The 1,153,433-nt window shown below is 38.9% G+C and overlaps 17 protein-coding genes and 2 long non-coding RNA genes across 77 annotated transcripts; 11 read left to right on the top strand and 8 right to left on the bottom strand.

Moving 5' to 3' along the window:
- Positions 1-264: 264 nt before the first annotated feature.
- On the top strand, positions 265-27,204 carry PCOLCE2 (procollagen C-endopeptidase enhancer 2). Its single transcript, XM_087739783.1, has 9 exons — positions 265-526; positions 1,502-1,610; positions 8,856-9,111; positions 10,652-10,776; positions 13,907-14,043; positions 18,852-19,006; positions 22,713-22,796; positions 24,801-24,968; positions 26,637-27,204. The coding sequence occupies exons 1-9, from the start codon at positions 417-419 to the stop codon at positions 26,765-26,767; spliced, it is 1,275 nt and encodes a 424-aa protein (XP_087595909.1). The 5' UTR covers positions 265-416; the 3' UTR covers positions 26,768-27,204.
- A 2,781-nt stretch (positions 27,205-29,985) lies between these two features.
- Positions 29,986-54,247, bottom strand: TRPC1 (transient receptor potential cation channel subfamily C member 1). Of its 2 annotated transcripts, none has more exons than XM_087740288.1 (13): positions 53,933-54,245; positions 51,940-52,094; positions 50,582-50,683; positions 49,524-49,726; positions 47,986-48,117; positions 46,540-46,735; positions 44,562-44,898; positions 40,580-40,719; positions 38,329-38,472; positions 34,063-34,238; positions 33,703-33,904; positions 32,953-33,147; positions 29,986-32,108 (listed from the first exon to the last, which is right to left on the bottom strand). In XM_087740288.1, the coding sequence occupies exons 1-13, from the start codon at positions 54,066-54,068 to the stop codon at positions 31,881-31,883; spliced, it is 2,346 nt and encodes a 781-aa protein (XP_087596414.1). In that variant the 5' UTR covers positions 54,069-54,245; the 3' UTR covers positions 29,986-31,880. The 2 variants fall into 2 exon arrangements, 1 of the variants encoding a protein (XP_087596414.1); XR_015700658.1 differs by having other exon boundaries at positions 32,069-32,108; positions 32,953-33,016; positions 53,933-54,247.
- A 1,194-nt stretch (positions 54,248-55,441) lies between these two features.
- On the bottom strand, positions 55,442-103,727 carry PLS1 (plastin 1). Of its 4 annotated transcripts, none has more exons than XM_087739316.1 (16): positions 103,633-103,727; positions 82,632-82,740; positions 79,034-79,197; positions 77,632-77,761; positions 75,834-75,966; positions 73,841-73,922; positions 72,335-72,500; positions 72,097-72,239; positions 70,485-70,580; positions 68,721-68,916; positions 63,577-63,655; positions 62,261-62,375; positions 61,381-61,514; positions 60,316-60,439; positions 57,474-57,598; positions 55,442-56,960 (listed from the first exon to the last, which is right to left on the bottom strand). In XM_087739316.1, exons 2-16 carry the CDS (start codon positions 82,699-82,701, stop codon positions 56,825-56,827), a joined length of 1,893 nt encoding a protein of 630 aa, XP_087595442.1. In that variant the 5' UTR covers positions 82,702-82,740; positions 103,633-103,727; the 3' UTR covers positions 55,442-56,824. The 4 variants fall into 4 exon arrangements, with proteins under 4 accessions (XP_087595442.1, XP_087595440.1, XP_087595443.1 ...); XM_087739314.1 differs by lacking the exon at positions 103,633-103,727 and adding an exon at positions 103,041-103,106; XM_087739317.1 differs by lacking the exon at positions 103,633-103,727 and adding an exon at positions 94,458-94,477.
- Positions 103,728-103,741: 14 nt separating this feature from the next.
- Positions 103,742-145,845, top strand: ATR (ATR checkpoint kinase). 4 transcript variants are annotated; one of them, XM_087739311.1, is made up of 47 exons: positions 103,742-103,946; positions 104,823-104,914; positions 106,245-106,388; positions 106,984-107,873; positions 108,869-109,056; positions 110,328-110,522; positions 110,743-110,969; positions 111,796-111,948; positions 112,094-112,292; positions 112,900-113,159; positions 113,541-113,731; positions 113,840-113,940; positions 114,261-114,432; positions 115,115-115,282; positions 116,156-116,350; positions 116,711-116,896; positions 117,363-117,455; positions 118,924-119,054; positions 119,249-119,392; positions 120,620-120,713; positions 121,485-121,610; positions 123,125-123,331; positions 123,534-123,647; positions 124,537-124,652; positions 125,184-125,304; positions 126,232-126,369; positions 127,450-127,645; positions 128,094-128,272; positions 129,183-129,347; positions 130,566-130,657; positions 131,252-131,343; positions 131,712-131,889; positions 133,174-133,350; positions 133,739-133,898; positions 134,447-134,626; positions 136,158-136,300; positions 136,703-136,800; positions 137,882-138,114; positions 138,866-139,000; positions 139,563-139,763; positions 140,080-140,223; positions 140,977-141,127; positions 141,997-142,153; positions 142,285-142,438; positions 143,368-143,519; positions 143,771-143,876; positions 145,255-145,845. In XM_087739311.1, exons 1-47 carry the CDS (start codon positions 103,888-103,890, stop codon positions 145,426-145,428), a joined length of 7,971 nt encoding a protein of 2,656 aa, XP_087595437.1. In that variant the 5' UTR covers positions 103,742-103,887; the 3' UTR covers positions 145,429-145,845. The 4 variants fall into 4 exon arrangements, with proteins under 4 accessions (XP_087595437.1, XP_087595436.1, XP_087595439.1 ...); XM_087739310.1 differs by having other exon boundaries at positions 103,743-103,946; positions 127,450-127,657; XM_087739312.1 differs by lacking the exon at positions 103,742-103,946 and adding an exon at positions 104,342-104,451 and having other exon boundaries at positions 127,450-127,657.
- A 1,215-nt stretch (positions 145,846-147,060) lies between these two features.
- On the top strand, positions 147,061-188,030 carry XRN1 (5'-3' exoribonuclease 1). 8 transcript variants are annotated; one of them, XR_015700646.1, is made up of 44 exons: positions 147,061-147,268; positions 150,267-150,499; positions 151,793-151,890; positions 152,248-152,357; positions 152,448-152,558; positions 152,796-152,878; positions 155,138-155,225; positions 155,340-155,508; positions 155,724-155,791; positions 156,805-156,939; positions 158,334-158,400; positions 159,113-159,218; positions 159,585-159,674; positions 159,830-159,986; positions 160,335-160,454; positions 161,483-161,652; positions 162,505-162,625; positions 162,723-162,821; positions 164,604-164,707; positions 165,218-165,349; positions 166,061-166,223; positions 166,684-166,797; positions 167,281-167,379; positions 167,543-167,658; positions 168,267-168,413; positions 168,785-168,874; positions 169,809-169,944; positions 170,680-170,736; positions 171,426-171,558; positions 172,691-172,760; positions 173,898-174,123; positions 174,794-174,895; positions 175,606-175,701; positions 175,936-176,050; positions 176,560-176,624; positions 177,019-177,129; positions 177,510-177,635; positions 177,956-178,112; positions 178,374-178,552; positions 178,768-178,881; positions 178,961-179,084; positions 180,136-180,287; positions 185,074-185,209; positions 187,883-188,030. XR_015700646.1 is itself a non-coding variant. In XM_087740216.1 (44 exons), exons 1-43 carry the CDS (start codon positions 147,194-147,196, stop codon positions 180,776-180,778), a joined length of 5,319 nt encoding a protein of 1,772 aa, XP_087596342.1. In that variant the 5' UTR covers positions 147,062-147,193; the 3' UTR covers positions 180,779-180,783; positions 185,074-185,202. The 8 variants fall into 8 exon arrangements, 7 of the variants coding, with proteins under 7 accessions (XP_087596347.1, XP_087596342.1, XP_087596344.1 ...); XM_087740216.1 differs by lacking the exon at positions 187,883-188,030 and adding an exon at positions 180,488-180,783 and having other exon boundaries at positions 147,062-147,268; positions 185,074-185,202; XM_087740218.1 differs by lacking the exon at positions 187,883-188,030 and adding an exon at positions 180,488-180,783 and having other exon boundaries at positions 147,062-147,268; positions 185,044-185,137.
- Positions 188,031-190,386: 2,356 nt separating this feature from the next.
- GK5 (glycerol kinase 5) lies at positions 190,387-221,520 on the top strand. 6 transcript variants are annotated; one of them, XM_087740224.1, is made up of 18 exons: positions 190,387-190,566; positions 191,769-191,862; positions 194,966-195,041; positions 195,478-195,571; positions 196,539-196,670; positions 198,239-198,314; positions 198,978-199,039; positions 199,128-199,201; positions 199,537-199,597; positions 200,757-200,883; positions 204,202-204,306; positions 206,964-207,049; positions 211,088-211,191; positions 212,554-212,613; positions 215,477-215,610; positions 216,949-217,081; positions 218,433-218,496; positions 218,598-221,520. In XM_087740224.1, the coding sequence occupies exons 1-17, from the start codon at positions 190,426-190,428 to the stop codon at positions 218,464-218,466; spliced, it is 1,593 nt and encodes a 530-aa protein (XP_087596350.1). In that variant the 5' UTR covers positions 190,387-190,425; the 3' UTR covers positions 218,467-218,496; positions 218,598-221,520. The 6 variants fall into 6 exon arrangements, with proteins under 6 accessions (XP_087596350.1, XP_087596349.1, XP_087596351.1 ...); XM_087740223.1 differs by having other exon boundaries at positions 218,433-221,520; XM_087740225.1 differs by lacking the exons at positions 218,433-218,496; positions 218,598-221,520 and having other exon boundaries at positions 216,949-218,414.
- Positions 221,521-222,662: 1,142 nt separating this feature from the next.
- Positions 222,663-284,445, top strand: TFDP2 (transcription factor Dp-2). 10 transcript variants are annotated; one of them, XM_087740231.1, is made up of 14 exons: positions 223,440-223,728; positions 234,860-234,949; positions 235,871-235,964; positions 242,508-242,574; positions 255,626-255,729; positions 258,946-259,067; positions 261,576-261,623; positions 262,985-263,147; positions 263,673-263,819; positions 266,197-266,265; positions 267,908-268,059; positions 272,502-272,668; positions 279,741-279,846; positions 280,764-284,445. In XM_087740231.1, the coding sequence occupies exons 3-14, from the start codon at positions 235,950-235,952 to the stop codon at positions 280,945-280,947; spliced, it is 1,344 nt and encodes a 447-aa protein (XP_087596357.1). In that variant the 5' UTR covers positions 223,440-223,728; positions 234,860-234,949; positions 235,871-235,949; the 3' UTR covers positions 280,948-284,445. The 10 variants fall into 10 exon arrangements, with proteins under 10 accessions (XP_087596358.1, XP_087596359.1, XP_087596357.1 ...); XM_087740232.1 differs by lacking the exons at positions 223,440-223,728; positions 234,860-234,949 and adding an exon at positions 222,663-222,919; XM_087740233.1 differs by lacking the exon at positions 234,860-234,949 and having other exon boundaries at positions 223,439-223,728; positions 263,676-263,819.
- A 17,592-nt stretch (positions 284,446-302,037) lies between these two features.
- Positions 302,038-329,545, bottom strand: ATP1B3 (ATPase Na+/K+ transporting subunit beta 3). The gene is made up of 7 exons (XM_087740123.1): positions 329,260-329,545; positions 319,919-320,047; positions 314,741-314,848; positions 312,980-313,167; positions 312,547-312,597; positions 307,729-307,815; positions 302,038-304,373 (listed from the first exon to the last, which is right to left on the bottom strand). The coding sequence occupies exons 1-7, from the start codon at positions 329,366-329,368 to the stop codon at positions 304,203-304,205; spliced, it is 843 nt and encodes a 280-aa protein (XP_087596249.1). The 5' UTR covers positions 329,369-329,545; the 3' UTR covers positions 302,038-304,202.
- A 21,116-nt stretch (positions 329,546-350,661) lies between these two features.
- GRK7 (G protein-coupled receptor kinase 7) lies at positions 350,662-373,985 on the bottom strand. 4 transcript variants are annotated; one of them, XR_015700600.1, is made up of 6 exons: positions 370,500-373,985; positions 369,295-369,732; positions 355,972-356,243; positions 354,748-354,841; positions 353,589-353,681; positions 351,654-351,694 (listed from the first exon to the last, which is right to left on the bottom strand). XR_015700600.1 is itself a non-coding variant. In XM_009469255.2 (4 exons), the coding sequence occupies exons 1-4, from the start codon at positions 371,247-371,249 to the stop codon at positions 351,352-351,354; spliced, it is 1,803 nt and encodes a 600-aa protein (XP_009467530.1). In that variant the 5' UTR covers positions 371,250-373,985; the 3' UTR covers positions 350,662-351,351. The 4 variants fall into 4 exon arrangements, 1 of the variants encoding a protein (XP_009467530.1); XR_015700599.1 differs by lacking the exon at positions 353,589-353,681 and having other exon boundaries at positions 351,560-351,694; XR_015700601.1 differs by lacking the exons at positions 351,654-351,694; positions 353,589-353,681 and adding an exon at positions 352,523-352,539.
- Positions 373,986-374,315: 330 nt separating this feature from the next.
- On the bottom strand, positions 374,316-381,506 carry RNF7 (ring finger protein 7). 2 transcript variants are annotated; one of them, XM_087740102.1, is made up of 3 exons: positions 381,191-381,506; positions 377,847-377,894; positions 374,316-375,740 (listed from the first exon to the last, which is right to left on the bottom strand). In XM_087740102.1, the coding sequence occupies exons 1-3, from the start codon at positions 381,359-381,361 to the stop codon at positions 375,684-375,686; spliced, it is 276 nt and encodes a 91-aa protein (XP_087596228.1). In that variant the 5' UTR covers positions 381,362-381,506; the 3' UTR covers positions 374,316-375,683. The 2 variants fall into 2 exon arrangements, with proteins under 2 accessions (XP_087596228.1, XP_087596227.1); XM_087740101.1 differs by having other exon boundaries at positions 381,184-381,487.
- On the top strand, positions 378,696-385,321 carry LOC148050846 (uncharacterized). Its single transcript, XR_015700602.1, has 2 exons — positions 378,696-380,426; positions 384,125-385,321. It is a non-coding gene; the product is annotated as an uncharacterized LOC148050846 (long non-coding RNA).
- Positions 385,322-392,478: 7,157 nt separating this feature from the next.
- On the bottom strand, positions 392,479-447,186 carry RASA2 (RAS p21 protein activator 2). 3 transcript variants are annotated; one of them, XM_087740098.1, is made up of 24 exons: positions 446,939-447,186; positions 440,081-440,186; positions 434,512-434,615; positions 433,356-433,450; positions 424,783-424,859; positions 415,644-415,727; positions 413,695-413,767; positions 412,312-412,388; positions 410,830-410,928; positions 408,529-408,685; positions 407,194-407,342; positions 405,735-405,849; positions 405,205-405,279; positions 404,344-404,467; positions 402,849-402,955; positions 401,450-401,536; positions 401,291-401,368; positions 400,725-400,798; positions 399,375-399,481; positions 399,012-399,094; positions 397,889-398,121; positions 396,543-396,646; positions 395,820-396,009; positions 392,479-394,945 (listed from the first exon to the last, which is right to left on the bottom strand). In XM_087740098.1, exons 1-24 carry the CDS (start codon positions 447,171-447,173, stop codon positions 394,915-394,917), a joined length of 2,664 nt encoding a protein of 887 aa, XP_087596224.1. In that variant the 5' UTR covers positions 447,174-447,186; the 3' UTR covers positions 392,479-394,914. The 3 variants fall into 3 exon arrangements, with proteins under 3 accessions (XP_087596224.1, XP_087596225.1, XP_087596226.1); XM_087740099.1 differs by having other exon boundaries at positions 397,889-398,097; positions 446,939-447,183; XM_087740100.1 differs by lacking the exon at positions 446,939-447,186 and having other exon boundaries at positions 434,512-434,628; positions 440,081-440,181.
- A 3,928-nt stretch (positions 447,187-451,114) lies between these two features.
- ZBTB38 (zinc finger and BTB domain containing 38) lies at positions 451,115-500,333 on the bottom strand. 8 transcript variants are annotated; one of them, XM_087740090.1, is made up of 5 exons: positions 475,306-475,364; positions 474,491-474,556; positions 473,592-473,728; positions 468,967-469,080; positions 451,115-456,144 (listed from the first exon to the last, which is right to left on the bottom strand). In XM_087740090.1, the coding sequence occupies exon 5, from the start codon at positions 456,142-456,144 to the stop codon at positions 452,569-452,571; it is 3,576 nt and encodes a 1,191-aa protein (XP_087596216.1). In that variant the 5' UTR covers positions 468,967-469,080; positions 473,592-473,728; positions 474,491-474,556; positions 475,306-475,364; the 3' UTR covers positions 451,115-452,568. The 8 variants fall into 8 exon arrangements, with proteins under 8 accessions (XP_087596216.1, XP_087596220.1, XP_087596218.1 ...); XM_087740094.1 differs by lacking the exons at positions 473,592-473,728; positions 474,491-474,556; positions 475,306-475,364 and adding an exon at positions 500,051-500,333; XM_087740092.1 differs by lacking the exons at positions 473,592-473,728; positions 475,306-475,364 and having other exon boundaries at positions 474,491-474,946.
- On the top strand, positions 461,332-475,458 carry LOC148050847 (uncharacterized). 2 transcript variants are annotated; one of them, XR_015700604.1, is made up of 4 exons: positions 461,343-461,462; positions 462,285-462,352; positions 473,861-474,036; positions 474,973-475,322. It is a non-coding gene; the product is annotated as an uncharacterized LOC148050847 (long non-coding RNA). The 2 variants fall into 2 exon arrangements; XR_015700603.1 differs by lacking the exon at positions 462,285-462,352 and having other exon boundaries at positions 461,332-461,462; positions 474,973-475,458.
- Positions 500,334-501,085: 752 nt separating the features above from the next.
- On the top strand, positions 501,086-526,994 carry SLC16A14 (solute carrier family 16 member 14). Of its 5 annotated transcripts, XM_087740450.1 has the most exons (11): positions 501,086-501,208; positions 503,723-503,830; positions 504,434-504,652; positions 505,403-505,501; positions 511,359-511,762; positions 513,442-513,546; positions 515,939-516,081; positions 516,358-516,634; positions 517,497-517,640; positions 521,872-522,867; positions 524,570-526,994. In XM_087740450.1, exons 8-11 carry the CDS (start codon positions 516,373-516,375, stop codon positions 524,716-524,718), a joined length of 1,551 nt encoding a protein of 516 aa, XP_087596576.1. In that variant the 5' UTR covers positions 501,086-501,208; positions 503,723-503,830; positions 504,434-504,652; positions 505,403-505,501; positions 511,359-511,762; positions 513,442-513,546; positions 515,939-516,081; positions 516,358-516,372; the 3' UTR covers positions 524,719-526,994. The 5 variants fall into 5 exon arrangements, with proteins under 5 accessions (XP_087596576.1, XP_087596577.1, XP_087596579.1 ...); XM_087740451.1 differs by lacking the exons at positions 501,086-501,208; positions 503,723-503,830; positions 504,434-504,652; positions 505,403-505,501 and having other exon boundaries at positions 510,461-511,762; XM_087740453.1 differs by lacking the exons at positions 501,086-501,208; positions 503,723-503,830; positions 504,434-504,652; ... (2 more) ...; positions 513,442-513,546; positions 515,939-516,081 and adding an exon at positions 516,734-517,057 and having other exon boundaries at positions 516,518-516,634.
- Positions 526,995-527,133: 139 nt separating this feature from the next.
- Positions 527,134-558,018, bottom strand: FBXO36 (F-box protein 36). The gene is made up of 4 exons (XM_009469382.2): positions 557,902-558,018; positions 538,020-538,128; positions 532,724-532,896; positions 527,134-528,618 (listed from the first exon to the last, which is right to left on the bottom strand). Exons 1-4 carry the CDS (start codon positions 557,995-557,997, stop codon positions 528,427-528,429), a joined length of 570 nt encoding a protein of 189 aa, XP_009467657.1. The 5' UTR covers positions 557,998-558,018; the 3' UTR covers positions 527,134-528,426.
- A 103-nt stretch (positions 558,019-558,121) lies between these two features.
- On the top strand, positions 558,122-640,800 carry TRIP12 (thyroid hormone receptor interactor 12). 10 transcript variants are annotated; one of them, XM_087740440.1, is made up of 43 exons: positions 558,122-558,577; positions 559,187-559,316; positions 585,712-585,858; positions 594,758-594,883; positions 595,879-596,678; positions 604,511-604,616; positions 605,890-606,026; positions 607,020-607,103; positions 608,433-608,528; positions 609,524-609,672; positions 610,000-610,035; positions 610,126-610,221; positions 610,638-610,730; positions 610,862-611,023; positions 612,693-612,761; positions 612,883-613,048; positions 613,792-613,909; positions 614,051-614,207; positions 614,534-614,687; positions 615,227-615,455; positions 616,225-616,343; positions 617,032-617,239; positions 618,385-618,485; positions 618,611-618,785; positions 619,181-619,322; positions 620,356-620,547; positions 621,271-621,422; positions 623,218-623,390; positions 623,846-623,919; positions 624,026-624,225; positions 625,011-625,138; positions 625,456-625,607; positions 626,071-626,213; positions 627,506-627,662; positions 628,839-628,937; positions 629,473-629,587; positions 629,893-630,047; positions 630,546-630,710; positions 631,944-632,108; positions 635,733-635,846; positions 637,666-637,760; positions 637,967-638,070; positions 639,421-640,800. In XM_087740440.1, exons 3-43 carry the CDS (start codon positions 585,761-585,763, stop codon positions 639,615-639,617), a joined length of 6,201 nt encoding a protein of 2,066 aa, XP_087596566.1. In that variant the 5' UTR covers positions 558,122-558,577; positions 559,187-559,316; positions 585,712-585,760; the 3' UTR covers positions 639,618-640,800. The 10 variants fall into 10 exon arrangements, with proteins under 10 accessions (XP_087596566.1, XP_087596565.1, XP_087596570.1 ...); XM_087740439.1 differs by lacking the exon at positions 559,187-559,316; XM_087740444.1 differs by lacking the exon at positions 559,187-559,316 and having other exon boundaries at positions 623,233-623,390.
- A 16,834-nt stretch (positions 640,801-657,634) lies between these two features.
- Positions 657,635-792,504, top strand: DNER (delta/notch like EGF repeat containing). The gene is made up of 13 exons (XM_087739533.1): positions 657,635-657,989; positions 713,290-713,586; positions 726,281-726,375; positions 728,819-728,985; positions 739,785-739,930; positions 746,852-747,005; positions 752,369-752,482; positions 762,470-762,694; positions 773,697-773,819; positions 777,007-777,120; positions 778,262-778,393; positions 784,219-784,465; positions 791,423-792,504. The coding sequence occupies exons 1-13, from the start codon at positions 657,729-657,731 to the stop codon at positions 791,532-791,534; spliced, it is 2,187 nt and encodes a 728-aa protein (XP_087595659.1). The 5' UTR covers positions 657,635-657,728; the 3' UTR covers positions 791,535-792,504.
- An 18,804-nt stretch (positions 792,505-811,308) lies between these two features.
- On the top strand, positions 811,309-903,353 carry PID1 (phosphotyrosine interaction domain containing 1). 4 transcript variants are annotated; one of them, XM_087739580.1, is made up of 4 exons: positions 811,309-811,431; positions 846,504-846,650; positions 900,507-900,716; positions 900,813-903,353. In XM_087739580.1, exons 1-4 carry the CDS (start codon positions 811,402-811,404, stop codon positions 900,981-900,983), a joined length of 558 nt encoding a protein of 185 aa, XP_087595706.1. In that variant the 5' UTR covers positions 811,309-811,401; the 3' UTR covers positions 900,984-903,353. The 4 variants fall into 4 exon arrangements, with proteins under 4 accessions (XP_087595706.1, XP_087595703.1, XP_087595704.1 ...); XM_087739577.1 differs by having other exon boundaries at positions 900,507-903,347; XM_087739578.1 differs by having other exon boundaries at positions 811,383-811,514; positions 900,507-903,350.
- Positions 903,354-1,153,433: the final 250,080 nt, after the last annotated feature.

Consider the following 1,153,433-nt stretch of genomic DNA (forward strand, 5'->3'; position numbering starts at 1 on the left):
GAGGCTACGGGGCGTGGGGCGATCCCGCTGACGGGGGCCGCTGCGCGCTCCTTCAGCCCCTGCGTGCGCAAAGTACGCGGTGCCGGGGGCGCCCCCGGGGCCGAGGCCGCAGCACCGCCGCCCACCTCTCCCGGGAGATGCCGGGGCGGGGCTGGGCACACCGGCGGCAGGGCCCCCGGGGAAAGGGGAAGCCGGCAGCGCCCGCGGCTCCGCGGCCGCGCAGCGCCGCGCCCCACGGAGGGAGGGCGGGCGGCGGGCCTTGCCCGGCACTGCCCTGCCCTGCCCCGGGGGCGGAGGGCCGCGGAAGCCTTTGCCTCCTCCCCCGGCCCCGGCGCACACGGGAGGAGCAGGCGGCAGCCGGAGGAGCGGCTCCACGGCCCCAGCGCTGCCCCAGCCGCCGCCGCCGCCGCCCGGAGATGCCGCCCGCCGCCCCGCGGCCGCCGCTGCCGCTACCGCTACCGCTGCCACTGCTGATGCTGCCGCTACTGCTGCTGGCGGCGGCGCGCCCCGCGGCCCCGCCGCACAGGTACCGCGCCTCCCTCCGCGCCCGCGCAGCGCTGCGCCGCCCGCGCACGGCTGCGCACCCCCCACCCCACCCGTGCCCACCGCGCGTCCGTGGGGTGCGCCGACACCCCGGCTGCCCCCGGGCAGCACCCGCGGGTGTTTTATTGCCCGTTACTGCATCACGGGAGGGCACGGACAGGGGCTCTTTCCAGGGAAACGGGCCACCGCGAGAGCAGCCCCGTGTGACATAACGTAAACGTAAGAGCACGCTGTGATACAAGAGGATATCCCAGTCCCTAAAGCTGAGCGGGGCGTTCGCTCACCCTGGCCGCGGCTCTGCAGGGGTTTTCCAGGGCTCCCGGCGCGTCCCGGCGGGGCGGCCGGAGCGGGGGCTGGCGCCGGACCCGTGCGGCCCTCGGCCCCCTCACGCCGGCAGAGCCGGGGTTCATCGCCGGGCCGGAGCAGCAGGGCTGCGCGCACGGTGGATTGTCTTCCTGGGGTACAGAAAACGTCCAGAGCCGCTTACTTGATTAAAATATCTAAATTCAAAGCATTTCAGGGTGGAATAGAAAGGAATTAAAAGTTATTTTTATTACTGTGCTGTTTTAACTACTATTATATGTACTATAAAAATCATTACTAACGGCTTTTTAATAATTATTTTTTCACGATAACAGCAATTTGCAATGATGTATCACACCACCACACCTTCCATCTTACGAATTAAAAAAGGAGGGAAGGATAACAGTCTGTGTAAACCTAGAAATAAGGTCCAAATAGTTAATTTTCTCTACACCTGAGTTTGCGTGTTAAATTGCACATTCTATGTCAATAGTGAAATTATGGAAGTAATGAAACATATGTTTAAAGTTAGCAATGTTTTTAAGTATTTAAGCTGTGTTTTTAAGTGTAAGACAGTCCGTGCCTCTTTACTATTACGCAAAGAATAAATGAAATATATTTAAAAATTAAGCACTATTTTTCCTATTATTCTCAGGCCTACATTTACATGTGGAGGAGTTGTATCTGGAGAGTCAGGGTTTATTGGGAGTGAAGGATTTCCTGGAGTCTACCCTCCAAACAGCAAATGTACTTGGAAAATCACAGTAAGAATTTTTAATATCACAAAATCAGTGCTGAAGACAATGAAGAGCTATTTGTTGTTAATGCCAGTGTTTTATATGGGATAACATATGCGCAATAATAAACTCAGTAACTCAGAGCAGCTCAACTATCTGGAGCTTTTTAGGGTTGCTGTAATATGATAATAGTGGCTGAAATAGAACTGACCTTGCCTAATATCAGAAGCAAATTTTCACTGACTTCCGTAGATACACCTCTAATTCTTTTAAATTAACCCACTTGAAAGCAAACATCTACCCTTCCAGTCACTGCAGAAAGCAATAGTTAGTTAAATCAAATGGATTAAAGTAAAGCTTTGAGGTGTAGATAATGAAAAGCAAAATTCATTGGCAAGAAGACATAGAAAAAGTTTCAAAGAAGAACAAAAAATTCAGGCAGGTTTGCTTGTAATGTGCTAATAACAGTGTTCTGCCAGCCAGGACATCAGGAGTGTGTCATACAGCACGATGACAAAGCAATAGAAAAGCATTGTTACGTTTATAAATGACCATGCGAAAGCACGTGGTACAATTGATGTTTTGATGCTGAAATGAGACCGTAAGGCAGAGACATCGTATTCATGGACAGCAAATGCCATTAAAACAACTAGGACTGAACACTCCAGTGCTGGACGTGTCCTTATCCACAGACTCGGAGAAAGGAATTTGAATGAATGATTTCTTTTCCTCACACCTGCACAAGTTAAGCCCTCCAAAATGGTCCACCAAATCTCGTCTCCATTTTTTAGGCACAGTTCACTGAGAACTCCTGTGACACTCAGGCCTAGAATATGGGCATTATAGAAAAAACAAGTATAACAAAGCATAAAAAAATAAATTTGTGTGTTGATGGGATCACTAAAGACAACTTCAGTTCAAAGACTGCATTACAGGCTAGGTGTTGGCAGTAGAATAGGGCGTCATGGGATAATTGTCTTCTGCTACTATAGAGACGCTGACGCAAAGCAGGAGACATTGATCTGTTTACAGTGTTCGGTTAAAACGACTCTTGTACCAAATGGGTGATGTAATTTTAATCATTTTATCTGAAGGATACCAGTGAAGCTGCAACAGTTGGTTTCTGCACCTTTATGTTGCTTTATTATTAGGGCCAAGTTAGAGGTTACCTTTAATCTGTGACTGAGTTTATCCAGGAGAGTATGATGTGAAATACAGTGTATGCTCATAAATAAACTTGCTTCCTGCTGTTGAGGGGCTGAGATTACAGCAATTAGCGTGGCCCACCTTACAATCTGAACAGCAGATGCAAATTGCATTTGGAATCATACCCACATGCCTTAAATGAAAGGCAAAAAAACCCCCAAAGTTAGTTTACCAATATAACTCAGTATTAGATCTTCAAAAGTTCAAAACTGAATCTGGAGGGAAATAATAATTTTGATTATAACAGCATAAAGTTTTTACCATTTAAAAATTTGGATTACAAATGGAGGCAGCACTGAAGAAGCATTTAGTGAAGCATCCCATGGATCAGCCCTTCATTGTATATTGGGGGTAGAGGGAGAAGAGAACAACTGATTATTTTTAAGAAGTCCATACAGAGTGGTTTCAATGCAGACTTAATGTGGCTGTTGCCAACACGGTGCGAGCATCCAGGCTAGCCTGGACATTGTGAGAAGCGTTACCACAACGCTGTAGCAGAGCTGTGTCTGCACTCGGGCTTTATTGACCATGGGAGGAACTCGATGGCTTTTGGCATTTCATGACCACCCTGACTCCCACTTTTCTGCTGTGCTGCCATTTACTCCTGCTCTTCAGCTGCTGCATACCATATTTTCTGTAGCTTGCCCAAAGCCGGAGAAGAGCTGCACAACTCTAGTAGCCCAGGCTTTCTTGTGCCCCCACCTCATTTAACCCCTATTAGACAATATTGTTCACTAAGCCAAGCTGATTTTTTCCTCCATCAACTGTGTAGAACACCCTGTCTTTTGGATCTGCAGGAAGGATGTGGGGAAGGCAAGGACTACAAAACCTGCAAGGCTAAGCCTGCACCCTCTTTAAAAAGAGGATGATTTACCAAACTGAGGGAAAGTGGTACACTCAAGGGTCTGGTTAGCCTGAATTTAAGCAGCAAAATCCTTTCACCAGATACTGCTGAGGCTCAGAATAGCTTGCAATATCACCCAAGTAAGAAAGCCAGTTACACCGTCATGAAGAAATATGCTGTAGTTACTGTTAGGCTTCCTCATTTAGCATCTGATCTTAGAAGGTGACTAAGACTTTTTGCCTGTCCATTTTAGCCAAGGGCTGTGAACGCCTTCCTGAAAACATTTTGCCTAATGCAGGATCTGACAAGTCTGCAAGACTGGAAGAAACATTGATTCACTTTGCATCTGGGTCACAAGAAGCATGAAGCTGTTGTTTTCTCAACTACAGGATCTCATCATCTATAGGAGAAATACACAGAGCGGCAGAGTGACAGCTAATTCATTCTTTAGAAGAAAATAGGTTTAGAAAACATTATGGGTAATACAGATAAAGCAATGTAGCATTCAAGTATCAGCTGAAATCTTTCCAACTGGTTTGCTAAAGCTAGAAGAGTCTCTCTAACTCAATTATGGTTCTGTTATTTCAAGAGACTGGGACTTTTTCAGCTGGCTAAAGAAAACAGCTTCTCTATTCTAAGAGCTCTAAGAAGTGTTCAGCACATGCTTGTGGTTATATTACAACCTTGGCAGACTACCCAGCAGCTTTTAGCTGTCTTTGCTAAGAAGTCATTTGTACAGCTATTTCCTTTCCTATAGTAATGTATATAGCTTTATCTAAAATGTCATATACATTTACTTTTAATACTCTGTAATCCTTCTTGGCCATCACCTCACATAAATGTGTCACATAGTCCAAGAATCTGGACTGCTGTCCTATGCTTTTCTGGCAGACTGCGTAGTTCCCATAAAACTCTAACAACTTTATGTGCAACAGTAATACTGATGACTGTCAGAGTTATGTAAGGTTATATTATTGTAGGTTCAGGAGCTGTGTTCCAGCAGGTTTGCTGACAATAAGCAAGATTTGAAAAATTTACTTATCAGGGGAGTTGGGAATCTACCCTGGAGGAGTGAAATACTGTAAATCACTTTCTCTCTGTTTTAAGCATTCATTTCCCCATATCATTATGAAACTGCCCTTCCAGTAGAGAACAGATCTTTACGCATGGCTGTATTGCCAGAAAAGAAATAGCTGAACAGAATCTAGTGCCTTTGTCAGGGAGAGCAAGCTAATATGAATTTTCTAAAAAAATTGTTCCTTTGTGGCTGGAGAGGATAGAGCTAGGGAACAAGTGACTAGGCAGGAACTGTGGTTATTCCCAGGATGTAACTCCAAATAAATTTCACATTCATTCTCAGTAAAGAGAAATAATATGTTTGGCTTGCAGGTAGCTGATGTATTTTTCAAGTCTACCTAGGACTTCTATGGCAAAACATACAATCAGCATTTTGGGATTTAACATACACCAAAACATATTAAGTGCATATACAATATAGGTTTAAAAATAAGGCAAACTATTTTCTCAGAAAATTGGCATTTAAGGGGTTTTCCCCACCAACAGATTATTTTTTAAGCAAATAATCTAAACCAAGTAATTTTGAAAAGTATGACAGTTTGGGAATCCTCTCTGGAAACTGAGAGGCACAATGATGAAGAGTGCTTTGTGTTCAGTCAGAACAACAACAGAAAAACAGCTTGACTACTTTAAATGCGTGAACCTTGATTAACATTATATGAAATACCTGCAATGAATTATTAAAAAAAAATAAAATCTAGGGACCTTATTTTGTGGTGGGTTGTATATATAAAATAATCATGCCCTTTTGAAGAGGTTAATAATCTACATGGATGATTTTAGGGAATTATGCTCTAGAAAAACTCCCCCTAAAAATTAAGGGAGTGCTATTTTCCTTTAGCCTTCAATAGGAGTAAGGTATCCTCCACATGAGTTTAGCATCATAATTTCTGATCCTAAGGATGTTCATAGAGTTAAGATAAGAAGGGAAGCAGAGGGCATGTATGGGTCAGTCACCCTCAGTGTGACAAGGAGAGCAGAAGCTAAAGTGCCGCTGTCCTTGGAAGATACCAGCTGGCTGGATAAAACAGACAAATAAGGCACACCCTGCAGGGAAGCATCACATTCTTCCTTTGACTCCTCCCTCCTTTTTTTTTTTTTTCTTTCTTAAGAGCTGAAATTCCTTCCAATTCTTCCTCTGAGGTATCCCATCATCGTACTGCATCAGGCTCGGACGTGGCTCAAAGTAAACAATACTGAGTCATGCTGGCCTTTGCTTTCTCCCCTGTGTTTCTCATGGAGCAATATTTTAAATGTCCTAGGATAAACATTGGCAGATTTTAGCACATTAGTTTTCAACATTTAAAAAAGGGAAATGATAGAAATGAAAGAGAAGTATTGTTTTGCAAAGATGCCTGTATTTAGGGTGGGATTCCTTGGGAGTAGCTGCAAACTGGAGCAGCTGCTGCCAGAATGTGGAACCACCATCCTCTGCACTCTTGAATGTCATCTGGTCAGACCACAAACTTTTAATTGATTTAACATGCTGGAACAAATTCGTTATTTTTGTGAATAATGACAAATATTATTTTAATAAGCAATGACATTATTTTATAAAGTAATGGCTAAATCTGAATGCATTTCTACAAGGACAGCAAAAAGACCTTTTCTTATCCCAGAACAAGCCACCTCTCACATTTCAACTTCCTTCTTCAAACTCTGGGAGGGAGTAAGTGTCTTCAAAGCAGCAATTCAAGCTGAGAAAGTAGGGAAAAATCTCATAAGCACTGGCAAAACTATTTCATCTAATATGATAGAGCAACTTCTGCTCAACTTTCAGAAACAGTGGAAGGAAAAGGGGAAACTTTGTGAAGATGGGTAGGTTGTAGCAAAGCTGCAAGACACTGTAGCAGAAAATGTTGGACAATTTTAACTGTAGGCATAACAGCTCAGTCTGTTTTAAAACATGCTAACCTTTAAAGGTCACCTCATTTGGATCCTGTTGTACCAGTTGTACAAACTTAGGAATAATGAGTGTTCCACACCAAAAGAGCGTATGTTATTTTACACACATACTTCTGGAACAAAGGCTGCTTTAGTTTAACTGCCTAAATCTGACTTTATCTGACTAACTTTACAGCCAGCATTTTTGAACTGAATTGTCCAGTCACATAGAGTTTGTAGTATTACCATAAATAACATTCAGGTCTTCTGACAGGAATACCAAATTCCTTTTAGCTCTTTTTCTGTTAAAATGACCATGTCTTAATGCTTCTTAGTGATTCAGACCAGAAGACAAGTGAATGCAATAATAAGAGATTTAGTTATGAGAGCAGTGATTCAAGGAGTCATATTGCTTTCACAGAATATCTTACAATGTGACCATGTGTCTGGATTGGCCTTATGCTGACTGTATATACGTGGATTATTTTCTGATACCAGCTATAGGGCTTGCTCACTTCAGCAGTGTGAGTATTAAACCTAACATCTGGCTTTAAAGTTTTCTAAAACATAGTCATTGTGCTTCGGAATTTCTGGGTAAGATTAGATGAGTTTTGTGGTTTTGATGTAGTAGTAGTAGTAGTGATGTACGTCAGCACAGGGAAACCAAATGCATTTTTGAGATAACTTTGAACTTAAAGGAAAATACTCTGAAGCCAGCAACAGGAACTGCAGTGGGGCTGGTCAGCCAGTGTGTACGTGGGCCCCGAGCAGTTGAAAACAGCTCATGCAAAAGTCTGTCCTGCTGCAGGATCCATATCAGCATTGGACATAAAAGCAGCCGCGTGAATGAGTAACCTTAACATATCTACAGCACATTTTTCACTACATCTAGAGCTGCTGCCTGTATTAGTATCTTCTGTGGGTTAAGTGGTCACTTCCATCTACAGCGCTTCCATCTATACCTGACAAGGCATTTTTAACTGTTGAAATTCACAACATTAAAACACTGTTTGACAATTTCATATAGGAACAGTTTAGTTGTAGTTTATCTCAAACTGGTGTTTTAAAATGCGTCACTGTTAAGGAAGGAAAAAATTCATGAACTCTTAAATAAAGTAGCTTAAATATGGACTTACTGCAGATATATTAAGTGTGTGTTATATATTTAAAGCAGAAAATAATAGCAGTGTCTCAGTAAAAGAGAACAGCTGCAATTATTTTAATAGGTAGCCACTCTACCGGGCTATGAATTGAATGCAGATAATTACACTCTGCCTGCCTAGGGTCCCTCTATACTTTAAAACACTGTTTCTCTTCTTCCTGTCCTGTTACATAGCGTTGAGTGCTTTGTTAGAATAGTTTTCACTTCTCGGTATGCTGCTTATTCTCTCAAAAGCTTGCAATTCTATCCCAGGAAATGTTCTCCTCCTTGTAAATTCTTACACTCTCTTAATTTACATCCTTCTCGGTACTCTTGCCTCTTTCGCAATGTCCACAGATGCAGACATGTAAGAAGATTTACCCTGACTTATGTTTCCTCAGATGTTTCAGAAAACAAAACTTTTCTGTATTGAGGACACCCACCCACTAGTGGTTCTTTTGAACTCTCTGTTTATAGTTTTATATATTCTTTCCACATACAATTCTTTCACTGCAGCCTTCAAGCTAAATGTACCCACTCCAATAACTAAATATTAGCGTTGTACAGCATTAGCCATAAAGTTTCCAATTTTATTTATAAATGTAAGTAAGTCATGTGTCAGTAAATAAAAAAATCCTTCAAACTGTGAAACTTTATGGCACAAATCAGCAAGATCAGAGAGGCCATTTCATTTGCTCAAAATTGTAAATTGCTTGTTCTATTTTTTTTTTTTTCAAACCATATTAATCTCATCCTCCTCACCTTACTTGGTGACAGGGAGCTGCATGGCTCATTGCATACTTTCAGCAAAAAACAAGAGAAACATGCCAAGCTGAAGTGGGCAGTGATGGTCTATAACCAATGATATGAGCCTTGCTAGACAATACTGTGGATCAGGAAGAAGATAATGGCAACAGAGATGGCCAGAGCTTTGTTTTTATGATTGGTCCAATTTGATTTTGAAAACCACTCTGCCTGGAGCATAGTTGGCAAAAAGACCTTACCTGACAAAAAGTGAAGGATATGAAAATACTCGTGCAAATAGTGGGATCAGATAGAAATGTGGTGTCAGTCACACTTCAAGATGTATCTCTCCCTCCCTCTCCCTCTCTCTCTGCAGGTCCCAGAAGGAAAAGTGGTTGTTCTTTCTTTTAGATATTTAGACCTGGAAAGTGACAACTTGTGCCGGTATGATTTTGTGGATATATACAACGGCCATGCCAATGGACAACGCATCGGCAGGTTCTGTGGTACCGTGAAACCAGGTGCCCTTGTATCCAACAGCAATAAAATGTTGGTGCAGATGACTTCAGATGCTAACACTGCTGGAAGCGGATTCATTGCAAAGTTTTCTGCCGCAGAACCACATGAAAGAGGTAATTAACAATTATGTATGTGTGGAAGACAAATATAACTGTACAACTCTATGGAGAGCCACATTAATGCTTAAAAAGATGTAATGCCAGAGATATTAGGGACTGTACTGTTCAACATATTCATTAATTATCTTGCTTAGCAAATAGCGAAGTATAACTGTTTAGCCATCGTAGTTAATCAAAGTAGTAAAGAGGAGCACTAACTATTGTAAGAGTTGCAGAAGAACTGCACCTAGTAGCAATATGGTAATGGCTAGGCAATAAAATGGCAGATGAAATTCAATATAGATAAATGTTGCAAATAAGGGGAAAATACCCTAACTTTATGTACAGTACAATGGGCTCTGAATTGATTATTACCGCTTAGGAATGAGATCTGAGGTTTAAAATAGGTAATTTATGAAAACAATAGTTGAACATCAATCCAGTGCTTAATAAGTATCAAAAAAGAAACAGAAACTTAACAATTTTTTGAAAAGGGAATAAAGACCAAACAACAACAACAAAAAATTATGCCAATATAAATCCGTAATGCATCTACATCTGAATACTGCGTGCCATTCTGATGTTCCCATCTCAGAATGGGATATAATAAAACTATCAGAAGCCATCAGAGACAAGTATGATAGAGTTAAGGAACATCATCTACACAAAGACCAGTTGCACAGCAGACCAAAGCAGAGGGTGATTTTTCTCAGAGAGCTGTTAAGGGGTGGAGTGCTGTGCTGGGGGACACTGGATTTTCCATTTCTACACTGCTTTAAAAACAATTAGAAAAACATATGAAAGAAAAATTTGTTAGGTATTATTAAGCATAAAGGCATTGCCTTGTGCTTGGGAAGGCCATGAACTGTGAGAGGCCGGGATGTTACAGGGAGGTGGTATCGCTCTGCTGAGTGACTCTTTTTCAAGGCTTTTGCTGTTAGCGTGATACCAGACTGGACAGGTTGTTGGGCAGACACGGTGCAGGTGATGAGTACTTTATTAGTCCTTCCAGTTGTATCCCTGTATTGATAACTTCTTGAAAGATATATTAAATGACTGTGACATGATAGAGTTAATTTAATAAAGAAGGTTCATAATCAAGGATTACATACCTGATGTAGCTTTGTAATTTGGGACTGGGAGGAGGAGATATGGAGGAAAAAAAGCCCTCTCTGTCGTAGGCTCTCCACAGGCTGCAGTTCCTTTGGGAATGACAGCTCCCGCCCAGGCCGTGGGGATGGCTGCTCCAGCACCTGCAGCTCCTCCTCCTCCCACCCTGGTGTTCGCAGGAATATTTCTCACTCTTTTTTTTACCCCCCTCTTCGTCTACATCTGGCATTTTCTGCCCTTTATTAAGTATGTTTTCCCAGAGGTGCCACCAGCTGAGCTGCAGGGCTCAGCCACGGCCTGTGGTGGGGCGGTGGCAGAGGCGGCCGGAACCGGCTGGGACCGGCCCTGTCCCCCTCACAGAGGCCCCTGCAGTAAAACAAGTGCATTACACGGGTTACCCGCACCCCTGTTGCGCTCTGGTCAGCATGGTGCGCTCTGCTTGCAGGGGATCAGTACTGCGGGGGACGACTGGAGAAGCCATCGGGGTCCTTCCAAACGCCCAACTGGCCGGAGCGAGACTACCCGGCGGGAGTCACCTGCTCCTGGCACATCATCGCCCCAAAGAACCAGGTAAGCTGCTGCCATCGCCCGGCCCGCGTGGCCCAGCTTCCATTGCCTGCAAGGACTAACACCTCGTCAACGGCCTGCATGCACAACACGCTGCCTGTGTTGTACTGAAACAATAAAAATGCTATCTGGCTGACATGTAAAGTTGGGTATGTGCAAGGAGTGCAGGCACACCTACGCTCCGGCGATACCCACCTTCCTCTCGTGCATTACCTGGCTCACTCCAGTAACTCCTATGCTTTCTCAACATTGTATGTCCTCTTCTGTGCATTGATAGGTTCCCCTAAATTAAACTTTTTAAAACCATCTGTGACTGATGAGGCTTTTAATGCAGAGTTGGGGTTTTTTTTAAGATGATTTTGTTAATTAACAAAACATCATGCAAATTAAGTTAGGACAGGTGATCATCTCAGGACCAAACATGATGATGACCAATGCTAGGTTTAAGTCTAACAACAGTTTTAGCATTTTCAGTGTTGCTGCAGTTTGTTATTGAGGTACCCAGGACAAGCTGATTGAATTTATTGAAATCAGAAATTATTTTATTCTGTTTACAGTAGAGGGAATATAATTGGATGTGTCCTGCACAGGGATTTTCAATGTACATTTCATAAAGTTTGTTTTATTTCATATTTTGAAGGCTCCATCTCATAACATACTTGCTTAATTAGCCAGATGCCTTCAGAGCATATGTTACCACTTCATTAAGACCTGAAGAGATGTGACAGCAGACCAAGAGGGCTCGTTTGCCACTGTTTGCCACACATGGCAAACACAAGTGTGTTCCCTATGCTGTAGGGCTAATCTTAATCCTAGCTTCACGTTTTCTGGATGTTGCCAAGCCACCTGCTCTGTACCTTGGCAGGAATTCTACAATGATTGAATGTTTTGGTTGTCCAACCATGTTTGGTAGGTTGCTTTTCTTATCCATGTCCAGCTTTTTAAATTCCTCTACATGTAAAGACAACTTTCCTCTTAATCTTCTGCTCATGACTGTAATCCTCCAAATAAAAAAAGCTGCCTCAGATAAATATATTCTTCAGATCTTTCATACTTTTCCATTTCCCAAGATATTTTCTCCCTTGAACTGAAGCAGTATGTCAGCTTAGCCTTTCCTGTACTCCTCTCTAATCCACATTCCTTGCTTGCTAGATACAGGTCATTTAACAATTCTATAGATAGGCAGTGATTTTTAAAACCTTATCTGTAAACTGCAGATTACTTTAGTTCTTTCCGAATATCTCTAGATAAGCCTAAAATTTTTTCCTAAGCTTGTAGAGAAGATTTAAGAAAGGCTATATAAGCATAAAAATAAGGGCATTATATCCTGTGCCTTTTGAAGATCCTGTTCCATAAATCTACACGTTTCCAAATATATACTTTTCATGCAGTGCAATACTGGTTATTTGCAAGCAAATGAGGTAGAATTTTGAGAGTGACAAAAGCCATTTTTGAAGAAGTAGTGAATAAGCATCTCTCTTCAAGTGCACATGAAAAGCTGTTCACTCTTCGATTTGCCAAAGTTTAGGTGCCGTTGTCTCTACTTCCCTTTTACAAGCACGTGAGCAATAAAACAAGGCACTCTTTTGCTTCTAATACAAACCAATAATTACTTCATTTATTACAGAAGATGGAGGAGCTTCTCATGACAGTGAAGAGCTTCTATTCTATCATGAAATACTTCTTTATTAGTGCAAAGTGCACTTATGAACAATAGTAAAGTAGATATTATGGCCTGCGGTTTTGCCTGCTATGGAAAAATTTAGCATTTCTCCTCCCAGTTGCATTACTTCTTTCTATACCATCTTTTTTGATCACAAGCATATTATTCAGATGGGCACTTCCATTTAAAGTGCATTTTTTCATCATGACGACAAGGCTTTTGAAACAAGCCTGTTATTCATCTTTGAAACCAAGTCCCCCTAGGTTACTCATACGTTATGGGAAACAAAATGATGCCCGACACGTCTGAATAGTGCAAAAGCCTATCCAGGCAAAACTAAGACATCAGGTGATACCAGGCTATCATTACTATGAATGTAGAACAAGATCATTTTTACTATGTCAGTAAATCAAATAAAGTGTATGCAATGTACAAATGACTCCTTTTTCGTTGTACAGTCTTAAAAGATTTAATATAATCTTTGTCTGAGACAGACCTTTAACGAGAAATCCTGCATATCTACGATCAGCACAATTCAGTGTTGTCATCCAAGTCTCATTTGTGCTATTTATGGGAAGGTGATTTAAATAGTGTTGTCCTTCATATAAATGCATTTAAGTTGCTTCTTTGTTATCTCTGTTTCAATCGTGCAGTTGTGTTGTGTTTTCCTTCCTTGCTACACACAACTCACAGAATCATACTGCAGGACTTCATTTCAGAGTAGTAAATTCCATTTCTGTTCTCTTGTCCATCGTTTTTCTTTCTTAAGTAGAAAAGTCCATAAATACAAGTCATACTGGAGATAACAGCATCAGTACTGGAAATATCAGAGTTATACTAGTTCTCACTTATGACTTGTAAAGCCCCAACATTTATGGAAATCGTGTATGGAAACACAATTCCTTTAACTACTTACTTTCTCTTGGTTTTAGTCTTACTATTTACTAATTTTCTTTGAATCAATATTTTTGTTTCTGACCTTTTTATTTCTGCATCAAGTAAACACAGCATTGGCAACCACAGTGACTCAAACCCTGCTCTTAATGAAGTTAGTGAAATGGTTCTTACCAACTTTGCCCTTGCTTTTTCTTTAGCATATCTTGAATGATACAATGACACTAAAAGCCCCTTTTCTGTGGTTTAGATTTGTTACCATTATTTTAAAAGTAACACTTAACACCTACTATCCTGTTTTCATTCACTCATAAAAATAACTTTATCAGAAGTTACTTGCATATATTTGAGAACAAAATGACTCTAATATTCTATAGAACATATGTTGAACTATTTGTTGGACAGAAATCACATGGATTAAAATACTTTTCTGCACAATTAAGTGGATTAAGGACTTCTCCTTTATGGAAAGAAAATATCAATTAGTACTTCAGATGAAGAGGTCACTTACTATAAGAAGCACTAATAAATTCTGCATATCAAAACCTTAATGAGTTATTTACACTTTCCCTGCAGCTAATAGAGTTAAAGTTCGAGAAGTTTGATGTGGAGAGAGACAATTACTGCAGATATGACTACGTCGCAGTGTTTAATGGTGGGGAGATCAATGATGCTAAAAGAATTGGGAAGTACTGCGGAGACAGTCCACCAGCGTAAGTAACTTTCTTGAATTATGAACTTCACTACCACTCTGTGTCATTTTGCTAACAGTTCTGTACTAGGCTTCTGAAAGATTTCTATTCTTTTTAAAATTAAATATGACATTTTCTACCTCCAATTGGACTTCTAGGAGTTGCTTGGTATCTTCTCTCTCCCTCCATGACTAGCCCTGGCTCCAACGCATGTTCTGTCCTGTCCCTCAAGCCTCATTAGAGCACTGTCTAACACCACCAATAGTAATGCTAATGCTATTGATATTGGTATAATACTATAATAATATAATATTAACGGTAGTTGAACACTAACATCACTTAATATGTATGTTTTGATTATAGATACTGAAGGACAAGGATCCAACTGAACTCTGTAGCCCCTTGGCTCGTTACTGACTTTATCTGACTCATTTCCCCCTCAGCCACTTCCCTTCTCCCGGTTCCCTGGCTGCTCCTTGCATCACTGCTCACCATTTCTTCCATCTGTGCCAAGGCATGTTCTCTCATAGCACAGACTGCTTTCCTCAGCATGCTAGGTAGTGCAGAAGGCTTTCACCAGCTCTGCTATCAGATTGCTGCTCCCAAACCACCTCAACACCCCCCCAACTCACCTATCCCCCCCAAAAAAACCCATACCCCCAAGCCTCCCACCCCCAACCCAGCCAATGGCACTGTAACTATATAATCAGGTCTAGCAATAGTGGATCATAATTATTCCCCAAAAAAGTGTAAAGTTTTTTGGGTGAGGCTAGTAATTTTTAGCTCTCCTTTCCCATTTTTCCTCTTCCATCAAGCTTCTTAAAGCTGAGTAGGTTTAGAAGATGAAGAGGATGCATTTTGTTTCAAGAAATACAAGCTACTAAAAAAAGTAAAGATATGGAGGTGTGTGACTAGGTTTACATCTCAGAAGTGGCATCTAGTTTGATTCCCAAGAGCAACTAATTGGTACAGGGGGAGGAGGTGCATGCCTCAGTCTTTATAAGCATAGCTTGCTAGACTGAGATTTACTGTGAGGTTTTTTTGTGTTTTTTGTTTGGTTGGGTTTTTTAAGGTTATGTAGTATACCCTCAGGAGACAAGAGGGGAGGCAGACATTCTGTAGGACTCTTTTCAAAGAGTCTTTTTAAAGATTTTTCTTCTCCATGCAGCAGCTATGCAGTAGCATCACAGTGCTAGAAATAGAGTAAACTTAGGCCTACAGAAATTTATTAGAAATTCAGCAAGAATTTAGTTCAGGGTAGGGCTGCACCTGAAATATATTAACTTCAGTTTCCCTCAGCCACGTTAGGCTTTTGGTCTTGAGTTACTCTTTTCTTTTTTCTTTCTTCTTTTCTTTTTTTTCAATTTGAAACTTTGTACATAAAGATACTTCTTTCCAGGCTTACATTCATTTCTTTTCAGGCCCCCTTCTTGTAAAGTTAAAAAAGCTGCTCTATAAAAAGATACTGATAACAGGGAGTCTTATGGGTAAGATTGTTCTTTAAGTGCTAGGTAATTCAGGCCACTAAAATGATGCAAGAGGCTAAATTCCATCTGTAGTTACATACATAATCACTTCCTTGTTTTCAGGAAAAACTTCACTAGCAAAAGTAAACTTTCCATATTGCCTCCAACCCAAAGGCCATGAGATGGAGGGAGGTTCTGCAAGGCAGAGTTAGTACTGAGTCTTCAAGGCAAGGAGCTGGGTTAGAAGTCTTGGACATTCACTTCCACCTCTTTGCCAAATGACATTCATAATTTTGCCATCGTCGCCTCACGTATGTATTCATAGCAAAGTGACTTCATAGTTTATAGCTTAGAGCTTTACCCGGAAACTAAGATGAATTGTTGCCTTGCAGTGCTGTGGCACTTGGAGTGACTGCAGATGGACTGCATGGGTCTCCAAATGGGTGATATGTTTCTTTGACCTGAATGTTGTAAGCATCTGTATGTATTAGATAACAAATCAGCATCATCTGAAGTAAAATCAGCCTCCCAAAAGGAATTCTATTGCAAACACTCGTCTTTCTTTAGACAGAATAAAAAAAGCAACCAGCAGATGACAGATGTGAGTTACGTTACTTAATACTTTATGACCAGATAGACAGGTATTCCATTGATGAGCATAGCATGAGAACCTCCTTGTGACTTTGCAGATCCATCCCTTACAACTCAACTGTTACTGCAGAACAGTAAGGTATTTACCTTCAAGCTACCGTAAAAAAACCCCAAACCTAACAGAATCTCATATTAGAAACACTTAACCAATGGTATCCCCTACAAATACCTTCAGTTCCTGCTGCGGGTGTTCTATTGTGCGCAAGTCGGATCCAAAGCGCTGGAGCAAATGGACTTGCTTCCTAGTTGAACAGAGTTTAAGCCAGAAGCATGATTAGAGTCTAGTTTGACTCACTCTGTATGTAAGCTCTGACATTTTAGACCTTTTCCAACTGAGGTAAGAACTGAACTCCACAAGATCTTGTCCTTCCCTTGGTTCTCAGAAGGCAGCAGTGAACAACACCCCTTACAGATGAGGCTGGTGGCCTCCAGTTCCTGGGACTTAACTGCCTCTTTCCAGCTGAAGCCTAGCCCAGCTGTGCAAGTATGTTTTGCACTGTCAGGATCTGGTCTTGGCTGACAGGGCAGCGCAAATGGAAGAAGTGCCAGGTAGCCTCTGAGAGGCTACTTAAACCACCTCTCAACTGTGGCTCAGCATCTATCCCCACAGCATGTCAAAGCTGTAAATCGGTCTGCCAAACCCTAGTGGGCTTCAAAATACAGACATTTTACCATGGACTTTGTGCAACAGGCAAATAAGGGCAGAATACTGGGCTTGGACCCAGGCCACATAGCTTAGAGATGAGATTTCCTGTTACAGAATATTAGAAGTGTCCTGAAAGCCAATTTTAGGATAGCATTGCTTCCTAACCAGAGATCCAATATAGAGCTTGAATGCAGTCACTTTCCCTTGCAGAATTGTGTATAGGCAGCTTCTATATCCAGTGAAAGGGGGAAAGTATGGCTCTTGGGGATTTTCCACTAGCTCTGCAGAATTCTCATCATAATTTGTCAGCTGGGTTCAGAAAAACAGTAAGGACAAGACCAGTGTCATAAAAGAACCAGAAATCATGGTGTGTGAACTGAATTGTGAAGCAATCCTTCTATAGAAAGTGTTAGTTGTGTGTCTGACACAGTAATTATGCAAGGTGGAACTCATTAATCAGCAGATACAGATAATGTAACATGGTATTCTGTAACAGAAACAGTATACATCAGAAGTATGAGTAAAGTGGATACCTTGAATTCATTTGGTAGTTGCAGAGATGATTAATTCAGATCCAGCTGCAGACCAGCAAGCATACAGTGTAACTACATACCTGATTCCTAAATAAAATTACTATGATACATAAATGAATAGTATACATAATAATCACAATTTGTTAGGAGAATTAATTACTCCCCCCCCCCCCTTCCCCCCCCCCCCCCCCCCCCCCCCGCTTCTCAGACAAAAAGCCTTTTTAAAAAAGACAGGATACACAGACTAGGTCAGATTTTTCAGATTTGGTGTTGTAGTCCTGGTGTTCAGGAAGCAGAACAAAGCTCTCAGGCAGCTGATACAGTGCCCTCCTATGTCCACAGCCTGTGTCAATACTGCAGCAAGAAAAGCATAATCTGTGCAACTACCGTGGCATCTGTAAATCTATAGAATTCCAGATAACCAGGCACTTACTTTTGGTTATGTCAGACTCAGCCATCAGAGTAAACTGATTTCTGAAACACCTGCCAAAAAACTGGGAGATGATCACAAGTTTTTATTTCAAAGGCCTGATTAAGTGTTTTGAAGAACGCCTGCTGACGAACACTGTCAGACTTGCTGGGAAGAAACAACACAATCATTTTAGTAAAACTACGTCTTAAAAACCACTTTCTATTTTCCTCTCTCCTCACCAAGATTCTTTTGCTCCTATATTTATTTTTCTTCCTCTGTGTTTTTGCTTGAAAAATGTGGGTTACTAATTATTAATGAATATTGAGATAAGCTCTGTGGAAAGCTCAAAAGAATGAGAGAAGTGCTGCTTTGGCTAGACTTGCATTCCATACGATTTTCTCTAACAGTAGTCCTGAATGAAGTCTTATCGCACTCCATCCACATCCAGAGGCAGTTAGTGTCACAGAAGGTACTACGCAGTTTATAAACTGAAAACTAATGCACTGAACAGTGCTTGTTCATGACATTTCAAATCCTAAGGAAATAACTCCATTAGCTCTTCAAGGCCTTGGTAATGAATACCCAATCACTGATGAAAACTGAGCCTGCAGAAATAATAAGCCAAAACATTTTATTTTTAGTGTTTTTGTCAAAGAATTACAGAATGCAACACTGAATTAATTTTCTTAAGGCCTTTCAAATGCATAATATGTTTTTCTTTAAACAAAACCAACCAAATGAATAAAAAATTTACTTACCTCCACTACATAGTGAGGATTTCTTCAATATAGTTTCCCACTGTGTTAATCTAGTCCCTTCCATTCCACAGAAGTGAGGTCTACAATGAAGTCACACAGAAGAATGTGAAGATACTCATATTGACATAACCTTCAGGAATCAGAGGTTTAGATGATTCATCAGAATGAGTTTCACTCTCATAACACTAGTGTCTGACATGCCAGCAAAGAAACATGTATTTCGGTATTAGTCTGGGGGCAGAGACGGCATTCAGACCAATAACGAAAGTGAAGCACTCTCTCTTTTTTTGTAAGAAGAATGCTATTAATGCTCTTTGTCGTTGACATTCAAGACAATGCAAATATTTTGTTTTTCTATTTCAGGCCAATTCTGTCTGAGAGAAATGAGTTGCTCATTCAGTTTTTGTCTGATTTAAGCTTAACAGCTGATGGTTTTATTGGCCATTATAAATTTAGACCAAAAAAGTTACCCACAACTACAGTTCCGCCTTCTACCACAACAGTCCCTGCTACCTCAAGTAAGTTTTACTGGCTTTATTTTATTTCTTAGTAAAATAAATTATTCCAGGACAAGGAGAGGGTTATGGAAAATTGTCATAGAAAGTATATTAAAAATTACAGTTTTATGGTTGTTAGTATTTCAAATGTTGAGAGAATGAATCAAAATTAATATACTCAAGGGAGTATCTTAATATACTCAAGGGAGAATCTACTTAACATTATTAAAAGGAAATCTATCCAGGCAAGAGTTCAGTGTAACAGTAACTTTCTCTCAGCTGAGAGAATTTTCCTTTCGCTTCTCAATTTTTGACAGTTAACTAGCAAATTTCGTAGTAGAATGGATGAACAAAATTCTTTTGTATAAGAAGTTCTAAATATTTTAGGAAATAGTTTTATTTGAAGGAACTCTCTCTTCTATACAAGTTAATACGTAAAAATCTGACCATATTATTCCTCATATAGTTATGAAGATCAAGCAAAACTGGCATGAAAGCCACCTGAGCCCTCTGTAGATTCTGTCGACATCCTGTCAACATGACACTCTCCTAGAATTATTTTTATTAAAAAAAAATAAAAAATCAGGGATCGGAACTTATAAAGAAATATGTCACACTAAAAATAAGTTTCCTTTTATATTTAAGATTAGACAGCATATATGAAAGATCAGAGGAGGATTTCTCTGAAGTTATTGCCAAAACTACCTCATTACTGAGATATTGAAGGGATAAATTCTTACAATTTCTGTAACCTGAATGTGAGAGATTAAAGATATAGTTATAGCAGAAAACCAAATTATTTATGATGTTTTTGCAACACATAACCTGATTTGTACTTAAAACGCATCAAAAGTCAGGACAGCAATGGCCTGTCAGCAGGAAACCAAGAAGCTGTGGTGCTTAAATACTGATAATGAAAGGTATTTAAAATAGATGAAAATAAACATTATAAAAATGAGATCATAATGATCTGTAAATGATTCTGATGTGACTGCTACTCTAATAATAAATAACTCAGCTCTTCTTCACTATAAACCACTTCTTAATGAAGTCGTTAGTTGAAGCACTTGGTCTCAACTAATCCAGGCTGTCAGATATCTCACACTGCATTTGTGTTCAGGGGTTTGCCATTGAGTTTTGCTCTGTGAATTGTTTGTGTGTGCACATGCAAAAGAGGTGTACTTTGCTAATTAATTCCCAGTCAATTTTTATGACAACATCAGTGTTAGAAAATAAAAAAACAATGCAAAGTCATCTGAGAGAGGACAACAGAGGGAAGGTGTTCAAAAGGACGTGTTAGGCAGACAGAAATAAGAAGCCCTTTTAATGTCTGATCAATTATGCATGGTGTAGGCATTTCTGATCTTAAAAACAAACCAAAGCACACCAAACCTCTACAGTTTAGTTAAATTTCTGATCAATCATTTGCATTCGGAAGTGTCCAGTTCAAATAGACTTAGCTTATTATCTTGCAAATCAGACCTGTTCAAGCTTGCACAGAACTCCAGGCATTAATAAAATATTTAACTTTAGTAGGCACTTTCAGAATTACCTCGGTCTCTATCTTACATAAAAGTATTTGTACTTGAAGAAATAAATAAATGCTATACAATACATTAATAAAAGTAATGAAGATTAATCCAATACATATGGTTAAGTAATTGATTTTATTTCATTGTATCAAGTCATGCATTTGCCTGTCAATATGGCTACATGTAAAATGGTAGGCAACTAAACTTTTAATTCATTTCTTCTCCAGTTTTTTGCTAAAATACCTTACTTGTCTGTACAAACAATAGGCAGCCTCTACTGACAAATCATAGCAAAGTTAGTCACCAAGCAAAATTTACTAAACTCAAAAGCAAAACTTGAAGTGTTAGCACAAAAAAAACCCCAAACCCTGAGAGCACCAAACAAGAATAGTTTGTAATGCATAATCCCAGTTTTAAATTTAGAAAAATCAGAGCACCTCAATAAATTTTTGGCAACTACCATACTGGCATGCACCTGTGACTTATCTACCTGCTACATTTCTTATCTTCCTGCTATGGACACTGAATTGAAAGACTCAAGGAACATTAAATTCTTAGTTTTTGTTGTGCCGCATGTAGCATTGAGATAGGAGGTACTTGCCTGACCTAGCAACTGACACTGTGAGACAGAAAAACTAATTAAATGGCATGGCACCTTGCCAAGCGCTAACTGTAATGTGAAATAATAATTTGAAAAATTATCATTTAGTTTGAAGTTCTAGGAGCTGAATATAGTGTATTATTTCTACATTGTATTCTGCACAGAAGTCACTTTATAAAAAGCAACTCAGCATATAATTAAACATAGAAATACACACCAGTATGAAAGAACTCTGCAGACACATCAAGGCAGCAGAAGTGATGACAGTGTAGATCTGACTGTAGGACTGGGGCTGCTTCATGTAGAATATGACTAGATATGCCTCCATAGACATAGTAACTTGCTCTTCGGAACACTTTTCCTTGTGGGAGGCATTTAACTTTCTAAAGAGTCTCACTGAATAGCAAACATATGAACACTGAAAAAAAAAAAAAAAAAGAACCACCATCCCCAAATCAGTGAAAAATATGGGGTCCAATTTTTAAACTTTGGATTTCAAAGGCAAAACAGTGAGTATGCAGATCTAACAGTGATGGGCATAACACTGAAGACAAAGTAATTTTAATGCCATTCAGCTGAATCTCAGAAACTCAGGAAATTATAAAAAGAACCAATTCATTCAATTAAAAGTACAAGTATAAGTTACCAATTGGAAAATTACTCAGAAGTTCTTTTTTAGAAAGTATAGGCTGAATAAAACTTCTGCAAAATGCTCCATTCTAAAGAAAGTAAAAAAATGCAAAGATATTCTTCATAACTAATTTAGGGTTTTTTTGAAATTAGGGTTATGTAGGGGGCTGGGTTTTTTTAATCTGTCTGTCTCAGCTCCATGTTTCCAATAATTATCATGTCATTGACCAAGTCTAAACAAATTTGAAAAGGACATAAAAAGCCTTAAAAATACTCTATCCGGACACGTTACGTAGAAAGAGTTAGCTCAGTAAAGTACAGAGACTACTAACATCCACCCAAGGAGGAAAAAAATACAAAGTGCATTCAGTTGTTTATAAACAAAGCATTCTGTTTCAGAAAGGAAATGTCAATCCCTAATATTAAATAGCTACTTCAAACGTTATGTTATGTTTCAAAATGTCATCAATAAAAATTATACAGTACTACATGTCATGAAGCTATGTGAAAAATTTAGAAGAGTCAGGAATTTGAACTCTAATCTCTTCCATCACAGTACAGTAATTCTAGATAAAAGGCCACCCCATCACTCTGAAGTGTTACTGTAGTATAATGTTATTATACTTTAAGTGTATTACTAGGGCTGCATGTCAACAGGCAACAACACTAAATAAGTTACATATTTAAGATCACACTGCAATCAAATGTAAATTTTCTGTAACATCCCATTCTATAAGGTCATTGGAACAGATATGCAGCTGAGACACACGTGAAAAGATGATGATTGGAGATGATGGCAGAGAAAAGGAATATTGTTATTGTGATGTTCATCCCTTGCAGTACCAGATCTGGCTAATGTATACATCAGGATTATTCATCTTTCTTCCTTTTTTTAAACATACTGCTTTGCATTTGTATCAAATACCTCATTTCAATTTCAATTTACTTTTTGCTCTTCAAAAAGTTGTGAAACCTACAGTTGCCCTGTGCCAGCAAAAGTGTAAGAGGAGCGGGACTCTCGAAAGCAATTATTGTTCAAGCAACTTCGGTAAGGAAGCAAAGTTTGTTTCTTTTTAATTATTCACTTGGCACCGTGTTTTTAGACTCATAGGAATTTTACCAGATGTAGTTCGGAGTTGTCATTAATATGTAGGCTATATCTTTCACCATCTTGTGTGTGTATCTGACATTAGTAGCTGTGTTTCGCTCAATACGTTCTTGGAGATATTCCGAAATAGGCACTGCACATATGTCTCAAACAAACATACTTTCTCAATCTGAAAAGCAAATGACAATGTAAGACAACCTCCTACAGGAAAGTGTTGATTCAATTACTGTATTGTCATCTCATTTGTCTGTAACCAGCCAACACACATTTTATGCTGTACCTGCTGACTATTCCACAATTCAGTTTATAGACTTCCAAAATATTTTTAAAAGTTGTTCGGAGGCATGGAAGCTTACAAGCACTGCTTTCCATACAGAGACACAATTCACTCAGGAAAAATGATGTCTGCTGTATATTTGGATGGCTTTGTCACTGCTGATTTATTCAGTTACGTCTCAGAGTATTTTCCCATATTAATACTGGAAGCTTTTTTTAATCCCCTATAACAGACCTAAAAATTTGATGGGACAACTCCCTCCCCCCCACCACCACTTTTTGTTTGTTTGTTTTAATCTAACTTTCTCTAACTTTATAGCTAATCCCATGAGATTTGAGGAAATCTGCTGTTTCAGGAAAGTGGGAGCAGCTTTGTGTCATTTTGCTACAAAAACAGTTGAGGGCTGTGGCTGTACCCTAAAGCAGAACGGAGTCACTGCAGCATGACCCTTTACCACTCTTGACCACCAGTCTGTTTTAATTTGCAAACAGTACAGGCTGGCCCAAAACCAAAAGAAGGAAGGGAGGGCAAGAAAAAAAAGTTTCCTCTTACTGACCATACCTCAAGCTCTTGTGGTTGATGTTAAATGGCGCTACATAAAACTTCCTCTAGCATCAGGGTAATAAGTCACATTCTCTCTCACCTTTTGTCAAATACTTGAAATTTTTCAGTCGTTTCCATAGCATGAGTAAGAGTAAAAATATTTTATATGCACTGTGAATGTAAGTGTATCCTCAGGTAAGAATAGAAACTGTGCTTTTTGTAGAATATGATTTATTCCAAGTTTATTTGCTGAATTTATGAATTTAGAAAATAAGAGCTATTTCTCTTTCATCATGCATTTCATTTTTATTGTTTCTAGAAATATAACTGCAGTACCCAGCATTTTAACATCCACAGTTCTCTCTTGATTGAACATTCCCATTTAATTAAAACCTCTGGATTAAAGGAAGATAATGCACAAATTTACAAACGCCTAACCCAACATGTGGATTATGCAGATTTGCAAAATAAATCTGGCTGCACATACTTGATAACTGAAGATCTAATTGATCCTAGGATAGAATAGCTTATTTACAGAAGGTGATCTGAGAAAAAAATATTGCTAATACCATTTACCATTCCCTTGTGACAAATAAAGATGGCCTACAAACTAATCTAGTGATCCTAGGAAAAAAAATGGTATCTTTATTTTCATACTGAGAGGTCTTTGGGAGATACGATGGTCTAATCTGTAGTCTAAATTTAGGTGAAATGGGCAAATTTGTATCAGTATCAGGCCTCGGACAGAACAAAATCGAGCTCCTAGGGCATTAACTATTCCCTGCTACTCATTTGAGACTGTCAGAGAGCTGAGAATTCAGTTCAACTTCTCCACTGTTTTCAAATTAGTAATTAAAAGTAGTATCAAATTGTACTGTTCAATTGAAATTATCAAAGCTTAGAACTGGGCTTGTAACAGGCTGATACATTCCAAGAAGAGTTTTATATTTGGTGCCACCAAAATTTGTCAGTATGACTTATCTATTACAGGTGATACCCACATTTTCAGTAACTGCTTCCAGTATTGTTTGTTTCCTTATTATGGACTAATATTCACTTTTTATGATGCCTCAAAATTTAAGTCTTAAAAATAATAAAAATGTATCAAATGTCTTTTCTTCTAGTAATAACTGGAACTGTAATCACAGCAATAACGAGGGCTGGCAGTCTGCATGCAACAATATCAATCATTAATGTATATAAGGAGGGAAATTTAGCAATTCAACAAGCTGGCAAGAGTATGAGTGCCAAGATTATTGTTGTGTGTAAGCAATGTCCTCTCATCAGAAGAGGTAAGTACACAAAAATAACTCCTCTGTGTGTTTATAAGAGACAACAGTTTTGAAAACTATTATTTGAAATATGACCACAAAAAATCAGTAAAATTACAGTAATTGTTTCTATAATCAGCAACTAATATTATAACCAATTTAAGGTAAAAATAACTAATTATCCAGGCTTATATTGTATTTTTAAGTTTTACTTACAAAGGATTAGACTCACTTAGATGAAAGGAGTTTGAAAAAAAACTGTTTTTTTCAAACCCACGTGATATAAAGAAAAATCTGATTTGGTTCTCTCAAATAAAGCTCAGTTAGATTTTGTTTTTACATGTATGTATTTTGGAGCTAGTTTTCATACACAGTTACTTAGAAGGAAAAAACAACAGTATGCTAAACCTAGAAGAGGTTGTCTGCCTTCAGAGAGCAGTATGTCACAGCAAATGACAAAAACCAACATGTTTCCCTGTTGCTTCTCTCCTGTATATATTCATATCTTTACTGTAGAAATACTAGTCGTATTAAGCCCACTCTATATCTGCAAACAGCCAGTATTACTATAGCTATCTTAAACAGTATTATACAGAGTATATCAACGAAAATCATTTCCAGTTAAATGTAACAAGGGGTACCTATATGGTGTTATAAGAAATACTGAGACTATGTTTCATTGAAGTAACTAAGTAAAATGTAAAACAGCTTTCAGCTCTGCCTCCTGAGTAAACAGGTAGAACAGGAGAACATAAACGGAACCATAGCAGGAAACAGTCAAAATAATTTAGTAAGCATCAACCCTGCTAACATTCAGGATACTACTGATATTTAAGCATGTTAATTCAAAGTGGGCAGTACCAAAGTGAAAAGCCCTTGTCAGAAATTAGCTTTTGCTTTTACCTTTAGTTCTCTGGAAACTAGACACCTGTCTGGGAGACAGAATAATATCCTTGCTGGAACGAATTGTCTCCTTTTAGGCAGACCACTGGCTCCAAACCACATTCTTCTGTTTCTCTTCCTAAATCTCCCTGAATTATTTAATAGCCATTACTTAATATCTAAAGTTTTCTGCTTATACCCCTATAACACCACTCCTTCCAGCCTAAGGCCTTGCAACCCCCTAACCCTTCTAAGCCATAAAAATACGAAAATCCATCCAATTTCTCCAAAGCCAGGGCTTATCACACATTAAGCCCACCTTGCTTGCCTGACTGCCTCTCTGTATATCTAGAAAATGTTTATGTCTTTGGGGGAGGAAAAGGGAATGAAAAGACTTAAGTGCATTATCCCTTAAGTGCCTTGTCCTACAAGCTGAGCAAATGAGAAAATATCCAAAATGAATGAGAAGCATTACATTTTAGGTGTTAGTAGCTAAGTCACCCAGTGTTTATACTGCATTTTTAATGTCTTTCGGATCATTTGACAGTCTACATTTAATGAATATCTCCTATATATTTTATTATGTGGTAGTAGATGCTTATCTACCTGATTTTTACGTAACTGTACTTTGTTGCATAACAAGCATGGCAAAGATGGGTAAGGAAGTATATGCTTTAGGTAAGAAGGAAAAAATGTTAGAAGGCATTGGTAACAGAGGGCAAATTAATAGAGAGCACAGATAAAGAACTATACTTACCAAATCACGTCCTGGATTTCTGTCTTGTAATATCGTGCTCTCCTTTGTAGGTTTAAACTACATCATCATGGGCCAGGTAGAAGAAGACGGTAGAGGCAAAGTCTTTCCCAACAGCTTTGTCATGAGTTTTAAGACTAAGAACTCAAAGATCCTAAATGCCTTGAAAAACAAAACATGTTAAAACTAAACTCTGCAGCTGCATTCTATCATCTTTCTTGAAAAATACCTTTCACTTACTGTAAGTAATGAAAATACAACTGACTGTCAACACTAAGACCATGCTCAACCTTTCTTCCTCCCATCCACCTAAGCACACCCTGGCACAAAGTGGTATCCATTCCATGTACCTAACAAGATGAGAACAGATCCTCCTAAGTCTTAAAGCTGAAGATTTGCAGCACAGCTATCTGACGTCAAACATACCAAATTCCAATTACTTGGAAGCTGTTAATTTATAATTGTCCAATTTTTTAAGGAGTTGTGTATGTAAAATAAGAATTCTAAGTGCAATATTTATAGTAACTCATTTTAACTTAGCTTTTTCTCTAAAGTTGTTTTATTACATGGATTTCTGCATTATGATCTGTGCTTAATAAAAAATTTTAAGATTAAATCATACACCAACTAGTTATTCATTATGTATAAAGTGGGACAGGCTAAACATAGAAACTCTTTTTTGCTCATTTACATGCTTTTGATGCTTTGGGTCTTGCATAGCATGACTGATACTACACTTCCTTGCTGACTAAGGGCCTGATTTTTTTTCCATTGAAGTCAGTGAATCATTGATTTCAACAGGAACTGGATTTACTCTTCAAAGAATTAGACAACTGTAGAACAGCACCATGCTTTTCTCTGCTGATGACTATAATCTATTTAGTAAATGCCACTATTAAGTTCCCTAAGGTAATTAGGGAGGAGGTAGGAAGGAATTAATTTAATGGCAGTAAAGTACACATGCAAATAGTGTTAAATTTTTGTCTCTACTGCAAATGGATGGACGATATGCTCAGTCTGGCACCAGTAGTGTAAACAATAGCATATCTGTCTCATTTATTTAATTCCTATATGCAAAACATTGAACAAGTAGCTATTTTGAGAATAAGGGATGGAACAGACTGGAAGCAGTTAGACAATGTTATAATGTTAAGAGATCTTTGTCAGATCTGTCTGTTGTATAGAGTTATTTGTTACTCTGAAACTGAAAGGTTATAACCGAAGATTGAGGAATAGAAACAGATTATAGGTAAAGATTGATACTGAGAAGCTGGAGAACATTTTGGTCAAAAGCAGGTATGAAATGCATGCTTCTCAAACCGGGTAAAACTTGAACACTAATAAAAATGACATGGATGGAACAAAATCTAAGATCCCTTCAAGTACTTGTTTTCCTCATATATAAATACCATAGCGGTGTTCTTCTGACAATCTGTAACCACAGGCAGGAAACTGTAATGAAAGGCACAGTCCTTATTCACAGCACTCATTGCTTATTTCAGCAATGGAACGTGGATGGCCATTCTCCTTCAGTTATTGATTCTCATACCTAATGCCAAGAGGTACTGCCACAGCGCAACTCGGCAGCACAGCAGCGTCTGTTCCGAAGACGTCATGGGTGGCTAGGCAGGAGACAAAAGAATCAGAGGGAGGCACAAAGGTACAAAAAGGCTGTGCTGGCAGCTCACATCAAACAGCTCGGCGCTGTAACCACACAGTACAGATTGCTAGGCCTTTGCCTTACTGACTAAGCCAAACAGCATTTCTCTATGGAAATGACAGCAACATTTGTTTGCAAAGCAGACGTAATTTTGTAATTTAAAAAATTTTAAATTGTAATTTTAATTTTCCAGTATTGATTCCTATGCAGATTAAGGGGTTTTATGCACAGCGCTCTCTGCATTTCTCAGCGGCAGCCTGGGGAGAAGCAATGTGGAAATCATGCTCAGAACTGTCTTGAACTACAATAATCTATTTTTATTTATGATGACATGACCATCTGTCACGCAACTTTTTTCAGTGAAGCAAGGAAAGCCTGGCAGCCTGCTCCTCCTCTCCCAAATGGCAGGTAGGGAAAGCTCCTGCCTCTCTTCTCAACACTCCCTTTAGACCAGTTTCTTTCCGAAATCGAAGCACTGACAGCAGTAGCCCTGCAACAGGGAACAGGAGCCAGGACTTAAAGAAACACAGAGCAGTGCCAGTTTTCTCAAGTAAGAATCGGTTACAAATCATAGGTAACAACTATTACAAGTTTTTAAAAGCAGATGTAGTGACTGTAAACTTCAGACATTTAAAACCCAACCTGCAACCAAACAGAATGAAAATTATCGAACCGAAATACAATTTCTGAAATAATTTCAACAGAAATAATAACCAAAACCATCGTTTAGCAAGAGCATAAAGTAAGCTGACTTTCAGTAATGAATGGTTTTGACCTTTCTGCTGCAAATGGAGGTAGCATGAAAATTTCCATCTCTGTTTTTCATTCATCAAGGCAAAGTTAGCTCTCAGACAAAACAGACGTAAACACGAAAGGAAAGAAAAACCAACGTTTTTCAGTAGTCTCAGAAAACCCACTTAGTCCTTTCATGACTTGCACTAAAATTTGTACAAAGAAATTCTGAATCCTATAGCTGAGTAAACTCCAGCTTCCCCAAACTCTTCTTTTTTTTTTTTTTGACATCCCAGTTTAAAAGAAGCATCACAGACACCTAAAATTTTGTCTCTGTTCACATCCATAACCATTCTGTGAGTGTGCATGAAGGAGATCTCGGAGCCCCAACATCTGCAGACTACTTTTGGAACAGCCACTATTAAATTGCCAAATGAGAAAGCAATAGCGTATTTAATACACGTGAACTAGGAAAATCTAAATGGTAAAACAAGACTGACTAACTAGTAAAAGCAGTCTGTATTGATTAGTAGCCAAGTAGACAGGAAGACTGCAACAGCTTTCAAACAAGGCAGAGATGCAAAGTGTCATACAACTAAGGTACTACGGAGAACAAACTTCTCTCTCTCTGGTATTTATCACTTTACAGGTATGTATTCCAGGGACAAATAAAAATTCTGCAACCCCCAGATCCAATCCAACCCCCCCAAAAGTGCCTTGAAATAAGACAGTTCTTCCCAAGGACACCTCTACACTGTAGTAGAACACAGTGCCACGTGACAACGACCGAGCTAGCTCTGAGTGACTCTGCTTAACATATCGAAAGCAATTCCAAATAGCGACATTAGCATGCTGCTTCATACAGATAAACATACCCAGCTTCCCAGAAGCACTGAACAGCGTGAGCCGAGTGCCCAGCAGCTAATACTGCATCCTGAATCCAACCTAGCTTGTTTGGAATTAGCTCAGGTATCACGTCATGACGCTGCATGAAGCCATTTAAACGAACTTAAAGTTAACAGGATGGTTCCACAAGAAAGAAAAAAAAAAGGTAATAACACATTAATACCAGCTACCTTCCTTAAACTTATTATCGTAACATGACAAAGAAATTACTTCCAATATGGTACCTGATATAATGTGTTTCAAATATAACTAATATTAATACAACCATTTTTTTCAAAGAGCTTTTATTTGTCTGCTTCCTTTCTTGGATATACATAACATACACAGCACATAGTTTTTATGTTGGTGTATTATTCAAACACGAGATCTGAGTCCAAATATAAAATTCAGTGATCCTCTTTGCTTTGAACACAAGAGGTTAGCTTCTTATTCACATGAAAAGCCAACAAACTTATCAGAATACCTCTATACTATAAGACTTCTGGAAGCAGAGTATTAAACCCTAGTTCAGATATACATAATTTCATAGTACAGAAAATATATTACCTTTACAAGAAAGAGTTTTATAAGAATTCCTTCCAAAAAGTAAACATTCATGTAAGCCTCCACTCTATCAACCTCCCAAAATCAACTGTAGTCAAAGACCACTATGGCTACCTGCGCCTTCTGGACATAAGACCATTTTAGAAGAGCACCATCATCAACAGTAAAATTGTCAATCAATCCTTTAGCTGTCATAAATATACTTATTTCATAATTAAAAATACAGGAACCTCACACTTCTCAATTACAATTTGTCAACTTGAATTATGTATAAGCATATAAAGCCATATAGGACCCTCTAGCACAGAAAATCCACAAAGCCCTTACTGTCCATTGTGAGCAAAGTCAAATCAATGTTTTCACAAAACATAGTATTCCTGACACAAAAAAAATGTTTAGCTTGGCAACAACTGTGGTAAAAAAAAAAGGAAAAAAGAAAGACAAGTTTAAAAGTAGGATATATAAAACCTGTCTAAAGCAGGCCCTTCCAAACGACATCTGTCCAATGACCAGATTCAATGTATGTTCTCACAGAAAGAAGTGTACAGTGTTCCACAGGAATTGTTCAGCATTGCAAACAGCAGCACTCACGTGCTCCACCTCATTTTTGTTAAATCACAGGTTTTAATAACTCAAATAATTTATCATCCAGATTTAAAAAACCCAAGATATTAAACATTAAAAGTTTACAGGTTAGTTTTAAAATTCTGTGCCCAATCTTAACATGTATAGTAAAATGTACTTTTGAGGCACCACTGAAAAATTCCAGCAGGAATTGATTGTCTTACATATAACCATAAACATTCAAGAAATGGTTGGTCTGTTTTGAGTTCAAAATTTCTATGTTCCCAGGAAAGGGAAGAGACTTGATGATTTGCTTTTCTGTATTCTACAAATGTTAGCATACAGTCAATGGTAACATACAAAACTTGGCACTAGAACTGCCTCTTTCAGAGCCATACAGTCTTTGCATGCACTGTAACCTACAGTCAAACATAATTTCCAACTGTGCTGGAAATTTTCTATTATTCTATATCTGACTTTTCTATTAAAAATAAACATAGGCTGGACTTTTGTCTTAAAAAGCCTATCTTCTCCCACAACTTGAAAAAACAAGTATCAAAAAGGAACAAACAGCAAAAATAGAAGAAATAAACACATTGTGCTAGTTCTGAAGCTCTTGACACCTGACAGCCACAGTCTGAGGAACATTAAAAAAACTCCTATATACAAATTTTATATACACACTAAGATTAAGAGCTTAAGAAAATTACTGTATCTGTTTTTGCATTTATTTCCACCACTTCTGCATCTAGCTGCAACTCATGCAAACACATTTTCAAATCGTATTGTTGTGCAATAATCTCCTTTTCTATTTGGTCTGGCAACAGAATTAGGTCAACACTTTCACCTATAGGTATCTAAAAGTACACACTTCTTGTTTAAAAGTTAGGCCTTAGTTTCTTGGATAAAACATAGCATATTTAGAAGTTCGAAAGCCAAGCAGGTCTCTCATTTCATTTCGGAATTTTGACAAGTCTTGCCGCAGTTCATTTAGGTTTTCCACAGTTGCCTGATCCGTGCTTTGCATCTTCTGTCTCATGGAAGTCAAGTAACGGTGGACTAAGCAACACATCACCTTTTGATAATTCTCATCTCTCTTTTGCTTCAGATTTCTCCATTCCTTTAAACAAACATTACACATTTACTACGGAAAAGTGATTTTTGAGCCCTAAAGCCTGTATACAATTATAGAGAGAATAAATATGAACAAAATAACAAAGCTATTTTATAGATACATCTCAATGCACACAAATGTACAATGCATGGAAATTGCCAGCAAAATTTAATTTAAATTATAATCTGCTGTACCAGCAAAATTGAAAATTTTTAATCTATCTGGCTTGGTAATCGTCCTATGAGCAGTTAAGAGTTCCATAATCCTGAATGTTTCTCAGTGCACGTTCCATAAAGTCTTTGAATTTAGTTTATTTAATGCTATTTTTATCAGCAAGAAGATGCAAAATTAGTATGCAACATTACAGGGTACAAAAAAAATTGTTTATTTAACAAAAAAAAAAATCCCTCCCCTCAACAATGACAGGCTTCAGTGATCCTTTTTGGTTATTTATTTTGACACTTCTGTAACATGTTTAAAACCAATTATCTTCCCCAAAGAATACTCTACTCTCACCATTTTTGAGATTAGCACATACTTCTCCTTGAGGTTTCTATGAGTTTTCAATCAATCAAGGCATTTTTTCCAGACTATTTCTGGAGGAACTAGGGTTGGAGGGAAGGGGGTTGAAATTCCCAAAACTAAAAGTTAATAGAATCTTCCTTAAGTAGAAATAGGTAACACTTATTCATTTATATTTTGGATGCCACACACATTATTCTATAGTTCCTATTTATCTTAGTAGCACTCACCATGTGACACGCAGCTTCACGCAGCAATTTGCTGATTCATTTTAGCAAGCAGCACCTTTCCAGCTTCAGAGCCTACAGCTTTCCCAATCATTTCTTACCTTTAGGCTGTTCTGACGTTTCACTTTGCCACTTGATGTATGAGAGCAGATCCATTTACTGAGACTGTTGAAAAGATAACAGATAGTCTTGGGAGAGGGAATAACATTGAAAGGTGGAGGTAGCGTGCATTTGTCATCAAAGTAGCTAAGCCAAAGCTTGGCACGAGCAAACTTCCATTCCTTATCTTCATGATTCTAAAGCATCAGAAACATTAACAGAGATCAGAAGCAAAAATATTAACAGGCTATTTCATAAGTGTTATTTTCCCATACTTTAAAAACTGACCATTATTTCACTTTGATTATACAGTATTTTAATGTATAGATCATACAGTATTTTAATAAATTTGTTACTAATATTAAATAATTCAAATACAAAACAAATCAATTCACTATATACTCTAGTGTAAATTCAAAATTCAGCTACGAAGGTATAAACCCCCTATCAAATGCCCAAGCACCACACCTTATCAAGAATAGCATCTTGACTTGAACAGCTATTGTTATCGAGAAATTCTTCAATCCCCAGAGGGCCAAAGCCTTGCACATGTTCAACATGAAAAGTATCCATTTTATTTGGATCAAAGCAAACAAAATGTTCATATTTGAAGGAAAGATGCCCCTTGTGAGCTCAGAGACAGAGCTCATCCATGGAGGTCTGTAGATTAGTCTACACATCATAGGAAGAAATTCATATAAAATCCAAAGATACAGCTAGCAGTTATTGGTAATTAATCAGAAACGACTTACTGCTATCAGCTGAAAACTTTTATGAAGCATTGCCACAAGGAGTTTAGTTAATACTATCACAACCACCACATTGTAGGTGCCAACAATAACAGCACCCACAAAAGACTGTAATTCTTCACCATAGCTAAAACGTGTGACAAAGATTGCTACATGTGCCAGGGAGAATATATACCAGAACAGAGCAAAACATGTGCCAATAAACCTACAAAAACAAGAAAAAAAAAATCTGGTTAGGTAAAGCAAACATCAAAAGTGAGTCTACTTAATGTAAATTCAAATTCAGTAAATATTCCAGTTTTGTTTAATTACCAGGAATTAAGGGCTAGAACAATACAGCTATTGCACAGATATCAAACTCACGAATGGAATGTGTCATTGCTCTGCTGTTCACAGAAAATCCCCGCACAGTCCTTTTCTTCATTTACAGTAAATCCTTTATCATAAAGTTGCGTCAATCCAATTGTGAACGAGAACAAGACAAGAAGAAACATGCCCAGAAATTTTCCAAAATCTTGTAGCATCTGCCCCATTGAAATCTGTGAAATAGATTTATTTCCAATTTTAGTAAAACATGTAGTTATTTTTGTTTGTATTCTCCCCTTCAGCCTCTAATCAAGAAAAAAATAGCTATTTACATTTTAAATGTTTAACTTAAAATTTAAGATGCTAAACAGACCCAAAATCAGGAGATACCCTTATACCATTTTTCAGTGAAAAATTCTAGATGTTAAAAGAAAATTTAAGTAGTTTTAACATCACCTGATAAGTTCATATCTTTCAATTAACTATAAGCAATAGTATGTATACCTTATTCTTTACTTGTAGTACCAATGGCAGTAAGGAATTCACAAGTCAATAGATAAAAGCAGTAAACGAAATGCCTTTTAACATAAATACCATCATAGATGAGGACACTGAATTATGATTCCAAATGTTTTGATTAATTAATCACTAATCGAAAAATAGTACAGCAAAGCCCATCTGCAGAACACAGAATTAATTCACTGTATGTTTTATGTAAGATTTTAAATATACACAATGCGTAGGTGTGTAAGCACATAAAAATTGAAGGGTGTAAAGTATAGAAGGTAAGACACTGAATTCAGATCGTTAGTTTCCATTTCAAAATATCCCATACAGAAGCTTGCAACACTACAAACACAATATCTTAAAGAAAAAAAATTATGCTTGTGTATTTTTCCAGTGCAGAGAAGACCTTGACTTACTTTTGTCATAACCACAAATTTTTACACAGACACAGCATAAACACATTTTTAAATTTAAATTACTCTTCCTAGAAACTTCTTCAGAGAACAATATACCATTATAAAGAATGCAAATATATAAAATGGGGTTGGGTAAATCTAATCTTCTATATAAATCAGCGTGTGGAAAGCCTAATCCTATATGAATCACAATCTGTACCAAATCATAGTCCAGAATTGTATCACTGGTCAAGTTTTGCAAGTACAAGTTTACTGGGAGATGAAGTGCCAACTCCTGCTCCCTCCCATGCTGCTGGAAACTCACTGAGTACCCCTGTTGAGCAGCAGATTCTCTCTGATTCTTTGCAGTTTACGGACATGAAGAATCTGCAACTGTAGGCAGAGCTATGCAGTAATTATTTCATTTGGTCAGAGGATGAACATAATCCCCATCATACTGCTTTATCACATCTACCCTTTTAAAGGAAAAAAAAACAGCAAAACCAACAAAACACTAACTGACACATGGCTGCAAGCAAGAGAGAGACAAAGTAGACAAACAGGAATGCAGAAAAAGTACGAACCACCCAAAACTCTTTGGTTTGGAATAGAGTGTAACAACACAGCCCAAATACCAGTTGCTTTCTTCATATAGTCATGCTCTTCCTTTCTAAGTATTTAGAATTTCTAAGCATTTGAAATCTAAAGGAACTAATCTACGGGAATATTATTCTATCTTCTGTTAATAATAAAACACCACCACACACAGCCGACTTACAAATCTGTATTAAAATTTGTTTTATTAATCAATAAGTAAAGTAGCTGAATGCTTAAAAATAACTCTAATAGCCAAGAGAACACAGTAGCTGCCTTTCCCTCACACACACTGTTGGGTTTCCATGCCGTATTTGATTACCACCATTTGAACTTTGTGACCTACTTTCAGAAAATACTGTAAGAGTTGTTGCACAAGCTGTACTGGCCAACAGTAATAACATAAGCTTCAGTGTGCCACTGAATGGGGTGACTGTTGACTGTTTTTATTTACTTGGAAAATTTCATAACATAGCCTCCTAATAAAAAACTTGTGAAAGATCTAGTACATAAATAAATATGCACATTAAACATTGAATCTCTTTAAAATGTGGAGAGACTTCAGTGTTCAGTCAATTTGTATAACAAGCCTAATGCTTACTGCAACATCAAGACTTCAGTATTTTTTTCAAAGTATGCAAGTACATTTCCATTTAAAAATGTACAAAAGAGAAAATATAAGAATAATTAACAGCAACATAGTCACAGCTAGAGAGAAAAGGGCACGAAGTAAAACAAACAAACAAAACCCTGAGAGGAGAAACAGGCATCTTCTAATAATATTAAACTGGTTACAAGAACTATGAACATTCTTTTTAAAGCGCTTTTTACGATGATTTTAAAAAGACCAATTTAACAAGCCATTATTTTTCTTTTCAGAGAAGGACTATTCTGTATGAAACAAAAATATTCTAGAAGATAACTATTTGTGCAGCAAGATAAAGTACTCTAACTCATTAAAATGAGCTAAACCTTCAAGCTGGAGGTTTTCAGCTACATCCTAAAGCCTTGATACAAGACCTAGTGATCCGAGCCAAAATTATTTACTTCAGAACCTCCTTTGATATAGCTCTAGTTGCAGAGCAAGAGTTAAAAAATGCTGCTCCCAAATATTTCTGCCTTTATGCTTAATAGGGATAATGTTCTTTGCAGAATCCTTTCAGATCATCCTCTTGCCACAAAGCTCTTAAAACTAGTCCTGTTCACTAGAAGAGAGGACGAAGCATCGATATGACCTATGAGGACAAATTCCATCAGTATAATCACTGGATAACCACCCTATTTATTCCAAGCGTCTTTTCATTCAACAGACACTTGCAAAGCCGGTGATGATGTTGACAACCAGCTATATTAACTAAATTGTATCACTATCAAGAGGAAAATAAATAAACAAATAAATTAAAAAAAAAAAAAAAATCATTGGTTCAAGGAAGCAGTGACTTGTCTGATCTGATTTGTTGTCATAAATCTCCCAGGAAGCGAGGCCAGAGAAGCTGGAAGTATACCTACGCAAAGCTTTTTTCAGTAAGCTATGCTTTTAATAACAGGTGCTTTAGTTTGTAAGGGCTTTTCACTGGCAAAGTAACAAAATCAGTCAGTGCTGAGGACTCAAGCTGAACAGAAAAACCACAGAAGGGAAAAAAATGTTGCTAGTGGAATAAGAGGCAACTTCTGCTCACAATATTTTTAGAGGGAAGCTTTCTTCCTCCTTTTAGTCTAAAAAGGATTGAGGGAGGTAATTGCATCCTAAATGTGATGTCTTAATAATAGTCCAGGTTCCCTCCACTACTCCCAAAGGTACTAGACCTTCTGCATTGTGTCATATTGCACCCTCGGGTCCAACCAGTTTATCTGAAGTTTATCACGATGAATAGCACCAAGACTAAGATGAGAGGGTCTGTGCTTAAAAAAAGAAACCAACTAACAAAAAAACACCACATGGCATAAACTCAGTAGAAAACTCCATGTCTGCTCTCAAATCAGGAAAATAAAATTAAATTCTTTGCACAAAACCAGATTAAATTCCAACTTTAAGTGAAAAAATTGAATTCAGCTTAGAAATTGTTGTGGTCTCTACTGTTCCAGCATCGCAACACAAGACTGTTACTGCTTCCCCCCCCACCTCTGGATGACTGAATTAAATGTATTACATAATTAAAGTGTGGGGGGTTTTACTGTCAATATTACTCACTGGAAGGCTCCAGCAAATTCCAAGTAAGAAGAAACCTGTTCTCCCTTCTTATAACTGGCTCTAAATAGATGACTGTTTCAATAGTCTTGAGAGATTTGTATTTTTGAAACCAGAGCAATTTGCACCATTCAACTCAACACGAAACTTCAGTGAGATCACACAACATAAACAGAAAGGCTTTTGATTACTCTTCCCTTGCTACACATCTCATTCATTAGAGATGATGAGATAACTCGTCTTATATCATTAGAGATAAGAAGTTAGGACCATAATTTGCATAGAACTTTACAGGAAGAACCTGATCCTTACAGTTTTCAAACTGCAGACGCTTATGCAGTATGTTAAGCTAACAACACATGAAAACAAAAACACAGTACAGGTACAGTTACCATGGAAAAATATTATAAGAAAGTGAACTACACTAGGTCTTCCATTCTTTTTCTTACCTTTTTCCATCTAAATCAGTATGTTTTACATGAGAGAGTAAAAAACCAAACTTCAATGCAATATCACTTCTTTCTACTTCTTTCTTTCTGACTTTCTTACTTTAATTTCTTGTTTTTCTCTTTTCAGTAAGACTCTTTATAGCAAATTAAGATCAAGTTTAATATTTTCTCAAGCAGTAATGATATTCACCTGGAGTGGTCCCAGAATAGAGCTGGTTGTGTACATGAAGAAGAGACGCAGATAACTAAGAACATTAGCAAAAGCAAAAAGACCTTCTGCCACTAGGGTAGGATGGAATGCATCCCAGTCCTTCCTTTCAGCATAATCATGAAACTGCAATATAAAAAGGACAAGCTGACATCACTGACATTATAAATACATAAATGCACCCATGCACCGCTCCCTACTTCTGCCTCCAAAACAGGCAATAGCATAACAGAAATTAACACATACCATTCATAAATGGCTTATCTCTTTCAGATATCTCACTTTTTTTAGACAAAGGCATTTTAAAAGCCATTCCAGAGGGAGCCAGAAATCAGATGATTTAAATTCAACACCTAACCCTGCCACTCCCTTGCTCAGCAAACCATTTATTCCTCTGTTCCAATTTCCCTTCTACTCTTTTGCACGCTTTGTTGAAACAGGGACTCGTGTACTTTATGAACATGTGCATTGTCTAGTGTAATAGGCCTCAGTCAAAAACAACATTAAAATGCTGCAAAGAAAACTCATGTAGACATGCAACTGCAATGTGATGACACCTGGTCTTAACCAGTTTTAGAAAGATTTAGAAAGACTTAGGACCTGGGGTTCCTTCAATGGATTTTATGAATGACTACAGAGAATGGAAATCAGAAGTAAACGGTTGGTGTAAACACACCCTTAAAGTATATCCACTAGGTACTATTCAACTGTTCACGGAATATCCACAGATCCCTAACTTTCGGCTTGGCTGAAAACATTCAGCATTTGTATTACCAGCTTCTGCTGTCTCAAAATAGACTTTCAAAAACTAAGGAACTCGAAGCTGCTTTAAAATAACTTGCCCAAAAGTGTGCTGCACAAGGATGGCAAGAAACAGGGATAAACATGGTTTTATACATTGCAACTGCATGGGTATGAATCCTGCTACAGAAACTCTTCCTTTATTTCTTACATCTTCAGTGCCTATAATATGGACCTAAGACGTAAAACAAGCATTTCTATTTGGTTTTCTAAATAATTTATAAACTATATGGCAAAATTTATTTTTATAAAAGTGGCCAAAAAAGCCATCACGTGCCTGTTACATAGGACAGGAATCCTGCATTTTCAGAAAGGTTACAACTTAAATTAGCAGCAAAGGGCTCTTATCTCAGCAAAGGAACTACTACTACAGACATGTGCTGGTTGCAAAGCAAATGGTTGGGAAGGCAGCCCAACATGGCATTCTCTCTGTGTTTTTTTTCCCAAGAAATGAAGCTTTCCTTTCCAAATGATTACCAGCCTCTGAATCAAGGCAAGGATAGGTAAATGAGCCAAACACCAAGTTGGGAAGAACTGAACCAGTTTATTTCCCTCCCAACTGCCAGACAGCTGCCAACTCACAGTCTGCAATACAAAATAATGGTGCTACTGCACTGGCTTGAATTTTGCTAAAATATTCATATTCAATGGGTCTGGCAGCTTGCCATGTGCTGTGCAGCTAACAACACATGCAACAGAATGGGAATGATCATTTTCAAAACCTGTATCTTCAATCAAATCCAGATGGTTTTTCACAGAGAAAAGACAAGGCTCCTCTACGGTCTCAGGGCTTTTTTCCTTACTACCAAAAAAAAAACCAAACCCGCAAACAAAAAAAAACCCACCAAACCAAAAACAATTTAAAAAACCCCCACAACCACTTATGACATTTCAACATATGTAATCAAAAGCTAAATAAAACTTTCTGTAACGAAAAAGTGTTAGGCAATCTAAACACAGAGATTACTATTAGCTTTCTGCATAGCACTGATCTATGGAATCAGGCGAGCTCAAATGCCCATGAGATGAGTGGTATGAGGAGATTTCCCCAAAGCAGAATCAAGCCATGTGGAAGACCAGCCAGTTCTTGCAATGAAGACAGTAACCCTGTTTAGGGTCCCCAAGTACTTGGACATGTCTTGATGTGTTCTCTAACTCCCATTTGCCTCAACAACTTCTCTTTCAAGCCCAAGACACAACAAGACCAGAGATCTTGACAACTACACAGCATATACCATGTAGAACATTTAACTCGGAAGCCTAAACTGTATCCATATAGTAGGCTATTACTAATGTAGTACCCTTAACTACAACATACTACTACTAACATACCACACATAACATATCTTCACGTATTTTGCAGCAATGTACTAAAATTATATTTGCTCAGTCAGTCCCAAGAAGCTTTAAATCTATGAAGATGGGTGCTCACCTTGTTATGGGCAACGACTTTGAGGGCAAAAGTTGCCAAATACAGGGAATTCATGACAAAACTGAGCTGATTACGGGATTCTTCTAAAAAGTCTTCTAAACCATCATACCAGAGTCTTTTAACATCTGACCACACCATTCCTGCAGGAAAAAAAAAAAAGCAAGCCAGGGAAGTCAAGCACTGTATCGCACTGAGTAGATATTCTTTTACAACTAAAGCACTTTTGATTGGCTTTTGTAAATGATATGCCAGCAAAGAGAAAGAAGTGGAGTAATCTAGTAAATGTACTAAAAGCATTGCATTGCATTACAAGCACTAATCATAAGACAAGGAGGTGTTTAACCTTTTCAAGCCTACTTTCCAACTATGAAACACACCCTCCAATAAAAAAGGGCATGAGAGGAAATGAATAGGAGAAAAATTGGGCAGGAAAAGGTCAACTTTAAACAAAGGTAGAGGGCTAGAATACAAATGCTTTTTCGGAATGAAAAGTACTCACCTTTTTCCAAAAGCACTATAGAAAGCACTACATTGCTATATAAAGTAACAAGTATTTTTTGGAAGTGTGTAGGTATTATAAAATGTTTTTTAAGAATAATCAGCTCAGTAACTGTTACTGAGAAGATCCAAAATGTAGAAACTTTTCCTACCTTAACTGGTATTAAACAACATTAGCAGAGAAAAGAGACCATGACTTAAGATTGCAAAAATCAGTTTAACTTAAAGCAACATACATTTAAATATTCAGTATCTTTATAGCAAACTGAATTTTACCATTGTTAACCATATCTGGCTGTACGGAAAAATACAGTTGCTAAGAATTTTACTACCTGAATGTCTGTTACAGACTTGACATTTTTATAAAACTTGAAAGGACCGTTAGATGAAATATAATAGCACCTTTGATTTCTATGAATAATCAGTTATTTAATGGGGTTTTTTGAGTACTTCAGATGTATGCTACTATATTTAGGACGAGAAGAAAAGCAGCATGTGTGTAAATGGTAGTTAAAAACTGTTAGACTAGGTTCAGCTTTTAGGACTTTGCAACTTCTCTAAAACTTTGGCCCAGTGAGTGGGGGGAAAAAAAAAAATCAGATACTTCTGCATGACTTTATTTGTTCAGTCAGCTTTACTGCAACGTTGGAAGGCATAACAAAAAAAAGAAAAAGTGTCCTGTGCACAGTTCATTAAAAGACTTGTATAAATCTCTCTTCTTCCTGGTTATAAAGAAAATAATTCTAAACCAGAAACTCTGTGCCCCTCCATATGATCACCATGTATTTTACACTAAATTTGTTACAAAATCAGTAAAAGGAACTGGGGAAGTAGAAGATACTATAATTGATGCTATTTACACACACAAGAATTTGAGTTCTCTTGCTTTATTTTGCTAGGGAAAACACTTGCAACATTTAGGCTCAGTAACTTAGAGAAGAGAATAACTGTATTCATGATTTTGAAAGTTAATCTAGCAGAACAAAAAACTTGCTGCTAAGTAAGTGTTAGAAATTCTGCTGTGGCCATTTTGTCATTGATTTTTAGAAAGCATTTTAATTGGACTATGGAAGACAATAATATAGGTAAATCCTTGTTACTCGGTTCTTTTTATTCCAGTTGATTTTGTCACACATTTTCTAAATACATTCTTTTTCAACTTACTGACTGTTTGTAAGGAAACAGTCCAATATGTGATTACAAAACATGCATTTAAGCTATAAATGCAATTACAATTTAAAAAAATCTCAGGATTCAATAATGTGAGAAATAACCTGCTTTTAATGATTTATGTTACTTATAGGTCATTTCTCAATCCTATCTAAAATCCACATGTTAAAATACTACATGAATAAAATAAAAAGTTTCTATAGCCTTTCATTAACATTTCCACGACCACCTAATGATACACTTCCTGCCTACACTGGATGTGATGGAACAAAAGAATTTCTAAAATCAGATATTTAATCTCAAAACAAAGGAAAAGTCTGTAACACTGATTTGTACTCTACATTTGAAGTTTTCAAGTTTCTTTTAAGACCTGCATGCATTTGTGTGGGGTACCAGGTATTTCCAAAATCTGCATGAACTACTCAACACTTTTAATATAGCTCAACAATGAAAGGAATCACCATTACAAAAAAACCCATCCTAAAATAGCAAATAAACCATGCACAACTACTTAGAAACTGTGGTGTTTTCAACTATATCATTGCTTTTTACAAGTCCAGTCAACCAAATGATACATATCTAATTATCTTACATTAAGGTATAAGTTTCCATGAATTTATCTACCAAATTTTAATGTAAAAACAAACACACACCAACCAACCAAAAACAGGTTAAAAGGTTTTATGAATTTCCAACCAAAACAAAAGTTCATGAGTACTCAGCAAAAATTATACCTGTGCTCCCTCTACTGCATGAACCAGAATTAACATGCAACCTTTCAGGTACCGTTATGATAATTGCTGACAATGACATACAGAAATGGAAAATTATAATATGGGAAAAATAATACTTGTTTCTGTGTTTTAAAACAAGGATGAGGTAAATGCACACCTTCAATTTATTAGTCTAAGATGGAGTATGCATGCATACGTATGCATACATAAACATAGACAATATATACTTTTTTCTTTAAACAATATGCCAACTCTGCAACAAGTCCAAATCGTATCATTAATTACTTTTCAAATCAAGCATTACAGAATTTGTCATGAAAGACTGAGTTGTTACTTATTGTTGATGTACCGCTAAACTGGCAATTTTGTATATATATATTCAAATTCCTCTCCCGGAGCTAAGTAGAATGCTATAAAAATTTCATGTTTACAACTACAAAAGAGATTTTGTAGAACCCTAAATTTTGGCAATTGTTTAAAGCTGGATTAGTCCAACAAAAATGTACAGAATCCTCCTGTTGTATCTAGTTAGAGCATATTAAAATAGAAATAAAAATAGTGCAGGAATTGATTTTATGATCGTCATTGCATGCTTACTCCAACTATTTACAAACCAGAAAAAATATAATTAACTTGCATACAATGCACAAATACTTCTAATCTACTTCACGATTACATAAAGATCTTAGCTAGATTTTCAAAGAAACAATGATTTTATTAGTAATATTCAGATTCTAGCATAATTCCATACACAGACACAGAAGTAATTAAGAAGCTCAGATCATTCCTACTACTTTTAAATAGAATTCATAGAATCACAGAATATCTTGAATTGGAAGGGACCCACACAGATCATCAAGTCCAACTACTGACTCCACACATGGCAACCTAAAAGTTAAACCATGTATCTAAGAGCGTTGTTTTACTTCTTGTAAAAGACAGCTGGAAGAAATTAAAAGTTTCATGGATTGTTGGCTGATGAAAAAACAAACCAAGCTTGACTCACAGTGATTATATCACCTACATACTAAATAATACTACCTATTCATGAAAAGTTATTGGAAAAAATCTAAAGCGATACCTTAATTTTATTCCTCAACTTAGCACCAAGGAAAATTAGTTGATAACAGGCTCTTATCTGTTACAAAACTATTAATCCAAGGAACACACACTTGCTTTGCCTTCATGGTATTTTTCTTTCTTTTTTTTTTTTTTTTTAAAGAGCAGAATTTAAAAGTGTCTAGGAAGATGCACAGCTTTTACATTAACTTATTATTGCACAACTGAACCTCACTTGCATCATTCTGAATGTTATCAGTCCTTCTGAAGAAAAATTCACATTCCTCCACTGTTAGATCCAACAACATTCTGTTTCTGATACTTCACTTTCTGTGATAACTCGAGGTTGTTGTAACACTTCGCATCCCTTCCTCAAAATGTGTGTGTGTGCGTGTTTTTTTTGTAACACTATCCTCCAAAGAGCAAACTTCAGTCAAGCAATGAGTTCATAAGGTAGTACAAATCATTATTGTTCAATCAACATCAGCAATTGTCATCCAGTCTACTCAAGTCATACTTACCAATTAGCCATATTATCAGAAGATAGTCTATCCTCTCAAGGGCTGGTCCCATTGTATTCTTCTTATTCTCATTGTAGACAAGGGAGTACAAATTAAGTAATAACAGAAATGTGAAGTATGAAGCTCCATGAATAATAAACTTCATAAAAGGAGTGTGAATTATTCGACCTACTCGAGATTTAGGGGCTAACAAGTAACACAGGGACAGAACTGGCCAGAAAATGCCAACCATCAAAACAGTCAAAATTTTCTTGCATGTGTGCTTGCGCCGATAGCCTGCCATCTGTCCAAACCATACAGTGTTTAGAAACTGCTGGCAGTTAGACTGAGCAACAAACTGGAGGGGGGAAAAGAAATAAACAAAAAAAATCAGTCTCAGGTTTCTTAATACACATTACTAATTTACATTATTAAAACTAATTTTCAAACTATGTATAGTTAGCAATGAACAGGAAAAGGCAAGAATATTAAGTTGAAATAATTATCTCATAAGAGAACAAAAGTGCTATGGACTATGATTACAAACATCCAGTATTTTAATTTCCTTCTAAAGCCAGCAACTAAACATGAATTATACATACTAGACTTTTAATGGTTTTCAGGTTAAGAATTAGTTTTGATTTCTAATTATTTAGAAATCTAGCATATAAATAACATCATACTTCAGACAGCTCCATTGTCTGTTATTATAAAATACACCGACCTCATCCGAAGAATAAGATACTGTTATTGTAAAATACTATCCACATTGTAAAACACAACACCTTGTAAGATGAGGACTAAAGTGGCCAAGCAGTTTTATACATATCAGTTCTTAAAATCATTATGGCTCTATTCAGCAGCATTAATTTTCAATTGGAGTAAGCTATGTTGTATCAATTCCTCAAAAGAAGATCATTTTGGCCTGAAAGTTATATAGGTTATGCAAATGTAGTTTCAAATTTCAGGTGGCATGGAGTTACAAAAGAATGTATTTCACTAGAGGATGGTTTGTCATTTAATTTAAAAAATATCAACAAAACGAACCTTGATATTGTCATCATGTTTTAGAAAGCATCACAAAAAACTGTCTCTATAGTAAACTTGCCAGGAATAAAACACATTCTGCAAAAATACTTCCCTCATACCACATAAAAAAATGTTGTTCTCCAGCCACTGTGGTAAAAACAAGTTATGCTCAAAACCAGAAGAAGATCTGAAATATTTCAGTATGCTTGTTTAATGCATACCAGAAATGTCCATAACTACGGCTGATGACTTTTAAACACTATGTATTTTAACAGTTTCACAAACAGTTTAAGCCTAGGTATGTAGAACAGACAGAATTATAAAGCCTTCTACAAATGCTAACTGAAAATGGATTTTGCATGGAAAGGAAACTTTCTGTCTTCGGTCCTTGTACTAGAATCTCACAAATACCCATTTGCCTTCTGGTACAGCAAAACTAGAGTTATAATTTGTCAAGGGATAAAGACAACAATGACCAACTGCATAAAATAAGTTCCATACTGATGGCATAAAAAGGCACTACTATTCTGGAACAGAGGCGCTATTCAGTTATATCAGCATAGATCTAACATAATTACTGAACAGCACAGACGAGGCCTAAGCCAAAGCTAATGACAAGCAAGAAGATGATAAATCATGTACGGCACCTAAGGATCCATACTTCCCTACACAAGGATTTAATGAGGATCTGAACAAAGAATTACCACTACCAGAGCTGTTCATAAAAGAGCAGTAGTCTATACTCCAATACAGAAAATACTACATTCTTCTCCACAGTAAATACTGAAGAAACACTCAGTATCTCGCATCATTTCCCTGTTTCACATGCAGATGTTCCGTGTATTACCATCTCTTCTATAACTCTCGCAAATTTATTTCCACTTCTATGTCTAGAGGCAGAACAACAAATTAAATTAATTACTAGCAAAATATGATATGGAAAGCCTATCAAATTACTGCAAAGACAAACCTCTTTTTGATTATACTTGATTGCAAGTTTTAAGCGGCTTAAGTTCATCCTCTCTTCCAACAATCCTCGCTTGTCTACATGTTCATCACTAGATGTGTGATTCAGAATAACTTCCAGCTCCCGTGAATTCCGTGCTTGTGCAAGCAAATCTTTAGCAAAGGTTTTGCACTGTTGAGCTAGCTCCTCATAATCATTTCTGAAAGACACAGAAACAGTATGTAGTATTACAGTGCTTACATATTTTCCATTAAACCATTAACTATCCATTTGTGGTTGGGGTTGTATGTTATGCTAAGACAAATTAAAAAACCACAAAATCCCAACAGTCATATGTCAAAGTCCAAACATTTCAAAGACAACTCTGAGTAGGTTTCACCATTTAACATGACAATTATGCTTCAGTTTAGTTTGCAACTCCACTAGACAGAGAAAAATTGAGAAACAGACTTACAGTATACTAATTCTTACTTATGAGTTCCATATAAAGAGTTAAAGCTTAGAATTATTCCAGGATATGAGAAAGTGTAGTAGTCACAAAATATGGCACTGGTAAGTCATCACTTGGACTTTCCACTTGGAAGGGAAGTTGTTTTGGGTTTTGCTTTATTCCTGTCACCTGAAAAAGTCTATTCACTGAATACTATTTATTAATATAATAAACACAAGAAAAGAAACAACATGATTTGCTGGTCTCACCTGGCACACAATTTTTTAGTGCCAAGTTGTATCACAAAAATGCAACAGGTGAACTCTTATTAGACAGACAATCAGCTATAAAAACAGAAAATGCATATGTTGTTTAGGAAAGTAGAATTTTACCCCATACAAACATTTGCTTTCATGTCCTCAGAAAGCTTTTGTGCTGGTAACTTTCAAGACAGTATAAACCACTACAGTTTAAACATAACATTATATTGAGCATTTGTTCATTAAATAGACAAGGCATTTTCAGCACAAAATCTTCTACATACATATGCATATTATATACACACACACACACTGTTCAGAGTCTTATAATACAAGGAGCAAAATTAAGAAACAATACCCGAAACAACTCCCAACATGAGTCAGGTCAGTATAAACAAGGTATTGCATACTTCTACCCTGATGCAGGGGAAAAAAAGTGCAGAGTACTAATGAGATATTTATAAGATTAATAGGTGTGTGATCTTAAAGTCAGCATTTAGCATCGTTTCTACTTGTTTTTCGAGAGTAGAGCTGAAATTTGAACTGTTGGTGCAACTATACATATTGAACTGTCTACACCTAAAAGAATTAAATGACTGCTAATGAGGCATAAATTATATATCTTTTTATTATATCTAACTATCAGTTTAAACACTCCAGTTACAAAAAATTAAGAATAAGCCTTTTCTGATGCATACACATTTCTATACATGTAACCTCATAAAAGTATTAAAGTTGGCTTGTGTTTTCAATTCCTACCTGAATTCAACCTCAACAAGGCTCAATTCTTTCAAGTCTGCACTAAGTTCAAAAGCTCGCAGGATTGGATCCTCCTCTGTCAACATTATTAAAGCAGGACTGGCCAAACACCGATAGATATCAAGACGAAACCTGTGATAAAAGAATAGCAAGCAAAATGAAGATGTTTCATTTGATTAGCAGTTTCAGATCAGAACCTATTCCAAAAGTTTGCATAAAACAGTCGGCTGAAAGAGAAAACAATTGCGTTTCTTAAAATCAGACAATACAAGCATTAAATGTGATATGTCATGGAAGATACTGGCCTTCACATATTTCGAATCCCTATTCTAAGTACCAAAAATTGGCCAAACTGGTTCCCTCTTCCTCACTACTTCAACTGTTATCAGTGCATCAGCAGAAGGCCATCAGTTAAGGTAATAGTATTGGAAAAAATTTGATATTTTAAGTGTTATACAGTAGCTTTTATGGTTCTTCAAGTGGAAATAAGAGAGGGAAGTAAAGCATTTAAGGCGATCTTCTATTTTAACAAACTAAATTAAAAACAGTCGGGAACTTTAATGTGCAATACAAAAAAAAATAAACTCAGGGAAAGCATCTGAAGGAATGTTTTCCTCTTGCAAAACCAGCAACTCATGAACACTGAAACAAAGTCTGTTATCTGTTCTAGTTCAAACTAAGAGCTGTCATCTCAAACATTTCTATTGTTGTCTTGGGATACCCTGACACCTTTTCTCATACTGAAGTTAATGACATGGGGTATTCAGATGTATACCTGAACGTGGCCTGTAGTAGCTGAATACCAGTAACAATTACCCTTTCACTTCCCTTATTTTTCAGTAATTCGGACACATACTGGAGTAATTACGTAATAATTAATTGTATATTGTAATTGCGATCCACTTACGATCTTTGAGCTCTGTGATTTTTCACCCCCACTCTCACATATTAAATTGTATTCAACCCTCAAATATGTTGTCAAGTTAACCAGACAAAATACTGTTAAGATTGGTAAATCCTTCTCCTCATTTGAACCTTTATTAAAAAGCTTTCTACTTTCAAAAATACCGAAGAAAAAAAAAACAAAAAAAACTTGTCTTTAGCTTGCATTCATCAATCCACGCTACATAAACACTTTTAGAAACAGTATACAGAATTATCCACCTCCTTATTCTGGCTCAAGAAAACCCAAGTATTAACTAACTTAAGAAAAATTTATTTGCATAGTTCCTATGCTCCCAAGCCAAAGATAGCTGGAATGTTTGTGACACAACTGATAGAAAGGAAAGGCACTTAGCTTAATATGCACAGTGACTAAGTATAAAACCACAATGAAAAAAAAGCCACTGCCTCCCACCAGCCTTTTCAAGCACAACCCATCCCCAAGAACTACCATCTCTCACAATAAAGGCTACAATATATTAAAGGAATCCACTCACAAACCTCACCCTAAAGAGAAAAAGGAATCTGACCCAAGCAATACCAGAGAATTAAGACAATAATTTTTTTCATTATTGTCTATAACTAGTAAGTCTTACCTGGAGTGTCGTAGACTATCTTTTTTGTTCTTTGCAGTACACAGTGTGCATTCGCAGCCTACAGCATGAGGTTTGGGTAATGATATATCTTGCTTTAACAGCATGGTAAGAATTTCATAGTTGTTACGATGAGCAGCTAAAATGACAGGTGCCACATCCATTGTTGTCGAGTACTCTGGGTTCTGAATGCGTTCCATCAGTTTCTGGAATAAAATGTAGGAAGTATCTAAATTTATTACATACAGTTCTACTACAGTGTTTGCACGTAAGGGGTTTTTTGACTGTACAACAATGAATCTCCCCTTCAAAATATCTTCCTGTGTTTCATAACATGAAAATAAGGAAAAATTTGTAACAACATTCAAACACCTCCCAGATAAATACTGGAAAAATAAAAATGGACACAGAAATTTTTCTGGTTTATTTACATAGAAAACCTGACATTCAGTGCCTACCTTCTCCAATATACATGCATGATATCAAAAAGTGTCGTTTGAGAAAAAATTATTGTATTTACTACCTAAGCGCAGAAAAAATATCCCAACTGTACCATACTCTGTTACAAAATGCCTTATTCCTTCCCTCCCTCCACCTCTATTTGTGAACTTTTAGAAGTTCTTTGATACTTAAGCATTGCCAAGATAAGCTTCACCTGATTAATTTCAAGGTGAAGATTTGCTGTTTATAGATTTACTCAAAAAATCTATGAAGCTTCAATACATGAATATACCCGTTACAGGCCAAGGCTGCTAATTACCTTGCAAACAGTCTACAAGAAAAGATTTATAACCACTCTATATTTTTTCTCTTCTGGACTAATGAGGCATCTGTTAGCATTTGGCACGTATAAAGCCACTGGATTCCTTAGGCAGTAAAGAAAAATAACATATTCTATCCTTTAAGACAAAAGAGGTTATAAAAATAATCCCTAATGTGCAGATTCTATCACCTCAGACATGTAGAACTTCATTTAAGAATGTTGTTTTAAATACTACGGTTACCCAAAATGCAATAGCCCCCACTCCCCAGCCAAAAATCAAGGAGTAACAACACTCAACTACAATGGTTGGCCTGGAGGATCTTTTTGGTCGGTGATTAAGTAGAATGTCAACAGCTCCCACCACTTCCGAGTCAATAGCCACCAAAAGTGCATCCGATGACTAAGGAAAGAAAACAAGTCATATGTGAAAACAGCAGTAACTTAAACAACATAAAGAGTCAATCTGAAGCCAGACTGCATTTTTACTTTTTCATATTTTATTTTTTAATTTTTTTTTTAAAGTACTAAAACAATGTTCTGTATTATCACCACGCATATGATCAGGATACAAATTCAGGTTGTCATTCCAGGAGTTAGCATAGCATTACTGACAATTTGTTTCATTGCACGAACAGCAGAACCAATTGCAGAAATTAATTTCCAGCAAAGATGATGCAGGATACTTGCAAAAATCGAGTTCTAAGGGACAGTTCACCAGGTTATTAAAAATGTTAAAAGCAAGTATCTGTCTAACACAACTCAGGCATATGGGATACTTCATTCTGTGGTAAAGCTAGGAACACAAGCTTTTTTTTCTGGGCTGGCAACTACTTCTGAAACTTCTCTTAAGTTGAGCTAAGCAGCTTTTCTTTTTCCCTACAGTTGATATTATTCTTTTTAATTCATTTTAGAAAATTCAAATTTTTACTTTAAAAATAAAAGAAAAAGACATAGCTTTTATTATCGCCACTAAAAAGGAGATCCAGGGAAAGGAAAGCTTGCTGCTTTTTTCCCCGTCCAATATTAAACAACCTAACAAAAGACACTACTTTTCCCTGTCTTACATACTTAAGCCATCATAGCTACTACTCTCCCAGCAGCAGCAGAGATGTTGCATATAGTTAAGGAAGTATTGTTGGTATGAAACTGCCTCTGCCATCAAGCACAAATCAAGTTTAACAAGAAAGCAATGCAGAAATGCATGCCTGCCTTAACTTGAAATCATCTAATATAATGTGCATTTTTCTAACTATGCTACCATTTGAAAAGTTATTATACTCCACAGCCAAAGAGATCTCTGCATTCTACACTTTCCAACATGATGTACTCTGACTATGTACTGTTTATTTTGCTTTAAGATAATGTATACATTCTCTTTGCAACAGGAATAACATTTAAAATAAAATTCAGACTTGTTAACATCACTGAAAATGTTACTTACACATTTGCCATACCAATAAAATCTCACTAGAAAAGTAAATTAGTGACAAGAAAACACTTTCACAATTACTAAATGGAAAAAGAACTGAACTGCCTATAAAGACAGATTCTATTTCCTTCCAAATTCTGACGGATTAACAGAGAAGACATATAAAGAATAGAATACACAGATCAAGGACTACACTGAAAATTTTCAATAACTTATGTGTTGTGTACCTGGCAGCCATAATCCAAAAGAAGCTGTAGTATGTCCAAGTTTTCATTTTCAATGGTTATGGTAACAGCATTTCGTCCAAGCACATCCACACAATTTATGTTCATTTCGCCCGAGCTATTTTCCTCTAAGAGTTTCTTAACCATGTAATAGTCACCTGCACAAGTAACGCATGAATGTCATTTAGTATTATTATAAAGCAATAAAAGCACGTGAGCATTGTAAGTACCAGTTACCATCAAACAAGACAACATTCCATAGCTGACAACAGATGCTGAATGTGTCAGACAATTAAGAAGTCAAGGTAGATAAGCATTCTCTCATCAGGGAGGAAACTAAAGCTATTTCAGGAGGTCTCTTTCAGGAAAGCACTAATGCATTTATTTTAATCCACCTTTTTAGTTCCAGTCCTAAAAACAAACACACACAAAAGCATGGGTACTTTTCAAAACTGGGGCAATAGCTCATCCATACCCTGTGAGACACAGGAAACATCAAGTTCAACTACATCAGAGAAGGCTTCTCCATTCAAAAGAGCCAGAGGCTCAGAGAAGCCCTGTCTACAATGCTACACACAGGTTTGCGCCTCCCTTGAGCAGAAGCCGCAATAGTCTTCCCTGTATCACTCCAGTTCTAGCGTATATATCATGAAAGCAGGTATGCTACGACGCTGCAATGTTATAAAATTCAAGCTAGCAAGTTTGATGAGCAAGTAAAGCTAACTGCAGTAAGATGTACATAGGCTGCACTTCCCTATTTGACTGAAGTATAGACACACCAGGCTGCCCTGTTTAGTGTTATTCTGTTTGATTCTTCTCGCCAAAGATAAAAGCTTTGAATGATTTTCGTCTCTAGGGTAACAAGTTATTTTGCAACATAGAAGACCGTGACAAAGACAGACCTTACTGTAGAATACCTACAGAAGCATACGTAGAATACTTCTACGTGCAGTAGAATAGGCACAGAGTCTGCAGGAGTACTAAACCAGCTGTTTTATAGACAATTACTTTTTTTTTACATTTTTCATTGTGCATCCTGTTAGCTCCCTGAGCCTCTGTTCACACTTAGAGGGAAAGCTACGGCTCGGCCTGATCTTCAGGACAGGCTACACCCGCCGCACAGCTGCGGGCAGTCCAGCCGTCTGACAGCAAGGCACCCCGCCACAGAGAGCACCAGAACAAACCTCCTAAGGCCGCTGGCTAACGTCACCGCAGAAATACTCCTAGGTTGTGAACTAACCTAAACACACGGCCAGCAGACAGCTCTGCGTATAAACACGCCGGCTTCTACAACCATGCTTAGGTCCTGAAGTACAGATAACCATTCAGCACATGATTAACAGCCCATCTGAGAGTCCAACATTTTGGACATGTTAGGATCAGTTTGATTTAAGACTGTTTTTCTACTTAAGGGTAACTAAATATATTCTTAAAGTAGCATATTTTAGAAAGGAAAATCTCTTCCCATCCGCCACCATGGGTGCAAATCAGAGGAAACTCGTCTCGCTCATTCTGGGGATGTCTAGATAAGCCCCCAATTTTACGACAACTGTATTCTCACAGACACTTTATTAACAGCGAACACCGCAAATACCTTACGAACTCCTCTGACACAAAGCGAACTCCCTCGCAAACAGAGAGCTGTCCCAACGCCTCCCTGCCCCGGGCTCCCGCAGGTACCGGGGGCAGCGGGAGGCGGCGGGGCCGGAGGAGGGCGGCCTCGATGCGGGGCGCCTCCCGAGCCGGGCGCTGAGGCGAGGCCAGGCGCCGCGGCGCCCCACAGCAGCAGCCGCGCAGCGGGGCACGGCGAGCACCCGCCGCCCCCGCGCTGCGAGCGCGGGCGCCCGCAGGATTCACCCCCAGCCGCCGCCCAAGCCGCCGGGCCCGGGCGCTGCCGCCGGGCGGAGGCGGGCTCGGGCCCTCGGAGCGAGCGGCCGAGGCCTCCGCTCCCTGAGGGCGCGGCAGGCGGGGCCGGGCCGGGCGGCGGGGCCCGTACCTTTGTCGCAGGCCAGCAGGAAGAGCTTCTCGTCCAGGGTGGTCTCCTCCTTCACCTGCCGCACGTCCTTCAGCGCCAGCAGCTTGTTCGGCGAGGCCGAGGCGGACGGGTCCGCGCTCTGGTACAAGGCGGCCATGGCGCCGGCTCCGCCAGGCCCATCAGAGCGCGGGCGGGGCGGCGGCGCGGCGCAGCGCGACCCCCGGTGCCCGCTGCCAGCCCGGAGGGAGCGGGGCAGCAGTCCCCGGCGCTCTCAGCCCCGCGGCCGGGCGGGGCAGGGCGGAGGGCGACCGCTCCCCGTCGCACTGCGCAGGCTCCGATGGCGGCGTCCCCCCTGCGAGGGGCCGCGGGAGGAGCGCGGCTGGGGGCCGGGGCGGCCGAGCGTCCGGCGGGGCACCCCGGGCCCGGCTGCCGCCCCCTTCTCTTCCCCTCCCGCGGCTCCGCCGTTCCCCTTCCCTCCCGACAGCGTTTAGGGGGCCGGGGCCCGCGCCCCTCAGGAGCTCAGGGGAGCTCCTCGTCTCCCCCCAGGGTGAGGCGCCGAGGACAGACGCCCCAGCACGTCCCCAGCACCTAACCGCTGCCGGTCCCCATGCCGGCGGTTTCCCTTCCAGCTGTTTTTCTGCCAGCTGCTGCAGTAACTGCGGCCCTGCTCACCCCAGCACCAGGCTGTACAGCTTCAACTGCTTAGGGCACGAGTTGTTAAACTGTCTTTCATTAACTTTTCTTAACTTCTAGAAGCATATCTATTTGTTTTCCCTTTTCAGATTAAAATTGTGTGCCATACCTTCAAAAAGACATTTATGTGTTACATGAGCTACCAGACGCAAACTGTTTTTTTGTGCATTACTCTAGTACAAGATAGAAGAACTTACCAAAAGCTTCCTTAGTGTACGTTAGCAGCCTGCAGAGGCACAGAAGCAGAGTTCATAGCTTTACCAACTTCAGAGGAACTATAGTGAATAGTGTAAGCTGAAAGTCTGACTCACTGTTCTTTGAACTTCCTTTCGAAAAATCTTGTTTGGTTAACATCTTGCACTATTTAAAACTAACATTATTCTGAGAAGACAATTCTTTCCAGATGATGTGAGCTGTCATTTATCCTTCAACATGTAGCTCTTCGTTAGCTTGTATGTCAAACTTTTATGCTGACAAGCATGAGATGGTTGCCCTTGAAAACCCATTTCAATTTAATCAAAGTTTAAAGTAATTCTGGATGTATAATAATGAGCCACATAATTGTAGCAGACTTTTTCCTAAAGAGAACAAAACACTACAGCAATAGTTTACACAATAGTAAATACTGACCCTTACAGAGTAAGTTGCTGAGCGCCTGGGCAGGTAAATACAGTACTTTAGAACTGCCCATCTCAAGAAGAGATAATTTATTCTTATGGTAGAGAAATTAAGTAAGCCTCAATTTAGCCTATCTTTAATAAGGACTTAGACTGATTCGTCTCCAGAATCAGGGCAAACCACTCAAATTCTGTGCAACACTCAGTCATCACTGGGAACTGGGAATAGAAACCAAGTAAATTTTAATAATTTATTCTTGTCCAGACAATACAAACGAGTAAACAGAGACAAATGGGTCTAAATGCAAGCACTTAATTCTCTCAACTCCCAGTATTGCCTTATATAATAGAAACTAAATGGGTGCATCTTCTTTCTGTTAATATGTTGTGCAAGATACTGAAGATATAAAGCTTAGTCCAACTGTTCACTCATCATGATTCTTGTGTTCTGCCACACTGAGGACTGTTTTCAGGAGCTGAGAAAGTAGCAGCTTAATACTGTAAATAAAAATGAAAGATTTTTTTTTTTTTTTAGTTTTCTTTCTTTCTTACTGTTTGGCTTCCGGTAACAACTTTATTAAATGTCCAGCTCCAGAATGTTTGGTGAAAATTTACAGCTGCAGACAAAGGAGTACAAATACTTACTTTAAAATTAATAAGAAAATAATTATGGATTTCATATCATCCAGACAATGCACTGGTCTTTCTAGACAAAACCTCTACACACAATATACACTTTCGGAAAAAATCAAAGGAGCAATCTGTAAGGAAATGCAATACATTAATGTGAAACCCCAAACTGGACTAGCCAGCTCTTTATTGTTTTCTTACACAATATTTTATGAAAAATTAAAAAAAAAAAAATCAGATGTTTAGTCCAACTGCAAAAGCTAATGCATCTGTAGACCTAATAATGACATGATTACATTTCTGCTTACTATTTGCTCTTTTTTCTTAAGACACAGACTGTAAAAGCTCCTGCTTAGTAACAAAACAAAACAACTACATGTATTTAAAGGTTATTCCCACAAAAAAAAGTTTCATCAGCTTTATCAATACTCATTAGTTTCCAGACATTATCATAGGCCTTCACTTGCTCTCATTGAAGTCAATGGCAAGACTCTCATTGGCTTCAACAGGAGTTAAGCTCTCCAAGAATAAGGCAAAGATGATAACTTTTGTGCAGTTAGGAGTAATACAGTCAGACTGGAATGCACCTGTAAGTGATACCCACAAAAATCAAACAATGTTTCACAATAGGTCCCGAAATAACATATGTAAAATGATACAGATTCTTACAATGCTATGGAAACTAATATGAATGAAGCTTGATTGATATGGTGTGGGTTTTTTTTTTAAAGCAATACAAATCTGTGATGTTAATTTGGTAATGAAGATGTTCTGAAAACAACATTGCCCATACATAATCAATGTGTTATGAAATTGAATAAAATTTTAACTAATATAAACATTATTAAAACATAATTAATGAGTATATTTGTGCATACAAATTTTCTCGTTTTATAATAAGCTTCAGAACTCTGTAAACTGCGAGGCATTCACCGTGCTTAATGTGGCAGAAAAGTTATATTACATCTCTTCATTATTTTACTTTGTTCAGTCCTCTTCCCATCAAACATGCAAACACTGTCATCACCATTTTTGGCTTCACTTCAACCAGATCATCTGGGAGAGCATATATACGAGCACCGATTTTTCGGGCAACTGAAATGGCATACCTTGGAAAACAAGAGCAAATAAATATTGTTATTTTCCTTGCATCTACTAGTGTGCCAGGATTCACAAGAACAACAACAGACTAATAGCAGGATAAGCCTGTTCAGTCAGTATTTATGCTCTATGAGAAAGTGGACATTATTGTGAAGAAAGCATGTATTAGCAATTGTACTGGCAGATGTTTTGCTACTGGTTATCAAAGCATTTATTTTTGTCAAAAAGCCACTATGGATTATGGCAGGCTATTAATAAACTAATTGCAGTGGAGTGCCGGTAGGTCGTATCAGCCCAAATCAGCCCATATCAGCTCAAATCATGAATTTGAGTTCATATTTTAAATATGCTAGAAAAATAGCTCTAGAATATTAGAATTTATAATATATTCTATTTGAAACAAATCAACTAATATTCATGTAATCTCTCTCTGTTACCAAATCAGTAAATCATTAATTACACCATGAATTCATGCATTTCCTGCACTTTAGGAAAATACAAAGCATTCGTTTAAAACTTACTTAGCATTATTCAATTTGTCTTGGTAAGAAAGATCTTCTCTCTTGACCATTTCTGGACGAACTGCTTTTGGTGCAATGGCATCTATTAAATCTAGGACAGGTAAACTACTGCTAATTGATTTGTCCTAAAAGAAAACAATCAGAGGATTAGTATAAGGGATTTTCTTTGATTATTCTGTCTTCACAATGCAAAAAAACCCTACAGCACATCTTACATACCTATTGAAAGACAGCAGCATGTTTTGTTACTTTATTGCAGGAAGGTTTTTTCCTCCCTTTTATGAGGTCTAATGTACTTTTCCACAATCAAAAATGATAAGGTTCACACTCAGTGTTGATATTATTATTACTATTACACAAATGGTTTAAACTTATTTAATGAAAGAAACTCCCCTCCTTCCCTAAGGAAGGAAGGGAACTTTAAAACAAGTCCAAGGACCAGACTTTCAAGACAATGAAAAGGTATTTACGTCCCCCAACTACTTTTATTTTCTCCTTTTCTTGTAATGGAATTATTTTCTGCAGTGGTTTGTGGCTCACTCTTTTTATAATTTTTCAACTCAGATGGTATTCTGAGCTAGTACAAGCAGTCTGTATTTTGTATTTAATATACAGACGTGTTTTCTATTCTTAAAACAGCAAGTGCTATTGCTGCAATTATTTCTTCCCAACTGTTAAGGCAGATAAGCAGCTGATGATGTCAAACCAACAGTCAGCAGGCAGCGCCAGCGAGGCTGGCTCTGTTCCTGCAGGGGCTCGGCAGGTAAGCCAGGTGACATGGCTGCCTTCACCACCAGGTCAGAATTATGATTTCAAATGCAGTAAAGTCCCATAGAGCCACCACATTAATTATACATTTAAAAATAGTAATATAAATCTGCTTGAAGACACTGAAAGCATGCAGTATCTCCCCAAGACCATAAGCCAAAAAACACACCTTTGTCATTTTTATTGTTTGAACTAATAGCAATTCAACAGAACTTTGCTTTCATAGTCCACAGTAAATATCAGGGATTTCTGCTTTCTCTGCTACACAATTTGCTTGCTGCAGTAACCCCAAAATACAGACAAAAATTCAAATTGTGAAAGACAATATATATGTGAATGTTGTTAAGAATCAGTAGTACAAAAGGTATACCGAATAATGTCACTTTACATCAGTAGTTCCTTATCTTTATTGGTCTACCATCAGATGAATTACCTTAAAAACACAACCAACACCTCCCAAAAACCACAGGGATACTGAAAGCAAGATGTTGTGACAGATTCTCTTCATACTTTCAACTTATACCACCATTATTACAATTTACGTAGAAACAAGAAAAGCAGCAATCCCTTTTAAGAAGAGGAAGGCCTAAGTTACCTTCTAGAGTAAAAATTAAATATTTTGTTCTATAAAATTATTTGATATTACCTTTTGCCTAATGCTTACCTAATTCAATTTCATAACACAGTGAGGTCTCAAATATTTAACTTGCTAGGTTCTTACATTCCTGGTGTGAACCACAGACATAACTGTTTCAGAGTATACAGTGAACCTCTATAAGAATGTTACATTTGCATGCAAGTGCAATTATTAATCTACCATTTCTAAAGAATGAGATTCAGCATGACACACCTGGCATACTCTGCTGGTTTTGGCTGGGGTAGACTTCATTTTCTTCATCATAGCTAGTATGGGGCTATGTTTTGGATTTGTGCTGAAAACAGGGTTGATAACACAGGGATGTTTTCACTATTGCTGAGCAGTGCTTACACAGAGTCAAGGCCTTTCCTGCCTCCCACCCCACCCCACCAGTGAGGAGGCTGAGGGTGCACAAGAAGCTGGGAGGGGACACAGCTGGGACAGCTGACCCCAACTGACCAAAGGGCTGTTCCGTACCATATAATGTCATGCTCAGCATATAAAGCTGAGGGAAGAAGAAGGAAGGGGGGGGACATTTGGAGTGACGGCGTTTGTCTTCCCAAGGAATCGTTACACATGATGGAGTCCTGCTTTCCTGAAGATGGCTGAACACCTGCCTGCCGATGGCAAGTAGTGAATGAAGCCCTTGTTTTGCTTTGCTTGCGCGAACAGATTCCGCTTTACCCATTAAACTGTCTTTATCTCAACCCATGAGTTTTCTCCCTTTTACTTTTCCGATTCTCTCCCCTTTTCAATGCGGGGGGGAGTGAGTGAGTGGCTGTGTGGGGCTTAGTTGCCGGCTGGGGTTAAACCACACCACATACATATGACTTATTTTGTGTCTAACACTTTAAAAATGTGAAAGGAAAGCTTCCTTTATCAATTTGCTCATATTTGCTGAATGGGAAAAGTTCCTGTTTCATTCAGGCCTGCTGCACATCAGCAGGGCCAATGATGACAAAAGACGTCGTTGGTTAACTAGGGCTCCGTCTCCTGGCTCTGCCACGCATGAGTACATGTTTTTGACCAGCTGTTACTAAACATGGTGATTTCCCACCCCCGGCCCCAGTATTTCCAAAATTGTTTTTCATGTTTGTAAAAGCATGAGAGTACCTATATCCAAAATTTTGGCAGAAACATTACATGCCATGCCTGAACTTCAGACAGAAGCCCCTTTGAAAGTTTAGCCTTTTTTTGTTGTTGTTTTTTTTTTGTTTTGTTTTGGATCTTACAGCAGCAATTATAATTTCTTTTTGTTTCTTATTAATAGACTTGTAAAATACTTTTGGAGATTCACAGACTGCCAGAAATATTTCCTTATACAATTATGCTAGCTGATGGGAGAGTCACTGTTAAAGCCAAATTGTTAACAGATCAGGTTAAAAATCCCATATCTGACTTTATGTGGAAAGAAGAAAAGTAAATTAATTTTATTACCTTGAAACTTGTAATTGAAGTTTTCTTATTTGCTTTTGCAAGTGTCTGATTCACCCACTTAATAATAATTTCATCATTTACTTTTTCTCCCTCTCCAAGGTCTGATAGTACGTTCAAAGTATACCTTTAATAAAGAAGATAAGAGTCTGAGTTAAAGTAAGTGGTAGAACTTGGCTTTGCTAACAGTATCAAGCTACAAGCAAAAGTAAAATATTACTTAAGTACTTGACGTTGTTACTGTGCTGATCTTCATAAGGTACCCTTACCTTATAAACTATTTGGTACTTTAAATCACTTTTTCAGTTGTTGCAAGAATCCCAAACCTCATAATATTCACTGTTACATCATCTTCATGTATTTGTTTTACTCAGCACATCATAACTAATTTTACGTTATAAGCTTAAATGGCTCCCTACCATCCAAGTCACCTTGAAAACTGAATCATAACAGCATGAGAAAAAAATCATTACGCAGTAGGTGTAAGAAAATTAACTTGTGGAAAATATTTGCAATAAAATACTCTTTATTGAAATCAATTTATAATTTTTTTTCCTGCTCGGTGCACTAGCAAGATTTTGATTTTATAAGTTACATTACTATAGCTGTGATGGCCTAAAAATTTCTTCCTATTTTAACTTCTATAGCATACATCACCTCTTCCTATTTATCTTTCTTTTTTGATTTTACAAATATTTAAATTACTCTCTACTTACAGAAAGATACATGGAATCAACACGAAATAAGTTGTGCCCTTTTTATTTGCTACAGGATTTATAATTTTAATCACAGTTTTTAGTCTAAGATTTTAATTGTCTCTATAAAATAATGGGTACACATACACTATTATGGTTTCAATCACTAAACAGTATGTAAAACTACAAAAAAAAAAAAATGTATAAGAGTTTATCTTGGAGAAGAGGGATATTTAGAGATGGCTCTATAAAATACCCGTTGGGTGAACTGAACGCTAGCTTTAATTTGCCTTGATATACAGACACACACACATATACACACATGCACAGACACATATATGTACGCATCTATCATATAATGTGCCTAACTTACCTCCTCATCAGCTGCCATACCAAAGCCAAAGTCAGAGTTGGATTACCCTCATTTAGATCGTGTCCAGCAATACCAACCAGTGAGAATTTGGCTTTTGTCTTCCCGAGTTCTACTGCATAATTGCAATTCTCAATCTAAAAATAAATGTTGTGTGCAAATAATGAAAACACCTTAATATTTCTATAATATAGACCTATAATCTATGTGTATTTTGAATTACTTTGGCTTACTGTTACCTATGTTGAGATCTGGCGCTAGAGAAAGACTTCTAGCCTTTCTACACTGTGATTAAAATGACACAGTTTTTACTATAAATGCAAGTATGCAAGACTCCAATGATAATCTTTTTTCACACTTGAGAAAACCAACTTCACTTTCTCTAAAGTCAATGAATTAACATATACTTACATCAAAACTGAATTTGGAAAAATATTGAAATGGCTTGTTCTTAAGAAGACAGTAATTTTTTTTTCCCCTCTACATTTCTGGCTTCATAATGATCACAAAACTAACTGAAAGCTTGGATTCTGCAAGTCTTGCACAAATTCTCCTGGCAGCATATAAAACTGCTCTGTGAGGACACACATCACAATGAAGAGCATCAGGCAACGATAGCTGTGTCAGACCTGAAACTTTTACTTATATACCCTAATTAGACACTAAATTAAATATTGCCAAAAGGTGTCTACATTTAGAAACTGAAGTGATATATGCTATAAGTGCTATTTATTCCTTGGGATAGTATCTGGAAGATTTTTTTTTCCCCGCTTTTTTTTTTCCCTTTGCCAGGACTGTCTCAGTAGCACGCAAACATAGACAACCCAGATTACTACGAACAGCACAATGGGAGACAGGACTGTGTTACAGAGTATCTACCCACCTTCTTCATATTACCACCAAGTAATGGATACGGAGGTTTGTTGACGTGGTTCCAGTCAACCGGCACACGAGTCATATCATACAATTGGAAGATTATTAAAGCATCAGAGAGGTCACTAAACCAGAATAAAGCAATGTTTTTAAGTACAAAAGCTCATATTCACAATGAAAATGTTAAGTTATTACACTTTGAGAAGTCTCGAGTAAGTTGCTGAAAAATTCCAGTCACATAAATAAAAATTTGTGTCATTCTGTGGAGAAACTGGCCTATATCCTATTGCTTGATTTCTGCAGTTATTTACATTAAATTGTATATTTAATTTCATTATTTTCACAAGTCTCAGTGAAGTAAGCACAGCCACTGGTTTTACCAACTTTAGTTAAACAATTGCTTTCATAGAGTAGGAATAGATAAAACATCTAGCTAAAGATTTTTCATTTATTGATATAGTTTTAGTTTCCTCAGAATTTTCCAAAATGTTAAATACTTACGCTTTATCTGCACCTATTTTTACTAAAGAATAATCAAAGCCAATATTTTTCTAAAGAATAATCAAAACCAATATACTTATCTCGTGAAAAAAGAATATTAGAAAAAGTATTATTTTCCCATTATAAACTGCATTCCTGATAATCCCTCCAGCTACTTGCTAAATGAAATTCTCTCTCCACATTAAGCTACCTACAGAAAGTTTCACTTCACAGAGGTCAGAAAACAGAAACAATGAAACCTAACAGCAAGTATACATGCAAGCAGATGTTCCCAGTTGCTCCCTATATCCCATCTTTTATTTATAGGATTTGAATCAACTGCTGGCACAATTTGGAAATGATCAGAAGCATCTAAAAAGCATGCTAACAAGCCCTTTGTTTTGAGGGAATACCACACTGCATAGATTCTTACAGTCTACTCAGCAGACATCTACCCTTTCTTATAGTTTAGAATTGCATTACTGTTTTAATAGGTTTGCAGTCATTTCATCAGTCATGAGAGAAAATAAAAACCATGCATTATAAAACATAATTACTTCAACTTTTTAAAAAAAAAAATTCAAAGTACGAGTGAGGGGAGCACATAAAAACTTTGTAGATTTTCTAGTATTTCTAGATCATGAGTGGAGTATTTGAGTCAGATACTGCTTAATGCAGTTCTACAGACCAGTTTTGAAGTTCCTATCACCCTGTGTGGAAACCTGGAAATCACTGTTCTAGTAGAAATACAAGTTACCTTTCTTCTTCCCTTCTTCTTTCTTCCCCTGTCATCCAAGAGAAATTCAATTATTGTTTAAAAAAAAAAAAAAAAAAAAAAAGCCTTACCTGTATAAATGATTAACATATGGGCTTACACCCAGTGAATTCATCCAGTTTCTGAAAGTCCTTTCTTCGTTACTTTCTCCTATGGTGACAAATATAATTCTATATAAATTACTGGAGAAAACACTTTAATAAGCCCTGTTTAAATGACTCTCACACCCCTCTGCCCCCCCGCCCAAAGGAGTTGATCCTTTCCCTAACAGTAGTCCCTGCTGGCCAACAAGTCAAGGCAATTCTATCAAATTCAGAGTCCCTCAGTTCTGGGCACAAGGCCAGAGGCACTACAGGGAGTACTATTAGACTACATTTTTCTGTGTAAATACAATTTGATAACATACAGAAATAGACAGTTTGTTTGGTTATATTTCAGATAATTAATATATCATGGAGAAAATAGTGATGATTAATAATAATTTCCTAAACCCAAAATCAGTGGAAATTGCATTCAATGGTATCTTTAAATCTGTTTGAAACAGCATATTTTTATTAAAAGTTAGCACTAACATGCTTATTGCAATTGCACCAAACTGCAGAAACTACAGCTCCACTTCCCTCCACACAGACATTCCCAGTATTAATTTGTGAATTCAGTTAAATTTTTGAAGCTATTTATACTGCCAAAGGGGCTAGTTATTCTTGCAGTTTTAACTAGCAAGCCTGCTTATGAGAAATGCAGAAAATTCAGTAGGAAAAAAAAAAAATAAAAAAAGACCTTCACTTTCCTGACTTAGATTGTTTTTATCTATTGTAATCGTGAGTTCCTAAAACTAACACTCTTTCTCTATAAAGTTACAGTTTGCAGTAATACATTACTTTTCTATATACAACATTACATAAATTTTAACAATGTATCTGTCGCCAATTGCATGTGAATCAGTGTTGCATAAGCTGTTTCCTCTTACATCAAAGAACAGCATTTAAGAAAATATTTAGCCTGAATATGTGAACTTGGAATAACCTCATTGCTTTGCTCCCCGGGGGCTGATAATCCACAGTTAAGAAAACAGAAAGGACATTGAGGAGGGACAAAACCTCCCCAAACAATGAAAGAACAGATTTCTCAGGACTGAAACATGCAAAAACCTGAGTAAGATTTTTCTTTGCTTTTTTCATTTGTTCCTTAGAGGATAATGGTACTGAGTTTGTCTAATGAGGTTTACGTAGCATGAAAACTGTCTCATTTAGTATTGCAGTTCTATGTTGACTACAGAACAATGAATGTTTTGCAAAATGAAGCTACTGTATAAACATGTATTTATCATTAGAATAGAAAGAAAACCTCTTTAATATTATTTTTCCATCAAATAGACCTATGTCATAACATTGATTTTTAGATCGAGGTTACAATTTTAATTTAGGTCTCTTCCCCTTTTATACAAAGAGCTCTGAACTTCAAAATATATTTATAAAAATTTAAATTCAGAAATTTCATCTGTAATAGACATTTTCTAACAGAATAAATTTTATTTAAAAAGCTTCAGCCAGCTTACCAGTTACTTTCCAGTTATTATGAAATAGATAATATTCATCCTACTGCTATATTTTCTTTCTAAATTATGAGGTCTTTCATATGCAATTCAAACTAGTATTTGTTTCGAAGATTTACTTGTAAAAATTACCAAAGAGTCACTGATGAATACATGCTGAAACAAAGAAAAATACTATTCTGCAAGGTCTTCAGGTAGTCAGCTTTGTTTCACGTATTTCTTCCCACAACAAAATTTAAAAGACAACGAAGAATCACATTTTATGACAAAGTTAGCAAAAATATAAGCATTTTTCCATAAGAAGATACATTCAAAATACAAGCATGAGATATAACTTAAGTTTATAAAGAGTAACTTAAGAGGTTATAGTATTTTGAAGCAAGTCCCTTTTGCTTTTTTTTCTTTTTTTGAAGTTTTTAGGCTTACTGAGCTTTGAGAGTTGGTTTGCAATACCCAAAATACTGAATGCAAAGTGCTTTTAGAAACACTTGTCCGTTGCAAAGATTATTTAATGAACTCTTACTAAACCAAGCGTAGCTACAAAACCAGATACTCAGCAACTGCACTCAGACTGAGAATTTTAAAATGCATGCTTAACACTGTCAAAAGAATCCAAAGTAGCCAAGCAGGAGCAGGAGCATGCAAGTTGGGCAGCACCCTTTTGCAATAGTGGGAATACAGGAACTAAACCCAGCACACTATATTTAATATGCCACTCTAAACAAATCCCTTCATCATGCAACACATAAGCATTCATAAGTTTTCCAGATGGATGGGAATTGACCAATTTTTTCTCTCTATTCTTTTATTCAAAATATACCTTGTGATCCTACCAGGAGCATATCTTCTGCTGAGTGGTGCAGCAGATAGCCAAAATCATTGGAAAACTGCAGAAAGGGGGCAGAGCTACACAAAAGAGAGAGGAGCAAATTTGGTAGTATCCTTTATATTTATTGCCATCTCTTTCTTTGAGATCATTATACTATCGAACTGAGTGGGGAGTAGCCTTAGGGATGGGATCAAGAATCTAAAGGGCTCCAAATACCTACAGTTCTCTCTGAAAATCAACAGAGCTCAAGATGCAATTTGCACCCTAGGTTCAGCTGGCCTGAGTGGGAGTAGTTAACCCTCTTGTCATAACAGCCTTGAAGGCTGCCAGTGGACTAAGCAATAGCAGCAGAGGACATCTACACTGGAGGGAATGCGGGTGGACAGAAGTCCCTCCTCTTCCTCCCCCCAAGGACTCAGCTTTCTATGGGACTTAGACTCCAAACTCTACTGCCTTCCCCACAAATGAGAGGTTCCTCAGAGCAACAGCAACACCCAGTGAAAGGTCATGCATTGACTGAGGTCAGGACTCCCCCCTCCATCCCCACATAGTATCAAATGTTGATTTTGCTATGTCAGTATACCTGAGGAATATTCTCTCTGTATATAAGTGCACATCACCAGACTTGTTAAGCATTATCAGAGCAGATGTCAATTTGTGCACAGTGTTCGTTGTCTTAAACCAAAGAGAACAGCCATTTGTAATTTTTGGGTGGAACAGTCACTGAAAAGATGGAATTTAATGTAGGAAAATCAAGACTTTCGGAAAGCTCTACTCACCCACACATGCCTAGACCTTTACATCTTGGTTCATGGAAGGCCCCTACTGGTTAAACCCACAGGAAGAACTATATGGCATTTGACTTACTGCAAGTCCTACCCCCATTTTATATGCATCATGTTAGACCTGCGGGGTTTTGTTGTTTTTTTTTTTTTTTTTTTCTTCCTTCTCTTTTACTTATGACGGCATATTAAAGCAATAGAAAAATACAAGAACAATGCAAAAATCAACCAATCATCCAGAAAAGGACAGAGATGATTAAAACACTGGGGGTGGGGGGGAGAAGAATTGCAGAATAAACACTTTGATGGAGTACAGAAAAGTACTAAATACAGTACCTACATTAGGAGGGGTCAAATCTGCATTTCATGAAGCAAAATAGGAAAGCGTTATAAATTATGAGTCAGATTTCAACAGACAATCTATGACGAAACTATAAAGAACTGAATGTCTTATATTTTATGTAACACTACCTTGAGAAAACATCAGTAAAACCACAGGATTTTATGGAAAAAATAAAACAAATTAACAGAAAAACACATTAACAACATCGTCTTTTGGTTGAAATAACTATTTTGATGATTTAGATCTACATGACACCACAGGAATTAGTATTTTGGGGCAAAGGACAGTTGTCTACTTGCCTTTGAACAGATAACATTGGCATGATTATCCATATCTAAAATATATACTATAAACAGTAGAGTTAAATTGGTCCAATATTTATCATTACAAAATCATAATCTAGCATTCAGGCGATTGTAACTTTTTACAAACTGTTTTAGCTGAGACTTTGATCTCCTCAAAATATTTTAGGAAAGTTCAGAAAGTATTTCAGCTGTTTTTTGCCAGGCCAATGAAAACTCTTCTAAATTTGACCACGTTTTCAGGATTTCAAATCACACCTGCAACTTTATATTCAGAACAGAGAAGCTCAACAGAACATATTCCACCTCCACGCAGCTCCTGTATACATTTCCAAGAGCATATATTTCTAACAAAATTGCAGCAGAGGAAGAATAGGCCTTTCCTTCAATCATTTGTCCTGGGTAGCAGGGACTGCAGTGACTAGGGATATCAGAGCTGAAAGACTACCTCCTGTGTTCTGATACCTCTACCACAGGTGGCACCCAGCTGATACTAGAAGAGCAGGAAGCCTGAAACGGGAGTGGTCTGAGGGATACAAGACTTGTGAAACAGGGATGCAGCAGAGCAGACAAATTATGAAAAAAAGAGGAGCAAAGGAAGATGGACTCACCTAGATGGAAAGGAAACCTGATAGGAACAGTAAGAGGAAGGCAGGAGTAGGCAGTGCAGAGGAATATGTGAACATTGCTGATGATTCTCCCGAGTGCGGCACCCCTGATTCTCACCATTCCTTTGAGATCAGTGAACAACTGTGAAATACACTGGCAGGAGCCATTTCATTATCCTAAATTAGCTGGTCCACAGAAAGGGTAACAGCCAAAGATTGCTACCAATTATCCCTTTCTCTCTAGCATTAGGGATCTGAACTGTACAGTTAAAGTCCAAACTTGCTGATATGCTAGGATCTATATAAGTTGCTGATACAGAAGCCTTTTTTTTTAATGCTTCCTGTTTTAAAAGGCAAACAAACTAGTAAACATATGCACATATATATATATATATATAAACACAATACATGAAAAGTACTTTAAAAGACTATTGTAGTTGCATATTATAGCACTGCAAATTAGGGAAGGCTAGAATTTGTGCATCAGCTAAAATATAAAAGGTATGGAAAGAAGCACAGGAAACCGGAAGGGGAGTAAGAGGACAGTTTTTGCTCCTGCAAACAAATGACAGAAGGTTATTCAGGAATAGCCTTTGGTTGGACTAACACAAGTGAACAATATTCACAGCAACGGGGACTTCTACTAAGGCTTATATCAAGAGCTAGTGAGAAAGCTCTACATGCTGCTGTTAATACAGGCACCATCACACAGGGATCCTATATTACAACCTAGAAGGAATACTTAAATAGAAATCACTAATATTCTTATCCTCTGTATGCTTAGTAAGTTGAGTACCTTCTAATAAATTGAGATCGTAAGATGAATTGTCAGGCTTGTGTAGGGCTGGATATGTGTTAAAGAGATTTGCAACAAAAGCCAAATTGAGTTTAGGGTTGCCTGCAACCACATCAGCTGGAGTTACAAACTGTCTGCAGCCCAATTTATCTGCCTGTTGGAGCATGTATTCAGCCCTCCTCAAGTCATTTTTATCCTAAAAGAAAAAAAAAAAAACCAACACAATTAATTTATAATGAATACTAGCATGTTTCCATTCTTTACTGAATCTTCAGTTCAGCAAATCTTTAAGTGACCCGTGTCAGTTCTTCCCTCATTCTCCCAATGCCTGAGCTAGCTCTTACAGCCCATAATAATTCCCTTCTTCCCATCTTCCTTCCACTTTCTTTCTGTCCTTTGCTTCTGTGGCTGCCTGCACAGCATTCCTCATGAACCACAGCAACAGCAGTAGCAGCCAGAGGTGTAGTAGTTATATTTCCGTTTCCAGGCTGTTGATTCCTGCACTGCGTATTCTGCTACATGTGCCATAGGTTCACCCTCACTGCTTTAAACTGATATTCTGAAGCACAGTAATTACAGATGACGCCCAAATAAGACACCCTCAATAAGAATTTTAATGCTTCAGAATGTGATAATCCACTACCTTGCTTTCCTTTTAATATTTTTGCCTCTGAATTGTCTTAAGTCAATAACCTATGTGTTATTTTGTTTATTTGTCCTTATTATTAATCTACATAGAATAAATCAGTCTTCAAAACCATGTAGCATATACTTTTTGCCTCTGATCTTCACAACACTAAGAGTTACTATTCATAGGGAAATGAGTCAGTAATTGAATTACTGTCACAATTGAATAACAGTCAGTAATTCAGCATTGGTATACTCAACCAGAAACTTGCTCTAGAACAAGTTGTTACATGTTATTGATACTGGTTTATAACCCATTACAGAACATGATCATATGAACTGTAAGAAATTACAGGGAAAAATGAACTACTATGCTTTCTCACTCCCAAAAAAATGCCAAAACAAAAGCAAACAAATAAAACAGAGCTCTCCTCATGAAGGAGTTTGAGAAGACTAAAGCTTGTATGCAAATAAAACTTTGCATGTGGGTTTTCATTATTATAATGAATAACGAGATTCTAGTTAAGATTCTGATTGATATATAGATATCTATATCTTAGGCATGCAGTTCAATTTTTGTCAAATGCAGAATAATCCTTCCAACGAGCATTATGTAGCAGCTTAGTGAAAAGTGTTTTCAGATCTACCTAGGCTGGTTTTAGACCCTCTATCCCTTTACAACTTAAAGCCTGATGGTTGCCCCACTTTCCTGGTGGTTATTGGAACAGCTCACGTGTTATTTCTGAATGCTATATGGTTTGAGGAAGGATCACAAGGTTTGTGAAATCTACTCTTTCTCCTTGTCTGAATTCCAGAAGAGCAGAACTGAAGCAGGATGTTGTAATATTCACGTTGGAGGACCCAACTGAAAATAAAAAATGGTTAGACACTACTCCAAGTAAAACATAGCTCCAAATTTTAGACTGCAGGATGCATTATCCTGTTTCAGCAGCACCCTGGAACTTTACTCAAGTTTTCACCCATTTAAGCTTTTGTGACATTGAGGAATCTGACTGAGCTTTTGTATGTGTCACAAAACAAAAGAGGATTCTAGGACAGCCTTGTAACCAGGATGTTGGATGCATACATAGAGGTCTCAGATAATTCCAGTCTATTCTTATGTTTCTGGATACTTACATGAAATCCTGAAAAGTCAATTTTAATGGGCAGTTCATCAAGATCATCTCCTTTGGGTGCAATCTGATTTAACAGATGGTAGTATGCTCTTGAATCCTAAAACAAGCAGTGTAATATTTTAAAAAGTATGAGCAAGTATGTAGCCTTTCTTAGCCATTTACTGCTTTTATAGTTCAATTCAAAAGCCACAGAAGTAAAAAAATATAGCATCCTAATTTCAGTGAACATGGATGAGGTCATACAGCCATTTTACTACATTTTTTCTCATAGAACTTATTTAGCCAGATGACAGAGAAAAGGAAATGTCTGCTAATTATTCTGGACAACGTTAGTTAAATTTTTTTCTGCTGGATGTGAACTAGACAGCTGTAATTCAGGTATTTAAGGCAAATTTATATAGGTTACCCACAAAAAAAAATCTCATTATGGATCTTATTTTCAGTATTGGTATTTTATTCCTTCACTATCCTTTTCAAATAGACAGTTTTATAAAAATTTTGGTCTTCCTTAATCAACAAGGTAATTGGAATTAAAAATGGAGAGCAAAGTGGCTCTTTCAGGATGAATCTATGGTGACAAAAGAAATTACATTTATTTGATGCAGTTTTCAGTACCCTTCTGTTTTTTTTCCCCACTAAGAAACTAGGAAAATAAAACAAAAACCTGCTAGTTTTAGAAGTATTCAATACTTCTCCTAAATAGCATGTAATATTTTTACCATAGTAGCAGTTCTCATATAAAACCCTAGTTGCAGGTTTGCTTTAATAATAGCCGCCTTGGTGGCATTTGAAGAGATATAACTAGCAATTAATGGCATGGCTTTCTTCAGTGAAAAGAGGTCTTATCACCTTAGGGAATCTTCCTCCTTTGCTTTTAGCTTTAAAAAGTTGGGTTTTTCTCTCTTCAACTGGACTTACTACAGTGCTCTGCATACCTTATACAGAATGACTGAAGAAGAGAAAAGAATTATGCAGATCTGCCATCTGCCCCAAGGCACCAACATGCCTTTCAGTCCCCTTGTGTCAGTAAACTGGCACACCAGCAAAGCACAGTGATTGAGGGGGGCTGCTCTCTCCTTGGATCAAGAATCAGTAGCTACTTCAGACAGCCCTCTGAATAACTGTTCTTTCCTCAAGAGGTTTCCTACTCTTCTGTAGAATGCTAGGTACGAAGGCCAATCACCATTAGCAAATATGCACCGGGAGGAGATTTAAAACCATACGCTTCTTCCATAAAACAAAAGGAAGAAAAGATGGGTTTCCACAGACCCAGGAGCAGGGAAGGATGGACAAGAAAAAGGTAACTAATAAGGTAGCGCGAATTGTCCTAAGTAACTCTAATAAAAACCTTAGAACATTAGAACTTCCCTGAATATGAGCTTGTTGGAAATGTTCATTTTACACTGTGATGTGATAGTACATGGTATAAGCAACTGAATAGGATATGAGAGATCAAAATAATGCTCTTTCAGTGTTGAAAAATGCAGGATGAACCTATAGCTATAAAAAGCAGATGAGTACAATTCTAAACACTTCTGATCTGACTCATTTGTTTCTATGCATATTGTGTTTAAATACCATTATGTTCAATTATCAGAGCGATAACTACATACCTTAATGTCTTGGCTGAAGTTATTGATTTTCTGCCACCCTGCATTGGCCAGATGGTAGTTCACCCAGCGTAGCAAGAGCTCTTCTGGGGAAAGCTTCATTAACTGATCTAGTTCTTCCCCTTCATTTAGCAAGGTGATAAGAGCTAAAAGCAAGTTTGAAAGAAAGCTGAAATCATTGCTATTGTGATCTCAGTTAATTCCAAATTGCAGACATTGCTATACCTGGCATTTCCCTTACCTTCATTTCTGGAGATCTCAATATCAGCAAAAAGACCAACTTTAATGATCTGCCACAAGAGTCCTAACACCAAGTGTGGTTTTCCTTCTTGCAAATCTTGTGATCCAATATTGACAACTGTACATCCAATAGCAGATGCTGAGTTCAGAGCCAGGTTTAGGTTTTCCTATTTGGAATATCATTGTTTAACAAATTTATGAGGTTGTAATTCTTAGCAAATTTGTTCATGTTAAAGTTTGCAAGTTTTGGAAGTTATAAGAAATAATGCATTAGTTCAATGGTTCCCAGTGGAAAATGGCACTCTGGAGATTTTTCTGTGAACCACCACGTATCTTATCAAAATTTAACAGAAAACATTATTGACAGTGTTTAACATGGACCCACCAAAAAATCATGGACCACCTTCTGCAGCTTGGATTGCTGAGGAATACGCTAATCAGAATATTTTTGTAACTCCGAAGTATCACATACACAAATTAAACAATACTGGTCAAAATATCAGGGGCTTGATCCTGTGGAAAGACATGCTCATGTGGAATTCTGCCCTGTGCAGGAGGCTACTGACATCACTGTCATCCCACCTTGGATCTTATACAGCTTAAGAGCGGCTTGGATAAATGGGTCAGCCGGTAATTGAACAGACAGCATAGGAAAATCACGGCAATTCAACATCCTGACACTGAAAGTAAAGCTAATGATTGTCACAGATGAAACATTCCAAGAAAAAATACCTGGCAGCTCTTTAAGTATTACTCTCTATTTCCTTGTGTCATGTTTTAACTATCTATGGAGACGACAAGCACATGCAGTATCATCTTTGCTGACACATCTTTAACTAAGCAGAGATTACAAAACCCACTTGGAGGATTTAGAACATGGTATGTTTTCACTTTTCATATTTTAATGTCACAGCCTGAAATGAAAAGGCTGCCAATTAACTGAGGATTTTAATCAGGTTTGTTTTTTTTTTTTTTTTCTCCTCATTAGGCTGGTGACGTATGGATCTACTTCCCTCTTCCAGACCTGTTTTCTTATACCCAAACTGAGGTCTTAAAAACTGTTTCTCTCAAATATATTCATGACTTCATACACATTTAAAAATAGAGCTTCTCATCTTCTGTCCAAGCCACTCTCCACTACTGAAAATGCATCATTGTACTACACAGTACACAGCCATGCAGATACTTTCTGCATTGCTAAAATACAACCTGACCATCCACTCAGAAGTCTAAAGTTATTTTCTTCAGATACTTAGTAAAGCAAAATGAAAATAGCGCATAGGGAAAGAACTAAGGAAAGCATGAAAAATACCAGTTTTCCTGTACATCATCTAAGAAACAGGAGAATTCAGCAGAGTTTATTAGAAAAATACAATTTCATGCATTGACATTTTTTAATACATAGGACTTTTTTTTTCTCCATCAGAAGAACTGTCATTAAAACAAAGCTATAGAAAAATATTTTACTTTTTCATTTGTGGCAAGTTCCTATCTGTGCAGTACTTACAGAAACAGTGAAAGGAGTGAGTTTCTTCTTATTAATAGCCCTTTCATCAATTGTATCTGGTTGTGAAAAGTTGATCATTTTGCTAAGGAAAATAAGTCAGAGATTATCAAAACTTTCACTTCTCAGAAAATATATATTATTTGATTATGAACTCCTAAACACTTTAAACTAGCTGTAAATATTTTAACAAGATAAAAAATGACCACCTCATCCTCTAAATCTCCTCTCCCTGTTAAATAATTGCACATTCATTCAGAAACCTCCAGATAACACGTAATTATAAGAAACTTGAGCAGCTGGGTTTTATACTTAAGTAGCAGAGCATGTCTGTGCTGTCAAAAAAAAGTTATTGAGAAAATTAAAACTGTAAAGACAGTTAAATAGTTGCTAGTAAAAATCTTTGTAATATAACCCAATATACTTCTGCACTGCATTTCTATAGTGTCTTGCATCTACAGGGATCTCAAAGACTAATTCACATCAATACTAATAAACTAATCCCTTGTGTGATGGATGCACTTAACCCCTTGACCAGACTGGCCGTGGTTTGGTGCAGGCTCTGAAAGAGATAAAGGCCTGAGCTGTAGATGGGCCATGAATTCCTCTAGTTTCAATCTGTTCTCTGAAAACCCACAAAGGAACAGCGCAACTCCTTTACCAAGGAACAGAGAAAGCTGTGGGTAACAAGGAGACTCCTGCATACCTTTTCTATCGCATGTAATTTGACTACAAGCCAACCACTTTACACTATAAATATGACAGCCTAAGTGAGCCTTTTTAGAGCTCTCCCTGCTAGGCAGTGTGGCTGCATGGCGGTGATCTCCCCTCCCTGGGACACCTCTCAAGGTTGCTCCTCGCGGCAGAGAGACCTTTTACCAACAACAGATCTTTGTTAAGCGACTGATATCGCACGTATGGTAACTTTGATTTTGTCTTGGTAACTTCGATTGCATGCTGAATTAATGCTAATGAAACATTATAATCCTTTTGACATAAACTGTTGTCCAAGACAGAGACTAGGATTGGATCTCAGATCCAGCCGCACCTGGACTCCTCTCTGAGGAAGGAGTTTAGAAAGCAAGGGGGTCCTTTCTGAACCTCATGACTCAACGGGAGGGTCCTCCTTACTCTTTGTATTTCTTCTCTTAGACATAAACTGTTGTCCAAGTCTGAGACTAGGATGGGACCTAGCCGCACCTAAGCTCCATTCGGAGTTTAGAAAGTAAGGGGGTCTACTCTGAACCTCATGACTCAACAGGAGGGTCTTCCTTACTCTCTGCATCTTTGATCTCTCTGTGAATCATTCTAACTCGAATGTAACTCAATTTTCCTTTGTATGATTCTTCCATGCAGTAATTAATAGGTGAACCTTGCCATGGAACTCTGTTAAGTCGCACTTCTACAGTGTCACATTAAAACCACTTTTGGTAATACCTCTGTCAGTGATTCCTTAAGCATTGTAAATCACCCCTTTCATGACACCTTGTTACCATGGTGCATGAATAAGTACTATTACTCTACTTTAACTAATTAGAAAGTTACAGCAGACTAAAGTTGAGGGACCTACTATATGCTCTCTGTCTTACCATAGATTTAATTCAGATTCGTGTTCCTCCCATCCTATGATTTAATAACTATACTTAGTAACTTTTAAGAATATTTGAAATAGCAAAGATTTCTAATTATTTCAGCTAATGAATATATGAACTGTGTAATTATCTCCTTTGCAAACAGCTTGCACATATCTGATGTGTATAATTACGGATCTGAAGTGGGAACCCACTTCTGTAATATGTGCACAGAGTCACATAAAAAAATCTGCTAAAAATAACATTTCTACGGGCAAACAGATTTTCCCCATCCTACACATTGGTTGAAAAATTTAAGAGTAGAGTCCTGACATTAAAGCCTATCAGAAGTTTCCCAATTCATGTCACTGTGATCAGCATTTAACCTTTGAGATTAATTTCTTTTCTCACAGCCCTGGACTCACCAAAGAAGGATGCCATCTGCAAGGGATTTAAAAAGACTGGCATCTGATGGGTTCATAGGTAGGAGGTGCTTACAGTCCGGGTCATCTTGTAGAGCTTTATTTATCCAATTAACAAAAGCAACTTTTTCTTCCTCTGAAAAGAAAAACAGCATTAAAATAATCTATCATCATTTCCATGAACATATACTACTAAACATCAGACTTGGGTCAAAGAGGTTCATCTGCAACAAAATCCCTTAATTTCACAGGGGTCAGTTATGGAAAGAATCAGACCAGTGGGAAAGCACACAAAAAAGGGCAAGTACACATTGATCTTTCCCCTACTGCACTCTCTGAACATCTGGTGATTTTCTGAAGGACAACATAAAAATCATAGCAACGTAATGGGTCATCACGGCTGACTTTGAATTCAGTTTCTCAGCAATTACAATGAAAAGAGGGAAATTTGTGATCTGAAATATGCAACATCTCAATCTGTACACCGTTGTTTTAAAATGCAGCATTTCATTCTGCCTTCTACTAGGACTTCAGAAACTGGCAGTATTTTTGAGACCATCATCTGAATTACTGTGCCGTATTTAGCTTTAGAGAAACTTAAAAAAGTTTAGTACCTCATTTTTAAATTCTTTTTCATATTTAGTGCAGAATTTATAACTGTGTGTTTAAGAATGCTTATTGGGACAACAATCAATCAAGTATCAGTATCCAAATTACCAGACAGTACAGGTAGTATTCACCTCACTTACCTCGAGAAGCATACAAGACAGGTACCTACACCTGACTCACTACACTTCTTTCATTGTCAGTAGGAAGAAACAGGAAATTCTAGTGCACACTTCATCTGATCATAAACTAGACAGCTGATGAGGCCAGGTCAGATGAATTGCAGTCTAGTGGAGTCTGTTTCTCTCTACCAAAAATGAAAGGGAGTCTAAACAATTAGCTCTGATGGTGTCCCCCCTACAGCCATCCTCTGAGATGGAATATATCCCCTACTTTGGAGATATACCAAGTGCAGCTGGTGCTATAAGGATAATACCTAGAGAGAGAATATCACCGCCTTTAGCTAATTGAAGTGAATCTTCCTCATATATCGAATCTTAACACACATCTGGAACCACAGCAAATCCCAGATTTGAGTCAATCAAAACAGTTGCAATATTGTTTATTGCAATATGATCCTGGAATGTAGTTAACATTCTGACCAGGAGCTGCAATGCAATTAGGCACAATTACCAACTTAAATGACATGCAGCAGGGGGAAGTAGAAAGAAATAGAGATCAAATATTAAAAGCAAGTTCTCAAGTATAAGACAGGCTATGCAAAAATCATATGGGAGTGAACAGTTCTGTAATGGCACAGAGACAGCTGAGGAGGCCCTTCCGTCCAGAAGCGATATGTGGGGTTTTTTTTCATTTTAGTTAACACCGTGGAAATGAAAACGGGGATTCATTTTTATGTGAATACAGGAATAAGAATAGACTAGCATGTGGTGAAGCCAAAAAACTTGACTAGCATTACTAGAAGTATGCCAAAGGGGCCATTTTTTTTTCCCCCACATGCTTTCATTTTTTGCTCTGGCAAAGATGCCTCTGAGTGCAGCATGAAACTAACAACTGAACAGCCCACATTTTAATAAACTACCACCCACACTTAGGTTGTCCATCCCCACATGCTTTCTCTGTGTTAATTTGCTTTCAACAGCAACTTTCTCCAGTTGTTTTTTTCTTCATCTGTAGTGCAAATTTAAAGAGTCTTCCTCCATGCAAAATTTGCTTGTGTTTAATTATTTCTTACCTGAATAAGAGTGCTGTGTCCCCTCAGTAGATATTGCTGATGTTCCTCCAATTGCTGTAATACCTTGCTTTTTGTTTATTGATTTTCGGAAAGATTTGCTAACATCTTTACTTTTCAACTCCTGAATTATCTGGAATAACAGAGAGCATTTTGTGATTGAGCATACCTTCAAATAACTAAGTGTTAACTCATGTAAGTACTCTAGAGTCAGTAATTAACCTGAATGCCTTTCTTTGGTATTTACATTAACTTTTGTTCAAGAAAAAAAAAAAAATTACTGTATGGGTAAAACTAGTTTAAATCTCCTCATGAAGCTCGCATACTGGATATCTAATATATTATTTCTCAGTGAGTACCTCAAGTGCTACCTTTATTAAGCCATGATATCTAAAAAAGTAGATATGCACCAATCTACACAGTTTTTTCCACAGATATTTTGGTAAACTGAAGAAAACACTAAAGAAAACACCAAAAAAATACACATTTTCAATGACTATAGCCTATTTCTTCCATTTAATTCATCATATGCTTTACAGTAAAAGGTTACTACATGACAGTTACACATGCCCTTAAGCAAGCTGATGCCATTTTCTACCTGCCTGCAACGTGAACCACATTGGATATACTGATATGTCCTAAATTTGTCCAAATACTGTAGAGGTCTCAAAACTGACAATGAAGTATAAGTAACAGATACAGTTCAATAACCGAATGCAAATATTTGCATGTCACCTATGAACCATTGCAAATTAGAATCTTGGAAAGAAAGATCAATAACTAGTTCAACAAGCAACCTGCTGCAATTAGCAGCAGTATTCTAAATTCAAAGAAAAAAACCTAATCATCCCCAAACACACACACAAACCAACAGCCTGAAAAGTTTTTGCTTCTCTTAAATAAAGCACACTAGCCAGTGATCAACATTAAAAAGAGTCTAGACCTTTCAAATTTGTTCACTAAAGGTGAACCTCACTCCCAGTAAAAAATAGCCTTTAGTATAGAGATGATGCATAGTAGCACAAGCATTAGTTTATCACTAAAAGAATTCAGAGGCTGGTATCTAATTATCTACTCTTTTGTCAGGGAAGGGCTGACCCAGCAGTTCCTGAAACATGTAGTCCATCCCCTCATGTTTGAGGAAATAGAAAGTAGGACTTACTGAAACTACTGTGCTCTCACATGCTGCCCAAATGAGATCTACTAAATTAAACGGGAGAGCGAAATATAAAGACTGGAAAATAATTACATAGGATATTGTAAATTGTCACAGAAAACTTTCCCAATCTCAAAATATTAGTTATTTGTATCAAAATAGTACTTAGTTGTACCACTTAATTCAGTTTTCTATCCTAGTTCTCAACAGATATCAGACAGTATAGAAACATCTAAAGGGATGTCTTACAGAGACAAATTCTTCAAAGTTGATTCTTCCATCCTTGTTGCTATCTGTCACTGCAATGATTTTTTCTGCAATCTCCCGGACTTTGTATCCAGGCAAGGGCAGACTTGCTTCTTTAAACAGATCTTGAAGCTCATAATCACTGACATACCCACTGTTGTCAATATCTGTAAAATGAAAGCACAAGTTGGTTTTATATTTATGTAAAGAACCATTTATAGTAACTGTTGAGAATAAATAAAGTGTGAGAAATGCAGTTCTAGGAGACGAGTATTTCTTCTGACATAGATAAGGAAGCATGAAGGAATACTCGTGGATTAGAGGCACAACTGGCTCAGAGTTGTGCCATCTCGTTATGTATTTTCTCAGGAACTATCTTATAAAGCCCAAAGCACAGCTATAACAAGACGGCACATTTGTAAATAGCAAAGTTTAAGCTTTTTTTTAAGACTCTCAACAAAATTCTCTATAAACCTTCAAGTGAAAGGGAGATCAATTATTATATTCCTACTGTTCATATTATACCATTTGCAATCGGTAAGCTCAAATCTGATGCAAGTTGTTACTAGAAGAGCACACTTAAACAAGAAAAACTACTTACACAAGAACTCTACCTGACTCTGCATTTTGTTTCTTATCCTAGTATCTGATAGACATTTTCTGTTCTTCAAAACTTTTGGTGTGGTTAGGCTTACCTGTGAAGAATAAATCTGGGATGATCTGTATCTGTTTATTAAAGGTGACCTTCCTTAATCTATTAACTAGCTCTGTTGGGAGCAATTTGTACTGCCACCTTCACTTACACTTGGCTCCCAAGACCACATGTCAGGAATGTCCATGCACAGCAAAGCATCAGAATGCTTTGTTCAACAAGAGGTATGGTATAGCTCCACAATTGTGGAAAGAAATGAATGGCTGTATCACATAAAAATAAATTAAGAAAAAATGGGTATAATTTGTGTTACTCATGATGCATAATGCAGCAGCACAGAAGAAATCATAAAAATCCCCTTTGTACTTCCACCTTAGGCAAATCTGTGTGCAGAAAGCTGCCTTGAATTTTTCTCTTAGTATAATAAAGCACCATTTTACAAACCTATAATGTTTTTATCCAATGTAATGCATAAATGAATCAAACATTAACTGTTCCTGTTTTTTTTTATATCTATGTGTATTTCCATATATATGTACACAGATATCTATGCAAACAGAATTTGATAATGCCCACTAAAATAGCGTTACCTGTACCTGTAGTGCAATGCCTATGCAATGGAGGGAAGTACTTTTAAAAGCAGGAAAGCTATAGTCCATACACAGTATAGATGAAGCTCAATCAAATACAAGAAATCATATCCAGCATAACTAGTGCTGGACATAATGCCTATCATTTTATATATTTAATGCTAATATTTTCCATGTTTGACAACAATTTTCAGTCTCTTTCACAATCATATTAAAGCTCTCAAAAAATATAAATTAAGAGTATTTTCCCAGTTCTGCAAATGATGCATCTAAGACAAGTAATTTAAGAGAATGCCACAAGCAACACGAGTCAGAAACAGAAGCAAAATGATGTGGCCACTTTTCTGACTTGTCAAGGTGCTCCCGTTTTTGTTTTTTTCGTTTACTAGTTAAAAAAACCTCTCTTCATATTGTCTCTAGTATCAGAACTCAGCCAACAATACCAGAGTGGATGAATATGCATCACATTACAGAAGGGCAAGCAGAGAAACATGCTTTCATCTCTAGCCATAACTGATTGCTATACAGTAATTTCCCTGTAATCCATACTACACTATGTAGCTTCTGTACAGCTTCATAAGAAGGCCACATCACTGCTGACGAAAAGCTAAAAACATCTGTTAAAAAATATCTTTTTGTGTTTTTGATACTACCAACAATTCACAAATCACTACACAGGCAAACTTGATGTATGCATATGTATTAATCCATCCACTGTCTGGCTTGCAGACAGGTAACAACACACGTAATAACAGGGATGGTCTAAAAAGCAGAGGACATGCTCACGAGCTCACTCAGATTACCAGCTATTTTATTTCTCTAGGTTCATCTTTCACTGAGGGTAAGTTTCCATGATGACAAGCAGGGAGTTAAATACACACCTTTTCTCTCAGTTTACCAATATAGCTGCAAGCATTTTATCCATAAAGACATTAGAAACATAAAAATGAAAAAAGAAAAGAGCTAAATGATGCTACATTTTTATATTTCAGAAAGCATAATACAGTAAGGAAGAAAATGCTTTTCAGTGAGTAGGAGCAGTACAGACAATTCTTAGAGCAGAAACATGAAAACATGCAGGAAGGGAAGTGAGAAAAAGAAGGAATGTAGATGGTGAAAACCAAACAAATAGAAAAGCTGTCAGACAACACCAGGGAGTATCTACCTACCCTAACACCTCCCAGTAGATTGATACATGTATACAGTGTTCTTTTCTTTGGTCTGTCTTTCCAGCTCCTGGAGGCTATAGACTTTTTGAGCTACAGACTATGTCAAGATGATTGTTTAATAGCAACTCATGAATTACTTTCCATGGATGTATCTTATTCCTTTAGCATTTCTACTCTTTTTTGGTCTCAACAACATCCCGAGTCAATGGGTTCATGGTTTTATCATTTGTCATGAAGAAAAGTTACTTATTTTTATTTTTAGCTTTCTGACTCTCTACTGGGCATCACGTGATACCAGTATTGACAGAAACTGAATAATTCCCTCTTCGCCTTTTCCATACTACTCATGGTCTTACACATCTCTAACATGCAGCTTCCCAATAATCTGTTTACCAAGCTGGAGACTCCTAATATTTAAGACTTCTTGCCTAAAGCGACCCTGGTCCCCCATTATGAATGATTACAAATATGTTTGTTTGATTTGCTGAGCTTCACAGTTACACATCACTCCCACAGAACTGCAGCAAACAAGAAATAAAGCAGATGTGAACTTCAACATTCACAACAGTTTTGCAATCTGGAAATAAGGGTTACTTGATATACAGTTTCTCACTCTTTCTATTTACGCTCTGATTAATCTGCAAACGTCCTGTCAAGCATACAAAATTGTGCAGTTATTTATTAACATCCGCTAGCTACAAAAGCACGATCAAAAAACCTCCAAGTTTAGCTTACTCAAAATGTAAAATCTGATCCAATAAACGAAAAGAGAAATTACTAGTTCACCAAAGCATGCAAGTAAAGCAAAACCAAAGTGTCAGTAATCTAACATGAAAATATATTTAACAATTGAACTTTAATTATTTTTTTCCAGATTTAAGGAGTTCAAAAAAACTGAACTTTGAGACCTATTGTGCTGCATATAAAATGGCACAAATAATGCAACTGCCCAGCAAGAAAATGTATCTGTTTTCATTGCTGAAGTTGAAAGAAATGAATAAACACACATAGTTTCAGTAAAAGTAAGGGGTTTTATGTAAACGTTCTTATTTTCTTAGATGTTACCGGTAACATAGAAGGGAAACACGGCCCTGTCAAAACAAAGTGACCCATAAAGATTTCTTCCACAAATCCTACACAGCTCTGCAATGTTAATGGCATCCTTACTATTTTCTTATTTAAAAACATACCTATTTTACTGAATGCTTCTCTTAGTTCTTCAAGCTCTTCACGAGAGATAGTAGTTATGTTGTTTTCCATCTTTGAACAGCAAGAAGTGTTGTCCTCAATTGCTTATACCTAGTAATAAACAGGAAATACATAAGGCTTTAATTCCAAGTGTGTTCCGATACAAGTTACTGACCTTTTCGATACAAGGTACCGGACCTGAATGACATTTCCAAGCCTGGCACACTTAAAACATCACAAACAACACTTTAAAGTACATCAAACACCTAGCAATTCTTTTCACTGTAATAGTGACTGAGAATTCACAATAGGAGCACCTGTTTTCATACACTGGATGTTTTCATTTGCATAGAATAAGCACTGACCAACAATCTACCTCCATTGCTTGAGTGGTTTTCCAACATTAAAATCACGACCTTACATTTCAACAAACAATTTTTATAAAAACTAATTTCTAAGTGCAATGCAGTATCGTTGCCAATCAGCGTTTAGTGCTAGGATCTAGTCCTGCCAAGCACTGAGTGCTCCAACATTGGAACAGTCATAAACCTCAGTGGGACACTTTCAGGTACCTGTTTACCATCCGTGGGTGAACACTGATGAGCCTTTCCACAGCTGCTGCAGAAGTCACCACCTCCTGACGCTTAGTCCACCCTTCTGACAAGCCTGGTGTCTCACAGCATTGTCAGAGCCAAATAAAGGCTTTTACTGAGCGCAAAGATCAGAGTCTCAATGTGAATCTACTTTCTCTACCCAACTCCATAAAAAAGCCAAAACAGAAGCCACCTTCGCAAGGGCTGATAAACCCCCATGACAGATCCTCACCCGTTTCCTCTTATTGAAGCTTTACTACAACAGAATGATTCAGACCTTTGTTAGTAAGTGCAAGTTTGTAAAGAAGTCACACACACTTGTCTCAATACGCGTGCTTCTATTTGCATTTGCCATTTTCCACCGTGCGCATGCCATTGGCGCACACGAGGTAAGCCTACGCAGCACCCATCTGTGTGTGCGAAGCTCTGAGCAGCACTTGGCTGGAGGGAGCGCAATGTGCTACAGGTGGTGCTGTGCCTACCATAAAGTAGAAGTTTTGTCTTTGCTTCTACTTTATAAGCCAAAAGTGACAAAAATCTGCCTTACATTAGTATTTTCATCAAAGTTGTCCTATACTTGTGTACGTTTTCCCTTCTGGTTTTGTTGCTTCTGGTTCAGTGCTTTTGCTTGAGAGCAAGAAAAATACTCCTGTAATGGCCAGGTTATTATTTGCTCGTAATAATTATATTCAGATCTGCTATACTCAGCTGCTTCTCCCCCTAAAATCATGCATATCAACAGAACTGTACTATTCCCCACTGGATGAGACACTGGAAGGGGAAATGGGAAGACCTGAATTCAACACTTGGTTTTCCCAGGGACCTTCTGGATGCCCTTGGGCAAGGCTGTACCTTTCTTTCCCACCTTTGTATGTCCTGGCTAAGTAGGTGACAAACTTTCCCAGTGCAGGGACTGCCCCATAACTAGATGGTCACACAATGCCTGAGACAACAGGATCTCTTCTAAGGACTGCTGTAAGACTGTAATAATGGAATCAGAATTTGGTTCAGAATAAAGGAGGTTAAACATTATCAATCTGAATTTCTGTTAGAAAATAATTTCTTCCCTATTCCAGCTGTGTCAGTTTTCTTTCAATCCTTCACAATCTGACAATGAGAAAAAATAGAAATGAAGCAATCGCACGGGTCACCCGCACACGAGAGAAGAGGCCGCAGGGCACCACATCAGCCGTGGTTCCTGGGGGATCGTGCCAAGAAGTCAGACATTTCCTGGAGGTTTACTAAGGAGCGCATACAATACCGCTGATGTGAGTTATATATACCTACTCTACTGTGAAAAGAATTTTAATACAAAATAAATTAGCTGTGGTCAGCCACAAACAGGTGTAACATTGCCTCTCTGCATTAACCACTGAAGTGTCTGTCTCCCGATTGCAGCATTGTAAGCAGTGACGTCACTACTGGAGATTATTTCACTGAGAAAGATATCACACTGCTGTATTAGCGATGTCAAAGCCTGACATATTCTACAACTGGGCGGAATGTTTGTTTATGACAAATTGGCTCTCCCTGCCTACCTGTGAAATGAGACCAAACGAGAAGTACAGCACAACCTGTTTGTTTGCATGGCGTTCACAGGTTGCCCACCTTTGCTTGGAGAGCAAAAAGCAAAGGGTCAGCCTTTCTTTCCTCTGTAGCTACCTCCAGTTACACAGAAAGTGGAGATTCCCACTGTATGCAATGCCTAAGGCTGTCAATATTCTAATATACTCATATTTACACAGTATCTTTCAGGAAAAAAAGGAGACAACTTGACAAAAAATCCCACCCAAAACAAAGAAAAACCCCATCTGGATTAAAAATTTACTTGCAAATATTAAATTATTAAGAAACATAGTTATTCAATATATTTGGATACTATGTTGGAAAGCATGTCACTGGATAGAGATTCAGGTAGCTAGAAATCAGAACTTGACCAGGATATTGGGATTGACAATTTTACTCAAGCCTACCAATCCAAAGCTATGTATTATGGCATTCCTCCTCACATTATTTTTGCCTTTTGTTGAAGCCGGAATGATAAACTTTTCATCATTTATATTGATATTTTATTTATATAAGAGTTATTAAATGAAAAACTCGGCTTTTTAGAGATCTTTCTCAACTGTAACTATGCACACGTTTAGATTGCTGGGCAGTTTTCAACAGGATGGTTTTGATTCCCTCAACAGCATTTTCATAAATGCAAAGTAAGTTTTTACCTTTGATTTTCTAATACAATAGGCAATGGGACAATCTTTTTGCTACTGTTTTTGCTGCTGGTAAGAGAACTCTGTATGGGAGAGAATAAACTATACTATACTATGAAGTACTTACTAAGAATTCTTGATCTGTTTGTAATGAAAAAAATGCAGGAAATGCTGGAAAGGTCTTTAGAGCTAAAAAAGAAATGCTGAACGAGGTATCCTACATGTAGTTAAAGCTGTATGCATATTGACACCAGCAACTCATGAGCTAGCAATAAGTAGCCGCCAACTTTTTTCAAAATACTATTTTTAAATAAACAAAGCAACTATTTGTTCAAAATACTATAAAATACCATGACTTAGTTTTAAAGAACACTTTTTACACTTTTTATTTTTCTCGTTTGTTTGTTGCTTTTTTTTTTTTTTTTAATCTTTGGGGTTTATGTTTTGAAATTTGTGCTTATCTGAAACCATCAGAGTTAGACATTTCCTTCAAAAAGAAAATTACTTGGAAGTTAAGATGCTCATGTAACAAACTTCAACTGGGGGTCAGGGTTTGAAGGAAAACAAATAACATGAGATGTGGTGAAACCTTCTAAGACAGCAACTGTATTGCCGGACCATTCAAGAAAATCGAAGAAAGTTTGTGTCACAACAGTATGTGACTACTGTCTCAAAATACAAAAGTAAAAATATTTATTTGGATCCTATCTGCAGCATAAGCATTTATTTACCTACACTTACACTGCTGTGCAAGATAGAGAAAAAACAAGTTATGTGCACTATGCAACTGATTCTCAGCTCAGCAAATGTTTCTGGTTCTTTTAAGGTAGTAGTTTACTTTTCTTCCATGATGCTATTTAAAGTTTCCATAGTAATTTAGTTTTCTTCCATGATGCTATATAAAAAGAGTTCTTAAACAACAGTGGGTTATTTTAATGAGATCCTGTCTACTTTACTCGGGTTAAAACTTTCCTGTCTTCACTGGGACTGCTTCTGTGGGTCACACAGGATATGGCCTTAAGGGTGGGTGGTGAGTTAAGTCTTTTTCCTTCATGTCACTCGATCTTATTTAAGTACTAAAATCCTACTCATCCACTTTGCTAAGCTTACTAGCAGCATGTATCAGTCTTCATACTCAAAAGAAAAAAAACCCTAAAATATATATTCAGAAAAAATGACCTTACACACAGATGTTTCTGGAAGTGCAAGTACCTTGATTGGAAACCTGATGTGGCAATTAAAAATAAAGAAATAATGAACTGTGGAAAAATTGGGGAAAAAAATGAAACATTTAAATCCAAATTACTAAGGAAATTTAAAGAACTCTGAAGCTGCAAAAAGACAAAAGACAGTCCTCTGAAACACAGAAACAGCATGTCAGATAAGTGAAATATTTAGCCACACAGGTGCAAGAGACAACACCACTTCCGTCATACTGTTAATGTTTTTAACTATTTACCATTACCATGAGTCAGATTTTATCAAAAACAATTTCTGCAAAGTTGCAATGCAATTACTTTCACTCCTCCCCTTTTATGATTTATAATTTAGATTTTCCATCATATTCTATTTCAGAAAATAGCAATCTGATTTCCAAAGACATTGATTACTTCAGTAACGCAGTAGAAACATCTGTTCTTGAATGAAGCAGATAAATAAAGCTAATACCTCTGCTCTAAAGAGACAGTCTTAAATACCCTATTATATAATTACAGGGTAAATTAGCTGGTCAATTAAATGGCAGAAGTGCTGCAATCATGGTTCTGGCATTCAGGAGAGATCTAGTTTGAGCAAGCAGAGGCAACACCTAAACTAGTCAGACATTTCAGACAATTTCAATATAGAAACAGATACCTTCTATCTCAACTAATAAATACCTTGCACACACAGATTTATCACCACCCAAGACAGTCCACAGGCAATTCTGACAAGATTTAATATTAAACCTCCAAAGGTACATGCCTACTGGAACTAGGACTACCTGCTGAAAGATATATTCGATTACAGAGAACACATTTCTCTGTATTCTGGTAGTGTTCATGCCACAGATTTTTCTGTAGTCTCTGCTCACATTAAACCATCTCCTGCTGCCCCAGGACAGGGTAGGTACAAACACTGTTTTTATGCTGAGAAACTGCCTTTGACCCTCTTTTAAGTCCTCGCCAATATGCTTAACCTGAACTGACAATATTCATCTACCCCTAGCCTGCCTTCTACACCTGGAAGGCTTTTTGTATCTAAAGACAATTCACTGGAGTCTCCTGGAAACATTCCACATCCAACATTAATACAGATGCAAACTACTGTTGATGCTATCGTGGTATTTCTTTGTGTGCAGAGGAGTATCTGTGGCTGAGCAACCATGAAGGATAAAGCAAGCAGGCCTAACAACCATTCCTGCCACTTTTTTGACCCGTTATCAAAGCTGTCAGAAAAAACAGAGCAGTTAATTGGCAATCAGGCCCAACAGTTTTCTCCACCCCTGCAGGCAATTGGCAATTTCTTTACCAGCTCTTCATTTCAAATTCTATTTGCCTTGTTTCCACAGGCAGCTGTTTCCGCAATGACAACGGACATTACAAATGCTGACTCAAGAGCTTATTTTCTTTTGTTGCTGTTCTTTTTGTCTGGCATTAGAGAAAGAAGTCTTGATTGCAGAATACAGTCCTCTAAACATAGAAAGAAAGAATCTAATATACCTGTAGAATGATGAGCACTGGGTCTTATAAAGACAGAAGATACAAAAATAGATCCACTCCTAATGCAGCAAAGAGGATGCTTGTAAACCTTTAAAACAGGAGAGCACCGAGAGGTCAAAGTAATTAGCTATATAAATACATATACCTGCATATATAAAAGAATAAAAAAGATACTGCAACTGCTGAAGCACATTGCTAATTTTTGAAAGAAGAGGCAGAGTATAATTATGGTATCAGGTACAGTTATCAACAGAGTAGTATGAAGTGGAAAGTTCTTAGAATATCATACACTCAGTCTGAAGCTTCACTACCTGAAAGAGTCAGAGGGGTATGTTTCTCAGCCTGGGCTCATAAACATGACTGGATACATTTATGACTATCAAAAGTATATAATTACTAGAAGTTAGAGGATAACAATGAAGAAATGTTATGCTTCAAACATATAAACTGATAATCCATGGAATTTTCCTCAGTCTATGTACAGTGTTACACAGTGAACAAGGTAGAATTTAAGAGGGAAAAATAGGTATTTTTTTAACTTCTTCCAAAACTGTATGCACTGATCTTTGCTAGAGGAAGACTATCAAACCAGAATGATAAATTTTGTGCCCATGAAATATGTATCTTATGTAAGGAACACTAGAAGATTTACACTGAAGTTAATTATTCACTCCACAGGATTTATTCAACATAGTACAGTAACTCTGGTGAATAATAAAATCAACATTTTCCACTATGCCTTTAAGATAAACATGGGTGACTCAAGAATAAGCAGTAAAACAATAAGCTGAGATACCTAACTGTTATGGTCATGGGCCTGTTCTGACTTCACTTATCATGGTACAAGTACAGAATAATTTCATGAGGCTTAAGTCAAGATGAAGAGCAATTCTATTATAAAGCAGATACATGTTTACTTCAGAAAGATACCTTTTCATCCAAACAAAATGCCTCCAGCTTCCTTTGGCTGCTGAGTATACAGAATAGCCATGCAAATTCATCAACAGTATCAGTTTCATGTAGTTTCCTTCACATGCATCATTCAAGAGGATCTCCGACTGCCCGTGCTTTGCATTGTTGCATTCAGCACTCCTAATAAAAACATCAATGGAAACCTTACCTATGCCAGAAGGACCACTTCTAGGAAAGCAATTTTGAAAAAATGCTAGTGCATGCAGAGTTCATAGAAGTACCTCTCCTAACTAAAACATTCTGCAAACCTAACCTGTTTACAGTTTAGCTACACCAACACTTTGGGCTAAATTTGCCCAAAGTGATTATCTCAGACCATGTGTGACCTGTTCTGGTTTGGTTAATTAGTTATTTTCCCAAGAGTACTACAAGTTTCACCTGCCCGTGCCCTGCACAGGGCTGGGAATGTTTTATCCCCTTTGTTCTGGAACAGGGACATGAAATCTGTCTACCTCATATCCACCAGAAAAGCGATGCCTGCTCATCCAACATTAACCGAGATGTTGCCCAGTTTCTAAAACTCATAAAATTCCTGCTTAAATCTGTTGTGTCGAAGATTCTTTGAGGCTGTACTCTTCCATTTTATTTGCACTAAGCATGCTGTAGTCTAGAATAGCAGGTGGTATGCAAGAATTTGCCTCTGCCATTGCTCCTTGCAGCTGCCAAGAGAAGGCACAGCACCTTGCCCTCCAGTTCCAAGGGCCAAGGGAAAAGGAGGGAAGCGAACTCTAGTCTTCCAGGTCCCACAACAGATCACAGGCCACTGCTCCACTTCTCCTCATCTCATTTGCTTTAATACGACAAGCTGTGGTATTAACAAGCGTGTCATCAAGAGCAAATCGGAAATAGTGACATTCTCTGTGAAACCAGGATGTGGACGTGATACAAGTCAATACCACTAGCCCTGCAGAGCTGTGTGCACGAGTTACTGCCTTCAAGCTGTGTTTTCTTATGTTTATAAATACAGTCATTCATAACACACTAGTTGTGGTTAGATCACTTCTGCAAGTAACACAGAACAGCAAGGAAGTTAAATTTGTGTATTTCTGCAATACAGTGCATCCTGGGCTCCCTACCTGTTAGCAAACCATTTGCAGATGGAAAAAAAATATATGCACAAAGCTGCTTCCATGCAACAAGTAGCTTATCCTTAGGACTTGAGAATACCAGGCAAATCAGTATTGGAAATATAGAAACAAGATTTTTCTCATAGATCTCTTGATAAAAGACAACACTTCTGTTTTTCAGAATACAAAATCAGACTGTCTGCAAAAACAATATGCCCCTTAATCTGAAGCAAAATCATCGCAGTTTTGAAATGAGCTTTACGTTTTACTTGATGAAAACTTCAAGATTAAGTATTCTGAACTATCTTCTTATTTTATGTAATTTAAATATAACATATTAGCTTTCCAATAAATTAGGGAGTACATAATCAAAGTATACAATATAAAATACTAAACAGTGGTGCCATAATAAGCAAAAAATTAAGGGACACAAAAATAAAGCTCCCCTACAGAATCTCTAACATGGTTAAATTCAAAGAACTCTGATGCAAAGTAAAGGTTGGAGACAGTGCATCTGCTAGAGTGGCACTTGTTCTCAGTTTTATTATGCACAACCTTTGCCCTGATGAAAGTTCAATAACAGCACACACATGGTATCCAAGCTCTGTCAAGAGAAGTGCAGACACATAATGAAAATGAAAGCACAGTAGGAATTTGAATACACTCAAACCATAAATCTTAATTACGTTTTATGCTATCTCAACATCTTTCATGACCAATTTCAAGTGTTTTAAATATTTGTTTAATTCCTCAACAACATAAATATTTAATCAGGAAAAAGAACACAAAAGGCATAAGGACTTAATGTTTAACATAAACATACCAACCATCCAGTAAGAGACTGTGTCCACTAAAAAGTGCTTTCAGAACTCCTTGCAAATAAAAGCAGCTTATGTTCTCATGGAAATGAAATAGAATAAACAAGAATAGAGTTGCTATAATCTACAGTAGAAAATGATGGTCCTATTATGCCCTTTAAAGACATTTGAGCCTACTACTTGCAGGCAAACAGCTTGGAGACAGAGCTGAAGGTACACAAGTTTAAATGCCTGTGTGACTTCAGCAGCTAGGAAGATGTGCCACCAACCTATAGCAATTCAGCTCTAAAACACCCTAATCAAACCTTATGGTTGGTCTAAAGAAGATTAGTTACTTTTGCATTCAGGTACAGAACATCTTCCAGAGGCTCACAATGCACCTTATCAGATATTACCACAGCAGAGGTACTAGAGTTATTAAGGACAAGTTTTTCAGTTGTGTTCCAGCAATTTCAACTGGAGTCAGCTGAATTTGTGGATTTTCAGCATCTCTAATAATCATGCCCTAAATAAATTAGTGAAAAACTTTAGAAACAGATAACTCAAGTACAATGCAGCTGCAATGATACTCCTTCCAAGAGAGAGAGAAGCAGCTCTTGTTTACTGCTGCTATAGAAATGCAAGTGTTAGTGTAAACAGAAAGGTTCCTCAAGGTCTCAGTTCCATAGTTCATTACACACCCGGAAATTAATAGACACGCTCGCTAACATTTTAATTTTACAATAAGAAACTCTTGCAGCCACTAATAAAACCTACACGTCAGTAATGGCACACAAGGACAGGAAAGAAGAGGCAAAAACAGTGGTAGGAGAAGTGGGACTAGGGAATTCCCTTGGGAGACATGAGATCATGCAGAAGACCTTCCCTTTGTTGAGCAAACCCTAGAACAAGTGCCTCCTCTAGCCTATTAGAAAATGTACATTTGTAGAAACCACTAGGATTGTAATAGATGTGATCTTTGTGGGTGTGGTATTAACCTTCCCAGTGCAAATCATTTTAGTATTGCTTTAGCTTCCACCATACTGTCCAGAGTCTAGAATAATTTTTACCTTTTACTGATACAGTTAAAACTAGTGCTCACAAAGGAAACTCACAAGTCCTGGTATAAAACTCATGAAACTTGCAGCCCATTTCTGAGAGCTGTGGCTTACACCTGAGACACTCATTTTTACCTCCGTGCTTCAGATACATAACATAATTACAATCAGGTCTGCTTCTATTCAAAATTAAAGTCACATGTATTTGAAGTGAAAAAATTTATTCACATTAAGCATGAATATGTTCTCCTTAGACAGCTCAAGAACGCTATCAAGCCTGTCCACTGTAACTCAAAATAATAATGGTAACAGAAGTGAAGCAACCCCATCATCTCATCTTTTTATCCAAGAAGCGAAAGTTGAGTTTTTGAATATAAATTAAACGTTTAAAGGCACTGTCCTGAAAGCAAAAAATCTTGCTTTTCCATTTTACACATGGCAATGTCTGTACTCAAGTAATCCATGATTGCAGAGCTACATTAAAATTAATTAGCAAGGTACTAACAGTTAGAGTGGAGCTCAGGACAGATTAAGCTGACTTGGTGGAAGAAACTTCTTTACAAGTGTAAAAACCATAATGTTCACACTGGTCCAGGAAGCATTTGACTGAGCCTTGAACAGAAACCAGATTTGTCTTTCTTTCAACAAGCTTAATCAACTTAATATAGTTTCATTTTATATGACCTTTTCTTATCTCCTCTCACCAGCAATATCATTTGCCCTCCGGATGGATCATCTGATACTCTCCAAAAATCAGTTTATTATACTGAAACCTATGTCCCATGCCAACTAGTCATTTGACTTCCCTGTACACAAATGTGCTAGACCCTCCTTCCTGAAGAACTTCTGCAAGTCCCCATCAAGCACCTCTTCTGCTCTTCCTATTCTACAAGGCTACCCTCGCCTCACTGACCTCGTGCCCATATCTGCCATCTTTACCCATATGAAAGTCTTTGCTCACGTATCATTTCTGAATGCATCCACCCAGTGATCAGGCAAATGCAGTCTCTGGAAGGCCAGAGTTGGCAAGGATCATGCTTTCCAATTAGCACTGGAAGCCGGTGCCTTGGATGCTGCCACCAAAGGCAACGAAAAAATACAGGCTGAACTAACACTACAGCACAGGGTGCCAAACCCAGAAATTGTAGCACGATGAATGCTTACTAAGGTCAAAGCACCATAGCAGTTTTACCATGCAAATGCATGTTAGATGGAAAGAGCCTATCATTAACATATAGAAAATTTGGTGAGAAACTAGGAAACAGTTTGTGATAAAACCCATTTGATTACCAGTCACTGTTCTGAAGAACAGAATTATTTTTTAACTCCAAACTTGGTTTCTCTGTGACATTTCATTAAAGCAAGCCACACTAAAATATAAATGGAAAGGCTATACTCATAAAAGCAAGTTCATTCAGGCACTCCATCCTCAAGTCATTCTTTTGTGCCTAGGCTGACATTACATATCAAGTTTACAACAGCAAAAGGGATTGAGTTAAAAGACACACCAGCAAAATGATACTTAATCTCTTTCTTTCTCTGTCTAGGTTTATGCACATCCAGCTTTGGTTAGCATGCAACTACAATGACAAATAAAAATTGCATTACTTTTACAGTAAATTCTCATATAAATATTCTCTGATATATATCTTAATTAGGAAACAAATACTGAAATTCTTATTGAAACATTTGCAGCAATAAGAATTCTGTCTGCGTGCACAGCAAAATTCATGCTTAGCGCTCATGATGTGTTGACAGGACCCTCATTTAACAGAGGGGCTTTCTGGGTATTGATAGAACCCAAACTTCTCAAAAACAATCGTAAGTCAGACCCTAACCAACTGAAAAAAACATGAAATGTCAAACAGTTTTAAAATTACTCATATGGAATGACATCTGCCTTCTGTTTTCAGATACTTCACATTATTGTCAGATTATTTTTTCAAGTTTTTCTCTGTAAATGGAAGGATTAGAAATTTGTTTTAAAATTAAACAGATCCTCACAATTTCTCAACTCCACAAACTGACTTTTGAGAGCATCTTCAATTCTTACGGAAAGGTCACTCAAATTATGAGAACTGACAATATTGTGGAAATCACTGACTCACCATCTTCTGGTCTGTCTCTAAAGTACAATTTAAATAGTATGTCTCTAAAAGTGACAGTGCTGTTAAAGTCAAGTAGTTGAAATGTTATCTCCACCTCAGTATTTATAGTAAGGAAACAAAAGTAATCAGAAACATTAAAATACAACAAATAGCACAGCTGTTCACTACCTACCAGCTTCTAACACAGCAATTATTATTACCAATTTCACAGTCAAAATTCTGCTGCTGCTATTAGCAAATTACAATTTCACATTACGTGCTTCACAGTTTTTCCAGAGTTTGCTGGATTTTGCATTCCATCTACTACAATCAAAATCTACTCACCTTCAGCTGTTTAATCTGTTACAATATCACTGATATTTTTACAATATCTTTTGCAAGGCTATCAGTTTTTGTCCCAAGACTCTATTTCTTCCCAATTCGGTGCTGCTTGAGAGGTAGGACATACTGTACTTGGTGTTCTTTGCTAAGGAATTTATCCCTCTATGTCACTCATAACATCAGAAAAATATCTTTTTCTTAAGCCAACTAGAACATTATGAACCATTTTTCTCTTCTCCAAGCGTGAAAATAACATTTACTTAGCACATAATTTAAAAAGCAAAACAATGAACAAAGCTATCAGTGAACAAATAGACTAAGAAGCAAAAGGGGAGGGAGATCTTAAAACAGTGCAACTGCAACACTCCAGAAAACTACTGCCTTTATCTTTCTATGTGCCCGCTCACTGGTAGTCTGAAGTAGGAAACCTGCGGTTGCTACAAATACTAGAACTCCAGCAGAGCACCACAGGCTAGCTCTTAGTAATGAACTTTGTTTTAAGGTCACCCCAGAAGTTAATCATGTGAAGATCATTAAGAGTAACAACAGAAATGCACATTCATTCTCCTGCTCTCAGCAATTCAATTTACATACACATATTCTTCATATTCTAGCTAATTGCAATTACTAAATAGTACCAAATAGATGTGTGTTACCATAGTATTTTTCAGTTTTCATTAATTATCAGATGGCAGTATGGCCTTCTGTCACCTGCTAATTCCTCATTCAACTCTACATGGTTCAAAAGATTATTAGAAGATTAGACTGATCAGCTACTATACCACAAGCAAGCCAGGATTTTCTGTCATGGAAAATTCATAGGTTATTTTTGTTTTTCTTTTTTCATTGGTCAAGCTAGAGGAAAAAGGAGGGTCTTCTACAATACACAGCAAAAGCAACTGGCAGCATTTCAAAACCATCCAGTGTCTGCAGAGTCCACAGATGCATAAATGCTACCCATTTGCCAGTTCATAGCCTTAAGGAGCTATGTTTGCTACAGTGTTGAGGATAAAAGGAGCACATTAGTAAATCTGAATAACTAAAACTAAATAGAGTATTGTTTGTAGCTTCTAAACCAGACGACAATCTGGGGCACACATGAAGTTCATTTGCTGGTAGTTCTTAATAATTAGGCCAGAAGAAAACAGCTACAGTTGTTCTTGACAACTGTCATTTTTAACCATATTTTGAAGAGGAAAAAGAAAGAAATTTCTGAGCAAATTTTTTGTAACTAAATTATTGAAAACCTCAGCCTTAGGATTCATGTGATTAGGAGAGAGTTTTCATTTAAGAATATGAAGTTGTTTCTGATGCTTAGGTGAAAACTTACCATCTTTCTTACAAACATCAGAAATCAAGATTAAAAAAACTTCATAAAGATCTTGGGTTTAGGCAAATTCTTTGATTTTTTTTTTTTTTTAAAATAGTTTGAGCTGGCAACATGAGCAGACATCCCTAAGCATTTAAATCATACATTGCAACTATGCAAAACAATGCATAAGAATGTGCATGATTTTATTAACTAGAAATTTTGTTTCCTTTTTTCAAGTATCATAAAACCATTCATCTGACAAAATAGTGCTAGGCTAAAAGTGATTGCTCTGGCATGACAAATAACTAGTTTCATGCTGCTATCAAGCCTCTCTTGGAAGCAGCTTTAGTAGGAAGTGATCAAACCACCTTGCACATGCTGAAGCAGCCAACTGGGAGGTTTGAGTTTCAGGCAGAATGGATAGTCTCAAAGATTTTGGAGGGAGTATACACATTCATTTTAATTTTCTTTTGTTTAAATCTCTATTAAAAAAGAAGATTGCATTCCCTTTTAATACCGTCTTTATGCAAAAGCTCGATCAGCCTGACAAATATAGCATTACCAAACTACAAGAGGCAACTGAAATTTTGCCAGGCTTAATTCTATTAGAATGACTGAAAAAAAAAAAAGTTGGAGTAATTCCCATGTACAGTATGGAAACTTCCACTTTGCAATGGCGTACTCATGTGTACATTTTAGTTAATGCTGATCAAGTTATATTTTACTTTATTCAAAACATTACAGAGTTCCCAACACTGTAGCTACACAGAATATATATTTTCCATATATGTTTAGCAATATGTATCTGGAGACGTGTAGTAATAGCAGAACAATGAAATCCCTTTGGAAAGATCAAAGATATATAAATATCAATGATTAAGATGAACAAGATACCAGTTTTTAGAAGGACTGAACTAGTGAAGTAGTTATCTGTGGATACAACTCTAAGCACATGATAACTCTCTTTTAAATCAATGGAATTATTGGTAAGATTTAAATTTACTTATGTGCTATAACATTTTGCTGATTTGGGATGTGAAAAAAAATTCTGCCCCATACAATTAAATTGCTCATACAGGTGATGACAAGTAAAGCAAAATATATCTTTATATTCAGCTATGAATTGTTTTGTCACTAAATACATCATGTTGCCTAAGGGGAAAAAAACCAGATTTAGAATCAGAGTCAAGTCCTGACGCCAACTATATCACTGGCAAAATCCACGCTAGTTTCAACTAAATATATCTTGATTCTATAAATCAAGTTTGGAAGCACTAGACACATTGCAGAAGTAAAACGGCTCAATGGAAAAGGAGAATTTCATACTACTTGCTATCAGCCTACCTTTAGGATATGAAAGAACAGAATCTAGTTTCCCTTTCTCATAAGGGGATAAAGCAGTGCAAAGAGAAATGGTAGGACATGTGGAAACAAAATGGAAGAAAGGGAGACATGGAGCTAGAAGAGGAGCTTGATAAATCAGCAAGACGAAAACATTCCAAACTATACAAATTTTGGAAAACAAAAACCTGTAAGGGAACATCCGGTTTGAAAAGAAACAGCTAGCTCCTGGAGCTCACACAGAGACAAATCCTTTAAATTAGCATTCAAGTAAATATAATCTTCCTGATAACATATCGCCTAATATTTCAGCTTTACTACACGTCAATGTTTTTAATCAGTCCATTCTACCAATGATTATTAACAAGATGAAAGGATGAATACACTAAGTGAATTAAACTGGGTAATACTGGATCCAGCATTAATTTTTTTTGCTAGTGCCTATTATTATTAAGGAAACATCTGCAAGAGAGCCCTGAAAGTGGGTTGATAATCCTTTTCCCACCAAAAGCACGCATGTAGAAGCACGCAATCTGCTTTATGCATAATTTATTTCTGAGGCTTAGGAATACCAGTCTCACTGATGAGCTATTGTGATGTACTGCCTTCATTCTCTTTGGACACCTGTATGTAATAGCAGTAACTAAGCACACAACCCCACATAAAAATCTAGAAAATCATCAAGTAATTTGCATTTAGAAGTACCAAAACAAATAATAAGTTATTTAATAAGGTCATGACTGACATTTAGTATTCCCTGCATGTGACCAGCTGAATCAAAGCTGAAATAATGTAATTAGTAATTTTATCACAAACATAATACACTGGAGAATAGAGCAGTCACCCTTACTGTTTCATTTTGCAGCCCTTTTTTAAAGGTGTAGCAACAGTGATGCTTAAAAATCCCTTAATAAAGTGGCAGTACATGACTGTAATGCAGAACTAGTTCTATCAGTAACCTGGAACTCCTGATCCATATTGAACTTGATCTGACTAATGCCAGTTGTTGTTTTCACTGTTAATATCCCTTTGCATATCACAATATGACCACTGGTTAACAGTTTTCTCAGTGAATGTCAAGGCTGAAATGAGCTAGTGAGACAATATCTTACACAGAAGATCTTAAAACCTGGGTTTTAGATTCAAAAGCATTTGCAGTTGCTTAGCTAGCTATCTTTTCCCAGTACTACATTTACAATTTATTGTTTCCTTATTGTCTGGCACAGTACAGTGAAGCCTTCTCTAGTAATAAACTTGCTTGCTAGGATCAGATTCTTTTACTCCCTGGTACTCCTGTTCTACATTTATTTAGTCCCTTTATGTAGACCTAGTGATTTTTGGAGTTTTTATGGCAACAGTTATCATAGATGGGAAGCATTTCACACATGGTGAACGCTATGAAAATATTTAATTACCGCAATAAGAAGGGTTGCAACTAAACGTTACACGCAGACTTCACGTGAAGTGTTAAATGCAAGGGTACGGGTACAATCTTTTTAGTTTAGGTATTCCCATATTATATGCTGTTGAGGTCATGTCCACTCCACTGACAATCCTCACAGAGTAGTAAAAGCTCCAAGTACTGGGAAAATACTTAATCTGGTCAAGGGGTTGAGCACACCCGTCACACCAAGGAACATACGCTCCTCCAAAAGATAATGAATATTGTTCCAACATATATAGGTCTAATTTATTTGACTTCTAAAAAAAAAAAAAAAAAAAAAAGAGGGTAAAAGGACAAAAACCACGAATCCCCTTTCTCCCTCCTCCATTGCGTTGGTTTCTAAAGTATGCCATGGAATGAGGAAAACTGACATTTAGGAGAACTTCTATTAATATTCCCATGCATAAACTCTATTCTAGTCTTAATCAGTATAGAACACAGAACCAGATGGAAATTATTTCTTCTCACATTAAATCTCTCTCAGAAAACAACAATTTTCCACTATGAAAATTGTAGCTAGTATAGTTATTCAGATTTTCACTGAAGAAATATTTTAATAAAAGAACCTATGTAATTACAACAGCCAGAACTTTCAAAGGGCATTTTAAATTAAAACACTGCACAGTTTTCTCCTAGCATGACTAGTACAGAGTTTTGCACTTTATTAAAGGATTTTTAAGCATCACTGTTGCTACAAGTTTAAAAAAAAAAATTCCAGAGCCAATTAAACCATGGAAAAGTTTCTCCCAAGAAATCATTATGACAGCTACATTCTTTAGTTCTGGATTTTTTTTATTTTCAAAATCAGCATTTAAGATTCTGAAAATTTTGCCTTAGGGAACTAGATTCCAGGCATATTAATCTCATTCAAAAATTAGCAACTCAAAAAGTCTTGATGTTGTACCACTGATCCTGGTAGTAAATACATTTCTGTGAGTTTCTTCCACAGCTACTAGCCTCAAGAATAATCTTTTCTAGAAATACTACAAAGCAAGAAACAAGTAACAAAAAGGTATATACAGGCAACTATTTTTAATAGTAGTAGTTGTAGATAAGCAAAACATAGTCATTGCTACCATATAAATAATAATGCCAGGTTCCAAAAGAATGTATAATCTAACACGCTATCTCTCCAAACTACTCAAATGTTTAACTTTACATCATCAATAATCTTAAGTATGTAAGCAGGTTTATTCATATAAAAAAAACGTGGAAAAATGCTTGCAGGACTAGGACCTGTCTAGATTACACATAGAAATAAAAGACATGAGAAAAGCAGATTTTAATGTTTTATATTTTCTTTCCTCAGCTTTTTCCTCTTTTGCCTGTTAGTTTTTGCTTAGTAGTTGAATGTACATATTCTGCTTTTAGGTTGCTGGCTTGCCTGTGGTTCTTACCACCATTTGCCACCCGCTTCAAATTTTTTTTCTTTTTTTTTTTTTTAAATCATCAAATCAATATTCTAGACAAAATAGAATTTTAATCTGTGCCCCTTCACTCCAGCCAAGCTGACTAAGCAACATAGGCATAGATAAAAACAGAGCATGCTGGAATACATGGGTTTTTTATGGTGTACAGGAACAATGCAATGCATTCAAAGGTCAGATAACTACTCTGACAACCACTTTCATGACTATATATGGAAATTAGTCCTCAAGTAATCATACAGACTATCAGGTGTTATTATGGCAACCATGCAAATGATGAGCCATAAGCACACCTTGATATTACATGAAACTACTTAGTACAGTTCAGATGATCTCCATGCACTATCTTGGCTGAATGTCCTCTGACCACCTCATCAGCCTATAACGTTCATATTTCACAGTTCACGAAGGCATCGAGGAATACAGACATGCATTTACATGTCTTAGTATAATCACTTGTGTCTACCTGCAAGAGACAGCTGAGATTTAACTGCAGTCATGCTAACCACATGGGGGAACATCTCGCATACATCCACAGAGTGGATGAGCCCCAAGAAGAACAGTAATTCTGCCCCAGAATTAAACAACAGAGGGAATATAAGCACAATTAACATGCTCTTGTGCTCTGGGACCTGCTGGTCCCTGGCAAAGTCACTTGGTCTCTTAAAATAAGTACATTGACCTACAGAGGAGTGTGGTAAAGCAGAGCAGCAACCAATGCCAAAGAAGATAGAGGCCTGGGTGTGGAAGAATCATGCAACTATAAAGTGAGAGGACTACCCAAGGTGTAATGTAATGAGTAATGTCACCTTTGGCAGAAATCTTGGTACTGCCACATACATCAGATTTGATACTTAGCTCTACCTATCTGCATGAATTTCTCCCCGAGTTCTGCCTGCGAGCTCTGCACACCTAAGACTCATTTCACCAATATGAATTTTGCATTGGAAGAGAAAATACAAAATGATCTCAAGGCACACTATTTTCATTAGTAGTGAGTCACTCTCTCCAGCTGGATGATAACACACCTGCTCCTCCTCCTGATGCTCAAGAGACATAAAAGTATAAAATAACAGGATAAGGAAGAAACAAGGAGATGAATTAAGACTTTACTGAGCTGCTTATTGTGTGTTCAAGAAAAGCAAGGAACAAAGTCAGGTGTTTCAGTTGGTGTTTCTCCGGAGGGTTTGGGGAGTGCTAGGTTTTGTGAGTGCCCATAAAAATGTTTTTATAGGGAGCATCTAGAAGACTTCTTACATCCTCACAGCACAATGAAGTTGTTATTATGGCAGTCATATGTAGAGTCTTCTAAGACCATGGTAGCAGGAGGAACTCGATGATGTGGTCAGAAGGCAGTAGATGGGGCTTTGCAACTGGGAAGGAAAAAAAGTCTCCTAACTTCACTCCCAGTGAAGGATGGGGAGCAGGAGATCTCTCTTCAGTAAATTGCTACAAGTACGTATTACAAAATAGAAAAAAGCCTGAATTACATGCTTGTTAAATGCTTAAAGAAACTGCACCACAAATTTATATAGCATTCCACCTATGACAAATGGAAGCACTTCTACAATACCTATACTAATATGATCTCACTGTTGACTCAGGAGACTTCCAGGCGAAAGCACTTTTCTTTAAGCACTTTGTGTGCCCCACTTACACTTTAGCACAACCACCAACAAAATCACCCTATGATTCAATAAATTTATCATATTTCTTAGGATAAGAGGAAGATAATATAGCCTGCTCAAACTCTCCTAAGATCCCAACAGATATCTTGCTATCTTTCCTAAGTTTATCAGGGATGACACGGGAATTTTAACTCCTTGTCAAATTAGCAAGTAGTACAATTTACACCTTTCTTAGTGTGACTGTTGTCTCACACTTGGTAGTTTACACTCAGAATGTTGTTTTCACAATAAATAGATCTTTTAAATTGAAATTGTGCAGAAAATTTTGTGTTCAAAATAACACTGATAACAAAGTCCAGACATACTTGGTCTTCCTAGACCATTAAAGCTCTACTTAACAAAACATGTAAAGCTACATGATTTCTGCTTTCTCTCTAGGAACAACTCTTGAAAGACTAGTATTTTATAAAGTCAGCTGGTAGAAAACATTGCAATATGTGTTGAAAAACAAACTAAGATAAAAAAGTTATGTTTTGTAAAGTTTCTTGAACTATTCCAGGTCTTTCCCATATTAGCAACCTTTGAAAGGTCAGCAGAATTTTTAATGAAATAGCATACGTATGTTTTGCAGGACAAAAATAACTGTCTATGAATGAAAAATTAGTAATAGGCACCCTGAAAGCATCCATCTGAAAGGAATCAGTAATTGAAATACACACATGCACTCACTTCATGGACTGTTTTGCATGCAAGAGACACAGCCCTAGCACAGTGGAAACAGACAACAGAATTAAAAGCCTCCGAGAGGATTTTATTTCAGCCCAGAAACAACACTAAGACCAAGTTCATAAACAAACACAGAAAGAGCTATACGTCCCAATTAGAAAAGCAAAGCTGAGACTTCAATTTCCCCTCACATACTCCCCCTGCTACTCCTATCTATACATAAACCCCCTTATTTGATCCTTTCATGCTCTGAATTCTTGCAGACTCGCTACATAGGTAGGGCCCACACGCGCGGGCCATAAGCTCGCATTCACCGCTGCTGGAACACACCGTCCTCCCGTGGGAGGCAGCGCGAAACGCTCCGCACGCTGTGTGACGGTTCAGGAGCCCCTTGGGTTTGCTCTGAAAACCCTTCGTACTTTACGCATTTAGACGTGCTCGCTCCCTCAAAGGAACGTAAACAGAAAGCAACATAAGCTAAAAGCAAAACAAAAAAAAAAAAAAAATTGAAATATTGTTTAAGTACGCTCCTCACCGCTACCCACAGGTAGGAGCGCCGAGCCGGTGGGCGCCCACCCCCCACCTGCCAGGATGCGCCCTCCCGCCATAAGCGCGCCGGCCTCGCCCCTTCCACCCCGCTCCCCCCGGGTGCGGCGAAGGGGTGACACTGAGGACTGGCCGCCGGCGCCCCCGTCGGCCGCTCCCTACCTGCCCGGCCGCCGCCTCCCGCAGTGCCGCGGCGCCCGCCGGGGCCCGCCGCCACCTGCTGCCTGCAGGGCGGGGCGGGCGAGCGGACAGCGCCGGTGGCCAATGGCCGGGCGGCCGGCAGCAGGGCCGGGCCGGCCCGAGGCGGGGCGGGGCGGGGCCCGTGTCTGCGGCCCGAGGGACTCGCCTCGCAGCTGACAGAGTCAGAAGCCACCCAGCCCGAGGCTGCGCCTTGCCTGCGGGGCGGCGGGACGCCGGGGCAGCCTGAGGAGAGCGTCGCCACGGCCGGCCCGGCCCGGGGGGCAGTGAGCTGCAGGGAGCGCCCTAGCGGGGGTTTCTCCGCCGGCATCGAAGTTTCCTCCCCGCCGCCCCTCAGACCGGGGCCGCTCCCCCCCTTCACTTCAAGCCACCCTCAAAACAGCGGCGGTTCCCTCCCCCGCCGTGCGCCGCGAGTCCCCTGGAGCCGCAGTCCGCGCTCCGCCGAGACGCCCCACGTGCCCGGGCTCCGGCTGGCGCTCCCGGCAGCCCCTCAGTGCCGGTGCCGGGAAACGGCGGCGGCTCGGCGGGGTGCGCTCGGCCCCTGCTCGGTTATTACCTGTCTGTGCACTGCACCGCGGAGGAGAGCCCCGCTGGGGCAGCCGGGTCCCCGTGGGAGGCCATTAGAAAGCGGGCACCGAGCGCCGTGGCCGCGCTCTCCTCTGGTGACGAAGCGGTTAAACTCGAGCAGCGCCGCGGGGGGGCGCGGGGGAGCGCAGCCGCCCGCCCGACGACGGAGGAGGTTTGGGTCCTGCCGGACGCCGTCAGGCAGTTCCCGCCCTGGCGGCGCGCGGCCTGTTTCAAAGCGGGAGCCATGGCCGAGCAGGGCCTGGAGATGGCCTCCATGATCCCGGCGCTAAGGGAGCTGGCCAGGTAGGACGGATCCGGCCCCCGCCTTGTGGGGGGTGCGTGGGGGGTGGGGTGGGGGGGGAAGCGCGGCCGGCCGGCCTCGGCATCAGTGTGTGGCGTGGGGAGGTGGAAAAGTCCGTTCCTTCCCTACCGCTGTGTGAGGTCTCCTGAGGCTGGGCCTGCCCCTTCTCCTCATCCTGGTCGCCTTCTTCTCCCGCCACCTGCCTGGGTTGCTGCCTCCCTCACGGGTGGTGCTGGTAAAACCTGATGAGAGAGGCGTGTTGGCCTGGATAGCACCCTGTGTCCTGGGGGCTTCCGTGGTGTTTGTAGTGTGGTTTCACTGGGAATTAAAAGACCTTGAAAATGTTTGGCTCTAAAGTTTTAATGGCAGCATCAAGACTGTAGCTTTGTTTTGTGGTAGGCAGCTAGTTGACATGGAGGTGCAATTGTATGTTGAAGATTTGGCCTGACAAGAGCTAGCTGCCATCTTGGTTACCTGAGCAGTTGCTATTGACACCTCTTACCCAAGGTATTGGTGGCTAATCAGTTGAATAATTTTGGTTAATTCTAAAAGTGAAAGGAGTTCTTTTTTTTTTTTTTTTCCTGCACCAAAGCTGGTTTGTTGCTTGGTGGTAATGTGGATAAATCTCTTAATCTGTCAGATGTGGATTTAAGATATATCACACATAAGTGCATAACAAAATTAAATGATCTTCAGCACTTCATAAAACATTGTACTTCTGAAGAATAAGGAGAAAGAGGAACAGGCAATATGCTGGTCACTAAAACAAGAAATCAGTTTGTATTTCTTTTTGAAGACTTCTATAGGAAAAAAAAAATGAGTGTTTAACCTTGTGTTCTATAATGGATAATGTCAAAATAACGTACTTTTAATTTTAGTGCTGGTCCAGAAGAATACAATACAGTTGTGCAGAAACCAAGGCAAATACTCTGCCAGTTCATTGACAGAATTCTTACAGATGTAGATGTTGGTAAGTGTTACATCCCTATCTTTTAAAATTATTATCTGCTTTATGTTTTACGTAATTCCTGCAAAAAAAAAAAGTTACATCTCTCATTTCAACAGAGATTTAGTAGTTGAATGCAATACCATTTATGACTTATTTTTTAATAACTTCCATGATAAAGTATTTGCCATTATTATGTGAAGTAACTTAAAAAAAAAAAAAGGAGGGGGGGAAATGCAGTGTGGGGTTGTATGAATATAAATGCTTGCAACATTGAAAATCAGGAGTATCATGTAATGTGATTGTTCATTGAGTAGTATAGCTTGCAAGTCTCTATACTCACAGGGTCTTTCAGAATTTAAATACTTTGATATAAACAGCTTTATTTTTAATTTTAGAATTCTAACAAAGCCTTATTTTAGTACTCCTTCAATCATGTTAAGGTTCTAATTATTACAGTACTTTAACAATGTTTTGGTAATTATGAATCTGCACATTTGCATCAAGGAGAATCACAGTAAGGGTAACTTACTGTTTCTAAGGTGTAATTTCGTGTAGCTGTCTCAGTGAGAGTGATATTTTGTCTGGATGAAGTTAAGTATCATACCCATGTTACTCTTCAGATGATGTTTGTTAATTCTCTTATAGTCCTGAAAGGGAAGGCTGTAAAAATAAAAAACAAAAAGCCAATCTGTTTTAGGTACTGCTTTTGAATACATAAATATTGTATTTTATCATTACCATGTAACTTCTCTGGTTAATTGCTATCTGAATCTCGGATAGTTTCCTTCTTAACTAACCATGTGGAATCTGGGTAAACCTGATGTGATTCGGATACCTGTTTCAATGGAGCCGTACAGCAGCATTAGATGTTTAGTATTTTGCTAAACTTTCTGATTCAGTAAGCTGAACTTAACATTTAAAAACTTCTATTTCTTGGTGATTTAGAACAATTCTTAAAAGTTTTTTTTCTATCAAGATCATAAACCTAGGGAAAATTGTGTGATTAAAAATTAAAATGTTAACTATTGGCTATTCTTCACTCATCAAACAGTTGGGTATAATACTAACTGAATATTTATGCATGTAGTGTTAATGAATAATATTTAAGCTGAGTAACATATTTTTCTTCATACAGTTTGGTGTCACAAAGCGGATTTACAATATGCACAAAATCACTATCATGGATTAATAAAGCATACTCCCAATTGATCATTATACAGGTTTAATACTGTATCGTAGTATTTTATGTAATAAATTTCTTCTTTCTCTTTAGATCTGAACAAAATTTGTGAAATTGATTTATTGCAATGCTAATTCAGAAATGTGTCTCCTTTTTTTTTTTTTTTTGAAGTTGCTTTGGAACTGATTAAGAAATCGGATTCACAGCCAAGTTCTGTAATGTTGCTTGATTTTATTCAACATATCATGAAATCTTCCCCGCTTATGTTTGTAAATGTGGATGGAAATCAGGAGGAAACCGAATGCAGTTGCATTGGTGAGTTTGTTGAAAATGTGTCTGTTGAAGCTTGATATTGTCAGGATTTAAATTTTCTGGCAATGGGATCATACAAAAGAACAAAAATGGCAAAAAGGCAGACTCGTAAGTTCAGCATTACGCATTTATAAGTAAGTGAATATTATAATAAACTTTTAATATTGTGGATCGATTTGCACTTGTGATAATGGAAATTTATCAGGACAGAGTTTGACCTTATTCATTACCATTGCTTAGTGATATTACCCCGTTCGTGCTGATGACAGATCCTGTACACATATTCATTGGCTGAGGGTTTTTTTGACACAGTAAACTGTCTGGAACTACCCAGTGTAAAATGTCTGTGGTGTTTTGTTTTGTTTTTTTTCCCCTGCATGCACCTCCCAGCTCCCCTTTTCCTCTTTTTCAATAAGATCTGCTGAAGAAATGTCCCAGCGAAGGCTCTCTGTTTACTAAACCTGCATACATTTATCTCAAGGAGTTTTCTTTTGTTTTACTGATGAGCATCCTGTTCTCAAGGAGACGCTCATAATAGGAGGGTTTGGTTTTTATCTTAATAATTTTCTGTTTGCTATTTCTTTTTTTATTTTCCTAGAATTTAGTAACTGGATCATAACAAGGCTTCTCCGAATTGCTGCAACTCCAAACTGCAACACATTGCACAAGAACATCTGTGATGTCATTTGCTCTTTACTTTTTCTGTTTAAAATGAAGAGTTGCTCCATTTTTGAAGTACTAACAAAAGACTTGCTACAGCTTTTCCAAGACTTAATCTTCCTGCATGAAAGAGATGCACAAAAGCATTGCTGGGGAGATGTAGTGGTCTGGCCGGTGACTGTAAAGAGATTTTCAAGCAATACAAGTGACAATGTGGGATATTTAAGATCGGCACCATTACAGCTGATGGGTATGCCCAACGTAGAATGTTTGGAAGTTATACTAATGTCTATTCTGACAGATATTGTTGCAGATGTGTTTTTTGTAAGACAAGATATTATTCTCTGGGGGATAGGCTGCTCCCTGTTGGAGTATGGCAGTCCAAAAGTTCAAGCTTTGGCAGTGAAGTTTTTAGTAAAATTAATTCGTTTAGGAGGACCTCCAGAACAGCTGGCCAGTGTTTTCTTCACGGTCTTTTTTGGAATTCTACAGTCAGCACTTGAAATGGATACTGAAGAATCAGAACTCTTTGGAGAACCCCTTTTACTGTTGGTGAGGACGTTGTTGCCTTTTGAAGCAGATTCTTACAAAAATATTGAACCTGTCTACTTGAATATGCTACTAGAGAAGCTCTGTGCATTGTTTGAAGGTGATGTGTTTAGGTGTCTTCAGTCTGAAAAGGTGAAAGCTGCTTTTTGCCATATACTGCAATATTTTCTGGAATTTGTTCCAACTGGCTATGAATCTGCCTTACAAGTAAGAAAAGTCCATATCAGTACCATATGTGGAATTTTTGTGAACGTGCTTGGAACTCAGGAAGAACAAGAGGTAGGTTAATTTTAAAAACTGTATTTATCATGTGAATAGATAACTACATCTGTGCAAAGAAGAAAATCTAGGAAATACTATTTTTAGTTGCATAATTAGATTGATACTCCTTGTTTCTCAGTTTTTTTTACATATTTGTACAGGTCAGAGTTCTTTAATTAGTTGGATGTAGCTGGACCCTCTGTTTTTCAGATGTATTAAACTACTGAGAAGCTATGCAGGCACAAGGGTCTGTCTGTAATCATAGTATAAAATGGGGGTAAGGCACAGTGTACGCTCATATAAGGGCAGCTTTACAAGTAATTTCCCTTCATCTGAGCTGCTCTTTCTAACCATATGCTTTTAGACATATTTGTTGGGGACAGGCAGACAGAAAAGTTTGAATTAAAAAAGAATAGTTTGGGTTGGAAGGAACCTTTAAAGGTCATCTAGTCCAACCCCCCTGCAATGAGCAGGGACATCTTCAACTAGATCAGGTTGCTTGGAGCCCTGTCCAGCCTGACCTTGAATATTTTCAGGGATGGGGCATCTACCACCTCTCTGGGCAACCCGTTCCAGTGTGTCACCACCCTCATCATAAAAAATTTCTTCCTTATGTCCAATCTAAATGTACTCTTTTTTTTAGTTTAAAACCATAATGAGATGTTAATAATGAAGTGTTGATATGCTGAGTGTTCCCTCTACCCCATACACCCATATGTGTGTCATATCTATTGTCTCTTAAACTTTGTCTGTCTTGATGGCTTTGGTAGTAAGGTATTATGGCAAGAACTGGAGAACAGCTGTACAAGCTGCATTCTCTCTGGTAGGAACACAGAAAACTTCATTGCTTATGAGAGTTTTCATCTTGTAATTAAGATTTTTGAACAGAAAGGTTTTAAAGAACTTTGTTACCATAATATTTTGAAGTTTTATATTTTAAGTCAGAAACAATAAAATGTCTTTGAGAAGTAAGGCACAGCATGCGTCATGGTACCTCTGTTTGTCCATCCCAGTATCTGGTGAGTCCACTGTATACAGCATTAAAAACACAAACGGAAGAAATATTTCAGGAGCTTCATCAGAACCAGCTAGATACTTCTGATACTGATGGGTGGAGCAGCAGCAGCGATGAAGTTCCAGAGAAAAGACGACGACTAAGCCTACCAACAAAGCATCCAAAGAAATCGCCTACACCAGTAATGTATGACACTTATTCAATAACTACTTTTATAGTAATTTGGCTAGTGAATAATAACAAATGACAATTTTTTGGAGGCAGTTTCTTCATAACAGCCACATTGAAAGATCTTCTGGGAAAATATCTAAATGATATTCTGAAGGATCAGAATCCACAGATGATTTTTAAGCCAAATTTTAGTTAAAGAGACTATATTTTTAGTATGTTCAATGCAAATTATTTTCATTTTTACGCACTGAAAACAGAAAAGCTGAGAGAATACATAGAGAATGGCAGAATTGTGTGTGGATATGCTGTTGCACTGGGTGTGTTTAAAGCAGGTCTAGTTAAGTCGGGTTGTTCTCAGATGAACAAAGCCAATTCTCTCAGCCCCTGTTTGTACTGTGCTTCAGCTCCCTGATTATCTTGGACTTATTCCAGCATGTTGATCTTTCTTGTATTTGGGCACTCAAAACTGGCTCCAGCATGCTGTACTCCAGGTGTGGGCTCATGATCAGCCTTCACTGTTGATAATACAGCCCAGTATGTAGTTGACCTTCTTTGCAACAAGGTCACACTGCTCTTACATTCAGCTTTTCCACAAGTTCATTGGGTCATTTTCTCCACAGCTGCTTGCTAGCCAGTCAGCCCTCAGCCAGTTCTGCTGCACGGTTTTTTTTTGTGCCAGTTGCAGGACTTTTCATATGTCTCTCTTGAGCTTCACGAGGTTCTTGTCAGCCTAGTTTTCCAGCCAGTTGAGGTCCTTCGAATAAGCAGCTCTTCCTTTATCCACAGAGCTGCCTATAATCACTGTAGAAAGGAATCAAGTTAGTCTGGCATGATTTGGCCTTGGTAAATATGTGCTGGCTGTTCCCAGTCAGCTTCTTGTCCCTTATGTGGCTAGAAATGAGTTTAAGGAAGACTTTTTCCATAACCTTCCCAGGGACTGAGGTTAGGGTGGCAGGCCTATAGTTCCTTGAATCCTCTTTTTTGCCTTTCTTCACAATGGGTGTAACGTTTGCCTTTTTACAGTCATCGGGAACCATCCTGGTCACCATGACCTTCCAAGGATTGTAGTTATACCTTTATAGCCTTTCAGATAAGTTTGATTTGCATCATACTTAACTTCAGGGTTAGTATCTAGTTCTCGCAAAGAGCACATTTAAGCTAAAGCTTCATTTGGTATTTTCCTAATCCTGTATCCAACATGGATTAGCTCTGGTTTTGCTATGATGATTTATCTTTTCTGAAAAAAAAGTATGTGTTGGAAAACAATTAATATGGTCAAATTACAGACTTAGTCCTGTAAACATGAAATTGAAGAGCACTCTATGGAATGCCATCGCAAAGAAAGCTGCATCCTTAATACTTATCCTTGAGAAAGAAACTCTGACAGCGGATATTCTCCAGACTGTAGAAGGGATTGCTGTAGTTCTGCGACTAGCTGCTTTGTGCATTGTTCATTGTTCTCCCCCGACCAATTCTACCAGGTAAAGGTACCAAGGTGAAACCGTGAGACCAATAGTTTCTTGTAACTGTTATTATGATTTGTGTGGATTACTTTAATGCTTGTCCATGTATCAGGACAAGCGTTGGATAAGTCTTGTATGTTTTGAAGAAGCGCATTTTCATAGTAACTTTGCTTACAAGCAATACAATATTAAATGTTTATAGTCTGTTGCATTGATCATATGATTTCTATTTTAACAGTATAGATCATAAAGTAACTCATCCGTGTAACTCTGACACATGTAAGAATACTCCGAGCTCCTCAGATTCAGTGGTGAATATACAGTTCACATGGATTTCCTCTGATTTTATCACAAGAGTAGTGAAAGTCTGCAGAAACCTGTTAGAGGCTGCTACGCAGATTGTTAACCTAGAACAGGTGATTGACAGACTAGTGAAAATCTTTGATGCTTTGCTCTATGCCCAAGGTGAGAAATCCTTTAAACTAGCATGTCTTTTATTGCATTTGTAAATTAGGAATGCATCTGACTAAATTGGTCTATTGTGGTAGAGGTACTGAAATTATAGATCTTGTGTTGGAACTCCAATTCCTGTACAAAAAAGGTTAAGTAAAAAAAAAGAGCATTCTTCTCTGTTTAGAGAGCTTCCTTTGCATTCCTTTTTGAACATGATTTACTAGTCTTTGTCTGTACTTCTATTGATTTTTATCTGAACAAGAGACTACATGGGGATAGTGAATATGCATAAGAAAGAAAAGAACTTTTAGCAGTTTTCTTTTTAAAATACACAGAGGTGGCATGCCTTACTATCTGTTTCATTCAAAGACTTTAAAGCTTCTGACCAGCTTCAGCAAATGTGGCATGCAGGAAGTGTACCAAAAATATTAAGTACTTGCATGCTTTTTTAAAAGTAGCTAGTAGGATGGAGGACAGGCTCTACTAAGACTAAAGCGTTATTATGAGTTCAGCTTACTAGCCATCCCAAAGTCCACCTGAGTGTCTACGTACAAATCCAGAGATACCGAAGTTGTATTCATTCTGCTGCTCATGTATTGCATGCTGTTAACTGTTTAATAAAATTTTTAGATTATTTTGATGTAGCACTACTTTGTTTGTTATTATATGTCTAAAATGTAGGATATCAACATGTAGGAATAGTGATACTAATCTTTGTTGATAGAAAAAAATAGCCTTTTGTAGCAAATTAAGAACTTAAAATGTGCATCTGTTTTATAAGCTATACAGAGCTGTGAAAGTATCAGATTTTTTGTTGTTTTGTTTTTTTTCCCTCTAGTGAAAATTCCACTGAGTGATCAGATTCTTGATAACTTATGTGGATTGCTCTCTCTGCCCTGGATTTACAGCCACCCTGATGATTCTTCTTTTAAGCCATCTGCTTTTGGGTTTGATCCTCTAGTTTTGAGTCAAAAAACTGCACAGAGTTTCTGTAAGTATGTTAAAGTATATAAAGCCTAATATCTCTCTGGAATGATTGTTCTAACATAAAATTATTTTCTTTGCCCTCTTATGATAATGGATGATATTCAAAGTTTAAATCAAGTAATTATCTCCTTTATTTTTTTTCTCTTTAGCACCCCAAACTCAGTCACACTGTGTGTTTCTTCTGTCTCTCTTCCCAAGAACTATTCGTCTGGATTGGAGAAAATCCATTTATCACTGGGCACTACAAAGTCCCCATGAAGTAATTCGGGCTACTTGTGTTAAAGGATTTTCTCTCCTGCTTCATCCATCAAGTGTGCAGTCCTGCAGTACGATTCCCAAAGCTCTTTTGTATGTATTAATGCTGCTTTTCTGTCTTAATGCTAGAAGAAAAATGGACAAATAAAAAATGTAGTATAAGCACCAAAATAAATATTTATTTCTATTTCATCCAGAATTTGCTAGATCTCAATTTCCAAAATCATAAGGTATCAACAGGATAGGTGTAAGGGATGATGTCTCTTGACAGAATAGTGTTTGCTTACCGTGTGAGTATACAAGTTACTTTGCTAGTTGAAGACTCCATTTCTAATTAATAAATTTAAACTAAGGAGGGGAAAAGAGATATCTTTGTCAGTTAAATATATGTGATATTTGTCCATATGTCTCTTAAAATCTTTCCAATTTCTCTGCCTTTTGTATATATGTCTTGTTATCTTCTGTCCTATTGTGTCTAGTCTTCAGTTTCTTTAAAACATGCAAGGCTCGCCATGCCCAGTGCTACTTCAGACATGTAATAGAACTTGAAGGTAATCTGAAAAGGAAAAACATAATTTAGCAAGACAGATCCTTAAATTGTCCTAATAATACCTTCAGTAAGAGAATTCAGACAATGTAGAAATACAAATTTCTAGGTAAATGATCTATTAAAATGGCTTCATTTTTGTTTCCGTTTCAGAAATCAAATCAAAGATGAATCTGAACTAGTCAAGGAGGCTTGTGCTGCTATAGTTGGGAAATTATCTTGCTGTCTGTCTGGTACATTCAGTGTACGACCCTCCTTAGCAGACTCTGCTATTAAGCATGTTACTTACGATATTTTATGTAGCAGCCTTACTGTGACTTCTGCTCATGAAAAAACTTGTTCTGTGCAAGCCTGCGTTTTCAAGCCATTTCTTATTCTCCTCGAGAACAAGGTATCCAGTTCAGTAAAGCTAGGTATGTGACTACCTTTATTAACATTTTGCACTTCTGTATGAGGTACTAAGTCACTACTTCTGTACCTTTCTCCATTCCTTTTTTTCCTCTGTTTCTTTTTTTTATAGCTCGAAATGTTGTATTTCAGTTGATGTCACTGCTAGAGTTTGTTGTCATTGATATTCTTTTTAAACTACCTTGGCTTAATTTTGGTCTATGGCTATATCTAGAAATGTAATGCTTCATAAAATCTGAATTTTAAATAGCTTGTCTGGTTTGACAATATTTATTCTTTTGATAAAAAAATATAGTGTGCTTTATGGCTTATTTGCATCACTATTTCGTGCACTAAAAGCATTAAAAATATTTTTTTCCTTTCCTTCTCCAACCCATACCACCCAGCATTTATAGAAAATATACCTCATCTTTGCAAACATCTGGATTTTAACACTGATGAGTCCAGTGTGAAGATTCTTGTTGGGTCTTTATTAAATCTAATGGAAGATCCAGACAAAGATGTAAGAGTGGCTTTCAGTGACTGCATAAAGAACATACTAGAATCCTTAGACTCTGAAGAAGGATTCATAAAAGAGGTGAATTCATATTTATTTTTCGTTTTTTTTCCTAACTTCTTATGGTTTTTGTTTCACTAATGTCAAACACTCTAAAATTATTTTTTGTTTTGTTTTCATGTGTTCTAGCTGTTTGTTTCAAGAATGAAAGAAGCCTACACAAATGCTAAAATATCAAGAAATAATGAGCTTAAAGATACCTTGATTCTCACAACAGGAGATATTGGAAGGTATTTTTGATAATATCTTGAAAATTGCAAAGTACTATCAGTTTGTAATGCAAAATAACTTTTTGTTCAAGTGTAAATGTAAGATTTAAATTACTTATCTCAAGGTCAGCCTTTGTCCAGAGTCCTTTGCAACTGTACTAAGCTGTTGATTCATATGGAGTATTCCTCATTTTCTTCTGCCCTGTCATAGGAAGTACAGATAAGCTACGCAAATACAATGATGAGTCATTTTGCATTATAATTGTATATTCTTAAGTCATTTTATTAATGCAATCATTCTTTTTTCCTTTTTAATTCTTTTTTCTGCTTTACTTTGTAAGGGCATCAAAAGGAGATTTGGTACCATTTGCCCTCTTGCATTTGTTACACTGTTTGTTGTCCAAGTCAGCTTCTGTGGCTGGAGCAGCTTACACAGAAATTCGATCCCTGGCAGCAGCAAAGTCCATAAAACTGCAAGCATTTTTCAGTCAGTACAAGAAGCCTATCTGTCAGGTAAAAAGAAAAGAAATGGTGGTTTAGAAAGGCATATGTTTAGGGGTTTTTTATGTATTTTGAAAACTATATTACAGGTAAAAATTACAGTATTTTTACAGGGTGAAATCTCATAGGACAAGAAAGAGATGATTTAAAAAACAAAACAAAACAAAAACCCACAAACATTCAGGAAGGAATGGGAAATCTTTGACTTTGTCATGGTCTTCTCCCCTCAACAGTATTGCTTTGCTTTTCTGTTCCCAAGATGCTGTCATTCTGAAACAGAGGAACTATATGGTTTCTTGCATCATGTGGTACCATTGCCACAGAGGCTATGATTTAAAATTGGAATTGAAGTCAACGTTTTACAGGCATAATACTAACATGATTGATTTGTTCTTTTGTTATACCCATTACCTAAAGACAGAAGTTCTGTTTAAAAGAAAATTATCAAAAGCAGACTTTTCTAATTTTGAATATTTTTTTAACAATGCAATGTCTGAATTCAGGGTTGCAAAATTAAATGCGGTTATTAAGTAGATGATAATCCAGTTCTGTCGCAAAGTAATAATCATAGATCTATGTGCAGTAAATGAGAAAGAAAAACAGATACATAGAAAGAGGAGCGAAACTCTTGTGTTTGTTTTTAGGGAGTGAAAAAAGGGAAAATAATACTAAATATGTATTTCCTCATGCTTAGTTTCTAGTGGAATCCCTGCACTCCAGCCAGATGGCAGTATTGAGTGCTCCATGCCAGGGTAATGAGCTGCAGAAACAAACAGCTGCTCACCAGAGAGAAATGGCTCTGGACATGTTATCCGAGATCGCCAATGTGTTTGATTTTCCAGATCTAAATCGCTTTCTCTCAGTAAGTTGGTCAGTCCTTTTTACTTTTGGTTTTGTGTGTGTGTGTGTGCTTGTGGATTTCTATTTTAGTCCACAATTTTCTGTGAATGTCAAAAATCTGAATTTTTTTTCTCTAGTTGCTGTTGTTTGTTATAATATAGAATACTTTCAGATTTCTGCAACTGGGAGCTTAAATACAGAGCAACAGTTTTATCAAGGAGTTACAGTGATGGCTACAGTGCTAATTCAAGCATGACAGATGATGAACTAACTAGGGTCTAGAGTACTCATTGAGTATATCTGTATTAATGATGTAGTGCATTTGGAGGGATTCTTTGTAAGGCGTGATTTTTGCATGGTGTCTGCTTTCTTGTTTCAGAAGAAGAAAGCTATTGTTCTGTGGATAGATCTCTTCTTGATCTGGTTAGATATCTGTTTTACTTGAAGCCTAAGTAGCTTCATACTCATATTTTGCTTGTTGGTAGATGGGAAATGCACAACTGTTAAGTAAGCAGTGGTTTAGTTGACTGCTAGGTTGGGGGAGTGGTGTTGTGTGGGTGTGTGGGGTTTTTGTTGTGTTTTTTTTCTTTTAAGATTTCGTTTTGTTGAATATCTGGATGGACACAGAAAATGCTAGCTCACTTTTTGTCTGCCTGTTTCTCAGTATTAATTAGATGAAGCACCTTCTTAAGTAATTATTTTTATTTTATCTGCATTTTTACTAGGTATGTCCATCTCATTAAAGTTCTTCTTTATTCATACCTATGGTCATATGTATGACCAGAGATGTGTGGTGTTGTACTGACACAAATGGAACAAAGCTGAACCGTGGGTTTTTGGAGGGTTTTTTTTGTTTGTTTGTTTTTTCCATTAAGTGTTGTTCTTAATTTACCAGCGGACCCTACAAGTTTTGCTTCCTGACCTTGCAGCCAAGGCTAGTCCTGCAGCCTCTGCACTTATTCGAACCATAGCAAAACAGTTGAATGTAAACCGAAGAGAGATTTTAATCAATAACTTCAAATACATCTTCTCTCATTTGGTCTGTTCCTGCTCTAAGGATGAGCTTGAGCGGGCGCTTCATTACCTCAAGGTAAATTGGCATTTGCTCTATTATATACGCAGATTAGGAGCTAGAATTGATGAATAGTGAGCTTTCTGCTTTATTTAAATTAAGGTCATGCAAAACATAGGTGGGGAAATCGTATATGCAGAAGCTTTGTTCTTGTTGTTATTCATAATCTGTTCCGTTGGCTCTGAGGAACTGTTTTATAAGATATTTTGCGAACTTAGAAACTCTAAAAACTTGGTTTATCTAACATTGAGCTGATTGGAAGCTTTTTCTTTAATTTCTATGGTAAATCAAGCAGAGTCCAATGCTTCCTGTCTCTCAGTGTGTTAGTTTTGTTGTGATGAAATACAGACTTGGTTTCTGTTTGCTGTTTGATGATAGAATGAGACTGAGATAGAACTGGGCAGCTTGCTGAGACAGGACTACCAGGGACTGCATAATGAATTATTGCTGCGTATAGGAGAACACTATCAACAAGTCTTCAATGGTTTGTCAATATTGGCTTCATTTGCATCTCATGATGATCCCTATCAGGGACCTAGAGAAATAACATCACCTGAACAAATGGTAAGGTTGTCAAAATATTCATGTTCCATTTTGTTCAATAATTTTTTTTCTCCAGTCTGAGAGTGAAGACAATTTGATGTTCTCTGAACATCACTTATTTGAGGCAAAAAGTGGAGGAAAGTCTGGCATTTCATATTAAGTGTTCCTGTAATAGGGAGATACATACCAAGTATGCATAAAAAGCAAAACAAAAAAACCCCAAACAAACCAACCAACACTCCGCCCCCCTCCAAACACACAAATCCTAAAATCCTATCAAAACAAAAAATCCTACGGCCTAATAGGGATATCTTTTATTAACACTAATATTTCTTATGGAGCAGTGTATGTATTTGGGGTTCTTCTTATTTGTCTTTCAGAATTAGCACTTCATACTTGCTTTTTTTAATTTCTTAAGTTTAGGAATGTGTTAATAGTAAGATTACTTGCTTTTTACTTTTTTTTTCTCTCCCCCCCTGCTCCCCAGGCTGATTATCTGCAACCTAAATTGCTTGGCATCTTGGCTTTTTTTAACATGCAGTTACTGAGTTCCAGTGTTGGCATTGAGGATAAAAAAATGGTGCGTAAATTTAATTTTGAATATTAAAACAAAGATAAGCAAGGGCTATTTTAATATTCCAGACTTACTTATGTGATTGTGCAACTATCATTGAAGTCTCAAAGATGCTAAGGTTCCCACATGATTCTTGAAAACTGATGGTCTCACTCTGGGTAGGACTTCTGTGTAAGCTCAGAAGCTTGGGTTTTTTTGTTTCTTTAATGGTCAGCTAATATACATGTTTCAGTCAGACATGGTATATGTAACAAGTTGCTCAACCAATAATTATAGAGGAGGAATCCAAGTGTATGTTTCATATGTGTGAAAGAAATAAAGTGGAGGATGAAGGACTATGGGAGAAAACTAGAGTTACTGCAGGGAACAGGGTTATAAGGGCACCAAAGGGCAAAGCTAAAGAAAATAAGATGCAAATCCAAGACATTATTGGTTTTGCTTCTCACAGAACAGCTCCTTTCAGCTTTACAGTAGAGAGCATTTAGAGAGATTAGAGCTCACACCTTGAGACAAAGTCTGAAAATTCTGCTCTGCTGAGGCAGTGCTTCTAACCACAAGACAGGGCTTTTAGCCACCTCACAGAGGTAGTGCAGATGATTTCTGTAGAGAATTTTTCTGTGCTAGAATGTATATAACCTTTACATTGACAGACTGCATTTTGTCTGGTGTTCTTTCAAGCTTTTTGCTTCTCAGATATTCACATTGAGATGCTCTCATTTTCATAGCCCCATGTCTTCATGCTTTCTGAATTTCTTCATTTGTATAGCATTTCTTCTGCTGTACCTGCTGTTGTTTCTATCTTTTCTTGTTCTGTTTTTTGTTCTTGGTGAGTTTCCCTTTCCATGACCTTTTCTCAGGCTCAGGTTTCTTCCTGTGCTACTGATCTGTCATGGTGGACATTTTACTACCTTGTTTGGTACAGTATTACTGACTGAAATATCTCCTGCTTTTTCTGCATCTCAGTATTTCTCTTCTGTCTTACATCAATCCCATTGACAACTGAGCTATTGCCTGTTCCCTGAAGCTTACCAGTCGCTTCTGGCAGAAGTTGCACGTGAATTCTGTTGGTGGTGGTTTCTTTTTTTGTTTTTGTTTTTTTAAATGCAAGTTTGTTTGTTTTCTCTATATTTTCAAAACCTGCTCTTTTCAGCTTCAAAAACTTTGGACGTGTAGTCAATCATGTCTTATAACAGACTTCTATAACCATTAACTCCTTTGATGTCCACAGTTCTTCCCTCATCAGTCTATCAACAGCCTAAATAATGACTGTTTTCTTACAATCCTGTCATTACAGATACCCTTTCGTTCTCTTGTCCTCTAAGCCCCAAATTCTTTATTGAAACATCAAACTGAATTCGATGTCTTATAGGGTACGATTTCTTAAGCCAGGGTAGCCTGGTTTTATTATAAAATATGGCTTCTATATGTTTTGCTGAGTATCTAATACACTAAAATGGCTATTCTCTATGTCTAGGCTTTAAACAGTCTTATGTCTTTAATGAAGCTCATGGGTCCCAAGCACATCAGTTCAGTAAGAGTGAAGATGATGACTACACTGAGAACAGCTCTAAGATATAAGGATGACTTTCCAGAACTGTGTTGCAGGTGAACTGTAGTGTACCCAAACAGTGGCATATCTGCCATTTCTGTCCTTGAATACACTGTTTTGTTTTGTTCTAGACAATAATCTAAACCACAGAGCTGAAATAATTTAAAATGCTTCTTATGACTCACCTAAAATGTCTTTATGCAGAGAAGAATCATTGATTACTATTGTTTTGTTGTCTTTTCTTGTTTAGAGCCTGGGATTGCTTTGTTCGAAGTCTGGACCATTCATACCTTGGCTCCTTGCTTAGTCATGTGATAGTAGCGTTATTGCCCCTTATACATATCCAACCAAAGGAAACTACGGCAGTATTTTACTTTCTCATAGTTGAGAACAGGTACCGTACAAAATATTTTAAGCTATATGGATTAAATCCTGTAATAGGAATGGGGATAACCCTAAATTAAAGTTGTCCAGCACCGAGATGAGAGAACTTGTTTTTCTGCAAGTATAGCAAAATAGTACGTTTTTCTATAAAAGTCCCACTTCTCTGAATTGCAGTGAGATTTTGAAATTTGACAAGTGATAGCCTCATCTGAAAAGGTGTTTTTATATTGTTCTTATAAAAATATATGATGCTATGGCCAAGTTACAACCCCTTCAGACACTTTCCCTGGCCAGGTTTTCAGATTTCTGCATTTCTTCTGCTGGTACGAAAAATAACTTCCCTCTACAGGGCACACAAATAGAATAATAATGATTGCTAACATTTGCTCTAAGCTAGAGAGAAGTGTACAGAGTTGGAAATAGGGAGGAAATGTGTTCTTTGTTTCTTTCAATAATTAGAGTTATAATTATGAAGCGCACAGAACTTAGTGTTGAGTAAGATTTCACACATCCTCTTCACAAGTGGTCACGGCTTAGACTTAGATTTTCTTGACTTGAGCTTTTTGAAGACAATGTTGACTCTTCATTTTTTTTTTATCTTATGTTTTGTAGCTTAAAATTATGTGGGGGTTTTTGTTTGGTTTTTTTTTTTTTTTTAGGAATGGTGATAGTTTATATCTTGATTACTTTTGTTGGGTTTTCATTTTTCTTGTACTGTACCATACCAACAGTATCAAAATAAAAGGTAACAATAGGAATGATAAGGCTCTTGTAGGAGCCCATAGTAGCAAAATTGAAAGAGATTCCTTCATGTTGGCAACACAGAATTCTTTTTTTGGTTGTGTGTTTCCTTTTCTTATGAGGAAAATGAACTGTATTCACATCAAATGGGATTATTCTCACCCTTTGGCCAGTGTCCAAAATAAGGAGAGCCAAACCTGGTAGAGGTAAATAGCAACTTTGAAAGCTTTGGAAAGAACTGTCTTTAAAAGAGAAAGTAATTTGAAGTGTAGAGGAGAAATACCTGTGGTTTAGTTGAGTAATAAGAGAAACAAATTGTTTAACACATATACTTAATTAGATGAAAAAATCAGGGAATTTATGTTTTCCTGCTTTTCAAGCCTTTGTTCTTCTAGTCATTACATTTCACTGCTTTCTTTTGATGGGTTTTTAAGATTTTTCTGATCCAACTAATGCTTGCTATGTTCTTTGCAATATTTTTTTTTGTAACTATTAGGGATGCAGTACGAGACTTTTTACATGAAATATATTTTCTGCCTGACCTTCCAGAACTAAAAGAAATTCAAGTCGTCCTTCAGGAATACAGAAAGGTACAGCTTCTTTTATTTATTTGTTTACTTTTAATGCATGAAATGAATTAATGACAAGTGAGGAAAAAATATAAAGTTTATTGCTAAGCGGAAATAGTATTTAACTGCCTCCATAACAAAACAGAATTTGTGTATAGCAGGAACACTTCGAAGCAGATCTTGAGTTTTCTGTAGGAGTGAAATAAATGCTCATGTTTAACATGCTGGTTTCTGTAGCATCTTCTGAACACTGACATTTTATCTTTTTGAGGCTGAAGAGATTGTAAGAGTAACAGTCAACAGTATTATCTATAGCAATGAATGTGTTACAAGAGAAACTACTTTTAATTTGATCCCTCTTCTGTATTCTCTTTAAAGGTAACAAAGTTTGCCTATTTTTAGGAGTACTCTGTGGTCTGTTTCTTTTGCTTGCCATCATAATGGTTAGGTAATAGATGAGAAGTAGCAATTATTTAGTGGGAATGAGGTAACAAAAGTAAAAATTAATTTGATTTTAGATAATGAGGTGCTCAAAGCAAAGCATTTTCTTCTGATTTAATCATTTTTATTTACACCATCATTATATTTACACTTTTATATTTACACTTTTAGCACCTTTTTGAGTAAAACCTTTTAAAAAAATAGAAGGAAGATGGTGGTATATGGATACAGGTGAGAATGTAGGCAGAAAGGTAGTTATTTGTACATGTTCTCACTTGTGTTCTTTGAGATGCTGCTTAACTGTGTTCCTGTTATATTTAACTTGAACTTCTTATGTCACGTCTTGTTCAGGAATCCTCCAAAAGCACTGACTTGCAGACAGCACTGCAGCTGTCTATGAGAGCTATTCAGCATGAGAATGTGGATGTTCGTATTCACGCACTTACCAGCCTGAAAGAAACATTATATAGAAATCAGGTATAGAAAGCCTCCTTTGGTAGAATTAAAAATAAATCAAAGTAGTATCTGGACCAGCAATCTAAAACTCCTTGCTGTTACTGGGTGTTCACATGAACTGTGTTATTCTCCTCAATTTATTAAGTTAGCCAATTCTTAATATAATGGGGAGAAGGGATTCTTTTTCATCATGTCTCTTTGTAAGAGGACTTTCAAATCCTCCTAATCTGTGTGATGCTGATTCAACAAGGCTAGTGCTATATTTCTTATCTTTTTCAACTCTGACAGAAGATTTATCTAAGAAATCCATTTCAGCAATCTATTGTGTGTCCTTGTTCTCTGTTAGAACGTGTATGGCTTTTGCACCAGGAGACTAATACATTGAAGCCAGCATTTTCTCATGTGTAAGTGTAATATCTGAAAGAGAATTAAGATGTATGTGACCACATCACAACTTTGATTTTTCTTTTCCTTCTTTGTCTTCCACCCTCAAAAATTTGAATCCGTTGATCATACTAAAATAAATTTTATAGCCATGTACAAGTTGCAAAGAAACTGCTTTACAAATCTGTGTGATTATTAGGCCAGAGGGGTGTATGTGACCTATTTAAAAAAAAAAAATAATCTGTCTGCGTAGTAGCTATAAGATTGTGGGACACTCTTCAGTCAGAAATTTAAAAAAATCCTAGCTAAAAGAACAAACAATCATTGTGTATATTCCTGGCCAATCAGTAATTCTTGCAGCTCAGGTCAGCAAAATCTCGCCATGTCTTGCTTAGTTAGAAGTCTAGCAAAATAATTGAGGCAAATCAAACTTAATTAGTTTCACAACTTGTGGAACTATTTGCTCCGTTATGTTGGCTGTGGTTTTTGTTTTCATTGAACTTAACAATGGCAAACATCTTCACATCATTAAGAGAAATTTTTTTTCTATATTTGGATTAAGTGTGGAACTGGGGAATAAAAGCTGGGCCAAAATGAAAAAGAAAGGAAATCCAATTAAAACGATGGGCATTGATTAAAGGACTTGAAACCCTGGGCTTTGTAGGGACTGAGAGTGAAGAAATGACCAACAAATGGGAAATAATAAGGATACAAACGGCAGTGAAACCACAAGGTATGACAACAGTTGCGTGGAAGAAATTGAGAGAAAGTATCAGAACACATGAAGAAAACGGACAGATAAGTGAAAAAGATTAATGTAGAAGAGAAGAGAGGTTCTTGGTGAAGGCCAGGAAGGAAAATGAAATTAGTAGAGAGGTGTATGATAATGAAATAAAAAATTGGCCCATGACAGTGTTATTAATTCAGGTCCGAATTCCTCGTTCTTATTCATTTGTTTAGTCCTTCCTAGGGTAACAAGCAATTTAGGGCAATTGGGCTACAGTTACAAAATGACAGCATTTGAATCACTAACGTAAAGTCATGGGTAAATGAAATATGAAGTAAGAGTGGGTTACAGATGAAAAATTTCTGAGAATATTTACCATAAACATGGTTGTAGAATAACTCATCTTTATTTTCCAACTTCCTAGGAAAAATTGATAAAGTATGTAACAGACAGTGAAACTGTGGAGCCAGTCATCTCCCAGTTGGTAACTGTACTTCTAATCGGCTGCCAGGATGCAAATTCTCAAGCCCGACTACTTTGTGGAGAATGTTTAGGTGAACTGGGAGCCATAGATCCTGGCAGGCTGGATTTTTCATCAAGTGAAACTCAAGGAAAACATTTTACATTTGTGGTAAGAAGTGTTGCTGCAGTGGTTTGTTTAGCATTAAGGCTTTTTAAAAAGTGCTTGAGAGTAGGGAACTTGTTTAGACCCTTTGAAAATCTATACTTGCTTCCTCATCCAGAACAGTTCAGAGTCAGGCTTCAAAGTGATCATTTGGAGATTAAAAATACAGCTCTGTTTTAATAAAACTGGTGTTGTGTTTGTGATTGAGGCTGGTGTGGAGGATCCAAATTTTGCCTATGGGTTATTAATGGAACTGACCAGAGCATTCCTTGCTTATGCTGATAATGTTCGTGCTCAGGATTCTGCAGCATATGCAATTCAGGTAAGATACATGGTTAGATCCTATTTTTTCTTTATGAATTATTTCCTGTCACACTGAACATAGAATTATGCAATATAAACATGCATTTTGAAGCACATGTTTAAGTATTTGAAACTTCATCCTATACAGCTTTAAATTACAAGGTAAAAGGTTATTCAGGATACCGATTTTTTTTCTTTTTTAAACGCCTCAGTGCTCACTTAGAATTCTGGGGAGTTGTCAAATAAATGAAGATGTGTTTGATTTTGTGTCATGATATTGTAGGCAAGATCTGATGTTTCAGAGGTAACTAACAGTCCATACATAGTGATTCAAGGATTAATCCTGAGACTGACTTAGAAATGGTGCAAGTTCCATAGGCAGAAATGAAAAGCAGTAAGTATTCCTAAGAGGGTTTCTGCCTACACTTTTAAGAAGGAACTGAAAGTGAGCCTACCCTTATTTTCAGACTCTAGTCTTTTGTGCTGTTTTGCCAGCTTTGTTTTTTGTTGTTGTTGTTTAATATCTTTGTGAAAACTTCAGGACAATTCTTCGCCCCCGGAGAAAATAAGCGGCCCCATGTAGTCAGTGAAATAAGCGAATTTCATTAGCTTATGCACAAGGAGGAGTCAGACTAACTTCTAGTCCTGATTTACTGGCAGATGTGAAGAATATGGGATAATGTGGTCCGAACACCAACTGGAGAATCTGGGGAATCAATAGTTGAAATCAACACTGCCTAGTAATAGGGGATTAACAACGTTGGATGAAAGTTTTGCAGTTATAGTTTCTGAATTAAAATTCTGTAACTTCTATCTCATTACTTCTGTATACACACTGTTTTTTATTACTGCTGTGGTTATGAAATATTTTCAGTGTTAACTTAGTCATGTAAACCATGCCTTTTCAGGAGTTATTGTCTATCTATGACTGTAGAGAGACAAACACCGACTGCCCAGGCTCCAGGCTCTGGAGGAGGTTTCCTGAGCACGTGCAGGAGATCTTGGAACCTCACTTAAATACACGGTATATGACAACTTAAGCAATTTGTTTTCGTAACAGCTTTAAAAACTTTTTTTTTTTTCCTTCCAAGCTAAGAATAACTTCATTTGGTTTTGTGATTGTTACTCATCTCTGAAGAGTTATACGTGTATATACAAAATTCAAATAAGGTCATTCTACATAAAGCTGAATTAGCACTTCTTTGAATGTAATTCTCTGTAAATCAAAAGAGCAAAATTCTGAGCTCATACTTTGCCCAGGTCTGCCTGTTTGTCCCTAGAGCATTGTCTTTCTTATATGATGTTTTGAAGCTTTTATTTCTGTTTTCTTTCCTCTGTACAAATTCTCACTAGCGTTTGAGTTTGTACTCAAATCCATTAATATGCCTTTACTGCTACCCTTTATAGAAGTAGGAAGAGCGCATTGGGTTTTAATTTGACTTTTTATTTTGTTGAATTAATGACAAAAACAATGTGAAGAAAACTTCAAATTATGTATTTTTATGTATTATATTAAATAAAAAACTTTTATTGAATGGATATTTTAAAATTACAGGTACAAGAGTTATCAAAAGGCTGTAAATTGGTCTAAGATGAGGAAGCCAATTTACTTAAGCAAATTAGGTGATAATTTTGCGGAATGGTCAGCAACTTGGGCAGGTTATCTTATAACAAAGGTAAGAGAATAAATCTGCTTTCTATATTGGTATATACAACACAGTTCTTGAAATACATTTTGGTTTTTGAAAGTCAGGGATGGATGGGTGAATATGCCTATTCTCTATAGGCCTGTTAAAGCACATACCTAAAGACTTCTTGCATCGTCAAGGTAATCATGCACCTTCCCTTCCCCAGCATTGTTGCTTCTTGGCTAGGCTTCACAGGTAGTGTCAAAGCCAAAAGTCTAGGAAGTTTGCCCGTGCCCAGAGACTCTTGTATAACTGAAGGCACTGACAAATCCTTCTGAAAAGCATCTGAAATGCTTCTGGAAAACCTCAAATTCACCTTCTCAGTTTCTGAAGGATTTCTTTCATTTCCCCATAGCTCCACAGTCCGAGCACATAAAAAGCATTCGTTTCTTTCTTCCTTTCCTTTCCACTTTCCAACATGTAAGTGACCCACTGAAAACTTCACTTCTAAATCAGCCACTTCAAGAAGTGAATTTAAACACAATAGCTCAGTAGCTACACTGTCCTCTTTCTATTTCAGACAGAGAAGAATTGAATGTCGTCATAATTTCCTACTTTTTCCAGGCTTTTAAGGGCAGAAGAGAGGCTGAGTGCAGTAGTAGACTCTTGGCCTTAAGGTTTTTCCTATGGCCAGTGCAAGTTCACAATGGTGTAGAAAACCTGGAAAAGTGGAACATGTAAGCAATGCTTGCCTGTCTTTTTGTGGTATCAGCAACTGATACATGTAATAGCAGCTGCCATCTGGCATCCCTGTTGCAGGTTTAAGTCTGTTGAACCTTCTGTAGGAGACAAGTATCTTAAAATAATATGATGGAATAGAATTTGTATTTGTCAACAAAAAGAAACCTATTAATTTTTCAGGCATTTGCATTTTTGTGTAATGATGCTTTTCCTGGAAATAATATTTTTCTATAGGTACGACATGATCTTGCCAGAAAAGTTTTTGATTGCTGCAGTATTATGATGAAGAATGACTATAAAGTGACAATTTATCTGCTTCCCCACATCCTTGTCTATGTTTTGTTGGGATGCAGTCAAGAGGATCAACAAGAGGTGAGATGTATAAGAAGGTAGTGTTCTTCATAGGAATGTTCAGGAGCTGTTCTTCCCAAGAGCTGTTCAGCTCTGCAGAATTACTGTAGACCTACATGAACAAACTGTATAGCTGGGTTTTGAATATACTCATACAAGTTTGTGTTGAACTGCTTTTTTGTGAATTTCCATCCATTTCTTCAGTAGGGCCTAGGACGAGATATTATGCAGTTAATTATGACTGCAGTAACATCAAGAGCTGGAGAGGTACGAAGAGGAAGAAAGTGTGACACAAACAAGGAATAAATTGAACTTGTATACTTCCAAGAATTCAGACCCATAATTTTTTTCTCTCGCTTGCATACACTTGGAATTTAAGTGGAAAAACTATTTAGCTACCAGATTCATGCAGAGCAGGATCCATAGATGTCTTGTAGTAAAGCAGGGATAGGAGAGAAAAGAATCATCCAGTCTGCTTTCCTTCAGTTTGCTTTAGCAGAAGTTGAAGAGACTGAGAAATACAACTTACATTCTATTAATTTGAAATTTCACAGCTAAGTTATCTGTGTTTAAACATTGTGGGTGTGTAGAGGTGTGTGGTGATTTTTTTCTGTGTGAACAAGTACATCCACAGTAAGCATCTGTTACATACGTTAACTCATATTCTGTTGACTAAAACAAAGAGGAAGCAGGTCTTTCAGCATGGTATTTACTTAAATATAAGCAAAAAGTAGATCTGTGGTCTAGTAGCCAGTAGATAACTTGGCTCTTATCAAACCTTGAAGTATTGTATTTGCAGCAGAAGTGCAGTAGCATTCATTGTGTTTTGAAACCTAAAATTCCAGTAATCGTGATGGTTATTCCGAATCCAAAGGTTTGCTTTTCAAAGGCTTTCTCTCTGTATGGAATCTCCTGGCAACAACTGCTACTTGGTTTGCCATTTCTTCCTCTTAAGACTGTGGGACAAACAGAGCTTGCAAATAAGCCCAAAATAATTAAAATATCTAGTATTTTAGTTTGATTTTTGCATTAATTGCTATTTCCTACTATTTTGATGCCTTTTGATGCCTTCTGTCTTTTATCATGTTAATGTTTGTGTAGGTTTATGTGGAGATTATGGCTGTTCTGAAACACGATGACCAGTCTACTAGGAGACTTGAAGACAGTGCATCAGATCTAAGTCAGCTGAGCACACAGACGGTGTTCTCCATGCTTGATCATCTAACTCAGTGGGCTAGACATAAGTTTCAAATGATAATTGCTGAGAAAAACACTAGCAAGTCTAGCAAAGACAAAGGTGATCTAAAGAGTGAGTGATCCTTAGTATTTAAATTTGCCGCTTCACATTATGACCATTTAAGAATGCAATATTACTATAATATGTTAGTCTGCTTTATGATTTCTTACTATTGCATTGTGATTTCCACACCCCCACCCCAAATCCATTGTTTTGAATGCCTATTGTAAGAAATGCAGATTCAAAATTAAAAAATGAAATGTATATTTCTTGGTAGTTTTCTAAAGGTTCAGTTTAACATATTCTATGCTGTCGTGCAGTATGTAGAAAGTTCACCAGGATTGTTTGAAATAAATTATCGTTGAGAGAAGAGAAAAACAAGTTTTTAAATTAATCAGATTATCTCACTAAATTGTGAAATGAATTAACTGAATTTTGATGCATAAGGTAATTCTTATAAATGAAACCTCAATGGACAGACTTTTTAAAATGTGGTTTTTTTCTATAGCATCAAGTGAGGACTATGGAGAATATCAAAATGTGACACGTTTTCTAGACCTCATACCTCAGGATACACTAGCTGTGGCTTCCTTTCGCTCTAAGGCTTACACAAGGGCTGTGATGCACTTTGAATCATTCATCACAGAGAAGAAACAAAATATTCAGGAGCATCTTGGATTTCTTCAGGTTCTGAAGTTCTTTTTGTTTTCATTTGGTTTATTTTAAAATTAAAATAGACGCAGATGAATAAAACTTTGTCAAATTCTTCTTTTTGATGGGAGGAAGAAAAGATGTAGTCAAGCTCTTGTGGTTGGATACAAGTGTTCAGTCATCTGTCTTTCAGCAATATTTAGTACTTCCCCTTGCTTGGCATGCCTCTCATATGAAAAGGAAGGAGTAGCTTTCTAGTGTATAATGAAAGATTGTAAAATCCTGAAAATAGTTAAATGTGGGTTTGTTGAAATTATAGCATTTATTGCTTTTAATTTTCTCTGACAAAAGGCAGAGTTAACACAGCCAACTATAATAACAACAACAACAACAAAAAGCCAGAACACATTTGAAGGAAAGCTAAGTGGCTTATTCTAAAGTAAAGAAAGACCTAATGCTAAGGGTGCTGAAAACAATTTAGATTATTTTCAAGAAGGATTTTAACCTATGGGATGAGCCTGTTCGTGGTTCATTATGGTTTATATTCTTCAGTGACATTTCAAATTTGAAAAACTTAGTATGTTGCTTTTCTACCTTAAGTAATCTGCAGCTTCGTATTATACAACTTTATCATGTAATAATAGGATATTTATTTTGCCCTTTATACAGATTGTTTCAGGAAATTTGATGTGTTATTCTTTTTTATTCTTTCTATAGTATGAGATCATGAGTATTGCAGTATGCTAAGCAAAAGTAGGGCTCAGCTTTGGAAGTAGCCCAGCAAAACTGATATTTTCCATGGAAGCTTAATGCCAAGAAATCCTACAGAGTAGTTTGTTCTCCATTTTCAAGAAGATGCACGATTCTGAGCACATTGTATATAAAATATCTTCTTCTTGTCTTAGAGTTGTTTTTAACGTCCGTTTCCAATTCTGTTTGAATAAAGAAATTGTATGCTGCTATGCATGAGCCAGATGGAGTAGCTGGGGTGAGTGCAATTCGGAAAGCAGAACCATCTCTCAAAGAACAAATCCTTGAACATGAAAGTATTGGCTTGTTAAGAGATGCAACAGCCTGTTATGATAGGGCTATCCAACTGGAACCTGATCAGGTAAATACAAGACAAATACCTTTTTTTTTTAAAATATATCTAATTATTATTTTGTTAATCTTCTTAAATATCATAAGACTAAGCAAAAATACCTGTTGAGAGTATTTAAGTAAAATGGGAACATAAGAGTTTACTGTGGCAGTTGCTGAATAATTATTGCTATTGGAAGTGTCTTATGAACTGCAACAAATCTCTTATTGGGTTTATACTGTAATTTGCAGGCTTGGGTTAATAGTTGGATGCTTATGCCCAGGTTTTTGCTAGGACAGCTTACTAATTGAAGTTCAGCCTTTGCTTGGGAAGGCCTGGAATTGATTGTTTAAATATCAGTCAGTACTGGTACATGCCAAGAGAACCATTAAAGCAAGTTACCACAGGTTTTATCTGAAGTAATTCTGACTTACTATTTTTGATTATTGACTTCCAGAGAAAATGTTGACAATGTAAGAGCAATTGGAAAATGAGTAAAGAAAACTTATAATTATTTGTCTTCCATTCCTGTTGCCCTTCCTTTATTTGGAACATATAAGTATAAGGTACTGTGAAGCTGAGCAGTACTGGAAAATCGTCATGCTTTTCACATGCCAGAGTGAATATCCAGAGATGTGATGATAAATGCAAAAAGAAAGTTGAAGACATGTATTACCCTTTCTATAGTTGAAATACTTTTCTGATGGAAATTGGTAAAAAGTTTCCCAGGCTAGGATATCCCTATGGTTTCTTGCACTTCCCTGTGAGGCAGAGGTTATCTAGCACAGCTGATAACAGGTATAGTAAATAGAGTGTTTTGATGGCCCTACTTCATTCCTAGAGTAAGGAAAACATTTTTATTAAAAGTGAAATTGCTTTGGGTTTGGGGGTTATTTCTTTCCTGTGACTTCTTCCTTTTTGTTGTTCATTTCTTTAAATTAAATTTTTATTCACAGCTCTGATATGGGTATCAATAAATTAACATCAAACTATATTTGTGGTGAGGCGCATTTCAAAAATTGCCTATGGTGATTTAAGTTCTTTGGTAATCATAGACTTTTACTTTATTTTTTTAAATTTTGAACGTTCATTTAGCTTATGATGCAATTGGTTATGCCTTTTCATGTTATAAAAAGCATCCAAATGGACATATTTCCTCCTTCAGACTGCCATGAATTTAATGAATGTATGTGTGTGGGGTTTTTTTCATTCGTGGGTTTGTTTGTTTTTTTTTTTCCCTTATTTTAGATCATTCATTATCATGGTGTAGTGAAGTCCATGTTAGGCCTTGGTCAGTTATCTACTGTAATTACTCAGGTCAATGGAGTGCTTGCGAACAGGTACTGTAAGCATGTAATACAATGTGTATTTCAGTAATATGAAGCTCTTGTATTACCCCTATGCCTTGTAGCCATTTTTGCACATTATCAAGCATTTGAGGCTTATCAAGCATATCCAATTAGCAATGTGAAGCTAGAAAACTTTAAGTGCTTTGTCTATAAATTTATTTCAAGACTTCCCAAAATGTTAGTACTTTTTGTCTGCACTGTGTATAGTGTTGATATGTGCTTTAATTTGTTAAATAGAATCTTTCATTCATTGGCTTGCATGTTACTTGTTCCATAGCTATTCTGTAGCCTAACAGGATAAATGGATTGGAAGATGGTAATTTTTAAAATGTGCCATAGAAGTTAAATACAGTACTTAGAAATTGAATTTGTGGGATTGTGTCGTACAGCTATTATTTTTTGTCAATGCATATCCTTTGGTCTTACTGAATTTTATTAGAAGCAAGCTTACCTTGCTTCTTTTCAAGTGAGAGAAGTTTTACATAAAGAATATTTGCTAATATAATGTAGAGCTAACATACTGAGGGGGAAAGGAAAAAATTGAGTTCAGCGCAAGCTTTTATTGCCTTAATTTTCTTTTAATAGGTCTGAGTGGATTTCTGAATTGAACACTTACAGAGTGGAAGCAGCCTGGAAACTGTCACGATGGGATTTACTGGAAAATTATTTGGCTTCAGGTAAGCTATCATGATATCAAAATCTGAATTCTTCCTTGCATTTCTGAACAAGTCTATGTTTTAGTCTAATCATCTTGAATCAAGGGGCAGCTATTAGCTGTTAGCTATTTTTTAGTCTTGTAAATATATTTGATTGTAAACTGTATAGTCTTTGAGTAGAAATTTCAGGCAAGTGTAAGGCCAAATTTCTTCTGGGTTTGTTTGGGGGGATGGATTGTGGGGTGGAATTATACAATATTTCTAAAATTTTATTAATTATTTCTGAGAAAAACTTATTTTTCCAGTAGTATGTTAAGACAATTTAGCATGTTCAGATTAAGCAGCTTAAAGAAACAGAGTTTGAGAGGCTTTTGTTTTCCTCCTCAAAGATGTGAAGTCCACTACTTGGAGTGTCAGACTAGGACATTTATTATTGTCAGCCAAGAAGAAAAATGAAGCAGCTTTTTATGAAACACTGAAGGTTGTTCGAGCAGAACAGATTGTACCCCTTTCAGCAGCAAGCTTTGAAAGAGGATCCTATCAGCGAGGATACGAACACATTATCAGGTTTCTGATTTTCATGTCACTATTTTCAAATCCAGAAATCACATAATCAAGTATGCAGTAGCAAGAATTTTCCATTTCCACAATAAATGGTACTGATGTGCATTTTCTGTCACATCTTTTTTTTTTTCTTTTTTTTTTTTTTTTTTTAAATACTCACCCAACTGGATACCTTTGATTAATTGGGAATTTATATTTATCCCCCATGAAAAATATTCACGATAAAACTGTTGCGTATAGTCTTTCAAAATCAGCAAGCAAGTTTATGTAAACATCAGGTAATAAAAATCAACAATTTAATTCCATGCTTAAAGTAGTACATATAGGCCAGTAACTCCATTAACTTAACTCCCTTAAGTTAAGAGCATTGCTTTTAATCTGTATGGTGGCCTAAAAGCACTCCCTTCTTTTATCAACAAAAACCAGTAAAAATTGAAACCCCATCCCTTTAAGTAGTTTTACTTTTTCTTTTTTAATAAATTTTGAAGTTGGCTTTAGGAGGCTAACAAGTGAGTAGCCTTTCTTTTAATGAAAAAGGCTTAATACTTCCTCTGCACTGTAAATGCATCCTTATGGCAAGATATTGCATGAACCTAGCCAGTTGAAGTATATATTTCTTAATTACTTCTTAATTCTATTTTGTGTTGGTAATTTTTTCAGTGTTATTTTATTTAGAAAATGGAGTTTGAGTATTGAGAAAGAAGTGTTTCAAAATAGTTCGATTTAGCCATTGATCTGGGCTACTCGGAAGCCTTCAAACAGTCACTGTTTCTCTGTCAGATATACCCACTACACTTAAGCTCTGCCAATGAGAACTTAGGTGTTTACAAGTTCTCAGCTTTGCAGCTTTACAGTGACAGCTAATAATAATAATGGTATTTTTAAATAAATGGACTAACTTTATTGTAAAGAGGGTGTTTAAGTAACAGATAGTATATTGCCTCTAAAATGGCATTTGTTGAAAATACCAGACTTTTTGAAGAATTATTGCTAAAGGTAATGGATAGAAATACTCTTTCTAAAGATTGACTTCCTCTCCAAGTGATCTTCATTGTCTCTCTTCAGCAGCTTGGCAAAGGAATAGTGAGAAAATAACTAATCGGTTTGTAACTCCTCGATTCACGTGTTTGGTTTTGCTGCATTTTTGCTTTTAAAAGAAGTCCTACTATTTGAAATTACTTACATGGCCAGCTTTTAGAAAGAAAATGGCAAAAGCTGTGTAAGACTTGCATATATCTCAAACAGCAACCAATTTTCAACAATTTTTTGCCTTTCTTTTGCTAACAGGTTGCACATGCTGTGTGAGTTGGAACATAGTATTGGACCAATGTTTCAGCAACCAGATAGTGACCATGGTAGAGATTCCCTGAATTGGTGTGCTCGTATTGAAATGACCCAAAACTCTTACAGAGCAAAAGAACCCATTTTAGCACTAAGAAGGGCTTTGCTGAGTCTCAGTAAAAGGTGAGAACATGACTGGTTTTTGTCTATGTTGTGTTCTCAGTAATATTCTGTTTTTTCATACGCGTGTTAGAAGAGAGAAGATAAAACTCTGTGGAAATATATATTGTAGACAAAAGCAGTCTTCTCCAATATTACGTACTTTCAAAACAGAAGGGAAAAGTGGTGTCTATAGGAGAGATAAGGGAGAAACGGGGGAAAGAGTATTTGTTTGTAGGCCTAAATGGAAAAAAGGTGAAAGAGATGTATTATAAATAATTTTAAGTGATCACTATGTAGTATATAGCTTATTGAAAAATTTTGTGTTTCAACACGTTGTGATATTTGCTTCAAATTGTAAAGTAGCGTTCATGACTGAAATTTTTCATTTTCTTCAAAAATATCTCTGCAGCCAGGATTACAGTGAGCTTGTTGGTCAGTGTTGGCTCCAGAGTGCTAGAGTTGCAAGAAAAGCTGGTCATCACCAGACTGCATATAACGCTCTTCTGAATGCTGGAGAATCTATGCTCTCAGAACTTTATATAGAAAGAGCAAAGTGGCTCTGGTCCAAGGTAAAGAAAATAAAAATGGAACTTCATTTCTTACACGCAAGTAAATCATCTTTATTTTTCTCCAAGAAAAAAAGGCACACAATCAGTATACGTAAAACAAAATATGTCAACTGGGACTGTCAGCACATTCTGATTGCAGTTGAGCCACGGGAAGTTTTTACCTCCAACTGCTAGTCAGTCCTTTTCTGTATCCATTGACTTTTCTGGCAGCTATGTATAAAAACAGTGGATTACCTGCCTCTTGTCAAAGCAGCCCAGGTGAATTTAAATTACCTTAATAGTAGGCCTGTCCTTAATTTGTATCCATTTAACTAACAGAGGTAGGCAGCAAACATGGGAGCAATTACTGTGGTAAACCTAGAGGGACAACAACGCTGAGATAACAAGGGAGTATAAGAAGCATATAAAGTCAGTAATATTCAGTCACTATAGCCAGAATAGTCTAGGACACACTCAGGGACATAGCTTTGCTTTAATAACAACTGTGATATGGAAGTTTTACATCTCTCTTATTTAAAGGATATAAAATGTTTTCCTCTTTCCCTTAGGGTGAAGTTCATCAAGCACTCATTGTTCTCCAGAAGGGGGTTGAGTTATGTTTCCCTGAAAATAAAGCACCGTGCAGTACCAAAAATCAGCTCATCCATGGTCGGGCAATGCTGCTAGTGGGCAGATTTATGGAAGAAACTGCTAACTTTGAAAGCAATGCAGTTATGAAAAAGTATAAGGTAATTTGATATACTAGTGTTAACAAGACAGTAGTTCTGAATAATAATAATATAGCCCTTAAGTAAGCTATCGTTATGTTCCTGACGATGCCAACCAAGGATAACATCAATGGGATGAAATGGTATATCAATGTGTAGGAGGGAAGTAGTTCTTGTAACGATTTAACTATCTGAATTAGCTTTAATATAACATGTCAATACAGGGAAGTCTACAGTTCCCGACAGTGGGAGCTAAGAATACCTAATATAACTCTTTTAAAGTAAAAAACAAATTACAGGAGTATGGCTTTTTTCTTAGAATCATAGAATTGTTAAGGTTGGAAAAGACCTTTAAGATCAAGTCCAACCGTTTACCTAGCACTGCCAAGTCCACCACTAAACCATGTCCCTGAGCACCACATCTACCCGTCTTTTAAATACCTCCAGGGATGGGGACTCAACCACTTCCCTGGGCAGCCTGGTCCCGTGCCTGAAATATTCTTCTTGTGCATGTTCTTATGCATGCACAAATTAGAATTCCTCACTAAAATGTGGGCTACTCTTAAATAGACAGTGAGATAACTTGATAACACATTGCGCTACTCTTCAGTGTTAACCTCTCTCTCTGGTAGTGACTTATAACCGTGCTTTAAGTATGCTTCCAGTCTCTGAAGAACTAGGGAAAGAGGCAACTGGTATGTTTTTCTTTAACAACACAGCACTACACTGCTTCATCTTGCTATGCCAGTGAAATACTGTTTCGGCATTAATATTGCCTTCCAAACAAGTAGTAGGTGCAGATCTTTATGCTTCCTTAAAAGTAGTATGTCTCCTATCCAAGTTTTGGCATTTGATACTGTTAATACTTACTGCTGTCTTCCTAATTAAAATACTTCTGTAACAGTCATTTAGAGAAAAATCTAATGGATGTATCAAATCAAATGAAGGTTGAAATAATGGAAACTAAAGAAATTTCAATGGATTATATTAAAATACTAATGTTTAGAATTCTGTACTGTCTAAATATTGGCACTGGAAACAAGCCAGTGTTGTTAGAGAATGGATGTGCCACTTGCTAAGTTATTTCTTTTCTAATATATGTCACACAATTTTTTCTTTTTCTTTTAAACATCATGCTTTTAGAAGGAAAACAGAAATGTGAAAAACATCCTGCTGTTTCACTTTTCAAAAAAATAAAGACGCACAGTATTAGGTTTATCAGGATCAGGAACTTGATTATATTAGTTTTACTGAAACTATTATCTTTCCTAGTTGAGGAATCCTGTATCATCCTGTCTTAAATTAACTTGCTGTCTCAAAATCCAAAACTTATTTTAAGAACAGACTTCTAGTTTGTACAGGCATTTTATCTTGGGGCAAAATTTTGGAGCTACAAATTTACAATGAATACTTCTTTGCATGTACTTTGCACAAAGGTGACTAATACAAGATTTTTGTTTCTTGAGAATCTTTTTTTTAATTATTGTTTTATTTTTTATTTTAAATTTAGCATCCTCACAAAAGTAATTATCTCTTTTTGATTTTGTTGCAGGATGTTACAATTTGCTTGCCAGAATGGGAAGATGGACATTTTTATCTTGCTAAATATTATGATAAATTAATGCCAATGGTAACTGACAACAAGATGGAAAAACAAGGAGATCTGATTAGATACATAGTTCATCATTTTGGGAGGTTAGTTTCTGTAGGAGGATGACTATTATACTGAAAAAACATTTTATAGGAATATGTTGTCTTTCAACAATTCAGACTGTCTCAAATTTTTATTCAGCATTGTAAAACAAAATACCGCATGCTTCCTTTTGTTTTCATACCTAATTAGTTCTACTTCTGCCTTCTGACTAAGCAATTGTTGTCTGTCTTGTGTAAGACAGTTAATTATTTCATCTGCAGTTTTGATTAATAAAAACAAAACTTTTGTATATTAGTAAGCTTGTAGTTGTTGCAGATCCATTAAAATGCTGACTACAAATTTCTAAAGTCCAGAATGGAATGTGAAACAATTAAGGATGTGAAGTTTTGTAATGCTTCTAATATATATCATTAACATGCTGTCATTTAAACATGTAATCACAGGTCTCTACAGTATGGAAACCAATTCATCTATCAGTCAATGCCAAGAATGCTATCTTTATGGCTGGACTTTGGAGCAAAAGCCTATGAATGTGATAAAGGTAGAACATTTTTTCCCAGTACATTCTTCCTGTGTCATACTTGAAAGAGCAGTGAAGTATATTTACAGTTCTTTGTTTAGCCTTACTGCCCGAGATTACATGGAAACAAGAAAGTACTATTATTCTTAAATTACAGGATGTTAATATGCAGGAGAGTATTAATTACTTTAATTAAACCCTCCAGAATTTTTTAAAATATGAGATAGCATTGTTCCTCAGGTAATTTAAGTCGATAAACAGATTTAGGGAAAATCCTTGCATGTCACCTGTCACCTCTGCTAAGTTGCTTCATAAGTAATGAGTAGTGATTTTATATACACTTGCTACAGTAAAGTGTTAGGCTTTGGGGCTTTTTTCCAATTTGTCTTGGTTCCAGTTGTTGAAGGAATTGGGGTGGGGCGAGCCACGGGAATCCTGTGGGCAGCATCGAGGCATGTGAAATTACTACCATAGATACGTTTTGGGTGGGAGATTTTTGTACAAATGAAAATTGCAAAGATTGCCTGCAGGTCTGGAGTGAAGCAGACAGTTGTGACTCCTTGATCTTGAGCTGGTTCTATATGCTTAGGTTAGCTGAATTTGGCTGCAGGCACATCAGATGCTGCTTTCTCTGTTGTTGATGCGCTACTTATGCTGGGTCCTCAGGTGCAGCGGTGGAGATAGGAGCAGATGTGCTAATTTTAAAGACTTTCTTCATTTCCTCTCCACTAAAGAACATTAAAATCCTTTGACCAGGGAAATACATGAAGTGGTTTTGTTTTTGTTCTATGCCATTGCATCATTTTAGAGGAGTAATAGATGTTTTATTTTAAGAGTGTATGGAAAGCTTTTCTGATATTGTCTGTTCCATGTTCCTGTTGTCTGCGCTTGTTTATTTCCTGTTATTCTCGTTGGTTAAATAGCGTATATATTAAGTTATTGTCTGTTATGTTAAAAGAACTTTACAGGAGGAGCTTTTCCTTGAGTTTTTTTGGCTTATGTAAATTACCAACAAAATGTGTTTCTGTAGGCTTGATTTTAATGACTTTACATTTCTGATGGAAAAAAAAGGAGCATAATCTTGTCCTCTTGTGTTTTTCAGCTAGTCGTTCAGAACGTGTTCAAATGAAAAATGATTTAGCTAAAATAAATAAGGTGATTACAGAGCACACGAATCACCTGGCACCTTACCAGTTTCTGACAGCTTTTTCTCAGTTAATCTCCCGAATCTGCCATTCTCATGATGAAGTTTTCGCAGTTCTGATGGTGATTGTTGCTAAAGTGTTTTTAGCTTATCCACAGCAAGCAATGTGGATGATGACTGCTGTGTCCAAGGTACCTTGATACGTATAGCTACACCTTTATTAAGTTTGTAAAACTGTTTTCATCAGAGAGAAATGTGAATATATTCACGCTTTACTATTTTACTATTAAGAATATAAGAAGGAATTGAGAGAGTCAGTTGCTGTGATACAGTGTTGCAGTCTAAAGTTCAGATATTACAGTTTAAATGTTCCAAATTAGAATACTAACAGGCATCCTGACTTGTGTGATGTATTAGGAAAGGAAATTTGAATAACAAATAGCTGATGAATTGGGTAGTTATGGACAACAGTTTTTGTTGGTTTTCGTAATTGTAATAGTACTTCCAATTTTATAATCCAATAACCAACTCTGTGCCTTGATTAAAATGAGATAGATATACCACTTAGTCCTAATACTTACCTGGTAGTAACGTCATTCCAAAGCAAATTGGAAGGCATGGTGCATATTATTTCTTTAAGGCTGGTGAAATAGCATTCAAGATACACTGGCGTATTCTTGAATATTGGCCTTTGTGTTGCGTGGCTCCCAAGAACGGTTTCGGAAAGTAATAACCCACACACACCCTCCCACCAACCGTACCACTTTACTACTTGTACAGGTACTAAATTTCAGCTGGAGAACATCCTTCTCCATATATTAAATGTGACAAGCAATAAGTAGAGAAAAGAATATATTAATTATTGGGGGAGGGGGCGCGGGTTAGGATTCTTTAATTGATTTGACTGTTGTTTAATAAATTTTACCTTTCCTCTTTTTTCAGTCCTCTTACCCTACGCGTGTCAATAGATGTAAGGAAATTCTAAACAAAGCTATTCACATGAAGGAATCTTTAGGAAAATTTATTGGAGATGCAACACGCCTTACAGATAAGCTATTAGAACTATGCAACAAACCGGTACTTCCAAAAATAAACAAATTAATGCATGTAATAGGATTACTCAAAAATGTTATACAAAAGCTTCTTCTGATAGCTTTCATTAGCCAATTCATTACATAACTGCAATTTAACAGAAACTATGCTAACTTGTAAAAGTTTTTTTGTGTTTTTTTGGTTTTTTTTCTTAATAGAAAATAGCTCTAAATTGAGCACATTGCATAATATTTCAGCACATAATGGTACATTTCAGAGTGCACGGACTACATTGTTTTATGCTTTCATGTATGATTCTTGCCCACTAACTTTCAGAGTTTTACTATAAAAATAGGCTGATTGCATTTTCATGAACAAATGAACTTGATAATGAAGGTAAAACTAAATAAATTCTTTGATTATTAAATTCTTCCATAAAGGCCAGATACATTTACTTTTGATCACTCCCATTTAATTTGAAATGTAATTTGCCATTTTTCTTATTACCATAAGCATTCATTATTCTATTCTATTCATCAGTTAATGTGAAATAGCAGTAATATTTTAAGTGTTTATTGTTAACTTTTGAACAACTTTTTTTTTCAAGGTTGATGGAAACAGCTCAACATTAAGCATGAATATTCATTTCAGAACACTTAAGAGATTAGTAGAAGAGCACACATTTAGTGAAATTCTCATTCCCTTACAATCTGTAATGATACCAACTCTTCCTTCAATTCCTGGTACACATGCTAACCATGACCCTTTTCCTGGATGCTGGGCCTACATTGCAGGCTTTGATGATACGGTAAGCCTCTAGCTGGCACCTCATTTTAAACTTCATGTTAAACAAATGTAGCTGCAAATGTATCTTAGCTCCCTAGACTTGGAGGAGTAAGTAGGATACTTCATAATTACTTCCGTGGAAACTGAGTGACTTCTGTTAAAACAACCTGAGACAGATATGGCCTCTTGGTACTCAGATGAAGTTTTGACCTGAGGTTAATATGCTGTAGCACCATGGAAGTGCTAACGTGATTGGTTGCAGTAGTTTATTACCTTTACGCACTTTATTTTGTATGGTCTGCCACAGGTGTTAATAAAGAATTTAATTTTTTGCTTAGGTGGAAATTCTTGCCTCACTTCAAAAGCCAAAAAAGATCACCTTAAAAGGTTCAGATGGGAAATCTTACATTATGATGTGTAAGCCAAAAGACGATCTAAGAAAAGACTGTCGGCTCATGGAATTCAACTCCCTTATTAATAAGGTTTGATAAGCTAGACAATCAATCAGATGCATTATACTTATTGACCAGAACAAACTGCTGAACTATGTAACAAAAAAAACAACTTAGCATGATATAAAGCTTACTGGAAGAAAAGTAACCTGTTGCGAAATATCTTATTTCAGCAGAAATCAATAGCAATTGATAATGTATAACTTCTTATGGACTTGTGAAAACAATAACAAAATACAACATTTTGCCAAAACAATTTTTTATTCCAGCAAAAATATACAGGAAAGGTTATTTGCAGTAAATAAATAACTGCAAACTTTCTGCTGTCATGTTTCATATTTCTTATTTAGTATTTTCAAATATTTTTAATGAGAAATAGCTAAATTCATCTTTTCACATTAAAAGCGTTGCCATACTTCTTGTTATAGTTATATTTCGCTTCTCGGTGCTATGCTTAAGGTTACGGTACCACGTTTTCCATGAGGTTAAAGCAAATGATAGCATCTCTGAAACACTAAAACATTTCTTTCAAATACTGCTTTTAAGGGATTTAATCCATGTACGAATTATGCAGTTTGGCTATTTTATTGCAAAATTCTCTTTTTTTATTTACTGTGGAGAACAGATGAGCTTGCATTTGACCTACTGCAGATGATGAAGTTTAGAATTTTAAATTCTAGATCATGTGATTGGAGAATAGATATAGATAGAATGGTTAATGTTATTGATACATTTTAATCCTGTCTATGTTACCTGTTAATCTCATTTTTCTTTTGTGAATAGTGCTTAAGAAAAGATGCGGAGTCACGTAGGCGAGAACTCCATATTCGAACCTACGCAGTTATTCCATTAAATGATGAATGTGGCATAATTGAATGGGTGAACAACACTGCTGGTTTAAGAAATATCCTGATAAAACTTTATAAGGAGAAAGGTAAAGAAATATATTAGACTATAGTGATATTTGGTGTTTTATTTTTTTAAAGGGCTTGTTTCTTTATTAGTAAATGAGACAAAAGCGCAAGGATCAGACTAAATTCTAGGAAGATGCAGTCACGTGTATTTTTAACTATCTGCAAGATATTATTATTCATATGTGTGGTAGACTTCCTCTTAAATGGAAGAGAATTGGTGCTTGCAATAAACAAGTTCCTTATGAGAACTGATAACACAATCATCTTAATACTTTCTTTTTATACAATGATGTAAATCATTTCAGCAGCATGGGAATGTATGTGCAGCACTGAATAACAGAAAAGACTGGGGACTTTTTCTTTAGGTTTGATCTGCTGTTTTTCATTTCTGTTACATTTGTGTGAGATAATTAAGATAATTTATAATTGAATCAAGGTTGAGGGTACAGCAGCTTTCCAGGGCAAAGATCAGATTTCTTTTGAATTTTTTGTTACCAAAGCAATAAAATTTTGGGGGAAAACTTCATACGTTATCTGGATGTATGCAAACATTGGGGAGTGTGGAACTCCAGACATCTCAGCTGAATATAATGAATGGCTTTGTGAGGGTGGGGGTTTTTTGTGTATGCGTGTTGCCCCCGCTCCACCCCATGGCGATTGGTAAAACTGGTGGCTTGTTTGCCAGGTCTTCTCTTTCAGTTAACACTATGATTTTTCATTTACTTTCTAGTACCCCACCACCAACATGTTCTATGGGTTGTTTTCTATTTCTTCATTTATTTCAACTTTATGGAGATGTTTATCTTCTCTAAAATACCATATTGTAATAGTACGTGTAAGGCTTTATATTTGGGGACTTCTTTTGCCTGATTGAGGAGGTCTGTTACAGGTATCTATATGACCGGAAAAGAATTGCGTCAGCATATGCTTCCAAAGTCAGCACCTTTGTCTGAAAAGCTGAAGATGTTCAAAGAAGTCCTTCTGCCTCGTCATCCTCCTCTCTTTCATGAATGGTTTCTTAGAACATTCCCTGATCCTACTTCATGGTGAGTGGCTGGGATTGGGCTAGCTCAAGAATACCTACTTTGTGTATTTCACTAAACATTAATGATACTACTGAATAAAGACAAATAACCCAAGGCAGTGACTTAGACATATCTGATTCTTATTTCTGCAGGTACAATAGCAGGTCAGCCTATTGTCGCTCTGTTGCAGTTATGTCAATGGTAGGTTACATACTTGGTCTAGGAGACCGTCATGGTGAAAACATCCTGTTTGATTCTTTGACTGGTGAATGTGTGCATGTGGATTTCAACTGCCTTTTCAATAAGGTGAGAAATGCCACTTGCTGAACTTGCTCTTTGTTTTATGTGCATGTAAGTTACAAATTTCTACTGTCTTGGGTTTTTTCCACTGTTTTGACGTTAACATATCTGTTGTGTTATCTCTCTCACTTTGTTTCTTATTTATACCAAACAGTCTGGGATATGTAAAGAGTATGTGATTGTTCTGTATACTGCATTAATGAAAGCCAGCTTTTTGATTTAGCCAATATCAGATGAGCTGATGTGGATACACTGAAACAGCTCAAATCTTAGAGGGTTTGTATTTTGTGACTCTCCTCTCTCCACCACCACCCTCCAAACAAAGCTGTAAATACTACATTCAGAATCTTGCTGCTGTGAAGAGTTTCTTTTGTTTTTTCTCACACAAATTCAGCACAAAAATTCCAATGGTTCTCTAAAAATAATCAGCAGAAATTGTGGCCAGAGTGGGATTTGGAGTTTTGGTGTTTCTGTTGAAGGGATGCTTTTGGTGTGGAATATGTGCCCTTTTTAATTCAGATAAGTGAGGTAGAGGTATTGTTAGTTTATTTCTCCTGCTTTCTTTTTGGTAAGCCTAAATTGTCCTACATAACCCTTAATTAAAAAAAAGAACTGTTTTTAAGCTAACTTGCATGTTATAAAAGAAAGGCTAGCATTTTGCATGAGACTACAGAGCAGCAATATATACTTAGAACAAAATTTTATACACTGTATTAGTGTATTAAAACAGGGAAAAAGAGGTTATTTGGACATTGGTATCCTTTATTCACTGTAATTTCCCTTTAACAGCTGAGAAGGACTGTGATCTGAGCAAACATCAGCTAGGAAACTGCCACTGACAAAGATGGGGGAAAAAAATTAAAAACGATGCAAATGTTACCCTTTAATAATGCTTAAAACGCTTAGGGCATACTCTTTTTTTAATCAATGTAAAGGGAGAAACTTTTGAAGTTCCGGAAATTGTTCCTTTTCGTCTCACTCACAACATGGTTAATGGAATGGGTCCAATGGGAACAGAAGGTCTCTTCCGAAGAGCTTGTGAAGTCACAATGAGGCTTATGCGTGATCAAAGGGAGCCTTTAATGAGGTACAGCAACTGGTTTTGCTACAAACTCTGAAAAAGCTGTCTGCAGTCTAAACATCCGAAACAGTAACTGCTGGTGAATATGCCAGTTCCAGCATATGCCTATCATGCAGCTCAGTCTTACTATAACATGCAGTTAAATATAAAACAGTATAAATATTCAGCACTAAATTTAGACTCCTGTCAGTGTTCTTGTTTTGAAAATTAAATGTGTTATATGTATCTTATCCTTTTTTTATTTTTAATGTATTTAGTGTCTTAAAGACTTTTCTCCATGATCCTCTTGTGGAATGGAGTAAACCTGTTAAAGGGAATACAAAAGCACCGGTGAACGAAACTGGAGAGGTGGTCAACGAAAAGGTTAGTTGAAAACAAGCATAGCATAACCTTCAAATGTCAAATGTCCATTGTGGTTGCAAGTTATATATTTTCTAATTGAAACCTTAATATTCTTGGGTTTATTTTCATTTAAAAATTCCTCTTGTTGTTTCTTCTATATTATCTTTGTGTTCCTAATTTTTATCCATAAAGAGACTATTTTTATTGATAGAAAATGTAATTTATCTACTCAAGAACCAAACAAAATAGAGCCTATGATTCTCTCATCAGCGTTACTAAATCAAGGACAACATCAACAGAAGCAATAGGATAGGCGAGGCTCCCGCTTCCCCCTTGCTCTGACTGTTGCACAGTCCTCTAGATTTACAGTGACGGTAACATCTGGAGTCCTTTCCATGCGTATTTTTGTGCTTTTCATGAGTGGATGTTTATTATTGAATAAATACGTGCCTTGTTACATGTCAAGGAATACTTGGTTAAAATTAGAATTTCATATGTACTGTTTCTTTTGTAGCGGCTGATAAATACAATATTGTTCATCCAAAATATAGCTTGCACAACCTGTAATATTTATTCTCTTTCCCCTTTGCAAAAATTCTGATTTGTTTCCTTTTTCCTTTAAAAGGAATATTTAGTGAAAATAGATATGTGTAATATCAGATAAAACTTCAGAAGCACTGATAAACATGGCAACTAAGATAAGGACAAACTACAGTACGGAGCTATTTGAGCACAGACAATATCCTGGTCTTCAAATAGTTACTAACCAGGCTGTGTCTACATAACCTCTCTTTTAGTTACAGGGCCACCCACATAGTTGTATGTGGTTAACTGTTTTTTCTGGATAGGTGCCAATGTTATACTTGAGCTTTAAAAGAAAATATGTGAGTATAATTAGTATGAACGGGCTACTCTAGTGGGCCTCAGAAGAGCTCATTTTGAGTTGCTCATCGCACCCTGTTATTAGACTTCTTCATTTCAGTTTCTCATAATTTTGGCCTAAATTTTCCAGACTAGTTATCTTTAATTTTATCCAGAATTCCAAGAAAAAGGCTGGGAAAATTTTGCATTTATTTGAAAGCAATTGCATGAAATAAAGCATTCTAACATTTTCAAATACATTTGCACAGCTTTTTCAGTCTTCTCTGGTAAATTTTATCTGTAAAAATGTCAGGCAAAAGTTATAACTTGACCAATAATCTATCCATTTTAAAGAATGATTTTTAGAAGTGCGTATCCTTTATTTTCAGAGTTACTGGTGTAGACAGCTGGGATTTGTATTAAATTAGCATACAGATTTCAAACACATCCTAATAAATACTTTTTTATTTTAAGAAGTGGAAGTTCATGGATAGTAGCAATATTCATTTTTTTTTTTTGCCTTTTTCTTTGTTTCCAGGCCAAAACCCATGTCCTTGATATAGAACAACGGCTGCAAGGTGTCATTAAGACTAGAAATAGAATAAAAGGATTACCCTTATCTATTGAAGGGCATGTTCATTACCTTATTCAAGAAGCAAGTGATGACAACCTGCTCTGCCAGATGTATATGGGCTGGGCTCCATATATGTGAAATTTGTTCACTTTGGAACGATACTGTTCACAAGTGATGTAGCTATAATATTCTTGAGAAGCTATTAATCAGTGATAACTGGTTACTTCTGTTGATTTCTGATTGTAAGCAGCAGAACAATCTGAAATCTGTGTAAAATATATGATACACTTGCAAGTATGTTGTGAATATACTTGCAGGTGTGTAAGGTGTTATGGCTTATGTTTTGTATACATATAGAAGGCAGTATATAGGAACTGCTTAAAAATTAGAGTGCAAGTCTCTGCAAGTTTCTTATGTACATACCTACTCTGATCATATGAAAAATTTTTGCAGTGTTGAAAGAATGCACTATAAAGTACTGTATATTTTCGTAAAGATTTTTCTCATTCAGCTTACTTGTAGGTTAGTAAATCTGACATTAAAGTTTTACACTTATATGATGTAAAGTGGTTCTTTCCCCTTTTTCTATTCCTAGTTCAGAAGGGCTTTCTAAAAATAATGAGTGTTTCTTTCCAGCAGTAGACCTTGAATTTTGGTTTCCTTTGACTTTCTTCCATATGGCCTGGCTACGTCTAGAAAAACATTTGGGATCTTAAACCTTACCATGAAGAAACTGGTAAAGCATTACAATGTTCTGAAACTTTCCTTTTGCCCTTGCCTGCTGTGCTAAGAAACCCTCCTGAAGGGAATGACCCAAAGCTGCGAGTTAAAGGACGCTGGCAGTACAGCTGTAACACCAGCGCAGCAGGCAGGGTGTAGTATCTGTGACTTTAACATACACTCAGGCTCCTGAGAGTTCTCCACAGGCCCTCTTTTCCCTCCCTTGTATGAAGTGTGGCTGTAGTAAGTGTTTTTCAGACTCCATTTCAGAAAAAGTATTTGGAGATGGACAAGAGTAGTGTAACTATGTTTAAAAGGCATATACTAACTTACAGTAATGCTTGCTTCTCTAGGCCTCCAAATTGTAGGGAAATGAGGGGGGAAATAGGGAAAAATTACACTCTTTTACCCTACAATAGGATATAATTAGAATTTTTTACAGTATTTTGTTTCTGCTGTTCTGAGAGACAAATAATGCCGCTAGTTTTTGATCACGGTGTTGCTGTGTCACAAGACGCAAGCTTTGGTTCAGCTGAAATCCAGACAGCTTGGAGAGTAAATTTAAATAATGGGTTTACAACTGGTTATAGTGGTTCTGTTTCTCTGAGGATCTTCCAAAAGTGTTGTCCCTGTCCCGTAAACCTGAAGCTTTTTCCAAGTAAGATCTTCGGAACCTACTCTGACCTTCCCTGTTGTGGTGTGTGAGAGTGCTGGGGTTACGTTACCCGTCATGGGCTTTGTCGTTACAGCACAGAGTGAAGAGCACCTTACAGTGACCTGTTGCACCAGCTACCTCTGGGGGAGTTACCCATTGCCATCACCCCCGCAGCAGGCCGGCACTGAGGCGCGCCGTGGCAGCTCACGTGCGTGCTGGTAGGGGCAGAGGCGAGCGGCGGTGCCCGCCATTCCTGACAGGAACGGCGGCCGAAGCCCTCCCGACCCCTCGACGAGGCAGGCAGCGGGCGGGGTGACGGGTACGGGAGGCAGTCGGAGCCCCGCCCCGTGCCAGCAGCGCCGCTCTGTCCGCCGCTCTCTATGGTCGGCGCGGGGCGCTCTGCGCGGCGCTCGATGGCGCGGGCGGCCCGGCTGTCAGTACGGCGCGCCGGAAGGAGGGCGGAGCGCGGAGCGGGGCCCGGGGTTGTTTGGGTCCCGGGGGCTGTGAGGGCGGCGGGGAGCGGTGGCCATGGGGGTCCCCAAGTTCTACCGGTGGATCTCGGAGCGGTACCCCTGCCTCAGCCAGGTGCTGAAGGAGCATCAGGTGAGCCGGGAGCGGAGCGCCGCTGCCTGCCACGGGCCCCTCTCCGCTCCGCGCCGGGGCGGAGGAGGGGGGTCCTGACTGGCCCCTCGGCGGGGCGAGGGAGCGGGCCTGGTTCCCGGCCGGGCTTGCCTGGGCCGGGCTGGCGGGGCTGAGCCGGAGCCGAGGCCGGGTCGGTGGAGGGCGGGCGGCTGCGCCTACGGCCGCGCCTCGGCGGGACCGGCAGCTCCAAGCGGCCGAAAGTCGCGGGATGGCGGCGTGCGGCGGCTGGGAAGCGGGCGAGGCGTTCGGAGCCCCCCGGACGCCTGAACGTCCCACCCGAGGCCGCCGTTAGCGTACAGCGGTGCCGGGAGCCTGCCGCCGCAGGTCCGCGGCGCGGGTATTCGCGCTCCCCGTTCCGTGCGAGGGATGTTTTCGGAGGCCGCCGGACCGAAACCGGGCTGTTCCCCCAGGGGCGCCCACCCCCCGCGTTTCCCCGCGGCCGGGCTCGCTCCTTTCGCTTTTGTTTCCGCGGCGGCCGCGCTCCGCCCCGGCCCGTCTGAAACCCCGCCGCGCTGCTGGGCGGCCCGGCCCCGCGCCCCCTCGGCTGGCGGAAGGTCGGGGGTTCCTCGTTACCGGGCTGAGAAGAGTCACGGGCGCTGACGGCGAATGGCACAGCAATGACGAGGGACAGGTTTGACAGCTCTGCCGCGTCTCCTTGTCGCATGCGTCGGGCAGTTTGTGTTAGTAGCAAAAACAAGAAGTACGTTAAAGCCTGAAAAAGGAAAGCCGCAAATAATGCTTCTAACAGTCAGGCAAAAAAGTCGTGTTTTCAGAGAAGTCACGTTTGGTACTTGTTAGATACAAGCTCTTAACTTTTCATTGTCATTTTCAACTGGGGTTATGGACGTGGTTTTACAGTCTGAACGAGGATGTCCCGAGATGAGTTGGGTGATGATTGAAGGCGTGTTTAAGATTTTTCCCTAAACAGACAGCATTTTAAAAGATTAAATAGCTGTTGTATCAACATATCTAAGATGCCCTGCTCAAGCGATTCCAGAGCTGGATGTTTGACCCTTCCTTCTAGTTCCAAAGCAGTTTTCAAAGCTTAGGTCTTTGCTTACGATTTGTTGGGTTTCACTGAAGTGTCTCGTATTGTTCATGTAGCAAGGCAGCAGCCGTGTGTGCTGCCTTTTCAGCTGTTTTGTTAAAAGCTTGGGCTGCTCACTGAAATTGGTGGCAGCTTCAAACTTCTGCTGAAGAACTGTGAAGTGTGGCAGCTGAGGGAGTCGGCATGTGTCTGCTCTAACCAGGGAAGAGCAGCAGGGGGTAGTACCCATGGTGCTTTCTGTAAGAGGCTGTTACGAGCTCCTAAGGTATACAGAAAGCACCACTCAGCTTTGTATACCAGAGCTAATGTCATTCTCTAGTTAGTCTTTCTGAGACTAGGTGATGTTGTTAGCTTAGGTGGAATACTTACTCTGTATAAAAGAGAAAAGAAAATGTCTAGATTGTTATCTGTGATATCAAGCTTCAACAGTAGCATGTATCCCCATTTTTCCTTTTCTCAGCCAGACCACTTGAATATACAGACTGACACATACTAGCATCTAGATTAGGATTTCTGTTTGCTACTACAGAAAAAACTACCAGAATAAAAGGCAATTCCTATGTAAAACATCATTATTTTTAAATCATACTATAGCCGTGCTTCTCAAAAGGTCATCTGTTTTCCATATATGTGTTGCTTTCATATAAAAGCTTTAGTTTTCATCTCTTTAGAATGCTGCCTGTGCAATTCCTTGCTCTCTTCTTATCTGAAAATGGTGCCTGTGTGGATGTTGTGGTGTTTGAGCACGTTGAGAGCAGTTTGGTTATTGAATTTAACTGTACTGAAGATCATTATGCACAACAGAAGACTAATTATTGCAGGTGACTGGAGATCCGTTCTAATCCTGCCTCGTTTCTTCTCTGCATCATTCCTCTTTTTGAAACAATGTTATGTTTCTCTTATGTCTGGATGATAACTACAAGTCCAACAACATGCCTTTCAAAATTATGTAAAGATATCTCAGCAGCAACACTACAGAAAATCACAAAAAGTTATCAGTGCCTTTTTCCAGTTGCAATGACAGGAGGTTTTTTATGAACAGTCATATGGGTGGATTACAGAATAGATTTGTTTATTGCAAGTTGCTTTTGTGCCTGTTTGGTAGTTTTTGGCAACAAAAAGATAGCTAACAGCCCCTTTGCTTCATACATTTAACAGTATTTGTGCTCTGTATGTTGCTTGTGTGCATTGAGGGGAGGGTTTGTTCCTTTAAAAGAAAGTTGGACTGCTACAGATAAAGCTGTTAGAACAGGACTAGACAGAAAAAAAACATGTTTGGAAAGTGTGGGAAATAAATTGATGTTATCATTGATAACTGTACTGCTTTTGGTGGTAATTGCCACTCTCTAGACTCACAGGTGGCTCAGCATAGCTAAAGAGGCAGCGTGCAGTGGTCGTGGTAGGAACTGGTTAACAGGGGGAGAGCCCTCAAGCTTCTTAAGCTGGCTTTGCTTTTGAAGTACTGCTGGAAACTGCATACTCAGTTTTGTAGTTTTTATTGTTGACAGTGCAGCTATGCAAGATTGAATCAATGAAATGTGTGGGGTTATATATAAAAAAAAAAAATTATCTCTTCCTGAAAAGTGTGATTTTTATTTGCTTTTCCCTTATACAATGTAGAAGATTGGCCGAGCACAGGGGACTGAAGTCCTGAGGCACCAGAAACAATCAGGATAGGATAGGAATCTGTTCAGCTGACTTTCTTCACTGGGAAAATCATGGTAAAGGATTACAAGTGCAGACAAACCCATAACCAGTCAATATATTCTTAGCCCATTGGCATGCAGTAGGTTCCAGGGAGGTCTTCCCACCTCAGCTCGTTTCCAGAGTTCATTAGTCTCAGCCATGCCGTGAGCAGTGATTGCATTGCTTCAGCTGTCACCAAATGGGTACTAACTGTGGCTTTTGTAGATTCCAGAATTTGACAACTTATACCTGGACATGAATGGCATTATACATCAGTGTTCACATCCAAATGATGATGATGTTCACTTCAGAATCTCGGAAGATAAGATTTTTGCTGATATTTTTCACTATTTGGAAGTACTATTTCGCATTATTAAACCAAGGAAGGTTTTCTTCATGGCAGTTGATGGAGTAGCTCCAAGAGCAAAAATGAATCAGCAGCGTGGGAGACGTTTTAGGTGAGAATATTTCTTCTTGCTCTGTCTTTAAGATAGTAAACACTTAAAAAAATTACTTAAATGTATGCCATGAAAAGCAAAATATATTATGAGTGGTTGTGCCTTTGTCAGTAGCTTTGATTTTTAGTTAAATGAGGGTAACTACCTGTAAAATGTTAATACTTAAAATCAGGATTCCAAAAAGGAAAGCTTGCTTGTTACTTCAATTTTTCTCTGTGTATGCAGGACTTGGGGGCGGGGGGAGCTTTTTTCTTATGAAGTTTTCTGTGAAATAAATCTGCAGTGGAGCTCTTACAGATGTCTCCAACGGCTTCATAACCTGTGAGAGTCTTTGGTATTTGTGAACACTAATTCTAGATACGCCTTTTTGGTAACTACAATGGAATATTCTTTGATAGTTGTAGAAGAAATGAAGTTTCTAATGAAACTCTGGTTTTCTATCGATACCAGTTAGCAAGCTAGCTCAAAAACAGAGCTGCAAGTAGATTTCGCAGTGTTAAGAATTACATTAATGTTTCGGGAGATGTGGAAGCTTTTTTGAAGACTGCTGTAAGGAAAGCAAGCCAGTGGCCAGATAATACAGGGATGGTGAGTGAGATGCAACAGAAACAAACTGGGGAAAAGGGACAAGAGAAAATATTTTCAAGCTACTGGGTTTTTTTGTGGGTTTGTTTTTTGTCTTTTTTGCAATTAAGAAAGAGTTCTAAATAGAAAATTGGAGCAGAATTGAGAGAAGGACGAAAATTTAAGATATTGGTGGTTTCTCTTTTTCTGGTTCAAAAATGTTTATGAAATCCTTGGCCAAGAAAGGCTAGGATGGCATTTGTTTGTTTGTTTTTCCATTACTAGTGATGATAAATTTTTAGTTCACTACTCCTACCTCTGTGGTATTCCAAACTTACTGCTTTGTTTAACTATATTATCATTATTGTTCTGGGATAGCATTTTCAGATGTTTAGATCTTGAGTATTCCTACTGTTCCAACACTAATTTGCTTTCATTGTGGTCAGCCATTGGATGATCATCTTGGTGATCTAAATATTCGCTATATCTGAGCAATGACAGATTATCATCATTACTAGGGGAAAAAAAGCTATTTTAAAGCCTTCCAGGTGTATCAGAAACAAGTTCAAGCTATTCAGGTGTTAAATTTCTCTCCCTTTTTTTTTTTTTAAGCATTTTTTTAAAAAATCAACTATATGTATTTTATCAGTAAAGCTGTACTTAGGATATTAACATTTGAAGAGGTTGATTCTTTCTCTATTCCCTCTCTCCAACCCTGTGTTGTTTTAGATCAGCAAAAGAGGCAGAGGACAAAATAAAAAAGGCATTAGAAAAGGGAGAAATTCTCCCTACAGAAGCCAGATTTGACTCCAACTGTATTACACCAGGTAAGATAATTTGTTAATGATTCAAGTGTTTAGATTTATGTTTTTGCATCTATATTTTGGCACTGTTTTCCCATCCTAAGGCTTTTATTTTTTTTTTTAATTGGAGGACAGAATCAATAAAGGCTCAAGTAAGTTGGGAACACAAGTTTTAGTAGGGTTGGAATACTGTCTCATTCTAAAAATTTTTTAGATTGCTATGGAAAAAATGAAACATCTTGGGGAAAAAAAACCAGCTGTTCCCTTCATCTCTTGCAGAATTTTTATTTGTTTGTTTTTTCATTAATACTTTTGATATGTAAACGCAGTTTTGAATGACTGGTAAAAAGCTTTGTGTTTAACTTAGATTTCTGTTTTCAGGAACTGAATTCATGGCCAGATTGCATGAGCATCTTAAATATTTTGTAAATATGAAGATTTCCACAGACAAATCCTGGCAAGGAGTAACAGTCTACTTATCAGGCCATGAGGTCATTGTATTTTGTTAACATTTTATTTTAAATAAATTTTTATTTTATAGAAAAATGCTTACTGATGAATTTTGGGGGTTTTTTGTGCAGACTCCAGGGGAAGGTGAGCATAAAATTATGGAGTTCATCAGATCAGAAAAAGCAAAGCCCCATCATGATCCAAACACAAGACACTGTCTCTATGGCTTAGACGCTGACTTGGTATGTGCAATTAAAATAATACAAAAAATGGACATTTATAAAGTGTATATGTCTTTGTCTTCCTAAGCGCATAGGGTTCTAAAATGTTATTAAACAAGCATGTCATTTTGTATTCCTGCAAACTTTTGAATTTGTAATGAAACCGAACAGCAAAATTTCTTTATAGTGCTCGAATCTTAAAATAACAGTTTAAAAAAAACAATGAAGTAAGACCTTTCTAATATCTCTTTATAATAGATTATGCTGGGATTAACAAGTCATGAGGCACACTTTGCGCTCTTAAGAGAAGAAGTCAGATTTGGTGGTAAAAAACCTCAAAGGTGAACTCATTTAACTTTACTCTTATTTTATATATGATTAAATTAAATCCAAAAGATACTGGGTCACTAAAACATTTTTTTTTTTTTATTGATTGCATACTAAATTTATAAAGTCTTAGTTTATTTTTGTGTTAGAAAATACACGAAATTAGAGAGATCAACTTGGTAAATTGTGCATTTGAATCCGCTTACATGAGAAAATGTATGCTGTCAGGACACCTGATTAAAAAAAAAAATCCTTAGAGCTTTGGTGTGTTGTGCTTCTTTCTTCATAATTTGAACGGGGCAGCCCAGGATGTACTGACATTGTTTCCATAATTGTCTTATGCAGATCTTGACTTTCTAAAATGTATTTATATCTCTGAGGTTTTGTGCATGTAAGTAAATTACTAGAATAATTACTAAAATAAACTCTCTTAGAAAGGGGCTGACTGGATGCTGTTATTCTGCATTTGCCCATTTGAGCTAACTTGTGGGCTATAATCAGTCAGAACAAGGTGATTTGTTCCAGAACTATGCATGTACATGGAGCTATTCTGAAGTAATAGAAAAACTAATTTTACAACTGTTACTGTGACTAGGTTCCTTCTTTGAAGGACCTTAAGCATATATTTGGTGGATAAAGGGAGAAGGTGGGAGAGACAGAGAAATACACTTTTTTTGATACAAAAAGGATTTTGGATAATACAGTGCTAAGTCATATAAATGTTTGGATAAATGCATCATTTTTGCTAATAAACAAATGTTTTTATTGCCAAGGACAATATGATAAGCATCAGAAACAAGTATTCTTTTCATAGTCTTCCACAGTCAACTTTTCATTAATACTCACTCTGTTGATAGTGTTGGCATGTAATATTGTAATGTTTTTAAAAGACCTTAAGTCTTTTAAATCTAATTTAAAATTTCTAATCAAAGAAAAATGTCGGTTTTCCTTTTTTAAAAAAAAATATAAAAGTGTGATGACCTTTTGAGGGATTAATTAAATAAAGTATGAAATCAAAAGGCAAGGTGTCTTTTTTTTTTTTTTTTTTTTTCCCCTTCACTATTGTTTCATATTTGGCTCCTGTTGTAATTTCTTGATAATATTGCTCATTACAGGCATTTACTTCTGGAAGGTATGGGAATTGTCTTTTGTCAATATTGTCACTTTTATGAGTGCTTACAATTGGAAATTTGAAAATACTAAAAATACATACAAATTAATATCTGTTAGCAGTTTCTTGATTGAGAGAAATTATTTGTTTTATCAGGATTTTCAAGTCCAGTGCAATGAAGAATAAGGGGCAAAATGTCTCTAGAGTCTTAGAGCATCAACCTGGATTTGCCAACATGAAAATTACATTTAAAAAGTGACAGAATTGGGTCTGAAGTTCTGTGCAGCCACATGTAGCTCGGAGTTCGTCTTAGTAGTCTTCATTTAAGCTTGTGTATCACATGCACCTTCCTCAGAGGATTTTGGCCAAAATCTACTATGCATGTGTATGTGTGGATACACAGGTGTTTATCCTCGTTTGTCATTGGAGGTTGTCCCAGCTAGTTACGGTATCTACAAGGTGAAATGGTCCTTTACAAATTTAAAATACATCAGTCTTTAGCTCATTAATCTTTTGGCATAGATATTAACTGATTTTGGCCTAACATTGGCTTAGGTATTAAATAATTTTAGTGAAGAGAGGAAAGGGAGGCAGAATACCCGTTGACTAATTTATGCCATAAACAGTAGGTTTGTCATTTTTTTGGTGCTGTGTTGAAGACACTAGGTAATACACATGGAGCATATTTTCAAGTTGAGCATATTCTTTTCTTACAAGAAGCATTTCAAATGACTGCAAATGTAACCCAGCCAGTTTAGACATGAATCTGTGTACTCTGTATGTACTCAGACTAGTTCTAAAAGACTTTAAAACGTATTGGGTTTGGTGCAAAGTTATGTTAGGTTGTCCCTTTTTTGGACAATGAGATAATTACTTAGGAAATAGTTAATGCAGCATGGAACTCCACAAAGCTGCCCTGCTTTCTCTAAGCTAGTTTTTCATCCAGTGCAGTCATATCTGCTGTTTAGAAGATTCTCCTGCAAAATTTTATAGACTCAAACCAGATGAATCCTAAAATAGATTCAAAGAAATGTTTATATGTTACTTCTTCTGCAGGGATATAATCCTAGTAAGAGTACTTGGTTTTAGGTAACCTTGAATTTATTAAATATTCATGTTGAAATTGTGTTTATAAATAATTAATGTTTTGAATAATTTACAGAGCATGTGCACCAGAGGAAACCACGTTTCATTTACTGCACTTATCACTGATGAGAGAATATATTGATTATGAATTTTCACCAGTAAAAGTAAGTTCTAACGGAGCTGTGATTGAAGACGTGTGAAGTCTTTTTATGCAAACATGATAATAAAAATTATGCTCCTGTGCTTTTTTTCTTTTTTTTCTTTTTTTTTTTCCCCAGGACAAGATTTCCTTTGAATATGATATCGAAAGGATAATAGATGATTGGATCTTAATGGGTTTCCTTGTAGGAAATGATTTTATTCCTCATCTACCTCATTTACACATTAATCATGATGCACTGCCGCTACTTTATAGAACATATATGGCTATCTTGCCAGAACTGGGAGGTAAGAATACTCAGTTTAGTTGTGGAAAGTAGCAGCATTAATGTTCCTGTGTTAATATTTATTGACCTTTTTAGCCATGTTAGAATGTTTAGCATTTATTACACTTTCTTTAGACAGCCAGCAAGATTGCATTCTATTATCTATGGGGCATTTAAATTGAAATTTTAAAACTGTTAAATTGTTAATTTAAAAAACATACTTTATTTTCCCTATAGGTTACATAAATGAAAACGGGCATCTGAATTTAAAACGTTTTGAGAAATATCTCACAAGATTGTCAGATGTAAGTAACTTCGAAATTATGTCTGTTGAATATAACCTCAATATAGTGCCCTAAAATACACCATGCTGTAGTTTTAATGAACTGTTAAATGACTGTGTTTTACAAGTGATTTAATGAGCTGTTTTATCGTTTAAGTGATGGGATACAATCAGTTATTGTCTGATATTATCATAACATAAGAGGAAAAAGATTGAATCATTCGATCTATGCTTTAGCCAGCATCTTTTAGTACTGCAAGTCAAATGAGGATTCACCACTAGAATCGTGGTCCTCAGTTCTCATTGAGTAATGAGCGGCGGTACTGGGCAAAGCATGCTGCAGGCAGCAATATTCTTTGCTTCCCCTGCTGGTCAGTTTTTTGTGGGGTAAGCTGTGTCTGAAGATCTTGGAGAGCAATATTTTTTGCAAGTTTTTTATGAAGATCACTAGTAAAGAGCAATGAAGCATTAGTATCTCTCAGAGGCAGACATCAAGCATTCTTCATGAACTAACTAGAGTACAGGAGGCAATCCTGTTAAATGCCACTGTAGTAATTCATCCTAGAGATGAGAAAAGGTATAGGCCATATAGAAATGGAAAGGTCTCAGCCTTCTGCTGAACTTGGAAGGAGGAAGTTCATCTGCTGTCCCTGCTTCAGCCCTGTCTACTGATTCTTCAGTAGAACTATGAAAGTGTTGGGTGTGTGGCACAAGACTGTATTACCCAGACTCTAGAAGCTTCTACTGCTTCTAGAGTTGATAGTGAAGTGTGGAAGTTACCTAATTCTTTTTGTTACCCATTGCTGCCTTACTGAAAGAAAACAAAATACGGCTTGGATGTATGTTATACATTGCTAAGAAAAAAGTTTTTTAATATTAGTCTATTAGTTTAGTTGTAGCTCTAGGGCAAAACATTTATGTATGAATGATTCTAGATGTAATCTAATGCACCTACTAAAAAGACGTTGTTAATTTAGCACTCTAAATTTGACGTCCCTCAAATATTTCTAAACTTACTTTAATCTTTCTGCACAGTTTGATCGTGAACACTTCAGTGAAGTCTTTGTAGACCTAAAATGGTTTGAAAGTAAAGTAGGCAATAAATACCTCAACGAGGCAGCTGGTATTGCAGCAGAGGAAGCCAGAAAAAATAAACAAAAGAAACAAAAGGTTAGTGTTTTACATGCACAGTTCTGGAAATAAGAATGTTACTTTTTGCAGGTCAATAATTTGATCTTAGACAAATTAAATGGCATAAAACTCTGTTTTGAGATTTTTTTGAGATCGGAAAAGGTAGTAAAAATGTAACATTTGAGGAACTACCTGTATGCGTTGCTGGTTGTGAGTGAGGAAATGGTTAAGTCAAGGTTAAGTTCTCATGTTTTTGAAATCTTGTAAACCTGTAACTTAATGCCAATTTAATGTCAATTTATCTGTTCCTCAACAGCAGCAAAACTTACTTCTGGGTGAATTATGGTCAAACTTGCTCTGCTTCATAATTTTACTTTTCAATGCATAGCCTGCTGGAAGTTTTATATATTTCAGATACACTGATAGGTCATTCGTGCGTGTCTAGTTCATTGGCCGACTATTTGACAATGAATAGATAAATAGCCATTTCATTGGTGTGAGCTATCTCAGATTGGTTATTAAACTTGCAATTCTAGATATAACTAATTAATAAGGAACAGCACCTTTCTCTGTATCTTGACTCTGCCCCACTGTCATGTTCACCACCACCACCTCCATCGGCTATCCTTCAATATATGCCTTCAGCACAGTGTAGAGTAGCAGCAGGAAATTCCTTCAAGTTCAATCCACCACTGTATGTCGTTACCCTGTTCTTTAGTGCAGTTTGTGGTTTGTAAGAGCAAGATGTTAGCTCTTCCTTTAATAAGGTATGCTTTATTTGTGGTTGTTTTTTTATTTGCCACAGAAGTTTGGAGCAGCTGTATAGTATTAGCTAGCCATCTTGACTGATCCTTTGAATGGCAGTGACAGTCAGGAGCTTGCATATCTCAGGTACAGGGGAAGAGGGCCAACTTAATGGTTCTGCTTATTGAAAGCTACTCAGTGCTGTACACAAAAGACAGTGTGTAGTGTGAGAATGAAGTGAATGTTTGGCTTGTTTGACTCTTTAAAACATAATTTCTTGTATCCTTACTTCCCACAAAAGTAATTTGAACTCTTAAAAATTTACTGATTGCATAGTGGTGCTGTAGCACAATGCATGATGGAGGTAAAAATGCTTAAATGTGTACTGCACAGTTTTGGAAATAGTTGTATTTTGGAAAAAAATATTCAGATATTTCTTTAAAGATAGTTGAGATTTTATTTAAGACTGCTCCTTTTCCTGATCTATATGGACGAAGTCATTTTCCATAGGTAATTAGAAGAGAAGGAGATGTAGTCGGTTTGATAATATTATAATAATAATTAATAATAATGTAATAATATTTATACATGTTAATTATAGCATTTTGAGTTGCAGATTTTATGATTGTGAATGAGGTACGTGCATATTTTCCTGTATTTTTACTTTATCTCAAATATTCATTTAATAGGCTCAGGAAAATTCTATATGTTTGGCTGCTTTAGAAAAAAACGAAGATGAAGTTGTGACCCCTAAAAGTAGGTGCAAATAGTTTTTCCATGTATATACCTGTAACAAAAAACGTGCTAATTTGTGTATAGATTTAGAATATTTGTAGGAATTTCATGTCAAAGATAACCTTAATCTAACTGAAAGAGTTATGTAGTCAGCTATTGGGGAAATGGAACTGCATATCACTGGCTTACGGTAAGAGGGAGTGGGGCTAAAGCTTTTGAAGTGCTTCTTACCTGACCAGTATTTCCCTGATGAATTAAAGGAATGAATGAGCAAATCTTCATTATGTTTTTAAACTCATTCCACTTGTAGGAAATGTCTTTTGCTCATGTTTTGAAATTTAATGTCAAAAATGTATGAATATTACTCCATGATATAAGATGATGAAAAAAGATTAAATTTTAAAATTTATTTTAACATTTTCTTAAATTATTTTCTGATGGCTTATATTCTCTTCTCTGTTCTTGCAATTGGGCTACAAAATGGGTTGCCTGTCTTCCAAGGGAAAAAAAAAAAAAGTTCCAGTCTTTCTCTGGGTAAAGATTTTGTTTGATTTGCTTCATGTTACTTTCAGTGCAAGGAAGGTATAAGCACCTACCTATAACTGTGACTTGAGGAATAAATTTAAGGCATTAAGTCAAAACTGAATGTCTTCAAACCTTACTGTAGTAGAGAAGAGAATGTTAATCCTTTTTTTTTTTTTTTTTTTTTTTTCCTTCATGACTGCTTTCTCAGCTGTGTTGGAAGATGAACCAGAAGATGATGATCTGTTTGAAACTGAGTTTAGGCAATACAAAAGAACTTACTACATGACTAAAATGGGTGTAGAAGTAGTTTCTGAGTAAGTGTGTGCTTTTTGTTTCTTTTTCTTTTTTTTTTTTTTCTAAACACCAAAGACAAGTCTTTGCATATGTCTTATACAAGACAGAATATTCATTCATGTTGAAAGCAGAGAACACATGGCAGTGTACTGCAGTGGTGATGCTTTTGGCTAATGCAAGAAGAGCTGCAACTCAAGTTTTCTGTACTAAGTATTTGAGGACCAGAGAGAAAAAATCCATGAGTATTAAAGGAATCTAGAAAACGATGGTCTTATTAGGTTCTCAAAATGCTCTGTCTTCATACTTATGTACCAAGGTGCTAAGTAATTTTTATATACCAGTGAAAATGAGAAAAACTAATAAGTATCTTTCCTTTTTCTTTTAAGTGACTTCTTAGCTGATCAAGCTGAGTGTTATGTCCAGGCAATACAATGGATTTTGCATTATTATTACCATGGAGTTCAGTCATGGAGCTGGTAAGAGAAATTGTCAAATGAGAAATTGCATAAGATTGAGCAATATTTCACCTTGTATGCTGGGAACATTTAATGTAGTTCTGTTTGTTTCTGATCTGTGAACGCTGCTGTGCTATAATTAAGTCAAGTAACTTAAGAGGTTTTTTCCCCTGCAGGTATTATCCTTATCATTATGCACCTTATCTGTCAGATATTCGCAACATCAGCGAACTCAAAATAAAATTTGAACTAGGAAAACCTTTCATGCCATTTGAACAGCTTCTTGCTGTACTTCCAGCAGCTAGCAAAGATCTGCTACCTAAATGCTACCAGGTAGGATTTAGAATTAAATTGCATTTATCTATTGCTTACTGGTTGTCTGCTTTATTTTGAAGTAACTCTTTTCTTGATATTTTTGCGTATCCTCTTAGTTATATTCTATCTCTAATTTTTAGGTGTATGGTTAAATACTTCTATTTCTTACTATTATTAGTACATTGTGAAGTTAGTTACAAAACTTTGCACTTGCTAATCAATTTCAGACTGGGACAGTTAAATGATAAATGTTGAATTCGTGTTCAGCCCTGAATTGGTTTTAATACCAGCCTTCCTCTATCTCTTCCTAGAATTAGTGCTGAATTGTCTCTGATATTGTTTAATTCCTCTATTGTGTTTTCGTAGCATTTGATGATCAGTCAAGACTCTCCTATTATAGAATATTATCCACCGGATTTTAAAACTGACCTAAATGGAAAACAGCAAGAATGGGAAGCTGTAGTATTAATCCCGTTTATTGATGAGGTGAGTTCTTTCAACATCTGCTGTCTCCAAAAGCTTCATAACAAATCTGCTAAACTTCTTAATTAATCAATAGTTAGACATGCAATTAAATGGAAGTTAAAATTAACACTTGATAAGACCACAGAAAAATATAAATGTTTGCAGCCTGGAGAGGAAGGCTAGATTAAGTTACCATAAGCAAAGTTAGCTTCAAGTGGCAGAAGTCTTAAGTAAGGGATGTGGATTTCTTGTTTGTTCATGTTTTTAATCAGCTATTCAAATATTTAATTTCAGTTTTTTTAGAAAAAAATTCTATTCCTATGTACATATAAAAATACAGAATGTCTGTAGCTAAAATAAAAGAAACCCTTGAAAACAAAAAAACAGTCTTTTTACAGAAAATCTCTTCACATGAACACAAGTAATGGGTAGAAGACTTTAAGTACAAATCAAACACTAAAACATTAACAGAGAGGAATAAAATAGTAACATTTTCCTTTTGCATATAGGATAACAGTATTATATACGTTGTTGTAATATCTTTTATCAGATATAATTTGAGCATATCAAAGAATGGATGAAAATAAAAGTGCAGATTAGATGTTAAGATACATACAGGTGGTGGCATATGCCTATCAGTTGTTTCCATAGTTCACAGTGAAAGGTACAGGACTCAGTCTTCTCACAAAAGACAACCGTTGCTACTTGAATCAGCCATAAGGTTTTGAAGCTTTTTCAATAGCTATTTTTGCAGAATTTTATGATAACATCTAAAATCTTTTTAATATTTCTTTGTATGTTAAATGTAAAAGGCAAAATATGGCTAGCCTTTGGAAACATTTGCAAAAAGGTGATCTTTATTCTCCAAAGCCATTCCATTGTAATTGTCCTATTTTTATCAGAGAGCTGGGACATGAGGAAGGGTGAGGCTGCAATTAGAAAAATAACACATTAACCAGAAAAGTGAAGGTATCCACTTTCCCAGTGTAGACGTTTCCGTGCTAGTTTTTGTTGCCAGTTTCACATACGCTAATTTCTCTAAAATTTAGAAACGACTGCTGCAGGCCATGGAATCCTGTAATAAGTGCCTAAAAGAAGAGGAGAAACGAAGAAATACTCACAGTGCTTGCTTAATGTACTGGTATGACAAAGATGCAGAGTTCCAGTACACGTCGCCATGGCCAGAGAAATTCCCTGCAATAGAAAGATGTCATACAAGGTAACAGTGGCATAACATATTTTAGAGTAGACTAAATGTAGTTGGAATACTTCTATTAGCGTTTTAACTAAAGCTTGTATATGCCACTATATACACTGAAAAATGTAAAATGTTGAATTAGATGTTACTTGTGGATGGCACAGTAAAAGTATTTGTCCCTTTTCTTTAAACATTACTTCGCAAAACAGATGAACCAATGCTAAGTTGGCAAGAACACTCTAGAGAATTACTAAACTTTGTATGACACAGAGGATGAAAGACTGGTACAAATATCTGATAATAGTGATGATTTATCAGCACACTAATTCCAGACCATTTGTGAAAAAATGTAAGCAATTGGATCCAGTTCAGAGAGTTGAACACAAGTGTGTTGCTCACTTTCCTCTCACTGAAAGTAGCCAGCTTTGTTTAACACAGGCTGAGGTTTCAAGATTAAATGGAAACATAACCTTAATAGTAATCAAACTTAAATCAAAATAGGGGAGGAATGCCTGTTGCAGGATTACACTCAGTGAAGAATGAATAGTTGTGAAGATGAATGATACCGTCTGGAACCATTGCTAGTTTAGAATTTGACAATAACAATGAATTAAAATAGCGAGATTGAGACATACCATGGCTTGAAGTTTTGTCTTTTTCTTAATGAGTAGTCTCTTTGCAGCAATAGCATGGGTATAGGTTGTATAGGTTCCAAGTGGCTTAAATTAATTGCCACCTTACAGGAAAAGGGTTTGTCAGTTAATGAATGTTTGAATGAAAAGGGTTTGTTAATGAATGTTTGAATGAGGAATGAGAGTTTCTAGAGCCAGATGTCAATCTGTGTGAGCAAGTGTTGTGCAACTTGTTTTTTAGGTATAAAACGATACCTTTGGATGCTTGGCATGTAGAAATAACCCACAATAAGATAACTAAAATCAACAAGAGTGCATTGTATTTTTGTGGATTTCCTACTTTAAAGCACATTAAACATAAGGTAAAAGATTTTTCTCTTCTGACATTTTCAATTGCATTTAATAGATAACTACGTAAGAGTTGAAGTAAGTTTTATGTGCTGTTTTGTTTTTACCCAGTTCTATCTTAGAAAAAGTGGCGTACAGGTGTTTCAGCAAAGCAGCCATGGAGAGAACATGATGTTAGAAATCATAGCTGCTGAGAACTCAAAAGAACAGGTAAGCATTCAGCTCCTAACAAAAAAAAAAAACCAAAAACAAAAAAAACCAAAAAACCCCAACCAAACCCAAAAACCAAGCAACCAAAAAAAAAACCCAGACAAAATACCTTGTCATGAAGAGAGTCAATTTGTTAAATAGTCAGATTTGAAATGTTGGTTATTTATATCTTCTCAATAGTGTATTATAGGAGAAAAACATTTAGAGTAGTACTGAAAAAGTTTTTTAAAAAATTTAAAACACATTTCTTAAGAAAGAATAGTTAAATATATTGAATAGTTAATTTAAAAGAATATCTTTAGATTTTTTTAAAACTTTATCTAACTAGTAATGCTTTGATTTCAAAACAAGCTTTATGTATAAATTGTTAAAATTTGATTAATAGAAAGGAAGGTGAAATACAGCTTTATGTTCCAGGCCATAGAACTAATTGCTGGAGTAAGAACTAATTGCTGGAGTAAGAACTCTGAAGTTCTTAGCTCCCAGCCCAAAATTGAGACCATTAAGTGGTAGTATTCTTAGTATATATTTTGAAAACATCAGCTGAATCGGTTCGCTGAAAACATTAACAGTATTCATTCACACTGAAAGCTTTTGTTGACTATTGGAGACAATAGTAAAAAATAAAGTTCATTAGGATTAAAACACTAAATTTGTGCAGGGAACAGTCTAGAATTTTGGGAATCTGCTGAAAGATTTAAATTTGTCCTGACTTCAGAATATTAAGTGTCAGTCTCCTTAGTAGAGTTTCTGGCATTTCTCTGTGGTGGCTATCAGATGTTCTCAGGTAAGGGGTTGGTGAGACTCACTCCTGACTAATTAATAGTTGGAAATTATATAAATTCACGGAAGCAGAGTCTCCAGACCAGTGCCTCTTGTCTTTTGTGTAGCTGAATATATAGATGCTTTTTATTTTTTAATCAGTCCCTTTTCATCAACAAAGCAGACTTACACCTTTCACTTAAATGAGACTGATAGAGGAATTAGAGGAAAGAATTGATGCAGAGACATTAAGAAGCAAAGTATTTTTCTAAATCTTTTAAAAGCCAGCTCTATTTCATAATCAGAAATATCAGGTAGCAAAAGACAAATCCAGGAAAAGAAAAAAAATTTCAGAGATAAATAAATAAAACCCAGAAAGGAGACAGGAAGAAAACAACAAGATAGGATTTTACAGTAGAAAGATAGGGAGAGTGCATTTTCAAGATACATGGCAAAGAGAATTTAATAAGCCACATTAGTAGATTAAAAGATAGCAGAAACTCATTGGAAAAATAGAACGTAATGTGAGACTAAAATTACAGATGCTAGCAAAATCCTGGACATAAGTGCCATTTTTTTATTTCAGTGAGATAAAAAAGTAAAATCTATGGTACAAAATATTTCATGAATCTCAAATCGTCAGTTTGATTATTGTGTCCCACAGACACAAATAGTTCTAAATGATTTAACAAAAAAGTGCATAGTAAGCCTATACCTGAAATGTAAATCAACCCAGGTCTTACAACTAACATATGCTATATGTAAAGAGCCACGCTTGGAATACAATACTTTGTGCTAAAAAATGAAATATGATTCTCCATTCCTAATCAGAGATTATGTAATATGTATCAAAATATAATTTAATGAGATAAAATGAGCTTTTTATTCTGCAAGAAAACCTGTTTTTTAACTAGAGTAGTTTTTATTGTAAAAACAGTTTGAAAATATTTTTTTTTAAATCTTTTAATATGTTAAACAATTAGTAATAGTAACTTCTGGGTGGTTGTTTTTTTTTTTCAGATGGTGGAAAATGTTGCCAGTTTGGTACTTGGAAAGCGTGTTTTTGTTAATTGGCCACATCTTGAAGAAGCCAGAGTTGTTGCTGTGTCAGATGGAGAAACTAAGTAAGAGACATTTCATGGATAGTTGTTTGTTGTCTTTATTGTTTTATTTAAAATAAGTTCTTGGGCTGTACAAAAGTTTTGGTTTTATTGTAACACTTGCTAACAGCCAATTAGTCCAAACGTATCCAAGGTGGCTTGGTGGAAGAACCTTTGTTTACGATTGTTCTGAGGTTTGGTCTCCGTAGAATTCTAGTCCTTCAGTATTTTGCTATAGATGTAGAAGTTTGGGAGAGCTCATTCTTAACTTTGAGGGAAAAATGCATGCACAGAAATCCACACAGAATAATGTAAAAAAAGAACATTTCTATACAATCTTCCTTTCAGAACACATACTGGTATTTTTTATAAAAATATGCTGTGTGACCTGTTGTGGAAGGGGTAGAGAAATGATGCTGCAAGTTTTCCATGTCTTTAACAAGTAATTTCTAACTATTTTAGTTATGCTCACAATTGGTTATATCTAGATTAATCTTCTTTGGTTAAATTCATACCTGTCATAATATTCTCAAGGTTTTATTTAGAAGAACCACATGGCACACAGAAGCTTTACATGGGAAATGCAGTGCCCCCAACTAAAGTGGCCTATGTTGGAGATAAGGAACAAAGCATGTGGTTAAAGGAAGTTCAAGGCATTTCAGAGCAGTAAGTAACTTTGAAAATTAAAGTGTGACTTGGCATTTTATAGCTTAGCTATGTTTTGTTGCTGTATTACAGACCTAAGTAGTAGAGAAGAGCTGAGGTTAATGAGTCTGCTGGAATTTAAAAAAAACAACATAAAAGAGCTTATGTTGAAATTTCAGAATATATGGAGTTAGTCACTAGTTATTTAAAGTTAGGTGCTGTTACAAAAGATTTCTCAAATGAATGAGTTTCAATATTTACTCTCCCACTCAATTTTCTGTTCTGGTCTTAGTAATCTTCAGCTGCAGGAAGTATATAGAATGGAGTCATACAGTATCAAGTTACAACTTCAGTAGCTTAGCGTTGTTAAATTTGAATACAGCTCTTGCTCTTCTAGGGTGTGGGTGCCCAGTGGAACACAACTGAGTTACAGTAGCTTGCCATTTTATTATCTGTCATTTGAGTTAACTGCCTTAATTATGCCTAACCCTTCCCACTGTAAAGGTAAAATGTGTTTAAATTAACACACCTAGCTATGTAGTGATGACTGTGTAACAATGGATATGCAATTGGTTAAGCCATTTATCCTGACTATTTTTTATAAAACAGGAAGCAAACTATTAGAATCCTTTTAAGAGTAATTTTTTTTTAATTATTTCAAGAAATTAATTCCACCCTCTTGGTTCAGTTCTGTTTATTGTAATCAATCTAGATGTTCTGTTTTGTATTCAGCTACCAGAGAAGAAAAGGAATAATTATTCATGAAACATCAATAGTTGTATATGCTCAGTTACTCACTGGTAATAGATATCAACTAAACCAAAATGGAGAAGTTTATTTGGAGAAGCAGTGGTCAAAACAAGTTCTTCCTTTTGTTTACCAAACTGTTGTCAAGGTAAATATACAAGTTCAGTGCCTTCTTGCACATAGCTCCTCACTCTACTGCGGCCAGCGGGGGAGGGGAAAAGAGTCTATGCTCCTTTAAAACAAAAGAATGAATAAAAATAAGCATCTTAAATTAATATAATTTATTGTATAAAAAAATGTAACGTGCTTAGGCAAGTATTTTGTCACAAAGTTTGGGACCTTATTGCACAATTTAGAGATCTTACTGAAAAAATGGCTTTTGTCATCTTTTTGCTGATGATATTTTGAATGCAGTAGTGGTGCTCTACGACGTAGCATAGTTGCTTGTGTAACAGCATTTGTAATATAGCATTAACTTCTTTGCCCTCAATGAATTATTCCAGACTCAGATGATGTTTTAGAATACGCATCTATTTATATGAACTTTTTTATTATTCTACTGGAACTGAATGATATCCAACATTATCAATTTTGTCTTTTACATGTAGGATATCAAAGCCTTTGACTCTCGTTTTTCAAATATCAAAACTTTGGATGACTTGTTTCCTCCTGGAAGTACAGCCTTTATGCTGGGATCTCCTTACTACGGCTGCATGGGAGAAGTTAGTTCCAATAGTTTGTTTTGTTTTTTTTTTCCCCCCTAGATTTCTTTACTTGCAAGCCTAAAATAATCTAAGATGTTGTGTGGCCATAGTGTTCATTTGCTAGCTAAAATTTTAAATCAAAGATTCCCTGATGATTTAATCAGAGGAGAGGGTTCTTCTGCTTTCCCTATCACTGTTGCTGGCATAACAGGAAAAAGGTAGCATAGCTTGAATGCAGGATTATTTTTATTAATTATTTGGAATAATTTGCAATACATAGAGTTCCCATTTTGGACTATTTTCAGTCACGAATTCCTTTGATTTAGTGCTGTTTGATTGCCTCTATGAGGAAGCAGCGTACAGGTCATGGCAAGATGATGAATCTCAAAGCATCTCTGTGCCTACTGCAGCAAAATTGTTGATAAAGTAGACTACGAGGTCTAATATCCAAAGACTGCTGTTTTTAAATAACATTTTTTATGTGTTGTGTTTCTCTCCAAGGTTCAAGATTCACGTGATGTGATCACAGAAGGTAGAATTCGTGTAGTTTTCAATATTCCATGTGAACCGCAGCTTGATCCTTTAATACAGAACCAGCATGTAAGTGCTTCTGGTTTTCTACTAAAAGCTTAAACAATGTGTCAAATATATTTTGTAATGGTAAATATCTTTAAAGGATGCTTCCATATTATTCATTTGCCTTTTGCATAGAAATCCCTATCCTTCGGGAATTGCCAATATTTTTTGTTTGTTTGTTTTAAAGAAATATTCTGTGAAATACAATCCTGCATATATTTTGGCCAGCCGTCTTGGAGTAAGTGGATATCTTGTCTCCAGATTTACAGGGAGCATCTTTATTGGAAGAGGATCAAAGAAAAAGTAAGTTCTCTGTCAATGTTGACTGTAGAGAAGCTTCTAAATTCTAATACAACTCTACAGAATTTCTGCTGTGTTTAAGTGCTGTTTTTATCAGGTGTGTAACTGTTTTGTGATGTGAAGCTTTCTTTAAAGTATATTTACTGTAAACTAAATTCATATGCAGTATTTTTCTCTGCTATCATAAACTTCTTTTTAATTTTTGTTTACTGGAGAGTTGTTCTGTTGGCTTTAGTATTGTAGAAAGACATAAATTGGCTTTCCTTCTTGTGATGTGTACATTTGTTCCCCACTGATTGTTCAGGGACATCCTTCTACATCTTGGTAAATGCCAGGTAGATTGTGGTTGATTAGATCTCAATTAAGGAAGCAGGGTAAAATATTCCCTACCCTCCTTTGCAATAAGGTATGGGCATGTATGTGGACAGGTACCGTAGCACAGCTTATGTCCTGTAACATTTACAGCTGTCACGATGCTAACAAGTAAACAATACAATGAATTTGATTTTTCTGTGGTTTAAGGCTGAGGATGTATGTTTATGTGTTTTTTAACGTAGGTACATGCACACATATATATTATTGCAAGTTAGTAAACTTTTTCTTATTTCCAGTCCTCATGGAGATCACAAAGCAAATGTGGGGCTAAACCTGAAGTTCAATAAGAAAAATGAGGAAGTTCCTGGCTATACTAAGAAAGTTGGAAATGAATGGATGTATTCTTCTGCAGTAGAACAACTACTTGCTGAGTATTTAGAAAGGTAAATGTTGGATATGAACTTCATCCAAATTATCCACCTTTATATCAGTCTTTGGATTTTGTCCTTCAGACACAGATCTTCTAAGAACTGATGAGTTTGCTTTTGGAGATTGCTTGATGGAATTTCTTTTATTCCAGTATTCTCCAACAGTCTCTCCTTCCAAGGAGAAGCATGTTTTGGGACAGAGTAATTTTGCCAGCAACTTACCCTTGACAAATGAACAGTATGACACTAAATTAAGTAAAAAAAAAAAAAAAAAAAAATCCATCTGAGCTCCAGAAATTTTGAAGCCCATCAGAGTTTGTTTTGATGAGGCTTTTTTGTGGTCTATGCTGATGTGAAACTAAATTTGTCTCCCATTTATTTTTTAGGGTCCCTGAACTATTTAATTATATAGCCAAGAATAGCCAGGAAGATATCTTCTATGAAGATGACATTTGGCCCGGAGAGGATGAGAATGGGTAAGCCATCTATCTCTTTTTTCTCCCCCCCCCCTAGAATAAGTAGAATAAAGGCTGACAACAGTGTGAAATTGGTGGTGATCATATAGTGGCTGCTATGTAACTGAAACCTTGCTGTTCCTTAAGCATCATGATTGTTCAGTGATGACTGAAAAAATTATCAGAATGTTGTACATTCCAGTTCTGGAGTCCAAGTCTCTGTCCAAGTCCAATAATTGAGAAATCTAATTTTCGATGGTTACTTCATATTCTTGCTTTTAAACTAACCTTCAGTAAGCATAGTTATGAATAGTCACAAAGTCACCAAAAGATAATTTTTGGAAAATAAGCAATAATTATTTTAATTGTTTAAGATAATTTTGAATTTGAAAAATAACCTACAGAATTTAAAGTACTTTGCACATTTTTAGTATACATTCAGTCAGTTTCATGGGAGACAAGGAGCAGCCTTGGTTCCAGATACACTATAGTAACATTAAAAAAACTTTTATTATTAGGTAGTAAGCCCTAGGTAGTTCATGGGCTTGAGTTGGTAAGTCTGCGTGATGCTGCACTCCGCAGGATTCTTACCAGGCAGATATACCGTTGTGGGACTTTTCTATTATAAGAATCTCAGGTTTGTGCTCCATTTTACCAGAGAGGCATGCCCTGAAGTTGTTTCTTACTGTGTTGTGAGAAACAGCTGGTCACAGAACCTTTACTCACAGCTGGACATGGTTAGTTGGTTGGATGCAAATGTAATTTACTGAATACTTTTAAATAATTTTTTTTTTTTTTGCTGTAAACTCATGCAGAACTCTTAAATACTGTTACTTTATGAATGTATACAAGCATTGCGGCTATGTCTTAATACTTGACTGATTAAATCACGGAACATGGTAAAATGCTTAGTTGATGCAGTTAAAAGTTTTAATTCATGTTCTTTTTTATTTAGAGCTGAGAAAGTTCAAGAAATTGTTGCCTGGTTAAAGGCACATCCTGTGTCTGCTTTGTCTCGCTCATCTTGTGACTTGCAAATTTTGGATGCAGCCATTGTTGAGAAAATTGAAGAAGAAATAGAGAAATGCAAGGTATGCAGCTTGATATCATTGTGAGCAGGGGTGAACCAAAAAGCAGCTGCTCATTATTTTCTAAGTTCTTGAATTAGAATAAGACGATTGACGATTACTTGTCATTCCAAAGAAAAAGAATACAGAATGTAATGTAAGATCTGAATTTGTAGTGTGAATTGTCCCAGTAATTCAGAAGAGCTCATTATTAATCTTTTTAATTGACTCTTTTTGAGGCGATTCAGCAGCATTAGGCCATACTCTGAACTCTGCCTTTTGGTGATTTCAGAAAGGAACAGGTGTCAGTATATATTCTGAACTACTGAAGTGCTGTTTCTAAGTGCAATCCCAGCTGTTCTTCCCTTGCAGTTTCTCTTTTTGATCTGAGGAAAATTGGAAAGTTGTTTCCTGAAGGCCATAGATCAAGAAAGGGGCCAAGGAAATTACTAAAGCAAAACCTAAAGGCAAAGCCACATGAAATAATGGGCTGATTTCCTTGAAATTACTTGCAAGGACATGATAATAAAATTGGTGTGAATTCTGGAATTAGCCAAACAATGCAAGAGCTTTGGTAAGAAATCAGTCGTGTTTTTAAAAACTGGACTTAGTCATCCTAAAGACTTCGTGAAAGCTGTATACCTTTATCTAAAAGAAACAAAAGAATTCTACATTATCTTTTCAGGTGTTTTGTTGTACCTGAAATCCAGTGTTGGTTCCTACACTAGTTTGTAATGACTTTCTGTTCCTTTCCTTTAGCAGAGAAAGAGCAACAAGAAGGTGCGAGTAACTGTGAAACCCCATTTGCTGTACAGAGTAAGTGGTGTGAAAATGTTTTTTTTAGAAGTTACGTTGTCCAGATCATATTTATTTTACCTAAGCCTACCAACTTTCATAGAGTAGAATTTTAGGATGGTATTGATGGAAGAAAAAGTTTTATGATGCCTTCTGGAAAATCAATTTGAGAATGGTAGTCTGTCTCTAAACGGAGAAAATTTCTACTAACTACAAACTCTGTCATGTATTTTACTGACTTTCAGTTCTTTTCTGCCTTCTGTCCTTTATGATTCTGCCATTCTTATTGGCTGTATAATGAAGGCAAAATAAAATGTACTTTCCTTTTGTCTTTTCTTCCCTGTTTTGCTTTTTGTTCAGTTCTTGACGTATGACCAACTGCTCATCTTGCCTGGTATTTCACAGATACCTGTGTTACTGATGCAGGCAGGTTACACATGATGGTTTTATTTTGTCTAAATTGATCCCTTTGATCTGTCTTGGGTCATGTACAGCACTGCCGTTTCTTGGGAAGAAGCAGAGAGTGAGAGTTGCAAGAAAAAAAAATACAGCTTTGTGTCTGGGGAGGGAAGATTCTATGTCCTTAAACAATTCTTTTTTTTCCGAAAGTTTTTGTTTTCTAGAGTGTTTCAGATATTGTTATAAATGCATTTTGATTGTAATCCCTGTTTTTTTTGCAAACATTAACACAGTCTTTTGGTTATTGTCAGCCATTAGAACAACAGAATGGGGTTGTTCCAGATCGAGATGCAGAGTATAGACTGTTTGACCGTGTTGTCAATGTGAGAGAGAACTTTTCCGTTCCAGTTGGTCTTCGAGGTACCATTATAGGAATTAAAGGAGGTAATATTTCCTTCATAATTGTATCATTATAGTTATATAACAGCTCAGCTAGTGATGTGAAAGCAGGCTTCAGAAGAGTGTTTTGTGTAATGGTTGTGAATGCACATAAATTTCTCACCTATGAAGCATATGCAACTTGGACCTGCCAGTGACATATTTACTGTTTTGAATTAAACCTACAGGTATTCTATTTTAATTTCATGTGTTACACCGCTGTACGTTGAATAAGAGATTACTTACCCTTTGTTCCTTCTTAATATGAAGAAGGCAGAGAGATCATTGAGAGAGAACACAGGCTGCAAAAAAGGAACAAAATGAAGTTATGGGAAGATATGGGCAAAGTTAGGAGAAGTAGAGATAAAAATGGAAGCATTAGCCTTAATACCTACATTGAATATAAAATTTTATCAAATATGATTTGTCTCAAATTGTTTTATTTGGAATTTGGTTTTTACTCTGTGATACTCCATTTCTGTTAAATGGCATGGATTTATACCTTCTTTGACAAGAAGATTATCCATAAATCTATTTCAGGTAAAGAAAAGGATTTACCAGATCACATTGGGTGTAGCAGTTTGAGATCTAGTAATAGAAATTGTTTTGTTACCAGGCATTTAAGTAGTTTCTTTCTCATTCGGTTTGCATCCAGCAGAATCTTGAATAGACTAGACTTGAGTGCAGCTTTTTTAAAGGGTATTCTTTTCTCCATAATTATATACTAGTATAATTTTAAAGGAGTATTAGTCTATGATTATGCAAGAAGGTCATGTTACAGCTGTCGGTTTCCGACTGCCTAAATGTAAAGATGGTTTGCATCTCCTCTGGCAGTTTCTGACAACTGTGACATACTGCTATAAATTGCAGTTCTATTGATGCAGGTGGATAAGTTGTTATGCATGGTACATTTCTGTAAAAGTACATCTAAAAGGGCAGCCATATATGACTTTGAGAAGAATTTCTGAATTGCTGTTAATGAAACTACTCATTTAAGGCATAAGGAATTTTCGTTGCTAAATAGTTAGTTTTTGGTCTTTTCGTTATTTATTGCATAACTAATATAGATATTTACATAATTTAGAATAAAACAGCTACTGTTACATATATAGGATGACATTTACTTCATTTTCTATAGCCAGCAGAGAAACAGATGTGCTCTTTGAAGTTTTGTTTGATGAAGAATTCCTTGGAGGCCTAACTATAAGGTTTGTGCAGGGGGTTTCATAGTCATTTCATGCTATTGGTATTGATGATATGAAATTGTTGTCTTTGGTTTGGTTGAGTATTTTTAATGCCTCTTTTTAAAAGTTTGTTTCTCAACAGTGTTGGTCAATTTTTTGAGTAGGGATAATTTTTATGAAGCATATTATATTTTGGAAATGCTCTTTAGGCTTTTTTTGCGTATTTAGACACTGCTGATTTGTAGAAAGCAAATATGAACCAGCAGAATAAAGCACTAGATCCAAATGTCTTTCTAAGACAAATATGGAGAAAACAGGTTATTATCAGTATGTCTTTAACATATAGATTAAAAATAGTCAGTAATCCTCTGTTCCTCTGAAGGAGCAACTCTGAACTATCAGTAATTGATACTTAGGCACTAAATTCTAACCACCATTAAAAACCTAAACTGTTCTTCAGGAGGTGGAGGCATGGTTAATGCTTTTGTTTTAAAAAGTGTGGTAACTTCTCTGTATTTAAGTAAGCAGGTAGACTTCTGAGTGCACTAATTTACCCAGCAGGCTTCATTTTACTATTGTTCTTAGATAAATTAAGTTTTTTATGATGGAAATTAGAGGAGAATCTTACCTATTCCCTGCGCTCAGCAAGCATAACACAATCCTATCCCTTGCAAGAGCATGTCCTGTAACACAGGTAATCTTCAGAATCATAAAGGAAGATATAAAAGTGACTAAATGCTGCTTAACTTCAATTAATAATTCTGCTACTGGCTTCAGTTTTCATCTCAGAAAAAGAAAAGAATATTGTTTCCTGGTTCATAATTTTTTACAGAAATGTTTACTACAGAGCTGTGCTATAACAATTCACTCATCTTTAAGATTTCTTTGAGCTCAGCACTGAAAGGTACCATATAAACTCAGAGTAGTAGTAATTACTGTTGTTTTCTGGTTTTGACAGCCAGAGGCCAAAGGCGAGCACAATGGGATTAACATTGTGTGTAACGGTACTAGATTTCAATATTGGATACATTTTTCAGCCTCTGCTGTTCAAACTTGAATCATCATCTTTTGGCATAGAGGCAACGGTGTTGTTAAATCAGATATATTGAAATGTCAACAATTAAACTACATGAAACAACTATGTAATTTGCTTTTCTTAAGGTGCTCACCTGCCAGAGGTTATCGTCTGCCATCCAGTGCCTTAATTAACCTGTCTCATGGCAGTCGGTCAGAAATGGGAAATCAAAAACTGACGGCCATAGTTAAACCTCAACCAGCTGTGAATAACTACAATTCATATGCATCTGATCTGTCATCTGTATGCTCGCAAAAAGTGCATCTGGGAGGCCTCAACCATTCTCCTCGCTCTCTTTTTGTTCCTACTCAAGTAAGACTTTTCTTTCATTTGTACACAGATGTTTTTCCATAGAAGATGAATTATGACCATGGTTGTTATCTTCATTGGTAAAAACAAAATTTAATTTTTATGTCAGTATATTAGAAGTACGATAATCCTTATCTTGGAGAAATGAGTTAATCCAATAATGAAAGGGACCAAAAGTTCCTTATTGACAGTTGTTTTGCTTTGAGTAGCTCCAGTTGCATTTCCAAGAGACAAATATTTCGTTTGGAGCAGTGACACTGCATTTGGTGTCAACAAATAGTTTGTATGGACAGAGATGCAATTATTTCCTTAAAGCTCTGTTCTAAGTAATGCTTTCTGTAGGCCAAGCTTGTCCATGCTCAGAAAGAGAAAACGTAATTTCCTTGTCAGTTTTGCTTCTTGGTTATTATTTACTTTGTTTGAAAATACAGTAAAGGAGGAAAATTTACAGCTGAATTGGGGTTCTCATTGGTTTAATTAAACTTCATTTTTTAATAAGTGACTTCTTTAAAGAAAATTAGCTTAATGGGTAATTTCATGTTGCTTGTAGGTATGTTTGAGAAGACTTGTCTCATGTTTTCTAAGTCTATACGTGTAAAACTACTTTCCAAAAGAAAATTTAAGGCAGTGAAACACTTCTGATTTTTTTTTTTTTTTTCTCTTAATGATTTAGCAACTGAATGGAAGACAGCATTATAATCTCAGGGCTGAAAATCAGGGCAACTCTAACTCACCCCAGAAAGGATCATTTCTGAGCGGCAATCAGAAAAATAAAGTGAGTGTGCTGATTCATGTAGTATTGGACCCAAATGTCTCAATATTTATTTTGGCCTCCTATTTAGAGTAGGTGACCTTTTCTCATGATTAACAGATAGCTTTGTTTTAGTACATCAGATGTTTTACTCCAGATACAGACTGGAGCAGAACTTGTCCCAGTTCTTGAGTGAATATCCTGTGTTATCCTTGTTTAGATTTTAGATTTTCAAATGTATTGTTTTTTACGTAGCTGGGCTTCGGTTCTGTGGTACCATACCTGTAATGTTATGAAGCAATTGAGCCTGATTGATAAGGCCTTACAAAATAAGGCATTAATAATAAAATTTAAGAATACTACCAGTATGAGAGCATGCTTCTGAAACCATTTTGAATTATCATCTGAGTTTTACTATACTCAGTGAGCTTTCCTATGTTAATAACTTCTGTTAATAACAAAACAAAAATAATCTCAAAACAAACTAAACTCATTTCAGTTTAATAGTGATTCTTAGGAAAAGTTGTTGCATAAATACAACCCACCACAGTAGCCTATTTCATAAATTAAATACCTGCAAGTTCTACTTGTGACAGTATGAAAATTTCTGTCATCTGAGCACTGTTAAACTTGGACCGTAGGATTTTCAGAATGTCTTTGTATATGATTAGCTGTTCAAAAGTTGAGTTTATAGTTGCTGAGTTTGTTGGGGGTGCTGTTTCTTATTTTGTCAGGCACAGAGTAAGCAAGATGATGAATTCTGCAGCATATGGCAATCATTGCAGAGTTCTGGGAAGTCTCACCAGATTCAGCAAACCATGCATGAGAAGGTTAGTATATGAACTTTAAACAGATCCCTGGGTTCAAAATATGAAGGTGCTAAATTTTATACATCAATTTATTACATCAGAAAACTTTCTAGTTAACGTTACAAATAAATCCTTTGGGTGAAAGTACTGTTACACAGGGTATGCATAGCTCTGGAAAGAGGTAATCATTCGGGACTACTATGTAAATGATAGATACATAGTTTTCTGTTTAAAGTTTGATGCTTGAAATCCTAGGGTGCAGTTCTACCTCAGGAAATCAAGCTGGGAACCGGCAATCAGTTCTATAAGCCAGGATTCAATGACAGCAGCTTTAAAGGTCAGCAAAGAAAACAGGAGCCATACAAAAAATGTAAGTACTATAATTAGAAACTTTGTTCAGAACTACTTGCTTTATCTGATCTTCATTGAAATGCCTATTGAGTTTTTTGTAGTTATCAACAGAAAATAGTTTATTATAGTTATTTAAACACTACATTGCACTTTAATGTCCATGGTGTGCATATTAGGTTATTCCACACTTAATCCTGAACCTTTTAATTAAGCTGTTCTGCATTATGTTGACTTTCCACCCAACTGATATAAAACCAAAACAAAACCAACCCACAACCTGGCTTTGAAAATTCGCTTGTGATCATATTTGTAGAATATAAAATTAGATGTATTATTGCATATACTTCATTTTATTTTATCCTACAAGAAAAGTATACACCAAATGACCTATAAAATATGAATTAAACATTTGATGCAACCATTCAAATTAATGCAACTCTGTGTACTTGTATGGATTTATATTTTTTTTTAGTCTTGATTATTATTATGGTTTTTAAGAGCATTTCAAAAGAATGCATTCTTTTGTAGTTAAAGAAGATTCCAAAGTTACAAGAGGTGAAAGTCAACCACATAATAAAATATCAAACAAACAGGTAATTTCTTGTACTGAATAAATATATTCTTTTCATTTTACTCTGATCTGATCCATCATTTTACAGATTTCTCTTTAACTGGCATCTTAGTTGATTCTTTTACTAGGTAGATTTTATTTTGGAGGTTTTTTTTTTCTCTAGAGATTTTATAGACAGAACATGAGAGAAAGTGCGTAAGATGTATAGTGATGATACCAAATGATTTTCCTGTACCCCTCAGACTCTAAAAGCTAGGCTGTAATGGGAAAACACAAATGCTAGGTTTTCAGTAAGCTGAAATCCTCTACGAATATTAGCTTGTGAAAGCTATTTGCAGATGCATTTCTAATATGATTGTGTTATAATGAGTAATGCAGTATTAGTATTCAATAATAAATGCTGCAGTTTATTTCAGAATTTTGCAGGTGTGAATAAGTACAATGTCAAACTTCTGAAGAGGAATGAAAGTCCCAACATGCCTGTAATTCAGAAGGCTGCAGTTGATGGTCCCTGCACAGGTGGAAAGGTAGGATCTAGATAGTTGATCTTCTTGTGCTCTTTGCATTACTTCAGTTTCCGGTCAATTTTGTTCCAATTATTCCCGGTCACTTGTGTGCACATTCATGTTTATAACAGATACAAGACAAACCTGTTTATACAGGTTGATCATTCTTTAAATCAATTCTCTATTGGTCAATACTTGCATCTTTTTAGTATGCAAAACTTGATTTAGTCTCTGGATATCTGTTCGCACTCTGAGCAGACATGACTGTGATCTGCCCAAGCTAAGAGAAAAAAAAATCCTGAATGCGCATAAAATTAATCTCAAACTAATATACCCTTCCTCTTGCATCTGCTTGTAATATACTAAGTTGATATACCTTATTTTTTTCAATTTGTTTTAAGAAGGACAATGAACTTGAAAGCCTTCTAGCTTCTTTGAAAATTTCCAAAGAAAATGAAGTGCAGACTTATTCCAAGGAAGCAAGAGCTACAAATGAAGAACATCTGTCACCACAATCATTTGCTATGGTCTGTATAGTGCAGGAATCATTACATTGCAATTTAGCATCTGCTATCTTAGCATCAATGCTTCTATTTAAAGAAACTCCATGAAACCTCATACTGCCTTTTTAAACATATTGATGAGCTTTTAATTAGCTATTCTCAAAGAAAAGTAACAAACACATTTGTTCATGCTAAGATGCTGTTATCTGTGCTTTGATAAAATGTAACTGATAGGAAAAAAAAAATTCAGATTTTGTTACCAATTATGATATAAAGAGTTAAGTAAGAAGGTAGTGTTATCTGAATGCCATCATGTCTCTGAATGGTTTATTTTATTTTTAAAGAAAGGAACACAGATGCTCAAAGAGATTTTGAAGATAGATGGCTCTGACCTGGAAACAAGGAATGAAGTGAAATCCCAAGTTAATGATGTTCCTGCTCCTCCTAGTAGACAGGATTGCCATGGAGCTGCCTTGCAGTATAGGCAAACAAAAAAAATGGGTATGTTTAGACATCAGCTCATAGTTCAGAGCTTCACCTTGTAGTGGCATTTTAGAACATAGCTAACAGTATAGTACTGATTTTCAAAATATAGTAATAAAATGTGCATCCAGTCTCCTGGGTTTTGTTAATCAGATATGAAAATACTAGAAAAAAATCAAATATGCTTCCCCCCCCCCCCCCCGCTAAAAACAAAGTTGCTATCCTTTCAGTGCAGGCAATGTTCGTGATACGGCTTTTTTTTTTTTTTTTCTTTGTCAGCTGCTTATATGAACAAGCCTCATAGCACTGGAGGCCCTCAGAACACACCAGCACTGGAAACTGGAGGTCACCCTTTTGCTTGTCCACAGCCTGCACTGTCTACTGTTTCTGAACTTTCTCATATTTGTTCTCTACTTGGAATGTCGCAACCAGATTTCTCTTTCCTAAAAACACCACAGGTAAAAAACTTCTTCTGCAAAAGTTAAAGTTCTCAACTTTGTTTCAACTGTCCTATACTAAACGTTTGGACTGAGCACTGAAATCCATCTAAAAAAAACCTTTAGCTTCTTTTGTTGCCTTTTTTCAAAACAAACAAACAAATCCTCTGTTTCTGTCTCAGGGTTTGTTTGTCAGCCGTACAAATTCCCTCAAAAATCTTATCTCATTTTTCTAGACCATGACAGTTTGTCACATAAAATTATCAAATGGTTTGTTGGTTCATGGACCGCAGTGTCATTCTGAAGCTGAAGCAAAGGAGAAAGCTGCGCTTTTCGCTTTACAGCGTTTGGTGAGGATGCAAAGAATCTTTTAAAATCTTTGTCTCCATTGCATTGCATCTGTTTGTAATCCTCAGTTTCCTTCTTCAGAGTTCTATAGGAGTAAACTTCCCTTTGCCTCCACCTCCGCCTCCACCAGTGTTTCCAAATTATCAACCACTGGGAGTTCCTGTACCACCTGGATCTATTCCTCCAGTATTTGCACAACCCCCTGGTAAGTATTTGACTAGTACACATTTCAAATATTGTCATGATATCCTGTAATTGTAATAGTTCTTTATATGAAAATGAATGCCTTCCAGAAAGCCCCATTTTTGGTCTCCGTGTATGTAGTTGTATGTCTGAACTGCTTTGAAAACAGTTCATGAACCTCTTCTCATCAATATGCAAATTAATTCAATACAAAGAATCACAATCTCAGAATCACAATCTCAGAATCACAATGTCCCAATTATTTCTTTTCCTCAAGAATGTATTTGTCCATTCAGTCTTAATTGTTTTGGAGGTTTTTTTTTTTCCTTCAAAACAACAGTAATCAGTTCAAAGCTGATAGTCCCAGTCCAGAATTGGTAAGAAATCTCTTCCATGATTTTCTACATGGATTTCCCTCCCTTCCCCACCCCACCCCCCATATAGTTAATGGTTATCCATGCATTAGTGTTTTTATTTGTTTATAACCAACTTTCACTGAAGCGCTGCATCGCAGTCCTGTTGTACGCTGCCAAACATTAGCGTGGTAAGTAACGCCCCCAAAAAATGCTAAAAATCCTGGTGTTGTTTCTGGTTCCTGTCTATTTTGTATTCTACTAAAGCTCATGTTCACAGGTAATTATTAATGAGTCAGCACCATTAGAGCATCCTAGTAACCCATACAGCAGCTGCTACAGCTGTTTTCCCCAGGGTTTCTGTATTGTTGACTCATTTCAAAAGGATGGCCTAAACTTGCAACCTTCTACTAATACAGTTCACTTAGCTAAGGGAGCGAAGATCCTAAGTTATACGCACTCTGAAATGCAGATGCTGTGACTTAGTGCTCTTAACTGTGCTGTCATCTAGGTACAGTTCTGTTAAGCAGAATGGTTTGTTTGGGATTTTTTTAATAATAAATAAAGAATTATCTATTTTCAAGTAAATATGAAGAATATGAGGCTTTACTGGAAAGAGAAACAACATGCAGACAAATGTAGTTGGCGTAGTTTTGGGGTCTTGGGGAGTTGGTGTCCTCTTTTTGAGGAAAGAGAGCTAAAAGTTACTTATTTTCACAGCTAATATAATGCCTCCATCATCTCACATGTTTGGTCCAGTGTCCTGGGGAACTCCAGTGCCTAAACATTATTATCCTGGCTCCTACCCAGGAAATGTGTCTCTTGCAGGAACTATACCAGTTGGTTCTCACAACCAGTTTATACCTCTGCAGGTAAGATTGGCAGGTTTGTCTTAATATTCTATTTTTGTAAAAAATGTGTCTACATGATGAATGCAACAACACCCCCACTGTGAAGCACTATTTAATATTAGAAAATTATTGTAAAAAATTGTATGCATGTTTTCTAAAAGTGGAATATTTGCAGTTTTTTGAGAATGCATTCTGTTAAATAATATTTATTTAATTTAAAGGTAACTAAAAAAAGGGCTGCTAGCAAGAAAAACTTTGAGTTCAAGGAGTTTCAGAGTTCCCCTCAAGCTGCACCACTAAAGAATGAACAGCCAGTGTCTTCTGACCACATTCAGCAAGATAGTTCTTCAACTCCTTTAAAATCTCCTCAAGCTGCTCAATCCACTGTTTCATTTCAAGACAATGTGGCTACTCCAAGCGTTCCTCATAACAAATCAACACCAAACACTTCCAGCAAGCGAAAGCCAAGAAAGCTGGCTGTCAATTTTGGCGCACCAAAATCTTCAGAATAAATATGGTAGCTAGGTGTATTTTATCTTTAACTCTTCCCCCACTGTTATGTTCTATCATTTAAAAAAATCAGAAAGCTCTATTAAAAAGACCAGCCACTTTAAGTATAATATAGAATGAAATACATTTTATTTGCTATGATTTTCAGGTTGTTATGAAAACCATAAAAATTATGTTAAAACTTAATTATTTTGACTTAAATTAGCAAAAGCCAGGAAATGCTGAGTTAAGGTTACCATGCTATCCTTTGTGCCTAGGTTTCTAAACAGTGGCTTACAGACTATACCGGGTAAGCAGCAATAACAGTGGCAACCTTAATTCAGAATTGCCGTGCTTTTTGGGAGGCATATGGAGCAGTAATAAGTTGGGCATCAAACAGTGCTTAGTATGACATTTTGTATTCTAGCTTATTTTTAAATAGTGTAATAAGACAGAAAGGAAAAATTATTTAAATGCAGCTTTTATATCAGCTCCCCAGGTCCCTCTGAGTTGAATCAGTGTCACTAAAACCTAACTACAGTGGAACTGCCAAATTCGCTTTGACTATGAACTGCTAGGTTTTATACCAGAGGACAACAACTTTACAACTTTCAGAATGTAGGTATTATTGTATCTCTAGTATTAGAGTGGCAAAAAGTGGTTGCTGATTCAGAATCTGTTCCAGGAGATTAATTTATAGGATGTATTGAATAAAAAAATAAAAATTGTCAAGTAGAGACCTCTTTGGTAAAGTACATTTAATTTTTTTAATCTAGCAGCATTACCAATTTCGTTGTTTTCTGATGATAGAATAACGTAGATATCTACTACAGATCTGCATAGCCTTCTAAAATGCTAGTGATATCCTGATTTTTTTCTAAATTATAAAAATGGCCAGAGTTTAAAGATGTCCATTTGTGCAGTATGGCTGTCAAAGTTATGTTTACTTAGAGTCCCTTTCTCCCTCTAATAGTCTGTGCCCTGAAACCTTCTCTGTGGTAGGTTATTTTCTGTTGCTAGTGACTTTTAATATTTATTTTTTAGTTTTATGATAGAAGTTCTGTGTAGCAAAATTAAATTATCAGAAACTGTTACTATTGGTTCCATAAGAATATTCAGACAGAAAGCTGACTTGTATTTTTGGAGGGAGCTATGTTGTAAAAGAAGTAACTCCATCATTCTTAGTTCATATAGGGAAAAAAAGAAGGCTCAAAGGTCCCTGTACTATTTTTAACCCACATGTACCGTTCTTATTGACATTAATAAGAAATCTTCAGTCTAAGAGAAAATTTGAAGCCTCAGTTGGTGCTGTTTACTGACATTGATTGAATTTCATTTTTCTTCTTTATTCTAATCTGTTCCAGAAAAAGTATTTTTCCTCTAAGGCCCAGGAAGCTTAGAAATAAAGCATACTTTAGTGATTCATTTTGTTGCCTCCAAACAGGTTTCGTGTTGGATCCGCAAGTCTGTAGACTTTCTTTCAGTTCACCCACCTTGTTCTTTGCCTCTGTTTCTTGGTGTAGTACCAAGTTTCACATTGTCACCATGTTATAGGATTTTTTATATTGATTTCTCCGAAACAGTTGTTGCCTCAGCAGTATTTGTAGAATAGCAGCAACCCGTATAAAAAGGATCACAGAGGTAAAAACAAGGTTCAGAAATTTTATTTCATTTTACTTAGTATCACAAACTTTGTAGAATAGTCTATATACAGTCTTAAAATACATTGATTTTGTTGTGCTCTTTATAGCCATCTAGTCTCAAGAGGGTTTGAAGCCATATTCCGTGAAGGGAAAGTTGTACATTTTGGTGATTTATTGTCATGAGCAACACGAGACTGACACGATGCCGACATGCCAGCATTTTAGAAGTGTTTACGTGAAATTCAGTTAGGAGGCACAGATGTTAGCCCCCCCATATCCTATATGAATTATCTGATCATCAGAGAAAAGATCTGTTTAGAAATTCCTGTGATGGAGATGAGACTGTGTTAGAGTCTTGCATCACAGAATTTTGACATATCTGGATAGCCAATTTATGTAGATTTTTTAGAAGCAAAGTTATGAAGGACACTATACTCTTAACACTGGTAAACACAGCAGGTTTTATTATTAATTACTTACTTCAGACTAAGACTTCCTCTCCCTCTTCAAGTAGAATTGCTATATTTAGTATATATAGCTGGTTAAACACCTGATCCTGTAGCTGCTGCATATTGTATTAGTCCCTGGGTTTTAGTTTATATATTCTATGATACTGACTGCCTGGTGCCCAGTTAATTACAGTTTTACATGTCCTAGTAGATGTAACATCTGCATTGACCTATGCCATGTCCCCTATAATTTCAGTTTTATATTTTAACAAGGTGATTATGTTTAATTCATACAGATATAAATTTAAGCATTTGTTTTTCTCATAGATATAAAGTATTTTGTAAGCACTGGAGTTTTTCATTAGATCTTATACAGAGCAGTATTTTACTAAAAATTCAAAAGGGAAGACTTTTATGTGCGCATTTTTGTAGTTTCTGATTTTTTTAAAATAACTTTTCATTGTTTATCTGCCAAGTGAAATGTTTTAAATTTGCATATGAATGGATACAGAATGTATTTTTTGTGCTGTTTAGTGTTAAGTGTGCATTTGCAGATTTTTAGCATGTAGTTGCACAAAGGACTGTGCAAAGATATTTTAAAATATGAATATATGATACACTGAAGGAAAAACATTCATAAAAGTTAAATGCTATATAAAACTTTAATGCAATAGAATAATTTTATAAATTGTGTCTGTGTCTGCTTGGATTAAATATTGAAACAAGAAACATTACTTACTTTCACTGTTTTATTTCCAAATACTACATGGGAACTTCCAAACCAGAATTTTAAGATATAAATTAAATCTCATGAAGCCCAATTTCTGTGATTCTCAGAAGCAGCAACTGCCCACCTCTGAGGTGTTTCTTGGTGGCTTTCAACTACTACTCAGTTAAAGATATGAAGTTTGTTAAAAAGGCTGTTGGTCACTTTGCAATTAAAAGCATTTAACTAGATACTGATCTTCCAAAATTTCTTTGGCCTCTGTCACCCATTAGATTAAAAAAAAAAGGCTTTAGAAAAGGCAGTAAGGTTACTTTCTGGCAAGTTCAGCCCTAGTGGTTCTTAACAAGGTGCAAAAGCAGCTGATGGCTGAAAAGCAGGAGAAGCCATGGGTACCTGGAAGTGTTTGACACCCTCATGTGAAGCCTTTTTCTGCACCTGGAGCAAAACATTGTGCTGAGATTTTTGCTAGAGTAAGAACAGTCACCTCATTTGTAACAAGGCTTCTGAATGAAACATAATGGCAAACTGCACTAAAACCAGTGTCATGTGTTTGAATGTCTCCAAGAGACAAATGGCAAGTTACGTTTCATAATGAGATTTCCTCATCCCCAATAGCGGCAGGTTTTTTAAACGCAAAATTGCCAAATTAACGTTACTAGATTTTACCATTATTTTAGAGAGGGTGTATTGTGTATGTATACCATCTGCTGAGTTTTGTTCTCTTTGACCAGTTATCTCCAAGATTATGTTCAAACTCTACTTGTTGTTCCCTTTTAAAGCATAATGAACACTGTAGTTGTGCCAGGTAATTCTTAGTATCTTTGGTGGTGAGTTATGAACTTTGTTAGGATCTGTCTTTTGCCGGCTGCAGCACCAGCTTTTCATGTAGAGAGATGTTATTTTCCTTCTTGTAGATTATTGTGTGAATTAGCTTGTTTAAAACAACTAGCATAAAGAATGGAGTACGCTCTTAACATGACCAGCTGCTGCAACTTGGTGTAACAATATTCTGTACAGAACAGTCTGGTTGGTATATACATTCAAGTCATATTACTCAACATGAAGATACCACGATATAGCCTTGTATTTCTGAAGCTGTCTTCAAATTATTAGTCAATGGACCTTTAAGTACTGCAGTTATGCTGCATGGCAAGTTCTGCCTCGTTACTTTTCCCATCTCAATATATAGCACTAAAGAAAATTAAAGCAAATTAAGTAAGCGGATAACTTTAAAATATATCAGTTTGTGTGTAATAAATCTAATGGACACTCCCATTCAAAAATTAAGTAACTTTTGTTCAGTTTAATTTAGTTCATCTGAACTACTATATAGATGACCCCTGAAAGTGAGGAATCTCAAAGAAGGAATGGTTACTTACAGTAAGGGATTTTTTTATTCTTTTTTTTTTTTTTGAGATGTGATCTCCATATGTATTCCATGATCAGCCTTCTTTACTACTGAGGGACAGTTATGTTCTTCTCTTTCTGTCTCTGGAAAGGGGACACAGTGACACCAAGGGCATAAGGGCAGTCTGAATACACACTCTTGGCCAAAAGAATCCAAATTCAGGTGCATGAGGACCCATGAATATTGAGACTGTAACATACATATTTCGAAGAATTGGATATCATGAGGTAAGTAGCTGTTGTTTATTAACAAAAGAATCCGTGGTTCCAACAACAGTTCCTTATTACTGCCAATTTTTTATAGGGCGTTTACTCTTACTTTTCTGTAATTTACAAATTTCCTGTTTCATTTCTGCTTTGAAAGATAATATAAATCAAAAAGAACAGAAGGAGTTGCAGTGCCATCAAGTGCAAACAGTAAACCTGATTCCTGTTATTTGAAAGGCCAGAGAAAGCATTTTTCATTAAAACTTACTATTTTTTCTGGTAAAACTTAGTCAGTAACTGTTACTGCATCAGCATTGCCTTATGAAAGTTGATAATCACCCTTAGTCCTGTATTTTGTGTAATGGCAAGAAAGACAACGGCTGGCAATCAAGAGCCAAAATGTAATTTCTGTGCCAGAAACAATAGCAATGAAATTCAAAGTTGGCAACTTCTGGCATGTTGAGGGTACGGGGTAAAGCAAGAAGTGTGATTCCAGTTCAAGTAAGTGATGTATTTCAGTGTAACCTATGCATGTTTTAGATTTAGCACTAATTTGGGATAGAACATGACATTTACTATTAGCTCCTGATGTTTCTTCCCATACATATTTATTTGAAACAGCTGAAATGCTTTGTCAGTCCTTGAAACTTAACTCCGCAGGGTAAATGGAGAGCAGTGTAGGCTGCTGGAACCTCTGAGTTTACTGAGGCTATATTGAGATGGTTCGTTCTAGATTTTTATGTGTTTACATTTTTTCCTTTTCCTTCCCCTTGCTTTCTTCTTTAATTCCTTTTTATTTTTTTTTCAAGTGGTTAGGTCTTATTGAAACAATAATTCTTAAGTGCTTTCTCACCCCTTTAGCCTCTATATCCATTCTCTTGTTCTTAAACTTCATTGATGGCTATTTTCCTCTCTTTGTTTTTAGATTTTTTTCCTGTGAATTTCCAGACTTTGAAATTAATGTTCTTTTAAAGAGCTGTTCAGCCCTGGATTTTCTAGGTACAAATGACAATTCCTCACATGTATACACGCACACATACACACACACACACACATATATATACACACGGATACGGGACTCAATCTGTTGTTCTCTCAAAGCAATTAATAGTTCTGTCATTTTCAGTCCGCATCATAATTCCTTAAGAGACATCCAGAGGATGACGGACACTATCTCGTATATACACATTACATATCTCCAAATGTAGATATTACTTAGGATGGGTTAAAAGCATGGGCAAATAATGAAACATTAACAGAGTAAGTACACCAGTTTTCACTTGGCTTGCTTTGGTAAATAAATTCTTGGCTTAAAACTTGATTATCCTAAAGTCCACCTCATTCTCTGGCAAAGCTTACTTCTGTCACAGAGCTGGCAGAAAGGAAGGACTGCTTGTGCCTCAGGCACAATGCAAAACCTCATGTATGTGGGCACAGTTTTGAAGTGCAACTCTCTAGTCAAAATGCTGGCTTAACCAGTCTCTCATTACTTGTTCCCACTGGATCATGCCAAACTTCGTGTCAGCACATTATGAACCATATCAAGGAATTAATATGATTGAAACTCTTTCCCCCATGTTATTTTTCAGCCTGATAGTTTGCCATGGAGCCACAAGAACAGCTCTCTTGGTACAACAGTTCACAGTGTGAGGGTGGGATGATTTAACAAGAGTGGAACTGCTTAAGAAACATTCCATTGCTGCCTAAAACTCAAATCACCCACGAAGCTAAAATGTTAGACTAACTGATGTAATTGTATGTGGTTCTGTCTGTTGGCTTCAAGGAGAGCGGTAAATTCTGGCAGGAGTACAGGAGGAGCTGCTGAGAATGGTCGTATGGTAAATTATTGCAGCAAGATTTGCCACACAGTCATCACTTTCATTTTGGGCTGCCTGTTAAGTTTCCAGACAAAGCTTAATGAATGATGCATGTGGGCTGCACCAACTGATGGAGCAATAGAAATTAGTGGGCTCTTTCTTATTTAAATGCAAACTGACTAAGAACCCTGAAGTCAATGCTTTCACAATGTTAAAAGTTGTTAAAATGGTAGACCTAAGGAAGTGGGTAAAATGTTAAATGGTTTGATGAGGCAGTAGAAGGGTAGGTGCATCTTGACAAAATACAGCTCAGGAAGGGAAGTTAAAGAAAAAAATGTGCATTACAAGTTCTGGGTCTTGCTCTCCTCGATTCCAGTAGCTGAAATCCTGTTAGCACTGCCAGCAGCAAGTTTGATTCATGCTAGAAGCCTGGGGTGAGTAAAGAGGCTCCTATGTATCAGTCACACAACAGAAAAGCACCTGAGAATACCTTTATTTAAAAGAAAAAAAAAGTTACCTATTCCAAATACAGTTTAATTAATCATTTGAAAATCTTAATTAATAATCTGGTCCTAGAAAATGTCAAGATCATGTTTTCTTTCTAGCAATTAGGTCTGCTGGACCTGTAGCACTCCCATCTCTCAAGGCCTGTTTTATCTTCGATAATGGGCAAACCCCTCTTGCTTGGCATCCTCTAAAGTGTACTTGTTGCTGACTTGAACATGCTGAGCATGATGACATTGCTTATAAATATTCAATATAAATTACTCATGGTGTGGGTTTTGCCATCGCTGCCAGCAATGGATGATCTTCTTGTCCCTGATGTTCTGCTGTTTGGTTGGTTTTACTTCATAATAACTCCTTTCCTTTGCTACAGCATTGGATGGGTCCCTGGAGGGCCTCCACTCCTTCATTTGGTTTGATATTCCAGTAAAAGATAAGACCAGTCACGCTTTCCAGAGACCGAAGAAACTGAGGATTTCAGCACAGGAGATGCAGAAGTACAGGACGTAGCTGCTGCGGTAATTGGTATGTGCCCCCTGGTGTGTGAATTCTCTGCCTTCTGAACAGTGGAAGTGGCACCTGCATGCTCTCACTCCCACAGGAAGACTGGGGTGGTAGCACAGGTTACGCAGGCTTGTTAGCAGCACTGCAAGGCAATACCAGAGAGGTTTGGAGGGTGTCAGTACATCTTCACTTTAAATTGAATGTTTCTGGTCTGTGCTAAGATGAACTTGGGGCCTTTACTCATGTTGGCGATAAGGTTTTTCTGTGACGGTGACAGAGGTTTTGGGTAGACAAAGCGTCCCTGTGTGGGAGTATTATTTATCACAAAATAACAAGCTAATGGTGGATAAGTCATGTATGGACATGCTATGCATGTCTGAAAACCTGCTTCCTCCTTTATTGCATTGTTTTTATCAGATTGCAAACAGAACAATAATATAAAATTTGTATTTCATAAGCCTTTCATAAATTGAGCAATTCTGGTACATGCTATATATCTGAGATTACGTATGGACTGCAACTATGCAAGTTGGTTCACATTATCTTTTTCCAATGTATATATGGTATTCCTTTTCAAGATGCATCTAAGTTCTTATTAACCAGGGTTTAAAACTTTGCGGCAAGATATCGGTTTCTGGTCACTTCCATGCAATACAGTGAATCAGAGGGGTATGTATTTGTTACATCAAGAGCTTGTAAAAGAAAAAAGTAACCTGCACTTCCATTTTCTTTTTGAAGTTTTGCCTCATCTTGCAGTGAGATGGGCCCCACTTGTACTGATACTGTAAAAACATGAAGGATGTCTAGATGCATTTTCCCAATTTTACTTAAGGCTTCTTAGTTTTTCAAAGTTTGGAGAGGTCTTAGCCTTTTATACCAGTTACACTTGTTGAATCTTATTTAGGGAGCTTTTTTCAGGAGTTCTAAATAATTATTATTTACCGAAACTAACAGAATAATTACACTAGCTTGAAGAAAAATAGGCTTGATCAGATATGAAGTACTTGATACCTTTCTCTGACGTACATCTATTAGCTGTATGTCAAGAGATTATAACCTGTCAAGTTATAGTCAAAGAGAATATAAAAGTCCAAGAGGTGATGACTTTTCAATGAGTCGTTCCTTAGGGAGGAGAGGTGAAGCAGCCGTCCCTTGGCGCTCTCAGTTTCACGTGCCTTCAGTTCCCCGTGATCCCAGCCTTTGTGCCAGTGACCTCTGTGGCGGCCGGGCTGGGGTGGGGAGCCTCTCCTTATGTGGCTTCCACTGTCGTTAGCGCTCCTGGTTTAAAGATCCGATAACATCAGCCCGTTATCCCACATGATATCCTTCTGTTGTTCAGAGGGCAACTTTTTGTAGGAGGGGCCAAACAGAAGTGTAAGAGGAAAATATTTTCTGTGTACCTTTTGCTTTTGCTTTTCCTGCTCTAATTAAATGAGGAGTTAAAACTAATTGACTAATTCTTCTACTTAAATTGGGGTTAAAACTCAATTCTACTGATACTATTTTGGGGTTGAGCATCCTGAATTTTATTGCTTAACTGATTGGTCCTGTTGAAAAGCCACTAACCCATCTAAGGGCAATAGGGGAACATTTCTGTCACTAACTCTGCTCCAAGCGCAAGAGCATTGCTGCAGATGAAGACTCGGGATAATTACATTTGATTTGTTCACTGATGCTCGCTACCTGCAGTGACAAATCCCAGGAGCGACCACACCTGGTTGTGTACTAAGCACCCGCTCTCCCAGCGGACGTTTTTCCATGTGGCAGGGCTGTAAGGCGGGGTGGGGTTGAGGCAGCACGTTCGCTTGGGTCAGTGTTAGCGCCGTGAGGAAATACGCCAGTGGCGCTGGCTGAATTCCGGTTTTTAGAAACCCTTTAACGTTTGGTGTTTAATTAGAAGCCTTTTACGTGCACTTGGTAAATTTATATCGAAACCGCACAGACGAAACACGGGGTTTTGTTTCGGTGCGTTTGCTCTGTAGGTGGGATCCCGCTGCCGAGGGCCTGGCCGGCCTGAGGAGGCGCCGTCACTGCCGGGAAACCCGCCCACCTCATGAGGGAGCGGGGGCGCAGGTGCCGCCGGACGCGGCGGCAGGGAGCTGGGCCACCCGCCCTCCCTCCCCGCCTCCCCGCGGCGGCCCAGCGCCGGCCTCTGCCGCAGGGGCAGGCCCGGGCCACCGGGGGCCATGGCTCCCGAGCCGCCGCCAGGCCGCGGCCTGCGGAGGCCGCCCCCAGACCCGCCCCCGCCGGCGGCGGGCGCCACCTGCCAGCCCGGCGGCACCGCGACCCGCCTCCCGCCGCCGCGCTGCCCGCGCCCATAGGCCGGCCGGGCGCCCGCCCCGCGGCGGGGCGGTGGTTTTCTGGCGGGCGGCGGCCGCCCGGCCGCACTCCGCGATCCCTGCGCGGCGGGCGATGCCCTGCGGGCAGCAGGAGAGCGGCGCCGCCGCCGCCCCCCCCGCGCGGTACGTGGTGGGGGTGGACGTGGGCAGCACGGTGGTGAAGTGCCACGTCTATGACCGGGCGGCCGCGGTCAGAGGCTCCAGCTGCAGGAAGGTGAATCCGCGGCGGGGGGGCAGCGGCGGGCGCGCTGCGGGGCGGCGCCCTCGCCTCGCCGCCGGGCCGAGCGGCGGCACTCGGCGGGCGAGGGCAGCCTGAGGCGGCCTTTGCCTCGGGAGCCGTCGCCGGGGGCGGCCGCCTGCGGGCGGGGCCGAGCGTGCCCGCTCTCCCCCGAGTGCCGGGCGGTTCTGACCTGCGGGTCTCCGGGTCCCTCACCCCTGCGGGGTCCCGGGAGGCGGCGGCTTGGCCCGGGGTTGCCCGGGCGGGGCTCGGCGTGGGCAGGGTTGGCAGGCGCTCACCCGGCGTGGCTCTTCCCAGTGCGCGGCATCCCCTGAGCCGGGTGGGACGGGGACGGCTTCCCGGCGGCCCTCCGACCGGCCTGGCTGAAACAAAACCCCCGACCCGCTTGGGAGCCCCGCGGGGACCGGCGGTGCACTCGCCCCGGTACCTCCTGGCGTTTGCTCCTGCCCACCTTCCCCTGTTCGCTTCGCTTTAGTCGCTTATCAACTAATCCCTCTTAAAACAAAACACCTTTTGTTAGTGGGGCATAGCGGAGGCTTGTGGAGGTCTTGCGTGTACACACGTCCCGTTATGTAACAGCGCTGTGTTAAAAAGCGTTAACTTTGGAACACGAATTTCAGGCTGCTTTTGGTTTGTACGGCTCGTGATTTGGGGTCAAGGCAATCTCCAGAATTAATTTTTTTATTGTTAGCTCTTGCAACGAAAAGATTGCAGCGAGGGGAAGCGTGGGAAATGTGATGGGTTTTCAGAGGTGGGAGGGGATGGTCTCAGTGGAGCTGGCCCTCCCTCACTGGAAGCCCATCTCTGGCCCGCTGTGCCGTGCTGCTGGCGAGCTGCTCAGAGGGATCGACGTCCAAGTTCAGCAGCGGAGCCAAAAGGCTTTCTGAGAAACCTGGTTTACAGTTTGGAGCCCTGAAAAGGGTTTACAGGCTCCCCAGTTCTGCGGATTTGGGCTGCTTTATCCTCTCTGAACGGAGGAGGTCTTCTAGAGATCACACACCCACGTTCAACTGTGTTTTAAAAGTGACAAAATGCTGTGTTGTTTCTCCTCTTGCGGTAGATTCAGAAAATTAAGAACAAAAAAAAGCAAAATCAAATGTGTTTGCACCAGCTTTCACAAGAATGCTGGTTTCTGTGAGCTAGGGATCGTAACAATGGTGTGTGTCTTTTGTGAACAGGTGGAATCCCTTTATCCTCATCCTGGCTGGGTTGAATTAGATCCTGAAGTGCTGTGGAGTCAGTTTGTTGGTGTAATAAAAGAGGCTGTACAAGGTAACGGCTTATGAAGTTTGAGAAGTTAATGAATTATTCATCAAAATTAGTAAAGTTAGTTAATTGGATAAGATTATTTATTTTTTAAAAGTACTGAAAATTCATCACTGAGCACAGGTCTACAACATGCTTTAGGGCTTATTCAATCATTATGTGAAACAGGTCACTTCAATTGCTTTTTTTCTTTCAGTGGGGCCAGATTAGGATTGAAGTAGAACCAGAAGCAGTGCGCGTACACGATTTGCACGTCAGTGATAGTGCCTTGTTGCTCCAGCTTTTTGTATATTTATTCTCCCCCAGTGTCTGTCTGCCTTCCTCCGGATGCCTCTGTGTAGAAACAGAGAGTAGGCTTGTTTTCCCCTTCCAATTCCCCATTATTCTACTGCCGCTTTGTGCATGCAGTTTTGAGCCTATGAGAATGAAAGCAGGATGCTGCATAGTTGTGCTTGCTCGGTTACAACCCGATATTCACACTTTCCCCATTCAAACTACAAACAGTTCTTACCATCCAATTTCTGTATTATTGTTCCTTTCTATTTGTACTTTAGCATAAAATTTCCTATTACTCCACGCACTAAACCACACACAACTCCCTTTTCTGCCAAACTTCTGAAGTGGGGTTTTCCCCCCCCCCCCCCTTTTCTGGATTTTGCTCTAACCGTGCACTTGCTCTCTACAACTCCCACAGCTTTCCCATTATACTAGCTCCAGCAGTCTGCAGTCCAGCATGAATCACCTTCTGTGCCACGCTGATGCTGTGGACCTGTCAGCTGCACCCAAGCTTGCTTTCTCACAGTGCCCCAGCCTCCTTGTCATGTGTGTGTGCATGGTACTCTTCCTTACAGTGCCTAAAGTTCCTCTTGTTCAGTCACTCTTGCAGTTTGGTCTCCAAGCATTGCTCTGCCTCCAATCCTGGCTCAAGGCAGGACTGCCCAAAACTTCCTTTGGAAGGCAGCCTAGGGGACAGGGAAAGTAACTGTTACCAGGTGTAAGCTGCAGCTGATTATTTTGGGCTCTTGTTCTGTTTTCTCAGCAGCCACAACTGTTCTGTCACAAGAATAGCAATGTCACCTCAACCCCTAAAGACCTTACTAGCTTCCTTCACTCCCATTCTGTGGGGAAAATCAGGAAGCAAGATTTTTTGGCTAGTTTTAAAAGGGGAAGCTTTTCTTGCGGCCACGCTGTGCACACTGTCGGCAAGTCATTTTTCAGTGGTTGTGTAATGTAAGTGAGCATAATCCCACGCTGCTGTCAAAAGAAGCAGTCCGTCCCTCCTTTTTACATGGTTGTTTCAAGTCCAGAGCAGTTTCCTGAGTCAAATGACTGTGCGGTTGTTTATGCCAGCAGAGCTTCACGAATGTTTGTGCCAGTGCAAGAGAGGGTGTGGTACCAGGGGCAGGAATGGTTGTCTGGAAGCAGAAAGAAGGCATAGGAGCACTTTAGTTTACATGGCTTGTGGAGCTAAAGCATGTGATTCGATGTGCTGGATGAGCTGATGCAGTTCAGTACTATCTAAAGGTGGAAACTGCTTCTGGCTGCATGGTCCCACCCCTATCTCACACTCTGGTACACGTTCGACCATTCCAGGAGACAGCTTAGCTCACCAGCTTAGCTGAAAAGTACCTGTGCTTTGTCTTCTGTTTTGTTTTTCTCTTTAATGGAAGTTAGCTCTGTTCTCTTTGGGGTCTAGAGAGCATGATAGTTGTCACAGGAAAAGTGGTGGGAGCGTGCAGCCTGTGGAGATGGGGAGGAGTAAGACATGCCACTCCGATCCGCAGTGAGCTGCGGAAGTACTGGTATGGCTTTGCCTTCAGTTTAGACCCAGCTGCTACTGAAAAAGAAATACTGCCATTCTCAAGCAACCCCCTCCCAGGTCCTCCTCCTGTACGCTCCGACTACCAGCAGCACTTGTGCAGGCAGTTGGAGCCTTGTGAAAGCACTGATTTAATTTCCAGCTGATAGAGGGCCTTGATGCTGCTGCCAGCGTGAATGCAAGGACGAGCACAAGGGAAGGTGCAGAACCATATGTAGAGGTTGGCAGAGCAAGACGTGCCCTTTCTCTATGAAACCCCTTCTATAATTGTCGCTCAGAGGCTGTCGGTTGTAGAGTCTGCAGTGTATGCTTATGCAAATGAGTGACTTTGCATGTGAAAGTTAACCTAAGAACGTGTATGAGCAGGACCTACTTAACCTATGATTTGTTCAAGTAGCGGGATTGAGAGCCCTTCAGAGTAACAGTGCTTTGGACAAAATAGGTAGTCGGTTGTTTAAGTGGAATTTCTTAATGTGTATTTTTTCACATAATTTTGCTTCTGGAAGCATGCATGGAGGTACTTGGGAAGCTGACCAGAGCTGATTTGAAAATAGCTGTGGACATATTTAATTATTTACAGTTATATATATTAGAAAAAAATGTTCTGTAACAGTTATTTGAAGGTAAGGTTTAACAGCAAAATTGGGGTATACCCAAATTTACATTTTTATACTTCTGAATTTGAAGTATACTTTGTTGCATTCAGTGATAGGTGGTTTAAGCAAATTTGTTCTTAGGAATTTTGAAAGACTGCTTAAGGAATATAAATATTTAAGGTGAGACATGTCGCTATTAAAGTGATGTAAAAAAATCACAGTGTATTGACATTAATCTCTTTACTGCCTACAGAATCAATCTAGTTTTGTTCCTTTATGGAATTTCTTTCCATAAGTTTGTAAAGGTACTTACTCCTTCTGTTTGTGCTTCTGTTCACATGCATCCATGCACATTTTAATTGTTTATATAGGCATACGTAACCTGCCTGCCTGTCTCTGGGATTGTTCAAGTGAAGTATCAACAGGCCTTTCAGAAGGTGGAAGGGGTCAGTGTGCCACAACTGCTTTTGTAAAATACATAGGCTTATTCACCTGGTTTGGAATCAGTTGGTCTGACTCAGAGTTCACTGATATTTCACTGCTCTAGTCACTTAGTTGGCCGGTCTGTAGAGATTTATATTCTCTTAAATTCTTAATTTCCTAAGTATTCCATAGGTTTTATAGTTATATTGGAAAAGTTGTATTTTTGTTTGTTTCTTCAAATAAATGCTTTTTTTGTGTGGCTTTTTTTTAGCTGCAGGACTTCACATGAGGCAAATTGCTGGTCTTGGCATCTCAACGCAGAGAGGAACTTTCATTACATGGAACAAGTATGTATGTTGCGTGTTGTTTAAAATTAATTTGTATTCATTTGTATTCATAGAATCAGACTGTAGAAATGTTGAACGCAGTCAAGTCACAACCTGAAAGCAACAAATGTCAGTCAGTCATGTTCTTTTGTGTTTGCACAGCCACACCTTAACAGCAGTTCAGAACAGTTTGTAAGTGTATGTCCTTTTTGTTTTGTTCTTAGTACTTTGGAAGAGATGAATACATACGTATTTTTTAATTCTGCTGAGAAGCCTCACACTCAAAATGTCCATGTGCCTATTCCTAATTCCTCAAATCCACCAGGAGGATATGTGCTTATCTTAGGAACTGACCTAGTGTTAAGTGTCCTGACTGGAAATGGTGAATGATGTTGAATTTTTTGGGCAGTGTATGTTCTGTAGTTTTAAATGGGAATGTTTAAATACTGTTTTTCAGGAGGACAGGGAAACCTTTTCATAATTTCATAAGTTGGCGAGACTTAAGAAGTGCTGAACTTGTGAATTCGTGGAATAAGTCCCTTCTGCTGAAGGTAAAACTGTGCTGAGCTAGATTCTGCTCGGACATACCAGAACTGTTTCATTTTTATAAGGAGTAAGGGCAATATGTGAAATACTGCAAGTGTCCTGTTAACATGTTAATATGACATGCTATTGCCTAAAAACATTTAACTGAGCACAATTAGCATGGATGATAGTACCAAGAAAAAAATGCAGTACCGATAGCCTGAAGGTAATTGATTATAGGAAAAGATATCTGTAGGTCTAGCCCACGTTTTGTTACTTTTTAGTCTCTCTGTTGTATCAAAATGTTGCACAATAGCACTGCTACAGCATAATTTTTGGATGTAGGCAGTTCTCGGTTGGCAATGTTTTGAGTTTTCTGTTTGTGGATTTTTTTTTTAATGTACTCTTTGCTCAGATTATCTATAAAGGGTACGTTTTATGCTGCTTATGGCTTGTGCTTCATACCTTTAGAAGAAAAAGATTTGCTCTAAGTGGAAAAACTGAAGTTACTTTTCCTGTAAGTGGAAACTAACTAGCACACTCAAAATAAGAAGCTGAATTCTTGGTTTTGCCACTGATTTTTTTTGTGGATGAAAACTTGATTAAATTTTGGTTAATTTAGTAAAACATGATTGAGCCTGTCTACTGTAGGAGAACTTTCACTGGAATAGCAGCATGGAGCGCTATCAACCACACCATGCATTGTGCTCATATAGCTGACCTGTGTTCGTAATGCAGAGCAGTCTCTATCAGTGTGCCAGCAGAAGTCAGTAAAACAGAGTTGCTCAGTGCGGCTGCTCTTTCCTATGGTATTTGTTGTGGGAAGCCTATCTGTTGAAATCCTATGTAGGGATTGTCTAACAGAATTTTAGCATTCTGAATCTAATCTCGTGTTAGCAGCTTTCATCTGTGTTGTTATCCTTTAAAGATAATTGATCAGAAACCTTTAAAGGGAGTGATTAAAAATTAAGGAACTGTTTTCTTTTAAAACAGGTAGTCCATGTTATTTTTACAGTGCTTCATTTCTTGACTGGGAATGATCGATATTTGGCGCCAAGTTTTCTTACTTTCTCAACACAACAAACTTCTATGAAGTTGTCATGGGTTTTTAAAAACATACATGAGGTAAGCTGGAAAGGGAAAAATAATAGCTTTCTTAAGTCATAATAATGGCTAGTGGCTTAGGTTGGTTGTAACCTCTTCAGTTTTGTCTTGCTTCTTCTTTTCCTCAAAAGAAGCAGAATGAAAGACACTTATCTGCGTTAATGTTCAAAGCTTGTCTGCCTAAATATCTACTCATGTTTGTACAACTTTTTCCTCTGATTATGTAAATATGTAGTAGTAAAAAGTTTTCTTCATGCATAAGAAACATAATCAAGTCACCTTATTTCACTTCATATAATTATACAATTAGTAATTGTACTTTTTTTTTAAAGTTGTTTGCACTCTAGTTTTGCATGACAGTTGTATTTATTTTCAACTGGCACTCTTATCTTTCCACTCTGCATTATTCCAGTGTTTACGGTTTCACAAATAATATCACATTGAGTAATCAAATACTGCAATTTATTTTGCATTTTGTTGTAGTCTAAATTGGAAACTACAAGTAAAATAAGTTGTGCTGGAATAATCTAATGGACTAATGAGCACTGAGCTATTCGTTGCTATATTCTTTGCTCTAATCCTTAACGTTTTCCTTGTTTCTTCCTATTGTATTTACAACTTCAGTCATCTTATTTTCTATGTTAATTTTCAAGTTATTTTTGAAGAAAATGGTTATCATCAATTTTCTACCTTGTGTAAAGAAACGCTGAAATCCTTTTGAGTTTTGTCTGGTATTTTCTGTCACAAAACTAACTATTGAGAGGGTCAAGTATAGTTTTTTACTGGCGTGTTTTGGCTGGACCCGTTGAAAATGAAGTGTGAATTTGGAGGATTATAGAATTGAAGGTTATGTAGCTGCTTAGTTTTCAGTGCGAGATGAACGTTATCCCACATTTTCTTAGGCACTGATACTTAAAATATGTGACTTTCAAACCAAGAAGCTCAAAAATTCAAGGCTCCTAATTACAGAGATTAATGTATTTAGTCGTGTTTTGAGTGAACTAGTTTGTGTGTTCTTTTTCTGAATTCTGTTCAGAAATCAATTAGTAGAAGTTAGATGAAACCTGAATTTCCCATTTTAAAGGAGAAAAGAATCCTGAGGAAAATAACATTTTGAACTCTTTACAGACATCATAAACCAGAAAATGATGGCTCTGTATTTATTGTTCTCAAGCACATATTTTAAAATGCACTTATTTCTTTGATTTCTGCTAGTTTTTTATTTAAGTGCAGTATGCAGGACCTTGTTTTCTTTATTTGCCACTCCTTCACCACTGTTACAATTGTGACTACAAAGTTTCCTTTCTTAAGGCTCTGATGCCACTGCAGTAGAAGATTAATTGCTTTTCTTCCCTTAGCAGCAAATGTAAGAAACTGTGTTTATTGTCTTTTAGGAGCATGAACTGTAGGATAACGTGACTTATATAGCCGACTCGCCATTTTTTAGAAGAAATATTGGCAATCAGAGACTTATTTTCTGGGGACATTATCGTTAACCATGAAGAAAATGAGAAAAGGAATCGGGAAATATGTTCCTCTTTATTGTACCCTGTTGTAAATACTTTTTTTGTATGTATATTTCTTCCTAGGCTGAAGAAGCTGCCAAAAAAAATAACTGCTGCTTTGGAACAGTTGACACGTGGTTACTGTATAGATTGACTAAAGGTGAATGTTACAGTTCCTCTTAAATATTAATAAAACATACTGGAATCAATAAGTAATGATGTCCATGACTGTCATTGATATTTCCTAGAATTCAAATACTTTTTTGCCAATTTGTGCTTTTTTTATAATTGATGAATACTGTAATGTATTTACTGTTTAAAAAAAAATTTCTGAATTAATTATTCTTTGGGCCTGCCTGGAGGGGTAGTCAGAAAGGGAAATAATTATTCAGTATAATCAACCTTTTAAGCATTTAAGATTTAAAGAGGACTACCAGAACTAATTGGCCTCGATTGAAGAAAAGTACCTGTGAAAGAAAAAGAACAAAGAACTGTTACAAATGTGGAAGAATTACAAGTTTCTGTGCTCAGGGCTAATGCCCGAGCAATTGGATAGATTATGACAGACAGCGATGTTGTCAAAATTACTGACTCTCTTCTAGCCAGTTTCATGAGGGTAAAATAAGGTAATTAATATGTACACGGTATAGTGAGCAGCAGGTAAAGTTTGTGTGCTCATTGTATTGTTATAATTTTGCCTATAGACACTCAGTTTATATTTCATGGGAGCCACTGAGATGTTTAAAGAAACAGTATGCTGAAAATGTCTCTTAAATATTTGGATATCTAAAATCTTACTTTGTTCTTTTTTTTTTTATGGTAGGTTCTGTGTATGCTACAGATTACTCAAATGCCAGTGCTACAGGCATTTTTGAACCCTTTATGGTATGTGCTGTTCTGAAAAAATGTTGTTGCTATTTATTGTGCTTCCGAGATAGCTGCTGACGTTTTTACCTTTTCCATATTATTTCAGAAATGTTGGAACACCACTTTGTGTAATTTACTTTCCATTCCAATGTCTATTTATCCTTCAGTGAAAGACACAAGGTAACTATGAAGGCATATTTAAAAGAATATGATACCTGTTAAATTAATTGCCTTTAGAAAAATACTGTATAACATGCACAGGCGAAGTAATATATAGATACACAGCAAAAAAAATTATTTTTATATGCAGATGTACTTTTTTAACACTACATGCAAAGCTTTATTTTTACTATCAGTATTTCTTAAAGTGATAGTTTTAATGCTTTCTTTAAAATAAATTGGTAGCATTACCTTTCATATGTGATGCAGACCCAGGCCTTATATATATCTAGATTTCATTTTTTAAAAAAGGACAATTTGGTGTTGTGATATTTCTCCGTAACATTTGTTTTAAGCTTCAACTTTGGATCAGCTGACTCTGAAATATTTGGGGTACCTATTCCAATAATGGCACTGGTGAGTGAAAATGTTTTCTTACTTAAATCTGTGTATTTGTACCTGTATTCTTTTTACCTAGCTTTAATTTAATACTTGCTTGTTTAGTAAGTGTTCTTTCTTCCTTCTCTATGACTTGACTAAAGTAGAATTGGTTGTTGAATTTTTCTCCAAAAAACTCAGTCTACAACCTTAGGGGGAAAAGAGGAGAGAAGAGGGGGAAGGGATTTCTAGAGGTTGAGGTCCATTAAGGTTAGATGACCAAATGATTAAGTACTGAATGAAGGACTTAACAGAGCTGGGTTTTGCTCTAAGCTTTTGTAACATCTGTCTCTCAGGCTTAAAATTAGTTGTTCTATATAAAGTTGTGCAATGGGGTCCATCCTGGCTTGACTTCAGTAAGACTCTACGCAAATGTAAGAGTATGTATGTGGTACCTTTTATTTCCTTTTTTTCCACTAAAAATAAATGCAGAATAACATGTTCTTGCCTCAGTAGTTAGGATTTGGATAAGAAAAACACATTATTTTTGTAAAGTGATGACTTGTAGGAAAATCTGCTTGAATCAAGCTAAATCTGCTTGAATTGAGCATCTATCTAACATGAATTTCTTTTGCTATTTTTAAAGAATTGTAGACTCAATTTATCTGTAAATGTACTGTTTCACCAAGGCACAAACATAAGTAAATACATTTAATAACCATCATCATTGTTGAAAAATTGAGCATGGAATAATTTGCTACAGGAGGGGTAGCAGGGAAAAAGGGAGGCGAGACCTCAAAACTTCAACTTTCTATTTGGGGGAAGAGGAATTCAAGCCAGCTACTCTGTTCTGCTCCCTGGCATTGCAAATGCCCCGTTTGTCCTTGTCAAATACTAAAACATAAAATATTTCTTTTGTTTCCATAACATATTTTTCAGTGTTGCAAGCAATACTATAGATGTTCATGTTGTGTCCAAACCTGGTGTAATTTGATTCTAGTGATAAATCTGACTGCAGGAATGGCCTGGAAATACTTAAGAAATTGTATATGAATCCTCTCTTTATGCTCAGTTCTTTTCTGAATGGTTATTTGTATTCAGAACTCTGAAGTGTTTGCATTGATATTTTAAAATCCAGCAGCATTGTAGGCTGGTAGTTGGTAGCTAACTTGTCATATTGTTTTTGTTGGTATGGCAGGTAGCTGACCAGCAGTCAGCCATGTTTGGAGAATGCTGCTTTCACCCAGGAGATGTTAAATTGACGATGGGAACAGGTTGTTTTTGGAATGTGAATACTGGAGAGCATCTCTTTGCATCACGGAGAGGTAAACTAGTGAAATTTTAGTTTTGGAGTACTTCATGTTACTTGGCAGCTGTTAATGATGAGGGTACAGAAAAGGATAAAACAGGGCTATGCTTTTTGTTCTGTCTTTAGCTGTAGAAAAACAGCTTGTAAGTGTGTTCAGAACAGAAGACTATGGAAATTTTTAATTAGAAATTTAGATCTTGGTTGTCCTGAAATATGCTTCTCAAGAAGAGAATTTAAGTAACACCACTAATAATTATGTCTGCTACCTGCGTCCCTCCTTTTTTTTTTTTTTTTTTTTTTTTTTCCCTTCACCTGTTCTTCTTGATAGCAGTATTATACAGTACAGGAATGGAGAAAAAGGGGATTGGTCCTCTGGCTTCTCACATCAAAATGTTCCAGTGGATTGCTGTAAGTTCTTCCTCTTGAGACCTTATGCTTTGAAGTACCTGGAGTGAGATAATGCAGGATTAGGAATTACTAGTTTTCTTTTAAAATACTAGAAATGGGCTCCCTAATGTGTTTCTAGTGTTTAAAACTTTGTTGTTCTGAACATTTGTGGTCTGTCAAGCTTGTTAATTTGTCATAGATGGCTATTCGTCAAGAGCGCAGCAGATGATACTGAAGTAAACTTGCCTGCACAGTCTCTCTGTGTTTGTCATATTTGTAAACAGTTACTAATTTCAGGAAGCCTACAATTTAAAATGGGAGGGGTGGGGCTGGGGAGGAGGAGAGCAGTGTGCTGAGGAGACTTACCAGCTGAAGTCTGGAAGGACTTTGGCAAATACAGGAGATGTGTCAGAATGGAATAGCATGGACATTGAATTCCCTATGAATGCAAATGCTTTTTAAGCTAATTAATCATGTCATTACAATGATACTATTACTTAGGAAATCAGATGTATGTAGTCTGTGGAAATGTAATAGCAAAAACATGCTGTAGGGTTTTTCTCTTTTGTTTTCTTTTAAGAAAATGTATGGCTATTGTGATCTGATAGGAGTTGAAATCTTTAAGGCAGTTCTGTGAAACTTTTACTGCTTTAAGCTGTTATTTATGTAAAAATTATTTTCTCTATGTTCTTTGGCTGCCGTGTGGTATGGTTAGTAGGACAAGTTAGGTACCTAGCTTTCTCAGTGCCCTGGGCATGAAATGTGATGTGTTCAATCTTTAAAGTTGACGTATGTATTTAAGACTGCAAGATGAATCCCTACAGCATCCTTGTGCAAGCTGTTCATTAGCTGCTGTTCTAGTTTCTGATCTACGTTTAGTTGCTGTATATGACAGTTTAAAAAAAATAGTTCCTTCGAGAACAGCACTTCTCACAATTCAATCATGGAAGCATGTTGTATAGATTTTAAATCTACCCTTCTGGCAGTCTGATAGTTCTTAGTAACTGTGGTCATGCCAAGTGTCATGTTGATCTGTTCCCTAGAGGTAGATTATGTTATATTACTAGAGATTCTGGTGTGAGCATCTTTAGGAAGGCCACCTGATGGACTTCTCTGTCCCTAATTAGCTGTCCTTCTCTAGGACTTTTGACTCAGTGAATTGTTTGATCTTGCTGCTTTGCAGCTTCACCTTTGGTAGAAAATTAAAGACTGTAAGGGAGGCCCGCACCAAGAATCTGAAGATATGTGTATCACATTTTCCTTTCAAGAGACAAATACAAATTTTAATCTAAATAGATACTGCTAGTTGTTTTGCCTTGTAAGCACCAGAGTGCCTCCAGCACTAACCAAGTTTCTGCAATTGCACTAGTACTACCATGCCACTCTTTTGGACACAGGCAAGCAAACTGGAGATGATTGTGTAAGAGACACTTGTATATCAGCAAAGTCACCATGAAAAAGTAGAGAGAATCCCTAGATCCTTCTGATGCTTTTCTGGTCCTATAGGTATTGGGATTAATTTACCTTTGTTGCATTACCCGTGATCTCTGAGTCCTGAGCAGGGTCCCATAAGGTCTGTGTGGTTTCTTCACTCCAACAGTTACGGTACTGGGGTTGGATGAAGTTTTTATTGCAGTGGCCACTGAATGCTTAGGTTCTTACCAAGTGACCTGAAAAACCATTTGTCCAGCTGCAGTGCTGGAGAACGTCTACTGTTCAGCTAGATAACAAAGTCGTCTTGCTTTAGCATTAAAAGCAGTACTCTGCAGGACTTTTGTGCTATGTCCTCACTAATACAGATATCAAACAAGGTCTTTGTGTTCACGCTGACAGTTGTAAGCAGTATGTCTCTCTTTTCTTTGTTAAAGTTTCAACATATCTGTGAGGGGGCAAAGGGGAGAACAAATTGTCAGGTTTATCCTCATTATTGACTGTTTATTTCTAATGTAATAGTTTATTCAAAAACACAGTACAGCACATTTCAAAGAGCTATCTGCTTGAAGATACTAAGTGTGTTGCCCTATGTATTTCTGCCTTTCTTCTGAGCGATAAGGAAAAAAAATTAGAAGTAATTGAAATTTTTTTTTTTGAGTCACTGCAAAGCCAAAACTATTTGGTGGAAGTCATAACTTCCTGAAAATCCCATCATGTAAACCTTAAAAGTGCTAATCTTTTGTAGTTATACACAAAAGATGTCACCAAATATTTTTAAAGAGTTTGGATGTTTCTTTTGTCGTTTATGTTAGGCAAACATACAGGTAAAATGCTACAGTTAACTGGCAGTAGCCTTTGTTGGGGACAAGGATGGGCAAATCATGAAACTTGTTTTCTTTTTTTGCTTTCTATGTGAGGAAGCATTGCATATTGAAAAAGGAATAAAAAAAAAATATTACTTTCATCCTCTTCTATGAATAAAATCTATGCTCTAAGTTTGTGTTGCCTTTTTTTTTTTTTTTCATGTAGATGTCTGTTTCAGTATTTGTGCTTCCAATCTGAAAGGCCATCCTTCATGTTTTATGTTTTGGGAAGTAAATTCTGACTTCTTAGAAACCATTGGGGAAAATTAGATAGGCTGAAAACAAATAAGAAAACATTGATAAATGTTTAAGTATATACAATCTCTTATCATTTAAAAAAAAAAGTAAGTGCAGATAGCTCTTTAGGTTAAAGGGGGGGGTTGTAATTTGATAGTGAATTTTTTTTAGGTTAACTTTGGTTTAACAAACTGTTGTTTGAGTCGCTTGTAATTCCATCACTAAATTTTTAAACAATACATTTAACCTCCATCAGTGACATTTTTTTTTTAATCTTGAATTCTGCAAAGGACTTGAATAAAAACTACTTTTTTTTTTTAGTTGGGTTTATTGTGGGGGGTGCTTGTGTATGTTTTTCTGGAAACATTTAATTTAACTAGGTGTTTTGTTTTGTTTCATGGAAAATAATGAAGGTCTGTATCCACTGATTGGTTGGAAGATTGGGGAAGAAGTTGTTTACTTAACTGAAGGCTGTATGTCAGACATTGGCACTTCTATAAAATGGGCTCAGGATATAAGTAAGTAGTTCTTTAATTTTATAGAGGATAAAATATATTACTACTTAAGAAACTGTTTTATGGGGTTTTAGTTATGTTATTGGACTTGGTTTTTATTATCCGTAATTGAAGAAACTAGCCGATGTGTTTTGGAGAGCAGAAAATGCACTGTCTTATTAGTAGGTTCTCTGCTGAGTGTGTTTACTGCAGGAAGTTTGGTTGGCACAATCATCTTCTCATCAGATTGCTTCTCAGACCCTCCTACCTACGTAGGCTTTTTTCCTGAAACATTTTACTCCTCGCTTGCTTTCTCTTGAACGTGACAAACTTCCTGATGCCTTCTTTTGTTTTTTTTTTTTTAACCTGGCATCCAGACTTGAATAGAAATGGTGTGACAGAGACCTGTCTAAAGTTAGATGTGTGCTGGTTTAGGGTATTTGGGCTTGAATTTTCAGTTGAGGAGAAACACAGAAATTGACTATCGATTAAGTCTAGGTAACATGACTGTAAATGCAATATTCCACAAACAGTTGCTGTAATGCTTTTGAGACATCTCTAGCTGTACATCTCAGAATTAATAACAGGTTTGAGTTATATGAAAATAACATGAAGAACTTTATTTTTCAAAGTAATGGTGTTGTATATGTTGCTTCACATAGAAGTAATGTGCCTTTTGGCTTTGACTATTATGTAATGAAAAGATTTGCATTCCAGATGAATAAAAGACTAAGAAAAATACTAGCTCTATAGTAGTTGACGTTCAAAACCACTGACTGTTTATATGACAACTTTTCTGAGTGTTCTAATAAACTATTTACTTGGTTTACTTAGACATTTAATATACCTTTACTAGGGTGCAAAAAAGGAATTAGTGTCTCAAATACTGGGTTATCTGGGAAAGGTTTTCCTGAAGTGTAGCTCACCACAAAATTCCACAATACTTGAAGCTGTCAACTTCTGGTGCGTATGTGCATATGCATGCTCATGTATGTGCCCTTAAGGATTAAGTATGACTCAGATTGGTCCTCAGGTCTTCATCGTTCAACATTTCACTGAACCTAGGGAATAACAGCCGCTAGTCTTTTGAGGAAATTACTCAATTCAATACACAGTTCAGTGCTGCAGATGCAAGTATCAGTGGTACATATATAAGCTTGTTACTTCAAATTCCATACTGAAAATGGACACTTATCAATATAGAACTCATCCATACTTAAAATGGATATTACTCGTATATGCAGAACAATAGTATAAAGGATTTTTAGCTAGCCAGTAGTGAAATGGACATGACCTACAGTTGTTATCACAGGCAAAAATTGGGGAAGTTTTAGAGAGAGATGCAAAAATAAGCATGCTGCTATAAAAACTCTCTAATAAGTAAGACCTTTATTTTTTGGAAATGTGATTGCAGAGAAGCAGAATTCAGAAACTTTTATCAGCTTTACGAATAAAGAGAAGGGTAAAACTTTTGCTCTACAGAAAGAATTGGGCCAAAACACAAGGTAAGCTAATGGCCTCAGTAAGGATGGTGAGGCTCAACATGGATGAAGATGAGACATATAATAGTGGTAAAGGTTTGGAAATAGGAATTTCTGCAGCAAGACAAACTTAGTTTAATGGGCTTCCTTTAGTGGGATCAGATCACTTCTAAGAATTTTTGAAAAAGTAGTATGTGGAATTTCAACGTGAAGTCAATCTTACGTAATTTTTTCTTTTTCCATCCTGACATAGAGGTACTATATATAGTTCAGTAATAGCAAATACAACAAGAAGGAAAAGATGTGATTTAGGCTTATTAGTCTGGGCACAGTAGAATCCAAAGCTTTCAAACAAATTTATGACGGTTACAAAGGTAAATTGAAACTCCTTGTAAGTTACCAAGATGGGTTTTTCAAAGATAAATTGAGCTAGATTAACCTAATTTATCTTTGATAGGAAAATTTACTTTTTAGACAAGAAAAAGCAATAGCTGTCATTTACAGGAGACTTCGAGTCTTCTGTAAAAACATGTTATGTGGCCACATAAGGACATTATTAGTTAAAACTACAGAAGATGGGTGTTAGTACAAGAACTGCATGTGGGTAAAGAACAAGCTTAAGAGGGATGTCTATAGACTTGTGAAAAGAGACATCCAGCTAGACAAGGAATAACAGTAGTGTCTATCAAAGAGGTGATATTAGGACCTACCTTGTTTATATTTATGTGTCAGCCACTTGTAAAAAAATTAAGGTTGCTGATAAAATATGGTGAGTATTAAGGACTGTGTAGTCGTTTGGTGCTTGGGCTGACAATAACATCTTTTTTGGGGAAAAAAAAATTTATGTTTTGCAGATCTAGGGTTTTAGCATACTTAGGGTGCCATTGTTAGCATTCTCAATTCCCATTTATGTCTATTTGGAAAGCTGATGACTTCTTACAGGATGTGAAGATTATTAGAAGGCTATAACATAACAGATATGAGAGGATCCATCCTTTTGAATTTTGTCTTCATCTGAATAGGATTTTTTTTAACGTGAGTGATGGACGTGAAATACAGGCGAAGTGATCATTTCCCTTGAAACATATAGTTTGAGAATATTACAAAAGGAAATAGTCTAACTCTAGATTTTTGTCTCTTAGTAATATATGAAGAAATTGAAGTAAATAATAAAAGCATGTGACTTATGCATCTTTACAGATCTTTTCACCAGTCTAGATGAAACAGAAAAAATGGCACGGAGTGTTGTTGATTCTCAAGGCGTTTGTTTTGTTCCAGGTTTTCAGGTAAAATTATTAATATAATTGAGACTATATTTTTAATAACCCAGTTAAAATCTTATCTTTTACATGTTTAAATATAGAAATTTTCATCTTATCACAGTATTTATTCTGTACTACTCAGGTTCTTATTCTCTATCCCTTACCACAATGTATAAAGATCATTGTCATATGAGAATGCTTAAACACCATCTCCCCATGAAAAAAACCCTCCAAAAAGGAAAATTACTTCAATTTTGCAGATGGAGACCTGGGGGATAGATAAACTGAATGACTTGCCCATAGTAACTCAGGCAGTGCTTGCAGAGACAGAAACCAGTCCCATAGCTTTTCTGCCTCATGCAAAGCCTTCATTGAGACAATACTTCTAAGCACTGTTCCAAAATAATTCGTTTTATTCTGCCCCTTTTCAAGATCTAGGTTGCAATTCATCAGAATACCTAAATATACTTAAATATAAACAAGATGGCAAGTCCTGGTGTTACAAAAAGCCAAGATAGTAATATTTAAACACTTCTTTGATATGCAGATTTTAATCTGAATTAGATTTTTCCCTTTAAAATAGGGTTTGTGCTTTGTTGCTGAGCACAGTGTGTATAGTAAGGAGTTCCTGGCATTTGTTCTCCACTTCAGTCCCCTCCATTTCCCAGTAGCTTGTTTTTACCTTGCTCTCTATTCGAGGAACTGCCTGCAATTGCTTGATCCCCTCTGGGTCACAAGCTCTGGGTTCTTTCTACTTGCTTTCCTTTTATTCTAAAGACCTATGTATCCTCATGTCTGTCCTTTCCACCTCTGATTCATGATCCCTCTCTTTACAGATGTGAGTTACTGTCCCTGTGCAGAGGCAGCAACGAGGGTGATACTGATGCTGCAGTTCATTCTAGCGTATTAGTCTAGATTGGAATTGATGGGAAATCCCCTTAATACATTACATTAAATGACAAATTGTGATAGCTGGGGAGCTGACATACTGCCTATTCAGCTACACAGCAGTTGCTTCCAGTATGGGTTTGACAGTTGGTAATAATAGTTTGTAATTTGTCACCACAAAATATGACAGAGCTGCAAGTCAGAGCTCTTAGACAAACTTTCAGACAGAATGAAAATAAACAGGTTTTGTGAATGTAGCTGTTGCTAGCTTAGGGACTCTTCAGAGCCCCGCAACTTTTTCATCTAGTTATGCCACTTTCCTAAGCAATGTGAGATAACCTGACTAAAAGCACGCTTTCAGCAGCATAGCTGTTTCTACATGGTGGGTTTGTCAACATGAAAATATCTGTGTCTCCACAAAAGTTTGTTTTTCTAATCAGTGTTGCTCTCCAGAAGAAACTTGGTGGTGTAGCCCAGGTCTCCAAGTTGTCATTTGGAATATTAGCGTTATAAACTGTATTGGACAGATGGACCAGGCAAGATGAAGGGAAAGCTGTTGCTGTGCTGTGAGGGTTGAGTAATGTCTGCCATCAGCTGCTTCTTTGATGTACAGACAACTGATGTTTGAACCTGTCAGATGTTGAAAAGTTACTGTGTTACTCAAAGAAAAGCCATTAAGATGAAAACAGTATTTTTTTTTTCTCAAAAATCACCACCTTCTCTTTTCTCTTAGAAGTCTTAGATAGTAATTTGTTAGTTTGAATACATACATTTTAGAGCTACATGGAATATTTTTGACAGCTCATCTCTGTGTGGGTCCAAGAGGTTTTTTCTGGTGTGTTTTGTTTGGGGTTTGTTTGTTTGTTTGTTTTATCTTCATTGGTCTACCATACTCAGTTTGATCATCACTAGGACTAAGTTCTTTTTCTAAAGAAACTTAACATCTTTAACTTTACCTTTGTGTAAGTCCTGTATGTTAATGGAACAAGGCAATGAAAAATTTCATTTCTTCTGCAGGTAGCCCAGCTACCTTGTCTCAAACAGCCAACCTAATAATTATATTTATTTTTAGGGGTATAAAGCTTGATTATGCTGAGATGCTTCCATTTAGCATTTACTGTGAGTAATTGTGCTGTGAATAAGCAAATGTTGAGCCATGCCAAATTTCAATATTTGCAGACAGGAATCCTGAGGTAGACAAATGTTAGCCTGAATCTTTTTTGAACCTTCAATTCTATTAATATTCAAGTTCTAGAGATGTTGGTAAAACCTCTTTTTTTGTTTGGTTGATTTTTGTTTTGCTTTCTGGGTTTGTCTTCCCCTTGCTTTCTGGACACTGTCTCCAGAAGGAACCCCAGCTAGCTTCTTGGTAAACATTGATTCAGTCTCTTTTTTTTCCCCTAATTCTAATATTCCCAGTCCAAATTTAGAAGCTGTACTTAGAAAACTGAATGGATTTCTCTTTAACTGTGACATCCAGTTACCATGAATAGTATCCACCAATGTGCATTTCTTTGCCTTTGAAAAGCCGTGCTTATTTCAGTGGAACATGCTTAGCTAGTAGACTCACCGTAACAGAATCTATCAATTTAGAAACTGAGTGGATTAAATGGTATGAAAGGGGACACGAATAGAGTTGAATAATTCTGGGACTGTAATGTCTCCTTAGCTTCACTGGCTAGATGCTAACACAAATTGATTGTACGGTAATGTTTCTTAGACCTCAAAATGATAGTGGCTGGGGAGGGCTCTTAGGAAGCCCATATGTTCATTTCCTACACAGAGTAAAATGTTTCTCTACTTGTCCATATTAAGGCAATAAGAACCAAGTTTGTTTCTTACTGGATTCTACTGCTGTGATGCAGCACACTGAGAGGAGCATCATTGTGAACGTGTATTTGAAATTGAGTGAATATGTGCATTAGTCATTTTTCCTCTTACTCATGCAGCTAGAAACAGGGATTTCCAGGGTTAATTTGCTGTGGTTAGTAGTAACAGCAAAAACTTAGGACTCTTCATTGGGGTGTATGCATATATATGCACTGCTACTTTTTTTTTAATGATTGATTCTTTCAAGATACTCGTCCTTGTGTAGAATATGAGTCTATGCTGCTTAGTTTATTATCTTGTATGAAAATCTGTAAACTTGGAAGCCATGGATCTTTATTATGCTACTGGGCTGGACAAGGGGTTCCATTCTTAGAATGGGAAGGGTACTTGTATATGAAAAAAAAAAAAAGAATGTTTTCTTGTACTGTAATGCAGAAGTTTCTTCTATTTAAGAACTTTTGCAAAATGCCCGTTTTCCTTTTGGCTGCATGTACCTATCCGTACTTTTTTTTTTTTTAACATGTGTTAGCATTTTCTTAATTTACTTTAGAAATATCTGTGTATATATTTTATAAGCATGAAATTCAAACTTCTGATAAGTGTTGTCATAATTGATATTTAGCACAATACAACTGGAAAGGATTGTTTCAATTTAAAAATTACTGTCTACAGTGAAAATAAGATTTAACACTGTCACAAACCAGGTATGAACCAGCAAACTAATATTTTTCATGAAGTTCATCAGAGGAGTGGAGGGGTGGAGAAGAGATGCATCAATCGATCTTCCAGTTCTCCTGCAAAAAAAAAAAAAAAAAAAAAAAGACAACTTAGTGTGACCATTAGAATTTTAGTTGGACTCTGTTTATCAGTGTCACTGAAAACAGGCTGTACTATAAACTAATAAAAAGTATTACCATCCTTTTCAATGTTACTTTTAAAAGTCAGTTCATTTTTCTTTCAGCAGTTCAGGAGTGTTTAAAAAAAAAAAAAAGCGTGTGCGTGAAATCTTGCTAGAGAACAGCAATATCAGTGTGCCCTGTCCTAGACACTTAAAGTGTATGCTATATGTATTTTAAAGAGAAGTCATACAGATCAGTGTTATTTAGTATGTCAGACTTGGAAGAAGTCACTTCAACCGTTTTTCTGTTGAAAGAAGCTATTTAAACTGTTCACTGAATGAGCTAAAATAATACTATATACCTCTTACATATTGTTTTCAATTTTCTCCTTTCACTATGCTGCCTGTAATTGTCGTAAGTTATTTTTTTTTCTTACTCTTCGACTCCGTTCTTAAAAGCCTACAAATACAATTCACTGAACTCATGGTGAAATTTTTTTCTGCAGGTTTCTGTGAATGACCCGTATTTATGTGCCTCTTTCATGGGGCTAAAACCTTCCACTACGAGAAACCATCTTGTACGAGCTATATTGGAATCTGTAGCTTTCAGGTACTGAATACTTACTTATCTTGCTTATATTTTCTTACGTTTGCTTTTATTTTGATCAGCAGTGTTAAATCCATACATGGACTTCTGCAGTTTGTGAAATGTAAATATTAGTATTTCAGTACTGTTACATTAAAAAGGAGTTTTAGCCACTTTCCTTTTTTTTTCTTTACAAATTAATTCGTGTATATTAGTTCAGAGTTTTTGTTATCAAGAAACCATATAGGGATTCTTAAATTATATTGTTTTCTGCATGTCCTAAAAATGTTTTCTGCTTCAAGCTTGCCCCTTACTCTCCTGACAGTGTTCTGTCAGAAGCTGTAGCCCATTCCAGCTGTGTTTAAAGTATCCCTAAAGCTGGAAGTTTTCTATCAGCTCTTTGACTAAAGTTTGAATTTTTGGTGTTTTACAAGACACAGTAACAGGCATCTTAAACATATTTAAAAATGTGAATGGACGACAACTTCCAGATCTAACTGCCAAGGTTAAAGATATTACTGCTAGTCACATCATGATGATATCACATCAGTAGCACGCTGTGAAACGGATCAGTTCTGCCTTGCAAACCCACCCAGCATGCCTTGAACTGAAGTTGAATACAGTTTGAGCCTGGCTCACGCTGCACTGTGGCCAATTAGGGAACATTCATGATTCCTTCCATCTAGTCACCAGCTCTGCTTTGGGCATAATAACCCCCTGCAAAGAGGCAAAAAGGATGACTGGAGGAAAGTAACATTCTGAATTACTGCAACTGTTTCCAATGCTTTTTTTTCTGCACTCTACGAGGAACGTGAGATGCAGTAATTCCTTAACTGAAGCGTGGGTCTCTTGAAAACAGGGATGTTGAGAATCTCATCTCATTCAAATATCTAACTAGAAAAGGGTAGAGATCCTTTGTGTTTAGATTTTCTCCCATTAATTGAAATGGTTTCAGAACAAGTCAAACATACAGCCTTCAGATGTTCCCTTTAAAGAACAGCTGGATGAACTCCGATTAACACTCTGTCAGCATACTTTCCTCACTGTAAACCACTTGTTACATCAACAATTGTATCTTGTCTGTAGAAACCTATCAGCAATTTCAGGTGGGAAAAACGTACCTTCTACAGTGACTTGCTATAACATGGGCTGTGATTTAGCCATACTTGTGCCTTCGTAATGATGTATAACTAAAACCAGTCTTTTTTTAATTATTATTTTATTATTTTTTTTTAATTTATGCATTCTGGAAACTTGTTAGCTATTGCAGCAGTTCTGACACAACTGAGGCATTTTTTGCCTTGTATTTTATTTTCTGACTATGTAGATACTGGAAACACTTTATGGAATATATAATGCTTAATTCAACTAAATATTTTTTTAAAGAAACAAACTGCTTTATGATATCATTGTGAAGAAGGTGCGCATTCCTCTTCAAACTATTCGGTAAGTTCCATGTAATTTTAAAATTTGATATATGGGAGTTTGATTTTAAATAGGTGTGAACTTTATTATGCATTTTATCTTACTGTAAAAATTCTGCTGCTGAGAAATAGGTGATTACCAAGTCAAATGTTAATGTAACTTAAGTGGCAGTAGAGCCTACCCACAGAAGGTTTGGTTCTTAATTAAACTATTGGCATTGGTGATTGTCAGTAGGTAAGTAATGAATTGCTCTATTTAAAAAAAAAAAAGGGAAAATTCATGTTTTCAGGTAGCACTAGAGTGCATATAGCAGTGCCTGCCACAAAAGTAATTCTACGCTTTATTATTCTTTCATACTGAAATTTTTTGTGCTGGGTCTGTCACAGACTGAATATTTTTTGAAGATGTCAGTTAAAACTGGATCTATTTTGAGGGAAAGAGGAAGAATACTTTTACAATTCAATTGTTAAGACATTGGTTTTGCTTCAGTGTTTGAAGCAGCAAATCAAATTCAGTGAGGTAACCATGATCCCTAGAATATGCTTTTCACAATGTCTTGGAAAAATTTAGCTGAATTAAGCGTTGCTGGAAAACTACGTTGCACATTTGGGTAGGTACTTGGTTTGGGCATACCTGTTGTCTTAAAGCCTCAAGCCCTCTCACGCTGAGAAAGCTCTCCAGAATTTCTCCTTCTGGCAGCCAGGGGTCATCATGATACCACCGTCAAGAACAGAGAGGAGAGTGTTCCTGTCCCTCTTGTGGCTTTCTTCCTGATACCCATGCAAAGGAAGAAGTGGTCTGGCAGGCATATAGACAAGTTGAGAAATCAGAATTTTGAATAGTGGAAGAAAAGTGAAAGTGCAAGGTGGGGGGAGGTAGAAGCTTCTGTCTTCCATCATGTACCGGGACAGAGCAGGCAAAGATGAAGGAACAGCCGGGCTTGGGGTTTTAACAGAGGAAAATGTCAAAAGTATTGGAATTTTTGATTCCTTAGAAAGCTTTTTTACATAGGAAATTGCATCCAAAATTTGAGAAGTCATATTAAGACGGCAAACTGAAAAATGGGAAGTGTTGAAGTACTGTCTAGGGAACATTAGAATTCCGAGCCTGTTTATGTTGTAATGCAAACTTTAAATGGTATGATCATGTTCTGTTTTATTCGCAAATATAAAAATGCTGTTTCATATAGTGACTATAATAGTTAACTACTATCAGTAGCAATTCAGCTTGTGGATTAAGCATTAGAAGATAATGAGATACACTTAATGGCTTTTTCAGTAGGGTTGTAAACTGCTCTCGTATCCTTTTGTCCACACATCTTTAGTATCTATCCATTACCTTTGATTTTTTTTTTGTTGTCATTGTTGTTTTTATCCCATAAATGCATTCATTCCCTTTTTAGCTATTGTCCTGTATCCCTCCTTTCGTCCTGCTCTCTGGCTCCTACAAGCTCCTACAAAGTCATCATTTTCATTAGTCCTCTACATTCCTATTACTTCTCTTTGCTTGTCTCAGCACCATCAAGGAAAGCACAGAGAAGGAACCCTTGGTTTTAGTCGTCATGTCCAGTGTTGCAGCAGTCTGCGGCAGCCTTTACAAGGATGATCCTGGTGGTCCTTGGAGTCCTAGAATGTCACCTATTTACTTGTTTTGTGAAATAGTGCATCCCCAGTCAAATGGCATGTAGGAACTTTGAGCTAGAAGATGAACGTACTGTACAGATTGAATCTTCAAAGTATCTAGCAGCAAAATTTAGCTAAATGTAAAACTGAATATTTGGAAATTTTCTTTCTTTTTTCCCCTTGTAACGACTCAAATGGATGCCTTATTTTTACAGAAGAAGGAAAATACATGTCACTAGCATTAAGAAACTGACTTTGCCAGTTAAAGGCTTTTTTGCCATAGTGTAGAGGTGGTAACCCTGCTTAACTGTATGTACGAACAAGCAAAATGCTGTAATATCACCAATCAGGCAGTGTCTCCTGATTTTACTTTCAGAAACAGCCAAAACATTTATGCAAAAGTTTTCTAAGGTATCATGTAGTATAGAAGACTTCAGGTGGCATATTTGAATTGAAGATTTCTAAGCAACTGTTAAGTTGTATTACCCAACGCTTTCTGTAGTAATAAACTGTAGTTGTCTTTACTGCACCACATTTGATAGAACAACAGCTCCATACCTGGCTGGTACTGGAGTCCAACAGCATAATGAACCCATCTACGACAATTCAAAGATTGCTTTTTGTTATAGTTATTTTTGTTTGCAAGAGTGATTACTTTGCACCACTAGTAATCACTCTCAGATGATTAAAGATCAGCATTGATTAAGTTCTAGTTTTCTCCATTAAAAGGGTCTCCAACGTGATGCAATTAGGAAAATAGATAGATGGAAGCCTCATTCTCACTTTCCTCATAGAAAGAAGCAACTGCGATGGCATTTTATCTAACTAGTACAAAGATTTGGTAGTAATGAAAAAAGTACTTTTCCAGATCTGAGAACGCTTGAAAGGGTTTGTTTAATGTAATGGTTTTGACTATTGTCATGTTGTGGTGATAACTATGTAAAGGTTCTGTTACAAAACCTAACATTTAAACCAGGATGATGTATAGTTTTAGAAGACATAGCTTTCAAAGCTTTTGATAATGCGTCTGTCCTGTGTCCCTGTCTGTCTACCATTCGTTCCCCAGTTTATAGGTATTCTTTTTTTTTCCTAGGCAACTTATGCTGGCCTCTAAATTTGCCCATAAAATGGGCATTTGTGCATGAGTGACAGGAAGATTTATGCATAGGTGTGAAACCCCAGAAGTTGTTTTCTGAAATGTTGGCAATAAGCATTTGAACTAAATGTATTTTTTTTAACTACTTCTTCCCCTTTCCCTGTAGAGCTGATGGAGGTGTCAGTAATAACAGTTTTGTCATGCAGATGACTTCAGATTTAATTAATAAGAAAATAGAAAAACCTGCAAATGCAGACATGTCTAGTCTTGGTGCAGCTTTTCTAGCAGGCCTTGCTTCAGGTATGTATACATTTAAAGGGGGTTTGTTTTTCCCTTCATAATGCATGTTTGTAAACACGGAAGGGAATAAAAATCAGAAAAAAACAGGCGATAACTTCAAATAATAGTAAAAACTCCCCAAAGGATTACTTTAGCCATTTTTGTGGGAATGCAAGGTAAGTAGTGTTCATGTTTCTTTGTATAGTGCTTTGTACCCATGTGCTTGTATTTGATGGACCAAAGAAACAGATTGATAACATCATACATAAACCAAGCCAAGGACCTTATTTGTATTTCTAATGCAATGTCCCAATTTGCTGAGCGGTTGTATGCTTGTTTAGTTTTACATAAATGAATAGTGACAATGAGTTTAATGTAAAAAGTATCTGTATATGTGTTTGTAAGGTTCATTTACATTTAGGATATAGTACTGGAGAAGAAAGAGGTGAACCTTATCTTGCTGCTTCCCTCTTTCTTGACCTGGACACTGGGCATCCCTTCCCATATTCACACTGCCTGGAGTGGTGCTCGGTGGGGATGGATCTCGTGACAAGGAAGCTGCTGTGCTTACGTGCAGCTGTGTCATTACTACTTAAGCTGTGTCCTGTCATCTGTGAACCGAGTCTTTATTCTTTAAGGTTTTCACAGAAATAAACACAATGGAAGGACAAAATAAATTATTAACAGGGGAAAAAAAATCTAGCTCTACTCACACAGAATTGTTGTATGTAACTAACCAGACTTAAAACTACAAACTGTCCATGGTTTTGTTTAATGGAAGTGTATTTTGTAGGTGGATATTAACTTCATTCAATTGCTTTGATATGTAAATAACACAACTGTAAGATAAAAACTATGTGCTCAGGTAAGACTTATTCAGCAATTAAAACTGTAAGAAAGCTGCAGCCCTTGACAGACAAGAATGATTCAATAGCATAAATTAATCTGAATATATAACACCAGCTGTTTTCTGCAATTTATGCAATTTTTAAGACAGTAGGAAAGCAACGTGTGCTAAGTCTTGGTTTCTGTGGCCCTTATTTGTTGAGAGGGACCTGCAGCTGAAAGCACTGTGTGGATGAAACCTAAGGGAACTACAATGTACCAGAGCTGTTCCTTGGAAACCATCCCAGTTAAGCAGATGTGCTGTTGTCAGGATTCCAAACAAGTGGATGCTATTGGAAAGGAGTTTCACAATGTTAAAAATATGCTTCCCTCTGAGAAAGTTGTTGGTTGAGTAAAGAAAAGCTGTCATGATTTCTTACTGTGTTTCTGCTTTGGATCTCTTGGAAATAAATTAAAACAACTCAAAAATAACATACTTGCAGTTGAGCTTGAGAATGAACTTTCTGTTTATAGGATTTTGGACTGACAAAGAACAACTGAAGAAGCTAAGGCGAATAGAAGCAGTTTTTGAGCCCCAGAAGGACTCGGAGGAATACAGACCTGCTATGGATACCTGGCTACAAGCAATGAAACGCTCCCAGCACTGGTAGAAATTGGCATTTTAATTATAAAAGAATTAAAATGTTTTAACTCGTATTTATAAAATCTTGACATGAACAGGGCAGTAAAAAACATAACTGAAATTGGTGTTGGTATATATATAAAGTTACATGGTACTTCAGTTACACCCCTGCTGCTAGATTACTTGCCACACCATAATGAACCTTCATATCATCTCTGTGACAGCTGTAGTCCAGCTGCAGCATTTGTGTCCCTTCAGTGACCTCCTTTGGGTGGCCCAGCTGCTTGAATCCTACCATCTACTACAGATGGGGAGTTTTTTCCGATGATGGGGTTTCTACTGAGGAAATCACCTCCCTTCTGATCTTTAAAATCTGTGGTATGTTAATCATCAAGGAAGGCTAAAAGGCACGTATACTTCCCTAGGCATTTCGAAGAAATGTAAAATGATTCTTGGAGGGTGGGTTGTCATGAACTTGATTGTGTACAATGATAGTTTCTTATTAGTAGCCTGTTACCACCTTTTAGTTGACTTTCTAAGGAAGCATGTGACCCAGGTCTGTGATGACATTTTTGTGCACTAAATTAAGATAAAATACAAAAGCAAATAGGCTTTTAGTGCTCCGTTAAAAAAAATAGAAATCCAGGATTTTTGTAGCTGATGGTTCCTATCTAGCTTATAGCTCAATTTTTTTAAATTTTATAAAGACCAAAAGCTACGTTATCTGGCATGGCTAATACAAATACATTAGAAGTAGTTACAGGTATGCTGTCTAACTTGTAAAAATCTGTAACATTAGTACTTTCAAGCCCATTGTTAAATTGTATTATTATTAGCTAAAAGGGGGTCAAAAGTCTATTTTTGAAGCTATGAATTACTTCTATATTTTTTAAATAAATTATAATTAAAGAAATGTGTAGTTAATTATTCTTATGTATTTGTTTATCACTAATCTTACATTATTGTAATTTTCTCAGGAGTATGTGTAAATCTGTTTCAAAAATGTAAAATTATCAAACATTTTCACTTCAGAATAATATCAAATTCAAGCTGTGAGTGATTTGTGTTCCACAGACACTAGAGACAAGAAGTATTTATAGATTTAACGTTATTGAAGAGGGCCAAAGAACTGTCATTCACTTTTTCTCATGTTGATATGTGGAAGGTCAAATCATACACCATTCCCTCAGTTTCTTTCATAGTCATCTGCCGTGAGCTGGAGCATCTACTCTAGCCATGGTGTTCTTCAAAAAACAGATCCGATTTGCCTGTCACCCTTAGCTTAATGTACCATTTTTCTTCTGTTACTTTCTGTCCTTCAACCTGTGCTACATCTTGGCACATTTTTTTTTTTTTCCTCTGGGTATCCTTCAAGTTGCAGAGACCATTGTGTCCTGAACCTACTTTAATGGGAATCCTGAACTGAAGTCCAGAAACAGGTCTGTTTGCTGATTTCTAGTAATATGGCAGACTATACAATCTATATGATAGGTCTATAGATACTTCATTTTATTTTTTCTTTTTGGACCATAAATTACAGTTGTCCAGATGCCAAGACTCTAATATTAAAGTCCATTGATGAGGTTCCCTCCACTCCTCCTCCTGCTGTAAGGTAAGAACCTGTAGTTACAGGATATGTGGAACACTTGGCTTTGCTTCAGCATCCGTGTTCAGCTTGTGATTTTCTCCGTCGTCTCAACCTCACTGCTAAAGAAAATGCTCATTGGCAAGAAGGTTCTACTGGGCCAAACAGAAAGGCTTTCAGTCTGGCATTTTGAGCACAAGTTTGTGCCCTCAGTTGCTGGTATTCTACACTTTGTTCTCACTGAAGGAGTTTAGTTTCATCGAAGTCTGCCTAGGGATAATGTCCACCTTCTACCCTCTTGATGAAGACTCCTTGACTTAAGTTCACTGAATAATTTTGTGGTTTTGCTGGGCTTGATTAAGGTTCCCACAGTGTTCCCAGATGGAGCTCTAATGGGAGCTGAGTCTGATTCTGTTCAAATCACTTCGCCTTATACTGCCAAATCACATGTGCCTCCTACTGCACCTTTACACAATGGTGGTTTTCATCCTGGCCATAGCACAGCTAGAAAGATTGAAGATAACCAAGACATTATGTAGTCCTCTTGCTCTAGATAGTGTCCTAGAGGACCTATTCTGGATAACTATTTACCACTGTCACTGTTTAATTTGTAGGAGGAAATTTAACCTATTCTCCTTTCACTAGCCTCAAACCTACAGGAGAAAAACTTTGATGCGAAAAGGCCTTACTATATTCACCACTCAAGCCTTTCAAATGATCTGCACAGTTGTGTGTTGTGGAGAGGTTCAAAGCAGTGAGTAAGTCTGAAACAAACGGGGTGTCTTTAGGTCTACCAAGATGGAGCAGCCTTTGGAGGTTAGAGCATCTGTCACAGCTTGTGACGCATAGTTGCCCAAAGACTGAACAGACTAATAGACATCTTGAAGAAATCTGTTTACTGTTCACTAAGCCTCTTTTGCTTATCTGTTATAAGAAAAAATTATTTTCTCTTCCCAAGAAATCGTTAATGTGCTGATATCTTGGAGTGGTACCTGTTAATCGATAATGAATTTGAAATGAGCTTTAAGCAATTAGATATACTTTTACAGGGGCTTTGCTCTCTCAACTTTTGCTACACAGAAGGGCATTAAGACCATTGTAGAACCTCACTCATACTAACTTTTATTTAAAATATGACAGCTTTTACTGCTGCCCTTTTTACGTATATTTAGGGTTTTGCCTAGGGGGTGGTTTTCATCAGTTTGAAAAGTCTATGCGATTTTACATTTGCTGTCAGCTGAGTTTGATAGTAAAGGTAAAAATACAAAAAATATAAATATTAACTAGTTTGTAGTTTTATAATTTTAAGAGATACAGCATGTTGAGACTGCGAATGTTTTACTCAGGATTGGGTAGTAATGCACCTCATCAGGCATGTGAAGATTGGAAATGCAGTTGAGAGATGTGTTAATGATCTCTGGGCATCCTGCCTTCACAGATACACATGGTGCTGATGCTAGATAATTTCATCCCAGTTTGGCAGTTTTATAATTCATAACGACATATAGTCCTATTATATACGTGGGGACTACATGCCATGAAAAATCTCTCTGATGTTGGACGGATCTCACTACTGTTGGATTAATTATTGCATGTCAAGAGAAAGGGCAGATAAAATGGTCTTCAGATAGTTGAAAATACTGAGCAGACGTATGAGTTTTCTTACATAACTAAGAAAAGAATCAAGTCAGCTATGTTTAAAATCTCACTGTAATGAACTTTGCCAAGATTTTTGAGTACCGTTTTCTTTTAAGCGGTGTTTTCTTCTCTCCTATAGCAGCTAATTTTATGTAAAATTAATTCAGTCGCTCTCATCTGGTTTTGACAAGAGCATTTATACTTGCTTTCCTGTCAGAAGAAAGTAAAAAAAGGAAAATACTGAGTTGCTGTTTCAGCCTGCTAGCTTCTTTCTGGTATCATTTCTGTAGCAAGATCCTTCAACTAGTCCCACTGTTTCCAGGATCAGGGCACAGCACAGAGGCTCACCAGTTGAACAGCAGCCTTGTGGAATAAGGTCAGAACCATTTCTTGCCAGTCGGTGGGCCACGGAATAGAGGGGGTTTTGTGCTTTTACTGGTCCAAGCCAAAAAGTACAGACAAAGTCGGGATCCCTTCTTCAAACAAACAGGTCTGTCAGTACTGCAGGTTGAGTCAGGGAATATGGTGCTGCTCTGACCCAGGAGCAGCATTTTAGTTTAAGGTTTTATAGGGAGCGGGGGCAAGTTCAGCAGGAGAAAAGAGGTGGGGGGCTGTTTTGGGTTAGTGTCAGGTTATCGCAGCAAGGGTAGCGGGCTGGCAAGAAAGCAATGAAACTAGCAAACGTTGAAAAGTAATGTGTTGTGAAAGGGGAAGGTGGGGGATCTGAAAGGGATCTGACCAGCCAGAGGAAGCACGATGTTGTTTAAGGCTGAGAGACCACTGACCGTTTTGTGGAGGGAGACATGAGAAGTCCCTGCAGTGCAGATTTTACTGTAAGTAGCCGTTAAACCCATGCCTTAGCATGTCTAAAAAAACAATTCCAAGATGTTTTTCAGTGCAGCCCTCATCTGGGATAAAGTTAGGGGCTTGTGTAAGTTCTGAAAGACTATGTATTGGTTTAGAATGTTACAGCAGTAGCCTACTTACCCTCGTGCAAACTGATTGTTGTCACAGCAGCTTCAGACTCAATAGTGTGTGTGTGTGTGTATGTATATATATATATATATATATATAGTGTTATCTCATTCTGCAGTTTGCTGTTGAAAGCAAATGCAAACTACAGCAGTGACCTTTCTTCTGTTTCTCTCCTTTCCTTAATGGTTAAAATGCCTGTTTTTCATGTTCATAATCAGTTATAGTATCTGACTTCAGTTCAACGGTGTTTCTTGCAGAAAAGTAAATAAACCAACGCACTAAAAAGTGATATTTGAAGCATAAGAGTCTTTATTGCGGCTGGGTTTGAGTTCAAGTATTTGTTTAGCTCAGGTAACTTACTGAATAGTGCAATAGACCAGCCAACCTGGTTTTCTTCCTTTTCTAAGGCAGTGCATGCCTTCTGCGCTTCTGTCAGGGCATGCTTCAGTTGCCTTTACGTTAGCTGTTGTGATTGTACCAGTTAGAGGAGTCTCCAAGAGAATACACAATCGTTTGCTTTTTTTTCTTCTAATGCTTTCATGAAGGTATCTTGCATAACACTGCAAATATTGATAAAGGTCTTGTTACATGTGATGAAAGTATTTTATAGAGGATGAAAAGAAACTGAAACCACAAAGTCAGCAAATTCCTGGGCACATGCTAGATTTTCAGTTGTGAACTCTCCCACTGAAGTAAACATACAGTTTTTGTTAATGCTTTCCTTAGTCCTTCCTTTAAGAACTCTGTTTTACAGGCTGAACACCTGTTTTTTGATGTTTCTTCCCTTTTTAGTAAAGGGGATAGGATCAAATATGTCTGTCTAGAGCATTTAATGTCGGCTGTAAAGCAAGAAAAACAAGCTTAACATGTTTGGTTTACTCTGTGTATAGTCTAGAGGTTTCTAAAACGTAAATAGTGTTTCTGCATCCACATAAACCTTGTTTTGCTCAATGGCATTAAGGTGAATTTGTGTTACAGAAATTTGAAAAACGGGTTACTGCCTGCTTTGGAGGAGCTGTACAGGAGAAAGACTTTTAACAAATGTTGCATCGTTGCTTTGAATGAGCCGGTTTTGGTTTTTACACTCCCAGGAGTGTTTTCTATTCATATTCTCTCCAGAAGAATACTTAACCCTGCTTTGTTGAAATCAGTTTTTAAAAAAGATACGGAGATGCTGAAAGCAAACACTTCTTACAGCTTTGCTAGCGGGCCCTGCAACCCCAGCTCGGACGCGGTTTCTCGGGGCTGCCGCCGGTACCAGCCGCTCCCCCGCGGCGGGCGGAGGTGCGGGGAGGCTGGGGGGAAGCGTGCGGGGCGCGGTAGCCGCTCGCCAGCGGCATCGCCGCTTTGTCTGCGGAGGGGTCCTTTGTTCCGCAGGAAGGAAGTTACGGAGCTGGTGCGGGGCACGTTAAAAAGGGAAGCAAGGGCCGAGGTTTGCCCGGCGCCGTCCCGGCCGGCGCTGCCCCTCCGCTGCCTGCTCCAGCCGCGTTCCCGCGCCAGGGGAGGGACGTTCCTTCACCTGAGGCGGCCGAGCCCGCAGCGGGGCTGAACTTTGCATCCCCAGCACACAACCGCGCCAGCTGCTCTCAGATAAGCGGAACGGAGCGCGGCGAGGCCTGCGTCTGCAGACAGTGCGGCGCCGTTCGATGTATACGAACACAAACGTACGTACTTTATACCGGCCGGCAGCGCCCCGCCTCGGGAGGGCAGCGCCCGCACCTGGGCGCCGGTAAGGGCGGGTACGGCCGGCTGGAGCTGTTAGCGAGCGGCAGCCCGCGCCCAGCGGCCGGCCCCTGCGCCCAGCCCGCACCGGGCGGCCGCCGCGGCCCCTCGCCCCCGCCGCCCGCCCGGCTGACGGCAGCCGGATGGGGCCGCCCGGGGGCCGTGAGGGGAGGCGGCGGCGGCAGCCCCGGGTCTCGGGCGGCCACGCCCTTCCGCCCCGCCCCCCTCGCCGTCGCCCCGCGGATTGGCGGGTGGCGTGTGTACACACACGGGATCGAGCCAATAGCGCGGGGAGGGCGCCTGACCTCACGCGGTGCGGCGGCCAATGGGCGCGCCCGGTGGCCAGACGCCGCCAAGCTTGTGCGGGGGAGAAGGACCGGGGCCGAGCGCGGCGCGGCGGCGGAGCGAGGCGGCGAGTGGGGCCGGGCGCGGGGGGGGGGGGGAGCGGCGGGGGCCGAGCTGGAGGCGCTGCGAGCGCTCGCGCCGCCACGCGCCGGGGCTCGCGGACTGGCCCTGGTGGGCTCCCGTCTCCGGGGCCTCCTCGCGCGCGGCGGGTGCGCGGCGCCGGCCCGGCCGAGAGGCGTCGTCGGCGCGCGGGGCCGGGCGGAGCGGAGCGGAGCGGCTGGCTGCCTGCCTGCCGCGGCGGCTGGCGGGGACCGCCGCCGCCTCGTCGCCTCAGCGCCGCTGCCTAGGCCCAGCCCGCGCTACCGCCTTCTCTCCCCCTCGTCCCTCGCCGCTGCCGGGCCTGCGGGTGAGTGGGGAGCGGGGGCGGGGGGGAGGGGGGGCCGCGGGGCCGTGAGGGAGGGGCCGCGCGTTTGTTCCGGGCGGGCCGGGGCGCCGCTCCCCCCGCCCCGCGGCGTTTAACGGCCGCCCCCCCCCCCCCCTCCCGCGCCCGCTGGCGGGTCGGTCCCGTCGCCGCCCCCCGCCCTCGCCGTGCCGTACGCGGGGCGGGCGGAGGGGGGAGGCGGCGGGCGGGCGCCTCCCGCGCCCCGGGAGGGAGGGGAGCCGGTGCCTGACACCTGCGGGCGGCCGCGGGGCGGCGGCGTGCCCGGCTGGCGGGTGACAGGCGCCCTGCGCGCCGCCGGGTCACCCTCTCCTCCATTGTGGGGAGCGCGCTGGCAGCGGCGGGCCTGGGCCGGCGGCGCGGCGTGTGTGCGCGGCCGCGGGGCGAGCGGGGCGGCCCCGGCCGGCTGCCGCCGGGGGGCCGGGGGGCGGCCGGTCCCCGCCCTGAGGAGTTACAGCTCAGAGAGGGACCGGGGACGCTGGTGGCCCTGCAAAGTATAGCTTGAACCTCATAGCGTGGTTGTTTTGACTCACGGGTTTTGTCGGGGGAGGGTTAGCCCGGCAGCAACAACAACAAAACTTAATTGAATGCCTCTTCCTGCGCCCTTTGAGTTGCAGGCCTTCCCGGACTTTCAGCCGTAAAGGCTCACGGCAGAGGTGCATCCAAATATAAATGCCATCTTTCGGAATTGAGAATGCAAACAGTAGGAGGAAAATACAGAATAAGCAAACTTCCTTGAAATGTGGGAGAAAACCGCATCTAAGAGCGTGCTCCCTCATCGAGTAAAGGGATGATGCTGAGCTATGTATCAGAGCTTGTGCTGTTTTCCTCTATAGAAGGGTCTTCCTCTATAGAAGGACAATTTCTGAATTGATAGAGAAAGGGGAATAGTTTAAATGAATATAATTTAACATACTGTGTAAAAACTTTTAAAAATTACTGCTCGGTCGGTTTTCATAATTTGGAAATCAGTTATTTTCATGACTCTTGATTAATACATTTAAGAGCTGATAGATTTTTTTTTTTTTCCCCCAACTACTATCACTGATGTAGCTTAATTATGCTGACAGAAAATAGAGCAAAACATTGGAGGCTGTGTGATGTTGTAACTAATTGCACCTTGATATAATCTTTGATAAAAAAATATTTTTATGCTAGTATAAATTGATGCTATTAAAGGAGAAAGGAATAAATTTTTCTCCATTTCTTTATCCTTCCCAAATTAACTTTAGTTTATTTGATTATATTATATCCTGTCTTACACAAAAATGTATGATTTGTATACCTGGGGCAAAGACTCATGACAGATGACCAGTGTTACAGAACAAACGCAGAACTGTATTTCACAGCCCATATTTGTGCCAATGCTATGTGTACTCAGAGATGTTTTGTACATAATGAAGTACTGAATTTCAGGAACTTCTGTTCAAAATAGCATACAGGGTGCTAACTACAGCACTTGAAAGAAACATGGAAGAGTAAGGAGAAGTTTGCATTATGGAAAAGAAGACTGGACAGGAGAGGTGGTCGTCAGAGGAAAAAAAGGAGAAATTCTCCTCTGAAAACTTTCTTGTTGTGAAGTGAGTCTAGTGCCTCTAGAAGAGGAGAGAGTAATAGGTCAAATGATTTAGGTCTATACTAAGGAAAAAACTGAAAATTATTAAATATTAGCAAGATTGTCTTATGGGTGAATTTAAGAGTGATCTTGTTTCACTGTCAAATTGTTAAGCTTTCTTTTAGCCACTTCCTGTTTGTACAGAAATTGCTGTTGTAACGCAACAAAAAGAAACCATTTGACTTGTACTCTACTGATGTAATTAACATTACAGAAAGCATACACTACTGATAGGAATACATTTTATTGCTGTAGAGGGTTCTGACTGGCAACCTCACTTTACAAAGTGATAAGGTGCAGTTTTCAATACAGCATCTTGACAGCAGCTATCCAATGTAAGGGGGATAGGCCAAACAATTCAGTGGGGCAAAAGGCACAGTGCTGTTTTGCAAGGGACGTCAATAGTACAGGAGAATTCTTTATCTTTGTTTGCTCTTGTATATGTTGACACTACTGTAGGAGCCTCTTGTGCATCTGGACATACTTCCCGGACAGTTGTGAGCACCCTCACAGTGAAGATCTTTCAGTGGGTTTGGCTAAAAGTGTTGTTACAGGTTTAGTGAAAAAATACGAACCAAAATTCCAACTTCCCATCCCCTTCAAGAATTTGTAACGTTATTCAGTTTAAGTGTGCAGACCTTCACTGTACCTACAGGAAAGTTGAGTGCAAATCTCTAAAATCAATAGAAGAATAGCAACCTGATATGGTTAGGGGAGGGAAGCTGTAGCCTATACTGCATAGGTAGTGATATTTAAACTTCTGTGTCCTAATGTGGAGCAGAATGAGTTCTTTAGTTATAGCTAGTCTAATTCAGTTCTTAGAATTGCATTTCTTCTCATGTGGTGCCTTAAAATAGTATTCTTAAGGTTGTCATTTAATGAGTGACAATTTCTTAAATTGTTTTCTTTTTCTACATACTTTTTGGTGTAATGATTAAGAATTTCTCCTCTGCCTTTCTGATGACATTCACAGGACACAACTACTAATGAATCAACAGTGAATCTTAAAATAGGGAAAATAAACTGTCTTGTCCGGTGCAAGGAAATACACTTGTGGAGTTCTTGTGTGCAAAGCCAAGAAGCCACTGGAATCAGACAGGTTTATCATAGAATTTTAGGTAGTCAGTGGAAAACAACCCAAATGTCTTGGTGTGGTAATAGTACACGTACTACGTCAAAGCTGATAGTATAAATGCCTGTTGCGGCATCTGAAAAGCTAGGCATATGCTAGGAAATATTGTAAAAAGGTGCAGGTGTGGTGGGGAGCGACAGATTTATAACAACTTCCTGGTTTGATTCTTCATGTGTTTTTTGTAACATCCAGTATTAGAATGAAATTAATTCTTTTTTCCCCCTGTTATTTGATCTGTAGACTACAGCTCTTCTGCAAGAAGGTGAGGCGGTAGTAAGTGATCTTACTCTTACAGTTTCATTAAAGGAGCTTTTTTGCTACTTTGATTTCCTGTGTGCAGTGATAGTTTCCAATAAAGGTCTTTACAGGCTGATCAAGTTTACTTTTATACTTTCCAATATTAATAGCATAAAAATCAGTCTAAGCAAATCAAACTGCAAGCCTCTGATAGTTCAGGTTGCAAAACTACTATATATTACATGCTAATAGAATATACGCTAATAACGTGTATATTAATATATCCTAATATATGCATTAGTAGAATCTGTAACAAAAGCATAGCTTTCTAGAATATTGTATTTCTAGTGAAGTACAGAATAGTACTTAAATGAAAAGGGATGATATTTGGAAATAACTTCTAGATCTAGCTATTAACTTAGCACTGTTGAAGAAACTCTTCGCTTTTCAGTACACAGTTTGCAAAATCCGCAGTCTACTGAAGCCACTTTTGAGAATATTTGTCTTTACTGAAACCTGTAGAAATTTTTATATTTTTGCAGCAGTAACTTGGTGATAAAATAATGCTTTAGCCAGCTCACATTTAGTATTGGTTGTCATGATAGAGACTGAAACTAAGCTGGAAAAAGATTAGCGTTTGGTTTTGTTAGTACGCTTAGTTGTGAACTGCAGCAGTTCAGGTGTTGGCACAATTTCATTCTTTCTGACTTGGTGATAACGTTTAAAAGAGAGGTAGAAGACAACTTGATATTGTCAACTTCCCAAATCACTTAAGCATGAATTGCAGAGGGGGCTGCTTTAGAGGCACTATCCGGAATCGTCATGGCACTGTGATCTTCCCGGTTTACAGTCCTTAGGATATTTTGTATACATGAACAGCCAGGTTTTTCACAAAACTTCTAAACATGCTGTTGGTTAACATAGTTTCCAGAAGTAATCCATTTTATAAAGGTGATGTTCCTTTTCTTTTGTCTGGTTTTACGTTATTTCAATCAGTGAGACATGCCCTGACCATCAGGTTTTACACAAACAGCGGTAAGAGGAAGCAGTGTTGGTAGATGAGATTATGCTTTTCCTATTCCTAGACAGCTGATTCTTTCCTAACATTGAATGGAGTGCCTGTGTCCCAAACGTGAAATTTTTGTTAACTTCTATAGACCAAAGTCCATTTGTGAATGTAATTCTGGTCTTGCAGCTTAATTTATTTCTTTCCTGTGGAAATTAGGGCATGATCCTCTGTTTGGCAAGTCAGGTTTCTCCTGTTTCATCAGGTTCCTGTTGCTGCCAGGTTTGTTGTGGTTTGGGTCAGAATAGCAAATGATTCAGTTCTGTCTTGCCACCTCTGTAGTTCTTTTGTTCAGCAGAGTCCCTTACTACCCTCTGTCGGGTGACTGTATCATCTGGCAGGGTGCATGAAAAGGTTGCTTTGATAGGAACTCATAATCCATTTCCCCATGGTGGATGTTAGCAGATGTGTTCTGCGTGAATAAGTGACCATTTTCATTCACTGTTTTGTTATTGGGAATTTCGGCCCAAGGTGTAAGTGGAAAAAAATAAGAAAAATAAGGTCGTATGTTCAGAATTAAATTGGCAGGTTGCTACAGGTAAATGCTGTCTTTAAGGCTATGAACTTTTAGTGAAGTTGTATAGACAAATTTTTCAACTTGGTAGCAGCTATTATAATGGTATTTGTGGGAATTATGTCTTAAAGCAAATGTATCAGTATTTGCTCATTAAGGCTTGTGAATGCCAATGTATTAACATATTAAAAGTCGCTTGTGAACCATAACGGTCACCCAAGTATTAAACCTTTCTCATATAAGCAATAGTTGTAATTGCCAGAATAACTGTAATTGATCTGTAATAGAAATTATGGTGGTAACATGACCAATAATTATGAGTGAGATTAGGAACTGCAAGTGAAAGTGAGTTTATGTCCCCAGAGTGAAATCAAAAACCTTGCATGGGCTCTCCATTTATTGTAAGGAAGGGGTTAGGTGGCTTTTCCCTTCGTTACAAACTTGACCTTGAGACTTGAGAAACTTGAGAAATATCTTTCTGTTCTCTTAAATGTGCAATCCAATTGTAAGCTTCAGTTTATTTAAAATTCAGCTTACAGTTGCAAATACATTTAAACAATTTTTTTAAATCAATAACTTCGTACATACAACTGATAAAATTTCAGGCTGTGTATTGATTCTGTATAACAGCAGGCTTCTGCTGTCTGTCAAAAGCAAATTATTCATCCTGCTTCTTGCTGTATAAGAAATTGGGAAAGCTATGATCTGAAGACGAAGCATCACGCTTCTTCCTAACGGATTTTTGAAGCATGCACGCACTCCAGTGAACTCTTCAAAAGCATGGAGTAGGCTTCATGCATGCAAACCATATCCAACCTTTTGTCACATTTCAACCCATAAGTAAATTTTCAGGAGATCATAAATGCTTTTTTTCAGAAACGGAGTCATGATGTGGTTCTGCAAACCAGACTGAACTGATCAAACAGCTTGCTAAATCTGAAGGGTTAGTTCAGTCCTGTGCACAGGCCTAGATGGTCATCTGAGCTGTCAGTGGGTTGCAGCATATGGAAAACTTTCTTCTTCCCCCTGTCAGCCCCATTGTTGCTGTTCTGACAGTATTAGAACTAAATTGGCTCACTGAGGGGGTCGGGTAGAAATGGGAGTTGTTGAGAGCATGTAGCATGGGGAAGGAATGGAAAGGGGAAGAAGGAGGAAAAAGTGGAAGATCCTTTTTAGCCATGATAGCAGGGGTAGGATCTTACATCAGTTCAACTTGTTTCATGGACTTGTACTCCTTGGGTAATTTTGTGTGCTGTAATCAGTATTTGAGAGTTTGTGCATCACCAGAAAAATCCCTTCTTGCCTTTGTACTGAATTACAGCTAAAGAAGTATGAAATTTTTTGTAACCTTTACCCTTCAGTGAATGCTGTCATAATCTTCAATCCATTCAAGAGTAGAGTTAATAATGGCTTTAAACTAGAACAAAGCTTCTAGCAAATTATAAGGAAAATGTAGGAAATAGTTGCTAAGTCTCTCTCCATCAAGTTCTTTATCCCTATATAACTTGGTGATCTTTAATTAAATGCAAATGTAAAATTATCTTCAGTTCATTGGATGTTAAGATCCTTCCAGCTGCAGAGTGTAGACAAAAGTGTCTTTCAACAGGAGGGTTAAACTGTTCTGTGTATTTGTCAATGTACTGTAACTCTGGAAATTTTAAAGTCTCAAAATTAAAACTCATTACAAGACCAGATTAATATCTAGAGCATTCTCTGATGTATCATACAGCATATGAGCTGGTGGTAGCAAGAAGCTTGTTTGAAATCTCAGTAGTCAAAAAGATGCTCTTTTCAGCTGAGCTTAATTGAAAGAGGGCTAACGTACTACTGGCAATGCACACAGACTGTCTTACCAAGATATTTTACAGTCATTCATACAGATCCCTGATTTTTTTTTCAAATGCCAATCCGTTGCTAAAATGAAATTTCTTAAGGCAAAAATATGTTTGTGAAAATACAGTGTGCTCTTTACTCTGAAAGGAAGTTGTACCTGCCTCTTTCCACCGAAGCAGTAGACTCCCAAATGTTGTGCCCTGTGTAGTAGTCAGCTATGGAAAAAACCCTAGGCTAGAAACCTAGTTAGAGAACAAAAGATGAGCTTATAGAATTGATAGTCTCCCTAAAAGAACTGCAGCTAAAGTTCTGTTAATTCCAAATGTATCTGTGCATATCTGTGCTGATAAAAGTAAGTTGTCTATAAAACTCAAAAAGAAATTTTAGATCATCTTACTTTTTTAAGTGTTGCATGAATGTTATCCACTGTTCTGATGTCAAGCCCTACGTACTTTATCTTGAATGACAGTAAGCTGGTTTGGGGAATTAAAAGATCCTTCAAAGGTTCAAGTACTTGGGAATTATTCCACATGCTTAATGTAATGTCCTCCTTATTTGAGCAATAAGGGACATGCTTCCCCTCATTGATTTTGAAATAAGCCATGAGTGCTGCTCCTATTTTTAGACATATATTTTACTGCTAGTACTTGCATGACATTGGGCATGTCTAAGAGCACGCCTAAGAAACTGAGTCCCGTGAGAGAAGGAATATCTAGTTCCAGGGTGATGGGATTTGGGTCTCAGCACTGCCAGGACTGGACAAGCAGCAGAACTTGAGGCTCAGCAGTGCAGTTAGGCACATGGAGACTTTGGGCACTTTCATCTAGGGGAGAGTTTGATTACAGCTTTGGATTTTATTCATGTGTTGTATGTTCTTGTTACTTGTACATCCACTCAGACCTGTTTTCATCCCTGGGATTCAAGATATTCAGTAGCCTCCATCAACAGTGCTTTTGCTAATCATGTTATAATATGTACAACAGTGAGAGTAAATATAGCGAGTAGTGGGAGTAATGGGGCTGTAGCATTTGGGATCAAGTCTGAAAGTATTGAAAGGGATCTGATTCATTTGTTGCCTCAGTGTATGCTGCATGAGGTTCTTAAAGGGATATTTCCCCTGACATGCTTTTAGTAAAGCACACTAAATGTTACTTGTTACTTATATAGCTTAAGTGCTACAGTTGGTACTAGTTGAACTTGCATGTAGGCCTTGTCTGTTTTTCCAGGTTCTTTGTACTGTGTAAACTTGAGCCATAATTGCTGCTGTTGTCAGGAGGTGTCAGTTAACTTGTTCTGATGATACACTGGCATTTTGCTCAATCACAGCAACTTAGGAGAACCTGATGAATTGTAGGTACTTACTTGGTTTTGTTCCTTCTGATTTCTTGTGTGTCAGCTCGTTCCTCCGAACTACAAGATGAGATCTTCACTTTCAAATTAGGTTCATGTAGTCATGTCTTCCATTTGCATCTTGGTTTAAAGCAGTCATGCTCATTTCGTTTTTGTGTCATGTAGCAGTGAAAACGTCTGTACTTCGGACTCATAGGTTGCAGTCTTTCATGTCACATAAAAAACAATTAAACGATGAAGCTTTTAAGCTCAGTACTCTTCTCAAGTTATTTTATTTTGTTAAAAACTCCTAATACCATTTAGCAGTCAAGTCACTTAGATTTCCTTTGTTCAGTTTCTCTAATTGCCTTTTCTGTTATCTACTAGGGCTTTTTTGAAGGCATACAGTTGCTCACAGTAAAAACTGGAAAAATAACTTGTAGTACCTGCAAGACCTTCATCATTCACATCACGGTGGGAATTCCTTTCAAATGTTTCCTAAGAGCTACTTTCTAATATTATTTTCAAAATAAAAATTACTGTGTGACAACTGAAGATGGTGACTTATTTCCCACTCTGTGTGTGTGACTTGTTGAATACACCCCTTGGTTGGCTTTTTGAAGTTCTTCATTAAGTGACAAGCTGGATGTTATATGGACATGGGTATTCCTGTCTTTTGCAGTATTTGTAGGCCAAGTTTATTTCTTATATACATAGCTAAAGGATAAAACTGAGACTTAAGTCATCTGAAGAGGACTCGGGGAAAAACGTTGACAAATCAATGAAATCTTCTTACAGAGGTGCAAAATCTGTAATTTAAATTTCAGAAATTTGATAACAAAGTTGTATTTCTTTTTCTTGGGGTACCAAGAAATTAATCTGACTAGTACATACAGATAATTTCACTAAAATTAGTTCTCTTTTATCTCAATTGCTGCAAAAAGGAGTTGGATGTTGAAATATTTTTTAGGAACAAGATGGGGAAACACTTCCTGGGAGCAGGTGGATTTCTGATAAGTACTTCATAATTTTGAAATTTTACTGGTCTGAAAACTGAGACACAATGAAGCAACATATGTGTAACAGGTGGTCTAATCCATGTAGATGCTGTGCATAAATTAGTGGTTTAAAACTGAGCTTGTACTGATTAATAAGGAATCTTTTTCTTATTGCTGTCTTCTGAAATCAGCCTTGCAGTAGCATGGCTTGAAAGTTAGTACTATGGAGAGGGGTGTGAAGAATCTAAACTAATTTCTAGTGGAAAGGCTGGTGTTATACATGTTCCTTTTTCTTGAAACTGAAGACACTTTCTTTCCTCTAGCTGACCCAGTTACTTGGAATAATTTTCACTTTGCAACGCTCTTGATCAAGTAAATGTAAAAAACACTTTGGTGATGATAAAAATCAATTCTAATATACTAAAATATCTCTACAATTTTTTCTGTGTTCCATGAAGACTATGATAATGTCCATCATAACAATTTAGGTAGCTGTCCAATAGTTGCCTTAATTTGTAGATGTTTAATACTGATGTAATGCTTACATAGATGAGACTTTCTGTTGTGAAATGGAAGCAGCCTCTGGGACTGGGGAGAATCTTTGTGTGGTGCAGGTCTATATGAAGGTGTGATAGGTGAAGTACTGATAAGAATTTGAGAAAGCTAAAGAAAACCAGGAGAAGTTTGGTAAAGCTTAATTTTCAGGGGCAGAAAATAGACTGTTATGGTATGGGGCTTTAGTCTTTTCTACTATTAGGTTTTAGTCTGTATGTATATCTCAAAAGGTTAATTTAAAAATAAGACTTTGGACCATAGAAAATAAACCTATGAAGGAATATAATATTTTTCTGCAGATAACTGTTTTCTGTTTTGCATTGTTTCTTGTACTGGGATTCAGCTTCAGTATCACTGAAACTTCAGAGTAGATCTGGCTTTTAACTTGTAATGAGAATAGGTACAGATAAACACTCTTGTACTGTTTTGTTGTAACTAGAGCTTGATTATCTGGGCTTTTGTAAATTTAGTGCCTAAACTGGCTTTTTAACGTCATTGGCATAAGTGATTAGGCAACATATGTTCTCGAAACTACAACTCAAAGTTTACAAAGTTGGACGGTTCAGTTGGCTCACTGTACTGTATGATATTTGACCAAAAGGCAAAATTATGGGAGTGTTTTATAAACCAAGGCTTAGATTATGAAGGGACAACCTTAGTTCAGATAAAGCAATCTTTGTGTCTCATGTGCTTTGGGCTCTAAACCTGTCTTTATGCAGCTTCATTTCAGTAGAAACCAGCTAAAGAACAAAAAGGTTGAATTTTATGTTTCTCTGTCTGTGTGGTGCAAGCTGTCAAACAGCAATGGGGAATGAAGAGAATCTCCATTTTGAGGCCATCTGTGTAGGTTCTTTTGTCTGAACCTGACAAGAGGTCATGGCAGATGGTGGGGTCACAAAGTCTGGCTTCTCGAGCTTGACAAAATGTGTTCATAAAGCTGGAAGAATACCAACTGTTCATACTGGCTGAAGAGCATTGTGGCAAAGGACTGTAATAGTTTATGGACAATAAACTGGATCACTAAGCTTGACAGCAAATAACTTGTCAAAGATTAAACTAATTTGTTTATCTGTAAACAGGTTAAAACTTATTACCAAATGTGTTCTTAACTATGTTTTATTTGAGTAAATGACTTGTAAAGCCTCTCAAAGCAAGAGAGGGAGGTCAAACTGCATCATGAATTTTGGCCAGAACTCCAGATGATGTATTTGACCAGTTTGTGTGGAAGGAGGAGGAAGGTAGAAAAAGAAAAGGCACAGAGATCATAATTTTCAGACGCAAGGATTCAGGATTTGCTCTTTGCCATGACCACTGTAGCTTTATGGCTTTTCTGTGGCTCTTTTTCAGGTTTCAGGATTGCTACACAGATTCAGTAGCCCCTTTCCCCAGGGTGTGAGTAGATGTCTCTCAGTAGTGTCCTCTCTGAAGGCAGAGAAGAATGCTGCTTATTTTCTTGGATGTTTTGTTGTGAAACTAAAACTTACAGGTTTTCATGGGAGAATGTCTTAGTAGACAGCATTGTGTGGTGTTCACATACTCGAGTAACTGCTTAATTATGGCTGCAATAAATTGAGGCACTGAGGAAGATAAATACAACTCATTCAACAGGAAATGGAGAACACCTCTAAGTTGAATAAAATGTTTTTCCACTAACTCTAATAACAGTTTAACTGATACAACATCTGAATAAACCAAGAAATCTATAGAAATATCCTAGAATTTAAAATTCTTCTGGATTGTCCAGAACCACTAATGCGGTGATGGTAGAGTTCCCCATTAGGTACGCACACTACTGAAACAATTTTTGGTACTTTCCTAGAAGGGAGGTGAAGACACTGGCCGTTCTCAAACTTTGCGCAGATTAAAATACAGAGGAAACAGCATAAATTGCACCCTGCTTTTGTAGCTGGTGAGTTCTGCTGTAAATGGTCGTGACTCATATTTGGTAATTAGTTTAGGCATCTTCCAAGATTTTGCTGAATTGATTCCACACTTGAAAGTGTGAACAGTTCTCCCTCTCTTATACATCCAAGTGCAATTCAGATGTCTTTTGTAGTCCATTTTTTAATAGCAAGTAGTACTTATAAAGTATTTTCAAAGTATTTAAACGCTTTGTCAGGTTAATTCTATCTTTAAAATGGTTTGTGCTGCCAGCATTGATTTGTAACTTGTTTTCTTCTGTTTTCTGTAAGACTTCTGGAAGCTTTGATTTAAAAAAGAAGTCACTTTAAGCATTTCTCAGTATACCAAAATGTTTGTCTTTTCCTGGAATTCTAATATTCTAATTACATAGGGTTAATAAAAAAGCCTGAAAATATTAAAAAAGATGAGTTTGAACTGGAAGGTTTTTTCTTGGATATTTCCTAAAAATACTTAATGTTTGCTGTGTATATACATTTGATAGTATTTCCTACTTTTTATCAAGATCTTTGGATGTCTGTAGTGATGGAATTAGAAGCTTTCTCTGTTGTTGGAGGCTAAAGACACAATGGAGGGAATTAATTCACTTCCAGTTTAATTTAGAGTCAGTCTGCATTAGATGCAAATGATTGCATGGTTTTAATTACAAGACTTCAAAAATGGTATGACATGCTGCTAGCGCATTAATATAGTTAGGCCTCTATGTAAGTTGGGCCTTATATATGATTACATCTCTGCCTATTCCAAGCAATGTACATTTCTAGTATCCATGCAGAACCTGACTATTGTGGTGATTGATTTTATCAAAAAGTGGTGTGTGGGGGAAGTATCCTCTGGAGATGCAGGGTTTCAGCTAGAGAGGTAACTGAAAATATATTTTAACTAAGATATTTTATTATCTTTCTTACAGGATGTTCATTTTAAAGATTCTGTGAAGATGAAAAGGAATATCTTATGGTTTTACGGAGTATAAAGCAATATTGTCTGACATGACGGCAAAAAATGTAAGTATAATTCTACAACATGTATTACTTTTTACATTGTCATGCTACCAGTCACTTCTGGCTTTCAGAAGTTGAAAGTCTTTGTGTTTGATTTCTTGTATTTGTCCATACAAGAAATCAAACACAAAGACATTCAAAAATCTTGTCCAATTTTTGTATACCACAAGTGCGTACCCCATCATCTTCTGCAGTATTTTCATACATTTAAACTGGTTAGAAGCTCTTTAAGGATGTGCGGTTTACTCAGCTATAGGTCAGGTTGATAACCGGGGCAATGCTTTATGCTGTTTCCTTATTGATCCTTATGGGTCCCTTCCGACTTGAGATATTCTGTGATTCCTCTAACATTGCTCCAGAGTTATCAGAGAGCTTCTCATTTTGTTGAAGCATCTCACCTTTGCACCACGATAACATCCTTCTACTGAGTCCAAGTCTCGAAACTCAAGAAAGACTGCATATTTTTTCACTAATGTCGGTACACTCTTGGTTTCTAGAAGACTGAGGGCTTTCTTGTTTCTTCATCTGCTGCATTAACAAGCCTGTAGTCTGGTGTCTAGAGGCTCTATATTTGACTCCCCTATCCTGGGTTCTGACGAAGCTTATGAAATGTCTAACATCCTGACCTTAATTTTCTGCCTAATTAGCTGTGCTTCCTGAGGTACACAGTTTGTATTCTGATTAAGCTTGGTGGTCAGTGAGTTGAGTATGACTTTGGGCCCCGGGCAATTTACCTGTTGACTGCCTATGATAGGGCATCCTACAGTCTAATGAAATCTGAACAGGTTTAGGAATCAACATGACTGAAGCAGTACCCCACAATAAAAGTGCAGGTAACCCTAGGATGGCTCCCTGTTCAGTAACTGCAAAAGCTTTTGTGCGTATTTGGTTAGATTGATGCCAAGGGCATAGTTTGGTTAAATTAATTCTCAAGTCTTGGAAACTTCTTTTCTATTGGCTTTATTAATAGCTTCATTTGGTGTGTAGTTCCAGGTGTGGCTTTCAGATGTCTTATGTCTGACTGACTGATTCAAGCTGACCAATCCAGAAAATAAATTGATGTGTATATGCAAAGCCCTTTGACTTACTTATTTCATAGGCCATATTCAACTGTAGTATAAATAGGTAATTCTACTGATGTATGTGGAACAGCTGCACAAATCCAGATCATTTGTGGTTTTGACCTTTTGTTCAATGCAGTCAAAGGATAAATACCAATGCCAATAAAATCCATGGAGAGTTGTGTGATAGAGTTAGAGAGTGACATAGGTTGGAAAGGATCTCAGGAGGCCATCTACTCTGGTGCTTTGCATAAAACTCTTTGACACTTGAATTCAGAACCCAGTTGCTTGGTGCTTTGTTCCGGGCCGCTCAGGGCTTTGGGTTTTGAAAACCTCTAAGGACGGACATGACATTCAGTCTGGGCAACCTACGCTTGTGCTGAATATAGAAATATGGGGTTTTTGTTGTTTACTTTAACGCAAGGCTATAGTTATTTCTAGAATAAATATTTTATTGGTATGTATGCTTTGAAATTTTGCATATTAAACTATGCAAACCTAGTTATTTAGCTAATGTTTATGGGTTTATTTAAAAAAATCAGTTACTGTGGTGCAGATGAAAGTAGAACTCAGTTTTCATGTTTTTTAAGTATACCTGTTCAAAGGATTTGCAAAATAAATAACAGTGTAAAAACAAGGGTGGTCATATGCTTTCTGTCCTTATTTGTAGCACTTCTTCAGGATTTCCCAACCTTAGTTACTCAGAACTGCACACTCAGGCCAATAGTGTCAGCCTCTGTTTTCTATTGCTGTTAAAGGCCCAAGAATGCTTCTGAGTTTGCAGAGTGCCAGGGTTTAGCATACATCTATGGGTTTCTGCAGCCTGAAACTTGTTTCAAATGTAAGGTTAGTGTTTGTCTGTTACACTGTCTGAAATATTTTAATGATCTGCAGAGTGAGTTGAGGAAGAGAGCTTCTCTGCAGAAGTATTTCCATCTTTTTTTTTTTTTTTTTCTCCTGTTGAAACATCAAGGAAAGAGAACTTTAAAGTACCGGAATTTGGACATCTTCTGGGAAACTCTTAAAGGGCGCATATCTTTCATCAAACATGTACACATCAGGAAGCTGTCACCTCTATGTTCAGAAATCACTACCCCTCAACTGGGCCACAGTAGTCTAGGGATGTTTGTGCTCCTAATGCATCACAAGAACAAAGCGCAGCGAGCTTAGGCTAAAATGTCTTTGCATGTCACATGCATAAGCTGTGTTGAGCTGCCTTGTCTCCAAGGAAGCTTGCGCTTCAAGCACGTGGCAGAATGTTTCCATAGGTTGAATGTGTATGTAAGATGAATAATGTTCCCTATAACTGTTTTTCCTTGCTAACTTTTCGGGTATGCAATGGGAGAATTATGAAGACTGGGCTCACTGCTCACTTTCTCTGAATGCAGGACACTTTCTAGTATCTGCTTGTGGAACATAGTTTATGGGTAATTTGACTTTCCTTAGAGAACAAATCCAACCAAACCAGCTATGAATAATAAAATGTTGAATAAAAGTTATTGGTTCTCTTAGAGATGAGATGTTTACATGCTTACCATACACATTTTCCCAGATGTAGTTTAAATTGCCATGTCATAATGGGTTATTTCATTCTTTGCTTATATCATAAAATCCATTTTTCTTCCCTGTTTTGTACTTCCATTCCCATCTGTCCTTCAGGTAAGAAAGCACCAAAACGGTACTGAGAAATGGGGAAAAATGAGTGAATACTTGTGGTAAACTTATTTTTAGGACAAAATAAATAATAGGACTCAAGCAGATTATTTGAATAAGACTGTTAGTTTTGATGGTCTGATCTGAATTTATATACGTATGCTTGTGAAGTTATTTGTCACTGCTTCTCAGAGGGTGGTTGTCTTTTCATAGATGAGGTCAGATAAATGGCTATAATAGTTCTCCTTTCACATGTCAATATGGAAGAAAACGAGTTAGTTTAACTGCTGAAGTTGTTCAAGAGGGCCTTAAACAAGCCTGAACACTTGTCTTACACAGGAAACTCTTCAAAAACAATGTAAAGGGCACTAGCTGTTCTGTACTGATAGTCCATGCGGGTTTTTTAGTTTATGATGAGAGAGCCCTTTTTAGGTCCTACCTGAGTTGTTTCTGTAAGTGATACTACTACAGTATGTCTACAGATGAGTCTGTTAGGGCTTACAGGTATAAGAAAACAGCCAGTTAATGGATTCCCTACCCATTTACAACTTCTATGTGCTATAATCTGAATTAATTCTAGGGCAGAGAGAACAAAAACTTTTCAGGTTAATGGGAAAGTTAATTTCTGTAAGGAAAGGGAAGGATTGCAGGCAGAGACTTGCTACCTGAACAATATGTCAAGCAGGGGAGAAGGCTGATAAGCTACAAGAGCAGCTCGTGACAGTTTGCCCCATCCAAGACTCTGGTTGTGATTCTTTTTTTCTTTCTCTCACCCCATTTGGAAACTTCTTAGTCACCTACTAGGAAAGGGGAAAAAAACTTGATGAAAATATTTAATAGGATGCAAAGGCCTGCCAAGTGCTTGCTTCATCTTCCTTCATGGCTGGATTCATCTTGCTGCAGATGGACAGAAGCAGGAGTCCAGCCTTACCCAGTAATCCAGGCACTCTGGGGCAGTGTTATAAAGCAGAAATATCACACAAGCCATACAAAAAGTAATAAATACCTAAGTAAGGGTTGGATTTTTTGCTGGTTTCAGCTTAGGAGTGTCATTTAAAATGACAAGTTTCCCAAAAGCAGTAGGTGGTACAGTCTCCAGATAGCAACATGGCCTGGGACCTCTCTGACATTGAAACGGAATACTATGAGGTTCTCGTTCTGCTGCGGTACTGTGATATTGCATCACACTTTGCTGCTTCTGAGGGCTTAGTTACGATAATTCTTCTGTAAGAGAAACAAATTCCTTTAGATCTGGCATATTTCTCATTTAAGTTCTCGTTAAATTCAAGTTTGTTTTCAAGCTCTTCTAAACTTAGATACAAAGATTATAAAATTGAGAGAAGTGCTCCTGTTCATTGGATGCTCTTTATAAACGTGTTACTAGGACCATCATCATGAAAATACATATTTCTATGCAAACTAAAATTCTGCTGTAATTTTGTATCATTTGGATCACTGAAGTACAAGACAAAAAAAAAGAACTCAAGTACTTTGTCACATTTCCTTAAATATTGAGTCAATTATATAATCTAAATCTTTCAGAGAATTAAATGTAAGTGTTTGAATTTTCATAACAGCTGGAGAGTCATCTTGGGCTGACAGTGCATATATTTATCATCCTCAGTGTCTAATTGAAGCACCAGTATGAATCAATAGGGAAGTGTACAGTTGTAAATCTAGAGGTGAAGGTTCAATCATGAACAAATTGCAGTGCTGTCTCTGAAGATGTTCGTGGGAATCGTAACTCTTATCCTTTCTCTTGGAACGAGTTAAGGGCCATATAGCTAACACTTGATATTTGTCCCTGTGGCTCCCCTGTTCCTTCTCTGAATTAATCAAATTTTCTCATGTTTGTGTTCTTCTATTTCTGGCAGAGGCAGGGGTCCTAGGGAGAAGCTGATACTGTTATTTATTGTGCAAAGGCAGCAGTAGTATGATCCAAGAGTGCTGGCTCTTCATCTTGGCTTTGCAGTCATAATGCCCTTTCAATGCTATATGCTATGCAGTTTACTAACCTTTCCAACCTCTATTTTAAAGATCTCCTCAAGAATACATTTTCAGTGTAAGGAATCACAGTGACCTCTTACCACATGAGCTTTCCTTGCTGCCCAAGCACCCAGGGGGAAGAATACTAGAATGCTGCTGTTTTCCGTATGGACCTGCTACCAAAACGTGACAGGAGACGTTTTGCATTTGTTTTCATGTCTTCCTCCTCTTTTCCCCTGCTCAAATCCAGGCGCTCGTGTTCACGTCCTCCCCAGCCCTGCTGCATTGCCTCTGCACCGCTGCCACCTGGTGGGAGACAAAAGGGAAAACGGAGAGGAAAAAATGAGACAGACTTGCTCTGTTTCAAAAGCAACTTCTGGTGATACCATAGTCTGCAACAACCAAAGCACTTGGTTGCCCGTTGGAAATAGTATATGACCGTCTAGTTGGGTGTGACAGGAACGAGCAAGTCTGATACAGACAATGTTTGAGATAAATTGATGAACTATATTGAGCACCTCTAAGAGCTTGTTTACAAAAGCACGTAACGTAGCTCATTTAGGCAGTATTTTACTATCAGGATAGTGCAGCAACAGATAATGTTCGTATGTTGCTCCTGATGGTGAAAAAATCTTAATAGAAGTAGTTTCAAAAGAGTCTGTCACCATGTTGTGTGCTGATTTTCCCCTTCAAAAATTACTTGCCGAATACAAGTTCTCTAGTGGAACTGAGCAATGGAACGCTTGTAGTAGGTATTTTTTGTTCTTGTGTAGTTGATTTCAGTGTCATGTTACTACTGTTTAATTTGCCTGCAATTAAATGATTCTCTAATTTGATATGATTACAATTCTACGAGCGGCCCTAGCATATGTTCCATTATTACTACATACGCCTGTAAAATAAAGCAAATATTTGATCCTTGATTGTATGATTGTTTTTTCTTAACTTGGAGACTTGAACCCTTTGTCCCAACTATTTACAGAAGTACTCAAAATTTATATTATTTTAAAAAGAGATTTTGTAGTATTTATTTTAATTGCCTACTGCTCCAACGGAGCTCAATCCCTCAGTGCTTATCACAGCTTCCATCTTGGAAGCAAAACAAAATGCTTTGTTGAACAGAGGTTACTAAGGTGGTGCAAGCATAATGCTCTGAAACTGCAGAATGCCTTACCATTACTTGCTGTTGCTGGGCCCATGCCTTGTTAGCTGGGATCTGAGGGACTTTCCATCTCTTCCCTCCCTCATCCAGGAACAATGATCTTGCATTTTTCTATACAAACTCCACTTTTCTATGCTTTGTGTACATGCCAAAAGCTGAGATGCACCGTTCTGTATATGATTTAAGTAAGTTCTCCATGTCTCCAATAACTTACCCTTAGGGTAAATCGGTTTATCTCTGAAGACTAGGGAATGTGTTTAAAATGCATCAATAGTCACATCTCAGACCTGTAGACCATGCAGCTTAGTACTGAGAATACTGGACATCAGGCAGATTTCTGCTGTGTTATTGGTGGCAGCTGCTCTGTTTGACTTGAAGGGGACAGTGACTTACGCCATAATAGCCAGAATGTGCTGCTTGGGTCATGTATAGTACAGTATCAGAATATTTAGGGGTTTTTTTTAGGCAAGAACTTAGTTAAAATTAGAGTTTTTCTTCATATATACACAGTAAATGTCTTGGATCCTTTGCTTTGAATCTCATGCTCTTGTTAGACTCTACTATCCATAGGATTATGATGTTTCAGAAATGCAGAACAGATTACTTTCATAATACTGTTAGTCGCATACTAGAAAACGTAGAAAGGTTTATCGTATTTTAAGACTTCAAAAATGTTTTGTTCAGGTTGGTGTGACTTCCACAAATGGAGACTTGAAAGGATTTATAGATCAGAACCAGAGTCCAACAAAAGGTAAGAGAATTCTATTTGTATACATAGAAAAGAAGCACATATTAAGACTTACTTTTCTCTTAAGTTTGCTAAATTAGTATTATTGCTGATTTCACTGCATATGGTTGGTTCAGTTTTGGGAGACTCAGAATTTGAATGTTCAAAATGTATTTCATACATCCACACTGGTAGATGTTTCATTACTGACATGCAAGTGTCGGTAACAAAGACTGGAAGATCTTCAGGTTTTCAGAGGAGGAAAATGTGTAGTAAAAATAATTAGAGGATAAAATAAGCCTTTTTTTTCTTTCCTTGATGGTGAATAATGTGATGAATTTCTTGATTTCCACCCCACCCTTAAAGTTCCCAGACACTCTTGTAGTCCAAATGGGAGAGAAGGTTAAGCATGACTTCATGGTCAGTGTTATCTTGTGGTACTTCTGTAAGTGTTCTGGACAATTTACAGTAATAATTATATTTTGTCCTATTCTGTTTCAGCTTAGCATTTATAGATTAATCACTTTTGACTCTAAAACAATGTGTTGGCAGTCAGAACAGCTATAGGATTCCAGTAAAATAAAACTGCAACCCCTTATCAATATTAGAAAACGTGAGGATTTACAAGTCAGGAAACGCTTCGATCAACCTTTTCTAAGTAAATACTGGTTTGCTGTTATCCACTACAATAAACAAATGCATGTACTAGCTGGAAGAAGGATTTTTGACTCATCACAACAGTTTAGGTGGATCAGACTTTAGACTGAAAAAAATGAGAGAGTCTAAACAGAAAGTGGCTAGAGCTGCAGTATCTTCCTCGTTTTCTAAACTACGCAGAACATTACAGACTGGTTTTAGGCCTTTGAGAATTAATTTATTGTGCACCAGTGAGATAATTGCCCTTTGTGTTCCATTATTTTGTGATTATTGTGTCATGATACTAGGGAAAAAGACTAAAATAAGTGCAACATTTTCAAATAATTTCTGTGAGACAAGCAATTGATTTGTTCAGAGAATAACTGAATTTAATAACTTTATAATAGGACATTACTGTTAGTAGTAATATCTCAGTCATCCTTATCCCAGTCCTTACTAGATTTTGCTTCTGGGATGATGGATGTATTATTTACCTCCATTCTTCTATATTTTCTAAAATGTTATGCTCTAATGATTTGGGTTTTTTTTTAACCTTGAGGTATAATTAAAAATCAGTGACACCTCTGTTGAGATATAACATCTTGTTCACGCTGGCTTATTCTTCTGGGAGAATCAAATATTCCGTAAAAGCTGGAAAAACTTGCATGCCAGTATCTAAGCTGTCTCTTACTTTCAATCTGAAGTATCTTTTACTTACTTCTTCTGGCATGTCCACTGTTGAACTCTGGATATTAAGGATGGGGGAAGAAACTCCAAACAGGCATTCAGATCCACTATCTCTCAACAGGGCTTTGTGAACTTCCTAATGAATACAGTTTTTATTGTTTTACCCATTGTTTAACTTGTTTGCTGTAGTAAAAATAAAGGCAATTTATTGCTACATATCCGGGCCTGTTCATAATGTGGCTTCACAGTGTTCTTAGGCTGAAGCATGATGGATTTATGATATGTTCAAAAGAGAGAGGCCATTTGCTCAAATAAGGGTCTTCGTGAAAGCATCAGATTTCACGTGCTAGAAATTTTTGTTTAGAAAAGTTGCATTTAATTTTTTGCTTTCTGAAAAGATAATTATTTGTGGTGTGTGTTTATTTGTTATTTGCCTGTAGCACAAACATACTAATTTAGTACCAATATTGCATTAAAGGAATACTTCCAGATTCCAGTGCTGAGCCATGAGCACATAGAAAATTCCTTGCAAATTTTGTCTTCCTCGTTTTCTAATGAACTCTGATCTTTTATTATACTATGAAATCTATTGTGTAATCCTGGTTTTACTGGATTTAATTTTGAAAAATGCTGGACTGTTCAAGGTAAGCCCGCTGCTCTGCTACTTTGCCTAATAACAGTAGCCGGTAGCCTGGATCTTTGAGGATGCTGTTTCAAACTGCAGGAGAATGTCTTGAAACACTGACCAAATCAGCTGTTGCTCTTTCTGTAGTCATATCACTGCAGTATCATTCTGTAGCATTAGCGCCGCTAGATATAGTTATCTAGGGGAAATTTTCTGGCTTTTTCACAATAAAAATGCATAATCAAAATAGCTAATCACTTGACCCTTGCACTCTAAAATTACTTTCCCTGCTTTTTTTCCATTCACAGGCTTAACTTTCAAAATCTCTTTTCTCCCCGCGTTTTTCCCCTGAACCATCTGAAGCAGTTACTCTGTTGCTGCTGTTCCAGTGTGTGTTTGATCAGGCTTTATTTATCTTTCCCACCATGACCTGTAGTGTCCATGCACAACCTCTGGATGTCTTCCAGGTTTATTTTCCTACAGGAGAAGTTAATGCTCACGGACTGCTTAGGTATTGCAATCTAATCTGTAAGTCTTAAAGTACTGCTGTGTTACTTCTGCTGATTTTTAAATCTGAATTACTGTTCCTAAATAGGTTGACAGGTTGTTTGGGAGTTCAGTTTTCTTACTACTTGCTTGTTTCCTGTGCTTGTTGGTGAATACTGTGGTCTTCTTGCTGTAGCTTTTTTTGATTCAGGCTTTTCAGAATACTTCCAGTATTTTTTTATTCCTTGTATATATGATGTCTGGGAAAAAAGAAGCATTTCTAGTACCTGGTGTATCTAAATGCATTACAGATTTACTAAGGAATTTGATGTTTTAAATGTGATGATTGCAGAATCAAAGCACATACATCCAAATTTGTAATCCTCATAAAAAGACTTACTGCCTAATTCTGAAGGGAACTAGATTTTTCTTTCTAGGCGTGCCTAGAAGAAATATCACAGTGCTCAGCAGCGCATTAACTCAGAATGTTATTCACTTTGTTTAGTGAACAATTCCCATTCAACAGACAATTTTCTTTCCTGCATTTGTTGCCTTTAACTCATAGGCAGCAGGCTCCAAAGGATCTCCGTTTGGAGCTTGTTTCCTCTGTTTGAAATGAATACTGATTGGATCTAAGAGGGAATGCCACATGCCGATGGCTCTTGACTAATGGCCAAGGTACTTGCCTAATGCCAGGGACCGCTTGTTGCAAGGACGGTCATTGGGTAAAATATTTTAAGTAGTTCACACAGCACAGTCTAGATATCTCCTTCCTGAAGTTCGTTTTCACTCATGTTTTCACTCAGTCTCTGACGTAGTAGATTCTTACTGTTACAGTCAAAATTGTTCAGCTATGGCAAGCTGGGCTGACTGTGCTTCGTTTCCTTATCTGAAAGTACCTGGCAGACAAGTGATTAAAATTATTGCTGTAGGAGACCTGCATTTTAATTCTCCCAGACAGAAAAAGTTGGCCCTGGTTCTCATTCTTTAGTGAATGAATACTCTTGGGTTACTGAATGCAAAAGGGATGCTTCCTCTCATGTTTGGGAGAACAGAGGTGATTGTTGCTGTTCTTAGCCTTGGGGATAGGTCTGCACATGTGTGTTAGGTGTTCTTCTAGTGTTTTATCATGGATTGTGCCCGTTGGGAGAAACTCCTGGTATGCTCCATGCTAACAAGCCTGACACACTCCTGGATGTAGGCAGAACTCTGGTGCCTAATAAAGTTAATTGACAACAACTAAGGTACTCCATTATTGAGGCAAAATCCTGGTTTAAGTGGCAAGCTGTCTTTGTGGAGTTGTCACATTCTGTTAAAATTATTAAGTATAATAGTTCAAGTGAGTTCTTAAACAGGTATAATTAGGTTTGTGAATGAGTTGGATAGTGACAGTTCGGTTGTGGTTTTGGGGTGATTGTTTCAAGCTGTGAATGAATTAAATCAGACATACTCTAGAGTTCATGTTGAAAAGTTGCATGTGTAACCAGGAGAATTTAAAATTTAATTGACTGGGAATGTCTCCCAAACAGATAACTTAAACACTTCCAGTTTTGTAATCCTGTTTGTATATATTATAAAAATGGAAAGTCAAATCTTTTCCTGCTGATTCCAAGCAGAGGGCATGTCTGTATTAGCACTTGGTTGCTTGTCTCATAAAGCCACCTCACCTGCCCTCTGTGCATCCACATGGACGTCTGTGGCTTTGAGGGCTCCATTCTAGTTCAAGGAGTAGTCCCAAGGCTACCTGATCTGCTGAGCGTTGGAGTTGCCTAGGTATGAAGCCCTGTAATAAAATCAAGGTTTGCAATCTTATAATAACAAAATATTATGTGCAAAATCATTTTAGTAGTCAAAGAAGCTGCTGCTTTTGAGCTGTGTATTCAATGAGATGTGGTGCCATCAGGTGAGCACTCTAATTCAACACACCTGAAGTGAGTCAATTTGCTACCTTCTGCAGTGACAGGTAAAGGGACAGCGTGTCCTGAAGATTCCTTTGAAGGAAACAAGATATGCAGAGAACTCCAAATTTGAAAGCAACTGCAGATTTAAAAGATTTCTGCTCGATCTGTGCAGTTCCGGCAGCAGAACGGGGCCCGCCGGTTGCTACAGCTCCTGCTCCAGCAGAGCGCCCTGTCCTTAACACAGACCGGTGCTGACTGCCGCGGCGTTCTGGCTTTGCTTTGCGCCCACGGGATGCTGAGGTTTCTTGCCTTCAGACTCTGTAGCCTGAGCAGAATCTTTTTGAACTCCTTCCGCTTCCAGCCGCCGCCGCCGTTCTGCGGCGCGGGACGGGCTGAATTGAATCGGTCCGTTGGCACGCAGGAGCATCGGCCTGGGTGACAGCGTTTACCGCCGCACGCGCGGGGAGGGGGCGGCTTTGCTCAGGCCGGTCCCGGACGGCGCGCGCGTCCTGCTGACGCGGCTCCGCACGCGCTCCCCGGCGCTGCCCCGGCCCTGCCGCCCCCGCGGGGCCCGCCGCGTGCTGCGCGTGGGCTTGCTCGGCGCGCGATTGCTCCCGCCTGGCCCGGCCGCACGATGCCCCCGGGTAACAAAGGCGCGCGGGGCGGGCGGGGGCCGCCGTCGCCTGCGGCCCGGCGGAGCGGGCCCGGCCGGGCCCCCCGCGGCGCCGGGGCCCCCGCTCGCTGGCCTGCCTCGTCCGGACTTACCACGGTGGCACTTCGCGGGGGGGGGGGGCGGCGGTTGTGCTTTGAAGGGGCCGGGCGGGGGACCGCCCGGCGCCGCCGCCTGAGGCGGGGAGGGAAGCGCAGCAGACGAACTCCTGACTGGACCCGGGCCGCGGGAGCAGAGTGGTTACCGCGTCCTAGGAAACGCGCGCTTGAAATGGCCCGGCTGCGCCTGGCGGGGCAGAGGGGTGCGCGGCCGTCCGGGGGGCCTCGGCTGCCTGGAGAAATTCCCGGCGGGGGGGGGGGGGGGCGGGGCGGCGGCCCCTGCAGCGGGGCAGGCTGGGGCCGGACGGGGGCTCTGCAGAACGGGACCTGGGGGTGCTGGCGGGGAGCAAGCTGGCCGTGAGCCAGCCGCCCGCCCTTGCCGCGGGAAGGGTAGCGGCCTCCTGGGCTGCATGGGGAGGAGTGCTGACAGGGGGTCGAGGGAGGCGACCCTTCCCCGCCACTCGGCCCTGGTGAGGCCACTCCTGGAGTGCTGAGTCCAGGGATGGGGCTCCCCAGGGCAAGAGACACACAGACGTAGTGGAGAGTCCAGCCACGGGCCGTTAAGATCATGAAGGGACTGGAACATCTCTCTTATGAGGAAAGGCTGAGAGAGCTGGGACTGTAGTCTGGAGAAGAGAAGGCTCAGAGGGGGAACTTACCGATGTATACAAATACCTGAAGAGAGGGTGCATGGAGGATGGAGCCAGGGTCTTTTCAGTGGAGCCCAGAGACAGGACCAGAGGCGTGGTCGCAGACTGAAACACGGGAGGTTCCCTCTGAACACCAGGAAACACTTTTTTTGCTGTGAGGGTGACCGAGCACTGGCACAGATTGCCCACAGAGGCTGTGTAGTCTCCATCCTTGGAGATACTCAGCGGCTGTGTGGACGTGGTCCTGGGCAGCCTGCTCTGGCTGACCCTGCTTGAGCAGGGGCTTGGACAAGATGACCTCCAGAGGTCCCTCCCAACCATTCTGTGATTCTGTTTGCAGATTCTCGTAACTGTGCTTGTTAAGTACATATTTGACCAAGAATAGTTAAAGTTGGGGTGGGGGGGTTAATTATACTGTTTCCAAGGTCTTGTTTTGGCATTCTTTTACCTTATTTTAAAAGTACTTGACCTGCAAGTAAGGGATATTCCCAAAAGTAAATCAGATCAATTAAATACACAGAGAAGTCACCTGGAGCACAAGCTTAATTTCTAATAGATAATGACCTGAAAATTTAAAGAACTCTAAATTTGTAAGTGCCTGTACAAAATTATAAAAGTTACTGAAACCATATTTTGTTATTTTTCATGGGGAATACTCTTGCACGTAAAAAATGAGTTTATTTCACAGGTTAACTGTTCTGTTTGCCTTCTAAACAAAATCTTTTGGCTGACCCAGTGTGTCTGTATCCGAGTGAAGACGCTGGGTACTGATCCACTTTTGTCTATGAACAGTGAGTTGACAGTTATGAGTTAATAGGGTATGGAAGAAAGAAGCAACAGTTTTCAACGGGTTGACTATGAGTGACATGTTTGATTCTCATCTTAAAATGCATAATGTAGATCGTACTGTCCTTATTTAATACTTTTTTGTTACTATATTCTTAAATTCTATCAATTTATATGGTGTTCTCTGTTTATTGCTGTGGAGGGAAAAGGGAGTCCGGCTCTAGACCACCAGTCTTGCAACAGGCTCCAGGAGGGAGGGTCCTTTAATCGGGTCAAATTGCAATCCAGATTGCTTTGGGTGGGAAGCTTAACTTTTAATACAGCTTCACAATGAACTTTGTTTCAATACATCTTTTTTTATGCAGTACCTAATTTTTACTAAGTCCTGATAGGGCTGGCATTTTAGAAACTTCTCGATGCACAGGACTGCCACATGCCTGCACTACTGTAATGGAAGCAGTAAGGCAGGAGTCTCTCTTTCTCTTTCTTTTTTTAAATTAACATATTTACCATTTTCTGCCTTTCTTTGTGATGTAATCTTTTGCTTGCTTTGATAGACATCTTCTCTGGCAACAGCGCCAGTTAAGTTGGCTCTGGTCACCTCACAGCTTCTTGTAAACATTTTCCTTTGCTTAGTTCCAGCGTAGCTGTGTAGGTGGCTGAGCACTTCACTGGACCCGGGAACAGATTCAGCCGAAAAATACCCATTGTTTCCCCTTGCCAAAGGAAAAGAAGGCAAGTTCACTGCATAGCCGTAGCTGTGGCTGTGCTGGCTTGCGGGCAGGAATGAGCATTGGTGATGAGGTCTGCATAAACGAATTTTAGTGGCAGTGTGCTGAATATCTGACCAGAGCCTTAGGGGGTTCTAGCTCAAGGCCTGAAGAGTACTGGGAGTTCATTGTGTGCTTGAAGAGATCTGCTGAAACGACCAAGACAACAGAATCAGTTATCAATAGGCGTACAGTTGCTATCGAAGTACCTCAATTGGTATTTTGAGGTTCATACACCTGTTAACTCCTATAAATTTGTCTCAAATTGAACAGTAAAAGACTGAAAATGTACTGGTCGGTGTGAGCCTGAAGTAGACTGAAATGTCTTCTGCCCCATTTTGTTTTTTCTTTTCTATAATTCTCTTTGATTTCATATATTTCTAGGTATGTATGTACTACAGACTATGGAACTTTTAAATTTAGGTTTATAGCCTAGTAAGTTTGTGCAATAAACAAATGAAGAAATGTACCAAGAAAATATATGCATACTAATATCATGTTAATAATTCAGTTTTTCTGTATGCTTTTATAATACTGTATCCTGATCTTGGAGATCAATTTATGTTTTAGTGTGATAGAGAAACATGATGACACATCACATCTGTTATTGCAAAATATCCTAATGGACTTCCAGTATTCCACAACTCTGAACTGTTTTTATTTTTTGCCATTACCGTCAAGCCATTGGCTCTATTATTTAAAATGGCTGTTCACTGATAGACTTTAAAAAATGTGGACGTTTGTTTCAGAGCTCTGAATATGAAATCTAAATTACCAACATTTCCCTGGTGTTTTGTCTAAAAATTCAAAGACTTTTTTTGTTGATGCGCGCATTGTGTGTGACCCCAGCTGGCTGGTCTGTGCTTCCCATCAGCTATGGTTTCCTTCAAACTGACTGTGACAGATTCTGTAGGTTCTCTGGTTGACATTGTTTCTGATTATCTTTGCAACTAAGCTGCAGACCTAACAGATTTAGTTATACAGGAAAAAATGACTAAAACCTCTTTAGCTTCACATTTGTATAGGAGTCCATGTTCTTTGTGTGAAGTTAAGCTATTTAGGATGCCACGTAATGATTTAAAGTTAGTCTTGTGGGATGGTTAGTTAATGGGTGCATGTAAGCATATATGTATATAAACGTGAATAACTTTGTTCTGTGACTGCTTGAAGCTGAAGATCATTTCAATGGGGTTTTTCTTTGTGTGTTCAAGTAAAAATATTTCGCAAATGCCAGGAAGAATAATAGTTACATAGTGAACGTGTTTTTCTAAATATGAAAGAATAGCAATGCTGGGTTTTCTCCATGAGAAACAACAATAGTGGTGACTGAGGGATGGAAGAATAATTTATGTAGAAGCAAAGTGCTTGTGTTCTAAGAGAAACATACGTATGTCCAATGACAGATTTTTATTTTGAATTTGCGTCAGTGACGAGCATGCTCAATTTGTGGTGGCTTTATATATACTGCAGTTAAAGCCTCTCTGTGAGAGTTCTAAGTGGGTTTCTTTCCCATGTGCTCAGTTTTTCATAGGTAAAATGGGAATAATGACACTGACCTCCTTTGTGCTTTGAAAGTACTGCCGAGAAACATTATATAAGAATTGAGTATTATTATACAAATCATTCGAGTTTGATCCATCTCTGCTGACCTTTTTCATCCATGCAGTAAGATTACCGTGACTAGGAGGCTGATGGCTCTCATTGTGTTCAGCTTATCACTGTACGCACTGCTGTTTTTCAGTGGAACATAAATCAGTGTAATCTTTTTTGTCCCCAAATGATGGGCATTATTAAGACTTGGCATTTATTTGGAATTTGATCGTGTTTAAAGCCTTTACAACTGCTATATGATAAAGTATATATAACTAGTTTGGTGATATTTCTGGTTTAAGTCGAATACAGAAATCTGTTGAGTATTTTTTAGAAGTCTGTTGAATATTTTTTAGATGATCTACAAACAGTGTGACATCTGCTTCCTCCTTCTATTTTTTCTATGCTGTTTTATAAATAAGACTTGAAGAGATTGTTCCTGTTGATGCTTGCTGTTTTGTAATGCTACCTTGCCTTCAAAACTTTAGAAATTACCAGCTCTTCAGCAAACAGAGGTGCACTAACCTCAAAAATCTGGTGTAAAATACAGCTAGCCATCTTAGCAAGGAAGTGCCTGCTCTCAGAGCTGGTTGTGCTTGTGTTGGCCGTTTCCAGTTTGTGGTGATGTTTTTATTGTGCTGGGACCGGTCCTGGCCAGCTCCAGGTCTTTCAGTGGTAGTGGTGTCCCACGGACCTGGGCTGCCACCGCGCAAGGCCCGTGGGCAGGACGGGATGCTCTGGGAAGCTGTATTTCTCTTTGTTTAGAGAAGAGTAGTGACGCTGGCAATACTGACTGCAAAATCTGTCTGTTCAGGTTGGGGTGCTGATGTGATCTATTTGGAAATGCATTAACTTTTTGCACCAACTAACTGAACCAACTACCATGTTTGCTGTGAAGAGAGATGGGAAGGTGGTGTTTCCACCATTAAATATTTGGAAGAGTTGAGGTCACATGAGTATCCGGACTATGACACTGTTTTTGAAAAAAAAAAAACAGGAGGGAGGGAATATTTTATTCATAAGTGATAAAACTTTACCATTTTTCCAACTGCTGACAAACACAGAGTGACCACGTCTTGTGAAAAATTTGGTTGCTCTTTCCTTCTGTCCATGGTGGATGAGAGAGACCTCACTCATAAAAAGAAACTGGTCCCTTTCCCTCCTATCTGTGTTTTAAAAGTCTACATGTTCACATATTTATATTTACGCATAAAGAAATTTAAAAGGAGGGACAAGGGCAGGGAAACATTTCTCTGAAAACTCGATCAACTCTTTAAGATCATTTTGACACTGCTGCTGCCAAATGGGGGATTTGTGCAGGGATTGGAAGATGGAAGATCTTTCCTACTGACAGTAACTCTAGCCAAAAAGACTTTATACGTATATTATACGTAAGCAACTGTCTCTTTAAAATCAAGATCAAGTAATTTAAATGACCCTTGTATTTACTAAAGTTGTCCTAATGGTGATCATATGCATTTATCTAGGTAGCCTTGTAAATGAAGGCACGGTGCAGCAGTAGCTCTTAATTAATGTTTTTTCCAGGGCTGCTACAGTCAATCTGGCAGTTGTGTGTGGCTTTGGCCACGGGTGTTGTATTTTTACAGTACAGTTTTCAGAGAGTCTGCATGTGTGTGCAAGGGGAGGTACCTACATATGTTAAAAACTACTGCCAGTACAAATAGGTTACAGTCTACATGCTGAGGAAGAAACAAACTGTGTGCACAGCGATTGATGCGGGACAGTGGGTAGATGTGTACATTTAACTGTACGCCAGCAGTGCTAATTGTACGGTACAGTAACTCTGACGCGTCCCAACCTTACGTTGTGAAACGTGACGTTACGGAGCCTCTTGCAGGCCAGGAAGCGTCGCTGGAGACGACGCTGTGGTGCAGCCCTATGGTAAGAGAACTGTAAGCCAAATGCTGACATTTCAGAATTTTACTGCACTTTGCCATGTCACCTTATGTTGTCAGCACCGGAGAAAGTAGATTATGTATTTTTCCTGGTAAGAAAAGGGACAAGGAGAAATAGCATGAGAGCTGATCTTGGAGAAAAAGGGGTCAAAGGTTTCAGCTGCAGCTGAGGAAAATTTCTACAGCAGTTCTGGGAAGTGACAGGCACGTCACCGATGACAACAGCCTGCAATGAGAGGGGAGACTAGGTTTTGATGAGAATACGCTAGCACAGCTTAGCAAATCCTGGGCAAAATCCTGTAGCAAAAGTAAAATTGACAAGTAACTGGCCAGTTTAGAGAACTGGTTTGAGCTCAAAATGAGAACACGGTGTATGCAAATCATGAATTACTGTTGTCTTGTGCACTCTGCCGCTACCTCACAAAAGGTGTTTCATAATACAGCAAGGATTTACTGCGGGGGTGGGTTTGTGGGTGTGGGCGTTTTATAAGTTGGTTTTTTTTTTTTTCTAGGTGAGTTAGGTGACTAAATAAATTATTCCATTTATTGAATAGAGAAGAAGCAAGCTGCTGCTTCTGATGCTCTCAGACACAGATCTGCCTTTCAGAAAATCAATATTAAGTAATAGCGTTACTCCAGATGCCAAAGGAATTTACACAGAACATTAGAACATCCTTGTCTCAAATTGTAAATATTTCTCATATCCATTTTTTCTGAAAGGGAGACTTTGTGTATGTCTACATCTTTTCTACTTCCGTGCTGTAGCTACAGAAGATCCTTTTTTAAGTATTCTTTTTCTCTCAGTTGCGTTGCTTCTGCTTCATATTACAGAGAAGTTACACTGTTGAATTTGTGATTTTCCAGTAACCTTATGGCAGAACATAGGTGTACTAAAAAAAAAAAAAAAGACCACCATGGTTCAGGACCAAGTGAGAAGAGAAAAGCAGGGAGTGGAGAACAGGTTATGTGTGAAAAGACCAGGGGACAGAGCTGTCAAACAAACACCACTGAGTCAGCTTGGGACCGTCCGGGCTAAGCTGAATGTTGGCCAGCTCCTGTGGAAGGAGGAGGGCAGGGCAGGGCAGCGGTGAGGGCTGGTGTCTGCGCTGGTCTGAAGGAACCTGTCGCCTCGGATGCCTTCAGTTTCTGTCTGCTAGTGCCAGAGAGCCTAAGCAGCTCTTCAGGAGCCAATCCTTGTCCTTAGGGCTCATGACCCCAGCCAGACCCAAGCTGACTCTGTGGATTACGAGGCAGTGGCAGCTCTTCCTTGTATTTAATTCTGCCTCCAGACCCACCACTGTAATTCTCCATTTTGAATAAGGCTGTGCATAAGAATGGGGAGAGGTATTTGATGGATCGATTCCCAGCTCTCTTGGTTTGAAACTGTCAGAGACAGGAGCTGCTGCTGCCTCAACGTCCATAGATAAATAAATGTTCAGTGCTTTGAGTGGCTTGTTTACGACAGTTTGAACACTCATGGGCTAATGGTAGTGCTGCATGACAGTTTTGATTAAGACATTAAGTGTGAATTAATCAAGATTACAAGATACAATTTGGAACAGAGGAGGAGCAGCAGCATTTGTGGGGCTCTCAGCATAGAGCTGTGCTTCTCTGAGCGAAGGCAGGATGAGTTAGATCCATAAGCAGCCTGGGATCACAAAGATGGTAAACATCTTGGGATGAGAACACGCTGGGTTAGAGGTGGCGTGCTTGGCTTTGTCTTGACATCCAGCTGCCTGCTCTGTTACTTCAGGTAAGTTGCGAAGGTGTCACGTACTCCATTTGTACAGTGATAGGCTGCGATAGGCTTACTTCACTGATGGTTGTAGAACACTTCAGTACAGTCAGATGAGGAATGGTTAAGGCTATGAAGATATATGGATACATATTTTGTACATGTGCTTATGATTATGAATAGGATTTGTATGCTGACTTCTTTCTAGAAGTATTGATTTTAACCTTTAATGCTGAGGTATGGCAGGCTGTGTGCTCTTTGTCTTAGGCAAGAAGAAATTGTTTCTGGAGATAAAATACTAACACATAACTTTAAAGGTAAAACAGTGAAAGTGTAGTTTTGTGAGGTGTCCTTGTGACATCTGCTAAAAGATCTGGAGGCTGTTATATGAGGGTGTGTCTGCAGTGTACAAGACAAAAAAGCTAACCTGGTTCTAAAACTTTAAAATGATGTGAGAATTTGCCAAAGTGTTATTCATAGGTTACAGGAAGTAATTTAAAACTCTCTTTTTACTGCTCTTTTTAGGTAATATTTCAATAATCACATTACCAGTTTCCAGCACCAACTCCCCAACTAAGATTTTGCCAAAAACCTTAGGACCAATCAATGTGAATGTTGGACCCCAAATGGTAAGTTTTGCAACTCCAGTAATGCTAACTTGTGTAACCAGCTGCGTGACTTCCTGGTGATGTAATATGGAAACGTGAAGAACAAAGATGTGAGCAGTGCTAGGAACTTGCCGCTTCCTGCCTCGGCTGCGCAGGCTGCCGAAGGGCCCCACCTGGGTAGAAAGGTGATGACACGTGGGTACAGCAATCTCGGCACGCCGGAATTGCCAGTCCCAGCAACGATCTTGTGTGACCTTAGGGGATGCCTGTCTTCCTGGCTTTGAATGGAAATTGAAACAAATTTACCAGTTGACATTTTAACTATTACTCAAAAGTGTATTAAGAAAAAAAAATAATCTCATTAAGAATGGTATTGATACTCTTTGAATATTTTGTGTCATGTTCTCATGAGTAAATCTCCAGCATGGCCAAAGACTAAATGTCTCTCAGATGTGTCGCTAGATATTTAACTCGTTGAAACTACTCTTCCTAAAACTGTCTTTTCCTGTCCATGATAACTGTATATGAGAGTATATTGCTGTTTCAGGGATTTTGGATCTGGTGTTGATAAAATTTGGGGTTTTCTGGTGGCCAGAGAACTAAATAGGCAACACAGTGAACTGTTTCTAGTAACCTGATGCCTACTTGCCAAGCACGTAGCCTGAGTACAAGAACCATTTAATGTGTTTTAAAAATGAGTGTGGTGGGTCTTGTTCTCATCAGAAGTTATTCCTGTTCTTCGAGGGCTTTTGTCCCAGTTGGGCAGGTGGGCACAAGCATTACAGCCAGCCCCCTCTGAGCTGCCGCCCCCACTGTGTAAGAGCTCTCCATCTGAAGTGCTAGCCACGGGCTGTCTACCAGAGAACAGCGTTCCTCAGCGCATCGGCACCGATGCAAGTATTGCTAGAGCATGTGCCCTGTAGCATCTCACTGGAATAGTTCTGCGACAAAAGATTTTGTGAGTGCAATCAATAATAGCCAAGAACAGGGGCAAATAGTCAGTTAATGCAGTTCCTACTCTTACGAGTGACTTCTCAAGGCCGCACTTGTGGTTGAAATGAACCCTAGTTAATGGTTTAGGTTCTATAGCAGGTAGAAGTTACAAAAGCTACTGCGTGGTGTGAGACACACATTTTGGTTTATTTCTTTTTATTATTTATTCTTATTTTTAAATTTTTCAATTATTTTATTTTATTCTGCTGCTTTGCAAGGATAGATCTATATTCAGCAAACATTTTCTTATTAAATAGCCATTAGCACAGGTCTCCTAAGACATCCAGCGTATGGCAGGGTTGTGTCCCAGAGCATTTAAAAGAGAACGTTCACAAGTTGTTAATAATGGGAATGTTAACGCTCCTTTGGCCTCTCACCTGTGTTAGCAACGTCCTGCTGCCGCGAGGGGGTTTTGGCTTTATGTCACCACTGCAGGTTACAGCCCTCACGGCTGCTGCAGGTCCTTCACACCAGCACGCGGCCCCCAGGATCAGTGGAGTGGGCAGCTGGCTGAACAGGGACTCTCGGTATGAATCCCTTGGGGTGCGGCTGGGCAAATGGTGAAATCAGCACAGGTTGCGGGCTGGATTCTTGTGTACGGGTGTTTGTTACAGTTTCTTCAGATTTCAGTCTGTAGGTTTAAATTTAACAGCATAAGTATTATTGATAAAATGTTAGTGCTTAATTACAGAGATGTAACACATCCTACAGATGCTCTATTCGCTAAATTAGAGTGGGGTTTTCTTTTTTATGCTATGCAGTGAATTTATGCAATTACTTCAGGCACACTGGAAAAAATGTTTGCTGGTAAGAGAAGACGGAATTAGTCCCCTGAAAATACTTGGTGTAGCATTTTTTGTGCAAGCAAACATTCAGTGCTAAATTTAAAAGCGACAGTGAAATAACACTGATCTGTATACCCGTGACATCTGTGTCCCTGCATCCAGGAACCCGTAGCTGGAACAACGAGCGGTAGCGGGGTGGATTTTTGTGCTTGTGCATCTATCGCCTGCCAGTGCCCACCGAGCAGGGCGCTGCCCCAGCGGCGCGGGGCCAGGGCTCCCGTGGGAGCGTGCCGCGGGTGTCCGTGTCCGTCCCCGTCCCCGCTAGGTGGCACCAGGGGATGGAGGGACGCGGGACGCCCCCGCGGGATTCTGCCGCCTCACTTTATTGTAGCGGTTGTCAGGAAAAAATGATGAGGAGATTGGACATAAAATGCTCTTCTGTGACACGTTTGATCTGCGATGTACAAGACATCAGTAGAGCAGTGTGAAACCTCAGAGAGGGTGGAATGTGGTGAAATGCATTTCAGTGTCCTAAATGTTTAAAATCGTTTCTCCCTGGCCTGTGTCTGCCATATGCTGGCAGAACCATATGCTTACTGCAAATAAATGTTATTTATAGTGTTGCAAGAAATTGATATAAAACGTTACTGGACTGGACTGATGTTTAATTGAAATATTGCATTACTGATTCTCACTTACATACTGGTGTTACACCAGTGCTGAACTTAAAAGCAAGCTTTTAAAAATTAATTATTCTATCACTTAATGTTTCTGACTTCAAGCCAATGTAGCGATAAAAGTTGATACCTTTCCTGTCCCTGCATGCAGTGTGTAAAGCAGCCAGCCAGGGATCTTTTGTTCTCCAGTATCAATCAGTAAATATCTAACCTGTACCTCTGTTTTGTTTTTCCTAAATTTCTGTTTTCACTTGCTTCTGTCAAGCTATCCACTTGCAAAAATAAGTAAGATAAATTTATGTCTTTAAGATAAAAAAAAAATACATACATGTAATCACAGTGTGGCGTCAGGAGGGATGTGAAGTAATGCTCAGTGAGCTAAGGAAATGGGAAATTCTTTAGATAGCATTTTTTCTACTTGTTTAAACAATATTGATGGATACCAGACAAAGTAGCTGCCATATACTTACATGGGTGTTGGGTAAGTTAAGTAGTAAAGGAAACTACAAAATTTAATACAGTAGGTACTCAAAAATGTCACTAACAAATGGAATAAAGTAAAATAAAGTTTAAAAAGCAAAATAAGATATATGAGTAAAAAGCAATTACTTTTATACATGAAGATCTTCTGATGACATCTCTTCTGTATATTTTGACTGTAGCTTGCATCTGGTACAGAATTATTGTTTTTTTCTTAGTACCATGCTTAGTATGAATTTTGGGCTGTGGTGACCTCTGTTTTCTTAAAAGAGCCGTGTTTTTTTTATTTCTAAATTTCATAGATCATAAGCACATCGCAAAGACTGACCAATTCAGGGAGTGTTCTGATTGGGAGTCCGTATAACCCAGCTCCAACAATGGTCACACAGACACACATAACGGAAGCTTCTGGCTGGGTCCCAGGGTAAGATTTTTGGTTTATTTAAAGATGTTTGAGCATCCGTTCTGATTTTTTCCTTTATACTGTTGTATCCATATGTGGGCTTATGGCTTCTAGTTCTTGCACAACTAAAAGCAGCATGCTCTTTAGCCTGTTATGCACTTTTGAGGTCTGGAGCATGTGAACACAGAAGTACAAGCACCAGTCGCTTCACTGTCTGTTTTAATTTTGGTTTATGCAGTATCTGTTTCTTTTTGAAAATGGAGAGTCACAAATTCATGAGTCTTGTTAAAAGAAGGCTTTATTTTTTTCATAAGTTCATGGTATATCCAACTGGGTTTGCTGTTGAGTGTGTCAGCGGGTGCCAACAGGGGGAGAGACTGTCAAAAACACTTCAAGAGGCATTTCAGAGTAAAGCTCTAATGGAAAATTGTGAATGTAATCTATGTTGTATTTTTATTACTATTTTACAGTAGCAACAGGTTTTCATGGGGTTCTGAGGTACTCCAGAGTAACCTGGCTATCTTTATCTCTTCTAAGGAAATCTGAGCTTTACAGTATTTTATGATTTATTTTTTTTAATACCAGTACTGCTGAGCTTATCTGTCTCAAGACAAATGTAGTGCTTTGCCTCTGAAAATTAAAAAGTAATTTATTTCCATATCTGGGTTAATTTTTCTAAACAGGTGATGAATGTCAGTAGTACCGTTACAGCTTTAGAGGGGGGAAAGTGGAGCACCTAGGACATGGCAGAAATGAGAGTGTAATGTTTGTACCTTGACATTCTTCATTCTATGCTGTAAGCAAGGACTGTCCTAGGCTTGTACCTCTCAGTTGCCATATTCCCCCCATAGAGTCAATAAACTGCATGCCCGCCTGAGCAGTTTTTAACCTTGGGTTTTGTGCTGAGTATGTGTTTATCTCCTCAAATACCTTTTGAATCCACTTTGTTCTGATTCTGTTTGAAAAAGGAGTTGTCAAAGATTACTTTGTTTCTGCAAGTGTTGTGAAATGTGGAGGACAGGCAGAAGTTTTTTCTGTATCCAGAGGAGGGAAAAGCTACAGTGTCTGTTTACAGCTTGCTAAACCAGAGGATCAATGCCCATTAGGTGCCTTAAGCATCATCCAAAACCAGGTGATGGAAATTCCCAGAGAGAGGCCTGGCTGCAGTGCATCGACCCCCACCACCAAGGAGAAGCACCATCCTTCTGTTGGTATACTGTCAAAATCTAGACACAGTATTTCCAGTGAGCCTAACTGTTGTTTCGCCAATAAAAAGGAGCAAGATGTTCTCCAGACTGCCCGATCAATACTGATCCCTGCGGAAGTCCATACAATACATCGTATTTTCTTCTGAAGAACAGAGGTGAGGAAGGGTCTGTGGCATCGCCGAACCTAAGCGGTGAGCGCTTGCTGAAGACAGTTCCAGAGGATTCCAAGTCCAACTCCTTGCTTTACCCATTGTTTACTCCTCTTCACAGATTCCAAATTGCTTCCAAAATCAAATGAGACAAGAGCACATTCCTTCTCAGGGCCTGGCTCTCCACTCACTGCCATTCCCGCCCCCGCCCCAGCTCTGCTGCGGTCGGGCCCCCCGCGCGCAGCGTGGGCGGTTAAGCACCATGGACAGGGAACACCAAAGACAAAAACCCCGCCGTTGCTGCCGAGGAAGGCATCTGCTGATGGGCTCTGGATCGCACGACCAAATACATGCAGGCTTTCGTGGCACAGATCTTCACATCCATCATTTTTGTTCAGCTCCCTTCATAACATTGTCAGGTTTTTAGCTGCGGAAGCATCTGCTGCGAGCCCTGGTTTTGAAACTGCAGGGTAACAACGTGAAGTAATTTACCGATAGTTCTCAAGCAACGTGCATTGTATCAGCTGCGAGAATAAAAGACAAGTTTGGAATACAACTTCTGAAGTCTGCTTGCTGTAGCTAATAAACAGAAGGAAAAGGAAACCGGCAACGACTGGCGACTGCTACTCCTATGCAAAGTTCATGTCAGCTACTTCTTCAGAGTATTTCTTTTCAGCTCTGTATGCATCAGCTCTGATATGAATGTGTTTAGTGTTTTACCTTGGCTTTTGTTTAAAGATACCAAAACATTCAATGTCCTGAAAATACAGGCTATATCTATCTTATGCGCTGTTTGAAGGCATTTTTCTTCCACATGGAGGAATTTTAAATAGGCATTTTCAAAGGAGCCCAGCTTCTCCTTTTTGATGGGATCTGGTTATCTAGCTCCCATCACCACTTCCTATAGTTCCAGATGAAGTGACTTCCCTAAAATCATATGGGCTAAGCATGGTAAATCTGGGCATAGAACTTGTCTGGCAGTGAGCTCAGCCAGCCTCCAAAGTCCTAACCACCTTCTCTCAAATTTTGTCAAGCTGCGTATGTGCTGTTTTCCCCTTTCAGTAAACATGTAACAGCAAACGTTAGTACCCAGCTAGGCCCCAAATACATTGATTTTCTTGGTCTAAATATATAATGTTATTTTCATCTAAGTTTGAATTGTCTGTTCTTAGGGACAGAAAGAGGACTCGAGAATTTATAGAATCAGATTTTTCAGAAAGGTGAGTATTATTGAACGTGTATATATATATATATATATTTTATGTATACAGTCATACCTGTTTTACTTCTTCAGATCTGCACTTCAGAGATGGGTGTCCAGTTCCCACTTTCAGCAGTTTTCACTCCTCCACATAACAGCTATGTTGTATGTTATTCCTTGAAGTTATAATTCATTACTCTTTGCTTTATCACTTCCTGATAAATACATTTGCTGTTACAGATGATACTGGGAGTTGTGAAAAACGAACAAAACACATGTTCAGAAACAGGATTATTCTAGTTTTCAACGTGACAAATAACTCGTAAACACATGATCTTTTCCTTTGCTTCCAAAACTTCTTTGAATGCATTCAAGGTGGTTCTGTTTGTTTACCTATCAGGGGTTACTCAAATTGAATAACTGCAGAGGGATCAAGAGTGTTGTTTTCTTTAAAATCTTCTGATGTTCGTTTCCACTCTTCCTTTTCTTCTGTCCTTCTTTCCAGTGTTCTGTTTTCTTAAATACATTTAAAATTTTGAAAAGCATTCTTGTATTTTAATGTTTTCCTCAGCTTGTGCTGTTGACAGAACTAGGCCTTTTTCTGTACAATAATAGATGTCCCTGAAACATAATATCAAACCAACTTGTAAAACTGTAATTAAAAAACACCAACACAGCTGAGCTTTTTAAAGGCTTCTGTTGAAATACACACCCAAATCTAGCTCGTGTGATAAATCCAACTGCTCCTGTTTTTTCCATTACCATTATCTAAGCACTTGCTTTTCTGGAGGAAGAAAGTTAATGGAAAATAACCCTGACAGTTGCCAGTTATTAATTTGGCACCATAAAAAACCATTGAATATGTACTTACTCTCCACAAAAGAGATTCTTGTATCTCAGTCTCAACTATGATGGCACAGATATAAAACTTGGTCGGTAGGAGAACTGAGGTATCCTCTGCTGTATTGTAAATAGGGGTGTCTGAGCCTTTCTATTTTAAGCACAAACATGAGAGTCGCCTGTAAATCTGGCTTCCAGGCACACAAACACCCTGTGAGGTTTCTCCCCTTTTTTGGTTGCTCTTTTGTGAAACTACCTGAATTACAAATCCGTCTTTTTAAGCATCTGCCCAGTAGCATGTGTTCAAATACTGTCAATGTAGAAATCGCCGAGAAGGGGGAAAGGACTCTAGTATACTTTTTTGCCAACTTTTAAGAAAGAAGAAACTGATTCAAAAAAGCAGAACAGTTTTATTCTTCATTTAGGTCCTACATAATGTCACGAGTCCTGATGCCTGTTGCAAAAGGTAGACCTTTTGCTGTGTAACAATGTAGCTTATTAATATTCAATGTATTAAAATAATTACTTTTCTCCTTCCAGTAAGAGAAGTAAAAAAGGAGATAAAAATGGGAAGGGTCTGAGGCATTTTTCAATGAAAGTATGTGAAAAAGTTCAACGTAAAGGAACAACTTCTTACAATGAAGTCGCCGATGAGCTGGTATCAGAATTCACAAATTCAAACAGCCACCTAGCTACAGATTCGGTAAGCAAATATGTGTTGAAATCTGTTATACCATTACAAAATCGTCTGGTTTATCATGGAATTCTGCCCCTTCTGTTCTGCCACACTCCATCCTTTCCTTCACTTACTTAACTACTTCCCAAACATAAAGAGTTACCCTCTGAAATTTAAAAATATAGAATTAAAATGAAGAATTGAACTCCCTCGAAATTAGAAACAAAATAGTCTGCCAAAAGAATTATCTTTAAAAAAAGGCTACTCTTGTACCATATGTGATCTTGTCAGGCTTTTCAACTGTAACAGACTTGCCACGATGGGAATTTGCTGCACAGAGGCTTCAAGCGGGTCTGAAGCTTCCATTTGCAACCAAACACGCTCATGTGGTAGCCAGGCAGTCGCACAGATGAAAGCATCGTGCTTTGATACCACTCTGACTTGAACTGCCATTTTGGCTTTTTACCTTCTACCTCTCTATGAAGGATGTGTTCTCTCTTTTTTTCCTTTTTGAATTCTTCCGTTGTAATTAATGCTGCCTTGTCTTCTTAGCAGGCTTATGATCAGAAAAATATTAGACGGAGAGTTTACGATGCCCTTAATGTCCTGATGGCAATGAACATAATTTCAAAGGAGAAGAAGGAAATCAGATGGATTGGCCTTCCCACAAACTCAGCTCAGGAATGTCAGAATCTGGAGGTAAAGGGAGGTAGATGGGAAATTCTGTATAGTTCACAGGTTGTGATAACGGAGCTGCTCTACTTTAGAAGAGGGTTTTTTTCTCAATTTGAACCCGATTGGTTTTGATTCTTGCGCACTATGAAAATACAACTTCTGATATTTGAATAAACTGGAAGGATATGTTTATGTATGCTTAGTTCAGTTTTATTTAGTATACGTTACGCGAAGTTTAAAAAAACCCCGTTTACCTTACAAAAATGGACATTGATTAAATCAGGGATTACTTTTAAGATTAAAGTCTGTAGTAGCCTGAATTAACCAAAAGGAAGTCAGAAGAATTTATGGTGCAGTTATGCTTATACAATGGTCTATATCTGAAAGGAGACCAGTTCTCTATTAATGTCTGTACTTGGAAATGCCATTCAAAGGAAACTAAATTGAACAGTGATTCCTGCTAGGATGTCAAATACTAGTTATGAACTGTCAGGGGGAAAAAAAGAAGTTTTATTTATTAGTTATTTCCATTATTTTTCCAGCAGGCTAAGAGTTACCGTGTTTTTGCACGGATGCCAGAATTTATATGCACAAATGTTGCTTGTCCTTCAGGCCAAATGCTCTATAAATAAAAAGCACAAGTTGCTCTATTTACTGCAGAGTGCTGTAAGGACTGTCTGTAAATATGTCTTAATATGCATTATATTTGTGATACTTGTGGCATTAAATATCATAAAAGCTGGGTGGGGTGCCTCTCCAGCTCAGATCAGGGGGTTTTGTGCAGGTTTATTTACATGAATTGTCTTTCTAGATGTGGCAAGAAAAAAGCTTTTACTGTCCTTGTCCATTACAGCAGCTTGGAAAATACATCCGCCCAAGGAGTATGCATATGCTTAATCATTACACTCCAGGATTCTTTTTAAAAAAAATTATGGATAAATCTACATTTTACATGCATTCACATGAATGCGTTATCTTCAGTATAGGTTATTGTTACAAACATGGAACTTGAATTTCATTGTCATCTGCAATGATCATATGCTATTCACTGTTTCAGGCTCTAATTACATATGCACAAGATGGAAGCCAGGCATATTTTCTTAAAATGTTGCTTCCTATGGCATAATAGAAAAGAATAGAAGATAAAGCTGCGTTTTCATGGTGTGAAAATCAGAATTCATTTTGCTTTTAAAGCTGTATAAAGTGCCAACTCTTCTTACAGTGTAATTCCATAATAAGATTACCAGTACGAAAATGAGAAATCAGTACAAAAAAACTTGTTATACAGAAACCATGTCTAAATTATATCTGTATTGTTTATTGGTTTTAAGAGTTATGTATTTGTCCCAGAAAAAAAAAGTCATCTACTGTGCTCTGAAGGAAGCATTTTAAATATTGAAGTGTGTGGTGGGGGAACCACCACAAAGCAACATTGTAAATAAAATAGGAGGGTTTAGGCCAGCTAAGTTTTAAAAGACTTCATCACTTAGTTTCAGTGGTTGAATGAAAAGGTAATTTGAGAATTTAATATTTTGGGAGAAGGATGAGGAAAAATACCCTTTAAACACAGTGACTACTGTCCAGTGCTGTTGTGGTGCCCCAGAACACGATTTAAAGTACTGCTGGTTGTACCCGCAGCGTCAGTAGGCACCCAGTGCTACTGCTGTGCCAAACACTGCACGCTTAGGTTGAAGATGGCTTTGCTCCATAAACTGGCATTAACAAAACTGCTGCAAGAAACGGATTCTGTGCTCATGTAGAAAATGGTACCTCTACCCCCGTTTTGTTGCTGAAACCTTGTTAGTTTAATCAAGTCTCAAATGAGTAGTCCAAACACCAAGTGGAGGTCACTGGAAAGATGCAGGTGACGATCCTCAGCCCAGTCTCCACACGTTTATGTGTAGTAGCTTGTGGCTAGGAGAATGGTGGAAGGGACGTGCACAATTCCAAAAGAGTGGAGGGCAGGAGGAAAAAAAAAAAAACCTCAACCCAAAGCACCCCCTCAAGCAAGTGTTTAATTTGGTGCTAATCGGCACTCCAAAAGAGGAGGAACGGGTGAGGAAATAATACTGTCTCTTGTAGTAACGATTCTTTATTTAAGTTTAAATTGTTGACAAAGAATTTACAGTTTGTCAGACCTGTTTTATGGAGAAACTCTTGTGACGGTGCGATTAGTCTGTTTGAAAAAGAAGAAAATATATATGGCAAGTGGGTAGGGCCAAAAAGACTTGTGCAATTTACTTACCGTGCCATGGAATTCACCACCATTTACAAAGAAAGTATAGATTTTCGTAATGGCGCTAGCACGCTGATGTAGCTCTAAAGCCTGTTCGGTCTGGCACAATGGAACAGACGAGGTAACTGAGTAATTCTCTTGGTGCGTTTACATTTCTATTTTAAGATAGAAAAACAGAAGCGGATTGAAAGGATAAAACAGAAGCGAGCCCAACTACAAGAACTGCTGCTGCAGGTATATTTAACTTTACTTATTTTTTTCTATAAGTGAAATTATCAACTGTAAATCCGACATGTTAGAACTTCTGAAGTTCTTCCTAGATTTATTTAGCAGCTATGATATACTAGGGAGAAAAGTTTCACACTTGTGGCCTTTCTGGATTCAAGTAGGGGACCTCTTACCCTCACTTTCTGGTCCGTGTTTACCTATTGTAAAACAGCCTGCCACAAGCTTCTGTAAATGTTCTGCTGAAGCTTTGTCACCATCAGTGGGAATGGGAACAACTCATGAGTCCCCTTTGTCGACTCAAAGTCCCCCCAGAGTTACTTTCTCCGAGTAGCTCTTACTGGAAAATTTCTCTTTGGTTCTAAGCTATAAAATTTACAATTTATTTGTGTAAATATGTACAGAGTTGTTTTGGGGGAGACAGACGTTTCTGGATCCTAAGAATGGAAGGCTGGCAGATCCAGCTCTTTTACATTCTGACACGCACCTTTGAGATAACTTGAGTTTTGGCTTTGATTGCAGAAATATTTCAAATGCATCTTTGCTTACAAAGTAACATTTTATAAATACAGTTATGAGCATTCTTAAGTGTTTTGGTCTGTGCAGACTTTAAGTAATTTAAATGCAATCAAACTTTTTAATGAGGTTACAGGCAATAAGACTGTATTTTTTTTTCCTGGTGTAACTACCTTGATATAATTTTTATGTAATTAGATATGCACTGAAACTTTTAAATATCTGATGCTTCTCCTTTTTTCAGCACCAAAAACCGTTTCTCTACTTAGGGCACAATCCTGATTCTGTCTGTCTGACCTAGTAAATTAGCAGCTTCTCTAAGAGTAACATGAAATTATCCTGGTGAATATAAGGCAACTCAGGCCCTCTTAACTGTTAGTCTGAAAATGACAAGAGTTGCACTCCCTTACTATCTACAACTGTCATTATTGCCTTGATTATGTTCACTGTCCAATGGTTTACCAGTCCTTTGGGATTCTGTCTATCCATCTTCCCCTTAAGTGGAATAAGTAGTGCTTCAGAGTGCCTCCCTCAAATAACGTATCTCCTAAGAACACACGTTTTCATACACATGCCGTCAAATACAAGAATTTAGTAGAGCGCAAGTGGTGTCACGGATGGCACCTGTTTTTCTTTCAGAGGAGAATTTCAGAACTCACTCTTTTGAGAGAGAAAAGAGGGCGACGGATGAGAAGGGGAAGAGAATACAGATCATGGCCGGTGGGGGAGTGCTGTAATGTCTGTTAACTTCTGTTTCAGCGTAACTAACTAGCTCCTAGTCTGAGGTAATTACAGGTATAAAATAACAGCGGAGACCTCTGACTCCAGTGCCCTTTCAGAAGGAATGGGGAGCCATTCTCCACCGAGCTTTATTGCTCCTTTCTTGTTTTTTCTCCAGGGATTGTGAGGGGAACATAGCCATTAGGATATGTGTGAAAAATTTGTATTTAACTTCTGTTCCTGGTGAGCTTCACTAGTGCAAAGAGGAAGTCAGGCCACAGCTTACTTTTTGACAGAAAATTATTGGAGGTATTGAGAGCTGGTAAAGAAGAGCTGTGAAGTTCCACTTCCTGGAAACACTGGTGTCTTCTCTTTTTATTGTCGGTGATCTTTTTTTCTTTCTTTCTTTCTACAGCAAATAGCATTCAAAAACTTGGTACAAAGAAATCAGCAAAATGAACAACAGAATCAAGGCCCTCCAGCTTTGAACTCAACAATACAGCTGCCTTTCTTAATAGTCAACACTAGCAAAAGAACAGTCATAGACTGCAGCATATCAAGCGATAAGTGAGTGTTTATGGAATCGGGTTTTAGAATTTTATTTTCTTTGTAGACTGGAGTTCTTCTTTGAAGAAATGAGAGAAATTTTTCTAATTTACTAAATGTAATTATGTATTTAAATTTGCTACTGTCACTTCTCAGGGGGTGGTTTGTTTTTCATTTTTTAAAATATTTAATGCAACCACAGTAGTAATAGGAATAAGTTTATCAGCACTGCTTTACAACCACTAGTTAAAACAGGCTGACTTTCACTGTTGTAAAAGGCCCTTCAGACCGACATTCCAAAGAGCATTCACTGCCCAGGAGAAATAACGGAATGAAATTATATACTAGGACAGCGCTAGCTGTTAATGAAGCCATGCGGTTGTGCTTCTCAACTCCTCTTCCTAATATGCCATAAATATATTTAGTCAGAAACACAAGGTGATCTATGTAACACAAAAGTAACTTCCTAGAGGTGATAAAAACAACTTTGAAAGTGTCTTTTAATAGCAAAAAGGTTGCACGTAGCTCTTTGAAGGAAAAAAGGAAGGAAATTATATAGAAATTTGAAATATTGTCTTTGTAAGCAAACTGCTATAGTTGCACTCTTATATTAATCTGAAAATCTTCCACTTACGTACTTCTGGGTGCTTGTGCTCTTCATGCTGTGAAAATACGGCTGAAAGTTGGGGTACTGTTATGTTAACTGTTAATGGGATCACAACTAGCTTATTAGCTGAAAACAGCTGGCTGGCTTTGCTTGAAAACTGTAGATTACAGATTTCACTCTGTGGTACACAAATCCCGTACTGAACTTCAAGTCAATTACCATACGGCAAAAATAGACAGTCTCTAGTAACCTAAGCACCAACATGCAAAAAAGCAATACTATGAGAAGTTGAATTTTTGTAGAAAATTGGACTGAAGTCCAATACGTTCTGTGACAAAACTTTTGGAATACTCCCGTCAGCACTGCAGTTCAGCAAGTTGGGAATTTTAGGATCAATATTGATTTAGCTTAGCTAGACCCCTATTTTATAGGCACACTAGACAGTTCTTACTGTACTTTTGAACAGCGCTCTATATTTAGTTTTGAAGTCATTAAAAGTTGAACGATTTCATACTGAAACTTCAGAACTACTGCTTTGAAGTTGTCAGAGATTAAACTGGCATTTGGGATCTAGAGAAGGGTAACATGCTTCTACAATCTCAAACTGTAAGAAAACACTACTACTAAAAAATAAGCACACCAAAATTATTTAAGTTGTTGATATTTCAGTTTATATAACCCAGCTTCAATGTTACTGTCATCTGGAGATCATTAAGTGTACAACCCAAATTAAACAAGCTTTTCCACTGTGGTTATTATTTGTGCAACTGATTAGTGGCAGCAGCAGTACATAGACAAACAGTGCCAGAAACTGCGAGTGTTTAAACCCCTGGTACACTGATCTGCTAAATAAGACAGCTGGCAGAAATGGTCAGTCACTTTGGAGAACTCGGATTCTGTAGTTCATCAGAGAGTGTTTGCACTGCGTAACCCCGTTACTGGTCAGCTTGAGTGCTTGCCCTTCACTTGGTTTCAACCTCAGTTAATAACCCACTGCTGTAATGGCCTTCCATTTTCCTTTCTTCTCCCAAATAACATTTATATAAAGCACTGGTTGGTCGGTATTTATGATGCAACAGCAGGTGATGTTAGAAGGTCCCATGAACAGATAGCTCACAGCATTAGCTACTCAAAATTGTATTTACAGAGGATCTTCCAGCATAAAATAATTGCTTGGAGAAATGGCACGTATAAGGGGGATTCACCATCATGAGGAACACAGGTTTGTGTCTTCTAAGTTTTTTCCTATGCAAGAACAGGCTTTATCAAGCCGAAACAGAATGAAATTTCTCACATGTAGAACAAAGAGGTTATTGGACAAGTTTTGTTTAGAGTTTGAGAAGGCAGATGGGTGCCACGCAGCAGACTGGGAATGACATTTCTGAAGTGGAGTAAAGAAAAGCAGTCTTCAGGTAAAAAGGAGGAAGTTAAAAATTATGTTGAAAAGATGAGGCACCTGAACAGGAAAAATGTATTTAGTATATTTAGGTGCTTCTATGTAAATGCTGTAGGTCTTAGGAAAAAAGAAAAAAAACCGGGACCCAGAATACCTAGTTTTAAACAAGCATTTAGAAACAATAGATGTATCAGAAACTTGGAAAATTAGAACATCTCTTTCTCATAGGAAATGCAGATGATTTTGCCACTGGAGATACAATGCTATACATCAGTGAAAATGTGTATTAAGTAGGCTCTTGTACCCTTAGAGAAAGGATTGCCTGCAAGAGCAGAAAATCCAGATTAGATGTATTGTTGATCAAATTTGCACTCACCATGGGAAAGGGACAGGAACCGTACCAAACTTTGCATACACAGTATTGGCCTCTGGACCTAGCTTTTAGCACTGAATAATAAGGTGGCAGCCCCGTAGATCATTCTGTGAGAACAGAAGTTGATTTCTCAATAACGGCCAAAATAATGCTGGGAATTATAAGGAAAACCAGTAAGAAATACAATGCAAAATTAGGTGTGTATAGTACTTTTATCTCTGGAATACTATATGCTGTCTTGTTCTTGGAAAGAGCATAGCATAACCAGGAGGGCATCAAAAACGCCTGAAGCTATGAGAAGCCTTTCACAACAGAAGGGACAGATGGACTCTCTGGCCTAGGAGAGAGAAGGCAGTGGATTCACAAGTGTCTATAAAATCATGGCTGACTTGGGGAATGTGCATAGGGAACAGCTGTACACAGGTGCTTATTAAAGTTAAAATTAAGAGCATTAAGAGAAGATACCAGATGACAGGTTTTAGACAAAAAGAATATAAGTGGGTTTGTTAACAGTTAGTCTGTGCAAGTCATAGCATTTGATGTTCTTCATGCCAAAAGTTTCCATCAGTTAAAAAAGGGGTCATGTCAAGTCCCTGAAAGAAAACCCTCAAGTAGCTATTAACGGCAAAGGTAGAAGTGTAGGGACTTCCTATGTCACAGGCTGCAGGTTGCTAGAAACTATACTGTAGAAATGTTCCTGTGAGTTTGTTTGTTTGGAAACTTGCGGGGGGGGGCAAAGGAGTTACGTTCCTGTCTAGCATACGGTATTTGACCACAACACATGGGAGGAGAAATGCGTAGCTATCAATAAATACAGCCTTTAATCCTGTACCGTAAAATTCACTGAATTCACTTATTACTTAGTTCACTACACAGCTTGCTGGTAGTAGCTTGGTATGACACTGGTCTCCTGTCCCCTGTTTGTGTAAACATAGTTACCTGACTTCGGCTGCACCAGTCTAGGTAGCAGGAATGTAACTGTATCAGTGAAAGGTATAGTGACACCTCTCATTTGCCCTTTTGGTGTGGTTACACTTAGATAAATATAGCTGCATAAACAATAGGTTTTACAAGTAATACGGTATGAGTCACAAAAGAAATGATGCCTGTAACTGAAATTACACCTAGGACAAAGCATGTAGATTTCTAGATGAAAATTGTGTGTGTAGGCACAAAAGATGTAACTTTCCCAAACTTATTGGATCAGGTATAAGAAAATGAGTATTAAAAAAACGTTATCAAGAAAATCCACATCACACGAGCTTGGAGACCTAATGGAAGACCCACCAGTGAGTTATCTTTTAAAGATCGTATCTCACGGATGGGTTCCTTTTCCAGGGATAAAGGTTTTGTCAGCAGAAAATGAGGTACGGGGAACTAGCCTTATATTGCAATCCCTGCACCAGCTGTCCAGGCTTTTAATAGTCTGTGATCATAGCATAAGGCCAGTCTAGATGCCCCTGCTTTTCTTAAAGCTATATTAAGTTTCTATCACTATTTCTACTTCTATATGCAATGAAAAACGTTTTGAGAGTCCTGCAGCAGAAATGGTAGGTTGTGAACATACAGGACTCTGAACAGACTGCTTTGCTAGCTGCATCAAAACGCATCCAAAAAAGCAAAGTTATACCAATGTAAATAGGTCAGTTCACAGGAGGAGTGTTGCACATTAGAACAGAAAGTGAAATGTAAAAGAAGCAAAAACAAATAGTTATTTTGGTGACAGGGCTGCAGGTGACCTTCAAAAGTACTGGATTTGGTACAAGTGAAGGTTCATGTTTAGTAGGGCCTCCCTCTTCCCCTTTGAGTCTGTTTAATGAGGTAGAAAATTTTAGACTTTCTTCCTGCAGTGGTGAAGTTACTTTAATTGAGAAAGTGCCATTTGAAAACCTGTGGGCATGCCAGTCACAGAAGCAGAAGAGAAAAAGCATTTGCTGCACTTTTTTTTTTCCTTAAAGACTCTTTACAGATAATGAAGAATCTAGACACTTACCTCAGTGCATACCAAAAAAAGGAAAAATAGGCAAAAAAAAACCCCGTAGCTGTGCTCTTTTCCAACCCATCTCGCTTTGACTTTTTACATGCAGATTTGAATACCTCTTTAATTTCGATAACACTTTTGAGATTCATGATGACAATGAAGTGCTGAAGAGAATGGGAATGTCCTTCGGGCTTGAGGCAGGCAAATGCTCAGCTGAGGACCTAAGAACTGCAAAATCACTGGTGCCAAAAGCTTTAGAAAGCTACATCACAGGTAAGTTAGATGAGATTTTTAAATGTTGTTCCTGATCAAATTCATAATCCTAGTTAACTGAAGCAAATTTAATGAGATTAGTCTACACAGATATGTAACATTTGAAGTTATATGGGAGCTAGTAGGGTTGGTACATAAACAAGTTGGTTTAGAGTTAATTTTGGAAGGTTTATCGTAGTTGTCCTGTAAAGTTAATTCACACATTTATAACAACAAACTTCTGAGTGAGCTGCGTTATGAAGAAATTATTTCTTAAATAACTAAATTGACAGCAAGAACAGATTTTCATGGGTTAGTATTAGTTTTGAGCAACTGTGGATGTCTGGAGGAGCAAACTGGAAGAAGGCAGCTCTTCCCAAGTTGAGGAAGAAAAGGAAATAAAAAAGAGCATCGTGAACTGGTTGAGCGTAATGCATACGTGACCCAGATGCATTCACATTTTACTTGGCCTGAGGTCGGTGAGCTCTGCTAAGAATGCTCTGTATCTCTGTCTGTGTAGACATGCTCAGTGTACTCTCAGTACATGGGTGGTAGGCTCTCCTGTGTCCAGTCATTCCCACAATTACTTACCGTGTAAAACGGTGATACGTAGATAAACACACAGCCAGCAGGTGCCATCTGAGAACCGAGCTGCTCCAAATAAAGCAAGAGGCTCCAAAGAGTACCAGGACAGGTGTCCCATGCAGAGGCTTCTACTTCCCCTGGTCATCTGTTCGAACAGGTCACACCTAGATAGACTCAAACCTAGATCTCCTTCAGTGTTGCATCATCGGACTAGAGCTGGTACAATTTGTAATCACTTCCTTCAGTTACTGTCAGACTGAATTCTTGCTCTACCCAAAATTTAAACTGAGCCCAGGATTTTCTCAAGTTCCTGGAGGGACTTCATCTGTAAGGGAAGTGTTACCCAGTGAATTACTGTATACAGACCTTCCTTTTTGAGGAAAGGAGGAACAAAGCTATTGCCCTGACTTCTCTACTAACTAGGCTTTGGTCTTGTTCAAATTACAGTAGTATAAAACTCTGCCTTTCACACAGGGAGGCTGGAAACTTTAAACATTTGACTTCATTTTTTAAAAACTTTCCTAAAGTTGATTCCCTTCTGTTGGCAGCATATAATCTTCATGTCAGGATCTTTTAAATGCAGGCTTGATATTAAAAATGCTATTTTGTTTTGCTAAGAAAAATATAGTTAAGTAGTCAGGAGGCTGAACAGGTGTTCCTGTATTCTTGATTTTACTATGTGACAGAATTAAGAATTAAACAGTTTCTTAAAATTTGTGATGTCAAAACACTGCTGGATATAAATTAGAATTCAGTTACATTCACTAAAATTAGTACATTTTAAATGGCTTAACATTTCAAACTACATCAAATGTGCTTACGTTTACCAACACTTGTCTGTGTTTTCCTGGTCCCCTTGTCCTGTGGATTTAAGTGTCTTGGTTTAACCCCAGCTGGCAACGAAGTGCCAGGCAGCCGCTCGCTCACTCCCCACTGGTGCGATGGGGGAGAGAATCGGAAGGGCAAAACTCGTGGGTTGAGATAAGAACAGTTTAATAACGAAAGTAAAATAAAAATAGAACAGTAGTAATAGTAATAATAACAACAATAATAAAAACAAGTAATAATAGTACAATAGTAATGCAAAGCAAGCGATAACTGTGCAATTGCTCACCACCCGCCGACTCATGCCCAGCACATCCCCCAAGCAGCGATCGTTGCCCCTCCTCCGGCGAACTCCCCCAACTCATGTACTGAGCATGACGTCACGTGGTATGGCACAGCCCCTTGCCCAGCTTCTTGTGGACCGGGCAGAGCATGGGAAGCTGAAAAGTCCTTGACTGGTGTGAGCGCCACTTAGCAACTACTTAGCAAGAACCACAACATCAGTGTATCATCGACATTGTTCTCATCCTAAACCCAGAACACAGCCCCATACCGGCTACCAAGAAGAAAATTAACTCTATCCCAGCTGAAACCAGGACACTAAGATTTCATATTTTAATTTTGGTCAATTTTCAAATTACACACCAAGTCTTTACAAGGCTGCACTTATGCCAAAAAAGAGAAGTTCAAAGACATCTTGACTTGTTCCTTGCAGGTCCATTCAACTAAAAATTATTCACCGCATGATTTACCACCAATGTAAAAAAGGGGAAAGGAGCAGAACCCACATCTTCTAATAGTGTTGCAGTCTTCAAGTTACTTAAATGCTCCCATGTATTGAGGAGCAAACCAAAACTTCTATTTCATTTTAAACCTGCATTAATTTATCTTCCAATAATAGGGTTTCTTTATATTTGCAAAAAACCCTGTGTCATTAAACTATTTACTGAGTAAAACCAGCTTTTAAAGATTAAGCAATAAAACTACATGTCTCAACTAGTGATTAGTAGTTCATTTTAGTTTCTTTTGAAAAAAATTCAGCCACACCAATATACTGCTGGTGGGGTTTTTTATTGAAAGCATTAAAGGCAAAACAACCGTGATATTCCTGTGCAAGTGAGAAACAAGTAGTACTCTGTTTCAGGGAAACTAAACAGAAAAAAACATACTGCATATTCTTAATGAATGTTGTGACTAGGGTTATTTCCCTAGTAGCAGACCAGCTGCCAGAAACCTATCTAGAATTTTAATCATAAGAAATGTATTGATTTTCTTTTTTACTCAAAATGCATTGAGGCAAGCAATGTACTCTTCAGACATGGGTTACATTCAGCTGTTTCAGCCTCTGAAAAAATTAGTCCAGAAGCGTTGTTACTAGAGTATGTACATTTATTTTAAAGGTTTCTTGTATCTGTTGCTTGCTACTTCATGACACCGCACAAATCTACAGTATGAATTGCATAGTAGAGGTTTCTAATGGCAGGAACTGACAAATAAGGTACACAGATTTAAATGTTTTGCACAACACTTGAAAAGCCAGCATTTGCCTGATAACGTATTTTCGGTGAAGCGTAACTTCCCATTTTAACCTTGGCAGTCTTCAGACATTGTTTCTTACGCTGCAAGAGAAGTGAAATGGAAGGCTCATCGCTGGTTTCTAGAATTCATGGTTACTTCTATAGCTCTCATGATGGCACTTTTAAGTACATTGGCTTCAATTACTACAGTACAAGAAAAGCAAATCAAGGTCTCTTATTTATTCACTGAGTAAATTTATTGCAATCAAGATTAAAGTTCTCCCACACTAGCTGACCCCGTGAACTCAACCGCTGTAGAAACCAGTCCTGTTCTAGTACGTCTGAGTAGGGTAGTCATTTCCCGTACAATGTCAGTTTGACCTTAGCCTGGTCATCTTTTTTCCAGATAATTACTGACTTCCAAACACTAACAATAGTTTGTATTGTAATGCTTGCTGATAGGACTGGCGACACAGTTGGAAGAATCCAAGTCTAAACCAGTTCAGTGAAAGAAATTTAAAATTGACAAAGAAAACTTGGACCATCTCAGCTTTAAAAAAAAAAAAGTAACTTCTATAGTTGAATTAAACATGCCAAATAATTGGCTTGGAACTGCTGAACTGTTGTGTGCATCAAAACCTTATTAGTGTACTTTATTTGCAGGAGGATCATGTGTTTTAGCCATTCCTCAAGTGCCCTAATTTGATAAAAGTAGTGTCTTCTAGGTTTTCTATAGATGTCATGATGTTTTAGCAAAAAAGGGTTGGGTTTTTTTGATTTGTATTTTAAGTACTACATTGGTATGATCCTCAGCTGTCTGACTGCCATGGAAATCAGCAGAAGCTAAGGCATATTAACACCATAAAGAAAAATACTATGTATATCTTAAATGATGTTCGTAACACATTTTTCTGTTGCTCGATTGTCATAATTGATGTGGAGTTCTAAAACTGACGTGATTTGACCTTATTTTTTCTTGTTTCCCAGAAGGGAACAAGAGTAGAGGATACAGCAGCTTAACCATAACTTACAGTAAAAGTTAACATCGAAGTGTTGCTTTAGCTAAGTCGGTAATCCAGAAAAAGTGATGGACATACAACAGACTGCACTACAACCACGCTACTTGCCAGCTTCTCACTATGGAAGGAGCAATGTTATTTCTAACAGGACGCTTGCACCAGCTTAAGATGGCATCCCAGGGTCACCATCCTAATTACATGTTGCTGCCCATTTCTTCATTTTGACACAGTTACTTTCGTCTGCCCTCTTCATGAGCTGGTTCAGGGTAGTAAACCGCAGGCTTTCTATCTGGCAGAGGAGTTTCTGACAATTTAGCATGTAGAACTATCTAGCTAAGGGCTCAAACCAGAACAGTTCAGGTGTAGAGGAGCGAGTGAGATTGCTGGGTGAACAGAAATATGCCACTGATTGAGACAAGCATAAACTCTTGTAGAACCATATCCAAAGTAGCATCCTGTGCCTTTTAAGCCATGCATATACTACAGGCAGTTAATGCAAAACCAAGTCCTGCCTTTGTCAGTGGAGTCCTCACTCCTAGAAAGCAGACTACAGAAAAAAAAGGCAGGAAATAAAAATTCTGAGGCACTAATAGTTGTGGTAACACCATCCCACTTGTGTCTATCCCACTAAGGCAGTGGGCAGAGAAAGTGGTGCAGTTTAGGACCTCTAGATTACAACACTCTCTTATTCTTCCCGGCATGAAGTGCTCTGCGATCTACCTGCATAATAACAAGCCTTGACTGGAAAATGGGCTGGAGTGGGAACTGAAGAGATGAGAGTACCCACTGAACGAATGAACTTGTTCAGATACCGACAATAAACCTATGCAGCGCTTTTACTTTTGCATTAACTGCTAAAGGCTGTTGAGGACATTCCTTTAGAGCCTTCTCATGTAAAGTACAAATTTCTGCCAAGTATATCTCCTGAAAGATATGCCTAGCTCGTAATAAGGATGCCACTCTTAGATTGGACTGTACCACCCTAGGAAGCTGCTTTCCCTGGTTCATAAGTGTGGCTATTAGTAATTTATCTACTCTGCTAGAAGTGGTAAGTCTTCTCATTGTAGGCAGACTTCTATTTTGTCAGTCCTTTCCATATAGGAAATGGCTTCTTAAACTCCCCGTCTTTCACAAACTTCCCTGGCTCCTCAGAGCCCACTGGAAAACAAAATTTAGAAATATAAGGCAATGAAAGTACAAGGCAGGAATAAGCATCTATGAAGCTTCTTTCTGCCTTATGTGTAAAATCCATACTTTACTTCACCTTGCTCTTTAAAAGAAAAGCTAACTAGCTATTATCCCAAAATGTTAATAAAACGCAGCATTACTAGCAGTGACTTGTTATTCTTCTGGAACATTAAGCGTGTACACACAGGTACACCCCTTCAAAAGACCAGGAAACAACACTGTGATACATCTCTAATCTAAATACAATGCAGTCATTCCAAGTGGTTCAGCCTCCTCCTGCAAAGACAGGAGGAGACTGTCAGAACACGTTCTCTGTAAAAACAAACCTGCATTTAGGGCAATTGTAATGAAAGCCATCCAGCTATGTCCGTTCAGCTACTCTCACCTATGCCGTCCTCATAGATCACCCTAAAGCTGACACTTATTAATGTTTGCTGTCATATTCCAAAGACTCTGCTGGCAGGAACGTCAACCCTGCTAGCCTTGCTTTGTAGCGTCATTTAAATACCTGGCTGCTAACATGACTCCACAGCACAAAACAAGGTAGCCTGTGAATCCCAACGGATGGCGAGCCCGTATACATGGCTGTGCCAACCTGCTTAAAACAGTCCCTGTGCTCGGCAGTACACTGTCACATCTCAAGGAGCAAAAGCTTAACACGAACACAGAAAGACGAATGAGAAAGCATATGTAACAAACATTTAGTTATTCCTCTTATCTGCTATTATAGAACAATTCTATATAAAATATGAAAGGACAATCTCATTTTACTGCCATCACGCTATACAGAGCGGAGGTTTGGTTAGGCATAGAAAATAATAGTAAGGACTGTAGCTCCTCGTTTAATGCATCCAGCTGGAACCACATGCAAGCACCAAGAAAAAGAAGTAGGCAGTCCTGATGGATAACTTTATTTTGATTTTAACTTTGTGTTGAGATGGAATTTAGGTAGGTCAATAGAAACACCTTATCTAAGAAACAAATTAAAAACACCAACCCACCCCCCCCAAAAAAAAACCCTGTAAGTGTACTTCAGTCAGCGGTCTTGTTTTACTGCTTCTCTTGGCAGAACTGTGCGTCACTGGAAACAACTGACAGGCATTACTTCTTCGAGAATTTGAAAACAAGTACTATGAGGGTTGTAAGTAACCCAGTCACGTCCCTCAGAGGGCTTTTAACAAATTATCTCAAGGAATTCAGCATTATTGCAAGACCATTTTAATCCTAAAATTTCCTGTCCCTAGGGAGGAGACTTACACATCACACACGCAGTGTACAACAGGCTCTCTCTTTCATACTCTTGGCACAAGACCTCCGACATGGTCTGCTCATGTCCACAGCTAATTGCTGTCTCTGTTCAGTGTCAGAATGGATTAGGAGGCTGCGTTACAGCCAGCTATGAGACCACCAAGATGAAACTGCCTTTGGCCATCAGAACACACACGACTGAAACGCGTACTGCCTTGGTGGCTTCTCGGCAGTATCTCCAATCCTGACAAGTACGGTTCCATTTGTACCTTCACCAAGCGCAACAGCAACGGCACTCAGAGCTGTTGGGGCATTTGATAGGATCACTCTGTAGCAGTAAGTTTCCATGAAGGACTCCCAAACTCTATTTCAGGTACCTGTGATTGCATACAGCTACTAGCCGGGGTCATCTGCAGTGTGAATTCTCTTCAGACAGAGGGAAAAGCTTCACAGAAATAACCACAGTTCTGAGTGTGACGGAGTGCAAGGCTTGAGTGCAGCCACAAACGCTGGGGGGGTGGGGGGGTGTATATATATATAATTTCATCTTGATTAAACAGGACACGTCTACAGTATAAAATTAACTCGCGCTACTGGTACCTTCTCTTCTAAACTAAGGAATCCTAACTGCAAAGAGAATGCAAAGTTTAAGATTGTAAAAGGAATAAAAATTTGAGTAACTATCATAAATACAATTATGCTTTCTTGTAGATATGTCTGCAGGATTTTCATGGATAAACCAAGGATTACTTTCAAGTTCAGCACAAGCAGTTTCCCATTTAGAGGCAGCAGGAGGCACTTCTGATGCTAAATCAAGGTAAAGAAAGCCATTTTTTTATTCAAGGACAGCGATACATGCTTGTGCTACTTCCAGTAACCTCGCTATTTCATACCATTTACATGCAGGAGATGAGATGGTTTTTATTCTGGTTGATTTTTGATTGTGAAAAAGTCTCTTATTCTGTCTTCCTTGATAATTACATTTGAAAGGTCAAATCAGCATGCTTTGAATTCTGAACATACTAGCTATTTTGGATCTATGTTTCAAAAGAACAGAATCACTTCCAAGCCCTTGTTATAAGGATAGAGTTTTCCTGATTAACCTTACATTCCTGTCTGGGCATGGACTACACATAGGTAATTACACATAGAAAAAAGCCTGATAATACTTCTGAAGAATACAAAGGAAGGTGTGGTGGCTAAATGCACTACTGCTTAAGCTCTCATGAAAGAAGTTTAGTCCACACAGTCTAATCATAATTTTAAATTAAAAACCAACCAACTAAACAAAAAAGAACCACCAACAACAAAAACCCAATCCAAAAAAACACCTCAACAACCATACTTTGCTTGGAGGTTACCTGTACCTTAAAAAATGGAAGGGGGGATTATTCTGGAACAGGTTCTTCCTCATGGCATTTAATAGCTTAATTTCATATCACGTTTCTGTGTATTGACAAAACTGTGATGGATTTATTCTTCTTTAAGCTTTCTTTGGCTTGAGCAATTCTACTAGTTGGTTATGGAAAAAAAAAAGCCACCCAATCATCTTTTTTATGCCACTTTACAATATTTTAGCAGTTTTCATAACTATTAGCTGTGTTAAGTGTAAAGCGTTTGGATTTTTCCTTGTTAGTAGCATTTCTTTATCTAAAGGAAAAGCTGAGGCCAAAAAGAAAGCTTAAAACTTCATGAGAAATCCTCTAAACTTTGACATTTCTGTTGTTTTGATAGTGAGAATCCAGGGTTGTGTTTGGATGCTGAAGTGGCCTTAGCAACTGGGCAGTTTCTTGCCCCTAGCAGTCAACAGTCCAGCAGCGCAACATCCCGCTACTCTGAATCACGGGGAGAAACTCCATGCTCATTCAATGATGAAGATGAAGAGGATGAAGATGAGGATTCTTCCTCCCCAGAATAAGGACAGTAGAAAATGGAATATACAAAATGCTGCTCATAAATATTCTTAATGGGAGCTCCTGTTCGGATTTTACTTAGGTTTTTTGCCTTGGTTTGCACTGTGTTCAGTGAAGCAAAATGGAAGTTTCCAAACAAATTCATCCACAGCTGAAATGGAAGGCTTTTTGTAACTGAACACAGAGTGACACACAGACGCAGAGCAAAGTGGGTTTTATCTACTATAACCAAGGAAAAGAACAAAGTCCCTGGAGATTTGGCAAAGTAAACATCAAGTTCGCATTTTCCATCTTGGGACATTCTGTCTCAAGGCTCTGTCTTCCCCTTACCTTTACCAGATGGAGAAGAAAACAGAGTCAGTCGACAAATGCCAGTTCTTGCATTGTCTTTTGGCTGTGCTACCTTTAGAAAAGGGGGGAGAGAGAGAGCACGCGCAAATGCGCTAAAAAAGCTATTTAAAACTATCTTATATGAAAATTGTTCTAGGGGAAAGGGGCTGTTAGAATGTTTGCTTTTTTCTGTTCAACTTGCTGTATAGAAGATTTTTAAAGTAATATAAATTGCAAGTGATTAAATGAATCTTGAAATAGTTTAAATCCATTTTAGATACTCTAAAAGTAACAATAGTATGTCTCTTTTGAAAGGTTCATATGTTCATTTATACTGCAGACCTAATTTATTATAAATAAGTGATTATTCTTAGCCATTATTAAACAGTCAGGATAAAAACAGCAGTATTTTCTGCACCAGCTTTTTTCAAGGAAAAAAAGTTTAAAAATTGTATTTCTAGATAATAGTGTATCCAGTATAGCTTCTCCTTTACTGTTCTAACTTTATAATACCTTTGATTTTATAGCATGTGTTGTTGTTTTGTTTTTTTTTTTAAATGGCCTCTCTGTTAAGGATCTCAGGCAGCATGCTTTCAAGGCAGTATTTTCAAATTCAGAGGGGGCAGGTCACATAACTTCTAAAGTCATAGGTTAAGTTCTTAAGAAAAAAATTAAATTTCAACAATACATCATTTCATGTTTTGCGTTCTAGTCAGCTTGGATTATGACAGACTAGCTTCCTTAAAATGAACTTCTGTTGCACTCACCTTGATGCGCCTTTGAAAAATAGTAGTATCGAACCACTTCTTAAAATAATTTGTGGCGAAAATTACACAACGTGAATCCCATTTGAACTGCTAAATTAGACTTGCAACAGGAGGCTCTGTGTTCTATAGTTAACATCACATCCAGTCATAAAGACCTTTTTAAAATAAAAACGGGAATAACAGCAAAATACACTGTAGATGTACTCCTCCCATGGTGTTCTAACATCCAGTATTTTAACTAGTCTTGAAGTTACTATTTTTAATTAGGTAAATCCAGTTTAAAATAGTGTTACTTCTTTTTAGTTTTTATACTGTATAGTTACCTGTTTCTAAGTACCAGTGTATTAGCTGTCAGAGCCCAACAAGGTTGGCTCTGTTATTTAGTTAGGAGATTAGGCAGCTTGTAATACTGTTACTTGCTTGAGCAGCGACAGCAAACCGTACCCCTTGACTGCTGCCAGCATTGCTCTAGCACAGCGCGGGCTGCGTCCACACGATCTTTTACAGACAAACCTGCGCTCAAGCCAAGGAGATCCAAAAGCACCGAGCCCGAGCTAGTGAGATAAACTGAGGCTCCAGCTAAAAAGCTGCCTGGCTGTTGTACGGGAGTTAGCACGCGACTAGCTACAAACAGGACAGGCAGAACTGCCAGGAGTATACAAGCACACCTGCATGCTTGCATTAAAAATTTAGAAACTTGTCACAGATAGTTGGAACTCCTGCACTGGAGGTATAGTTAGGGCAGCACCATTGTTTAAGTATAGCTCTTAACTGAGCAAGTAGATCTATCTAGCTTACACAAATGAGTTGCAAATGCACAAATTAAAAGAATTCTTACATGCCTACCATGTTATTCACCCTCTGGGCAAGACTGTTAAGACTGTCCTGTGCTCATGGCGCACAGGCAGCAACGGACTGAGGGACTGACACCACCTCACTTCAACCAAATCTGTAACGCTACCTCTACATGAAGAAAAGCTTTACAAATACAAAATAATATTCTTGCTGAGAGAGTCAGTGCACTTGACTGAAGTGGCTCACTTTTGAAATAAGAGGAGGAGAAGGTAACAGACACTCCAGGCATATTACTGTGGAATTGTCAGCTTCATGAATGACATTTCATTTAATCAGATAATTGCTTTTGTTCTTAAAAACCCATTGTTTTTTCAAAAACTGTCCTGTCAGTCAGCTTTCATTGGAGAGGGGAACAGTTTCTAAAGTTATTACTTCCCCCTCCCCAGTGCATTAGGGGCAGATTTAACTTTACACTTTCTTCACATTTCCCACTCAAGATCTGTGTAAAAAGAAAAACCAGCAAAACACTGAACAATTACTAAAGAGGAGCACTTTGAACTCTAAGAACCTGGCAAAAAAAAGGCTTCCTGCCCAGAAATGGAATGTATTTTATTAGCCGTCAGTGTGCTTTCTGCTTTACAGAAGGAAGATCTTCAGTGATATCTTCCTTCCATTGATGTCCACATCCTTCAAAGCAGCAGACTGCACAACTACTTGCTTTCTGGCAAACTTCAAGCTATCAACTTTTTTTTTTTTTTTTTTTTTTAAATCTAGGAGCACATAACATTTATTTAGACAGTTGAACCAAGATGTTCAAATTTTTCCTGAACTAGTTGAACACAAAGGACACAACAAGTTAGAACATTTAGAAGAGACTTCAAAAGGAAATTATTTCCTTGGGATTCTTTGTGCCAAGTTCCAGTTGAGGATGAAGTTCAACTAAAGCACTGCGGTCTTGTGGTTACACTAAAGTCTGGGAACTAGGAGAATTTTGGCCCTTACCCAGCCATAGTCACTTATGTATGACCTCGGGCAAGCCTTTCAATCATTCCTGTTGATCTTAGCCAACATTTTTGTAAAAAAAAAAAAAAAAAAACAAACCCCACACCAAAAAAGCCCCAAACAAAACAGGTAAATGCGCGACCTCACAAAATGCAGCTGTGGCATGTGAATTGAACTCTGAGCAATTACGAGTAATGAGGGGATTGAGAATATTGAGCAACCACGCAGCTCCCACTAAGCTAGTGGCAGCAGTTGTGCTCAGCTGCTTCAACATGCAGGCCTTCCCTCCCTCTGAAAGCCAGCGGCAGATACTTGCCTAATAAACTGGTTATTAGCAAGACTGGTTTGCCCATTTTCTACTGCTACCGTCATCCTCTCCTGTCTCGTGCAATACCCTTGACACTCAACAATATGAAACAAGTAGCGACTGGTACTAGATGGTATCTCTTATAAGACCAAGTTAACATTTAAATTTTCATGCATGACATGTTTCTGTGTCTTGGAACGCTATTTCTTGGTTATACATTCAGAAGACACTTGGCTGCAAGCAATATAATGCTGTGTGTAAATGCTTTTATATATATTGCAGTAAACAGATTTATTTCTGGATTTACTTTTTGGTGCTTGAAAAATCTAAATTTGACTTAGAAAAACTTGTCAGCACCACAAACTAGATGAAAAAATATGAGTGGGAGACAGCATTTTTGTCTTATGTGGAAATCTGACATAATGTTCGTGGATTTTGGTTTTTTTAAAATGTATTAACATGTGCCAGTCTTCTCATTTCAACACTGGAATTAATGGCAACAATCCACCTAATCTAAGAAAGTGTGTATATTTAAGTAAAGACTAAAGCAAATGATACCAGTTTAACCGAAGGTATGATTTTAACTAACTTCATTAAACCTAGTACAAGCCACACTGTAGATATGTCCATTTTGGTTAAGGGCTTTGTTTAGTTTTTTAAACTATAGCTTGCAAATATACCTAATCCTTTTGAGCTGCTGGAAATTGCTGAGTACACAGAACACCCGCAGAAGGACTGGTGCTGATCAACTAAGTCAGCCTGAAGTAACATGTAAAAAGGCCTAATAACCAAATTTTAATCCCCACCCCCCTTTTTTTTTAAGAAAAATAAAACCCTCAAGTTTATACATAAAATTATGCTTGAATTTAGAATTCCACGAGTAAGGTTTTAAATGTCAAGTGCTCTTTCTTCTGACCATGTTCACCATTTTATTTCAAGAGCATGGCTGAAACTTAATCACATTTGAACACTGGGCAATACTAATTTTTATAATTAACTGGCTCTTTTCAGCTGAAAGTAGTCCAGGCAGTTTATCAAGACAACTTTCCTTTTAGTGAGTTAAAGATGTTGTTTCGGTTTTGGATTCATGTAAAAACAAAGCCAGTAACCACAGGGCATAGTATATAGTAAACCAAAACAAGTTATCTTCTGACTGACCTACCTAATGTATATCTTTTCATTACAAGAGCCTCTCAGAAACATAAGTATTTTAAATAACCAGATATAGTGAAGCTGGGAAAAGACTATATGAGCTTTTTGAATGTTTGATTTAAAAAATTCTAGTAATAGTCATACTTTGAGGTGACATCCTTCTGCTTACTATAAGCTTAGTTAATTTTAAAGAAAGAAATGCTGCAGCTGAGTTACTCCAAGGCCTGGAGTACATCTCAACCTGAAGGCATCTCAACCTCCAGCACTGGGAAATGGTGCAGCATTACTGATGAACATGGAAGAGGGCAAGGACCCTTGGTCTGTTTATTGAGTTTTTGTTTTTTAAAATATGCCACTTCTTGAATTCTGACCTATGTCTAGAAGCAATATGCCAAAAAATCATTCATAATTTCTGATTATCACACACCTACCCTTGCAAGCATGTTAACAGTTCTAAATACTTAATCTTCTGCTGGCAGGTGTTCACATAACCAAATCCTGATACCATGAAACTTCCCGAAACTCATTCCTTTGACTTAACCAAGTTGCCAAATCAGATTATCTCTAGCTGTTAGAATTCAGTCTGGTGAGTGTTTTTAAGAGGCTGTGAGCAACTGTTCTCCCCTGGACCCAGGTATAGTGCCAAAAAAACCCCCCACAACCAGCATTACTCCCAGTTGTTCGTTCCCTCTGCTAAGCATTACCATCCTTTCAAGTCACTGTAGAGCTGCTCATACGAGTACTTCCTAGCTCGTTCAATCTGGTTGCCTGAGCTGGCATCCATGGATACCCAGCGCAGCTGGTACTGACAGTTAGGGGAGGGAACGCTCATAAAAGCAGTCCAGCAGTAACAACTGAAGGGGCTGTTTATGGCAGCTGTTTAGAGAGTGCATATTCGTTCTACATCTTTAATACTCCTACCTTGTCTGGCCTACCCCAAAGATCAGCAGCCAAAACCAAAATGTTTGCTTTCTTTCTGCTTACATCTTTTTCACAGTACCCAAGAATCTAACATTTAAGATATCCACCTAAGACACCAAAAATCCTTGCTCAGAATTGGGCAGAAGAAACATCTGAAATCTAACCATCCAAATCCCAGGAGAATGCCTCACGCTTAGGAACAATACGGAGCAAATTAATAACTTAATTTTTCCTTTCTCCAATAAGAAAAGCAGGCTGACCTGGATCAGATCAGTATCTGTAGAAGGGCCATGATAATTCCAAGCAGATACAGGAACCTCCCAGTAGCCCAGACTTGCATCTCTTCTTAGTATTCTGTACTGGCGAGAATAAGCGGCAACCACTGAAATCCTCCGACTTCTCTAAATGCTGTTCTTAAATACTTAACTTGCCAGGCATAGGCGCTTTAGATATATGAACACCATGGGATAGCAGGAAATGGCTATGTAAAATTTAAATCCAGTTGTAGACGTAAATCACACTCATCTATGCAGTATCTAGGAAACTTTCTCCAAGACAAAATGAGTCTTTAGTAGTGACTTGTTTTTAGCCTATTCTCATTATGCAGGCTGAGTGAAACAGAGAAATTGGCCCCTAGCACTGTCTGGTTCTTGTGCCTTCCATGAAGCAGCAATGGCACACCCGTAAGACCAAAGCAGTCAAAGAAAAAAAAAAAATACCGCATATCCATAGCCCTTCCCACCAACGTTCTTAGGCCAGATACAATTATTCTGAACAGCCACAAAAGTTAAAACATTGATCAGAAAAGGTTAAGTCCACAAAATCAGTCTCCTGGGTTTTTTTGTGAGTTTGTTGAATCTCTAATGTAACTTCAACAATTAGTAGATTTGGTTGCGCTAGCGCAGGGATTAAGTGCATCTCCCAGAATTTCCCTAGGAAAGCACCAGCTGAATCGCAACCCATCACACAAGTTTCTGGCACGTTCCCTTGTCTCTAAAGCCAGGCTGTATATATGAAAAATGCTTCAGAGAAGTATATGCAAAGGTTATGACACTGCACCTCTGTGACACGTATCTGGTGTATGACACAAGCACCTACTGTGAAAAATTAATCCCACTTTGAACAAACCAGTAAGAACTAGGATAGGAGTTCATCCTCATCGCTTAGGTCCTGACTGCAGCTGGGACCAAGGCACCAACCTTTGTATTTGCATACCCTACACGGCGTCAGGAGTAACTAGCCAGCAAGTACAGGCACAGTTTTTACAACAGTACCTGTCTGTTGGCGCTTCTTAGATGATCTGGCAATAGATCAATCCCTTGGCAGTGAGTTAATGCTGACGTACACATCAACCAATGTTACGGGGCCGCCGCAACATGCAGTATGTGATTAAAAAAAGGCAGGTCCATCTGTCCCCCCATGACAGTAGCACTTTTTAATATCTGCTATATTCTACATGGAAGTGAGCTGTAGAGACGCTTCCTTTTTATGTTTAAAATGCAGAAACCACTTGAAAGTCCATTAACTTTTAAATGAAATAAGACTATTTTTTTTCTTTCTTTTTTTTTTTTAAGAATGAGGCCAGTCATGGACAAAGCTATTTTATGACCTCAAAGGTGGGTTTGTAAACACGGTGGGTGGGAAGAAAAGAGGCACTGACAAATCCAATTTACGAGGATGCTAACCATACGGGATTTGAAGTTTTAACTAATTTTTTAATCCACTCGTCCTACTCTCCCCCTCCCCCAACCGATGAATTGGCATAAAGTGTCACACACACACTTTGGCAGAAATTTTTCTCCCTTTTCTTGTGCTGAACTCCCGTGTTTTCAGGAAAGTCCAAGTTGCCCATTCATCTTTTAAAGAATCTGCTGCACATTTTTGAATTCTCCATAGATTTCTTTCTTTCCAAATACCTTTAAATTATAAACTAAAGTTTTATTTTTGCAGAAAGACTGCTATTAAGCTATGCTGATTTTTTTGTCCTGATCAAATAGTGTTAATTTCTACTACCACATTGTACGTGGCTAGGAGTAGTGTAAAAAAGAATGTGGTAGTATTATACGTGCTTTAAACACTGACAAAGATATAAAGAAAAATGCATATACAAAGTTTTACTTTCCTAATAGGAACACTGGCATTAGCAAATAGTATATTTGAACCAATAGGAAATATTACTTTGTAGTAGCAAACACTTTGTAAATAAAAACTTGTTATTTTTTTAATGGAAATTTTATAGAAGAAGCTATTTCTGTATACTCAATTGATCCCATGTTTACTGAAAATGCTGCAAGTGGGAATTGTACATTGCAAAATGGGGGTGTGGAGCAGACAAGTCTGACTGAAGTGAAAACTATGTGTGCTTTGAAGAGAAACATCCAGTTGTCTGTGAACAGGAACATAAAGCTTAACTGTAGAAGAACTGAATAAAAGAATTTCAAGGCAATGGGATTGGGCTTGTGTTTGAGAAGAACATTGTGGAAAGAAGTTGCTCAAGGTTAATGTTGACAGTATGTGTACCTCATTTAAGAAAAAAAAAAAAAAAAAAGGAAACCTCCTACTTTACGACTTAATGTCCAGGAAATACTGCATCCTTTCGTGTTTTGAAAATAAATGTAAAAATCTAGCAATTGTGGCCTCGTTGCTTAGTTTCCCATTCAGAGAAACTTAATATGGCATTACCCAGGGAAAGATGCCAGACTTCTGAAATTGTTACCTTTTGACGAAGTACCTCACAAAATGTTTAGGAATATCATTGTCCCTATCTCATCAAGGCATGCACCCAATCTCTACCTAAGAGGCGGCCTCAGAAACAGCTAATCAATTTCCACGTCAAATTGAATGCACATTTCACAGAGGCTTTTTCATTCTGTTTTCTTAAAAGCGTTAGGTCTTAAATAGTCTATTTAACATTCAAGTCTGCTAGAAAGGAGTTCAGACTGTTCTCCTCAGCACGCTGTATTCCAGTACTCTGTGTGCTACCCTTGTGTCTCACGCTAAATCCGCTGTCCTGTGGACACCCTTCAAACATCTATAGGCTCCGAACATATATCCTTCCACCCCCCTTCCCCATATTTTGTTAGCAAGAACCCAAATGATAAGAATTTAGGGAGCATTAAATACAGTCCCTCTTCATCATCTGTATTGGTTTTCCAACTTCACCAAACACAAAAATGCCAAGAAATTTCACAGGGCTTGTTTTTCCCCATTTGCACAGAAGACCCATGACTCCTCAAACCAGCTGAAAGTAAAGGTTAAAAGACAATAAGAAAAGACTTGCAAAACTGTAAATTCATTCTTGTCTAATAAATAGAAACTAGCACAGATCCCTTTCATTTAAAATGCGTTGGCACACTTGGGAAGGCATTTTCATGAATAGATTTGGCAGACTGCGGTTAGCCCCAAATAACTAGCTAAAAACTCTTGTGGTTTTTATGGGCAAGAAATGCAACTGAAGAAATTAAAGGGTAGAGTCTTTATCTCAGTAATAAAGATTTTGCTTATTAAAAAAAAAAGAGTCTAAAAGTCTGTACCTCCTTTTGTGTCAGTGCTACCAGGATTCTGGAACATTAAACTAATGGTGAAGCTGGTTGAAATAAATACTCTCCTCTAAAGAATCTAAAAGGACAGGGGTTTGTTGTAAGCTACTTTATTTCTTCGTGCCACGTTTTCACCTGGGCATCTGCTCCCCCAAGAACCCAACATAAAGACTGAGAAAATGTTAAAGCATAAAAGCCCTCCTATTCTTCTAAGAAAGAAGTACTCGGCATGGTTCTCTAAGAATGGAGAAGTCTGCAAATAGCTCCCTCTGAAATTACAAATGCTTTTGGTTAGAATTTCTTTGACTGTCCAATAAGCATCATACAAACTGTTTTATATTTTTCTTCACATAAATCTGTACGTTTTCTAAAAAAGGGAATCAAGCAAGGGTAACTGCTGCAGCATTAAGACGCTCTGTGCTAACAATAACAACAGAAACATTAAGACAACAACAAATCTTTTCCTTGGTTAAAGAAGAGTCTCTAAAACTGTATTTTGCTGAATTACACATATTCTGTTAGAAAGCAAAAAGATCTCAAAACATTCAGGGAAACCAGAAAAAGAAAACCACCAAATTTGTGTAGGTTTATTATTCATTAAACTTTGTTTCAACCCCAAGTGTAGGATAGCAGATAAATTTGAACAATACTTCATTGTCGAAGCCCACTGTCACGAGTAATGTCCCTGACTGCGTGTGATTCGTGTAGGTTGCTCCTGAACACGGTTCAGCTTTACTGCCCCGCGCCTGTCCTTCGTCTGCCTGAAGAACGGCATGTCTCTGCTCCTGGCGTCCTGCTTAATATCAAATTCCTATTCCATTGCTCCTACTGTCGATCATTTAAAAGGCGCAAAAATCTAACATCACTGGGATTGTCTCCTTGCTGAAACCACTGTTCGAGGGGAACAAAACACAAGAAACTGTTGCTATGTATTTCACGGGATAAACAGCACTTCTCATCCGTCACAATGGTTAAAACAAGTCTGTCATACTGCAAAAACACAAGTTGTTAAAGGATTTGCATTCCTGCCTATTGGTTCTTACAGCTGCCACCTAGACAACTGATTGCAGGCTTGATTTTGTTACATTTCGAGAATCCCTCATTCAGAGAACTCACAGATTCACAAACCATAACCGAAAACCATCATCCCAGACACAGCTGAGCAGGAAGTGACATAAAGGCCTGCAACAAGGAGATGACATCAAAAGAAAGAAGTACTGGCAGACAGAAAGGTTTGTGTTCTTCCAGCATAAGGCCGCAAAACAGTTACAAAATGGCAAAGTTATCTAAGCACCATTGTTTTAGAATACATGAAACCATGAAACCAGTACTCCTTCGGTTCAAATGATCTGTGCTAACCCAAGTTTTCATCATCTTGACATTAAAGTCCAGGTTATGCTACAACGACAATACACAAATATTACATTAATCTATCTCCATTAATCGAACATGATTTTTCAAATATTAAATAACAAAAGTCCTGTTTAAGACCGTATTATGTAAAAAGCAGCAGACTACATTTTTACAGCAGCTGCTGGCATAAACGAGATAGTTATTTTTAATAAATAAGCACCACAAAGACACAAATCTCTTGGCACATTTAGGAGTTAAAAAACATCTCAAATGAGTAAACCCCATGGATGATGGGAAAATGTCCTAGCATTTACCTCTGTACAATTTCAGCCTCCGGCTTTCCAGAAAAAAATTAAACAGCATTCAGAGCTCTCCGTAACAGGACTAGGTTGCGGGCATGGACAGAACAAGTTACTGCAAGGTAAGGAAGGGTGTGAATTCACCACAAACAGCTCACGCACTGTAATTGCCCATGTTGCACCCCACAGAAAGCTTCTCTGTGGTAAAGGTAGGGGTTTTTTTTGGGGGGGGAGGGGGAGGAAGAGTGGAGCTTCCACAGTTGCCAGCATGTTTTAAGGCCACACCTTAGTTAAGCACCAGAAAAAGGGGTGTTTGCACGTTCACGTATTTCGTTAAGAGACAGTTCTTGTGCTTTAAATCTACTGCCATGGAATGGCAAGTTACGACCAGAACAGCCATATTATTCTCCTTTCCAAAAAACTACATCCTTCTCTTCAGGATATATCCTTTATTTACCAAGTTCCCATATTCGCTTCTGTCTGTTCTGTTCCTGTTTCAGTGACACGGGAATACAAGCTCACCAGCTCAGCCTGCCCTTAAACAGGCAGCGGATGACCCGGCCCTTGCGCACCTCAGCCGGGCAGGCAGCCCTGCCCTCTGCTCGGGGCGAGGTCCAGCACAGCCCGCCAGCCCAGAGCTCTGGGCGGACTTACTACGGCAATAAAGAAACACAAAGGTGTAACAGGCTGCTGACCTAAGGCAGGCGGGACATCCACATCGTACTCCGAACGCACAGTGCAATGTAACGCCACCTGCCACTGTCTTAACGCTTCCAGAGTTGGTTTTGCACTCATTTCCCAGAAAGCAAAGTCACGCGTTGAGTTTTCACACCTGCGGTATCACCAAGCTATCCTTATTTTGCACATCTTCCCGACACCTGCAGAGAAGGTGGTCGAACGGCAGCGCCTGGAACCACCGACAGGCCACCTCCTCCTCTTCGCAGCTCCACCAGACACACACAGGCCTTCCCCTGCTCAGCCCCTCCACCTGCCTGAGGTCGCTCGCTCTGCGAGCCCAGGCGGGCCCACCGGGGCGGCGGCCGCCTCCGCCACCGCCAGGCACTCCGCGCCGACCGCGGCGGGGGCAGCCCGGCGGCCGCTGCCCTCCCACCCGTTCTGAGGCGCCGGCCCGGCGAGGGCAGCCGTCCCTCTCCGCCTCCCGCCGCCCCCGTTACCTGCGCTCCGTCCGGCGGGGCGGCGGCGGGCCGCTCTGGAGAGCCCCTCGCCCCTCCCCGGGGGTAACGGCCGCTGCGCGCGCCGGCCCGGCGGCGCGGGGGTTTCTCTCTCGCCCGGTTCAGACCGAGCCGGCGGGGGCGCACCGGCGCTGCCCCCGCCGTGCGCAGTACGGAGTCTTCCAGTAAAAGAAAAAAACCGAAGTCTTACTTGCATAGAACCGTCCCTACGTAGGACTTAAATAGACTCGGAACCAGAAGGCAAACAAAAGCTAAATCAGCCTTCTTACAGGCATTCTTGATTTTTTGAAGAGTTTGGAATTAGCAAAGCTTGACCGGAAACACCTCTTCCCCTCACGGAGCCTCTTACAACCGGCCGTTCCCGGCAGCCGGCGGTAACCGCCTGCAGGTGCCGGGCGAGGCGCCTCGGGCTGCCCGGGAGCAGGCGGGGGAGCCCCGTCCCCAGCCCGGCTGCCGGGATCCCCGCTCAAAACGAGCCCCATCACAAGCCTCCCTTAGAATTATTTTGGGACTTTTATAAGGAATCCCAGAGTTTGAAGCATGCTGTAGGTCAGCAGTGTTCAGCTGCTAGAACTGGACAGTGTTTTTATTAAAAAATAATTCAGAAAAAGTGGCCAAACCCCAGCAGTTTCTGATAGACGCTTTAACCTATTCTTCTAAAGCCTTCCACAGCAGTGCCTGGGACTTCTCCAACGTTAGTCCCTGTACAGGCTCCCTGACTGGATTTCCGAAATTCAGGGAGCCTCGCCCATAGAGCGGCCCCTCGCCATGGGGAAGAAAGATTGTTCCTTCAGAGCGGCAGGTGCACTCGGGTAATACACAATAATCATGGCAGGGAGGATACGTGACGTGTGTGAAGTCTATACGGTATTAATTGGGGAAAAAATAAGTGATTCAACTGAACACTTAGATCTAATGGGTGGCAAACCTCTGAAGGTGAAAAACCTTAACAGTTTTAAATACACTGGAGAGTTAAAAAATACAAACAGCTCTGGAGAATCTGCAGACAAAAACTTCAAGATGGAAAAAGATCCAGTGCTTACAAAACACCCTGTGAGGGAGACCTCTTTTTTGTTTTTAATTCTCATCCTCTTAACACTAAGGTAACATTTTCACATTACCATAACAAAGTCATTAAGTATTATTCATAGTCAATTAACCAAATCGTAGAAGCAGCTGCTATACCTATTGCTAGTAAGACAACTTTGTATGAGATGTAAATGAATACGGCTGTTGGCTGTTTGCAGTCAGGCTGGCCATCCTGATGTAAGCCCAGGGAAAGCCCAAGATTTTTATCGTCGTTGTTATTACTTTTGAACCTTGCCACCTTTGATATTTTCTCATCTTATTAGCATGACTAAAGCCAAGCTGGAAACATTCTGGGCTTACAAACTTTATTTGTGTTCTGCCAAGCTCTGACCTACAGTTTTCCGACATCAGGCAATATATTAAGACTATTAAATTAAGATTGACTGATAGGCTTATTCTGTCTAGGGTTCATCACCAAATGACAGTCAACTATATCAGAGCATTTATCAGATCGGTATTTGTTGGCCCTTGAGCAGCAAATGAGGGGCAGAAGCTTTTGCACTAGCAGAGACCTGATCAGGTTTGTACATTAACTGAGGACCCTTCCAGCCCGTGTAGCCGTACGATTGTCTGTGTTCCTGAGATGACTGGTATTGAGCCATCTATATATCTATTTAAATACAGGCAACGTGTGACTGGCATGATAACAAATGGGTATATCACCAGACACGCAACAATCCCGGGAAATAAAGCAGTACTGGTTGCCGAAGATTTTTCATAAATAACTGCAGAGTCCAAAGAATTCTTGCCCGACTCGGACATAGGTCTCATTAATTCATTTCATAGAGGAGTACCCCTATTTCAAACCTTTGGAAAAATGCATTCATCAAGTGGTATATTTTATACCAATAAAGCATTCAGTTAAAACAAATATACTGCACTGAAAGATAATTGCAGACAAATATACCCTGCTCTGATTGCTAATGGATATAATCCCTCAAACTGGGAAGTGTTTTCTTGTTATTCAACTGTTTAAACTTGCATTAGAAAAAGATGATATGAAAATACCAGTAGCAAGAAGGAAAAAAAAAAAAATACAGAAGACTGCCCTTACCAGTGGTCAGACTCCTAAAAGATACAAAACCTGAAGGTTTAAGTGGCCCATGCGCTGTTCTCGATGCTGCCCAATGTAGCGAGGAGGTACAAGGGCACGGAAACAGTGCGGGCCACCAGACATTGCTAACCAAGTGAGACTGGTTTCATGGGTACAGGACACACACCAGAAAAAGAACACACACCGATGAGCTTTGGAAGGTGATACTACGTATTTCCAGAATTATTTTTTTCCTTCTCCATTTACATAGTTTTGTAACTCTGTAAAGAAGGTAAAATACTACGTAACTTGGATACCTAGGCATGTATTCCCCCTTTGTGCTGAAGCTACGAAACAGTGCTTCAGAAGAGGGAAAACACAAGCACTGTACACGGCTCAGTGCTCCACAGGGCACACACCAGTGTTACACTGAACAGCAGTGGCTGCTCCTGCCTGCAGAAGCTGCAAAGACTTTTGCACTTACCTCCACGAACTGCCGTTGGTCATTACTAATCACCAGCAACTGTTCAGTCAGTGGAAGAGCTATTATAGATTCTTCACTTTACATGATTTTCACTGTGCTACGTATGTTTATTCTTAAGAGGAGCTTGGTAACCAGAATACATCTTTTGCGATCCAGAACGAGTGAAGGAGCCTTGTGCTTGAGCTCTCTGCGGACAAGAACAACGTGAAACCTCTGACAAGCCAGGCAGGCGACTCTGGCTCAGCAGATAGCAGGAACATGAACTCAAGGGGCAAAGACATCTCACGATTCCAACAGCCATTTATGTCCTAGGGAGATTTCAGAGAGCTCTCTTGTCATGTTTTAAGTCATGCCTGCATTTCTGTTTGTCAGAGTGCATTTGCTAGTTGCACTGCTGAGTTTTTCTATGCAAGTCAGCCTACAGCAGTTTCCCGTAATGGCATCTTATGCAATTTTTGACCTACTTTAACGCATTGGGGCACTTGGAAACACAAGATCCGCTGCAGCAGCTTTCTGCTTGACTGTGTTACACTGCAGCAGGAAGCAAGTCTTCAGACAAATACATCGATCCACTCAAATACAGGTGACAAAGAAAAACAGATTTTAATTTTCAAGGTATTTGTCAAACCATTAGGAGCATGCACATCAATCATCATACCTATTATTTTCAGCTAGAGACTGTACACATTATTTCCAAAAGATCAAATGGTCAAAAATCAGTAAGCTGTTACATATACACTGACCTGTGTGCCCTTTCTCAGCCTTTCTAGGCTGCAGTTTCCTGAAGAACACCTCAAGTCAGGGCTTCTGTGTGTTATGATAAAACACTACAGGGTTAGCGATACACAGATCTTTTCCTTTGCCCCACCAGACAGCTATATTGGAGAAGAAAGCTGTCTTCTTCCAGACACCCTCCCACACTACAGCAATAAACGAAAGGTCTTTGAGGAACTAAAGGTCTTATCGAAGGGGATCTTCGATACTCTTCTATTATCTATTCCACTACCAAATGTGAACAGCTGGGGAGCTGAACAAAACTACTAAAGGAAAGATAGCAAATAGAAGTATTCCCACTATTAACCAGAACTAATCTTTGAACAGGAGGGGAAGTAGCAAGAAAAAATTGGGGTGACTATCCCTTCATCTTCCTTCTGCCACATGAGAAACAGGACTCTGATACAGTGATTTTAAAAGTTACAAGAGACATTCCACAGCACGTACATTTCAAATTTGTAATCCGATTAAGGTGTCTGACCACAGTTATTTGAGTGGGCCTGCAGACACTCATTACTGCAAACTATGCTTTTAAGGAAGAAATTTTTTTACCATGAGGGTAGTGAAACACTGGAGCGGGTTGCCCAGAGAGGTGGTAGATGCCCCATCCTTGGAAACATTCAAGGCCAGGCTGGATGGGGCTCTGAGCAACCTGATCTGGTTGTAGATGTCCCTGCCAATTGGAGGGGGGATGGACCAGATGGCCTTTAAAGGTCCCTTCCATCCCAAAGCATTCTGTGATTCTATGTTAAAGTTCAAGATGTACAGAGCACTACTTTTTCAGAACAATCCTGGAAAGGTAGTTGTTTTTTTTGTCCTCCCCTGGTTCTGTTATTAAGACATCACAAAAGTTTTAAGCATGGCTGAAGCAAACACAATACACACCATCATCTGACTTGAATACCAGTACGTGTGTATTCTGTGTCAGTGGTCAGAACAACTCCCTATTCTGACCTACTGGTTTTATCACCTCCTGTATCTTCTTTGGTCATTCTATATCCTGCATTAACGGAGTAACGCTCTCTCACCTTAAAACTCTATAGAGACTTAGATATGATTTTGACATTAAAATCTCATGTACTTGATACCATACAATCTTGATAACTGATTACTTATTTAACTCTATAGCACTTTTCCCATGCAAAGTAATTAAGTCCAAACGACATCCAGTATTATTCACCGACAGCTATTTTACCTTGTTTCTTTAACACATAGTTATCCCTCTTGCCCTGCCATTCCAGTATAATTTGTATCTTACTACTACAGTGCCCCTAATGATCTTTCTTTTACTGTTTTTCTGAAACACCTCAGCTTGAAGTGAGGCTATTACTACTACAGCTAAACCCTTAAAACTACAAGCATTTCGGTATACTCTTGATTTGGGGTCAATTACTTCTCTGTCACATTAAAGTGGTTTTATGTAATGAAGGTTGTTCTGCACTGTGTTCTGGCTCTGTATCCATCAAGATAACTAATAAAATTAAGAGGTGTTTCAGACTTCACCTGTAGGTTAATGCATCACCTTGAACCTCAGTGCAGACCTTTCTACGCCTATCAGCTTCACTCTCACCTTTCCTTTGAAAACTAAGTGATAGAAGTCTAGATCTGGTCTGTTCTAGCTGGAATTTACACTGGGAAAATATATTCCTTTTGTCCTGTAAGTTGTCCCCAGTTTTCCTAAATTTAATCTCTTTTTTTCTATATCATTTTCTAAACTATGTGGGGTACATTACACTAAAAAGCTACTAAAGGAGCAAATATTTGATCATATAGCTCTCTAAAAAACCCAGAAACCAACAGATTATATTTTACGTCTTTAACTTTTCTCCTATCTGTAATGCTGTCAGTTTGCATGTAATTCACTTCAGACCTTCCTGACAATCTCTGAACAGCTTCAAGAAGCTTCCTTATACCCCACACGGAAGCCACTATACAATCCACAGAAGCATTACAAACCTTCCCTGTCCCGACACCCCCCAGTTCCCAACCAGTCCACATTACATCCTCCTTTTCTTAACATCTATTGTGCTACCTTTGGGAAAAGTTTCCTCAATCCACATGCATACAGAGCTATCCATCTAGACTGAGGGAACTACCGATAGGAACATTTCCCCTCTTTCAAAATTTACATCCTCTTGCCACACAACTTCCTTTCTCTTCCAGAGCACAAGGGCTGTAAGCCTGAAGATGAGACTGCACTACAATGAACCTGCAAGCCTTGTCAACATGAGTGCAAATTCCTCCAGTTCAGGCTGTATAGCTGGCCTCAGGAGATAGTACTTGCTCTTGGCATGCAATGTGTATCCATGCACCATCCACTGAAAAGACATACATATAAAACATCAAGTGAAGTAACAAAGATGCTCCCAGCCACCTGGAGAGATTTAGCTGAACTCAGCTTTACTTTCTCAGAGGTGGATTTATTTTCTCCTCTTTTTTCACAAAGTCAAGAATCAGATTCAGATCAAGAATCCCATTTCACTTCCTTTAGCAGCTAAACTTCTCTGTACTTGAGTGGCTCACTATGCTGGGTTTTACTCACTTGGAATGCCGAGGATGGGGGACCAGGGGAAAAGTTTCAGAAAGCTCCTAACTTTACACCTATGGCTATAATTGGCCTTAAGCGAATAGCTCAATGAATTATTGAGCAGTGTGCTTAGGGATTTAGTAGGAGAACAAGAGGACAAAGTAATGAGCTGCTACTATACCTGCCACCTCAAAAGAAGACAGAGCCACTCGTGCAACTTTCCTTAAGAGCAGATGAAGATTTGTAATCTTATCTGTGGATTTGTTTTAAACTAACATTTAAACCACTCGGGCTGAAATTTACTAGCACTTGTAAGTACTGTTTAAATTAAGCAATTTCTAAACCCAAACAAATTTAGAGAGCAATTTACAGAATTACAGATGCTGTGCTAATTCTATGCTAACCTCTCCCTAAACTTAAAAGGCAAAAGAAGCAAAAAGAAGTCAGGAGTTAACCAAAAACCATTCCTTACACTAAAACTCACCCAAGCTCTGATGCATTATGGTTTTTCTCATTCACAAGAACACTTAAAATGTTCAGACAATTTGGTACTAAGTAATAGCCATTAAAATATTTAAAGTGTTAAGTAAGCGCATCTGTCCCATTTGTAATTAGGAGTGAAGTGGCAGCTTATGAAGTTAGAAACTACAGCCACAGAAGGTTTAAGAGAGCTTGTTAGGGACAATAAACCCTGGAGGAGTTATCACTGTAGGGGCTCTCTTGTGTCAGAAAAATAGAAATAGCATTAATATGCTCACAAGTCACATAATATTTGAGTATCGGGAAGACACATTTTTATTCCATGCAACTGTAAAGCAAATTCAAAAGATTATAATCCTCTCTAACACATAATATACAGAGCTAAGTATATTTTCATAAAATAAAATATGGGATTACATTTTTTGTTTCAAATACACTGGTACCTATCAGCCCTTTTAAGGAATTGTTGCCAAATCCAGATTAAACCCTTAGCAATTCCCTCCAGGTAATGCAAAATCAAAATGAAGCACTGCTTCCACAGCTACATGCAATACTCACTGTTCAGAGCTGCATCACAAAAAAAGATTTAAGTACATGCTAGTGAACATAACTTTGAAATTTCCTTTACTGGCTTCGTTAGGTGCTTGCCTAAGATTTAAAGAGACAAAAAAGTCTTACTTTTAGTCATGAATTATTAGAGCTATTTGATCCAAACAAACTACACAGTGACATGCAAGCTTCTGATAACCCTCATCTTGCACTCATTTTTATGTTAAGAACCACAGTCACCAAATTAACAGACTTCAAAATGCAATAACCTGAATTTTCAGCTTAGCTTTTCTGATTTTCTTCCCTCCCGTTTAGACAGGAAGAAAAACTGTGGAAAGTATCCTATAGAGGAACTCACTCTCATCTTTTGTATTAAAATTCTTCTAACAAGATAATGACAGTTACTCTATGTATTTTGACTGAAGGGCAACTAAGACTACTGTAAAAATCAAGTTACTTCAACTATTCTTCCCCCCAGCACAGCTAATACAAGTAAAGCTTCCAATACAGAAGGGATATTCTTCAAAAGTAATCTGGAAGGAAACCCCACATGTATTCTTTATTCGTACCTAAAAGAAAAAAATAAATACTATACCAGAAAACCAACTCAGTATTGATGTAGAGAGTGTGCTGAACTAAATTAAATAATTATATTCCCCCAGCGTACAGCATGGGTAGAAAGCACAACAGCCTCAGACCGTTTCCAAGTTTGCAACAGCTTGTAGCAACGGGAGACCAGAGTCCTGCCTGTTGCAGGTGAAGTTTCTTCTACTCTCAACAGGTACAGAGCTAGATCTGACCTACGGGCAAAACTGAACAGTTGCTTCTGAACACATTTATGCCTTGAACATTCTATTAATATAATGCCAAAAAAACAATGTCTAAATTGAAGATTTTTCACGGTAGATGGTATTTACAGGATGGTTTCTTCTATAGAAGTACTATTTTTCAGGTATACTGACTACAAACATATTAACATACAGATAAATTCATTAAAAGGCTTCAGTAATTTGACAGTAGATTTAGCATGAATGCTGACATGTTTTAACAAAGTGCCTAACTAACAAGAAGATGAATGTTTCACTAGCAGGGAAGTCAAAGCTCTGAATAATTGCAAAAAAATAAACTTAAGATTGAAGCTTCAAGCATTCTGAGGTTTGGAAATCCATACTCAGAGCTGCCCATATACTCTTAGTATCTAAATCTAGTATTTTTCAGTTAAGCCTTAACTTATACTATTAAGACATTTTTCCTCCATCACAGGAGACCCATCTCATTTTGTAACATAACCAAAGTGTACTCTCTGAATGTTTAAGTACGCAAAACTTCATCTTCAGCTTCAAGCTCTATTTGACTCATATCATCCAAAAGTTATGATGAATAAGTTTCACAGAGAGGTAGAAAAAAATCCCGAAACAGGGAAAATCCAGGTTCAGTGCCAGGTTCCCAAAAACACTGCATTTAAAACGTTGTAGGAAATCAGTCAGCAGGGCTTGGTGCAAAGAAATGTATTTTTCCTTTCCCAGTCTCCTACTGAGAGAGAGGCAGGGTGCAGGGGATCAAAAAAACAAAAACCAACACCCTCCCAACTCGCCTTTGTCGCTATACTGATTGACAACTCCTTTAGTCTACAACTCTTCCTTCTACTCTTCATTTGCATCCAGATTTTTCTCTCTAGTGCTTGGGAACTACTACAGACACATTTCAGTACAAAAGGAAAAGGTGTCATTGTTTTCATTCCTAGCGTCCTAGAAGTGGCATCATCCCCAGCAGGAAGGAATTGCAGGCCAGTGCTAAATGTCATCTGTCCTCAAGGAATCATCTTATCTACTGCATCATCAATGCAAATAAAACCTTCAGCTAATTTTGTCTCTTAACAATCTTCTCTTCAGCTTCCCCTTTAACCCTGCCTGCGCCTGTTCATGTGTGGGGTGGCAGGGGGAGCGGCGTGGGGCATGGTAAGGAGAAGAAGATAGATACCTCGACTGAATTGGACATAAGTAGGTTTTCATGCTGGTATCAAACAGCACCTGCAACAACTGGTGATTTCATAATGTTTAAAAGTCCTTGGTCCAGACTCAAAGGCACCAAAAGTTACCCAATAAGACAAATAAGTATTTACCAGTATAAAATTTAAACAGTTCAGATTTCTGGTAACAAGGTAGTAAATTTAAATCCTTAATCATAATTTAAGTCCAAGGAACATTTACTGTAAATTTCACATGAAGAAAATTAGTAATTTTATCATGTCCTAATAGTCTATACACCTGTGTATAAATAACTGCTAGATCTTTTACTTACTCAAATTCTTAAGACACAGAAATAAAAATGAGGAAATAGTTCAGTTTAATTAAATAGTTTAAGACTAGACCCATTACCTACATGCATTTTACATGCTAATTTTGATAGTTGAACCCTTTCAAAAGTTTTTTCTTTCTCCCCCGCCCCCCAACTGCTAATCCTTATGTGATTAAATTAAAAAAAAACACTTCTACAACATCTAGGGAGAACAGGAGTTTATTGAGTTCTACCTGTCTGAAAAGTGCTGGTGAAGAGTTGTCATTTCATGCTTTGTCTATATAGATAAGTTGAAAGAGAAATTGTTGCAAAACTCAGCTCAGCTGAAAACTGAGTGTTTCTCCAGAACTTCTTACCATTCCTAAGTGAACACAAATGTGAAATTTTTTTTACATGAAGCTAGTCCTTTTCATTTTCAGATGCGACATCTACACTTTAAGTCCCCTCACAACTGTTAAAATACTTCCAGGCAGTATTAACATACAGAGAAGCAATTAGTCATATCTTCAAGAACCCAGGTATCCCAGCTCTAAAAGTGCATAATTTAAAACATTAGTAATGGAATATTTTGAAAGAACATTCTTATTAAGTATTAATGCATGCTATTATTACAAAAGTACCCATTGCATATTGTAGGAACAACAATTTTTCTTTTGTAGACAACAAAAAAGCATGCTGAATGGTATCAGATCAGTATAAATCTATTTTTAATGAGGTTCAAGACACTGTTCAAGTCCCATTAAAAGCAGCTTCCTCCAACTGTGCACCAATCTAAGCTTGCACAGGTGTTAAAGTTTTGCACTAATGTGGCTTAGCCTGGCCTCAAACATTTTCAAAGCAGGGCATTAAGACTGGATCTTGAATTTTAGTAATCATTCATTTAATTTGTTTAAATAAAATATTAAAAACCACTATAAGAATTAGGCATAAAAGCATGTTAAGTAACAAATTTAGGCCTAACTAGCAGAACATACAGGTATTTACACAAATGCTGATTTCCTGTGGTCTTTAATATTGAGAAGACATCAGAATGTGGACCATGTGCTCAAAAACACGAAGACTGAAACAAACAAAAACCCAGGGGAAGAGTAATATAAATCCCATGTCGGCACAACTGCAGAAGTTATAACCCAATATAATGGGTCAGCTCGGTTTAATGTGAGGAGCAGTCACGAATAAACCAGTCTATTTGTAGTCATTTTAGCAACTGGCTTAATGAAAACATTTAAGTTAAACTGCAAGTAACCCACTCCAAGTCAATAGGATATTTCTATAAAGTAGTTGATGACACCAATTTTCTAAATGGATAATGAGGAAATACACAGAAAATCCAAGATGAAAGAGCAGACGAAGACGTGAAGCATGTTAAAATGATGCAACGGAACAGGGCATAGAAATTAAACAGGAATGTTTAATCAAGACAATCCTTTTTTCTTTTTTTTTTTTTTTTTTTTTAAACAGAGGTTCTTCAGGAGATTTTTTACTTGGAAAATGAAAGCCTATTCCCACAATAGTGAGGCCATTTCTTTCAAGCAGCTCTGTTGTACAACTGTTACCAGGACCCTAAACAATTTAAATTGTTGTATATTGATATTTCTGAACTAAAGAGTTTTAAAATATTGTATAGATTTTATTTGTGCTCCACATATCGCAAGCAATTAACAACACGAAGAAAGATTCAATTCCTCAGCTAGAATACCAAACTCTATACCAAGTATTACATGTACACGATACTTGCACAGTGACAAGCACAACAAAGCACTAGTTGAGCACTTACTTTCAGAAATCCATACCAACTCTTGAAATCCATTTCAATTCTCCCACGCCACCCAGTCGACAATTTAAGGCATCTCCACACAGCCATCCATCCACCCACCCACTCCCATACACACAATTTACATTGGAGGTGTTTACTCTTACAAAAAAATCACTATGTCAATCAGGTACCATTTATTATTTATCCCTATAACTGTGTCAGCATTGAGATATGACAGTTAAACCAGTGTTAAATCAATACAATATTTACATAGCACAGCACATTAAGCTTGAGACACTCACTTGGGGGATAAAACCACATTTTAGAACAGGACAAAGGTCACCATTATTATGGGTTTGAAAACAGCTATTTACAGGTCCCTATGACATAACTATAGTCTGTACACTGTTCCAATGGGGCAGGCAGAAGCAGGATAGGCATTTATTTTGAGGGATTTTAAACATACAATTTGGAAGCATATTATTATGCTACCCTGAACGCCATAAACCACCCTAACATTCTCCAAGGTGGTCTCAAATCCTAGAATGGCATGTCCAGCTGATACAAAACAGACAACACAATGTTTACTTTGTGGAGAGTTTTTTACTCCTGCTATTCAGTCATCTGAACTTTGAAGGCAATTCGTCCCAGAAACTTGTCACGGTCATCTTCATTTTTTAAATTAGGTGAGCCCAGGATCTTACACTCAATTGCTATTTCTTCTTTGGTACTGTTGGAGTTAATTGCTAGTTGAACAGCCACTAGAGGCTGTAAATAGTGAGCCTAGTAAACAGAAAGATGGGGAAAATATTTGAGATACCAAAGTAAGTTAGCATTTAAATTAACATTTAATCCATCAGAACAGTTAAGAAAAAAGCTAATTAAGAACCCAACTTTTCAAAGCCCAATCTGACTCAGGTAAGACTTTTTTTTTCCAAGTCAGGTCTACATTCTTCATCCTGTTTCTTAACTAATACATTCAACATAATTTGTCACAGGCAGTATCTTCAAGAGGCATATGACTTTACTGCTTTCTATTATATTGGGTCCAATTTTTCTAGAAACTTCTACTTGAAACAGCCTCTGAAATGATAGTGTTCCTTCCTATCCATTCCATTGTCTCTTCTGTTTGTTTTGGTTTGTTGTTTTGGGTTTTGTTTTTGGTTTTTTTGTTGTTTGTTTTTTTTTTTTAAATCTGCTATAGAACATAACTTTTCTAGCATGGTTCTGAGTGTTTTTTGCCAAAAGCATGATTCAACAAATACTAGTAAACTAGCTTCCTTTCCACCCTATCCCATTTACTTGTTCAGCAACAATCCATTTTAAAATGTGTTATCTGTTTGATAGCTTTACACAGAAACCTTTCCTTGAACATTCTGACAGTACCCTGGGTCAATCATATTTGGTGGACAATTACAATTCTTGACTCCATTTCCTATAATAAAAACTAAAATTTAAGAATGAATGCAGAATTAGGTGGGTTTTTTTTGTCAACCCACTGTTATTTCTCAAGTCCAATTCAGTTAGGACAACTTGAATTCTCTTGTAAAGTGCCTATGAATTAAATAAGAGCTTGCTTATTATACACTGTTAAAGCAGCACTTCATCCAATATTCATAAAGTATCTCCATAATTTATTTATATTTTTAGGTCAACACTGCTGATTAAGCAAAATTATTTATTTTCTTGGTAAAAATTCATATGAGCCAGTGGACTAAATATGACACTACAGTATTATACAAGTATAAGCCTTAAATTTTAAGTGAACAAAATTTTGTGTTAGATTTTTTTATTTCCTTATTAACTTAAGGGACCTCTTAATACATTTCTGTTATTTTTAGGCTATCTTCTCTACCAAAGAAAGCACTACAGAATACTCAAAGTCTCTTTTACAAAGAATGATGGCATGGAACCCGATGTGCTAAAAATCTTTAATTGAAACAGATTGAAATAACTGCTTTCCTTGGATAGTGATTTTACTAGATGAGAAATGTTCCTGTGCTGCTATAAACTTCAAACTGAGAAGGGGACATGCAGCTAGGCAAGGCACCCTCAAAATTCTCCTGTTGCAAGGGTAATACCACACTTGAGGTACTAACTGGGTTTTCTAAAAATCAGAAATAAAATTCCTTTGTTTCCTCAGAGAAGTCTTCTCATCACCAAACTTTTTCAAATAGGTACACAAATTTCTACAATGTTTTGAAGACAGATGATATCAGAATGGACTTTTACTCAACATAAAATTTGGGGGGAGGAGGGAAGAGAATCAGCATCCTCATTAAGCACTACAGATCATCTAAAAAAGATAACATTCTCTAAGGTTAGGGAGTTGGGCTCATTGTGCTGAGCAGCAAGAGGCAAATAACCATTCTGGACCACAAAACTGTAGCTATTAGTACTTTTATGGCTCCTGCCTTAGCACAAGAGCAGCAAGATTAGTTGAATCCTCTTAACTTCTTTACAGAATAAAGTAATTCAACAATTCCACACTGATATAATATAAAAACTCTGTTGTATAGCCAAGAAATCAATCCAGTCCCTTGAGACCTAGTGAAACACCTCAACCTCTCACAACTCTTCTTACTGCCTCTTCTTTTTCACAATATACTATGAGAATTGAGCCTCACATAAGCAAGAATCCCTCACACCATAGCCCCTATCCCACATGCCGAAGTGAACATTAAAGGACATTAAACGAAAAAAAAAAAAATTAAAAGTAAAGCTTTTTCTTAATCACCTAAGTCAAGCAAGGAATAACATTGACTTTTGCCTGACTTCATTACTCTCCTTTCATAATCTTTCCTTTTCCATTAGGTTAGCAGCGAGACAGGAATTTTGTTAGGAAAGTTCTTCATCCCGCCTTTGGTACTACCTCCTGTGATCTCAAGGTCTACTGATGCTGTATTTTGCGTTTCTTAGGGAAGCAGTACTCTCTTTCCCTATTGTTTCATTCCAAGAAGGGGACAGAGTACGTACTGACTGCCTGTTGGAAGCACAGGTTGACAGTCTTTGTCTAATCTTGTACGTTTAAGAAAATGGATGGTTTACCAATTCAAAAAGTCTGGCAACAAAATGGAAAACACAGAACTACCCATAAGTAACATGAAAGCAAATGTTGAAGAAAAACAAACTCCTTCCTCATTAGTAAAAGCCATGTGAGGATAAAAAAGGTTATGTGAACTGCTGCAAGTAAGTATAGAGTACACTGAAAAAATAACTGATAAAGGAATAATTCAGTACAAAAATCACTTTGGGGAAATTACAAACAACCACTATAGATCTAACAGATTTATGTTTAAAAAATACTTTTATCTTCAGTGGTGAACAGTGAAGATGTTTATTAGACTAACTTGGTCAATAAGAGGCAATATAATTTTATATTTGATAGAAGGTATGGATTTTCTGTATGTAGTTATCACAAGTTGATGCAAGAAAAGAAAAAAATAACTAAATTCAAGTTTGAAAAGAAATTGGGAGTTTTAACTCTACATGTTCTGTGTCCATAAAGTAGTGAGGTTTAGGGTTTTTTAAAACATACGTGTTCTTCAATTAGATAAATAAAATTTATGTCAGAATAGGAGGATAGATGGAACAAGCAAAGAAAAACAAAGATATGAAAATTTTAAAAAGTTTTAAAAAAAAAATAATAATTTAAAAAAAAAATCTGCTACCTTGAAGTGCTTCTTCATAAAACAGAGCAAATAGAAAACACGATCGCAGCACCACAAAGCAATACAATCAACAATACCATAATGAATTATAAACTTAATATTCTATACATAATCCCCAAGATTATTAGAAACTGTACTGTAATCCGAAGAACCAGTTTACTTTTCCTGCCTTTCCCTGCATTCAAAAAGATTCCAAAAGATATCAGTGACCAAAAAGCAGCAGATGCCCTTAATACTGCTAGTATACAGCCGCTTCTTCACTAGGACAATGCCTGGTTTATTTCCTTATGTCTGCTAAAGCATATCTCTAATCTCATCAAGCACTGTGAAATTTCTGCTATGTAATATTCCTTATGAATACCTCATTACAAAGTTCAGACTTCAGAATCAATCTGATATTAGTAATTGTAACTGTAAACAGAAACAAAACATTTACAAAATTAAGACCATCATTAAGGCATACTTACATGCAAGCTTTTCCCATAGTATGGAAAGTACATTAAGTCAATCAAGCCTTCAGGAGGAAAATAATTTATCTCAACCATGCCTTCCTCCTGTGATTGGAGATAGTAACAAAATTAAAAGTTAACATCTGCTTGCATAAAAATGAATACAAAATTAGAGTTATAACCCAATGTTAAAGTGCAAGATCCCTAAAAAGAAGGCAACTGAGCTACAAACTCTTAGAATAACTTCCAAAATAGATTTATTTTTGGCAAACAGTTACATGCTGCACACATCTGCTACAGTAAGGATTATTAACAGTAGTATTTAAATTAGTAATCAAGTCAAGACAGCTTGCCTTCATGTTTTCCTTATGAGTCAAAGAAAAGAGGAGAAGGGAAGAGGATATCCATTGCAATGAATAATGTAACAACCACCAAAAAACCCCCATACATAAGCTAAAATCCCAAGCAAGCCTGTATATTTTGGTGAAGCAAGAGCACATCCATATTTACATTAAAAGATGAATTTCTGTTTAAAGCCAGGTTATTAAGCCTCTCAAATTTGGAAGAATACAACCCCTCACAAAGAACTATAGCCCCCTCCCTGCAATGGTGTACTATTCCTAATGTTTGTTCAGCTAGCCTGGGAATACAGGCTACCTAAAAGGAAACCCAAGTTTAAAATGGTGATATTACTAGAGTTTCTGTGTGTATCATCACCACGTTAGAAGAACAATATGCATGCCTTATTGCTCGACTTTCCCCTATAATCCCAAATCTTGTAATAAGAAGCAGCTACCTACAAAGTTGCTGCCTAATTTCTGACTAAGGAGTCACCCACTCTGTAAGATGTACAAAATATGTATATATGATTGAGCTGTCCCAGACACAGGCTACCAGTACAGTGATACCCAGACATGTCTCCCTGTATACAATATTCCTCAGGATTGTGTACCCTGGCAGGATGTCAAACTACCGCAAGTTCAAACCAGTAGGAAACGCCCATATCCAATGTGACTTTGTGTAATAAGGTAGACATATTACCATGATAAAGGGAAATGCCACTAAGCCCCCCAAAATGCTAAATGTATCTTCAAAACATCACTGCTTGTTCAGTGTAATTCACAACTTCAAAGTGCATTAGTAACTTGCATTGTTTTTTCTATACTACCATACACAACAGCTGCAATTTTAAAAAGATACACTACAAAGTTCAGAAGACAACTGCAGTAATAGAACTAAGCAAAAGAGGAACACAAAGATCAAAAAAATAGTAAAGAATAAACCACAGCTCAAGAATACCTTCCCCTCGCCTCCTCAAAAGAACACAAAATATGTTGTTTAGGATATGGCCACATTCTTGTTCCTTTGCAGTCTAAGTTATTGCAATTCTTCAAGATATGTTCATTAAGTATTTAATTAAGCTACCAAATTTAATTACTAAGTAGAAATGCGCTGCTTTTCACCATTATTCTTTATTTTATTTAAAGGTCATGCAGCTGAAAATACTCATTTTTTCAAATATATTTCCAAAATGCTGGTTAAGAAAAAACAGGATACAGAATAGCATAAGAAAGATAAATAGGATTAGCGCTTTCTGGAGCAGCTAAACACAAGGCATGCATGCAGTCATAAATATATACCCATTAGGCTACCAATGCAATAGCAGAGAGGTTCTGGGACATGCAACTGCCTGTCTCATGCAACTACTGTTGGGTTTGGGGTTTTCTTTAATAATTAATTAATCCTAATTAATATCCCTACACAATTATAAAGAAAACAACACCTAAATAAGCTGCATTTGCTGAAGGGATTCAAGAATCTGTCCATTAGTGAGTGTCACTTTTTCTGCTTACCATTTGCAATTTCCACAAAGCCTTGCAGACAGTCAGCAAATCTAAAAATCAGGCCACTTAGCTGGACAGACAGACTTCCACCTCACTTACTGGGTCTTTATTAAGACTGTGTCTTAGAAAGAATAATTTTGCAGATGTTTAAATAATGTACAAAGACCCAAGGACTGGTCTACAATCATTTGAGAAGAAGAAACGGTATCATTGCACAAGATAAAATTTACTGTGCTCTGCTCAATTAAATCACCTTTTAAGCAAAATCCACCTTCATCACTCAGATATTAAAGATTTCTGATGTAAAATGTAAAATTACTAGTAAGTTGCATTTGTGCTATGAACTGCACAAATATGCTCATATATTCTACGAAGCTAATATCCAGTGTGGGGTTTATTTTCAGAAATGCGTGTCACCTGGATTAAACTTTGCAGTACACCCTGAATTCTTTTAATCCACATTTACTGACAGCAACACAGAAGGAAAATTAAAAACCAAACCAAACCACCGCAACAGAACAAACCAGTTACTTAAAGACTAGGTGCATAAGAGAAGCAATAAAGAAGTACAAATGACCACTACACTTCAACTTCTGTTATGAGCCAGTATTTAGAGAACATTAAAATACAGTGGCAGATGCAATGCGATTATAAATTCCTCTGCAAAATGCACAAAAGCCTATTGGCTATCCTTCTCCACCCTTCTAGTGTGCACACAAGAGGGTCACAATTCACATCCTTGCATCAACAAGATCCAGAAGAGCCACAAGATATTATTTCTAGGTAAGCATTCACCTTACCCACTACAGAAGAGGAAGAGACCATTACATGGCACTCATATCCTAAAGAGTCAAAGAAATAAAAATGGAATTGGAAACAAGGCCTCATAAGCTCATGTGAAGGACAGCGTAATCGTTTAAGTAAGAGTTTCAATACACAAGGGGCATAACAGAAAGAAGTTGTTCTGTAAAAATGAAGCATAGACAAAAGGAGAAAATGAAAGTTGTTGATGCTGCTTCTTTGTTGATTACAGAGAAGGATGAATTGTAACCATTACTTAAACTTTCCTAAGCAGGTAAATCATGACGAGCTAGGGCAAGAATAGGCTAATTAAAATAGATGCATTCAAAGTGGCAAAGCCTGACAAATATTTTCCCTGGAAGTCGCTAAAGAACTAGTAAGATTATTAATCTTAAAATTTAAAAACACCACACTTGTGTAGATCAGAGAAATTCTAACTGGATATGGTAAAAAGCAGTACTTCGTACTTAAAGAAAGAGGATGCAAGAAAATACATACCATAACATACAATACAATTTATTTGTAAGTATCTCAAAGGGTAAAAAAATAGAGAAAAAACCCACCATGATCAACCAAGTTGTTATCAAACTTATTCTTTTGCTAGTGAAATCAGCTAAGAGGATAAGAAAAAGCATCGTCTGTGATTTGCTTAGTATATCTTTTACCACTGTCTCATAGAGCATCCATATAAGAAAGCTGAAGAAATACAATCATCGTAAAATAGGATTACCATCAGTATTTTATAAATCACTTGAATTAGTTCTCAACACATCACAAGGCATTTCAGGTGGAAAGGAAGATGACTGTCCTGGACCCTACTGGTGTTTTCAATAAAGACTTGCGACATGTAAAAGAAAATTCATTCATTGATGGCACCAAGCCACAAGTAGTTCACTTCAGAGAACTCGATCCCATTAAAATGATCATGAAATATTACAGAGGTGGGGCCAAAAATAGCAACATGAAATTCAAAGCTCTGAACCTCAAGAAATCACATACAAATACAGACTGGGAAATAACCAAAACAAAGATCTAAGTAGTAAAATGATTAAAATAAAGACTCAATGTATTACAAATGGCAAATTCACCTCAAGAGACATTATTACTTCCAATGTGATGACAGAGGGAAAAATTCTGTCATTAACAATACCTCAGCTAGAGGCGAACTTCTGTCCAGTTTGGGATACCACATTATGAAAAATGATAAACTAGAGAAGTCAAAGAAGAAAAGATTACTAGTAAAAGTAGAAGGAACTTAATTGCTTTTTCTAAAGAAACAAATAATTCCTCCAACAGAACAACATTTTTTAAGAATGGACACAAAGAAATCAGTCTCAAATAAGAGAAGGAATCACCTTTATCCGCAACACTGTCATGGGGAGATCAAAACTTTCAAAGACTCCACAAAAACCAAGTATTAAAATTTATGCCTACCACAGGTACCTAGGATGAAGGCAGGAACACTTACAGTATTTCTCTCATTAATTGCTGGAATTTCCCAGCCTACATTTTTATCAGTCACCTCAGGCTAAAAGCCATGACTCCATCCCCTGCTCAAGCTACTAACTTACCAAGGCTTTCACTGCTCCCAAAGCAGTCCAGGAAAAATATGCGGAAGTCAAAGTAATTATTATAGTTGCCATAAAAAATTCTGTGTAAATCCATTGGTACACAACAAATATGCATAGATTAGATGTTATTGTAAGTAGTTTGTACTTAATTTGAAGGCAACTTTTACTGGAACAGTAACATTAGTTTCCACACAGTGTCTTACCCATCATTTATAAAATTGTGTAAGGTGCACTTGCAGCATGGAGAAAAAATAAAAATATAGGTTATGAAATGGGAAAACAAAACACAACTCACAATAAATAAATTAATAAATAAATAAGACCACAAATAACATGTATGCATTTTCCTCGACTCTAAAGCAAGTCAGGTAGCTCAAATACATCTAACGATGAAAGAACAACAACAAAACCAAAGTATTTTAATAAGTACACTGAAGAAATTAAAGACACTAAAACTAAATTAGACATGAAGTAAGATGACAACAAGAAAAAATAAGTACAAAGACTAACAGGAAAGGAGGAGAGTGAAATAAATGTTCTGACACAGTATATTACTTCACTTTTCATCCTAATCACAAGGAAAATTAACTACACACTTATTTCTTACATTCAGAACTGACCTTAGACATACAGTGTATACGTGGCTCTCCTTCAGGCTTTAATCCAATTATCTAAAGGAGAGAAAGTTAAAATATTTATAGACTTTCTTCCCCTTTCCAGTTTTACAGACTGAATTTGAACTTTTCCCCCACTTAATAAGACAGAGTTCATACAGGGAGCAAATCTATATAGTGTCATTTTTATACGAAGCACAATTTTAGACTAGGACTAAGATTTAAAGCATTGTTAAGTTAAAGCTTAAAATGCTCACTTCATTTTACTCTCTGAAACACATGAATTGCTAGACATTTCCGTAAATTACACTATTCCAGAAATGCAAATATCTTGAAAGGCAAACTGAACGTGTATTTCAGTCCTTTTCTACAATCATTTTTCATACAGTGGTAGTTAGCAGCACTTATACTAAGAATTAAAAAATAAGTAGGCACTTACTCTGTTCACTTTCACAAGCACGCAGGGAGTTCCTTTAGAATAGCCAAAGGTCTTATCCTCCTTTCCAGAGCATTGTCCAAGATCAGAGAGGTTAAATCGACATGCCTTTTTAACAGCAACATCATTCTGGTCAAAAATCCTTCCTGGTGTACAGTTTATGTTTTGGGATTGCTTTAAATCATCATAGGCTATGAAACACAAATAGCTTGTAAATCGATGGTATAAAGCATACAAGTAGCCAAAAACCACAGAAGCCTATATAACATCTAATTTATAGTTGTTACTTGTCTAGGAGTTTTCTCAAAGGACTATTTTCAGAGCACTGTGTCTCTTATATCCATCTTAACAAACACTCACTTTTTCAAAGCCTATCAAGAACTGTCACTGTACTTGAATGAAAGAGCAAAAAGAGTATTACAAAAGAAATAATGCTGTCCTGTTTTTCGAATCGTATCAATAATCACAACTTCATTAATTTCTGTACATAAACGAATCCTGAGCTAATTATGTATTCTAAGCTAATAACGTATTATAATATAAACAATTTTTTACCTGGAAACTAAACCAGTTTTCCCTTTGCACATGTTTCTTTTATAAACACACAGGAAAACTTCAAGTATTTCAATGACTAATATTAAATTGCCTCTACATTTATATCAGGTAGTATAACTGATGTTGTACTAATATCTCAAATTGTTTCTCACTTTCTTGTGTTTCACAAGTACACAGATCACATTGTCACTAACACTTGCCTATTCACATTTTGTTGCCCTCCCTTACACCCCACCCCCAGCTAAGCATAAACAAAGTAAAATGGAAAAAGGGTAAGTTCATCCTCAATGCAAGAGTCCAAAATCCACTGAACTGCAGGAGAGGCAAGTAATCATGCAATGTAGCGTTCCTCCCAGGAACCCCTGGCAGAACTCTGAAAGAAAAGCCTACTCATAGAAGCTTTTAGCAGGCACCAAAACTATGAATCCAGACAGATTCAGGTATAGCTTGTGTAGCTAACAAAGCGACTCATGCACACAGGTGAGGTTTTACAGCACCTCCTCAATTCTGACTTACAACTTTTGAGGGGTTAAACTTACTGATATTTTAAATTGATTTCTGTATTTCTAGATTAAGCTTACATACAGGCACATATATAAAATAATGTATGGCTTAAACTAGCGATTTTGCCATCCTTCAGTCTTGTCCTGTGTTACCTTTCTCTCCATGTTCTAAACCCAATGTTTTAATATTTCTGCCTGTAAATACTGTGTATCAGGGCAAAAATGAATGAATTGCAATCAATTTAATCTTTGTGTGCCCTCATTTTTTAAACAGGCAAACACTCAAGTTCTTAAGACTAAAGGATTCTCACTCAGTTACCAAGCCATTTAGATGAAGACTGATCAGTTAAGTCTTGATAAACTTTGCCTCCAAATACACGACCTATGTAAGTTTACATTGAATTCTTCTGGCATATGTAATTTCTACATCTTGTAGTATTTAAACAACCATGTCACCAAAACACTGGGCGAGGACCCCAAACCCCATTATGTACTCCACTATTCCTCACGCTCAGACTCCCTGTCCAATATAGCTATTGATACTTACCTTTCTCTGTTAAGTATATACTTTAATAACATGCATGTCTAGAGTAAGCCTGAACTTGCATCAGTTTTCATTAGCAATTGGTAACTACAAGCAAAAAACAAAACTAATGTGCTCAACATTAAGACTCCTGAATTACCTGGACAGCTTTAAGTAACTTACATTCAAGAAATTTTCTAAGCGTAGAAACGTATTCTGCGTATGACTGGGCATCACTCTTGTTAAAGTAAAATTCCAATGCATTGTCTGGCTTTGGTGAAATCATAAGTCCTTAAAAAGAAAAAGTGCAAGTAAAGAACTAAACAACTTATCTTCCCTATACCACTCTAACCTACTCAAAAATCATATCCATAAATTGGAAAATATCTATCTGTAAAGAAACATCAATGTTACCCCTATATTCCACAGTACTGCAAAGTAGTTTGTGTTTGAAGTCAGTTATCAAAATCAACATTACATGAATCAATACTTAAATTCAATCCAATGTATAACTGCAATTGACAAACCAAACCCAAGTGATTAGGAATAGCAAAATCAGCAACTTAATCACTTTCAATCAAAGAATTTTACTGATTCACTTCCCACTTTCCATATTCAGCAAATTAAACTTAAAAAATAATTGAAAAAATACCCAAAACCAAAACCAGAAAGCCTCCAGTTAAAGCTATGCTTCAAAGCTTTAGGCAATGTAGACTGAAGCTATGATTGTATTAATCTCATAGAAACCCAAAGGGAACAAAGTATTTTTAAAAACTTTGTAATGCATGAAGATGGCTTGAAAGATTTCCCAATCAAAACAGACAAGCCAAGTTAATTGTTAGTCCTTTCCTTCTCCTCAAACAGAAAGTTTAGATGTCATCTGTTTCATGGAGAATAGAAGAAACTATCAAACCACTGCACACGTGTCACTTGAAGGGGTACACCTTAGTCAGGCTGCGGTAACTACGAATGCTCTTGAGCTGCCTCCCAGGCTGCCAGCACCGGACGCTGCAGCAGGCGGGAACCCTGACTGTTGCAGCGGGGGCCCATGGCTGGCTTCATTCAGCTGCTGGCTGAGGGTGCTGGAACAGGAGCGAGCTACAGCCAGGGAGCCAGGACCAGCAGCAGAAACAAGAACACAGAGTACCGAATGCTGAGGTCCAGCTTTGCTTTGAAGGATGAAAAAGGCAGACGCTGACATGGAGTTTGGGCCCTTGATAGAGCTGAACTGTCCTTCTTCCCAGGATATGGGTAAAGAAAGGCACAGAGTTAAATCTTAGGGATTTTTTTGTAGCAGGTGAAAGCAAAAGGCACAGTCTGCTAATACATACAGCCCTGTACCATCAGGACTTATCACTAACATGGATACCCAATGCTACTATCATTCATCACAGCTTCAGTAGCAGATGGAATAGCACTGCACCACCAGATATTGCAGAAGAGATTAAATCTGTTCAAAAAAGGGTGTATGATTGATTGCTTTATTCACACTACCTTAAGGTAACTCTTAGTTAATATAAATAATTAGAACACATAAAAATGCTGCAGTTGTGATTAACAGATGAGTGTCCATGCATCTGTCTCTTCAAGTACAGCTGAGAACTGACATTGCAGTTCCACAAAAGAAAAAAAAAAAAGAACAAAACCCCAACCTAATTTTTTATCTGGTTAGTTTTCTTCTAAGTTAGAATTTTAAAATGGTTTGATCAAAGCAAAATTTGGCATAAGGGAAGAAGTTACAATTAGTTGCTGCTGTAATTGGATCAGCTTGGGATGCCATGTAGTTTCCTATCCTCTGGCAAAACCAATTAAAACTGGATTTCCAAATGAATAAAATTTAAGGCAGAAAACAAAATCATCTCCCAAAATTAAAAAATAAAATAAAAATAACAATATACAAAACAAACATTTAAGAAGTGTCCTGACTTCAGCTGGGATAGAGTTAATTTTCTTCCTAGTAGCTGGTATAGCGCTGTGTTTTGGATTTAGGATGAGAATAATGTTGATAACACACTGATGTTCTAGTTGTTGCTGAGTGGTGTTTATACTAGTCGAGGACTTTTCAGCTGCCCATGCTCTGCCCGGTGCACAAGAAGCTGGGAGGGGGCAGAGCCAGGACAGCTGACCCAGGCTGCCCGAAGGGCTGTTCCACACCATATGACGTCATGCTCAGCATATAAAACTGGGGGGAGTTGGCCAGAAGAAGTCTGGGCGTCGGTCGATGGGTGGTGAGCAATTGCATCACTTGTTTTTCCTGGGTTTTGCTTCTCTCTCTCTCTCTTTTCATTACTATTTTTTTTTAAAAATTTTATCTCAATTATTAAATTGTTCTCATCTCAACCCACAAGTTTTCTTACTTTTGCTCTTCAGATTCTCTCCCCCATCCCACGGGGGCAGGGGGATGGTGTGTGAGAGAGTGACTGTGTGGTGCTTGGTTGCCAACTGGGGCTAAACCACAACAGAAGATAAGACTACAGTGGGAAGATAAAGTTGGGTAAGTTGTCTTAATGTGGGATTGTTAATACTTTACTGTAGCCAATCAATCAGGGTGAGCTTTTGGAAAGCATATAGAAAGTGCAATTAAGCAGCCCAGGTCTAGTAAGAATTCACCTATAGAAATGACCAACCTTCTCATCCGAAGGCAGAAATTATTACAAATATGTTAAATTGGTAAATAATAAAGGTATATACTAGAAATTTATCATAGACAAACATCTTTTAGATTATAAAAAAAACCAGATATAATTCAATGCTGTTTTACTCTACCTTTTTTGTATGATTTCCAATAAATCATAAATTCTCCTTTCTGCCTTAGCAGCAGTTAAATTATTTCCAGGCAAGCCACAACTAAATGCCTTAATGACTGCCAGTCCACATAAAACTACAAATACCATTTTTGACTGCAAATTACTTTGCACCATTACAGTCATCTTCTGGCCTCCACACTGAACTGGGATTCAACAAAATATAAGCTAATTAGTAACAGGGCTGAAAAATTGCTGAAGGGGTTTTTACACACTAAGGGGTTTGGGGGGAGAAGAGATTGTTATTATCTATAGCATTATACTGTAAATGAAGGACTTAAATGCTGTTTTTCAAAGTGAGTATGACACAGTAACTAAGCTAGTCATCAATGAATGAAACAATAATTTGAAGAGATTTATTGCTTCAGGGGAACTTCAAAAACATCCCAAGAGGAAGGAACTGCTCTAATTCCAGTGGATCACAGTCTGCCTAGAGACTATGGTGTAGGTTCTACAGAAAAAGCTATTTGAAGGACTGATGCATAGACTGTGAGAGATGCAGGATTTGGGCTCTTGTAAAGGAACAGAATTAGCAGTCTCAATACAGGATCACATCTAGGATTGTAAAAGAGATTAAATTATCCTACAATTCCAAGAGGGATTTAAAAAAAAAGGTTTTAAAATCATCTGGATTTGATTGATACTATATCCCAGTGCACAATGCAAGTCAAATATCAATTATAAAATAAATCAACTGTGAGATTTCCAAGTATGTTTAACACAAGAGTAAAACCTTTGACCTACACCATCCAGGTTTTGTGTGTAGAATTTTTTTTATAATTTAAAGTTTACAGCCAGGAACATGACATGTTTCACTGCAAGTGAAAAATGACAGAGTTAAAGAGCAACATTAAAACAGAAATAAACAATTTTATTAACTTTTATGTATGAGTAATTAAAGACATTGTTTATAAAAAGAATTAATTCAGAAATGTTATAGGAATTTTTAAATTAATAGCTGATTGTTGAAAACATACTTTTCAAACAAACATCCGTTATGACTTATTTAGAAACAAAGGAAAATTAACACCCTGAACTGCAAGAGGCACGAGAGAAAAAATGCCACTCAAGTCCAGTATTAAGTCACAGCTACCCACAGCTCCATCCACTACAACGTTCTGACTACCACAAAGGAAATGGGGAGAAATGGTCAACTAAGCCACCTTCTTTTTTTTCTTTCCCTTTTTTTCCCTTTTTCTTTTTTTTTTTTTTTTAAACTAAGCAGGTCTTTTTATTATTATTATTCTTTCCAGCATTTAGCCCATTCTTCGCTTGAAAAAAAAGCACAAATTCTCAAGAATCCCTTATAAGAAGAGGACACTTGTTAGAGAAGGCCTGAACACTACATCAAAACAAATTCTGTTCAGAATCCAGAGACATTTATCATGTTGGCCCAATTGCAACTTGCTCACACAGAAACTACTGTTTCATCTTAAGGGTTGATGCAGCTGCAAGATGCTGGTTAATTTTAAGAGGCCGGACTTCAAAAAAAGGAAAAAGTATTTTAAAAAATAATGTCATCTAACTTCCCAAAATATTAATATTGCATAGCCATTTAGTTTTGTTGTGTCTTAAACATAAATTTGGTCCCTAAGCCAAGTTGTTATAAAATTGGAGATATCTTATAAAATTTTCAGGTGGCCCAATCATTTAAGTTACCTATACAAATCAAATACTTACACATTCTCCAGAAACAGTAACTAGAAAACACTAATCTCTTTGGTGTAGTTAAAGTATGCAGAAGCATCTTTTAAATCTTTCAGAGTGAAAATCCTTTTTTTTTTTCAATATGGAGATACACCAAAATAGAGCCTATAATGACAGATTTTTGTGATTATTTAAACCAATCTTTAAGAAAAAAAAAAATTTAAAAGTAAAAAAAGAAGGAAAAAAAAGAAAAAAAAAAGAAAAAAGACAAGCACCTTAATAATTTCTTCTTTGTGCAGGGTTTTTTTTCTGTCACATATAGCTCTTTGAACCAGCCAACAGTGGCACTGGATGGGCATGTACACAAAGGAAGCAGTAGTTGCAGGAAGCAAGACACCGCTTTTAGTGGCAGCTACATGTTATGTGGACTTAGCTTCATCATAAAACAGGACCCTCTCTCTTCAGTGGATCCCTATATAATATGTCAACAACCCCTGGAATCCACAGACATTCCACGTCGGTTGAAAGCTATCTAATACTATAAGGAAAACTCTGGAAATGCCTTCATATCATAGTCCTTACACACTCTCGAGCGGATCAGCCCCATAGTACAGCCTTCCTGTACTTTCTTCAAAGTGTCAAGTCCCTGTGATCAATATGTTCAAATTCAACTGAAAAGAACTTAGAGAAAAAACAGCTAATGTTAGCACATACACACAAAAAGTTCTGACTGAATTTATGCTACAAACATATATAACTTGCCTCACACTGAGTTTCACCTTTGAAACCTGTAAGTAACTGAATAATAATCACAGTTTCCCATAGACAGTTCATACTTCAAACAAACTTTCAAATGAAACTTAGCTGTTAAACCAGACAGAGGTTTATGAAAAAATAAATACACTGTTACCTGGACTAGAAATCCGGTCACGATATTTTGGTATATCACTGCTCAGTGTCTGAAGCATAACCCACATTGTGAATGTGAAGAGCGCTGCTAGGAAGCCATAAAATACCAGATAGAATAGTAAGATCAAACCTGTAAAGAAAAAGCTAAAATTACTATTTTCGTTTCAGCTAATTCCATTACCTATTTTGAAAATCAAAATGGGAAATAAGCAATACAATGTTTGGTTTTGGTCCCTGTCCTCAATCTCTTGCCACTCCTAATTATAGCTATAAATCAATATGCCTCTAGCATACATATGTATTGCACAGTGCAGAATAATGGGTGCAAAAACGTTTTCTTCATACTTTCTGGCTCTTAAAATTTACAGGACATTTTGGTATCTCTATTTTTAAGAGAGAAGCATTAAAAAACGCTCTTTGGGCTACACAGAAAAGCTGGCAAAGATTACTAAGCAGTCCATTAGGAAAAAAATAGTTTTGCTTGTTTAATTATAGTTTTGTATCTGGAAAGGAAGGGGTTGCAGGGAAGACAAAAGAACGGAGTGAAAAGATAAAATTATTACACTGGATCCAGAAGAGGTAGGAAGCGATTGGTGCTTTAATAACATAGTTGATATTTGAGAGAACTCCACACAGAGCATTCATTCACACATACGTCCTGTTACACGAGACTTCTCAAGGTGAAAATGCTTTCTGCTGCATGTTTTTGAGAACGAACCAAGCCTTCTATTCAGCCTAATCAAAAGTCTTTGCCTCATACATCCACCTGCTTTACCACTCTACCTCGGGGACAGGGCAACGTTCCTGGAATTCACCAGCTACACAGATGTTACTAGCTTCGATTTGACAGTTGCTTAAGGAAGAGCTCCTCAAAACCTGAGGAAACAGCCTCAAGGAAACAGCCTATTACGACGCTGTACCTCTTCATCACTTAGCTGCAACAAGTCGCTAAGTGAGAACATTACTTAGGAAAACAGCTTGAAAACTTACTATGATGAAGTGTTTTTATTTTTTTCCTTGTCGTCCCGCCCCCCCCATTTTTCATTATAAGTGCACAGACACACACTCTGGATACACAGATCAGTTGTTTACTGACAAGACAAGGTAACAGACTTACTTTAGAGATGACAGGGACTCAGATCAGCTGCAGAGATTGTCAAAGAACTTTCTGGCCGTTTTCTCAGAGGTATGATGCATAACCCTCATTTAAAAGCCTTTTAAAATTTAGGACAGCTCAATTATTTTAGTAACTAAGTTTTCAAATAAGGATTTGTATTCTTGCATTATTTGGTTTTTGACCCGGATGGATTCATGTTAGTGTATCTCATTAAAGCAAAAAAATAATAGCATACTTTTTGCTACATTTCCTTGGTTTTGTTTTCAGAAGTTCTGAGAATATGTATTGATGATTACTATTAGCTTACCTTTTAAAATTTACATTTACCTGGAGATAGTTCCCAACTAAAGATGAAGCATACATACTATACGGATGAAAGACTTACTAAAAGACATTTAAGATTCAACAGAAATTATTTTATTAATCGAGTATACAATACTAACCTAAAAAAAGAGCATTTTAAGACTGAACACTTAAGGACACATGCACAGACATTGTCAAAAAGAATGAGAGCTATACAAGTATTGAGGATTTCAGATGCTTACAAAGAGAGCCATCTTCAAAACCTTTCTAATTCAAAAACATAACAATGATGCAAATTCAATTTTTATAAAATATTCTAGCTATAAGGCTGCTACCAGGAAGCCAAAGAGATAACACTCAGGTCAAGAAAAGCACATCAAAACTATTACGTAACATTCTCCACTGACAGTTGATTATATGAGAGAATCTACTGCAGTATTTTTCACCCTTCCATAGAAAAGGAAAAATCAAAACCAAAAATGACCGTACCCCAGTGATGTGTACTGTCCATCAGAAGATGACAGAAGGAAGCCAAACCCCTGGCTCCTATCCCAGAAACTACGCTTGTATTTTATACTGCAATATTTTCTAGTGTACTACAGCCCCCCGTAATCCATGACTGCTAAACACGCAAGTACCTGTATTACTTCTCCTGAAAGAATTCATAAAATAATGAGGTGGTTCCCAAATTATCTGTACCATAACATAAATTCTCTGCAGCAACCAGCTCAATGTTACTGGATTTTGGTTTGGTTTTAGTCTTCACTTTCACATATTGAGAAAGTTACTCACCAATCTGCAATATCTGAAAGTGATCAGTTATTTAAGATACTTTTAGGAACCACTGAGAGGTAAGATACAATGCAGTGATTAGAAGTTAAGTAGCCAAGTATGTGAACACAAGAACAAGCTTACTCTATAATGAACAAGACAGCCAGACATCTATTATAAACTATTTCTAAGGCTATTTAGAAGCTGAAAAGAGCATATAAAAACAAATAGTAGAAATCCTAATCAACAAATGCCATTACGGAAGTTGCATCTGTATTTGGCACACCAGCAATTTGCTTTACCTGTAAGCTTACAATTGCTTTAACTGAATCCAAAACACAACAATGATCTTCTGATTAATACCCAATGTATTTTCAGTATCACAAAAACAAACAAACCAACTCCCTTACAAAACCTTTGGTCAGCTCTCATTTTGATCCCTACAAGTTAATCAATTATTGAACACACTTTCATCAAGTTGTCTAAAAAGTACGCTTTCCATCAGGTGGCCAAGACATTCATCAATCGGTTCCAATGGAACAGAAAAAAAGTTTGACATTTAAGACAAGACAAGCACCTTCTGTGGCAATTAGCATAAAAGCAAGAAAGTCAGGGAAATCTTTTTCATTGAGCTATTTCAGAATACATCTGTATTTTAATTTCCAAAGGATGATGCCTAACTTCATCAGGTAAAAAACAAATTAAAAAAAATCCCTGCCCACTTGTTTATTACTGATGCGCATAACAGCACTAGGGTGGTGCATTTCTAAGCAGACACAGCCCTAAGTATAGCACTGCTTTGGGCCAATACTACCATAACATCTGCAATACTGGCCTTGGACTTCATTTTGAAGCACCTTGAAGAGCGGATCTAAGCCTGCTGCAGCTCTCTTCCTTTGCTCCCTCTGTCGAGGCAACAGTGCCTACCCACCTACACAGCCTCTCTGCTCCCACGGGGAAGGGGTCTGCTGGGGTCCTCCTCCTGCCAAGAGCTGCAGCAGGGCAGAACTGCTATGTGTAGGCAATCCCTGGGAGCCCTCATACCCACAGAGGGAGCGCCAATACTGGGGAAAACAAGAGGGACCCCAATGTCTAAAACACAGTGATCGACTCCATGGTGGAGACTGCAGCGTGAGCAGTCCCTTACGGAGTCCTCGTCCCTCCCAGCAACAGCATATCCACCGGGGGCTGCAGCAGTAACAGGGCTAGAAAGGCTGTTTCTATTCACGGCCCTGAAACTCCACTAACCTCCCCCAGTCCAGCAAAGCGCGCATGCGCGCGCACGCACACAGATTATTTTTAATCTTTATTTTAACATAGCTTGTAAATGCACTGCAAAACACTGACCACTAGACTAAACTGCCCCGTTTATGCTACTTTGCCACATTAAAAAGAAGGAAAAAAACAAACAACAAAAAACCCCTCTGCAATTTCCAACCACCCCAAACTGAGTAAGCTGCTCTTTGTGAGACTATTAGTATTAATTAACCTAAGCTAATCACAGTGAACAAGCCATAACCTGTCAAGAAGCTCTGCCAAAATAACTTCACGTAACACTGGATTTCTTGTCAGGAAACAAGACGTACCCAAGTAACAGTGGAAAGCTATCCTCCACATTTACTCCAAGGAAAGTACAGCTACCACATCTAACACGCAACTCAATTCAGCTGTTGCAGAACATTTTGCTACACCAAACCCTTCGAGTCTCTCTCAGTCTTTGACACTCGAACTGTCACACAAGGAAAACTGTCAAAACCAAAATTCTGCATTAAAATTTACCTAGTTGGGTTGTGGGTTTTTTTGTTTGTTTGTTTGTTTGTTTTTCTTTTTGCAGGGCATCACAGTACCAAAAACCCTTCATATCCTAATCACATGGATAAGCAACAGTCAAATCTGGAAAACTGCTATTTCTGAACCAACATGTTGGTGCCGTCATTACCTGGAGTTCATTTGCAAGGATCAAAACACTTCTCCACTATGAAAATTAGAATTTCTGACTCTGATGAATGCAAGATATCAGATACGTGGCCACCATTTCCATGATAAATACAAGCTTTCCAAACTTTACATGGGAAAAGTGATAAAAAGCATGTCAATCTGGCATAAACCAGATTGGCAGATCTACCCGTATGTAATACATAGGTAGATATATACAGGTATCAATATAAACACTCTCACAAAAGACATGGAAGCAACTATTCAACATTACCTGCAATAACGAAAATGAAATGCTGTCTTTATGGTTTGCTGGATTCCATGCTGCACTGATCTTATCACCTGCATGATCACTCTTCAGGATCTTTAACTAGTGGGATTTAAATACCTACGTAATGTTACTAGTGACTACCACCAATGCCAGCAACATCAAGAAGGACTTTTGGTCCACCTGCAGATGGATTTCTTTCCCTTAAACTAACATAACTATACATATTAGATAAGCACTAATCATATTTCAATTTTATTACCTAGACACTTGAGAATTACTGTTTTCCCAATTTTGGGGATGGTAGGGGGAGGGAGAGGAAGAAAGCGGTAAGGAAGACTTCAGGAAGAAATAAAACCTCGGTCCTGTGTTACAGTTTATTTCACAATAAGCCAGGGCTCCACATGTAACATGGCTAAACACTTCAGGAGACAATAAAAATTGTCAAGTGCAACACTTGCAAAGAATCACAAAAGCCAGTGCTTAATGTCATAATTAAGCATTTACAAGATTTAAAAAAAAAAAAAAACCCTCACTGTACCACCAGAGCTTGCTGATACCTACAACAAGAGAAGGCAAGCCTTCTTTTTTCAGAGCAATCTGTGTCATGGAAAATAAAATACTCTACTGATTTCTCAAATATTAATTTCTTATGATAGGCGATATCATGGAAAAGTTTAGTAAGATTTCGACTGCAGTCGTATTCCTGGCTGTGCAGGAATTTTTATGTGAACTGTCCATCTGCCACAATACAAAAAAAGAGCACCGTCTCTCTCCAGTTCACAACTTGTATGTGCAAGTGCTTCTACTGCAACGGCAGAGTTGTGCCAAAATGTTTAATATTACGCTACCTGTGAAGAAAGCTAAATCACAACAAAATCCTGCTCAAAACACTAATAAAAAACACAGAAGAATCAAGTCAGAAAAGCAGTTAAAACTTTGAACAGCACGGTATGTCCCAGCAATAACTCGGTGAAGACTAAACAGAAGTAAAACTGGATCTTTCGTTACGATGACTGACAGGACTGTACATCCATTGACATGGTGGAAAGCTTTCCTAAAAATAAGGTGTTGGGCTTTGTTTGTTTGTTTGTTTTAATTTTAAGCACATATTTGTGCACTGAAGGATACAGCTAAGCATTCAAAAGAATATTCAGTAGGTCTGCATTTCTGTGTACTTCAAGACAATGCCACCTCTACCTTGAACACCTTGACACAACTAGCTTTAGAGAAAGGCTTAAATAGGTTTGACGTGACGTCTAGTGTGACCATAAATGAAGTACTGCTATACTCTATATTGCCAATTTTTTTTTTGGCACAAATTATTTTTCTGTAACCTTGTGTAAAGAATTTACTGTCTATACTGTAAGATTATGAACACATTTGAGTGTGTAGTGAGCATCCCATTACAATACTTTCATGATGATCTCACTCTGTTCTTGCTATAATTCTAGGCAGGCACAGCGCCTTGCCATTACAGGCAGAGCCAGATGGTAATCTTCCTTTTACTTACAGGAAGGCCCCACATGGCAGTCTTCCAAGTTCTCCTTTCTTTGCCCTACCTGATTACACCCTGTGTGGAACCCCAGGACCAACTCTCCTTCCCATCACCTCTGCGAGAACTATTAGCACCCCTGATGCCTTGTTGCTGAGAATACCACCAACTCATCAACAGTTTTTTCCAGTATTTTGTGTCTCTTTAATATAACAAATGATTATGCCAGATAATTAAAAATGAAAGGGGTTTGGTGAGGGTTTTTTGTTAGATTTGGATACCGATTTGTGAAAGATTCAAATTGAATTATCCCTCAAGTCTGCAAAAAGTAAAGTACAAATCTCTCATTTTTTACAGCAAGAGGAGACTTAGTACAGGTTTTTTACCAAACTGTAAAAGGCAACATACCTCTGTTACATGACAAATGAGTATAAGAGCTGCCTGTGTTTGATCTTTTTACAAATCCTGGTGTAGAAATGCCAGATAAAGATGAGTACTCCAATGCCACAGCACTCAGATTCAAAGAATCACTGCCTTGCAGTTACAATGTACATAAGCCCCCAGGACTGCCTCAGACTAGGGCAAAACGTGCACATACTGTGAATAATTATTTAACGGTTTCTCTACTGCTTCTGTCTTGTTTCTGTGAGGAAGCTGTCTTGAGACAAGAGAAATATGCATGGAAGAATCAGAGCCAACTGAATTCTTATCATGCTGCCCCTGGAGACACCACAGCTGAGCAGACTGGCAACCAGAGCTCTCTTCTCCTACCTCCCCGCCTTCCAGAGGGGATACAGGCAACAGAAAAAGAACAATAGTCAGTGAGACCGCTCTAAGCTCACATCAGTACAGCAAGGGCAGAAGTAACACCAAATCCTGCATATTCTTCTGTGCCAACAGAGCCACTCAGTTGGCACTGGTGCGGCTGCACCTCGAGTGCTGTGTTCAGTTTTGGGCCCCTCACTACAAGGACATCGAGGTGCTGGAGCGTGTCCAGAGAAGGGCAGCGAAGCTGGTGAAGGGTCTAGAGCACAAGTCTTAGGAGGAGCAGCTGAGGGAGCTGGGGTTGTTTAGTCTGGAGAAGAGGAGGCTGAGGGGAGACCTTATTGCTCTCTACAGCTACCTGAAAGGAGGTTGTAGGGAGGTGGGGGTCAGTCTCTTCTCCCAAGTAACAAGTGATAGGGCGAGAGGAAATGGCCTCAAGCTGCGCCAGGGGAAGTTTAGGTTGGATATTAGGAAAAACTTCTTCACCAAAAGGGTAGTCAGGCATTGGACCAGGCTGCCCAGGGAAGTGGGCATCCCTGGAGGTGTTTAAAGGATGGGTAGACGTGGTGCTCGAGGACATGGTTTAGTGGTGGACTTGGCAGTGCTAGGTTAACGGTTGGACTCGATGATCTTAAGGGTCTTTTGCAACCTTAATGATTCTATGATTCTAATTGGTGTTCTGCGATTAAAAAATAAAAACCAAACAGAAAGCCACACACCACCCCCCAAACAGTCAAAGACTATAATTTACTTAAAATATATAATTAAGTTAAATAAGCACAATATGTTAATCACAAAATGCCAGGACAAGTAAATATTGATGAAAAAAAATACACTGACAATTTATAGCACTGCTGAACGGTCACCTCTTAGTGTCCAGGCTAAGGAAAAGGTATATAGCACTAACCACATACCAATCACCTAAACCACTTGAGAAAACTTCTTAATTAAGTAAAATTATTCAAACTGCTATCTAAGCCTATACATACTTTCTCAATAAGGAAAAACATGTTTTATCAAGGGAGCTGGCCATAGAAACTCAATTACCAGCTAAGTAGTATCAATTTCAAGTGTTATCTATTGGCCTTGGACTAGAAACATTTTAAGTGACTTATCCTACTAGATAGGTTTAAACAGAGAAGGTTGTTTCAACTTCTTTTTTTTTTTTTTTTTGAAAAAGTTACAAGCTATTTCTAATGTGCCCGCAGTATTTGTGCCTGTCAGATTCACGACACAGACTTCTGCAATCCATACACCCATTCACCCAGCCCACACACATCAGGAAACCTGCCTGTACAGAAAGATCACTAGACAGCAGGATAGTGGAAATTTCCTCTCCTTTGCTATTCAACTGGCAGAGTAGCTCGCAAGCTCTTATTTCCATCTGAATGGAGGAGAACTCGTGTCAGAGCTAGGGCCCTCTCTTGATAGACAGGAGACATTGGCACTGCAAAGAAAGCACACCCCGTGCACAGTCTGCTTAAGGCTCCTCCTCACTATTTCAACATTAGTATTCATTGAGATTGTGTCAAGGCCAAGGATGTATTGGCCTGTTCCTTTATGCCACGCTGAGATTCTTGTTGGTTTTGTAAGCACAACTATTAAGTATCCCAACTACATCCAAGTTTTGGGAGGAGACGCAGCATTTTCTGAAGTCAGTAAATATGTCCCACGAGGACTGAAGAAACATCCTAATATTAAGCATTTATACAACTGTTTAATATGAGAAAACACACTCAGAAAATCCAAATATTTTTATTGGAAGCGACAAGATTATGATAACATGCTTTCCAGCTCAGAGGAAAGCAATGGGAAGACTACCTGAAAGTAGGAAAACAAACACTGCCTTCACAAGCTTTACTGGACAATCTTCATTTAAAAGCTTCATTTAAGAAAAATAGAAGGCCCAGAAGCCCTACGTTGGAACAAATTTAGCACAGTGACGCGCAGTAACACACAGCGATCATTCTTTCGTGGACTGTCTGGAATTGGGGCTCATAAACTTTTTGGGTTTTGGGGTGTTTTTTCCCTCTCTGATCCGTCGCTAACGCCTGGAAGTACGAAGGCGATCGGCGCTCATTCATTCTCGGTCTCCTGCGACGCAGGGGAGCGGGGCGGGGGTCGGTAAGGAACGGACGGAGCGGAGCGGCTGCGCCCATACGCACGCAGGCTGCCATCAACCGGGAGAGAGAAGCGCGGGCGGGAGCCGGCCCCGCACCTCCGCGGCGGAAGCCCGTCAACAGCCGCACCGCGGCGGCCCCCGGAGGCCCCCCGCTCCCTCCCCGGCGGAGGAGGAGCCTGCCGGCCCAATTTGCTGCATTTGCGTACTGAGGCAGGAGGGTGCGTCAGCTCGGGACGCGCTCCCAGAAACTCCTCTTCCTCCCCCGACCCCCACCTGCTCCGGGAGGCGCCGCCGCCGCCCCCCGCTACCCCCCCCCCCCCCGCTGTCACGGCCGGAGCTATTTTTAGACCGGCGGCGGTTGTAACGGTTACCGGGGCGCGTGCGCCGCGGCCTCGCGGGCCGCCTCACCTGGCCGCCGCATCCCGCTCCGCGCCCCCGCATCACCGCGGGGGCCCTCCCGCTGCCGCCCGCCCTGCGCCCGGCCTCGTCCCCCGCCGCCCCTCGCCCTCTCCGGGGGCCCGGGGCGGCTCACCGCCTCCCCCCCGCCAGCCCGCGGCAGCCCTTACCCCAGCTCTTCGCCGTGCGCCCCAGGAACTCGCCGCTGTTAGGGTTGTAGACGAACTGCCGCCACTCGGCCATGCTCTGGCGGAAGGGCTTCTTCGCTTCCTTGGACATGGCGAGGCGAGAAGCGGCTGCGTCGCGCACCCCGGCGACAGAGCCTCCCAGGCAGAGAAAGCCGCAGCGAGCGCCCGCTCCCAACCGCTAAGTAACTGCTGCCGCCGCGGCGCCCGGCGGGAGAGCGGGCCGTCACGCAGGGACCGTCCCTCCGCAGCGCACCGTTCCGCCCGCTAGAGCCAATCCCCGCCCGCCGCGCGCCTGCCCCCTGGCGGCCCGGGGCCCCGCGTGCGCGCCGGCACGCGATCCTGCCTCGCGCCCGCTGTGGCGCCTCGGCGGCGGCGGCGGGCGGCTGCGGGCCGGCGGCGGGCGGCGAGGCGCCGCCGTCTCTGGGGGGAGCGGGGCCCTGAGTGGCACCTGCGGGCCCCGGGCAGCGGACAGCTCCGCCCCGGGGTCTCGTCTCAGGCGCCTGGCGGCCACGCGTGGGGGGAGCCCCGTGCGGCGGAGCTGCCCGCCGACCCCCGTGCTTCCTCTGGGCAACCTTGAAATGCTGACGCGGCCCCGCGTTTTCCCCTCCCAGCCCTGTACTCAATTGGTGACACTGCTGTCTTGTTACAGCGTTGAACGGATACCGGCCGTACGGGACCCATACCTATGCCTGCGTAGGGTGAGGGATGCTGCTCTGCCCTGCAGGAGCTGTTGCTGAAGCACAACGATGTTAGAAAAAAATCAGAAGACAGAAAGGATAACAAGTGCAATTCCTATCTCAGAACCTCCTCTAATTGTGCCACCATCCTGAAACACTTGGTAAAAGAACACGTACAAAAATGCTATAGAAGGGGTATTGATAATGTGACTTCTTTGAGCATAACACCTCAAAAACTCATTTGCTATCACACTCCTAAGGGTCAAAGATGGCATAAAAAAATGATTCTCCCTCTCTTGGCTGACAGCGGAGGAACAGACTCCATTTACTCTCTGGCGTGGATCAAGAGCTTACCCCAGTAAATTCCCTCTTTCCCCATTACTAAACGGAGCAGTGCTGGCCACTGCGCACCGCCAGCCCCATCACTCGTGTGGGTCGGCTCTAACGTATTCTCCCTCGCGTATTGCTCAGCCAAGTAAATAATGGACCGTTAATTAGGGACTTTGCAAAACTCAAGTGTAACAGGAGAGCTACTACATCAAAGCAGTTCTTAAAATACTCAGTCGATAAGCCAGCGATCAAACCTGAGTGAAAAAGCTAAGACAGACTACATCTTAAAAATATAAGAGCAACAATGTAAGAGATGTCTTAAACAAGAGGAATAAAGTATTTATCAGCGTGCTTAGTTTAAATCTTTATGATGGTTGCAGTATTATTCATGCCAGAAAGCAGTAAATGTGAAGCATAAAATAGAATAAACCTATTTGCCTCCTGAATGTCTGAGTCCAATAGTCTCTTTTCTTCTGTTACAGTACATCACCTAAATCATTCTATTTGCTCTAAAGCAACAGCAGAAAATAATATATCACTCACTAACTCTGTGTCACACTGATCAGCTAATATATTCCATTTCAGGCCAAAAATAAGCCATCTCCATTTTTCTTTTTTCTTCTACATGTCACCAAGCAAAAGACCGAATGTCACTCCATTCTAACAAGTGCTTTGCTGAATTATTTTTCCCAGTTTATTCAAATAGGTATCCTGCAGTCTTCAGGAATAATATGTCAGCAAGATGTGCCTATAGCCACCTTTTTGGATGGGGCACCACATTGATTCAATAACATTAAAGTTTACTAGATACCAAAAATGGGGGAGTTAATACAGATAAAAAAATCAGCTTGCCTCTAAGGAATGACCATGCCCTACATTACGCAATGAAATTTCAACATTTAAATATATTAATATTTTAAAAACATTAAAGAAAATGTAAACCACAGTATTAGAGGAACTAGTATTATCCAGCAACCACTGAAACTCTTCAGTCTGCTCACCATAAAGCATGGCAATCTTTTTGTGCTCTGCTCCAGTGAGTTCAGAGGCTCAGTTTGACTCTACTACTATATTCGTTTTCAAAATCAGCAGTCTCACGCGGCCCAGCCTGACTTGGATGGGGGGTTGGATCCTCATCCCCACTGAAATCAGACTGTTTCCGAGATGGAAAAGGGTAAATGTTTTGACTCATGGACATACAAACCCATTAGCTAGACACTGATCCCAGGTAAAATAATGGAAAGGTCCACCCATATTCCAGTCCTTGTTAATAAAAAGTAATGAATGGCAACAGCATGATCTGCTGTACAATAGCTGCAATCACAGTGCAGTGTTTGACAGCCTACATCCCTGCCCGACCTACATTATCTTTTATGCAAGACAGTGCCCGGGCGCGGTGCAGGCCGGCGGCTGCCTGGGGGCCAGGAGCCGCAGGGGACCCCACGGGGTGGCTGCAGCAGGACATGGCCTGGCAGCCAGGGCCCGTCCCACCGCCCCCAGCCAGGGAAGGGGGCAGGCCTGGGGGCAGCGGAGGGGCAGACAAGGGCCCAGGCCTGGACATCACCCCCGGCGTCGGGGTGCGGGTGGGCAGGGCCCATGGCCAGGCCTAGGCACAGCTGGGGCTGGAGACCAGCACACCTCTGGCGGTGCTGGGTTGAGTGAAGCGGAGCCCCGGGGCCATGGGGGGCGAGGGTCAGGTCAGACTGGTCGGGGCAATTAAGGCCTGTTAGTGCACTCGGGGCCCTGATGAGTAGGAACAAACATCTTCATTTTTTTAAATAATTAAATGTTCAGCTGATAAAACAAATTGCAATTCCATTTTAAACCTGGATTTCTCCAAGCTATTGATTTAGTGCCACAAGACATTTTGATTCAAAACACCTAATTTACATAGAAATAACTGGACTAAAAACTGGCTCACTGACATTTCAAAATGTAATTGTCGGTGGCAAGATACTAATGAGTTGATGCATTGCTAGCGGCATCCTTCAGGGTGCTGATTCCTAAGCTGAAGGCATTTTGTGTTAGCAGTCTAGGCAGCTGTATAAAGTCTTTGGTGATAATGTTTAGAGAGGATAGAAAGATCGGTGTGTTCATTTGTTCAGCAAAGCACAGGCAGTGCTGTGGCAAAAAGAACTAATGCAATCTAGCGTGCACAAAAACTTGTCTTCTGGAAAGCAGATCTCTGTGAGCACATTGGTGAAGAAACGCTACAAAAAAACCCCTGCATCCACTTCCAATATTTACACTAGCAGGAAAATGGAAATATTAGTGATAGTTCAAAGAGTACTGAAAAATGACCCAAGGAGCAGAAAACAAGCCAATTTACAATATGAAGCTTCCAACATTTCAGCTTATTCGGCTTCTGAAAGAAAAAACCTGACAAGAGACTGGATTACTTTGAATAGGAACTTAAATATAGAAAAGAGATCTTGATTGTATGACCTTTTCAAGCTTGCTGACAAAGGCAATGGTACCCATTTGCTGGAAACTCTGGCTAGGCAAACCTAATGTTGACATTTCCTGACTGTGAGGGCAATTAAATATTTAAAGAGTTTATATCAGGAGAGATAGCGGGTACACCTTTGTTTGGGTTTTAAACATGAGATTAGATATACTTTTTAAAGACAGGTTTTAATTCAGCTTTGGAAAAAATCCAGTTGTGTGTGGATAGGCAGCAAGACTTTGCTTACTGTCAAAAAGCATTGCAATGTGACGTTCTAGGTCAGAAGCAGTATTCTCTACTTGCAGACCCCATCCAGAAGGCAAGACCAATTGTCTCTGCTGTCCACAGGGATTTTGCCCATGTTTGGTCAGATGGTTACTGAAATACTTGAGTTGGTTCCACGGAGAGAAATGAATAAGTGACACCGGTGGTTCTGAATATGGATGTCTGACGATTGTCAGGTTTGGGCTCATCGCCTCATAGACCATTCAGCACTAGGTATGGTCCTCAGTTTACAATTTCTTATTTCTCTGGAAAGGCAGTTTTATCTGCATGGCTGATCTTTGTAATGGTGTAATTGGTAATATGTGTTTTCCAAAGCACAACAGGAAGAAAACCACCTCGACTCACTATCAAGAAAATAATGTATGATGATGGTAAAAGTGTAAACCATACAACACAAAAAATAACAAACTTTTAAAATATTAATTGTATAAAGATACCTGCTAAGTTCTTTTTAAAAATTGTCACACAGAACTCTGGGGGGAAAAAAAGTAAAATATGATAGGAAGGAAGATTTCTGTAGTTTACAGTACAGAGCCTCTACAGAGGGCAGTTCTTTAGCACAAGCTAAATTTCTTTTGTGTTGCTAAAGGGAATTTCACTTTGGCCCATTGGAGGATTCCTGAAGACTGGAAAGCCACCCCCTTCTTTTCTAGTTTGAGTCTAGGGTGGACCACAGCGAGACACAATTTTGGCACCGCTTGCATAGCTCCCTGGGGCTGCTATAACTTCCACAGGGGTCTGCCCAGTCTAGTTTCAAAGCAGCTTTAGAATTGCAAGAGATGTATGCATAAGTTAGACCCCAATCTGCTTCTTTATCCTCAGCTAAGTTTTAAACTGGAATTAGAAGATACATGATAAACTCAGGAAGGACCAGCTTCAAAAATATTATGACTGAGAAATACTTTCTACTTCGTTGTACAAAATACCAAGAAACATAAGACACACATTTTCATGAGAAAAAAAAAATACAAAGGACTTCCCACTAAAAATGAAAAAGAAAATGTCTGTCATTGTGAGAGTAGAAAGACTATAGAAACAGTTCTTGTGTTTGGTAGTTTGCCAATGAATCAGAAAGGGCTGGTAAAAATGCATTCATTGTGCAGAGCCCCCTCACTCCTGAAAAAACTCCTTTATTCACAGAGACAAGATTCTGCTCTCATATATAGCACGACAACTCCTGTTAAGTCAATGGGAGTGGACTTGCATTACGCAGAGGAGAGTTTTGCCCGGATACTCAGCATTTGTTTACAGTAGGAAAAAGAGCCTCTAACTATTGTTGAAAGCTATAGTTTTCATAAGTGAACTGCTTATTTTTAATACAAAGAGAGGAAAGCTTAATTTGTACGAATTTTACTTTGTAACTATTAGGAGGTTTATGAAGTCAGAGTTAAGTTTCAGAATTTTTTCATGGACAAGTAAAAGACTTGGTTTGAGAAGAGTTTATAAAAACAAGGTCTTTGTCTTAATTGCTGAAGCATTTTTCTCCCATTTTGAGGTAACACTTTATAAACAGCAATTGAGTGAGGGACCACAAGCACTGTTACTGACAAGGTCTGTCTACGAGAGACCGGTGAATTACAAGGACTGAGGCAGCAAAAGCAGCTGGGCAAGACATCTGGCATTAGCTGATGGGTAACTCTGGGATGGGAGCAGAAAGGGCAGGGGCAAATGGGAAGCCATTAGGGAGAGGGGTTAAAGAGGGAAGATGAAGAGGAGTTTGGGGCTGAAAATGAAGTTTAATGACGAAACTCACATTAATTGTGAAGTGCTGCTGAAAGAGATGGTCCCTCCTCTCCCTATTCCACTGTCCCTTCCAACCCTGGTTGTGATTTTTAGCATTGGTGTTCATTTTACCCCATGATGACCTGATTCAGAGAGCTGAACTGAAAGAAAACGAATCATACAAGTTTAGTTCCCTGACTCGGCTCACAAGGGAGACCAGGGCAGACAGTAGGAGGAATGGGATTACCCCTTTCAGTAGCAGCCCACAATTAGATAGGCAGAACCACATCCTGAGTTCAGCAGGGGACTCAGGCAGCAAGCCAAGGAGAAAGCCAGCACTGGCTAAGCCAGGAGACTGAGGCTGAAATGAAGAGTCTGTGAAGAAAGAAAATGGTTGAAAAATTGATGTTGGAGGGAATAAAAGGCCTGGAGAAGTGAGGTAGGGTTTGGAAGGAAGGAGAGGGTAGAAAGTAATTGCAGGAGTCTGTCCTTGCTGGAGCACCATGTCCTGCCCCTGAAACTACATTAGAAAATGCTGAATTTCTCTATTCCTTTACCACCAAATTTTGTGGCGCCAATTATGAGCCAATGTGCATATGTCATTGCCTTCTGTTATCATAGAAAACAACAACTTATTACTCTTATCAGTAATCAATGCATGCAACAGGCAAAAGTCTTTAGCAGTAATCTAATCTTATTGATAAAAGCAGTGGTATCATACCAAGATGATGACCTCATGATAGTACTGATATGTCTCTAGGTTGCTAAAACAATGGAAAAAGGAAAATATAATTAAGCAAAGAAAAAAAAACAAACTACAAAGGAACTTTGAACACCTGTAAATTAGAAAAATCCTAGAATTACAGTTCATATAGGTTGGTTAATAAATGACTAAAGACGAGCAAGAAAGACTCATTATACAGCCAAACTTTTCCCCTAAGTGTGATACCTACAAAACCAAAAAGCTTTGGAAGACAATTTTTCACTTAAATTTTCCTGTTCTTTATCTGGTATGCCTGTTTAGATATCTATCACATGAAAGTGTTAATGTTTTTTTCATTCAGTTTTCATTCTGCATCTACATTTCCCTACTGATGTAAATTTAGTCTATACAGTGCTGGTAGTTTGTGCAGATGACTGTGAAATACAATAGGGTGCCCCTCTAATTTACTTAAATGCTACCGAGAAATTGTTCTGAGATGGGAACTAGTATTTTCAGGTTTCCCAGTCCAACTTTCTTCTCCCAGTCAAGTCACTAATTCCCTTAGTGATCTTGAACAAATCATTTGATTTAATTGTACCCCTATCAAGCCAGCTGGATAACTAAAGTAAAAAGCGGCTCTTCACTGAAAACCAAATGCTATGCCTAAACTGTGCCTTCTTGAGTAAACAAACACGGGTGAGACTAACACATTTTCCCTTGGGACCATCGTGAGGGAGTCAAGCATTCCAAATGCATTTCAAAACCTAGAGGATGGGTTCAACTTTGGTCTTGGAAGACATCCTTGCTAATCCAGTAATTAACATGCTGGTTTTGCATAGAATAAGGGATCTTAAATATTTAGAAGCGTATTATCATAGTGTTTTTAAAAGAATCACTATTTTTTAAAACATTAATTTACTTATTCACTTCAAACAGACTAGATCTCAACTGTTACGTTTTTAAAACTCTGGTGGCTTACTTAATGAATGCTTGTGACTCATAAGGCCTATTATTAGTCCTTCTGAGCATACATTAGCTAAAAAAAATTACAGCAAGCTAGCTTTTATGTACTGTTTAGCAGAAAGTTCACTGTATTATATAAACCATGGCCATGTAGTTCTCCTTTAACTGTTAAAAAAATATATTGCAACCTACTTGTTTTGGGTATGTTTCATTTTACTTCCTAATCCAAATAGTGTGTGTTACATACATACACCTTAGTGATGGTGGCATCAAAGTGAAGTTATAAAAATATTTAACCAGCTGGTATACAGGAACAGCTCTTGACTAATATATTAATCTGAGGGATATTTACTAACTCTTTGTGAATATTTCTGCCACTCCACAAGAGCTAGATTTGTTAAAAGGCTAACCACCTTCCTCTCTCATTAACCGCAAATGGTATTGAAGATGCTCAGCATTTTTTCAGTGAAGTCCAACATCCATCTGTTCTTGATAGATTCATTCGTAGGGATATCGCTATAGTAAGTACCACTGTGGGATGCCCATACAAAGTCACAAGGCTTACAAATGGAGATAATGTGAACTTTTTATGTTACGCAGTCAATCTGTTTATTTAAATGATTTTGAAAAAGGAAGCTAGAAAAAAAGAGAACTTTTGAAAATGGAAAATGACAGTCAGCATTCTTTTGCTAGTCTGAATGTGTGGGAATTCCACCATTACTCTATTTTTAGTCTGACTTTTTTTACAGCATTTTTTGTAAGATCATACTACCCTTATGGGAAATTATTAAATCATTTTAAGCAAAATTACAACCTCTTTGCAACTGATTTTTGTTGGTTTTTAACTACCTGTGGTTTTGAAAGAGCAGTAGATACACTTGGTAGTCTGTAATATAGTTTTATAACAAATTCTATAGGAATAATATAAAAGAGGATCAGAGCTACATAGGATCCATATGCCCATTTCTTTTGATTCTGCAGGCTCCTGCAGGTTTCATTCCCGGTAAACGCTACTGGATTTTCCCAAAAGTGCCACCAATAAAGCTTTTAAATTATTTTTTAATTCTATTTTCCAATTTCTCTCACATTTGAACAAGCACATACAACAGGCCTCCCTTCCCATTGCTCCCTAATCATAATACAATCTAAAAATGTTCATTCTACCTCCTACTGCCAGATGCAATCCTTTGAAAAAAAACTATACTTAAACGAGTACATTTAACTGATGCCTATATACGCTAAGGGCAACAGTGGTTACTACCAGATGATGGTAAAATACAAATTTTTAAATACATAATGGCTCATGGAAAGTATTTTTCAGATTCATACTTCAGATAAAAACAACAAAATCCACACTCAAGCACTCACATAAGAAGTAAAACTGCTGTGTCTTCTCTCCATGCTGTTCCCCTGTGCAGGGGGAGATACTACCCCTACAGGAGTGGGACACTTCCCATCCAAGAATGGAAGTATTTGTGTAGGAGGAGCAGGATTTAGTCCACTGAAAAACTGAAAGAAAACCCTGTCAAAATGTGGTCTGTTATAATCACAGAGTCCATGAGAAAACAAAATCTTAAACTACAAAAAACTCCTGAATATTAAAAAATAGACTGAAATGTTCTACATCCTTTTTATTGCAGTTCTCTGCTGCTGTAATTGTAATGGGCACTTTGTTGTTATAATACCATCAATCTTCATTTTTTATTTATTTGCTAAATTGTTTGCTAACAGAAGAAAGAGAAGATCATTTATAATAAAAGCCCATCCGCGTAGATTTGTGCAAACATAATTGCACATTCTGACACTCAGTCTGAAGACATATTGATTATATCTAAGAGATCTATTTGTTAACAAATTTGGGGGCCCAGAAATGGATTTTTTTTAATAATTCCATAACACAAATAAAACAAAGTACTTACAGGCATCCTAAGGAGCAAATCTGGTTGTGATTTCTGGCAGAAATCACAGTGCAGTTTCCCTGTGTGGAAGATGATTTACGAAGCTGATGAAGGAACTGTACTTCATATGTGCTATGAAGACCATACTTTGCTCTTAGCATTTAAACACATACTAAGCATAGTTGGTCACTGCACTGAACACACCTATACCATTAAGGCTGCTGTAAAGCTATCCTTGCACTTCATGTCAATTCAGACTACTGAAATTTGGCACATAGAAAAAGGTTATTAACAAGGTTATTAACCAACACTGGAGAGGAATGACTGCCATTGCCCTGTGTAACTAGCAGAAAAATACAGTTAATCACATTTAAAACACTGAAGTCGCTGAAGAGGAAATGCTTATTTGCACAGATTGTTCTGGAGGACAGCGGGCAATGAATTCATGTTCTTAACACAATGTATGCTATACAGCAGATTTCTCAAATCCATTATATATTGGTCAAAACTGTTCAGATAAATACTACACCAGGAAACACTAAGCATCTGCCTTAAGTTTGACCATGAAATACAATTATATCTGTTCCCTCCCCTTTGGCAATTGTCAAGTGGTTGAGATGATCTCAATGACAGCAGATTTTTTGTTAGTATCGCAAGTCATTACGTTGATATCCACAGTGAAGTCTAGGTAGGGCAGCTATAATATATGTCTTGTAAATATGCATTCTGTATTTTAAAACATTCTTAGAAGGAGGCTTAATTTCAAATTTTTGTATTAAATTAGGCCTCTTCACTTAATCATTAAGAATTCAAATTACTAAGATACAAACCAAGTTCATCTTATCTACATATGCTGATGTACATATACATACCCTTAAGTAAACTGGGAGACAAATAAGCCACAAATTGGAAATGCTGTATTTAGATGGGAGGAGTAATTGTTTATGCAGCATAAGGAACTGTCAGTAATTATTGTTAAACAGTGTTCTTGAACACAGACCTAAGAAATTCTGGGTTTAGGTGCGGATTCAGGTTTTGCCATTAGTGCCATTTCTATAGTGGAAAGACACAAAACCTCATTTGCAATCCTCAGCTGTTAACTTTGAAAAAGTTTGTGCAAAAATCATCACTTAATTTGAATTTCCTGCATTGCCTTTATTTACAAAGCTGTGAGTATTCTATTTTTATCACCCTTGTCTTTCCATTTTAATTACATTTGGGGCAGATTTCTTATCCTGTCATTAACATGCAGGTGGAAAAATAACACTGAAGAGTTAATGATGGGACAAAGATTGTATTTCTGTTAGTAATTTGCTTCTGGCTTATGCACAGATTCTACGTGAATATATTATCTAAATGGTACAGAGAGCAGAGTGGTAGACTACCTTTTCCCTTTATTCTGGTTGCAGCCTTCTGAGGAGAGGGGAGCTGCCTGGAGAAGCAGTGCCCTTTCTGGAGAAGCAGCTCTGGAGCAGAGGGTGGGGAGGGCAGGCAGAGGCACGGCAAGCAGGGAACAGCAGGCAGGAACGCTGAAACGAACAAAAGGGTTTGCTTGCAGCAGGGAAAAGGCTCAGAACCAGACCTAGAAATAAGGGTGTTTCTGTAGGAACCTAATGGGGAGCTGAGAAAATTACATTCAGATTAGGATGCTGCTGAAAGTTGCCCAAATGGAAGGCAAAATTGAGTAGAGGGATTCATCCTGTAAGGCATGAAAAGGGCAGGAGGTTATTTCCAAACTTTTAAATCAGACTCCATTGCTAAGCTTCAAGCTTCCTCTATAAAGAACTCTCCTGCTCTCGTTTGCTGTTTTGTGTGCTAATACCATCTCACTTCAGTGACAGGAAGCTTTTGGTTTCTTTCAGCATGTTCACTTTAAAAAAGGACTGAGTAGGTCTGCTTTAAAGCCTTTGATGACTCAGGGTTCTGTCAGCTAAAAGTGAGATATATATATATATATGATACATTATATGAAAATTATATATAAGACTATGTAAATATAACAATCAGCTAAAAATGATACGTGAGATGTATTATGATATATATTCCTGATGAGTAAATTTAATTCCTGAAATTCTTCAGCTGCAGCTTTTTCTTTTCTATTTTAGTACATCCTCTGTTATTTGAGTTGTTCTTCAACAGCAGTTTAGTAGCAGGAAAAATGCACCAAGGGTCATTTAAAAATCTAAACCCAGGAGATAAATTCCCAACAACAGATGTCTTCAATAGTCAAATATGATCTCCATTGTTAATCATACAGAAACTTTCCCTGGTTTTAATGCTAGAATTGTAAACTCTGAAAACAATTAGAATATCTTATTTTCTAACTTGGTTTCCGTAATACCAACAAAGATAAAATCCCATTGTGACATACATAGCCTGCTGTTTCCTAGACATACGATTCCCACTTCTTTTGAGTCAAATCATACATAATAAATCAGTTTCTAGAGACAATTAGCTGATTAAGATTCCTATTAATTAAAAAAATTCCTTCTTTCGTATTACTCCTCTAAGTTTGTGTGCAGTTTGAGTCAAGTAGTGCTGGGTTCAGTACACTTCTTGGTTTGTTTTTAAACAACTTCAGAATAAATCCTTTTGGCATCTGGAAATATGAAGTATTCCTTCACTAGAGCTCATGGCTGTTGCTCAAATAAGAAAAGAGGGACTGTGTTTTTTCATAAGGGTACGTGCAATCCTAAAGACATTTCCTACTGTACAGTTTAAAATATTTTTTTCTAACTTTCTCTTTCATAAGAATTTTTTCCTGCTTTAAAAAGGGTTGACATTAAGCACAAAGTAAATAAAAACACTGCTGTCTGAAGTTGAAGCAGTAGAGTAGCCTTAAAAAAAAATCCTCAGGGTATCACTTAGAATTAGACAGATAAGCATCTGTGACCACAGAGACTCTTGTAATAAAAAGATTTTTAATTGAGTTCTACTGAGCACATATACTGTGCTCTCAAGCTGTTCAAGTGTCTCCTTCTGTGTCTCCCTCCCATTGCTTTGCTTCTTTAATGAAATAAAATCCCCTTAAGTTGACAAAAACATTTGTGTTTTCACTAGAAACAGAAAACTATACAAAGGGCTATGCAATAATCTTTAAATTGTACATTGAGCAACTGAGAAATCGGTAGGTAAACATCCCTCTAGAGATGAATACACAAAACTTCACTGCAGCTAGTTTAGTATACACGGTCCAGTTAGATGGTGTAGTTCTAGCTTTATGGTTGTAGGCTACGTAAGTGTTTTTCACTTATTGTTGGAAAAGAAAGTAATTTCTTCTAAACAGTCCAAATATTTTCATATCATCTAGGTGACCCAAAGATACATGTCAAAGTCTGAAACATTGTTTCTTCATTCTCTTATTCATCAGTTCTGCTGGTAGAAGCATTAATTGCAGTCTGCTAGCTATATAAAGGAAAAAACAAATTAATAGAGGATTGTTCACTTGGTTTACTATAAATTGGAATGTATTTACAAGGAAAAAAAAGATTCAAACAACATTTCCTCTCTTGCTATTGTAAAAAAAAAAAAATCATTGTTCATTTAAAATAATAGCTTTTACAGAATGAGTCTATTTTTTTCCTTACCGGAAGATTGCAGGAACAAAACACAATTAATGCATTTGCTGCCATTCCTGATTAAAATGAAGATTTAAAGCCCTGTATATCCTGTCTTAAACTGATTTTTAAAAGTTTATTTTTCAGATAACGTCAAGATCATGGTAATTTCAGAACAACAGTTTATAGTCTGGAGCAGTCGCTGTTCCATGGATCTCAGAATAACGAATTACCCCTGTGTCCATCCAGAAAAAAACTGGAAGATGTTGGCTAATACAGCTCACTAATTACAACTTCCTCCCCTCAAAAGTAATGATTTCCATTATTGTTTTAATTTATAATTTTCAAATTAAAAACTTCCCCTCTATTTTAGTTCTAAACTAAGGACCAAACAGATACCTGTAGCTGATTAATCCCTCAGTTAATTAGCCTTGCATAAATAGAATTGGAACAAAAGCCTGAAGGGGAGTGTAGGATTTATGCTCTATTGCTACACAGAAGATAATTTCATCACACATGTCTGCTCTTGGGTTTATTAGCATAATAAAACTAAAAACCTTGTCATATGGTATCCATGGCCAGCCTTTGACTTCAGACTTTACCAAACATCATCTCCTTTTCACTGAAAAAAGACATGCCAAGAATCTAAGAATTTCTGCTCCACATCTGCTTAGAGACTGCTCTGAAATCACTAGTATAAATACTAAGGATATGGTGTAAACTGCATCATAACTAACGCACCAGTTTCGAGGGATGCCAAGTTTCAGAACTGACACATTCAGTTCACTTCAAAGTAGTTCAGTTGCTTAAATTCGGTAAATTCCAATATTTTATAAAAAACAAAACAAAACAAACCCAAAACCAAACCAGAATATATGGAATCTTGAAAAATCAGGGTCATACTTTATTCAATAGCAAAAGGCAGTTAAATAATTTTTGTGCCGTAGGAGATCAACATTAGCAAAGACAGCAACTTTGATGTACTTAGAGAAGTAAAATGTGGTTAGGAACCATCTGAGGACACCCCACACCAGGAACTGTGTGTGTTCTCTTGTCCATATTTAAATTTGAGCGTGAATCAGTCCCTATGTTAGCTAGAGCAGATTCTTACAGCGTTGCCATTCTGCAGAGCCTGTTTCCCTCACTGCTCTTAGTTTAGCAGATGAAAAGGAGCTGTTTAAGGTAAGGAAACTGTTTGTTGGCAGCAAAATAAACTAGCTTGGTAAGAGACCAGGAGGTTTCAATCTCTTGGCAAGAAATCAAAGTTTCCTTCCTTCCTTTGTTTAAAACGCTTGATCCACTATTCTCTGTACAAGGCATACGGAAAATTCTGAAGAGATTATCCATTTCTTTATTCCTTTCCCTGCCTGGAACTGGTGTAACGTAAGAGTCTTTAGAAGGGCCGAATATAAGAGTACATATTCGGTTTTAGTTCTCATGGGTAGTAGATCCTGGATTAGAATTATGAATTCATGAATTACAGGACTTTTCATCCAGCATCTGTCACCACATTTTCAGTCACATCAAAAGCAATATAACATTTTGATATCGTATTGACATAGAAAGATGGGGATAGAAGCAAAAATGTGTTCACTGCAGAACTGCAGAACTAAGAAAAATCACCTTTGGGGGGAATTCAGGAAACCCAGTATTTGAAGATTTATCCATTGCTTGATTTAACAGAGAAGAATTCTCATTATGGGGTGTCTTATACTAAGATGGAAGCATGAGAAACTACTGATTCTTAGGTTGTATCAGACAACGTATCATTATCAGATTATTTTAAGCAGCATACAAAGTACCCTTACCATTTAGTACAGAGCATATTTTCTAATTTCTTCCTCTGTATAGGATGAAAAGATGCAGCTGTGCAATACAGCTATAGAAAATAGATGCCCACATTTCTTAAAAAAGTGCTGAGAATACTGCTGTTTTTACTATTCATTAAATAAAACCAGATCTGAGTATCGATAGATGCATAAATATCTAATCATTACAAACCTTTTCACAGCCTCTCAGAGTGTTCATCCTTTTTAATGCAATACCTTAAACTTTCATTTTTTTATGCATGTGTGCTCTGACAGCTCATCAGTTTGATGCTAGGTTCCCGATTCCAGCACTATCATTTGTCACTTGCAGTATGTTAGGGTGGGAAACCAGAAGTTTACATACTTGTACACAGTGTTGGCAGGATAGCTAAGCTATGTCTTAATCAAACATCCAGAATTAAGTCTTTGCCTTCACTCTGGGCAGCAAGATATTTAAATTGGTCTCCTCAAACCTTACTTAATATTAGGATGAATATTTATTTCTACGTGGATGCTGATTAAGATAGACTGCACCAGTGATACAGTTTATTTACAGACATATACAGTAATTGTACTAAGGAACTGGTGTGAGTTAAAATCAGCCCCTCTTTGCTTAAGAAAATATTCATTAAACTATAGCTTAATTTTCAATATATGTTGATTCCATATTTTTCATCTTTTTGGACACCAGTCCTACCGGTTAATTGCTGATCTCTCATTAAATTTTCAAGGTAGCTCTGTTTTTACCAACTCCATCATGGTTTTGTGGTCAAAACTAGTCTCTTATCTGTGCTGAAATGCATTCATATATCAAGTCCTAGCAGGGGATAGCGTAGAAGTCAGTCTGGAGGAAGGGAGGAAACAGATACCTTGAAAAGAACAAAAAGAAAAATTTCCTGTAGTCATCAGAATAAACTTCTTCACCTAATGACTGTTTTCAAAACAGCTTCATAGTTCTTGCCTAATTAGGATAGAATAATACAGATTTACAAGCCAGATACTATATTTGAGATGACTATTCTGTCAACTGTCCTTCTGTACGAGCTCAACAGAGAGTTTCCTTCTGTTGTTCACGATATCCTGTTGGTATTACGGTTTGGGAATAGAAGCAAAATTCTTTTTGGCTTGTTTGTAAATCAGGCACCTCTCTCCAGTTTATTACAGAGGAACAGGCTAAATTGGTAATTGGTACTAGGGGTTCTTCTTTATGATCATGATGTTATTATTGCTGATAATGAAAAAATTATCCATACTTCTCACTATGAATTTAATTCCTTCATACAAGGAAGTGCACAAACAGGAATGCTTTAGGGGCCTCCCTGTCTGGTGTTGCTGCAGACATTATCTTACCAGTTCCACTCTGATCATCCCTTTCTATCAAGAAATAGCTCTACTGTCATTTGGTCTAGAGAAGCAGTTCCTAACAATGTGACTGAACTGACTCAATGCATCATGCAACATGACGTCTTTTTCTCTGCTTTCATATTACTAAAGCCACTTCTGACTTACATGCTGGTGATGTCAGAAGCAAGCTCAAGCCCTCAGAAGCAACCACTACGGTGATATGCTCTGCTCTACGTCCTCCTGAGAAGTCCAGAATATCGGAACAATTTATCTCTTTGTAGTTCCATCAATGTATTTCCATAGACTGACATGTAACTAAGCACTGCAGGCTAGCAACATAGTTAAAAGCAAGCTTTCACCGCTGTTCAAAAGGTGTTCAGTCAGAAGAGTATATATTACTGTAGGAATGCTTGCAGACAGGATTGTTTAACAACACATCTGCTCTTCCTTGCAGTAGACCTTTTACCCCAGCGATTCAAAAGTCACGAGACATGTCTAGCAGATCCCATGGCATGCTTGCATGAAGTCTTGCAAAGCAAACATAACTGAACATTCCTGTACAATAGCTGTTTTTTTAAACAGTTACTCCACGATTGTTAACTGAACTACAAGTTATGACAACTGATATATCCATAGTCATCCCTTTGGCATTCTTTATAAAAACATGAATCTCAGAAACATTCATCATGAGGAACTCCCATCACAAGGACGTGTATACAGCGTGTCATTCAGCCTTGCTCTATCTTTCCACTCTGTAAAATATAACTGTCAGAACAACTTCAATGAATCATATAGGCCAACATGTAGGTTTAGTAAAGAAGAACTCTGAGAAAACACATGTCAAAATTAATTAGTTATGTTTAGCTTCAAGTAATGCTTGTGTGCAGAAGAAAAATGAAAATTTTCTTTCTTCATAAGTCATCCTACCAGACATTGTAATAGCACCATGTTGGTGTACATTAATCAGAAAACAAAACACTTGGAAGAAATTGGCCTACTAGCAAAGCTCAGACATTGTAAAGCATGGATAAAGAGCACAAACAGGATAAAATAACTACTAAAACAGATTGTGCTTGCACTTGGTCAACAGAAAAGGGAGAAATTAACCACTGCAGCTGCCCCACAGTGGTCAGAGGAAAAGGAATAGAACTAACATACCCAGAAGCCCTTTCAAAAGAGACTCATGTTTTTTTCCCCATGTTTCCTTCCCCCAAAGCCTTTCACCACTTGGAGTAACGCTTGACTGAAATGGTGGTGACAGCTATTCTTTATGGCACCTTTTGTCTGTCCAAGCTACAGAATTAACATTAAGTTTCCCCGAAAGTTAAAGTGGCTTCATTCAGAATTGTGCCAGCCTTCTAGAGGTGACAGAGGAGGGTACAGATGTGGGATAAATGTAAGAACAATATACCACATCATATAAAGGAAACAAACTCAAGAGGATGGTGTGAATGGTGCTACCTACAGATGTCACCAGCTGTACCTTCCCATGGATGTAGGCACTTGCATTGTAAGAGACACAGTGACACCCCCTGTGCTCTTTCTCCTCCTCTTTTCCAGGCAAGAGGTGCCTAAAAGATTTCCACTCCCATATGAACACTAAGTTTTTATTCACACTTCTGCAAATGCAGAGGGCTAACTGGTAAGAATTTTATACTAGCTCTGCTCAGGTTCAGACAGTTATATAAATGCAAGTCAGAGAAATACCAAACAATGATTTCCTAAGAAACATTAATCTTTTGGTCTCTTTTATAAATGAAATGCTAGATTTAGAGTTACTTGCTGTAATAATGCAATGCCTAATTATAAAAAGTCATATGCTTAACTGAATGTGTTTTCGGTTTCTGTCCGTGCATTCCTCAATGTGTCTATGAAGCTCCCTAAGGCTATCATAATGCAATGTTTCAAATGTACTCCCTAAGCCAAAATTATCATGGGTGACCTTTACCAATAACATTACGAGTGATAGGTCTTATACTATAAAAAACCAGTAATTTCTGCTATCCATAGATTTCAAAATTGATGTGTTTGTCACTTGGGAAAAATGTATGCTTTGCTTTTAGCAGAAGTCCAAGAACTGGTATGATTTTCAGTGCTTCTGTGGTGCTATAAGCCATAGCTGCCAAGATCTTAATTTTTAATTTAAATTCTATTATAGAGAAAAAACACTGCACATAATTAAAATAATTTTTTTCAATTCATTACTGCATAAATAAAGGAATTTAAAACTTTTGGTATTAAAAATCTAATGATAAAAAGATACAAATTATTATCATAGCGTAAAAGAAGCAATTTATACTTTCTAAGGTAAACGACATGAGCATAGTCACTTATCTTAATCATAGATGTGGATATTCACATCAGAAAAATGCTACATATATATCATTAAAAGCTGTAAAAGAAAAAATACTTTAAATACAGTATTATGAGCATTTTATTTCCAAAAACCAATGCTGATATTAAAAGTATATAAAACCATGTATCACTTTATAGCTACACTGCACAATCTGCTCTAACTAGAGATCTCAACTCCATTTTGCTTTCTGTATTGACATTTGTTTATGGTTGAAGAAATAACGATCTCAAGTATTATGTTTGCTAAGAGGCTCTTAACTTCATGTAAAGTTGCCTTCCCTAACACGGATGCTACTCGATAGCCTGGAAATTGCATGCAGGTTCCAACTACTAAATCTATTTCATACTGGAATAGAAAAGTGAACTACTTGCTGCAAGACAAGGTGTTTATTGACTAAAGGAGCCTTTGCCATGACACAACTGAAGGTACACAGCTAGAGCTTTATTGCCACTGATCAATAATCTCTGTGAACAACGATTTTACTACGTTAATACTAAACCTCCTTTTGTTTCTTTGTGCTCAGGGAAATTGATGGGGTAATGGTAAGGGTAACAGGGATGGTATCAAAGAAAATTTGGACTTGAGATAGAATGGAAAGCTTTTCCTTTTATAACCTCTCAGTGCCAGCAGCCTGCCTTCAGTGTTGCCCAGGGTACTTTAAGTGATGTTCTTATAAGAACAGATTTCAAGCCATTACGAATCTCACATTTCAGTCTTCTTCACTTAAAATTATCAAGTAGTTCTAATAGCAGTACTAAGTAAAACAGGACAGGAAAGACAGCACTGTTAGTACAATCACTGCAGAGTGGCCAGGGCACTCGGTAACCTTTCACAGATGGCATTTAATGCAATAGAGTTCACAATTTAGTTTTTTAGATTAGATTAACACTTGAATGCATCTTATCTGCCTGAAAAAAAGGCAGGCAAGTGAGACGCCACAAAGCTGGCAAAGGAGGAGAGAGACAGCTAGCAGAAAAAAACAGCAGTTTCAAATTACATCATTTTCTTTTGCCACAAGAACTTAAGTATCCCACAACCACAAGGTTATTTTCTTCCCACAACTTCACCCCTCATTTTCTATCATAAACATCCAATGACTTGGTCAATACTTTTGACTTGGGCCCTGATCTTGCACACTTGCATATACATTTAAGTTTACTCACATGAATAGCATCATTGGCTGCAATAAGACAATTCATCAAATGCGTAAATCTTTTAGGATCGCTGGCTTTGTTTTGTTAAGGTGATGCAGGATGTTAAAATAACTTTGTTCCTAAAAGTTTAACAAGGAACTTTACAGTGGCAGGAAGAAGAAAAGAACCAAGCAACTCACAGGTTCCTTACAAGAAGTTGAAATTAATTTTTAAAAGACGCACTGCAAATGCTAACAGAAATAATCTTTGCTCTGCTCTGTCTCTTCATAGTGCAAACACAAGTTGTCCACATTCTGAAATAGAGAATTTTAAAAAAAATAAAATGAATAGTTTCAAACTAACGCATTTTTCTCTGTCATACGCTGTGCCAAATTGTGCATTATCGGACTACTGATGTGCTTCTTTGAATGATTCATGGAACACTTAAAGTTACAATGGCTCACTGATACACATCCTGCTGAGATTTATTAACACTATAACATTTCTAAAACTAAGTAACCTAATGTTATGCGCATATGATGTCCTGAATTCACAGATCTCAGTATTGCAATACGTTTTGAAAAACCCAGACTTGCAACACCTGGTATTATAGGGGATGTATGATTCTAACATAACATTAAATTCTGGTTCTGTCTATACATAACCTCTTTCCATATGGGAACCTGTATATACCAAAAAATTAGTAACGCACTAGAAAACCTACAGCCATTTCAGAGTACTGCTTTATGGCTCTGGAGGATTTGTGAAATGGTATTTCGATGGACTCAATGTGTACCAATTCAGGACAAAAGTTTGATGCCACTAGCACTAATAGGTCTCTCCTAGCAGTAATAAACTGGTGTGGGGGGTGTGTGGTTTTTTGTGTGGTTTCTTTAAATGTATGTATAATAAAGGTGTTTGTCTGGGTTTCTTAAATATATTAGCCTAATATCACTCTGCGAGAGTTTTTCTACAGATGGGAGGAATGAGAAATAAAATCACTGGATGTCAGCAGCAGAAGCACTCTCCCAAATCTGTGACAGAACCACATTACTCTCTTTCCTCTTGACCTCTTCTGCTTTTCACAATCTTTCAGGATCATTCTTCTCAATTAAAAGCCCAAGTCAGAATTCAGCTTATATTGTTTTAAACTATTTGACAGAAAGTCTCCCCTCAAAAGGCAGACACTTATATGCTCATAATTCATGAACACAATTATCCACTAATCCTAAGTAACGCTGTTCTTCACGATTTTCACTTGAAAATTAAGTATATAAAGCACTGGAAAAGCAAATTTAAAAGGAAAAAAAGGAACAATTCTTTTTCTACTTAGAACAACACAATGTACCGCCAATGTATTACGTAGCTGTGACTAAAGCACTTAAAGTATTTAAAACTAAAGAGTTTTTGATTACTGCGATGTTTGAGATAAGCTATTAGATTACAAATAAACACTGAAGCTATGTGTTGCACACGACAGACCTGGCTATAGAAGACATCATATCTATTGGTTTTCCTCTTTTAAAACAGATGTGCGAGTTCAGTCCCAGTGTCTATATAAAAGGTTTGCTCTATGAAAAATAGGAAACGCAGTATTAGCAGCCTCCAGGACTCCAAGGAATGGAGCAGTTTCAACTTCCACTTCAGTCAATGGAAATTGTGGCTAGATAGATGACAGTAAACAGCATGCAGAATCAGTTTTAAAAGTTGTTGCAAACAACTGCCACCTATTTTCTTACCAGAGAAAACCAGTAGGATGCATCTCACGAGTAAGGCACTTCAGCAGTAGCAAGCATTCGCAGAAATGTTTCCAATTAATTCAGTTTAGGTTGTCATAAAATTGAAAGATAAAACACATCAAAATTTGCATGAGAATCAATGAACATTTGAAGATGGTGTCAACTTGTACCCATAATCTTTCCAGCATCACAGTACTTAATAGTATGATGTATTTTGCAACTACTGAATTAAAATGTATATTGCACTGAAATACGTCTTGTAAAAAGCCAGTTACAAATTGCTTTGGTCTATTTGTAGCTTAATTTATCACCAAAATAGAGAAAAATGATCAGGAAACCTGATAAAAGTTTAAAACTGATTGTCAAAACCAACTTATAAGTTTTCTTTGTATATGGTATTATCACTTAAAAGAATACGCTTAATAACAATAATAAATAAATGCTTTATTCAATTAATTTGGTCCAATCTTGTCTTCACTCTGTTAAAATCAACTTTGAAAAGAGTTTGATCCTGTTGGTCCTATTTCCTAGTGATATGTAGAGCCTTCTTTTACATTTTATGACAATTTGAACATATTACAATCAAACCATTCAAAAACTAACAGAAATTAAGAAAACAACAGACTGCCTAACCAATAAGATTCTAAGTTTGATGTGGTATATGAGCTCCATTGTCTAACTGAGAATATTACTTGAAAATTAAAAAATCTTTCCTGAAAACTGTAGAACAAAGAGGAAATGTTAGTAGAAATAACAAGAAAGTAGAAAGAAAACCAACAAATCATGGCATTCAAAATGATAGTCAGTCATTTTCAAAAGGTGTTGCCTCTTCACTCTATTATTGCTTTTTGTATTTCAGAATTTCTATCATTTTAAGCTTCTTAGCGAAATACGGTTCTTCATCTTGATAAGTCTCCAATAAAACAAAAATATTATCTCCTTTGCTGAAGCAAAGGAAAATAACATTGTCTACACAGCTGGTGGTCCTACATAGCCTGTCAATGTCATATTACACTGATCGGTTCTTCTTAAACAGATGCACTGAATTTCTGAGACAGTGTCAGAATATGGAAAGTTCTGAGGTGGTTTCTACTCTTGTTACTGATGTGATATTTACAATAACAAACAAACTCCTGACTTAGCTTCACCTCCATTTGCGTATCCCCCAGAATCTGCTCTGTTAGGATCATTCAGTTCTTCAAACAGTCCCGTTTCAATAATTTCTTCCTGCCAGGCTATAGGGACAGCACCTGTTGCAAACTTTTTGAAGAACTTCTTATCTTTGTCATCAAACTCAATTCCTCGTATTTCAGAGAAGTCAGCAATGTCTGCAACATCTTTGGCATAGACAACTGATGGATCTGGCACAAATGGAGGGTCAATAAGGTTTGCCTCTAGCCTGTGGAAATTTATTGTTTTGAAGAAACTATGTTTTCTTGGGTCATCATCTTGATTTCTGCAATAAAGCAAAAGTTCGTTAATCAGTACGATGTTTTGCTCTCAGGTGTGTCTTTGTGTTGTACACATGAGAATATTTTAAAGTAAGGGGGTGGGGGGGAGAGAGAGAGAGAGAGAGATACACATGCACAATGCAATGCAATTCCTTTTTTCATAACCAAAGAACGCTGCATTGCACAATATAAGCAAAGCTGAGAAGCAGAAAACATCCTGATCCCATTATTCATTACTCTACCTCTCAGGGTAAATTAGTCTGGGCAAGGCGCCATGCAAGAGTTGCAGAGCTGCTCCTGGCAGTGCACTGAGATACCCATATCCAAAGACACACTTTAACCAGAACTGAAGATAGAGCAGGATGGGGCGGGGGAGTATTGGATTTACTGTCCAACAATGGCGGTCCAATGGTTGGCTCTAGATTACCTAGGATAAGAATACCTATTCAACTCTAGACTGGGGTACATTGGATTAATGCATCTAGGGAGTGACTCTGAGGAACAACAGTCTGAATAGGCAACTGGTGACAAATGACATTTCTGGTTTTATCTTAATTCAAAGCAGCTATGCATTTACGCGATAAAACTCAGTTATGTTGCTCTAATACACACCCAGTTTTAGTGAGTCTGTTCATTCAAGTGAACTACTCTTATAAATGAACAAAGGTTTAAAGCAAGAGATTCAAATTATGACATTAGCAAAAGTATGTGTGCCACTGTCACAAACACAATCTTTATTAACGTTGTTAAAACCCAAAAATAAAAATCCAGAAATGACTAAAATCATTGTAAATACATATTTTAAACACATCTTAAGAAAAAAAACTGCAGACCTCAGGGAGAACTTTTGCTGTAAAAGAAAGAGTGAATTGTTTCATTGTAGACCCACAGAGAGACTTGTAGGATATTCTGATGATAAGAATAACGAGCCTCAAATGTGTGCTCGTTAAAGCATGACCAAGGACCACAGCTTTTGAACTGCACCTCTAGTGTCAAGTCATGCAAAGTTTGAGTTTTGAATTCTAGTGAAAGGAGGAGCAGGGAGGACCACTGTATTTTTTACACCCATGCCTTCTTTTTTTTTTATGTATTTATGGGTGCACCGGTCTTGAAAATGGTAACCTAAGAAAAACAACTTTGTCTGGTTTTTGGCCTCAGAAAATGGTAGTTGCTAACATGTTGCTATTTTCTTTTCCCACTTCCTTACAAAATCATTACTTAGCAAAGTGTAAGCACTCATGTATTTCGAGACAACGTTCTATGAACAAAATGTAATGTAAAACTTTGGCAAGTCTTGTTATCTTTGCAAATGTGTAGAAGCACCATATAGAAGTAGTAGATTTATGTGACTATACAAAATCTTCTTTTTTTTTTTTTTTTTTTTTTTAAAAGACCTTATACCATGTATACAGAACAGCTCCTCCAGCTTGCCACTACCACCAGTTCCTCATATGCTGTCCTCGCATGCTTCTAGCCTGCCTTCGTGCTATCCAGGCACAGCTGAGCTCAAACTACCAGCTGCCCTTTTCAGCTCCCTTGTTAGAAAGTCGTCATTTTGTGCCTCTACTCCAAGCAGGTCACCACCAGCCACTAACCACTGTACAGCACCACGACCAGGATGCTAAATCACAGCCTGAAGAACGACAGATGCTGCCATCTGGGCACTCTGGGCAATGAAAAAATGACGTTGTCAACCCAAAAGAGCCATATAAACACAATTATAAATGTATAGATTAAGCCAACAGGGATTATGACCTCTGCATATACATAGTCTTGCAAAATCATCTCCTAACTTAACTAGCTAGTGATAACCAAGTACTTGAGCAGCCCTTGAGCCTGACGTGATTTATTTACATTCACTGTTAGCTTGAAGTGCATTAGAGTTGCTGTTCAAATTACCTGGTGTGCTGGGACACCAGTGGGCTAGTAGTGCTGACAATCCTACTGGGCAGATGCACTCACAAAAATTTCACTTTATTTTGCTTTTTCTTTCTGTAACATAAACCAAAAAGCACTAGAAGCTGGTGAAGGCTTCAGAATGGATTGGTACAGTGTTTCTCCTCCAGATGTGTTTTCTGACACCACCAAAACCATACAAAGTTTAAAAACATAAAGCTACAGGAACGCCATCTACTGGAACCAACTGAGGCATCTTCCAACTAGCTGGAGATGAACTTGAGCTCTTCCTGTGTGAATTGCACATTTACATAACTTAAATAGAAAGAGCAAATGAACTCATGAAACTCTATCAATTTTGTATTCCTCCATTTAAAAAAACAAAAAAAAGTCACTTTACAGATTTGGGATTTGAGATGTCAATCCCAAAAAGCTTGAGTGGAGAAAAAGGGTTACATCCTTCCTGAGTTAGCCAGTGTATTCAGTCTTCAATAAAAGAGTGAAGTATTTTAAAAGGTCAGGTGTACAAAGTAAAGCTGTCCTTGAGCAGCTTTGACTTATGCAACAGGCACTTATGTAGATAACCCAAGGTCTTGCTGTCCTTAGTAGAATTACAGTGCTAATCTTTACATAAGGATGAGCTGTCCTGAATAGTATTGCCCTGTTTAAGACGTACATGCAGGCTTTTATTCTGTATCATGCCCAGGCATGGTATACATCCTGTCATTTTCCTTCTCTAAATATGGCACATAAGAGTAAGAATATCTTAAACAGTAGAAAATTTAAAAAAAAAAAAAAATCTGTGCAATTACCTTTCTGTGTACATTTCTCCCATTGCTGAGAAATAATGTAACAGTAAGCAGACAGAATGATTGTAAATGATTCCCTTGGCAAAGGGAATGTGATTACAGTAAGTGAATAGTCTATTGCTGGTTTTGCTTCAGACTTGCTGAATGAACTTGACCAAATCACTCAGAACCTCTAAATTTCATTTTCCCCTACTCTGAAATTTGTTTACTTCACAAAATGCTGTAAGACGAAATGTCTACAAAGCATGCTGACTTGTAAGGTAGAATGCTCTAAATGTTTTTATATTAAATTTATTTTTAAAATAAGCTTTTTAAACATATTAAAAATAATACAGATTTTGTATCAAACATACTCTATGTGTTGTTGATAATAATTTTTTTTCTGCAGCCGTGCAGAATTGTTGGGAAAACTCATCAGGCACAAAGAGTAGTTGTCTTCATTTAGCACTGGAATAATAAGAATATGTATATTAATATTACCTTTCATTAAAGTTAATTCTTTCAGGCAAATGTGTGACTAACATTTCGCAGAATTGTTCCACGTTGTTATGAAATATAAATTTAGAAGACTATCTGTGCATTTTCATTAAGTCCCTGTGTCTATTCCACCTTTAGATTGGAAAAGCACTTGATACATATATTTGTATTCATAGGTGATTCAAATCATGGTGTATTCTAAAGACAGGTGCTATCAGTTTCCTATGTTTTTTACATTTTTTTTATGTTTCTTTTATTTTGTCTAGATTGCAAATGTAGATCTCCAACCTGTCTCATTAGAAATGCACTAAATGATTTTTTTTTATATAGATATATGTACACACACACATCAGAGGATATTACAAGTTAAATATTACAATACTTAGCTTTCCAATTTTCTTCTTATTGAGCAGTTACTTGAAATTGCTAAGTCCATCAGTCTTCATCAACCCAAAGCCACCTCTGAAGTCCCCAAAAATGTTTTGTTTTATAAGAATTTGTGCCCAATATTCTTTTCCTCCCTTTTCTCCCTGTGTGGAGTCAGGAAGACCAGAACATCTACAAGATTTTTTTTTTTAAAGCATTTGAGTAAAGCAGAGGGGTTAAGGTCTCTTCAGTAAGAAGCCAATGATGCAGCCTTGCAAGTTAGATATCTGCAGGGAGAAGAATCCACATTGCAGATTTGGATTTTTGCCCACATCATTCCAGTAAGTGATACAGCCTAAGATTCTGCATTCAGTCTGCATTAGCATAGATGCAGGTACCTACTTGAATATCCTTTACTTTTAGGAAAGAAAACACAAGAGAAATAGGCTGCTCCCTTCTCCCAAAACTATATAGAGACTAACCCCACAAAATACAAGGAAGGGAACTCCTATGAGTAATCTGGGGTGAGGATGGACAATCACACTATTGCAACAAAATTCCTTATTTCCATATTGTCTTCAAAACTTCCCACCTCTCTCTTCCTAAAAGTGAAAGGGAAAATTCAGTATTCTGTAGAAAGTCAAGATCTAACCCCGTTTTGTGTAATATGTAAAATAATAATATTGTTTGCAGCTTTAATCTGGCTTTTACCAAGTTTGAGAAGTAAGGCATACCTGCTTCCTAAACGATTCTCTGTTTTCTTAGCCAAAAACAGTCGGCAAATATCTTTCACTTCCTCTGTAAAGTTGGCATGTTCAAATTTCACCTCATCTTCCAGAGTTCTTCTTTTAACCTCATCCTTACCAACCTTTTCTTTGAAATCCTTGAATGGTGTTCGCCCAGCAACCATCTCATAAATACTACACCCCATAGCAAACCAGTCCACAGGATAGCTGTAATCTTCTTCCTTCAGGATTTCCGGAGCCATATAGCCATTTGTCCCAGCCTATTGCAAACATACAGACAGATTTACTATACAATATCAGTAATGAAATGCATACAATTAAACAGATTAGTCTATAATTCTTTCAAAATATTAGTAATACAATTGATATATTTTGTACCTAGAAACTCTAGGTTTACCTAGAGTTAGTACCTAGAAACTCTAGAAACTCAATCTGTATAATTGATATATTTTTTTAATCTAGAAACTCTGAGGTATAACTGTTCTAGCACATGAACTATTTCAGTCTTTAGACATCTTAGCATAGGGGAAAACTGTCTTAAATATGCTCTTCAAAGGTGAAATGTCTGTACAATTTCTACCTAAAAGCCGTTTCTTTTTAAATTAATGTTTAGCTTGCTTTCATATTAATTTTTTTCCTGTTGAAGATAGTGTTGTTAGCTTTGTCCTATAAACACAACTAGCGATCAGTTTGAAAAGATTAAAAAAAGACAAAAATCAGACAAACAATCACCAATTCCCTCCCCGTTCAGTGGTTATAACTGGTCCAATACAGGGGTCTGCTGCCAGTGAGAACATTCTCATCAAGCCGGTAGCTGAGCTGCATGAGGAAGCTCTCACCCACGCTCCCTGTTGGTTTCTGGAAGGAAGTACTACCACCAAGGGCCAAGAAAAACTCTTAAAACCATTCTAAGAAAGTAAACCTATGCAAATTACAATGAGTAAATTACATGCATTCAGGTGAAAGAACGAGTTCATATTTCCTAACTGAAAAAAGCTCTCTGAATAAAGACAACTACTATATACAGCACTAACGGACCCTTCTCCAAGAGAAGTGACTGCTCTTTGGAGGGGAATCTGCCTGCTTCCTTCCCAGAGCAGGCCTGGCAGGTTCCCCCCGGGGGAACAGACTGCACGGTGTTCAAAATAGCTCCTGCTGCCTCTCTCTCTCGGGAGCTGATTCACCTGGGAGGGAAGAGAGGAGGTCAGCCTCTCTATATGCTTTCTGCTGCACTGTTACACGACGGAGGATGGGAGATTTCAACTGAAACAGCATTCCCTCAGCTGACCCAACATTTCCTGCTGCATCCGATGCTATATCTTTTTTTATATATTTACCAGGTTCAGCTAACAGTGGTAACTACGTCAGAAGTTGCTTGAACCTCCTTTTATATCTTTCTGAAATACTAGGACTGATGAATTAGTAGTATTACCATTTAAAATGAAAAATTATGTTTGTGTAAAATCCCACTAAAGGTTATTCAAGATGGTTATCATTACTGCTACCAGAACACAAGTAGCGACAGAGATTCAGTCCAAAGCAAAACAGTTAGAAAAAGGTCACTAAAACTAGAGCTCATATGGACAAATTATATCTGCAAAAAGCACAGCTCAATAATTGAATTCTATTTTATGGGGTCTGGGTAACTCCTCTAATTTTTGCAACTTTAGGCACAATATTTCTGAGTCAGGTCTCCCTATAAGCTTCAGCTCATGCCACTACGTATTATGGCATATAGTCTATTGTAAATAATGTGTGCAAGAGGGGACATCTTGGCATCAATTACAACATAAGCCTAATGGACAGAAAATTAAATCCACTTTGTTTTCCCTCTTTGTATTTTTTTTTTACTTTTAGCAATACAGAGCAAAATCCTCCATTTGGTTGAAAAACAGAAATGAGATGAGAAGAACAAAAATATCAGCCTGGTTGAAAGCAAAAAAAAAAGGTTAAAAGCGAACTGTTGCCTCCCTCACTAAAACCACAAAAGTACAGAGGAGCCGTCTGGGCACTGCACAGCTGACATCACTCCACAGGTAATTTGTACTGTTTGTATTGAATTTCTCTAAGTAAAAGTTAATATTGAGAGATACCCTGACAATATTACATTTTTATGTATGATTACTGCTCCATTCAGAAAGGGGGATAAGTGCTCAAATACAGACCATGGAACCCAGATCCATCTCGCCTCAGAAGATCATGAAACCTGGAAGGGAGATGAGGGGTTGAAAGCAGTAGAGAAAGTTTGGTACAAAATGATGCACACAAAGCTTACTGCAGATCAGTGAACACAGACATTAAATAGGCTTCTGAAATATTTTTTGTCTTTTTTTTTTTTTTTTTTTCCTTCTGGGAAGTAAAAAACATCCTTATTTTTACGGAGATGAAGCTGAGATACTAATGCCTTGAAGAACTGATGAGTCATATAATCATCAAAACGTACCCTGACAGCACAGTATGGTCCTTCTGATAAGAAACTTAGCATCATCATATGGGAACCAGATAAATCTGACATGGCAAAGTCAGAATTCTGCCATCCTGAACGTGCCTCAATGCAGCTCCTTTCAGACTGCCCCTCTTTCCTTCCACTTGTATTCTTTCTTCCACAGTTGTTTTTTCAAAAGAAATAGTTGCCAAGTAACTTCAGTCTCTTCCATGTGCATTTTCCACATAACCTTCAGTAAGTCACACTATACAGAAGAACACCGTGCTTTGACATGGTACGCATGTTTCTCGAGAAGAGAGGAAGCAAGACCATAACACTGCAGACCAAAAAAGACTGCATGACTACAATTTAATAGAAAATCGAGATGGACCAACTTCAGACTGAAGCGAAAGACTGTGGATGGGGTTACTGTGAACAAGAATTAAATGTCAAAATTCTAAATTAGTAGCACTGAAATCTTTTGAGCTGTTATTGAGCTGATCCAGCTCAATCTGAGAGAAGTCTAGAAAAATATATTTTCTCTAACATGTCAAACCATTCCAATTCAGAATTTTATGAGAGCTGTTTTTCTCGTGAAATTTAATTAAAACTTGAACCTAATCTTAAAACAAATCTCTCCCAATCCTGAAGCCTTCCTATGATTCATAATGAAGGAACAGGCTGAGAAGCAGGAACCTAAACCTGACCTCATAATCCCTGAGACTCAAAACCCACTTAAACATTACCATTTTATAGCAGAAACAAACACAATTCACAAGTAGTCAGCGGTGATGTTAATGGGGAAAGAAACACATAAACAAGCAGGGGGAAGAAATACATAAATCTCTGCAATCTTTACCAAAACAGGAATTTGAAGAAAGGAAGAAAAAAAGCTTAAATTTTAGTCTTTTCCACCTATTTCTACACATGTGGAGCTTTGGCAAAATCATTTGGGAAGAAAGATGATAAAGCCATAAGCATTTGCTCTATTAGGGAACACAAAAAAAGCAATTATTCAACCCCCAGAACTGGAAGAACATGCATCTTTTGAATGAAGATTTAATTCTATCTTTGGGGTGTAGATAGCATTAGAGGGAAGCTAAAACCTAACATCCCTGCACTAATCGTTACGGAGAACAAGATGTCAAAAATCAGATTATCTTTCAAGGAAAAGAGATCCTGTGGCAACATGAAAGGCAGCCTCAATGACTCAGGAGAGGTTTATTTAAGCAGGTAAAACAGAAGCTTAGTGAAAGGAGTTTTTAAACTGTACAACTCTCACTAGCAGTAGTGGGATTTGAGCAGCAAAAAAATAGTGTATTAGGTGGAAAATGTACCCACTGATTCCCAAAGCAAAAGTAAATCAGAGTAATGAGTTAAGTTACTCTCAACAGGCCAAAGAGTAAATAAATATGTAAATTGTACTCAAATGTAAAAAGGAAAAAAAAAAAAAAGGACAGAAAGCAAAGGAATTAAAAGATACCACAAAAAAGATAAATTCATTATTTTTGAGAAGGGGTCTATTTTCCATGGGCTGGTATTGAACATTTAATTCAGTTAGAATTATCTGACCGTGCCTCAGAATGGATACCTCTAAGTATGGATTACTGGTATGTCTATCACACAGAAGATCATTACGTTTGTATGATTCCGTAGTTGTTTTCACTCAATACAATTTATAAGTAAATTCAGTGGTTGTGTATTAACTGAAAAACACATTTTCTTACTAGATCTTATTTTACACAGATAAATTTCACTCTTTTATTGGAAACAGGGAAAATAAAAAACCACACTCAGAAAGTTGAAGTCGTTTGTTGTCAACTCTACACTACTAGGACGTGCATTGGGTTTTGACTGAGACTAAGACCAAGCACATTATTTTCTTCTTTCCTGTAGGATTCCTGGTAAGACCAGAAACCATTTGAACATATCTGTTGGCTGCTCAAGTGATCTTACAGAGACACATAAACATATGGAATTACCCCTTCACTGACCTGGAAGCATCTAACAGGACACAATAAAAAAAAAAAGTCACAAAGGAGCCAAAGAATGCTATATTATCCCAACTTTTTTAGAGACAGCAGAAATCACATGCCATTGCAGAGGCACACAACATTTTGAAGTGTAGTCAGTGCAACACTAGCTGGTTTTTGCTTGTTCTCCATCTAATACTGTCTTTTGTGATGATTTATTTATTTGCATATGCTGTTTGAAATATAAAAATAGTCATTAAATTTCAGTCAATTAAATTTTAATTGCCTTGCTTTTGAAAAGGGTTAATAGATCTACTTCTCCCTTTATTTCTCTATCTTGAGAACAACCCAAAATATAATTTTTCAATAATCTTCTAAAATGTAATGACCAAATGTTGCCCTTGGATACATTAGTGAAGAAGTTCTGTGAAGCGGAGTTGTTGCTCTGAGTGTGGTTTGACAGGGCATAGTAGAAATGACTCATCTGAAAGTATACAAATGTTTCTTTTGTGAAATGTGATCCTGCATAAATTTTTCAAAGGTCACATAATTATAATCTTTTAATAATACAAGATGCGATCCCGAGAAGCCCTAAGTGCACTCAGTTCCCAGTACAGTCAATGAGTACTTGGCACACCACAACTCTGAGCAGAATGAGGCCCACAGTGTAAGTACGCTCATACATCTGATTCAGATTGCTGTCCCGAGAAGGGAAAGTCCCTTGAACACCACCATTATCCCAGCTTCTAGCAGATGCAGGGGAGAATGAAACAGAACTCTCTGGAGCTTTCATCAGCACAGAAACAGGCAATGAGGAGAAATGGGATTTAGATCCCTCTACCTTTTCCCACAGATCTCTGCAAAACAAACTCAATTGATATAACAAACCAAACAGTGAAGCAAATCAGAATGTCTATCTTTTGTTTGCCATGGCACAAGAACTGTTGAACAGAGGAGAAAAAACAAGCTGAGTTTAGCTCTATCAGCTGTTTCCTGGGGCGCGGTCCTTCCTTCCTCCAAGGGGTGCCACTGCCTGCTTTGTTCTCTCGTCCAGCTGTTCATCCACTCCTTCAGCAATGGCCTTAGCAGACCCTGCAGGAATGCAGGAACAGACCATAGAAAACACTTCTCTGCACATGAGCTAATAGGCCCTAGATGTAGAGAAGAACTGATCTGCCTCTGTCACTCACTCTACAATCTTCATTTTTCTCCCAAGAGCCACTGTGAGGAGGAATGGAGCATAATTTAAATGAGTCACAGAATTGCAGTTCCTCCACACTTTCTCAACACATGTTCATACAGTAACAAGAAGCCAGTTGATCAAACGAATAGGCAACTATCTTTCAAAAGAAGATAAAATCAAATCTAATTAGGACAAAAGGCACCCTCGAAAAGTCTCACAGAACAAGGATTTTGGCATATTGTTCATGCTTCGCAAAAGGAAGGACCTTATGATGGGATGGCCCATCACAAATTGATGGGATACTGAGTCAGAAGAAGGCAGGGGAACTGTTCAGAGTACCAGGAAAAGATAATGAGAAAGACTGCATAGGAGCTACTGAAACCCACGTGCTTACATAAAATTCAAGACCAAAGGGTTTTTTCATTTTCACATAAGGACGCAATTTTAACAGGGAAAGCTGTCTGCCTTAAAAAAAACCCCACAGAGATAAAGGCACAAAAGGGACAAAACACATTTCTGCTGTATTAGAAAAAAAGGAAACAAAATTGCCTCTGGGTTCAGAGTCACTAACTGGAATAGAAAAAAATCCACCATCGGTTTTTACTCTTTTAAGCTTGGACATCAGTAGTCATTGAAATCGAAGAAGGTGCACAAATGAAAGAGAAAGCCACTTCTGTGACAGTAAGGGCAGGCTGCCTCTCTGCTCACACTCGGGAAGAGAAATAGACACAGTCACAGCATGTTTTTCAGTGTAGATTCACGCTATATGAAAATCAAAGGGATAAACAGCTTGAGGAAGGACGGTCCAGTATCTGGGCACCGATTTTAACGTTGGACTCTAGAGCACTTCCCTGCTTTCTTCCTGTGCAATAACGCATAAATCACTGTCTTTGCCTCAGACCCCTATTGGAGATAGAATCTGCTAACATCCCCACCTTGGTGAAGGGTCATCAGAAGAAATATGCATTCATAGACAGTGAAGCAGACATTATAGGGATGGACCATATAGGACAAACAGAACACTTGGTACAGACTCATAACCACGCAATTAGAATTCAAGAATTATCAGGGTTCTCTAGTCTTCCTGTAGCATGTTTTTCCCTTTAATTTCCCTTTAAATTTCTCCTCCTGACCATTTCCCATCTATAATGTGGGAATAATAATACTTTACTTCAGAGGTGTTTATAGTTTTATTATTTAATGAGCATGGAATATTCCATAAACAATATTAATAAGGGAGAAAATTCTCCATCTACTTAGCTCTGTATATATTTCATGAAGCTCTTCATAATGAATGCAGATACAGTATCATAGCACGACGTGTAGCTGGCTTTCTCAAAAAGGGGACATCAAAGAGAAATTCTGTGTTCAGTGCCAGCGTGACTAAGGGAACAGGACTGCAAGGTGCCCTGAGAAGGGTACTGGCCCTCTGATGTAGGTACAGCCCCTGTAGGTTAAGCAGTGCGAAGGACAATGAGGCCTGGATGGTTACTGTCTGTCACTGAAATACATGGCATTTCATCCACCTTATCTCTCAGGATTACGACTAATGTTAGAGGTACAATTCTTTTACATGTAAATCCAGGAAGATGGGTACTGGCTGCATCAGACCACAGGCCCACACGGCCAGTTTACTGTCTGTGCATCCATTTTTTGGCCAATTCATCAGGAAGACTATAAGAACCTGGTGTGTACATTGATACTTCTCTAGAACTTTCCTAGACTCCAACTGTTTGCAGTTCAAGGGCTTCCAGAGACAGAAATGGTTTCTCTCAACAAAGTTGTCTTCCATCAAGTGTCCACTCTCCCCCTGAACCTAGATAAATTCTTAGACCCTGCAAGATCTTTTGCGAAAGAGTCCTGCAGCTTAACTACACATTGTGTTAAGAACCACCTCCACGTATTTTGAACCTGCTACCTTTCACTAGAGGACTGTCAACTTGAACAATGAGCAAAACCAAGCCCACGTTTTTCACTTGCTTATGTCTGCAATTTCAGGATTTTATTCTGTCTTCATAAAAAAGTCATTTGACGTTTGTTAACTGAAACTACTCATCACAGTAAGTGGAATGTTACATGTGGTCCAGTAAGAACAGAAGTACTACATTCCTCACCATCCCGTAGCTTACAGTTCCTACAATACTGCTTCTGGTCAAAGCTGTCAAATCAACAGTTCAAAGAATTATGTTGTCAGCCAAATGTTGCATTTCTTACCCAATAAAATAAACACATCTTTTACAATGCTGAACCAACAAGTGGCCCACTAGATAATTTACCAAAGAGATCATTCTAGAATATATATTATTTTTTATAATAAATAATAAGCCTCACTTACATAGCGTTTTTCATGTTCAAAGAGCTTAATTAAGCTTTCTACCAGCTCTAGGAACTTGATAAGGAATCTTATCTCTTTCTTTTTTATAGAACATGCGATAGCATTTATTAACTGTCAGATTAAACTGAATGAAGAACAAGGTTAAAAGTCATGCAAAGAGACCTGATGCTATGGCTTAAAGGGCTCCAATGTCTTTTCCCAGACAGAAGAATGTGTCTCATGGGTGGCACACCCTGTGTAGGAAAAGCATTCCATGGGACACATTGCATTCTCAAAATTTTAGATGACTACAGTATGCTTTCTGCCATCTCCAAAACTGTGGGAGGCAGAATGATCCCACAAAATCATTTTTGCTCCCTTCACTCTCATGATCATGGCATTCGTAGCAGATAAGGTTGTGTTCTGTAAAGTATATGTTTCAGAGATTAAAAAAATCTGAAATATCTGTTATGATGATGCACTTTGTAACAACTGTGATGATCAAAACTTTTAAGAACAAAGTTCTGCTAGTAAAACATAATAAATTTTATATGTCTTTCTTAAAAATGCATAAGCAGAATGGTGGTTTTGAAACTGTAAAATAGCAGCAAGTCACTCTAATTCTGAGCAAATGAATGGCTGTTATTTTTCAAAGTGCAAAGGAAGAATAAATTTTTACAGAATCTTATCCAATAAGAATGCCATGTCATAATGACCAAAGGCCAACTGTAGAATAGCTGAGTTATTTTTTATTTCACAAGTCTAAACCCTCCTCCTGCTTCTCAACTGCCTTGAAATTAAACTGCGAGTTTCAGGAACATCTAAATAGATTTCCTTCTGTTTTCCTAAGAAATAGAATCTTATAATAAACAAACATACAGGAGGGCAAAGGGACATTTTGAGTAAGATTTTAACCAAAACATGTTTTTCCTATAAAAATATTATGATGTCCTTCAAATATATAAAACATAGCACAGGAAAACTGCGAAGAAGCCTGAAACCTCTGAAGATACGAATGCACTTTTATAAATACTACAAAAATGTTTGTCTTATTTTTCATAGTTATTATGTCAATATTTAAGCTCACTGGCTCACATGTATCTGCACAAAAGTACTTCATAATTTACATGCAACAGTTGCTCTGCACAAAAACCATACCCAGTAAGGGCAGAAAGTTCTTCCCGAAATAAACAGCAAATACGCACTGACTTCTGGAAAAACAGAATTAAATCCTCTGTATTTCGATATGCACAAGTTATGAGGGTACTAGACAGAAGAACATGCTCACATTTCTCACAATCGTTCTCAGGAAATTAAGTGGTATTACTCTTTTGGATAAGGGCAGGAGCATTTGACTCGCATACAATAAGTGAATTTTGACTTGTATGAGAAAAAGTTGCAGAGACTTCAAGAAAAAGGATGCCAGGTCAAACTGTTCAAGTGGAGAAACTTGGGACGGAGGCTCCTCATTTCTGTCATATGCAAAAAGAACTAGTTCCAGAATCAATCAAGTGAGTATATTGCCTATGCAAAAGCCATCTTTGCAGGCTCTCAGTTTCTCCTTGTTGCCTGTTTCAATTATATAAGACAAAGAATCTCCTAACAAGATTTACAAAAGGGATTTATGAATCCTCCAGCTGATGTATGGGTGATGGGCATTTATTCATACATGAGAGGCTAGGAATTTTTTTGATGTTTTGAAAGCGGAACAAATTTATCTTTAATGGCTTGTACACTCATGAGAGGTGTACAAAACTTTCAGAATGCATCGAAATACTGTATTTTTTGCAATCTCTAATGAAATAAATACACAGATAAATCCATATATTATATACTATTCAACCCTGTATAAGGAACGATGAAGGTCATCAAATGATGTTTCTACTTCATAATATATAGCAAAAAAAGAGACAGAAAAAAAAGGTGGAAAACTGCTGCTTTGTTTCAATGTCTATGATGTATTAAGAGACATTTTCATACCAGCATAGCTACAGTCAAACACATGGAGACAAACGTTTATTTTTTAAGCAGGTGCCTAAGATGAGATGTCTACTCCACATTTGTTTACTTGGCAAGTTTTCTATTTTACTTTGCTTATTCACAAGGAAGTTCCACTTAACACCTGAAGAACTAGAGAGATCATGAGAAGATTAGCACTCAGGAAGAAAAACCTAAATCGCTGAGAGAGATTTTTAGACAGTTGTTGAAAAATCTTTAATTATTTTACTTTATCTTTAGCATCTATTTAGTTCACACCTGCAGAAAACAATTTGGAGGAAAGCGCTCTATTTTAAAAAAGGCACCATTCTGCTTCTTCATTTAAGAGTACGAGACTAAACCAGGATCTCCATACTCAGAATGAATATGATCTCATAATAAACGTAGCTTTACTGAATACAAGGGTAGCTTGCATTGTAGATATCTGTTCAGTGTGAGTAAACTGTGAAAATACAACCCAGAAAAGCATATTACTTTTTTTTTCCTCTGAAACGGTACTTCAGCAAAACAAGGAATTCAACAGTTGCTGCTACTGATATTTCTAAGATGAAAAACAAGAAATAAAATGAAATATCAAACAACTCAAGCTCACAAGCTTTCATTAGACAGCAGAAAAAAAAAGAAAAAATCCAACTTTTTATTTTAATGTATCACCTTGCAGAAAGACCACGATAGATGCAATTTAAAAAATTATTTGTACCTTACATTTAACAAATAAACTATCTTAATTCTTCGTAATAGGTGTAGACTGGCTAAGTAAAATGTATCTTAACAGATGACCATTAACTGTACGAGACAGCTAAACTATGTTTTCATTTGGTACTAGGCATATTAGTTAATTACCTTCAGGCAGCAGAATGACTTATGAATATGATTAAAGCAAAGTTAGGCATTATTCTCATAGTGCAATAGAACAGTATTTTAAACATGATATTGAAGAACCAGGTCATAAAAGAGAGTTACAAGGCTTTGCAGTCAGAACTGCTGGAGAGATGAATGAAGTTCAATGTATTACAACATCCATCAAAACAGAAGGCTTCTTTGCAAATGGATAAATAAATTGAAATGAAAAGGTTTTATTTTATAGATCAGTAGTATTGTCCTTATAATTAGTGACTGAAAATTGTAAGCCTTAAATTGTCAGTTCAGATTATCATTCAAAATCTAGAAACAGATTTATGATACTAGGCACTTCACTCAGATATACAGTACAATACAGATTTGGCCTGGAGGAATATATTTTCTGCTTTAGCTTATAAAATTGCCCTTATAAAACGATGTTCACAAAATGGTGCAACTGATTAAATTTAATTTAATAATTCTGTCTTGAAGCCATATATCTTTTGGGGTAAAAAAACCCCAAACCTATACAAATATCTTTTCTCAAGATTTTTTTTAAAGTGATAACAATTTGGTAGTCATACTCAAAAAGCACGCTATGACATTAATTTTCTGCCAATTTTAAGTCACAATGTAAGCGTGATTAGTAAACAAAAATTAATTTAACAGCACCATTTTTATTTTATTACAGGGGTACATGGTGAAGCTTAATGCAACAAATTTTGTAAAGGTGTTTTTAGGTCTTCCTGTGTATGACATTACTATAAATAACAGTAATACCTAGCTCTTATATAATGTTTTTTAGTAGTGGCTTTCAAATGACTCAAATAGGGTTAGTTTATAGAAATGCAAAATAATACTGGGAATTATTATTCATTTAACTCCCTCATAGCTATGATACAGAAAATAATTTTAAAAAAAATCTTTTTCTTTCTTCTCTTATTTCAATTTCCTGTATGAATAAAACTGCTTTTAACAGAAATTCCTTATAACACACTACAATCATGTAGTATATTATTCATTGCCGGTTTTGCTCTAATAAAAGCACCCATATAACAGTGGATAGTACTTCGAAAAACAGTGAACAACAACAGAAGAAAAATCATTATAACCTGATGACTGTCATAGAAAGTGAGGAGGAACAACCGCCTTGTCCACTACTGCTTTGAGATTCTACCCTAATACCAACAGAAGTGGTTAGACATTTCTAAATGCACTCTTTCATTTTGTCTTTTTTTTCTTCTGCCAAACCCCACGTACTTACAAGCAGGAAAAAACTGCCCTTGGACAAAATGATCTTTTCTGATCATAATAACTGCATGCATCTATAACTTGCAAAGCACAGTAACGTTTATAGCTTTGGGTTCACTGATCAAAATGCCATCTTCACAAACAAAACAACATTCCCACTTCACATAAGTTCTATTTAAAAACCTGCCTTAGCTTTCACAGAAACTGTATTTTCATATCTAAAACACAATGCAGTCTCATTTTAAAATTATTTCCTATCTAAAAATATATCAGTTTCCATATTTTCTTTCACTGAGAACTAAAAACACTCATAATACAAACTTTTTAAATTGCCAGGAAAAAAATATATCCTTCAAACTACAAATTACTGTATTAAGTAACAACGTCAAAAGACGTGTGTACTTCAAGCATGATGCAAAAGGTTACTAGCAGGTCCTCTGTCTTCTACTGAATTTCTACAGAGTAACTTGAAAGACTTGGGGAGTCTAACATAAGGCAGTTAGACCAGTTTATAATGTTACTGCCATTTCTTCATATCCTTAGCTTATTTCAGACACATTCACTCATTAGATACATCTTTAAGCTCCAGAGACCTTGGGAGAAATGTGCTTTTTTCATAGTAACGAACACATCTTTCTTGTATAAACCTCATGACATTACCACAAACCTGGGTTAGTTTGGGATGACCATAGGCACAGCTGAAGTGCTGCACAGTCTAATTCACACAGCAAAACCCAGTTGATCATCCATCTCTTCCTACACATGCACACAGGCATGCACATTTGCAAACTGTCATCAAGTCTGCTAACTTTTTCAGGAATTAATTTGTGGAGGGAGGAAGATTAGCAATGGTTTATTGTGCAGCACCATGAACACCTGCAATACAATCAGTAGCATCACTTCAGAGTAATCTGAAAGAAATTGTATTCTTCTAGGAGCAAAAACTGAAAACAGAAGGAGTCATATCTTTGACTGTTGCTCATTAAACAGACAATTGGTTACATCCCTGACTATGCACTACTGTTCAAGGCACAAGGCATCTGTCTTGGCCTCTCTAAAATGACTGGTTCAAGAGTTTATCTTAAGAGAAACAACAGGTCGAGTTGATTCTACTGTTTTTGTGTAAGAGAAATTATTTTACTACATATAGCGTCTAAGAGAGTTAATTAACCAAATCTTCTTACCACCTGTCTCTTAGAATGAAATGACCACGTAAGGTCTTTAGCAAAGAACAAATCTCCTGCGGAATTAAGTCTCGGACTCATAATGCATTAGAAATAGAACAGCTTCCCTTCCCACTGCCCATGTTCAATGAATTTGTACTCACCCTCTGAGTGATGCTTTTTCCCTCTTTGACTTGCACTGCCAATCCAAGATCAGACAGTCTGCAATTACCATTATCATCCAGGAGGACATTTTCTGGTTTCATGTCCCTGTACACAATCTTGATAGAATGGAGGTGCAGAATCCCACAGGTGATCTGAGCTGAGTAATAGATGACCCTGTTCATTTCCAAACCCCTTTGTCCCACATTGTAGATGTGATACTTCAGATCCCCTCCATTCATGAGGCTCATGACAAGACACAGATGGCTTTTGCTCTCATAGGCATAAGCTAGTGTGACTATGAAAGGGCTGTTGACCTTCTCCAGGATCTCTTTCTCCAGTAGTGCCATCTTCTCTCCACCTTTCTTTTTCAACCTTTTCTTATCCAGTTTCTTGCAGGCATACATCTTGCCAGTATTTTTCACCTGGATGGCACAAACCTAGAGAAGCAAGATGCACAAGGAAAAGTAATGAAGGAACTTTACACATACAGACTGGAATATCAAGGGCAGTAATAGGCAGGAACCGGGGAATCACACATGCCTATTAGTAGCTGCTGATGCTAACTTCCCGTGGCAGAGTATATTAGCAGAGAAAATAAGGAAAAAATAAGCATACAATCTGTTCTGCTCCACACCAGTATATGGTGGACCTTATACAAAGTTCTTGAGGACACCATTAGTAGACATGTATTAGCAAATAAAATGAACAAGGACCCATTCTCTGACCATAAGAATAAGTGGCATATACAGCTTGCATCTGTATAGCTAAACTCTCTTCCATCTCAAAAACAGGTAGCCTTATTCATACTGTGTTTTGGGAACAGATCCTGATCTGTGCTATTCCCTGAACCACACTTAGGAATTATCTGGGAGTGTGTGAGCTAGCACAGGCTAAAATGGTGCCAAGGAGCAGACTATTAACTATATGGACAGTCATGCAAGCTTTCATAAAGAAGCCTGCTTTTTTACTAGCATAGATACAGAATATAAAAATTTTAGAGTACCTCTTCACTAACAGGCATCTGGAGCCTGTATCACAGTATAGATAAAAAACACAGCCTAATTTCTGGGAAATGCACAATCTGAAGGAGCAAGTTTTGTAAAACCTTAGACAATTTCTTAATCCGTTGCCAAGTTCCTCGCTGCAAACCCACCTGCTGGTTTTGAAAGGGGATGACCCACATCCTTAAAAGTACAGCTCTTACCTCTCCGAAGCCACCTTTGCCCAGCACTCGGAACTCATAGAAGTATTTCTCAGTCACCGGCTGCTTCTCAAAAACTTTCCATTGGAGGAATTTGTCATAGAAGGGGCTGGTCTGGAAGTCCTGGAAGGGCTTGCCTTTAAGGAAGAGTTTGGTTTCCTCCTTGGCCAGCTGCACAACATTCTCATAGTCTTTCGCAGTAGCTGCCTGGCATTTGCTGGCCAAGTCAGAGCTCATGAAAGCCAGATAGTTTTTGGAGCCTGCCTTAAGAAAATTGGTGATCATATTCTCCATGGTGCTGCTCTTGACATTGTCTTCTGCCAGCTCCCAGCTTGACACCTCATCCAGGAAGTCCCTAGTTACCAAATATTCTGGCACTGTCTCTAAGAAGTCTCTGAAGAATTTCTTGCCAATGGGCTGCTGCTCACAGATGCTGTCATAATCAGCAGCAACAGACTGTCTAACCTCTGCGCATTGATCAATCCTGGGCAGTGAGAGGCTCTTACGCCTCTTTTGCATCTCCTTGGTGTCTCCATCTCCACTCTTCCTTGCTTGCAGATAGGCTGTGTTGGCAATCAGGTTGTCAAGCCCCCCCATGTCACACATCTTGGCAAGCTCTTGGGGTGGCAGAGCCCGGTTGAGACAAAATGAGTAACTGGCCCAAGTGCTGTGCTGTAGCTGCCCTGCACTTCTCCCTGCTAGCAGTGTATGGGGGCTTCTGAAAAACACCAGAGAGACTAACTGCTTTTGCATTAAATACCTCTCAAGGATTTTCACTAAGTACCTTTAGGTATATGCACCATTTGTGGAAAGTGACTGGTAAGAGGTTTCTCTGTAAGGAGCTTTGAGTTTGCTATGTATAGCTGAGGGATGACATCCTAGGCAAACCTCACTGGCAGCACCAAACGCACGCAGTTCAGCTGGTGTTTTTCAGAATGGGCCTTGATAACCTTTAAACGGACCAAGATTCCCTCTGTGGGCACTGTCCCTGGCTGCTGAGAACATGCACACTCCAAACTCAGTGGCACTCTGGCCACAGTTAGTAGGACAGCCTCGTATCTCCCTTGCTCGACACAGAGAACACTGATGTACTAAGAATTACATAAGTTGGGAACTGGTTTTATAAAAAGCTTTTATCACAAATCTGCCATACCTGAAACAGAAGCTGACATAGCCAAACATGAGTCATTGATCTTTAAATTATCACACAATTCAGTGCTTTGAGCATCCACACTTCCAAAACTCAAGTTACACTCAACATCAATGACTGAGCTCCACAGTTTATGCAAACCTTGATGCCTCATGTGGCTCTGCCTGAGCGGATTACATGCAGAGGCTAAGACCTGCTGCTGGTCTAAAAATAATGATCCCTATATATGAAACAATAAATAGTTCTGACTTCATCTCCTACCCACAGAAAAAGGAAGAACACTTCAAATGACCAGCCAAATCTTGCCAAGACGCTTCCATATGTTGTTGTGGACTCAGTTTATTTTCCCTGCTGAGCTTTATGACAGTACGTGGCAGGATGAGAAGGTGGCAACAGTGTATGGCTGAGGTGGCATCAACAAAGGGACAAAGCTGATTATAATCAAGTGAAGGCAAATTCCACCTGAGTTCACTCACTGGCTGCCTTCCAGGAAGCATGTGCCCCGTTTTTGTCCCCAAAGAATAAAAATCATGTGTGGCACTTACTAGGCTAAGCCCCCTTCTGCTGTGGGGTCATGTGATTGGGCTGCTAAAACTTTCTTTAAATATAAGTATTATGGGAAGAGGAAAAGCAGTTCCACGATTCTTCCAGTAGCAATAGGGTCAAGCTGCACTCTTGAGGTCAAGGTCAAGTTTCCTTTTCTCTTTTTTCACTCTTAGAGGAAGCTGAAGAGCTGAATCACAAACGCTAAACATTAGGAGTAATAACAGGCACCTCTCAGACCCCCTACAGTAAGTGCTAAGCCCTTCTTGGCTGCTTTTTGTTACTCTACTATTATGCAGTATTTTGTTTTTACATGCTTAATCCTGTCTGCATTGAATCCATTTGACCTATAACTCATGCTTATACTCTACAAAATGACATTAGAGGCATGAATGTTTTTCTAGCTGGGACCGAGAGGGCCATCCATCGCAAACTGCTATGTGCGCATGAGAACGCACTGTACTCTAAAGCAGAGTATTTGAAAGTCTTGCTTGTACAGCAATCGCTAATTCTGCCAGGTGACTGCGAGCATGGGACAGGAAAAGGTTACATAAAGGGCTAAATAACGCAGCCAGCAGAGTAAGCAAAATGAAAAAAGTCAAAAGAAGAAATGTGGAATTCTGCTGGTGGCTTTCCTGAAAACGGTGGCCACAGCAACATACTCCTGTAATATCCTGGGTGCAGAAAGGCAAGAAAGAAGGTAATAAAAGCTTTAATTTCAGGTCCTAAAATTCAGCAGGGTCTTTTTTACATTTAGCAAGAATGCCACCACAGCTCAAACAGTAGCAGTACAAATGGCTGGTAGCTGAGGACCTAAGGGTGAACTCAAACTTACACCAGCTATTGATATGGTCATGTCTAAGCAAATCAAGAAAATACCTAATGTTTACGGTATCTTCATAAGAAAGACTCATTCACAGTTCCAAAAATCATTCTGATCTGTTAATTAGAATCTTTCCCGATTTCTATGGAACATAAAATTTCTCTAAAAGAACATAACTTCATAAAAAGCGAAGTGAAACAATATGTATCGGACACACATTCATTATTCCAGTCACTTTTGAGGGAAGACTCTAGCTAGATGTGCTGAATTATCCATATCTGCCCAGCATTTATTGAACAGTGGAGGAAAGTAGTTCAGCATTAATCTATTAGTCGAAAATGGCTATTTAAGCTGGTGTTACCTACTCATAAAACAATATGTTTGGGTGAGAAGCAAAACTCATTTATTTTGCATATACAAGAGGTGAACAAATTCAGGACTAATAATGGGTACTTATTAAGAACTATGCTAGTGGAATATCAGAGTGTGATTGGAGCAGAAGAAAATTTCTCTGGTGCAAAGCTCATAGAAAGACTGGGACTTAAACTAATCTTCTCTAAATCACAGAGAAAACTTGCAGGACTTAAAATTCATTACCCTATATTCTAGGTGAACCTCTAATTAGTGATCAACAAGATGGTTATAATACACAAATAGATATACACAAATATCAGCTGCTTTGATTTCAACATTAACTTTCCTAATACCTCATTTATGCTAATACCTGTTTGAGCCAACACTTTGGAAAACTTTTTTACAATTATAATTCTCAGCTACTCTTGTCATGCACTTGACGTGAACTGAAAGCAGGATGAAAATTACTTTGGTACTTTCCATATTCACCTATAAACCAAAGCAAAATGAAGAAAGAAGTCCTCTGATGGGACTAGATGGAATTAATAGAGGTTAGAGCATGGAGCCTGGGACCAAATTCTGGCAGAGAAAATTGGTGCTAGATAAGATAATAGTTTAACTTTGACAGCTAAAAATTGTTTCCACATCCAACCAGATTTTCTTTTGCAATTATTTTAGGAAGAATCCTTTTATACAAACAGAAATACTTCACAACAACGTAAATGCTATACGCACTTCATTACTACTATTCACCTATTCTATATTTCTTTTTAATTTTAAGACAGACTAAATCTGGGATAATAACAACCGATGTGATACACCGTAAGAGCGACACAAAGGATTTTTTTGATTTCAATGTGTAATGAGACAAAAGCTATATTTAAAAAATTCAACACATTTTAAAAACAAGATTACAAGTATTAAACAAAACCACAATAAACTCTGCATGTGTGCTTGATGACACGAAGATTGCCATCGGAACTACTTTATACAGTGAAGATAAACCTCTTTAAATATACTTAAAATAAACAGAACTAGATACAAATACATCAGCTGAGAAATGCATTAATCTTAAACATTTAAGATTATAATTTTGAAATAAACAATGATATGCATATAATATTGGTTCAATTTCGCCCCAGTTTATTAACCATTCTATTAAGCCTGAATTTGTTACAGACTTAAAGCAGTAATTCAACCTCTCTATTACATATATTAAAAAAACCCCCACAGCACAAGTTCAGATTAATAGTAATTACTTTGGATATTTAGGGAAAAGTCGGAGGCAAGCACTTCAATATTTGTAAGAAAAAAAATCACGATTTGTATAAAAAACATGATATACTGAGGATTTCCACAACAATGAAACAATGCTTTCCCCTACTTCCAAAGCATTGTAACCAATAAAACGATAATAAAGAAATTCCTATTAACTGAATTTTCATGGAATCAAAATTTTAACATTTTCCCCTAGATTTAATTAGTACCTGCTTTCCTTGGGATATTTAAATGATCAGTTTTGTTTGCTTTCTATGTTAGTCAGCTAACCAGCGAGATTGTTTATGCCCCTTGTTAATTGACATCAAATACGTGTCTTTGTACCAATAGTTTCTGGATTAAAAATACATGTTGCCATGATCTTTAACAGAAATATAAATTAAAAAAAATTATTAATGTGGTTAAATTTTAATACTCTGATTGTAGAAATCATGTATAGAATATAATACAGCAACAGACTTAGAGATACAACAAAACAAAATTTTCTAAAGTCATAAAGAAAACCTAAATTAGAAATGTTTAGTACAGTGTGACAGAAAAAGCACATAGCAAATGCTTTACACACTATTCATTTTAGATTAAAAAACAGAATATTTTCTACGAAACTCACCAACTGTGTTTTTGTATACCATATTCCTTACCAAACAACTTCTTTATCCTGACAGTAAACTATGCAGCATATCAGACTTACAAGGAGGGTGGCCCTTTCAAATTAATTCATTTATCTATGCAAAAACATTAAATAAACAGTATTTAGGGTATAATCTGCACCACCACGTTTCTACGCTCTGATACAGTTAACACTCAAATTGTAACAGATACATTTGTTAATGTAGTGTCTCTCTTTTTTCAATTGTGGAAGTATCTGCAGCAAGACTGACCATTGCCTCCTCGTTCTTTTGTATGAGCATATGGCATAAGACATACACTATTTCAACAAGTTTAACAGAAAAAAAAAAAAACCCCTTCCAGTGTTTTTATTTGCCTATTCTCTGGACTACCCAGTCCTGCTGGCAGAGGGGACAGCGATTATTCTGTTTCACCCACAAGGACATGCAGCAATTGTGGAAGGAATGGTTGCATTCTCCCCAAACCACTGAAAGAGAAGAAAGAACATGTTCCAGTCACACTCAGCTGTCCAGTCAACACCTATAGCAAGGTCCAAACTATCATTCTCAGATATTTATAACCACTGCAAGCTTTAGAGACAAAATGGGTCATCACCGATTTATCCCCTGCAATTGGATTATTATGGTCGTTCTGATGATAGTCAGTTCTCTGTCATCCATCCTTTTACTTATTTCCAATTATGAAAAAGAAATGCATATATTCTCACCTTCTTGTATAAAGTGACAGTTTTGTGAATGTATAAACACATTTATCAGTTCTGTCCAGGAAATAAGTGCAACTATGTAAGTTCTTCACTTTATCTTCCCCAGTACCAAAATATAGAATCGTTTAGGTTGGAAAAGACCTTCAAGATCATCAAATCCAACCGTTAACCTAGTGCTGCCAAGTCCACCACTAAACCATGTCCTTGAGCACCACGTCTACCCATCCTTTAAACACCTCCAGGGATGGGGACTCAACCACTTCCCTGGGCAGCCTGGTCCAGTGCCTGACTGCCCTTTTGGTGAAGAAGTTTTTCCTAATATCCAACTTAAACTTCCCGTGGCACAGCTTGAGGCCATTTCCTCTCGTCCTATCACTTGTTACTTGGGAGAAGAGACCAACCCCCACCTCGCTACAACCTCCTTTCAGGTAGTTGTAGGGAGCAATAAGGTCTCCCCTCAGCCTCCTCTTCTCCAGACTAAACAACCCCAGCTCCCTCAGCTGCTCCTCCTAAGACTTGTGCTCTAGACCCTTCACCAGCTTCGCTGCCCTTCTTTGGACACGCTCCAGCACCTCGATGTCCTTCTTGTAGTGAGGGGCCCAAAACTAAACACAGTATTTGAGGTGCAGCCTCACCAGTGCCGAGTACAGGGGCACTATCACCTCCCTGGTCCTGCTGGCCACACTATTCCTGATACAAGCCAGGATGCCATTGGCCCTCTTGGCCACCTGAGCACAAAATAACCAGTGCACTACTGACTGACTATCATGCAAGAGCGTATCACCAAATTCTCATCTGAAATGCAATGTTTAAACTTAAATGTATCATATCAAGGAGGCACATTTAACACAGTATATAGCCTCAAAATGGGATCTTAGGCCAGAATTTATTCAGAGGTTACAAAGTGTTTCAACACAACAAAAAGGTTATCTACTCCTGAATAACGTTAGTTACTTTGCTTTCTTCCCTTGTGAGTTCATATTTTCCTTATTGGAATACAAGGGTACCAATCAAAGGAGTGTTGTAAATTATTTTTTTCCTTCTCTGACTATCTTAAATAGGACACTTAGCAAGCCAATTAAGATATCTGGAACAGAAAATTCCTGTTCTCATTAAAACAATCATCAAAAACAACAGTGGATTAAGTTTGAGACAATATACTTCAAAACAGAAAGAACAAGGGCATGGAAAGGTTTACCACTGGTTTAAAAGTTGACTTAAAGGTTTACAGCAAACTCTTTGAGACAATTTTCACTATTTCTGATTTAAATACATCAGAATTAATATTTGCTTTTGCATACATTGGTATGCAATTGAAAGTATGTTTATGTTTAAACAGCATTATAAAAAACTCAAGTGATTCCACTTTTTCAAATGAAAAGTGAACGAACAAACAAGCAATTGCCTCTACTATGTCTGAATTAAGACTAGGAAAAATACCGCTTTCTAACCCAGACACACATTTATTTCAGAAGAGAGGATTTTTGTTGGTATTACCATTGTGTCTTCTGGCATGTATCTCAGAAGAAAAAAAAAAAAGTAGCCTTTTCCTACCCACTACAAAAGTGTACATTGTCATCTCCTCAATTACGCTCAGGGTGAGAGAAACTTAAACCTCTCAGTTGCGTATGTGTTGACTGCAAATTTGAAGCTATTTTGTTCTACAGCATGTCTGAAGTGAAAACTAATTTTATTGGTGCTCAAAAATAAAGCATAAAGTATTACTAATGTAAAAAGATGACACAGTGTAGAACGCAACACCGGTTTACTTTTGAGCATTAATAAAATCAGTATTCCCTTCAAACTTTAAAATGCACCCTACTGAGACAAGCTTCAATTGAAAAACAAGCGAATGAAATCACTACATACCAACACAATCTTCTTGTTTGTTTTCAGCTTGACATCTAAGACAGGCATCTAAAAGTAAACAAGAACAAGACTCAATTTGATTCTCAGGATTCCATCTTAAGAATAGGTTTGTCAGAGGAAAATATAAACTCTAAAACGAATTTACAAAGGTAAAAATCCCAAGTTTTGATGTCTCGTTCAGGCCTTTAACATTAAATAACCCCCCCTAAATTTTAAAACAGTGCACATGACAATGAAATACATATCTGAAAGAGATCAGAAGGACTATAAACTGTCCCAACAAGTTTTGTTTATTTTCCATTGCTTTGGTATTTTCATAACTTCTGCTGAAAAAAAGCCTTCTCCATTTTGTAGATATAACAACCAGCAGATCTGTGCCAAGGCACTCAGGCATATTAAGACCACAGCGAGCACAAAGCCAAACGTTAATTACAGGACTTTGTTTTTCAGATGTCAGCATCTCCTTTTAAGGAAATCATTCACAATTTTCATTTTTTTTAGGCTGTACATCTCTCACCACAACCCCCACCTCCTACTACTTTTTATATAGTAGTTTTCCATAATAAGTACCTGCATGTAGTTTTCACAAGAGTCAAATGTGCAAATATATTGGTCAATTTGATAATATGAATTAACAGATAAACACAGAACAATATCCAATTAAAAATATTTATCATCTTTATGCACTCCAGTTTGTGGCTACAGGACTGGATGGCAGGTTCAGGACTCAATAAGATACAGAAGCGACAACTTCCAGGCTTAGGACTGTGCAACACACATACAGTGGAAAAACACCTTTGTTTCTCCTTCGCCCTGACATGGGCTGCCATAGACATAGGTGCACATACCACACGCAATAGAAAGCGTTCAACTATTACGGGAGCAAACACATCTTCATCTCTTCCAAAGAAAAGGTAAGAGTTTAAACAAAAGCATCCCACAGGTTGGACCTGGCCTACACGTCACTAGTTGGACCATATTTTCCTAGAAGACAGAAACATAATGTGCTACAGGAATTTAGATTTGAGTATTTTTGCTTTCTCTGCCACATACAGCGAGTACTTCTATTTTAGATTCATCTGCCCAGACATTCCTCATTTTCTCAGGTAATAAAGAACAAAGAGAAGAAAAACTCTGAAACAGTTACCCTTCCCTCACTGAGATGAAAGTAAAGCAGTAAATAAAGCTTCCTGTTGTCTCTTCCTATAATTTATATTTCCACAGCATTTAAGGGCCAAGCTGCAGGGAAGATTCAGCCAAACCGCTTCAACTTGTATCATGGTACGTCGAAGCAAACTGATCTGGGGTCACCTCAATACGCAGGGCAGTAAGCTGTGGCAGACTAGCAGTCACTATAAAAAGCAGTTTTCCTATCCTAGCCCTAGATTTGCAATTTCGGACAGAGCAGCAGCACAGAGAGCTAAGGACAGAAATCACTGCAACCATACCAAGGTAAGCTGTCCCCACTCCCCCATCATAACCCTCAGGGTGTCAGTCTGAAACGTTAAGCAAATCTAAGTCAGTACTGCTGCAATCCTGCCCTTCTCAGCTCACACCTGCATTTTTGCTTCTTTCCCTTGTGCTTCTGCGATCCTTGAAGACCACGTTGCTTCAAGGAGTTAAACCAGTGGAAAATTAAGCCAGCTAACATTTCCCTCCCTTGCAAAAAGTCAAACAAACTTTCAACAAGTGCCAGCTTAAGTCTGGCACTGCCTCCAACCTAAGGTTACTGCAGATGCAGTGGCTCTACAGGAGCCAGACCGGGTCTGGCAGGGTCAACATGAAATTGCTAAACTGAAGTCAGTAATGATCAAGTTTCATGTTCTAACAACGTGGCTTGTTCTCAAAAATGGTTACCAGATTTTTATGGTAGTTTCAGATTAAAAGTACTTCCTTGGTCTAGTTATGCAAAATTATAAATGAACTTTTTTTTTTAAAAAAAAAAACTTTTATAAAAGCTCCAGGCAAGATTTTGTTAATTTAAGACTTTTTTATAGTGCCCTGTAACAGGCTAGCTAGAACAGGGAAATAAATTCTTAAAACTATGGCTTGCATAGCAGATGAAACCAATTTCGTATTTCCGGGGTGGTCTCTGTTCACCATATAAAAGCAATCTCCAAAATATGCTTATGCAAAACGTGAATCTCCCACCACTTCAGTCTGGGCTGCATCTTTTTTCTTTGAGTACACCTTTTTGCCTTTTCTGTTCCACAGAACGTTCTCAGTAAAAGCACGTATGCGAAATGACAGCATTGCATACTTTGTCTCATTTCTGTTAAGCCAAAACCTGACGGGATTTGCAGTGTCATGGTTCCGGGACCTATAAAAGCAAGGCACTCTGGAGGGAATCTTGGGTCATCTGCCCTGCCAGACTGTACCAAGCCCAACTGAGAGGGCAGTTATGCCTAGGATGACTCAGCACAATATTAAAAATTGGATGTAGATATATAGGAGAGAAAGAATTTAAAGAATTTTCAAAGATCCAGGATAAATATCATATTTGTAAAAGATGTCAGAAAACAGCAATGCCAGTCAACGATGAGGCTGCTTTCAAAGAGATTCTCCAGATTTCAAAACCAGGTAAGCTAACGCCTTACTTTTCAACACAGTTTTCGGTATGTTCACGTGTTACCGCACTAGTAATTAGGAGGCTTGGGTAGAAGTGTTAGAGACTCTGGATTAACAGATTTAGAAAATGAATTTATATCCACATCCACAACTGCTTCTTCAAAAAAACCCAAACGACCCACGAACAGCGGCACCACACATCTAGCACTTTGGTCAGCTCGGCTGTCACCCGGCGCTCCCGGCGTCTGCCAACAGACAAGAAGCAGGCTCCACGAAGCAGGCGCCGTCGCAACGGCCGGGCCCGGCAGAGCTGAGCCCGCTCCCCGCGCCGAGCGGCTCGGGCAGCCGGCCCAGCAGGCGCCCCGGCCTCCCCGGCAGGCGGGCGGCGCGGGGGGGGCTGCCCAAGGCCGGCCAGGGGAGCGGGGCCCGGCGGGCGCGGGCAGCCTGAGGCGGCCGCACGGGCCTGCGCTGGTCTGTGGCAGCCTCGGGCGCTCTAGCCCAGCCCCTCGGGGCGGCCGGCCCAGGGACGCCGAGGGCCGCAGGGCCCTCCTTCAGGAGAGCGCCGAGGAGGAAGAGGAGGCGCGGCGGGGGCAGCCCCCCCTTCTGCCGGAAACCGCGTCTCTCTCCTGCGCCCGCCGTGCGCGGGGAGGAGGGCACGGCGGCAGGGCGCCCTCCGGCCCGCGGGCTGGGCGCCGCTGAGCGCCGGCGCCCCCTGCCCCGCAGCGGGGGCGGCGGCCATGGCGGCCGGGGCCTGGCGGCCGGCGCTTACCCATGACCTGCACCCGGCAAATGGCGCAGGTGTCGCACTCCACATCCCAGCTCCACATGGCCACCGCGTTCCACTTCTTCAGCGAGAACATCTTGTCGGGGGCGCCCGCCTTGGAGCCCGCAGAGCCCGGGTGCGAGTGGGGGGCGCCCGGCTCGTCCCCGTCCTCCACATCGGCCATGGCGGAGGGGCGGGGACGCGACGCCGCCGGCGGCGCCTGGCGGGCGGCAGCGCCACCCCGCGGCGGCAGCAGGCGCGGCCCCCTCGCCCGGCCCGGCGCGGCCTTCCCGCCGCACGGTTTCGTGGCCCTGAGCGTTTCGGCAAAGCGACGCCATTGCAATGGGGTAAGCGGACGCGTGCCCGCCAGCGCGGGGCGGAGAGCAGGGAGCCCAGCTGGGGAGGCAGCCCTGCTCCTCGCCGTGGCCTCGGGAGCAGTGGTCCCGTTTCCATGAGGCGCAGCTGCAGTTTGACAGCCGCGGGACGCTCCCGCCGCGGGGGTCCGACTGGGGCAGGAGCCCGCAGCACCAGCCTGAACGGTTCCCAAACCTGCGAACACTCTCCCAGCCCCACCAGCCCCCAGCGTTATTTACCGACACGAAATTGCAACGTTCCTCAACATTCAACTTCTGTATTGTTTCTACTTTTCATTGTTCCTATATTTCATTATACACACACTATGAAAATTCCTCTTGTGAAAATACCACAAATATCTTACGTTCACAGTTATCAAAGTCTACGGTCTCTAGTAACTGAAAGCTAGGTCTTGTTTGACAGCAGTAATCATGGAAATGGTCAGTTAAATATAGCTACTTTGTAATGTCGGAGTAGGGTAGGCTGAATTTACTTGCTAATTTAGCAGCTTGGATTTGTGAGAGGACAAAAAAAAAATCAGCAGAACATAGGTAAGAGTTTTGAAGCACTAGGGAACTTAAAAACTAAAAGGGAATTTTAAAGTGGCTGATTACATTCAAAAATAAAATATTTACATATACAACTACATACATCTTAAAAAGTGGAGCTCCAAAGTGTGGATAAGAACAAAGCTAAACAATATACATCATTAATTTGAAAGATAATAGAAAGTTGGACTTTTTTTCTAATCTTTACCCAAATAAAAGTATTGGAAAAGTCAATTTTGCATCTAGTGCCCTGTCTCTTTAAGCCTACTTTAAGATAAGTTTCTTAAATAATGTTGATATTCAGGTACAACTTAAACTTTAAAAGATACAATGTTCTAGTTAAAGTTAGGACAAACAAATTAATGGAAGTTCTAAGAGCTGAAGTTAGAAACAGTCCACCTTTCTTTTCCTATTCTCAAGACTTACCAGTATTTCATCTGCACAAAAGTTCTCCTATCACATTGCCAAATAGATCAACTACATTCAGAGAACCTGACTGTGCCCAACACAAATCATTTTCTTGGCAGCTTTAGGTACATACACAGCACTTATTTTTGTATGTAGTCTAGGACATTCCTATGGAGGTATACCCTAAAAGAGTAACATACCCCATCGTACACCTTGACCAGGAAGGATCAGCAAGACATTACAGATGTGCATGGACCACACTGGTTCACCGTAGCTTATCCACAAAGTGAAAAACTAAAAGGCAAAAGTCTTCTCTAGGCCTGATCTGGCCCTTGCGTGTGCCTGCCCACACGCGCACCCCTCTCCCCTCCTTTAATTTCTGATCAGCTCATTGCAATTTATCAAGTCTCTGACCACACTGCAGAAATCTCACTATGTCCATGTTGGTTTTGGTGGTTGGGCTGAACTTTAAAGCATCAGTTTGCAGAGCCAAATGACTCCAGACAGTCACGCTTATATTACCCGGTTGAGGCAAGATCTTAAATGTGAGTCAGTTCCCACTTGTACTTTAGAAAAATCAGTTGATTCTCTATTCACTAACACACTATTAGAAAAGTCACACCAACCAGCATACTTATCTTCACTGTTCTGTACTAGTACTGGTCCAGTTCTGTATCTACATCAGATTGTGGTGCTAAACTTTAAAAACTAGGCTGGATTACTGCTTACTAACTTGAGAAATTGTTTCTCTTCTCTACCATTTTTAAAAAAATACTATCTGTGCTCAACAGAAATGCTACTGAGTTGGGGTTTCAAAATACTAACTTTTTGTTTTTGCCAACTTTCCTTCAATAACAATTGCTGCTGATTGTCACAGCTGGATTACATATGATTATAAAGGCACAGGAATAATGATGTGTAAGAATATGGTATAAATAAGAGTACAGAGTCAAAAATGTGATATTTTAAAAGGAAGGGAAGGGCAGAGACAGAAATTTAATTTCTTAATCCCCTTTTACCATTCAAAATATCATTCAATCCAGAAATGTAGTTTTCCTTGTAACAGAAATAACTATCATTTATCTCCGTGTAATTCAGCTCTTGGTAACAACAATAAAGTAATATGTATGAAGTTAATGTGAATTTTAAAATTCATTTGAGAAAAAGGAATTTTGGATAACTTGAATGTCGTGATCCCTAATCAAGCCCAGATTTTCTTTACGTTGAGGAACCAGAGAATCTTTATTTGTAGAACTTTGAATACCTTAAATTGGGACCATTCCTACCTTCAGTTATGTTGAATATAATACATGTTACAATTCACACTGGTTTGATGCTCTAAACAAACTTTTCTGCTTGCCTGGTATAGCAGACAACAACCGAGTTCAAGTTGCTGAGAAGGAAAGCAGCTACAGCTCATTCTGTGGACCACGTATCAACCTCAGAACATTGCTAGCGTAGAAAAGGAGTACATGGTGCACGCATCCAGCTTTGCAAGTGCTGTAGAGTAATACAAAGTGTGAATAGAAATAAAAACTTTTCCTATGTAATCACACATTTTTAAAGCCAAGGAAGACTTTATGCAAGATTTTTGAGTGCATTTATGTATCTTTAAAACACTTTTTATGTTTAAACAGGACACCTAGCAGGTGCCAAACTGACCTTCCTCATGAAGCATATTCTCTACACACACAGAGTATTACGAGCAGTTGTAGTGCAAGTTTCTCCAGTTGTGAATCACAGCTTCACCTAAATGGACTGGACTGCCTTCACTAAGGGGAGAGGATGACCAAATCCTCCTGGAATTCCAACTCTCGACGTGTCTCCTAAAACTGCTAATGGAGTATGCCATACACTTCGGCAGTGGCTTGCATGTTGTGCACCTTGGCCAGAGAAATCTGGCCTTTGGTAATAAAGTAAAAAATAAAATAGTTCCATCACTTCAATTATATTGATCTTAAAGATCTTCTGTTTCTACATTAATCAACTATCAGTTCAGAAGGACCTAAAATTTCCTTGAAAACACTATTAAACAACATGTAAGATCTTTTGCTCTTACCTCGGCTGATTCACACTTCTCTCAATCCACACTGTCCAATTCCCAAACTCGCAGAAGTCAGCCATAGAAGGAACAACTGCTATCTTGATGTCACCGAGTCTCTGGTTTGGCCAGAGTTGAGAGATCTATAAACTCGGAGGGCCCACCATATGTAGCCGGTGTGACGCTCAAGCTACTCCTATCATGCTAATAATACAGCAATGTCTGATGATAACATGGACTACAGCATATATACTAAAAAAAACCCCTCCTTACTCTATTTCCCAATCAGAAAGAAATATTAAACTACAATGAAAATACTTAGATGCAAAATTGCATCTGTTTTTCCTCACTGTGGATATATCTTACCAATAGGCCTCTCTCAATAGGTTCTCAACAGCTATCGCAGAAATTTTGAAAAGATCAATGATACAAAGTTGAAGTAACTTCCTAGTCATAAGCTTGTCATTAACTTTGATAATTCAGTTCTCTGTAACTCATCATAGTCTTTTTTCTCCTTTTTTTTTAAGCCATCATGGCACTTCTGAATCTGAATTACTGGGACTAGGCGTAATCCAGAGAAGTTTAAAATTAAAACTGCTTTGTGGAAAACTTGAAAAGAAAATTCATACATAGTTTTCCTTTGATATAACATTGTATTTTTACACCTTTTGCATGGATGTTTAAGTTTTGAATATACCTGTTCCTAAAGCAAAAAAAATCTGAAATTTAAGCACATGTAATATCTGCTATGTAAAACGTCAACTGCCTCGAAATAGATTAAAAAAAAAAAGCCTGTTGTAGTCATACTTCTTTTTTTGAACTTAGAAAATTTGCCTTGTCATCTCTAATTTTTCTTAGCAGGGATTAGATGGAAAATGGATGCAATTCTCCTCTTCAGGACCAAGAGCTCATAAGAGCAAGCTATGACACAGATTATGTTTGGGTGCTGTCAAAATGTCACACATTTGCTGTACACTTTGCAAATGCAAATATAAAACACAGTGATTTCAATGATTTGGCAATGCTAGTTTTAACCTGTAACCACTCCCTGAACTTAATCGCTTCATGATGCTATAAAGCAGTTTTTCCTGCACAACTGGGAGGGGGGCAGCAAAACAAGTGGCTCAAGTATATAGGAACTGCTCTGGATGCCTATGGGTAGAAAAAGGTCAGTAATATATCGAATGTGGTCATTAAAACAATTACGATCCCTTCCTTTAGTCTCTCCTCCTCATGTAAGAAGCCATCAGGCATAACCAGCTTCTTTGCTGAGCATGTCAGTTCAAACGAGATGCAGCTCTGAATTTATTCCAAAAGACTGGGATATCCTTTGATAGAAGAGAGATTGCCAACATGAAACACCGTTTTCAGTATTAGGATGGAAGATGTTTTGAAAACTAATTTTTTCAAAACAGAAAGGAGATAACTTTTGATTTGATATACTCTTGCTTGCTTTGTCTTGTCTGCTCTTAAAATCATGCATTTTTACTGTGCAGTGCCAGAACTTACATTAACAGTGAAAGTTGTAGAGCAAATATGATACAGGTACCTTTAACTCCATCCATACTGCTTTATAGAAATAAAATAACAGTTTCCCAACTAGTAACTATTTTCTTGGCTATTTTATCACCTAAAGAGCTGTATAAAAATTTTCAAGCCGTTTTGGAGAAATACTGTCCTTGGCACTCTAGAATGCATCTGTTCCCTACAGACACACATGACATTAAGGAGGTCGCACGTGGGAGAATGGCACAAAAAATGAGAGCTTTTTCAGTGAGTTTTCCGTCTGTACTATGTCACTGTTTTTAACTGTAAATAAAAACTCATTATTTCAGATTGGGCAGGGAAAGACTGCATTGGCTTCTCTCATTCAGACTTTACTGAAAATGTTCCAAATTTAGTATCTAAATATAGGAACTTGAACTAAGTTCCTTTAAGCCCACCAAGTGATTGTTCAGCTAGAATTATAGCTGCTCAGCCAATTGTGTGCTATAGAATGGGAAAACACAACTTGTTTGGCAACTGAATGGGGACGTACATAATAGTAGGTATCCAAATTTCAAATATTGTTTTATATTATACAATTTATAATCCATTAAATTTCTGCAATAATTTCACAGTAAGGATGCAGTGTAAGTCATCAAGGATTGATTCTGGATTCTGATTGTCTCCATGTCAAATAATACTCATTCAAAGCCCCAAGCGGTTGACACCCAACTTACATAATTGCCACAGTAGTTTTCTTTTCATACTCCTAATCCCATTTCAAATGAATATACAGATGCATCTTCACCTTGCAAGAACATTTTCATTCTCTATATACCTTTTTAAACTCTGAATATTGCACAGACAGTAGTTTGGAAGCATGTACAATGCCTTTCATAGATTTTCATTAATCTTTTGAGAATGGAGATGTCTGGAAATGACCTGTCTTGTTTTTTTTTTTTTTTCTTTCTTCTTTCCTCTTACAACTTTTTGAGATTTCTGTTGTTTTTTCCACAGCTTGCTTACTCTGAAACATAGAATCAAAGATTATTTTTACTAATAACAAAACTGTTATGGAAATGTCAGTTTTATGATAATGCAAAGAACAGTTATGTAAGTATGTGTGTATCTTGGCCAACTAATGCACGTGCTGGATGGTATTATTACACTTACTGTTTGTTCTGTCAATAGACTAACATATATCAGAGCACTTAAGTACTGAGTCAATTTATCTGCCAAAGAAAAGAATTTAAGCATAGCTCTGTGCCAAAATTATTTCTTAAACTCTAGATCATGTATGCCTCTCTACAGTACCAACAGGAATATGCTAAACAGGGCTATTAATGGCCAGTGCTAATAATACTGCTGTGGTTATAACTGAGACCTCGGTAAGGGCAGACAGTGGGGCTGCAACAGAAGACGACGGCAAGAAAATGGTACTGTATCAGCACACCAGCTATCACCTGTGACAAAACCACTTGTAGTGGTTCTTAAGGTTTTACTGAAGCTGCCTGATGCAATTGCCAAAATGGAAAATAGACTTCAGTGTTAATATGCACAGTTCCTGTGAAAAACCAGCATGAAGCGGGCATCCAGGAATAAAAAAGAAACCAAAACAGGAGTTAGGGAAACATACTGCATTTGTGGAATAAATTGCATATCACTTTTACACTGGGAGGATCTCACTGGAAGGGAGACTGGAGTGAAGAAATCATAGAAATGTATTGCTACCCAGAATAGCAAATGGAGTTAAAGAAAGTACATCCCCACCATTTTCCCTATATTGCCGCACACGTATGTGATTTGGCATGAACTTTATAGAAGTCCAGGAATGAGTTCAAAGACAGAGAAGTACCAGTAATGCAGATTCTTAAATGCATTGTGCATTACTCAGTAAGTGAAACAAATAGATGTCGTGACAGCTAATACATAGAAGGGAAATCCTTAAAGAAGTTTTACAAAAAAAGTTAATGACTTCTGCATGGGAACCTTTCTGCTTTAATGGGAAAACCCTGTCTACAAGAGACTAAATAGCTCCAGACTTTGCTGAGCTGCTTTAATTAAGTCTAAACCCTTGAAACTTCTCCATACTTCACACAACACCCAGGGTCATCCACCTCCCCTTCTGAAGCAAAGATTTAAAGCCAATGACACAAAGACCCCAGATTATTTTATCAAATTCTACACTAGGTTCTTGTTTGCTAATTGTTTTACTCTCTATAGTAAAACTCAGCTATTACTATTCCCCCTGGACAGTGTGGATTTTTAAGTTAGAAGCTTATCTCATATTCCATTTATTAATTAAAAAAAAAATTAACTGTGAAGACAAAATTATGCACATTTAAACTGAGGTTAGCTGTTTGAAAATGGAACTACATTCTGAATTGAAAACTGAAACCCAAGTTATGTTATTTTGCTGTTATGAGGGGGCACACCCCCCACCTATTTTGAAATATCGACACTTCCTATAAATTCGTGAGGTAGTGCAGTTTGTCTTAATATTTTTAACATCCCACCAATATTTGGAACCTGCCCAGTATCAGGATAGACCCCATAAGCCACTGTTAGCAAATCTTACCCTCCAATCCAAACCTCTCTTCTCCCCCCCCACCCCAAAAAAACCCCAAACTAAAATACTAGCAAGGGAAGCCACAAAGCAACTTGCCTTATAGAAACTCCCTGTACTCACATGTTTAAATTACTGGAAGGTATTGCATAAACTCGCAGACATTATGTCCTGTGTACCATGTCACTCACATTTTTTGACTTTGACCCAACTTTCTACTTTTAGATTTTGGCCAAGGTAGTGCCAGAATATACGCATATACAATTCAAGTATATATATATATATATATATAAAATAAATTAAAACAAACAAACAAAAAAACCCCAACAAAACCACCAAAAAACCAAAACCTTGTAAGTGTCACACCATGACAGAATGGTGTGACAGGGAAGACTCGACAGGCATTTGAATCAACTACTCAGGAGGAAGCTAGGTGAATTATTTTGGTTGTTACAGAAATCATTCTATGTTTTGTGTTTAAAAAAGTTAGCTCTTCTACGGAGTTTTTCAGCAGTACTGGAACTTGTCCTTGTATTTTTCCATTTGTACAGCTTGATGCTTTATTTAAGATCTCACATCTAGGACGAGGATTATTTCTGTTTCAATTTTAAGATACTTGTAAAAATCAATCAGGTAATCTGTAACATGTTTGGTCTAATTTAGACTAGAGTAAATTAGCAAGATTAGGAGAAAAAGTGAGAGAGGGAAAAGTACAGGACTAAATACAACTTGCAAGATAAATGATGAGCCACATTGCATCATTATCATAGGGAGCAAATGCTTGTACAAACCTCTCAGCTTACACTGTCACCCTCTGGGGTGTCAGTTCATGACTCAAGATGATTAAAATGACCAAATATTTGACAAAGCATTTTGCCGGCATCTGGCACCATTTAAATACTTTTTAGTTACAGAAAATACAGGGAAGTACTCCTTCCTCTTGGATTTTTAAAATTTGCATTGCTATACAACACATAGCACCTTGCTATCCCCCAGTGTGGAAAGAGGAGACTGAATTGTATATACTTACCCTCCTTTCATTAAGTACTTCAAAGGTCTATGGATGAAAGATGCAACATAAACATCAGGTCTGAGTGTTACTGTAGATCACTTGATTTTTATAGGGGAGTTTCCCTCTAATTTTATTTCTGTTGCCTGCTTTTTGCCATCTGATGAAGGCTTGTTTCTGTATCACCTAGCAACAATGTCATGGTGTCCAGGAAAAGCGAAGGCTGAGCAGGCAGTGTTAAACCCTGCGGAGCTCCCACCCCCAAGCTTCTTAGCCGGCTACCGAAGTAACCCTTCAGGAGTACAGTGTCTGCAGGCTGATCTAGGAGGAAAACACTGCGTGAACATGAGTCTGACTGGCTTTGAAGCCTTCTGTTGTTGTACACACACACACACGTCCCTCAAAATACCATCATCTCTCTCTGCTCCCTAACAGAGTGGAGTTTGTCACTGAAACACCAACCTGGAGTAAAGCAGGAAATATCTTGCATTTTTTGAGAAACCAGAGCCAAAATCTTCTGCACTACTATTTCAGAGGGACCAGGTAAGCGATTTTTACCTTTAAGTCTTGAATTCAAGTCACACAGTAGATTTACTTTGGCTGTTCTATGATTCTCTCAGCTTTTTTCCCTGTGTAGGAAGAATGACCAAAAATAGAGGATGAAAGTGGGGAACAAACCCACAAACCCTTAAAGCAAACTAAATCGTCTGACTGGATTTAAAGAACCCATATAATTCATGTTTCTAAAACGAGAATAAAGATTTATATACTCTTTTTGGTGAAACTGTTAACTAGACTTTATACAAAACTGCCACAGCATTTGCAATAGTAATTATGCTAAAATACTTATGACCTAAAACAGTTAAAAAGCTTGGTCATACAATTTTATGGAACATCGTATTAAGTAAGACATATATGGATGAATTGTTATTTTCCATAAACATTTATTAATGTAAAGAATAGTTTAAAAGCAATTCAGCAAGGTTGTCTAATAATTTTGTTTTGTTTTGTTTTAAATTCTCACAAAGCATATGCATTTCCTGAACACTGCAGCTACTGGATCTTTTCAAACCTTATTCTGATTGTACAGCAACTGATTATCAAATTTCTGCCCCGATTTAGGTACATAAAGTGACTTTTTAAACTTCTATTTTTAAACTAAGTAATTTAGCTAAATCACAGTCTATATTCCCAGTTCTTATAGCTCTACTCTCAAACTCTGAATTAATTTTTTTTTTTTAAGCAGCTGCCTATATTGCTTAGTCTCAGGAACAGACAAAGTATTTCAGCAGTAGTCTCATCACAGCTGAACACAGTAACACTGATATAGTCTCCTTATTGCTATTAAAGGATTTCTGGCTTATTTAATCTGCGTAAGTCATATAAAACTTAGTTAAATATGTTTCTGTAACTGTTTGTGAGAACCTTAAGTAAATTGTATGCATTTGTCCATTCTACTGGAAGTTGCTCTTATTTGTCACTGGGAGCTGTTGCTTATTGGCCTGCTTTTTATTCCATATGCATGCTCTTTTAAAAACAATACTGAATCAGTCCTTATCACGTGTGAGTAAATGTTGCAAACTTTGTCCTTTAAAATACATATAAATGAGCAGAAATTAAAGATAACGTCTCCTAAACACTTATTTTTTCATATATTATTGATTCTGTTTATTACATATATCATCTATAGGTAGACTATATGAAGATAAATATATAGGCTATAAGCATGCATTTTCTCACTATAGTCATCTGCATGTATGATGGGGGACAAAGATGTCTAGAACTGTGCGAGAAACTAGCACAGATTTTCAAGGAATCCAGACTCCTAGGAAGAACTTTCTAGCTACGGAGGCCTTAGGCTTCTACAATTGCTAGCCTAGCCCAGATCATGAAAGTATGATCAGCGCAGAAGCTACAGATCTTAAATGAAAAGGGCATTCCCATGTATGTCATGGTTTAGAGAAAACTCAGCTTAATGGAATGGTTGGAGAAGGTAGCATATTAGCAGCGAAAAGAATAGATCACTCTGCTATAATCATCACAGAATCCTTACAAAAATTTTTTTGATGTCCACAGAAAAAAAACACCTCTCCTTGTACTTCCAATTTAATCTTTAACTTCCTCTGCCTTCTGATCTCTGAAATGAATGTAGTGACCACTCAGACTGGGTCTTAATACAGCTTACCTCAGAAGTAATCAAAATTAATTCCAAAATGGCTGGAAGGTTTGCACTGTAACTCCTAATAAGAGCTTCCACACCAGAAATAAAAGACAACAGGTCAGCTCTCTGTACAAGGAAACAAGGTATCTCAAGACATTAAAACACGCTTGTACAAAATCTTCTAAAAAATGCCCATAAGCATACGAGGGGAGAGCAGGTGGCAAAAAAAGTGCCCAGATTACATAAAGAAAGAAGATTGAGAAAAAGAAAGACTATTTTTTCCATATGCAATATATTTAAAATAGGTCTGACAAATTATACAGCTGGTACTGGTACACAGGACAGGTAATGAAAGACAAATCAGTAAGCAAGAAAAAAAAAATTAGTCATATAACGCTAATAACATACTACTAGATATCCTCCAATACATCAGACCAGTCATTGTAAAGAGTTTAAAAACTGTCAAATTACTAAGGCTTCTATGTACACAGTTATGCTAAACGACTAATTTTAATCACCTCTCTCTCCAACCATCAATCTTAATCAGAATGTAACAACACTGTAGATGAACATGCAAGATCCCTCAACTTAACTTTGGGGTTTTTCTTCCTGTCAACTAGATTTATCTCTTTATACCCAACTCCTGTATGTAAACCCCTATTAATTCAGTCTTCAGATAAATGCTAACATTTTAAAAAGCCAGGCCTCACAATAAACACACAGCGTATCTCAAGTCTGTTGTAATTTATTTGTGAGTTATTCTCAGGTAAAGTTACAAAACATTTTAATGTCTTGATAAGAAAATAAAATTTAAATAAAAATACATTCAACAATACATCATTATAATACAAATTAAATCTAATGATAATTTACAATCCTAACAGAACTAATTACTGAATAACATCATCTTTCTAGACTAATCAAAATGAAGGCAACTTTTATTATTAATAATCCTACTTGTACCTAATTAAATTCTAGAACATCTACTGCATTTTAAAACATTATAAAATGAGAAATCAAATCTTAATGGTCACAAATATTCAATGGCCTTTGTTTTTTTTCCTAGATATTCCAGTAACAAAGCAAAAAAGTGCATATTTAAAAAAAATGTTGCAAGAGTATACAATTTTTCATAAATTTGACTTTGAAAACAACAGAAAATGGCTCCAAGGAACAGACAATTTGCCACAGGGTTAATCCATATACAGCAAAACCTAACTTTGACACTCAACCACATTCAACTTTGTTTAATGGCAGCTTTTTATTAATGGCAATTTATCAGACCCACTTTACCTTGGCAAAACACATTTCTTGGCATTGCTATATTCCCCCCCTACCCCCCCAATTTCAACTGCTGGCAAAGAAAAGTCCCTTAGAATACATCAAATGTGTGAAAAAGGAAAAGGCAAAAACAGCTGATTTGATTAAATGATTGTGACATTGCAGACACTAGTATTGAATCCCGGATATTCTAAAATAGTTTGTCTGGTATTAAACCAAATAGTTGTTCTAACAAGTTACATTCATTCCAAAAGAGATTTCAATCCTGTCTTGCCAACTTGCTTCTATTACAGAAAGCCTCCCTACAGCAGTATAATAAATGTATAGTAATTTAAACATATTACAGTTTCAAGCATTGTGGATTTCTATTCTATTTGTAAGTTACATTCCTAATTAATTTGGCCAAATCATGATTGTAAAAAAAACCAAACAAAAACAAAAAAAAACCCCAAAATCCCCAAAAAACTCAGACCCAAAAAACTCTCGGCAAAACAACAACAAAAGACCCCACAGCAAATGCTCCAAAAATAAAAGTACCACGTATTTATTATTAAAAATAATATTCCAAGGAGTACCATTGTATTTAATACTGATGAAGCAAAGTTGCCACAGTAATACCTTTGCTTCTTCCTGGTTATGTACATGTATGTTCTTTCAACATAAACTTAACTTCTCAGATGCACGTAACTGCTCAGATGAAGTAAGCAAAAATTAATCTTGCTAAAGTCAAGGACGCCAGTTTAAAATTGTGTTCAGTGGCAATATGAATCCATATAACTAAAGATACAAAAATATTCACTGAAGCATTGCTTAAAGACAACAGAATGTTGATCATTCAACTGATCATAACAAGCAGATACTACAAAGTATCTAAAAATAATCTGGGATAGTCCAGATATCTAAAGTGCTTTGAGTGATTATAGTAGAGATTATTTATTAGATTTGTAGTCAAAAGGTGAGCTGGACCTAGTTATTACCTTTTATAAAAAAAAAAAAAATCATACACGGGATGATGTAAATTCATCAGTACTTAACCACAACCTGTTCACATTTAAATTTTCCTATCTGTAGGCAAACTTATTTAAAAAGAATGTTGCTACCCTGCATTTCTTTTTAGATTAAGAAAAAATATGTACCTTAAAAAATCCTAAAGAAAATAGATAGTGGTCTAATGTCACTCCATATATTACTCACCCCAAATGTAAACAAGAGGTACAACATAAGTTCCCTGATTTCTTCTTCTTTAGTACTTAAAAACATAACTAACACTGGTATCTGCTGTCCAGATTATTTGCAGCATACTGCATGATTTTGTAGACTTCAGCTGTAGATAAATCAAGTCCTGACAACACCTAATACAAGGAAAAAAGTAAAATGAATTGTGGGTGAAGCTTCAGATCTTTTCCATGTCATTCATCTTGGGATTTCTATTTCAAGATCCATATCAGCAGGGCAGGCACTCATGGTGAACTCATGCAAGTTTGCAGTGTATATATTGAGAGATGTAATCCAACCCACAAATGCCGTGTGGATTTTCTTCCATTAAACAGCTTATTTGTTTAGAAAGTTCTTTCCAATAAGACAACAATGGCAAAATAACATTTAGATTTATTCACACCTGTTACTTCAAGAACCTGGAACTTCAAGTTCTTCAGCAAAATGAGAATAAACCTTAAGACCAGATTTCCAAGTAGATATTTTTCCATTAAATATTAAATAGATTGTCAACACAACTAGCATTTACGTTCATTCTTAAATACTTCGTAAAAATGCATATAACGAATTTAAAAAAAAAAACAAAACCAAAAACAAAACAAGACCCCAAAACACTCAAGAACATTTCCAGTTTCTTTTCTCATCCAAGTGTGCCACAGTTTGTTTTGGTTAGGAAACTTTTCCAACAATTGGATTTTCTCTGGAAAAAAAAAATATTGTATGTAAATATTTTTAAGGTTAACATTTGCTTTCTAGTTCTCATCATACAATTTTAATTTATTAAGCAAACATATATATTTTGCATAATTTCTACCACTACCTGTGAAATTTCATGACTTGTGGAAAGCCTCACATACTTTCAAGTGAGACCTCTAAATCAAAGTCAATTTTTCTACACAACTTGGGTCAAATACTAAACTAGGCAAACCAAATTGGGGTTTGAGCACTCCTTTTTTTCTGGTGAAACAAGCCTTATTGATGCAAACAAGAAATCAGAAAACTTGCTAGTGGTGTTCCATAGATATCAGCTGGGATTGAAGAGAATTGAAAGAATCTGCTCTGGAAAAACAATGATGTATCCAAAGAACAATTTTTTTTTTTTAACTTCACCCAAAATAGTATTTATCATTGAGTGTGGTGAGCGAATTAGAAACAGTAAATACACTGCATGAAAGATATGTTTCTGTAGTTTAATTTTTACAGTTTTATATAACTTGATATTTTAATTATTTCTTAACTGAAAAAAAAATTATAAGGCAGGCAGACAGTTAGGGATAAATTTTGTGTGCACTACAGAGGTTAAGTTGTAAGGAAACGACAGAGTCATTGCACCCGCTTATGGGAATCTCAACAGGAACACAGATGAATCCCACGCCAGAGGAACTTCTTGTATCTTCTAATAACCAGTAAAAAGCTGCATACTACAAATGATGCACCTTATTTTCTCCACATTTCTGTTGTCTAAATCTATCTTTAGCTTAATTATCTCTACATGAACAAGCCTGGCCTTGTTCTGTGATTTATTTTTTCAAAAATACACATTTATATATGTCAAAATGACATAAGATACTTACTCACTACCGTATTTAGCACTAGATGATCTCTTCTTTCGGTATTTTTCATGCGATTCATTCAGCTTTTCTACTGTATCTATTATCTGTTTAAGTGTATGAAAAGTCGCTACAGAGTCTTCAATTGTGAAGTTAGAGTAATCATCTGGTTCTTTCCGTGGACCTTGATAGACTGCTATACTTCCGCAAGCCTCTACAAAAATCACCACAATTATCCCAATTAGAATTTCGATAATTAACAGACTCTTACATAAATAGTGATTCCGAAATTCGAAATGTAAAGTTACTCTAGCTTGTACATAAAATGGGTTAAGACAAAACCAGGAGACAGTATCAACTAGATGTATTTACAGTTCTGTGGCTTGTTCTCTGCTGGTTGTATTCAGCACCTTGAGCATCCAGCTCTCTCCTGTGCACATAAACAGAAGACCAATGCTTTCTTGCAACTCAACCATGTTCAACAGAGTTCATAATCAGGAAAAGGAGAGCAAAGACACATTTTATATATGCAAATTCAATTAGAACAATGTGCATGTCTGATGTCTACTGTAAAGAAATGATTGAAGAATGTCAGATGCATAGCACTACGAAGACAAAAATATAATCTATGTCTCTACTCTCTATTATTTTCAGGTAAGTTGTTAAGACATCAAACTGGCGTTATGGGCCTAAAGAATTAGAGCTGAATAACACCAGTCTAATTCTTGTGAATTATTATTTGAGTACCTTCCAACTTCTGTACTCTAGACATGTTGATAGTGAAAAGTGAGTAAATTCTTTCTGTCTCTCTGTCTCCATCAATCTCAATCTGAGTATCAGCAGGAACATCTCTAAGAGGTGAAAGAAGAGACAGGTAGTCAATATAAATCATTCTTGAAAGGTTTGAAAGCACATAAAAAAACTGATTCTGTTTCAATATACTTAGCCTTTTAATATGTCAACCACTCACAGACAGCTTCACAATTGCTATACAAAACTTAGTATTCGTTGGAAGTGTTCTATAGAAACAGGCATATGCAGTTTTGAGGGCAATGAATACAGCAATACTAAAAATCGCTTTTCCCAATAGAATTTATGATTCAGTATATCAGGAGAAAAATATTTCAGCAATATCAAAGTAAGGTTAATTGTTACTAAATGACAATTAAACATTTCTTTTAAAATCTACTATACTTGAAAGGTAACCAGAACAGAAGCACAAGATACATTCCTAAACCACAACAGTTAAAAAAACAGAAAGACAAAACTAACCAAAAGTTATTTAGCAACAGGAATCTTTTGAACTGTTGACAAACCTAATGTAGGAATGAACTGAATTACATGGAAAAAGTATTATATATATTTTCAGAAAGTTATCTTGTAGGACTTAGTATATACTGAGTTTTAGAAGACTGACTGAGATCTTTAGTCTGTAATTTATACAGCCTATCCAGTTAAGGATAAATTTATTTCTAAAAAACATCAGAGCATTTGTTTGTTTTCAGAAATCCACAGCTTAAAGAAAGGCATTAATGCATTATAAAGACGTTATTAATTTTCCTGGGATACCTACAAAAACCAAATGATTTGTCAGAATCTACATCCAAGATTATTTATCTTATTTTCTTAGTACACCGTGTTTTAAAATATGTGAGGTTCAAATAAATAAGTGACTGTATAAAACAAGAAAATGTCATTAGAGAAAGAGACAGACCTCCAGGCTGAGCCTTCTGCAGCAAGATATTTAAATTATTTCATACAGATGATCTAAGCATGGCATATTTCTGCATTCAGCATGGCATCTCACTAAACCTGAGCTATTAAATCTGTTATTCTGCATGGAAAGAAATCAGCCAATCCATATTTCTGATTTACATGCTGAATTGGTTACCTGCACTTCATATAGTGGATTTTACCAAGTCTATTATTTTGTCAGCCAGTACTTTGGGCCTTATTAGTAAGGCATGTTTTTAGTAGCGTAACTTGCTAAAGTAGACAGGGAAAGCCTTGCCTTCAGATTTTCAAGTTGTATAGTGAATCATACATTATTTCTCCTACAAAACGTATGTATTTTCATTTGAGAAGCAACTTACGCAGTGCAACGAGCACAGCCCACTGTGTTCTCTAACGTAGCCTTGCAGCAAAGCCAGTTCCCATTCAGAAAAGCAGAAGGATGGTAAAAACTAAGCCTCTTCTGGTTGCATCTTGTTACCCGGCAAAGAGCTTCTATCCACTCGCTAGCTTCTACACAGTTATTTGCTTGGATATAGAGCGGCTTTTCTCCATGTAGTACTTGAAACATCTGTAGAAGGAATGCAACATTATTCTGCTCAATAAAAAAAAAAAAAAATCCAGTTGTTGAGCAACTTTGAATATGTCAAAATAGATTTCAAAGCTCAGGCAATTCAACAAAGCCAAATTAAGACAGAAGGTGAGATAAGGGAGAAAAGACAACTTTTCACCTCTTTGATTTTACTACGCAGCCCTATTTAGAGGAAAAAACCAAAACAAAACACAAACAGCTGCCTGTGTTCTGCCTACACTATTTTCTCATGCAAAAAAGAATCCTTAAAGAATTAGAACATGATGCATTTTCTGTCCTCTTCTTTCACGTATCTCTAAATGTGACCTCAGACTTCAGATCCTGAGAGTAACAAGAGATTCCCAGAAGTCTCTCCTTTACCCATCCTCAGCCTAAGTAACAGCTGTACTTTTATAACTGCCTCAGAATTTCTGATTGAAATAACAATAGAAATACTGATGTGTTACAGGTCCAGAATGAGGCTGTAAGCACAGAGAACTGTCTCAGCTAATGAAGGTATTGTAGGAAGTTCTCATCAAAAGGAATAAATGTAAGTTTGGTAACATCACATTTCTAGTAGAACGTAATATAATACGTACTACTAATACCTTACATAAAAGTGCTTTGTAATAAGGTCACAGTAGTTTTAACCTTTATTCCAGAAATGGCGGGGGAGGAGAACACAAAAGTCATAAAATAAGTCAGAAAAAAGTTGGTGCAGAGATCCAAATCTCCAGGTTCAGTTCCATGTTCAGAGTACTTGGAAATACTGCGTACAGCTTTTTATTCCTGATCCAAAAAAGACTTTTTGCTGAAGTGTTTAGTAATAGTGTTTTAGTAACTCTATAAGCTAATTATAATCTTTTATTTAAAGAACACAACAAGAATTACATATAAACTATCTTTTGACTCACATTTTTCTTGTTGAAGGAGTTCTCATCAAGTTTCTCCACTGCAAGAATGTTTTTGATTGGAATAGTGAAAATTGGTTCTTTATCTGTAAAAAATTGTAAACAGATGAGTGAAGCGATTATTAAAAAACTGTTTTATAGCCTCAGTGCACTGATACTGTAGGTCAAGTTCTCAAAAAGTACATTATTATTGAGAAAATGTACACGAATCAGACAGAAGCATGTGGTAATCAGGGCAAAGGTAACTAGAACATATCGTGTACTTTAGGAAAAGAAAAAATTTATGCACTTTAAAAAGCACAAATCAGATGCAAACACTTAGAAAATATTGAGAAAATAAAAATAATTGTAAAATAAACAATTTACCTTGCTGTTTGTGGTAGGTGAACTCTCTACTTGTTAGACAGAACCACCGCTTCTTGAAATTCTTTTTACCAATCCGAGTCCTTCCCTGAGCTCTTTTGTACATTTCTCTGTAAAGACAGCATCAAATGAAATGCAACCATTAGTCTTCTGAAGAGCTTTCAAAACCATTTATTGAGATAACACACTATTGTTCATCATGCAGCAACATAAAAATCTACTTCATTGTAGATTTAAAAAAAAAAAAAATCTACTAGTTGTTCAAAACAGATCCTCAAGATTATCTACCAATATGGTGATCGTGTACAGGGTTCCACAAACAGGAAAACAGTTTGAAAAATATGGAATCCAGACTCTTGTTTGTAGAGATAAATTTGGAGCAGGTACTTACTTATTCAGATCCAGAACTCCAAATTTTCCCAAAATGGAGTAAGGTGGATCCAACCACAAGACTTCCTCTTTCCTGCCACTTTCTACATGTGAATATACTTGCCCTTATCTGGATCAGAAACTAAATATAAATGAAATGATGCTGAACACGACTCAGTAGCAAGGGTAGACACTTTAAGTGTACTCACTGGCAACTATTTTTTTTGAGCAACAGCCATCCATTTATAATACAGATTAGCTTCCAAATTGCTATAACTAAGTGTTGATCCACTACAATCGGCTCCGTCATTTCTATTTACTATTTTAATAAGAGCTACATTTCTTCCTTGTTTGAAATTTGGATGCTCGTTTCACAGAAGAATCTTTACTTGCTATGAATCTGCTTCTCAGGTAAATACAAGTATTTTTCCCCACAAATTTTGTCTGAATTACTTCATCAGCTATTCTTGATCAACATTAAAAAAGAGACAGTTCATTTCTTAGAAAGAGTGATTTTCACCTCAATTTTTATAAAAGCATTCTATCATTTACTGTTAAGTATTCCAATTACAGGGTAATTTTTTCCCCCTACTTTAAAGGCAGAACATTTAGCTGGCCGGGCTTAAGCAGCACTCAAAGTAATTTTAAATTAAATTAATATGTTCTTTTAAAATACAGTTTCACAATCCTGAATAAACCATCACAGAACGCACACTGAATTGTAACAGAAATGCAGACAGGCTTTAATAGGTTTGGAAAAAATAATTAAAAGCATCTCAAAAGTACTTAAAGGATGAGTTATGAAAGTGTACAGCTGCTGGTTTAAACTAATTCTGTAAACTAACAGAATTATCACAAATTACAAATATCATAATTCATACAGTATATCAAACATTTTAATAAGCATTAATCTGATATTGGCATTAATGAAAAAACAGTGGCGTCCATTCTGTTTTGCATGATATAGATTCAAGATGTATTTACCCTTCTTTTAGATGTACTGGCTCACTCAGACCACTGGGCTCTTTACTTTCAGTAGAGGAAACATCATCTAGGAACTTAAGGAAAAATACAAAGGGAATATATACTATTCAGCAACACAGAACAACCAAAGGCTATTTTGAAAATATACATGCACAGTTTCTCCCGGAACAGAACAATTACTTTATGCAACAGATGAAATGAAAATATATTGCAGAGACTTGGAACAATGTAACAAGGGATACCCATAAGCCGCACAAGATTTCTTTAATCAGTTCCTAAACAGCAGATCTAATAAAGTCTGTTTAAAAAAATTTATATTACTTTTTTTTTTTATTTTTTAACTAAATCAGCTCAGTCCACTATGTATAACTCTTGTGTATTCGATTGTGTGGATGTTTGGGCTTTGTTTTTGTTTTTTTTTGTTTGTTTTGTTTTTTTAAACATCTGAAATGGACCACAATTTTTCTTTCTCTTTAGTAGAAAACTGAACAATAACATAACCTTCTAATAATTAAAGACTGATCAGATACATCAACCATAAAAGAAAAAATCTAGTTGAAAGGTACCTTTTTAACAGATTCAGTAAATTTTTCTTCTTGAAATGCTTTGAAGAACTCACACATAAATGTCTCCTTGAAACTTGACTGAAAGAAAAAGTATATTGACATAAACAAACTTTCAAAGAATGTTGTCTATGAAATGAGAAAGAATTTTAGTAGCCTTACAAGTTTGCTTTTGGTCAAACTTCCCCAACTCCCCAAAGTCTGGATGGCTTTTGATATAAGAGTTAATGTTCTAGAAGTCTGTGCATCCTAAAATAAAGAAACAAAATTCAGAAGTCACATTTTTTCACAATTCCAGGTAAAACTTTGATTTAAAAATGAAAATGTCACAAAAATTATTATATTACACAATGTAGTAAATCTGACACATCTTCATTCCTTTTCTTCTTCTCCCAAAGAGAAGAAATGCGTATGCAGTATTGTCCTCTACTAGCACTTGTGCTTATATGCAAATTTTATAAGCCACTGCACAGTGTTTAATATTTTACTCACTACTGCTAGAATTTAGTATTAGTACTTGGAAAAATATTTTTACCTATAAAACATCTCAAACCCCTCAAATCCTGTAATTGTTACTACACATCTAATGCTTCTGAACTATTCAAAACTTAACACTAAACATAAGGATCTATCGCTGGACAAATGGTAGAAATTTTCATAATACAAAGTGAACTTAAAACTTTGTCTTTAAGGCTTTTGCCTAATTTCTTTGCTACCTCAATGCTTGCATTTTAGTACAGGATTATAAACATAGCCACAGAAAGGGGCCTTGCTGTTCCCTTTAAAATGTTTAACCCTCAAGTGATAAAATCCTGTAATCTTTTTACTCAATGAACTGGATAATATAAAAGGAACGAATTTGAGTGAGATTTTTTTTCCTTTTGAAAGCACAACAGCCTTAAGTAGATAAAATAAGCCAATAAAGATAACCTCTGGAGCAGAAGATTTCATACATATTCCGTATTTTATGTGAAAATAATACAGTATTTTTTTCTTATTTCCATATTCCTGTCTTTGAAGATTATTTTTTTTTTATGCATATCTACTTGACAATCTGAAAATTGAAAATGGAAGATTTGGCAACCCACTGCAACTAGTGGAGTCCAGAATAAATACACAGACCAACTATTGGATAACTCTATAACCTCTGTTTAAGACACAAACGGAAATATTTTTTTAAAAGTAAAAGCAACATCTGGATATTTAACTTCCATGGTGGAAGGAACCAATGCAGTTTAGGCATATGCCTTAAAGAGCCCTCAGTCATGTTGCTGTTCTAACAACGCAGCACATTCCCAAAAAAGGTACAGTGTCTTTATTATCAAATCAATAGCTCTTCTACATCATTTGAGAACACCTCATAAAGACTAAGAACTCTGATGCTTAAAGAACTGTGAATGTCTTAGTTCCTCTGGTGAGGTATAAAATTGAAAACTCAACCTAGAGACATTTAGTAATCTTATTTCCCAGTTACGGACCCACTGAAAGTAACTTAACACCTTCCCAGATAAACAGATCTGACGGTTATGAATAAAACAGAACAAAGCTTCACGAAACTTACTGGATGGTGAGGTCGTAAATGAAAAGTATGAGGTGAGACTACGGCTACAGCAAAGAAACGAAGAAACACAAAGCTGCTCACTGCAGAATACTGTACATGAGGGTCATCTGCAGAGAAAAACCATGAAATGTAACATGCACTAAACTTAATAGGAAATAATGAAGACCGTCAAATAAAAATCCTTAAGAAGATAACATCAGAAGAGACATTTATATTTTAAAACAGAATAGAAAAATCAATGAAGTACATGAAATGAGAAAGGTGATCATGGTAAGAAATGTTCTGCTTATAACAGAGGGTTTATTTCTCTGAAGTTCTGTTCTCATAAAACTAGCTCATCAGCTCCACTACTAGGAATGATGAAATTATTGCAAGCATTTACATACACAGTGTTGATTAGGTACAGCTGTACGCATGTTGAACCAAAAGAGAAAATACTGTAGCAGTTGCCTTTAAACACTAGGGCTATCGGGTTTATTCACCCATAAAGCTAATCACTGATCAACTCAAATACACCAATGCTGCACAACAAACGCAGTCAACACATATGAGCAACTTCAACTCCAATTCTGAGCTGCAACATAAAACCATGGTGTTATATAATTTTGATGCTGTAAATGAGGATTTTCTCATTTAATATTTTGGGCATATGTACACCTTTATACTGGGAAATATCGGGGGATGACATCCTTACTCTAATGATCGCTTCAATCTGATCTGTTTGGGAAGTTAGCTATTCTGAAAGCCCTTAACTAGAGGAATTTATGGCATCAGTTCCAGTGAAAAACATGAATCAGAGAAAGGCTCCAGATTATAACAAGTATATTCTTCCTTTGTAGCTTATTATATGACATTTCAGATTTTAACTGACTGAAGTATAAGAGTATTTCAGACCCACTACATTATTCCTATATTAAAATCATTCTGAACGAATAAAACTGTTCTAATACTGGTCACATTACAAACGCATTAAATATTTTATATTATCCACCCTCCCCAAAACCACCCATAAATAGTAAAGCTGGACACTTAAGTTATGAATGTGCTAGTCATAGTTAACATAGTTGCAGTTCATGTAGTTAAGATGTAAACACCAAATTTATTTTCAAGTTTACATCTTGCTTCTTTAGAAGCAATAAACAGACCAGCTCTTCCAAGTTTCACGTATCTTTCAACTAAATCACTTCCTGTATTACTTGTGCTTTTGTTCTAGTATCTCATATTTTTGTTGGTGACTTCTTATTTGCTGCTGTCTTGCAGTGTTTCTGACCTGTTATATTTTTGTATCAGAAAACACAAAATTCTCGCTGACTGATCACAAGGCTTTACTATAACTTACAGATTGACAGAAAAACAAATGCCTGATTGTCAATGTAAGAGGTTCAGGGCACAGCTTTGGACAAGGCAAGAATTTTAACAATCCCCATACGGTAACTGCAGAAGTTAAGTATTTCACTTGGAACACCATTTTCCAAAGTTTTTAGAGAACACTTACTTGGAAATCTTTTGGCAGCCAGATGCCTCAAAGAATAAAAAACATCACACATTAGGGTAGGACAACTTATACTTGACCGCACAATTTCACTGAATACTTTGTCTACATAATAGCGTAGATTTTCCTGCAATTATGAAAAAAGGTATTTTTTCAGACCATTAACATTTGCATTTCTATGTTTTTTTCCTGAACACAAACAACACTACAATTCACATTTTCAAAACACTGCCTGACTATTCAATTATGTATTTTAGTACACTGCATATTTTAAAAGCCACATAATATTTATATAGGATTACTAGTGTTAAAAGATAGTTTAATGATATTCACTTACATTAAAGTACATAAGCAGTGTCTGGCAATATACAACTATCTATCAAAACCCGGTTTTGTAATTTGACAACAGCACATTACAAGAAAGGAGCACTTCCCATGCATACCTAGTGAATGTTAATTTAGTTTGTTGCAGCTACTATTGCCTTAAATGTCATTCTCTGGTAACAGGCAAGCAGCAAGCAAAACTTCAATGAAAAGTGTTAAAGCAGTCCTAATTAGCTACTTCATCATCTAGATGCCAAGTACAGAACATCAGGAATCACAACACTCAATAAATCGGTAAGGAGGGCTGTAATACTCTGTTTAGTTTCTCCTCCCCATCCCATTTTCTGTTGGACTATTCCTTTGCTGTTTTCATAAACAGGGATGTGAAAATACCGCTTTTCCTTTGCTTAGTCTGCAATTAGAGAATTACACTGCTACCATAAGCTACTCATTTTCCATTACACAGAGCTGCTTTTTAAAATGCTTTTCTATCAGATTTTGATAAAGTTTAAATTAGGAAAAACAGATTAGGAAACTCACCATATTATTTTCTCCATTTTCCCCTTCTTTTAATCTGATGGGATCTATTTCACAGGGTTTAGGAGACTCACATATCTGAAAAAAACAAACAAAACTATAGGAGTTCGATTTTTCAGACAGGAAGCATGAAAATGCACCTATTTAAAATCAGATTCTGTCCTAGATTCAGGGGTAAAACTCTAAATAGGTTCTAATGAGCCATAACAGCATGCAATAATCATCCTCACTTTTGTGTGTGCCTTTTTACATGGATCAATTACATGAAGCATCGTGTGGGTAAATTCTGCAATATGTTAGAGGCTAGAGCAACTGCCATTGACTGCTTACTTTTAAGTATCTGCAACATAAATAACAAAAAGTAGCTCCTCCCACTGAACTTAACCAATTATTGCTCAATTTAACTTTCCTCTAGAATTACCCCAAGTGAGTGAGTACTACCACACAGGGAGCTGTAACATGAATGCCAATCAAAGAGACAGGATACGCAGGGGGCTAAGTGTCCTAAAAACAGTTTCAGTAGGATAACCTACCTCATCAATAACAGGTTTCAAAGTAACCTTTAGGTAGTGCTTCCCCACTATTTTCATCATTTCATCTACACACCGAGTTGCTAACGAGTTGCCTCTGAAGACTGTGTTTGCTTCTCTGTAAGAAAAGAATAGGTTTTATTTGAACAGGAAAAAATAAGAAGCTTTGTTACAAAATCTGATAAAGTATTAATCTTGCTATTAAATAATTAATATTTTGAAAACATTTTTTCATATATTTCAGTCAGGAATTCCAGAACCTAGATACTCAGCTTGCAATGGCACTCAGGAGCAGAAAAAAAAAAATAAACAAGAATATTATTACAGCTATTGCCAAAACCAAGAACATAACTAAAACCATAAGGAAAAGCCTAAGAAATTGTAGACAAAGGTTATAATCCAGTGCTGAATGTGAGAAAGAACAATTGGAGAAAAGTTCCAAAATAATGAAGGCTTGTACCTCATCAATATACAGTTCTTCCTCCAGTAGTCCTGCTGAAAAAAACCTTAGAGCTACAATAAATAGCATACTGCTACACTAAACTGATAAACTCAGACACTTTAACCAAAACATATTTAATCTAGGGTTATACTTTTTATTCATTACAGCTGTTGAAGAAAACTGAAAGCCAGCTATGCAAAGCAAATCTTTCTAATCTGAGAGATTTAGTTTAATCTTTCTTTGTTGCAATTCAATTGTAACAGAAAGGAACGCATGTACTAAAATGCAGTTTAGAAAATTATTTTCCATGAATCACCTCTTTCTACACAGTTAAACTGTCCACCTTACTTTAATCTGGAATCAGTCAGCTTTGCAATGAACCATCCTGTGGTGACAAAATCCCTTCCACATCTCCACAGGACATGACTCGGCACCTCAGTGGCCACTACTCAGGTCTAATTTCTCTCCTAACCACAGAGCTGCAAATTCACAGGCCATACACTGCTACTTGGAAAAACTCCTTTGCTTGCTACTTTCAAGGCATGCAGGACACGTACTTACTTACAAGGCATCTCTGCAGAAAGAGTACCCCTCACTTAAGTCACATACTAAAGGAAATGAGATAAGATTCTCAGTAATTTTAAAAATGTTAAGTACCAATCTAATGACCAATAAAATTTGAAGACTGGGCAAATTATGACATTTTCAAATACAATCTATGCGCTTTTAGACACAACCCTAGACTGCTAGCTTGCTACGTTTAGCTGTATACTAGCTCTGAGAAAATTTTACAAAATTTTACCAAATAGCACATAATCATTAACTCTGACTCCCAGCTTTAATGTGATTTTAATGAATGCTTTTATAAACTAGCATTAAAAGATGAATGCATTTAATCAGTTCTACAAAATGAGAGAAAGAAATTCGACATGCTTACTTATCAATGTTGTATCATGAAGCCCTTGGAAACTCAAAGAATAATTTAAAAAGGCATGACATCACTAAACATGAAATACATACTGTGTGTCCTTCAGATCTAGTTCTGCCACTGCAGCAACAAACGGAACTAGCTTATGGTGGTGTAGCAACAATCGTACAAGAGGCAGAACAGCATCATACTTGTCTCGACAAACTTCACTCAGTATGTAGGCAGCAGATGCAGAAATCGGCTGTGAGAAAGCAGAATATTGAATCAAGAGTGAAGTAGTTAAAATGTTCTTCATGTATTTGGCAAAGTACATATCAAATCTAACAAGACTACTTCTTCTTAAAAGAAAGTTTCGACATTTGCTGTATAACATGGCAATTAAAAAGTTTCCATTCTACAGAAATACGTAATTGAAAATTGGTATTATCAATGCTATACTTGACATTTAAGAATGAAATTCAGCATCACTCACCCTTCGCACTTTCCCTAAAGGGTTAGAACATGGCTTTGTCACAAATCCAAGTAAAACGCAGTATGCAATTGCTTTATAATAATGTCATATATCTTTATAGGACTTTTAAAACTATAATCAGAGCACATTAAAATACAGTTCTCACGCTTCCAAAGTGTCTCTCACCATTCTACAGTTGGGAATTTCACTACAAAAACTGATCAAGTTATTTCACTTAAGTAAAAAAACAGCTGCTGACTGCTGCTAGCTACATACTCAGCTCTTCTTGAATTCCAGTGAAGTAGTATTTGAGTATGGGCTAGCAAACGTTTTAGTCACAGTCTGCTTCCTCTTTACCTTTCTTCTCCTCTGCCAGTACTTCACACTGAAGTGAAGAAAGGCTATAAAAGACCTAGGCATATAAAGCCTGGTTACTATAATTTGATTCCTGTCTCAATGCTATGCTAACCATCTACCACACTTCCCTCTTCGTCACCATGTCCACATCAGAAATCCAGTCATGCTGATTAACATACTGGGGAAGACAGAAGCAATTCAGAAGAAGTGGAATTAGAAATCAATTCTGAAGCAGACCATTTTTGGTAAAAGGTGATTATCTGCCCCTTCAGTGTCAATAATGCCCTGGAAAACCACTAAATCCAGGGGGCCAATAGCAGCCAGTGGAAGAAGACAATGTTGAAAAGAGCAACCAAGGAGAAGAAAGTATTTTATCTCTTCCAGTCACACAGCGCAGGTTATTTCACCGTCTCTGCTAATTCTTCTAAAATAAGAAGAAAATCTTTGTAGTTTGGAGCAGAAGTAAGTGCTCTACAAGAGGCTCATCTGATTGTGACACAAGTAATTTATGCAAAGGAACAAAAAAATTCTCTAGATATGCATAATTCACATTGTCTTATCCAGGACTGCATAATTCACTTTAAGTTTTCATTTTAAAAGAAATTTTCAACAAAAGTACCTGAACATCTGATGACTTTAGCAGCAAGTTTCTTAGAGAAGCATAGTATTCAGATGGAAGCACACAATCTTCAGTATAACAAATATTTAATCTAAGCGATCCCAAATCATCAGTTTTAGAAGACTTGTTTCCATTTTCTCTTGGCTGAAGTAAGTACCTGAAAGCAACAGGGCAATTCTAAAATATTAGATTCACATTTCATTAATTTGACTAATTCTACAATAAAGCAAAGTATCACATTTAATTATTTCAGTATACATAAACCGAGTCTGAAAACTGGCAATAAAATTCACATAAAAAAACTTGAGACACAAAAGAAAAAAGAGGAGCAGCATTTGATGCACCTTTAGCACATAATGAAACATTTATTTTCTCATCTCATCCTGAACAGTGAAATAGGGTACTTTTCTTACAGCTTAACTGGGATAGCAGGAATAGTTAGAAATTATGTTGGACCTTCTCATTTCACATCTAGGTTATATTTAGGGTGTTGGACATTGCAGATGGAACAGCTAGTGTCAAGAATTTAAATGGTCTAGTCTGAAACCAGTAAAAATACATAATATTAAGAGGCTGCATTCCTGATAAACAAGTAAGATTACAGGAAAAAAAATTATGCCTTTTTCCTATTCTCAATACAAAATGTATTACGCAATTCTTCATTGGCTTTTGCTGTAGTTCAACTGTATTCCAACAGGAGGTGCAGCTCTACAAAAATTTTAACAGCTTTTAAGTAGTGTCACAGTATAGTTTCAACATTCAGCCCGATAAACTGAAATCATATCTTCAAATATTCTTTTACGATCATTTTTATTTGTACTTCTACAATCAGAAGATCAGACTTTTTTTTTTTTTAATAATCAGATGCATTGCCCATGAAGGCATGCCAATATAAAGTAAAACCGATTTACAAGGAGAACCTCTACTTGACAGCATGACCCTTAGGCTTATTTTCCCAATATTTAGTACTAGTGATACTGGTTTATCTACTGTACTTCAGCTGTATTCAAAAACATTTAATATAAATTAATAATACTATAAAAAAATCAGTTATTTTTAATCATGGAAGTGTTTTGATGAGCAGATCACAATTGGATGTGAGGATGTTCAATACAAGGTATGCCTACAAAGTATCTTTGACACAAACCTCTCTATCAATGCTTCAAGTGAACTAGACATGAGTCGGGTCAATTCAAAAAGCTATACGACCACAATACACTGGTAATGAGTCCATGCTCATAGAACCTTTCTCTTAGCAGGTTGCTAACGGAGGCATGTCATTATGTTAATATGTTCATACAGCTTTTGATCAGTTCAGAAAACTGGCAGAACAAGCCTGTGTCTGCAATACACCATGTAAAAAACTGAAAATACTGACACAAACATTTATTATGTTTTGGATCACATTCAAACACTAAGAATCAGAGTTCAACTTTGACATGTCCAAGACACTTGGAGCCTGAGGTGGGTATGTGGAGCAGAGCCATAACGGTTCCTCGCCAAGACCTGTGTTCCATTTAGTTCCTATTTACCCACTTCCTTCATATGTGTTTTCTACATGGATATGCTAGGGCTTCCTCCACTCTTTTCTCTGTACTGAAAGGTTCACTAAAAGCAGAATATGCTACACACTTTGAGGCATTCGAATCCGTTGTACTCATTGCTTCCTGCCGCTAAGCAGTTGAGACAGTAAAGGGGCTAGAGATTGGCTCCTGCTTACAAGAACTTCAGAAGGGAGGTTGTTGGTATTTTATAAGCAGGTGTCTGTCTTTCCTGAATTCCCTTCATACCTTACGCTTCCAGCTTTTAAACTTCTGTGCCTGCTCCCCTGAAATTACATTGGATTAGTTCCAGAAGATACTTTCTGAACCTCCCCAAGGGAAAAAAAAAAAATAAAAAATCAGTCATTCTGGAAGTCTGAGTTAGGAATTTAATTACAAGTGATGCAATTCTGAGAAGTTCCACGTTTGCTGGTTAGGCTGAAAAGCATACACAGATCACTAAAATACAGCAAGCTGACCGAAAGATAGCTACGCTCAGTCTTCCCTTTCTTCGCGCTCTGCACTTTCCCTTCAAATGCATGAACTATTCTGTGGGAGTAGGCAGACGGGGGGAAGAGAAGAGCTGAATGTACCCTCTGGCTAGGTTAATTTATTGAGCAAGGAAACTCTCTAGAAAGACACTTTACCTAGATTAGAACAGGAAGACATATTTTAATGGATAGTTAGAATAAAACATATCCTTTGCAAGGGAAGATCTGCAAGATAGAAGCAAATTCATTTCTAAGCCACCATGTCTTACCATGCTTGAAAGGAATCATTTCTTAACACCTTCACAGGAACTTTAATTTCTCCTAGAAAGACGTCTTGTACCAAATTGCCATTATTCCATAGGTCAACCCTGAAAATAAGAACATGGCTTAATTTTTTTTTCTCCCAGAGAGAAATAAAAATCTTCAAGTTAACAGTAACTGCCTTACAGCAATAATCCACATGCATGCAGGCAGGAAATGTTAGAAATCTCACTCCATTCTAATTAAATCAAGAAGAATCAAATGAGTGGCTTATTAACCCACAAAGAACAGATAAAGAAACAAACAGTGAGAGTTAGACTCGCAAACCTTGCATCAGTAAATAAAAGTGATACTGGCAACATATGGATTCTGAGCAGTCTCCACCCCCAAAACTGTGCACATTTCTTCTCAGGTAATTCAAGTGAACTTTTTAACCAATGTATTTACATATCCCTATCTAATCGCTAAAATTTGGCACACTGCAATGCCACGCCAACACATGCGCTTGTTTTCCAAACAGCAGCTCATATGCTTACAACCTCAAAAGGAATCACAGACTCCAGACATGCACCTTGGGTTTTTTCTATTACTTCTTACCTCTCTGACATTTCTGACAGACAGCAGTTGTTAAGGAGAACAAACAAAATTAATACTAGATTTGTTGGGGCATCACTATTTTTCTAAATATATTTGCATCTATAATGAAATATACAATTCTAATTAAGATATTCATGAATCTAATAGTTAAAAATGCACATACCTAGTTAGTTCTACAATGGCTATTAAAACTAACTACTAAATTCTTCTGATGTCTGTTAGGAAACATATGCTAGCCTTGACTTTTTGTCATTCAGCAGATTTGGTGCATATTATGTACATGAGCACAATAAAGAAAAGAAACTGAGTACAGGGGCTCTCAACTGTTCTAACTACATAGCACAAATACTGACAGACCTGCTCTAAGGGTAAAGGAGCAGAAAAGGGGAATATACTTTGAAGTATTCTTTGCATTTGCAACAAAAAGATGCAACACAAATGTCCCTCTAAGAAGCAATGCAAAACAGTAAGAATCTCATAGAAGAGGCTTTTCCCTCTGTTTTTATTAAAACAGCCAACTATATTTGAAACCATAGAATAGCATCAGGTATGCTGTTATCCTTCAGTACAAGTTCTATTATCAATATTCTGCCCAGACTAATATATATTGATAGGACATCCTCACACCTCTTTACTCACAGGCATGGGAAACAAGTTTAGGCTGCTAGATACACTCTACCACTGTTCAGTTAAAAACAAAACCCCCCATCTTCAGTATGAAACACGCTAAAAAATTTGAGTAATTTTATATGTTAGAAGGATCTTTTCTACAAGTCTGATCAGTAATTCTCTGGAGTTACACTAAAATAAAACCTTTCTTTATTGTCTTGGTGATAAAAATGTTATGATTTATTAATGATGAAATAAATCACTTTCTAGTCTACATAACTTACCTGACTTCTAGTTTCTCAATATCTTCTTCTTCCACCTGAAACTGGGACTTTTTGGTGTAACTGCTGGACCTAGTTACCTGCAAGTAAATTCCTCCTATTAACACACTTTTAACTGTTGTATTATGGATGTCAAAAAACAAAGAAATCCCTGCCTCTTTAACATTGGTAAATAGTTACTGTTCCTTTTAAAAAGGAAGAAGTTCCATTCACCAAACAAACTGCCTTTTGACAGAAAGCAGGTGAAAAATGGGTCTAGAAGGGTTCATGGTGGAGCCTGAAGAGGGCTAGCCGATATCTAAGGGAATTATAGGATAGCTCTATCAGGAAAAACAAGAAGGAAGTATGACATGGAACTGGCAAGAATTTATTTGGTTTCAGCATGAGCCCCAAGAAATCATTAAAGTTAGTTCTGAGATGTTTAAGGAAACAACAAATAAGAAGTCCACTCTTCTTGCCCTAGTTATACCACAATTTTAACTTCTTATTTTAATTTTCCTTGTTTCTTGCCTGATTACATTCTCAGTTTAACTCCAATAAATCGTAAGTCATAAAGTTAACAGAGTGGTTTGGATCACGTTTTTATCCCAATATCTTACTTCCTAAGAAATTACACTCAGCATCTTGAGCAGGTCAACTGATACACATGTCATATGTTGATACTCTATACATAAGTATGGAACAATTTCTCACTCAAGTCCCACAGCAGGACCAGGATCTATATAAACACAGTAAATTATCATACATTTGAAGCACATATATAGTTGTACCACTTCCAACTCTCAACTAAACAGTATAGTATGCTTACATGCAAATGTAGTTTTTATTACAGAGACAAATCAGATCAAAATTCAAACTCGTAATTTGGTTATTATACGGTAATTCATGTAGAATTGAAATCAAATCCTGAATAACAAAAGAGTTAACATTTTTTAAATAAAATAATGAAATTAGACTTTATTGGGTATAAGTGCTACATTGTTTTATTAAAGAAATAAGTTGGGTGTTTTGTTTTTTGGGTTTGTTTTTTTTTTTTAGCTTAATGTCTTAAATATTTAAATCGAATTCCATAGGATAGGTTAAACTTCTCTTAGAATTCCTGATGGCAACAGATGCTATACAAAGTGATTCAAGGTAAAAAATTACCTTCACATATGTGCCTGTGAGGAAGTAATTTTTCACATAGCAATTGAAGGGGAATGCTATTGTCTGGTAGTCACCAGAAATGTAAGTTTGTCATTCACTTACATTTGAGAGGCTAGTAAAAGCTCTTCAATATGCTTGAAGAGAGCTTTCTGCATTAGGTACTGCTATGCAGCTTGCTTAAAAATATTTGAAGGGTTGCATAAAATAGATAAACAGGCAGAATACCACACAAAAAGTTACCTCAAAATAAAATGTTTCGTTAAACTGCGGATTGCTTGTTTTCTTCTTTACTTTGGTCTTCTTTTGGTCATTCCTGTTCCAATGTGGTAAAATTTTTACCATAGACAACTTAAACACACAATTTTAAAGACATTCTATTGTCAAGAAGGACCCATGCATTTAAGTTAAAACATATTTTGTCATTTTAGAGATCACTTTGATCAGTGAAGAAAATGTTAAAATAAAATGAGTTCATCTTCACAATATAGTTTGGAAAGTTAAAATTTCCAGTGCTGTATCTAGTTAATCGTGCATCTGTCCAGCCTAAAGTTTCTATTTCATTTCACAAATGAATATGACTTACACATATCAGGTAAAACAAATCAACAACTTCTAAAGCGTTTCAAACTTAAGTCTGCAGACAATTTCTTTACCTCTGCTCGCAGGTTACAAGCACAGTTTTTATTGTCTTGTTCAGCTGCCAATTTCTGCTTTTCCCACCCTTTTTTGTTGGGGAAATACCCACTACTTCTTTACAGACAGAGGCTTACACCAAGCCACTGAATGTTTCCTTTGGAAGGAACTACTGCTAATGCTAGATGCTAAACAGCATAGGGTCAAACAAAACAATTGCTCCCCACTCCCTTGTGTTTTATATGATTTCTTTTTTTAATTTCACATGTTTTATAAAAGAATACAGTCTTTCTTAGTTAGCAAAGGGCTATGATAGTATAAAAATGCCTTCTAAAAGAAACAAACATAAAATGTGGGGGAAAAACAGATGAGGGAGAAGAAAAATTGTCCTAGGCATCAACTAACTGTTTTCAGGCGCTGGCCATATAAATATTCCCACCATGGTACATGAGTCACACATGCATGAGATTGGAAAATCTTAACTAGGAACTTCTGTCAGATTTGCACATATATTCCTATACCAACAGGGTAAATATATTGTGGGGGACCAACATTCACCCAGTTCCATCTGTATCACAGGACTCAAACAGGAAATATGTGTCAATTTACCTTCTTTGGCAATTAAGACCACGCTTCCTAGGTATAATGGTCAAATCTCCCCAGCCCTCTTAAAAAAAACCCCAACCAACCAAAACAAAACAAAAAACCCCACCCACCAAAAAATGCCAACCCAAACCTAAAAAAATATGATCATGTATTACCAAGGAGGAAAAAATGCCCCATTCACTCAGAGCTTATTTGGGGACAATCCTTCCAAAGTCTTTAAAACACGCAAGTTTGCTAGAAGACGTTCTGGTACTATGCTCATAGTGGCAATTCTTCAGTACCAGAGAAAGTAGATGGACTTAGGTTTGGTGTTGCAAAAAGGAAACAACTGAAACCTAGCTTACTTTAGATGTTATTGGGCAGGGACTTACAGATAGTGAATGTGTGGGATACGGGATTTTTCTTAAATGAAAAACCCCAACCGTTGTTCAGGATTACTGATAAAAAAAAAAGAAGGCATGTAAACTGTGGGAACTTTTAGTAGCATCCTGAAGGTGCTGGCATTAGAAAGGTCCTACTAGAACCCCTACCCTCTTGCTTCCTCCCAGTTGCTAAACATTTGCTGCAAAGAAACTCACGCATTAAGAAAAATAGGGAACAGAGGAAAGCAGGTGAGCAACTGACTATCTCATCCCTTACAGGAATTTGACAAAAATTAACAGGAAGTACAGTGCAGATATCAAGAGTCCAGTACAAAACTTGAGAAGAAAGAACAAACTGAGCGACAAGTGGTTCTTGATTAGTCCAGGCCATTCAGACAGACCAAACACCTTCACAATCTGAGAGTATGGTAGGGAAGAGTACAGTAACAATGGAAGATGTGATATATGCAGAAAGCATTTTAAGATTTTTTTTCTAGATTTTAAAGACTTTGCTTAAAACCTATGACTTTCTTTCCTAGTTTAAGATCACAGCATTTTAGATTCATTAATTTTATACTAAAATGTTACCTGGAAGGCCCCACAAGAGAGACTGTGGCGTAAGGGTCACAATTCTGTCCATTTATAAGAGGCAACCCATGGCACTCCTTTATGCTACAAGGAAAAGGCAATCAATAGATCAGTGAAGCAATGTCTTCGGCTTAAAAAACAAACAAAACAAACAAAACAAACAAAACAAACAAAACAAACAAAACAAACAAAACAAACAAAACAAACAAAACAAACAAAACAAACAAAGCAAACAAAACAAACAAAACAAACCAAACAAACAAAACAAACAAAACAAACTAAACAAACAAAACAAACAAAACAAACAAAACAAACAAAACAAACAAAACAAACAAAACAAACAAAACAAACAAAACAAACAAAACAAACAAAACAAACAAAACAAACAAAACAAACAAAACCCACCCTTTATTTTTAAAAGATTTAAGTCCTGCTGTATTACACACTGATATATACGTTGATCCAACGTAATGTACATACATGAAGTAGATCATAATTACAGATCTCTAGATGGTAATACAAGGTAATATTCAAGTGTATAGTCAGGCTTAGGGGGGGCTCTGTGAGAACAAAATTCTTGGAATTGCTTCAATAACAGACATTCCAGTATCACACATGCATGGCAAAACCCTAAGTAAAATGTTAGGGGAAACTGCAGACTTCATTAACTTTTAAATTTGATTTCTCAAGGCCCACAAAAAGCTATTTGGCCTCATCCACATGGCAGCAACTACATTTGGAAGGCATTAAAATGGGTTTAAATATTTTGTTTTGGCTAAACTACATTCTGAGTTGAGTAAGCTGAGAAATGCAAAGTCATATCCTGAAATGTTATTTAAAATTAAGCATCCAAAACTATCAGTATATAGTCCTAGCACGTCTAGATTCCATCCATACTATTCAGCCACAAAGAGAAAATCGGTTTACCTTTGAAATAGTATTTAAAGTTTATTTTCAAACTGTTTTCACAACAGTGCATGATCAGTGTTAAATGGCCCTTTAAAAAATACGGTTTTCTTCCATAATTCATACAGTAAGTTGTAAGCTGGTGTTTAACAGGTACATATACACACTGTTCACCATTCTTGATGCAAAAGGGACGGAATGGTTAGAAAGTAATGCTCATGGGGACAGATATACATTTTCTGGACCTTTTCTGAAGGCTTGCAATCTTTCTGAGTCACCACAGCAGCAGCACTACTAGAAAAAGAGCTGGGTCAGCAAGCTGGCTAACCTTCAGATGCTGCCCACATACGAGTATTAACTAAAAACAGCTGGAACAACAAAAATAGAGCAAAACAGTTTGTAAATTTACAGCAGAAACCAGACTTTCTAGCAAAATGATGCTCTAATGTAGCCATGCACACTGTAGTATTTATTAAGTCCAGATATATTCAGCTGATTACAAAATTTCATAAACAAGACACAAATGAGATCTGAATGTTATATTCCTGCTCTCTCTTTTTAAAATAATCTATTTTTAAGTAATGTATTGCAGGAATTTAACTAAATTAATGCAAGTAAGTTTTGGTCGCCATAATTAGCCAGTTTGAATAAAAGCCAAACCCCATGTAACTTAAGGAGAAAACAGACTTTTCTACTCTAAGTTCATATAAACAATCAAGTGTCCTAATACTACTATAACGTGGAATAAATAGTTGTGCAGATCAAGTTAAAGTTACATAGCAGCAACAGCAGCTACACACTGTTGTTAAGTAAAAGCCTTCTGTACTGTAGAAAAGCTAGTGTTAAAACAATAACAAGAGTTGCAAACTCAAACACTCACAAGCGAGGAAACAACAGACACTAACACTCCTGTGCTGCCTCCAAACTCCACCCTCTTTGGAGTATGCACGATTATAAACCAGATGGTATTTCCCCCCCAAAAGTCCCTTTGTCTTAGCCAGTTCAGGGAACATTTAGTGCTGAACCACTGCACAATCATTTGTTATTTTTCTTCCAGTTTTCAAGCACATGGCCTTCAGCATTTCAATAATTTTTGAATCACAATGAACCCTACAGTGATTTCAAACCCACCATTTAAATGGGTTCTTGAAACATCCAGTTGTTTCATAAGCATTAATTGATTCCTCCCCCAACACATACGTGACATAGAAGAGTGGCGACAAAATTGAACTGTCTAGACTTTTCAGTCATTTGGGGTATCTGATTTGAGGCAGCTAGGGCTTGATTCTTTCAGACTATCAGGCATTTTGTAGCACTAAACATACTGTCTCTGCAGCTCTCAGATTTTTGGTTTCAGGTGTGAGTGCTGAGTGTACCTCTAAGCCTCAACTTGAATCTCATAGGAAATTCATAGATGATGGATCAAGTCAAACTTATCTGGATAGAATTAAACTATTTTAACAAGAACAACACAATTTCTCTTCCTACAGCCTGTGTCATATTCAGCAAGCTCCTGGATTTCTCTAGCAAACAGATATAAGTCTTACAGAAAGCAGTTTCTTTCCCTATGTATGAAGTTTCTTACTCCTTCCCTGATCACTGTATGAATGACCTGCATACTTGACATAATGATCCTGTGGGAAAACATCTATTATCATATGAATAAAAATTGATCACAATGCCCTACTTTTGCTTACAGAAACAGCTTGTTTCAGCCTCCCCTGTCTTTTTACAGCTTGACCACAACACACACAAAATAAGAAAGGCTTGTCTGTGATTTCTTGCAAGTTGAAAAACATTTTACTGACAACTACGCAGCCTTGCAGCAGAACTAGAATCTCCGGATTCATCATATAGATCTGTCACTTCAAGCTGATTTCATGCTCCAGTCAGTCTCCCTGTGTAGGCAGCTCTACCATTTCCTTTTCATCTCCTGCCCCAGTCGCAGTTCTGTTGCCAGCAAGTAAGGTCTACCGAGCTTAGACAGCCTACCCTGTTCCAACATCTCAAGAAACAAACAGTATCCCACCAGTCCCCCTGACCATCAACTCCGAACATTCCCAAATCTTTCCTCTTCAGACCCATGAGGCTCAAGAATTTCTTCCAAATTTATCTCACCTCCTCCCCTTCCATCTCCAACTCTAAGGCTAGCCAGCCATAACCATCCCTTACCTCTCCAGTTACTGCCTGGAGTCTGCTTTACACACATTATTGACAGCACAGCTAAGTCAACTGAACCACACCAAAATGGGGGATCCTCCTCTTTCTCTCACACTCCTGCCTTGCATCTAACACCTATGGTGGTTCTGTTTACTAACCTTACAGAAAGCTATTTAGGTTTCAAGCCGATTTTCAGTCAGTTTGGCAACCTGAATTAACCCAGTCATGCAGAAGATCTCACAAGCTCCAAAGGCAGTGCCAGGCAAGTAGCCATTAAGGGTAGGAAGCCATTAAATCAACTCAGCACTATCAAACCAGATTGTTACTCCCTGGGGACTGAATACACAAGGCTGAATTATTGCAGATAGTTTTAAGCCACTAAACAAACAGCCTGCAGTAAATATGTTTTAAAATTTTTGAAGATGTTTTAAGTGGCTCAATTAAAGTAGACTTAACAGAAATGCAAAAATGCATCCTCAACAGTTTACCAGCTAGCAAAGCTCACGGGAATACTGCCCTTCCCCAAAGAATCAGGCAAAGTGCTAGAACTGCAATCTTCTACAACAGGGAAAAACAAACAAACAAACAAACACCCCACCAAAACCAACAAAAACCCGCCAAACACTTTCACCAATCAAAAAATAAAATAACACTAAATATACATTCCTATTCTGACAACCATAATAAATATATTTCCACCATATGGTAAACATTTCAGCTTTGACAAATTGTTTCATCTATTTAGGCTGGCACAAGCAATTATCACTCAGAAAGCATAAATGCATAGAGTTTGAAGAAGTAGACAGGAACTTAAAAGCCTTTTATTTTATATTTTAAACTAGTACATCTTTATGTAAAGCCTAAGCCATAACTAACAGAAGGACTTTTGTTCTTTTCTCGAACTATGGATCAGTTACGGCACAGTGTAAGAGATCTTTCAGTTTACATTAATTCTTGCTTCACATCTCAGTAGTTTGTTCTGCAAGAGGAGTTTCATACAGGAAATACGAACCTTTCAGATACAACTGGCATATATTCAGCTCATAAGATGGAAATAAGTCCTTAAAAAGACACAGCCCGCAATGAAGCCCCTCAATGACTGAGGGGCTCTACCTCCACCATTCAAATCAACTGAAGTCCTCCAAGTGCAGAAACTAAATAACTGCAGCCATTAGGATTTGTACACTTCATAAAAATGGTTACATTCCCTAGAACGACTTCAGGGGAGCAGATAAACAGGACAGTAACAAACTGACAGGTCAATTTAAGATAGTATAGCCTATAATTTACTTAGAAAAGTAAGTGCAAAAAGAGACAAAATCTAGCTGTAACAAGCCATTTCTGGGCTTTCAAGTATTCGCATTGTAAATACATAAACCTGTTTCTTTCAGAGCTGCAGTCATGTCAAACACAGAGAAGGCAAGTACTACCATCCAATAGCCTAATTTGGCAAGAAACCGTTCAAGTATCATCTGTTTCAGCAGCAGCAAATATGCAAACAATGGTCACGCAAACTTGTTTTTACAGACTCCCAAAAAGGAGAGCTGCAAGCATATATTTTTGAAATGTGCTACTATACATGCCATTGTGGTTTTGAAAAAAGAGCCCACACTGAGTCAGCAGTTAATCTACTGCATTATCTTTTTCCCCTCCTCATTCACACATTAGAAAAGGAAACAACTAGAATCGGAGGCAAAACAAAATTTTAATTCAGAAATGGTCTGTGGCTGTATCTGCATGCAATTTAACAGCAAGTTTCCAAGTAATACGAAAATTATGTGTAAAATCAGGGCTTAGCCCTCTGTACTTGGTCTCTAAGATAGCCCTTCACCAAAGGAAGATTAACTTTGTACTTGTATTTCAAAAAAAGTGTAAGGGCTTCATTGATATAAGATAAGCAATTGCAAGTCTTCATTTGACTTTCTCCAGGGGAAAAAAAAAACCAAACGTATTTCAATATCACATTATTAGAATGCTTATACAACCTGAAAGCCCTAACTGACTTCAGAAAGTCACACCTTAAGAAAATTGGCCGCCATTTTTTCCTCTCCCCTGCCCCGTCATCAAGTAAGACCAGATCAGTCAGTCGTGGCATATCTTGTACGTGACCACTTTTTGTCAACTTGAGCAAAAGAAGGAAACTTCCAGTTTTTAAGAAGTGAGGGGTTTTTTTGACTGTTATCCACAGCTTTGCTGACAGAAACATAGTTTGAGATGTATTAATACTTATCCTTCCCCAAGCTTACTTCCCTTACATAAAGTTGGGGAATAGAGCCCTAATAAGGATCTAAATTAAAAATAAAAACAGAAGGGGGTGGGTGGAGGGATAGAGGACAAAAAGAAACGTGAGGAATCGCATTCCTGGTTTCATTATAGGACAACTGACCATCCCTTCATCATATGCAGCAACACTTATCTTTCTACAATCACATGTTCTTTTCCCAACAACTTCTTGTTTGGAAAAGATGGTTTTACTATACATACTAGCATGAGAAATTAAGCCTTCCTCCCTCCCACATTAGCTGTAAGAGGCTACCATCAGCAGCAGCTCTCTTGTCCAAATCCTTAACTTTCCAAAACTGCTTCCTACTGGAATCACCTTCAGGTTTTAAATCAATTCTTATCATAAAACCCATCTAGAAGACCAGCAAAAAAAGCTTCTACAACCATGTCTACAAAACCAAAATAATATGGATCCATCTCCTAGTCACGTCCAATCCTATTGCTTTCATTCATCCACAAACAAAAAGGTGAGAGGGGACTCCAGATAACGTTCAGAACCACAGCCCTTGAATTTCTTGCTATTGTCTGTGCGCTTAACATGATCTTCAATCTTGTGTTGTGAAAGTTATAGCTACTATTTTTCATCTTTGTAGAACTTCCGGACTCCCAGGGAATACATTGTGGAAATCCATTAGAAACTTACCTACGCACAGAAGCCAGCACAAGTATCTAGAATTCTCTTATCCTACAAAAAAATGTAACTGGTGAAGGTTTAAAAGCTTCCCTGCCTCATTACATTGAGAGACCATTAATTTGGACATGAAGTAAAACATGGCTCTGAAAGGCAAGTATTACAGCCCATATTTTAAGAATTATTTTTTCCATGATATTTTTTTCTTTGGCCAATACTTTTTCAGTTTTGGACAGATTGAGAAGAAGCCAGGACAGAAACACACATACATGCCCACCTTTGCCTTTTTTTACTCAATCACAGCTCTGCTACTTCCTATTTCAGCTTTTTTAAAGGAGTTACTAATACAATGACTTCTCGGGGCCTGGTGACTAACAAAACATAGCAATAAGTGCATCACTGACTAATTACCCTCAGAAATTTACAAAATAAGCAGACTGCTAAAGAGTTCACATTTTCTGTTAAAGAATCTCACGTGTATTTTCTGTAAGGTCCTCATGCTTTAAGATCAAAAAGGTCTCAAAAATGCCCTCACATCCATTTCTATAACACTATATCCAGGGAGAGACTTCTTATTTCTCATATTCTCACATGTACATCCAAAAATATATTTACGTACAATGTATTACTTATGCAGCCAATTTTTTCAAGGCTATCAGCTTGTGTGATAAAATACTACTGAACATTTTTAGTTTAAGGAACTCCAGTGCATTTCATAATCTCAGATGAAGACAAAAGTACTGATGTAATACTGCAGTGTTTAACGCACGGTCCTCTCCCACGTGTCAGTGAGTGGGCGAGTACAGCAACCACGAGAGAACCCTGGCTTCCTTTTGATCATTTATCTCAGTCATAAAGAGATCCTAAGAGAGGGCACAGTGAGTAACCCACTTCCTACTCAAAACTGCAATCTGCAACAGTAACTTTCTAAAGCAACTTTTCTTCATCATATTAAAAATCCAAACATGTTTTAAAAATAAAATAAAATAATTTAACTTAGACTAAAGTGCACAGATATATAAAAAAAAAAATTAAAAAAATATTCTATCAGAAAGTTAAGTTGGGAATAAAACACAAAGTCATCAAGCTCCAGCCAGCTTTTGGTGGTGAATAGTCCATGGGGGAAAAGCTGTTCTAATTCTGCCTTGTGCTGCAGGTGGGATACAAAAACAAGAGCAGCAGGACTCCCAGTGAGGCAAGCTGCCACCCACTATACAAGTAGAAACACATTCAGAATTATCTTTAAGTTACAAATATACATTGATGTACAGCAAGTTTCCATATCTTACCTGAATTATCAGCCTACAATATCCATTAAAGCACTACCAGTTTCACTGGCTTAGTTCTACCAAAGAACTAGCTTCCGTTTTCATACCAAGTAACGGAAAAGCAAAGAGATTATTTTGCTAGGTCTGGCTCCAACTAAACTACTCATCTTTGTTTAGATAGTTGACTAAGACAGAAAGAATGTAATTTAAACCTCATAATGAAAATTACATTAGCAAAATTGACAGTGTAAGTGTCTCTCCCTGCTCCCTGGAGCTGATCTGAACATGAAGTCACTGAGACAAACAGAAGACCACACACCATTTCCTCCCCTCACAGTTTCACAATACAACCCATTCTTTCATACTAAATTCTCAGAGAGGATTTAAAAAAAAACAAACCCCAAAAAAAACCCCAAAAACCCACGACAACCCTTACTCTCTGAATAAATATATAAGTTAATGAACCATGTTTGAAAGCAAAATTAAGAATCTTACTACATTTTGAGTTTTTAATCTTAATTTTCACTTAGTCTTTATAACCCCTGTGTCTTTACCCTTTTCTTCACATGGCCTATCCCACAACCTGTTAGGAGACAAGTGCAGAAAAGCTTTTATTTCTTTCTGAAGCACTAAAAATAAAAAAACTGCAGTAAGACTGGCTTGTTCTCCTGAACCTAACTCATGCTGAGAACGTAGAGTCACAAGAGAACACTGTCAATCTCACTGAGTCTCTGCAAGTCATTGGTTTCCACTGGTCTTTTCAATGAAAGCAGTCTCTCAGAGGCAAGTAACATAGAAGGCTGTCAGACTTCTTCCAAAGTAAAGGATAGGATTAGTTTCTAGAGAGACCAGTATCTTCTAGTATGCCCTTATCAGACAAACTTTTTATGACAGTGTCGAAACATTTTTGTATAGCTGTATTTGCATTAGCTTCTTATCAATTTCTGGCCCTAAGTGTATTGCTTAATAATGAATAAAAAGAAACTGAGTGACCAGTACATGTGGAATTTTGGTCTTCTGTGACTAACATCTGTAACCTGTATATTCAGACTCCCAAAGCCATCACATAGGATCATTATCAAACACAGCTCTAACAGTAACAATACAAGAGTACAGACTGGTTAGTATCTTCCAGTATGTCTCATTCTGTGCTTTTTCTTTAATATTGGTGAAATTTGTCTTTTCTGAAATAACATATACCAAAAATGTACTGTTTCCATGAGGCTCTTTGACATGCTGTAATGTCTTTACACTTTGGAGTCAAAATTAAATTTGGTAATGAAAACTCCTTCAGCTGTTGCTAAGAAATTTTACTGAAACGTGGCAACATTATGCTGCTGCAGAACGGCAACTCCTGTACTTTGTTCCTCTATAAACATCCCTTATCATGGTTAACCATGAGAAAGTAATTCTGAAGCAAAACTAAACGTGGATTTTCACATACCAAACCAAAATCTTACTACTGAAAATGTTTCACACTGTTCCCACCACCACCACTAGCAGCTCAATTCTCTCAGGAAGAGCAGTACTGCAAGTTCTGGCTGTCAGCTGCAGTGGGCATTCCTAGCTTTCTCACCAGACCCAATTCAACTGGAATTACAAGACTCTGAACTACCGATACCAGATAGCCATGCTGAGTCCTAATAAAAGCAAGTGCTTTGGGCGCAGCAGAGATGAGCAGTTGTGAAAAACTTCTGCAGGAGTTCCCTAAGCACATACCCATTCCCTCAGCATATACCCATTCCGGCAGCAAGGTAGGCTCCAAGGAAAGTCATATAAAAAGAAAAATGTTATTGGTACCAGGATGTGCAGATATTCAGTATTAAGAGAGACAAATCACATAACGTTCTAACAAACAACTAAATAGTCAAGGATTAATGGATTTTCTTACTGTACTACTAGTTGCTGGCACACAGATCCATTATCTGTTATCAGTTCATTCAGTTTTAATTCAAGGTGAACTTTTCCCTGAAAAAACAAGAGAGAAAAACAAATAGTTTTAAAAGCCTTTATTTTAAAAGTAGTAATTAGAACAATAACATAGTTTACAGTTAGAAGCTATTTAAGGTAATTCCAATATATCCACTTCAAGCAAGTATCTATTCTAAAGCACATATCCTGCAAGTAGGGTACGATGAATGCATTTGAACTTCGAGAGACAATGATAAAGAGAAGCATTATCCTCAACCGCAGCCAGCACATGAATTGGTCAAGCCTCCACAGATTTAACACACACACTAAAAAATATCTCTTCCAGCATGAGGAAGTACCAATAGCAAAAGTGCCTCTCAGCTCTCTTGTCCTAAGCACAGGATGAATCCTTGAGCAAACAGACAGTGAATTTATAAGCATTTCAGCAGAAAGTTCTAAAATGACCTTGGACTCTGAAGGCAGTTAGGTATATTTAGAAAAGTAGAATAGTATGCAGTAGCCATAAACAGCAACATTTAATATCCAGCTGTGAGATCCTGTCCATCCCACCAGACTGAAGATCATTTAGAAATTTATTATGCATCCCAGTGCAGCTTTCACCTATCTCATGAAGTCTGCTGATATACTCATGGAACAGTAAACACAACAAAGGACAGGAAATGGTGGCAATAATTGCTAAACCTGGCTTCGTTCTTTCCTTTTTCTGATACGGTAGGATGTATTAAGAAAAAGAATCCACAAATGATGGCACAGCATGGACTAACTTCAGAACTCAGCAAGGGCCAGCCTACTCTGCCTTCTCAATAAAAGCCTCCAAAAACTCCAAACCATGATATGCAACTTTCTTGGGATGACCAAAATTGGGTACCATAACCTTGCTCCAAACATCTACTGCCTGAACAATACTGCTGCTCCTTTCAGTGCCTGGCTATTTGTGCTGGGTTTCACGTCTAAGATAACCAGACACTGACACAATCCTTCCTCTAAACCATCTTCTCTTTAGTATTCTTGGAATTTGTCTATTTGCTAAATGGAACATCAGATGACACTAGTCTGTCCATGATTATGATTCTTAGGGAAGGGACCTGGAAGGTAATTTTAAAGTGTGGCAAAGGAAGCAAGCTATAATTTTAACTACAGTTTTGCTGTAAACGCTAAAATGGAAGTAAAACCCTTAGCTGACCTTGCACACATTTCTATAGCACTCATGTTTTGACATAGAACTGAAATGTTTTTATTGTAAATCCCCTGGGGCAAGGGCTGTGTTTCTCTCTCTGTACGTCACATGGGAGGAGAAGTGAAGTTTCTTATATAAGGAAGTTTTAAACGTAACTATTTTGGGATGCCTGCCAAGTGTTTTGCAAACTGTTACTACATGGATTGGAACACAGGTACATTAAGAAAATATTTGTCAAGCAGAGAAACTCAGTTACAAAAATAGATTTACAGGATAAAAACAGGATACTGAGAAGCATGCCAACAGCCTTACAAGGCAAAGTTTTTGAATGACAAATGAAAAGACAACATTAGTAGTATTTATTGTAATAGCTGACTTAACTAGTTTTAGTAGGCAGACCTTGTGAATGGCCTAAACATCTTCCTTTTGCTTTAAAAAAAAAAAAAAACAACCTACCACCAATCGTGTTCTACACCGATGAGTAGGACTAAAATAGAAAGTTTACTGCTCCTGAGAACTATCTGTAGAAGTAGTTTGTTCAAAACTCAGCACCATGATGGCTACAGTAACATGACTCTAAGTAAATATTTCCCTGACATGTATGGAGAGTTTTGCGTACATTTGTTTTGTTTGTTGAGAGCAGCGTGATGGTTTCCTAAAGTGGCTGATCTGCAGATTTATATCAGAACTTTTGACATGATATGCAACCGAGTTTTAAACGTGGTTGTACAGATGGGTTTTAGTTCAAAACAAAGAGAAATCAGCCATTCTTACACAATAAATAAGCAGCGCACTTTATGTGAATGTACTTTTCAAATCTGTAGATCTCGGGGCTGTTCAAAAGCAGGTAGGTACCATTTTAACTTTACAAATGGATTAACAATCAATTTTAGATACTGACTAGAGGAAGATGGAACTGTTGATTACGTGGCCAAGATTCACATAGTAACAAAGAAGCCAAAACCAGAGTGTCCAAATCACCATCCTAAACTTCAGAGCTACAAAAACAATTCAGTTACACAATTTTGTTTTTAGCATTGCTACTGCATTTTAATACTGTATTTTAAGAGGTTTTTTTCTCCCCACAGTTTCGATATTTTGGTCATTTCCACATCATGAAATATTACAAGTATCTGTAATAAATGCAAGTTTTCTAGTTTTCTAAAACTCTTAGGTCGAAACTGGGCTAGCAACTGTATTTTAAATATTTACGCCAATAGGTGCTCATATATTATGCCCACATTCCATATACAGAATCACACTACTGTTCCAAGTGTACCACAAAGTAACTTTTGACAGTGTTAGTTTCCTTCATAAAACCTTCTCTCCTTTAAATTCAAGAGGAGGAGATGCATACTCTTTCATCTGAAGGATGTCTATGCTTGCTTGGGAAAGTTATTGAGGGGGGTGGTGGGGTTTAAACAGAGTTAGAAATGCTAACAGTTATTTTCCAGTTCCTCCCTCAATGTCAGAAACTCTAGGTTACAGTATTTCTCTTGAACTCTGTCCTCTTCCTTCCACTTCGCCCAACTCAATGGAACAAATATCACAACTGAACTATTGAATTTGTAAGAATAAGAAAGGTCATCTTTATGCCATACACACTATGTCAACATCTAAGTAGAAGAAAAAAATTCTAAGCCAAAAGTTAGAGAACTTTAATTAAAAAAAAGAATCTAAAATAACCCAAGTTGTCCACTCAGAAGCACCTTCAGTAAACTAAAGTCCTTGTGGCACATGGAAAGTAAAACTGGGGCTCTAGAATACTCCACAAATTACATAATATTCCCACATTTAGTATCGCCCAAATTGTTAATTCTGTGTGCTTACTGCAAAACTGTCTCTACATAGCAGATACAGGTTCTATTTCCTGGAACTCAGGAAAAAAAGGACAGCTTACCACCTTTGGAAGAAGGGGCAGGTGACTCAGGAGGACTACAAAGATGTTATAAGGTGATGCAGGGAGAAGGTTAGAAAGGAGAAGGCCCAGCTAGAACTTAAACTGGTCACCGCCGTTAAAGATAACAAAAAATGTTTTTACAAATATATCAACAACAAAAGGAGGGCCAGGGAGAATCTCCCTCCTTTGTTGGATGTGGAGGGAAACATTGCCACGAGGATGAGAAGGCTGAGGTACTTAATGCCTTCCTTGCCTCAGTCTTTCATAGTCAGACTGGTCATCCTTGGGGTTTTCAGGCCCCTGAACTGGGAGATGGAGATAGGATGCAGAATTAAGCCCCAGTTGTTGAAGAGGTGGCAGTCACCAACCCGCTCCTCCACCTGGATGTTCACAAGTTCATGGGGCCAGACGGGATCCACCCGAGGATACTGAGGGAGCTGGCAGAAGAGCTTGGCAAGCCACTCTCCATCATTTACCAGCAGTCCTGGTCAACCGGGGAGGTCCCAGACGACTGGAAATTAGCAAATGTGACGCCCCTCTACAAGAAAGGTCGGAAGGAGGATCCAGGGAACTACAGGCCTGTCAGCCTGACCTCAGTGCCGGGAAAGGTCATGGAGCAGATCATCTTGAGTGCCATTACGCGGCACGTGTGGGACAACCGGGGGATCAGGCTCAGCCAGCAGGGGTTTATGAAACAGAGGTCCTGCTTCACTAACCTGATCTCCTTCTATGACAAGGCGACCTGCTTAGTGGATGAGGGAAAGGCTGTGGATGTCGTCTACTTGGACTTTAGTAAGGCCTTTGACACTGTCTCCCACAGCATTCTCCTGGAGAAACTGGCTGCTCATGGCTTGGACGGGCGTACTCTTCGCTAGGTAAAAAAACGGCTGGATGGCTGGGCCCAAAGAGTTGTGGTGAATGGAGTTAAATCCAGCTGGTGGCTGGTCACAAGTGGTGTTCCCCGGGAGTATTGGGGCCAGTCCAGTTTAATATCTTTATCAATGATCTGGATGAGGGGATCGAGTGCACCCTCAGTAAGTTTGCAGACGACACCAAGTTGGGCAGGAGTGTTGATCTGCTGGAGGGTAGGAAGGCCCTGCAGAGGGATCTGGACAGGCTGGATCTATGGGCCAGGGCCAACTGCATGAGGTTCAACAAGGCTCAGTGCCGGGTCCTGCACTTGGGTCACAACAACGCCATGCAACGCTACAGGCTTGGGGAAGAGTGGCTGAAGAGCTGCCTGGCTGAAAAGGACCTGGGGGTGTTGGTTGACAGCCGCCTGAACGTGAGCCAGCAGTGTGCTCAGGTGGCCAAGAGGGCCAATGGCATCCTGGCTTGTATCAGGAATAGCAGGACCAGCAGGACCAGGGAAGTGATAGTGCCCCTGTACTCGGCACTGGTGAGGCCATGCCTCAAATACTGTGTACAGTTTTGGGCCCCTCACTACAAGAAGGACATCGAGGTGCTGGAGCGTGTCCAGAGGAGGGCAACAAAGCTGGTGAAAGGTCTAGAGCACAAGTCTTAGGAGGAGCGGCTGAGGGAGCTGGGGTTGTTTAGTCTGGAGAAGAGGAGGTTGAGGGGAGACCTTATTGCTCTCTACAGCTACCTGAAAGGAGGTTACAGCGAGGTGGGGGTTGGTCTCTTCTCCCAAGTAACAAGTGATAGGATGAGAGGAAATGGCCTCAAGCTGCGCCAGGGGAAGTTTAGGTTGGATATTAGGAAAAACTTCTTCACCGAAAGGGTAGTCAGGCACTGGACCAGGCTGCCCAGGGAAGTGGTTGAGTCCCCATCCCTGGAGGTATTTAAAAGACGGGCAGACGTGGTGCTCGGGGACATGGTTTAGTGGTGGACTTGGCAGTGCTAGGTTAATGGTTGGACTCGATGATCTTAAGGGTCTTTTCCAACCTTAATGATTCTATGATTCTATCAGCTTCCATCAGCTTTTTTCCAGCTTTTCCATTCTAAATTAGAGCAAACATATGTAGTACATTTCAGCAACGTGGTATCTTACTGTCTACCACACTGAGCTCCTAGCACTATGTGATGGACGACAGTTCCATTGTACTAGGAATATCCGTTCAGCTCGGATAACCCCTCAAGGTTTACCTTACCCAGACCTTTCTTCTTTCCTAGGGTTACAGATCTGAGCCACTAGGAATCTATAAGCTGGCTTCAGGCTCCATCTCCATTTTTTCCAAGTTTACACATTCTACATGAACACCAGGAGAATCTATACATATCTACAATACTTCAACAATTATAAATCATGTCAATTCTAAAAAAGAGAACAATGAATGTTAAAGTTACCTTCAAAAACCCTAGAAGTACAGGAAAGATTTTGACCTTATCAATGTATTTCACAAGTATAAATCAAAACCCTACAAAATGTTTCTTGCTATGAATAACGAAGATGAAGGGCAGGTTTAGCAATATAACCTCATTTCAAATCAGCAAAATGAAGATTTAAGAAAAAAAAAGAAAGGGGTGGCAAGCAATCCTAAGAATTGAATTTTATTAGTGTGCTGAGGCTACCTGCATTTTAGAAAACGCGAAGATTTATATGTGTGTCTGTGTATATATATATATATATAAAAAAACAAGTTTGCACTAGCTGCAGTTAAATATGGTCTGTTCCAGTCAACTTTTTGAAGGCTACTTTATTTGCTTAGTGTTCCCACATTGGTGTATACTTTTCAAGAACTACTGGACAAAGGAAAAAGTTTTAAGAAAACAAGATGAATATCCATTCATAATATTGTAACCAGCAGCAAAACAAAAAAACAGCTAAGATCAAAACACAGAGCAGATGCTTTCTAAAAATCAAAGTAATTTTTACACACTTTCAATGGCTGGGGAGAGGCCACTCTCCTCCCACACACACTTGAAAGGAAATACCCATCACCCTTCTTCCACCAGAAACTTATATTAACTCAAGCACATAGTGCTTTTACTCTGCTGAACTTTTAATCACCTCCACTTCAGGTTACCTGTGTGTACAGAGTTGTGGAACCAGAAGATAAAATGACTGGTTTACAACTTCTGCATTAGGAGTGGATCGTGACCCTAGAGAAGTCCTAAATTTATTACAAGTATGGTGGTTTTAGAAAATGACTGCTCTGTTTATCCCGCCCCCCCCACCCCATTTTATTTTCCAGGAATTGGCAAGTTTAATTCCACAAAAGACAAAATGTTACATTTAATATACTTGTAAGCCCTTCTAGAAACTGTCGAAGTTATTAACGAACTCAAATGTCTTCCAGTGAAACTTTCATTTGTCCTACCAAGGTAGAGCTGACAATTTTGCATACAGACTATAAGAATTGATGAAATGTAAAGAAAACAAAAAACCCAAGATATGCTTATTAGTAAAGAAGACAACAGCCACTGCCAAAGTACTTACTACTTGGTATGGATTTTGTACATCTACAAGCTGTAGACCACAATATTCAGTATGTACCTCCACTACCAATGTACCTGGCTGCTCATTATACCAAAGTTAGGCTGCATGAAAAATAGATCACTGGCACACAGAAAGTGCAGTTTTCTTGAAACAAACAAAGATTTAAGGAAAAAAAACAAAACAAAACCCCAACCAGGCAAACTGCAATGTGTCCCACATATAGCCAAGGAACACAAAATACTTCTAAGCCATCCTATTGCCTTGCACCCATCAAATTCTGGAAAATATTCACATGGAAGGAACTAGAGGAAAAAATGTCAACTACATGTATGGTGCCATAAGGGGAAGAGCATATCTGAAAATAATTTTTTTCCCCCAACTGTTATCTAGCTTTATAAACATTCATGCACTTTTTCTGCCCACACACTATGTGAAAGCCTGCTGTTTTCAGCCATGTCCCACCACTAATCTTGGGAATCTCCAAGGAATACATTTCAGTACAGTATAGCACATCCAAACCAATGGGATTTCAGCCAAGTCTGGCAGATGGGAAGCGGTCTCAGCTCTGCTCTTACACATTTCATGGAAAACGGAAGCAGGACTGAGAAGAAACCTACCCAAATGCCCTACCTCAAGGAAAGATTAACACGAGGAGCACACCTTTGCAGAAAAGGTCATCCTTTAATGGAAGTGTCATGCAAGAGAGTGCTTTACACATGCCCCAGTCACAGAAAAGTATCAATAAGAGCTTACATTCCACTGTGAGCTACAAAGCCATGGAAAATTAAAAACTTTTAACGTCCAGTATGTGAGAAATTGCTAAATTCTATTAATGGAATATAATAATTGAATTTTCACACTTATGTAGTATTATGACAAAAAGTAATCTTTCATTCAATACATTTTTATGACTGAGAAAAAACATAGCAAGCATGACAATATTTAAGTCAAAGCAGAAATTGCATTTCAGTTTATATCTGGAAAGGACTTTCTAGAATATTCAGAGTGATTAGATGGAAGAATTGGGAGAAGAATGAGACAACTTGCAGTTGGACTAGATGATCTGTAGGTCCCTTCCAACTGAACTATTCTATTATATTCTATCCTAACTGAAAGAGAACTGATTTTCAACAGATATGAGAAAGTGGTATTCAGATGTTTTGAAAATCTGTCTTCATGTAAAGCAATCACCTGCCCTCCTATAGACCCAACAGCTGCATGCTAAACTTATGGCTCTTAGATGATTAATCCTGGAAAATAATGTGTCTTTTTTATTTTTTTTTGAGAATTCTGTGCACATTCACCTCTTTGTAAAAGTAGACAGGATTCTCCCTACCCAGAGGGACTTCCAAGTTACTAGAAAAATAGAAACACTGCCAAGTCCAAGACTTTTGCCCTCAGGCAAATCTGAAAAAACTATTAAAATCTAATAAATTGTTTATCACAGCAACAAGGCTAAAAGATTCTCAAGAACACTGTTCTGTTTTCTTCCTCAAACCAAAAAGAGAATTGCTATAACTTCTAGAGCCATCTCATTTTTACATATTACTAGAACAATGCTGTCAGAAGAACTTGAACCACAGACCAAAACACGACTGAAGTCCAAGTTATTTGATACTGAATGCAAAAAGTATTTCAAAATAAGATAAAGGAACACAGCACAAGTACCTCCAGCTTTAACCATTTCATGTCACATAATCAGTCAGATAACACCAAAACTGACTAAAAAAAAAGATTCAGTAGTTTCCTAAACAATTCACCTGTCTCAAGTACATAGCTCCTCTCGCAAAGATTTTAGACATCAAAATACTGTTAAGACATTTCCAAAACAGTTGCTTCAAGTCTTCTGTCAGTTTTAAGTATCATGAGGAACAATACAGCCAGTTTAGAAGCGTAGAATATGCATTATTCTCTAGTCAAGCTGAAAGACACAACTGTCTCACAAGAATTAAGACAGATGCTAACCTCTACCTGCTACAGCTCAATATAAACTTCTACCATTACATGCACTTATCTATATTTAATTTTAAAAATGCAAATGTGCATACTAGTTACCTGAACCTCTGAATTAGAATCAACAGGTTGAAGCATAAACCAGTTCTCTTTTCCTGTATAGTTGCATAAATCTTCTTTTTTGATTGACACTTTTCCTGGGGGAGGAGGGCAGGGAGAGATAAGCATAAACATCACTTTCATCTGAACAGGACAAATATTTAAACAGATTTGAAGTTTGATTTCTGTTTAAATTATCTTTTAGGGTTTTTTGTTTGGTTGCTTGGTTTTGGTTTTGTTTTTTGTTTTTTTTTAAGCTTATGATGCTACATGTAAAGCTTATGGAAACAAGGAACATGAAGCATAAGTAAAGCAGAAAAATAGTTTATATAAAGCCAAATTAACTTAATTACAATGTGTTATCTTAGATATCACTATTAACAAGATTAGGTAAAATAAAGAACACACTTGTGGCTGGAAATAACATAATAAAGATTTGAGAGAACAGTAACAGTGTTGAAGAATGTTTAAATAGGAAACTGAAGGTAGATGCCTTTTACTCTTCTGATTGCTATTTGGAAAGCTGTTATTATACCAAATTATCTGGCATTCTGGTGCAAATTATTTCCTTCCTCAATTCAAGTAATGTGAAGGCTTCTTCCACAGCAGACTGTCAGAGCTTTACAGCAACTATATCCAAATAGCAGCTGCAATAGAGCCATTATGCGGGGGTGGGGGAGCGGAATCCACTTCCTCTAATTTTTCACCTAAGCTGCATAAATTGCTGCAAAACGCTTTAAGTCACCAAGTTACAGGTTGCACTGACAGAGAAAAAAAATTTAAGAAATATTTCACAATTGCAATTTCTGTGGAATTATTCTACAATTCATTCTTCAAAGACCTACAGGTAGTGGCAATTATTCAAATATGAATAATTGAAACAGAAATGGAGAAAAAACAAATAGAATTTAAAAAAAAATGTATTGAGACTGTAATTGTAAGACTATAAAATGTCCTATTACATATTTTAGTATAATAGAATAAAGCAATGAAACAAAATCCTGCTTTTCAAACTTTAAAGGAACATTTAGTTCAAGTGCACTATACACTGTGTTTTGAAAAATGCATCACTTTAGTAATTCTATCCTTAATACCACAGATAATGATACTGAAAATAACCAAACATTATGCAAGATGTAGACTGTATCCCAGAACTTACCTATACGCAGGTCTTTTTGTAAAACACTTTTATCATAAATGTAGAAGGACAACCACTGGAATGTTCTTGGAATCTCAAAGTAAAACTCTTCCCCAAAATAAGGGCTGAAAAGAAAGACTGAAAGTTAAAACAGAAAAACACTTTATGTAATTTATACTGAAGACAAACATTAAAATGCTACATTTTTACTGCAGTCCCAGACCTTGGCCTTTAGCGTTATACTTCGCTATCACCAAAGCCATCCACAACTATTTCATTACAAGAACATACAATAACACTGCAAGTTAAAACTTCATGAGAATGCCTTACATATGATCAAAAAAAGAAAAAATCAGAGCACACACACAAAAAGTGCTGTCTCCTCTGCAATTTCCACTCTATTTTTCTGTCTTGAAATCATTCTAGTTGGTTTTATGTTTCTTTTTTCATTCACTACACGATTAAATTACATTAAAACACAATTTATGAATTACTTCACTAACTAACATTTGTTTAGCTCTAACTTCTATGGCAAATTTGATGCTCAAAGATTCAGATCTGTAAAAAGAAGGCATAAGCATTAGCAACTATAAAACACAACGGTGAAAAAGAGAAATGTTAATCTCAAATACACATGTTCTCCGGCATGCTGAAATGGTCACCACATTTCTCCATCTAATGAAGTCCAATATGATGTTTACAGCTCGCCCTACTTAACTGCCATTTGCACAGCCCTCTACATAAAAAGACTCTGGGTTCCTCTATGTTCGACTTATTTCACACAATGTGTTGATATCTTCTCTCAAGGAATTTATACTTCCATTAAACTTAATGAGTACTTATTGATGCAAACATAGCTAGTAGTCAGAATATTGTGTTTCAAAAGACTGAACAAAACCACAATGCTATTTGCGTCACTGCAAGTTGTGAATTCTGAAAATCAAATGCATTCAGGAAAAAAAACTGCTATTTTGGAACTACTGGATTCTTAAAGACTTAAAATACTTTCAGTTACAATGTATTAACATCACCAGGGAAAGGCGTTCAGCTTCATGAAACGAATTTTAGCCTCTGCTTGCTTTCTACAGAAAAGTACTGTGATGACAGTTATACCAAACCCAGAAACAAGTTGTTTTGGGTTTGTGGTTTTTTTTTTTAATTTGTTTTTCAGTAAAGTACCTTTCTGACACTGTATTGTTACAACACTTTATTCAACTAATACAAATATGCTTATGCTTGGAACAATCAGCTCATGAGTACCCAAAAGGATACCAGGAAGAATAGGATATCATCCCTACTCTCTTCCCTCCAAAATAATTACAGAAAAAACACCAAATGCTTAAGGACCAATGGTTCATTGAATAACTTAAAAATAAGAGAAGAGCTGATAACTAACTTAAGAAGTGGGAAAGAACACAGGTAAAAAAATCTAGTATTCCAAATTTCTAGAATTGATTTTTAGAAACAAGACTTTTACCTGCAGGAATTCATTATGAGGAATTCCACAAGTGAAAAATGTTCCTTTCGTTCAAACATAGACCATTTACCATAGGCTTCAAAGCAGACAAATCAGTGTTAGCCTTTGCACTACACTGAGAAATAATTTAAGAATTCTCAGGTGAAAAATTTGCTTGTGGTTTTTCAGCTCCCCACTTTTTTATTTCAAAGGCAACAAGTTCAGCTTTGATTTCAAGGGCTGGGTTCTTCTTGTCAGCACCACCCCTAAACATATAAATTCATGAGCATTACCTTTAGCAGCAGTTCAGCCCTAAGCAGGCTCCATTTCCTTATTACCTTTGCTGCTCATTTTAATTGTATTGACACAGTAACTCAGACCAAAAAAGATGAAACAAAGGCTTATTTTAAACTTAGGTCAATTCCGTGATATGGCTCCCCTCATAGCTACACAAATAATAGTTGCACCAGTACACGCAAAGAGATATTACAGCAGAAACAGTAAACAGTGGGTGAACTAGCTGGCACACGTATCAAGGGAAGCTCTGCTACTAACTCAACTTCAGTCAGACATCCTAAGAGGAACACTAGACTACAGTGTACATCAACAACTGCGTATCGCTAAGTGTTCTTGCTGGATCTATGTAACTCTATGCATCCAATTATAGTCAGATAATTAGTCTGGGATGGAGACTATTAGCAGAGACTTCCAAAAGCCTATTTAGCAGCCATATCCTATGGCTAAAGACAGCAAACTTCACAACTATATCCCCACCACCCCCCCAAAGAATGATCAGCCACTAATAATCATTATTTTTACCTCAACATTACATGAAGGCTCAGATTTGGCAAGAAAGAGCAGATCCATAGTATGAGCATAAATAGAAGGTAACACATTGTTTTATTCATGTTGATATGTTTTTCCCTACCTAGATTAACACCACTGCCTTACGAATCACTTGTTGATTACTCTTTAGCAAAGTACGAGGCACAGAGAGAAAATTTAAGGTAGAGAAATCAAAGGATTAGCAAAGAAATTCTTATGTGGATACAGAACTGGCTGAAGGGGTACAATAGGTTATACCAATGAGAAATAATTAAAATGGAGAACTTACTCAACCTGTTCTTCAGGGATTCAGTCAGTTTAGTACTTTCATTTGTGACTTTGATGCAAGAACTTTAAAGACTGTGATGGATACAAAATTAGAAGATAGTGCTAATTCAAAGGAAGACCAGACTGTCATACAGGAAGAACTGGATTACAGTAACACAGACGATTAAATTTAAATGTGTGACATACTCCTTTGCTCTTCCCTTCCTTGTTACACTAAACTAGCAGTTCTATGACGGAAACAGACCCTAGATCTGTCATGTGATAAAAGCAACAGTTATATCAACAAGAGAATGAATTTTTCCTATAACGTTGCATTCACACAACGGTCAGTTTGGAAAAAAGAAACTGAATTTAGTTTAAATAAAAAAAAAATGCAACACACACATACCATAACCCCTCCCCTCCCCAGTTCCTCATATTTGACCATAGATATTTGAGGAGGTGCACGGATGTTCTTTAAACCTTCCGAGGGAAAAAAAAATTCTTTCTTCAGAACCCACAGAAATCCCACACTGTATCAGGAAATATTTCTTGAGTCACTAGTCAAAATATCCTTCTTTCACTTTAGTATTAATTCATGTTTTTCTAACTTTGAATAATCATTTGCTTCACATCCACACTACAACAACAGTCCCAGTGCTGGTGGAAGCCCAAACCTATTTGCACATTTAAAAAATACATTTCTTCATTAGTTTCAATCCCTGTAGTTAAAGATAATTTTAATTCTAGTGACAATTACTTCCACAGACATTTAACTAGCGGATATTTGTAGAATACAATTTAGATTACAGCTGGTATAAATTTGCAACCCAGAATACAGTGACAAAAAACAGCCTGTGAATTACATGTGTAAGAAAAAGCAAATAATATAAAACAAAACAATTAAATTCAAAGTTCTATTTATGACTAAAATTATACTGTACTATACCTTACTGAAAAGCAATTTATAAAGTTTTCAGACTAATAAGAGATCAGAGCTTTCATCTTCCCTTCCAGTACCTCTAGGTTAGTACAGTATTCTAGTTTAACACAGTAATAAGCAACAAGATGGTATAATTAAGTTTCTGGAACAAGTGTCAGCCTTCATAACTGCATACACACCAGTAATCAAGTGTAAGCATCCAACTCTGGTTGCTGCTAGTAGAGGATGACTTATTTCATTACATTTCATCAGTTTGTATGAAACCCTACTCATGCTGTGAATCTAACTTAATGCGGTCACAATTCAGAGGATGAAGGAGTTCCCTCTGTAGTCAGTGGAGACAGAAAGGCAGCTATGGGCAAAGAGTGATTCAGAACACTGACTCCTAATAAAGTGTTCTCAACTTACAAATATTAATTTCATATCACATGAAAAATTCTCAATGACGGGGAGGAGGGGTGTGTGTGTGTCACTTGTGACCCCGCCTCCCCCAAACTGTCATTTTGTTATAGTGAGATTTTTCTTCCTTTCCTCTGTCAAGTACTAATGGCATTGTTTTCATTTAATCAAGTTCCAGTTAAAACTTCAGTACTACATGAAAAAAATTTTGATGGATCTAAGGCAATTTATTTTATCAAATGTTTTACTATGCAATTGATACTTCTTTTACTATCAGGTGCTTAAAGTATATAAATTTAATAATTCTTAAACGGAACGTAATAAAAATGTCTGCATAAACATAATGGGTCTGCATAAACGTAACGGGTTCTGTTTCTAAGCATAGTAGTAACTTTTAGGGTTTCAATTATTAACATGTCAAAAATCGGACAGCAAAGTATTTCTTTTTAAAAGATATGTTAGGTTCCCTTTTACGCATTAAACTACTGTCTATTTGAAGGAGAAAGCTTAAGTTTCTGCTTTAACAATACAGTCTCTTTAACATTCTTCTCTGAAGGATTACTCAGTTGAGTGATTACTCTGTTGAATTTGTTTGGTAATCATCTCAATTGCAGCCAGTTAAATTCTGAAAATTTTCTGGATCTGACTACAGCAGTTACAGATCAGGAGTATGAGCAAAATATCTGTTCCTGATTGCATGTATGTGCTATTTGCTTTTCATGCAGAAGTATAAGGAGGCTTTAAAACAACATTTTGAAAAAATAAAATTCCCTATTTACATTTGCCATATAAGCAGTATGCTATTCCTCACCTGGAAACATCTAGAGAGAGAACTCAAAGAACAAACACTAACAATAAAACCACTGGAAACAACAAGAATTAGGAAAACTTTCAAGAGTTTGAACAGACTTTCTGGGTTTTAAGAGGAAGGCTAAATGTCTCCTCCAGATAACTGAAACTGTCACTCAGATATTCTGAACAATGCAGCTGCAAGGATGCCTCAGTATGGGTCATCAGTGAGCTTGAGTTTTGCAACACAAAAGCACCTATGCTACTGCAGCTATATTATCATGACTATTTTGTTTGATTGTTTTTAAGGCTCTAAGACAGTAGCAGAACCTAAAGCTAAGCACCGCTCAGGGAGGCAAAGCAAGCCATTCTGTGTGAGTACTGGTTATAGTTCCCAAAACCAGAATTTCATGAGAGAACAAGGCCTATTCAGGGGGACATCCCACAGCACACAAAACTCTTACACATGGAAAAGTTCCGCTTCCTTCATTCAAGAAATAGGGTTTACAAGACAGACACTAAAACCAGAATTCCACCAATACAGACCAGCTGCATGTCAGAAGTAGGAAATGACAGGGAAAGCAAGTATCAAGCCGATTTCTTTCCCCTGAAAACAACCTGGCAAGAAAAACAATGTTATACTGCCCAATGGAACAGAATAAAGTAACAGTGAAATATGTTTTAGCATGCTTCATTTTAAAAGCATTGTACTACTTACAAGCCTCAATTTTGTCTTCTTTCAAGTACTCTCACAATTTATACATGGCTGTAACATTTCTGAGTAATTGCCACAAGTCAGCTCTCATTTTAAAGAGATACAAGCAAAAGCACATGCACGTTGATACATATCTTGTTTTTATTCTGAACTGAGGCGGTCTGGCTTATCATCTCCATTTAAAAATTAAGCTTACCTTAAAGATTTTTCAACTACCTGTGTACGAAAAACTTCTTCTTGGTCCAAGTTTATGGTACAGAAAAAGTCTCTCATTTTGTTGGGTACTAAGTGTTTGGCATCATCTGTAAATAAAAAAAAATGACTGTAAATATTGAGGGGGAAAACCCCACAAAATACTAGGCACAAGAATTTTACAGTTTTAATGTGTGTCCAAAATTTACTTTTCCATTCAGTTAGCATGCATTTCCATATGCATTTCCAATTCATAAGATCCAACAGCCTACAGAAATTGCTACATCCAGCTTCACGCGGAATGGGAGCCGACAGGAAGAGGACAGCCCACTGACTCATACCACCACTTCCCGCAGCACCTGCACTTTCCCTTGAGAGGTCTCATCTCGGGCTTGACCTTGCGTAGCTTGCTAAATCTGAGAGCCTTGCAGCCTGAGGTGATGTGGCATTAGGTCATAAGAACAAGACATGATCTGGCTGAGCTATTGTTCACTTCGTATTTTCTCCGCAAATATTTTGGCTAAAGGAAGCTGATTAATCAAGAACTTGCCCATCAAAACTTTATTTCATTTTCCACAACGAACAGCTGATTTTAAGTTGACTGATATATCTTCAAGGGTTCAGTTATGAATACTGTTTATTCTTTCCTAACTGTCTGGTCTAGTAGAAGGGGGAAAAATCACCTACTGACTAAATGCAACATGGATAAGAACAAGTCCTTTTTGCAAATGGTTACTTCTAAGTAGTTACAGCTAAAACCAGTTCCCAATGCTCAAATTGGAAAGCTCTTCCAAAATCTGAATGCTGCAGACATCTACATTTATTTACAGCAACACTGTCCCTTACCTTAAACAGTTATTCCCCCCCCCCCCCCATGTTTCCTTCCCCTCTGAACATCTTTGAAGACAGCAAACAGACCCTTTTCACCTTTTAGTCTGCTGAAAGAAACAAGACAAGCTTTTCCGGTACTCTCTCATATGAGAGGCTCCTAATCAGGCAGCAGCCACTCTCTGTCCCAGTTCCACTTTAACTGTTATCTTAAACACAGGCAACCAGAATTGTATTCTGCAGTGGGTCTTAACCAGGACCCTTTACAGTAGCGTTCATCCTTACCGCTACTGGAAACACCTCTCCCAATGAAATGTGGAATCAACATTATCTAAACTTTATATAAGGTGTTAAAAAGTAATGAAAACTACATCAAAGTATGGAGTTTCAATTACTTATCATGTCTGAATAACATATCACCTCTACTTTCAAAGACTACAGCTTGAAACTAGATTTGAAGTGTCATACATATGTTTGTTTCTTTTTAAAAAACTGCAGATATGAAGCACAGTGGAGTAAGCTTTATTGTCTATGCTGTTAACATATAAAATCAGAATTTTGTTTTCTCTCTCTCCCCCCCCCCCCCGGCTTTTTTTTTGTTAAATAGATTATTACAGTCTTGAAAGTTAAGTAAGTAATGCCTGGCATTGGAAAGGCTACCACAACTGTATCTGAGCACAGAACGTGACAGCTTAACAGCAACAGAGACTGAACTTCATGCATGATCTTTTCCAAGTCAGGGATATGTACACTGATGGAAAGCATGAACAGACACTTAAGTAACTTCCACAGTTAAAACTTGTGCTCTCAGAAGCATCAATGAGCTGTTCATCAACTTGGGCGTGGGAGAGGAGGAAGTATACATATTATTTTTAAACACCACATTTAATGTTGACAGATTGAGAGACATGAACAGAACTGGTTTTTAATGCCATTAGACTCCAAAAAGCAGCTAAACTCAAAATTACCCTTAAGTGAGATACTGCAGAAGAACCGAGAAAAGTATCAATGACTGAACATTGCCTTTTAAAAAAAAAAAAAAATCTATTTTAATAAAACATATGAAAGAAAATACAAAAATAAATTCATGAAAGGCCAGTAATCCCCAGAGAGCTTCCGATACTGTAGTTTGTAATTAATATGCATTAACTGTATGACAGTTGTTCCTGATAAGAATCTTTATTTTTTTAGTTAATACTCTGTAACTTCACCATCCTATTTTTACACAAAATATTTAAGATATAATATTACTTAATCGGCATTGTAAAGGCACTGTACAGTGGACTTTGAAAGGAAATCACAATTATTATAGTTTCATGTTTTCTTAAGAGTAAAAGTTAAATATTTCTACTAATTCACAATTTTTATGTCTACTATACTGCAGCCCTTCAGTATTAAAAGAAACTTTCTACCCAAGAAGTCTGGATTTTCTAATGAGATTAAAAGTTTTATTTTGTAGCCCAAGTGTTTAGCTTTAAGGCACGGACAAATTTACTGAGGTTTTTGGGAGGCAGGGGGGATGATTCTCAGTTCCGAGTTAAAAATAACCTCAGAGCACTTGTCAGGTGAAGTACAGAGCATGAGATTTCACATCTCTCTGAACACCTCTTAATATCTGTGATTGTTGGGAGATCTTTCAGCCATGCAGTGGTCCAACTCTACAAGAAGCTTATTTTCTAAAAAAAAAAAAAAAGGCAGCACAAGCCTTTGATTGATTACACTAAATCTTACTTTTTCCTCAAAAACCAAAGGCTATAATGGTTGCATAAAAATCAAGTATGAACACCAGACATCTGCTTGTATGTTTAGATTTTCAGTGCATTCATCAAGTATGCAATTCTGAATTCTGAAGACATGTTTCACTGCTCAAAGTATGCAAAGGAAAAAAGGTAAGAAGTGAGAGAAGTATATTGAGGAAATGTACACCAGTGTTTTCCAAGGATTTGTTTAGAAAGTGTAGGTAGTACGAATAGTTAGTCAGAAACACCAAATAAAGTTGTTTTGGGGAGAAGAGAAAAATTAAACCAATTTAAGATCTAACTGTGGAACTATATTTCAAGCCTCTTCACAGAGGCTGTCATTTAAAACTATATAATGTGATACTTAAACTTGCAGTTCAAATGGTGAAATGTGCAAGTGATGAAACAGCATCAATAACAGACTTATTTATTTTGTATTGACTGTATCAATTCACCAGTTTCAGTCACTGGACTAACTTAAACCAGAAATTATTTTCACACGACACATTTAGTATCCTAATTCAATAGGGAAACCATGAAACACAGCACTAAAATAATAAACATCAATCTTTTTATTTTGAAAAGATAGAAGTTCACAATTGCTATTAGTTACCTGACTTTTAAACTAACTTTCTTTATTGTCACTCAGCTACGCTGGGAAAACAGCAAAGAATAATAATAGTAATTTAAAACAAAACAAAACCCCACACTTTAGCCAATTATGCATATTGGTTTGGATATTAAAATATTTAGAAAATATTGTTCAGGTTCTCTATATAAATACCTAGTAAAATCTCACTTCAAAATAAGATTAGATCAAACCTAAACAAAAGGGAAAAGCTGCAATGCTAATAAAAACTCAAGTGTTAGAGCAATAGGAATTCAGGTGTACAACATTTAATAAACTCAAACTCTCCATATTAATGTTATGAGTTAGTAATAACAGCAATGGAGCAACCTACCAAATTCAACAGTTCTGTCAAACTCCCTTCCCTGTACCTCATTTGTCAAATGTAGACACTACATGAAAACGTCAAGTTAAAGCTTGTTCAGTGTTAACAGTGCATCAGAAACTAAGCAAAAGCAGGAGGTGGGATAGATAAATGCTATTCACAATATCCTCTGTCAAGTGAAAGTGTGCAATTAGCGTACATCCTCTGACAGGGACCCAGAACAAAGAAATTTAGAAGACGTTTATGCACACAAACACCAAAGTATTCACTTCACAGGACTAAACATATTATATAGCAACAATTAAATCCACTCCAAGAGTGCAGCATAACCCCAGATAACCACGCAGTGTTAACGACTCAGTGCAAGAAGTTTAAAAAAGAATGCGTCCTGAATTTTGTCAAATGACCTCTGGGAGACGACAGAGACATCTTCCAAGTGCTCCACTAAGGCATGTTTCAGTAAACACACCAAAAATCAAAGCAACTAAAACAATTTACCACTAAAAATGTACTACTGTATGTCATAAAATGAAAACAGAAGCTAGTTATAAAGCTTCTGTTATACAGAATATATATATATGTTATACAGAATATATATATTCTGTGTTCTGTATACACCACACAATGAGATACGCCTAAAATTACATGATATCCACATACATTTGTGAAGTGCTTTTGCCATTACTATGACATAAAATAGAGCCAACAATACAAAAGAGTCATCACAAAGAAAAGACAGATCATTAGTGGATTTCTGGTGGAAATCTGCTAAAGTGTAATACCACATTTTAAAAAGAATATTATGGGGTCTTAAACTGGTAACACCAGTTCATCTTGCCTCTTACTTGAAAGCCGGAGACTGGCTGCAAACACTGGTATCCCCAAAACAGAGAGAGCACCAGGGACTGCAAATGTGTTCCCACTCTGTTTTTTCACTGCTAGGTATGTAACAGCTACTTAAGCCACCTTTAAGTATATGACTCAATTCTAAATCTGTTGTGATGATTTGTATAAAATCACTAACGTTAGATTTTACCATCTATTTGTGTATTGCAAAACAAGAGCGTAAATAAGAACTTACTGCAGATGGTGTTTTCTGTACATGCAGAATTACATAGAACTGATGTTACCTCATTAAAACTATCACGTTCTCTCATGCAACACATATAAAATGAGTCAGTGTCAAGTCTTGTAGTAGTTTAAATGCCAACAAAGCTGAGGCACCGAAATGTATTCCACTTCTAAGAAACATGTTGCAAGGAATTCTTACAGACTATGAACATCAAATTTCCAAAGTGATGTCTGCTACTGCTTACCCCTCCAGATCAAGGGGGATTACATTATTACATTTGTTTATTACTGTTCATTAGGAGGGTTTTCCCCTAAAAACACATTAGTAAAATACTAGCAAGAAGTGACAATAAAACAGTACTTGCTGTGCAAAGAAGCTAAAAGAGCATCTAGGGATTCGAGGGCTCGCAAACTTCCACAGCATATTTAACTCACACCTTTTTTTTAAACAGTGTTTTTGTTTTGTTAGAGGAAACAAGTAGGTTTACAAAGTGATTTTCACACTGTTTCAAGACAGGTCTTTTATTGCAGCTATTACTTCCACTCATTTTCCAAATGGGCTCCTACAGTTCTTACAGGTCCATCTTTGGCAACCAACTTTTTATGTATTCCCTAGGAAGCAGGTCCTCAGTTTACCATTACTTTTGCCGAGTAACCAAACATTCCAAGTTACGATACAACTGCAGGCTCACTCCAGAACACATAAACGGGACAATAAAACTAGTTTCAACATAAGTCTCGAGACATTTTGGGGTTTGTCTTTTAATGCTAAATGGAAAACTTTTATCAGGTTGAAGTATCACAAAATGTAAAACTCCTTGAACGGTGCGTTGCCCAGTGTTGACAAAAACCTTATGATAAAAGTTAGGAAGCAGAATGGTGTCAATAAATAAGTCAGCTTCAGTAATTAGTGCCTTAGTGCCTGAGCCCCAAAAATAACTATTCTTTTTTAAAGGCAAGCTGACATGTATTATTTCTGTGATAATTGCTAACAACATAAGATCTTACTAAGCTTGTGCTCAGCCTTGCCTGCTTAACAGGCAATCGCTCTCTGTCACTAACACTGGAGGGAGAGTACCTCCAGCTATACTTCATGCAGCCTCCTATTCTCATGACCTAGTCTTCTATTTACTGAAGACATATTCAGGTCTATACTGCATGACGATATTTAAGTAAACACGACTCCATTCCTCCACCAAACCCAATCCTTCCAAAGATCTGCACAAGCGGCTCTCAGTCCCAGCGCCATGCCCAATTCAACTTGCTTCTCTTCATTCTCAAAAAAGTCGATCGACTGTGTGAGAAAGGAAGTAAACGGGTTGCATCTGAATTGTATGAATGTATTTTGATACCCCTTCAGGAAGCCGCTGCACATCCTGTTTCTCCTCCTTGCTTTGAAGTCCTCCAGAGCCGCACCACGCTATCTGCTCTCCTCCCCGGCTCATCCTTTGGTTTCCCACGTTACTGAATGTACAGGTATTTTTAGTCAGCACTTCCTAACCACCAAAATAAAGTCACCAGCCTCTCTCTCTGCCTCCCTCTCACTCGCACACACGCTACACAAAGAAACAGAAGCATTAATGACCGTTTCCAGAAGGGCCCTCTACCACCAACTTCCTGCACATCAATAATTTCGCAATTTCTGCTTGACAAACAGACGCCGATGCCCGAGGTCTGGACGGGAGGGGGCATTTCTGCTCGCCCGCTGACTCAAGGAAACTCTCGGAGTAACGGATGCTTCCCGGCCCCGCCGGGGCTCCAACGGCCCCGCCGCATCCCGCCCTCCCTCCCACCCGGTCCCGGGGCCGCGCAGACCCCGGCCCGGCCCGGCCCGCCCCCGCCAGCACGTGCCGGCCGCGCCCGCCACAAAGCCCCCTCCCGGCGCCGCCGCGGCGCGGCCCGGGCCCCCGCGGGGCTCCCCTCACCGCACTGAGGGGCCGCTGCCCCCGCGGGACTCCCCTTACGGCTCCCCTCACCGCCCTGAGGGGCCGCTGCCCCCGCGGGACTCCCCTCACCGCCCTGAGGGGCCGCTGCCCCCGTGGGGCTCCCCTCACGGCTCCCCTCACCGCCCTGAGGGGCCGCTGCCCCCGCCGCGCCGCCCCCGCCCCCCGCGGCCTCAACGGCCACCGCGCGAGCGCCCGCCCGCCCCTCCGCCCGTGCCGCGGAGCCAAGGCTGTAGCGGGCACCTGAGCGCGGCGGCCCCGGGCGCTCGCCCGCCCCGGCCCGGCCCGGCCCCACCGCAGCCCGCCCCGGCCGCAGCGCCGCACTTACAGATCTTCCCCCGCAGGTTCTGCAGCACCCGCACCTCGTCGCCGCCGTCCCCGGCCGCCATCGCCGCCGCCTGCGCAGTGCAGTGCACCGCGGGGGGAAGGGAGCGGCCCGGCCCGGCCCGGCCCCGCCGCACGCCCGCGAGCCGCCCCGCGCCGCCGCTGCCGCTCCGCCCCCGCCGGCCGCCGCCCTCGGGGGGCACCAGAGACCCAAGCGGGCGGGGGGCGGCGGGGCGCATGCGCGCTGGCGCCCGCCTCCCAGCAGGCCCTTGCGCGGTGGCTCCGCCCCTGCGGCGGCTACCGGCGCCCCGCGTCCCGGCCCGCCCCGGGCAGCGCCCGGCCCGCGGGGGGCTCGGCCCGTCCGCCCGCGGGTCTCGGCCGCTTCCGCGGCCTGCCCGGACTGCCCCGTCCCTCTGCGTGCCTCGCACGGCGGCAGAGGGGCTCTGGCTGCCGGGCGCGTTGGACGCCCGCATTCACCAGGTTAACATCCATTGCGTTCAACGGCTGGAAGGAGGGACGGAGCCGGTTGCTTTGATTTCTGGCGTGCTGAGTGCCCGTCCCCGTGAAGAGCACGGGACGGCTTCTGTTGAATCTCCTCTGCTGTCACTTGTTTACGTGGCCCGTTCGGCCACGTAAGAAGTGCCATAGAAGAAGTAGGAAACGGTTCGGCTTCCAGTGCCGCCTGCGAAGGCAGGCGCCGCGCAGAGCGGCCGCGGGCGCGCTGGCACCGGCAGCGCTTGGCTCGCTGGGGCCCTAAGGCCCCCGGCGGTGCTCGCGGACTGCGGACACAGCGCAGCAGCAGCTCACCGTCATCAAGCGTTAAAGGGCTTTCGCATCACGTTTTATACCCGCGTTTCTGGAGGCTACGGATCCTCATGTGAAACTCTCTGGGGTCTTGCTGACGCCTGGAGGTTGCCCCAGCCCCACGCTGGTGGTGGGCGTCTGTCTCGGGCCTGCGGGATGCAGGCAGCCGCCCGCTGCCGGCCGTGCCCGGCTGGGTGGGGTGCGTGCTGGGGGTGCATCAGCCTCCAGGCCCTGTAGGCACAGAGTCTGGTGAAAGCCTTTAGTGACTGACGTATCCCAAAACAGAGGTAGTTCAGTGGGCTAAAGCTGTTTTAGAAAGCAGGAGAGGACTAGGATTCCTCACTTTATGCCTAGAAAGCCCTCTTCAGTCTGTCCTGTTAAAGCAAAGGGAAGTTTGGAAAGTTTCAGGCTAGCATCTGTCATTTGTCTCTACCTGAAGTCCTCTGCCATGGTGCTCTGACCATTTTTTATTTCTCCTGCACAAATCTTGCCGTTATTATTATGATACGGCATTGAGCCATGTAATCTGACAGCCAGGCAGTGCTGTGCTTCATTCCTTGGTGGCTTTTCCTGCATCCAGCTTCTCCCCTGCTGCTCCTTTGGCAGCGGTGAGGCTCCTTCCTCGTCCCCAGGCTCCACGTCCTGGGTGGTGGTCGGGGGAGGACAGGTACGTGCCCAAGGTGGCGGGCAGGGGCTTGGTGGGGAATAAGCTGCTTCATCCCACCAGTAACGGGTGTATTTGTATGCATGCAAAACCCAAATCTGCACAAAGACACGAGTTTGCATAAGCTGAATTTTAACCTGTTAGAAATTAGAAGTTCCTCTACAGTACAAATTGAGGATTTGATTATCTACAGTTGGCTATCTAGGTTGGCTGCCCTGTCTGACCGGTGGCTGGTGAACTGCAGCTAACCCGGGCAGAGTCAGAGCTTTGATCTGAGAAACGTAGCAGGGTAGCACTCTGAGAATGAAGATGCATGCTTAAACCGTGGTTTGCAACATTTTAAAAGTTAGATTGTGCGACTCTAGTTCTTCAATGCTTTCTCAAAAGTTATGATTACAGTTGGAGTCCACTGTTTAACTTAGCATCAGCTCCCTTCGAAGCACAGACCTCCTATTGACATTATCAATGCAACTTTCATTTTGCCATTGCCTAATTCCTGTCACTCCGTTTTTTAAAAAAGTGCCTTGTTTTAATATAACATACTATATTCAGAATATTGTTTCAACTGCGCAATGTTTATTTTCGGCCTCTCTATAAGTTACATTTTAGGAACATCTCTACAACAGGTAGGTCTGTTCCGCTAAGGACGTAGTTAAGACAAACACTACTGTGCTAAACTGCAAACTTAGGGGAAAGACCCCTTCATTTAAAAATGAGAATGTAAGCAGGGGGATCTTTGCTCTTGTGAGGTAACTTCTTATGTCAGCCAAGGTGTTGAATTGTCACTGATAACTGCTATACTAAGGAAGCTTAGAACAAATAAAAGTGATGATGGCGCTTACTGGCTTACTTCATATGCTTCTGCCTGTAGTTTAGCTGTGTCACGTTATCTCATGTCACAGAAGACAGCAATAGCATTCAGTATATTTGTTCTAATTTTGGGTATATCATAAATGAGGATTGACCAACAGTTAGTTTAGATGCACAGACTTCGGGATGATCCACTTGTCTTTTTAATTAGCATTTAAAATAGAGAAAAACATATATATGTAGCAAACTTCTGAATTTTTTTTAGTTATACATCTCTCCTGAGGACCATCCCAAAATGACCTCCATAATTTAGCTTAAATTTAATTTTTAATGCAAGTTACAGACTAGTGACACCTAGCTGAAGGGGGAAGTACTTTGAATATGCGTAATCTTCTATGTTGTATGTATCTTCATATTTCCTTATGCAATTAGACATTTGCATTCTGGACTATGTTTCTTGACAGGAGTCCCAAAAGATTTGAAGTACAGTGTGTAAAATACACATTCTATACTGCAAGGTTACTATCAGAATTGAAAAGAAAAGACTTCTTAAAGCTTCGGGTCCTCATGAAAACATGTTTAAGATGTTGCAAAGTATTAAACACAGCTGTCCAAGTCCTTTAAGATACTGAGCAGGCAGATTCTGTTCACCTCAGCATTGCGTTCACCCTTAATGGTACGATGCCAGGAGATACCATCACTTCCCTTGAGCTCTGGCGTGTTCTCGATTCACTGTTCTGACCTTAACGAAGGGAATGTTTGGTAACCGTGTTGCTTAATCTTTTAACAGAATAACTATTAGAAGATACATATCTCTGGATCTTCTAGATCTTGTAAGTATTAACGTAACTTAAAAAATTGAGAGACTTACAGAAAAATAGGAAGATGTTATTTTAATTAAGCAAAAACAGAGTTATAATCACTCTTTCTAAAAATAAAATTAGACTCTTTATCAATCCTTAACATCTGCATTTAATATTTTCTTCTAAACAAAAATACAGATGCGATTATGTAGCAAATTACAGTCTTTGACAACGTATAATATTTACCTTCTCTTACACTTACTTTAATTCTAATTTGGTCATTAATACTTGACTCATTACTGCAACGTGTTACTTGTTGTAAAAGTGCCACAATTGAACTATAAACATGACATTGCCATCTTAAAACTGCTTTGCTATAAACTGTAGAGAATATACAGAGTTACAAAGTCATTGTGTTTTTATCAAAATATACAAACCCCCCCAAACCTAACACAAGCTATCAATATTTTTCTTATGAACTATACAGTTATATAAAATATTTGTAAAATTATCTTTATATTTATAAATATTCTACCTTATTTGCTTTGGTCTATAATTATCATCATACAAGTCCACTTAGAAGTTATCTTTGTGTACTTTCTTTGAAACATCATCGTACTTTCCTGTGTTTATTCTTCTATTATCCTTATTTAAATGGAACCAAAGCTGCCATGAAACCAAAATTTCTCAAAGGGTTCACAGCATTCACCAATGATAGAATAAATAAGTGGACTATATTATTACTTCAATCAATACTGTATAATCATTTCAACTGTAGTTTTATTGTACCCAAGGGGTTCATAGCATTCACCAATGATAGAATAAATAAGTGGACTATAGTATTACTTCAATCAATACTGTATTATCATTTCAATTGCAGTTTTATTGTACCCAAGCTATAGTTTCTTTTAAAATATTCAAGACGACGAAGTAAGTAAACAAACTGTGTACCATATTTGCACGTAGAATGAAGTTGAGGTTCACTAACCTTTGTCCTGACTCAATTTTTTAACACTTCAGAGAGATGAACGTACGTGACTAATTGGAAATGCAGATACAGTACAACTGAGCCCTATCATATAAACTGCAACTTGTACACATACACCCTCTTTGACTTTTTTTAAATCTCTTAGTTAAAATTAATCACATTTTCACAAAATAATATTAATTGTAATATTTTGGTGGTGTCTTTCAGAAGCCTATTCTCCCAGTTCTGAGCAAACTGTGAAGCCGTAAGGCTCCCCATAACCCTCCGGTGTGGCAGGATGAGGGAGGCAGAAAGGCCAACGCTCCTTCCTCCTGCAACCCATCCCAGGCACCTCTCTGCTATGGGCCCGCTGTGCTGGGCCAAAGGCCACTGCGACGAAGCATGCCTGGGGCGAGCCACTGGCATAGTCAGGGGGATCACTGAGAAGGGACAAACAAAGGTTAGGTGTTGTATTTAAAGCATGGGGACGACAGGGAACCCCACAAACTGGCCCTATCCCTGTTTATACATAGGGACCGTCTCAGGGATATATATAGAAGCAAGAATCTACGTATTTACCTCCTCCTCCCAAAATCAAAGTATTTATGGGGATTTGCTCTGCCTTTTGTTGTCCAGGCATTATTCCAGGACAAGGAGGAAGACTGTGTCTAAATCTCCTCTTCTTCTGCTGAGAAGAATGGTGTTTCTAAAAGACAGGAGTTGCAGACACACCAGGAGGTGGACACTCACATACAGGATTTCTCTAAGCTAGGCAGTTTCATGAGAACAATTTTCTTTAGACAAATGCACCTGAATAGCTCTACCAGGCCATTGACATTGGGATTTATGCAGTTTGGAAGACTGGCTATTGTGAGTTCCACTGAATCTTTATTAAATGTCTCAGAGATATCATAAATCTGGAATACTTTCCACACAAGCACTCAGACTTAACGGTTATTATGGTAACTACAAAACTGAATATGGAAAGGAAAAGAGGTTTTAACACCTGAATATGTTTTGTAAATGTTGAGTTACAGAAAAGCACGCCAGAACTCAACTGTACTTCAGCATACCCAAGTTCATGAAACATTTCCCACCTTCACTTTAGAATACACTAAATCACAATTATTTTGTTTATAAACACATTTTTTTGTTAAAAAATGCAATATATATGGTTTCTGCAGCAAAAATTCCTTCTACAGAGTACACTGTGAACCTACGTATTTATTTTGCCTAGAATGATTCTCACTCAAAAACAGCACTGTAAAATAGTTCAGTGACTAGTTTCCTGTAATGCTAAGTAGAAGGGTTTTGGTTGGTCATATTTTTTTCTTTTTTCTTTCTCTCTCTATATAGTTGGAAGTCTATTGTGGCAAAAGTATTTTGGGTCTTTCACATTAAGTTTGTATTATTGCAAATACTAGTTTTTCTTTTCTGTGTTATTTTTCCTTCTTTTGCATATATTGACACATTTAGATGAAGAAATTTGATCTTAGTACATGATACTAATTTGAGCTGAGATGTTTCCCCGTTCAACGCATCAATATATAGTTTTGGATTTTTCTTCTCTTTTGCACAACTGTCACTCAGAGTATAACTTCTGGAGTTACATTTTGTATGTTTTTTACTTCACTTCCTTCTGAGCCAAGGAAACGTGGATTTTCCAAGAGTTTAGTACTTTCACTGCAAAACTGTTCTTTTCTATCTTGTGGACCTGGACTTTTGAATAGATGTTTCTTCTGGTGCATTCCCAGAGCAGCTGCTGTCTTGCAAATTTTGGGGCACTGAAAGCAAGCGTATCCTTTTCCATTATGCTCACGTACATGTCTTTGCTCATGGTTCCTTTTGGTAGAAAGATACAAGAAGCTCTGAAAGCAGAACTGACAGTGGTAGCGTTTTTCTCCAGTATGAATTCTTTCATGTATTTTGAGTGTTTCATTTAAAGTAAACGCCTTATTACAGTATTGGCAGACAAAGTCTTTGACACCCAGGTGAATACGTTCGTGTTTCTGTAGATTTCCAGGAATTGAGAAACATTTGCCACAGGTTTTGCAAGTGTAGGGCTTTTCCCCAGTGTGACACCTCATATGCATTTTTAAAGTGGATGGACTTTGAAATTGTTTTTGGCATAATTCACAAATGTAAGGCTTTGAAGTAGCTACATGCCAGTGTACGTGTTCTTGAATTTCGGCAGTGGAAGACTGATCTCTTTCACAGAGCTCGCAATGCAGATTAGGCATTTCTGCGTTCTCTTCTTGACTGATCGCCTTTTCCTCAGGAGCATTCCTGAGCGCATACTCTCGACTGCACGTGTTGTGGCTTTCCATAATGGTGTTCTTGCTTCCGTGCTTTTTCCTCCATTTGGTCTTTTTCATTTTTCTCAGCTGTTTGGATTTCTTTTTTGGTTTGTAATTGTAATAGGGTCTCCAGGGTTTATCACTGGAGTCCTGGTCACTTACGTCATCACACATTTCTGTCAGCTCCAGGCATTCTGAGCTATAAAGCCTAGACGGGCTTCTTTCTTTTATCTCCATTTCCGACTCCTCAATTAGATTGTCCTGTTTGGACTCATGTTTAGATTTTCGTCCCCTTTTACAAAACAGCTTAGATCCTAATATATGTCTTTTTACAATAGCCTCGTTACCAATTTTTACTGTTATTTGACAAAGAGGCGCAACATTGCTGTCAGTAGATGTCCCAGGTAAGGCAGGCTTTGCAATGTACGTTTCAGTTTTACTTGATTCTTGGACAGTATTTGTTGTTTTGCTAGATGAACCTCCAGATCCTGTGACGTGCTGCGTATCCTCAGTTGCTTCTGCTCTGTTGTACAGCGGTGTTTTCTTTTTCTCCTTAATAGTTTTTGATTTTGTAACGCACTTCCCATAATTATCTGACCCATATTTACAATCATCACTCACAGACTGACTAGGTAGATTATTTGAAGATTCTGTCTTATTGTTTTCTACAGAAGTGACTGTTTTACTGTGCATTATTACTGATGAAACTCTGCTACTGTGCATTATAACAGAGGGTGCAGAACTGCTGTAACTGATGACAGATGTTGAATTTTCATTCATATTAGTTAAAGACACAACCGAGGAATCGCATTCCTGAGAACCAGAGTCATTTGCAGCAGTGGAAACCCTTTTTTCGGCTGTGAAAAAGTCCCTTTGAAGGTCAGAATTTAAGATACCTGCTCCCCAAGAGGAAGAATTCTGAGTATTTGTGGAAGATGCTGTATCATTACATGAAGATGTATCCAAGGCAAGAGTTCTGTTGTTTGCTATTACATTACTTTGAAAATTCAGCGGTGGTAGCTCAGAGCCAAGAGAACTCGGAATGAAACAGTTAGTAGAAGCAGTTTCGTTAACCTGGCTACTCGTTTGAACATTTTCATATGAAGCATTCCGGTAGGACTTATAAGGTAGTCGCCTGCATTTCATAGGTAAAAGTCGATAAAGTTTGTATGGGTACATACTTGGTTTTAAGCCTCCGTTGGCTGTCTTTTTATTTACTGAGAGACGATGGTCAATTGCATGGAAAGACTTCTGATGATTTTTTAGTATATAGTAAGTCATAAAAGTCTCCAGGCAGAAAATGCACTGATACCGTCTTTCTCCAGTGTGCCAGATCTCATGTCTGGTGCGATACTCGGCTAACGCGAATACTTTATTGCAGTAGTGACAAGGATATGTTCTTCTCCATGAATGCACATTTGCATGTCTTCGAAGGCTAGACAATGTTACATAACTACGCTTGCAAACGATGCACGTATATAATATCTGCCCATCAACGACTTTAACCAAATGATCTGTTTCTGGTAAAGTGCAGTTTGCGTTAGAATAATCAGTGATGCTGTTTTCAGACAATAGAGGCTCTGCATTTGCATATGAACTTCCATTCCTTCCGTCCGTAGCAGTATAGTTATCTGCAAAATTTTGTTCGTTTCCATTGTGAACCGATAAGCTACTTGATCTCATGCAGACTTGTTCATGACTTTCCAGTATATTTAGATTTGCAAATTGTTTGCTGCAGTATTTGCATATGACAGTTTCCTGATGCTCTGAATGGAGCTGAAGATGAGTACTGAGTAACACCCTGTCATTGAAGGATTTTGCACAACAGTTACAGTTGTAAACAGGTGGAACAACAGTTGCCACGGATCCAGAGACATTAGCAGAATTGTTTTCCTCTTCTCTTGATAAATGGAAATCTCCTGCTTTATTTTGAGGTTTTGGAAAGGAAATAATTGTCTGATCAGTAACTGCTTCATGTTGGGCTTCTGTAGTGGTTACTGTAGAGGCCGGTACTTTTGCTATAGCCAAACCAGTACCCTGGGGCTTAAAGGCTGTTTTAGGAGTACTACATGCTTGTTTTCCCGGCTGAATGAGTGGCGTGGCTTGGAGATTTTCATAGTGGTCTTCACCCATCTTGTACGAAGGGCTGCTGTCCTGTTCAAGAAAAGGAGTTCCTTGAAAAGTATCTCCCCCAGAAGAAACTGCATAGGAATGTTCGGCCAGCGTACTGGCTGGCTCAGCATCTTTGCACACGTCGCTTCTGTCGAGGCTGATGGGTGCTTGTATTGTCTCAGATACCTTTTTAAAGCTTGCCCTCAGATCAAGTGGAGAAAACAAAGTGTTTTCAGTTTCAAAAATTGAGAATGCATTTGTAATTCGTGGTCCATTTGTCACAGCGGAGTCTTCATGTCTCTTTTCATGTTTTTCCTCTTTGACAGTCCCTTTTTCATTAATGCAGTATGCGTAGGGGCAGGGGGAACTTGAAAAATTAACATCTGTAAGATCTTCGAGAAATGATATCCCCAGTTTTTTCCCTGCAGCTGCAAGGTCCGTTACAGTCTCCTGCCTCTTAACAACTACTGTGGAACTGTAGATGTAATTCAGTATTTCCGTAAACACTTCAGCTTTGAGATCATCTAACTCCAGTACATGACCTGAAATACAGATAGTACGACTCCAAAAAATGTTTTTAAAGTAAAGGCTTGAAGCTGCCAGCACATTACTATGGGCTTTAAATTTAGTATCTTCCACAATTATGGTGACATCACATAAAATACCCCGAATGCGCTGTTCATTTAAAATAGAAAGTACAGTGTCACTGTGGAAGTCGTCCTTGAAATCCTTTGAATGGGACATGACTGTCATCTACAAGAAAAAAAAAGAATGTAAATATATTTAGAAGGCATTTTTCATCCATTTCAGTTACAGATCAAGTTTATAGTTATATATTTATTTTATATATTTTTTTAATTTATTAACTTTTAAATTTTAAGAATGAGTAAAATTTTTTCATAGCATTTCAGGTTGAAGTCATCTTAGGTTCACTCGTGCCAACAATCCTGAAGGCAATCCACATACAGACCAAGGATGCAGGACCCCCAGCAGCTCCTCAGCAGGAGCCAGAGGACCTTCTCTGTGCCCGCATGGGTCTGTTGCCCAGCCCGTGCCTTTCACTGGGGACGGCAGCCGCCAGCTTTCTGTTATGCCAGCGGGTGCATCTGCTCAGGTTCACGCTGAATGACTCACTGAACCCTTGAGGTAATTCCCCCAGCACGTGGGTGAGGTATTTGGTAGATGTTATGGAGAAGGCTGAACTGCTGTGGTTCTGAGGATACTGAGGACTGTGTTTTCTGGGGCTGTTTGTCAGACAATGACTTCACAACACAGCTGCATTTGATGGCCTTATTAAACTGATATTTAAAGCAGGGATCAGAGATCCCATGCAATGAAGTTTCAGTTGCAGGATAAGGCTTTATAAAGAAATGAATGCACAAGCAACACAATTCTGTAAACTATAGCAGAGCAGGTATAACACTATTTACATAAACAGAATATTATTTTTTAAATAGTGATTAAATTGTATTAGATAAATAGTTTACACTTACTTTAAAATGACTGAAAATTTAAAAGTAACTGAATTTATAAATTCATTGATTAAAACAAGTAGAGAGTAATAGAATGTTTTTTCTTCAGTTATAGTTTAGATCTATAGTGTTCACACTTTATAATTTGATAGTGTGTTCTTAATTTCTACCAAATAATAAGATTTAATCACAATAGTAAATACCGTTCAATAACTGACAATTTATAATGAGGTTTAATGATGACAAAAAAATATTTAGATTAGCCAGGCTGCTACTGTATGAATATACTGGTTTACTTAATTGAGATAAAAGATGCAAAATATGAATGAAAAATAGACTGAAAAAATGGATGAATTTGACAGTATGTATCTGGAGAAAATCTCTGACTTAATCAGATGCATTGTTTTGTGCCTTTAAATCTTAAAATCATAGTTTATCATGTGTTTGTTTATTACACTTATTTGGCTTAAAATAAGAGATATTTATTCATTTGGAATGATAACCTGAAATTCACAGTGGTTAGGTATAGTTATCTGCTTTGGTTTGGGATCTGAAAACCCATATATAATTGTAGATAGTTTCTAGCTTACCAAGTCTTCTACAGAAAGAATACTGACAAGAACAGCTTTCTTCAAGCAAGCAGCCACTATCCCATAATTGATTCTTTTTTCTCATTGACAACGTCTGAGATTACATCTGACTTGCTCATGTGATGTGGTATAAGAAACCAACTGTCAGACATCAAAAACATTTCACAACAGGAGCTATTGACAGAGTTATTTCCTGAGTATAGGAAACAAATGATGTCAACTTTACCTCCCAGTGAACTGCCCCATAGGAACTTGCCTGTGTTTTTTCTGTTTCTTTATTAGAGACAGCTGGTTTTAGTTCAAAGACACATCATCTGACATACTGTTGGCTAAATATATCAGACTGCTACTTCTATACTAAGAGGCATTTATAAGCAAGGCCTACAAACCCAAGTCTTTTTAGTAGAAGTCTTATTGTTCAACTAGTTGTTTCAAAATTTATCCTCCTAAGAAGAAAAGTGAATATTTTCAATTTCTACTTGCACGTACATAGATTGCCAGTTTTGTAGTCCTGGATATTTTGGTATGCTCGGTAAACCACCCAACTAGATTCCTTGTGTAAAGATAGTAGAAACTATCATTTGCTATTTGGACATTTAATTTTTTTGCTGTGTGCTAAACCATCTGCTATATATATCTCATTGGAAAGTTATACAGAAAAATTCCGGAGCAAATTGATTTTCAGAGCCAACACTTATTCCTTCTCTGTCTCACTCTATGCATTCCCCAAATAGTCCATTTATTCATGTGTGTAATGATTCTCTACTGCCTTTTATTTTACCTGTCTTGCTTCTCGCATTTGTGAAAAACGCGTGCGAAATGCTATAAAAGCAGAATGCTCTACCTAGCACACACATAAATGGAATATTTCAGGAATATTTTACATTCCGTTTGCAGTTCATACTGCAAAAGGAAAACCTGCTCTTCAGTTTCCAAGGGTGCTCTAAGATACACAGAGATTGAACTTTTCAGATGTATTATTATTATTACGTATTTTTTTAGTAAAACACTGGAAAGTCCATTTGGAATGTTACTATTCTTCTGTATCATTTTTATTATAGAATTATGGAAGAAATTATAGTATTATTTATAAATGTTGCCCCAAACATATGTAAATACCATTTGACCTATTAAAGGTCAACAAAAGCCTTCAGCCTACTAAGCCATCCTTTTTTGACACAAATATGTGTGTTATTTTGATACTTTTTACTCTCAATCCAGACACGAATAATTTCTTAGCAATCTGAACAATACCTTTGTAGTATAACTTAATAGTCTTTGGTGTACCTACAGATAACATTAGCTTCTGAACAGAATTTTTGATTGGGAGTTGCCTTAGTATTTACATATTTTCTGTGAAAACAATAACAGACTTAACCTGTCATTACAAGTTGTTGAATCACTTTGAGAAATACGATTTAAATATTCATCTGAAACTTAAGTGTAATGATCAGTAGGTTGATTAAACTATAATGTTACCTTTTCTGACATCAACAGAATACCACTCCAAGTCAATAGTCATAAGTGAAAATAAGTAATATTAATAGTTGATGGAAAAATCAGAGATTGATGCATCCAAACTCAAATTAGACTACTTATGCCTTACAGACGACACTGCTAATTATAAATACTAGAGCAGCCAGCTCTTCATGGACACTGCAGAGGGAAGAAGCTACTGTGATTTTTTATATTAATATTACTTGGAAGTAAACAAAGAGATCACAAGAAGTTTTACTGGCCAATGAATACCAAATATAACAAACAAATTTTTTTACTACCGAAGAACTGTTGCAATCTAGGAATATTGTTTTTAACTTTTGCTAAACTTTTGTAATCCGTTGCCAGGCAAGTGTACCCCATTACATACAAGAAGAGATTCTTTTATTCCACTTCAGTCGCTTAAGTTTGAAAGACAAGCTAGTGGCATCAACAAAAAAAACCCCATTAGGGCCAGTTGCCAGTACACAGGCAGAATAAAAAAACCAGCAAGATACTTGATAAACTATAATAACAGTTCTCTCCCTGTTTTCTTGTTCCACGCATTTCTACTGGGATTTTAAAAATGGTTTAAAAATTATTTTAAAAATTTTTAAAACTTTTTAAATTTTAAAAATTTTTAAAAATTAAAATTTAAAAATTTTTAAAAATTAAAATTTAAAAATTTTAAAAATTTTTATTTTCCTGGTACTTACCAACATGACACTAGGCAAACACGTTCACTCCATAATTTTCTTATGTTCAGTTTCATTCCACTCTATTAACATACTTCAAAGGCTATCTCTGTTTTGTTTCCGGCCTGTGTCCCGAACTGAGAAGGAACATTCATCTGTACCTAACTCTCCTAAAGGGCACTATTTTGTTCGAGAGCAGCAACGGGGCCAGGCATCACAAACAAACAAAGCAAAAAACCAAAGAAAAACAAGTACACACACCCCACATCCCCGCCAGCTCTTATCCTGATCCTTGCCTACCTGGAAACCTACTGCCCAACCATCACTTTTTTGATGGTCGCTCAGTTTTTTTACGGAACCACTTCACCAGTCCCATCTGGGCAGCATGGCTACGCAGGGCTGCCTCGACCAGGGTCCCTTCAGCCTCCTTACAACCTCAGGCACGCAGGGAAGTTTTAATGACGTCTAATTATGTTCAGTAGCTTGCAGCGGCATGTAGCTTAGTGCTCCAGTCTACGCAGGTACGCGTTATTTCTACAAGTACATTTCTATGTTTTCTCTTTTAGACTCTCGCTGCTTGCATCCTTCCCCATTAACACAGAATACTTGCCTTTTCTATTTGTTATAGCCTCATAAGCATTATAGACTTTAAATCATTTTTTCAGCCTCGCACTGTTTCCTCTAACTTTTAATTCAGACAGCTGGAGGGGGGGTAGAATTTAGCATAAGAATATTATGATAGAATTAGCAAATCTCTGAAGCCACCAGATGAGCCATTCCTTCAGAGTTGTAATTGTTTCCTATTATTAGCATCCCTAACTCATTCTCTCACTTCCGACTTTAGGCTTTTCACGATCATTCCTCATCACATGGAAAACAGCCTTTAAAACCTTATCAGTGCTCAGAGCAGGCTTACGCTCTTTATTAAGTGATGTTTCTCACTTTGAAAAGCAAAACGAGTTCTGTCTCCGTAACAGGACACTCGGTAACTGATCTGGCTCTAAAAATAATTAAAAAAACAAAACAAAACAAAACAAAACAACAAAAAACCACACATCTCCCGCTGCATGCCCGGTTCTTTCTGATATCAAAAGGTTTCACCCTTTTGTCCGTGTCCTTGCCGAAACTTTTAATGAGCCGAGCCGAGGCCCCCCCCAGAGGAGCAGGCGGCTCCCTCGCTCCGTTCGCCCACACGGTGGAGCTGGACGCGCACGGTAGAAGCCCCGTCCCCTTTTCTTGCTAAAGCAAGACACGAAATAAAGGCTTTTACAACTACATTAAATGTGGGCTGCTACGGCAGAGTTCAAATGCGATTGTCTCGTAATCCTGCACGAATTACATAAAATACAAGCTCCTGGTGCAGCACGTTAACGTCAGTACATTCGTCTGGCTTAAAACGGAGCCTCTTGAGACATCAAACGTTTGGCAACCCGTCAGCTGCAGACAGCTTGAAGACACTTCCTGTTTATGGGCAACAACTGCACTCCGGACTTAATTAAATCTCTAGCCGAGGAAGCAACGCATATTAACCTGCAATATGATTTTTCCCAGCCGTAACAGAAACGCTGACGCAATTTTACGCTCGAATGTAGAACGACTCACTGTTTTTGAGCTACCTGGCGATTAAAACCATGCCTTGGGGGTGTTCTCTAGCAGGGAGGAAGACGAAGGCAGCAGCTCAGCGGGACGGCGCGCTGGGTGCCCGGCCGCGGGGTGACGTGACAGGTGCCATCTTCCCGGCGGCGCGCGGCCCCTGCGGCCCGCCACCCGCGCCGCGGCGCGCGGCCCGCTGACGGCGGCAGGACGGCGCAGCAGCCATTTTGCTCTGATAATCCCCGGTAATCAGATTTGCCTGTGGCTTGTGAAACACGGGCTGGTTCCAGCGCCCCGGCTCCCCTTCTTCGTTTACTAACCGCTACGTTGTTTCTCACGTGTCTGTTTTACAGCGAATGCTTTGTGCTTAATTAACGCAGCCAGCTGGGATATTTAGCCTATCGGCCAAGTTGTTTATATGCGACGACTGTAAATTTAGAAAGACGAGGAAATGCGGTGTTGCCCATATCCAGCCCCTTGCTCCACGGTCATCAGTGCAGTTTTGTCCACGTCATTTAGAATTCCTCCTCAACCTAACAAAGGATTTTGATTGCCTTCCTCTCCTTCAAAGCCTTTCTCATATGAAGAAAGAGGAAGAATTTATGGAGCGACGTAGCTCCGTGCATAACTTCTGCAACTTCCCACTAAAAAGGAGAGATTAAATACTTCCTTGAAAAAAAAAAATCTGAAATAAATTACACTTGGTTACTGAAGTATAGTTACATTTAACATATTTTCCTTATTTGATTATATTAATTGTCTTTTTTCCTAAGCGTACATAGAAACTCATGCAGTATCATCAGGATGTTTATTTTAAGCAGTAGTTTTATTCTCTGATTTTGGTTTCTTCAGATTATTCACTGCCTCAGGAAACAAGTGCAACAATACTACTAGCACTTCAGAAGCACTAACAAATGCTTACCTAGATAAAGAAGGAAGTAGCTTGATTTCATCTAGCCAGATGCTCCAATAGATTTGGCACAGTCTTCCTATATATTCTCTCTCTCTCTCTCTCTCTCTCTCTCTTCTCTCTCTCTCTCTCTCTCTCTGCCTCTCACTTTAAATAGTCAGCAAAACCTGTTTTCCCAGGTACTTGGAATCATGAAGCTAAGAGGAAAACTGGTCTTGGAGACAGGTAGAAAACATTGTTAGAAAAATGGACAATTTGCTTTTGTCTTAAAGCTTGCTTCAAAATACTAATTTTGCCCAAGGCTAATCTGGGTTAATTTTTACAAGCTATTGTGTGTGAGCTTTTACTGAACATTTACTTTGTTTTCAAATCTTAAGCCTATGCATTAGAAGCACTGAATAGTAGGAACTGATTTATTTTAGACAAAGAAAAAAAAAAAATCCAGAAGCACAAACTATTTCACCATTGTCACCCTTGATGGGCCTGGAAGTTAGAACTCTGCTAGAGCCCCTTCATGATACATGCTGCTTAGCATCTGAGGAAACTATTTAATGTCAACATAAGATATAAAATGTACTGTAAGGAGGGAAGGTCTTTTTTCCAGCATTCTGTCTTGGAACTATCATATGCTTTCCTGGTTGTTTTAAAAGATATGGAAAGAAATTTTGTCTTCTCAGGAAATTGTCGTAATTCCAGTGGCTGATCTATACATCCCTCTTCTTTCACTATTTTACACAATCCACATTAAAAGATCATCTTAGCAATACTGAATATCTCTGTGGGGAGCTTAATTACTGCTTCTGGATCACTGGAATTCTTATAAATAAGTTCACCTATTGAAGCAATGAGTATCTTTTTAGCTTAAGACTCTCTGCTACCAAAAAATAACCACCTTTCGTCTCATGACAAACTGAGCTGTTCCTATCAGTAGCTGTTCACCAACAGCTATGGGAAATGGAACAAATAGTTGAAGAACACAGCAGCATTGACTGCAAAAGCAAAGTGCATCCCAAAGTTTTCACAACCTTCTTTTTTATGCCAACCTACTTAACTGAGAAGCAAAGTTTTATACTCACATGTAGGCTACTTTTAATCTTGGACTTTTGTCTATTGCTTATTTACTATTGCTTCTTTATTATTGTTTTAGAGGCGTGTATATATATTAATATGTATTAATGAAGATTTCTGACACAAGTGCCGTAAGAAGTATTTGTTCACAAAGGTGTTTTGTGAACAATACAATAATATGGATTAAACCTGTTGTAATCCTTTAAAAGAAAGAAATGCATTACTGAACAACATTAGATACAAGCATCTTTTTAGATTACATGAAACAAATTTAAGGAAGATTAGATTATTAATTCCCCCTAAATCTTAATTAAAATTTATTATTTTTAAGTTGTTTTGAAAATCAGATCCGTAACCATCATTTGTATAGCAGATACCCTCGACTTAGAGACATTAATTTATTTGTACTTGACCATTTGATGCTCTGGCAGTCTTAATGTCTGTAGACACTATAACAGATTTGGAGAAAACCAACTCGTTTTTTCTTTCTTTCTCTTTTTTTTTTTTTTTTTAAATCGATAGGATGTTTTCTTAAGGCAACTTCAGCTCATCCACTAAAAAACAATCACCTTTTTTGTGACTAGTACTGTAATTGAGGGTACTACTTTCCATACATATATTTAATTTGAGCTATTTGGCATTCACAGTCCCATCAGCTCCTTGTCTATTCAAAATATTCTTTAGAGTAAGAAATTCTTTATAAGGCCATCTTGGCTGCACCCAAGATTTTACATTCTCATTATAATATTTCATGTAAAACCAATTGCATGCAAAGAAAATGGAGGAACTGGTACTGCAGTCAGACCTATGTGAATGGACTACATCGATATCTGTGAGAAGTTGGACAAGATTTATCTGCGTCTGCAGTCTTGATTTCAGGGTGTAAGCCACAATACAAATTATATACTTTAAAAATAGCAATCTTACTAGTGTATGTGTACCAATTCCCCTTAAACATATAAATGATTGCACATAACATCACAGAACTATTATGTACTTTTCAAATAGAAGTCTCAGTAGTTTAGCAGTGGATTACTTCTTCTATGGTAAAATTGCAAGGAATAGAGAAAATTGTCAGCGGACTTCTACTTCTTTAAAATATATAAAACAGTTCCAAGGTTACTGAAGTGGTGGTGTTTGGATGCTTTGCTGAAGTCTGATAATCTCACTTCTGCAACTCATGGCACGTGGTATTCTTTCCTTAAGAGTATTTCAGACTGCCTAGGGAAAAAATGTTCCAATGTGCCTCTCTAGTCAAGCAGTTTCAGTTCTTAAACAACAGCAGGAAACAACATATATAGCCTTACCAACTCTTGCAAATTCCTCATGAGTGACAGGATTTTGGTCAGGGCTTGACTGGTTTCCTTCTTAGTGCCTAGACCAGGCTGGCCTATCCATGAGAAAAATCCTTGGATGGACTGTCTTCTTAATTGCTCTCACTGCTGAGGTCAAAGCAGGCAGTGATGCTGCTGAGGAGGAGAACACAGTTCCTCTTCACCCCTCAGGCAGACCAACACTCCACTCAGAAGTGGGGTGCAAGAAGGAGACAGCAGCCCAAAGTGGCTTCACTCCTCTTTCTGTTACATGAGCAAGGGAAAGAGTTCCTTTGTGTAACCCTTCTCCTCGAGCATCAAGTGGAGGGAGAGGAAGGGAGAAGGAGCACAATTATGGAGACCTGCAGCAGCTGCCTGCTCCTCCAAGTCTGGTTGAGAGGAGAGGAGAGGAGCCTGGCAGAACTCATTTGGCTCTCGAACTGCGTGAGCTGTGCATCTGCACCAAAGAAAGTCTTTCTCCAAGGTACATTGCCTTCTTACAATTTAGGCACGGCCTAATCTGAGTCCCGTTAACACTAAACAGAATGCACACAAGCAGTTTTTAAATGTATGACTATACCTTTGTCTCTCCACCAGTCTAAAAAAGAAAATGAAGCAACAGCAATAACTGACATAAATCCAAATTCTTCTTTTGCACAAAATAGAAAAGCTTATGTTGTACTGCTACTAAGAATCAGCTGACTTTACATCTTGCTATCTCTGAACAATCTCAGTATTATTTTCCATTTAAGTCTTTCATTTTTTATGTGCTGCTGACAAGCCACTTTCTAGCCTCCTACACTTCTGGGACATATCATAGTCCTTAGCTAGCATAGATCAATTGCAATCATGAAGCTATGTTTACAGACAGAGTGACAACAGCAGACATTTTTCTGTTGTTGACTGTTGTCAAATGTAGTAATTTATATATTTGAATAGCTTTAAAGAAAAGTAGCAAATTAAACATTTAATTTTTGTTCATTTTGGACAATTACTGTGTGGTATTCTGTTGCCCATTCAGTTATCAGAAAGACAATATAAAAGTAGTCGAACCCCACCTCTCATTTTCCAACTTTGAGAGGAAACATCCTTTAAATATCCGAACCAGCATCTGCAAGAGCAGCAGCCAAGCTGCATGCTCAGGGGCCACGGTTATTCTCAGCCAGGTGTGCTGGCGGCCAGGCCAATGCAGCCATTCTTGCCCTTTACTACAGCTGAGGTAGCAAATCACACTAGACTGAAAATAGAGCTAAATCCCTTCCCCTGGAAACACCTGAGTTAGTTGGTCTGCTAGATGGCTGGACACAGCCATTTTCAAAACTTCAGCTGGTCTTCAAGCTGTTAACTGGCCACCACTGATCTCCAATGTTCCTTAAAATGTTGCAAAATATTTTTGTTATATTGGTAAACTTCAGTTTGCCAAAACCAACACACAAGTGATAGCTATTACTCTGAATCATCACTTAACTGTGGCCATTTATTATGACAACTTATTTGACACACAATAGCTTTGGCTGTACGCTCTTAAATATTCTTATGCTCCATTTTGTGCTGACCTAAGGGGCCCAGCCCAAGCCCTACTCCTCCTCTTCCATCCTGCTGCACATTTCCAGCCTAAAAGCTATAGCAGGGCCTCTGCTCATGCAATGCAGGAGGACTGTAGCAAAAGCAGGCAGCAGCTGGCAGCAAGAAGAAAATCTTCGTGGCTCCAGCTCTGGTTTGTGTTGCATGCTCTGCCAGCAACGTGAACTGCCCCAGGCACAAATCCTGGCCTGACAGTGAGCTCAGCTCAGATGGGCAGCAACAAATAATAAAAAGAAAAAACAGCTGACTTGCATCTCCCTAGTAATTTCCCAAACTCTTATTCCCTCAAAAGCCTTACTAGTAGCGTAGCATGTGATGGTATATAACAACATTGTTTATGGTTCAGGATCGTGAAAAGATTCATGTGATAGTGTTCAAACGATCTGGAATTAATACTAGATTCTGGTACACTTGATTGTTGAGAGTTACGGAAATGCTTAACATTGTCAGGATAATCTTTATTTGCTACATCTCCTTGTTATGTATGAAGCCTTCTCTCTTATTGCACACTCCAAAAAAGTCAATGGGAACCTTTTCATTGATTTCAAGGGAGGTTTAATTAGGCTACTGGTCACATAAACAACTTCTCAGATTACACCAACTGAATTCAAGCTCAGGATTTGCAGATTCTCATTCTTCCTGTCTTTTCAATGATTAGCATTTTCAACTTACTTCTTAAAGTTGTATCATCTTGGGATGCCATAGTAATCCCTGAAGGGTTGTATACGCTTTTCATTTTATATACAAATGAATGAACTTTAAGAAGAAAGGCCAAAAATAACCCGTACATAAACTTGCTGAAGTCAGGTTACAAATTTGTCAAAACTGATCTTATATATCTGAGCTTCTTTTAAAGCCAGAAATATAAAACAAAATAGTACTATACAAACACTTGCATAGAAAGCGTGAGTACTGCCTAAAAGCCACATCCAAATCTTATTCTGAAAGTCCATGAACAACTGCCATTTTGACTTGTACAGCTTTTTCTCCCCACCTCACCCCGCTGCCTTTTTCTGGTGTTGACTGTTAGCAGGCAGCACTCGGTCATATCTCTGCCTGGATACGCTGGATAGAACCGAGAGTGCTATGAGCAACAGCAGTTTCATTTTTATTTAGTGGCTTTAGTTTGTCACCGTGTAAAACAGTATAATCATACTTGCTTCTGAATGCTGGTGCAAGATTCAAATTTAGAATGCCTGAGCATTTCTGAAAGACACTGTAAGCCTTCATTTCCATCCATATTTTGTTGCCTTAAAGCAGTGCTGTAAGTTTTCAGAATCTTGGAGAAAGGTTTCAATTTGCAGACTAAGCCTACCATGCCAATTTTGTCCAGTTATTGCAAGTCCAATTTAAAGTGCAATGAAAAAAATCACAAGAGATATTTCCATTGAAAACATGAGGTTTTTAGGTTAAAACCTTTGAGTATTAAGAATCCACACTGGGCCATGCCCAGAAATCTTTTTATATGGTGATTTTCAAGATGCATGCATTATTGTGAGCACATGGTATGTAAATGCATTGGGCTGCTTAATAAGCATTCACTGACACACATCTGCAGCTTTGCTAATGTACCTTTTATTCGTATGTGGTTGCCAAGGAAACAGGTTATGGCCCAGTATTCTACTGCAAATATACTGAGCAAGTGTTCTATGATAATATACTTAAAATAGGTACAACTTAGATTTTGTAGCCCATTGCTTCTGTAAATCTAGGTAACCTGAATTTATCTAATTTTAATGTTTCGCTGATTAGTTTAAACCATCAACACCATCTTATTGTCTCTGAAAATTCATTACCATTTTCTGCGTCTTACAACATTCTGTATTAAAAGTAAACTTAACTACAGAAAGCATTTTGAGATATTCTAGGAATTGAAGAGGTTTTTGTTTTGTTTTTTTTTAAATTTGGTTGCTTATCTTACATTTTGCCTGGTAGCCTTAATTACTTATTTCTACTTACGAGATATCACCGCATTGACTATGACGCAACAAACCGTTTCCTACAGAAATTTGTGCAAATAGTGCCACTGAGATCAATGAAACTAATCCCTTCCTATAACACAAATTATGATACAAAGAAACAGGTTGAAAATTAATGAATTCATCAGGATTTCACTGATTCTTTCATTCAATACATACATATCTCAAATCTAAAGCACAGATACCAGACATTTATTTTAACCAAGATGATTATTGCACATTCACAGTAAGAAGGAAACTGCTAATATTTGAAAAAGCCATACAAAATGTGAAACTCTTGTTTTGAAATATCCTGATTATTTATTACAATACTGTACTTGAATTTACAAAGTGCTCTTTGCAGCTCATGATTCAAAAGGCTTTTTACTACCCCTGATTCCAGTCATGTATGAAGGTAGAGATTTGCCCGTTTTAGATGAACTATATACAGCTTAACCGAAACAACAATATTAGAAATGGGCATTGGCACTAAGAGAGTTCCTCTACCTTTATTCTATGGCACGGGTTCGTAATGAACACTGGTGACTGGGATCCAGAGTTAACATTCTGCCAAGCTCAGGAGGTTTGCTCGCCTGCCAATATGTTTGGTTTGTACAGATCACTGGAGGCTGTAACAACCTGTTTCAAAGATCTGTTCTGCCTGGTTTTGTTTGTCCAACCTCTATGGCAATAAAAATCCAGCAGGAGCTGGAAAATTCCAACAATATTGACATGAGAATAGAGCAATGCAGTACCATAGCAAGAACAACTCTTAAATGATATTAAAAGAGGTAAAACTTTAACTGAGAGAAAAAAAAAAATAATGCTGTGGTTTTAAAGTGTTAAATATTTTAGCACTATTTCTACACGAGTTTTAAAGAGATTTCAGCTTGCTATAACCACCCCATAAACTTACCCGCCTAAAATCAGGTTGTTCTTCGGTTAGAGTCTTTTAAAAGTGGTATCGACAGGTATTTTCAGCAAAACCATCTCAGTAATTTTGTGAGCTCTGTGGCTGCTGTGTATCAGCCTGCAAAGGGGAAAATCCAAATTTAATGACTAAATTATTAAGACAAGTACTAATTTCCAGATACATTGTGTGACTCATCTAGATTTTCCCTGGAATGCTGTAGGATTCCAAATCTACATCTGGGAGGCTTACAACATACCAGCGATAGAACAGTACCGTTAACCAAACTACTGTGAATACTGCTTCTGCCTGCATTGTTTTATTATGGTTTAACCGGTGTAGTGCAAACTGGACGTAATGGTTCATAATATGTTCTAGACAGAAATGTAAGGACGTTTTCAAGTTTAAAATAAATCATTGGGATCACTGGAAAAATTAGAGTAAAACCAATCCTTGGTTCTACTTCCTTTCCCCCATCTCAACTATGTCCAAATTATTCTTCACATATTTACCTAATAAGACATCAAATAACGGAGGCTTCACAGCTTCCTCAATTAGTCTGGTCCTGAGTTTCACAAGGTAAAGTCAGTGGAAAACAAGTGTATTTTAAGATTAGCTTCACAGTTTGTCAGTTTAGTAAACAAATCATGGTACAAGGAGAAACAATCATCATTACTAGTCAACTCCCTTGACTCCACATAAACTGCTGAAACCAATTACAAGTCATCCTTTATCTTAAAAGCCTCCAGGTTTTTCTGCAGTCTTTCAGAAGGCCTTTTCTTTCTCCTCTTTCCATTCTGTCACTTTTCTTTTGGTCTCTCTTGTCACAGATATCATCACAGTATCTGTGATAATGACATTTCTAGGCAACTCTTGTTCTCTGGAATACACTCCTGTATTTCTCTGCTTAAATGATTACTCATCGTTGTCAAACATCCTAATTTTATGTTATTATGTATCAAACATCCTAATAAGGTTATCATGTAATAGTGTGAAAATTATTCAGAACAGGGCTTTGTTTCAAAGATACTAAACAAAATTAAATTGTTCCATAGAGCAACTGCAAAATCTTACACATAAGGCCTTATGACTCAGCTAACAGGCATTTATATAGCAGCAATTAAGAATACATAGATCCATCTTCCATTTGCAAATATACCACATACTTTTATAAATAACATTATACAGGAACTACAGGATCCGTTACTTTGGCTTTAAAAGGTAAGAAGGTGAGCTAATTTTTTTTGTTGGTTTAGCTGGGTACATTTTTAGTCTATCTTGATTTGAATAAGTATTCTATAGCTCACATCTGCCCGTAACAAAGGCCAGAATGCAAGAAAATTGCATTAAGCCATTATTATTATGTCAAATACCAATAAAGTCATATTCACAAATGACTGTGAAATATTATGGTGAATGGGAAGCTTAAATATCACATTTGGAGGAATCCAGCAGTAAAAGATCGTATCAAAGCTAAAGAATTCTCAAGTTTGATAATACTAGAAGTCAAATGTAATACTATACATAATAAAGCCCTTTTAGAACATAATAAAGCAATTCACATGATAAAGTACAACAGACACTAGATGCCTCAAAAGGGTTAATTGGTACCTGCTCATTACTACCAGAGTCTGTCTAACAGTCTGACAAATATTATCTGAACACAGACAGTTTCACACTGAGAGATCTGCAGTTTCAAATCAAAATGAAGTTTAGAGGCAGAAGTAACCTTAAGCAGAAAAGTCATGGAAAAGCAAGCAGGATAGTGTCTGAGTGAATGATTTTTAGTTTGATTTCGTTTTTACTCATGCTTTGTATAGATTTTCTGTTACGCAGAAATGGAATTCGCATGGATAAAGGAACACATTTCAATTATAAAAGGGAGGACTGAGTACCAACAATTAGACTTCTATGATAAAACTGAAAAACCTCCAAGCCCCCGCCCCCCCCCCAACAATAACATTTGCAGGCTGTGCTGGAGGTGTGAAACACTGCACCTGCTCCTCCGTGCCCCGGTGAGCCCCCTTAGCCAAAGAGAATAAAATGGATGAAGTTTACACAAGATTTCTTGTGGCACCTCTGGCTATAACATTCTGACACTCTGCATTAGCTAGATGCAACTACCATTAAAATACATACAGCAACCCACGTATAATAGTCAAACTGGAAACAGCTTGCTAATTACTAGACGACTCCTTAATAAATAAATCAGTTTCTTTAGCTAGAAGAAGTTACCGTTCACAGGCTGCCAATGAGTTTTTTCCAGACTCATGAAAGCACTTGAGTTCAGTCATATTAATTACAAGAGGACTTGCACCCCCTAACAAAAGAGCAAATTTGCAAATGGATTTAAAACAACCATAGCGAAGCATGGTCATGTAACGGAGCTACACTTTTTTTAAATGCCTTGAGTGGGTATGTTTGAACACAAAGATGTAATAAAAACAGTTTATCACTAAGTGCCTCATCTTTTCTAAAGATAAATATCAGCGGCAATAAATAGATTGCTTCTACATAGCATTTGCTCAGCAACTTCCTTTAAAAATAACCACACAAGAAATAAACAAAGAAATGCAATTTTGATAACTACATGTAATGGCGCACTCCATATTAACATTTCAGACAGGAAAATAATCAGCAGAAGCAAGCTACTGGAGATAAATCAAATTACAAAAAAAATGCAAACTTTAATATGGCACTTGAGAGATGCTGTTTATTACATTTTCAGTTCTGCTTCTTTAGGTGGAACAGGGGAATATTGCACTGCGTCAAACTAATCTCGTAATTATGAATCAAATGGGTTTATTACCATTATTAAGCACTGGCCTATCAAGACAGATGACAAGTCATAATCCTGAACAGTTATACTCTGTTTATTTGGAATGCACTGAACTGATATATTTAGAAAGAAATGAAAATTAGTTTGATATTACTGACACTGTCAAGGCTATTATTGATAATTGGCTGTGCTTCCAAATACCTCCTCTGCATTAATTTTCAGTGCTGCGTCCTCATCCACACAAAATATACTTAGTCATTTTAAAGTCAAGGACATGAAAGGAAAATGGCTACCCTGCTGCAAAAGTCTCATTGCAGTAGTGAGAATTTCTCAAGCCACGTACAAAGAAGATTCACAAGGAGATACACTAGGTTATAAGCTCAGTGGAGACATTTAGTAACGTCTGATTCTGTATAAGCAGTTACCTGTGGTACACATAAGATTTAACTTTACTGATACTGTTAAAAATATTAGCTAAAAATAGAAATAAGGAATTATAATACTTAAATTTTGCAAAATCTGTAAGGTCTGCAAATTACCGCAGACCACAAGTGAGCTTATTCTATAAAGGCTTGTTTAAGATCCGAGAGAAGTTCTTTTCCAGTATGCTTAAACACAGTTCTTTACCTGAACTTCAGAACGGGGCCACTATTTAAGGAAAGGTTTATTAGCATTACTGTGGCTGAATTCAGCAAAGGTGAAAGAAGGTTTAAACATACTTCTGATTCTCTGCACTTCTCAGCTGCTAAGTATTTCAGTGGTACTTTTATACTTGTGATAATGAAACTATCACTTTATAGACACACAGTACAAACCTTGACCTACATGCAAGACTAGGCTAAATTAAAAAAAGAACCTGGGGTATGTTTCTGGAAACAACCAATGCAAAACAGGAATAAAACAGTTTTTTGTTGTGTACAGCTTTATAAACATGGCATCGTTTAAGAAATCATAGCCGCATGGAAACATAAAATGAGATCAGATTCTCGTTTAGAACTGAAAGGAAGCAACTGCAAAATTTCCATTTGCATTGTGATATTGCTATTAAAGAGAATAACATCTTTCTACATCTCTACTATTGCACCTTTTAAAAGGATTTGGTTGCCAAGGAAACTGGTTCTGGCCCAGTATTACTCTGAAACAAATATATTACGAAAGTTGGTGTAAGTAATACAATACTCATAATTCCTTTTATTCTTAATGCTCAAATTCAGGTTTCTGTACCTAAGGCTGTTAAGTTTTTAATTTCATAACCTTTTTTGTGTGAAGTAAAACACACTTCAGTGAACTGATACTCAGTTTATGCTGACAGGGCCACTTATATCAATCTCTCTCTTTAAAGTCCTTCTACCTTAAAATACAAAGAAATACTGCAGGTTTATGTTTGTAGCTAATACTGAAAATATAAGCATTAAAGCATATTAATATTTATTTAAGATTTCGCACAAAACACAAAACCGCTTATGACAGAATTTAAATATTTTTCATTTTTCTTATCTACCTCAATTTTTATTTCTGCATTTTAACTGCAAGCTTAGTAATGCTTATAGTCAGCTTTAAAATGTAATTGAATCAATAGGGTTTTCAAAAATTCTTTTGTTGCATAAGCGTTGCCACGCCCTTAGTACATATGATTATTTTAACAGACATGATTGCTCTACTTTCACAATAGATTTTTTAAAAACAGATAAGAACAATTGTCATGCCAATATGTGAAGCCAACAATTTAATATTAGGTTGTTTTCATTAACAGTTTAATACATTTTTTAACTGAAAGCTACATTCCAAAGCCCATTTCATGTTCTTGCAACACTGACCAAGAAATCAGTAAAACATGCAAATCTCAACCTACCTGCGTGTACCACTTAGTGCAGTGTTAGCATGGCAATGCACCCAGCCATTTTTATGTAAAGCGATGGAGATAAGTTCTATTCTTGGTCTTCTTGATAATTTTTTAGAAGCAGTTGTCAAAAATCAGATGGGAAGCAGCTTGAATAGACCGTGATCAGGAGAACCGAGTTTATCAATAGGGAAAGCAGGAGTGGGGAAAAAAAAACGTCCTCATTCAAGGTTTTCCGAAACTGCAACACAAGGTTGTTTTTTTTTTTTTCTCCTCCTCAGAGGGTTCAAAGCTTGAAGCTGACCACTGCAAAGGCCACTTGTCACATTTACTGAAAATCAGCCTATTGATATCACAGCTGAAAATATAAACTCGACAACCAAAGCCCATTGCACAACGTGGACTGCGTAAGAGTTAAAAATAGATTTGACGTGCCTCCTACCTGCATAATAAATATGTAAGTTTCAAGTGCTTTAATTCGATATTCACATTAATTAACAATACAATATACATTATTTAAACTACAGTAAACGCAAGAAGAAAAAGGGTGACACCATCTGGAAGCACAGTTTGCTTTTTTTTTTTTTTCCTTTCCAAGGGCTAATAATGTAGTTTAAATGTGATGACAAGCTAACAGCTCACCACATTACAAATGAAAAAAGAATTCTTAAGGTGATGCTCAAATATCTAAGCCTGTAATGAAGCACAAACCAGTCTTCACTACTGCATGACATGGCACACAGACCATTTACATACTCACATTTGAGATACTAGGCACAGTATAATGAATTCAATACACAGCATGCACACAGCACAAGCAACGTTAATCCTGCCTGCCATTTTAGGCTTGCAGGAGTAAGATACATACTGCAGCACAGCTCTGGTAAGGGAGGAGGCAAGGGACAGCTCACCTTAAATGCAGTATCTGATTAATGTTGTAAGTGACATTGCGTATCAGCTACAGAGTCTTGGTTCAACTGGGTGGGAGGGAACAAAGAAAATTGTCATCAACTGGTGATGCAAGATGAGCTCCAGTCACTAACACTGTTAGCAAACTCCAAATTCTACAATGATACAGTAGTAGGCATTTCAAACTCTTATCAAAATCTGCCTGTGCAATGGCTGAGTCCGCCTGCCGAGGAAAACAAAACAATCTTCTTGCTTATTGGAGAAACGCTGGATTGACTACAGTAACATCCTCTCGATGCAGAAAGATTTCACGTCGCACATATTAAATCCTTGACGCATTTGCTGTGCTTTCCTAATTTTTAAGTCTCAGTATTAAAAAATAAAATAAAAAGACAATGACAGCAAAATAGCATAACTAAAGGTCTAATGTTCATACAAATAAAACATTTCTTTTTCTTTCCTTTCTGTTTTCTCTCTTTTGCAGTCCATCAAAATCCTGAGCAGTATTGACAAACCACACGAGCACAGGGTCTGACTGCATGATCAGCTGTCTGTGTCTACGCTACACCCTGTTAACCACAAGCACTGTTAGAGCTAAATATATCTGCAATGCAGAAACGGTAGGTGCTATGTGGTTATACAATTCTGAGTAATTATAAAATATTTTTCTATCCTCAGATATAATAAATAAAAGAAAATTTGGTGCTGATCTCTGTCAGGCACGGTATCTGTCAGACTTACAGAACATAAAAGCTATCCTAAGTATACTGACCTAGATAGCACTAAGAAGACTTAAGCAGCGTACAAGCATACTCACTGTCAAAGCAAGGAAAATGAAACAATGATTGTCTAATCAAACTGAAAGCAACAACTCACTACCACAGTATGAATTCCAAAATGCTACGTACTGTATATGCACATCTCATGTTATTGGAAGATGCAAAGCTCCTTTGTTTTTTTTTTTTTTTTCCTCGGAGGCTTTTCTTAGCTACGGTTGCACAATGACATTCTGACATCATGGAGGTCAATGCAGATACTAAAGTGCTGTTGTCTTTAAGAAAAAAATAATTTTGAAATATTAAACCACAGCTGCAGAAATAATAATAATAATTACATATTTCACATCGTCTACTTAACATCTTTCTGTTGCCTTCTGAGATTAATAGCATGCACATTGTTCAGCTGCGTACGTTAAATTGGTATCACCCTCTGCACAGACTGCAAGAGTAATCGTGGGAATTAGATTTTTATAAAATAAGTGTTAAAAAAGGCTTATTTTCTGGAAAACTTCACAATACAATAAAATATTTTGAATATATAGTGAAAAATATACTGAGAAAAAAGCATTAAAAACTGCTAATCTGATTTTTTTTTTAAATGCCTAATAAGCAAAACTGTTTTATTTTCATTGTCACTGTGTCTCCAATGGGAGAATGAGAGAACCATGCCGCAGTTTACTATAACCTGAATTACCTTTCCAGAAGGCTAAACCATCAGGCGAGGTAAAACAAGCTGTAAGCTCTACCTGGTTAGAGAGCAGAATCCCACACACACTATTTCAGTGACTTCTCACAGCTTCCTATCTCTCTACCCGCAAATACCGCAAGCTGATACCCAACACACGAACAGAATTGTGAAGATGAACGTGTTAGCTCTGAAAATATTTCACTGAAAGATTTCTTTAGGTAAATATTGTTTACCATATGTATAAGTGAATATAAATTATTTCTGGCCAACTGCTGAAATAAATAGATCCTTGTGAGGACAGATTTGTGCAGAGAAGCGCTATCTTTCATTCGACCTGCCAATACAGCTGAGAAAGAAAGCAGCCAAATTTTCAGCCACATATTCTTTCTCTAGGAACCTGTGTACCCTATGATTTTTTTTCTTTTCTAAAAGAGCACCTGTTTTTAAAAGTGAAAACTAATACCAAGTTAAATTAGAAAATGTTGCACAGCAACAACTAGACTGCTCTATGTACGTATTCACTTCTTGTAAAAAAACAGGCAATCTGATTTTGCCTTTTGTCCTCTTCTTTCCTTTTTAATGATTAAATAGGTATCTATTTAATTTGGAGGTTTTTCCTTGGGAAGTTATTTGGCATTTTGTTCTCTTTCATTTTAAAGGCTGGGAATGAGATGATCCTAACAGTCAGTGCTTTAAAATATTCAGAATCCCCTTCCATAAATAGCACATCTGTCACACAGAAAGGGAACCCAGCCAGCAGAAAGGCAGACCAGCAAAAACAACTGCTATTCCAATACATGATTACAAAATAAGTTAGGATTTTAGCAACCCTTTATTTGGATTTTTTTGTTTGTTTTGAGCTTTTTAAACTAAGAGCTGTCTGGTTATATACATGCCACCATATATCAACTTTAAATTAAGAACGTTAAATATGGATTAATTTTGAGATTTCTTTTTAAAATGTTCATCTCAGTCAAATGTATGCTATCAAGCTAGTCATGCCCTCTTTAAAACCATGGCAAAGCTCCTGTAGATTTCAAGAAGAGAAGATTAGGGCCTTATATAACAGTCTGTTAGGTTTATGAGAAAGTATGATATTACGATTTCGGAAGCAAGTGATAGGTTTGTTTAAAGACAATGATTTTCAGCAAAAGATTTCAGTGGAGTCTCACAACAAATATATCTGTTCCTGCATTCTTGAGGTTAGCATTCTCATCCTCCCAGAGAAGTACTGTTCTGGGAGAGACACAGCAAGGTGTTTTGGGTTGTGTGATTTAGGTAATACTAAAAGCCTGCTGGCAGTGAACGCAGCAGAGGAATAAACATCTCGCAGTGAACAGGGGAGTGAGCTTGTCCAAATCTTTATGCATACCTCTTGCTTTAATAGGCCATTTTGAGTGCTTAGTAATAATTTTCCAGGCTTACGTTTGCAATGATTTTGCTTCAGACTCAACATAATTTCAGTTCAGAAATCAGATTCTAGACCCTTCTACAGCTGCATGATACATGGCATAGTAAATAAATACATTTTAAAAATTGCACTGGTAGATTGCACCAAGTAGGCCTAAATTTTCAAGGTAGAGATATATTCGCCCTGGTGAATATGGTATTTCTCAGTCAGAAACTTGGATTTAAGCTCTAACCTGATTTGTGTTAAAACTGTTACAGTCCCAAGGCACTGGCTCTCCTGACTCTTGACTACAAAATTCCCTGCCTCTGCTGGGTCACGACTATCTCAGCCCATGCTATGAGCTTGTGTTAGTTCTTTATTCAATCAGCTTAAAGTGAGGCTATTTCAAGTATCCTTGCTGGATCTCACAGACCGTTTGTGCTGTAACCTTCCCCACTTTCAAGCTTCCTACTTGTAAACATGCTTCCTCTTCCTCTATCACCACTCGAGGGCAACAACATCTAATCTCTCCTCACATACTATAGCTTATCAAAATTGGTGAGGAATGAGAAGTCCCAGTGTCACTTTGTATTGCAGCCTCCACCTTGCGGTATATGGTTTCTTAGAAGAAAAGTCGCAGTCCTCCAGACTGATCATTTGGAGAGCGGAAGCAAAAGGAGATAGGGTGTGTAAAGAAAGGCTCCCATAAAGTCCCTAAAAATGTACTGATTTTTGTCTGAAAGTATTGCCACACTTTGTCATCCTAAGAAGGAAATACATGAGGGCAACCTGGTACACTGGGAACTCTGCCAAGGACCAACCTTGTAGCAGTAAATATCTGGAAGACTAGCAGACTTTGAGAAAAAAGTGACAAACGCTTTCAGTTTTATATGGATCAGCTCACTCCTGTCTTTATTCGACACGGGCCCAAGCTGGACCAAGAGAGTAAATTGTCCCTCTAGCTAGAGAGGACACCCTGGATGTAGGAGTTATGCTTAATAATATATAAATGAATGAGCAGACCTACGTGCGCTTGGGTTCATTCCCACCTGAGTACTTACTTTTTTTTTTTTTAAACTGTTTGTCAAGTAAACAAGCAACATACAGAAAACAAAGGATAGAATCAATCCCAGCCCTCAAGAAATTGTAGTCAACTGTTCTGAGATACCCTCCCTGCAAAGCAATGACAAGAGGACATGAAGCACAGCTGGGAATCCAGGGTGGGTGTTTCCAAAAGTGCATACCAGAAACAGCTACAGCCTTTCAACAAACCTGCTCTTGGAATGACTGTTTCAGCCTCTGAATTTAGCTGCATCAATTATATTTGTCTTTTTAGTCCGCTAGTTCCATTGCAAAACACACCTTGTTCATGAATACTCACTTTGAAATTAGAGTTATTCTGGAAAAGAAAAAACACACCCTTGATCATGAACTAAACAACTGGGGAAGGTCATGGAGCAGATCATCTTGAGTGCCATTACGCGGCACGTGTGGGACAACCGGGGGATCAGGTTCAGCCAGCAGGGGTTTATGAAACAGAGGTCCTGCTTCACTAACCTGATCTCCTTCTATGACAAGGCGACCTGCTTAGTGGATGAGGGGCAGGCTGTGGATGTTGTCTACTTGGACTTTAGTAAGGCCTTTGACACTGTCTCCCACAGCATTCTCCTGGAGAAATTGGCTGCTCATGGCTTGGACGGGCGTACTCTTCGCTAGGTAAAAAAAACGGCTGGATGGCTGGGCCCAAAGAGTTGTGGTGAATGGAGTTAAATCCAGCTGGTGGCTGGTCACCAGTGGTGTTCCCCGGGGGTATTGGGGCCAGTCCAGTTTAATATCTTTATCAATGATCTGGATGAGGGGATCGAGTGCACCCTCAGTAAGTTTGCAGACGACACCAAGTTGGGCAGGAGTGTTGATCTGCTGGAGGGTAGGAAGGCCCTGCAGAGGGATCTGGACAGGCAGGATCTATGGGCCAGGGCCAATTGCATGAGGTTCAGCAAGGCTCAGTGCTGGGTCCTGCACTTGGGTCACAACAACACCATGCAACACTACAGGCTTGAGGAGGAGTGGCTGGAGAGCTGCCTGGTGGAAAAGGACCTGGGGGTGTTGGTCGACAGCCGACTGAATATGAGCCAGCAGTGTGCCCAGGTGGCCAAAAAGACCAATATCATCATGGCTCGTATCAGAAATAGTGTGGCCAGCAGGCGTAGGGAAGTGATCGTCCCCTTGTACTCGGCACTGGTGAGGCTGCACCTCAAATACTGTGGTCAGTTTTGGAACCCTCACTACAAGAAGGACATCGAGGTGCTGGAGCATGTCCAAAGAAGGGCAACAAAGCTGGTGAAGGGTCTAGAGCACAAGTCTTATGAGGAGTGGCTGAGGGAGCTGGGATTGTTTAGTCTGGAGAAGAGGAGGCTGAGGGGAGACCTTATCGCTCCCTACAACTACCTGAAAGGAGGTTATAGCGAGGTGCGGGTTGGTCTCTTCTGCCAAGTAACAAGTGATAGGATGAGAGGAAATGGCCTCAAGCTGCGCCAGGGGAAGTTTAGGTTGGATATTAGGAAAAACTTCTTCACCGAAAGGGCAGTCAGGCACTGGACCAGGCTGCCCAGGGAAGTGGTTGAGTCCCCATCCCTAGAGGTATTTAAAAGACGTGTAGACGTGGTGCTTGAGGACATGGTTTAGTGGTGCACTTGGCAGTGCTAGGTTAACGGTTGGACTTGATGACCTTAAAGGTCTTTTCCAACCTTAAGGATTCTATGATTCTGTAAATTCTCTGACCTAACACTCACATTCAGGAAAGCATCCATATACCCAGACATTCAGGCTAGCAATGAACTCGCTGGCCAAATGCCTTCCATCCAAAATCCTACTGCTTACTACATGACTTAGAAGCTACCTTCTTCAGTACTGAAACCTCAACTAGTTGTTGTTGGGCTGTAGAAAACAAGTGGGGGAAGGAAAAAAAGAACTGATGATAGAACCTCAACAGTTTGCCTCTCTAGAGCCAAAGTAAAGCACTTTTATACCTGATCCAGCTAACATGCCCTGGACTTCCATTTGTGTACGCATCTAGCTCAAGTTGCCCCAAGGATACAAACTAAGTCAGGTGAGTGCTGACAGTTTTCCCAGGCTTTCCCACAATTCCTTCTTTGTCTCTGTATGGCTAAACAAATCCTTCCACTATTTGCTCAGACAGGAAACAGTGGTTCTTAGTTATTCCTATACATGATTCACAGACCTTCATTCTTAATTGCCACACTTACATAAACAGGCCATCAAAAATAATATCTAAGTGGTCTAAGATGCAAGTTCAAACTCCTGCTATTCCTGTTAGATGGGCATGTTTTTCAGCACTACTGAATTAAAAGCAGAGCAGCATTTAAAGGCAATTCCTATTATAAAAGGCAAATACTGAGATTTTACAAAAATAGCAAATATCTGAATATTATGAAATATATTCTGCATTGTATAATGCAGATTCATAACACATGGATGAAAAAGCATGGGCTTGCCTAAACCGAAGAATCACAGACAAGTCATGTATTAAGATATATTGAGGTTCTGTATATGCTTTTTTGTGAAACACTTCTAACAGCCACTTACAGTCTAGTACTCTATAAACTACACAGTTGTTAAGGATTAGAACACCTGGGATTCACTGTAAACAAATGGCAAAGAGCATTTCTTTAAAAACTGTAAATCCATCCACAGAATCTGAAGAAAGTGATGCCTTTACAGACATTTGTGCTCACCTTTACAGGTTGTATTTCTGTATTTTCTGTGTAACATGACACTCAAGATAGTTAGCAATAACGAGTGGCTTCATCTTGCTTTTTCTCTGAATAGTGCTTTAATTACTGATGAGCATGGTCTCTCCCTCTAATTACACCTCCTAAGGCCCTATCTGCTTTCTAAACTGCTGCCAGACACTATGCCAAAGGTTTCAAATTTCTGTCTGCTATCACTCCTGGCTAATTTACCTGATTAGTGCATTTAGGTATTGTATTTTTACTCTGTTCTTATCAATTTTATTTTTCTCTGTACTAAATGGCACAACTTGCTTGATGCCCATACCTACACTTTTCCTGTGCTTCCCTTGTGTTGATCAGCACTTCCATGTTCACATGACCTATTTCTTCTCCTCCAGTTTTAAGGGGCAGACTTTTCATTTAGAGAGTAACAGCCTCAAAGATTTGATATGGAAAGAGGCTTCACTTAGTCACATAAAATACTGGAGAGAGAGACAGACATTTTAGCCAAATCATTCTTATTAATACTAGACAGTAGACAAGAAGGGCAATAAGAATTAGGGTGAAAAAAAAGCAGTTTCTCAGAGCAGTCAACATAAAATCTATTCTTTGCAAAAGAAAGTTCAGCCATTTTACATCTTCTTAGAATTAAATCAGCAGAAAATTTCCTTTTATAAACTCCTGATTAAAGTTACTTCTGAAACATGACTTTAAGCAGGGTAAGTTTTCTGGACACAGTCTCTCTCGATTATTGATTTTTTTTTTCCCATAAAGTTTGAGTAGGGACTATTCAGCTATTTTGAAGAACAGACAGGATGAGAATAACACACATTTCTCATTATTAAAAATATTAAGAAATCAATTTTGAATAATACAAGTACCAGAACAAGCAGGAGTAGGAAGCTGAAGTATGTCAGCAGAAGAGAAAATGTTTTGGAAGCTCCAAGAAAACTGTTTAACATTTGATAAAATCAAATGTCTCCTAATAGGACACAGAAATCTCACTTCTTAAAACCCATGTGTATAGATGACTGTCCCACAGCTCCAAACAGTCTAACAAATGTAGAACCAAAGCAACGAAGAATCCATTTCAAGCTTACTTGCTCAAGCTCAGCTATCCATTATGCTGTTAAGTGTGGGCTGCTCTTTGAGGCCAGTAGATCTGCTCAAACCATTTCTCCCAACCAGCCCACTTGTGAAGTTTGTTCCTTCATTTTTCATCTGCTCCTGACAAATGGGAGGGGAGTTCTAAGCCTTTGTCTTCCAACTTTTAACCTGGTATATGGAACCAAAACCCAAGAGCATTAACAATGAACCCCAGACTACTGATCTTTACCTCCATAGGTATAGATTTGAGATTTGCCTACTACCACTCTCTTACACTGCTGTCATTTCCACAGTTAAGGACTATTTATATTCCCAACTAGACAGGTACCTCATTTTAAGAAAACTGTTCTAAAAATCGCATCTCTCTGAAGTCTGAACTAGTACAGTCGGAACTGAGGTCAGTGTAAATGAGGCCCTGTTTAAAAAGCTTTCAGTCCTAGATCACTTATGAAATGACATCATTTCTCTTCGCACAAACTCTGCAGCTCTTCCATTTTTCAGAACTGAAACTGTTCTTCTGATGGTATGAATGAGTCAGGAGGAGAAAGGGACACACTGGCAGAAAGTTGTATCCCATTAAGTCCTTAGGAATTTCAATGAAATTTTAGGACTAAAGCTAGTGAGCAACAGTAGCGCTCTGTTAGAATGCAGTTGTACAAAAGGCTATTAACAATAATGATACACTTTTACAGCATGTTTTATCAAACAATCTCAGAGATCATTGCAAACATTCATCGAGCCTAACTATAGCCTGTAATAAATTAGCCTTATTATGCTAATTTTATGGATGGAAAGAGAAAAAGACAGAGAGGTTAAGTGATTCACTCAGGAACAGAACCCAGAACCATAGGCACAAATGGGTTATCCCAACCAAGAAGAATTGTTGTCAGACAAATGGAAGTGGGATGTCAGACACAAACATCATAAAAGGCTTCTAAAACCATGATATAATTACTCTGAGGAAGTGCTCACCAGACAAGGAAATACTGTTGCTCTGGACTAACAGCAGGTAAGTTTCTTTCATTTGTTCTTTTATTTTGTAATTCTCACTGGACCTTTGCAGGATCGTTCACAGGCACCAAGAATTTCTTACTAGTTATGTTGGTTTACTCAGCTGCAAATCTAAAAGTGGAGGATATTTTAAGTAATGGCCATTAGGCCTGAAGCAATCATCTGTGTTATTCACGTTATTTATGACTTCAAAGAAGAGGACAGCATGACTGTATCTGGGCAGCAGTGTGGGGAGGCCCCAGGTGAGGCCAATAAAGGTTTATTAGTGCCTTCAGGGCCCTGACAGTCCTACTCTTTCCCCTTTCCTATGTCCTGTTCCTCGCACCCTCCTTATGCTAGCCTTAGTGCTGTGAGACTGCATGTTCAATCAGACCAGTTCAACCAAAAACTAACCGTCTTCTGGTAAGGTTATTTCTGGTTATATTAGTAAGCTCATCCATCTCACTGCACTGCTGTATGAACACTAGAACCAGGGCTATGGAGGCAGCTGGAGCATGTGGCTCGGGGTTGAGAATCAATGGATGGTGGCAGCGTGGCCTAAGTGGGGTCTATGCCACTTCTGAAACTACACCCAGAGTTTTCTGGAATAGCTTGGATATGGATTTTTCTACTGCAATTACCTCCTAATTTCAGAGCAGGTATATTGCAAGTGTCACTGCTAACAGATATCATTCTAGAATTGATTCTGTAAGTTAAGTTCATTTTTAAATTCATATAGCTCTGCTAGATGATCTACAGGCAGATGGACTAGATGATTGTTGTAGGTCCATTCCAACTGAAATATTCCATTCTACTCTATTCTACAGACACAGCTGTGGATGTACTTACATTTGCCTAAAAGTGCTAGAGGACACTCACTGTCTTAAAGAGCATAGTCTGGAGAAGAAACATTAAAATAAAGGAGAACCAGGCACCAGGAAGAAGAAAGGGAAAAGGAAACAATGCATTTTTTTTTTTAAAGCAGAGCTTGCTTTTTCTTTCCACACCCTGTGTAATAACCCAGCAATGGAATGCACATTAACATTCATGGTTTTTTAAACAATAGCCTTTGTGTTCCAAGCCACACTGACAAAGCAGAACAACCCAAGCAAAACATGCTCACAAAATCTTTTGCCAGCAATGTGCTAACCAGCTTTGTTGGAAACATCTAATGCTGCGAGCGAATCTGTTTTGGAAAGCAATCATGTAAGTTCAACTTCTCTTTATTCAGCTGAGAATCTCTTTCCTTCTTCCTCAAGCTGAATTTCAATCTGTTACATCACTGCAAATTCAGTGAAGTCAATATGGTCCTACTATAAGTGCTACTGAAGCTCTAGGCCTAGGAAGCCAGGCTGAACATATACCAGTAAGGGCATAACTCGATTTCCAGGATCTCTGTTATCAATGAAAAAGGCACTGAAAAGCACACGGCTTCACTGTCAGAGACAACACTACTCACTGTGCTTGCGAATACAGAAAACAAGACCTATCACCAAAACCTATCACCTTTTGATTTGAAGACACTGAGAGAGAATACTCATGATACACGATGCCAGCTTTACTTCAGAGTAGAAACACTAAAAGGTAACAGTATATATAAAAGCATGCTTTCTCCTGAAATACCTAAAACTTGGAAAAATAATACCATGATTGTAGTTACTGCCAGCAGATGTCAACTCCTGTGGATAAGAACATATTTGCTGGTCTATTAAACTGCTGTCTAGCCTCCACCCTATTTAGACCCAAGGACTGTTTTCAATTAGCACGTGTAAAATCTCCCAGCCCATCTTTACATGTGGGCAAAACCACATTGCTTGAGAGAGCTTCCTGGAACCAGTGTTGAAAAGCTTTGCAGGACAGTAGAACATCTGTAGTGCAGGCAAGCTCCAAGATACACTCCAAGGTGTTTCTATCTACATTCTCTGAAATGATAACCCATCTTCATCACTCTGAAATCCTCTGTATAAATCATCAGAAACATCCTCTCCATTAACAATGGAGAATATATGAATAGATCATAACCAGCATAACAATCATAATTCACTGAAGGGAAAAGGATCAGAACAAGGACAATCGGTCTCTATGTCCCTTTTTTCTACGTGGCATACAGTTTTCAGCCATTTCAAGCCTGTGGTTACTCACTGTGGGAAAGCAGGTTGGCTGCTTCTGCTGTTTGAGCTTCTCTGCTGCTATAAAATGGACCAATGTCTGGACAAATGCAGAGGAAGAGCAGGGACAAAATAGCTAAAGCATAAAAACATAACAAAGCAGAAGCAGCAATTTTAGAACTCTCATATAGGATAAGGGGATAAAGTCAGAAATGAGTTACATCCCTCATTAGCTTTTGCCTACTTGACAAAAATTCCACTGGCATTTCCATTTATTTTCATTAGGAGGAGCTCTATTGGAAAAAAGGATTTGATGCTTCTGGAATGTTTAGCATCTTGTTAAATATAACTTGCTGAGCATACTTGTTTGAAAAGGTCTGTGGTTGCCTTAGCTTGTGGTCTATAATCACCTTACTAATAATTAAACTATGCCAAAATCTGGTATTACCTAAAAGTTTATCAACTGGAATTTAATTTAACTGTAAACTCTGCCTTTAGAAGATACTGAAATTACTATGGTAACTAACAGCCACCATAAATCTGCACTAGTGACTGAACTTAGGACCATCTGCTCCTAGGGCTATAATCCCAAAAAAGCCATAGAAAGGGAAAACTAAGAACAGCTTCCTGGTATCTTGGGCGTAAAAGACTCTTTGCCAGGGCAACAAATGCTTGTGAACAAGACACTCAGAAGAGAGACCCCCTCGAGCACTCTGCTCGTGTTACCAAAATTCTGTAGAGATGAGAGTTTCCACCACTATTCAGGTTTCAATTTGCAGTTATTCTAAATCTGGTAATGTATTTGCAATGCAGTTAAGTGATACTCAGAATAGACCGCTTCATACTGTGTTACTCCCATCTTCAAACAGACAGCACTTTTTTCCATCTATCAGCTTGGACTTTCCCCACCTCCCTATAGCAGGACTCTTCTTATCTTCTCTCTCCTCGCCTGTTTCAACACTGTGCATAACAAGATGAAATAAGAAAAGCAGCAGGATTTCAATTTATTTATGGTGAAAAAAAGTATTAATAATTAAAAAACACATCTTTGTTGCTTTATTTTCTAGTATTTGTCTGGCATAATTTTTAACTTCCATTGCTAATATGGACATACGGTATCATATAGTTTGTTTTCATATTTTTACATAGCATTTCAGTGATGCTGAAATGTGTATATCTCTGGAAGACATGCATAGTAGATGTGAACGTACACTTCAGAGTTCCTGTGTTGTTTCTGACATCCTGTGATGTTTTCTTCACTGAACTCTAGGTTCAAACGAGCGCTCGGGAAACCGCAGTCCCACAGTAGTCTGAAAGGCTGCCCCGAGCAGCCCAGCCCGCAGCCCTCCGTGCTGGCTGTACAAGGGCGCGAGTGAGTGGCACTGCGCTGGCAGCCCCAGGCAGGTGCCTGCCAGGCACCAGGCAGCACTACCCTCCAAGCAGGGCTCAGCTTACACACACACCTCAGGCCATTTTTCTCCAAGTCATTACTTGGATACCATTCTCTCTGTTTATGCTATACCGTGAGGCAGGAAACCTTTTTTCCCCCATCATACGTAAAATTCAAGGCTCATTCCAACTGGCAAAGTGGAGCTCATTATCAGCTGGCTTTAGTTTTCAGTTCCTGTGCAAATCATGCTGTACTTATGATATTAAGCTAGAATAAATGCCAAGCTGAAAACAACTTATCTGCTGCCTGATCACGGAAGAAATTGGCAAGTGGTTGGGCTCATACTTCCTCATTTTTTTTGTACTTTAGGTTTCAGTGGAGGATCTCATTGGTTCATCTAAACTCACTGCTAAATAAGCAGTTCTCTTCTCTTTTTCATCTGCTTGTTAGATCTGCAAGTAAGATCACATACACAAGGCCACTGCTTTCAAATTTAAATGTCACAAGTTGAGCATATAGATATGTAGTGAATCATACAGTAATGAAGCAGTTACTGAAATTTTATCCTGAAGTACAGTGTAACTTTTTTCCCTCATCACAGCATCATGGGATAGGATTCTGGGATCCTATTATTAGGAAGAATATTAGCTTTTATTTTAAAATTTATTTGTTTATTTTAAAATAATTTAGTTTCACGGATGTATATCAAAGCTAAAAGCATGAATACCCTAAAAGGTTAAACGTTAAAAGGCAAGTGAACACCAGACTCACTTTCCTTTAGTTTTATAATAATTTAAAAGCTGACAATTTGTTTTCTGGTGTACGTACTCATGAATGGCTCTCTTAGGGCTGACAATGCTGGAAAAAATTGCAACAAAAATTACTCTAGTTTTTCAGATTTCTATGTCTAGGTAGCATCTCTAAAAATAAAAACTCAAAGATTTTATTAGCTTTACCTTACTCCAAAAGACAACCTCTAGACTTTTCAGGGGATACAGTGAATGTGGGGAAGCAAGAGGTAAAAAATATGTATGTCCTTCTCTCAAGTACAGCCACTTTTAGAGGTCCTACAAGAACAATATATCAGCCTTGTTAGATGAAGAACTCATTGCTTCAAATAAATAAATAATTAAAAAGGATTCATATTCCTAACTTTGATGTATTTCAGAATTCAACAGTAAAAGGAACAAATTCATAAAAAAAAATCTTAATAAACCCTCATTGTTCTAAATGTAATGAGTAAAGACAAAATACATCTTTTCAAATATTAAAAACAATTCAGATACTTGATTCTGCAATTTGATTTTGCATTTGGAAAGGCTGAGTTTCCCAACTTACTTTACTGCTTTTATTTTCCTATCTAACAATAGTTACCTGCAGCTGGATTCCACTGTATTCTCTATAGTCATCACTTTTACTACAGCCCAGTGGAAGCAGGCTTCCATTTCTTTTAAAATAAATCATTTTAGATCTCCTTTGGCAAACCTGTAGCATTTTCACATGCCAATTCTTACTCAGTCTTCTGCTTGATCTTGTTTCATAGTAAGCTTCATAGTTGTATGGCCATAATAACAAGGATCTGAAAATTGTTAAAGTCAAACAGTTCAACTTCCTTTAAGTTCCAGCCAGTGCCATAAAAACACTTTGTGCACGAGTATCCGAGGCCACGGTCTTTATTTTACAGTGCCGATGACCATACTTTCTTAGAAGGTGAAAGAGCTAGAGTTTTACATTTACGATCAGTCACCTAACTCAGAAAACTAAATAGCTGCTATGTCATTACTGTTTGCCATGTGGTGAGTAAGTGCACCAAATCTTTGCCTGTTGAATAGCTTGGTTTGCAGCTCTTTGTTTCCCTGACCGTAAACCACAGGGTTAAAGCATAGTGCAAACAACAAAACAAGAAAGGCTGATAAATGTAAAATAGTGTTATCAGGGTGTCTTCCAAAAGCTGTTACCAGCAGTAGCAGAAGATGCAAACTCATTTGCAGTCCATGAATAATGACAGTTTTTCTGGCCTTTTTATTTGAGCTATGTAAATGGCCAGCATGTTCTCCTTCTCTGCAGAAGAGGCAGTAGCTAATTACAATGATAATTATAAGAACTACAATTAAAACAATTGCAGCTGTTCTGGCAAAAGTAGCTCCAACCACAGTTGACCAAGGAGGTTCTGTTTTTAATATATCTTCCGGTCTTTCTTTTATGCCTTCGATTAGTAATAGGCAAATACCTTTAAGCTTTGTTATAATCCAAGCACAAATGATGACTTGGTGTTTAACTGAGTGCACCAGTGGTAAATATTGCAAAGGCCAGCATACGCAGCAAGACACTGCTTAAACGCCATCCAAGTAAAAGTTCTTCTCCCACTTACTACTTGTGCTCCAAAGATTATTCAGATTACAAATTGTGGAGTTCTCACATCAAGTACTGGTACCGTCTAACAGACGGCACCAAGGTCACAGAAGAGGGAACAACAGAGGAGGTGACGGCACAGGAGAAAATATTGAACTTCTTTCTTCATTTGAAAGCATTTTCAAAACATCTTTCATATTAGCAACCTAACTGAAGTAATAAAAATAAAATCAACTGTATCAAGGGATGTTTTTTACTACATTTTCTATATGCACTGATACTGAGTGTTTTTCTTCGGATTAATTACTGAACATGTTCGTGATCTTTAAAGCCAGCTCCCAGGTTCTGTAACAAAACAAAACAAAAAAAACCCAAAGATATCATAATTTGTACAGTGAGCTTGACGCTATTTTTCCCCACAACCACAAGCACAGTTAGCAGCTATTCACAATAAAAGCTTTGTCTGCCTACATTTGTTAGCAGATTTTACTGTAACATTTACATGTGATATATTGGTTTTCATAGTTGAAAGAATATCATACCAGAACCCATAAAGCGCATCCTTAACTGTCTCCTTTTGATGGCCATTTAGCAGCAAGATGAATATGGAGAGTATGGAAATGAGAAGTATCCTCATCATAAAAAGCACCATTTTTGATAGCTAGATTGATTCATTTGATGCTATGTCATACGGCAAAGCAAGGAACAAACAAATAAAGAAAATAAGCTGCTCGCTGAGCCTTCTTGGTGGTCCCTCAATTGGCAGATGGGTAGTGTAGGGAAATAAACTTGCAATACAATAGCCCTAATGGCTAAAATATTTCAACCTCCAAAACCATGACTCTAGAATCTTTCACAAGTACTAAATTTGCTAGAAAAATAAGGTACATTCATGATAGTATCTGTCTGGCACTTAGTATGACATAGTCTGCTCTGAATGTTTGCTTTCAAATATCCAAATAGATTACAGTTCTGAGCAGTTCTGAGATAAAATTTTTGTCAGCAGGATGTGATTTTTCATTTAAAGACAAATTGACTTTGTCAATTGTCACTAGCAATTTGCTTTACTTACCAACTTAAAAAGCCCCCACATATAAAAAAACCCAAATATATGAATGTTATGTGCACAAGGTCTTTGAAACTATTCTGTTGTAAGCACCAGTCCTCCACTGAAGTCTACCTGTCTCAGGGTCTTGTATTTCTGATACTTCAATGCCTCCCCAACCTCTAGTATTTTCTTAATCTTATTTAAATGTAGAATCTTTTAAATGCAGTCTTAAATGCTGGGTTTCCTAGAGATAACTTGCAATTTATTTTGTGTTTGATTTTCAGACACCTTTAATAGATGCTCCCTGCATTTAACCAAAGTACACATTACTGAGAAGTCTGAATTTAATACTTGAGAACAGACAAGCACTGAAAAAAAGGTATTTCAGAGGCAACAAGGATACTGTAAATGATCTGAGGAGTCTCAGCTTCTTCTGTGTGACCATCAGTTAAGAAAGTACGTATGTACACAAATACTACAGTTTAAGCATTTCCAAAGCAGTTAGGTGATTTCAGAGCACAAGTCTTGTTTTCAAAAGTCATATAATGACTTTGATGCAAGCTTTCATTTTGCTCATGGCTAGTTGTCGCTCAGCTGTTAGCCATAGGCTTACCACAAACAAGCAGGTTTCCAGGCTAATATAGCTGCTTCTAGAACACAGTGGCCTAATTTTTATTACATCTATGACCAGCCTGTGGTTGGTTGTCAGATAACAGTAAGCCATAAACACAGGTACTATATATACTTTCTGACTTGACAAAACTGCATAGCTACATTTTACATAATTCACCTATTGTTATCTTCCGCAAAAATATTTCCGAATACTGACAGTATATGGATGGGGCACTGTCAGCACCTCCTTACTGAGTCTGCATGGTTCAAGAAAGTGACATACAGTCTCCATAGATACACGTGGCCTTTGAGCATGTGGGGAAGAGATAAGCATGCTTTAAAATGATCTACACATGCTGCAAAAAGCTTTGGGAAAAACACAGAGTATAGGAAGTTTATTTTGATGAATATATCGGGGCAGACGTTGTATGTGTACTTGCTTTTAACAAAAAGAGAAACATTAACATTTTTTCTTTTATTTAAGCAAAAGGAAAAGCAGTGGCCAGTGACTACAGCTTCCCTCACAGGAGGCAGAGTCACCTCTTCCTGTCATCCTGTTAACACTAATGCATCACTTCAGAGTTATGGCTCCAAAGCTTCAAACTACTCCAGAGGCCAGCTTCTGTTTTTACCGGGGCTCTGTACAGTCATACAGCTTCAGTTCAACAGTGTCAATACTAGCGTCTGGAGCTATTTTTAAAATGCACTGCATTGTCACAAATTGGCCTTCTGGTCTCCTAGTATAATCTGTTTAGCAAGTGGAGCAGTTAGCTACTTCAGCCATATACATATACACAGACACGCAAACAGAGTAGGCACTCTGTCTTCCATTTATTGTGTAGAAGAATGCGTTCATTGAAAGTATGCACTAAATAAGCAGAAAACTGCTATTGTTTTTGCTAGAATATGCAGAATAGACATAGTAAAATTAAACCGCTGTCTCCTGTGGCTGTCAGGAGTCCTAGAAAGTCAACTTTATATGTGCATAAATAACTAATGCTTTGCTTAGTCATTTGTCTATCAGTTGGTCATTTCCTATGTATGGGCAAAAGGAAACAGTAGCTTAAGGGTCTTACCTGCAGTTTAGATCTGTATGCTGATTTAGATCAGTATGCAGGCATATTGTAAAATTTCAATTTATGAATTTTCACAGCTCTTGTAACGGAGTCATGGGGCCTGTTCACAAAGTCTTTACCCACAACACATTCAAGCACGGCTTCACACCCAGTGTGGGCAGCAGCTCCACGCTGTCTGCAGGGTTCCTAGTTGGCATTTAACAGGAACCTCAGTTCTGTGCTTAGATGTAAGATGGCTATTAGGAGGTAGTCTGCAAAATCAGAAGGATCGTTAACAGGAATGATCAATATCAACATGTCTCACTGCAGTGAATCTTTTGTGAACGCTACAAACTGATTCAATATAGACACTCAGCATTACCATATTACAGCAAAACTTTTACACGCTACATATCCTTATACTACCTGTGTGGTTAGAAATTCACAGAGTTTTTCACCTATCGTTTATATGTCACTATTTGCAAAAGTGAATATTTTTTTTTTGTTTAAAAAATGCAAGACTTAATGCCTGGTCTGGGATGGCAGAGCCTCCTCTGACATAGCATATCAGAGCTTCCCTGGGATTTTCACTGGAAATTTGAGAGTTGAGGCACTGGGATGGAAACAAGATTTTGTTTTCATCTGCCACAAAGGAAATCACTGTCTATTGCTCTTATTTAGATTGGACTGGCTTTACCCTAGTGTGACTACATTAGCTTAATAGTAATTATGTGTGGGTAAGAAATACTGAAACAAAGCCCCACAGGTTTTACTTGTCTGGCTGAAGAAACAGGATTTCTGAGATGCCAAAGTTTTAAGCCACCTTTGAGCTGTCCTCATTCGGTAGACTATTCAGCTACCAAAATAACCAAGAGCAGTGTTGGGATCATCCTGGCAGACACCGAGAGACAGATTACCCTAATTTAGCAGTTTCTCTAACATTTCATGAGCTTCACCACAATTCCATGACATCTTGTAAGGCCTAGATTGCATATCACTCAATGCCACACTGATACCTTTCTAGGACATTCTAGGAATTTTTTTTCTAGGAATATTTCTGTTCTTCTAGGAAATTTTCGACAGCCCTCTGCCATAGTTGAAGGAGTTTCCTGGTATAGAACAGTAATCTTCATCTTGCAGATCTTCCAATATTACAAAAGCTTAAAAAATGTTAACACTGAATTTAATAGGAAATGAAACCTGTTTGTGCATCACCAACGTTTATACATGAAGCTTCATTTTAAAAGCATCACAGATTTTGTTTGGAGTTTTGAATTAGACTATCTATAGAAGTAAAGTTCTTCCACTTTGGGACTTACGCAAAATAATAACCGCATGATATGTTAGTTGTATTATTTCAGGCACTACTAATGGGCATTACACTGATATTACACTGATAAATGGATTAGGAAAGATTTAAAGGAAATTAAAATCAGATTTCCACTCTAACCTGTCTTATACTATCTTTTATAATTGCCACGTCTATTGACTTTCAAAACTCCATAGTAATTTTGACTAAACCTGTTTGCAAATTTTTCATAATCTGAATAACTGAAAATGTGAAAGCAATGTTTGGTCACTGTGGAAATAAAAAGATTTATTTATAACACATATATTTAGCTGCTGAAGTGGTCTGGTAATGCAAAGCAAAAAGAACACTCTTCAGCAGAAGGAAACTCCACCCTCTCAAGAGGGGCAGGCCAGTCTGACTTTCAGGACCTAGTATTCACTAACTGCTTCACCAGTATCATGGTGAAGTGTCCCTGTCTAAGGAGACTATGTGGTTCCTCCTGCAGTCAGTGATGCTGCTATGGGACGTGAGAAGGAGCTCCCCTTTCAACTGTGGTGGTAGCTGTGACAGTACTGACTCCACACTGTCTGCTTGCTGACAGTATGGAGGGGATTTCACCTGCCTAAAAACAGGCACCTAGACAGTGTCCCACATTCAACCACTTTGTGCTCCAGAAGAAGAAGGGTCTCCTTATTCTGACAGCCCCGTATGGATATCTTAAGCAAGGTGTTTTAGAAGGCCCTGGAAGCCTCTATTTAGGAAACTGAATTTCATCCCAAATAGCACCGTATGAACAGCTCTGATTCTGGTCTAATTCTAACTGTAATCCTAATATGGGAGAGATTTCAAACAAGAAAAAATGTGAATTGCTATGTGAGATGCTAGGAAGGTATTTCTAAACTTTTCGTAATGTCATAAGGCTGACCCAATCTAATTCTATTCTGAAGAACTATCCACATTTGCAATATGTCTGTAGGCTTCTCTGCCACCTACATGATAGGTGGCAACACACACACTAGCAAGAACAATGTCTCGTTGCAATACAAGACTAATACAACCACCATGTTATTTAAAGACAAACATCTCTCTACAGTGCAGAAGTTCCTTATTTACTTATATCCTGATGACATCTTTCATCTCAGAACTATTATATATGTACCCAGAATGTTCTATTATTTACAATCTGAACTCCTGATCTCTGATTTTTCATTTCCTCTTGCCTAGGACCACAATGATCCTCATCATAACTAAGAACAAAGGAAACCTAGATGCCTGGAAGGAGACTTTCTGATTTCTTTACTGTCCTTAGATGTAATAACTACCAGAGACCAAAATACATGATGCCAGAAAATTATGTATAATTCCTGCTAAAATAATGGGCTCTCTTCCACTGAAGCAAAAGGGTACTGCTGCTTTCAATGGGACAGGACTGGAATGAGATGGAAGCGTGCGAATTGATATTGAACGCTTTCTAGTTTGTGTCCCAGTTTTATTCAGATTCATGAGAAAGAATGTTGTTAACTATAGGTAAAAAGTTAAGAAGATGGAAGACATTCAAAGGTATTTTGGTTTCCTACCAATAATCTATTCTGAAGTTTAGGAATGTCATTTGGAGAAGTTTCACAATACAAAAAGGGCATAGGAACACAGTGAACTTAAAATTATGAGAATGATGAATTAAAAATAATTCAGCAGTAGGAAAGTTTGATAAGTTTGAACCTACTAAAGCAATATTTAAAGACATATATGTCATCAAATCGTAGGGAGCAGACTCACTGAAGAATATAAAGAGTAATTTTCAAATATATCCTGCAGAGTTTAAATATAAAAGTACATTTTCCAGAAATAGTTTTTCTTACTGCTGAGAAGAATAGAATCATAAAATCATAGAATCGTTAAGGTTGGAAAAGACCCTTAAGATCATCGAGTCCAACCGTTAACCTAGCACTGCCAAGTCCACCACTATCCACCACTAAACCATGGCCTCGAGCACCACGTCTACCCATCCTTTAAACACCTCCAGGGATGGGAACTCAACCACTTCCCTGGGCAGCCCGTTCCAATGCCTGACTGCCCTTTTGGTGAAGAAGTTTTTCCTAATATCCAACCTAAACTTCCCCTGGCGCAGCTTGAGGCCATTTCCTCTCGTCCTATCACTTGTTACTTGGGAGAAGAGACCAACCCCCACCTCGCTATAACCTCCTTTCAGGTAGTTGTAGGGAGCAATAAGGTCTCCCCTCAGCCTCCTCTTCTCCAGACTAAACAACCCCAGCTCCATCAGCCGCTCCTCCCAAGACTTGTGCTCTAGACCCTTCACCAGCTTCGTTGCCCTTCTTTGGACACGCTCCAGCACCTCGATGTCCTTCTTGTAGTGAGGGTTCCAAAACTGACCACAGTATTTGAGGTGCAGCCTCACCAGTGCTGAGTACGGGCACTATCACCTCCCTGGTCCTGCTGGCCACACTATTCCTGATACAAGCCAGGATGCCATTGGCCTTCTTGGCCACCTGGGCACACTGCTGGCAATAATCTGGTGTATTCCCACCCTTCTGAAGTTTAGGCTGCTGGCTATAGTTTTACTCTTTCAGTGCCACACAAACTGTAGTCTTAAATTCACCTCTACTGTTAAGAGTTTCATGTAGAGAACATCCAGGCTTTTACCTGAAAAACGTGAATTTAAACAAAGAAATAATATCCATTTCACAGTACACTCATGCCTATCAACACGTGATAATTAAAGGAATATGATGTAATTTTACTGCACATTTGAAAAAGTTAACCTACCTTGTATTTTGTCTCTGTTGAAACTGGAGTAATTCATGCTTCTGTTTCCTTCTCTGTGTTGTTAAAATACTGCTCATTGTAAAAGCAGAAGCAGAAGAAATTAATGAGAAGCTAAAATAGTTACTTTAAAAACCCAAATGTCTAGGATGTCTTTACGTATTTAGAATGTGAGTCTTTCTCTAGGCATTTACAATGTTTTTATGCCACCACAGACTCAACCAAAACAGTTATAGCAAGAGATACAAATATTGTAATAAATACAATAACCTCACAGCTATCATAGATTTACCGTGGTTGTCTGAAATTTTATAGAAACAGGAAAAGTAACAAAATTCAGATGCTCTTATATAGAATTTAATTCTCCTAATTAATTATTTGTGTTAAGGAGAATACCTGTTAATAGCCTATGACATATTATACACAATTGAGCTGCTCTGATTCTCTTTCACAGAAAAGGGAACATATATACTCATCCTTTTTTTTTTTTTTAATTTGAGGAGGACATTCTATCACTCTGTCAATATTCTTTGGGTTCACAATATGTTTTCTAGGATTCCTCTCTGAAAATGTTATGAAAATCCTTCTTCCACCCAGGTAGAATAGAAAAAAAAAAAAAGAGCTTTTGTTTTTTTCTTATGGCATGAATATATAAACTATTTAATTGCATATAGTTCACCTCACCTGTCCCTTCAGCCAGCTTAAACAGCTCAAAGACAAGCCTTCAAAGCTGTTTCAGAATTTTCTAAGAAATGCATAAAAATATTTTAGAAATAAATCCTCTTAAATAATGGAATATTAAAAGTAATATGAGAAGGAATAGGGAAAAGAATTGCCCATGAGAAATAGGTTGAGTGATTCTTACAAGGTCATGGCACTCAGTAAGGTAAGTATAGATGAGCAAGATGAAAGGTGTGACTGAGCAAGCATACCTCCTTCTACATCAGCAGTACCCATTCTCACTGCTTATTACTCAATTCTGCATCTGAGATTGGATCATTGCTGTTTTTATGGAGTACTAGGACCTTCATTTGTCCAGGTAGGTTTAAGAGAGCATCTTCTAAGTGCCGTAGAAATAAATACATATAAATAACAATATCACTGAAAAATTAACTCACCTTTAAGGAAAATTCCTTCCCAGGACTCTCTTCATCACTGTTGAAAATCTCAAATATACACAGTGAATTTTAACTGTGGATGAAAAACACAAGTGGCCTGGAAAATGGGCGTGAAACAACCACAAGACCTCCACATTTTTGATCCAAATTTTGCTTCCAAGCCTGAGAATGACAACAGCCTTTCCCCCAAAGCAGACGTCTATGAAAGTCCTGAAAAGTTAGCCGGCGCACACCTTGCTTTATTCATGTCCACTACCAGCTGCAAACTGGTATCCTGTGTAGAAAACAGCATTCAGCAAGCAGGGGTATCTGCACCAGAATATTTTGTGCAATGACAAGGGCATTGGGTAAAACATGTCTACCATCTTCTCTGACTTGCCCTCGAAAGCTCCTCCTTTGCTCTAGCCACCACAGATTTGCAGACAGAGTTTCCTTTTGCTGGTTCCTCATGCCGAGTGTACCTTGTGGCTATCTCCATGCACAGTATATGCTGAATCTGACTTACATTACTACAACGCACTACATTTTGTTGATATTTCTCAGCCAGAACTTGTGACCTGAAAGGGGCTGCAAAATGCTTTCAGCAAGACACCAGTGCACTTGCCAGCTTTGGGCTTTTTTGGATATAATTATATGGAATTGGGGTCATAAAATTATTCTGGTTGATGGAACAGATGGAACACATCTGAGAAGCAGGTTTGTTGCTATTTCTGAGAAAAAAACCACTAGGCAATATGCTGCTTATTACCACCATGAGTGGTAGTGCAGTTACTAGTATTCCACCTAGCAATATCAAAAGGTAAGGGCAGAGAGGATGGGAGCCCTATGTCTGTCAAGTTATTGTCCAACTGAAGATTATCAGGGTACTGTTAGTACAAGCTGTCCTCACTGGGTGGCAGTGAGCAAAAACTGCAAAACCGGTAAGGAAAATTGCAACAACACAAAGCCTTCATTCAGCTAACATCCTACAAGAAGCTGCTACCAACATTAAATTAGCATGAGAAGCAACAACATGCAAGTTAGAGGGATATGCGCTGAGGCAGTGAGCAGGCCTTTTCATAGCATAGCGCATTCGGGGTATGCTGTAATTGAGGTTTGCTAAGTGTGCTGCAAACTCAGGAAGTGCAATTTGCACCTCCTTGTGCCAGAAACTGAATGAGTCAGATCCTTAAAGCCTCCATTTTAGCTTTGCTTCTGCCTCCTCATTGTTCTGACTAATACGATGTTATCATAGCCAGCTAAGGTACGGTAAAAACCAGCTGCGTAGCCTCTAGGTTAGAGCACAGCCAAGGCTCACGCTGGTGTCGAAGCTAAAAAGCACCCACAGATTTCAGCTGCAGGCCGCTCCAGCTAACTGTAAGGAAAGAAGTTACTAACTGCACTAAGAAACACAGAAATCAAGATACATTTAACAATACAACACACTGTACTGCTATTAAAGCATCAGAAGTCATTAGCATCTCAGTTTTTAGGCGTCAAATTTGAAACGTCTTAAAGAAGCCAGAAGTTCAGAAGGAACTAAGTGATAGACATGACTTCTAAAATATTAAAAAACTAATAAGCCCCCAAAGCAAGAGAATTAAAATAGGCAGCAACTTGAAATGAGAATCTAGCTCTCTAAACATAAGGAAAAAAAATCTAGAAAAATGTTCTGTGTCATTTAGGCCCCAGATGTACACATTGCAGGATTAGTGTCATACGTGTTAACTTGTTACGGACTTGGTCCTGTCTAACAGGCAATAATGAAACCCCTGTCTTTCATGAGACTCCGTATATAAAGACTTGCTGGCAATTTTCATAGTCGGTGTACACATTTACAGAATCCAGGCGTCTTTCCAATTTATTCCATTATTTACTATAAATAAAGTATTTCATAAAACATTTTTTATCAGTGGGTAGGACTTTTTTTTCTTCTGTTTATAAATGAACTTTAGTAGTGGTGAATGAAACTGAGGGTGAAATTAGTTAAAATAATTTAACGTTTGAAAGATTTAGTAGCAGTTTTCTTTCCCTGTGCTCTCCCACTGAAACCATGACTTGGCAATTGGGTGATGACTGTTCCCCTTTCTGATCTTGTGTAAGTTAAAACCGTGGTCTGACAAATGATACTGTGAGAACAGTTATCTAAAACTGCCTGGATCTCTCTGGCAGAATCAGGCCAAGGGACTTGATGCTAACTCTACAAAAGGTAATGAAGGTTTGCAGTTGGCTACTGACACAGTAAGATTAGATTTGGTTCTGTAAAGCTGCTGTAACTACTGAAAATGAAGACCTCGCCATTTAGTAGTGTTACTAGTTAGTCCACATTGTTTCTCAAAAAGCGAGGATGAGGTCAATGGTGAGACCCAGAAGCTTCCCCACCTCCCCTGGAGAACTGCAGGGACAAAGACCAGGATAATTTAACTTTGACACAAAGGTCAGGCATATACTTTCTGTACTATATTCTATACTCTCAGAATACTGCAGCTGACAGCAAGAAACCCTCCTTTCTAACAGATGTCAGGTGTATTTCAATAAATACTGAAACCATGGATAGTTTTCTGAGCCTGATGTGAACACCAGAGATTCTAAGGTTTACTGCACACCATTTGTAACTTCCTTAGAGGCCCAGGATTATCAGCCTTACCCGCCTATCAAGCACTACCCCCTTTTTGGGTCAAAGAGTCATCAAAGTGGGGTCAGAGGACGAGCTCATTATTTCCAGTCTTCTCAGCAGTCTGCTCTGAGAGCGTCTCTTGGCTTCTCCCTGATGTAAACGGCATTGTTTGTGAAACAATACAATGTTTATAACGATTTGCAAAGCACTATGAATTGTGCATACTAAAGATACTCAACAAGCATTAACAGCTGTTACTTAGTGCAACAAACTTTTATAAAATTCCAAGGATGTTGACCAATTATTTGTTGAACAATAAAGCCACTTTTTCTATAATGGCCTTACTTAAATCACCTACCAAAACTTCAATAAATTGGCAATAGCTGTAAGATAAATTCATATAGGAATTAAAGTATCTTTTTAATCTAATTTGGTACATCTGAAGTAGCAACATTTTCAGAGGGATTTTGGTTAAAAGAAATATTAAAAAATAGTGTATCCTTACCAAATAATTCAACACCATTTTCAGAAACCGTAACGTGCCTGATTCCAGCGTGACCTGCTGTCACTCCACTGGTATTACTCCCGGCTCACACCTGACCGAAGAGTCTGGTATGTCACATCTGCATGTGACGTACCTTCCTGAGCCGCTGTTTCTACTCGTGACAAAATAAGGTTAAAGATGTGCCAAATTCTCGTTTCTACAAAACAAAGCAGGCGCCAAGGTAAAAATCCTCTCACTACGAGGCTCCGCAGCGGCAGCCCCCCCGCCCAGGCCTTGCGCGGGCGGCCGCCGGCGGGGCGGGCCGGGCCGGGGCGGGCTGGCTGCGCCAACAGCCCCCCCTGGCGTGGCGGGCGGGCGGCCGCTCTCCAAGCCTCCGCGCCTCCTCCGCCGTGAGGCGCCCGCCTTTGGAGGGGCCGGCGGCGGCCCGGAGCAGCAGGGACAGCGACAACGGGGGGCCAGCGCTGCCTCCAGCGGGCAGCCCTTCGGGGGAGCAGTGTCTCCGCAGGGCACCGGGGGGAAAGGAGCAAGCGGGGGCGTAGAAACCTTGCTGGTTTTAGGGACGGTAAAATGTTGTGGTGGCCGTTCATTCCAGGAAGCCTCGTTAATACTAATTACAGCTTCTCATTACAGTCTCATTACATTGCTGTTAAGAAATAAATTAAAAAATACAAACTCAGGGAACTGTCAGGTCAGTAATGAAATGGGTAAAGTACGTGCCTTTTTAAAGAAAATCTTGAGAAGTGGACCTGCAATATTTAATCTTGAAAATGATGACAGTACACCTGAAAATACTAAGAGGCCGAAATAATCATCATCTCAAAGTTAGGAACACATTAACTGGGTGAAAAAACATTTCAGAACATGAACATGAAGTGCTTCCAAAATGATGCTTGTAATGGTTAACAATATTTTCTTAACACATAAAAAAGTTGTATTAAAATCATATTTGCAGTCCCTATTAATGCAACGCCACAGATGATCAACTGATGTAAATTAGAGAACATTTAATAATTTTTGTTCTTTTTCGCTTTGTGTGTTTGGTGCCACTTCAGCTGTAGCCGCCGCAGCAGCAGAAGGGGCGTCTCCAGACATCTGCCAGGTGCTTTGGAAACTACCGACCACTAGTGCTCCGGACTCCATTTTGAAACCACGGAAAAGGTAACAACTAACTGAATGCCCCAGGAGCTGACGTGCTCTCTCTCACAACAAATAATCTTTATTACATTCTTATTACACTAAAGGGAAAGGAATACAGCATTTGGGAAAACATAACCAACAAATACAGGCTGGTGTGTGTGGTGACGTTACTGCGTTATCCTGGCCAGCAATCTGTTACTTCTCTCTCCCCACTTGATAATATGAACAGTCAGCGGACAAATGCCCCTTTCACACTCTGCTCCTCTGCTTTTTGTTCTCTGTCACCCTCCCTAAAACACCGCACAAACTAACCAGGCCCTAAATAGTTTGGCAAATTCCAGAGCCAGGGACGCGTTTACACCAGCCTGTCTCTGCGGGGATGGAAGCGCAGAGCTGCTGCTGCAGCCACAAAAGCACTGTCTCTTACATCCCTCTGTCCCGCCGTTACTTCTCTTCTCCCTGCTGGAGGAGATTTTCAAGTACAGATAGAGTCAGGAGGCCACACTGGCATTTCTGAAGAGCATTCCACCATCTCTTCTGTATCATTTCTTAGTGCACTGTTTCACCCCACTCTTTAAGTTTCTGTGCTACTTATAGCAATTACAACTCGAGTGACTCATGGCACTGCAGTCTCTGGAGTCACTCCCCCATACAAGAAAATAAAAGCTTTTTCTCCTTGCTAAGTACTTGAGTGAGACAGTGGCAACCCAGAACTGTCACCCAACATTGCTTGTTAGGTAGCGTTGTTACCCTTCAGTGACTTGGTAAGAACAACAAATACACAAACTCAAATTAATTTGAAATAAAATGCTCACAGTGACACACTTGGTGCAAGGCAGTGACTTGCAGGTGGAGAAAGCCCCTCTCCCTAAAAGCTGAAGACTGTGAAGTTACCTACAAGTGCATCGTCTTTTAGATTCCCTTGGACTGGCAGCTTCTCCACCTACCTGTGTGAAGTTTTGCATGGCAACAAGGAGGGGAAAGAAAAATAGTAAAAGAGAAAGTGAGATAATAAAACCACAAAGTATAAAAATATGCTAAAAAGCAGCTCAGCAGCAGAATAAGAAAACAAACTTTCCACTGAAAACAGTAACAGGAATCTAGCCAAGAAACAATGGTCTTGTTATATTTTGGAAATTAGAAGTGGAGTAATTATAGGCACATCTTGTTTAATCAGTAATACATAAGAAGTATTTTCTACTACCCTAATTATGGACTTAGTCCTGTAAATCATTACTTACATAAGCAGTTTGCACTTACAACGAATACTGAGTGCTTGAGAGATGTTTATGCTGTTCTTTAAAAATCTGTTTATTAGGAGACTGAAACAAAACAGTAGATTGCAACATCTAATTTTGAAAAAGAGATGGATACACATTGCATCCAAGTATTGTGGCAGCCTCCTTCTTCTCTTAAGGTGAACACCACAAATGCTTGAAACATTTGGATTAAAATAAAAATTTTATCATTTAGGCAAATACTTTTTAAACTGAGGATCAATCTGGCAAAAAAACAACATGCAAGCTGCTCCCATGTTCAACATTAAGCACACTGTATTTTACTTTTGAGATTAGGGTTCATTTTTAATCTTAACTGCTGGACCTTTATTGTTATTTTAAAATGTGTCTAGATATCTGTAAATATTTACACAAATATTTTACAATTCATATCATTAAGGATCAGTGCACTTGCAGAAAAAATATTAACATGAAAAGATCTCTTATTAAACTACTAGTCATATAACATTTATGTTGTACAGTAAACACAAATTATGATATATTCTTCTTCAGAAAAGCTTTCAACCTCTTATAGTATTATTTAATGGTTTACACGTGCAACAACGGAAAGAAAACTATTTTCTTATCCTCCACTAGAGGGAGAGAGAGCATCTTTTGTTGCTAGGCAGATTCTGAAAGCAATTTAATTCTACATCATTTAAAGCAATAATGTCAAATCTGGAAAAAAAACCCCAATGTAGTCCATTATATTACCAAATACGAAGTAATATCTAAAATATTAAAGCAAAAGTAACAGAAATGGTAACATTGAAAAACAGTTACTAATTTGACAATGAAACAAAATGACCTATATTACATTTTCTGTTCTGTACTGGATGGGAACCGTTCTTACAGCTACTGCATGGTCTTCACTGCTTGCTTAGAAATCAGAGCGTGAATGCAGGCTTTCCACCCAACTGGTCACCCTCTATCTCAGAAGATCAGAGAAGTCTTGCCTCCCCAAAGACAATTTGAGAGTAACTGCTCAGAATTTGTGGATGTCTCCTTTTCGTATAAAACCCCTTATGATCCAGACCATGACATCCACTCAAATGATCTATCACTTTTAGTCCTATGAACTCTTGATCATGTTGGCTTGCAGTTTGTCGTATGGTAAGAAAACAAGCGATAGTGACCTGTGTGCCCCATGCAGCACGTGGGAACTGCTCCAGCTCACAAAAGTATGAGACACTCAGTCTAGCTTTAGAGACTACGGAACAAGACCAAGTTTCTGATGCATGTAATGTCTTTTGGAAAGTAGGTGCAGGACGCCCAATACCTGTGGGACTACCACGGATGGCATATAATCAAAGGCTGAAATGCTGACTTCACTTAGAGCCCACTGGAGAAATGTACTGCAGAAAGGGTAAGAAGAAATGTTCTGGGAGGGGTTCATATGTGGACTGGCATAGCGATAATGTAGCACTGAAAGTTTAATTGACTTTGAAAAGTTGCAAATATTTCTTTATATACTGAGATATGGACAAATTAAGCACAAGGCAACAATTGTTTAGTTTGCGCTCATATCGGTTTCAAAGGAAGTCCTCTGTTTACTGCTCAAGAATGAAAACTTAACAAGGAAACATAACCTAGGCCTTACTATAAATGTTTGAATTTCATTTTGAATTTTACAAAATGCTAACAAATAAAAGAAGCATAAAATATATTTCTATTCTGCACTCCTGTTTGTATTTATTTAAATTTTCTAAAGATCTTCAGGCAGTTTAATAAAGATTGAAAAATGATGGTCCAAGGATTATGTTCCTTTTCCCTATCTCTGTTTAGGGAAAACTGTGGCTGTTGAAAATATGAGTGCTACACAGACAAAGATTTAAAAAAACCCAACAAAACAAGCAAGTGACATCAGAACAGTTACTGAGAAGGAAGGAAGGACTCTTATCTTGGACACGTAATGTCAGCTTTTGTACAAATACTTCTGGCTGAACCCTCACAGCAACCTCTGTTACAGGATCTCTGGGTTTTCTCGGCCTAATGCAGATCAGTCACACTCCGGCCCTCCAAAACGGCCCGTGCAGCTTTGGAGAGCAAAACAGCAGCAAAGTCCCGGAACAGTGAGAACACCCTGGCAGCTTCCCAGAACCGGAGAATATCTGGTTCAAGTACTGATGCAGACAACCTTATGAGATTTGACCCACTAATCGCACAATGCAATTGGGCTGTGAACTCAGTAAGTTACCTACTGTAACTTGTCTAAAATATTTACAGCTGTTGTTGCAGTGGAAGACAGTGGATGTCTCTCCTCTTGTCTCTAATCATTGTTTACTTGCTCTGTTCTCATGAATCATAATATTATTGCAGTTCTTGTGTTTAAAAAATACCTTTTCTGAAAAGATACTGCTTTGGGATTTTATACACATCAAGTTATTAAAATTCTGATGTTAGTATTTCATAAAAGCTACAATATTTAATGAAGTGTTTATAGAAAAAATGCAATACTTTGGCAGTGGTGCTACAGAGAATAAAAAGAGAAACAGAAAAGAAAATCACACAGTTCAAATCCATCTCAGAAGAACTCAAAGTTTACAAGCACAAATACTGTTTTATATAATATTTTCAAAATGTTTACAGATCAGGAGATTCTTTTGACCCAAGAGTCTGTCAAGATAAGCATAAAGCAAATTACAGAACAAAGCTAGCAATATATTTTAAAAGCTATGCTTAGTCTGCAGTAAAATCAAATTTATTGGTTTAGACAAGACATATGCAAAACATTTACTTCATAGCCACTGGAGTAAAATATATCAAGAGTAAAAATTTACGAAGCTACCGCACACAGATTAGTACTGTAATTTGAATGCCACAGACTGAAGGACTAAACCCTGGTACCACTGAAATCAATACTTTAATTTGTATTAACTAGTTGAGTGCTAATTTGACCTTACTGGAATTTGCAGTTAATTTGGTATATTTGCAACAGGTGCAACCCATGACCAAGTCACACAGTTCTCACTGAATTCTCTCGGATTTCTTACATGCTCAGGTTTAACCCAGAGGAGGAAGTGGCTGCAGCACAACTGTGAGTCATATTGGAGGGCCCCTGGGTTCTTTCTCCTATGGTACTTCTGATGTTTAACCAACTGCAACCACGCCCTTATGCTCACACGTTTTAAACCAGAAAAGCAAGATAGCAGCATGTGTTAGTGTTACAATAACATGACTAATAGGATTTTTTGATAAGATAGTTTATTTTACCTTCTCAATATGCAACTTGGATTGCTAATGTACAAGACTGAAATTAAGTAATGCTGCAAAAAAGCACTGTTTTATCACATCTTCCTTTGTTTTGTGAGCAAGTGCCATTTCTTGTGTGCTGTGAGTTTCTCAAGCAGGGAAATAATTATAAGGAGTCACAGAACATCCATTTTCCCATTGGCTTCTTCATCTACGACCTGGAAACCCAGGTTTGCTGCTGCTGCTGCCCTTGAAGGACTTAGAAGTATGTGGGTGGCAGCAGTTCAGTTCAGAAGCAGAAGCCACTATACATACTCCTACCCATCCAATGTCTCCTGCCAGCTCTCTAGGCTTTTTCTCTAGCTCAGTGTCCTTTTCCCACTCACTTTCCCTCTTTATTCTTGCTGCACTCTCCTTTCCTGTGGCAGGAAGAACCTGGCCCCAACTCCTCACGTGTGGAATAGAAATATTCAGTTTTGCTGGGGGAACCTCTAATGAGAATCTTGAGAAGGCACTGATGAAATAGCCATACCATTCTGAGGCAGGATTGTTAACCTCTTCAGCATCCCCATCTGCTGAGGACTGTCCTTTTATTAATATACTCCAGGAAACTTTCACATCTCTCACAGGATACACATACACATATACACATATACATACACAGTTTTTTGGACATGATGTCTCTGAAGGATCTAGGAAAACTGGACAGGACCTGCTGTTTAATATCTTCATCAATGACACAGACAGCGGGATTGGGTGCACCCTCAGCAAGTTTGCAGATGACACCAAGCTGAGCAGTGCAGCTGACACACCTGAGGGACAGGATGCTATCCAGAGGGATCTGGACAAGCTTGAGAAGTGGGCCTGCATGAACCTCATGAGGTTCAACAAGGCCAAGTGCAAGGTCCTGCACCTGGGTCGGGACAGTCCCCGGTATCAGTACAGGCTGGGGGATAAAGGGATTGAGAGCAGTCCTGCGGAGAAGGACTTGGGGGTACTGGTGGATGAAAAGCTGGACATGAGCCAGCAATGTGCTCTCGCAGCCCAGAAGGCCAACCGTATCCTGGGCTGCATCAAAAGAAGTGTGGCCAGCAGGTCGAGGGAGGTGATTCGGCCCCTCCACTCTGCTCTGGTGAGACCCCACCTGGAGTACTGTGTCCAGCTCTGGGGTCCTCAGCACAGGAAGGACATGGACCTGTTGGAGCGGGTCCAGAGGAGGGCCACAAAAATGATCAGAGGGATGGAACACCTCTGCTATGAGCAAAGGCTGAGAGAGTTGGGGTTGTTCAGCCTGGAGAAGAGAAGGCTCCAGAGAGACCTGATTGCAGCCTTTCAATACTTAAAGGAGGCCTACAAGAAAGATGGGGATAGTCTTTTTAGCAAGGCCTGCTGCGACAGGACAAGGGGTAATGGTTTTAAACTAAAAGAGGGTAGATTTAGACTAAACACAAGGAAAAAATTTTTCACGATGAGGGTAGTGAAACACTGGAGCGGGTTGCCCAGAGAGGTGGTAGGTGCCCCATCCTTGGAAACATGCAAGGACAGGCTGGATGGGGCTCTGAGCAACCTGATCTAGTTGTAGATTTCCCTGCCAATTGCAGGGGGGATGGACTAGATGGCCTTTAAACGTCCCTTCCATCTCAAAGCATTCTGTGATTTCTGATCCCTCCCATATCTGTAGCTGCTATAACGCATCAGCTCTTGGAGAGGGAAGAAAGAGAAAAGACAAGTAGTTATTGTCCGAATCGAAATCTCCATGCCAGCAATGATAAAAATGTTGCTTTTTCTTCCACTTTTGAATTCCATTCCCATGGTCTATCCTCAGTCTTGGGTGAACTTGAAGATAGTAAGTTAGTTCATTCTTTCCCGTTTGGGTAAGACTCTGCAGCTATCATGGGAGGAGGCGGGGGAGTTGCTGAAAATGTTCATACTTGCTCAGGGTATTCTTTGAGGATGTTGTTTTGTGGTAAATCCACCAAAGATACCAAGGATTCTCTTTCAGAAAAGCAGTGGGGAAAAAAAGAAAATATGCATTATTTCTGTTTGGCAGTCTGGAGCTGCCAAAATGAAGAGGAACCACAAACTTTTAGGGTGTCATAAGAAAGCTGTACTACTGTGCAATCTCTATGCCAAATTAAGATATTAAGGTGGTTTGGTTTTTTTCCTTTTTAACCCAGGACCAATGTAACATGCCCTTCCAAATATACAGAATTCCTCAGTAACCCAAAGACGTTACTGAAAGAAAGAGGAGGCAAAATATTTAAATACCATAAATTATCTTTCTTTTTAACAGTAACTGTGCAGCAAGAATTGACCATTTGTATGAGTATTTGGTGATACTTTGCACCGGTTAAAAGTTCAGGGATCAAACAAAACTGGGAGCAAGATGTTTTTTCTGTTCCGCATCTTGATGCTGCAGCAACCAAGCTGTTTTCAAGTCTTTATTTCCTTATCAATCACTGCAGTACTACCATTTCATGGGAAGTAGGGTGACGACTTAATGAGAACTTTAGCAAAGAGAGTAATCAGCACTGCAGCAATAGAGGAAAAGTGCTGGGAAGCTAAATCAGTACTTTATGTTTTCATCAATACACATTTTCAGAGGGCTGAACAGTCTGTAAGCTCTCCAGCACAGCTGCCCTTTTGAGCAATGGGGATTAAGCAAGTGGTTAAAAACCAAGGTGAGGAAAAAGCTGAGGAGTATGGTCTGGATGAATGAACTGCTAGATGGGTTGAAACTGGATGGATTGCTGGGCCTGAAGGGTAGTAATCAATGGGTTGATGTTTACTTGGTGGCCAGTGCAAGCAGAACACTCTGGGGTCCATACTGGGGCTAGTATTGTTCATTACCTTCATTGTAACTTGGATGATGACACAGGATTCACCCGCAGCAGATTTTCAGACAATACTAACTTAAAAGGGGTGGTTCTCAAACCAAACAGTGGAGCTTCAGTTGACAGGACTTTGAGAACCTTAAAAATTGGGTCAACAGCAACCTCATGAAGTTTAACAAGGAGCGCAAAGTTGCGCACATGGAGCTGAATAGTGCCAGGCACCAGCGCAGGCTGCCTGAGCAGTAGCCCAGCTGAAAAGCATGTGGCTATCACAGTGGACACGAAGTTGAATATGAGCCAACAGGGCATTTTCATTGTGAATAAGGCGAACCATAGACTGAGCTACATTAGGAAGGGAGCATGTACAGCAGATGAATAGAAATTATTATCCCTCCTTATTCAGTGCTAGTGAGTCCATGCCTGGGATAGGATGTCCTGTTTGGGGTTCCCCAGTTCACAAAGGATGTCGAGAAACAGGAGAGGGGCATGCCAGAGGGCTGATGAGATGGTAAGTGGCCTACAGCATATGACTTGTGAAAACATGTTGAAGAAGTTGGGCTTGGTTAGCCTGGCAAAGAAGAAAATAGGGGGAGATCTACAAGTACCTGAAAGGGAGTGGCAAAGATCATTGAGCAGAACCCTTCTCAGTAGTAGCGAGTGGAAAAACAAGGAGCAAAAGCCACAAATTGAGTCACTGGAGTTGTGACTGGATGCATGTGATTGTGCATGGGTGGTGCTGCACAAGAACATACTGCCGAGAAAGGCTGTCGAGTTGAGTCTCTATCTTTCAAGGCTTTCAAGAGCAGGTTAGGCAAAGCCACGGCTGACCTGAAATACCACAGGTCACAATCCTGCTTCCAGTGGAAGGCTGCACTGGGTGGACCCCAGAGATCCCTTCCACCCACCACTTCTATGACTGTAAAAGTCTAAGCCACCATAGTGGCCCCCAGACAGTAAACAAAATTGAGTTACCAATTCCTCCTACTCCTGCCTTCTTCCCTCTCTCCTTCCCTCTGTTTCTCTCTCCCTCTAAGTTACATTATGACATATAATTACCATCATGTTTAAGGGACTAGTAAAAAGTCGTTCCTTTTTCATAGGAGTTACTCTGCTTGCCATCCAACCATTTTATGCAGTTACCATTTCTAAGGCACCAGGGTCTGTCAGACTTCGCTTACATCTTATTTTACTGGATCAGGCACCTTCTGCATCTTTGCCAAAAACTGCAAACTTTTTCTGATACCATAGCATTATCCTTCCCATTCTTACAAAATGGACTTTTTTCCTTACTGAACATCATTGTACACCTCACCCCTACCCAGGCTAGACCTGCACAATTTAATGACTAAAATTCAAATAGATCCATACATACTGATCTTCCCAAGAGACAACATAAATCCAAGATTTTAGCCCAGAACCACAATGACATATGAACCAGAACCGCTGAAGCAGTATAACACAGCTAAGTGAATCTCCATCAGATCAAACTGTAAAAACAGCATCTCTGTTAGCACAAGGATTTAAGCATGCAGATGGCGTCTCGAGTACTAGAGGGAACATGGGTTAACAGCCAGTCAAACAAATATATTTTTAATATTTTGTGACTAGTCATCCCACAATCCCAGTAAATCTGTTTCTGTGGTAGGTTTAATAAAGTATGTTGGCATGTTAGATGATTCACAAATCAAAATGTATGTGTCTCAAACTTGGGCAATAACAGTAGCCAATAAGCAGCAAATTTCAAGCGTTAAGTCCACAGCATTAAACCTTTCAAGAAACCAGACTCTAGCCAAAAAGCTAATGCCAAATTTAAAATCTGGGATACAAATGCCCATACACTGTTGGGCAAGGTATTGCAAAACACAAAGTACGCGGGAAAATGTATACTTCAGAATGACGCACATTTGCAATGCAATACCACAATCTTTTAAAATGGGAAATCTAGTTTTGTTCATGAAGGAGAAGTAAATGAACCCAATCACAAGTCTCTGACACTAATCTAGTTGTTTACACTAATCTAGTTGTTTATTCTGGAAAAGGATTATCTTTTTAAGACTACAATGCAAAGTTGTATAAGATTTATGTAAAGACTGAAGCCATGGCAATAGCCCATAGTCTGCCACACACTTGAACAAAAACCAGATAGAAGTGTTTTGTATCGCTATATTTGATGGACTAGATATATAATGGAACAGAACATTAAACTTTTATGAAAAAATAGATGAGATTTGCATGTGTGAACGGCACATAGGCCAAAGAGTATGGTCAAAAATGTAGGAAAAAATATATAAAAAGTCCCAAACATGTATTTTTAAAACCACCCAAACCAATTTTCTTTTAACAGAGTCTGAACCACCATGTTATGCACATAGACAGCATGCACGCCACCATTAAAACATTCCTGTTGGTCTCTCCTATTTCCTCTTCTTACATCTTCGTGAAAAGCCGTTATTTATGCTACTCAGTGCACTGCTGTAGGACACCAAGATTCTCTGATGATGAAGGTTCTGTACACTGGCATGTAATCACTTTAGCCTGGGTAAATTCACTGCAAATAGTCAAAGCAATGTATTGCAGAATGTATACCTTATTAATGTCAGATTATTCAGAAACATACAACTGAGGTCCGGATACTGCTTTGAAAAAGTAGGAGTGTATTTCTGCAACTCTTTTCTTCTCCTGAGGAATATTTTTGAAGCTTAGTTATTGCACAAAAAAGGTACTATACATTGAAGCTTTCAAGCTTCATTCTTAGGGTGGTTTGGCTACATAAATTCAGCCAGCCTCTCTGACGTAAACATAACCCAACGGCCATGAAAATCTTGATACTGGCTGCTTTCATTGGATTATATCCTCTAACTCTCTCAGATGTAAATTTCCGGCGATAACCTGTGCAGCAATAAACTTCATTCAGCCGCAAGAGTGTGCATGTGAGAGGATTGCAAATCTCCTCCGCGAAACCAGAATTAGCCGGTATCGCAGGAATGAAAGCGCGTGGAGATTTGAAATTGCAGGGAATGGAGACAAGGCGGTGCAGAAGACGAGCTGCCTGGGGGGCGAGAGGCCCACGACCGGTGCCAGACTTCTACAGAAAATAAGCCCCGGGGCGGCGAGCAGGGGCGAAGCTGAGCTGGCGCGGCCGGCTGAGCGGAGCCGGGCGCAGGTGGACACCGGAGCCTGCAGCAGCTCTCGGGCCGCGGAGCAGCGCCGCGGCTCTGGCTGACAGCGGGGGCTCGGCGCCGTGGCGGGCCAGGGCGGCGGGGCCCGGCGCGGTGAGTACCTCGGGGGGAGCCGGGAGCCGCCGCATGGCACCGGCGCGGGCGCGGGCAGGGGAAGGCGCAGCAGCCGCGCCGCCTGCAGCAGAGGGGGGGCGGGCCGGCCCGGCGCGGTGCAGCGCGGCCGCGGGGCCGGGGCTGCCTGGGGGCTGCGGCGGCGGCTCCGGCTCCTCCGTGCCGCGGCGGGCTGGGAGCGCCGCCGCAGCGGGGTAACTAGCGGTCATCCTTTGTGCTCCGGCGGGCGGGCGGCGCCTGCAGCCGCCCCGTCCTCCCAAACGCCGCCCCGCCGCCCGGCCCCGCCGCAGCCCCCGCGGGCAGGGAGGCGGCTGCGCCCCAGCCCGGCCCCCGCCCCTGCGCCGCGGGCTCCGGGACAAGCGCTGGCCCGGGGGTAGCCCGCGGCTCGGGGGTGGCAGCCCGGGGCTCGGGGGTGGCAGCCCTCCCCGCCTGAGCCGTGCTCTGCGCAGATGAGCGTAGCTTCAACGCTGGGGAGGGCGTAACGTGTAAAGCTCCCAAATTTATTCTCTTCCCTGCTTTCGGGCTGCTCCAGCAGCGGCCTGCAACCGTTTACAAAACAGACCTACAGCGGCCGATGCAAGCGGCCCATTCCCTTGGCACCAAGGGGAGAAAAATGTTCATTATCTGAGCCTGCTCCCGCTGTCCCCGGGGACGTGGGTCCACTCGTGGGTTGCGCTGAGGCAGGGCAGCACCGAGGGGTCTGCCCGAGAGGTCTGCTGAGCGGGGCCTGGGAAACAGCTCAGGGGCAGAAGGGCAGCAGCCCCAGTCTGGAAAGTGAACTGCCGCCGACTTCATGCAAGCTTGTGACCCTGGCAATTAGCTTAGCGTTTTAAGCATTTAATTTCCCTGATTTTCTCTTCCTTGCTTCCATGCACAGTGACGCACTGTGGCTCTGATCTGCAGAAGTGGCTATTATCCCCATCTCCCAGGAAGTCGTTGACAACTGAAGTGCTCGACGTATTAGCAAGTTGGACTGCCAAAACTTATGGCACCCGAAATAAACTATGTTTTTAACAATGTTTTTTCTGTATGTCTTCAAAAGACAAATAATTATGTGTGGCCCGTCTACTGGGAATACTGTGAAGCAAAACTCATTACTATGCATTTATGAGTTATCCATTGGAAGTGCCTTTAAAGTATGATTTTCTATACTTTTTAACACTGAGGCAACCAGGTACTGGAAGAAGTTACCAAAGTATACATGAATTATTCATAATATGGACTTTTTATATCAAGACCAGATGTCTTTCGATGATCCAGTTCAACTACAAGCTAGAGAGCCATAGCTCCAGTGATGGTACAGGGAACTTTGGTGTTTTGCTGCTAACTTTGGTCTTACTACAGCACCTGCATTTGTCCCTAAAATAGCTCATGGGTCAGATTTCCAAAAAGCTCAGCATCTTTGTGGGCACTAACATTTGGGCCAGTTTTCTAAGAGCTCTGCATGCTGTGTGTGCATACAATATAGAAAGCTTTTCTGAAAAAAAAAATCTAGTTCTTCTCCAGCTGACCAAACAAGAATCCAGATTCTCCTGCCTTTAAATGTAATCCCTTGTGAGGGGCTGTATTCAAACACTGTTGCTGTGAGTGGGTCTTTGCTGCCTTGCTCATTGGGAAATGGGGCTGGCTTCACAAATCAGCTGCTGTCATTTTCGTTGCAGTTTCTCTAGGATTTCACAATTGCAAAGAGCCCCTTAGGCTTCTCTGCCTTCCGTGATAACTGTGTTGTTGGCAGTGCTGTGGTGCGGGAAGAAGGCGGGGGGCAGGTAAGTGCATTTCTCCTGGGTGCGACGGGCCGCGGGCGATGAGCCAGTAGTGGGGAGAGGATCCAGACATCCAGTCCTTGCTTTATCCAGAGCCTGAGAGTTTGTGCAATTGTTGGAAATTACCTTCCCTGCTTTTGAGTGTATTCACTCTGAACTTGTGACGCTAGTGGAAAGTTAAGAGTATAAAAGTAATAACAAGCAAGTATCCAGGTCAGAGGGAAAATATATGCATTTTCTGAAGATTTGTGGGAGTTGATGTAAGCATGACATTAACTTGCATCCGATCAATCTAAGCCCATTCTGTCAGTAAGATTGCAGAGATGAGTGTCATATTTTTTTTCATCTCAATGTCAATTATTTTTGCTTTAAATAATTTAAAATATATAAAAGATGTATGTATCTATTTCCTGTCCGAAGAAGAAAGTTTTTGTATCCAGTATTCAGGTGCACACAAAACCAGTCAAAACCATGAAGAAAGGTGAGGCTCCACATTTACTCCTGACTCTGAATCTTTAGTTACGTAATTTTGTATTCCATTATCTAAGATGTATTGTAATATCCATCATACATTTTCACTAATCTTATCCAGAGTATGTTCAACAGCTTGCAATTTTCCTTCATTCTGCTACTTCTCATTATTTCCCATTAGCATGATTATTCACTATCTTTATTACCTTTATGCAGTTAGTCTCTTGTGAGTGGGCTGAATCCTCCATAAGTAGTCATATAAACTACATCAATGGGGGATCTGGCTCCTGGTACATTAATAGGAAAGAGTTGAGATGTCATCTTTAAGACCTACCCTCTGTAGGGGAAGGATGAAGTATAATTTTAACTAAGGCCATGCCAGGCTGTCTTCCTGTGTTCAAAAAGAAGTCTGCACCACTGCATGGCTCTGACTGCTACCCTTCCCCTCACCTTGTATACAGTCCTGTATCAAACACCCTGCAGGTACTCTAGAAAGACCTCTAAGCATAATCCCCCTTCCCTCTGCCTCTTGATTTGGAAAGAAAAAGCCAGTAAGTCATTTCAGTGTGTGTTTCCACTGGCACTCGGGTGTGGACTGATGTAGTCCCAGCTTCTCTGCTGATGTGGCAATTGTTAAATGTCCACAGTTCTTGTTCTTCCTCACTGTGTCGCCAATACCTTCCATGGCCAAGTTAGGGCTAGTGATAACTCAGACCATAAGGAGTATCTATCTGTGAAGAATTTGATACCAGGAGTACAACATATTTCAGCTCCCATTCACTATGAGGCAAGTCAGTGTGCTCTTGGAGCAACTAGGTGTTCCAGCTGCCCTTAGCTACACATAGTTTAAGGGATATGTGGCATTTAACTATGAAGGTAACTTACCCAGCAGCCAGTCTGGAGAGGTTACATATATCGGCAGGTTTTCACTGTTGTCTGTGACAGAAATGGTAGCTTTGACCGATCAGCTCTGACTCCACCTGCGTATTAGCATGAAGTACTCGAAGGCCTTCTATGTATGTTTATCTAGCGATAAGAAAAAAGTAAAATAGTTTGGAAAGGTAGTAACTTGAGAAGCAAAATATACTCATGTATTTAAAGACAACAGCCCAAATTTTCAGTTAGTACAGAATCTCAGTTACTCCATTCACTGCCAGTTTTCAGTAGTGAGGAGCTAGCCCTGAGGCACACCTTCTGAGGGCTCACAGAATACGTAAGAAGCTTTTTTAAACAATTTTTGATAACTTTCTTCTCTCTTTTGACTGTTGTGAAGCTGATGGCTTTTTTTATTTCTCCAGAGAAGAAAAGAAGACAAAAAATTACCATCTCTGGTAATTTGTATCATTACATTTCTAGTCTCCATGGTAACCTATGTGGTGCTCTACAGTGGGCTAACATTTCAATACGTTGCAGCAGAAATCAGATGGAGGGAAGACTGGGTTCTGCACCTTGCCTGTTAAGCAATTAAAAATTGTTTTGAAATTATTTTCCCATTGTGTTGCAGTCTTCACTTAGAGTAACAATGGAAGAAATCAAAGTAATCAAATTAATCTATTATGGCCTGATCCTGCATACACCTATGCACATAACTCTGCCACTTAGTTTGATTCTGATAGGCATTGACATTAATTTAGAAGAATTCTTTGGTTTTAGTAGGATTATATGGATTAATACTATGGAAACTGAAAGCGTAAAACTGCTTGTCAGGTTGACTCTAATAAAAGTTTAAAGCTTGCCAGAGAGGTAGTAACAATCGCCTTGCTGTAATTTATGTGAGCAAAGCATTTTGAAAATCAGGAACTTTAAATTTTCATCTTTCTCGGTCCTCACTCTTGTTCTTCCACTACTCAAAACTGGTTTCCTCTGAAAAGATATGGTAACTTCATCTGTCTGCCTCTTCAGGATTTGCTTTTTTTATTCCAAGCTTTATCAACTTGAACACAAAGGCACATAATCTTACTGGGACGGCAGAAGGTGATACGGAGAAGGAATATACAGAGAGACACCAGTCTTTTTTTCGTGACCGCAGTCAACCCATGAAGAGCGAGTGCTTTCAGCCACCTACAAGTAAGTAAAGTATATAGTAATGGAAATAATGCAGCCTACTGTCAACCCATAAATGCTCCTGCATAGACAGCCATGATAATAAGGTACAAAAAGAAATACATTAATTAGATAACTTTCTAAGCATTTTATGTTTGAACAATGAAAACCCAGTATTTGCTTTACAACTGCACACACAATGGTGAAATGTGGTTGTGATTTATGCCATTCATTGTAACCAAACTACAAAATCTGATAATTTTGTATGTATTTTGAAGGTATTTACTGCATTTGTTTCAGAATACCGTGGAGAAAATGTATGCTAGTCGAGAGGATATTGGGTATGATTTTGGAGATGACTCAAAAGTTGGAAGTAAGCCAGTTAAGCCTAATCCAAACATCGATGGAGGATGGGCTTGGATGATTGTACTTTCCTCTTTCCTTGTGCACATACTTATCATGGGGTCCCAAATGGCCCTTGGAATACTCAACATGGAATGGCTTGAAGAGTTTAATCAAAGTCGTGGCTTAACAGCGTGGGTTAGCTCCCTCAGCATGGGCATTACACTTATTGTAGGTATGTTCCAGCATAATTTATTTCAAAACTACAAAGATTTTTAGAATATGTTTGCCACTCATCCCTCAAGTATTTTCTCACAGTTTTCCATTTTATTAGCAGACCTGCCCAAGTTCTCCTGAGTTGCCTTTTTAAAGTCCCCAGGACAAATTTTACAAGTTAGAGGGAGAAAGGGAACAACAGGGAAGATGATAAAGAAGACAATTACTCCAGGAGACAGCATGAGCAGGAAAGGATGCCTGTGACTTCAAGGTCTCACTAGAATTGAGAAAACAGACCATCTGTGAAGCTTGTGGCCCTCCCCGTACTCTGTCTGGGAGGAGAAAATGTTGAATTTGGACAGTTCATGTTTCAGTTTGACAGCTGAACTAAAATTTATTTTTTAAGTTGTGGTTGGATCAATCCAAAATAATATCTAGAGGGGTATGTTTATGTATATATGTGTATACACACCTCTGTCTCCGTAAATTAAGATTGAAAAAGTTGTGTTTAGGTCTGCCTAAAATATTCCACCAAAACCAAAATAAAATGTTTGCTTTCTAGTTACTTGTGAAAAAGGCCTGCACTCACACAGGATTAGTATTGGGAGCAACAGTTTCAGTTTCTTCCTCTAGTTAAACTGTCTCTTCTTCATGGGGCAACTTTGATTTTAGGTCGTGCAGGTATTTACTAAGTATTTGGTTGGTTGGTTGAATTTTTCTTCTCATGATTTTAAACAGTAATAGGGAAAATAAACTGAATTGCATGAGTAGCCTGATGTTTAACATTTTGTTTAAAACATTAAGAATCTTCATGTGAAAAATTATTAAAGGGTGTAGAGAATTAAATAAAGAAATTGATGTTTTTTCATGTTTTTTAACAGGTCCTTTCATTGGTTTATTCATCAGCATGTGTGGGTGCCGCAAGACAGCTATAATTGGAGGGATATTGAATGCCCTAGGTTGGATACTGAGTGCCTATGCCTCAAATGTGCACTACCTCTTCCTTACATTTGGAGTGACAGCTGGTAAGCTGTACTAACATTTGAAAGTTCTTTCAATTATTTTTGATTCTTTTGAAGGTTATCTGGGTGAGTAAAGAGGGAAGTTGGATTGTAAAGTTATCCCAGCTTTTCTTTCACACTCTTTACAGCCTGTTACCTTCCCAGAAAACTTACTTATTTACTCAGTCAGTTGGACCCAGTGACTTCTGTTGTCATTTAAATCTGCCACGTGAAGACGGTATTTTTATCAGTTTCTCCCAATTGAATGTATTAGAGGACATTTTTTATTAGAAGAATTAATGCAGCCCAGACTCTAACAAGTGGAATTTAAAAATGTTAAAACACTGTTGAATTATATATCTAGCTAGCTAACTCCTCTCTTTGTCACAGGAAGAAACAGCAAATGTTTTCTACAGGAGCTGCTCCTCATTAGTAAAATACCAGATTATGATAACTATGTCCCGCTTCAAAACCCATTTTAAAGGGTGTTGTGGGTTACCAGGCTGCCGGTAGGCAGCTAAGCTTCACACAGCTGCTCGCTCACTCTCTCGCAGTGGGATGGGGGAGAGAATCAGAAGGGTAAAAGTGAGATAAGGACAGTTTAAAAAGCAAAAGCTGCATGCACAAGCAAAGCAAAATAAGGAATGAATTCGCTACTTCCCATTGGCAGGCAGATGTTTAGCCATTTCCAATGAAGCAGGGCTTTATCACACATTAACCGTTACTTGGGAAGACAAACGCCACAACTCCGAATGTCCCCCCTTCCTCCTTCTTTCCCCCAGTTTTAATGCTGAGCATGACATCACATGGTGTGGAATATCCCTTTGGTCAGTTGGGGCCAGCTGTCCCATCTGTGTCCCCTCCCAACTTCTTGTGCACCCCCAGACCACTCACTGGCCGGGCCGCGTGAGAAATAGAAAAGGCCTTGATGCTGTGTAAGTACTGATCAGCAACAGCTAAAACATCCCTGTGGTATCAACAGTGTTTGGGACACAAATCCAAAACATAGCACCATATGAGCTACTATGAGGAAAATTAACTCTATCCCAGCCTGAATTAGGACAGTGCATGTGGCCGTATTTCATACGTAGTTTCTCATAAAGGATATTCAGATTACATCAACAACCACTAACAAATAGCAATTAATTTTGCTACATTTTTTTACAATCAAAATCATGGAAAGAAGTAATATTTTGTCATTTTTATTGGAGTTAGGTCTCTAGAAAACCTTCTGACATGTGTAAGAGCCTGATCAAAATATGAAAAGGCATGTGTGTTTAGGCATCTTTCTTGAAAACCAATAGATCCTTAGTGCCTGAATGCCAAGTTTCTAGCAAAATGTGGCTTCTTGAGAAAAAAATCAGTTACTTTAAGAAAATTATGTAGAAGAACCCAGTATTATCTACTTAAAGCACTCTCCATTTTATTCACTGTTCATTTCTGGAAAGAGAAACTGTTAATAGATATGAAATAAAAATGTTGAAGTAATCCAAGTGAGAAATACAAAATTTGGCCTTTAATTATTGTCTGAGCAACACTGAGCAATTCAAGGGGCTTTGAAATATTACTCACTCCATGGATAACATGGCCAGTTATGTTTGCAGATGAAGCATGGTATCAATGTTACACGTGACAGACAGAAGCGTTATGAAAACAATTGTTTGCAATACTAATAATAGCTTCAGTACCCTCCATTCCCTCAAACTACCCTTTCACAGAATTTCACAGAAATCTGCAGAATTTCTGTACATAATTTTTTATCTAGCTCTCTGGTGGAAAAAAAATTGAAACCAGCAAGGAAGACTGTGATGACTCTTTGTACCACCATACCATAGATTTCAGTAATGTTGTAAATTCCTGAACAAAGAACAATAATTACAGGCAGGGTTCTGCCCTTTTTGGAATTTCTGTTTCCATATATATTGAATATAATCAAGCAGACAGGAATCTATACGCTCTTTCTCTCAGCCCTTGCTCCTTTTGAGAAAGAGCCTAACAAAAATACCAGACAAAAAGGCAAAAATTATACAGAGAATTTAAAGAGGGGTGAAAACCATATTTTCAGAAGAAAACTGAGGCAAATTTTTACATGAGGTAGAGAAGGGAGATGCTGTTGCAGGAGTAGCTGCCAGCTACTGGCCAGAAAACCAGTGTAGATATGTCTGTTTCCTTCAGCTCCATGAGACCTCCATTCACCATCCCCTCACTCACCGTCCCCTCACTCACCGTCCCCTCGCTCAATGATCTCCTCACTCACCCATCACCTCAGTCCCCGTCCCCTCACTCCCATCCCCTTGCTCACAGTCACCTCACTCACCGCCACCTCAGGGAAGTTTCTTTCATGTTCTCATGGCCACTAGATGTAAGACTGCCGTTCACTTAAGGTGGCTGCCTCCTGCTGTGGTCACTTTTGGGCCTCCATGCAGTGCTTGTGGGCTTACTCATGGCTCGTCTTCTCCTGTTAGTGACTCACTGTGCCAGATGCCCTCATGCAGTGCGTCCCCACGATCCCAGTCTTGTCCCCTGGCTGCAGCCACCCTGCCGCCTCAGCTCCCATTCCCAAAGCGCCCCTCACCTCCGTGCGGTTCCCCTCCCCCAGCTCCTCATAGTGTTCCCCCCTCACCTCATGGCTGCCAGCTTCCTCCCAGCTCCACGGGCTCTCCTCCTGCAGCAGCAGTTGGGGGGGGGGGCAGAGGAGCCTTCTTCCCCCTCACCCATCCCGGGGAGCCCTGGGGTGGGCGCCTGGAGCCGTTGGTGCTGGGGAGCCCCTGCGGGCTGAGGGGCAAAATGTCCCCTGGGGCCCCGTGGAGAGGGAGAGCAGAGCCGGCCCTGCCGCTGCTGTCGGTACCGGGTGACAAGTCTGTGAGGAAGAGGAGTGGAGAGGCTTGTGGCCCTGCATTTACCTGTGAAGGTGGCATGTCTTTGCATGTGATTAGACTACATTTTGCTATGTAGCCCACAGAATGAAAAGATAAGATAAAACAGTTTTAAAAATGTCTTATGTCTCGGGATGCACAAGGAAGCATAGTAAACACTAACACAAGTATGAGCCTGGGCTGGTTTTTCACAGCAGTCGACAGCAGTCCGGTCTGCTGAGGCAGGGAGTCTTCTGGGGGGCAGAGGGATTTCCTTAGAGTTCGTGGCTGGGTTTGGGGAGGGAGACCTTGTGCAAAATAAAAACCTGATCATGTATTTGCATAGCAAAGAAATAAACACTTCTAACAGGCAAAACAAGTCAGCTCTGACCACGGTACACTGCCGTGATATTGAGGTGTTTTTTCAGGCTTTGCTGGAATAACAGCTCTATCTCCAATCTGCCTGTAGCTAGATCATGCTGTAGCTGCATGCAGCTACATTATGAGCTATTTAGGAAAAATTTTAAGCCCAAAATACTCTTCTAAATGACAATCATAGTGAATTTGGAAGCATCTTCTGCATACACCTCTTCCAGTCCAAATCCCCTCTGTCAGGAATTTGCTGTGAGAAAAACTGGGCAACTGTTACCTTTAATGATGTGTTTGCACAACTCTCAACACTTTCTGCTGGAAATAGGTACCATTAATACCCTGGTTTTTAACTACGAGTGACGGAATTTCTACAGAATTAGAGATCTGCCTTTTAAGAACATGCCTGTGCAGCTACTGTGTGGCCCTCCCCGGACTTCCCTGGCATGCCCAAGGAGAAACCTGGAAGCCACCCAAGGTCCTACCACTGGGCTAACCCCCCGTGCCGACTCCTGAAATGTACCTCATGGTCACCGTGGCTCCACAGTTACAAAGCAAGGACAAAAACTCAGTCTGGATCTTCATTGCTGGTGAACTTAGGCAAAAGCAACAAGATGTGCCCACTAAGCGATTTCTGGTCACTGATGCAGTCAGATGCAAGTATAGCAAATGCAGATATTTCAAAATAGGATTTGTTTATGTTTGTCCCTGTATTAACTGTCACTGATTTATTGTGGGATGGTTGGGGCTTTCCAGTGGTGTCATGCTGAACTGATGTAAAGGTTTTATCTTCCATGTGTTTCAGTTTTTCCAGCAGCTAAATACCAGTATTGTATTCTCACTGGAACGAGTATTGCAAATTTTGGAAAATACTACAAGACAGAAATGAAAGTTAACATGAGAATTGAATATTTATTCTCAGTTGTACTACTATGCTTGTGCAAAAGTTAGGAATAAAACTGATTCATTTTTCACTGCTTTTTATCTTGTTGGCAAAAAGTTCAAACTGACTTTGGTTTTTATTTTCATAGGCGTTGGAAGTGGCATGGTTTATCTGCCTGCGGTGGTCATGGTGGGGCAGTATTTCCAGAAGAGAAGGGCGCTTGCACAAGGACTCAGTACCACGGGAACAGGGTTTGGAGCTTTCCTAATGACTGCCTTACTGAAGTACCTCTGCACTGAATTTGGGTGGAGGAACGCCATGTTCATCCAGGGCGCCGTCTCCCTGAACCTTTGTGTCTGCGGGGCGCTTATGAGACCACTCTTTCCCAAAGACGTTGTTAGTGAAAAATATGTTGTGAGAAGTAATAGTGAAGATAATCAGGCAAAAGCTCTGTCCCATTCTGCAGAGACTGTAAAATCTAACGGAGTCCTCAGTGAAGAACCGGAAAAAAAAGAAGAGGCAACAAATGAAGAAGTGCTTGACAGTGTTCAGCACGTAGAAATTGGAAGTAAATCTAGAAGCGAAAGGAGTATGTACGGACTGCGCATTCTTAAGACAGTGAGCCAGCTGACGGTTACAGTCAGGAAGGGCTTTGCAATATGGTACTCCAGCTACTTTGGAGCTGCGTCACTGTTTACCAATAGAGTATTTGTGGCCTTTATAATTTGGGCTTTGTTTGCCTATAGCAGCTTTGTCATTCCCTTTATTCATCTTCCAGAAATAGTCAAGCAGTACGACTTATCCAGTCAGAACAATATATTCCCTTTGACATCCATTATAGCTATTGTTCATATTTTTGGTAAAGTGATCCTTGGAATCATCTCTGATCTCCCGTGCATCAGCACGTGGAACGTCTTCCTCATGGCTAACTTTACCCTGGTCACCTGCATTCTTACTTTGCCACTAATGCAAACATACATTACCCTGGCTGTGGTTTGTGCTCTAATAGGATTTTCTAGCGGCTATTTTTCTCTAATGCCTGTTGTGACTGAAGATTTAGTTGGAACTAAACACCTTGCAAATGCCTATGGCATCATCATTTGTGCCAATGGAATATCTGCATTGCTTGGACCACCCTTTGCAGGTAGAGAAGTTAAAATCTGTAACCAACAGATGTTTGTATAATAACCGCGTGACTTGTTATATTATTAAGATTTCTTATGTTCTGAGCACGTGTCGTTAACAAAATTACAGCTGCTCTAGAACAGACTGTAACATCCAGCTTTACATTGTACAAATTTACCAATCACGTCTGCTGGGTACCAGCTCACTATTCACACACTACAAATTACCATGCTTGCAAATAACCCCAAATCTATTGCAAGCTATCCTTTCAATGGTATGTTTCCCTAAGATCTTATCATACACTTTTTTAAAATTGAAAGGTTTACGCTATTTTTATGTGTTTTGTGTAGTATATGCACTATACGTACTCATGCCTCTAGATGAAAAAATGATGAATATTTGTCAGGGTAGGCAGCTGTTTGTACGATAGTATTGCACCCAAGAACTATGAAGTGTGTTTGGGTGTCACCACTCTAAGCTGCCAATGGATGCGTTGATTTAACTAACTTAGCTTTGCCTTCCTTCAGCCAGAAGTATCTACTTTGGGGACTGCACTGCTCATAGTCTTTTTACTGCCATCCACAGCAGAAGGTAGACATGTATGTATGTTATCCCTAAAGTTACTTCGGTTTAAACAAACTTTCATTATAAATTTTCTCATAGAAAGAGGCAGGGAAGTACAGGAGAGAGATAGGTACTGATCGTCAATACTATAGCCAGACCGCGGGTATCTTTTACAGGTACGCAAATCAGAAGAAAGCAGTAAGAAACCTTGCGAGTAATGGCTGTGGTCAGCCAGGGATGGCACTAGGCTGAACTGAAGCTATTAGCAGCACAACCAACTCAGAAAAGCGAGAATGCTGTCACCTTCTCTCCCCACCATTGAGTGAGCCAACACGATTTGGGAGAAGGCTCATCTAGTGCCCTTTGACAAGCAGCAGTGTTTTACACTACCGTATATTCTTCCAGCACCTCTCAGTCTGTGCTGAACGTGTCTTTGTATTTGGTCATTAGTAACGAAGCAAGTGGGATGCACTTAGTTGATGTAAAAAAAGCTTCTGATCTTGAGGTTACATCGCAATGCAGCCAGCATGACATGAGGGAATCTTGGTATTTTGGGTTCTCGAACCTCTCTGAAGTAACTTTAATGTATTTTTGCAAAGGAATTAAGGTTGGAACTAGAGTCATTGCAGTACTGAGATTGTATCTCTTGACAAGTCTTTTATCGGTATGTGAGTCTCTGAGAAAGCTATTGGGAATGTGTTTGCTTGCACAAGGCACAGCATTTGAACTAGCCTGCATTTCAGGCATTTTACAAAGAAAATAGTAGGGTGGAAGAACTAATTGGTTGGGGATTCCAAAATGTCTGTTTTAAAGTCAGACCTGTGATAACTTATTTGGAAAATGTGGAGTTTTAGAGAGAAAGTTGCTTGGCTTCTTAGGATGGCACATAGCTAGAGTCTCAGACTTCCATGATACTTAAATGAGGGGATAGGTTTTGCACTAGTTTTGGGGTTTGGTGAATGAACAAGAAATTTTGTTAATACATTTCCATTTGTAGCATCTAGAGGAGGAGACAATCACCACCTCTTTTTTTCCACAAAACATCTATGGATTTGACTGAAATGTCCTAAGAGATTTGCAGTATTTTTCATATTTTCCCTTGGAATGTATCTTGTTGTCAAGCTTTGTAACAACTGTGTTTTGTCCTTATTTTGCAGGTTGGATCTATGACATCACACAGAAATACGATTTTTCTTTTTACATATCTGGCTTGCTGTACATGGTGGGAATAATATTTTTACTTATACAACCTTGTATTCAAAAGAAACAACCAGGAGAAAAATCTACAGAAGAGGCACAAGTATAGAACAAATTCCAGAAGTTTTTTTACAGAAATTTTTTGCTTTCATGTTTCTATTGTATGACAGTATGAAACTGGTTTTCTTATGGAACCAACCACATTCAGCTGTACTTAAGTGAAAAGCAAATGTGCTCCAAAATGCTAATAAATTATTAGAAATATGCTTTTAAAATGAGTTAAGATCTTTTGCTTTAGAACTAACAAATACACTGATTAAAAGCACCCTGCCAGTCTTTTAAAGTTGGAACAATGCTAGGAGCCTTTACCCTTGCTTCTCTTTTAACTTTTCACCACTAACCGTTGGTGAAACTCCATTGACTGCAGTGCAGTTACTCCTGATTTACACTAGTACTACAAGAGAATTTGGTCAGGATATGAATGATTCATAAAAGTCCTTCCTACTGTGTATTCTGTCTGATAAAAGATTAGTTACTGAGGATGAGAAAATGATTGTATTTCTTACCTGGCTAGTCAGGTAGTGTTGAAATGCTAGCACAATAATTCAGTTAATTCAGTGTATTAAAATTACCATTTCTGTGATGCAGAACTGAAGAAAAGTTCTTACATTTTTCTGAAACGACTCTCTACTTCAAGGATTTTTTATTTTTTTAAAGTATCAACTGTATAATAAAGTAGCCATCCTCAATACATAGGCTGCATTATAAATGCTGTGACATTTAATGCACCTGAAGTAAAACAAACATAAAAGCAAAAACAGGCAACATATGGAAAACATTATTGTTACTGACAAACTGGAAAATGTTTCCAGAAACAGCGTGAAGTTTCTGGCTGCTTTACCTAATTAGAGGTATTGTAGAACTTTGTAACCTTGCCACTGACTCCTCCCATGGGACTTGTTTGTCAGGTAAACAGTACTAAAGAAACAGACTTGGGCAAAATTGGCCAAATATAGTTTTAGAAAGAAGGGGACTACAGCACACTAAATTTTGTTACAATTAATTTAATAACAAAACCTGTTACATTATGATCAGCCATGCTGCTGCTCATAGTGTACACCATGAACTAAGACCAGTCACGTTTGAGATGTTTATTCACTAGAAAATTAGATAATGCAAAGCATGAAAGAGCTAAAGACCATTTAAAATATTCAAATACATTTTCTTAAACAACATTAAGCGCCTGGTAATCAATGCAGAATGTCCTGTATGGTGGTACAAGACATAATTTTTTCAGCTTTGAGAGGTGAGTCTGATGTTAATTTTCCTATATCAAATAAAAGTCACTGTATGTTTTTTCCCTGCTAGCTTTATGAAAGTTTTTCATAACAAATCAGGTTCTTTAATGCTGATACATGCTGCTGGCATTCTTTAAAAACAATTGATACTATTCAATTATATTGAACAAATATTGGGAAACAGTTCAGTATGCAACAACATCATTATATAGATCCTTTTTATAGCTGCAAGGTTGGTTAAGAAAAACCAGCTTGTATTGTTCTATATTGCAATTCATCAACTTCTTAGTTTCACGCTTCTACAACTGTTGGCAGGGACATACTTTAAAATAGATCACTGAAATGAGTCAAGTTAAAAAAGAAAACCTGAAGAAAACCTCAAACTACTTCAAGATTTAGATCATTCATATAGGGTAGTTATGTATGGCCTTTAAAATTCATATTAAAACAACTGAGGTGGCAGTGAACTGCAACACATGGTGTGAACACGCAGTCAGTAATTTTTTAAAATCAGCTTTTTTGTTGGAGAAAATGTTCACGTAAACTACACTTTCACATCAGTTCTTTTGTTACAGGTTTAATGTCTTCTTGTTGTGAATGCTGCTGCTAGCTTATTTTAACTGAACTATCTTTCATTGGTGAAATATGTATATATTGAAGTGTTGATTTCCCTCGGTTGCCTTTTTTTTCATTTTGAAAGATATGTACCCTTTATACTTAGATCTTCACTTCATCTTTTGTCAAATTCAACTTTATTTGTGTATTACTGTAATGAATAATATGCTCACTTATGATATCTGCAGTATATCTTTCTATAGAAGTCCTTACTGGGCCATGTGATGGGAATAAACTTACATTACCCAAAATTTCACTTTCTGTTCATTTACTAAGTTCATTTTTTTAAGCTTAAAAATGAAGATTCTCCTGCAAAATGACTGTTCTTATTTCTCGTAACGAAGGGACAGGTACATGGTTGATGAAGGAGAAGGGAAGGTGGGCTGACAAAATCGAGTTAAATTAGGATTTTAAATTAATATTCACGTAGTCCGTATTGGCTAGCATAGGTTCTGGTTCCCGAACCTGAAACTGCCTAAATCTGTTACGAGAGCACAAGCTAAGGAAAAAATTCATTGTGGTAAATTGACAGAAAGTGAGAAAAGAGGGTCTGTTGTTTAGTAGCCCTGCTCACATACTGTAGTTCTTAAAATCATCTCTCTAAAGCAAAATTACATGTTATAGGTTTTTATTACACAGGACAGAAGTTTTATGAATACAGTATTTTATGCATATTGTGAATTTTTTGTCATTGTCCTAAAAGGAAATAGTCACAAAGAGGAAAGAATATACTTAAGTGTTTCTTCATCTAAAGATCCACAATCACCAAATGCTTCAAGACTACTGGTATATAGTTGTAGTCTTAATCTAAATTAGCAAATATCTTTTAAGAATTAAAATACTGCTTTATAAAGAAATAGCATGATATAAGAACCTTGTATTCATAGTTTTTAATCCATTTATAAAGTTCAAGTTTAATAGTCGACATGTTAAAAAATGGTAAACCTAATACACTCTTCAAATATTACACTATTATACCCAAGTACTGCAATCACTGGTTTTAATACTCGGGTCTTAAGTGTAGTCAATGGCAAATGATATATTAATCAACTGGTACTTTCAGAGTAATAATATTTGGCCTCTTAATTACTGAAGCTGATTGTTGGAGTAAGTAATGTTAGTAAGAACTGCCTTCATTTTGCAACACTCTTAGGTAACCATTGTTACAGTCTTTCAAGACAGCAAATGTCTCTTATCAAATATGCAACTCGAGCAATGGAAGTCAATTCCTTTCAGAAGTTCCTGCATCAGCAACGCGAAGGAAAAATTTTGCCCGTATACCATTCTGGCAGAGTGCCTCAAGCATGGTTTTGATGGAGTGTGCAAGAGGAGGACGATCATTTGATCCACACCCTCAGTCACCGAAGAAGTTTCTTCTTGATGACAAAATTATTATGTGCTTGAAGTTTAGATGATTAATTTAAAAACATTTTAACACACATCAAACTCTGGAACCAGCTACATGTGACTTGCCTATAAACATTGCAGATTTACCATGGTGGACAGTAAAAGCCTCAGCATTCATCAGCAATTTTTGTAGTAAGAAATGTGAGATGGTTTTCTATAAAGAAACGATGACACTGCCATAGCATCTGATATAAGACATGGGGCATGTATAGCATATATACAAAACAGAGAAGTCAGAACAAAGAAGTACAAAGAAGCCACAACCTCTTTCATTGCTAGTGACTGTTACAATGCTGACTGTAATACAGTTTCAGCACGCCCAACATTTTAAACTTTGCATTATTTACATGTTGCTCTGAGTAAGACATATTTTGTTTTTCCTCTTTCAGTCCTTAAAGTAATCTCCTTTCCCTAGTAAAGCAGAAAAGTCAGGGTGCCTGACCTGATAAACAGCGCATCCACGCCTTTTAACATTTGCTCCAATGAAAAACGCGTCTTTATTCAGTTAGTTTTTTGTTCCGAGCATCTCGTTTCTGCCGCCTCCTTCGGAGCTGCAGCTGTAGCTGAATCCTGTTCGTGAAGAAGAATTGTTTCCAGCCCATTTCCTGCGCGAGTTCCTTCATTTCAGGTGTAATTGTGTCACACAAGTTCTCCACAATATTCTCCCATAGCGCATTACTGTTGCATATCTAGTTGTGAGAGAAAGCAGAGGCTTAAAATCGTAATTTGGCTTATTCATTGCTGGTTATTTTACTACACAAAATGTGTTTAGACAACACAGATGCCTTGTATGAAGGTCACTTGCAGCGCAAGCTGCCCACCTATCTTGAAAGACGCAGTATTAGTTAAAACACACAATACATCAGTGGAAGTTTTGCCCAGTGTCGCCAACGCAAGATACTGCGTGTTCTTCTGTGAAAAATTTGAGGAGTTTCATTTGGTATGATACCAGAGGCCTTCCTGCCACACTCGTAGCAGCTGTCACGCCACATACTTTCCCGGTATGTAATTCATACAGCTGCACTGAAATCAATGAAGCTGTGTAAGATTCTGCCAAAGAACTTGTCAGGATGTAGAAATCACGTCACAAATACTAATCTGTTTTCAAGGTAAGTAAAAGAAGCAAATTGCCTTTGGCCTTACAACAGAAATACAATTTTGGGAAGCTTTCAGAAGCACTGCAGGGATTAAGCCTGTTTCTCAGGAGATGCTTCCCTCTTTCAGAATGACTCCATAAACAGAATTGGGTGGAAATATTATATTATAAACAGGAAAAAAAAATGTGTAATTTGTTAGATGACAGAATCACCACAAAAAAGAATTAGGAAGATAGTCGGTGTCAGTGTCTATTATCTGCCCACTGGAAGTTATACCGGAGCACAGTAACATTGATTCTTCTTCCAAACGCTCCGCTTTTCTAAACGTGTCATTGCAGGGACCGAAGTGGAGCTGTACTAGATCGCTCCAATCCAAGTGGCTGGTGCGTCTGTCACAAGTAGCAACAGAAATAGAAAAGCAAAAGTCCTGGAATAACGTCTGTTACAAACTGCTGATGTAGCTGGATACCTTACAGTATTTAATTCACTGACTACAGCCCAGCTGTGTCAGAGTATGTGTGGTCCTGTTTCTGTTCTTGAATTGTGAGAGCGGTCATACTGCAGGCACACGCATGCTCGCATATTTTAGCAAAGGAAAAGCAGGGATTATTGGGCAAAAATTGCTGCAGAAGTTCTGAAATGAAAATATATGCATTTTTAAGGTTTTCTTTAGATTTCTGCTTGCTCTCTGTCTCTAACCATTCTGCTGTTCCTATGAAAAATGGACACCGTTAAGTTAAAAATAGCGGAGACTGGTTTGTAGTATCATATATTTGTATTTCCAAATACAGTGTTCTATTAAAAAAAAATACAGAAAGAAAAAAGATAACCGCTGTCATTATCGTGGCTTGCTTTCCGTGCCAGTGGCTTCCCAACGGCGTAACAACATCCAGACCTTCCCTCCCGTCCCCGAGGATGCAGCGCCTGCTGCCCCCGCCCCGGGACCGGACTCCCTGCGCCCCGGGACCGGGCTGCCCCCGCCCCGGGACCGGGCTGCCTCCGCCCCGGGACCGGGCTCCCTCTGCCCCGGGACCGGGCTGCCCCCGCCCCGGGACCGGGCTCCCTCTGCCCCGGGACCGGGCTGCCTCCGCCCCGGGGACCGGGCTGCCTCCGCCCCGGGACCGGGCTCCCTCTGGCGGGAGCAGCTCCTCCAGCTCCCAGGCAGCGCTATTTTGCTCTCTGCAGTTTAATTTTGCCTGTTTTTTTGGCTATCGAAAGACCTTGTACAAAACAAACGAATCCCATCCTGAGCTTGTGCTGGGAGGCAGCACAGTATCGAAGTCTGCTGAAAGAGTATTTGGGAAACTCCCACAGCGCTCCAAGGGTGGCGGCCACAGTAGGACTTCTGTACATTGTTTCTTTTGAGATGGAGCTTCTTTTACAATACTTAAAAATAGTCCCTAGCGAAAATCTAAAATACTTTGAAACGCATACTGAAAGCACCTGAATACTCTGGAGAGCAGGATTTACGCTCAGAACGACAGAGTCAGAGAAATGCCATGCTTTGGGTAACAAATAAAGGTACCTGTTTAGTTCAGCCTACGAGGATGCATTGCACGGGATGGACATACGGAGCATTTCACATGCCGCTTTTCACTCCTGAGTGCAGAGACTGTTCTATTTTTCCCTATTTGAAAATCTGAATATGCTATTTTATAATTCCACAGAGAGCAGCATTCCAGCCTACACGTAAATTAGTCTGGAAATGAAAACTCATAGTATTGGGGCAAATTTTTAATTCCTTAAAAGTACTGCTGAAATGAGAGAAAGAGAGCATGGCATCACTAGTTATAATAGGTTATCTCATTGTGCCAAAATCTTATCTTTATTGTTATGCAACTTAATACCTTCTAGGATTTTCTTAAATTCCAGAATATCCAATGCTTTGTGTTGAGCTAATGAAAAGTTTACTGCCCTCCATAGTACCTCATCCTACTCCACTCACACTCTGCAAATGACAGATGGATTCCAAATATACTAATAAATAATTTCCTGACCTCCCTTCTATCCATTCTCTTCCTCTCCTGTAGTTGTTTTTATTCGCTCATCCTCTAGCAATTGTTTCCCAGTCACAACATCAACTGCTTTATCTTCAAACTGAAACAAAGCCCAGAACTCAGCAAGCTTATCTGCTTCCATTTGCCCTTCATCTCTAAATTCATGACATGCTCTATTTTGCTACCTTGCCATTTTCTCCTGTGCTTTCTTTGTACCATCTCCTATTTCTTGTGCTCACTTGAACTCACTCTCGCTAAAGCGTCTGTAATGTCTTTGTAGCCACACCACAGGGACAGCAGTACAGCCATGTCCTCTTGAACTGTCAGCAGTCTTCCACAGAACTTTTCTGGAAATCTTGGGCCACATAGCCTCAAAATAGTACAAATCCTGTGAGCAATCTCATCCTGATACAATTTGGAGATGTACTCTGTACCAGAGACGCGTCCTGTTCTCCAAACTAAAAGGTTAATCTGTCTCTCTCAAGTCTTTCAGAGAGTACCTAGCTGTCACATCAGACTCAAGATGACTAAACCTGTTTTTATCTTCTTCCTAAGGTCTCACCATTACTTTCCTGTAAAACCCATAACTTGACAGCCTTCATTCTAGGCTCCTACGGCACCCCTGGGGATAAGAATCAAGTTATTTTTCTCTATAATATGCTCCTCTTCCTATTTTTCATAAGCTAAAACCCTTTTCTCACCCTACCTGAGTTACTGCAGCAGCCTTTTCTCAGGCTCTGACTGGGATAGAAAATGCAATTTTGAGGTATTCAGACCCACAAAAATAAGCTTCCTAGATCACAGCTCTGAACATAACCGTTCTGTCCCTCCAGTAACCTGCCCCTGCGCAGAGCGGGAAGCTGGAATAGATGACCTCTCAAGAGCCTTTCCAACACAGCCTCAGGTATCCTATGACTTTTCTCTTTTTGCACCAACAGATTTGCCCTTATTCTCCTCGGACTTCCAGGCTATCCTTCCCTATTTGTTACCCCTCATTCATCGCTGAGAGGCTACCCTTAGCTCATATAATGCCAATAGTGGCAGCTTCTGTTATTCACTCTTTAAAGTTTCAATTCAACATGTTCATACTATTTCCCATACTTCCCTGATAGTTGGAAAGAGCTTCCTAGCAAGCAAGCACAATGTCATCTCCTTCTCCTCCTCCATTTCTTACAGTTCCTTGCTCCAAGGTCTACAAAAATATTGAAAAAAACCCTCTCTCCTTGTGCTCCTGTCTTTTGTCAAAGACTTAAAATGTAAGCTCTCTAGGAATGGCAATGATTTTTTGTTTGTTAATGAGTCTAGCATAAGGGGATCCTGGTCCGTGGCTGAAGTTTCTAGACATTACAATAATACAAGTCATAATACGAAGCATAGGTTTTACCTTTCAAATACTTAGTCCTGGAAGTAGTGCATAACACCCAACCATGGGTTACAATGGAATTATCTGGATCATTGTGTTTATTATATGCAACAACAGTTTGCAGGATAAGCACAGTCTCTCTAACAGCCTTTCTAAGATCTCATTTTTATTGCACCCATTCAGTTGACTGAATACAGACGATTAATTTATTGTCTCAGACTTGAAGTAAAGCAGACAGACTGATGTTTACATTAAATGTGAGATGAATCAAAACCAACATGCTGCACAGCAAAGCTAACAATTTTAAAATAATTCTTTTTTTTTTTTTTTTTTTTACCATTTCAAATCTGCGTGAAACTTGAGAAAGCCTGGCAATATCTTCAAGCTCCAGAAAGGAAATGATGTACAGGAGCAATGGGACGGGAAGCCGTTCCAGGAAGTCGTAGTTACCTCGGCACAGGCTGAGGACATGTTCCAGAACTTTGGCACCAAACACTATAGCAATCTGAACTGTGATAAAAAAAACCAAAAAAACAAAAGAAACCCAAGAGACAACAGATTTGTAAAAGCCTGAAATTTCTTCCCAAATAATCCCGCATTATTCACATACATCTGAAAAAAAAATATATCAGAAAAGTCAGCTCAATTTTTTTGGATGTTTTCTAGAGAAAACAACATATTATATCTTACATTGAAAATTAGTAATTTATACTATTTCAGTTCATCTTAAGAGTTGCTAGTGACACCCAGGGAGCCTGAGCAGTAAAACAAGGCTTTAGTTAAAAAACTGTACATTGTCTAGTATACAGCAAACTCGTGTCTCAGCTGAGGAACATTAAAACAGCAGCAAAGCTGAACTGAAACTTATCCAGATCCATTTTATCCACTTTTCCACATACATATATATTTATTTACATAAAGACTGTGCTATTTACTCAGGAGAGGGTTAGTGGAACAACTGAAAAAAGTACTTCAGTTGTACACTTTGGGGAAAATAATGATGCTCTAATATTAAGAGTTCCTGTAGTTCTGCTTCTTATCTTATGTAGGTATAGTTAAACCACTAAAATGAAATTGAAGACAGTTACTTCTACAGTGACATGACATTTTTTGACTCATTCACTTTGTGATCCAGTCCAATGACAAATTATTTTTCTATAGATCTACTACTTGGTGAGGTGCTTCCCATCCTGCATTCATGCAGTCAATTATTCCTGCTTCAGTGTCCAACTTGGAACTTGGCCTTTTGAATTTAACACTTTCTTCAGATCATTTACTATTTTATCAAATGACTTTAATAAAAATACTAGTTCATTATAAAACAGGATCCTGAATTCAATTTGCTACACTTCTGATGAACGATCAGTGGTAAATTTTGGAGCTGCATGTTCTTTCCTAAGATCTGACGACATCAATGCAGTCATCCAGATGTACAGGATGTAAAAGATGTAAAAGGTTTTTTTTTCCCCCCCCCTCTCCTTTTTGTACAGTGACACAGGGATCAAAATTTAAATTTAAAGCAGAATTACTATTTTTTGTATTATGAAATTATTCTAAGGCATCCAAAGTGGGTTTTGTTGTTGTTGTTTGGGGATTTTTTTTTTTTTAAGCAACTCGAGTCTATCTTCTCATGTATGTTAAAGTCATAAAAAGAGATAGAACCAGAATCATGGAAGTTGAAACTATACTGACTATAGGCAGTAAGTGCATCCAATTTTGAAGCAGCAGTTTTCCTTCTAAAATACTTCGAAAGATTAGTTACAAAACTCAAGCTTATGATGTGAATACATTTGAAAGAGTTTCCCAAATGACAAGATTTCGCTGTTAAGATATTAAGACTTCTTTCTTCTCTTTTGTTCCAAATATCCTAAGGTAACTATGTAGCAGGAAGCTATCACCATATGTTCCTTCATGTCTTTGGGTAGATGGCCCAATACTGTTCAAGCCTTCTTTTCTATTGCTATATCATCCTGCAAGCACAAACAGTTTGCTGTTGGTTCTCATTTGCTTTTTTGCTTTCCAAGCATTTCAGTTCTATATAGTTGGTAATTTTCCTCAAATTCCTTATGCAAGTTCAAAAATGATCTACACAGTCAACTAAAAATTGTCTGGCTGATCTAATTCAAGCTGATATGTAAGAATGATCCAAATCTTCGCATACTAGGAAAGACGATGATAATGTTTGTAGTGTGCATCTACTTCAGGCTGAATGATTAAGCAGGCTACCACATGAATATTTGCTTGGGTTTTTTTTTTTTAATTATTTATTTCTAGAAATAATAATGTGATCTGGTTTGGCTATTTTAAAATATGTTTCGCTCTATTTATCTTGCTTTATAAATGCATCTGCAGCTAATGATGAACTAACTGTGAAAGTATATTGAATGTCAGGTTTTCTGCGAGATTTTCATCCTATGAGTCCTGGATACTACTTGATGACTTGTACTATTTGTTCACTCATCCAAAAATGTAAACAGACCTCTCTTCTCTTGTCCTACACTCTCATCAATTAATTTTCCATCTTTGCAGAACCATAATGAAAATCTAGCCATATACAAAATCTTGCTTTTCCCTCTTGGCTCTATCGAGATTATGAAAAGAAACTAAGGATACTTTACTTCACTGTCCAAAAAGAAAAGAAAACATTTCAAAACAAACATGGATGTTTACAGCTGTATGGTAGTTAATATAAATTTACTAAAATGTTAATGTTTATTAGAAAATGTTTACCTCTTCAGTTTTCTATTGGATGCTTCAAATGCCTGTATGGGATATTGATAAAATGTTTCATTTGCAGGGGGACAGCGGGACTATTCTTCCTATACCCATTAGAAATAATTTAAGCACCTTTATCTTTTTTTTTTTTAAAAAAAAAAACCAACCCAAATTTTCTCTAAAAATCTCCAACCATGTGAGAACAGATAAAATCTTGGGAATGAGAACTAGGAGATAACAACAGGAAACACTAATACTTAACAACAGATAAACATTTTGCTGGTAGGGGTGTACCAAATATTTAGCAGCAACCCACGGGTCTGGTGAGGAGTCTTTTATTTGAACCCTCATTTGGCAAAAAAAATCAATAACGATAACTAGAATATTATTCCAGTATATATATTTGTGGAGAATTATGGAAAAAAAAAAGAATACTTAGGAGAACAGCAGCAAAGCTCCTCTTAACAGAAGGTGAGAAGGAGGTGTAAAAACATCTGATTGTGTGGAACAGCAAAAGCCATGGACAGAAATAGTATCAATAGAACAATACAACTTCTCACAAACATAGTAATTCATATTTGTAATACTTCTATTTATATTAGCATTTTTCTGAAAACAAAACACTTTTATATTAAAATTTTACTAAAAACCAGAGGGAAAACCCCATGTATGATTTTAAAGATAATTTTAGAAGGAGGAAGAAATGACTAAATGTTAGGAAAGAATGGCGACTGTGGCTTTCAATACTTCCTATGGGATAGGAAAGCTCTGAACCACCAATAACACTTTTCAAGAAAAAGCAGGCAGACCTTATTTGTAACCTACTGAAAACACACAGGATAACAGTAGAAAACTGCACATTAACAATAATTTAACTACGTGAATCATCGTACCCAGGTAATGTAAAACAGATGTTTTATTGTGACATTATATTAATATCAAATGCCACAGGAAAATCTTACAGTATAAGCAATGATGGCAAAACTAAGCTAAAATCCTCAGCAATATGTATTCAGATATAAAATCTACTTTTATGAGGTAAATAAAAAAATAAATTAAAATACAATTTTGAAAATAAAACCACTAAAACCCATTGCTAAAAATTCAGCTCTAAATTCTATGTAATTCTTGGCAAAAAAAGTTTAGACGACTACTTCTTTGAAAGCTCAAGTTTATAAAAACTGATGATCAATTTTGTAAAATTAAAATGTGGTGCAACTCTTTGCCTCAACTAATGGAGCGATTGTAAACACCTACTGCAAAAAAGCATAGTATATTTAAAGACGCCCTGACCAGTAGCCAAATTCAACAGGCAGTCCATTTTCTATTGGTTCCTGATACATTCATTCCCCTTCTAGTCAAAACAAGTAGTAATAACTGGAATTAAAGATCTGTTTTGTTACAGACTGTGAGTGCTGATTGAAACTTTTTCCATGGTTTGTACATATATCCAGTCACTTGAGCTCAGCATGTGCAGTCCTTCCACCAATGGAGCACTAACAGCAGTCACCTGCAGTCTCCCTACCCAGCTGCCTAAGGAAGTGTTATTATTTCAGTCAAATTCACTTGAAATTGGTCAGTTGCGAAAGTTATAATGGGGATCAGAAACACAAACCTAAACACAGAAATGCAGGCCATGTGAACTCACCAGGGCTAAAACTCTCTTGATTGTGCTGTAGGAAGTGTTAGATTTTAATAAGCAAAGAATAGGAAACATGTGTTGATCTTATTTCAGACCCTAAATGAAGATACACTCAAGTTTACTCTTGAAAACAGGTATATTCTCTTGAGGAAAGTTTTGCCCTCTCCCCTGTCACCTGAGGTTCACATACTTCTTTGGAAAGCAGACCTCCTCTGCCTAGGTGTAAATAAGATGATGTCTACTAAAGCTGTTGATGAGGAAAACAGGACTTCCTTTGGAAATGACATCTTTTGAGTTCATCATAAAAATAGGATAAATATGAAGTCACATCTGTAACTAAATTTTTTTATGTCTGTACATAATCTGAATACAAGAGCAGCTTATTTAAAAAAAAAAATCTCACTAATGCAAGGTGTTTGAGTGCTACCTAGTGTCTGGGGCTACGAAAGGCCCAGATCTCAATCCAGTCTCAGCAGGTGCAGTTATGAAGTTCTCCATTTTCAGACCAGCTCATAGCTCAGACCTCAGCTATTTGCTGCAGTTACTGAATTAATGTGTCTTTGGCTTAATATTTCCAGGAGACTGTTTCCTCTGTGAGCCATGACCAACCATATCTTGTGACATGACATCTCTTAAATCTAATCCATTACTGAGAACCAAGATTATAAAAAGATGCAGAGCAATAACTACTTGGCACACATAGTGCCACAGAAGTTTGCAAAAAAGCGTAATTATTTCAGATGTCCTCAGTCTATCAGGAACAGGCTGGAAAACAACTCTATAAATCTACATTTTGAGGCTTATTTAGTGGTGTCCCCACTGCCTTTCTTTTTCTGGCTGTATGCTCCTAAAGTCATGTTGCACTTGCATAATCCCAAGTACATGTTGCTCTTGGTGTTACTTATGTTAAATCAGATTGGGAATCCAGGTGGCTCACGACATGGCCATAAAAACAAATGTGCTGGCACAGAGCATTATAAGGACTGAGTCATTAGCAATAAAAATATTGCTTTCTGGCCTATTTTTGTTGTTAATACCTCTGTCATTGTCTTATAATGAAACTATCAACGTTCCTGAGATTTATCCTATATTAACATTTACTGTCATGCCTTTTTGTTTTTCCAGTATTCATACATTAATTTATATTAATAAATTAATACAAAAAAGCCTGTTAGCCAAAGCAATCACATCTTTCATGAAAGTTACTGCAGATCAATATTGCTAGATTATTCCATTACATGCCACAGAAAATTTGTAATTATTATTGTCATCTTACTATGAAGAGATGAATCATCCAAAAAATCCTCCTGGGATTCTTTAATTTCTCCAGGTCTTGATTCACGAAGTTCATTCCTAAGTGAGATTTTCCACCACCTGAAAATTACCTACAATTGTGGAAGAAGAAAAAGCAAAATAAAAAAGGAAGATAACATTAATATCAAGTACCAAGAGATAAATACATTGCTAAGATTCAGGACTCCTGTTATGTAAATATTACTGCATTCCCAAAACAAAGTTATCATAAGAGATCAGACCACGGTTACATTACCAGCAGCCCTACAACATGCTTCAAAGGACAGTAAACATCCCATAATGCACCTAGACAAGTGTGAAATGTTTTTACATACAAAGAAAATGTTCCCAACCCCTGCATGCAAATTGTTCATAGAAATTAAAACACGTTTAATGAAATCTCAACTTGCAAAACTATAAACGTTCTCTTTTTTTTTTTCATTTAGTCGCAGAAGCACAATTCATCAGGCATTACATTATGTGGTTAAGTAGAAATAGCCATTCAACTGCTCAGGCATTCGAAAGTGGCAGTATTAGAAGTTAAACTGTCATTTTAACTTCTTGTTAAAATTGAAACTAATAGGACAGTTCAAAGCTCAGCACTTAGACTGTCTGAAAACTCTGGAAAAAGCTCTTCAGAAGTACACATTCAGCTCACATATTCAGAGTCAGGACAAGAAAAGAAAGCCTGCGTTACAAAGCATGCAACTGAGACAAAAGATTAATTTGAATAGTGAATTATGTAGCTATGGAATGATGAAGTACAAGTAGCCCTGGCTATCAGTAATCTTCCCAGAGTTCTCTTAAAACATTACATATGTGCTTGAACAGCGTGTCAGCTTTTAATATTGACTTTTGTTTTGCTGCTGTCACAGCTGGGTCTACAGGAGAAGAAAGTCATAATCATGTCTCTTCCTTCACACGAGTTGTTAGCAAAGATCACACTCCAAGCCAAAGCAGGATTCAGTTGCTGTTGTAGGCAAGGTTAAAAAAAAAAAAAATCTTATAATTTTACTAATATTAATGTTTTATTTCCTTCCATTTCATTGAGAAAATTGAGGATTTTACATTATTATATGTACAGGTGGATTCCTGGCACACTGAGTGATAAAATTGACAAATGAGAATATTAGTGGGATATAAATTTATAAACACACACACACATGTATCTAAAAAATACACTCCATAGAGTCTTGTCTTTTCACTGGCATATAGAAAAGGAAAATTAAAAGCAAGCCTTGCATTAACTGTCAATAAGCCACAGAAGACTACTCACCTATACTGACTGAACAACACAGAGTTAAATTTCCTATTAAAAATCTTAGATCTGACAACAGTGGTTTACATCTCTCAACATGAAATTTAACTTTAGATCTCTCTGGTATTTCAGTGTCAAAATGTAGATTTTAAAGTTGAGAAGGACGAAGTATTTGTAACTCCCAATGAGTTGCATTCACTTCCATCATTAATTTTCAAATTAAAGCTCAGACTGCAGCCAATCTGCCACGGCAGGCCCACACCAATCACTTCTATATTTTTCAAGTCTTGTTTGTATCCTGTTGATATCTTATATACAATAATAGTAAATAAGTTTGAGTAAAGACTTAACATCTACATTTGAATGTCAAATATAGCCAGCTAAAATTTATCATTTTGATATTTATTGTGGCCAATATATCATTACAGGGGTAATTGGAATTACTAAACCATATTTCTGATAGCATACATACAAAATAGCTTTGATTAACTCTCAGCCATTTCTGCAACACTCTAAAATAATCCTTATTATGTGAATAAAAGAAAAAACATCCTACTCAGTTGCTTAAGTTCATCCTATTTTACAACGACACAATCTTTATTCCTTTGCAGTGAAACAGTTGCCTCTTCGAAGGGAAAAAACCCAATTCATCCAATCTGCGTTCTAGAATTTAATATATGAAAAATAAATTACACCACTGAAACATTTTATAAGAGCAGAGTTAACATTTCTCTAATGTACATGCACAGTACAGACCACCACATTGCTAAAATAACACCACTTGATATACTAGTGGTAATATCAGGATTCAATGCAAAGGAGATTATAAACCACTTGTCGTTCTGTTTCAGTGATGATCTTACTACCTGGGAAGGCTTTAGAGCTAGTCCGTTTGTAGCCCACCGTGGGGATAATAGGACAGTGAATGCTGTACTGTACTGTACTGTACTTCCAAAAGCTCTTTTTATGTCTAGCAACGTAGGGAGAATCAGCATGTAAGGCTACTTCCATTCTTATTTGTGGAAAACATGAGGTGAGAATAAGGTCAGAACAAAACTGATATGCAAATGAAGAAAAGACATCTTTCTACATGTTCCTCAGCTTGCATATCCTTCAAAATGGCATGCAAGAATACAGTATACTATAGGGGGAAAAAAATTTGTTGTTAAAGGAGAAAAGAATCCTGGTTAATATGCTTTCTCTCGGCCTTTTCATGTTACTGTTGGAAGTGACGTTTCTTGAGAAAAAACAAGAACAACAACAAAAATTTCTCAGCACGGAAATGCCAAGTGTAACTGAAAAAGAAAATAGCCACCTGCCCCCAAAACCACTTACCAAAAATTATTAACGATGACTGTTGCTTTTCAACTTTTGAACTTTAATACTTAACAACATTCTTCAGATTAATTTTCTGTATAGCCTTATAGATTTAACTATACACAAATTTAGAAGTCTAATTCTTAAAAAAGCAGAACTATGTTGCACAACAGATTACAATGTGTTGGGATCTGTTATAACATAAATTAATAAATACTTTTCAGTCTGGGATATACAATACAATAAAATTAAGCGTATACAGATAGCAGATGCTCACCCAAATTCTGCACTGGTATAAGCAAGATGAACTACTCACAGTAAGTATTCTATATATTTTTTGTTTACTCTTTTGTGGGTATGAGTGTATTTATCTATAATGTAAGTTTATGTATTCACAGGTGTACAAGAACATATTTAATCCAAACACTAGAGTGTGCATATGTGTGTATATAGACTCTTGAGCAAGATTTTATCTTTATACAATCCAACCAACCCTAAAATGGAACACTAAGTCAATACTCTACAAATGAAATACCTCTGTCCTATTTTTAAAGCAATTACAGCAGATGTTTTAACATGGTTATAAAAATTTACTTTTTGTAGTATTGTTGTACAATTATAAATTCCAAATTTTAATAACTGAAACATGCCAAAACTTTAAAAAAAATTACAGAAATACATATTTCAATAATCTTTCCTCTTCTTAATTGTTGTACTAGGAAGCACACTGCAACAGAACTACATGCCAGAATGGGAAGATCAGGCCAACACGCAGAGGCACAGGAAAAGTAAAATATTCAAGTAATTACATTAAACACCACTGTGTATTTTCTAAACATTATTCTTTGATTTACAGTGAAACAAACTGTCAATAGCACTATTCCAATTAAAAACTTCCTTATGTACAAATACCCAGGACAAACTACAGTTACCTTGGTAATTTGTTAGCCCATGGTTATTTCAAAGAAAAATATTGCACAGATTTTGTAATACCTATACTTTTTGCATAGATTAAAAAGATGAAGAATGGAAAGTATTATAAGTGCATCCTGGTTATCATGGACACATTTCATTCTCGATGTTATTTAGAGGTGCAAGTGTTAAAGCAATTCACTACCACATTGCTTACTCCATTGGCATTTCTTCAGGAAAAGAGAGAGAAGAGGAAAAGATGAGCAGAACCAAATCTAAAGAGCAGCAACCAGACAAGGCTTTGGATAAAAAGTCATAGCAGTTTTTTAAACAAATAAAAAACCTAAAATATTTAAGTGAAAATTAGCAAAAAATAAATTATTTAGGAAGTATCTATTGTCAAAATTAATCTGGACTGTAGATCACCAGAAGCATAGTACTATTTACATTGTATGAAGAAAATATTTGAAGTTTGTCATATGGTGAGCCATCTTTTAAGGATGCTGGGCTCAAGCTTCCCTTCATTTAATCTATTTCGGAAATTATAGAACTAGAGACAAGTCTGACATGACAGACTCGTACTGTATAATGAGAAACCTCTGGGGGAAGCTGAAGAAAGACGGTGTGAATTGTGAAGCCCTGTTATAAAGGCACATATGAGAAACTGTTTCCTTCTCCAATATGCATTTTTAGCATTTCAAACTTCTCCAGACTCAGCTTTCTGCTTTGCTTAAAACTAGTAACTCAAAATATAATTTCTCAGATGACAGGTTATTTGGAGATTAATTTTCCCTATTTTTCTCTTAAGTTGTTCTACTTTAAATACTTAAACATTCATTGGAGGAGGAAAGTGACTTCAGAATCTACAAAATAGTACTTGCTGAGATTTAGGAGATCTAGATTCAAATATTTTCATCTGTCCCAGGTGAATGGCCTAAATCCCCAGTCTTTCTTTTTGGCCTTGGATTTGTCACTGCAGTCCAAGCTCTCATTTTCCTGTGCAGTGAAGGAGCTGTTGTGTCTTCTACTGAAAAAAGCAGTCACATTTTCAGTTAGTCTTAGTGACTTTACCTCTGCTAAATCCCTTCTCCCAGGCTGTTTTATCCATATTTTATTACTTTTCCAGATTTAAAAAAATAAATCTCTGCTTTTGGCTGGGTTTTGTGGACTGAAAGAGACTATAAAAATTTATGTTGCCTTACTATTTGATTTCAAAATTAGAGTATTCAAATGCTTCTGTCCCTCCTTTTATCTCATTTTCTCTTGCAGAATATTGTTGCATTTTTGCTACAATTTCAAATAAATCTATTTTTTAAAGCATTTCATTTTCACGCACCTCAGTATAGAAATCACCCATTTCACCCTCACATAAATCTTTACAAAATAAAAGTGGAATAAATATCAGCATTACTGAAACATCTTCAAGGAGGTAACTATAAGATAGATGTTTCTAAAGCTATGATCTGATACCTAAGTATCTTTCAGTTAATTGATTGCTTGAAGCCAGTATCACCTAATCTATTGCCTAAGAGTCTGTAAACCTAAGCTCAATTTCCAAGCCATGAAGAAGTCAAACGCCTTCACTAGATACATAATTTTTTTTAAAATTCTGAAATTAATTAGCACAGAGAAAACTACCAGCTTACCTCCTTCCTTCATCTTTCTAGTCCCTGTTAGTGTAGATGCAATTTTACCTATGAAAAAGCATTCCTCCTGTCATAGTTTTTTTCTACTCTTATTCTAACATAGCTGCATCTAATTGGGAAGCTGATACTACAGTACTGTAAAGTTTTTCACACAGTTGCAGCTACATCCACACTCCAGCTTTGACTGCATACGTAATAAAGGAAAATTTGAATAGGACAACAGAAACCTTTAGGCTCAGACAGAGCTATGCTCATTTTGCATGTGAATGAAGCTTAGGCTTCTAGGTCACTTTAAAAAATACAAAATAGGTACCTTAAAATTTTACTCATTTTTCACCAAGAAGAGGCAACTATGTATTATACCTAAACTACGGGACCAAGTAGCACCAAGAATGCACAGGTATTTGCAAAAGAACTAAAATAAAATGTTAAATAACTTTATAAAGAGCTAGAGCGAGGCTATCCTTATGCATTGACATCGATGCAGCTAAAGCAAATGCTATAACTGTTGAAGAACGGTAACACACATGGGCAATTGTTTCATGTAAGTTTACTAACAGCATATTGTGATTACCTTCAAAGCAAGAATGCAGATCTCATGGAACTGAAGATCTGTTAAGTCTCCTTTTTTCTCCTGCCTCCAAAACCAGTTAGATTCTTGGCAATGAAAAGATATCCTTTCTTTAAATAAATATTCCCACTGTACCTTCATACAGCATAACAAGCAACATACAGGTATCTCACAAGATGTTGTGAAACAGTTGAAGAAAGTGACGGTTACAGAGATGACATTTAACAAATATTACCAAATATTCATACCATGATCTTGGCACAGTTACATAGCAACTTTTTTCCTAGTAATTTCCTCACTATCTCTATACAAACGAAAATGGCAGTCACTCTCACGTTAGTTAGTGATGGCTACACAAAAATCTTGCAAAAATTAAGAAGCTCTTTCATATCCATTGCTTGCAGTAAGTTTTTTTTTGTAGCAGGCCCTAAGCCCTGCAATCAGAGAGGCATCTTCTGCTACTTTTATGAAATTCCATCAGCATCTCAATCTGCGAACATTGAGGTTTCTCTTTTGCGGCCTACTACTTGATTTTTTCAGAGCCTTGCTATCATGTTGTATGGAGCTTTTTGGCAGATTGCTTGAGGACAGTTACCCGAAAATCCAAACTTTTGCCTAACCCTGTTTCTATAATATGTATGAATATAAGGTTAAATGCTCAGCTGGCTATTTCAGTCCTTTGTAAATATACGAATATAGAGAAGAGCCAGCAGAGGATGAGGATGGATGGCCTACAATACACTGTCATTACCTCACGATATTTAGCTTGACCTAGAGTGTAAAAAGCAGAATTCACAAGGAATTCACCGTCCATCAAGAAAACCAGTTATTTCCAGCTTCCGTATTCCATGTAAGAGTGAGATTTGAAAAGCAAAAACCAAACAAAAGTCTTAATATATGTTTTTAAGTCTGCCTTATTTTGGAGATTTTGGGCTGCTGTAATAAACATCAGAATTGAAAAGCAGTCGTAATCACTCATTGCTATTGAAATGGATATTTTCCATCTTTACCTTCCAAGCAACAACAGAAAAACAGCTTAATTTTATAATTGGGCTTTAAGATCATAAACATGAATAGCTTAATAGAAGACAAAATGCTCCAAAACTACTGCTGAAATATTTATCTAAACACTTTAGATAAAGCAAAAAATACTGTTTGCACTAAACTATTAGCTCGACATCATACAACTTCACCAGTGCTATCCTGAAAGTGATGAATGCTCATATCTGATTAAATAGTTTGTTCGTTTACCAATTAAAAACAGAATAATAGAAGACTCCTTGTAACACATTGTGGCTTTAGATCAATCTCCTTAACCTGATCATTCTGCTATTACAGAGTTTAAAAAATGAATTATGTTTTAATGGACATACTGGTGAGTCTTGTAAGATGTTCAGAGAAAAAAAACAATACCGTATGAGACAGGTAGAAGGACATTATTAAGAAGGGTAAATCAATACAGTAATATTTAACTCTGCTTTTCCCAATGGATATTGCTGTGAAAATAGTTGTAACTGAAGGGAATAAAATGCAGTGAGTTAAACAACCTAACCAGCAAGACCACTCTCCCTCCTAATTACACTACATCAATAGAAAGACTTAATACGTTCACCAGTTAAAGCAAGTCTCCAGCTGCGCTAGGCTACTGACCAGGTGAGCTTTTATTGCTGCTATACAGTCACTTCTTAAATATTCTTTTACTTCCTGACTGGCTACTCAGGGACAATGTCCCACCTGTCCTCTGACTAATGAAGTAGTATCAGTACTGTTAATTGTATATATTTGTGCCTCCTGCCATTTATATCAGGTTTCTATTAAAAAAAAAAAAAATCAGCACTCTCCAGTTTTAGATAGTAACCAATAAACACAAGTGTACATAAATATAGATGTTAATATTTGCATAAGAAAAGTAATTCTTGTAAGTTAGCAGCAATTTAAAGAGAAGACCGGCTTATCTGGATTAAATTAGCATCTTCACAGTTCACCATTATTTCTTCTTCCTGATATACTGAAATTCAAATGTAATAAAACTCTTCAGTTTATTGAAGTATATAGAATACATTTGAGTTAAAATTAGAACATTTATAATGCGCTTCAAACTTAAGACCTACTTAAATTACTTTTAGAGTAAATCTCAAACAGCGAGGAATAGTCACATAATGCTGTTAAGGTACAACACATGTACAAACTGCAGACCTGCATGTTTCTTTGGAAAGATCTAGAAAGTAATAATGCCTCTCTAGCTTTTATAGCTTGCAGAACATAACAAACCAACTGTGCTACTTCCATTGCAACTGTTTTCTTTAACAAACATCTAGTGGTCTTAATTACAAACTTCACAAACTATTTCATAGCTATTACAATTAATAGAACATTTCCTACCGTCTTGGAGAAAGATGGATTCAGGAACGGTTGTGTGATTTGAAGTTTTTAATTATATAGAGAGGTGGAAGTACAGCAGAAAACAGAGTTGATTGTTATGACTGCTTTGTCCTTTTTTTTTTTCCTTTCTTTTCCACCAAACTGAAATTAAACTAAAAACTCATTCACTGATGCCATTCCACATTTTAGGCATGCACAATACGAAATCAAATAGGTACTAGTTGCTGCCTGTTATGTCTGTGAAATTGGATGCTTTTCGCTGTTCTTCTGGCAAATTATTACTTTTTTTTCAAATTTAAAGTCGGGCTTACAACACCCGTGCTTCACTTGACAATTGCTACAAAATTCTATGTTTGCATTTGCTATAGTACAGGAAGTTATACAAATTACTATTTTGTCTACACTGATAGGATCACATCTGTACAGGATAGTAGTTTCCTTCTCATGTGCACTCATGAGGAAAACAAAACAACCCAACAGGTCTCTCTGGCATTTATTAGGCATAGTCTATTTTTCAATCTTTCCACGGGATGTCCAGTTCAGAAATACCAAAGAGTCTGAAGTGCAAAACTTAATATGCTCTGCTAAAGAAACTGTTCTACAAGAAAAAAAAAAGTTCTCTCAGACCATCAGGTTGAAATTTTGGACAATAGTGTGTACTTGAGAGTTTGTACAGATTCTTCTCAGGATCATGATAGTCATCATGCAAGCCCACACACTTCCCTCCTCTATGCCTGCTTTGGTTTTGGAGAAAAAAATTACTATTAATAGCAAGAAAAGATACAACAATTTAGTTAGCAAACAGAAATAAAACAGTGACTGCAGTAGACTACAATGGTAAAGACAACGGCATATGGAAAGATAGATGACTTCCTGGTGTCAACGCAAACTGTTTCGTGAGTTACAAATATTTTGAGTGCATGGAGAAGAAAAGAAATGTCACAATTCCAAAATTTCATATGTAACAACTACGAACCTGTTCCTTTTTCCGCCATTTCACTCATACTCAGAAACATCAACCCACTTCAGCTAAGGGATTAGCTCTGCGTGCGTGTGTGTGTGTGTGTGACTACCAAAGGCTTCCACTTAAAGTATCTGAAAAACATTTTAGTAAAATACAGGAGGAAGATGGAATAAAAAGCTTGGAAAAAATAATTGTCTTTTCCTTTGGGGAATGCAGTAGTTATGTTTGAGCAAGAAATCTGCTTCCTTGACATGGTCTCTTCCCTTCCTCTCACATACATATCTGGTTTATTCCTATATTAGTATCTTTCCTCATTGGTTTTCCCAGAGCTTGCAGGGGAAAAAAACCCAAACAAATAACAAGGCAAGAAAATAAGAAAAAAAAAAGCTAAAGATCTTTATCACAGATGCTTACAGCACAGGTGCTTTGGAGGCTAAGTTCTACCTTTATACAGACTTGTGCACACAGATCAGAGGAAACAATGCAAGAGCAAAAGAGTGAGAGACAATGCAGAAAGGAGGGGGGATATGTGCTGAGGGGAAAGCAATGCTATCAGAGGGAATAAAAAACTACTCTTGAGGATCAGAGTCTTCAATTATGAGCATGATACTTGCCATTTATTAACGTGATTAAACAGGCAGACCTAGATAAGACCGCCACAAAGAGATTATTCCACTATTTAACAGAACAAAGGATGCTAGCTAAGTGCAAGACATAACATTCCTTTCTAGATGGGTAAGACATTGACAGGTTTCATTTGAAACCATTTCTTTTAGTCTCATCCTCCTTACTTCAGTTTCAAGGTCTCCTTGTTACAATTTCAGGTCTATACTATGCTTTAAATTTCTTCCTTTTTTTTTTTTTTCTTTCTTTTTTTTTTCTTCATTAGAGTGAAAAAACCAAACAACAGAACAGTCAGACCCCCTGCTATGTGTATAAAAGTCCTAAAGTACAGCACTGTTACAATGGAAAGCCCTTTTCTAGGGAACCTGCATCTCCTTTAGCAAGGTATGTGCATATATCTGGCAATCCTTTTTATTACAGATGAAGTCTTAGTTCAATCGTACAACTTCTCCCTTCTTGGATACTTCTTATCATCCTGATTTGTATATATCTGCAACCAGTCTAATCTAATATCTGCTGAAAATTGTTTTCTTATATTTTTATGTGGTCACCTCACTTTCAGCACTGACATCTCTAAATTTTGAGAAACATCTATTGCGCTGGCTCCTAAAAATCTCATCACACTTTTTAAGAACAGACTAACACTCTCAATGTGCTTTTCAAAGTTCCCTTACTGTCTATTTACAGCTTTAATTCTACTTGATCAAATGGCAGGAACACTAAAGAATCCAGCACACTGTGCAGGCATTCTGATATACTTGATTCCTACCTGTGTCTCCAGTTTTCAGAAAAACCTGTGGTGAAAAGTATGCCCTTTTTCTCTATCAATGATCAACTCAGTACTACAGGTAGCATGCTTTCTGAGAAGTTTTTTTCTCTTTCTGTTTCTTCAAACACTAGTTTTGTCCAGGCCAATTGTAACTACATGACATTAAACTTAGCACTTGTTACCTGTAGGTTTCAGTCTCATTGTAAACTGCAGAGGAAGGAACAACTGTAGAAATCAGCTGTAGCACCAACTTAGTGAATGCTGAAATCTATCCTTTCATTATCAGATGTCATGATAATTTGATGTGCCTGTATATTAAAAAATTACACTGCATTTTTTTGTCACAAGTATCTGTTTGCTCTTTTGATGCTTTCCAGCTACACAGGTTCTCTTGCCTGCAATCCCCCTCTGCTGTCAATCCTTTCACTCTGTTGTTCACTATCATCTTGTTATGTTATTTAGAACTCTAGCTTCACTCTCCTAGGCTGCTGCTTCTATAATATCATTTTGCCCTTTTCGGCAAGTGATTTTGATCATTTTACTGTGCACTAGCATTCTTTCTTCTAGTTACTACACTTCTCCAGATAATTTGTCTAATTCAGGTTTCATCCAACAAATGACATTTACACTGGTTGCATCCAGTCCACAATTTTAATCTAATTTAGTGAAGTCCATCCAAAAGCTGCAGACACTTTTGCTTTGGTTTAATTTAGGCTTATTTCAGTTTAACACAAATTGATTTAGTTTATACCCATCAAAATCAAGTAAATCTTTACAATAAGCATCCATAGAGCAGTTTAGACCAGCTTTATCAAGTTTGTTTAAAAACAAATTTTAAATTATACTGGTGCATCTTTAGATAAGACCTTCCATATCCTAGCACACCTTGAGATAAAAATCCTGATCCTTTTCTAGCTTTGCCTTCTACTGTTCTTTCCTTCTTCCCTCCCTTGACGACGTTACTGAGTGCATTTAATTGATTTTTGATAAATGAACAAAGTATAAATATATGGTACACCTAGTCAAGTAAATATATCTGATGGTTCTTCATGATGAATGCTGCTGTGTATGTGGAAAACAAAATAAGGAAAATTGCTCTTGGTTAATAAAGGCAACAGAAAAGAAGAAATAATTATTTTCCTAACTTGAAGCAGGAAGAAGGGAAACAAGACAATAGATAGGAACACAAACTTACCTTTGGTAACACAAAAGTAGAATTACTCCTGAGGTTTCGCACGACAGAGAGCAACAGGGATAAGGGCTGTACTACCTGAAGTAAGGCAAGTGAAGAATATAACTAAATCTTTCTCTGGAAGAACAAGCACTGACAATGATGAACATGTAAACAACAGACACTCAGGTACAGTGGGAAACATTTACTTAATTAAGCAGAAGAGAGTGGTGATTGCTTACCTTGAGAAACTATTACACCTTGATGACCTGAAAATCATTCTTGGCAGGTAGAACTAGATCGAACATGATACCTTTGAAGAAAGCCACAAATATTAAAGCCATGCATAAAACTTAAAATAAAATGGGAGCTTAAACATTGCAATTCAGTGTGACACTGCTGTCTGCATAATAAAGGCTAGTTACAAGTGGACAAAAACCAGCCTAGACAAAAGAAAAAATTCATCTCTAGGCTACCAGAGATACAGAAAACCAGATTAATAGCAAATAATAGTAACAGAGAATTAACTAAAATTACTTTATCTTTAACATGCCTTAATTGAAATTGATATGACCATATTCCAATTCATCTTCAAATAACAGCTCAACCACTGTTGAAAAAGGAATTTTGTAAGCCCACATGACAATACTGAATTATTGTAGGCTCACAAAGAACTGAACTTCACAAGTAATAACCACTTAAGGACTCAATATCAATTATATCTCTAATGTCAAATTCACAAATGAATGTTTCACAGGGTTAAGCATTTAGTAATGTTCTTGAAGGGAAAAAAACGCAACAAAACAACAACCCAAAAACTGAGAGAATTTAGTCTTTTGGGAAGCAAAAAACTACCATTTCTATTGCTGTATGCCTTCTGCAGAGAAACCTTGATCCACCAATAAGGAAAGCCATGAAATACCAAGATTGCTACTGCAACACATCACAAATTGCATTTCAGTTGTTAAAAGTCCAAATTTTCCTATGTCAGTTGGGTTCTTGTGCTGGATTACATCTTCAATATCGCAGCATGACTAAAGAATTCCCAAATCTTCCCCAAAACCTTATGGGTAAGATCTAGCAACTGCATACATGCAGAAGTGGTGCATTATGGAAGAAGTGAGAGATACTATCAGCCATCCAAACTATAATACAACATCACAACATTGCTAAAGCAATATATTTTAGCTTTGGACAGAAACAGCCGACAACAATATTCATGTTTCTCCAGTACAGGATTATTTCCCCAGAGAAACTGTTTCCATTTTCCAAGCAGCTCTACTGTTTACTTAGATATCTGAATTAGAGACAACAAAAAAGCAAAGGACATTTCCCTGGTATTTTAGGCTTAACAAACATTCTCCTGATAATAATTGCTTAATACTGTGTGATACCATTACCACGGAAGCTTCAATTATTTTGGAAATACACTTTTTCAGCATAACAGAGCATTTTCTGAGCTGGAACAAAATGGCTTCCTTCTCCCGAAGTCACCAAACTATGCTTGAAACTATTCTAGTTTAAGACAACAACAAAAAGTTGCTCGTTTTATGCAATTAAAGTCCTCTATGCAAATAACTCATAACAAAACAATTGTTTTTTAAACCCCCTTTAGAGAAATTTGTGTGCTTTTTTTGTTTGTTAAGAACTCAAATTCTCTGTTTGAAATGTCAAAGAAGAGACTTGAACAAAATTGGTCCAGCTAGGCAATAACTGGTATGTCATCCTTCAGGTTTCAAATGCAAATAAAATAGTATAACTTTGAAATAGGTTCATCTGCCACAGATCTTTACTTAAAATCAGACTTATCTTGGAAAAAAATTGTTTCGTATGACATGAAATTAATTTCAGCTTAATTACTATAATAACATCTGTTATTTTTTTTTCCCCAATCCATCTGGCTTAAGCACTTCAAATGGCATCTTCTGTCAATCAAATAGGTTGATACATCAAGTGTCATCATTAAGACTTAAAAACAAGCCCAAGATACAAAGACAACACTTAGTTAAGTTTATAGTACCATTTTTCAAAATGAAGGAACTATCCTTGCAGGTTTCAGTAGAAGGTACTCACAACTGAAAAGCAACCAGCCCACAACTAGTAAAATAATCACTTATTAGTGTCTCCTAAAATTGAAATTTTATTGACAACGCAAGATTTAAGTGCTGTAGGTTCAGAGTTTTTACTTACAACCAAAAAAGCCACAAAACAACTTTATTTTTGAAATTAAAAAAATTAATTACAGGATCTTTTAAGAAAATATTGTAGTTCTCAGTATCCAAAATAATATGCTGTGCTCAGAATACATTGATTTAATCAGAAACTAATTGAAGATGTAGAAGTGAACACTAAATAGGAGCAATGATGGATAAAGAACAAGAACAGTCATCAGAACTGTTTGCCTAGTTACTTACGCTATTTGCTCATCAAAATGTCCTGTATATATTTGTTAGAGAACCTAGTTGCTGATCTCTGACCAAACATACAATTCTACAGTTACATATTTGATAAAATTCAATTATCCTGACTGTTATATGAGCAGATCATATATGGAATACAGCACAGAACATATATGGAATACAGCACAGAACAACGCTAGTTTTGTATACATATGATGCCTGCCTTTTACGGGTAAGTAGCTAAACGTTTTACTAACATGACAAAATCCTCTGATTAGTGCAGCATTCATTAAATGGTGACAGATGCTAGTATTAATTACATATTGAGTGGATCATTTTCCCATTATGTTTCTTTTGTTACCAGCCTTATCTTTCTAGTTATCAGCCTGTCCTATAAGCAGATTAAGCACCAGACTTTTTTTCGGGGGGGGGGGGGGGGGGGCCGGGAAAGGTGGTCTATATTCCTTGTTTGACCAAAGTGAGTGACGAACCTTTTCTACACTACCCCACCATATGGATTCCTCTCATGCACTTTTCAAAACCTGTACTTATCATCTGTTAGACAATTAATAAGAGATTTTATTTTGAACTGTTATTTGTGTGGCTATCCAAGTCATCTTATGTTTAATGTTGGAAGCCATATGATTTATTGCTTCCTTTGTACAAACAGATAATGTCTATTGTTGTTTGTGATGAACCTGGCAAAATTATAACTGGCTTATCAAATATTAATTTGGCATTTCAAGAGTGATTAAAAAACACGTACAGTGAAAGGTAGATGGAAAGGCACATGTTAAACAAGTTGCCATCCTTGATGTCAGTCTTGAGACCAAAAAAAAAAAAAAAAGATTCCCATTCTATTTAATGTTACATGCACTCGCACAAAACAAAAACTATCCACTGTTCCCATGAATTCCAGCAGGATTGCTAGTCCACACTTTATGGCCAAGCATGTTTTTCTATTTAGTATGTTTATCCTGATGTGTACAACAACTTCGCCTCCATAACAACTCAAAGCATTCCTGGAGGGGGGGGATAAAAAAAAAAAAAAGAAATTGAAAAGTACAAATGGCAAAGTCATTCATTTAGAAATAATTTCTGCCATAAACCAAAAGGTTATAAATTGAAAGTTGACAGAGGAGGAGAAAGACATTGGAATAATAACGTTCAAAGGATGCTCAAGAGTCACTAATGTGATTTTGGTAGAGAAAGTTAAATACAATCCTAAAATTTAAATCACATAGAATTTTCCAGAAGACACAGGGAAGTAGCAATGCCTTTGCACATGGCAGTTGTAAGACTTATTGTTATTAAGAACAAAAGCTCCAATGGGAAGAAACGCAGCGAAAAGATACTAAAGTGACCAGGAAGTAGAGTCTGTTTCACAAGTGGAGACTGAAAAAACAAAACAAACCCTATCAAGAGAGCATATTTATTAAATATACATAACATTTTTTATACACACGCACACATATACACACATATATAACATTGATAGCTACACCCAAGGGCAGTATTCAAGCTAAAAGACATCCACACACAAAATAAGCTGTAAATTAGTCTGTATAACTGCATTTCTAACCATCAGAGAAGTGATGATCTGGAGCAGTTGTTCTGTGTGAAGTAGCAAGGCAAAAAAAGCCTCACTACCTTTGAAACACATCAAGTCCCATTTATGCTATGAAGATCTATTATGTGGCTGGATCAAACAGCAGGGACTAGGACTTAATGACCTGAAGAAGTCTCTTTCAGTCTTATATTTCTGCAACGGGACTGGTAGATGCCCACACAGGGGAAATATGTGGGATAGTTCCCCTGCATTTGTGAAGTTATGATTGCAGCCTTAAAATAGCTACTTGAGAAAAAATTCACTGATGGTTCAAAAGATCTCTCCTTCTATGCAATCCAACTGGTTGAACTGTATTCCATGAATACTCACTTATGCATCTGTACCTCTATAGAGTCTACTTTTAGAAGAGTTATTTGCAATGAGTTACAAGGCTTCCCCCTTCTCCTTATGCTTTCTGCATAAGCTACTTCAAGGAGGAACTGGTTGCTAATCTTCCTTTCCTAACTTCTCAATGGAAGGGCATACTTGCCACTGAGTAGTCAATACCTTTGTTTATAAAGTCCTGATTAATGGCTCTAATTTTGAAATGTAATTGAAATTGAATTTGTATCTGGGATGGAAGCTGTCTCTTGCTGCAAAACAAAAAGTTACCATCAGGGTCTCCTTGTCACATTTTGGACACAAATACATCCACACAGACAAGTGGGTGTATTTCTAGCTATTTTTTTTTTCAACTACTGCTGCCTTTGATTGGTTAGAAGAGTTCAAAGTAGCCTCTGCTTTTGTCTGCTTCCAGTATCTTGTTTGCCCACAGCAGGCCTTGATTTCCTTTTTCCAGGTGTCCTAGTTTCTCTAGATTTGGGTACAACACAAACAAGCATGCTGAAGTACACCTTGCTATTATTACAACTGACAATATTGAAAGTAATAAATAAATGGTTTCCAATTTATTTTTGCAGTAATAAAATTATTCATATGCTTAAAGCTGGGGATGTGTGCCCCTGTGGTATCACACCGTAGGTACTCTCTTTGTCAGTCTTGTCCTCTTTATTTGACTATTGTGCTATACTTAGCTTCAGCAAACTTCTTAATGTATGCTTAACTGCTCTCAGAGACTTTTTTTTTTTTTTAATTTACAGCAATTCCAGTTCATTTATTTTTAGTTATACAATATACAATAGTTTGGGCCTCCTGTACTTATCTTGAGGCAGTAGCAGACTTCAAAAATGACTTCTGGAGAACATCCCCTAACATATCAGGCTGCATGACAGAAGAGAGACGTCAGTTCCCTAGAATGAGGGAAAAAGCTAAACAAAAGCCACAGACATTTCACATGGCTTGTTTGAACACAAAGCCTGCTGCCATGGACTTGCTTTTCTCCGCAGATATGGCCTCCTTGTCCAGCTAAATTTTTTGCCCTAACACATTCTTAAGACCTTCTGTATTTGTACAGGATTTCTGGTTCTATGACAGTTTGACTTGATAGTCAGCCGATACCTGGAAATCCTGGTCATGACCAGAGGTACATGCACTCTGGAGCTGTATAAGACATGCTCAGTAAATCAATAATTTCATCCTGAAGGAGTTGAATTTAGTTCTCGTGTAAAGCCCAAGTAGACCATTCAAAGTAGGGCAACACTCACAGAAATATGGGAGCCTTCATACAAATCCACCATGCAGCCACAAACTCCCTTTTTGTTTTTAAAGAAAAACAATGGACTGTTTTGAAACCATTGACATCGAAGAATGGGACTATTCAAAGTAGCAAATTTCAGCATTCATGTAACTATGCGCAAGGTTGGAGGCTTAGACTGTAAGGTCTTTCAGGCAATGACTATTATTTATTAGGAGACTGCCCAATAGCATTCTGGGAATGTGAACCAACAACTAGGCCTCCCAGATGCCAACACAGTATGGCTAAATACATTTTACATGATACGTAACTTGGCACATCGGTGATGCGTATACCAACAATTACTATTTTTGACACAAATCTCTTCTCAGGAGACTCTGTAGCCTCCAGAAAGGCTAACTAGCATCCAGAAGTTTTACGTGTACAGCAGTTAAAACTGCAGAGATTACTTATGTGAAGTTAGTTGTTTTCAACAATAGCGAATTCAAATGTGATTGAATTGGGAAGTTTTGCTGGAATCAGATACATCAGCTGCAGAGGATACAGTGACGTATTCAAATACATATGTTCACTGCATCATACTCAAATGATCTTACCATCATAAAATCAAAAAGAAGTTTTTCAAATAATCCAAACCAGTTCTTTTTCACTGACACTAACTTCCTGGTAATGCTTTTGTATAATAAACATTTACAGAATAATTTTAACTTACTTCCACTGACAGTTACAAAGCTTTTTGCACAGTTTATGTTAACTGACTTTGGTTTGTTTTTAGGATATATTTGAGCAGCTGAAAACCAAACCACAATAGGTATCTGAAGTGTTTGACAGGAAACCGATATGAAAACCAAAAAAACTGAAGACAATAATAGAACTAAGGAACATCTTATTTTTATTATCGGAGTGCAAAAATGAATGGTAAAAAACCCATAACAGTCAATTACATATTCCATGAACAAGCGCGGCACTGATATGATTCCCATGAGGTCAATGGGACAGGCCCATTACACGACAGAAAAGCACGTATTTCCCAGCTATTGTGGAGCACCATAATTACTCTCAATTTTGGTGGAACTCAAAGCTCCCTAAGGTTGCCTTGTCAGTTCTACCTTAAACATTTTTTTTTGAGGAGAACAAAACCAGAACCCCTTCCGAAACTGCTAAAGACACTGGTGATTTAAAAGGAAAATCTTGGCACCAGAGAGACTGAAAGAATGAGCATATAATATACAGACGACAGATCATTTGGAATTTCAGCTGAACTTCAGACTGTCACCTCCCTCTCCCTCTAATTTCTCAATTACAAACCTGACAATTCCCTTATCCCTAGAAGAAAACATGTTCACTATTATGGTTTACTTCGGGAACACAAAACAAAAACTTCCTCCTAGTTTCAAAATATGTTGGGTTTTTTCCAGTGAGACATTTTAAAAATGTTCTCTGAAAAATTTTTGAAACTTCGCAACTTATAAATCAGTATGTCCAGCCTGAGACAAGCATCTATGTTCATCTCTTGTACATACAAAGTCAACCTAGTCAAAAATAGGTCAAAATGAAAGAAAAATTATAGAAGATTTGCATTTTTATTTCATAACCTTACAAACTCATAATCAGATTTGTTAAATCTCATTCGTTTACTGTCAAATATTCCTCATTGATGAGTACTATTAGATTATTCTGAAAAACGTTCATATAGCAGATTTTGCAGCATATTTCAAAAAAAGTTCAAAAAAATCTCTTCCAGGTCGTTTAGCATTGCTTATTTCCCTGATCAGAAAACCAGTTATGTACACAGCCATAAGGCAGGACACCTAAACATCTGCAGGTACCATATGGAAAATATACACAGTCTTCCCATTCCCAGATGGGCAGTTTAATTTTATTTTCCTGGAATGAGATGTTAGATTATTGTTTCCCCCCACTTTAAGTCTAGTTACTCTGCAGTTTAGCACAGCTAAACTTGTCTTTCCTTAAGACAAATACTGTGACGTTACTTAAGGATTTGTTATTTGTTTACTTCAAATCTTAGTATCTCATTTATTTGTGAGGCATTTCTGGGAGTAAACTTAAGTTTGTTTTAAGGTTACAAAATCAGAGATGCGTATATATTTTTTCCCCACGGCTACTAAATTTTGAAGGATCATTTTTCCCCTTCCCCTCCTCTGGTCCTCACCCAGAGCCCCTTCCTACAGGCTTGGGATACTCTGGGTAGAATGAATCTCCCACACACAGAGGCTCCTCGTCCAGACACACTTTCATCTGTGCTGGGAAATAACCCTTTTTGGTGGCAAACCCTTACCTGCTCCCCAGCTACTTACCGACACCACATCCCAAGGCTGCAGCAAGGCGCGCCCAGCCCTCAGGAGGCCAAGCCAGCAGCACTTACCGGTGGCGCCCCCCGGGTCGCTGCCTGGCGGCGCTAACAGGCGACCCCCGCCCTCCCCCGGCACGGCGCTGCCAGCCCCTCTGTTCTTCACCAGCCCGTCCCCAAGGACGGGCCCTCGCTAAAGCCGCTGCTGCCTCAGGTGCGGGGGGCAGGCCCCGGCCGCCTTCCTTCCCGGGCGGAGGCAGAAGCGGCGACCATGAGGCGAGGGGAAGAGAACTGGGGGGCGGACGCCGCTCCCCGCCCGCGGGCAGCCCGGCACCCACCTCCCGCCGGGTGACGAGCAGCTGGCAGAAGTCCTTGCTGGGGGCCGGGGCCTGCCCGCGCCTCTCGAACACCTCCTCCCGCAGCAGGGACGCCATTTTGGGACGCTGGAAGGCGGTGTCTATGGCAACCAGGAAGAGGCGGACATCACGCGGGGTCACCGGGAGCCCAGCCCCCTCTTAAAGGCGCAGGGCCGGTAGTAACGCGGCGGCCGGGCAGGGTCTTCGCCCCCGCCGCCGGCTCAGCCCCGCTCCCCCGCTGGCGCCACCCCCTCCCGCGCCCCCCGCCCGCACCCGAGGGGAGACACTCGCGCGGACCCAGGGGTGACGACCCCGGCGGAGGGATACTGCCCGCCGAACGCCGACCCCGCCGAGCGCAGGGAGCGGGGCGCGCACAGGGCCGCGGCGGGGGCTGCGCGGGGGGCGGCAGCCGGGGCAGGGGCCGCGGCCGCCCGTCGGGCCAGGGGGCGCGCAGGCCCCGCCGGGGCCCCGGCGCCGGGAGAAAGTAGTCCCCCAGCCTCCCCCTCGCGCCGCTGGAAGGGGTTCGGCGGCGGAGGCGGCGGACGAGGCGCTGCTCTGTGCTGCGGCTTCAGCTGATAATTGAAGGGAAGAGAGGCGGCTGCTGCCGGGAGGAGGGGAGGCACGGAGCGTCTGCGGAGGCCGCATCGGGACAAACTAGGTACCCGGGGCCCCTCCGCTCTTTCAGGGGGCGCCGGGGAGGCGGGCGCGGCGCGGGGCGGCGTGGCGCTGGGCCCCTCGGCCGCCTCCGGGCCGGGCGGCCGGGCCTGTTGTGTCATCCCCGGCATTAGCCGAGCTGCCCTTCCCGGCGGCTCGGGGCAGGGGGAGGGGAGCAGCGCCATCCCGGAGCATTGTTGCGGATGGGGGGGGCGGGGGACGACCCGACGCCGCGCTGGTGAGTGTGTGTGTGGGGGGGGGCCCGGAGGTATCTGATGGGGCGAGGGGAGGGGGCCCTCGCTGAGGAGGGAAGGGGTGGAAATGGAGCTGACAAAATGGCCAGGCAGTCACCGGAGCCCGCTCTGGGGACATCCCCTCTCCCCCAGGCGCCTCGCCTCGCCCGGGCCGCCCGGCGTGTGGGGGGAGCGCGGCCTCCCCTCTCCGGGCCCTGTGTAGCTGCCGATACAAAAGGGCAGTGTCAGTGTTGACACTGCCGTACCGATTTGTATGCCCTTCCCTGTCGTCTCCCTCCCCCACTCTGCTTGGCCCCCTTTTCCCTCATGGCTCGCTCTTTCTTCTTTAATTTTTTTTTTATTTTTTTTTTTCCCTGAAGGAGCTATCGAATATCTCGAAGGAAAAAATAGCAACTCCTCTTTCCTTCCCCCCTGCCCGGCTCGATAAAAATGCTAAATAATCGGCCGACGTCCATATTTCACAAGCTTTTGGAGGGGGAGAGGAAGAAGGTGGGAAGAGAATGGAGGCGCCTGTCGGGTCGGAGTTACAGGGCTGGCTACCCGCAGGAGGGGTTATTTTCGCAGTTAATGTTTTCGAGCCGATGTTTTTGTTGCTTTCCGTCAAGAAGCAAGTTGCCTGGTCCTCGCGCTTGCTTGCTTGCATAATGCGTCGTACTTGGAGGCTGATCAAACGCTGGGTTCTGCCTTTCCTGCCCGGCTCTTCCTCCTTCCCTGCCCCGGCGGCTGCGGGGGCTGGGGGCGGGAGGACTTCGGCGGGGCTGGGGGCACTGACCCCGCCGCCTCCCCGTTACTGCTCTGCGGAGCCGGGGCTGGGAAACAAACCGATACCGGGGCTTTCGCCAGACCTGTAGGCCCGTCTTCCTGCTGTTCAACTTTTTTATTGTTCCCCCTTCCCCCCCCCCTTCCTAGTGCACTGGCTTTCTCGACAGCCAGGGGTTTTCACAGAACGGGAGTCCGAAAGTCTAGACTGTGAACCGGAAAATAATAGGGGAAAGAATGGAAAGTTATGTCAAGGGCTTTGGGGGAAAAACATCGACGTATCGAACAAAGGTCCTGCCTGTATTGGAGAGAGAGGCCTGCATGTGAGGCCTGATTGTGTCGCATTTACACACGGGGAAGAAATGAGTGCTTGGTACTGGCCTAAATTTATTCTGTGAGTCTGGCATGCAACTTGGGAACGTTTTTACAGTGTGTGCAGTTTGTTTTGAGGGTGGTTTTATTATGTGTAGCAATCCAATAATAATTTTATTTTGAAAAAATTTTTTTTTCCAAAAGACTGTTAGTTTTTTTTTTTCTTTCTGCCTTGTTCAGCAGAAATAATATTGATCCAGAGGTTCTAACACCATAACACAAAACTTTACTCAAACAGGATAACTTCCACAGTTTATGTATTGTGTATCTTGTGAATATTGAGCTTCCTGGTGCTTTAAAGGCTGTCAGAAAGAGGAGTTAAGTAGTTACCACCTGACAAATATGAAGTACATCCTTCATAATGAGAAAGAAGAGGAATTTTAATGACTTAAATTAATTTTTCAAGCTTTTCTTAGGGGTACTGTCACTGTGGATATACTTCCTTTATAAGACTTTAAAAGCTAGCAAACATTGCTATGATTACTTCTGTTTATCTCTGGTATGTTCTCTTCTCTCCAGTTCTGTCTGTCTCTCTGCCCTCCTACCCCCAAGACTAGACTTCTAATTGTACAGGGGTGGTTTTTTGGTATTTAATTTCTGCTCAAACAGATTTGTGAGGTCTTTAAGTTTTTCATTATGCTAAAAGTTTTAAAATATATTTTATATAAAATATATATATATAAAATATGCATAATGAACATGAAAGCAGTACTTGAAAAACAACTCTATAATTTTCTATTGTTTGGTAGCCTAAGTAATAAATATTGATAGGAATGAAATGTATTTATGAAAACATTAGTATTTTGGTTTTTGCAGCTAATATTTTAACAATTAATGTTATGTTTGAACTAAAGTTTTAAAAGCAGTGTTCTGGTGAGTAAATACTGTAATTAGTACTTATAGTTTTCAGGAACTTACATGTTTTTAACTTGTAATAGTTTCTATATTTGTAAAATGTAGCTGATTGTGAATGGCTTGGTTCTGTATATACACAGGTTTTGATCTTAAAATTGATGGGTATTTTTAGTTTTTATTGTTTGGTGTATCCTGTTGTGGTAGAAATATAGGTAATCTGATTCCCCCCCCCCCCCCCCCCCCCCCGGTCTCTGAAAAAAATGGGGAGTAGTAAGCTTGAATTGACAACTTCAAGTCTGAATGTTCTTCAGTGTCCATATGTAGGAACCTAAACAGGTCTTAGCTGTTAGTAGAAAAATTGTAGGTCATCCACAGTGTGGCATTACTACTTATTAATATAGCAGATCTACTTCAGTAGGAGTGCCGACCTGTTGAGTAAGAGGCTTATGAAAATGGAGTCTTTTGATGTCTTGCAAAAGTTCTTCAGGCCAAAGTGACCATTAGGGAAACAGTAAATGAATAATCGGAACTGTCATTCTCAATCAGGAGTCATGCACAAGTTCGTTTTTTATTTTCCTTTTTATATTGCACTTTGTTTGTCTTCAAACACAGAATGCAAATATTATAGAAAAAAATGTAATGAAAACGTGTTCTTATAAAATCGTTGCTAAATTTGAGGTCCCAAGCTATAGGCAACAAAGACACTGTAGACCTTCTGTAGCAGTTCAGCAAAAACGTAGTACAGTTGACTTTAATGTTGTGAATGAAGCCATGACGAATTTTTGTGTGGGTCCTTACATCACAGATAAGTACAGTTATTTACTTTGAGGCAATCCAGGAAGGTAACCTGACTAAATTCCTTTTGTTTCTATGCAATGAACCTGAAGCATGAGTAGGGAAGTTACTGTTTTGACTAACCTACATGTTTGTACTTAATTTGCAGTGTAAGTGAATCTCGGAACTACCTGTGTTAATCTTATAGGCCATGCTATATTTTCTAACACGCTAATTAGTAAGCAGCATGTAGAGCACTTCTGATCATGGGTCTGTCTTCCATCACACTGAGACTAAATTATTGTGAGAAAATATAATCAAATCCCAAAGTTGTGCAACATGTTGTACTATCACATTGTCAAAAACTTAACCTGGAATGTTTCTGGGATCTCCTGTTGGCCTGTTCGATGGTCTGTGTCCTGTTCATCACCTGTTAAATAAATTAGTAATGCTCCCTATAAAACACTTCGTGGACTCTGACATTCTTAATAGTGGAAACTTTTCATCAAACTGTCACTGCCCCATTCAGTACTGACTCTGAAGGTAGTAGTACATTTGAATTTCTTGGTAGGGTAACAGATTACCTTTGAGTCAGTGGGTTTATTTTTCTGAAGAAGTAATTCTTACTTTGAAACTTGCTCTTGATATTTTAATCTATATATAGTATCATAGCAGATTTATGGCAATATATGAATCAACTTCTTGCTGAGCATTTTCATAGCTTAAGTTTTAATTTGGGACGTAAGGTTGGTAACTGCAAAACAAAGTGACATTAACTCTTTCTTACCTCCTGATTTTTTTTTCAATTCACATGAAATAATGTGTTTCTCGAGGAGCAAAACTGTTTTCAGACTTCTCACTGGTGATCAAGTATGACAAAATGCTTGTACGTAGCTGCTTGTTTCAGCATGTCTTTTTTTTAACAAAATGATTAACTTTAAAACATGAATGCAGCAATCTTCTGTAAACAGAAAATTTCTAGCTACACATGATATCAAGTGTGAAAGACAGCATTAAGTCAACCAGCTTCTCCATTGCATGCTTTCAGATACCAGTGATGGTTACTTTGGTGTGAAGGTTAGTTTTGAAGAGCAATTGTTCTCCTAATCCTGCCATGTGATAAAATTTTTCTCATCAAGTCGGTAGAATCTAACTGTGTAAATATGCAGTCATATTCTCCTTTAATTCTGTCTGGCAGCCAGGGTTTGAGCACACATAACCAATCTGTTTACTCTCACTGTCTATAATAAGGCTTGTCTTGCAATGTACTGACTCTTGCCAGTCTTACTTGACTCATGAACATACTCAGTACAAATATGGCAGAAAACTGCCATGTATGAGAGCAATAGATAGTCAGCTTCTGAAGTGAAGACTTTTATGTAGGAAGAACTGGAAAAGTTAGGTGTATATCAACAAAGTTAATCACAGTGATCTAATACTGGACTTCAATAGTAAAGATGCCTGAAAAGTACTAGCAATGGTGTTCAAGCCATAGTTGCCTTCAGTTGTTACAGAAAAGCCTCTCTTGTCATGATTCAGAGTAAGCCAGTTTGGAAAGGACCTCTGGAGGCCACTTGGCCCCGCTCACCACTTGACTTTATCTACTCTTGAAGAAATAGTTTTTCACTGATCACTGTACTGATAAAATAGCTCCATCTTCTTCAGTGATAAGAAAGGAAAGAAACTAACAAACCTCCAAAGGTATGTGTGGAGAGCAAACTGGAAGGATTCTATAATGTGTAGCAATACAATGCTGTCTCATGGAGCAGGGGGAAATCACGGTTTCTCAGTGTTTTATGAATGGATTGGTTTGCTTTGTGATGGTGTCCACAATAGAGTGCACATGCTGAATTGCAAAGATTTGACCTTCTTAAAAGGTATGAAGGGGTCCGAGTCATCTCCTGGAATGTGAACCTTGAGTTGTAGGGAGCAGTTTGGTATTTCAAAATGGACGCTGAGGTCCCTGGTACTTCTTGAACAAGAAGGCTTTTTTAAGATCTGAAAGGCAAGGTATATTTCATGTTTATTCTGCTTTCAGGGTAACTTGTTACTGACAACCCTTGTTTTATTGCATAACATCCAAATAAGTCAACTTAGCATAAAGAGGGGCAACTATTTGCTAGACTTCTGTAAAGGTGGAAATGAAAGAATACAAACATGTTCTTTATTTTCTGATGTACATGTGTTACTTGGGGACAAAGGTATTAAGCTTCCAGAAGGCTGCCTAGTCATGGGACAGGCATTAGACTCAACACCAGCAATGTGCATCTCCTTCAGATTTGTGGCTGACTACTGTTGTGTCTTTAAAGCATGGTTAATATCAATTGTTATTAATGCAGAGCAGTAACTGTAATGAAGAATTTTTACTTTGATTTTTAGGGATGGTTCCGAAAGGTAAAACCATTAGAAAAAATAAGCTTGGGACAAACCTTCATAGGTCATCTAGTACATACATACGCTCCACGGTAACTAGGTCTAGTCTTATGCTATCTTTGCTTTTAGAAAGCATGCATGCTGTTTTGTTCTCCCTCATCTTTCTCTGTGTCTAACTTCTGTCTATTTGCCTTGCTATGAGTTTGTTATGGTTTGTCTTACCCACTCTGCGTAGGAGAAATGATCTTCTCTGCACTGTGGGCTTTTATGTGCTTTAAGCTTCTTCTGTACCTCCTTTCTTAGTCCAAGACTGCTTAGATGTAAATGTAGAAGTACAGGTAAATAAAGGTGGAAATCAAAAATACACTTTAGTGCAGTATCTTCCAAGTTGAAAACATGAATTTTTTAGGAGCAATATGAATTAGTTGAGGCACCAAAAAAGCGAAGATGTAAACAATGCATAGTAACACTAGTGATGGTGGGACTTTAACGCCCCCCCATGCCTGCCTCCCCTGTCCCCCACCCCAAAGAAAAGGAAAAACACACACACACACATATGCACACACACTCCCAAGCACCCAAGGGACTTGCGTTAAATGTCCTTGATGCTGGTATAATGATGAGATGCTTGCTTTAACTCCTAGAGTTAGTAAGGAGAAGTTGCCTTTACATCCTATACCTTTGTGGAATATGAATCTGTGGTAGTTGTCTATTTTTGGACGAGATAATACTGTAAGATGTGGTTAACATCAGGGCTAGAAGACGGCATCTTCTCCATGTTAATAATGTTCTGTGCCTTCTAATGTCAAACCCCTTATGTAATTAGCTTATTCAGTATTGAGAGTGTCCCTTCCTGGAAGGTGTGTGCAATGTAACTGAACCTTCTGATTACAGGTGAGATATGGCTATGCATTTAAAGAGAACTAATGAAGAAAGCAACTGAAGGTGCATATTAATAGGCTGTATGCTTAATACAAACTTGGATCTCTTCCTTCCTTAGAGAGTTAATGTTCTCTTCCTCTTTATTTTGAGGATATACTCTATTATAATCAAGTTACTGACTGGGAACAGTAATTTCTCTTTAAAGCTTCAGTTGTTTTGACTTTTGCAGTTGTTTCAGGTATAATAGCTTGATAGCTCACCCATCGTAAATGGGTGAGAGGAAGGTGGGAAATTGCTAACCTGGACAAGAGCACGCAGACAGTCATAGTCTATGTGACTAAGCCTGAGTGAATAGCACCTGAGAAGAAGCTGCATAGCTAGGTAGCTACGTTTCAGATCTTTAAGTAACACCAGTAATCAAAATTAATGGATTCAAGTAATGGAAGGGGCAGGAATATACCACTGGTGTACATAAAAATGCAACTTGATTTGAAGTTAATTAGAAAATGTCTGGAGAAAACACAATTTCAACTGTATCTCACGTAAAGAAAGTGATGGAAGCTGCATAACTTTGGCAAACTTTAAGCCAGGATTCCAAGTGTTAAAAGTTGTACTTTAAAGATCTGCTACAGTCTATTCTACAATATTTTTTCATGTTTATATAATGACAATGCATGCTGCCATATATTACTCTTATTTAGCAGATAGCTTTCTACAACAAAACGCTGGTAATAAAAATGAAGACCTGCATTATACCATAAGATTATGGATTAAAGGAGTTAGTTTCATTCCCTTACTCAGTTACAAAAAGCTTGGCAGAAGAACAAATATATTTCTTTGCCAAAAATAAGATAGGAAATATGCTTTCTTCACATTTCTTGTATGACAACTTTTAAGTTGTTATAGTTCTGCTGCATACTCCTTATTTCTCATTTACTTCAGGTATTTGTAGCCTTGCAACTGAATGTAGCCATGTTTTGTACTAGGCTCTTGACAACAGGACTCCAGCTCAAAACTTTCATCAGTGCTCTGTAACTAGAATTGGAAGAAGCATTGCTAAGAGAAATGCTGTTGCACACCTCAATCTGCAAACTTAAACACTCCACGGAGAGAGTGGAAACTGAGCTCTCTGCAGGTTAACTGTGAAGAGGAAAGATAAATTTTGTGGTATTTATGTGAAGGAACGGTACATCTTAAATGCCTTTCGTTAATGTTCAAATACTCGAGTATTATGGTCACAGTAGTAAGGATGGGAATTTATTTTTTTTTAATAGCTTAGGGGTTCTTGACATACTGCTGAAAGCAAACTGGAGTTGGACCAGAATGGGCACTCGAGATTCTGATTTCACTGTGCTGTATGCAGATGAACTCAAGTAAGCTAGAACCTGAGAACTGTATGTTTGGAAACTTGAGGTAAATACAAATGTAGTAATGAGGTAATTTTTGAGAACACGCTTAAAATAAGTGTAAAGTTGCCTGTGAGACTTCACTGAAGTGACAAGCAAAGTAATCTCAATCTGTCACTTTCAAAATGCAATGCAATGAACACACTTGTTGCTATACTTTATTGCTTCCAGAGGTTGTATGGAGTAAAGTATATTCCCTGGGTGCATCAGGCTTTTTCCTCTGTCACAGACTTAGCCAAAAGCTGTTAAAACTATTCTTGTAGTTTTAAATAAAGTAGATTCCTATTAGGTAACATAAATCAGTGGATAAACTTAATGTAGTTGTATCATCTATTTTTCCAGACTCTTTACTTCATGTATTTTGTTCAGATGAAGTATGAGTTTCTATCAGATTGAGATCTTACACTTAAATTCTAACTATGCTTACTGCTGGCAACACCTGTAGTGTCACCAGAACCGCTTTGTCAACTCCCTCAACCTGTTCTTAGCAGTCTGACTGTTCTAAACTAGCGTTGCTTCTGTTTGTGGTATCTGTTTCTTTGTTGCAGTTTCACAGCCACTTGAAATTACTGGAAACCCTATTAGATCTCACCTGTACTATTAATACAATTAATTTTAATCTTGTAGTGGTGCTGGAGCATTTTAAAAACTTAATCAGAAGTATGCCAAATAGATTGCTGTGCATTGCAAAATTGCTTGATGTGTTTTCATCTAAAAGCTGTTCCCCTTCAACTAAGAAATGGTTTCTTCCTTACAGTTTTTTAAATTTGCAATATTGTTTTCCTTCAACAAGTTTATGTCAGGCTATTTGGAAAGTCAGGTCAGTAAGACAGCAAATCACAACTAGAAAGCGGGTGATATTGTTAATTGATCTAACAGAGTTAAATTAGTATTTTGATTTTCTCTGTTCTGTAACCCATTCTGAAATATCAATTGTCTTCAGTGTTGTTAATAACTCAGTTACAAAATCTCTGTTACACTTCCATAGTGTTCCTGTGTTTTTGCTAATTCTACATGAAGCTCTTACCAAAAAAATCAAGTAGCTGGTTTGGTTTTCTGAATGTATCAACTCTGGCATATCTCCCTGCCCCCCCGCACACACACATTTGGGGGATATCAAATGTGAACATATGGGCACAGAGTGACACAGCAATAGAAGGATCAAGCTGGATAAACAACCTCTGCATAGAATAACCCTATCCAAAAGTGTGGTGTATGGTTTGTGGTTTTTTATTTTTAAATCCTAGAACTTGCTGCTTACTGCAATAACTTGCTTTGTGGAGAGCTTTCTTCTGCCTCTCCCCTTCCGTCCCAGCAGAAGGTGTGGGGACAAGTTTTCTTTCCTTAGTTACAACAGAGTTTCAGTGGTGGGTACCATGGGACAGGACAAGAAAAGCTTCACAAACTGCAGATAATGCAGGTTTGCTTCCTTGCAGTGTCTTCCCTGACTTCTTTTACCTTCTGAGAAAGAATGGGTGTTATGGTAACAAGAATGGTGTTCCAGTTTCTTCCTCAGCAAAAAGATTGAAGTGGGAGTACTAGCCTTTTCTAGAAACCGAGCCTTTAAAGTACTTTTTGTACCTGAGCGTCTCAGTCCTGAGCAACATGAGCATCTCATCTCTGTTGGTTGGCCTAATAAAACAACAGAACTCGGTATTTTGTCAGTTATCTGTAAGGACAGTGAAGTACTACTATCTAGGAATAAGCTTAGTGAGAGACGTCATAATGTCAAAAGTGTAATCTGCTAATATTGTTAGTATATCACTTAAATCTCTAACTTGCAACCATCTAAAAAGCAGCTAAGTGCATGTGTTGGTTTTGTTTTCATACTTGTTTTTTTAATTCTTCAGTCCTCCTGGGAGATCCTTTTAGCATGTTGTTTCTTAAAATTTAAGATCATTTAATTTCCAGCCTGAAAGTTTCTCCTAACTATTTTGCCTGCTAACTGTATCAATGCTATCCTCTCATTTTAAGTAATTTTCTTCTTTTGGTATTTTACCCTTGGCACTTATAGAAAACGCTTATAACCTTTTTGTTGCCAGACCAAATAATACAGGCTTTATTATTCACCTCCTGTAAGAGCACTTTTCTGTTCTTTCAACTGGAATTCATCTCTCTTGACCAAGGCCAGGTGTGACGGGATCGAGTATTCCAGATAACACTTTTTTGTACAAAAGCACTGGAGAACTCTCAGTTACTCTAATGTTATATATAGACCTAAGCATTGGTTCCTCCTCCACGCCTGCCCTGCCCCCGCCCCATTCCCTTCCAGTATCACTCTGTGAGTAACTGGAACATGGAGTCACTAATGCTTGTGTCAACTGACAAGGGCTTGGCTTATAGCAAAACTTCTTGTTTTTAGTACTGAGGCATAGGATCTCTGTGCTGCTTGGTATTATTGTACTTCATAGTATTCCAAGTGTCTCATTAGTATAATTTACTGTTCCATATTTTTGACACATACTTACTGTTTTGGGGAAGGGAAACCCTCTCTTTTCCCTTTCCTCTCCTCTCTTTTGAGGAGAGGAAAGGGAACTTTTAAGTTTTGATAGTTTTGGGAAAAATGGGAGTTTTGAGGGAACAGCTCTGGCTTGATAACCGTATCACCTGGGTAGTTATGTTGAAATACACAAGGCTGTAACAATAATAAAGCTTTCACCTTATTTCATAGTTTCCTTCTATGGTTAATAGTCTGTTCATCACTACAAATATTTTTCTGCTAAACTCATATGGTGATGTGTTCTGTTTGGATGGTACTTAGCAGCAATTGGTTGTTTAAATAGTCTTGGATTTAGCAAAACAGAAATTAGATAATGAGTGACCTCTCTTCTATAAGCCTGAAAATAGTAGCAAGCATCCCGAGTTCTGTCGTCAAAAAAATCTTTCACTTCTGGAATCTATTGATGTCCTGTCATTACTGAATTAGGGTTTCAAGATACAATTTCATCACAAGTTTAAGATTATTGCCTGCCTTCAAGTGTTACAGATGTGTAAGCACCCATAGCTTACACAAACTGTCATTTCCAATTGTTTTTCTCAATGTTGGGCCTCTGACTGCACATTCACGTAGCTGTGAATATTTTAAGTCCAGCTACATCTAAAAGATGGAAGTACTTTAGACAAAAATACTTTTCCTGTAGTGTTTGCTGTAACACAGCTTTGAAACTGACAGGGGTCGAAAGCTGCAGTTTACTAGTCCTCATCAAGGGTACTTGTAATCTTTTGTGAAACTCTGGTTCAGTGAGAATGTCTGTCTGTATATGTTCATAGAGTAAACAAACAGAATTTCATGGCACTACTGACATAGTGAAGGAAGGTAGGCTGTCCTGTGAAAAGTATTTGAAAGAACCAGTCTTATATCTTAGTTTCTCAGGAAAGGAGAGGGCCTATTACTGGAAATACTGTCAACTCTAATGGGATATCTTTTTAAATAGTAGTTTGGTTTTTATTTGTTTGGTTTTTTTAAAGCAAAGGGACAATTCTTCCTTACTGTGTTTTTGGATCACTTTTCATTGGAGTACTTTAAATGCCTGACTTTTAGCCTGAAGTATCTAGTTGCCAGCTAAAGGCTAACAGGAGGAGAGAAAACAAAGTGCAAAAGTAAGTGTAAGTGTTCAGTTTTTATACCACTGACTCTAGCTGCATTGTCATAAATGTTATAGCTATACCATGAAAGGTAGTTGCTGCCATGGGGATCTCTGTTTAGTTCCCTTAAGGGAAGGTGTTCTAAAGATGTTAACCTGGCATGCTTAATCTTTGAACAGCTGAGGCAAGGAATTCAAGGACCCAGAGTTTTGTGCCCATTGACTCATGAATGCTGCTCTGAGATCACTGTGTGACAATAGAGAAGTTGCAAACTACTGTAATTCCTCGGATTCTCAGATAGCTTGTGAGAGATATGATTTGGGGCTTGTAAGCCCCTATTTTTGCTTTATGTGTATTATCTAATTTGTTAAAAAAGCCTACTTCAGAAGCGTTTGGTTTTTCTGTTGACAATATCAATAGCAGGAAGTGACTAGTGCAAGTCCAGAGCTGTGGCAGCTAGAAGCAGAAGCTCAGCCTATAGTAGAATACAGTGATTTAAATGTCTAAGTTTAGTTAAGTCAGGGTGCATCCAAAATCAAGGTAGTTTGTTACTACTTAATAGTATTCCAGGTTATGGCAACAAACTAGAGTTGCACCTGTTCTTGGTGTGTATTTGCTGAGTCGCTAGGGAGGTTGGGAAGGTTGGTGGCCCAGCTTTGAGGTGGGGAGAATTTTAAAATGCACATTTGTGACTGTCATCTAATCTGCTTTGTTCTTTATGCTTGCATAGACTGGAGTAGCATTTGTGGTAGGAGAACGGGGGAGAGGCTGATCTAATTTCAGGTTGCTTCGGAATTTGAAAGCTTATACTGGTGACAATTGGTGATAGTTCAAAGTGTCAGGTTTTAAATTGTCTATATAAACTTGTATGAATGCAATTGTCTATATTTTTGACCATCTCCTGAAGTTTAATGTGCTGAATTCTAACATGAAAATGGCCTCCACAGGCATTAGAGTGAAACTAATGATTGTACTCTATCCCTGTACCTTCTGAGGTATTTGTGTAAGAGAAGGGGGTTGAAATAACGACATACTAAAAGGTAGGAACTTCGGATAAATATATGTAGCAGTTGGAAACTGCCTTCTTCCAAGTACGCAAGACTTTCACTTAGTTTTTGGATTAGAGGAACTAACTTTCCTTTCTAATTTATTTGGATGACCACACTTACTAGGATGTCTCCCAAGATGCATAGTTGGGTTTTTAACTTCCATCAGTACTGTGGTACTCTTTGGAAGATATAGTGGAGTTCAGCTGAAGAACTGCATAGTGCAGACTGATAGCTCTAATGCCCTAAACACTGGCTTGTTTAGGTTTTCTCTCCTTAGTCTGTACCATAACTTTAGTAGTAAGTTAAATCTTACGTGAAGAGTATAAGGAAGTGTAATCACTTAAGCTTAGAGTTAACGGAGTTGTAAAATAGGTGTGTTTGGCTCAGAATGTCTGTCACACTTGAACATGTACAGAATGTTTATGCTGTCATTTTACTTAGAAAAGTATGTTATAAAACACACACTGCTATACCACATCTGAAATGTTTTTCTTGCAAATAAAAAAAGAATGCTTGAAACTTTTGTACTTCTATCATGCATCTGTTTAATGTAATAAATATTGTCATATTAGTATATGCTAATATGGCATATGCTGTCCTTGATATTTGAAACTACACCACCAGACTGCTGATTTGAAAATTCAGTTTTAGAAGCTTTATACCCTCCACTTTCTAATCAGTCAAAATAGACATCGAATAGAATATAGTTGAAGCTATTTCTTAATAGATACTGCAAGTTAGTGAGCAGTGTTTTCAAACTATTTAACTTCTAGTTCTGTGGCAGAAGTTCATGCTGGACAGATCAGGCTGTTTTCAAATCGCAGTACACAGTATCTATGTCCCAAAACTGTTCTGCCAGGGGAGCCTTTTAATACAAAGAAAACATACAAATAAAGTTTGAAAAGCATAGAAGAAAGACCCAAAGTTAGTACAATTAATTTGACATCTTTGGTACCTGATGGGGACTGGAGGTGCTAGGAAATAATTGATGGGAGAAAAGATTTATTTCAAAGGCTTGAAGTAGAGAAGTAGATGTACTAAAGATACTGTGATTACTAGAACACTTCATTGCTCACTAATTGTATGTGGGATGGGAAGGTGTGTGCTCCTAGGTGAGTATCTTTAATTAGCAAAACACGTGTAGGACTAAGAGAGGCTGCAGCCTTTATGAAATACCTAAATTTTGCATTTGATATAAGATACTATGCAGAGGGGAGGGAAGGAAGAAACTGTGCTCACTTCTGGGCCTACAGGTATTTTCCTTCTTCCTTCACAAGCTGGTCTAATTCATATACTTTCTTTAATCTTTCCCTGAAGCCACTCCATTCCCTGTGTGTTTTTTACTCAAGTGTTGTAAAGACAGTTGTTCTGTCTTGCATCGTGATGAAGCTGCCCGCTCTATTTAAATATCCTTTTGTTTGTCTTGTCTCCCTTACCGGTGCATTTTATTGAATGACTTAAATAGTAAAGAGGATAACATGCAGAATAGTTCCGAAGCTATATGAGTGTCTTGTGCATATTTTTTTTAAAGAAAAGCAAAACAAAAAGACAAGACATCTTGCATAGGAGTTAAGTGAAGTTTGCTTCCAATTCAGCGTCATGTATTTCAGGCGCGTAGCAAGATGGATGTGTAGCTTTGCTCCGAAGTATTCTATCTTTGGTGTACACACAAAGTACTTAAAACAGTCTTCCTTTCCTCTCTTCCTTACCATATTCTCTTCCAGTCCTAGACAAGACCAGAATCAATATCTGTTGTTTGGGGGTGATGGGTGTAGGTTTGCTCATAAGGCATAGTTAAGCATTAGTGTAGGGTAAAAGGTCAGCTGTATAGGGGACAACTCCCGAGCATTCTGATTGGGTCACAGAGCAAATTGCAAGAGCAAAGGCTTATCAAATCAACTACTGTAATATCTAGTTTTTAAATAATAATTTTGGTCCTAAGATCAAACTATAGAAAGCCTACAGCTCTGCTTTATTCCTTTGTAAGTATATTGGAACTGTGGAAAAACTTCTGATGTGTTCTGTATTCCTGGTAGTCTGTGAATCCTTTCAGTACATCAGAGAGCAGTAGTTTAGCTGGGAGGTAGCAAAAAGCATTGAACAGATTTAGACAGCATGTATTGGAACATCTCCTTGCCAGGATGTAAGTAGCCTTTCTTCCAACTCTGAAGTGACTGACTATCAGCAAGGAATTCAGGCTTTGGCAAACCTGGCCATGCTATGACCCTGAGGAAAAATACCTTATTAGTGTCAACTTGTAAATATAATGAACTATAAAGTATGGGCATAGGTACAGTTGTTGCTTGTGCAAGGAAAGTGTGTGGATAGCCTGGGAGAGAGGAGGTAAGAGTCATTGGCAAGGTAAAGCAGAAAAAAAGGGCTAGTGATACTTGCATATATGGGAAGGAAGAGAGGAATTTGTGGTAGACTTTTTTTGTCTGTATTCAAGTTTGTGATGATGAGTTCTTGTCTAGCTTAAAATTAAGACTAAATTTGGCATCGTGCTAAAAAGCATTTGAAAGAGCTTTAATATTTAGATTTGCTCAAGTTCAGCATCTTAACTCTCTCTATTCAGGTTCTTGGGACACTCATTTGCCATTCCCATACTCTCTGATCCCCATGTACAATGCCTCGTTCCCACAAACTCGTTTTATTTGTCGTGTGCTGAAAAGGTGTGTATGTGCGGAGTGGACAGTCTCATCAATGAAGTGTGCCATAAAGTTGTTTAATTCTTTCATAAATCTTGGTACTCTGGCTTTTGACAACTTTTTCCATGACTGTAAAGGTTGGAACCTTCCTGAAATGCAGGTGTGGAAGCTAATATTGTATGTTCCTCTGTGTAGTTACCATGAAAGAATAGCTCTGAGCACTGTAAAGTCCTGATCCTATCAATGATAGGATCAGCTTAAGGACAGCTTAATCCCTAGTGTTTAACAGGTGTTTCTTTGGGTGTGACTTCCTTTTGTTCAGCTTTACACAGAACTTCTCTTTTGTTTCTCTATACAGATATTTGGTACGTAGTTTTGTTCATGATTTCATACAAGCTAAATGTCTTTAATTGTGCTTATGTCAGTAATTTGGTATGTGTATTGGAGTTTGCTCTTAATTACATCATGGCAAGGTAAAATGTCAATGTATAAATTATTTTTCTTTGGTCGAGAAGATGCATCTGTGGCACATAATTCCAAGATGCCATTGGTTTGAGCACTACCCAGTTTAGAAACCTTAAAATGTGTTTTAGTCCCTTTGTTGTTGTGGTATCCTTGTGATAGCCAAAGATCCGTATGCAGATCCAGAGCTGAGGAAGCCGGAAACTTAACCTGTTCTAATTAATTGGATTTCTTCTTCAACAACTACAATTAAACTATTTCCCAGATTGTATCATGTGGAGTAGGAACCTTCCTATGCATTAGGCCTATGACCTTTCTTGTGTAGCATTTGGGTAGAAGTCTTTGTTCAGGAGGACAGCATAACCTGCTCGAGACAGTCTAGGAAAGGAAGCCTCAACAGACATCAGCTTGAGTCAGTGCTAAAGATCGGTGATAAGAAAAACAAAAGGAAAACTCCTGAGATCCTCTTGATCTGTCCAAAACTTTTCTGCATGATATTTTGAAGATGCAAAAACTTGAGAGCCATTCTAGTTAAGTAGAAGACAGGCGAATACTCCCCCTTCCCCTGGATTTTTTTTTTTTTCTTTAAAGTGTTTCTGTTTCAGACATGCTAGCATGAGTGAACAGGCTTCTCAACTTTTGGCACTTCTGATGTGAGCTTGTTTCAAGCTGAAGCTGAATATTATCAAAATGAAGACCCAGTTTCCTCCCTGTTTACCTTGTTTTCAAGGTAGATCTACATAATGCCCTTAGACCTGTAATCTTGGGTTTATCTGTGGCACTTGTCTAATCTGCTTCTACATGTCAACTGTTCTTTGTTTCTTCTTCCAGCAGTAACTTCTGTTAAGATCTAGTCTCTGAATGTCTTCATTCTAGTGGCTAATAGAAGTTTGGGTTTTTTTGGTTTTTTGTTTTTTTTTTTTATTTCCACCTCCCCCCCGAGTTGTGTAGAAGACTGCAGAGATCATCTTATGTTAATTTAGACTTTGGGTGGTCAAACCATGTTTTGCTAGCCACTGAGCTCACTAGGTCTCTCTGTAACTTAAGGCAGCTTGGCAAAAGTTGATTAGGAACTTGGCAGGGCTCAGGCAACCTGCTGTGCTGCAACTTGGGGCATGTATTGTCTAACAGGCTCTGCAGGTAGGACACGAGTATGTACCATATCAGTATTTGTCTTGTAGTGCTGTTGCACTTGATTTTACTTAAGGGCTGTGTGTTCCAGATGCAGGTAAATGGCAAACTGCAGATAAGGCACCATCTGGTCTATGGGGTTAGAATAGGGAAGAGGCTCGGTGTTGTAGCAGTAGGTTCTGCATTCAAACTAATAATTTCAAAGTAAATGGAGCTATGCAGCTCAAAGGCAGCTGAGCATGAAGCGTTGGGCAGGGCAGTCTTGGAGTAGGTGATGAGCTTTGGTACTTTTTGGTTCACTTGCATGACAATACTGAAATCAAGCTTCTAAATTGAAATTTGCACTAATTGCTCAACTGACTTTTTTCTTCACTGGTAATAAATGCCCCCTGCCCCAACTTTTCCACACCTGTTTACTTGGTCTTAACTTGACCACCTACCTACTAGCTTGTCTTCATTTCTGACAGTGTCACTGATCTGTACTTCATGAAGGATTCTGTGCTTTCGTTCATGTTGTCTCACAGAAGGTAAAAGCTCCTCATTCAAATTCATTCCTCTCTTCTGAAGAGAACGTTCTCCTTCAAGCTTGCCAGGCGGCATGTTTTTTTTATAATGTTAGTGGCAGCTTAAGCCACCACACAGTGAATTTTGGCTCCTACTAAACAAGGATTTCTAGAGAAGCTGGAAAAGAAGGACAGGTGAGATTTTACTTCTATTGCTTGTGATGGTTTTTTCCATTGTTGCTAACAAGTTGGAACCACGCATGTATTAGCACCAGGTAGCAGAATTGCGTAGTGAGACTCTTATTCATAGTGTAAACTTCTCTGTCTAGCAGCTTGTCAGTAAGTTTAAGGTTCCTGTAGATGTGAAGTCAAGCTCTTGCTATAGGATCTGATTTGGCAGAGAAGTTTTGCTCTGTGACACAAGCGTACAGAAGAAAAAACTTTGAATGCACCCATTCCTCGCTGCTTCCCTTCTCTTTCCCATTGCTGTGCTAAAAGGGAAAAAGACCTGTCAACAGAGAGGCAAAAGTTGGTTCAGTATTCTGCAGCTAATGTTTGCTATGTTTATATGTGCCTGTTCTCCATGTGGTGTAACAAATCTTTCATGTTACTGATATGGCTTAAATATCTCTGGGCTTCTTCTGAAGCTGAGCTATTGCTGGCTGACTTGTGGCTATCCAGATCAGACTATTCTTTTACTGAATATAGGTTGATTCAGAAGTTTCTGGCTGCTTATGCATTTGATTTGTGAGCAGAAAAAAAATTAACTGCTGCAGAATTGACTGAATTACGCAACAGAACTTAATGTTTAGCTAGTTAAAAAAACAAAACAAAACAGCACTGAAGACCGAGAAACTACAGGTTTTGTAAACATGAAAATATTTTCTTGAAGTGTTGAGTCCTGGCATTCTGCCACTGAGAGAGCATTCCCTTCCTTCATTAATGAATTAAGTCAAACCATACACTGATAGAAAACTTATATTGAACTAGTTTGGACATGTTACAAATGGTGACATGGAAAGGTAACAAACTTGGTTTATTTGGAGAACAACAACTTAATTCTTTGACTTTTTTTACAAGGGCAGATTCTTTGAATTAAGTTGTGATCCACCCTTGAAAAAGAAATGTTCTAAGAGATTGTTTTTATAAAATAAACTCCATTGCTGATGCTTTCAAAAACAAGAGGAATAGTTGCTGTTGGCAACACCTAATTTCCAAAGATACAGAATGCTAAACTACAGAGAAACAAGAGAATAAAATGAAATGCTTTCTATTTTTCTTAACTTCTTTTTTGGATGAAGATCTAAGATGTGAATGACGCTTGTGTACTTTTGTGAACCCAAATACAGTCCAAAGAAGAGTGACACAACTTGTCTAGCAAATTTCTGTCCTTGATGAACACAAGAGAAACAAAGCAGTGAGGTGGCAGAACTGAAGAGAGATGCCCTCAGAGCAGCATTATATTTGTTCCATGCAACTCCTTTACTTTTCCTCCTCAGGCTGCAGCTTCTGGCCTTCCAGAGGAAAGGCGTATAGGAGATAATGGCTTTTACAGTCTTAACATTAGCGAGGCCCCTTAACCATCTCACAAGAATGTAGTTAAGCTTTAGTCCTGGTTTAATTTGTCAGTGCGCTAAAATGGTGATTCTTTCTTCAGTAATGAAATGAAGCTATGGATTCCTGCGTACCATGAGCTGGGGACGCTAGTTGTACAGAGAGACCTGAGACACCTGAGCTCACCTTTGTATCCTGTATAACCATATACAGAATAGAACATGAGCAGATTTTTTTTTTTTGTTCCTTTAAGCTGTCCAGATGAACAGGAATGTTCTGCTGTCTAACTTCTGCGGGTGCTTTTTTTATTTTTAGGTAATTTGTGGCCCTCCCCTCCATCCATAGGTTTCTCTTGGTTCTTGAGCTCTTTAAATTCTTGAACAGTCAGTTGTGCTGTTGGCTGGTTATAAAGCCATCTGCCAGTGGTACCTGTGCTTCTCTCTAGTTTTGCATAGTGCCCTGTTTGCTATTTCAGTTTGACTTTCCACAGCCCAAAAGGACTCGCTAAGGTTCTAGCTGTAAACCAGTGATGGATGCTAGGTCTCAGTAGTCTTTATGGAACAAGGTTTTAAGCTTCTTTCAGGTCACTGAAGACATGTTAAGTTTGCTTTTATGTACCAGGCCCAGCAAAAGGTCTCTGCAGTCTCAGACTTCAAATTCAACTGACCTGCTTGAAGCAGGGGAGGCTGTTCAGCTTCTGCAACTCAGAATGTCTTCCTACCATCACAAAACTGTTCTTATTAACACTGGAGCATGTGATAGCATGTATTTAGATTTTGTCTTAAACAATACTTGACCTCTGACTTCCCCAGACTACATGTTTTCAAGCTATGGTATCTTTTGCACAGATATCTTCCAGTCCTTTCAGCAAACAGAAGTCAGTAGGTAAAGGTGCTACTTTGCTGGCTTGGAGTCCTGGCATGTATAACCTGTTGGATCACACAGTCCTAACAACCTGGCATTCCTCTAGTGAGCATTGTGTATCTTTTCAGAGGCATTTTCAGTGTTCTTATCTCCTGTGGGAACTTGTAAATCTTCCGTTTGAGGCAATGAATATTCTAACTGCCAATTAGCAGTATAGTTCCCCCTAATTCTGAACCATAAGACCACAAATGAAGATACTTTTAGCTCTTCTCCCTTCCTCTTCCATGCCAAGACTTTCTCTTCCCAATCTTTGTCTATAGGTCATTATAGATATATATGCATAGATGCAGTCTAGAGAATCTTAACCTGGTGGCTACATCCTTTCAAGTTCCTAGCCACTCGTTTTGCTGATTCTGTGAAGGTAGCCTTCTGCATTGCTGCTGTCTCAGCTAGAAGGCTAGGCAAGGTCTAAGCTCTTGAAAGACTATGTAAGGGAAAGCTGACATCTTCCGAATGCGGCAAGGCCCGAAGGTTGCCATAATCTTCTGATGGCTGTCTGTTGTAAAGTCAGTGGAACGGGGATAACTCCGGCTCCTTTACTGATTTCCACCACCACTCCCCCCCGCCCCCCTGCCTTCTCCTGTGGAGTCTGTAGCTTGAATGTATTTATCGTCTACTGGTATTTAGGAAGTTTTCTGCAGTATCTATACCTCTTAATATATGGGATATTTTTGAAATGGTTAAGAAATACTTCCACTCTAATGATTACAGAGTAGCTGAATTAAAAAGAACTCTTCAGTTGTAAATGAATCTAAGAATATTGTGCTGAAGCTTTTTTTTTATGTCAGCAATTTGGAAAAAATCTGTCTCTAGCTAACAGTTTGTATTGTCTAAAGTTACCCAGTGTAAAAATAGACATGTGAGCTAGTCCGAAGTCTGTAATGCCTTCAGTGACTGGACTCCTTTGATATTTGTAGCTTACATGCCCATTTTGCTTACTTCCTCGTCTTAGTCTGGGTTACTGGATTGTGTTTTTGAGGAACTGAAGGGGAGGGAATGCTTTCTGAGCTATATGTGATTGCAGGGAGGCACAGGGCCAGAGTTGTTTATCTTCTCAGAGAGGTTGTCCTTGGGAGGGATGGGGAGTGTGTCCTTGCACACCTGTACATCTACACAGATCTGAGATCTCAGGTTGCTTGAACTGACATCTATTGCATGACTTTTTATCAAATTCTTCTGCTGAAAATACTGTTTTCTGATAGTTTGTTAGTGTCTTCTCTGCATGCCTTTATATCTGGCATGATGTTATGGTATCTTATTTAATTTGGGATTTTTTTTTCCTTTTCCCTTTCTTCAGGATATCTCTCATGATTCACCTTTTGCTTTTCTGCTCTTGCTCAGAACTCAGAATATATTTTGTCATCATGGTTGCAAATTGTCACTTCTCAGCAGAATGAGAGAGCTCTAACATAATCTAAGGTCTTACTTTCAACAGGAGGTTGCACCAGATGATCTCGAGAGGTCCTTTTCAGCCAAGGCTTTTTTAATGATTCTAACTTAACTCTTGTACTCCAGTACTGTACTGTGCATCAAAAAGGCATCAGGTCTGAAGAGGAGCTTGCCTCTGTATGCTGTTAAACTCTGCTTGTCTTCCCATCAATATCTTATTAATGTTTTCCAAGAGAACTGACAAAAGTGATGCAACTGTTTAAGTTTGTAGAAATTCTGTGCTGGAAGAGGTGTAGAAATCTGTTTCCTTACCACCCAATGTGCTTGTTCTAAGAAGAAACTTCCTTGATGCCTACTTGTCTGTCTTCCCAGCAGGGAGGTAATGTTACAGTACTAGGAGGCTGTAGAATCTTGCTTGTCCTGAAGACTTTTCTTTATGTACTGAATTTGGTCTAGTTAGTGTGTCTGTGCATGCATTTCAGTGTGTGTAGTTCGTGTGGTTTTTTTTTTTTTTTTCTTTAGCATTGGAGGGGAGAATACAGAAAAATACAGTCCAGGTTAATATATGATTCAGTACAATTTTTGTGTGGTTTCTGTATCAAAAGATGTTAATCTGACAAAAGTCACCATTTGAATTTTACATCATTAGATGCAGTGCAGCAGGTAAGCCTTAGTGTACTCTAGCATCCTTAAATCATGTAGACAGCTTATGGCTATTAATAGGGAGAAGGTAGAAATGGAAGTAGATAAGAAAATAAGTGGTAACTTGCTTCTCCCGTTGTTGGAAGAAGAGAAGATTCTCATTCCTTAAGGCTCAATGCTTTCATGCAGCTGAATAACCCAGGATTTGCATGAATGCAGCTGAAATCCGTCCACCTTACTGTACCTTACAGCACCTTGCAGCTGATGGGACAATATCTTTTTCCCTTGTTCGTCCATAGAAATTTGCTGTCAGGAAGAAGGGAGGGATGATGAGAATTTGGGATATGTCACAGAAATTTTTTTCTAGGAAATCTTCAGTATGTTGTTATACCCACTCACTAAATTATTCCATGAACTATTTTTACAAGCAGAAGGGACAAGAGGCTGCTAAACTGAAAATACAAGCTTCTGCCTGCATGGAGCTTTGACATGAAATTTATGTTTGGAGGTGAGGACTGCAGTGGAAAAAGAACTGGGCGGAGTGGATAACTATTGAATTTAGAGAGTATAGTAAGGAAGAGTATTGTGTCAAAATTGGCTGCACAAGACTCAGTTTAAAGCAACTAACTGGACTAAAAAGTCGTCTTAATAATGAATTTCTGAGTGAGCTGGTGAAGTGGCAGAAGTAATTGAATGAGTGCTTGCAAGTGCTTGCTTGCAAGGCAAGAAAATAGGTGTGTATGTTTGTAGGTAAATGAGAACCTTGTGAGCAGTGAGCAAAAATGAGGTGCAGCTATGAGATCAGTTTAAAATGAAGTAATATAGGTGCAAAACAATTCAGCAGTTACTGAACCACATGCAGTAAGTTCTTCAGTTGAGTTGCAGTTAAAGTCTCAACTCTTAAATGTTGTACGCTTGTATATTTAGAATGTTGTTTCTACCTTCACTGGCTAGATTTGTCACAGATACAGCTGATCAAGTAAATTAATGTTACAGCTGATGAAGTAAACTTCATTGAAGTGCAGGAATACAAATCAGAAGTCTTAGACTTCACATTTTCTGATAAGTACACTGAACTCTGAGTTCTGGCTGGCAAGATGTGCAACTTACTGGAAGAAAATGTTCTGAACTTACAAGGCATATAAACATCCTCCTGTCTTTTCCTTCTTCCCCCTCTTTTACCTAATACTGACTTCAGGGGAGTAAGTCTTTGCAATTTTGAGAAGCTGGCTTGCTGCAGAAGCATTAAGTAAGGCACTGTTTTTTGGGCCAAGGTACAAAAGTGAAAGTATGCTGACCAGTGTGCTTGACTCCAAGCAGATAACAGGCATTATAATGGAGTATTCTAGGCAGAGGTGCTAGGCATATCCTTAAATATTCAGGAAATTGGAGTGCAAGAGCCTGAGTAATTCTTGTACTACCAAGACTCTTGCAAAGAACTTTAAAAGCCCAAGAAACAAACCACCAAAAAAACCCTCAAACAAACAAGTTCTACAGCTCATCCAAGTAGATTAAGGAAGCCCTTTTCTTGTGAAAGCATTCAATTCCTTTTTTACAGGGGCTGTTACCGCTTTGCCTTTTTGAGCTATTAGTGGCCCTAGAGCTGTTGGAGTGCTTCAGTTTACTCATTCTCTTTCCCTCTCTGTAGCCTACATCAGTTCACAGTATCCTTCAGGGAGTGCTTTTGGGTGTTAAGTAAAAGCTGATACAGGCTTGCTCTGTAGTTGTCTGTTTCCTCTGCTTCAAAGATATGGAAGAGTGTCAGTCACTTCCTGTTGGCTCTTCCATGAGAAGAAAGGTAAAGGCTTCACTGCAAGTTAGCAGGTGGTTTTTGCATCTTGTGTTCTTGCAGAACCTCTCCAAGTAATATGTTGGCTATACATTAGCTATAATGTTTGTAACAGGTGTGTTAGGTCTACAGAAATTAATTCTAGTTGCTTTCCTTTGTGCAGTGACAAAGATGCCTGTTAATGGTAATCAGTGTTTACTAAAACTCGAGAATACTTGCAAGATAATAACAATTAGATGCCAGTGCTGTTAGATGTCTTCAGAAGATATGTTGTGGCTTTATTTGAAATGCTGCTTTTTAGTATTCATTCTCAGTCTAAAGAGGCTGCTTATGAGAAGAGCACCTGTGGGCCAGTGCTTTGGCATCATTACAGCTAGGAATATGGAGTTGTGAAATATTAACTAAAATGACTTTTTTTTTTACAGAAAACTTTATGCTAGAAGAGGACCTGAACTTAAGATTCTCAAATCGCAAAGCTTGTTAACTGAAGCACGGAGGTCTGATGTGCAGTTGTAGCTTTTTCTTATTGTGGGTGTGGGGAGAATGCTCAATGTAGTTGAGGAAACTGTCTTAAAATGTGACAGGACTGCACTGGTGCATTCAGCTGATCTACTGAGTTGCCCATCTCCTTTGAATTCAGGTATCTAAAGAGGGGGAAGAATAAGCTAAGTGCTGGAAGTGAGACTTACAGATGGGGTGGTAAGTCTGAATGAGAACAGTTCAGTTTTAGGAACCTCAGGGCTGTTGTCATTCTAGCATGTGAAAGACACAGTTGTGACCCTCTAAAATAATCTCTTCCCTACTAGACTAACTGGGCACATGGTACTCTGTGGCTTCAGATACTTGCAGTGAGACTTAAGTTCATGTTTTGATGTTAAAGGTCATAGCTGAATCGTGAAGCAGCATTGTATTTAAAGGGAAACTGGGAGTCATATGGTAACACACTACACAATAAGAAACGCAGTTAAGTTGAGAGGTTTCAATATAGAAGGTAACTCTGGGCATCATGTTGACTTGACAGATGCCTTACAGGATAAAACAGCTGCCGTTTCATTCTTCTACACAGCTGAAAATGCCATGTGTATGACAACACACTGTGCTGCATAGCTTCTAAGCACAGATGACTTAAAGTGGCTGGCTGACCCAGGCAAATCAACATTAAACTAAAGTTTCCCTAGACAGCACCAGGATTGCCTGTGTGATGTTTTCTTCAGCTAACTCTTCTGGTGTTTTTTTTGAGGAGCCCGTGTACTGGCCCTAGGTGGGAAAGCCTGGAGCTGACCTAGCAGAGCTCTAGAATGAGCAGAACGAAACCTGCTGGAATGCATGTTCTTTATAGTCAGTATGAGGTGATAGAATAGATCTATGGCAACCATTTCATAGTATGACTGATAGTTTGACATTAGTACCCAATTTCAATGTCTGTTGACCTTTGTACAGGAGGGGACACTACTCCCTCCTTTCACAAAATGCACAAAATATACTTTCTTGCTGATACTTAGGAAGAGATGTTTTTTCATTTGGTGTTTGAATACAAAGAAATAGAGAGATGCACAACAGCATCTGACAATGCCTGTGATTGACTTCAGCTAGACCCCCCCTAGGTAGTGCTGGAACCTTGGTCAGCTTTCAGCCTGGTTAATGTTAGGCTTGTCATCTTGCATCTGTGGTGTACTCTGCAGAGAATGGTACCACTCTATGCTCTTCTCAACCTGACTAACCTGGCTGCACTAGCAAGCTGGCATAATTTCTAGCTATAGCAGGCTTTTTCTGTTCCATTGTAAATCTTTGTGCTCTATAGGAAGTTGTAGACTGAATGTGTTATGTATTACTTAAAAGCTTTAAACCTTTCTGTTAGTGGGAATGTTTGCTATGATTAAGGAGTTAGGATAAGAGAAATAATCATGAAGAAGGAAAGCTCAGCTTCTGAGGAGTAGGGTTTACAGCTTTCTCAACTTCCCAGTCATCAAGACTTCTAGCTATGAGGTTCATTGAACAACTAAATTTTATGGGATAGTGTATTTTGTGCTCTACTTTGATTCTTTGGAGTTCCTAAGCATTAGGTAAAAAAATAAGGTAAAGACAATGGTTTGCTAATTAATCCTACTTTCTGCTTTTGCTGTCTGCTGCTGTGTTGGACCTCTTAGTAGAAAGCACATGAAGACTTTCAAAAGATGCTTTTGACTCCTGTGATGTGGGGATTAGGATGGGGAGCAATTCTTCTGCCTAACTTGTACTCTTATTTGATTCCTGGAGCTTATTTAAAATATTTCTGGCATGCTAACCAGGAGCATTTAGTACTATGTTGTATCATGACAGTGTAACAAGACTGAATCTGAGCTAGCAGAATCCTGATCACTAATTTCTTGTGCTGTGCAGGTGTCTTGACATCATATACATGTTCCTTTTGGCATTGTACTAGCTGTGTGAGGTAATGGTTTGCATTATACCAGTTTATGTGCCTGGTTTCTTATGGCCTACAGTAAGCTGGAATAATTTAGGATTTTTTTTTTTTCCTTCTACTCACTTTTTTCACTTCTATAGGCTCTTTCAGAGGAATAGACAATTATAGTCAAGTATTGTCTGGCTTTACTGACAATGCCAGATCTTGAGAGTTATTTTATTGGAGGTATTCGAATTTGAACTGAGCCTTAGTTAGCTGCAGTTGAAATGTTATAAAGTTTTTCCTGGCAGACTTCTTGCTTACTGTGCTATAAATATAATAGATAGTGAATCAGCATATAGACTATTGTGTTCTTAAACTTTGGTTATTTTCCTTCTTGTGGCTTTTTTCACCTACAAATACCTTTTGTACCAGATTCCACACAATTAGAAACAGTGAAACTGTATTTGCTGCTTGTGGTCCTGTTGCTATGCTCTCTGTATAGAAATACCAATTTAGCGCAGGATACAAAAGTTACCTCTCTTCACTGAGGAGCTAAGTGAGGCTTGATCTTGAAATACCTCTGTTTCTGGCGAGTGCAGCTGGCTGTTATGGTAGTCTTCCATAAATAACTACGAAAATAATATCTGTAGACCTCTAGCAGTCACAAAGCAATCCCAAAAGTAGTAATACAAAGCCATCATATTGCCTTTTTTAAAATAATTGTGTGCACTCATTAATTCTTCTAACCTCAAATACCTTTTCCCACTAATTAAGCTCTCATGAGCAAGAACTTCTTGCTTATATAGCTAGATCTTTTTCCTGAATTACTATGTATCTTTCTTTATGCAGATGGAAGTTGCATAAATCTGAGTAGAGAAAGAAGCTGTTTTAAAAGCACAGTAGTTGACTGACTTCCATAATCTTGTGGATACTGCTGCTGCTTATTCCTGAAACTGGCATTGTCATCTCCCACAATGAGAGTTAAAATACTTAAATACTATTGCTCTCTATCAAGCATTGAGTTTTACTAGTTAGTGTGTTTTTCCCTAACGTTGAGAAATACAGGTTCTCTTAAATCGCATTTGTCTTATCTCCTTAAAATAATTACAGAAGCCTGTCATCGTAGAATCATAGAATAGTTCGGGTTGGAAGGGACCTTCAAAGGTCATCTAGTCTAATAGGTCATCTGTATACTATATGTACTGAAAACTGGTTGTTCTGTATTGAGGATTACATGCTCTTGAGAAGAATCTTGGTCTGTGTGCCTTTTAACTAAAAATTGTTTAAAGGTTTTTGTCTTAAGCTTTTGCTTAAACAATAGCATTTTACATTTGCCTCTTGAGGCATGGCTGTAAGTCTTCATGCCACATATCTTATGACTATCTCTCTCTTGTCTTTCAGTGAATGATAGTGTCTAGAAAGGGTATGTCCCTTCAGGAGAGAGGTGCCAATGTCCAACCGGCCTAATAACAATCCAGGGGGGTCACTGCGACGTTCACAGAGGAACACTGCTGGGGCCCAGCCACAAGACGACGCAGTAGGAGGAAGGTATGACTGTTATCTATGAGTGTGTTTTAATGTATAGAAGCAAAATTGATGTGATTTATTTAGAGAATGAAGTTTTCCACCCTGCAATCCAAGCACTAAAACCTGTGTAAAATCTTTTTGCCTCTGAAATGGTGTCTATACTGTTATTGCATGAGATGAAAATGTGGATAACTCACTATCATGCATGTTCAACTAGAATAGCAGTAGTAGATCTATGGGGAAAAAGTGTAACTGAGCTATACTCCACAAATCACAGGTAGTAACCAATTCCTTCTCCCTCTTCCTTCCCTGATAACCAAAATGGCAGGGGGACAGGGCACAGGGAGAATCTGGTGTGTGAAATGTGGGAAAATCTGTGTCCCTGTTAGAGAAGACTGAATAACTGGCACCTTTCTGTTCCCTTGCACTGCATGTTAATCCTGTGCAGCTTCTGAATAATTCAAGAATAAAAGGTTTGCCATCCTTAATATACTTGTACTAGTGAGCAAGTGGACCACCAGGTTGTATTTGTTCTGCAAGTGGTTGCCTCTACAATGCAGAACAAAGAATATCCTTGAAACTTTTCTGTGGATGCTGACTGTATAATTATTGCCATGTCCTTTAAGGAATTAAGAGTCTTCATCTGAATGAGTGAAGCCTGTATGGATAAGTCTTCCTTTAATTTTGTTAAAATGTTAGTCTAATGAAGAAAGATTATCGTATCATGGTAGGCAGCATCTGTCTTGATTCTGCTTCCCCAGAGGTGTTACTGATGCAGTTGTTTGGATATGTATGTCTTTGGCTTGGGTTTTTGGTGTAAAAGTATTGAAATATTGCAGGTCAGTAGCACAAAATTGAAAGTTTTTTACTGTGAAGGAATCGGGCTATAACATATAATGAAGATGAGGTGCATTTCTTACCTAGTATAAAGTCTTAACTGAGAACAAGGCTGCTGTGGAATGGATGAAGGAGACTGTCTGTTCTTTTAAGGAACCTTGAGGGGAGTAATTTAAACTGCAAAATGCAGCTTCACTTTTTCTAAAATAGTCTGTAATGTACAAATGGAAAAGCAGATGATAAACACAAGGCTTCTGTCCTGGGCTTCTGTAGCATGGGGGGGGGTGGCGGCGGGGGGGGGGTAAGTTGTTGCCTTATGTAGCTGATTATTTTGCAAGCTAGAATTGCTTTTGGAGAATACTCCCTTTTTAACTGAGGCATGGTGAACCCTTCATTCCATTCTGTCTTATCTCTACATCTAAATGGATGTTTAAGTTAGATATTGCCCTACCAACTCTTTCCTTTTACAGTGAACTGGACCTGGTGTGAATAACCCTCCCCCTAGAATAAAGAGCTAGAGGCGAGTTATTTGGGCATGGGGTGGGGGATTCTTCTTTAGGTATCTCCTGTTTATTCAGATTTTGTAGCAGAATGCCAGGGAGAAGCTCTACAGTGAGTCAGACAAATTGAAGAATTTGAGAGGTAGCACTATTTTCTTATAAGTTACTCATCCAGTGTTTTGGTGCATTGTGATCTGTTACTTATGCTATCACACAATGATTCAAGATGCAACTTGTCTTAAATGACTGGACCCCTCACCAAATCTGTGTCAGTCAGACTTCCATGAGCAAGAGTGTATTGCGCTTCTGAGCTATGTTAGACCTTTATTGGAACCAAAGCTCTTTGCTGAAGTAAAGAGGATGGAAGCTTACAATCCTCTGAAAATGTAGGCTCTTTAGAACAGGACCTCCCCTGCCTTTCCATCTCTGAACAAGCATTTTTGGCTGGCAAAGCGTATAAAAAGGCCTGGATAAAGCATACTGATTAATATAAACTTTATAATGAATTCAGTTTCTCTTACTGTCTTCTGTATCTTTAATAAGCTGCTGGGCAGAAATGGCTGTTGTACAAGGAACAATGTAAGACAGATCTGTCATGTCCTTGACAAATTCGTAGATGAAATGGAAAGAGACAGGCTCTCAGATAACAGTCACTTTTTCTCTGGTTGCCTGTCTTCAGACGCAAACCTCAGGGCTCATCCTTCCATGCATCTAGGACGCAGTGGAATAGTATGTTCTAGTTCTGCTGCTGAACAGTACATAGGAGTGTCTAGAGTTCAGCTTGATGTACCTTCTTCATTATGCTTTGGTGTACTCCGGTGATACACACTGCTTTGGCTGCTATATTTAAAAAAAAAAACAAAAACAAAACAAACCCCCAAAAAACCAACAACAAAAAAAACCCCCAAAACCACCAACAAAAAAAACCCAAACAACAACACCCCCCTCCCACCCCCCCCGTACCTTTTCTTACATTAATTTTTTTGGGACACTTAAGACACCAGCTTATTTCCAGTGTCTTTCTTGTATTTGTCATCTGTAAAGTGAAACTCTTCAATTTCAGCTGCAAAATAATTTAAATGGAATGAACAAACTGTGGAAACACCAGTTTCAATAATATGCTCATATTGTGCAAATAACTGAACTTAGGATGCATCTATGTTAGTATTTTAGTTGGAGTTGGGAATGTTCTTTTGAAGCAAATCTGTCATCCTCACCTGTTGTGCTTTGGCTAACATCATGGAATGGTCTTGGAGCACTTGAAGTTGAATCTTTTTGAATGAAAATAAACTGGAAGCTGTGCTCTAAGAGAGCAGTTCACACTTCCTGGTCACTTGTGGTTGTAATCTGGTCTGCTTTGAAGTAGAAATCGTTGAAATGCATAGATGGTGGATGTTGGTCCTTAATGGCAAGTATCTTGCTTTACAAATTTTCTTTTGTTGATTTGTACGACTTGTTGATGTAGTTGTACAGATCCTATGAGATTTTATTCAGCCACTTTTAGATCCATGTTTCTTAAAAACCAAAACCAATACAACACCCCCACCCAAACACACCCCTAAAACAAAAAAACCTGGTATTGTAGAGGGAATTAAGCAGTAATGTGAGTCTGTAGGGTCTGTTGTTGCTTCAAGCCTAAAATTAGCCACAAAGTTTATAAGCAAACTGAAGGGCCACACCTTCTAAAGTGTTGGAGAAGGTTACTTCACTTTGGTCATAGATATGCAATCATAACCCTTCGAGCAAGGACAAGTTTTGATGCTGTCTGAACTTGTGTACTTGATTACATTTCTGCTTTGTATAAATAGCTCTCTAAATGCTGGAAATGCAACAGCTTTTTCTTAAAGCTTTCTTGTGGCTAAGGTGCACACATTTTCGAAATACAAATTAAGTGACAAAAACTTGGAGAGTTTCTGCAGCTTGTCACTCTTCCTGTAATTTCAGACTTTGTGAAGTCCACTAATCTAATGTAAGCGAGTGGTTGTATAGCCATTGGTAGTATAGCCAAATGGCTTTGTAATAGCCTTAACTTTCCTCTGTCTCTTGTGCTCTGACTGGAGTGATGATGTTAAAAGGAAGGTGTTAAAAAGGAGAGAGGCTGATGATATCACTTCCAAGCTGAAATGTTAACGCATGTCTTTCTATAGTCTTTGACCCTTTTGCAGCTTAAAGGTCTTTTGCTAAAACTTTATCAATTTAACTTGCTGAGCAGCTGCTGTTCACTTGCATGAAGACTCTGGAAATTCCAAACTCCTCTCGGGTCTAGTAGGTAAAACATAAATGCAGAGTCTTCCTCCTGTGACATCTAATACTGGCAGATTTGGCTTAACCTGGAAGCAACAATGCAAACCTGTTTTCCTCTAGACTGGGTTTATTTGATGTCACACTAATAACATCAATACTTGCAGTCAAAATGAGCGGGGAAGCCTGTGTTTTCTGCTGGAGTTTTACTAGCAATTTCACACTTAACACAGTAACTCAATATGAGCTTTGTGTGTTTGATTTTTACAGTTGCATTTGTTTAAAAAAACAAACAGTGGTGCTAGGCTCACAGGCTGTGTAGAAAGATAGTTGCAGCACAAATTGGAAGTAAACTTAGCATCTGTGATGTATGCTTTTCTCTAAAAGAAGCAAGGGATGTGTGTTTGAAAACAGATGTATGAACTGATGAACTGTTGTTTTTTTTCTTCCCCCCACCCCGTGTATGCACATAACCAAACTGGCCTTGTTGAAGTTGGACTAATGTGATTCTTCACTTCGTTGTCAGTAGTGATGTTGAAATAACTTTGTGCTTTGGATGACTTTCTGCTCCTGTGGATATTATAGTTCTTACTGGCTTTACTACCAGATTGAAAAGTGTTCAGTGTTATCCTCCTAATTTAAAATTACTGTTAAAATGGCACCTTCCTAATTGTAAGCATGAGCCCTTGTCTGAACTATCTCTTCCAGCACTTTCCATTGAAGGATGACTCTTTGCAGGTTTGTAAGGAAGCAATAATGATACTAAAGCTTCCCTTTGCAGCAGTAAACCAAAGAGGAGTGGGGAAGCAGATGCATTAATGAAAGCACTCTTTTCATGGCGGCAGGGGGAGGGGGTGGAAGGTATTTACTGTCACTTTCTTAACTCTCTTAAATCTACATTGTCACCATGTGTTGAAGAATTGTGCCCTTGTTGCTGAAGTTCCCAGTGATGCCATGGTATTTACTTTGAATGGGAGCAATTTGGAAGTGATATTGAGAGGCACACAAAAAGATCTTTTCTGAAAGTGGTGCAGTTGACTGTTCCTTTCAGTTGTGAGCAATGTTTCAGTATATTGGTATGGAGTAATGGAAGTGGTCCTGTGTACTAGAACTATTTAGTAGTGCTGGAATTTTTTTTTTTTTTGTGTGTGGCATGAAATGACAGTGGTGTTTATCTTTTAATCTGCATATTGTCACTCTTCTGAAATCTTTAGGAATAGCAGTATGTAAGTAGGATATCAATTTGACATAAATCACTGCTATGCTGTTACAGTTGTGGATGAAAGTATGATACTTTGACAAATTTTAAGTTTTCAGAATATCATACACACATGTTCTGCATTTGGGATTGAAGGCTAAATGGGAAATAAGAGATCCTTGTTAGCTGCATAGAGGATGTTGATATAACCAGAATCTAGAAAACAGTTTGGACTGACCTTTTTCAAATACTAAAGCAAGAAGAATGCTTTTGTTAGTTATACGGCTTTTGTTCTGAACAGGATTTGGTTTTGGACCAGTCTTGGTAATATGTTAACTGTTAACATCTTACCTGAGACTTGTGTAAAAACTAGACTTAATGTTTGAATTGGTGGGGAAGACAGGTGGAGTATTTCTGAGGAGAGAAAGTAGGGGGTTTTTTACACAGCTTATTTCATCTGTGCTATTGCTTTTTTTTTTTTTTTTTAATCTCACCTTTGACAGAAGTAAAAGGGTGTTTAGTTTTGTAGACTTCATATTTGGAAGCATTTAATACCTCACTCTCAGCTGCTGAGCAACATGACTTAGATGAAACACTTTGTTTATTAACTAACTTCAAAAGGTACGTGTTGTTTTGGTTGGTGTGTGGTTGTTTTTTTTTGTTTTTTTTTTTTTTAATATGCATGGAGTAACTCTTTGAGGACAGGTTCTAGTTGGTTCTTTATTATGGTTTTGCTAAGGAAGGCTAAGGGCTGGCAATTTCCATGAGATTGTTTATATAAACACTGCAAACTAAATGGTTGGTCACTCGTCAACTTCTGTATGTGTGTTACTCTAAACTGAGTGTCTGCCTGTGAATTAAAAATGTGTATCAGCAGACAGCTTTGCCCAGATGAGTGAAGCCTTGGAGTGGGTTATGAAACTGTCTTGGGGGGGGGGGGGCAACAAAAACACCAAAACAAAAACCCCAGAACAACACTTGAAGGTGCAGGAAGTGCTCAGTGTTTCTGGACCTGCCCCTGCTAATGGAAATGGACAAATACAAGCTCGTAAATACTTAGCTTACCATTTTTTATCATGAATGAGGAACTTAGCCTCTCAGAATACTTGTTGCTAGAATATATGTTTAAATGAAGCTTCTGAATGAATGATGCATCAATGGAAAAGAATAAAGAGCTTGTAACTGGGTAAGTTATGAGTTAAGAGCCTTGATTTATGGGCAAAAGTACAGGTAGCTTACAACCTTTAACAAGAATCAATCTTCCAGCTGCCCACCTACCTTTCATAACACTTAGTTCTCCATGTGTTACTCTCTTTTTCTAGCTTATCTGACTATTCTAATTACCTTTGTATGTAAGTTAAAAGTTAATTAGACCTTAAGCAAGCTGTCACAACCTGTCACAACCTTAATATAAATTGAGACAATGATACTTGTTAGTTGGTGTATGGTTAAAGTTCTCTTAACTTAATCTGGCAGTTGTTCCAAATTGTCAGTCTGCTTGCCATTGCATAAATGTTAGAGAAGGGGAGTTAATGTCAGGCTCCTTTCAACTGACGTGTTACAGCTGTACAGCTACTGCATGTACAGTTCCTATTGTCTTGTGTACCTTCTCTTCGCAACACATGCAAGGTGAATGATTAAACTCAAAGAATGAGAAGTGAGAGCACAGTAGGTCTTTAAAAACAAAATAAAAAAAAAATCCTCACCAGTTCTGACTCTCCATTTGTTATGTTTCTAGTGTAACCATTCTGCTCTGGCTATGAATGTTATTACTACTGATAGTTTGATGGATAAAGAAAATAAAGCAAATGCAAATAGTCTGCATGATAGAGTATTCACAATTCCCAGGATATGGTTGTGGCTTTATTGGTCCACATAAATTGGACATTGGTATGAAGTTATGTTTGTAAAACTTGTGAGAAACTGAAGGGTTTAAAGGTGGAAGGGGGGAAGCCTGGAACAAGTGGAAACTCTTCAGTGCACGATTTAAGTACTTGATATTTTGATGTATTGCTTTAGCCATATTTTAGTTGAAAAGATCTTCAGTTATTTGTGTTCTGTGAATACTTAAAGCATTAAGTTGAATCCAGTTCTAATTAAAGCAAAACAAAAATCTTTAAGGGAAAATAACCTTTTAAAATATACTTCAGAATAAATGAACCCTGATCAGTTAGCTTACATAAAAAAAAATGAGATTTCTGCCAAGTGTAAATTATGTAATAACTTCTGTTACTCCCATAATAAAAACATTTCAAGGGGAAAATTAAATTTCACGCCTTAATCTTTTGTTGGGAAAAGGAAAATCCAAATACTCAGGATTAGATGAAACATTCCCAAGTTTACCTTGATGGAGTTTGCTATTGTGAGCTAAAGATGTAACTGTTTTGTTTTGCTTGCTTTTGATAGCAAAAATTATTTCTTCTAGTATGAGAAATACAAACGAATTGCTAGAGTATGGAGAAGATGCTGTTAATTTAATCTTTTCAGACTGTTATGCTCTTAGAAAGATGAGCCACAGAAAATGTTTTGAGTATGTGCTGTCTAGGTGCATTCATCAGTTTGAGTAACTGACTAAATGAGAATACTTCGGAAGAAAACAGAGGAAGGCACGTTATTAAGAAAAACAGTCATATTACTGAAGTTTTACCATTTCAACTCTAAGCAAATTATCATGTGGTTATCACTTAAGTGATTAGACTTGGTACTTTTTTCCTACTAAGGTTTATGTTTGTGTTGAAATCCTTAAAAGGATGGTGAAACTTTCTGGTTAATAGTAGGCTTAGCTCTGACTTTGCTACTGGATTTCTGGCATTTGGTTGGAAGAAGCTATTTGAAAGCTTGTGGAACTCTTCTGCTCTTCCAGTTATTCTTTTGGCCTAAACTTTTTGATGTTTGGGGTCATGGGTTGGAGCAGGACACTTAAATTTGAAATACCATTTCTCCCCTTGCCCCATGTGATTCAAAGATCCTTGCATGGCTCAACTCAAAGGACTAGATAGCCTAGGTTAATAGCATATAAGCATATCATCAGCAGTTCTTTAATTTTGAAACATTGCTTCTTCCAGCATTAATACTAGGTTAGTTTGAGGTTTCGTAAAGGTTAGTGGTGCTTGGGGTTTCCGTATAGGTAGGATATGAGCAGTAGAGTTTTCCTGGTGACAGCAGAGTCAAAAGTGTGTTTTATCCAGGGAAGTACAAGTGAGATGTTTCTTGCCCTAGCAATTATTTACACTATGCTGTTTTAAATACTGATGAGCTGTCTTTTCTGAGTCTTGCAGATTATAATTCTCATTGGTTTTGAATGTAGATGTGGAATATGTGAAGATGTAACTTAATTCTTAAATTTTATCTATGGTATAGCATAACCTTTGTACTCCAGTCAGAGCTCATACAATAAACAGTTTTCTGCATGCAGCTGAAAGGTGCTTGGAAGACCTCTTGTAGCTTATCTATGTGAAACTCATTCCTTTCTCTAACATCACAGGTTTCCTGTCTCATCTGACTGCCTGCATCGGTAGCATACATTTCTTCATTCCTCTTACTTCACCTCTTACCAGACAGCTCTCAAGCCTTTGAACTGGTGGATCTGCAGCCAGAAAATAACTGGCAGGGTTGAGTTTTCCTACTGAGTGGAACTGATTGCATTCCCATTCTGAGTATTTGATTTTTTTAAACTGAAGAGCAAAGAGACAAACTTGTAAACACTTGTAACTGGATAAAGTCTTAATGCATGGAATCTTGAGGTTGATGAGTATGTATCTATTTCTGAGAAGAGGTCTTTGACAGGTGCTCTAGTCTTGTGCCTTACTGTGCTAGGTTAATGCTTAAGTGAATAATGCAGTAATCTTGCACGCTAGAAAAATTTGAATTTAACTGCACAGCTCAAGTGTGAGAAGAAGTTTTATTTGTTTAAAATGACTAAATAATTGTGTGCTTTACAACACAGTTACACTGGTAGTGATTTGTAACTGCACCAGGTGATTCTTTTGAAATACTGCTTTAATGTTAGGGGTTGATATGGAAAGGTTTGAAGCTGTAAACTAACATTTGAAAATGGTCCAAAAATAAATAATAATTCCACCTACAGGTTTGTATCTGTATCTTGGAATCCTGATAGCTTTCTGTTTTGACTTTCTGCTGACAGGTCACATTTAGGGCAGGCAAAACATAAGGCACATAGCCCTCCTGAGAGTAGAAAATCTATTTCAAAGACACCCAAAGTGCAGTCTAATACTACTTCTGAGCAGTCCAAGGGACACTTTTCTAAAAGGTAACTGTGCTTCATATTCATATGTTAACCAGTGTTAATCTGCGCTTCACAACTGTGTATAATATATCTAGTTATACAGAGTTCTTATAAAACGTATGACTAATAGATTTCAACTAATCTAGGTACTGCATTCAGTGGATATATTTGTGTTTCACATTCTGTTTGTGTTTTGTTTTTTTTAATTCACCAACTAAGAGCATTCCATCAGTGATGGGGAGGAAATGATTTCTGCATAACTAGTCCTGGAATACTTGCAAAATCTTTCTCCCTTTTTCCTGCTTCAGGTTGGGGGAAGATTGCCCAAGGAGTTCTGAGCAATGTCCAGTATTAATTGAAACATGTAACAGTCTAAAGTATGCCTGTGTTCAGGGTAATCATCTTGGTCATGCTTTGTCTGCTCTTCATATACTTCTGCTATATACACACTGGAATAGTTTTCTATCACGTAGAAGAGAATTTTGCCATTTTTCTGTGTGATTCGTTACCTCAGTTTCAAGATTGATGAGAAGCTATCCTTCCATTAAGAGCCTTCCTTGAACTAGAATCCAGTTATGACTAGTTATGCATTACTGAACACTCCTTACTCTCTTGTGGAACTTATATTCTCAAACATTCAGATAATAGCTTCATGGCTTGAATTTTTTTTTTTTTTTCATTTTAATCAGTTTGATATATCTATTAAAAAAAAAAATCACATGGTAAAATCTATCCAAGTCGCCTCATATCTCCTCTTTAAAAAAAGCAGTGTATTGTGCTTTTGTTTAGCAATTTATTATACTTTTCATGCTAGCAAAGATTTGCAATATGACTGTTCTCATACAAGCATGTGTTTGGTTTTTTTTTTTTCTTGTTTCAATGTAAACTTAATAATCAACAGTGTTTCTTACCTGCGGTTTCCTTATTATTAGAGAATGCTGACATTTGTCTTGCAAAACTGTTGCAACTGAGCGGTTTCTTGAGTTCAACACTAATGCTGTTCCTGCTTACTTCTACAGAGGCTGTAGTTCATCTGCTGTTTTAATACCACAACAAGAAGATCCAGAGAGAGTCAATACTTCAGAAAAGCAAAAAACGGGGCAAGTGCCTAAGAAAGACAATTCTCGAGGAGTTAAACGCAGTGCTAGTCCAGATTACAGGAGGACCAATTCTCCTAGCTCTGCTAAAAAACCCAAAGCACTTCAACACACTGAAACTTCCTTGGAAACTAACAAGCCACATACTAAATCTAAGAGAAGATACTTAGACCAAGAACAGCCGAAGTCTACACAATTGCCATCAACAAGCAAGGCTCACACCAGAAAGGGTGGAGCTGCTGGTAGCTCCCGAAGTCAGAAACGGAAAAGGACAGAGAATCTGTCTTGTATAAAGAGTGGTTCAGCAGTTGAATCAACTGGCGCTGAAGAGAAGTCAGCAAAACTCTCCAAGCTGGCTTCAAAATCGGTGACCTCAGCCAAAGCTGGGTGTAGCACCATCACTGATTCTTCTTCTTCAGCTTCCACATCCTCCTCCTCTTCTGCTGTTGCCTCTGCTTCTTCTAGTGTTCCTCAGGGTGCCAGAGTGAAACAGGGAAAGGACCAGAATAAAGCTAGACGTTCCCGTTCTGCATCCAGCCCCAGTCCAAGAAGGAGTAGCAGGGACAAAGAACCGAGTAAAACAGGTGGCTCTTCAAAGTTTGACTGGGCTGCTCGATTCAGCCCCAAAGTCAGTCTCCCTAAAACAAAACTGTCTCTACCAGGCTCTTCCAAGTCTGAGTCATCAAAACCTGGACCTTCAGGACTACAGGCTAAGCTAGCAAGTAAGTTGTTCTTTTGTGGAAGAATAAGCATGTATGTCTTAAAATCAAGTCTCCTAAACAAATGCTTCTATTGTTTTCAGGCTTCTTGGGATCTTTTTAGAGAAATTAACTTTTAGTGTGTTCTGCTGAGCTTTAAGTAAAGCTGTGACTGAAGCTATTTACAGCTAAAGCAAATTATTTAAGTACAGTCAGTGTTCTATAAGTTGGTTCTCTGTCTTGCAAGTCAATTTTAAAAATAAAATACATGCAGACTAGTTGGATGTTGTGATGGGGACATACACGTTATAAAACTCGCTTGATTATATACCTCCTGCGAGATTTTTTTTTTCTCATTTTCTTAAGCTTTGTCTCCCAAAGTGGGCATGATAAATGCTGGAAAACAAGTAGATAATATGTGGTTTCTTGTTTCAAGCCTGCTTTCCTAGTTTTTCCTTACTGTGAGAATCTCTGATGTTACTTTAAAAAGAGCAGTCTTTTAAACCTAGTGTACCTAGTGCCTGGGATGTTAGTTGCTTTATCTTTTAAATTGTTCCTACAAAATATGTCCTCTCTTTGGCGCTGAATTTGAATAGCAGGTACTGTTCTTGGACATTGTAAGTAAGAGATACAGGCTGTCTCCAAGCAGAGCACCTGCTTGCTAGTGTGCAGATATGCTTGCAGCTCTGTTGCTTTGAACAAATTTTTTTTGAAATGCATTATGCTGCCTTTGTGTGCTGTATGATTTACTTCTAGCATGTATTCTCTAAAACTTGATTTTAAGAAGTTGGATTCCTAAGCTTGCTCACTGTTGTTCCTTTCCCTAAACATGATCACAAGTAACCTGTCCCAACTAGGGCATGTCTATAGGTAATGCTAATGCAGGAAGTATGTGAAATAAACAAGAGCAACTGGATGTCTTCCTGTATAATCAAAATAGATTTAATTGACCTAACAGGCTTGTTTTGGATAACTTGCATGACTGGAGTATTGATTCTGGAATGACCTAACCTAATTGAGGAAGAATGGCATTGGGGAAGGGGAGAGGAGTTACTTTCTTTACAGCAAGGTTTTATCTACCTGGTCCATGGTTCAAGACTTACTGGGTGATGAATTCTAGAGTAAAAACTCTGAATTTGCACAGGCTGGAGTGAGGGGGGAGTGGGTAGGAACTGGGCAAGAATGGGACTGACCCACAAGTTCTTAGCTAAGTCTGTCCGTGTTACAGGCAACTTTTTAGCAATGAAGAAAAGCAACAGTAAGGAGAAAGAATTCACCTCCAGCAAGTGAACAATGAGAAGGTGAAGGCAGAGAGTAATTTATGTGACAAGTTACAAAACTTCAGCAAGGAGTGAGAAGGGGAAGGGTGGGATAGCACAATGTAAGGGGGGGAGGGGTGTTGAGTGGCTTGAAAAACAGCATTGAGAATGAGCCTAAACTGTCTCCACAAAGAATGTACTGAGAAAGCCAGCCTGACTAGCTTTAGCTCTTCCCTGACCTGGAAGTTATCTTTTGCAAAAAGATAAACTTAAGTTGAACAAAGACATTCACGTATGTGTCACAAAACCAAGTTGGCATGGACTGTAGGTATGTATGTGTGTGTATCAAAAGTCACTGGTAAGGGGCGCAAAGCGTGGTGAGAGACATTTCTAGACTCGATAGAGGTTAAAGTTACTTTCTCTAGATGGCATCCCAGTTTGGGGGGGGGGGAAGTACTAACAGGTGATATTAGGAAGTCTAAAATGTCTAATGCCTCTTTATTTTACTGTAGATTACAGCAAAACTTATTCCAAAAGTTATTATATTGACTGTCATTGATCAGGATAAGTGATTATACTGAATATCACGAAGAGTAAGAAATCAACCTAGAACAGAAGAAAAGTGGTAAACTTTATGGTATTTTCAGATAGCCTCAGCCTTTCAAATAGTGCAGTAGAGCTCTTTGACAACAGATTGAAGTGATCTTGGAATCAATAGTAACTATTATTAGCTCAGCCCTTTTTTTAAAAAGAGAAAATAACTTAGGTCTGTCATACAGCTTCACTAACTTGAAAATATTGGGACAAATTTGAAATATTTTAACAAAATACGCATTTGGATAATGCTGAGAAGTGTCAAGAAAATATTAAGAAAATAAACGTCCAGGGTAGGTTTTTAAGGAAGAATGGGTAAGTTCAAATTTATTTTCTGTAGCAAGCTAGTAGAGGATAAGGGAACAGAAATAGGTGATGTTTTACACAAACATTAACACCCCTAAAGCTTTCTAAAGCAGTAAGGCAAACAGTGATCTAGATTAAATTGTTGAGGTGTATACCCCTCTGCCTAGAAACATGTCCTTAGAAGTCATAGTAGTCCTGTGTAGAAAGTGAAAGCTCAGTAGGCTTGTATTATAGGGGTATAATATGAAACAGATGTTTGAAGAAGTTTGAAATAGGGCTTATGGAATTAGTGGGAGATAAACAGAAAACAAACATGCAGACATAACTCTGAGGAGCTGCAAAAACTTCAGGAAAAATGATGGCGGGGGAGTGGTTCTAGGAGGAAAAGTGGGAGGAGAGGGGAAGTTATTCTGGCTAACCTGTGGTCAGTCATGTCTGTATAAATGCAATGCTGTTCACTTCTGGGTATTGCAGTTCAGGAGGTACAAGAAGAATTATTAGTAGTTGTGATCTTTGAAGGAAAAACTGGAAGAGCTGAGCTGACTTACTCTACTGAAAAGAAGAATGAGGAGACACATGGTTGCCATCTTTGCAGAAGCTTTTCATATATTAGAGGGGAATACCCTGAGGTTTCTTGTCCAGTCCTCACTGGATAATTAATAAGTGTTAAATGCAGCCAAGGTGACTTTCAGACTCTTCAGCTACACAGCAGTCTGAGTAACTAAGCAGTGACATCACTGAGTAACAGCTATAGAATTAGCTGGAAGAATAAAACCAGGCTAGAATAAAGTTTTTCACCTCGGTTTTTGTAGCTACAGATTTCTTGACATGGGGGAAGAAAAAAGGCAAGTTTCTTGCTTTGCTCTCTTTATTTGTCTCTTTTCACATCCTTTTCAAGCCCTACGTTTTGTAGGGGCTTTTTAAATGTTGCGAATTGAGTCATCTCACTGATTATGTAACAATATAAAAACAAGCTTAATTATGTCTCCATTATTAGGGAAATCTCTACTGCCCTTTGTGTAGTGTCTTGTGGCCCTTAAGTAGAAAGAAGCTGGCAATGATGGCTGGGACAGTGCTGAGAGCAGGGTAACTTAGGGTGGCTGTTGCTGACTGAGAAGCCTCTACCTAATAATTTAAGATTTGGGGGCTGGAGAGGTTATCAGGATAACAAAAAGCCACATGAAGGGGAGCATGGAGCTTGAATGCTCTATAACTCCTGACTTCAAGAGATTTGGCAGAGGTGAGGGAGAAAAGAAACTGAAAATAGCTCTGAATTAGTTTATTTGGGATTGTGGGTGACAGTGCTGTCTGCGTGATGGTCGTTCAAGCCTTACAGTTGCGGACTTGGGATTGAGGAGATGACTAGCTTGGAGACGCTTGGTTTAATAGCAGTGATGGGCTGTGTGGGGCTATAATCAAGAGTTGGGGATGTCTGGGTTGGTACTGAGGGAGGGGAATGGAGGAGTATTAGAATGACGGAGGTCGTCTTGCCTTCCCCTGCCACAGCTATTTTCACCCTGTCTTTATTGTGTGAGGAGGAGAGCAGCCCAACACAGGAGCCAATGTGAAGTCTAAACTTCCAGTCCTAACAAGTAAATCTCTACTGATTATCTTTCTACTGCAAATAAAGGGCTTTCCAGGTTATGGACTGTGAAAGTTTGACTAACTTTGTTTTGGCTTGGGTAATACACTCAGAGTCAAAATAAATGAATGCAGTTACAGCTGCATTCAGAACTTGTTTCTTTCATGCAACAAAAAAAGCCTTTAAAAAAAAATGCTGACCAGTAAACACACTTAAATGTGAAGATGTTCTCAAGATTTTTTTCGTTTGACTTCTGTTAGGCTGTGCTGTTTCAGGTTTAGCCTGTTTGAGTCTATTTTCCTTCAGAGTCGTTAACAAGAGTATTTGGCATGCAAATAGGATGATGTCAGAGCATAAGCAATATATCTGTTTGCCATAAGGAAACCTATGCCTCTGCTTTCAGATGTAAACTTCAGAATTAAGTTTTTGCAGTTGCTGAATATGACCTGCTTAAACCTAATTTTCTTTTGGTTTATTGGAAGTCCATCTCTGTTCATAACTTTTACTAGCTCTTTGAAACGGATCTCTTGATGATAGCTCTGTATATTACAGAAATAGTGCTGAATAAACAACTTCTGGAGATGAATATGAAACTAATTCCTCTGAAAGCCCTTGCTGTCTGTCTATGGCAGTATGACTGGTGCTTTCCTTCATCAGGCAGTCACAGGGCATCTCTAATCCCATCTCTCTAAATGCTGGTGGTGCCCCGTGTACCAGTGAAGGCTTGGGGCTGTTAACCTGTTGCAACTCCTATAGGTACAGGACTAACTCTCAGTCCAGAGGCTGAGCTGGCAGTGTGAGCTGGCAGTCCAGACTTCACAGCTGGGGAGATAAAATTTTGACGACAATGCGAGTGAAAGCAAGAAGGTTCAGTTCTGTGCTGAAGAAATTAGCAGCCCTGAGCTTATGATATTGGGAAGACTCAAAGGATTTGCAAAAGATCCAGGTAGTAAGATTGACTTAAGAAGCCTTCTTGAACAACAAACTTTAAGGGCAGAGAGTGGCATTAAACAGCAGGAAGGGAACAAGTCGCTGCCTTTTTAGCCTTTGAAATTAATAGAGGGAGGTGGAAGCTCATACGTGCCCTGGTAAATACATCAGAGGTAGAGAAATAAAGACTTGGGAAAAGAGAAGCATGCAAAAAGATCTGACAAGTATAACATTCTTCCTGAGCGGCAGGAGAAAATGAGCTCAACTCTTCCGGGTGCTCAGGCTGTGATACATTCTGCAGCTCATCCACCAAGTGGTAACTAGGTAACTCTACATTCTCTAAAACCCTTTTACTGAGGTAATTCAGTTTAAAGAGATGGCTCAGCTAATTTAATGCCTCTTGCAGAAAAGGACAACCCATTTGACAGCTTCATTGCCCTACCGCTTCATGGTGTCTGTGCTCATCTGACCTGTGTTAAGCAAGCTTAACTCACCAAACTGGCAGAATACTAATGGAACAAGAGAATGTATCAGGTGTGCGCTTTGTGCATCTTGGGATTGGTTTGGGGACAATAAGACGTGAGTGAGCGTACCATACTGTTAAACAACAGTAAACTGTTAAGCTGGCTCTGCTGTTTTGTGAAACCTTTGCCCTTAGCAGAAATCCCACTTTGATACAATTTAAGTCAATCTTACTTCACTTACAGTGGGTGTGTGGTGTCTCATTGATAGCCTATTACTAAGCTGATACGAAGTTACTTAATATTTAGGTCTGACTACTTGAAAATTAGTACCCACAGATTTGAAGTAGTAAGTGGTGTGCTGACATAAAGAATTAAAATGTATTTGTATGTTTTTCCAGTGAACTATACTGTAACAGAGTGAATACTTAATTCTTCTAAATGTAAAGCAAAAGTACATCTCACTTAGAATTTCACCATGTTGTTATAGGTACCAAGTAGCCTGCCTTTCCATATATGTAATATGAACTCAGAGTGGTAAACACATTTTATCTGTGGAGTAATACAGTGCTATACCTAGTGCCAGTTAAAGCGTGCATTTAGAAAATGCATGCATTTACAATAGAATTGTAAAATATAACCAGCTATGAGGGGAGTTTTCACAGAATCATAGAATGGTTTGAGTTGGAAGGGACCTTAAAGGTCATCTGGTTCCAACCCCCCTGCCACAGGCAGGGACACCTTCCACTAGGCCAGGTTGCAAAAAGCCCCATCCAGCCTGGCCTTGAACGCTTCCAGGGATGAGGCATCCACAATGTCTCTGGGCAACCTGTTCCAGTGCCTCACCACCCTCATAGTGAAGAAGTTCTGCTGTATCTGTGCCCTTCTAGTACCTGAGAAGCTTAGATAGCTGTGGCATGGGATCCTGCTGCAACTGTTTCAAACTGTTTTTGTCTTGTGTCTCTACTTTATAACACACTCTTCCTCCCCCCTCCCCTTCCCCTGTGAGTGTCTTACTGTATGTAAATAGGAGTCATCGTGTATTTCTGTTGTAGCAACTTCAACTTAAATTTTTGCTTTGAAAGCATATGTAGTAAACAGGCCATGGCTTTTTTGAATATTTGAAAAAGTTACATATTTTGTTCTATATGTACAGACCATCTGAAAATTCAGGTGGCTGGCCTGCTTCAATTCAGTTCAGTGCTTGGTGGCTGTTAAATACAAAACCTTGTTGTTTTCTTAAGGTTGCCACATTTCTTGAGTCAGTAAGCCAGGTGTGTGGTAAATAAACGAATATCAGGTTAACCTTCATCTGCATTGAACTTAACTGCACACAGCATTGTGTTCCTGGGTCAAATACAGTGTTTGAAAGGACAGACTATTGACCAGGTCAATAATAGCTTTTCAGATCACTTCCCTTTTTCTGTTATCTAGTCAGAAGCTGCATAGTTATCCTTTCATCCCTCACTACCACAACTCAGCATTCCTGGAATGTTTTAGGATTAAGGAAATAGACAGGAGTCGGTTTGATAGGTACTATGCTCAAAAACATTGCACATCTAAATATGTTTTATTTCTGCTTTTTTGCCAGAGGAGGGAGCAGTGATCTAACTTTCTCATCTTTTCAAAACTACATGTGTTCTAGTATTAGTATGTCTGAATTGAATGTTATGGGGTTCTCTTTTATTTATTGTAGATGCGGGGGGGGGGGGGGGCTGAAATATAAAGCTGGCCTGATAAGGTTTTTTAATGTGTGACACTTTAATTATCAACCTTCTAGTTTGGAAGCTGTTATGGGATATTTCAGCCTGATAGTAAGCTTGCTCATCATCTGAGAATGTGGTATTGCATGGGTTTTTTGTCTTTAAGATTTACCTGGTTGTGCAGTGGCATGTGTCATCAGAACAATGGCTTCATAACCTAGAGCAAATTAATATCACTTGGGTCAGTCTTCAACAGTGCAAGTACTTCTAAATTAAAAACTTGAAAACTCCTTTTCCGCAGCTGTGGAGATATGCTTGGTTATTTGCCTCAAGGAAGACCTTATGACAGTGGTAGGGGTTGAAGGGATGTAGTTGAAATAGGAACACAAATAATACTTATGACAGATCTCAACGCTGGCAGTGCTTGACTTCTGGAGGGGAGCATGGTTTTGATTTAAGGCAGTTATTCTTAAGCCATACTAATGTGAATAAAACTGACTAAAAATTAGGATTCAGCTAGTGAAGATGATTAAGTTTATGCTGCACAGATTACTCAGAGGTGGGGGAAAACAGATGCAACCACCACTGACCTCCCCTGCCATGTAACTTTCTTTTCTCTATTTATCTAAAGCCAAAGCATCTTTTTTTTTTTAAGTGTTTTGAACATCAACATGTGGAAGTAATAAACGTGTATCCCATTATGTGATATCTGCTTAGCATGAGAAAGACTTACAAGCTCTTCTATAACTGTAGTGTGTAGGTTAGGAAAAGGTATCTAGGTAACAACTGGGAGTTTAGTATTACTTAACTCTAATGAGTAAAAGTAAATATCTGAACCTTTCTTTTACTCGTATAGCAGTCTAGTCTGAGGTAACTAAAGACTGCTGTGGGCTTATTGTGGTTCTTATGTAGAAGCTGTTCTTCTACATAGAAATTTCCTGTACACAGAAGTTTCATTTCTTTGTAGAACTGCTGTGTATTTAAAGACTGATTTACTCTCAATTCTTTACGTATTACATAGGTCTAAGAAAATCTACAAAGAAGCGCAGTGAATCACCACCTGCTGAGCTCCCCAGTTTGCGGCGGAGCACACGGCAAAAGACCACGGGCTCCTGTGCTAGCACCAGGTAAAACTTAAGATAATGAAACATGATTACTGCAGTGGGTTGATGTTAATGTCACTTTCATGCATGAAAACTGGCCTTGTCTATCTTTCACTTTGCTATTGTAGAAGTAGCTGTAGCTTTTCAGGCCTGCTGGGTTGCTCTGTACACCAGTGTCATGGATAGCGCATAGAATTTGTCACCGTCAGACCTTCAATAAGTCCCTCAGCTGTAGAGGCAGAGGAAAAGAAATATCAAAAGCCAGTATTACAAATTTGAGTAATCCTTTCCTTAGGGAGGTGTTGTTTAAGAAGATACTAAACACTGAGAGAGAATGCTAAACTACTGTCTATCATGAATGATAGAATAATTACTATTTTGAAAAATAAAGGACTTCATGGTACCACACACAAGTCTGTTTTAATAGTGTACATTGTTGAGCTGACTCAGCTTGTCAGCAGCTGCATCTGAACAATACTACAGATATCGAAGTACTTAATACACCTTCTGATGCAGGGGAAAATTAGTCCTGAAATAATAATTTTAAACAGCTGGTACATTAAATGGGAGGGGAGAGTAAATGTCCTGTGATGCAAACAATTTTTGTAGTTGCATATATTCTGAAGCTCGACTTATGAAGCCTTAACAAGCTTTATTTTTTTTTTCTTGCATCTAAACTACACTTAGTAGTTCCAGCACCACTTCTTTTCCCTCTTCCATGCCATTAAAAAAAAAGCTTCTGACGTCTGATTCTGTTGTTAAGTGTGCATTTGAATTTGACTGTTTAGTTTGTAGGCATATATAGTTGTAGTGACGATGACAGCAGTGTTTAAAAAAGCAAATTTAAAAAGGCTCGTGCCCTCAAACTTGTTCTGGCACTGAAAACCAAGTTGAAAAATCAGAGTTCTCTTTGTGCTTTCAGTAGTTCAGGACTTCCTTTAAAGATAGTTACTCTGTCATCGAACTTCTCAAATGTGTATGTGATTTGTAACTAACAGTCACTTTAATCTTGCTCATTTTGATAATTACATTTTAGTAAACTGTCTTGTCTTGAAGGGTAATGTAAGGACCTAGCTGTAATGCATTAGTATAAAAAAACCACCACAGTGGTGCGGGGCAAGGAGGGTAAAGAAGAGTTGGATAATTTTGTGAAGACTGATTCTTATGCAAATCTGTTAGTTTGTGCAACTTTGTGGTAGTGATCTACGTAAATGTTATGTGGTTTTGAGTGGTCTCACATTAATACATCTCTTGTCTTAGTTCGTAAGGTCTGAAACTTTGTTTTTTGAATCTTTAGTCGGCGAGGCTCTGGCCTGGGCAAAAGAGGAGCAGCTGAAGCTCGCCGACAGGAGAAGATGGCTGATCCTGACAACAACCAGGATGGAGTTAACTCTTCAGCTGCACGTACAGATGAGGCTCCCCAGGGAGCTGCAGGTCAGAAGAAATTCCAACTGCAACACTTTTAGTATAGTTGCTGATATAAACTTCTTTGCATTTAGAAGTAATAAAATGGGTTAAGTTCTGGGGAGAAATTTTATTATTTAAGCCGGTACAGCTGGTAAATAATTCTGGAAGGTTTTTGAGTGAGAGGGACCCTTATTTTTGAATCTGATCTCTTGGATATCTGGTACATGTTTCCATTATGCTTTTTTTTGTAGTCTCCAAACTATGTCCCATAAAGTAGACTTTAGTTTTCAGGCATCTACTTTTTTTTTAAAATGTAACTTCAGCTGATGGTACATAAATTACTGTACTGCCAACCGAAGAGACACCAAACTGTTCAGAATACAGAAGGCATGCATTACCTGTAAAAGCTCTTTTGTAACTACTCATAAATATTCTACAAGTCTTCTGTTGAAATGGCAAGCGTGCCTGTACTGGAGAAATTTGTAACCAAATTAAATATTCTTACTTGCACAGTCCTATTAAGTAGTACTTAATTTTATCATTTTATCATATGGTCCTAATCAGTAGTGAGTTCAAAGGAGCTTTCCAGCAATTATGCTGGATTGTAGAAAACTTCAAATGTTCTCTGCTTAAAGCTAGCTACATCAGTACAAAAAGTCAAAATTAACGGAAACTAAGTGCAGCATAACACTCAATTAAGAAAAGCATAAATTTTCTAAGGATACAGGTAAATCTGTCTGAAAGGTAATTTGCTGATGAGCTGTTTTTTTCTTTTTTCTTTTTTCTTTTTTTTTTTCCCATTATCTTATGTTGATACAGCCTCTCTCTTCAGCTTTTGGAAAGTATTAGACTGTAGACTGGTCTATTTAAAATGACAATTGTACAGAAGTATAATGGTGGCAATGTTAAATGCAGAGCACTCTTCTGATGGTGGACGCTTTTCCTGATGGTGGAACTGATGCGAATTTTGTAGCTTTAAAGGCACTTTAACTTGCATTAATCATTATTTTATTTCTTTAGCTTCTAGTTCTGTTGCTGGGGCTGTAGGTATGACAACCTCTGGAGAAAGTGAGTCAGATGATTCTGAGATGGGAAGACTACAAGGTATAAAAGTTGTTATTAATCTACCATTTATTTTTTTGTTTGCAGCCTATAAATAGCCATACCTACCCAAATTCTGTATTATATGTAGTGGGAAGGCTGTATTTTGTTTGTCTGTGAATGTGTTGCTTTGCTTACTGTAATTCTGAAGTATGGATTTACAAACTTTAGTTCACTAAAGATGGAAAAATTTGGAAGTAATGTCTGGAGGGGGTGGCGTAGTGTCCTTACTCATTTACATGGTATATAATACGCTACTATTGATGATTTTTCAAGAGAAAGTAGGGGGAGAAAATTGACAACTCAGTCCTCTTAAATGTGTAAGCTCAAATATGAAAATAAGTCTTTGCAAGAATGTTTTCAGTTGACAGGCCAGGTTAGGCCTGCTGTTACTCTGCTTACTTCTGGATAACTTTTTTTTTTTGTGCTTGTCATTGATACCCATGTTGCTGTAAGCTTTGACCAAACAAAATCTAAATGTTCTTAAAATGCTTGCTTTTCTGCTTGTGCTAAAGACAGGTAGAAATTCAGTTTGCATGTTCTGCAACTGTTTTAATGATTCTGCCACTACATTGCAAGGAGTTCTGAGACCATGATCTCCCTTGCAAATGACAGGTTTTGGTTAATCTGCATATTTAATGTAGAAATGAGTGCTGTGTCCCTACCAGTTCACTTGCTTATAGTCCTCAGTAAGCATAGGTGTGCATTAGGAATATTGAGCTGAATTGGTTTTTACTATTAATCATTATTGTATTGATCAGCAGTAGTCATGCTTGCTACAATAAAAATCAGAATCACCCACGTAACCTAGCTTAAGTAAGGCTACTGAAAAGTGTTCAAAAACAAAACCAAAAAACCCCTAGTATCTAGTAGAGTTCTTCCCTCTCCTGCTCATCAACAAATAAAGCTGTGAACCATTTTTTTCAGATTATTAATGCTGCTCAGTTCCTGAAAATGTGAAGATAAGCTTAACCTATTTTATGTAGTTTGAGTTCAGATTTGAAATTAGTCTGGTATATCTGCTATTCTAGATCTAGACTTAAAACAATTTAGTAGATTTCTTCTGTGAAATATATAACTCTGGAAACTCAGTGGGTGACTTTTTAAAGGGCCTCAATGCTCTGATGCATACGAAAATGAGTTATTTGTTCCCTAAAGGTTATCTTTTTGGTGTTTTTGGAAATTGAAGTAGCTGCAGTCATCTAATCCTAGCTCTTCTTTCTTAAAGTATCAAAATTCTAGTAGTCTTAAATTATAGCATCGTTGGAATTTAAGCTTTTAAAAATATGTAGAAGCTTTTGACAATGGCTGTTATCCTCTGTTTGCTTTTAGCTCTATTAGAGGCTAGGGGTCTTCCTCCTCACCTGTTTGGCCCTCTTGGTCCTCGGATGTCGCAGCTCTTCCACAGGACAATTGGAAGTGGAGCTAGTAAGCAAAGTTTGTCTAATTTGACTTAATTCTTTCCACTTCCAGACTAGTAGAATTCAGCCACTAGTAAATTCTAATATTTGTATTGGTTTCATAGTTTAATATAATATTTTACATGTTGGAGATTTGTATGTCATGATAGTGCTAGACCACTGGTCAACAATATTAATTTGCTTGCCTTCCTATAAGGAAGAGAAATTTGCTTTAGCCATTTTTCTTTTCTTTTCTTTTTTGGGGCATTTTAATGTTCCCTTCTAGGTGGGGAAGGGAGGGTTCTTGCCTTTTCACCCCTTCCTTATCTTTTTCTTTTGCATGATGGGCTGCTTAACAAAAGACCTCTCCAACCCGCTTGGGTTTTTTGCTAGCTTTAAACAAGTGCTTAAGCTAGCTTTAGAACTATTGGTAGATGTCAGTTCTAAGGTATGCTGTTTATAGTTTCAAAAGTGTCTTAGGTTTCAGACAGAAATAATTTCCTTCAGGCAGTGTGTCAGTGAGAACATGGGTCCTTAGTCTTATTCCACCATGTCTGCATTATGGAGCTGGTTAAGATATGTGCCTTCCAGTCCAAGACTGTTCGGCTTCCCAGGAGAGCCAAAGGCAGCCTGTTACACTGCCTGCCAAGAAGAGGATGGGGTCTCATGGATACTCCATGTGCTGTATTATCTAGGGGGTGTGTTGAAAAGTCCTTTGCTTTAAAAAGGTGGAGTGGTGTGGGTTCTGGCACCTGCTGTAGGTTGGCAAGATGGCTATGGTGAGCAGTGTGGTGAACTCCCTGTGCTGACCAGCTTGCACTGTAAAGACAGCCAAGAGTGAGATTTTACCTCCCTTTCCTATTCCCCCCTTTTTATGACAGGGAAAGGAAATGAAACTACAAATACAGAGGAAAACAAACTATCTCTGGTCTTCCACTTTGGCAGAAGTATAGCATAACAGTTCCCTTGAGCACTTATGTCTTCTCATATCTTCTTTCCTAATCTTTTTTCCTGGATATCTAGGTTCTAAAGCCCAACAGCTTTTACAAGGTCTCCAAGCCACTGATGAAAGTCAGCAACTACAGGCAGTGATTGAGATGTGCCAGCTGTTGGTCATGGGAAATGAAGAAACATTAGGAGGATTTCCAGTCAAGAGTGTTGTACCAGCTTTGGTAAAGATTAAATCTCATATTGCTATTGGAGGATATAATATTTCACTTAATATCTTGCTTAAATAAAATATTCTTAATTTATATTATATATTCTTAATTATATATGTATGTGTATCTGTCTGTAATTATTTAGTTTTGAGGGCATGTTTTGCTAAATTTTGATAGTCCTATTAATACTTCAATAGCTTTAATAGGTAGTGGCTCTTTTGAAGCTTTTACCAGAATTCAAAGTCCTGAGTCAAAAGCTACGATAGTGACTTGTGCCCTTTATTTATGTTGATATCTATATACTTTTTACTAAACTAACAATACTTTTTTGAAAAACAGATAACACTGCTGCAGATGGAGCACAACTTTGACATTGTAAGTGACTTGTAATGTTCACGAAATTTTTTTTTAAATAGAAAAATGTATCATCTGAACTTAAAACCAAGTATCTAATGTATTTAATAGATGAACCATGCGTGCCGGGCCTTAACATATATGATGGAAGCACTTCCCAGGTCATCTGCTGTAGTGGTAGATGCAATTCCTGTCTTCTTGGAAAAGGTAAAATGAAATCAAAATCTGAGGGGATTTTATCTTTTGTTTTAACTTTAGGATATACCATTAAGACAATGGCTGCTTTTTGTAGCTTACAAGATAATACATAATGCATGAGAAGCTTTTTTTTAAACAGGTTTACTCTTTGTTCACACCCTTACTGAAAAGCACTGTCTGATTCACTGAGAACTTTTTGTCTGATTGGTGTTGCAAAGGTACTGCGTAATTACACAAACTGGTAACTCTTGGAGTAGCTATATACCTGATCTAGCGTTAAATTTGCTAGCTTGATTACAGCTAGCAGTGCAGCTGCATTAGTATATGTGTCTTAGTACAGGTTAACTGTCCAAGTGTTAATGAAGATGATTATTTTTACAAACTGGTTTAGAAATTAATCTACAAGCTTTCTTGTTTTCTTGTAGCTGCAAGTTATTCAGTGCATTGATGTGGCAGAGCAGGCGCTTACAGCCCTGGAGATGTTATCACGCAGGCACAGTAAAGCTATTCTGCAGGCAGTAAGTAAAAAAGAAAGTACTTTTACCTCTACCAGTTCTACATCTTGGTGATCTTCTGTGAAGATGAAATAAGAAAACAAGTTTTTGTGACTTTAGCAGTACTGAGAGTGAAAATGTTTGTTTTATTATAGGGTGGGTTGGCGGACTGTTTGCTGTATCTGGAATTCTTCAGTATAAATGCACAGAGGAATGCACTAGCTATTGCTGCCAACTGCTGCCAGAGTATAACGCCTGATGAGTTTCACTTTGTGGCAGACTCTTTGCCACTGCTTACACAAAGGTTAACCCATCAGGTAAGAAGCTATTATGAAATGGAAAATTTTGACTTTGACCTGAAAGGAGTATCAAGTTGCCTCCAGATATCAACTTCTTTACTGTATATTATTTGGCCTTTGCAATGTGATAATTGCCTTAAAGTTCCTATACTGTCAAGTTGTGATACTCTTAACACCCATATGGACCTTCTGTTTTTTGTAAACATGCTGTAAGGATTCATGACACCCCTGTTAATTTTGTAAAATCAGATAAATAAGGTACTTTAACTTAGAGCATGAATAATAGTGGGTGTGTAGTCCTTACTTCTTACCCATCAGTAAGAGCAAATCCAGTACCATTACTGTTCTTTTTTCTTAACAAATGAGTTGCAAGGTTCCTTCCCACTTCAAACTTAGAAAAGCTTCAGTTTCAATTTTGTGGGTTTTTTCTGATTTGACGTTTTGGGAGGGCTTACAGCTTTTTAAAAGGAAAGTTCCTACTCTTGCACAATAGTTTGAAGTGATGAATCCTAAATCATGGGGCTCCTAAGATCTGCCTGTCCTGCCACACTGCTGTGCTCATAAGTGAGCACTCACAATGACTGTTGCACCAAAAGAGATTTGGACATACTGCTTGGTTGGCAGATCCCTGTTAAAAAGGTGAAAAAAGAGACATTATTTTGTTCCTTAACAAATGCAACTAAATGGAAGCTTCCAGGTAATGTTTTTGTATATTCTTGTGCTATTCTTAATTTTGCCAACATGTTCTTGCTGAGAGACTACTTGAATCTTTGAGGCAGCTTCACAGAAGTCAAATGTCAGCTTTAGATGGTGCTTGGCAAACAGGAAGCACCATTCTCAGCAGTAGTAGGGACAAGTACTGACTCCTGCTCTCTGAAGAGAAGCTACAGCCCACAAAAGTAAGATTTCAAGAAATTAAGTGGAATTTTTCTGGCAAAAAAAAAAAATAAAAATCTTGAGTTAGCTCTTAACAGAATAGTTGAGGTTGGAAGGGACCTCTCAGTTATCTAGTCCTAACCCCCTGCTTAAGCAAAGTCAACTAGAGCAGATTGCCTGGGACCATGTCTAGGTTTGTTTGCGCTTTTTTGTTTGTTTTTTTTTAAATCCAAGTATGGAGACTTAGCCTCTCTGGGCAACCTATTCCAGTGTTCAACCACGCTTACAGTGAAAGTGTTTTATTATGTTCAGATGAACTTTTTTGAGTGTTTCAATGAACTTTTAACTAGAGCTATTTTTAGAATAATCTTTGCTCTATTGATGTCTTTGGAGTTGCTGTCCTGGCTGCACTGCCTGATATAAAAATCAGGCTTTATGTAGTTTGTAGAACAATAGCCTTCACTCCTGCTTATTGGCTATATCTCCTGTTGCTTTGGCTTTGTAGCTCTCTTCCCTTTTGTCTCCTCCTTGTAGAATCCAAAAAGGATATTAGAGACCCATTTATTCATCTCTAAAGGTCCCTAAAGGTATTTATGTTGCAAGTGTGAGGTGTTTCCCAGGGAATATGGCATATCAGGAGGTCAGTTTAGATTGTATCAATGAATTTAAAATTCAGCGCTGTAATATTCTGTAAAATGTGATTTGACTGGCCTTTTTGGAGAAATTTTATGAATGCCTCAAAATGGCAGGATAATCTATTGCAGGTTAAAATATTTTAATTGAAACAAATGCTTAACTTTTTTAATAATAGGACAAAAAGTCTGTTGAAAGCACTTGTCTCTGTTTTGCACGGCTAGTGGACAACTTCCAGCATGAGGAGGTAAGGATATAGTTTTTTTGGGCCTGGATTTTTATTTGTGTCTTCCCTCCCTCAGCTTCTCCTAAGGGCTTACCTTTCAAAGTCAGACTAACGTTTTTAATTTTGCTGTTCCCTCCTGAAGAACTTGCTCCAGCAGGTTGCTTCCAAGGACTTGTTAACAAATATCCAGCAACTCCTGGTAGTGACACCTCCTATCCTGAGCTCAGGAATGTTCATCATGGTGGTGCGCATGTTTTCCTTAATGTGCTCCAATTGTCCTACACTTGCAGTCCAACTTATGAAGCAAAGTGAGTTCTTGCTCTTTCATATTCTGGGGGACCTATTTAAGTTAATGCCTACAGTCAATATGGAACTCTGTGCACTTGATTATACAAATATTGTGTTCTCTTGTTTTTCTCTCTTTTGCTCTGATTCCTGTGGGATACAAAGTTTAGTTAATCTTGTTGAAAGCTTTTTGTTTTTTTGTTTTCCCTGAAGGTTTTTTCTTCCCTTTCCTGTCTCTAGCTGTTGTCACTGGAGTGCTTGTCTAGTTTTGAGTCTGTATTAGCTGCACAAGTTACTCTTGTTTCAACACAAGTTGAATAATTATTTTTGTAGTCTTTACCAGGTGGGAGCAATATGTGATTTAAGGGATTTTTCTAAGGGGAAACACTAAGAAAAGTAACCGCTGTGTAGCTGTCGTAGTTCTCACTTGTTTTCTTTTCTTCTCGTAAATTTTGACTTGCCACTTCAACTGCCCTATACGTTCCCCTGTTTTCTTCTGTGCCCTGTATATTGAGTGATATTTCCCCCCTAGATGTCACTTAAAACAAACAAACAAACAAACAAATTCAACAAAACAACAACAAAAAAAACCCCCAAACCCCAGACCTGAGAACAAACACACTTACAACGTTTGAAGAGATGGCTTTTGTCTTACTGTCTACTGTCTGTTTGCTTAGGTCAGTGACTATCTCTTCTGCGTAGTGTCTAACACAAAATGGAGTCCATATTCTGATATAGGCAATCTCATAAATAATAATTTTTATAGATATTGCAGAAACGCTTCACTTCCTTCTTTGTGGAGCCTCAAATGGGAGTTGTCAAGAACAAATTGACCTTGTTCCGCGAAGTCCTCAAGAACTTTATGAGCTTACTTCTCTTATCTGGTAAGTTATGCAGCCCTAGGTTTTGAGTCTGGTTGGTATGTTAAAATCCGTAACTTCTCTAAAATGAAGGCAAGCAGTTTTCAGCTTAGATGGACTTTATTGTATACTTCTAGTAAAATACTGTTTTAATCTTCTTTACAGTGAACTGATGCCTTGCCTGCCAAAAGAGGGAATCTTTGCTGTTGATACTATGCTAAAGAAAGGAAATGCGCAAAATACAGATGGTGCAATATGGCAGTGGCGAGATGACAGGGGTCTCTGGCATCCCTATAACAGGATTGATAGTCGAATAATAGAGGTAGCAATTCCACGCCTTTGTGTGGTGATGTTTTTGTTTTTGTTTTTTTTTAATACGTGTGCGGTTGTATAGGGCGTGCTTTCTTTATGGTTTTAAAAATATCAGCCTTGTTCTTTCTGAGTAAGAAACACATGAGTTTCCTCAAACCTCCTGCTGTAATATTGCACTATTTTGGTATTCAGTAATGGGTGGACTGCTTAATCACTGTTCTTATTGCATTTCTGTCAGTCACTGTTTTTCCTACTGTGTTGCCCCTCTCATCACCTTTCCATATAGCTTCCCATTTGTTAGGGATTTCTTAACTTGAAACTCTTCCTTGTTTTTAGGCAGCTCATCAGGTTGGTGAGGATGAGATAAGCCTGTCTACACTTGGGCGTGTCTATACTATTGATTTTAACTCTATGCAGCAAATAAATGAGGATACTGGAACAGCGCGTGCCATTCAGCGAAAACCAAACCCTTTAGCCAATACAAACACTAGTAAGTACAGCTTAGTGGACACCTGGTATCTCTAGCTATGACTAACTTGTGCTAGGTTATACAGCGGTCTACTACTTAGCTAATATATTTCTTGTGGTTTCTGTGGAACATTAAACTATTCTGATTTAGATGAATGAAGACAGCTTTACAACAAAACTCAAATTGTTGAAATATATTCTTTTTAACATGTAAGCTCTCTTCCTGGGACCTGAAAATGCATTAAATTGGGGGTAGCTGGGGGTGTTCCTGGCTTGGGATTTTCTGAAACAGTTTTGTTCATACAGCTCTTCTACTTAACGAAGACTGTGTGAGGACTTCTTACTATTGTACAGAAATATATAAGAAAACTGAAGAAAAAAGATTTGACTCCTTGAAAGAGAGGAGGATTTGTACCTATATTCTTGCCATCAGTTTGAGTTCTGGTTCTTAAATTATATCTTTTCAATTCAAGAGCTAGACTAATTCAGCTTTGAAAAAAATAATCATCAGAGCAGAGATGCAAAGAACTATGCAGTGATTTGTTGTACAATTTTTCACAGGTGGACATTCAGAATTGAAGAAGGATGATGCTCGAGCACAACTAATGAAAGAGGACCCAGAACTGGCAAAATCCTTTATCAAAACATTGTTTGGTGTTCTTTATGAAGTATATAGTTCTTCAGCTGGACCTGCTGTTAGACACAAGTGCCTTAGAGCAATTCTTAGGATAATTTATTTTGCTGATGCTGAACTTCTGAAGGATGTGCTGAAAAACCATGCTGTTTCAAGGTGGGTTCATTAACCGTTGTGAATGAAACTAATTTTGAGCTCACAAATGAAACTTGTGATTACTTTTTTTGAATTGTCTTTTCCAGGGGAAAATGGTACTTTTAAATTCTTATGTATTTGTTTTCCAAAAGTTGAGGCTGGCAGCTCTTCAGGAATTTTTTGCGTCTTAGATTTTGCAGTAGGTGCCAACGCTAGGCGTTCTTATTAGACTTAGACGTTACTAGTACGCACAGCTATATAGGTAATCTAATATTACCACTTACTGTTTTCCTGATTTCTAAAACTTGCCTATAAACTCTTCTGAGGGCAAGATGACTTTTGAGGTAATACAATGTGAACAGTAACGGACTCACATAGCATTCAGCTGATAAGTTCTATTCATGAAACCTCTCCTACATGGATATAGCTTAAAGTTAGGGATCTATGTAAAAGGATGCAATTAGAAAATAAACTGACTAGTGTTTTTCAAAGGCAGTACAAAGTTCCACAACACCATGTTCTTTAAAGGAAGAAAACTCCCTCTTTTCCTTTATGCCACATGTTAAAATTTGGTAAAAGTGATTTAGGCGGGAAGAGGACTTTTTCAGTCCTTTTATTTATGTGTTTTACAAAAGCACAATGAAATTTGTTTGCTTTCAGTCTCCAGTACTATGTATGCAAGATGAACTAGCTTGATTTTACTTTTAAAAAAAAAAAACCACACCAAAAAACCAAAACAACAACATAAAATGAAAAAACAAACCTAATTCTAATAAATTATCTGTTTTAGTCATATTGCCTCCATGCTGTCAAGTCAAGACCTTAAGATAGTAGTTGGAGCTCTACAGATGGCAGAGATTTTAATGCAAAAGTTACCTGACATTTTTAGTGTTTACTTCAGAAGAGAAGGTAAATCTTGCTTGCTTTTTTTTCCTCTTAGCCTCCTTATTTAGTATTTTAAAAGCATGTGTGTGTGAAGAATTCGTATCCTTTACCCCACATTCCACTCCCCCTCCCAAGCTGTAGAAAGTTAATACTGTTCCTGAATAAAATACTGTTCCTGAATAAGAAAGGCAAATCCATGCAAGCTATCGTCATATGACTGGGGAGGAGCTGACCAAGACTCTGGGAGACAACTTGTGTTTTCTGAATCTGAAACAAGTTTGTACAGGCTTACTAGACACTAGTGAACTTATATTTAGGCTGAAGATGGCTTGCTGAAATTATGTGGGTAGTCTTATTGGACAAAACTGGTGAATCTTTGGCAGGAACTCTTTGTTATAATCTACTGGGGATTTTTGGATTTCTTCAGCTACTGTTTGTGCTGCTGTTATATGTTGTGGGGAGGTTGTGTGTTGGTTTTTTTTGGGTTTTTTTTTTGTTTTTTTTAAACTACATAGGTTAACTTTTTCAAGAAAGGGTTGAACTGCTTTTAAAACTTAGCATTGATGGGTGTGGGAGCCAATGCTGCCATGGTCAAAACAGGTTCTAATAACAGACTTCTACCTTTTCAAACACCTTTGTCCCCACTACTCCTCCCAAAAAACAGTCCACAACCAAACCAACCCACCAAATAAAGATTTATTCTTTTGCAAAGGGGTGATGCACCAAGTGAAAAACTTAGCAGAGTCTGAGGCTTTGCTAACAAGCCCACCGAAAGTATGCACTAATGGATCAGGAACGCTGGGTACCACTACAACAATAAGTACTGGAACAGCCACTGCTGCCAGTAATGCAGCTGCTGATTTGGGCTCTCCCAGCTTACAACACAGCCGGGAGGATTCTTTGGATCTGAGCCCACAGGGGTAAGTGCACTACTTGTTGTGAACAATCCGTGGGTTTTTTGTTGTGGTTTGTTGTGTTGTGTGGTGGTTTGGTTGGGGGTTTTGGGTTGGGTTTGGTTTTTTTTGTTTTTATTTTTTTTAAAGTCTTGACTGACATGGGCCTGCTACAGTATCATCTGCATTTAGCTGTGATATTTTCCTCTAAAGAACTAAAATGGAGTAATGTTGAAGCTATCAATGGGTAGTATTGATTGATTTTATATGAAATGTTAAATAAACAAACAAAAAAACCCCCTCCAACCTTAGTGACCTGATAGTTACAATGTAATGATAAGAAACAATCCATGCTGTTTGAGGAGAGGCTGGAGAATGCCAAGAGCAACAGCTGTAGTCTCATGTAACTCTTGAGGACAGATTCTTTCAGAGAAATTATAGCTATGGTGCATGGTTCCTTTCTGCTGGAGACTGGAGGAAAAAAGTCATCCTTAAGTTATTTTGTTGGAATGCAACCATTTTGAACACTTGTAGAATTAGTATCTCTTCTAGGAATAAATTATTTTAGTGTTACACAGTTTGCCTTTATTTTAAAGGTGAAATGTTTGTCTTAATGTATTGGCATGATAAGGAAACTCACCTTACACCAGAATTGAAATATGTGAACTTGGGAAGTGTAGGGCTTGGTGAGTAGAAACTCCATAAATTGTTGAAAAAGTGCTTTCTGGGCTTTAATAGGGGAGGCAGGTCAAATACCCAGTGTCTTTTGGTATTTATTCAGTAGAGATTTGTGGATTTTTTTTTTTCTTTTTAAGTGTATTCAAATAAATTAATGAACCAGATACTAATGAACACAAATAAAAACATGAAAATTATGAGAAACCTTTATTCAGTGGCACTTCTGGCTGTATTTGGCTGCCCATAGTAGAAAGGTGACAGCAAGCAAAACACCTTCTTTCTGGATGGAGTAGTCACTTTGTCCTTCCAATTAAAATAGAACTGAGGCCCCTTCTCCCAGAGCTCATTCTTCCCTTGTGCCCTCCTTGTTATGGGATGGAACCTTTTGTTAATTCTTGAGGAAATAGCTGGCAGATGCATCTTAAACTGAAGGATGGGTATGTGTATGAATATGGTGGATGGAAGCATGTTACTTTATTTTTAAATTTGGACAGACGACTGAGTGATGTTCTAAAGAGAAAAAGACTGCCAAAACGAGGGCCAAGGAGACCAAAATACTCTCCTCCAAGAGATGATGACAAAGTAGACAATCAAGGTAAATAATTCTTAAAATGTGATACTCTGCTTTTAAATTTAAAAGGAGATAAACTTATAGGCTGTCAAAAGTGTTAGCTGTAGTAAACCTGTTTATTCTCTTAATTTTGTCTTTGCTTCCTCCAGCTAAAAGCCCTACAACTACTCAATCTCCTAAATCTTCCTTCTTGGCAAGTTTAAATCCTAAAACATGGGGAAGATTAAGCACACAGTCCAACAGTAATAATATTGAACCAGCACGAACAGCAGGAGTAAGTGGTCTTGCAAGGGCTGCTTCCAAGGATACCATTTCCAATAACAGGTACACACAAAAAATATCAAAATACTTCTAATATGGTGTTGACTTTGAGGTGCAGCTGTTTTCTTATGATAAGCCATCAGGTGATTAAGTAGCGCCTATCAAAGAAGGTTGAGCTTAACTACTGTTAAAATACCTCTGGAAGAAGAATCAAGAAATTAAGGTAGAGAAAATAACCTCTTAATAGTTTAAAGTAGCATGCTGGGGAAAAAACGGAGAATTGGGAAGAATGGTGCAAGAAGTAATCTGTAGAGAATAGACCTTTACTGTGTTGGAGTAAGAGAAGGGTTTTTGTCTGTGGCTGCTGTTAAACATGGGGGAAAATGATACTCTGGCTGTGTTTGTGGAGTATGCGAATGCTAATTGTGGCCAAATGCCTTTTGTGTGCTTTTTTACAGAGAAAAAATTAAGGGCTGGATTAAGGAGCAAGCCCATAAATTTGTAGAACGTTATTTTAGTTCTGAAAACATGGATGGAAGCAATCCTGCACTAAACGTATTACAGAGACTTTGCACTGCAACTGAACAACTCAACCTCCAGGTTAGAAATGGCAAACTTGCCTGGAGTTGGGGTGAGATTGGAAGCAGTAGAAGTATTTAAGAGGAAGATTATGTATGGCCAATATTTTAAGCATAGGTGGTGTTATCTTGAATGATGATACAGTGTTTCTTAACTTGCAATGCTTTGCTTGGGAGTTTGTTGGGTTGTGGTTTTTTTTTGTTAGGTTTTTTTTGGTTTGGGTTTTTTTGTTGTGGGTTTTTTTTTTTTAAGAGTTAGTGTATAAGTTCTGACATGTATAATTTATAATAAATGACTAGTATTAACAAGGACATTCTTGATTCCTAGCAATGTGTCACTTACATAGCATTTTATTTCAAACTTAAAAATTCTACAGTTAAGTGTTAGGGATAGACCTTATACCTAAAGAAGAACACAGTTTGTAATGTGAACTTTGGGGGTGGGGGAAGGACAAGAGGGAAGTAGCATTTTGTTGAAAGGATAGAAGAAATACAGATGGGGCCGAATCTACTAGCATCTCAAGAACTTGAGCCTTGTTTCTCAGACAGTTGTGATCCTTGATAGATGGTCTAAACCTGTAACTTCTAAAGTAGCTACGCAGCTGAGTTATGTTCTGTGCTTTGATCTAAGCAATCGTTAAAATATGAAAATTTCCCTCCTCTTCTCTCCCACACAGATGTCCTGTAAAATACATACTAATCTGAGTTGTGTGGTGTGGTTTGGGTTTTTTTGTGTTTTTTGTTTTGTTTTTGTTTTTAAAAAAAACCCTTCTGTTTGGAGCTCATCTTTACGTTGCATGAGACAGAAATGGGACCTCACATTTCTCTTAAAACAGGGAAAATGTGGATGTTGCCTGTAATGACTTCTCTTGAATGGTGAAACTGCTTATCCTCAGATTATTTGCCCTGTCATTGCTTGTATTGAGTTACTATATGCTCCAGACTTGCCCTTTTTTTCCCCTTCCTTTAGAGCCGTTTCATGCAGTAGGAGGAAAAATAGTATTTCATAAGCCCTTAATACCTGGGTAGTAAAATACTACCTTCATATTTTTCAGGTGGATGGTGGAACAGAGTGCCTTGTAGAAATCCGTAGCATTGTCTCGGAGTCTGACGTCTCCTCCTTTGAAATCCAGCATAGTGGGTTTGTTAAACAACTGCTGCTTTATTTGACATCTAAAAGTGAGAAAGATGCTGTAAGCAGGGATATCAGATTGAAAAGATTTCTTCATGTATTTTTTTCTTCTCCAGTAAGTTTTCTTGTTTATTGTTTTGTCATTCTTAATTGTCTTTCTCTCAAATTGTGCTTATCTGACCATCTGAGAGGTTCAGCAATGACCTTGACTTAAAGATGGAGTACAGAAGAAATGTTTTGTTTATGTCTAAGCTGTATAATACTACAACTTTCACGTGGTTCAATGTCTTTACAGGCTGTAAACTTTTTAGAATACCCTGTAATTACAGAAAATTCCACACAACAGTGGAAAAATTCCAAAATGACCAATTGTCTGAGTCTTGAACAACTTAAAAGTTGTTCCTGACTTTTAAGAAGTTGATGCGGAAAGAGTTTGGATAGTAATCTTATCACTTGCTCTCTTTAGTCCTAAATACTGCAAGAAACTAGATTGTCCTGTTTTTAAAGGAAGAAATTTGACGTGGAAGAGAGGAAAGTAGATAACTACAGCTTATAGCTTACTGCTCATGGTTAAGGGTGAATGCTTAAAATCTGTAGGGCTATTCCATTGAAACCAGGAGGGAAAAGTGTGTTCTTTGAAACAGGTCTTTCATAAACTTGTTATGTGTCATCTAGTCATCCTGATGCTGCTGCTTTAAGTGAGAGCAGTGATTCTTAATTTCTGTGGTGTGGGCGGTGGTGGGTTTTTGTTTGTTTGTATTTTTTAATGACTTGTGGTATAAATTGTTCAAGGTGGATTAATTCAAGTACATAACTAAAAGACTGGAATATATTTCAGCTTCCTGGAGAAGAACCCCTCGGAAGATTAGAGCCATTAGAAAATGCACCTTTGCTGGCATTAGTCCATAAAATGAACAATTGCCTCAGTCAGATGGAACAGTTTCCTGTCAAAGTGCATGACTTCCCTAGTGGAAATGGAACAGGGAGCAGGTAAGGATTAATGCTCAGGTAACAGTTTTGTTGGAAGCTTTTATTTTCCGAAACTTGTTTCAATGTTAGAAGTTCCAAGAGGTAATGGAAACTTCTGACCTAGTAAGGACAAAGCAATTACACAGTTGGCCTTTTTTTTAATTTGGTGGAAGATGGAATATTTAACCAAATGTTTGCTTACCATCTTGAAACTTTCTCACTTAGATTGGGGGTGGATGTGTAACTTAGATGCAATCTCTAAAGTTAAGCTTTAAAAATTCAAATGTTTTCCTTGCCCCGTGTAAAAAACATTGGAATGCTGGTATTTTTTAGTGAAGTAATTAAACTGCTGAGAGTTTGTATTACAGTGCTAAACTTTGTTATTCAGATAGGTTCTGTTCTCTGGGATGATAATGGATTGAGTGAAAACTGTTGGCTGTCAACATAGTTTAAAATAGCTGTAGACCTGCCCTGTGTCTTAAGATAGATTAAATTTGGAATCCAACTTGTTATTTGCATTTTAAGTAACAAATTTGACTGACTGAAGACCCAATTCTACAATTTCTTTTCTGTGCCTTTCTTTAATAAATCAACACTATTTTTCATTCAGTGTATAGCAGTTAGTCTATGTCAGTATAAGTTGCACGTAAGTTTGGAAAGTATTTTGTCATGCTGGCTAAAAGCGCAGACGTACTCCTGTGACTATTTAGAAATTAGGAGGGGAGGAGCATTGAAAATGAATTTTTGAAAACTATTCTTTAAAGTGAGAAATGCCAAAATCTTCTGTCTTTCAGGTAGTAAGATAGTGTGGATTTTTTTGTCACTAATTGTGACACAACATCCATTATATTAGATGTGTTAGAGCCTCACACTAGCATTAATCTAACTTACATTAAAATTCAGTACTTGTTTTTTGTGGAACTGTTAAAATCCATGATGATGAATACAATTCACAGATTTCTAATACTTGAAGGAATTAATTGTCTTGATACTGGCTTTTGCAAATAGTACGTGCTCTGTAATCTTACAACGCTTCCTAGTGTGCACTATTTCTGTAAAAAGTGGGATAACTACAAAAGTTACAAAGCTGCTAATCATAGAAGCAATATTCTGCTATTCTTTTTGATAGAAAATTAAACATGGGAAGTCAGACTACTGCAGCATTGTTTGACTGCTAGTCTTACTGTGGATTATGTCAATGAGGATTTTGAGGCATTAAGATTTGGTAGTCTTTCACTAGCACCTGGAAATAGAAGCAGCCCAAGATAAGAGGTTTGCGTATAAAAACGGCTAGCTTGAGTATTGATAGTTTGGCGAGATGGAACATGTATATAAACTATGCTTGGCAGGGAAACACAGAGGAGCTTTCAGGTTATCTCTTTAGGTCCTTATTAAAAAAACATATGAATGGGTACTTGCATTTTCCACGCCCAATTCTGATCCTTGTTGCACTGCAGGTAAACACAGCTCTAAATCTCACAGCTCTAAATCACACTGAACAACTTCAGGTCTTAGAGATGGTCAGTATAGGCCATATTGTAATCAGACCTCAGACTGGACTTTCTCTTAATCCATGTAGCTTCTATTGGAAATTGGATTTTGTCCAACTTGGATTCTAGTCTTCTTGTAGAGTAAAAATTTTAATCTATTTATTCAAATCTTAATAGCTTATTTTTAGAGAAATAGGCTGAGAAATAATACTCTGAAGAAATGAATCCATAAATGCATGTATAAGCCTATTTTAATGTATTTTTTTAAATGCAATTATGGTTATTAGATTCTTTGTGTAGCAACTTTTTTCACAAATTATTTTGAGTTTTTCTCTTAACAGAGGATCCCAAGCTTTAAAATTCTTCAATACACATCAGTTAAAATGTCAACTGCAAAGACATCCAGACTGTGCTAATGTGAAACAGTGGAAAGGTGGACCTGTGAAGATTGATCCTCTGGCTTTGGTACAAGCCATTGAAAGATACCTTGTAGTTAGAGGTACATATTTATATATATATATATTATACAGTCGCATGTTTTTTGCTTCTTGCGTAGTCACCACTGTCAGTAGTGTAGAGTCTGTAAAAACCTGCGAGGATTGTACTGAAGGCAAGTGGGAGGTACCTATAAATGTATCTTGCTCACAGGGGAGGAGAGTAAGGCTACAGAGAATCTTCTCTTTTCTGGGGCAAACTTTTTCCTGTTGTAAATAGTTCAGTCTAAATACTAACAGAAGTATAATCTAGTTGACTGTCAGATTGGCTGTAACTTGGCACTTTTGATGCCAGATGTTTATATTGAAATTCGTTATAACACGTCTGAACCTTACTTTTTTTAACTGATGTATTTTGGAACTGTTTTAGAAAGTAGAGTTTATAAAAGTCAGAGTACAAAAACATGGCTACATTTCGTATAAAAACAAATGAGGATGTCTTCTTCCTCTCTTGCCTCAGGCTATGGAAGAGTTAGAGAAGATGATGAGGATAGTGATGATGATGGGTCAGATGAAGAAATAGACGAATCTTTGGTAAGCTTTTGCTCTGGGGGTAAAGAGAGGGAACAGTGTGGGGAGAGGCTTAAAGAAAAGCTAGCAACGAGTTTCCTAACTTGTGTGGCTCTTTTGTTTTGTTCAGGCTGCTCAATTCTTAAATTCAGGGAATGTGAGACATAGACTGCAATTTTACATTGGAGATCACTTGCTGCCATACAATATGACTGTGTATCAAGCAGTTAGGCAGTACAGTTTGCAAGCTGAGGAGGAGAGGGAGTCTACAGATGATGAAAGCAACCCATTAGGAAGAGCTGGGATTTGGACAAAAACACATACCATTTGGTAAGTTGGCTAGAGAAATCAGGGGACAGCTTCTCCAGTTTCCTAGATGTATACAAGTAAAGAAAATTGGAACATAGCTGTCTTCTCCTCCCCCTCTGCCCTCCCACCTGAACCTGAAGCTTTGAATTTCCTGAAGTGCTTGAGATACTTAAATCTTGGTAAGAATTCATTGTTGGCTGCTGATGTTCTTTTTAGCTCATGAGCAAAGCTGATGAACAAGAAACGGGGAATCTTAAATGATACCTGCTAGATGGAGGGAAATCATTCTTAGTGTTAGGTAACTAACCAGCTAACCAAAACCAATAGAGAATGTGTCTGCAGTCTAAAAATAATGGTCAGCTTCATACTGGTTTTCATAGTGGATTGCTATGCAGGTATATGTATCCTCTGTTCATAATTTGCAAGGAGCAGTATTGACCTATGACTGTGTCAAACATTTTAACGTTCAGCAGTGTCTTTTTCTTTCTAATATTTAAATGTGTTATGCAAAAGCAAAAAACCCAACCAAAACCACTTTCTTTTTTTGTCTATACTTTCTGCTTCTCTTCTTACAGTTCATGGAGCTGGAGGGTCCTCATGTTTTCTCCCCCATAACATACTTTGCTTCTGAGGGCCTAGCTTCAAAGGCTGGATCATATCCAAATGCATTGGTTTTGTCCTTCTGCTTTTAACTGTCATTCAAGTAAAATTCTGATAATCAAAGAACTAACACTTTTATAACTGCTTTCGTTTTAGTGTAAGTTAGTATTTCACAAACATGTTTTTAACTTTTAATTGCTTTTTAGGTACAAACCTGTGCGAGAGGATGAAGATGGTAATAAGGACTGTGTTGGTGGTAAAAGAGGAAGAGCACAAACGGCTCCCACGAAAACCTCCCCTAGAAATTCTAAAAAGCATGATGAATTGTGGCATGGTGAGTGTGTTGCCTTGCTAATATGTTAGATTTGTGAAATTTCTGAAAGGATGGGGAGGAAGAGTATTTAGAGACACCATAGTATTTCTTCTAAAGCAAGCATAGTGTAAGAAAAGTAAGCATATATTAATGTGTGTATTAAAACTAAAATTAAGATGCTTAGTGAATTGTCTAACTAAACTCCTGTAGTTAAGTGAATGCCATGACTAATACTACCTAGACTCCTAATAATGAACTCTTGGAAAGACTTCTGATTGATTTGTTTTGATAACATACTCTTCTTTTTTTCTTTTTTTTTTTTTTTCTTCTCCTGCTAGACGGTGTATGCCCTTCGGTATTAAATCCTCTAGAAGTTTACCTCATATCTACTCCACCTGAAAACATAACGTTTGAAGATCCCTCATTAGATGTTATTCTTCTTTTGAGAGTTTTACATGCTATCAGTCGATACTGGTATTACTTGTATGATGTGAGTAGAGCACTTAAATCACTTTCTTACTTGATACAGACAACTCTGTCCTGAAACACCTTAAAATAGCCTTCTTCCCCTCTCCGCTGTGCCCCACCAAGACAGAATAATGCAAATAATATCATCTTCCCCTACCTATTTCTCTAACTTCCGGTAAGATAAGGGCTATAAATTCTTAAACTCAATCATATTTCCTCTATAGTGTGTTAAACACATTTTCCATGCTTTTTTCCATCCTTAAATTCAAGGAGCAACATTATTCCTGAAAAGCAAATTAATAGTAAAAACTTAGTCTTTCTTTCATGGCTTAGACTCTGTATGACCAACGTGACAATGAAAGGCTTTGTTTTGCTTTTCTTGTGATGATAAGCAAATTAGAAGCATAAAAAAACCTCTTAACAAAGGCTTGGTATTTCTTCCAGCATTTCTTTAACTAGAAGTACATTGTTTTTATTTAATGCAGAATGCAATCTGCAAGGAGATAATTCCAACCTCAGAGTTTATCAACAGTAAACTGACAGCGAAAGCAAACAGGCAGCTTCAGGATCCCTTGGTAATTATGACAGGAAACATACCAACTTGGCTGACAGAACTTGGAAAAACATGGTATGAATGACTTACTCTATAGTATTCCTAATTTGAATTCAGTAGGCCTCTTGGCTGGGCACCCAAGGTGCATCATATGTTACAAGGCTTCTGAAAGTGCTGGGGGAGAGTAAAATGTAGTCACAGAAGTCTTGCTACGTTACATAGTGACCTTGGATGAATGTTTACACATATATTGCATAGTTTAAACCAAATCTGGAGGGATAGACTAGCTGCAAAGTTTGGGCCACTTCTTACAGGAGTTTCTGAGCAATTTGAAGTTTCCTCATTGAAATAATAGTACTTGATTATTCATGTCATTTTTTTTCTCCTGTTAAACTGCGTAGTGACATTTTTCTCGTACCAGTACATTTATCTTGGCATGTTCAGTATGGTACAAAGGAAAGCATTTTTATAATCACTGATAAAATATTATAAATAACTTTATAAAGCTATAGTCATAGTACTTTGTAGTATCTTGATACAGAGTACAAGCTGTAAAACTCTTGCGCTTGAAAGAATAAGAAATCAGAGTTGACATTCCTGGATTTTTCAAGCATGTTAATTGAAGCAACATCGGTGACGATTGACTGGAAACACTTACTCTAGAGAAACTATTTGGTTTTTCATTTTTAAAATAAGCTCTCTAAATTTCTTCATAAACATTCCAGATGACAAATGATGAGTATGAATGTATATTCTTATACGAACATCTGTAGCAGTATTTGTTCTGTAAAACTGCGTTTTCACTTAAATGTCAGTGGAGGACTGCACTGTTAATGTACACATGCCTTCGAGAATAGTAGAACTGATAAAATAAAAGTTTCTCTGGTAGATTATTTGAAGTGTTGTTTCAAAATGGTGGAAGGTAGAATGCTGGTACTGCTGTAGGCAGGGTTTCATATTCCTCCCAGTACAGGAGCTTGAGCCATCTTCTTAAAGTCTTTGATCTAAATTAGGTTTACTAATTGTAAAACAGGTGTGAACAAGTAAAAGAATATTCATTTTCTGATATGAACTTAGCATAGCCAAGGCATTCAAGTATTTTGAGTTATTTTTCTGGAAGAGTTAGAAGTTTCTGGAATTTCCTGTGGTTCCTTCTTGTATTAAATTCCATCTCTAGACTCTGGCTCTTTAAGTGTTGTAACTAAAACTAAAGTGTGTTCTGGAAGGCTTCCTTTGGAGGCTGCTTTCACCACAGTGTTTAATAAAGCACTAATTTCAGGCATACTGCATTTCTATTGTGTTTTAAACTAAACTATAGTTGCAGATGCTAGTTGGAACCCAGCTAACTAATCCAATGCTCTTTACAGCCCATTTTTCTTTCCATTTGATACCCGCCAAATGCTGTTTTATGTAACTGCTTTTGATCGTGATCGAGCCATGCAAAGACTACTGGATACTAATCCAGAAATCAATCAATCAGATTCTCAGGATAGCAGAGTGGCACCACGACTGGACAGGAAAAAAGTAGGTATATCTTGTTTAAAAATGGAATGAATGATATGTTTATTTTTATATTGTCTTTAAAAATATCACTGTGAGCACGATTTATTTGTAAAACTTCATGTGTTCGTAGTATAGCGATGAAGGGGAGGTTTGTTTTTATTCATTTAAGAGCCCCTGGGTAGAAAGCACAATGTCTTCTAGGTGTCTGCCACTAGGTGGCAGAAGGGGCTAGAGTATGCTACACTGCTTTCTCACATCCTGCTTAACTTTGGAGTCTTTGCATAATTTCTGAAACTATACTCCAAGAATGAGCTCTAAGTTTTAGGTTACATTAGTGATATTTCCATATATTAGCTTGTAAACATCTGTTTTGATTTATGTAGAATTTCAGAATAATTAAAGCAATAGGATTTAGACCTGTCAGTGTTACCTGAATAAACAAAAGCATTGTCCTTGTATTCTGGGAGAGTATTAAACTTCCTGTCACAACATAATAAAATTAATCTGTGACTGGTTTAAATTGAGGGAGTCTTGGGTGTCTGCCTTGAATCTGGAGAGATTTTATCTTAAACTAAGATCTGCTGTGTAGTATAGATCTGCTATATGATCTTGAATACCTCTGGGGTAAAAAGGCAAGAGACATGAGAATCTAGTTCAACTAGAATATAGCTTCCAACATGTAGGAATCCCAGTACTGTTGTGGGTGTGGGTAGGTTGTTTGTTTTTTTTTCTGGGTGGGTGTTTTGTTTTTTTGAAACCTGCCACTTTCCCTACTAGAAAATCCGCAAGGGCAGGGGATAAGATTGTTCCTTTAGGTTGCTGGACTTTGGCGTCTTTATTCTGTGTTTTATTCTCCATATATTAGTTCAAAGGTATGTAACATCACATGGCAAAACTTCTCTGCTATGTTATAGTCCTACTGCCAGATTCTTGGCAAGAGTAGTACCTATTAATTATACTGATACAAATATAAGGCATTGGTTTTTCATTTTATATCAGACACTTTAATTCTAGTCAGTTTTCATACAGAAGCAAGAATTATTTTATCAAAGTATAAGCTTACAAATTGTTGAACTGTGGAACTATTAGCATGGGGTGGAAAAACTTGCATAACTGATTTTTTTTCCTGTTGTAACTGCCTTGGGAGCTGGGACTTACAGACATAATTTCACTACTTAAAACTTCTCTAATGTGTAGCGCACTGTGAACAGAGATGAGCTGTTGAAACAGGCAGAATCTGTGATGCAGGATCTAGGCAGTTCAAGAGCCATGTTGGAAATCCAGTATGAGAATGAAGTAAGTAATATCAATGCAGTCTAATTTAACTCCTTTTTACTGAAGATTAATACAAAAAAGCTACAACTTCCATAGAATGACTTGGTCAGACTCTTGGTCCTTCCCAGTGCTGGTGCTGCAAAATTTTATCTATTAATTATCCCTAATCCACTTGGTGATGATTTTTAGTTGCTAGGAGAAACTCTTTTTGATCTACTAAATTTCATAATCTGTCTTATTCTGCAAAGCACTTTTTTCTAACTCTAAGCAAACAGCTGTGTGCGTTTTTCCTGTAATATGATTATTAGGTGGTTAATACTTTTAGTCCACTATTATTCCCTCTGATATGTAGTCTTTCTAAGCTGTCTTAGTCATATTGTAAATGTTGGTGTAGTTAGGTTCTCTAGATGCTTTTTGCAATGCGGTCATCTTTGTAGCCAATAACGTACTATATTTCTCAGACTAAGTAAAGATTTTGATATTCAAACTGACCTAATGGACTCATTTATTTATCTCATTTCCCCCTCCTATCCCTGCACCCTCCCTCCCCCTGAAGGTTGGCACAGGCCTAGGCCCCACGCTAGAGTTCTATGCACTTGTATCTCAGGAACTACAGAGAGCAGACTTAGGCCTTTGGAGGGGAGAAGAAGTGACTTTAGCCAATCCAAAAGGTAAATGTTTTACTACCTAAACTCTCAATATTGATCTAATATTGAATTGATTCTAAGTTGACTTTAATTATGTGAATGGCTTTGATTGAAAGAGCACCTTAGTTTGTGGTCAGATAATATGCTTCGTGATAGTGTGTGATTATCTTTGTGTGGGGCTTTTTTTTGGTTTTGTGCGTGTTGGCTTTTTTTTTTTTAATTTTATAAGAAGCTTTAGATTATGGTTATCTGATAGCTGCTTTCAAACTTGTGTCTGGAATGAAGCTAGCAGTGTATGTATTGAACTCTTTTTCTTTCTTCCTCAACAGGAAGCCAGGAAGGTACCAAGTACATCCATAACCTTCAAGGCCTTTTTGCACTTCCTTTTGGTAGAACAGCCAAGCCAGCTCACATTGCAAAAGTTAAAATGAAGTTTCGCTTTCTGGGAAAACTAATGGCCAAGGCAATCATGGATTTTAGACTGGTGAGAATAAAATGGAAAATGTGATTCTGAAGGTTAAATGAAAATTCTAGTTCTGACTTGGGGAAAAAATAGCATTAAGAGTTGCATGGAATTATTTTCAGCTCTAGCAGTTTGGGTGGGGTGGGGGGAAATGCAGCTGAGCTTTTGAAGCGGAAAGGGTAGTGTAGGTTGAAGATCTTTACAGTGGCTTTTGAGACTATAGTGAAAAAAGGAAAAGCCATTGCCTGCCATGTATTGCAGTCTCTCTCCCATCTTCTTTCAGGATCATTTTGGGCTTATTCCAGCTGCTAGCTTGCTGATTGCTCTAATGTATATGCACTAGGCAGTCAGTTTTTCTTGACTGTAAATTTCTCGGGTAAAAGCACTCAGACATGGTGTTTTGGTGTGTGCCAGAACTATAAACTAGTAAACAGTATTCTAGATCTAGTCAAGAGATAAAATAGCAAAAAATATAGTTTTGGAAGACACTTCAATACTAAACAAAGTTTCAATTTCCAGGTGGACCTTCCTCTTGGACTTCCTTTTTATAAATGGATGTTACGACAGGAAACTTCCTTGACATCGCATGACTTGTTCAGTATTGATCCAGTAGTAGCCAAATCAATATATCACCTTGAAGATATTGTAAGACAAAAGAAAAGACTTGAACAGGACAAAACACAGGTGGGAAAGTAACCCTAAGAATGAAAGAGTGTACCTTCACACATGCTTGGATTTTATGAAGTAGCCATAATTGAGAGTGTATGGTAGTGCTTAATACTGATGGTAATAGTGATAATCACTTCATTCAAATAAAAGGAGTAGTTTTAATGTTATTAAATCATTGGCTAGTAATTATAACACAGTCTTTTTGTAATGTAGACTCTAACATTAGAAATTTTTTATTATGAGATTCTTCTGTGTGATCAAACACAGGCTAGAAATGGCTAAAAATGCCAGTTGTTTGCCTAAGGTAATTTCTTTTTGGTTCACTTCGAAAAGACCGACCACCTTTATCAGAGGGGGAAAAAAAAAATCTATCCTTGATTTTTGAACATTCAAAAGGCTTAGCTTTTTTTATTAGTTGGTTTAGTAAAATTTTCAGGTTTTCTTAGGAGCGTCTTTTTGTGGGTTTTTTTCCTCCCCCACTGAAAGCTGTATGCAGAACTAGTGTAAACTGGCTTCATATGTGAGCATACAGGTTCTTTTATAGATAGAGAAGAGTCTCTTAATTTTTCAAGGTTATCCACTCCTAGCTAAAAATAATACCATTCAGTGTTGCAGAATAGCGATAAAAGGTCTTTGGCATGCATGCTCTTTCTAGCATCCAATGTTAATAAATGGTAGGTGGTAATAACCTAATTTATACTCCTAATACATCTGCTTTGTTACTAGTGAAGTTATTGCAAGCTTGTGGGCCTTTTGTTCCTCTTCACCTCACTGTCTCTCTCTCCTTGATCACCGCTTTTAATTTCCCAACAAGAGTTTGAAAAACCTGAAACCTGGTGGATGAAAGCTGAAAAATGTCAGTATGCATGCCAAATATGAATGCCATTAACTATTCTAAGGATAAAACATAGCCTAAGAACTTTAGCGTATTACATATCTCCTTCTCTTGCAATACTATTTTTCTAAATAAATAATATGCAAGAAGTTAAAAGTAATTCCAAAATTGCTAGAAAAAAGTGTACTGCTATGGTCTTTCAAGTTTATCCATTAAGATAGTTTATTTGGTTTGTCTTGGTTTACTGTTATGTATGAAAAAATATAGAAGGAAAGCAAGGACTACTGTAACAGTATTAATAGTAATATTCCTATAGAGAAGTTTACTTAGTCAAAACTGCTTTAGAAGTCATAACTTTTGGATAAGTTAATGTGAATGAATTGTTCTCACTGGTTTTCACTTCAATTTTTTAGACCAAAGAAAGTCTACAGTATGCATTGGAGGCTCTGACTATGAATGGCTGCTCAGTGGAAGATCTAGGGCTGGACTTCACACTCCCTGGGTTTCCTAATATAGAACTGAAAAAAGGGGGAAAAGATACACCAGTCACCATCCACAATTTAGAGGAGTATCTCAGAGTACGTAAAAGCAAACCTAGAACTAAAACTTTCTTCATTCTTCCTCACCTTGCTCCCAAGTAGTTTTGTTTCCATATATATATTTCAGTTCATTCTTGTGAACTAGGCAGAGCAATAATTTTCCTACTTCCTGCTTCTGTTCTGTACTAGTTTATTACTACAGAAAAACTGTTTAAATCCTAGTCAGCACACCTGACTTGAAAATTTTATAGTACAAAAAAGTCTGGTTTATACATAATGAAGTTTCCAGAAGTATGGGGTTTTTTTGATAAAAAGTATTGTTGTAAGTGGAGCAATTTGAGCTGTGGACTTTCAGAATCTTTTAACACATTCCCACATTTGCATATGGTAATGAATCTGTTTGCAATAGTGAGTTAGCATCCACACTTCAGTGGGCTTTGAACTGCCATAGTAATAGTGAAATGTTTTGGAGTTAGACTTAAGAAAACATCAGCTTAGTTGCAAGTCAAACCCCCCCAAAAAACACAAAAACAAAGAAACCCCCAAACCATAAAACAAAACGGGTAAGGAACAGCAAACAAAATAGTGCCATAATAAGTTGACGGTACACCTGCATATTGACTTATTCCTATGTCAGAAGGGACATAAAACCTAGAAAAACAAAAGGGTGATACTGCTGAACAAAGGTAGAAAACCATTTATGCATAAGAAAAAGCGTTAAAGAGAATAGGTTAAAAACAACCTGGAAAAGAGATGAGGAAAGGAAGGAAGAATGCAATATTATCACATGAAGTCATGAGTGGGATGGAGGCAAGAATGATTGATTGCATCATGAAAAAGCCATTATTCCTATTCCTAAATAATACATTTTCTGACAGGTTAGTCTGCTTCCAGTTTCAGTCTGAGAACTGTTAAGATTTTCAAGAACTGATAAGAAACATATCTGATGTTGTGGTAGAAATGATTCAGTAAGGGGCATATAAGCTCCTGGATATCAACTGAGAACTTTGCAAAGTTATCCCGTAATCCTTACAACTGAATATTGAGCAGTTGCTGTTCATCTTCCAGATTCAAGCTGTTATGCGCATATCCACTTCTCATATCTTTATTTGTTGAAAGTAAATTCTGCTAGTCAAGAATCACTTGTGTAATTAAACATATTTGGATATAAAGCTGTTTGCAGATTTACAGATGGGCAATGCCAACAATTGTAGTTTGTTAGAAACAGCACTTGCAGTCTCTATTTACTGAGGAAAGCTGAGAAAGGTTGCTTTCAAGTCTGATTTTCTTAGAGTGTGCAGTCAGTTTTTTTTTTTTCTTCTCGGTAACACATATCGGGTATCTGATATGCTGAGAAAGGCTTGCAGACATCTCGGATGACCTGTAGTTGTCCTATTGTAGGCCTCTGGCATTGTAAAGGAAAACCAGATTATTACAGAGAGGTTGCTTTCTGCTTCTTTCTAAACAACTTTTGGGACTATTTTCTTTAAAGGACACCTGTGCACTTTTTCTGTCCTTGCTTTATATTCCTGCCTTATAGAGGATACTTTAAGCTAGATCCCAGTGATTAGCATTACAGTCTTGATGTTAAGGAAATGGAAATTATTTCAGAGAGAAAATTAGTGTCCTCTGTATCACAAGTATGATGAATTGCATTTTAGAAACAGTATATCTAAATTACCAGCTAGCCTGTACAGCTCCCTGTGGGTCAGCTGCCCTGCTCTTGAAAATGTCATTTTCATTAAAATCTTGTGTGTGGATTACCATTAGAAGTAGTTTATAAAGCTAGAACATCCTACTGTTACTCTTCATGCCTCTTCTGCAGTCATGTCATTCCACCCTCCGCCTCCCTTTTTTTCATCCAAGGACGGTTCCCACAGGAGCTACCTTTATCTGAAAGTAGAACTATTTCAGCTACCAGTATAGTGAAAGACTTTATTCTCTGTGCCCCCCCGCCCTGCTTCTCCTCTGTACTATAAAGAAAGAGGCCAACTTGTTTGTTCTAAATTTGTGGACAAAAAGTTTCTGGAGTGCAGTTTTTTTTGCCTAACAATTTGATCTCCTCTTTGAATCCACAAGAATACAGTGCAGCTTAATTTTGGTCAGCAACTCTGCTGCTAGAATAGCCATAGAATATTCTATGTTATAGAACACAATAGAACAGCCTTCCGTGCTGCTGGTGCTTACCAGCTTGCTCTTCAGTATTACAACCTAATGCATGGAAGTAGGGGTATGTGTCTTACCTGAAATTCAATGCTTGACTCTGTAGGAAAGCTTATCAACAGATCCTAATAGGCTTTCATATCTGAGGCTTTCTGGAACAAGTAACTTCAATTATTGGGACAGGGTTAAATACTTGCTTTAGGAGTCCAGCAGTACCAATGAGGTTTTTTTATCATATTCAGATGCATCCTTAGATGTCTTTCAAAGCTTTTCTCAGCATTCTGGGTCAGAGCTTTTAACACATTTAAAAACTAGTAGCTGTGTGGTGACAACACATCTTTTACAACCAGCCTTCATTTCCTGCTGGAGTTGAGGGTAGCCAAGGCAAGTGTAATAATCAGTAGCACTAACTGACAAAAGAATCCGAACTTGGCATGCAATCTGCCATGTATAATATATTTTTTTTTTTTAATTTGGTGGAGAAATACTGGCTGCAGGAGACTTAAAAGAAACTTGGTCTTGTTTGTGTCATGCCTGCCCCCCCCCCCCCCCCCGTGATTATTGTTTCAGTATGTGCTGTCCACTTTGGATGGTGAATTTAATCCCGAGATGCTAACTGCAGATACAAAAACAAAGCAAAAAAACCAAAAACAAACAAACAAACCAAAAAAAACCCAAACAAACAAAAAACCAAAAACCAAACCAAAACACAAAAACATTAGACTACTGTCTTACTGTCTTTTGCCTTCTGATTCTTACCAAATCCCAGTAACATGATATGAAGTTATCTCTTCCCCCCCCCCCCGGGATTCTTATAATACTAAGCTATTGAATATAACAAAAAAACTAAAGTTACTTTTTGTAACTATATATTAGAAAAGGGACCCATATGTTTCCATGGGGGAAACTAATATCATACTACCAATGATGCCCTAAGGATTTCTCTTTCAGTTGCTGAATTTTAAATGGATATTAGTGTACAGAGAGAACATCTAGGTTAGGCTTCTAAAAATATCTAATAAATGTTTAGATTTGTTTTAAAATATTTTGTTAAATAGGATCAGTTTAACCAGCTATTCTGAATTCCATGTATTAACCTTGTTATATCAAAAATAAAGGCAAATAAGTTGTTTAAACTCTGTGATTTGCATGCTTAGGGTATTCTAAATATGGCGGTGTTTGAACTCCAGATGACTTTTGATAATTTGCAATGACAGACCACATGAGAAAGTTGTAAAGAAAAAACCCAACAAATTATTTGTCTGTTGCATTGCAGCAGCACTGCACTTGCACACAGGCAGCAGTATGAGCTTATGAATTAAGGCAGAATGAGGCAATGCTGTAGAGCAGCTCCATAAATCAAAGTTGAAACTCTGTCACAACTACAGTGAGCATATGGCTGGGCTTCTGTAGAGTTTTTTCTGCAGCTGTAGTCTTTTGTAAAGTAGCGATCATTCCATGCTTCCTTTGTTCAAATGACTTTTTTCCCTTTTTCTGCAGTTGGTTATATTCTGGGCACTAAATGAAGGTGTTGCCAGACAGTTTGACTCATTCAGAGATGGATTTGAATCGGTCTTCCCCCTCAGTCATCTTCAGTACTTCTATCCTGAGGAGGTTGGTAAACCTGTTTTTACTGATGCTTTTATAACCTTATATCTATACGTATGGACAGTCTGAACCTAGGTATGCACTGGATGCAGTGTAGTTGTCACAGAGTCTGATTACTTTACATTTCTGATGCATATTAATAAAACTTGGTGTCCTTTAAATTGCATACTTAAATGTTATTGATTTCTGTATTTGGTGGTCATTTATTTGATACTTTTAGTATGAACGGCTCCATTTTCTTTAAAATTGACTGTATCCAGCTTTTCTGAGAAATGTGCTTAAATTTATATATGCAGGCTCTATATTGGTATGGATACTTTAATTAATTCCTTGTATTGCAGTACCTCTTAATAGCTATAGATGTGGATGCTACCTGGATGTTTTCTATAAAAAAAAAAAAAGTGGTTAGCTCTTTAACAAAGCTTTAGACAGTAGAAGGAGATTCAGATGAAGGGGTAAAGAATAAGGATAGTTGGTCTTGCCTTGTTCTCACCACCCACCATATCAATTTCCTAGTAAAATTCTTGCACTCTTGAGTGGACTGAATTGAGACACAGTTATGGCTGTCTGGACTAGAAGAGAGAATGTTTTATTACTCAGCCTTTAGGGAGTTTATTTGAAGACTGTAGTTCAAAGGGTTTGTTTACCTTCATAAACTACACCTTTGACTTCATGAAGAAATATTGAGCATGCTCTGAAGCAGTGTGTCAGCCAAGCCTTTGTGTTACTCTTTTGTTCTTGGTGCTTTGCGATGTAAGAGTCTCTTAAAGCTGAGATCTGTAACTGCTCATAGTGATTCTTCTTCATGCCTCTCTGTTGGTACTACTTTCAAAGAGCACCACCACCTTGTTTTCTGCAACAAATTTAAGGCTAGTTAAAAATAGCAGATTTTTCTAGTTTCTCCAGTGTTTTACCCAAACTTCCCCGTTTTGTAGTATATGTGATGCTGTTCTTCTGTCTTGCCGTTGTGTGGCATGGTTTGATGCTTGCTTCTGCTTGGAAATTTTAAAATACGGACACTGGTCTGTTGCTAATCTACTAATACAGTTGCTCAAAATTAAGCCGTAAAGAGTAGTGTGAGATGTAAGATATCCTTTCCTTAATAGGATATACATGTGTGATCTTGTGTTCTGTTGCTGATAGCTATCCAGCCATTTGAATCTTTTTACAAACCATTCCTAAACGATTATAAAGAACTTGTAAAATTCTTTTGTTCATGAATGGAACAGCTAGGTGTGTCAAACCTCTGGTTTTATTGAGACCAGGGCTTTACAACTCCTCATGTATCCTAGAAGGATGTATGTAGATGTTTTTAATGTTTTCACTGTAGCCTGTCATCTCTGCTTGCCCAAGTGCATAGAAAGAATAGGCAAAATAATTTAAGTACAAAACGGCTGACAGATCCATTTCTGTCTAATGATTGATATTTTCTTCTGTGTTTTTTTTTTTTTCTTTCAAAGAAGACCTCGAGAGTTCTAAAAAGCAAGTGTGAACACTCTATTCTTCCCATTCCCCTAGATTGCTTTAACAGTTAAGGCATTTTTGGTTCTCCAGTGTAAATTGCTTATGAGGACTCTGTTCTAAGAGATACATTCAGCATGTCATGTAGTAGTGGATTGTATGCAAAGGCAGATTCAGCAAATATCACTGGGATGCAGCTATTGCATTCAAAGAATTTGGGAGGATTGCTTGGGGTGACTGAGGTTGTTCTGCAGCAGGCTGTTCCAGAAAGTAGAACGCTGTAATAGTAGTCAGAACGGACAGTACTCGTTCTACCTCAAGTTCTAAAGGGGAAAATTTCCTTCCTTGTTTTTTAATTTTATAGTTGGAGCAGCTCTTGTGCGGCAGTAAAACAGACACTTGGGATGCAAAGACTTTAATGGAATGTTGCAGGCCAGATCACGGTTATACACATGACAGGTAACATGGTGTTGGTCTTGTTAAAAAATAAATAAATATTAGCACTAGAAATTACATATTTAAATAATCTTGGTATACTGTTACTCAAGCTAAAAGAATTACATGAAATTTATTAGAAAATACTCATGCTGCACTGAATATGAATGTGATGCAATTATCTTAACTATAAACAGAATAATAATAGCCTGCTTTTTTCCCCTCTTTAGTCGAGCAGTGAAGTATCTCTTTGAAATTCTCAGTAGCTTTGATAGTGAGCAGCAAAGACTGTTTCTTCAGTTTGTGACTGGTAGCCCCAGACTGCCTGTAGGAGGTAGGTTTTGTTTATTACATATTGCTATATGTGAAATCAGTATTATTAATGCGTTTCAGAATAAGTGGATTATTTCAGTATGGGAAAAAATTACTTATCTGTGTATTTTAGGGGTTCATACTTGTTTGACATTTCTAGTTTCAGAAGCGGTTAGGTAGACTTCAGGTAGAATTCTCACACTTTGTGTTAATCTCATGACATTTCAGTTGACTCTCTCCAGGTTTAATTTATGTTACCAGATAACCTACCAGAGGGCAAAAAATAGTTCAAAATTTAAACAAAACTGAAAACCCATAGTACTGTATTTCTCAGCCAGAGGTGCATTAAGTTATGACAACAACAAAATGATGCATTGCTACCTGGAAACAATAATCTTTTTCTCTAGAAAGGAAACAATACTAGCATAGTAAACTTCCAGGACACGTTTAAGTTGGATATTAGAAAAAACTTCTTCACCAAAAGGGCAGTCAGGCACTGGACCAGGCTGCCCAGGGAGGTGGTTGAGTCTCCATCCCTGGAGGTATTTACAAGACAGGTAGACGTGGTGCTCGAGGACATGGTTTAGTGGTGGACTTGGCAGTGCTAGGTTAACAGTTGGACTCGATGGGGTCTTTTCCAACCTTAACGATTCTATGATTCTATAGTGATAAACTTTAATTTCTCCCCCTTTTGAATTTCAGAATTTAGATGAGAGACAGTGAGGAAAACTGAGGAATTTTGCTGTCTTTGCTAGGGACCATTATAGAATACACATTTTACCGTATTCTCAGCTGAATGCTTCGCAAGTAAAAACAGAATTTATGCATCTGTTCCATTATTACGTTCTTTGGGGTTTGTGTTTATGTTTTCTAATTAAAGAATTGACATTATAAGAAAGAGTTAATTCTTCTAAAAAAAAAATTTTTTTTTAGAGCTCTTCTGGGGAAAGATGGTGCAGACAGGATTAAGGGTTAGGAGTATAAAAACCTTAGCTGGAGTAAAAAAAAAAGTACAACAGTTATGGATAACTTCTGAGAATCTTAAAAAATGTGTATGAAACCAACAAAATCTTAAAAATATTGTGATTGGAGTAGGTTTTTTTACACATACAGAACACAGAATTAAGAGCTAGATGCATCTAGATTCTTTTTTTTTTTTTATTCATCTTGGAAAACTAATCTACAGAAAGGATTTTAGGTATTTTTTTAGCTTGCTACATGGCCGTATAAAGCCATATTCTAAACTTTTAAAAATGGAGATTAAAAAGTCAGTTATGAGATGTATGCTTCTGTCACTGTTAGATGTCTACAGTGTTAACTGTGGGTTTTCAAGAGGAACAACCTTATTCTGAATGTCTTTTCTCATTAATAGGCTTTCGAAGTTTGAATCCTCCGTTGACAATTGTACGCAAGACATTTGAGTCTACAGAGAATCCAGATGATTTCTTGCCCTCAGTAATGACTTGTGTGAACTATCTCAAATTGCCGGACTATTCAACTATTGAGATAATGCGTGAAAAACTCTTGATAGCTGCAAGAGAAGGGCAGCAGTCATTCCATCTTTCCTGATCACAATGAAAAATGCAATGTCTGCCTGTTACAGCAAAAGAGAAACTCATGATTCTTTTCTAAGTATATCACCTGAGTCAAGGAAACGTGTTACGCCTTCTTGTTGTAGAAAAACGGCTTGCAGATTATAAACAAAGACACTTGGTTGATATTCATTAAAGGCCCCTATGGACTTAAAGTGATCAGGCCCTAAAAGTTGTTGTGACAAGGTTTCTTTAGCAAGTTCTTGTTTAAATTATCATTTATTTGATGAGTGAAGTTTTTAACTTGCTTTGCTGTGTGAAATTTAAAAAGGGATGTTTTTCCAGGCTGGAACAATAAATGTCGCTGTGCAGTTTAATACTGGGCTGTGTGTATCCATCTAGCTAAGTCTGAAGTTTTTCCTCCAAAGACAACTTTTGTACATAAGTACAGAAATTAAAATACACCATGTATTTGACAAATCTAGTTCAGTAGACTAGTTCTGTGTACCCTCACCTGCCTCTAATTTTACCCATCCTCATGTATTGTCTGATGTGCAATTCACTTGATTCTTTTTGTGTGCAACATTCAACAATTGTTATGTTTTGGTTAGCATGGGCATTTAACTGCTCCATGCCTCTTTCTCTGATTAAGATAATTTAAATTTTACTGAAATCAAATATATATTGTCAATATAATTCAGCCTTTGTAACTAGGTAGAACCTTTCTTATAGCATAGTTTTACTGTAGTGGTAGGATATGATGGCAACAGCCTTTACCAGTCGACGCTCTAGAGCTGTTTACACAGTGATTCAGGCAGCAAAAGCCTCTTAAGAGGCTAGGAAGAATTATTTCTTTCAAGTAGTTGAAGTCCAACAGCTTGGGCTGGCCAGTGTGTATTGTGGTAAGGCCAGAGCATTTCGAATCGATGTAAAGTTTTTTAAAAGAGAAATTAGTTGTTTCATTCCCTGTTTGAGTAAACAGTTTTCTTGTTCTTGATCTAAGTTCCTGGTTACTTTTGTATTTTTTCTTCTTTTTTTTTTTTTTCCCCTCCCAGCGCTAGCTTGGAACAAACAGTTCAGCCTTTGTCTTTTGACACAGATAAAGCACCTGTAAGCAATGCTCTGTCCAACTGTTTTATGTGCTGATTTCTCAAATCTGCAATAATTTACTTCATCAGGTTAATGTTTTTACCTGAATATAAATAAACAAGTTTGCTTCACCTTTTTGTTCATAGTTTTGTACTGTATGCATAAAGTTCAATTGTGTAAATTACTGTAATGCAAGTAAATCATCCTAAAATCTACTTGGCTAAAAGCCCGCAACTTGTGGATGATTTACTACTAAAACAAGACCTTTTAAGACCTCCAACTTTGAGGGAAATTTTTTTCTTTCTGTGGGTTCAAAAAATGGGCAATTACAAATATTCCTGAGATGTACCTGCTATATTGTTCATCTCTATGAAAATGTGATAGTTACTGACTTTTATTCAACTTTGAGAAATCAAAATTCATTTCAGTGCTTAGAAATTGTTAAATTCTGGCTAATCAGGCTAGTATTTCCCCTAAACTAACAATAACAAGTTTTCTTTTATCTAGCTGAAGAACTTGTACTTCCAGAATATGTATTTCAGTACATGTAATGGACATTCTTCCAGTGAACATTCACAGAATTACATGTGGTTGCTCATACCAGTGCCACTGAAATGTAATGCAAATCTGTCATGAGCATGAGTAGAATGTGAAATCCTTGCACAAAGAACCTGATAACTGAACAGTTTCTACTACCGTATTAAAACTGAAAGAAGGTGCTTCACACTGTACATATAATAATGGTAGTGCACAGTGCGGCATAGTTTTCATAAAACTTCAAGGCAGTGTTTAAACTATGGACTGGTGTTTAAATTGTTCTGATAACTTGATCAAACTGAGCACAAAAAAGTGTTTATAGTGTGTGGATAGCAATTTGTTCATTTTTTAAGGTTCTATATTTTAAAAAAAACTGACTTGTGTAAAAAAAAAAAAAAAGAAAAGCTAATATTTTGTATTAAAATATCATGTGTATTGATATTTTTTTACCCATGTTGTCTCCCTCTAGAATCTGGCTTTCATCGACTTGGAAATTTTGAGGAGTTCTCAAATTTTGATATATATATATAGCCATTGTATAACTCTGTTTCAATGGGAAGATAAGTTGTTGGTTGCCTGTTTAAAAAGCAAGGAAAAAACAAGTACCCGTGGTGACAATTGATTTTTGTTGTGCTGGCTGTCGTTTTCAGCACAGACCAAGGATGTAGTTGGCCTGAAAAGTGAATGAAGCCCTTTTGGGTGACACTTTTTTTTCCCCACCCCCCCCCCCCACCAAGGGCAACTTTTAGTGTATTGGAAGAGCAGTCTGGCTTAAAAGGTAAAGGTAGTAAATTGAAGAATAAATTGAAGAGTCAGTTCTCATGACTGCAGTACTTTCCTACAAACAGAACTGTAGGATCTAAGAGTAGCTGAGAACAAGTGGAGGGGTGGGGCAAGATCTTCGGGATTCCTCCTTTTCAGGAACTTTGGATTAAGGGAAAAACTCACTAAAACCAATCATAGGTGTGTGCAGCTGCCTGTTGAGGACTATGTAGCCCTCAGGAGAATATGTAGTTGTCTTAGTACTGAACTGTTTTGTATATCTTTATAAGGTATAATAAAAGGTACAATAAGAAGTCTTATTTTTGAAAATAGAGGCTTTTTTTAACATGGTAAGTTCAACTGGTTGTAGAGAAAACCAGCCATCAGTTACTGTTTTGGATGAGTTTCATGTCCTAAATTAAGAAAAGCAGCAAAAAAATCATTCATGGAAAAAAGTGCCATCCAAGCACTGATAGCTGCTACTGAACTTGTGCAGTGATTTTTTCGTTGTTGTTGTTGTTTTTATTGTTGTTAGATATTTGCTTTATACAGAAATCTTTTGTGTAGGGAACATTTAAGTAGTATCAGATCTGACACGAGTTAGTAAGTTGTAGTGCTTTTTTACTTCACGTTTTGTAGGAAGACGTACAAGAATTAATCCCAAGTATGTGTAAAATCCCCATGCCCATGACCAAACTTGATCAGATATTGAAGTTTTCATATGCAGACTGCTCACATGATTGAATTGCCTAGATTCTGCCTTCTTTCCCCTCAACCATATCTTTTTTATTTTTTATTTTTTTTTACCCCCATCTCCTTTCCCTTACTGAGCTCTCCTGTGCCGAGAAGGTGGGTGCCTAAGGGCAGGGACTGATGAAATTCCAAGTGCCTGCATCACTTGTGCCCTCTTTTCTGGCGGCTGCTGGAGGTAGGTCTGTCCTCTGTAGTGTTTCTGGGCCCTGTCCCACCTGTTTTCAGCACCCTGTGTTCGCTTGAGTAATACCAGCTCCCATCACCTGAGAAGCCTGTACCTCTGCAGGGGGCTTTCCACCAGGAACCGAAAGCCTACCTGACTTCAGGGATAATGCCTTGCTTTTAATGTGAGCATGCCTCCCCCAAGCCAAAAGGCTTTTCTATAGCTAAAACTGTTGGCAGAATGGGGAAAAATAAAAAGCTTTGCTGAGATGGATTACAAGAAAAAGCTTGGAAGGGGTGGGGAAATCTTACTGGTAGCTGAGCCTTTCCAGGGCTTTTTGTGTCTCTTCCTCCTCCTTGACTTTCCTGGTCTCTCAATAGCTTGAACTGGAAAACCTCTATGCCATGTGATCTCTTTCTGTGATCCTGCAGGAATTTCACAGCTGTGTGCTCTCAACTCGCTGTATCTCTCCCAGTGCATTGTGTTTTTAATAGCTTTTTCTCAGATGAGGGAGTTGGTTGCCCCAAGAGTAGCAGTAGTCACCCCACCCCAGCGCCCTCAGCACAACAGCATAAGCTGCACAGTCACACGTATTTTAACAGAACATTAATGCACATTCGTACAGTGGATAGGAAACAAACTTCATGGCTCTACTGCCTGTGACTAACAGTGAATAGCTCAAGGAAGAACTGCTTCAGTGGACTGGGGTAGAAGATGGCTTTAGAGGAATACTACGTCCTTGTCTCCTGGTACTGAAATGTGCATGTGCCTGATCAATCAGGCATCGGGCTGCTTTGAGGGTGGAGGAGCAGCAGGTCTTGGGTGTCTCCTTTGCTGTGTGCATCTGGGGAGTCTTGAAATCTGGAACCATCAACAGGACAACTAAGTGGAGGGGAAATGGTGAAGATACATCCAATATTTTCAAGGCACTAGATGAAAGTTCCTGGTAGCTCTAAGTCTAGTTTGGCAGCAACTTCTGCAAACCTGGTTCAAAGAGGAAAAATAAAACAAAAAAAACCCCAAACCAATGAAAAGACGCCCTAAAAAGAGTAATAGATGAAAGTGTGCGCTGCCCCCGCTCTCCTCCCCCCCCCCCCCCCCAAAAAGAAGGGAGGGGGATTCCCAACTCCTGTGACATCTCCTCTTGTTAAGAAGGAAACCGTCCAGTTCAAGCTGTAAGCAGCATGTTGGCGTAAAGCAACAAGTGTGCTGTGGGTTGTGTGGTTTGTGTTTTTTTGTTTTTTTTTTTTTTTCTTTGGTCCTGTCTACCTCCGTCCCCCCACCACTTTAATGTTAGGCTGTGGCTATTGCTAAGACCCCATTAAAGACAGAGGTAGATAAGCCTGAAAACGTGAGACAGCAAGTGCCTTGCTGTGTTGTCCGAGAATGGGAAGAAGTGGAAGGAGGACGTTTCCCTTTGTAAAGGTAAGCTTAAACACAATGTACTCTCATGTACTGAAATCCAAGACAGGTTGATACTATGGAGATACTTAAAAATACTGCAGTTATCCCATTTCAGCTATTTCCCAAATATACAACTGAGAGAAAAGTAGAGAGAAAAGACTATGAGATTTCATGAGCTGTCCATAGAGCGCTCCTAGCTGCTACCTGCTTTTAACTGTCCTGGACGGTGGGATCCTACAGGAAGGGAAAACGGGATTTTTAGACTTTTGCCTTAGTATGGAAAACTACTACAATAAATTAGCATCAGAGTTTGTAGTAAATGGCTATTCAACAATATTTTTGTGGCATTTAATTCAGGAGCTAGACATTATGGACTCCTGCTTTATTGCCTTGCCTGTCCTCCCATTCTTTGGTTCCTCACTCTTCCCATGGCCTCTTGTGGCTGATTCATATGGTGGGTGAGGTTAAATACTGAGAGCATTTAGTGTAATTGTTCCTGATAGCATCAGGGTACGTTTCATAGATCTTTGGTAAAGCCTACGCTTTCAGGGAAGGCAGACACCTTAACTGAGGGTTTGTAGTGAGTTAGTGAAATGGGTCATGGGAGTAAAAACAGAATTTAGTTAAATTTGGTCTGTTTTAGGAGGCCTCTGAGCTACAAGTGATGGGAAACAATATTTAGGGCAAATATCATGTATGTGGCTTTATTCTTCCTTTTGCTGATATCCAAGGTATTCCAGGCTAAACGGAGGCCTGGTCTGACTGCAGCCCCTCTGTTCTTAGGGCTTCTTGTATGTAGAAGCCTCCGGCAGGCAGTGGTCCAGAAACAGCCAATCTAGGAGGTGGCAGTTTATTTCCTAGCCTCCTCTTCCAACCTTTTTTCACAGATTACTTCTATGTATTGAAACTGTCAAGACATTGACTAAAAATGAAAATTTCCTACCTGATTATTTCTTTCCTGAAGCCAGTGTTTCCCGCAATCCTATTATCTGTGCTATGCTTCTCAAACAAATGGCGGTATTTAATTTTTATGTCTTCACTTAGTAGCTTGGCATGCTTAATTTACTGAAAGTATTGATGTTACTAATCATTCAGAAAGGTTTCCCACAGTTTTGTTATTTCTTTGGTATGCGAAGGAGCAAGCCTTAGTCTGGGACGCTAGAAGTATAAATGCTAGTAAAAAAGAGGGAAAAAAAAAAAGTCGCTTTAAAATGGTTATCAAACGGCAAAATTATCCCAGCTTTAATAACACTGAATTCTAAGACTGATAATTTCCAACTTATGGCCTGCAGTATTGGCTGCTTCTGCTAGACCAGAAATTGGAGGTAAAGGGAGAAACTGGCTGGAGAGCAGCTCTGCTGGAAAGGGCTGCACAGAGGTCAGCAGTGTGCCCCGGCAGCAACGGCAGGCGACAGCATGCCGTGCCATGGTAACAGGAGCGCAGCTGGTAGATCAAGGGAAGGGATTACTCCCCTTGGCTTCATATCCCCAGAAGAGAGATTGTGCAGTCTCCCTGGGTTTTTCAAGACCCAACTGGATAAATCTCTCTTTTGTTTAACCACAACATCACAATTCTAAAATTAACTATCTGTAGAATTTAAAATCAAAACTGCATGCAGGCATTTACTGATGACTGAGAATCAAGAAAGTTTATATGCATCTTAAATAGTCTTGCACTGTTCTGCGCTACATCAGTCCTATCAATTTAAATAAGTTCAATAGGAGAAATTTATATGCAGAGAGAAAGGTTTTCTAAATTTTCCAATAAAATGAATGGAAATGACAAGGGTCTTTCTTGCAGCTGCAGATTATGAGTAATCTCCACTTCAGAGGACTCTGCTTCAACTGACTGAAAATTAAAGGCCTTAATTACTTCTGCTTCTCTTAAAAGGGTTCTAACTTTCAGAAGTTTTACTGGCATTTTATTTCTGTTTTTAATATTGAGTGAAGTGGCATTTACCTGTGCTCAGAGGCTGTCGTGTCTCTGTGTTTATCCCTGTCCCAGCAGGTAGCTGGTCATCTCCAAGTTCTTCCAGAATAAGTAGTTAACATGATTTGACAGCAATTATGGAGAGATGCCATAATTCCATATACAGGATTTTCTAGAAAGAGCAGTTCTCACAGGTATTAACCAAAAATAACATCCTGAGAGCTGCCTAAATATTGAAAGATTAGGTAGAACTAGGAACGTGAAATGCAAAAGACAGGAAAAAGTTCTACTCTCATCCCATACACAGAATTTGAAAAATGAGTAGTGATAAGTGAGCGACCAAAACAGTGCTGTGTATGTCCATGGTGATGCTCAAGATGTTTGTGATCATGTTATATAATTGACCCTCTGCTTTACTGTGTTCTTGCTAATTTTTAGTGATATGTACCTGCAAAAATACATTTTCTACCAAGAGCTTGCTGTGCAGTTTACAAATTAATTTAGCCTTGATCCTACGAAATGTATGGGCAAGGGAACAGAGAATGAGATGCCATTTGATATCAGATGCACGTTTTTCTGAGATCATTGTAAATTCCAGCTGTCAATAACATTTGATATTGGTTTTGACAGTTGTGGGATGCCTAATTTTGGGTTGATACAGGTCCTGCATATCCAAAACAGTGTAAACAGAAAAAGATGTAGCAAGAAGCTACCAATTAGCTGAGATTCAGTAGCATTTCACTTTGTGTATCAATTATTTGGTTAGAGGTATTTATAGATTCACTGAGCAATCTTTAATGCAGTTTCATAGAAAAACATTTTTCTTAGGAGTGACAGTTAAAAAACAATGATGGGAGTTAAAGCTAGAAAGACAGCATGTTACAGGAGGAACATCCATGCTTCATGACCTAACAAAGTTGACACTTGCAGATAGCTACTGTCTGAGTGAGTTTCTTCTCTAGCAGGATTATCTCTTAGATACAACATTTACCTCTTTCAAAAGTAAGAGTATAAATAATGTACAACCAAAATTGCATTGGGTAGGCAGAGTGGACAGCTTTACAACAAATCCTTCAACTTGAGTGTGGAAGCAGTGTTAGTAATAAAATAGGGGGAGACTGTACAGTACCAACTTTATAGAGCTATACATTACTTTTATCTTCTGTTATCCTTGTTATTACTGCTACATATGTTATATGTTACAATTACTGTCCCCATTCTTCGTTTCCTATTTTTCTCCTTTCACAACTTATTTTTCAGTAATCTTGCACTCAAACATGTTCAGCTGCTACCTTCATAGTAATGATGTGCAGGTTTTATCCTTCTGTGCTGGAGCAGACTGTTTCTGACCAAATTCCAGTCTTGATGTAACAACTGACGTTCAGATGTTTAATATTTGTAAGTTCAAAATAAGGCTTTTAACCATTCTTCCAAGAGCTTTACTTTTTTTTTTCTTTTTTTTTTTTCTTTAAATACAACCATCCTTCCTGTCAGTCTGGTCTCAAAAAGATTATTGTGTCCATACTGCATCTGAATATACTGATGCCTTCTGCTTAACAGGTCCTCTTCTATCCACATACGTCTTTCAACAGGTATATCATATCCATTACATAACTGGCATTTTTGTTTAGGTTTTCATTTTTTTAATAGTAAAGACAACTTTGCTTTGCTTATTCCCATTCAAGGGACAGATATGCAGACCACTTTTAGCCTATTGCTTTGCTCGTGCCAACCATCTCTTCTCTCCATGTGTATCTCTTAGCTCCCTTTTCTCCATCACATTACATATAAAGTTCTTGTCTTTCGATGCTCTGAAAAAGAACCTTTGTTTCCTCTCTTGTTCTTCATCTCACACCTGTATGTATTCTTAGGTTACCTCAACCACATTAATCTTTAAAAAGCTTCTTTGCCATACTGTTTACCCTAAAAAAAAATGATCATGATAAATGACAATTGCTGTCTACGCTTATGGCTTGTTGTGATGGTTGATATTGTCTCATTGTGTCCTTCATGCTGTGTTGTCTTTCTGTAATGTCTGGCTTTGTCCTCTCTTGCACTTTAATGGTAAGCTTTTTATAGTGGGGAGCTTTTGTCCGTTCCATGTACAGCATCAAAGAGAACAGGGTTGCAAGTAGAGTACCTCAGAACTGTTACCCAATCTGGAAATAGCAGAAAAAATTACCAACTGCCAAGGATTTTTAATCTTTTGTGAGAAAAGAAGAAAATAAAATCTAACTATTAAACTTTAATTTGATTGTTATCTAAGGGAAATAAATTGCTATAATAGCAATAATTCTAGCTTTTTAAGAGCTCTCAAATGGAATAAGGCAATTCCAGTTAGTTAGTTGTCAATATATCTTATCAAAGATATTACGGGTCTTTCTGTTATTTCTTTTAGGAGGCCTACCTATTTGATTCCTAGTCATGAAAATGCACCTGTTCACACCTGAATCAATGTGAAGATCAGAATAATATATAATAGTATGTAATAATGTCTTTTATACTTCATGTTATGTTCATATAGTTTTAAAAGTTTTTAAGAAATCTAGACTATATTTGCTTTGCATTACACTTCCAAAGGGCAAAGCTGCACCTTTCATTCAGTTTTTATAGTAAAATTACTCTCAGTGCAATGTAGTCTTCTTACCTAGTCAAGGCCATTTATGAAATGTACTGGGAAATTCATGTTAAGCACTCTTCTGTGGAGCTTGCCTCATTTATTGAAGCTTTGTTTAAGTGTATGACTTTCCCCTCCAGAGCAACAAGGATTAGATATTTTCCATTTGCTGCTAGGTAATACGCAGCATGGATATGCACTGTATTGCTGCTTTTCTAAACAATGCGGTGTTTGCCAGAGAGGCTGAGCTGCAACACCTATGCAGCTGAAGCTGTCAAATGGATGACACAGATTATTTCTGCTTTTTTTTTTTTTTTTTTGTAATAAGGAGTACTTAATATCTTGCCTTTTTGACTATGGAGAGTAGAAAAAATTCATGTGAGAAAGGAAAACCAGACACCATGAGATTTATCCCTTGCTTTATATGCAATCAAAGGTAGCACTCTGGTTTTCAAGTTCACAGTTTATGTATCTTTATTTAAAAGTCTTCAGTAAACTTGCTAATATCAACAACCATATTCCTCTGGTTTTTCATAATTACACCAATTTTTTTGCAGAACTGATAATCAGTGAGGAAAGGAACAGTTTTCTTTAAAGTGATCGACACCTGGACATTGTCTTCCACAAAACCAAACAGCCTTCCTCCCAAAAGCAAAAGCTTCATTTACAGAGGTACCACCTAATGCAAAAATGCTTGCCTGCCTCGTAAAGGTCATTTGTAACGCTGTAACACACACCAAAAGTGTATGCACTAGATGTTGAGATAACTGGACCTATATCTTTGAGATAGCATGCCACGTTTTCATTACTTAGATTTCTCATTACTTGAACAAAAACTGATGTGCCTAGGGGCTTCAATATGCGCCTCTCTACTCTGGAGAATCCTGTAAGCATGCTTTCTTTCCTTGTAGTTAATAGAGACACAAAGATTTTAAATCAAAGAAAAGAAAAAAGAGGTAAAGCTGAATATGGAATATAAATGAATGATTCTGCATTTCCTGTTTTGAGTTATCGACTCGTTAAACCATGTAAGAGCATGAACTTTATAGCCACTTATGGAGCTCAGCAAGAAAACATTAAGAAAAAATAAATAATTTGCTGTTGCTCTGTTTTTGTACTAGACAGTAGGATGGTATGAATAGTTGTCACTGCTGTATTAATACAAAAATGTCTGGTGTGCAGCCATAAATATAAAAGTAAGCTATTCAATATTTTTAGTACTGTAGATTTCTATAATTTTGTAGGAATTTCAGAAATATAAAGTATTAATAGATAATTTATTCACTCAGAGCTAAAACTAAAGGGAGTAATTCCACCTACTAGTGTGTTATATAGGATCTGCCAGCCTGACAAAAGCCAGGTTGACATACCCAAGTCACTCCCTAAGGTTTTTGAGTTGAGGTATATGTCCTAAATCACTTTCTGTCTGGTGATCTCAAAGACTGAATCATTCTAGTACTAAGGCACAGGTTAAGGATGTCTATATTTTGTGTTCCCAAGTCCCAAAAGACATTCAGGGCTCAAGTGACACAGCCATGTTTGCATAATACTGCAGCTGACCTAGTGAACGCTTACCAGATAGTACCTATCCTGCTATGATTACTGAAAGCAATTAAGAGTTTTTATTTATATTTGCATTAGTAATACATTTCACATCAGGTATTACAATTACTTCTTTATTGTAACTTACGTGCATGTGACATTTACACAGTCTGGCATTTATTTCTGAAGATTTTTATGGTATAAGGAAAAGCCCATGTAATTTTTGGCCTATTTCCTACACAGTTTTTACAGGCCCGCAGTAAGCTAAACATATTGCCTGGTTCCTCAGAAACCAATAATTGTTAATAGGAGACAACTGAATGAAGAAAATGTATTTGCAGTGGTTATAGAAGGAGAAATGGTGAGTATTCAACTTTTATTGCCATGAAATGTCCATGTGAGCTATAGCGCATTAGCCTTAATAAATACAGTGACCAAAAGATGTTCAGTTCACCTAAAAGCATGTTAGCAAATGGCTTGATCTTAGTGTAGAATCATCTACAGAAGTAAAAATGCTATATACGTGACGGATAGCATGTAGTTCCTTAGTCTGTGAGAAAAAAGTAAAACTAGATCCAATGAGTGACTGATGAATCTAGATTAATTCAGATTAAAATTATGATTCAAATTCTTGAGAAAAATATACCTGGAGTCTTCATCGCTCATAGTCTTCAAATAAAGACTGGATACTGTAATTTATGCATATTTCTAGTCTTGACATAAAATAAATGAGAGGGGCTCTTTATGTGGGAGGCCCGATCAAAATTGCCCCAGAACTGTCTTAAAATATTACCATTTTGTTTTCACAAGGTTTTAAGAAAGAACAGATACAAGATATAACAAGCTGTCATTAACTCTGACCATGGACTACGTGGAATGCCAGGACACATCCACTCCCTCTGCAAATTGCACTGATACCTGGAATCTGTCAAGTCTCCTTTTCCTTAACTTTCAATTGATGTTAACAACACATACATTGCACAATACTCCCTTTTTCAGTATAAGTGCTTGTCATACTGGCTTCATTGTTTTCCCATAAATAGTGCATATATGACATTTATTCTTAATTTTTACAGAATTTAGAGCCTGATTGTTTTCTATAGCAAGCTTTTATCATTGTGTAAGTCAGTAATTCAGAGCTACAGGATGAGTTTTCTACTTACCACTGGCTTCCTGTAGGATGTTAGGCAAGAATCCAACTTGTTGGTTAGGTATCTAAATAGTTTAGGATCTGGACTGGAGCTTGATCTGTAAAACTGGGATCATATCAGTTCCCCAACTCAGTGGAGGGCACTGAGGAAGTGGCGAGTCATGATCAGCATTAAGTTAAACGGGAGCCTGAAGATTCAACCTATAAAGGAGTCAAGGTATTTTGTGCATCCCATTTACTAAAATACACGTACACACATCTTAGTTGAAAGAAATGCTTAGGGAGAGAATGAAATTGAAAAGACAAGCTTGGACGTTGCCATAATCTGCTACTTATAAATGACGTGTAAGAGAACACAGATAGAAAAAAGGTGACATTTATGTCTGAATTTTAAATCTAGTGAGCATGACATTCCTAAGCAATAACAAACTAAAAAAACTTGAAAAGAAATGAATACCTGAAAAAGAAGGCTTGAAAGAATAATGGCATAAAGGAAAAAAAACCAAACAAACAAACCAAACCAAACCAAAACAAAAAAACCCACATAAATTCAGTTTTGTATTTGCTGTGAAATTTTGTGTTGAGATTAAAACAATAAAAGCAGTTCTCTATTTAGGATATTTTTCCTGCTGGCTGCCGCCTTGAGAATCACAGGTGCTGGCCCTCTGGTGACCACAAACCAAACAAAAGCATCACCTTTTTTTTTTTTTACTGCTCAGGAAGAATAACAAAGAGAAACATTAAGCCTTAAAACAGCTCACTTTATTACCTTATTACTTGCTTTTTTTTTTTTTTTCCCTTCGGGTAAAATGTCTGTTGATATTTTATTTATCCTTCTCTTCTTCTCTGTATGGCTTCTGATGTGTAAGGTTTTCCAGTCAACCAGAATATAGACATCATGTCCTCTGCCGTATGGACCTTGAAATTCATAGAAATAGTCATTTACTTACTGGATATGAAAATAGCTCTTCTTCAGATATAATACTTCACGTTCTCATGGTCAAATACTTGTTCTGATAGCTGTCATATTAAGCACATTATTTGAACTAATGAAACATCTATGTAAATTCTAAGATAAAGATTTAAGATAATTCTGACATAATATTTAAGATTCCATGCTTTGCACTAGCTCTGTTTCTTTGACTAAAAATTACTGCCTGTATGAATGATACATTATAAATTATTTTTTTATCTCTACTGAAACTGTAGTCACATCAGGTTATTATTTGAAAGCCTAAGTCATGGCTTAAGAATAGAGTGGAAGACTTTAAATGGCAAAACCTATACATTCTTTCTTAATTATTTTATTGAATCTACTTCATAGGATTTAAACACTTTAAGCTACAGCTGTGTTAGTTTCAACATCTGTTTTTTGGTATTACTTTCTGAGAGACTTTTCAAACAAGCTCCTTAGAAGTTGATTCAAACTTGGTATAAATATGCAGGATTTTACTCAGTGTAGTTTTACTTACTTAAAGGTGGGTTGAGATCAGTGTTTCTGCAAGATGAATTTCTCATTTCGTGAAGTACAGTAATACTTGCCGTAGTGTCACACAGCATGGTGATAAACAACACTATAAGAGTATAAAAAGCACATCTTGCTGCAAAAGTGTCTATTTTCAAATTATGTGTACAGCTTTTTGGTGAAAGGTGCAGTAGCCATTGAGACAAATTTTCTGGCAGCTTTTAGAGAAAGATCTTTCATAAATAGCTGACAGTCATTTTGTGAACCGTCTATACTGTGTAGAGGTATGGATTAATTTTAGTCCATTGTTCTAAAAATACACTGGATGACAAAAGTTCCTGTGAGCCAAACAAATAGGTGAAGATGTGGGAAATACTGCCACTCCTGAATTGTCTGTCAGCCACTGGCAAAACTGGCATCATGGATTTTCACAGCACAGTGGTTTTGTGCTCCCCAGTATGAGGGTTTAACTTCTGCTCTGTGGATTTCGTCTTAGAACATGCTTTATGATTCCCAAGATTTTGATTCCTGCAATGAAGAACGTTTCTGTATCCAGACTGGTGGCTCTCTCTTGATACCGGTTGTATCAACACCCCTCTGTTTGTACTGCAGATCCCTTGAACAGCAGACATGACATAACATATACGTTCACTCTTGACAGTAGTAAACAAACCAGCATGATTATCACCAGTTTCCTATATCAAAGTTAGCAAACAAGAAGAAGAAAACATGCAACTTCGAACAGCTTAATACAGTGGAGAAAAATAAAATCAATATAGATGCAAGAGCCAGGGAGGAAATCAGATAAAACTTTACACGTTGTCAGGGAGCAGGGTGTTTGCCAGTCTGCATCAAGATAAAAGAAGAAGAGCAATTATTCAGGTGCATATGAAAATAAAGCAACATTTCCCTTCATCCACCTCTGGCAGTGAACTATATATTTTTTTAAAACTTTGCCTCTGTTCAGAGCCTTAAACTAACCTTCTCCTGCAGCCAAAAACTGCCTCACAAACCCATGGAAGTCAGCCAAAATAAGTTCCAATGTGAAGCACCTGAGTATGCGAGTTCCCAGGTGAGTATTCTTACTGAATTCTGTGGGCTGCTTACATGTTTAAATGCGTACTTCAATATTTTGATGAATTGAGGCATGGATCATTCGAACAGTTATAGAATTTGCTGGAATAGAAATTATGTGCTTGGAAAAAAAAGAAAACATTTTGAATAAATGCATTTTAAGCCTTATGAAGCACAATGTTAAACAAACAGTACTAGTTTCAGTGATTGCGGCAATGATTTTCATAAGGATTTAGCTTTAATTTTGGCAACTGTTGGATATGGGATTGGGAACACGATGGGCAATTTTGGAAATCTGACTCCAGTTGCATGAGTGGGACCCTTCTGAAATTTCTCAAATGAAATTAAAACCCCAGTCCTTTTGGTAGATTGGAAGTGAAACTCCTGAGATGCTTTAAAGCAGGCAGAAGCTGAGGGAGAGATGAGGAAAAGGTCAGTTCTGCACTCTGCAAACCAGCATCATAAAGACACGATTGCAGCCTGACCCAAAACATGAAACAGAAAAGAATCACAGTCCAGACACTGTTCAGAAAAGGCTCAACACAGTTACTGTGTCATCTAAATCAGCTCCTACACTAGTAAAGAGAAATGTAACTAATAGTAGGTGGTTTTAAAAGAATTCATCAATGTTTAGAAAAAAGGTAATTGTTGTTATTGGGGACACTTAAAGCGTATAACTTCCTCTTAGCAAATCACAGAGATTTTTGTTCCTCACTAAATATTTAATCAGAACAGATAAAAAAAATCTCTGCAAAATCTCCTTCAAGCCACTAGAGGATGAGTACTTCTCCATCAAAATAAATAGTTAAGCTGCAATGTAGCTTATCTAAGCCACACTAATAGGCTATTAGACTGGTAATACAATTCAAATTCTAGCAAGTGTAAATGAGGCAGACAGCTCAAATCTTTATTGAATACTAAGATTAGTAATTTGTTTATGAAAAGCTGACTATAAAATTATTTAAACCATGCATATGGAACATTAAAAAGCATAACAAGATACAGCATGTTGGAAAATCACTAGCTAATTAGGTAAGCATAATGTTTTCTGTTGTACAGTTAAATATTTCCTTATGAAAATGGCAATTATAATGCAAACATTCCTTATATATTCTGTAAAATGCTAGGGAAACTCATGTGATATAGTTATGCCTAATTTGACTCAGAACACCATGTTATGTCCTGATCTGTTGGTTGTGTTTGTTGACTACCTTATTTTTTGAAGTTGTTCTCTTCTGCAAATACCATGCTACTGCATCAACAGAACTCATTATCTGATCTAGCTGTCAGTCTTGAAACTATCTTTTCCAATACTTATCTATATTGCCTTACTACTAAAAAGCCTCAGGCATAGACCAGAATTCCACCAGAATTACTGAATCCCTTGAGGGTACCAAGAACAATTAAAAAATAGGGGCACTACATAAGCAGTCTGTTCCGGCATCCTGTTTGTTAGGAAGGTCGGTCAGCTGGTTAACACAACTAGCACCAGCCGGGACAAGAGCTTGAGCAAAAAGAAAGATGGGTCAGATTAGAGAGTAGAACATCTTTTCAGATTGCCTGGTTCTGATGATTTGTTCTATAAGATGTTTAGAGAACTGGCTGAGGCTGGTTATTAACAACTATCTTTGACAACCTGTGTGGAAGGGTGAAGCCCTAGGAGATTGGGAAAGGACAAACATTTTTATTGAGAAGGAGGACAGAATTACAGCCCAGCTGCTTTAACATCAAATGCCACAGCAACCTGGGATATATATACAAGTTATTTCAGAGCACTTGGAAGATAACAAGGAGACAAGTAGCACCCTCTCTGGATTTATCAAGAACAAATCACATCAAACCAAATTATTTTCTCGTAGAACAAGGCAACAGATCTTGTGAATGGAACAGAACGAACAAACAGTTTTTATAACTTGACAGGGGGAAGGCCTTTGGCATTGCTTTCCACAACATTCTTCTAAACAAGCTTAGCAAATTAATAAGATTGTTTCTTATGGTTGCAAAATTCGTTGGAAAAAACCCATACTTAAAGAACAATAGAGTAGTATTTCAGTTTCAAATTCTAAGAATGTCTTCCAAGTTCCTGGATTTCACTGAGATAGCGCACTTGATAATGATTAGTAAAGAAAAGAAGATGATGAACTAGTCTGCTAAGTACAGCAGGTTTTTTTCTTCTCAACACGTGAAGGGCTCTGATGAACAAATATTAGTAGAAAAAGTAACCTTAAGAGAAGATAACTGTACAATAAATAAACAACTTAATTCATATATATATAACCAAGATTGTTTTCTACTGTAGTACCAGAGTGCCTGTAAGCGGTAGTAAGCATCGGAACGCACCGTTGCCTGGGGCCGGGGGGAAGCAAACCAGGCGGTTTCGGAGGAAGGGGCCGCCCCGGGGCCGGGCTGGCCGCCGGCGCCGCGGCAGCAGAGGGAGCCGGTGCGGCAGCGAGCGGCCGCGGCGGGCGGGAGGGACGCGGGGCCGGGGCGGGGGGCAGCGGCCGTTCCCTTCGGCCCCCTGCGGGCGTCTAGGATCGCGTTCCGGCTGCTGGAAACCCTGACGAATTTTCAGTTCAGTTAGCATCGCCAGTTATTTCTGCCCGTGGTACAGGTTTCAGCCCTACGTGAAGTGCAAAGGTTTATAAAAAGCGTAGCACGCTGCTGCCATCAATCCTCCTGTAACCCTGCGATAGAAATGTGAAAAGTCGTTAGATTTAAATACTTCACTTTTGCAGAAGCAAATGAATAGAAGGTCAGAGAATGTGTGTTATCTTCCTGCTGTGCGTTAACTGATTTACAGACCATGTGTCTTAGTTCCAGTCAGAAGCAGTAAAAAAATTCCCCAAAGACTAGCAAAATATAAATTGACTTTTAAAAATCAGCCGTAGATAACCTCAGTTGCCAAAACACACGATTTTTTTGCAATATGAAAAATGATGGGATTAATTTTTATGCTTTTCATCTGCCTCTACTTTGGTCTTAATAGAACTTTATAGTAATTATCAGCAGATTACACTTGTGAAACAGTAAATAAGAATGAAACGGTGACTTCTGCACAAGGAGTTTCTCTTTCAGGGTGTTCGTCTAACCCCCGGCGGGCGCTGAGGGGCCGGGGGCTATTGCGCTGTCCTTTACACCCGCCGCGCGAACCGGAGGCGCTGACAGACCGGGACTGCCTGCTGGGCACTTCATTAACGCACTGCTCCCATTTTAAAGCAGCGTGCTCGGTGCCCAGCGCCGGTCCCCGTGCCCGCACAGCCCGGCCGCCGTTCCCACGCCCGGGGCAGCCGGGGCGGGGGCGCGGCCCCGTCCGCTCCGACCCGAGCTCAGCCTGGGCTCCAGGGACGAGCTAACGCCGGCCCTGCAGCCCCCCGCACCCTGCACGCCGCCGGGCAGCCCCGGGGCGCGGCCGGCCACCGCCTCCCGCCCGGGGCCGGGGCCGGGGCCGGGGCCGGGGCCGGGGCCGGGGCGCGCGGCGGGCGGGCGGCTGCCCCCTGCCGGGCGCGCGGCGGCGGCCGGCTCCTCCCCGCCCAGTCCCCGCCCGCGCGTTGCCCGGGGAACGGGGGTAGGGAGCAGCCGGGCGGCCGCTGCCTCCATCCCCTCCTTCCCTCCCCGCCGGTGCCCGCAGCGGAGCGGCACCCGCAGCCGGACGCCCCGCCGCCATGTCCCGAGCCGCCCCGCTCCTCCTGCTGCTGCTGCTCCTCGCCCTGGCCCAGCGCCGCGCCTGCCTTCCCGGGCCGGCCACCGCCGCGCCCCCCGGCCGGGACCCCTGCCTCAGCCAGCCCTGCCGCAACAACGGCACCTGCTCGCCGGTGCCGGCCCGGGGCCCCGCCGCGCCCCGCCGCCTCCAGCTGTCTCTGCCCCAGCCTCCGGCCGCCTACAGCTGCGCCTGCCCCGCGGGGGTCACCGGCACCTCCTGCCAGGTAAGAGGCGCGCCGGGAGCGCCCCGCGCGCCCGCCTCGGCCCCTCCCGGGGCGCCCCCGCCTCGGCGCCCCCTCCCGCCAGCGTCCTTGTGCCCGTCCCTGCCCTTGGGACGCTCGCTCTGCGGCTGGCTCCCTCCCGTCCTCGGTCCGCCTCACCCCACCCCGTCTGCGGCCGTCTCTGCCCGCCGCGCCTCGCTCCGCACCGAGCCGTTCCGGTGCCCGTTTGCCGGCCCAGCCGCCCTGGGAGGCGCGCAGCGGCGGCCGGTGCCCGTTCCCCTGGCGGGCGGCGTTCCCCCCCCCACCCCGCGCGCGGCCGCTCCCTCCCGCCGGCTCCTCGCGCGGCAGCCGTTGGTGCCGTTAACGGCCGCCGCGGGCGGCCCCGGCTCTCCCCCGGGCTTTCCGAGGGGCTGGCAGCGCTTCATGCCGCTGGACGCGTAAAGCGGGTGCCGGCACGGCGAGCTGGGAGCCGTGCCTTGGGCTGGCTCCCGACCCGAGGGGGGAGCCGTTACCCCCGGGCGTGAAACGGACCGGCGGCGTGAAAGGGGCTCGGTTAGAGGTGAATGAGGATGGGGCTGAGCTCGGCCAGCGCCTTCCAGCTTAATCTCAGTAGTATAGCCAGCCCCCGCCGCCCAGTTCTCGCAATTTATTTAGTATTGACTTATTTTAAGGTGGAAAGGATGGTCCTTGGAAGTGGATGCTGTACTGCATTGAACACCAATCATTAAATCGTGTCTCCAGTGGTCATTTTCATAGGTTAGGTGTGCTTGCTCCCACGTTTCAGGTGCTTCTTGGATTGATTTTTGAATTCTGAAAGCTCAGAATGCTTAGAGCAGGGATAATGATCTAAAATATGGAGAGGCAGTAAGCAGTATCTTTCTAATGTGCTTGGTTGTATTGGGATTTAATGTAATAATATGATCTAATTTAATTATTGTCCCATGAAGACTGTAATTTCTGTTGTCTCTAGCGTTAAGGATGAAAATCTTTTTTTTATCGTGTTCAGAAATTCACAAAAACTTACCCCCCCATATATTCAGAGAAGGAAAAGCAGGCGCAGGGACAAAGAGGCTTGTTTCTTGCATATGTATATGATGCTATGGGTTACTTTCTGTGACAGCAGTGTACAAAAGGCTATGTGGATTGGCAACCATTTCTCTGGATAATGCTCTCTGTTTTAAGTGGGTTTGACATAGAAGCAAATGAATTCAAGTAAATTCACTCTGCTTTTTAGTTGTGTTTTTTTTTTTTTTTTTATTGTTCCTTGGTCATGTAGTACCTGAACTATAGTGTTGAATAGATAAAAGGGATAATACATTTACTGAAGACTTAATGTGTAGGTGAGTATAAAAGTGATTGTAAAGTAGGAGCACTATGCACAGAGTTCTGCGCTTGCCTTAAAATGTCTCTCTTGATTCAGCGTAACAACGAAAGTTGAAAATATTTACACTAATAAGATTCTGTGAAATTAGAGAGATGAAAGTGGATTAAATAGATTTCTCTTTGGCTAATTTTAGCTGTTGCCCTCTTAAGAGCTTACTATGTTTCTGTCACTACAAAGAGAGAAAGAGAGCGCTGTGTGTTTGCTTCTGCTTGTTGCTGTTAGACCTAAGTGTCTGAGACCCATGACTGAAAGATTAATGACCCTTTTAAAGACTTAGAAAAATGTAACACTTGCTGGCATCATACCTCCTGTGAAGTGTTGTGCCTGGGGAACTGGATTTAATTGTTTTTCTAATAAAAGAGACAGGCAATATTTTCATAGCACTTATGCTTTTTATTAACTAATAACAGGAACCATATAGTGTCATATATTTTGTTTCTTTTTATAAAATACTGAGCAATGACCCTGGCGAGGGAAACCGATAAACAATTGAATGCCACTTCTAGCTTATCATGTCAGGAGTTGTCAAGTATGGATGCCAGTTAGCTATAAAAAGTTAATATGGTTTTGAAATGTAACTTTAATTAACTAGAGAGCAAGCAGGTTATTTAAAGGGGTAATATAAAGACAATATATCCATAGTTGAGGTTTTGCTCATTTTATTGAAATAGGAAATAAATAAATATTGTACGAATGCATTAATTCTTGTGGTGCTCTGTCATTTGGATGCTTAACAGATGCTTAATGGCTTAAACTTCTATGAAGAAAGGTAAAAACAATCATGGTTTCCAATTCAACCGTAATAAATAACTGTAAGGATTTTAAATTAACTATAAGGATTTTTTTCTCATATCTCTTAAGGATTGTGAACTATGGACTAAATCAGGCGATCATTGGGATATATCTAGACAGGGAGTTTTCAACTTACTTCTGCGCTTGTTATTGAACAGTTGGACTTGCAAAAGGGAATACCAAGCGCCAAAAAAAGGAATAGGAATTATTATGTTTAAATACCCAGATCATGGAGGGTATATTTACATTTTTGGAATTTGTGATGGAGATGGAGGTTTTTTCGGAACCTCACTTCCCTAAAAATATAGATTTACTTTTATGTTACTTGTAGTGAAGGCAACATTTCACCGATTCCGCTCAAATGCGTTGAGACGTAGAACAAAGGAAAAATGTTCTAAATGTGCCTACAAGTCAACTGGGCACAGTGAAGTTGATAATGTAGAAGGATTGCTAACAGTCAAAGTTGGAGATTGCCCACAAATTTTGTTGCTGAAGTTTTTACTGTAACTGGTTTTGATGCACTTCACAATGCTGGTGCTGGCATGGGAAAAGTGGCAAAGAATAAAACTGACATCACATACACGAGATACTTCTAAAAGCCCAGAGCTTTCCTATCACCAAGAGAAGTATTTAACTTGGCTTTAAGCCAGTGCCATGATCTTATGTTATAATTGCTTTAGTAACTCATTATTTATTTAACAACAAAAATTACAGGTCCTCTTAGTATATCCATGCCATGAATTATCTATGTGTATATATCTCACATCACTTAAGGTTTGAATATACTTTGTTTTGCAGACTTCAGGTTTGTTTTGTTATGGATTTTTTGGTTTCACGTTGTAGGACATTGCTTTAATTTAGTTCCATTTCTTGTGAATTTTTTCCCACTTCTCTACCATATTTCTAGTCCATGTAAAGAGGAAATAGAATTAATGTATTGAAGTATCTGAAACTTTAGTCTGAGCAAAGAAGTTGCATGTATTCCCAAGAAAATTGTACAAAAATTATAGTGAATTCAACTGCCCTTCTGCAGGAATTTGAAATTGGACAATTCTCAGCTTTACACTGAGAGAACTTGATGAAATAAATTGAAATGAACTGAGTGACAGATATTAAAGTTCCCTAAACTTTATATTCCCTAAATTTTTACTTATATTTTACTTTGAAAGGCAAACTTTAACCTTTATTTCTAAAGACTAGTCTAATGACGAATCTGTTGTTTCTAATGACGTGTAATCCAATACAATTGTTTTTCTTGATCAGGAAAGTTTTTATGTAAAAATTGATTTGTGTTAGTGCCTTATGAAATAATTTTAGAGGTATAAGGTATTAAATAGGAAATGAAAAATTTTATGATAGACTTGGTCATTTGCTAAAAAATACAGAATCTGAACTTAGTTAATTGCATTAAATTGCATGACATTTATTTGGTTCCATGCTAGTGCTAATTTCATTAAAAGACTATCATGCGAAGAAACATTCATCTGTTAATGTATTTTTAAATACTATCATACATGCTTCATTTGTTTTAGTCGCTTCTCTTGTTTTTGTTTGTGTTTTGTTGTTTATTTTTTCTTCTCTCCTTTGGTTGATAATTTTCCCTTGTTCTTTTCCTTTGATGCTTTTTTAATATGCTTTTAGTTATTTTATAGATTGTGTCAGTAATCAAAACTTGAAAACAAGTAGTGTCCAAGCATACTGAACGAGCATTCTGACTTTGCAGCGGTTCTCTTCTATATAGTCTGATTAGTCATGACTGCATGTTCCACTTCTGAGAGTGACGTGGTAGCCACTGATGTAATAGCATTTTTGAGTTAGTATTGAAGTTATTATTTTAGTAGCAAAACAATCTCTTTGGTCTTGGGGAGGATATGTTGTGTTCTCTCTAATGGCTATCTTTCCACACCTATAACGGAAAATATTTTTAAAAATGTAATTGTGGACAGCTTATTTTAAATGGAATTCTAGAAAGGTGTAATCTGAGTTTAAAAAAGTCAAGGAAGGAACTGATATTATAAAAACTAATACAGATGCAGAGTAGTTTGTCTTTTACATTTTGTTCTTAGAATGATTCTCCCCTGCCCCTTCCTGAATTTCTGCCCGATTATGTTTTTCTTCATTTTCTCCCTTTTTTGTACTTTTGAATGCCAGGTGAATTTATTCTTGTCTTTGATCATGGTATTTGAACATTTATAGACTGTAATGCAGTGATTCAGTTTTTTGTTCTGTGCCCCCTGCTTCTGTTTTTTTATCCTGTGTTGGGTTTTTGTTTCTTTTTCTTTGAATTTATTTCTGTTCTTAACAGATTTCTGATAATGTGCTGTTTCATGCTGAATGCAGAAATCTAAGGTTAGCAAACTGCTACACAAAGGAGGATTATTATTTCTTGACTCAATGGGCTAATACTTCAGAGTAAGTGGTACAAAATTTCATTGGCCAGGTTATTTCAGGTTGCCTGGACAGTGCTGTATAAAAGGACATCCTTTAATCTAACTCCTAAATTACCTTCATGTGAGTATCCTGATTAATTCTTCACAAGATCCTGTTTTCTATTAAGTGCTGACATCCCTTCTGAAAGGTCTCTAAATAATCCTTGAATTCACAATGAGTTCTCTAGCTTATTTAAAATGCTATTTTTTCCATTCTGTACTCATTAATGAAGGGTATATACTTAGATTATGTGGTTATTGTGATGCAAGTGTTTTGTTACATGACCATTCTGTTTGCTCTTTTATCTTTAATAAGAGTAAATTGTATAGTTAGCAGATGCCCTGGAGGTTTCTTGTTTTATTTGGATGTAGTTTAGCTTGAGTTCTGAGGTACCATGTCATTTCCTGCTGATTAACTCTGCTAACGCTTGCAGTGCTTTAAAGTTGCAGAATTTAAATATTTGTGTTGATGCATGTACTATGTGTGAGAAGAGGCTGCAAGAGCTTGGTTTGTTTTTCTTGGAGAAGAGGAGGCTAAGGGGGAACTAAGTGCCATCCTAAACTACCTAATGGGTGGTCATAGAGAGATGGAGCAAGACTTTTCTTAAACATGGTCAGTGAAAGGACGAGAGGTGACACATGTTATAGTAGGGGAAGTTCCAGTTAAATCTAAGGAAAAAGTTCATCACAATGATGGTGGTCAAACATTGGAACAGGTGCTTAGAACAGTTGTGGGATCTCCGTCCTTGGAGATTCGGGGCTTGAATGGCCAAGACCCCAAGCACCTTGGCCTAGCATTAGCCTTGGCCTGCTGAAGGGTTGGACCAGAAAACTCCCTCAGGTCCCTTCCAGCCTAAACCATTCCATGATTCTGTTCTGTGATTCTGTATATACACACACCTGTATATGTATATATATAATTCCGCCTCCCCCCCCCCCCCCCTTTTGTATTTGCCTGTTATTCTTGATTTGTTCCTGCCTCCCCTTTGCTGGATATTCTGCTAAATTATTTCCATGTTATTATACATATACATTTTACATCAAGTTTAGTCTACCTGGAAGCTGATAAACTTGTGTGCAGTGCAAGCAGGAGTCCTAAGATGACAATATTATTATTAGATAAGATATCTGAAAAATCTTTATTATTAATTTCAAGCCACTTTGTTTACAGCTCCTTTAGTCACAAATTAGTATACTCACATTTCATAGTCATTGTTGAGGTTTTTTCTTCAAATAACAATTGTATGCCCCACAGGACTGATGGGTATTACTTGTTCTCTGTGAGTTTTTGTGATCTGTAAATGAAGTGTTGTTCAGGTGCCCCATGAACTTTGATCTCCCTGGTTGCAAGGGAACTGATGAAGTTCTGCAGTATGGCAATGTGAGGTACCAAATATGGGGAATGTTAGCTCAGAATAAATGAATGTGAAAAACTGTTTCTCCACCCAATTTATTTTAGCTGTTATAACATCTGTTTTCTCTAAGTGTAGTAGAAATATATTTCCAGTCAGAAATTTAAGCTGTTCAAATTAGCATCTTGCCTTGAAGCATATCATGTGAAAATTTGTGAGCGAGAGAACTATAGTTCAGCAATTTCCAAAGCAGTCAATAAAGAATTGTGCTGTGATTTTTGCCATAGGTTTAAACAAATTATTTTGAATTTCTGTAGATTAATACTGGAATAATGTAATAACCCAAACTGTCTCAATTATATAAGTGGTTATTATTTGGGTATCATCTGCACACTGACCTTTGTGAAACTTTGTATTCTCTCTTTCAATGTCTTGAAATACTCCCTTTAAATCTGTTCAAAATAATTCTTCTTAAATACTAATTAGGTCATTACATAGTGCAAATTACTTGGTATTCCATCATACAAATGAAAGTTTTAAGTGTTGGTTTTACTTATTTTTTGTGATTGAAGGTTGCAGAGAGACAGATCAGGTGTAAAATAACTGAATAGCAGAAGATATGCTATACTAAGATGCTTCAGCTTTTTGATATGTCGTATTTCATTGCAGTTTATGTTCTTTGATCTGAGAGAATTACTTTGCAATATCTGTTTAAAAACTAGTGTTTTACTTTCCTTTGAAATACCCAGCTTTATGTTGTCATTTGTATACATGTAGCTCTGGAAATCCTCTTTAGTGGAGCAGGTTCCCAATGTACTAGGAGAATACCTTATCTTGAATACAAGGTAAGAAACAGCAGAACATGGACAGGAAAGCAAATAAACAAGAATATCGCTTAAAATACTGGAATTATACGACTTGATTCAGTATTACAGAAGGTAGAAATGCTCCCGTGTTTTTGAGGGCTCTCACAGAATCTTCTACGTAGTGCCCTTCTGAGAAGTACTTGCTTGAGGTCAATAATTTCAGAGGTGGCATTTAGCAGGATTTCAGCCTGATCATCTGATCATGAGACCAGAAATATTAGAAGATGATGCAAGAAATTCCATTTTAATAGGCAGGCATGAGTCTATGAAAATAGTGTCCACTTAACACTTAACCCTAAACATAGGTTGGTAGGGTTTTTTGTTTGTTTGTTTGGGTTTTTTGTTTGTTTTTGTACTTGCTCTCATAGCTCACTCTGTTCTTGTTAAATATCAAGTCCTTCATTTATTCCTAGTAACTCTTTTTGGCTGTGATACATTTGTGTTTTAATGAATCCCACAGATTAATTGCATGGAAAACATAACTTTATTAGTTCTTATTTTCTGTCTTTCAATTTAATTGAATTTCCTTGTTGTATTTTTTCCCCCTTTTAGAAGTGAGTTAGTCTACTCTTCCCTCCCTGTGAATGTGGTGAATATGGTTTTTCTTTTCTGCAACGTCCTGACTGAGTTGAATAGATTGAGTTAATAACAATATTCCTGTTGGTTGCTGGTTAATCTAACTATAGTCTGTTTTGTATAATGCTAAATCCCATTTTTTATGTATGCTGAGAGGTTACCTGTTCTTTTGACAACTGCATTAGCAGGAAGGCTTCAATAATGTCCACATGTTTTTTTTTAAACTTTTCGTTCATATAGGTGAGCTGAGCTCAGTAACCTACCTAGAGGTATCTGATTGTTGTGTGGTGATCCCAAAATGAAAGTATCCATATTTAAAGTGCATCCATGTCAATGGAAAGCACTGTGTTTGGCAAGAGTAGGATTAATTTCATTAAAATTTTCTTAGTGGCATTTGAGTCAAAATCTGAAGGTAAAAGCAATTTAGTATGTGCGTTTGACATTGTAGAGCATCATTTATTAAGAGTCTTTAATTAGTTCTCTGTTTTTTAAGCAGAAAAATAGCATTGTTCAACTTTTTGTTTCTGTGTGGTTTTTTTCAATTTGTATTTTACAGGAATAATGTAAACACTGAAAGAAATGTCCTCTGGGGAGAAAGTTGTCACTCATCGATATGAGCTACACAAAACATAGATTATAATTGTATTACTAGGAAAAAGATCTTAAATTGCAATACAATTGTTGCGGTTTTCCAACAGTTTTGTAACAGTGGAAATGCACATCAAGATAAACATTGAGAAAAATCACGTTTGCTTGATAAGAAAACTCTTTAATTTGTTCTATTGGTTACAAAGAAGCACTCTGGTATGCAAAAGCTGATTTGTATGCCACATATGTAACCTGTTTGAGTTCAGCAATACATATCACTGCCCTGTATTATTTTTCAAGTTTGCCTTGGTTTATTTTACAATGATAGAGACCATAGTAAGTGTAACAATTATGCTGTATTATTTAGTATTATATTCTGCTGTCAACCTGAAAAAATAGCTGTAAACTCTGTAGAGAAAGATCTGAAAGTGATACCTTGTGACTAGGAACGGGAATATCAGGGCTTGGTGCTTGGAATTCTCACTGCCTTGCTGAGTCATGTTGGGCAAAACTCTTAATACCTTCTTACTTGGATTTCTCCTTTATAAATGCAGATAATTCTGGGTGTTCAAAAGGTTAATTTGTGAATGCATATGAAGGCTTTAAGAATGTTGAGTGAAAAGCACTTTATAAGGAAGCATCATATTGAAATGCCAGATTCTGAATTACATGTCAGTGCCCTATCAGAATATATTTAGCTTAAGAGGAAAAAAGCCTTCTTATTAAAAAAAAAATAAAATCGACCATTTAGAGTACCTTTTTTAACTGGCAAATATTCAGGCTAGCAGTTCTACAGATTAATTTAGTTTTGTAATGTTCTTTCCTGCTGGAAGCAGGGGCAATAGATCAATGAATGATCAGTATTTCGAAGACCTCTGTAGCAAAGGTGTTTGTGAACAAGGTGCTCTTGAATAAGGTAAGAACAGGATTCAATTTGACTGTGAAAGTAGGGTTGTTATACTGAGATGAGGTCACTGAATGGTAATGATTTTGGGAACTTTGTTGTACTTCATGTATTAGTTACAACAGCAAACGTATTGTCAGTTTGAGAAGACTTTTGGCTATCTTCAGGAACAGTAGCTGTAAAAAGAATAACAAGATATGATTCCTTTTATTTACAATGAGCTTCATTTTCAGTCTAGATTGCCTTTATGTTGTCCTTTGTGCTGGACCTAATAAGGCTGAAGCTTGTTGTTGACCAATGCACGAGAGAAGGAATAATTTCAGCTAACCATGCATATTTTAAATAAACTGATTATTTGGGAGGAAGACCCATATATTCTGGTGGTGGTATGTTGAATAATCCTCACTGAACCTGGGTGCTCAAAATACAAATAATTTAAATGTGTACAGATAATGTCACAAGAGAACAGAAGCTGTTGTAGAACGCTGTTCCCTTGTACGAATGAATAGTACTTAATCCCCTGAAATCAAGTTCAGGCAACTTTGCTTACAAGATACAGAGGGCAGAAATAGATATGACCAAGAGAAAGGGCAGCAGAAATTATTAGTAGGTGTGGAAAGATTTGCATAACCTGGGAGAAACAACTTGTTCACTTTTATACAGAGACAAACAAGAAGAGTCTGAATAAAGGTAATCTTGTGACAAGGAAAATGCTTTAAAAAAAACAACAGGAATGAGACAGTTAAATTCTTCTGGGCATCAGGTAGTCATCAACTAATACGGTTAAGGAAAATATATGGACAATTTTCTGTTATTTTCCAGACCTGGTATGTTACTGTGATCTTCCTTTGAAGTATTTGGTAGTGGCGTTTGTCAATAAGGACACTATGGAACACCAAGGTTGTGTTCTTTTATGTAGGGATCTGAGAAACTTTCTCATTTGAGTACGCTTTTGAATTTCAGTGAGTTGTTACATGAGGTTTACTGACATAGGTAGGGTCTGTAAGCCCAGGTACTTGGTTAATTCTTTTTAAGGCTACAGTGTACTGTGTGATGATGGCATATGTGACAACTGAAGAAAATGGTGTTGAGTCCCCTGGGAAATTAACATGTTTAATTGAAGGAAGGACAAATTGACTTAATTTACATAACTGTAATAGAACTCTAATGTTAAAATTTGGCTAACTATTGCCTCTTAAAAGTAATGGAAAGGTACTGGGTTGATGTTACAGAAATTCTTGATTATCTTTCTGAGGGTGGAGGGGGATCTGGCTTGTATAAAGCATGCTAAAAATTTGGAGCACCTTCTTTAAAAGGGCTGCTTGAGACTCCACTAGGACATCCCTTAAAGGTGAAGTAAACTCATAGTAATTTTTTTGTCTATAAAAATAATAAATGTAAGTTTAGAACTAGTTATTTCAGTAACCATTTGAGCTTGGGTTTCTTGGTGCTCCTGAAATGTAGCGAAGAAATTCTCTAAGGTGAATGAATGCAGGAGCAAGGTCAGCTGTGCCACTTGCTTCCAAAACACCTTTCTCCCCCAATTAAACAGCTTCCCTTGCAACACCAAATTTTACATCTTTCTGCATATGAGCGAGAAAGGACGAATTAACAGTTACAGTGATTCTGCCTTTTCACAAAGACCTGCTTAAGAACAGTGTGACAGATTTATCAGTTACAGGTATGCCCTCTGATTATCAAGTCCTGCTAGCAGTAGCATGTAGCAAACTGGGGTATGGGCCAAAACCTTACTATATTTGATTTAGGAATATGGATGATTTTCTGTTAGCATTACATATTAGTGAGTGAGTGATTTAATGATATGTTTATATGAGATCATCGGTTGAAGGATACTCTGGAATGACAGCTGTGCTAGCACACCTGATTGTGTAACTGACATATAGCAAACACAAGTGTAGCACCTTGGTTGATTTCTGCATGGTGTATATACTTTTCACTTTGTAATCAGTACTGCAGCAGCTACCAACTTGAGATTTCTAGTTCTGAGGACAACATTTTTCTTTTTCAAAATACACTTACATCCAGTTCTATTCTGTATTCTCAGATTTTCTAAGCTCCTTGCCTACGGTGTGAAAGTAGACCCCACTTGGAGGTGGGTCCTTTACTGCAAGCAGCTACTGAGCCCTGAGAGCTGCTGGCTGGTAGAAGTTCTTTCAAGCTCCTTGACACTAAGCAGGGCAGTTCTGTGAAGCTGAGAAGTCTTCAGAGCTTCAAGTTACCCTGGCAGTCTTATGGCTTTTAAATTCTTTTCTGTAACTTTGAGAGCAGGGCTGCAGCTCAGGGCTTCACATGCTGTGTTCCCAGATCTTTGAGCAGAGCATTAGTGCTGCAGAAGAGAGGGTAGCTTCACCAGAAAGCTTCCATCAGAAACATATCCATGATTTGGCCTCCTCGGATCAGAGGTGCCAGCACAAAATTCCTTAGAGCCAATGAACTGGCTTTTTCCAATAAACGCTACGTTCAGTCAGAAGTTTCTACCAACTGTAAGAAGTGTGGTACAGTGGTGTCTAGTGGGAAAAGTTCCCTTGTATTTAGTTGTGTATTGATTTAGATGTTAATGTTGCCATTATCTAATTAATTTTGGAGATAATTAAACTGTGCAGATCAACAACTGATACTCTTAAGTTTTATATTCTTCCTGTCATTTAACAATAACATAGATGAGGTTCTCTATGTTTTTCAAGGGAATTGTAAAGGTGTTAGATTGATTTTGGAAAACTTCAATATATGGATGCATAAAAGCAAGACTGCAAAGATCTGGATGTAGATTTGCTACCTATGTTGTTATGTTCATGCTATTAATGCTATTATAGTTAATGCTACACTAAATAAAGTTGGATTGAGATGGTTTATGTATGTTTACTGTGTGGTACATCTGTGTAAGTATGTGCACATAGGTAGGTGTCTTAAAGTAGCTGATGCTCTGCTAGCTCATCTCCTGTTTTATCCTGTAGTAACTTGCTGATGTGCCTGTATGTTTATGGAAATAAACATCAGTGAAACTAATTCCTAAGACCTAAAAATGCTGCCACTTGGAAGTGCAATGAACAAGTCATCTTTTTGACAGAGCTGAAATGATGCAGGTTTTGTGTATTTCTGATGATAGAATCTGTGGTTTACTTCATTCAATAAAATAGTTACTTTTTCCATACTATCTCTATATGCAAAGCATCTTCCTTTTTCATTGCACCAAGTTGTTTTTTGTCCTATAAATCTCAAGCTACCTTAATAATCCAGCTGGTTTTCAGTTACTGACCTTCACTGTTCTTTTCTGTCCCTGTTTTTTTTTTGTCTTTGTCTTCCCGGTGTATTAACAAAAATTGTCACATGGGAAAGTTGCTCATGGAGCTTGTGTCCCTTATTTTAGGATAATTTACTTACTTTCTTTCTAAAGACAATAGTGGCAAACCCAGAGGAAACAAAAGTTGATGTAGGATGTTTCAGTGCAGAAACTGATTTGGTTGCAGTCATTGAATTGTGGGATGAGCAGAATAATAAGTCATTCATAGTCCTTTTAGACCTCATGAAATAAGTGGGATGAAGAAGAGTATAGAATATGATGCTGTGTGTTTGCATTTCTTTACTTAAGACATGAAACACAGGCAGCGTCAGGGAAAAAAGGACAAAAGTTAAACTTTATGGGTTGACTATTAAGCTTGTATAACAGATAAGCTGAAATATTTACCATAGATATTCATAATAGAATGAGGAAATCAATACATTCAGGCTTAATCACAGAGCACTTGTGGCTGTATTCTGGAATTTGGCAGTTATAGAAGCTTTGATTTAATGTACAAAATATACTCTCAGCAAGGGAAGTGTGCATTGCTGTGTTTGCTATTTTGGAATGGAAGAACTGGGTTGGGGTCCTAGTCTCTCATCCACATATACAGCAGTGCTGCTCCTGAACCACCAAGCTGCCCTTGCCTTTGACCTTCGCAGTGTTTGGAATAATTTTGAGGATACTAGCTAGATGAGTAAATAGATACAATGAGCAACCGATAGAAGGCAATCTATTTGAAATAATTTCTACATATGTTTTCCTGGTTTTGTTCTACCTTTATAACAATAACATCTGTTCAGTTCCCAGTTCATTCGGTGCTTAGGCATCTGTTCAATGCCTAACATTTTTTTCACTGTAGTTGCAGGAATGTAATTTCTGTAGCTTCTGTTGATGTCTTTTAACTGAGTTGCATAAATAAAGTTAACTTCCAAAAGTATTTTTTTTTAAGACAAAAAGGATTCAGATGCTGAAAAAGCCTGATAGCTTCTTTTCTTACTTGAATTGCATTTCAATGGCATTGTGGGATCTTCACTTCAGTACTGACAGTTCTTTAGGTATAAGTAAAATGATAGTTGGTTTGAATTTTCCATGTCTCAGCTAGCTGAATTCACATAATGTATCTCAGACAATTTGACTGTTGGCCTTTTTAGCACCTGCCTGTATTCCAGGTCCGAATAAATGCGTTAATGATGCTGCATAGTGTTCCAGGTATCTTTCTCAGTGTTATGGGTATGAAAGGATTATGAATTTCTGTATGCCTATTATATATTAAGTACCATTGTTCAAGTGGATTCAGCAACCCAAATTATTTTTACAGTCATCTGTATGGATTTCTAAATTTTACTTCCTCTTAAAACAGCATTGTTCTGTAATACAGAAGCAGATATAGTTATACATCTGCAATAGGATTTCACAAGAACAGAAATAGTAAGAACTAATTTTTGGCATCAAGGTATGGATCGGCATGTAAAAGAAGCAGATAGGTTAGAGAAAAAATAATTAATTTTCATTGCTGATGACTTTCCAAATATAGTAATGATATTTTATTCTCCTTTGCTTTTTTCTGTAGTAAATGTGATTTGCATTTCCATAGTGAATGCTAGAGAACTAACTAGAATGATCCAGTTAGTTTTCATTTACTCCTATTAGACAAATTATGGACTTTCCGTAGGTAAAATATTATTACTCAGCAGTAGTAATTACAGCAGTGACTTAACACTGTTAGAAATATTTTCCAACTTTTCAGTTCTGAAGGATTTAGCAAAACGCTAAGCACTTGACAAATTTAGTAGATTTCCCTACCTTTGACTAACTTCTTAACCCTTTCCAATTTTAAGTAATGCTGTTATTTCAGAATGGTTTTTAAATCTTTATAATCTTATTTCCACTTTGGCCAATAACTAACGTAGAAGTTGTATACCTTTTTGGTAAGGTCATAGTGCGTAGTCCTCCGCATCAATTTGGTAGTGTGAGTGGATTGCATCTATTATTCCAGATCAAATGAGATGATTCTTCTAGAAAACAAGTTGTTTCTCCAAAATTCCTTTCTGTGAAATATGCTGGAGCTCAGTCTTTATCATTCTTCACTGCTAATAACTTCTGCTTTTATTGATCAGATTGAGTTTCTGAGGAACTAAGGCCTTTAATGAGTTTTTCCAGATGTGGTTGCAGCTTGGTAATTAATTGTTCTACTGTTTCTGTTTTCTTCTGGAAAAGTATTTCTGGAGCAAGTAGATGGCTCGTATCACCAAATTAGCTGAGGAGGATGGCTCATACAGGAGAGTGGGAATTGTACCTTCAATTCCTATGGAGCACAGAGGCATCATTGTGAACAAATTTGTTTTCAATATTTTACTGTTAAAGTAAAAATGCTTTGTGGAAAATCAGATGACAAAAGTACTGTACATCTCTTACTAGTGTCGCGATTCAGCTTCTTGCTCTGTTTTAACTAACTAGAACATATAGCAACTTCCTTCTCTTTCTATACTTGAGATAACTCAGTGTACCTTGGTAGTATAAGCAAAATCTGAGATTCGATTTTTGTATGGTTTTTGGAGTAGATCTTCAATAACTGTTGAAGCTGTGTAACAGTAACTTCTTTCTAGCAACATTTTAAATAATTACAATGGTACATTTGAGCTTAACAATTGTACTAGGCTCCTATCATTAATGTGTATATATAAATACACTAAAAACGATGAGCCAACTGTGGTTTAATTTTTTGACAGTGGGTAGTGGTGCTGCTGACATTTTTAAAGAAGGTTATTTCTCATTAACAATCAGTTATGCCCAGGTTGTCCAGGTACTCTGAAATGACTTGATTTCAGCAGTGCAGCTCAGAGGCCTTGCTCTGAAACCTTGAGTCATTTGCTGTGCTGTGCTGTATAGATGTGGTAAGCACAGTTTGTCCTAGCTACCCTTGTCTTTTATGCTTTCACTGTGCATTGTTATAGGGTGAGTTCTAAGTCTCATTCTATGTGAAGATAGAAGAATTGATATGTGAAGATAGAAGATTTTGATATATTTGAGATGAATGAAGGAAGAAAGAAATGAGAGTCTGTTTTGCAGGCATATTTAAATTCATAATTAAAGATTGTTTCCATTGCTTTCAGCTGATTGTGGATTGGAACAATAGTCTGCAATAGTGATCGATATCTGCAAGATCACATTATTGGTCAATTCATATAAAATAGTTCTGGCTACAAATAATTAATAGATGTAGGAAAAAATTCTGCCCCCACCCTGCTTTTTCTTCCTTGCCTCCTGCCTGATCTTTTAACATTGTCTTTTTGATCTAAAGGTTTGGAAACTTAGTATTGCAAGTCTTGGTTTATAATCTGCCCCTAGAATGTTTCTCGAAATTGTCTTCAACATCAATCTCTATAATGTTGGAAAAAAAAAATGTTCACACTTCACTCTGCAAATCTCCTGATATTATAAGAAAAATGTAGATCTTCAGACCACAAAATGGTCTCTGTAATTTTAATTTCAAATATAGTACTAACTTTCTCGTACAATTTAACAATATGGTGACCTTTTAGAGCTCATAGAGATGCTCTTCAGAGCTGATAAGTACTATAATTTTTCCCCGCTGACACTAATTTACTTCCGTTATAGTCCATTTCAGATTTATTCTAGAAGTTTTTTAGTATATAATCTAGCAGTCTGGTGGATTTTGGTCCTGTATTTAGCTGTGGCAAGGTCTTAGTTTGGTCCCCCTTTTATTTTTACTTTTCCCACTTTACCTCATCACAGGATGTTATTCTAGTGAATTGTTTATCTAGTTTGTCTTAATTTCTGTGGAGTGGTTCTGTGTCCCTGGAAATGTTCCCTTGTGTAGACTCTACACTTCCGGAATGCTCAGTAATGGTTAAAACTCTTCTTATTGTAATGAAACATTTTCCCTCTATAGTAACAAGCACACCAAATGCACGTTTTATTTTTTATTTTATTGCGGGTTTTTATTTGTGCACCTGTGACAATGCAAAGGGTCTGCTTTCTTCTACAGGTTAACTTGTTTAATGTCCTTCTTTCCTTGTATGTGTTTTGGGGGAAGGGAATTGTGTACAGAAGGGATGAAACTGGAATGGGACATCTTTGGACAAAATCTTTCTTCTGCTAGTAGTCACTTTCCATTATCTTTATTATTGGGGAAATAGAATACTCCACAAGGAAGAAAACTCCAGGGTACTGATGACGATCATGTGGACTCACCTACATTTGTCTATGTAGCGCTGAGCTTTATTTAGAATGGCTAATGCTGATCAGGAGCTAACAAAGCTCCTGACTCCCTGCCAGCTCCATGCACAATTACTCTGGTCCCTGGAGTGTAGTGCTGAGGCACTGCAGCTGACTAGTAATGCAGCATCATGCCAGAATTAACCCTGCTGAGCCAGCTGCAATGTTTTCCCCATCTGTAGTCTGCTTATTTTCCACCCTGAAAAATCTGCTAACAACTGAAAGTCGAATGTAATCATCAATTTGTCCACATGAAATTCCTCTTATTTTGTATGAATGTGAACCAGTTCTAATTTTGTGTCCTAGGAGATTTCACAGAATGCTTTTTACTAATTACAGTAACCTACAGATGCAGAAATCGTTTTTTCTGCTTGTTGTTCACTGGCTGCCAGGTCAGCTCACTATAAAGTTTGATGCACATCCAGCTTTCTCCCAGCTGATTGCCTACAAATTGTAAAAGTCAATATTTGAATGTCAGTAAATCACCTTTTCTGCTCTTGGTTGAAGTCAAGAATTTTTTTTTTTTGGGAGTTGGGTTTTGCAAATAGTAAATGGAATTTTTGGACATAAGAATCCATAGTTGTGTCTGTTTCTCCTTGCTCTCCTGGATCCCGTGCCATCATTGATTTCTGTAACTTGGTCTGCTGCACAGAATGAGCCTTCTCCAGGAGACTGTCATGATGTGCAGATCATGTGTGATCTGATCCACACAGATCAGACAGATCATGTGTGCATCATCTAGAAAAGAAGTCGGTCCTGGTGTGCGACTGCTCTAACAGCTTCACTGTTGGTAGATCAGAGACATGGTGTTTATGGAAAAGGTAGATCTTCAATTCTTCATTCCTCTGCAATTAAAATTATTGCAGGTATCTGGATTGTTGAAGTGTTTTGGAACAAGAATTTTGAATCAGCTCTGAAAGCTATCATATAGATTCACAAGGTGTATCTTAGCATTTGTTTATTAATTAACAAATTAGAAATGCCTCACAACTTTTAAACAAAACATGCAAAATTTAGGAATCAGGGTATGTATATGTAAGATGTAACTAATTAGACAAACAACTTCGTATAGGTATAATGGGTCTGCCTTGACAACAAAAGGTTTTGAACTTGATGCAATAGCTGTAGTAATAAAAAAAATTATTCTTAATGGTTATCAGCCACTGAATGTCAGCTCTTCTTTACGAAAACATATTAAAACTAGAAGTTAACAATACAATTCAGCACATTTTTAAAACCATGGTTTCATAATTGTAGAGTTTTGCAACTGATGTCTTTTGATTTAGAATGTCTATACATCAGTTGCTGTCATGGCAATGTGTCTTGGACTACTTTGACAGGACCTCCTGCTTCACTTTCTATGTTAGTTTGGTCTTTTGTCCAGCTGGTAAGACAGGTAAAAGTGGCCATTAATATCAGTTTTGAGGCTGCCACCCTGACAGACTTTTAGGTGTCTATCTGGCAAAATTACCCTCGCATTTCAATAACTTTTAAGTGTCTGTGAGATTGTGCTAAAGTATGTCCTACTCATTAAAGGTCTTTGTCTCCTTAAAATTAACCTAAAAAATTCAGGATTCATTCTGAATATGGGTAGCTAATTATTTACAAGTACTTCTGTTTATCTGGCTTCTAAAATTTAAATGATAGTATTAAATAAATCTGTTATTGCATTACAGCGAGAAGCACTAAATGAAAAGCATTGTTCAGTTTATCTTGAATCATAATTAAACTCTGTTCCTTAGAAATTCAGAATAATCTTATTCCTGTAATAAGCATACTATTTTATCCATTTTTTCCATTTTCTGCATCTATGTAATTCTGAAAACCAAAGTATTTCTTTTGCTGTTGGAAATAGATCCATATGGTGATAAAAAGGGACAAAACCAATTGGATTTTTCCAAAGAAATCCTTCTGCACTGGACAAATAAATAATGGACACTGTTTATTCTTGTCTTACACCAGTTTTCTTTGGGGAAATTATTGGTACTGTCTCAACTGAATGGTTGAATGCTTAGTTGATTTTTTTAGGAACAAAAACTTTCTCAGTTGTAATTCATCATTTGGGAGAACTGCTTGTAAACACTCTGGTTATATAGCCGTCCATAAAGTAACTGTTCTTTCAGTCTTAAAATATGCTTAAAAAAAGCGTTAATTTCATATTGATAGCCCAAAAGTATAAATGTGATGCCTTGTTTGTAGGTGTATTTTAAACCCTCTGATCAAAGGAATGTTGAAAAATAAGTTTTACATGCTTGCTTTATTTCAGAGGACAGACTGCATGATTTCAAACTGCATGAGTCCAGCTGAGAATCATTGCTTTATTTCAGTAGATTTTCCTGGGTTCTGAAAGAACGGAAACTAATCAGCACCTCTGGGTCTTAATTGTCTGAATCATCCATGCATTAACCACAGCACATGCAAAGCAATTAAATGCTATCAGTGTGAAGTTTGTTTATACAGCTTCGTTGTAAGATCCGGAGAAGAACCTAAAATAGTAAAGTCTAATAATAGAAAGACTTAATAATGTGGAACAGTTCTTTACGCAGAGGGATTCCCAAACTGCACACAGATCTTTTGATATCGCATAAGATAACTGCTAAATACTAATATTGAACAGGCTCCCATCACTTTGTAGACTCACCTTTATTCAAAATTTAGTTAGGCTGTGGTCCTTGGTGCTCCTCAGATATGGCAGAAGCACCAGTCCTGCCTAAGCTTTCTGAAGTAGAACTGTTACCAGCCTGGTTTGCAGCAGATGTGTAGTTGATTCAACAGCAAATTAATTTCCATGGTTGAATCTGTCACCTATCGGCAAAGAGGATCCATGACAAAAATTCCACTGATAATGGTTGGAAGATGAACTCTTCCCATCATCAGGAGAGAATTATGGCATTAAGAGCACTATCAATTCTGCACCTATCGTGCGTGCGAGCGCCAGCCGGGCTGCCTGGTCCTGTTCCCTGTGTCCTTCAGCCTAGGCAAGGCCGCTCGTTGCTAAGCGACTGTGGGTGAAGTCCTCTAACCTTGGCCTGCTGCTGCTGCACAGCTACTGTCCCGGGGGAGCTGGAGACTCGGCGGGGATAAAAATACCTCGCTGATTGTAATAATTCTATGATTCTCAAAAGGTTTCAGTCTAGGAAATATTTTCATCAGTAGACACAAATTCTCATTGTATTGATTCAATGCCATCTGCACACTTTCTTTCCAGTCTCCTGAAATATCCTTACCGCATTATTTGCATTTTACAGCTGTTTGAGATGTGCACAATTAGTAAAGCAAATTTAATGTGGCCTCTTATGTTAAAATAAACTGGAAAAAGGTTTATGAAATTGGGAAATTTGGAGTTAGACGTGAGGGCTTCCTAATTTGTCTGAGTAGGAGGAAACAAGTGTTTTTTTGCCAAGTTTCTTTAATTGTAAAAACCTTAACAATAGGTCATTTGGATATTGCTGCATGCAGGGAAAGAAAAAAATATTATTTTCCTTTTACAAATGGGTGAATGATTGAGATTTCAAATGTCTAACCATTTAATCTTCAATCTGACAATTTCAGCAATGACAAGTTTTTGGCATATGCTTGATTCTGCACAGAGATAGTTTATTTCAATCTTCCCGTCTGATGATCTCTTGCAGCAAAGAAAGGAAGATGGAATGAAGAAAGGAGAAAGAGAGAGGGAAGTTCACTTACATAAAGGGCTTACTTTACTTACTATGGTGTTACTGCAACAGATGATAGCCGTCAAGTTAGATAAGGAAGAAATGTTAGTTTAAGAAGTCATATTGACAGCTAAAACTCAAACCATTGATTAATTTCTGCAACGGTAGCTTGGATGGGTCTCTGTATCTGTGTTCAAAAAAGGTAAAAACTGTTTACTTTGTATTCAGACTTACCTTTATGAAATGAGATAAACAATTTTAAAAAATAAACAAGCTTACTTTTTAGCCGCTGCCAAAAGTATATGTACCAATACACTACATTATCTTTCTTAAATTGAAACAATGTATGTCTTACATCAATTATAGCATTAATTCTGTGGCCTGTTCTTGTTTGCCTATCTGACAGATAACGTACTTTTTGGTCTCCCTACCTCGTGACTAGAGGGCTAAGCTGTAATTTTTTTAACTCTACTCACTGAACATGGATGAAGCATTCTAAAGTGATATGACACACAGTTCAGATGAGGAAGTTATTCTTAATCATAACTAATATTACCAATTAAGAAATAATATAAAAACGGGAAATCGGGGTGGGGGGAAGGTGTTACATTACTTATAGTTTCAAGGTGTTATGGTCAAAGTGTATTATGACTGTCTCTCTTCTTTTGTGCCAGTGTAGTGGCACAGTATAGTCTCACTTCTGATATCTTCTATCTTGAATGATTTTTGGGATTTTGTTTGTTCCATATCTAAGATGGTGTCTGGTGGTAATTCCTCATTAGTCTCAAGTTTGTTTCTGGATTTGCTTATCCACTTTAATAATACTTCTCAATCTTGCTCCATGTTTTATAACAGATAAAAAATGCTAAGAAACATTCCTTGCTTAGTATTATAGTAATGATAATACTTCTAACAATTGTAGAAGTATATTATTTTACTCATCTCTTTCTGCCCCTAGAAGTATTTGACTCTCCTTTTTGTAATACATGCCTCAATGTTATTGAGGTAGTAAAATTAACTTCCTCCCCGCCCCATTCTAGATGACTATCACTGCCTTGATTGCTTCAGGCTTTTAGTAATAATGTGTTGTTCTTCCATGTCTCTCTGCTTTTTAATAGGTAGGCATAGGATTAAATGTGAACATTCTTCAATAAACAAGTTTGACAAGCATGGAAGTTAATGTGATAGTAACAAATGTTTTTAATAACTTTTTAACAAATATTTACATGTGATTTGAGATCTTGCCAGTTACATTAGACCTGATTTTAATATCATATTTGTAATTAAAAATGGAAGTTTAATGAAGGTATGTTTGTAAGCTAGGCAACACTTTCTGCTGTGGTGTTTTGTTTTCATTAAAAAGTAAATGGTGCTACACATAAGATTCAATAGATAATGAATTCTCAATTATGGGTTGTAATTTGAATAGAAATGGGGAAGTCTGTCATTATGCATTATGGAGAAATTGAATCCCAATGTATGTCAGTCATGGCTAGTCTGTACTTTGTTCAGTAAAATGTAAGTAGTTACCCTTAATTATTTGTAGTTAAAAAAAGAAAAAAAAATGGCTGACCAAAATACTGCCTTTTAGATGATTTTTGCTTCTTACATAATATTTTAGTACCAGTGAGCTGGTACTTTCAATTTCATTGCAATCTGGATAATTTCAATGGCATGCATTTTTTTTCATACTCTTAAAAAAACAATGAATGTTTACTTTGTATAAAATAACAGCAGCTGGATAGACAAGGTGGTATGCTGTAGTGAAAACAGAAATAATTTTGTCAGGATGCAAATGAGAAAATTTAGATTCATTTTTTTGTTCCTTGATTTGACCATCATCATATGGGTGACATACGGGTTTACGTTTATGGGAGAATTCGAGTTTAAGTCTATTGGAGAATTCATAATAAATGATGTACAACATAATTTTTAGCATTTTTTTTTAATCTTTTGTGTTGGGCCTTTTTATTTCTAGGAGAAACTGATGGGATGCTAATTTTAATAAAGGATTTAAAAAGGCAACCTTCTAAGTTGCTTTGTTTACTAGAACTGTGCTTGACAGAGAGTGAAAAGAAGTATATATAGAAAGATATTTGTCGAACATTTTTATTCTGTAAGTCATACTCTCCCAAAAAGAAACCAAAACCACTTTCACCCAGTGATTTTTATGTTGCTGTTATTGCTTTTTGCACATAGTTCCACAACTGCTAAAAGAACTTTTAAATTCAAACAGTTTTATTACTGTCTTTTTATGTAAAATTTTTTTGGGTAGGAACATTTAGTAGTGTCCTGATCTCAACTCAAGCAAGTGGCACTGAAAAGACTTATTGGGTTTAATGGATAAACCTTATAAAACACCAAACAACTTACAAATAATGTACTAATATTGGGCTGGTGAAAAGTTAATTTAGAAAATTAATCTAATCAGCATTGTGGTGATTAACAATGCTGAGTGTTTGGATAGGAGTCCAACATAGTATTGATATTGCAGAAGGTAGTGTGGGACAGGACTGAAGAAGTTGCCGGAAATTATTTATATGAAAAATCTTCAGAAGAAATTGTTTTCCAAAATCTTGTTATATGCTGTCATAGCAAATTCATTTTCAGTTTTTTGTTTCAGAAGGTGTATGCATATTTTAATTTTTTTAAAATTTTAATATAGTTGCATCTTGTAATACAGCATATTTTCGGAGAAACTGAGTTCTACCAGAGGGCAAAAAGTTAATGAGAAGTTTCTGAAGCTGGTAAGCTCATGACTGGAGGCTGTTAAATGCAGTGTTGTCTTGTTCTTGCTCACAGAGCATGCAGATTCTATTAGGAAAAGTGTGTCTTCAGTTACCCCTTCTATCAGACTATCGGGATTTGATTTCTCCTACATGTATGGGTTCATATATCCGGATCAACTAATTAACTGAATGGTCTAATAATGGAAAACCAAGCCCTCAAAGCAATATTCGGCAACCTTGGCTAATGTTGGCTAGTGGTGTGGTTATTACCACATATTAGTTGAAAAGTAGTAAAAGCAGGGCTTATTTTGTGAACTTTCAGACCTCAAAAAGGGGAACTATATAGGTTTTTATGTATAAGAACTAAATATGACAGCAAAACTTTTGGACAGTTTTTTTCCAACATGCATTAATATTCATCTCTATCTTTTGTCTCTTTCTGTCGGCTGGCTGTTTATTCTGGATATCCATTTAAGAGTTAAACGCTGTTAACTGTAAATAAAGAAATAATTTTAATTAGGTAAACTATTGGCTGTAACAAAGCGTGCTTTTAACTGCTTGGTTATTTCTGCATTTTCGGTAGGGTGCAGGAATATTTGGTTTCAAAATAGGATTTATTTTTATTTTGCCTCCTAAGCCACTGACTTTTTTTTCCCCTGCAGATTTTTCATAGGTTACCTGAGGTAATTCTTGAGACATTTAAGCTCCAAATATAGAATGGCCACAATAGAATTCCAAATGAAAGCTTTGAGTGTGTTCCTACATGGTTTATTTAACAGCTTCTCAATTTAGGGTCACATGTTTTGGATTCCAGCTAGTTAAATTTTTAGCAGTCTTTAAGGATGTAATATAACATATGAAGCTCTTGTATTTAGGCTTTCGTATGGTCAATATTCTCAGGTATAATAGCTGAAAAGCAAAATGTAATTTTTGCTAAGCTACCTTCAGATAATAACTCAAAAGTTCTAAACTGTTTGTCTTGTATGTAGACTCCCTTCCAGATAACAGTAGTCAGCAAAGTATATCATTCTTGGGCCAGATAGTTTTAGGCAGACAGTATAAAATATGCTCCAAAACTCTTATGCTCAGTTGAAAGCTCTTCAAGCTGATTTATCTTGTGAAGGGGTGGAGTTTGCATAGCCTGTCAAATTTGGGTCATTTAAGATCACTGCAATAACCTCCCAAATAAGATTCTGAACTTGCAGCCATGGTATCAACCAAGACCATCATTTGCTAGTAATCCTGCTTGTAATAGTTCGTATATGTTGTTGTAGCATCTAGAAAATAAGCCATGAATGAGGATCCTGCTGTGCTTGTATAAACACAGAAGGAAAGAATGATTCCTGTGTGAAAGAGATTCCAGTTTGTCACAAAAGAAAATGGATGGTGTGACCTGGAGACCTAGCAGGTTTTGCTCCATGGCTGGTTTACCATGACAGTGCAGAAAAAAATACAGTTAAAAGCTTGGTTAGTATGACATGAACATGAAATATTTTGGGCTGCCTTCCAAAGTTACTAGGAAAGCTGCCTGTCTCCAGTCTAATAATCCTCTTGCCCTGTCTCCCCTCTCCCTGTCTTCCCCCAGCAATGAAAGCATAGGATTTCGAAGGCAAAAGTTCTCTTTTGTAGGATTATATAAAATTCTCATACCAGGAGAATGGCAGAACTTTACAGACACAATTTAAGTTGAAATAACTATTTGAAAACCTATTATGGAAGAGTCCTTGCACACAGAATGTATTAGTTTAACAAAACCTATTTCAGTTAACCAGGTATGACTTCTGAGTATGGGAATTGCATGATTCTGCTAACCCTGTGTCGGTGATTCACGGTTGCTGTCTAAACATTGTTTTCTAGTTACTGTATTTTTACTTCTCAAAATCTCAGAGTTGAAGTTGCTGGTTTTGGTCTTGCCAATAACTGAGGCTTATGTTTATTCCTTTCTGACTGTCTGACATATCCTCACATAGATGTGTGCAGTAGCCCTCTGCAGGTGCTTTCTCTGTCTTTTTACCCTTTTACTGAAATGAAATAAGACTTGGTTGCTAGATTTATTCCACATCTTAATTCAGGCAAGCGTGACTCTCTTTCCCGAGTGTCTGCTCTTTATTGTCTTATCTGACCTTATCTGTCCTACAGCTACCTCTCTATAACTACCTGAAAGGAGTGAGGTGGGTGTCGGTCTCTTTTGCCAGGTGATAGGACAAGAGGCAATGGCTTCAAGTTGTGCCAGGGAAGGTTTAGGTTGGATGTGAGGAAAAATGCCTTCACTGAAAGGGTAGTCAGGCACTGGAACAGGCTGCCCAGGGAAGTGGCTGAGTCTCCATCCCTTGGAGATATTTAAAAGACCGGTAGATGTGGTGCTTAGGGACATGGTTTAGTGGTGGACTTGGCAGTGCTAGATTAACGGTTGGACTTGATGATCTTGAAGGTCTTTTCCAACCTTAATGACTCTATGATTCTATGTTTTCCAGATATATAGTACTTGATAAGTTCCAGGTTTTGTTTGGATTCTAGAATTTATTGTAAAGAAGAATCAAAGGATGCACTGTCCCAGGCTACCTGTTTACTCTGCACTCTTCCAAAGAATAATGGTCTGGTTTGTGGTTTATTACTAAAATGCAAGAGTGAATGGGTGGTTGTGTGTTAAGAAAGCATGGGGTGAGGGAGGCTTTCCACTGTCAGTCAGCACTATTTTCTACTTGTTTTCCTTGTTGGAGAGGTTTTTGGTCCATACTTTACATGCACAATGCAGTACGTTAGATTAGCTACTTTAATAACCGAGTTAAGACTATAACTATTAATTACTAAAAACTAACAGGTTAGTTTTTTATATTTCAGATGTAATATAAGTTCGTCTACAATATATTGCTCCAACTATGTGCAATTTCACCTTACAATCCCACTTTGTATGTTGATGGTGTGAAGACTGATCCAAGTTTGTGAAGGGAAAAGCCTGTGGCTACCCAGGGAGCAAAAAGATACAAAAGTTTGACTTGCAAAAAGATACAAAAGTTTGCTTTTAACTGTCAAGAAAGCATTTTTCAGGTCATTGTATGTATACAATCCCCAGAGTCATGGGATCCTGGGCTTCAGGAGGAGTGCAGGCTCTTATTCTGAATACTTACTACTTCAGCTAGTAATGTGTGTATGATACAGAGCTGTCTTATTTGTAGCCCTGAACTGGTTGCAGAAATACAACTTGCATTGAACACAATTTTTTAATTAAAATAATACTGGAGGCAATGTATGGGGAAAAAGTACTTTTTATAGGTAGAATAATGTTTTCATTGATAAGGTTAATCCAAGTTGGTATAGACTGCTAAACAAATTTTGAGTAACACTTCTCTTGAGTTTCACAAAATGAAAGAGAGTTTTATTTCCTGTTATTTGGTACTTTTTCATTTTGTAGTTCCCTTGATTTGCTTTCTTTAAAGAATTTTAAAATGCAGCAACATCAGAAGCTGTCTACATTAAAGATTTTATGTAATTGCATTTATTGTCATTATTGTCCATGTTTTGACTTGCAAAATAATTTAATTATTTCCTTATTCACTTCACTGTTTCCTTCAGTATGTATCCTCAAATAAAACCTTTTGAAAGTATCTGATTAAAAACTTCAGTTGAAATACCTATTTTATTTAAAAATACCCATATGCTTTTTCTTCTCTACTTCTACAAAGTGTAGAGGTGTGACTGCTTTGGTTAGTTATGGCAATTCAGAGAGATGTAAAGTTTTATGGGGACATGAAATAAGAAACCAAATTTCACAGCCTTGAATTATGACAAGGCAGACTTATTTCTACTGTAGAAAGGTAAATTTTAAAAATAAAAAAACAGAATCCATCCATTTTTTTCTTATGTAATATGATATTATTAACTCGGTAAACTTTCTTAAACTTTTCAGTAAAAATCTAGGGGAATTATTTTTAAACAGCCTAAGCTTTCATATATTACTGAAAATAAGCTGCTTGCTAAAGAGGGCAGCTGTAGTTTGTGAGACTTTTTTCATATTGCCCACTTTTTTTAAACTTGAGTGCTTTTATTTCATTTTTCTTACTCACACACACCTTTGGTGAAAATCATCGCTATCTTTGGATCATGATAGCATCTTTGTTTTGGCCACTGTCCTTGAGCTAATGTATGTCTTTTCTGGGAAGTGCAGCACTCTTGGCACATGACTCTCCCAACATGAAACATACTTTTGCTGCTTTGGAGACGAGAGACAGTTCAATAAAGATTACTAATGATTTTTGTTCCATTACTACATGAGAGTATGTTGAGACAAGAGATCTCCAAAATGTGCCATGAACACAAGGAAATGGGAGAAAACAGAAAAATATTAAAATTCCTGAAATATGGTAGAGCAAATAAAACCTGTATTCAAATCCAAATACAACTAGAGGAATATGACGCATAAAGTAGGAATTAATCTGCATGCTGTCAGTAAGGTTGGGAAATAATGCATGGTAGGTAGTAATGAACCGAATTTACAGCATCTGTTGTCTTATATCAATTTCCCGCTGTCAGTTAAAAGATGAGGAGCCCTAAAAGAACTCATTTACAACCACTGTTTTTAATTGTGAGCTGTTGTGTTTTCTGCTTTCCACATGGGAACCTGATGAACTGCATGGAAACTGCAGCATTGCTCATTAAATTTTAAGAATGTTAATTTCTTATGATAAGTATATGTATTTATAATAAGCAGTTCCTGTTTATAATACAAGACAGCATCATCCTCAATATAATATTATAAGGCAACACAGAAATGAGCAGTTCATATCCTGAAAACACAAAAATATGTTTGAGTGCCTTCTAAGGATACAACAATTTCTGTTGGAATATGGTTTAGGCCTTGTTAGGAAAAGTAGTCAGGAATGCATTTGCTGTTGAAATCAGTGGAATTGGAGCACATACCAAAAAAGGTACATGCATTTTTTCCTGAATTAGGGCTTTGATGTTTGTTGCTAAACAGGCCATTTTTTTTTTTTTTTAATTAAAAAAGGGGGTGGTGGTGGTGCATGCTCCAGACCTGAAAAAGTTCTTTCTGCATTACATTTAAGTATTATACTTTTATGTCTGCAGATGAATTTGGATGCATTGGTGTATAAATATATTGGTAAGTATTTTTCTTTTGGAAGGGATGTATTTCTGAGAATTATATGTAGAGAGGCAGGAGGGTTACAGCTGTTACTACATTTATTTATCAAACATATGTACTGTGTCCTGTAATTACTTTTGTAAGTGTATAGATACACTTGTTCTAAGGGATAAGGAAAGATTCTTCCCACGTGTTTTTTTTAATTTTTTTTTTTTTTTAATTTCTTAAACACTTACTAGAGTTATGAAGGGTGTTTGGTTGTGATTGCAGCAAAAGTAAGGAACAAACAGATTTCTGGATCAAGTTAATGAATTAGCTGAGGTTAATTGCTGCAATCTAAGATGCTGACCTGTAGGGTTTTTAAAAATATTTATAGCAATTAGAAATTTCAGTGTGAGATACCACCCTCTTGTTTAAGCCTTCTTTTCTTACTCTGGAACTACTGAATCATTGTAGTTCAAATTTTTTGAAGGGTTTTATACTTCTAAGAACATAATTAGGGAAAAAATCACTTCTTGGTCACAGAGAGTAAAAATTGTATTACTTTATTGAAATTAAATTTGAAAGGTCATTTTTCTGGGCCAAAGTTTTATACCTGTCAGTTACATGTAGTAGCTATATTTAGAAAAATTCTTCTAGGATTTTTTCCTAAAAAAACCCGACCAACATAAACAAAACCAAAAAACAAAATATAGAGGATCTTATGAAACCTTTGCTTCCACATGACACATGCAATTTAAACTAAGTCACATTTTTTGTAGGCCACCTTACTAATATTTTATAAGAAAAACAGCTTTTAAGTGGGAAAATACAGATAAAATTAATCTAATTTGATATATTTTTTTTGAGGCACAAAAGCTTGGTTTTCAATGGTTTATGACAGCACACATGTAGATGAGATTTGTATTATGATATAAGGCTATGATGCAAAATGTGTGATGTGCCTGTTTTGGCTGAAGTTTGATGTTTTTAGGTTGTTGCTGTCACTACTGTTTTGTTCTGAAACAGTGAACACGTTAAAATATCCTTCAAGTCATTTTTTTCTTTTAACCCCAGTTATTTTCTTAGACATCATTTAGAAAGAATGGAAAAGATATGAAATGCACATTTCAAATGATTGTATAAGCTGTAGATGTGGTCCTTAAGCATAGATTATAGATGGGGCTAAGAGTTCTACCTAAGTCTGTGTTAGATAACAAAAATCCTGCTATTTCACTTTACTTAGTGATAATGCCAAGTGTTTTGACATGGATGAGCTTTGTGATGGCTTCTGGATGGAAATGCATGTAGTTGGAGATTTTGTTGTGAGGTGCAGTCAATTCATACTGATGAACGCATAAGAAGGCTCATGTATGTGGACACTTAAAATATTGGTACGTAATGAAGAAATTCTGACAAATTGATTACTGCTGTAGCTAATCAAAACCCTGAAGGTCCACTAGAATTGCCAGTACTGGGAGTACATAGACTTTGAAACTGCGAAAGTAATTTCTAAGAGATAATGGACAAACCTCTTAAAGCAGCAATATCCGTTTCTGTGGTAAAGTTGTGTTACTGCTCTCCTCTTAACACACAAGTGCCAGGAAGTGTGTGTAGGGAACAGCGTTTCATTTACCCTAGAGCTGTCAGAGAAGTGCAATTTTTGGTGTCTTTAAGACAAAAGTATGAAGCTCAGCCTAGGACTGTAAATTTGAAGAGAAATTAACAATTAAAGCAAAGTATTCCTAAAACCAAGGTAGGGTTAAAACAAAAAAATTGGAAAAAAGAATAGGAAGACATGTATTGATCCTTTTCTCTTTACCTCAGGTATGCTTAAAAATGAGAAGTTTGGAGAGGTTTCATCAGAAGTTCCTAAGTTTTCTTCACTGAGTTACACATGGAGGAAAATTATCTTTGGGGTGGCCTGTTAAAGAACTCTTCATGTTGTCCTATCAGGATGGAGAGAAAATGTAGGTACCAAGGCTGGATGGTTGTGGTATCATAAACACTTGAATATCAGCATGTTAGTGAAGAAAGTGGTTTATGCACAACACAGGTCCCAAGGGTACTCCAGATTTCAAGAGAATGAGGGAGGATGACTGAACTATTGTCCTCCCGGTTTTCATTCAGTTGATGGAAGTTATGCTCACAGTTTTCAGTCTTGCTGAAATTTTCTGTGCTCTCAGACTGAAAATATTTTGTATTGTGCTTTCCTTGTTCTGCTGATCAGTGTTGGGCCACTAGAATATAACATCTTGTTAGAGGATATGTGGAGCAGTAATCTAAGATAGTTAACTATTTTTTAAATGATGTCTGTGTATGTTGTTTCTAGGGTTCTAGGAGTTCCATGGATTTTCCATGACTAGACTTATTAACTTTTAATATGGTGTATGAAGTATCCCTTCCTGTATTCACAAACAATGTCAACAGAAGTTACTTCCTCCCCCTCACCTTTGAAAGCACATGAAATCTGTGAGGAATGGTGCTCCTGAATGACTGCCTGGACTTTAAGTGATTTTTTTTCCATGTTTGTATGGGCACAAGAGGTTAGGAGAATAAAAGTATCAATTTGAGATACTTTTTTTTCCCTTAAATCCTCCTTATTTCTGTATAGTAGAATTTCACGTTTTTACCAACCCCTGTTTTCAAAGCCCTGGTGAGGGCAGCTCATTTCTGTCTTATTTCAAAGGAACACTTTCCTGCTTGGCTTTAAAACTACAGGCTCTTCCTACAGCTATGGCTTCAGTTCATCAATTACAGCCAGTTCTGGGTGCTGCAGGATTCTGATGAGAATTCGTCAGTTTATATAGGTCACCACAAGGGTGCAAGAACAGAAATCAGATAATGGGAAGCAATTGGAAAGAAAATGTGAAAATCCAGTAACTGTATCTTTTAACAGGGAGCTATAATTGGGTAAGACTTTTCCTCCAGAAGTTTGATTAGCAGAGCCTCAATTATAATTTAAGACATTATAGTCTATGGCCTTCCATTTCTGGATAGAAGATATTTTGTGAGGTTCATAGATTCAAGCACTTTCATCAGAGGGATACAAGTTGGGGTGCACCTGTCTCAAAGGGGGAAAAGGATCCTAGCACAGGAGTTAGCAGGGCTCATTGAAAGAGCTTTAAACTAGATTGGAAGGGGGAAAGGGGTAAAACCAGGCTTGCTAGAGAGAAGCGTAGGGGCAGCACACCAGTGTTTGAGGGACGGTGTGCTAGCGAGGTCCTTCCTCAGTGGAGGTAGGGGATGGAGAGCCATGCAGCAGCAAAGACGCAAGGGCTATTGATGTGTTAGAAACCATGGAAGCACCTGAGAATGGTCACGTAGGAACTAGGGCTTCTCCCCTCAAAAAGGTGGCAGGAGCAATAGCCCAACTGAAGTGTATCTATGCTAGTGCACGCAGCACGGGCAACAAACAAGAGGAGATGGAAGCAGTTGTGCAGCAGGAAAACTATGATACAGTTGCCATCATGAAGCATGATGGGATGATTTGCACAACTGGAGTGCTGCAGTGGACGGATATAAAATCTTCAGAAGGGATAAGCAGGGAAGGAGAGGTGGTGGGGTAGCCTTGTACATTAGGGAATGTTTTGATTGCCTAGAGCTTAATGATGGTGGCAATAGGGTTGAGTGTTTATGGGTAGGAATCAGGGGTAAGGCCAACAAGGCAGATATCATGGTGGGAGTCTGTTATAGACGACCCAACCAGGATGAAGAGGTAGGTGAAATATTCTTTGAGCAGCTGGGAGAAGTCTCATTATTGCTAGCCCTTGTCCTTGTGGGGGACTTCAACTTACCAGATGTCTGCTGGAAATACAATACAGCGGAGAGGAAACAGTCTAGGGGGTTCCTGGAGTGTGTGGACAATAACTTCCTGACACAGCTGGTGAGGGAGCCAACTAGGGAAGGCGCCCTGCTAGACCTGTTGTTTGCAAACAGAGAAAGCCTGGTGGGTGATGTGATGGTTGGAGGCCATCTTGGGCATAGTGATCATGAAATGATAGAGTTTTTGATTCTTGGAGAAGTAAGGAGGGGGGTCAGCAGAACTGCTACCTGGGACTTCCAGAGGGCAGAATTTGTCCTGTTTAGGAGCCTGGTTTAGGAGTCCCTTGGGAGGCAGTTCTGAAGGGCAAAGGAGTCCAGGAAGGCTGGACATTCTTCAAGAAGGTTATCTTAAAGGCGCAGGAGCAGGCCATCCCCATGTGCTGAAAGATGAGCCTGTGGGGGAGAAGACCGGCGTGGCTGAAACCCAGGAAAAAAAGGAGAGTTTATGACCTTTGGAAGAAGGGGCAGGCAACTCGGGAGGACTAAGAGGATGTCGTGAGGTTATGCAGGGAGAGGATTAGAAGGGCCAAAGCTCAGCTGGAACTTAAACTGGCTACTGCTGTAAAAGACAACAAAAAATGTTTCCACAAATACATTAGCAACAAAAGGAGAGCTAGGGAGAATATCCATCCTTTATTGGATGGGGGGGGAAAACATAGTGACAAAGGGCAAGGAAAAGGCTGAGGTACTTAATGTCGTCTTTGCCTCAGTCTTTAATACTCAGAATAGTTGTTCTCGGGGTACCAGCCCCCCTGAGCTGGAAGACAGGGACACTATCAGCAGTCCTGGCTAACAGGAGAGGTCCCAGATGACTGGAAGTTAGCAAATGTGATGCCCACCTACAAGAAGGGCCAGAAGGAGGGTCCGGGAAACGACAGGCCTGTCAGCCTGACCTTGGTGCCAGGGAAGGTTGTGGAGCAGATCATCTTGAGTGCCATCACGCAGCATATACGGGACAACCAGGGGATCAGGCTCAGTCAGCACGGGTTTATGAAACGCAGGTCCTGCTTGACTAACCTGATCTCCTTCTATGACAAGGTGACCCGCTTAGTGGATGAGGGAAAGGCTGTGGATGTCGTCTACTTGGACTTTAGTAAAGCCTTTGACACAGTCTCCCACAGCATCCTCCTGGAGAAGCTGGCTGCTGACAGCTTGGATAAGTGCACTCTGTGCTGGGTTAAAAACTGGCTGGATGGCCGAGCCCAGAGAGTGGTGGTGAATGGAGTCAAATCCAGTTGGCAGCCAGTCACAAGTGGTGTTCCCCAGGGCCCAGTGTTGGGGCCACTTCTGTTTAATATCTTTATCAATGATCTGGATGAGGGGATCGAGTGCACCCTCAGTAAGTTTGCAGACGACACCAAGTTGGGCAGGAGTGTTGATCTGCTGGAGGGTAGGAAGGCCCTGCAGAGGGACCGGGACAGGCTGGATCTATGGGCCAGGGCCAACTGCATGAGGTTCAGCAAGGCTCAGTGCTGGGTCCTGCACTTGGGTCACAACAACGCCATGCAACGCTACAGGCTTGGGGAAGAGTGGCTGGAGAGCTGCCTGGCTGAAAAGGACCTGGGGGTGTTGGTTGACAGCCGCCTGAACGTGAGCCAGCAGTGTGCTCAGGTGGCCGAGAAGGCCAAATAGCATCATGGCTCGTGTCAGGAATAGTGTGGGCAGCAGGACCAGGGAGGTGATAGTGCCCCTGTACTCGGCACTGGTGAGGCCGCACCTCTCTCTACAGCTACCAGAAAGGAGGTTGTAGCGAGGTGGGGGTTGGTCTCTTCTTCCAAGCAACAAGTGATAGGACGAGAGGAAATGGCCTCAAGCTGCGCCAGAGGAAGCTTAGGTTGGATATTAGGAAAAATTTCTTCACCAAAAGGGTTGTCAAGCAATGGACCAGGCTGCCCAGGGAAGTGGTTGAGTCCCCATCCCTGGAGGTATTTAAAAGCCAGGTAGATGTAGAGCTTATGGACATAGTTTAGTGGTGGACTTGGCAGTGTTAGGTTAATAGTTGGACTTGATGATCTTAAGGGTCTTTTCCAACCTAAACGATTCTGTGATTCTATTCTAAGTCTATTAAAATGCAGAGTTTCGCTGTACATGCCAGGTGTTTTCATACAATCCAGGTGAAAACAAATGTTAGAGAATATTTAATATTTTTGCAGGGATAACCACTATGCAGAAGACTGCATATTGGAAAGGTTCTCTCCTCCTCCCCCTAGTTTTAAGCATCTTCTGGTTGACTTAGAAATGTAGTATTTAGCAGCCAAGGATATCCTGCAGTGTAGGAAATCTCTCTGGAGAAACAAGTTCTTTTTTTGCGTAGCAACTGGATTAGTATAATTCATTTGTAGAGTTTTCTTTGATGTTTGAGAAATTCCAAAATTATGATGATCCACTTAACAGAGGATCCATATACAATTCATCAGATCATTAGTAAAATAAGTATTGGTGGTAGCACTAAAAGGCCAAGTCAGGCTTGGATTAAACTATGACTTAGCATTATACGAATACAAAAAGAGATTTAGAACATAGTTCAGAAACTTAGTCTAGTGTAAATTATAACCAGTTGATACCAACAGTAAGAGGGGAATTCTGATATATGCATGCCTGTGTGAATAAAACCTACAATTAAATGCTTGTGTTCATTTGTTGAAAACAAACAAATCTGAAGAAAGTACAAGATTTCAACAAGGAAATGATGGGGATGTGTGTCTCTGAATATCAAGTTTTGGATATAAATGTTGGATGCAGGAGCCCACTTTCAAGTTCTTGCTTTGCTTTGTTCATACCTGTAATTTCAAAATGTATGGTAACCTACAAAGCTATGTATGACTGTGTCATTTCTGTAGGAACATTTCTAGTGCAATAAAAATTAAATATCCTGCTGCAGAAACTGACTGGACTCATCCATACCTCAGTAGGAAGGGTATTTGCCTGGGTTTTGGTAAACTTAGTTTAAGTGCCTATTCTAATAGATACATAATTACCTGTCTGAAATAAAACAGTGTTAACGGGTGAAGCAGAGACCTACTCCAGAATGCATGTTATGCTGAAAGCCAGGACATTAATGTAGGGTATGTGAGTGGGATTCAAGTCTTCAGTCTCAGACCTTACCAATGCAGCCAATAATGAGATTTTCTTTTTTGAAATCTTCTAATTTTTTTGGCTCATCCTTCAAAACCTTACTGTATCTTCACAGTAATTGGGGAAAAATGTAAATCCACTTTTATTTGTAAAGAAGTAAGTATAAAAACTCTTCTATACTTTTCTGTGTCTTGAAAGATGAAAGGGCTCTGAGTAAAAAAATTAAGTTGAAAGTATTTTAAAATGGAATACATTTTGGGAACAGATAGACAAAAAAGTATAACTGAACATTTTTTCACTCTGAAGTTCTTTTAACCAGTGTGGAATTTACTACTGTTCTATCTTATCTCTAAGAAAATGCTTAGAAAATTTAGGCTGCATTTTCTTTAAAAGAAAAATGTTGAATGTAGGCTTTACGTTTCAAGGATTAATATGATGAAGTAAAATTGTGCCTACATGTTGTTTATACATAATCAAATTTTGTCAGTATTTAGTTGTGGAGTTATAGCAAGTGTGTAGAAAGGTACATATTTCTGCTAAGACATACTTTAAGAATTTAGCTTTGGTTGGTAGTGGAGGAGGAGAGTGGGGAGTTTTCGTCTTTGGCTAAAATAGGACCAAAGTTGTATAGTGAGCTGCAGTGGAAGCTGTCTGAAATGAAGATTTCTGAACTCAAGAATGAGTTACAGAAGTCTTTGCTTGAGAGGGACATGTTCCCTAATTATTGAGAGACACTATAATGTATTCCAGTGATGTCAAAGGATTGTGAATGGAGTAAATTCCTATTTAGTTAAACAAGCACTGGAGTGAAATGTGACATTCTCCCATTTGATCAAGGTGGGAAGGGAGGGTGAATGCAACAATGGAAGAAAGATGCTGGAGCAATAAATGGAGCAGATGCAGTAAAAGGCCAGCTGTAAGACAGGCATCTCATCCTGAAGATAAGTCTCAACAACTCTTGACCCCGGACCAGCAGAGAAAGCGTATTTGACATTTATGTGATTCACCACTAATTTTTTATCCCCCTCTTGTATAAAGATAAAGCCATGTTTCTAAAGCAGTTAAGCAGTTTTCCACTGTGAGTGTGTGAGAGCCTTTATAGGATGGACCTACACGCTAAAACATAGAGATGTGGCTCATTTCTAACAGTCTCAGGCTGAGGGGATCTTTTTTGAATGCCATATATATAAAGAGAAGATCTTTTATTTTGTGTTCTATATAAGTAGAGGGGCTGTTGCACCATGGGTCAAACATAGGCTATTTTTCTCTAATTTAGAGAAAACCCCAAACTTGCTATCTACTGTGTTATTACTTTGGAAATTATTGGAATGGTGGTTCTGAGACTCTAAAATACATTGCTGTAAGAAGTAACAAAAAGGTGTATAAAAAAGCATGGAAGTTTCTGATGCATTTTTGAAAATGCTTACAATTTTTAAGGCAGGTGACAGTAATAAACACTGAACAAAGTGATCTATGGAACATTTTATTCAGTAGAAAGTGCAGTCTTTTTTGTTCTAACTAGGCTATTCAGGTATTTAGTATTTATACAAATAATTTATATTTTGACTGTTTCTCTTTAAAATTTCACTTTTCCTCTCAAATATTTTTTGAAAACAACCAGAACTGTTATCTTTCAGTTTGTTTACTCCTAACCCTTCCATCCCTAATAAAATTTTGTGATGCTCATGCACACTATCTGGTGCTTGGCCTTTGGCCTGTAATCTACAATATCAATTGTAAGAAAAACTAAGGATGATGTCCTGTTCAGTTCAGTTTTTCGCTTCAGGAATCAGAGAATCTGTAGTATTAGCTAAGTAGTGTGCAAACTGATACATTCCAAATGAAAATTTCTGTGATTCTGCAATTTACCAGGTGTTTTGACTTTTTCCATATCAATTTTGGGAGACTGTTAATGTATTTAAAGAATGTGATATGTATCTGCTAGGATTTTTTCCTCAGCCTTGGGGGAGTTGCTTGCATTGTTAGATCATTTCTGTACTGCTAGCTGCTATGGGGTGTAACTTGTCACATTATTGATCTTTCTGAAATGCTGCTGTTCGTTTCTGAGTGTGTACTAATGGTCTATCTGTGTCAGAAGTGTTTAGACTGCCATATTAAAAATAATAAAACTGAGAACAAGAGCTAGACAATCCAACAAAATCTGCTGTTTGAACGTACATGTGTGTGTATGTATGAATTAATTTAATTAATTAAACAAAGTTTTTTAAAGTTTTCATCCAAAATTTATTATTCTATTAAAAAAAAAGTGGAGAAAACACTTTCTGTGCTAAATCAAGAGAATTTCTGTCGTCTAGTTATGCAGATGCTTGTATATTAAGAACGTAGGTATCATGCATTGCTTCTGTTGAAGGGTGTCAGTATTTCTTAAAGAATATAAACTCTGCTGTCTTGTCACATCATTAGGTATCTTATTATTTGCTTTGTTAAAGGTACTAGATAGGATGGGTTTTGTAAATAAAGCTAATCCATTTTGCTAGGTGGATTGATATAGTTGGAAAATCCAGACAAGCTAAGAGGTGCATCTAATAGTAATGATTGAAAGGATAAATTGTATAGTTCATTTATATGTAATATGGAGTAATATGCATTTTTTCCTTCATTGCAACTTGGCAAGAGCTCTTTATGATAAATAAAAATTACAAGAAGAAACGATTGCAGTCTTCTTTGAGAGCAGAACAGGGAGTTACAAGATTAGTCTAAAAAAAGTGTTGAGTGCACTGGATTTGCTGATCTGTGGTAATATAGCTTGGCCATAGGAAGACTGATGAAGATACAGAATGTGTCTACTGGGATGGAGATAAAAAGATAATTCTATTTTTGGAAATATTTCTATAATAAGCAAAGCAGGCTAAATAGGTGAAACAGATTTAGCAATATGGTGGTTTTTATTTGAAAAACAAAAAAGAGGAGAAAAAAAAAAAAGAGTGGATCCAACTCTGGTATGATAGTCAGTGCTTTGTTTTGCAAGGTCATTGCAATTTGAAATCAAATAAGAATTGGTGATGAAGTACAATAATAAATCAGCAGGCAGAATTTTCCACATTAAATAAAAGAACAAGTACAGTTGCAGTAGGGTATATCCTAAATTGTGAATATAATTCTAATTTCAGCACTCTAGAATGCATTTTTAGTTCCAAGCTGATTGTATCGTGGGACAAGAAAATATGGGTAGTTACCAACATATGGAAAGTTATTCTAAAGGAAACAGAGTAATTATTTTAGGCATTTTACCAGATGGTTTGTCATCTAAAACCTGCTTTGCTTTGCTTTTATTTTTCTGACTTTGCAATCAAAGTGTGGACAGAAGGAATGTATCCTAAAGAAATTTAGGATGGGATAGTGCCATGCTTCAATCTGCTTGTAATACTGGCCTTCCAGTTTCCAGATATTTACCTGGCAGATCTCTGTACGCGTTTGTGGTGGAATATGGCTTTCTTTTTCATGTGGTAGATGCCACAGCAAGGAGTTACAGGCACACCTACAGCACTACTTGCTGTCGTTCTGACTTATGAGGGAGGAGGTTTCTGTGGTTGGTTGTTAAGATAGCCAAATATTTTTAGTTGCATTTCAGACATAAATAATGCTGACTGTTCCGCATAAGACTAAAATAATTATTTTGCATGATGTGTTTCTGTGGAGTTAGGAAATATGTAAATATTTCAGTTCTTTTTTTACAAATCATGATGTGAGGAAGTCATAATTCAGGCAGTCTAAAGGTTGTTCCTTTACTTTTTATGTTTTCAGGAGAAGGATTCCATGCTTTATCAAGACTCAAATCCTGTTTGAGACCATAAATTAAAATGAAATTGCTAATTATTTTGTCCTTACTTGGCATTTTTGTGCGCAAGAAATCATTCCTGAATGTCTTCATAAAATATGCAGTCTGTTCCAGTAAAGGCTAATAGAAAAGTAACAGAAGTGTGCCAAATCAAGCTGGAAATATATTGGCAAAGTGACGTGACAAAACTTGTGCAAAAGCCACCTGCTTTTTTTCTTAGCTTTCAGTCTCTCGCTTTTTTCAAATTCGATACTAACCTCCAAGCCCAGGAAGACAAAGATCCCTTAAAATTTCTCTGGCTTGCAGGCTTCTCTTTACTCTCTGAATCTATTGAGGGCCAGTGTGACCAGCCAGAACTGAACTGACATTTAACCTGACTGTACATAGTCACTAAATTCCAGTAAAACTGTCTTGGGCACTAGTTCATTCCTGGTAAGCTGTTTTTTGAAATTAAAATAGTTGAATGAAAGTGAAGCTGTTGGAGAAATGATAGCTTTGGGTGTAATGAAGTATTATATTTTGTGTATACCTGTGTTCTGAATACATTTGTTCTGGCTAATTATTTATGCAGGTGTCGACACTTTGATTTGAAACAGTACATTTTACTGCGTGCATTGTGTTAGGCTTTCTAGTGATCTGTCTCTTTGTTCCATTTGATATGGCAAAAGCAGATAGTGAAGAAGAATTCAATCTTGCTGAAAGCATTAATGAGCAAAATGGTTTATCTGATTTAAATGAGAATTTAATGTTTCATTTACTCTTTTTTGTTGTTGCTGTCACAGAAAGACAGTGATTCAGCAGAGGAGACCATAAGAATAAAAGTAACTTTTTATGTACTCCTGTATCTCTCCAACCCTGAGGCTTCAAACATCATTTCAGTACCATTTCACAAATTCAGACCTATTTCTTTTAAGGACAAAGACCATGAAAGTTTAGTATATGTCTGGTTGTGGTATTCTTTTTCTTTTGATTTTAAGACCATAAATGGTATTTGGCTCCCCCCCTCCTTCTTTTTTTTTTTTTTTTTTTTTTTTTAACCTGTGTTTGGTCCTGGAATTCCAGGAGGTATTGATAGAGGATGCATGTGAGGAACAATTAACAAAAATTGACTGGAGTTTCTCCTAATCAAATGCAGGAATGTTAGGACAATGAATTGGTTACTGCCAAGAGATATTGATCCTTCCAGATGAGCTCATAATTAAGCAGCAGATCATTTGAGCAGGGAGAGAAAATTGTATGGATCTGGTAAACAAGCAAAACAGACTGTAAGGTTGTAAAGGAGGGATGTTTTTTCTTCAGTCATTTTTGGAGAGGAGAGTGGATTTTACAAGCCTAAATATAGTATGAAAGCTTCATGACTGACTTGTAACCCAAGTATCCTAGTGTAGCCTGCACAATGGAAGAGGGATTTTGTTCACATGCTGTTGTTTTTCCATCAACTGTACCTCTTTTCTTTCATTTTCACCTAGTAAAGTGGGTGCACGTATGAAATCTCAGTGTCCGAGTGTTAATTGACTTCATTGTCATTTCATTGTCAGAGGTAAATGATGAGCTAAAGAAGTCCACAGTGGAATTGCCTTTGAGGACATATGAGAGAGTTTCTCCTGAAACAAGTGCATGAACATTTGGATGATGGTGTCCTCCATATAAGAGATGAAAGAGATATTGGGGGTGCATTTGAATGTGTGCTTAAGGATCTGGGCCCAGAGAGACAATATTAAAACTGGACCCAGCAAATCAAATGCTACTGAAACCCAGGCTTCATGATGAAGTTCAGTGTATTTGTGAACATCCATCAGAACTGTATGGAAGATATCAGAGTTGTTGACAGATTAATTCCTAATACCTATTAGGCAGGGTAACAGTATTTTCTAGGATGTTTATTTATTCTCTAATTCTGAGTCCTATTCTGATTTTGCAACTGACACCCCTTTACTCAAGGATGCAAATATACATAAATGCCCATTGCTCATTAGTGGCTCAGTTTCAATGTATGTTAGACCATCAACTGGATAAAAAAAAAAAACCAAAAACAAAAAAAAAAGGAAGGTCTAAAAATCTGTAGTCTTTAAGGATGTAATTGGAGTAGGTGTCCCATGATAGTACTGCAATTATAATATATTTTAGCATTTATAGAGAACTTAGAGAAAATTTGAACAAGAAGCAGTAGTGGTATACTGGAGAGTTTCACAAGAAAGCTTTTTGTAAGATGAGCAACAGCCTGATTTTTCCAGAACAGGAGAGGGATGGGACTAGATCATTATCAGATTGTTTCAGTTCCAAACCATAGCTCTCAATAGTTCTAAAAACTATTTCTGCTGTGTGCCCTGCAATAGATGGACTTTTGTATTCCTCCTACATATTTATCTTGTAAGTAAAATAATGGAAAGCTTAAATGGTAGACGTGCATGAATAACATTTTTGGCTTTAACGGTTTAGAATTTAACTTTTTTTTCTTCTTTGTCTCTTCAGACTAACATTTCAGAAAGTAGTACTTGTGCTGCTTAGCTTTTTGTTTTAAGGTAAACAATTGATATTCTACGAGTATTTTGCAGCTGAATGCCTCAAGAACACATTTGTAGGTGGAGATTTCAGGTTAAAGATACAGTACCAAGTCTAGCAAGTATTTCATGCTGATTAATTTTTGAAATGTTTGCATATTCGTATGTAAAATACTTGTAGTCTTCTGTCCTTACCATACAAATCTATTTCTTTGGGCTAAAAACTGTAGCACTAGTCATATCTCTCCCTCTATCTCATCTGTAACTCCGTGCCTTGTTGCAATAGAGAAAAGAATCGTGAACCCATGATTCATCATCTTTAATATTAGAAAATCAGACTGATTCTGTGACTAATGTTTTGATTAATTAATACTTCTTTCTCTTCTATTGTCAAAATATGTGTTTGTCTCTCCTGGTCAACTTCTTTTAGCTTCTTTTGTTCTTTCTCTAGACTCTCTCCCCCAGTATTTATTTCCTATCCTATTTCAGAGTTGTCTTCCTTCTACACTGAATAAGAAATTACTTGACAAAAGAACGTTTTATTTAAATAATAAAAAAAAATCTCAGAAGAATATTTAAATTGTGTCTTTAATTCAAAAGGAATTTCTGTAAGGCAAAAGGCAAGTATATTAATGGGAAGAGGTTTGCCAGGATTATTGGTTAATCACATCATGTTATTTTTTTTTTTTTTTTTTTTTTTACTTTCAGTGGAATCTCAAAGGAACACTGTAAAACTGAAAGGTTTCCTAGGCAGAAGGAAGCAAACCAGAAGCAAGACAAATGAAGATAAAATTATTTTCATGACTTTTCTTTTTCATGCCCATATTTTTTTATCCTTTTAACTACTTATCTTAATTAAAACAATTTTTGAACCAACTAAATGTGAGGAAACAGTGACTAATGACATAATTTATACCACAATGAGGTTATATTGTGTTTTACCATTTTGCAAATACAGCATTAAGAAACTTATCCAACTCCATTGCACTTTCTGTCCTCAGAGGGAATGGCAGTTGTGTAGTGTCTTAAAATATCATGTAACCTGACACGATAAGATATGTAGGATATGGCACAGCAGGGATTTAATGAGCCATTTTTTTGCCCATCACCAGAAGCTTCCTGCAAGGCATGCCCATAGCAGTGGTTTAAAATGGTTACATTTCTTTTCCTATTTTTCCCACCTTTTTTTTTTAAAGTTTGTTTTAGTATAAACATATTTGCTGAAAGTCAAGGACAAAATACTGATGCAAGATGTGTATGTGTAGTTTTCAATAATTTTAAAAAATATTTGACATTTGTCAAAAGGTGCTATCTTATCCTGTGATGTAAATACACACATGTACAAATTGAATTTTATGTCGAGTTGGATGGGCCCCCAGAGATATACTACTGTGCAAAATGTACTATACCGTTTTGCTATTTGTAGACTCAGTGTTTGACTGCCTGTTCAAATGTTTCCTAAATCACCATCTTTCAATACAGTTTCAACAGGAAAAGTAGCATTTTTAATATTGTGACTAACACTTTTATCAGAGCTAATCACTGAGTGACAGCATGCAAGTGCCTCAGTAATGCATGTGACTTGGAGGCAATATGCTGGGTGATAAACCCAGAAATAACCTAGAATTCTTTTATAGTAGCAGAGCCAGTAGCAATAGGACAAGGGGTAATGGTTTTAAACTAAAAGAGGGTAGATTCAGACTGCATATAAGGAAGAAATCTTTTACAATGAGGGTAGTGAAACACTGGAACGGGTTGCCCAGGGTGGTGGTAGATGCCCCATCCTTGGAAACATGCAAGGCCAGGCTGGATGGGGCTCTGAGCAACCTGATCTGGTTGTAGATGTCCCTGCCAATTGCAGGGGGGATGGACTAGATGGCCTTTAAAGGTCCCTTCCATCCCAAAGCATTCTGTGATTCTGATTCTGTGAAATATTCCCTTGAATTCTTGTAGCTGTTTCAAAAGGAGGTAAGTGCTTCAGCCCCTAAAAACCTGATAATCTGGAGGAAAAGAATATCCATAAACACTTCTCCTTACCTCTGAACTGCTATCAGACACTCTTGTGTCTTGCTACTCATTATATCATAAATCAGTATGGGAGAGTACCTTTTGAAAGCCCTGATATTTGCTGCCAAAAATGAATTTTTTGTTATAAGAATTAATGGAATCTTGCAAAAAAATACACAGAAAACGATTAAAAATGCAAGCATGCATACAGGACTCTAATTAATAAAAGGCTGCTAGAGCTATCTGCAGGAAATAGAATTCTGCTGCTATTGTTTTTGTATTCAATACAAAGCTTCCCAGCATGATTGTGATCAGACCTGCAAATCCTTACCCTCCTGATTCGTGTGGGTAATCGCCATCGTGTATCATACAGGTGTGCAGGAGAATGGTGATGTGCAGAACCTCAGAGGGTCTGTGCCTAAACCAGTGAAGGTAATCAATTTTGTCCTTGAACAGAGTGAGTAGAAAAAGAGTTATATGTCATATAAATAGGAAATGACATATAGTGGCAAAACAAATGAGGATCATTGTAAGAGTTGGTTTTAATATTTTGATTACTATGATGAAAGGACCAGAGAAAAAAGTAGGTAATATCACTATAACAGTATATAAATCTAAGGTATACCCACGTCTTTGGTGCTCTCTCCCCACCTCAAAAAGGGACAGTGAATGATAACAAGGTATATGAAACAACTTCTGAATATCTAGGACTTCTCTTGTTCATCTCTTTTTCCAAACACAGTTGTGACAGAAGTCTCTAAAATCACGAGTGATGTGAAGAAGAGAGCAACATATTTGCTAAATATCAGAGGATAAGCAGTAGGGACATACAATAAAATTACCAAACAGAAAATTTAAATCAGACAAAAGGAATATTTCTTCACTCAGCACAGAAGTTCTACAGTTTAGTTATTGCCATAGAATTTTTTTAGATGCCATGAAGTATTGCTGAGTTCAGAAAGTGATAAATCTAATTCATAACATCGAAACATTAAGGGACTCGGCCAATAGACATAAAGTAGTATTGGGATTATTAGCTAAGACAGCAGATTTGAAGTCATTCAAAAAGAGTAATAAAGAATTTGGAGAAGTAAAAAAATATAGGGAATGACCTGGGACAAAAGTTTCAACTTGTCTGGATACAGACTAATTCATGAGGGTAAACCATCAAAAGAGAAATTTGTATGAGTGAGAGAGATTGTGGAATGGTATTGCTTAAAAAATACTCTTGTTTCTAGAGTTTATAGTGGACAGCAAAATGACAGTGTGTATACAGTGTAGTTTAATGACAGATATAAGGTCATTTGATATACCACCTCATGAACAAGATTCACAGGAGAACTTATTTAGGTCAGAGCCCTGCTAGTGCTAGAAAAATGGACTGTAATGTAATGTATCTGATTTTGTAGATTCCAGTGTTTAGACCAACTGAAAGGGAGACTAAGCAAAAAAACCCTATAATAACTTATGCCCTAAAGGGACAGGGCCCCTTCATTTGTGCCCTTTCATTTAGAGGGGGCACAAATCCTGTCATTTCTTTCAGGAACTGTTCATTAATATTCTAATGCATTTGGTAACAGCTATGATCTTTATGGCAGATTTAAAATTATAGATGATGAGTTTACTTCTAGGCACCAGTTTACTGAAACACGGCTCATTTTACCATTTCTACATGTATCTTTCATCAGGTTGAACGATGAGTATATATGGCATCCTGGAGACACCAATAAGAAGATATTACAACAAACAACTTTCTGCTTTTTATCTCTGACGTGACAGAGAGAAGAAAAATAGTAAACACACTGAGGAGTAATTTTGTTTGTAATGACAGGCTCCCTGTAACTTGCTGCAGGAGACCTGAGATTGCATACCACTGTCCCAGAGAGGTGGGCTAAACACCAAATTTCTGTTTCCCTAGACCTAGAGCTTTTAGGGGTAGTTTCCTGTTTGAATTGTCATAGCAGGAAGGCACAGTCCTCTGCACTAAAGAAATGGAAAGTCTGTGTATACAACTAGAAGTCATGAGAGTGATTGAGAAGCTGAATTGACAAGAAAATAATCAAAACCTGACGCTGGAAAGATTGTATTGGCATAGGCTAGAAAGGTAAAACCCTGAACAATTGTTACTGTATATGTCATGGGAAAAATGATCATTCAGTTTATTTTAATACAAATTTTAGAAGGTCTTTTGGACCACAAGATAGATTTGGTTTTAAAAAACAGCCCCAAAAAGGTTCTTCTACTGACTGGGCAAAACAGCTATTTCAGATGAGGTTAAAAAGTACTGCCTCTAACCATTGAATATAAGGACCTATTTTATGCATCTGAAGATTGGCTTATTCTCAAGGTTCAGGCATATGCTGCTGTTGTCATACCTTAACAAGTTACTGTGGGTTAGCTGCCATGAAGTAACTGAGTTCACTCAGCCTGTCATAAAATGTGAGATAAAACATTGTAGTTTAAACTGCTTTCACAGAACAAGAATCACAAGGGCAGTGTGATGATGGGAACGAGTGTCAATGTGAGTGAGTGATGGTGTTTAAGCAAGGAGGAGCAGAGAAATTTTTGGCTTTTATCTCTGTTCCCAACATTGTTCAAATATTTAATCCAATTACCTCTTGCAGTAAAATGATAAGTTCTTCAGGGATTAGGAACTGGATGTTGATTTGAAGCTATTTGGACATTGCTCTTTATGTGCAGGTAGGTGCTTTGTTATGAGATAAAGATGCTGACTTTTCTATACTACCTCCAACCCTGTTTTAAAAGAAAAAATCACTTGTGACCAGAAAACTGTTTAGGTTCCTAATCCAAGAAGGAAGGCTGTGAGTCCTTGTCTGCTGTAACAACCAGAGAACTGAAGGCAGCTACTTCGCACGGGTATCCCTTTTCACTGATTCTCTTTAGATGTCAGTTCTGCTCAGTGTGTTGATTACATTAAGTACTTGATGTGTAACCCCCAATAACCATATTAAAAATGGAGCTGGGTCTTGTAATTCTAATCCTGAGCCCAAATGATTAAAATCAAGTATATATTAACATACAGAGGAAAGAGTTTTTAAAATAGCGATCGTGGGGAGTAACTTAATCCAACACAGTAATACAGAGAATGCATGCTGAGAGAATGCATTCATGTGTTTGCAAATTTTTTCATCTTTCTTTCAGTATTTCTCCAACTAGACAATATTTTAATGTTTGATCTGGCAGGATGTTTAAGTAAGGGAAATATGAAAAAAATTAGGACACCATATACCTGTGATTTACTGTGGTGTCAGTAGTACCGGACGGAGTGCAGTAATGTTGGTTGTAATGCTGGTTGTTTAAAAGCGTTGGCGGACCTATATAATGGTCATCTATTTGACCAGGTGCATAAGCGTTTTCTGTTTTATTGATTGCCAAATGTCTCAGCAAAATGTCTCCTTTCTGATGCATTGTGGCTTGAAATTGTAACAACTACTTCTTTTCGAACTCCCCAGATTTTAATTGATTTTTTCATACTTGGTTTGGAAAATGTGGCATCAGTAGACTGCTGATTGTATCACATATCCTAGATACCTTATGGATGTGTGTGTTATCTTTTCCTGTTTTCACAGCCTCTTGTGGACAAAAAGTTATGAGAGTAGCCAGTTGTCACATCTATTATTTTTTTCAGGATTTCATGTGGTGTTGATGGCTCAACTGCATAGTTCCACTGCACAGCTCAGGGTGTTATTCAGTCCTTGTTCTTACAAGAACTGTGTGCCTATTTTGCTGTATCTCGTCTAGAAAATGTCTGAAGCCTCAGACTTCTAAATCAAGAAATGCCATGAGTACTTGAACTAATGAAGTCTTGTTTTATATGAATTTGTGTCTTCAGGTTGATTGATGTTGATGCTAAAGAAAATGATAATGCTGTTGCTGTTCCTCTTGTTGAACTTTGCAAGGGTGCTCTGTCTTGTAGCTTGCTTGCTGTATAATAAAGTGTGAGCTTATGCTGTGGTCTTCTTGCCAGTTAGAGCACTTACATAGGCTTGATCCTCTATCTGTTTGCTTGCTCATGCAGTGGAAGTAGTTGTTTAATTATTTTTCAGATCTCTAGAGAACTATCAAATCTAGGTTGTTCACGGGGGTCAAAATTTGTAAGCGTGGACAGACACATAGATTGTGTAAAACTTGGCATACCTGCATAGAGGCTATAGTGTGCTGTTGCTTTTAAAACAGCTAAAAATTTAGGAATTCAAGATCTTACTTTCAGTAGGATAAGTAATTTCTTTAGTCAGTTTTGAAAATCCCAGTAGCAGATTGTTTGGGATTTTTTGTTTCATAAAGATATTTGAACTGTACTCCTCCTTGTGCTAGTCCTGATCTCATCATAACTCAGAGTATTCATGGCAGAACTTGCCTTGGATTAGTTTGTGACCCATATGCTTAACTTCAAGTTTAAATCCATTAGAATTAATTAGTCTTTTGTTTAAAAAATCTTTTAAAATCTTTTGCATGTAAGTTGGAACACTTGCTTGTTTGTTTTTTATAGAATACTATGTGTCGTTTTTTAGGCCAATTAATGACTTCTAGAGTAATATAAGGGAGTATATTTACTTAATTTCAGCTTCTCACAAGTGAATAATATATTTGAAACTAGCAGACAGTTCATTCTAGAAATAAAAATGTTATGAATTTTCATATCATTACATAACTTAATGTCCTATTATAAAAATATTTTGTGCACCCTACTGTTGCTCAAGAAAAAATACTTCTAAAAAGGGAAAACAATATTAAGAATAAAGACAGTATCAATAATTCTTTCACTGTGTGATGTTTTCATAATGAAATAATAGCATAAGATCTAAACAAACAAATGTATTGTGTTACTGTAACAAATTTAATGCTTTGTCTTCAGAATTACCCCCTGGTTTTACCACCAGTAATGAGACTGCCACTGGGGTCCCATTTAACAATTATACTGTAGGTTGCCAACCCTTACTGTGAATAAAATGAGATGCTGTGGTAAAAAACCTCAATGCTAGTCTTCACAGATCTATTGGTACTTCTTAGATCCTTTCTGATAAGTAGTTGACCTGTCTTCAGGATGGATATTCTGACTTCATTTTGTTTTTAAAAAGCATCTTTGCTAAGTATGGGTGTTGCTGAAAAACACAGTAAGTTGGCTTAGCTTGTCTACTTGAAATGCAATATAAAAATCCGCTCTATCTAGACAAATACCAAACAATTTGAATGGCCTTTCACAGCAGCATAAGGAAAATATGTATTAAAAAAAGTATTAAAAATAACCTGATGAGAACAGCTGAGAAAAACTATAAGGTGCTTCTCAATAATTATTTATGTACATGTTCACATCTAGCAGTACTCTGTGGTTAGTGTGAAGTAGATATTTACCTTTTGTTGAGTGAGAGGGAAAGTGATCTCAGTTTATTTTGTAGTTATTTCAGTATGCCTTGAGGTAAGAACGTGCCTGAGGATAGGTAGAGCAAAGCAGTTGATGTATGGTAGCTTATTATGCAAGGGTAACTTAGCCATTTGCCGGAGCTCTGTTTTTAAAATCTATCATGCTGTTTAAAATTTGCCTTGTTATGTTTGCTGGTTTTTCAAATAGATTTGGGCAGCCATGCTTTGGTTCTCAATTAAACAGACAATTTCTTTAGGCATTTTTTTGCTGCTTCACTGAAGTAACGAAAATGTTTTGTATCCATTTATTACATTCACTGGCAGTTTCATTACTCTGAATATTCAAAACTCATAGAATGAGAATGGCAGCTTGGAAGCAATCCAAAATGCTCATGGTTAATCATGTTTCAAAGAATCATGTGCTGAATTATCTGATAAAGGTTGCACTTCTTTATTAGATTTATTAATGTCTTTCCTGATGGGTTGGGGCATTGAGTGGAATTGCTAAAGGAAAATGGTAAATGGTTACTTTTTCTAGAAAGAAGTTGCTTACATTGTAGTTTCAGTATGATACAGTTCTTGACGTTAGCCTTCTAAATCTTGATTAATTCCAATTCTGTGTTGCAGCTTGTAGTTAGTTTCTAATAACTGAAACTTATGTAGCTGCCATATTAATGTTTTATGTAATATATAAATGTTTTGTCCTGCTTACATTGTTTTGAGGGGTGGGAAAGAAAGTCCCGATTGCTCTGGTTTCCAGGACCTCTGTATAAAGCACTTTCTATTACTTTGTGGCCTGCCTGTTCTTTAAAGTCCCTGACAGCCAGGGCTCAAAGGGATGTAGTTCATAGCATATGGGTACTTTTTAGTGTGAAATAGCACCATACTGGCATGCTTTTTTTCCTTCTGACAAATTGTGACATTCTGATTCCTGTATGGACTGGCTGGTATCCGATCAAGGTGCAGGTGGTCACAGCACCCTGCGAGGCAGTTTTTCACTAGAACATAGTACTAGTTCTGAAAATGTGGTAGAATTACTTACCAAGAGTGTCCTTAAACACATAAGCAAAAGTAATTGCAGGCAGCTTTTCAGTAACAGCCATTTAAGGTGGAGATACCTATGTGCACCACAGTGCTGATACTGGTTAGTTTTTACATTCTCATGAGACAAAAAAATCTCATTCATCCTAACTCTCATAATCACAGTGTATTAGCCACTCTTTTTGTTTCTGTTATGTTTGGTCACAGTTGGAAAATTAGTGTATTCTTCAACCTACTTGTTTTCAAGCAGGTCTTGTTTTGATGAAGAATGTAGTGTCTTAACTACATATCATATCAATATGATTTTGCTGTGTTTTATGGGTTAATTAGAAAAGATAATGTAATTTAGGAATTCTTCTTAACTTTAAAGAATCTTTGCTGGATATTTCTCTGAACACTTCTGTTTGAGTAAAGAAGAAACCTGAGTAGCCACAGAAAGAAACAAAAGAGAAAGAAAGAATATGGAAGAAACAAACCTGACTAGCCACAGGTTACAGATTCAGCCTTGCTGTACAGAGATTTATTTCTTTATTGTATTTATTTGTATTTCATTGCTGCTTGAGAGTTCCTATCTACATCTGGCTCTGTGCTTCCCATGCCAAAAAAAAAATGCTTTTTAACCAGACAACACAGGCAGTGTGAGAAAGGAAGTGTGATCTCCGTTTTACAGTTAGGAAAGAGGCAGAGATAGAGTCTGACTGTTCTCAGGTCACACAGGATGTCTCTGGGAGAGCCAGAAATTGAACCCACATATGTTGCTTGAGTCCCACTGTGTCACAAGACAGTCTTTTCTCAAAATAGAAGAAAATGCACTTGTTCGATATACTCATCTCAATGCTTTTTCTGTGGACACTTTTTGGAACATCTGGGTTTTTTCTATTTCAGTTCATCCTGTTTTCTTGTCTTTCATTTCCTAGTTTGCATTGATATTTAATGTGTGATAGAATGGGATTTAAAACTTCACTGGGTGAAGGATTGAATGAGGCTGAGTTTTAATAATAGTTTGAACATAATTAAACCATTCTTTCAAAGAGATTAAATTTCTAGATAATATTTATTGCCATTGCTATGTAAAAGATTTAAATCTGTTTCCATCTCTTTTTCATAAATTGATGCATATGCAAAGATAGTATGATATTTCAGATGTGCTTATAAGAAATTTTTTTTTCTATTTACTGTATTAAAAACAAACTGATAATAGCTTAGACTATAGGTTTTAATTATTTACTTTCTAAAATATTCACAAGTTGATAATTTTTAATGTACTGTGGCATAGCTTGAAATTGGTGTATGCTGGTGATATGCAGTGGATCTTCCCATTAGCTCTTCCTGGAGAACAGTTGTCTGCTTTTGTACTGGGGAATTTCTTCAGCAACATAGGTGCAAAGCCAGTTTTACTTTTACTGATTTAAATTTCTCCTAATATCTGTTTTTACCTGAACACATGAAGAAACTAGCTGTCTAAATCCCAACCAGTTAAAGTCACTTTATGTATTTGAAAACCACAACATTTTATCCTGTAACTGGAAAAATTATCTCAGGGAGCCATTGAAGAGTTCGAAACTTTTGGACTATATTGGCTTTTAATATCTGAAGACTGTTTTGGAGGTTGTGAGTGCTACTGGACACATGTAAAATATCAGCCTTTGACATTGTTGTGGCAGCTTGGCCTTGTTAACAGGTTGACATTCACTATGTAGAATGGATTTAAACAATCCGATGAATTCCTAATATGAGGACTGAATTTACTCTGGTTTTTCCGTATTTTACTTAAGTTGCAAGCTGGTATAATGTTGTCTGTGGTTGTAGGCAACAGCAATAAAAACTGAGTGAAAAGTTAGTTTTGTACTAACGCATCTAAGCGGAGAGTCGCAAGTGGAAGACAGCTTTTGCATAGCATTTAGGAGCTCATCTGTAGCCTACTCTTTAGGCTTACCATTCTGTATTTTGAAGCCTCCTGGAGGATCTACCTGGACTGTCTCCAGGTAGAACAAGTAGAACCACTCTGAAGAGATGCTGAATGAGCATTAAATGACAAATTGGTGTCACCACAAGGAGTGGTGGCAGAAAGATCTTGCAGATTTACATCTTGCAGTGTTTTATCCTAAACTGAAACCTTAGGAAACAATTGGACTGGCTGGCAAACAATCCATGCTTGTGAGTGTGATTCTTAAACAAGCCTAGTGTTTATACCATATTCAGTCTGCCCTTGGAAAATTAACTGCAACATGAAGGGCACCTTGGTATGCATCTATCTTAGGATTCTATTGGAAAAATGCTCCAAAGATTACAACTGTCCAGGCATATGGAATAGTAATTGCATGCAAATATATTTTATGATTTTTAGCTCAGCTTTGTCAGCTGCAACTGCTGACTCTGCCTACTTAGTCAATGAATGTATTATGAAAACAGACAGGCTATTAAATGGAGAAATGAGGATGAAAACAAGAGACCTAGATACTAAATATACTTTCTTAATCAAGATTATTGAAATTCTACACCTAAAAAAGAATACGGAATTTTTTAGCAGTGATTATATCGTGCTCTTAATTAATCATGGGCTATATGGATACATTACTTGCTTCCTCCTTTTCCCTGTGCAATAGTATTTTAAAATACTGTGAACTTCACAAGGAATGGCTAAAAAAGGGCTCTTTTAATTGTGTACTCACAGTACACTTACGTTCAGCTCTCAGTTATGAGACCAGGGATGTTTACATTTTTCTGTGAGCTTCAAAAGTTTGTTGAAGGTTAAGCCTTGAAATTTTGCTACCTTTTAATTCTGATGTAGCCATGCTGTTCACTGTGTCAAGATGTTTCTCAGAACCCTTGCTAACCATTGCTGCCACCTTGGAGAGGACTAGAGGAACTGTAGTAACATCACAATGAACACAAAATAATCAATTTTATTTCCTCATCTCTTTTTAACTGCTAATTAAAATGAACTTTTAGTTCAACAGAAAATTTCTGTGCATAAAGGACATTGATTTGTTTTGATAGGCTTACTGAAAGAAAAATGAGTTTTAGAATTAATAGTAACTAAGAAAAGGGAATGATAAGTTAAAATCCTGTGAAGTACTTCATAAAACTCAATTCTGAGAAAGTGCACGGCTGAAGTTCTCCATCTAAGCTCATCTTTTTTTATTCTTCATCTAAACCAAACAGTCCTAATTATTTTCACTTCCACTGTGTGTGGAAGGTTAGTGATGATTCACAAGACACAAGGTGTTCTTCAGTGTGTGGCATGGGCAGCAGTAAGCAGTGCTTGTCATTAAGCACATCCGTTTCCAGTCAAACAAGCTCAAAACAGTTTACAGCAAATAACATGTATCACAGAGCACTTTTTATTATTTTGCTTGTAAAGTGAATGGATGTATTCACTAAGGGGAAAAAGTGACCATTGTGATAGTTTGAAAATGTTATTTTTTCTTTCTTGTTACTAGGTTTGCAAATAATAACCTTAACATTTTAGGTGTGACGAGAACAATTAAATTTCCTCAGAACAGAATAAATGCTGATTTACTAATAAAAAATGGATTAGTGTGGATTTGGATTAATCGTGAAAGAATGAGTGAAGAGATTATCCAACAATAGGATAGCTGCATGTCTTTGAAACTCAGATCTAGTCCAAGCAACTAGAACATGGTAAAAATTGTTGCAAACAATTTTTGAACTGGGCTTTGTTCACACGTCAACACCTTAAAGGAAAACGAAATTTCTGTGACAATCTCTGCTGCTTAGCAGTGGGAGCAAGCTTAAAATGTAATTGACAAACCATAGAAAAGAACTAGGTTTTGTTCCTTCCTGGAAATTGTTCTGTTCTTTTCTGTCACTTTAATATTATTTTGCAGAGAAGCCATCTAGAAATTGTTCTTTGAGAACCTATATATTCTGTTGATTTTCAGGAGAGAGAGACTTTAAGGAGATAAGCCCATCTGATCATAAAAATCCATACTTCCTTGATAATTGATGTATTCAGTATATATAAAGTCACTATATAGCTGAGTTTTAAAAATGAAGAAGAGTCAGAGCTTGACCCTGATGTCTGATGTATCACCTGATATGTATGAGATGTGTCCCCATGCAAAGTAAATAACATTCAGACCTGTAACCAAACCACAAGATAAATAAGTAGACCATATATTTTGAACTGTCTTCCATGGGCTCTAACTCTTCTGCATCAGTCAGTACAAAATCTGACATTCATCGTTAACTGTCTCCAAAGTTAACTTTCATAATAATGTTTCCTCTGTTTTCTGTCCAAAAATGTTACAGAGGCTGGGGTATACAAAAATTCCAGCCAAAGAAAGAATTCTCACTGAGAATTGACCTCGCTGAGGTCAATAATAGTATTGGTCTATATAAGAAAGTGTAGCAGGATCTGGTGTCCCTAACACCAGGCCTTTGAACTGATGGAAAGGTAAAAAAAAGCGTAGACCCAATACTTGTTTTTATGACATTAATGATATATAAAGCTTATGTAATTCTTATGATAATTGAAACAAATGTTTAATAATAACTAACGGTGGTGCTTTACTGAGAAATATAATAAGAAGCATTGCTTATGCAGGGAAGGACTGGAAGGAACTGGGTAACCTTTAGGACTGGAGCACTTGGGTGAAATTTGCATTTAAAGGCTGAGAAAATGTCTGTTTCCAGTGATGGGTTATCACTTTGATGTGAAGACAGATCAAGGGAACTGCCTGGCTGTGTTAGTTAGTCAAACGATGACAGTGAATCAGCAGTGTGATTTTGCTCTGACTAAGGCAAACATTTCTTAAGTAATATCAAGGAAGTTATTTTCAGGACAAACAAAAGTATTGATGCATTTGCAAAAGGCAGTGCGAAAATTTGGAGTCCGGAGTGCAAAAATGAACACGTGAATGGAGCGGTTGTCCTCCACAAGGAGACTGAGGAAGTATGGCTTATTTAGTCTATGAGATGAAACTTGAGAAGAGTTTGTAGATGTATTCTATAGATACATTATGGATGTAAACATCAGCATAGAAGAGGGAAAAGACATTTAACCTGAAAGTCAATGATGACATAAGAAACTGAGTACAAACTAGCTGTAGATAAATTTAAGCTAGGTATTAGAAGGTGGCAGGCTAGCCTAGGACAGGATTTTTCCTACATCACTGAGCTCAGTCTTGTACTATACAAATGCTGTTTTAAAAATAAGCACATTTTTGCCCCAACAAAATGACCAAAATTTTTCAGCACCAGAAAGAATCAGATTCTGAAACTGCTGTCCACTAACCAAAGTGTGGGTAAAAGGCCCAGCTGTTTTAAAATGGAAGTTGTGTGCACAAATAGGATTGTGTGTTGTGGTTAACTCTGACAATACAGAGCTACTTCATGACCTGGTGATCTCTCCGAGTTCTGTGCCCCGCTCCTATTTCGGTTACTGTGTTAAATTTCTAGATGTGTTTTGTTTTCCCTGGATAGGTTACTCTTTTAAGACTGTTTTGGAAAATTCCTGATTATGAACAGTGGCCATGTTCCTACTTCGTGTTTATCACTTTGCTTGAATGTGTCAACAGTGAATTAGCATTAAATGGTCTGAGGAAAGTGGTTAATATAGATTAATCTATATTCTTCTTTAATCCTTTGAATTTACTTCCTTGAAGGTACATCGAAGATGAGCTTGGTTCATAAATACATTTAGAAGATAAATACAGGAGGGGAAAAGAATCTTGTTTTATGATCTTTGTAAAGCTCAGAAATAAATCCTTTATATTCAGTAATTGACCTATATGATATGTTTTTCCCAGTTTGTTTCAGATCCTTGTGCCAGCAACCCCTGTCACCATGGTAACTGCAGCACTAGCGGTGATGGCTACCTCTGTCTCTGTAGTGAAGGCTATGAGGGAACAAACTGTGAACACTCATTTCACAGCCTTCAGGTCTCTGAACGGACAGAGTCGACGTCCCCAAGACAGAGCAGACTGGTCTCATCTACCTTGGAACCTGACATTGTTCTTCCTCGTTCAAGAGCAACTGTGACGTTACCTACATGGCAGCCAAAAGCGGGACAGAAAGTTATAGATCTGAAATGGGATGAAACAGAGGTGAGAATATTCTGTCTAAATGAAAATGCACAGACAAGAACTTTTAAGTGTTATCGTTTTTGGATTGTCATTTGTGCATGGTTTCATGGATGTCTACATGAGAGGACTGAAGATATGATCTTTGCCCTGAGTTAATATGCTAGTAAAATTAAACGCAAAAAAATTTGATACTTGTCAAAAGTAATGGGCTTAAGTTGGTCAGCATGTTGTATTGGGTATTTCTTTGAAATGGGATAATATTGTTTCTTCCAGCATATCTCCAAACATTGAATAAGTTTAGGAAAATCAAAATGTTAAAGCAATACCTTTAATATATTTCTTGCTATTTGCAGTTATAATCACATGTTGTTTTGAAAAACATGCATCCCTGCGGTGTTAAGAAAACATAGCTATTTGATGATTAAAAATGGTAGTCAATATATTACACAGTGCACAACTCTAGAGATGCAATGATGGTGGAGGAAACTTTTAAACATTTGTTTTATCTTTTAGTAAAATGACAAACTTAACAGTATCTGGCAAAACTACAACTGGTAGGCACAACATGTGATCCTTAAGAAATATAATCTTTGCTTTCTACTGTTTTGTACACTGTTTTATTAGTAATTCTTGGATGTCTTGTATAGACTCTAGTATCTGCAAAAATAAAAAAAAGTATCAAACTTAACCTAGTTACTGTTAAATATTAATCTTTACATGTGAAAACCAAGTATAGATAGAAAGTATGTTTGCTCACAAAGAATTATTGATTATTTATCTCTTTAACTTTTTCATGTATTAAGTTCATTCTATCACATGACCATCTCCTCCCTTCTTCTTTGAAGTCCATCACTACAAGGATGATTTATAGTTCTCTTCATTGTTCTCTTACTTGGAGGTGCCAGACCACTACTTCTGCATATGCTATCCCTAACAGCAGTTGGTACTGGAAGTCTCCAACCTGATGCAGAGATCACCCACCTACAATAATACTACTTATGTGCAAAATGCATCCCAAAGAACAGTTTGCCATAGAAGTGAGCATCTGTTTGGGGGGTAATGGTAATGCCTTTTTTGGTGGTGTTTGGATCAACTTAGTATCAAGCACTAGGGGTAATGAAGCATGTTGGTGAAGAAATATTATAATTTCAGTAGGCAAAGAATTAAAATCTTTGTGGCATCGTTTTCATAATGAAAAATGAATTGTAAAGTAATTTCATTTGAATTTATTCAGGAATAAATAGGTAAAATGTCAGCTGTATCTGTTTTCAAAGTGTTTCAAGGAGTATCATAGAATCATTAAGGTTGGAAAAGACCCTTAAGATCATCGAGTCCAACCGTTAACCTAGCACTGCCAAGTCCACCACTAAACCATGTCCTCAAGCACCACATCTACCGGTCTTTTAAATACCTCCAGGGATGGAGACTCAACCACTTCCCTGGGCAGCCTGTTCCAGTGCCTGACTACCCTTTCGGTGAAGAATTTCTTCCTAATATCCAACCTAAACTTCCTCTGGTGCAGCTTGAGGCCATTTCCTCTTGTCCTATCACTTGTTACTTGTGAGAAGAGACTGACCCCTACATTGCTACAACCTCCTTTCAGGTAGCTATAGAGAGCAATAAGGTCTTCCCTCAGCCTCCTCTTCTCCAGACTAAACAACCCCAGCTCCCTCAGCTGCTCCTCCTAAGACTTGTGCTCTAGACCCTTCACCAACTTCGTTGCCCATCTTTGGACACACTCCAGCACCTCGATGTCCTTCTTGTAGTGAGGGTTCCAAAACTGAACACAGTATTTGAGGCATGGCCTCACCAGTGCCGAGTACAGGGGCACTATCACCTCCCTGGTCCTGCTGCCCACACTATTCCTGACACGAGCCATGATGCTATTTGGCCTTCTCGGCCACCTGGGCACACTGCTGGCTCATGTTCAGGCGGCTGTCGACCAACACCCCCAGGTCCTTTTCCACCAGACAGCTCTCCAGCCACTCTTCCCCAAGCCTGTAGCGTTGCATGGCGTTGTTGTGACCCAAGTGCAGGACCCAGCACTGAGCCTTGCTGAACCTCATGCAGTTGGCCCTGGCCCATAGATCCAGCCTGTCCCGGTCCCTCTGCAGGGCCTTCCTACCCTCCAGCAGATCAACACTCCTGCCCAACTTGGTGTCGTCTGCAAACTTACTGAGGGTGCACTCGATCCTCTCATCCAGATCATTGATAAAGATATTAAACAGAAGTGGCCCCAACACTGGGCCCTGGGGAACACCACTTGTGACTGGCTGCCAACTGGATTTGACTCCATTCACCACCACTCTCTGGGCTCGGCCATCCAGCCAGTTTTTAACCCAGCACAGAGTGCACTTATCCAAGCTGTCAGCAGCCAGCTTCTCCAGGAGGATGCTGTGGGAGACTGTGTCAAAGGCTTTACTAAAGTCCAAGTAGACGACATCCACAGCCTTTCCCTCATCCACTAAGCGGGTCACCTTGTCATAGAAGGAGATCAGGTTAGTCAAGCAGGACCTGCGTTTCATAAACCCGTGCTGGCTGAGCCTGATCCCCCGATGGTCCCACACGTGCCATGTAATGGCACTCAAGATGATCTGCTCCATGACCTTTCCCGGCACTGAGGTCAGGCTGACAGGCCTGTAGTTTCCCGGATCCTCCTTCCGACCCTTCCTGTAGAGGGGCGTCACATTTGCTAACTTCCAGTCATCTGGGACCTCCCCGGTTGACCAGGACTGCTGGTAAATGATGGAGAGTGGCTTGGCAAGCTCCTCTGCCAGCATCCTCAGTATCCTCAGTATCCCTCAGAGTATGATTCTTCTGAGGTGTTTTCACACACTACGTAGTGAGAAAGTGAAGAGGCATGAGTTTAATCCTGGAAAAAGTATATTTTTCATCACTCTTTGCTAGCCCAAACAAATTTGTTAATGTTTTTATTGTAATATTTATTTAAATCAATTTTTGAAAGTAAAATCAGCCTATGTAAAATATAAGTTTTATGTGTTATGACACTCAGTTTATATCTGAGGTACAAGTAGTTATAGGGCTGTATCCCATTTCAGTGGAAGTTCTTGTGGGCAATGTCTGGAGAACAGAGCTTTATTTCTTGGAATTCCATCTCCCATATCTATTATTTTACAGTAGGACATATGCCAGGCAGCAAGCATGGAGTTTGGAGAGAGCACTGAAGCAGAAACAAACAATGATCTGCTTTTATTTCTTAGTGTAAATGCAGTGGCATCTCTGCATGGGTGCTCCATATGCCCTTCTCTGTACCAGATTTCCCTGAAATTCACCCTTCTGCACATCTTCTGTTACCTGAGAAGTATATATAGGTTATCAATTGCGATTGCATTATTAACACTAACATGGAAATTACTTGTTACCCTATTATGAAATTACTTGTGTTGATATGTTGTTAATATATAGTGATGGGTCTTGTATTTTTCACAATCTTTCTAGTGTAGCATAATGACCTTCTGTTCTTTGGAATTCAGAGTGAGAGAGATGCTTATCTGAAAGAAAGAGATTTCAGTTGCTGATTAAAGACATTGTCTCTGATCTATATTAAACTAAAGAGAGTTGATTTGCCTGAAGGTCTGTGTCCCAAAGCCTCTTTGGTGGAGGCTTCAAGAGTAGAGAGTTAAGTGTTAAACAGGAAAATACTACCTTTCCTCATAGCTTTAAAAGCTTTGCAAAGCTTGATCCTTTCTTGCCCTCTTAAAAGGAAAAATATAAAGTAACTGTCAGTTTTGTATTGCAAAAATCTACTGTTTTGATCTTCCTTGAGATTCAGAGGCAACAAAGGCTGCTATTATTATGTTGTTGGTTGTTTTTTTTTTTTTTTTAATCTTCCAAGCCAGCCTGTTTTTCACATTATTCTATACTGATACTGCAAGTGAACTAATGTTCTTCACACTCTTTTGTCTGTCTGCTCAGAGAGAAATTTTGCCAAAATCTCTCCAAATGAAAGCTTTCACTATCTTGCAAGGACAAAGTTTCCATGGAAGCTTTTTCAGGAAGGTTTGAGAACTCAAAAAAATGAACACCTGAGAGAAGTAAACTGCCTCAGAGAGACATGATGTATGGTTACAGTTGGACATTTTTTCTGTATTCCTTAGATACTAGGGATATATGTGGCAGTGCTTGCTTGACTGAACCTTCTCGGTAATGTCTGCACCCGTAGACAACATACAGATGTCTTTGGACACAGTTTCATTTCTTAGAGAGCTCTTGCTATAAGAAATTAGTCTTTTCCTGATATGCAGATTAAGGGCTACAAACACAGATCATTGAGGGAAAAATATTCTTGTCTGTTGGTTTCTTTACTATAATAGGAATTTATCTTTGTGCTCAGCTGTTGAAAGAGAACTTTTTCCTACTTTGGGCAACTGACTTGTTTCACTTGCAAGAGAGCTACAACTAGCAATCCACATTTCCCTAGTTAAATGAACTTTTGTGTTACAGTGTAGAAAAGATATGTATTAGCCAATAATAGAAGAAAAAAGAAACCATCTCATTAATCCTATTCAACTAACAGATACAGCAAAGGTTTCTGTGTACAAAATCAACTGTAAGAATAGCAGTACCGTATCCATATATATTACTTTTCCTTAATAGCTCTCAAATTTTTTCAAAGGAAATCAGCAGTATTATTCACGTTTTACAGATGGAGACACTGAAGCACAGAGCAGTAAAGTGATTTGCCAGGTGTGCAGCCAGGAATTAGAATGCTAAGCACGTGAGTCCTAGTCTAACCTTTTATTTATACTGCAATACTACTGCTCAGATTCAAGCTTTTGGAACTAGTGATTAGAGGCTACAATAAACTTGTAATTCCTGTTGCAATGGGGACAGAATTTGTTTTACGTGTATTCTTAGTAATTTATAAGCCTTTAAAAGGAGTATGGCTGGGTCAGGTGGAAAATCCTGAAAGACAGTGCTCCTGCTCTGCAGCAATGGCATATGCTTAAGGAATAATTCTACTTGAAACAGAGACCTTTGAATCTTTGACTGCTTTATGTGTTGCTAAACGTTCATTCATTTTTTGCCAAAGTATGCTATTGGTGCAGAAGGAGGCTGAACAGAATCACAGAGGAGAGATCCATTTGCAGTTGCTAAATACATAGAAACTCCATCCTTAGAAATGACGGTTTAGGAAAGTCTTTGACATGGAAACAGTTGGAGGCTGGAGGAAATATGCTTGCCCTTTTCTTATCCTATTTTCTTGGCATTCCCTCTTATGATTGCTGTTGGGGTTAAAGTACTGGAATACGTATACTTTTGGTTTGACTTAGGACAGCTCTTCTTATACCTATACATAACGTTTGTTTTGGTAGCCTCTATTATTTTTCTTTTGTTTTTAGAAAAAGATATCACACAAACAAATAAGGAGACTGAAGGAAACAGATTTTCCTAGAATAATCTTAACTTTCTTCTATGATAAATCTGTAACTTCACTAAATCTCTCCTCTACAATATTTGTGTATGGAACTTTCTGTACAAACGCCATTCTGACAGACAACTTGGTGTAAGCATCTCTGGATAGGTGATAGCCTTTATTATATTTATTTTCAAAACATAAACCAAAACATCTCTAAAACCTCAATATGCTCAAGCAAAACTTATGTGAAGTTCACACAAACCTTAGTTTAGTATGTTCCATTGCTAAAAGACGTTTAATGGATAGTCATAAATACGAGCTTTCCTAAAATCAAAACTCTCATATCCCCTTTAAGGACAGAAATACCCTATAGAAAATTCTAGTGAGTGCAATTATGTCAAGATACTGAAGCCCTGCTCGTCTGAATCTGTATTGGTGGGTGGGCTCGGGACTTTTGGTTATCCCGTGCTGTCTTTAAAAAGTATCTGGATTCTTAACTGCTCCTTCAGGAATCATCCAGTCTTGAAATCTTTGAGAGTCTGAGCCAAAAAAAAAACCCAACAAAAACCACCTGCTGTGTTTACTGCCTTTCAGCGTTTTGGTGTAGAAATATCTATGGCTGACTTGACAGACTTTGGTTGAAGTTTATGTCCTAGCTTGCTCTCCAGTGACCTGAGCTCATACACTGCATGTAAAGATTTGACTATGTGGAATTTTTGCTCAATGAGCTTGTTTCCACAGTGTTTACCTTTATTATTCAGAACAGCTCCATACACTCTGGAATAAGAAATGACCATTATTTGTTCAAGGAAGTGATATTTATTGAATGACTGTGTCGTGGTTTAATCAGGGGGTAGGCAGCTAAGCCCCACACAGCTGCTTGCTTACTCCCCCACCCAGTGGGATGGGGGAGAGAATCGGAAGGGTAAAAGTGTGAAAACTCATGCGTTGAGATAAATACAGTTTAATAATTAAAAAAAAGGGAGAAAAAGAAAACAACAAAGAAAAAACCCAAACAAAACAAACAAAAACAAGAGATGCAAAAATCCCCAGTTGCTCACCACCAACCGACCGATGCCCAGCCAGTCTCTGAGCAACAGGAGCTCTGGCCAGCTTCCACCCCCCCACCCCCCCACCCCTAGTTTTATTGTTGAGCAAGACATCATATGGTATGGGATGTTCCTTTCGTCAGTTGGGTTCGGCTGTCCCACTGTGTCCCCTGAAACTTGTGCACCCCCAGCCTACTTGCTGACAGGGCAGTCTGAGAAGCAGAAAAGACTTTGGTGCTGTGTAAGCACTGTTCAGCAATAACTGAAACATCCCTATTATCAACACTGTTTTCATCACAAATCCAAAGCATAGCACCATGCAAGCTACTGTGAGGAAAATTAACTCTATCCCAGCCAAAGCCAGTGCAGACTGACTGTCAGATTTTACGAAGTTGACATTGATTTTGGTGGGGTGGCATCTGGCTAATGTGATTACCCAGGTAATCTATCTGAGAAAGTGTCCTTGTGTAAGATAACCTACTGTGCCTGCTGAAGCATCTACCTCTTGGTGTAATGTTGGCATTGTTAACCTGTGACAGAAACACAAAGTTTTAATAGTGTTACCTAGAGGATTGCCATGCATTAGAATGCACTGGATTCCCTTGGCAGTGTGATTGCTGACTCTACAAAGTGGCTTTTGCTCAGATGAGCAAACAAACGCAAACTGCCAGTGACAGAATTGGCTGAGTGGATATGCAGCCTTCCTTACATCACGTTTCAGTGGTACCATAACTGGCAAGCCTTCTTCATTTGATACTGTTTTTGGATGCAGTCTGTCAGTCTTCCCTTGGTGTTCTTCAGAGAGGCACTACTCCTACTCTAAACACTTCTGCTTTTCTCTCCCACTGGTGAGATATGTTAGAAGTAAGCCTTTATTTTCTTTCTGTTCTGGGTTTCTTTCAGGCGTTGTCCCATATGAAACTCTGGAGGGTTGAAACAAATACACTCCTGTGGAGGTTAAGCTATGTGACACTAGATTTTCAGAAGCAGTAATTTTTCCATGCTACAGGGCAAAGGAACTGCTTTTCTTTCTTCTATAATTTTGTTTTGTCTGAATGGGATTTCTGAGGTAGAAATGATCCTGGTTTATTGCTTGGCATCTTCACTAGAAGAAGAAGATAGTAATTGATCCCCCTTTTATGGTTCTATTATATTGTCTTTTATTTTCCTACCTCTCTTTTCCCTTTTTAATTCTTTGCAGACAGCTGTTCAAGACCTTGTAGTCAGGATCTAACCTGTTTTATTTCTCTCACGTATTATTTTTCCCTTGCATAAGGAAGGCTGACAAACATGTTATGTTTCTTAGAAAATAAGAGATACCTCTTGCCACCCTTAGAAGGTTGGAAAAGAAGAAATCCTGCAGGTCTTATCCTGATGGAAAAGTAGTTAAATGTTCAGAAAAGGCAAAACTGCATGTTATGAAACTTGCTTTATTGAATTGAAAGTTAATATGTAATCCCTTGGAAGAAGATTTGAAAGAGTTAGCGTTTGCAAGAGTATTCCTCATAATGCATTCATCATGACAGTTTCTGTCCTACTCAAGAAATGAAAGGTTATCTTTCTTAATGACCATGTCAATTTTCATGGGAGACCAGCCCAGAACATAGCCTTGTTTCTCTCAAATAACTCATTTTCATACTCTTGCCATTAACATAATGTCTTTTCAAATATGTTTAAATTTTTAAGCATAGAGGTTTTTTTTTTTTTCTTTTAAGCACTGATCGTTTCTGTAAGATGAGTTTGTATTCATCTCTCTTATTTAGTTCAAGAATGATGTGTGGAAATGTGTGCATTCGTGTATTCTGTTTAATTCCAGACTAACTTGACACTTTGCTTCGGCTGCAAGACTGTGCAGATTTCTTTGTTGCCCCATTAGGAGGTAAAAACAGGAGAACAGCTTTTTGAGATGGAAAGACAGGAGATTAACCAAAGAGAACACAGCTAGCACAGGAGGAAAGTGTCAATTGAAAATACGCAGGTGTCTGGGTGTGTGCATGAGTGTGCACACACATGCGCACATGCTTATTTGTGCAGCCTTTGGGGATATTTTCAAAATGAAGCACTCTTATTGTATGTCGGAGTGGGGTTTTGTCAAAGCCATGATGTCACTGAAGTTAAAATGGCAATTTACAGGCAACTGGCTCACAGGGTGAATTTTTACTCACAGAGTCACAGTGTAGGTGAGGTTGGAAGGGACCTCTGGGGATTGTCTAGTCCAACCCCATTGCTCAAAGCAGGGTCAACTAGAGCGGGTTGCTCGGAACTATTTTCAGTTGAGTCTTAAATACCTCCAAGGATGGAGAGTCCACAAGATACCTGGGCAGCCTCTTCCAGTGTTTGGAAGTATCTGTTAGTTTTCAGAAATATTCATTAATATCTTGTTAACAGGGTAGTGAGGAATTGCTAAGGCTAATGCAAATTTGGTCATTCCATTTACAGACTGCTTTTAAGTTTGAGGAAAGTGTGGCACGTTTTGCAAGAAGTAAAAGCCTTCTGCAATTCCTTAAACTCAGGGGGTTGAGATGATACAAAAGAAATGCAAACATGTATCATGGTAGCAGAATGGCTGTATTTTGCACTGTTCAGGATTAGTCTCCCCATGTTGATAAGGTCTTGTAGAATAACTAATGTCTGGTCAGCTTTCCAAGAAACAAACTGTAAAATTTCATATACAACAATTATCTTCAGAGAACTACTTTCAGTAGTGAGAGGCTGCGTGTATGTATCCTAGCATAAATGTTGACTTAGAGTCTGTATGTTACTTTTCTAAGCCTCATTGAATTAAAGGGTAGTACACTTAATTTATCGAAGTAATAAAGGCAGTCATGTAAACATATTGCCTTGGGATTTATTTATGTATTTCAGCACTTGTTGAATTAAGTGTCTATCTCATTATTCTGGCTGGTGTGTAAGGCAGGAAAGTATCTGTACAATTCACACTACTTACTTTTTTCAGAAAAGTTGTAATATGGAAGAACAGCCTGTTGCTTTCTTCTTAGGTACCACACCTGATTTCCTTTGCAGTCTCATCTATGCTACTGCTATGGCCTGGTAAGGTAGTCTTCTAGCCAAGTCACTGCTGTCTTGTTAAGGTCTAGGTAGAGATTGAAGGAATAAGTACTCTTCTGGAGATTTCACTCTTGCTTTCTCAAATGATGCTCTTCTCTTACCCCTGTAAAGACTCGGAAAGTTAACACCGTTAAAACATTTGAAGCAGAAATGTAGTTTTTATATATTATGTTCTCTTTTAAAAAACAAGAACGTGATTTAGATGCAAACTTATGGAACATGTATGTAAAGAGGAATTCTGTATTTCCTATCAGCAATTTGATATTTAAACATTTTAAACTCTAAGTAATACATTGAACAGCAGCTCTTCAATATATTCTGTGCTGATGTAGGAGCTTATCTTTGTAAGCAGCTCCTAAACATACTTTAGGCTCTGGCAGGTGCGTGAAGATTTTGTTTTCTTTGGTGACTATTTTTAAAGTAGCTGCATCATGTGTTGTATCTGTAAGTCTGTTCCCCAAGGATCTTCCTTGCTGGCTTAAAGGTTCTGTACTATTGAATGCTTCAGGGGAATTTTGGAAGAGTTTGATGTCATTGCAGTTATATGTAATGGTTTTTAAAGATTGTCTTTAAATGAATTTAGGTGGTCTGTTTGTATTTTTTACTTTAGCTATCTCCCTGTTTAAATTTTAAAGAGGAATTAGGATAGGAATGCTCTTTATTTTACCTTCTGAAAATAATTTAAGTATATTTTCCAGTGAGTTCTGTTTTAAATATCTCCTAGCAGCGGGTTTTTGTTGTTGTTGTTTGTTTGTTGTTGGTTTTGTTTTTTTTTTTTTGAGAGTGAGACTTACAGATTGTTTTAATCTTCTGAGTGTTCTTTCTTATTGTAATCTATTGGTCTTTGCCCTCATTCTTCAATCTTTCAGTTTTGCAGAGAGCTCTGTTAAGACAGGAAAGGGACATACTTAAAAATCTTTATACAAATTTCCCACAGCTGTGGAAAAACTGTGTAATTTGTTTCCTAATTCAAGTGTCAAAGCGGTCGCTTTTGTCTCTGTAGTATTTGTCTGAAATAGGATACTGCTGGAACCATTTTTTGTTCCTTATGAGAGCTGCTGCTTCTTCCTGTGTTTTTTGTCTGATCCAAGTACCATTTTTTTTTAATATATAAAAAATAATCAAATTTCAGCTGTTGTAAAATCCTGTTTTTAGCGTCCAACTGGTTAAGATGATTATTTTATCAGATTCGTAGAGCATGAAGTCAGAGCCAATTACAAATGGAGTTCCTAGATAGAGAAAGACATCAAACATCTTAGTAGAAGAGTCAAAATCCTGCGTTTTGTCTTTCGCTCTTCTGATTACCATTGAAATATTTCCTACATGTGCTTTTCATGCCGAGTAATCCTTAATTCTGATGTGTTTGCAAACCGAAGTCTTTTTGCTTTGTTTTTTCCATTTTCACAAGGTTAAATCTCAACTCTTGTTATGTAGCCACTTTGTTCAGCTCTCACTTCTTTAATTTTTTGTCTTTTTTTATGCTAATTTCAAAGAGATCAATACCCTTTACTTTAGAAACTTGTAATATTGAATAGTAAGGTAAATGAAATGCTTAAATTACATTTTTTCCCCTTGTGTTCCAAGGTAATAAATGCATGAAATTGTAAGACTATATAAATACTTTAAATGCAAGTGTATTTTTAGATGTAGTATAAGACTGTGTGAGAATAGAGATGTTGATTTCTTTTTTTTCCTTTGATCCAGTAGGCATATAGATTCTTAAAGAAAATGAAAGTTTAAATGTTGGCAAATATAAAAGGAAGAGTGTTAGCCAAACTAATTTTTGATTCATTGTGCTTTGAATATTAGCTCCATAATTTTGACTTCCAAGACTGAAAAATTGTAATGGATATATTATCTTTTTTCAAAATTTATTTGAACAAATACAATAAAATTCCATCTCACTTTATTTTCATAAACTACATATATTCATATTATATGTGCCAGAGAATTCACCAATGAATTGAGTAATCTAGACATTTTTGGGAAGTGTGAATACTGAGCGTTTGTCTTGCCTGAGTCAAAATCAGCTCTGAGTTTCCTAAAAAATATTACTTGTATCATATTCTGGACTTCTGTTGTTCATGTTTTCACAAGTGTTTCATAGTAATGTTTAAAATATTAATTTGAATTTTACTTGTAAATTTACAAATTAGATCCTGGCTTTTTCTTTCATGGATGATTAGTTCACATAAGCGTGTCAGGTTGCATTTTCAATTTGTCAGTAAGTTTGATGTAAAAAGGTTGCACAAGTATTCTAGATGATTGAAAAAATAACATTGCAAAATCTGCCCAGCAATTTGAAGATGAAACTGACTGATTTTTTTTTTTTTAAATTTTTTTTACAGTGTGATATTTCATAGGCAGGCTGATGAAGATACCTGAGAATTACTTAATTAAAACTACTGATGATGTTAATGTAGGCAATAGAAAGACTCAATTATGCCACATAAAATATTACTTATTTGAAATAAAGGTATCATTGGAAACGCTAATGGTTTTCAAACTGCCTTTATGAAATTACTGCTTTACAAGATATGAATAATTAAGTAGTCTGTCTGTGATTCCTCTGTGTTGTATGGCATCCTGTATGGTGTCTTGATCTAGTTAATACAGTAAGTGATTTCTATGCCTACTAGGCATCACAGATTTGGCAAATACATCCTTTCACTCCCAACTGTGCTCATAATTTTTTCCATCTGAAAGTACTGTTTGTCTAAGTAACTTTTACTTGGAAAGAATAGTAATGGACAAGTGGGAGAGTATTTTTTTAAAGTAATCTGTGTTTGGAAAAAAGCATATTTAGATATAGTAGAAAGACAATATCAGTATTTGCTATCATCAGTCCTCCAAGATCACCTAAATTAATGATGCGATATTTCTTGGATGTGGCAAATGTTAGAGCTTCATTTATTATGTTAAAAGACCAGAAGCCCACTCATCTTTTTTCTAAACATGATCACTTTTAAAGGAAGATGCCTTTAGAAGTTCACACTTATGTGCAGGAAGTTTTTGTTAAAAACCTAAAAGGAAGGTTATGTAAATTTTTAGAATGTTTGTTGATAGCATAAATGTTTTGGTGAATGTTTCGGTCCATCCTGATGATTTTTAAAAGACGACTGCTGGACTATTAGTGTTATTTCAAAAAAAATTCTTTCATATTTTCTTTGGTCAGATTTTCTGGTTTAGTGTTAAATAAAACTATTTTTATTTTCAGATAACCCCAGATGTGGCTTGTGGAAATGCCAGTTCCAATACCTCTGCTGGAGGCCGGCTTATTTCTTTTGAAGTTCCACAGAATACATCAATAAAGTAAGAATATTTGTCATATGTGATGAAGTATAAAAATGCTTTTATTTTAATTTGCCCGGATATTTTAGACAACAGTTTTTCAGATAGGCAGATTTGTCTAATGGGTAAAAGTATATGAAAGAACTTCAGACATACTTCAGGCATCTAGCAGTGCCACGACAGCTCTTCGCTTGGTATAATTTTTCCCACATGTTTAATGTTTTAGAAGATGTAAGCATGTAAACTGTCTCTGGGCTATCAGAATGCATTAGAAATTAGGGCAGATGTGTTGAAGATGTCAGTTTGGAGAAGATATGACATTTCTTTTCTCCTTCATGCAGTGAACACTTTTTTTCCCCCCTTTAATCTCAAGGTGCATTGCTGGTAGAAAATGTTGTCATTGACTATATAAATGCATGTATTTTGTGCATTTGTATTTGATTTCTGGATTATTGCTTTAGGTGTCATCCTCCGCTGTGAGATCTTTGTGTATGTCCTACAAACCACATTTTTCAAAAACTTGAATTTATTCTGTGTTATTCACTTTTCAAACTCATGCTTTTCCAATCAAATACTTCCTTTGTTACTTTATTTAACAGAACCTGACTTCCTAGAAAGATCTGATACTGTCAGCTGGGATGAGGCATTTTCTTATTGGAAATTTTATTTCAAATAAAAATCTGCCAACGTAGTTCTCTGGCTCACAGCTTTAGTGCAATTTTAGACTTAGATTTTCCCAAAATAGCCTACTTTTCTCATACTGTCATCTTATCTTTCAGAATCCCAGCTTTCAGTTAAAAAAGGCCATGCTCACAGGAAAAAACAAACTGATGCAAGCAGACAAGCTGCAGACAGTTTGGAGCAGTAACTGTTAAACGTGGGAGCTGTCCCACTCTTCCCACGGGAATTTGAATCGTGCTCATTCATGAGCGTTAAGCCTAAGTCAGGAAGAGATCTGTGAGTCTGGATGCTCTGGCTGGCTGGAATCTGTAAGCAAACAAGTGTCTTTTATTGAAATCAGGAATAAGCTGGCGTTTGTGGATTCTACAGGTGTATTTAAGACCCTTGATGGGGGGACCCCATTTTAAAGGAGGCTGCAGAGTATGCAGTCATTTTTGGTAATTTTTTTACTCTATATATCTTTAGTAGTGTTTTGTATCTGGGTAGATTAATGCAGGTCAATATCTATCTTTATTTCATTGTATTTCCTGTGTGTTAAAGGCCCAAGTAACATCTCTGGCTCAATGGCTATCTATGAAAGGAAAATAATGGCAGTTTAATAATTTTATTTTGTTTCGATTGTCAGGTGTGACCTAATCTGTGAAACTAGTTGCCATCCTGTTCTAAAAGTGAGCTGGTCAGCTTTGTGGGTAGTGATGGGGGTTGTTCTTAAAGAGGACCCAAAATACTGTCAAAAATTTGCTTCTTATGATGTCTAGTTGCAACATTTTTTCATGTGTCAAACATGATTACAAAACTTTGCATTTCTTGTTTTGAACCCAAATAAGAAGTGACAAGGGAGAAACTGCCTTGTGTTTTTAGGAGGATTGAAGAAATTTCAGTACAGGAAATTGTGGAACACAACTTCATCTCTGGGTATTTGGAGGCCTGTTTTCAGCAGGAGAGAATGATCAGTTTTCAGCAGTTGGATGCAGTTGTGCTTGAATTTCTGGAGGATTGTTCAGATTCATTTGGGATTCCTTCAGAGGAAAGTAATGCAAATATTTGGGAAATTGCCAGAAACATGACAGGTTTTTATTTTTTCTTTATGGAGGTGAGTAGGGAAAAAAGTATCCTGAGAGAAAAGAAACACTGACATATATACAGTGCTCCCTAGTGGAGCCAACAGTATATATGCAGTTGTAGATATTACTTTACCTAATCTGTCAATATTCAGGAAGGCATTGTGGACTTGGTGACCTTGGGAGCATTACATGACTCATTTGATTTACAAGAATAAACTGTTCTGAACCTTTGATCTGGTATGTCAGACAAATGAGGATTTCGCTCAGGATCCGTCTCCCTGTATTGAATGAACATTGAATGTTCTTCAGTAAACAAGAGGGCTGGGTGTACTTCAGCTGCAGAAAATGATGGCATTGTAGATGTAGAACGGAGGTACTATTCAAAAAGGCATAAACACAAAGACTGAATAGAGAGGCTTTACTATTATGTAATGTTTATTTAAAACTCTTCTTGGGCACTAACATGGTGTCCTTCAAGTATTAGAAATTGAGACTCTGTATGATTAAATCTGCTGTTACATATACTATTATGCATATCTTACTATTGAAGCATTTTTTATTTTTGTGGACATGCTAAAAACCTTCAGGCATTTTCCTGATTCCATACTGCTACATTTAAATTTTCCTTCTTTGTTGATAAGCTTTTGTTCTGCAGTGATGTACTTCCTAATAATACCAATTTTCCTCAGTGTAAATATTCTTATCATTTCTTTTTTTAGAATAAGGCAAGATGCTACTGCTTCTCTTATCCTGCTATGGAAGGTCACAACCACTGGATTTAAACAGTGTTCACTTATTGATGGCAGAAGTGTCACTCTTCTCCAGGCACTGGGTGGACTTGTTCTTTCTGAAGAAATGCTTGTATTAGGAAACAACTACTTTATTGGTGAGTAACGTGCTGACTTTCTGCTTATCACCTCTAGGTGACAGGTGATGGTTTACCCAATGTTTAGAGAAACAAAGAGGTAATTCCCTTAATTTAAGTGCTGATGAAAGATCCAGATGTGATACTGGGACCACGTTTTAGACATTGGTTCATTCAAAGCAGACAAGAGGTACACTAAATTCTTACACAGGTGGCACCATTCAGTTGAAAATCTAGATGGTGATTTTTGCCTGATACCTTTAGATGATGCAAGGTATTTTATATGTTCTATTTTAATCAACTGTAAAGCTTTTGGTAAATACTACAGTAAATAATTCTGAATGTTTGAGGTATTTCTTTGTCAGATATTGTATCATGGGATACTTTGTAAAGAAGCTTAAACCTGTACACAGTAAACTTGAAAAAATATAATAGGAAATCTGATCTTCTAACAGTGTTTACTTGCACTACCTTTTTTCTTCTAGTTTTGTCTCTGAATATGAAACTTTAGAAATATACTATATGTTTCATTGGGCAATTAAATGTTAAGCATCTTTGTGAAAGGGGTGTAATGAAAATAGGCTGATATGTTATTTTTAAGTGTATGGGAAATAATACTGATTTAATGCAGTATTTATGCATAGACACAATCAAATTAATTAAACTGAGCTTTCTGGGCAGATGGTTTATTATACCAATGACATGAAACCAAAGTCATTGTAATAACAGCATTTATTGTAATCTGCTTGAAATGCTGTATATCTTATAATGAAGTATAAGCTGCCACAAATTGTTATTGAGCAACTTATCATGCTAATAAATGTAAAATTAAAAGCATTCTGATGCAGAAACATTGGGCCACATTCTATGTGTGTAGCTAATACAGGACAAAACCCAAATATAGAAGTAGTGCCACGTTCTCTCCTTTTTGACCTGTCACTTAGAAAAGATATTGCTTGAAGGTTGTTAGTATAATAATGCAATTACCGTCAGTAGTGGTTTCTTTTAGTGATATTTATTTTCTTCAAATAGTTTTCCAGTTCTTTATATTTTCTTAATTACTTCCTTCCTTCCAAGATACTTAGTTTTAGCTTTTTTTTCTTTTAATCTAGTTTTGTATTTAATTTATCAGAGTTAAAATTCTCCTCATGTGTCTTCCTCAGGAATAAATTTTTGCATTTGCCTTGTGGTAGTTAACACATGATAAAAGTAAGTAAAAACTAGCTGAACACAGGATAATTTCTAACTTTTATGCGCTCATGAAAGTACCTAAAGGCATAGCTTGGTCTATAGGTTCCCAAATAGAGGGCTTAAGTTGCTCTGTGAAGGCTCCACTTGACTGTACATGCCATACAGCATAGGCTATTGATTTAGATCACTAAAATGAATATTGTCTTACTCTTTCATAGTTTGTCCTGTCCTACCTGTCTCTCTGTAGCTGTCTTTCTGTCAATGGGATTTTTACTTTGAATTGTTTACTGTGTGGTAGGTAACATGAGGTGAAAATACACCTTTTCCTTGATGAATATAAAACAAGGTTTAGTTTGTAAAAAATTGTATTAATTATGTTGCTTATTTCATGCAGTACAAGTTTTTTGAGACCTCTTATTTTACTTCCACCTGGTTTTTGATACTTTCTTTGGTCTTCTTAATTTCCTGATAGTGAAATTCTTTGTAGAAAATCGTGCCCAAATTGTAGAAAAGAAATCCTCCAGCATAATCTTTAAATTATAATGCTTATTTTCTTCACAACAAAGAAAAACTGATGTAGACCAGGTGTACAATCTGGTTTTCTGCAAGATGCCCAGCCTTTTAGATTAATACAATTTAACTAATTGGTTTAAATTATATAATTATAAAGTATTTCAAAAGTATTTCCTTAATTAAAATTGGTAACTGTACAAACTCACTTGAAAATGGATGCTATAGCATCTTTATGGTGAGATGAAGAATACTGATGTTATTCAAATGCCAGCACCTATAAGGCAGCTTGCTTGAATTCCACAAAACTTTTTGAAGTTTTGCTTAAAAAGGAAAATTAGTGCTTGGCTTCTCAAGCACAAGAGATCTGTTGCATTTTAAAAAGTGTGTGAAGTATATGTATATATGTACAGAAAGAATAATATTTTCCTATCCAAAATGCTGTCCTGCCTTTCTAATGCATCAAAGTATTTTCTTTAATACCTCTGCCCTGAGCAGTAATTTGCTCTCTTGATGCTCTTTGGGTTATTTAATGAATCTCCTTGCAGTATCTCATCATATATTAACAAGTGGTCACCACTAATATGACTGCAGTATATTGAATAGGTAAAATTAAACTTAGTGTACAAAATACTATATTAAAAAGAAATAATCTAGAGAGATATTTTGAAACAAGTCAGTCTGATTTTCTAGCTCTTTTATCTGGCTATAGAATTTCAGATTAGGAGGCAAGTTGTTACTCTGTCTTTTGGATGGTGTGTTTTGTGTTGTTACATGTCTTTAAAACATGCACGTATTTCCATTGAAAGAAAGCAGTTTGCTGCATGTTGAAATTGTTTTTAACTTAAGCAAAAATGAAATAGGACAATTTTATTTCATAATAGGAGATGTGTGAATTGAATTCACTGAAAGCCATGTAATCAAGTTACTCTAGCTTTAACAAGTTACCATGTGTCAGCTGAGCATCTGTGTGAGCTCCTAGCCCATGGCATATGTGCAGTCATTTGACTTAACCCTCTTTCACTCTGGACTAAATTAAATCACATTGCCTTGCACATGCTGCAGTTGGGAGTGTTGGCGTAGTTCTGCTGCTCAGCTGACGTGCAGTAACGTGTGTGTGTGTGTAAAAGTCAGCCTTGCTGGTGAGGAAATTTGGTGACAAATGCTCCAGTTAATGGGGTTTTCATTTTTACGTGTGCTATTTGCCTGGAAGGGCCCTATTGTAGGCAGTATTGAGTATTGTGCTCAACTGTGAACATTTCCCTGGGGTTCTGAGCATAAGAGCTAACCTTGCAGAAAATGGCCTTTTGATAAACAGTAGTAGCAGCAGAAGTGCGAACAAAGTTCAGTGAAGTGTTAATTTCAATGGCTTTTTTAAAAGATGGCCTTATAAGGCAAAAAGTTAAGCATTCAGCAGAAATCCAGACCATTCTGAAGAATGCTGTTAGGCTATATAAGAAAGGGTATCTTTATAAATACAATAAAAATCAATATCCTGCCCTACCCTTCGTGATCAAGTTATGTGTACCTTGTCTCACATATAAGTAGATGTAAACATTAGACTATTTAATTAAAGACTACTCTAAAGAGTAAAAAATATTTAGATGTTAGCTTAAAACATAATACAATGTATAAAAAAATTAATCAGTAAATTATTCAAAATGAATTTTTATTCACTGCTACTTCTAGCAAGCAACAGTGGGAAATTATTTTTCTAGTCTATCTTTGGAGGTTCATCTGCTCAAATTTGTAATGCTTGGCGAAATACCTTTTGTATGTCTTTTTTTTTTTTTTTAAGATTTCTCTTTCTTCAAATATGACTTTTGTGACCAATTCACAGTCAAAATATTTACATTCAATTGATCACGTGGTTATTTGCACTGTGAGATCTTGGACAGACTGTTTAACCGGATTTTAAAATAAGGGTACTAATGCATAATTTAAAGGAAAATGTGAGGCACGTTTTAATAATGCTTATAAGATGTTTTGAGATCTTCAGCTAGTAGCATAACATACGGTACAGTGTATTTAAAAGTAGGGTAGCCACTCATGAGTCTTTAAGTTGAACCAGTCACTATGGATAAATCCTTGCTAACCTTGCCATCCAATCTACTGCAGCTCCCCATTATTGCAGTCCCAGCTATGTCACTTGTATTCCATCACACTTAACGGCTTTTGTGAAGTGTGGTATCAGAGATTCTGGTGGTCTACATTTGTGCCCAAAATAGTTCACTGCCAGCTTGGTAGCATTGTGGGGATGCTGATAAAGAAGCACATAACAGGGAAATTGTGATATGGGAAATCTATTAGAAGATTAGTCTTGTCACCCTTCACTGGGCTTTCACCATTATTTTGGACAGTAAGCAGAGTCCTTGAAGCCGTGACAGAAGGTCATATTCTAAGCTACTGTCACATCTCCTTAATAAGCTGTATGCAGGAGGTTTCATAAGTGTAAGTGTACTCTTACAAGCTCACTATTTCATAATCCTATCATGGGTTTTGGTCCAGTCAAGCTATTAAGCTGGGTAATTGTTTAGTAACAGTGAAATTCAGAAATTGCCATTTGTTATAGAGGAAATGTAATGGAACATGTGTTTGGGGATTTTTGTATGCTAAGAGAATCCAACTTGTTTGCTCAGTTCATAAATATATTTTAACTGTCAGTCCTGCAAAGCTGAGGTCCAGCTTGAAAGCCAAGTTGTGTGCTATTTCTTCCCAAAGTTTTGGTAAAAATTTTCTGACACCCAAATTTTGCTTTCTGTTATACCTGTGTAACCCTATCATTGTCAATCTGCCCCTGAAAGCGTTGCAAAAATGTTACTGAGAATATAACTTGACCAGCAGTGCATTTATCTTTATCCCTGTAATGGTGATTGTCTGAAAAGAAAGCATATGTTTCATTTTCAGAGCCCAGGATGAGTTTTCAGTGTTGGTAGTGAAGGGAGAAAGCATATCTATTTTTAAACTGACTGTAATATCTATTTGGAGAAGAAAAAAAATGCAATGAGAAGTTTTAAAGTAACTTAACAACAACAACAAAATTCTTTAAATTGTTGTTTCATGTATGTTTTTGAAAAATAAAGTATTTGAAACACTTCTTGAACTGATTCTCACTAAAATCTATATATACTTTCAAAAGTATAGTTTACCTGGGGGTGTTGGTCAACAGCTGGCTGAATATGAGCCAGCAATGTGCCCAGGTGGCCAAGAAGGCCAATGGCATCCTGGCTTGTATCAGAAATAGCGTGGCCAGCAGGCCTAGGGAAGTGATAGTGCCCCTGTACTCAGCACTGGTGAGGCCGCACCTCGAGTACTGTGTTCAGTTTTGGGCCCCTCACTACAAGAAGCACATTGAGGTACTGGAGCGTGTCCAGAGAAGGGCAACGAAGCTGGTGAAGGGTCTAGAGCACAAGTCTTAGGAGGAGCGGCTGATGGAGCTGGGGTTGTTTAGTCTGGAGAAGAGGAGGCTGAGGGGAGACCTTATCGGTCTGAAAGGAGGTTGTAGTGAGGTGGGGGTCAGCCTCTTCTCCCAAGTAACAAGTGATAGGATGGGAGGAAATGGCCTCAAGTTGCACCAGAGCAGGTTTAGGTTGGATATTAGGAAAAATTTATTCACTGAAAGGGTAATCAGGCACTGGACCAGCCTGCCCAGGTAAGTGGTTGAGTCCCCATCCCTGGAGGTATTTAAAGGACATGTAGCTATAGTGCTTGGGGACATGGTTTAGTGGTGGACTTGGCAGTGCTAGGTTAACAGTTAGACTTGATGATCTTAAAGATCTTTTCCAACCTAAACGATTCTAAGATTCTATGATTCTAAAGGCAGTATCTGACCAAGGCTTCTGTGAGAAAGCACAGTAAGCGTGCTGATATATATAGAATTTGGGAGAGCTGTACCACTTATAAATAGTGCTATTTGTGGGCAAAATAGCAGTTTTGTTATCGCAGCTGCATTTTTATATCCCCAGATGCTATGTTGCCTAGCAGTATCATTAGAGAATGATCTCAGATGTTCTGTACAAGTATCCTGTGGTACTGATGTCACAGAAGTACTGCATCAAAGATTGTGAATGTCAATAACTACCTGTTTCTCACTTCTTGTTTTCTGCTTATGTATAATAATCATCCTAAGACAAACTAGGAAAGGATTCCTGACCCATTTTTTCAAATTCAGTAGAACAGTATTAGTGTCAGGGCCCTGAGGGTACTGATAGGCCTTAATGCCCTCACCATTAGGGTCATGAAAAAGGTGATAAATGATTGTCTATTTGTAAATCAAAAGCATGCCTCTACTATTTCAACATGTAAAGGTAAATTTTCCACAGTCAAGTGTGTCATGAGAACATCTTGTTATGCTTTTTCATTTGTTAGGTCTCTAAAATGAGTTGAACATGACTTCCATGAATGAGTAGAAGGATTGAGCTCTCTTAGATTTGCTAGATGAATAACTGCTATTTGAGATTGTGATATACCATGTGATAAGAGAGGGAAATTGGTTTGTATAGTTAAACTGAATTTACTACTTTATGCTTAGAACGAAAAAGCCACTTAAGCATGGTGTTGATTAGTATAGGCCCCTGTGGTGGTCTTCATAGTCTTGAATGTTAGCTATACCATATGATACATGGACAGTGTAAGTGTTATGAAAATGAAATAATCTTTGGATAAAATTTGGACATAAATTTTAGGAGAAAAGACTAGAATTCAAGTCTTTATCGTTTTTCTGGTGAGTACTGTAATAAAAATTTAGTTCTCTCTTTTTTTTTTTTTTTTTTCCTAGCTTCCTTTCTTTAAATTATTCTTATGTCTGCAAAGTTCAATGTCCACAAAAGAAAAGTTTGAGCATATTGACCACTCCTGTTTAGCTTGCTGGATTACATTTTCTCCTGTGATGTGAGAGATGTGGTCAAACAGAAAATTCCTCTTGGATCTTTTACACTTAAGGTTAATTCTATACCTTTCCATTATCTGTGGATGAACTAGCAGTCACACTTATGTAGCTTCTATCCTGGACCACTAAGGCTCATAAAGTGTATGGTTCAGTATGCACTAATAGCAGCTGTATTGTTTCTGGAAGCTGAAATCAGTTCTGAAAGTATTATAGCTTCATTATGTTACTACATAACGTGAACTGAAGATGTGGTATAGGCACACCCAATACCACTGCTTTGCTCCTGAAGGACTGATACTATCCATTTTTCTTCCATTTGTATATATCCCAGTTTCCCATTTTCCAAATAACGAATAACTGACTGTACTGTACACCAGGAATGGGGTGGAGAAATGACGTCGCCTTATTCTGGGGCCCTTTTTTGTTTTCCTGCCCATTTTGACTTACCAATGCTCTTAGTGCCAGGGTTATATACTGTGCAGGGAAGCTGTAGGCGCTTAGTGTCTTTGAGAACTCCACTGATTTGCAAAATGTTGGCTGCTGACCCCAAAAGCTTTTGATGTGGGAAAGTGTTGAGAGAGAAAAAGAGAACAGATGGAAACTGATAGACATCCCACTGCTGTCTCATTTCCTTGGGAAACCAGGCTAAAAATAAGCTGAAAACTTGGGGACTGATGCTTCATTGTAAATGAGTGCCCAAACCCCTTGGCAGTCATTCTCTCTCATCCAAGAAACCTTTAGGTGGACTCAAAGACATATACTTTTGTGAACTGGAACTTTAATGTACAGAACTATTACTGTATTTCTGGTGTAAAATGACAATCTATTGTTTCAACCATAGGTATATATGTTAGAACACCTATATTCACTGTGCGGAATACAGAGAAATACATTTGAGCCAATTGCAATAGGCAAGAGTGTTTGTGTGTGTAATAGCATTGAGTGCATACCAAGAGTTAGTTATGATTTGTAGTTCAGTCTTATGCCTTCTATTAGCATAATATGCAATAGGATAATGTTCTCAGTTGATGGCCCCTTAGTTTCAGTCTTCCTTAGTTTGGCAGTCCACTATGGACCAGCTTGCTGACTGCAGTCTGCCGTGCATAGAAGGAAGGTATTGATCAGAAATGGGGTTTGCGAAGAAAGCAAATTAGTTTGTGTAGTCTAGAACATCTACAATTGATTAATGTTTGAGTAGTGGTAATCTGAATGGCATGAGATGATCTTGCTGAAAGCACCTGGACACAATGATGACACCTGTCATCTTTTATTTTGACTTTATTCCTTGTTTTTCATTCTTAACTTTCTTGATGTGAGAGAAACAGGAGCATACATACTTTGTGCTCCTTAGGTGTAAGCAGGTGAAGCTACCAGGGTGGAATGAGCTGTAGTGTATTTTATCATGCGTACTGCGAATGAAATTATGCAGTCATTTCTCAGGCTATCAAATGTGTGTGCACAAAGCTTGAAAATGCCTCCTCTGCAGTCTGAATGACTATTCACATCATATTATGATTTATTAGGCTTTAAAATTGTTTCCGTAATATTACTGTAAATAGCTCAACCCTGAATTCTTCAACTTAAAATGTTCTGATGTCACTGTTTTAACTAGCTTTAGAAAACCAGCCAGGTTAAACTGAACAAAATAACCTTTTGAAATAAACAGCTGTAATATTTTTCTCCAGACCTGAGATGAAGGGAGCTGTAAACATGCTTCTGAAATTATTCTCCTACCTAGAAGTTAAAAATAGAACTTAAAACTCACTCTAGTGCAGTTGCTGTTACGGGAATTGGAGAAGGAATTAATTGAAGTGCTATGACCTGAGTTAAGCAGAGAGTCATATTTAGATGATCAGCCAAGCTTCTTCTAGCCTTAAAACCTAGAGATCTCAGGAAGTTGTATGCAACTTCTATAGAGTGAAAATAAATAGCCGTGTTTTTATTTTTCTAGTCTTTGGAAATTAGATGAGATAATTAGAAATTACAGGAAAATATGTGGCATTCCAGTGAGAATAATGATTTTTTTTTCAGTGGTTTGCCTGAGGGCTTTTGATACCAAAATAGTAACAAGATTGAAAGTACAAAGAAGTTTGATTTAATATTCCTTTAGGGAACTGTCCTGAAGAATATGTAACAATCTGCTTCAGACAAGTAAATGTGAACCCAAAGACATTTTCGAAATACCACATTCTTCCAAGCATTCACATATAATTGCACGACTGCCAGTGACAATCGCATTCAATTGTTAAAGGAAATAATTCTGGCTGCATCTTTGAACAGATGGGTAAAAATATGGGGTGTGTATTAAGGCCAGAATAAATTGGCTTGCTTTGAAGAGGTCAGCAGATTACAGTAATCTGTACTAGCCAAAACAGACCATTAGACATTTGGAACTATACCCAATACATTTTTTTTAATCTGATCTTTTAGAATATTTAGCTAACTTGTAGAGGCTATACTCAAGCTGATGACATCTGTATTGGACATGAGATTTTCCTGCTTTGAAGATATGGTTTAGGGATCATTGTTTCTAGCATAAACAACTAATTGTTCAAAGGATGCAGCATTTTAAAAAGTGCAATCTAAAAATGAAGAACGAAGAATGGAAGTCTTCCATATGATTTTCTATGGTATTTGTAGAATTAGTCATACTTGAAACTCTCATATGCAGAATGTAAATAATGTTTAGCAGCTGTTCTGGAAAGAGAATTCACTTGAAGTTCAGTGTGTTTCATGAAACTTTGGTTTATTACTGTTCATTATAAATATTATCTTGTACTAACTTTTTTCTACTTGACTAAATATTGTTCTCTCTCCAGTCTATAATGCAAGAAGCTAGACTGCATCTTTGAAGTTCCTTTGAGGTTTAGGCTGTAAATGGATTCTAGAATATTAGAAAAAAAATTCTGTATGTCCTACACTTCCTACATCCATTTACAGTCATTCTTTTTAAAATTAAGGATATTTAGATTTAGAAAAGCATCCATTTTTACTTAAGTTCTCTCTCTATTAATTTCTAAAGAAAAGTATAATTCTGCAATGCTTCTATGTCTGTGACTTTCCATACTGATACTACAAACAGTCTTAGATCCTTAGGAGTCTACCTACATTAAGGATATTGAAGTCAAATTTAAGTTTGACAATTTATGGAAAGGTCTTTGCTTTTTTTATGCGTATATTCTGCATACAGTGTGTACACTATACCAAACCCACGCTGTTTATGTCACTGCACATTTATTCCGCCATAAGCTCCCAGAACAAAGCAGCTAACTGATGCCACACACGGAAGGGCTGTAACCCAGGAGTCTGACCGCTGTGGTGGAACAATGCAGTTCGAGCACAAGTGAAGTATAGGAGCAGGCTATATGTATTTTGACATGAACTCTGATTTAATTGTGTATCTCATGAGCTGTGTATGGGCCTCATTTTATCTTTTCTGCTGTTCTTTATTTTATTTTCCAGCTATATCTGTTAGAAATATGGGTGATAGGGATATTGTTATGTTCCAGTGTGCTTTAATAGCTTCTAACCATTTTTTTTAATTCCATGCAATTACAGGGGCTAGCCAGAGATTCATGAGTTTTCGTCTTCCTTGTCAAATGTTCCCGTTTTCATGTTATGTTTGTCTATACCTGGTATATCACCTTACAGGGTGATCAGAACAGGCATTCAATAATACTTGTATTGTAAATATACAAATAAATACTGTTAAGCTGTGTATGTCTGTTCTTGCAAGGTTCATAAAAAATGCAGCCAAAGGGATTGTCCATCTGTTAATGCTGTAATGCAGTTCATGATCTCTATGCCTTCTAGCTCTGAAGTGACTTTTAGAAATTAATTTAAACATTTTTCTCCACTGAATTTGATTTTAATATTCCTTGTCATTAAAAAACTTAAGGAAATATATTTTTAACTTATCAAAAAGATAGCAGTCCAAAGCATTTGATTATTAGAGACCTAAAAAATGATAGCAGATTAGAGCTCTGGAGGTAGATCTGTTTCACCAGCCTGCCTTCCTTTTGTTAATCAATATAATGAGTGTTTGTTTCCAAACTATATTCTAATTTGTCTTTATATGCATTAAATTTAGATAGGTGTGTATGAAATATGAGCAATGATGTTCTTAGTTGGCAGTTTCTTTCAATTCAGTTTTATTTATTTGTCTAGCAGTAGAGCGTTAATATGTATTAGTGTCTTTTCTCATATAGTAAGAATAATTTTTTTTTTTAAGGTTTTTTGAATGATTCAGTTACTAAATGCATTGTGGCTCTACGCTTGACTGTGATAGTGAAAGTCAGTACCTGCATGCCTGTGGGAAGCCATTCAGATTACCTCCAGTGTTCGGGGAAAGGAAAATGTATCACCAAACCAGATGAGGTAAGGTGAATTTATCAAGACCTTCCTGTAGTGTGGAAATTCCGTGATAATATAAATGCAGGGTAAATTGTACTTGGTCCTCTGAGTGTGTGCATACCTTGCTGCTGTGTAATAGGCTTCAAAAGCTCACAGATGTTACTAAATAATAACAATGCTTTTATTTGCTGTTCCTAAAAATCAAGCACTTAAAAGTAAGAAAATGACTGATATAAGATGCAAAGATTCATATCCTGCCCTGGCAATAAAAGCAATTATTCAAATTAGGTATAAAGTAATGCGTATTGCATCTTACTGTCACTATACAAGAATATTTCTTTGTGAGATGAGGAGCATGTGGTGGGCATTTGGGATCCCCAATCTCCAGACCAGTATGTTCCAGTTTGTTAAGTCTTCAACCTTCTTTTGGTTTTAGGTCTGATTTAATCTAGTACTTATCTCTCTATGTCTCAATAATTGCTTGCTCAGAAATCACTGATCAGTGCAATGGAATTGTCTGAGCATAATTATGAGAAGAAACAGAATGAAGTAATTTGGTAATGTCTGGAAGTTTTCCTGTACGGCTTTCTCCTTTACATACTACTACATGGAGAGATTACAACAGCGACAGCAATTCCACTGGCCACTGTGAATTTTTTGTGTGATCTAGTAACATGAGAAAATAAGAACCAAATGTGTTAAATTTGCAGTCTGTATACTGCTTTTACAAAACCAGACTGGCCTTCTGTGAATGAGATCCCTTATTCTTTGTTACCTTCTATACATGTTGATTTTATTTCAGGGATTAAATAATTTACAGCACAAATATGCACAGTTAATCTTTGGTTTTATTAATATTCATTTGGGAGATAAAAGCAGTAGTAACTGTTGAGTAAATATTAACAGCTGTGAGCCTGCTGTGAGCATAGAAAATTTGGCATATTTAGGGAATTCACTGTTAGTTCATCTGCTACCATTTTCCGATTTAAATTCTCAATAAGCATGTTTGATAGAAAAATGACGTTTTGAATTGTAACAACAATAATTAAATTGCTGCAGTAATCTATATACGCATGGCAGTGCTAACATCTGGAAAAAATAAGCATCTACTTTATTTCTCAAAAATGAAATTTTAAAATGCTTCAGGTAATGTGCGAACACAATTATTGCAAGATGCGTTTAGAAGTAAGTGCTATTTTACCATACCAGCTGGCTGTTATCCAAATAAATTATTCATTCAGATACAGTGTCCTATTTCATAGTCCAGTTTAGTTTTTCTGCTTCACTATATCTAACATTTTTATATTATAAATTCAGCATCCTGAATTTGATTTATGTAAATAATATGTTCAAATTTCCTATATATAACAGCATAACAAAATGTCTTCTTTTTCCATTTTTTGTCAAGTTGAGAGTTAAAGCCTTTGATAAATAGTCTTATTTTCTATTTTTTTTATGTTGTTTGTCCATTTTTATGACTCTACTTTCTTTCTCTTATTGCATGTCATATGTTACAAAATAAAAATAAATTACTTCCTGTATCTATGCAGAAGCATTAATGCTTTTCTGTGTCAAGGAAAATGCATATATGGCCTTTAATAATTACCCATGTTTTATAAATCTTTGAGACATCGCAAGTATAATAAAATAATCTTTGAAAAGAAAGACAAATTGGCTTCATGGCAAGAAAGAGGAGGTATTATGTCACTCAAAAAAAGAGAAATCAGTACCTGTACATCCCCACCTGTAATCTTAGCATTGAAAGTTTTATGTGTTAAAACTAGAACTGTTAGTGATAAATGACTGCCTCTCATGCACATGTAGTGTGTTGCTTTCCCTGGAAAATGAATACAAAAATTTAGTATTGTTCATATCTTTTCACCTATTCTTTCTTTGAACCTAAGAGTAGTAACAGGAAAATTTATTAAGGCAGTGTGTTTGATGTAACATGCACTAGGCTGTAGTTGACCGACACACCTGTGCCTGAAGCTGTGGAACATAGAAATCATGTTGAAGCCCATTTCTGAAGAGGCATCTATCAGTTCATGGTAGTCAAAGAACTGGAATTAGCAGGTTTCTCAACATCTCTTATCTTCAAATAAAATTTTAACTTCAGAAATGTAATTGCTTGTATTTTCACTGTCACAAACTGCTCCTGAAATTTCTAGAACTTGAACAAATGAGAAATGTCCCCAGTGATCTTCTTGAGGGCCATCAAACCTATGCCAGGTAGCCTGCCAGGCTGGGGTAACTCACTAAAACTTCAGGTACAGGGTTTCCAGAGGTAGATAATTTATGTCCAGCTTCCTACTCCAGGGGGAATAAATATGTCATGTTGTCTGTTTGTCCATAACGGTTTTTTTAAATCTGTCAGTTTTCCTTCCACTTTAGCCTGTTAGTTACATAATTGAACTTCAGCCAAGAACCTGATTCAGGCCCAGCATAAGCAACATAGGTAAAAACAGAAGGTGCATATTTCATTAAGCAGGGTGGTTTTGCCATTGTTTAACTCATCTTAGGTGAGATATGCCCTAAAATGTCTTGGTGATTTCTCTAACGATGGAGCAAACATCTGCCAAAATTACATGCTTGACATGTACCAACTGTTGTGTTGGTTTCCCACAGGATGCATCTTCTGCACTTCTTTTTGCAGAACTGAAACATTAATTTTCTTTAGGTTTACAACATGCCCTTTGTGATTTTCTGTTTGTTTTTTATCTATAATTCATTCTGTTTTGCACAATCTAGTCTTGCAGGATGCAAAACAACTTCTTAGAAGAAAGCTTATTCATGGTATTAGGCCTTCTATGCGAAGAGCTCTGCTGGCTATAGTCATTGCTTCCAGTGCCAAGAAGATTAATGATTGTCTTTGTGTTTTTATGTACTTCATAGTTTTATTCCAAATCTAGTTTAATGTAAAAGAATGTAGTAACACATCTGCTTAATGAGAAAGTTAAATGTGATTAACAATCTGCAGTGATATAAGTGCAGTGGCATACTGTTATCTATGGAGCACACAAAACTATAAACAAATGAATTCTGGTCTAACCTCGAAGTCTTGGCCAGTTTTTACTCATTCCTTACTGATATATAACTTAGCTTCTACTCAGCTAGATGTTTTTTATAGAGTGTGGATGTGAAATGGGAAGTTTCAATGGCAGATTTTCTTTTTCAATTATTGTTGCTTTTGAAAGGAACATAAAATTAACCATTTTGAACAAAGCTCTGCGAAGTGAGGTGATGCTGAGTTGAAGTGATGCCTTTTCCTTCCTTTGTGTGAGCTTTGTACCCCTGCTTTGCTGCCATACTTGCCATTCTTCCACAATGGAAGTGGGAATGTGTCAGAAGGATAATACTGGTCTTGGCATCATCACCGTATAAATACCACTTTCACATTTATATACTCTTCTTTCCACCAAAATAAGTTGTCCTCAAACCAGTTAGCTGTGAATGGAAGAGAAAAATCTTGGTATTAACCCAGAGAGAGAGATTTGTTTGGTGTGAATTTCTGATTCTGTGTAGGATTTTAACGTGAACTTTGGCCATCCATTGGATTTGAGAGCCACAGTTTTGCTTACATATGGGGATAAAATTATTTCTTTCACAGATTGCTCTGTTCCATAACTTTGACTTTGCCATGTAAAATATGGAAGAGCTGACTGTGTAAATATGAAATTTTATTGCTAGAATTGGAACCTCTGAGATTTACACAAAAATAACTGGCCTCTGCCTGCACTGAGAAAGAATGTATTGAACTGAATAGCGATGATTTCCATGTCTTCTGTATGGGCTAGAAGCTTTGGGTTATATTTGATTATATTTGTAGAACGGCTAATTATAAAAATTACAAAAAAGCCTCATGTATACCGAAAGGCATGCTCTCCTGCATATGGACTTAGTTTCCTCAGTACAATACAGTCCTAAATACAAAATAGGTAATTATCGTACAGCAATGTTTTGCTCAAATATTATAGCAACTCACTGTGAGTTGTAATGCGTACTGAAAGTCTTTCTCAGCAAGAGCGAGTAGACATTCATTTTGTTCGGGTCATCTTAACAGCTTCTTTACTATAGTTTGAAAAGAAAAAAGGTGAGCTTTTATGGTCTCTTTAGTCTGAAATTTAGAATCTCATGAGCATGTTATTACTCTGCTTACTTAAAATAGGGAAAAAAGTGCTATATTCCAAGTGCATTTATTTTATGTTACTTACAGACAATTGGATTGGGTAATAGCAAATTATTTTAAAGAATTTATTTTATTGCCATCCAAGTTGATATATGATAGATTTGCACTCCATAATCAAGTAAAATACACAGATGAACTGTCTATTGATAGTAGATTGTTTTGGAATTCTTAGATAGTGACTTTAATACTAGCATTATGGCAGTGTGTAGTTTCTTCTTGTCTTAGTTTTCCTCAAATATGCTAGTACATGTCATCTATTCAGGAAAAAAATTAATAATATCATTTGGGAAAAGTGAAGATGACATGCCTAATAAAAACGATGACACCTAATCTTCTCTACAGAAAAACTTGTCTGCATCTCAGAACTGTTACCTGTCATTAGACATTTCAGTTTGAAGTGTTACAATGCTTTTCTTTTCTGCTTTCAAAACCCATTTTGTTAACTACGCTTTATAGTAAATTGATCCCTATATCATACTCTTAGAGAGATATCAATATTTTCTGAGCTTTTCTTAACTTTCTATTTCATTAATATTGTTGAGGTAATGACTGATTGTTGCATTGTTTAAATATGTTAATACTTACATTATAATAATTAGTTTCCATTGCTTTGAAATGAGATTTTAGTGCAGGCAGAGACATGCTGTTTGCGTCTGTGTGGACAGTACAGACATTCCCTTCCTCTCTGATGAAGGGTTCAGGTAGTGATGTACTTTGCATCTTACTCGCAGATCTAGCATAAAACAACCACGAACCTGAGCCTACCTAACAAACATGGTACCTCCCTGTTCTGACAGGGTTAACTTTGATGAGATGGTGTACCTGGCTCTCTTGCTTAGGGATGTCTTCAGCATCAGATAGACGTAGATAAGCCTGTTCTCATTTTCAGTGTATATGCAAGGACCAGAAACACATTTAAATGAGATCAAGACTCTGATCTCTTCAAACAGGGTACAGAATCTAGGTACAGTGTTTGTATCTTTCCCCGTGCTCTATTCATGCCAATTTTAAGAAAAAAGCAATTATTTTTTTCATAGTATGGTATCTCACTTTGTTCATCCAGAACAGGTGAGTTACTGAGACAGGCAGCAACCTTGATTTTGTATTAAGTCTGCACTCAACACTCCATTCCAGGAACACACAACAAACACTTTGAGTTAGTAACATAATTTAGTATCAGTAAGAGTTAGAACAGCTGCGAAGGATGCTGCAGGCAGCATGTTTATGTGCCCTCTTTACCTGGGTCCTGGTCCTACATACTCACAATGGTACTGCATGACTCAGATGATATAAGATGTTGAGGACACCACTAACTTTGAACCACTGATCCCTGTTGTCTTTAGGGACCAAAGTGATCCTTGTGCTGATGCGTTTTCCGCCAATGCTGTATGGAAATGTGGAAATACTTACTGTGTATTTAGTTAATTGTTTAGTTCTTAAATAAAAGTGATTATCTGTTTCCCTCTGTTCTTCCCTGTGTAGCTTATATGAATTATCTTCAAAGTAAGTTACTGTGCTATGTGATTATAATAATTTTTGACTGTGTTTTGCTCGCCTGTCTTTCCTTTCTGTTGAACTACAGCCTTGTTTGGAAACCTGTCATTGCTAATGTGTGAGATATTCAGAGCTGTTTTGTGAAGGGGCTTGGGCAACTACCAGAACATGTATAGACTGTACACTTAGCAGGGACTTCTGGCACTCCAGATAAATAACATACTCATCATTTTGAGTTTTGGAGATGTATAGTATTAATCCTTGTTTAAACTCTACGAGTGTAATATTTTTAAGGAAGAATGAAATCTGGGTTTTAGCGAGTAAAGTTTTTTATTTGCATGAAGGTGATAATTTTCTTTTCTACTTAGGTCACAGCTGTTTATTCATATGAAGCAAACACAAGTAAAAAATAGAAGATAAAATACTAACCCCATCTCTTTGTTTCTAGTTCCGTGCACATTCTGTACTTTGCATTACAATGTTTGCGCATGGGACAGCTGCGTTCCAGCCCTAATGATCTGGCTTTGAAATGTATGAGAGTGAGTGATGTTGCCATCTAGTGTTTAATGAACAAAGAAAGTAAGATATTTAATCTAAATGTATACTACAGATGAGAAAGCTTTCCTTGCTTCCATTCTTTGAGACTTCCTTGGCAATCTTAGCAACCTAAAAGTTATTTTAAATCCAATCTTAACTATTTTATTACTAACAAAAATGTGCCATGTCATGCCAACTATAGGTATTTAAGATCTTTAAGAGGTGTAGTGTTCTTGATCTTTTATTAAGCAGCAAGGTTTGGAGAAAGTAACAAATACGTCCAGAAGAAGACCTATTTTAACAGAATTCAAGGGGTGTGTCACTACTGAAGTGAGCCTCTGGGACCCCAGCCATGCCCTTTACATAAAGGGTGCATCTTTGTAGTAGGATTTTGTTGTGGCAAATCTGCACATTATTTATTCTGACAGTTATTCCAGTGTATAAATATAATTTTTGGAATGGAAGAAAAAATTTATAGTGATTTAGACATTAGGGATCTGATCCCAGCCTCCTCGTCTAGATGAAATTCCCTGACATCATGAAAAATTTTAGCTGAAGAATTGGTGCAGGTTTAGTATTTCAAAGAGTAACTTTATGCAGTTGATGTATTTATGGCAGCTACTGTTGTCATGAACAGGAAAACAACAAAAACATCTTTGTTCAGTAGAGTAGTCAATGAAAACATCTTTAAAAATTCATTGTGAAGTACATAACCTGTTTGTTTTTAGGCAACTTTTTTCTGTGACTGCGAGGATGAGTATCAGGGTTCCCTGTGTGAAGAATTTGATGCTTGTCAGAGCCAGCCCTGTCAGAACAACGCAACCTGCACTGATGCAGCACAGAAACACGACGGGAACAATTTCACCTGCAGCTGCCCGGCTGGTAGGTTTTGTATTACGCTTTGAATAATGCATTTTTGTTTTAACATTTGGTGCATATCTTTTGCAGAGCAGTGGACTGTGCAACTTCAGATGCTAGGAAAGAAGGAAAATACAAAACCAACATAAGGGCAGTTTTTAAAAGGCTGTGGAAATTCTTCACCTGGGAACAATGCCATTGAAAGCACACATCGAACCATAACCTGAGGATTGAATTATTCATAACTAATAGAACTCTACCTACTAAGAAAAGATGACCAAAATTTAGTTTACATCAGCTTTTTCTTAATCTGTTTTTTTCTTTTCAATATAGATTTTAAGTATGCATTATGACTAATCTTTCAATAAACATACATTCATTGTAACTAGTAAACTCTTTCCTTCAGTTGCACCAATCAAATGTAAGAAAATTCTCTCCACACTATGCAGTTGTTGGATTGTTCCTCACAATCAACTTAAATTTTGAAAACTTTTTTAAAATGCACAAACTAATCTGAGTAATTTGTGGGTTTGATTTATGAACAAGTGTTTGAGTTCTCTGAAGTTATTTTAAGAACATTTGCTTTCAAAATTTGATCAAACGAATATAGACATCTTAATTGAAATTAAAATTAAACTAAATACAATGGTCGTATGATGAAGGGTAAATGAAACACATGCGGATGGAAGAACCTTACAAAATGGCTATTATAGAAAACTCTGCTATCTGAACCTTACATTTCAAAGACAAACTCAGTTATCATAATAGAACAGTAACTTCAATGTGTATTTTCTGAAATTATTTAAAAAGAAAAGTTGGCTCAGATTAAGATGAGTAGCAAGTAATTTATTTTGCTTCCTACGAACATGTTACTGTACATTTTCATTTCTGTAATGTATTGGCTGATAAATTATGAGATCATTTACTGGTCAGTTGATATTAGAGAGAAAGGGGACTTATCTGAAGGGAAGAAAAAAAAAAGAAAAAAAAAAAAAGAAAAAGGAAGATGCTTCCAGAATAGGCCCTAAGATCTGAGGACTATAAAAGCTATATCATAAAAAGCAGATGGAGAAATGAAGGTCAGGTTTCTAATGGTTGTATCTAAATGGTTATTGAATGGCTTTAATGCTGGGTGGGTGTTTGTGTGCATTAAATGTATATAAAAGGTACGTGTAGCAATACTTCCTTTATTCTGCCCCAAAGCGGGTGTTCTTATATTCCCTTAAAGATGGGAATATTCTTATTCTATACCCTAATGCATGTCAGCACAGACTAGAGAAACTTGTAGCTGCTCTACATTATGTAAGTACCAGCCTGAAAAATGACTGAGCCAGAAGCAGGTGAACTCAAGTGATGCTTTAATGTGGCTGCTGTGTACTACCCTCTGTACTGTTTTGTGAACCTTGCAGTTGAGAAAATCAGCAATGGCAAATTATTAAGGCCCCTTCATTCTCTCCAAAGGCCAAGACGTTTCTTTTAATTATACTTTTTCTGCCTCTAGGACTTCCACTTTTTCTCTCTTTGCTTAAAGTCACTATAGCAAATGTGCAGCGAGAAAGGGATTTATATTTGGATTTTTATATAATGACCTGGTTTTATACTGCTCTGAAAATATGATGTGATGTTATTATCCGCATGTACTCTATTCTGTTTCATAAATTTGCCAAAGGATTAACTGTCACTTTAACAAGATATGTAAATACAGTGGAATAATGATTTAAATTTGAGAAGAGAAAGATCAGAGTGGAACAAACTTCAAATGTTTGAACAATCCCTACCGTTACTGTCATGTTGAATATGGTTGATTCAGAATTCTTTTGGATTTTGACAAGTAGTTTCTAATTAGAAAAGAAAAAATGTGTTTGTTATGTTTGTGTTTTTTACTTTTATTGATTTAACTATCTTGGAAAATGTTCTACATTAAGTACTGTTAGGCTAAATTTCTTTTTTGAAATTCCCTACCTCAGAAGAAATACAAGAATGATTCTAAAAAAACCTACCCAAATTTAATGAAAACAAAACTTTTATCAGAATATAATTTTAATATAAAATATTTTTCACATACTTCAGAATTCTTGGTTTTAGTTGTGTAAAAAAGCTTTAGGGGGAATCCTTATGGTAATTCTGATGTGCTTATTGTAAAGCCTAAGAGTGTTTCCACTAGGAAAACTTAATATTTTGAAGTTGTACAGCTAAGTTTTGCAGAGTAACATAAATATACTTCCCACTTATGTACAACACTCCAAAGGTGAACATTACTGCCATTGTTACACTCAGATTAAGTCTGTGATATTTTATGCTTCTACTGTGGAGTTACAAGTTATAGTGCCTTGATAAAACAAATGTTACTTTATTTGTGTAATAATATAAAATCCTAAGGGTTTTTTCATTTACTACGATTCCAGGTATCTGCATCAAGTGCTTGCTTATTTTTTTTTTTTTTATATTTGGCCTCAAAGCTCCCTATGAGTTAAAAAAGTAGTCACTATTAGGGACAGGCATTTCAATTGCTTGCTTCAGAAAGTGTTAACACGATTATAGAAAAATTGATACCATGAGATGGCAGGAAACAATGACTAAGATAATGACAATTTCTTGAACAAAATTTATTTCTCTTACATATTTTGGAAATATGTACTTCCATTAATGTCTTTATTGTCTTTTAACTTTGGATTTTATTCTTTCCATTTAAATACTATTTCTCTAAAATATAATTTATACCTTGTTATTTTCATAATTGTTTCTTCTCCTTGTCTCTAGAACAATTGTTAGCTCCTATTGGGGGAAAAAAAGAAAATTCAAAATTCTAAATATTTCCTTCTACAAACCCCTTCCTACTTCTCATGGTATAAACCAAAGCTTACAATAGATAGAATGAAGTTATTTGGTTTCCATATGTGAAGGCTTCCCTTCTGAATGACAGCGTGATCAAGTCCCTCTGTAAATCTTCAGTAAGCCAAATATAGTTAACGTCATTTATTACATTCTAAAACTTGCAAGGTGTGCTTCATGGCCTTAACACTTATGTTTAGGTTTATCTTTTAATTTTTTAAAAATAATTTTCCTTAATTTTTTTAATAGCAAATACCTAATGTTATTCAGGTGGCTTAATCATTGTTAACTTAAGTGGCTTGTGTTTCTACCCATAATTTTCTTTCCCCAAATTTGTGCCCACACATCAAAAAATAGTCAGGAAAACTAGCTGTTTTCATAGAACTGTGAATTTCTAAAACATATTCATTGCATATGGAAAAATTTTTTAAAGAAAATGGTAGATAAGTGTTTAATTATCGTAAATATCTCCATATGCAAGTTTCAGAAACATTTGTATGTGAACAGGATCATGTTTCCCATATCTTGATAAAAGGAAATGTTACAAACATAAGTATCAGCACAAAATGAATAGGTGTAAAGATTTTTAAAGTGTATCTCACCAGCAAACTGCTTTTTTCCCCCCCATAGTGATTGCTTAGCACCTCTTAATTTGTAGCAATTGCAACATATTTGCTATGAAATTCCCAAATCATATTCTCTTTCAGATGGACAAAACATGCCCTATAAATAATAAGAAGATGGGACCTACTTATTTTCGTAAAGCTGACATAAACTATTATTTCTGATGAGTTTTCCCACAAGCTATAATGACAATTGCAGGAAGTCAGATTCTTGTAGCAAGCTTCAGAGCAACACAATAATTTCTGCCTTTCTGTGCCAACATTCTTTTGGATACACATTGAATTCCAGTGTAATTTTTACTTGGTAACATTTTGAAGATGGAAAAATGTTTAAATGAGTTAAGCATATTCAATACTGTGTTACGATTCATAAAAATAATCAGCTCAATGTGAGAACTTGAAAAAATATGAAGCCTATAGATGAAAAAAATCAGTTGATGTAGTCTTCTGTAACACTTTATTACTGGTTTTGTAAATTTTATGTTAATTTGAGACCAATTAGAATTACAGAACATCACTAGTTATCCAGAGTGAGGCTGATGTCCCTCCAAGTGCTTCAATCTGGTCCAGAGGAGCTACCTCACGAGAGCACAGTACTGGTTTTCAGCCTCATTATTTTTCTCCAGTTTAGGTGATTTATGGGCATTAGTCCAGACACAACAGACAACAAAGTTTCTTTTTTCAGGTTTTGCATTGCAGAAAATGGGATCATAATTTAGCTCTCTATAGTATATAAAAGCAGTAAGGTACACAGAGAGGAAAGTCGTATACATCCTTTTCTATAGTAGTGCTCTAGCAGCTCCAAGTATAACAATCTGTTTTATGGTGACATCAATAGATTTGAACAGGTATAAGTATTAGCCTGCACAAAAGACTTATAAATGATAATTTTGATTGCATTAAAAAGAATTATTTAATCAAAATAAGAAGGTGTTTTTTTTTTTTCTTTTTCTCCCCTGCATAAGCAAAATCCTAGTCCAGGCATGTCCTCTGTCTCACCTTGGGATCTTTGTCTTAGATACCTGTTCATAGCAGTGTATTAACAGTTTCACCTAGTCATAGCTTACTGGTCTTTAACACCAGCCATTGTGTTAAACATGCTTGTTATGAAAGATATTTACAATTCTATGTAGGGTTCCTTTTGAAAAATAAAATGCCTCTGTGTATAGTGTCTAGTTTCTTCTTCAGCCATGCATCCAAAATAGTTTCTTGGAGGTAAATAAAAATTAGAAAGGGGAATGTGGGGTATTTGTTAAGGAATTTAAGTTTGGAGTGTTTAATCATTTAGATTGTCTTTTGTAAGTTTGTTCATTTTTGGGGATGTGTTATAGACATCAGACATATGGAACAAAGCAAACTTATGGTCAAATAGTACAGTACACACAATCTGTAGCTTGTGAACTTATAGGAGCTTATTTGGAAGAGTTTGCAACTGTGCTGAGCAGTTCTTCACAGCTCCCACTTAAAATAAACACTCTTTTTGAAGCCCAGAAGTAGGAGCAAATGACAGTCATTCAGCATATGCACAAATAATTCATAATGTCAAGTCTTGTTTAAAGTCTTGCTAAAGATTATTGACTTGAGATTCAAGATGTATTTGAAAACCATTCAAAAATTACTTCTTTTTGGTTATATGGGTGCTGATGAGGACCCAGCACCAACCTCCATTATACTAGTGCTGTCAGAATATTGCTGCTGGTAAAATACAATTGATACAATCTCTAGATTTCCACTACTTATTTATGTTTCTCCAGTGAAGTATAAGTTCTAATTAAAAATCTCATTTTATAAGAAATTAGAAGACTGTCCTGGATTCTATTTCTTACTTTGGTTAATTTTATTCAAGAAAACTGTTTGAATGACCTAGTAATACATTTAGTGATAAAACCTCATTTTCGTTATGTTTTCTGAATGCTGTGTGCTGTTTCGTAGGTTACACCGGAGAGCTATGCCAGTCAGAGATTGATCATTGCATCCAGCAGCCATGCCAAAATGGAGGTACCTGCTCATCCAACATCAGTGGATTCAGTTGTCAGTGCCCAGAAGGTAAACAGCAAAGACCTATCTAGTACCTCATACAAATCGGTGTTTTGTGGGGTGTACTTAGTCTAAATTTTCAGTTATATTTATATATATATATTCAAATATTTTTAAAGTTGCGCCTTAGGCCATAATTGTAAGCAGAAAAAAAAATCCAGATGAGAAATCTTTGTATAATCAGCAATAGCATATGAAGTATGGTGGGAGCTTAGTGTTCAGTTTATACGTGGTGCAGAAATATTCTCTCATTCTCTGGCACCTCTACAGTAGAAATCAGGCTCCAGCACTGTGAGAAAGGTGAACCTGAGGAGACGTAGGGTGTGGTCTTTGCAGTATTTGCATATTTCTGCATATGGGTCAGTTGGCTAAAATGTGTGCAAGAGCAATAATTCAAAACTAAAGGAATTATTTCAAATGCCCAAAGTTTTAATTCATTCTCCTTTCTATTTGGACTTACTCCTTTCTCTACATGAAAGCCTTTCAGTGATTCGCACTGGCAAACACTGTAAATGTTAACTATGTGAAATGAGGACACCACAATGCTAAAGTGTATGCTTTCATAACAATTTGCTGACTGGCATGGCAGATGCCTAAATTGCTCATAAAAAAAATTATCAGGAGTGAAAGCTCTCAATTATGACACCTTCTATTAGTTATTTATAATTAAGATTAGAACCTTGAACTAATTATATTTCTGTTCGTACTTGATCTTCGGATGTTGTTTTTATTCTGCCAGCACCTTATGCTTGCTCTAAGGGTACAAGTCTTTGATAATGGCTCCAGCAATATATACTTGCTTAATAATGAAGATTATTTGTAATTTCTTTAGACCGATTCCTTGCTTTTCTAGAGTGTTATGCTTTAATGAGTGACCCACTTAACAGCTGTGTTGAAACACACACTCTGACATTTTGACAGCAGTGCAGATCTCTCGGAAGAATTTTGAAAATTGTTTGCCTTATAAGCAGTAGCAAAATTCAGCGAGAAAATTATTAGATGTTAGACTTGGTCAATAACTTACTTGCATTTTTCTTAGGAAATCTGTTCAAGGATCTTTAAGGATGCTTTGCAGGAAATGATCTTTCCAATAATAAATGCTTGGAAAAATTACTACTGGGATTTTTGGTTGTTTTAGAACTGCCATAGTTGTTTCTGTGTGTGGCATACCTTAATTGCTTGCTTCTGATGACCTATTAATGAATATTTTAACCATCTCTCAACTTCTCTCCTACCATCATTTGAGACACTGGCCATGGGACAGGGTTACTGGTGGGCTGAGGTCCCTAGATGGCCACATCACCCATCCTCTGCTGTGGGTGTGCTGTGGTGCTGCGGCTGGGATACGGTGCTTGTAGCACAGCTCTTCAGTGCCTTGCTAAAAGGCATTTATGGCTTGGTTGCTGTGTGGGGTTGTGGCTGTTCTCCTGCTCAAGGAGCTCATGCCAGCGGCAATTAGCCTGTGAACGGGAGTGGGGCAGGCTGCCAGCTCCGCCTGGCCCGCAGGGCCTGGCACAGCCGCAAGCAGCAATGCTGCTCTTGCAAGTGCACCAGCTGGCTGCGCCAAGGGCCCTGTGCCATTTCCCTGTGCCGTGTGGGAGACCTGGAGCACAGGAGAGGAAAACCTTCCCTTCATCTCCTTCCAGAGCTGTTCTCCCCAAAGAGAGTGATGGAGAATTATCTGATGTGCCACTGCTTGATGTGGAGCATTCCTACTGATAGCAGCTTTTCTGCTGCAGGAGAACCAAGTTACTTGCACTCTCTTTTCTCAGTTTTACTTGTGTTTGGTTATCTCTGTGTTATGCCACTTGGTCCTGCAGTCTTGTTGCCTGCTTTGTTTCTTGAATATTTATCTTCTGCTCCTTTCTTTGCCACTGATCCATATTTGTGTTTGATAAGTTTCCAATTGTTTCTGTTGTGTGCTCTGCTTTAAGTAGGCTTATTTTGGCACTGTCATTGTACTATCTTGGTATTTAGGCTGTATGCTTTGCTCTTTTTCTTTCTGGGCACATTGGTACCATTTTCTCAGTATTCTGGTATTTTTGTTTGTTGGCACTTCTATTCTTATTATGTGTTACAAACCTGTGCTCCTTTTCTGCTTGGAGTCTTGAGGTTTTCTATAGTTTCTGGACTTTCCTTAAAGATACGATGTGCTTTTTGACCCTTCCAGAGGAAAGAAAAAAAAAAAATTACAATTGCTTAGCCACTTCAAGAAGTACCTCTCTGCTCATAGACTTTGTTGTTACGTAAACATGTTTTTTGGGTCACCTGTCTGACACTTTGTGTGCAGAGTTACCAGTTCTAGTCTCCCAGTATCACTTCCATGTTTCCAAGAGCAGCCATGTTATAGAGCAAGGATAGAATTGGGGGAAGAGCTGTTACTCTGATTGCTTATTTATATGTCTGACAGGCTCATATGGTATAAATGTTTTCAAAAAGCACTGGGACAACATAAGAAAAAAATTTTACTGAAATATATTTACAACCCTTATTAAAATCAGTTTTCATACATTGACCTGTATTATTTCCAATGCAGAAAAAGGCTTTGGAGGGGATAGAAAGTTTCAGGAATCACTTTCTGGACTGCCCAGTGTTATTTCCCTTAGAAAGAATAGTCTTGTACGTACCATGTCTGAATCTCAGTCCCTTGGACGTGAGAAATTAATTCTTAAGTTTGCAGGAACAAATGTCATCTTGTGTGCATGGTTGCTGCTCTTGAGTGAGCCTGTGATAACTCAAGAGCAGTCCCAAAAGTTCTCCCTGACTCCCTAATAATTACTGTTGTTTCAAAGAGCAAATGCTTCCCATGAAGTTATGTAGCTGTGCTTCCTACTCATGTCCTCACCATAAAGAGGGGAGAGCGTTGGTGCAGAAGTGACACAGTCTGTCTGCAAGGGCCAGTGCTATTGCTCTGGAGTAGCCTAATGGATGTATTGGGTAATAAGGTGTTGCTTTTCCATCTTGTTCTGGAAGTTCACTAATGCCAACGAGCTCAGGAATTCAGATATTTTGTGGAGGGAAAGAAAGGGTTGATGTAATAAAATATATTGTCTAAATTTACTAAAGACTGTATTTCCCATGATTTTTCTTTATTGTTTTGCGGTATTATCCTATTATAGAGGCATATTTTGAGAGTTTTTGTCTGGGTTTTGAAGAGATTTGGTTATTTTTGTAAATACAACAAAGGATAGTTAATTGAAAATTGCAGATGCAATAACTTGCAGATTTGCTATTTTTAGCATGTCCTCAAATTTTCCATTAAAAAAACCCCTACCAAAACCCCATGATATGTTTCGAATTTAAGTGAGGTGTCTTGCTCTGCTCTTATTCTCCTGCTGTGCTTAATAGTAATTGCTTGTTGAGAAGAGGTCTTTCTTTCCGTAGTGCTAATTTAGCACAGTGGGGGAAAGGTAGCCAAGGAGCTTATATATGTGTAATATCTAAAAGACTGGAGATATAATGTGGTTAGGCAGAAAAGGATAAGAGAAGATGGAAAGTATCACAAAGGGAAAAGAAAAAGATGGCAGAAAAAGGAATGAGATGGAGACAATAAGGAATGATCTCGAGATCGTGCATTTCTTTTACAGCTGAGATCTGTGGTTCATGAAAGAAGTGTGTGATAACTTACAGAAGGTGAGATCTGAGGCACTAAAAAGCAGCCTAGATCAGATATGAACATTTCATGATTATTCTTTAGACAATTTTACTGTCTTATGGGTCCTTTACTAAAGAAAGATTCCATTTTTTGTGTGATGCATTGTAGATTTCAATGTCCAAAATATGTCAGAAAATAAATGGCTATCTGAAGTTGTTGAGTCACTTGTACTAAAGAGAAAACTGGACTTTAAACTCAAATTTATAGTGAAGAGCTTAAGCAATACTAAGGACTGAAGAATTTGTTCAAAATTTTGACTCTTTATTATTGTGAAAAGGATGTTTGGGATGTTGTACTTACAATGGGGTAGGGATCTTTGATCATCTTCTTTAAAGTTTCATGATAATAAACATACATTTAGCAAATATTACCTTCAAATGATCATGCAAAGAAATTTCTAGACATTCTAAAAACCTACACATAGTAAACATCTGTCAACCTGAACATGGATATTTGAAATTTATATTCAGAATGATTCCATAAATACCCGAATCACTCTTAAATGTCTCCTCTGATTTTCTTCCACTTATTCTAATGTATAACATACTACTGTACTGACAGCAATATTAATGAAGTTATTAATTTGAGTTGATTGGAGTACAGCTCGTCAGTTTATAAATTTGGTCACTTAATTTTCTTTAAGTTACTGAGAAGCTATGTAAAATCTCAAAGCACCCTGAAGTGGAATTCAATGTACAAATAGTAATTAGAAACATAAAAAAGCTGGTTGGAGTAAGTAAATGTAATTACAATAGATGTTTTGGTGGTGGAGAAACTAGTTATCCTTACTGATATAGTTATTAAAGTCATCGAAATCTTTGTCAAAAGTTTAAAAAAAAAAAAGTGTATGGAAATTGTCTGATCATGTGGTGAGGAAATGCAAGTCCCACTAATCTGTTCCTTACACATGCAAATTTTGTAAAGTTGACAGAATGAAAGACTTGGTACTTGTGTGTATATAAATATATTTGACATATTTTAAACGCTTGGAGAGTCTTTGTTAATTTTGCTCATAAGATAAAATTAAAATAAATTAGTAGTGGAATATGGTTTTGAATAAAGCCAGGTAACAATGAGCAAAGTGGAGATCAGTTATTATAACAAAGAACTAAACTTCTTTTGCAAGATGTTTCTGAAGTTCTGTTACATGTAATTTTAATGTCCTGATGATGTGCGTAGATGAACTGCATTCAGTGTTACAGGAAAACATTAACCTTTGATAAAAATAGCAAGCATTGAGCTGGACAACAACATGAAACTGGCTTGGATTCTTGGGATTTTGCTACTTTCTCTATGCGGAGGTCACCTGCTCTGACAGAAGTGGCAGAAATCTTTTCATTCAGATTAATATATTTTTGAAAAATACTCATCAGCAATAATGGATTTCATAGCCATCCTGTAGAAGGAGATAGAGAGAAAACAATGTTATGATTAGGAGTTTAACATATAGATTACTTGAAATTCACATTTCGGGGCTGATTTTGTTTTACTATTGACAATTTGATTTGACTAGCTGCAGGTGACTACAGCTAGGCAACACACTGAGCAACAGTGCCCTGAAATACCTGTGGGTATTTCTGGAAATACTGGAAAGCAGCAAATTTGTGAATGCTCTTATTGTGGTTTCTGTGGTTTAAAAAAAGTTTGACAGCTATAGAAGATGCTAAGTTGTGATTCATATGTGTTGATTTGCAATAGCAGCTAGAAAATGTACATTGTCACCATGAATTTTAATTTACTGGGAGAACAGAAGTTATTTGCCTAGATTAAGAATAGTTTAAGTTTCAAGGTCTTCACTTTTTCTGGGCTTCATTGTTCATGTAAAAGCCTTCTTCTATAATGTATCTTGCAGATGTGATTCTAACTTCTTTAGGTTTACGTACAATAAACCTATTTATTATCTTGATTCCAGGAAACTAGGTCACACAGCTGTTGTGTATTGAAGATTTCCCAGGGTTACTGGTGATTAGAGAATGCAGAATCCTTATATTGCCATAAGAGAGTTTAATTTACCTGAAGAACATTTTGTTGTTAATTAAAAATTTTTATGGCTGTTTAGTTTCTGGTACTTTCTGCTAATCTAATGTTTTTACCTGGCATCTTCCCAAATTGCTCCCATTTTTTAATAGACTTCTCCTTAATGCTTTAATGGGTCTAACCTCTGTTCATCTTTGTCTGTTAAGACTTAGCTAGGTTTTTATTTAGGATTTATTTTTCAATAAAAATCTTAGAACTACATTTTAATGATTTCTTGTTTCCTTATGATGAGTATTTTTTTTCCCTTTACAGAATTCTGGTGACATTCTATCAGACATCCTGTATTTCCTCATAAACCAATTTTCTATGGGGAAAATAATAAATTGCCTGTATTTCTTTTAATATTTATCCCTGTATTTCAAATCTAAAGATTTTGTAATCCCTAGTCCTAGAAATTCACAAACTTAATTTTTCACATTTGTGTAATTCTTGGAATTAGGTCTAACATAACATTCAGGCAAGTTGGTTGTTCTGCAGACTGTATAAAAAGCAGTTGTACAGTATCTTCAGATAATGTTGAACTTGCTTGATTTGTACATGGCTCTTCTACTTTCAGTAGCCAAGTAATTAAAATCCCACCATGATGAGAAATCTGGCTTTTATCCAGAGCTTTTCTATCTCTGAAAACATTTTCTGATCTAGTTTCCATCATTGCCCTGGAGGACTATAGCAATATATGAAGAATATCACCTGACTTACTACATCTATTCTTCTTGACAGCTAGCCAAATGGTCTGATCCATCTAAGCACAAATATTGTATTGTGGTTTTTAGCAGTATAAATCTTTTCTAATATTGCCTTTCCCCTTTACCTTCCATGTTATTCCTTTGGTAAATTTTGCATTCAGATCTTTCAAATCACCAGTAGTCTTTACATTTCAGCCATGTCCCTGTTACACCAATAATGAACTAGATGCAGGGTTGGGGTTGTGTTAGCTGGCTGAAAACAATTCAGGGGATATTTATCCGCAGATAAATAATCCTGATTTTTTTTTTCTACAGCATTTTATTCTGCTTTCAATCAATGCACCTCTGAATTTGATTTTTAATATTATTATTAGCATTATTTGTTTTCAACAGTTTTATTGATATGGACTTAAATGTACATTTAGAAATACCAAAATAATAGATCTTCAATTTGGATGTGTAACTACTGCTGCTTTGAATATTTTTGGATATTTAACTCATACATAAGACTTGAACTTCCAGAATCAACTAAACATATTTCACAGTGCAGTCAAAGATAGCACAAGGGCAACATGTTTTAGGATATTTTAAACCTGCATATGTTCTTGAAGTGCTTTGTCACTTGAAACATTAGCCATCTGCCAGTAAGCTTCTCTTTGTAGGGAAGATTATTGCAAAGGTTGTAGTGGAGCAGCATTAGTGTCATTGTGTGACCTCAGATCTCCTTGATCCTTTTTAATCCGGTTTCAGAGTTAGTATAGAGATTTCACCAGACTTATTGGCTGATCTCCTCCTGGTAATAGTTAAAAGTCCTTGCAGATTCTTTTAAATCTGTCTGGGATTTTATGATAACAGTACAGGCTTTTTTAATTGTCAGCAAACCATTGCTGGAATTAGATTCTTGATTTTAGGGTTTCCGTTCTTTTTAGTTTCTGATGGTTATGCACTTATCTACAGCAGGAACGTCTAATATAGGATTCCACAATATCTGTTTTTAAGCTCTCCCTCTTCAACGTTGCTGTGCAGGTGGTCCTGATAAAGCCCATGAAGCAATCTGAGCCATGGGTTAGCAAAATGGAGATGGCAGAAGGCTTTTGCCTCTGTTCTTTGCCTGTGCCCTGCCAAACTTGCTTTTCTTTCCTGGTCTGTTGCTGAGTTACTTATGACTAAATTGTTAAAAATTCAATCTCTAGGTTGTTTCTTTTTTTTATTACTTTTTTTTTAAAATTGGATTATTTTTTCTTTGTTTTTCATTCCATAGGTCTGGCGTAAGACTTATGAACATATGAGGGAAACGTGGCTTTTCAAGTCATTTGTCCAGGACCTAATATTATGAGGATGCTACTAAAATCCTGCTACTAACAGTACCCAAGAATATCCTAGTTTTGTCTGGAACTCACAGGGCAGTTGTGGCCTTTCCATCTTTTTCTTAGTTACAATAATCTAAGTTTTGTTAATTCTCTGAGTAGATCCCCGTAGTGCACTCCGTGTGGGTTACTCACCTTTGTTTAATATCCATTTCCCCCTCTTTCTGATGCAGTTCGCTGAGCTTTTCTGATCTATAAAACATGGAGCGTGTCTCCTTGAGGAAACTCTCAGGATATTCAAAATTAATTGCCAGTCTCATTTTGTGTGTCTGTGTGTGTGCTGGAAACTTTAACATCTTTAGGCTGATGATCTCAGCCCTCACTCACTCTTGAAGTCTTGGAGCTCCATCAAGTTGACAGACTATGCTCAGTTCACTTGATCTTTCTGGCCCAGCTTTTCAACAAATCGAATCAATCAAGAACAAATTGTAGAATTTGAACTTTTTAGTACATGTTTGGGGTTTTTTTTGTTATGCTTTAAAATGTAAATTAATCTATTTCTTATGCGCTTGCTTTCAGAAATGCCAGCTCCTGACTTGCTGCCCATGATTACGGTGCTAGAACTACAGTTAAACAAAGTTACAGTTTAACTCACCTGAATGTGAATCATGAATAATTAGAAAAGAAAGAAAATCAAAATGCCCTGAAAGTAACATATCTGTCAAAATTAACCAAAAACTGTTTCCTGATGAATTGTACTTTGCTTGAAATGTGGAATGACATTGTTGATAACAAAAATATTTACTGAGTCAGTAGAAGATAATAAGATGCTGTAAAGTATGTATTGAATGTAGTATTTAGTCTCAATTTTGGTATTCTTCATAAGCTTTATACAATATAGGGGTTCAGTTCTAATACATCAACTGATTTTAATCCAGCAGAGAGACTTTATAGATACAAAAACTATAGAAGTAAGGCCAAAAATCTGCTTCATTCCATCAGGGACAAGATTTCGATATTGAGTGTTAATCCAAAGTGTCACCTGCCATTATTTGTTTTCATGCTCGGAGTTGTTGGCAGGCTGCTGTATAACAGACATCTCATCCATCTTGATCCTTTCTCTCACCATTGGGCACATTTTGTGGTTTGGTGTTTTTGTTTTTGTTTTTGTTTTTTTTGTAAATTTGTTTTTCTCTCTTTCTGATTAAATATTTTTCAAATCCTAGAATAGTTTTTCATGCATTTACTTGTTTTCTTTGCTGTCTGAAATCTTCCTGCAATCTCCTGGGTAGCACTGGCAATGCGGTCTGTTCTTTGTCTTTTAGACTGGCACAACTGCAGTGGTTTACACTTTCTGTTAGAGTAGATTCGTAAAGCTGGCTTGATGGGTGTTGGGTGGAGGTTGGCCTGATTTGCTCCTAATTTCTCATCCCCAGTGATTAGCGTATTGTAATTTTAAGAGCTGTTCTACAATGTAAGATATTCCAGGGAATTTTGAGTCTGAAAAGTGATGGTCTGTACGAATGGACCAGATACTAATAAAAAAATGTTAGAGTTGAATGGAAAGGACAGTTTGCTCTTTTTTTTTTTGGAGGGGTGCTAGAAGTTGAATATTCTTTTCTGCCTTGCTTTTGGGTACAATAACCATGCTTCACATTGCTATGTATGTGATGTATGTGTATGTGATAAAAACTATAGTTAGTATACTGCAATTTGTTCAAATGTTATTATTTTTTACATCTGATTAAAACAACTCCCTTGCAAGGATATCCTTTTCTTTATGTCTAATTTTTACCTGGTGTTGCTTCAATAAATCATTGTCTCTCCTGCTAATAAGAAGTATGTTCTTGTGAAAGGTAATCTTCTAAATTATTGAAGCTCAAGTAAACTCATGTGCTGCTTTAGAGGTTGTTATTCTTAACAAAAGCATTAACAGAAATGAAAAACGGTCACTTTTGGCTTTTTTTTTTTCCAGGCTAATCTGTTCCTGATCTTTAGAAAATGTCTTCTGCTTTTCTAGCCAGATACACTTTGTAAAGTGGATAAGCACTGTCAGATTCAACAAATATTTTTGCACTTCACTGTCTTAATCATATGATAGTATGATTCTGTCTGAAACATCTTCTATCATAACATGTTAATGGATAAAATTAGAGTTGAATATATATAGGAGGTCTGTATTTTTGTAATTTTCATAGAGTAAAAAAATAGGAGTATAGATATGTCAATGGCTTACTTTTAACTTGCTTTAGTTATTAAAATTGTATGCATACCAGAATGTTTACTTATCAAAACCATTTATTTCTTTTAGGGTTTTTAGGAACCTCTTGTGAAGACAAAATAGACCCTTGTGCATCATCTCCCTGCCAGAACAATGGAACCTGTTATGCAGATAGACTTGCCTTCTCCTGCAGTTGTAGTCCTGGATTTACAGGACCTACCTGTGCTCAGCTGATTGACTTCTGCGCTCTGAATCCTTGTGCACATGGCATTTGTCGCAGTGTTGGAACTAGCTACAAATGCCTCTGTATCCCTGGTTTGTACCAGCTATATGTTTTGTAAATCTTCTAGTATTTTTATATGTAGATTCCAATATATAGTTTAAAATTACTTCCTTTTTTTTTCAGTATATAGAACACATTGAGCAGATGTTCTATCTGTTTAGAATAATGATCGTAGGAATCTACATGTTACATTTGGAAAATCAAAAATTGCAGAGTTAGCACTGAAAATACCCACTGAGATCCATATGGCTTGGTTGATATCTACAGTCTGCAAGATAAATCTTTTTAAGGTGAGGTATCGGTGTCATTGAAATTACAAAATTTGGTAGAGAGAATAGAAAATATGACACTGATCATTTGGAAAGGAGTGGAAACAGGCAAGGTAGCTGAACAAAAGTGGAGAATGAAAAAAAAATTGGTTACCCCAAAGGGTTTAGTTCTGCCATCCATGTTTAAATAAATTATCTGTTTGCAGAAGTTCCAGTGATACTGCTTAGATGAGCATAGCTAGTAGACTCAGCTGGTAACTGTTTGATAATATAGCCTAACAGTGCATGGTGTCTGGAATTTTTGCTTCATTGTACCAATGTAACAGAATATTGGGATGCCTATAGCTCCCTGTATGTTTTAGCAATGATAATTAATAGGTGAAGTAGCAGTTAGAATGAATGATATCATGTGCTGCACATCCACTACTACTTAAGCACTTACAGAGTGAAAACCAATAATCTTTGTTTTAATTTGAATAATTTTGGCAGTGTTTTTTTTTTTTTTAAGTCTCTTCCTATAAAACTATAAACTTGAAAACTGCAGCAGTTACGGGGAAGATAAATCCCCAGTGTACAAGGGATAAGCTAAGGAGTGATATTGGATAGTTAGTAGCTCTACATATACATAACGCTGTGACGTGCATGTTGTTCTCTGAAGTTCCTTTCAGAGGAATACCTTCTCTCTGCTGCTTTGCTTTGCCTTGTGGGAAACCAGCTGCAATGCTCTAGCTCTTTTTCCTTCCTTCTCAGTTAGCAGGATGTGGAGGTATCCTACCAATCACAAAAGTTCTGCCTGAAGTAGGAAAGCACTCCTATAGGTGGTGAGTCTCAACATTAGTACATGCCACATCCAGATGCCTTCTTTTTAGCCTGCGCGTAGAAAGAAGTCAGCTTCTTTCTCTTCCAAAAAGAAGTTTCTCCTTTTCCTCCCAAGAAAGAAGCCCACAATCTGTTCCTAGAACAGCTCAGATTAGGATAGTGAGGCTTAGGACAAAAAGAAAGTAAATTAACTGTTTAATTTGACTTTCATGTATTATTCACATTTTGAGGAAGAAAGATGTCACTGCTTGCTGCTTCTGCTTCTTATGGCTTTAGAGCAAGGTGAAACACAGAGAACTCTCCTATTTTCCTTCAAGAGTGAGCTTTTATCTAAGATTCCGTAGCCCATAAAACTGGTATCTCATCTGAAGAGAGATCCCTGAAGACACAAGAATTACCTGCTAATGTCTTTGTCTTGGACGGTATATTGAGTGCACATTTCAAAGTGTTGCTTTCAGTAACTGATGCGTGTGATCTTCAAGGAAATTCCAGATGTTGAGAGTAAAGTTTGAAACTGCTTAAGGATGAAAGCATTCATCACTTTGTAGGAATAATGGATTGATTTTTGAAAATAAGCCATCACTCATTAATTCAATAAATGTGGTAAGAACAGGTTTCAGCGTTATGAATACCTCAGCATAAGGCATTGTGTTGTGTAGCAAGATTCTCACTGATGTATGCTGTCCTGAGAGGGAGGCCACAACATAGTTGTGTTGTTTCACAGTTTTATTGCTGAAATTTTCTTCTTGCAGTGTGTTTTGATTTTTGCAATGAAGATACCTTTAGTAATAGGTTAGACAACTGGCTATATAGTACTTAGTACAGTTACAAAGTTTCTGCATATATAATATAATTATCCTGATGCAGAGCATGATATAACAGTGAAGTCTGTTTTGACTAAATTTTATAAAGCCTTTTGAAAAAAATTGATTTTTGTAGCTCAGCTCAATCAGCAGTCCTAACTTTTCTAGACTCTCTAGTTTTCTTACATTGATTCTGATAGGTCTGAATTTAACTGGTATAGAAAACACTAACTTTCTGTGCATTTTGTGTTGAGTTGTTTCTCCACCAGAATGGATTAGTTTTATTTGTGGACGTGGGGAGTTTGTAATGAAATCTACTAAACCAGCATTTTTAGAAGGTGTCAGAATTAACCATTGAGACGTATTAACTTAATTAACAACAACAAAAAAAAGAAGCCTCCATTTTACGGACAGTTTTTCAGGAAGCATCCTCAATTCTTCCAGAGGGCAGATAGATTTTTGTGGCAAGATAGGTCCAGATGTTTACGTGACCTCAAATGTTTTCATCTGGGATGTTTCTGTGAATGCTGTGGGCAGTTTTCATCTGAACAGAAGAATAGGATTATGTAATGCAGAGGAGTATTTCCTAACATGTGGTTTGTTTTATATATTTCAGGAGGTGAAGATGATAATTCTTTCATTACAAATTTTCAGTCTTCCTTTTTGAAGTGTTTAATTGCTTTGCTGTTCATTTGCATAATAGAGGAATCCTTAGAGAAAAGGATTAGGTATTGAGATGAAGAGCAACAGGCCTAATCATATTTAAATAGAGCTAGCATATCCTGTCTTATTGAGAGCACAAACTAGAATTCATTTCAGTTGATAATTAGTTCCATGTCTGACAAAATATCTTTTTGATTGCAGGTAGCTGAAATTGCCAGGTGCTGTTTTCCTAAATTCATTTTTAGAACTGAGAATTGAATAGTTTAATATTTACCCCTTCATTTTGGATATTCTTCTCCTCACCCAGCCCCCAGAAGGACTAAATAGCAGAGGGAGTGAACAGGAAAAAAGGTTTGAAGTTAAAAAAAAATCCTGAAAGACAGGAAAAAAAGTGCTCAGCAGGTAGTAATGTGAGAGTTACTTGGTACCATCAACCTATTCCTTGATTGGCTAGCAAGTATTTTGTTAACTTGTTCAGATTTGTAACAGAAAGCTGCTGGTTTTCCATCTATTGAATGGTACAAGCAGTTAGGCCATGGTCAAGAAAAATCTCTACAGAGGATGGAGAAGCTATTGAGACGAGGAGCTGCCTAATGCTGGGCAGCAAAGAAAGTGATCAAAATGTATCAATATCCTTTGATCTTTAAGTGGTTTTAAATATATGACTGAAACCACAGTTGGCTGAAAAAAACAGAGATTGATGAAGAGCTTTTTTAAGAATACCAGTGCTGTGTATGCTCTGGGAAGTTCTGAAAAGAATTGTCAGGATTCAGATGCTTTGAATTGTAGACATCAAAACACAAAGAGAGATATTCTACTGTTGTATAAGCAATGGGAAGATACGTCAAGTTAACAGAAACCTGACTTTCTCAATTAGTGTAAAAAATTTTTCTTCTAAATTTCCGGTATAAAAAGGGATCCGATTTCTAAACTGGAGTATCGGGAGCTGTCCAGCACGAGTACCCTTTCCCGAGTCGTCTGTGGTAGGAAAAACTAGGCATTTGTTTTTCCAAGTAAACCAGGGAAGTTTTAATCTTCTTCAGAATGTTCTTTGCCTGTGGTTCAAACAACAGAAAGCTAGTTAAGTATTCTTGGACAAATAAAAGCTTTTTTTCCTGAAATTTGTCACCTAAACCTGATTAGAAGTTGTTGGTTGGGTTTGTTCAAATTAATTTTGTGTCACACAGGACTTAAAAGTAGTCTCACACGTCTCACATTATGGAAACTTATTTTTATTTAAATAATATTCGTGCATTTAAAGAGTGTTTATTTTAAGAATATTATTTTTAAGAATATTATTATATATTTATTTTAAGAATATTATTTGTGCAAATAATATTTGTGCATAGAGGCTGCAGCCAAGACCATATATGGTACTTCTTTAATTGAACTCTTTTGTGTTGCTCCATGTGTGAAATTTAATGGGAAGTATTTAAAAAAAACAATTGTTTTTCCCCAAAATTTTGTAGACTGCTGTAAACTTCACTTTTAAAAATGACAACTTGTTTTAGAAGGACTTCCCTTTACAAATATTACTTGCTTCATATCAAGGTGGAACTAAAGGCCAAATTATGAGAGTTTATCATTAATCTGTCAATAATTTAAAAACTTAGATAACTTATTTCAAAAGATCATTAAAGAACTGCACCTAAGTGGTAGCAAGGTAGGAATAGTCAGAATTTTTTTTGTTCTGTTATGCCTTTTCATTGTTATGAATGTACCATTATGGGTTTTAAATTTTTTTAAAAAATCTCAGTAGCAGGATTTGAACCAATTACCTTCAGAGAATTTCCTTATGAGTTAAAGGCATAGTAGATAAATGGGAGTCAACTTTGTAGATCAGCATTTAGAAAGCATCATAATACACACTTCACCAGTGGTTTGAGTAATTATAGCCTGTAAGGCAGATGAGCAATTAAACTTGAGGATTCCTATGTTCCAATTCCTTAAAAAAAACCCCTGAAGTAGTAACTATAGGGCATGGACTAACCCATTTTTTGTATCTTCATCTAAAAGCAGTTTGATAGAGTGGCTGAGTTACGTCTCTGGTATATTAGAAAGCTGGATTCTGTTTACAATTTTGCCTGCAGAGACTTTGATGATCTCTGTTACAATTAATTGTAAAGTGGATGAATAAAATTTGTGTGCAGTTCAGTAGCATTATCAAGGGTTAATAATAAACATATTGAACTACATAAAGATATTACCATACATTAGTAGGAAAGAAATGATCTCTGCCTCTTGACACTGAGGCTTTCTGGCTTGCAGGCTCTCAGCATCAGTGTGCCAGCTCCTAGACTACTGACTTCGTTGTACAGGAGTCTTTCACTTTCAGACTTGTCCCTGAATTCATACACATTATTTTTTTTAGCTATATTAATGGTACGTTTATTAAATAACATTTTAGAACTCTTTTCTATATTGTTTATATGGTATATCTGAAACATACTATTTCAAAAAATTTAGAACCTGACACTTATTTTTTTTGTGCTCAGTTCTAGGATGCTATGTTCTTTTTTTTTTTGAGGTATTTGGCAGAGGACATAATTTCTTATTACAGAAGCAAAGCGCTGCAGAGTTTTGCCTATATGTGTGACCTGAATACCATCCTTCCTTTATGCACTGTTTCTACTAGCAGGCATAATGTCAGCTGGATTTTCATCCGTGTTACTTCTGCCTCAAAAATTAAACAGAGAGGAATTTTAAACAGTTCCAATTAGCCCAAGGTCTGTGAAAGTCTCCTTGCTTGGTAGGCAGTTTTGTTTCCATGCTTTTTTGGCCAGTGTACAGATTTGAGGAATGATAAAGGATAGTTATTATACTTGCATTTCTGCACAATTTGCAGAATACACACAAACAGGTACTTACTACTAATTTTTTTGTCTGTTGGCTTTCATTGTGAGCGTTGTTATAGATAATCTACATCATGTAATAGCTTGTATAGAAAAGCTAATTTGTATAAGTTAACTTGGAAAGCAGTCTAATACTTCTGAATGTTCCCATTTCCAGAATGGAGGGAAAAAATGTAATTTATTTCTAAGTTGAACATACTTCTTTTTCAAATGTCGGCTGAGAGGGCTCTGTCGAATTCAAAAACCTATGCAACAATACCTACTTTGTATTATATGTGTGATTTTTCAATTGCACATGAAACTTTACCTTTAAATCTTTAATTATATGTTTGCACACCCAAATTATTAATACTTATCACCTGTCCCTTTACAGGTAACAAAGAAATACCCAGTGTTTGGACGTTAGATTCATAGTTTGTGTTGTGTTTTCATGCTCACCCCATGTCAAAGAACTAATGTTGATAAAAATTCTTGTGCTCGTTTGTTGGATTTCTCGCCTAGAGCCTGGTTTATGAAACCAGTGGGATCCCATTGCGTCTATTCATAGAACATTTATTTAGTCCCTGAATCCCAAAGCAGTTTCTTCCTCTTTACACTCCATTATTTTAATAGAGCTGCTGTTATCAATTTCAAATGCAAATATTTAATATATTCTTTTTAATTTTGTCTGGCCCAAAGTGAAGAAATCTATCTAGAAATTGAATAACTTAATATCACAGCAAAGTTTTACATTTGGCTTTCTTAAAGACATAGGGGTATGGAGTTTGAAACTGCAAAGCACATGTACAGACATTAACATCTGTCCTCTACTTTATAACTATATATGATAGCACAAATAGAACGTTTGGGGAAAAAAAAAAAAAAAAAAAAAAAGAGAAGCGTCCGGAAAAGTTCCACAGGGTATGAGGAGTGGCGGCAACTTCAGAAGTAGTACCGTGAAGTAGGTTTTCTCTGCACTTGATTTTTTGCTCATGTTGCTTAATAGATGGTTACAGGAGAGTAGGTTTATGTCAGCACCTTTGCAGAGGCAACTGCAACATTCATTTATAGCCATAGCAATTTTTCTTTTCTCTGTCTTTCCTCTTCCCACATTTTGGAACTGGGACGGGAAATGCAAGCTCTGGCAGAAGTGACTTTAGGTTAATTCCAGTTACAGCTCTCTTGCATTGTATCCCATTAGGTCTTCCCATAAAGGTGGGATTTTTGTCCTGCTGCCTTGAATTGCTGAAGTGTTAAGTGTGGATAAGCCCAGGGAGTCACTGTTGAGTAGCTAGTGTCTGAGAAAGCCTCAAAAACTTCCAACGTTGTTCTTTATTGATTTATAATAGGAATACTAAGCTTCTCCCTCTCTCTTTGGTTAACCTGATAGTGCAGATATTCTCAAGACATTAGCGAGCACTGCTGTATCTTTTGCCCTGTCAACTGCTCTCGAAGTCTTTGGCAAAACCCCTGGGTTCTCATCAGCCTGCATGACACAGATTGTGTGTTCCCTTTCACGTTTTGTCCCTTTGCGGATTTTAACATAGCCATGTGCAAAGAGAGTGCACCTCGGCATGTAACTGTCTGAAGACCATGCCAGAGTATCAGGCAAATATCCTGGCCTCTTCAAGGCAGCCTCCCTGTTGCTTAAGAAAGAGAAAGATAGATTTGGGAATCCAGAGGAGAGTAGCAGTAGATCTGTTCCTGCCTTTGTAAAGACCAGTAGCAGAAAAAAGTCATGTAGAGGGAGAAGAGGTAACGTAGGGACATCTTTATTTTAGGGTTCTTTTTTTTTTAGGTTCCTTGTCCATTCCCCAGCCTCTGAAGAGAGCACATCTGAATGGGACCATCATTGGCAAGGTCTGCTTGAGCTGATGAAGGTGCTGTTATTGAAGGCATATCCAATTTCTAGTGACCTGGAAAAAAGAAGTTTAATAATATTAGTTGCTCTTTTTAAAGCTGCAATGCCCAATGTGGTTTTTTTCCCTGCTCAGGACACAGCAGTTGCAGAAGTGTTGTTAATGTAGGTATTGTTTCTTTCTTTCTGAATATGTCCACAGAAATGTTATATACCACAAAAGGTGCAAATAGCTGTATTTGGCATTGCTTGTGAACATAAAAGCAGCAGAATCACAATGTTACTAGAAAAAGAGGAAGCAACTATACTAGAGTCTGTTATTCTGAAATTATCTATGAAAAATTTTCCTGTTTCCATCTAAATTATTTAATGAAAATATAGAAATTATTTATGTGGTCTTTTTGAGGATATATGTATGAATTCAGTATAATACATGGTTTATATATCAGTATAATTTAAAAGCAGTAATACAAAGAGAAACGCAAGTGAAGAATGATATGGTGCCTCTTAGCTCCATGAGAAGAAACACGCCTTTCCCTCGGGTGCCTGGTCCCACCGCAGAACTTTGGCCACTCACCTCAGAGCAGAAGGAAGCTGCTGGCACCAGGGTGAGGACGGTGAGGGTGAAATCGTGTGTGGGCGAGATCTGCCCTCTCGTGGAGAGAGAAAATATCTTTCCCTCGCTGCGTGCAGTGTCTGACAGCGTGGGCTGTCTTAATCCTAAGGAGGCGATACGATAGTTCATATTGATTTTGGAAACCAGACAACTATTCAGTCACAAATTTCCCTCTGCTCCCTTTGAAAGGTGAGAAGTGTGTAACACGTGGAAAACTTTTTTTTTTTTCCCCTCAAAATATCTAATTACATCTGTGTTCAACACAGGTCATTCCCATATGGTTTTTTTTAAGTTTTCTGCTTTTGGTAGTTTGTATGTTGGCTACAGATGTCATGACATAAGGATATTTCCCTTTATCCTAAGCTAGATAAAATTCATCATAGGTTAATAAAAACCCCATAACATTTAGCATAATTAATTCTTTATTACCTGGCTAACAGCTTTGGAGAAAGTGGTTCTGAAATGTTTCTTAATAACCTACTAGTCCAACTAACTATTTACTATGAAAAGACAATTTTGTGCAAAATCACATGGGTAATACTGCATATACATCTTGTGTGGTACTAACATCTGTTGTATCTTCATACAGTTTTATTTTTAATAATCCATAAGAGGGAGGGGGAATGGAAATGTGTCTGGAGATGGCATTTGTCATATTTTCTATGGTTCTGTGAGAATTTGGGGGAAAATTTAGACTAGGAGAATGAATATAGATTGCCACTTACTAAGATGAGAATCTGCCCCTCTCTGGTTCTTTGTTCATGAAAGATACCCTCATTTCATGTCTATAAATTTTGCTACTAACTAGAGATTATCTGAAGAAGTAAAATCACACTGCAGAATCTACACTTGGTATTTCAGGCCTTTTCCCTGGCATCTTTATTCATGCCCATGGCATCTTTATTTATTGTATGCTCATCCATCTATTGCTTTTATAGCTATATGTAATGAGTAAATCAAGATTTTAAAAAGCATATAAACGCTGTTCCAATGCATAGTATTATATTATAGATTACAAGTATATATTCATGGTATTATATCACACTAATAGGAGGTCGAGAGGAGCATCGGCTATGATAAGTCAAGAAGGTTAAACATTTAACTGATTTAACCAAAATTAATCCATGGTAGGGGTGTGGAAAGAGTGTCCTTATGTACTGTTAACATACCATGACATATCTTCTCTGTATGACTGTTCTTTGCGAAACGATGATTTTAATATGAGAGCATATTTGAAACAGCTTCTTTAATATGTAACATAGACCTTCATCAGAATGAAATTTCAAGAACATTGAGCAAAATTGACAAATAGAGGCAAGATTTTGTTTAAAACAAATAAAAAATGTCCCAATATACATTGTTTTCAGTACCAGGCAAATATTATAAAATAACAGGCCAACAGGAAAAAGAGTGTGCAGTAACCACTGTGTACGAAGTGCCTCTGGGATTACTCTGTGGACAATAGTATGGGCTAGAATTTCTGTCCTCACCTTTTCATGGATGGGTAAAGAAGAGATGGTGCTATGGTTTCATGAAGCCAAACCATTTACTAGAACATCTGAAGCGCTAATTTGTGTTAATTATCCAGTCAATTCTGTTGATGTTAACTGTGTGGTCTTTGGTTTGCTTGAGAGGGAGGTAGGCTGTGTGATGGCCCAAGTCAGATGCTCTGACTTGCAGTTATTAGCAGCGTGTAGCTAACAGTTGAAGAGATGTAGAAAATGCAAAAGTCTGGTCACTCGATTATTTGCTGTAATTTCCAGGAAGAGGGTAAACATTATGAAAGATGCATGTTTTAGTAGAAATATTTGTACTATTTCTATTTGTGCTTTCAAAAAGGTAAGAACATACTTTGTTTAATATATTAAATTCTGAACCTTCCTGTAAAGGTAATTTTGCTAATTATGAAGCACTCCCTGTGCCCCCAAAGAAGGGGGAAACTATTTAGAAAGACTCAAGCAAAGTGCCCCATACTTTTTTCATTGGTCAAACACATTAGCAGTTTTACAATTTTTCTGTGCTAATGCTTGACTGTCAGGGAGAAAGCAGTGCTTATGCTGCATTTAAATGCATTATTTGTACTTATTAAGCATTATGACCAATGTATTTTCTTTGTTTTTCTTGCTGATGTATTAATTGCCTATAAATTTAGATGTTGTTTCTGGATTTGGAAAGCCCCTACCTTAAAGAAAAAAAGAAAAAAAGGAAAAAAAGGAAAAAGAAAGAAGAGAGGAAGCTTTTCATTAACAAAAACATAACATGGGTCTATTGAAGATGAATTAAATAAGCTTCTTGGTATCAAATATAATAGTCTTCAAAATGACCAGGCTTATGATTCTTCATATTTAATACTAAGTAACCAATATAATCAGGCAAACATATTTTAGCATTACACCTAGTTTATTTCTGCTTTTACACTATATTAATTTATGCTGTCGCTTAATATGAGTAGGTACTACTTTGACTTGATACACTACATCTAGAAAGTCATTTCAACTACTGTTAAGACTGATGATTGTATGACACACTAAATAATGAGAAAAGTGCTATTTCAGGTGGATTAACTCCTTATTTCTTACCTCATGATACAAATGACTCAGTGGCCATTAGCAGGTCCCATAGCTTTTCTGTGCTCCTGCTTTCTTTGTCTGCATAATCAGACCATAATACCTGCCTACGGCTTGGAGATACTGTAAAAATTAAGTATCTTAATGCTTCTACAGTGTTTTGACATTGTACAGCATTAAAGTTAAAATACATTATCATTCTGGCTACTGTTACACAATTATCACCACTCTGATGAAAGGTGGCTTTGATGCAAGGATCTGAGAAGGCTAGGAAATACGTTGGTATTAGTTTATTCCTTTTTACAATCAGAGTGTGGTTATTCACGTTGTTCATAGTGGGCTTCGTCACCAGCCACCGTGTTTACAGCCTCACTGTGGTTTATCGCAGGGGCAGTGGCTGGGGCTTCTCAGAACATTGTGCTTCCAGGGTCTTTTTTGTAATTTCACCTGGGGAGCAGATGTCCTTAAAATCAATGTCTTAACATGTATCTGTCTGCACAGTATATTTCAATTAGCAAGCATCTGCTCAAAATCTATATTTGCTGAATTGTTAATTGTTACTGGGAGGTGTTTCATAGCTTGTTTTATTTCCTCTTTGTGTGATTTAGGTTACCATGGCCTTTACTGTGAAGAGGAATATAACGAATGCCTTTCTGCACCCTGCCAGAACGGAGCCACCTGCAGAGACCTCGTCAATAGCTATGAGTGCGTGTGTCTTGCTGAATATGAAGGTAGGATGGGTTTTGCCTCTTGTTTTTTGAAGTGTTCTATGTATTTTTTATGGTAGGTTCTGTTACAAACAGAGATATACAATATCCTCCACTGAGCAGAAATAAATCCCACATCTAAAATTAATGGAAACAAACTTCAATGTACATCCTGATCCCATAATCTTTATTCAAATGAGTAGTTCAGATTTAGCTGGTCTGTGAGAAATGTGTGTCCTTGTGTGGGGACAAATGGCTTCCCTTTGTTCTACTTAGGTGTACTTATTTCTGCTGTTTTTAAGATGTTAGAAAGTGATGGGTTTTTTAAAAAAAAACTTAAGTGTTAAATACAATTTTTCATCAGTTATTGTTAGGAGCCATTACGTGGAGGGCTTTCCAAATTATTTTTTTAGTTATTTTCTCCAGTGAAGTGGTTTAAAAACATAGTAATAAAAGATTAGTATTTGAAACACATTAGCACTAAGGAGTAAAAATGAAAGTTTTATGTTGATTGTTCATTTAGAAGACCATAAAGCCCAGAGACAGTAGTAGGTCTGTGACTGCTTTCCCATGTTAACTGCAGCTATTGCTAGATATGTTTGAATGGAATCAGTCCACAGCATTTCTTAAGGAGTTTATAAAATAGAGCAGAAAAGTATGTGTTTTGCTATACAAACTCTTTTATCTTGCACTGGATTTCAGCTTTACACAGAGCAGCACATATCAGCTATTGTGACGTGTCCCTCTGTGGAGGGCTAAAATGATACTTTTTTTGTGTATTCTGTGTCAAATCATGCTCTGAGAACATTTTGAATGTAATTTTATATCTTACTAGTATTAAAAATATATATATATTTTTTGCGTAGAATGACTTATGTTTTAAGGAACATTACCCCTGCATTTTCTCATTAAGCGTATCAGTCCTTATCTGTGTTGATAAGTAATGCTCACTTAACAGCTGCTTGAGGCTAAATATGTATTTCATGCTGGTGATTGCACTGCTCTGTGACAACAGATACAGAATTCATCATTTTAGAGGCTTAGTGAGGAAATGACCCTCAGCTTTTCATGACAGTTTAAAGAGCACTTAACCATAATGTTATGACTTCATGTTTTGTTCTCATCTGACCTGTATGTGCAGCTGAAAGCACTGTATGCGCAGCACATTTTGCTTTAAATGAAAGCAGGGGACCTGGTCCTGAAAGCAGTTTTTGCTGATTACTGAGCTTTCTTCATTCCAATACTTAAGGTATTCAGGGACACTAATGAATAGAGCTGAGGTATCCAGCTCAAGATACTATGTGGGCCATTAGAGGCCTCAATTTTACCACCACCAACCCGGACCTCCCCGTCTGCAGTCCCCCCTTCTGCCTCCATACCCCCCTGGCTGGCAAACAGACAAGAGCTGTTATCACTGCTCTGGACTGAAGTATGTGCCAGCAGGTACCTGTGGGCTTCTGGCTCTGCTGGCTTCTGCTGCTTAGCTGCAGGATGCTTAGAGTGCTCTGCCTTTTTGCTGCTGACAGACTGACCAAATGATTTCAGCAGGTCTGTAGCGAGTGAGTACATGTGGGTGTGTGTATATATGTATACATATAATATATATATATATATTTAAAATAAGTTGCTCTTATATGTTTTCTAATTATCACTATTAACTTGAGATACTTGTTTTTATATAACTCCTGTAAGCTTGCATTGCTATACATAACTACAGTGTTGAATGCTACAGAACTAAGTTCGTTTTAATCTTTCACTCATTAAATAAATTTGCTTGTATACATACACCTGATGTATCATGTGTCCAATTTCTTCCTTTTTTGTATTGATTTTTCTTTCTCATATTCTTTTCTCTAAAGCTTGTATTTTCTCACTAATTTTACCTCTGTATAGTTCTGCGTCTCAAACTCTCCAAATTGAAATTCACAAACTGCCCAATTCCAGTGCAACACAATTGGTATTCAGGAAAGAGGTTGGGAAGGAGTGAGGCAGGATCAGCTGCATAATTCCTTCACTGTCATTTACTTCTTCATGATTAGAAACATTCTCCTGATGCCAAAGCTGTATTGAAGTTTTTATACATAATAAACAATATGAGTTTATGCTTCTATTGACTATGCATTTTTACAGTTTGCAGGTCAGGATTTAGAAACATGAGCCACCTTAAAAAGTGAAAAATGTGTTTGTAATTTGTAAGTGTTATCACATGGAAGCATTCGGAATCCTGTCCTGCTCTTCAGTTTGTTGAAATTCTTGTAAAAAGTATAAGAATGGGAAAACTTGAAGATAACTAGGATTTTAGCTAAGTGGTCACTTTGGATTCATTCCCAAGCAAAGAATGGTAATAAGATTTAGATTTAGACTTAAAACTTACTTTAATGGATAAATTTAAGCAGGTATTTAAATGCAAGCTAATTTCACTATTGTAGATACATTATAAACAAAGTCCCACCAATCATTCATTATTCATATGTGTACATTTATTTTTTTTGTGTTTCAGTGCCATCCATGCACTGATTAGATCATTCATGTATTGTTTTTTCTAGTTTTATCTGAAAAGTAGATCCAGAGAAAATTATGCATGTAGCAGTGGCAGCAGAGCCTCTCTCCCCATCCCCAGTTGAGAATCTGCTGTGCTTTATGTTCTGTATGCCAGACACGGCTTGCACTGTCTTCTGCAAGGCAAAGCCTACACCTGAGAATGAAAGAGCAAAGGTAGCAGCATGAAGCTGAGCAACCCAATTATTTACTTTTAGCTATACATTTTAATAAATAATTTTTTTTTATTGCCTTAGTTATACTCCTCCATTTCCAGCAAAAGTCAACGAGAGGCATCAGAATGCTTATGTATATTATTAAAGAACTTACTACATAAAATTCTTATTGAAGACAATTATTGTTTACATTTTATTGAAGAATAGTAGATAGCTGATGAGATTATGCTTTATTATACCATTGGTTTTTCATAGACACTCCAGCAGTTCTTGTTAGCAGAAATTGCCGTACCTCTCTTATCCCAAAGCCTCAGTAGGTGGGAAAAGCAGAGAGGAGTCATGTGTGTAAAAAGTTTAGCCACCATAAAATTTATGGCTTTAGTCTTATGGCATTAGCCTAATAATGGTTTGGAGGCTACGCATCATTATCGCATGTACTGATTTCATGCTGTCAATATAGGTCATGTTAATGACAGTTACTAATTTTACCTTTTCAGGAAGGCACTGTGAATTATACAAAGATCCTTGTGTTAACATCAACTGTCAGAACGGTGGCACTTGTGACAGCGAAGGTCTAAATGCTACATGTATTTGTGCACCTGGATATACAGGCAAGTAATTTGTACATTACACAGAACGTCTAGTCGTCAGCATTCACTGTGTCCAAAAGAAGACAAATACCAAGTAAGGCTGTGTCTCTTCAGGGAAACAAATTAATTTGGACTTTGCTGAATTGCAGTCAGTCTAGGGAGAATGAACAGTTCTTGATATTACTTGCAACTGCTTTGAACTTTAAAAATTTTGCAGCAAAAAAAGCCTGTTACTAAAGAGAATTCACTAAGCTAACAGCTATTTAACATGCCTTATGACCTTACTGCTTGAGACTAGATTGCATTTTTAAAATACCATTTTGAAGACTTCCAGGTAAGCCAATATACTAATTGGACACTGTTGAAACTGGAAAATGTTTTAACATTGACCTTAGTTACTGTGAGCTGAAAAAACAACTTACTCTGTTACTGTAATATGCAATTGCTAAAAGCCCTAAAGTGCTTGTTATGAATCAATTTACACTTTCAGAGTAATGGTAAGAAGCCCATTTAATCCTTTGGCCTTGTATTTAAACTGACATGATTGGTGCTAATCCAAGTATCTGCTGTCAAGATAATTTACAACCTGATGCACTGCTAGCCATGTAAGGTAACATCAAATGTGACAGTAATAGATACTACCATAAAATAATATAGATATATTAGATATATAGATACTACAGAACTACATTCATAGCTGTTTTGTAGATCAAATCGTGCTTTCTGGTATGTGGTAATTAAAACGCATTTTTTTGAAAAGAATTAGCTTTCCTTTGTACAGTGGCTGTTTCTCAGAGGCACTGATTATCTACATTATTGTATAGCACTTCAGAATATACATGATAAATTGTTATACCACATTTTCTTGGGATGGAACTTATATTTAAAGAAATGGGACACCCATAATCTGGGTGAGGTCAGTCAAGTCACTTAGCCCTCAGACTTTGTTTTCACCTGGTTGAATGAGGGTAATATTTTCTTCTTGGAGGCTATGTGAGACTTATTTCTTGAAATAGTTATAGAATATTTTTGATGTTCCGAAAATAAAGATGCTATTGAGCTATAATTTGTTTTGCAGCTAGAGAACAATTAAATGACTGGTGATGTACCTGCTATATAGAAGTTTGGTTTTTGTTTTTTTTTTTTTTTTTCCCAATATAAGGTGAAGAATGTGAAATTGATGTAAATGACTGTGACAGCAACCCATGTCACCATTCCGGAACTTGCATAGATCAGCCTGGTGGTTACACCTGCCATTGTCCACATGGATGGGTCGGTGCAAACTGTGAAATACGTAAGTTTTGTAGTTTTCTAAAAATGATACATTATAATAAAGAAATTTATATCTGTCTCTAAATACCTATCTGCCCAAAGACTCTGAATCACCTGTAAATTATCAAAATTCTGTTAAATGCATTTTATTTTAGGCCATAACATTTAAAAAGTGGCTATGAAAGTTAGAAAATTCTGTCTCTGGGCACCCTACTTTCAGATGTGTCGGACTAGATTGTCAGAGATGCTGTCTCACAGCTGGGCATAAAGCAGTTTGCCTTTTAATTGGACTTATGCTTCAGAGCTTACTTTCATACAACCTTGGATAAAGTCGACTTCCATAGCGCTATAAGCATGGTCCTAACAGACTTGTATTGACTTCTGGGCACCTGCAGTTCTAGTGAGGTTTCAGCAAAACAATTTTGAACTTGCTTACCTAAGGAAACAAGTCCTGTGTAATTGTGCTGTGACTTGTGTGTGCGTGCATTTACCAACTTTTTCAGAAATAACTTTTCCAACCATAGGTTGATTTCCACCAAATTTGTTAGAAAGGTAAAGGTCTCCAAAACAAAAGAAGCATTTAGTAAGACTTAAGAGAGGTTCCATTGGCGGGTCTAGTGAAGGAACAGCTTCAGTGTGATCTCGCTGCTTAGTATAGAGAAAAGCTTCAGTGTAAGTGCACCCTTATGGAGCAGTAGAGAGTCCATGAGAGGAGGAAAGTAGGAAGCCCAAGTGTGGAAGAATTAAATGGAAATCAGGCTTCATTAGTTCTGCTCACGGAGCTACTTTGTATTTCCCCAGTGTCTTGTTCTTGGGCTACTGATATTGTCTTTACTAGGGAGTTTAGCTGCGTATTTAACTGCTTGCATGCTCAGGTACTGTGGTCATAGATGCTCAGTTACTGTGGTCATAGGTCCCTTCAAGTCATTAAACAGATACACAAGTTTGCATGAGGGGATTTATACCACTTAGCACAGCTAATGTTGCAGGGATAGGTGATAGATTAAAAAATAAACAGAAGAAAGGACTTTGAAAGCTGCTATTGTACATTCATGAGAAAATGCCTACACAAATGCTGGAGTAAAAAGTGTTTGCTATATCTCTTTTACACAAGGAGCATATGAAGTTTCTCTTTTTTACTCTCTTTTACTTAAACTTTACTTAAACATATCAGCTGCTTTTAAAGTTGATTTCTATTCTTGATGTTAGTCCTTCCTTCAACCCAGAAGACATCTCTGTTCACACCCAGACTGACACAAAAGTTTTATCTTGACAGGTTTATGACCTTCTCTCCCTGTAATTGTTGGTTGTGAATTCAGTTTCAGTGCTTTCTGTTGAAAGCAAAGACTGCAGAAGAGCATTGCTAGCTAGTCCAGAGATGGTGACAGCACTACCTTTCTGTTGTCTCTGTGAATGGCGCACACACTTCCCTGTGTGGTACAGAACCATCGTGACGTTGGGAGCACAATGCTGCGTGCTATCTGTATGCCACACTGCTTATGCTAAAAGATGCTCAGATGAGCTTTTACTGACAAGGCTGCTGTTAGTGATACCTGAAACATGCATGTCCAAGTTGATCCGAAAGGCAATGCAATTCTGCCTGTCTTGGCTAATAAGTAGTGGGCTGACAGACAGATGAGTTTAGTTCTTGGAGAAAGCAATAATCATCCTGGAAACGTACTTGAATGTAGTAACAATTACATTTCTGTTGTGTTATGGAGTGAATAGATGCCAAAGGGAAACAGATGGGCTTGCATGCTTTCTGAGCCCTGCAGATGTGCTATATGAAATCTGTGATGCTTGTTCTGGAGTCCTCCTTTGGCTGTCATGCTCTAGTCACTCAGAGTTTGGCTGTTCGCACCACAGATACATAGTGAGGTGCATATAAACACATGGGAAAATGAGAGAAGCAGAACAGAGGGTGGAAGAAGCCTTTTCTACTGTCCAGCTACTCAGTTATTCCTGCTTCCCCCTGTGAGGGATGCATGCCCCTAAGCACTGTATACAACAGGTAGGTTCAAGCTTACATCTGTGGTTGGTCAATATTAACTCCTTTCTGACCTCGTTTCTAAGTGTACGAGAGAGAGAGTGGATAAAACTCTGCTTAAACTTTGTCCTCTTCAGTGAGGGGATTGTCTCTGCTGGTGCGTATTTCTCTACACATAGCATCTGTTTATAGTTGAACTGCAGTGGCCTTGCCTGCTGCTCAAGAACTTGGATTTTCTGCTTGTATTACACACTTGCAAACTGTGTAAGTTAAAATGACGGGAAGAAGCAACAGCACTTTGTTGTTGCTGTTTTAAGCCTTTTACTGACTGATTTGTTCTTTTATCTTGTGACTACTATGACAGGAGGCAGGGACTGGCATTGATAACACTGCAAGGCTGATTCTCAACCAGAAATATTAGACCTTTTCTTTCCATCTCAATATTTGGAGAATAAATCATATAGTGTTGTTCATGGCAATTGCTCTCAATTCAAGAGGTTGAAATTACTGTGGTTTTTATCCAACAAATCAGGAATGCTAATAGAGTCTATATATGTAATGATAATATAGGAGATATAAAAAAATGCAATCTTGAAAATTCTGGTTTGGATTGGTCTTAAAGGAATGAAAACAGGAAAAAAAAATCTTTGCATAGTCACATAAAGATACATTTTGAAGAGCAATTAAGTTTAAAATTTGAGGGTTACCAATAGTTTCTTCAATAAGCTTAACATCAGCAAATGTCTGATGTTCCCTTGCTATTAAAGTCACTTTAACGTAGCATCAAAGTAAAATGATGTGTTTTTATGGGATACCGTGATACTTCACAATAGTCAGATATAAGTATGGACATGCAGCCTCTCTAACCAATGCGGTGGCTTATACACAAAGCTGTGGAAGCCCTCCTAAAGTGCTTGGATTTTAACAGGTATATAAAGGATTATGCAAGTAGAGAGGGACTGAGTTTTGAAGAAATCACTTTGCAGAAAGGATTTAAAAGCATTTTGATCTGCAGATTTTTTTCTACAGAACTGTGTATCCATGGGGAGATCTTTGCGCTCACAGTCTTTCCCTGAGCTACGAGTTGACAAACTGATATGAACCCAATTCTAATCATATCTAGAAAGGCCATATCCAGCTCTTTTATAAACAGGTGCAGCACTTCTGATCTCACTGGAGTTGAGTCAGTGGTGCAATGGATTTCTGTTCAGCTCTAAAGACTGAATCTATTAGTAAATCTGCTTCTGTTCATCTTTCCATATCTCCTTGTCATATTTATCATGTTGTTTCAGCAATTTGTACACAATGGTTAATAACGTATTGGAAAATAAATTTAAGCACTGCATACTGACTTCCTTTGTATTGGACCATCCCTCTGAATGCTAGAAAAAGACATGATGAAACCAGGCTCCTCAAGAGGGGGACAAACTGGTGTTCATGAGTCATTGGCTAAATAGATCACATTTTATCTTTTGTGATCTTCTGTTACTAGCCATGAAGAAGGCTGTTGGTACGTAGTCTTTTTTGTAGAACAGCTCTCTATTTACTATTAATAGGTCCCCATTTTTTCACCAGCTCTTTTATCTGCTTGAAGTAACTATCCTAACAGGATTTCAGGGTTATCTTCTCGCCAACCTGTACTCTTCAATTTTCAAGTGCTGTATATACAACAGACTAGACAAGATGTATGTTGCCTGGATGAACGGTGGTATTTATTATATCATCTTATGGTCCTTACCAGTGTTAGCAATTCCAATTAAATAGGATTAAATCAGTCTTAATTACAAAGAGGATATTTTCCCTTTCAAAATGAAATGTATTTGCCTAAAAAGTTAATGGAGCATTCACTGTAAAAATGCTTACAAAATCTCTCATATGAATTCTCTAATGCCTGCTGGTTATTTGTTAATATCATTACCTTTCCCACTTTTGTAATTATTAGTGCAGTTACCAAGGTAAGCCAAACCATGGGGTTACTTGAAAACTAACATTATGAAGAATTTCTAGTACAGACTGTGTGGTGTGCATTGAAATCTAATTCTTAATTAATTTTATGAACATTACTATGACAACTAAGAATACTGTGATTTTCAGCTGTCTTATGTTCTTTCTAATCTTTGGAGTATAAGCTGTTAATCTTCATATTTTTATCTGGTGAGGAAGAAAGGGAGAAATTTCTCTCAGCCTTATCATCCAGAGATGGGAGACACGGAATCTAAATCAGAACTGTCTTGCCATATATCTGAGCACACTAGATCTGAATTTGGCCTAGTCTGACAACCTGACAGAAACCACCGTGTGCGATGAATGTGCTGCAGGAACAGAAATAGAAACCCATCCCGAACTGCACAGAGCACAGCTGTATTCTCTCCCTCATATCCCGACTGGGCAAATTGCAGTAACAGCACTTTAGAAACATTAAATCACAGAATAATTCAGGCTGATCAAAACTTTACTGATCACTGAAGAAGATAACACAAGCAAGCAATCAGTCCTGTAAACTCAGCTCACATTTGTGGACAAAAAGCCTTAGGAAGCCCAAGCTCAGCAGTGCTCCAGGACACCCATTACTATTGTAAACAAAGAGCAGCCATTTCTTCAAACTCTGCCCAGGTGAATCCCACATGTTACAGCTTCAGGCTTTCTCCCTACCTTCCTCTAAAATGGATTTTTTTTTTTTTTTCTGTATTTATACATTCCCCTGTATTTCTACCATAGATGGAGATTATATCCACAGATGCCACTAAACTTGTGATTTCAGCTCAGGTGCTCAACTCAGTTATCTGCCATTATCAACATCCTCAAGAGGTGGCTTCTAAGAATATCTTAACATTCGCAAAGCATATGCTTGATAGCCCTGTTCCCAGACTGTTTGTGATTAAGTAAAGGGAGTTTCTAAACCAGTGCAAAGCAGAAGTCCATTTGAAAAAGGAACAGTCACCTGCTAGAAATAACTTCTGCAGAGTGTCAGATTTCTGTAGTCAGAATGATTCAAGTTGCTTCCTGGTTTGAAATAATTTATGAAACCATAGGCTTAAGACTGCCAAAAATGAACCCTGGAGGGAAGTACGGGTTAATTAGAAATACTCTGACCCATGCTAGAGAAAAACAGATCTGAGGACAGAGGCAATTGGTAGACAATCTGCTTGGCACTGATGGACAATAGTTTGGGCATCAAGAATTTTTATAAAGAAGGTCTGGAATGCATAAATACAAGAAGCTTGGCTTTACTTAACATCTGCTTTGAGACCTCTCAGTGAAATTATGCTTGAGAGAAGACTCTAGTGGGCTCGGTACTGTAGCACCTTATGAGATGCTCTTTTTGTCCTTGAAATGCTGGTTTTGAAGTCTCTGCAGTCTGACGGACATAGGCATAACAAACCCCTGTGTTTCAAATTAAAAACCAAGCATGTTTAATACATATAAAATCACATATTTTAGTGGAAGGGTTCACTCACTATTAGAACAAACTGCACAGAGAATTGGTGGATTCCTAGAAGCTTTTACATAAAACCTGCCTGCCTTTAGAGAGCCTATAGTACATTATAACATAATGAAGAATAACTAGATGAACTTCTATGACTTGGCATATACAGGAGATCAAACTAGATAAGTGTTCCTATATGACCTTAAAAATCTACAAAAAAGATGGGTGAAGGATCAAGATAGTGCTATTCAAATTTGTTGCATGTTAGGCATGGTGACATATCCCTAACAGAGTCTGGGAAGGCTCAAATAACATATCCCCCTAGCTTCAAAAGTCTCCACAGAAATATTGAAAATATATCATAAAATAATTCTATTCAGCAAGAAGGATATAAATTACTAATTAATGATAACCTTTTATTTCTTATTGGCAGATCTGCAGTGGAAGTCCGGGCATATGGCAGAGTCTCTAACAAATATGCCTCGTCACTCCCTCTACATCATAATTGGGGCTCTCTGTGTAGCGTTTGTCCTGATGCTGATCATTCTGATTGTGGGAATATGTCGCATCAGCCGCATCGAATATCAAGGCTCTTCCAGGCCAGCCTATGAAGAATTTTACAACTGTAGAAGCATTGACAGTGAATTCAGTAGTGCAATTGCTTCTATCCGACATGCCAGGTTTGTTCTGGGGATGGTAATTTAAAAGAAATCCATTATGATATGCAATTTCAGTCCATGCGTAGTGCATCTAACTACTGTTGGCAGAGAATGGGCTGCTTCGCTGTGAAAAGACAGGATAATCGGCATTGCTCGTTCTTTTTTGATCCCTATTCTGTTCTCATTTTAAGTGTGATAATCCAGCACAACTCCTTGAAAACAGAGGGAGTTATTCTAAATTTATTTGGTGTATCTGGTGAAGAGGGACAGATGCAGAGTTCTTAACCTGTAAGAACTGCTGTTCGGGATGTAAATACTCTTTAACTGATACACCCAAGTACCTTGATTAGATAGCAAAAGGCATGTTGATTTTTGTGACTAATTTACCAGATTATTTAATAAGACTCTCTTCAAATCACTCATTTTTGTACTCCTGTTTGCCTCAAAATTAGGATCTTTCTTACTTGCTTTCCTAGAGATAGTAATTTTTTTACTTTTAATTTTAATGGAGCACTTGCAAGCCAGGGCATCGAGTATCGGAATAATACAAAAGTAGGACTGGAAGGGATTCAAGAGCTCAAGTGTAAGCCATTGCACTGATATAGTATTAATTATACCTAGCTCCCTGTCAACAGTTGTGTTTAAAAACCTCCGAAGGAGTTAAATAGAGTTAGAAAGGGCTTTTTAAAAATCCAACCTAGATTTGCTTTGCTATGAATTAGGCTGCTTCTTTCTTACTGCTCTTCAGGTTGCCACGAAGAAAAATTTATCACTGTTCCGTTTATAGTAATCATGTACCTCAGGTGTCGTGTGTGTCGTTCGTGTGTTGTCGTCCCCCCCCCTCCCTTTTTTTTTTTATAATAAAACCAAACAAAGCAAAACAACCTTTTTCTTCCCTATCCTAAAATAACTCACTCTTCCAGTATCTTCTCCTGGATCACGTCAGCTTCTTTATTGTCTCCCCGGTTACACGCTCCAGATTGTCTTTCTCTTTTTTTGAAGGGTGGTCCCTAAAGCTGGAAATAGTTCTCCAGCTGAAGCTTTACCTGTACCAAATGAACTGAGTAATTACCTGCTGCATCTTATTTATGGCATTCCTGTTCATACATCTAAAAATAAAACCTGCTTACTTTTTTTTTTTAATTTGCATTACACTAGCAACTGATGATTTAATTTGGTGACCTGTTAGACCTTCTCCTCTAAGCCGTTTTGCTTCCTAGCCAGTATTGTTTCTTCTGTATTTGACATCTTTCTTAATAGGGTAGAACTTTCATTTTTGTTGTTTCTTTTTCGCATGTCTTCAATTTGTCAAGATCACTTCGAATTCCAACAAGAGTGTTCACGTGTGTTACCGTTAAAATGCTTTTAAAAGAATGGAGGGAGACCCGTTCCTGTGCATTGATGTGGAGAAATGTGTGCATATTGGTTGATGATTGCTGGTAATTCATTTTCCAAATACTCCAGTTCTGTTTCAGTGCAAATTAAATAGGTTAATTTGTACCACTGCTGAAGTCATCAGAGTTATCTGAAATGGGTGAGGAGTTCCCACAGACTCAGTTAAGCACATCACAGCTTTGGGCAGTAGCTCTTTAAACTGTTCCAACTAGATTTACAAGAAAACATTTGTTCATTGTCAAAATATATTAGTCAGTAAATATTTCAAAAAGAAAGACGTATATAGTTGATTTAACATAGCAATAAAATCAGTGTTCTTTTAAGTCTTCCCTTGAAGTCTGCTTTGCCACTTAAGCCTTACATCTTTTCCAGTAGGAGCTCAGCATCTCCACACCATACATACCCTGAGAACTCCTTTTTCCTTTAGTAGTGTATCGGGAGAGGAGGGAGTTGCTTTATGGCCCATAAAAAGCTTTATAGTTTTTTATTATGTGGCCTTCTGAATCTCTACTGTTGTGTACTATGCATCTCCAAGGGTGGAGAGCAAGGTGCAAAATGATACTGCTAATCTTTCAAATTAAACACCTCCCAACTAATACTGCAGCAGTGATGAATGTGTCAATCCTGTTCAGTTACTAGTCGCTGAAGTGGTACTTTGCACTTCCCCAAGGACTGGAATTGGTCTCCTGAGGAACAGTGTGAAACACCTGGGTTTTCTTACTTATTTCTTCAAGCAAATTTGGCAGCTTTCTATCTAAGAGTACCAAGGAAAAGCGTACCAGCAAGGCAGGGTCTTTTTAATTTGAACTTTCCCTGGCTTTTACAGTTTCACTGTCAGGTAATGGAAATGATAAAAGATTTCCTATACAAAACCTTTCAAATCTTGGAAGCTGGGCTAATTCAGGTCTTTATTGCTACTGTCTGGATTACTCTGAATGAATCTATGTTTATTACTGAAGGCAGAAGTTTAGAAAACCAAGTTTTCATCAGGGTTAAATAACCTCTGAAGAAGTTTTTAGACTGGGATATATTCATGATGATTTTTCACATCCATATTATGCAGTTAAAAATTACATTATCGGAACTTCTCAATAAAGGGTTTCCCTATCTTGGGAAAGGTGTTTCTACTTAATGCAAATGAAAAGAAATATTTTCATTCTAAATAATTCTCTGTGCCTCTCAGAGAATGGATGCCTTATAAAAATCCAAGGTAGAGCTGCCAAGTCAGGTAATTCAGAGAGGTTTAGTGTGAAGATTATTGTGTTTATTTTGGTTTCAGGAAGATATAAAACACTGATTTGGCCATTCCAATCCAGGAAAAGGAGCACAGCTTTTATAGTTATTTTTGCATAAACTCTTAAATCTCCATATTAAAAATACCAAGGTCTGAATTTTCAGAATTGCTGTATCTAAGAGATCTACTTTCAAGTAACAGATTCTCAGCATTTTCTGAAAATCACTCCCTTTCCCAGTTAGATACCCAAACTTATTAGTAATTTTGAAAAATGGAGGCCTAAGGAAAAGTGAGTAGATTATTTTCTTTAAATGTAAGGTTTCTGTTAGAGTTGGTAGGTGTCCAGGGAGTGTGGATGCTTGTTGCATATTCAGTAAATTATTATTTTAAAATTACTTGTTCATGTTTCTCAGCTGGTCTTTTCTTGATAATTTTTTATAATTTAGTCTTTACTAATCAAGGTACTTGCTGTAAGAGAAAACAAATGTGCTCAAGGATCGTTACTCATAAATGTCTACTTCTAGTGAATATTCTTAGGATTAGCAGATCAGAACTAGATAGTTTTCTAACCAGCTGAAGCACAGCTCTCTTTAGTATTCATTATGCAGACAGTAAATGAATACTCCTTTCATGTTAAAGTTTATACATTTTAAAGCCAGAAGGGAACACTCCAATGAAATAGTTGACCACTGGCTACTGCAGCCATAAGACTTCATTGAACTGGAACCAGGATCTGTTGTTGAAACTGAATCGCTCACTTTAGAAAAGCATCCACACTCGGGTCACAAAATATCTGGTTACAGAGACTGTACTACTGTAAACTTTTTGTGTGTCTAGATATCATTAGCATTAGAGTTCATGCACTACTTACAGCATAGTTTCTTTAATTTTTACTTTCATGTGCTATCTCTTGTTCTGTCTATGTGTAGGTTGAAGAGTCTGGTTCATCAGACTCTGATTAAATCATCTTGTCACAGCAGGGTAAGCTTCTCTCCATTGCACATTCTCCACGTTCCTGTGTTCGAGTCAGCTGTGTTAGACTGCAACATCCTAAGCTTCCTGACTCTGATGAGCTTCAGCACATGCTCATTTCTTCCCATTTCCTGACATAGGTTTCAGTGATGAGTTTGTCAGCTACCTCTTTGTGAAAGTATGATCACATGCACAAGTACTCTGGCCTCCACAACACATGCCAATTGCTTATATACGTCCTCTGCCAGAGTCTCAACTTTGTGGGAACTCCAGGTTTATAGTTCAATTATACTAAGGAACGTAAAATACCACTTGCGCACATGGCCTTTTCTCTGAGTAATGCAGAGGAAATTAATCTTCTCATTCTCCTGCTGTGGAGGCAAGAATAATCCTTTCCTCTGATGGGTATGCCTTTAAAAAAAAAAAAAAAATTCTGGTCTTTCTCTTTTCCTTCTCTTGTTTACACTTTATTTGTGAACTCCTTATACCAGTTGCTGGTTTTGAACAGAGTAGCAACATGTGGTTTCTTTCTTCTGCTTCTGGGGAAACTCTGAACTCCAGCCTATCCCACAGAAGTTGGGGGATAACATTTCACTGGGGTTCAGCTGTCCAATGTTCTCCGAAGTCTTCTCCTTGAGTGGAATTGTTGAGGTTAATGACTGTCTATGGTTAGCCATCTTTTGAAATGTCCTTCTAAGGAAGTGGAGGGGCAACCCCATTCCATATGTGAAGTAGAATTTGCAGTCTCTGTGACACACACACACGCATATACACACACGCACGCGTGGAGCTGCCTGTGCCAAGAGGAATTCCTACATTGAATATATACTGTCCCCAAAATTGTCACAGAACCCTCGGTCTCTCTTTGTCAAGTTACACAGGTCACTCTTATTCAATGTTTCATTGCAAAATATATTTTCTAATTCTCATGTCATTTACTTGACTTTATGGTGATCCCTATGCCACTGGTAAGTATCTCTGATATACACATTGGAACACTATCATCAGTCATGAATGGACACGTCAATGCTAAATACAGAGGCCATAGAACTTCCCTAGTCCTATTGATACACTCTGTTTACCCATCTAAGAACATAATTGTTCATCAGACACAGTATGGCATTAAAGCTAGTGTTAAACTGATTATCCATCATGTCCCCCCAGTCTTTTTCCAGACTCAGTGCTTCCCAGGATTGAGATTTCCCCACATGGCGTATACTCTTTGTTAGATGAATAATGTTGTATTTAGTTGCACTGGAAGAAATCTTTATTCATTTTTTTGTACGTGCTTTCATTGTAAGCAGCCTATTAATTGATCCAGTACACTCTGTAGCAGGGACCTGCATCTTTTCACTATTTATTACCCCTCGAATTGTTTTCTCTTTCAGATTTATTGGTAATTGGTTTATGTTTTCTTTTATGTCATCAATTAAAAGACAAAATAGCATCCTTGTGCAATCCTACCAGATACATGCCCATTGAACTAAGACTTTCCATTTAACAGTTCTGTTTTGAGACCTCTGAGGTTTGTGTTAACTCTGTTTACTGTTACGAGCAGGGACTGGCTTCTGAACCGCCTGATCGAAGCAATGTGGTCTACTAGCTAGATGGCTCAGCCAGGCCGCAAACAACTAGCACATGTACTGTGGTCTTTTCTCAGCATTTTCTAATTAGGGGCACATGTCAACCCTGACCTACACAAGAGAACAGATTTTGTACTGCTTCTCTGTGTGCAACAAGCCATGTGTTCTCTACCTGTCAGAAAGGGCAAAATTTAACTTAAATCACTGGAGAATGTTCATCATTTTGTATCTATGCAAAGCTCTATTTCCTTTAAACCCTTGAGAGTGATAAAGAAAAAGGGTGATTCAGAATTCATTGTTGCCTCTGATTTAGTAAGATGCTATAACTTGATTCCTTCATTCAATTCTTGGAATTTTATCTCATTTACAGAAAATCAGGTTTATCCATCATGATGCTGATAAGCGAATGTGGCCTGTCTGTATTTATTAAAGTAAACTGCAGAAGAAAGCAGACATTCATGCATGGAAATGTGTCTAGTGTGGCCTTATTGACAGCTGAAGTACTTTTTGAAAAATGAAATTTCCACTATATAGATCATAATGCTTCCAGCCATTTTAATTTTGTCAACAATTCTAGATCACTGAAAACAGCCAAGAATTAAATTGCAACAGTCAGGAAGCTGCATAAAAATCTTGGATGAAAATCAAGTTAATTTTGGTTTGGTCTAAATATTATCCTCAAACTCTGAATTTTCTGAATCTCACCTTCCAGTGCGCACAACTTAAATTAATATAGACTTAATATGGTACATAAGAAGGGGATAAAAAGAATCCTTAGTGTGGATCACTACATAAATAAGTCTTTCTGTTTCTGTGTTAATATTTTCTCTGCATCAGGTCCAGAAGGAAAGCGGACTTGACCCTTTTTTGCCTCATTTTCCTGTGATCCTTTTTGTTACTTAAAGTCCTTGTAATTGTAGTCAGAACACTTTAGTCATTTTTTCCACTTTCAAGTTGCATTTTTAGCACTACTTTTGTATCTTAAGAAATGACCAGAAGGGTGATAGACTGTCTATGCAGTGCAAAGGTACCTAAAGGAGTTGTGGCTATGCCAGCACTGGGGCCACGATGACACGCCCGCAGCAGTTCTCTGCACAGGCAGATACAGCCTGGTTCCTAGCAGTGATGGCTGCCCAGGAGGGGCACGCTGCTCATGTGATTCTGTTGCTTGTGAACCTTTGCTAGCTTAGTATGTTTATGTGGCGTTGCAATATCCTAACTGCCATTAATTTTGCCAGTGTTGCAAATAGTGTGCAGCATGTTGATAATTTAAATGTGCTTCACAAGTGGATGTCAGGTTCATTTTTTAAATGCTTTGTCTATAGCTTATAACTCAATTCAGTGCATAACTATTGCATTTCCAAATGCAAATGTCACATAGTTGTCTATTATTTGCTTTTTGTAAATATATATGACCTGACCTTAATATTGGTTGTTAGAGCAGGCTCTAAATTAAAATTCTGGCCTCACTGAAACTGTATTAGTTTCACTCTTGCCTTCCACAGTCTTCCCATATTCTGATACTACTGAATTGTGCAGCAGAATTCCTGTAGCCTTTGATATGAAATCTGTTTCTTGTTTGCAAGATTTTTAATTTTTTTTGTTTGATACATATATTTCAAAAGTCACAGTTCAGATACGTAAACTTCTGTACTTCTGGCATGTTGCAATACAATTTAGAATTTATCTAGGCTCTCTGGGTTTGTTTCTGACTGCATACCATAACTCAGTGGGTTGTTGCCTTTAACGTATTCATACTTCTGTTTGTCACCAAAAGCTTTCTTTTGTTTCCAGGTTTGGCAAGAAATCCCGACCTGCAATGTATGATGCAACCCCCATTGCTTATGAAGATTACAGCCCAGATGACAAACCTTTGGTTACACTGATCAAGACAAAAGATTTGTAATCTAGTGTATCTTTTTTGGATTATTTTTCAAAAGGATGGGCTACTAACCTAATTTAAATATTTTTAAGAAGAAAGCATAATAAGTAATTTAAACCATTAGATGCTTCAGAATTTTCTGTAGAATATTTAAGAACCAATTTTCTGCAGCTTTTAGTTTGGAAAAATATTTTAAAACAGAATTTGTGAACTTCATGAATTACATTTTAATGTACCTTGAGCTCTATAAACTATAAGCTTATGATAGTGTGTGCTTTTTTCTTGGTAGACACTATTACTAAACCCAGATGAGTTTCTTGTGGTTGTTACAGAACAGAAAATAATAATTAATGAGGAGTTCTTTATGACATGTCAGTGCCAGCTTTCTCAGTAGAGGTAGGAAAAATGTGAAGCATAATATGATATATCCATTAATTGAAAAAGTCTAAAATGTTTGTGTTGTGAAAAAGAAACTAGTAAAAATTATTATTCCTAATCTGAATGAATTAGCTTTTGCCTTATTCCATGCATGGATAGATAACCTATTTCTCCATTATTTCCTGAAAGTTGCTGAAACATACTCTTGAGTTGATGTTTGACATTTTTGTAATAGTATTCAGGCTAGGCCTTGTATAATAATTAAAGTGCCTCTTGAGGCAAAGTAAGGGCATGATCCTTTAAACATTGAAATCAATGAGAGACCTTCCATTGACTTCAGTGGGTGCGGGATTGGATCCTACAATTGGACTGAATCTATATTTTTCTTTAAAGGTTAAAGTTTTTTATATTGTGAGTAAACTAAGCATATGGTTTGAGTTGTTTGTTTCCTAAAGGTTGTTGATGTACAGTATCGTTTCATGAAATATTGTGTATTTCTCATAGTGCTTCTTATTTAGGATCAGTATGGGGTTTTTGTGGCTGTATTTGATTGCTTATGGGCTTCTTAAAATTCTTGCTTATTTCAGAAAATATTGAATAAATGTTATCAAGTGAAGATTGCAGCTGTTTCTTTGTTTCTCTTCATTTGAAAGTGCAGTGTTGTCTATAAATTTGAAAGGACATGAGCATATAATGTGCTATAAATAATGCCAAAAGAAGATATTCCAGCTGTTAATTTGAAAAGGAAAAAAATGAGCTTTATTATCAAGGTAATCTCTCAAAAGTGAGACCAATACAGCACTGGAGTAAAGATGCAGTCCTGCAGTCCAAGCCATATGCACTACAACCTGTTCCTGAGTGGATCTGACTGCCAATCGGGGCTCTAAGAGAGTACGTTGTTGTCACAGAGCAACCTGTTTATGTGAGTAGGCTGGATCCGACCTTGTGTTTCAAAGAGGCCTGCTACTGGGGAAGCCAAGACTGCATGGTATAGTGGCAAATTGCTGTCGCTACCTATAGATCCTGCTGCACAGTGCTGTGCTACATCCAGTCAGTGCAGTTATATTACAGGCTGGTAAGCACTGAAGGGCTAAGCTCTGCTTGACCTCTTAATGTTGGGAAATCTTGGGATGCATCCAAAATCTTCATATTTCACATAAATAACATTTTCAGACAGAAAAAAGATGTCACCAGGAACTTCGATCATCTCTGTGTGAGGACAGCCGTTGTCTCGAGCAGTTCTTCCCTTTCCTCGCAACTGCTGACACCTCCAGGCCTCAGATCAGCCACTAAATACAAATGTAATTAAGAACTGTAAAGATAAGAAAGCTGCCACTTACTGTCTTGTTTAGGTGGGCAGAGTGCATCTGGTATGTTACTTTTAATTTTGAATTTCATTATTATTACGGCTTCTGGTTACAGTCATAGCAATTGAATTATTTTCCACATCTTGCACAATTAGTACTGACAAGAGGTAGACAAATTATTGCAAATCAAGCTGTTAAGAGCTGCTAAAATGTAATTTTTATTGTGAGATTACATTCTAGTTCACCACCAAAAAAAAAAGAAGAGAGTAAATGCAGCAGATATGGGCCAAATTTGAAATGTTGTAAAGGAAAGCAAATGAAAACATATTTTAGTAGAACTGTTAACTGTTAAAGGGAAGCACTGCTCAAAGGATTCTCTTACTGTTTGGAATGGCTCGATGGTGAATATGCAGGTTAGTAACACCATGCTGCGTTTGAATTATGGAAATGCCAAATGCATCTCGGAAATCCAGAATACCTTTCCTGACATCCTGTATGTGCTACCATGGGCTTTCAGTGGGGTTGCCCCAAGACAATAATTACTAGTAAGAGACCTAAAGAAACTAGATTCAAGCCTCCCTTTAATTCTTCAGGCACAGTTTTCCATGGCAAAGGTTGTGCATTTGCGCCTGGTGGCTGTCAGACTAGCTTTTATCACGGGTACAGTTTGCTGCTGCTGCTTTATTCCAGGTATGGAAACTTTTGTTTATGGTGACTTCTAGGAATGTTTTAAGAACCCCTTAGAAAGAAGGGTCAAGAACAAGCTATACCCTATGCCGTTTTTTGTAACTTGTGTGGAACAGGGGCAAATACATTGTTGTTGTTATTGATTTGTTAATCACATAGAAAGGAAATACTCATTCTTCAGAGTTTTCTGCCTTTTCGGTCATAAAATATTGTTTTATCTCTGAAGAACTGCAAATCTATACAAAGTGGGGAAACAAGCAACTTGGTTGTTCTAGGGAACATACATATTCATAGTTCATATTTTACAAGAGAGATATTGCAATGAGCAGCAGACCTTCTGCATACAAATCACACCTTGGTAGTGATTCTTGACCATCCTATATTTCTCTCAAGTGACTGACCTGAAAAGATAAGTAATTTGTGAGGAGCTATTTTCCTGTCAGCTTGCAGCCTCTAGCTTCTGTAAATCATCCTGTGCTTCCTGTGAATTGTGCTTTGAAAATTACTTTTTCTCCTTCCAATTTATTTTATTGAACTCTGATGGCATGTTATGCATGCACTATGCCTGAATCCATGCACTTCTGAGATATTTGTGAGGCACTGTACTGCCTGCCAGATGGAGCAGCCCTCAGACCTGGAGGGAACAAACCCATCCTGAGTTTTTTATCCAAGCTTTGAAGCTGCTAGAACAAGTTGGCTACTGTCTTTATATGCCAGATCATGTCTTTCTGAGGATATACATGAATGCAGACAAAGGACACTGGTTATTCCATATCCTTTTCCCAAATCAGAGGAGGTTTGTTGTGTATAGGGAGCAAATATAGATGTATAGCAAATACCACCTGCTGTTAATGTAATACACATGCTTTTTTTGCTGTAAATCACCCACATGCAGAAAGGGGTGATTGTATGTGCTCTTCCCCCTGGCAATGGGCTAACAGCCTCCAGCTCCTCCTGCGGATGGGGACAAGTCTCTGGGCTTGTCATTAACCTCCAGTACTTGTGTGCTCCCCAGGTTTGGCTCTTTTTTTCTTGCTCTTCCCTCTGCAAATAGAACATCCCTGAGTGTTCTTCCCCTAGCAGCATGGACATCTATTCCTGCATGCTTCTTGGTGTGGTGTGAAACTTGCAGTTACAGCTCTGAGTGGATACATGTGCTGACAGGAAAATGCCATGATTTACATGGATTCTGGATGGAGCCAGTCCAAAACGATGAAGACAGTGACCCTGTCCCTGTGGCTGGGCTAACTGCAGTATGATATAAATACAAGGCCCAAGGGAACAGTTGAGCACAACAACCAGAAAACACATGTTGACTAAAAGCATACAAATTGTCCCCATTAAAACCTACAGATGTAACCCTAACTTCAGCTGAGAAAAATTAGACCATTGCCACAGCTCCAGCCTCCATTTGCATCTTGTTTCTAGGAGGTGCTTTGGGAATTGGCATGCTGCCTGTGTGGACTCCAGAGGTGACACAGAGCCGAACCCCTGGCTTGAGAAGCCTTGGTCTCCCACATGGACCAGTTTTCAGTAGCAGACCTTTTCCTTGGGAAGAAGTTGGCTCTTGATCCTCCTTAACTCTAACACGCTCCATCTTCTTCCAAATACACAGTGAAAAACGATGCTGTTGAGGGGTGCAGGCAGCTTGTGAAGGAAGGCAGGGTTTTCCGCCAGCGAGGAAGGCTGGGGACTCATCGCGGCATGCTGTGGTGCGGTGCGCTGCCCCTTGGGTGAGGGCCCCTGGCCTTTCTGCCGCCGGAGAAGGCTGCCAAGCGCAGAGCCATCCATCCACTTGGGAGATCCGTTTTAACCCCCGCTGATGAGTCGCCGTGCCAGGTGTGCAGTGACAGCCCGGGCCGGGCAGCGGCAGCAGCGGCGCTGCCGGGAGCCCGCACCGGGAGCGGGAGATGGCACCGCCATCCCGTGTGTCGCGTGGTGGCCGTCAGCCCTGGGCTCTGCCCCTCCCGCTACTCCGGTGAGGCAGATGGAGGACGAAAGGCCTGCAGACCCAGTCCTGGGCCGGCTGAGCCCCGGGCAAGCGGGCGGTGCAAGCCTGTGGGAGCTCTGTGTGTTCTCAGCTTGCCCTGTTTTTGTTAGCTGGTTAATCAAGTGATGGGCTTGGAGGGAGCCCAACGGCCAGGGATGTGGGCAGAGGCACAGCTGGTCTATGAGTAGTTGCAAAGAGACCTGAGGCACCCCCTGCCATGCATAAGAACCCGGTGTGTTGTCAGTCCAGGCCGGGTAACATCCTGCACCAAAACCAACAGTCTGAGTTTGCTGTTACTCCCTCCACCGCAAACGTAGCCAGCTGCTGCGCTGGCGTGAGGGAAATGAGAACTGAGAAGACGTTTCAGCTCAGTAAAGTGCATCTTCAAATGGCAAAAGTCTCTATGTGGTTAATCCCTTTGAAAACAATGGGAGTTTGAAGATGGTATTTGTGGTGTTTTGGGGGAAGCTGGTTTGGTGTCTCTTTGCGTCTAAAAATATAAAAAATCTGACCATAGATGTATAGCGCTACAGTAAACGTTGCTTGCTTCAGTGAAGTCTCATGCAGTGAAATTTCAGTCACAGCACTGATGTTTTCATCCTATCTCAGCTTCATTTCTGAAAATGGCTTGGCTTTTCTCCAGCAGGCCTTTGTTGACAAATGCCTGAGCAGATATGACATTCCTGAAGATGTGTAGTTTCTCTTTTGATAGTAATAGACACCTGATGAGGAATAAATTCAACACCTCTGAATATCATTCTCTGTGTGGATGGCTGAGAGGAATTAAACAGCCCCTCCTCACTTGTGTTGCCAGAGTTATGCCTACAGGGAGCTCCTTTGCCCCTTCATGTGGCTAAATCCTTCTGTGTCCAAAATTTCTCTGAGATTCCCTGCTCATTTTGCCCACAACTGCTCAGCTTTTGCAGAGCAGACCGGCACACTGCATCAGACAGAGCTGTGCCCCATCCTTACAGCTGAGCAAATCCAGCCCGTCCTCCCTTTGGGTGCCTCCAGCCCGGTTTCAGTGCGAGCTGTTTGCTGCATGACCGATCTCTTTTTCTTTCCCTACCACCATGTTTCCATGCATTCACGTGCTGCTCAGTACTGGCTGGGCTGGAACTGCTATTTGTATGTTACTCTGCTCTCATGTTCCTGACCTCAGAGGGGGTGCAGAAGTACCGGCCTCCCATGGGCTGCTTCTTCCTGCTCGAACATGGAAGGCAGATGAAAACCAGTTCAATTCAGGGAAGGGTTTAGTCTCTGAGGCCATTCCCTGCTATGAATAGTTAAAATGATGACTGTATTATTAAGAGCTAATGAGTTTAGACATGTTACTAACATAAGAATGGGAGCATCAGGGCAGTCTAGTGTGTGCCCAAACCCTCTCATCAAACCTGTTCGCTACTGAGACAAATGCACTGGGTTATGGTTTTCAGGAAACTTTTATCTTGTAACAAAAAAGTGAGTCTGAGGGATTGTTTGTTTGTTTGATTGTTTAAAATATGTTTTATCTCTTGGAGTCTATTATCCCTGTGAAATGCTCTGCACAAACAGGTGAGCAGTGACAGAAGGGCAAAGCACTTAGCCAGTGCCAAATGAGAGAGGTGGAACTGATCTGCTTTATCTTCTCTTTTCAAGTTTGTTCTCTGTGCTGGTTTTGGCTGGGGTAGAGTTAATTTTCTTCACAGTAGCTAGTATGGGGCTATGTTTTGGATTTGTGCTGGAAATAGTGTTGATAACACAGGGATTTTTTCATTACTGCTGAGCAGGGCTTACACAGAGTCAAGACCTTTTCTGCTTCTCACCCCACCCCACCAGCGAGGAGGCTGGGGGTGCACAAGAAGCTGGGAGGGGACACGGCTGGGACAGCTGACCCCAACTGACCAAAGGGCTGTTCCGTACCATATGGCGTCGTGCTCAGCACATAAAGCTGGGGGAAGAAGAAGGAAGAGGGGGACATTTGGAGTGATGGCGTTTGTCTTCCCAGGTAACCGTTATGCGTGATAGAGCCCTGCTTTCCTGGAGATGGCTGAACACCTGCCTGCTGATGAGAAGCAGTGAATGAATTCCATGTTTTGCTTTCTTGCATGCTCAGCTTTTGCTTTACCTATTAAACTGTCTTTATCTCAACCCACCAGTTTTCTCACTTTTAGTCTTCTGATTCTCTCCCCCATCCAGCTGCGGGGGGAGGGAGTGAGCACCTCTGTGGTGCTTAATTGCTGGCTGGGGTTAAACCACGACATTCTCCATTCCCTGAGACTTTGAGTATCCACCAAAACACTGTAGTTCTGTGGGGTCAGGAGCAATAGCATAGGGCAAATTTGACTCTGAACCACCTTTATGTCTGTCTTAAATGTCTCATCAGAGAGGTGGGACCGGCCTGAGTCTGACATCAGAGCAATCATAATAGTGCTGCTACCTGAACTAGCTGGAGATCGTAACAAAGATGGGCAGAGTGCAATGTGGTCTCAGCTCTCACCAGCTCCTTCACAGTCTGATGTGCTGGTCACTGGAGAGGCCTCACTCAGCAGTTGTCTTTGTACTTCTTGACTCTTTCCTCTCTGCTTGCACTAGAGGTGATCCCTCTTGTGCAACTTCTGTGCTGCAGAGCACCCTCTGCAGGACTCAGCATCTGAATCTATTATATCCTTTTTCCCCCTCATATTTTGGAAGAGCTCCAATTAGGTGAAAGTGATTCTTTCTGATGGGAAGTGGTCAACCAGTGGAAACAAACAAAACTTCAAAGTGGTTATGCCCCATACAACCTCATCTGGGCTCAGCTGGCTTCATTTTTTTTCTACAGTGCAAAATGGATAACAAAAATGACCTCTCTGGAAAAGCCAGATTTCTCTGTTATTATGAATTCCAGTTCCAAATCTTCCTTTCAATAAGTTTATGATAAGATGGTTATTGTAAATAAGCTTCCCCTTTAGCAAAGAATAAATCATCAAATAGGCTTTGTTTGGTGAGATCTTTGGCAAAGGAATGTAAATAAATAAGCTAACTGAATAAACTTCTTTATCTGATGTGCTGAGCAGAAAAGGCAGCAAAGTTAATCATTTAGGAAAATAGGCTAGTCTGCTGTGCGTTTTTCAATAACAGACCAGGAAGAGTCTAAGGGAAACAATCTTCTCTAGCTCACTGACCCGGGACTTTTTGCTGGAGTCCCACAGACCAGGAGAGATCATGTTTAGGAGAAGCAATGATATTTCCTCAAGGAGATGCCCTTCCATTTAGATTTTTGATTTGTTTCTTTTCCTGTGGACTGGTCTACTTCCCTTCAGAGGCAGCTCCTTGCAACAGAACAGAGATCTCTTATGAAGCCAGCTGTGACTTCTCTTCCACCTCCTGGGAGTAGTACACACATGGACAATAATCTGAATTTGCAGTATCTTAAACTTTGGACTCCATGTTTCCATATGAGCAAGTGCATGTGTGTAGGCATGTGATCGTACATGGATGTCAGTCCACCACCGCTCGAAGAAATCAGAGTGCAACTGTTCTGATCTTCATCACAGTTTTTATTGGTTTACTTGGATTTGAACTAATCTGAAGTAAATCTGTCTGGAATCTGAGCCTATAAGCCAGACACAAGTTGCACAAGTTAACAAAAATATGTGTAGCTGCTGTGGAAAGAGAAAATAGCCTAATGCAATTAGATGATTTTGGCATGTAGCAGCTGCAAATACGATTAGTTTGTCCACAGAATACTTAGTTCTCACCCCCAATTGTAATGGTGATCATTGCTGGAATGTATCTCACCATCCTTTGCTATCTCGCTTTGCTTGGGCTGTATCTTCTGCCTTGCCACTCTAGGACATTAGCATCTTATGGAGAAATTTAACTGTTGGCACCATAGATGAAGACAAGCAAGAGAAACACATGAAAATTGGTCAATGAAGAGTTCTTGGCTGTGAATCTTTTTGGCAAACCAGAACAGGATGAACTTTTGACACTCTTGACTCATCTATCTCCGTAATTCTTTCATCAGTTAAATCTCTTCTTCCTCCCTTCCCATAAATGCTTTGGTTGATGAAAGACTGCATCTGGTATTGCATCATGACAGCAATATCTCAGCATGACATTGCTCAACCAGGACTGTAGAGTAGTGTAGCGCCTAAATGATGCATTAATAGAGGTGGTGGTCTGTAGCCTATGCAAATGCCCTTGTTTGTCCTCAACCCATGGCTTCCTGTTGCTTCCTTGTTTCAAAGTCTCAGCATTTTGGCATAGTTGCATTTTTGCCCCTTTGGGCGTGTTTGACATACAAATATAAAGCCAAGATTGCTTGGAACTCTTCCTGGGAGGAAAGTATCTACAACTTCTAATAATAACAAAGACAGGACATGTTCATGTCAAAATATCAGCACAAGAAGCTTCTGATCACAGTCAGACCACATGGATTTGACCTATGAATGTATCCATAAGAAAAGAAGTGTAGCCTCAGTCCTCAGGCTGGTGGCTTGGGACACTTCCAAGGTTTGAATAAAAGCCTTTGCAAATGCAGCAGTGGCATTGCAAGCTCTGCCCTACAGCCATAGCTGGAGAAGACCACAAGAGATTCGTGGGTTCTCACTATGAATCTCCTAGTATCAGCACAGCCCTTAAATTCACAGGATAGCGATTTATTATAAATTCAAATAATTGCATGTAATTACATTTGCCTCCTTTGCACTAGGAGAGCTAATAAATGTCTCTGAAATGTTCTGAGACCTTTTCATGAAAGACTTCCATATGTCCATGATTCTAAAAAAAAAGTTTCCCCAAACTTCCCATTTAGCTAGTGACTTACAGTGTGTTTTAGTACATGTGAAATTTATGAATCTATATTAAATCTAACAAATAAAATCTCAGCCAGGTTGAAAAATATGATCAATGCCTTGTTGAATGTGGAAACAATGTTTATGACTGCCCTTCACTGCCAACCCTTGTATACTCTTTGCCTAGTGTATCTGCCTTTGGGCAACCAGCAATTTGTGAAAATACCATCAGGAAGGCTGCTTAAAAATAGCTGTCCCATCTGATGTCTTAGCATACATTCTTGTATCAAAAGAATTGAAATATAATAGTGTATTTACTAGCAATATCTTTCTGGGAATTACGTCTCATGCCCTCAAGCCTATGAAACCAAGACATAGAACCTCAGTTCTCACTCCCTTTCATCTGCGCATCTGACCACTATAAGCTTCAAGAAAACTCTTTGGTAATGAGTATGAGGGCCATGAGGGCAATTTCATGCATGATAAAGCTTCGTTTACCCCAGCTGCCTTCCAGAAGGTTGGCTTTAGCTTCTTTTTTGGAAAAATAATGGCTCAAGTGTACAGTTTCTTCAGGCTCCTAGAAGCCAGCTTATTTCCTATACTGTATTGAGACAGAGAGAGCACGTACAACAGGTTCCAGTTCTGATTCTTTCTCCAAGAGGACAATGCAACACATGGGTAGGTTACAGAGAGCTGAAATCGGTGTTAACTTGCTGAAAACTTTGTGTTTGTAGATCTCATTGAGTGGCATTGATATTTATTCTACAGAGCAGCCTGTGGTTGTTTGACTCACTATATTGCATCTATCATGTGAAGAAGGCAACCAGGCAATAACTGTCATGATGCAGAATAATTTCTTTCAAGGATTCTGTACCTAAGATGTGCTGTCCATAACATCTTATTTGTGCTCTGTACATGACACCAGTACCTCCTATTAATTTAATTTGAACATATATTTCAGTTGTTTTCTCTTCGTATGGCATTTGCTAGAATAGTCTGTCAAAATAAAACTGGCAAAACCATCATGTAAATAAGAAAGGATCTGCTTTTGCACGTGCCTATTATGCCATTCCACTTTCATCTTGCCGTGAATTTGAAATTGAGATTGTTCTACATATAAAAGATGATCACCAGTTATTTTTATCTCCAGTACTCAGCATGCTGCTTCCCCTCTTTCCCCATGCCCTGTGTTGTACTGCGTGTGATAAGGACAAAGCCTGGAGGAGATTTTGAGAGCAGTGAATTAGGTGTGGAGTTTATCAGTTTTCCTCCGTCTTTCACCCATTTCATTTCCACAGAGAGAATATTTTACAGTCCATGGAGATGCCTTAATTCCTGATAGCTTTGAAGAGTTATTATATTTTAATACATGCGAGATTTAAAATAGGGTAGTAAGCTAGCAGTATTGACAGACATGTTAGGTTTAAATCAAAATGCCTCACAGCTGTGATTTACTTAGTGATATGTGTTGCTGAATTTTGAAAGATTTAATTTGGAATAGATTATTGAATGGTAAATATGGTGATGTTTTGATGACATTTTAAAGTTTCATGCAATACACTATGGAATTTCTGTACAAATTAGTTAATACTATCTAATTTTGCTCCACTTTAGGTGACTCCTGTCTGCAGAGAAAACCAAAATCTTCCAACAAAATTGCTACCCTACCCTGGCAGTAGGGCTGGCACTACTCATGTTTTTTTCAATTGTTTTTCAAGAAGCCCTGATTTTGCATAAGCAATATAGTCATATTCTCTCTTTCCATCTGGCAATAACTCTCAAGAAGGGCAGAAATTGCGGGCAGAGAAATAATATCAGACTTCAAATTAACAGTTAAATGTGCTCTTCATTCAGAAGCAACTCAGCCTTGAGATTTCTGAGAATTCATTGTCTCTCTCTTTCGTTTATGTGTCGTCTCTGATTGACGTCCCTCTTCTTCAAACTTCAGTGTCAGGGGTGATTTACGAGTGTAATTTTCTTTTTAATATTCTGCAGCAATAGTTGGCAAATCCCTTCCCTCAGCATGGGGATGTATTCTTCTTTGTCACACACCAAAGAGGCACACAATCCTTAAATTTCTTTAAAAAGACAACGATTAATAAGCTTTTTGAAAGGAAAAATGCAAATCCCACCTCATAATAATCCATCTCATAATTACACATAGATATGTTACTTGTACAAAAACTGCTCTGGCTACGTGGGTTTGGCATTTTATGTGATGGATCCATCAACAGCCCCTCTGATGGCCACGGGTCAGTCTATTTAATGGATCTCTTGCTTTTAGCTTGAAACCAGTTCCTAGATGGCACTGAGCAAAGCCTGTGAGTCCAGCTGCATTGCTGTACTGCGTACTCCTCCAGTTTAAGCATGAGCTTAATGAAGGACTTTTGATGTTTGTTGATTTTCTGTTATGTATTTTTGCTTGTTCTAGGGTTGAAGACATTTTACGTGTTTACAGAGTTCTTCTCTGAGTTGCAAAACTTAGTAAAATCTTGTGTGAAATGTTGATGGCATCAGCCTTATACCTTCAGTGAGGGCTCTGCATGCACTCTGGTTCTCAAAAACTTAGAAGGGACTTGAGTCCCACTAAATGATTGTACACAAGAGGGTGATTCTTGGGCTTCTCTGGATGATTTGTAAATCTATATTTAAAACCTCTGCAGGTATTTGCCGGCAAAACTGTTCACATCCACCCAGCAGCACATGTGTTAGAAATCTTCCCAATAATCAGTGCAGTGCCCATGTTGTGGACCAAGAAGGAGGCCTTCCGCAGTCCACTCACCGATCTATCTTTTCTTAATTAGGACTTGGGCGAATTGGAGCACGGTTTCCTCCTTGAACTCAGCCCTGTTTCCTGTCTCACACATTTTATAGTCTAGAACCACTGCAGAGCAGGGAATACGTGTGTCCCTTGTCCTACAATGCTTTTGGGTTTCTGCCCCTTTATGTGCTTTGACGTAGTCAGACATTAGTGTTTTGTCAGTACCAGTTGTTGATTGTGGCGATCAGTGAGGTTGCATTAAACAAATGACATTGTTAGCGTTGCATATCCTCTTACACCCTCTGCCATGAACATCTCAGCAGTGTAATGTGAAAATTATCTGGTTTTAGCTGTGAAAGAACCTTTGCACGCACAGATGTTTCCAGGAGAATTTGGGTTGTTGTAACAGTGGCTCTTTACATCCCCATGCTCAAGTTGGGGAAGGAGAAGCATCTCCCAGATTGGCACATTGTTGACCAGTCTCCTTATGCCTATGAATAACTAGGGGGTACATGTCACTGAAATGGGAAGTGTGGCTTTTAGTGAACTTCCTATTTTCACAGATAAACTTGAGTAGTTGGAAATTGTGAAATCTAGCTGACAGATTGCCAAACCTTTTTCTTGCCATAGTGATGCTCTGCAAACACAAATTTTGATTGTAGACTGCTAAAAGTCTCTTTTCTTGGTAAATTTTCTTATTCTGAGGGAATATCCAGTGCATATAAAATTGCCCGAATATTTATTTATCACCTATGATTCTTCATTCCTTTTTATAATTCCATTGTCTTCGATGTTCTCTTTAAAAACAGCTTATCTATACAGACATGATTCTCCTCTTGCTTATGTTGTTAAAAAACAGAGGTAATTTAAATTAAGTTCACAGAGTCTCATCTGTACAACTCAGAAAAGAGTCATGGACAGGAGCTATGAAGATGCCATGGATTTAGCTTGGTGTAAAACTGATGTGGGATGATCGTGATCTCTGTACAGGTTTGTGGAGGTATAGATTTCTCTTTATCACAGACAAATAAGTATTTAATAATCATCAGGAGTAATTCACAAATAAAAACAGTACAGTCAAACATGCACAGAGCTGACAGGGGTCTTAATAGGTCTTGTTTCAAGTTCGCCTGGACCTAGGAGAGAACGAAGATGTAAGTATCCGGCACCTGTCAACTGGAAGATTTTGTCCCAGTCGTTTTCTGCTGCTTACGAGATTAATTGGTGCATTAAGAGCTGGACTTGTGCTTCTTTGGGTATGTTAATGCAAGATTTGCTGCTAGAGGCTGTCTGGGAAATGTCATTGTCCCTGCAAGGAGGTGTCTGGCCAACAGCTGTGTCACTGTCGCTGTGGTGGGAACACTCCCTGGGGAGGTGAGGGCTTCTCCCGTCCTGTCTCCCTGGTCTTTCCTTTGCCTCCTGCATGTCATCACTGCCCCCAAACCCCTCTGTCCTTTGGCTTCCTCAGGTTCTGAACCTCGAGTTTTTTCCCCTTCTCATCCTTGCTGCTCCCTCCTCCCAGTCCCGCTTCCTCTGAGGGGATCCCTTGGGACACATCCCACACTTGGCCCCCCCAGAGCCCTGGATAGCTCAGCCTTTCCTAGCACCGCAGCTGGAGACTGGTGACTGCCAAAACTACTCCCTGCACCTGCCCTGCCTTTTTCCCGTCCCCACGCCCGTGTGCCTCCCGCAGAGGGGCTGGTGCCCGGCCCGCAGCCTCTCAGCTGCACCCGCCTCCTCCTGCTTTCTCCAGGCGCTTTTCTTGCTGCCTCCGTGGCCCAGATTCGGATGGCCTGAATTCCCCACGGCCCGGTGCTTCCTGCCGGCTGGCGCGAGGCCTCCGAGGCGCAGAGCCAGCAGGCCGCCTTCGCCCAGGGAGCTGGTGCAAAACGCAGCCCCCGAGCCCGAGCCCTCCCCCCGCAGCCCGGCTGCTGCCAAAATCCACAGATTCATCCTTTCTTTCCTGATGCTGGTTAGGAAAAAAGGGGCATGGTCAGTACTGATGTGGGGGGGTTGGCAGCTCCGAAAGATTGAATTTGTGTTTCCTGGCAGGCTGACGCCCCTGCTTCTCTCGCTCACCGGGGGCTCCTGCTGGCTGCAATGGAGGTGCTGCCTGGCAGAGATGATTGGAATACTAAGAGTAAAACTTGCTTGGCCTTTTATTATCACATATTTTGTCCTGCACAGAACTGATGCAGCCTTTTAAATCCATGCAAGACCTTTGCAGCAACCTCCCTTCTGCACTTGTTGACCTACCATGGCTTTGGTGGCTTATTTTCACTGATGCTATGAGTAGGACCGGTATAGTGCCAATGTGAGGGAGAAGTGAGAGCAAATACCTGCCTTTCTAAAGATGAGGCCAAAAGGTGAGAAGAAAAAAGGGATATCACATAAATACAGCCAATAGGCCGCTACCTGTGAATTGAATGCATTTATTTAGTCCAGGCACCTTCAAAATCATCCTCCAAGTTATTTTTGGTAGAGGAAGAGAAGTAGCTACCTGAGTACTCAGGGAAGGCAGTGGGGTAGTTACAGCTGAAGAGGTAATCAGAAATGCAACCTCTTTTGGCACCAGCACAGGCCATTAAAGACACCTGGTTGCTATGGGAACCCCAGCAAGAGCTTCTCAAACAAATTGGAAATCAGGACTTCATTACACCCAGCAAGCCCAGCCTGGATGGGTGTGAGAATATGGTGTATCAGAACCTGAATTATCTCCTTCCCTGGGATACTTACTGCTGCCTCAATTTCACAAATCATTAACACCGCATTGCTTCAGGTTTATAGCATCTCCCGATGCCATTTTAAAATACTTGCAAAGGGGATAATGAGCCAGATGCACTGTGAGCAGAAGCGGCCTCAGCTGAACCACCTTTGGTGGAGCTGCACTCCCGTGTCTGTGCAATAATCCTAATGCACCTACATAATCAGAATAAAAATGGCTACCTAAATAAGGGTACAGCAGTGCTGGGATTATACGGTAAGCAAGCATGTAAATAAATTTCCCTTTCAATTTACCAAAACACAATACTGAAAGGAAATCAAGGACCTTTGGAGATATGTGGTCTGCATTTTGCCAGTGTTTGAATGAGACATCTTTGCTGTTGAATTGCTCCTACTTTAACAGCAACCATGCTTTAGGCAGCTGCTAGGTAAGGAATGCAGAGCCAGATCTTTAGATGCTGCTGTACCTATCAAAGGGTGTATATCTGCCATTTAGATGTCACCGTAATGTCAGTTGCTTCTCAGTAGCCCCTGAACCCTGCACATGATTGAATCCCCTCAAAATGCAGGTTTCCGTTGCCAGCATTTGCAAACTACCAATGCTCTGATGCTGCCCCCAGCTACTGCTTGCCTGCATCCCATGGCCGGACGCGACGCTGGAGGCCCACCCTGGCTGTGTCCTCCCCAAGCAATGCCCGCCGCGCAGCTCTCCCGTGCTGAGTCTCCAGAATACGCATCCTGCCACGGGAGCTGGAAATCTCTAACTTGGGTATTTACTCTGCCGTATTTATATGACATGAAGTTGAGATCATGCCATCCTATGTAGCTTTGCCATCTGCAAGACATGAAGTTCTACATTAAAATATATTTATTGTTAACTTGAATGTTAAAATATGGTAGTTGTCAAAGAAAACAGTTTGAATTACTTGGATACTGTATTTTGGGTTGCTTAGGCACAAAACATTTTTTCAGAAAGCTATCAGAAAATGCATACAATGTATCTGGTGTCCTTTATCTATGCAAGGATGCTGTATTTGCCTGGAGCGAGCTGACAACATGTTTAAGAGTAATGAGCGTATTTAGATTTTGGAAATATGTTATTAATTACAGCACTTTACACAACATTAAATTTGCTAATTAGGCAAACTTACCCTGCAAAAGCAAAAACCAAGGTAAACTGAATTCTTAAGGAAAAAAAAGATGCTTTTAACGACTCATGCACACTTTGTAAACTTGCGTAATCAAAAAAGAGGATCTTGGAATCACAATTTGCGAAGTCTGCACAATATTTGGGGAAGCAGCATTTAAATAACTGAATGACTCTTCTAGTGATGTTTCAGTCAGAAGTAATAGTGCTCCTAAAGCTAAATGGAGCTTGTGAAGTCCAATAATTTATTGGGGTCAGCAATTAGACAATTTTAGTTAATTAAAAAGGCAATGTCTGCAGTACAAAAAAAAAAGTGAGTTTATTTTTGTTTTCAAATGCAAAGGAGCCATGTTGCTATAAACACCTTACATTAGGGTATGAGATGGTGCAAAAGGAAGGAAAACTAAGTAACTAGGAGCCATTAAAAGAGAGACAATATCCTGGAGTCACTGGAAACACTTCAGCTTTACTGTGTGAATAGAAGCGAAATTGGTCCTATTGCATCAAATACTCCCCTTTGAAACGAGAGAACTCCCCTGGCTCCAGTATTTCTGTCCTGTGAGCACGGAAGTGAAGGAGCCTGAGAGAAGTGGGACCAACCTGCGTAATGTATTGCAGTCTTTGGAAAGAACTGTCTTAATATTAACTTATTACAAGAAGAGAAACTCCACAATTTGGCACAGTAAAAGGAAAATTAATAAAAAAAAATATCTGTATCTTCTTACAGGCACATTCTGGAACACGGTACATCCTGGAAATATGAATTCATGCTATTTATTTAAGCAAACGCAAAAGATTTCTGACTGGCTGGGAGCAGAACTTACCTAATGCAGAACAGCTTAGATAACCAATAAAAATGATGCTTGGATTGAAATATTAGAAAGTCTAGGTAAAAATGACCTCATCTCAGTGAGACTGTGACATGAAGTCACCTGAGTTTAACTGATCATTTCCTGAGCTGGGCTCTGGCTGGTGCCCTGGCCACCCCGGCAAAAAAGCAAGCTTCCCGCAGGGGTGTTGTGGGGCAGGTCTGAAAGGGCAAAGGCAGGGCTGACTTTCTTGACATGGCTGTAACCCATGTGATGCTCGAGCACTCCTGGAGGCTGAACAAACCCAAGCAGGGTGGCTCCGTAGCTGTCTTGTCCCCACAGCACTGCTCGCTGTCTCAGCTCACAGATTGCGTTTTAATCAACCAGTTTGATTTCAGAAATCTGCAGTCAAGTTGCTCCTCTCTACCCGTAAGCATATTCCTACCTTCCTGTCATACAACCTCAGTCTGAAGCCTACAGCATTCATTTTCTCTGTTTTCACATCCTTTTGGAAATTGAGTAAGCGACTGTTTCTGCTTGTTTGTTCTAATAGCTTGCCACCCATTTTGCAGTAAATGCAGATTTCCCTCCCAGTTGTTTTAGTTTGTCTAAAAGTCATGTAAACTAAGAGAGAAGCAGCCTCCAGCCATAGGGTTGGTCTCCTGCTAATTGCAGATCCTGAACTTCCTTTGTGCACTGCTGCTGAGGACAGCCCGGGTTGTGCCTGCTCCCAGCTGAGGACAGCCCGGGTTGTGCCTGCTCCCAGCTGGTTCAGGCAGCGGTGGTGGGAGGATTTACCCGTATGGGAAGGATCAATGAAACTGCTCCAGAGTTCACTTGAGGAAGAGTGAGGCTTTTAGAAAATGCACAGGAGTGTAAGCATCAGTCAGAAGAAACAAGAGGGTGAACAGGACACAGTGTTTGCTCAGCGAGTGGGAAGGGGAGAGCTCCGGTGGGTGTCTCGGTCAGGAGCTGGTGCAGGGTTAGTGCTTCCCTTTCTGGAGAGCAGAGGGTGATGCATCAGTAAATGAAGCTGCAAGACTTGAATTGCTTTAATTAGGCCATCACTGCTAAGGGATGTACCCGTGAAGTGTTCTCAGAAACAATTTAAAAGTTTACATTCATTGAGGTCTCACTCTGACCAGATGCAGTCTCACCCGAATCCTGCAACGTGTCTCAGGGTGTTGGTCCCCGAGACGCCACAGCAGCTGTGTGGCCTCACAAGGGACAGTGTTTCTTTGCAAGTGAACCTGATGCCACCCCAAACCTTGGCTTTTTGTGAAGATGCCCTTAAACATTGCTTTGCTTTGCTATTTAAAGCACCGACACTGAAATGATATCCCACATGCCCCTCGGGCTCATGCACCCGCAGAGCATTTGGGAGCCTGGCTTGCAGGCTGCGGGGTGTGGTGGTTAGTGCTCAGGACAAGTATGACACATGCTCCTTTGGTTTTTTACTAAATCATCCCAGCACCCAAGCGTGAGGCGCTGCCTGGGCGGCCTCGGGTCAGCAGGGACGGCTGGGGGTGCCTTTGTGCCTGGAAAAATGTTCTTTGGTGCAGTTCAGGAGCCTGCAGAGACTTTCCCTTTTCTGTGGCATTTCTGATCTCCACTGGGAAGAGCAATGCCTGCGTGTCCCTGCACAAGCCCGGGGCAGAGCGTGCACGTGCCCTTGCGAGTGCTGGGGCAGAGCTGTGGGAAAGCCCCCACCCCACCGCCCCCACTGCTTCCCTCTGAGCTGGATCAGGGCAGCCCGGGCCCTGTGGCTGCGCCGTGCTCCTGGCACTGCTCCCTCCATTGTGCCTGGCAGCCAGGATGTGGCTCTGCCGCGTCTTAAGATGTCACCCGAGCACCAAAGTCATTTAGGTACTTCTGGACGTTTTGCCTTTAACCTCCTGGATAGCAAAAGAGGGCTCAGGTCTGTTTTTTTGCCTTTTACTGTGTGAAGGGAGATTCCATGCCTGGTTAGGGTGCTGTTAGCCAACAGCTCACTTGAGGCCAGCAGCAGAATCACCTCCCCTTCCCAACAGGTGCCACGGAGCAGATCCATCTAAGGAGATGGAAACATCAAGTCAGATAATTCTGAGGGTGATGTGAATGTTGCGATTCATATGTTATTTTAATAACATTGACAACAATTTTCCTTATACGCCCGTGTGGTGGCTGTAGCTGTGACTGGTGCTGCTGCTGTGGTGTAGCTCCGGTAAGCCACCGTGCGGGTGTATCCAGCAGGTCTGGGGGGAGCTGGGTGCGCGCTGTGGGTACAGCCGGGACTGGGGACGGCAGGAGATGAGGTTTTGCACCTCAGTGTTTGGAAACAAATCTGTCGACTGCAAGTGCTGTGCCTTCATCTGCTGCTCCCTACTCTGCAAGGCTTAGGGGTTCGAAATGGTGGTATTTCTGTGGTTCCCACGGCTCAGGCCTCACGCAGGGCAGGGGCAGGAGGAGCCAGAAGCGCAGCTGGGGCCTGGGCTGGAAGGCGAGGGCGAGTGCAGCTTTGGCAGTGCTGGGGCAGCTCCCCACGGCGCTGTGCCCCCACTCCTCTGTCCGCACCCCAAATGTAGCACCAGAGGTTCGCGTTGTTTGTGGTGTAAGGCGGTCGAGACGCACCATGGGGTATTTTACCACTCCATAGCAGGAGAAGACAGATCCCAAAGCCCGTCCCTGCCCTGCCGGAGCTGTTGATGCCAGTGCTGTGAAACAGCTGAGCTCAGTGCTGGCGTGGCGCAGGCCCCTCGGCCACCCGCGGGCTGACAGGACAGGAGGGACCCTGACCCCGGCCGGTGTCTCCCGGTGCTCCCTGCCCCTTCAACGCCCTGGGCACGGGCAGGGCCGTACGGAGCAGGGCAGCTTGGGAGTGGTGTAAACCTCTCGAAGAAGAGGAGGAAAAAGTTTCAGCTGCCGTGAGAAAGGCTGCCCCTGGGGAGGGCGCCCCTGGGGGGCCCCCTCCGTCCTCCCATGCAGCGGACAGCGAGTGCGAGCGGGGCGGTTGGCACCTCTGCCCGGGGAGACCGATGCCGGGGCGCGCCGGAGCCTGCCGGCAGCCGGGAACGGCTGCGCCGCGCCGGTCCCCGGAGAGCGGCCGCAGGTGGAGGCCACCCCGCGGGGGTGCGGTGCCGCGGGACGGGACGGGACGGGACGGCCGCTCCCCGCGCTGCTCGGCGGCGCCGCGCGTGGCCCCCGCCCCCGCGGCAGACACGCGTGGGCGGGGCGTGGGCGGAGCGGCGGGGCGGGGCGGGGCGGGGAGCGGCGCGGCGCGGAGCGGAGCGCGCCCGCAGAGAGCAGCGCTCGGCGCCCGCTCGGCAGCGCCTCCCGCCGCCGCGGCACCATGTGGCAGCCGGCCACGGAGCGGCTGCAGGTAGGCGCGGGCCGGGGCCGAGCCCGAGCAGGGCGGCGGGGGCTGTGGCGGTGGGAGCGGGGCCGGCGGAGCATCACCCCACGGTACCGGGAGTTTGTTGCAACTTCTTCCTCTGCCTCCGCGGAGGGTGGGTGTGCGGGGGGGAGCGGGGCACGCACGCACGCACTCAGACAGACACACGCACACAGACAGACACAGTGCGGGGGGAGGGAGGCAGGCGCTGCCCGGCAGCATCCCGGGTCCTGGCTGCCGCTGCCCGGCGGCTCCGGGGCTCCCGGCGGGGCTTTGGTGCCGGCGGGCGGGGGCGGCGCGGCTGCGGCCACCCCGGCCCCGGGAGGCGACGCGGCTCGGTGGGGTTTTGGCGGGGGAAGCGCGGTTTGGGGGGCTTCTTCCCCGCGCACCCCTCAGGTGAGGGGGAGCCCCGCCGGCCCCGCCGCCGCCTGCATCCGCGGGGGACACAAAATCCTGCGGGAGCCGTTTGCCTCCCCTAAATCCACAGGTCCGGGTGGCTCCTGGGAACTTGGGTCCCCCCGCGCCGCCTCTCCGCGCCCCGCCGGGCGGCCCGCACCCTCTTGCAGCGGGTCGGGCTCTGCTAGCCCGGGGCTCTGTCTTTTTTTAATGTATGCTTTTATGCATATTTCATATTCAGGGTGAAATCTGAGACAGGCGGAGAGCAAGGTGAAATAAAACTCACTTTGTAGTTCCACTGTGTTGGCTTCATATAGTTTTCCAGAGCAAGTGTCTAGTGAGAGAGAACTGGACGTTTCAAGTAAGAATCAATGGTCTTAGCTGATGACAAGAAAAGGTTATTATTGCTTTTGCAATTCAAATTGAGAATTTGCTTTGATATCATCAAGCAGAAAATTCAGTGGTTTGATTTGAGTTGAGTAAAGCCAATCTGAGCAGGTCCATGAGCTTTAATCTGCACCAGCCAGTAATGGGAATAATTCCTGTTCTTAAAAAGACATACTTTTCTCTACAACGAGAAACTTGATTTTTGGTGGATAGAAATGATGTGCCACATCCATAGTTTATGGATTCCAGAGTAAAAACTATGTGAGTGTGTTATTATTTATTTGTTTCCCCGTGTTAGCCAGCAACCTCTCTGTACTGAACACAAGCAGCAAGATCACCTGTGTCAAGGAGTTAGTGATCTTGGGCCGGTTGTGGAGGTGGGAGCACCTGTATCACCTGTGCTCTGGAGGGGTGCTGCGGCAGGGGAAGGACCTGAGGTGAGGCTGTATCCAACGGTGAGGGGCAAAGGAGAAGGTGAGGGAAGGGAAAGAGAAAGGGAAAGCTGAGGTTAATAGCGATGTGCTAGTCTGGATTGTATGGACTGGCTACGTGCTCCCTTTGTGGAATTAGGAGGTGTTAAAAATAATAAGATACTGATATCGCAAATATCTGATACTGCCTACAAGAGCACGCAAGGTGAAAAAGAACCAAGTGCTTATGTTTTGCAGAGTAAGGTTGTAAGTGTAACCTTATTCAGCTGCCTCACGTATCCTGTGTGCCGGTAGGGATCTTGCCTTAGGGAGTGGGTGGGAAAGGCCATGTGCTGTGGGGGACCAGGGCTGCCTGGAAGGGGGATGCTTGCTGGGCCTCTCGCTTACCTGTTGCAGCACAACGCAGGCCTATAGCGAGGGGAGCCCGTGCTCTTCCTTGTTGTTCAAGGGGAGCCACAAGCACCAAAGTTCTCAGCAGCGGCCACTGGCTTTGTGCAACCTACTGTTGGTCACCTCTAGCTGGAGACTGCAGGCATCCTGAGCCTCCCAAAATGCTAAGTGCCTGTAACTGTGCTTCTTGCCAACAAGAGTTGCCGGGGAAGTGTATGAAAAGCTGTAGGTACTCCAAAAAAACAAGGCAGAGGGATTCAAAATTGCAGAATTAAATGATGCTTTGGAATTGTACCAGCTCCTAAAATGGTGAGAATGGGAAAGCCTTGGAAAAGCCGCAAGAAGCCCATAATAATTCTGTGTTCACATAAAAGTTCAAATAACAGCATAGTGAACAAAATGAATACAGTGAGTGGAAGGATGCCGGGAGTAACTAGGATATGATCCTGTAATTGGGAGCTGGATCCTAATCCATATTACACATGAGCCAGAGTTGCATGAGCAGTAGACTATCTAATATCCTCAACCCCTTTGAATTTTTTTTTTTTTTCCAAAAGAACTTTGAAACCTGGTCACTTCAAGTAGCCTGATCTCCCCTTCCGTCCCCAAAAGCTACACATTGTGCATCACCAGCCTGGCCAGAGCTGCTGGCAGCACTGCCTGGCCCGCCCGAGGAGAGCTTATGAAAGGCAATAAATACGTGTTTATTCCCTTCTTTCTCCCCCTCAACATCTTAATTCAGTTTCAGGTGTCCCTCATTGCTCTCTTTGTCCCAAGCTCCCTCTCTCCTGGCACCCAGCTGCTGTGAAACAAATCTTGGTGTCATCGGGGTGTTGAAGGGGGACCTTCTGTTTGTCCTGGCTAGCAAGCATGTGTTGGAGGGTGCTGGGCATGGGATTTTGGTTGTAGTAGGGGGGTATTTGGTCACTGGGTAGAGTAGATGACGTCTTGTGGTCTCTATTCGTGTGTTCTGCGATTACAAGTTACGCCAAGTCACTACTGAAGGATATTTGGGGGATGTATAATGGCAGGTCCAGCCCTGTCTTCTATAGGTTCTCCTTTGAGCTGATGTATGGGTGCAGAAAGCATGAAGCTGGCTCAGCTTTCTTAATATTTTTATGTGTGAGTTGTAAGTGGCATAATTTTGACCCAGATGCATCTTGCATTAAGATCCAGCCACGGTGAAGTGCAGCTCTGTCCTAAGTAAAACAGCAGTGAAAATATTTTCATCTTTCAGAATATTTCTTTTGGTCTGGTTCTGTAGGGGAAAGTATGAACCGACTTTGGAAGTGACTGCCTGTTGGTGTGGGTCAGTCCTGCCCTCGTTGCTAAGTGGAGCTGTGTATGTTTAACTTAAACGGGAGTGAGTGTTGTGGCATGAAGACTTCTGTCATGTTCTGACATGGTCAGCTATGGCTTGCGGGTCTCCTTTCCCAGTCTCACGCAGTGTATAACAAGGCTGCGTGTTCCTAGTCTGTGGCCGTTCATGTAAAAGCTACTTTTGTTCCAAATGTGCTCGGTACTGTCAAGTTTCACAGTTTGTGCTGAAATTTTTGGCCTTGACTAGACGTGTACAATTCCAGTAGTGAGGTCAGCAGCAGAGCTCACGCATACGCAATAGGAATGAAGTGTCAGCAGCAGCTGGGTTACAAAAATGCAGTGCTAGAAAAGTGTCAATATCTAGGTTTCTGGAATTTCCTTCAAAATATAATACAGTGAAGCCTGCTTTTTCTTCTGCTGTTCCTTTCCTTTCCCCTTTTGTGATTTTATTCACCTATAGCAACACTGAAGTTACATGTATTTTCTCCGAAGTTTGTAGGACAGTCAGTTACATGGGAAACTGCACAGCTGGGACATTGCAGGAGGATCATTGCATAGGGATCAGCAAGTTTCTGGTGCAGTACTCAAGAAGGTTGTGATTTTGCAGGTAATACAGGAATTAGCATTATTCATGCTTAGTGTAAAAGAGGTGATCTGGGACTGTGTCTGTTTTGAAAACTTTTTCCCCTCTGACTTCTGTGGCGGCATGCCTGATTCATGTTCAGTAAAATGTGGGTGAATGTACTGAACACACAAGTGCCTCCTTGTCTCCTCTGCTGGAGTAGCGACCGGGGGTGCTTCAGGTATTTAAGGGTTGTTCTTCCTGCTGGGAATGCTGGGGCTCCAGCCCAGGGCTCGCTGTACCTTTTGAGTATGGTTTTCATCACTGTGTTTGCAGCAGAGCTTATCGATGTTCGTAAGCAGCGCGCTTTGATTTTTGGCTTGACATTTGTGGTAGCGGCACTGGTTGAGATGATGCTGAAAGTCTTCTGAAATTTTTCTTTAAAATTATTTCCAAATGTACCCTCTGTGCTTGGTTTGGGATGTGAAGGTCAGGGGCCCTCAGTGGAGCAGCTGGGATTTCAGAGCCGCCGGCCTCAGTGATGCTCCCGTGAGGACTCTGAAGTGGTTTTTGAAAACAAGCAAGGTCTTCGTGCAGTTTCGCGTGCCTGTCTGAGAGACGACTGCTGTTTGCTTTGAAACCTGAATTTTCCTGGAAGCTTGATGCCAGACGTTGTTTCTAGATAATAAATCCCAGTGGATGCATAGTTTCCGAGGTCACGCTGTTTATAAGCCCTGTTTATAAGTTTTCCTGCTTCTCTTAACACATGTGGCTAATAGGGATCACCGTGTCCAAATACATACTCCCCTGGAGCACGAAACGCAGTGGTGCTGGTGCTGCCCGCCCTCATGCTGTAACGCCGGGCATCCTTGAGCTGAGCTGTGCCCATGAGCCCTCCTTGTGGAGAAGCTCTCGCTTTTCTTCTGCAGGTGGTACAGTTGGTGGACTCACATGAGCAGGGGTCAGGTAGTGGGGAGCAGACAGGGTGCCGTGTTGCAGAGCCGGCTCCCGTCCCATGTCCTGCCTCTCGCTGTGGGTCCGGCTGGGAAAACGCTGCTGTTTCAGATGCTTTTCTTGGGCACGCAGTTGCCTCTTGCCAAGTGGTCGCTTGGTTTCTGCTGTCATCTGGGCCTGCCCCAAACCTGGCCAGCTGCCTCCCTGCTTCGGGGCTGGACATTGCTTGGTGAATTGGCTTCATGAGAGCATGCAAATGGCCAAGTGTTCACGGTAGGACTTCAGTGATTCTCTGTCTACTCATCCAGAAACTCAATATTCTTACCAAAACCCACAGTTCTGGGCCATTTCTGGGCAATGTTTTAGTAGCGGATGGCTTCAGCATATTCTCATGCTGCTAGAATTTATGTCTTTCATAAAATAGAGTTCTGCATCTCTTCTAGTGTGCTGTGAAATACTGTGGGGGAGAGCTGCAGGTGGGCGAGATGAGACGGAGGGAAGTGGGTGATGTCAGGCAGCTTCAGGTCCTTCTTTGCTTGGGCAAGTTTGATTCCCTGAACCTAAAGGCTTAATTTTGCCATCATGTAACTTGTGCAGCCCCTCTGAAGTCCATGGGAAATATGTTTGCGTAAGGTTTCTTTACTGTAGTCTTTGAGTTGTTGGTGTAATTTACCTCCGCATGGTTAAGATATAGCAGTAAAAACACAGTGCAGGTATTGATGAAGTAAAAAAAGTGAAAGCAGCAGTATTGGGAGTATTGTTGCTCACTTTCTGGCCTACCTGTGAGCACTGCCCTCCGAGGCTTCATAAATACATTGCTTGTTTTGCTGGGATTTGTTACTGTACCCTGTAACTGTGCATCTTGAATCTACTGATACTTTTAGATTTGGGGATGATAGACTCTGTTGCTAAATGTGTGCATATTATGTGCATCCACTACCACCTAGTATACACAGCAAACACCTTTCCCGTGTCAGGAACGTTGAAGCTCTTCCCTAAAGAGAAGTCAGCTCTGGGCAGCATTTCCCCTGTGTAACGGCTTTGAGGTAATCACAGGCACAGTGGTTTTATGACAATGCTTGTTTGCATCTGTTCAGATGTATTGTGGTTTTCAGGCGCTGTTGGTGCTTTCAAAATGAACTTCTTGTCTCTTTATTATATGCTTGGTGTTCAGATACATACATTTATTAAAAAATGCAGTATACAGTCAGTCAAAACAATTGTTTTCCAATTTTTAAAAGCATATGGAAAAACTCTTCAAACACAAACAGGTTGTAAGTGTAAAGCACACAAACAGCTGTCTAGGCAGAAACTGCTGCAAGACATGTGTAGCAGGACTGATACTACTACTGAGGTCTGGTTTTACTAAATATTATGTCAGAAGGAAAAAGTGAAAAGTATTTGAAATTTAAGCTTAAGTCATGTGGATGCAAACATCCGGGAAGCCTTACAGCCCAGTGTTTTGGCACTATGTAGCTTCAGGATATCTTTCAAGGCATCAAAGTTTTTGCACTAGTGTGCTGCTATGACTTTACAGCAGTCGGGGATCTTTAAAACAAAGCTCTGTGATTCCAGCAAGCTCATCTGGCACCACTTAGCTTGGGCAGTTCCTTTTTTCTATGTTATTTATTCTTTGTAGAAAATGAATGGCTCTGGAAAAATGCTAATTTTGTGAAGCATTCTATGACCAAAAGAAAAATCAAAATCAGTGACTGCCTTGTGGAAAGCCCCCTGGGAAATGATCTTAAGGGTTCGTTTATAGTGTACTACTAGTTTCTGTTTATGAAGCTGACAGCCTGTTTGATGACCAAGAAAAATAATTAAAAAAAAAAAAATAGTGATTTCCTTGAAGGAAGACAAACTAAAGCATTCAGTCTAAGTAGTTCAGAATTTTAACTGCCTGTTTCTTATTTTCTCTTTGTCCCTGGTGGCAGCCAGCAGGACAGTCAGCAGTGGTGTGTCCAGAGCGTTACCGTTTCCTTCCAAGCGTGATTGTGTTCGCAGCAGACAGACCTTCAGCTGGGCGATGGGAGGTGTGCTAGGCTGCCGAGGCTTTGCGCTAGCATCCTCTCACGTACAGCAGTATGGTGGCGACTTCATTTGCGATTTGGCGTTCTGTGCAAGCAAGATGAGAGCCTGGCCCAGACATGTAAATGTGTAGCTGAAAAGTCCCTTTAAGCGATGTTTAGTACTTTCTTGGGGTTTTTTTGTTTCCCCCCCCCACAGTGCTTTCATGTATAATAATGGAACTTATTTGCACTTCAAATAATAGCTGGAAAAGTTACAGGTGACAGTAGTGTTAGTCTTCTGGGCTGTTTCTGAATAAGTGCATCAGAACTCTTTGACGAAAGATTTTGAATGTGGGTGACTGTAAATGTGTCCTGAGAAGACCTAGTATGGCTTTTTATGATTCATTTTTCCTGCTGAAATACTGAAAATATGGAGTGGCAAATATAAATCTTTGATACACAACTTTTTTTTTTTCTTAAGGTTTTGCGCACTTCTGGTATTTGATATTCTTTTAATGATGGCACTTCAACAAAATTATACACATACTCAGAATGATTAAGTTGATCTTGTTGCACTGACCCTTGCCTTAGCAGTTTAGTGATGGCTTCTGAAGTATTGGTCTTTTTGAAGAACCTCCATATGTGTTTTCATCGGGAGCATTTAAACAGTTAACTGCTTTTCTGGCAAAATGATTATCAATGGTAGTAACTCCAATGCTGATGTGGAAATGTAAGAAATTTTGCCATTCCAGCTGTTTGCCTCTGTTCTCTTGCAGGCTTCCCCTGCTACATTGTGCCGGGTGCTTCAAGGGAGGGGGTGGGAGATCTGGAGCAGGTCAGGGGCCTTTTTTGGGCTGTTTCACTCCCCTCTCACAACTTAATGGCTGGTTGTGCTTCCAGACAATGTTAACAGCTACATTTCTGACCTGAGTTACTAATAACAAGTTTTACTGACCGAGCTATGCTGTGAGTGCAGTGCTGTTCTGTTTGGGATCTCCGTGCTGTAGCACCGGTGCAGTCGGCGCTCCTGTGCTGTACCCCTTCAGGGTGTTGGGCCTGTCATGCCGGACAACTTTCAAACATCTCACGCAAACACATTTTCTCCAGATATATTTGATGGGAACTGCCAAGAACACTGAGAGCAGATAGAAAGTTAATTAAATGTCCTGAAGCTGAGATTTGTGGCCACCTCTTTCTTCCTGTGCCAATCTCCCTCTGGGTTTGAGAGGTGGTTATTCCACACGTTTCGTGTGAAGCTTTCAGAATGGCCCTGGAGTAAGTTTCCAAGTATTCAGGGCCTCCATTTAGAGCCAGGCTTTTCCAGACAGCTTTTTACCCTTCTGAAAACTTGTCCAGTCATTCAGTGCCTGGAGAGAAGTGATTTCAGAATCTGGTCCCACCAGTGGAAGATCTTGCAGTGGGATCTGGTTCAAGCTCCATTGGGGTCAGTACCACCCTTGGGCCTGGCTGGGTTTGAGAGAAGGGCAGCAATCCCAGCTACTGGGTTGTTACACGAGATCCAGAAAGTTTGTCTTGTGTGATTTAAAACAACCATTACTCCATGCTATGGAGCTTCTTCCTGAGAGTGACTGCTGGCTGGAGGCCAGGACAGAGGAGTTTAGGGTCTGCAGGGGACGAAGGGCATGGGACCTCTGTGGTGATGGTGGCAATATAAACACATCATCTGGGCTTGCAAGTTCCTAGCTCTCCATTCCCTCCCTGAGCCTGGGTGTTGAGAGACAGAAAGGACGGGCGGACACAGCATTTTCCCTCTGAATGGCTGCAGGGGGAGGCTCTCTGGAGCGAATCTCAGCTGCTCTGCGGCTTTCCTGTAGCTGGGGACGAGCTTTCCTGCTGTCAGGATTAATCTGTGCTTTCTGAACCAATGAAGATGATACTGACCTGAAAATGGTATAGTTTCTTGGGGGGGGAGGGGGATTACCCCTCCCTCCAGTCATTCTGGTTGAAAAAACAGCCAAACAAAAATTCTGTTGTTATTTGTTAAACCTATCCAGTCCAAATTAATATGCTGAACTTGGCTTTGCTATGTTAAGAAATCCTGTCCTCAGTTTTTTAGTATTTCCTTCTGCTGGGGATAGGAACACCACGAGAACAGTTGTGTCATGGTGTGCTGGTTCTTCTGGGTCCAGCTTGGAGCTGGAAAGTGTAAAGACAAACAGCAAAATTGTTAGAAAAAAAATACATCAGACTTCAAAAACAGGGTTTTAATCGTTTTTTTTCCTGATTTGAGACTATTTATTTAACAGAACCTTTTGCCCATTTTTAGCTTTTCCATCTGGAATTTATTATTTTTTTCCAGTTTTTAACCAGAAAAGTACTTTTTTGAACTTAAGCAGGCACCAAGCTGCAGCTCCCCGAGCTGCCTGGGTGTCAGGACATAGCGTGTATGTCTGCCCTGGCTCGCTGCACTGTGTGTATGCAGAAGACGGCAGTGAATTTCTTTCATCTTCCAGAAAACTGACAGTTTAAGCATCAGATTAACAGGAGTAAGTCAATATAAAGATTGGAGAGAGGATTTTGGCTGTGTGTCACTTTGTAGCTGGGGATTTCAAATTGTCTGATGGGCTGAGTGATGTTTTTCATGGGATCGTTTGTGAGGGGACTGAGGAAGTATTACTTCCAGGTACAGAAACAGGCAATTTAACAGATTTCTCATATGTAGCTATTTTAAGGCAGAGGTGAACCCAAACCTAGAAGCATTTGCATGTGTGTGCAGAGGATGAAGTGAGATATTTCTGTGGCTGGCTTGCTTATCCCGGAGTGTCCATATTGCTTTCTGTGCTGTCAGTTCCAGCATTGCTGAATGATATTAAATCAGTTTTAATGTGGGGTGGTTTTTTTTTTTGCTTTGTGGTTTGTTTTTTTTTTTTTCTTTTTCCCTAGTCCACAGGATTTTTCTATGCCTGACCGTAAATTTGAATCAGAAAATGTAGAAGCTTGAATCTTGTCCCAGTGCTTTTAAGAGGGAGCCTGTACAGCGTGGATCTGCACAGGCTTCAGTTTTCACAGCTGTGCTCTGTTGTTTGGATTAGAATCAGAAGGAAGGATATTTTGAAAATTTTACGCTGGTCCTCTAGATAGTTTGGTTGAAAGGGCCTATTGAGCTTGGTACCGTGTGTTTGACGAAAATCCTGATAGTAAAGACAGCTTTGGTGCCTCCTGCTAAAATGAACTGCTGGAGGGATGAGCAGTGCTGTTAGAGTGCTGGGTCGTTAGTTCTTCTGGTAGGCAACGAAGAGCAGTGATTCCTGAGACGCTGAAGCTGGTGATCCTCCAGCTGAGGACAAGGCACAGGGGATCGGCCCCGGCTCTGAGCCTGCCCCCTTTGTGGGCTGGGCTGTCCCTGGGAACTGTGGATTTGTGACCCTGGCTCCCCCCCGGCTGTGCAGCACAGCCACCAACGTGGTTGGGAAGATGGAGGAAGTGGAAATCTCTCTGTCGCATTCTTGTTGGTGGAGCATCAGTGCTGAGGTCTGCAGAAGGGATGTTACTTCTACGAGATGGGACAGTTCACTTTGATAAATGTGCATTAAATCACTCAGATTTAAGAATGCAGTCTTATCTCCATGCCTTTGAATCCGTTAACTTTTATCTTGCCATTTGAGATGGCAATATAATTTTTCAGTGGTTTATAAGGAATGTTAGGAAGCATTTGTCAGTGAGTGACTGTTTTGTTTTGATCTGGTGTTTAGAGGCTCTTTTTTTTCATTAAAGAGCCTGAAGCTTGGTGCTAGGATGTGTAACGTTTTCAAAGGGCAATGTTTTAATCTTGTACCTCTAAAATACAGACTTGCTGTAGAAGGAAGAGTTGCACAGTTTGAAACGTTACAGAAGGCCAGGTAGGTTCTGCTGTTGTTGCCTTTTCCCACAGATCAGTGTTGCAATATTCAATTCTTTCTCGTAGCTTTGAGGTTGAGTGCGACTCCTTCTGCCTCCCCTTCACAGTCCTGCAGTTTCTGGCTCGGTAACGGGACGCACACTTCCAAGGAGTTACCCCACTGCAAAGACTTGGGATTTTGTTTTCCTCAACAGCTGTCATGGATGGAGTTCAGATCATTTCCTTGGGGGTGGCCAGAGGGGACTGGGGCTGCCTAGTGTAGGAAATAGCCCCATCAGAAATACTGGGCTTGCCGCAGGGTCTGCAGGGGTGAAGGGCAGCCTTTCTGTGCATCACGGCAAGCCTGGGACCAGTCTCTAAATGAATGAGACAACTGCCTTTCATAATCAAGGCTGATGAAAAGCCCTGGCACTTCAGGACAGTGATAAATATTCACTGAAGTTCTCGTTAGTCACTGCTTAATTGTTCCTTTCCTGAAGCTACTCTCCTACATCCTTCTCATGTTTAAAATGCTGACAAGTTTCAGGCTGCAGAAGTGGTGGAGCTCATCTCCCTGAAGGAGAGTCATGTTTGAAGAGATCGTGAGCTGCAAGCGCTAGCTGAAATGAGTTATGGCAAGATCTTCACCTGGAAAGAGACATTCCAGAGCTGCAGCTTAGGGATTTCACCCCTGTGGTCGGATAAGCTCCCACTGTTTTTCTGAGCCTGGGACTGGGCTCCAGCAGGTCAGAGCAGGGGTCTAGCTGTGTGGGGCAGCAAGGTCTGTATAGGTGAAGGTATATGGGGATGTTTGTCAGAAAGGCAGAATCTAAGGAGGCTTTGAACTAAGGCAAAATGCTTTGTAGAGATGTAGAACTTCTGGGGGTAGGAGGAGCACATCGGCAGCTGGGGACCAGAGAAGTCTGTGAGTGGTCTGGGGTCAGGCACAGCCCGGGACCCCCAGCTGCAGAAACCTTGCACTGAAACAGCTCACTTCTGGTTGGTTTATATTATTTTCAGAGGGCATTTATATTGTTTTTTCAGGTTAGGATTTTTATTTCTCAACATCAGAACTTGTTCATGCTGCTTACATGATAGAAAAATAGCCACATGCAGTGGGCAGCATTGACCAGGGAAATGCCTGTACCTTGTTTGTTCTGAAGTTTACTGCGCCGGTTCTGGAAGTAACAGCCTGACCTTTCATTCCTCTGTTATAGTCTGAGGGTGTTCTTGCATGGATGTGGAGCTTTCCAAGATAAACGAAGTGAATGTGGTTTGGCATTTAAATCACTAATGTTGTATCAAGCTCGAGAATTTCAGAAGCCATTAATGTCTAAAGAGATGTCATTTTGATCACTTGGGGATAAACTTTGCCCCTGCCTATATGCGGGATTTTTTTGGGTCCAAATTCAGATCTTGATAATGGTATAAATCTAAGTGCCATTGCTAATGCCAGTGGAGTTACTCTGTGTTTCTTTTACTTCATGTGTTTTAAGAGTCCAAATCTTATCTGATTTTTTTCTTACTTTTTTTTTTTTTTGAAGAGTAGATATATGTGACAAGATTTAATGTTTTAAGAGAGCTGAACTGAACGTTTCTGTATTACTCTTTTTGGAAAGCGTGTGTTATTGAAGTCATTCCAGACGGAGCCCTAATGGTGTTTGGATAAGGGGCTGCTACCTATTCGACAGAGGAACGTCTGTGTCACGCTGTGAGCTCACCACCCGCTTGCTTTGGGGTGGGGGAAACCCACTTTACAAAATATTTATGGAAGCGGTAATAAGCGTCACAGTCGCACGGTTCCTCCCCTCTGCGAGGGGAAAAGGGAGCGTGGGTCCCTCGCAGGAGGGTCGGCGTGGGGCCGTGGCGACTGCCCCGGCAGCAGGCTCAGAGCATCGCTGGCTGTCAGCCCCGGGGCCCCGCGGTGCCCGCAGCCGCCTCCCGGCACAGCGTGCAGCCTGCCACCCGGCTTCGGAGCTTCAGCAAATATTTTTGGTTTTCAGCTGAAAGCTGTATTTCTCATTTGTGAATCCAGTCTGTTTCCGAGGCCTTTTCTTATTTTCCTGTTTTCTTGTGAAGACTTAATATATTTGCTTCTTCAAAGGGTTTAAAATGTCTGCTCCGCTCCCCCCCCCCCCCCCAGCATTTCTCAGGAACAAAAAGTGTTTCTTACCTAGCAGCCGTTGTTAATGAGGTGAAGTTAGAGAGCAGTCTGGCTCATTCTGGGAAAAAAACATTGTTCCCAACATTTTCTTAATCTCAAATCCTTATGTGGGACAATAGGAAAGTGCTGTCGTATTCTTCCCTATTACCCCAAAATCTACCTGGTAATATATATATATATATATTTTTTTTTTTTTTTTTATTAAGCAACTTTCTGGGAAGTTTTTCAATCTGGTCTCCTTACTGAGTTTTACAACTCAGTATACACCTGCATAAAATCAGACTGAAACATTTGCTTTAAAAATGGCCTAGTCCTTACAGTGCCATGCATGACTTCCCATATAGATAGTAAAGTGATGTGAGTTTGAGGAGTTGGATAACAAAGTTAGTCACTATTAATCATTGCAACTGTGCTGCAAAGCTGTCAACGCAGAGTGGTTACGCCTGTGTAATATAGTTTCTGGAAAAGATACAGTCTTTGTAACATCCGGGTTAGAAGGTGTCAACACGCAAGCAGTACAGTTTTATTTAAGATACAGTTTTATTAAAGCCCTTTTATTAGGGCTCTCCAGCTAAAAGAGCAGGTAAAGGCTTCCTTTGCAATGCCACCTCGTATCAGCGGGATTGGCTGGTCAGGGAGGGAGCAGGGATGTCAGGACCACTCTGGGGGACATGGCGATTATTTTGCAATGGGAACAAACTGACACAGCACAATTTGTTAATCTGTTATTCTTCCCTGGGTGTGGAGGAATGACTTTCAACCATATCATCACCTCCTTAATGTAATCAGCTTTTCCTCCTGAAAGGAGGTGATTGCAGTGCTAGTAATGCCAAGGTGACGTTGAGCACTAGATCCTCTACACCGTGCAGTGACATTTCCCTGGTGAAAGAGGGTGTGATGCCGTCTATGCCAGAATAACGTCCCTTGCTTTGCCTGGGTGATTCACAATACTTGGCAGTTGTTGTCACTGTCTTTGGCCCTTCTAATCCTTCTTGTATGGGCACGAACAGGGTACAGAGATGCTAAAATCCAGATCTCCAGCAGAGCAAGGAGTTGGGCTGGCAGAACACACCGTCGTAGAGAACTGGGCTGTAATCTTGTGCTTTGTAAAATTCTCGTGCATGCGGTGGTTTGTACGGGTCCAGCCTTCGAACAAGGCTTTGGAAGAGAGTTTGGAGGCAGGTGCCTGCCTGAGACTTCTGTGTTACTCAGTGCCTCTGGTTGCTTGCCTGCCTTGATGGCTCTGACCAGGAGCGAATGGGCTTCACTGCGCAGCGTTTACAGCACACTCTTGCTATGATTTACTGCTGGGGCTGGTTATCCCATGTGGTGGTTTACTGCACGCTGCATACAGATCCAAGGTTTGCTCTAGGAAATATTTAATGCTGTTCTGCTTTGTACACCTGGAGGTCAAAAGAGAATGTGGTTTTTCTAGCTAATCATTGTCTCTTGCAAACTAATTGTAAGTAAAACAAAGCAAAAAGAGTGTGTGGAGCCTGGCCAGCTCTTAGTAACGTCTGGACCAACTAGTCCAATGCTGTGTTATTTCTCTGACTTTATTTTACTCAACTTCTGTGGGATTTTGAAGTTTTGCTGTGTGTAGCTTATCTTAACTTCCACTGTGTGGTGGTTGTTTTTTTGTGCGGCTCCCCCCCCCCCAAGCCAGTGGGTCAATATAAAAAATGATTTTAAACAGTGGATATGAGATGGCTTTAAAAAATGATGGGAGTTGCTGCCAGCATTTACCTTATAGATACTCCACTGGAAGTTAATAGTGAAGGGTCTAATGGGCAGGATGCTCACTTAGAGGGGTCATATTTACAAAGATCTGGAATTTATCTCTGTTCCTGGGCAGTATTTGGTGCTGGAGGGATGTGTCCTTCTCCTTCAGACTTGCACAGGATCAGCAGGGCACTTCGGATGGCAGGGAGGCTGCCCACTTCCCTGCCCTGCGAGCGAGCATTTTCTTGTTTTCCTGTCTTGGCTGTTTGGTCCTTTCCTCTCCCCCCAGAGCAGCCAGACCTCAGATTCTGTGCGTCCATCTGCCGAGATACTGGATGGACAAAGGCTGGGTCCTCACCTGAGGAGCTGAAGAGTTACAACAGGGAGCAAAAGGATTTCAGTTTCTAATGTGCATGTTTCTATTAATATCTTGTTAACCCTGTGTTAACCCCTAACACTATGTGGTTACTAGTATAAATATTTATTCTTGGTATGTAGATACAGATATGTGATAGCATTAATGCTAAATTTTTAGTACTTAGTACTCAGTTTCAGTTAAATCAGTTTGTCAGATTGCTTCCTCTTGTGGTGTGTTTTTTTTAATTGGCAAAAGAGTATGCACAAACAGGGTTCAGATGGCCAGAGCCTCTAGAATCTCATTATCTTAATTGAAAAATGTCAGCCTTTGACATTAATAAATGGTTTAGCTAGTACGTGATTTAGTCACTGGGGAGAAATGGAATCGACTGTTATAGCCATCCGTCACTTCTAGATAATAATGATAAGCTACAGCCCACAGGTCTTAAGAATTAATAGCTCTGGGCTTAGGACATTATTTCTGTGTATTAGAACATCTCAATTCCATTATATTTGGTAATGTTTTATTCTGGAATACCTTCACTTAGAAAAAAGTGGAAGGTGCACAAAAGACATCCTCCTGTATCCTTTAATGTCGCTCTTCAGCTTTTTACAGTCTGCAGATGTGTTGCCAGTGTTCTGCCTCTGCTTTTTTAAAAATCATACTGTTTCGTTTCTGTTAACCATTCTTCGCTTACTGGAGGAAATAAGTTGTTTAGACAATGTGTGGGGATTAGCTGTGTATTGAACTACCACAGTAAACAATTAATTAATTCTCATCAAAATATACACTGTGCTCTGTGTGTGGATTTTATGGAGTCTTCTGGAAAAGAAAATATTTCTCTGTCTAAAAAGCATTTCCTACTCAGTGACTAGCTGTAAAAGAAGCAGCTTGAAAATATTTCCTGGCTGAAGGAAAGGATCAGTACATACTTTTAGTTTGCCATTGTGGTTAACATCACTATGCATTTTTTTCTAGCACTTCCTCAGTTTTTCAGTTTTATGTACTTAGTGTTAATAAACATAGGTACAGAAATAACAGTCCATCTGATCTAATCTGTTTGATCTTTTCTTTTGGTAACACCAATGCTGGGATTTTGCAGAGGATAATCTGAGGATTCAGGCTTGGCTTTGCTCCTGTTCAAAATCACTGTTAAAATACTGATGACTTTGCTGCTGGATCAGGGGCCTGAGGGTTGTGCCTTGGGTTTTTTCTTTTCTTTTTTTTAAAGAACTAGACCAGTGGGCAAAATACAGTATTAGTGTATTGAAGGAGGTAAGCAGGTGAGGTCAGCGTGCCTGCTGGAGCACTGTGCGTGGGGTATGCACCGCATGCAGTTGTGCAAGCGCAAGCTGGAGTTTGCCATGAGACGTGTTTCGGAGCACAGCCAGTGACAGACGGGTTTTGATGACCAGCTTTTGCCTTTAGAAACAAAAGTGTAGTGTTTAGTTCAGCTTCTAAACCAGGTTAGTGAACAACTGTTAGCAGTACCAGGCGACGTGCAGCTGTTGGTTTTGCAGAGCTTGGAAGATGTTTTTTATGCCATCACCACTTGGCAAAGGAAAATTGGGGTTGGCAATACTGGTGTTTCCAGAAAAGGAGAAATCAAAGGTGGCACACATATATGTCCTCAGGATTTCTGCTTGGCCTCCCCACTAATGCAGGGGTTTTGCTGTTGTCTTCTGGCTTTGCCAGTTGCATTTCTCCACGGGCTAGTGCAGGGGCTTTTGACATGCCCCGAGCTACCCATAACTCAGGAGGATAAAATTATTCCGAATTGCGAGTAGCCTTTTCCCTCAGACTTTTCCAGTTTTACTTAGTTTTCACTCCTGCCCTCTCCCAGCCATTGCTCAGCAAAGCTGTGTGGTGTGTATTTCCTAACTGGGTGCTTCCTGGGCAGCTCTGCAGCGTGGCCATCTTCTTGGGTGTCCCGACGCTAAGGTTTCAGTGTCATTTTGCTGTTGTATCGTACTGCAAATGACTGCTGAACTTGTCTGATTTCCTTGCTGATTCCTGGCAGAGCTGTTTGCCTTCTTACAAATCCTGTATCGCTTTAGCCTGACTCTCATAGTCTGGGATTTCTGTAGTGCCTCATTTTCTATAGACGTGTGATTATGTGTGATTTTCTGCCTTAAATTGTTATTTTTGCTTTTTTTAAGTTGCTTTTATCTGTTACTGTTGCAGACAACATCTAAAACTGTGATTCTGAGATGCTTAGAAAACCTGGAGGCAGATGAGAAAATTCCTAAATTTAGTCATCCCTTGTACTCTTTCAGCCGTGACGGTTTCTGTACTAACAGATGTGCTACAACTTTTGGAGATCAGTGGTGAAACCAAGGACTGTTAGAGATGGTGACCTCTGTGGTACCAAAAGCCAGGCTAGACAACCCCAGTAGTTCTTCAGTAGCTGCATCCTTTGGCAAAAATAGTTTTAAAATGTTTTTGAAGGCTGAGTAGAGTGAGACCCATAAATAGATCCTGTAAACTCACTCTCCTGAGTTGCAGAACATCCCTCAGTAGGTCAGGCCTGAAGATCGCCAGCTATTCATGCTGTATATATTCATATGTGAGTGTACTGCAGTGAAATTATCACAAAACTGGAACTAAAGCAAGCTGTAAATGGAAATGCCATGCCAATCGAAATAATAGAAAGAGGGGGCATGCCCTTAATAAATGCTGTAGTGTAATTACTATAAAAGTGTGCACATATTTACGATAACAAAGGTCTAATTTCTGCAAAACTTCAGCCATATGCATATTTTTACCTACTACAAGCAGCCACCAGTGCCCACAGGTGTGTGCACTGCACAGTAAGTAAGGGTCTAATTTCTTGCAGGACTGAGGCTTTGCTAAGTATTCAATGTTTCAATGCACATGTATCTTTTCCGGAATTGAAAACATCTTTTATTCCCTGGGCTAAGCTGGCAGCCGGCACAGAAGGCAGTCTGCTTTATGTTTATCAATCCAGGGAGAAGTCCAGCTCTTGCAAGCGTATTTCTCATCTGCCAAGAGCATCAATAGAAAGTTTAACTGTCTTCCACACTCTTTTTTTTTTTTTTTTTTAATTACTTAAATATGGCCATTCAGGGAGGCATTTAATTCTTTAAATATGGCGAGGAAGGCGTTAGTGAATTAAGGGTAGGGGGTTTAACCCTGTGATTTCCGAAGCTTAGCTGGTGGCCGGCTGCTACCGGTGGCTGGATGTGGTGTGATGATGCATGGTCTGTCCTGGGAGGTGCTGCGGGAGCAGCCCCTCAGCTGCGGACGAGCCCCGGGTGGGAATCCTGTCCCGTTGGTGCAGGGGATGCTGCCTGTGTGCCAAAGCCTTTTTGGGGCACCTGAAGAGGTTTTACCTGTGGACAGGGTTTCCCCAAAAAACACGGATTTAAACTGTTGCTTTGTGCTGCCATCTATGCAGAGTGTATTCAGAGAGAATAAGCAGCGTGGTCTTGATGTGTTCGTTAAGCTATTCCATTCATTTTAATTAGTCTAATTTAATCTGTGATGTATGTGTGTAAAAATGGGCCTTGATCATTTCGGGGTTTGGCTGAAACCCTGTCATCCAGGGCTGTAAATAAACCTCTGGCAGTGAGTGAATGCCGAAGGGCTTTAGAAGGGTCTTTTCAGATGATTCTTGTGCCCGTGTGTGGAGAAACGGGGATGTGTAAAAGGTTTCCCTTGTAGCTGAGGAAATTTTAAAAGTCTGTAATGGCGTATTTAACCATCAGAGTTTCTTAATTATTAGAGTTCTAGCAAGCAAATTTCTTCCATAAATTGTGGCAGCCCATTTCACTAACTGAACGCCAGGTTTATTACTATATGAACTTGATAATTAGTTTGTAATCTGTGCATAGGCATTTCATCCTGGTGGTTTTCTTGCAGAGAATAATTTGCCTTTTATTTGTTGAGGGTGGGTTTTTTTTGGTGAAAACAGAAGTCCATTCACGATGGGCACAGCAAATGTAGTAAAACACTATCATAGCTGGGATTTGTTGTATGCTATGGATTTATGTCAAGAATGTTAATGATTTGTTTATGAATAAGTGAGCCTGTGGTATTGTGAAACAGTATCTGGCAGGGCTGCTGAATGGACGTTTTGAGAGCAGAGGATTCTTGAACTGAATAAGCTGTAGATATTTGTGTGTCTCAAAGTAGTCATAAGTAGGCTTATGGATTTTAAACAGAAGTGTTTATTTAATGCATTATCATTGTCTACAGCACTCATCTGGCATATGTATGGGCTGCTCGATAACAAGCAAAGAGGTTGTTAAGTATTTTTTTAAGGGCAGTTAATCTCCTTCTAGTGGTCTTTATTTTCAAAAATAAGGTTTTCTTCCAGAAAACAACACAAAGCATTAAGCAGAGCAGTGTGATGTTTGCAGAGTCGGTGTGGATCAGGAAGGTACTCTGGATTTGCGGTGTCTCACTTGGGTGTAGCACAGAGTTTAGCAGAGCCACCATTTGAGTTTCCTGATGAAATTATCACTTGGCTGCCAGTATGTTGTATAATCCCAAATATGCACCTTCCTAATGAGGGCTTGGGAAGGGTTTACCACGTTCTTCTGATCCCTGTTTTCTTGGAAGGATACCTGCTGATGGGTAGGAGAGGTGGTCCATTCCTGTCTTAGATGAGTCCAAAGACCGGTATCTCCTGTGTGTTGGGGAGTACTTGTGAGAAGTGAGGCACAGTCCCTCAAAAGAATAATGTGGGGACTCGTCCCAACTAATGATTCCTTGCTTTGCTTGTTATAATTTGCATGGTCCAGGTGTGGGATCTAACCACTGGAATATCAAATCAACCGAACAATAACGGATGTCTAGCAGCACAAAGTGAGAGCTCTGTCGCTGTTTTGGACTCAAGTCCTTAATCAAACTAATGTGTGAATTTTTGTGCTATGTCAATATCATAAAGTTTCAAAAACATGATTGCAATATCCGTCTTCTCTCTAGCCATCCTTCCTGTAATGAGTTTTATAGCTGGTTAAATGGGGGCAAATGCTTAACAAGAAGAAAGGGTTGTCACTCAAGTGGGATTCATGCATTTTCAAATGTAGCTAAGCCTCTTGGAAAAACTGCAGGTAGAAGATGATGTGTTTATTGCTGTAGCAGGAAGCTTTGCTGTGTGACTTCATGCACCGTGGGCAGCTGAGCCCAAAACCGAGGGACTTCAGTGCTGGATTTGCAAAGTGTCAGAGGCAGTTGGTGTTGTGCATCCAGGCTGCTGTGTGGAGCGTGACTAAACTCTGCCCAATAAATTATGGTATTTCTTGAAATAGTGCCTTGTACTTTTTAATGAGCTGGGCTATCAGCTCTGCATCAGTGGATGGTTAAAATGAAGCAAGAATTGCTTTAACATTAAAACTGTGCCTGGAGGACTTCTCTGAGAAATTGCTTGTGATTATTAAGTGAATATAATATGGTAAGACAACCTTTCTTCTTTGCTGTGCTTTTTTTTCATACTGAGTGCGGTTTTGAAAGTTGAAACGTGTACAGATGGAAAGTAATGTTTGAATGGGAATGGCTTTGGAAGCCATGCAATGTTCTTTCCCTTTGAATGTGGATAGGGAAGAGAGGTAAGACACAGTTTATTGAGATGCAACTTTTACAGAAGAATTGGATTTCCTTTAAATACGGTTTGATTGTGTGCCAAATGGAAAAGAGGCTGAAGCCAGAGCACTTCATGCACCGAACTGGAGAATAATCTCTTTCAAAGCAAATGGGCTGGGGAAAAATGAGCCTCATATTGCTTGTTCCTTCTGCTGTGTATTCATACATACAGCTAAATAAATGGAAAGATAGCCACCCTCCGTGACAATTGATGATGGTGATGAAGCAGCCGTGGGGGGCAGTCAGGCTAGCTACAGTCTAACCTACTACAGGGCAGCAACACCCCAGGAGTGTTTTATGCAACCTAGGACAGGTGGCACAGGTTGCCGTAGGTAGCTCTGCCAAATTACTACTGACATTGATGCCTGCGTCCTGTGTGTGTGTTATTTCTTCATTGGTGAGTTTGTTGCTTATGCTGTTTTCAGAATTGTCTCCTGTTTCTTCCAGAATTGTCTCGTCTGAGATGATATTTCGGCAAATAAATAGCCTACAAGCTGCATGTTACTCCAATTCTCCAATACAGCAGCACACATTCAGGGGGAAGGCAAGGAGGGAAACTGTACTGGAGCTGATGAACTAATTTGTTCTCTAGATAGATGCTTGCGCCCTTTTCCCACTCAGATATATACCGCACCATTAAACACTATTAAATATTGGCAGCTTCATAGTAAACTGCATTTGTGATTTGTCTACTGTCTAAGCAGAAAAGGCAATCCCAAATCTGCTTCAGAAGTGGTTTTACTCTGCTGAGCTGGGAATATCAGTGATAGCCACCAGAGTCTGTTAATTTCGGACTATAATGGTGATAAAACATGAAAGTGGAAGTGCTCATGTCGTAGGGCAGGAGTTGGAACTAATCACTTTTCTACAGATGCTACAGGGAAAATAGATTATAACCACAGCCCTGTTTCATGTGCTGGTTGAAGCTAGTTCCTTTTAATCTTTATACTAGGGATGGAGCACTGCATGGAATATCATGGTTTTCAAATGATTTCTAACCTTTATTTCTACAAATGAATTCTTTTTAAAAATAAGTGTTTAAGCAGATGTATTTGTCATAGTTTTTTTTCATTGTGCCACAGTCAAAACCCATGGTCGTCCTTTATGGATAACTACTGCATACACTTGTCTGGCTTGAACAGCAGAAAATGTTAGTTTGTGTTCCTGCAGGGAGATGCTGTAGATTGTCAACCTCTGATTTTCTCTGTTGTGCTTGTTGTGGTGTGGATGACACCGAGATGCACATGATACTCAACCAGCGCTTAAGGACAGGAAAAAGCAAAATTTGGAACGTTTCAATTATGGTGGTTGCTGGATCTCACTCAGGAGGGAACAGACTTTGTTGAATGATCAAAGGTCTCCTGCACTCATCAGCTGCTCAGAATGGAGCAGACAGATGTTTATCTAGCCGATTGTCTTGTAAAACTGTAGAATTGGCTTGTGCAAACAGCTGTGCATGCAAAACTTGAATGATGTTATTTCAGAGGCTTTTCTAATGTCATCTCAAAATCTGTTCCAGGCAGAGAACCTGGGATCCAAAATTGAATAAATATCCAAAAAGGATACCTTCTGCTCCTAAAGCCATCTAAGACTGAAAATAGTGTAGTTTGATTAAAGGTTGGTATGTCGGAGGGGAACTAGCAGTGATTAATTGATGTGGAGTTAAAATTCCCTCTCAAAATCTGTGACTTCAGTTAACAGCTTGCCCACTCTTTCCACTTTTGAGGTTATCTGTTTCAAGCTTTGATTCTGGACTGAAATGACATACTACTTTTTTTTAAAATGCAAATATTTTAGTTGCGGTGGTGTCCCAAGTAACTTACCAACAGTACAAACACTTTTACAGACTTTCCTTTAAATAATGGTAACGCTTGGAAAGCAAGAAAACAGCCCTCTGTCATCTAGCTCAGAATCAGCCCTGAGGAAGAGAAATGTTCATTTTGAGCGTTTGGCTTTGACTGCCCTCTGACTTCCCAAGTGGAGATGTAGAGGTTTGCCTCTTATTTTGTGCCCACATGGAATATTTTGTGCTAAATGTTCTTGACTAGCATGTAGGCAGAGAAGCTTTGCAGTGGGCAGTCTTGAGGATCTCAGCAGCTATAATGAAAACTCTGATGCAAGTGAGTGGTGATGAGGCAGGAGTCTTGCATAGCCATTGCGTTGTTCCCTCTGTGCAGTGCAGCTTCCCAGACAGAAGCTCTCCATTGAGGTTCCCTTCTGATGGTGGTGCTCCGTCAGAGTAGTTGGCCTTGATGATCCTAGCTCATGGGTTGGTGTTTACTTTAATTGCTTTCTAAATGATCCTTGCTTTCCAAAGGTAAGAAACTGCAATAAACACTGTGAGCTAGACAGTTACTTTTCCTAGAAGTATTTGTGGAAGAGGCCAGGAAACTTGACAGATTCCCTTGAAAAGTCTTCTGTGGATTATTCTTCCATTACAGGATTGGGACTGACCCATACAGAAGTGGCACTGGAGATTGATATTGAATCCCTGTGTCATGCATCCATCTGCCTCATATTTGCAGTCTACGTGGTTACTGCCATATCAGTAAATGTTCAGAATTGGGCTTCCCTGCTCTCCCCGCCTTTTTTTTATTTTGGCCAGATTACTGTCATTGACATCACTTAGTTTGGCTTGGAGATTTTTTGAAAGAACTGTATGGCCATTATATATGCAAATATCTTAGATAAGCACAGTTGAGAAGCCATCGGTAGGGCTGCAGCATGAAGAATTTAAAGTATAAAAAAAATGAATTATAAGATTGATAACCCTTGTGCTTAGTGGTCAGAATGCAAATAACAAAAGCTGCAAATCTGGGCAGAGAGACATGCTATAAAAAGCATTATTGCAAGATTAAGCTGTAGAAGACACATTTTTGCATGGTAATCTACTGGATTTATTTTGACAATTATTTATTAGTGGCGGCGGTGGTTGTGAAAGTGGAATTTTTACCAGTCTTGGTATAATTATAGAGGACTGAATTTGTAAAGCTGCTCAAACATTTTGCATCGCAGTCGTGTGGGTTTTTTTAGCCAAATACATGCCTTTTTTGATTAAAAGAAATATTTGTCTTGAAATTTTTTTTCCCCCAGAGGAATGACTAATTGGTATTCACAAGATTCAATACTTCAATATTTTATCAGAGGCCCCTAAATTGTTTCACTCCCTTCTCTTTCAGGGTAAATAATTTAGGTTTCAGATGCATCAAGTTTGATAAAAGCCACCTTGTTACCATCTCCTGTAGAATTACAGCTCTATGTGCTTTGAGGGATGCTGGAATAACTACATCAGTAATGCTTCTAAGTTAAATTGAATGGGGCAAAGAAAGAAGACAGTGGGGAAATGCTGGGCAGGCAGTTAATTTATTTTAATTTTGTTGGTTCTTTCACATCTGTTTAACTAGCTGTCCCGCACAGGTACGCTGGAGACCTTAAATGTCATGGGTATTCAGAATACTTCCATCGTGTTGTATTATAGGAATATGTATTAGATCTGCGTCTAGAGAAGCTCAGGGCTTTAACAGCCCAGGCCCTTTTCCCTGGATGTTGATGTGCTATATTATTTCATTTCCTCTAAGCCTGAAACATGTTAAAATATTGTTTGCAGTAATTGACAGGGTTTGCAGCAAGAAACATTTAATAAAAAAACCGCCCAAACCACTTCTCATTTACATTCCTGTTTCTTCTGCAACTTCATTTCTCGAAGTTGAGCCAAAACTTGCGGACTCAAAATTGATTGGCTTTTTTTCAATGCAAAATTATTTAAGTTATAAAGTGGCTGAGAATGGATGGTGTTTAAGGTAGTCAGCAATCAGTGGAAGGAGGAAGAAAGTTGAGGCTGTATTGAGAATAAGGATGTTCCTCTTCGTTGCTCTGTGGGATTGTTTACTCTGCAGCTGTTTTCTGTGTGGAAAATTTGAAAGTCATTGCTGTGTCAAACAAAGTTTGGAGCAGATTGGGCAAAAGTGAGAGTGTACTTACTGGAAAAAGAGAAAGTAGTCTTCACAACGTAAAGAGGTTGAATGATGATCCTTGTATAGGCCTGAAGTCTTCCAATTCTGCTGATCTTGCTGGAAGGGAACATTGGATAGTTTTGATGTCTTCTGTTTTCTTTAGTTAAACAATTTTACTATTTTCATCATTCAATGTTCTTCATTTCATTGGTGATGTTGAATTATAAGACCGAAATAACAATTTAGTTACTACTTTAAAAAGTAGCGATAATTTTTCATGTAGGTGCATGTAGTAGCACATATATAAAGCAGCAGTAAAGATGGAGGACTAGTTCTGTTCCTGTTGAACTTCATATTTGTTTTGCCACAGATTTCTGTGGAAGCAGGGGTGTGTTTTTCATGGTATATGGGATTCCTAAAGACTGGGATTTGGTTATGAATGAGCACATGTTTCCAGAATGGAATTACTTGAGTTTGTTTAATCAATTGTGGATTCCTCCAGAGTGATGCTGCAGTGCCTGTGTGAGGAGTTAGCTCTTCTTAATTGGTCCCATATGTACTGGCAGATAGTATATTAACCATGCCTTGGGGGGATAAGGGCATCTGGTTGAATGTCATGGAGCATATTTTATTTCTTTTCTGGAGGGATTTGCCTTTTTATCTTTTTTTTTTTTTTCCCCCCCTTAAGAACCGTAGATATGTATATATATGTATAATCACTAGCATTTTGAAACTTAATACTCAGCTGAGGGATTAGTTAGGCTTCTGCAAAATTATCTGAACTTTGCTGTCAAGTAAAGAAGAAGAAACTGAGGTTTTACGGAGAAGCTGGAGTTTCTGAGTATCTCTGGGTTTGGGTGCTTAAATTGTGAGAACTTGGAAGCTTAATCTCCCTTCTTGTCAAGCGCTAAGGACTTGTCCTTTGAAAATCAGAAAAATGGGAACATCAGAAAAGATTAATTACTTTTGAAAAACCTTGAAAACACCATGTAGATTCAGCTTTTGTATCTGGAGGACATGGATATGAGAGGGCTGTCCTGTCACTGGGTGCCATGGGTTAGCCCCAGCAAAGGGGAGTGCCATCCTGAGCTGCTTTACTTGACTCATTCTGCACTGGAAAAAGAGTAATTTTGCATCTGGCTGTTTTGGCTCAGCTGAACCAGTAAGGTAGTTGCAGGGGAAACAGGAATGTAAATGAGTTGGTTTGGTTTTCTTTTGTAAAGGTTTCTTGGTGCAAATGCTGTCAATTATCCAATTCTAAAGCTTTGCTGAATTAATGAGACGCTTTGTAGAAGGGTATTTTTGATCACTTTCTGTAGACTCCTTATTCCTGATGTAGGCTCTCTGGTGTGCTGCTCTTATTCATGGCTTTAAGAAGTGGCAAGACCTACTGTGTGAAGTCCCCCTGGGGATAGGCATTGTGCATTTGCACTGCAGTGGGACCCAGATTTTGTCTATGTTCTGTATTATCTGCTTAAAGGTTTGTATAGCCATAAGTCCTGGCAGAGTTCCTCCTTGATGGTGCTGGTGGAGGCATGAAAGAAGTAATATTGCAGGTGATGAAATGCCTGTGAGTGTAGCTGGGGCCAGGGAATTCTCTTTGGGAAGGTGCATGTGATGGGACAGCAGTGCTGGCCAGACACGGTTTTCTTGGGGATGCTCTGGAGCATGTACGGGTGGTGCTCATGGAGATGTGTGGAGAGAGGGAAAGCTAAAGCCACCAGGCTTCTTTCTTTGCCTTCTGCAAGGCTTGGGCAGATGCACCCTGATGGAGGATTTCCATAAAGGTTGACTTGCTGAAGAAGCAGCTCTGTTCACTTGGAGATGGTTTGTATCCATGGGAAGTAGGAGGACACCCTCTCAGAGACCCTCAAGAGTGCCAGGCTTAAATCCTGGGGGTGTTTCAGACCTGGAAAAGGTAGTGCTGTAAATTAGCATCAAAGGAGTCAGTGATAAAATGGACAGCTTTAGAGAAAGGAATGGATTCTCATTATCTTGTAGCTGTAAATACAAGAATTCATTAGATTTGTCACAAAAGTTCATTTGATTTATATTTAAGTGATACATAAGCATTTTTGGCAAGAATTTGTGCCCTTTCTTTCTGCATAGTATTAGGCACAATGTTACCTCTAGCAAATAATTGGGGCAAATTCCCTGTTTGTAGCAGGCATCTATGCCTTCCAGTCCATATCCCTGTCTCAGCACGCAAGTCTTACAAAGACAGGGAGAGGTCACTGAACTACATAACTGCTTAACAAGTTATTGCTTTATTGCAAAAAATGAAGGAGAAGAGTGAGAGTGAAATGCTGGTTTTGAAAGGGCTGTGCTGGGGAACGCAGTGGCTGTCTGGCAGGTATTGTATGAGATGGGCTTGCTCTGCCAGGCACAGAGTGAGGAGAAAGAACTTTTTAAAGCATCCCCTGACACAGAAATTATTGGAAAGCCTCCAAGAGCAAATTGAAAAAGCAACAGCCGCCTTCATGCTGCAGGATTCCATTGTTTTAATATTGGGCCAACTATACCAAATAATACATCTACTGGAAACTCATGTTAGGGGAAAAATATGTTGGAAAGCAGCTAAGAGGTCAGCTCAAAATCAAAGTGAATGAACTTGACATATCTATGCTGCTGCGTGTCCTATTTTGTTCTTTCTCTTCTTGTCAGCTCCTATTTCCTCACTTATTTCCACATTTCTTTTCCCTCTTTTTTTTTTTCTTTTAACCATTTGTCTTGGTTTGGGCTTGTGTTCTGGCTGCCATTTGTCCTGAAAAATGCTGGGGCTGATAAATACCTGTGCTTGCACGGAGAAATTCTGGCATACTGATACTTTTGAAATTGTAATCTAGTTTAAAATTCCAGGCTTGCGCACAGACACGGTACTTTTGGGGAGATACTGCTGCTCTGGTGATGAGAAGATGAACAGCAGATAACAGAAATGCCTTTATTTTCCTTCAGTGCCATGTAATGGAGCTGTGCTTCCCAGGCTGGTTGTGTTTACTGGACTTCTGAATGAAGTTTAAAGACCAACATCATCAGGGATGGGATGGAAGAAAAAAACAGAGTTGTTACTGCAAGTGTAAATGTTATTTACAATTATTGCATTTAATAAAATACACAACACGGCTATCTGTTAATTGGGTTTGAGTGCCATGAAAGCTAGTTTAGTTGTGACAAAGTTATTAAAATTTGAGAGTTAACAGTGATTTCTGGGGCCAAAAGTTTGGGAAGCAGTTATTTATGAGAGTGGCTCAGTTGATACATTGGTGAAAGTCATTATGCTTTATTTCTATTGATGCTAAAAAAAATGTTGTTCTGGTATAAAATATATGCCATGAACACCAGGCGTTGGAAATGACAAGTCATTTCAAAATATGTTTAACAGTTATCAGTAAATAATAAACTATAATAAACAGTCATCAGTAAACAAATACAGACAAACATATTTAGATGTTCATCTTCCATCCACGTGACTAATTTCCACTGAAATAATGGACTGGGAATTTAGGTATTGTAATGTAGAGACTGATCAAAGAACTTTTTATTGTAGCACTGTGACTTCTTTTACCTCCTCCACTGACATCTTAGGGTGGTCTTATTTTATTTTAATGATTGAGTGTCTTGAAACATTGACTCCTTCCTACTCTGATGTGGATCTCTATATTGGGACTTCAGGTTTTGAGCAATTATGGCTAAACTGGGAATTTAGTCTCTGAATATCCTATATATTCAGTTTTCCTTAGGTTGGGGGGTTTAGTTTGGCTGAGTGTAGAGAGATGTTAGAGGATCAGTCATGAAATTCTCATCTGGCTCTGAAGTTCCCTGCAGTTTGGAGGGTGTTTGTATCTGGGATTGTGTTTTGTTTGGGCAGCGATCCTGCTGATTGGAATCGCATAAGCTTGGCAACAGAAAGGAGGCATCCAGCCAGAGCAAACTCAAAGTACACAGGGTCTGAGAACAAAACGTTTCACATGAATAAAATTGTGAGGAAACAGAAATTCTTTAAACTTGTAAGAAAACAAGGCAATGTGAGCATCATCACACAGGCAGCTGTGTGATCAGGGCTATCGATAGGGAGTGCAAGTTTTATTTATGAAATTATGATAGTTGTAGAATATTCCCCAAGAAACTGGTATTAGAGTGAGATGGAATAACTCTCAGTGCTTTCATGCAAAGATTCAGTAGCATCTTTGCTGAAAGGCTTTTTGACACTTAACTGCTTTCCGTTTCCTCTGTACCATACACTGTAGCTGGGCTTGCCATCCTAAAAAGGTTCCCTGTGTCCTTGTCCTGCTTTTCTATCTGCAGTCCTGTGTCCCCCTTCCCTTCATCTATCTGTTTTTTCTTTATATTATAGGTTTTTCCATCAGAGCTTTATCCTTGACTCGCTTGTTACGTTGAGTAATAGCAGGAGAAGCCGAGGAGGGTCTCTGCCTGGCAGTGGGGAGCATTGCTTGCAGCACACCCAGTACTGCCTCTCCTGGTGCTTTCCTTTCCCCAGTATCATGCCTTGCTTGTTTTGATGCTGTCTTCTGCTCGGTGTCCAGTCATACAGATTTGAGCTTACCCTGGTAAACACAGATTACTCTTTTCTGTGCCAAAATGCTCCCTGCCGTCCCCATCTTTCTCCTACGCTATCTGGCATGGGGGCGCTAGGAGCAGGGAGATGTGAGGAGGGGAAATGGTGGCAGGCACCACTTTAGCTTCTAATGCGCAATCATGCAGGGTGGTGTTGGGCACGTGGAAGGGTGATGGAGGTCTGTTTTTTCTTTTTTTTTTTTTTTTTTTTTTTTTTTTTTCCCCACTCTCTTTTGTGGTGTGATGTTTCTCAGATGCTTTGCCCCAAGATCCTTGGGGGTGCCATGCCCTTGGTGTGGGCATGCTGAGTTGTGCCGTGGGCCTGCCCAAGCTCCTCTACTTCCAAAATGTGTCACAGGGCACCCACAGGCAAGTCCGTCGTCCCCTTGTGCCCGTTGCCATTTCTTTGCAATTGAGGGATGTACCTTCAGACAGTTACCTGCTTTTTCACCTAAGTAGCATCTGTTACCTGAAAGAGATTGAATGGACTTAGTTTGATAGGCTGGCAAAATACAGCTTTTGACATGCTAGATGAGATAGGCTTTTAATAACCAGATTTCTGGAGTTGGATCAGTTTCAAGAAGATTACTCGGGCCGGATCTGCTTGAGAATAAAGAGTAGTGACGTGATCTCGGATTTGTGCGTGCCAGTCAGTTTTGTGTTACAGAGCAGGCTGCTGATGGGATGATTTCTGACTTTACAGAGGGGATGGAAGCACTTATCAGAGGGTTTTATTGTAGTGTTCAGTACAATGTTTATATGAACTGCTAGTAAAGGATAAATAAATACAGCACAGTAAAGTTTAATATGGGGGAGGGGAAAGTATTTAAATTGTATTAGCAATATTTGTTTAATAAGAAATGGATCAGATGTGACACTTATCTGTACTGGATAGCATTTGCTTTAAACAAAACAAAGCCTTGAAATGGATCAGTTTTCATATGAACAGTATCAGAATTCTTTTCTTGCCGAAAAGCTAGAGGCTTGGGGTGGGGTGGTCCTCAGGTCACAGCTGTGCTCATGTCACTGATGGTGTAACCATATTGCTAAAGGACTACTGTGTTGTCGTCATCTCTGACCAGGAGTGCAAGAGTGGAGTCTTATATCTACAGACTGGATATGTTGGTAGTCAAATTCCACTGGCAATAGGCGAAAAGGGACATTTGGACTTTCTAAAATTCTCTTGCAATTCATTGTACTTGGTTGTGTCTTTCCTCTCCTAGGCTGCTGTGTCTTGCTGTGGGATGCTGCTGAAAAGTTTTGGTTTCATTCCAGAACTAAATGGATTTCAAAGGTAGAGGAAGTACTTGCACTGAAGTAGTAAATTATAGAGGTTATTTTTGAATTTTCCAGGGACTGATGTTTTGCTGATGCTCTAGTGTGGATTTCATCCGGGAATTCCTTTGTAGGTGCTATAGAAGGATGAGATGCCCAGAGGATTGCTTCTCATTCTGGCAAACCCCTCTTTCAGAGGCTTTGAACTTTCAGAATAACTTTTTCACAAGTTAACATCTTATCATTTGGGGGTTTGCACTTAATGTGTGTCTTTGGCAAAATTTGACCAAATACAGGTCATCTGGAAATGCGATGCCAGTTTATGCAGTCGTATGTTGGTTGTAATGCTGATGTTAAGAGATAATGGGGGCTGAGGGCTAAGGTGCTGAAGGCTTTCTTACTTATGTTCACCATGTTGCAACCTGATTAGCCTGTAAACTGTGTTCATTTTGCTTATCCCCTATTGCTGGATTACAGATTACAATGAGTTACAGTCCCCTCTTTCTTGACATTTATTTTTATATTCACATCCAATATATAATCCTTTCATAGATTTATTGAATTTGAGTCTGTGTTTTATTTCCATCCCTGAAGGTATTTAAACGAAGGGTAGACGTGGCACTCGAGGACATGCTTTACTGGTGGACTTGGCAGTGATAGGTTAACGGTTGGACTCGATGAGCTTATCTGTCTTTTCCAACCTCAACGATTCTGTGATTCTATGAAAATGAAAAGATCCACCAGCCTATGCTTGGCTGCTGAGTACTCAATATTGTGAACAGCGGTGTTTAGTTAAGACCTGAAGATGAAGAGCTGTGCAGAAGTGTTAAGCATTATTATTGCAAATTGTCAGTGCATACTTTCCTCCTCCAGGGCACGTTTAATTGTATAGAATCACAGTTGTTTTCTCCAAGGCATTTGGCCTGAGTTGTGGAAGTGTCTGTATTTTTGCTGACAAACTAAACCAAAACCCAAATGCTGTTAATTTTTAGTTTTAACAGCAACAGAAATTGTGCTTGGATTGAATACATAGCACATAAAATTTGCAAATTGAATGTTGTGAAATAGTAAATCTAGAGTTAATGTGTGACTGTTGGGCTGATAACAAAATATACGTTGAAAACTATTTAGAAGTTCTTGATTCTTATGTTCAACTAACCTGTAGCTAAGAGGATTAGTGATGCCAGGGTTTTCATTGAAATAGGGAGCGCTTTGAAGGTCACCAAGGAGGCAGGTATATATTGTACTTCTGTAGTGACAGTCTTGGCGTGCTACAAGTTTGGGCTACCAGTTACACACCTTTCAGTTTTCTTCTGTAGTGGGAAAGAATGTCATTAAGACTGGTAAACTAAGCAAAAGAAAATGATGGAACTTGAATCCTTGAATAAGCAAAACTATGGTTTTGTATTAAGATAATTTTCCAATGTTATTGGGGGCTTTACTTAAATTTTACTCTGAATGATTTCAGCAAATAGGAAAACACAATGCTAATTACAGGTCTGATCCTTTCCTTGGCAATAAAGGTGTTTTGTTTGCTCAAGGAATTTTAAAACTTGCTGGCAATTTCTTACTGTTATGTTGCTCCTTGCATTTCTTTGAAACATAAAGTCTATAGCAGGAGCACCATCTAAATGGATAAAGGATGAATTATGTGCAGTTTTGAGCTGTTGTTATAGTCATACCAGTTAAGAATACCTTCTTTTGATGATTTTCAGTATAAAAGCTGCCAAATGAACCTAGTGGTTCTGGCACATGAAATGTGAATGGTAGAATGTTCCCTGAACTTTTATTCACTGAATTACCAAAGTCATGCTTTTCAAGAACTTTGTGAACTTAAAGCACTTTAAAGAAATATTCTGGGTTCACAGCAATGGAGAGCTAACGTCTCTTCTCAAAAAAATACATTGGCTACTGTTATAGGTCAGCATTTGCCAACAGTTTCCGCAGGAGATGCCAGTTTGGAGGGGAAACTAAGAACTAGGTTCAGCGAAGCACTTTATCCTGTTCTTGGCTTAAAGCACGTGAATAATCCCATTGACTACCCACGTGTGCTTTACTGGGACTGCTCACATAGTGAAAGTTAGGCATGTGTTTAAATAACTTGCTTATTTGGGGGCTCACTGCGTGATGTCTCCTGGCAGAGACTTGATTTTCTTATGGCAGCCATCATATGACCTGTGTGCAGGGAGCGCAGCGTTGTCTGCGCTAGCCACGCAGTCCAAAGAAAAAGGCTATTTCTGTGTCCACCCCCAATCCGTCCTGCACTTCTCTGGCAACTAATGATCTGTTTGCTGCCAATTGTGCTCTAGTGTTTTTGGCACCCAACCACTCCAACTTGCTGTTCATACAAGTATTGAATTGCCTTTGTAAGGCAGAGAGTAGTCTTTTCCATGTTTAAGACTGTATATGTAGTTGTTAAAACATGAAAAAAAAGTAGATTGTTGTCACAGCTTTCCTCATTTTGGTGAGATTGTGCTCCCTTTGTCAGTAGTCCCACTGAAGTTGATAGAGGTGCTAGCAGAGGAGAACCACCATTTCAGAGGTCCAAGCTCAGTACTCAGAGGGGCTAAATGGAGTTTTTTCATCTATTGAGTATCTAATGGAAGCACTGTTCTTTATTTGAGAACCTCTGTAAACAGATGATCTATGGAAACAGAGCTCTTTCAGCACACAGAGAAGGAGAAGTTAAATGCTAGGACAGGATCTTCTTCAACCTGATATTTTGCAACCGTTAGCTCTGGTTTGATTCAAAATTGGCCCACCAGCAAAATAGTACAACTTCAGGTTAAAAATACATTTAGGTAAGTTTTCCACCTCTGCCTTCCTCTCCCATCCCCTGCAAACACAAGGCAGCAGATGACCTTGCAGATAGCATTTCCCCCTCCTTGAAAAGCGGCCGGTCACAAGCGGGGAATTGCCATGACCTGCACATGGCAGGTCTTCAGCACCCTCTCCGTTCTGCATATTCTCTCCTCCAGAAATACAACCTCTGCAGTAAGTTAGCAGACCTAGAACGTATGTATAAAAGCAAGTCAAGCTAATAGAACTACAGTTGTGTAGACAGCAAGTAGTTAATGGGGCCAGCAAGCCCAGCGCTGTGGTTGGTAATCAGCAGTGCTTCTTCAGAATCGGGATCTGAAACTTTGAGCTTGCTTTACACTTGTCATGGCTGGTTATCTGTTGTTTAGCCTTTGCTAACAACTTCACTAGAGAAACCCAGGAAACTCCAAACAAAAGGCTGTTAATCGTACTGAAAGGTAAAATGAAATAGGTTTTCTCAGTGAATTTAGTAATCCTGGCTGGCAAAGAACTCTGTTATCTTCAGAAACGTGTCAAAGAATATTCTTTAATGTATAGTCATCTTAAATGGAGTACTCTTTCGCTGGAACTGTGTTTGGGAGAGTGAGTGGGATAATATGTAATATGAGCCAGACAAAAAATAATATGAGTAGATCTCTTCACTGGGATAGAAACTTGAATGCTTGCACAAACAGCACGGAGGCACTAAAGTATTGCTGTAACAGGCTGTAACTTCATGCGTGAGGTACAAAAACAAGTACTATTTTCACAGACTGTTACTGTTTATGCCTTGCATATGCTTATGGGAGTGTTTAAGGTGCTCTAGATCCAGTATCATAACAATTATTAGACCTAAACACTGGTGAGCTAAGGATTAAACTGTTTTAGAAGTGTATTAACAGGCTTTCCGTTAGCTAATGATAAAGTAAGGAAGTCTATTTCCAAGAAATTCTCATGCATTTTCAATGGAATACTTGAATCCACAAAAATCTGTATGAAAACAGTATAGTATCTAAATAGTTTATTTATACACAGGGAATGAATCAAGTGTTTAATAGGCACTCTCCTCACCTAAAGCACAGGACTGAAAAGCAAGGACCTGAGTTGATTTTCTAGCTCTGATAGAGACTTCTTATACGGTTCTGGGAAATCACTTAGCATCTTCATTTCTGCAAGCCAGAACCCATAATGTTTGTTTGCCTTGCAGAGGTGAAGGGGAGGCTGAGGAAAGGGGTGACTGCAAAACAAGTTAAGAATCTCCCATCAGAAGTCAGAAAAAATGGCTTGGTTTTGAAAAAAGTTATCTGGAGTCATTGCACATGCGTCTAATAACTGCTGATTTATAAGAGTCAAGTTATGAAGCTTTAATAAATACATATTTCTTTAGACAGTGCTGCAGTATGTTACTAGTTGGGAATACTACATTGATTTGCTTCATATCTGCATATTTCCTCCCTTAGATACGTAGTAGCATGCGAAAACGTTCAGCTTCTCAAATGAAGGTCAGTTCAATTTTGTGGAATCAGGGGAGTCAGAGAAACATCTACACGTTGAAAAATTTCTCTGACTCCCCCGATTCCACAAAATTGATTTGGAAATCTTTCAAGGATTGGCTTTCTTCACTCCAAGCAATTGCTGAGAAACTTTTCATTCAATGACATTACTGACCACTTGCATAGTTCTTCACCCAAGCCTGGGGAGTTTTCTTGTCTGTTATAGCAAGTGACAAGTTTTAAATGACATCTGTTGGTTAGTACCTGTAGTAGCATTTACACTGGAGACTAGAGGAACTATTCCTTACAACAGAAAAGAGTTTAAAATTCACATGCTAAAGGCAAACCGATGAAGCATTCAGCTCAGTGGGAACGGTAACATCTACAAAGGTCAGTGGGATGAGATTTAAGTACAGAGGAAAAAAATGAGAATGGATGAATCCATAGTTCTTTGAATGGTCTTTGACTCCCTGTTCTTCCCTCTGTATGGTCATTAGTAGCAGAACTGGGTCTATGAACAGTTTTATAATATGCCTGGGAGTGATCAGAGGTTGAATTTAGACCCTTTTTGAGACATTCATGGATTCTAATGAATCCTCTCATTTTGTGTGTGTGTATAGCTTTTTTTTTTTTTTTAATTAAAAACTGTCTCCACATTGCTAATAGTAATAATAAATGTTCACTGTCTTAAGTTATAAAACTTGTTAACTCTCCCCATGGAAACTTCCAAGGCACTGAACAGCAAGTGAAACACGCAGACATGTCCAAATATTAACTCATTTTTCTGCACTAGAACTGGAGATAATTGCTCTTCTTTCTCTGTTTAGCACTTTCAGACCATGTTAAAGACCAAGTTGAATGTCTTAACTCTTCGGAAAGAGCCTCTCCCGACAGTGATCTTCCACGAACCAGAAGCCATTGAGCTGTGCACCACAACTCCCCTCATGAAGACCCGGACTCACACTGGATGCAAGGTACTTGGGAGTATAAACTTAAGGAACGAGACCACTGTGGAGGTGTTCCATGTATGTGTGAGGACTCTGAAGAGCCCAAAGTAACCAGTGTGGTTGTCGTCGTTCTGGAAACCCCATTAACTGCTACTATTACTATAAAATTTGTAAATGAAAGTAGTCATTTGGCATTTCTGACCAGAAGTTTTGGGCTTCAGGGAAAAAGTTCTGGGTTGTGTGGCACAGTGCAAATTGTAGAGGATTTCTAACAGCCTGCAGTGAACATCGCTCGTTGTAAACACTGCCGTTGTTTCTGTAAGTGCTAGTGCTGAGATGAGAGATGAAGGGCCAAACGCTGTGTATTTGTATTTAGCAATCTGTACTAAACAGAGGTATATACCCTACTGAAATAGGGTTACAGCTTAAAACTTGAAGTTAGTTTGGTTTTCTGGTGTGGTGTTTTTGTTGTTTTTTTGTTTTGGTTTGGTTTTGTGTGTTTTTTTTTTTTTTTTTGAGAGGAACAAAAAAGAAAAAAGGGGTGTTGGGGAGACTTAGATCTTGATTTGGTTAAGCAACAAGATGAATTTGCCCAGCTACATCAAAGCACAGCTTCTAAAAAAGCTCTTCTTTAAAGTTTAATGGCTTAAGAGCTTTGAGTGTGTTCTTCTGTGGAAAGAAACCATATAAAAATAGCAAACAAATCTGGTCTGTTTGCATCTTCTGTTGGAGCCATTTTCCTTAGTTGCAGAGCTCTCCTAGCCTTGCAGAGCCATGGACAGCCTTGCAGATTGAGCTGGGTACCAGTTTGGCCTGTGCTGCTAGTTGGGATGTGACAGCCAAGTCCCCTTCACCCAGCCTGGCTGTCTGTCAGTTGTAGGGAGTATCCACCTGTCCTCGAGGGTCTTGGTGAAAATGGAGAGAACTGGGCTTCAGCCTCCACTGCTCTGTAAAGTGTCAGCTCTAGAAGAGCCGATGCCTGATGCTACGTGTACTGGATAAAGTCCAAAGTGCAATTAAATGTCCTAACCCCCTCCCCTGCCAGTGTGTATACACTCACACGTGCGCACACACTCTTCCTTGTTGGAGGATCTGATGTGAGTGAGGTGGGGTTGGAAGAAATTGCTTCCTGGTGTGTTCCCCTGCTTCTCTTGGCATACTGTGTGGATGGCACGGGCTCTGGGCATGCTGTGAAGGGCTTTGCTTGGGCACCTCCATGTCTGGCACTTCCTCAGCAAAGTTTCTTCTTGGGAAGTGTCATTTTTGTTTGACTTTTTGCCTGTCACAATAGCCAAGAAACAAAGACCGCTGCTGGGTGTTGAAGCAGCGCTGCCCTGTGCTGACGTAGAGGAATGCAGGGCAAGTGACCCTAATATGCTTTGTACAGTAGCTCGTAGCATCTGCCTTTCTGTGGTAATGTCTCTTGTCCTTTATGTTGACATCTAATGAATTTTTAGAGAATATTAGCTATCATAAAAATGGTTCACAAAGTATCTGGCTTTCACCCCTAGTGAGAGAGTTCAGACATAATAATGCATTCTGAAATCAGTTTATCTCTGTGAATGTGTGCAGAATTTAAATGAGCCTTTTTACTTAACCTACAGTCCTTCAACTGGAAAAGATGGATTGCAGAGAGATGTTGAACCTCAGTGAAGAGAATCTCATTCTATATTTAGAGATCTCTTTTATTTATTCATTTATTTTTCCTGCAATATAACATAGTAGTGGTGACTAGGGAACATCTGCTGCCACAACACTCCTTTTTTCCTGCTTGCACTGTTTCTCCTTCTCCACTTCCCCCAGTAGCTAGTTCACCTCCTGCCAGTGCTGGAGTCTTATGGTGGTGTTTTTCGGGTGGTGGCCAGCCCCTCTTCAGACGATTCAGCAGTTGTGATTTCCAGTACCCTCCTTGGGAAGATGATTCCAATATATGTTGTTCCTATGGCTAAGAAATCCTCTCCAGTCATTAACTGACAGGCTCTGGTTTTACCCACTCTCTCTAGTCACAATCTCTTTCTTTTTCCCCTCTCTTTTTTTTCTGACTAAATGTATTTATCTCTTACGGGGCTTGTATCCTCCAGCTGTTTGTAGGTAATTAGCCTTCCTCTCCCCTTTCCCCTCTGATTATTAGTTTCTTGCTGAGTGATATGATAATAGTGTTGCCATAACAAAGCCAGTATCTTATAATATGAGTTTTTGCTCTTGGGGGTCTGATCTATCACTCTTATTCCAGGTGTAAGGTGGGACATGCTGTGGTGCCGCTGATACCACTGAGCCTCTCTGGTTCTGAGACATGGGCTTTTCAGGCAAGAGCACCGGATTCAGTTTTTACTTTCTTTCATGAGTCACACTCTTTTGATCCTTAATCGTTTTATTCCTCTTGACTGAAATCCCTCCAATTTTTCTATGTAATCCCATTAATGAGATAGCATCATTCTTCTGACGGAGGCTCCAAACATCTAATTTTATTGCATAGTTTTAACATAAGCTTCAGCTGGCACCATCTTGTTATGGGAATTTGACACATGCAATTGCTTTGCTGTTCAGAGGTCTGGGCATTGGTTTTCTTATGTGATTGGTCTTTTCTTTGTCCTTTCATCACAAGACAGGCTTCTCTTTTCTCTTTCATTTGGTGTTAGTTGCTGAATCCTAAAGAAACAAAACTTTTCTGCTGAGATCCAATCTCATTCTGTAATTGAATGGGATGGTTTTAACAATAGCAGAGGAATGTCTTGCTTGAAGTAATCTAGGGGGAACCCCCACAAAATCTGGAAAGTTAAATAATTGAACGAATTCAGAGAGCTTCTCTTTCCTGCCCAATTCCAGATCTGATGCAACTTTGTTGCCAGCATGTTTCCTAAAATATATTTTTTTTTTTTTTTACTTACAGCAGAAGGCTTAAGACTCGTTCTTCCTGTTACTGCACGTCTACACCTGCCTGCTTGGGCTGGCTGTGCTGCCGCCATTGCCACCCTTCTAGACTTGTGGCCATGATTTCACCAAACAGGAGAAATAGATAGTAGTTGCACTGATTTGCAGCACAGAGCATTAGGTGCACATGTTCTGGAGTTTGTTGTGCTGGTTACTCAGTGAGACGGGTTGACTTGGAGGCTGTAGTTCCCAAAAGGCAGCTTCTTGCCCCCCTTCCTCTCCTTTCCACACCAGTCCTGTTCACAAAGGGGGGCGACAGCCCCATGCCCTGGGGTTGGACTGTCGCAGCCCCACTCATCAGACAGCCTAAAACAGAGCAGGATTTCTGGGCACAATAAAGCACTCGGACTGTGGGTTTTTCCTGGGGGGTCATTTGCTTTCAGTTGAGCCATGGTATATGTTAGGTGAGAGGCAGGTCTCTGGCCCCAGAGGAACCACAGCTTCTTGTCCTCCTCCAGCTGAGACTGCCAGGGCAGGGCAGTGGGATGCAGTGCCCAGAGGGTTGTCATCTCTCTGGCAGCTGTGGTTGAGCACCCACGTGCATCCTGCCTCTTCCCTGCGATGGATGCGGCATTTGTGAATGCTGGAGCACCAAGTGTTAAGGTCAGTAGCTGCTCTGAAGAATGAAAAAACCCAACTGGCTTATTGTATACCTGTAAATGGCAAGTCTCAGCTTAAGCTAAACCACCCTGTGCTGGGGAAGGACAAAAAAGAGTGAGAATAAATCTTTTGTTCTTCCTAGCTGGACCACGCTTTCAATCACAGCTTCCTAATTTGCTTTTATTTAAATAGAGCATGCTTCTGTATACAGGCATGAGTGTGACTTAGATGCGTGCATACAAAAATGTGTCTATCCTTGTTCATATCCTAAGGATTTTGATTAGACTGTGGCTGTCCTGCTTGTAGGTCTTTCATGTCAAATGTTGTGCACTCTTGTGTTTCAGCTGGAAACCTCCTCTTCTCTTATCGCAACACTAAGTACCACCAGATGGAAACTGAAAATCTGGAGTATCTCCAGAAAATAAGTTGCTCTCTACTCAGAAATACATGCTTTCTCTGTGACTTTTAACAGATTTTGTTTAAGTTCTGTGTGTTTTATTCTTCCTTAATGTCCTAATTGGCTTGCACTGATTCTAATGTTTCCTGATTTCTGTCCCTTTGAGCTATGGTGGTGGCATGAAGCGAACTGCCTAAATGGCTCTGTCTCTTCTGCGGTAGCTTTTCCAGGCACTGCTGCAGTAATGCAAAAGGACAGAGGTTAAAAATGTTGCCTGCGATTTTTGCAGTGGTGTCGTAGGTTTAATTTTTTTTTTCCCCCTTTCTACTGGAAGGCTCTTCAAAGTGAAGTTAGTGCTGAATAATCAGTAGCTCATTGTTATCCGCCTGGGTCAGGTGATCTTATTCCTCCAGTTCCCACCAGTGGACAAGTTTTTCTCAGCAGCCTGGGAGGCTAAGATGAGAGGAGCATAAACAGCACAAATAATTATGTTCTTATGAGCATGCTTTTATTGAATGGGAAAATATATATTAATGATATGGCATTTGCAGGCATGATACTTGTTGCTTGTCTGTCTTATTGGATTAAGTTGGTGAGATTATTAGTTCAGGCTTTGTGGAAAGTATGATGTTGAAATTTCTGCGATGGTGTATCTTAGTTGAAGATTGATGAAAGTCTTGTTTAGCAATTTGTACAAATGGCACTAGAATGGTACTGGCATTTTAAAATCAAGTCTTGCACATATTGATAGAGATTTAAAAAAATAGCCAAGAAATAATATAAATGGAACTTTGGTCTTTCAGAATAGCTTAATTGCTTCACTCACAAGGCAAAAAAAATGGTTCCTGTACTAACCTTGCTGCAGGGTGCTGATTACGGTGGGGTTTATGTGGTGCCTGTACAGCAGGAAGGGGCCATGGCCACAGCTGGGCTTCCCTGACACAGTGTAGTGTCAGCACTTAGGCACCGAGCTTGACTACTGCAACTCTGGGACATGCCTGATGTTACACTTGCATCAACCTATTCACTGGATTTGAGGTGCTTTCTGGGAGAGCTGGGCAGTGCCTGGGGGGCCTTAACCTGTGCAATGCCAAGGGCCTGACGCTGCTTTCCTGCAGCCAGCCCTCCAGTTGCAGCTCTGTGCCCTTTCACCAAAGCCACTGGGGCAGCCTGTTGCCCATGTTGCTGCTCTTCTGCTGGCCTTGCTGGCTGCTGCCAAGAGTTTTCATTTTCCCTTTTGTCTCTCTGTCTTTCTCCCATTTTTTCTTCTCTTCTCAAAAGTAACTTTCACCATTAGCGACAATGCATGCCATCAGCTGTGAGCCCTACTAATAAATCTCTGTGCACGTGAAACCGTCTCAACATGCTTTGAGCAACAGCATTTACATCAGTGTAGCAGAGACTGGAAGTTAGTCTGCAAGGGAAAAAACTCATAATAAGTTTACAGGATGAATAGCAAGTAATGTTGATCGTGATCTGATTATGATCCATAGAAATAAAATGTTTCTCATTGGGATACTTATTAAATAAATAAAACATTGTCTTAAAATTACCCTGCTAGGCCTGATTCTAATTCCTTGTATAAGAGAGTCATTTAGGAATAATGTCTGCTCAGATATTACTGCCTATTTTGGGTTTTCTGCCTTGTTAATTTTGATTGCAAAGGCCTTGCAGCAGGACTGTGTCTTACCACATGCTTGCAAAATACCCCATTTCTACTCTACCCTAGGTGCCTCTACAGCAAACTTATTAATGCTGTGTTGCTGCTTTTATTGGTCATTGCACTTTTAAAACTTAGACTGTTCTTTGTCTTTCCCCTGCCCCCCTCCCCTTCTAGATCAGACTTTCCCAAGCTGTTTTGCCCAGCTCTTCTGTCCTATGCAACCTCTGCCACTTGCGTCCCATCCTAATCATCTCAGCCATGGCAGTGGCCAAATACATTATTGCTTTAGGTTTCAGGAGACAGCGTGCTCCCCATCTTCTGGGCCTGGTGGCCCCTCAAGATTCAGAAAATGCCCAAATTGATGAACCATCCTCTCAGCTTCATGCAGCCCAGCGGCTCACGCAGCGTGGTTTTGGTGGTGGCAACCCCAGCCTCATGCCCCTTCCCCTTCATTGCTCCCCAAACCCAAAATTTTTGCTCTGGTCAGCTGAAGAGTAGGCAAATGGCTCCCCTCTGCCACACTGCTACTCTATGTGGGTTGGTTTTGTGTGTCTTTGTACTGAATTGGTCAAAAATAATGGAGAGAACACATTGTCTCTCATTTCAATACCCAGAGACCAAGGTGCTCTTTCCTGCTTGTGCTGTACTGTTGGCTCAAAAGGGCTGAAAATGTGCCCTAAGACTTTCTGAGATAGGGAAATCCAGATGACATAAATGGGTGGTTAACAATCTAGTGTTTTACTTACATTTCCACAGATGATTTAAAAACCCTACTCCTCTTGAACATTTATCGCTATTTTGGCTACTGAAACCATAGCTTGTTGGAAGCTGCACATATTCTTAAAACCACGTCACTTTATCCTTATAAAGCTTAATAAAAATGTTCTCTTTGCAGCTATAGCATGGTCAGGAATAATTGTTTTGAGTGCAGGTTTCTCCAGCTGTAAATACAAGTCCAGCTAGCTGCCTGGTTTTCATTACCATTTTGTAAGCCTGTAATATTAAGATGGCCATTAACTTTAATAAAGAAACAAATTAAACAAGTGAGACAAACTAAACTGTACCATCACTCCCCAGCCTACTGTTTTCCACCATGTTTAATATGAGTGTGAAGCACAGAGCTTATTTTCTTATTGCTTCATTAAAGGTCTTCTGTTGTTATCCTTAAGCATTACATATTTTGTACTGTGAATTGAGAGCTTGTTTTTCTGCTTCTTTCTGCCCTCATCAAATGAGCCAAAAGGACGCATGTGAACTCTTGCATGGGGCAAATCTTAATAGCTACAGTATATTTAGATATAGTGCTCATTGGTGAGAGATAGAGGCTTTAATGATGTGTTTTCCAAAAGTGAAGTGTATCAAATAAACTAATGCCCCAAAAAGTATGCTATGTGAAGATAAAGTATTTTGTTTAATTTTTCTTCATGTAGTGTTACAGAAATGAAAAAAAAAAAAAAAGCTTAATACTGAAGTTAGGGAAGAGTAAACTGCTTGCAGAAGCCTTACATGTGACTGTATCCCAGAATGCTTTAGAGAATTTGGCTGAGTCTTGTTCTAATATTGAAAATGGAGAGTTGCATGTGGTCAGTTCTTTTTCAAAAGATGACTGTATGGCAAGGTCCTGCCCTGCACCTATGAAGTTAATGAGAGCTTTGCCATGGGCTCCATTGTGAGCATGGTGGGATGTAGCCAGGCAGGATGGCAGCCGCCTTCAGGCAGCGCACCCTGCATGGTGTTTGGCACTGGCTCCTCTCAGCTTTCAGCTTCAGAGGGGATCTCTCTTGCATATGACTTTTTTTATCACGTGCATGGAAAGCCCATTTACGTCAGTGAGGATTTATGCTTTAAATGTGTGCAGAGGAGCTAATAGAAATATGAAGGGTAGACGCAAGTGGAGAATGTTGTTAAATCGTTGTAATGCTTCATTTCCTGAAGTCCAGGAACCTTAGGTGGAGAATATAAATTGGCTAAAGCAATTGAATTAATCTTAAACTGAGCCTGCTTTAAATGGAACCTTCTGCAGTGTTCAGTTTTGCTGTGTTGGATGTATTTGGGCATAATTTTATTTGCTTACTGATAAAGTGGCATTGTAAGACTAATGTATTCTGAGAGCGGTGGAAGTTATGTCCTGTCAGATATGTTGGTGGTATATTTTTTTTTTCCTAGTATTTGTACTGGTGACATTTTTCAAGCCATGGTTCAAGTAAAGGGCATCTTGTTACTCAGGAAGTTCTTGCATCCCATCTAAAAATGGTCATGTATTTCAGTCAGCTTCGTGTTTTTGCTTTAACTACCTTTATAGGAGAAAGTATATGGCTGTTTTCTCCACACAGTGGAGTAACTTTGCTCTGAATATATGTATATTAATTAAAGGAAAACAGTTTTGCCTATTTCTGTTTACTTTTGGAGTTTCATCAAGAACGTGTGTCTCAAACCGCTTTAAAGAGTTCCATAAAAAGAATAAGACGGCCACCTTGAGAGGAGAACGCTGGTGACAGGGAGAATAGGAGGATTTCTGGGAGCTGCCCTGCATGTTGGTGGTCAGCACAGGGCTTGAACTACCCTGGGTGCAGGGCCTTCTCCCTGTAGTTCCCCTTGGATTTGCTTCAAGAGGGAGGGAGCTCAAGGCTGGGTGTATTGTGAAGAAAATTAGGGAGTGAGCTGGGTTTCATAGAGAGATTTGCAAAGAAAATAGTCGTGCATGTGTGCGCACTCCTGGGAGGACTGGAGAATTGTGTCCTCTACTGCTTGGGCTGGGTAGGAGGCTTCCAATTATTGTGGACCATGTAGACGATGCCAAGACTGGTCCCCTGGAAAGGGATGTCGCCATCCCGCCCCCCCCCCCCCGCCCCACATCCCAACAATTAGTGTGCAGGGGGTCTCCTCAGCTGTCGTTGGGAGTGAGGCCGAGGGTCCCTGGCTTTGTGTGTGGAGTGACCTGTTCCCAGCACTGCTTTGTCTTGCATGAAGAAATAGGAGCAGAAATGTCACACCAGGTAAGCCAGTTGCTCAGATATATACACGTTCCAGCCCATTTTCCTTGGGGAGATATCTCCTAAACAACAAAAAACCCTTGAAAAATGCAAGGAAATAAACAATCACAGCATCCATTAGCACCTTGTGCTTTACTCCTCCCCTTGATGCATGTATTGTATTGCTTGCACAACCATTGTGTACCTTGCATTTCTTCTTATTGCTGTAGTTCTGTCCCTGTAGTGGATGCGGTGAGTCCCAGTGAAGAAAATGGGTGACGATACATGACATGGAGCCTGGGAAAAAGTTTTTAACATAAACAGAAGTCCCTTTGGCTGGAATCGAGCACTTCTTTTGGCTTCAGAGCTCTGATATTATTAGTTGCCTTTGATTCAACAAAAGCTTGAATTGGAACTCATCAGCCCTTAATTTTGTTAGCAAATGGTATTTATCAGCAGAAGTAATTTAAATCAAACCTCTTAATGTAAAATAAGGCACTAAACAGTTTATATTTCAATTAGTTATGGAAGAGATAGTGATTGACATGCAAGGAGCACTGTAAAATGCAAATATATCGCAACTAAAAATGCTCCCTATGACTTGGTTGAGAATGAGCACTGGCCATTCCTGAATTTCACCCTTGCCTGTAAAAGCAACTGGGAAACTCGAGGTACCAAGGAGGCCAGGCACTGTGTGCTGGTGAATGCTCCATAGCTCTTTACTATGTATCATTTGTACTTCAGTAGTATTTCTCACTCAGAAAGATCCCAAAACACTTTCTAAAACAGCTCTGTTGTCCCCTGCTGTTCAGCTGCCATTCTCGGCCAGCAGCCCTGTTTGCAGAGGTCAGATCAGCTCACCAAAGCTTGGGGGAAGGCTGTGCGGGCATACTGTACTGCGGATAAAGTATGCTAGGGAAAAACTAAAAAAGATGCTGAGAATTAAAATGTGTACCTCTATTAAGCAGTCATGCATTGAAAAAAGGTACTAAAAAGCAATATATATTAATGAAATTCCTTTGATGCATAGAACTCCATGGAACGCTTTTGTATCTTGAAACCCAAATGTGGTTTTTTTGTCAGTTCTAGAAATTCCACTTTTCAGGGTACTTGGAGCTGTTGTCTAATTATGGCTGTCTTTGTAGGAGATAGCATACCAAAATAGTTTTCTCTCAAAGAATATTTAAATATTTAAAAACAATTTAATCTCTCTACAGCAGGAAATATTTCAACTTTGAAATTCTAAATTTCCAGAATTCCTTAGGAGATAATCTTCAATTACACAAATATATAGTGCATGCCAATAAGTTCTATCTTTTGCAATCTGGCACAAAGCCAAGATACTGGTATGAAGCACAGTGGCAACTGTAAGGTCCTAGATAGCTACAGATGTGTTAGGATATTTATTTTTTATGCTGTAGAAAATATTGTGCTCATCACAATTGCTCAGGCAAACCCTTCTGGTCATAGGAGCTAATTGCTTCCATAATAATTAAGGTTCAAATATCTAAGACCTAATAGCTTTTGACGTATAAAAATTAAAATGAGATTGAAATTTATTATAGTGGTTATGGCGAGCAGATGCTGCAGTCGCTGTCGATTGTTTTGTTCTAGTGTGTCCTTGAGAAACATTTCCATCTCAGTGGGGCTGTTTCAGCGTAAGGATGGAGCTGTGATTTGTGTTGCTGGAGAGCACAGGGAAGCTGGTGCTTCTCTGTGGCCCTGAGGGATATACAGACCCTGCTGTGAGCTGGCTCTCAGGAGGAGGAGGTGGCACCCTTCCTTCATAGCACATGAAGTTATTCTTTAACAAAATCAAGGAACTTCTGGTTCTGTGACTGTTGCTCCCTCATATTATTGCAGTGGGCACCTTCCCGCTCAGCAGCATGAAACATGCTGGGAGAGGTGTTGGCAGATCTTTTTAGGCGTGCTTTTTTGCAACAAAAACGTGTGCTTATTCTGTGAAGGTATTCTGTGTGGCTCTTTCCTTGCAGCCATGGATATTGTTTCTTTGATTTCCATTAGAATACTGCAAAATTTGCATTTGGCACTGGCTATCCACTGCTCACGCTCCTTTGAGCCAACATGAGCCTTCTCAGGAATTTGTAATCTCTGCTTACAGCTGTACTATGCCCCAAACCATCAGTTTTTATTTTGGGGCTGATCCTGCGTGCTGAAAGCTTCCCACTGAAGGAAATGACATTGGCAAAAAAGGAGGCTGAAATGGATTACAGATCCATTCTTCTGTAGATGAGATACTATTGGCCTCATTCATAGATGCCCAGGCTGCCGGATTGTGGATTAATGTTGCAATCACAGAAGTATTACGTCATCAGAGAAAAGAATGTCCTGTGTGTGCCACCTCTGTTCCTGATGGTCCCAGGAGTAATCCTGTTCTCTTTGTACTATTGCGATATAGTCTGCAATGCATTGTATAAATACGTTAGCTTGGAAGAAGAAAGAAATTTTTCCATTCCTGGGGTTGGATGTCAGTGTCTAAGAGTAATAACATTTTTTTTGTTTCATTAAAAATTTTTTTTTTTGTGTGTGTAGTTAGTTAAATGTTCATAACAATAACCATCTTTAGGCAATGCTTCTGGGCAATTTTAAGGCTTGATGTGTGTTTCTATTGCTGATCAACTACCTTTATTGTAATCTATTGTGAATATTTGACTTCAGAGTTGTGGTAATTCAGTAAGCTTTCTTCTATGAGATTCTAGGTTGTATAGGAATAACAAGTGCAACAGAGGTATGATTCCTCCCCCCCCTTAAAATTGATCTGTCTCCTTTCTTAAAGTTTACAGTCTGGTTTGGAAAATCAGTAAGTACTCCTAGGTTAAGAACTTCCCTTGTACTACTAACCCAAGAATCTCTGGTGTTCACCTTTCATCATTTCACAGCAAGATCCTATTAAATGATACATATTGTCACGGAAATAAGATACTGAATTTCACAGCAATATAAATTTGGAATTAAGTTTATCAAGTTTTATCAGTGAATGAAAAGCTAATGTTGAATTGGTTAACTTTGATAGAACAGAATACTGTCTTATACCCACTAAGAGTATGGTCTATCCCCTTTTTGGGAGCTGATGCTCATTTGCCTGTTAGATATCAGGGTTGCTTTCTGGCTGCTAGAGCACAGCACACTGGGGAAAAAAATTAATGAGTTAATCAGCTGGAAGATGATCTTAATTCATTATGTTTTTTTTGTTTTTATGTTTTTTATGTTTGTTTTTGTTTTTGTTTTTTTTTCCCACCTGTAAGGCCATGATGATATGATCTTCTGATTAAAGTGCTCTCAAGATTTAAATGGCATGGCAGTGACCTGCACTTGATAATAACAAACTTGGGATGTGGATAACCTTGCATTTAATAGGTGCTTGTACACAAACATTTCAAGTAGAAGGAAACTACTTTAACTTAAATAAGCAAATTTTGGAAGAAGAGCAAGTTGAAAGTGTCTTTATAACTGTACTTTATTTCAGTGAAGATTCATTGAACTGTTTGCTGAGAAAGATTTGTCAATGAGTAGATATTTGGTGGGATTTTTTTTTTCATCCTCAGGGACTTGTTTTGTTTCAGTGTGTTGTGGTTTTCCCCCTGTCCCCCCAATTTAATTTTCAGTAGCAGATATGATTGTTGATATGATAGCATTTCTTGCTGTGAAATGATTAAAAGTGAATACCAGAGATTCTGGGGTTTCTGGGGTTAGAAAGGGGGGGTTAGGGGAACAAGGGTTTCCCCCTTACAAGGGAAGTTCTTAATCTAGGAGTACTTACTGATTTTCCAAACCAGACTGTGAACTTTAAGAAAGGAGACAGATCAATTTTAAAGAAGGAAGAAAAAAAAAAAAAAAGATATAAATCGGTGTACTTCCTTTGACTTGACTGCCATGCTAAGTTATATTGTCTAAGAATTTGGCCTTTAGTTTGACATGTGGCTTGGGATTCCTAATGATTGAAAGCAGTCTGTTAATGAAATCAAAGTAATTGGGTACAGCATATGTGAACCAGTGCTGTTTGTAATTTTTTATTAGGCTGAAGTATTAAAAATACTAGGTAATTCTTGAAATGATTTTTTTATGAAACAGCTTGATAGTGATTTAAAGAAAGGTGTGTTTTTACCTCAGAGCTTTGCCTTGAGTTGCATTTGAAGGTCTTCATGCAAGGCCAGATAAATTGTGTGACTCTGCATTCCCAAGTGAGAAATATGATATACATCTAATAAATATATTGTATATATAATTTAAGTTTGGAATAGTTTACAGCATTTCCTTAAAATACTGAGGATAAACTGAATGACTTTAATTACGAGTGACTTACTGATGAATTGCTCTAACGTTTTTGTTCTGCAAGACTTTCCGTATTTGTGTATATAGTTTTTTGTTTAATATTATCACTTTTATGCAGACAGTGTGTGTCTCCAGGGTGAAACTTATCCCAAAGCAAGGGCCTAGCATACAGCTATTGCTGTAGCTGTGCTCCGAAGGGGGTTTAACACAGGATGGGTGGGTGAGTGTTGGCTGGAGTGGGAGGCACATCTCTATCGACAGCTCCATGCCGCTTCTCCAAGGTAGGATGCGGGCACATGGGCATTGGCTGCCCCTGAAGTCCCAGCAGTCCCACCCCACAGCAGCTCAGGGACATGTGGTATGGCTCCCGGCCGTGCCACCAGTGGGGGCGAGGGGCCTGAAATGTGCTCCAGCAGCTGCTCCGTGTTACTCGGCTGGATAGTGCTGCTCGGCCTCTCAGTGGAGTTTCTTTGAGTGATTACAGCCTGTGAGGAACTCGCTTGCATGACCTCCCGCCAAGCCCTGGCTGCCCTGGGCACGGCTTCACGCTGCCGCTGTCTGACACTGATGTGTTGCACGACTGAATGCTCTCGTGCATATTTACATAAGGTGCAAATGTGGTCTTTTTTTAGGGGGGAAACTAAATGAAAGCTGGCAAGGAAAACATATGGTGGGATTTCTGTGGCCTGGTCCTGCTCAGCAGTTGTAGTTGTGTCAACTTTTCAGGTTCTGTGTGTGGTAATGTCATAGGCGAGTGAGCCTGGGTTTAAATAAATAAATGGGAATTGAACAGACTGCAGATTTGGGATTTCTGTGTGTGTCCCTGGGCTGCTCACCCCACCCGTCAGAGACAGGGCTGCCCCAGGCTCAGCATGGCCTGTCGCCCCTGCGCACCCCGAGCTGGGGTCTGCCTCAGGGCTCTGGCGGGGCTGTGTGTTCCTCGGTGGGCACTGCCTGTGTCAAGTGGAGTGGGGGTGGTTTTTGCATGTTCTCCACCTTCAGGTAGCCCCATCTTTTAGGGCTGGGCAGTCCCTCCTGCTGTCTGGGGATGGAGGAGGGTGAGGATGTGTCCAGCGTTGTCCTGGGCCTCAAAGACCCATGCTGGCCTCAAAGACCCATGCTGGCCTCTGCGCTCTCACCCTGGTTTCCCCAGGCCCCGGCAATGCCCCACAGCAAGGGGCTGCGGCTGGGACGAGACAAGTCCTGAGGCTCCTGTGTGTGCTCTGAAATGCCTCACCATCTTCAAAATGGGCAGCTGCCTGTGCCCGAGGGCTGTGGTGCGAGCACCCGCAGCTTTTTTGCAACCTCTGTTATCTTGATAACTTAAGTCAACAGCAGTAAAGCCTTCCTACCCCCCTCAAAAAGAAACAAAAGAGAGCCCTCTGGGGTGTCTTTGGGTGGAGGGAAGGCCAGAGCAGCCATCCCTTTCCTTAGATCCCCCTTGTTGGCCTTTTCAAGGAGGCTTGTGTGTTGCTGTAGGCCTGAAATCGGACATTGGTAACTTATGGCCGTTTGAAATACTCTCATCAAGGGTTTATACAGTGGGAATTGAATTCTTGTCATTTCAGACAAAAGAGTTTCAGTTTGAGTCCTCCACTGTAACACTAGAGGACTCTCTGAAAGTCTATTATGAAACCAGAGGAGAGAAGTTTAGGCAATTTAGCCCCTAGACTTTGTAGCGTGAGCCTTGTGAACAATTGTGAGGCACTCTTGCTGTCTCTTTAAATTTGTTAGCATGCTCTCATGTTGCAGTTGTCATCTTCTGCTGTGTGACTCGGTATGGCATGGCTGATGGGTGCCTTGCTGGGGACGGGTAAAGAGCAGCGAGGCAGGGGCTGGCTTGTGGTGGTCAAGAGCCCTGCTTGATGTTTGCACTGCAAGGCAAATGGCCAAGGGAGGTGCATCTTTCAATTAAATATTAAAATACTACTTTGCAACACATTTCATAAGATTATTTTTATTCCAAGGAGCTCCTTAGTAAAGTGGTGAATTTTATTTTGGAGTGAGACATAGAGATTATGATTACAGAGATCTTTCTGTAATTTTTTTTCCCCTCTTTGAATTAGGTTGTATGTTTGCTCTCTGTTAGCACTTACCTTCATGTCAGTATGAGTGCAAGAGGTTATAGAAGTGCATGATGTTTCTCACATTGTAGCAGCTTTCTGCATACCAACCCCTTTGCCCTTTTGACTACATGAAAAACTATAAATGTGTCATGCAGGAAGATTTAAATGAGTGCTGCTACGGTCCCAGACGCTCATTCCAGAGCTGCAATTTCTTAAGAGCTGTCTGAGCTTTACCTTACGTGCAGCCATTGCAGTCATGCTGACTGAAATCCTGCTAATTATTTTGGAGACATTTTTGTATGACGTGTCTTGAGAAAAGAGTCTGAGCATCTGTGAAACAGATGAAGTGAAAATTCCTCTGGCGTCTATCAGCAAACATAAGCAGGTGGAGCACATCCAAGTTTCTGCAGCTGAGGGAGGGGCTCCAGAAAACATGGTCATTTGCAGCACAGAGGGAAAATTAAAAGAAAAATAATTACTTATATTTCTTAATTTGATGGTGCCATGTCATATAAGGCCAGTCCAGGAATAGCAGCTTTCTGCTTCGTTTCGAGGGCTATTGTAACTCAGTTGTCAGGTTTGTATAGGAAATGAACAGGACACTGCAGACCCGTTAAGATGCAAATTGCTTAATCTAGAGCTGTACACTGCAAATAGGGCTCATTTCTCAGTTTGAAGGGTGTTATAGTGTTTACACTTTTTGCCTGTGCAGGGTTGATCAAGGTAATCACTGAAATACATTGCTACATCAATCTCCTAATTGTAGTATTCCTGAAAATCAAATGGCTTGTATGTTTTAAGGCAAACCCAGGAATTTAGAAATAAAAAATATGCTGCTGGTGCCCACTGAAGGAAATGTGTGTGGTAAGAATCTGTTCTGTTGCCTGGGATGAAAGGCCAGCTGGCATCAATTAGCACTTTATGCATATGCACTTTTATAGAAATAATTTTTACTGAGCAGGTCTCAAAGCCTTTTAGTGTCACTTAGTTAATCCTCATAACAATCCTGTGCAGAGGTGCACCTTTATATACATGGGCAGGATGAAAACTAGGGAGGATGAAGTGACTAATATGTAGCTGCACAGTGAATGAGTTCCATTCTGTCCTATCTGTCTTTGCAAGGCAGCACTACCTTCACTCAGAAAGGAAACCAAAATACAACGTAAGTTATGGCAATGGTTATGTGGTATGTTTTAGAACATCCTTCATGAAGCAATGCCTTTAAACAGTGTATGGGATAGAAATAAGATTTGTTTATTACATGAAGGACAACTATAAAGGATTAAGTAATTTGTATATTAATTGACTTCTCTACTTCAAGTGAATTGTTGATGTACTTGGATAATTGCATAGACAAAGAATGACATTTCCCAGTACATGAAAGGAAGCCTTGCCTTCTCAAGAAAAGAGAGAGACTGGAATGTTGTTGGTTTGTGTGTTTGTTTTGTTTTGTTTTTAAATAAATGCTTTCTTCTTCTAAGAGCATGACTATGCAAAAAAGCAGGCGTGCCAAATTCAACCCTGTGTGTGCAGTGAGCAAATGTTCTTCACTACTCTCTCTGAAGTTTGTACCCACTTAAAACAGTCTGCAGTCTGTTTTCCACAGTAGTCTGTAAAGGCCAAGAAGGTGCAATTTGCAGACGACACCAGGTTGGGTGGAAGTGTTGATCTGCCTGAAAGTAGGAAGGCTCTACAGAGGGATCTGGACAGGCTGGATCAATGGGCTGAGGCCAGCTGTATGAGGTTCAACAAGGCTCGGTGCTGGGTCCTGCACTTGGGTCACAACAACCCCATGCAATGCTACAGGCTTGGGGAAGAGTGGCTGGAGAGCTGCCTGGTGGAAAAGGACCTGGGGGTGCTGATTGACAGCTGGCTGAACGTGAGCCATCAGTGTGCTCAGGTGGCCAAGAGGGCCAATGGCATCCTGGCTTGTATCAGAAATAGTGTGGCCAGCAGGACCAGGGAGGTGATAGTGCCCCTGTACTTGGCCCTGGTGAGGCCACAACTCGAATACTGTGTTCAGTTTTGAGCCCCTCACTACAAGAAGGACGTCGAGGTGCTGGAGCGTGTCCAAAGATGGGCAACAAAGCTGGTGAAGGGTCTGGAGGACAAGTCTTATGAGGAGCGGCTGAGGGAGCTGGGGTTTAGTTCAGATAAGAGGAGGCTGAGGGGAAACCTTATTGCTGTCTACAACTACCTGAAAGGAGGTTGTAGCGAGGTGGGGGTTGGTCTCTTCTGCCAAGTAACAAGTGATAGGACGAGAGGAAATGGCCTCAAGCTGCGGCAGGGGAGATTTAGATTAGATATTAGGAAAAATTTCTTCATGGAGAGAGTGGTTAGGCATTGGAACAGACTGCCCAGGGAAGTGGTGCAATCACAAGTCCCTGCAAGTATTCAGAAAACGTGTGGATGTGGTGCTTGAGGACATGGTTTAGAGGTGGACCGGGCAGTTAGGTTAATGGTAGAACTTGATGATCTCAGAGGTACTTTCCAACCTTAATGATTCTATGATAATTAAAACATGCAAATATGTGGCTAACTCAGTAGTTCCTCAGTGGCATGATCTGACCCTTGGATGAGACCTTGGTACCTTGCTTTACGACTTTACGGTACTCGGGTTGTCTGTGCCTGTCACATGTGGGGTGGGGAGGAAGTGTGAGAGACTGCAGGCTGTAGTTCAGAGGGAGGTGTCAAAATGTCATCCCTAAAGTACAGGGCCTTTCCCTATAAGATTCCAGCGTGATAAGGTGCACGCCCCCCGGAAGGTTGTTATAAAGGGAGCAGGGAATTAATAGAAAAAACTGCCTATTTCCCTAGTGTCTCATGCTTCTGTTGAAATCAGACAGTATTTAGACAAATTATCCTGTAGTCATGCCTGACTGTAGCCTCAAGATATGAACAGTGCTGCTTTATTTCTAGCTGACAGGAGGTATGACTGATGGTATAAATGAGGATCATCATTGTGAAATGAGCTGGAGATGCCCCGTGGTTTAACCCTTGAGTTTGGTTAAGCTGGTGTGTCGGTTCACGTCTCAGGGCTATCTTTCCAATTAATTCTCCCAAAGCTGATGTGCTGAATAACATGAAATGCATTAGGGTGCATATGGCAGGTGATGGTGAAAGTACTGCCTGGTTATACAGATATGAAAAGATGTTTTTAACAGAGTGCTGTATATTCATAAGCAAATTCCCTGTTCATTTTATAGCAGTATAACTCCACGGCAACTGCACTAAACTTGTGGAATTGCTCTGGTATCCCACCACTGCAATATAAAACACTGTTTTAAGTTCCTCCAAGATGAGAGGAGTGTTACATAAAAAAACTCCTACATATTGTGTAATATAGGAGACATATTGTTCATATTCTACCATGTGAAATCTGTTTCGTATTTCTTTTGCTGAGTGTCCAGATCATATAAATGATTGCGGCCATTGCTGTATAGCACAAAGTAAGCCATGATCTTTCCATGTCTGGAACAGTTTGACATAATCAACATGTATCTAAGATATTTAAGATGCTTATGCAGCATCTAAAAAAAGCAATGGCTCAGGCTGCTATTCCCAATTGTAAAATTCAGGGATCTTTAGTAGAAAATGAAACTCCTGAAAAAGCCATGCATTCCTCACAAATAAAATATATGTTACCATTAACTTAAACCAGTGTTTCATTCTCCCCCTTCTAAACATAAAAAAAGGGTAAGATAGCATTGGCCACTGTTGTCCTGATCCTCTTATAAAGTGTGAATAATGCCCAGATCCCTGGCTGATCCCCGTGTCTGGTTGCACACCCAATAAATGGATTCAGGCAGGAGATGGGGATGAGGGTGGTTTCAGGTTTCACATCATTAAAAAACTGTGTCCCTACAAACCTTCTGTTCTGCCCACTTCTTGGTAAGGGCAGGCAGCTTCAGTTTAGATTTCAGATTTTTGCATTGAGGATACAGACTCTGGCCATATGTTACTGTCCATCTCTGAACTATTTGGTAGAGGCTGTAGAGAAAAACTAGGACAATGGCTATGGTGGATATATAGCAGTGCACTCTGGTATTGGTACCATGACTTGGTACCAATATGGTACCATGACATGGTACCTCATGGTTTTCTTCTGGTAAGAAATGAGGTTGCTTCATTTTACCAAAGTTTCGGTGAATCAAAATTGATTTACGTGGTTTACTTCAACATGGAGGGATGACAGAAGTGGACATTGCCGCCTCCCCCCCCCTTTTTTTTTTGTAAGACAGACACTGGTATATGTACCTTTGCCTACATGTAAGCACAAAATTTAATCAGGTTTCTGTGTATTTCCTGGGGGTAAGTTATATGCGTCAAAGGTTGTGTGCACACAAGAATTCCAGTTTACTGTGTGATATTTTTAGCGTCCTTCAAGACAACTAAAACGGGTACCTGCCTCAAAGCAGATCAAGGCAGTTTTGCAGGACAGTGAGCAATATGGATTTGTCTTATACAAGTAGCATTGGTTGGAGATGTTACTTCTACATTTATGAACAGTCCTTTAACAAATTCTCCAAAAGATTGGTTCAAACAAACAATTTTCCAATTTATTCTGTTTTTTAAAAACAAAGAAAATAAATTACGAACATTATAAGGATAATTTTCCTTTTTTCATTTGAAGCCTACAGAAATAATACTATCTTGGGGCCCTTTTGTTCCTCTTTGCAGAGTGCCATGAAGAAAATCGGTTATTGCCTTTTTTCTCTGTCGTTTTCTTTAGATTGAATAGAGATTGATTGCTCTTCTAGGATGAGAAAAAACAGGCTGTGTCATTCTGTGATACTTTGTGCTAGTGGCAGTGGAGAGTATGAAGCAAGCAGTTTAGTGGTGATCTTGATTTCAATAAATGTACATTCAATTAAGTCAATTTACTTATTTCTTGTTCATACAGTCAGTTCTTCTGCTCTCTTATTGTTTGAAAGCTGCTTTTTATCATAGTTTTCAATACAATTTTTAGTTCTGTTTGAAGTTCACGATGAATCTTCCTTTGATATTGGTAGTAATTAGATCTGGCTGAAGGGTACTATTGCATTTTATGACTCCTGTTTGGTTGTTTTTTTTTTTTCCTTTTCTATCCATTAAATAGCATACCTTTGACAAGCAGATGCTGACCTTGGCACTTTGTAGATACACAGATACTAGAAGAAACAAAGATAAATTGCTCATTAAAGCTATAAACAGAAGAAGTTGCAAAGTAGAGAAAGACAATTTGAAAATTCACAGTGATCAGACACTTCTTGTGGTACTTGTTTATTTTTTTTTTTTTTATATTTGCATATGCAAAGAGGCCCAACAGGCACAGTAGTGGTTGCTTACTAGCAGAAATACTCCCTTGCAACCACAGTTGGGGTAATTGCATATGCAGGCAGAGTCCATTGATGTTCTGTGTATTGCATGTCCTGAGTAGTGTGTAGAACAGAAGTTATAAAAATTACTTCTTAGCAGTTTGTTTCCAACAGCTTTTCTCACTATAAGGAAATGTTTTTGTTCTTTTGTTATGTATTTTTATACTTATTTGCTTCTTGGCATTCAGTTCCCCATAAAATCAACATCTATGTTTAAAAATATTTTTTAAAGGCAGGCCATTGTAAAGCACATATGGATGTGATGGTATTAATTTAAAATTGTGTTCCAAAAAAACCACAGAGGTGAACGAACTCATTTGAGAAACAGTCCAACTCCATACAACACAACATATATTTACTTAAAGAATGTTACTAACCATCTCTAAGGATATTACCAATGACAGAGGCAGCAAAAGTGAAGGATCATTCACATGTTTGGAGGAATGGTTTTAGTTTCATGTAATCCTGTGGTACGTGTTTGAGATATACGGAGAAGTACAAGCATTTTGGCTAGTCCGGGCTTGCCTCCTCACTATCTGTATGTGCTGAGATATTTGTGTCTCATCCACACGTTGCTTATATGGGGTAAGACAAGTGAACCTGGATCATCTTGTTCTGTATTTGACCTCCAGCAGTGGATGCCTTGAAGAAGGAGAAACTGAAAAGTAAACAAGAAGATAGTGCCTGCACCTGGCTGATTGTTCAGTGTTTAAAAGGGTATGGGATGAAGTAGCTTGTGTCTGATCTCAGCTGGTGATCACCTTATGGATCCTCTTATCCTTCAAGCATGAGATTTGATTACCTCAGGTATTTCTGTTCGTACTCATATGGCTGTAAATATAACACCTGCTGTGTTACCTAACTTTGTAAAATTACCCAATTTTATAACCCTTTAACCAAGGAAGTACACTTGGTTAAAAGAGGGAGTGTCTTTGTCTCAGCCAGTAATATCAGGCCAGACAAAAGTGATTTTTTTCAGCTGTGACCTCTGCAAAAGCTGATAGACTACATCTGCTGTGCACCACTCCTCAGGTGGAGGTGTCCTGCTCTGCCCGTGCTGTTCCCAGTATAATACATGATGCACACATGGCAATACAAATATAGTCAAAGTCAAACAGACCAAAATGACTGCACCTGCTGGTGGTCTTATAAATGGCTCAGTCATGCAATCTGGAGGGTGAGTCTGAATGAGAGATGCATTCAGATCAGGGCTCAGATATTTGAAATACCTCTGAATCCTCCATGTTAAGCAGAACATTTAGAAGCATACTGTCAACCGTAGGAAATATCTCCAGTTTCTTACTGAGTGCTTAAATCATGGGTTACAAAACAAACATCAACTCCTGTGCACTTAAAACCTGATTCTCTGTATTTCTCCTTGGATGTAATATCTACAGAAAATGTCATTTGAGGTGCAAGGGCAATTAAAAAGTTTTGCTCACAGAAGGGAATATTGTCAATGATTGATAAACGACTGGGCCATAGGCATAGCAATCCTTATTTCCAGTGCCAGTCCTGAAATGCAGCAGCACAGTTCAATTGTATTCTGCAGTAAATTTATGCAAATGAATTGTCTTTCATACTGATGAAAGCTGTTTTCACTCTGGGCAGGATGAAATGACTCTGATGTCTCATCCTGTTTTTTCCTCCCCTTTTCCCTCCACCCTGATCTCTGGGAGCGTGCTCTCATTGTTTTTTCTTTTTTCCCCTGCAGTTCCTTTCTGTATTCCAGACGAGGAACCTGTTTTTAATTTTCATGTGTCATGTCTGTCTCATAAAACACACACACTGGATCATATGACTGTTGTGCAATATTAGAGCGCTGTTGAAATGAATATCACATAGAAGGACTTGGTACATTTTATTTCAAGATGACTTTACAAGTTTCAAATTTGAAAGGGGCAATAATTCCATACAGATGACAAAAGTAAAGATACATTGGCCACGAATAACAAGTACATTTAAAAACAGTCCTTGTGGCTTCGGCCCCAGACACTGTCACAAAAACTGCCCCACACGGCTCTGCCTCGAGCGGGGCATGGTGGGACTGTTTTCATGTGCTGCCGTGGGGCCGTATTCAGCATGGCGGTGGCCCCTGTGTTGTGCATGGAAGAAACTGGTCATCCAGCATTGACCAAAAGTGTCATCTTTGGATCACAGTCAGTGTCCAATTATGAAACAGCTACAAATAACTTAGTTATGTTCTTCTGCCCTGTCCTAAGGCTCTGTGTGACTAATGATTTAAAAAGGTTTTACTTTTTACATGCAGGCATGCCTATTTGTCCGGTGTACGAGTTCAGTAATGCAGTTTCAAGAAGTCTCTGGGAATTAGGCAAGGAAGAAGATCCTTCATGGATGTGGGCTGTAGACTTCAGTGACTGGTTTCTCTGTAAGGCTTGTGAACTAGGGACGTCGCTGTGTTAGTCATTCTTTTTTGCAGTCAATGCTGCATGTTTTTTAAGTATGTTGCAGTAGGAATAACTACAGGAGTTTTCAAGTAAGTAATCCAGATGAAAACACCTTTGTGCTCCCAGTCGTTCAGACGATAATACAGTTCCTAACATGAGACCTCAGATGGGGGTTGTACAGGTAGATATATCCCTCCTCATTAAGTGGAAAGATGTGGGGATTTTAATGATGCATGTTGCTGCTGAGTTGCTAAGCTTATCTGGAAAGAGTTTGTTTTCCTAGGATTCCTGCAGCGTCAACTCCACAGCATGCATTGCAGCTGGACCCAAACTGTTTTCTAGCTCTTTGCTCTGGGAAGCGTGAATTGGAGCCAAAACCAGACCCTCCTCCTCCACCCTCTTCCCCTCCCTTAGCTGAAGCAGCGCAGCAAAGAGCCAAGCTGATGATGATCTGAAGGGTGAAAGAACAAGGGAAACTGTAAAACATGTAGGATGTTATAGAAGCAAGTTAAGAGACTTTGCCAAAAAAAGCAATTTTTTTCCACATAAGTATGAACCTGTCATGCATGTGCTCTAGACACGAGGCAAAACAGGAGGAGAGAAGATTTTGAGTGCCCACATGGAGGGGAAAGGCTGTGCAGCCATGTGACGACTGACAGGACATCATCATTTTGGGATGACTTTTTCCTTCAGGATAATTTTGTATTCCTGTCTTACAGAAATATGAATTGGGGCAGGAAGGACTTCACAGAGAAGTCTGTTAACCTGGAGTACTTATAGTCTCCTCTTGTTACTGCTGTTGTTACACACATCTGTCTTATTTGAGAAAATGTCCTCTGCTTTTCTCTTGTGCTGTGTTTCTTGATTTGCTGTCATATGGGTGCGTTGAATTATAGATAGCTTTCATGAACAGAATAACAAGGGATGGCCAGCAAGGGCACCCACACTGTCACGTTGCTTCATTTTTTTCCTAAGTCGTGTTTTATGGGCATGGGTTGGGGTAAGGCATGAAGGGGCTGGAGCTGAGCAGAATATGCCCTTTATGTCTGACATGCCTGCTGCATTTTGGTTGGCCTCTGTACTCTTACAAACTACTTGTTTGTAAGAAAAACTTGTTTGATTAAAATGGCTGCTATACCATCCAAGGTTTTCCTTGCCCCTCTCCTTTGGAGCTTGTCCCGTATCCATAGTGTTGGTTTCAGATTGAGAGCAGAAGTGTGAAAGTGCCCTTTACTGCTTCTGGACATGCAAACCAGCAAGCAAGAGAAACATCACAGCCTTCCAAATTTGTATGAGAGATCACTCATTTACTGCAGAATCGCAGCCCTGTGATACCAGGGGGTGAGAGCATCCTGCAGTGACACAGCCCGGAGAGGCTGGGGCTGCCTGTCCTCAGTCCATGGCCAAGGGCTGCTGCTGCTGTGGGCTTTGCCGAGAACTTTGAGGTATTTCTTCCCGGCATGCGCCAGCTAGGAGGGCTGAGCTGTTTGTCTGTACATCTGTCCCTGCCCTCTGCCGAACCCTGCTGTTGCTAAGGCTGGCACCCAAACAGACTGCAGAGCCAGAGGCAGGAGGTTTTTAAGATCATATCTTGTGGTCCTGAAAACCTCTAGTTTTAAAACACTTAATTTTTGGTAGCTCTTGCAGGACAGTCTCCTAGGGGAAAACAGTGCTCAGTGAAAAATATTGTCTGGGCAGAAAATGCTCATTAAAATATAGCTTGCTTAATGGAGCTCCTTTAATAAATAAGAGGCAGTCTTCCATGCCATGGACTGGAAGCAATCGTTTGTCACGAACAGGAGTTTTCTGTTCTTGACATGCAGCTTTGTTTTTTAGAAAGACTGTAGTTGGTGTACTGCGCTCTGAAAAGCCAAAAGCAAACAGAAGGGTCATGGCTGTATCTTCTCCCTCCTCTCCAGGTTTAGGAGAGGAGGAGAGAGTGCAGCACGCAGGTTTCCAACCGACCAGAACAGGGTATGGCAGCAGCTGCAAACGCTTCGTTTTCGGGTGGAGAGGTAATTTCAGCACTTCCGTGTTCTGATGTTTTGCAAACTGCAGTTGTTTCAGAGGCACTTTTTCCACATGTGCATACTTGGACAAAGCAAAATATTTTTGCTTAGGATTCTTGGACTCCCCTTTGAGCCTCTCTTGTTGTACAGAGATTCTTGGAGTTCTTCAGGCTTTTTGTAGAGTTTCTTTGCACTGACTCAGAGGAAGATTTCACGTATATGGTGGCAAATTGTAGTCTGACAGGCTGGTGTAAACCTGGAGTTGTTCCAGGGCAGTAACTGAATCAAAATCTGGCACGGAATTGCATTGCTATTTCTAGATCCTGAACTTTCCATGATTTTGTTCTAATTTGCTTCATCTTGCACGGCATTATGTTTTAGCAATGCTCAGATAAAACAGATTTGTTTTTATAGTGAGTATTTTTAGAAAAATTATGACTTCGACTGACTATTTTTACATCTGTGTTGCGTATGTGCTTACTTTCTCCATGTTACTCCTGTGTATATCCAAGGATAGGAGTATGCCCATGGCACCATGGCCATGGTGAGAGCTGCCCATGAACAGAGCATCTGTGCCTGTTCTTGGGCCTATTCTTCCGTTTTCTCTTGGTGAGGATTTTTGCTTTGCAGGATAAATGGCCATCATATACCCAGAAGAGGTGGTATTTGCAGGCTGCGTGAATGTATGGTAATGCAAATCTGCAGAATATTTTCTTTTAGGGTGCCCTGTATTTCTATTTCAGCATGTTCTGGCTGCAGGGAAATGCAGGTTGCAAACATGAGCTGCCGGTTCTCTATGTTTTTTGGTGTCCAGTTTTGGATCATGGTAGTAACCAATTGCAACCACGTTTAGAAGTCTTCTTTGTTTTTTTCCCTTTTTCCCTTTTTCCCTTTTTCCCTTTTTCCCTTTTTCCCTTTTTCCCTTTTTCCCTTTTTCCCTTTTTTCCCTTTTTCCCTTTTTCCCTTTTTCCCTTTTTCCCTTTTTCCCTTTTTCCCTTTTTCCCTTTTTCCCTTTTTCCCTTTTTCCCTTTTTCCCTTTTTCCCTTTTTCCCTTTTTCCCTTTTTCCCTTTTTCCCTTTTTCCCTTTTTCCCTTTTTCCCTTTTTCCCTTTTTCCGTTTTTCCCTTTTTCCCTTTTTCTCTTTTTCCCTTTTTTCGTTTTTCCCTTTTTCCCTTTTTCCCTTTTTCCCTTTTTCCCTTTTTCCCTTTTTCCCTTTTTCCCTTTTTCCCTTTTTCCCTTTTTCCCTTTTTCCCTTTTTCCCTTTCCTCTTGTTTCATTTCCCTGTGTTGTGGCTTAAGTGTGGCCATGGATCACAATGGTGGAATTGCTTCATCCCAAAGCACTGGGACAATGCTATTGGGCTATCCAAATGAATAAACTCTTCTTGGTTTGACTGTAATTTTGCCTTATTTAAGGAGCAGTTCCTAAACAAAATACTGAGAGTAATTCATATTTAATTTTAACATTCTCTTGGTCTCAGAAAGTATCAAAACCCATCCACAGATTCAAAACTGCCATAACTAGAATGCCACAAATCTCTTCAGTCTCATTGCGGGCTGAGATGAACACTTCTTCCTGTGACCTTTGCAGTGGTAGGGCAGACAGGTCCTTCTTTGGGTCACTCTTTTGCTGAGGTGCCACGTAGAGACAGCTGTGCTCAGCCCCACTGGCTATCTTTCTTTCTAACAGGTTCAGGAAAAAGAAAAGTAGTAGAAATAGGAGTATTTAGCAGATAAGCTGAATTCTGGAAGACATTTTGAAGTGATTTTTAAAACAATATATTTACTTATTATTTTGTATTTCTAGAAAATTAGTTTTAGGTACCCTTTCTGATTCTCATGGTTGAGAAAATTTGTTGTAATACTTGGGTTTGAAGACTTTTTGAAAAAAATATATATGTATATGTGTATTTGTGTGTGTATATATATTTGTTTATATATAAATATTTTAAACCTATTTCAGTGGCATGAAAACACTTTTATGGAACCCTTTCCATTTTCTATTACCAAGTTTACTCTGGGTTTGTTTGGTCTCCCTTCTCCTTTCTCCACCAAATTAATTTGGTGTCAAATTTGTTATAAAAATGTCCTTGTACTTTACAACCAGTACATAAAATAATGAATTGGTTTTGATTAGAGGATTGCCCTCGTTAGGGTCATCCTTTAGTTAGTGATTCTTCCATACAAAAGTCTCCTGCTGAAGACAATAGAAATTCTGTGCGCAGACCCACTAGGGGCCTGGGCTGCAGTGGCCTCAAGGAAAAATCCTAAATTCTTTTATGATTACGTGTTTTGACTATAATGTTTCACTGTTGTCTTTGTAATTTAGCCATTCTTACAGCAAGTTAACAATGTTTTTTTTGCTTGGATAGCTGTAATGATTTCTGCAAAGCTCATTGAATTTGCTTTCCTATGTGGTTGGGTCCCATGTGGGGTTTTTAATTTTGCCCCAGGCTCAGCCTAAACTTCTTCATTTAAATGTATTTCACATCAAAGTCATGGCAAACGCAAATGTTTTCCTTGGTTTTTAATGACATTACAAAATTGGCAAAACATTATTTAACCCTGGGCCTGGGTTTCCCACCTAAGGAGAGTTGCTACCAAAGTTACCTGAATTTGCAAAACTTGGTGGATAAAATAATATTGTTTATGGACATGGAAATAAGCAAATGATGGAGACTTGGGAGAAGAAATTCATCAGGGAAAAGCTTCAAAGTGTTCTTGAGTCAACCCCTGGTTTTTTAATCCCTTCTACCAATAGAGGTTCTTTTGATGCACACTAAATGACGTTTATCAATTGAAATGGAAATCTGTTATTTACGTTAGGGACTGATGATTATCAAATAGGCATCAGTGATGAAAGACCTACACTTCAAGGAGCTCATCTCCAGCAGCTTAGGAGTTGAACCATCGATGATTTTGTCCCTGGAGCCAGAGAGGACCGAGGGTGTTCCTGGGGGCACCCCGTCTATGCTGTGTTAACCGCAGCCTAACATGTCCCTGAATTTTCTACCTTTGCCAGAGTGGAATCAATTACTCTTTCTGTCAATGCAAATCCAGTGCTGTTTGAAGGGCGCTTGGAAGATTTGTGAGGCATTCTGATAATTGCAAGGATAAATTGCTTTCCTGCTTAGCTGAGGAATCCTTCAATTATGCTGTTGCAGGCTTTGCGTGGCAAGAGCAGAGCATCAAAGGCGGGTAGAGCTTCAGCTGGCTGCTTGGGATGGGCAGCATCAGTTGGTGCTTGGAGGAGGAAGGGATATGCTTTCTTCTCTGTCCATATCTACCTCTGTGCAGTCAATGCTCTGGATAGGGAGTCACAGCAGGTGGTGGGGAAGTAGGTAACTACAGTCAAACCAAACCAGATTTTAAAATGTCAGGCAGTAGAGTGTAGGAAAGATCTTAATGCTAGCAGATTTCTATGTCAAACCTGCCTTCAATATTGTGTAGGGAGTAGGTGTGAATGAAGCATTCAGGAATGCAGTGCACATGGTCTGGCTGTGGTCCTTGCACGCCGACTTGTCCCAGCACCCTACCGCTTCATGCCGCCCTGGGCTCACCTCTGCAATGTATTTCCCAGAGCAGTTCATCAGGCCTGCAAATAAACAGGCTGGCAGTCTGCTGCTTCAGCCACAGTCCATGGCAGAGTATATTCCTATTTCTGTGCAATTCTTTCTGAAGGCATTATCTATTGAGCGCAGTTAGTTTCTCTCAGTGGGAGCCAGAGGTTTTTGGTGTGACTTCTGCAGTCTCATGAGGAAGATAGAAAACATGGAAAATACTTTCTACTGCTTTCTGCACGGTTTCTTTTGGCATGCAGTTGCTGGTATGCAGCTTTCTTTCCAGTTTTCCTGCAGGTTGCCACCTGGGAAATCTCCCTCTTCCCTGTTGCACATGGCAGGGGGAGCATAGAGGATGTGACCATATTGCGATCCGCCAGTGAGTACCTTGCAGCCAGATTTGCGGGTATCCAGCCAGTGCTGGTGGGACGCAGTGCTGTAGAGTGCGCATCGAAGGGCAGCGTGGTGAGGCACCCAGGCACGGGGCTGCAAGGGGGGTGCTGGTGGGCAGGAGGGTAGGATGCGACTGGCTCGTAGCAGTTTTCTTGGCTGGGTGTCAAAAGCTGTGCAGAGCTGGTCAGAGAGCACGAGCCAGGCTTATTTCAAAAAGAGTTTCTATTGTTAATTAGCTATAATGTATGTTTACTGAGTCATAGCAATGTTATGATCTAAATTAAGTCATCTGCCCACTTGGAAAATGCCCTAGTATTGGTTTTCCAATATCCTCAGGTTTTAAATTCTTAGCCATAACTCTCCAGGGAAATCCCTGAGGAATCTCTGCAGGCCTATTTGTGAAATCATGTGGGTTTTATTGATTTCTACAGGATAGATCTCTGATTTCCCATTTTATGTGCTGTATAAAACATCTTCACTTACCTGTGCTGTCAGGGTTGTTAGCCAGCAGTGAGATAATACACATTTGTGGAAACAGAGATTTATGATTTAAAGTTTTGAGATCAGGAGGCAACTATATTAGTTGCTATGATATAAAACAGCCCATACCAAAATGTTTAGGAGTGCTGTGGTTCTTTAGGAGTTGTATGGAAGTGAAGAGCTGGGCTTAATAGCAACTTTGTTCAGTAATTACAGTATGGCTCATATTTAGCCAAAGTGAATCAAATAACCTGTAATGATGAAACAGGGATAGGACTATTTGTGAGTTACAGCTTTAGTTTAACAGGTTATCGTGCATGAAATTAGTTAATAACTAATGGGTCTTTATGCTACGATAATATCTGGTTTTGTTTTTTCTGCCTACAGTTCTTGGCTTTATCCCAAAAGAAAATGCACCTTCTCTCTGACAACTTGGCTGTTGGATTTTCCAGCTGCCAAGTCACAGAGCAAGTTCATTTCAGATCTTAGATTTCTGGCTGTGAATCCAAAGTAATTCAGCTGATTTCAAAGAAGTTATTTCTTATATGTCTGCGTGCATATCTGATGGAAAGATTCATCCTATCATCCCATGTAAAGAGATACATCCATCTCCCCATGCATTGTACCGTATGAGCTAATCTTGGCAATGGAAGTTTTATCTGTTTCAGTGCAGACTTAGGAAATGACGACTCCCATGAATTTTTTGTAGTTATCTTTCTCTCTGACTTTCCCTCAGGCATCCAAGTACTATCTCTCTAGAGGAGAATTCAGCAGCAGACGTTAGGACTGGGGAAAGAGTCGCATGATATGAGTCATTAAATAGCAATAAAGAAAAAAGATTATAAACTACAGCTGTCTCAGAACAGGAACCACCTATTGTGAACTTTCAGGATTTTTGTTTGCTTTTGTTAAATGTCTCATCCTTTCTCTAAATGGAAAGCAGAAAAATGGGCTGGTGAATGGGCATTGTGCACTTTCACAATTAGTAAAAGCTTCAGTCATGTCACAGAAGTGACTCCAGTGTCCCTATTACATTCCTTCCCCATTTTCACTCATCTTAGGTTTCTTGCTCACCAAGATACTAATTGCATTTGGGAGGGGAGGAAGGGCTGTATTAGCAGCTTCTTTTGACAGCCAGCTTCAGTTCCTAGAGAAAAAAAAACAAAAAACCAAACCAAACAAAAACCCCTTAAGAATTATCTGTTGCAGTGAATTATTTCTGCTGATTCGGCAAGGCTGCGATGTGGAGGACAGAGTTGCATCCAGTCCCCAGTTGGGGCTGCTCAGAGGCATTTGAGATGGTGGCTGAGCTGTGTCCTGGGAGGAAAAAATACGGGTGGCTTATTTGCAAATGAACTTGAGGGGCAGTTTAGGCAGAAGCTGGACCATGGCAGCCTGTTCTCCAAACCTGAGCCCCTGCTGTGACAGATGCAGTACAGCCATGTGCTGTGTGTAAGCTCTCCATCTAGCATGGTTGGAGCAGCCTCGGCAGTAAACACTCCTTGCTGCACATCAGCCTGCAGAATGTAAATATTTAAGGGGTCCTGTTGGAGAGTAAGCTCTTTCAAGAGCCTTCTGTTTACAATCATTCACAAAAGTAAATGTTTCCTATTATACAAAGAGCATGTGGTAAGTTCCTGTGCTTAAGCACTTTGCTGAAGTTGTATGAAAAGCATAAGGAGCTGGTGAGCTCAGCTTGCTGCTACTCGTTGGGCACTCCACAAGTTCGGCACAGCTTTCTGTCCCCATGGCAGTGGGCTCTGTGTGCTTGTCCCAGCCCACCGCTGCCCTCTTCAAGCATGAAACTGGTTGGACTTCAGCCTCCCTGAAATGTGGTTGTGGCACATGTCACATCGTAGGTGTGTAGCTCACCTGCTCTCAGCAAATCACGTCCCTTTTTTTCATTTTCAAATGCTGAATAACACGGGATGCAGCTGCCTGCAGACGTTCACTGGTCGGACCGCATTTTTTCTTAGGACACAGGAATTTAAAGGTATTTGGAATATACTGCTTTTGATATCTTTGAGGGCAAAAACAGATGATGGCTTTGTAGCTGATTCGGTGGAAATGTTGGTATCTTTTTAGGGTTCTGCTAGCACCTCCTCTGCAGAAGGATGATGTGGTTTCAGCACACTGTCACTGTTCATTTCTAACCTTCCGGTTTAAGAAAATGGTGCTACAAAGAGCCTTCTGCGTTCCAGAGCTGCTGCTCGTGGCCCCTCATGCAATGAAATCACAGGGAACAGCGAACTCCCAGATTTCTTACAAAAATCATGTGGGTTTTTTTTCTGATGACTTTACCTTGTTCTTTTTTTTTTTTTTTTTTTTTTCTTTTTTGAAAGACAGACATTTGTGTTGCCACAGTGCAGGCACAGTTGTAGTGGTCTTACTTTGTATCACTGTAAATATTTCCAGCATCCCAGGCTCAGCTGAAGTGAGTGGTGTAAACGTGCCTTCCAGTAGGTCCTGAGCCCCTGAGGCTTTGGTTACAAGTCTCCCACGCAGCACCTTGTGGCTTTACAGGCATTTTCTTGTTCCTTTAGACCGATGCCCGTGTATTAGTCATGTCAGGGCAGGAGCCTTGCCCAGTGTTGTGGATTGATGCAGGATGAGTTAATGTCATGTTGAATTAAGAATTCATTGTCTTTTCCTGCCTTGTGTTGTATTTGACAGTTGTTTATGGTCTGATATCAAGTTATAATAAGATAGTATCTTTTCATCTCTTTAAACTGATGTGGAAGAAGGCTGAATATTCAGCTAATCTGATCTGATTGGGATTTATTCAGATAGTAATATTTATCATGAAAGCACACTCTGATTAGATTTGTTAAATGTTACCATGAGCCATTTACCCTTGAGAGAAAACGAGATAAAAACGTTCTGGGAGGCTGGCCAGCAATTTGGAAAGCTCATAGTAATAACATGAATAATAATGGATGTTTGACATTGTTTGATATAATAAAATCTCATTTCTATAGTTAATGTTCTTCATCCAAGATATTAAATTCTGCTCTCCTTTCCCATGTATTGTACTACCCAAGGGGAAAAGGAACAATGTAACTAACTCAGGTGAATGTAAGGAAGTTCCCAAATTTTTGTAGTGTAACTTGAAATTTTTCTCAATCTCTGAAGGATCAAAGGTATGGGTCCTGCATAAACTGATTTTCTCCATCTTTTCCTTTACCACCTGCCTGCTGCGTGGTGCCTGTGCTGAACGTGAGTGCTGCTGCTTCTGTAAAGAAGTAAGTAGGAACACAAAAATCCCTGTTGCATCTCAGTGTCTGGGAGGCAGCTGAGGAAGGGGAAGTGGAGGTTTTCTGATGGTACAGGGAGTACTTTGCCCTCAAGACTGGCCAGATCAGAGTGATTCAAGTTCAGCTCTGGCTTGGAGTTATGACGCACTGCAAGTCAATAAATAGTAATTTATTCTCCTGTGATGGCAGTGTACAAGTGGTACCATAATGAGATGCTCCCAGCTTTACAAGCTGCTGTTTGCCTGCCCTGTCTTAGTTTCTGATTACTCCTCTGTTTAAAATAGGTGTATTGGCTTATGTGAAGAAACTGATTGTTTAGGTTAAGATAAATAAATAAATAAATAAATACAAGCTCCCCAGTGTTACAAGATCCAAAGTTACCCGCTGGTGAGGATGGGTTACAGGTCCCTCTCTGTGCTTGGTGGACGTTTGTTACAGCCTGGCTCTGGAGCTGCTTTTTTTTGTGCGAGAGGTGGGAGATTTGGCTTTTAGAGTTGGAGGTTCTCTAGTTCACTGAGGGCGTGTTGACTGTCACCAGAGTCCCATGACCAGAGTTTATATGAGGAATAACAATGTTTGTTTTTGTGTTAGGCTGTCATGTAAGCCACTGCAGAACGATTGTTTCCAAATCCAGTATACCCTAAACTGTAGACTCTATGAGACCGCTTGACCTGGTGTTAGATGGGTGTCTACTACAACAAGAGTGTTTATATTTGGCCACCGAGTGGCACTCCAGACCCAGCAATCTAAGAGGGGAAGGGTCTATTTCTGCCGTCAGGTTGCAAGGATCTAAAATACAATTATTTGCAAGTGTGTAGACACCATTGAATCAAATTGAATTGCTGAAGGTTAAATTACTATCTTCAGAAATGTTTTTATAATATCCATCTTGACATTTCATTATCACAGTACAATATAAATATCAAATTTGATTAGCTGTCAAGCAGCAACAAAAATAAACCAACATCTTTCCATTGTTTTTACTCCAGAAAAATAGTAGGAGGAATTGTGAAAAATAGCTGGTTGACAAAGGTGGATTAAAGTTTAAAAATATCCATTGAAAATGTTATTTGGTTGGGTTGCTAGAATATTTGTTTCCCAGAAGGTGCTGTTATGAAGAGTATTGGTGTTGGAGGCAGATGTTCAAGCTGCTGCATCTATTGCTGGATGTAACCTATTGCGGTTTGGGCAGTGCTAGTTTTTCATCTAGCTTTAGTGTTGCTTCCAAGATTCATTTTGACACTTTGAGATTGTGTTGTGCTTACAGGACCAAAACCTCCCGGTAGCTTGCCCAAGATTTGTTTTTCAGTCAAGCAAAATTCAAATAAAACGTCACATTTAATTGACCTTGTTGGCAAAACCATTTGTGGGCAACTGGCTGTATCCGTATTTTTAAATTAAGATGCTATGGGTCAAGCAAACCTCTGGTGTGAATCAAATTCAAGTTACCCTAAATTTGAATATGGTCCTGTGTGTTGGAATTTAGGCAATGCAGTATTTAAAACATGATTCAGTGTCATAACAAATCATCCATCATACTCTGTGGATCTAGAATTGTTTATAACCATTTTTATTACCGTGAAGTTTCTAGCTCATATTATAATTACTATTCAAACTACGTGACATCAATCTAATTCTCTTTTGTGAGATTAATAGATAACTCCAGCCTACTATTTTACATATGTAACTGCGAAGGCAGCTGTTGGAAGAGGAACTTTAGCAATATTTCTGAATAAATGCACTTGATAGAGCTCCAGTTCCTAATGAAGATGGCATATCTCTGCAGCTAAGACAGAATTATGATTCCCTCTGGAGCGTGTCTGTCACAGAGCATGGTTAAGTTTAACAACTGTTTTTGAAAAAGAGGGAAAAGTTGGTCCCATCCACTGCAGATCACTCTCTTGTTTCACATCGTGCCTGGTGGTGATCACACAGCCCCACGTGGGATAAATGATTGCATCTTCATGGACATCTGTGTGGCTACGGATTTGCATTGGGCACAGACATCATCCAGCTTTCTCTAAACAGTCTTTTAAATGTCAGCTTCCCGTGATGGGAGGCCGTATCAGACCAGGACTGAAATTTAAGAGTTTCAGAATTCTTTCTTACAGTTTTTTTGGCTGCAAATGCCAGTTGTATTTTCTGTTGACTTGATATTTTTAGGAATCTTTGATTCTTTTAAAGTTATATAAATTCATCTCACAAGTGCCTGTGTACTGTATATGGGTACCCATGGGGGCTGTGTTCTTGTGACATTAAATACTCTAGGGATTAGCATGCAAACCCTTCAAGAACAAAATCTTTAAATGATTTCTGGTTTGTATTCAAGTTGCAAAGGAGGCCGTTACTTTCTAGGCTGTTGCTTAATTGAGAGAAAATTAAACATTATCAGCTGAAGTTATAATATTTTATAAGGGATTTGTACTGCATTATGACCTGCATCCTTAATGACTGATAATTGCAATCGATTTGGAAGTGTGATGTTCCTTTTTCATGGTAGTAGAAGTATAAAACAGGTTTAACAGCAGCGCAGCAGAAATAGTTTATCCTTTAAAGGCTTAAGATGGGAAGCCATTCTTCATTTTTATCTTAACAAACGAAGAAAACACTTTATATTTTCCTTCTAAGTAGCAATGGACCGTCATGGGAAAATGTATGATTAATTTCTCTTGAGTTTCTGTTCTTGAACCTGATTTCCAGTGATGATTTAGAGGTTGAAAGAGGCAGTCAGGAAGTTAAGCCAAACATTTGCGAACCTTTAGTGCTCCATCCATGTAACCTGGTAGACTCCTTCACTTCATCATGAGTTTCCATTGGTAGTGTCTGATAGTTACACAACAGAAACATACATTTATATATTAGCATTTAGCATATGTAGGTCATAGAATACTGAGCAGTTACATACTTTGATCACTCTGGATTGGGGTTTTTTGGTTTTTTTTGAACAAACAAACAAACAAACAAAGGGTCTGATTCCCTGCCCCTGAGCTGGTAGAGGTGCTCAGACCCCAGAAGCACCTCGGAAGGAGCAGGTGCTGCTCCAGCCCATGTCCCGGTGACTGAGGAGCTCTGCCAGCTGGTGCTGGGAGACAGGACAACAACGCCTGAACCGCATCTCTCGCTATCTGGGTGAGCACCCTGCTCACCACCCCAGGAGACAGGGTGGGTACGGGGCCACTCTTACGCCAGTCTAGTTTGGGTGAAGGTGGCAGCAGTCTGGGGTGTTAGGGAGGGTGTGAGTGGTCAGGATTGGGCTTCCCACTGCCATCTCTGCCTGGGGTAGTGCTCCCCACCCACACCATCCTCCCCGACAGGCCAGCCCGTGGTGGTTAGAAATGTTTTGTGGGGTGTGACTGGAAGCTGGGAAGGAGGTCACACTCACACTACAACTGTACCAATGCTATGGTGATGGTAAGCACTTTATCTGACCTCTTGGGATGTCCAGATGTTGGTTGCTCTGGTTTAGTATACAACACCCTTTTCCCTTCCTTCTCCGTCAGCCTAGAGAGATCATGCATGCCTTGCACAATAACTTCTCTTCACGTAACTCATGGATCTAACTCATCCAAGCAAGTGTGTCACCTCTGTATGACCATGAGCTTTCCTTCCTAATAGGAACGATCATGCTGGAAGACTTTATAAGCCAACAGAATGGATTTTGATCCCTTTCTGTTTTGCTTTTGGTGCAACATAGCTGTTACAAAGGTGCCTCAGCTACATTAGAAACAAGCACAGTATTTAGCTTGGCTCCTGGTTCTCGTTCACCATATGGCACCACGACTTCACTCTCATCTGTTATGGGAGATGCTGTAGTAGTCCCACATTTCCCTACGTGACATTGATGTACTACTGCACTGTGTATAAACCTGGTGTATCAGGCATCTAGCTGTATGTACTAAACACAGATTTCCACACTGAAAACACAGTTTATGAGGCCTTTTTTGGTTTTCTGTCTGGTTTCTGTGAGCTTTCCAGATTTGCATTTCAGTCCAAGTCCTTTAATGCGAGTGGCCATGGACTGTGCAGCTGAAGAAGGAGGTGAAGGAGTAGACATCAAAAAGGCTTCATCATTAAAAAACAGGGATTGCTTTAAATGACAGACATCAGTGCGCAAGAGACTGTGCTGGCCACCACGTTTCTGCTTTCTGCGTTCTGTGCCAGAGGTTAAAATCGTATTTGTTTCATCCACTTCACAAATGCTTGTGATCGAGTGCAGAGTGGGTCAAAGCCCAAGCAACTGTCCTGTTAGGCAATGGCTAGAAATAACTACGGGACAGTATGAAATGCTTCAGATATAGACATCCGTATGACAACTTGGTATTCAAGCCATGAACCTGAGCAAGGGCTTTGCAGCGTTGCTTCAAGTTGTTTTACTGGCTAGCTTATCTTGGTTATGATAGATCAAACAAGACCATATCATAAGACTCAAAGTTTTTGGAAAAGTTATTACTACTGCTGTTGCTGAGGAGAGGACTGTTTTTTCTCCCTCTGTGGCGTTCGCTAGCAGGAATTACCTCGTGTGTTACCAGGGCCCCCAGCTCTGCCCTTGGTTTTCTCCCTGGCCTGGGTATCCTGACCAGCTTTTACGCCTTTTCTTGTTCATGGGTGTCAAAATCACATTTTCCTTTCAGCTGTTCCTCTTTTGCATGAAGTCACTCTGAGGAGAGCGGGGAAGAGCACTGCTGTGCACTGCTGCCAAAACTCATGGCGAATTCATGTGGGCTGACATGGAGTGCTGGAAAGCCCAAGGTCATTTTTTCTCTGTGACCTTAGTAAGTTCCCGCTGTCTGTTGCTTTGCTATCAAAGAGTTGGACACCAGTCTATCTTTTTAATAATAATAAAAAAAAAATACAGTTGTTTCTTAGTAACTTCAAGCTGATCATCTGTTGGAAAAGAGCGATAGCTCCTTTTAACCAGGAATTCACTGGGTCTTCGGAATAGGATGTATTTCGTTTTCTGGCAGTGCTACATGTGATAATGTCCTTCAGGTGTGATTAGGACTTTGGTCATCTGAGAATCAGCTGCTGAGAAGTGCATATGAAATAGAAGAAACTGGGATTACAAGAGTTTACATTCTCTAATAGGTTACGTAGTGATCAAGGAGAGTGACTGTACACGTACCTAAGTCAAGGTCTTCAAATGTTATGAGAGCTGCTGTGTGTGGCTTTATCCATCTACGTGGAAGGATTTGTGTTGGTCTTTTGTTGATTCTTGCAGAACTCTTCCAGGCCTAAGATGATGCTTGTGTGGTCTGGCAAAGCCCAGAGCTTTATCTCCTTTTCCACACTTACAGGACACCCTTGGATACAAATTTCTGTTCTGTTCTTTTACAGTGTGCGTTTACTTAATTTCAAAAAAAGTAGGTGTCTGAAAGTGGCAGCTTAGTTGCTGGAATTAGAGAAGAATATAAGCAAGACGAAACCTGTTCTTGCCATTGCATCCTTGATTTAATTAGTTCAAATGCAAGATCTTGGTTATACCTGACACTGTGTTGTTTAAGAGTTTTAAGTGTTAGTCGGAAAGTGTGAAGGACGTTATGTCTCCTTTGCCTAAAGCATAAAAGGGAAAGGCTGTTTTCCTTTTAAAAAGAAATTCCAGAGCAGTTTGTGTTCTACATCAAAGAGAAATCTTTGGTTTCCTGATCTCTTTCAGACAGTTTTTAATACAAGTCCAAACCCAATCTATAAGTAGTAGCTAAAGTGATTTTTGCGTTCTCTCAAGTTCTTGCTTGCTAAACCTAATCGTGCTGGTTATACATTTTTCCAAAGTGCAGCAGCCTTATATAACGGAGAGTAGATTTTGCTTTGGCGTGTGGTGCCGTGCCGTCGTCATCTTGGACCACCTCCAGCAGAGTACAGGTGGCAGTTCTGCTGGGATCTCACAGCTTCTCTGTTTTTATTAGCCTTTCTGGCTGGTATCCTCTATGGTATGACCCACCCCTGAGATGCACTTTCTTTGGGCCACTCCATGGAATTTCTTCTGTTCACCTTCTAAAATTTCTTCCCAATATCTTAAATTAAAAATGTCTGGGTAAACCTTTCAGTCTTCATTGGTTTATGATCAGACTAACTCCATTTGGCTATAAGGAGTCTAGGAGTATCCTTATGGATCATCCAGGGAGATCCACATACTTCCCTGTGAAGGGTGTACTCTGGTTTGTGATCCGCCCTAGAAACAGCCGCATATCCAGCAAGAGCTTTCTCGGGGTCATGTTGTGGCTCTTTCCCACTTGCTGCGGTTTTCGTAGCTTCCACACTCTGTCCCAGCTCTGTCCCGAGCAGATGCAGCTCACACCTATTTCCATTGCCCGGCCTGTGCGGGCAGTGCTGGTGGGGCACTTGTCCATTGCCAGGATTGCACTTTGCTGGGAGAGAAGGAAGGAAGCGGAGCAAATGGCAGGTAGGAAAGAAGGCAGATGCAAGAAAGTAGTGAAGTTACCTTGCTTCATGAATACCTCTCCTTTGTATTTGCTGATTCTTGGGTGTTTCTGTAGCCAGGACCTGCTCTACAAAGTGAGTGGGAGTGTAGCAGACATGGTGGTGTAAAGTCAGTGCTCCCCCATGCTGTTGGGAGACACCTCTCCTAATGACACTGTGCTGTGAGTGAGACAGACAGTGTCCCGAGCACTGCAATCATTGGAAAACTGTGTCTCTTTTTGCAAGGGTAGCACTCTGAGCGTGGCTGCTAGAGCCCAATTTCCATTTCCGTTAATTACACTGCTCCCTCATAAATTGCCCTTGCAGTTTCCCTTGGTAATACTACCCATCACCTCCTCTTCTAAACTCTGGGTTTGGGGTATACAGGGACATATAGGCAGCTGCTGTTTATATTTTACTGATACAGATTGCTAAATGCTTCTTTGAGAAGAAAAGTGTTATAAATAATCAATGGAATTATTTTGTAGTACATATACATGTATATCATATCCTGTTAGAATAGCATAGTGTCACTTTATGCATGCAGATGGAGCGGTCTGTGTCCATTGCTGAACAATTTGGGATCTTAGGAACCTAAGGCTGTGACAGGCATTACGATATGATGCATTAATGCATTTCTGGGCGTTAGCAAGTTCATCTTCAGAAGGGCTGTGCTCCGATTCACTACTGCATATTGTGTGATCTTGCTGCCGTGGGAGGGACTGCCTTGTTCTTGCTGTGGTGGTTTTAAATGTGGATATTTTTATAATCTCTCTTTGGTGCTTTTGTGAGAAGGGAAATACAGTTTTTTTGTATCTACATTTTTTTAATGAAAATAAAAATCTTACCTTGCTAATGACAAAACATGATGACTAATTATAATCTATATTGTCTGCCATAGTACTTGGTTTTTCAGGTGGGGACTAACTTCTTTTTCAGCTTTTTCTCCTTGGAAAAGAAAAGGTACACAAGATCCTCCAAAGAAACCTCATGTGCTGGCTGCACTTGCCTGGAGTAAGAAAGACTGGGGTGGGGGCGGGGGGTGGTGGTGTTTCTGGAGTTCTTTTGGTGAGTTTCTTGTAGAAGCAGGATGTTTTCTTGTAAATAAGATTCCCTCACAGGAATAGCTACATTGGCCTGTTCAAATTTGATTTTTGCATACATGGCTTGAACTTTAATGCTGTTTGTGGGTTTGCACTGTAATTAAAGAATCTTCTACTTGGTTTTGGCCCAACAAGAGATACCAACTTGTTTTGATGAGGAGGCAGCAGAGGAAGAAAGTGGAAGGCTAGAGACAGATGACAGGGGACAAATAACATAGTGTGTGCTTTTACTGTAAATATCTACTTTTTTAGCATAAAGTAAATCTAAAGTAAATTCTATGTTAGCCAAAATGCTGTTTTCTCTCTATTGTGCTGTCCTATTTAAGCTCATGCATAATTAAACCTAAAATATATGTTATTTTCTATTTAAAAGTATTTAACCAAAATAGTAACAGCTTTGGTAGGAAACCAGACTGCTAGGAGAGACTTAGCAAGGGCTCTAATCCTGTGAGTGAAAGTACGACTGCATCTCATACCAGCATTGTATCGGGCTCCCTAGGAGCAGGAGTGCTTTGACTTTGCTTGCTTCAGCCTAGATGGGGAAAGCTACAGAATTTTAAAAGACAAGTAATTCCTCATTTGTTAATGCACACACCAATCTCTCTTGCCAAATTTCTGTCTGTATTTCTAGATAATGAAAGAGTGGTCAGCTTTTCTTAACATGCTTGACACGTGTTGCTGTCTGGGCTCTTTTGAAAATCTCTCTGTCAATATCTCAAAGCAAAGGGAGAGAGCACTCTATACCCATGGGCTTTCTTGAAACGCCTGGAAATATTTGGTTCCTGCTGTTTGGGGAAGAGAAACCTTCCCCTGTGGGCAGTTTATTCCAGTCTTAGCCATTGCTTTGTCAGTTCGGACCCTGCTTCTTTATGCTTCCCTTTCTGTCTGATACTGGAAAGAGATGGAGAAAGTAGTATGCACTGGTTGGACTCTTAGTTTGATATGATCAAGAACTATTAAGCTCTTAAAAAGATCTGCTTATTCTATTAAATAATTTTAAAACTATATGGAAAATTTTAAGTGTAGGGTGATGATAAATGGCTAAGACTAAGTATTTACTTGTTACAGAGCTGTGAAACACCTTGTTAGTGGAAAATGTTCCGAGTAATTGTTTATATAGAAAACAATTGTCACGCTTCTGAGATTTTTACCAGATACGCATTGCAGTCATAGTCAGCAATATGTTTACTTTTGGGTGGTGAGACCTCACTGAGCTTATTATGGTATGGAACGGCCTGTGCTTCATAGGATGGGTGTATTTTGCTTAGAGACAATGTCATGGGCAGCCTGTAATGTTCTTTGCTTTAAGAAGCTGTATTCTGTTGTCATGCTGGAGAGCGATTTCAGAGAGTTAGTGTTGCTTTATGCAGAACTGACCCTCCGTCCCCAGGTAGGCCAGGCAGAAACTGGAGTAAAGGTGTCTGAGCTTCAGTGGTGAAGCACCCGGTAGGCTCTCTGCTTCCTACCGCTTCGCCATGTAGTCCCAGTGACTGCCAGACTGTGAAGAGGAAGACAGAAAATAGGAATGAGTGGAGCTGCTGTTGTATTTCTTTTACCCTAACTTCTCCTAAAGCAGCACAGGGTATGGAGAGTACATGAATGTGATGCTCTGCAGGTTCAGCGGTTGCTCTGAATCAGTATTGAGCCCACTGTTGTGCTTTGCTACTCTATCTTTATATCCTGTCTTTCTTACTATTCATACAAATACAGAAATCCTCTGCAAATATAAATTGGAGCAATTTTTTAAAATCCAGATGGCAGTTTTGGTTGGCTGAGAACTGCAAGACTGGGGTCTTTCTATAATATTGATCATTGTATTTTTAAATGCAGGTATTTATTGTTGCACAAAGACAATAAGTGTCAGGAAAAACAGTGAAGGGTTTATTTATTTCCATCATAAATAGTTTCTTTTTTTCCTTCAATCCCTAAAATTTGCACCGGTTTGTCCTTTGTCAAACAGATCAACAGCAGGGCTATTCACTATGGATTTTGTCTTTGCAAAGTCAATTTCAGGGCCGCTGGAAACTATGAAAATTCATTTTCTGCCCTTTGTAAAAGCCATGACCTCTGTAATAGCAGAGAGATGAACTGTGGATATGAAGGGAGCTCCTAGGAGTTTGCTGTACAACTGGTGTGAATAGTGATTGGGTCTGACCTGCAGCTGTCTGAATTGTACTGGGGGCAAGCTGCTGTAATAGATAATCTAAATCGCAGCAGTGATAAGTAGAGCTGTCCTCAGAGAAGAGGACCTTTGCCCCGCTCCCCTTCTTTCCTCCAGACAGTCCTCCAGTTTGGAGTGCCGCCTTCCAGGCTCTCCAAACCAAGGCTTGGTCTTGCCTTTCATCTTGGCTGAAATTAGCACCATAGAAGTCTCCACGTCTCGGTTTTTGCTCCAGGTGGTTAAGGACTGTGCTTTCTGGCTGCTATGTAGGCTCATCGCCTTAGAGCTGAAATACATGCCAAGAGAATGGGTTGGAGGCAATGTAGCTTTTTTTGGAGAGGCATTCAGGTGATGCTGTGATTAAATTAGCCAGAAGAGGAGGGAGGCTCCCTCTTGTGTCACTGTAAAAGACCTCTCACTGCCTGGAAAAATTCAAACGAGATGAACCTCTCTGGAGCCCAGGTAATCTGCGTGAATACCCAATTCACTGGATGCTCATGGGGGCTAAGGATCACTTTCAGATCTTTCTGTACTGGTTGGAAAGACGTACAAATGGAAAGTGACTGTATCGAAGGCACAGGCAAGCACTAAATCCATTGTGAAAACAGGACCTTGGAGGCACTGTGAACCATAGCTTTGGAAATAAATTAAAAAATGTATGGCACCATTGTTTTCAATCATTATACTCTAATGGGACATATTTGTTCTTTTAAAATCTTTTGTTTAGTCTACTAACATACTGTTGCATTGTTGAGTGGGAAAATTCTGGTTAAATTGTATTATAGTGTCATAAACCTTAGAGGCAGCGACATTGTATTCTTTCTGTCTGTGCAGAGCCTGTGTTGCTATGGCCCTGATCCAGAATTTGATAACGCAAACAAACATAAATGATAAATCAGGCATATTTGTCTAAGGGCTCATTTAGGAATCAAAAGAGTTGTTTAACTATATTTTCTTTTTAATAATGTATTTAGTGCTTTTTATTAAGTTGAAATATGCAAGGTCTGGTTTTCATTGCTGCAGTGTAAGAGCTCCATCCCAGTATAGGCGCTGTATTTCTTCTCCAGCCTTCGAATAAGACTTTTCCTGGAGATGCTAAAACTTGTGATAGCTGGAAAAATCTCTAAGGGTTTTGCTAAGTCATGGAACTCATTTCACATAGTGATGCATGAAGGAGATGTAAAACTAATGACCGAGTACCTTAATGGGAGACTTTGCAGATGCGGGTATAGTTACATTTATATGGGGGGTGATATTTCTGTGTTCCCCTGTTCTCTTCAGGGAATGCGTTTCATTTGCAGTGTGGAGGATAGCAGGAGTAAGTGCTGCCATTTCTGGGAGTCTCTCATGTCTCTGGTTTGTTTCGTAATTTTTTCTTTTTTTGAAAGTTACTGGTCTTACGGCATTCAGGGGGAGGAAGAACTGTATTGGTTTAGTTGTTATTATTTTTCTTCTGTTCTTCCTGAGACGTAGACCCAGCACTTCTCTTGAAATACAAACCCAATTTGTAGTCATCTTCAGTGGTCCCTGAAGCTGGCTCCCTTTCCTTTTGCTCTTAATTTCAGGTGTTGTCAAGTCGTGCCAGGAAGCAAGTGCAGTTTAGATGTTTGGTCTCCAGAACTGAATGTCTTAGTAACATGGGCTTTGTTCAGTTTTATTACTTGGCATCTGCTTTTAAAAGGAAGAACTAAAGGGGAAGTACAAGGATCTCGTGGGGAATGCTGAAAGAAGGGAACCTTGAGGACAGATCTCAGCCATAAAAGATCCTGAAAAATGTGCACTCTGCATGGCTTTCTGGGAGTACTTTGTCCAAAGTCTTGGAGAGTATGTAAAATGCACATGCCTCGGTGGAAACGGTGGCTCGAGTTATATAGCCATTCCCGTACTCGCTCTTTGCATGCTCCATTAAGTACAATCGGAGAAGTTTTTGTAGGACTGGTGCCAAAGTGAGCTTTCTGTGGGTTGGAAAGGAAGGGGATCAAAGTAAAACCAAACAGCCTGTTACCGCCTCCTCCTGTGGGCTCCTTCCCTCTGCTGTGAGACAACAGCTGTGTGGAGCCCAGGACCGAAAAGCTTTCTGAAACATGATGAGTTGCTTAAGCAGATTTCCACGCTTGGTTTCAACCTCATGTAAATAAAGAATGTGTAGGGGAAAAAAGCTCGTGTGTAATTTGATCATAAATGTGAACGTTGATGTCTGTTTGAGGGGAGATCATGATCATACAAACTTACACCACTTTCTCCTGACAGAAGGGACATTCTCAAAGTGAAGGTTTTGAGGTGGCAGAGGAAAGGTTTTGGAAGGACTGTGTGTGAAGGAAACTCCAAGAAATTGCAGCTAGTGACTGCAGTGTGGGTTGGTTTTCTTCTCACTCCCCTGGTTGCCTCCACATCTCTTCTCACCCAGGGAACATACCTGAAGGACAGTGGGAAATGAGCTTGCTTATCCAAGAATTAATTTAAACCTAGTGGTAACTGGGCACAGAGAAAGGAAGTTATGTGAGGCAATGAAAGAAGACAAAGGAGGAAAGTGATCTAAATAGCAACATAAAGAAAATATTTGGGAATAAAAGTATTCATCAACTTGTACAGGAGGGTGTCCAGCAGCCCTGCTGAGGTTGTGTGTGGTCAATGTATTTGTTCATTCAGTTATGTCTTGCACTACAACATTTTTAAATTGCTGCTAGAATTAAATTGATTTCTTGAGTTTTAAGTAGTGCAGCGTAAATCTTCCACTCACACCAAGACCCAAGTGTCTCCAACTGCAAGCTAGCTGCAGTTTGCCAGTTCCACTTGATTTCATTTCAGACTCATCCCCGCAAGCCAAACCACAAAAAGAGCTTCCTGTCCAGTGGAAAATGAAATGCAAGAGGCGATCCTTTTTTTGCTAACGGGAGGTTGCAGGGAGCAGAGCTGGCTCTTGCTGAGGTTGTGATTAGGCTTGGTTAACCATTTTGCCAATTAGGCAGAGACTCCTGGTCGCTGGATATAAGTTAGATGTTCTTAGGTCTAACTGAGGACGGTAGTTTAATACCCAGGGCAGTTTATAAAGAGGCTTGTTGAGCAGTAGCCTGATGTAATGAAAGGTGAAAAGCTTGGACCGTTGTGTTTCTGATGGAGAGATCTGCTTGCTGCCTTATTTATTCCGCCCTGGCTATTTGGCCTGTGGAGCCAGTGGGCTTTTTCTTGTTTGCTTTTGTTCCTCCCAGAGCTTACAAATTAAGCCATCAAGGGTAATTTTTTTCTCCTCCACTACATTTATTTACTAAATCTTAAGCTTGCCAAATGTCAATGTTTTTTCCCCTCTCTCCCCCAGGCAGTGTGGGTTGGTGTTGGTGATGGGGCTGGTCGCGTGGGATAAGGAGGGCTCTGCTCTTGTGGGCACTCTACAGAGGTTTTTGTCTTCTGCTCCCCTCCCTGTGCACTGTCAGTGGGAGGCCTGGCAGAGCTCTGCTCTGGGAGGACTGGGGTTTTATTTGGCTGGGAAGAGGGGCTCTGGGAGGTCTGTGTGCTCTTGGGTGTCTTGCTCAGAGCTGGGACAGGTTCTCAGAGATGTGCCCTGTGTTTGATGTCCGTTGTCCTCAGTCCCTGAAGTGTTTGTCCTGCTCAGTGTCTGAGGAATGAGGGGTCCTTCGTGGGTGAGCTCTGCCCTGTGTCAGAAAAGTCCCAGGCCTGAGATGCTGCCCTGGCAGATGCAGCACTGGGCGTTGGGACACCCACCCCGGACCATGGTAACTCATCTGCTATGCCTGCTGCCACATTAAAGGGCTTTCCTAGGCTAGCTCAGAAGCAGCAGTGAAATTGGTAATGTGTTTTCCTTTCTACTGGGGATGAGCATTTTTCAAGAAAAGGCATTTTCACAGTGCCCCAGCTCTTCCTTCTCCTTCACCTGCTAACAGCTGGAAGCACAGAGGCTGTAAAACCTGGAAGAGTAACGATGGGTTAAAATTAACCAGAGCTCTTCTGTCCTTTAAAGGGATTCAGTTGGAGGATTGAGTTATGTCCAAAGTGACTGCCCTGCGCTATCGCTTTACACCTTACTTGTGTGGGGAACCTTTCCTGCGACTGAGCTAAGGCAGGATCTGCCGCACGGTCACAGCTGAGAACCACATGGGAAAATAAAGGCACCTGTGAAGGGCTGCTGTGAGCGTGGCTGTGGGGACAGACTGAGAGAGGGAAGGAGCAGCTGCTGCCCAGCGGTTGTTTTTCTGAAGGAGTTCTGAAGATGTAAAGAGTTGAATGCATTTCTTGCTGGGCTTGTTTATTATTTTTGTTTTCGAGGGGGAATTTTAGCATTTTTTTAAGTCTTAGGTTCAGCTTTGTTCCCACTAAAGGAGTCAGATGCTGGCTGTTGACCTAACTGCTGAAGAGGTGCTGACACTTCCAGCTTTTTCTGGAGCTACTCTTTGATTCCTTGGAATAAATCAGACATTAACTACTGATATTTTTTTTCTCTCCCTCCTAAACTGAAGAGCAGCTGTCAGAGTCGATGGTTATTTTCCATTAAATGGTTGCCCAGCTCAGTCTGTTCTCCCTCTGAATTTCATCTCCAAAATAAAACAGTCCTTCATGTATTTCTATAAGCCATGTTACTGCATTTACTGAGTATTTCTGTGTGCTGAGGACCCCTGCGGTTCCCACAAAGACCCTCGTGTTTGTGCTGCAAAGGCTTTGCCTGGATGGCAGGCAGTGTGGGCGAGGAAGCAGTTGACAGGCAGAGGGAAACTGTGCAGCCTTTTTCCTTAACTGAGTTAGTTTGTTGGGTCTTACTTAGGCAAACGTTACTTGAATGCAGTTCACAGTATTTGCTCAGTGATCCAGTGGAATGTCTGGGATATTTTTGTTTTTCCTCCAGAGCCAAAAAGCAGTTTTTGGCTCTAAATCCCAAAGCCACCAGCCTGAGGCAGAGTCACTGCGCCTGAGGGCGACGAGAGCCAAGCTGCTGCGGTGGTGTGGCGAGACGGGCACCCTGGCTGGCACGGGGCGCTCCCTATGCGCCAGGAGCCGGGTGTGTTAATTAAAGATGTTACAAATGACTCTACAGCTAGATTTGCTTTTACTGAAATGAAAGATGTGCCATGACTGACTGAGCTGCCGGGCAGCCTGCTGCAGGCCTGCTCTGCTCGTATCTGAGCTCCACTGTGGATAAAAAAAATCCAGTTTCAGCACTCGAAGCTACGCAACGGTCCGGTGAGCCCTGACTCTCCCCGGCCACCCAGCATGAGAGGCACTGTGGGCTTTGTGCACACTGCCATTGCAATGAAGCTCCTGGCCAGCCACCTTGTCTCCTGGCCGGCTTTCCAAATGATGCACTGCATCCCCTGGCCCCGAGGGACCAGCAGACGTCCTGGTGGATCCTGCCAGGCTGCCCAGGGCTCCTCTCAGAGAGTATCTCCAAAGCGTTGTGACCAGGGACGGGAGGGTAACATGCTGCACCAAGGGAAGGTATTCCACGTGGCAGTGACCATGGGGAAACATGCCCTTCTAATCTTATTTTTTTCTTATATTTATTTTTGGCTCTGAACTAAAAAAGGTGGTGTTTGGGATCCACCAGCACCATATCTAATGCAATCTTCTGATGCCTTTTGGAGGCACTGGAGGATATGGGGCTGTATCCAGAAGCTTTGGACTTCACCAATCCTGGTGCCTGGTGGTGTGGCCGGCTGCTGGGGCACAGGGATGCCCAAGCGCAGGTTTTCTGAGCAGCAGCTTCTCACAGTGTTTTCTAGACCTGGTAATGATGTGGAGATCGAGCTTGCTTTGTTCTGGCCTCAGCAATACATGCGTGGAGGCTGGGTGAAGCTTGGGCTTTCTCATCCTGTGTGTGCTTTTGTATTGCTAACCCAGAGAATGTCTGCATGTTTATTTGTGTTCCAGCAGCAATTCATAACAAGACATGCATGCATCCTTCAAAACCTGCTTTTGGCTGCTGCTTTCTTCAACTCTCCTCTGTATTCCTCTTAAATATTTTTATGAGTTTACCTAATATTTAGGCTGGTGCTTCTTCCTTGGCCAGGACAAGCTGACGGTTTACTTGCTGACTGGGGGGGTCTGTACCTGTGCATCCTGACACATACCTTTCCAATTGTTTTTTCCACATGCCCTGAAACTGCCACAGGAGAAATTCTTCTGATTTCAGGAAGAAAATGTCTCATTGCCTCTGCTTGCCTCACCTTTAAGTGAGGAATATCTTACTGTCTCGCATCAAAGATAATCAGTTGCAACTAGACCATATTTGAAGCTAAAAGAATGTTTATTTTAAAACACAGATCAACAAAAGAAACAGTCACCTATTACTAAGGTTTGCATAAGATTCAAGATCCTCTAGGGCATCTGCTGATGACTGCAAATATGCAGAGTAAATACCTGCTGACTCAAGTTCAGTACTCTATTTGTTTTAAATTTTTCATTTTCTTTGTTAGTTTTGTTGTGACAAAGACCCTCATTATCTGGTGTGGAAGAAATACTTAGTTATTTCTTTAATATAAGTAGTTCATTTTTCATATGGTCCTTTGATCGTGGTTTTGAATAGTGAGAGAGCCCAGAGTCCTGTGTGCATATGTGTTCCTGTGCCAGATTCCTGTGCCAAGAGAGCATCTGCCCTTGTGTAATGTAATAATTATGGATCTTTACAACTTGAATCTGCTTTCTTGGAGCAATGATAGTCTATGGACTGGGGATAGGGAACAGAGGGAGAAAAAGAAATTGGCCTGCCTAACTTCAGGTGCCCAACTGGGTCTTGTGAGTTAGGAGCAGTATGGACTTAGGGTCCATAGGGGAGTCAGATCGATGCATGCAGGAGCCAAGCTGTTCTTTATCTCATATCAGCTGCAAGTAAACAATGTGAGGTCAGTGATAAAGAAAACAATTGAGTATGGAAAGTAAACCCCCCTTATTACTTCTGACAGATCATGCTGTGCTAGAAGTGAAAATATCTATGGCAGCTGCTGTATTGGTCTTTTCAAAGTTGGTAAGCTCTTGAGCCTAGTTATTAAAAGATATTTTCACTATACATTACTGGGCTGAAGGGGTTAAAAACAACAATGTCAAAGTACTCGGATGTTTTTGTGTGTCCAGGACAGTGCATGAAAAATGATATCGATTAATCTTCATGTCCTTTGACCTGAGACATCTCTACATGTCAGATGGCTGTAGCTGTGTTATGAAAGGGCAAAGGCACAACATTTTTCTGTTGAGGACAGTTTTGTCAGATGCTGACACTGTTGTTGGCAAGTCTCTAGGGTGAAATAAGGAGCTCTTCAGAGCATCTTGGCTTTTGCTAAAGGTTTGAATGTTTGCAAGCATAGAAGTGCTGAAACCACAAGTGTATTTTATGTCATGTTGGGTGACAGTGGCTTGCCAGGGAGTGAAGGATCAGATGGAAAATGCCAGTTTGCCATAGAACGGCTGGAAAGAACGTGGATAATTTTTAACATGCACAAGGAGTTGTTGTGAGTTGTATCTTCCAGAAATCCATGGGAAAGATGGAACACACAAACCAAAGGACTGAAAGTGCCATGAAGAAATATATTCTTACCCCTGGAAGAAGATACAATATGAAATACCTTTATTGCTTAAGGTTAACACAGTGATATTGAGCTGGCTTTTCCATTCCTTTTCTCACTTAAAATACAGTGTCCAAAACAACTAAAGGCTGCAACATCTTGATCGTAATTTACATGTTACAACCAACCTGTGGCTACTCTGCCTTGCACTGAGGCTAGAGGGGAGGGAATGCAGCTACTGGCCTCGGTGTGTATAGGATGACACTTGCTACAGGACGTGCCATGCTGTCACAAATAAGTCATCTTCCTGGACGGGTGTTTGCTGCCAAGTGACCTCTGTCCAGTGTTTTGGAGGAAGGAAAAGTATTATTCAGTCCTGATGAATTTTGGCTGGTGGTCAGAGCTGTATTATCACAAATGCGACTTTCAGCCTGAGCTGTGGCTATTGCCAGTCCTTGTCAATGATTACGCTCTAGTTACTAAGGCTATACTGTTGATTCTGTTCAGGCACTTCTTCAGTGTGTGTTTGCACACGCACACATAATAATAATTATGGTGATGATGGTGTCTTTCTGTGCCCTTCACATCTGGTTCTTACAAGTATTAAAGATTAAATTCTTTTTTTTTTATACTTCCTGCTGGCTGATGAGACACCATTGATTTTAATGGAAAAGACCACCAGTGGGAATTTTTGCCTCCATCTGATAATTTTCTCCTCCATCTGATAATGGAAGGAATAATCTGTTCTTTGATCTTTGGTTGGCAAACTTGGAAATCAAAAAGGAGGATGGTTGTACTGTAGTAGCTTTACTCTAATGATGTGTGTGGTCAGTGGTTTCTGGGCATTTGAATAAAAGTGGGTGTGCTGTGAGGCGTGATGAAGTAGGAGCTGAAATGCAGGGAGCGTTGCTCATGGAATAATCTTGTAACTGAGAGCTCAGGGAGAAGTGCCCTATAAATCCATCTTTTGCCTGTTTTAGTTCATACTGGTGCCACCCCCGCAATTATGAAAATGTTAATGTCTAAGTTACTCAATTGGCCAGCTCCAGATGGATTAACGGATAACATGTAGATGATATTTAATCATGAAGAAAACTTTGTTCTGAACAGGATGCTGCCTTTTTTGTGTCAGATATTCGAGGTGTTTCGCCAGCCCCTGAAGCCCTGTTCTGTGTTTAGCAGGGGACCGTGAAACGATGAAATGTTAGACATCTGTCTTCACTAAGAGCCTTGGTAATGCTGCTCTTGTGAAATGCTTGTATCTCAATTAGGAAAAAAATGATCATTTGTTAAAAAGAAACAAAAAATAACAACATTAGTAGGTGTTGATGTTTCTATGTAAGACACAGTACAGGAGAGACTCTAAACCACAGGTTTTGTTTATTCTCTCTCCCCTGAACTCCTTGTTGTAATGTCTAAGCACCTTATAAATATTTATGAATGTGTCCTCAAAGGAAAATGAAATTTATATAATGGAGATGCAAAGTGGTGTTAAAGGAAGCAACTTTCCAAAGGTTCCTACACAGTTATAATGTGACAGAACTGGGACAGTAAATCAGATCATTACGTCCCATTTTGGTAAACATGCCATCATCCCATCCTTATTAGCTACTTTTGCCTTGGCTGCTTTCAGAGTAATTCACTGCTTTTCTTCATAATACAAATACTTTATTTGTAACTTCACACTTAGGCAGGCCACACATGGATTGATGACCAACGGGGGGTTGCAATTAGTGGCAGGGAAGGAAGAGAGAGAACATTAAACTCAATTTACACTCCTGTGTGTCAGCCCACTCCAGTCTTGCTCCTCAGCTGCCGGAGGTGTCCTGAGCATCACTTGGGAGTCATCTGTGCTGAGAAGCTGATGCTCTGTGTGCTGGGAGTGAGTTTGCAGCACCAAGCTCAGCAGCACTAACTGCTTGGGAAGACCCATAACAATGCTTCCTAAGTGGGATGTAGCTGCCTTTGCTTTCCTCTCTCCTCCCATTCCTCATGCCGTTGCGGCAGGGCAGCTCACGTGCTGTCAACAGCTTCGTCTTGCAGACAAACCCATAATGAAACAATTCCCTGCATTTACTGTTGTGCACTAAACGGAGGTGCTTATTTCTGTGTGCTCCAAGTGATACCGGTCTTCTCCAAACAGCGTCTGGGGGGACAAAATGTTGTGGTAGTGGCAGCATCTCTTCTGCGACTGGGGATTCAAAACTGTGTTTGGGCAGTGACAAAGTGCGTGAGCGTTTCCTCAGCGTTTAAAGGCTTTGTGCAAATCTCTTTGAAGTTGACTGAAGGACTTTTGTTACTGCAGTGGGCTTTGAATCGAACCCCAAATGCTGAGTTAATTTACAGTGTGTGTTAGTCTTTTTTTTGCTGGCTTGTGAAAATGAAATGGTGCTGAGCGAACCTTCGGAGAATATATTTAATGTGCAAATTTGCACGCTGATCTTGATCTTTTCAAAGCAATATGACTGTGGATATATGTTGAACATCCCCCTACCCCCCCCACCCCCAGTATATTGCAGACACATTCTTCTTTGGTCTTGTATGTGCTGTTTGTATGTGTTTAGTTGGCACTATGAGCTCTGAGGTTTTCTTTTAAGTTATTCCATGGTATTTAGGGAAGTCAACTCTCATCACTAATAAAATAAAATAAAGCAAAACACTGGTAGGTCTTGCCTTGTTAACTGTTCTAGCTGTCGTGTTTCCTACTGTTCCAAAAAATATAAAGCTTTATAAGATTTAACATATTCCCAGTGCAAAGCATGAATATTTATAGGCAAAGAATAAGACTTCCCATTTTGAAATGTCAATGCTATGAAACTGCTTTTTTGGCAGGCGTGATTAAGCCACACAGACTTCCAATAATGTTTTGTGAGCTTTTTCCTTAATTATGGCTTAATTTAGGTCTCTGAGTTTAACAAAACCTATGAAGCTTGCAGCAAAATATTTTTCTTGTGGAAAATCTTGTTTGCATGGAATACAAATCCTGTATTCCTTGTGGGTATGATTTTTTTTAATGCGTTTAATTGTGGAAATCCCATATTTTTTCTTTCCATTTCTTAAAGCATATGCAAAATAAAAATAGCTGATACTGTGTGTTTAATGCAGAATTTTGAAGAAATTAGTTTGGAAAATGCATGTGATTACTTTTTTTTCTCCAAACGCCTTGAGTAAAATGCACATAAGGTTGTAAGACATTAAGCAAGAGGCACAAGATTCTGTCTGAAGCAGTTACTGCTGCACGAGACAAATTAGAAGCAATTTTGCTTTCATGTAGTTGTTCTTAAATGCACCGTTCTGACAACAGCAATAAATAGAATAATCTGCATAATTGTATTTATATGCGTTGATCTGTCTTTTCTAGAAAAAATCCCTTTTCCCAGATAAAATAATCTTCCATTCAGCTGTAAGTGGAAGAAAGCCTCTTTAGCAGCTGCACAGATTTAGGGGGATGTTTCTGCACAGGCTTAAGACAGAATTTTGATATGGACCTCTCAGTGAATTTGATTTTTGTTGAACAAAATACAGTAAGGGCACTAAACCCACCTTGCTTTCCTGTGCAGACTGGATAACAGGTTATTTACTCAAGAGCTAGATGGAAAAGCACAGAGATGATGTGATTGAACTAAGGTAGATTTATTACTAGATTCTTTTAACAGCATATTTTCTTAAATTGATGTAATAAATGTCTCAGCCCTGCTCAAAGATAGAGTTTTGAAAGCTTTGAGCTATTCCTGGCTTAATACTTAAGTAGAAACAGCAGAAGTGGTGGAAAAACAGGATCATTTTGGAAAAAAAACATTCAAACAGTTTAAAATCCTCTGCTGTGATCATGCTTTTCTGACCTTCTGCAGCCTTTCGTTATCAGACTGAGAATGTCTCAGTCTCCCTTATATTAATGTTTGAAATATGATACAAATAAATCTTCTGAATAAAGTAGAAAGAAAAAAAAGCGGTTAGCATCACAGCTACCTGGGGGCCTGCTCCACTGGCACTTAGGCTTGCTAACATGAGCTTAGAGGTACAGTCATGGGCTGTAAAGCTGGGCTGTCCAGGGAAGCTGAGGAGAGTGAAATCCCTTGAAACTCAGATGCTGAACATTTTTAACATCTGGGTTGGAATGGTGAAGTCAGCATGTGACAAAGCAAATATCTGGAAAGCAGTTTGAAAACTGTTTTACTGAAGACGATGGGGAAATTGGGGAGTTTTCTGGGGGGGGGTACTTTTGTTTTCCAGATAAAGGAAAGTTCCCTAGGATGGCAGAAAGCAACTCCAGAGTCTTCTGTCTGTGTTTCACCTATCTTTGCTTTTCTTTGCAGGTTACATATTTGGGTAAGGTTTCCACAACAGGGATGCAATTTTTGTCAGGCTGCACAGAGAAACCAGTCATTGAATTATGGAAGAAGCACACGCTCGCCAGGGAGGATATTTACCCAGCTAACGCCCTTCTGGAAATTCGCCCTTTCCAAGTCTGGCTGCATCATCTGGACCTCAAAGGCGAGGCAACAGTCCACATGGATACCTTTCAGGTAGCACGTATAGCCTACTGCACTGCTGACCACAACGTCAGCCCAAATATCTTTGCTTGGGTCTATCGGGAGATCAACGATGACTTGTCCTACCAGATGGACTGCCATGCTGTAGAGTGTGAGAGCAAGCTGGAGGCCAAGAAGCTGGCCCATGCCATGATGGAGGCCTTTAAGAAGACTTTTCACAGCATGAAAAGCGATGGCCGGATCCACAGGAACAGCTCGTCAGAGGAAGTGTCTCATGAATTTGAATCTGACGATGGCTGACTGAACTCATTCACGGTTCAGTAAAGGCAGAAATGGCCTAGGGAATGAGAGCTGATAGATGAATAAGCAACAATTGAAATTGGGGAATGAAAGGACTGCCAAACACTTGTCTGACCAGCTTTTAAAATCAAAAGAGCAATTCAGTACCTACAGATATGCGTCATTAAAGTAATTATGTTACATTGAAATCTGCTGCTGTTGTAAAAGTGAGAAAAAAGCTCCCTCCCCCATCTCTCTCACCCACCCATCACTGTCCCTTTCTTGTCTCTGTAGTTCAGGTGCATACCATGAAGTAAAGTCATTCCTGTTTGTCTTATAAGACTGGTCAGACAATTTTATTAGTTGCTCCTCTGGCATTCCTAGCTGGGGGCTGATGCTGATGCATAAGAGCAAGTAGACCTGGAAAGCCCTAATGGTTCCTGAAGAATCTTTCTCCATGACGCATCACAAAAGTCCTTTGATCGTACGTAGGCTAAGACAGCCATACATAGCCTTTTAGACTAATGGCCTGGCATTCTGCAGTTAATTCACATTTCACAGATAAAAAATGAAAGAAGATGCTTGTATGTACACATTATATCATATGCTATCCTTTATTTTATTCATTGTACCTATTTTCTTAATATACCTGCTGCCACATCTTTCACCCAACACCAGTAGTTGCAGTTTCAGACTATATACTGCAGGATACCAAAAAGGGGTGGGCAGAAATACTCCGCGACGCCCAGGGGTACAGCGAGCCAGCACCCCTATCTGTGCATTTTCCAACCCTGATGTGCTCCGCAGGAGGGGGACCCGCTGGTAAGAGTTGAGGGACACTTGGGTCTGTCACTGTTTGAACTGTGACTTCTCATTAACCTCAGGTCTGAAGTGATATGAGCATGGTAGCCTCAACTCCGTGTTACTGGTCTCCGCATTGCTGGTCGAGTGGCCTTGGTGGGATGGAGCTGGTAGTGCCTCGTCACACAGCCAGGGCTGCGTTACTGTAAAGATCAAAGGAAACGGTCCCTTAGGAGTCAGGTTTGAACATCTGTCTGGTTGAGAAGCTCATATTAAGATTCCCGTATATTTCCTTGTTCACAGATATAGAGAGTCATGCCTTTCTTAAATGCAGATGTTTAATAAAACTCAAATAAAAGGAAAAACTTGTTTCACTTGATATTTTTTAAAGCTGAGAGCAGATCAATAGTTTGCAAGTAATGCTGCTCCTTTATACAATTTTGTTCGTAATTATGGTAATGTTAGGGGCACTAGGGCACCTTACAGAAGCCTTAAAAGAAAGCTAATCAAAGCAGAGAGCTCTGTGTCTGAGTTTTGTGGGTCTATATGTTTGTATGTGAGAGTGTATGTGTGAGTCTAGTGTTAAAGCATGTAGATGGAGCATGGAGACATACTGAGCAGGGCCCACACCTCTTGAAAATACGCTTGTTGCTTTACAATGTATGTAAACTATTCTCCAGCATAAATGCATTCATACTTTAATAAAAAAAAATGTTTTGAGTTAAAGCTTGGGAGTTTTAAGCTGTCTTTCCAATGCAAACTCTGTGGTTTTGTTTTGTGTGTGGATTCTGTGTTCATTTTGTTTATTGGAATGAAAATGTTAATTTATTTCCGATTAGTGTTACATCAGTCTCTATGAGAATTACCTTTAATATTTTAAAATTATTTTCTTTTAAATATTTTAGGTATACTTTTGCTGTGAGATTTTTTTTTTTTAACTTAGCTGTGTGTGGACATGATTTATAATTTCTGCTTTGCAGGAGATGACAGAGGTACCCCCCCACACACACCTGGCCAGTTGAAATGAGCTCTGCTGAGTGGGAGTGGTATCTTGCCCTGCTTACAGAAATCAGAGTGGCTCAGGTGTGGCATTAGATGGTGGGATAGGGAATAAAACACCAGGCCGGCAGCTTCCAGAACTGTTTCTCTCTGAATCATTGCATGGTCCAGTGTTTCCAAATATGGCTCCCCACAATGCTCATTTGGAAGTGAAGGGTCATGTATGGGCTATATGCTGGTCAAAAAAACAAACAAACAAACAAACAAAAAAAAAACCCACCAAAAAAAGCCAACACCCAAACAAAAAAAAAAAACAAACAACCAAAACCAACCCCAAGTCCTGCCATGTATGTATCTGTCTTTTTGACCAAAGGCAAAATTAGGCAAAACTTCCTTCAGCTTTTAACAAATTATTTTCTTTTGCTCAGAGCTGTAATCACGTGTTAGTTTCTTTGGTGCTCTGCCACCAAAGCTGCTGTGAATCAGCATGTGAAATACCCTGTTTCATCCTCTCAGCCAGATGTCCCTGCTGACAATGGAGAGGTTTGACTGTGAGCCCCAGCTCTTAACCGAGGGCTGCTCCAGTGTGGGAGGGGGAGAAGGAAAATACCAGCCCTCCTCACACACAGGATCCGAGATGCCTCCTGCTTGCCCCACAGAGGACTATGGCAGATGATTTGGGTTTGGGATTTCCACTTCTGGAGCAAATACTAAGAAGCATGGGATGTGTTCCTGCCGTGGGGGTGGGTGTGATCCTTCTGACTGAGACAGCCTCCCCTTCTCACCAAGCAGTCCAGACCAGCCAGAGCACAGCTGGACAGAAATGTTGTCATCATTTTATTTTTAATCACGGGCTTTCCTCTAATGTGCTAGGGTCTGCTGAAAAGATCCTATCTCCCGAAGTTACCTGCAGGTGTGGGTTATGCAAAGAATACCTTTTTTGGGGGTTTTGTTGTTGTCTTTTTATTTATTTATTTAGGACAGTCTAAATTTCTGCAAATGGTGCTGACTTTATTTGGGAGCAACACACAGAAACCATAGACAGAAATGCAAAGGGTTTTTCCAATGTGCTTTTACTCTACACCCTGAAGCGGTGTCTTGCTGCTCCCCTTGTCACGCCTGTGACAGGCAGCATTGGCAAGCAAGAGCCCTGGGCTATGGTGTTACTCCCCCCTGTAGCCCACAGCCACGTGGTGTTACCGAGAACAGGAATAATCTGGGAGTGTGATTTTAAGCTGGTTTGTCTGCAGGTCGTTGTCTACAGTGATGCTCCATGCGTTGATGTTAACAGCCTTGTGGTGCACTCACTCAGTGATGGGGATGCAGGTTACTCAGTTGTGGTTTTGGACTGTTGTATTTCATGGCTTGGTGTCAGACAACTTGATGCTTTCGGGAACACAGAGCTTGTCTGTTTGCTAGTTGCCTATGTGCATTTGGAAATGTGTTCCTAGGTGCTGATTAGGGTACCCTGAACGGACCGTTATGCGAGGCGGATGGTGTGTGTGCACTGTGGTGCTGTGACCTTGCACTGATTTATGGTGGGTTGGGGAGTTCTCGCAAAGGTATTTGATGTTGTGTCATATGCAATAATTCCTCAGCACTTAGAGGCTGTGGATTACATGAGAATTTTGAATGATAAAGTACAAAGGAGAAAATTCTAGTCCTTGTGAGTAGAAAATCAGACCCTTTGAAACACGAACCAGCTATTTTCTAAGGGTTCAAACATGCAAGGGAATATGAGGGAATGTGAATTCCAGTTTGTCTTAAAAAACATGAGATTTGAAAAATAATCAGTATCATGAGTTTGGATCCTTAGATAATTTGGAATTCAGGCCAAATCCCTCTGTATTATCAATACCAAATGTGTGATGCCATTTGCATGAAGGAGAAAAGCTTTTACTTCTAAATTGCGAGCATATCAATTGTCACTGAATATCAGTTGCCAATAGATACTGGAATGAAACATCAAGTTAAACTTTTCCTTCAATTAATCTGTTGGAAAAGAAAAATCATAAAGTTTCCATCAGAAGTCACTTCCAGTTGGCTAAAGACTTTCCTTTTCAACTACAAAGAGCCCAGTTTTGGATCTCACTGCATCCCGCTGTGGGTTGACGAGTTCCTTCGGCGTCAGCCAGGAAAACACGTAAGGGATTTCTTTCTCTCTTCTGTTTGTAGGGGAGAGTAGAAAAGGGTCGAATATCTAAGTGTGTTATTAGAACTGCAGAAAAAGTAGAGAGCATTTAGGTCATTACACTTCAGCATCAATATGCACCATCACCTGTGTTTTGTCAAGGTGATTTTCATAATGTTTCTACCTACCTTAAGAAAACAAGAAAGTAAGTGTTATTCTATATAGAGTAAGTTTGCTCAGTTTTCAAGCTCTGAAGTCTAAATATCTTCTGTTCATACCTAGTCTTCTGTGGAGCTGTGGGTGAATGATTGTAGCTCAGGAGCAGTTGTGCTATGGGGAGAGCACCGCACTGCACTAGCGAGCACAGGTTGCTCGAGAATTGCTTAGATGTGGATGGGGTTTTTTGCCTGTGGGAAGAAGAAAAGCAGAGAGTCATTTCTTTCATGTTTTAAACTGAAAGGCCCCTAAGAACCTCTTAATGTTTTGTTTTATTTGAAAAAAAAAAAAAACCAACAAACCACCACCCAAAACACAACCAAACAAAAAAAAACCCTCTGCAGTTGATTCCACTCCCTAACTTTCCAGTAGCGAGTGGCTTCATTTTTACATGAAAAAGCAGTTGGACGTTGCCAATGAATTGCATTTAATTTTCCTAAAACCTGCAAATAAATGGCACGTGATTGAGAAGACTTTGATACAGAGGCAACCCCATATCAGTTTTTTAGAAAGCTACATATATATGTGGTTCTTGGAAGCTTTGAGACTTCAACATCTGTGTATTCACAGTGAATTTTATTTGAATTGTAAGGTTCCCTGTGTGTCTGTAGACACATACACGTGCATATATATGCATACACATGTACACACACACATCTTGAAACGTGATGCTTGTTAATAAATGTTTTCTGTATGATGGGCACATACTAGGTGTATGTGGGAAGGCAATCTTGCATGTTAGTGTTGAGATAAATGGTTTACTTCTTAAAAAGTTCTTTTTCTTTAGTGGGAAGTAAATTAACGTGTCTGTCTACATGCAAAATTTGATATACTGTATGCATTATTTACCATTTAGCACCAGAGCTGGCCCACTCCATGCCCAATTAGCTGCTGTAAGAATGATGTATGATTGGGCTCATTTTTCCCTGTGGTAGTGAATTATTAATTTGTGTATAATTGGGAAGTGATAGCTTAAATGTGTGGTTGTTATCCTGTAGACTAGAGTGTTCAGTCTGCCAGGAGTTTATAGTAAGAGAATATATCCTTTTGTGAAAACAGGGACATTCATTATACCTTTCTTCTAATGTAATTTTAAACAGATACAGGGTGTTTTTTAAAACGTCCTTTTTTGTTGAAGTCCATGGGCCAGATGCTCGTGTCCCTGTTGCTGCAGCCGCAGGGAGTCTGTGTGCCTGCGCCAGGGGCACGGCGTTTGCAGGAGGAGTCGCAGGGTAGCTGCAGGACGCTTTAAGAAAGTTGGGTCAGGCTGCTGGTTTGAATTTTTGTAGCTAAGTTGCACAGGCTAAGCTTGAAGTTTGGGAAGACCTCTCTTGTATGGCAGTAATTCATTGTACATGCCGTGACAATTTCTTGAGTTAGGATTGTAATTAATTTTGATCAGGGCTGTTAAAGCAGATATAATGATTTATTGAAAATAGTTGTATGTTTGGAGAGATGTTATCCTGTCTTCTGCAGTGCCTTCCCTGAAAAGTGTTGTGAAATATGTCGGAAGCACAGACATGACGCACGTGCTGACCACGTGCTGCAAATGGGATGGAAGCTGCAGGCTGTTGAAGCTGCGTGGGGGGTGGAAGGGCACGGCAGGCCCCCGCAGGGACGTGTGTGTCTACAGGATAATGGAGGTGGCCAGGCTGAGATTTTTGCTGTCTGAGCATGAACTGGATATGTGAAAACCTGGGCAGTTCATCGTTCTTCAAAGGGCTTCCCCAAACGGAACAGTTCAGTGAAGACTGAAGAGTGAGGATAAGCTGTTGGAGAGCTTTCTGTGATCAGTTCAGCGGAGATCCCCGGTACAGCTGAGTGATAGGAAAGTCTTCACCAGAATAAATGTGATATGCTCAGCTTCCACAGCAGCGACAGGGTTAGGGATGCTCTGGTATGGCCAGTGCCTGGAGGTAGCTGGATTTGTGTGAGTTGGACTCCTGCCTAGTGCCGGGACTTCCCGGGGTGTGCACAGCAGCAGCGAGTTACTGTGTTCTGGCAGGACATGCCTGTGGCAGGGTGCCCCGTGGGCTCCTCGGGTGGCACCGTCTCTGTCCGTTCTCCCTTTCCATCTGTTGGTTGATTTCAAATAGTTGCATACCTGATTTACCCTGCTGAGAGAGAGAGGAGCTTCAAAGAGTGTATTGCAAGAGATGTGGGTTGTTGCAAGCTCTTTTCAGAAAAACTGGAAGTGAGAAAGTAGGTTGCTAATGTACAACTGAGGAAGCGTTAAAAATACTTGAAGTAACTATCTATTGAGCAGGTCCTGGTAGTGCATTTGAAGATAATCCTAATGTTGTGCTGACAGCCTAAGGAGATGAAGCCCGAGCCTGGCACAGGAACATTTTAGCAATAGGTCATGTAGGCAGTAGGCATGATTTCCAGTTATTGCTAGAAAGATGGGAGGGGGTGTCAGGGGGGTGTTTGTTTTGTGTGGGGTTTTTTTTGTTTTGTTTTTTGGTTTGTTTTTTTTTTTTAATGTCTGTGGTGGGAAGTGTACGTGAAAAGGCTATTAATGTTTTCTCATTGGGAGAAAACTGCTCACGTGTTAACGCAGTGACTTGTTTGCGCGCTTACATTGGCAAGGTGAAAACACTTATTGAAAACATGCCACTAAAAGTAGCCCAGCTCTGATGGCAAAGGAGTGCCTTTTAATTACTGTGCACATCGCGTGGTACAGAATCCATGTGTCCCTTCATGAGGGGGCTATTACTGTGCAGACCGGAGCATCCCTCTCCATTCCCAACTTCAACCATCAGAGTGGGAAGGCAGTACTAGATAACTTTTATCTCTTATGCTTTTATTTGCGTTGTGCGTTACATTCTCTGTTATTTTCCTGTAAATAGCATTGCTCTTGGAAGGAGAAGAAACATTATAATCCTATGAATAATGCATAATGTGGCTGGTATGTTTTTCTGTGGGCAGTATAGATTTTCTGAGAACGACAGACAGGAGTGGATTTCATTCTTGGAAAGCGAGTAATTTTTCAAAGTTGATATGGGTCATATGTGCATGTGAAAAAGTAAGATATTGCTATCTCAAATTAGTTACCTCTCATTTAGAGATAGTAGAAATAGTTTTAGACATAATTGCTGAGGATATAATTAATCAAGGTTTTCTTGCACAGTTGGGTTAAATTGTTGTGGCTGAATGCTTAGTACCATGCTGGTGCTCCCTGGCTTGGTCTCATCTTTAATGGATTCCAGATCTGGTGGTTTCAAGTAACAACAGCTTTTCCATATCCCAAGACAATAACGAAATACGCAGAGGAACTTCAAAAGAAACTCCTCTAGAAAGGAAAAATGAGGTTAAATGATGATCTAGTCAACTGTGGGTTATTTTTATACCCATAAAAGATGTCAGGCCTATCCCAATGCAGAAACAGGTGAAATCTGAAACTGTGCTTGACTAATAGACCATGCTTCACATCTACCCAGGCTCTCCTAAATGGTTTGGGTCCTGATTCTCTCTGGGATTTCCAGGTGGATTTCTTGGTGTTTTTTCAAGTCAACTCTGGCCACACAAAGAAAAGGCATTTGTGTCTCCCTTCCCTGTTTCTAATAGTCTTTGCTATTCAGTAGCAAAGGAATGGCCTGGGACGAGCTGGAGCTAGGTCTACTGTGAGAGGAGCTGCATAATCCCTGCACCCACTCCTCTGCTGTGGCTTGGCCATCCTGCTTTGCCTGTCCTCGGCATCCCTGGGAGGAGGTCACTGTCACTTCCAATGAATGCTGCTCTGCTCCCTGGGCCATCACAGTGTCTTCTGCAGGTAGCGTGCTCTGATTAAATTTGTGTGACCTGTCAGAAAAATACATCTTTTCCTACCAGTGTTGTGGAAGTATTTATATGGTAACGCGTTAGTCTGTGCTGAGCAGAGGAGGAAAGGCCACAGTCTCCTTCCTGCAGTTTGCAGAAGGATGACCAACAATAATTGCCCAGCATTTACTAATTGACTCATTACAGGTCTCTGCTGGTGTGCCTGCAGTAGGGGACGCATGTCTGTACCGCCTCAGGTCATTCAGGTCTTGATGTCAGGATGGTGACATGGAACAGGACTGGTGGTCTCAGTTGGCGCACGTGTCTCTGGGGCAGCAGCCATCGGTGGGCGCGTGGGAAGGCATGTGAGACCAGGACAGCCGCGCCGACACTGGCTGTGGGGTGCTCTCGCAGCTCAGCCGAGACACGGGCTGGGGTGCCCGGCAGGCTGAAGGCGCTTCATCTGTTTGCAGGATGAAGTGATGATGAATTGTGCTGAGCTTTCCTAAGGCAGCAAGGTCTTGTGCAGCAGGTCGCTGCATTCCCTGTGCCTTACTTACAGAAATCCTGATTTATGCCATTAGAAACATTAAGAACAAAGAGTTTCAGCGTGGTTCACATTTTGCCTGCGCGCTGCAGTGGGTCTCAGCTAATTCATCAGCAGCGGTTTGTTCTGCTTGAAATCCTAGAGAATGGCTCCTCTCCCGAGGTATTTCTTCCGACTTAATTGCCAAGTTATAGTGAAATATGAGGTTCGTTGTTGTCTGCTGGAGCACTGGGGATTCTGTTTTGTTGGCACATTTTTCATGACCTCGTGTCAGCAGCATAACTAGGCTATGAGATAATTTGTATGCTTTAGATGAGCAGCTGCATGCATCTTAGCCAGAGAGAGAAGTAAGTGTGATCAGTCCAGCGGAGTTAATTAGGTAAAACAGAGAATTAACTCTAATCTTGTGGATTAACTGATGTCAGCCCATGCAAGATGTACGTTACTTTCATGCAGGTGGAAATCAAAATGGTCTGAACTGGTATACACTAAGATTTAATAAAAATGAGAGAAACAATAGCTGCAGATGTGGAAAAAATGTCTACAGCCATTTAACGGCTGAAAAGGAAAGTGTTGTACCCTTATTTTCCTGTGATGCATTGGTTCTGCAATGGCTTTCCACTCATTTCCTAATTAAGCAGTTTTGAGGTTGTAAGGAAGGAGGAGTGCTCTGCAAGCCCCATTCCTCGTCCTTGTGCTGTTGCAGGTGTCGCAGGTTATCACAGGCTTTTGGAAGCTATTGCATTTACTGACACTTTGTTGGCAACAGGGATGAGGGTTATATAGTACAGGAAAAACAGAAGAAGCAGACTTGTAACGGTGTCTGGTAATCCTTAAACTGCCTCTCCTGTGGAAACTGTGTGAGTTGCTTTGAGGAACGATGGAGGACAGATTCTGCACCGGCTTTTGCCCTGCAGAAACCTCCCTGCATGGGAAGTAACTGATGCTTTGACTGAGATGTCACCCTGAGGAGACAATGGTTAGACATTAGCTCTGTACTGATAGTCACAGCATTCTTCTTATTTGTTTCTGATAAAACTCAATGTGTTGAGTGTGTTTTCAGTGTGTAATATTTGGGTGGAGGAGTCTCAGCTGTCTTTTGGAAATCTGGGAATTACCTTGAGAAAAAAGATTTAGGACTATTTAGTATTTGTAGTTTGGAAAAGCAGCAAAAGCATGTTATTAAACCTGCTTTTATTGAGTTTTATTGAGCTACAATATCTGTCATCATGGGCATCCTTGACAGCTTACATAGTTTGGGTGCTTCTGTGGAGGCGGATGAAAACTACAGGAAAAAGCCCCTGTAGTTTATTATAACAATGTAATTATCATAACTTATAGTGTGTGATGAGATGTCACCTCATGAGGTCTTTCTACCGTGTACTCCCAGGGGAGAGCGACGTGGTGGGGGAGGCCAGCTCCCCATCCACCTGCCAGAGATAATGCGATCGGAGGTGGCTCCGCTGTCAAAACTACGTCATGGTACAGGTAAACGTAAGCATAAAAATTAGGTGGGAGACTTGTGGAAAAACCTTACCTTGGTGCCTACCGCATGGAGCCTGGTGGTGACAGCGGAGCTCCACCTCCTTATGTTAACACCCTGTGTCAGCGTGAGGTACCAGATGTTGTAAACCCCAGTCCCTTGTCTGACTGATAGTTTCTGGGATGCTGTACTGTGGCACATCACCTAAAAGGAAAAGGAGGGTGATCATTGCATTAGTATGTCACTGCCTACTTGAAAATTTACATGGGATTGTCACATCATGAACATTGTTAAACCAAGTACGGATTGTAAGATTTTGTCCAACACAGTAATAAATGAACATGCAGTAGCAGCGTAGCTCAGGAGAAAAACAGCAGAAGTTAAAGGCTTCATTCCTCAAACTCTCGTTACCCCATTCACGTTTGTTGGTACCTGTTTCTAAATTCAAGGAGTCCCACAGTGAAGTGCCAAGATAGAAAATCTCATGCTGCAAGCAAAAGAAAATGAGTTTAATGAGTGCTGTGTGTTCTACATCCCATAATTTTCTCAGTAAGCTCTCAGACTTCTAGAAATTGCTCTGAAATTGGCAGCCCAGACTTAATATCTTCTACCATTTTGCCATCACATGCAATTTTAGTTCTCAAGTGACTCCAATTTTAAACTCTCAGTGATTTAAACAGCTGCATTGTGCAAAGGCTGGAGTGAGGACATGCTTTTGTAATCAAGCAGCCCAACTCTAAATTTTATGGCGTGATGGTTACTGTGCCGTTCAAACTATGCCCCATTACACAGAAGTGCATTCCTTTGATTTTACCAAAGAGACCATAAATATAGCAAAAAGCATAGCTGGAAAACATGATTTCATGCCTGGATTTTTCAGCTCCTTGCTACTACAAAGAATAAATGAAGTGGTCTCTGAAAGGGGCATATCTTTGCAGTGAATTATGTTTGTATTATTTGTATGGCTAGCGGAGCTCATCATTAAGCTTACCAGAAAATATATGCCTGTTACAACATTTAGAGAAACAGGGAACTCAGTTTTCAAATCAAAAGAGTAAGAATGTAACTTCCTATTTCAGTAGTTTAGTACAGTGGAGGCTCAGGGCGTGGGGGGAGGAGGTTATTATGCTTGATATAAAAATGTAAAAGATGTTTCATAAATGCATAAATAAAATTAATCATCAGCAGTCATATGCTTGGCAAACTATAAGGCTTATTTGCCTTAAAATTTCTTATTGTATCCTTTCCCTGTCCCCCCAAGGTGATGTAATGTTTTCATCTCTGAAAACCTGGTTTCAAGAAAGATTTGGCTCCGAAATGGAAATCTGCTTTTGATTCAACATTAGGTCCTAGCAGACAGTACTTTTCAGTCCCATTTGTTTGATCACTGCAGCCTTTCTTCAAAAAAAGTCCCACTGCATGTTGCCAGCCATGATTGGCAGTATATAGTCTGCACGGTCTCTGTCAGTAATACTAAAGCTTAACCAGGTTCTATCATTAGCCTACCACCAACATGAAATAACTGAATAAATGCAATCAAAATCTCAAAATAAAAATGAATAGCTATACCATCTGGCATTAGTGAAGCAAAAAAATAAAACAGCATGCACAGGTACAATAATTGAGAATTTAATTTGGGTAATTAAGTTTAATACATAATAAAATTTTATAGTAAACATTTGAAATGCTCCTAAAAATATAAGGGCTTATTTGCTCAACGTTTTATAGAAAGGTACTTATTACAAATAGATCTATTGGGTAATTTTGCACTGTGAGTTTTTATGCGCAGTATTGACTTACATGAAAGCCCAAGTGCAAGCCATTGACAAGTGATTTCAGCTGGTGTTGGATTAGATCCAGTGGGGCAAAGGGCGAGCTTTGTACCAGCTTTAAAAATATAATTGCTCTCTTGCAGACCTCAAATCAAGTATTTTTCCTTGCCAACACTCATGATTCTTTTTTTTTTTTTTTTAAATATCCTCAAGCACCACGTCTACCTGGCAGTGCTGGTATCAAAGGACATTTGCTAAGGAGGTCAGGAGAAAGATTTAATTAGGTTAGTCTTACCTCTGATTTTCAGTCCTTGGGTTGATAGCCCATGGGCCCCACTGAAAGCATGTGAATAAATGGGCTTTAAGGCACTGGATTTTGGACGCTATCAGAGATAAGGTAATAACAACAATGCTGGGCTGCAGATTAATGCCTTTGGAAATGTTGAGATAGTGGTAGCAATTTGCTGAATTGTTTATGGGTTAACCACAGCTTCAAGGCTCAGTGTGCTGTGCTTCACCATCAGCTCACTCCAGAGAATCAGGAATTCTTGTCTGGAAGCAGCTCAGAGGCGCCGGACATGGGCAGGATAATGCCAGTAGAAAACCCAAGCCAAATTGTGCAATTTTACATTTATGTGGGTAAGCAGCCAAAAATTCTTGTGTGCACTTCAAGGATAGCAAATACTACTTTTTCTCAGATGTAAATGTAAGAAGATACAGCAAAATGTTATATGAGTCCCTTCAGGAACTGGGAATTACCATACCAGGCAGAGCAGTGGTCGGTTTTGTGCATTGTCAGGTCCTTGAAAGTGGCTTGTGCTCCAGGCTCCAGATGATGGTCCTGTAATTCTATACCTGCCCACTGGAGGACTTCTTTTTTCCAGTCTCATGAGTCTGCCCTGAAATATGAGTGTTTACATCTTTTTAAACCTATTTACCGCATTCAGGACCGTCTGATGTTCTCATTTTCTGTGGAAATGCCTAATTTGTATGTGAACCCTATTAAGCTATTGAATGTAATGACATGTGGCAATGAGTTAATAGGTTATGCACATGCTGTGCAACTTTTTTTAAATCAGTAGTAAATCTTTAAAGCTGTTTAAAATCTGTTTGCTCTCCCGTGCACAATTCTTCGCTCAGATACAGTGATAATGGGTAAAATCACCCCATTCTTTCCTGTTCTGCCATTATTTATGCAACTGAATATGTGTCCTTGTGCTCGTGTCTGCCCTAAACTGAAAACTTAGCATGTCATGGCTGATTTTTATTTCCTTCCTATAGGTCTCCAACTTCTGCTCTTTACTGTCTCTAATAGGGACCGACCACTCAATCTGAGTTGCAGTAAAACTCTCAATATTTCTCTTAGAGTGGTGCTTCCATTCTGGGCAGATCCTCTGCCTTGGTACTGGAGAGACTGCTATAGACTTGCACCAGTGGAAACATTTAAAATCATCAAGAGCATTTGAAAACCTGGTGGTTTGTTAGCAGTTTCTCATGCTCAGCAAGCATCAGTAGAAGAAATATGGCCACAAGCACCTGGAGACTGGTGGGCAGCGCATTTTGGGGCAGTGCTGGTTCCTGAGGCTGGCCAGGGATTCTTCCTAAAAATCTCCCCTTGGTGACAAATATTCTTGTCCTTCAAGTTTTTTTTACATTGACTTTAGAAAGTCAAGCACTCCAAAGTTCAGAAATGTCAAACATAAGGCTATTTGAACAGCTCCAACTCAGCTTTATTTTGCCAGTGAGTGGCAGACACATTGATTTGCACACATCTGTTTGGTGAGTGTGTGGTATTACAGCACTCAAGGAATGCTAGAGGGCTTTGTATGAAGGCTCCTGCTGTCTCTGTAAGCCTTGCTCCTATTTGTAACAGCTGAAGGCAGGTAACAAATAAGGGAATCAAGATGTGGCTGGGAAAGAGAGACCAGATTGACGGTGGCAACATTTGAATACCAGCCAAAAAATAATGTAAAAGTAGACCTGGCTTGAATAGGTTTATGTCAGGGGCAGGAAACCCTAAAATTGAGATAATGTAATAATGAGTTGAGCTGGGGTAGATGTCCATGTCTTTGCAGGAAGCTGCTTTCTGTTGATGCTGTTACTTGGCCTGTTGACTCCTCCATGGTTTTCTCACTCGAGTTTTCTGCTTTCAGGATTGTGGAGCTTGTTCAGTTTTCTTGCTCAAACGCAGGTGTCAGCAGCCTCTACAACTGCTGTGTCCACTCACATCCTCTGTTTTTTCTCCCCCTTAAGCTGACCTTTCCTATCAAATAAACCAACTCCCCCAAACCAGATTTTCTTTCATTGGACTGCTTGCTTTTCCCATATGCTCTGCTTGCTGTCCCACACAAGGTCTGGGCTCTCCGTTTTGATCATGGGAGTGTGGCCAAGAGGCCGTTGGTGTTCACTGTGGGACACACGGCAGTGGGACTGTGCTTTTCACTCCTTGGGCATCACTGGACATTAGCAGCACCTGATGTAAGTGTTGTTTGAACATCACCTCTATGCCTCAAGAGAAAACCTCTTAAAATCTCTACGACAGCAGGAAATGGGGAGAATTTTATCCCCTGTGTTGGTGTGCTCTGGGGTGCTAGCTTTTGACGCACCAGCAACTACAGCCGAGATCATGGAGCCCTTGGTTGTGGCCAGTTCTGAGGATGGTATGACCTGCTCCCGAGAATGTGTTGTGGAGAAGGTGCAGGTGAGCGTTTTCCTATGGGTTATGATGGAAAAGACTTTTTAAAGCAAAAGGTCTTACAGGAGAAGGTACGAACAGCTGGAACCCTGGTTTGTCTGGTCTCGGTGCTTCGTTCGACAGCTGGATCCTTTCAGCCAGGAACGTCTCATCTTTGACTTTCATCCGGTTGTGTGAAACCTTATCAAAGCCATAAATATTACCTCAGCCCTTGAACTGGACCTGAAGGGGAAGTGAAAATCCCTCCATCCATAGGCATCAGAAAGGTAGGATTTGCAAGTAGGTCTTTTCTTTATGACTGTGAAACAAGACCCTTTTACCAACAACAAACCTGGGTACACCTAAAATACAAATCCCAAATAGCCCTGGTCCTAGCTGATGGAAATAATGCATATGTGACGTATTGGTAAGTCTTGTCTAGGGTGCGGTAAATCTGTCTAAAATTTTGTAGGAGTTCCCCTACAGTGCACTATCTTGGCAATGAATCATCTCAAGTCATAGAAAGAGGACAAAGCAATGAAGATGCCATAACTAAACTGTGGAGCAGAAGCTAAATAATTTCCAACAAGTATTCATTTTATATAAATATGCATAGTACACATAAAAAATACATATAAAATATATATTTGTATAAAATCTCATTACAGGCATGTCAGGTATGCAGGTTTATGAGTACGGCTTCTTTATACAACAACAAAAATGATCTGCAGTGCTTTGTTGCTTTTAACAAGTCTGCTCTTAAAACCACAGTTCATAACCTTGAATATCCACATTTTGAACTGGAATGTTTTATAGCAGGTTTTTTATGGTAGTTTTCTCACTCATAAAAATATCTCTATGTTTGACATAACTACGAAAAATATTTTTATCCATTGCAATTGATAGTAGGTATTTTTTCACTAATTGGCAGGAGAGCTGTTAATCTGGAATATATTAGTTTCAACTGATGTGGCAATTGTTTGTGATTTTGCACTCTGATAGAACAGTTGTGTATATGTATTTTGCATAGCACTATAGATACAAAACCTCTGCCAACTTGGCTGACAAAAGTATTCTCCCTGTTTTGGTCTTCAGTTGCAGCACTGGTATTAACATGGGCAAGTTTGATAAAAACAAGCCACGAAGAGATAAAATTGCCTTGAAAAGGAAATATGGCATTCACTTAAGCAATTCTTTTGTCTACAAAATATTCTATGTAGATTCCTGTATAGCTTTGCTGGACTGGGTTGCTGGGTGTGTACAGGACAGTTTGACAACCACAGAGGTACCAGAAGGAAATGTCTTGATGCTCAGTATCACAGAAGCATTTCCAGGCCGTGCCTGTTAAGCAAACACATAGATCTGCAGTGAAATCTAAATGAGGCTTATTTGGGAGATTTAGAAATCTGTTAAAATAACATCATGTTGTCAATACAAGTCTTAACCCGTCTGTTAGGGTTTCCGGTTGATGTTAAGTGTGGTGTTTGAGATACGAAGTCCTCTCCAATGCGAGAGGGTGGAAACTTTCAACTCATTTCATAGCTCTGTAGGAGCTAGTAGATGATATTAATTTTATTCGTTGTTGCAAAAGCTGCAGCTACATTTTACCTGCTTGGTGTCCTATTTATGGCCTCTGGTCCGCCTCTGTGGTCAGTTTCCATATGTAATGCTACTGACAAGTAGAGTGGCTGCCTCAGCCCACAACATGGGAGCAAATGCTTGCAGTGTTAGGCTTTGCAAAGCATTGAGAAAAGGCAGGTTTGCCATTAGTGGCAACCCAGTATTTGTGAGTAAAGAAAACCCTCACTTTCTCCGGTAATTAACAAGTGGCATAACATCTCACCAGTGAGCCTTCCTGGGACTCAGTGGGCAGCTGCTCAGCTGACTGGCCCTGCTTTGTTCACGTGGACTGATAACCACGTTATTTAGCAATGTACGGCCAAGCAAATCCTTCACTGCTGCTGCATACTCCAGCAGAAGCATTTGCTACGTAGATCCATTAATTACAAATTGAAGGCATCCACATATTCAGGATAACTGCAACATTTTCCCCAGGAATGTGGGAGATATTTGGCATTACCAACTTCAAAGAGGGGGAGAGAAGGAATTTAATTCTGCTTGTGTATGAGGTAATGTCAATTCCTTGCAGTCAGGAGACTTGGGCTTAATTGATATCATATGGCTAACAAATGTACTCTAAAGCCAGCCTCATTTGATTGCTTTTTAATAACTAATAACTCCCAGTGGGAGCCCAAAATATGTATGTATGAAAAAGTATGCTGGAGCTGTCTCTCTTGCCTGCCAAGATCACTGTTACTGAAACAAATTTGTACCTTTTGCAGTCCTGGAATAGATACCAGCAGTGGCTGGACACGTACTCTCTCCACCAACCCTGTCCAGGAGCGTCTGGAGGAGCTGCAGCGAAGTTGCAGGGTACGTCCCCACTGGCGGCAGCGGTTGTCCGCTTTCGCTGGGGTTTGCGTTGAGCTGTGGCTGGAAGGGGGATTGAATCCCTCCTGGTATTCTCCACTGCCTGCCCACAGCTGCAGAGCTCACAAGGGTAATAAAGAGCCACTGAGTAATATTTCTGTCATGAATCGTTTTTCCCGTGGAGTACATTGCCTTCCCAAGTTGCAGATCTCAGGGCAAGGAATTGTCCTCTGTGATGGGGCAGGAGACTCAAAGGGTTCAGCTCCCCAGTCCCCTTTGGTAGCCCCTGCGCCGCCCTCCCCAGGTGCTCAGAGCCTCCCTGCTCGCTCCCGAGCCCGCGGGCAGCCACTGGGGTGGCGTGAGCTGTGCTGAGCACAGGCACCGGCAGTGTCCCTTGGCCCCAGCGCCAGCACACCTGCCTACAGTTGGATTTCCCTAAACGACCGATTATACAAAAGCCCTGCCCGTAGAGCAGGGTCTGGGCGCAAGCAGACTTTTGCAGAGCAGCGTACCTGTTAAAACATGACGTATTGATTACAGCTGACAAAACCAGAGGCTGAGTCCCACTTTCTTCCCTTCTTTCCGTGCCCCAGCATGGCGGCTGAAGGGAACAAGAGGATTTGACAGTGCCACTGTTGTGTCACACAGTGCCACATGCCTCCCTCCCACCCGTCCTCCCAGCAGGTTTCCCCCTCGCTTATTTAGCGGGTGAGTGGCCAGGGCAGGGCCATGGGGGACCAGAAGTCACGACCGCTGGCTGGCTTTTCAGGGCATCTCAGTCACTGGAAGTGGGTTGCAAAGCAGCTGCTGTTCTAACTCTTGGCAGTTAAAATACAGGTAGGGGAGTTACCTGGATGCGCTATGACTCAGAGCAGTGCCAGGGAGCCTGCTGTGAGAGCCTGTGGGAGCTGAGCAGCTGCAAAGGGCCCCCGCTGCCAGGGCAGTGCCTGGGAGGAGCTCCCACGCTGGACATCAGACCTTCTGCTTTATGGCATTTATGAAACTTCTCAGGGGAGGTTTTCAGGCTTCAGTTTGCATTTTGAGCTAGAAGTGACTGTGGGGAGGACGGCTGATATTACTTTCTTTTTCCTGAGGTGCTCTATATGCAATTTAAAGAACTTACAGTACTTTTCTGCCTTAGATAGTTTTAATATCTATCTAGGCAGTGTTCAGTGCAACCAAAGTTAAGAAATAACAGAGTAAAGTTTCCAAGAACATAAATTTCTCTTTGATGCCTTTGTTTATGACCTTTTAAGTTAAACATTTAACTAGGAAAGAAGAAAAGCAAATGCCATGTTATATACATGCAGCACAGCTGAGTAGAAGATGTAACAGTGTATTTCGTTTACCTAGTGAACTGGGAGGTGTCAAGAGTGGGGAAGGGACCGTTTCCTCTCTGATTTGGCAGATAACCATACTTCTAAGGGCACTTAGTGTATGAACTTAAATTAAATTTGTAAGACTATATTATTTATTATTGGAAAACTGCAATTCAAGTAATACAGAGGGAGATAATTTACAGTAGCATGACATGTCTCGGCAAATTTTGAGGTGGGCTGTTTTGGCTGCTGTCTTAGACCTCAGTCTAATTTTGGATAAGTTTTGTACTCTGCGTGTTAAGATGCCAATGCCTGACAACAGCAGTGTACCTACTGACGCTGCCCTAATACCGCGTTAATGGAGTGGAGGCAATGTGATTGAAGAAACTCTTATACTAAACTTTCAGCCTAATATTTCAGTGTAGGCTAGGTGTAGGCTACAATGATTTGCTTTTCAACACTACAGATGCAAGATGAGCATTACTTTTGTTTCCAACATTGGGAAAAACAGGATAGCAGTGGATGGTTGATGATGCAACCTGACTTTTTAATAATTACCCCCATAAACGCAAAGAGCTAGGCAAGTAGGTGATATGTAGGGAAATGCAAAGTCACTTGTACTTGAGTCATATGTAAAGATTAAGATGATGTAAGATACCTCATTCTTTTCTAGTATTGAAATATCTCTCCTGATGGAAGCTACTCCAGATTGATGTCCCTGTGAGAAGAGAGTCAGGACCACAGAAGGTGCACATCACAGGTGCTTTGTAAGGTCCATCTCCTGAATGGTTGCAGGGACCATTTCCATGTGAGAACCTGTGATTACAAGCACTGCTGATGTGGATCTGTTCAGCAGAGTTACGTAGGCAGGGTTCAGCTGGGAGTTCTCTGTGCGAGGGAATTGGACTCAACAGGAGTTGTGCCTATTAGCTCATTACAGTGCGCTGAGAAACAGTGTTGTGGAAGGCTGGGGAGCCTGCTCACTGCAAGTCGGGGATAGGACGCTGTTATCCATACATCTTGCAGAGGTCTGGAGTCATCAGGAGAGTGCGGATAAATGCAGAAGAGTTTTTTGTTTCTTTGCACTTGGTTTTGTTTAGTGTTGGTTGGTTGGTTGGTTGGGTTTTTTGTTTGTGGTTGATTTGGGGTTTTTTGTCCAGTGGCCTCAACCTTGAAAAAATGCTGATCCTGTGTGCATTTCATTCTGCCTATGGGCAAAGACTCTCCTCGCTGTGGTTGCATCTGGGTTGGTGTCCAAAGGAATTCAGATGGCTTGTGTCTGTAATCAGAGCTAAAACTGGGCAAATTATGCTTGGGGTAATTGATATGTATTTGATCGCTATTGCTTAACAAGAGGATGCAGGAGCAGGATTAATTCAAAGACGTTTGCAGGAAGGGTATCAAAATCCATACACTGAAAGCAATTAATGAGGGACCTCTCCTGGGATTATTAGGAAGACTACCAGGAAGATAGAAAATTATGGAAAATTAAAGATACTTGATGCAGGGCAGAAAAAGGAAAACAAAAACCAGGCTGGATAATTAATGATGAAAACAAAATTATATTCTATTTGGGAAGAAAATGAACACATTGAAAGAGTCCAGGGATACTTCTGTGAATAGAGACTGATGAGTGGGACACTTCCACTGTTTCTGTGAAGCACAGGCAATGTTTTAAAATTAGTAGAAATATGATGAGCTTTTAAAATTATTCCTCAGAAAGGCAGAGGTGAAATGCTAAAAATGGCTATTTTGTGTTGCAAAAGGGAAGAAGAATTGCTGCAATGTTTGTTCCCTTGCTATTCCCCCTTCTCCAAACCAGCGGAGGTAACAGGCACATCAGAGCACGTCTGCCCTTCTTCCCCTTCCTACAGACAGAAAATGGGGCCAGTTTATAAATAACATTCCTGGAAGCAATGTCAGGAGAGGTTGTGGACTGTTACCATTAAAACAACTGATGACTTTATTTTACATATAAGTGTGCTGATTTCACTTCACCTCTGTAAAGCTGCCTTTGATTAGATTTTTGTTAGGACTCACACTAAATCGCACAATACAAAAGCAGTTATTTATGCGGAGATCTTTCCTTTGGCCTTCCACTTTGCCTGTTTCTCTCTGTCCATCATAGCTCAAAATGACTACATTTTTCATTTTGGAATATTAGATAATCAAAGGCCACTGTTATTTCATAAAAGTCCGTTAAGAAAACCCCTCAAACAACAGAAGGCAACACTTATTGCAATGGAATATTAGCATGTTGTTCTGAAAATGGATACTTTAGTTTTCAGTTTCAGTAAATACTCAAAGCTCACAAGAGCTAGCTTACAGCTCTTAAAAACAAGAGTGATTTTATGCAAGTTAATGATGAAACAACATGGTTGGTAATTGTAGCAGATGATTCTGACCTGCTTCTAGGTAAGATTTGGTATACCTTTATACAGTATTGATAGACATAAAAAAACCCAACCAAACAAAAAAACCCCACCAAACCCAAGCAAGCCAACGCTGGTCCCCTGTTACAGGAATGGTGCTGCTGTAGGAAAGAATGATAAGAAATGGGGTTGATCTTCAGGCCTTTTCCATAAGGTTTTGGCTTTACTGGAGACTGAAGATGATCAGCACTACATGTGACTAGGTCCTTTGCTATTTAAAATGCAGATCTCCCAGCCTCCTCTTCTTGATACAAGTGAGTTGTTTAACCACTATCATTTTATTTTGTCACTTGGGCATGATATAGGTAATAGGAATAGTTTACAGACTCGTGGGGACCTAAAGACTCAATTATTGGGGTTTATATAATTAGAGGTTTCATCCTGCCCTGTTTGTTGTTACTTCCCATCCCCCAAAAATGCAACACATCCTAATAATTTGTTTTCTCCCTACCCCATCTCTGCACTCTCTTAACACCACCACAGCTGCTGCAGACCTAGATCCTACCCTTGGAAAACTGAGGTGGTTCCTTAGCCAGTGCCTCGTACCAGCTTACGGAGCTGCTCCGCTAATGGTCACCATGGGCAGGTAAAGCCACCTTTAGGTCTGGTGAAAGCCACCTTTACCTTTGGTGGAAGCTGTGCCTGGCTCCAAGTGCAGGGTCAGATCCATGGGGAGTTCCCTTGCCACACCCCTGTCCTCAGTGAGCCATAGTAAGTGTTCAGATGTGGTACCACTTCACTTAATTGTTTCCATTTCTACAATAAGATGATATAAAAGTTCTTGTGACTGAGCATGCAAAGGCGCTCATAAAAAAGTCTATTAATTTTTATGCCTCATAAATGTAAACCACAATTCACTTTAAGTTTGCTGTGAAAACATTCCTCTTAAAATCTGACTTTATAAGACACAAAACAAATAGGACTTCAGAACAAAAGTCTGGTTTCTGTTCTCTTGAGAATTCTATTATTGTTAATTAATAATTCTGTTTTGCCTTTCTTTGTTTGCAAGGCTTTGCAATGAAAATATTTCTGAAACTGCTGTTTTACTGCTTTTCTTTGATGAATATTTGATCAAATAGTAATCAACATCTTGTAATGCAATTGTACAGTTTACAACTGTTATACACTGAAACCTAAAGCAACTGAGAAGCAAAAGCAGAACACAAAATTATCAAACCTTTAAACTTTCAGAAAAGCTGGAGTGCCATAATATTAATTTATCCTAAAGCCAAGCAGCGTGTTGCCATTTTGCTACTGCCTGCCACTTCCATGAGTGGCGGGATTTGGCTGCTAGCATTTAATCATACCTTTAGTCCTACTTTTGGAAACGCGGGCATAGGAAGCGGTGGTGCTAGCGAGGCCACCAGCTGTTGTCTGAGCTGTAAAGCAGAGTCCTGGCAGGCACTGACGTGTGCTTGTACCTCTCACAAGGTGGGTCAGTGGTCTTGACATTGCAGCCTTCTACCTGCCTGACAATTATGGCAGCTGATGAAATAGTAGACTTTTTTTGCTTATGTAATGAAGAGCTATTTGAAAACAATGCGGTGGTTTTATGGTCTGAGCGTGTGGCCATTTCCCCTCAGCGGCTGTGCTGGGTGCTGTACCACCAGCTCAGTGCACAGACCCGCTTCTGATACAGAACATCGCTGCTGGGTGAGAGCATTTCTAACATACATGATTTATTTACAGGCTGACAAAATATAAGCCTTAAGGCTGAAGATTAATGTAATAACCCTAACTGCAATAAAGCAGCAGTTTTTCAGAAGTGCTGATCTCCCACAGCTTTCAATGGCCCTAATTCTCCCCCCCCCCCCCCCCCCCCCGTATTCTTCAGTGCTCTAAAAATCAGAGCACTTTATTTCACTCTCTAAATACAGTCTTGTGTCAAGCAGCCTTCAGCGTTACCATTTTGTTTCAGGATTGATTCCTGTGTTCTGCTAAAGCAGTGTTCTGCTTGTAAGCAAGAGGCTTGCAAACTGTTTGGGGGACTGTTTTGAAGGTTGGTTTTGTTTTTTTTTTTTCCTTAAATATTCAGAAGAATAGCACTATATACAGCACTCCCCTAAACAGTACACAGGAACCACAGATATGCTGTCACCATTAAAAACACCCCAGGGAAGCTTCAAACAGCTTAAACACAGGAAATCTTTCTGGTGGAGGAGCGCTGGCATGTTTCTGTGGTGCATGTTACAAAGTATTTAGACCATTGCTGTCATTCGTGTATTAAGTTATCAGGTGCAGAGGAAGTGCTAGGAAAGCCTGTGCCCACCCTGACAGAAAAGGTTCCTTTTGCTCCTGCCATCACGCATCTTCGTTCAGCCCCTGTATGGGCAGCACCAGCTTTCACCATCCTTCCTCAGTTTGCAAGCTGATTTCTAATTGTTTTACTTTTCTGAGAAATGGATGCAAAACCGAAGGCCACTCTGCTGGGGGGAGGCAGAGCCCTGCTCAGTGGGAAGCACCATCGGGAGGGGAGGCTGAGGCTGGCAGCCACGGCGCTCGGGGCAGGGTGTGAAACAACAGCACGTAGTGAGGTCTGGAGACTTGACCTCACTGCACTGCTATTCCTTAGACTTTTTTTTTTTAAAATGTATTTAAACCTGTGAGAGCTGTATGTCTTGCATTGGTATCCCTCCAAAGCCCTGCCAAACTTTCCTGTTCTCGTGTGGTCTTGGGTTGCTGATAAACTATTCAGTAGGAAACAGAAAGCCTAAACCCATTACTTTGTGGAAAGATGATCAAAAGAAGGTGATCAGGACTGTTTCTTGCTCCGAAGGAGATGACAGAGGCAATGGCATGAGGAACCTTTGCTTTTCTATGGTTCTTTTCATGTCTGTTTCTACAAGTACGAAGCAGGAGGAGCTGCAATGAACATTTCACAGGAGCAAATCCTGTGTGAGATCAATAAACTAACTTCCATAAGCTTTGGCCCAAGTTTATGTACTTTGGAGTGGAATTTTTAAAAAATTAAAATGCCAGAACCAATATACATCTCTGAGCAGACAGAGGGTTTATCATATTCCTATTTTATGATTCTTTTGCCAGAGGGAACCTTTTATCATAACTGTGCTAGTAATGTTGCATTCATTAAAAAAAAAAAAAAAAAGGAGGGAAATTATGTTGCTCACCCAGTGTTTCATTTCTGATGAGTGGTCCTGTACATCACAGGAGCTCAGAGCCAGGCACGCATGGGAAAGCCCTCTGAGCTCCCCACGGCCTCAACAGCACGAGGGTGATACTCCCCATTTAGCTGTCACATGTGTGTTTGAATGGCAAAGCCGGGTGGTGGCTCTGTGCTGCTCTCTGAGGGGTTTTTGGGGGTTCAGGAAAGAGGCGGCAGCGGGAGCGGAGTTCAACTCGCTACCCAGAGCCTGAATGGCTGCAGATGGTGAGCCGCCATGACTCGGCGGCTCCACTTCACGATGAGCCTAGGGGGGTGGTGAGAAAGAAAATGCAGCGTTTTTTCTCAGAACAACAACTGCTTTTCTTCCTCAGCCAGGCTGTGGGCACAGAGGAGTTGCTCACCTGAGTACATTGGGCCAATACAAATTGCTCAGTGGTGGTTTTTACCCCAGCTGATGAACCAAAGTTTAGGATTCTTTGACCATTTCTTTAGCCTGAGTGTCTCCCCACCTGTCTCTGCTGTGGGTTGCTTTAGGCACAGCTGGCTTAACCAGCAGGAGCTGTAGCACATCTTTCAGACTAAATCATGCTAGTGTTTATATGAAGTAACAGGAGGATTTAAGGCAAATTCACAATACGAGTAAAACATCCTGGCTGTGTGTAAATCCCCATCAGATGGCATGTAGTTTCCAAAGTAATATATGATACATAGAGGAAACACATCCTTGCATCCCCCGAGGCAGTAAGCAAGAGCAGACTGTAGCTGTGTTCCCTCAAATCCCTTCGAATAGCTCTTGCACCCACAGGGAACTCGAAGGCACGGGAAGTCCAGGAGCACATGGGGACAGCAGGTCACTCTGCAGCCGCGAGGATGGGCACATCGGCACTTGGGCACCAAGACCTTCATTGGGTGGGGAATCTTTACAGGGAGAGGAAAGATATTTGTATTTTTTACTTTTTTTTTTTTTTTTAAAGTTGGAAGGATGACTGAAGAATTTTATAACTGTTTCATCTAAATGCTGAGCTCTCAAGAAACTGCAGCCAGCCTCCTGCCCACTCTGTGTGTGCACTTATGCTCTACGGATGTCAGACAGTTGGGAAGAAATATGGATGGAAAGAATCTTTTGGAGCATATTGGCTTTTAATGAAACAAACTGTTTCTGGGATAATCTTTAATCATCTCTGTGTCCTCAGGGTGATCAGGAACCAGCCTTTTTATGCATTGCTAAATATTCAGAGAAGAGTATTGCTACACCCTGCAGCTGAAGCCAGATTTTAAAAAATGTTTAGATACCTAATTCCCTCTAAAATCAATACTTGCTAATTAGCACAGGTATTTAGCTTCACACACATACATATAAATTGCATATTACTGATGCCCTGCACAAATACATGCCTTGGTCTCCAGACATTATTTAGAAAGATATGTTAGAGAAGCTGAGAAGGTACCTGGAGATCAATTAGTATCCCAAATTACTACTCTTGGATGCTGGTTGTTCTAGGTCCACACACAGCTGGACTATTCCAGGTGTAGGTTTGCCCCTGCTGTAAGGTGGGTAGGTGACCTGTCTGTGCCCTTTCCCTCTTCAAATTTAATCTTTACAGGGTTAAAGACATGTTTATGGGACTGGGGGGCTTGAGAGTACTTTTTTGCCTGGAATTTGTTGTGGCGTGTAAGGGGAAATGGTAGCAGAAAAGGCAAAGAGAGCAATTGTCCTTCCAAGTTTCCACCCACCCCTGGGTATTTCTAAGGGAAGAGGCAATCAGCCCCACATCGTGCCACTTTTCCCTTTTCTAGTGCAGAGATGAGTAGGGGCTGAAGCCCTCCCTCTCCCCAGCTGAAAGGAGGTGACCTGGGTGTAGTTAAACATCAATGTATAAAGCCTTGAATTATGTGCTAAATTGAAAAACAAAGCCTGAAAGCAGCTGGTGATTGCTCATAGTAATGCAGAATGGAAAAAAAAAAAATGCAAAATGAGCAAAATGCCAAAAGATGTAATTCCCTTCAAAACATGAGCCTGAGATCACGGGGAGGGGGTTGGAGGAAGGAGCAGGCAGGTGCCTGTGCCTGTGGTGGTGTCGCAGGAGGTCACAGCTCACTTTGCTGCTTTGGATGTTCACATCGCCACATGCCAGAGGGCTAAGATGTATACTCTCGCTGAGCATAAAAACCCAATCCAGCACAAAACTGCTCGAACTCCTTTTTTTGGATTTAGGTGGAAAGCCCTTTCTGCCTCCCATGTTTGGCAGGTCTTGGCCCTGTTTCCCGGCTTCAGCTGGTACATCCTTCTTAGAAGGCCTTGTGCTAACTCTGGGTGCTGCTTCTTGGGGCTTTGCTTTCCAACCGGAGCACTCTGTTTTGGAGTAAAATGAGGGCAGAAGAGATGTTCAGGAAGGTGTGGGATGACATATGATTCTCCCTGCTCCTTAGCTGGGCAGTAAATATTCATATTCTTAATATTACCTATTTTAATGCAGCTTTGTTGACCAAGCACACAACATGCATATGTTTACTCTTTTTTCTTTTTTTTTTTTTTCCTCTTTTCTGATGAGAGAAAAAAGATATATGCATACTCCTGAGAGGTACCAACTGCTTTTGGCTAACAGATTGATGCTGCTATACTGCAGCTGGTCTTTTTTCAAGAAATACTGAAGAGCCCTCAACCCCGCAATGAACTGAACTAAGATGCCAGGAAAGGAAACCTGGGGCATCTGTGGGTGATCGTGCAAACTGCAGGCACCCAAAATCAGGACTGTGTTGGTAAAGGTTGGTCTTTCTATTACCTCCTTTTCTCTTCCCAGCAGGCACTTTACACTGTGAGTTCAGGGCGTTTATGAAGGAGGTGAATTCGTTGTGTATTAGCAGTAAGGGCAGGGCTTGTCAGAAGGCATTTGGCCACTAAGCAGGCACCTGCTCTTGTCTGGCAAGCCTGTGCCTGTGAATAATGCTGATCGCCTTTTCCCTACATATGTATGTATGTATAGCAATCCTGGTGCAGTGGATTTCTGAGCAGTATATATCTGAATTCATTACGATAAAATGTTCTTGTTAAATTTTCTTGTAATTTTTGTGAGATAATAGATTAATAGTTTTAATTTTTTACTCTCTACAGTAAAAATCTAATAGAGTTCTTTATGTGTTCTTTCAAAGTAAGTAGACATAATTACAATTGACAATTCAATTTTCTAGTGCTCTTTGTGCATTTTCTGTTCCCTCATCAATAAAGGAAAATAGTGAGGAGGCTGTTTGTAAGCAGCAGTTCTTGAGGACTGTGGTTTTATAAGGTTTTTACACCTCTTTCATGTCAAAAAAAGGAACAAAATTAGGATGAAACTAATGCAAACGGACTCTTCAAAAATGTGTATTTTAGTGGTGTATAGAGAATAAGAAGAAAGATGTGAGCTTTTGCCCTTCTTTTCTTCATTGCAGATTTCAGATCAAATCCAGCACTGGACTCATCTTTGGAAGATCCCAGGTGTTTTAAATCTGGGATTTCAACATATTTCCAGCAAGGTAAGTGGCTTTTTATGTGCAAGGGAAAGGGATGGATGATGAAAATAGCCAGATTTTCTCCTTTCATTCAAGCTAATGTAGATTAAGCATGACTATTCTGAAGCTGGTGCAGGACCTCCACAGGGGGATATGGGTAGATGTAAGGGCTGATTCTTCTCCAGTGGGTTACATCTGAGCAATCGGTTTCGACTCGGAGAGAACTGGGTGGGTGCAGGGTTTTGGAAAGGGGAAGAAAGGAGGCAATTCTGGCTCAGCAGGTAGGGAGTGGTGGGATGCTCAGAAGCTGTGTGCTGGGCACTTTGGCTGTTGCCCTGTGAAGCTTTCCCGAACCTGCTGAGGTTTTGTGTGTTGCTCATGTCCGCAGCACAGGAAGCTGTATTTGCCAGCTGAGCTCACACAAAGCAGTGAGGATTGACTGTGGCTAACGTAAGCTCTTATGGTTGCTTGCTAGGCTAGAGCTTCGTTTTGCTGCTTGGCAGCAAACACTGTCGCTGGTGATGGATGGCCTGGCCGAAAAGCACAGCAAGGACCAGATTGGATTGCCCAGGCAACTCAGACTTGCTCCACAGGGATGGAGCTACCATTCACTCTGATTTCTTTTCTGCTGACGTTGTGCTCTGCAAATTATGAGATGCAAAAAATAGGTGGGGAAGTTTTAATTGTAAGGCCAATTAAATGAGAGCATGACTGTGTTAAATCCATGGACCTGTTTCCCAGGAACAGCAGGAATACAGGACAGCAGAGTGGAGTCCTTGCATGGTTGCATCCACATATTTCCATCAAAGGCAGTCATTTGTCATTTTATGCTTGTGCAGGATTTTGCCCTAAATATCCTGTAAAAATGTCTCTTTTTAGGGTGATTTTTTTTTTTTTCTATTGAAAGTTGGACTGCTCCAAAAGATGGCTATGCTTGTGACAGCTGGGAAGAATTTGGGGTAATTGCCTACCCTTACCAATTTTATGGACAAAGCATAAAACAGAGCAGTGACTAGGGGCACACCTTGGGTCTCTCTGTTCCAGAAAGGCCAAGTCTGCTGTTGGGGTACAGCCCTGGGAGAAAACCTGCAGGTATGAAGAAATACATGAAAGGCCATCAAAATGGTGTTCACCCTCCAGCCTCCCTGAGGACAGCCCTGCAAGGAGCCAGTGAGGCATCCTGAAAGCTCACCATGCTTCAGCCACATGCTGAAATACAATTGATCTTGTCCTAAAGCTAACCAATTCGACAAAAGCTGTGTCAGTAATATTTTGATGGGCTGTCACCTGGCTATGGCATGCTGCAGTCTGGCCATGCCAGGGCTGTGAGCCTGGGCTTGTCTGTGCACTTCATGGGCTTGAGAGTTGACTGCCTTCACCTTTGTGACTGGCATCCAGAGAGGAGGTTGTTGTTGCAGTCAGGTCTTGCATCTTTGCACAATATTAAAGAGCTGTCATGTGTGTCACTGGAGAAGACCAAGAGAGCTTTGGGTCTTCTCATTAAGATGCTACTAAAACCAAGTTTTCTAACAGGATGCTCCCACTTTATGCTCAATCATCATCTTCTTGTACAGGTGCCTCTTTCATCTTTAGTTTCAGAGCAGAAGATGCCCAGTGACAGGAAGGACCATACTGTGCCCTTAAAAAAAAAAAAAAAAAAAAAAAAAAGAGCAAATTATAGGTCTGTGATTTCAGTGCTATGAATATCGCCTGTCGTCAAGGTGGGAGTTTGGAGTCAGAGAGCAGTGCAGGGAATAATGTGCCAGCCAGCCTGCTTGAACTTTGGTCTTCTGAACCAAGAAATACTTTAATTATTTTATGCAACACGTGGCCCTTTGATTCTGGCAAGCAGAGGCAGAAGAGAAAGTTGCTATGCAACCGAGCAAGCAGCTGCTGAGCTGAGGAGCCCAGGAACTGGGACCTTTTACAAACAGGAATTGTCTTGAAAAATACAAACAGGCAGAATTTTATGGCCGCTTCCAATTTTCATGTTTGTCGTCATCTTGCTTCTGAATTTATTTAGCCAATCTTGGCGAAGGGTCATAGAAATGTTGCCTCAGGTGCAGTCTGGCAGCCTGTTTTGGGGACTATAAAGCTATGGGAATTTGGCTTTGGTGACAGTGACATTCTGTACATGCAGCTGACAAGGGACTTTAATTATTTTAGTCTAGGCTTGCACTGAATCCAGAAAGCTCCCCCTGTAACCGTAGTGCTAGTTCGGGCCTGCCTTCCCTCTGGCAGCAGTGCAGATTCGATGTGAGGTTGAGCCCAAAGCCAGAGGCTTGCAGGGACGGGCTGTGAGGAGGGGCAACACGCACTTCATTTGGTCCTAAACCAAAACAGGATACAGGGTCAGTGCAGGGACCTTCACTACGTGGTGAACATTTGTTAAGATGAATGGCTGAATTTTGCTTGTGTTGCCTCCAAATATAAATGTGGCTATCTTCTTAAAGACTGGGCGAACAGAAAACTCTGGTGCTACTCCTCTGCTCAGTTATAGTTCTGATACGTGTCGCTAGCAGAGATGCCTGTCTACCGTTAGCCTTTTATTAAATAAATAAATGAATAAATTGTAGTGAAAAACAAGCTCCCTTTTTTTCCCTCAGATGTACACTATGAACTAGCAAAGGTTGCTGACAACCTTTTTAGTGGAGTTACAACTGAATTACATCAGGACATAAAACACAAGCTCTGACCACCACTTGTGCCATTTAACTACTTAATAAATTCCAAGGGAAGTGGGCATTCAGGGCTGTAAACAAGTCCTTTGCCACTATCCGTTCCCATACAGGCTGTAGACAGTGTTTAGACACTCTGACTTAGAAGTAATGTTTTAGAATGATCACTTCTCCTCCTGCGCCACAATGTAATTCGTGGGCGGGTTAGGCGAAGCCCCTGCATGGGCAGATCAATGACAAGGAGAGCCACAAATCCTTCATCAAATTACAGCCAGGGTGTTGAGGCTGCCTCCTCCTGCTCTTATTGATAATAGCTAGACAGTAAATTATCATATCAAAGTATACATCCAAAGCAACAAAGTGATAATCGTCTCCAATTCCTGGTGGATAAGCAACTAATGAGAGATTTAATGTACTACAAATGCAGGAGATAACAAACCAATTACAAAATGGCAAACTGTTGAAGACTTTTAGGAAGAAAGAGAAGGAGAAAAATGTTTTTCAAGTAGCGCTTGTTATAAGGAAAACACATATCAACAGCCCATCTTTGAACAGATGCATTAGGAAATTATATCCAAGCATGTCCGCTTGGTGTGTTTCCTTGTTCTGCATGTTCCTTAAATTGTGTTCTAGCAAGAGACCATCATCTTTTTTTTTAATAGTAAGGTTCATTTCCCTGGTTGCAGGAAATGAGAGTCTAATTTGTCTGTTGATGGTTTGGGATATTTAGAGTGCATACAGTGAATGGGTAACGGTGGAGGCACCCAGGAAGCCTTTCAGCCTAAAAGGCTGTTCAAAAATATCTATTATAAGATGTTAAATCAAACCAAAGGAGCTGAATGGGAAAAATCACTGAGGTTTCTATCTGTGAAGCTGCAATATGTCTGCCTGGACATGGGAATCGGTGAGTGACGAGGCAGTGGGGGATCGCTGGGTTTGCGGGTGGGTGGTACATGCCATGCAGCAGTCCACAAAAGGTTTCTGAAAGGGGATGAGCGACAGGATTGAGTTTGTGAGGCAAGATTGTATCAGATGGGAGATGTATTGCTGGTAAAATTTTTTTACGGCTGAATATATAAGAAAATTGCATCTTACAGATATTATACAGCAAATCTGCAAAATTAAGCCATGCCCTGAACCTGGAGGGGGAAGATGGAGACTGTGCTCAGGTCCTAGGTCTGTCTGCCAGAGAGGACCGTGCTGAGGCAGGTAAGGGAGATTTGGAAAGGGGGTGGAAGGTGGACTTGGGCTCTGCTTGGCAGGGTTGTACCTGTAGTGAGAAGAAGGCACCAGGAACCACCAGAGTAGCTGAGAGTTTGATCTGGACAGAAATGCAACAGTTGAGGAATGGCAGAAATGCAGTTAAGAGTTGAGTTGTGCTGTAGGAGTGAATGAGGGACCTTATGGTGGGTGACAGCTTGAGAGCAACAAACCGCTCCTTGGGGAGAAGAAAGCACCGTTGTCACATGTCTGTGAAGCCATCATTTGTCTCCTGGTGAGTGCAGGAGTGAAGGCTGATCTGCGGAGATTCTGGCCTTTTTCCAAACACTGAAAATAATGATCCTTGTTCCAAAGAGCTTACAGTCAAAACCAAAAGAAGACAAAGACTAGTTCAAAAGAAACAAGGACAAGAGAAATTTAAGAGTGTACAATCTTCAAAATGTCATTAATTGTAAATAATGATTTGCCTGACCTTGGCACTGCTCCCAGGAAGTCACACCAGGCTCAAGAATGCAACACTATGACGCACAACTTGGAAATATTCTGTCAAGTACCACCTGGTTCCTGTTAGCTGAATGCCTTGTTGACATGAAAACTCGTGGACTCATTGATGGATGAAGCTTGATGGAACTGCTTGGCAAAACTTAATGGTTTTAAAATGTTTAATAAATTACCAATTAAAGGAGGGGAAAAAACTGCTCAAAAAAGTCTGCAAAAATTTGTTTTTTTTTTTTTTTTTCCCCAACATCTTGTAAATTAAGTATTTTAAATGGTTTGACAAAAACTTTTTTTTTTCTTAATCTGCCTTTTTGTTTGCCAGATGTTTATGGAAGCTACTTTGAGAGGTATACCCAAATACTGACAGTGCTCCTTGTCTCTTCCTCAAGGACCTTGATATTGCTTGTGAAGATATGATTTCTATGAAACCTGTAAGTGAATCAGACCTATTTGTTTTTTGAACCAGAGATTCAAGGGGGTGCCCTTTCAAAGCCCAGCTGATAAGAGAGAGATACAACTAATTTAGTTCATGAAGCATTAAATATCCATAATGGTTTTTGGAAGGAGTATGCATTGAATAGCTTTTCATACCTCTAAAACAAATACAGAGAAGTAGTTTAACTGCTGGCATCCCTCTTAGCCTCCTGTAGACTAGCTGACCCATCTGCTTTGCTTGCTATTGCTGCAAAACTGGATTTTAACTTTGTGGATGAGAAACTTTGAGGAGACTGTAGGGAAGGTGCTCAAGTGGAAGACTTCACCTCATGAATTCGTGTGCCGTTTTGTCCCCTTTTGAAAATGTAGTGTTATTTTCCTAATTAATAGTGGGATGATGTTTGTTCTTATTTCCTTTCCCTGTGGGGAGAGGTTTTGGACTTTTATCATATTGTGTGTGTGTGTGTGTGTGTGTCTGGTGTATCTGTGCTCATACAAGTCATGCATGTGGATATTTATGTCTACATATCTGCCTTTCTGTCACACATTGCTATGATTGCTATATACTCACAGTTGAGAAAGCACGGCTAAAATGCATCTTGAACAGATACAGGAAGATGGAGAGCCTGGTGGTAATAATTAGCGTCTCTTGAGGAGTCACTCCATGTTCCTGAGCTGACCCCTGAGGAGAAAATCTCTATTGTTAGTGGCACGTGTTCTTCTAGAAATCCTCTGATTCAAGCTTGTCTCCTCCTGTTGTGCAAATGAACTTTGATAATAAAGCAGCTGTAATTTTTAAGATTGAGATTAACGTGTCTAATGAACCTCTGCTCATTCAGATTTGTACTAACAGCTTCTCCATGTAACAAGTGAATAAAAGGAACATGGTTCATCAAGTATCTTCCCCCCATCCTATTTCCTGATAATATAAATAAATCTTGCCAAGTTAATTTTTCGAGAGGAAAACACAATACTCTCTGGCTCTCAATGAGCAATTGTGAAATCAACTGTTTCCTCTATTCCTTAAAAATACCATTTGTATCTAATTATTCAAATCAGAAATATAAGGAGGACCACATAGTTCCTTCCGAGGCCTGAAGAGATCTTGCTGTGACTTCAAAACCCCAGCAAACCTAGCAAAATCAAAACAATCCTAAATAATGGCAGATGAATGGAAAGGCGTTTTCTTCTCCTGAAAGTCTGCAGTTCTACAGGAATTGGTGTTTCTTAGTCATCTAAGATCCCATATTGGTAAACGAAATAACAAAATGGAGAAAATGTCGAGAATTCCATCCACAAGAAAACAAATCATCAGGAACTTTGCCAAGACGTAACTCAGACGGGTGATTAAACAGGGAAAGCATTCCTGCCTTAATCTTGCTGTGTGTTTATTTGTTGGCCTTAAGCTAGAATTAGAACTTGTAGATTTATGTACTGTATATAAAATAAAATAAAAAATCTCTGCTAGAACACTTCTTTTTGCATAAAAAGTAATGTTTGACAGAGGTGACTCTACAGTAGAATATTTGACTTTCAAATATTCTCACATACTAAAGCAATTTCTTGATGAACCAGTTTAACTATTCTGAGCACTGAAGAAAAGCATCCACAGGCGATAAAAACTGAAGCTCTAACCTGAACATCTACAGCCAAAGTCCTATTTCTGTTGATAATTGGAATGCCTTGAGCCAGGCCAAGCATGGTAATGGTAGCAAGGATGTCTAGAAATTATAAATACTTTAAAACCAAGCCCAACCCTTCCATCCTCCAGCTTTTAGGAGACCCTTCCCTCTAAATTAGTGTTTCTCCTTTAGGTTCAAAACTCTCCATTATCTGTAGAATTTCTCCTGAACCAGCTCCTACCCCAAATTTTTTACATTTTATGAGCTTGATTCACCTTTCGCTACTGAAACTCTGCCGTTCTCCCAGGGAGAGACTGGCAAAGTCTGGATCGTGTAGATTTTTGTTCAGTTCATAGAATTTACTAACTTTTCACAGGTGCTTTGCACCTGGGTGAGGGTAGTTCAATCTGCTGGACAAGCCAGAACCTTCTCATGAAAGAAAAGGCCGGGTGGCAAAGGGGAAGGGCATTGCTGGTGCCTCTGTGCCGCTCTGCTGTGTTTGACATTGGGAAGTTTTTCTGGAATTGGTTTCTGTATTGATGGAGGTGTGCAGAGACAGAAGGGCAAGGGCTTTTCACAGTGTGAGATAGCAATGCACGGTTGTAGATGGCTCTTGTTTCAGTTCTGCATGCCATGAACTACTGCTAAGCCAAAGATAATATTGCTGCTGGTAGAGAGGAGGCTTCTCCAGTTTTGGTAAGCCCTAACTATATGCCATTAAGAGAGGGAATCAGAAATGTTGAACACTACAGTGAGTGCCTCTGATGCCTCTGCTCACTCCTAAAGCATGGGGGCTTAGCAGAGATGTGGACTGAAGGAAATCTGGGCTGGTAAATGACGTTTTACTTCCAAATTTCTTCTATTTCATGTGAAAATAGCAAAAAACACAGTAAATATGGGATCATACAAAGCTCTGTTTCTAAAGGCACTTTTCGAAAGAACCTCATTTTAAGGCAACACTAGCCCTGGAAATAACTTATTACACTTATTTATAAGATGCTCATGAATAATTTACGCTACATTAACTTGTAAATGTGATAGCTTTTGAAATCATTAAGCTCCAGTAGCTTGCTTTGTAAATCCATTGGCTGGGTCTCATTATTAAAAGCTAATTAACTCGTTCAACTGGAACATATTTCGTAAAATAGCTATGCTAGTATTCTTCTTTATATTACAACAGATTATATTAATTCTAAAAATATTCCAGCAATGGCATAATGGAAATATTTAATAATAAGGGTATAAAATTCTATACAAACAGATAATTGCGTTACATCTTTAACAAGTTTTCCAAAACCTGGTAAGTGAGGTATCAGGATTATGACTGTTTTTATGAACATATGATATTAGAAATCTCTGATATATACATTATTTATTTAAATATTAACAATTACAGTTTATACATGGGAAGGATATTTTCAAAGTACTAATTTGGATGTGTGAGAAGCTTGGGTCTTTGCTTAAAAAGTTATACTCCTAAAGCTAAATTTCTAAGCCATGCTTGGCACTAGAAAGGATGCAGACCACGACTGAGTGTGAGCAGCACGCCCATGATGGCAGGGGTGAGAGGTGGGGTGAGGTGCGAGGCTGCTCTTGCCCCCACTCACAGGGAAATACTGTGGCCATCAGTCAGTTGCAATTAAATTTTCATATTGAGAGAACACTGCATTTTACTTCTGCATTGTTCTTCCTATAGGTGTTATTCCTCCCACTGTGAAAACAAATAAGAGGAGGAGAAGAAAAACAGGCACCCACTGAGCACATTGCACCTCCAGTGCTGGACCAAGAGTCGCACGCAGCACAGCTCCACAACACATGCCAAACCCAGGGGTCATAAACACCCCACTGAGCCCCCAAGCACCCGCCTGGGCCTTACCACAGGGAAGTTTATCTTTGCAAGAATGACTTGTTCCTAAGTCATCCCCTCCCACCCTCTGTATCAAAATAGTCACAGTATACCCGTCCAGCACAATACCAGAGGAGCTGTTTTGTAGAACGTTTTTACTTCAGTATAAAGCAAAACGTTATTTAGGTTCATTTGTGCTAAGGCCCTGGTTTTGGGAGAAGAGGCTCTGTAGGAAAATCAGTAGCCACTGGGCATTTAAAAAAAAAAAAAAAGCAGCTGGTTTGATTGTAATCATCTGTGTTGCATTTAAAAAGTGTTTTCTATGTAAAATATGCAAACATTCTTTTTTTTCCAAATATTTTGGGTTTATGTTTGTCTCTCCTTCAAATTTAAACATTTTTTAAACTTCAGTACATTTAAATCCCTATTACCAGCTTTTAAAGGGATTAGGGTAAATGGCTTTTATTCTGCAGTCACAATACTATTGCTTTCAAATACATCTTCTTGGATTTCCTGTTCAGAAGAAAAAAAAAGGAGGAATTTAAGTAATTCACAGCATAGCTACAACGTCTGCTTCTGCACTGATGAATGTTTCCCTTTAGGAAAGGCAGCTCTCATTATGTAACATCTGGCTTTCCTCTTGAATAAATACAACAACTCAAAAACAGGAGAAAGAGAGTAGAAAAATGTGAATTTTCCAGCATATCAAGCAGCCAAAAGGCCTAATTAACAGAAATAATATCTGGCAAGCAATGCTGCTCGAGAAACTGCCATAAATGAATGTTCTGGGACAAGACGTTTCAGAGGGACCGCTTGGTCACCCGGAGAGCCACTCCAAGAGGAGTGGGATGGCGAGAAGAACAGAAAACAGCACGGATTTATGATTCTGCACTTCAAAACGGCCGTTATCATTGGGCCCTTCAGGGAGCCTTTGCTGTATTAACAACAGCAAGAAAGCTCTATAGTCTCGCTAACTGCTTTGTATCCTAGCCATATGCGATTTGGTGGTGTGCAGCCACCCTTTGCTGCCCTTTCCCCTTGTCAGGCAACGTGCCTCACTCCTGCAAGACTCATCTCGAGGTTCTCATGCCTTTTAAACAGCAGATTTTGCAAATTAATCTTAGTGTTTAGAGAAAAAATAAAGGACGTATTTAGTCATTTTAGACTTTTATAATTAAAAAATGAAAAAAAAGCCAAACCTGAAAAAACCCACCAAAAAAGTCCTCCAGAAAACCAGTGAGGAGGGCAGAGATTTGACAGGCGTCCCAGAGACGTTTTGTTTCTGTAGCTGCAGAGTGGGGCTGTGGATGTATGCACATGCTCCTGATGGAGGTATGAGCCCAAATCAACATCTGCCAGTGAGGAAAGTCTCTCTGGATCGAACCCAGTTCATAATTTCTTGTCCCTCTCCTTTCCTGTTGGGAGCGCATTGATTTGCCCTTGTCCATCAATGAGCAGACCAGCCTGGCGAAAGGGATGTGGTTGGTTATTTATGTGCTGACAGTTACCAGTCGTTATTCCTGCAGGATGCGAGTGGTCCAGGGATGCCATGCATGGGGCAGAGACTGCTGCTCTGCTGGGATGGTGGCACAGCTGCAGCATGGGGGCAATGCCACAGTGACCTTCTCAGGTGCTGGGAGGTTCCTGAGCAGAGTTTGCTGAAACTTAGAAAATCATTGCGTTCACTGCAGCTGTTAACTGGAAGCTGAGCCCATCCTGCAAAGTATTTGTCAGGAGGGCAGTTGGTTATAAATACTTTTTTATTTCTGTTCTATTTGAGCTACTGTGTAGCATTTTGATCTGAAAGGTCTTATAATTTAGAAGTTTTGAATTTAATTTTATGACTTTGAGCGGCAGATATTCTCATGTTTAATTTTTACTAAGAACTAACTTCCTTCCTTCCTTCCTTCCTTCCTTCCTTCCTTCCTTCCTTCCTTCCTTCCTTCCTTCCTTCCTTCCTTCCTTCCTTCCTTCCTTCCTTCCTTCCTTCCTTCCTTCCTTCCTTCCTTCCTTCCTTCCTTCCTTCCTTCCTTCCTTCCTTCCTTCCTTCCTTCCTTCCTTCCTTCCTTCCTTCCTTCCTTCCTTCCTTCCTTCCTTCCTTCCTTCCTTCCTTCCTTCCTTCCTTCCTTCCTTCCTTCCTTCCTTCCTTCCTTCCTTCCTTCCTTCCTTCCTTCCTTCCTTCCTTCCTTCCTTCCTTCCTTCCTTCCTTCCTTCCTTCCTTCCTTCCTTCCTTCCTTCCTTCCTTCCTTCCTTCCTTTTTTTATTAAATCCTTCTGGTCTTGTTTGTAAAATGCACTGTAAGGGCAAAGTCCTGGGAAATGTACCTAAGAGCTGCGTCTGCCTCAGGGACTTGTATCTTCTCCCTTTATTAGGTCTGCTCCTGTCAGCCTTAAAACTCTGCAGCTTCACAGCATGCCCCTATAAGGTAAAATTCAATTCCCCCTTTCCATAGAAGGGAAAACTGATGCATAGACCAGATAAATTACCTGCCCAAGGTCAGAGCATGGTTGAGGAAGCAGTAGCACGCTGATGAAACCATCTCTATCCCATTTTGATAAGGCTGAAAGTGGCTCTTGATAGGAAGCACTAGCATGGGATATTTGTAGCAATGGAAAAAAACATCTTTTTTCCCCTTTCCCATGTTATCTTTTTTTTTTTTTCCCTTTAGCTTTCTGCAGCAAACCTTCACATAAGTCTGGGTGGTGAATTTTGTGGTTGAGGGATGACTAGACTACTAGTGGGCGAGCGTGAATGAGCAAAAGTAAGTTTATGGGGAGCAGGCAAAATGTTACAAATAAATTTGCAAGAATGCACTATCTTCTGTACTGCAAAACCACAGGGACCATGTCTGGACCCAGACAGCCATACTCAATTCCCACTGACCCTGATTACTGTTTTTCAGCAGTTTCTGACGTGGATTAGACCAGGAGGGTACAGTTGAGTTCTCTTGTGATGGGCTGTTTCTATTAACTGAATGCAAAGACCTTACATGTCAAGTCCTTATGTTTTTAAGAAGCTATTAGCTATTGACTTGACTTTTGCTTGACAAGTACAATATTGTCAATGAAAAGAAAGGAGTAATTTTTTCACTACAGTGAAAATATAAAGAAAGCTTTCTGTTGTGGGGTAGACTTCTGTTTCCTGCTGAGAAAAATCAGTATTTTAGTTCTTTTATGTCTCTTCTGTTCCTAAACATATAAACACCGGTTGCCCAGAAAAATGGCATCAAAATGAATGAAGACATTTTACTCATCCTTGCCCATATGTCGAGGCAGTTGAATTTTCAGTACTCTCTTTTATTCCCCCAGCACCTGATTGCTGGTGGTTTTACCCCTAGCCCCTGAGAGCCAGTTAAGTCACTCACTCAGCCACATTTTCACAAGCACTTTCCTTTCCCCTCAACTCTTAAAGCAACTTAGTGGGCTGGCTCTGGCACTTCAGTGACTTTTTCTGATAATTTTTATCTGGTGATATGTTTCAGTGCACTAGATTGCTACAAAGAACACTTGGTGAAATATCACATGATTAAAACAGTGATTATTTGAAAACTCTGTAGAGAAGGAAATTAGCTTAACAGAGATTCATGACTCCTTCCAGAGCCTGTTCCAGTTCCCACCGACATCTAGGGGGATGCTATCACTGAACCGAAAGGGAAAATGGTGAGATGCTAAATGTGCATTGATATCGAATGCTGCTGAATACTTAGGTGGGACTAAGGAAAGACAGATGGTCTCAATAGCTAATTGTAGCTATGGAGGTCTAGTGAAATTAGAAGGAAAATGCATTCCCGGATTCAGATACAGATACTCTGAGATTTATTTTTTCATCTTGAAAGGCATAAAGGTCAGGACAGTGGTTTTAAGTGAAACACATATAAGTTGTTTTTTCCCACTCTTCGTATAAGTCTGTGGGAAATTGCAACCTGGAAATAGCCAAGCTGTGATAACTCCATCACTGCAAGTGTTCATCTCTTGCTGCCTTTAGCTCTCTGTTCTGATGGGTTTGTCTTAACCTGCTCTTCTCTTTCCAATTATGGCGCTGGACCTGGAGATGGGAGCATCAGATCTGGCCCCTGCGGCACCAACCGGCCCTGCAGGCACTACTGCGAGATCAAATAGTCCGAATGATGATGGTGAAAGCAGCAGCAGGAGATGTGAGGAATTTTCCCCAGTCACGGGATTTTCTCAGCAGCACGTGTTATTCAGTCTTTCCATTTGTAATCATCATAGAGTGAGTCTTTCCTTACAAGTAAGAGAAGCACGGTCCTGCTGACATTGAAAGCACTGGCAAAGGGCTGTAGATAACAGTGGGAAAAAGACCAGGCCTTAATGGGTTTTGCCTCTTAAGTAAAACCTCAAATTGAATTCTTTTCTTCTTGTGTATAACCCTCTCAGTAATCTGAAAACGTTTATTTCTGTCACCATCGTTCTGGACAATAAATCATTTGTCCCTTTGACGGGGAGAGAATCGATGTTCATAGTCTATAGAGGTACCATTCTTTTTGGAAAAAGAAAGTCTCAAAGGTATTTTTCTAAGTGGTTTGCGCAATCTTTCCAGATGCTAACTCCTGGGCAGCCCAACTGCACTCAGGTGTCACCTCACTCAGGGGCTGCTCTGCCACTGTTCCTAGGTGGTCATTAAAAAACAGCTCAGCATTTATGCGTAGCTTGGTTAAAACTCATCTGTTGTGAAATAGTGTGGTTTGCTTGTTTTGCATGATGCTCCTCTGTGGGTTTTGAGGCTTTGCAGTAAAATATAGACTCAGATATTCTCACGGCATATTAAATACTGTTGTAATGTACCCAAGAGACTCCCCCACCACCATCCTGGTGTGATGGACTCTAAAACGAGTTGATTGCAGATTCCCTTCACCAGGTCTCTATAGGCAAACCCTGTGTAGGTAGTACAAGTATTGCAGCTCCATCAGCAGCAAAAAGGAGGAGAAAAGCTGCAAAGAAAGAGTCTGACCCTCCAGCTCTGGCACCAGCTGATGTTTTCAGTAATGTCAGGTGTGGTAGAGGAGGAGGCCCAGCCTTGTGCACTGCTTCATCATCGTTCCTTGCCCATGTGTGGTGACTCTGTGCTTACCATTACAGGTCAGCCCTGAAGGTTTCCAGGTTGTTATGAACTCTAGGCTGAAAGAACTCATGTCTCCAAGGAAATAATCTACAGGTGTGTTATCTGGTGAAAAATACCACTGCCCTTTAAATAATTTAAAGAATAATTAAATTTTCTGTATGTGACCAGATCTGTAGCTCTCGAAAAACTGGTCACCGCATGCATTATTAAGAAAAAAACAACACAGCATCACTCCTGAAATTAATTATGCAATAGGCTTTGTGATTTTTTTTTTTTATTTTTTTTTGACTGTGTAATTTACTGTACATAAATAAAGAGAGGTAGGTGGGCAAAGAGAAATCTTTGACGGTCTCCTTTGCTGCAGTAGTGGAAACCAGTTTGTATAGTGATTGCCTTGTGCTTGGTTAGTGGTTCTGTATTCACATGGAAAAGGGTTATAAAAAACTTTTTTTAAAAACAGGTTGTAATACTCTTAATTTTATTGCCAAATTTCTTGGGACAGGAGGCACTATTGATAGTCTCTTGATCTTTGCAGTAATTTTCTCTTCAGCCTTCTGGGGAAGGTAGAGAGCAGAGGATGGAGCAAATTGAAGAGCTGAAAATTTTCAAATGAAGATGAGCTGCAGTCATGGGCAGCGGGACCGCTACTGCCTCAGCTATTTTTTCCATCTCCGAAGGCATCCCTTACATAAAATCTCTTGCTCTTGCTTTGTGCATGGTTTGGAATACCATGGAATCACTTTCCACTTAACAGGAACAGATGTATTTTATCAGTGCTTGTGTCCTCATTGGAATTAATTTTGTTTCAGGTATCTTTAAATGGGAGTGCAAATGATAAAGGTGAGACCAATCAATGCAATGAAACTGTTTTCAGTGAACAGGCAGACACTGGATGTTTAGTATTTTTCCCAATCTGCTTAATAACAATCCCTTGTATAACATGGTCTACTTCAGTCATTTATTAAAATCTGTGATTTGGGGCAGGGAGGAGGGGGCACAGGAAAGCAATATATTTGAGCCTCAAAGGGTTTCAGCAGGGTTCAGTTTGTTTAAATTGTCAAATGCTTATTATTTTCTTTCAGAAGAAAATCCTTACGCTTTGTTGCAGAGGGGTATTTTATTAAGTTCAGACAAACTGAACTGGCTTTCAGCAAATAACATTTGGCTCTTGAATCAGGAGGAAATAAAATAACTTGGTATAGTGTCATCATATTACAAAAGTGATATTATGGCTACAGGTCAGAAATTCTGGTGTTTGTTCATTTGTATTGAGTATATTGAATTTGTGATCCATTATTTGAGCTCCTGTCAGTGTTTTTCTTAGTCAGAATTTCACCCTAGTCCAGAACGAAATGCAACCAGTGTGTGGTCTATATTCCTAGAAACAAACGACTTCGGAAAATGTCCATATCACGGTGTGTGGGTGCTGGACACGCAAGCTGCTCCAGGTGTGCTGAGCACATGGCCAGCCCCATGCCTGCCCCTGGGGACAGAGCTTTGTGTGTCGTAAATACAGGCAGCTGCTGCCCACTTCCAAATGGGTGAGAGACACAACCTGCAGGAATTAGACATGTCACTTTGGGAAAGCCTGTTGCACAGCCTCCCAGGAAAGACTCTTTTTCCCTATGGTTAGCATTTGCCTATACAAAACTAGACCTCCATTCAGCTGCACTGGTTAACGTGCCGGTTAGCTTTTCCTCGTTGTGGCTGTTGGGTTGCTGAATTTCTTGATGCTGCCACTGCGTGTCCCACTAAGGCCATTTTGTTGCTGCTTATCTTCCTGACTCATTTAGCTTTGGAGATTGTGGGTGGCCTTCGTGTGTGGCCCTGGCTGTGTGTCGCACGGCAGGAGGGCAGAGGCTGCTGCATGTGCAATAATTAATGGCTTTTCTGTCAATGACTTCTTCCAGGTCAAGGACAGCACGGCACGCACTTGCTTCCTGCAAAATGGTGTCACTAGCCCACAAAATTCAAATAACCTGCTCACCTTTGCAAGCCTGAAATTGTTTCTCCTCGTGTGGTGGAAAGGTTCTTGTGTCATGTCTCCCTGCAGGTTTGCTGGCAGAGGTGAGAACATCTGCTTCTGCTTCCCATTCCTAAACACCAGCATACGATGAGGCAGGCTCAGCCAGCGGTATTTCCATGCATTTATGCTTATCCCTTCATTAATGACAGAACAATCTCATGGGCAGGGACGAAGCAAGGGGAAGGAGGAGATAACCGTATAATTCTGATTGGTAATATTCTATTTTCTTATATAAATATTAATCATTTCACTAGAAGTTGCAACCGAGTGCAAACAGTTTATTGGATTTATTTTTTTTTTTTTTTTTTTTAAACCGTATTAGCAGAGGCACAAGCGAGGGAATCTCTGTGACAACTGTGACCAACAGAAAATTAATTAGGATTCTGAATCTCTAGTGCTGGTGTCTTAGGGCTCTTTGCTTCTTTGGATTAAATTGCATTAAACTCTTTATTAAACAGAGCAGGCAGCTTGGCACTGGAATCAAGCCCACATCTGCACCTGGATTTTCCCATTAAAAGTGGATAGAGTAGAAAGATTGTTAAATCCTTTTATCCATGATTCAAAACATACTAGGCAGGACATAGAAAACATATTTTCTTTTTTAAGGTTTATAATTTTGGGTATTTACCTACCCTGAGTTTACAGGCAGGTTTTTTCCTGTTTGTTTTGAAGTGTTTTGGGTGTTTTTTTAATGCTTAGAACACATCCTTTTGTACCAATTGCCTGTCTGGGATCCCAGGATGAATGTTTTTCTTGTATTTTTAATGAGGCTGAAGTTAACATGGGCATGTTTGTTTAACAACAACATACACAACTCTTTGCATGTGAAGGCGCCTTTGTGTACCACTGTCATCAGCTCTTTCAGCAGGATCAGGGAATAAAGCTGTTTGTTAGTTAACTTCTGACGTGGATGGAAAATGAAGCATTGAACCTGAATCTCCTCTCATTTATGTCGCTATAAAGTGTGAGTTACTCCCTCTAAGTCAGCTGAATTATATCAGAAAGAAGGAATTTGGCTAACGTTATTCAAGGTCTTGCACAAATAAGAGAGATATTCGAGTCTGGTCTAGGGATCAGGTCTTGACCATTGAGATTAATGAACATTTAGCAGTAAGTCTTCAAGGAGCAATAATGACAGGGTAATTTAAAAAAGAAAAAAAAAGGAAAAAAGAAAAAAAGAAAGTGTTCTTCAGGTTCCAGAAGGTGTTGGAGGGCACATCATCCTTTCTCTCTATTCAATAGCTAATTTCTTCCTGATAGCAATTTAGGTTTTTGAAAATAAATGAAGTGGTTTATCAAAACCATTGGCAGCTCTGAACGATGAGCTGTGATTTCTGTCCCTTCACGCTCGTTTGTGAAAGTCAAACCTTGAGGTTGGCTACTTCAGTCTCAGGATTGAGATTTCAGAGATGGGGTTATGATTTTAAGCTCTGTCACAGATTTCTCCCTGCAAGCCTCAGTAGCTCACTCTGCTCTGATTTTCCACGTAGGAAAGAAGAGTTTGCCATCACCTTCTCCCTGTCTCAGTTCCTCACCTGTTGGTGAAGGACGGTGATACTTTGACTCGTACTGCCTGCTTCCACTGCTGCCTAATCTGGCAACATTTCAGGGCAGGAATTACCCCTTGGTTTGCATCATGTCTGCTGTGCTGGCTCTTGATCTCACCTGGGGTTTCGGGGCACTACCTTGACACAGATGAATTTAATGGCAACAACTGTGTTACGTATAACTCAGCAGAGCCTAAGCATCCTCCAGCCCTGCCCAGAACCACCGGGGAATGTCCCTGTGTGTTAGAGTACGTGTTTCTGGATGCTGTGTGCACTTCTGAAAAATGTTGTTTCTGTGACAGAAAGACCATCATCTTTTCTTTTAAAACATTAATTTCAAAATAGTATTTCTGAGACACACGCTTAAGAAGTTGTTATGTGGTTGTTGCTAATATTTGGGTGTTAAAATTTGGGTGTGAGAACTGTCTTCATTCTTCTGCAAAAGTAGCTGGATGAATGTCCTGCTTTCTCACTGCACAACTATGCATCCTGCCGTAAAACAGAAAGGGGAAAGAGCCCTGGCAACTCCTGTGCCTGCTGAAGCTTTGCAGCTGCTGTAGGCTGCTCTTCCTCAAGTGTTGCCACAGAGCCAGGACAGCCCGAGAGACACAGGGTGTGAGAACAGAGAGCTAAAACTGCTGTACTCCTGTGGTGTTCAATAATGTCTCTTTTCTCTTTGGATTAATGTCTTCCAAGCATAACCCATGGTTTTATATCGCCATGTAGGGTGGTGTCAAGGAGCTATGTGGTACTGAGTGCATCAAGCAGTCTGCTTAGCAGAAAGCAGGGACAGTGCCTCCAGTTGACTACTTCTAAATATTAAGGGGAATAACATATGGGTTTGCTGGATTTGAGGAAGTTTGTAGCCCATTTTGTAGATAAAGGTTATGCAGAGGCTTCCAAACCTTGTAAAATCATTTCAACCAGTGCAGGGACAGACACAAGACAACAGCCTCCAAATGTATCTATACAGTCAACGAGCCTCTTGGAGCCCAGACTCGGGAGGTGCCAGTCCCCCACCTGGGAGCAGCCCCTGCAGAGCCATCACGCACACGTGCCAGTGCCCACGGTGTCCTCTGCAGGACTCCAGCCGATTTTAGAAATGGTTTTACCTTCAGAAAAACATCAATATTTTTGCGTCTCATTGGCGAGCTCTGCCTTCTTATGGAGCTGGGCTTTTGCTCCCAACACAGCAAAAAGACATGAGGAAAGGTGAGTGTTCACAGCTGCTTCTGGCCTCCTTCATATTTTCTTTCCTGCTGCTATTTATTCTGCTCCACAGCAGAGGAGTGTGCTGACTCTCACCTCTCCTGTTTAGGGAGGTGCACACTCAGCACCCACGTGCATGTCACAGGGCCTGACCTGGTCTGGCACTTGCTGCCGCAGCAGAGACTATAGCTGGAGGTCGGTCTCTGGCGTATGCTCCCACCTAGCCCGCATCAGCAAAGCATGGAGAAGACCATGCATATGCTGATCACATATCTTGCACTTGACAACAGAGAAGGTGAAGTAACAAAACTATTTGAATTTGGGGCCACTTTGTAGTCTCCCTGAAAATACTTCTCAAAGGTGTAAGTGACTCCATAAACACACAGCAGTGGGAAGCCTGCATTAAGATTTAAACCCCACAGATCTGAATATCACAATGAATTAAAGCCAACAAAACATGCTGTGCAGTTAATCAAATGAGGACTTTGTCAAGGAAAGCTTTGATTTTTTCCTCTACGGCTTTTTCTGCATTTTGTTTAAATATGCTCTGGCCACAATCTGCCTCTGGTTGCTACTGTGTGATACACCCTTTGGAAAGACTTTTGATGGTTTTTGGAAGCATTTATATATTTCTACTTTCTGGTTCTACAATTCAATAAATATTTTAATTTCTGATTATGCTGGTTTTGGCTGCTAATTTTCCTCATAGTAGCTAGCATGGGGATTTTGGATTTGTGCTGGAAATAGTGTTGATAACACAGGGATTTTTTCATTACTGCTGAGCAGGGCTTACACAGAGTCAAGGCCTTTCCTGCCTCCCACCCACCCCACCAGTGAGGAGGCTGGGGGTGCACAAGAAGCTGGGAGGGGACACGGCTGGGACAGCTGACCCCAACTGACCAAAGGGCTGTTCCATACCATATGGCGTCGTGCTCAGCATATAAAACTGGGGGAAGAAGAAGGAAGGGGTGGACGTTCAGAGTGATGGCATTTGTCTTCCCAAGTAACCATCACACATGATGGAACCCTGCTTTCCTGGAGATGGCTGAACACCTGCCTGCCAATGGGAAGCAGTGAATGAATTCCCTGTCTTGCTTTGCTTGCGTGCGCAGCTTTTGCTTTACCTATTAAACTGTCTTTGTCTCAACCCACCAGTTTTCTCCCTTTTACTTTTCCGATTCTCTCCCCCATCCCACCCGGGGGGATTGAGTGAGCGGCTGTGTGGTGCTTAGTTGCTGGCTGAGGTTAAACCACGACACTGATTCACTTAGGTCTGGCTCTAACCCAGCCTGAAAGTCTCTAGGCCTCAGGAATGACATTTCATTTTGAAAGCATCCCACACTTGGCAAGGTAAGAAAAATGAAGCTCTCATTAAACATATGAAGGCAACATGTTGTTTGGTTTGTAGTTTAATCTTATTTTTTCTGAACAGCTTCCCAACGAGCAGCTTTGGTCTTGTACATCAAAATCATTCCTGGTTCTAAGCATAGTAAAGCTTTGCTTGAGTAAAGCAAGAAATGTCATTTACAGTAAGCTGGAAGTCCCTGGACTCTATACAGAAGAATTGTGCATAGTTTACTGAAATGATGTGAATTTCTCAAGGTGGTCAAGGAACTTTACTCACTTGTCACACTCTCAGCAGTCCATCAAGGCATGGAAAGAGCAGAAAGACAAAATGAAAATAAAAATTGGAAGGAAAAAGACTGAAAGGCAACAGGAAAGATATGTATGAAATAAGGCAGAAATAAACCACTACATTAATTCTCTTGGAATACCCCTTTCACCCCTGTGCCTGGTTTGTTGGGTACCTGCCCCAGAATTACCTGCATTCATCATCAATAGCATTTGGCTGGTCATGGGAATTCTTGCTTTTCCTTCATTACTGTACATAAAATAAACTCTTTGCTTTGTCTCCTGCTGCTCATTATCTGATTTGACAGGGTCATTTATGAACACTTCTCTTTTTTTTTTTTTAAGATAAAATATAATGCTTGTAAATGCTGTAACTAGAACACTAAGCACACGTTTATGCGATTTTATGTCTTAAAGTAATGCCATTCTGCTCTGAGAAATGTGACTGCATAGCACAGCCAGTGTTACTTTCTTCTGTGATAGTTTAATGATTACATGAACTATCTGTACGGTATCCTGGGAATTTGATCATTTATAGATGATAATGCTGAAAACAGAGGTAATAACTAAAACCAGTGGGTCAAACCAAGCAACTTGAATCTCTGTTCTTCCTGGGTGCATTTTAATTTTTTATTTTTGTAGCAAGGTGTGGGTACACATAAACAATATTGTCTTGATATAAGCAGTTTAAATATTGCACAGGTAATTTCTTCTGAAGGATTTCCTGGCCAATGCCTTCTGAGCTCGGGCTCTCCCTTGCCACTAGTGCAGCACGCTCCCGCTAGGATTTTGGCTGTTGCTGGGAGGCAAGGACGACACTGGCTGGTTGAAGCCCAGCTCATGAAGGCTCCTTCCCAGTCTGCAGACCTCATCCTTCTCCTTGCTGATGCTGCATCACACCAGGTTCGTATAAATCATTTTCTCATGATAAAAGCAAGGTTGTGACAGCTCCCTGAAAGGATGTAGTGCACATTTTATGAGTGTGTACCCAAAATTAGTCGATGGAGAGTTTTCTTCCAAGAAAAGAAGAGGACAGACTGTTGAAATGGTTTTAGGTTCTTAAACAGAGAGAGGCCTTGTGGGATTTTTTGAGCTGTTGCTGGGAGCTGTGATAATATGGTCTGAACACCTTCAGAGATCTGGTTGTACTGTTGTTCCCCCTGAGTCCCAGCTAGCCCCTCGGGCACTCCGGGCATCCTGGGGTAGCACTGAGATCGTTCTTTATCCTGCTGGGAGGTGGTGTGATCAGCTCACACTGATCTGTCTTGCCTGAGGTTTCCTGCCACCTGCCAAATGACCAAGTCTGCTTTGAACAAAAAGTCATTATTTGCCAGGTTGGAGGAGTCTAAGGTTGTTACATACAGAGAATTTTGTGTCAGTATTGAGTATTTCACTCATCACATACACCCGGAAACATGATTTCATGGACTTTAATGTACAAAGTAGCCAATGCAAATATTATCAAAGAAATGATACTGAAAAGCTTGCAGGCTGGGAGCCTGTGGGTTTCCACAGGGCCCATATGGCACAGAAATCTTGGCTAAAGACTCTGCCAGAGAGAGGGAAGCCCACTGCAGAGGTGAGTGACTCTTCTCCGTGGGCTTAGTTGTGTTTGTTGGCCAGCACTGATGCTAAATAGGGCTTTGGGAGTCAAAGGGGATATTTTGCAAAAATGTAATGGAGATGACCATAAGAAACTACAGTGACATCTGACATTACCTCGTGGCACAGATTGCAATTGGTGTTAGGTCCTGTTTTCCAGTGCCATTCCAGCTGTGTCCTCATTCACTGCTACCACAATTTGCCCTAACAAGTCCTTCGCTCACTGTGCTTCACCTCTTGACAGTGAAGTGATGTTTCATTAACTCTACTCTGTTTGCCTAACAGTCTCACCCAGTGACACTGACATACTGTAGAGCTACCTCAAAACTATTTTAACTATATTGCTTTAGGCAATTTACACTGCTAATCCTCTTCAGGTACTTTCTATTATTTAAATATGTATGGCTTAATGAATGACAGCAGGCAATAAATTCTGCATTGCTGCTGGTACCAAAACAGTCACCTAAGAATTCAGTGTATCCTTCAGCTGCTGATGCACTGCTGAAATGCGCACAAAGAGATCAAACCACTGCAACTCAGTCTATTGTCATAGAGCTCAACCTTTCCAATCCATTTCTCAGCAAATCGTTATTAATTATGTGAAACGGGCAATCTTTCGTGAACATTGCATAGAAAATAGAGTAAGATACAGCAAATCCCTGACATTTCATTTTCTGTCGGGAAGTATTATTTATTGTAAATATTACCAACTTAATGAGAGCAGATGCGTTTACTCATTTAGCTGCATAATCCCAATGCCAATACTCTCCAGTTCCACAGTGGTTTCAAACCCATCCCAGAGAGTGACCTCCTGTAAACGAGCAGGATTGGTGCAGGGTTCTTTTTTCCAGTAGTATCAGTAAGGTACCTTCAAATTTGATGGACCATGAAGAGAGACAGTGAGCCTTTGTATTACAACAGATCAGTGACACAAGCTCAGGAGTGTTTGTGACGGGTAGGGATTTAAGCATTCACAGCTAGTGAGCAGGTTGAATGCTGTGAGACAAAAATCTGTCAAGCTGCCTAACTGACCACATGGCCAGTATTTCTGGAGTTCAACTATATGCATAAATTATACTTCTGCTGACTAAAATTCTTATTCAAATGGAATAACCTTTTTTTTTTTTTTTTTTTTTTTTTTTAATAAAAGAAGTTAAGAACAAAAAGACATGCAAATATGCAGGTCTTATAATGTACACGTATCCCTGGGTAGAACATCTTAGTCTTTGGATGCCTCTGCAAAGAAAAAAAACAAACCAACTTTTAATTGGATTAAATCCTGCAAGATGAATATTTCTATATAAGTGTGGAAAAAAAAAAGTTGTTACATTTAGTTACAACTCCTTCCTAAGAATGGATTGTGGTACGGACAAGAAACTGGTGCTGTCATTATTAGTAGGATTATTTGTTCTTTGCTGATGGCCATTAACATCGTCAGCAATTTGCATACAGAAGAAGACTCAGTTTCCTCTCCTGCAGAGATTATAACCTGAATCCATCATTGGCAGCACACCTCAGACATTACACACTAAATTCAACACCACAGTAGAGAAACATCCGAAGAGTGAAGAGGTTTAGTTAGGATTTTATCTGCAGCACATATTAACCTTTTTAACAAGGTGCCTTTTAATGTAAACAGACAGACCTGAATACTGGCCCATTAGAGGTAATATCTCAGAAATATCCTCAGAGTGGGCTTGTTTCCCCTCCTGCAGACAGCTCAAAACAGCTAGAGGAACAAAAAAAAATGCAAAAGAAAACACAAATTACTGACAACAGAAGAAATTTCACAAGGCTGCAGTCCCAGCTTGGGTATTCAAATCAGGTCTTGTTTTCTTTTAATTAGTTTGACATTTGTGGCTGAAATGACCTAGAGCAGGATGAAAAATGCTGGGGGACAGGATGCAAACATGCGTTTCCCTTCTCTCTCCTGGGTTAGCCACTCCATGAAGGCTTTTGCTCCCCCACTGGGAATGACGTGAGCATGTCGGCTGGGCCAGCAGCTGTGTCCTTGCACCCTGGGGCTGCAGCTGGGGACAACCGGCACCAACTCACCCACCAGACGGGGACCGGGCACCAGAGCATCACCGAGAGGAGGATGAGGGAGGGGGCTCACACCACACTGTCCACTCTTGCACCTCACCTTTTCAGAAGCTGTTTCTTGGCAAACTTTTAGTGATTCTCTGCTCTTTTAAGCTTCATCACAATTATTCATGGACCCACTCCTCAGTCATACACCTTGTGTTCTGTGTGATAAATCTGGACCATTACGCCTCAGGCTAGGAGTTTAGTACTTAGATACCTAGTGTATCAAGAGTCTGCTCTTGCTGTATTGCTGCCCTCGCTGATCCTACGGTATTTCTACCCTCTATTGCCCATTTTTTTCCTATATTTTCTTCAACTCCATTTCACTTTTTAATCCCATTCAACGAATTACCTACTTAACCTAGGAGTCACCCACCTTCCATAGCATTTCTTTGGTACCATCATGACATCCACATACAAAGCCTACCTCACCCCAGTGCCTGCCTGTAAGGTTGAAACAATTTTTCTGTGTGAAAACATTATTTTTTATGTTGTAATATATTTCACTTTTTAAAATTGTCCTTTATTAACAGGCATTCATAAGGACAGGAAAATATCTTTGGTACTCATCTGTCCACTTTCCTAACACAGTGTTGGAGCTACCTTTTAATAATAATTTCAAAATAGGCATGAGCTCGGGAAAACTTTTTTATTTTTCGTCTCAGCTCATCTTCGATTGTGAAAACCAGCTGGCATTTGCAGCAGCATATCAGTTGTGACTTCATTAAACTCTGCAGCCACTCTGGTGAGTGAGTTTTGAATGTCTAATCCATTTTTCATAGCATAACACAGATAAACAATACAAATTAGAAATATAAATAATTTAAATTCTTACAGAAGTTGTGATCTTATTTCTAAAAAAAAAAAAAAAAATAGTCAGAATAACATCTGCAGACTCAGTAGAAGATAACTAAGTCTGGATTTTTCCAAGAATTGTATGTCCCAGATGAGTAGCATTTTCCCGTCTTTAACTTTGAGCACATAAATGCTTTCCAAAATCTCTCTTGGCTTCTCTCCCTCCCCCAGCAATGTTCAAGCTTTTAAGTTCTTTGTTTAGCACCTAAATCTGAAATGCCTCATTTCTGAGAGTACAGCTGTGCTGGTACAAAGGCCACTGCCAGTGCTCCAGGAAAACAGTTGCCATTGAAATGCTTGGGCTTGGCTTTTGAGAGCTATCTTTGACTATGTTGCTCCTTGCGTTTATCTGAACGGAGGCTCCATGGTCTCGGATATTTTCTACCATGAGAAGGAGGAAATTCTGCAGAACACTCCAGCAGGCAGCATGTGTTCCCCAGAGACGGGGCTGTCTCAGAAACATCTTACGCATGCCAGCAGCTCGCAGAGGCTCTGGTGTCCCACGGGCAGCCCCGTGCTTCCCCCAGTGAAGGCTGGTGCTCGCCTGGGGTCGGGCGTGGCTGGCTGTTCTCAGGCGTCAGCGCCTCAGGTGATTTCTTATGACAAGTTCTTGCGGTGTGAAGGAGACCCTGCTACTGCAAACAGATTTTTACTCTTGTTCGGTAATGGCTGCTCGTAGAAAGGTCTTGTGGAGACATTTAGGAACTGGAGAGGACTCTGCCTTGGAGGCTGGCCCTGCCCCTCCACCCTCAGCACTGGCTCCTTGCCTGCTTGCAGGGAGAGGAGACAATGCTAAATTCCTTCAATTTCTACAGTATATGAAGGACTGGCTTTGGACAGAAAGACTCGAGCTCTTTATACTGAAAAATAGCGGTGGGCAGTGTGTTGAGGATGATGACTGTCGGCATTGGTGCAAGGCAGCAGGAAATGTGCCCTAGCACGTGAGTTCTCCCATTTGCTTTGCTTCATTTTGCCAGATGGGACAAAATGGGAGTGGGATTAAAGTAACGATTTCATGACTTCATTACTATAGGTGATATGAAGAAAAAAGAAAGAAACAATAAAACTACTTTCTGCAAATCTTGCAGAATCTCATGTGATAACTCAATATTTATTGCCCCAGTGTGTGTCGAGGTAAACAGCAAATGCAGAGGTCCGCAGTCACTGGACAGTAATGGAGGTGGGAGGACTTTAATTAACTCATTCAGATATGTTGCCAAAGTCCTACACCCATCCTATGGCTTTATTTCCATAATCACGGATGCAGCTTTGTATGCTGGGAGCCCTGTATCAAAACTGTGATGGAAGCAGTTGTACATCAAAAGGCAACCTCCACTGCTCTCCAAAAGCAAAACCGAAGTGCTCTGTGCTCCCCAGCCCAGAGCCCTTTCTTTACAACCTTTGTCAGAAACAAACCAGCCAGTGTTTCCACTGTTGGCCCAGATCAGGACATTAACAAGTAAACTGCTGATTAATACTTCAGCTGTAACAGCATCAGAGGTTTTCAAAGCAACAGTAAAGTTATTTGAGAAGTAAAGTAGAAAACCGGCAGCAAACCCCAAAGGACAGTCACTTGGAAGTTTGCATTCGCCTCTACCCCTAGCTGCGTTTTATTTGGAGTTGCTTTCTCGTCAGCCCTGCCTAGAATGGCTGGTTATATGATTAGTGCAGCCTGCCAAGAGTAGCACAGGGTATAAATGTATAGATGAGTTTGTGGCATTTTCCTCTTAGTTCTGCCATTTTCTTGGTGGCTTCAGGTGGCAGTGCTGTTGATATTTAATAGAAGAATTGGCATGTGCCCAGCAGCTGCTGCTTTCCTGTATGCTAAACAAGTAACTGCTTAGCGTTGGCAAGCTCGCAAGCAGTACTGTTTTGGGAAATGCAATAAGGGAAATACTCGAACATGCACAGTCTGCCATTCCCTTGACTTCAAAGGGAGATGGAAGCTGAGTTCAGCCATGCACAACCCTGCTATACTTCCACATCACTCCTGAAAAAGCAAGACAAGTATCATGCCAACGGGAGTGGATGTCTTTGGAGACAGCAAGAAGGAGGAATGAAAGCCAGGACCTGATTATGAAAAAGTTGTACAGGGCTGGCAAGGCTATAACACCGCATTCAATTGTGACTTTTCCAGGTTCAAGTATCTCTAAGGGTTGATCAGCCTGGGGTGTGCAGAAAAAAGTCTGTGATTCATCCACCGTTAGCTAGTTTATTTCTGGAAGCTAATTACAGAACATTTTTAAAGTATTCTGTAATATTATGATGGGCTTCTATTTAAGTAAAAGGAGTTTAAGCAGTCTGGTGAATGATGGAATATAATTCTGCATTGCTTTTCTTTGTCCTGAGCAAAGTATGGCTGGCAGTTGTCCGCAAATCTATATTACTTTTAATGACATGGCACTTTTCAGACTGGGGAAAATTCATTCAAGTAGTTTCATGCTAAGGACCACATTCATCAAAGTGTCTTCCCCCCCCACCCCCAATTTCCTGTTTTGAAATGCAGTTCCTAGGTTTTGCTTTTAGTTGCTGCATGGATTGACATTCCTACAACTCAGGCTTGTTTTAGGATAGATAATATTACGCAGCATCTGCTGTACTTTCTAATAGTCACTCAGTTCAACCTCTTATCAAATATATACTTCACACAATTTAGAGCTTTCCTTTCCTAAAGTCTGTTTCAATAAGCAGAGAAATGAACAATAATATTGTGTTGAATTTAGCTCAGCATTTTTCCTCAGTCTGGCCATCTCCTAGATTTCTTCCAGAAAGAGCCTGTGCTATGTGTTACCTTGCTGTGGACAGATATTCTAGGCTGCCTTAAATCTGTGACGGCTCAGTGAGCTGGAAGAAAATACTTAATATTCCTTGATATCAGCACATGCCAAGGGGGTAATTTTTTTTTTCAGCCAAACCCTGTCTCTTACATTCTCTGATATAGCACAGAAATATCACAGTTAATATACAGGGTTTTATCTCAGCTGAAGGCCTCTTAAAAATGACACTGTTATCTATTATCCATCAAGGAGTGTCAGAAGCCAGATCCAAAGTAAGCAGATTTCTAGGGTTTGCCTTCTTTCTGTCCAAAAGTGATCCAGGGCTTGAGGACATGCCAGACAATACATTAGTACTTAGTTTTAAAAATGTATGGTTTTCATATATGCATACAGATACATAAAATGCAAACATAATGTGTATATATTATATAGTTGCTACATAAACACGTATGAAAAACCTAGACATGAAAGCATTTTTTAATGCTATAAACAAATATAATCTTACAATTTTTTGGAATATGTATTTTTTTTATCAGTGTACTGAAGAACTCTTTTTTCCACTATATATTTCTTTCTCCTAACGGAAGGACATTTTTCTTATTTGTCCAGCCATTGTCTGGTACAGTAATATGAATCATCCCCAAAATCCTGGGATATAAAGTAAATCATCTGCAATCCACATTTATAGCCATTCATTCTCAATAACACAGTCCCAAAGAGAGCTAATACTTTTTTTCTCGGGTGAAAGTGAGTGTTTTCTTTTGGACATGTCTTCACTGGTCATTGAATGCCTTTCCTGTTCACTTTTGAAAGAACACTATTAAGTATCTGATTAGATCTGTCAGTGCAGTCAGGAGAGTAGGATGAGAATGGCAGGGCAGAAATGCCTTTCTACAGCAGCAAATGGCTCATTTACTCCAAGGATCCATCAGCTACACGATGCTGTTATAACAATCAACGCAAACAAATGCTGAATGATATTTTAAATATTCTTTAATTAATGGTATTTTATTTTTTTCCTCAAAAGGAAAAAAAAAGTTTGCCAGCTGGGATAGTTGAGATACTTTCCTCTGCCTGTGGGTCTGGCTTCAGTTAGAGCAGTTCGAGGAACAGAGTTTGCTGGCCTGGACAAATACTCCTGGCTTTTCCCTGCCTCCAGACCAGCTGTGAGCCCTCAGTACAGCCTTAAATGGTGGTAATGGATGTCCAAGGACTGTAGCATGAAATCCCATGTGTGGCTGCTGCACTGGTCTCTTTAGCTCAGTGCCATGTTTTAGGACTGAGCTGAAAGTGGTGGGTTGGTTTTGTCTGACCTCCCTTGGCTTACATGCCAGTGAATTTGGCCCATCTCTTCCTCCCCAGACCAACAACAACTATAAGTCAATCATACTGAAATTGATATCAGCAGTGGCTACCTCCAGGGAGCTCTGGAAGGAATGAAGGCCGTGAGTACCAGGGGGATAGTAACCAGCATTGTTCCCAGTGTCCAACTGGGGTTGCTGGCTGCAGCTTCCAAGCCAGCTGGTGAGGACGTGAGGCTTGGTAAGGAAAGAGGCCTAAAGGAGCCTTTAATTATGCTAGAATACATTGCTGAATAACAAAACTAATAAGCTGCTTTGCAGCATTGAGGTCCTACATGAATCCATTAGAAAAACCCCACTCATTTTCCTTAGTGTCAGGATGGAAACATGACTCCACAGCAAATCCCATACTGAAACCCTGTTTATTTAATTACTGCAACTCAGCCTTAAGGCTGAGATTTTTGTCCAAAAACGTGCTAATGCCCACTGTTATTTCCAGGTTCTTTCTTTCTCTTCATAGCACAATGACATTCACATCCATCACAGCCCAAAACAAAGGCAAAACTTTGTATGAGGTTACTTTCTGCCATTTGTTGCAGAAGACAACAAAGCAGTCTTATCATCCATGTTTTGGAGTTTGCTGGGGTTTGGTTTTTTTGTTTGTTTGCTTGCTTTTGGAGGCAGTGATCTATAACAGCTTGAGAACTATTGATATATATAGTCACACTACAGCAATCTTGTCAATACAAATTCATTGTACCAGGCCTGTGGATAAAAGTGCCTTTGGTAAATAAGGAACTGAAGAAATAATACCCTGTCCATTCTGTTAGATTCAGTAATATACAGAGTTTCTTCCCAAGAAAAGTTATACGAACAGGCAAGTGTCTATTGATTTTCTGATGATGCTGAAGGAAGGAGGGTGACAATAAATCTGTATAACAGAGCTGCAGAGTGGCTTTCTAAGTGGTTTGGAACTTGTAGCAAACCATTACTAGTATTTAATATCTATAAATATCCTTATTTCTTGGTTTGTTTTGAATGCTGTTGTGTCTACCTTTAATACCTTCCCTAATTGCTTTAGCCTTAGCTGTTCTAGGGTGGTTTACATATCTACATGGACAATTATTTCATTAGCTTCAACATGTGCTGCAGTTATGCGCTACCATAAAATTGTAAAGGTTGTTAAAGTTGTAAAATATAGATGGCATTTACATAACCCAAATGGTAAAAGACACTAATTTGTTTGAAGTCTTCATTTAAATATTTAATTCACTCACTTTTAGATTTATTTAACCTTTAAAAGAATGTTTTACTTTGCTGATTTTTTTTCCTGTTCTTACCCCTACCATTAATTACCTCAATCTGTAGTTCAGCCATTACAGTCACCTTTTATCAAGTGTTTTCACAGACTACCTCTTTTCATAGTATCTGTCTTGGGCATTCAAGAAAAAAACCCAACTAATTCCAGGAATCTAAGAAACTGTGTTTATCATAACACTTGCTGTTTCACCATTGTGTATCCCCTCAGTCCCCAAGTAATTTGCAGAGCCAGATGCCACAAGTGTCACTCAAGCTGAAGCACTGAACTGCCCCATGCTGTGACTGGGAGGACCACCCTTCTCTCAGCCCTCTGGTTAATCCATGCTGTCACTTGACCTTCCCTCCGTGCTTGTACAAGGTGTCTGTCCCTGACTTTGTGTGACAAGATTTCTGGTCCGAGCACTAAATACATCCCGGACCCTGAAAACCAGCGGACAGAGGTACTGAAATGGGTGCCATGCCTTGTCCCACCAAGGAAGAGGTCATAAGAGAAGGGCTGAGGCTTATTTCAGAGCCCATCAGCCTGGCAGAGGACAGATTGAGACAAGTGGGTACAAGGTCCTGGAGGGAAAGCTTGGTGGACAAGCTCTGCGCCAGCCAGGGCACTGACCTAGGGTGTCTGAGCTTAACCTGATGCCAGGACATCACACTGAAGGCTGGAAATGGGTCTGAGTGACCAGGCTGCCTTCCTCTCTGCTGGGACAGTTGGACACTGACCCACTGGGAAAGGGTAATGGGGTGCCTGCTTGGCATCACTGATGCCAGGAGCAATGGATCATTTTTAAACTTTGGCAGGGAGCTGCCAGTGATAAACTTCACTGCGGCTACAAAGACTGGTTGACCTCTGTTCAGAGAGACTCAGCTCTGGGACAGCAGGCAGCCATGAATTTTGTACCTGAAATTCTCCACATGAATACGGATAAGGCTGTTATAAATCACCATAAGCTATTGAAGAACAGTTGGGTGGTACTTGCAGGTATTTATAGACTTTGGAGAAGAAAATTTTCAAAAGTGCTTAATTGTGATCTCTATGCATTGAAACCTATGGAAGCTTTATTGCTTTACCACAGTGGTGAGTATATTTATGGGTATTGCTGAATATTTGTATATGTTATCCTCACTGCATATTTAGGTTTAAATTACACTAGACGTGTGCTTGAGGTCCCTGCAGTGTGAGACATGGAGGAGGAATTGGCCCATAGCAAGGTACTTTTAAAAAGTGCTCATCATCACAACGGTTTATTAAGGACTCTTCAGACAAATATGCAGACACTAAACAGATTACTGCATCTTCCTTGGACAAATGTTACAGCTGTTTGGAAACATACAGCAGCTATATGTCATCCTTGAGAAAAGGAAGTGCAGAATGCCTTTTCTTTTGACTTTCCAGGGCATTTAAGGCAAGCTGCATTAAATTGCCCATATTGTGTTGTCATCGTTGCAGAGATGTTAATAATCTTTCTTGTCCAAAAATGCTTGGAGACTTTGTTGACAATAAAGTCAATAGCCTTTGTTCATTTCGGGCACTGCAACATTAGCAACCTCATAACCTTTCTTGCTGTATTGGTGTATTGACGATAAAGAGTTGATCACCTCCTTAGTTGTTTAGGTGGTTCACCCATGTCAGATCTTAACTGTGCAAGTATGAACCTCACATCAAAAAAACCCACCTGTTGGGATGCTTTAATTCCCGTCAAAAAAAGATATCTTGGCATCTCAATTTTTCCTGTAGACTGGGCATATGATTACTCAAGTCCAGAGTGTATCCTGCTGATCAGGTAGTTTCTCCAATCTCCCACCTTGCAGAGGGCCTAACAGCTCATTTATCAGTTGTATTTTTCTCCACAGCTCCATGAGTATTTAATATTGGGAAAAGTGGAGCAACTTCAAGAGAAGAGTGACTCCTTACAGGTAATCTTGTGGTACCCATTTTTCTGCTGAAGCTGCTTCCTTTTTCCCAGTATATTCAGATTAGTCCTGCACAAACCATAGTAAGCAGCTTCACCACCCAAGCTCTTTGACAAATGCATAAGCTGAAGTCATTCCCCTGGGAAACAGGAAATACCAGTCCAAATGGCCATGCCAAATTCTATGTCAGAAGTACTCAGAATGGAATTTTCTGTATCCTAGTTAAGGGGTCTGATCAGTGGGCTGAGAAATGGAAAGAACAAAAGTTTCACTACCTCTTCCTATAAGAGAGTTAGTCTGACTCATGCTCCCATATTTAGGAGAGGCTTGGTAGCTGTGGATCCTGCACAGAAGGTTGTGTTTCTCTCTGGCCTGGATGTAGGTCCCAGCCAGATGCTTCCTTTGGTACTCCAAACACAAACTGATGGAGGGTACTGCTTTTCTGTGGACCATGTTGTTAGGCACCTTACTGGTCCCACATCTGGAAACTCCCGCAAGGCTGTGGTAGCAAGGTAGCAAGATACCAAGGTACAGGTATTGCAAGGCTGAGATTGAATTTAACTTAAGGATCTAGAGCCTCCTTCTTTCACATTATTTTCATGTTTCTGATATGAAAGACAAACTGTGTGTTGTGAGCAACAGCTTGTTATGGTTGAGTAAATGAAGCATAGTGGATTTTGATAAGAGTTAATTGTTTTGGGGAGACAAATGTGCAACATCAAGAGACAAGGCAATTAACAGGACGTCTTATGAGGTGGATTAAATATGCCCATCAGAAATTATTTTTTGCCTTTATTATAGTGTGTGTGCAGATTCTCAGGATTTTGATGGTATCTAGATCTATTAATCAATTTAATGTTCACTCAAGGTGAACAGAAGGAGGAAAGTAAGAGTAATTTCTGATTTGATATTAGGCACAAGTTGAATGCTAAGGTCTGATAATTGTTTGAATGGGACCTCCCTTTGCTAGGTAGTCAGGAGACACTGAATTTCATTAAATGGGATTACTGGGTCATGACATCCACTGTACTGTGAATAGCATTTGATCAAGGAGAATACAATGAAATAACCTTCAGACAAGGTTGTCAACATACAAAGACATCTTAAATGAAAACCACTTTACTATGAAGCAAATCCAAAAACCTTCAGGCAAAACTTCCTTTGTCTGTAAAAGAAAGATACTTAACTGCAGACTTACAGAGCAGGTTCAGACCTCAAAAAAAAAGGCTTCCATTTTTTATACATCAAATAGACTACTCCACATGGGCTCAATACAGTGAACAATGGGGAGGTGTGCTCTGCCTGCTAGGCTGAATAGACAGTCAGCTTTGATTCCTAACTCCCAATGTGGTTTTTCTAAGGAAGCCATGGGTTATATTTGCTGCCTTCTCTGCCAAATCTGGGGTTGGCACTCTCCAGACCACCATTGTACCTAAAGAAAGCAGGTAAAGGGAAGAATAACTCATTGCAAAAAGAGTAATATATTTTTTCCTGCCAAAAATGCCTGCTGCATTAGACTGAACTATTTAATCTTCTTTAAAGCTGGCAAGGAGCCAGGAAACACTGGTAACCATCAATGAACGAGTTCATAAGTGTTAAGAAGAAGACTAAGTTGAAAGCTATTTGCTATGAGAGCACAAATTCAGTTATGGACGATAAACTGCAGGGAGTGCCCACATGACTGTCACATAACACAAGCCACCATTTAATCCAAGTGTATTAGGGTTCCTGACTATTCCTAAGGAAACAGTGCCCAATGCTGGCTCATCGCTCCCATCTTGCAAACGGCTTGAATACAGTTCATGAAACACGAAAGCAATTCCTGTTGCCTCCTTGGATCCTGTGTAACAGCTGCTTGTGACACAGCCAGATACCTTGTCTGCGCCTTTCTCCTGGCTTACTTCTACAAATGCAGAGGCCAAACTATCTGAGAACAGGGAAGGGCTGGCATCACGTCAGCTGAGGTCCTGGTGCATCATATACAAACACTCTGACCACGTCTCAATACAAGCAATCTGGTGCTAGATGAAGCCATAAAAGTGTAGGCATATTGCTAACACTGAGATAGAAGTGATCAAGACAGGCACAATTTTCATTACCTGATGTATTACCTAATGTGACACTCAAACTTTGCTGTCACTGCAGTTTTAGAGTAATGGCAAAGTGGATTGCTAGAAAGGTGGTGGTGCTGGAGGGAAGGCTGTGCCTCAAAGAAAATTGCAATATGGATTGTGAGAAAAGATTGGGCAATGAAAATTAAACATCTTCCAGCAACTGCGTGCAGCAGGGTATGGCTGATTTTATTGGATGGAAGTGTTCAAGGCAGTGTGTCAAGTGGGTGCATTTCAGCCATGTGTGTCACTGATGGACTCAGAAGCCAAAAGTTCGCAGGATGTTCTCAGCATGTGTGAGGGGAAATAATTTGAAACAGCATAAAATGGACACTAATGAGGTGAGGAATAGGGAAAATACATAGTGAAATGTTAAAAGTCTTTTTCAAAAGATAGTGTCCCATGTAACAGTTCTGCTCAGGTACAAAAGAGAAGAGAGTGAAGTCTGTGTAAGGGACACTGAAGTGAGTCATTTGGATAAAACACTGATGTGAGCCAAAGCCCTGTTTGGTTATGCAGAGAGTTCCTTATGCAATGCTTTTAATGGCGAAATACTCAGGGAGCAGGTCATTTTTCCTTTCTACGGGCGTTCTGTACAACCTGGAAAATGATAAGCATGATGCTGAACGCTCTTTTATCACAGTAGAAGGAACCATGTCATTAATACAGTTCTCATTGTACATCTGTAAGCTGGAGCTGGTTTATTACTTACAATTTTTCTTTTAAAAAGATCCTATGAAGTCATCCAAGGGTTCTTGAAAATTAAAGAAAACGAAGCAAAACCCTAACCAAACAAAGCAATCAGGTGGAGTGAATGTTCAGTGTGCCTGGACTGGTCTTGTTTAAGTTCAAATGTCTGGTCATCAGCTTAGAAAAAAAATACTGAGAGAACAGTATTAATTAGGACATCTATTTCTATCCAGCACTTCTTTACTTTTCATCCATGCAGCCTCAGAGCAAACTGTGAGAAAAATGTGTAACAGACAAGGATGCCGAGTCTCTCAAAGATGTGCAACTGCCACTTTGCTTATTCCATGCAAATTTCTAGGAACTGAGGAGGAAACCCTTTTGTAAGTGGAAGCCATAATGTCAAACACAGCTGTTTCACGTCACTTTTTAGTGTGCAGTACCAGTCTCAACTTGGCATGAATGTGGTTATTTCACTAGCAACTCAGAAGGTGAAATCGTTCTTTCAAAGCTGAGCGTTTAGAATGAAAACATTTTCAGTTCACTGCAACCCAGAAGGCATCACAGCAATAGTGAAGCCCTCTGTGTGACATCCTTCCTCCTCCACTGTGCCTTGGAAAATCTGAAACCATTTCTGTAAAGAATCTGTCACTGAACCTCGTTATAAAATTCATTGGAGGGAAATGCAAATGGCTGCTAATGTGCAGGAACAAAAAGAGAAAAGACCAATTCATTTCTATGAGACAGGCGATGGATCATGGTGTGACACACTGTTGGGACTGCAAACGAATAGGCTCCTCTTAGTTAGCATGGATTCAGTGATTATTTATGAGCATTACCATCCATCACCAAAAGGGCAGGGTAGTGTTTTTGGTACTGCATCATTCCTGTGCCTATTAGAAATGCACAAGAGTGGAGTGCAGAGCTGTCTGAAAGCAGATTAGCATACTGGCTTTTTGGAATGAATCTTCTTTCATAGCCTGGAAAAGCATTGCATAAGAAAATTATTGTTCATTACTTTAAACTTTTAGAGGGAGAACTGTGATATGTGAGAAACAGATCCACTTGCCTTTATAGCATATGCTAGGAAATACTGACGCAAAGAGAATAAATACCCTGCATAGCCCACATTTCTTCCCCTGCATGTCACCTGGCCTCTTTTCCACAGCATGTGCATATAAAAGGGCTAGGCCAGGGCTGGCAAGGGGTATGCTGTGAGAGGTAAATCTTCAGTGAAAAGAGTCAGGATTTGGCACAAAAGCTGGCTATGGCTTGCTTAGGATCACTACCCTGCAACCCAGACCAGCTCAGGGTTGCAGGAGCAGAACAGTGCAGCTGGCTAATGTATGACTAGGCTGCATATGCTCTGTCACACCTTGAGGTTGGGACACGGGAGGCAAAACCAAAACAACTTTTTTTCAGTTTTAAACTCTAGTAAGTGCTAGTACCCCTTCAAAATACATGGCTGCAGATTTGGGGTGGGGGCCTCAGCATGTATAATTCAGTGTAACTTTAGGCAAGTCAGTGTTTACTGTGGCCAAAGATTTAGCTCCCTAGTAACGAATGTTGGAAATTGAAAGGAAAACAACCAGTTAAAAAAAAAATCCTGCATCAACACTGCCAAATTAAAAGACCTATTGTTAGCATTGCAATAACCTCATAACCTTTTACATCAAGTCAAAATAGCTTCCCTCTTCTACACCAGCAGATTATCTGCCCTTTCTGGTATTACTGTTCTTGCCGTGTTCTCCCTGTCACTTGGGACTAGGATACAGCGAGTGGAAAGACGATGGCTTGGCAAAAATGACTCACCCAGTGCTCATTTGTAAACTGACAATTGTATACTGGAAAACATGAAGAGGAAACCAAGTTTGCTTTGTAAACAGTGGGAAATATCAGCAATATCTGGTACAACTGTTATGTAATGCCTGAGTGAGACACTGTGATTTCTGGGCAACGCCTGCAAGGCCGTAACAGAAACACTGAAAAACAGAATGTCAAAGAGAAAAGGCAACATGAGTAAGAGGAAAAACAAGTAAAACCCGAAAAGACTTGAAAATTCAGAGGCTACTATAACAAATCACTGAAGAGATTATGCATAGGTATTGAACCCAAGAAACACAAGAAGCAAGCATCACACATCAAGAAAAACAATTCTCCACGCTCTCAGTTCCTTTGTATGAGAGCTGTGGTTGACTCTTAAACATGGGCTAGCTATTAGGCTGGGCCAAAGCCTGCCTCGCTCCCTCTGCTCCCTGACTGCCTCCCACAATCTGGGGCAGAAACACGGAGCAATCACACACATCTGCTCTGGCTGGTCTCTCCCTGGTTCTGTCACCCAACAATTCTGTGCCTCTCTCAGAGGTGTGAAATGCAGCTGCCGCTGAGTTAGGTCCCCACGGGGACTGCACAGGGTGGCTGGCTATTAAACAAAACAAAACAAAACAAAGCAAGTTTAAAAAGGAAGGGAAGAAATGGAACATTTCTGTATATAACAGGGTTGGGTAAGTTTGTTGCTGGGGTTACTTGGGAAGGTTCAGGCTTGGGGGAGTGGGGGATGCTGGTTCCCAGCTGGGATATTGCGAGTGCTCCCTGTTCAATGCTCTCTTTTGCATACGATAAGAAAATAAAAGTGTTAAAACTGAAGGCGTGAGCAGAGATTTTTGTGGGGTGACCATGAGCAATCAGAAGTGATATGATGCCTGTTTCCTTTCAGTACCTACTAGGTGACCCGTCTTTGGCTTTGACATGCAAAACATGTGTCAGATACCCTTCAGGGCGAAAGTACTCCAATGTGCCACAGAGAAGGTAAGTCAAGTCGAAGGTTTGCTTTCATACTGTGGTGTGTTTTCAATATAGTTTTACCCTTTTTTTTTTAATCTTTTTGCTCACGTGCCACAATTATGTGCACAGCTAAGCTACAATACTGGTAGAAATCAGCCAAAGGTACATCTGAAATGGTCCCAAGAGGGGAGAGAAAATGCCTAAATCTGCACAATATTGGTGGTGTCAGTCAAAACCATCCAGTGTCTGAAGCATGTGCAATGAGTGGCCTTTTCTGTTATGCTTCTAAAGTAGAATGAGGCTCTATTTCTGTCCTCCTAGGCTCAAAAAAGAAAAGAAATTTAAACTTTAAGCAAAGAAGAAATGAATTGCTGCTGAGTTGCTGCATTGCTGATGAGTTCATGGTTCAGCAAAGCAGATATATGCTGCTAACACAGTGATATTGTCTGAAAGGTAAAGCAAGAGAGGTTTTAAAAAAACTCTCAGCTTTTATTTCCTTCAAAAATCTTTCCAAATTTAGGGCCTAAAGATCACCTGTGAAAGGTCATTTCAATCAGAGTTGAAATTTTGGAGATGTTTACCGTAGGTGTAGGAAAATAATAATTTGAGAGTATGTAGACAACAGCTCTATCAGCCCACAGGTGGGTCTCTGTAGAGCAGCTGTCCCTCTGGCCACATGGCTTCTTGGCTACGAGAAGAAGTAAGTTGCCTTGAGACTGGATTTTTATTAGTAATAGGGCCAGTTCCATACATCTAATCTGCTAGGGAATGAGTACGTGGTCATACTATTTTCTGTGACTGCAACCTTTTTATTGAGAATCTTTCTATGACAAAAACCCTCTTTGATTTGACCTTTCTACCTCTTGCCAGTAAGAAATTCCTTATAATTCTCTCAGACTATGTTTAACCCCAGTACTCCCTTAAGGACTTTCTGGAATGACCCGTTCTAGAAAGCACCTCCCAAGGTGATCATCAGCTGTAAATCAAATTACATTTGAGCTCCATTATTTCTATCTAAATTAGAACTAAGTGACATTTGCAGCACTGATTTACTCTAAGTACAGCTTGAACCAACTACTGAGTCACAACACAGGCTCCATTCCTGAAAAAATTTATGACACTGATTTCTCAAGATGGAAATTGTAGTAGACAGTAACAGATGTTTAAATTGCTCTTCTCCTGTTAGGACGTGCATATCCAGATTAAGTGCTGAAAATTTCTATTTCTTTTGCTTGGCTCCCACTTACCTTTAATGATCAGAAGAATTTTCAGAGCTGATCCATCAATGACTATGCATACACCATAACTGAGCAGCACTACGCTATTGCTTTCATCATTTCTGTAGCTCCTGATTACTCATAGAATAAAAAGTTCCAGTCTTGCAATTATTCTGAGTAGACAGAGAGGGCTAGTCATGGCTAAAATCTACTTTTTTTGTGGCTTTGCAGGTCATTCTTAATGGGCTGATATAGCCTTCCCAAGCTGATGCCTTTAAAACAATAGTACTCTACTGCACACTATGAATCCTGTGCAAGCTTCCTCTGACTCATGCTTTTCTATAAATACTTCATGCACATTTTATACAGAAAAAGGAAGCACAAGAGTACAATTTAAGTAGAAACAAATGACTTTTGATGCTTATTTTATAAGAAATATTCTCGTGGTAAAGGCAAATCATAAAATTATTTATTTTTCCACATTGCCAGTGTTCTTACTATTAGATTCTTTGAGGACTGCTGATTTTGATAACTGGCTGGTAGGGCCATTGATCTTAACTGGGTTAGATTTTTCTCCTATACCATGCACATACTTAAGGGACCATTGATGTTCAAAGGTTTGGTGCCACTTTCACTAAACCTGATGGTAGTAGTTCTGACCTATTCTGTTTTACAACTAGCCAAAAAAAAAAAAAAAAAGCTGGAACTTTGCAGGACCTGAAGGGAACAGATGAGCAGGAGAGGTGTGGAAGGGAAGAGGGAAGCACTTGTTACGTTGTCTTTCTCCTGGTGGCACTGTGGTGTGTGTATCCCTGAAGCAGGTGCTGTGGGTTGGGAGGTGCTGGTGCACCTGCAGGTTCCCCCCATTGCTCCCTGATGGGCTGTGCACGTTTGGCCAGGTCATGGGCTTTCCCAGCCTCTCAGTTTAATCATTTGTAGATCAATTTAATACTGCTAAGCCACAAGGACATTATGTGAGTTAAGTAATTCATTAACAGATCTCTTTAAGCTCATCAGTGAAACACATTACAGAAATTACACAGCATTACTTCTGAAGATGAAAAATGCTGTGCCTGGCTGCATCTCCTGCTATTTGTTGTCCTTTCTTGCCTCCTTTCCAGTTTTACTCTATTTATGCTGCAATACATTTTGAAGGGTGCACAAGAGTTGGCCTCTGTCTGACCAGGTCCTGTGTGCCGCCAGCTCACTTGCTGCATTTATCAGTGTCCATGGGTTATCACACAGGCTCTCACCAAAGCAGTTCATTGAGAAAAGGTGACATTAAAGACTGTGAGAGCTGCTTGAACTGACATTGCGTCAGTCGTAGAATTTACTTCCTGTGAGCCAAGACGGTTTTCAACCAACCAAGTCTGTTTGATCAGAGCAGGCAGTTTTCTTTGCTATTTTGTGGCAGTGAAGATGCACTACAGCTGTGGCAGCTCAGGCTGGGCCTCTCTTACACCATGACTGCCAATTGTGTCAGATGCTGTGCGGTCGTTTTATGGTGTGGATTCCCCTAAAGACCAGGGACTGAGGAGAGACCACCAAGCTTGTTACACTTACAGCTATTTCAAAATTAAATTCTGGTTTAAAGTAAAAGCTTAACCTAATCCACTCAGATCTGATATTTGTTTTTTCCTTTGGGCATGCATTATCACCTGGACTGCTCTGCAGAATTCATCCCTGGAAAACTTTGAGACTTTTTTCTCCAAGACAGCTTTTCATAGAAGCTCAGCTTGCTGTTGCTATGATGATTTTACACTCTGTACCAGTTTTGTATTTGGACTTGATTCTGTGAAGTATTGCACAGCCTCAACACCTACTCCCATAAGCGGCCAGAATTAGAATTACTCAGCATGTCAGGCATTAGTACTATAGGTACTCAGTCTAACAAAATGTTTGGAGAAGAAAATACAGAATGAATCAAAAGAAAGAGCAAGGGAAGCTGGTGCCAGGTAAATGCAGACAGAATTATGACTGCTAGACAGCTGTGTTTCCAGCTTCTAATTTTTATCTAGACTGTGGTGATAAAGACAGACTATCATTATGCATGCCAGACTTTATGCATGGCTTCCTTTATAACGTAAGTTTATACTGGATGGATCCTGAAGGTGCCTGATGCTTAATCTTAGAAATAGTAGTTCAACAGAAATAAAGTGCTCAGGAAATAAAAGACAAATGATCTTTCCAAAACATTTTTTGTAATTTGATCCTCCCGTGTAAACAAGAGACAATACGATCTTCTGGGACTCTTGTTAGCCAACAGTCTCCAAACTGCAATGAAAGAAGGATTTCAAAAGTATTTCACAATTGTGTTTGGATGAAACATGTGTTTACTGTATGTAAATGAACGAGACATTCTGTTCTTTTAGGATTCATCAGATCCTCACTGTGTTAGACAGTTTGGCATAAGCAGGAAAGTGGTCTTCTTCAGAAGAAGCTGGACAGACAAACAGTTGTTTTTCACTGGAGGTTTCCAGACTTTGCAAAAAAAAATCTACTTAAGTGCAAATTTTTGACTCAGAAGTCATTTAACTTGATGCTCACTTATTTTGCTAGCTACAAATAATGACAAAATAAGTTATTTAATGAAAGAGACATGGAGTCAGAATTTCCTGTGACAATAAATCGCTGTTGCATTGTTCACATTGTCAAGCAGGATGTACTCAAAATGTGACTAGTCCCAACAGCTTGAAGCTGTTGATGTTTCTGTATGAGAATTTCCTTTAATAGCCTGGGTGCCTGCACACAGCCAGTCCATGGCATGGCCTGTGTACCAGCAAGCCTCTTTCCAATTAGCTAAGGGAAAACCCAGGATCCCTTGCAGATTGGTAAGCTGCTTCTTTACCCACCTGTTTGTGTAAGGAAGCTGTGTAGTTATACACTTTATTTCTTTGCTTTTCTGTTCACTGTTAGGATATCACTTGCTGAGTTATGGAGGTTTCACTATTGTCATTGCAGTGGTAGTTTGCATCTTGGATATTTTATCTGGGTGCATAGAAAAAAAAACCCTCTAAATGGGACTGCACGTTTACATGGGCCATAAACTTCTGCTCTTTTGTGAGACTTGCTGCAAAGGATGACTACTGCAGATCAGACTGGGGCACTGGCACAGGAGTGAAATAAAGAACATTTTATTGTTATTCAGCCTCTTCTGCATTGCTGTGCAACCACCTCCACTGTTGATAGAACTCCAACTCAGGCATACGTGTTCACCTCATTTGGAGCAGAGGATGTGCCTCATGGAAACCGCTGATGGATCTGTTTATCCAGGCTGGCAAAGGCCTTGTATTGTGTTGAGGAACAAATGTGGAACTGGATTGTGATTTATTGTTCCCAGGCCAGCAAGCAACAACAGTTGTTACATGCTAAGACTGCTGACACTACGCTATAACCTGCAAAATTTCTCAGTTCGAATTGGCTTTTGTTCTCACCACCATTTCATGCAGGTTCTCTGGCCTGGCTGGGCCGTGCGTGACTGAAGGCCACAAGGAGCAGGGAGAGACAATGGCACAAGTCATCCCCTGCTTCTGGGCAGAGGGGCTTGTTCATAATCCCACCACTGGCTGTCTTAAAACAGCTTTTATCACTCTCTGTCATCTTCATAACATGAAGATCTTATGACTTCAAACAAGTTCAAGATGATACAAGCATGTTTGTCATGAAATTTTTCTCCATGGCATGAAAAGAGGGGTTTTATTTGGTTCTATGTGTGAATATTAACTGATTGCTTAGTTTCTTGCCCTGCTCCAGTCCCGTGCTTCTGGTGTTTCCAGCGAGGGAAAAAATGCAACCTTTGTGTTTCCTCTTACAGTTTTATTGCTGGGATGTTGTTCTGCTCAGCAATCACAGTTTATAGCTACATGGGCATCTTTTCCCTGTTTGATCTCTCTAAATCTAAATGTCATCTAAATCCATCAAAATACTGCACAATCACCAGTCCAGCAGTGGTTTTTTGTAGTAACTCTCAATTTAAATATTGCATTAAGGAAATGTGTTACAAATGTACTGACTCCCTAGCACAGTCTGCTGTTACCATTTATGAAATGTTAAGGGTATTAAGGTACTGCACCATTTTCTCCCCAGGCATAAAGCAACTGGTTTTGTGAGATACTATCAATTCTTGCCAGAATCAGTGGAAGTTGAGAGTCCTCAGAACCACAAAGATTTAGGAGGGAAGACTATGGGACAGGTTTGTTGTGTGTAAATGTAAACCAGAAGGGCCAAAGCAAGGTTGTTCCAAGTTCTGAAATGTCTGAAAATCTCAAATGTCCAGAAGGCCAGCTTCCTGGAAATATTAGATGCATCTACACGAATATTTCAATTTGGATCAAGACTGTGTTTTTGAAGCAGGTCTTCTGAGCACCTTGACCTGCTGTGCTCTGGTTCTCTCCGCACGGTGGTCTTGGAGTGCATGGCCTGGGTTCCTTCTGAATACAGATAAAGCAGACAGCAGCTCCAGGAGAGCACCTAATGCATTCCAGTAGCTAATTGGCATTCAGTCCACAGGACCAGGCTGCAGTTAGCTTTAAGTAGAACCCCTGAGACATGTAGAGCATGATGTTAGGGCCTCATCACTAACTGCTTTGGTCTGCATATCCACAGCTGTTACTTCCCACTGGTTCTAATGCAGTTATCGCCAGCTTTAGCTTGAGTTTCCGAGATGCAGAGTATTCCTATTTGCCACTGAAATCACCTGTAGATGCCCATCATTTTTGCAAAAATAAAAAGGATGCCCACATTCCTGAAAAGAATATGTCCAGTGAAAGATGACCAGCTTTTAAACCTGCATAGAAATTTAGTTCTCTTTCAGTTAGTAGAGGAACAAAATCTGGAAAAAATATTCTCAGCACCTTTCTTTTGTGATGCATTTGAAATCTATATTTTTGATTGATAGGTTGCATTACTTTAAAGTCTGCAGGTTATTCTGGACTATTTCTTCCAAACTTATTTTGCTACTTTTTTATTTGGTTATCTATCTAGAAATCCAGCACAACAGTGAAAATCTTTTCAAATAGTAAACATAACTAAATACACAATAAACACATCATTAGGAATGTCTAAGAAACCCTCTTCCAACAGATCACAATGTCAGCTGTTTTACATTCATATGGTAATACAGGGCAGAGACTGCCCACGAGAGTACAATTATTTTTAAATAACATGTGAATACTTATTTAGCCATGCACTGGGCAGATGCTATGAGCCTCAGTACAAAACTGATGCAGACTTGAAAAATCTGTTTTGACATTACGATGCAGGGATTAATACCAACAGCTACACATAGAAACTTTCCATATCTTATGGCATTTGAGTAGTGCTGCTGTTGGACAGACACTGTGAATCTTTTAGAACAATTTAGTCTTGGTTTTGGTATGGTTTTTATTGCTCTGTACTTTGTGCCGGCTCCCTTCCATCTCTCTATTCCTATCAGTCTGCCTCTTTTTCTGTATATTATATTATTCACACAAAAATATTGAATTTGCAGCATCTGGCTGTTCCTGGGTGTTTCCTGCTCTCCCACCATCTATTCTGTTCCTTTACCTATTCTAGATGTTTTGCAATCTTTTACCCACAAACTACATAAGCCAGATTTTGGGGATCTTTCCTCTCACACCTTCCTGCTCAGCCTGCCTTGTGGAATTGGAGGATGGGGACCACAGCTTCCAAGCAGCTTGAAGAATTGCTGCTGGAATGCCAGCACATCACCTCCTTCATGGTCCAAACTACTGCAGTAAATAATCTGAAATTGCTTTTAATTAAATGTTCAGCATAAATGATAGCACTGTTAGTTATTAGACTGGCTAGTGGAGGTTCAACTACAGAAGTTCTAAAATTAGCTTTACACTGGATACACTTTTCAAACATCCTAGCTGGGCTGAATTTCTCAGGAGAAGGCAGGACTGGTGTGAGGCTGTTATTTGAGAGGCTAATAGATCTATGTCAGCACAGCTTCTCATTTCATCCAGCTCATTTGCCTTCGCTGGCCCCTTACTACAGCAGCAGAAAAGGAGTTGCCAGATGTTGGATAGAGTCTGGTGTAGCTAATAACGTAAGCCCATTTTATGATAAAAGTTGTATTTCATACATCCTCTGTTGTTTCATGTTTTCACAGGGCATGTGCATCAAAATACAGTGTCTCTACAGATGTGTAGAAGGAGATGGTAGCTGTGGGACAGGCATATTGCATCTTCTGATCAGAGCAATGCTAACTCAAGCAGCCAGTTTGGGTGTCATACATAATCCAGTTTTATAGGCATGAATAGGACATATGGCCCCTAAGGCTTAGCAATCTGCTGCAATACAACAGTTAGTGGCTGTAATACGGGCCGTGTCTCTTAGAGGAGTCCAGACCCAACAAAATGTACCTGCTGTTGGCTCTAGGGCAGAGGTGGGGTACTGTTATCCCAGTCAAAACAGAGCATGGCTGCAAGTGTGTTGCATCCCTATATGCCTATATACATACATCTATATACATATACCTTCTCCATGTAATTTTATGAACTTGTCAGACACTATAAAGAGTGGAGAGGCTGTTGGCAGTGGGGATGGGGAAGAGACATCAAAATAGGTCTTACAAGAATGGTTCAAACTACCCATATCAGAGGGTGTGAAAGAGGAACTTGCTGCAGTGTAGGCAGTGACCACATCTGCCAAATGTGCACTATGAAATTATGCTGAGACTGCTTTCCCAGAAAAGCCCCAGCAAGTCACTGCCTCCTGACTGGCTCCTTGTCCTCTATTAGTCATAACTCTGAGAGGGTCAACCTGAACATAGTAACTGGGATGCGGGTTTGGATGAACAAATATATGAGGATGGCAATCTGAATATATCTGTGATGGCAATCACAGCAAGAGAAAATGTATAAAAAATATGAAATGAAGATTACATGACCTTCCCAGTCTTCTTCCATTAAAAATTGGCTCAGTAGTTCTCCAGTATACATACAACCTGGCCAAAAAACTAACTAAATCCATTTTTCAATGTGCAGCCATCAAGACTATGCCTAGGTATCAAAAGCCTGGAGATGTTTTAACAGAGAAAACTACTTCATCCGTGCTATTTAGCAATTAGAGAAAGCCACAGCGTGACATTTTAGCTTTTAGTTCTTTTCATTATTTATTTTTCTAATCATTTGTACTCAGATGTTACTTTTTAATATGGATCCTTTTTTTGCATTTTAGAATTTGTTCAAAGTCTGCTGCCTCTAAATCTATAATTAAGCAAAATAGCCAAGTAGAGAACTGATGTAAAAGCAAATAGTTCTGAAATATCAGTGACTGTAGCCTACAGTAGACAAAAGTACTATGCACTTTAGTCAATCAGTCACTTTAATTGATAGTTGCTAGGCCATATTTCAAAAATTCAGTGACATGAATAACATACAGTTACTCTGACCTTGCAAAATAAATAGCAATTCCCTGAAGACACACTAAAAACATATAAGGAAGTAGAACTGTTTTCTCTATTTTAAACAACATTTCATTCAATGGAAAAAAAGCCAAGGAATACATTTTTCTGGCTGATTTAAGATGTAGTATGCTGATACTTGTCTTCCAATAGCAACAATTAAAATAGCTTGCTTGTGTAACCAGACTGTAGAAATTATTTTCACTATTAGCCCATGCTTCTTTAAACAGCGTTCATTGCTAAAAAACTACAGTTCCTTTTGAACTCAAAAGCATTTGATTTTTCAGGATTTGTGTGGGGATATTTTCCCCCTTTTGTTCCAAAACCTACTACCAGGATAGTAATTAGTGATAAGTACACGTAAGAAAGTTCAGCTCAAAACTCAATACATAAGTCTCCAAACTTGAAGGTGCTTTTATACTGAAGTCTTCTCAGAGTGTTTTAAGGAAACAAGTTCTGACAGGCTACAACACCTCGGGTCTTCAGTCAAGGCTTCCCTAAAAGTCAGAAATGTGCTCAGGTCTAATTTTTCAGTTTGTATCTTCTTATCAGTAGCACTGTTTAAAAACAATTCCTTATCAAATCACTTAAAAAACATTGTTTAAACAGAAATGGAGGCTCTTGTCAATTAAGGAGTGCTTTGCAGTCTCTAGATCTGTATTTGATCCTCTCAGTTTAACTCTACCAGTCATTTACCAAAATAAATATATAAATATGAATCTTTTCTGTGATGCAGAGCAAAACAATTGTATTGCTTTAGTGCAGGAGGCTGCATTCATGCTCAAAGAATGAATGATGCTGCTGCTTGGCTGAATAAACATATGAGAGTCATTTCAGCCCATGCTCCATTAGGAACAGTGGAAAGAGACGCTCACCAAATTCGAAAATGCAGAAATAAGAAAAACGATTTTTTATTTTTTTTAAGCATTTCAGTTTTTCAATAAAAAGGTATAAAGGGAACTTTTTAGAATGGTGACAGAAACCTTCAGGGAAAGGGGATGAGCCTCCATGCAGGATCAGAGAAGCTGCCCTAAACACTCATGACATCAGCCATATTCTTGTCCTACCTTGGCATGTACACGTGTAAAAACCAGTTGAACCAGACTGTATCTTAATGGCAGGCGGCCATTATTAAAAAGTCATTATTTGCTAGCATGTACCACTCAGTAGTATGAGACTTTTAGCCTACATCTTCATCCAACTTTATTGTGCGGTTAATGCTGGTTGATATTCAGTTCTTCAGTTGTTCTTGGCTGCTCATAATATCTAGGGGACCATGGAGAGGCAGAACTGTCCTGGGACTACTCTACATTACATCAGTAATGAACTGCTCAGCCCCAGAAGTTCAGAAAGACAAACATAATGTTAAGGAAGCTTTTCTTCCCCTCCTGTTGTAGACTTGGTGGTCCTACGGATCTGAGCCAATATTTCTAGAAGTATCAGTTTTGTACTAGTGATTGTGTCTCCTCCGAGAGCAGCTCAGACCCACAACGCCAGCTGAAATCAGCTCCACCTTTAGCCATTACCTCTTGAATGAATTAGCCCTCTTGGGCTTCTCTGATTTGCTTGGTAACTTTATGTAACGCATGCATTTTAGACTGGATTAAATACATCTGAGAATTTTTTTTACCAGTTCCTAAATCAGGAACATGCAGCAGTTAATACAGCTCCCATTAAAAATGCTACCCTGTCTCTTCGTTTTGTCAAAAAGAATTATTAAGGAGAGCAGAGGTCGTGCAGATTGCAAATGTGCTTCTGTTAAAGCAGCGTATTCCTGGAGGAATAAACACAGACAGTACTGAATTACTTTGTCATCATTAGAAATTGTCACAGTCCCATAATGTTCGGGAGAGCAGACAGGCTGGCAACTGCACAGAACAAGAAAAAAAAATGCTCACCCTGAAAAATGCAACAAACTTCTTAGTTTAGTGCACATAGCTTTCTTCAGCTGATAGTAATGAATAAGATGGGCTGCCAGGAAGGACTACAGTTTTTAGCTGCTTCAGTGGCTAATGTGGGAGAAGGTTTGCTGGCAAAAACCGTCTCCTTAGTGAGCTCATTTCTCAATGGATAGGCAAGGAACTTTTTTTCATTTTTGAGAAAAACTGATAATTAATATAAATGATTTTCCAGAAAAACAGAAAAAACAGTCTTGTAGGTATTAATAGCCCATTTAAGTGCTGGGGAAAAAAAAAAAAAAAGTTTCTATGATTCCTTTTTTTGAATGTGAAAATGGGATGTGGTAATGACAGTTGTTTTTAAAGAAGACTGAAGAAAAATTATTCACTCAGCAAATGCATATTGAAGAAATGCTACTATAATCTTGTTGCTTTTTTTCCTCATCTGTAAAGATGCTAGTTACAAATATTAGCTTGAAAAGTTTGCTTTGATCATGTAAGATTCATAACTAGAAGATTTTGCTTAGCCACTGCCAAACTCTTGAATAATGGGCACTAATGTTCTGTCAAGATGGACAATCTTGAGGCAGTGATGTTTGCTGGGGAGATGACTGCACTGCTCTGTTGGATCATCTGGCTTCTTTTCCCCTCTGAAAAATATAAGCAACACAGTGGAAATATTGCTGCCACATGCTGTAATTAATAGCATAGCTGGAAAGTTTTAATGGGCAACTTCAGACTGCAGTTAAAAAAAGGTAATTTAAAAAAAATCCTTCCCAGATTCTAGACTGAAATGATTCATTTCTGGGAGATTTTTTACGGATCTCCAACAATAATCTAGACAAGAGTTATTTTATTTATAACCAATACCTCCTAATACAACTGGCTCCATTAAGGCTGCAGTAATCCTCTGTCGCTGCCAGACCGAAGTCTTCACTGAGTTACATACCTCTTTGGAAGATACTTACTGTATTCACCTTTTATTCACCTTCTCTTTTAAGACAGAAAAACCTTCCCTTGTCCTTTCCTGTCTAATTTCCATTAGCCAGATGCAAAGTGGGTTTGACTGTCCAGGGCATGTGAAGTATAGCTCCTTTCTGTCCCCCCGTGTGGATAACAACATTTCAGTCTCTCTGTCTCCAAAGCAACTGAATTTTAATTGACCCAAGTGCAATATCCATACAGGCAGGGCAGGTAAGAAAAATGCCTACGGAGTCTGTCTTGAGATCCTCCCTAATGATCACTGGTACAAAGATATCTCCTTTCTCCAGGTTGCCATGAACCATCACAAATGTTTGTGGACTGTAAAGATTTGACTGCACTGGTTTTGGCTGGGATAGAGTTAATTTTCTTCATAGTAGCTAGCATGGGGCTATGTTTTGGATTTGTGCTGAAAACAGTATTGATAACACAGGGATGTTTTCATTACTGCTGAGCAGGGCTTACACAGAGTCAAGGCCTTTCCTGCCTCTCACCCCACCCCACCAGTGAGGAGGCTGGGGGTGCACAAGAAGCTGGGAGGGGACACGGCTGGGACAGCTGACCCCAACTGACCAAGGGGCTGTTCCGTACCATATGATGTCATGCTCAGTATATAAAGCTGGGGGAAGAAGAAGAAAGCGTGGGAGGTTCAGAGTGATGGTGTTTGTCTTCCCAAGTAAATGTTACGTGTGATGGAGCCCTGCTTTCCTGGAGATGGCTGAACACCTGCCTGCCAATGGGAAGCAGTGAATGAATTCCCTGTTTTGCTTTGCTTGCACGCGCAGCTTTTGCTTTACCTATTAAACTGTCTTTATCTCAACCCACGAGAAAACTCTTTAACCGTCCCCAGAAATATATTCTTCACCCCCATATTAAACTTGTGCAGAAAAGGTATTATTATCCAAGCCATAATCACTCAGACTATGGCAGGTAATTCATTGTGTCAGCAATTCTGGAATCTCTAAAATATATACGTGTGTGTGTGTGTATAGATATATATACGTATGTTCATCTTATATACAGTAGAGATGAAGTTGCTGAATCTTACCTGTAAGTCACTGCTACCAGCTATGCAGTTTCCCTTAGCCTCATACAATGGCATTGTCTTGAAAGAGGCTCAAAGGGAAGACAGACATCTATTCACCATTAGTATTTTCATAGTTCTTGGTGAATTTATGGAGATACAGCATGCAAGGACTACATGAAGCCGACTATTCAGATCACTTTTATCTGACAATTTAGCAGATTTCATGATTCTCTAGGTAACTAGAGCACCATCATGAAGATGAATACAGGTAGAGTTGAGGTCATCCTTGCCAACTGCTAGGATCAGAATAAGAAATTGGTACCACGTGAGCATTTAACAAAGTAGAAGATAATGCAAGAGGGAAAAAAAAGAGAGACTAGAATTGCTAGCATAGAAAACTATGAACTTTGATAGTTTCTTGAAACTTTCTTTGTCCTAGAATCTGCCAGAACTCTCTCAAGTCTTGTTCCTATCACTGCACTTATTCCAAATAACAAAGAACGAAACATTTAAAATGTTTGGCTCATAGGAAATAGCTTGTTAGAGCATGAGGCAGCTTTCTGGTGTACATTTTTCATGTCCTGTTACAAAAAGATCAAAACATTGTGAAGGATGTGTATTCAGCTGAGAAAGGTTAAAAATGACATTTCTAGCTTAAGACATACTTTTGATATTATATCTACTGCACATCTAAAACTGTCAGGCTACAATGAAATTTGTCACCTATATTTTACACTTGTATTAAGTGAGAACGTGAAAATTGACCTCTAGTAACACTAAGTTTGACAATTCTTGTACATATAACTGTTACCAGAATGATTTTATAAACCAAGGCTGTCAAACACATGCTGTTGTAATCTTTTGGGAGACAGAATGCTACACTGTATTTTTTAAAGCCATTTTTACTGTCTTTCAATGTTCTCTCAGGTCATATTAAATCATTTGCACTGAATTATTTTGTTAGGCAGAAGAGCTTGTCAATGCTGAAACTGAGAATTGCTCTGTCAAGTTAGAGGTGCAAAAAAAAATCTAATTTGTAATTGAATCTATGTATCCTTTGAAATGAAGTAGCTAACCTAAAAGTAAGCAAAGTGAAATGTTTAGAAGCACAAGAGACAAGTGATATCCCGCCTGGCTAGCTTCTAACTTCCAAAACCATAACAGCATGGCTCAGACTTGTGCACAAAATTCTGCAGTTTAGGTTTTCTTTTTGCACGTTTTGTATCCCTGCACAGTCTGTGCCTTGGCACCACCTGAGCCAATAGCATTTGCTTAACGCCATCTTGATAGCCTGAGTTTAAGCCTCTGTTTAAAATTGGGCATATGCCAGAGAGCAAGGCTTAGCTGAGGCTTTCACATATATACTTTACACCAGAACACCAGAACACATTGTAAATATTGAAAATAGTGCTCTGGGGTTTTGTGCCGTATTCACGATACTTTTGGCAAAGCACAGAAAAATGTCTAGATCAAATGCAAGTTGACTGAAATCCTGTTACACTCACTGAAAATGAGAATCATAAGGAAAAAGAACTACCCTTGGTACACTGATATAACTTTGGATGAAATTTAAAAAAATATGCAATAAAAATCACATACAAGACATTTTTCCTAGACTCTCTTCTCAGAAAAATAATGTTAATCAACTCAGGTGGAAAAGGAAATTAATTAAGGGGAGGTGGGAAAGGAACCCCAGCACATGCAGGACCCTATTGGGTGCCAGCTGCCGTTAATGGAAAGGAATCAGCAGCATTGCATTAGACCTGGACCATGCACTTCACAGAGGAATAGCAGAGCAGTAGGAGATGGGCCACCAGCATGCTGCACTTCCAGCTCACTCTCTCTCTCATTTGTTGACTTTAATTTTATACAGTCTTTATTGTGAACGGGAGCTCTGTAGTTTGAGCACTGCATAATGTTGTATAACCAACTTCAGAAATGGGTGTAACTTTAGCTCAAGCCTTTTGGATTCTCCATATTTCACTGTGTAATTTTTTTTTTTCTTCTGAAATATATCATCTGTCAGCACTGCGTAAGGACAGTCTAAACGAGCCTCCATTCACCTGCTGTTCTGGACTTTGAGACTATGCATCAGAAACCTCCTTCTGACAGTTATTTATAGGTCAACATTTCAGTAAGCTAATTGCAGGTAATACTCCTGGAAAGGCAGCTAAACAGTCATTGCTCATACTGTGAGGAGAAATGATGATGTTAATTATCAAATCTCTGTGATGCGCTACTCTTGGACATGCCAAACCATGGGGACCATTTCCAACCTGGGTCCCAAATCCGGCAGTGCTGCACTTGGCTCCAGGGAAGGCTTGCTCTGCCAGGACCCTTGGTGTGCGTCTCCATGTCTCATTAAATCGGGTGTGATGTTACTGTCCTCCTGGTGTGTTTTCAGAACATTATTCAGAAACAGAAATGCCTTCATCTCCTTTTCTTTTCAGAGAGTTTTCCTGTGAACTTTGATATCCTGCTCAGGCTCACCTATTTTATACGAGTTTTATACTCTGCTCCTTGAATGACATTTTTCCTTGAGATCGGTGTGCTTTCTGGAGCTACACTCCGTTGATATGAGCTCATTATCAATACTTTCTGTATTCCCCAAGTTGCTCTTGGTTCTGATGCTAACTTTTTGAAAGTGTACTATGATCCTTTCCATTTAGGTCCTGCACATGACATAGCGATTAGTCATCCCTCTCGTGCTGAAACCTCTTGTTACACAGCTCTTCTAGCAATTCCATTATCTCTTCGTTTTTTCACAAAACATCATATCTGATATGAGCCCAGCACCTACTGCGGCGATACACATGGCAACCAGGGCATTTCAGTCAGGGACTGACAGACTGTTCTGTGTGCAGTAGTTCAAAAGCAAATGTATTCAGGTTTTTCTTTCTAAGTTGCTTTGATGCTGACACCTATGAATTTGTTTTCTCCGTGTTAATACATACTATAAACTCTCATTGTGTCTTTACTTCCTGTTTTAAAATGATCAGAAATTGTAGGTAGTTTGATAACATGAAAGGTGCCAGTTGGGCCGAAATGAAATTTTGCTTTGATTCAAGCAGTTCTCCCCATTAATCTTCATACTCTTGGAGATGTCTGTTAGGTTTATTTAGTTTTATGATTAAGTTGTACTTAATATTTGCTGTGCTTGACTCTCCATTCACATCCACATGTGTAAATCCAGAGTAACTATTGTAAAGCCAAGGAAATTCTACTTTAGATTCAGTTGTAAGAGAAGGAGTAACTGCAGGTTTAGTCTTTAATCACATTCACATCCAGTGGATTTGGCTCTTTATATCAACTACTACATTTCATTAATGGGTATTAATAACCAATTAATAGAACACAGTGGTATAAGCAGATGCATTGAACAGATTACAAATAATAGTCACAGAATAAAAAAAAAATGTTTTAGCAAGAATATTTCTCTACAATCAAGCTCCCACACGATTTTGCTCAGATTTCTTCTAACAAACCTCTATATTTATAAGTCAGTATTAGAATATGGTCAAGATCAATCTCCAATTCTAAAAAAACCCCACATAGTTATAATACAACAGTGCTGAGGGCACTTAAAACAACTCTGCAACTATCATATTTGGAACATTACATATTAAGAAGTGTGAGTTTCTGATCTCAGGTAATGTCTTCTCCCTGGCTTATGAATGTTCTTTGTGACTTATTGGTATGTACAGGTGACCTCATTTCTGATGTGTGTCCACCATTAGCATTTGGACTTTCTGCTTGTTTGCTGTTTGATAAATGGGCCCTGTGTCAAAATGGCTTGCTGAAATTAACGGAATGCTTGTACTCCACATCTGTATACAAGGTTGAGTAATGGGAGGCATTACTGGAACTGCTAAAAAAGAGGAAACAGCAATGTGGGAATCTATGTCCTGAGGGCATACAGTGCTCTGAGAGTCTACTGAAAATAAACAAGTTTAAATAAAACCAACACAACTCACAGGAACTGCACAGAATAACTACAAATACAGTTTATCCAGCAGATGGTATTCAGAAACAGTGGCAGACTTGTCAAGCCATGATTTTTAGTTTATCTATTGTTGAAAACAGGCCCAAAAGGTGTTGAACTTTAGTAAGAGATCATCCATTCAAAATGATAGTTCTACCAACTCCAAACCATGAATGACTTTTCCTGGTGGGAGACAGAGTGTGTTGGTGTGCACCAATAAAAAAAACTTAGAAATATCACTCTGAAAGAGACATTGCGTCTGACGGGCAATAGTTGCTTTCCAGCAAATACGATTTTACTCCCGGGAAATGAAGGCAGTACTCTGACCATGTACATACACAATGTTCTCTGACAGATCTGCTCTGGAGAAGCCCTCTTTCCTTCAGGTGCTGCATGTTCCTTTTGGAGCAGATGTGCGGCAGACCACTTGCATTCTCCCACACGCTTTGCCACAATTATCTGCTGGTCGTGCCTCAATAAATGGAGTCTTACCACACTGGTTAATGAAATCTGTAAGTACACTTTACCTCTCTTTGCCTGAAACACAATTAACCCCCATGGAGATGCTGAAAATTTCATTTTGTCATCTGCAGAGTGAAATAAGGAGGAGATCTGGGGGGGAGGGCAGTATGTACTGGAATGTTTATTACCTTGTCCTTGCCAGAAAAGCTAAAGCATAATCTTTCTGGGCACTATTAGTGGTTGAGGTGAACTAAATTTATGGCTTTTAGTCACTTGCTTGTTTTGGAAGGGTATCTGAACTTGTCTATATTGGAATAGAGTGCAGGACACCATTTGTGGCATTTAAATCCCATAATGAATCACAAGCTGAGGATATGATTCAATATCTTAAATTGCATTATCAGATTTGTGACTCATGGTCAATGACACCAAGTCTGGCAGTGTTCTGAATGATGCCTTCAGGAACAACAATTTTTGATCATTTTTAATATGGTCGTGAGGTCAAGGTGGTATGCACTCAGGTCACAGTGCTATGTTATTGCAGTACAACCAGCGTGCTGCAAAGGAAGATCTGTGTTTCAAAAGCACTTGGAAAGAGCTACTCTCCCTAACTTTCGCCAGCTGTTCCAAACTGTAGCAAGAATTTCAAAATGAGATACCCTTAAAATGTTGCGTATATGCTACATTGTATATATATATAATTGCAGATAACAGTAAAAATGCTTTTTATCCCTGTCTTCTACTTCTCAGTGTACATAGTGGCAGAGAGGCAGCACCAGTTAGAGCTCTCCTACCCTTTGCAGCAGCATCTTGGCCTATATCCCTTCTCACTGGGCTGGTTTATATTTCTACATGCTTCAGTGTCGTGTGACTGGCAGGAACTGCAAGACTGGCCAAATGATAATGCTTCAGAGATCTATGCTGCGCAGCTAGCAATGACTGCACTAGCAGCAAGGTGCTGGGGATTCAGGCTTCTTAAAGCAAAGACTTTTTTAACAGGAAGAAGAAATAAAAACAAGAAAAGAGGCATTTTTAAGCAAGGAGTTTAAGGAATAATCTGTTCTAACTGTAGGTACTCAGAATACACCTTGGAGGAACCTCAGGCTAAGAGGAAGAAAGTAAGTGAACCAACTATTCATAATATAGCCAAATTAACGAAGCCTCTGAGTTACCTTCCAAGTCCTCTTGCCAATTTGAGAGGAATTGTGCTATACCCAGTGGTACCAAAATCTGTGCTAAGATCCAACCAACAGCAAATACTCATTTCCTAGTTCTGGTTGTATATTTAGTTACCTTTACAACACTAGCCACAGGAATGATTCACAGGTCTCTCTAAGGACTACTCCGCACTGAAACTATAAACGATGCTGTAAGTCAGGCATTGTAGAAAATGTCTGCGGAAGAGTATGAACAGAAAGAAATCATAAGCAGCCCCTTTCGCATGAAGTTTGTCTACAGATGCTGACAGACACAAAGTCATACAAGTGCCTTTGCTGCAAGAAGGCCTCTGAGATCTTAAGGTTACAATTTAGGTAACATCATTAAGCAGAAGACAATGTGCTTCTAAACCTCCTTCTATGATTCACACAGTGAATAGTGCCACCCACATCTAATCTGTGTTTGGCTGAGCTGCCAAAACATTAAAATCTGTGAAGAAAGCAGCCCACTGAATTTAAAGCGCGTGCCTTGCTTTGAGAGGACACATTCTTAGGACAAACACTCCAAGCTGGGGGAAGCCTAGGATGACTCGAAGTCTGGAGTGGCTGGTTATGGTGGAAGTTAAATAATTTCTTCCTTGCTGACTCCTGTTAAATACTGAAGGGCACAAATCTAGTATCCGTAGTAGCAGAGGACACACAAGTTGGGAAATTCTCCACTTCAAAATCTATTGTTTCAATAGAAAGTCTGTTCTTTCAAGATGCAACAGACCTGTGTCCTGAGCCAGCAAAGCACTAAAACACCTTATGGATGGTACATGCAGAGTGCTTTCTGATTACTGTTAGGTTTTCTCACAAATATCCTTGTGCTTTGCTTCCATATGGCTGATGTGGATCAGTGAAGCAACAAAGCCATAATAACATCTTCCTTCCAATCCTTCCCCAAAGCTCTGCTTTCACCTATCAGAGATTTGATGGCAGTTAAGTTTGCTGATGCACTAGGGCTGTTGCTATCCATGCTGATCAAATATTGGCTCATGATTTCCATGTGATCCCCCAGCTGCATGGACCCATGTGTTATCTCTGAGATTGTAAATGCAGCATGGCAGGAACTCCCACTTTCTGTTCACAGCCAAGAAAATAAAATCATTGTCCAGGAAATGGCTCCCAGGCATGATAGTAATAAAGCTACTAATGCTCACGTAGTAACTTTAAGAACATACTGAGCAGCCCTGGAAGATCTGGAGGAGACTGATCAAATCCTGCAGGATAAATCTTTTTTGTAGAAAAACATGAACAAATTTTATCTACGCCTCAAGCTGGCAGGAAGCAGACTAGGTTGGATAAAACACTTAATTAAGATACACCACTAGATTCTTAGGTTTTTTTTATGTCAGGAACTGTTCTCATTTATTTCCACTGTGTTGTAAACCCCTTACTGATGCTCAGGTAACACAGTTTCTGTGTCTTGGGCATGTGACAGTCTTAGCGTAAAAGAAGGAAGTTTGGCCTCATCATCTCATAAAATGGCTTCGTTAGTCCAGGCTGAAAAAAACTACTCAAAACCCAAACGAGCAGTGGTACCTGCCCAGTGCTCTCTCTGCTGCGAAGCGGTGTTCATTTTTCAGAGGCAGATAGAACAGATGGGGTTGGTGTCGGGCTGACTAGGATACACACAGTCAAACCTGCGCATCTGTCAGGGGACAAATTTATTGGTTTTGTACAATCGTTTTGGATTCACACAGATCTAAGCCTTCCATTTGGGCTCTTGTCTAGGAACAAGCACTTCAGTCATAGTAACCAATTACTATGGGTTATTGTCGGCCTGAGATTTTTTTATTAAAAAAACCCTTTTGCTATTTACACCGGTAGCAATGGTGAAAATCTGGAAGTGACAAACTTTTGTTGGAAATCATGTATTCACTGGGACTCTCTTACATCCCAGCTCTGGTACATGTTTTTTTTTCTCAACATTCATTCTCCCATTCCTAAAATAAGCTGCCAGTCAACCTCGCTTCTTTACTTAAATCCTAACAGCACACCTATTTATCTTGTCTTCAGCATAACAGCAATTAAAAAAACCAACGCCTAAACACTGTATGATAAATTTAATACCACCACATCACTGGTTATTTGTTTTAGTTTTTGACCAGTTTATTCCAAGAAAGAAAATGCTCAGACTTGTTTTCCTTTGAGGAAACATAAAATAAAAAGGGTATTTAAAACCCATAGTGTCACTAGACCACTAAAGGGGAGCAAGGATATTCCTTCATCTCCCCTTGAAGACCAAGTCTCAGACAGTGAGATCTGACATAGGACTAGCACTGATGTTTCTCTGCTGGCTTTTCCATCACTTTTAGTTGTCATCATTAATATGCAAAACCACCTTTTCAACATACTTTCATTCTGAAGAGCTTAAAGCTGTCCTGTAGCGTTTTATTCACCATCACACCAGTATCGTGCATGGATCTTTCCTCTCATCAAGATATACAATATGAAAAAGAAACGTAAAAGAGAGAAGCACAAGAACAGCAAGAGCTTTATTCCCACAGACTTTGCAGCTTTTCTAACTATTGACCCAACCTGCCCCCAGGGAGTTCCAGGGAACATGATGCATCTATTGCTGTTGCTCTTTTGACCTCCAACACTGATCTGTTGCCCAATAAAATATCTCTCAAAGGACGGCATGGTGACACAGCTGGTTTAGAACCTGAGAAAACCAGCTCTTTGCATAAACAGGCTCCATCTTCCCTTTGTCCTTTTAAGAAATGTAAGTAATGATATTTTTTTTTACGGTATTATTTGCTAGCTGGTGCCCTCCACTTTGTGCAAAGCACAATACCGAGAGTCATTAACACCAGTGAAGGATGTCATGTAATCTAATATCCTCTGCTCAGCCACTTATTATATATACTTTTGTACTTGACTGAGTAGATTAGGTAAAGTACAATAATTTATAAAGAAAGACTGTAATACAAAGAAACTTATTTTCTTTTGTAGCTTCTCTGTCCGTCTCTCTGTCATGGATCTGCTCCCTCCTACTGTAATGGAAAAGATACATTAAAATTAATATCCTAAGCTAGGATTTTCGAAGCAGACTATGGCAGTGAAGTGTCCAAAAGCCACTGACATTCAACGGGAGCTAAGTCCTTAACCCCTTTGAAAATTCTTAGCCAAAACCCATTAATGAATACTTCAAAGAGATAATATTCACAGTTCTAGGAGTAATTTTCCTAACAGCCTTTTACCGTCATTTCTAACAGGCCCTTCTTCCCTAGATCCTAACCCCCTGTTGGAGTACAAAACCAAATTGCTTCCATGTCCTTTGTAATTCAGACCTCAGCTTTAGCTCTGACTCTTTTGAGGCATTCGTTTTTATATTTAATGACACACAAAGATCTATGTCTAAAAGAAACAAAATGGAACTCTTTAATATTGCTTTTCCATCTTTATCTTGTCTCACCAGTCATTATGCCTCTTATAAATGAGCACATGCACCACTTCATCTAGATATTTTGACTCCTTAATATGAAGAGTTAATTAATTCTCATGTTGTCTCTCTTGCCTGTGGTCACTTCTCATATTGTGACAAAAATTAATTCACCCCCACCAGTCTAACATCTCGCTTTGTCAGCCTTTCCTTCTAAAACACAGTGCTACAGTATTTGTAGCCTGTAGCTTATGGCTTGTCACATTTTTTTACTTCAGTATATACTAATTTTTCTCCCCCCCCCGCCCCCCCCATCATAGCATGAGAAGACTTCGTTGATTAAATAAATCAGGTACAAAAGATTCGATCTGACCTGAATTTTTGCAATTAGCTATTCAAATAACCCACCAGAAGGCAGGTTTTAATTGTGTTAACAGTCAAATGATTCTGTAGTAGCAAAACCTTGATAAGAATCTGCTACACTATATTGACACCTTGTGGCTGGTTCATCGTAATGCAAAGTATTCATCCAGACTAGTGTAAATAAGAGGTATTATAATATAAAACCTGTAGGGAAAATATTTTCATTTTAAATACTCACAGTGGGTGGGAGCCTAATAAAGTGTGTCTAGATCAAACTCAGTTTTAACTTTCAGTCTGATCCCAGTCCAAATGCAAGTATATATGTTCTTCAGTGCTGAACACAGGGCCAAGACCTATACATTTCCCACTTTCACTACAATTCAGATCTCTGTGGGATCCAGCCCTGAAGTGTGTGCCCGGAGGTTACCTCAGATTGCAACATCTCCAGCTGACATGTCATACTTCAGCCTCCACACTAAAGGTAGTGGGATAAAGAAGAAACAGTGTTTGTTGCAATAGCACCTGCTGCCAAAATAGAATGCAGTTCAAATTATATTTGCAGAAGGAAATGCAAACTTTGAAGTATGCGTGTGAAATAACACTCTGGAAAGGTCAAACGGAATGAAGACACTACATGCGAGCAGTCTTTTTTACTGCCTACCTGATGAAGAGGAAATGGCACGATGCAGGAAGCCTATTAAAAACAGGCAGATGGGCTGTGACATAAATCCGAGACAGCTCATCTGCTCAATATGTAATCATTGTGTTTGAAACCATTTTCATACAATCATTGTGAGTAACACATAACTACCACGAATTTACAAAGAAAAGGAACTGCTGAAATGTTAATAGAGGGAAGGATTTGAAAAGGGTTCAGATAAATCAGTTACAAACAGCGCTCTGGCCGGCAGTCAGTGAATCACTGAGCAACGTGTAATGATTTCCTAGGAAGACTGCCTCCACCACATGACCCTTGAAGACAAATAATCAAATAACACTGCTAAACCTCACAAATAAATTACCCTTCCCCAAAGACCATTGACGCTGCTTTGGTTCATTCCCTTGCAAAGCTGGAGACTCCCTGTATCGGTCAACGGCACCACATGAAACTCTGAAGGTAATGATTTCAGTGAAGAACAGTACTTGAATCATGACTTTGGCCTCCTGTGGGCAAATACTGTCCCACAAATTAAGGGCTAGTTGTCCTGGTTTTGGGAAAGAGGGAACTGGGCATCAAGGAGTCCTGCCTTTCTCCTGCTCCTTTTCTTCTTGGAGTAACAGGAGGAGGCTACTTGGGGGCCCCGCTGCTGGCCTGGCAGATGAGTCAGTGTGAGCCACTGCTGGAGATGGCACTCACACCAGGAGCTAGGGTGATGCCTTGGTGTCCACGGGGACCTCAGACAGATCTCAGATGCCTTTGGGCAAGTATGGCTGAGTTGTGAGGCTGACTGCATTGATGGCAAGGGCTGACTGAGTTGTTGGTGTATCAGAAAGAGATGGGCAGGAGGAGAGCAGATATAGGGATTTTTATGCACAGTGGGGCCTCTCAAGTTCAGAAAAGGAGACTGTGACAGTGCCTCTACAGTCCTCCACAAATATAACACTATCCTGCAAGCCCAGCTCCAAGATGAGGCAAAATCAAGGATGTGAAACGGAAAAGGAGGAAGGCGGGAAGGATACCTGGACTGACTGGGTCTGTACTCATTTCTATCTCCATCCAGAACTCCACAATAGTTTTTTTGAGGTTTAGACAATTTAAGGGTTATTAATTTCCTGTGTCTGTTTAATTCTATTAATTGAGAAAAAGATGTGGTCCCTGATGGTCTTTTGACCACATGGGAGTCTTTAGTGACACAACTCCACCAGGACACAGGTAGGAATTGAGTGATGTGCAGCTCTGCCCACAGGAGAGCTTCCAGCAAGGCCAAGATCTGCTGGGTAAACCCTGCCCCTCACAATGGATCTTGGCCAAGTAACCTCAGCTTAATGACAGTCATTAACATTAAACAACCTGCAACATTTCATTAGTTCAAAGTTTGGTAGAGTTAAATGATGATTCTTTGAAAAGGATTACAGTAATGTATCCATTGTCATGGAACAAGAATACAATTAACGAAATTCCTCCAAAAATAACTCAATATTATATACTTTTGCTTGAAACTGTTTTTTTAAAGATTTTTTAAGTGAACAATAGTTTACTGACCAAAAAACAGCTCAACGCAATAATAAGTATCCTCAATATTGCCATGCAAGGAGTTACTGGAGAAGAAACCAGTCTTTGAGGAGAGGTATGAAGGCAGCATGTCCTAAACCTAAACTGAAACCTTGTGTCATGACTGATGGAAGTAAATTGATTGTGAACGTCTCTCACCTCTCCATACATACTTATTCTCAGTATTCAGAAAAGGAAAAGACAGCTCTGTGAAATTACAGAACCTTTCTCCTCTGAGTCAAAGGAGAAGTGGGGTTTGAAGGAAGGTGGAAAAGAGATGGAAAAAGTTCTTGGGAAGTCCAGCATCCTGAAGTACAGCAAAATTTGCTGCAGCTGCTCTCCAAAGCTTATGAGAGGACATCTCAGCAGCAGGATGCCTTTCTACTCTTATGTGAGTGATATGTACAACCAACTGTAGCACAGATCAACCCAGAACTGTGGGCATTCTATGTGTTCTTTGCATTAAGAGAAGCTTTCTGTCTTAGCAAGCTCTTCAATATCCAGAATTAATCTTGCAACTTACACAGCCCTCTTCATCATGGTACACCATTCCCAACAGCCAGTTTGCACAAACAGGTTGTGTTTTGGAGACTGAGACAAATTCACTAACATACATGTGAGCTGTTCTATGCCTGTTGCCTCAGTGACTATGAAATTTCCCAGGGATTTTAATTTCTAAATTTACTAAACCAGAGTGACCAAGAAACATGCTCCAGGGAACACAGAACATCTATGGTATAGCAGGGAATTGAAACAGATATCAAGGTAACACAAATAAACACGAACTCAAGATATCAAGGTAACACAACTAAACACAACTCAAGTTTCCTCTTTCTTTCTTATTCTTCCCTTCTCTTTTCAGTCTAGTAAGAACCTATGAAATCTCTTCACTCTCTTTTAAATCCCTGCCTTCCTACCCTTTGGGATCCTGCCCAAACCCCTTGCTGCCTACCCCATACTCTCACATCCCCGCTGTTCTGCTCTTCGGGTAACTACAGGAGTGAGCACAGTGGCTGTCTGGATGACAGCCATCAACCCAGCTCTCGCTGCTCTGTGGTTTACACAGCTCTTGCAATGAATACATACTGACTCATGAAAATGATAACAGATGTGAAAAAATTACAGCTTCACCACCTGTTGCTAATGTAATGGATTTAATTACTGGCAGACAGCTTGAATTATTTTGAGGTCTGTTACAAAAGTAAGATTTTATTCCCTTGTTGGAGACCCTTGTTGAGAAACTTGTGGTTCCATACAGGCAAATAGCTACAGGGGACAACCCTGTGCAGTGAAACCCTCTGGTTCCTTACAGACTCCTCCCTGCCAGGAATTTCCCCTTGCAACATTCTCTGATGTGTTAATTATTCTTTTGCCTAATTGACCTGATGAATTTATCTCAGTTATATACTTTCAAACTGTCCACAAACTGACCATAATTTCAGCAGCTGCTTTGCCCACAATGCCGATATTTGCCCCTATACTGGCCAGTGCTTTTGCTACCATCATTCACACCAAAGAGAAAGGGCAGTAAAACTAAAGCCATACTCACTCCAGGTACTCATTGCAACTGGGAAGATATCTGTGAATACATCCTGTGTGGGCACTTTTTCATTCCAGCTACGGCCTTGTTCAGTGAAATGATTTCTACACATCTATATGGATATCTGAAAATTTCTGTATTGATACAATAAATGTGAGACAATAAATTTGACTGAGCGCTAGTATATTTGAGCCAGATTTTATCATCAATATGTGCTTCAGGCTGGGAGAGGAGAAATTAACTTTCTTCTTATTTATAGCATGATGTCTGCTGAATGGCCATTGAGATCAAGAGGTTCTTGGTTAGGTATTGACCTAGTAGTACCCAGACAGAGAAGGTAGTGGGCAAGCAGGAAAAGGAAGAACCTTGTGCTATCCTCTCTGTTCACTGGTGGGAGAACTTGATCTAAGATCTGGCCCTGTTTAGAGAAAATTTTGACCAAGTCCTTAGTTATCTGCATCAACTGAAGACATGAGTGTGGGCACTACCCATGGGAAAGAGAGCGTGAAAACCTTTTCCTTGCTCATGGTTCGTCTCTGCTTAGAAAAAAAGAAAAAAGCAATCCCTGTGCCAACAAGAAACCTCTGTTTTCTTCATGGCATAACAAAAAGGTTCAAGGAGGCATCTAGTGAAAGCAAAAGGCAGCCAACATGAGACGGACAACAGTAGGTACATTTCTCATGCTGTGGAATACCGCTGCATAAATAATTGTCTCAAGACACCAAGACAGATACACTGTTAATTTAAAATATACTTGCTTAGTTAAGTGAGAACTGTTGGAAGAGCAGTCAATGGCAGAAACCCGTGATGCTAAAGACAATGAGTAAGCAAAACAGGGAACCAGCTAAAAAGCAGCACTAATGGCCTTATCTTAGCAAGCAACTAAAGCAGGTGCCACAAGAGTCCCTTCGAATTCAGTGGGATAACTTACTTATTGAACCACAACACATGTGCTGTTGAATTGTTACCAATTAAGAGCTGGAAGAAAGAGAGAAAATAAAACCAAATGGAAGAATAGGAACAGGAAGGCATAATGTAAAGAAGATGTAGTCTTCCTCTCACTTTCTCTCACTTCTTCTCTCCAACCCAAATATTCTGTATAGAGTGGTGTATTTCATTTTCATTGCCATCATTTTCAGCTACATTGGAAGGTCATTTTTGCCATCATTATTGACATTGCCTTACTGACTGCAGCATGCAGCTCAGCTTTTACTGGTCTTTTTCCTAGTAAGCTCTTCCCAGTCCCAATTTTTGTCATTACAGGCCCATCATTAGTTGTGTTCTGTAGCAGGGGAAAAAAAATTATATATATATATATATATATATATATAAAAGAAAAAAAGGCTTCTTTAAATTCAGCTATCTGCTCTTCAGGAAGCTGATCAGTCCTCCTGAAAAGAGATATCAGGGGTTGCTTAGGAATAGAAAGATGACATCCTGCCTCAGATGAATCTTTTCAGATTATTTTCTAGGTAAGTACAATAATTTTGTGGCTGACTGCCCCCTTGCAATGTCTAGGTTAACACAAGGAGAAATGCTATGCTTCAGCTACTGTACTGCAGCTGTTGGCATCTCTTTTATGAGGAATTAAAATGCAACAATATGTAACATTGCTTTACCTGGCATTACCTTCAGCTAATGTTATTTTTAAAATATTATTTTTAGTACTGTAAAGACATATTTAGGAATGGCTGCCATCTGTTCAGACATAACAATAAATAAAATAAAGGTTTCACTAATGATCACGAATAAAAGTTACTACTCTTTAGGAAAGAGATTTAGGTTATTAAAAGTTCAATTTCCCTAAGCAAGAGCATATCATGGTACAAAAAGATTATAATGGGAGGACTTGCACATATAATTGAGCACATGCTTGCGTTTAGAAATTTTTATAATTCATTTTAAGTTGTGACTGCATATCATTTTGCTGTCATTATTACAGCCTGTTTATTTATTTTTCCTGGTGATTACCACAGGGAAAGCACAAAAGGCAGTTACTCCTCAGACCTGTATTTCTTCATGTGGCCATGCAGTGGCACAGGAGACCAGAAATCACTGTAGAATTGCACTATGCATTTGGTGATTTTGAGGCAGGACTTCGCTCATGTGGGAGGGTTATGAGACTGAAAAATTAATTACTATGTATTTTACTGCTTGGACTGATGCATATTACCACAACACCCAGTGATGCCTGCTGTTCACCCTGATCTGATGGACCCAAAGGCTCTGACCCACCACAGCAGCCCGTTTCCAGCAGACCTCCGGCTGGGTGTGCTGTCCTCACCGGGGCGAGAGGCAGAGGCACGCATGGCTGTCAAAGCCGCTGCGCTTCATCTCTCTCTCTCTTTCTTTTCCTCTATGCATGGCTGATAGGCAGCATTATTTATGATATGCTTCTCTATGACTCCTATATGAATTATCTGTCCCCAGCTGCTGGTGTTTACTTGGAGCCCCTGGCAAGACAGCAACTGCTCACACAGGCATACCTGTCTGACTTGCATGCCTGAGTGCTTCTGCTAACGTGTTTCTTGCTGGGTTAGTGGTACACTCGACAGTTTTGGCAGGCCTACAAAGCCTAATGCCTGCTCTGGGAAATGGCAATAATTTCTTTCCTTGACTGGGAAAGGCTCAGAGTGCACTGTGTAGTGCATTTACAAGCTTTTCTGGTATTGCCTTTATTAACCAGGCTCCTGGACTCCAAATAGCCATTTCAGCCTTGGTAAAGAGAGGATGTCTACAGGTGCTCACTGGTGGTCCTTGGTGCTCAGTGAAACCAGCCTCAGGGCAGATCTTCATTGGGTGTCAGAGGAATGGAAAAAGCCACTTCATTCAGGAGGGGAGGGCAGTGTGATGAAGGCTGTGTCCCTTACAGACATCCTGGAGACCGCAGTGACACTATGGCTGCAGCATCCTGGTGCACTCACAGGGCAGGACTGGTGAGGTCCCTGTAAATATATAATAGGAAGATGAGTCCATTGTGTGCAGCCCACACTGGGATGCCCATGGTTGCTGTACTCCAAGGAATATTGCAGCTCATACTTGGATCATTTCTACTGCAGGAACCATTTCTTCCCTTGGGCGTTCCCTGGCACCTGGGAGAAGGGGGAAGAGCTGTCAGCCTGAGTGAGGATACTTAATGGCTTTAGCTGAATTTTATTTCAGGTTTTTTATATCTCCTCAGGGTGAATGAAACAGGTGCAATTTTAGAATTAATTTTTGGTTTTGAAATTGAACTTCCTTCCCATCTCCCTAACGCTAAGCCCTATAAGAGTCCTAAAACCGCAAGCCAAATTTAAAGAAAAAAAAGCTGAAAAGAAGCATTGATTTCTGACCCCTTCCACTGCCAGCATCATCCCTCCTGCCTCCTCCCTTAAGCAAGAGAAGATACAGAGGAGTTTCTCCTGAAGGCACAGGTATGTGATCTGTAGAGCATAGTACTAAACACATAAGCATCCAGGTTTGGAGTTGTTTATTCTGGTCCAAAGACTGACAAAAAGTGTAACTACATAATTAGCTTGTTCAAATTACCCCTAATGATAACCCCAAATGCCAGAAACTTCATGCCTCTACGATTAAACCCTTCTCCTCGGGGACACCATATACATTCTATACTGTGGAGCCCAGAATGACGACTACGAGCAGGTAAAGAACACACTTGACCTCCAGATGGCGATAAATCCGTATTTTTCTGTATTTTTTTCCTCTGAATTTGACAGAAAAGCTGTTGGTTTAGTTTCTGGACAGCAAGAGCTTATGATTTAAAATTTATATGCAAACACTGCATTTCCTTGTGGTATTTATTTATAGTGACAACTATTCAGTGTATATATATGTATATACATCTATTTAAAAACATATGTCTTTGTGTATATACATAGATACCCACATTTACTTCTCACTGTAGTCACGCAAGCTACATGTCTGCATTCTGCTCTGCTCTGCCAAGGCAGAACTCTTTTGCAAATGAATAAAGAAGATGTCCTGATGGGAAGGAAAGAAGAGTGATGACAGCAGTTTAATTTCTAATTAATTAATCCATCATGATTAACTCCTGACATTGAAACAGTTGTGTTTAGTCTTCACTGAGTGTCTGATCCAAAGACAACTGCAGTCAGCGTTGCAAGGGAGAACTGATTCAGATTGGGTGGAGATGGCGCTCAGATGTTTTTGCAGTGGAGACTCCTGTGGGTGCGTGGGGTGGCCTGCCTTCCCTCGCCATTCTCCATGCTGGTTTCTAGCCAGCTCCAGAGTGGGAAAGCAGGGAGACAGGCTGAAGGGAAATCTAGTTGTGACCACAAATTAAAAGGAGGCTCTTCCTTGCCTCTTGCTACTTGTAAAATATAAAAGGGTGAACCGAAAGCAGGTGTATCACTACTAGACTCAAAGAAATGTAAAGTTTAAATCAAGTTGCTTCTCCACAGTGAACAGTTTGTCTTGGCTGTACTCACACTGAAATGGATCAGGAATTTTTCCAATACATTCCAGATTCTATAGCAATGCAAGATACATCGACTGCAGTTTAGATTAGGAAAAATGAATGACTGACAAAGCATTATTATTATGAGTTTACTTCTTCGTATAAACTGAAGTGGCATAGTTAACAGCATGCATATTTGCCTCAGGACGCCATTTGGACTTTGACATGCCTTCTGGCTGACTGTCACCCACAGTGCACTAGGGTTTACATTTGCTTTTCTGAATCTTAGATTTCTGTAACCCCCTTAGCAATGTTCTGATTCACTGTCCCTGTGGCACTTGCTAGTCAGTGAGCAGCCAATACAACACGAGACACTTTTGGTAGAATATGGTGTTTACTTTGATGAATTCATGAATTATACAGCTGACCTAATATCTTTGAATATTAAAAGTGGAATTTCAGCTTGCACATGAAATGTAAATCAATGGTTGAAAAAATAATCCAAAATAGCATCACGGAAACAAGATGAAATGAGTTAATGTATAATTCAAACAGTATAGCTAGGAGCAACATTTCTATTTTAATACTATGAATGTTTCTAAATCAAAACCAGGTTCTGATGTTTGATTTTTTTTTCTTTGAGCCTATTTTTTTGTTGTTGGAAATACGAATGGTAACTAAAAGCAACAGTGAATCATGAGGCTATTAAGAGCTGAGACTAAAAATTAAATAATAGAAGTACTGTGATTTATGTTACTGACCTCCTCAGCCCACATTTAAAGCAAACTCACTAAGAAAGCCATGGTACTTCTGTGTCAGCCATTTTACTCAATACAAACCTCATTTGCTGAACATAGCTTTCCAGGTTTCAGTTAATAGTTAAAAATTTAGTTTGTGGTTCAGGTCAATATATTAACTTTTGAGAGCCACACTGTTAGTGGCCTCAAGTGAAAAACTATGTTAGAGCTTGGCTAAAGGTTAGGATTTTAACCTGCAGAACTAAAGGTGATGTGTTTCGGGCGGGGTCTCTGAAGTCAGAGGTTATTTTTATGAGAAGTAGCATAGTCCATCTATACAGCCCCTTTTGGAAGCCTGATACAGCCACTTGCCTGACTGTCATGAAATCAAGATGTAATGCATCTAAGAACTGATGAGCTGATGAGCTGCAGTGCCTTGTGGACCTGGACTTGCTCTTAGGGCTGCAGAGCACCCAGCACCCTCATCTTTCCTTAGGGGATCATTACTATAGCATATATATTACATATATGTGTGTACTACAGGTGGTCATTCCTACAGTTAATGACCTCTGCCTAAGCAAGTTGCTTGATCTGGCTTGGTTTGAGGTTGCTGCCTTTGTAGCCCAGGACAGAGGATTTACCTTTGGGCACCTAGATGTTCATTTGCTTTTGTTAAAGAATTGGATTAAGATTAGGTTGCAGGTTGTGGTTGTTAGGTTTTAACATCTCATGAATTGCATGACAGTAGCTTTGAAATGCTCTAAGATTTTGATTCGGGTTCTGCACATAGAGTAAGGTTACTAGCATCTAGCCAGTATCTCCTGTTCAGTTTAATTTTGTAAGCCTTCTTTTTAACCTGGAGAGAACCGTAATTATTCTGCTGTTAAAATACAGCTGAGATCCTTGTGCTTTCTCTCAAAAAGTAATGAGATACCAGTGAACAAATTAGAAATAACACTGAAGGGATCTCCTTCCATTTTTCTTTTTAAAATATGCTATTTTGTTCTAATACCATCATGTATATGAGTTATGAAGAATGCTCCCCTTATAAAGTGCATATAACAACAGGAACTAATAGAATAGAGCAATTAAATACCTAATTACTATTGCATAACTGCTTTGAAACCCTACCATGTTTCAACTTTATGTAAACCATTTGGGAAAGAGCCCTAGACCTACTCTGAATTTCTTCAGAATCTAAAAGAAGAACTTTAGAGATGATGCTCCCACAGTGTTTCATTATTTTAATTGATATAATTACTGTAAGAAACACTATCATTAGTCCACTTTCTGTTATTTATTTATAAAAAATTCAGGTGTAGCACAATGATATTTTTCTCAGGCCTTGACACCATCCATCAATAAAGAAAGATGATTTTAATTATTCAGCAGCATGGAGACAAGGGCAACTACTAAATATTATCCCACCTCAATAGGTAATCAGATAATTTTCTGTATATTCGTACAAATGACACGGATATTTTCTTCTTTGAAATACCATGATGCAGAAAGAAAGAATATATTTGTTGTGGTTTTTTTCTGGGAATCTACAAAATCAACACAAACCCAAAAGCTTGTTCTCTTTTGGCTAACATTCAAACCCTAGGGGACACGTTTATAAACTGCAGGAGGGCATTCAGCACCAGAATTATTTAGTTCATACAGGCTCCATTTCTCACCTTTAATGAATTACAAAAAAATATGTTAAAAACAGATCTTTGCACTATCACTGCTCCCCACTGGGACAGACAGGCTGTAGAAGGACTGAAAGTATGAAGGGGCCAACATACAACTTGGATCAAAGGAACTAAAAAAATCACAGGAGCAGAAAACCCTGCTTCATTCCCTGCAACATTCTCCCTTGTCTACAACAACAGTAACAACTGCAAAGGACTGGCTAATTGGGCATGGGTTGCAAATTATCCCCAGCACAACCACTTTATTCCTTCTTTCTACTTTAAAACCACAACTAGGTCAGTCTGCAGCCAGATAACAAGATCTAGATAAGGAGATGACTTCACAGAGAATAGGATGCATACCAAAGCTGATGCTGCTGATATTGGAACTGATTATATCTTATCAGGTATAATTATTATACCTTTTTTTTCATGGGATAATTTATTTCAGAGTGCTGTGCAGCTAATGTTTTGGGGAAAGGAGAAGCTAACAGGTCAAACTGTTCCTTAGTGCAGAATAGAAAGCACTGAGGTCCAACAATAAAACTGAGGATATATATTGACCCAGGCAAGAAACTGGTAAAATCGGAGACAGATCAAAATAGAGACAACCACGGCTCACCCCCAGATATCTGCTAGCTCATGTGTCATTCAGCTTCTGTCCTCAGGCACCTTGAGAAGAGGAAATAGGACTTGTTGACACAGAGGCGCGGCTGGAGTTTGCAATACAAAGATACATTTGTTGTAAAGCACTGCTGCTCTTCCTTTAACAAAGGACTTTTGCTTACTATATGAGAGGTAATCTCCCTATTACTTAGCGCACTGCTTACCTGTTTACTGTACTTCTCATCCAGCTGTTGTTTCACCTACAAGCAGTTTGAAGCAAGCATGACATCTTTGGTAGTTGTTTGCAAAGGTCCCAGTGTTGTGAGGCCTAGGCGCACAAAAGAAATGTTTATGCAATAATAAAATGAAGTGACAAAACATAGAATTGCAGTCACAAAATTTTAAGGACAAATACAACGGCCTGAAATGTTTCCTTCTGATTTTCTAGTTTTGATGCTCCTGACGGCACTGATCTCTGAGAAATTGCCTGAGTGGGACTGAGAGCTGAACCTGAGCCAGTTACTAGCAGCTCTTTAGGAAGTTTGTCTTACATAGATTCAAGGTAGTGCAACAATATATAACCTTTTATTTTATTTTCCTTAATTAAACAAGAGTCCTGTTGGTTCATGATCTCGAGTTGCTAGATTAAAATCCCGCTATAGGATTTACCTAGATCTATCCTTAATTATATCTTATTGACTTCACTGTGATTCAGCTTACTGAGTGCATTTCTATTGATAAACTGGAGTTGTAGCTGATAACTTGGAATCAGGGAAGTTAAAAAAAAAAACAGCAAGGAGGCAACATGTTGGCAGAGGCACACCTCATTCATAATGCATGCAATGCTTGGAGTTTTAGCTCAGAGAATCAGGATTGCAGGAGTGATCAAGCCTTCTTTACCTTGCCTACAAGAAGTCAAATCTGCCAGAAGGTGACCCAACCATACCAAGAAAAGGAAAAGCAATATTCTCATAACTTTGGTTAGCTAAAAGGAGTGTGAATACTATGACAGTAATTAAAAATGCTCCAAGCGAATATATTTGTAAACGTCTGAAGTCCACGCCAACCCTGAGGCTGCATGTTATTGCTTTTCTTGTTATTTCTAATAATATTGCTGGAGAAGTAAATAGTCTAAGATGATACTAATGAGAAATTATAGCAGAGATTGTGGGTCCAGAAGGTACTGCTGTCATATAGGATCTATGCTGCATATTTAAAAAGCACCAGAACTTTTTCTAAAAGCACTGATTTGATTATTGTTTCATTTTGCTCACAATACCATACCTTTTTGTTTCTTAAGAATACTTTGTTTCCTCTTGTTAATTCTGCTCCTTTTCCTGTCCTCAGGTCTTGTTTATTGACAGCTTTTGCACTAATCTAATTTGACTCTAAGCTGTTCTGTGTCCATTCATACTCTCAATTACCTTGCATGACCTGCCCTTCGAAGGAAAGCATCTTTGTACACCTAGTACAACCCCACTGCTGCACTTTCTTTGCCCTTCACTGCCATGGCTTTCTTCCTGTTTAGAATACCAGCTCTCCTCCTGAGCAAATCTTAATTGCTTTGGTAACAGGCTGCTCCTCACCAGGCAGACGAGACCTTGGGAAGTAAAGCTTGATAACATTCCCTCGTTCTTTCCCATAGGGTCTCAGCAGAACAAAAGCACAGAGATAGAGGATCATGTATTTGCTCAAAAATCATTCTTGATAAAGTAAAAATAAGGAAAGTTTATTATGCTTCAGTTATAAATGGAAGTGCTGTTATCCTGACTTTGGGAGCTTTGATCTCCTGCACAAGCCACTCTACCATTGTGAGTAGCTTTCAGTAGTAATAAACAGCCATTCTGCTTTTAGAGATACTCTCTGAGATTACCAACCAGATGCTGCTGGATAGCTGGAAATCCTACTGAAATGCTGACCACACTGTGCAAGTCTTTCTAAATCACGTACACATTAAGCCTGACACAACCGGTATTGCCGCTCTGGGCATCAGATTGCATCAACAGTTCACGCACAGGTGGTTTTGCAGGCTGCTTTCTTTAACCTAAATGTTAATACTTACAGAATGGGGACCTTTGTCATTGTAAAAAACTATTTTGATAATCTGAGGAAGCAACAATGCTATAAATGAGGCAGCTTCCATGGTTAAGTATCCAGATTTTACAATCCTTATTCAAGCGAATCTTTCAAACTGGTGAGTAATCATACTCCATAAAGAAACCCCAGCTGAGGAAGCATTGCAAAGGCAGGTCAAGCAGCTCCAGTCTGAAGGGTGCTTCATAATGATGAGCATTGCAGGAACTTTTCTTAAAAAGTTATAGTCATCTAGATGTGAATTCATCAACTAGTGACACTCTTTTTTTATATTATAGTTACAGATATAGCTGTTTAATGTCTAAAGGTAGCCCAAAGATCACTGAAAGTATTTGTTTGAATAGATAAATCACTTTTAAAGGTAAGGGTTGTAGAACCTATTCATAAATAGTAAAGACTAACCCAAATATAGTTCATGTTCGTTTTGTTGTGTTGGAGATGACCATTAAAATAACATTCATGTCATCAATAGCTGGGTTAGCAAAATGGAAAAAAAAAATCACAAAATCAGCACAGACATAACTGTAGATAATTCTCAGTATACAAATATGTGGTAACCATCCCAACACTCATCTCTTTTGCTCATGGTCTTTACAAGTTGTGGACCCAACCTTATGGTGTTTAAGCTGAAGAATACTATTATTTTTAAGATGCCCATAAACTGTACCTTAAGAAGTGTCTATTCCAGACCTGGAAGGGTACTGACTTGTCTAAACTGACTGAGTTATGTTAAAAATCACAACTTTGATTTATTATTCTCTCAGTCGTAGCACAGACTATGGAATACAGCTCTGCTGAAGTCATAATCAAGTAAGAACAGTTGTTGCCCTTAAAGACTTTGGCACAGTAGATGGTGATGCAACCCATGTAAAGATCAAGCTAATAATAAAGACACAGTATATGTCTACAGGGAACATGTTTTTGGCTTCACTTGGATTACTTAGGAGAGGTGAGGACAGTAAAAGAGGGCCTATCTGTTAACGCTTGCTAATGAGACTCCACTTTTGAGCCAGTTGTTATGAACAATCAAGCTGAAGGGCAGCAACACCAGGGAAAAAGACTGTAACAGCAATTGCAACTTTTTTGCTAATAATGCATTTTCAGTGAAATGTGGTATGGAATGTATTATGCTATGAGCCTAGAAAAAGCGTGCACCCATTGTCTAAACTAGATATACTCAGATCTATCATTCTTTCACGAAACTAGTAACTATTATTCCCATACTGCATAGATTGAAAGTACACAGGGACTGGAGCAGTTGGGCATGTTAGGAATTGCAGTAACATAATTATATGCTTTAAAGGAGTGTCTTTTTATTTGTTCTATGTAACCATGAAATTAATGTGATCCAAACAAGTTAAATTTCATACTTTATAGAACACAGCAATAGATTTCTCCCAAGAGTAGTACCCTGTATGTCCATAAAAATTGCCATGGTTACAGTTAAAGAATTTTAACATCACAGCTGATTCAGGAAGAGAGCTGCCTAATGTAATTTTCTCTAGAGAAAACAATCGTCGTTTCTAGTTTTCTAAATTAGCCTGACAATTCTGACCAGTAGTTTGCTCTACAACCTGCTGTGTTATTAAATGATCCTTAACTAAAGTAATCTTGCTGTATAGTACTGAATTAAGATGACAATCGTTCTCTCAAGTGAAGTTCAAGAAACCTCCACTCTTCTACACTGACACATTTGCCTAAATAATGTTAAGAGACTCCTTCTTAGAAAGAAAGATGTAACCACAGACTAGAAGGACCATGAAGCAGAAATTAGTGAGAAACTATGTGTCATGTCCAAATATCCTAAACTGTGGGGACATTTAATGGTATTTTATTTTTCCAAGCAGTGAAAGAACTAGATAGGAAAAAGAAGAGTGGTCACAATTTAAGATTAAAAGTGTTACCCAAAGCACAAAAATTATTTGAGGAAAATTCCCTCAAGATATCTGGAAGTGCAGGGCCTCTGAAGAAAAGAAGGATGCACAAAATGTTAGTGAAACCATCAAAGACTCCTGTCTATAAAATACTACCATACACTAGAATTTCAGTAAACCAAAAACTTTCAGAGGTAGATGTAAGCTGAGTACATCCTGCCACCCAGCTCAGGCTTGCTTGCTTTCTCAGGAGTAAAGAGCTGTTAATAGAAAGGTCTTTCTCTAGCCAGGAGAAGGTGTGAGGTCCATGACTTCACCCTGAGCTGTCAGAGACCAGACTATTGCCTGCCCCTCACCCCCAGCCCCAACATGCAGTGAGGGAGAGAAAAGAAAATGAATTTCCAGAAGTTTGGAGGTGGCTCGTGCTCTGCTCACCTCCTGAGATTTTCAGTCTCTCAAAGAGCTGGATTAACACCCCAGGGGTCTCCTCTTCCCCTTAATGGAAATGGTTTGGTGACATTTTATGTTCCCTTTGGAAAATCTGACACACAGGCATCTTTGAGAATACTTTATCTGAAAATACAGAAAACTATTTAGCTATTAAGTACTTTATGGAGATTAACCATCCAGTTAATAGGAGTGCCTGTGGCAATTCCTGGCAGACAGGACATTTTAATCCTCTGTTTGAACCCCCTGTAGTTATCTGGTTAGTTGTGCTGAGCACGAATTCCAATAGAAATATCACTCACAGCACTTGGTATTTTCAGGCGTGGTATGTTCTTGTTGGAGTTTATGGGACCTAGGTGATCGGATTAGCACCCAAACTGTCATGCTGATACAAAGAAAAACAAACCTCAAATTAGCTTAATGAAAAATAAAATAACAGAGCTCTCCTAGAGAAGACACATTTTAAATTGCTTCATTTCAAAGAAAGTCATGCTTCAGTTATCTTATCAATGCTGAACAGGTCTCTCCCTCGTTCAACTTTGCTGTTGACGTTGTAGTCAAAATACGGCAGAAGCCGGCCTGTTGTTCACGCAGGAGAAGAAAAAGGACCTAATGTTGTTATGGAGAACACAATGTACCACAGAGAAACATACTGAGCTATTAGCTACTCCAATTGAACAATCAAGGTTGCTACTTGGGCTGTCTATGAGAAAAATGAATAGTACGAGGGGGGAGAAAAAAGCATGCAGGACCTCATGGTTTGTTCTGTGACAATAAAAAAGCAGTGAGGAATTCAGCTCAGAGGAAAGCCCTTGTTTGTAGACATACTGGGGAGTGCATCCAGCAGTGGTTGAGCACTGTTTCATACTCTAAGGGTGCAGGCACCGATTCTGTCCACTTCTAAGGCAACTTCACACACATATGAAAAATTACTGATAGCAGCACCTTAACATTAGCTTCACCCTGGCTGTAAGGTAGACCTCCAAAGGCACCCCGATCACCCAGCACCAGGAGCAAGGGGACAGGACTGCTTTTGTAGACACTAAAAGGTAGCAGAACACAGGGCTTACATTATCCCTTTATCAACAAATCTTTTTCGCTCTTTTACTTTCTGGCACCTGTCACCAGCTTAGCCAGCTGCACCTTAAAGCTGATCAGATTTTTATTTTAATCTGATATTCCTGCTGGAACGGAGCCTCAGATTTATGGTAAAATTGAATTCTAATTCCAATTTTCATTCAAAATGAACTTATATTCGCTTTTAAAAATGTGCTTCTGTGCTCAGTTCTGCCCTCCTTCTTAAGTAGCCATTTCCCCAGCCTGCCATGTATCTCTAATATTTATAGCAAGTAAGCCTGTCCTCCCTTGGCCTCTGTTTTGGCAGGCTACACAAGGTAAGCTTATCAAGATCTTCCTGCCAAATTGGGTCTCCTTTTCCTGGTCATCTCAGAAACACTTTTCTTCACCTATTTCAGTTTATACCCATTGCTTTCTAACATGGGTGGTCAGGAATGCGTGGTGAGCATCAGTATTTCAAAAGGGCCTTGAAGAGCAGCACTAATAATTCACTATCGCTGTGTGTCCTTCCCCATGTCACGTTCAGAAATACTTAAAGGTAAAACACAACCATTCAGAGGAATCTGGAAGATAAACTGCGTATCGCAGCATACATCAACCATCGATCTGGAGAAAAGACTGCCAGAGAAAACTGCCTTCAGAAATGCTGACCAAAATCCATGTGTAGTGTTCCCTCTCTACATGGCTGCAGATTTATATTAGGATTTATATTGCCACTAGATTCAGAGGGCCAGGCTCTTGCAAAGGACTAGATGATCTTTAAAGGACCCTTCCAACTTAAACCATTCTGTGATTCTATGATAAAATATTGGGTGGGGTTTAAATTATAAATACAGATCTAGTACCAAAGTTTGTGTGAAAACCCTTTTCTCTGTAATTGTGGGGCTTGGATCAACTCTTTACTCTTACTGCTATCTGCTATCTGCTGTGCCAGCTGGGTATGGGCACTGTACAGAAAAGGCATAGCATTTAGTCCTCATGTGGCTGAAGATAAACATAAGTATCAAAATAAGTTTAAAAATCTTTTCTGGGTAGCTGTTGCATTCTTTCCCTTGCACAGCACCTACTGAGCTGTTACAAAGAGCTGTGCTACAGAAACAGTATTTTTCAATTGCTTTTACCAGTGTGTTGATAACAGAATAACTGCAGAGCCTCAGCTCTTATAACCTAGTATCTCTGCAATGAGTTCAGTGATTTAAAAAGGACTTTGACCTGCTGCAAATCTAGCTTTGTAACATCATGACTTTCAAAATATAAAATTAAATTTTATTTTAATTTTATACGTAAAATTATCTTTTAAAATTCACATCTCGCCACACAGCACAAGGACTGCAAAGGAAATTAATAATTGGTTTAAAAAAAGAAAAAAACTTCTAAAATTAGCATTACTGTCAGGAAAATTGTTGCTCTGTGGCAGTAGGCACTGCTTCTTTCCCTAGAAAGTACTCTAAGAAGTCCTATGTTATGGTTATGGCATTTTCCCTTCCCCTTTCACTGCTCAATATCTGGAACATCATGAAATATATGCATCTTACAAAATGGCTGTTGCTATGGAGACGTCATATATTTAATTGGAGAAGAAACAGCTGAATAAGCTTTCATTTATAAGCCCACAAAAGGTGCTTTGACAGCCTTAACTCAAGGAATGCTTTCTTCTCATTTGCTGCCCTTATACTTCCTATTTTAGTTTTGTTATATATTCACAAAACAAATGTTCCCACTTATTTTTCTATTGAGTTTTATCTGTATTTGAACAGAAAAGGTTTTTAGGAAATCCAGAATGAGGACTTTCACTTGAGATAAGAATGGCGGCCTTTATATGTTTCTTGTTACAATAGTGTTAATAGCTGAATAGGCTGCATTTTGTGCTTTAACCAGAACGAGAAATTGGTACCCAAGCACACATAGCAATATTACGACTGCAAAAAAAGTCTGTACTCCTCAGCTGTGCAAAATTATTCTCCCTTACAAATGCTTTCAAAGTCTAGGACTGATCTGATGAGTTTGGGATGAATGAAGATACTGCTTTTTAAAGATAGCCCAAAAGCTATTTTTCATTTACACAGAGATAGGGAGAGAATAGCTGGGTTGAAGTTAAATGGGGTTACTTAAAACTCTCAGCTCCAGCCTATTTGTTTTTGGGGAAGAGAAGTCTCTGCACATGTGACTTTTGCAAGAATAGTTGTGCAAATCAACCAGAACCATCAGCTATGTTTATGCATTCAGTAGTTACAAATTTTTTTTAAACCTGAGATCATAGAATCATTGAATCATTTCAGTTGGAAAAGACCTTTAAGATCATAAAGTCCAACCATTAACCTAGCACTGCCAAGTCCACCACTCAACCATGGCCCTCAGTGCCACGTCTACCCGTCTTTTAAATACCTCCAGGGATGGAGACTCAACCACTTCCCTGGGCACCCTGGTCCAATGCCTGACTGCCCTTTCAGTGAAGAAGTTTTTCCTAATATCCAACCTAAACCTGCCCTGGCGCAGCTTGAGGCCATTTCCTCTCGTCCTATCACTTGTTACTTGGCAGAAGAGACCAACCCCCACCTCGCTACAGCCTCCTTTCAGGTAGCTGTAGAGAGAGATAAGGTCTCCCCTCAGCCTCCTCTTCTCCAGACTAAACAACCCCAGCTCCATCAGCCGCTCCTCCTAAGACTTGTGCTCTAGACCCTTCACCAACTTCGTTGCCCTTCTTTGGACACGCTCCAGCACCTCGATGTCCTTCTTGTAGTGAGGGGCTCAAAACTGAACACAGTACTCGAGGTGTGGCCTCACCAGGGCCGAGTACAGGGGCACTAGCACCCCCCTCGTCCTGCTGGCCACACTAGTTCTGATACGAGCCATGATACTATTGGCCTTCTTGGCCACCTGGGCACACTGCTGGCTCATGTTCAGGCGGCTGCCGACCAACACCCCCAGGTCCTTTTCCGCCAGGCAGCTCTCCAGCCACTCTTCCTCAAGCCTGTAGCGTTGCATGGGGTTATTGTGACCCAGGTGCAGGACCCAGCACTGAGCCGTGTTGAACCTCATGCAGTTGGCCCTGGCCCATCGATCCAGCCTGTCCAGATCCCTCTGGAGAGCCTTCCTACCCTCCAGCAGATCAACACTCCCGCCCAACTTGGTGTCGTCTGCAACCTTACTGAGGGTGCACTCGACCCCCTCATCCAGATCATTGATAAAGATATTAAACAGAATTGGCCCCAGTACTGAGGCCTGGAGAACACCACTTGTGACCAGCCACCAGCTGGATTTAACTCCATTTACCACAACTCTTTGGGCCCAGCCATCCAGCCAGTTTTCTACCCAGCGAAGTGTATGCCTGTCCAAGCCATCAGCAGTCAGTTTCTCCAGGAGAAAGCTGTGGGAAATGATGTCAAAGGCTTAACTAAAGTCCAGGTAGACAACATCCACAGTATTTTCCTCATCCACTAAGCGGGTTACCTTGTCATAGAAGGAGATCAGGTTACTCAAGCAGGACCTGCCTTTCATAAACCCATGCTGACCGGGCCTGGTTGTCCTGTACATGCCGTGTGATGGCACTCAGGATGATCTGCTCCATGACCTTCTCCAGCACCAAGGTCAGGCTGACAGGCCTGTAGTTTCCTGGATCCTCCTTCCGGCCCTTCTTGTAGATGGGTGCCACATTTGCTAACTTCCAGTCAACCAGGACCTCCCTGGTTAGCCAGGACTGTTGATAGATGATGGAAAGTGGCTTGGTGAGCACTTCCACCAGCTCCTTCAGTACGCTTGGGTGGATCCCATCTGGCCCCATAGACTTGTGTGTGTCTATGTGGTGTAGCAGGTCACTAACCATTTCCCCTTGGATTATGGGAGCTTCATTCTGCTCCCCGTCCCTGTCTTCCAGCTCAGGGGGCTGGGTGCCCGGAGAACAAGTGGTCTGACCATTAAAGACTGAGGCAAAGAAGGCATTAAGTACCTCAGCCTTTTCCTTGCTCTTTGTCATTATGTGTTCCCCCACATCCAATAAAGGATGGAGATTCTCCTTAGCTCTCCTTTTGTTGCTGATGTATTTGTAGAAACATTTTTTTGTCTTTTACAGCAGTAGCCAGATTAAGTTCCAGTTGGGCTTTGGCCCTTCTAATCTTCTCCCTGCATAACTTCACGACATCCTTGTAGTCCTCCTGAGTTGCCTGCCCCTTCTTCCAAAGGTCATAAACTCTCCTTTTTTCCCCTGAGTTCCAGCCAAAGCTCTCTGTTCAGCCAGGCCAGTCTTCTCCCCTGCTGGCTTTTCTTTTGGCACATGGGGACAGCCTGCTCCTGTGCCTTTAAGATAACCTTCTTGAAGAATGTCCAGCCTTCCTGGACTCCTTTGCCCTTCAGAACTGCCTCCCAAGGGACTCCTAAACCAGGCTCCTAAACAGGACAAATTCTGCCCTCTGGAAGTCCCAGGTAGCAGTTCTGCTGACCCCCCTCCTTACTTCTCCAAGAATCAAAAACTCTGTCATTTCATGATCACTATGCTGGCCTCCAACAGTCACATCACCCACCAGGCCTTCTCTGTTCACAAACAAGAGGTCCAGTGGGTGCCTTCCCTAGTTGGCTCCCTCACCAGCTGTGTCAGGAAGTTGTAGTCCACACAGACTGTTTCCTCTCCACTGTATTGTATTTCCAGCAGGCATCTGGTAAGTTGAAGTCCCCCATGAGAACAAGGGCTAGCAATTGTGAGACTTCTCCCAGCTGTTTATAGAATATTTCATCTGCCTCTTCATCCTGGTTGAGTCGTCTATAACAGACTCCCACCATGATATCTGCCTTGTTGGCCTTCCCCCTGATTCCTACCCATAAACACTCAACCCTATCATCACCATCGTTAAGCTCTAGGCAATCAAAACATTCCCTAATGTACAAGGCTACCCCACGACCTCTCCTTCCTTGCCTATCCCTTCTGAAGAGTTTATAGCCATCCACTGTAGCACTCCAGTTGTGCGAGTCATCCCACCATGTTTCCGTGATGGCAATTACGTCATAGTTTTCCTGCTGCACAATGACTTCCAGTTCCTCCTGTTTGTTGCCCAAGCTGTGTGCATTGGCATAGATACACTTCAGTTGGGCTATTGCTCCTGCCACCTCTCTGGGGGGAGAAGCCCCGGTTCCTACATGACCATTCTCAGGTGCTTCCATGGTTTCTAACACATCAATAGCCCTTGCGTCTTTCCTGCTGCATGGTTCTCCATCCCCTACCTCCACTGCGGCAGCACACCAAAGGACCTCACTAGCACACTGTCCCCCAAACACTGGCATGTTGCCCCTATGCTTATCTCTAGTGAGCCTGGTTTTACCCCTTTCCCCCTTCCAATCTAGTTTAAAGTTCTTTCAATGAGCCCTGCTAACTCCTGTGCAAACATCCTTTTCCCCCTTTGAGACAGGTGTACCCCATCCATCACCAGCAGGCCTGGTATCATGTAGACTGACCCGTAATCAAAAAATCCCAAATTCTGCTGGTGATACCAGGCTCGGAGCCAGGTATTGATCTGCTGGCTCTTTCTGCATCTTCCCTCATCATTCCCTGTGATTAGAAGGATAGAAAAGAACACTACTTGTGCTCCTGATCCCTTAACCAGTCGCCCCAAGGCCCTGGAGTCTCTCTTGATTGCCCTCGGACTTCTAGTTGCAACTTCCTCACTGCCTACCTGAAAAATAAAAAATGGATAGTAATCTGAGGGCTGTACCAGGGTAGGAAGCTTGCTCTTCACGTCTTCACGAGATGGTTCAACCCCCCCCCCCCCCCCCCATCACATTTCTTCCTTTCAGAAAAGTGTCAAATATATTCCCTAAGTAATCTCCAGAAAACAAAATTATGTTTCTTTCATAGGGGTCAGAATAAATTCTGTTTCCTGACAACCTCTACACTTTAGGCTATGTAGAGTTCTGTTTCTTCCCTCACCACCAGTTTTCCCTACTAGAACAGCTAATAATTGCAGCATGGCTGGAACAGGAGATAAACTTCAGCTCAACAGTTGCAGAATGACATAAAGAGGTCTGGTCTGGATTGCAAACTCTCCAACACTGAGCATGGCAAGTTACTTTAGCCCTGATTTAGACTCTGGATAGACGGCTAATAAGGTGAAGTCAGGGCTCAGCCATATGGTGAAGCCTGATGGCCATATGTTCTACCATATGCTTTAATATTGCTTGTGAATTTTCTTAACAAATTATTACAAAATTAAAGGGATATCTTGCTGTACCTACACATACATTTAATCAGTGGCTTGCCTGATTGGCCTCACTGCTATTTTCTTTTTCTGGATTTTTTTTCAAAAACACCAGTAATTCTAAAGAATAGAACGGCAGTATTTGTACATAACACATAGAATCTGAGATTGCTGAATCTCAGTGTGTTTACAAATACTTAAAAATACCTAAAAGGACTTCACAGAAGCAGAATATTCTCTTGGTGGTACCTGAATGCCTGGGGTACTTCTCATGTTTGTTCAGTTCCTCTGTGATCTTTGTATTTGAATTTGAACTATCTATTTAATTGCTCAGTGTTTAATATATATAAAAAAATTATCTGAAATTTAATTAATGTGTATTGTATCAGAAGATGGATCATAGCTTTTAGATGTGATTTTATGTCCTGGAAACAACCATCTTTCTTGATGGAGTAAATGACAATTCTAGAATTGATGCCTCAAGGTAGATCAAGATACAGCAAATACTGAAATGAATAGAGAGCCTTATAAACAATTTCAAGGATGTAGAAGAGAGGTATGAAAGCCTTTACATGGCTTTACTCATAAAGGACTCTGCAATTAAGTTAATTTGGCAGTTGCTCTGGTGCTGTATCAGTGGCAATAAAGTTTTAAATCCTCAGAAAATGGGTATCATGGTAGCATGATGGCTGCACCCTTAGAGGGACTCTAAGAATGATTAAAAAATCATTGGCTTATCCACCGAGATCACATCCTCACATGAGACGCAGGGGTCTCAACTGGGGTGGGAATGGAAGGAAAGGTCAAACCATGGGAACTTGCTCAGGGAAAACAAGGTTTGAGGTACTTACTGCATGCTGAGACTTCCCAGTCACAGAAAATGTTCCTCCAGAATTGAACAGTGCACTTCTGTTTTTTAAGGATTTTGAGAGCTGCATACATTCAGTGTGGATGTGAGGCCATCATTGCATTGAATACCACATTGGAGTCTGCCTGATTCTCTCATGATGTGTTGGAAAGAATAATTCTTTTTTTTTTTTTTAAAGAAATCAACAATTCAAACAAGTGGGAATTATGATTCCCACTGTGTCATCATGGGAACTGTTGATGTGCATAGACAAGCACTGGGATAAAGGATAATTAATGTAAATATACTGTGAATTGAATAAAAAGAATGCATCAGCTATTCTGCATGGATTTCACGAGCAGTTTCATTTGTGTTTCACGAAGGGTCCCTAGTGTCCAATTGGGTTTGTCCATGTCTAAGAGGGCTTAAACTGCACTCTGTAAACACTGGAGATTCATACTGTGGTTCTCCACTGATTTCCCAAAACAGATACACTCCAAATGAGGCTATGGAAAAAGGAAACTTAAAAATAAGTCCAACTGAGCAGTGTATCTGGCAGATTTACGGGGAGGGTGGGGAAGGGAAAAGGTTTTTTTTTATTTTTCAGATTAAAACCAAGAAATTAAATGTTCTAAATCTGTTCTACTATTATGGTATCTCTTTCTGCAAATATACCATTTATTAGCAAGAGTTATCCTTTTTGATTTGATAACTTGTCCATTCTAGGGACACTGAGGGACAAAAATTAGTAATATTTGGATCATTTACCCTCTGAAAGTAATCTGCAATTTTGTAGAAAAAGAGTATAAACAGAGACCATATGTTCTGCAGCTTGAATTCCTCTCTATGGCCAGTGGGTCTTCGCTTTGCCCTTTCCCCTGGGGTCCCTGCAGTTGGCACTGGGAGACAGGTGCTGAGCTGGCATTTCCTCTACCTAAAATTTGATTTTGATTTGCATTTTAAAATATGCATAGCAAAAGCTGTACCAGCTAGCAAAAAAAAAAAAAAAAAAAATCCAACTAGACATTCCCAGCTTCAAATAACAACGTTAATTCTAATTAAGGCAAATTGTAATGGTATAGCAGGTTTAAAGGACTGTAGTTATAAATCTATTTCCAGATTCCTATTTTAGGTCTCAATTTCAGATGTTAAGTACTTTGCTTTATTTAAATACTTTAGATAGTCCTGTTGGCTTCAAATGAGACTATTCTTGCATTTAAATCCCTGGATGAATCAGGCTTTTAATCTGTGTATGTTAAACAAATTGCACTATGTATAAGGAAACTCTCAGGACTTGTACTATTATCTCTTGTGGCAATATTTGAGTGAAGTCAATGTCAATGAGACCCACAGCCTAATACATGTGTAAGACACAGAGCTTTATAATTCATGCAGTGCAGCAGAAAAATGTGTTTCTGTAGCAACAGAAATTAATTTAAACTGTAGATGTGATAATATCCTGGAATAAGAGTCCCAAAAGATTTTTTATCAATATAAGTGTAATGTATATTTTATCTGATTTTCCTGTAAATTTGCCATTGATATCACCATTAATAGTTTCACAGTATTTTATGTCACCAGAAAAAATTAGTTTTAATGAACTGTCACTTAGAATATTTTAATTATACTTGGTTAAAATGTTTTCAAAAGTCCTCTTGTAATGTGCAAATAGACAAGGTGCAGTTTGTTTTTTTTTTTTCTCTTAGGACAGATTTCATGGGTTATCTGGACTTCTGCCATGAATTGTGGGGTTTGGCTACACTGTTAATCTGAAAGGCTGTACATTTCATTTGTTTGTGTCATGGTGCAAAAAGTTTTTCATGCAAGTCTTAGAAAAATTTTTATCTGATCTCAGTGAGAAAAGTTTTGTTTTAGAAGAATGGTTCCATTTTACAGCAGAGCCCTGATCCAAGAAAGCATGAAACATGAACCATGTCTTTGCTTAGCTTTCCATAATCCCACTTATTTCAGTCCCTTGATAAGAAACTCAGAATCTGAGTAACAATTTTTACATGGATGATAATTGAAGAGACTCAATTTCCTTTACTCCTTAAAGGCTGAAAAAAAAAAGTTATTCTAAATGAAAGGAATTTACTCTTGGGCTTGTCAAAGCTCTCCCTACTGTGAATTATATAGGTTCACTGAAGTCCTGTTTGAAACTGTCACAATCTTCTTATCCTCACTGAGTTTTGGAACCTAGAATAAGTTAATGATACTGTGTATGTTAGGAGCAAAATTTATTTTTATATATTAAAGAAGTGGTTTTTTTCTGCTTACATAGGCATGAAATTTAGTACTGCTGGTTTGAATAAAGACCTCTACAGTTGACCTCTACACAAATATAACACAACTATAAAGCAATTAAAAAAGCATTAAGACTTTGCAATTTTTTCCAGTCTGTTGTTATTTGGGTATGCTTTTTATCCACTATTGAAAAGCCATAAACAAATAAAATCTGATAATATAGAAAAGCATTTATTGAAATGTTTAATTTCTGCTCCACTTTTTTTTTTTTTTACATAGAAGCATTTATGTGCTTCAAAGGATATAGCTGTGAACTTCTATGAGCCGTTGCTCAAGAACTCAAATTTTGTATTTGGAAAGGTTCTGCTTCCTGAATTACAGAACTCAGCAGGCAGAGTTCCTGTTATGGCAGTAAATGACAGTTCAGATAGCAGTAGTTTCTAGCTCATATCCATGTAAGGTCACATTTGCAAAGAGGACATTCCATTTCAAAGCTACTTCTTAATAATTAAAGCAAACAAAAGTCAACTAATGAGCTACTGCAAACCCAAGGAAAATACATATGCATAATTGAGGAGCCCAATTACTATGAATGAGAAGAAGGTGCTGGAAATTCAGTCATACAACGAATCAGATATTTCTTTAGTTCCACTCTAAGGTCAGACCACCATGACCACAGTTGCTGAGTTTGCCAAGCTCCCAGGCAAGCAGCACCTTTCAAATTATATGGCCCTTCCCATACAGTCTACGTTGTCGTTCTAAATGAAATTCTACTCAAAATCCTTATCCCTCTCTGTTGTCTCTGTTTTGTTTCTAACTCTGCAAACACATTACTGGAGGCCTCTAGGCTGCTAAAATGGAAAAAGTTCCTAAACAGTGGAAGCCAAAATGAAAGCGCTTGGTCCTAAGCAACAAGAAACAACAGGGAATAGAGAGGCTGATTATCACTTATACATACTTTCTGCCTTGTTTAAGTTGAACTTAGCATGAAGGATTTTATTTTTCTTTCTTGGAAGAGTAAGGGGAAAGTGAATAGTGTTTACATCTGAGAATTTTTTCTTTGTTTTTCATATCTTGAATTTTCTTTGTAGTCTTTGTGAGTTGGGTAGGGATGGACATTTCCTTTCACTGAAATATTTCCTGCACAGACTAAAGATATATGTTGTCTCTATAGATGTTTATAAGAGCCCTTGTCACAGCATCTAGCTGCTCAGTAGAGTAATTAAAGATATTTTTACACTGTGTGCAAAAGGGCACTAATATATTGCCGCAATATAGGCCCTGAATACACTATGTGTTTGGATAAAGTCACAGGTTCCCAGGTGCTGTTTCTATCAGATATTGCAATGGAAATTCTTCACCCCCAAATTAATCTGACATTGCTCAGGTAGTGATTTGGATAAAGCTCAGGAACAGACTGTAACATAAAGAACACAGTACCAATCTTTGGACTATGTGGTGCTGCAGGAATTAAAGTGAAGTAAGTTCAGCATGGTGTTTTACACAGACCTAGTTTTACCCCACTGTTTCCAGTGCAGAGTTCCAGCAGTATCCCCTGCTAGAAAAAAAAAAAAATTGTAGCAGCAATGTTAGTTCATTCAAATAAGATAGATCCTGCCCTTTGCCTGCTGGGCAATCCTCCTCATCATCATCTGACTTCCATTGAACTGCATTTGAAAATAATAGAGTCTGTACAATAGGGAGACATATATACAACTTCAAAAGAAATTATTTATATTGAATCCATCTTCAGAAACCTATAGCCAAACCCTTAATATTTTCTTGGAGCTTCAGGAGCTATACGGCTTAGTAATACCTTTGCAGGTGGAATATTGATGTTTTTGAGTGAATTAATGCATAAAAGAACCAGTGACTTTAAAAAAAAAATCTATAAAGACCTGTGTAAGTGAACTATGGGTTGCCATAATAATAATTGACTGTGCAACAGAGCTGGTTGATGAGCTGTAAATCCATGAAGACTGATAGCTGGAAATGTGCTTCAGCTTCAGTTTCCATTATTGTTGGCTTTAATCTATTGTGTGATGGTTTTTGGCTCATTCCTATTCCACTTGTTTATTTGAGAGAGAGTCAGAATAGTAGAAAAAAGCAAATGAATGTTTAAACTGTAGCATTAGAAAATGGCTATGAAATAAAATCCACATATTAATACCAAGATGGGAAAAGTCAGTTATTTTTAGGTATGCTGTTTTTTTACTGGGTTTCATTTTCACAAATGAAAGAACACTCATAAAGAAACTTAGTACAGAACTACATTGCAGGCCTGAAAACTATTACAGATCTTCAAGCTGCATAAAAATATCTATCTGGTATAGAGTATTAAGGATGTAATTACAGCTATTTAATATGATCAACATCTTTCAAATGAATTCAAGGAAACAATAGCTAACAAAATATGGTATTGTATCAGCAAAGGTCTAATCTAACATACCTTTCCTTATTTTGCAAGCTTTGCCATTAGATATGATTTTTAATGCAATTTTCTGAAGGCTGAATATCTGTTTAAGGTCTGAGGATGCCACTTTTGCTAACTGAATACTTCAAAATGTGTAGAGGGTAGATTTTCTTGCAGTGCCTAGCCTTGGAATGGGGCAATTTCATAACATTTCTTTTCACGACACAGTTAACCGAAGCCAGATACTCAGGTTATTTCTCTTCAGAAGGGTTAACTTCAGTAAAAGGCTGTACAGTAAGGTGACATAAAGGTCAGTGTTAGTATGGTAATTGCTTCATGCCTCTTGTGACAATTCAAGTGCGTTAGAGAAATGGCTGGTGCTTTATGGGAATGGTAGAAGAGGAACTGTACGGGAGAGTGGAGGATTAAAGACATTCAACTAGTGTCTGTCTTTGGTTAGTCATGGAAATAGCTGACAGTTGGTGGTGATTCAAGATCCAGCCCTCCCTGTAGCAGCCAATTCAAATGAAAAATGTCACTGTAGTACTCAACTTAATGGCTTTTGAGTGTAGCAAGACCTCAAGTTAGGAGGCTCTGAAACATCACTCGAGGTAACCTAGCAGAAAAAGAGAAATCCGTACTACCAAACAAAATTACTATCATTTCATATCTCCAGAGGTACCTCCAATTGAATCATAGAATCGCTTAGGTTGGAAGAGACCCTTAAGATCATAAAGTCCAACCATTAACCTAGCACTGCCAAGTCCACCACTCAACCATGGCCCTCAGTGCCACGTCTACCCGTCTTTTAAATACCTCCAGGGATGAAGACTCAACCACTTCCCTGGGCACCCTGGTCCAATGCCTGACTGCCCTTTCAGTGAAGAAGTTTTTCCTAATATCCAACCTAAACCTGCCCTGGCGCAGCTTGAGGCCATTTCCTCTCGTCCTATCACTTGTTACTTGGCAGAAGAGACCAACCCCCACCTCGCTACAGCCTCCTTTCAGGTAGCTGTAGAGAGAGATAAGGTCTCCCCTCAGCCTCCTCTTCTCCAGACTAAACAACCCCAGCTCCATCAGCCGCTCCTCCTAAGACTTGTGCTCTAGACCCTTCACCAACTTCGTTGCCCTTCTTTGGACACGCTCCAGCACCTCGATGTCCTTCTTGTAGTGAGGGGCTCAAAACTGAACACAGTACTCGAGGTGTGGCCTCACCAGGGCCGAGTACAGGGGCACTAGCACCCCCCTCGTCCTGCTGGCCACACTAGTTCTGATACGAGCCATGATACTATTGGCCTTCTTGGCCACCTGGGCACACTGCTGGCTCATGTTCAGGCGGCTGCCGACCAACACCCCCAGGTCCTTTTCCGCCAGGCAGCTCTCCAGCCACTCTTCCTCAAGCCTGTAGCGTTGCATGGGGTTATTGTGACCCAGGTGCAGGACCCGGCACTGAGCCGTGTTGAACCTCATGCAGTTGGCCCTGGCCCATCGATCCAGCCTGTCCAGATCCCTCTGGAGAGCCTTCCTACCCTTCAGCAGATCAACACTCCCGCCCAACTTGGTGTCGTCTGCAACCTTACTGAGGGTGCACTCGACCCCCTCATCCAGATCATTGATAAAGATATTAAACAGAATTGGCCCCAGTACTGAGGCCTGGAGAACACCACTTGTGACCAGCCACCAGCTGGATTTAACTCCATTTACCACAACTCTTTGGGCCCAGCCATCCAGCCAGTTTTCTACCCAGCGAAGTGTATGCCTGTCCAAGCCATCAGCAGTCAGTTTCTCCAGGAGAAAGCTGTGGGAAATGATGTCAAAGGCTTAACTAAAGTCCAGGTAGACAACATCCACAGTATTTTCCTCATCCACTAAGCGGGTTACCTTGTCATAGAAGGAGATCAGGTTAGTCAAGCAGGAATCAGGAATAAGAGTACTGCAATACTTGCAGTACTCGTATTAATTAGTTTTATTTTTGGTGCACTTACTGCATGGCTTTTATTGACTTCTCATGAAAAATGTTCCAGTTGAGGCAGATGTTTTTTGTCAGAACTGAGGTACAGTGGATGTACAGCAGCACACTGAATCTTGATATCTTCAAAATGGTGGAAAAGAACAAACTGACACAAATAAATCTCATCCATCTCTATTCCGTACAATTCTGTATCCTACCAGACATAAGCAGTTGTTGACTTTTGGTAAGATCAATATTGAATCTTAATGAGTAACATCTAAGTGAGATAAAATGGAGCTAACTCTTTACCTTTGGGGCAATAAATTCCACTCACAGTTTGGCAGCCATGTCTGTAATGAAGAATATTTTTGAAATAAAAAAAGCACTGCGCTCTTTTCTCTTGATGCAGTAAGATTTGACTGGAGCTATAACAGCTTCAGGAGAAGAGGAGAACCTCTAAGTTCAAAGAACAGATAAGCATCTAAGGATGTACTGTGAATCCAAACTGGTTTAGAGCCAGCCCTGTGTGAGTTTTTTATAGAATAGTGTGTTAGCATCCATGTGCCAAGCCAATATATATTAAAGAGAAAACTGGTGATGCCAGCAAGTCCTTTCTTCCCTTCATTGGTCTCCTATTCCTGTTAAAGTACATAGTAACAAGGTGTTCATCCTTGATCTGAGCTCCCCACAGCTGAGATTAGCTTTTGTACAGTCTTTGGCTGTAAGTTTAATAACAATGGACATAATTGGAAAAGTTGTTTACACTTCTGAAGTTTCTATCTAAAACATAGCCAGTTTTCAGTGTGCCCCTGTGCTTCTCAGTACTCAAGCCTCTTGAATAGTCAAGTGAAATAACTGCCATAGAAAGAAACCTTTCGATATAAGAAAACATGAAATATGTGCTTCTATAAGGTCAAGGAATATGCTTCAACCCTCTACTCACTTTTGTATTTCAAGGTTGCTCTGCATACTTCACAGCAGTCTGCTGTAATCCACTATTGATTTGACAAGCGAGATGGCTTGAAAATGAGTTAAAACTATCACTGTTATCCTTTTTCTTTCTTACATCTGTCTTTTGTTTGAATAGAAGTGGCAGAGCTGAGGGGCTTAGTGTGCCTCCATTAAAAGTGTTAAACAAAACATTTTGTGTGTGTCCTCTCCGCAGTAGTAAATAAGAGTTTAAAAACAAAAGCAACCTAATAGAAGCAGAAGCTGATTATTTCGTCTTTAATTCTCTAAAATAAAATTAATTTTCTACACCTTTCTATATAATGTGGAAGGTTCTGAATGTTTTCGTATGACATTATTTCTTGCAAAACATTACAATTTTATAGTTTATTTTAAATTTGGTTGGTTTTTCTTTTTCCTCCAGAAATGCAGACATTGCAGATTAAAAGAGAAAACTTTTCATATAATAAGGTTTATTCAGCAGACATCATTTCTTCCTGCTGTCAGCTGGAATTAAATTGACTGCCACAGGAAAGCATCGAGAGGAAAATGTGCTCTATATGGACTTCTAAATTTGGAAAATCTGCATCCTTCCTTCAGTACAGATGCTCTGAGTCTTAACAATTCAGAGAGGAAGGTATCATGACAATTCCGCATGGTCTCCTGAAACAGCCTGTTCTCTCATCCTTTTCACACACACAAGGGAGACTCTAATCCACTGCTTACCCAAGATGCCCTCTTGTTTGTCTCTCATTTCATCTTCTCTGGACTCTCAAGAACACATTAGTCATTTAATAAATGGGGATCAGTGGGCTTTATATGAAATGGCAGTGATAGTGGATTAGCAACAGTATTCATTCTTTGGATGGAATCAACAGTGCAAGATCTTTCACTACTAAATGCTGGGTATGTGAGGTGCAATGTCCGCTTCTGTACGTCTGCTTCAAGATACAGTGCTTTCAGTCATCTTAAACCTGCCTCAAGCTGTATTCTCATCCTATCCCCTTCTGCTGTGCAGAAGAGGGGTTATCCACTATAATCTAAAATTTGGATACGAAATAACTCAGAAGTTCTGCGCTGAGCCGTGGTTACTGCTGCCACAGGCTCTGTCCAGGGCATTGAAACCATCGACACGTGTTAAGTGCCAACGTTGTCAACCGCTTTATCTACAATCATGTTGTTCTTACATATTGCATGCAAGTATCCACAGTGATACCCCAGCTGGTGCAGAAAAAGCGTTGATGCTGTGCGAGCGCTGTTCAGCAATACACAAAACTCTCGTGTTTTATCAACACTTTTAGCCACAAATCGAAAACACAGCACCGTACGGGCTGTTATGGAGAAAGTTAACTCAATCCCAGACACTCCCAGTACACTCAAGCTGCATGACTTTTATAATGGCTGCTCAGATTCACGATTTCTGTGCTTAGTGGAAGGCCAGGGTCACTTCTTCTACTATAGCAAAGTATATATATTAAAAAACTTTTCAACAAATCAAAAACACTCCTATAGCTCCATTCCAAAGCTAGAGAGTAAGTGGAGTTAATTTTCTCTAGGGACATAAAAATACTAGTAGTTTGCAAGCAGAGGCTTCCCTAGCATGTCTTTCAAAGTAGGAGTGTGAAGGATAAAGTGAGCAATAGTTGCAACTAGATGAATTAATGTAGATTAGTTTCCTGCAGTTATTCAGAAAAATGAATTAAGACAAGCCGCCCTCCAACACCAGGAGACTACCCAGGGGGAAGTTTTGGCTGAAACAGATTTCTGCAAACACAGGGCCTCCCACCCCCTTTAGCCTCTATTTATGGCCTCCAAACCCTTTTGGCCTCTAGTTTATTTACGGCCTCCTACCCTTTTGGGGACTCCAATCCACTTTTGGCCCCTACTTTTTTTCTGCCTCTGACCCACTTTTGTCCCCCACCCCCCTTCAGCCTCAATTTTATTTTGGGACTCCAATGACCTTTTGGCCTACCACCCCCTTTCGTCTCTACTTTATTTCCAGCCTCACAGAAACTTTCAGCCTCCCATCCCTTTTGACTGCTACTTTTTTCTGGCCTCCCCTCTCCTCTCAGCCTCTACTTTATTTTGGGCCTCCATTCTGCCTCTGCTTTATTTAAGACCTCCCACCCCTTTTGACCTCTGCTTTTTATCTGACCTCCCACTTCCTTTCAGCCTCCCCAAACCTTTCGGCCTCTACTGCATTACCAGACTTCAACCCCGTTTTGACCTACCACCCACTTTAGCCATTACTTTATTTCTAGGCCTCCCACCCGCTTTCAGCCTCCCACCCACTTTAGACATTTATTTCTGGTATCCCATGACCTTTCGGCCTCCCACCCTCTTTCAGTCACAGGCTGAAAGGCAGTGGGAGGCCCAAAAAAAAGTAAAGGCTAAGAGGCTTGGGAGGCCAAAAGTGGGTGGGATTCCGGAAATTTTTCATTTAAGTAAGATTAGCTGTAAAATCCCATTTAGTCCTTACGTGCTTTTCTGAATATGGTAAACCACATCAGCGGTCAGCACTAACCAAGCAGTGTGTTACTGGTGCCTTTCTCGTGGCAATAACAGCCTGAATCCTCTCGATCAACACAGACTTACTAACAGTCTGTTCCAGATATAAATCAGCAGCCTGGCAATAGCAGAACCAGCATCTTTCTCTTCCACTGAAAGGCCCCTATCTTCACTCATTTGTATTGCTGTGTATTGGTCACTGCCTCTGATTTTTAGCAGTAGGAACAGTAAGCGTTAGCAGGGCTCCATGGTCTGTGCTGACCACTTGGTTGCAAATGTTTTGTCATAACACTAGTTTCTTCAGTATGCTGACTCTCAAACATTTCTGCAATAGCTTCAAGAAATCTTGAAAATAACATTCCCCCTCCTTAGATCAGTATGGCAATAAATAAAAAAAAGTGATTGACAGAAATAGCACAAGGCTTATTTTAATTTCATCTTCAATATAGCAGGGTATTTCTGATTTTTAAAAATATTTTTATATCCCTATTTCTAAAAAGCTCTACGTAAAAAATAGTTACTTAAAAAAAGAGGAGAAAAAACCTCAAATCAAAACAAAACCAAAACCAGCACATAAACATACACAAGATTAACATGTTATGATCAAGTTTCTATGACTACAGAGTTTGTGATGATTTCTGCAATTTTCTCAACATGATGTTGTCCCTTGCAACTACCTGTAACTTATGAAGCCGTACTTCTATTTAAATAGACTGCAGGTGAATAAGCACAAGAGCTTCTTCATTTCAGTCATTAAACGTAGTTCATCTGATGCTTTTATGAACCTGTTTCTGCCAGTACAAGATACTAACAATTTAAAAGTAGGACACAGATCTTTTTTCTCTTGAGGACTAATCTACATAGCCAAGGGCAATTGCAGTCCACTTTTAAAAATGGTTTGTGCTCTCAACATTGATGAAAAAGTCATATAGCAGATACAAACTGGATTTCTCATTTCACTGCTCTCTTAGAAGAATCAGAAATCAATTTGACTTACTAGGCCAAATTCTACTGTTTTGAATTAAGAATTTGTGTTTATCTCACCAGGAATGCTATGTGCTAAAGCCTGTAAAATTTACCCTTATTTATTATCTATTTTTCTCTCTCTCATCTTCAGTACTGTGAATCCTAAACTTTTTGTTAGTGTTAACTTGTTGAGGAATTGCTACATCAGTTTGTAATATATAAATCTGGAACAGTTTTGATGAAGGAAATTGGAAAAACTGATTTTTATACCACTGGAGTAAAAAAAAACTTTGTTATTAAAAGCAGCAAGTGCAAGAGCAAGGCAAAAGTCTCCTCTGAGACACATCAGCCTTTGAGAAACACTTCAGCTAGGAGGCCAGAGACATCCTTTCTCCCTTAAAGATGTCTGAATGAGTAGCATTTACTAAGAATGTTTGACGGGCTTGCAAGTATTTGATCATTGCCCCAGCCTTTATCAAAATTATATTACTTAAGAGGAAGAACTTTTCCTCTAATTTACAATTTTTCCCATTGACAAGCAGGAGAACTTAGTGGACTAGTGTTTACAATAGCCCTGCAAAATTGCTGTACACAATGTCACAGCGCTCACTCTCTAGAAACGAAACACGAGCAGAAAAGACAGGAGCTGGCAGAGTGTAACCAAGAACCTTCCCCCTCTCCTTGTTTCATCCACTGCTCCCCAATAGGAGGGACCTTCTGTGCCACCTACTGCTACTTCTCTTCAAATATACTCCTTAAAGATTTTGACCACTGCTTCATAGACAGGAGGGATTAACAGGAGAGACATAGGGGCTGAAGAGTCTCACCAGAGCCCTATCAGACCATGCTGACACAATTGGAAAGACTCCCCTGGACACCACCTCGCATCCTCTAAATTGCAATGCCCATGAGTCAGAAGCACAATAAAAGCCATCAGCACCTTTTTAAAAGCAGCTGTTTTACTCTTCACTAATTTGTTTGGCATTTTGAGGGATTTAGCAGGTCTCTCAGCTTTGCAATTATCTTGTCAGGTATTTGGAGGCATGGTGGCTGTTTTTCTTCAAAATCTGCATAATGCTTATCACAACAGTGCCCTGGCACACAGATGGGCAAGACTGGGTAGAGAAGGGGCACCGGACACCTGAGGAAAGGCACTGTCTTTACAAATATACAAATTCTAGGTGGAATATCAGCCTGTCATTTTTTTTTTTACTCTGCTGAATTCATAGTGAAAGGAGAAATGTATCCTTAATTTAGACTTGATGTTACAGGTAAATATTTATGTCCCTTGATGGAGCACAGATGAAATCTGTTTGAAAATCTGTCATAGGAGGCTACAGTCTAGACAAGAAGATAGCATGGGTGCAGTAATGCGACACCAAGGAATTCAGCGACTCAGTCAATAGCATTTGGAAATGACAAAGCACCCTGTAAATGCCTTGATATGAAGAAAATGTTCCTTTTTTACTGGAAAAATAGAATGTAATATGCAATTGGAATTTTGTGTTGGTGCTAACGTATGTCATAATTTTAGTTGATCTAAACATTTATTATGACCAGAATTCATCATGTGACTTTCTGTTATTTGCCTTAGTAAACTAAACAGAATCAAGCTGTAGAAATAAATACACATCTGATTTTCTGCAGAGTGCAGCAGTGAATTAAAGAAAGATTGGTTATAACAAATACTGAGCTTGACGCAAAAAGACAAGGAAATTTTAAACTCTTCTAGCCCACCTTTCTTCTAGCCTGATTTATATATATAGCAACAACATTCTTCTGTTGCCTTTAGATTTCTGCTTTCAGTGCAAGATCTCTTTCCACCTCTCCTTTCTTCCCTCTTAATCTTGATGACGTGGAAAAAAAAGTAATGAATACTAGCAATTTTGACAGGGATATTAAGTTACATGCCTCAGCCTTAAGCCACTCTCTAATGATTAACGGCAAATGACATAATGGGGAAAAATTATATCTTTTAGCTGCAGAAAACAAATTTTCTTCTGAAAGTCACTATGAATTTCTTTTTCTGGGAGTGACCAAGTAGGACTAAAGGATCTCTGCTTTTTCGATTATAGCCATGCATTCCCATGATGTTCCTTACCAACAGGCAGATGGTAGAGATTTGTGAGAGACAGAGAGAGAGAGAGACAGAAGGAAAGGCAGGCAAAGACAGACAAAGAAAAAGATTATGCCTATTTCATAAGTTTAAAATTTTTTTTTTTAGGAAGCTTCATATTACAGATAGGGAAATGGAAGCAGAGCACTCAGTTACATGCAAATATAAGCTTCTACCCTGTAATTGCTGGTAAGAACTCAAATGTTCTGCAATCAGAGTCAGAGCCTTAGCAGTAAATTGAATGATTCACCTGTAAACCACAGATGTTTGCACGAGCATTAACACTGTCATGTTTTGTGTGAGTCAAAATTCAGGGCTCTAAACTTATTCTGCAACTTGGCTTTCATCCAATCCAGTTATTTCATACCTAGTACAAAAAAAAAAAAATAATCTATATTTAGTTTTAAATTAATCATATAATGTTTGGGTTATAAAAATGATTAGCCCACATTTTTGATCAGGTCAGAAACATTTTTCACAGAATTGCCTCCTACCTTCTACTGTTCCATTCTGCAAATGAACTGAGTGTTGCCAGGGAAGAAGCATTTGAAACTAATTTACAAAAGATGACTGGGATAGGCAAAAGGTTTAACAGCACTGTGACAGAAAATTTAGTGAGCCTTCTGGCCAGCTTTTACCAGCAACATCTTAGTCTCTATCTGGTCCCACTAAAATCCACTAAGATTACCAATAGGGTCAGTGTAATTAAAGTCTATTACAAATTTAATACCCTTTTTTTTATGGCATAGCTATTACATGTTTTGCCTGTACCATAAATAAGGCAGGTAAATAATTCAATAACTAAACTTAAATGATTCCAACATTAAAAAAAGCAAAATTCTGTTTTGCTAAATTTTCTACATTATCCTCCTTTCTGTAATAATATAATGAGAAAGGGTTTCTAGGAGTGATAGGAGAGCTTTGGAAGATTTAAAGATTCTTAGTAGACAAGTAAAATTGCACAGAATGATCATCCAGTAGTGTAATTATTCCAAAAACAGCATTAAAAGACAGCACTGAACACTTTCACAGTGCCCAAGGAGACTCAATTACGTGCTTTTGGAACTGCTGGGTCAAAAGAGTATTGTTATCCTCAGCAACTACTAGAGGCAATAATTTAATCCCCTTAATAAATTTCTCAATGGTCTAAAACATTCTGTCAATGGAGTTATCTTGTGTCAAAATGATTAAAGTAAATTTTTTCACTGTTATTTACGATGGTAAACTAAAAGTTAAGGATCGGGAAAATATCCTCATATAAGAAGCTAATTTCAAGGAAATTAAAGAATTAGCCAAAATTATTAAGCATATTATGGTCTAAAACAGGCTTGGAAACTCAGAAAAATCTCATATTCAAAATCCCTACTGCCATCACAAAGGCATGAAGCACTTTATTAATAATGAATCTGAATGTTTTGGCAATCATTATACATTCCTGAAATCTCCATACATTCACTTTAAGCTCTTTGAAGAAGGTTACCTTACTCTTTAATGTTCATAGGAGTAAAGAATTGAAGGCCCATGCCTTGTCAAAAAACAAGATTGAAACTAAATAATAAATCATTCCCTGTACCTGCACAGATTATCTTTCTCCTTTAGATTCTTAAATATGATTCTTGTTCATTTTAGTCTCTCAAATAAAGTATTAGGGATTTTGACCTTTCTTGGAAATGGTGGTGTTGATTTCAGTAATAGCTTATGTTACCAATATTTCAGCAGAATCTACAAAATCTCACTCAAGATCAGAATCTACATTTTGTTGAGAAAATCAAATGAATAGCTAACTCATAAATATTCACCAAGCGATTTATTTGAATGAGTTTCAGGCAATGAGCTCATAATGAACCATTCCCTTCCTTGACTTGCTACTCATTGAGCTCAAATAGCTAACCTGAACAGATCAGATTTTGGGTGACTGAAATGCTAATCAAAAAATAAAATCATAAAATAAAACCAACTTCCATGCCCAGATATAAAACTACAGATGTTACAGTTAGTAGTATACAGCCAATAGTACAGCCAGCAACTATTACACATTAAAACTTCTACAGAGACTGGTGGATAAAATTCACACCCATTTATTTATGCCGTTTCTTGTCTGGAAGCTCTATATCAAGCCCTTTGGGGAGAAACTTATTTAGGACATTTCAGTTAAACAGTCTGTCTTACTCCTATCATGCAGAAACTTAGAGAAATGATAGGGGTTTCTTTTCTTTTCTTTTTTTCTTTTTTTAAGTAGACCTTTTAGTACAACCCTTCTGACACAGCCTTCCAGCAACACTCAGTCTGGCCTGCTTTGGAGGCAGGCGGTGGGAAGACACCTTTGCAGGCAGGAAGGGAAGAGGCTGAGCCAAAGGTACGTCCCTGCCGGGGTCACCGTGGCTTCAGGTTGCTCCCTGAACACAGCAAACACCCAATACATTGTCTCACTGTGTCCTCGGGGAGGTGGCATGAGGTTGTACCTGTGGGGCTAAACTGGGGTGAGAACAAAAGGCAAACTATGTTCTGAAAGGACAGGAAAAACTAAAAAAATCCTCATCCTCCAGGTTTTCTGTCTTTTAGTTGTGCCAGAGTTACCACATAATCAGCTTTCCACATGACAATTCACAATTTTCACTTTAGTCCTGTCCTTAACTTTACCATGGACAAGATACACCAAAAAGAAACCTGACTGTCCATTTATTTCAGCTCTCAGGCAGGTGGGATTGAGTTCAAATACAGTGAGCAATGTTCTTTTCTCCAGCATGAAATTTAAAGATTTATATGACATGCCTGCCACCTTGTCCTCCAGTCTTCCACCTACACAGGCATTTTAAAAATAACATCAGCTGAATATCTCTTGCAAACATAAAGCATATTAAATAGATACATCAACACCAGTTCACCTCCATGAACAGCATCCCCTAGTGGAACCTGTGGTTATACTGAGCGGGTCTTAAAAAAACCCTTCATGAGTTCCAATTCAAATACATATCCATCTCACCTAAAATCAGCCACTGATCACTCCATTTGGTTTTTCAAACACAACTGTTTTTTTATATCATGAGGAACTTGAGCGAGACAGTACTGACTTGTACATCTTCAGAAAACACTGATTATATTCCAAACATCTCCTACGCTGAATGAACTGCTAAGTATAAAGAAAATGTTCTCCACTCACCGAAAAAAACAAAGAAACTATGCTGTGGCACAATCTTTTCAGAATTGATTTACAATTTGCAGGTATCAGATGGGTAGACAGGTAGCTATAGACACAGTAAAAAATGTTTAAAGTCGTAATTTAATTGTAAGAAAAGTCCTTGTATGAAAAGCAGCAGAGACACAAGCTCTGAAGATTTTTTTCCTTACTACTGACAGTTACATCTCTTTTAACTTTATCATTTTACCTTCAGAGATAGCTGGCATCAAAATCTCTGGAATATGAAATATATTAGTTCAATATATTTGTCCTGCCACTGATGCCAGTTAGCATTTCTTTGATATTTCCTATCTTTTTTAATCTTCTTTTACTGGCATTGCAAACAATGGCCATCAAAACTGAACAAATTTTCAGACTTTTAAGTCCCAGATGAAATGGGAAAAAAAAAAGAAAGTGTAAATAAATATAAACCACACAGAATTAAGTGGATGGGAGTGGGCACCTTCTGAAAACTTGCAAAGTTTTATTGCTGATTTAGTTTTAGCTTTTCCTTCAGTAACTGTATGTAAGAAAGAAATAAACTGATCTGACATTTAAATGCAAGAAAAAATTCCCAGGTCTGAAGTTCTATTGCCTCAGTAAGCAAGAGTAGACCAAGCTAAATAAATGTGCAATTTGCCACAACTACCGTGCGGAATGACAGTATTTTGAAATTACCATTTGCAGTAGTTCCTGATGTTGCAACATTGCTTCTCAGGAGGTAAGAAATTAATTCTTCCTCTTCCCTTTTACTTGCCTAGTTGTTCACCTAATGTAAAAAAAAAAAAAACCACAACAACAAAACAGAGAACAAAAATCCTAGTGACAGAATACTCTCTAGACTTTCTGCTGAAAATATTCTAAAATGTCAACATGAGCCTGTTGAAAATTGTACAAAGCAAAAGACATTTTAGTAACTTTCTTCGTGGCTTGAAAATTAAAGTAATTGAGAAAAGACTGTTATTTCCTATGGAAAGAGAAAAGGTTTCAAACATTTACAGTAGAAAAATGCTCAAAGCAGAGGTTTAATTTTAGCAGTTCACATAATCATGGTGAAAAGATGCAATACTCTGTAAAAAAATATTTTGTAGGAAGATTCTTCCCTTAGATACCACTAAAATAAACTGTATCTTCCTTTCTTCACATTATCTGTCTTTCCAAAGTGTCAAGTAAAGCATCGTGAAACTTTTCCTATGAGGACATGAGGTTCAGCATCTATCTGTTGTTACGTCTCTTGAAACCAACAGTTTACTGGAGAAAACTGCATCACACTGAGACAAGAGCCATAAACTGCTGCACATGTTATAGACATTTCACTCCCAGAAGCTCTGTCACAAGTGACATTGGGATAATTGGACCTATTTGTCAGCATATCCTAAATAAACTGGTTTGTTACATTTTAAAGATTCTAATATCATACAGCCTATGCTTAATGAAATAAATCAGAAGATAATGCTGAAGGTACTAAAAACATTACTGGAAAATCTAGACTTCTCCAGCAGAATTAGAAAAGTGCTTATATGAAAGATATTTATAACCTGGGACTCAGCTTCTGTTGTCAGCTATACCCAGGGCTGCACTGAGATCAGAGCTTCTCCCAGCTCTGCAGCCAGCAGATCAAAGCAGCCCCTGGTGTCAGGTTGTGCAGCCGGAGAGCTGTCAGCATCGACTGCCCAGCAGCCAAAGACACTCTAAGCCTATTTCCACCGATGTCGAATCAAGTGGTCCCCAGTTATCCACCTCTTCACTTCCAATACATGAGGAGCCACTTAGCTAAAGGTGTAATTTATAATACGGCCAGCAGTGAAATAGTAACTATGACATTAAAGGTCACTGACATCTGTACCTATTGAAACAAATGAGATGGACCCTGCAGACATATAGTGAAGAGGCACTTACTGTCATGCTGAACAGCTGATTAGCTGGCTGGATTGAGTGTAAAAGCCTGTCCCTGAGCTCCAAGTGATTGCTGCTCATCCTGCTCCAGCAGGTTAAAATCCAGTAGAAACTGTTAAACTAGATACACTTGAGACTTTTTTTTTTTTTTTTTAAATCTTAGAAAAAGACAGAAGTTTTTTATTTTAATATAAGAGGAGCAGACAAGCTGGAGCAGTGGGCTGCCATCCCCCATCAGCGTAGGAGCTCCCTGTCTGGGAAAAGCACTTGTGATTCTGCTCACTGCTCTCTGGACCAAGCTTATTAGTTGTGTAGCACTCTTCTTAGTGACCATCAGACACACAGGAACGCCCAAATCCACAAAAAAGAAAGGGAAATAACAAGTTAAGGAAAGAGGCATGCTCACACCAAATGGCTCAGTGATTATGCAGATAAACTGCATTTATTTTCCCTTTGTACTCTACAGTTCAGATATAAATGAGAGCTGTTACTGAGCAGGGCTCTTGTCAAAGCCTTCTCCCTAGCTCTATTTCCATCTTCTGTATCTATTTCCAGTGTGCATTAAAATAACTTGAGTTCATTTGCAGCATCAGCTCTGATCTCTAACTACTGTTATTTTCACATCTAAAAATAATTCAAGTTTATTTATGGCATTGTTTTGACTACCAAACTGCTGATGTCAACCAACATCATAGAAAGAGAATCAATGACCAGGCTTAGATTATTTTCAACCACAGACAAGAAAGTTTGACAAGGCTGATGATAAATTAGGATGACTCTGCAAGAAAACCTCTGGAATGTACTGGCATTTCAATTTTATTAAGAAATAATAAACAGCCTCTGGCAATAATATGTTTCCACATGACAGTTTTGCTATAGCAAGTGTGTGTAATCCAATGATAAGAGTTATTTTCACACCAACTTGCTTTGGATGTAAAGCATTCAGACCTTGCACTTACACAGCTGAACAGCATGGATACGGAAGGCTATGTTGCCATCCCAGACTAGGCAAAGACTAGGTTTGTCCTATGTCTTCATCTTTTGTGTAGCCATCAAAAACTGTAAGAATTTAATTTTTTTTTAGGATACAAAATTGTCTCAAGAATTCAGTGGCTGCATTTGGAAACTGCTTCTGGAAATAAGTAATAGTATCATTTTCTGAGGAAAGTACTTTTCATTCTGCTTTTTAAATCTTCATTATTTTCATTTTTTAATAGCTTAGTTTTAAAGTGGAACTTTTGTCTTTCTGTGTCATAGCTGGAACCGTAGAGCATTTTTCCAATTAAATCAGTGAATTGTGGCTGATTCATCCCTGACTCATTTTGCTAAAGTTCTTAAATATATCCAGAGAATCAGGCCTCACTTCAAGCAACTTCTTTTCTTTTTTCACGTAGGTAGAAATCCCTTTACTACTGGCATTGCACAATTTAGGCTGAAAATAAAACACAATAAAATTCAGCCACTCAGTTCATTTTGAGAGTCTGAGTAAAGCCAAATATTGGAATTACCAAGTGTCTAAAAATAAAGCCAAGGTGTTTGTCCTGGAGGCCCTACAACAGTCACTTCCATTTGTGCCGTACCTTCATGACCCATTACGGTCTTCTGAATCTCCTGAATTGTCTCTAACATGAAAAAAAAATCTGAGAGTCTCAGCATTTACCTTTGAAACAGATTTTTTCTAAAGAGTTAAATTTTGAGCTAGTTTGAAAATAGTACCATTTTCATTTTTAAAATGAGGAATGCTGAAGGCATGATCTGAATCAGAGTCACAATATCTCCAGACAAGACAGCAAACCAAATCCTTCATCATGTGAATATATTTACAGCTGTAGAATTGCTGTTCAGTTCCTCTGTGTCATCCTCTTGAAACAGTCTGACTGGAAGAGCAAGGAATGTTGTTGAATTTACGGGATTTTTTTTTCTTGCTATTAACAATTCCCCATTTCTTCACATCTACACATCAATGGCTAATCCTTTGCTAGTAAAATAACCTTGAATACATGTATAGCGGTAAGCTAAAGAAAAGTAAATGCGTATTGAGGGTGAGGCACCATAACAACTTAACATACAGTAAATGTTCATAACAGTGAGAAATCCTTTAATAACACTGAACAAGCTTAATCATTAAGCAGGCATGAAGGGGTATAGTAATGCTTATCTACAATTTGAAATGGATTTGCTAACTTTAACCCAATGCTCTCAAACAGTGCAGAGTAACAGAAAGGGGATCCACAGATTTGTTATTCATCAAGGCTTTTTATAAACCTGAATCTTTTATGACTAAAATCTGCTATTAACTCATTTTTCAATTCACTAATTCTGAAGGAGCGGAGCAATTTACATGAAAATACTTATTTTTAATATGCTTTTTATGAAATGCTTATCAAGGTCAAGCACTATAATTTGAAGAGTGAAATATGTTATTTCATTCTAATAAACTTGATTTTATGCTGTTCAGAAGCATTATTTAAAAAATTCTCCTACAAATATGCGTTAGTTGCACTGAATTTTCAATTACTTTGTTTTCTTTTTTCCTGTTAAGACATAAATAACCTTTGGAAATTCCCTCTGGCCACTGCTATCTAGTACGTATGAGATTGCTGTCATTCTTTGGTATATGCTGCTCACAGAAGCCAAAGCCCTTCAGCAACATCAGCTGCTCCTCTGCAAACAGACGCCTTGTGCTTTACAGGCGTCTTTGCAACTGCAAAGCAAGTTGCAGTGGTAAGGGCAGAGCTGCCAGGCAAAGCAGCCAAGCTGCTGGGCTGGCACTGGTGCAAGGGCTCACTGCTCCCTTCTGCTCTGCTGGCAAAGGTTTTCCAGCATGGGCACTTTTAAAAGACATATGAACAAACAGAAGTAAAAACAAGAGCACATTTGGCATGGAATGTTCTCACAGCTCCTTATCATGTAATTTCATACCACTTGTTTGTATCATGAATATGCTGGAAGCTTGTAGCTCAGTAGCTCTTCACGGAATAAAGGCATGCAGCTGGAGAGTTAGACAGAAGCCACATTCAGCCCTCAACTTCTGACCAGCACAAAAAAATGTGCCCCCCCCCGCCCCTTCATGGGTGGCAGAACCCTAACAGCAGAAGCCATCTAGAGAGAAAATAAAAACAAAGAATTACCGAAAAATATTTTTTTCCTTATGGTTGAAGCAGTTTTACCTAGTTTTCCCTAGTCCAAGCCCTACCTGAGATGGTGCCTCCAGCAGGAGACACAGCTATCCAAACATGCCAACAAGGACCTGATTCCAGTTAAAAGCAACCCCGCATCCCCCTCCTCAGAGAGGAAGTCTAAAACACTACCATCGCTTTTTGCTCTGTCTGACCCCAAGTGTAACTCTCTTGCTTTAGAGAGGAAGTAAGAAACCTGCACAGAGAAGCCTCCTAGCATGCAGTGCTGACAGACTTCCCCAGACCTGTCTGTAGTCCCTCATGTGCTTTATGTGTGTGTAAGGGATACACCTTGCAGGTATGGTGAGGTTTCTATCCCAGGTCAGGCTGGAAACAGGGGTCACAGAAAGAAAATTCCTAAGAGGGGTCACAGGTGAAAAGCAATGGGAACAGCAAACTTTGTGTTACCTGACACTTAAACCATGAGACCAAGTTAGTTCAGACAGCCACTGAGTAACATTTGATTACATTTGCACCTAGCTCGTGCACACACAGGGAAAAAGCTGATGCGTAAATTCTTAGTATGTTTGCATTAACAAAGCTTTTATGATTAGTTGAACTGGGCCAGAGCATGGTACTGTCCATGACAGAGTTTTTTGTCCAGTTGTAGCCACAAGCAGGTGCTTAACCTAGAGTACAGGAGCTGTGTGTAAATCACATTTCTCTTAATATTCTTCCCAGCTTCAAGTATTTTAGCTGAGGGATATTCTCCACTCACTGCAGTCACTATGTATTTAGCAACTCTCAGTGGTTACCTTTTCTGTGAAGTTATCTGAGGGGAGGAGTTCACAGCTAATTATTATCTACTCTTTTTGGCATGAAGGCTCAGCCCTTTCTAGTTGTTCTGAGGCTGGTTGCTACCAGCTTCATGTCATGCTCCCTAGTTTTTCTACTAGAAGAGAGAGATGACAGTTTATCTTTTTGCAATGTCTTCAGGCCAGTCCTGCCTTATTTAGTTGTTCCTTGTACAGAAGCCATTTTATAAATTTGATTAATCATCTTCCGTTTTCTCTGGACTTTCTCCAGTTCTCACCTGTCTTTTTTAGAGGAGCAGACAGCGTTCAAGACACAGACAAACCTTGGCTTCATACGGTAGGGAAAAAGAGGTTCTCTATTCCTCTCTCAGGATCCTCAACGTTTGGTTTCATTTTGAACGCTGCCGAGCAATGGGATGTTTTTATTGAATTATCACAACCTGAAGAGCTCATTCCTGGGGATTCCATCACGGTGAACTTCTGGGTTGTTACACAACAAAGACAGAGGATTTATTTAGCTTCTCTGCAGTGACTTTATCTTCTCTGAGTACTGCCTGTCTGCCACGATCATCTGTTGGCCCTACAGACTTTCCGGCAGGCTTCCTGTGCCTGTTGTGCTTGAAGGTTTATTCTTATTCTGGATTCCTTTTGTTAGTGTTTCCTCCAAGTGTTGTTTTCTTTTTTGACCTGCCTTTTTGGGTTGAGTTGAAGTAATAAAACAGTGGTGCTACAGGACGGCGTTCCTCTAGCACTGAATTTCCTCAGGCCTGCGTGCACCACGAAACCCTTACTCCTTTGCAATGTCACATTTAAGGCTTGAGTAAAATGTATCTCTGGATGCATTCATATTATATAGCCAGGCACCTGCTAGAGAGCCTTACTGTTTTGGAGCATGTACAGTCATGCATGAACGCTCCTTTTCTTTTTTTTCCTTTGTTTTTTCTTTTTTTGTGTTTTTTTTTTTTATTATTATTTATAGTAGATACACTTCTTTAGTAGCAGATCTAGAAACAGATATATTTCTTTTTTATGCACTGTTTGTATTTTCAGTGCATTGTTCTAAATTCACGTTGTACTCCATGAATGCTCTTATCAATGAAGATCTTCCACAAGCAGCTGCCTGCAGTTTCTGGTTTCTGCAGTCTCTTCTTGTCCCCTTCTCACTGTTTGCTCAGCTCAAGGAAGGCAAATACAGGGAGTCCAGGGGAAATTAGGAACTGATTAGGCTGGTCCCCAGCTCCTATCCTGAGGCTGTAGCAGGATTTTGCTGCCTCTCCCCAAGCTGCTGCCCTGACTTGCTGTCTAGCCTACTCCAGCTATATGCCACATCTTGCTCCCCAGCCCTCTCCCACTCACCATTCAACCTCTCTTTTGTTCAAAAAAATATTGCAGTTAATGTTTTCTTGCACTGAACGCTTTACAAAAAGGGGTAGGTAATTTTTTTCATGTTTAATGCATGCACTTAATTGCCTACCATACTAAAACACAGTCCTGCAAATGCACAGGAGAGATCCTGTCAGAGTAATGAATAATTGTCCTCCAGCTCAACAAATGATTGATCGATCCTTACTTTCATTTATTTCCTGGCCTCCTCTTTAGTGGATTTTCTGCAATAAAAAAGTCAGATTTTTTTCTAAATAGTCACTAAATGCTGCATGCACAAATGTTCTTTAGCATCTTGCTTCAACCCCCTGCTGCTACTTGGAAAGCTGCGTTGTGCCTGTGGCAGAAACATTGCATGTAATACATTAATCATCAGGGAAAACGGTGCCAAGTAACTAGGTAATAGCTTTACTAATATTTGTGCCTTTAAAGACCAGGAAACAACAACTGAACTTTAACAATTTTGTTAAAATATAGTTTTCCTAAGAAAGTTCACTATTGCAATGTATGACAGCACATCGATTCAAAATGTACAGATTACCATAAAATACGCAAAGCTAAGGCTGCTGGTAACTCACTACTGTCTCCATGTCAGTTTAGGGTTACTTGCTGTGGAAAAAGGAGCACACACAGAGATTTCACATAGGTGTGCATCCAGGAGAAGCTCCAGCCTTTGGGGGCCAGACCCACGAGCAGAGGGAAGGAAGGCCGGGAGTTCAGCGCAGTTACAAATTACATGAGACTGGACGCAACTGCTGACCAAGGTTGTGTTTTCACTGCAGCAGAAGACAGAGTCACCTCCACCTGGAAAGGTACCGCTTAGCAGAAGCTGTTCTATCCTGTTGCATGTACAAAATGCAAGTCTTGCACATACTGCTACTTTCTCCTCACTTTTTCCAGACGTACTTTTTCAGCTCCATAGTTTCTTGCTGCTGCCTTATGCTATATTGTGTCTGTCTTTCCTCACGGATATGATTACTCTGGTTTTTGACATTTAATTTGAGATATGTTTGGAAAATGTGGAAATGTCTATTGTGTTCATCTGCACCAGCATATTTAATGTCATTGACTGAAGAAATAGTTTCCATTTCATAATCTAATATCTTCATTGGAGAAAATTAATGGAATTGCTTGTCCATTTATCTTTTCATGTTAGATTTAATGGCAAACTGCTACAGACTTAAATAAAAAAAAAATTTACATGTAAATACAATAATCCATAATTAATTAAGACTGGCTACACTTGAACAGAAAAGTGTGGGTAGATGGGAGGGAGAATCATAAGGAAACTATCATTTCTTTTGACAAAAAGCCACAATTTCTTTTTCATATTTTGGTCATTTAGATTCATGGCATAGAACAAGCTCAGGTTTTCAAATTCCCCTTACACTTCCTTTTCATATGTTATGACTTCAGATGGTCAATTCTCTTGCCTCGCTACTAAAAATAAAAGGGAAATAAATTTGAGGCCATAAAACTGTTATCTTCTAGCTGAGTTCACATAAAGGAGAATAAAGAATCAATGACACTCCATCACTAGAAAACCAGTGATGGGAGAACTATCCCTTCTCAAAAAAGAACTACTTCAAATTTTTTTGTTCAATGACCTGAATTACAGTGTTGAGCAGTTACAGTTCAGACACAAAGAGTTTGGAGATAATCCCCAAAAGGCCAAATGATAAATACCGTGTTCACAATGGTAATCACTGAGTTGTTGCCTTCAGCCTGACTGAAAAACTGCCTGAAAGTCTGGACACTCCCTGAAAAACTCTCAAGACTTTTATGCTTGTTTCAGCCTCAATATTTGAAAGTAATCTAATAATCCACTCACTAGAGAAATTTAAAGAGTGTAGATTTAAGTAATTTAATTTCTTAAAGACAAAAAAAGATGCATGCAGTTTTTTGCAAGTCACTATAGCCTGTGAGGATGTTGCATACAAAGCTACAGTATTTCAGTCACACAAAGCAGTGTGTGACAAAGAAAGACAAATGAAGGAGTTTTTGTTTAGTCCAGTATAAATATGAAAGCAAGCCTGATATCATGACAATCTCAAAAATCTAGAAGCACAAGCCAGTTTTTAAACAGAGTCCATTTAAATACAAGGGTAAACTATTGGTTATGTGTGCTACAGTTCTTATCTGGGTATTGTTTTTCCAGCATGCCTTATGTTCTTTCCAGGGAACGACTGCCCCAGGCCCATCTCCACAGTCTTTACCCTTATTCTGAATTACCCCTCTGATATATTGTGACAATGAGATTCACTGATTGATTCTTGCTTATAAAATAAATATCTGGAAGTGGTTCAGAGCTTCCTTAGGGTCACAGATCTCAGCTCCTTCTCTGCTGCCCTGACCCTTTCATAGATCTTGTTCATAATGTTCATCGCTGTGGATGACGGTCTGTGGATGAAACCCTGCACCCTCCTTACCAGGATGTCTTGCTGTTGCCATTTCTCATCACATGATTAATTCTGCCTGGTAAGTCACTTAAACCACTTTTGTTTCCCAGTTAGTCATTAACTGTGTGTATCTCATTACGGCACAGAAAGTCTGATTTGAAACAGTGGCTTTGGTTGTGGTTGGTTTTTGGGGGGGGGGCGGGTCATAAGTCTGAACACCCTTGTCTGAGTAGTATCACTGGGACCTGCAGTTTGCACATTTAAAAGCACAAGTAAAATCCAGGCCCTATAAATCTCAGTTAGATGGTGAATATGTAGGGGTACATTGCCTTTACTTGCTCTTTGTATTGGTTCTGCATTTGTAAAAGGCGGATTATGCCACACTTCTTCGTCCAGCATTCAGAAAACGAATCTATATCCAGGACAGGGAGTAGCACCACAGAAAGGCCATTAATTACTAGCAATTTTTCCTTCACACTAGGGTTGGAATCATCAATAGTAAATGGGCCACAAATTGAAAAATGAGGAGTTAAACTACTAATAGCTTTGTTGATTTTGTGACTTAATGAAGCAGAAGACCTATGAAAACATAGTACAATTGTACAATGAATAATATTATATATTATACGTGCAGGAGCACCAGTTCAGAGTTTCATGTAGATGGCTTGACTTTGGAGAACTTGAGTTTATCATGTTAATAATGTGATATAACTTATACGGGGTTGATGCTGCATGTTCCTCTCTGTATGAGAAAAGGGAGACTCACGGACATACTGACATTATATGAACCACACTGCAGTGAACATGGGACCTTCTGGGGGAAAAGTGACAGAGGAGAGTGAATCTGCCTGTTTCTGGAAACCCTGGAGACCTCTGGGTAGAGAAACTGCACCACAACTTCTCTGCAGCCCCATAACCCTCTCTTACAATGAGACAGAAACAACAGAAACTGAATTTTCTAGGACTTCTTTTTCTAAGGACTTACTTTCTCCCATGGAGATTTCTATGAAGCATATGATGTGGCCCAGGCAGTGCCTTCTGTACTGTTTTCCAGTACAGATGTCAACCCACATGGGCCTTCATGCTCACTGCTCATCCACACATTTGTACAGAGCCTATATGTAATAGTGCACAGAACCTGATACAGTTATCTGGATGCTACCAGCAAAAGGAATAAATAATGAAGAATAAATAAGGCATCTGAGTTTTCAAAAATCTTTCATTCTAGCTGGTGTAAGATTCCCCTAACCTTCTGAGATTTCTGTCCTGAGTATGTTCATTATAGCTTTGAAGCTTCTTTTAACCAAATCAGCTAGGAAATGACCTGAGATCCTGCTCTGGTCCTTTTCTGTGAATAAAATATAGATCCAGTTCCAAGGCGTTTGAACAAAATATGCAGAAACTTGGGTAAGCTAATTATTTCAAGAAAAAAAAGTAGCTTTATTCCCTCAGTTCTTGGAAGAAAGAAGTCCACTATCTGGTTTGGAAAATATTTAGTTTCCCCCACAAAATATATGTAATTTCTAAACTGGTTTTGCAAGGTTAAAATAGAAATTAGTCTCCTTGTGCTACCTTTCCCTGCAAAGTTTTATTTCTCATTGCTTAGTACGGATCATCAGCAGAAGTTTACGAGCATGTACAGCATTGTCGTTGATGATATTGGATATTACATCAACTTCTGGCCATAACAAATGGGGCTCAGAATAGTTTTTGTTCATTTTCTTACAAAACAAACTGTTCTCTCCTTCCATTTCCTTCCTGATGATTCTCAGAATGTCAAATATAATTTCCATTTTCTGGCTGAAATGTAGTTTTTCAGAGAAAGAAAGGAGCAGTATGAAATGACATTGGCCTGTGTGATCCCCCTGTCCCCACTGTGGCCTCCTGACAGCACCCTGTTGTTAGTGTAATGAGAAAATTCAAAACATCGATTGGCACTTGGTTTGCACAGTAACATTACTGTATCAGGAGAAATATCGTGATACGGCCATTACAATGAACCGAACATGAACAGAAACAGCCTGGGAAGGAAACACTGTTGTTTTCTGTGTCCTGTAAGGGCAGACAAAGGACCTGGCAGGTTCCCTTCAGCTCTGGGAGGGCTCTGTGCATAGCTGTTTTGACGCTCAGCAGGAGTCTGCAGCAGCAGGGATTGTGTGAAACACTGTAGCATGAGTTTCTCACCTGAAATCCTAAGTGTCTTGCCCACTGTTGTGCCCTTCAGGACTGTTTGGAGGGCTGAGACTCTGTCCTGCAGAGTTTGTCTTATCCTCTGATCATATTAAATTGATTTATTCCATGTTCCACATATTTCTTTGCACAGAAACCCACAAAAGCCTGAGGTTGCAGCCTTCTTAACACTGGGAGCACAGAAACTTGCACTTGCAAGATTTGGGAAGCAACAAAATCAGCCATTCTGCCTCTGAAATTTACTGCATAAACAGGGTTTTCCAAAATCACCATCCTGTTTAGCATTCAAACACAGCAATAAACTCTTGAGCTGCGGTTTGCTTGCTTGGTTATTTGAAAAAGAGATAAATTAATCTAGGCCATTTTGTCTGGTCTAGCAGAATTGACAACATAAGCCACTTCTCTAGGGTAACTACAACAGCAGATTATGAAGATGTCTGAAAAATACAGATCTGACACAATTTCTCAAAGCTGCAAAAAAGCCTAACAAAGCCATAGCTGAAACCTCACATCTCACAATCCTTCTTAGGCTGAGAAACTGAAGCAACCCAAAGCTGTGTGTATCTGTGAAAGAAGATCCAAGCTGGTGAAGTGTTCAAAAACATCTGATGCTCCATCGTCCTCTCTTGCCCATGGAGTTAACTAATTACCGTTGCCCATGACAAGTTCACATGAAATAGTGTCCTTTATCACTTCTCTGCTCCTCTAATATCAATTGATTTTATTGTCAAATGATATATTCTTCATCCAAAATAATACTTAATCTTCCTGCTTTTCAAATATGGCAAACTGCATTTATACTGTTTTCTTTGTAGGGTCATTTCTTCTACTAGAAATAGTGCAAAATGTTAATACAAGTAAAGGCTGCAATATTTTAGCGCCTTCCCTCGGTCTCCAAGTTAGGGACTACCATCATACTGTCTGTGCCAGTATATCCTTCCACTCACATCAACACATATGTGGATATTTTGCATTATATGGATTTATTGGATATCCTGGAACAAAATGCCTATGCTGAGGAAGATATCTGGAGCTAAAAATCTTCAAACTGACCCTATAGCAAATATTTCACCCTAAATAAAATAAATAAATAGTTTATTTCTTTTTTCAAATAAAATCTTCAAGGCCTCCTGTAAAGCCAAGGTTCTTCACATTAAAGTAGATGTAGGTACAATAATCAACACAAGGAAAACTATCCTCTCAAAATAGACTAGTCCATTATCTCACTTATCCAAGTGTATTACTCAGATTGCTCTCTACAGACACCGCGTAGGTGAAAAAAGATCAGAGATAAATGTCCTATTTACAGTTCATTGCACTTGTGTGTGCCCATTCCTCCACCGCGGCTCTCTGTGAGGCTCCCAGGTTACAGGAGAGACTGGCTACTTCTCTGGTTGGGTCAGTGGCCAGTGGAGCGGGGAGCTCTTTCTGATAGGCCCTTGGATATTACAATAATAATAATGATTAATAATTTTGTATCAATTAGTGATTCATCCTTTTCCCTGTTGTCTAAAGCTGGAGCCTGGCATGAGATGAGACATTGCTGCTTGCAATGTCTGTCCTGCTCACCCGTGAGAGGTCACCAGCTTTCCTCAGACAAGCAGCTGCGTGCTCTCTCCCCAGCGCCTTTCAGGCAAAGCAGCCAGCAGCAATTAGTGTAATAGTATAAATTAGTATAACAATATAAACAATTTAATCAGCCTACTTGAATTAGACCCACAGTTTTATTTAAAATGGATTACTAGGTAGCACACTGCTGTGGGAGCCTGTGCCTCCAGCAGCAGGGCACCAAGGGGAGACCAACATCTTCACCCAGCCAGCCTCTAGCGGAACAAATTTCTGTCCACAGCCTCATGCCTTTTCTGCACTTCTCCTTCTGCTTCCTTGTGTTTTCCTCCTGCTTCAGTTACCTGACATCCTGATACTGAGCCCAAGAACAGGATTGAATATTTTTGTAGGTATTTCTGCACACAACCACCTTGTCTTTTGTGCTCCACCTGTGTCCATGGTAACAACCTCCATCTGCCCCTTCTGTGGGGAATAAATTTGGTTTGTTTGCAGTTTATATTTTTCACTACTGTCAGACCCATTAGCATTTTCTTAAAAATTGCATTTCAAATAAAAAACCCCTTCCTTTTTCATGGGAAAGGGCTCAACGGAAATGACTGTCATGTGTTGAAAGTAAAATGAATTATTGTTCAGATCTGCACATCTCGTGAATAGCATAAAAAAGCAGTCATCAAAACAGAGCTGACTCCAAAAGTCCAAATATAAGTGCTGGAACATTCACCTCCCAATAAAATTGGAAGCAGTCCTCATCATCTGAGCAAAGTTTAAAAAAGAATAATTGTGTTAAAATAGTAAGTCAACTGTCAGACGTGACTGAAGGAATGAGTTTTCCTGAACGTTGTGTGCGCATGGTGACTGATTCAGTCTTCCTTTTTCAAACATCTTTCACTACAATTTAGTAATGCATTTTTCCCTCTCAATGGCTAGATTGGAATCAGATAGCGATTGCACTTCCCTAAACAGAAACTCAGTTTCTAAGAGAAGTATGTAAAGAACAGTGGATAATTCTCAGTTATAAAGGGAAGGTTCTTAAAAGACTGGCAGAAGAAGAAATTAAAGGAATAGAAATCAAGACAGAAAAAATTCCTATTCAAAGTCTGCCTTAAGACATAAGGACATTGCTTTATATGCCATATAGCAGCATCCTGAAGGGGTCCCATGGGCCAATACCTGAGCAGGCCTCTGTCTCCAGGACCACGCATAGGGATGGACTGAGATCTAGCCTGGGAAACCACCTCCCAGGAAAAGGGAGAGCGTATAAACAGACAAAACTCAGGAAGGTCACAGCCTCTCTTCCAGGGTAGACTCCCCTTCCTCAGACTCTGTGTCCTGGAAACATCTGGTTTTCTGTTTCTAGTGCAGGTTCAACATCGTCAACTTAAAACAGCTCCAGTAGCAAGGAGCAGTAGAACAAAGGCAAAGCTTATCAGCTAATTGAACTGAGTAGTTATTACATGTGCCTGCCTAGGCACACCTTAGAGCACACATTCTCGTAAGCTTTCTGTACATATCCACTGAGAACCACAGTTTGCTTCTGCTTTGCCTCCATTTCCATGTATGACTGGCCCAGCTGTATGCTTTCCTAAGACCCTGGTGCAGGTATTTAATATTGTTCTTGGCTGGCTAACTTGCAAAATATTTCACACCGAAGGCTAATGTTTTCTCCCACATTTAGCAAGTCTCAGTGCAATGTTCTTTTCACTTTGTTTCCTTGCACACAGTTGTGTTTTACAGCAGCTTCAGGATTAATATTTGCCTGTCTTTGATGCACAGGCTACCTTGCTAGAAATAAACCTTCTGATTTTCTGCTCCTCAGTATTTTATGCTGGTGATCCTACAAGATCCATCAGCTACTAAGCTGTTACCTAACAGTGTTATATAGGCAAAATAGTTTTTCCACTGTTTGCATTGGTTTTTCTGCTAGCTCATTTGACTGTGCAAAGTAAAGGTTTAACAGCATGTGCTTGAAATGATATATTAAAAAGTATTGCCACAGTTACTTAGTTCTGTAGACATCATGACATAACTATACATTCTCTGAGTTCAGAAATGTAATTCACAGGAGAACAACAAAATTATTTGTTTTGGAGCCTGTCAACAGAGAAAGGCTCCAACTGTCAAAACTGAAATAAACAGAGGAAAATTAATCATAAAAAGTGTTTTGGATTTCTGATTGTCTTTGGCCCAAAAGGATCTTTTGAATTGAAAGGAAATGGTTATTGTACTGCTGCTCAATTAAAAACAATTAAGCTTTTGCACATTGCACTGAATATCAATATCATAAACCACTGAAAATCCCAATTACTCACTGTGGTATTCCAGATGAGTTAATAAAGGATAAATGATGCACAATCTATGAGTGACTCATCCCAAAGAGTCTCTTTGAAACACGCATCCAATAAAACCTATTGGGAAATGCAGCATTTTGTGATACTAATAGATCCCTTCCAACTGTAGGAAATCAGAGACTATTATTGGTTGACAGATAAACAGTTCTTGTAATATTACTGATCATCTATGCTCCTCTGTTCTAGCATACCAAGTATACTCAAAACTAAAAGCAATTTAATCAGAATGCAAAATATTATAAGTTTTGCACAGACAAGTGAAGGCTGATAAACATTACCAAGAAAGAACCTGTCTGTAGTACAGCATTAAAATGTGTTGATATAAGGCTGAAACAATAAATTGAAGCTATGTGAATGGATTATTTGAATATATCTCTGGTTGTCTTGGTGAAAAAAGGAAAAATGAGGTACATTACCAGATGTCTAAAAAGTCCCATTTCTTTTTATTACAATAGAGTTAAATCTAATGATATTAGCCATTTTGCTGCCCATTTTCAGATAAACTAATACAAATATCAGGATAAAGGCACTACTAGCTTCATTGACCTCTATATACTCAAGGCCCATGAATAATTATAATCCTAATGGACTACAAAAGTATAGTTAAATATTGTGAACAAAATCTTTTCCTTTCTTCAAAAAACAAAGGAAATGGGTATGTATAGTGAACCCTGTAATGACTAAGAAACAATTATTTCTACTCCATCCTGCAGCTTTTCCACAACCGAGACTGCCACCTTATGCAGGGCTTTTTAGCTACTCTTTAGCTCGTAACCCTCCTTCCATTTTCTCCAGTTTGCCTGTTGTGCGCTATATTCAGTAAAGCCTTCTCTAGTGTTTGGGGACAGGAGGGAGATGCCTGCATGTTTTAACATAGCCTATTGTATTTATTTGGCACAGAAGTGCTTTCAGAGTACAGCTAGGGGTCCATTATTTGGGGCTGTCAGAAGCAGCCCTCATTTAGAAATTCTGAAAAGATACCTAGTAAACAGAGTGGCTACTGGTGATTCACTGACAGCCAAAGTGCTGGCAGGGATTAAAACAAAGCAATAGGGAGATAACACCTGAGTGAACAGGTTGAGGGATGCTCTCAGGTGGAGGTTTCTAAAAGCATCAGAAAAGTAGAAGTTCCTTTTCCAAGCCATCTCTCCTGCCTTTAACAATGATTTACAGTGAGAAATTTAAAGTAGAGCAGAGATCTCACCTCCCTAACAACAGACAATATCTATTGTTCTGAGATGCTACAGCAGAAAAGGGTAAAGCTTGATGAGGAGCTCATGAAATGTCACCGACACAGCAACACAAAGACTCTGCCTTCATTATTGCTTGTCCTGGCTGCACCTCTGTTCAAACTGGAACCTTGTCCCCCATCCAGGGTGCTGAGTCTTAAGCATGACTGTAGTACCACAAAATGTCGTATCCAGGGAAATGTCACATCAAACTGGTATAGCAGCTGCCCTGCACATCTGTCGACTGCCAGATGTAGCTTTCCTGCTTCCTTTGCCACCTGCTCACTCTGTTCATGTTGTCTATCTGGCACCGTTCATCTGGTCTCTGCTAGACATGGACCTTTCCTGCCATCCCTTGGCTACCAAGTGCTTGATTTTGACCTCTTGTGTCACCAGGTAACCTACAGGTTGCCCAGGATTGCACTTTACATTTTTGGAACTCCTTCCCCAAATATATCATCATTGTTCAAAATTCTCTGGAGAAAAGTTTTAATTGGGTTAATTTAATTTAATTTAATTTAATTTAATTTAATTTAATTTAATTTAATACTGAAGAAACTTTCCATCAGAAAATAGGCAAACACATTACAATCTTTGACGTCTGGAAACAGCGAGTTTATTGCATAGAAGATATTTCACTGAGGTTTTCAGTACTAAGGAAAGACTTATTATGCCAAAAAGCTTGTATTTTTTTCTAACCATATATAATGCAGGATTCTGTCTCTCCACAAAACCCTATTTTGCTTATACCTTACATGACCAGACTATGGCAACACTATTTCTGAGAAGGGTGACAGATTTCTTGGAAGAAAGTGCTGGGATTACTTTGGAGATGTACAACTTCTGCACTCTGAAGTGGATGCTTTTAAACGTGGTAATATACGCACCTTCTTAAGCTCAGGGTACAATATGTTCTTAAAGAATAAATCTGTATTTTCAAGGCTCATACACTATAAAACACTGAATTTCAGAATCATAGCAATATAAAACTACACATAAAGAAGCAGCTGTGAGTTGCAAACTCCAAGGATAACTCCATAAAGAACCTTAAAAACAATTTTTCACCTTACTCTTTTTTAGCATTTTTTATCAGCTGACCCTATATGTATGTATTTTTTATGGTATTACATATATCCAGAGAAAACCTATATGGCAAGCTAACAGAGCATGCATAGCAGGTCTTAACAGAAAAAAATAAAATAACCAGCATAAATCAGGCCAGTCTGATCTTCCACTCTTATTGTAGGCTTGCTTAACATCCCCTGGCTATATGCCTTTATAACTCTGACTAGACATCGTATTTAAAATTCTGAGTGAACATCCCTGAATTCCAATGAATGATTAATAGCAAAAATATTGCCTATAGAAGAGATTGATTATTCTTTTCATGGGGAATTTAAAAGCCAGTCAAACATCCAGGAACTACAAAGCAGAAACATCAAGAGCATGTTTGTGACTAGTTTCCATTTAATTCATTTCAAGAGCTCTTTCTACGAGTTTTTCTGGAAACCAGGAAAGGCAGTAGTAGTACATCACAGGAAGATGTGCTAGATAAAAAGTTTAAGTCTTGCAAATATAGCAAATAGTGTGATGTGCAAATATAATTTCTTGACTTTTTTACCTTGTTCTACGATTGCAGATGTATTTTCTCTCATAAGAATCCACCACATTAATTATACTGCACAGCAGTAACAGTTATAGCTTAAAAAAGGAGGATGCTGGAAGTGGTCAAGCGGACAGTGAATCATCCATTGTATCTGCAAAACAGGTATCACAGGCTCAGCAGCTCTCAGATATATCCTGTTCCTGCTGGAGTTACAGTGCATCACCTCTTTGCTTTAGTGGACCCTCAGGTAAAAACAATCAAGAGGGCAACAAACAGGGCAAATCTCTGTATCAACAATGGTTTTTAAGGATGAACTAAAATAATATCCTAGCCTCTTACAGCAAGATGACTCCCAACCAGAAATCACATATCATTAATGGATGGAGTTATCAAGTATTTCATAGCAAAAGCAGCTTATGAGAAATTAAGACAGTCAGGCTTTTCTTTAGCACCTTAGTCCTTTCCTCTCTTTAGGGTGTGGAATACTATTAAACTGTTATCCAAGACCTTTAGTAAATTAGAGAAACACTTAAAACTGTGTGGGTTAAAAGCATTAAGCATCTCATACTGTACTATATGTGCCAATCTGCTGCTAACAACTACAACATAAGCAAAAGGGGGACCTGTCACATTAAAAATATTGGTCCCAAGTATCCTGGAATGATATCTGCCTCTGTTACTCCTGGAGAATGGATTGCCTCTATGTGAGACAGACAGCTGTCTTGGTAAGATCCACAATTTCATACTTCCAGCTGGCAGCTCTTCCTAACTCCCATTCACCTTGCCCTGATTTCACCAGTTTCCACTTAAACGTTCATCTCTGCCCAGCAAAGAACAAATGTACCCCTGGGCATCTGTGTGCTGGACACTGGGGTAGCAATGAAGAGAGAGCGACTGCCATTCGCTGCTGCCTAGCATCAGAGGTGCTCCCCATTGTTTCCTTCTGCTTATGGCTTGGGTGTGTAGTCTTGATGACATTTTAGTTTTAGTTGTTCGGACAGTTGTAGCATTAACTTATACTCCATTTTTGAGGAATGAAGAGGAATGAATAGGAATGAATGTAAAGGATCTCCCCCACTTTCAGTTTTTCTGGATAACAAGTTAGTATCAAGTGTTTTTTTTCTCGGTTTCTAAGAGGATTTTTTACTGACTTTGTGAAAGATTAGCCATTAAATTATCATTGTTTCCACCATCAGAAAACTATATCATATTACCCAAGACATTGCTTCTCCAGCATGTTACAATCTCTTGGAAGAACCTCTGATCAGTGGTTTATGGAAACAGATTAAGACCTTACTTCAGTTCACTTTTAACCTTCTGTGCAGACATTGGATATCCTGATTAACCTTGGGACAAACAAGGGTTTAAAACTGGCCTAGCTGCCGCTATTCTAACATTAGAGTCACAAAAAAATGAATGACAGGAAAAAGAGAATACAAATAAAGTCACTCTCACCTCCTACGGTGCACATTATGTTCTCAGTGAGCAGCACATTTGTCCCTGCAATGCACGACTGTTAAAAAGCACCACATGCACTTGAGCGGAGAGATCAAACAGTACCTCTCTGTACCAAGAACTGAATGCAAACTGGAAAGGAGGTTGCTCCATTAGGTAGGTGACGAAGGTGTCACAGCCTCTGTAGTCAGCTAAGACTGAAAGATATAAATATGCCCTTTCACTAGCAGGTGCAAATCCCTATTGACTCATGAAGCAGCAGGAAAACAAGACGAGGGAGACTGCCAAAAATAACAACCAGAAGTTACAAGAGACACAAATTCCAGTCTCTTAACTGCTACGTCTCATCTTATTTCCCTCATTTTTATTACTTCAGGTAATATGAAGCAATGCTTATATTTTACTGCATAACTTTTAGGGTACTTTCAAATTTCAGATAGTTAAGTGAACCTTAACCCCTGTATGAGGGATGACTCTAACTGTGGGGGGAAAAAAATAGTGAAAAAGTTAAACAACTCGGACTGCACTATTTTCCTCGCGTCAAATGAAGGTGTTAAGAAAATGTATTAAAGCATTGGTCTTTCTTATACCTATGTACTATATCATCATTTTTCCATTCCAGAAGAATATTTTTACATTAAAATCCCAAGAAAAACACTGAATCAACTTCAAAGCGAAAGAATAGTATTGCAGCACAAATAAGAAGTAACTGATGGTAAACAGACAGTTTACTCTAGGAAAACACCACGTAATAACACTAGTGAAGATTACAGTTCTGCTATTTCTCAACTTACATCAATATGCTAGAATAAGAAGATAAGGAAATTATTAAGTAAACTATATCTATACTTCTGGATATGAATCAACTCTGATTTCTGCCATATACACCACCTTTTAAAAAAATGACACCTGCTTCTGTATTTTAAGAGAAGCTACCATTCTGAAAAGATGCATACAGGACTTCCATGGAGATTCCACTTTCTCAGTTGATGTTGGTTTTATATGTTAATGTAAAAAAAAGGCTTTCAAACTGAAACTATCTCCATTTATAGAAGAAAAAGATTGGCAGGTGAGCAAAACCAAGCCACATACATAGTATTTCCATATGCAGACACAGCTACAGCATGCATTTTGTCACATGTTTATTTCATTAGCAAAGAAAGAAAAGTAAAACAGATGTTCTGCACTGGTCTCCTGCAACTATAATACCACTATCATCTGTAAAGCTTTCTGAATTGCCTGCAATACAATTTGGTCAGCTGTTTCCAGGCTTTTGGCAAACCTCTCTCAGTCCCAGGAGCCAGCCTCGGGAGTACATGCTTCAGCACTTCAGCAACAGGATGGATGAGTACCAACACTTCCTAATGAATGCCCAGTCATTTGCAGGCCCTCCTTGATTTAAAATTCCCACAATGGCCTTGATCATACATAGTCCAGAAGACTACATATTAAACATCATTTTATTTGCTTGCTTCTGCCTAAAGGAAATGAAGAAGCAAGCTTCTCAAGGCACGCCTTTCCATGAGAGATTTTTCAAACCTGGATGCAACCTTCAGACATGTAATACTTTCTGTTGAATTGAGGACTCTTATCCTCCAAAAACAATGAATTTGCCCAGCAATAGTGAAAACTAGGCCAACTATTCAATTGCATGAATAGAGAGCTGGACTTCACATCTGCGATATTCCAATTTAAAAGCACCAACTCACAATCTGAGTAGGTGCTTAGCAGGAACTCCACAGAAGTCAGACGGAGTCCCCAAAGCATTAAACTGTGCAGTGTTTTGAAAGTCAAGGCCTTTCTTCAAACAGAACTTGTGATGCAAAACCCAAGCACCCAGGAAAACTCCACACAATGATATAAATGCAGAAAAAAAATAATTGAGTTTTGTGTTCCAACAGCCTTTTGAGTCAGAAGTGAATTCATTCACCAGATTTCTGAAATATACACTGATGAGCTGAACATTAGCAGGCATTCACACCCAGAGTTTATAGTCAACATAAAATACTAGAGAAACATCTTAAAATTTGCATCTCTATTTCCTTAGGAATTTGCAACTATTAAAACACATAGTTCAGCCTAAGTGCAAGCCATAGATGATGATGGGAAATGTTGTATTCCCTTGGGCCTGTACCATTTCACTGGTTACATATGCACAAGATGTCATTCACAGTACATGTGATAAACTATATTATCAGGATCAGCATTAAGAACTAAACAGTTCTTTCCTCACTCTTGGAGAATCTCATGCAGAATAATTTCAATAAAAAGTTATTCCAATTTAGAAAGCACAGGAGAGCTCCTCTAATAGACAAAGCACAAGCATTAGTCAGGACTAGATTCACTGAAATCTTTTCCATTTACTCTAAGCACTGAATAAATGGCATGCGTAATCTGTGCAAATAGCAGATGGGAGGGTAAGCAAGAGACTAGGCACAGCTGTTTCCGGTTTGAACTATTATTAGTGGAAATCTTTCATGCTGTAATTGTTTTTCTGCCCTATATTGGGTTCCAGAAGTAGTTTGACTGCTGACATCTCTTTTCTAAATCATCTCATAAAAAAAGAAAAATAATATCCTACAGCACCTGTTCTTGTGGACTTCTCACGGCTGGGCTGAGCATCATATTAGCATGTGGTGGGTTTTTACCAGAGTATAGCAAACTGACAGATCACAGTAAACTAAATCAAGCATACTTTAATCAGTTGCATTGTAAAATGGGATATTAGAAACATTGGTTAACTTGAAATCACAGAACTGTAGCACAATATAGGTCAGAAGTCTCCTGGACTGGCCCACTGCTCAAAGTGGGGCCAATATAGAGCAGGTTACAGCAACTTACAGCATCTTTGAGCAACTTCTTTTATTTCATTTAATAGAAGTAAATAAAAAAATTGGGGGGGAGGGGGGAAGAGTGAGTCTGGGAGCTCTTTAATGTACTTGTCAGAATGCTCACAATGGCTACCTATATTATAGTAAATAATTATAGTTAGCAACAGAAGATGATTTTTCAGTGGACATCATTCTTAGATACTACTATATCAAGATGACAAAAAAAGAAAGATATCAATAGCTAATAAAAATGAAATTAAAGCTTTAAGCAAAACAATAAATGTCATTATTAGTTCTCAGATGGAGCTGGTGATACTACTAGCCCCTTTCACTTGAACCAAATGTTGTCCTGTACTTCATTATGAAGTATGTAAAGTCAGGCAGATGCTCATAGAACATGCACGGAAAAGATAAAACCATTTCTGAGCACAGCCACATTTGTACCACTCTCACAGCGGGTCCCAAGAGCGTCATTCAGAAATCTGAAGACAGAATTCAACCATCAACTTTTAAAACCAATTTTCATTAACTTGTTTATATTTAACCTCAGAATTTGAGAGAAGTTTAATCTCGTTCATACTCTTTAAAAAACCCTAGGGAAATCTAGCTCCTAGAAATGATTCTCAATTAAAGGAGTAGAATAAAACTGCATGAATGAAGCGCAAGAAAATAAAAAATTGTCAGTGTTTCAGGAATTACAGTTTTCTATGCCATTATCCATTTGTTCGATGGCTTTATTCTTAGATCTGTACCCCTGGCCCACAGCTTTCAGGAATACTGCAAAGCTCCTTGCAACCTTGAGCTACTCACACCATGGTTTTGGTTACTGTATGTCTGGCTAGAGCTGGCGTAGGTGAAGAATGGAGAAACAGACCTTTTGAGCCCTTAAGAAGTTACAGATATTAACAATAATGATAATTGCCTGAAAAATCTCAAAAAGCTCAGAGATTTAGCTTCAATAAGAACCCAGCATAGAAGTAGTGATGCAAAAAATATCCAGCTACCATCACTATTATGTTTTGGAATCTTCTTTGTTCATTATTCGTCATTTAAATGTCTAATGCAATAATCAAGACCTTATTCCTATCCTCCATAGATTACAAAGTATTTTAAAAAGGGATGTTTTTTGTTAATTGTCTGCACAGTGATGTTCAGGCCAAATAAACCATTATTATGTAAGATGCTGTTAAAAGTGCACTATTACAAATACTCTTATTTTGCGTGGACCTTAGGGCAGTAAGCAAAATTGCATTCTGCAAAAGTAAAATTGTTTACTACTGCTTCTTTCAAGTAAATGCACAAATGTAGTTTCTACCTTGGGGTATAGCGATGTGGAGAATTTGCCACACTGATGGCTAGTGGTCCAAGTGAGATTATGAAGGACAAAATTTATCACTGACTATTGAAAATATTACAGATTTTTGCAAGCTCATCTGCAACACAACTAAGTGAGCAAAATTTGGCTCAAAGTCATCTCACAAATTTCATACACATTTTCTTCTTGAATTAAAAAATAATCTGATTTTCAGGAGCACCTTATAAACTCTGTGTTAGCTGAAGTACAGAAAACCACAGGCAAGAGATGTAAACAGCCTAGGAATGCAGGATGCTGCTTCTCATTCTCAGGCTTTCCTGTCATCAGCTGTCACACAAGGAATGCATTGAAGCTAGTGCCAGTGGATCTGCTGTCATTGTAACAGGAAATCTTCTGGCTTTTAGGACAGCGCAACAGCCCTCCTCTATTATCTGTGACCTAAATATTATTATTTACTTACAGCAAACATCAAACACTTTGATCTATTAAATCTTTAAAACCCATCAAACCAAAACCCAAAGCTTAGTTAAATTCAGGAAGTAACCTGCTTTTTTTTGGAAATATATACACACACACACATATCTGTGCACACACACACATTGTGCCTCTGATTTCTACTCAGAAATTAAAGCAGCCCCCTCAAGAGATTCCTACCAATCTGTTCTCAGAGATTATGTAAACTCATTGTAGTTTTAAACAGAAATTAAATTTAAAGTTACTTCCTACTCAGCAACAAATACTTTATACTGTTTTGTAATCCACTGTGGTAAATAAGACCTTTTCCAAGAGAGGAAGGAATTTCAGAATAAGGTACGGTGAATACCCCACTCCATAAGAGGTTTAAAAGATTTAAGTTCCCATATTCTTCTCTGAGTGTTACATTCACAAGAGTAAATGCATCGCACTCATATCCTTACAAAAGTAGGCAATATGATTATCAAAAAAGCTATCGTTTCCTCATATTGATTCTCAATCTTATTTCTTCTCCCTAACTTCTAACCTGCTGAAGTTATGTCATTGCCATTCTGCTCTGATCTGCCGTAAGGTGGAGCCCCAATAACATGGTCCCAAACTGCTTGATGATCTGAGTGAGTTCAATTCTGCCAGATCAGCAGATCTGAAGGCATTTTTGTCCATTAAGCAGAGAAAGCAAAGCTGTCTGTGGGTGGATTTGAGAAAATCAGTATATATTAACATAATTCTAGAAATGTCACATCAGAGCTGGGAGACAACTAAATTAGACACAGAATGACAAATAAAAAGGAATCAAATACAGATCTAAAATTAGTGGTGACTTCTGGGAAAAAAAATCATATTTGTTAATGGAAAACAATTAAAAGCGTTTGCCATACATCCCACACCAGCTGAACAAACCACCTGGGTGAAAAGTAAGAAGAATTAAGTAAGTGATAACTGAGAAATAGAAACTAAGCTTGTAGACTTATTGCAAACAAGCAGTAGCTAAAAGAGCTACTTTTGGAAAATTTTTTCAAACTTTTCACTCTTTGTGTTCCTAAGGAAGAAAAATGCAAAGGAAATACAAAGGAAATCTATCAGGAATCTCTACCTTTTGTAAGATACGAAAAGTTGAGTAGATTGGGAATAGAGAAAAAGGTTTCCCTTCTTATCTCCACCTCTGACCCTTTTTCAAATCTTCCATGTCACCAAAGCTTTCATCTCACAATGGCCTTCATTAAAAGCCCACTGAAAACAATGGAATACCTCTTAAAATCTATGCCTCTCTCTTGATTATCAGAATGTAACTTTCCAAGGGGCAGCTAAAATTATACCAACAGTGAATAAACAGCTTACCAAATTTCGTCTTGCCATGGGAATTAGTTCTATTCAGAGTGGGCTTATGATCACAGACTAAGGCAGCAGCTAAGCATAGAAAACAGGCTTATGCCATAGATTTTATATTTGTTTTACATATATGGGCACATTTCTTTGAAAAGCTTAACATTTCCACTGTATTTATATAGCATTTGCATGAATTACATGTTTTCTGTCAGTATGGAGAGGGTACACATAGCCTTATCTACCCCAGCTCCATTCTCCCTCTGGCACTCTAAACTATCTTCTGCCTCCAAAGGCAACCACTCATTCTCATGAAACTTGGATTTAGCCAAAGAATATTACAATCCACTTCAGTTTTTCCCATACAAACAAGGATGATACCCCCTTCAGAGTTCTTTTACTCAGTAGCAAAGGATGTGAACTCAGCCTGATACAAAAATCAAGGCTCTTCAGTATTTTATGAGGAGACACTTTTGTAGGAAAAAAGATGGTAGAGATATGTTTTTGGGAAAGAAGCAAATATGGTTTACAGGTTTTGGGCATCACAGACAGGAGAGAGGAAAGGGAACAAAGGAAAAATGAGAGTTGGAAAAATGAAGAAGACAAAGAGGAACATGAAAAGAGAGGAGAGCTGAGCAGTGGATTGGGGTAAGGTGATGAGATTTACCAGTAATAGTAAGGGGACAGTTTTCCAGATAGGATGAATGAATTGATCTGATTCATAAGAAACACTGACTTTTTTTCTATGCTTACACAGCTGCTATTGCAGCCGTAGATCTGTAACTGGCGCACAATTCCTCTGAAGAATGCCTACAACATCCATTTTCTGATTTAGGTTATATTGAACCCTGCGGACCCTGAGAGGAGGAAAGAAATATTAGGCACAGGCAAATGTAGAGCAGCAGAAGAGCATGCTACTTCTTACACAACACTCACTAGAAACTGACGTGCACTGAATAGTTTTTCTTGGATAAAACCTCCTAATACCTAACTGATTCTTTATTCCTACAGGAAAACCCACTGGGACACCTGCAGACAAGAAGGCTCTGGTCCCAGCTCTGAGGAATTTACCTAGAAGCAGTCTATATGTTTTAAGACACTAAAATGTACAGTGGTGGTGCTCTCCTTAAGCATTTGCAAAGCTCTCTGCAGTGAGACACTTCCTGTGCTAATATTTAACTGTCTTTAAATTTAACAAGATTGTTATTTTTAGTTACAATTTGTAGAATCTGGTGACATATTTCTGCAGTACCTTAATCTTTCATTAGTCATGGAGATGAAAGCACTCAATTAGCTGTTTTGACACTTTCAACTGTACTAAATAAAATCTTCAAGTATTTCCCAATGATAATGCCTCCTATCTAAACAGATTTTTTAGAAAGATTACATATAGTGAAGGGAAATGGGGCCATAATCAGTTATATGGACAGTCCACCAAATGAAAGCATCATGCCAGAGGAAGAACCTCTATAGAAAATGAATAGCTGCTCATTAATTCATGCTTAAGAGTGCTCCAGAGTCTCAGTTCTGTGGAGGTCTCTTGTAACATGAAAAGCATAGCCAGTGGGGAGAAAGCCCTCAGAAATACACCTACAGAACATTATAAAATACATTTTGAACGCAAATAGAAGACAAACAGCTTCCTCCCCTAGAGAAAACTATCATATGACACACAGCAGCCCCTCCTTCCTTCCTGGCCAGACACACAGTTCAGATAAACCTAATATCCTTCTTTCAGTAGCAGCATGTATGAACTGGGCCAAAGAAGGTACGTAAAACCTTAAAGAAGATCCTTATGGGACAATCTTGGAAGCTGCTTCATGAGTACATGAGCCAGAGGCTTCAAATACCCCGAGGCTAGTGGAGGTAAGAAAGTCCATGGTGAATACATGAAACCATACAGTCATGGAAGGACAGTGTTTGCCATCAGGCAAGAGGTGTTACAACCACGTCACTGTGGCTTTAAAGACAGAGAAAAGACCTATTCAACCAAAGCCCTTCATGCAGTTCAGCTGCTATTCTAGGATCAGAGGAGCTTCTCTAGAGCTTGGTTTAATCGATTTTAGTATAATTAAAACTTTCCATCACTGAGACTAGCTGGTAATATCTCTTGTTGAATGAGTCGCCAAGATTAGCCTGGATTGTTTGCTGATATGGGGAAACAATGTATTTGACTCTCCTCCCATTCATGCACAGTCATGTTGGGATGCATTGTAGGCTGTGCTGACACAGGCTTCATTGCACACAAAACAAGAAAGGTTTTAAATGGTGGGCACAGGAACCCGAGGGATAATGTATTTACTGGGAGACAAATTGACAGTATCTTTAACGGGAAAATCCCCAAGAGATGAACTATCCTTTTTTGTTTTGTGTAGAAATTCTAGCTCAGAGATACTGATTCCTGGTTTAGTATTTTCCTTGAAATTATCCATCTGCTTCTGAGTGGGAGTTTGGCTTTTGTGATAAAGGCTTTTTTTTTTTTTTTAAAGTTAACATTTTCTTTCTTTACACTCAAGGAATCTTTGGGTGCCACTGACATCTCTTAGCTAAGTAAAGGCAAACTCGGGAACTATTGGTCAGGAAAGTTCTTCAGAAAGTCTTGAGTGTTGCTTTTGATTGGGATTTTTAACAACAGCAAAATGCAGAAGATTTGAAAATGTGGATCAACAATCATTACTGTATTTTTATGTTATATTTTGTTTTGCTTTTCCTTTTGATGCCCACAGTTTCTAAGATTCTTTGCATTAAAAGATATACTAGCACAGCTTAAACTGAAGAGATTTTTGGTTGAAAGAATGAGAAGATTTGAACTTAAAAGGTGAAACAAGTTCATTCTTCAAGGATCTAACCCTGCTGCTCAGGCTGATGTTCTGAAGTCAATGGGACTCAAGGTAGGAATAGGTATTTACTTGCACGATACACTTGTCTAGCCAGTACTAATTTACTTTGTGGAAAGATTTTTGCAGTAAGAGGCAGAGGGCTTCTTTTTGCAAGGACAATAGTGAAAAGGCATGTTCTGAAGCAGCCCTCCATGTTATCACTGGAAGTCAATAACATCTCTAATGACAATGAATATGTCAGTGTCAAAAATGTGCCCTATCAGACATCAGTAGTCTATGGAATTGAAAATACTTCATCATCAAAAGATTTTCCAGCAATCAGCTAGCCAGAGCCATCCCTGCTGAGCCTTGAGTGTGTCTACAGCTGGAAGATTTTCAATATTCAGCAGACAAATACAAGATTTTTTTTTTTAATCATTAGGAAAAAGCATACCATAAGCCTGAAAAATATTAAATATTGAGAAAACTGTACCTTTTGAGGTCAAGTCACTTTTGGCTTGACTTCCTTCATGCCTTGTTACACTACTCAATACATACTTTTCTAAAGTCCAACTGCTTTGTTCACATGACCTGTCTTCTGTTTCTCTACGCCCATGAAAGTTTAGACCACTTTTACCTAAGTAAGGGTCTGTTTGGTTTTGCTTATCAACAGCTACCTTTCTACCTTATCTGCCTTCTCACAACTTCTGTCCGTTCAGCCATCATCCCTATGCTCCTATTATCTATATGAGATTTTGGAGACATAAAAAGATTACTTTGTCCTTAGAACTGCCCAATCAGCTAGCCTAGCTAATCACACTAATTTTCAAAGAAAATTGAATTTTCTGTAGAGAAATGTAACCTATAGCACAGCTAGTTAATGCCAGTTTTAATATATGTCTTAGTTAATGTCTTAGTTAATTTTTATATCAGTCATAAATGAATATGAATGGTATAGGAGAAGACTGAAAAAAATCCTAGTTTTCAAATAAATGCGTTTTGGCAGAAATCAGCAATTGCTCTTCCTGTGTAAAAATTACAAAATGATCTAGGCGATACGATTTTAAATCTAACAGTATGTGCAGGAAGATAACTAGTGCCATTTTTTTTTTTTGTTTCATTGCAAATATGTATAATCAGCAAGGGTTTGGTTTCATTTTTTTCTTTAAACTAAACTTCTCTTTCTCCCTAAAAGTGTATATACTCTAATCTTCTATGAAAGAGAGAGACATTACAGGCTAAAAGAGGCTTGATTGTCAGATACACATAGAAATGTTCACATAAAAGTCCGAGTCAAAGACTGCTGAAGTCCTTGGGCATTCTCTGCTCAACAGGTTTTGGATAAAGATCACACTGTCCACAATTACACAGTTCATATCAAAAAAGTCTTTCCTGATCAGTAATGTTAGCTGTAGTTGAATATACTCATGAAATATTAATTCTGCCCTTTGAGAATATTTTATAAGACTGATGCAAAAAAAGTATTTGATCGAAAATGAAACACAAACATAAGGGCCACAAATTTAGCAACTGTGTTGAATTTTGCATAAGGAACCACAAACAAGGTCTAAAGACTGAATAATACAGATAAATCAAAGAAATGAATAAGCCTGTTTTTGAAAGTGGCAGAGTTATGTCAGATCTGAAATGAGACTGGGGAAAAAAAAATCCTTTGTTCCAAGTCACATTTCCTTCCCAAGGCTCTGACACTGTCTATTCTGTAATGGAAATATGTGCCCTTCATCAGAGTGGGCTGATTTCAGAGGGCCTGCATCTGTATATGGGCATTCAGGTTCATCAATGTAATTGCATGTTTGCAACCTAAAGTGGAAAACTCCTCTATCTCTTGAAAGAGGATATCAATTCACAGAGAATGTTCAAGGGATGAAGATATATATATAGTTCTTAGTTTTTCTCTTATCTGGTGTGTGGGCAAAAAAGGGCACAGTCTCCTTCACAAGAATTCCAGGTTCTTCATTATTAAACAAAGAATGTGATTCAAAACACAGGGAGCTCAACCTGCTAGGGTTGCTATTTTAACCAGTTTCCCAAAGGAATGTGGACACTCTCATGTAATCTCCCCTGGGTTGCCAACGTAATAACAAGTAGAAAGGAGATAACTGGAAAAAACATGGCAAATGCTAGTGCTGTCATCTCTGATCTGTCAAACCAGCATGGCTGGTAAGATGAAGGTACAGTGAACACTTCTTAAGATATAGGATTTAAAAAATCTTGTGACAACTTAGAGAAGCCCCCAAGAAGGAAGAAGCATCCCCTTGGGTACATTTGCATTTTCTAAAAACTCCATAGAGCAAATGAGTTAGGTAAATGGTGAGGGGAGAGTGACCATCATAGCTGTGTTTTATAAAACTGATCTCTGTTCCTAAAATTGCACTCCTGTTAGATAAGTGATCAGGACAGAAGGACTGCAAGAAAAGAAGTCAGAGGTAGGAGCTGCATCCCACTTCCAACACCAGGGACACAAACCGCAGACTCAGGGAGGTTTTCCAAGATGGGAGCAAGCATGAAGTGAAGAGCATATCAGATCTTTGACATGTGGTATGTGCCAAGGAGCCCTTTTTCCTCCAGTACATGTCCTACAATACATTATTGTTTTAATATTTTAATAAGGCAAATTTTTTTTTCAAAACTGAAAAAGAAAGATTGCACTGAGGGAAAGGTGAGGGCCACACTAGCTGGCAATGGAAGGACTCCTATGAGTTACAGGGAGGTAGGCTTGATAGAGTGTGTGTTTGAAGCAGCTCCTTCATTCATTGATGTCACTGTTTTATCGGTAAGATGTAGCAAAGTCTACAAAAGTCTGTTTTTCAATGGAAGAACTACTAGTGAGTTGCCCTAGATCCAGAGTGCTGATGATAAGGAAAGGTAGGCTGTTACTACAAAAAAAAAGTAGTCTCCCTGAGAGGTATGCGGCAATCTCACACCTGAGTGGGCACAGAAATGAAATGCGGAGGAACAGGAAGTACAAATGGCTGTTTGCACAAATTCAAAGCCAAATTACACCATCAGTGGGAATGCATATTCAACCAAAAGTACACTTGTGCAAGGCTCACCACAGGGTGTTTTCAGTCTGAGACAGACACTCCAATAGAAAGGATCTGGCTGCAGTCCTGGCTCGAAAGCAGAGCTTTTCTGAGAAGCACTGCCTAAACACATGGAGGTAGGGACCTGAGCCAGGACAGCCCACCACATAACTGACATCTGGTTATACAAGTGATCATTATAGATTTGTGAATGTGTTCTTAGATGATGCTGCATGAGCAAACCAGCCATAAGAATACTTTGTTAAAAACCACAAAACTCTGTTCATATACTTACGTGTTTTTATACATATACACACACATATATATACACATTTGCATAGGTCTATGCCTGTAAGAAACTAGTGGTAACAAAAGGGTACGATTACATGACCACCAGGATTTGAGTTACAAACACAGGTCTAAACAATTTGCTTTTGCAGCTTCCAATAGCAACATTTGAAGAGGAACAGGTCACCAAGTCAGCCAGTGACAAAGGACGTGTCAGTTCAGGATGTATTGTCAGGGTGTCGTGGTTTAACCCCAGCCAGCAACTAAGCCCCACACAGCTGCTCGCTCACTCCCCCCCAGTGGGATGGGGGAGAGAATCGGAAAAGTAAAAGTGAGAAAACTCATGGGTTGAGATAAAGACAGTTTAATGGGTAAAGCAAAAGCCACGTGCGCAAGCAAAGCAAAGCAAGGAATTCATTCACTACTTCCCATTGGCAGGCAGGTGTTCAGCCATCCTCAGGAAAGCAGGGCTCCATCACGCGTAACGGTTACTTGGGAAGACAAACGCCATCACTCTGAACGTCCCCCCCCTTCCTTCTTCTTCCCCCAGCTTATATACTGAGCATGACGTCATATGGTATGGAATAGCCCTTTGGCCAGTCTGGGTCAGCTGTCCTAGCTATGCTCCCTCCCAGCTTCTTATGCACCTGGCAGAGCACGAGAAGCCAAAAAGTCCTTGACCAGTGTAAACTCTGCTCAACAAGAACCAAAACATCAGTGTGTTATCAACATTATTCTCATCCTAAATCCAAAACACAGCGCTCTACCAGCTACTAAGAAGAAAACTAACTCTATCCCAGCTGAAACCAGGACACAGGGTCAGGATCAGACTACTGGAACAGCTAGTTTCAGGCTAGCTTGGGTTAGTCTATAGAGATTACAAACACATCCGTGCGTTAAAAGCACAGACAGAGGTGTGAGTGCTTCCATTATATTATGCCATAGTTGTATGAGGGAAATAATTGCACTATCTAGGGTTATATGTAATAATTGCACTATCTATATATATCTATATATATATAACTATCTAGGGTTATATGTATATAATACATATGTTATACTATATAACATATGTATATATATGTTAGTATATTCAAATATGGTTTTGATTTATCATAGTCATGACTTCAAAAAATTATATAAATCCAGAAAGCTATGATTGACAATACCAATAGCTAGCCAGCATCTAGGGAAAGCCTCAGCATTAAGGCAAATAGCATGCAACAAGAGGACTTCCATCCAAGAGTTATTAGCACAGTGATACTAGAAGAAACAGAAAGCTTTTGAATGCTTCCTTAGATCTGTTCATGGAATAATTAAAGAAACACGTAGACTCAATGCTGTTTAGCTATTACATGTCTCTGTTGAATGAAAGAACCAGGATACTGAGAGATACTTGACAATGGCACGCCAATTTTAATAAGTTTGCTGGTATTCCTGGAATGGCTTTTTATGTGCTCTGCTAATAAACTTACATAATGCTTCACTAAGGTGCTTGCGGGCATAAAATTTATTCTTGCAATGGTCATTGAATGCAAACAAGCTTTAATATCAGAGTTAGACTCTTCCCATAATTTTTCTGCTTGTGCGTTCACACTACGCTGTTCCATGTTAGGAAGCACGAGGTTCATTCAAGGGGTTGCCAAGGATTTTGTAGAGTCTTTGTAGAAGAGAAGCAGATGGTCCCAGAAAGGCAAGCACTTCGAACATTGCAGTAGATTTGGGAAACAGACCTACAGCTGCCTGGGGATATACTTCAGAATTTTAAAAGGTTATTAACTGAACTACCACAAGCTGGGAAAATAACTCAAAAACAGATGCAATCACTAATTGCTCACTTGAACTTTGCCTATGAAGTTATTTCAGCAGGAAGAATATTTTTATGCTGACTGACTCTAAACAAAAGTTAGAAAAGGACGTAATTTTGTAAGATTAACAAAGCAATTAGAGCTGGTGCTGCTTGAAATTCTCTGTGAATGCTGTACATTTGAATTCATTAGGTGACAATAACTGCCCAGATTCATCATATATGAAAAACTTTTGTCCTGGAATTGACACTGACAAACTAAACTGTTGATTTTTATCGGTTCACACACAGTTAGGAGAAACAAAACAAAACCATAAATACCAAAAGAGCTTTCAAATACTCCAAAGAAGCTGAATTTTAGTTCTCCCATTGGGCAGAAAGAGTTCTTGTGCATACTAACATTACGCATGTAGCATAAAAACTATAAGCTATCACCATTGATAAAAGACTTTGCATCTTAACAAGGTATAGTAAAGCCATCTCTTGTCCATATCTCCAGATTCAAACAGAAAAATAAATCGAAGCAAAACAGAGTTATCACTGAGTTCTGATAGACAAACAAACTAGGACTTTAGTCTTCAAGAGATTTTAAGTATTTGCAGTGGAAAAGTAACTGGACAGAACAGGCTGAAATGTCACTGATGCCACCTGAGAATACACAACAGTGGCAAAAATATTAGTGTAATCAGCTGCAATGTAAAATTCAACCAAATGGATTTCAGATCTATTCTGCTGTAAGACTTAAAGAAAAAAAAAATGATGAAAAGTGAAGCTGAGAACTTTGTATTTGCTACCACTGCAAAAGCTATAAGACTAAAAGAAATCTGTTACTATGAGGCAACATCAGCACTTATGAGGTATTACATATCCTTCCAAGCAGATGCATAGGAACATACAGAATAAACATTTTGTAGGCTGCCAGCAGTGTTTAAATACAAAGCAGACAAGTGCCTCATTGCTTAAGCAAAACTGTGTGTTGGTTGTAAAGAGGAGTATACACACACATACTTTGCAGCCAACACACAGCTGCTCAGAAACACCAGCAATAGAAGATTCTCTGAAAAATGGATTTGTTGCCAAGTGGTTCAGAAGTATCCCATGACTGGAGACATGAAGAGTTAGCTTCATGGGATGAAAAGAGAACCACAGTTTTTTCTCCTGGCTGAAGTCCTCATTTTGTGCAGCTATTGCATTCAGGTAGGATTTCTTCAAGAGGAATATTAAGTGGAAAAAAATAAAAATGCATTTTAGCAGGACTAAATGCATTTAGTCCTAAATCCATATCATTTAGACTAGAAATTAACTGGTCACTATCATCCTTTCACTTTTCATTAATCTGCTGCTTAGAAGTTCCACCAATTTTCCCAGCAAGAGGCTATCAAGCAATATAAGTGACAATTGCTGTTACCCAAATATGAATTGATAAACATGTTCAAAAGCAATTTTGTAAATGCATGTGAATAGCAGAAAATATATCCATAGAAAAACACAATTTCGCTTATAAGAGATCTGGAAATAGAGACAAGTTTGAAAATTTATTCAAACTGAATAATTCAGCTGGCTGCTGTAGCCACTATGCTATGGGTCCAGGCTGGGACATCAAGGTGGATATCAGAGCATTTTTGATATATTACAGAATCTACTTCCTTCCTTTTATCATATGCAAAAATGCATGCATGGAAAAGCTCCAGGACCACACTGTCCTTACTTATATTTCCAAATATACTCTAAAATCTCCAAGTTAAGGCTACTAATTTAAATATGTGAAGCTTTCTCCTCTGTGAACATTAAAATGTGTGCCATTCCCACTAATCTCCTTTCCAGCCTGAGCTTAAACATTTGCAGATACTGTAGCTAGAGCATTTTCCTGGCTGTACCTATTCCCCTGCCCAGGACTCCCAGACTTTACTAAGGAATGTTTTAAAAAAAATCCAGCATTTCTTTTATTTGCTCTTCATAATGGCCATTTCTCTCTATGTGGAACTACAGATGCGTATTCAAGTTGTCACATTGTTATGATAATTTTTACTATGTGGCCCAATCTTCCAGTCATCCCTGAAAGTCCTTTTTTCCCCATTATACATACTAGACTGACTTAGCTTAATTTCAAGCAGAGAAATTAAAATTATGCTCTCCATTAAAGTCACTCTGATTGTTTCTGTTTTGCAATGAGAGGTATCTATATAAACAGTTGTACTAAGGTTTTACAAAAAATATTTTACAATTTATTAAACCTTATTATTTCTGATCTCATTCCAACTAATTTCCTTGCTCTTCACCTGAATCACATATACTGTTCCTGCGGTACAAATAACAAACTATGTGTGCATGCATCTCATGAGCCATTTCTGCACCCCAAAAGCAAAAGTACCTCCCTTCAGTGTTTTCCCTTTCTGTAGTATTGTTCATTCTGTCAGTGTGATCCAAGGATCTTTACAACACCTTTAACAGGAAAATCTACCACAAGAAACCTTCCAGTATCTCCGCTTTTGATAAGCTAGCCAAGACTCTAGGCTGTTGCTGGCACAGATGTAATCCTTGACTGAGCATTAAAAGTACACTAAGCTTTGAGCAATTTTTCCTTCAGGGTCAGATGAGTCAACTGCTGCTTGGCCTGATAGGAGCTCAGCATTGGCAGCTTCATAAAGAACTGAGCAAACACTCTTCAACACAATTCATGTTCCAGATGGAAATGTAAATACAGCAGCAAACCCCAACAGGCTTTTTGTCCTTCATGAAATCATTTTATCTTTGATGATGAGATTATGGGTAAAGATTGAGTGCCATATTTTGCAGACTCTTGCTCACCCAAGGAGTTTTTTAGATGCGTTTCCATTGCTCAGGGGTGACATGCCACTGGGGGTTCACCAAACCAGGATATTATTTTATTAAACACTGAATGGTAAAGCATATTTATTATTTGTGTTTATGTAAGGAAATGATAATTTACATTTTTAGAACAAAAGACATACATAGTATGCTGTGGCTTTGCCTCTGTTATTCTTCAACTTCCCGTATTTCACTTCACTCAGATCATCTTGAGTGCCATTACGCAGCTTGTGTGGGACAACCGGGGGATCAGGCTCAGCCAGCATGGGTTTATGAAAGGGAGTTCCTGCTTCACTAACCTGATCTCCTTCTATGACAAGGTGACCCGCTTAGTGGATGAGGGAAAGGCTGTGGATGTTGTCTACTTGGACTTTAGTAAGGCCTTTGACACTGTCTCCCACAGCATTCTCCTGGAGAAGCTGGCTGCTGACAGCTTGGATAAGTACACTCTGCGCTGGGTTAAAAACTGGCTGGACAGCCGAGCCCAGAGAGTGGTGGAAAATGGAGTCAAATCCAGCTGGCAGCCAGTCATGAGTGGTGTTCTCCAGGCCTCAGTACTGGGGCCAGTCCTGTTCAATATCTTCATTGATGATCTGGATGAGGGGATCGAGTGCACCCTCAGTAAGGTTGCAGATGACATCAAGTTGGGTGGAAGTGTCGATCTGCTGGAGGATAGGAAGGCCCTGCAGAGGGACCTGGACAGGCTGGATCATTGGGCTGGGGCCAACTGTATGAGATTCAACAAGGCTTAGTTCCGGGTCCTGCACCTGAGTCACAACAACCCCATGCAATGCTACAAGCTTGAGGAGGAGCGGCTGGAGAGCTGTCTGGTGGAAAAGGACCTGGGGGTGTTGGTTGACAGCCAGCTGAACATGAGCCAGCAGTGTGCCCAGGTGGTCAAGAAGGCCAATGGCATCCTGGCTTGTATCAGGAATAGTGCGGCCAGCAGGACGAGGGAGGTGATAGTGCCCCTGTACTCGGCCCTGGTGAGGCCACACCTCGAATACTGTGTTCAGTTTTGGGCCCCTCACTAGAAGAAGGACATCGAGGTGCTGGAGCGTGTTCAAAGAAGGGCAACGAAGCTGGTGAAGGGTCTAGAGCACAAGTCTTAGGAGGAACGGCTGATGGAGCTGGGGTTGTTTAGTCTGGAGAAGAGGAGGCTGAGGGGAGACCTTATCTCTCTCTACAGCTACCTGAAAGGAGGTTGTAGCAAGGTGGGGGTTGGTCTCTTCTGCCAAGTAACAAGTGATAGGACAAGAGGAAATGGCCTCAAGTTGTGCCAGGGCAGGTTTAGGTTGGATATTAGGAAAAACTTCTTCACTGAAAGGGTAGTCAGGCATTGGACCAGGCTGCCCAGGGAAGTGGTTGAGTCTCCATCCCTGGAGGTATTTAAAAGACGGGTAGATGTGGTGCTTGAGGACATGGTTTACTGGTGGACTTGGCAGTGATAGGTTAACGGTTGGACTCAATGATCTTAAGGGTCTTTTCCAACCTTAACGATTCTATGATTCTATGATTTAAAAAGACAAAAAGAAAACAGAGAGAAACAACTGAAATCCTAGATGCTGCTGTGATACTGATCAGTTATGCTGCAAAAGAGAAAATGTTTCTTTTCTGGACTTTTGGAGCCACTGGGGCTCCTCATTCTACATCTATGAAATTAAAAGAGAGAGAAACTTCCTACATCAAAATTTAGATAAACACATGCAGTTTTGTGTTTTCTAACCTTACTCTTAGCCCATTTCTTTATGTCCTTTGTAACGCATACTTAATACCATGGTTTAAACCTTGAGCACACCAGAATCCGTATTAATAAGTATACCAAAGATAAATACTAAAAAAGTCAATTCCTGTTTAAGAAATGGCAATTCGTATGCAGAAATGCGTTCTTCGTATGAACTAAATTCTGCTCACTAGATTTTGTTCTAAAGCACTCTTCAAAGCAAAACTATTTTTCACAGTCAAATCCATTTAGCTAAACAGATAAAGGGATAGGAAACGTGTGTCATTGAATCTATTCAAGGCTCACTGTGCTTTCTTTGAAACAATATATTTTCAAGAATGTGACGTTACTAGTAATGCAAAGATTTATGCACTGTTTACGCTAAGTCTATTCTTAGACTGAAGATTTGTTACCAGTATTTTGCTCAACTAACCAACTACCAATTTATTTTCCACCTGTACATTTTCTTTTTTACAGAAATGCCAAGCAACAGGTAACAAATACACCCACCTGACTACAGTCCCTCCTGACACCACTGCCAGTATCATCTCTTTCCTAATCTTCCTTTACATTTGGATTATACAGATATATGCATCTGGAGCACAGGTCAGAACATGCACAACAATTCAATGAAAATAATAACTTTGCTGAAAATGTTGACAATTCCCATCCCTCCATTTTCCAGTCATCAGCAATGAGACAGCAATAGCTTTATGTATTATTCTATTAAAAAGTCAGCATTGCCAACCATACTATGCAGCGATATTTTGCTTCACTTTTAAATGTCACATTTTAGTGTCTATATAAACAAGTGGCTATTATGAATCTACCATAATAAAATAAAGTTCCGTGCAGTATATTTTGATGTAAACTCTGCAAAACATAAGAAAACTAATTTCAGATACACCTATGCACCTGCAATATCCCAGGAGCTGAGGCAATGGGGAAGACAAGAGAAGCTTATAGTTGCCTTGCTCTCTAAGGAGACTTGGGGCAGAGGTGTCATCTGGTCTGGCCTCAAATTCTGCTTTTCTCTGGGAATAAGCTATCCACATTAGGACTACAGTAGGTATAGACTGCTCCATCTTCTCTGCAGGTTCAGTTGAGAGAGTTTCCCAGGGATGAATCACCAAATACAGACCCTGTTCTGCTCCTCCCAAGCCTCTTGGACCAGCTGGGAGTTGCTGTTGTAGGAGGCAGGACACCAGGTTAGAGGGGCATCTGGCCTGACCTTGTGATACCTTCTCACATGCTTATCAGATGGAGACCCAGAGCTGGCACACCATCCCCAACAGCCTCCTGCACCTGCCCAGTGCTGCAGACGGCTGCACAGCTTGAAGGAGCCACGTCCCTGTGCATGGGTACAGAGAAGCGCTCACAGTGAGACTGTGCTGGGGCAGCTGGTGTCAGCACACCACACCATAGTCTAACCACATGCTGCCTTTCAGTGCTTCAGATGCTGAGCAGACTAATTAGCTCAGGCTCAGCAGCATTATTAGTGCTCTTCATGGGTTGGTACCACTTTGCACATCAGTTAATAAACCTTCCTGACCCTTCAGCTCTTGTGCCTTACTAGTCCCAGGGCTCCAAAAACTGTTATTGGGCTAAATCCAAGATAATAGGCCCATCTGGACCATTAAGAATATGTTTGTACTCAGCCCCATCAGCACAGTGGAGATATCTCAGCATATATGAATCCATCAGCAGGGCTGATTAGCCATATTCTGTACCATAACACCATGGCTGTGCTGCTTCTAGAGCCCTGGCAGCTGCACTGATGTATTCAGTGTGCTGTATCTCAGGCATGAAAAACCTGTAATCCATTTTATTAAAGAATGGCCTTGTAAATTCTGCTGTTCCTTATTCTTTCAGCTTTCAAAGAGACTGTTTTACTGCATCATTCCATGCTGCTCCCATTTTGCTACCATTTAACACACACTAAAACACTGCTGATGGTGTAAAACATAGTGAATGTGCCTGGTAACTCTTTAACATACATTTTGAGACAAAAAAAAAAAAAAAGCTATTAATGGTTTTCACAGTGACAGTTAAATACATGCTTCAATGAAAGTGTCAATGTCACATATATGTTACATCTTCCAAACCCCTGATAGCCTGCACAGGAAGATGGTGAGAAGAGACCCAGCAAAGCAGTAACAGCATGCTGCCTTCAGCACAAACCTCTCTTCAGCTTACAGAGAGGTAACAACAAGATCAAAGCTTGACTATGACTTAGTATGGCCCCTCTGGGCACTCAGTGCTACTGAGTCACTACGTGATTTCACCATTTCCCTGCTGCTTTCTTACAGTGGCCCTTGCACTAGGTCTCTCACACTCTCTGAAATCCTTCTTCCTTAAAACACCCTTCACAAAGGCAGGCTAGCACTGAGCTCCTTTTTTCTTTTCACCCGGGACCTTACCGTCCAAAATAAAATTGACATTTAAAAGCAATTCCATTTGAGAGGTATTTTGTTCTGAGATAAAAACGCTAAATGATTAAACGGGTTTTGCAAATACATGTTTATTTTCTGGGACCTGAGTTATTTTACAAGACAACTTATTGTTGTTTGGTTTGTTGTGCTCTTCAAGTAAAAGAGACAAGTAGGAGATGACGCATCTTCAAATTAATGTGGATGATGGACAACAGACTGTGGTACCAATTTAGTGATAATGTCAGAAGCAAGCTACCAACAGATAAATAACGATGTTCATGTAACAGCCAGGCAGCTGAAATATGCCCTGTGCAATGCACTACAAAGATAGATTTTCTGTACTGTCCCATTCAATTATTCTCCTCTTGTTTCTTGTTTCCCAGCAGATAATTGGATTTTAAGATTTTTCATTTCTATTCTGTTTTCCTTCTGATTTCGTATAGACACTTATCCCCAAGTCCTACACAGAATCAGCCAAAGCCTTCCTAAACGTCTAAGCCTCTCTTGAAGACAAATACAGGAAAAAAAAAAAAAAGTCTTCAAAAGTTAAGGACTTGTTCCTGCTACATGCTGAGAGATGTTTCTTATGTGCTGAGGGCATCACTATTGGCAGTGCTGAGGAATCTGCAGGAACACAAGATTCCACAGAATCAGTCTCTTAATAAGAATAAAATATGATTTAACTGAGGAAAAGGAACTTCAACATTATTTAAGCACACAGTCAAAATGAGAGTAAGAAACTAGTGACTGTTTCTATCCTAATATTAAGACCATTATTCAGAAGGCATTCCTGTAACAGCCTTCCTTCCATAACAAAAGGAAGTATTATCACACACTGTAGGACAGTATATACATTTTATTAAAAACTGCTGCAGCAATTTCCCTCCTCAAGACTCATAAAGTACATATAGCTTGCCAGTTTTCAGTGACTTTTTATTGCTGTTTGTTCAGGTTTTATCTCCTTAGCAGAAAATAAGTGCTTGTAACAACTTAGAGAAAGATCTAAGCTGACTATGAGACCTTACTATCTCTTGGGTGGACAAGAGGTATTCATTTAACTACCTTCTGAAAGACTGAACTACCAATTATTTCTCATTTGAAGACAAAGTCTTACTTTCAGCCCAGAAAGGCAATACTCAAAATTCTCTGGGCAATTCTTTCCCAGCAAATGCTTCCCCATCAACTGAAGAAACTGAGCACATCCCAGTTACTTACGGATCTGTGCCTTCCCCTCCCACACCAAGCAAGGTTGTGATATTGTCTACATTTTGCTCATTCTGAGAGTGATGTGCCTAAAAATGCCCAGGAAGTCATGCTGGGAACGGCGCCATAAACTGAAGAGCAGCAACCCAGTACTAGCAGCAACACAGCATCTATGTGATTTAAGACAGCGCATCAGTAAGCTCTGTGGTATGTAGCTATAGCACTATAAGTCCATTCAAGCTACTTTTGAAAAGCAATGGCTACTGTTGCAGACTCTACAGATATGTAATAACCCAGTCAGTCTGGCTGGAGTGTACATGGTTGTAGGGCCTCTGAGAATGACATCAGAAAAAGCACTGGAAAACCAGACGATACTCTAACACACAAGGCTTGTTACCTTGAGAAATGAGTAGGACCTTCCACGTGTAGGCCATGGAAGGATCAGAATGGTTTTCACCTCATTCTCCCTGCAAAGAGCTCATCAGATCTCTCTCTTCAGAAACAGCCAGGGAGCTTCAGGCTGCTGAATTAATTCCCAGGAGCTGCTCTGGACCTGCTCAAGTGTGAAGCAAGAAACTGTAAACAGCAGCCCTCCCCTTCAGTTTATCTCTGCAGATTGCTTGCCCTTCTGTAACACTGGCAAAGGAGTTCCAGTGGCTATTTTTACTGAAGGTTTATGTGCCAATGCTTTGACACGCTGTCCAGGCACAACACATAACTTGCACCTTGTTATCATCTCTTTATTCTAGTGCCCTCTGTAAATCTACAAAGTAGCGCCAATGTTAAAGCAGTGCATAAGTATGTGCTACATAAAATCTCAAATATGGTCAGTAATTGCTACCTTACAGCCACAACACTGCCTTGCTATAAAGCATAAATAATGAGATAGGCCAGAAGAAAACACCGTGGCGAGTATCTCACCTGATCTATTTTTTTCAAAGAAAGTTACCCTTATACATTTGGACAGGTTCAAGGCCAACCCAGGACACATAGCCATCTGGCCACAGGACAGCAACAAATGTGGCTTCTGTTACTGTTTGAAGAAGATGCCACCTTCAAGCTGGGAGTAAACATGTGTAAGCCAAGGCACTCCAGGAGAATTCAGGTATTTTCAAATCACCCTTATTCCTCAGCCATCTCTTTTTAGCTTTGGAAAGTGTCTTTCTCAACAAAGCTTTCTTGTCATCTTTGCACTTTCTTTTCCACAAACTTGCCTCACTCCCTTTCTTAGTGATATTGTACTGACTAAAAAGGAAAAAAATACCATGTTTTCCACAAAATGACTAAGGTCACATTTTCCCTTAAAGGACAATTTATACAAAGGTTATGACAGCACTCTTATTATTGCCTAATGGTATCTGTAATTCTGGTTATGCCCTTTGCTAGCATTATGCAATTGCCATGATATAGCCTGAAAGAATTAAAAATAAAAATATATTGTCATGTGCTTATGTAGTCAAGACTGATCTTTAATGATTTATCAAGCTTTCATGACTCAGGGCTGTGTAGAACAAGTACTGCTAACCAGGATTACTTGATAACTTATGGGACATGTCTTAATTCAGTTAATTATTACAATGATTATCTATTAAGTATCAGAAACCTACATTTTTCCCATTTTAAAATCTAGGGCTGTTTTATTAAAAAATATAATCTGATTCATGGCTATTCAGAGAAGTAGAAGGGTTAATAATGGGATAGGTCTGCACCCAAAATGGAGATGACGCACACCGAAATTGAGTTTCTAGCTTAGATTGGCAGAAATGACATGGAAAAATGGCAGGGAGCAATGTACAAGCCTCATCTTCAGTAGCAAGCAGGAACTCTTATGTAAAAGTGGTTGTTTGTCCCCACTGACAAGGAGCATAATTGGAAACGTTAATATGCTTGACATAGAAAATGAATATCATTCTTTCAAACTACCAAAATTATTTCAAAGAGCTCCTGATGCATTGACTTTTTTTTTCCCTGACATTAAGATAAAAGCAGGAAGAATCCTAGTGTAGTGTCTCTATGAAGTAGGTTGTCCTGCTAAAACTAAAATGGAGCCTACAGGAGACAGATTAGTAGGGAAGCCTGCATTCATCTGGCCATAAATGAGATTACTTCAGAGTGGTGTTATAAAACTTCTGTTTAGAAACCAGCCTGGGCACGATGCCCTTTAATTCCAGATTCTAATGTAGCAAAGCACACAGAGCAATTCCATTCATCCACAATGTGGATGTAATTACAACCAACAAATTGAGGTATCTACCTAAACACTTTAGGTTGCACTCCTTATTTAGACTTTAAGACATTCTTTAAGTATTCTACAGCACTTCAGTCATCAATGCAGTATGGATATATTAGAAAAAATGGCTAGGTTTAGCTGTGCTGAATTTCTCTCTTTATGCTTTTTCATTGAGAATTTTCAAATGTCTTTCCTCAATCTTTAGTCTTATGAATGATGGGTAAATTGTACAATTAGTTTCATCCATACCAAGTGAGGTTGTTATCACATGCTAATGCAGATAATGACATTGAAATGACATTGCTATATCCCAGAGGTACTCTTTGAGAAAGAGCTAAATTTTAAAAGGTCTAATTGTCTACTTACATAAGTTAAAAAACTTCAGCTTTTGCCAATGCTTCGAATGGAATTCAAGAATTCTCATCAAGAGAGAGATTTGCACATGACCACCTAGGTTTTCTACCTACCTCACATCTATTGCAGAGGAATGCTAGAACATAGATTCCTGGCATAAACAAGGAGGTTGTGCGATTCTCGATAAATAGCTGATTTTCCAGTTTCACATCAATTCTGTTTTGTCCTGTGTGGCAGCTAATGTGTTGTATTCATGTAGATCTGTTCTGCATTATTTTTTTTTCCACTCTGTGTTTGCTTATGTACCATGTGTGTTCAACCAATCTATATGGTTGAACCAATCTATATTGAAAGTACCAGTTAGCCAGTATCACAGACACTCTAACATAGCATGCCTGTGGACCCTTCCTCAAGTTCTCACCTTTACCTTAGAACTAATGATACCTAAATATCATTGCTTCAACCTTCATAGCTCAAGAAAACCAAAGCACCTTGAGGGCAAATGTAGGTATAAAGGAAAGCCATTTATGTCTGCAGTCTGTTGAACTCACATAATAAGACTATGCCTCAGGCACTTTATCTGTCATTTTAATCTGTCAAGTGAATGGGTTATTGGCTTATTTCAGAGAGCGAACTGTCTCATTGTGAGGGGACATCTTGACTTTCATCTGACCTGGCTTTCTCCCTGACTAGCCAGACTTTCATTCAAATGCAAATATCTTCAGGGCAGCTTTCAACACAGTGTGTAAAAGCCATCAATAAAAGGGACAAAAAATGACTACAAATAATAAATGTCAAGCATGTGAGATGTCCGTTAGTTGCTTCCTGACCTACTTCCATAAAATAGAAAGCAAACAGCAGGTGTCTGGCAAATTGATCTTCAGGAGTGCTTAGAAAGCTTAACCTTCTCTCACTTAGTCATCTACATCACTCCACGGCATGTTTAGCCCACTGAATAGTTCCAGTGCTCTGTGCATTTCACCTTACTTTTTATTTGTCAAAAAGTGCATATCATTGACCCAACCCTGCTCTATGATTCTCATTGCTCCAGTTCTGTTTGTCAAGAGAGGCATGCAGGAAAACAAGCAATTAGGCAGGACCTTTATGTAATCTCCTGCAACTATTACGGAAATTTATGCAAAAGTTAGAACTAGCTGCAGAGGCAATTTTTCAGGCAAGTTCATACTAGAAAATCTTGAAAAGGCCTCTGTAGTGTGAGGAAAGGTCCAGGTGGGAGCTGAAATTCTTGGCCTGGACCTTACACAGACATTCCCTATCCCTTAAGGATTTAAAAGTTATACATAACTTGCAGGGTGGACCGTACATAAAAAGGGACTGCATTGTCCAGTATGTAGTCTCCACTTTCCTTCCTGTTTTAGTGAAAGGCTTAAAGCTCTATCAGCTGCCGATCCCTAGGTAAATCTGCACAGGCAGAGTAAAGTTAGTCCCATCTTCTTTCTGAACTATTTTAGCAGACACAATTAGATGCAAGCCTAATTGCAGAACACAAATATTTTCTCTGCCAGAGATTTCCATGAGAAGACAGGCATGGACCCAGCATGTAAGCTCCTTAGAGTGGAGACAGAGTGGCAAGTTCTATTCTGAGGTACACAGAGGCATTCAAGAGAAGCTCTTCTCCTCCACTTACAGTGTTACTGTGAACAGAATCTGACCACTCCTTTCCAGGTTACTTGTCAAATGACATGAGCAGGAAAGAGGCTATCTAAATATCTTCTTGCTTTATACTCTCCATTGCCAAATTTCTCCGGAAGAAACCGGCTGCTATGTGGTTGCACTCCATAACTAATACCAATTTACACACAAAAAGCTATTTAGGGGTAGTCAGTCAGCTCTGACATTTGGAAACTCTCCTTTGGTTCACAGTATCAAAGGTGAACTTTTTCTATAATGCTTATCAACAAAACTGGACTGTCAAGTGGTTTTCTTTGCACAGAGAAGTCCAGGAAGATTTTTTTTATGCTTAAATGGAATTTCTTGTATTTCAATTTGGGCCCATTGCTTCTTGTCCTGTCTCTGGATACCCCCAAAAAGAGTTTGGCTCCATCTTTTCACACCCTCCCATCAGACATTTGTACATGTTGATAAGATGCTCCTTGCAAAGCTTCTCTTCTCCAGGCTAAACAACCCCAGTTCTCTCAGCCTTTCCTTGTATGAGAGATGAACCAAGCCCTTGGTCATCCTCATGGCCCTTCACTGGCCTTGCTTCAGTATGTCTGTGTCTCTCTTAGACTGGGGAACCCAGAACTGGACCCAGCACTCCAGGTGTCTCTCAGCAGTGCTGAGTACAGGGATAAGGATCACCTCTTTTGACACACTGGCAATGCTCTTCCTAATGTAGCCCAGGAGGCTGTTAGCCTTCTTTGCCACAAGGGCACATTGCTGGCTGACAGTCAACTTACTGTTCATTAAGACCTCCAGGAACTTTTCTGCCAAGTGTCTTTCCAGCCAGTCAGGCACCGGTGCGTACTGTACATAACACGGGCATGTAAACAGATACGGGAAAACTACATACAATCTATCCCATTTGAAGGATGTTAATGAATTGGACAAGAAGCAAAAAAACAGTCACAGAAATAATCCAAGGGTTATAGCAAATGCTTTGCAAGTGGTAACCTAAAAATGTTAATCAGAAAAAAAAAAAAAAGTCACCACACCAAAGAACAGAGCTCACTCAGGAAGAAAATATTAGGCACAAAAAGGGTCTCTACTCCAACAGGCAGCATCAAAAAGCAGTGTCTGGAAGCCAAACAAAACAAAACCAGAAATTAGACACAAAATTTAAGCCACTGAGACAAAGAAGAAGAAGATTCGTCTCATCTGTTGATGGAGACACAGACACTCTATGTCCCTGAAGATAAAAGGTACAACTACCTTGTCATAACTGCTTTCTTCAGTTCGTTCCATGCCCTGATTCTCTCTGATCATGTATACTTTATGTATTTTAATTTGTGCTTGGACCCTATTTTTGGGTTGAATGAACCAGTTTCCCTTCAGTGCTGTAGTTCATCTGGGGATAGTTTGTTCCAAGGACTGTTCTGTATAGACAGTATGCAAAAGATGCTCTGTCAGACTGAACACCCTTTGCTCTACACAGTAGTTCATCAGCATCCGAGCAAGTCTTGCACCCTTAAACACTCCTTACACTCCCGCAGGCTATACCCTAGCCCATTTGAGTCCCAAGACCTTCTGCACCAGTTCTGAGGCCATGAAGGACAGGAAGCTAAAAAGACTCGTGTCTCTCCTGACATGTGACCAAGCAGGCTCCTCTAATGCTAGATATCATGCCAGACAACACACAGCATGAGCACATCCTGCATGGTGTTAACAGCAAATAAAAGATACTATGTATGTATAAAGCCTACCTATCATAAGGCAGAAAGACAGAGGAAAGTGAGGAGCAGAGTAAGCACACAGCCCTGCACTCTACCAGCTCACACTACAAGAGATCATGTTTCAGTGGCTAACACTGCAGCATCTCTACTCCACTCCACTGGCTTCTGTCACAAGCTCTGCAAGAAAATCAAGGGATAGTACATCAGTTCATCAACAAAATAAGTGGGGCTAGTAAACTCCTTGGAGCCTGCCCTTTTGGGATTCAAAGGGAAACAGACACCGAAGTTCTTCCTAGAAAGTATGCCAGTGGAACAAGTGTCCAATGTAAATATATCTTAAATATGTCTTAAAATAGCTGCACTGAGATCTCGCTCTAAAGGTCTTTTCATGGATCACTTCTTTTTCTCACTTGGCTGACAAAACAGACATGAATGCCTTCAGCTTCTTACAGGGCAGTCTAAAAAAGATGTAAATAGTTTTGCACAGAAATGCAGGACATCTAAAAGAGTCCACAATAAAAAGTCAGAATTAACCTTTTTTATTGTATACCCAAAATGAACCAGAGGCAGAAAATGATACTGTATAAAAAGGGAGGTTTGAAAGCTAAGGAACACAATATACAAGGATATAAAGTGAATAATGTTTTGCCAAAATAGAATTTGTTGATTTTACTGAGGTCTGAGACGGCATCAAATATGCTGTTCTAATTGCAATTCACAAGCTACAGATTTTTGATAATGAAAGTATAAAGTTTAATAAAAGGCCGAGTTCAGCAGGACTTTCCCTTTCTGAGATGAATTGCTAAAGCACAGTTCATGGCTCCAAGAGCTCTAAACAGGCTTGTGAGCAAATATGGATTGAAATTCAAAACCTACATTTTCATTTTTAATTGCTACAAGGCAAGCTATTCAAGAGGCAAAAGATCTAAATCCCCCTCAACACTAGATTTGCTCAACAACTGCTATAAAATTATTTCAAAAGTTAAATTTGAAAATGTACTTTGCAAGAAAGGAACATTTTGCTAGCTAAAGACCTAAAAATGCAAAAAATTCTTTCAAATTTTGTTGTTTTTAAAGGAAGGGAAACCCCCCTCCAATCCTGGCTTATTCTGCCCTCGTCTAACCTCATAAAATAATAAACTTTGCCAGTTAATAACAGAGGAAATTAACAACTACTTGGGACTTGATCCTGTGCAAGAATTTATTTGTATAAAATATAATCTACCATTTATACATTGATGGCTCTCGTATAAAAATGCAGACCATCATATGGAAAAGGTGAACAGGAGAGGGATGTAGACAAATTATTCCAACACTGGCAGCAATAGTGTATTTCTCCTTAACTATTTGTATCCTACATTGTACTTGGTAGGATTTTCACACATGATCAGCATTCAGCTACCTCTGCCACCGCTGAAGTTCAAGAGGTCACACGCATGACCTGGGAGCACAATAGCTGTGCTTTAGGCCATGCAACTAGCAGCCTAAAGGTAAGTAGTTCCTATAGCTGATTTATTCATAAAAATAAAACATGGCATATGTTCATAACTCCATTTTTGCTTTGCTGCAGGTAGAACTTGCTAACCTTTGAGTAATTATGAAATAGAGAAAGTAAGCTTTGCAAGGTATACCTAAGAGGAATGCACTGCAGACTCATAGAATTCTCAATGAAACTTCCAATTATAAAGCAATGAATGAAAAATGCATGTAGATGTATATTGCCAAGGGCATTACAAATCTAAACGTGAAGATTTAGATCAAAGTTTATTTCTCTGGGAGAACATTTATTCAAGCAATCAAGAAATTTTTGCATAAATCCCATTAACTTTCCATAGCAAAAACAAAACACCCAAATATAACTTCCTAACCAAATTATCATCTTGGCTATTGAACAAAGAAATAACCATTATCACTTAAAAGAAATGACAGGTTTATGGATGGAAAATAATGTTCAGAAAGCCGTGTGAAGCAGCATCATTTTTTAAGCAGTCATCTTTTTTGATCTGAACCAAATTAATATTTTAAGCTATCTTTCTTACAATACATTGATCAAACTTGCCCTCTGAACACACCAAAGAAAAAATGCCTAAAAGGCAATATTCTTCTGGCAGTATATCCCAAGGGCACATCCTCCAACACTACAGCCTGTCCTTGAACTGTGGAAAAGTATGACTGACCCATGGTAGATTAACAGCATTATGCCTGGTCTAGTATTATTACAGGAAACTTTTTTTTTTTTAATAGAAGGGATGGCATTTCTACAATACTGAGTACTGCATTCTGAAGTTCATCACTTAATGTTAAAGCAGAGGGTTTTTTCATATGCCTGAACTGATGGGTAACAGCTCAGGATGGTGGGAGTTAGCATCAGCTCTTCGGTATTCAGTCAGTTAACGGCCGGGCAACAAGAAAGTGCAGCTGACAAAATGTATATATGAAACCTTACAGTTTACTTCCAGTTCTGTCAATACAACGCAGATGGTGTTAATCAAGAAGTGGTTTCCTAAAATACCTATGTAATTTTCAAGAAAAAAAATCCCACCAACTTTTAAGGAAACTCCCTTTCCAATTTGAAAACCTTCTCCTGAATCTTTCCACACCTGTTTTTCCCCGCCTGTCAGGTGAAGAGGTCTGCTTTTAGTGAATAAGGTGATGAGTATTTTTGATCTGCTACTTGCATTAACACACTTCTCCGAATACCACTTCTATAGACTACTTATGGCCTTGAGCATACCGTACAGCCTTGAAAAAAGTTCAAAACCGTAAAGCTGATTTTCCACAATGACATACCTACTGGCATACATAACTCAGTTACACAGACACACATGAAGATATCAGACTGAACTAAACAATCTCTGAGGATGGGATAACATCAGAACTGGCTCCATGCTCCTTACTGATACTCAGCAAGCCTTTCCTTAGCAACTCTGCCAGAAGCCTATGGTCTGGGAGCAGAACAACATGAGTTCCATACTGCACAAGTTAAAAACACACCGTTTGTCAGCAACATTGTAGTTCCCAATCATAGCCATTCTGCAAACTGCTTTCAAATTAAAGCAATGATGAGTGTTCATTATCCAGACTGTAATGAGCAAAATAAGACTTCATCCTGCCTTCACCAGTGGAAAGGAAAAAAAAGGAAAAGGAAACAACTTCCTTATTGTCAGGAAACATCAAAATAGCTTATACACTAACTTATAGAAGAGCCTGGGGAGTTTTAAGTAGGGAAGATCATTAGGTACTATTTCCCTCCAAGATTTTGAATGATTTTAGGGAGATACTGAAAACTTGTTTTCATTTCCACCTGAACTTCAAAGCACATGAGAAGTTAGCTTTAAAACTAAAAATGGAAAAAAAAGAAAAAAAGAAAAACAGAAAAAAGAAAAAAAGAAAAAAAGAAAAAAAGAAAAAAAGAAAAAAAGAAAAAAAGAAAAAAAGAAAAAAAGAAAAAAGAAAAAAAGAAAAAAAGAAAAAAGAAAAAAAGAAAACAGAAGAAAGAAGAAAGAAGAGAGAAGAAGAAAGAAGAAAGAAGAAAGAAGAAAGAAGAAAGAAGAAAGAAGAAAGAAGAAAGAAGAAAGAAGAAAGAAGAAAGAAAAAAAGAAAAAAGAAAGAAGAAAGAGAAAAGAAAAGAGAAAAGAGAAAAGAGAAAATGAAAAGAAGAAAAAAATTTAAAAAAAGAAAAAAGAAAAAAAAAGAAAACGGAAAATGAAAAAGGAAAAAAAGGAAAAAAGGAAAAAGAGAAAAAGAGAAAAAGAAGAAAAAAAAGGAAAAAAGAAGAAAAAACACAACTTACTGGAAAAATACCCACTAATGAAAATGTCTCAGCCCCTACAAAAGGTCATTTTCATGGGGGAGAAATGAATACATCAATTGCTTCAGTTCTGTCTTCAAAGGTTATTTGGAAAGACTTTCATGTTTGTCTGATTAACAAAGGTGGAATAAAACACCTGAGGCACTAATAGGGATTTCTAGCTTGCTATTTCTTTAGAGGCTTTTTTAAATCAAAGCAGAAAGTTGCTCTTTCACTTCTAATATTCTAGACAGAGACAGAAAAAGTTCCAGAGCAACAAACTGAAAAGAAGTTAAGAATTATTGTAACATACTCTTATCAGTTTGGGATATTCACTTTCCAAAAATGTCCTAGGCACAAACAGGAAAACATAACTAGTTCCTTGTGCATATAGGACTTTAAAAACTGCAAATTAGGATGCATAATGCAAGAAATGCCCAAAGGCTGCCATTCTTTGAACTGTCCCACTGCATTCTGCTGAAGTCTCCCATAGCTCCAGCAGCTCTCAGGATGATGAGACATAACTATAGGAGATAAGGACCAGGAAGAAGAGGAACTGAATCAGAGAAGTTTCCTACCTTCCTGTTCAACTGCTTTTCTTCCAGGCAGCTCAGCAAATAACTTTCAGGATAGCAGATTTCAAGTCTGAGTCAGTCCTTCCATTGATTTCGGTTACACTTGATAAGGACCACTATGATGACCTTTTTAATAGCAGTGGGGAAAAAAAATCTGGAACAGAATATGGCCAGCTTCCTTGATGAACTCATGAGGGCAGATGTGTTGTATCTCCTCTCAGGACATATCTGGACACAGCATTGTCATGCTCCAACTGTATTATCTGGTTGGATATAAAACTCACTAAGGGTTTTTCTTATCTATCAGAATTGGACTTGCTGTTTGGACTAGCACCCAGCAAGATTATGATTTTCACATGGCTTAAATGACAATCCAACATGGAAACCCCCTTAACTATACCGTAATACCTGTAGTATTAGTTCTTAGAGTAGTTGAATTCTGAGTTACAGGGTTTACATACCTGAAAGAGGAGTGCAAAATTATTTCTGTAAACTAAGAGCTGTAGATAGTAAGTTTTAGGCCCACCAGCACAAGACTTCAATAAACAGGAGTGAGTTCAGTGAAGGGACAACTAACATGTTCAGGGCTGGAGCATTTGCCCTATGAGGAGAGGCTGAAGGAACTTGGCTTGTTAAACCTGGAGAAGAGAAGGCTTCAAGCAGGACCTAAGAGCATCCTTCCAGATAACCTTATCAAGAACACAGAGGCAGGCTCTTCAAAATGGTACATGATAGGAGAATGAGACAACAGACATAAAAAAACCCCAAGCATTTCAGAATTTCAGACTTAATATAAGGAGAGGAAAAACTTTTTCACCTCAAGGTCAATCAAGCAGTGGAACAGGTTGCCCAGGGAGGCTGTGTGGTCTCTGTACTTGCTAGTTTTCATGACGAGACTGAATAAATCCCTGAGTAATCTGGTCTGATCTCATAGCTGACTAAGTAGGAGGTTGGACAAGAGACCTCCTGAGGTCCCGTTGAAGCTGAATTACCCTATGATCCTATGATAGCAGGTTCATATATCAAGATTGATAGTATTTTCCAGAAAAGAAAAAAGATCCATCAGCCATTTAGGCTGCAGTACCTATAACAAATGAAATCATATGTAACAGGGTAGAATTGAAAAACAAATTACAACCTTCTAGAAAAATTAGAAAAAGGTTTAATTTAGATGCTAATTCCACCAACTAGCATGTTTATTTTCAAGAGGGGGCTGTTCCCTCAGCTTATTAGTAGTTTATTTGCATGAAAATGTGATCTATGCTTCTTTACTGCTCATCTGCTCTTCCTGCTTATGCCTCATTTGAAGCCACTGTTGGTTTCTGCAAATGACTGTTATGCTACAGAGAGGATGCTGAGTTCAAGTAGGGAAGAGTTGCAGGAGGAGAAAGAATACTTAGAAAGAAATACCGTTTCCATGAACATCTGTTGATCCATAAAAACTTGAAAAGAAACACTAAAGGAAAATGCAACTGAGAATAAAAAAATCCTGCACAGTCAAATAAGCACCTTTCCATTAGGCAAAAGCAGCTGGACCAAGTAACTTCCAACCAACAAGCTGTGAGGGAACAGTCTCTTCCAAAGACAACTGAAGAATACACTTGCATCAAAAAATATTTAGTTCAAATATGCAGGCATAAACCAAACAATTGAAGAGATGAAGATTTGATGGATGGACTATCAGATGGATAAGGAATTGGTTGGATGGCCATATGCAAAGAATTGCGGTCAACGGTTCAATGTCCAAATGGAAACCAGTGATGAGCGGTGTCCCTCAAGGATCTGTACTGAGACCAATACTCTTTAACGGCATCATTAATGACATAGATAGTCAGACTGAGTGCAACCTCAGCTGAGTGGCCCAGCTGATTCGCTTGAGGGAAGGGATGCCATTCAGAGGGACCAACAGGGCCCGTGCAAACCTCATGAAGTTCAACAAGGCCAAGTGCAAGGTCCTGCACCTGGGTCAGGGTAATCCCCAATAGCAGCACAGGCTGGGTGAGGAATTGATTTAGAGCAGCCCTACAGCAAAGGACTTGGGAATACTAGTGGACAAAAAATTGGATATGAGCTGGCAATGTGCGCTTGCAGCCCAAAAAGCCAATTGTATCCTGGGCTGCATAAAAAGAAACATGGCCAGCAGGTTGAAGGAGGCAATCCTCCCCCTCTACTCTGCTCTTGTGAGACGCCGTCTGGAGTACAGCATCGAGTTCTGGGGCCCCCAGCACAAGACAGACATGGACCAGTTAGAGTGGGTCCAGAGGAGGGCTCTGGGGAGACCTTTTTGTGGCCTTTCAATATACAAAGGGGGCTTATAAGAAAGATGGAAAAAGACTTTTTACCAAGACCTATAGTGACAGGACAAGGAGCAATGGTTTTAAACTGAAAGAGGGTAGATTTAGATTGGATATAAGGGAGAATTTTTTTACAGTGAGGGTGGTGAGACATGGGAACGGGTTGCCCACAGAAGTTGTGGATGCCCCATTATTGGAAGTGTTCGAAGTAAGGTTGGACAGAGCTTTGGGCAACCTGATATACTGAAAGATGTCCCTGCTCATGGCAGGGGGGTTCAACTAGATGATTTTTAAAGGTCCATACCAACCCAAACAATTCTATGATTCCACGAATAGGTAGGATTAGAATTAATCTTGTTTCCCCACAAAGAAGTCTCTTTGCAAATGCATTTGCATTGTGCCCATTGACATGGGTTTACCTAAAGCAAATGCTTGCTAAAATGTGTGCTTGGATGAAAGAAGATTCTAACTTCAAGGGAAAAGATATTCTTTCTTGGGAAACAAATCCCAATACTACGTTAAACTATGTGATTTGAATAAATACAACCAAGAGTAAAATAGCTTTGATTCCTTCAAATCAGCTGGTAGAAATTAGGACTACTGAACAATACAGTTCCTGATGATCTGCAAAGTTTTTGGAGCACTCAGAAAGTCTTACAGTAAGTTTGGCTACCACTTTTACAAAAAAGGTTTTCCTTTTTCTTACTGTTCTGTTTATTGCAGGTTATGTACACTAAGAGTATGAAAAAATGAAAGATGACAATTCCTTGAACATTATGAAATACAATGTCTTTTCTGTTCCATATATGATGTCTGCATTAACAGTCATAAATTTCTTTGAGAATCTGATCTTTCAAATGGTCCTCTTCACTGGCTCAAATTTTTCATAGAAGTAAATTCCTCTGGAAATATTTTTTCAATATTTTCTGATATAAAAAAGTAGTTGGGAATTTACATAGCTAATAAAAAATATTTGCAATGGAGACATATCATCACCAAACTGTTGTCTTTCTAGTAATAACATATAAATCCTAAAAGTTTTCAGAAGCTTCTAATCCAGAAACAAAATTGGTATTGCCAGTATGAAAAAGGCAATGTCTTCATTGTCTGTAAGAACTACACCTTCTAGTCTTACAGCATACCCTTCTTACCACTTTGCCAAGCAAGCTGACCTAGATTTTGAAACAAACAGGATCTAAAAATAGAGTATTTGCTAAAATAAGTTGCACAGAGAGCTCTGCAGTCAGGAATACTATAAATCTCATCAGAAAGACATTCTGCTATAAAAACATGGTATTTCTGTTAAGTGCCAAACTTCAGCTCAATGCATTTAATGTAAGAACAAACATTCCCTTTATTTGAGTGTGGTAAAGTGAATAAGGTCCCAAAATACACCAATAATGTTGTGACATTTATATTAAAAATCTACCAAAATATATAGAGTGAAATCTTGGCTCCACTAAAATTCACAGAAGTGTTGCCTTCAACAACAAAAGAGCAAAGTTTTCACCCAAAGAATTCATTCCTACAGACAGATTCTGGAAGCTGGCCCTAAAAGCCAGAACCAGCCTCTGGGTCCTGTCTTTTTAGAAGCAGGCTCTAATTTCTTCAATCCCTTTTTTTCCTAACCTCTATGTTGGAAACTTCTGAACCTGATTCATCTTTCCTTTGCTTCATTTTCAGGTTTGGCCCTCGGGCATTTCTGTCACAGTAGAATCTAGGACTTACCCCAAAATGCTTAACACTGAAGTCAACAAAAGCTTTGTTGATTGATCCTGTGTGATGATATATTATTGCCTCTAATCAGAGGCAATGGCTCTACACAGAGCCATGGTCTGCAAAAGTGGTATCCATGGAAGAATCAACGTCTTAACTTAGAGGAACTCACTGGACGGCTGATTCTTCCTGTCTTCTCAAAAGACACGTTCATTTGCAAACCATTCCCATTCCTTGATCAGAAAACCCTACTGACAGTAGGGCTTGACAATAGCAAACATTTAAAAGTTCACATCCCACATTACCCATTGAAATAGTGGGCAATTGTAACCCAGAGCTGAACTACAGAACTATGTTAGGTCTGTTTCTTTTCCAAGCTAAAGGAATGGCTTCCTTTAGTGGCATTAGGCAGAATTTTTTATTTCTCATTCCATGGCCACTAAACTCTTATTTTTCCAGTGGCTTGGAAGCCTATTTAAAAAATAATACTAACTGCACAAGAACTTCAGTTTGCACAAATTAGTGTGGCTCCACTGAATTTATTGGAGGATCAACAACATGGCCCAGCGGAAAATTTGTCCTAGCTGTTCTAGGTGTTTGTTATTCATTTGCATTTAGCTGAGTATTAATGTGATTATGGCTGATATATGTTCTTGCTGTCCCTCAGACTCAGTTCCTTGATGTGAGAGATATCTGATGCACAGTGTTCACAGTAACTATAGGTATAATGAAGCCAGTATCAGAGGCTCTCTGCTGATACAACTAAAGCACGTCTGAGCCCTGCTGCCAAATCGGCCTTTTCTTTCTTTTTTTTTTTTTTTTTTTTTAAACTACAGTGTCTGCTACATTCAGAGTGACCAAAAAATGTCATGACATAGCAACAATGTTTACATCTTACCTGCTGCGTAAGTCTTAAATTTTTTTCCACATTAAGATAAGTCTTTCCCCTAGGGAATTCAGCTGAGACAACTGTATGGCCAGTTATAGCTAGGGACAGGATCAGCAGGATTTAGCCCAATGTTTGTTTCTAACAGTTACACAGGACAGCAATGCAATGGGCTGAGCTAAAGCATGCAAGCAACTCGGTCTACGTCAGTTCTTTGACCACCATCGCAATTTCACTGTAATGTCTAATAGCTGAATGATGTCATAATTAATCTAGCAATAATTTAAAATAGGAACTTCTTTCTATCAACTCATACCACCGTTTAGGAAAAAGACTAGCCCAGGCCTGTAGCCTGGGCAAACTGATGCTGAATTCAAATTATTCCATACTAGCTGGAGGTCTGACCCAAGAGCTAAATTGCATTTTCAGAAATTTCAGATTAAAATGTCACACAAAATGTCACACAGCCTCCCAAGTGTGTGGTGAAAGACTTGCATAAAAGATATATGCATGCATTACTCCACTCACATATTCATGCATACACACAGACACTCTAAGCACAAACAGATGCCTGTAAATGAAGCGACATGCCATTGAACAGCCCAGACTGTGAACAAGTAATAAAGGATTCAGGTGGGGCCCAAATAACCCTACTCTCACATTTGCCTGTAGATTGTAGAAAATTTTCCTCACCAGGACAGAAAGGCATGGGGGGGGCGGGGGGGGAAGCACTATCACAACAAGATTAAAAAAAAACCCAGCAAACAACAAACAACAGAATTACACCATGTTTCATAGTCAGTCTTCCTAATGTGAACTTAGAGTCCTACCTCCCCAAAAGCACAAACATCCAGTTCTTTGCAACTCTTCCTGATTTTCCCAGGTGGAATTACAGACTATGCTGTGTTGAGACCTGTGTGGAATAGCAATGCTGACAAGGATCTTGCCATCATTAACCCAGCTGCCTGGGAACTTTGTAAGCATTGCAGAGAGGATATTCAAGGGCCTAGCACCATTCAAAAGGGAAGATGATCCAGTAAATTGCACCTGGAAAAGAGTGGTGGCATCTTTAACCCTCTGCCAGAATGGAAAAGCTGTGATGATGAAAAAGGTTGAGCCTTGACTTCTGCGTGCTGCGATCCTATTCAGCAGTTTAAGGGATGAATTTTTCTTGAATGTTGACCCCATGCACTAGTTCCTCTTTTTTGAGATTTTTGAGATTTCCCATATATGTTTCAAGTCTTGGCTAGACCTATTATGAACAGACCAGTAGATGGTAGCTAGAGATAACAAATTGCTGAAGCCAACCCAGGAAATGTAGAGGGCGCAGAAGTTCAGAAGGGCAGCAGTGTCATGGGAGAAAAAGCAGATTCAGAAGATGACCAAATTCCAACAAGTGTGAGGAATAAAGGCAAAAAAGTAAGCAGAGACTTTTACTTGTGGAGGAGAGGTGCCTCTTGGCTACTCTTTGTGTCCCAGACAATACAATGACATTTCCTAGGAGAGCAAGGGTCTGAGTCTATTCAATCAGTAGAAAGATGTCAATGAGTATCAGATTGGATGTTAACAGCAGGTAGAAATAAAGATCTCACTGGTTTTAAACATAAACCAGTTTTTAAATTATGTGTTCCCTGGGAGATAACAATTCCACATTCTGTTTAGGGACATAATTGCTTCCACTGGTACAGTTTCAGACAGCAATACCTTTACTTTTTGCAAGTGTCTTCCTTGACAATCATTTTAACGAATGCAATTAGGATGAGAGAAGATTGAGTATTTTCTAGGTTTAGTTTCAAAACAAATTCTAAGTAGGCCATGTGAATCACAGTGTCTGCCAAAAGGTCAAGTTAGTATGATTTAATCAAATGTGTCCAGAGGGGACAGTTTGCAGAAGTCACATAGAAACACTTCACAGACTCAGCACATCAATAGTCTTATTCAAAAATATGCATCCTCTTTTCAGCACATTAAAAAAATAGTCAAGAAAATAACATGAATTTTAAAAGAATCACATATTGCTTGTTACATGGTGTTATTGGCCAATTAATAAAACATCTAAATCCACCCTATACATCTACATCAGCAAGCTGATGCTGACAAATGGCCAGAACCAACAACAAATGAAGCAGCATTATAATAGATGTTATCAGAGTTAACACAGTCATTTATTTTAAGATATTTGAAAGAATCTGTTTTCTTTTAGTATAATATACATACTATAGGTTTCTCATTAGGTATTTAAAGAATCTGAAAGATAAAACAAATGAAGATTCAATATATACCAAAAAATATCATATTTCTGCATACTTTTTCCTCATGGATAGTAAAATTAATGCTTTGCAAACATGCTAATTTAGAAGAACCAATTATCTGAATGTGTTTCACCAGTTCTGCCTTAAACTAATTTACAGTATGATATACCAGCTGCACTGCTCATTTAGTTTCTATAGGGAAAATTCTCTAAGCAGCATCAATATGTAGTATGCTTGATAGTCACATGCAAGTTTTTCTTACCATAATTAATTTGGCATTACAATTATACTCAACATGTAGCTGCACTTGCCAATTCCTTACCTACTATCAAATTAGCTGCTTACCTAAAACAAGCAAAGCTGCTGATCCTGGCATTACAAGTAAGCAAAAAAAAAAAAATTTAAACTCACCCTGTTTGATGACAATAGCTGCCACACTGTCTCATTTATCTCTGTCAGTTAAAAACAGAAAAAAACCAACCCCCATATAATAAAAAAAACCCCAAGCCTACTTTAAGTAACCGACATAAAGCCACATAAAGCTCACATTCAAAGTCATTTTTTCACATCAGTTAAAGAGTTGAAAGAGACGGAAGGCTGCCATACAACTGTAATTTTCTAGCAAGGTCAAAGCATTTATTCTCCTTCACCATGTGGATTTGCTGTAGATATTCCAAAAATCAACAGCTAAAACAACCTTAAAATGAAGGACCTTGTCATTAAGGGTAATCTAAGCAAAGAACTAACGAATATGCTTCAGATGGTAACCCCAACATTTATCAATAAATGGGAAGTGTAGAGTAAATCAATGGATTATGATCCAGGATGTCTCACCACGACAGACTCATTCTGAGATGCCACAAGAGTATTCTCCTGCAGAAAGACCATTTCCTATGAAGCAACACCAAGCACTAAATTTTTTCATGGAAGTTAATACCCTTCAGTTCTAGGATTTTGACTTTAAACCAAATTGTTTGCCTGTTTGCTATGTTCCATTTCTCCTGAAATTCATTGCAATATATCCATTTTGAGATCAATACAGTCACACCACCACTGATTTCAAAATAAATGTGATTAAATCCTTCAGGCTTGTTTCAGAGGCTGGATCCAAGTAATACATTCTTTACATCAGTTAAAAAGATCAATTTGAGGAACACTCTAATTTAACAACTCTCAGTACAGCCATCGCTTTTTTAATAATTAAGAAGCTCAGTGACCAATTCAGTGCTGGTGGGAGGGCAACTATTCTGAAGACGATGTACACAATTTCTGCGTTCAGTTCCGTATATTTCTTCATCACACATTTAAAATTAAGTTTCCCTGCAAGTACCTAGAGGACATACTATACACATACAAACAAGTGAAATTGTAATTCACATCGGATCTGGGGAAGAAAAGACATCTGTGAGGATTTTCTGACCTTGACATCAGCATGAGTTAGCAACTGAGAATACAGATATTTACCATTTCCTTTTACATATTCACTAAAATGTTTTGATTCAGAAATTCTGCAGAAGATCTGACATATAATTATCATATTTAAACAATAAATGTAATGTACATATAATGAAGACATCTATTTTATTCAACAGAGTAAAAACAGAATTGAAAATACTTAAAAACCAAATAGCAACAAATGTGTCCCACAGATGAGTCTCAGCAAAATCTGCAAACCCGTAACTGTCTCTTGTATATATCTATTTTTCTGGCAGTTCCATTTCAGCTTTATATAGAGAGAACAGCTTACCAAAGTTTAGAAGTCTGTCAGCAGACACAAAGAAACCTTTCTGTATTCACCCTAACTATCAGGAGAATCTCAGTAACAGTGGTTTATATGATCCTCATTATTACATAGCATTAAAGAAAAAAAAAAAAAGAGTTCGCTGTCTATCCTTGCAGTAAGCAAAAATAAATTCTTTGTAGAATTTATATACTACTATCAGAAGAGGTATTTCAAAGTAGTGCAATAAAATGTTCCCAGGATCAAAGCAGGTGCCAAAAACTACACAATCAGATACTAAACACAGCATTTTTTGCAACACTGACCTCCCCCAACTAGTAGATGAGTAGAGCTCAGTGGAGAGATACAAAAGAGACTGGCTGCACTGGTATGTGCACATGCACTGAACTCCTGGTAGCACTGGCTGTGAATAAACATTGCCCAATACAAAAGTGACACAACACCAGCCATTCCAAATCCATGTCTTTTTAAGCTTTCCAGTTAACTGAGTGGGTAGATTTGCATGTATGTTTCCCCCCCCTCCCTTCCCTACACACATCTATACCCACAGACTTCAGCAGATTCTGGTTTTCTGCCCTATGAGCCACAGACTATGGAGGTATTTGTTTTACTTCATTTTTGAATGGGAGGGAGGAAGCAGGCAATTTAGTTATGCAATAACCCTGCTTCTGATGAAAAATGAAGTTTTGTCTCATCGACATCATTGGCTACATGGTGTGCAGTGTACAGGTTTCTTCATACCTGGCAACTCCCAGGGGCTAATAAAGTAGCCCTAGATCAGCATGACGTTGTTGCTAAAGGTCACGGACTTACATCTTGTCCAAACTCAGATTTTAATAGTAGTGCAGAGAGGTTTCAAGAAAGATGCAAAACAACATTATGTAAGTGAGAGTGCGTAGTGCTTAAAAGTTTTATCAAGAAGCTAATGCTGAAGTCTATGAAGTCCTCTCTGCATAGCAATTTTCATTTGTCATAACCCCACTCAGGACAATTTTAGCAATAAAATGAAATCTCAAGAGGCATATTGGTTATTCCTTCCCCCCCCAATATACAACATGATTTACATAAGCAGTAAACAGCATCCTTGACTGTTTGCAAGACTGTTCCCAGAGTATTTGGTCAGCTTTTAAGCAGTTCAGATTACTAGGGAAATCTCAGACTTTTTTTTTTTTTTTTTAATATCTAGATAGATATAGAGAGATATATATAAATATATATATGTCTTTCCATGAAGCTTCCTTGATCTTACAATTACTCTGGCCTATATTTCATCCTAAAAACACAAGTATTTGCACTGAAGCCAATGGCAGTTGTCATATGTTTATTATGAAATACAGCTGGCAATGGCTGCAGGATTGGAAAGTAAAATGGAACAGTATTTTCACCAATGTTACACAGCAATCCACACATAACCCACGGATGCTTCCTCAAAGCTTTCTTCAATGGGAGAACTCCTGAGCATCACAGTTTCTTAGACCAATCTAGGCAGACAGATTACAGATCATTTTCAAGTGTGTAGACTTGACCTTTGTGCCTCTTCTACTAATTTATGTGACTTGAGACTGCTCATTTAGCCTCACAAGATCTAGCTTGTTGGTAGACAAGTCCTATGATACTTTCGTTCTCAAGACTAGAGGACCTAAAACTGCTCCTAAACTTGAAGTAAGAAACACAAGAAAAAGAAATATTCCATTTCACAAACTGAACTCTTTCTGAAACTCTTCTGCATTACTCACCTGACATTATACATTAATTTATTTCATTAGAAGTTTTAAAATGTCATAATGGGTAGGACTACAGAAGAGAACAACTACCAACAGAAACAACATAGAGCATTCTGCAGAACCTGGTGAAATCAGACAGTAACTCATAGTGCTGATAGCAGCAATAATCAAACCAATGCACAGAGTTTCCGTAAACCTGTGTACAAGTATATTTGATTCAATTTTCAACAGTTCTGCTGTAGATTTGTTCTAAGCCATGAAATCTGGACATATAGGAAAGTTTGAAGCATGGATTAATTGAAATATTTTTTTCAAAACAACCTTGTCTTAAAATTGTTCTAGCTCCCTAGAATTTTACATTTATTTAGTGCTTTGTGCAGACTATAGATAATTAATTCCATTTCATTCAGGAAGATAATCATTACAGTCTCAGACACTACTTTACAGAGCAACCTGATAGGAAGAACGTTGTAATTATTAGGATCTGGGGTGAGCTCAGGCATGTTATTTCTGAAAATAATCAGGTTTTTGCATACCTATTTCATTTGTTTAGTGACATTTGCATGTCACTCTGCCTTGCAGCATTATTGCATAATTTAGAACATTATGAACTTTGTAGTTACTTGTTTCCAGCTCAATTGATGATGTCTTCTAGAAGATTGACTGTTCCACTGATACAAAAAATTATTTCTCCTTCATGGCTGTCAGCGACTACCAGGTCAACTGACAGACCAGGTCAAATAGATAGACAACTACCAGTCACCTGTCTTGTGTGAATGTTGAGAAAAATGAAAGTAAACTTCGGGGTTTGGGGGTGGGGGGGTGGGGTTTGTTTGTTTGGTTTTTTTTTTTAAATACCAAAGACCATCAATGAAGTTTACGTGTTATTTCTTTCAACAAGTGCACTTTCTGAAATTTTTGAAAAATATTTTTGAAAAAGAAGGAATTACGACAGCTTGTTATTTGGAAGAGTTAAATGGCAAAAACTCGGGAATGTCTGTTTAGGCAACCCAAGAATTTATCTCCTTTCAAGCATATTTTACATCTTATTTTTCCACTACATTAACAGCTTACCACAGGCTTTTGTTCTACAAAGCAAGCTGAGAGACATTTGACAGGATTCTCTTTTGTCATCACAGACATAATTAAAAACACAAAAATAGAAGCAATTTTTGCAGGCAAATTCCAGTTTCGTGTCAAAACCAAAACAAACAACACTGAGTTTCCAGAGCTATATCATCCAAGCAAGGGAGGATAACAGTATACATACTGTACTTTTTATACAGAAGAAAAGTGCATCCTACAATGGAAAACAAAACCCAAGAATGCCTTGAAAGTACAATACATCCTTTGTCAGCACATCAATAAACATGAACAGCAACAACTCTATGCTACATCTGGCAACAGCGCGGAACCATGTGCTGTTTGTGTTGAAAAAGTTGCAGCAGTCTCTGTTCAAGGCATATTATTAGGAACTCTTAGCTCTCAATAAGGCCAGCAAAGAACACTGCAGTGCAACTAGTAAGTGTTATGCTCCAAAAAACACTCCTATAGTCAAAACACTTGTAAAGCTACTGAAGAATGGCAGCACAACATTTTGATCTATTTTTCCTTATAGTTACTTTGTGAGGCAGGAAAAGACTATTATACCTATTTCTAAGCAACTAGAAATAGAATGGGCAACTGGGTGGGGGACTAAGAGCCTGACTTCCAAAGATGTAGAGGGGTCTAAAGGTTGCTAAACCATCTAAGCAGTTCAGGTATATTTTTACTATTTAAAATATTAGGAGTAGGGCAATCGTTAATAGTTCCATACTTGAGGGTTGTTTTTTTTTTTCTTTTTAATGTAAATGTTTCTGCGTTTTTCTTTTATATGACTGGAAGGGAAGATTTATAAGCCTCTGTTGCTGAGCTTTGTCTGCCTGGATGATCCATTGTATTCATTTATTACTGAGGAAATGACATTCTGTGGTAGTCCTGAAACCCTTCTGATGTCAGCCAGGTTGCAGGCAGAGTGTAGTTCTGCTATTAAAATAGATGGGATATTCAGAGGGTCTGCTGACTGACATTCTCCATGAACACAGCAGCTCTGCACAGACAGTTGCACCTGCAGTTTAGCAGACAGGAGAAAGAGGAGGTGAGGAGTAAGACATGCAAACCTGCTTGCTTTCCTAAAAATTTTCTGATGCAGGAAAGCATACAGAAGGAGCTATTACTACTGCAGTGATTGCTACAGATCTGCTCCACTGCACTTAGGAAGGATTCCCTGACCCTCAACTCTGAAATCCTTCTCCATATCAAGCTAAGCTATTTAGAGTTGGCAGCAGAAACAGCATTTAGTCCTCTGTGCTACCTTAGCTTTTCTTAAAGGCTTTGAGCCAAACTCCCCTCTAATCCAACTACCATGACATAGTGAAGATGAGTGGCATCTTTATATTTAGCACTAGCACGCAGACTGCAAATCAGATGGGCCTACTTTGCTATAGCACTGCATATCGTTAACAATAAACAGAAGCCATGGTTTGGCCTGGAGAATACAGCAAACACTAAAGACAGGCAGGAAATTCAGGTCAGATCTGTGAAGGAATATAGGTGCCACCTTGCTGAAGATTACTGTCCAAGCGTTAGAGTGTCTGGCCATTCATGGGACATGCTAGGAAAGCTAGCCGTTCCTGAGGGAGATCCAGGAGGGCTGTAAAGGGAGCACCTCAGACTGGTGCAGCTGAACCACAGTATTCAGGCTTCGGATTCAGCCGAACCATGGTATTTAAGATGTCAGAATGCCTGCTTTCCACAGCTGGCCTTTTGCCTTCAGTGTGTAGCGCCATCTTGGCCATTTCATGACATCCAAAGCTGCACTAATGGTGAGCAGCAGCTCTTGCAATGTTTGTGATTAAAAAAAGAGAAAGATCCGCTCCAAACCTTTCAATACAGAGACTTGCCACTCAAAACATTATTTAGGTAAATAATAAAAAGATCTGGAATTACAATTTTATCTTACAATCTGCATGGTTTATCTGCATATCAGAATATATCTTTCTAGATCAGAGTCCTAGATTTTGCGATGGGTGCAGCACCAGGGATTCCAGTGGAGCTGCCCCATGAATGTATGGCAACCCATCCTGTCTGCACGTAGTGCATGGAACAGACCTTCCCTGGGTATCAACATTAATAAAATAAGCCTCCTAAATTTTGAAAAGAAAGACCTTTCTGAAGGGAAAGAAAATGGAAAAAGTCTATTTGACAGAGAAGCATATCACTGTTCTTCTGGCTAAATCTGTACTGCTCAGATAAGGGAGTTACACTTCACTAACCACATGCATAAACAGAATTGAGGATTTCCACAATACAAGGCATGTTAATGCTAATAACTTGACACAAGTGAGCATCTGCTATCAGAAAAACCAGCCCATTTATTTACTCATAAGTTTCTGGTTTCAATATGCCTCATCCAAATTACATGCAAGACAATATTGCACCAAAATTATACAAAAATGCCAGTGTATACAGAGGAATATTAATAGCATTAATACACATAGTACCACAGAAATTAAGGCAAAATGTATCCATGTCACTTAGGGGTCCAAACCATTTCTATATTCATGAGAAGTTTTAATCTTTTTTTTTTCCCACATACATTGAAAAAATTCAGCACTAAAAAGACTGTCTATAAGCTCCTTCCAACTATCCTTCTTAATAGATTTTAATCAAAAGGATTCCTCAGTTGCAGATTGTTATCCAGAGATTAACTCCTGAATTACCAGTCAGAATAATGTCCCAAACCAATGAAAAGTAGCACTCTGCTGTGTTTAAAGTGCTAACCTGAGAGCCAGGACTTCTAAATTCTATCCCTGACACTGTCACTGTCTTAATGCTCAGTCATTATTAAGCCACTAAATTTCACCACTCTACTGTATATATATTTGTTCAGCAGTCTCAAAGTCTGCAAATACCTTCCAGAAACACAATAAATGTTTTATTACCAACTGCAACACACATTTCTCTCCTTGCTCTAATTTCAGCCTACAGTTATAAAACAGGAGTACTAATCCCTTCTTACCAGTTTCAGGGTTATGGAGGTTAATTTATTAATGCCCAAGAGATAGTCTGAGATAGCCAAATAGAAAGCCTGGATAAATGCAAACGTACTAGATCAGCAGGAATACTTTAACTAAACTACAGTCCCAATACATAACTCAATAAAGCTAATAAAAAAACCTGTTTAGCAGGAAACTGCAGCCAAAGAACATTTATAGAAGTATTAGTTTTACAGAAAAAAATTGCATTGGTATTTACCTGTGCATATACAATGATAGTTTTTTTTCTTAATAATTTTGCAGTCATTTTGCTGAATTTCTTTGTTCCATCCTAAAGTCACTCCCTCCTAGCTAGGCCAATTTGAAATAACTCAGAACACCAACTTTACTTTTCAGTATTCAGCACAAAGTTTATTGCAATTTACAAAGCAATTAAGGGCTTTTGCTTAGAACAGCCAGCTCTGGTTTTGAGAGTATTGGCAGTATGTTGATAAATATAGAAAGGTTATTGTAATATCTGTCTGTATAAAAGTATAAGAGAAGGATGGAGAAGATGTAGGCTTCTCATTCTCATTGAAGTTAATAATTGCTAGGTGGTTAGTTATATCACAACACTTAAAACACATGGCAGAAGAAAAGTCCCAAAATAATGAGCATTCTCTAAACTGATGCTCTTTCATTAAACAGACACACCACAAAAACATGGCAGGAAGAAGGCTGCAGGTACAGAAATGATAGAGTGAAATACTTACATTCCTTAAAAAAGAATTATCTTGAGGAGTACCTGTGATAGATCTTGTTGAAAATATGAATCCATTGTTAGTTCATGTGTTACATACAAAGTCAGCTGTGTTTTGGACAGAATTAATTCCCACCCTTCTTCTCAGTATGTTTTAAATCCACCGGCATTTGACTTATTTAAATAGCAACATTAATTAAACCTCAACCTACCCTTACACACACAGCTGAGTTTTGAGTACGCTACCTGATACACAGAGATGTATTTTAACTGATCTAGAACACCTCCAGGAACAACAGGGGACTCCCATAAGTCCTTTATACTGGTCTCAGCTCCCTGCTGAAGCCGTCAGCAGATGTCCAGTGACTGCTCAACCGCAGGAAAGCTTTGTGTTGAGCGGGCTGAGGCTGAAGCACTGCACAGAGGCGGGAGGCTTGTGTTCAACTCCAGCCCAGACATGGTCCCAGGGTAGCAGTGGGCTCAGCCAGCGAAGGCTTGCTTTTAATTCCCTATGAGGCCTACAGGGGAGCTCCACTTTATACTAGAGCCACTTCTTGCTCCCATTTGTGTCTGGAAAAATCTCTCTTTGAGCTTCTCTTTAAAAATTGTTTACAGAACTAATTAAGTGGAAACCACTATTGACCTTTTAATACTAGTTATTTCTGACAGTGTTCTAGAATAATTAAAACAGGAAGAATGGAGCTATTAAAAGAAACAGCTGTAGTGTGCTGGAATGCTGTTCCTGCCACAGCTGCCTCTCCTACCCCACAAGGACTTTGTTGTCCAGGAATCCCTGTGCAGTGCAAAGTCACCGCAGTGGTCTCTATTCCTGCCACCTTCTAGGTGCTCAACCCAGGAAACGAATCCAGAACACCCCTTTGCTCTGCTGAGAGCCTTACTGACTACAAGGAAAACTACGTTTGTTCCAACTCACACCAAGGTCTGGCTGATCTTGCAACACGGCATCAGAGAATTAGATTTACTCTCTACTTCGGAAAATAAGTTATTCCAGCAGCATCCCCACCAACCAAAGTATCCAGTCCACAGTACAGCCACATCAAGAAAACTAGTTCTAAAGCAGAGAAACTGAACAAAGCAGTGAAACCTCATTTTTGTAATTATGTACAGCAATTACACAGGAACCAAAATTTCTTTATGTCAGTAGATTGAGTAAAAGCCAAAAGGCTCACTTATTCATTACTAGTTTCCAGTCATTTCATACTTTGTTGAGCAACTTGAAAGCCTTGAGAGAACAAACAACTGGCAATTTTTCTTTGAAAGGTTAAGCCCAAAGGGAATTGACGGCCGAGGCAAGAACTTTACTTTCTGAGAAATATACATTCTGTGAACTGTAATTAGAGCTGTGGGAATAATTGATTTGTCAGCCCACTGGCCGAAAGAAAAGAAGGGAAAATAATTAATTTTAGGTCGTCAACATTGCCTCTCTGTAAGAGCACGTCAGAGCAGAAATGACCACAGTCAGAGACAACAGCTCCATTTATACGGGTGGTCACTCCTAGACCTGCAGTGCTACCCTCACAGAAGTGTTCTGCATATGCTAAGCTAGGTGCAGAGAAGAGAGTTGTTTCACTCTGCTGACAGGCATTTGTAACCAAATTGAAGCCAAATTCATTTCATGCTTACTCGCTAACAGTTCCTCAAACAGTGGCAGTGCACTGCAAACTGCATGTCCCAAAGTCTTCAGTCGCTCTTGTTCCCTGTGCTTCCCCCCCTGCATTGTCTGATGGAGGAGGAGATATTACATGACGCAGCCAATCTGAAGACAGTGGTTACCTGTGCAAATCAAACAACTGCACCTCTCTCAGAAAATAATAATAAAAAAAGCCTATGAAATGAAAATTCCAAATTTCATACAAAAAGAAGAAATGCAAACGACAGTGACTTCTAAGTGTATTGATACCATCCTGAAATATTGTCACACTGCTCACAATGTAAGCAATTTCCTTCAAATGTTTAAATGTTAAACACAGCCACAACAAGTTACAGAATACTTTTCTCAGCACATAATATGAAGGAGGGGTCTTTGAGAATACTAACAAAATAAACACAAATAAAACAAACCTCCTCTCACCACTCTTGTTATCAATGTAACATGTAAACAGCAGACAATATAATCTTACAGACACTCTAAGTTAAATAACACTGATACTATAGACTACTAAAACATAGACTTTCTATACGACTTAAAATATAACAAAGATCAAAAAACACTCTGTTCTGAAGGGCATTGGAAATAGGAGCTCTGGCTACCCTTCAGCCTTCCATAAAATTCTCTGTACATCTTTTGACGCTACCAGATACAGGAGATCTACTGGCTTAGATTACATACAGTTTTAACTGTGCTTTACAGAAGGGCAGAGGGAGAGAACCTGCAAATAAGTTTGTTCATGTACCGTATAAGAAATAATAGTGTCCTGCTTAACTGCATTAGTACAATCCCTAAAGTTATGTGCTGTGTCAATAGCAATGGTATGAACACTCACACCACACATTTCAAGGCAGAAGTATTGGTTATCCTTCCAAATCAACTGACAGCTTAAGATGTAATAAAAACAAAACCCAACCAACCAAACCCCTCACAAAAACAAACCAGCGCCAGCAGGCTCCTCATAAACCCTAACAAAAAGATTACACGGAATACTTTAGCATAACCTACAGTTAAACACTTTTTTTTTTTATTTTGTTTTTTTTATCCTCCAAATGGATTAAAAGCTGATAATGGATTTTGTGAGGTTGGGGTAATTGTTACCAGGGTCACTGGCCAAAGCAAAAATGTTCAAAGTGGTCTTAAAGCAAGGTAGGCAATTTATCCTCATCTCACAGAAGCCTAATGCTCAAAATAGCCTGAACTTAGACATGGAAAATATAAGTCTGTCATCTAAATGTATTTTTCTAATAGTTCCAGACAATAAAGCAGATTGATTATTGAATCTCATGAGTGTAGTTGTATGGTCCTATTAAAAGAAAGGTTGTCCATGTTGCGGAAATAATTCAAAATTTTATTCCTTTTTTTTCCTTTTCTAATAAGGAGGAGTTGGGCATTCACCCAGACATATAACAGAGGAGGCAGGTAATGAGTTACAAAATGACAAAAGAATGGAATAAGACAAAATGGGAAAATCCCGAGACAAATGTAAGGGTTTACCCAAAAAGTATTAATTGCATCATAGACCTTTCTGAATTCATTACATGTTTCATTTATTTTTCTTTATCTTGTGGAGGGAAGAGACTTTACAAGCAGCATGAAATCCAGAAAAGATTCAGTAAAGATTTCTAGCACAGCCTCATTGGTAGAGAAGTGACTCATTCTTCTGATAGTAACAGACATGAAGGTACTTATTAATTGGCTATGAGATAAGAATGCAGTAAAGAAAATTCACCTCATCAGGATCTTTATGCAAACATGTACATTTATAAGTCTAATTTTAGATTCTTAATTACATCAGGCCCATGAATATAAACAAGTTCAACAGTGTTCTGAGTCTCATAGCCATTATAAACCCAAAAGTAACTCATCAAATTGCTCAAGTATGTTTTTAAGTGTTACTAAGATATACAAAGGTATGCAACAGCACTGAGATACACAGTGTATCTGAACACAGCCAGTGTCCACTTAATCCTACTGTTCACACACACACAGATGCTGTTTGGATTAAAAAAAGGGAACGGCATCTAAAATTTTGCATGAACTCTTCTTGCAGTAGGAAGGTAATATGTTCACTGATCAGGCTGGAAAGACCACATTAATCACACACAATCATTTCATATCGTCATAGCAGGCTACATGAGTTTGATCCAAACAAGGATGAAGAGTGCTGATCCAGAGGGGCTAAGTTCCCTGCCCACAACACAGTACAACAGATCTAGCTATTACTTTGGCCCTGGGCTTTTAATAGTATTTGTGCTGATGCCCCTGCACTTCATAGGAAAGAACACATCTCCTCATCCAAGTCCTATTTCTTTTTAGCACAGGGACTCTGGGGACCATCACAGAGCTACAGACTAATTCTTCCATGTAACAAGAAATAATGCCCATCTTCAGCAAGGTGCTGTGACCATCAAGTGAACTAGATTCCCACCTAACAGTATAAAAAAAATAACAGTGAATCTATCTGAAGAGTCTAGATTAATAGTACTGCTAGGAATCATCAAAGATATGGAAAAGCCCTCCTAAAATGTGAATTAAATGCATTAATTTTTAAGTGTGGCAACTCAGGGCAGGAAAGTATCAAGAATAGTCCTAAATCCAAATAGTTTGTATTTGATGCCATTCAAAGGAGGGAAAGTGAAGGGAGAGAGAGTTACAGAAATGGGGACTTGTTCAGAACATGAAGTCAAGAAGGTGCCTGTTACTGCTTTGTCTAAGTCATGGGCTGCTACTAGCGGAGGATGAAGAGGAAAGGAGAGGACCATGGGAGGGTTAAGAGACAGATTTGACCCATCCTGGAAGAATTTCATGCTTCCCAAGGTTTTCTCCTGCCAATGTAGGCTGGAGACGAGAAGTCCAAAAAGTATTCTAGCACATTCCTGATTGCCTTCCCAGAGCTCAAGCTCTCACCAAACCTCTCAACAATATCCTTTTCTGGTGATATGACAGGTACAATGCTGCCTCACTCTTCAAATTGCTACTGCAAGACCTTCCTATTATAATTACTTTGTGCATCTGCCCCCTGGGTCTCCCACCTCTTATGACGTCAAATATAGTTGTGTATTTACACTTCCACAGCACTGCAAGACTACCCTGCATCCATCTCCATTTACAACCGAAGGGCTGACTCTTCTCCCAGGATGCCATCCCTGTTCCCATATTGTTTTCAAGTCCTCTTTCCCGTAGCTGGGAGAAGCTTTTTGTAAATACTAGCAAAACTACCAGGGTATTTATTTTTCCTTAAAACTTCCTCAACGTAACACCTCTTTGCTTTTCAGTTATTAAGAATACTCTTAACCACACTGAAAAAAAATTCCCTTCCACTCCCATGCCTACCTCCATCTCCCAGCTAGGTGGTAAGGCTTTCAATCAGTGTTTTAGTACTCTGCCTTCTTCAACAGCTTCCTCACTCATGACTGGGGGTGCTATGTGCTGTGACAGGACACTATAGTCCTAGTCTGGCAAACCTTTGGTTGACTAAAAACACAGTCTGTTATTACAGAATGCTGGGGAAACCCAACTGACGTGCACCTGCACCAGTACTATCTGTGAAAAGTAAGAACGAAGGTCATTAATACACTATGAAATATGCAGACTTATTCACAGAAATACATGCCCTCCTTTCACATTGAACCTAACCTATATAGTACTAAAACTTCAAATGAGTGGCTGAATATATACCATACCTGCAAATAACATTGATTCATGCAAGTCCATAATCACACGGTAACTGTGAGCAAAAATGCAGCGTGCTTTGAACTGCAAAGATCTTTTACCTTCTTCTACCTCATAATATTCATCCATTAGCATGGAAGTGTGCAGGGAATTCAAGATGTTATTTGTTCATTTCGAAAGCTTCCTTGCCAATGGTACAAAAATAAATAAATCAATCAGACCTGTCTTAGAGAGCCAACTCTTAAATACTAAAGGCACTGAAGTTAGAAATGAAATGCAGCTGGGTTCTGGTCTCCCCAAATCAATTGGCTAACTTTATTGGGTTTTAGCTCAAGCTCATGGTGACCAAAAGATTGAAAACAGCAGGCACCTTTCCATTTTGTTTCACAGAAAGGCAACAATATTTAAAGATTAGGATGCAGACTGGCTAAAACTAATTAAGATATTTCTCAGGGGAAAAGATGGCAATTGTTTGGAAAATTCAATGAAATTGAAAATGGCTCAGTGATATACTACATCTTATAATCCGGTAAAGGACACTTTCTGAGAAGTTCTCAGTTTTTGTCATCTGGTCCATCATTTCCTTGCTATTCAGAAAACACCCAGGTTCCCGAGAAGACCATGACTAAAACATTTTAAAATGTGCATACGATTGTTTTCCACTTCACTATTCATTTGTTCACTTCGGATTTCTCCCACCTTTCCTCTTACAACTGCAGCTGCTCCCCAGTCTACTGTTTGGGTTTCTTGCATCCCACTTTTTAAATCAATACACATTGCAGCTTGAAAGATGGACTGAGATACACACTCTTCATTGGCCTGAACGTATGAAAGGAGACATCAATATAAAAAGCACTCAGATTACTAATTCCCCCAGTGTATGAAAACATAAAATGACCATCACTGTCAAATAATTTTATTTCACTGCAAGCTGCTTCTTTTGTTTCTACTTCTTGCTGTTAATCCAGCAAGTTTATTTCATTTTATTATTTTTATTAGAAGCAGATATCTGCCTCAAAACTTTCCTCTGTGTCAATATATGTATCATTGAACAGCATAGTTATTTTTCCTGATTCTTTAGTTCTACTGTTTAAATCCCAGTATAATCCATAGCCTGCCACGGGATGGAAAGAGTGCCCAAGAATATATATAAGAACTGTGGCCTTACATGAACACTGTTAAAAACTGTGGACTCTCTTTTGCCTGTGTGTTCCTTTATCCAAATAGTTGTTCCTGGAAAAGTCCTCGATACCCTGCCTTTAAATACTGCAGTTGGGCTTCTAAAATATTTCAAGAAGCTTTGGTCTGCCCATGACATACATTTTCTCTTTTCCTCTCTCCACTAGGGCATAATACAGGTATAAATCCTTCTTTATACTTCCATTGAGAGGGAATGTTCTTCTGAAAAGACTTAATCTGATCAGTATTTGAGCAGGATGAAAGGAACAGTGAAGAGTTGTGTAACTCATGGTGGGAGCACTGTTCCACAATTAAAGACCAAGCTTGTTCATCTACAGAAAAAAACAATAAAAGTTTGGTCTGTGTTGTACCACAGGTGTAAAACAATTTCATACAAACATCTTAAGTTTGAAACTCATCAAATTTTGGTTCCCTGAAGGTTTGACTTGTTTTGCTGCTGATGATTTGGTTTTAGTTTTGTGTGGTTTTGTTGGGTTTTTTTTCCATATTCTCTCAGACACCATTAGTGTTTCAGCCTCCAGCACTCCTAGGATATATGATTTCCTTTGTAAAAAACCACAGCTTCTGTAAGCAGTTACTTATTAGAGTTACTTGGCAGTTGAAGGAGAATCACTGTTTGCCAAGGAGATGGCTGCTCAAAGTTGAAGTTGTTTGACCCCCTTATGGGAGACAGAGGTTTTAAGGAGACTTCACAATGTGATAAGTAATTTGTGGACATTTGATCAGGCTTTTATAGAAAACACTGTATAAGATACGCTTTTACTCTTGTGATACTGTACCCCATTCAACCAGTTTTTCATACTGCTAATCTACAGGGTAATTCCATGTGAATCAAACATGGCAATTTTATACCAAACCCCTGATCTATGTTATCCTGGGAAGCTGAAAAAGAAAATCAAGAGTACCAGGAAATATTTGCCTCATTGTCAAGTGCTCCTTTTATACACTAACAACCATTTGCTTACTAAGGTTAGAAAACATTGCTGTTCTCCAAACAGCATTACATTTGTTCATAGGTTAGAAATTAAACATTAAATGTGTCTGAACTGTCATTCAGTTTACATAAACATACGTACTTATGCATAGAAAGCCCTTGCACCCTTTACTTCAAATATAGCAAACTCTTGAGTGTATTTGTAGAACAAAATCAAGGGAGATACAGCAATCAAACATTCTGTTGTTCCTACATAGAAATCAGTAACCTTAAGAGTAAAGAAAAAATTATATAGGATTGCTACAGGAATTTTAATAGGTCCCACTTTCTTTGCAACTGATATATTTCCATGACATGTTTTATTACAGTTTTGTTTATTTCTTTCTTTCTTTGTATTTTTAATTCTGCTCCAAAGTAGCTCAAATAAGATGCATGCCCTGGCAACAAGCTCCTGTAGCTTAGAAAAGTAGTAGAGTACAGGAGTTCTGGATTCATTTGTACCAATACTTCTGAGTACAATGACTTGTATATCCAAAGTTAGGCCCTTAATCCCTTAAGGAACACACACTTGCAACACCTCATTTGATCTGATGAGTCTTATTCTCTTCAGAAAAAATTGCCACAAGTCTGTGCCACATAAAAGATGGAAAGCAGTGCAGGATTACCTCATAACAACAGGCAGGAATGAAACCCTGTGGGACATCCTAAAAAGTTCTAAATTTACCTAAGCAGTAAAAGATAACAACACACATAATATGCCATGGAATACACAGGAACAAGGGTATCTATTCAGACAACTTTTTCACCTCTACGAGAAAGCTGAAAGCCACTATAGCTTTCACTGTCCTTTTGTATAGCTGAGGTAGAAACAAAATTTTGACCAAGATGAAACTTTTTCGAAGTTCAGATCTGCGGTTCTTGTTCAGACCTACCTCCTATTATATGCTCACAAGTAATTACCATCACATGAAGAGGAAAACAGTGACTATACTAAAGCGATGGGATTTTCTCCTTTAATATTTGAGAGCACTGAGGCAAGAACAATTCCATCCTGCAGTGCCTCCAGGTATAACAAGTATGCCCCAGATAAATCTTCTAAACTTGTCACAGTCAACACTAATCTCACACCTTCCTGTTGATAATTTCCTCTGATTTCTATCAAGTAAACATTTCAACACTTTCAGTGAAATAAATTAAAAGTTAAGAGTTAAAAATTAATTAAAAGGTGATAAAAACAAATTAAAGATTATCAGTTCATGAAAACTTTGCTGATTTATCATCAGCCTGAATTAAGCTTTTAGTTTTATTTATAATATTATTTTACTTGATCCACTTACTTCACTTTTGACACAGAAGAGCGTATTATCATAAAATTTCACAAAGATTATTGAACAGAAATGCTATAATGCAGCAATAGCCTTATTAATTCACTCCAGAGACCTTTAGAAAGTGAAAAACTATGCTGAGCTGGTCATGTGTCCCACATTGATACTATACAAATGCTTCTTGTTGCCTGAAAATACATGAGGAATGTCGAAAGCTTGTGAGCATCACCTGTCATCCCAGGCAGTCATTCCGCTAATAAGAAAAGTACTTCAGCCCTTCAGGAGTATGGAACAAAATCTTTTGAGATGTAAAGTATCTTACAAACCATTTTAATGCACTTTAACAGGACAATAAGCACAATTGAAACATATGCATATATAAATATCCTTAGTAACAAGGCCTTAACTTTGCATTTTTACCTCAGGTTCTGCCTGGGAAACTCAAAGATGATTTGCACAAGAAGTTCACTATTGGAATAGTTAAAAACCTATTTTCTTCTTCTACTTTTATGTGCTGACATACCATCTTATTTTAAGGACCAAAAAACTTGACCATTTGCCCAAACCAACACCCCAAAAAGGTACGCACAATTAATTGAGCATTTGGTTATTTGACAGTTAGTTTGTAAGCGTACGGTTCAACATTAAAGTAGATGTACAGTGTGACATACGATCTGAAAAGTGATGACTTACCTTATTTAGACCTGAGTTTCACTTCTGCTCTCTCTTGACTGAAGCGTAGCACACATAGCTTTAAGGATACCTGCAATACCCATTTAACAGATTCAGTTAGCAGAACAGAGAATTAACACGGTCCTAGAATTTTCTAATATTTTGCTGAATTGTGAATTACATTTTGCGGAATTTTGAAGTTACATACATAAAATACAGAGTAAAATTCTGTTTTTACCACAAGTGCCATACTGAACAGCTCTAGGCAGGGGAGGTTAGCACCTTCCCAGGAAGAATGGCTGAGTTGGTACACATTGCTCTTTCCTCAGCCCTTTGTTGAACTTTCATTTCTTTGTTCAGAGCAAAAGCAGCAGGAGTGGGCAGCAAATAGGTCTCCCTAGGCATGAGCTGGGAAGAACTGGGACAGCAGCACAACTCACTCAACCCCACTCAGCAATTCTTTACATGCCAGCACAACTGATTTTTTCCTGCCTCAAGGGTGCTCTGCAGAATAGGCTCTGATGGGGAGAGGTGGGAGGCCTGGGAAGATTCCTGGTGCTCCAGGGAGCAAATAATACTTTTGGGAAATAGAGAGTGCAGCAGGAGTAGAAAGTGTCTCTTGTCTTCTTTCTCTCCCTTTCCCTTCCCAAGACTGATCTCTCCACTGATGTAATTTTTGTCCATCTTTTGAAGGAGTAGGACATCCACTACTACATCCAAGATCCAGCTCCTGCAAAAAACTTATCCTCTTTCCTTCCCTCCTATCCTCTGTCCCTCATTACAATTGCCATTTCTCCTATGCCTGTGTCTTCCTAATTGTATGAATTAGAGAACAGATTAGAGTCTTGGAGCACCTTCAAGGAAGTTCATACCATACACTTTCTCTGCTCTTCTTGCCCTGTCCAGTTAGATTTAACGTGAAGCCTATTTAATACAAGGACATCAAGGTGCTGGAGCATGTCTAGAGGAGGGCAACGAAGCTGGTGAAGGGTCTAGAGCACAAGTCTTAGGAGGAGCGGCTGAGGGAGCTGGGGTTGTTTAGTCTGGAGAAGAGAAGGCTGAGGGGAGACCTTGTTGCTCTCTACAGCTACCTGAAAGGAGGCTGTAGCGAGATGGGGGTCGGTCTCTTCTCCCTAGTAACAAGTGATAGGACGAGAGGAAACGGCCTCAAGCTGTGCCAGGGGAGGTTTAGGTTGGATATTAGGAAAAATTTCTTCACCGAAAGGGTGGTCAAGCATTGGACCAGGCTGCCCAGGGAAGTGGTTGAATCTCCATCCCTGGAGGTATTTAAAAGACGGGTAGATGTGGTGCTCGAGGACATGGTATAGATGGACTTGGCAGTGCTAGGTTAATGGTTGGACTCGATGATCTTAAGGGTCTTTTCCAACCTTAACGATTCTATGATTCTATGATAATACCGTCATCATTTTCTTGTCCACATATCTGCAGACTAGCAGTACACTGGTAAACAGTATGCAGCTTAAGCTCCTTAAGTACCTTCCTCTAGCTACTCTATTAAAAAATACTTCCTGTATCTACTTGAGGCTTGTCTTCAACATATTTTTGACAGCAGAGTTCATCAGCACACAAATATTGCATGCTCTGGGTGTCACAGACAGTATGTGCCAAGAGATGAATGCAATGATGATTTCCTATCTATAGATACATTAATAATTTTTGTTTCCAAAGCAGATAAAAATATCAAAACATTTACATGCCAGCCTCTCCCTCAAAGCACCCAGGGACAGAAAGATTTCTAAAAGTTGTGTGAGTTTGTCTTTGAGATGCCACAGTTTGGCCTTCAGAGAGAACATTAGACCAAATACCTTTTCCGTAGATACTCTTGTATGAAGACAAACTAGAGTCCTAATTGTTCCCTCCCACACTGCCTAGGTTTTTATCTGCCTTTCTCCTGTCCTACTGTAAATGGTTGTTGTTTGTTTGTTTGTTTTTTTTCAGGAAATGAAAAAGTATACCCAAGTTGCAAACTATATGCCTCCCTTCAACTTGGGGACAACTTTGAATGTTGATGATGGGAGGGATTTTTTTCTGCATGCTCATTATTTCTATATAACGATTACCTCCTTCTGCCTGGGCTATCTGGAGCTACAAGTGTCATTCAGCTACTTAAATCTAGGTTGCCTTAAATCTTACAAATCCCCTGTAAATCAGAGGTTCAGGCAGCTGAGTTACCCGATTTGACCCTACAATTAGCATGTGAGAAAGTGGAGGTCTAATTAACACTAGAATAATCAGTTAGTCCAAGGCATGTTCATTAACAACCCAATCTGTTTGTTCAGGACCTCGGGCAGCATGTCGTAAGACCCGCAACATTCTTGTACTCCATCAGGAAAAAAAAGTTAAAACAAAACCCAAGGGTTTTTTTTTTATTTTCCCCATACAGTATAGACAGTGTTAGCTAAAAGCATCAATGTGTGTGCACAACAAACGTGCTAACATTACAGGGAAGCAAAAGGGTGTCTGGAAAAACTAGCACCATTTAATGCCACTTTGTTGGCCTCTTACAGCAGATGTGATACTAGATGCCAATACAGCATGAACATCAGACCTGCTTGCTGTAGCTTTGGAAGATTAATACCACAAGGTGTTACAGTTTAGCTCGCACACCGTCAAAAAAATGGATCACTGTGACCTGCCTTAACTTTACAACTTCGGTTTAACTTTTCCCTATCATTTTATGTGTAATAAAAGCTAACAAGAATGCAAGTCTGCTGGTTTCAGACACCTGAAACCACTTTTCCTAGAAGAGACCACTTGACTTACTGCCAGTTGCAGTGCTGCCATCAGTATGCTAAATGTACTGTGTATCTTAAAATAGAAGCAGCTCCTGCAGCCCTGGCCCAGCAGGCAGTATCTCAGTTGTTCTGAGCTGATTTAACTGATCAGGTGTCAAAAGCTGAATATCAGACCTAAGCTTCTTCCCCAGCTAACTGGGATGACAGCATTACTCATTCCCCTAGCCAAAACAATGAGGCATCAGTGGAGAAACATGATTCAGACCACCAAAACTTACTATGTCCAAAGCACAGAAACAATGTCTTTATAACCGGAAATGACCGAGTCCTAATGAGGAGCAGAACAATTCCTGGGGAATACATACATTTGCAGTATTAGAAAGCCAAATTCATGTTGCACTATGTAGGGATAACTGTATCAACCCATTTCTTTCTCCCGTACCCCCTGGGTGATTTATGAGTCAGAATATGACTAAGCTAATAGTTAAAAAAAAAAAAAAAAAAGGCCATGCACAAGGATTCTGCCACAGCCATGTGGAAGCACAAGCCTTCTGTTTCAAATAGGGGATAGCCTCGACTGGACAGAAGAGTAATATTCAATAAAACTGCATTTCAACTTATGTAATTGACTTAGTGGCAGAAGAAAGGCAATTCAAAAATATGGGTGAAAAAGAAAAAAAGAAAGGTGAATCAATGGTATGTATTCTTTGACTATCTAAAATGCCTGTTCTTTTGTGATTGTGCAAAAATAGAGAGGAAAACACTGGTGCCCTAACATACTTCTGTTCTGGAGTTCTATCAGCCCCTTTCTCCTGCAGCTTTTAGTAATTCCCTGATTTACACTTATACAGAGTACTGATTTAGTATGAGAAGTGCAAAAAACCTGGGAGGTAATTGTAATTCCTAGTCATTTATTGCTATTGCTTTGAATGTTCATTAATGTAACAATCAAGAGAAACTAGCCATAAACTCATGTATGGATTTTTTGTTTTGTTTTCAGATATACTTCTCTCTAAAACTAAAGGAATCCTTCAGTGACAGTGGGAGAGAGAAGGTAAACATCTTCCTGATCACTCTTGATAATCTGAGATAAAGAAACAGAGAGAAAATGAAGCAACAAAAAGGTGTTACAAATGAAGGCAGAGAAGCAGCCAAGCCCTTCACCAGCACAGCCCATTCAGATGACTGCTTCTCTTCAATTGGTAGCCAGCAATGAGAGTATTAAGTAGCAAGGAAAAATAGCAAGACAAAATCAAGTATCAGAAAGAGTCTGAAGCAAGGAGGGGCCTTTGATAAAATGGGTATATTCACACATTAAGTTAACGCTACCACCCAAGCTTGGGCTAAACGTGTGGGTCCCTCATCGCAACTGATAAGCAGACCATACTCTAACACATGGCCCCAAACAGTCAGCAGTTTTCCTCACGGCAAATACACCAACCAGCATAGCAATAACAATCTTTACACATCCCCATTAGCTTTCCTCGTACTCTGAAACTCTCCATTTCTCACCTTCCACATCAGCAGGTACAGAGTACTTCAGCTATATTATCTGCTGACTTTGATGGTGTGTGCAATTACATTTTTTGCCCATTTACTAAGTATACTCTGCCACCCTTTAGAAGTGATCTCTCTCTTCCACTATTGAAATAGTAGATCACAGAATCTGAAAAGACTGGCAAAGGACTTCCCAGTTCTTACTCTGTTTATGCACACCATTTCCCTTTCCCAGCTAGAGCTGCCAGCAGACAGGCTTAATTCAACTCCCCCTAATTGCACTGGCAGCTGAGTTAGATTCACTGACTTCAGCTGGAGCAGAATTAAGAGAATACTGGATAATTCAAAGCTTAGAATTCTTTTTTCCTAAAATCCGTGCAACGAATCTGCTCAACCTAACTCATAGACATACCTTGGAATTTATTGCTTTTTCTATTATGCATGCAAGAAAGGTGTTAGTGTTGATGTTAAACACCTTTTAAGATTTCCTTCTAAAATATTTATCAGTACAACTCTATGAAGATTTAAAGGCATGCATATTATTGTGTAGGTTTAGGATCAATTTCTGTGAAATTAGTTTGGGAAAATTATAGCTAATTAATATGAATAGTGAATTTGTTCTCATGTTCAGTGAGCTGCAAAATTCTAATCTTCATTTAACATGAACACACTCTCATGATTTCTCCACCAGGGAGCAAATTCAGGGCATTTCCCAAAGAGCTTTAACTGATGAGATGAAGGATGAACATTTGAAATAGGTAAAGAAAAAAAGAAAAAAAAAGGGGGGGGAAGAGAAGGAAAGGAAAAGCTGTCTTTTTTTTCCAAATGCTGATGTTTGCGGGAAGATATTAAATTTTCCAGGATACAAATGATGAGCAATTAGGGCAATTCTTGTGTCCTTCTGGTGCCTATGCAGTGCTTATAAAAAAAGAAATAGTTCTGTGTCAAAACACAGAGCCCCTCTACTTCACCAGAAGGAATAGGAAGGGAGAAAACAAAACACCCAAGTTCTCTTTGGGGACTGCATCTCTCTTGCATGAACTGCAGTTACCTACTCAGCCCATTTTAAGGCAAATGACTGCAGATAGCAACCACACATGTGGAAAACAATTCCAGAACACAGGAAATGGGCAACAGAAGTTCAAAACTAGTAAGTGGACATTCACTTAAATACTGTGTTAATAAAAGCTAGTTAAGATTAATAAAATTATCAGTAATAAGATTATTGTTAATAACACTGCTTTCGGCAAACCGTACATTTCCTAGTAACTTCTTTTCCAGATAAATCTACTGTTGACTTTCATAAAAGTGTACTACATGGAGAAACCTTACGGGCTTCCTTATTTCAGCTATACATACAGCTTTCAAAGTAACACAAATGCCTTTTTTACTTATTTTATCACTTGTCTAAAATAACCAAGTACTTTGAGACAACAAGATCTACTGATTCTCCCAAGCAATAAATGCATTTCATGGCTATAACTTCAGACCCATATTTGAAGTACAACACACCAGAATACAATTATTTTGAATAACAAATAAAGGACACATATACAGAACAAGAGAGGTACAACTGCAAAAGAATATGCTTAGTCTAACTCAGGTAACCCAGCACAGCAAAGTTGCAGCCTAAATTGCAGAACAAGCAGTCGCACAAGAGAGTACCTGCCAGCCTCATATAGCACCACCAGACCACACACGGGCTGCCCACCACCGCTTGTTGGCAGGGGTATCTGAAACAGCTGGCTTCGGGCTAGCTCAGACAAGTCTTTTGCACATTTTCTCTTTGCACCTCCAGTTGCAGAACAGCACTTTTCCCCATGCTGGAGAGCTGCTTGGAGCACAATCTAAATGGGCCCATGTGCAAGCTGGCTGCAGCTTGCAGCTCTACAGGGCTAAGACGTGTTGTTTTGCTTAAACCTCACTGCACAGGTGTATTCCAGCACTGACAGTGATGTTGCAGATATTAAGTGTTTTGATAGACTGACTTTAGAAAATGCTTCTTTTCAGCTGTGGGGCCAGAGTCCTGGGGGGAGTGAAGCAGAGGGAGAGCAATTTAATTTAAAATGCTGACTCTATCTACCGCCCTGCCTTGCCCCTCTTCTTTTCTTCTTTGTTTACATTAGCAAACAAAAATAAGATTTTTGTGCATGTTTAAGTCTTTGCTCAACCACACTTTTCAGAGAAAAAGAAATAAATCTGTTCTTCATCTACAAAACCCACTAGCTGATGAGAAGTATCCTAATGATATACTATGGCCTGCTGTGAAGATGAACAGCAGGATTCACCTTCACCCCCCCACACATTTCGTAAAGTAAGGATCCTTCTCCCATTTTTTCCTTTATTTATTACCAACCTGTGACAAGACCACGTTTCTCTCTCTAGCCCAACTGGGAAGGCTTAGGGCCTTTGACTCATAACCAAAAGTAATTGAGAATCCTATTTGGCTTTTCTCCAGCTTTCAGAAAACACATCAGAGAGGCTTTCTGCTTTTCCTCCTCACGCACTGGTAGAGTTCACAATCCGGAGAGGTAAGGGTCAGGTAAAGATTATAGTCAGGACCCTGAATTTTAGGAAAGCAAACTTCCAGCTCTTCAAGGAGTTAATCAACAAGACTCTCTGGGAAATGGCTCTCAGGGACAAGGGAGCAGAACAGAGCTGGCAGGTCTTCAAGGATGCTTTCCATAGGGCACAAGAGCTCTCGATCCCCAGGTGCAGGAAATTGGGCAAGGAAGGGAAGAGGCCGGCATGGCTGAGCCATTACCTGGGGGTCAAACTAAAGGCCAAGAAGAGATTGCACAGGCAGTGGAAGAAGGGACTGGTATCTTGGGAAGAGTACAGGGACGCTGCCCGGTTGTGTAAGGATGGGATCAGGAAGGTCAAGGCTCGGCTGGAGCTGAACCTGGCAAGGGATGCAAGGAATAATAAGAAGGGCTTCTACAGGCACATTAACCAGAAAAAGAAGGTTAAGGAAAACGTACCCCCTCTGATGAGCAGTAGTGGCGAGCTGATAACAACAGATGAGGAGAAGGCTGAGGTACTCAACAACTTTTTTGCCTCAGTCTTCACTGGCAATCTCTCTCCTCACACCTCCCGAGTCAATGGGCCACTTGATGGGAAGCAGGAGGACAGAGGTCATCCCACTGTAAGAGAAGATCAGGTTTGTGACCACCTGAGGAACCTGAATGTATATAAGTCTATGGGTCCCAATGAGATGCATCTGAGAGCCTTAAGGGAATTGGCTGATGTAGTTGCTAAGACACTCACCATGGTACTTGAAAAGTCATGGCAGTCAGGCGAAGTCCCTGGGGACTGGAAAAAGGGAAATATTGCAGCCATTTTTAAAAAGGGTAAAAAGGAGGACCCTGGGAACTACCGACCTGTCAGCCTCACCTCTGTGCCTGGGAAGGTAATGGAACAGATCCTCCTGGAATCTATGCTAAGGCACATGGAGGACAGGGAGGTGATTCGGGACAGCCAGCATGGCTTCACCAAGGGCAAGTCCTGCCTGTCCAACCTAGTGGCCTTCTATGATGGAGTGACTACATCAGTGGATGAGGGAAGAGCTATGGATGTCATCTATCTGGACTTCTGTAAGGCCTTTAACACGGTCCCCCACAATATCCTCCTCTCTAAATTGGAAGGATACAGATTTGATGGGTCGACTGTTCGGTGGGTAAGGAATTAGCTGGATGGTCGCGTCCAGAGGCTATTGGTCAATGGCTCGGTGGCCAGATGGAGAACAGTGACGAGTGGTGTCCCTCAGGGGTCTTTACTGGGGCCAGTGCTGTTCAATATCTTCATCAATGACATAGACAGTGGGATCAAGTGCACCCTCAGCAAGTTTGCAGATGACACCAAGCTGAGTGGTGCAGTTGACACGCCTGAGGGACGGGGTGCCATCCAGAGGGATCTGGACAGGCTGGAGAGGTGGGCCTGTGTGAACCTCATGAGGTTCAACAAGGACAAGTGCAAGGTCCTGCACTTAGGTCAGCGTAATCCTCAGTATCAGTACAGGCTGGGGGATGAAGGGATTGTGTGCAGCAGAGGAGGACTTGAGGGTACTGATAGATGAAAAGCTGGACATGAGCCAGCAATGTGCTCTCGCAGCCCAGAAGGCCAACCATATCCTGGGATACATCAAAAGAAGCGTGGCCAGCAGGTCGAGGGAGGTGATTCTTCCCCTCTACTCTGCTCTGGTGAGACCCCACCTGAAGTACTGCGTCCAGCTCTGGGGTCCTCAGTACAAGAAGGACATAGACCTGTTGGACAGGGTCCAGAGAAGGGCCACAAAAATGATCAGAGCGATGGAGCACCTCTCTTATGAGGAAAGGCTGAAAGAGCTGGGGCTGTTCAGTCTGGAGAAGGCTGTGGGGTGACCTTGTTGCAGCCTTTCAGTACTTAAAGCGGGCTTATAAGAAAGATTGAGAGGGACTTTTTAGCAGGGCCAGCAGCAATAAGACAAGGGGTAATGGTTTTAAACTAAAAGAGGGAAGATTCAGACTAGATATAAGGAAGAAATTTTTCACAATGAGGGTAGTGAAACACTGGAACAGATTGCCCAGAGGTGGTAGGTGCCCCATCCTTGGAAACATTCAAGGCCAGGCTGGATGGGGCTCTGAGCAACCTGATCTCGTTGTTGATGTCCCTGCCAATTGCAGGGGGGATGGACTAGATAGCCTTTAAAGGTCCTTTCCATCCCAAAGCATTCTATGATCTATGATTCTATGATAAATTCGTAGAGTCAGTGCTACATCATTTTTCCCCACTCTCATCAAACAAATAGGAATGCAGCTGACTTTCTTCTGGAAAGCTCTTTCCTTGAAAAATTTTGTGGTTTTGACCCTTTGGAGAAAAGAATTATTTAAGATATTGTATTCTAAAATTATTAAAGTTTTCCCATCTCATGCCTCTTCTAGCAAACATATGAGGTATTCTTAGATGACACATATACAAAAACTACAATTTGGATATTTCCATGTCTCAACACACTGGGAATAAGAAATAGTGACATTTGTTCATCTTGCACCAGACAAGATTCTGCTACTCTTGTAAGCAAGTAGATAGTTTTCTTTAGCTATGGAAACATGCCTGTATGTTCTTGTGTTGAATCACAATGAATGCATGAACAGGAATAATAGTTTTTGCATATTTCAGTTGTTTGTAGCTGTACAAATAGAAATTAATAAAGGCCATGATCTGCAAAAAGCAGCTTAACGCTAGTTTAATGAAGTGTATAGGATCCTGGGCTAGCGTTATTTTTCTTTTCAGTTATAACCAAATAGAAATGTGAATGCATACTTTAAAATCCATTAACGTTTGTCTCTCTCACATGTACATGCATGTACACCACACACATATCCTGAAACCAGAACCTAAAAACTTCTCTGTGGGTCCCAGCCTTGTCATATACTACGAAATCTTACTTCAGTTGTTGTTTTCGTAAACTGTCACTGCACCTACATAGCACTCCTTTCTACAGACATCACTTGTCATTTCTTTGGGAAAACATCACAGATACTTCCCTGATAAGAATTTCTCTTTCAGGCAAATTTATCTTTCATAAAGGGAACCTGGAAAAAAGAATTTTTTCTCTTTTCCTTCATGTCACGTTTCATTCTGAAACCCTAATCTGTTTTTCACGATGGTAACATCACTGAAGTTGAGTTCTTCGCTTGTCCAAATCAGACTCAACTCAAATGATGGGAAAAAAAAAAAAACCAAACAAAACACAAAACCAAAACCAATCCAAAAAACTAAACTAGTAGGGCTTCCAGGCAACTGAGGGTTTTGCTTTCAACCTTTACATAGTGCTCTACTTCAAAAAGGGGCAAACTCTGTTCTTAACTGTATGAGAGCATGGAAGAAGAGAGACAAGTCCTGAGATGACTTTCAGTGTAACAGTATAATGTCATTAACCTGGCTTTAGAACAAGGTACATCTAGTTTGCAGATCTCAATATGTTATCTTTCATATCACTGACTGCAGATGTAAAAAATGTAATTTAGCAGAACTAATAATTTTTCTTAAGTAAAACAACTGCCAAAATTTACTTTCCACAAAAGAATTCAGAAATCACAGCCTCTTAATTTAAAGTCATTAGCAGCATGCTAAAGCATTAAGTTGAGGAACTTTTCTCTTTGTTTCTCCTACTAATAGAATAGGACCCCAGTAATCAGAGGATGTTTCCAGAAGTTTTCCTAATGACCTCCCAAGTAGAGCCTGAAGAGTCTCCATGTGCAAACTGTGGTGACCAGAAGAGAGCTAAGGTGGAAGCCTCAACATGAAATAGTTTATCTGTGGTCATATGAAGGAGCACTGAAAGCTCTGGACACAGATGCTGTTAGAGACAAAAAAATTCAGAACTTTTTTTTTTTCAGTGACTTTTTCCTCAGATGCAGATTTCAATTTCCTTCAATAAATACTTTATGGAATCTTATCTCAATATTTTTTCTAAATACTTTATTTATTAGCCAAATCCATATATTTAGGTTTCCAATATTTCATGTAAAATAAACCCTGAAAATGGTTTTGCTTCTTTATGATCCACTTACTTTGATATAGTGTTTTTGAAGTGAAGTGCCTTTCTGAGGACTGTAGTAAAACCTCCTCTTCAGAGCTATGTCTGGCTGGTCACCCAGGGACAGCACTTTGCATTGTCTCTCTAGCTCTATCCACTAAGGTCTACCCAGTGAGAGGGATTTTCAGAGATAAACTAGACTTTCCAAAACAAAATATGTATATGAAATAGTTTCTCCATTCTCAAAAGCAAATTAAGAGGATTAGAACTTCACATTCTTGCATGAAATTGTCCAACAACTTGGAAACCAACTCTATACAAAACCCACATAGCAGTGGAAATGGTTACAGGGCAGAAATCACCTGTACCATGTAATTGAGAAATATGAAATCAAACTTTACTGTTGAAGTAAAAAAACATTCATTAGATGTTCATGACAGAGACAAATTAGCTAAATGTGTGTGTTTCCCTTCGTTTGTAGTAAATATAGATTATGTACACACTCACTCCAGTACACAATAGGATTCTCGAATAATTTCCATAACACTTACATTTTCTATCAGTTCTATTTGATTTGATCCAGGGAACTGGAGAGTCTGCTTTGAAAATGTTTTAAATGATAAAGACTGCCAAAAATCAGCAGCCTTATTGGAGTTATGAAAAAAAAAAAAAAATTCCCAACAAAGCCAAATAATTATATAAAGGCTTTGTCCTACCTTTCACCTACATAATACACACTGTCACTTTGCAATGAATAGTTAAAAAGGATTAAAAACTTATCTGTTTTCTCCACAGAGCAAGAAGATAGCTGAAAGGCAATGTAGAAGCTGGCCGCTCTACATGTCAGCTTTCCACACAACATATGCAAAACATCCCTGTAGCAACAGGACAACTGTGATGAAAGCTGAATGCCAACCTTCTAGCTAAAAACAAATCTTGCTGGGAAATTAGCTATAAGGGACACCACAGTTACTATGGCTGTCTTTGTTTATCACATGCCACTCTATTAATTTGTTACAGAATAGCTACATTAGTGAAGCAGAATTTAAAAGTATGTGTTTATTTACCTGCAAAGACGAGAAATAAATGTATTAAGACCTTTTGTTTTAACAGACAGACAATTGATAGCTTGGAAGATGTCACGCAACAGCACTTTTTATTTAGAGGAGAGCCTTTCAAATCATAATGACATAATATCTTGCATGTATTATTTACCTTAGTATGTGCAGGGCAAGGACAGCACAGACAGCAATACTTCAGGTTTGCAAATACCAGCCCATGTTCGGGTATAAGGAAATTAACTTAAAATATTGCTCAGAAACATACATCTTCTTAATCCCCCTGCAGAAAAAGATAGGATGTCTTCCAAGTTGCATTCCTTCAGTTGTGCAGCGTAAAATATCAAGCTGGACATGTTTACATCTTATTTGACACCAAGCCTTGTAGAGAAGTTGTGGGTCTATACCATCTCAGCATCAGTCCATGAACTCCCTGAGTGTTATCATGAGTGCTTAGTGACAACGCAAATAGAGTAAAAGAATAACCTATCATTCTGTTCTTTGGAAAGGTACTGTAAATTTTTCACTTTTGCATTCCTGTTTAGAATTGCAAAGAAAATAATAGCAAGCTATTTAGACCTCACATGCTGAATTCTAGCTTGCCATGTAAGTAACAAACCAGCCTACTCCTGCATCCCTTATTTCTGTAAGTTTATAAACTGTCCCATTCTAAGCTATGAGCTTCACAGTAAATATATAAATAGTTCTATAAGAACTACTTTTTTTCTTTGATGGCAACTAAAAATCCATCAGAATTATCTGATGTATTACAAACATGGTACGATGCTTGTTCTGCAAACAGTTTTCCTGATTCTTAACAGAGTTTACTAGGAAATTTCTCCAGCTAACACAGAAATACTCTTAGGTCTGTAAGCCAGCCAAGAGTGACTGTGAACCATGCCACTAAGAGAATGATAATGTCATTCGATGCCAGGCATTCTTGTCTAATCTAATACTATTCCATTTCATGCTTTTTGAGCTTGGTACACAATGTTTCTTTTTGTAAAATTTATTGCATTATTCCTCTGAAAACATTAAAAATAAGGTGAAAGCTGCAGCACAATTTATTGGGAAAATATAGTAAAGTAAAATGGTCTAGTATTTTTATACATAAATGACACATAACTTTGAATTTAACCATGCACTTGTTAAACAAACAAGAAAAATTGCCCTCATGACGTAGGTTTGGGCCTTTAATTTTACTCTAAATTTACTATTACTAGGTATAAGAATATGCAGGAAATCTGGAGTTTTCCTTTGTCAAGTTAGATAACAGAAGAAATTTGGGTTTTTTAAATTAAATTGAAGGGCTATTTTCACTTTCTTATATAAGAGGAAAATCTTCTGGATTCAGTTCTGATCACACACCAATTTCATGTTGACTAAAGCCAAACAAAGCCTACAAACTTAAATTATCACCAGGTTTCACCAATTTTTCTTCTCTGAAGGATTATATTAACAGCTAGGTTTCACCTAGATCAGTCATTTGCTTATACTTACGGGTTAGCTTATGCTTATTACATGTAACTGTAAAGATACAACCATGCCTCAAACAAATTTAAAATATTACATATTCCTAACATAAAGTATCAAACCTAAGAAAACAAATATAGGGTCATTCATTACACCTACGTTTACTATCGTAACTAAAGATCAGTGACTTGTTCTGTTGCTGTGATGTTACCACATTCAGTCACATGCCTATACTTTACAAATAATCCATTCCTTTTGCAAAGGTTCCTTTTCAATTACTGAGAAATTCAGCCAGTTAGTCTTGACAAGTTGCTTTCTAGTCTGTTCTCAAAATAAGGATACCCAATAAAATAGTGTGGAGATCCTCAAAAAACAAAAAATAAATAGTAAGTTAGATTTAGCTGTAGAGTTAGTGATTTTGAAGCAAGCCAGATTTTCTAAAAGTGAATCTGATGTCCTTGTAAGAGGCTTAACAAATGCTAAGAGGCAGAGTGGGAAAGAAAAGGTTGCCCATCAGCCAATGAATAAGAGAATTAAATGTAATTACAGTTCTGCTGGTACAGACAGGAAAAGGATTTTCCCTGTGTTATTTCCTCCATTTTGTAAAAGTACTTCAGAAGTAAACATTTTAAGTATTCAACACAGCATTCACATTTCTTGTGTAGCCCACTTGCTTTTGATCCTGGGCTCTGTATTAGATAAAAATGGTGCAGAAAGAGAACTGCAATTAACTGCAGGGTTTGTGTGGCCTTCATTTCATCAAACACCAGCACTCAAAAAAAAAAAAAAAAAAAACCACACACCCCAACAACAACAACAAAAGAATCAAAGACTTATCAGAGCTATGCAAAATATTTTTCTTCTACCTAATGACATTATACATTTTAAAAGTTACTGTTCACCACAAAGTATTTTCAGGGAAAAAAAAAAAATGTGCAAAGCATTCTGCAACTAACAACAGCTCAGCAGAGATTTCCACACTCTGTTTGTGGGCGTTGGGACAGGGGTTGGGTTTGTTTTGTTTGGTGTTTTTTGCAGGAGCCAAAGTACCAGGCTGAGGAAGGTGGGTAGAAGCTATGGAATAGTCTTTCCATGGAACACCTCTGTATGACAGAGAAAAAACACAGGGCTCTTTTCTGTTTTCCATGATGGTTTCCATTCCTGCCTTTTACTTGTACAACTGACAGTACAAATGGGGCCACGCTCCATATTGGACTTTTCATAATTATCTGGGATACCTAAGAAGCTTTTCTTTCAATGTACTGTACTTGAGACCATAATCACAGCCATCAGAGGAAGATCAGGGCCCTCTCCAGAGCTTCATCTGGCAAGGTGCTCTTTGGGAAACCAAGAGCTTGCAAAGCCATGTAAGTCCTCTCCTACTGCAACCCACCACACACAATACAAGCTTAAGACAAAAAGTAAACAACCCTGCCTCTTTTAGCAAACATATACATCAGTTTAGAGGAAGCAGCTTCCATGCATGTTGCCAGGAAGCATCAAAAGGAATAAAGGCACCAGAGCAGATCAAACATCCAGCTATGTCTTGCTGAGATTTATATATACTTCAGAGAGGGGTATGACTTAATGGGACTGGTCAGAAGAGCAACAGAAGGCAACACAGGATAGGTCAGGACATAAGTTAGGCTTCTCAGCATGTGGTCTAAAGACTACTCTGAGCATCTGAGACTGAGTACATCTCTGGCAGCCTCTAGAAAGAATTAGGTCCTACTAACCCTGTCAAAATAGGAAAAATAATAGAACTGAGTAAATAAACTAAAACCATTAATAGTGTTCTAATTTATTATCTTGACCTTGTATGAGGTATAAGGCAGGAGCTACAGCTTCTACCTCACACACTGCTCTCTCTTCCCTCCCCACAGTACTTTTTAAAGCACAGATGCTTTCCCAGCAGTGTCTTGTTCTGCTGCCAGTTCCTTTGTCTTTCTTGCACTGCCACCAACTGTACTCTTCTGGGGGTAGCTTTTCCTGCTTCTAACAAGATGTATTTCACAAGTCACGAATTAAAGCACTGCAACAGGTCTACTGACACGTACAGAAAAATTGTTTGCTAAAGCATAAGCAGAAAGGAGGAAGAGATGCATGGCCACCAGACATATACAGCTAGGAACAGGACAACTGCTAAAAATTAATTTTAAAAAACAGTTCTTTGGGTGTTCTAGAAGCAATTTAATATGGATTGACTTAATGTAGAAGTGAAGACATTACCATGGTCAGGGCATTAATGCTAGTTTCTGTCTTCGTGCAAAGCAGATGAATCTCTAAGCTGGGTATGGCAGGCCTTGTTATAGCAATTTGGAACATGCAAAAGTTACATACAAACCCCCTATTCAGTATAGGGAATAGGTGAAGTTCTAAATGGTTTATATATTCAGATAATTTTATCTTTTAGAAAATTTAATGTCTGCTCATAATAGGAGAGATGGTCACATTTCACTCAAAGTATTTTGCCATCTTCCAGAAATACACGGTAAAACGTTTAAAGCGTCCCAGATTCCTGTTAAATGGGAACTACTCGTCCAAGTGTTCAAGTTACTTCTATGAATGGGAAATCTGACATATTCTCACCTAAAATCTTAACAGTAAATTAATCTCTAGCTAGAATATTTTCAAACTACTTAGTTTATTGAACGTAAACCTAAATGAGACACTGAGTTCACATCAATTCAAGGAAAAGAATAATTTCGTACCTCTATTTTGGGATCTATGCTAACTCTCCAAAGCATATCATAAAAGTTATCCCAGATTCCTTATTAGCAAATTTAAGTGAAGCAGCATTACTTTTCCTGTGAAGATCCTTTTCCACCTGCATGTTCTATAATGCTGTTTTCCATATGATATAATATGTTTGCTATTCATAAATATTCAAACATCTAGAATAACATTTCAAGGCCAAAGCCAAAAGAAAACAAACCCGAAAACATTCAATTCATTAAAACTCCTCTTAGTTCATAATACCATTAAAAATAAGAGAACAAGAGAGAGGATAAACACAACTAGTTCTACAATAATGTTATTAGGTTAAGCACGTGTTAATTAACAATACATTGCCTGTAATTTTATGTTCTACAGTTGTTTATTGTTGTTAGAGAAGTAATTGAAGGAGCTTTGTTAATACAATTGCACACAGACATACAGTGCTATAGATGAGCATTTGTTTACTGCCTGAGATAAGTCAACCTAAGTGAGTACACTCAGGGTTGCTGAGAGCTGTTTGGGGCTCAGCTATGAACCGAAACCAACAAGCGCATATGCACACACTAATTTCTTTAGGCCCCCTACTATTACCAGATTCAGTAATTGACTCAGTTACTCTTTATGGCACTGAGAGAATCTCCTTGAATATAATTTTGTGCAGATTATATCTGTTCCTTTTAGATTCAATAACACGTATTTTTTGCTCTCGTTACTAAGAACTTGAGGTTATAGACACATTCCGTGCACTTCCTAATGCTATGTCCTGAATATCAAGTAGTGCTCAAGCATGCAGAAATATTTGTAGAGCTGTTATTTGATCTAAATCCTGGGACGCAGCCATTCTTAAAGCTGGAATTCTTAAACCTCTCTCATGTCTCCCTAATCTTTGGAAGCACCATTTCCCTGAGCAAATTCTGACAGCCTCTGATACTGACAGTCCCTGTTTCAGTTTTGGCAGAAGCAGAGATCTTGTTCCTGGTTTTGATTATGGATGAGATGGTTCTATTCCATTGCTGATACTCCCTTGACAGTTGGGACAAGATATGACATCTCCTCTCATTTTTAATCCTCAGCGTGTTGTATGCAGTACACTGGCACTATTGTTTTAGTACAGGCAGCATGGCCTTTATAGGTGAGGTTTCGTAAGTTATATTATTCAGGTAACTTCATCTTTATAATAAACACCGATGAAGTTACCTAGTCTTTAGAGACTGAACGGCACTGTCTCTCTCTTTTCCAATTTGCTTTTCTACTTCATTTCTATGTGTGCATGTGACACTGTATATTTCAGTTATTTTACAATTTAAATATCCAGAAGGAAGAGGTCTGCTACATATCTGAGTTAAATGAGATCACTTCTTGTTAGACTTTTTCTTCCTTTAATATTATTTCAGACAAATCCAGTGACAGCACATATAATCAAACACAGAGCTTCCTCATACAGCTTGGATTTGTGGGGTTTTTTGGTTTTCCTTCTGGAAAATTTCACTTGCATTATCCATATCTGATGTGTACATTTTCCCCAACTGCATTTTGAGTTTCCTTGATGACAGTGCAACAGACACCAGTGGTACTACATAGATTTATGTAAAGCTTAACTGAATGATAGGAGCGAAGAGTATTCCCTAAAATTAGACTGACTGTTTCCATAGAAACAAGAGTGCACAAACAGAATTGTAATAACTTGACTTTATAAAGTCAAAAGAAAGGGCGTTTTTATGTTTTGTTGACAAAGGGACAGAAGCTAGCAGTTTACTGTTTATGGGATTTCACCTTTAGCCATAATCGTGAACCTTATTTTGTTCAGACGAAACGAGTTGCTGGTTTTGGTGCCGGGGAGGCTCACCTTGATATAAAAGGTAGAGGGTACCACTGTTAATGCATAGTTTGCTCTCCCAAATAGCACAGATGAGAATCTGAATATAGAAACATGGTGTGAAGACAGTCAGGCTAATATTCAAACAGAATTTAATGTTCATCTTCAGGAAAAAAAGAAAATAAAAAAAGATCCTGATTTCAAAATTGCCAGCAGTGGAAGATCAACCTCAACCCACACATTGTTACACTGATACATTATCTTCTCTATTAAAGGACCAAAAAAAAAAAAAAAAAAAAAAAAAAAAAAAAGAGTATTAGGAGAAAGTTTAGGAGTGATTTTCTAAACTAAAATACTTGATTTTGTGAAACCACTCTAGTCCTCTGCCCCCGTTAGATAAACATTCCCTATTGAGATTCCCCTGGAATTATCACCCCAGGATTTGACATGGTGCTCCAGGAACAAGGAGACCACTGCTAATCATGAAGGGTAACTTCTACTCCTACTGGAAAGGCACTCTGCTTTTACAGCTAATGGTCATATTAGTCCTCATCACTGCAACCCACTGAGGGCTTCAGTCCTGGACACATGACTTCACATTGTCTCATCACATTGTCCAATTGCTCATTTTTGTGTCACATGCAAGCTTTAACAGTTATTTTCTATTAACTACTTTGAAAATAACAACACCAAATGTCACAGCCTGCAAGAACCAACAAGACAGCTCCCTGACAGTGATTGCTACTTGACAATTACCCAGATTTTAATCCCTTCTCTATGTACCAGGTGAATTTTATATCATTCTAATTTCATAGTGAAAATGCTGACTATTATCAGGTCATATTTTCTATAAAAACAATTGTATCAACTGTATTGCCTGCATCAGCTAAACCTGTAACCCAGTCAGAAGAGACAGATCCTTTCAAACTAACTCTATTTTCTGGTTGTTTAGCAATAAAATTATTTTGCCTTTTAATACTTTATTATTGAATCCTATATCAACTATTCAAAAACTATACAAGGGATCAATGACTGATTGTTCCTCTCTACCTTCAGCCACCACACAAATACACAGCTTTAGCTTTCCTCACTTTTAGGCAATTCTTCCAGTGTTCTGAAATCAGCTAAACAGATCAATAATCAGTAGGCTGCACAGCTCCTCAGGCAGCCCTCTTAAAACTTTTTGATGTGAGTTTGTTAGTGAATTCTAGCTCATTCTATGATGTGAATTCTGGTACTTTTAGCAGCTATATTGATGAAATATCATCTTTTTTTTAGCCTCAGATAAGGGGGGAAAAAAAATCAACACACCTTCCTTTAGATCAGGCTGAAAGCATAGCTGGAATTCTTTTTGTTCCCCATATACTTAGATTCCGGATCATCCTTTGCTCTTTAGCCATGTATTTCTTCTTGTGACATTTGGCATATCTAATTGTCTACATTTCTGAGACTCAAATTAGAGTCTTTGTTGCCTGTTTTCTTCTTCTTTCCATATACCATATATTCTTTTATATTCTTATAGCTTCCTTTGCTCTTTCTGTAAGTGAAATTGCTCAGTTGCAAGCTAGTGGATTATGGAGCACCTAATAAAATATTCTGATTTCACAATTATCTTTCACATCTGGTTAATTTCATTTCCCGCAAATTGACTTCCATCCCTATTAAAATATTATCTTTGCGTGTCCTTCTGTGATGTGTATACATGCACTATAACTCATGTGAGTTGCTGATTTGGATTCCTGCGCACAAAAAAAGAATACACTCATAATTATCTGTGCAAAAGCTACTTCTCCTTTGCAGCTCTTCATTCTCTCTCAAAAATGAGGTAAAATATAATTTTTTGCTATGTTTGAGACACTCCATAGCACATATTTCAAGGATACTACAATGTCAGCAGCATAAGAATACTATCACCCATCTCTCAATTGACTTTCCCCAGATGACAGCTTTTTATTCTTCAGCACATATAAGAAAGGCACTCGATAAGCTTGTTATTCTAACTTCACGTGTGATTTTATAACCCTGTAACAATATCAAAGTATACTTCATCAATTTGGACATAAAGTCATAGGTATTCAAGATTCAATGACTTGGATAAAGTTGATTTCATATTTATGCAAGTGCCACTCCTTCCACTCCTACCCCCCTACAATCTCTTCTATACTTCATAACCACTTAATATTTCAATGATACCATCTCCACCAGATATCAGTAATACCAAAAGTAAAACTTATGCTTATAAATAATGAGTGTTAATAGTTCTCAGCATCAACACATAGGCAAAAGAAAACATTTCTCTTGGTGGCATTTCTCAACTTCAGCTTTGGAAAAACACCTCTTTTGCATACATAGAACCGAGCTAATATTCAGGTCTTGGAAGAACAAAAAATTTGACCTATTGACAGAATGCAGTCTGGAACTTGCACCTCAGAAAGAATAACCACTATTACCTTGACTTGTTAAAGATAGGAGATGTGGTCTGGGACAACAGGGATTTTCTCACTTCACGTAATGGGTTGTGAATAATGCCTGTTAGGGTACATCTCCTTTATCTCTAGGACCTGACACCAGCATGGAAACAGACTGATGGGAAGCACCAGCATCAAGAACTCCTGATGGATTTGCCTTCAACCCCACTGTATTTGGATTTGCCACCAAAGAAATGAAAAACATTGCTGATTGGGCAGCTATTAAATATTTTACTTTAAAATTCTAGAAGAGCCCAAAATGAAAGACACCAGCTTTGTTCTAGCAAAGCAAAGTGGCATGAACTTGGTTATAGTATTGGAAGGATACTAACAAAAGACAAATCATAAAAAGAATAAAGCATAATCCCCAAATTCCCCTGATTCCTCCTTTCCCAGACAGTATGATTGTAAAACTTGTTCATGATTTCTTAACAACTTATAAATTACATAATGGAAAAGTATTTTCTGCACAACATTTTTATTTTATCACAATTCATATTACACAGCCAGTTCTCCATAGCAGATACACATAACAACACTACAAAAGACTGGTTAGCCTTTGGGGAGTCCATGTATCTTTTGTTAGCTGTATACGTCTAACCTGTTACACCAGAATGTATCTGCTGAAGTATAGAAAGCTGAGCAAGAAATTCATTCTTATTGAATCTGAAAAGTATTCAGCTCAAATTATTTAAGAATACTCTTAATTGTGCTTTGAAAATTGCCTACAATGACAAACTACTTAACTAATGAAGAACAACGATTTAGGATAAAAAAAAACAAAGGGAGAGAAAGAGAGAGACCAACCCAAACAACCAGGGTGACATATCATGTAGTCATAATACTCAGTAGTTTATCATACTTCACATCTTCAGAGTACTTTTACCAACACAAATTTTCTCAGTACTCCTACCTGATAGTAATGCACTCATTAAGGTCATTTATAGAATTAGGAAGCAGAGGAATAAAGCGATTTTTGAAGATCATACAAAAAATAGAGCAGCAGAGCCAGTATTAGGACAAACACATTCTTGCAGACTTGCCAAACCAATTTAATAGCAGTGGCTTTTGGTTCTCATACTTGGAAGAGGATGGGTGAAAGCTACCTGTAAGCTAATATTTGCTAGCTAACTACAGGGCACAGTGAGGGTGCTGGAAACCAGCATGTTGAAAACTTGAGGAGATCAGATCATTAGAAATAATTTACTCTAAAATTCCCTTGTGTCTTCTTTCCCTTACCAGGTTCTATTCTCATTTCACATTCAGCAAAGTACAACTGCCCCATGGCCCACATCTTTTTCTCTGTTTTCAGCAGTTTTGATATTGCAGATTATGCAAACTCTAGCCTGTCACTGTTATGTCTGCTTCTGTGCTGGACCATGCTCTGGATCTGGGCTCTTCTTTTCACATCAAAGAGGTTTTAGTAGCATCTAGTGGTCTGCTATACACATATAGTCTGGAGCTAGTGATACAAAAAATAGATCCTGTGCATAAGGGACAATATTTATGGAAGTATAAATGAAATAGTCATAGGTCACACACAAAGAGTGATGAACTAGAGTGGAGCAACCAATACAAGACAAGTGGATAAGAACACTTCCAGGGAACCCTGGATAATTCCAGCCTTCCTTTTTCAGAACAACTCTGAAAGCTACCATATGAATTTTGAGACAGAATACCTGAATACAGAAAGACAAAAATATTCAGGAACAGAATGCATTATTAAAAAAATTATTCTGGGTGAGTTACTAACAAGACATCAAATATTTCTTGTTTTGGATGTACACGCGTGCATGTATGCATACGGACAGACACACACAAGTGCTACTCCCACTCCCTTCTCTCTCATGCGACACACAAAGTCTTCCTCTGACCTAAGAAGGGGAGCACAAACTTTGTCTTTTCCTTGTCTTCCCACTGTATTTCATCATTTGTGCCTTTTCCACCTAAACTAAAAATTTCTTCAAACAATGCATTTCCATGTTACATGGAACACGTTTCCCAGGGTGCATTTGGAACCAAGATGGTTTTATAACAAAGAGCACATATTGTAAGATGAAAAGGAGCAAGTTTTGTAAAAGCCACCACATTAACTAGGTTTTGTATTTTTTGAGGCATAAATATTTGATGTTCCATCACAGTAAAAATGGCCTGATTGATCCAATGGACTTTTTCACAGAAGAATTCTTCAAATATATAACACTTTAATACTGAGTGCTGACAGTAAGCACAGCATGGGAAACAGCATTAAAGAGACCATCTGAACAAGGGGAGCTATACTGGTGAATAGATGAAACGATTCAAAATGAAATAGTTATACAAAAGCGATCTTAGGGATGCAAGAAGACTACTGGGATTTCTATATGTATGGGCACGTGGTGGTTTATATGCCTTCTATATTAATCAGATTGTTCCCACAGAAGTCAGTATACTTCATGCAGAAAGGTCAATGGTATTGAATCCTAGGCAGGTAGACTGGCATAAATCTGTTGAAGTAATCTGAAACATTGCAGCTATTTAAGATTGCTATAGAAGTTCTTTCAACTTGATTAAGTTAAATTTTTTACTTTTTTTTTTTTATTTTGAGAAGCAAAATTCTTACTGTGCTTTGTGATTTGTTTATTCTGAACTAGGGAAATAAGTTACTCCGCAAATTGATCCAAAAACATATTGACAGCTGGTGGTACTGATACAAGTATTTGTACAGTAGCTACTCCCTGTAAGGTTCCATCTGCTGTGACATCTCCACTTTAAGTTTATGTCATTAAACTTCACAGCTTTATAAACACAACCTGTACATTTAATTCCTTTATGTACTTCCCTGTAGAATATCCTAATATACCAATAAACTAATATCTTTTGAATGAGCACTTCTAAGGCACACTTTCAGTTACGATTTTTTTTTTCACTTTCCCACTGTAACTGGCTCAGTATTTTACGGTTTTTCAATGTTATTTTCATTGGCAAGGATTATACTCTGTGACACGGATCAGGAAAGGAACCAAAAAGAAAAAAAACTTGTGAAACTGAACTTGTGAAAAGGGAGAATTTAACATAGATCTACTAATATAAGAGTGAGAATACTGAAATGCAAAGCAGATGCCTATTCTTCTTCCACTGCAACTTCTAACAGCAAGGAACATAGCTTTTGAGGTGGTTAACTGAGGTGGTCTTCAGAAAAAGCCACAGTTCAACATGCAAGATTAGAGTTTATTTTCCAAATCTTTCACAAAACACGAGATGTGGTCTTGGTCATAGTTTACTTGTGTTTATGTTAAGAAAGAATCTAATGTCATAGCAAAATTGCAATACTGACTACAATAGAGCTTTATATGCCTTCCTCTCAATAGCTCGTGTTTGTAACTTTTCTAAGCAACACACAATATTGCCATGGGAGGTCAAACACACGTCCATGACCATCCTGCGTGCTCCTGCAAGATTAATAATATCACAAAATATTTTCTAAGCTCACGCAACAAGAACAGTATAAGAAATATGACCTAAGCAAACATACATACCTGTGAACATCATATTAAAAAAGAAAATGTTTCTAATGAACCCATAAGGTTTTCACTCCTGGTAGTATACATAATTTTTCATAGGTAAAAGTACATTTCAGAGGAAAAATAAAAGGAAGATGTGAAGCTATATAAATACAACTAAAAGATGAGGATTACTATTATCTGTAACAAATGATTACTAGACTTTGAATTCAGGATTTAGGCCATGAAATCTTAGATTCCCTAGCTTTTTTCACTGTGTCTTTGTAAGCATGCTGGCACAGCCTATTATATCAAGAACTGTGTAGCACAGAGCTCCCAACCATCTCTCCCACTTCAGGGCACCAGGATAGTGGGATCAGGCAGCACTGGAATTAGAAATGATGCAGGGATGCTCTTTTACAAAAGTAGATGTGAATTTGCCATTCCGTTTTGTGGTCTGTAGGGCACCAGGGGAACTGAATGTGACAGAACACTGCAGAATAATATACGGCGAAGCAGAACTACCAAAGGAAGAGAAGTGGATAATGCTGATGCTTTACAACTGTAGGCATGTTTTTCCACAAATAAGCTGTATATAGCAAGTAGTCAAATGTACTTAGGCTTCATTTCAGGGTGGGGGAAAAGCAGAAGGAAACACAGTTACAGAAATATACTCTTACGTCCAACATTGACCTTACCATTAATATACCTAATTACAGCAAATTTATCCTAACACTTCAGGTTTGCCGCATCTTGCAGACCATCAGGCCTTCCACCTACACATTCTGACAATGTAACAAAATGAATGGATGGGTGAGAGTCTCAAATTAGTAGGAAGGCTTCTCCTGCAGTTGTCCTTATTAAAATTTCCTGCAAAACCAGACCTCTGCTTAGCAAAGTTTTGACATTTGTTTTCCATTTGCACCAAAACAATATGCTCCTCCACAGCACTCAGACTTCAGCACTCACCTGCAATACAGAAAATGCTCTTGAGTTCCAAGTGAAAACTGCAAATATTAGAGCAATATAGAGACTATTCAGAGACAGGGAAGATGGAGGAATGGGTAGGAATTTCACGCTAGAATTTAAAAGATCATTTTCACAAAAACTTTGCCAAAACACACCCATTGCCATGAAAAGGTTTGTTTCTGTGAACTTGTATTTACTTGGGGGGAAATGTGCTGAAAAATTCACAAAGCCATTGCCTGCCTTATGACAGCAATCCAGAAAGTCCAGGGTTTATGGATTCTCTTTAACTAGGATTGTATGCTATGGAAAAATAGAGTTAAATATCAAAGCATAAATTAGGATGACATTACATTATGTTTATTAGAACTTGGCTATTAAATGCAAGAACATCTGCCTCTTTGTGCAGGGACAGTTTCCGTTCTGGGGATAGGTCACTACAAAAAGAAAGGCATATTTTTTTCTCTCCCTGGGGGAGCTTCCTTGGTTTGGGGGTTTGTTATTTTTTGTTGGGTTTTTCAGGGGGCGGCGTGGGGTGGTATTTTGTTGGGTTGTTTTGGTTTTGGTTGTTTTGTTTTGTTTTTTATTATAGAAGTAATTCCAACTGGAAGCCTAATCATCCTTGTGTACTAAAATCAGAAATTTCAAAAGACAGGCTAGTGATATTATCAGTCTAACTTGAAAGTCACAGTGATAAGGGTGAATAAAATAGTAAACAAAAAAAAAAAACTTTCCTCTCTTCTTCAAATTTTATGCGGGCATAAGCAGCTACCACCTATATTGCTTTCAGAGGCAAATTTAGCATCATCTCATTAGCAACAAGATTTAAGTTTGCAGTGTTATGTCTGTAGTCTCCAGGAGGCAAATTAAGGAGTTAAACTAATTTCAGGAAGGTGGAAAGTAGGAACTGCTATATTCCGTAATCCAAATACTCACAAATAGCGAGGAATGTGCCACCCAGTGTTAAAATAGTTATGCTTCAATATTCCTGACTTGCAGAAACCCTTTAACAACACCTCAGTACAGTGAAGAAGAAGCAACAACTAAGTCAAGCCAGGAAAATTATCATCTCCACCTTCCTTACATACACAAGAAACTGAATAATTTACCAGCTGGTTGTGCTATTGTTTACAATTCAGGCAATGCAACATGACAAGAAAATTAATTATGCTAGCACCACAGGCTCATTCCCAGTGTTCATTTGCTGTGCACATTTCCCTTTATACTTCATGAGATGCACGTCAGCCTTGCCCAGACAAAATGAAAAACGGATTAGCAAGAAAAACCCATCCTACAGCCTTGCTGCAGGTAAGAATGCAGAGCAATCAGCCACTATCAATTTGCTTCCCTCTACCTCTTATTTCCTTTTCTCCCACCTGTGAGCCACAGCCATTGTTCCCTGGAAATGCCCAAGCGCCCTCAGATCTGACTAAATTCAGTCAGGATAAAGCAGTCATGATTTCACACCCAGAAGCCCTTAGGCTCTCATTCCTCTACACTGTCTTTCACCCCAAAACACTTCTGTTGCCTGGGCCTGCTTGCAGCACTGTTGTGACTTGCTAAGCAACTTGCAGAAAAGCCACTAACTCTCTAGCACGGCTTGTGACAAAAAAATTCTGCAATTGAATTAAACCCATCCTCTGGCATAAGCCTCAATGAGCTTGGAAGGAACACAGGAAGAGCAACAATGTCAGCACAGTATTTCTGCACGGTTAGGTTTAAAGCCACCCCATGGACCTCAGCAAAACTATTCACTGGATGGAAGTGAAAAGGAGATTTAAATGTCTTCTTCAGCTAGAACACAGGTCCCGAGTACTTCACAACTAGCATTAAGAAACAGACAGATTAGCATAGTCCAAATCCTCTAGAGCTCCAAACTGCTGAACATGTTGCACTTTTTGTTGTTTTATCATTTTTAACGCAAGGACAGAAGCTCTTAAGTGCCAGTTTACTCAGCCCAGAGCTGGAATTACTTCATTTCCTCTTTTGCTGAATTATTTTGGAACAGTTTGTGATACTGATATTTTTTTCCCTCAGTCACATCACAGAGCCTGTGTATCACTGTTAAACAACAGGACTCAAATATTTCAAAGCAATTAAAACAATGCCAACAGAGGACAAAGCCAGAATTTCTTCACTGGCCTCCTTGAGTTTGCCAGGCACCTGGCCCAGAAGAGGCTGGAGTGGTGCATACAGATGGGGCAGGGCCCTCTAAGTTTCAAGGATTTGTTTACATGTAATTTTTATAGACAATATTCATTTCAGAGCTTATTGGAAGTACAAACTAAAATTAAATTCTTAAATTAACATTATAAATTAAAGGTAGGTAGCTGTATCTCTCCTTTTGGACAGTGTTGCCACACATTTTGATCAATGGTCCAATTTGTTTCTTCCTCCACAAGCTGAACAAATTGAGGGAGGTGCTAGGGAGAGGAGCATCAAAAGTTGGCAGAGGCTCCCTTCTATCTCCCTTCAAAGCCTTTCCTCCCATGGTATACTTGTCTTTAATATTGAAGGACTCTCTCTGTAGAAGAATTACAAAGGAGAAAAGTCAGATGACAGAAAAGACAACCTATATTTTACAAACAACAAGACAGACATTGAGGTGATGGAGCGTGTCCAAAGAAAAACAACGAAGCTGGTGAATGGTCTAGAGCACAAGTCTTAGGAGGAGTGGCTGAGGGAGCTGGGGTTGTTTAGTCTGGAGAAGAGGAGGCTGAGGGGAGGCCTTATCTCTCTCTACAGCTACCTGAAAGGAGGTTGTAGCGAGGTGGGGGTTGGTCTCTTCTGCTAAGTAACAAGTGATGGGACAAGAGGAAATGGCCTCAAGCTGCACCAGAGGAAGTTTAGGTTGGATATTAGGAAGAAATTCTTCACCGAAAGGGTAGTCAGGCACTGGAACAGGCTGCCCAGGGAAGTGGTTGAGTCCCCCTCCCTGGAGGTATTTAAAGGACTGGCAGATGTGGTAGGACATGGTTGAGTGGTGGACTTGGCAGTGCTAGGTTAATGGTTGGACTCAATCTTAAAGACCTTTTCCAACCTAAATGAGTCTATGTTTCTATGATTTTTTCCTCATGCATCCCATCCCTCATACATCTGCTAACATAAAATGTCTGTTTTAGCTCTGCCTTCCCTCCTATACATCTGATAGCATCTTGCCTCATGGAGATCTGTGTGGAATTCATTACTGCCTTATAAAAATAAGAAGAGTTTAGTCAGGCCTCAATATATGCATTTAGAAATACCTTCAAGCATTACCCAATTCCTACTGTATAACCCTTAAATTTGTATTAAGAAATATTTTGTTTTGGGGAGCTTTTATTTCATTACAAATATTTTATGTAAATTTGGCAAGTCACTTGCCAATATTTATTCATAAACCAGGACTTAAACTGTTAATTGTTTATCACAAACACTTTTACAGACATAAACTGCTGAGTAACAATTTCACATCTACTGCTTTAACAAAAGGGTGAAGAAAATGGTAGTTGAACGATAACCCATGCACACAAAAGCTCTATGATATTTTATTTCCCAATACTTCATGATTGGCCACAGATAAAGCATAAGCCCAGCTTGTTCAATAACATAAAAAACATCCTGCAGCTTCAGCTTCCGTTAAAAAGCTGTGGAAGAAAAGAGTCAAAATTTTCCAAATGGAAAACCATAAAATCACCAGAGGGGCAAAAAGTCGTAATTTCAAGCTTTTGAAAGGATACAACAGAGAAGCAATTTTCTAGAATTCTCAGCTTGCAAAAGCTTCAATTACTTGTTAAATCAGTGGCATTTGTTTTAAATTTCTCCCTTTGAGGACTTGTTGCTAGTCCTACTGCGGTCACTAACAGCACCGCTAATGACCTCAGTGGGTAAGGGTTCAGAGCTGAACTGCAGTTATAGTCAGAAAATAATGCCTAATGCAGAAGCGCATTAAATTACATTATCGAGTTTATGTTGATTGCCTCTTGATGAATTTCATATCACATTTGCTCTGTTTACAACTCAAGTATTCTTCTCACAGCTAGCTACAGGAGAAAGAAAAGGCAAGAGTTCAAGAATGATGCCACTCCTGAAAATATAATCATCCAAATTTTAAAAAAAAAAAAAAAAAAAAATTGCAATTGGCCCTCACAGACAGTCATGTGTATCAAAGCAACACATCGGCACACCTGCCCTACCAGGACACCTGCTGCATGAGCAGTGTGCGCTCTGTTGGATTCCCAACTAAGAAGCAGTGCTGTCTGCACGTCAAACTTGGCCAAACTTTGCCGACAGAACCAAGAGTACTAAAGAGTCCAATACCAGACAGGGCACAAAAGGAAGTCACTTCACATAGTTCCCTTTTTGGTATAATCGAAATTTTAATGCCATGTCAGTTAGTTTCACATTCAAAGCACAGTTTCCCGACCACCACATTTAATTTTTGTTTAAAAGTTGGACTGCTTACAAATAGCACACTGTGCTGCAGAGAAAAATCACCAGAATGAACTCTCAGCAATATCACATAGCTCCTTCCAGTCCAGTTTGTGAGCAAAGTATGTGCTGTGGAAATAGGTTGCTAGAAAACTAAGTAAATATTAAGTACATCACATTAATACTAATATTATTATATTAGTATTTAGATAGATTAATAGATAATTAAATTTATCTTATAAATGCTTTCCTCCTTCACTTGCAATGTAACTGCATATATAAGAACTCTGAAAAACTCTGAGGCTTTCAGCTAATGTAAGAAGTCTATCATATCTTCCTCTGTTTAAGGAGTGGATACCAGTAGGCTGTATCCATTAAAAGTCAATATAAAGCTTTTCTGCTGCATTCTATGTTATCTATATGGAGAAGCACGCAGGTCTGTGGGAAGCAAAGTGCTTACCCAGAAAGCCATGGGCAAGATGAGACTTCTGGCGTTTTTAGTGAGAAAAGGTTAACGGGAGCATTCAATTCTCAGGTAGCAAAATCCATTTAGAAATGTTCCATTTGGCTTATGGCTAAATATGCCAATATTGTATCACCAATATGCTCTATTGTCTCAGCTTTTGCCACTAGTCTTGAGCCCAAATTCTCCAGAATCTGGTTGTGTTTGGCAACAAAGCTGTTTCAGTGAACACTTGAGTCTGTATGTTTGGACTATACATTTTTACTATATTATTCACGTCACACGACTGCTTCTTTAAAAGATTTTGTTTCCCTTTGGCCAAAAAAAAAATATTTCTACAGAGTATTGGTATAGTATATTATTTTTATCTATTATATTATATATAACAACTATACCATAACTTCATTTTCATTATGATTGTAGTAAAGTTTAGCTTTTTAAAATTTTCTAAGGGAGAAAAGGTAACTGGCACTACAAAATATGGACAATGAGAGATATCCAAGTAGCTGGGAAATACTAACTACCATCCTGTGAGGTGATGAGCATGTTCAAACCCTTTTAATTGAGAGCCATGAACGACTAAAAAGTGTATGGATTTATACAGATTACTTTTTTTTTTTTAAACTCCTTTCCAGCCTTAAATTAACACAAACACACAGTATACTCAAAAGTATCATCGTTAAGCAGCTACTAGAATACTATCTCAGAGTCCAAGCAATAAAGTTAGGCAACAGAAAGTCACAACTTTTAATTCTATTATCATGGAAGAGGAAAACCAACTTTGCTTAATGTAAAAATGCACAGTATTTTCCCACATTTAAGAAAGGCAAGGGTGCCAGCAAAATATGCTAGTTATTCTTTATTGCAAAACTGCAAACCCAAATTAAAATAATCCTGTTACTAAAAAAAAAAAAAGAAAAAAAAGCAAACTTCATAAAGAGACCTTAGAGACTTAAATACAAATACCTTTTGGGTTCTTCAGCATTTCTTTTCCTAACACTTTAGGCTGTAATGAGAGTGTTTCTAATGTTTCATCTCTTTTTTCACTTTGCAGTGAAACAATTCCCAGTCTAATGTTTGTGTATGATAGCAATAAGCATAGTAAATTATAATTTTTCACACATAAAGAAATCTGACGACATTTCTGTGCTGGCCTTCATCTCAGGGTAGGTGTTCTGGAAAGCTGAACAGTAAATTTTCTCTAACATTTTAAAGTAATTGAGAGGAAGATCCAGTTAGTCATGCACAGGCAGGAGGTCATTCCTTATGTCCTCCTCCCCCATGTGGGTGTCCCCGCACACGCAGTGTGAGGAAGTGCTGATGCTGACCCTGCCCTGGCCCTGGCCATGAATGTGTGACTAAGACCCCAGGAGAGAGGCAACACAGGCAGCTGAAGAACAGAAACTGCATGAAGAGGGGTCAAGTTAGGACACAAATACAGGTTCAGCACATTAGTGTTACTTGAACAGCTTCTGCTTAACTTTGAGTCCTCTTTGACAGACCTGGGGCTAAAAGTCTGTCTCCCTGCACTGTGTTCCTGCCTGTTCCAGATGGGCTGCGGAGCTCTAAGGGGGAAATGGAAGGAATAAAATACTAATGGTCACAGCTATTCTAGTACAATACAGGGAGCCAAACTGCAGCCAAACTTCAATGGAAAAAATGGTGAAAATTATACTTTCCTGTCCCTATACTGGGGAAATCTGAACTGTTCCTTTGAAGACTGTATTAAACTCAAATCAACCAAAGTAAAAAGTTCTGGTCTTTTAGAAGAACTGTCTCAAACTAACATTGGCCGATTAGCTCCACTTTTGCTGCAGCAGCTCTCCTACCCCACAGGCAGGAGAGGGCATGGAAGCCCTGCCTCGCAGGATGCACACTTCTCTCTTGCCCACCTCTAACACTGTGCAGGAGCACCAGCGTTTGGCTGCTCCCTCTTGAAGCCACGCTTAGCAAGCGAAGCCCATTGGCAGACTCACTGAAGTCAAAAGCAAATGTACATGAACCATATGTATATGAACTCAAAACCTGCACGTGCCAGATAGAAAAAGGCAGAATTCCTTATAACAATTTTTTTTAGGGCACGAACTACACAGGTACATTTTTAACATCACATTTGGGACTATTTTGCAGAAGATGGTATCTCTTTTTCCCCCAAAACTTCTGATGTGGATTCACCTTTCTCATGAACTCCTCTTCATTAGCACAATTAACAACAGAAAAACTTAACAAAACGAGAGAAATGGAAAAAACTGAAGCTTCTTTTTTTTTTATGTTCATAAGCATATAAAGGTTTGCTGTGATTTCAGACATTTTAGGTCTGTGATAAAACCAGAAAAAGTAGCAAAGTATATTTTCTGGTTCCACGAGAGAGACTCTGAAATGGACTTTCACTGCAGTTATTTGCACAAGTGCCCACAAGTGCTTCATCCAATTAGGAACAAAACCCAAACAACCCAACACGACTTGTCTGGCAATCAGGTATTTGCAGTCAATCTCTAGATGTGTGCACACACACACAGAGGCACTTCACAAGTAATCAGTCTGGTAATCAAATACTGTTGTTATACAATAAATTTGACTAATGGGCACAGGGGACTTGATGGTTTTGTGGCTGCTGCTGCTACTAGCCAAATCTTATTAGCAAAGAAAAGCTAAGGCTGCTTTTCTTCCATTTCAGTAACTTGTGATAATGGTGACATTAAGATCCCTGTTCTGAGCATATTATTTTTAAGCTGTGTGTGCATACACTTTCATGAGCACAATCAGGCTTGTCAAATCTACTATTCTAAGCACCTCTGTCTTCTTTCTCAGCTGAATTATTTATGCAGCCAATATTAAGTAAAGTACGCTTTACATATAAATGTTTCATATCAACTTAATAAAAAGTTCCCAGTTCTCACTCACTCAGTACTGGCCTAGGGAACTTGCCTAATTTCTGTCTTCAGAGGTTTCTTTTATGAGTAATCTAACCACACTGAACCTGTTACAAAGGAACAGTTTATTGAAGAGATATGTGATTTCCTCCCCGCCCCCTCCAATTGCATTTTGGTGACCAAATTGTGAATCTTCATCGTAGGCTGGATGAAATGAGGCTCTTTTTGCAAGAGGCAAACAGTGTTCCTTCCCTGAAAGGTGAGTTAATGAAGTGTGGAAATAAAAGACCTGTGCCAAAGCCTCCCCTTCAAATGGAACTTCTTCCACGCTATTAGCTGATGTAAACTCTCAGCCCACATTGAGCAGCAGGATATGTTGTCAAGGAAAGGATTTTGATTAGTTAAGGTTTAGTGAATAAAGTGTGGGTGGGTGAGTGATTTTTTTTTTTTTAATGTGTTCCACAACCTGGAAAGATGGCTATTTTTTTTTCCAGTGGTGAAGAAACTGAAACTGGCATGTTGAAAACACATTGCATTTACCAGTTTAAGATGGCAATTTAGATAAATTCAGCACTATTATGCTGTTCAGTGGGTACACCATCTGGGTACTACTGTTAATTCTTTTTTGGAGGTAATGATTCAAGGGTACAATATAGCAGCATCCTAAACTTCTATTTGGAACAATGAAATATCAGTGAAATTAACTGTCAAATGCTATACATAAAGGGGTGTCCAATTTTGTGACGGTACCCGTGTCAGGTGGTTGGTAGCGAGCAAAATTAGCGTTGAACCAAGAAAGAGTCACCTATTCATATAGGCAATATTCTGTTACTAAATTTGAAACGTTCATTAACATGGAGTAGAGTTGTGTTCCACCTCTTGTCCATTTTTTTCCAGTAAACTCAGTCTGAAATCAATACCAGTAATTTTAAGACAAGTAACTATAGACTAATAAAATAATAGCTAAAACACTGTTTTGCTTTTTCCAGAAACTTAGTAACTGTGCCCCTAAAACTGTTTAACTTATTTTTGCATTTCTTTGAGCCAATAGCCATTGCATGTTTCATTTCAGACTTTACTGCTGGCCTCTTTAAATATTCTGCCTGATATTTCTAAGCAAAATCTGTACTTCATCTTCAAGTTACTATCCAACTTCTTTGGGGGAATGTTAACGCATACCTTATTTTAAGCACAGATTGCAGAGGGACTATTCTAGTGTTTTAAGTACTTTTAGAGTAGCTTTCTCTCACTTATATTGTCTATATGGCCAAAGCTTCAAGACCCATTATTTACCTCCTGCTGTGGATTGGACTGTACCTTGCTTATTACTATATATGCATATGTACTCAGTGGATTTAATTCTGCCTTGCATATCTCCAGTAGTACTTTGCCTCCACATTACTACTTATATGGCAGCTTGTCAACTGGCTACAGCTAAATATACTCTGTATTGCATTGCAAAGGGAGAGAAAAATGAAAAAGGGAACTCACTTGCACAGTTTTGCCCATATTTGTTTAAAAAAAAGAAGTGTTAATTATATCCAAGGAAGTAATTCATAAATGTATCTAATTAATTTTAGTTCCCTTTTCTTTCTCCTCTCAAATATTTCAAAGTAGGTTGCGTATTTCATAAATACACGTCTTATTTAAATGTTGTCAATGAAGGCAAGATTTCTAAAGACAAAAAGGAGGAAGAGCCAACAAAGACATATTTAATGAAAAATACTCTAGTGAGCATCCACCTTTTGCTACTAAAGCTAGCATAGGATACAGAAGGAAGAAATGCAATTCCTTGTAAAACGTGCTGCTCGAGTTTTGCACAGTGAAGTTAGCCTTGAGAAAAGAAGCGAAGCAAAAGCAACAGAGATTTGGAAGGAAGGAGCAGTTAGTCTCTGTGCAGCCAGAGGCTACAAAAATCAATGGCATTCACTCATGGGGATGCTTCTTGCCTCAATCTGAGCATCACCCCCACACTTACCTATAATTGATCAGCTGAAAGACAATTTACAGGAAGAGATATGAAACGAATAGATATCAGAAGTGGCGCCAACTTCAAGGAGGAAAAAGTAACCAGGGGTACAGGAAACAGTGGGTTGGGAGAAGAAGGAAACGTACAAGTACTAATTTCAGGTACAAAACAGCGTGAGAATCACCAAGCAAATAAAACATTTGCTGGCATACCTCTGGAAGAAGAGCATGTGTTACTTTCCTGTTGAAATAACTTTTCTTCTTTTTCTCTCAACAGTTATTTTGAAAATAATACCTTTACAATCTCAAATTCTAACTGGAAGTTTAAAAACATTCCAATATTAGTGCGAAATTTGGTTTGAAAATTCTAACTACAAGAAGTTTAAAATTAGCAGGGAAGAACTTTGGTAGTTATCAGAAGCAAGAGGAGATTTCTTACTATGTACACCAGTGTTTTAAAATTTGTATTTCTTCTATATGCAACACAATAAAAAGGCACGATTTCTAAAAAAAAAACCAAACAAACCAAAAAAAAACCCAAAAAACCCAAACAAAAACACACACACAAACAAAAAGCCCCAAACACACACCAAAAAAATAAAACAAAAAACCCCCACCAAAACCAAAACTCATCCTACTCACTAGAAGTAATTTGAATTATTACATAAAGGAAGTAACATACAAGTTCTGGGAATGAAGAATAAGAATGAAATTACGTCACTTTGATGGGCATATCCAAGGAAGAAATATGTACAATATACTTACTAGAAGTGTTTTCTTAAACATAGCACAAGGTAATTTTTTAAAATGGAACACAAGCTGAAAACACTCAAAGAAAATGGATAACACCTGACTTTCCACCACCTGGAGAGGATGGAACTATTTGTTCTCTTTCCAACACAAGTAGTATGGTACATCAAATAAGTTAGTAGGAACAAGCTAGTAGGAACCAGCTTCAAAACAAACAAAAGGAGTGATTCTTCACTGAGCAGGCAGTTGATATCCTTGAGAAAATAGAAAACATGACAAATTGAAGAAAATAAAAAAAGCAAAAACTCAAAGTTGAATGTGAAACTACCAAGGCCAGTCAGAAATTTTAAAGAAACAACTTGCTAAAGGCATAAAAATTAAGATCCGTGCTAGATGGTGCTTGAAGCACAGGAAAAATATTCAATGAAGGTAAGACCATAGCATAAAAGCTCACTGATATCTACATATTGATGTTCACAATGCAGGAAAAGCTATGGGGACCTTCTCACACCAGAGCATTTCTTCTCAGGGACACATCTAACGATATATTAAAATCTGCAGTGTCCATAGAAAGCTTTTACTTATTGAAATCAATTAAATGAATAAGAGGTAAATCACCACCAGAACAACATATCAGGTAGTATTCAGCCAACCGTTTAAAAGAATTTCTTCATGAAATTGCCTATTTACTAGCTACACTATAAAGCCCCATTGCTTAAATTGGCCTCCATATCAGATCAATGAATGGTGGCAAGGTTTATCCAAGCAACTACAAACCTAGAAAATGGCTTTTAACTTGGGTAGACAGGTTGCAAGTGAAATAAAAAAAATAAATTTACTAGGCACTTTGACAAATATGATAGAATGGAAAGTAAGTCAACTTTTCTCCTTTTTCAATAAAAGTCAAATCTCAAATTTATTAAGTTTTTGAAGCTGCAAATAAGCTAGTGTAGTCCAGCCATGGAGGGTCCTACATTTTCTGAAAGAAAGGAATTTAGAAAAGTCCCTCAATGACCTTTAAGGAAAAAAAGCTATCATTGGATAAGAAGGAACATCCCCTGGCAGATTAATAATTTGCTAAAGGATAGGAAACAAATTATAGGAATAAGAAATTCTCTTGTTAATGCTAAATTATTCAAGGTAATAAAGACCATAACAAAGAAGCATTCCAAAAACACCTGACAATGCTGAATGAGTAATTAAAAGGCAGATAAATTTCATCAACAATAAATGAAAAAATGTGCATGGGGAAAACATAAGTACAAAATGATGTGCTCCAAATTATCTGTTCCTGCTCAAAAAGTAATCTAGTATCTCTGATATTGCTCAAAAATAACAGTTACTTTGATAAAAATATCATTTCAATGCCCAGTGGTCCAAATGTAAATAAGATGCTAGAAATTGTTAGGAAAAGAACAGAGGACAAAACATGAAACATCATTATGCTTTTATATAAATCCTTTGAGTGCCCACATTTTGAATCTTGAGTGCAATTTCAGTAACCTTACCTCATAACACACATAGCAGAAAAGGGCAACCAAGGATGACTGGAAGTACAAAATTATTTTCTAAAAATAGAGATTAAATAAGACGACTCTTCAGAGTTGAAACCTGACAATAAAGATGGAATATGCTCATTTCATGCATCTCTATCAATGTGGAGAAGATGAATAGGAAGTGATTATTGACTCTTTCTCAGAACACCACAATTAGCCGCGTCATTTTATTTAGTGCTACTCTTAAAAGCATAGAAGAATAAATATTTTTACATACTTCACTGATTATTTTGCCACAGGACACTGGGATGATCAAAAACATAAGCAAGTTCAAAAAGGAACTAAACAATTTTATGGACAATATCTCTATTGATGGACAGTAACACAATTCATGCAGCCTTCAACTCCGGTAGTGCTTTGACTGCAGATTGCCGTAGGCTAAGGGAGTGGATCACTCTACACTTGTCCTGCTTTTACATATATTCACTACTTCCATAGTTGAAGACAAAAGAAGACTAAACAGACTTTTGGTCTGACACAGTAAAATTGCTCCTGTCATTTTCTTTAATGTTCTTGAAGTGCTATTATGTTCTGGAAAAATAACCCTTTTGTAGGAAAAGAAAGAAGATAATAGTATTAATGTTTTCCTGTGGGGGAAATGTTTCTTGCTTGCAGTGGAGCCTTATAGGCAGTGGCTTTTAATTAGGCAATACCACAACCTTTTAGTCATATGCCATCCATTTTTAAGATTAAATTAGCCTGTTGCATGCCGCAACACACAAAGGGAAACTGGCAAATTTGCCAGTGAGATGGGACTCACAACTTGGACTACATCAGTGGAAGCTGATGCCACCCTTTTATTAAACTAACTCACCAACTCTGAAGAGTAACAGAGAATTGCAGTCGTATCATTATTACTATTAAGTATATGGCTGAAACATAACATTCCCATGCTAGGGAGCCTTTCCAGCCAAACGTGTGTCCTGCCACTTACTGACAACTTTTGTCTGCTGACTGCTATTTAACACATGGAAAATAAATGTTAACTCCTAATCAGCATTTCCTCTGTACCTGAATGCACACTGATTTTCATATAATTTCTCTTTTCAGATTACAAAAGCCAGTGCAAAACTGTTCTAGCAGAACACACTAGAAAACACCAACTCCAAAGGACTCATTCATTTTGTCTAAACATGTATCAGAGCAGAGGCAGGCACGACAGGTAGGCAGGCACGACAGGTAGGCAGGCAGCCTTCCCTCTCCCAGACACCTCTGCTATTTCCCCTGTCATCTACCTACATAAGGGCTCATCATGTCCACACAGGGAACTAGGACCAAACTGAACAATTTGCATTTCATTCTTCCTCACACAATATCTTTAAGTCTCATCAGGAATTCCAGTGAGAGCTCTCCAGTGAGAGCACTCTAAAGAAAGATACAGCCCCACATGAGCCTGTTACTACATTCATCACCCTTTAGAGTGCAGTAGAAAAAAATAGTAGTGTCATATCTAGAAACTGAGTTGCCTGATTTATTCCTTCCTTCTGTTTTCTCGGAGTTTTGGGATTTATGTCCTCATCATCTTACATTTGTTCCTACTAATGATGTGCTCTCAAGCTATTTCCCATTACATACTTACTCCCTTTATTGTTTTCAATATTGAACTATAGCGACTTAATTCCACCCACACTACACAATTTCTCCAAGGCCCCATCTTTGTTATGATCAAACCTACCAGTATATGCTAGTTTTTAGCTCTAGGAAGTTAGTATTTTACAAACTTAAGAACAAATTAAAGAGTAAGGAAGATACTAAGACATTATGCAAGTTCTTTAGACAAAAGAAAAAAATGCCCTTTGGAGAAAAGTTACCACTGTGGTTCATACTCTTGAATGGGAAAGTGCAGCAGCTTTCAGTTGCTTCTTTACACAGGTGATGAGCACCAGTCCCCTTCTCACCCCACACCAGAGCCTCTAACGTACATTGCTTGTAAAGATCCTAAAAAGTTGCTGCAAGCCGGCAATGATTGCCTCCTCCTTATGATGGGATACAGACATGGAAGAGATTCACAACCCAGCCTCGCTGACTGTGCACCACCCCAGGGCCCTCTTATGCCCACGGAATTCACCACCACCACAACGCCAGGGCATCATAAAAACGCTAGCACCCAGGAGAGCCTCCGGTAACTCTTTCAAAGTGGCTTATTCCTTTTAAATACATAGATCTTATAAGAGAAGCATCCAAGGTTATTGTGTCAGAGCAGTAGCTCTTATGGAGAACAGCTATCACTGGGTCAATGCCAAGACAACATTTAAAACAGGAAAGGAAGAGACAACATGCAACAAGGTAATTCAGCATATTCCACTACTGACCAAACCATTTCCTCTCCAAACCATTTTTTCCCAGTCATTCGTACTCAGAGAAGGGTTTGTGACCTACTTAATTTCCTGAAGTATGCCTCTGAAGACACTGACAGTTCTTGTGAACTTGCTCTCTAAATCAAAGCATCTCAAACACCTGGCAATGTCCTGGGTCTGGATCATGAAGGTACTTTGTAACCGACCTTGCCAAGGTCACAAACATGTGACCAAACACTGCATGTCAAAGACATGCTGCTAGGGTTCATACCAAGCAAACCGATTTTCTGGGGCACTACCATATCCTTTCTCCTCCTGTCAGACAAGTATTGATAAAGAGCTTTGTGGTGGCAGAGCTATGCAGGGGACACACAGCTCCTCCTGCACCGCTTCCGCCTGAGCGGCAGCAATGCCCCATGGACCTCTGACTGAGGCGGCATCTGACCGGCCAGCCTTGATATATAGGGAGCACAGAGGGGAAGCAGAAAAAGGCACAGAGAACAAGTGAGTTCTCCTAAGAATTGCTTGGGCTGCTCAGAGTCCAAGTAACAAAGGGTGGATCCTCAGCCCTGTGTTAACAGCCTGTCTGCTGGCCTTTCCTATTTCTGTTTCCTTCCCCAAAACTGTTAACCTGTTTCTTCACAAGTCCTTTCAATAGTTCTCTCCACTGACATATTCTGGATATATTCCAATGCAAATGAGAACAGAATTTTCACTTTACTCCCAGTTTGGTCATTAGGGTTTTTTTTGGTTGTTTTTGGGTTTTGGGGTTTGGTTTGGTTTTGGTTTTTTTTTAATTATTGAAGGTTTAGGGCACTTTGCAAGTCATCTTGAAGTAATTTCTGAGTCATATATAGACCAGAGAAAAACCTGCTGAGAATAAACATGATGCAAGCCCAATTACACCTGAAATGGCAACACACTGTTTTAAACGACGTATAGCTGCTCTACAGAACATAGTGTAGAACTTTAAAAGGCTAGAAGCTAGGGAATTGACTCTGTGCATCTAACATACAGATTGATGTGGCTGCTCCATTAATTTGGGTGTTTTTTAAAAGCAAGAATGAAACAAGGTTGATGCCAGTTAGATGTAGTTTTATAACCGGTATTGGTGAGCCATTTACAAGGTATGCAGAGAGATACTGCATTTGCACTCCAGAGAAAGGTATGTTTAAAAAACCAGAAACATCTTTGTTGGGTCAAGCTACTATAGTTTACATCAAGTGCAGAATCACATGAAGTGAATATCAAAACTCTCAACAGCAGTTTTTCTTCTGAATTCAGTCCAAACTAATAAATTTACCACGGCTCTGCTTTCTCTGTTCACTTTGGCTCTTATCTAAATGACAAGTCTTGTCCATGTGCCATGGATAAGTATAGCATAGTGTCAGGGAAATGACAGAAGCATCCTAAGTTCTGCCAGACAAATCACAGTAGATGGGACATTATTTTTTCTTTGGTTACTTGACAGTGCCATCTGTAACTCCTGCCAATTTTCATGTGCTACTCAGGGCAACTGCTTTCCTTTTGTTGAGGAGAAAAGAAGGGTGTAAAAGAGCTAGCCATCATAAAGTTAACACTTAGGGTACCCATTTTTGTGCAACTCTTAAAACACTCCTACCTGCAACATGGAAGAGAGACAAAACGCCAAACATAAAATATATGAAGGAGTCAGTCTGTCAACAGACTGACAAACATAAATGCAGATTCAGAAAAAGATTGGTGCTCATTTTTTTGTGTTTCAGGGAAGCATTACAAGTGTACATGACCTGCTTCGTTCTTAAGGGCTAGAATGGGCACTCGAGTGGAACATCAGTATTGGAAACACTAGGCTCATGGGGCTGGATGCACATGATCTAGTACAGAAACAGCCTGTTGTGTTAACATATGACTGTAGCCATTTCTCCATGCCATCTGCCCCACATTGAGGAGCAAGGCTACTGCAGTCCAGTAAACTGGAGAAACTTATAGTAGGAAAGACATAGATGTGTATGCCTTCATACTGATGATTGCAAGAGAGACTAGCTGACGAGTTCAAGTTCCTCAAATATTGCAGGAAAAGGGAGGAACAGAAGGAATGTTCTGTGGCAATATCATTGTCAAGGTATAAAAGATAGTCTTCTCTACTAATAATACAAGTGCCAAAAGGTGGACTTGGTCTCTGAATTATTAAACACATTAATAAAGTTTATGTCGTATGTGCAAGATCATTGTAGGATGGTCTGAAGCATTACAGTGTTCCAGACGTATGTAGTCAAGTGCAGCATTTCTACCTGGCTTTTCCTGTGATACCAATTAAATCAAAACAGCCTTTTGTTCACAAGCCTCTCCTACAGTTTGGCTTAGATTCCTGCGTGCCAATGTCTTTTACAACTTTTCTACCTCCCTCTGCTCAAATAAGGTATTAGTCCTCAATATAAAATTTTGCAAATAGATCAGAGCAGCAGTACTCTGTCTCAATGCTGGTAAGACATGACACAGGGAACCCATAAGTTTCTCACTAAGGTTGGCTCTACAACTAGCTTTCTGCATGAATTGGAGTACATTTTTCAAACTGGATGCTTAAAATCAGGTAGATACGTATCTAGAAGTAGTATTAGTTGCATATGCTTAACTACTCTAAGAGGGGACTTCAGTACCTAAAAACTGTTTAGTCCTGCCTTCCAAGGACATCCACAGGAGACTGGATACTTTCTAAAGATAAAACTGAAGAACCACAGTCTAAATTTGAGGGTGTGTTTATGTTTAAGCATGCATGTTTGAAGCACTTAGCCTTCATTCTTTTTTTCTGCAAGCTTTTTTTGGACTAGTCAAAGTAAAAAAGTATAAATCTTTGTCGTGCAAGCTACGACGGATGGCATCCCTTTGCATTCTGTCTTTCTCCATAGCAGAGAAAAATTTAGAGGAGTATCACTCTGCTGCAGAAATTCATCACAAAAACTCAGATGTCTCCATGGAAAAGGTGGGCTTTCTTAACATTCTTATGAATTAAAAATGGTAGTTAAATAAAAGAGATTTTTTAAAATCTCACTCAAACTGCCAGAATAGGTGATCCTACAGAGCATGTTGTAGTCCTTCTTGAGCTGGGAATAACAGACAAAACACTGCAGGAAATCTAACCTGTCGCTTTCCGTCCTAATGCCAAAGATGTAATCACTCTTGTCAGAAATGTTATTGTACCATACAGTAAAATTTGAGAATATTAAAATACCAGAGCAGTGACTTGATATTAAAGACATTGCTCATAAAATTACTTACTGCACACTGACAAAATCTGGAAGCCCTGTGGGCTTGTTCCTTTAAAGTAATACATCTGATTCTGGCAGAAACAAATTTAAAGAAATTATGTACAGACTAATTTCCAAGTAATAGCAGAAACACAAGTCATGCTCAAAAACAAAAATCCAAGTATTATAACCTTTGAGGATTATATTGAACATACTGATAAATGAAGTGTGAGTAGATGAAATTCCCTGTATGAAAAAATAACTACAGGTATTACAGAAGTCATAGCAAATTCTGCACAGGCAACTCTCTAGTGCATTAATATTTTCATTTAAATCAACTTGTAGCATCTTGTTTCTTTGAAGCAGTAACGAGAACTGTAAATTCTCCTGAAGCCATTAGGCACAAAGAGATACTAAGATGCACCTGTAAGTGCAGTTAAACCAGAAGTCAATATGTAAATTAAATCAACTAAATTAGGAAAAAAATAGAACTTTTAATATGGAGAAGCAAGTGATTCTTAATGATGACTCAACAGCAGTTATGGGCTAAACATATCACTTCCTTTTTGATGCAGTTCTTGAAAAAAACAGGATAGCATAGCAAGCTAGGAGAAGCTTAGCAGGTCACCTCCCTCTGCACTGCATTCTTAGAGTGAAAGATTGGAGTAGAAAGATTGAGAGAAGCATCGTAAAACACAGGTCCTCCTCCTCAAGTCACACAAGCCAGCTTCCATATCAGGAACCTGCATCTGCTTCTAGAGAAGAAGCACTAAACATATTCTCTTAGTCTCTTCTCATCACACTACCACTCTGAAGAAGAGAGGTACATGTTCGAATTAATCTCTCTAAGCCTGCTTGTCAGATCCTTTAAAACACTGACTCCATTTAGCATCAGAGTGCTCTCTATGCACTTAGCAGCCTTTCTGACAAAGGACCAAGCCGACCACATCTGGTCAAAGAAGCAAAAATATGGGATGCCTGACTGCCATGAAGAGTTCTGCACCCAGATTCCTTCCCATCCTGCCAGGATGGCCCAAGACCATGGCTTCAGCCTGTTTGCAAGAGATTTTTTTTCCCCAGTCCTCCATTTCTGCTCTTCTAATCGTACTTCCCCTTGAATATATGAAAACCTTATTAGACCAATAAAGCATGAAAAGTTGGGCTAATTTTTTTGACCTAAGCTTCTTTTTGGTGCAGCTAATCCCATTTCTATAGTGCATGCCAAAGTCCGATTCTCATATGATAAAGCAACAAGATGTGTCTTAATCTTACCATCATGCATTGCTTAAAGCTAGAGAGCTTCATATTTAGGCTATTCCTTCCATTATGTCAGAGATCACACATCACTGTCGCTATTTCCTCAATCTAGAGCTGTCCAACCTCTGATAAAAAAATGTTGTGGGTTTTTTGCTGGATGAACCTTGTATTAGTGACATACTCCCACATTCTGATCCATCACTAGGGGCTCTGCTAAAGTAGTTCCTTGCTAAAGAACATGAGTTATCTTCAGTCTATCTGACCTCCGCTCCACTTGCTTGTTGAAGATCACCCTGCTTACCTAGCAAGAGCATGATCAGAACTGAATACACAAGTGTGACAAACATTGTCTGAGATGCTGCCCCCAAACAAATAACAAACTGGAAGAAATGCATTTAGGTAATTGTGGGATATAATTAGCTTGTTTCATAAAAAGTGTGGGCTGCATCAAAATGAAGAAATTGTGGTTTTATCTGGACAGAGTTTAAAGGGTAGGTATTCTTAGAGCACCTGACTGGGAACATTTCAGCTGAGATATACTCTGAACACGAAGGCAGGTCTATCATTTACAGTAATGAAAAGTCATAAATGTCTCTATTAAAGAGTTATTTCCTGCATAAAGAGGAATAAGGGACTGAGGGGTCTCATATGTGAATGCAAAAGGAGTAGGTAAGCTATTTTTTCATAAAATAGTTCCAGACCAAACACTGAACAAGAAGTCAGGTCTGAAATCCCTAACTGACATCGACGCAGATGCTAGCTTGAGGGCATGCTTTGGATAAGTGTAGTATCGCTCTCTGTATGGAACACAACAGATTCAACTACTGCAGCAACAGCAACAAAACTGAATTAAAAAAAATTAAAGGCTGCCTATTGAGCTCTTCTGAGGCTGTAAAATCAAGTAACTTTGTGCCAAAACCTCCCCTTAAAAAACAAACAAAACAACTATTTTATCTTTAAGATTATTTCCTCTAATAAGACTCCAACATGTTTAAGAACAATATCCTAAGGAAGACAGTATTTTATAGATCTAAAAAAGTCAACATTCTACAGCAGCACTTGCCACAAGCACTGAGGCTGGTGGCTGATGGGCCTGAGGGACGTTTTAGAGTATGACCCGTACCAGGTAACTTCTGCATCTACATGTAAGACTTCCAGTAAATATATTAACTGATGAGGGGGCCAATATGAGAGATAAAATCTTGCTTAAGTTTTAAAGGAATGGAGTCCACAACATTTTTGTATTGTGCTCAGACTTTTCAGAGTTAGCTTTAAGTCATCAGCTCATTATTGCCACCTGCCAGGAGATATTTGTGGAGATCTGGGGTCTTCTGGAGTAGAAAAGCAGAACTTTTACCTCATAGTGATATTGGTAATGTGCCTTCCCAGCCCTTGAAATTACCTGAAAGAAGTTTTGTAGAAGCTGCAGTTGTTGGCAGGTGTTCTGTACTCTGGGCCATAGTTTATAGCTTTAAGTCCTTTAGCTGTGTGCCGTGACGTTATCCCATTTGTTGACTCTGCAGTCATATGGACTGCACAGAAGCTCGTCAGCTGCTTCTTTGCCAGTACATAACTGCCCGCTATTTGCAAGTTATATACAACAAAGGAGAAAAACAAAGAATTAGTATTTCCTTAATGAAAGGCATTTTAGTGCCCCTTCTGTCATTACCTTCAGCCACATTCCTTCAGTTGCATTAAAATCCCACAGATTTTAAGCCTTTTCTGTTAATGTTATGTTACCCATTTTTGCTCTTGATTGTTTACAAAGGAAACATGCATGGCTTTTGCCTTTGTAATTAAGGGAGGGGATCATTTATTTATCTAAGTAATGCCTTTCACCCACACATCAAACTTGTTTGTGACTCAGGGAAAGAGTGTTTCGTCTCAAGTTTCCAGTGAAACTGGGTAGGTAACTCTGGGTTGGCTTTTTAAAAGAAATATAATTTTTTTAAAAGAAAGCAAGCAGGGACTCACTTCTAGGTAGGAGAAAGACTTTGATATTCCTGAAATAATTTTATAAATTAGGATTTATGAGGCGCAACCTCAGGGACCCCCAAGCAAGGGGCATCCTCAGGCCCAAGGCGGCACTTGTGAGGAACCGAGGGGCGTGGCCAGAGCGGGCACCTCAGCTGCTGGCGCTGGGGCCAGGACACCACAGGGCCAGGGCCAGGGCGCCTCACTGAGGAGGCCGAGGGCAGGCAGGGCCAGTGCTGCCTGGATGGCAGCACTGTGAAGCCCCTGGGCCACAGCGGTCGCTGCTGTTACATCTTTAGCCATCATTTGCCCAATAGAGTCTCTGCACAACCCGTTTTGTGCTGCCGCCGGTCCAAGGACGCAGAATGGAAACTCTTCCACAACGGATGTATTTTTGCCCAACGTATTTTGAATATCAGACAAGCGTTGGCCTCAAAACATTCAGTAAAGATTTAATCTGGTAACACATCCATTTCCCATGTCTTTTCTGCATGTTTTTTTAATAGATTAATTTTGATTATGAGCCTATAAACAAACTCTGGCATGACTTTGCTATATTCTGATGAAGGTGCTCTTTCCAGCCTGGACAATCGCACGTTATTTTTCTCCTTCAAAGAAGAGCACGGTCCTTTAATTCTCGCACATGATACATACTCAAAGGGATCACACACACACCCCTTTTTATATGCAGGGGTGGACACAGCCCCAAAGCAAAGGGGAAGCTGCTGGGAACTCGAAGCCTATCCCAGAGAATTGGGAATATGGGATCCCTATAACTTTAAATAGTTATTCCTATTAGAAATTGCTGAGAAAATAAACTGACATATACATACTTCTGCAAAAATTCTGAAGAGGACAGTTTAGGTTTCTCCTGTTAGTAAGCACACTGTACCTTATGTCCATTTATTTTAGAACATATTTAACATAACACAGATCAGATCTATCACTGACTGCAAACCATGAGTTTCTTCACTGGATCCAAAAGCTCTTATAGTAATTAGTCCATCTTTAGGCACTACAGAGCTCCAGCCAGCAGGAGGCTCTGAAACAAGTAATTTTTAATTAAATTCCCTTCTAAAACACCTTTTATACTTCATCCATGCCAGGAAAATGCTTCACAGTAGGATAGCCATCAGAATCCTGTGCAAGTAAGGTGAACACCCTAAGCATGTTTCACACACCTTAATGTTGCTTACCAAAAGTAGGCCTTAATTCTTGCAATAATGCCACATCCCAACTCTAAGATATAACGAGGAAAGTAGTAAGGGGAGTTTAGCACTGGGGTTGAGATGGACAGTGGTAGACATTCTGACTGTCTAGGTGACATGATCCCAGATAGAGCTTTGCACAGGTGACTCGTTTGGCCCCATGATCTTGATCATTCTGAAAAGCACCACACTACAATGACAGTTAAGAGCTGAACACTGCTGGAGTCATTTTAAAGTGTTTGTTAATTCAGGTGCCACAGTAATATTAAAAAAAAAAATTACAACATACATGCTAGCACTCTCAGAGTCAGGCTGCTTCAAGAATCCTCAGCAAACAAAACCTACCTGCAACTCCCATCCTACTCCCTCTTACGCCACATTGCTTGGGTAGGCCAGCTTGCTACAGCTGAGACTCACTCAACTCTCTGGCTCTTCTTATCTTAGCTTAAAAAAAATATCATATTATTCACTGTACTATTTTGTTTTGAAGAGATATGCAGCTGTTTTCAGTCTGGCTATTTATAAGGAACTTACTCTTGGCTATAGCAGATGCCAGTTCCAATTCTGTAATTTTACACGCCCAAAAAGACTATGAAAACTTCAAGTCAGGTCAAGAATTCAGAACAGGGTCACAGAATAAATATCTAAATATCTAAAAGTACCAAGTTAATTTATGACCAAGCACTGAGACCAGGTAATAGTTACTGGAGTGCAAGCAACTAAGACATGAAATCCATCCATTTCAACACTTCCTCTGGAAATGTTCCATAAAGCTGGAGGAGACTGGAGCTCAGCCTGACAGGATTGTAAAACCTATCTAACCAACCTCTCTGTAAAACCAACCTAAATAGCAAAATAAATACTGTATATGAGGGTACTCTGAGGAGGAGGACAGTTATCTAAAGATAAAGCTTTGAATTTGAATTGTCATTTGATAGAATAGAATTCCGCACTGTGCTGGTTTTGGCTGGGGTAGAGTTAATTTTCTTCATAGTAGCCAGTATGGGGCTATGTTTTAGATTTGTGCTGAAAACAGTGTTGATAACACAAGAATGTTTTCATTACTGCTGAGCAGTGCTTACACAGAGTCAAGCCTTTTCTGCCTCTCACCCCACCCCACCAGCGAGGAGGCTGGGGGTGCACAAGAAGCTGGGAGGGGACGCGGCTGGGACAGCTGACCCCAACTGACCAAAGGGCTGTTCCATACCATATGGCGTCATGCTCAGCATGTAAAGCTGGGGGAAGAAGAAGGAAGTGGAGGGACGTTCAGAGTGATGGCATTTGTCTTCCCAAGTAACCGTTGCACGTGATGGAACCCTGCTTTCCTGGAGATGGCTGAACACCTGCCTGCCGATGGGAAGCAGTGAATGGATTCCTTGTTTTGCTTCGCCTGCACATGCAGCTTTTGCTCTACCTATTAAACTGTCTTTAACTCAACCCACAAGTTTTCTCTTTTACTCTTCTGATTCTCTCCCCCGTCCCACCGGGGGGAGTGAGCAAGCGGCTGTGTGGGGCTTAGTTGCCAGCTGGGGTTAAACCAGGACATGCACTTATGGAGGCAAGCCTCAATTGCAGAGAACACAAGAAAAAGGGACCTTTGCTTGCAAAAGTATCTTTGTTTCCTTCACATATGATCTTGCAATCCTGAGTTCATACTTTAGTCATTTAAAACAAGCAAGATTGTTCTATTTCTATGAAAGGTAAACAATACATACAGCTGAACCGCTAGAAACTCGAGGTCCTAAACACTACCAGTAATTCATGAGTGTAGAGCAAGGCTGGAAACATGATATTGGTGGAGTTGTGTAATAAACACTGTGCAATGTCAAAACAGCGTTGCTTATTCTCTATTCTGTTTCAAGTTTTGTGCTATTTGGTTTGTTGCTGAAAGGCTGAGCTTCTGACATGAGGCATCAATCGGGAACCTTAGCTTTCATTAAAAACAAAAAAATACTGTAATATTCATGACTGAGAGAAAAAGTAAACTTCAAAAACAAATAAAAAGATCTAGAGCTGAATATAAGAAGAAAAACAATTCTTTTCTTTTTTTTTTTTTTTAATCTCCTCATGATTTATGCAATCTTGTATACTTAGGTGGGCTTTTTTAATCC

The sequence above is a fragment of the Nipponia nippon genome, unplaced genomic scaffold, assembly GCF_047370975.1.
Source record: "Nipponia nippon isolate SJK-2023a ecotype South Korea unplaced genomic scaffold, ASM4737097v1 scaffold_7, whole genome shotgun sequence".
Lineage (NCBI taxonomy): Eukaryota > Metazoa > Chordata > Aves > Pelecaniformes > Threskiornithidae > Nipponia > Nipponia nippon.

Excerpts from the sequence above, each read along its gene's own strand:
- PCOLCE2 (XM_087739783.1), top strand. The coding sequence starts at position 417 with ATGCCGCCCGCCGCCCCGCGGCCGCCGCTGCCGCTACCGCTACCGCTG. Across the intron at positions 9,112-10,651 it reads CGCAGAACCACATGAAAGAG|GGGATCAGTACTGCGGGGGA; the intron begins GTAATTAACAAT and ends CTCTGCTTGCAG. Across the intron at positions 14,044-18,851 it reads TGCGGAGACAGTCCACCAGC|GCCAATTCTGTCTGAGAGAA; the intron begins GTAAGTAACTTT and ends TTTCTATTTCAG.
- TRPC1 (XM_087740288.1), bottom strand. The coding sequence starts at position 54,068 with ATGGCCGCCTTGTACCAGAGCGCGGACCCGTCCGCCTCGGCCTCGCCG. Across the intron at positions 48,118-49,523 it reads GATAGTCTACGACACTCCAG|GTTTCGTCTTGATATCTATC; the intron begins GTAAGACTTACT and ends CTTTTATCACAG. Across the intron at positions 32,109-32,952 it reads AACGTCAGAACAGCCTAAAG|GAATGGAGAAATCTGAAGCA; the intron begins GTAAGAAATGAT and ends GTTTGTTTAAAG.
- PLS1 (XM_087739316.1), bottom strand. The coding sequence starts at position 82,701 with ATGGAAAACAACATAACTACTATCTCTCGTGAAGAGCTTGAAGAACTA. Across the intron at positions 75,967-77,631 it reads GACACAGCACTCTTATTCAG|AGGAAGAAAAAGTTGCTTTT; the intron begins GTAAGAAATAAT and ends TTTTCTTTTCAG. Across the intron at positions 63,656-68,720 it reads CGATCTCAATTTATTAGAAG|GAGAAAGTAACGAAGAAAGG; the intron begins GTACTCAACTTA and ends TTGTCACCATAG.
- ATR (XM_087739310.1), top strand. The coding sequence starts at position 103,888 with ATGGCCGAGCAGGGCCTGGAGATGGCCTCCATGATCCCGGCGCTAAGG. Across the intron at positions 134,627-136,157 it reads CAGTTATGAAAAAGTATAAG|GATGTTACAATTTGCTTGCC; the intron begins GTAATTTGATAT and ends ATTTTGTTGCAG. Across the intron at positions 142,439-143,367 it reads TCAACTGCCTTTTCAATAAG|GGAGAAACTTTTGAAGTTCC; the intron begins GTGAGAAATGCC and ends ATCAATGTAAAG.
- XRN1 (XM_087740216.1), top strand. The coding sequence starts at position 147,194 with ATGGGGGTCCCCAAGTTCTACCGGTGGATCTCGGAGCGGTACCCCTGC. Across the intron at positions 151,891-152,247 it reads CTCCAACTGTATTACACCAG|GAACTGAATTCATGGCCAGA; the intron begins GTAAGATAATTT and ends TTCTGTTTTCAG. Across the intron at positions 167,380-167,542 it reads CTTTAATACAGAACCAGCAT|AAATATTCTGTGAAATACAA; the intron begins GTAAGTGCTTCT and ends TTTGTTTTAAAG.
- GK5 (XM_087740229.1), top strand. The coding sequence starts at position 190,426 with ATGCCCTGCGGGCAGCAGGAGAGCGGCGCCGCCGCCGCCCCCCCCGCG. Across the intron at positions 199,040-199,127 it reads GCATTTTTGAACCCTTTATG|AAATGTTGGAACACCACTTT; the intron begins GTATGTGCTGTT and ends ATATTATTTCAG. Across the intron at positions 200,884-204,201 it reads TCTCTTTGCATCACGGAGAG|GTCTGTATCCACTGATTGGT; the intron begins GTAAACTAGTGA and ends AAAATAATGAAG.
- TFDP2 (XM_087740232.1), top strand. Across the intron at positions 261,624-262,984 it reads GAATCAGATTTTTCAGAAAG|TAAGAGAAGTAAAAAAGGAG; the intron begins GTGAGTATTATT and ends TTCTCCTTCCAG. Across the intron at positions 279,847-280,763 it reads ACTTCTGATGCTAAATCAAG|TGAGAATCCAGGGTTGTGTT; the intron begins GTAAAGAAAGCC and ends TTGTTTTGATAG.
- ATP1B3 (XM_087740123.1), bottom strand. The coding sequence starts at position 329,368 with ATGTCCAAGGAAGCGAAGAAGCCCTTCCGCCAGAGCATGGCCGAGTGG. Across the intron at positions 314,849-319,918 it reads TGACCGGATTTCTAGTCCAG|GACTTATGATTTCACCAAAG; the intron begins GTAACAGTGTAT and ends TTTCTTTTTAAG. Across the intron at positions 312,598-312,979 it reads TGCTTGTGAAAGTGAACAGA|ATAATTGGATTAAAGCCTGA; the intron begins GTAAGTGCCTAC and ends TCTCTCCTTTAG.
- GRK7 (XM_009469255.2), bottom strand. The coding sequence starts at position 371,249 with ATGCAAAAGCAGTTAGTCTCTCTGGTGTTTTTCAGAAGCCCCCATACA. Across the intron at positions 356,244-369,294 it reads GAAAAAGCATCACTCAGAGG|GCTGGGACAAATGGCTATAT; the intron begins GTGAGTACAAAT and ends TGTTTGCAATAG. Across the intron at positions 351,695-355,971 it reads GAGAATCGTTTAGGAAGCAG|AAATCAAGATGATGACCCAA; the intron begins GTATGCCTTACT and ends GCTTTATTGCAG.
- RNF7 (XM_087740101.1), bottom strand. The coding sequence starts at position 381,361 with ATGGCCGATGTGGAGGACGGGGACGAGCCGGGCGCCCCCCACTCGCAC. Across the intron at positions 377,895-381,183 it reads TTGCCGGGTGCAGGTCATGG|ATGCCTGTCTTAGATGTCAA; the intron begins GTAAGCGCCGGC and ends GTTTACTTTTAG. Across the intron at positions 375,741-377,846 it reads CAAACAAGAAGATTGTGTTG|TGGTTTGGGGAGAATGCAAC; the intron begins GTATGTAGTGAT and ends CTTCTCTTTCAG.
- RASA2 (XM_087740098.1), bottom strand. The coding sequence starts at position 447,173 with ATGCGCCCCGCCGCCCCCCGCCCGCTTGGGTCTCTGGTGCCCCCCGAG. Across the intron at positions 404,468-405,204 it reads AAAATGGAGAAAATAATATG|GAAAATCTACGCTATTATGT; the intron begins GTGAGTTTCCTA and ends TCATAATTGCAG. Across the intron at positions 396,010-396,542 it reads TAGAGTACAGAAGTTGGAAG|AGGCTTGCGGAAGTATAGCA; the intron begins GTACTCAAATAA and ends TGATTTTTGTAG.
- SLC16A14 (XM_087740450.1), top strand. The coding sequence starts at position 516,373 with ATGTATGCTAGTCGAGAGGATATTGGGTATGATTTTGGAGATGACTCA. Across the intron at positions 517,641-521,871 it reads TACATTTGGAGTGACAGCTG|GCGTTGGAAGTGGCATGGTT; the intron begins GTAAGCTGTACT and ends TTATTTTCATAG. Across the intron at positions 522,868-524,569 it reads GCTTGGACCACCCTTTGCAG|GTTGGATCTATGACATCACA; the intron begins GTAGAGAAGTTA and ends CTTATTTTGCAG.
- FBXO36 (XM_009469382.2), bottom strand. The coding sequence starts at position 557,997 with ATGGCGTCCCTGCTGCGGGAGGAGGTGTTCGAGAGGCGCGGGCAGGCC. Across the intron at positions 532,897-538,019 it reads GGATGATTCATCTCTTCATA|TTCAGATTGCTATAGTGTTT; the intron begins GTAAGATGACAA and ends TTTTTATCACAG. Across the intron at positions 528,619-532,723 it reads TTTCACGCAGATTTGAAATG|ATATGCAACAGTAATGCGCT; the intron begins GTAAAAAAAAAA and ends TCTCACAACTAG.
- TRIP12 (XM_087740440.1), top strand. The coding sequence starts at position 585,761 with ATGTCCAACCGGCCTAATAACAATCCAGGGGGGTCACTGCGACGTTCA. Across the intron at positions 610,036-610,125 it reads TGGAGCACAACTTTGACATT|ATGAACCATGCGTGCCGGGC; the intron begins GTAAGTGACTTG and ends TGTATTTAATAG. Across the intron at positions 613,049-613,791 it reads AGTCCAACTTATGAAGCAAA|ATATTGCAGAAACGCTTCAC; the intron begins GTGAGTTCTTGC and ends TAATTTTTATAG.
- DNER (XM_087739533.1), top strand. The coding sequence starts at position 657,729 with ATGTCCCGAGCCGCCCCGCTCCTCCTGCTGCTGCTGCTCCTCGCCCTG. Across the intron at positions 657,990-713,289 it reads TCACCGGCACCTCCTGCCAG|TTTGTTTCAGATCCTTGTGC; the intron begins GTAAGAGGCGCG and ends TGTTTTTCCCAG. Across the intron at positions 713,587-726,280 it reads TGAAATGGGATGAAACAGAG|ATAACCCCAGATGTGGCTTG; the intron begins GTGAGAATATTC and ends TTTTATTTTCAG.
- PID1 (XM_087739577.1), top strand. The coding sequence starts at position 811,402 with ATGTGGCAGCCGGCCACGGAGCGGCTGCAG. Across the intron at positions 811,432-846,503 it reads CGGCCACGGAGCGGCTGCAG|CACTTTCAGACCATGTTAAA; the intron begins GTAGGCGCGGGC and ends TTCTCTGTTTAG. Across the intron at positions 846,651-900,506 it reads GGACTCACACTGGATGCAAG|GTTACATATTTGGGTAAGGT; the intron begins GTACTTGGGAGT and ends TTTTCTTTGCAG.